Source organism: Sarcophilus harrisii, chromosome 3 (assembly GCF_902635505.1).
Source record: "Sarcophilus harrisii chromosome 3, mSarHar1.11, whole genome shotgun sequence".
NCBI classification, from domain to species: Eukaryota; Metazoa; Chordata; class Mammalia; order Dasyuromorphia; family Dasyuridae; genus Sarcophilus; species Sarcophilus harrisii.
This window is the reverse complement of record NC_045428.1, coordinates 85,787,138-86,940,570: the sequence shown is the minus strand read 5'-3', so window position 1 is coordinate 86,940,570 and position 1,153,433 is coordinate 85,787,138. Positions and strand designations below refer to the sequence as shown.

The window sequence follows — 1,153,433 nt, the reverse complement described above, 5'->3', positions numbered from 1 at the left end:
TCTCAGCATGCTCTAAGATTATTGAGTAAAGCAAGAATATTAAAAGGAAAAACCTGGAAAACTCTTCAGTGCCTGAGGAAGAATCAAATAAGTCCAGCTCTCTTTGCTGGAACTGTCCAGCTGGGCCACAGATGTTGGCTCAGCTTTTGTTGGGAGAGTTCATAATACCCACCTCACAGGGCTGTCGTGAAGGAAAATACTTTCTAACTCAAAACTGGTTTTGCAGAGAACTATAATAATTATTATCATTATCCTAAAGAAGAATTCTGTAATTCATTCAGAAAATTATTGAGAGTTGACTATGGGCAAAGAGAACAAAAGTATTTATTTAGAGAGGCAGCTTGGAATCAATTAAAATGTAGCTTCAAGTACCATCACTGATACTTAACTATGGGCTCCTGGGAAAATTACTTAGTCTTCCAGTATCCCCAGAGAACTCTCCAAGATTAAAAGCTATGGAGCAAGTATTGATCTATATTGACAGAAGGAATATTTTTCTTAGGTGTTCCCTATAGTAATGAAACTCAAGTCTAGTTCACAGAAAAATATCTATGCAGTTTAGTACCATGGAGGCTAGGATAAAAGATGCTATTTTGCCCTCAGGGAACTTACAACTTAGATCACCCCCCCACTGGCATATTAACAGGATAAGTGAGGGGTAAAAGAGTAGAATTCTGCTGAAGTAACAGTTCCTACTTGTTCCTGATAGTGATTTGTGCATGACAGCACTGAGAAGGGCTTTTCCTTGAGTATTTCTTTTTAAAGACCTAACATCAGAAAGAGTTCTGAATTCTCTCATTATAGCAGCCATGTGTCTCAAATGTAGCTTTTACTGAAGTAAGTATGGGGCTATGGAAGCAATCAGCATTAGGGAGAAAAAAAGCTGACATAGATACAAAAAATCCAAATCCACAGATTTGGAGCAAGTGTATTTCAATTTGTCACATTTTACTGACTTTTTCAAGCATTATATTTGGTTTATGAGATTGGGAAAATTGCAAAATAAAAATTAAGTGGCTGTGTAATACCTGACTTTTCAGTTTCCTAATTTATTTCTTTTGCAACAACAACTCAAATCTTTCTAAGGATAGAGTGCTTGCAGCACATAGGGCTGTCTGGTTTGTTTGTTTGTTTTTAATTTTTATTTTTTCCACTTACATATAAAGACAGCATTTTTGTGTGTGATTTGCATTGTCTCTTTCATTCTCTCTCTGTATTTGGGTAGCATTTTCTATCAAAAGTTTATTGGAATTGCCTTAGAATATAGGGCTGCCTATAGGACTATAGGAATAAAAAATACTTTACTGAGAGTTAGAAGACCTGAGATCTAGTCCTAAATTTGCTGCTGTGTGACATCACAAAAATTACTTCCCTCTTTGAGGCTGTTTTGTTATTCCAAAAACTACAAGAAAATTTATAAAAAAAATTTTTAAATCTTATAATCCCTTACAGTTCTAATATTCTGTAATTGCGATCCTGACAGGCAAGATTAGGTGTGCCTGAAGCTTTGGGTGCACTGTTCATTCTCTGCCCTCTTCAATAAGGAAAGACCACCACCAACAATAGCATCATTATCAATAAATTGCTTAATTAGAAGATAAATTAGTTAATTTTAAAGAAAAAATTACTGAATGGCTCTTCAATTTTTTACTTTTCCTATCTCATATCCAAAATAATTCTAATAGCAAAGTATTTTTTAAAAAGCATTTTATATTAACAAATAAAAAAGCATTACATTAATATATAAGATGGCTCCAAATAACTAAGAATAAGGGAAATGCAAATTCAAACAACCTTGAAATTTCAACTTATACCTAGCAAATAGGAGAAGATGACAAATAGTGAGAAAGTTGGAAGGATTGTGGGAAAATATACACAATAATGTATCTTTGCCGGAGCTATGAATTGGTACAGTCATTCTGAAAAGTGATTTGGATTATGCAAATATAGTGCCTAAAATATCCATATCTTTTGACATAGGAATTCTACTGCTAGGTTTATATTCAAAAGATATCACTGACAAAAATAAAGGCTCCATATAAATCAAAATATGTATAGCAATACTTCTGTATGTGAAGAAACAAAGAATGTGCCAACTACTTAGAAAATGACTAAACATATTGTAGTACTTGAATTTCATCTTTCCATACTGTAAGAAATGATAAACATGATGACTAACACATACATTAACTTATGTAAAGAAAAGTAAGCAGAGCCACAAAAACTATGCTCAATCACTGCAATAGTGGTAAGTGAAAAGCACAACATCCCTATACAATCAAAACTCATGTTGCAAAATCTTAAAGAACAAGCTTGATCCTAAATAAGAGATATGAGAAGTCATTGTACCATTTCTTTGCAGAGGTGCTGATCCATGAATTTTGAATATTGACTATAATGTCAATTTTTATAATAGCTTTGATTTTTCTAAAGATATGCAAAGATAGTTTTCAACATTCACCTTTGCAAAACCTTATATTTCAAATTTTTCTCCCTCCTTTCCCTCTTCTTCTATCCTCTAGAGAGCAAGCGATCCATTATAGGTTAAACATGTGCAATTCTAAACATATTTCCATAGTCATCATGCTGCACAAGAAGAATCAGATCAAAAGGGAAAAAAGAAAACACAAGAAAGAAAAAAAATGAGAATACAACAAAAAGGTGAATACTATGTTTTGATCCATGTATAATATTAATTTTAACCAAGATATAAATCAGTTTTACTGATTAATTTTCTTTTTTCCTTTCTTTAAAAGCAACTATTATAAGAAAATACTCTCAGGAAAGAAGCAGGGAGAGAAATACAGGGAAAAATCTAGATGATGTAAAAAAAATTTTAAATCAGTAAAATCTATTTAAAATAACAAAAACTAATGGATTAAACATTAGACACTTTCCTAATTTGCTCATTGTTCATATTTACAACATAAAAAAATTTTAAATCAGTAAAATCTATTTAAAATAACAAAAACTAATGGATTAAATATTAGACACTTTCCTAATTTGCTCATTGTTCATATTTAAAACCTTTTACCATTCCAGACCTTTTTGTCTCTCATGAAGCCTTCTATACATCTTTTTGTCCACTTTCTTAGTTGAGGATCTCATCTCATATCAGACACACACACACACACACACACACACACACACTTTGTGGCAATTTGCACAGAACTCAATATTTCCCTCTCCTCCTCATCTCACATCATTCTAACATCATCCTCCACTCCTACCTCTACCCATTATTTTAGACAAGACACTTCTTCAGATGACCTCTTGGTATCATCCCCTACTTTCTTCTCCAGCAGATCTTTCCACTATCATCAGTAATCTTCAATATTTCTTTATCTACATGTTCTTTCCTCAAGCTTTACAATGTCAAAACCATGAAACACCTAGTAGGATATCAGTCACTCCACAAATTTGTGAACACTGAATTCCTTATATATATTTTTATTTATATAGCATAGTGTAGTTGCCAACATGAAAGTGAAAATGGTGTTGCTAATAAAAGTAAGCAGATGCACACAAATATTAGGATTGATTGTATTTACAAATTGTCAAACACAGCTCTATGCACTGAGGATACATACAAAGAAAGACAAAGCATTATTTCTGCAATCAAAGAGCCCAGATTCTAATGGAGAAGACAACAAATATGCTCTATAATTGAAGATATAAAAGAAGAAATTGAATTTCATCATAGCTTAAATCTAACTGAATTTAATAATTTATGTTTCCACATTTCAGGATATAACAAAGAACCTGGATATTAGAGGTCTAGTTCTCTGGAAAACTTTTTCAAATCTAAAGCTCATAAAAAAGTCTCCAAAAGTTCTTGAGATGGTCACTCTGGAGCCTTTGCACAAACAATAGGTAGCCTATGGAAGACTACAGGATATATTGCAGCAACTATGCTGATCATAAGTTTGTTAGAGCAGATTACAGGAAGAAATGCTTCCTTATTGATGACCAGAAGTTGTTACTAGGACAAAGCATAAAGGTATTGTTAAATGTTATTACTTAAGTAGCATACTGCTTAATGATTGGCAAGGAAATCAAAGATTCCAAAAAGATAATCTGTTTTTTAGATACACAAGTATGAAGTCAACATGAATTGAGGATATACAAAGCAGAAAGGATATCCATTTTGGAAAGAGAACATGGTATAGTAGAATAAGAGGCCATGGCTAAAATGCTGGGATTGACATTTACTATCCCTGTGACAGTGCACTTTTAACACTGAAGCTTTTTTGTCCCCATTTTTTTTTCTGTAAAGTAGGAATAATAATGCTTGTACTTCCTGCCTCATAGTTTGTTATGAGAAAAGCATTTTGTAAAACCCTAAAATAGGTTTAAGACTTTGTAAATGTCTAAAGGTGAGTACTTAGAACCATAACATAACTTCAAGAGATATTCAGAGCTATCTGATTTCAAGAGAATTCAGAGCATTCACCTCAAGGAATACAGCTGTAGAGAAGAAACTTGAAAATAGATAGTCTTAAGAGTTCTAAAAGTCCAATAGAAGAAAAATGGTGAAAAGATATGGCCATTTTAAAGAAGAAACACAAATTATCAACAGACATCTGATACAAGACAAATCCTTAAAGTTTATGACTATTTTTAAAAGAAGAAATACACTATTTCTAGAAATACCCATGTAGAAATATTCAAACTCAAAAATAGAGAAGTAAAAATTAAAATAAGGCAGAAATATTAACCCAGATTTTCTAGGATCCTAAGTGGCTTATGTACTTTCCCCCCAAGCGATCTCAGTAGTATATACCCCCAAGAAAATTAGTCATAGAAAGGTCTGCCTGTCTCTCTCTCTCTCTCTCTCTCTCTCTCTCTCTCTCACCCCCACACAAATATGCATAGCAGATTTATTAATAAAAACAATATATGTAAGGATAGGAAAATGGACTGCATGGGAGAAACTACTACATAAGCCATATGATGGCAGAAATAAGATTGATAACAGTTCTATCCATTCAAAAGGATCTTAGGTATTAGGAGCCAAACATCTCTTCCCTCAGGCCACTCGTTCTAATGCTGTCTCCCACCAGTGTTAAGAAAGGAAGAAATCAATTCAAGTCCTTATTGATTATCAATAATTTACTAGGCACTGCACCTGATATAAAGACAAAAACAGTTTTCCTTACCCTCAAGCAACTCATAATCTATTCAGTGGAATATGCACAGGGAAAAATGAAACACAAAACAGGTACAAAGTGATTTCCAGGAAAAGGATTTGGACATAATAGAAAGTGTAAATAACAAATAATGGTTCCAAAACCCACAGTACAAGGGAAAGATAAGAGTTAAAATGGATGGCCATGAGGGAGTAGAGTTGTGATAAAGATGAATAAAGGGATGCCCATCAACTGAAGAATGGCTAAATAAATAGTGATATGTGAATGTGATGGAATACTACTGTGTTAGCATTGTAATTTGATTTTCTTCCATAAAACTCTATTGGGGTGGATGGAAAAGAAAAGTAGGTGATAACTCATTGAATAACCCATAAAATAATCAAGCAACTGTTCAATAGAAAGTTTAAGGAGTCACAAAAAAGATGGTAAGAACGGACTGGCCAAAAGAGAATGCTTCAAGAACACACCAGAACATCTTACCAGTGGAGCACAGTCATAGGGCACAAGGAAATACCACAACTAAAAAGGCATTCTGCCTGGAATATAGAAAAGTCTCTCAAAACCAAGATCAGACAGAATGGAAAAAAAGAGCTATCTGGTATTTGCACAAAGTTCTGCATATACCAGATTCAGCCTTATTCCAAAGGACAGATTTTATGTAACTATAACAAGGAAAAGACTGCTAGTCAGACTAGTTAACAAGCATATATTAAATGCTGATTTTGTCCCATGCTGTCTCATTCATTTTAACTACATATATGTACACTCAAATATCCATCATTGTCATTATCAATTAATCAAAAAATATTCATTTAGTTTCCACTATGTTCCAGATACTGTTAATTACTGAGAATACAAAAAGAGGCAAAAGACAATCCCTGCCTTCACTGAGTTTATAATCTAACATTAATGTTATTTTAAGTTATTTATATTGTTTTCACATCACCTACATAGTCTAATATATTTTTCTTTCCTCCCTCCCAAATAGTCATTTCTCATAACAAAGGAAAAAAAGTGAGGAAGGATTAATTTGGCAAAAAATAATCAATATATTGATCAAGTAGGATGCATATGAAGTGGTCCATATCCCTAATCCCCCACTTCTTCAAAGAAATATGGAAGGATCAGTTTCATATTTCATCCTAGGTCACTATAATTTCCTAGCATTCCATTTTCACTATTTTTCCTATGTTCATCCTATCTACAATGTTTTAAGTATTATGTATCATTTTCCCCTAATTCTGCTTCTTTCACTGTGCTGATATCAGTTAATATAAGCCTTCTCAGGCATCCCTTTATTTTTTTTTTTGCATTTATTGTTTCTTACAATATAGTACATTTTTATTTTATTCATATACCATGTTGAGTTTAGCTATTCTTCAATCAATGGATATTCATTAGTATCTTTTTTAAACAAAATATATACATATGAACATAAAACATCAGAGATGGAAGCAATCCTAGAGATAATTTAACACATGTTCAGCATTTTATGTTAAGAAATACACATGCAAACATATCAAAAAGAAAGAAAAAAGGAAGGAAGGAAGGAAGGAAGGAAGGAAGGAAGGAAGGAAGGAAGGAAGGACTACTTCTTTTTCATTGACTACACTAAAGCCTTTGACAATGTATTCAATTGCTTTTCAATAATATCTGACTCTTCATGACCTCCTTGAGAATTTTCTTCACAAAGATACTGAAGTGGTTTCCCAGTACCTTCTCCAATACATTTTACAGATAAAGAAACAGGCAAAAAAGTTTAAGTGATTTGTATAGGGCACACAGCTAGTATCTGTGACCAGATTTGAATTCATAAATATGATTCTGATTCCTAGCCCAGTGCTTTATATACTGTACTACCTAGCTATTCTGTGATGTTGTGGATCACAACAAAATGTGTCAAGTACTCAAAGAAAAGGGAATAATAGATCATCTTACTTATTTCCAGAGGGACCTATATGCAAGTCAAGAAGTAACAACTGACTGGGTGAGGATTGGAAAAGCAGTATAACAAAAGCTATATGTTATCATTTTATTTATTTAACACATCATGAGAAATGCAAATCTGGACAACTCATAAGCTGGAATTAAGTTTGCTAGGAGAATGTTAACAATCTCAGATATGACGATGATATCACCCTGATGGAAGAAATTGAAAAAGAATTAAGAAGTCTCTTGATGAGGTTGAAAGAGGAGAGTGTAAAGGCCAGCATGAAGTTTAGCATCAAAGGAACTAAGATCTTGGCAACTTCTTCCATCAATCCCTGGCACATAGCAGGAGAAGAAATGGAAGCAATGTCAGATTTTACATTTTTGAAGTCAAAGATCACAGCAGATGGCAACTGTAGCATGAAATTAGAAGACTCTTGCTCCTTGGAAGGAAAACTTTGGCAAGTCTGGAAAGCATGCTGAAAAGAAGAGAAATCACCTTGCCAACAAAAGTCTGGATAGTCAAAGCTATGGTTTTTCCAGAAGCCATATATGACTGTGAGAGCTGAACTGTATCAGAATTTATACTTTCAAATTGTGGTGCTAGAGAAGACTTTTGAGAGTACCTTTGATAGCAAGGAGATAAAATCAGTCAATACTCAAAGAAATTAATTCAGACTATTATTGGAAGCCAAATATTGAAGCCAAAGCTTAAATACTTAGACTATAAAATGAAAAGATAGAATTCATTGATAAGAACCCTATTTTTTTTTTTTTTTGAAAGATTGAAGGCAAAAGAAGAAGAAAACAGGAAAAAATGAGATGGATGGATAGTATCGTGGAAGCAATGTACATGAGTTGGACAGACTTTGGGAAACAAGGCTTGGTATTCTATGGTCCATGGTCCATGGGATCACAAATATTTGGATATAACTTCACAACAATAGACAGAGATAAATAAATAGCTAGACGGGCAGATAAGAAGTTATACTATATGTATATTAGTTCATAGTAAGCCAGTACAAAGTAATAATAGGAGGAAGTGAGATTACAAGTGGTACCTAGAGGTCACTTAGAGACTGTCCTATAGATCAAAGGAGCACAACAGCTACCTGTAAACTGTCTCATAAATTAACTAAAGTCACATCTTGAGACTGTGCTAAATCAGAGAAGCTAACTAGACCTTAGTAAGGTGTCCTTGGATCTTAACTGCTCATGATTTGTAAATCTCATGTAAGCTTCTAACACCAGCAATAAGACCATAAATTAATTAGCAATTTAACAGCATTCGTATTCCTTTCTTATCTTCTCTCCCAAGTTGTAAGCTCTCTGAAGGGAGGGAAGCAGTCTTATTTTATCTTTTTTACTTCCCTCATCTAACATGATGATTTACACATAGTTGATGTTTGTTTAATGTTTGTTGAATTGAATGGAATTGAGTTATTGCAGAGGTGAGGGAAAAGGAAAACAATCATGAGACTACCAAGATGGAAATTCAACAGAATGAGAAACATGCTGTTCAGGAGGCACAAGCTGCAACTTGCACATAGAAAAAGCTTATTTCCTGATAGAATTTAAGCAGTAATTTATATATGCAATCTAATTGATTCAGTCAAAAGAATGAGTAAAAAAAAAAACACACTGCTTATGTGAGACAAAATACCCTCAGAAAAATTGTCTTGGGTATGCTCCATCCTAAAGCCTATTAAAGCCACTTGAACAACTATATCCCAGCCATGAGTTTTTCATTTAATTTTAATAAAATATTTTACTGAAGAAAAGTTTGGAGACACTGGCAATGAAGTATGTGCCTGGCTAGATGTGACATTTCATTCCACTTCTGGACACCTTTGGAGATGAATGTACTAATCCTAGTGCTTGTGAATTCTGGTCCCTGGTTATCCCAAAAATGAAATGTCATGTACAGCAACTTATTCTTTATTGTTTAATTTCTTCCTGCATGGACAACAAATCAGAGTGACAAAGACAACAGCTATTTGGGAATGAAATGCCACATGCATTAAATAAAATGCAGCTTATTGGAAACTCCAGCCCTGCTCTTGAGTAGAGATCAATGAAAATACAGACTTGAAAACATTCCTCATTACTCCCTGAATAAGCATGATTATGGGTCTTTAATTTGGTTTTGACTGAAATAATAAAGCAAAAATAGGGAAGTTGCCATGAATATATTGCACTCTTGCAGCCTTACAGTCTTACAGTCTGTGTAAACAATACATATTTCCCGAAAACCTTTTATAGCCTAAATAAGTTTATAAGACAATGAAAATGGGAAGTTAGATTTAAAAGCTGGGTAGTGATCAGCAGTATGGAGCAGTATGGTAGTGATCAGTATGGAAATCAACTTCAGCATGGGAGCTCATTCTTTTCGTGACTGAGAATATCAGTAATTATTTTCTTTCTTCCTTTTTTTTTCCCCCTGAGGCAATTGGGGTTAAGTGACTTGCTGAGGGTCACACAGCTAGAAAGTGCTGGTGCTCTATCCATTGCACCACCTAGCTGCCTCTAGTGATTATTTTCTAATCTTAAACTCAGAAGATCTTCACCTGATTCCCACACTACTCTGAATCGTTCTAAGAAATTTTGTAATGTGTATGATCTATTAGCTATCCTGCAATCTAGAGGAAGAATGGCACTGTGAGAAAAGAAATGGACTTGGAATTAGAGAACTTGGATGAAAACATCAATTCTGATATGAGCTTGAACAGGTCACTTAGCTTTCCAGAGCCTCAGTTTCCTCATCTGTAATATGAGCTAAATGGCTTTTTAGATCCCTTCCAAATCCTAATCTATGATACTTTCTTAAAAGTAATTATAGATTCTGACCAATTCTATCCTTAACTCCAAATACTAGGACTAGAGAAATTTTTCCTTTTCCTCTTTTCAATCTATAGCCAACAACTTCTAAGATTGTTATTGGAAATAAAGTCATTCAGACATTGTCAGCAGCTCTATTCATGCAAGGATATATATGTGCTGTCCATACAGCCATATCTACCCCCAAGGCAGATAGAAGTCAGCATCTGCAAAGTTTACATAGCATGTGAGTTACATAATTATTTGCCTTTTTTCCCCCTTGCCTTTCTGAATTTAGCAGGATTACTCAATACCATCTCACAGAAAAATTTACATATATCTCTAGTAAAACCAAAACTTACATTCTGCGGCTATTACTTCTCACTTTAGGGGCAACATCCAAAGATAACTGTGTGGTCTTCCCACAACCTCATTTTATGTATAGTCTCCTTTTTGTCCTTTACTGTGATCCATACAAAGACATACACTAGATTATATAATAGTAATTTACATTAACACAATACTTTATAGGTCCAAAGTGTTTTACTGATAGACAACATAGCATGGTCTAGGGAATAGAATACTGGATTTGGAATCAAATAACATGATTTCAAATCTTTGTTCTGCTGTTTATTAATACTGTGATTTTAGTTTTCCATTTAATTTTCCATTTAGTTTTTCCATCTTCCATTTAGTTTTCTATTTCCTCTCTCTTTCCTTTACTTCTTCCCTCCTTCCTTTCCTCCCTTTCTCCCTTTCTCCTTTTCTCTCCCTTCTTCCTTTACCCTCTCTTCCTTTTTCCTTCTCTCTTCCTTTTTTCTCCATCTTTCCTCTCTCCTCTCTCCCTCTCTCTCCCTTCCTCTCTTCCCTTCTCTCCCTTTTCCCCTTCTCTCCTCTCCCTCTCATCTCTTTCTTTTCCTCCACTCTCCTCTTTCTCTTCCTCTAAAAAATAAAAGATTTGAAGCAAATGACTCCAAAAAACTCCATAATTCTGTAGCATAGTTTACATAAGAGTAAATTGGATCAGTGAAAACACATTTTTAGGTGCTACATTACAGAAAGCACTTAATTTCATAGTAAGAGTGAAAACACATGCTAGGTGAGAAAACAGTACTTAGTTCCATAGGAACAAAATTATCAATATGAAGTACATTCCTAGTCGAATAAAATTCAGAAAATAAAGCTTAAATTAGGCCTTAACAAAGAACTTTTTTGTTTTACTCAATATGCAATTTATTAAAAGTCACTGTGTATTATAAGTATATTTTTATGCTGTTGAGTTATGAGTTTTCTCTTTGTTTTTGTTCTTAATTATGAAAACCATCATTGTAAATACCTTCTTTTTGGAATCTCTCAAAGCTATTTTCTTCATGTTCTTTGTTGGGTTTGTTATGAGATCAACATCATTTTCCCCCGTCTTCATTTTTTCATTTTCTCTATCATCTCATTCCTTGAATTTAGATTTAGATGTGAAAAATGAACTTTTCATTTAGATTTCAGAAAATTCTGATTGCCAAATTTTGTTTTTGTTTTCAGAACTTTTGAAATGTAGTCATTTTTATTTCAGAAATTTAAAAAAAATCCCCCAATTACACATAAAATAATTTTTTTAATATTCATTTTTTGTAAATCTTTGAGTTTCAAATTTTCTCTTTCCTCACTCACTTTCCTCTTCCCTGAGACAGTAAGCAACTTGTTATAGGTTATACATGTTTAATCATGCAAAACATATTACCAACAGTCATGTTGTGAAAGAAGACACAGAATCAAAGGACAAAAAGAACATGAAAAAATACAGAAAGTGAAAAATAGCTTCAATGTGAATTCAGACTCCATCAATTCTTTCTTTGAAGATGAATAACATTTTTAATCAAGAGTCCCTTGCAACTATCTTGGATCATTTTGTTGCTGAAAATAATTAAGTGATTCACAGTGAATTATTGTACAACATTGCTATCACTGTGTATGATGTCCTGGTTCTATTTACTTTGCATCAGTTCATATAAGTCTTTCCAAATTTTTCTGAAATTTGCCTGTTCATCATTTCTTATAGCACAGAAATATCAGGGATTGAATAACTGTTTCATTGTTACTTTTCACATCTTCTCCTTAAAACATATAGTATGATTGCTTATGGCCTTACTAATATGGTGCCTCTAAAAGGAAAAGGAAAGGAGCAGTCAGACATTTCAATGAATCCACATTCTCTATAGGAATCAAATCTTGTGTTAATTGAGGCACATTTATTATTTAAAGGTCCTGCCAAACCTATAAGAGAAGATGCTGCTACATTTCCGAGTTTGCATCTCTAACAAGCTGGTCACAAGGGCAATTCTGGTATTTACTTTGAGGAAATACATCCTCCAGGAAGGTGAAAGTGATCTCAATGATTTCTAATATATTCAGTTTAAAAAATATAATAGAAATTTTTTGGGAAGGAACTAGATATAGGAGTGTCAATGTGCAAAGAAAAGCTTTTTAAGAAGTGGGTTGAAAAAGGAAACCAGGTAGTCCTTAAGCCTAGATAAAGACCTTTTTTATATTACTTAATTACAAATTATTTAATTTGTAATGACTTAAATTACATGACTTATTTAAAAATTACTGTTTATGTATTATAGGTATATGTCTATTCAGTTGAATCATGAACTTTCTCTTTGTTATTGTTCTTAATTTTTGTTATGAGAACCATCATTGTAAATACCTTCTTTTTGGAATCTCTCAAAGCTGTATGCTTCATATTCCTTGTTGGGCTTATTGTGAGATTTATCTTTCAGCATCTTTTTTGCTGTTGTTGTTGTTTTCCTTCTCTTTATGGGGGATTGACATGGTCCTCCTGATTTAAGAGCTCTAGTCCCTGAGAAGGTGACACATGCTGGCTGCTACTGAAATAATGAAAGGTAGAGTATGGAGCAAAATTTATTTAGAAAATCTACTCTCTGTCCCTTTAATATCCAGTCCTGAGTTTAGATGAACTATGACAATCTCAAAAAGGGTTACAAAGCTGGGGAGTTATACTTGTATGGGATTATGATGATACCAAGTTGCCTAGGGGCTAAGAGATAGTAGCTCTCTGAGTATTGAATGCCCAACATACTGATTTTCTGTGTCATTTTCATGAGATTTATTTAGTTTCATGTTTTTATTAAATATTTTACTCACTTATGTTTCTTAAGTACAACACTAGTGTGACCAACAATTAAGTCACACGTTTTGGCAAGTGGATATATTATTTCCTGAAACCTCATCATACTTAGGAAACAGTAGGTGGTTTGAGAACCAGGCAGCAAGGTGAGGAAGAAGGCTAAATCATAGTGTTTTTTTCTCTTTTTTTTTCAGCCACTGGCTTAACTTCTGGAGTATCAATTTGTACATTTTCCTCTTTGGTGTCATAGACTGATGTTGTCAAAATATCCAAAGGAGTGGTGAAATGAGAAATAAATTGGAGCTCTGCCTTGTATGGCTTGACAAAGAGAAAAATCAGCCAACTGTTCAGTCTTTAAGACCATTTTTATAATGTAAATATGCTCACAACAGTGCACTTCACACTTATCCTGCCTTCCCTCTCCCCCCAAAGTTTTCAGTTGTAGAGTCAAGGAAAATTAGACCCATTCTACATGGTCCTTTCCATCCCATGTCTGCAGAGAACCTGAAAAAAGATGATAAACAGACATTCCCAATACGAACTTCAGGATCCACAGTAAATCTTCCTTAAAGCTTTCTTAGCCTCTTGGAAAAGATAGTGGCCAATGATAATCCCACAGAAATCATGAGGAAAAATGATATCTGCCTTCAAAAAAAAAAAAAAAAAAGAGCTGATGGAGTCTGAATGCAGACTGAATGCAAAAGTATACTATTTTTCACTTTATTTTTTTTTTGTTTGAGTTTTCTTCCACAAAATGACTAATACGGAAATATGTTTTATATGATTGCACATGTATAATCCATTTCACATTGCTTACTGTCTCAGAGACAGGAGGGGGAGAGAGGAAGGAGGAGAATTTGAAACTTAAAATTTAAAAAAAATAAATGTTGAAAATTGTTTTTAAATGTAATTGGGGGGATGTTGTCTTTTTAAAAAGAAAAGAAAAGACAATGGTCTATGGAACCAAGATCACAGAGCACAGGCAACAGCCCAACTGAATTCTCCCAATGTTCCCCTCCAAACAACTTTAAAATAACTTCTTAAATCAAATTTTGAAGCAGCAGAGCCAACAAAGGGTCAGAGTGAGACATTTTTCCATTCTATGACAGATTGGGAGTTTGGCAGGAGAGGTCTGTGATACTAGGGTGGGAGTTGCCTGGAGCATAGCAGGAGCACCAGTGGTAGGTCTGTGAGGCAGCTGCAAAGTGACAGCAACAGCAGCAGCTTCAGGAGCTCTAAGCTCAGAGTTGGCAAGGGGGTCAGATAACTGGTTAGAAAGAGTTTACAGAAGATGACCCTCTGCTAGCACTGATTATTTTAGAACTTGTATTTTATTACCCATAAGTATTTCTGGGTCAAAGAAAGACAGGAGAGGAGCACTTGTGGTCTGTCACAAAGAAACAGAATTCCTAGTCACAGTTCCATGGCCAAGGTGACTGAAAAGGAGTAGGGGTCCTTCCAGGGTAAAGATCAAGAGATCAGTGACCACACCTTTGTGTGAATCACACTATCTTGGAAACACTGAAAACTTTCAGAATCCCAGAACTAGCTTTGAAAATTGCAGTACAAAAATGACTAAAAATTGAGAGAGTATCCCAGGCAAATAAAGTACAATTTTAACGTAACATAAAAAATTTTAACAAGAAATAAGCTGGAAGAAAATAAGTAAACAATAAAAAGGGACTTAGCCAAAAACAACAACACAATAAAACAAAACTACTATGATAGCAAGAAAGATCAAGACAAATTTAGAAGAAGACAATAATCAATAGTAAGAAGAATGGGAAAATAGAAGAAAATATGAACTAGCTCATTGGAAAAATAACTGTCTTGGAAAATAGATCAAGGAGAAATAATTTTTAAATTATTGGACTAACTGAAATCTATGACCAAAAAAGAGCCTAGACATCAAATTTCAATTTCAGACAATTATCAAGGAAAACTGCCCCCAATATTTTAATTTCAGAGGGTAGATTCTACTAATCAGAGGCCAGATCTACTTAAAAGAGATCCTAAAATGAAAATTCCCAGGAAGATTATATCCAAATTTCAGAAAATATTGCAAGCAGCCAGAAACAATTCAAATATCTTAGAGTCATAGTCAAGATCACACAAAATTTTGCAGCTTCCACATTAAAGGACAAAGGGGCTTGGAATATGATGTTCCAGAAGACCTCTGCACAGGATTATCCTACAATAATCCTAGGAGCTAAGAATACTTATATAGCAAAACTAAGTATAAAAAAGAGTATTTTTGATAGAGGACTTTTAAGTATTACTGATGAAAAGACCAGAGCTGAATAGAAAATTTGACATTCAAACACAGGACTCAAGAGAAGCATAAAAAGATAAACATGAAGGAGCAACCATTAAAGACTCAATATCATAAAACTGCTTACATTCCTACATGGGAAGATGATATATGTAATACCTAAGAACTTTATGATTATTCTGACAGAAAGAGTCTACATATACAGAGAGCAGAGGAATGCACTGGAAAAGACGGGAAAGGGAAAGGTCAAATGCAAGATTTTTCTTGCTTAAAAGAGGCTTTCAATTAAGAGTTTTTATAATGGAGGGGGAAATGGGGTTGTGGTGGCAGGAAATATTTGACCCTCACTCTCAACAGAATTGGTACAAAGAGGGAAGAATACACACACACACACACGCACACACACACACACACACACACATACACACTCTCAATTGGGTGTGAAAATTTGTTATTCAACAGGGAAATAGGAGAGAAAGGGGATAAGAGATATGGATTGGGGACAGTGACAAAAGGGAGGGTAGATTAAGGCTGACAGAAGTCAGAAGTAAAAAAAAAAACTTTTGACAAGAGACAGCATAAAAAGAGAGAAAATAAGATAAAAGAAAATAGGATAGAAATACATAATTAGTAATCATAACTGTGGCTGTGAGAGGAATTCACCCATCAAACAGAAATGGATAGCAGAATGGATCAGAAACAGAATGTAGCAATATTTTGTCTATATGGGACATGGTTGAAAGAGAAAGACAGGCACAGTTGAAATGAAGGTCTAGAGCAGAATTTAATATGCTTCAGTGGAAATAAAAAAATACAGGGGTCTCAGACAAGCAAAATCAAAAATAGTTCTAATTAAAAGAGATAATCAGGGAAGCTATATTTTATTTAGATAATGGCTCTTGTTTTTTATAAATTTGACAGTTTCCTAAATATTTGAAAAATGCAACTTTTATCCAAGAAATTGGCTGCAAATTTTTTGGGTATATTAAATATGTTATGTATATAAATTATTTGATATATATCACTTCATCGTCTATGGTATCTTTTAGCAAAATGAAGCTTCTCTAATTATCTCTTTTAATTAGGTTTATTTTTGCTTTTGCTTTTTCTGAGATCATGATTGTTTCCCTGCCTTTTTTTTAACTTCAGCTGAAGCATAATAGATTCTGTCCTAGCCCATTATTTTAATTCTATGTGTGTCTTTCTGTTTCGAATATGTCTCTTGTAAAAACACATTGTTGGATTCTAGTTTTTAACCCATTTTGTCATCTGCTCCCATTTTATGGGGAGGGGTCCATCACATTCACATTCACAATTATGATTACTGTGTTTTTCCCATCATTATATTTTCTTCTGTCTATCCTTCTCTATTTATATTTTCCCTCCTCAAAAGTCTTTTTTGCTTTTCATCACTGTCTCAGTTAACTTGTCCTCCCTTTTATCATCCCAGCATCTCATATCTCATTCCCCCTTATTCCTTTAAATTAAGACAGACTTCTATATCTTAAAGTGTGTGTGTGTGTGTGTGTGTGTGTGTGTTGCATGTACATACTCTGAAATATAGCAGCTTTGGGGTTTGGCAGAACCTTTAAATAAATAAATTCCCTTGATTTGCAATAGATTGAGTTCTTGTGGAAATCTTGGATACAATGGTATTTATAATCATCTGAAAAAAATACTCTCAGTTACTATTGATTGGAGAAATACAAACTAAAACAAATCTTATTTATCACTTCACGCTTATCAGAAATACAAAGATGAAGAAAAATAGATACACTAATAAACTGTTGCTGAAGTTGTGAACTGGTCTAATTATATGGAGAACCATTTAAAACTATTTCAATGGGCTATAAAATTGTGTATGCTTTTTAATGCACAAATACTAATACTAGGTATGTATCCCTAAAAGATCAAGGAAAAAGGAGAAGAATCTATATATACAAAAGCATATCTTTTTATGGTGGCAAAGAATTGAAAATTGAGGGAATGTTCATCAATTGGGGAATTGTCTTTTTTATTTATTTAATACTTCCCCCAGTTACATTCAAAAGATTTTTTTGACATTTGTTTGAAAATTTTTTGAGTTCTAGGTTCTCTCCCTTATCTTTACACACAATTAAAAAAGTATATGTGAAATTATGCAAAACATTTCCATAAACGTTAAGTTGTAAAAGAAAATATAGGTATTCCAACTTAATGAAAATAAAAACCCTCAAGAAAAACTAAGTTAAGAAAAAGAGATAGAGAAAGAGAGAATGCTTCTATCTGTATTCAGACACAATCAGTTCTTTCTCTGGGTATGGATGAGATTTTTCATCATAAGTCCTTCAGAGTAGTCATGGATGATTGGACTACTGAGAATAACAAAGTCATTTACAATTGTCATCCCAGAACATTGCAAATACATTATATTCAGTGCATTTCAGTTTATTTTAGTTTATGGAAGACTTTCCAGATTTTCTTTTTTTCTGAGAGCATCCTGCTCATCATTTCCCATAGAACAACAATATTCCATCACAAACACATATCAGAGTTTATTGAGCCATTCCCCAATTGATGGGCATTCTCTCAATTTCCAATATTTTTGCCTGGAGAAAAGAGCTGCTATGAATATTTTTTATACATGTAGGTCATTTTTTTATTTTTGTTTGTTTTCAATCTCTTTTGGTATTCATGCCTAGTAGTAGTATAGTTAGGTCAAATGATATGCATGAATTTATAGCCCTTTGGGTATAGATCATATCTTTTGATTATTTGTTAACTGAAGCATGGATCTTATATTGTATAAATTTGACTTAGTTCCCTCTTTGTTTGAGAAATGAAGTCTAATCAAAGAAATTTGCATCAAAATTTTTTTTACAATTACTATTCAAGTCAATTTCAAATAGCTTGTGATGAAAAAAAACACTATTCATCTCCAGAGAGAGAAAAGAACTTTGGGTTCAAATTGAAATACTATTGTCTTTATTTTTTTGGTATGGTATGGCTAATATGGAAATAAGTTTTGCATGATTTTACATATATAATCAAATTATATTGTTCTACTCGTCTTCTCAGTGGATCATGGAGAGGTAGGGAGGAGATAGAGAAAGAGTTTTGAACTCAAAATTTTAAAAAGGGTTTAAAAAAATAATAAATATATTTTTAAAAGTGACCAATGGCACTGACCCATTCCTTCCCCATCTCAAATAGGATTACACAGGGTGGGAGACATGGTCCTCTTGTGATTTCTTGGAATGTCCTTAAGGCAGCTTAGCAACCATTTTCTGATGGGCCTTCAATTCCTAAATAGGTTGTTTTGAATCCTCACCAATCATAGGATAGAAGGAACATGTAACTGAAGGGATTATATAATATCAAAAGTTTGCTACATTATGATCAGATTTAGCTATAATATACTTATAAGCATCTCATGAAATAGTGCTCTGCAAAACAACAATATGTAGAGTATATGCCCTAATTCAATTCCCATAATAACCTTGTGAGCCAGGTAGGGAAGGCATTAGTTTGCCTCATTTTATAGGCGAGAAAGTTGAAGTTCTTGTCTCAAATTCCACAGCAAATGAGGGATTGAGGCAGATCTCAAACATAGATCTTCTCATTCCCAGGCTAGTGCTGTTCCCCACTACTATACACATAATCCCCCATCATTTGGCTTGGGGAAAAGTAACAAGTTAATAGAAAGGTTCTTCATAGAAACATAAAATGTCAACACTAGAAGGAACCTTAGCTTTCCAAACTAATCCAAAGCATACATTTGACAGGTGAGGAAATTAATGTAAAGTTGAAGATATGCCCAAGCTTTCACAGCAAACTAATCACAGAGCTAAAATCATAGCTTAATTATATTGTAAGCTTCATAAGGACAGAGGGTAATTGATTTGTATCTCTAACACCTAGTACAGTGCTCTGCACACAGTAGATATTCAGTAAATGCTTTTTCCTTCCATTGTACTTTACCTATCTTTTTTCCTGTTCAGTGACTGGATGCACCAAGCATGACAGTGATTAAAAATAAAGTAAGATTCATCGCCTTGCACATACAACCCTCTTGCTTTAGTTAATAATGAAAAGGAATATCCCATCATCCCTCTGGTAATCAGGGCACTTCTCCATGATGCTTTTTTGGCATGAGCATCTCATTTGAAACAGCTTTGGCTCCTGTGTGCTCTTTGCTGGGATTGGTAGGGATGAGTTTCTATTCTCTATGGTTGTTTTGAAAAACTATGCTCATAGCCCTAGGAAGAATGAGGCTGGTATGGGATGAGAGTCAAGCTATTAGATAGCCAAATTATAAACCCAGAAAAGGAAATGATGCGTTACTAGATGGCAGCCAGACCTGCTACATGACTAGTAAAGAAAAGCAGGTGAGGGAATAAAAGGGAGAAAAATGTGGGACACTTCAGTATCAATTATTCAGCAGACTCACAAATCACGTTGATATTTTGATTTAAAAAAACATAATTTTAAATCCAAATAAGTTGATGCAAAAGGCTTTTGGGGAAAAAAATAGCTATTGCAGCTGTTAAACATTAGTTCTCTCTGCCTCTGGTAACCTATAGGAAGGCCTACATTGGAGTAATGGATGGGCCACCTAAAAGAAACCAAATATATTTGCTCCTTCCTCTATATCACTTTTTTGGGGGATCAACATGTGAATTTATGTTCATGGGGAATCTTAAGTCTAAATAGATGAGAGTAGTCAGCAGAAGTGGCTATGGGGGCTGATAAATGAATCATAGAATCAGACTTTTATAGTTTATAGCTAGAAGAGACCTAAATGTCAGAGTACTTTTTTCTCCAATCTTAAAATGAGATTGTTAAAAGCCTTCACCCAAAAGATATGTTCTAGATTTATATAAATGCAACTACAAAATATGTCATAAATTAAGGAATTCTTAAGTAATGGGAGAGACATTCAGTCACAGACACAGTTGAGCCACACTAATAAAAATATTACCTAAATTGATATATGTATTTTGTGATATTTCTATCAAGTTGCCAAGAGAATACTAGTTTTGTACCATCTTAAAGCATTCTAATTTTTTTTTGTTTTTATATTCTCTGTCTCTCTGTCTCTCTCTTTCTCTCTCTATCACCCCCCACCTTGAAAGCTATTCATTAAAAAAGGAATGGATAAATATTTGAACAAAAGTAAAATTAATGCATCACCTAAATTATATTCATCTGCCTATAGTAGAGTAATATCTATAGTAAGAGTAATATCTGCAATGAAGATGAGGTTAATTCTTCCTTAAGAGGAATTGAGACATCCTTGAGACTTAACTGGCCTGAAAACTAAGACTCAGGCGTGCATGTGCGTGTGTGTGTGTGTATGTGTGTGTGTGAGAGAGAGAGAGAGAGAGAGAGAGAGAGAGAGAGAAAGAGAGAGAGAGGAGGGGAGGAAGGGAGGGAGAGAGGAGGAGATTGGGAGGGGGAGAAAGAAGAGGTAGAGGAGAGGGGGAAAGAGGAAGAGAAGAGAGGGGAAGAAGGGAGAGGGGTAAAGGGGAGAAGGGAGAGAGTGTGTTAGTTTCTTGGGGCCTTAAATACAAAAGCTTAAGTATGAGGAGAAACTGTTTTTTCTTCAGGCTTCACAGAAGCAGTGAAACTATGCTGAATTGAATCAATGTCAAATACTTGTTGAGTATCCTTTCTGTATTATGACTTAAGTAGCCTTTTGTAGATTCTTAGATGGCCTGCATGTCAAAATTCTGAACCTGAAGTGCAAGAACATCCTGAATCAATTCCAACCTACAAACTCACCCATAATGCCTCATCTCTGAAAATAAAAGATGAATCCACCTATTTTTTCTTTGGGACCAAGCTAAGTCATTACTATTTTACAATATTTAATTTTAATCCTTTTGTTTGTTTTATTTCCATTTACATCATTGTGATCATGGTATATATCCTTAACCTAGTCCTGTTTACTTCTCTTTGTATCTGTTCATATGAGTCTTCCTATGCTTCTTTGCTAATAGCAAATGAATGGTTTCATATAGTCCAATAAATGTATCATATTTACATAAATTTATCATATTTTGCTTAAACATTGTTCAGTCAATGGGCAGCTACTTGATTTCCAGTTCTTTGCTTGTATAAAAAGTCCTGCTATAAATATTTTGATGTCTGTGGATCCTTTTGTTTTATCATTGACCTTCTTGAAGTATTTGCCTAGGAGTACAATCACAGGATCAAAGAGTATGGACAGGTTAGTCACATCCTTAGAATTCCAAAAAGAATTTTTTAGCAAGAGTAAACCAATTCATTCTTCTCACAGTGTATTACAATGTATTAGTGCTTTTATTTTGCCACAATCCTTCAAAAATGAATTAGAGTTAAGTGAGGCAAAGTCGTCAGCCTTATTCTTTCAGAGTCATAAAAATCAAATCGCAAAACAACTTGCCTTCACAGTTTCTGAAATAAATTGTTCTTATCTGCCCATTCTATTGAGGGAAATCTTTGTGTGCTTAGGGTAGACATTCCCCTAACTCACCCAATGGGTTTGAGGCCTGTCAGTAAGAGATCATTTAAAAAAGAACAGTTTCAAGCTGAATGATGAGATCAAAAGCTAGGCTGCAAAGGTTTGAAAGTGAATGAAAAGTATAAAGAATGGAGGCACTAATAATAGACAATCTTCTCATAGAATTTAGTCACCAAAGGGAGAGCTATAGAACAAGAATTAGCAGGGGTAGATAGATCAAATATTTTGTTTTTGTTTCTTAAACAGAAAAAGACATGGGCATATTTATAAGCAGCAGGATAGCATTTGTTAGATTGGTCAATGAGAGAGTGGAGATGATAAAACACAGTTTACTGGAGAAGATGGAATACAATGGGATTGCTTATGTATATGCTGGGCTCTACCTCTTTGTTTGAAATATGGATAAAAAAGGAATAATGGGATAAGATATCTCAGCAACATAAGATGTGGGAAAAGAGCTGGGAGGAGATCATCTTAAGTAGCTTCAAATTTTTCAGTAAAACAAGAGATAAGATCCTTAGTTGAAATGGTGTGGGTTAGGGGTGCCATGGGAAGCTTAAGGAAGGATGAAAATATTTGGAAGAGCCACTGTGGTGAGTGAACTGGTAGATCAATTAGGGAGATGTCTTGTTTCAGTGAAGTCCCAGTTGAGATTGTACAACATAAGGCTGTGATAGACCCCATCAGCAGTTTTATGATCTTCTTTAATTCTATTTAGCATCATATGAATAGACGTCTTTTTTTATCTTTTGATTTGTGTATAAACTGGATTTAAATGAGGCAGAGTTGCACAAAGTCATCAGCAGGAACAGAGTCCAGTGGCAGGACAGAATCAAGATAACTGGCAATGACTCAGGATGCTTTAGATGACCTTGGTGTCTTTAGTGTCTGATCAAGCTTTAAGTGTTGCACAGTAGCCACTTCATAGTCATTGGAACAAATTGTTCTCATCTGCCCATTCCTCAGGGGAAGTCTTCACATGCTTTGGGTAGACTACCCCACCCTCCAACTCACCAAAGGATTTGAGACTCCTTGGTTACCTTCAATTTGATTTAGCTGATCTTCCAAAATGGTTTACTGGGGTGTGACTGCTCTATGCCATAGCTTGTTGGAATCACAGGGGAGAGCTGGGCACACAAAGGCAGTAAATGTAGAAGTAATTAAGATTGGGACATAGGTAAAATATGATCATCAATATGATAAAGTGGAGGATTGAATGGGTTTGACAAGGAAAGGAGAGTGTTGCCCAAAAGTCCAAGACTGCAGCATGGAAGGGATGATGTGGCAAAGAAGTTAAAGAAGGGCAACTACCTAAGCTGACAAATGCTCCTCAAAGAACAATAGAATGATATTCAAGATCACTTTCAGGAACACCACCCATGGGATAGAGTCTTGATTAGAATGCGTGACATTCAGGGAAAACACAAGATAACATACCAGTACATAGTTATTCCATACAAAACAATGGAAAAAATGAAGCATTTGCCAGTCTATAAATTAGCAATGTAGAATGGCTGGAGACATAGAAAATGATGTGCTGAAACCATCTGTTGACTATGAAGGAATTAATACAATTCACTGGTGAAAGGAGAAATGGAAATTTGGGATAGTGGGCTCCACCAAGTAGTGATACTCTGTTACTAAGAGTGATCCATGGAAATTTAAACAATAAACTGCTCTTTTGTATCCTCTTGAGACTAAAAGAAGCCTTCCAAGACTACCCAGGCCTAATGGATGCTGGCCCATAGATATGGAGGGATGAATCCAGAGGCTGCCCCTTTCTTCAATTATGGAGGTTCTAAGGGAATAGATGGCACTTGTGGAATGTATCTCATTAGGAGGTATAGAAAGCAATCATCATTCTGACCCATTCTCACACTCAGGATTCAGATAACAGGACAAAGGGAATAAGGGTATGAAGAATATAAAATGGGAAAATAAGATGCCATGGGAATGCCAGGACTATCCAACCATGGACATCTTATGATTAATGAAAGGGGGTATTACCTGCATAGGAAGCAAAAATAAATACTCTCCCTATAGACTTTATTTTGCAAAGTATTACTTATTATCTATGATCTAGACATTCTGACTTATGGGAATTTTCATATATGGCCAACAGATAGTCTCTAGGATGACGAATCAATTCATAAGATGGGTTCATTCCTGTCTAAAAGAACTAAAAAAATAACACACGATATAATTAAAAAGCCACATGTAGCCAGATAGTATCTGCTAAAATTTGACCTGATCTAACCCTGCCACGGGTAGCTTAAATGACAAAGACTTCTTCAAGATTACACAGCTTATGATCGATTTAAAAAAAGGATCAATAAAAGTCAAACCAACAAGCATTTGTTAAGCTCAATGTGCCAAGTATTGTACTAAGGACTAGGGATAAAAAGATGAAAACAATTCCTTCATTCCATGAGCTTACAATCTAATTGGAAGACAGCAAGCAAAATCTCTCTGTCCCTTACATACACACACACACACACACACACACACACACACACACACACACACCATATAGACAGATGATAGTTTCATAGAAACATGAATCAGGGTTAATCTTTTAAAAGGAAGTCATTAGCATTTAGGGAGATCAGGAGAGGCTTCTTATAAAGGATGAATTCTGTGTTAAGAGTTTAAAAACATTTATTATCTGGATTTGTCATTCAGCACAAAGGAATAACTTTGTTTTATCATTTCACATATATTCTTTGTTTCTTCCATAAATGTATTGATTGTGAAGGATATTTGTCATTTTCTTTTGACTTGCTTGAAAGAGTCAGTACTAGAAAGTGTTGCTTGAGTATAAATCCCTAGTATAAAACACAGAGCTAGGGAAATTTTAATAATGTTCCTCTGCTCATAGGCACTGACCCTTATCAAGGTCATAATCTCTTAGAAAAAAATATTCAAACAATGAAAATGTAAATAGAACTAGAATTTATGGCTTCACTATTACTTCTTCCCTTCTGTGTACATTATAAACAGCTGGGGGTTTTAGCCTGACATTATATAGAATAATGTTATTATCCTATATTTGCATACTGCTTTGAGGTTCCAAAAGTCATTTTTTAAAAGTAATTTTTACCCAATTACACTCCAAGACAAATTTTTAGGATTCATTTTTTACAAGAATTTGAGTTCCAAATTTTACTCCCTCCCTTCCTCTCCTATTCCTAAAAATGATAGGCAATTTGATAGAGCATATTTCCACATTACTCACAGTTGTAAAAGAACAGAGTAAAAAGGAAAAAAAAAAACATGAAAAAAATAAATGAAAAAAGGTGGCTTCAACTGAATTCAGAGTTCATCAGTTCTTTATCTGAATGTGGATAGCATTTTCCCTCCTGAGTCCTTTGTACTTGTCTTAGACCATTGTGTTGCTGAGTCATTCATAGTTGATCACCACACAATATTGCTGACACTGTGTACAATGTTTTCCTGGTTCTGCTCATTTTACTTTGTACCAATTTGTAGAAGTATTTCCAGGTTTTTCTATATATATGTGAGAAAAGAAGCCTTTAGCAGAGACACTATATTTTTCCCAGCTTTCTATTTTCCTTTTAATCTTAGTTGCATAGCTTTTGTCTACATAAAAACTTTTTAATTTAACATAATAAAAATTATTTATTTTTTCATTTCTTAATGCTATCTCTCATTTATTCATGAACTTGTAATACCTTAAGAATATGAATGATATATCATTTGATACATGTCTGTTCAGTATTGATATGACTTCATTATCTATAGTACTTTTTACCAAGATGTTTCTTTCCTCATCTCTTTTAATTAGGTCCATTTTTGCTTTTGCTTTGTCTGAGATCAGGATAACTATCTCTGCTTTTTTTAACTTTAGCTGAAGCATAATAGATCTGCTCCAGTCCCTTGCTTTTATTCTGTGTGTATTTCTCTACTTCAAGTCTGTTTCTTATAAACAATATATCGCAGGATTGTAGCTTTTGATATACTCTGTGATTCACTTCCATTTTATGGAAAAGTCCACCCCCTTCATATTCACAGTTATAACTGTTTTCCTCCATCCTGTTCTTCCTCCTGTGTATTCTCTTTTTCCTTTCACCCTTTCCTTTATCATCAGTGTTTTACTTCTGTCTACTACCTCCCAATCTGCTCTACCTTCTGTCAGTCTTTCCTTCCTTCTTTCCTGTTGAGTAAGAAAGATTTCTACACTCAACTGATTATGTATATTATTCCTTTTTTGAGCCAATCCTGATGAGAGTAAGGTTCAAATGATACCCAATGCCCATCTTCTCCTCTACTATAATCAGTTTTTGTGCTTCTTCAAGTGAAATAATTTACCCCATTCTACCTGTCCCTTCTTTCCTCACTTAGTGTATTTCTCTTTCTTATCCTTTGGTTATGTCATTCCTTCACATTAACCTTATACCCAAACCTTCTATGTATATTCCTTCTAGTTGTATCATTAGTGATGTAATTTTTAAGAATTATAAGTATTATATTTCCATCAGGAATACAAAAAGTTCAGCTCCATTGAATTCCTTATGCTTTCTTTTCCCTTTTTTCTTTTTAGCCTTCTCTTGGGTCTTAATATTGGAGATCAAAAATTTTTTTTGTTCAATTCTGGTCTTTTCCTTTTGAAAACTTGAACTCCTTGTATTTCATTAAGTGACCATTTTTCCCTTAAAGTATTATGCTTAATTTTACCAGATAGGTGATTCTTGATTGTAGTCCTAGATCCTTTGTTTTTCTGGAATACTGTGTTCCATGACTTCTAATCTTTTCATGTGGGAGCTAATTTAAGTTCTGTGTAGTCCTGATTGTGGTTCTGAAGTCTAAGGGGATATTGTGAATGGCCAAAAAGAAACAATTCAAATATTAGGGAACCACAATCACTTATCCAGGTTCCAGGAAGAATTTCTTGTAAAATACTGATCAGGTCCTCATTTTCATTATAATTTTTAAGTAGTCCAATGATTCTGACATTGTCTGTCCTGATTCTATTTTCTAGGTCAGTTGTTTTTCCACTGAGGTATTTTACATTTTCTTCCATTTTTTCATATTTTAAAAGAAAATTGATTCTTGCTATCTAGGAGTCATTAGCTTCCAATTGGCCAGTTATAGCTTTTATAATGTTATTCTCCTTACTTAGCTTTTATAATTTTTTTCCCCATTTGGCTGATTGTATTTTTTAAAGAGTTGTTTTCTTCAGTGGGTTTTTATATTTCCTTTCCCATTTGTCCAATTTTACCTTTTAAACAATTCTCCAAGCTGTTGACTCCCCCCACATACATAATTCCCTTGCATCACTTTATTTTCCCATTCTTTCTTCTACATATCTTATATTATTTTAAGCTCCTTTTTAAACTCTTCAGTGAGTTTTTTTTTCTGGGATTGAAATCACTTTCTGTTTATCTTTGGAGTTTTACCCACAAATGTTTTGACACTACTGTCCTCTGAGTTTGTCTTGGTTTTCCTTGTCATCATAATAACTTTATACAATAAGATTCCTTTTTATTATTGTCTGTTACCCATCTTTTTTGGCCTTTTTCCTTTCTTTTAAATTTGAGCCCTGCTCTCAGCATGGAAGCAGCACTGTGTCAGGCTTCTTGTGCCAAGAGTTGCAGGCCCTGAATGTTTACCTAGTGCTACACTGATGTTTTAAAGCCCAAGGGGAACTCTTATGGCTAGTGCTGTTGAGGCTTTAGAGGTCTGGCAGTTTATCTGGCACTGAGCTGGAGTCCTACTGGTGGTATTTGATATTTGTTAAGGCCAGTGGGGGATTTCTGTGTTTTCCTGGGAACATCCTGAAGTATAAAGAAGTTTGGCCACTGGAGGTTGCGCATTTGTCTAGGGCTATAATGAATCATATGGAAATTGTTGGAGCTAGAGTTTGCCCATTCCTCTATGCTAAAGCATATGGGGGTGTCTACCCCATCACAATGGGGTTCAGTATTTCCCACTGTTTGCTGAGGTGGGGTTTGCTGCTGCTGGCTTATTGGGATTCTTTCTCTCTTGGACAGCATTCTCCTTTTGCCTGAGTCAGACCTTAACAATCTTCCAAAGATTGGGCTAAATTGGACTTTTTGGGGATAAGAGATGCTTTCACTTCATCTTTTTGCTGGTTCTGCTATTCAAGGACTTGTTTGGGGCACTATTTAATGGTTGTTTGGAAATAAATGGGGGAAGAGTTAAGGATAGTTTACTGTTTATTCTGACATCTTGGTTTTTGGAAATCAGCCAACCAAAAGATATTACAATTCACAGATCAGGAAAATGTGAGGTGAATTACCCTACCCAAAGTCCTATAGGAACTATAAGACCATAATTTTGAAACTGAAAGGGACCTCAGAGGGTATCTAGTCTAGCTCAGCTTTTACAAATGAGGAGAGATGAGACCCAGAAAGAAATTTGCTCAGTCACACATGTAGGAAATATCAGAGGCAAGATTTTAACCTGGATCCAGCACTCTTACCCTCAAGTCACATTCTCATTAGAATCCTTCTCTCTGATGCTTTTTCCACATTGTTCTTCCTCTTTCAGGACACTGCTGCTAATGGGATTATTAACCACTGCAGAGCAGAGATGACATCCATCACCAATAGCCTCTTCCACAGAGCCTGTCTCTTGGTTTGTAGCTGCAGCTGTTCCTGGCAAAGCTTGGTAATCAGAACTCTCAAATGAATTAATGTATGCAAAGTGATCTGTAAACCTTAATGCTTCATATAAATAGCATCTATTCTCATTACTGTCAGCACCAGTTAACTCAGGCTGCCAAATTTACTCAAAAGGAGTCAACCTATCTGATTACTACATCCAAAATTGATCAGTTGCTGTTTAAGAGATACTGTTGTTCAGTTGATTCATGTGTACAACTCTTTGTGATCCATTTGGGGATTTCTTGGTGAAGATACAAGGAGTATTTTGTCATTCCTTTTCTAGTCCTTTTTACAGGTAAGGAAACTGAGGCAATCCTTTTTATAGATGAGGAAACTGAGGCAAATAGGAGTAAATGACTTTCCCAGAGTTACACAGATAATAAGTATTTAAGGCCAGATTTAACCTCAGGAAAATGAGCCTGATTCCAGATCCAGCACTTTGTGTACCATGGCACCGCCTAGCAGTTCTTATAAGGAGATAGGAAACTATTTGTAATTGCTTTTCCAAGTAATCACATACTGCTCTGGGACACCTCTTCCATTTTTGTTTGGAGCTTATTTAGGACCACATTGCTAATGCTACAAAGGCCCTTATGGTCAGCTAATCCAATGTTCTTTTACAGATGAAGAATAAGAGACTCTGAAATGTCTGTCCAAGATCACAGAGAAAGTAGGAACAGAAATCAATCTCTTTGAGCCATCAGATTTACAATTATTTTAATTTTCACTTGTTTATCTTCCCACTAGACTTTTTGATAGACTAGCCAGATTGTCCAACAGCCCAGCTATTGCCCATCAGAGGCAGAATTAGGGCGCTGGCAGCTCGTCAAGGTATTGCTTTGATACCTCTTCATCCTCTATAAAATTTACTTTCAGAAATTTGGACTCATCCTGCTTTCATAGTTTCTGGCCCTAAACTTCTTTGGTTAAAGTACTAAATTATTTTACCTTGGTCTCTTTCTTCTTGCTGCACCCTCAGTTCTGAAGTGAAAAGACAGCCTGAAGGCAGGGACATATGCTCTCCTACGTAGTCTTTAGAATGGCACCTTGCACAGTAGACACTCAATAAATTTTCAATTGTTATTTGATTGCTGGTCCTGTAACTTTTTCCCAATGAGTCCCTAGGTTGGGAATTTCTCTTCCCTTAATAAATTTTATTTTTTCCTCAATATCATAATTTCTGACTAGTTAGTAGTTTCAGAAGTCCCAAAGTGAACTTAGAACCCAGTTCAGTGCCTCTATGCTTATCACTGATAAAAGCCAAACATGGAATTCAAGCCCACCCATGGAGGAAGGGAACAATCCCTATGGCTCAGCTGTAATAAGAGCTTCAAGACAAATGAAAGAAGTGAAGAAAGGAGGGAGAGCACATTGCCCATACTGCAGTGCAGATCTGAGTGGTAGAGCCAGGGATATTAACTCATTGACATACACGCTTGTTGCAAAGAGGTGTGGACACTGCAGCACAGGTCTCCTCAGCTTCTCTGCCCACAGCAGATGGTGAAACAACCATAACAATATTATAAATGTAATTGAGTTTTCCCCTCCATTTGCCTTTAGCTGTCTTTTAGAAAATCCTCAATTTGTTACCATTTCATTCATGGAACAAAGCAGCATCTCTTCTTAACCCCTCTCTTTTCTGATTCTTTTTAAAACTCAGCTATTAAATACAGTGATATCTAATTTGCTGTATGGAAAAGGATTATTTAAGTAAGAACAGTTTAAGTCTTATCTATCCCTTTTACTCTTCTATAAACAAAATAGGACACTTTCACTTACCTGTGTAAATTTCCTGTAGTACCTTACTAACTGTAATTGTATTTAATGCATAACACTGTAGGCACTGAAAATCCACTTAAGGCAGCAGTGTGAATCTCAAGCGGGATTTCAAGTTCCAAGAATTGGATTCAAATCTCAGCTCCCCTGTTTCCTCACTTTATGACCATGAGCAAATTGCAACATCTTTAAAGTTCAATTTCTTCATCTTTAAAATTAAGGATTTGGGTGAGGTGATTTTTAAGGTTCCTTTTAGTTCAAAATTTATTATCCATTGATAGTTCATGGTATGTACACACCCCTCTGCATCTCCTTCTTTCTACTAGAAGCAAACACACAGATTCCCACTTCTTTCCTATAGACAATACCTCAGCCCTGAAAATCCCCAAACAAAAAGTACTACTAGTTCACAGATCCCATCTGTTTTATAACCTGGAAGTTCATATTAAGCTTGTAGAGAGGACTTTCTGGTCCATTTTGGCACTAACTGTATGTGATAATTTGCTTTCTAAAATCAATTAAAACCCTTGATATAGAGTCGATCACAAAGATCCTAATTTTTAACTCAAACTTCTCATTTTTTGATAGACATTTTCATTAATACCAGATGGAGGAGGAGGGAAATTAAGTATCAGTTTTCTATAATTTCAACTTAATTCCTAAATATGCCATTTAAACAGCAGTTATACTGTTTTTGAACAAAGCTAGTCATATAATGCTACCAAGGATACTTCCTTAGAGAAAGCATCTGTGATTTCTATTCCCAAAAGATGGAAAGACCGTGCACTAATTTTCAACATGTATTGGGGAAAAGTAAACAACATTGTGTTCATGTATACATAATAACCAATCTAGATCCCTTAAAGTTTGACACACTGTTATCTTGTCCAACACTTCCTACAGTAGTGTCAGGTAACATGTCAAATGTGCAGAGCACATGTTCCCCTACTTTGCCAAATTGAGGTGACATCAGTTTACTTTGCATATTCTTAAGTCTGGCCAAATGGTGTTTTTAGAAGCATGACTCACACTTTGGGATTTCTCATCCAGAATTCATAGCAGATCAAATCCAATTTGAAACACTCCAGTAGGACAGATTAGAAAGAACTTAGAAAGAAAAATGGTGGATCCCATCACAGACATCCCTATTATTTCTTCTTCAAGTCTCTGCTTTTTTGTAAACACACAGCAGCAAAAAGGAGTTTAGCACCTCTTGAAGTCAAAATGTGTTGTGTTTTTTTTTTCTGAAACACAACAGTCTTTGTAATAAAATAATACGTCTGAATGAAAGCTTTCACATTTTTAAGGTGTTCAAAAGCAGGAGGAAAACCAAGTTTTCTGAAATCCCCAAGCCCCAAAAGGTCTAAGATGCTACTAAATAGTAGCTGATATAGACACATGATAGTTCAAAATCTATAATTTCTCTGTGCTTATGAAGATCAAATGAGATAATATTTGAAAAACACTTAGCACATTATCTGGCACATAATAGATGTTATACAAATATAGTTGTTGTTGCTGGTGTTATCCAACGATAGGTAATGTAATTCAAGCATGTGTGCCTGCAAACAAATACTCTTTCTTTTCTCTTCCAACTCTCCTACCATAACTCCATGATTATAGGGGAAACCGATTGTCAAGGATCAACAAGCATAGAGGGCAAAGCAACGGAACAAGAAGCAAATTGGTGGCCGGGCTTGGCAGGTGTCAAGCTGAGGTGGCTGCCTGCCACTAAAATAAAGAGCCAGAATACAGAGGCACATTTAGAGTCCGTCTGGTTGCTTTTCTAACTCAGCCAGAGAGATCTGGTTTTGACCAAATAAAGAAATGACAAGGATTCAAACTGGACTCAACATTTAATATGAGACTCAGCAACACTGATGCTGAAAGCTTCAATAGGTAAACAATAGGCAAAGAGAAAACAACTACATTATTGGCTTCAAAAGAATTGTCAAAATATATTCTGTTCCTGTTATTCTTGGCAATTATTTTGGAATTGCCTTTTCCACTTTGCCCTTTTCCTATCCCTATATCCTTACATAGTTGACAATATTTGTGATATTTCTTTACATGCAGGGACTGGGCTTTTTGTTTCATTTTTTTTGTTTTTTAATTTTCAATAACATTTTATTTTTCAAATACATGTAAAGATAACTTTCAATATTTGTTTTTGTAATACTTTGTTGCAACTTTTTTCTCCTTCTTCCCTTACCTCCTCCTTCCCCAAGACAGCAAGTAATCTGATATGGATTAAATATTGCAATTCCTTTAAGCATATTTCCATATATGTCATGGTATGCAAGAAAAATCAGACCAAAAGGAAAAAAATGAGAAAAACAAAAAAGTAAAAATACTATGTTTCAATCCATATTCAGTCTCCATAGTCTCTCACTAAATGTGGATGGTATTTCCAATCCCAAGCTTGAATTGCCTTGAATCACTGCATTATTGAGAAGAGTCAATTCCATCACAGTTGATCATCACATAATTTTGTTATTGTATAAAATTGTTATTGTATTGGTTCTACTCTCTTAATTCAGCATCAGTTAGTTTATATGTCTTTCCAGATTTTTCTGAAATCATCCAACTCATTTTATAGAACAATAATATTCCATATACCATAATTTATTCAGCCAATCTCCCAAGTGGATGATGGCCCTCCACTCAATTTTCATTTCGTTACCACTACAAAAAGGGCTGCTGCAAACATTTTTGCACATGTGAGTCCTTTTCTGTCTTTTATGATCTCTTTGGGATACAGACCCAGTTGTGACATTGCTGGATCAAAGGGAATGCGCAATTTTATTGCCCTTTGGTCATAGTTCCAAATTGTTCTTCAAAATTCTGGATCATTATACAACTTCACCTACAATGATTCAGGGATTGTTTTAGAAAATAATTATTAGGAAGTCTTAGTCAAAGTTGAATAGTGAGACCCTTTCCCACAAATACTTCTCATTTAGTCCCAGAAGAAAGATGTCAGGAAATCTAGAGTTGAGTAAATATTAGGATTACTGAAGTGTGGCAATTTCCATGCTGGAATGCAGAAAGGATCTGTACAAGAGATATTTATAATAAAAAACTCAGTAAAGAAGTAGGGTTCTGGAAGAGAAGAAGCTCTTCTTCAGGAAGTAGAGAAGGAACAACTCTGTACTAGACAGAAAGATAAAGGAATATAAAAGTAGTTTGTGAATGTTTGTGTTGTGTTTTGTCTTCCATGTTTCTCTCTTGTCAGCTGAATTACAAAGAAAGATCTAATCATTTTTAGATTTAAAAGTGCTTGTTTTGTGTCTATATTTTAGGTTTCTGTTTGCCTGTCAGGCACCTTGATTCATACTAACCTGAATTTTTCTTAAACTTGAAAGTTTCTCTTTAGATGGGTCCCTATGTCCCCCAACTTCCCAGAGTCCTAAAACTCTTCTCTGAGGATTCTGAACTCAGTAAGAGAGTGTGATCTCTCTCTACATGGCTTGGGGAAATCTAGGGAAATCCAATCTTTTCCCCTTCCCTATACAACTCTCCACATGGCTCCAGGGAAGAGTACAAAATTTAAGGTTGAGATTGGAATCATTGCCATTTTGTTCCCCAGGGTCATCTCTAAAATTTCAAGCTAGTTAAGAACTGAAATTATCCTAGAATTCTATCCCTATAAGATTTGAATAACATGAGCATAAACTTCCTAAGGAGTTACTTAGGAGAAGAAGAAAGAGTAGACTCCTTCCATTTCTGTCTTCTCTACTCCTCTTCACTTTTATGGTACAAGAATGGATTTTCCAGCTTTGGAGATTTGAGGTTTCCCAAGTTCCTACTAGTATCCTTCTGGAGTCCCTAGATGAAGTGATGGCAATGTCTACATTGGGAACAAAAGGAAGATTGGATATAGATTTGTGGTTTCACAAGAAGCCCCATTAAAAAAAGGTACACTATGTCTATGGAAGAACTTCATGAGTACTCAATAAAGAGTTAAAAAAAAAGAAAAAAAGCTTTCTAGTAACCAGGAACCAAGTACTGTCTCTTTACCATATATATTCTCTATAATCTTAAATCCATTTTCATCTGGGCTCTGTATATCCCAATGAGAGAGAGTGTAGGAAACATTTATTTGGGGGAATATTTTATACCAAGTATACTATGTTAGTAGGTACCTTTTTCTAAAAGCTACTTCAGGCTGTCTTACTAAGCTGATCCTCAACTGACAATCTCTAGAAAATGGATTCTGATGGGGGCTCATGAGATATGCGGTATTAAAAAATACAATCCTTTTAAAGCAAATTCCTAAGAGATCTTAATAACCAAGGTTTGGGGAAACAGATTATCAATTTGAGAGGGAGTAGAGCAATGAATATTACATCTAATCTACATGATATTCATAAGAAAATACAAAAAAAGAAAAAGAAAAAAGAAAGAACCCAGACCCAAACTTTTTTTTCTTTCATGGCTGATATAAAGAAAAGGCATCAACAATTTAAAAAAAAAAAAAAACTTTCTGAGATAGTTAAAATTTTATTAGTAAATTTCAACAAAAGGATATTAATACGCTTAATTTTCTATTGTATGTGTTCTTTAGCTAAAGAAAGAATGAATGGTCCTAGGAAAGCCAAATGGTCCTAGGAACTTCTACAAACTCACCCTCAATTTGGATGAATATACAAAAATCCCTGTTCCCCTAGTGGCTTTAAATACCAGCAACAAAGCAAATATTTTCTTCCATTTCTCTAGATCACTAAGGTTGCTATAATTATACTTCTGACAAGAGGCAAAACAAATTACAAAAATAATGAAACATTTCACTGTCATTAAAGATTAAATATGAGCTCGCTAATCAACTGCTGAAAATACCCATACATAATGCAAGGGACAGACTGGTCATTGCAGATTGCTCACTGAAGTGGGGGTGATGCAGAAGAAGGGTAAAAAAAAAATCACAATGGAGCTGAACAAGACTGCATTAGAAGGAAAAAAATATATCCCCAGGGCTTTTTCAAGGTCAGTTGACTAAGGCTGGATGAAAGTGCAGAATGTCTCAAACTCCCTGAAAGAAAAAAGAAAAGGAAAGAAAATTACCTCCAGCAGCAAAACAAAGTCACAGTCATTGTGGTCCCTGGTGAAGGAAGTCCCTCAAAAGAAAGGGGGTGGTTTGAAATTTCTCCTTTAATTCATCAGGTTTAAATGATTATTTTTTAATTATGCAAAGCACCAGTGAAAGGATTTAATTTTCTAGTCTACTTGCACTTGATTCACCCAATGGTCTATCTGCAGACATATTAATAGCTTGTTGACTGACACCTAGCATGCTGTGTTCTCAGAGATAGTCAAACCTGGTTCATAAATAACAGCGTGCCCAAACAAATATTGTTGTCCAACTGCACAGTTACAGTGAGGACTTCAGCAAAGAGCAGCACAATTTAAATGAAAATATTGCTTGAATACATTACGTAATAACAATTAGGTGTTTTGTTCAAAGAATAAAAAGGAAGCATTCTGAGATTTATTGGACAGATTTTTTTTCCGTCTTTGAAAATCACATCAGGTGAGGATGAGGTAGGGGACCTAGATCTAGAGGGATGGCCTTACATGATTTTTTAACACTATATTTCTCCCCTCATCGTCTATAGGAATGGAAGTAGAGAGCCCAACTGAAATTTTGTTTTGTTTCTACTACATGTAAGGTATGGGGTTACAAATATGAAGAATACAGACCTTGGACATTATAAGCCAATATAGTAGAGATAATAAGGCAAATGTGTAAATAGTATTTGTTCAGGGGTCTGGACCTGTCATTTAATTTGCAGGGAATTCTGGTGGGAGAGAATTGTGTATCCGTACATACAGGTAATTAGATGGCAAATTATAGTGTGGGAGGGGGGAATTCCTTAAGTACCTACAGTGTACCAAGGAATGTGCTAAAGGCTTCATAAATATTATTTCATTTGATCCTTACAACAATTCAGAAAAGTAGGTGGTATTATAATACCCATTTTGCAGTTGAAGAAACTGAGGCAGAAATTGGTTCAGGATCACAGAGCTAGGAAGTATCTGAGGTCAGATTTAACTAAGATCTTTCTGACATTTGGTTTTCTACTTCCTATACTGTTCTCGTCTTAGAGTCTTAAGAGTGTTACGGATGGGAAAAATGACTTGCTCTCAGTCACCCACCCAACTGATTTACTAGTGTCAAGAAGACCAGAGTTCAAATACCTACTAGCTGTTTGATTCTGAGTAAGTCACTTAACTCTTATGTGCCTCAGTTTCCTCCTCTGTGCAATGGGGATTATAAAGAGTCCTTACTGTCTAGGGCTGATGTGAGGATGAAATGAAATTAATAATTGCAAAATACTTGGTACAGTACCTGGCACGTATAAATATTAGCCATTATTATTATCATCATGATTTTGATTACTGTTATGTCAGAGGCAAGAACTAAATCCATTTGCCTCTTCCTGACTGCAAGACCAGCCTTTTTATAAATGGCCCATCACTTAAAAAATCCAGAGTTATAAGGGACCTTCCCTGGACATTTAGTCCAATGGTCTCACTATACAGTTGAGAAAACAGCCAGAGATAAAGGGAGTGCTTTCCTCAAAGTCACACAACTAGTGAGTATTTGATGCAGTGCTATGAATTCAGATCTCCTGATTCAAGCCCAGTAATCTCCAAACAGCTTGCTTCATAGTATTTCTTATTTTAAAGGCTAAGAACAATGTAAATTGTGGTGTGTTAAAAGAAGGGTATTAAAAGCTATGATTATTAAAATTAAGGAGAAATTGCTTCTGGTTGAAGAAATCTAGGAGAGCTTCCTGGAGAAAGGTTGCATCTAGGCTTGGAGGATGGGTAGATTTCAGAGGGTCAGAAGTGGGAGGAAGGATAGGAAGAAATCATTCCAAGACCAAGTGATATTTAATCACCTGCTCTCTTCTGCCTATAGCCTATTTCCTCCAAATAGATTGGAAGCTTCTTAAGCTGTTACTCATATTTATTCAATTTTTACTTATTTCTAGGACAGCTGGGTGGCACAATAGGGCACCCAGTGCTGGTTCTGAAATGAACACTCATCTCCTCGAGTTCAAATGTGGACTCAGACATTTATTAACTGTGTGACTTTACTCCATTTGCCTCAGTTACCTCATCTGTAAAATGAGCTACAGAAGGAACTGGGAGGAATATCACTCCAGTATCTCTGCCTAGAAAACCTCAAATGGGGTCATAAACAATTAGACATGACTGAATGACAACAAAGCTTTTTTCTACCACTACAATGCCCAGAATAGCATCCTATATATAACATACTCAGTGAATTTATGTTGAATGAATGAAATTTCATATTTAATTATACTAATTTTCAAATATCTCATGTTATAGGGGAAAGTAGAGCTCAATAATTAGCTTTTGATTCTGTGCTATTTTAAAGTGTTTTTTTTTTTTAATCCACTAACCTGGAGATTAGTATACCAGGAAGATGAGGCATTGTGAAATAAATTAATTGGCATGGAAATGGGGGCAGGGAAAGATCCCTGTCAGACAACTAATAAAATGTATCTTAAAAACTGCTGGGTTTGGGTTTTAAATTATTGTTATTCAGCAACACTGAATTCAAAATCACAGCAATCTTTTTCCTGACATCACCACAGGGAGGAGTGACCTTCATTTGGAATTCTTGGGGTTATAGATCTAAATGCTCTACAAAATAGTGTCACTTTTTATTTACTCTTCATTACTCCCCCTAAAAATAGTACAATGATAGATAGCATTAAAAAAAACTAAGTTAAGCTTTTTTTTTTTTTTTTTTTTTTTTTTGCCATTTGAGGAGTTTGCTATCCAAGTGCTAAAAGAAAAATAGGAACCAAGTTGGACAAATGGGAAACTTATAAAAGAATCATAGGAACACCAATTTCAAGCTGGGAAAAAATCTTAAATGTCACTAAGCCCAATTTTTTCATTTTATAGGTAGTGAAAATGAGGCCCAGAGAATTAAATGATTTATTCAAGATTATACATTGACTGTGACAGGATTTGAATCCAGGTTCTCCTGGATTCCAATTCAGTTCTTTTAACATTACATCGTACTGCCTTCTGACTTCTCTGAAACACCCTAGCTGATGCAATAGATAAGGAAATACAGTTTTTTTAAAAAAAATAAATCAAGAGATATTTAATAAAGTACTTATGATATGCTTTTATTGTGCCAAGTGCTAGGGAAACAGAGACAAAAAAATAGTCTCCAATTTCAATTCTGCATTCACAGAAAATACTCAGAACTGAACCAACATCAAAACCCTGCATTTTTATGATACACCAAGTAATTTGCCTCTATGATCCAGTGATGACTCTAATCTTGACAGAGAGGATCTTCTATGGCAATGATTGCTTCTCTGTTGTTTTTTTTTTTAGAAGTAGTCTCAATAGATTTAAACTGCACCTTTCAATCCAGATGTGCAAAAATATTTGTAGCAGCCTTTCTATAGTAGCAAGGAACTGGAAAATGAGTAGATGCCCCTCAGTAGAAAAATGGCTAAATAAAGTTATGTATATGAATGTTATGGAATATTATAGTTCTAGAAGAAATGATCAGCAGGATGATTTCAGAGAGACCTGGAGACTTACATGAACCACTGCTAAGTGAGTAGAAATAAGAGAACATTGTACATGGCAACAACAAGATTATGTGATGATCAACTCTGATGAATTTGGCTTTTTTCAACAATGAGATGATTCAGGCTAATTCCATTAGACTTATGATGGAAAGAGCCATCTGCATCCAGAGAGGGACTATAGAAACTGAATGTGGATCATAGCATAGCATTTTCACTTTTGTTGTTGTTGTTGTTTGCTTGCTTGCTTTTTTCTTTTTCATTTTTTCCTTCATGATCTGATTTTTATTGTGCATCATGATAAATGTGGAAATATGAATTGAAGAATTGTATATTCATAATATATAATAGATTACTTGCTATCTAGGAGAGGGGTGGAGAGAAGGGAGGGAGAAAAATTTGGAACACAAGGTTTTGCAAGGATGAATGTTGAAAACTATCTTTGTGTGTACTTTGAAAATGCAAATTTAATGGGACCTTTAAAATTAAAAAATAAAAATTTAATTTAAAATTTAAAAATAAAAATATTTAAACCAAAACTCAATCAGTCAATAAATTGTACCATTCCTCACAGGCTACCCCTGATGAGATAGACATTTTGCTATTTTAACATGGGTGAAAGCAAGGCAGTTGGCTAACATGGCAAAAATAGTCTGGTAAATCAAGACCTCAAATTCATGGTCATTCATGATGTTGGTCTTATTTTGTTTGAATTGCCTTTCCCCCCCCCCCCCCCCAAGCAATCCCAAACAACTCTAAATATTCCTGATTTCTCTCCTGGAAACTAGGAGCTATTGTTGGTTATTTTTAAAGAAGACCTAAGACATCAGGAGGGTGTTGTCTTAACTTGCAAGTAAGTTGGTTTTAAGAAAGGCAGAGGTGTGGAAAAAGTCATCAGCTATGGCTCTGAAAGCAGTGGGAGACCTTGGCTTTTTTAAAGTAAGGTCTTTCGTAGGTCCAAGTTTGTTTGAGGCAACACCCATTGAAGTAGTTAAAGGCTAGCTAAGAATTGAAAGCAAAAGATAGCCTAGTTTGCCTACATAAAAAAATCAATCTGGAAAGAGATGACCCCTCAGGGTATCTAACAAGTATAGAAATAATTGCTATGTACACTGATTGGACATTAAAATCTAAACAATGAGCAAGTGAGGCTTGGATTGGGACTTATTATTGGCCAATCAGTGAGAGCTAGAGTGATTTGGGTTTAAAGGCATAGTCAAGTAGCTCCATTTGATTCTCAGTTTAAGAACTACATTTCAAGAAATCATAAATAAAAACTACATGAGACAAGAGAGTTAATTGTTCTAGTTTAGAACTAGAAAAACACCACAATGATCCAATAAATAAGGAAGTAAAAAATATAGCCCTCAAACCTAGGGAAAAGATAGAAAATATAAGTAAGGAAGTTGCTCCCAGCCTTCTCTTTCTTGACCAATCCAAATGCCACAGGAATTTGTAACATGATAGTCTCCCTACATACTTATGTTTTTATGTACCAGAACATACAAATAGCATAAACAGAGAAACTTATTTTGCTGACCCAAATTTTCCCTAAATTAGCATAACTTAACATAATCCATAAACCTCATTCTAATTCCTCTAAGGTGAGATTCACCTCTAATAGATGAAGCTGTCTTAAAATAATGACAGTCTTTCCTTCAAATATTCATTTAAGTTTGATTTTCTCTCCATTTTCCAGTTCATCTAACTCTGAAACAATTTTATAATCTCCTATCCTCTTTGTAGATTTCTATTTTCTCAATATCATCCTTTAAGCAAATACATTTGTTAACTTAGGGCTCATTTAAATTTTCAGAGCCAATCCAAGTATGTTTGGTTCATGTACAAGGTACTAACCAGATTCATATCTACTTTCTAGCCTGACTGGGGCTTCAGAACCTTCACCCCTCATGTCACCTATATGTGAAACATAGTGACAAAGACTCCAGAATTTTCTTGCCTAAGCAATTTAAGAAACTTATTTATTTTAAGTTGAATATGATAGGGAGCTTCTTAATAGCAGTTTGTTGTTGGGGGGGGGGGGAAAGAACAAAACTATTCCCTGAAATATTTATTTTCCCGGAAAGATTGTTCCTGGGATCATTCTGTTTGACCAGTTACTTATAGATGAAAGTTTTCTAGAACGTCTTTTTAAAAGTTCATTTATTTTTGTTTTAGTTCTGGACACTGGATGATGAAAAACAAAAAACAAAAAAAGAATCCTATATTCGAGGCAATCAAGCTGAGAATGAAGGGCAGGTGTCATTTTTCATTTTGATAAGCCAGTGTTGAAATCAGGCCCTTTTATCCCCCTCTTTTCCCTCAGAAGCTATTGTGAAATTTATAGTAATCACACTTCATACTGGCTGACTGCCCATCACAGAATGCCGAGTGAGTAATATCTAGGGAAAAGGCTACATTTTTTTTTTTAACAACTTCTCATTTAACTCAACTATGAAAGATGATTTGGGGGGGGGTGAGATATGGGGGGAAAGAAACTTCACACTGGCTGACTGCCCATCACAGAATGCCAAGTGAGTAATATTTAAGGAAGAAACTACATTTTTTTTAAAAAACAAATTCTCATTTAACTCAATTCTGATTTTTTGGGGGTAAGATATGGGAGGGGGGAGAAACTCACCCAATCTCTACCACAATTCGTATTTCCAAAACTTCCAAATTGGTGGAGACCACTGGGTTGACTTCTGCTTTGTATCCGGTCCAGAAAAGCATTATTTACCCTTAAAAACAATGAAAAATGCAAGTTAGTGGAAAGCTTGCTGCAGGCTTGGAAGATTTTTGAGAACCTAATGTGCTATGTGAACCAACCGTACAGATTGCTTTTTTCCCTCATAGCTTGGGAGAAATCTGTGGCAACCTTTTTTCCACATAAACCATCCTGACATGCTGATAACAGACCCATACACTGGAACTGGTGCCAGCCTTAGCTCAGAGCACCAGGGCATAAATGCTGAGTTTTACACTCTAGCCAGCTTATGGCATTCCCACCCCCAACCCCAGCACAGCAATAATATTGCAGAGATGGCTATATCCCACCCCTCAGGGGACATTGCCTTACCAACTGGAAAACCCAGGGGCTGTCTGGGGACAGGAAGCAACAGATGTGACCGTCCTTGGCTTTGGTAGAGACCAAAGTTAGAATGACAGTGGAAACTGAATTGAGGAGTATTTAACAAATGCAGGGGAAATCTTAGTATAGTGACAGAAGGACACTCCTCCTTTGGCCCCCAAGTCGTTAATGCCTTCAGGAGTGGTCCCCAGGAAAAGGGCTCTGATGATATACAGGAAAGGGGGGCAATAAGAAGGAAGAAAAGGTCTAGGAATAGCTGTAGAACAAAAAAGCTATCTGCTTTCCCAGTTGTTTCTCCCCACACCACACGAGACATTTAAAAACTTACTACCAACATCATGTAATTAATTATTCAAGAAATACATGGGGGCAAGGAATGAAAGCAGGATGCAGGATCTTAATATTCTTTAGCCTAATCTTCTGTAAAAAAAAAAAATTGCTTTTAATTGATAGGAGGGCAAAGTACATAGAGTTCTGAACTGGATGTTATTTTTAACATCCTGAGTTTGAATCTTGTCTCAGACACTACTTGTGTGACCCTGAACATTTCATTTAACTTCTACATCTGTTTCGTCATCTGAAAAATGGGTATAATGATAACACTTACCCATTTTTACAAGTGAAATAACATAATAAAGCACTTTGAAAACTTCAAAGTATTACATAAATGCTGTTCTTAAGTCAAACACTGGAAATGGAACAATGCTATTTTATGACTTGACCATGAAGATATTAGGACTTTGTCATCTCAGATGCATAAGTATGAACTATTTCATTTAACATGTAGTTTTTTTAAAGTTACTATTTCATTTTTAAAGTTTTTTTCTATCAAAAAGTCTAACTTTATTAAATTTTATTACCTTTTTTATAATAGACATTTTATTTTAAAAAAGTTCATCTTGAAAATATTCTTTTAAAGTAGGATCTACTTTTAACTCTCAGTATGGACAGAATTTGTTTTTTATCACCAACTACTTAATAATAGTCATTTTGACTTCACAAAATTATTGAAGTTCTTATGAAGGAAGTTTATGTTGCTATTTGTTCAAAGTACCATAGTAATTTCTAAAAGGAAATGATGTGAGCTATTTCTGGATTACAGTTTTATAGCCAAGTAAAGATAAAGAAGGAGAAAGGGGAAGGGAAACACTGATTTTTAAAAGTTTTTTTTTTAATAGAGACTTGATAATATAAAAATCTTAGGGGGGAAGTCAATTAAGGAACTAGTTATTAACATCATTCTTAAAAAATGTAAGAAAGATAGGCAGCTAGGAATTAGAGTGTAGGATTAAAAATCAGGAAGATCTAAATTCAAATCTAGCTTCAGACACTAAGTTTTATGATCCTGGGGATAATAATAGTACCTAAAAATCACATGGTGGTTATAAGGTTCAAATATATTATATATAATATGTTAATAAAATATATAATATAGAGATATAAAGATATATAGATATGTAAAAGAATTGACATATGTATATATAGAGAGAGATAGATAAATAGACAGTTTTTTTAAGTGAAATATTTGTCAAAGTGGATGACAATGTCAATGCCTTGGTGAATTTGGGAGCTTTGAGCCAAAGAACATCATGGTGGCTAAATCAATATCCAAGTTACTTTTCAGAGTTCTGAAGGTCTTACTGAAGATCTGGTTTTGGTTAGATCTGTGTTGACCAGTCCCTAGATCATAGTTTGTTTGCAAATAATACTTTTTTCTCTGGATTATAGCTGTCCAGTCATTGTTTTCTAATGTTCTATGATACAATGGTGATTTGGATTCTTAGTATTGGAAAACTATATTTAAGATCTCCTAAAACTCATTATCACTTTAATGACCATAATGTAGTTTAAAATGGTTAATATTTAAATCATTTTTCCTAGTCCCTTTCTACCTCCCCCCCCCCCCCAAGGAAGGGTAAGCAGTTCATTATTAAATAAGAATAGAGATGGGATAGATTACAAATGGCACATATTTCTCTTTAGGAGCCAAAGCTGATGATATTGTAGATAATGATGATACTGCAGATTTCATACTTAGGGTTGACTTTTTGTTTTTTATTTTGTCATTTTATTCCAAACCTGGTCTCTTAAAAGCAACATGCATCACAAGATCTCTTTGATTGGGTAGTGGTAAAGACTTATCTATATGGCAGGACTCAGGATTATAGATGTAGATCTCTAAGAAATTTTCGAGATCACCTAGTACTACTCCTTTGATTTTATAAAGAAGGAAAATCAGACCCAGAAATAGTAAGCAACTGATTCTCAAACCTACGTCCCCTGGTTTCAACTACAGTATTCTTTACATGAAACATTTCCTCTTTTCTAAATGTATTCTTCTCAAACTATGAAAAATATATTTGACTGACCACTTAGGGACAGCAGTCCCTGTATAATTATCACTTTGGAGAATTAAGTTTAAAAAAAAAAGACTAAAAAACATAATCTTTAAGAGAAAGAATTGTCTAGTAAGGGCTTAATATACTTAAGAGGCTTCATTCTCCTTGTAATTATAGAACCTTTAAATGGTAAAGCAGATAGTACTCCTGCTCAGTATAAGGCAATAAATCAATCAACAAATATCTATTAAGCACCTATTGACAAGACTGTGCTAGATACAGGAGATATAAAGACACAAATGAAATAGCCCCTGCCCTCAAGAAGCTGACATGCTATTATTTTCCATCAGGCAAGACAGTATGTATTATTACATATGGAATACATATAAAATGAACTATAAATGAAAGAAAATGAATCTCAAACTTTATCAGGAATTTGAAATGAATAAATCATTGGGTTCAGAAAATACCTAGATATTTCTCTTTAACATACTCAATACATTAGAATGTAATCTCTTTGATTATTTCTTTTTTATTTATTTATTTTTGCATTCACATTGCCTCACACAATGCCTAGTATATAAAGTAGACTTTTATAAAATTGTTGTGGATAAAAAGATCCATAGTTTTGTTATTATGGACAATCCACATTTGCAAAATATAAAAGTTCATCCCCAGACGGCTAACATGCTAGTAATGAGCCTTCCCAAAACTTGTTGGGGTCTTTCAAAGCCACAAGCTGTTCACACTCTTTGATCCAGGGATAACACTTCTAGGTCTCTACCTCAGAGAGGTCAAAGAAAGAAGAAAAGGATTGATATATACAAAAATATTTATATTACATCTTTTTCTAAGTGGCAAAGAACTGGAAATTAAGAGGCCACCCATCAGTTGGGATATGGTTGAACAAATTGATATAAATGTAATGTAATGGTAATCTAACCCAAGAAATACTGAAAAGGACCATTTCAGAAAAACCTAGGCTGATGTCTATGAACATGATATAGATTAAAGTAACAAAAACCACAAGAATGATTTATATAAAAAAACTAGCTTAAGAAATCTGATCAACACAATGACCAATCGTGATTCCAGAGAGCAGATGATGAAGCATGTTCCTCTTGACAGATAGGTAATAGACTCAAGATGCAAAAACAGATACATTTTGAATATTGCCAATGCAAGAATTTGCTTTGCTTGACTATATATTTTTGTTGTGAGGACTTCATTTTTCCTTTTTTTCTCTTCCATTAGGAGGGAGAAGAAAGTAGGAGAAATAGAAAACAGATTTTTGTTCATTGGAAAAAGTACAAAATTAAAAATTATAAAATTTCAATATCTCCTTTAGAAAGTTAAGCTTGTCAAAAGGAAAAAGAAAGGAACTCCAGCTCACTTAAATAACAAATCAGAAAAAGACCTCAATGGAGATTTATTTTAATAGTGTTTAAAATATATAAGCATAGTCATAGTTCACATTGGTTTCCTAATTTTTAATATATAGTTAAATGAAAAAAATAACTTTGGGGTACTTTTGAAGATACAGAAAATTAATAGATTTCACCTTGGTTCCTAATTGGTCTCACTTGAGTTCCTAATCCTTGTTCAGTCTTTTCTCTCTGGAACTTGTATTTCACTCCCTCTGAATCATAGTGTCACAGAGTGTCAGGCTCAGGTGTCAGATGAGCTCATTATGGAATTCTATCTAAAAGGGTTTGTAGAAGCCCCTGGAGGTCTCTATCCTGGAATTCAGGTCTAAGGTTTCTTCCATGTGAGACTCTTAACAGGGGGACAGCAACTGTCCTTTTCGACTTTAATAAAATTATAGCCCAGGAGAAAACCTCCCTTGGGCTCTCCCTAGATAAACTGCAGACAGCTTTTACTATTGTATTAAGGAGTGAAGACGGGGTAATTTCTTAAGCTCCAGTAATGAGGCCCAGTGGCATGAAACATGCTTTAATGACAGGATCAGCTGTTTAGAAAACCGATGGCTGGGTTTGTTATTCTAGGGGATTTCTTTATGGATTAAATTTGGATGTAGGATTTAATTATAACCAGTGCAAAGAGAAGAATGAAGGGGGCAGAGAAATCCACTCTTAGATCCAATAGGCAGAGTATTCAACAGCACAGAAAATGAATTAAAAGAACCAAAGCCTGGGTTACCAAAATACACAGATGTACATTCCTACTACTGATAAGACTCATTTTTTAAAAAAAAAAAATAATGAAGTGATCCTTTGAAGATCTGGCCCACAGAAATGGAGCCTGTCTACTAAAAACTAACCATTTTCTCTAAGGAGCTTAAAGGCCCCTCAGACACAATCCAATTAATCGTCAGAGCACCCAGGAGAAATGAAGCAACACACTATCAGAAACTGGTTTGTAAAAAATACAATAATAGGTTCTCCCCATTAGGAAGTACCTTTGTAAGAAAATGAAACATTGCTAAGAGAAATTTTATTGAACTGATTGGATATGTTTGGTTTTGGGCTCTAGCCATCCTGATCTATATCTTGCCACTGGATTGAGATGACTCTGGAGTAGAAAGTGAGGATGGTGACTTTGCACAGTTCTCCCTCACTTAAATCTAATTCACTTGCATGTCATCTCATGACTTCTTCCAAATGTCATATCCTTCTTCAAGAAAAAGGACAAATAGGAGACAGTTCATTGTAGTGGTCTGTCTCATGCAACAGGACATTGGTGTCAATATGGCAGATTTCATTTATCCTTAGATTAGACAATAAATCTTTATTGATTATTAATTTTCACATTTGAGAAATTTTTAGTCTCATTGAAAAAATATAAAAATCTAGTTTTAATGATAAGCACAACTAATGTAATCTTTTTAAGGTTTACAAAGCATTTTATATACACTATCTTCAGTACAACTCTGAAATTATACATTTTATTTTATAGATGACAAGACCAAGAAAAGGTAAGTGATTTGCTCAGCTATTAAGAACCCACAGAGTTCTTAAAATCCCACAGAGGTAGGATTTTAATCCACTTCTCTGCCTTCAAGTCTGGTGAACAAATCCTTAAATTAGGTTGCCTCACAAAGCAGTCAATATGTGCCACATAAAAGTCATTTAGAAGCTCTTGAAATTTTTGTTTGTAAAATAACACCAGCCCCCTCATTCTTCCCCTTTCTCCAACATTTTTTCAACTTCAGGACAATAAGATAAGGAGTCCTCAGACTTGTCATTCACAAGTCTCTTTCTGGAAACATTTACTATTTCCAACCGTGAAAGCCACCTTCTTCCTTCTACAGTATAAAGTAGATTTTGATGAACTAGAAGTGCCAAAACCATCCAGAAAGTGACCTGTGTTTAAGCAGACCTCTTTCAGATAATATTGTCAGCTTTCAAGTGAGGTCACTTGTCTGAGCATCGGTGTTACGGTATAAGAATTAAATCAAGCCAAGTTTTGTTTAACAAATCTAAAATAAAGTACACATTTCTTTTTTTTCTTTTAAAAATTACATTTTTAAAAATATTTATTTGTGATCTCATTGCTTTAGACAACTGTTTAGACTCATTGCTTTGAGTCAACTTCATCTACCAGGGATGACCAACTTCATCTACCAGATAGACTTCATCTACCTGCCCTTCAAATTACAGTTTTAAAACACAAATAATTTCTTGCCCAAGGCAATGGAAAATTAAATTTTTGCCAAGCTAACCGGGACAAGATATAACCAGGTTATATCTTAGGCAAAAATGGAACCAAGGCAATTTAACCCCAAGATCACTTCTCTCTCCACTACAATACACTACACTGGCTCTAAAAACTTATGGCCTGCCTACCTCAAAAAAATAAAATAAAATAAAATAAACAACTTGTTGGAATTTAAGATAGCCACTTAAGTCTTCTTACTTGGTCTTTGTCAAAGTAGGATTGAGTAGGTTTTATTTATCATTGAAATTTGAAGGCCCCCTGTTCTGGGGTTTAATCAGTTAAACTGAAGGAGAATGTGTAACACAGTGAGAATTATTATTTCCCAAAAGACCTCATGAAGAGAAAGTGTGTGTCCTGTGAGATAAGGCATTCTAGTGAAATATTACCTGGACACACACACACACACATACACACACACACACACTCTTCAAGGGTTAGCTCAGGCTATGGCCCACATCACAAAAGCTCTGCAGACAATATGACCCACCCACACACACAAAAATCAATAATATGGAATATAAAAAGCAAAGACAAAATCCCCAAATGTGCTCATTCTATTGTGATATTTCCCTAAAGCATTAAGGAAACTTTATAGTCAGTTAATTTCAGCAAGAAGGGCTATTTTATTAGCCAATTATACCTCCTCTGTTCACGTTGGTGAGCTTTTGTTCTTTCCTCTTCTTGCCACTGTCGTTTAAGTTCTAGTAATTCACCCTGAGAACAATAAAGTTTGGGAGGGGGGAGAGAACAAACAAATGGTTTTTAATTAACATAGTTGTTCAGGAGACAACCAAATTAATTACATGTTTAACCTTAACTGGTACAATATTTCATTTCAGAAACTTTTACTTAACTTCAGTTTTTGTGAGAAATTAATTTCTTACATAATAAAGCAGCAGCCAAAATAATTATGGTTCAGTCAAAAATAGAACCACTCTGTGACTTCCAAAATGTGAGATATAAAGCTAATGAGTACTGTTCAATAAAGCACAAAGTGTCTAGACACTCCAGCACGAGGTGACATCAACAGAGAAAGAAACATCTGCAGTGTAAACTACATTCATTCTCTGAAATGAGAAACAAGTGTAAGAGACATATATCATCAGGCTTGCAAAGGCTAATTAACCTCTCCAGGTGTGACCCCAAATAACTTCACTTTGCATTTTTCTTTCACCTTTTCCTGATGAACTCATACCAGCTTGCAAATGTTAGGCCAGATTTTATAGTGAACCAAGGTGAATAAAATATATTCGTCTTTGAAAATAAAGGCTCACCTATTTCAGGTATGATACCTCTTTCAGACAGACCTCTAGGCTCCCTGGAGAGGTAATTTGTTGCAAATATGGGAAAACTTGACTAGAACTAAATTACTTGCTCCAGGCAGGCTGGTTGACTTCTTGGAAGTGGTAATTTATCTTACATAGGTGGGCATTTAACTTTCAAGAGAAGTATTTCACTTACCTTATTCCGCTCTAGAACTAGTTCTAAAATCTTATTAATTCTCACAGCAAATTTGTGAGAAGATATTGAGCATTATCCCCATTTCACAGGAGGGAAGAGTCCAAAATGATTTGGATAAACTTAAATGCTAAGTCAGTGGTGGAGTGAGGTAACTTATTTTTTAGAAAGAATGCTAGAGTCAAATGATAAACCTAACCTTGTAATCCAAAGGCACATAGAATTTATTTGATGAAAGATATATATTGCTTCCAAAAATTCTAGGAGAGGAAGAGGAGAAATCCACTGGTAAACTCTCAATGTCAGGAATAATGAGAACAGTTCCAGCATGATGGGTGAGCGATCCCATGGCATTCTAACAGGACATGGTCAAGAGTCACATGGAATAGGCAGATATAGATGAAATCTGAATCATTTTATTTTGAGGGAACTTCCAAAATGACAAGATCCTTGATCCATTTGGCATATATGTGTGCATACATTCCAGTGGATTTAAAATCCATTGCTCAAAAAGATAATCAAGTATGTAAGTCAAAAAATTAAGATCCTCTCTTCTCATTATTTATATATTATTTGTATATTTCTATTATTGATATATTATTTATTCCTATTATTCCTACTATGTGTGTTCCATCTCTACACCAACAAAAATGCATTTAATCATTTGCCTAGAACTAGGAATGACAAAGCCTCAAGGAGAAGAGAGGCAATATATCCATTTGGGAAAATGCATTCTAATATCATTGTATATTTATATTAAGTTTAATAGTTTTCAAAGTACTTTCACAAACACAACATCCTTGATTTGTATGATAGCTCTACAAGATGAAGGGGCCCAATCCTGTCATCCCCACATAAAGGGAAATAAGCAGGAGGAGTTGAATCATTTCTCCAAGTCCCAGGGCTAGTATGATATGGACTAGATTTGAAGATTTTTAACCTCTTTGATGTTATGGGACCTCTATTTGGTAGTCCAATGAAGCCTATGGATTCCTTATCAAAATGTTGCTAAATACATAAAACACAAAAAATTACAAAGGAAACCAATAACTTGAGAGAGTTGTCAAACTATTTTTTATTAAAGCTTTTTATTTTCAAAAAATATGCATGGATAACTTTTCAACACTGACCCTTGCAAATATCTATTTAAAAAAATATATACGTTCATGAGGATAGGCAGGTGACACAGTAGATGCAGCACTGGCTGTGGAGTCAGGAGGATCAGAGTTCAAATCTGGCCTTAGACAATTAACTCTCACTAGCTGTGTGACCTGGACAAGTCACTTAACCTCAATTGCCTTTGGAAAAATAAATAAATAAATAAATTCACGAACTCCAGCCTACAAGCCCATAGACCATAAAGTACCTGAGGTTTGTTCTAATTCTGAGATCCTGTAATATGGCAGAATTATCTAATGGAAAGCCTGAGGGGTCACTTTGTTCAAGAGTGCTAGATTTAAGCTAGAAGATTTAGATTTAAGTCTTTCTCTGTCACTTTTGGTCTGTGTGACCTTCGGGAAATCATTCACCTCTAAAATGAGGAGATGGAACAAGATGATCTCATCGATCCTTTCTATGATCCACTTGCCATTTGAATCATGAATTTCTTTTATAGAACTAAGATACAGGTCTTCAGATTCTCAGTCACAATCTGGTAGTTTATATCCTAAATGGTGCCATCTAAGCTTAAGGGTAACCTTTTGACATTTCATTTTACAGCAGAAAAACCTAGGTAAGGAGCAAAAATGCTGCAGTAGGACCATCAACCACAGTTTCTCTTGTGTCAGCAAATCTTGAGCACATCCAGGGAAAGCTGATGCATTCTCAAAACTAAATACTTTTTTAATTGACCATGTTATACCATGCTAAAATAGGCAGTAAAATTTCCCCCCATCGTATTGCTTTATTTGCACGCAGGCTCCTCTGACTTGATAGATTCCTGAAGACTTATGATCTCCTATCCTGATAACCAAAGGCATTCTATGTGGAGAACTGGGGGGGGGGGGCTATGTGTAGGGATGCCATCATATCATTGTTGCACATCCTTCTTGTTTTAGAGCAAAGTAAACCTCCTTTTGTTAACTGTTTGATAACTTGCAAGGGCTTGGTTTTGTCCCAATATTGAACTTAAGTTAAGAGACCGCTAGCATTGGACCCTTCCCTAATAAGATATTCTAAAACCAAATCCTTCCCCCTAAAACTATAAAAGTGATGTTGATGATAATACTATAACAAAAAAAAACTAATGTGTCCTAGAGTTCTAGCTAGGAACTTAGATAAGACAGTAAATGTATCCTGTTTTCAGCAAATCATTGATTTGGAGCTGGAAGAGGTTTCAGAGGCTAAGTATATTCCATTATAGCTCCATTTTTCATATGAGGAAACTGTCTTTTCCAAGGTCACATAAAGAGTCAATTGTAGAGGAAAGATTTGAACTGAGGTCCAAATTCAGCACTTCTACTGTATTCATGAAGCATAAAACTGCAAACATAGCACCTTTTTTTTTTTTTTTTTTTTTTTTTAACATAAAGCATCATATGAGAACCCATAGAGGAAGAGAGGGAAGAAGGAAGGAACCATGCACATTCATCCTATTATGGAGACAAGAAAGCAGAGATAAAGTGCAGAGAGAGAATGGAGAAGAGGAACTAATGAGGCATCTCAATGCAGGACTCCATAGGGCAGAGGGGGCAGCAAGCAAGGCTTTGTGCATGGATGCTCCCCAGATGATTATTCGATAACCAGAAAAGTGTGTTTACTAGGAAGAGACTGGTTTCCCCGTGGTACCCAAGAGCATGCCCGCAACAAATTAATCTGTCCTGCTGCACTGATGGCTGTTTCAGCAGCATCACCGGCCGCCTGAGGAGCTGTACCTACTGGACTCAAGCCACTAACACACACAGACATGCAATATTGATTTGGCCAGATGTATAATGGGGTCCTTTGTTCAAAAGGCTTTAAGGCGATGAGGGAGGTAAATACCCTCTGAGCAGGGAGGGATGGCAGACATAGGCATCCGAAGCTCCTGCAGGACTGTGAGATGTTCTCCCTCAAGCACCAGCAAAATTTTCTGACTGTTAAAAGTTTAAATTGTTGGGCAGCTAAGTGGTGCAGTGGATAGAGCACCAGTTCTGAAGTTAGAAGGACCGGAGTTCAAATCTGGTCTCAGACACTTAACACTTCCCAGCTGTGTGACCCTGGGCAAGTCACTTAATCCCAATTGCCTCAGGGGAAAAAAAGTTTATTTGTTTCTATGGGCACATTTCTGAATCTTAGATAAACTTCATGTAACTCATAACACTCAGCACAAAGGAAGACCAGAGAGTTATAAACTGAGAGGAAAATGTAATTTTCAGTACATATTAAATTCTGTTCAAATATTCATTTATGTTTTACTATGTCCAAGAATAATTTGTTAGGTAATGGGTGGGTGGTGGAAATACCAAGGTAAAAAAAGACATACTCTTTATCCATACCAAGCTCACAAGGAAAAGGCATAAATTATTTTTAAAACTATAATGTACATTTAGAAATGTCTCAGATTCACAAAGCCTTTTATCACAATAAAAATGAAGTACGTAATTTGAGTATAGCACACTGAGGATGCCCAATGGAAGGGGCCCTCTCCTACTTTAGTGAAGATGAGATATCCTCTAACTGCTTCTGATCAGCCATGTAGCCATGTCCATTTTTAATCTTCAGCTTATCTAGGCTTGAATATACTGAAGGGACAGTTTCTGACCCCCAGGCTTCTTCTTTCTGATGGTCCAGAAGTTTAAGAACACTAGAATTGTTGGAGAAAATATCCTTCCTCCCTCTAGTCACCCCAGTTTTGAGCTCATAGTTTGCCCGTGATGGATGTATGTCTGGGATAGAGCCATCTCATCTTTATATCTCCTTACCTTCGGGGTACTAAACTTTGTTAGATCTTGACAGGTCATTGATGTTACCCAAGCAGCTGGCTATTGGCTGTTGAAGCAGCAACAGCAAAAACAGGGGAATAAGCAAAGTGGTCAAAAAAAGAGAATTACTCACAGAAAGAAAAACCACCAGAAGGAAGAGTCCATTTGACACTTATAGGGACTTATTCAGTATAAGTATATTGTAAAATAATATTGCAAATAGAATTGCAAATGTCCCAACATACCTACATACAAGTTCCTTAACTGATTAGTCATGTCATGATTCTTTGTCATTTAGTTTTTCCTTTTCTTTTTGGGAATAAAACTGCTTGTTGCCTACCTAATTCATGTTTGTATGCTAACAATTTATTTCCTTCTTTTTTTTCCAAAGGAGGATCTCTTAGTCTATAGCCCAAAATAGAATTGTTCCTCAGGAAACTGAAAAACAGATAAAATTGCAGCACTAAGTAAGTCTAGTTCCCCTATTGACAAGCAGGTAACTCTAAAGCAATGAACTTAGGACAAATAAAAAGATCAGACAAAAGCTAGAACTGATAAAGGTTGTCACCCCTGTGGTTTCAGCTTAGCCTCAATCCTTAGCTTGTCAGGTGTTATTGCCATTTTAGAGATAAGGAAATTCAATACAGAGATATTAAATAACTTGCCCATAGAGAGTCAAAAAGTATCAAAACTCCTATTTGAACCCAGATCTCCAAAATTCAGTCTTTTTGCACGACACACCATCCCATCTCTCACAGATGGTAATCAGACTACCATGTAAATCTCAAAAGAACCACGACAAAATGATTCATAAAGTCTATGTAGGGGTAATTTTAAATTGGTGAGGTCAAGATGAAGTTTAACCAAAAGAAATGGTATTTGATTTGGGACTGTAGTGATGGGCAAGAGAGCAACATTAGAGCAATGGTATTCTAAGCACAATCAAAGACACAAGGCATCCACAAATGATTTCTTTTAGACAAATAGCTCAGAATATTATATGTTCAAATGATTTAGCTTCTTCCAAGAAATTACCTAAATTGTACTATTTGTTCATTCCCATTGATCCTTCCATTGCTAAAAATATATTAGAAGCTCTACTTTGGGAATTCCTTTCAAAGCTTCCAGTAAAATCTTTTTTATTATTCTCAATGATAAACATTTGAGGAGAGATTTGATTCCTGAAATAGTCAATAGTTATTCAGAACCAAGTTTGTTAAATAATTCAGTTTAATTCAGCAACCATTTATTAAGTCCCTACTATATATTAGACATATGTGCTGAGGATCAAAGACAAAAAAAAACAAAAATAAAATAGTATCAGCCCCCAGAAACTTATACCTTTTTTGAGACTGTTTCTCCCTATCTCTTCCAGACTAGAAGTGCAGCAGCCACTGACGCACCCAAATCTGATTAACACTGAAAATTTAACCTGTGGCAGTTTTCCCATCTGAGCCAATTCAATGCTCTTTAGATTGCCTGGTGGCCCTCCAATCTTGCAAGCTCACTATATCTGTTCCAAGCAGTACTGATACCTGCTTGGTTTCAGCCCTACTGCAGCTCAGAACTCCTGGACCCATGTAATCCATCAGCCTCATCCTCCCCAGCAGCAGGGACTATGGCTATGGCCACTATACTGGCAAATGAGTTTCTATCTCTAGCCAGTAAACACAAAAAGAATTCTGAGAACTGGAGATCCACCAACAATTTCTTAGCACCAGGAAACACTCTAATTAGGAGCTTCCACTTAAGCGGAGCTTTGAATGAAAGGATGTGGGGATTCCAAGAGCTATAGGTGAAGAGGAAGAATACTGCATGATTAGGCTAGGTAATACTGTTTGGCATAAAAAAAGAGATGTGACTATCAACCTAAGGAGCCTGATTTTCCTGTAATAAAGATAGATAAAATGGCTCTGAAGAAATTCCAAAAGAGGAGTTTCTACAAAAGGCTTTGGGTAAATAGCATCACTCTATATAGTGCATCATTTATTTATTTTGTCTGCATAAAAATAATATTTTGGCATACCAGTGGAATACAGGGGTAAGAAAGCTACCATAATAAAAAACCACTTCATATCACCCCTTGAAGTTGTGATCCAAAACCTACAACTTTGACATTTTACTTTTCATAAAATCTCACTTTAACTGACTATCCCTCCAACTCACAAGTGGCAGTCCTAGTATATATATATATATATATAATGAGTTTCCCCAGTTTGATGTCTTTGTATGACTTTGGGAATGGTCAAGAGTTCTCAGCAATGTTGGGACAAAGTTATAGGCTAGCATAGAAGTATTAGTGGCCATAGTCCTTGCAATGTGTATGGTCACACAATCCTAAAAGTTAACATCTGTAATCTGCCTTGTTATTGCTCTCCAAAAGTGCATGGTTCGGTTCAGGGAAATGTCCTCTCTGCTCCCTGGGCTACAGTAGGACAAAGAAATTCCAATCTGACAGGATTGAAGAGTTCATTCCATGTTTGTGGCAGCCCTCTTTGTAGTGGCCAGAAACTGGAAACTGAGTGGATGCCCATCAATTGGAGAATGGCTGAATAAATTGTAGTATATGAATATTATGGAATATTATTGTTCTGTAAGAAATGACCAACAGGACAATTTCAGAAAGGCCTGGAGAGACTTACACGAACTGATGCTGAGCGAAACGAGCAGGACCAGGAGATCATTATATACTTCAACAACAATACTATATGATGAACAATTCTGATGGACCTGGCCATCCTCAGCAATGAGATGAACCAAATCAGTTCCAATGGAGCAGTAATGAAGTGAACCAGCTACGCCCAGAGAAAGAACTCTGGGAGATGACTAAAAACCATTACATTGAATTCCCAATCCCTATATTTTTGCCCACCTGCATTTTTGATTTCCTTCACAGGCTAATTGTACAATATTTCAGAGTCTGATTCTTTTTGTACAGCAAAATAACGGTTTGGTCATGTATACTTATTGTGTATCTAATTTATATTTTAATATATTTAACATCTACTGGTCATCCTGCCATCTGGGGGAGGGGGTGGGGGGAAGGAGGGGAAAAATTGGAACAAGAGGTTTGGCAATTGTCAATGCTGTAAAGTTACCCATACATATAACCTGTAAATAAAAAAAACTATTTTAAAAAATTAATTAATTAATTGACTGGGGGGGAGGGGAAGAGTTCATTCCAGAGCTATCTTCTGAGCATCAGAGGGTCTTTACCTCTGCTTTTTGTTTGACAAGTCAGCGTACAGAGGAAAGACAAAGCAACAAGAAGGCTAATGTATCCGCCAGGCAGGAACATTTGAAGACACAAGGGCAAAGTTTTAAATACTCTTAATTGAAAAACATTGGCTTGCAGCATTTAAAAATTATGTTTCAGTCCCCAGGGTACCCGGTGATATGTAACTTAGCTTGATTGATTTAATGAAGACAGCCATTTTACAAAGGACAAGTTTGGAAATAAGGAAATAATTGGTTTTTGTAGGATATATTTACTTGCAAAGAGAAAAGGACACAGAATAGAGCTCCCCTCAAAGCCAAGAAAACCTAGATTCAAATTTTGTCTCTGATGACTACTGTCTAGGTGAGTAAAGACAAGTCACTAAATCTTTAGGCCAGTGTTTTCAAAGTCAAATAGAAATAGGAACTATTCATTATATATGAGAATCCCTGCAAGCCACATAATATTGACTAAATTTTAAATAAAATTAAAATAACTAAATTTAAAATTTAAATAGATTTTTAAAAGATTTTTTTGTTTTGTTGTATTTTTTTATTTATTCTCTTCAATATTTCTCAATTATATTTTAATCCAGGCCTGCTTGAGAGTTTTGTTGGCCTCATGTCAATAATAGATCTCATGTTTGATACATCTATCTAGAATCCCAGCACAAGTTCCTAAAACTGTACAGTTATAGGAAAGATTGACTTATATTGGGATAGTCCCCTCATCAAGAGTTCGCTACAGTAATAAAAATCACAAATCCAATTCCTAGGATGTCATCAAATTAGGACTTAAAAGATTTAAAAAAAATAATAAGCTACCTAGAGAAGATTTCTTCATGGGAGGGTGCTTAGATATTGCTTCAGAGAAATTCCTCAGACATCTATGAATCCCCACTGTTATTCCCATACTCTGATGGCCAGAGTAGCCCTTGGTTACCAAGGAAAAGAGAAAATGTTCCAACTCAAAAACTATTTTAAGAGATAATAAATAACTTATGAAAAGGGCATAAAAACACTCAGGGATTTTACTTTTATTATCAGTTATTTGATAATTATTATTAATAACAACCAACATTTCTATAGCACTTGAATTTTTAAAAAAATATTTTTCATATATTACCTCAAATGTCCTCCATATAAGGATAAGTTAGTGCAAGGATCATTTTTCCCCACTTAATAGATGAGGAAATTGAGACCCAGAAAAATTAAAAATCAGAATTTAAAAGACAAAGCACCAAAAACACTTTTAGCATTTGTATCCAGGTCTTTTGAGCTAATTCTTTAATGTCTTTAGTAATTTTCTCTTTCCCATTTCATTATAAGAAGTAATAGGCTCGAATAAACAATATTCATTTTTCATAAAAAATAAAAACTTATTCCTTTTATCCAGGCATCATCTCTACCAAGCTTATATTATCAGGTTTTCGGTATGAAAAGCAAACTTTCATTTTGTCTTCATAGAAACCATTTTTCTTTGTAAATATCTTTGTTTTGCATCCTGTCTGAACACCATTTAGACAGTGTTCCACTTTCCCAAGGCATTATCTATGTCAAATTAAAGAAGGATTATATAAAGTGTTCCAGTTTTTATAAGAATAAGCTATTGTTAAGTGTTTTGATGTGACTGGCGATAGCGTGATGGGCATAATAAGCCCTATGTATCATGTCTAAAGAATGACCTTTCACGCACTCTGTTATTAAGACTTTTCTATGAAAAGGTATTGTGGAATGGCTCTGGGATGGGATCTGGAAAAAGCAGATGGGAAATGAAGGGGGTCAATAAAGCATACTCCCTAACCCCATGACATTTACAGACTAGCAGACTAACAACTAATGAGTCAGAGAATCTGCTGAATACCATGCACAATACTATTCCTTTTCTTGATTCAATATTAAAAAAAAAATAAGTCAAATCATAGGAGTTAAACCAATGCTAAATTGCCTTCATTTTTAAATTGGCTCAGTGGATACAGCAATGAGCCAGGAGTCAGGAAGATGAGTCTTCCTCAGTTCAAAAGCAGCCTTAGACACTTATTTGTTGTGACTGAGTAATTACTTAATCTTATTTGCCTCAGTTTCCTCATCTGTAAAGCTGGAGAAGGAAATGTCAGACTACTACAGTGTCTTTGCCAAGAAAACCCTAAATGGGGTGATGAGGAGTCACATGACTGAAATAATTGAACACCAATACTAAAACTCTACTAGTTTCTTAAAAAGAAAAGGAACAATCCCATACCCAATGCTATGAAGATTGGCTGCTATACTACAAGAGCTTCAGGGAAATTGAAGGCAATCACAATAACAGAATATGTCTTCTCTTTAAGGATCAATGTAGCTAAAGTAAAGACAAGATCATCAGAATAAACATATCACTAGATGATTATTTTAACTTAGCAACCAATGAAACAATGAAAAATACAAAGTATATGATTGACTGATGATAACTAGGATAGATTTTAACCAATTGAATAAAAGCATAAAATAAAGGGTGGAAAATTTTGTATTGAGAGAATAATAAACTATTCTTTAAGCTATATAAACTTTAAACTATAATTTAAAGGAGGTCAAAGTACATAAAAGGCATCCAAGTGGCTCAGTGCATTGAATGCCAGGTCAGAAGGATACAAGCTCAAATCCAGCCCCAGACACTACCTGTGTGATCTTGAACAAGTCCCTTGAATATCCATTTGTTAGTTTTCTTATCTGTAAAATGGGGATAGGAATAGTACTTCCCAGGTTTCTTGAGTAAAATTTGACAGAAAGGCAGATCTCCAGAATAACATTTATTAACAGGGTCGCTGCCTGCCAATAAATTGGTTAATGAACTGTCTCCATTTATGTCAAAGACCCCCAGTAAAAGGGGAAATTCCCCTTATATAGATTTTGGGGAGTATAGAAAAAAAGTTAGATAACATCATGGAATTAAGGACAATGTGACTCGTTACAAAGCTGAGGCAAAGAGAATAACATGATTGGTTGAAAGTTTGGTTATGGCAGCTGGCAAAGAACTCTCCTTCTCCCATGAGACTAAGAAACGTTTATTGTTTGAGTCTACTTTTGAGAAAGCATCCCCGACTTTTGGACAGCAAAGCAGACATCCTTGAAGGATAGCTTGGTGGAGCAAAGATATTAGGCTTGACTGTTCACACACATTCCCCAAGGTCAGTTAAATTTCTTGAGGGAAGAAAGAATTGGATTTTTAAAATTTAACCCATATTGCAGGCTCGCTGAATCTCTGAACCAAGTTCAGAAGCTATGACAGTTACAGGACAAAAGCAGTAAATAGGATCAATAAATAAATGATACAGGATCAGTTTGAATCTTCTCACAGGATTGTTGTGAAAATCAAATGAGATAATTACAAAGTTCTTAGCACAGTGCCTAGTATATATAGTAAGGGTTTTATAAATGTTATGTTTTTCTGTCATCACCATCACTATTATTATGAAAAATAAACAGATAAGATAGATGGGACCAGAATGCAGAAGATCTTGAATGCAAACTAAAGAACTTGAATTTTACTTGGACCATTGAAGGTACAGATAGAAAAGTTAAATATTAAAATATAAGAAGGATGGGAAGGAAGGACATCTAGAGAGCAGTTCCTTTGAAAAGATACTTGAGGAGAGGATAACAACAGAAAGATCTGATATGCACTAAAATATTCAAGCATCATCTTTTGTGATAACAAAGAACTAAAAACAAAAATTAGGTGTCAGGCAATAAAAGAATAGTTAAATAAATTGTTGCAAATGAATGGAGTCCCTGAATCATAAGAAAAAAAAATAAATGAGAATTCAGAGAAGCTAGGAAGGCTTAAACAAACAGATACAAAGTAAGTAGAACCAGGAAAAGTATATATACACAGTGACAATGTAATCGGTATGAACAAAGAAACAAAAAACACATTAAAATTGTTCAATTGTAATGACCACACAACTGGTCTAGAGAAGTATTCAGAAAATATGTCCCCTTTTCTTTCATTGCAAAAGCAGGGAACGAGGGATGTAGATAATTGCTCGTACTGTCACTGTTAATTTGCTGCTTGGTTTTACCAAACTGCTCTTGTCCTTTCTATTAATTCTTTGTTTAAAGAGGAATGACTTTAACTGATGCTAAGTGAAGTGAGTAGAATCAAAAGAATTTTGTATACAGCAACAAGATGATTATGTGATGATCAATTCTGATGGATTTGGTTCTTTTCAATAATGAAGTGATTCAGGCAAGTTCTAATAAATTTGTAATTGAGAGAGTCATCTGCACTAAGAGAGAGAACTATGGGGGCTGCATGTGGATCACAACATAGTATTTTCACCTTTTCCATTGTTGTTGGCTTGAATTTTGTTTTCTTTGTAATTTTTTTTCTTTTTGATCTGATTTTTCTTGTGCATAAAGATGATAAATGTGGAAATATGTATAGAAGAATTGCACATGTTTAAAATATATTGGATTACTTACTGTTCAGAGGAAGTGATGAGGGGAAAAGAGATAAACTTATAATACAAGGTTTTGCAAGGGTAAATTTGAAAACTATCTTTGCATATATTTTGAAAATAAAAAGCTATTTAAAAAAGGCTGACTCATTTCATGAGGAATAAAGGAAAATTCATAAACAAATGTTATATAAAACCAAAATGTATCAATAAAATATGAGATTAAAAAAAGACTTGGGGGATTTCAGTTGATTGAAATCTCAGATGGTATGATATGACTACTAAAAAAAAGATAATGACATCTTAATCTGCATCCTTGCACGGAGACAAAAGTTGAAGCCATGAGGATGAAGGAGACTCCTAAAGCAGTAAATATTTAAAGAATGAAATTGTCAGACATAGGAAAATTGCCTATTTTTGATGTCACAAAGAAGAATAGAAGGCAGCAAGGGAGACAGCAAGAAGATTAGAGAAAAATCATTAGAACTAGAACAATATAGATCCTAGAAACAGAGAGGAAAGGGAGTTTTAAGGAGGAAACAGTTAGTGCCAAATGCTCTAGGGAATCAAGGAACATGAGGACTAAGAAAAAAGTCCCTCACTTTTCAACTGGGAGGCAATGAGTGATTTTTGAAAGGACAATTTAGTCTTGTTAGAGACCAAAGACTGGAGTAGCTAGATGGTGCACAGGATAGAGTATCAGACCTTCAGTGAGGAAGAATCTTCTTCTTCAGGGCTTCCTGCTTCTGAGACTCCTTCTGTAGCCATAATGCCATGTTGCCTACCTCTAAGGAACTTAAAATGGAGTGTCCCAAAAATCTTACTTCAGTTTTAAGCTTTTGTATTAGTCAGTAGGTACAAAAAGTCTTTTCTTTTAAGAAGGAAGTACTAGCATCTGGGTAACATAGGGAGAACAAGAAAGGAATAATATTGAAGATGTCATCTAAACTGAGTTTTAAAGAAAATTAGGAATTCTGAAAGATCAGTATGAAGTGGTTCATTTTAGGCAAAGAGAAGAACTGATACAAAAACAGGAAGCCCAAAAATGGAGCATCATATGTAAGGAACAGAAGGAAAGGTAGATTGAAAGTACCATAGAATACATGAAGGGATGTACACTATAATAAGACAGGAAGGACAAACCAAAGCTAATTTATGAAAGATTCTAAATGCCAAACTGAGGAATTTGTATTTGATTGCAGAAATAATGAAGAGTCTCTAGAGCTTAATGAGTAGGGGATTGACCCATGAGACCTCTGCTTTAGGATAATTACTTTGGCAGCTTTCTGAAGGATTAATTAGAGAAGCAGAAAGACAAATTAGGAGGCTATTGCAATACTCCAGGTGAGAAGTGAGAAGAGCCTATAAGGAAGGAGTAGACAGAAAGGACTAGCTACAACCCCACATTGGTCTAACCAGACACAATACAAGGAGAAAGATAGTATTTCTTTTTACCCAGTTATTGTTATATTAATATTATGGCCTAAGATCTGATTATCTTTCTTCAGGAGTCATACTGCTGACTTATGGACCTTGCAGTTCATTAACTCCCTCCAGGCCTTTTTCCATACAAACTGCTCTGCAGCCAACCTTTCCTATATATGAGTACTTGTAATGATGAGGATGTATTTTTGCATTGTCTTTTATGTTTGGTATGATCCTACTTGTTTTTTTAGGGTTGACATCTATCCATGCTATCAAGTGACAAGTAATTTGACCCTTATTAAGGGAGGTCTTGACAGATTTGATTGCATCTTTTCCAAGTACAATTGTCTTTAATATTCCACGTGTTGAAAATGATGGATACTAAATATTAAAAACAGAACCAAAAAATACTAAGAAGAATAAGAATGAGAAGTAATCCCTTCATATTTTCCAGGTCAATTGAAGACTATTGAAGATGAATTGCCTGAAAAGCAGTGCTTCAGTAACTAAAGGTTCTACAAAATGAAATAAAATAAGCAGTTTATGTGCATGGCTATGTAATAAATAATATGTTCAATCAATAACTGGAAAATATGTATGTATCAATATTTGTCTAGCCTCAGAAAGGGAAAAAACAAGATTTATTAAGAAATAAAAAGCTTAATTTTCACTGTTTTAAATAACTGCTCAACCTGAAAATTAAAACCCAGTATCTGATTTTCTAATCTGTTGAGCCTTCTCTTTGTGAAATGTTCTACTTTTAATGGCTTTCATTAAAGCTCAGCAATAACTAGATCTTCTAAATATATACACCAAACTGTATAAAACGCTGTGCTTAAAATCCACTGGAAAAAAGCTTAAATCAAAATCATATCACAGACTATTCAATATGGATTCTGTTTTTTCTCAGCGTCTAAGTTATTACTTACCTCACTGCCTCTTATTAAGTTAGGCCCATAGGGAAGTGTATTAACTCTTTCAGGATAGTTAATTGTCTTAATTGACAAAATGTATAAGTACACCATTAGATGCCACATATTTGATTTAATTTCTATACAATAACTATTAGATTTTCACTAAAACAGAATGAAATTAAACATAAAGGTCAATGTGTTATACAAAATGGAAGTATTAAAAAGGAAAAGTAACTCCTGATTTTCCATTTTCCAGAAGATAGACCAAAATTTCTTACTCTTACTAGAATGCAGGGTCCTTCATAAACTAATCTCAATCTACCTTACTATTCATCAACTCCAGATATATCAGAAACCCTGATTAGATTGCACATTTATAAATAACTAGTCCAAGGTCACACATACAGTAGATTTTGAAATCAGGAATTTCAATTCAAGAACTAGTACTCTTTCTGCTGTACTACACTACTTCACACATGTTTTTCCTGTGAAGTTCTTTCTGAACAGTAGAACCCAAAGTGATTTTTTGATCTTCTATGTTCCATTGCATCCAAATCTCAAATTCTAACTCTCTTGTTTGTCTTAGTTTTATATCATGTAATCAAGTACCATGTATTCTTCTTCTCTCAATATAGTAGGTACTCAAATATTAATTCACTGTCATTGATTGGCATTAAAGAACCTCATTATTAAATGGATTCATCTAAAAAAATCAATATAAATCCTGAAATCATCTAATACTAAAGATATCAATATATTCAATTGAAATTGAATTGAATTGAAATTCAATTGAAAATCAATTATGTGGGGGCTTCTGCCAAAATGGCAGAGATGAGATGAGAATTAAATATAGCCCTCCCCTCTCTTTTCTTGAAGTACCAAGAAATGCAGCAATAAAGAAGTTAGCAACCAAGAAATCAAGAAAAGAAAAGGACCAAGAGAAAAAATACAGAAGCTAAAATAATAATAATAATAATAGGATTCAATATATTAAACAAATACTATGGACTAAAAGAAATTTAAAGTTAAAACCAAAAAGGTGAGCAAACACCACCACTATAAAAATTACAAATGAACAACTTCAAGAACCTCTAGAGTAACTCAAAAGATCACTAAAAGAAATAAAGAAATTTTGGAAATTTGAGCTTTCAGAGAAGTAAAAAGGATTTTAAAAGAAAAGGTCTAACTTCAAAAAAAATAATTAAGAATGCTCCAAAACAGTAGAATCAGAATAGGAAGACGTTTCAAAGTCAAATAGTCTTACCTTCTCTGATTCAGGAAAGTGAAGCTCAGGAAGATTAAATTATATTTTCAATACCATACAGGTGCTAAGTTAAGTCTTAACAAGAGGATTTGATTTCAGGTTTTCTGACTATAGGTCATAGCAGAACTATTTGCTAGAAATAAAATATGTGACTACTAATCTAGGAATGACCGTGGTATATAAGTGAAATGGAAGGTTTCTGTTTTAAGTATAAGGAAGACCAACTATGAAGAAATCAGAAATATGGTAAGACAAATGAACTAGAACAGAGAAAAGAAAGGAGAACCAAAAGTACAACATATGCAATGACAATAATATAAAGGAAAACAACATTTAAATACTAGAGATTTAAGGTCCAATACAATGACCATGGACAATTAGGTAGCTACAGTGGATACCACCTGGAATCAGAAAAACCTAAATTCATATAAAACCTCAGATATTTATTAGCTGCATGACCCTTGGCAAGTCACTTAACGCCGTAAGCCTCAGTTCCTCATCTGTAAAATAAACTGGAGAAGGAAATAGCAGACCATTCTAGTACCTTTGTCAAGAACACCGGAAACAGGTCACGAAGCATTATTTATGACTGAAACAACTGAACACAATAAATAATGGCCAATGTTGGCTCCAGATATCCTAGTTAAAACACTTACTTCCTTTTTGTTAAGAAATGGTAAATTATAAAGAGTGAAACTTGTTCAGTCTTTCAATTTTTGCAATCATAATTCTTATATTAGATGGTTTTCTTTAGTTGTTCTTCTTATGAGAACCAAGATGCTTATTTATCACCAATTAGCATATCAAAATTAAATGTATCAATAAAGATAGAATAATTTGTAAGGGAAAGTAAAGTTCTAATAAAATTTTACTTCAACTTTTCATAACATCATAGCAATAATTGGGTTCTTAAAAGCTGTAAACATGGAAATAAGCTCTGATGAAATCTGTCAAACTAGAAGAAATGAGTCCTGATTATTGTCTCCTTGTTCAGGGACTTGCTGATGTACAGTCATGACTAAGAAGTGGGCCATAAGATGCTGGATTCTTTAAAGTTCTATTATCAAGTCTCCCTGTAGGGAAGTGCTAGCCTTGAGTGCTTAGAGAGTATATTGACAGAGTACAATTTCTGATACTTCCTGCCAATCTGGAAAGGGTTGAGTAGGGGCTGAGTGAAGGATTATTAGCCAAGGAACAGCCTAATTAATTGCAGGGGAGAGAAGATTCTCAAACCATGAACAAATTATTTTATTTTATTAATTCATTTGTTTATTTGTTTGATTATTTTTTGCCTTAATATCTCATTAAACCATCTACCAAAATGTAGAAGAATTCTGATCTGCATGAGAAAAGTGCTTGGAGTTATGAAATCTTGCTTTTTTTGAAATTCATATCTTATATCCTACACTAGGAATCTTTCTACTTTGTCCTATCAAGTTTTTAGAAAGTAGCCAATAATTGAAATTAAGGGGTACAGATATTCAATAACTTCATAAAATACTATGCAAATGTAGATAAATAGAAACAAAAGTTGACTTTCTTATTGGGACTTAAAGGATTTGATTTTCTATATAGGGACCTCTTGGTAAATATAACTATGGAGAGATTTTTTTAATTTCATTTGGAAGTTAGGATATAGAACCACTAAAGGTACCACTAAAGCAAAAATAAATGGGAGAACTCAACAATTGAGTCTTCTTTATGAAAGAAGACATAACAAATAGAAAGACAAGTAAGCAAGGGGAAAATGGTATAAGACTGTGAAAAGAGAATGATATGCACAGATAACAGAAAGACAAAATGCCATGGAAACATCCACATAACAGCTTTCAGATGCCTAAATATAATGGCAGAACAGAGAAGTCAAGAAAACCAAGCAATAATAAATCTTTGTAAAAACCAGGTTTGGACTATTATACATCAGATTTAAAGAAAGAACTCAGATGTCATGGAGGATGTCATGGAGAAGTTCTTATTATAATTTGTCAATGAAGATAGCATGAGAAATACATAGAGTAAAACAATCTGGGAGACAGCAGATATTTTTCCACCCAACAAGATTAGTCAAGCTAAGTCATTTACATCTATGAAGAATCTCTCTTCTGAATGGCTAGCCAGTCATCATACTTTGGCTAACTTTATCTTTTCTATATGCACATTCCTAATTATAACTTGGAATTTTTATTCTTAAGGCAAACATCACAAACTGTGTTTGAGGCAAATGGCACAAAATCACCCTCAACTGGGGAAAAAAAAAGGGTAGAACTAACCTAGAACATTACACTGTTACCTGGAATCAAATATCTCAGGAGCACCATTAATGACATTGTTTTGGAAGGAAAAGAACTTATTCCTTATTCTTGCTAAATATTAAGCCCTATTATATCTCTATTACAGAAAGACTGAAAATATTAGTGTTTGAGGGCAAAATACTTTTGACCATTTTCATTCAAACCAGAGCTCTGTTTGTACTAGAGAGTTCCTAATCCCAGTTCACCAACAAGTAATCAAGCTGATTTTTTTTTTTTTTTAAAGAATATCATCTAACCGGTTCTGATGGACCTGGCCATCCTCAGTAGTGAGATCAACCAAATCATTTCCAATGGAGCAGTAATGAACTGAACCAGCTATGCCCAGAGAAAGAACTCTGGGAGATGACTAAAAACCATTACATTGAATTCCCAATCCCTATATTTTTGCCCGCCTACATTTTTTATTTCCTTCACAAGCTAATTGTATAATATTTCAGAGTCTGATTCTTTTTGTACAGCAAAATAACGGTTTGGTCATGTATACTTATTGTGTATCTAATTTATATTTTAATATATTTAACATCTACTGGTCATCCTGCCATCTGTGGGAGGGGGTGAGGGGTAAGAGGTGAAAAATTGGAAAAAGAGGTTTGGCAATTGTTAATACTGTAAAGTTACCCATACATATAACCTGTAAATAAAAGGCTATTAAATAAAAAATAAAAATAAAAAAAAGAATATCATCTAGTCCGTCAGCCATTTGCAAATTCTTACCTGCTCTGTAATATCTAGCTTATCTACTGGCACACGTCTTTCACCATTACTTGTATATATCTTCTTACATGTTTCATCCTTCATCTTGTGAAGTTTCTGGTCTTCTTGCTCTTTAAGGTTGTTCTTAAATACTTCATTTTTGGCCTGCAATGCATAAAGCAGGACATTAGTATAATGTGCTAAACTTGACAGCAAGCATTGAGCTATGAATATTGGGTACACAGTGGGCTCTTAATAAATACCCTGATTACTGGATTGGTATATGAATGGACAAAATGCTTCTTTTAAGAGCATTAAGAAAGGACAACATCATATGTGAACTATGCAGTCTTGCCTTTATTGGGAGATATCAGAGTTCATTTATTAAGCTTTAAAAATATCCTCTCTAGAGATAAATCAATGTTTATTCATTCAACACATAAAATCAGAGGCATAGAGAGGTTAAATTAAGCACTTTGTTCATGAACCCCTAGTCTGTGGATCAGTCAATATTACAGACAGGCAATGGTGATAATGGTGGATATTTTCTTGAGGAACTGATTATTCTGTCATTCGTTTCCCGTTAAGTTGTTTATCCATTAGTGATGCTATAATGTAGACCAATTTAGTCGGGATGTAGGGGAATCATGTGAAATAAGTCAAGAGGGACAGTTTTGGTGCCTTAATAAGGTGGTACCTATAAACAAAGCCCATTTCCACAAGTAATTTGTGCAATTTAAATGTTGCCTAGCTGTGAAGAATCCAAAGAAAACTTTATGGAAATCTACATGTAATTCCAATGCTTGCTTACCAAATTGTGGTCTTTATGCAGGGCGGGGAGTTTCTATTAAAAAGAAAAAAAGAAAAAGAAACCTTTAAAATTTCATTCTAAGTTCTAGAAACATGCTGCCAACACCTTTACTCACTTGTACGCCATTAAACAATAACATGGAAAACAAAGGCAATTCCAACTGGTAAATTATCCTGAAAATCTTCCATTCAAACAGAATGCCTTAATTTCTACCCACTTCCTATTTCTCCTTGCCTCTCCCCCACTCCCCAAAAAGGAGAGTTTTAAATGACTGTTCTTTTCATGTCCAAAGAAATAACATATGAAGACAAGCACACATTTATTACCATTGCTTACAATCCAGCTTTTTGCACAGCACCCGCTATTACTGTCACTATTAACATATATTACTCATTAATAAATGATATATTCATCCCCTACACACATAGTGGTGATGCATTAAAAACACATTGCAAAGACAGCTTTTCTCTAGGGAAAATTATATTGGATAGTTGGAATCAAATCTAAATGCTTCCAAGCCTTAGAAGCAACTAGTCTGTTCCCAATACAACCACCTAGCCATTAATACTCAACTTCTACATCTTTTATCTACAAGTTAATATTTCTGCTTTCAGTAAAACACAGAGGACATCAAAGAAATAGAGTAGACCTTTACTAAGCGTACTAAAGTATGCAAAATAGTCCAGGATAGCATTCTCAAAGGTGTATCATGCATATGGATTAGATAAAACCAATGCAGTAAAATATGGATACTCAGTCAATTAACAGTACTGAATGCAAATTAATTATTAATGGTTTAAAGGAAAGATGAGAGTTTATAAGAAGACAGCAGCTCCATTGCTTCCATTAACAACTTGGAAGATTGTGTAGTTCATTACTGATCAACTGCCATTGGAAATGCAGTTTCAGGGAAGGATTGCTAATACTTTACACAATGGGATTAAAATTCAGGATGATTTCATTAAAATGGAGAAATGAGTCAAAATGAATAGAGCCAAACACATAGAATGGATAAGTATGTCAAGTGATAAGGAATAAAGGAGGCTCAAAAAGAAAATTACTCCATGCAGCCATCTTCACAGTTTCTCAAAATTCCAAAAGGTAATCTCTTGAGTTCCTGCTTTCTTACTCTTATGGTCAGACTTATTGGTCATTAAGAAACAACTCAGTAGGTCTGCATTATTGATTTTTTCTCCCCCACCTAATCTCCTTTCCTACCCTCTTGGCTCCCACCCTTTACCAAGTCCTTTTTTCCCCCAAAGACCTGTAGGTAAGGAAGATAAAAAGTTGAATTGGAGAATCAGTTGGGACATTTACACTGACAGTTCATACCTAAGAGCTAAATAGTTGTCCTGAGGGATGCTGAAGATGTAAGATGCCCCACATTCTAACAAGAGACTCCAACTGGCTTGGTACTCAGTGAACATTGTAGTCCTTACCCCTAAGCAAGTAAGGCTAGTTTTTCCTTTAAAGGAATTTGACTAGCTTAAGAGATTAATAGCTATTGACATCACATCCTTTTTTCACCCAGATACAAAAGAATTAGTGACAGGTTTATTCTGACCTGTCACTTTGTCTTAGGTGATTTAATTATATGAGGAGTCACACTCAACCCAAAATAGCTACACTGACTAAAAAACAAAATTCAGATTTTTGATATAATAATATGAAGATGATACACTTCTGGGAGCTCATCTTCACTCTGTGAAAACATCCCACAGAATAAGAAACTGCTTTCTTACCTTAAACAGGATCACTCCAAAGTTTAAAAAAAGAAAAGAAAAAGAAAATTTGGAGCTTTTTCTGTTCAACTTATCCCTTAAATTTTTAGCATAACTATTTATTATATAGAGGATATTTGGAACTATGTTTTTTCTTTGCTCCTAAAGGAGTTTAATCATTCAAAACAAACAACAACAAAAGAACCAAACAGTATTATGTGTTGATGTAACCACAAAGGTCCAACTCTACAAATAATCCCCCTGAAAATTAGTAAATATACAAATATGTAGCCATGTAGTTTTTATCCCTAGTTTCCCCCTCCCTGAAAAAGATCTCTTAAAATTCTTCCCTCTTACAAATTCTTCTAATGACATTATCAAATTCATGACCTTGGATAAGATTGGCTGGCCTATCCATAGAAACATGATTTTAGCAATAGGTCTGTCAAGTGGCTGAGAGACTGAAGATGAGATACCCCTTTGAGATTTATAGTTTCCACGCTAATATTTGTATTTTCCCCCATGTGGCTTGCAGGAGCCAGTTATTAGAGACTTGATGATGGTAGAGATAGTGATGGCCTCTAGATTGTGGCTCCCAGTGGATAGATAGGATTGAAAGCTTGGATACACCACAGTGAAAACTCTGGTTCTATTAGAATTCAAACTTGGGTAACTTTAACTTCCTCAAGTGGAAAAGTGACCTCAGTCAGCCAACACCTGAAGGAGACCTTTATAAGCATTGATTACTAGTGACAGAAAAAGATTATTCTATCTTATGATATCTCCTGTATCATTAAAGTGAACTTGGGTTATTAATTGAAGACTCATGAAACATGCTACCTGTTACGGCATAATCCACTTACCCATAGCACATCAGAACGAGAGCTTCTTGTAGAGACCTTTGGTTCCTGGCTATTCAAGCATTCAGAGGATTTGCTGACAATATAAATAGATGTGTTAGTTCTTTTAAGGAGAGGGAAAAATAGAAAATACCACCACATTTTTATTGCACCTTTGGATCTCAGCCTGAACTTTTATTGAGCAATGACTAAAAAAAAAAAATCATAGATAGAACAAAAGGTTATGCTGAGAACAGAGCAAAGTAGAAAATCAAAACACAATCATGTTGTGATTATAAGTTGTTCTCGAGGACTGTTTACTTGAAATTTTCCATGTTTGTTTAGTGATGTGTGATCTTTTCAAATTTGTGTTGCTATGTGGAGATTAATGTTCTTTCTGGTCCTCCTATATGGTATCTAATTTCCTATACAGATACTTCAAGGCTGACTCATGGACTTCAATGACATTTGGAGAGAGAGATTAATCTACAATTCCAGCTCAGGTTTTCTATTAAGCATTATTTTATTTACCTGGGGTCACTTTTCCTCCTGTGCCTCTAAGTGTTGCTCAAGACTTCACAGATAAGAATCCAATCCCTAACCAAAGCAGTAATGGCTACCGTTGTTGTCTGGACATCCATGAGTGTCCTTCAGATCTTCCTATTACTACTGTGAGAGCATAGTTTTCAGTCTTTCATACATCATGTATCCTCAGTTTTAAATAGCTCTTCATTATTCTCTCACTCCTCAAATTATTATGCATACCCACTTACCTATTTATAAATTCTATTTCCCTGCTCTAACCCCCTTTTCCCACTAAAATATAAGCCCCTTGAGGGCAGAAACATTTGTTTTATCTTGTATTCCTTGAACTGAGCACTGCTTTGGACATGGCAAGCTAGGGAATAGGGACTGTACCTTCCAAGACAACCATGCATTCTCAATTTACAGTCCTACAGACTTGCCAAGGGCATGGAGAAGCAATTTGCCCAGTTATAGAGCCAGAATGTGTCAGGAAAGAGAATTTAATTCAGATCTTCCTTATTCTGAGTCTGACTCTCCTTTCTTTCCTCCATACCAAAAGGCTTTTGAACAGAGGAGTTGTTGGATTGGATGACAAGAGTTCTCTCTCCCTTATCTCTCCCCTCTCTCTTTTATCTCTCTTCTCTCTCTTTTCTCTCTCTTTCTTTCTCCATACTCACTATCTCTTCTCTCTTATTTTGTCAAATCGATAAGAGAATGGTTATCCCTTCAAGATCCTATTTCTACTTCCATAGATGACAGAGCTTGAATTTGGAAGACCACCTTAGACACTTATTATTTATGTGGGTCTGCAAGTTATTTTAACTATGACAGCCTCAGTTTTCTCATCCATAAATGGCAATAATAACAGTACTTCACAGGGTCACTATGAGAATTAAATAACACATGGAACCTTTATAACTAACACTTAAAGCACTATATGAATGGCAGTTATTACATGATCATTACTATCATTTACTATCATTATTGTTATCATTCTTTTTCCCCTAATAAAAAAAGCAGAAGCAGTAGAATTTTTTACCTATGAATTCATCCCATTCTTCAATTCTTATATCATATATATATATATATATATATGTATATATATATATATATATATATATATATATCCATATATATAGGTTCCAACCTACTTTTTATGTGACCTACTAATATACAGATCTAACCCTTCCATTATGGAAAAAAAATCCAAAAAATAAGTACAAAATATCTTGCCAAAACAAATAAGAAATTAGAAATTAAATAAAATGAGAGCATCATTCCAAATAATTATTTAACAGGAAGATGGAATAAGGATTGAGCTATGAGAGGAAATGAAAGTTAAAGAAAGTACATGACTGAAGAATACAAGGATAAGTCAGCTGAGACCAGCAGCCTTTCCATTTGTCTACGATTACTTATCTCATACAGGATAGACAAGGAGATGAATGAAGCTGCCGAGTCAGGAAGCTGCCCCATTGTCTGTGGCTTTATGAAGTCATCAGTCAAAATCTTTTTTTTAGGTTTTTGGGGTTTTTTTCCCCCCAAAGAGCTAGCTACCAGAGAAAGGTTTGCAATGAGATTGCTGACTGACTGTCCTTAGTTGGGTAGACCAAGAAAAAAAAATAATAGGGAAGAAATTCAATGATAATCAAGGAAGGAACCCCAGACAAAGTCAAACATCCCAGCAGTCTCCTGGGACCAGTGGTTCATTGCTACTGAGAAACCACTGAATGGGTGGAGGACTTTTAGTGTTTGTTCTAATGCCACTGCGCTGAGTCAGACTGATGAACAGCTATAAATACTGCCACATGGATAAATGTTTGAACCTGTAAGGCTAAAGAGAAATTACTACAAGATAGCACAAAGGCAGATTTCATAGTACCTGAAAGTTGGATAAAATGGACTTGAAAATGGAACCTAGATTCCATTTTCCTCTGGAGATAAGGACATAGAAAAAGTGGGTGGGATCACAAATAGATAAATGACCAAAGCATATGAAGAAATAGTTTTCAAAGGAACTCTGAATTATCAATAATCACATGAAAAATGCTCCAAATCACTAATAGTGAAATGAAAATTAAAGCAACTCTAAGGTTCTATCTCACAGCAATCAGACTGGCAAAAATAAAAGGAGAAAATGACAAGTGTCAAAGGAGTTGTAGAAAAACAAGCACATTAGCACATTATTAGTGAGGCTGTGAATTGGTTCAGTCATTTTGGAAAGTGATTTGAAATTATGCTTCAAAAGCCACTACATTCTTCTTACTCTTTGATCCAATGATATTACTAGTAGATCCTGTATGAATCCTAAAAAACATCAAAGAAAAGGAAAAATGCAAATTTCCATTGTAGCTCTCTTCCAGTAGGAAAAAAAAGGTGGGGGGAATGGTCATCTACCAGGGAATGGCTAAACAAGTGATGGTGTATGAATGGAGTGGAATATTATCACATAATAAGAAATGGGAAAAAAAAGGACAGTTCTAGAGGAAAATGAAAAGACCTCTGTGAGCTGATCAAGTAAAGTGACACTAAGGAGGAAAGCAAATCAAAAAATGAAAACATCATAAAGAAAAACATCTTTAAAAGACTAGAACTCTGATCAAAGCACCAACAGCCAAGGTTCCAGAGTTCTAAAGGTGGAATAGGATTAACACATTTTTCCAGAAGTGACAGGTTTAACATGCAAAATGACACATGGCAAGATGGAATTTTTTAAAACTATATATTTGTTTGAAGAGTTTCTTTTTCCTTTTTTAATTGTACAATGAAGGAGGGGAAGCAGAATGGGAGGGGGAAAACATACTTGCTAATTTAATGTGAATACTTTTTGTTATTGTCATTGTTTTTAATCTTGTCTGACTTTTTATGGCCCCATTTGGTGTTTTCTTGATAGAGATAATGGAGTGATTTGCTATTTTTCTCTCCAGCTCATTTTACATATATAGAAACTGAGGCAAATGGGGCTAAGTGGCTTGCCCAGAGTCACATAGCTAAGAAGTGTCTGAGACTAAATTTGAATCCAGAAAGATGAGTTTTCCTAACTCCAGACTTAACACTCTTTCCACTGTGTCACCAAGCTGTTCTTAAAACTAATGCTAAAATCAAACAAATTAGAGGCTTTTTTAAATTAAAAAAGAAAGAAAGAAAATATAGGCAAGGACAGAAATCCCCATGATTATCCCTCCACTCCCCCATCTTTAACAAATCATAAATCTTGGAGAAAGAAGAGTGGAAATAGAATTAAAACTATGTCACCACACTAGAAGGATGTTCTTCTTATCTAAAAGTTGACTGTTAAAAGAATGGGAGATTCCTCTTTAATTATCCATGAATCTAAACAGTTCCTTGTGGTTCAGTTTTATTCCTTACCTACAATTTCCGACCCATCCTGGAATCTAATGGATTTTGGTACTTCTTTCCTTTTGGGACTAGGAAGGTGAAAAAGTGGAGGTACAAGAGGTACAGTGGGAGGAACAAAGCTGTACCTCCCAGACTGAAGATCTGACACATGACATCTATATCATACATATCAGATAGTTTTAAATGATACAAAATTAAAACAGGTATAGATAACCCATTTAGAGAAACTCAACCTGCGAGTGTCCATTAAGACAGGCCTAAAGAGAGCAATCAGGCTTTCTAGCTTTTATATCTATTAATTTTATAGGAATATAGACTGAACTGATGGATAAAACTACCCTATCCTCCAGTCTACCTTTTGTTTTAGAGAACTGACCTGAATTTCAGCTATCCCAAAGAGGATCATGGGAATATCTAAAAAGCATCTAACACTCAGTCACTCTAGAATAGAAGGCTTTGAGTAATACCCAGAAATGGAAATCCAAACTTAAAGTTCTAATTTTAGTCTGAAGATACTCTGCCTCGTGGCTGTGAACCTACTTGTATCAGAAAAAGCTTCAGTTTACTAGGATATCATGATTAGAACCAAGGATGATTTAAATGGCACACAAGAGATGAAATCAGTACCAGAGGAAAAATATTCCCAATGAGAAGCCATCCCAAGAAGAACAGATCATGATGACATCCTACATCTTATAGCATGGGAGGTATGAGTTGACCCTATACATGTGTTCTCCAAGAGAGCCCACCTTCACCCCCACTCCTGTGCTGGAAAACTCTCCTCTCTGATGATGAGAATATTTGTGGATGAATGTATCATAGGGTTTATGAGGAGAATATTCTATAGCAAATCTATTTCCTATTTCAACAAATAGCTTTGCTGTGTACCATCAGAAAGGTCTGTATTAAATCAAGTCTCTGCCTATATGGGAAAAAACCATAAACAAGTCAATGGGGTTCTGTGAGCTATTGTTTTGAGTGTTTGGAGAAAAAACACCTTGAAAATAAGGTTGTTATTTTAAGGGCCCAGGTGCTACCCAAGGAAACAACACCATGAGCCCTGAAGAAACACATACATTCTGATCATTTCACAAACAGAAATAGTATTTATAACACTCTCACATACTAAAGTTAGAGTTTTTACTAAATTAGCATATGACTTGGGGGTACCCATTATAGCAGATATGTCCTCCTCAGAGTGTGGCTGGGTGATGTAATGGTTACAGTTCAGGCAGAGTCAGAAATATTCATCTTGCTAGTTCAAATCCAGTCTCAGATAATAGCTTGATTAAGTCAACTCTGTTTGCCTTAGTTTCTTCATTTGTAAAATGAGCAGAAGAAGGAAATAGCACACCACTCCAAGATCTTTGTCAAGAAAACTCCAAATATGGTCACAAAGAATTGGACATGACTGAAATGAATGAACAACAATAAAATGTCTTGAGAATTCTTGCAAAAATAACTTGGAGACACTGAGGGAAATCAGGTGATAAAAAATCATTTTCTGATATTAAGATTAAGGCTTTCATTTGAAATTTGTTTGGGGCTTCTTTGTGGTTTTGTTTGGATTTTTTACTTGTTCAGGTTTTTTTTTGGTTTGTTTTTTGATTTATACCTAGGATTTCAGCAAAGTATGCATTTCCCAATGTAGAAATACATTCATCAATTCAGATCAGCAACTTGAGTTGCTTGACTTGCCCATAGTCACAGAGCTGATACATATGTATGTATGTATAGAAGCATGATATCACATGTGTGTGTGTGCCCAAGGCTTGACTTGAACCTAGTTCTTCCTGATAGGCTAGCTCTTTTTACACTGGCATCATGCCTTAATAGAGATAAATCAACAGAAAAAAAAAAATTCACCTGCAAGAAGCTCAAGGACAAGATGCTTGCTTGATCAAGCAGCACAGAACTCTAGAGAGACACTTACTGTTTGCACTTTGACAAAAAGGACAGAACACTAGACCTTGGAGTTTAAGGGTGTTGACAAATTATAAAATAAAAAAGACTACTTAGAAGTATAATACCTAATAGGACCCTAACTAGATCATAGATTCTTTGAGCCAAAAGGAGACTCAGGTTGTCTAATCCAACCTTGTTCTTTTTATTTTTCCAGAGGGAGAAACTGAGACCCAGAGACTTGGGATTCACCCAAAGTCAGTCAGGTAAATAAATGTACTAGGATTTGAATCCAATGAGATTTTAATCCTCTCATTTCCAAAAACAGTGTTCTTTGCACACTATCCCCACCCAAGACAAGTCCATTAGAAAGGAGGCTGTCTCCATCTGAATATTCACAATAATCATTTCTAGAGCCAAAAAAAAGGTTCTTGTGATGTCATTTTAAAATTTACTTTGTTCAAATATAGGATCCAACATTGTTTAGCTCTTCTACAAGTCAAATATAAACATCATTCAACAAAAATAATGCTCAAAAAAGCTTGACGCATGAATATTGTTGTGTTTAAAGTAAAAGTCCCATTTACTTCCTTAGCTACTGACAAAGGACCTCAGTGACTCAGTTATTTCAGAAGAAATTATACTTTCTAAGAGTCATATTATTATCTTTTTCTTTTTGCAATAGATCTTTAAGATCATGAGAAAGGGCATACATACAACTGCTATCAAAGTAATGAATGTTCCCCACCAACAAGACTTAAGAGTGCTCTGTAAAATGGCCTCTGTTCTCTAGAACTTACAGTCTTGTCTCCTTATCTAGGAGAAAAACACATGCAATAACAGTACAAGGAAGATAGTATCAAGTAGGACTGATCCTAAGTGTTAAAACAATATTGAGGTTATTGAAGGGTGAAATGGTCAAAGAAGATTTCATGGAGGAGGGGAGAGCCAGGAGTTGGGGCCTGAAGGATGGACAGGTTTTGCTTAGGAAAAATTGTTTAGTATAATGGAAGTCACTGGTCTATCTGTTCACTCTTTAAGGAGCTACACTATATCCTTGAAAGGAAAGACATGTGCTTTCTAGGAAAGCGTGAACTATGCTAGTAAAAACTTAGCAAGATTGTTCAATCATGTCCAATTCTCCATGACCCTATTTGGGGTTTTCTTGGTAAAGACACTGGAGTAGTTTGCTATTTCCATTTCCAGATCATTTTACAGATGAAGAAACTGAGGCAAACAGGATTAAGTGACTTGCTCAGGATCATATACCTATTAAATATCTGAAACCATCATTTCTAAAATATATAATCAACTCAAATTTATGAGAATTAAGCCATTCTTCAATTGCTAAATGGTCAAAGGATATGAATAGACAATTGTCAGATGAAGAAATGGCTTTAGCCATTTCTATTCATATGAAAAAATGTTCTAAATTATTATTGATTAAAGAAATTCAAATTAAGACAACTCTGAGGTATCACTACATCCCTCTCAGATTGGCTAAGATGACATGAAAAGTTAATGATTAATGTCAGAAGGGATGTGGGAAAACTGGGACAATAATACATTGTTGGAGGAATTGTGAACTGATTCAACCATTCAGGAGGTTGCTGATTCAATGCCTCAATGAAGTTGCTCATTCGGGAGAGCAATTTAGAACTATGTCCAAAAGGCTACCAAACTGTGCATACCCTTTGATCCAGCAGTGTTTCTATTGGGTTTATATCCCAAAGAGATCTTAAAGGAGGGAAAGGGACCCACATGTGAAAAAATGTTTGTGGCAGCTCTCTTTGTAGCAGTAAGAAACTGGAAAGTAAGTGAATGCCCATCAGTTAGAGAATAACTGAATAAGTTATAGTATATGAGTGTTGTGGAATATTATGTTCTATAAAAAAATGGTCAGCAGGATGGTTTCATAAAGGCTTGAAGAGACTTGCATGAACTATATACATATATATTCTAGTTATGGAAGAAAAAGAAAGAATTAGCAGTAGCAAAAGGAATGAGGTTGTAAAAGTTGTGTTTCAAGGGAGGAGACTTCTTTGGCTAATTCAGAAGATTTATGGTTATAATACAAAGGTAAGGGGAGGTCTGATATGGAAAAAACTTGGAAGTCACCTTAAGGACTCTAAACTGCATTATGAACGACCTTGAATGGCAGAGTTAGGAGAGTATCACTTATAAGCATTGAGAAGTCATTGAAGTTTTCTGTGCAGAGAATGAAATAATGACATTTTAGGAAAATGAATCTGGCCATGAGGGGAAGATTTTGGAGGCAATAAACTCGGGAAGAAGGCCATACCAAAAGCACAGAGAGAGCTAAGGAGACTAAGATCATAAACTGCTTAAAGATAATAGTTATGTTTTAGCTCATATTTGTAACACAAGATCCTGCAGATGGATTGCTTAAAACATTAAAAATTGAATTAGATGATTTCTTTAATCCATGGTGGAGGTAGTATGAACCAGTTCTAGGTTGATGGCAGTGGGGATATAAGCATTCAAGAGACCTTTAGAAAGAACAATTGTCAAGGTTGGATAATTTGGCTAAGAACATCAACGTTTCAACATGCAGGTTGCTAGGATTGAGAGTTAAGTCCCCAGCCCCACATTTCTTATGGATGGTACAGAGATGATGTTCTCAATAAAACACTCTGAGTGAAACATAAAAGAGGTCAGTGGTTTCATTAGCAGAGTAGAGAAAGTTATAAATAGTCTGACTTTCTACTCACCTTATTTCAGAGAATTATAAAATGTGAGATAGGATTCAAGCTTAACATATGGATAAGGGATCAATTTAGCCCTTAAGTACTTTCAGTAAGCTCCCATGAAGGGTAATATAAGTTTTGTGAGCATATCTGAAGACAAAATTTGGCAACCAGCATGCATATTCAGCAGAACTTGCTGGACTCAGGAGTTCAAGGAAGCCAAAATAGATGAGAACCTGATCTGAGCTAATCATCTAATTATTCAAATAGAAATAAAGGGAACTCATGCAGTAAAGGCTGCTGAAATCAAGAAAGTTTCAGCAAGTGTTAACTTACAGGAGCGATTCCTGGATTGAAAAAGAAGCATTTTCGGGGGTTTAGACAATTCAATACTCCTAATACAACTAGTTCCTTGACAGGAAAATGCCAGCAACTCTTTACTTGAAATATCAATAATCTTCATCATCATCATCAATACATGATATGGCAAAAAGCAATGGGCACCACCACTGGACTTAGAAAGACCAAGATTCAAGTCTTATTTCTGAAAAGCACTAGAAGTGTAACCACATAACAGACATAGAAAACTCTCCAAGACCCCAAATTATAAATGAATGATCATTCTTTAATGGTGGAGGTAGTTTTCATACTGAGAGTTTCCTGATAAATGATGAAACCACTGGTCTAGACAAAAAAAAATAATATTCACATGGACCATTCCTGTCCCTTCTCTGCTGGCCATGCCTTCTCTTTAGCTCACCATAATGAGTCTACCCAAGGTAATATCCCTTGTCATCTTGAAAATACTAGTGGAGCACCTGAGTAACCCACTAGTCTCGCTCTTACCCCATAAGCAGCCCATCTTATTTTTTGTACATTTTTGAACAACATTTTTTCTTTATTCTAATTTTTCTTAATAATTCTCTCTTCATTATGAACATCAGTCTGCTCACAGCCACCATATCACTCTCCATCGTCTTCCGAGTCATACATATTAGAAAAAGAAGCCTATTTTCTATTTATAAAACACTTTGAGAAAACTCTTGTTTATGCCCATAAATTCCATATATGCAATGAAAGCATCTTTCACAAGGGTATTGGTAGTAACAGAACCACATTTTTATTATCCCACGATCAACCAAAAGACATAAATCAAGATCCCACTAAACGTATTTACTTGATACAAAAATTGTACTGTTCTTCCAACAAGGTTTCTCCCACACATATAGTAAAATTATTCAATATTCTTTGAAAGTTATAATGGAAATAACCTTTTTTCTCCAGTCATCATTAATAGCAAGTGGGCAATAAAACTCAGGGAGCTATGACCCCCAAAAGTGTTCACCACAGTAATGGGGGAAATGCACTGCAGGATTCAAGTTGGAGAAGAATTATCTATAGATGTTGAGCTCTTCCAGATGCTCTCATGTTTGAATAACATCATGCTGATTAGATCAAACCCCCACACTATAGAGCCTCCAGGGAAAAGTTTATATTGAAGAAGAATTATCTATATATCTTGATATCCTCCAGATGCTCTCATTTTGGGACAACATTATAAAAATTAGATCAAGCCCACAGACACTATAGAGCCTCCTGAAAAACATTAATAACTCCTCAATAGAGTTTGACCTAACTACCTATGCAATAAAAATCAAGTCAATAAAGAATGCCTGTTGTCCATATTATCACACAGTTAGCAGATAATCAAGAGATCTCATCCTTTAGTATGTAGAGGTATGAAAATTTGTTTCCAATATTATCTCCAGTTTACAGATAAGGAAACATACTCAAAGCAATTAAATGATACAGCTAGTGGTGACATGACTAGTGTTATTTAAGGTAGTATTTAAATTCAGATCAGCTTCACACCTAAATCTAATATTGTGTTCCAAAAATTAATTTGTAAATTAGTTGTTGGGGACTCAACACATTTTTTCCATAAGAAAAAATATTAAATATGGCCAATTAAATACTGCAATATTTCTTTTATATCCACTTATGTTTATTTCATTCTATTCACTATACCATGGGATCAGTTTATCATTAACTGAAGATGTAGAGAATATAAAAATACTATAATAGATGTTTGTTGATTTTAAAAAAGCATTTGTTTCAGGAGAAGAAAATGCCATGTTTCTCATCCATATATAAAATCTTTCAATATTCCTTAGAAAATATGATGGAAATAACCCTGTTCAATGACCCTGATAGCAACCATCAAGCAAGTCATAAAATAAAGAGATGTATGCTTGCCAAAGGTATTTGCTACCGTGATGGAAGAGAACCAGCACAGCATCGAAGTCAAAGTGGATGGATGGAGAAACATATGCTTGTGTTTTCAGGTGACATTGTACTGATTGCATCAACCCCAGAATGTCACAAAGCCTCCTGCAAGAATCTCAAATTATTCAAATGAGTTTTGCCTGTCCATTCACACTAGAAAGATCAGCCTCTTTTTAAAAAAATCTCTAAACCGTTATCAAGCATGCTCTATTATTTAGAGATGAAAAGGCTTCTTAGAGACAACATGATTATATGTAAGAGATACATGAAATGAATCAGCAAAATCAATGCTCCCCTTCACAAACGCATTGTTCTAGTCAGACTGGCCTGACAAATACAACATTCTGTTTCCTGTCTTTGCCCAGGTGGTCCCACCATGTCTAAAATGCTCTTTCCTCACCTCTGTTTCACTGAATTTCTAACTTTCTTCAAAGCACAATTCAGGGGGCACTTTTACTGTAACATTTGTTATTCCTGATCAAGTGATCAATACAGGGATTATTTCATGGTTACAAAGCATGCAACATTTTAGCATTCAGTCCTGTGTCCCTAAGGTCTCTAGAAATTCTCAGAGAGCTTTGATAGAAGCTACCTGGGATGGCTCCTACAGACTTGTTCTCATGCATGCTCCAGCTCTTTCTACAGGCATTTCATGTCCAACAGTATGGATGGCACTGAGTTGGGTCCAGAGGTTTAAGAGGAGGAGGAAAACAGGATCGATTGTTTTAGGGAAATTGCAAAGTTCCTTTACTAACAAGAAGCTTCTCATGAAAACAAAAGGACACCTTTTAAAACTAACATTCTACCACTGTGGTTTTAAGACAATAAGACAACTTACAACTGCCACCAAATGATTAAAAATTTTCACAGAGGGCAAGAGATACCTGGAAGATATGAGCAAGCTGGAGCAGTTAACTGGTGTGGGACAATGAAGGGAAGATGCATTGATCATAAATGCCAAGAATAAACAATGTCAAGCAAAAAATACACTGATACCCTTGAAATATCAAGAGAAAGTAACAAGCTCTTTAGAACACTAGAAGGACCTCCTGTTGCAAAGTTGGGGAAAGATCTGGACAATAGTCATACAAAAAAAGCAAGCATAGCTGGATTATCAATTGATATGTACTATTGTAAAGGACTCCCAAATTATTGAGATCCATTTAAGTATATCTACTATATCACTTCTCTCTAGGTTCCTGACAGTGACAAAATCACAGTGCTATATATCTGCTACCAATTTTTTTCTCCAAATATTCCACACCAGTAATTTTTATCCAGGATAGAAAGAGAAAATCAGAAAAAAAATTTTTTTTGATCTTACCTGTGTGACCTTCTTACCTACATAGCTACAAATTATCCAATTGAAAGAAAGAATTAAGTCCATGCTTACCTGACCAAAAGATCATTTGTTACTCAATGAGAAGATTTCTCCAGAGTAGATAGATATATAGCTCAGTGCCTACAGGAGAAGTTAGAAGAGACCACCAAATCTATTCTAAATTGATGAACAAATTTTCAACCCTTGCTGGGTGTCCTATACTCAGCCATGGCCATTTTTTTTTCTAAAAGGAGATTGAAAAAGATCCACAGAAGGATGATTAGGTTATTTATATGCTGTCAAATTTCCGTTATCTGTGATTTCACAGCACTCTAGCTCCCAGGTGGGACCTCCCTGTTGGCCTGCAAATAAGCTAGACACAGACTATTAAGAGGTAACTGTTTTTGCTACATCATCCAAGGGGGAAGATTGCAAGAACAAAGATCATCTAGCCAAAAGGAGATTTAACATTCTGAAGGGTACTAAAAACCCAACAAATCTCTGTTAGCACACTTCCAAAATAAGGATTACTGATAACAAGTAACATTCGATCATCTAAAAATAATAACAAAAACAATAACAATAACCATACACTTATATAGGAGAGGTGATGTGGTGAGAAGATAGAGAAAGCTAATAACCTCAACCTCAGGAAAACCTCAGTTTGGGTCCTAATTGACACATATTAGTTAGATAAACATGGACAAGTCACTTAATTTCTTATTGCCTCTAGGAAATTCTTTAAGAATGAATTATATATGAATTGTGGATCTTTATCAGTAAAGGAAGTTTCCACACCAATTAAATCACACATCTAGATTAGGGGCTGGGAGTGGGGAGAACATCTGTATTTTGCTTTAGCGTTTAGGGCATTTTTGCTTCTACTGATTAATTTGATATTTCCATCAAGCTTCTTGAGGTGGGAAAAATAATCATTATTATTATTATTATATGATGAGAAAATTAAGACTCAGAGAAGTTACACAGTAAGTGACATAGGCATGGGTCTTAGGACTTGTAGACCAGCATACTTTTTATTCCTTTAGATTGTCAATTCTGTGTGAGTGTGAGTGTGAGTGTGAGAGAGAGAGAGAGAAGTTTAATCCATATATTTATGGATATATATGTATGTATATATACATATATACACACACACACACACACAAACACACATATATATTGCCCCAATTACATGTTAAAATAATTTAACACTTGTTTTTATTCTAAGTTTTGAGTTCCAAACTCTATTCTTTTCTCTCTCCTCCTCCTTTCCTGAGATGATAAGCAATCAGATATGTTATTTTTGTGCAACCATGTTAAAACATTTCCATATTAGTTATTTTATAAGAGAAGAATCAAAAGAAAGTAAAAAATAACAATTATTCAGTCTGTATTCAAACAATATATTCTTTCTCTGAAGGGAGATAGCATGCTTCATCATTAGTCCTTTGGGATTGTCTTGGATTATTATAATGCTGAGAACAGTTTAGTCATTCACAATTCTTTATTGAAAAATACTGTTGTGCAGCATTCTCCTGGTTCTGTTCATTTTACTTTGCATCAGTTCATGTAAGTCTTTCCAGGATTTTTTTTTTTTCTGAAATCTACCTGCTCATCATTTCTTACAGCACAATAATGTTCCATTACAATTCTATACTATAGCTTGTTTAGCCATTCCCCAATTGATGGGCATTCCTTTCTCTTCCAATTCTTTGCCACCACAAAAAGTTGCTATAAATATATATATTTAACAGCTAGGTCCTTTTCCACTTTTTTACATATCTTTGGGATATTGACCTAGCAGTGGTATTGCTAGATCAAAGAGCATGCACAGTTGGCTCCTCCTGGGCAAAACAGCTTGCTGCATTTCTTATTTCACTGTTCTCATTTTAGGAATTTGAAATTAGTTTTAAACACTTACCTAGAGAAATTTTAAGTACATATACACATATGTGTATGTTTTATATATGCAAATATATGTATAGAAATGAAATTAAATACAGACAATGTATAGTCATATCTATACAAACGTGTGAGTATATGCATATTTAGACTGTGCAACTATATCTAAAAAATGTATATGTCATCTATAGATGTCCTGTCACTTAAATCTGTACACATCTGTGGACACATATGTGTATGTGTGTGTGTGTGTGTGTGTGTGTGTGTGTCCCTTCAAAAATTCACAGTACTATTAATTAATTTATTTATTTTTGCTGAAGCAATTGGAGTTAACTGACTTGCCCAGGGTCACAAACTAGGAAGTGTTAAGTGTCTGAGACCAGATTTGAATTCAGGTCCTCCTGACTTCATAGTACAATTTAGATTGAAAAAATGTCATGCACACTAGTTTCAATGATCTAGAATACTTCTTCTCCTTTAACAAAGATATTAAGACAGGATTGTTATTTTGTACAATAGTATCCCCTCAGTGAAATGCATAAAGCTATACTGAAAACGATCACATTTGGACTTGAAAAGAGCTGGGATGATTTAGGGACTAAATATAGTCTTCAGAAGTACTGGGATCGGGTTTACATCTGTTGCCTGCCATGACTCTCGATCTTCATGTCATTGCTCAGCATCCTAAAATCAAGTAACTCTTCATTGTGAGATTTAAGGTCTGTCCCCAACCAAGGCAGGTCTCTAAGCCTGATAGACCATAATCCTGGCTTGCTCCCAGCCTCCCATTGAAACCGTCTCTGCCATCCACTTTTCTGTTGTTTTTAAAGGAAACGGCCATACTGCAGAAGTGCATTCCAGAGGTCTTTTCATAAAAACCATCCTGTGTGCTCCATCTGCGTGTGCAATCTGCTTGTGTATTTTCAGCCAGCTTGCATGGGCAGATTAATGTGTACAATTAGAAAGCAACCTCACAGGCATTCAATAAACTGCCTCTGTTATTACACTCAGGAGAGTCCCTTTGGATGTCAATAAAAGCCTAGTTTTCTGCCTGTTAGCTAAATAATTGACAACACTAAAAATAATCAGAAGCAAATGAACAAAGTCAAAAATAAGGTATCAAGAGCGTATAGACGAAGATTCATGATTATGGTCCCATTTGGTATCCAAGAGGATTTTCTTAAGCAAATGAAGAGTTGGGATGCTTTTCCATAAAGAAAAGACAATGTGTTACTGACTTGCTGTGAAGCTACACATCATGGCATGCTGAGTATTAGCACTGCCAAGATAGGAGCCATCGACTAGGCTAAAAAAAAATTTAGTTCACATTTGCTTAGCTTTTCTCCATGTGACAGCTTCAGAAAAATGTACTCAAGCTAAGAGCAATTGGATTTGTATTTCTAGTATATATTTCTGATGGAAGGAACATTTACTCTAACACCCTCATTTTACAGATAAGACTAAAGTCCAGAGTAGTTGTCATTTGTCTGATGATAGACTTTATATACTTATGACCAGAGCCATCTCTGGATTTGTGCAAAATTGTCCATCCCTGTTTCCAGTCAACCACATAAATAACATAGTGCTGAGGGAGCTTGGTCTTTTGTGGAAGAGGACGTCTAAAAGGGACTCTCTTCCTTTTCAGGGTATTATGTCAGTAAGATTTCAAGTCACTTGTCATGAGGATGACTTCCCAGCCCCAAGTGGTCAAGAATAAAGCACATATACAACCTAGACAAGGCTGAAGCTACTGCTCATCTTAGGCAAACAGGTATCTCTCCCAAGATGGACAGCCCGACTTCATGGCAACATTATATATTTGAGAGATCTAGAAGTCCTTGGATCTTTGGCCAGAGCTGATCGATGATCCAGAGAAGAGTTCTTGCCAACTACTCTAGAAGTCTTGAGATGACGAGTGCCAGTAAGAAGTCTCGTCCAATTGTAGGTCTTTTTACCAGAAGACACGGACCATGGATAGTTTGGACGGTACAAAGTTGAAATCAATTATGGAATGTCTATTCCATAGAGCCAAAGACTAGCATGTGTTCTCATGAGGTTTAAATTTCAGTGTCCTGAGAGAGTGTCACAATAATTATAAATTATAACTGAATTCTGTTTCAAGTTGTTTTGTCAATGCACACTGAGTCTCTTGGGTCCTTTAGCATTTCTTTTGGTGTAGCAAAAATGATAGTTGTCCAATATCTAATGGTACATTGAGTACATTTTTTATTCTCCATGCTCTCTGAGAGAACTAACCATTTCCCCCCAAGGTACTCAGATATGGGGGTCAGGATTGACGTAATAAGTAAAAGATAAGAAAAGGGAGTCCAGCATGTGTGAGTGCATTTTTTACTCTCCATGCTCTTAGACAGCCATTCAGATACAGGAGGTAAGAACTGATGTGACAAGTAAAAAAAAAAAAAATGGGAAAAGGGAGTCTAGCGTGTGTTAGTGCATTTTTTTTTACTCTCCATGCTCTTAGAGAGAACCATATCCCCCCAAGGTACTCAGAAATGAGGGCTAAGAACTGATGTAACAAGTAAAAGAAGATGAGAAAAGGGAGTCCAGTATGTGTAAGTACATTTTTTACTCTCCTTGCTCTTAGGAAGAACCAACCATTTCTCCCTAAGATACTCAGATATGGGGGTCAGGACTAATGTAACAAATAAAAGAAGATGAGAAAAGGGAGTCTAGCATATTCTTATCGGGGATTAAACTCCCCCAGGACTGTATTCTCTTTAGATCAATCACATGCATGGGACCAGAGCCAGGTGAAGAGCATTTGAAAAAAGTCCCTTTGGAAGATAGAGTGGGTATAGTACCCTATGTAGCAGTAGTTATTTTTAGATACAATTTTACTTATCTCTATTTAGCTTCACCATGTCTTGTGAAATAGGTGTATGATAAGTCACTAATATCCCCACATTTGAAAGATAGGAAATCTGAGCTCAGAGAGATTTAAGGACTTACTCATCATTACCTAACTTGTATGTATTCAAGATAGGATTCAAACCTAAGTTTTCATGTCTACTCCCTACCATGCTCGCTCGCTCTCTCTCTGTGTGTATATATATATATATATATATATATATATATATATATATATATATATATATATATATATATATATATATATATATTTATTAATATTAATATTAATAAAGGATGTTACTTGCCCAGGGTCATATAACCATTAAATGTCAGAATCCAGGTTTGAATTCCAGACCCAGTGCTCTATCCACTTCATAATTTTATACTAGTTGATTTTTGTTACTGACCTCCCTCTCTCTACCCCTTTTCATGATACTTTTTAGAAACTTATTATAAGATCGCTGATCTTCTGCAAGAGTCGATTCAGAGGAAGAAAAGAGAATCTTAAGCATTGTACAATATTAAAGACATCACTTAGAAGACAAGAACAGATAACTTCAGACAGTCAGACTTTAGGCAATGCCAAAGTTTAGAACTATAGCTCACAATTTTGGTACCCAGAGAAGTCTGTTCAAAATGCAACCTTAATGCAAATTTAGAAATTGTGATGTGAAAATAATCTTAGCTATAATGAGGATAAATTCAGTCAAATGAAAGGGAAGACAGCCTTCTTTGGGGCCCTGGATCAAAGCACCAGTTATCCTACACTAGTAATGGCCCCACCAAAGTTCCCTTTCAGAACAATTATATGACAATCTTCTACTTTGATAATAATGAGTCCCCTCACACCATGTGGGAAATGTCCAACTCTCCACAAACCAATGTATTCTCAGTGCCTACAACACAGTAAACATTTGACAAACACTTGATTGAAAAAGCAATTTCATTTTTTGTCAATTCTTACAAATATTAAACTTTAACTTACCAGGGATTTTGAATATTAAATGCTTCTCTCCTTTGTTTCTCTTGAAGTCTTGTTTTTTCCTCCAATTTGTTGCTCTGAAGTTTTAAATATACCCAAAAATCAATCTGTTAGGCATACTTTAAATAGAAAAAAAAAAGAATAATTGCACAATTATCTAAAACACAACATAGAAATGGACCTTTGGAGCTTAATTTGTTTTGTAGAGAATGTCTCAGAACATGCCCTAATACAGAATACTATTCCGAGCTAAACAAGAGTACTGTACCTCATGCTGGGAATGTGAAACAAAATATTCTATAGTCACTTTGCAGCTTTCTTAACTTGCTTTGGGTAAATCTCGACCTCCATCAGTATTTCAGTTGTTCTGTCTTTATGATAAAAATGCTAATGCTGCTATTTCCTATAAAGAAGTATTTCTAAAACTTTTTCGAATGGAAATATGAGGTTTCTTTTAGGGCAAGTCAAATAACTTATACTGAATGTACTACAAAATCTTCCATGTAAAATCAAAATAGTTCAACCTAACAGGAAAAACCATAGAAATGAAGAAAGCTTTTTTTGTCTTGTTTATGATATATAACTGAATAATCAGTCATATAGCTTGTCCATTAGTATACATACAAACATCCCACCCCAAGTAGACACATGTATAATAGATCCTGCAAATGAACATTAAACTGGGCCCAGAATTGAAAGAAGAGAATAGGCCATGTTGCCATTGGGAATTTTTGCTCTTGTGCATGCGCTGGTGCTTGCTCTCTCTCTCTCTCTCTCTCTCTCTCTCTCTCTCTATATATATATATATATATATATATATATATATATTTAATGTCCCCCAAATTCCTTCCAGAAAAAAGACTTTAATTCCAATATTTGGTGATTTTGTATAATAGAATTTTATGTAACAGAAATTCATAAAATACTACAACAGTCTCTGAGAAATTAAGCTGAGTATTATCTAAAGAGTAATAGAGAGATACATAGGGAGTATTTGCAGGCTGAAGTACAGTACAAGCAAGGAATTGTTCACAGAAAGTTAGATAAAAGATGATAAATGATTGGAAAAGGAAAATTAGTGTCCTACATAGCAAGAGCTAGGGCTGACCAATGGACATGCTGTAAGCTCCATTTATGACAACAAAATGTCAAAAAAAACTAAAGGAACCACTCTCCCCTCACCTCCTAAGACACAGTCAACCAAATCTCATGGTGGATTTACAAGAGAATATGAACAAAAGTGACACAGGATGATATATGGATTGTGATCCATAGAACTGGTGAGAAGAACTCACAACATTGAGATTATATATCCCCAAACATAGTAGTTTTTTGTTATATTGGCCCTTTCATTTCATGCAGATAATAAACCAAAAAGAAAATCACATCAAGAAAAAGGGGTGTATTCCTTTTCTTATTTTATTTAAAAAAACAGAATAAGAAAAGAAATTTGGGAAAAAAAGAAAGGGGTGACTTCCAAAAAAAAAAACAACTTAATTGACTTTTAATTTAAGATTTAACACTTATTGTAGTTATGAGACTCAACAGAACATGCTATAAGATAAATTATTAACTTGTATACAAGGAAGTTTGTTTTTTGAAGAATTAGTTACAAGGACAGTCCAAAGATAAAGGAATCATATTTACACAAGTCCTGTCACTGTATAGTCTAGATCTGGCAGATTCTAAATTCAACATAACACAGACATGTATAATATTGGCCAACCATTACACTGAAGTCACTGCTCAGTAATTTTCTTGTAAAAAGCAAATAGAATGTTTGGGCCACAAACACAAGAACAGGTTAAAAAAAATCTCGAGACAATAAAGGTATGAAACTTTAATTGAATGGCTATGACAAAATGAGCAGTAGTATTTGCTATAACATGAAGCCCTGGATTTGCTCAGCAGGGAATTCAGTGAAAGGAGAATAACCAAATTTCTAATTTTGGACAGTAATATGGCTCAAGTTATCCAATAAAAAACTGAATAGTAAACTTCTATTCATAGATACTAAAGAAGCCAGAACAATGAACTAGGAATCAAAAACTTTGAGTCCTAATCCTTAATCTGTAACTTAATAATAATGCAAATATGGTAAAGTCACTCATTTTCTCTGAATTCAACTTACTCATCTGTACAATGGACTACTACTGCTTCTCCTTCATAAATCACAAAGTTGTAAGGAAATAATTTTATAAGTTGTAAAGTATTATGAATTGTGAGTTACCGTCTTCCCTCCTTGTTAACGTAATATTGCAATTGTTTGCCATTTTCTTCTTCAGTGTGTCCCCATTTTACAGATATGGAATTGAGACAAGTAGAAGTAATTTGCTGTGAATCACATAGCTAGTTAGTGTTTGAAGCTGGATTTGAATTCAGATGACTCAAGATCCAGGACTCTATCCTTCAGCTTCTTAATCTGTGGTTCATGACCCCATATGGGGGTATTATAACTGAATGTGGAATCATAAAATTACAATTTATTATCAGTGTTTTATTTGCATACTTAATTTTATATATCTATATACCTAGGATGACAATTTCTCAGGCAAAAAGGGATAATGAATAGAAAAAGTTTAAGCAGCCCAATATCTCAACTACTCCGATACAATTTTGTTATTTAATTGATTAATTGCATCTAACTCATTATGACCCCATTTGAGGTTTTAATGGCAAAGATACTGGAGCAGTTTGCCATTTCCTTCCCCAAATCATTTTACAAATCAGAGAACTGAGGTAAACAAGATTAATTGATTTGTTCAGGGTCACACAACTAGCAAATGTCTGAGAACAAATTTGAATCGATGTTCTCCCAACTCCAGGCCCAGAATTTTATCTTCTGCTCCACCTAGTTACTCATTACTGTGATATTCAACTGTAAAAACAAAACAAAACAAACAAACAAAAAAACATGGTAAATTCTTCACTGGATTGTTTAGTGACTGCTCAGGAAGTGCAACACTCTACTAGTACTACAAAACTTCAATCATCTTTACCAAAATGATACTAGGCATTAATTAGCTAATATGTTACTTCACAAAAGCCAATTATCCCATTATTTCCCCCCCAAAAAAACTTTTAAAAACATTGCTTGCAATTGTCAACTCATAAGCAAGAAATCGTAGATCATAGAGACAGAGTATGTTTTCTTCACTATTGTCCATTGCAGTTAAGAAATATAAAAGATAAAAATCAAGTAATAAGTGAACATCTAGGTAAGAAGTTGACATATAAAGATAGAGTTTAGACTTCTTGACTATTGCTTAAAATATAGGGATGATAGATTCTTGGCCAGAGCTGGACTATCCCTAACAAGCTTGGCAAGAATTTTTTATCAAGCAGGATGTGAATAATGATCATAAAGAAAAAACAAGAAGAATCCATCCGATAAGAATTATTAAAACAAATGACTAAACAATTTCCAAGGAAACCTGGAAAGAATAAAGAATATAACAGAAAGTAATCGTCTACAATAGAAGCATCCAAAGCCATGGCTCCCAAGTGCTACTGAACTAAATTAAAATGTAATTGGGAAATATTTGACAAAATACATAAAAATGTAATAGAAAAATGTATTCAGCAGGTATTTTAAGAAGTTAATCAAAAGAACCTCAAACTAAAGAGAATCAAGGAGGGGTTACTGTGTACATCAAGGCCGATATCATAAAGAGCAGATACAATGAAAGGAGTATAGCAATTGAGATATATATATATATATATATATATATATATATGTGTAAATTCACAGTAGACAAAATTCAAAGGGAAGCCAGTAGTAAAAAGCTATGACATCAAGAGTCACTATACAAATGACCAAAGATTAGGTAACAAACAAGAGATACCAGAGATATGAAAATAACAAATAAAATTTGATCTTATAGATAAGGATGAAACTCACTTCTGTATTGTGACACTGGATATGTATAACTTAATCAAAAAATAGGATAGACAAAAGATGGGAGAGAGTGAGATAGCATTAATAAAATATATTCAAGGAAAGAAGAAATCAAAGGCTTAATCAGTCAAGAAATATTTATTAAATACATAACACTTCACTGAGCACAAAATTGAGAATAATAGAATATTTTGTGAAGAAACAGAAATGAGTGAGTTAGTAAGTATTTGGATCAAAAGATAAATAAAGAGTTTTGATATCACATGCCTGGCAAAGGAGTGAGGGAGCTTCAGTTGTCTAGGTATCTGCTAGATCTCTCTCTCAATGACAAAAGGAGAGACCCTAATAACTTCCTGACTTGCCTTGGCAATAATTTCATCGTTGATAGGGTGAAGGAACAAAGGAAGAGACATTCTAATATACAGGAGAATAGTTCCTCCAACAAGGAGGAACTACCTGGGATAAAGATAAGAAAGTGACTAATCTCTCCTAGAATTTCTGATAAAGGAGGGGAAATGAAAAGTATAGTTTTAACCTGCACTCTGAATTATGGGAAAGTAGATTTTAGAAAGGATTTAGAACAAAGGTAGATATGGTTCCAAAAAGAGTAACAAATGGGAAGAGAAGGACATGGAGTATGTTTGAAGAGACCAATGTGAATTCATAGGAAGCTCAATGACAAATTGAGATTTTGGAGAAGAAATGAACAAAAAAGGATATGAATATAAGTTAAAGGCTTAGTCTTGTTCAAATAGTATTGGAAGTGCTAAAATTTAGAATAAGCTGAGGCAGACAAAGAAGCTAAAGACAACAAAGAGGTTTTATTTTTGTTTTTGTTTTTTTTTTGCAGGGAGGGTCTCGTTTTTACTTGAGAGAAAGAGCAGGATCAATGAAAGGACAAGACCTTTGTTTGGAATGGATGGGCAACTGAGAGAAAAAAAACAGAGCTATCTAATTCTGATTTTATTTCTGACCTCCATGCCAAAGAAAATGACCTTTGCACTGGAAAAGACCAAAAAAATTAACTGACAAAATCTATTTCCAAGGAAAGTAAGAAAATAATAAAAGAGCCACATGGTTGCTTATGATCAATAAGAAGTACCTACTGCATGCCAGGCCACAGTAGGTGCTAAACATACAGATAAGAGAAATAATCTACTTACAAAGAACCTGCATTCTAAGACAACAAGTAAATAAATAAGTATACATGGAATAAACATAAAGAAGAAAAAAATAATCAAATTTTAAGTAGTCTGAGAGAGAAGTATAAAAATAAGGAGACGGGAGAAGAAACCAGGAAAGTTTTCATGGAGAAGAAGCTTAAGCTGTAAAATAAGCCAATTCATGTCAATAAGCACTTATGTGCCTACTATATGCTAGACACTGTACTAAGCATTAAAAATACAATTTTTTAAAGGATCAAGGCAGTTTCTGTTCTTTAAGAATTCGACAATCCAACAAGGAAAATGGTGTGTACAATTATGGAGATCCAAGATATATAGTGTAAGCCAGAGGGAATCTCAAAGGGAAATCATTAGCATTAAAAGTACATTAAAATGAAATGCTTCTTGCAGAAGATGGTATTTTAGCTGAGACTTGAAGGAAAAAAAGCAAGGAAGTCAGAAGATGATGAAGAGAAAGTAAAACATTCCAAGTATCAGGACTACCCAATAAAAATGTTTAGTCAAGTAATGGAGTATTGTGTGTAAGGAACAGCAAGGGGGTTTTTTAACATCATTGGACTGTAAGGGATCTTAGGGTATAAGAATATTAGAAAGGTAGCAAAGAGTTAGGATATGAAAGGCTTTAAAAGCCAAGAAGGGAATTTTGCAGTTGTTCTTGAAGGCAATAGGGAGCTACTGAAATTTATTAAATAGCTGGGTGAAGAGCTAAACCAGAGTAATGGCAATGTCAGAGGAGAGAAGGGGGGATGTGCAAGACAATCTGGGGAAAATGGATTTGGACCTGTGTTTATTAAAGATTTTAATAAAGTATAAATGGCATGTTCAGCAAAGTTTGGAGTGATAAATGACATGGTAATCAAAGAGGTACCTAAGTATCATAGTTAGAATGCTGGGACTAAAGTCAGAAATCTGTGGGGTCAAATCCAACCTCAGCCACTTATAGGCTGTGTGACTCTGAACAAGCCACTTTACCCTGTTTGCCTCAGTTTCCTCATTTGTAAAATGAGGGGAAAGAAATGGTGAACCACTCTAGTATCTTTGCCAAGAAAACCCCAAATGGAATCACAGAGTCAGACACGACTGAACAACAGTTATTGGACAGTGAAGTAGCACAGTGGAGAGAATGCTGGTAAAACTAGGAGCAATGAGTATAATTTACAAAAAGACAAAATTAAGTTCCTAATTTCCTAATTTAAGGCTATTCAGAAATGGAATAGGCTGCTTTGAGAAATATAGAGGGGGGAGGAAATCCTTTGGGGGTCTTCAAACGATGGCTAGATGATTTGGGGGGGAGATACATTATAGAGGGGATAATTCTCATGTTTAGATAGAGATTGACATCCACTTTAACTCAAATTCCAACTTTTAAAAAAATTCTACTCACAAACCTACAATAAATCTCTAAGGAGCAATTCAAATATAATAGGACTCCATTAAAATACTAGTGCCAGGGAAGAGCACCAGCTGCTCATGTTACAGACTTCCCATGATACAATGAGATATTTGTCCATACCTCTCAACATAAGCATCAGCAGGGATTCTGCTCCATTTCCATACCTGTGGCTACCCAGAACTTTGATGTCTCCAATATCACTTTTTTACAAAGGTATTTATAACCTGACCCAGTGTTCCATTGATGTGGCTATACTTGAACTTTACTCATGAAACTGGAAGTTTTTACTCTATTTTAGGTGTAAGGATATTATATTATAAAAATTGAGCAGAGTCCAGTTGAAACTTATAGCTCCAACAAAAATATAAAAAGCTTGTTTGCATCGGAATGCATTTCTTTCTTAGATTGAATTTAGAAGAAAATCTTGAGGTTTAAAGGGAATTTCTGAAAATGGGATTCATTATCCTAAAACAGAGAACAGTATTAAGATTATTTGCATCCACTAATATTGCACAATGCCTTTTTGCTTTTTCCTTTCAATCTGAAGCTTTAATACTTATGTCAAATTTTCTCAGATTTATAGAGCACCACATGTAGGAAATGTTAACTCCCCATCATTACATAATGGGTAATCATCTCCTTTTAACAACAGAGCAGACAGACACATATTATCCCAAAATTGATCATGGGGCTTTGTTCTTTCATAGCTCTATTCTTTCTGAGGTTTTGGAATGGGGAAGAGAGTTTTCCTCCAGTCCACCTTCAAGGTTTGTCATTGGGAAAACTAATGGATAGAGCTGTTTAAAGTTGAATGGGCTTTTGGTGGTAGGTGAGCTCCCTTCCTTGGAGGTCTCCAAGCAGAGGTTTGATGACTAATCTGGAGTTATATTTTAGACAGTTTGGGGACCGTTTGGCATAAATGCCTTGGAGTTATTTCTGATTCTGATTTTGAGTTACTCCTCTCTGTCGTTATTGTTCCTTTGTTTTAGTCACATCTGCCTCTCTATGACATCATTTGGGGTTTTCTTGGAAAAGACACTAGAGTGGTTTGCCATTTCCACCTCCAGCTCATTTTACAGAGTGGGAAACTGAGGCAAACAGGGATTGTACCGGCTAGCTGCCCCCTACATCTCTCCACTACTTACATTAGTTCTTGTAGCTCCAATTCAAATTTGACTTAATCGGGCATCTAATCTTGGATTATGTTTTTTTGGCTAAAGTTCTCCATGGCATAACTCAGTCTCCTCCTACATCCAACAAGAAATATGCAGGATCAGTATATTTTCTTTCTTCAACCTTCATCTGCATAGACAAGGATATTAAGCATGAGGAGGATCTAGACACCTCTACAATTTCCTGATAATTAAATGGACACCAGAAGTCAATTTCTCAGTTTCTGCATCAAGTATCAGAGAATAACTAATAAAATTGGATTGATGACCTCTGGTGACAGCTTTCTGACACAGGAAACTGGAAGAGAGGATGTGATTAAGGAGGTCTTAGTTCACTGAAGAAAGGAAATAATATCCTTTCCAATGCTCTGCAGAGACAGTTGTGGATGGCAGCTAAGGACCTGACCTGTTTGGATTTTTTTTTTTTTTTTTTTTTTTTTTTTTTTTTTTTTTTTTTTTTTTTTTTTTTTTGGTTCCTGACCAAACAGAAAGATAGTCAACTTCTAGTGGATTCGGCACACTGGCAGCTGTGCACATCTATGTTCCATCTTGCATTTAAAGGGGTAAATGCTCCATAAGCATAGCCCTTAGGAGACAATGCAGACATATTTAAATTGCAAAACAAAGCCCCTCGATTACAGGAGTCATTTTATGATTTGGTATGTCAATTTTTCTCAGTCCCTCATAGCTTACCCACAATTTTACTGTGTGATTTTTCTAAGCCTGTTATGTGTGACTTTTTTAAGCCAAAGAGGAATGGATATAGAACAATCCTAATGATCCCTGGGGTCAAAGTATACACACACACACAAATACACATATATACATATATGTGTGTATGTATATATTGTATTGTATATAATTGCTTAAAATTATGTATTGTATATTATGTATAATATTGTATATATATGATATAAAACATGTGTGTTTATATTATATAGACATGTATATAAACATATATACATGTACATGAATGTATTGTATATATGTAATAGACATATATAAATCAGATTGACAGATATATAAATATATATAAATATAAATAAGATAAAGATATAAAGATAAAGATAAAGATAAATATATAAATATAAATAAGATAAACATGTATAAATATAAATAAGATAGACAGACAGACATATAAATATTAATAAGAGACGGAAATATGTATAAATATTAATAAGACAGACATATATAAATGTCAGTAAGATAGGCAGACATATATATAAATATAAATAAGATAGACAGATATATAAATATAAATTAGATAGATATATAAATAGACATATATATAAATAGGCAGACAATTATATATATATATATATAAATAGGCAGACATTTAATTATATATAAATAGGCAGACATTTAATTTTATATATATATATAGACAGATATTTATTTATATATAAATAGACATTTATATATATATATATATATATATAAATAGATATAGATAGATAGACATTTAGATAGATACACATCTATATATAGATAGACTAGATAGATAGATAGATATAGATAGATAGATTATCCACCCCTACTCTTCGCCAGCCTGTAGGTCTGAAGTCTCCCTTAGAAATTAATTGATAAATATGTACTAAGAAACCTACTATATGATAACGACTGTGGTATATGAAGGGGGAGAAAGAAAGGAAGAAAATACCCCTCCCATTTTGCATTTACTACAAACAAAAGATTCAGAGGCTCCCATTGCTATGTGACATGGTCCCTGAAGAAACAGTCTAAGAGTGAACAACAGTGTGGTTAATTATAGATGTTCAATGCTAATTAAATTGACTCTAAAGGAAAAGGGATGATGACTTTAGCTGGTCTCTAGCTGACCACACAGATATAGAGCTCAGGCAGGGGTCTTGCTGACTTTCTTTGACAAAATTAACAGGCTGTGTCCAAAAAGCTACCTTTTCAACTTTTCAAGGTCAAGTTTCCTGAGGACACCAAGTCTACCTACCAATAACATAAGAGCAAGGAAGGTGTGCCGTCCTCCTCATAAAGGAAAAAGGAAGAGATGAAGAAATAAAGAATTTTAGAAATTCTTACTAAAATAATTTAACTAAATGTACAGTGACCAACATCAAATGGAAATTGCTTCATTGTAACTAAAAATATTTAGAAAAGAAAATACAAATATCTTGTGGATATTTTATAGGTGCCAAAAGCAATTACTCTAAATTTTGGCTACTTAACATTTTTCTATTTCAAAACATATCTGTTGCTTGGTAGTCAGGGCTAGATTTGAGCCAAAGATAAATTACTTAAAATTTTAAAAATAAAAAAGGTGGGGGAGAAGGTAAGAAAGTCCATCCTCAGAAAGTAAAATCTTATTTTCTTCTCAAAATAAATCTCCAACAGGTGCCATACACAGCTGCTCTGGCAGTCAGAAACAGCAAAATAGGAACAGAAAGCCAAATTGGAATGTACGCCCTATAGCTTGGGGAGAGTACATAATATAGAAACAAAACTTCCTAAACTGTTGGTTGCGTCCCCATATGAAATCGCATAACTGAATAGGGGGATCATGAAATTATGATTTGTTATTAATAAATGTTTGATTTGTATGCATGTTTTATATTCTTATGTACCTTCTCTAGTGAAAAAGGGGTCATGAATTGAAAAAATTTAAGAAGTCCTGCTATAGAACTGTGCTTCTACCTCTATCATGATAGGATCTTCCAAAATCCTTTCCCCAAAGTTACAGAGCCAACCAGCACAATTCATATTAAAGAATAAGAATTATCAATGTTTTTTTTTATTGATGATGTTGTTATTTTAGCAAAAAACATGGAATCAAAGTAGGTGCCCATCAACTGAGGAAATTGCTGAACAGATTATGACATATGAATATAACATAATGTTATTGCACAGTAAAAATAATGATGAATATGAAGAACTCAGAGAAATTTGGGAAGATTCTTAAACTTGGGGAACAAATGAGAAGAGCCAATAGAATGACGACTATAAAAAAGAAAAAAAAATTTGAAAGGCTTCAGAATTTTCATTAACATAGAGATCAAACATGATTTCAGAAAATAAGGGGTTAAGATACAGAATGAGACATCGTACAACCTCAAATGCAATCAACAAAATAGTTTAATCTATTTGAATATAATGAATTGTTATGAGGAAAGAGGAGTTTTTAGAAGGTTATAAAGATGCCATAAAAAGCATCAATATAACAACAACAAAAAATCATATACCAGAAAATAAAACAAGTAATAAAAAAATTCAGAGGGATTTGGAAATGCTGTTCCCTAGTGTCAAAAACTGCAGAGGACTAAACAAAGGGACACTGGATTAATTAAACAGTCATTGATCATAGAGCAATTTAAATAGAGTAATGGGAGCAAGAAGCTTGACTATAACAATGAGCTTTTATAAAGTGCTGCTATATTGTGTCAGACACTGTGCAAAGCACTAGGGAAGAAAAGAAAGGCAAAAAGTCCCTGGCTCTCAAAAGTCTCATACAAATAAATGTGTAAATAACTTGGTACCTACAAGATAAATGCAGTATAAGTGGGAAATAATCTCAGAGGGGACAGCACTAACAGCTGGGGGGCCTAGGAAAAGTATCTTGCGGAAGGTGAAATTTGAACAGAATCATAAAGGAAACGGGATACTCTGAAAGGCAGAGGTGAGAAGGAAAATATTCCAAGAATAGCAGAAGCCAATTCAAAGGCACCAGATCAGGAGATGGAGTATTGTGTAGGAGGAATACTGAGTTATAGAGTATGTGCAAAGCTGGAAAAAAAGTAAGGAGGGATCAGATTGTGAAGGGATTTTTAAGGCAAACAAAGGATTTTATATTTGATTCTGTAGGTAACAGGGAGCTTCTGGAATTTGTTAAGTAGGAGGGATGACATATTCAGATCTGTACCTTAAGAAAATCATTTGGCATTTGAGTGAAGGATGGACTGGAATAGAAAGAACTGAGGAACAAAGACCAAACAGAAGGAGCTTGCAATAAGCCAAGTAGGAGATAATGAAGATTTGCATCTATCACCATTAGTCTGAAAACTTATAACATTTAAGTGAATGCTTTCTGGTCCTAGAATTATTGATTTAAAGCCAGCAGGAACCTCCTCATTTTATAGATGAAGAAGCAGAAGGGCAGATGGGTTCAAGGACTTGCCATATTTACATAAGCAGAAAGTTTCAGAGGAGGACTCCTCTAATTCAGGTCCTTTAAATCCAGGGTTTTACTCTTACCATTGTACCATACTGTCCTTCTTCATTCAGTGTCAAAATTTCACCTCACCTTTTCTCGTTGAATTGCCTTTATTGCTTGGAGTTTAGCTTCTTCCGCTTCCTTTTGGACTCGTACACATTCTTCTCTTTTCAACTAAATCATTTTGAGAAGACACAGTTTCAAAAAAAGAAAAGTTAGCTTTTTTTTAAGCCATTTTCAAACTCAGAATTATAATAAAAGGCAAATTACAGTATTACATGATCAGAGGTTGTTATTCCAAGTTCCTTAGAAAGCAAAGAACTGGCTTCAAAATTTTCCCTCAAATGCTGACCATTATTTACAGAAACTATTTCCTGTTTCTTCAAAGTACAATAGGATGAAATAGGCTTAACTGGGCCTCTGGACCAGAAGGATTTTAAAGTAGAATCAGAACTGCCTTTTAAAGGACTGGCCAAGGCAATATACCCAGAATGTAATATCTTATAAGCTTCTATTCAAATTGGGTAGGAGTATTTGATGATATTCTATTTTTTAATTCTCTCATTTTGATTTGTAACTAGTATGAAATTTTATAACATTGATCAAGCAATTGTGTGATTTTTTTCATCATTTATTAAAAGCACTGATATTCAAAAGCAAAAATAAAAGTCTTTGATAAAATTAACTAGATCGGATGGATTCTTTCTGACCTTTTGCTGGTATTTAGACTGTAAGAGTTGATGTTGTTGTTTCTTCCTAACTTCAGCCTCTGACTGCTTTCCACCTTTAAAAAAAAAAAAAATGAGTGTTAGAGAAAAAGAACCAATAAATGAAACTTGAATATTTAACTGAAATGTCAGCCATCAAAGAGGCATTAATGCATAGTCTGCAACTGGGTTTTACTTGTTAATGATTTAATGCTCATAGACATTAAAACAAAACTGAATTCCTTAATAAGACATTAAAGAATAAGGGTTTCTATGTGTTTTAAAAGATTCCTGACTAAATTATTCTAGTTACATAAATTTCCAACATTTTCCTCTAATTTTAATTGTTCAAATTTTCTAGCTTTTATCCACTGTCAAATAATACTTGTACTTGAGAACCCATATTCAATAATAAATAAATTCTATTCCTCTCTTCCAGAAGTATTTTTAAACATCTTTTCCTCCTAGACTTTCTGAGACCTAACACATCTCTGTTTGGGAGTATCCATTGTTTTTTCCCCCTTTCTTTCCTATTGCTCTGTATTGAAATAGAAAACAATTCCAAGATTCAATGTGGATATAAATAAATGCAAAGGAAATTTTCCAATGAGATTTATTCCCTATAAACCCACACAATTTGATATTGTTTTCTCCATTATTCAAGAAACATGGAATTTGGGACAGTTAAGTGGCACAGTGGATAGAGCACCAACCCTGAAGTCAAGAGAACCTGAGTTCAAATTTGACTTCAGACACTTAATACTTCCTAGCTGTGTGATCCTGGGCAAGTCACTTAACCCCAATTGCCTCAGCAAAAGAAAAGAAAAGAAAAGAAACATGGAATTTATATCATTTACTAGTTCTTAGCTGTGCACAAAAATAAATTAATACCAAAAATTCGGACTGCCCAATAATCATCTAAGAACTGGTGATTAGAGATTTTCCTCACATTTATTCAGTCTTGGTTTACATGTCATGTTGTTACTGTTCAGTCATTTCAGTCTTGCCCAGCTCTTCACAATCCCAATTGGGGTTTTCTTGGCAAAGATACTGGAGTAGTTTACCATTTCCTTTTCCACTTCATTTTCAGAAGAACAAAAAGAGGCAAAAACGGTTACGTGACTTGTCCAGAGTCAGGCAGTTAGTAATTGTCTGGTGCCAAATTTGAACTCAGAAAAATGAATCTTCCTGACTTCAGGTCCAGCACTCTAACCAGTGTACCACCTAGTTCCTATGAATATTATAAATACTTTTATTAAAAGAATCCCTTGGTCACTAAATGTCAATTCTCCAAAATTCTCACCAAAAATAGCATTAAAATAATTAGTATTCTGGGCAGCTTTTATAACTTCACCACTAAAGATATCACTTGGACTTCTCCCTTTATTTTTTGTGGAAATCTGGGAGAGGGAGGTGGGAAAAGATAGATGATAGAAGAAGTATTTTTAAGAGTTTGATCTAAAGTTGCTACTAAAGTTACTTTGTGGAAAGGGGAAAAATTATTCTAATATAGCTGTAAGATGAGAGAAGGTAGAAAGACAGATCCAGGTCCAATATTAATGAGTTTTTTCCTAAAACTACTGAAGTCTAATCTTACGTATCGTAATTTATCTTTCTTTTGCTTGTCTTAACAATTTTTACAGTTGAATGGAAAGTTCTCCCATTTATTGACTATTTCACATTACTTCTATTTACAAACTATTCTTCCCTCCCTCAAAAAAAAACCCAAACATTTTCTGGAGGACAGAGTGGAAAGAAGAGAATATTTCCCCAAAAAATTGCCAGTCTAATTGGAAATTCATTTCTTCCAGATTCCTCTGTAGTAACTAGTTTAAGACAACAGTGTATGTCTCTTCCTTTATGTTCTCACATCAGATGAGAAGTAAAGATGATTTAAATGAATCCCATGAAGTAGCCTCCCTTTTGAACGATTCAAACACTCAGAAGAGTTGGGAGAGGCAATTCATCACCCTGGCAGCATTCCCTCTTGAGATTCAAAGATCTCTCTCCTTAGAAATGAAAACATAGATGACATTTCTCTTCACACCTACCACTGTGTCCCAGACTAACCTTCACCTGCTATTCAGAATCTCCTCTGCCTTCATTTATATACAGATTAGTATCCCCATCTTGTGATTAAAATGCTCAGAGTCTTTCCACTCACACTTGACTAGTGCTACCAGGAAGTCTTGCTGCTCCCCAGGTACACTCTATTCTTCAGAATGCAATCATTTATGGAGGGGTCTAAATGCTTTGGTGATTAAGCCTTTATTCCATTCTCTGGCAAGTTAAAAGTACCCTGGCATTTACTAGACAATTATTTGTTGTGCATCATCCATTTGATGCTTTGGGTAAAACAACTGGGAGATTTCTACAAAGACTAGAAATGTGCTTACTTAAAAACATACTCCATCCCACATTCTACAATGATGAGCTACCCACAGTGACTGCTCCAAAAGGAGACAAATAAACTATACTTTGACAAGAAAACTTCCATTGCTCAGAGATGCACTGAGCACTCAAGGCTCACTTCAAATACTGTGTAGTACACAAAGCCTTCCCCAACTCCCCGAGGAAAAAAATAACATTACTCTTCGAATCTTTAATATATTTTCCCCCACCTCTTTATACAGGTTTATCTTCTCTATTGTATTCTATGTATTTATGTCTATTTTATCTTTCAATAAACCCAGAGACCAGAGATCTCTAAATTATTGTGTGGATAAATTTCAAGGAGTCTGTGATGGGGAAAAATGCAACTTCATTTTCACTAACTTTCATTGAAATTTAGCATTTCCTTCAATATTTTAAAAGAATCCTATTTTTAAAAAACTGACAAAGGGGTCCATGATACATATGCAAAAAAAGCTCAAAAGATTCCTATACTAAACAGTCCCTGACTTCCAGGGGATTATAGTGTTATTTCATCTTTGTATCCCTTACAATAGGACAAGTATCATATTCTGTACATAGTAAGCAGTTAAAGAATTAACTGAAAGCAATATTAAGACTACCTCTAGAATGGAATGGAAAGATATTTATTTATGAGTACATGAGGATGTACTAAGCAATAGGAATATGTCTAATCTCAGAAAACTCATATTCTAATTGTAGGAGATCACAAACATTTGAAAGCAGAGGTGAGGAGGGTACAGAAAGACCTTAGAGATTAATAGAAGGACCAATGGCAAGATCCAGGGATTTAGGAAATGCTGTTAAGGAAGCGAAACCTATTGGTCTTTTTTTGTTGTTGTTAGGTAAGGATTGAACTGGGATCATTAGAGGAAGAATGCTATTTTCCTTCATTCGTTTTATTTCCTTACCTAGTTTATTTGGCTTTGTGTGGATTGGTTTTGACCGTTCTTGCTGTTTCCATTTCTCCAAGTCTTCCAATTCTTTTTTAGCAGCTGGCCAGATGGGAAAGATGAAACAAATACATGAAAGTTAAAAGGGTAAAAATAAGTTACTTATAAACACCAAGAAAAAAAATTAAAGGCAGTGACTTCTAAGTATATGAGTTAGTAAAGAATATGACAAGGGAAGGACTGTGACATCGAATTCTTATTCATGCCCAGGAATGAACCTGAAACTCACAATCACCCTGGCATCATATTTTCAATATGAGTCCCACGCTGAGAGGAGCAAATTAAATAATCACATTTTGCTTCATTAACTAAAATGAAGGAACTTAGTTTTTTCCTTCTAAATTTATCAACCCTTAAAAGTCAATTACAGAATCAATAGAAAAAATTAGGAGAATCATATTTTAATAAATACATTCCAAATAGACTTAAAATGTGGTTTTTAAAATATTTTAGGTAATTAAAACTTTCTAGAGACTAAGATGCTTTTTTAAAGCCCAATTTCTTTTGAAATTATTTCTTCCCAGGAGTTCGTAATGGTTCACAAAGTTCTGATATCTCAGTATAATGTAGAAATATTTCTGGATTCCTGAAGACTCAGGAACACAAACTGTCAGATACTAACCCACTAGAAAGACCAACTATGGGCTCATCCTAAGGGCTGGTCTAAGTATAGAGATGGATCAGCAACAGGCAAACTCCTCAGCAACAAATAAATAAAAAAAAATAAAAATGGCTCTTGGTCCTGTGAAATCCCATCATGCTTCTTTGGCGATAGTGGCAGAGGTCACCAAGAATCAATAATTCATCTATATACATTAACTTAGCTACCAATATTCTAAAGAAGAGATCATTGACATACGACCAGCCAGTGGGCATGCAACTGGAAAAAACTGAATCATCTTTGATATTTTTGCTGTAAATGAAGTCAAGCAGATAAATGAAAGATACATTTAAGTGCAAGGATTACATATAGGCTCTCCATTAAAAGGCAAGTAAATGAGTTAAAGTTGGCTTTATTCTACACACAAAAGCCATTTCATGGAACTCTTTGTTACTCTGCGTTACTAGACCCATAAAAAAATAATTGTAGCCTAGGTACCAAAATTGGTTGTAGGAGTAAAGAAGTAGAGCAGATATGAGAAGAATTTAAGACTTTCCAAATTAAAATCATATGCACTGTGACACTTTGTGACTTTAATACAAAAGTAGGTATGGGGAAAATGGGGGGAAAAAAGATGTTGAATAACATGAAATCAAGAGTAAGAAATGACAGAAACCAAAAGCTTGTAAAGCAAGTGTCAAAAAGATAATCCACTAAGGCTACAACATTCCCAAGTACAGTAGGAACCAGATTAAAATGTAATTGGAAATAGTAAAATAAAATAAAATAAAATAGAAGATAATGTACATATGTGAGGTTTTAAGTCAATAAGTCAATTTAAGTCAATAAAGTCAATATGAAGAAATCCTTATATATAGTTTAGTGATCTCTTCAGTTTCTATTTGAGTTTGACATCACTGTTGTAAACTATACAGAAGCCTCACATTTAAATATCATAGTTTATTTTTGAATAAAATACAGGGAGGTTCTAGGACATTAATTAAACCTAATAACAATATACAAAAAAGAAATCTATTCTATTTTAAAGAAAAAAAACTGGTTACCAACGTGAGAGTCATTTGTGAATCAGCTGTTTGAATAGAATTAGGGAAACAACAGATCAAAATTAAAAACAACTTAAAAGAATAAAAATAAGGAGATATAGTATATACAGTTTAGGTCATTCCAATCTGACCATTGAAAATAAACTATTAAAATTAAAATATTAATAATAAAGTGAGAACTGGATTAAAAAAAACTCAGACCAGCATCATTTTCTAAATTTAACAATTTCTAAATTCTAAATTAATCACCATAACAGAAATTGAAAAGCTTGATCTGTATGCAAGTTGAAAAAACAAAAAGATACTGATGTGTGGTAGCAGGTCATTTGTAAAATCTTAGAGAGATAAATTGCGTGAGATTATAATTTATAATGAATTTGTAAGATTAAAATGTTTAAAAAAAAAAACAGCAAAATGTAGGGGGAAAAACAAGAAACTTTGGTAAGAGATTCAAGTCAGCTCACCCAAAGACTATGTAATAATAAATCTAGAAGAAGAGAAAACAACAAAAATGGAAAAGATCTGTTAAGGTTTTTATTTTGAATTCATCCTCCATCAGTGATAGTGAAATAATCAAGCTTTTATTCTCATGTTATAGTCCATGACTGATAGTATGGGAGAGTAGAACTGATATTGAAAGGGAAAAATTGGGATGAGGGGGTTAAACAAGACAATGTATACACAGAAGAGATCTATGCAAAAAAAGCAACTCACCTTAAGAAATGAATCCTCAAGATACTAGCAAAGGGAAGGATATAAGAGGTTTAGAAAAGTGTTTAGACAATATTAAAGTAAAAAGGTTTCTGAGAAAATAGCAGTAATTAGCAGACCATGCCCTTTTTTCCCCATCTCTATAAAATCTGCATGAGAATAATCTTCATATGCATACCTAAATAAAGTTATAAAAAGAAACAAACCCACTTATAGCATTTTATGGCAATTCCAAAATTTATAGTTACCCAATTTAGTAGACATCTAAGTGATGCAGTGAACAGAATGTTGGATTTGAAGTCAGGAAGATCCTAGTTCAAATTATGCTTCTGACACTTACAAACTATCTATATGACCCTGAATGAGTCATTTAATTCCATAATTTCCTTATCTCTAAAATGGGGATAATGACAACATTTACTTCTAAGATTTTTGTGAGGATCAAATGAGATAACTTATGTAAAGCACTTTGCAAATCTTGAATTGCCATATAAGTTCTAGCTACTACAATTACTAAAGGTCCAGAGAATATTAAATGCCATTCAGCTAATTTTTTAAACTATAAATATGTTAATTTGCTAGAGCCAAATGCTCCCTTAAAGACTATTTTCCAATAAGGGGGTCTCCATTTTAAAATGTTAAATATTAAAATTTAACATGTTAAATTCCTATGTTATGAATGTTAAAATCATAAAATTCCTTGAAGGCTGAAATAGAGGGTTTTAACAGCCTTCTCATTACAACTATGATGGAGGCATAAATCAGGGACAAGTCTGCCTGCTGAGGTTGGCCATGGACAGAGAGTGTCCAGTGAAAAGACAAAAATTTTAGATGCTCTTGTTGGAATACATTAAGCCCTGGATCATTGTAGAGCTACCTAAATGACATGTCATTATTCCAAAGAGTTGAACTAACTGTGCAGGGGAGTTAGAGGGGAATCTATCAACAAGCATTTATTTATTAAGCCATTTCTATGAAATAGAAACTATAATAAGCAGTGGGGATATAAAGGGAAAAACAAAAACTGCCTTCAAGGAACCTAGAGTCTAATGCAGAAAACAAAATAAGTTTTGCATTTATGTAAAAGTACCAGCAAACACCCTTAACTCCATGAAGATTTTAGACAAGGAGGTAGGAAGTGGCCAATATTTTGCCTAGTGGTATACATAAAACATTTCAGTCTTATGGGAATTCCAGCCTATGATGAGGTTGTAAGCACATAACAGCAGCACAGCTTTTAATATATATCAATTATTTACAACTACTCTTAGTAGAACAATTATTTAAAAGAAATGATTAAAAACAGTAAAAGCATCAAAAGCTAGTGATACTCATTAGTCTGTAAGATACACACACACACACACACACACACACACACACACACACCAGAAAACCCCTGGAATCAAAGTAAAGCAAAGAGCAAGGAATCACTGAATATACATACTTCTCATTAGCTTGTCTCTTCGGATTTGATCTGGAGCTATCACGGTAAACCCGGCCATGCTAAAACAACAGAGAAAACAATATTTTAAAACATGCTTCCTGGGATAGCCTCCACTCCATTGTCAAAAGTAATCATTTATCTTAAAATTTTGTTTTGAAATTTATTTTAAATTTTTTAATTTAAAATTTTAAAGTTTTTTTAATTTGGAATTGCCTTCTCTTATCCATCTTTATAATTAACATTATTGGGCAGCTCAGAAGCTAACAAACATTCTACTAGGATCTCTAAAGGAAAGAAACAAGTGTAAACTGGTTGACTAAAGAAACTCGGCATATGTACATGAAAAGGTGACAATATATGATAACTGGAAAGGAGGAATCCCTGCAGAAAGGTAGGTCATCTCAAAGGTAGAAGAGATAGGGTAGGCTTTCCTAAAAAGAAGGATTTAAAATGGGCCTCTTGATTGAGACAATCGGTAGAATACATGCTTTGAGTTGTTTTTCTATCAGTTACTATACATGGCAAATTATAATGTTTAGTGAGTGTAACAGAAAGAAGACTGGACTTGGAATCAATAAAAACTGGATTCTAAATGCTGCTTTAGAATGTTTTTTAGCTTTCTATATAACCACGAACAAGTCACTTAACTATTAAGAGTCCACAAGAAGAAGAAAAAATCCTCACTGAGATTTTCCAAAATTAAATAAATCAAAAAGTTTGGGTTGGGAGACAAGATTAACTTCCAAATAGGTACAAGAAATAGAATGAGGAAAAAGAAAAGAATATTGTAAAAATAGCAACAACCAACTTTGAAAAAGATTTTTAAAATTCTGATCAGCACAATAAGCATCTACAGTTACACAGGATTGATGAAGAATACTATTTACCATCTGACAATGAAGATGATTTCTATATACAGAATGAGACCTGAATCTTTGACATGACCAATGTTGGAATTTATCTAACTTTACTCATTTCTTACAAAGATTTTGTTTTTTTCTTTTTCCTTTTCTCAGCGGGGATACAGGGAGAGAAATAAAAGCTTGTTAATGGATAAAAATTTCAAGTTTGTTTATGAAGACTTTTGCAGTGCTCAGGAAAAATCTAGGTATTTGACACCAAGCAGAGTCAAGATAAAGCTCAAGAGCAGATTACTGCTCATGAGTAGGTGGGATATAAAAGAAAATACTGTGGATAAACACAATCAAGGTTTGTACATATAGATTTTTAAACCACTAATTACTCTTTAGAAGACTCTTTATTCAACAAGGGAATGTGTAACTTCAAAGAACAAATTAGCAAAGGTTGAACAGCAGAGGCCAAAAGTGCTGATTAACAGAAGCCATTTCTTCCTTATCTCATTACTTACCTAGCAGCAAGGTTTCAGCCAACTTCAAACCAGCCTGTAATTTTAGGCACGTGAGTGTTAGGTAGACAACCACCGTTGCATGCAAATTGGGCTGCTGGAGACCCAATTACCCAACATATATCAGCAGAAGGTGCACATGAAGCCCAGTGTGCACCCAGGGTTATGAATACAAAATTAGGAAACTGTTGCTGAAAATTAATCCCTTGTCCATTACAAAGTCTTTGTTCACTCAGAAGGAAGATTTTTCACTCCTCAATTGCCATGACTTCAGAAGATCTTGGATGCTGCAGCTCTGACTAGAATGCTTATAGTCCTGAATATGGTAAAACACCATAGGACCCAAGCAGATAAAGGTACAGGTTCAGGTAAAGAATCAAGAAATGGCAGGTCCTTTCCTCTCCCCAAATACTATTCAACCCTCCAAATCTAGTAAAGTCAGAAAGAATTTTTAAGCAATTATTGTGAGATGCTATATGACCAAGCATTTCTATATCACAAATTAAGAGAATCTGTGAGGTAGAAGAAACCTCAGAGAAACAAAAACTCCAACATAATCACATGGAGGGAGAGAAGGAGAGCAAAGAAGGAAATAAGCATTTATATACTGTTTATTGTTAAGCAATTCACAAATAGGATCTCATTTGAGGCTCACAACCACTCTGGGAGGTGAATGATATTAATCTTTATTTTACAGACAAGTTTAAGTGATTTGTTCAATACATAGTGTCTCAGGCTGTATTTGAACTCAGATTTTTTTTTAGCTCCAGGACTATCAGACTGTCCATTGAGCTGTCTTAACAATATACTAGCAAGTGGTCATCCAAATTTTGTTGGCAGATCTCTAGAGAGGAGAGAGTCACAATACTCTAAAGCAAAGTTTCTTAGCCTGGAGTGGGGAGGCACGGTGCAACTCCATTTGTCTCATGGCTGAATGTGGGATCATTAAATTATGATTTATTATAGTAAATGCTTGGTTTGTATGTCTATTTTATATACCTATAGTCATATAAAAATTTCTTGGAGGAAAAGGAGTTGTGAATGGAAAAAAGTTTTTAAGCAGGACTTCTTTAAGCAGGACATTCAGCTCTATACTTTCTAGGACCAGACATCCTCATCTTCACTTTGGCCTATCATCCATCCTGTGGGTCTCACCATCACTACTACACAGCATGCACATATTATACAACTAACACTCTGTTCTCCCTTTTTCACACTAACTGCAACTTGGCCATACCTTCTCCATTTTATACCTGATTTTTTTTAAAAATTTAAATGTAATACTTTATATTTAGCCCTATTAAATTATATCTTATTATATACAGCTCAATGTACTAGTTTGGCAAGATCTTTTAATTCCTATTATCCAATATCTGATAAACATATCATCATCTTTGCTTTTATTCAAACCATCCAGCAACATATGGGCACACAGATCCCTAGATACTTCAGTGGAGCCCCACTTCTAAATTTAAATTAAATGACTAATGGCTGTACTTTGGGCTCAGGCACTTAAGTCTGAAGCTATATAACTCGTATTTTCTAATACAATTTTCCATGAATATCACATGGGAAACACTGTTTGTTAAAAATAGGCAAACTGTATTAAATGTTCCCCTAATCTACCACTCTACTAATCTTATTTTTTAAAAAAGACATGCTATTAGTCTTCATGACATATCCTTGATGAAGCCAACATACCTTCTTTATCTTGAAATTTATTAAATATTTCTTTTATCAAGAGATTCAAATTTATCAGAATCAAAGCCAAATTTGCTAGCCTAACCTTTGCCAACTCTGCTGTCTTCTCTCTTGGGGAAGTAGGGAGATCCTTTTCAAAAAGTCCTGGAACACCTGTCCTCCTTATCCAAAGAATATTAACATAAGTTCAGTGATCAACATCCATAAGTTCTTTCAGGATCCAAGTATGTGGTCCATCTGGATCTGGTGAACTCATGAAAAGCATCTTTCTTTGCGTTTATTTGGGGTAATCAACTCCCTATTAATCTTTTTTTGTTCTGTCCCTCCAGATCTAAATATTATTTTCCTTGGCAGAAAAAAAAAAACAAAAGCAAAATCAGACTTGAATAGTTCTGCCTTCTCTCCCTCATCCATAATTGGTGCATCAAGAAAAGCAGTAATTCTCCCTTTCTTTGATCTCCTTTTCTCCAGTGGAGGCAACAGAAAAAGGGAAAGAGAGAGAAGGAAGGGGGAAGAAAGGAGAAAATGAGAGTGTGAAAGAAGGAATGAGAAAGGTAAAGAAGGGAGATTGGAGAAAACAAAGGGAGGGAAGAAATGAAGAAAAAAGAGAAAGGATAATGGGAAGGAAGAAGCAAAAAAGGGAGAAAAAGAAAAAGGAAGGAAGAAAGAAATCTTCACTGGCTTCATATTGTCAGCCTTAGCTCATTCTGAGCTTTAGCATTCCTGTCATTATTCTCATAAAACCTTTATGGAATTTTGTAAAATTAGTCTCCTGGGACCTGTCTTTATTTTCGCCTTCTGTACAATTTTTTAAAATTTATATATATATATATATATATATATATATATATATATATATATATATGATCACAGGACCATTCTATCCATTGTCCCATCAAGCTGCTCCCATGGGTGATCTATGGTATTCTCTAATGGAATGCTGCTGTATCAGCCTCCATTGCTTAACCCAAATGCTCTCTACCATTGCTTCCCTTCTCCCACCTCTATCCACCATTCCTGGATTTCTTAAAAAGTTTTTATCTTAGAATACAATGCTACTCTGTATCAGCTTCTACCTTTTGGGAAGGGGGAAAGGCATACCCTTTCAGAATAACATTGTAGCCATGAGTCCCTCTTCTACTACATTTTAATATAAGCTATAAAAAGCAAATTTTCCTCCTTACATTAAGACTTCTAAATTCATCTTGATTATTACCCATACATTGGATATATGTATATGTGTATTTTGGGTTTATACTCAACATGAGTAGTAGAGTGTATGTCAATCGGAGATAGTGGCAGATAAAATCCTAGCTAGATGTAGAGAGAGAGAATTTTCTCCCTTCTCCTTCCTTTCCACTTTAAAAGCCTTAGAATTATTGCAAGACATGGCAAATACATTTTTGCCAGCCCTTGTGAGGTATATTCCATCACAGTCTAGGAGTCTATCATCCTTATACACTGAGCTATGGCTCAGAAATCCAAATTCCCTTATCGGATACTCACCTTCTAACGAGTTTTTCATTTTCTTCTGTCTGACAAGTTTGAGAAGATTCTCTGTTCTGCATATATGCACCCTGGGAAGACAGAGTTCTCTGTAACCAAGTCCACAAATTGTTCAACTTCAGTTGTTACCATCAGTAGGGAATTACCAATCACCATTCTCTCCTTTCCCTGACCCTAACAAGGAGATCTGTCATCTGAAGGCACTTGTGAATCCCTATCATCATTCTTTGAAGGACATATTTAGCTGTTTTTCTCTCAAAGGGTCCAGTTCTCACCTCTTGAGAAAGAAACTCATACAGTTTCTGTTATTTAGGTTTAAGTATTCAATCATCCTTATTCCCTTTTCACTTATACGTGACAATTCTCCCACTTCCTAAAAAACAGTACAGGAGTCCCCTCTGCCTCTTCATGTCATTTTTCTTTTTTGTTTTGACAGTGCAGACTTATTCTTGTTGGAATTTTTTGTATGTTTATTTTAAAATATTCCTCTCTGAAAGAAGGGGAAATAGCTAGGTGAAGCAGTAGATAAAAACACAAGGCCTGAAATCAAGGAGACCAGAGTTCAAATGTGGCCTCAAATACTTAGTAGCTGTGAGATTCTGGAGAATCTTTATCTCAATGTAAAATGGGCAATAGCATCAACTTCCCAGGTTATTATGAGGATCAAATCTAGCACCCGGTAGGTTTTCAATTAAAGCTTATTTCCTTTCTTTTTTCTTTATAACCTGGGGGTTGGATAGATATGTGTTATTCCTTGACACAGTATGCATATGATTATTAGACATAAGAATCTTAGACAAATTTTATGCACTTTGAGGTTACTGCAAAATTCTCCCTATACTTCATACTTCCTAGAAGCAAGAAATTTGTCTTCTGCCATGTTTAGTGGCCAAGTGCTCTAAAGTATTGCTATGGTATTACAATGGAGCTTCAATATATATTCTGAGAATAAGTAGAGATAGCAGTGAGATAAAGAAGAGAGAGGTAGAGAGAGAGAGAGAGAGCAGGAGAGAGAGAGAGAGAGAGGAGAGAGAGAGAGAGAGAAGGCAGGAGAGAGAGAGAGAGTAGGAGTAGAGAGAGAGAGAGGAGAGAGAGAGAAAGAGGAGAGAGAGAGGAGGAGAGAGAGAGAGAGAGAGGAGAGAGAGAGAGAGAGAGAGGAGGAGAGAGAGAGAGAGAGAGAGGCAGGAGAGAGGCAGGAGAGAGAGAGAGAGGAGAGAGAGGCAGGAGAGAGAGAGGAGAGAGAGAGGCAGGAGAGAGAGAGAGAGAGAGGCAGGAGAGAGAGAGAGAGAGAGAGGCAGGAGAGAGAGAGAGAGAGAGGCAGGAGAGAGAGAGAGGAGAGAGAGGAGAGAGAGAGAGAGAGAGAGAGGAGAGGAGAGAGAGAGAGAAGAGGGAGAAGAGAGGAGGAGAGAGAGAGAGAGAGAGAGAGAGAGAGAGAGAGAGAGAGAGAGAGAGAGAGAGGCAGGAGGAGAGAGAGAGGAGGGGAGAGAGAGGAGAGAGAGGAGAGAGAGAGAGAGAGGCAAGAGAGAGGAGGGAGAGAGAGAGAGGAGCGAGAGAGAGAGAGAGAGAGAGAGGCAGGAGAGAGAGAGAGAGAGAGGCAGGAGAGAGAGAGGAGAAGAGAGAGAGAGAAAGAGAGGAGGAGAGAGAGGAGAGAGAGAGAGAGAGGAGAGAGAGAGAGAGAGAGGAGGAGAGAGAGGAGAGAGAGAGAGAGAGAGGCAGGAGAGAGAGAGAGAGAGAGGCAGGAGAGAGAGAGAGAGAGGCAGGAGAGAGGAGAGGGCAGAGAGAGAGAGAGAGGCAGGAGAGAGAGAGGCAGGGGAGAGAGAGGCAGAGAGAGAGAGGCAGAGAGAGAGGAGAGAGAGAGAGGCAGAGAGAGAGAGAGAGGAGAGGCAGAGAGAGAGGAGAGAGGAGAGGCAGAGAGAGAGAGAAGAGGCAGAGAGAGAGGAGAGAGCAGGAGAGAGCAGAGAGAGGAGGAGAGACAGGAGAGAAGGCAGAGACAGGAGAACAGAGAGAAGGAGAGAGAGAGGCAGAGACAGAGAGACAGAGAGCAGAGAAGAGAGACAGAGAGACAGAGAGACAGAGAGCAGAGAGACAGAGACAGAGAGAGAGCAGAGAGAGAGGACAGAGAACAGAGAGAGAGGCAAGAAGACAGGAGAGAGAGAAGAACGGAGAGAGAGAGACAGGAGAGACAGGAGAGACAGGAGAGACAGGAGAGACAGGAGAGACAGGAGAGAGAGACAGAGACAGAGAGAGAACAGAGACAGGAGAGATGAACATGAGACAGGAGAGAGAGAGACAGAGAGACAGGAGAGAGAGACAGAGACAGGAGAGAGAGACAGAGACAGGAGAGAGAGACAGAGACAGGAGAGAGAGACAGAGACAGGAGAGAGAGACAGAGACAGGAGAGAGAGACAGAGACAGGAGAGAGAGAGAGAGACAGGAGAGAGAGAGAAAGACAGGAGAGAGAGAGAAAGACAGGAGAGAGAGAGAAAGAGAGAAAGATACACACAGAGAGAGACAGACAGAGACAGACAGAGACACAGAGAGAGACAACAGAGAGAGAGGGAGGGACGACAGAGACAGAGGGAGTGAAAGAGGACAGAGAGAGAGAGAGAGAGAGATAACAGAGAGAAATGACAGAAACAGAGACAGACAGAGAAATGACAGAGACAGACGACAGAGAAAAGAGACAGAAAAGATTTCACTAAAATAGGAAAACCTGCCCTATAGTATCACTTTTGCCTTTCAACTCCAGCAAGGAGAAAGGATGCTAGTCAATCCAACACATTTGCATATTATCACATCAGCACAAAGCTAGATAGGTATTTTAGAAAATGTTCAGTTGTGTCAATTGTTTCCAACCCTTTGCAACCTTATTCGGGGATTTCTTGGCAAAGACACTGAAGTAGTTTTCTATTTCCTTTTCCAGGTCATTTTGTAGATGAGGAAACTGAGGCAAAAAGGATTAAGTAATTTGTCCAAAGACACAGCTAGTAAGTGTTTAGGAAATATAAATCATGACAAGATTTCTGCTCTCTAAGAGCTCATGACTGAGATAATAATACATATTTTCCTGAAGTATCTCATATTCATCCATTCTTTTCTTTATCTACTCTCTACCATAACACTATGAAGGATGAAATGGAAAAAAGGGAAACTAGAAGCAGGCATTTAAAGAGCAAAAGATGTCACTAGTTTCTCTTTTCTTCACCATTATCTTTAATAATATGGCCAAAGTAATGTAATTCACATGTACATCAGCTTGTATCCCAATCAAAAAAGAAAACTCTTCAGGAACATTGCATTATCTATCAAAATTAAAACTCAAGACTAAAATTTTAGGTCCTCCACAATCACTCTTCCAGTCCTATTCTACCATGTTTCCCTCATTCCTTGTCTGAGCTAACCTGGGTCACATGTCCAGATTTTATCTCATTGTGTTCAATTGTATCTCACTTTTTGTGACCCCATGGACCACAGTATGCCAGGCTCTTTGGTCCTCCTCTAGCTTCCAAAGTCTATTCAAAATTCATGTACCTTGCTTCTATAATACTTTTCTATCCTTCTCATCCTCTGTCATCCTATTTTCCTTTCACCTTCCAACTTTACCAACATCAGAGTATTTTCCAATGAGTCCTATCTTTTCATGATATGGTCAAAATATTTAACCTCAGATTCAGTTTTCAGACCCCATCTCACCCTTCCTAACTTCATGCCCTTCTTTATACATGTCACTCTCTCTCCTTCCTCCATGTCTGGAACTAATTTCATCATCTTCCCTTCTCTATCCAAGATCCTTCCTCTCCAAGACCCAACTCAAATTATCTCATCCTATACACACTCCTGATATCTCCCCACCCAGGTAGAGGTGTTCCCTCCCTTAATGCTCCCCACTCAGCTATTCTGCTTTACTTTCCATATGTACTTAATCACCTCCTAACCTATAGTATAATTTTTTTGCATTTATATCTTTTTATTTTATTACACTGCATGCTCATTAAGAGTAGGAATAGTGCTTAGCACATTGACAACTTATAATTGAAAGTATATATTTGTAAAATTGAACAGGCAGAGATATTATTAATACAATACCCCTGCCAGAACTCCTTTGCCATGCATAGTCCACAGTTCAAGACAAGCATGACCCAAGCAAGTCTTTCTTGTGGTGCTACATTAGCCATGCTCCAAAACTATACAGTGGAGCTGCACAGATTTTCAGCTGCACAGATGCATTTGGACTCAGATTCTAGGATAGGAATGCACTTGTAATTCAATTTCATTGTGAGCTTCTGATTTAGCAGCAGTTTGATAGCCTGGTATAGTGAAAAGATCCTTGGATTGGAAATCAGAGCATCTGGGCTTAAATCCTCACTGCCTTTGTGATCTTATGTGAATCATTTAACCACTTCAGATCTCAATTTATTCATCTGTCAAAGGAGCAAATTGATTATTTCTGATTTCTAATGTTTCTTCCAGCTCTCAAGTTCATGATAGATACTTTTAAACAATTCATTATATATGATTACATTTACTATTTTCGAAAGCTATTGCTTTAATTATGCCCAAAGAATCGTAAAACTGTGTATACCCTTTGCCCCAACAATACCACTATTAGGTCTGTTTCTCAAGGTAATCAGCAAAAAGGAAAAGAACCTATATGTTTGTTCTAAAATATTTATAGCAGTTCTCTTTGAGGTGGCAAAGAACTAGAAAAAGTATGTCCATCAATTGAGGAATAGCTGAATAAGTTGTAGTAATTAATTGTAATAAAATTATCATTTTCTTTTGGGAAATGACAAGCAGGTTAGTTTTAGAAAACCATGGGAAGATGTATGTGAAATAATACAAAGTAAAATCAAGAGAACTAAGAGAACATTATATACAGAAAAAGCAATATTGTTCCAAGAGTAATTGTGAATAGCCAAACTATTTTGAGTGATAGGATCATTCAAATCAACTACAAAGGACTTATGAAAGAAAACACCATCCACCTCCAGGGAAAGAACTGGTTTAGGGAAGTGTACATTGTATGATTCTTTGTCTCTATATCAAATGTCAGCCCTCTCTAACATAGGTTGGAAGGGATAAAGAGAGACAACTCAAAATTTAAAATATAACTAAAAAATAAATTTAAAAAGTTAATACTCAATAGAAATTTGAAGTCTATAAAAATAGAAATATTTTTTATCTTAGAAACTGGATTCAAACTTATAATCAGTGTGATGGGATAGATAGTATGAACATAGTATGAAATGGAAGAAAAGAAAAGGAGGTGGCAAATCAGTGCTGGGGTCTTTTTAAAATGAAACAATCATCTCTGCAGGCTCAGTTGCAAGCATTGTTAACTTCTAGATTCAGGAATGGGGAAGTGGGGGAGGATCAATCATCAGCAATATCATATTGGAAATTCATGGAACAATCATTAGTGATATTTTACCATCTTTAAGAACCAAATCTAAAATATTCCATATGATCTGGAAGAAAACATGCTCCTAAGTAATTCAGTTTCTATTCTTCCAGCTTGTTCTAAGAGAATAATTTAAATCTAAGGAGCTGCCTTCCATCTCTAACAATATCGTGCAGTGTACAGCATAATGTCTCCATATACTTGAATATCCACCTCTTCTATCCTGGCTTTCTCTTGACATGAATACCAATGTTACTTATTCATGCTTTTCAGCCAATTAGTTCTTACCCACAGTTAAGTGGCCTCTGTTGTTTTAACCCACATATCATCCATTTCAACAACCTCTCACAAAGCTTCTGATCCCAAAAAGCCTGATCTGGCTACACTTAGCATTCCAGTCAGTTTCCTGATTAAGCAAAATCTAAGCTACCGAAATAAATGTGTATCTTTGAAAATGAGTTTCCTTAATTACCTCATTGAAATTTAATGAAATATCCCAATTTGGAAGATTATTTTAACTTCCCAATAGCACACATCAATGAGATGACTAAGGGAAAGTTTATGAAAGGAGGCAAGTTTTCTGTTGTTCAAAGTTTCTCTTCCCCCAAAAGAATACCACCTTCCCTACCCCAAAAGAAAGATTTTTTAAAAATATATTCTTCTGAGGACTCCCCAAGGCCATAGAGATTAGTTTTCTTCAGAGAAATCTTTATATAATATTCAGAACTTGTCATCAATAGGAAAAATTTTCTCTGGCAGTAGTGAAAAATATCTTGATAGATTCCAAGCATTATATAAACATATTCCCCTATGAGAACATGCTGTACCAATGCTATTTAAACTCCTAATTAGGAAAAAAACACTGGTCTATCAAAAAGCAAATATCCAAACAAAATAAGAGAGAGGAAGGATTAAATATTCATCTGTAGGAAAGAAAAATTTCAAAAGAATAGGTATCATACATTCAATATAAATTTCATCTAAAAATACTTAGGAACCTTAGGTGAAGAAAGACACATACATTTTGGACATAGCAAACATATAGATTTGTTTTACTTGCCTATACTTATTTGTTATGAAGATTATGTCTTCCCCTTTTTATGGGGAAAAGGTGAGAGGGAAGTATTTACAGTGTTACAAAAATAATATAAATAAGAGGATTACTGGAGCATCTTATTACTGAATAATTACTGGCTAAATTCTAGAATTCAAGCGTGGCCTCTTACAGTTACTAGTTGTATTACCCTAGGCAAGTCAATTAATTGGTTCACTTTCCTCATCTGTAAATCAAGCTGGAAAAGGAAATGGCAAATCACTATAGTATCTTTGCCAAGAAAACCCCAAATTGGGTCATAAAAAGTTGGACATGACTAAAAATAACTGAATAATAATACTGAAGCATCTTTAAAATGCATGGAAGGGAACAGGAAAAAGTTCAGAGAGAAACAAGACAAGCAGGACACCTTTGAAAATAACATGTTGAATTTATTATGTGCTATTAAAAAAAATCAAGCTGTACATATAGATTCAGTTCACATAATCTTCCTTTTCTGTTTTACTTTCTATATGGAAATTCTCCTTTTTTAACATTCATTAAATTTTGAATTAAAAAAAATTCTCCACTTGGGTGAGAATTTAGTTTCTAGAATTTCAGTGTTTCAAAGATAGGTATATGAGATACAATGTAGACCAACCACTCTAAAGTAGTAATCATCTCTAAAATATTCTTGACATATGTCCATCCAAACTCCACTTGAAAACCATTGATGTATGACTTACTACCCCTTGAAAGGGCCATTCTTTCTTTAGAAAGCTCTATTGTAACATTTTTTTTTAGGTAAATCAAAACCTATCTCAACAACTCATATCACTCCTGGTTCTTCTGGCCTCCAAACAAAAAAAAAAAAAAAGAAAAAAAAGAAAACAAAAAACAAAACAAAAGAAAAAGAGAAATCTAACCTTTCTCATACATAAAAGCACTTCAAATGCTTGAAAATAGCTATTATATTTCCTTTCTAAGCCCTTCCAGGCCAAATACCTCCAGCACTTTTAATCTATAGATGCTCACATAGCATAATCCTAAAGTACTTTATCATATATATTCCTCTCTTTTGGATATTGTCCAGCTAACTGGCATTTTTTTTAAATGTGGTACGCAAAACTGAACACAGCGTTGAAGAAATACTTTGGCCAGAACAGAGTATCTTAGATCCTTTTCTGTTCTTAATAAAGCCCGTGACCAAACATGTTAGCCACACTATTGCATCCTAATGAGTATTCAACCCATAAATACCATCCCTTTTCCCCAACTCAAATCCCTTCCAGAAAGGCTTCTGTCTACCAAGTTTCCCCATCTTCTATTTAATTTCTGAATTTTCGAACTGCAAGTTTAAAGCCTTATCCCTATAATGAATTTGTGTCATCATTCAAGGCTGATGATATCTTAATAGACCATAACTCTATAATCATTCAACAGGTTAACTAGCTCTCCCAACTTTGTTTTATTTGTCGATTTGACAAGCATGCCTTCAACCACTTCAACCCTTGATAAAAATATTAAAGGGAATACAGCCAAAGGGAAGCTCCTGGGAAACCTCCCTTTAGGCTGAGAGTAATTTATGAATATCCATCGTGTCTGATCATTTTTCTAGTTCTGATTCTACGTAAATCTACTAAATCTAGAACCCAATTTCTTTCTTTTTTTAAAAAAATTTAATAGCCTTTTATTTACAGGTTATATGCATGGGTAACTTTACAGCATTAACAATTGCCAAACCTCTTGTTCCAATTTTTCATCTCTTACCCCCCCCACCCCCTCCCCCAGATGGCAGGATGACCAGTAGATGTTAAATACATTAAAATATAAATTAGATACACAATAAGTATACATGACCAAAACGTTATTTTGCTGTACAAAAAGAATCAGACTTTGAAATATTGTACATTTAGCTTGTGAAGGAAATCAAAAATGCAGGTGGGCATAAATATAGGGATTGGGAGTTCAATGTAATGGTTTTTAGTCATCTCCCAGAGTTCTTTCTCTGGGCGTAGCTGGTTCAGTTCATTACTACTCCATTAGAAATGATTTGGTTGATCTCGTTGCTGAGGATGGCCAGGTCCATCAGAACTGGTCATCATATAATATTGTTGTTGAAGTATATAATGATCTCCTGGTAGAACCCAATTTCTTAAACTGTGTTTTGTAACCCTACATAAGGTCTTGTCACTGAATGTGGGGATTGCAAAATTATGATTTATTATCAGAAAATGCTTGATTTGTATATTTATTTCATATACCTATTTACCACATAACAATTTCTCAAGTGAAAAGAGGTTACAAGTGGGAAAAGTTTAAGAAGCCCTGATCTAGGCTATGTCTCTCCACTTGAGTCTTTTTGTCAAATGCCTTCTGCTGTCCAGACATACTCTGACTAGAGCATTCCACTGAATTACCAATCCATTAACCTTGACAAGAGAGGAAATAGAGGTCTTCTCACTTGAAATTCTTGAAACATGTCAGCTCTTAGTCTAGTAAGATAGTGTTGTATAGCAAAAACCTTTCTGACTTAGAAGTTCAGTGACCCATAGTTATATACTTAGCACTTGCAAAGGCAAGATTTTTCCACTTGAATTTCTCATGAATGAGCCTCAAGTTCAGTTTATAGTTTTCTGTGGAATGGAGGACATAAATGTACTCCATACTGTCAATGGAGGATAGTAAGTAAAGTGCTTCACAAATCCAAAAGCATACATAAAAGGTGAATTATCAGTATTGACAAATCATCATTTAATAGTATGTTCTAATATTTTCTTAGGGTCAAGATTAGGCCCACAAATCTATGTTTTATAGAATCTGCCTCTTATTTAAAAATCAGTATATTTGCTTGTCTTCAGTTCTATAGAGTTTCTCCTATTCTCTACAATTTATCAAAATCATTGATCACATAGCAAACTTCCACTACTCTAGGATAGCATGTGACTGAGCTTATCAAGGTTTGTGCTCTCTTGTAACAAATCCTGACACCAATAACCATCTTTGACCTTTTCTTCCCAGTCTGAAGATCTTTGTCCAGAAATAAAACAAGATGTAAGTAGCTCTGCCTTATCTCTACTGATTTCTTTTCTTTATGATCTCTGATCATTTATCTGCCCCAAGAGTAAAGTCTAAAATGTTATGTACATATTTGACATATATTGGACTGCCTGCCGTCTAGGGGGTGGAATAAAGGGGAAGGAAGGGAAAATTTGAAAGGGTCAGTATTGAAAAATTACCCATGTATAGGTTTTGTAAATAAAAAGCTTTAATAAAAAATAAAATAAAATGTTACGTACACAGCAACAAAAAGATTATGTGACTAACTGTGAGGGACACTTTCCATCAATCTCCCTTTTTCCAACAATGAGGCTAATCAAGTCAATTCCAATAGACTTCTGTTGGAAAATGCCATCCACATCCAGAGAGAAATCTATGGAGACCTAATGTGGATCAAAGCATTGTCATCATTTTGTTGTTCTCATTTGTTTGCTTGTTTTTTCTTCTCTCATTTCTCCTCTTTTGATCTGATTTTTCTTGCACAGTAAGATAAATTAGAAATATGTTTAGAAGAACTGCACATATTTAATCTTATATTGGATTACTTGCTGTCTGGGGAGGGGGAGAGGAGGAGGATGGGAGAAAAAATGGAACACAAAGTTTTTCAAGGGTGAATGTTGAAAATAATTTTTGTATGTATTTTGAAAATAAAAAGGTATTTTAAATGCTATGTTCACTGTCTCCCAAGTTTTAATCATTTCTACTTTAACAACTAGTTCTCTTTACTGATCTCAATCACATCTAAGATACTGGCTTTCCTCTTCTCTACCCACTAAAGAATTAAATGATTATTTAGGGAGACCAGGAGTACAATTTTTTTCTTTTTCCCCAAAGAAAGTATTCTAACAGGTAATGAATTCTCACAGATGTGTAGATCTTTGAAATGCCCCATAATGTATTATTTGATCATACCTCATTCCAGGTTGATTTTCAGTCTCTACCAAGTCATTGTCCAATTTAAATTATCCTTTTCTAAAGTGATTTTCCAGATACATCCCATGATCTTCTTTGAATCCCCAATTAGCACAGTACCTGGCACAAAGTAGATGCTCAATAAATGCTTATTGGCTTTACAGCAAAACCCTCTTCTGAATTTCTTTAGTTTTGTCATTCCAATATTCAGATTAATATTCTGCATCTTCAGCATCATTCTCCAGTCCTTAATCTCACCCCACATAATCATTCAACTGCCATAACATTCTCACATGTCCTCCCCCCCTCCAAGTACATAACCATCACCTCAGTTCAGGCCTTCATCTCCTCTCCCTTTAACTTCAATTAGCCCCCCCCAAAAATGATCTCCCTACCTCAAGTTTCTCTATTTTCCAATCCTTATTCCATACAACTGTCAGATTGTTGTTCCTAAAGTACAAATCTAACTAGGTCATTTTGCTACAAAACAAAACTCCAGTAACTCCCTACTGTGCCTGTAGGATAAAAAATAAAATCCTCTATTTGGCATTTAAAACCCTAAACAATCTGACTCCAAACTAGTTTTCAGTCTGCTGTTTGTGTGTGTATATATATATATAAATAAAATATGTGTGTATGTATATAATACATATATATATATAATACATATATATATATACATATATATATATATATATATATATATATATATATATATATATAAAATACAGTATATAATATAGTACAGAATTCCCTCTCCCACTTCTGATTCTCCATACCAGTTCTTCCCCATGCTTGGTACATAGCCCCTCCTCATCTTAAAATACTTGGTTTTCTTAAAGGCTCAACTTATGTCTCTTGGTACATGAAGACTTTCTTGATCCCTCCCCCCCAAAATCATTTTGTATGTACCTCTAAATGTACATGTACATATAAGTAAACTATAAGTGCCCCAAGAATAAGAACTCATTTCATCTTATCTTCATATACTGGCCCATAAAAATACTCACTGGCCGAAGGGGAAAAAAAAAAGAATAATTATCCTATTACAGTACACATTCATGTTAAGTAAAATTTATAGCAGTTTTCAGAGACAGACAATGAAGGCAGATCACAAGTGGGCTTAAGTTACAAGGAATTAGGATGGGTGAAGGAACACAGTGGACAGAGTATAAAATTTCTAGTGAGAAGGACTCATGTCCCTGAACTCAAATCCAGCCTCAGACACTAGTTGTGTTACTCTAAATAAGTCATTGCACCCTGTTTGCCTCAGTTTTCTCATCTATAAAATGATCTGGAGAAGAAAATGGCAAACCAGCCTAGTACCTTTGCCAAGAAAACCCAAATGAGGTCATGAAAAGTTGGACATGACTGAAAAATGACTGAACGATAACAAAAGGATGTGTGAAGGCTTGGCAAAAGTTTAAAACTATCAGATTGCTTGCTACTTTAAATCTTTTTTAAAAGTATAAATCTCGAATAAGCAGGTCATTCGACCGCAACAAATCATTTCAAGAAGTTTGTAAACTAATTTTTTAAAAATTTAGAATATGGTCAACATTCGAATTGACACCCTTCTCAAGTTTGGTTTTTAAATTAAAAAGAAACAATATCATTATAATCTTTATTTTTATGGAACCATTTAAAATTCATATACAGTTAACTTGAAGCAACTCTGAAAAAGTATTAATAATCCCATTTTCATAAAAGAAATTCACAGCTGAAACATTTAAGTTCCTTGCTCATTGTCATTCTGCCTCTCAGTAAATATAATACATATGAAACTAAAAAATGAGTTTTTAGCTGAACATTTTAATGACCTCAAGTAGATCCATATCATATCACTCCTTAATTTCTACCTTTAAGAACATACAAACTGAGACACAAATACTCCTAAATGCCCTCCACTGTGTCATTTACAAAATGGTGTAATGTAAACAGGACTAGATTTGGTGTCCAGAGACAATGGGTTTATTCCCTGACTCTTTTCCTTATTGTATGACCTTGGGCCACTTTTAGCCACCCTGAACTTTCAGTTTCTTCATTGGTACGGGTAATGAACGGACTAGAAGACCCCAGGTCTTACTTGAATGCTGTGATAAAAGCAGCCTTTCTAGCATTCAACCAACTTCTTGGGGAAGGATTTGGTGGCAGGGAGGGGGAAAGCAACTGACATTTAATATACTTCCTACTGCAAAATTGATGATGGAATATAAATCCAGAATTGTACCTCCAAGTCCAACACTCATTTATAGAGAGGAAAAAGAAGGCATTTATTTACCCAAGGTCACACAGATGGTAAGCCTCAATCATAGCTGGGATTTTAACCTAAGTCCTCTAGTTCTAAACCCACATATTCTAACATAACTAGATAACCCTCAACATGACTCCCCCCACCTTGAATTTTTTGATGAGAGAATTTTTGAACAGATTTCGACTTCATTAAGCAACATTTTTATTCTGTGTGTCTTTTTTTCCCCTACTCATTCTCAAAATACATCTTTGTTTTGATGATGTGACCAACTGTATCCCATTTTTTAAAAATCTCACCTCTAAATATAACTGAATTCCTGTCCCCTTCATTTATTTTCTCCAAGTTCTACTTCTCTCTGCTACAATAATATGCCCTCTAATTCCAGATTCTGTCTCTTAATGTATATGTGATAAGACCCCTTATGGGGTTTTGCTAATAAAAACCAAGCCAACATTTTCTTCCCTAGAGACAATAATGCTTTTTTGAGTGTATTCTTCTTAGAGGCAATTAACTAGAAAAGTGACTACATAAAAGAGTACATTTTCAGTCAAAAAGACAGAGTTCAAACCAGTTACATACACACTTACAAACTATGTAATCTTGGTTAACTCACAACCTCTCAACTTCAGTTTCCTGTATCTGTCAAATGAGGACAAAAATAAATTACAGGGTCATTGTGAAAATGAAATGATGTAACATATGTAAAAATACTTTGCAAACTTTAAAGCAACATAAAGACAACATACATTGTCCTCCAATTCTTCCTTCCCTCTCCCCTTTTCCACCAACCTCCCACCCCCCCCCTCAAAAAAAACCCTCAACTTTCTAAGGAACAATGATCACCTCTCTCAATATATTTATTATTTTTTGAAAATCAAATTTGGTTACACAGGAATCAACTAAGGTTTCTTTATTTAATCCTTTCTTTTTCCTTTAAAAATCAAAGATTAGAAGTAGAATGTGACTCATTTCTGCAACTAACATTTTATAGACAGACTGAAGATTATTATGGTTCTAAAGCTTTCTTATTTTTTCTGAAGAGACAGAGTAAGATGTACAAACAAATAAACCTAAAATAATAATAATAATAAGACTTCTGAATGCAGCCTACTGAGACATTGTCCTTCTAAATTAAGTAGCCTGGGACTTAAGTTCATCTGTAATATGGTATAAAGTAAGTTTGCCCTTGAATTTTTATGATTATAAGTTTCTACAGTCATATCACAGGACTTTCTATTAAAAAGTCTTTTAATCCATCTCGAATTAAAATAGCCCCAGCCTGAACAAAGCATCCATCAGCCTGATTCCCAGATCATTTGTGTCTTCACTCTCAGCCTGCTCTCTTTGATTTTTTTTCCTACTTTAAGCTAGTTTCAGATTCAAATACATTCTGAATAGATGTAATTAACCTTAACAATGCATATAACCTTACAGCACTCTACAGACTTTGCTGTAAGTAACCTCACTGTGTAATTGAACTAAGTTTCTTCCCCCTCTCAGTTCCGGTAGGTCTCAAATGATTATTATAGGTATTAAGTGTTTTTCAAGCTTTCATCATCCCGTTGATTTATTGTTTTACTGTTTCAGCTGTCACTGACTTCTCAAAAATAAAATGCCCACTCATTTTCTTTAATATTGTATTTGAATTGAAATGATTGCTCCTGGAGTCTTGGCAGAGTACAATTGTAAGCCCCACTAAAATATCAGGAAATGTTGAAACTTTAGTGCAAATAGGAATGAAATCTGACCCTTACCCAATTTAGAGCTTATTGATTTAAGAAAATATAACATAATTCTGTCCATTAACCCCTTTGGCTATTAAAGCTATTCAAAGCTAATGACAATAAGAATGTATACCATATTCATAAATGGATTTTCAACAATAGAACTTAGCCATATTGTTATAGAAAAATAATGTGGGTAATAATTCCCCAGGTGTTTTTTTCCTAAATTAAGTCACATAAATACTTATCACATACAATGTGAATAGGTGTTTTTATATGCATCAATACCAGTAATATTTTCTCTTTTCAGGATCACATTTCATTAAACTGTAGGTATTTCTACTTTCTCAAGTGATACAAAAATCACCAACCCACTAGTTTTAGTCTCTAAGGGATAATATGGCTTAGGATCACAGATGTAAGCTGGAAAGAAACTTGAAGGTCACTTAGTCCAGTCCCATCTCTTTCAGATAAAGTTAAGTGACTTGTACAAGGTAAACCTAAGATTTGGTAGTGGTATCCTCTGACTCCAAATCCAGCCCTCATTCCAAGTTACTTGCTGCCCCCTAAGAACCACCATATTAAGTAATTTATTTAACCAAATATAGTCCCACTCATTTGCCTTTATCTCATTAGTTCATTTCATCAATGTTCCCATGTAGAGTATAAAAAGTTAAAGAGCCTTCATTCATATAACAAAAAATATAATAACAATAATAATAGCAGCTAGCATTTATATGGCATTTAAACGTTTGCAAAATGTTTCCTATGTTATTTCCTTTGATCCTCATCCTAATTCTAGGAGGTAGATGCTATTATAATCCCCATTTTACAGATTAAAAAAAACTTGAGCATAAAAAGTGGGGGAGTGTTAAGTGACTTCTTCAGCATTCATGTAGCTAATAAATGTCAAAGGCAATATTCAGGACTTTCTGATTCCAATCCCAGAACTCTATGAACTCTGCCACCTAGCCAATACTCTGAGTCCTTTTAATTCACTGAATCACACAATTTAGTTGTTAAATGTAAAGTACCTTTTTACCTATCCTTTAGAAAGGAAGTCTAAGGTATTTTTCCCCTATGAGATGGAATAAGAGTCAGCAAAAGGATTAGGGTTTCCACAATATAAATCATGTACTCTAGAAACACCTCCTCCCACACACAAAAAGAAAAAAAAAAAAACCAATCTTGATTGTTTCAGGCCATTGAGATACTATTTCACATAATTGACAAGGGCTTCAGAATAGCCCAATTCCCTGCATCCACCAGCAGACACATAACTAGTGCACTCACACCATTCAGTACCTGTAGGATAAGTTAGGAATTTTTTTTTTTAATTTCCTACTTTAACTTCAGTCTATTAGAAGATACTTCACTACTCCTCAATTGCATTTAAGAAGTTCTAAGATTTAAACCAGAAATCAGTTATAAAACTTAATAACCAGTCTATCATTTGGGGTACTAAATTCTACCCCCAGAGCACAGTGTTTTCCCAGAATTAATTTTTCCTGAAGTACCTTTGTCACATATTAAGGACTGGTAATCTTTCGTAAATGTTGAACCACGTCTTCATTTATTCACTTCTGTGAGGACACAGGAGAAGGGGTGGGGCAGTACAGAAGTTGTCATAGTCACCTTCCCCCCCTACCCAATAGACGTTGCCATGGAATGCTAGGATCTTTTAAGCCAAGAGGCAAAATCTTCTATATTATGATTGGGAATACCTAAAATAATCTCTCTCTAAAAATTTAGTACACTAATTGGATTTGAACAGAAGTTTGGTGAGAAAATGTTAATGCTTTTATTTTCTCCTCTGGATGTGTAATGCAAAATTATTGGTACAAAATTTATAAATATGTGTATATAAAATGATAGTGAATTTTCAGTTTTAAAAATAGACTTAATTTCTCAGATGTTGCCACACAATTTCCCATATTCAGTAATGTCTCTCCCAAAACTAGTGTTTATGGGTTCTACAAATATATTTCAAGGCTAAAATTCATAAATTAGATTGTGGTTAAATTATACTGAGCAATTTTTGCCTATGTGTAGAAATCCTCCTCAGATTTAAGGTCTTTAGGTACTCCTAGGTTGGAAATAAATTGAAAGGGAAAGAAGGATAAGATGGATTTTGTCCTTCAGTTTATAGGCACAGATACTTTGCTGAAAACTCTGGCTGACTCCAAATCATATTAACTTATCTTTCAGTACTTTTAACCCTGATCATGCACAAAGAATACATTCCTAAAAGTCAGGAAGATTCATCTTCCTAAGTTTAAATCCAGGTTCAGATATTTACTAGCTGTGTGACCCTGGACAAGTCATTTAACCCAATTTGCCTCAGTTTTCTCATCTGTAAAATGAGCTAGAGAAGGAAATAGAAAATACTCCAGTATCTTTGCCAAGAAAAATCCCAAATAGAGTCACAGAACAGCTAAAATGACTCAACCCAAAGTACAGGTAGCAGGATATAAAAATATATAAACCATCAGCATTTCTAGATAACAGCATCAAAAATCAGAAAGAAATTATCCAAAAAGATATCACATTCAATATTATTACAAAATTCATAAATTATTTTGAAACCATCCCACTAAGACAAGCTTATAATTTAGAGGAATACAATTACAAAACAATCTTTAAGAAGGAAAAGAACCCACATGTGCAAAAATGTTTGTGGCAGCCCTTTTTGTAGTAACAAGGAACTGAAAACTGAGTGGAGGTCCATCAGTTGGAGAATGGATGAATAAATCATGATATAAGAATATAACGGAATATTATTGTTCTATAAGTAATGATGGGCAGGCTGATTTCAGAAAAGCCTGGAAAGACTTATATGAACTGATAGAAAGTAAGAAGAACCAAGAAAATTGTACATATTAGCAACAAGTTTATGTGATGATCAACTATGATGGACCTGGTTCTTTATATATATATATATATATATATATATATATATATATATATAAATATATATATATATATTTTTATTGACAGAACATATGCATGGGTAATTTTTCAACATTGTCTCTTGCAATCACTTCTGTTCCAACTTTTTCCTTCCTTCCATCCACTCCCTCCCCTAGATGGCAGGCAGTCCCATACATGTTAAACATGTTAAAGTATATCTTAGATACAATATATGTGTACAGATCTGTACAGTTCTCTTATTGCACAAGAAAAATCGGATTTAGAAAGGTAAAAATAAATTGGGAAGAAAAACAAAAATGCAAGCAGTCCACATTCATTTCCCAGTGTTCTTTCTCTGGGTGTAGCTGGTTCTGTCCATCATTGATAATTAGAACTGAATTGGATCTTCTCATTGCCGAAGATATCCACTTCCATCAGAATTGAGCCTCATAGTATTGTTGTTGAAGTGTATAATGATCTCTTGGTTCTGCTCATTTCACTTAGTATCAGTTCATATAAGTCTCTCCAAGCCTCTCTGTATTCATTCTGCTGGATATGGTTCTTTTCAACAAAGAGGAGATTCAAGGAAATTCCAATAGACTTGAAAGTGCCATCCAAAAATCAGAGACAGAACTATGGAGACTGAATGTGGATCAAAGCCTAATTTTTCACCTTTGTTATTCATTTCCTTGTTTCCCCCCCCCCTCATGTTTTTTCTCCCTTTTGATCTGATTTTTCTTGTGCAGCATGACAAACATGGAAATATGTTTAGAAGAATTGTACATGTTTAAACTATATTGGATTGCTTGTGTTCCAGGGGAGATAGGTGAGGAGAGAGAGAAAAAAATATCTAAAACACAAGGTTTTGAAAAGTTGAATGTTGAAAACAATCTTTGTATGTATTTAGAAAAATAAAATCCTATTAAAAAAACAATCTTTAATTAACTAAAGCAAGACAAATAGAGAATTATTATTGTTCATGATGTTTCTAGCTGAATCCCAAAAATAAATTAGTTACCCAATTTATTTTGTGGATTTAATGCCAACCAAAGTTATCAAAGGGGGAATTTATTTGTCAGGATGATGGCTGATTTTGTGACTTCATTAATATTGGGAACTCCCAGATAAGAAAACTCTCCAATGCAGGTCACCTTCTCTGCTACTTAGAGTCTTAGAAAAATGTCTGATGCACTCAAAGATTATGTGATTTGCTAAGAGTCATATGACCAATTTATGTCACAGGTAAACTTTGAACCCAAACCATCCCAACTCTGAGGTCAGCTTTATTTCTGCTTTATAGAGCTAGCCAAAATAATAACTAATTTGTTTGGGAGAGTTAACGGCCTAGAATTTTGAAGAAAATTATGGGAAAGGTAGAAACAAAAATAAAATAAAATTTTTAGATCTCAAATTATGAATCAGTAATTGTGAAAAAATTTCAGTACTTGTTAAAAACAAAAATGACAGTGGAACCAACTAGATAAGCTAAAATCAGAAACAAACTCAGTAGCTTTAGTGTTCAATACACCCAAGAACTAACTATTTGGAGAAGAACTATTTGACAAAGACAATAAGGAAACCTGGAAAGTAGCAAATAGCTTTAGACCCATTGCTTACACTTATTAAAATGAGTTCCAAATGGACATCTTTATTTAAATATAGAAATCATGTCATGTTTTTAAAAAATGGGGGATGTTTAAAAAACAAAAATTAAAATTAAAAAATGGATGAAGATGTATTTTACCAATTACTAGTTTAAAAAAAAAAGAATTGAGAACACATACAAAACACACACACACACACACACACACACACACACACACACACACAAATATAAGCCTGGCTGGAGAAAAGAGGACTAAGTGGGACCTTTCTAGAAGATGGTAGAATGGAAATGAATGACCCAAGCTCTACTATATTCCTTCAAAAACTGCAGCAAATGTGTTAAAAATTAAAGAATCAAGAACAAAAACATTCACAAGAAAAATAAACATGCAGAAAAAGGAATTAAAAAGTAATTAACAAAAAAACCTAAAATATAAACAATAAGTATATATGGTAATAAATTTATATTACAGATATAAAAGATGGGAAGGGAAGTTTCAGTAGCAAAACTGGATCAAAAGTATTCTACATTAGTAGAAAAATGAAATTCATACAAAACAACAAAAGGACAAGAATATCAAAGGAAATTAAGAAAAAGGTGGAAAGGGAAACACTGCATAGTAATATGGTGTTTGCATCCAATAAGATCAACAAAAGAAATTAAAAACTAGCAACTTTGAATATTAATGGTTGTTTACCCTCAAATATAAAGGTTACAAAATGTATAGTGATTAGGCCAAGTAATATTTTGCTTAAAGGAAATAAGAATAAGAAAGCTTTATAGGGCTGAAATCAGAAATTAAGAGAAGAAAATTATGCTTTGCTTGACTCCAGAAAAATAGGAGGTAGAATCATGATACTAGATAAGATTAATGTCAAAGTAAACTTTGACTAAACTATTAAGAGAGATAATTCAATTCAAAAATAAGCATTTATTAAGTACCTACCATATGCCAGACCTTGTTTTAGGCTGCTGGAAACAGAAATACAAAAACAAAAGTTGCTACCCCAATATTCTAATAGAAAAAGAAAACCTAGAAAATTAAATACAAAATCTAAACAATGTATTTTTGAGGAGAGGACAGTAAATCAAGATAGGCTTTCTATAGGAGGGGGAACAAAATTTGAATTTAAGAAAGTTAGGGAAGAGCTAATTAATAAAGTGAATAGAATACTGAGTCAGGAGGATCAGAGTACAAACCTGACCTCAAACACTTACTAGCTATGTGATGCTGGGCAAGTCACTTACCTTGCATAAAAGATGCCAAAAAAGGATGATTTAAAATAGTAAAAATACATTTTTTAAAATGTGTTATTAAAAAACAAAGAACGGAAAAGAATTTTCTTCAACATGATATAAAGTAATTTACTTAAATGGAAGAGCCAACACTATGAACGATGGAAGCACTGAGATCCTTCCCACTTGAACAGTTTTTAAGCATGGATAAAAGTAGATTTCTAGAATATAAAAGGAACTGATATGAATTCATCAGTCATTCTCCAACTGATAAGTTACCAAAAGTGCAAGATTAAAATTTCAGCTTTGTCCTGACCATATTTCCTTCTACATTTGTATCCTTTCTACATGGGTGATGTAAATCTTTTCATATAGGTAACCAAGTAGCACAGGGTAAGAAGTGCTAGATAGAGTCAGATAAATCCAAATTTGAATCCAATATCAGATACTTGCTGTATAACCCTGGGCAAAATATAACCTCTATCCGCCTCAGTTTCATCTCCCAAGGTTGCAATGAGAACTTAGTGAGATATGTCAAGGATTGTGTAAATCTTAAAGGACACTCTAAATGCTAGCTATCATTATTATTATTATTCATTTACACAAGCCCATTCTTCCTATAATGTCTCCTGTTTACATGTGCTCTGTGCAAGGGTGCACTTTTCTCAATAGTGCTAGGGTAACCTGTGAGTAATCCATATATGTGTTAAATCTTTTGTCATTTTATTTTCTATTCTGTCTAGTGTATAAATTAAGTGCTCTTCTGACTGACAAGTAAAAGTAAAGATCGGGGGAGGAATGGATGCTAACTCAGTAAGATATCTGTTATAGAGGCCCACCAGCTGCAGCAAGTGAAGATAATAATACTTTCCAAATAATTCTGGGTTTGTTTACACAGATCATAAGTCAATGATTTATTCTACAGAAGTAGAAAAATAAAATTCATACAAAACAACAAAAGGTCAAGAATATCAAAGGAAATTAAGAAAAAGGTGGAAAGGGAAACACTGCATAGTAATATGGTGCTTGCTAAATCTAAAATTATAAAACACTCATTATTCCAAAATTATTGTTTACAGGCTACATAACACCTTGGCAAAATAATGGAAACCAATCAAAATAAGTTCCAATGGATAAACAATTTAGATTACTAACATGCATATATGACAAAGTGAATAATTATCTCATACAACAGTGAAGAAGGGACAAATTTCCTCCAAATCGTAGTTTTAAGAATTAATCTTTTGACCAGAAGAAATTGTAGGAAATAAAAATAGTACACAAAAAATGCATCCAGAATCAGAAAAAAATTTGAAGTGGATTCTATTTGTCAAATAAAAGTTTGATATCTAAAGAATATAAGGAACTGACACAATTTTCAGAATAAGAACAATTACTCAATGAATCATTGGTTAAAGGGTAGTTAATTTTAAAGAACTGTTTTCTTGGGTCAGTTTTTGTCCTTCCTTTTCCAAGCTGTTGATTGTCTCTTCTATACCTCTTATTTCTTTTCTCAATTTTTCTTCTGCATCTTATTTAACTTTAAAAATTCTTTTTGAACTCTTCCAAGAAGGCTCTTTGGGCTTGAGACCAATTTATATCTCTTTGAGGTTTCAAATGTGGGCATTTTGTCCACTTCGGAGTTTGGTGTTTTTAGCTTCCCTATCACCATAGTAATTTTCTGTAGTCAAGGTTTTTTTTTATTTTTCTTGCTCATTTTACTTTTTTTTTCCCCCCTTCTTCCCCTCCCCCAAATTTTATGGCTTTTAAAGTTGAGCTCTGCTTCTGGAACACAAGGGTCACTGTTCCAAGGTTCTTGTATGGCTTTTAGCTTTGGCTTTCAGAACTGGAGTCTCTGGTGTTTAGTGACTTGCTCACAGCACTGGAGTTGCCTGACCTAATCTCACCTGTTGTTGCCTAGTTTTTGAGGCTGGCAATTCGCTTTCTGCACTGGGATTGGAAGCTCCACCACTGCTCTGCTATGCTAATTCCTGCCATTCAAAGACAGAGGAGCCTAGATTGTTGATCTGTGCTGTGGCCGAGACCCTCCCAATGGTTTGCCCCCAAACACCTTTTACACTGGATTTCACTCTCCTTTCACTCAAATGAGACTGATCTTTTCTCAAGGTCTTCCAAGCTATCTTGAACTGAAAAATTGTTTCTTTTTTATCTCTTTGTAAGTTGTCACTTCAGAATCAGTTCAGAGGCTTGATTTCAAGTTGTTTCTAAGGGAAATTGGGGAAAACTCAGGTAACTTCTTGGCTTTTCTCTGCCATCTTACCCAGAAGAGGCAATTCTTGATGAAAGAGGCAATTCTTGAAAGGTAAAAAACTAGCATGTAAAAAACAAATAAACAAACAAACTTAATAAGAAAAAGATCTTTAAAAGGGATGGAGATTCCACTTGACCCAAATCCAATTAACTAAGATGATTTTAATAAACAGGCATTTATTAAGCACTATGTGCCAGATGTTAGAATATAGAGAAAAGTGAAAGAAACTTATCTTCCTTCAGGGATGGCATATAGCACACGTTTATTGTTGTCATTAAGTCATTTTTCAGTTATGTCTGAATCTTTGAGACACCATTTGGAGTTTTCTTGGCAAAAATAATGGAGTGGTTTGCCATTTCCTTCTCCAGTTTATTTTACAGATGAGGAAATTGAGGTAAATAGGGTTAAGTGACTTGCACAGGGTCACACAGTTACGTGTTTGAGACCAGATTTGAACTCAGGGAAATGAATCTTCCTGAGTCAGGCACTACATAGTAGCTGAAACATGCATATATTCTATGAAAGAAAAACATCATCCTCTACTTGTTTAGTATGAGCCCATCAGAGACCAGTTTATTAGAATTTTTTAAAAAATGATCCAAACTAGCAGCAAACAGAAATAAAAAATATAATAATTAGAACACAACAGATAATATACAGTCTTCCACAGGGAAGAAAATATCTCAGCTTAGTCAGAAGAATGTAAATTCCCAATCTCACTCAAGGGGAAATTTCCTGAAATCTTATGTGGTAAACTGATAATAAATCTATGAGGAAAATGCTGGTTTCTCTACATGTCAACTTTCTCCTCCAGAAAACCTGGAAATATAGTGTCTTCTCTCTTGAATCTTCAGTTCTGATTAAATTCTATGGATGGGAGTATGAAAAAGGACCAAAGGGCATAGTATCCTCTACTAACCAACAATCTGGCAAAATTTGCATTTTTAGAGCAACCACAAAGAAAAAGGCCAAATTCCACAGTACAAAATACAATTCTAGGGTTTCATTGATAAAGCATGATTGGACCCTTCTCTGCAGGATTTTCAGACGAGTCCTACTTCTTCTCTAGATATCCCAAGTGAACAATGAAGCTAGTGCCACAATACTGTCAGACTTGATCTGATTCATAGAGGCACAGAAGACCAGGCAATAAGGCAAGTGATGACAAAAATCATTGACTCTGGAAGTTCTAATCAACCAACCTTACTCTGTATTCACTAGTGGAAATCGAATGAATGACTTAATGTTGATGTGTCATATACACCTTTTGATACTTGAAGATCAGGACCAGAAAAGGGGAGGAAGCTAAAAGGGTGGAGTGTTCATAAATGTTGGATATATTAGGCATATGTTACACAGTAGTACAGCTTACACCACGGGCTAATGACATTAATCCTTCCCTCCCACCAGTTGGAATGGGTTTTAAATGACAACAGTATGGATGTACTGCTCTCCTTGCTTTTCAAATGGTGGTTGTAATTAAAGATCCTTACAAATAGCATCACTTTCATTTTCCCCTCTCATCAGAAATTTCTAGACAGTTGAAAGCTGGAGACAGGTTGCTAAGAAACACACATTACCTGGTGGCCAGTAAACAGTCCGTTTGATTTCATCCTGTGCTTTTTGAAAGAATTCACGCATACCCGAACTTTGAAAAATATTCATTTTAGGATTCCCTTTGAATAAGAAGGATGATCTGGCTAATTTCAAATAAGGATTGCTACATTTCTCTTGTCCTCAGGATAATAGAAGTCATGCAACAGTAAGACCTCATTAATTTTCAGTAACCCAAAAATCTAGAATCCTAAGCACTTATTCCTAACAAGTCACAGATTCTATGGCTGAATATTCATTATACATACACACATATTACATGTAATTTTTCTTCTAAAAAAAAGCTCACAGCCTTTCATTCAAGAACACCTAATAAGCATTAGCAGTTAACTCTGCTCAGGTTTCTGCTTTTGATTAAATTGCATACCACCTCACTCAAAAGACCTCATTTATCCTCTAAAAGAAATAGGGACAGAATTGTGATTTCAGTGGATAGGAAACTCCCCACTGAAGAAACTCCTGGTACCCATATAGGTAAACACCTTCTTGCACTTTATAATGTAAGAGAATTGCCTATAGCACAAAGAAGTGACTTCTCCAGTATCACATAGCCAATATGTGTTAGGAAGGACTTAAATCCAGGTCTTGCTGCTCCAAGGCTAACTCTCTATCCAACACTTCACACTGCTGCTTCTAAAATAAGGAGGGAGGGGGAGGAGGGAACAAGATTGAGCAAAACAGAATCTGAAATTTTAAAAATAATTTTCCAGTTTTCTCTATCCTGGTTACCACACTTTTATTTCTAAGAAATAAGCTAGTTCTGAAACTCTCATTGAACACCTCTAAGTTCAGAAAACTCATTCTAATTATAGGCAGATCTTTGTATTCTGAAGACTGAATGATTTTTAATAATTTCCAAGGGTTGGTCCTGGTTTTGCCCTCTGGGGCCACCCAAAAGAAGGTAAACTCTTCTACATTGGTCCTTCTAGCCTATTTCTTAGAAGTTTAGCTGGGTGGTAAAAGATTTCTGGAGCAAAGCTTTCAATCCAGTTTTTCAATTCAAGTAGACGCAGGTAAATACTATCTAAAGTCCACTCCTAGAAAGAGGACAGCTGCATAAATATGAAGGAAAGATAAGGGCAGGAGCTTTAAACATTTTTGAGGGAGGAATTACTCTCATCAAACTTTGTAGTCTTGTACCCTCAAATGCTATTTCTTTCTTCTCTCTTTTGCCCCCATCCTTCAATCTGTCTCTGAGAGTCAAACTCAAAGTCCCAACTACAATACTATAAAGTCCCAACTACAATACTATAAAGTCCCAACTACAATATTATAAAAAGTCCCAACTATAATATTATAAAAAGTCCCAACTATAATATTATAAAAAGTCCCAACTATAATATTATAAAAAGTCCCAACTATAATATTATAAAAAGTCCCAACTATAATACTATGAAGTCCCAACTATAATACTATGAAGTCCCAACTATAATACTATGAAGTCCCAACTATAATACTATGAAGTCCCAACTCAAATACTATAAAGTACTTTGAGTTGTTGCTTTAAAAAAGTTTCCCTGTATTTACCCATCAATTTAGGTTTCAACTTTGGCTATGACATATCGCCTCTATATACACATAAAATCTCTTCTAAAGATGCTATGGATTTGCACTCCTCCTTTTTCAGTGGAGACTGACCACCTGAGATCAAATTCAGTGACTTAATAGGGAACAGAGTTAGGGAGAAAAAAAAAAATACTCTCTCAACTGGGAGGGGAAAAAAAGAAAAGATAAAAGATGGAGGGGATGTAAAGGAAGAGGATTCTATGAAGTTTTATGATCCAGAAGCACCCTAAATTAAGAGCTATTTGGGATCACAGAGACCACCCAGTCCAATTCTCTCAATTTACAAAAGAGGAAACTGACCACCAATGAAATGAATTTGTAGCTCATTAGGATTCACGCTGGTGTTTTTAAAAGATTAGACTGCCCAGATGTGGACAACCACCTATGAGAGGAGGTGCCGCCTCCAGCGGATGCAGCTCACTTTAGACTTACGGATTTTGATTCTGGGGTCCAGATCCGGAGCTCTCCAGCAACCGGTCTTCATGGGAAGCGCCAGCACTCATTCTCCGGCCTTGGAGCAAGCCCTGCTCAGGCTGCCTCTTAACCGAGTTCCAAGTAGCAGGAGAAGAGAAAGAAGGCTGCGAGAACGAGACCCTGCTTCGGCTGTCCATGGTCAGTGGGTCTCAGGGAAGCAATGCTCCAGGCTCTGGGAGCAAGCCTCAAAGGCAGCTGGCCGCTGGCTCTCGAGGGACTGTGGGTCTCGAGGGGAAAACGAAAGCGGCCAGGGAAAGCCCGCTCTTAGGTTTCGATTTCTCCACTGTTCTCCCACACCCCAGAAAGGCTTATTCAGCTTTCCTGATCTCCTTTCTCACTCCTTAGCAGAGGCGCTGTCCCCCACCCCCCGACTCTGTACCCTCTCCCGGCAACAGCTTCCTCTGGCCCTGACGTTCCAGGTGCCAACCAACCTACCCGAGCTTCTTTTGAGGGCTGCCTGTGGCAACAACCTAACTAACCTCGGACAAGATCAATTCCACCTGCCTTAAGTGGCTGCGGACTCTTAAGGCCTTCTCTAAAAAGAGCCTTGCTAGAGATCAGTTTCGCAAAGGGTCGTTGTTACTGTCAAAGCCATTCACCTGTAGTAGGTCGGAGTTATAGGATTCACATTGGCTGACAACCTCACCCCGACTTCTTACATCCCCATGTGGGGCACACCATAGTTATGAAGGGTAGGAAGAGGATTAATGGGGAGCTAGAAGGGGAAGAGAGAGAAGGCGGGTGTTAGGTAATTAATTCCACGACTCAACCCTAATTTTAGAAGTCCAGACTATCTAGAAACATACTGAACCATAGGGCACAGAAAAAGATAAACCTTTAAGAGAAAGGATTCTAGACCCGCAATCGCAGTCATTCAAATCCCCCCTTTTTTTTTTTTTTTTTTTTTTTTTTAAGTGTCTGCTTACTTCATAGAGCTCTCTTTTTGGACAAAAACAGAAGGAAATTACATTTTTTTAAAAATCAAGAGGAGACAGAGCAGGCAAAGAAATCCCCTCAATAAGATTAGGAATGAGGGGGTTTCTGTCTTTTTTTTTTTAAGCTTTATTTATTTATTTATTAGGTTTCAACATTTACTTTAGTAAGATTTTGACTTCCATTTTTTCTTCCTCTCTCCTTCCCTTTACCCCTTCCCAAAATGGCGAACTGATATAGGTTATTCATGTTCCATCATATTAAATATATTTTCACCCTAGTCCTATTGTAAAAAAGAATCGGAACAAAGGGGAAAAACCAAGAGAAAAAAAAAAAAAACACTTCATTCTTAAGGATTCACAATCCTTAAAATACTTTGTTTTTGTTTTGTTTTGTTTTTAATTTCATTATGAGAGTTTCAGTCCCTCTAGAGTGCTAGACTTGAAGTCAAGGAAATCAATCTGATTTGTCTCAGAACTAAAATCACAATCTCATCTGAATTTCTCAACTCAAAAATGGAGATAACTATGCCCCTAGTTCCTAGATTATAGCAAGGATAAAGTAAGATAATATGTAAAGTGTTTAGTAGATTTTAAAGAGCTTTGTAAATGTTAGTTTATTATTATCTACTAATAATTCTGTGCTAGTTGCTCTTTTTTGAGGATTTAGACTTTTCTAGAAGGAATCTCTGAGGTCATCTCCTCTAATTCACCCATTTAGAAGATGGAACTGAAGCCCAAACTTGTCCAAGATCACATAGGGAATGACTAACAAAGGAAAGATTCAAACTCAGGTTCTCTGATGCCAGTCTTGGATTTCTAACATTTAATTAAATTTTTTCAATGAATGTGCTTGTACATAATTTTTGTTCTATAAGTGCCTTATCTTCACATACTATAAGTGTTTTGAAGGCAGGAACTGAGTCCCATTTCAGCCAAGTAGGGTTTAATAAGTGTCAATTAAATAATAATACAATTTTAAAACTATGAATTGAAGATTAGGGGGAATGTGTGTGTGTCTGTCTGTCTGTCTGTTAAGTTCAAATCTGTTAAATCTGTAAAACTATATATCCCAAAGAAATACTAAAGAAGGGAAAGGGACCTGTATGTGCCAAAATGTTTGTGGAAGCCCTGTTTGTAGTGGCTAGAAACTGGAAAATGAATGGATGCCCATCAATTGGAGAATGGGTGGGTAAATTGTGGCATATGAATGTTATGGAATATTATTTTTCTGTAAGAAATGACCAGCAGGATTAATACAGAGAAGCTTGGAGAGACATGAACTGATGCTAAGTGAAATGAGCAGAACCAGGAGATTATTATACAACGATACTCTATGAAAATGTAATCTGATGGAAGTGGATTTCTTCGACAAAGAGACTCAGTTGCAACTGATCAATGATGGACAGAAGCAGCTACACCCAGAGAAGGAACATTGGGAAATGAGTGTAAACTGCATTTTTGTTTTTCTTCCCAGGTTATTTTTACCTTCTGATCCAATTCTCCCTGTGTAACAAGAGAACTGTATGGTTCTGCACACATATATTGTATCTAGGATATACTGCGACATATTTAACATGTATAAGACTGCTTGCCATCTAGGGGAGGAGGTGGAAGGAGGAAAGGGAAAAATTGGAACAGAAGTGAGTGCAAGGGATAATGTTGTAAAAAAATTACCCAGGCATATGTACTGTCAATAAAAAATTATTTTTAAAAAAAGTCTGTAAAACTAGAAAAAAAATAAGGAATAAATTAAGAGATAAAGATCTTCATGAGGAATTTGCCACTGTAGATCTTGAGGGATATCATTCTCAAGTTATTACAAAAGCATAGTAGTAATGTAGAAGGAAAACTGGATTTGGAATCAACTGACCTGGATTAGAACACAGTCTTTGACATTTACTTAGAGCCTCCTGTGTGACTCTGAACTAGAGCCACTCAACCTTATGGGGAAAATATTATTTGTTGAAAGGATTTGAACCTAGTTTTGTATATAGTTTGACCCATCTTGTGAGTTATGGGTCATTTGGACCTTAAGGATCTTCTAAGAAAGCTGGGGACATCTGAGACACATACCTGAACCCCACCCGGGTCTTATTTTGGGTCCACTCTGGTCTTGGATTCACCCACAGCATTTGTATTTTAATTTCACCCAAGTTTTCTTGAAAGCTGAATGCAAGTATCTTTATCCAGTTTTACATCTTCTATGGGTTGTCTTCTCCCCATTAGAATGTAAGCTTCTTGTGGGCAGGGGTTGCATTTCTTTTTGTGTTAGCATAACTCTTTAGCACACTGATTAAGTAAAATGAATGAACAATTATCACTACCCTAAAGCGGGCTTCCTTGGGAGTTACTGAGTTTTTCTTCACTGTAGGTCTTTAAACAAAGGCTGAATAACTACTTGTGTGTGCAGTGGTAACCTTCAGAAGTCCAGCTGAATTAGCTGACTTCTAAGATCCCTACCAAATCTAACAATCTGTAACACTGAGATCCTACTCTCTCTGAGTTTGTCTATTGGAGACACTGGACAGGCTTAGTGACAGCATTTTGAAAGACCAGACAAATCCATCCAAGTCCTCGGGGTTATTTTAACCTTCGATCTGTGTAAGGGTTATTGGCAGACGGAGTTAAGTCTCAGAGCCAGACCACACTTTCAGTTTATTGGAAAATAAAGCCTTAAGGAAGGTGGATTTGGAGTTCATCTAAGCATGCAATCTCTCTCCTGTTTGGGACAATCCTTTTATAGAATTGGAGAAGTTGCATTATATTCTATTTCAATCCTATCACATGGCCTTTCAGTAACTTTGATTTATTTTTAAGTTTATTCTAAAGCAGCCCTTCTCAATTAGTTAACTATACGTGGTATCACAAATCTTTCTCTGGGACCAACCTATTCAATACCTTCTTTATTTGGAAAAGCAATCTTTCCAAAAGATTGGAAAATATATAAATGGGACTTTTGCTTCCAAGGGGAAAACATTGATTTTAGTGATGAGTCACAGCCTAAGATTCTCAGAGAAAGTTAGGGGAGTCACAGCCTAAGATTCTCAGAGAAAGTTAGGGGAAAACCACTTCACTTCAGGTAGTTAAAAATCTAAAAGCATTTTTCAGGAACAAACAATTTACAATATAAATAATGTCTTCAATATAGTAAATAGTCCATAAATGTTCCTGAATTTAGTTTTAGTAGCACTTCATCCTATAAAAGAAATAAAAGGAAATCAACAATTCAAAATAAAATCTGTAATTCTCATGATTGATCTGGATCCATCCATTCTGATTTGGCTATAAATGCATCATTAGCCTCTGAACTCCATTGGACTGTGAGCTCCTTGAGAACAGGTACTATCTTTGGCCTTTGTTTATCCCCTCAGTGCTTGGCCCATTATTTGGCACATGGTTGACATTTAATAAATTTGACTTACTATAGGGGATGATTGCAATCAACTCACATTGTGGAATCTTAAGAGGAAGAAGAGACCTTTGAGTTCACAAAATTGCAGCCAATGCAGAAAACCCCTCAACAATATGCTTAGTCAAGGACTCATCCAACCTCCATTTGAATGCTCATTTCCAGAGCTTCCAAGATAAAAATTCTATTCAGATGACAAGGGCTATCACCTATTTCACTTTTCTTTATAATACCAAATAGCTTTTCAGTTTCTCAAAAGTAGAATCAGCCCCAATAAACAATGAATGTTTCAACTGTTTGTATGGATATACACATATATGATCCAATTTGTAATTGGGTCATTAGTGATTTAAGATAGTTTGACACTACTACATGTGTCAAACTCAAATAGAAAATGAACTACATATAAGAATCTCAACTATATGGAAGAATCCTTAAAAGCTGCTTAGGGAAAAAAAAACATGCATTATCTGTGTTCTTTTTCATTTATATGTATAATATATATGTATATACATAAATAGATATAGATATATAGTAAACATTTCCCAAATACATTTTAATCTGGTTCCTCCCTCCTTATTACACACACACATACATACACACTGAGGAGTGTTACTGACAGCAGACTAAGTATTTGATTTAAAAGATCAACAACCCTCATTTCCCTTTGCCTGAGATTAGACTAATTGTGGATTTGGGGAGAAAGGACATATATCTTGGGCAAACTATTAGTCATCCACATCTTAGTGTGAATTGACTTTATTAGATTAACCAGATTCCTGTATGAATTGATTCTATAATAGAAAAAGGAGTAATAAAAATTAATTAAAATAAATAACAATTTTTTGGAAATCTATTTTTTTAATCTTTAAAAGTTATGTAAAGCCCCATTCTTATCTTTGTTGTGTTTTTAGATTGCTGGTGTTCAGTTATGTTTAACTCTTTGTGAGCCCATTTGGGGTTTTCTTGGCAAATATACTGGTGTGGTTTGCCATTTTTTTCTCCAGCTCATTCTCCAGTACACATGAGGAAACTGAGGCAAACAGAGTGAAGTGACTTGCCCAGAATCACACAGCTAGTAAGTGTCTGAGGTCAGATTTGAACTCAGATCTTCTTGAGGGCCCATTTGAGTCACCAAGCTGCCAAGATAAGCATGTCAACATTTTGTAATTTCCTAAGCATTTTTTAAAAATAGTTCAAGCTTCTTTGTTTGGAAGATGGCAAGAATATATTTTAAGAGATGCATTTAGAATTTTTCACTATATCATTATTTCCTAATAAAGTGCTAAATTTTATTTCCTCCACCTAAATTTTGTATGGCACAGTGAACAGCTGGAAAGGCAGAATTGGGTATGCTGGCCCATATAGCCAAAATCCCTTAAGCCTGGGGCAAAGTGGGGGGGGGAACCTCTCTAAGCCCATAAATGGAGCAAAGGAGCATCTCTGCATGGGGAAAGGGAGTTTCTTCCCTGACATTCCCTTTAGAGAGGAAATCAAAGGTCCAGGAAAAAAGAAATAAGAAAAAGATTCTAAAAGTGTCTTTTCTGTTTTGACAAAAACAGAAAATACTAACTTGATATTGTGACATATCACTAAGATCAATTGTCTCTGTTGTAAAAATGTCTTATGCAACTTGTCATTGTAGTGATTTGGCTTTTATTTTTATCTCCAGCATTTAGTTTAGTCCCTGGAACACAGTAAGCACTTAAATGCTTGTTGATTGATTGATTATATCAATATCAAAAGTATTCTTCTTTTTTTTAAAACCCAACCTGTGGTTTCATCTTGTTCTAGAGTGCTAGCTTCTAATACTGACTTGTATCACTTACCCCTGTTTGCCTCAGTTCCCTCAACTGTCAAATAAGCTGGAAGAGGAAGATACTCCAGTATCTTCTCCAAGAAAACCCCAAATGGGGTCATGAGGAGTCACACATGACTCAACAAATTCGAGGGAAAGCAATAGCTTTAAGGAGAACTGGGAAAATCTTGCAAAAGATGGGATAGAATCTAGGGAAGTTAGGAGACATGGAATAAGAAGAAGAGCATTCCAGTTATAGGAGACAGCTGAGGAAAATGCCTAGATATGGGGAAAGATGGAATGTTTTGTGCAAAAACAAGAAAACTAGTGTCATTAGATCATAGAATGCATGAATTGGAATGAAATATGAGTCTGGAAAGGTAGTGAGGGACCAGATTAGGGAGGGCTTTAAAAACTAAAGGGGGAATTTTACATTTAATTCTAGAACCAAGAGGGAAACACTAGAGTTTAAAGGGATTGAAAAAGAATGGGGAAGGGAAATATATTCACACCTGTGCTCTAAGACCACAATGTATAATAGTGGAGGATGAATGAAGTGGTCAGAGATATAAGGCAGGGAGAAGAGCCAGCAGGCTACAGCAGTAGTCCAAACATGAGGTGATGAGTGTCTACAGAAAGCATTGACATGAGGATCACATTGTCAAAGAGAAAACAAGGAGTGTATGAGAAATGTTGCAAAGAACCTACAGAACTTGACCTCCCATAGACAATGGAGAGGTGTGAAAGAGTAGAGATTTAAGAATTATGAGGAGGAGGACGGAACCTGTAGCAACCTTTCTTCAGTAATCAATTAAGAGGGGAAGGCTTAAAAAAATTGATGAATTTATTTTTTTTATTTATCTCGAGTTTTCAACATTTAAGGAGCATCAGATTCTAAGTATTCAATAGACAGTTGGAGATACAAGTCTGGAGATCAGGAGGGAGATTTAGGGTTTTGTGAGTAGATACAAAGTTCATTTGCATAAAGGTTATAATCAAATCCATGGGAGCTAATGAAATTTCCCAAGAAAAATAGTATATGAGGAAAGAGGGAAAAAAACAGGATGGAACCTCAAAGGACTTCCACAATTAGCAGGCACATCCTGAATATTGTTATTATTATTCAGTTGCATCCTTATAACCAAAGTCTCTGTAAAGATACTGGAGCATGTCCTTTCTTTTCCCAGTTGTACCTCCATTTTACAGATGAGAGACTGAGGCAAGTAGGGGATGTTTTGCCCAGGGTCCCACAGCTAGTAAATGTCTGATACCATATTTGGATTTCTGGAGGCCATGTCTGGAGCTCTATCCATTATACTTGCTACCTCTAGATTAAGATCCAATGATGCAGACAGAAATAAAATGGTCAGAAATCTCTCTGCCAAAAGCAGTGTCTCAAAAACTAAAGCAAAGAGAATATTAAGGAAAAGAGGGAGAAACTCAAATCTTCCTGAAGCTTAAGCTAGATGTCTAGCCTATGGAAGGCACTACTCTGGCTTTCATTTAGAAGTTCTATATGGGTAAAAATAAAGGCATTTTCTTTTTCAAATGTTAGAATATTAAAAGGTACTTCTATTTAGGAAATGAAAGATAAGGATATGTTACTGATAGCCAGATCTGAGACGTCCCAACTGGAGGAATATTGAAAATATGCTGCTGACATTTCCTGATTCACAAAGGATGCTGAAGAATCTTTTTTGTGAATTAATTAATATCCTTTGGATAAAGTCAGGCCATGACTTCTCAGTCCTATCATTGTTTGAAAGGGATTCACTCATTCTTTTACATTGTGGCTGGCCCTATTCTGGCTGAAAGGGCAGGAGGAATTTCCCTGATCTTTGGGGGAACTCCTGAAGGCCTAAGTGGTAAGGGGAATCCCCAGTAGGGTTTTTTCTGAGACAGCCTTCCTCATAATCAAGTAAACTTCCTCACTATATTTTCTAACTATCCCCAAAGTAGTACTTTTGAGAGTAATATTCTCCATTGGGAATGGGTCCAACAGGCAACACTACATATATACCATGAAGGGTATAGCACCCTCCAAAATCTATAAAGAAATAAGAGAGGGCAGAGATGGATGGATGAGGAAGCAAAGCATGAGGGAAGAAGACAAGGGAGGGATCCCTGAGTTGGGAGGTAGGGGGGCGGTGTTAAGTAATAGCAAGGCAGAATTTAAAAGGCAAAAGGGATAGGAAAAACATAAGTATGTATATGGGGTGTGTATGGCATGAGTGTGTGTATGTATGTATATGTCTACATATGAATACATAAATACATCTTTTCTTAATTATAGCTTGCTTGGAAGTGTTGGAAGGGATGAAAGGGGAAAAAATAATAAAGAAAATAAAATGTGCAGCAGAGAACAATTTACAGGGAAGTAAAGAAAAAAAATGGACTTTCATGAAAGTAAAAATCTTCATTTGGGCTTTCACTCTGATTAACAAGGTAAAATTTTCTTTTCAGTAATGCCCTACCTGAATTAAAGCTTTTATTCATTAAAGCCACCTTTTTTCTAGTTTTCTAGTTCAGAACATACCATCAGCCAGTTGATTATCTTTTAAGTTATTTATAGGTGTGTTTCATGGACACAGTCTGACCACATTGAAATGTATCCTGGAAAGCTGCTTTGAGCCTTAGAATGCTCAGAATTGATGAAGTTTTATTCTGCATCCTTTTCAAGTAGAAAAATAAGGCAATGTTCACAATTTTCTTTGGATATACCTCAACCACTAGTCTAGTCCTATATCTGTTTTTAGTCTCCAACCAGTATAGTAAGGAAGCTCCCCAGGAAAGGGTAAAGATGTTGAGCTTCCTGGAACAGCTCCAGAACAGCAAGGAAAGAATTAAATGAATAAATGAGTGAATAAATATAAAAAATAATTTATTAAATGCCTCCTGTGGCCTAAGTACAATATTGAGCAATGGAGACATGATACAAAGGTGAAATAATCCCTAAACTCAGGGAATTTATATTTTAAAAGGGGCAGATAAAATTGGGATGGCTGGCAGGAAAGGGAGTTTGGGTGTGAGAAGGCACAGGGCACGTAGGAGGGGAAAAATTGGATTCAAATTCTTTTAAACATGAATGTTGAAAACTGTCTTAAATTTAATAGAAAAAAATACTATTAAGTGCAAAAAAGAGAGAAAATAGTTTAATTCAATGCCTCTTGATACTCAGTAACTGACCTTCCACTAAGGTAATAAATCTCCAAATTTCTCCTCTGAAATCAATAATCTTTACCTTATATAATTATTCCTCAGACTCATCGGTATGATTTTTTCACATTGTGAATTTTATCTTCTTAAATCTTAAAATAATTCCATACAAATGCAGCACTTAATTCTCAAAAATATTCTTCTATCTCAATTTGTGTCCAGAAAAATTGTTTCTACTTATATTTTATGAGTTTTTGAATTAATAAAAGTTATTTCTTTGCCCTTTTAAATCTTGTTCACATACAAACAAAACATTACCCTATGTCATCTACAAGGTGATTTGTCTTTATATTTAATCAACAATTTATTTACCATCCCTAACTTCAAATCCCAGAAGAAAACTTCTTTTACACATATTTTAGCAGTTTTTATTAAAACAAAATTCTTTTCCTACAGTTTTCAGGCATAAAATTTCATCTATGAAAAAGATATATTTTGTATACTCTTTTTTCAGTAGATATAACTTTTTAATTTATGAAAAAGTATCATTCTATTCTTTTTTAGCATAAGCTGCTCCAAATGAAAGGGGCACAGTAAAGTATATCTGCAGACTACTTATTCTTGAGACTTAATTACTAGTTTTTTTTTTTAATTATTTGCTTGTTTTCTACAAGAAGGTCACACTGTTCTAATGTCAGGGACGTCCAGTGGATGAAATTAGAAAATGTGTATTGTAAAAATATATACATGCACTAGAATTTTGTTCTCTGGTTATCTTTTACTAAGAGATAGAAATATTTTTAGAATCTAGAAAAACAAAATGAAAACCCAGACAAGAAGGGCAGCATGTACCAGGCACATTTAATTGTCAGGCGTAGAACAAAAATTAGTTTAAGATGACCCTGAAGATAGCAACTTTCATCATACTTACCTTACATTTTTCAAAACATGTATATTCCATAGTCTAATCACCAAGTAACTCAATTAAAGCTCAAGGCAAAATTTAAACTCAAGTGAATATAAAAAATACTTCTTATTTTCCAATTACTGAATCTCTTCCAGTACTTTTTCTCTGGTTTTGGAACCTTAAATCATGATGTTGTTATTCTTTTTCACATGTTTAACCCAAGAAAAACTTGCTTCAGAATTATGGGACATTAAACCTGAACTTAACACCCACAGGGGGAATAAATGGGCTGATCAAAAGTATCCTGTCATTACTCATGATAGATTGATTGGTTCATGAGTATCATTGGCAGTCTATCCTTCAAACAAGATGCTTTATTCCATCAAGAATGCCTTGTTGTGGTGAAAGAATGCTTGAAAGGGCTGACATCAGTGTTTTTTAAGAACTTATGATGCCAAAGAAATGAAATTTCACTGGTCCTTAGGGAGAAAACTGCAGAATAAAGGTGAAGTGTTACTTTAATTATTCTTGTTTGGATTCAAAGATCTTTTGATGGCAGGAAATATTTAATTAGAGTTAGAAAATGTAGAGATAAGAATTTTTTTTAAAGAAGCAAGGCACTGAAAATGAAACTTTAATATTTGTTATAAAAATAGATTCAATAATATTTTCCAAATGTTTAATTGGTGTCTGTTGCTGCACTTACTGGCACTTCCAGGTTTGCAAAGTGCTTTGAAAATATTATCTCATGATTCAGGGCAGTTCCAATGGTCTTATGGTGAGAAAGCCATCTGCACCCAGAGAGAGGACTGTGGGAACTGAATGCGGACTACAACATAGTATTTTTACTCTTTTTGTTGTTGTTTGCTTGCATTTTGTTTTTTCTCATTTTTTTCCCTTTTGATCTGATTTTTCTTGTGCAGCATGATATTTGTGGAAAAGTGTATAAAAGAACTGCATATGTTTAACATATATTGGATCACTTGCCCTTTGGGGGGGAGGGGGAGTAGGGAGAAGGAAAGGGAAAAAAATAGAAAACAAGATTTTGTATGGTTGAATGTTGAAAATTATGTATGTAGATATTTTGAAAATAAAAGGCTTTCATATAAAAAAATTATCTCATTTTATCCTTGTAACAGTCCTAAAGATAGATGCTATTATTACCTCCATTTTACAAATGGAGAAACTGAGGCAGACAGAAATTAAACTACTTACTCAGGGTCACACCTGGTAAGTATGTGAGTTTACATTTGAATCCAGACCTTCCTGATTCTACATTCAGTACTCTATCCACTGCACTAGCTGTCTCTATGAGTTCTCTGAAGAATTCAGAGAGAGACATATAGGCAGATTTACAGAAATTTGAGCACAATGAAGCACAAAGCAACATGCACAATAACTACAACAATTCAAATGGAAAGAATGACAGAAAAGAAAAAAAAAGAACCTTCTGCAGTTATAATGAATGACCAAGTTTAGTTATTAAGAAGTGCTGAAAAAATATACTTCCCTCCTTCTTTTTCATATACTGGGAATTATATGTGGAATATTATATATCCTGCCATACTTGGTTGATGTGTTGGGCAGCTTAGTTGAACTGCTTTTATTCTTTGTTAAAATGGGTCACTGGTCAGAAGAAAGAGGAGAAATGTATTTGGAAGTGAAAGTGATTTAACAAAAAAAAAAAAAAAGATAAATAGCAATCATTTTTTTAAAATAAAAAAATAGAAGGTTGAACAGAATTGTGTCTAAGATTCCTTCTAGTTTCAGTTCTAAAGTCCATGATGCTATGACCTCATGGAATGATTGTGAGAAAAATATATTTTAAAAGTCTATATCTGTGTGAAGTCCATGATGCTATGACCTTATGGAATGATTGTGAGAAAAATATATTTTAAAAGTCTATATCTATGTGAACCCTCATTTTATAAGATGCTATGATGCTGTATGGTCTCTAGTAATAGTATATGGATATTAATCATGGAAAAATTGTTCATTATTCCATGGAAAATGAGGAGACTCATAGAGGTATAAGTGGACTGTAACACATAAGTACCCACAGAATCCAATGGCATGAAAGTGTCAGAGTGACAGACTGGAAAAGATAGCTAGATTATGTGGAAAGGATGAGACTTAATAGATAAATAGATAAATAGATAATAGATAAAATAGATAAATAAATAAATAGATAGACATATTGTGCTAAAAGACTTAAATGAAGATCTCCCTTTCCCATTATTCTGGATGGACCCCCTGAGGAGAATTTATGGGAGCCAAGAATGACACAAGATGAGATGAGATGGGCTTGAGGGTTGGGATCTGCACCTCTGGAGGGCCTGCATCTAGTAGTGAAAACCAGACCAAAGTAAGAGAGGCTCCAAGACAGACCAGAAATGCGTAAGGCATGTTACAAACCAACTCTGAGGCACATGCTACAGTCCATGCCAACAAAAATTCTTTTTTTTTTCCCTCAAAAATTTCTAGGTCTGAAAATTTCATAAAGAGAAAATCCTGATGTTATGGGCAACAAAACCAAGGGATTTTTTTAAAAGGTTAATTCAAAGACATTATAAAAGATATATGTTCCTTACTACTCTAACAGCATTAACATAGTCATTAAGAAGAATTTTATCGAATGTGACCATCTCCATCCCATTGTCCTGAGTGTGAACAGTCCAAATGTCTAACACTTAACTCTGTCTTTGCCAGAGAGACAAAGGGAAGCTCACAGCTGCCATAAAGCAATTGGGAGTTTTCCTAGCACGGTAACTGAGCTCCAAGGTTGCTAAATATTTCTAAAAGTCTGATTATTCACCTCAAAATGTAGCAGTACATTTTGTTCAGACATCTCTCCACAAACTTGACAAATAGCTCACTGGCTTATTAGAAATATGGCTTTTTGGCATTTAGCATTGCTTTTGGGAGGGTGAGAATAGAGAAGAGACAGAGAGAGAGAGAAAGGAGAGGGGAGGAGGAGGAGAATGAAAGGAAGAGCAGAGGAGAGAAGGCAGAGGAGAGGATGAAGGAGGGAGAAGAGGGGAGATGAAGAGAGAAGAGGGAAGAAGATGGAAGAGGGAGGAAGGGAGGAGGGAAGCAGGAAAGGTGGGAAGAAGGGAAGGAAGGAAGAAGGGAAAGAGGACGGGAAGGAAGAAGGGATGGAAAGAAGAAGAGAGATAAGGGAAAAGGGAGGGAAGGAACAAGGGAAGGAGGGAAGAAAGGAAGGAGGGAGGAAGGGAGGAGGAAAGAAGGAAGGAGGGAGGGAGGGAAAGAAGGAGGGAGAGAGGGAAGTAAAAAGGAGGAAGGAAAGGAGGGAGGGAAAGGAGGGAAGAGAAAGAGAAGGAAGGAAGGAAGGAAGGAAGAAGAGAGGGAAGGAAGGGAAGAAAAGAGTAGAGAGGAATGGAAAAGAGAGAAGAGGAGTGGAAAGGAGAGCAGAGGAGATAGAATGAAAGAGAAAGGGGGAAGAGAGAAAGAGAAGAGGAGAGAAGGGGAAAAGAAAAAGGAGAGGGGAGAATGGAAAAGAGGAGAGGAGAGGGAGGGAAAGGGGAAGAAAGGAAAAGAGTAGTTAAGATGGGAAATAGGGAGGAAAGGAGGATGGATGTGAGAAAATGAATAACCTGTAATAAATTTTAATTATAATAATATTATGGAGTTATAGTATAGGAGTTGTTTTTCTAGCTTCTATTAAGAGACCTCCCTCTACCAAATATAAATCTGGCCAAGAGAAGAGGACAAAATAATTATATATTCCCCTTCAGCCTTTCAATAAAGGCAGAAAGAGCTTTCCATTTTAAATTTGTTTTGTTTTGTACCACATGTGGGTTAATTAGATAAACCCATGTCATGTGCCAGATTCAATCAGCCTGAAAATAATCAGAAAACCAGGTTTGGCACTGTTCATTTTGTTTTGGCTCGAGACAACAAAAGCACAAAATGTAAATTGGCTTTAGAACTGAACATGTGTGTAGTATTGCCAGCTTTCCTTTCATGGGATTATCTCTAGCTGGCACCTGAGCCGCAGATGTTGCTTTGGGTGGCCATTAGACAAATCTACATGATGTAGAGGACCCATTTCCCATGATTAGACAGTGGACACCACCATGAAGAATTCTTCTTTTAATGCCTTTGTCACAGGCCAATGCAAGCTTGCCAGTGAGTTGGCAGGCAGTCAATTGAAAATACATGTTAAAGTAAAAAAAAAAAAAAAAATGAAAACACGATCTTGTTTGGCTGGATTTCCTTCTGCTCAGCCTCCTGGTGACTTTCTTTTAGGTCCATTTCTTTGTTTCTGTTTTGTTTTTTTAATCTTCCTGTGAAGCTAGACATTCTAACTGAAAACATTCCTTAACTCTGTTTCTCCTTAAAAAGCAGTTCATTTTGTCTGAAAGACTGGGAGGAAGCTGGAAATTTCATGGCCTTAGCATTTCTAAGGTTAAAAGGATGTCCACGCTGTACAAAGTGAAGAGGGATTTACCAATTATTCAGTTAATGCATTTGTCAATAAGCAGTAGTTTAGGTGACTTTTCTGGTCTATAAATCTTCTATTTCTCTATATTGCCTAAAGTATTAGGGTGTCAGCTCTTCCCTTTTCTTGGGGTAGGTACATAGATCTGACTTTAACCTCTTGGAGGCTTTAATACTGGAATTAAACAAAGGACTAAGCATTGCTCTTAATAGAGCATTCCTTTAAAATGCAAAGGGTTCCATGAAGGGTAACACATTCATTCCCCTGCTATGTTGTGAATATATTTGTTTAACCATTTTTCTCTTGGCTGATAGGACCAGGTGTATGAGGGCATTCAGTGTTGAGAGTAAAGGCATTTAGGAAAGGGGATGAGGAAGAATAAAAAGGGAAATGAGAGACACTGAAGAAAAACATTGCTGACTTCACAATTTCACAGAATTCTATTTCTAAACATAATCCAAACACAATACAAATACCACAATGCTGTGAATGTAGAAAAGTGAATAGATAGCTAATGAACAGTGATGTAGGGAAAATAATTCTAGTGACAGCTCATTTATCTAATGCTGTCATAAAGGAGATATTCCAGGTAATTGAATTTTCCAAATAATTGAAGCCTTACTCTCTTAAGTGACTAAATTTTATTTAAGTCACTTTTGAGGGGAATCTTTCAAAAATGAATTTCCTGATTGCTTGAATAGGGTCTATTTAAACATAATTAAAACTACACATTTATAAATAATTTAGCTTCTTCTTGATAATTTAGGGTCTTCATTAAAAAATACCAATAAATTGTCGCATGTCTTACTACAATTTGTCTTCATAGACATGTATTTGTTCTCATGTATATAGGACTGTTTATCAATGCACTACCAGAACCCATTTAGTTATGTTATAATTTTTTTCCTTTTCCTTACTGTCAAGATTTTGTGGGGGTTTTTTAGTTCCCTCTTTTTTCTACTTTCCATGTTTTTGCCTAATGCATCCTTTCATTTGCCTAAGTTATCAGGTGATAAATGCTTTTCAACCATGTAGAACCAGTATACACCAAATGTAAGGGAATTTTGGAGGCAGATTCTTTGGGTAGAAAAGAAGTTTTTATTCTGGTTATATGGATTTCTGGAAGAAGGAATGCCAATGCAGAGAGAAATGAAGATACTCTCATGGGAATTATGTAAAGGATTGAGAGGAGATCACAGAGATTTGCACAATTTTGAATGATCAAGGAGATAGAATGAAGTTTGGGCTGGAGACTAGAGAATATGGAGAAGGTGTTTGAGGGAGCAGGAACTGATCCACCACCATGAACTGCTTTCTCTATCCACTGAAGACAATGGAGCAAACTGATGGTACTAATTTTCTTGCCATGATATTAAGACTGGTGATGATGTCCTTGACTTTTCCCCCTCCCCTTTACCTTTCTTAAGTGGGGCAAAAGTTGATTTCAAAGCTTATTCTGTTAAGTGAAGTTTTCTTCCAATTTCTGTTTAAACTAGATAAAATTCTAAAACTACGAACAGTTTTTATTCTAAGTTGCTGTGTTCAAATGGGGGAGAGCAGCAGAAGGGAAGAAGAGTAAATAATTTATGATATACCAGTATAAAATAGGACTAAGGTTAGAATCCTAGAGGTGGGTTAGCTAATTCCTACAGCCCCCTCCTCCAATTAATAGGTCACTTCATTGTTAACTCTACTCCCCAGACTTTTCTGCCTCTTCAGCAGTTCTGCCCAGCTTGTACCTTCCATTCCAGCCTTTCATCAATTTCTAACTCCCTTGAATAAGTTATTTTCTTTCATTGGAATGTAGGCTCCTCAGAATGGTTTCAGAAAAAAAAAAAAATGGAAAGACTTATATGAACTGATGCTGAGTAAAGTGAGAATTACCAGAACATTGTACAATGGTTTACTATGATCAACTTAGCTCTTCCTAACAAGACAATGATCCAAGACAATTTCAAAAGACTTATGATAGAAAATGCTACCCACACTCAAAGAACCGATGGAGTCTGAATGCATATGGATGTGTGTGTTACTTTTATTCTGTTTCTTCTTTCACAACACAATTGATGTTGAAATATGCTCTATATAATTGCACATGCATAATTTATTTCAGATTGCTTGCCATCTTGGGGAAGGGGGAGAGGAAGGAAGAGAGAGAAAAATTTGCAACTCAAATTTATTTAAAAAAAAAAAAAAAAAGAATGTTGAAAATTGTCTTTACACGTAATTGGAAAAAAATACTACTTAGATAAAAAAATAATGTAAACTCCAAGTGAATGGGAATTGTCCTTGTATTCCCAGAATTTAGCACTGTGATTGACTCATAATAAGTATAAATAAATGTTCTAAGCACTCTATGAGTTACCGTCCCTCATTGGAATGTAAGCTCCTTGAGAATGAGGAATATCTTTAAAAAATTTTTTTTAAATTTATTTCTAGGGCATAACACAATGCCTGACACATAGTAGACACTTTATTAATTTTTATTGGTTGTTTGGTTAAAATAGTATAAAGGCTACACAAGCTCTTTAGAAAAATAGATATGTAAAGTACTAGATAATGGGTTTAAGGGTAAAGGCCTTAGGGATTCCCCTATGAATAAAGTACATGAATTTTAGTTCAGGGACCTTGTAACATCTATTTTGGCTTCTCAGAATCCTCTTAATGCTGACCTTTAGCTTCTGGCTCATATTTCAAATAGTTGAGATAATTGGATCAGTGACCTCTGAACAAATGAGACTTTACTACTTATATCCTAATTATGCTAAATAAATATTCCATTTTTATTCTGCATATATTTTTCCTAGAATTTACTCACTGATATATATATATACACTTTCATTGAACCAATCAATATCATACATTCAAAATTAAAGGGTTTTTTTTTTTAATCATTATCAGTTGGGAAACCTTCTTTTGTTTTCTTTGAGGCCCAGATTTTTATTTCCCAAACTTTCCTAAATACCTACACTTAAAAATTTTTATTAGCCCTTTTCATATGCTTTAGTGTTAAGATTTGTAGCTCTTATATTGGACCCTACTTAGTCTTTGTTGCTGATCAGTCATATCTCATTCTTTGTGACCCCTTTTGGGGAGTTTGTAAAAATGCTGCAATGGTTTGCCATTTCCTTCTCAAGCTCATTTTACAGATGAAGAAATTGAGGTAGAGTTAAATGACTTGCCCAGACCTCCCAGAGATAATTATTGTCTGAAGTTGGATTTGAACTTAGATTTTCCTGTTTCTAGACACAGCATTCTACTGTGCCACCTGGATGCCCCCCAATTAAACCTTATTTTGGATCAAATATGATAATATTTGTAAAAAGTAATTAGAGCAGTGTTTGTACATAATAATTACTAGAAATTGCTTCCCCCTGCCTTATAATTCTACGTCTTAATACTTAAACACTTGTTACCAAGTATAAGCTCATTTAAACATATTGGCTGCTTTATTGAACAATAAAACTATTGAGACCAATAGCCTGTGATTGTGAATATTCTCATAAAAAGAAAATAAGCATATTGTGTGTTTCTAAGACTATCAGGGGTCTTCTGAAGCAAGTTGATTGACCAACTTAATAGGGCATGGTAGTTTAAAAGTGATACTACCCAATTATAATTCTTAATATTATATTGAATTAATATTATAATGATTTGTGTTATTTGAGACAAGCAATCATTTTGATATGGTCATTTTATGGCAGTGCTCACATGTGTGTTCCTTTACAGATATTTAGCTGACTAATGTTGTCTGACGTTGACCAAAAAAAATTTTTGTTTCAACCAGATTCAGTGGTTTTTGCCACCTTTAGTTAGTTGTCTGTCTTTTTAGATGATTAAATGTTGTCATTAAGTGTTGAATTTTGTGCCATTCTCATGTGTTACATCATTATCTTTTGTTGTTTTTTTAATTCTGTGGATTTTAAGTGTAATGTTATCTTCCTTTCAGAATAACTGATTGAAAGGGAAAGGCAGAGACAAAGATGAATTTGAGACTTGCATATGAAAAACACTCAAAGAGTATCCCAAAGAAATACAGCAAAGATTGCCATTTGCGACTGCTCATTTATTCAAAACTAACAGGACTTTTCAGTTAAAAATTAGGTAACCCTGAGTCCTAGAAGATGATTGCACAAATAATGAGCTTCATCATGGCTAAACCTATAGAAGTAAAGATTTATTGAAGGGTCTGGTTGATTAGAGTGAGATCTGTCATTGAGGGAATTCTGCCATGAATCAGGAAAGTTGATCAAAGACCTGAAGAAGCAGAAAGCCACATGTCTCAATATTTCCTGGAAGGTAAAAACCGTGCAGATGCCAAGCCAAGAAAGCACCATTAGGAAAGTGTCTGCAAACAGCTCTTGCCTTCTCTGGAAGGGCACAATACTAGGGTGATAGCAACAGAGCAAAAAGCTGCCCAGCAAAGGAACAGCACATCCCAGAAGCATGGAGGGCCAACCTGGCAGCCAAGTAGTCTGGCTCAAAGCAGACTGCCCTATTTAGACTCAAAGTCTTGGCCATCAATGGAGCTTCTTGAAACTCCATTAGATAGATAGATAAGTGTTAGGGGAGGACTTCTGGAGGAGCTGGAACCCTGAATATCTTATTCTACTCATAGAAGGATTTCAGGACCAGCCTGAGCCCTGATATTGGGTGGGAAGTGATGAGACAGGACTCAGGAGGATGCTCAAGCAGGAGTCCATTTAATCAAGGCAGCTTTCCGTTTTTTATACCCTATAACCATGGAATTGGCTTGTTATTATGGACAGGTATTTCCCACTGCAGTATAATTCTACTTCAAGTAAGCACAGGTGGTCACATCTCTTGACTTCTCAGGAAGGCAGAGACATCCTTAGTGGGGATGGGGAGCCAAATCAGATACAGTTACTGGACTAAAGAGTTTTATTCCTCCTCCAGGATTCTCCACTATCTGCAGATTAACATGCAGAAAATAAAGTTCTCTACAAAGTAACCAAGTATTAGCTTCTTAGTTCAAATAAGAATAAAATAATTATTGCCTTGCTAAAATAACTTTTTAAAAAGCCACATTAATTTATGTTTACTTTACATGTTGTTTCATCTCAGTAATGTGTCAAATTATGTATATCCCTGCTCCATCTAATTGTGTCCAGCATCTCTGAATTCATGAGATTTGCATACCTAGGGATGATTTTCAATTTGGAGAATATGGAATCATTAGCTGGAGCCTAACACCTTGGAACTCCACTATCACTATCATTATATTTTTGTCTTTGTTTTTAATCTTACAGTCTACAGTCTTCTTGGGTCAGATGCCAACATGTTATTTGATATTTTTCAATTTTGCCTACTCTGACAGATTGAAAGACGGAGTATCTATTCTCAAAAAAGTACTAACAGCTGCAGGATGGTTCTTAGGGTCCATAATTACTACATTCCCCAGTTCCCCATCTTCCTGCAAGAGAGGTAAGATATATCTTATTATTGACTTTCTGGGTCAAAGATTAGTCATTATAATTATCCAGAATATGGATTCCTTTTAGTGTTCATTTCATTTGTTATTGCAGTCACTTTGTATATTTTCTTCTCATTATGCTTACCTTACAGAATTATTTCATTTGAATCTTGAAGATGTTTCTATAAATTGCTATGAAATGTCCTTCCTTCTGTTATCCCTCAATTTTGTTTTTATAATGTGACTTGTGGTATTCAACTTGCATTTCACTTTTGAATTTAATGATCTTTCACCCTTGTCCTACTTAGTTCTATTTAGGAACACCAATTCTTCCTTGCAACTCCATTTTTTTTAGTGATAGTGTGAAAAAGAAAAAAGATCTTCCCTTATTTCTCCTTTAACATTCTCATTTTTGCAAAAAATCATTTTCTAAGGAACCTAATTTCTTAAGTATACTAAAGGAAGCAGTGGGATGCAGTGAGGACTGCTCAAAGAGGATAGATTCTTTTTTCCCATTCTCTCATCATTTTCCCTTTTTGTGTTAAATATCCTCCCTCCAATCAATTAATAAACATTTGTTTAACTCCCACCATAACTGTGTTAAATTGTCAGAATACCTAGACCCTACTCTCCAAGCCATGATCCAGCAGGTTCCAATCATTCCTCACACTCCCCAACTAGGAGCTAATCCTAAGAAGTACAAACCATGTTTAGAGAAGCATTTTTGTTTAAATGTCCCAAACCCCAAATGGAATTCATAGTAAGACCATTGCTATAGTCCATCTTTTCTCTGTGGAATTGCTCTGCCAAACTGACTAAGTATCGCTGCTTCACTGGAAAAAAATTTGACTTTCACTTCTCTATCTAAGAACTACCTCCCATTATATCTAGACAAGAAGGAGGAATAGAAAAACTCATATCCTCTTTCTTCTCAAGTGCTAACAGATCTTAGAAACACCTATTCCCCTTTTCCTGTTCCTTCATTCTCCCTCTCCCTCTCCCTAGTCCTGTTAGCAAAACAAGCTATTTCTCTCTCACTTCTTAACTAGATTTAATCACAAAATAGGCATTGTCTCAATCAAATTGAGACTTATTAAAGACTTTATCTTAAAAACACCAACTGCATCCAGGGCCATCTCCAATCAATTTGATCCATGCCTGGCCACTAGGCCCAGATGGCTCTGGAGGAGAAAGAGAGACAGGTGACCTTGCACAGCAGCCCTCCCTCACTTAAATCCAATTCACTTGCCTGTCATGGTCCACTTTGGAACAACAGACAAATAACAAGAACAATAATAACCCTGTCCTGTTAGTAGAATTCCTTTGTACTATCCCAATAGCAAAGGTATTGATTTAGTGGACTTTTCCTTGTCTTTTTTTTTTTAACCACATTTTGTCTTTTACTTTTTATAAACTTTTGACTACATACACTTTCTATTTTCTCAAAGTCACAAAATGGTGTGTATGAAAATAATTATTTTTTTCAGTTTTTTTCATTTTTTTTGTATTCTTTTCTTTTTTATCATTATTTATAGCCTTTTATTTACAAAACATATGCATAGGTAATTTTTCAACATTGACCCTTGCAAAACCTTTTGTTCCAAATTTTCCCCACCTTCCCCCCACTACTTCCCCTAGATGGCAGGTAGTCCAATACATGTTAAATATGTTAAAATATGTTAAATCCAATATGTGTATATATTTATACAATTATCTTGTTTTACAAGAAAAATTGGATCTAGGAAGAAAAAAAAAAAACGAGAAGGAAAACAAAAATGCAAGCAAACAATAAATAACAGAAAGAGTGAAAATGCTATGTTGTGAACCACACTCAGTTCCCATAGTTCTCTCTCTGGGTGTAGCTGATTCTCTTCATTACTGAACAACTGAAACTGGTTTGAATCATCACATTGTTGAAGAGAGCCACATCCACCAGAATTGATCATCATTGAACATCATTGTTGTTGTCGTGTATGATGATCTCCTGGTTCTGCTTATTTCACTTAGCATCAGTTCACGTAAGTCTCTCCAAGCCTCTCTGTATTCATCCTGTTGGTAATTTCTTACAAAGCAATAATATTCCATAATATTCATATGCCATAATTTATTCAGCCATTCTCCAACTGATGAGCATCCATTCAGTTTTGTGAAAATAATTTTTAAGGAGATTTAAAACCAATAATTGAACTCTCTAACTCATAGCCATGCCTTACACTAGACATGAAAATATTCACTTTTTTTTCTCCATTGTTCACTGTTATTTGAATCTGTTTAGTTTTAAATTATTTTATCTTTTTTCATGCTCAGTACCCTGCTACTACTACTTTTAGAGGAATGATTATAATTCAATTTAGAAAAATATTCAAGTATTTTAATTGATGAATAGGCTAACTTTTGCCATGTATGTTACTGAGTGGGGAGATGGGATTGAAGTCCTCTGGTTTTTAGAATATCACATTTCAGATTTTTCTTTGATTTCTCATAAGTGAAGAGGATTCCTGCTTTGATTGGCTTTCTTTGAAAACCTTTTTTATTCTCTAAATGTCTGCAATATTTGCTGCATTTCATTGTAGTCCCAATGTTTCACCTTAATTTTTCAGGTTGTATGGGTTTATTTATTTTTCTTGGGGGGGGGTTTATAATTTTATTCTATTTTTCATCAGATTTTCTGTTTATATGAGTGTCTATCATTCTCATTTCTTTAATCTCATATCACCCTTACAAACTCCTAGATTTAGAGCAAGAAATGACCTCAGAAGCCATAAATACAATAAATTCTTTATTGTACAGTTAAGATGCAGAGTGATTAAGTGATTTAATTAAGTGTGAATGGGTCACATTGTTAATATAGCTGGATTTCACCTTTTTCCTGACTCCAAATCCATAAGTATTTGCTATGATTTCTTCCATGAAACCACTAATTTCTTTGTCTCTGTCTCTCTTTGTTTCCTCTCTCTCTTTTGACATGTTCACTAATTCTTTTATTGCTCCTCTGAACCAAGGTGGAAGTTATTAGAGTTTTCCATTGTCATTTATGGAACATCATTGAACTTATTGTAATGTTTTCACATTACCAAAAGTTTTTGCTAGATTTCCATCTTTTCCTTTGCAAATTTGTCCCCTCCCCCTTTGATTTTTTATTAGTTTTTGACATTTTTTTCTATTTTAATAGTTTTAATAATAATAAAAATAAATATTTAAATATTTAATAAATTAAATATTTAGTAAATATTTAAATAATAATAAAATAGAAAAATAGTTTTTCTATTTTATTATTCTAATCAGATTTTTTTTTTATTTTCTGTTTTACCATCAATCCTTTTATTTTTGTATTAAATACTTTGGAAACGGATTCAATATTTTTGTTCTCCCCTCGCCTGCCCTAACAAAACAAAAAAACAATACAACAACAAAAAAAACCCCTCAAATTGAAGCTTATTTTCCGTTCTCTACAGATTATTGCACTTCGATGACTTTGATAGCTGTAGACTGAATCTTAGTTTTCTAAGGGACCGATGAGGAGGGGTCGGCATCCTTTAAGGTCATTGAGGAAAGAAAGAATTTCCAAGAGCGAGTTAGTTTTCAGTGGAGGCAGATTTCGTTGTAATCTCGTTCTTTATGCCTAAATCACGGACCCATCTTGATCTTCTCTTGGCGTACGGTGTTAAGTGTGGGTCCGTGCCTAATTGGCGGATTTCGTTGTAAACAGTGAAGCGGGCTTAGAAGGGACCCTTAGAAGGGTCTCATTTGTACACATTTCTGGGCAGGTGTCCTCAGTTCCTACGGGAGCACGTTTATCACAAAGATCAGAGAAACCCCCCAGCCTGATGCCGCGGACTGGCAAACCAAGACCGCCCTGCTTGCCCCGTCCCAAAAACCACCTTTGCGAAAGCTGGCAAAGTCTCCATTGTTGCTGGGCAAGTTCGCCACAGGGCAGGGCGCAAAGCTGGGGCTAAAGCCTTTGTGGCTCCGGTTTTACACTCTTCTCTGGTCATAATCACCCCTGGCACCAGTTTTTGTTTGTTTGTTTGTTTGTTTTGTTTTGTTTTGTTGTTTTTTTCCTTAAAACTACCACTTGGCACTGAAAGGCAAAGATAAAAAAATAAATAAATAAAAGAAGACATCTAAGCTCTCCTGAAGCTTACATTCTGTGGAGGAAGCCTGAGAAATAAAATACTTCAAGAGCAAAGAACTGGAGTTGAAAGCAAGGGGGGGTGATGGAACCAGCTCCAGCCTGCAATTGACGGAATCCATTGTGAAATTTTCAGCATCATTTATACTTCAGAAATGGACAAATGATACAATCAGAATTTGATGTATTGATTGTTTAGGCTTAAGAAAGTGGTGTTCATGATGCAGATTAAACTTTAAAAATGTGTCGTGAATAAATTTTCTTTTTCTCCAGGGACAACCTGTTAAACATTTTCTAGCAAATGCCTGGCTAAAAGTACACCCATTTTACAGGTGAGAAAATAGAGGCTGAAGGAAGGCTTGGATTAAAGTTTGCAGGCTGGGATACTTGGGCGGGGCTCGTTACCGGAACTCCTCCCTTCCCCCCCCCCGACCTTGGATTTGAACTTGACCCCGTGATGACCTGGAGCCCTGGAAGATTCTTGGAAATTAGCGCGGCTCTCTGATCCAGGTTCACGCTCATCCCGTCAAGCCGCTTTTTCTAGTCTCTTCTTCCGCTCCTTGTCCACTGTTCTCAGAGCCCTTAACATCGAATTAACCTTAAGGGGAAAGGGATGAAGTTGAAAAGACTCTGAAACGCGCTTCGCGGAAGCGTGTCCCTGCGGCCGCCTCGTAGCCGCCGGCGCGCCCAGCGAGGAGCGCGACGTCGGCCCCGCCCCTCATTGCCATGGCGGCCCGGGGCGCCGGGCCGGCCAGCGAGAACGTGCGCTATGCCGAGTACGCGCCCCCAGCCGCCCAACGGCCCGAGTCCGACTTCGACCAGGGCCTGGTGAGTCCCGCCGAGGGCGGGGGTCCAGCAGCGCCCGGAGAGTCGTCGGGCCGGCGGCCCCTCCCCCCTGTCTGCGTCCCCTCCCCCTCAGCCTGCCCTCTGGGAGGCCCTTTCCCTGACCGCCTTTCTGCCTTCGGTCCCCTTCTCCTATTGGATTCCCCTCCCCCTCCGATTCCCCTCCCCCTCCGATTCCCCTCCCCCTCCGATTCCCCTCCCCCTCCGATTCCCCTCCCCCTCCGATTCCCCTCCCCCTCCGATTCCCCTCCCCCTCCGATTCCCCTCCCTCTCCGATTCCCCTCCCCCTCCGATTCCCCTCCCCCTCCGATTCCCCTCCCTCTCCGATTCCCTTCCCCTCCCATTCCCCTCCCCCTCCGATTCCCCTCCCCCTCCGATTCCCCTCCCCCTCCGATTCCCCTCCCCCTCCGATTCCCTTCCCCCTCCGATTCCCCTCCCCCTCCGATTCCCCTCCCCCTCCGATTCCCCTCCCCCTCCGATTCCCCTCCCCCTCCGATTCCCCTCCCCCTCCGATTCCCCTCCCCCTCCGATTCCCCTCCCCCTCCGATTCCCCTCCCCCTCCGATTCCCCTCCCCCTCCGATTCCCCTCCCCCTCCGATTCCCCTCCCCCTCCGATTCCCCTCCCCCTCCGATTCCCCTCCCCCTCCGATTCCCCTCCCCCTCCGATTCCCCTCCCCCTCCGATTCCCCTCCCCCTCCGATTCCCCTCCCAGTTGTGATGGTGAGCCCCCTCCATTCTTCCCCGCCCCTCCCCCATCGCCTTCCCTTCCGCTCTACCTCAGATACTTAGTAGTTATAGCACCTGACCTAGTGACTGTTGTCTGCCTCAGTTTCCTCAGCTGTACAATGGGAACCCTAATAGTGGTTGTGTGGAATAAATAAAATAATAGCCATAAAGCACTTAGCCCAGAGTAGGCGCTGTCTAAATGCTGACTCCCCTTTCCTATTTCTCATTTCCTTCCCCTACTTTTCCATCTTTGTGCCCCACCATGTTTTTCTCCTCATTATCCTTCTCTTTATTACTCTTCTCCCTTCCCCTTTATTATTATTATTATTCTCTTTTATTTCTCTTCCCCCTTTTCCCTTATTATTTTTTCCTTCATTTCTTTTCCCCTTATTTACACTTCTTCCCTCTTCATTATTCTTCCTTTCTTTCCCCTTTATTACCGTTCTTTATTACTTTTCTTCTCTTTCCCTATATTACCTCTCTTCCCTATTTATTATTCTTTCCTCCTTTTCCCTCATTACTCTTCTCCTCTTTCTCCTTGTTATTTTCTCCCCTCTTGATTACTTTTTCTCTTTTTCCCCTCATTACTTTTCCCCTCTTTTCACTTATTTCCCTTTTCTTCTATATTTTTCCTCCCATTCCCCTTATTATTACCCTTCTTCCTTCTTTATTTCTCTTTCTCCCCATTACCCTTTTCTCCTTTTTATTATTCTTTCCTTCTTTACCCTCATTACTCTAATCCCCTTTCTCCTTATTATCCCTCTCCCCTCTTTATAATTCTTTCCTTCTTTCCTCTCATTATTCTTCTCCACTTTCCCCTCTTTATTGCTCTTCCCCCCTTTCCCCCATTATCCTTTTCTCCTTTTTATTACCCTTTCCTTTTCCCCCTCATTACCCTTCTCCCTTCTTTCTTACTCTTCTCTTCTTTCCCCTTATTGCTCTTCTCTCCCCATTTTATTCCCCTTCCCCCTTGTTAACCTCCCCTTTTTATTCCTCTTCCCCTCTTTCCCCCTATCATCCTTTTCATTACCCTTTCCTTTTTCCCCTCATTACCCTTCTCTCTTCCTTATTGCTCTTCTATCTCCCTTTTCCTCTTTACTCTTCTCCTCTTTCCCCTATGCATAATCCCCATTACCCATTCATTTTACTTTTCTATCTTGTTTCCTTTATCTTCCTTTTCTTCTCTATCTTTCATCCTCATCCCAGCAGTTTTGGTTAGTGATACATTTGTCTCCTTCCTGATTAGTTCCTTTCTCTTCCGGGAGGGCAAAAGATTGAAGATGAGCTCTATGACAATCTAGTTCCCACAGCAGTAACAGTTAAATGGAACAAAAATAACCTCAAGTTCCCATCCAAAAACACAAAAGGAAAAATCCTTACCCCTATATTCTAGTCCCTTGACCTCAGACACTAATCCTTAATCCTTGTCTAAAGTCGTTGCCAATTCAGTTTTAAGCATTTCATTGCATAATATGTGCAAAATGTGATACTAGATACTCATGTTGCATTCATGACCATTTACACAGCCAGGGCCACCAAGTGGTCTGGACCCATAGTAGAGGTACAATATGTCCCAATAATCAGTAATAATAATCAGTAGAAGGTGACTAATGCTATAAGAAAAATTTGAGGTCAAGATCACTTTCCCCTAAGGCTTGTAAAGGAAAGGCCTTGTGGAGGAAGTGATGCTTAGAGAGCTGGGTCTGTTAGGAGATGAATTTCAACAGATGGAGAAGGAGGCGTTTCAGTCTTGGACAAGGGGACATCTCTGCAATATAGAGAAGGTGGAAGATCAGGATATGTTGGTGAATATTTGGCAGGCACATATTTTACAATTTGGAGAGAAGTATGTGATAGCCAGATTGTTAAGGACCTTAAATGTCGGGGCAAAGAGTTTATATTCCAAAAAGCAGCCAGAAGTCACTGAAAGTTTTTGAGGAAACCATACCTGTATTAGAAATATTATTTTGGCAGTTTTGTAGAGGATGAATTGAAGAAAGAATAGACTGGAGGCAGGAAGATGAATCAAGAGACTATTATAATTGTTCTGTTGAGAGGTCGTGAGGGCTCAAACTATGAGTGTAAGTAGAAAGGAGCTTCAGATTGGAAAGATTTGTCAGCTATTTATGCGCTAAGGTAGGTTACATAGACTCTGGAACAGTTTCCTCAACTGCTAAATGAGGCATTAGAGTAGATATCTAAGTCATTTTTTACCTTCCTCTCCTTTTTTTCCCTTATAAGCAGAAATGTATCCTTTGTCTCAATAAAATATAGTATCTTGGAATTAACTTGCTAAGAACCAATTATAGTAATTAATTTTCAGTGGCATTTACCTGCACCATCATATTTTATCTCAAGTTCTATGATGTACTATTAGTAGGCTGGTGTCCTAGAATGTATTCTGAACTTTAAAGGGAAACCTAGAGCTAAATTTTGCCTTGCACATCCATTTCCCCTTTCTCCACTTACCCTAATTCAGGCCTCCATTACCTCTCACTTGGACTATAGGCTCCTAATTAGTCTCCATCCCTCTGTAATCACACCTTCAGCCAGCTACTGATATGTCCAAAGTCCTATCTATCACTCCTCCTGTTCATAAAGCAAGTATTAGTGGCTCCCTAATACACATTCTTCCTTGTCACTTTTAAAGCCCCTCCATACACTCTGCTGCTGCCAAGCTGATGGACTTGTGTTCTTCCTATATGCTCTTCCCATTCTCCTTTTTATGCCTTTATATGATCATCCCTCCCCTGCCCTCTTGTCTAAAAAATTACTACTAACCTCTCCTGGAAGGCCTTTCTTGACCTCTTCCATTGTGAGTGCTATCCTTGCTCCTCATCCTTTTACTTTTGTATTTACTTCTCTCCATACTTAATGCCCTTTCCTCTCCTCCCCCAGAGTTAGTCTGGAGGCTCACTTTTTTCCTCAGAATCCAGCACAATGCCTTCACCCTTTTTTGGTCATGGGGAAAGTGAATCTAAACTTCTCTGAACCTCATTTTTCTTCTTTTAAATGTGAGAAGGGTAATGCTACTGTACTTCCTTCCAGGGTTGTTGGAAGGAAAGTCCTTTGTAAACTTTAAGGAACAATAAATCTGGATATGATCATTAATTACAAATAAGTAGGAAAACTAATCTATCATCACTCTAGCCTTGCATTTTGATGATCAGATGAGGCAAGATAGGCAAATGCCCTTTAGAGCACAGCAAGTGAGGTGCTAGATAAACTCAAATTGTTAGGAAACAGAAAAGGAAGGGGCAGATCCCCCAAATATAGGAAATAGACATACAGTCAATAGAAAGTAAGAGAAAATGGCAAGATTGTGACAGATGTTAGAGTGGAAAGATTGTAGAGGTCATTTAGTCCAGAATGCCCCATAGCGTGGGGCATATCCAGCTGGGGTAGAAGGAACCTAACCTAAGAGGGATGTTGAGCCAAAGTCATTGCATTTTTTGATACTCTTGTTTATGCACAGTTTTCATGTTCAGCTCACAATAATACATCCCCCCTTTTCCCTCCAATGAAAACAAAGTTCCAGTCAAAGTTAACAGAGGAGAAACTAATGTAAAATTTGATCCTACTGTAGGGAGAACAGGGCAGAAGGGGATTCCATTCAGTGGGCCTGTGGCAGTGGAAGCTGATGTTAGGGCACATTGGGCAGCCACCTCTCCCTGTACAGTCAGCCACCATCTGCCTTATACCTGTCCCCCATCTCATTTGATGACGAGGATAATGACCAGAGCTACCGCCAGTGCTGCACCAGGATGTTGAAGTCCGTGCTGGCTCTCTGTGGGCATGGGGCACAGAGGAGCTTCTTGGCTTCTGGGTTTGAGACTGGCCCAGACAGGTTAGAGACTATCAGATAGCCAAACAAATCTACTGGTCCCCCCAACCTTTAGTTGCAGGTACACAGATTGGATTAGAATTTAAGAGAGTAGTTGAGAGACCGTGAGGTATGTTAAATGTTCCATCAGTCACTGGGCCTTTGTTCATATCCTATTCTACTTCCTGCTTGACCATGAGCAAATTATTTCATTAGGCCTCATTTTCTTCATATGTAAAATGGGATCATTGACTTAGACCTTGAAGGGCCTATCTATGGGTACATATGTGATCCTATAATCCCTTGATAGCAAATAGGGCTGTCATTTTAATTTTGTTTTGTTTCCTTATGTTTTAAAATTGTAATCATTCTGAAATTTATTCATGAAAATGTAAACTAAGAAAATTATTTATAAAGCAATACCTCGAAGGTCTAAATGACTAGACCTCTGATTGCATTTTATAGATGAGAAAATTGAGTATAGAGCAATTAAGTGACTTTTCTAACTTTTTTTAGCTCTTAAGGTCAAGAAAGAAAATTATGGACTTCTTTTTAGACTAGTTAGGAAGCCTTGTTGAAAAATAGTTTTGTCATAATTATAGGAAAGTTACAGTTTATTTAAATAAGTGTGAATTTTTTTTAACTTTAAAATCTTAATTATTTAAATCTTTCTTTTTTCAGGTTAAACTTCCCTATAGGGATTATGAATTAAAACTCATTAGGCAATTAAGGAAGTAAAAGTGTAAGATGTAGGTGAAAATACCTACTTAGTGTCTTGAGTAAACATGGCATTTTATTTTTAGAGTTTTTATCAGTATATCTGATTTTCTTGGAATATTAGTTTGATTCTGTATTATAAGAGAATATATTAAGGGGACTTTTTAAAAAAAACTGATACTCACATAGAAGAGTAATCTTTCTCTTAACAATACTTTGTGAAATATTTAACTTCTACTGCTATTGTGATATTACCATAGTAGTAAATGAATATCACTTAAAAACAGAAAGAGTTAATTATGTACATTATAATTAAGAGGGTTCATTCATGAATGGATCCTCTCTCCCAAAGAAATTTACAAGAATTGTTTTACATATTTGTAGACTGTGAAATAATGCTGTAGAGGGGCAGCTAGGTAGTGCAGTAGATAGAGTACCAACTCTGAAGTCAGGAGGACCTGAGCTCAAATATGACCTCAGATACTTAACACTTCCTAGCTCTGTGACCCTGGGCCCTTAACTCCAATTGCCTCAGGGAAATAATGCTGTAGAAAGCAGTGGGTATATGTGTGTATGTATATGTGTTTATATGTGTATTTCCACATATATATATATATATAATATATATATATATGTGTGCACACATATATATGTATTTATGTATTTTAAATTTCTTCTGGTGGTCATCTCTTCTTTGCACACTTCATAGCTATGAGGATGGGGTAAGACAGCATCTTTCCAGATTGAGACAAATAATCAAAGGTATTTATTATAATTAGCAATAATAATAGTATTTAAGTAGTGCTTTAATGTTTTCTGAGCATTTTACAGATGTTAACTAAATCTATTTTTGTGTCCAGTCTTGTGTCATTGGGGATACAAAAGAAATATAAGACAGAATTTATGATAGTGATGTTCATATATTTATATCAAACAATAAAAGAACAATGCAAGATAATAAATCACAAAGTTTTAAATTGCATAGTTCAGGCTAAATACTTCATAATTCCAAGAAAAAAACTTTTTTCTTTGCTGGATCTTCATCTGCCTCATATTCTCAAATTGTGCAGGTACCCTATGATTCTGTCCTATACCCTGTTCTCTTTCTCTACTCTCTTATAGGGTGATCTCTCAAATCCTCAATTACCCTATTGCCTATTGGCCGTGTCCATACACACCCCATATATACCTCAAGTTTAACATGTCTAAAAAGTGTCATTATTTTCCCCTCAAAATCCACCCATCTCTAGCTTCATTTAATTAGCAGCTATATTTCATTGTATTTTTATTTTTTTTGTTACACATTTTTCAATTACATTTTCATTTGGTTCCATGTCATTCAGGTGTTTTGTGGATTGTCTGGACAATGAAGTTTCATAGTGGATGGAGTGCCAAGTCTAGAGTCAGGAAAACTCATCTTTCTGAGTTCAAATCTGGCCACAAATACTCATTAGTTGTGTGCTCCTGGGCCCATCACTTCACCTTGCTTGTTTCAGTTTTCTGAAGTAAAATGAGCTGAAGAAGGAAATAGCAAATCATTCTAGTATTTTTGCCAAGAAAACCCCAAAGAGGGACATGAAAAGGATTGAAAAAATGATTGGGCAAGAACAAGAAAAAGAATTTGACATCTCTGGTCTGGCCAGTCTGGCCCTCTTACTCTTATGTGACACTCTCCTTTCTGTGCCATAATAGAGGGAGCTCCTGTGGTTAGAAGACACTTTGTTTTTGCCTCTTCTCTTAGGATCTCTCCTTTCCCCTGAAGCTCAGAGGCTCAAGCACCACTTTACACAAAACCTTCCTTGACTTCCTAGATGATATTTCCTCCCTCCTCCCCACTATCTCAAGCGCACAAATATATGTACACAGTGTATATATATACCTACACTGCACACACAAACATGCATGTAGTGCAGAATATTCAGATATTCTTCTTTTTAATTAACTAAATCTGGCAAAATACCTAAGTAACAAACACTCTAGTACGCATCATGTGGCCCATAGGGGTGCAACAATACATAGCAACTCAAATGTAGTGATTTTGGAAGTAGGAAGTTAGGACCTGGGCCCACAGGAAAATATGACATAGGAATGTACTTTTCTGTGCTCAGGATGGTACAAGATTAATCCCCTTCTGTATATACAGTGGAGTTGTAAGAAGAAAATTTAGTTATTTATAACATTGACATCTTAGAGGAGGTGTCCTGCAGTGTGATATGTTGTTGCTGTTCATTCATTTCAGTTATATCTGACTCTATGACCCCATTTGGGGTTTTCTTGACATAGTTATTGGTTTGTCATTTCCTTCTCCAGCTTATTTGACAGGGTATAAAATAGAGGAAAATAGGTTTTGGTGACTTGCCCAGGGAGACCCAACAAGTTTCTTAAGGTCACCTAGTCTCTATGTGCTGCCCACAATATAGCATAAACTTTAGTAAATACTGAAATTCTTCTAACTTTATCAGAAAAGTAGATAAATATCTGTTAGTACATAGGTGCTTAATTAATTGATTAGTTAATGGGTACTTATTAATTGATGTCTCTAAATTCCATTTTAAAGATGCATTTCTTTGAATATAGTAGAACATGTTTAATTTAAACATTCAAGTATAAATTCTGCCCACCCCCCCTTTCCCTGGCTAAAAGAGGGAAAATACCTATTTAAATGTGGTCATTCTACTTAGGCCATTCTACATACACTCTACACATCCTGGATTGAATATGAAATGGGAGCAGTGAATCTATTTTTCTCTCAGGTTCATCACCTTCTTTGTCTCACTGAATAGAATTCTAGAACCTCTTCCTCTTATACTCCCAGACAAATTCATTCTGCTTTGGCTGCTTACTGTCAGTCTTGAGTAACCTTTTTGAAGGCTTCTAATATCCTTCTTTCTGGTCTCATGGTGAAGCAGAAGGGAAAAAATAGTGTTGTGATGGTGAGCTCATTCTCTCATATAGTTGCATTTATATATGAAACCTTTTCAAATGTATGTTTTCCTTTAATCATCAGGTTTTGTGCCAGCTGGGTCTTTACCTTTTTCTTCTGTTTGAGTAAAAGTACTTAGCACTCTATCCTATTTAATGGCTTTCTTCAATGTTATAAAAAAATACATTTTACTTCTGTTTGTTCCTCATTTCTTCTTTTAAAGAGACTCAGCCCCTTTCTAGCTATGAAATGTTATTTATGAAAAGTTTAAGGGATATTCAAGGGTAATTTTTCCATACAGCAATTTTAAATTTATTTGCTTCATGCTCTGATTTTGGAACTAACTCGTGTGTAAATTCATCTTTCCTATAATGTTATAATACATATTTTAATTACAGTGGGATTATGGGAATTGAATGCTGATCCCTGTGTCCAACTTTGAACAGTTTAAATATGTTATAAGTACTTTTCGAATTGACTGCTACTAAATAATTGAGAAATTAGTGATAAAATTCCTATCTGAGAGGAAAATAACTTTCCTTTTAAACAGTTTTCATTTGTAACTTGTCCCTCCTGGTGAAGAATGGCCCCCGTTGGTCATTGAAATTCACAAACGTTATCTAACTTTATGGCAGTCACTTTTTTTCCAGCCTTTTCTTTGAATCTTTACATAGTAATATCAATCCAGCCCAAATTAAAGAACTTTTTGTGTGCTTATACGTTTTTTTTTTTCCTTATACTTTATTTCCTTAGTCTCAGTTTTTGATGTTAAACAAATTTCTCAACTAAAGATTGGCAACTCCCAACATCAAATTGGATTATGTCCTGAAAGTTAATTTGTTTATTAAAACTTGGAGTGTATTTTCCAATCAAAATAAATGCCCCAAGTACTTTGAATGGTGGCATTGAAGTAGGATGTTGCAACGACAACTATTATTATTATTACTACAAGAATTCAGAGGAGCACAGTTTGATAAATACATCACTTTTTGAAAGTATTTAACATTTTTGGCATTTGAGGTCGATGTAACCCACTGAACCAATGACTTCAGAAAATCCTCTACAATGATTCTTTTACAAGCTCCCTTTCCTAGTTCATGAGTTGATCTGTCTTCATGAATTTCTTGGAAAAAGTGGAATGAAATTTGAGTTTATCCTTTACTTGGAAGTTTTTAAGCAGAGCCTGAATGACATTTGTTGGGTATATTGTAAGAAATCATAGGTCATGGCTTGGTTGTACCAGATCTCCTTTGAGATTCCTCATGCTTTAAGATTCTTTACTTAAAGATTATGAAAATTAAAAGATACTTTCTTTGACCAACCTTTATATTATCTAGTGCTCTTGCTCTTACCATAGCATCTTAAATGTGTTCATCAATTTATAACAGATTAGGGACTTTTCGATTATATGTATTATTTTTTGCCAACCCTTATTTTCACATTTATTCATAGTTTAATGTCATCAGTGAAAGCTTCTTGCTTTAATTAGGAAGTAGAAACCATGTTGACATCAGTGGCACACTGAATAAATATAGAGTAGTACTTAAAAGATTATTCTTAGGCAATCACTGTACATAATGAGGATTTAAGATTTTTTGAAATCATGCATAGAATGCTACTGATTTTAGGTAAGCCTGAGAGATTCTCTTTTATTCACTCACTAATCTCACCATGGAAGTTAGAATATGCCTATTTCTCTATTACTTTAGTTATCATGATGTGATATATTTGGCTGTCCATTTCATCAATGTAGATCATTATCCCTCCATCACTTTTTATCCCATGTGATTTCTGCCCATGTTGTCCCCATGTATCTTCAAGAGAAGATGTATTTTTTGTTCTAGAGGTATTTCTTTAGGCCTATATCATTTTATGTTTTCTGAGTGCTCTCTTATATCCTTTGCTCTTGTTACACCTGACCAACACAGCTCTTTTTCCATTAGGTCTTTCCTGAATAATATTATTTTTAGGTCTCTTGCCTACAAGGTGAGGTGAACTTAAAAGAAGCTAGGAATAAAGATTGGACTGTGATTTCATTGTATAAGACCTATTGGATAAGGAGACACTGTCTACCAATGTAGGTCAGCACCTTTGCAACTTAAGTTTTACCTAGAAGAAGGAAGGAGATGGTGATTATCATGGGCTTGACACTCTGCTAAGGTATGGGCATGCAAATACAAAGAAAAAAAAGAAACTTCTTGCTCTCAAAGAGCATACATTGTAATGGAGAAAGATGTCACATAACAAGTGAGGGAGGTCATGGGGTCATGGATGGAATGGTCTTGAGGTCCAGAATTCAGAGTAAGGGTAGGAGGGAGAGTGAAGGCCAGTGTAAGTTGGTCCACAAAGTAAAATCTTCAGGAGAAACTGATCAAGGGAAAAAGGAACCATTCCTTAAACAATCACAAGACGTTTATTAAGGGCTTACTATTTTCCAGGCATTTTTTAAATGATAAGGGTCTAGATGTTCTAAGGCAAGAATTTCAGATCTGTTGAGGAAGGTTCCAGGATAAAAAAGCTGCAGGGACATACATGGTCTTGAAGCTAGTAACGGTGCCTAGAGGGAAATGAAACTCGTTACTGGTCCCAGAGCATTAGTAAAAGGCCCAAGGATAATTAATAATGCTTAGTTTTCCTGTTAATACAGGATTTTCATGAAAATTTGAGGGGATTTGGTTTATTTGTTTTTGAAAGTGGAGCAGCAACAATGTTTGGGGAGTTGTTCCCCACCCAAAGCTAATGCAGATCTTGGAATTTGTGACAGGTATGAAGATTTGGGGAAAGATACCTATAAGTCCTCTCCTTAGTGAATGACATTTTGTCATACCTGACACCTTCTCTTGAATATGAATTTTAAAAAAACAACTACATTTATAACATCCTCCCACTTCACTATTTGCTGATTCAGCAACACATGATACGTATCCGTTTTCTCCCCTCAACTTTGTGGTGTTTGAATTCAGAAAGCTTTGTTCATAGAAATTGAACTAAATAAGACAGCATGAAAATACTGACTTCAGCAGAATATGCTTTGCCAATGATTAACCCATGAGATTTGAATCACTGCAAGATAATAATAAAAAAAAAATGAGACATCTGGCTTATTCTTTTCCATTAGTTTGATGTAAACTTGTTTCTTAGGTATTATGAATTGAAGATTCTGTTACATGTTATTTTTTTACTTCACAATTTTTATGGCACATTTTTGAGAATAAGAACATAGTTAATAATAGCATGTGTAAGCCTCAACAAATTTGTAATTGGTTGTGTTATATATTTTCTTTCTCTTTAATTTATTAAATTTTGAAGTTCTTTTTTGGTGAGGAGTTGTTTGGATCATAGATGTCAGCAATTAAATAGAATTATTTAGCTATAAAGATTAGTACAGGGCATTTAGTCTAAAATAGACAACATTGAGCAGCCATAGCTTCTGTTATTTTCACACAGATTGGGCATTTTAGGTTGACAGAATATATTTCTTAACTCCAGGCAGTATCATTTCAGGGTATGAGTGAGAAGCAAGAGGGCTGTGTTAGGAAAAGTGATTGAAGTGGTGAGCACAGGTATGTATTTTATAGGGTAAGTCAAATACAATATCAAGTCTATGAGCTGTCTCCATTGATAAGACCAACTGTTAAATATTTCTCTCTGACATATTTTGGCCTTGGGTTTTTTGCACTTTCTGTTACTCAGCCACTAAGTTGATGGTAAGCAAATGCTGTGGTCCTTTTTTCTTTTCTTTTTTCTTTTTCCTTTCCTTTTTTTTTTTAATTTAAATGAGAAGATGCATATTGGATATACTCTTCCCTTCCCACTCCCTGCAAATGTATTTCTTCTCTGGGGAGAGTAATTGGACTTCTGGTTCCAGAATATTACACATCTCCTCTATCCATTCAAAACAAAACAGACAATATGGCCCCTGGAGATATCTGGATGTGATTAAGTCAGGTAGCCAAAGGGGACTAATTCTGGTTCAACTCCAATGGTTCCCAAACTTTTCTAATATGAGGATGCATGATGTTGATACTGTTTATTTACATTAAGAATACTAATGATAACTATTGTGAATTCAGTAATCAAGGCTCCCAGGTTGTGCTACAGGACATTTACACCATTTCCACACTGTGAGGCAGTGGACCTTTGAAATAGGTAGCTCCATTTTGTGGAAGGAGCAGTGAATTTGGAACTAGAGGATCTGGGTTTTAAATTCTAATTCAGCTATTTCTCTTTCTGAGCCTCAGTTTCCATATCATTAAACCTAATTTATTTGGACTATTCCTTTACACTTAAGGACTGTCTGAATTGTATTAGATTGAACTCACTAAGTTTTTGAGGTTTGAAGAACAATGAAGTATTTTCCCTGAATGTATATTCTGTTTGGGGGAGGCAGAAAGAAAGGAGGGAGAGAGGAAGGAAGGAAACATTTATTAAGCACTGACTTTGTGTATGATTTTGCTTAATTGTATATCTTGTTAAGCTTTCTTTAAATTACTTTATTCTCCATTTTCTTTCTCTGTTTTACACAATGATATTTATACTACTTCTTAAGAATTTGCAAATGAGTTCAGATTCCAAATTGATGTTGCTTTTGCCATCTCTACTTGGCAAAGTTTTTACCCAAGTTTTGGATTCATTTGGTCTTTTGGGGCAAATTGATTTATATAAGTTAAATGTCTATGTAAAGTTATTTTAATTGATAGAATTTTTTTTGCCCATTTTCCATGTTCCACTTGAAAATGTTTAAATATAAGTTCAGGATTAAGTTTTCGATTCTATGCTATATTTCATTCATTATTCCTTACTCTAGCTTTTTATTCATTCTAATTTTTGCTGTAACAAATCAATAATGTCTTTCTTCACACAGCTGATTTAGGAATGACCTCCTGTTAATTTAACTTTTTATAAGGTGATTATAAATATTTTATAGATTATCATTCAAAAAAGTTTGGTTTGACTGTTCACACAAGAGTGTCTGTTGACAACATTAGGATATGTACTTAACATGGATCATGTGTTTTCATCAGTATTTATATTAGGGACAGTATAAATGGCAACAAATTGAGCCCAAAATTGAGTGGGAGGAGACCAAGGTAGACTGGCTTTGGGAAATTATAAAGCTGTTTTAATGATACCAGACTTCTCATGGAAAGAAATACAGCTTTTCATTTAATACCACTATTCTATTAGTGTATGACAATGATATGTGTGCAATATGAAAGTCTCCAAAAACATAAAAATAAGTAGAGCACAGAGAGCAATAGAAAGTGCATGACAGGTATGAACAGGCTGCAGTATCTAACCAGTGAGGAACTTCAAAACAGAATAAGAGTAAAAAACAAAGATTGGAAGAGATGTTGGGCTAGTTACATGGCAACAGTTTGGGATGGTCGAGGACAGTGTGCTGTACATCAGGACAAAGTCAGGAAGTCCTGTAACAAGATGAGTGGCCCTTCTGTGGCAGTCATATAAGAAAACATGATCAAGAGTCTCACAAAATGAGCAGCCATGGTTGGGTTTCTATTTACAAAACTGGAAGAGATATCCAAATGAGTATACCAGAATCTGTTTGAATATATATTCTGTATCATGAATGAGATCATAAGTTCCTTGAAAGCAGGGTCTTTTTTCTTTTTTCTTTCATCTAATAGTAATTCTATGGTGAATGCCTAATAATCACCAAATATTGAATTGGTGAATAGATGATCCTTTTAAGGAAAAGATACAGAAGTTCTTTCATTATCACCCTTCATTTACAGTTAGTCAGACTGTTTTCTTGACACCTCCCCTCACAATAGATTCAAAATTGCCAATCAGTTTTCAAATCTAATATCAAAATGTCTGCCTCTGGTCTTTGTCTGTAAAAAGGTATTTGTGATAAATATATATATAAAGGCCTAGGTAAAATGTAACCCTATGGAAAATATTGATTTTAGTAATTCTTCTGATTCTTTGAAATCAGTCATTGATAAGAAATTTTCATTTTGGTTTTTGAAAATTTTTATTGGCATCTTTTGTTTTTACATTACTTTCTCTTTTAAATGTATCTCTCACCTCTCCTACCCAGTCAATCATTCCTTGAAACAAAATTTTAAAAATAAGGGAGAAAAATTGCAACAAAACTAACCATTAACCCATCATCAACAAAGTGAGACAATATGTACATTATTCCATTGCCACAGTTTTCCTACCTCTGTAAAAAAATGGGGGAGGGATTTATTTTCTTATCTCTTCAGGGTAGAGAGTACAGTAGGGAATGCTTAAGGAGTTATGAATTTGGATCCCAATTATTGTCATAGCAAAGACAAATGATAATATATTTTTTCATTTTTTACTAATGTAAAATTATAAATCATCAAACTTAGTAGATTTATTTAGAGAATATTGATAATGCATATCCAGATTATCAGTACCATATACTTTGATATAAATGTACTTATAAAATAGCATATACATTCTTAATCTCATCCCAGTAACATTTTATGATAGAGCAGTTACAATAACTAACATTAAAAAGTAGTATTTAATGTAGATATTTTATATCTGATTTTGACTGTGACATGCTTGGTATTTGTATAATTATAAAGAGATCAGTTATATATAGCAATTAGAAACATGCATGTGGACTACATTTTCATAGGATCATAGAAATGTAGGAGTTGTGCTAATTTCATTTGAAACAGATTTCATGGCATTCTAGAATTTATCTTTTTGCCCCCCTTGCCCCAAACTTTACATACCAAATAGTAAAAGTAAACCTTTCAAAAACTAAAACTTGTCCAAGGCAGCAAGTCCAAGTCAATTGAAATAGAGGGGAGAGGGGGAAGTAAAGCCTTATTGCTACCCAAAGTTCATGATTTTCACAATTACCAAAAAACCTCTTAAATTTCTCTTAGGCATTGAATATTTCCTACTCAATATCCTAATGCTTTAGACTAACTAGACTTATTTAACTGATAGCTCAATGATGATAGAGTGCTTAATCTGGAGTCAGAAAAATCTGAGTTTAAATAGGTCTTGGATACTGAGACCCTGTACACCTCTGCTTCAGTTAATTAATTTGTAAAGTGAGGATAATTATAGCACCTACCTTCCAGGATTATTATGAGCATAAAATTAGCATAAGGCATTATTACACTTTCATTTTTTACTAATAAGGCATTATTACACTTTGCAAACCTTAAATGCCTTATAAATGCTGGATGGTAGTAATACTGATACTAGTAGTAATGGATTGGAAATAGGCTAAATTTAAGTTTTTAAGTATCAATTATTGAGTATACACTTTCAAAGATGACTTAAAAGCAGTATGAAAAATCCACAGAAGTTCTGCAATTTTATTAGGATAAGCAATTATAATTTTTACGTCATGTTTATAATTTATAAAAAGTTATTATATTTGCAAACTAATGTGTTCTGATTCTAGTGACTATGAAAATAACATTTTGAAAAATGAATAAAGGCATATTAAGATAAAGAATGAAGTCCATTTTTATGGATGACAATTGATAAATTATAGACAGTGTGTATGTGTGTGTGTGTGTGTGTGTGTGTGTGTGTATAAAAGAAATATATCCTCAGCCTGTAGATATGAAATTTAAGATTGAATAAATGTGAAAGATGGTGATAAATCTATGTAGTAAGTTTATTTGTTTATTTGTTTATTTATTTATTTTAAAGCTGTGGTAAAAAAGAGAAAAGATTGGTGGAATTCTAAATGTTTATACCATTTGTGTCAAATGAGCCATGGGAGAGTTTTACAACCAAATGTGTTTAGGATTGTTTTGTTTTAATTAAATTAAATGCTCAAAATAGGTATGGTCCAGCAATTCTTTATAAACTACTTGCTTAGAAATCTTAACATTCTTTATTTTCTTTCCCTAGTTTATAATTATATAGTTTCCTCTCTCTTTTAGGTTTCTTTTGTATTTTTTCCTTGGGTTTTTTTTTTAAGCTTCTTAGGATATTTGAAAAGAAATCCCTTTATACCATTGCTTTTTTAATGACAGAAAACGAGGGGTTTTTCCAAATGAGTCAACCCATATTCCTTATTCATGCATTTTCTCAAAAGTATGATTTTTGCCATTGGTGAAAATGTTCTGTCATTATTATGTATAGATCATTATGTACAGATCACACATTCTGTGAGTGTGAATATGAATTTTTTTCCTTTGTGGAGAAGTACAGGGGAGTCAATTTTAGTATCTATAGAAAAGTCATTAAAAAATATATAGGCAGATGAATAGAGCTTGTTAGCTGAACCATGTTCATTCATTGGTCTCAGAATTCATAACTGAAGTTAGTTCTGAAAATTAGCAAGTTGATTCTGTTAGACTAGAAAAGAGATCTTAGTGGGCGGGTGTACATCAATGGACATAAGCTTTCAAATAAAAGTGGGTCAGTCATTTTTCTTTTTTTAGAAAAGCCATCACAGGGATGACTAATTTTTTTTTTAATTATGACTATCAAGAATATGCCCAACAGAATGTCTCAATTTTGCAATTATTTAATTTTCTGATCAAAGCAATAGCAAACAAATTCACCTTTGGCTCACTTAAGCATTTATTAGGTATAATCCTCATATAGTGTTAAAAAGCTGTCATTACAACAAAGACTATTTTCAACAAATAATGCTATCTCACCAAGATAGTTTTTTCTTCTTATTAAGTACTATACAAGTTAGATTTAATAACTCCATTTGTATATCCACTCAAACACATCCTTCTTCAACTTCAGGAGAATATTATTAGCATTGAAAAAAGGGTTGTTTGTGTTAGGGAATAGCTACAGATAGCTGAAAGTGCCATGTGATTAATGCAGTCCTAGTTGTTCTGTTCAAATCTTGACCCAACTCATTATCCATATCTACTGCCTCTCCAAGATGTGCAGACTATCCAAATTGCTATCAAAGTCTAGGCAATGTGCATTCTTCATCTACTTGTTTCTTCCTATATAGATTACCAGACCAATATATTCTGAATCGATATGTATCTCATTAAAGAGACCTCTTAGCATTTGGCTTTGAGAAGTTGTCCCCTTTCCAAGAACTTCCTTTCCCACTTGGTCCTGGCAGTTTAGAACAGCCTCTTATTTCAGGATGTCTTTTAGATTCTGGTTCAACATGTAAAAGAAGCAAGAAGAAAACAAAGATGAAGATTCACTCTAATTCCTTGGAATTCAGCATCTTAAATCAGATGGCTGCAGCATAGACCAGTTGAGTCAGTACTGGCCCACATTGCTGGCTTTCCTGGGGCAGTGGGTCAGAGCAGCAGCTTCAGGAATCACACTCTCTGGGGGTTTCTCAACTTTTAATTCTTTGAAATGATATAGAAATATAAAAATAATATCTGTAATGATTATCAAAATAATGGTTTTGAGTTGTACATAATTGAGAAATGCCAGATTGTAGTTATTTCTTTAAGGCAGGTTTGCTTGTCCTCATATTTTGAAATGAGAAAACTAGGGAATAGCTTACAAGTTTTAGCTCTGTGCTGGGTATATGTGTACAAAGAACCAAACAAGTCCTACTGCCAAGGAGCTCACATTCACATGTCAAACAGCAGGCAGCACCATATCACTATCTAGGGCTGAAATGAAGCAGGCTTTTTTATTGGACATTAAATTCTAGTTGGATTCATTGATGTAAATAGCTTATAGACAAATGCAGAAACTTTTGCTATTTCCTTTGGGAAAAGACTTTGTATGTCATAGTTAGAATAATTACATACACATACATATGTGTTTGTGTATGTGTATATATAAACATATATGTGTTTACACACATATACACACCTTACTTGTAAACTGATGCTCTCCTCAAGTTAACCCTAGGTGTGGGACAGGGTGAAAGACTGGGGAAATATAGGAAAGATCTTGACTTATCAGATTTAATAAATGATAAAATTAAAGTGATTCTAGTGATTAGGCAGTGGAATAGAGAAACAAGAACAATATATTCATTTTCATTACATGTGTTACATTTCATTACAGCAATTTAGGAAAACTTAATTTATAAAAATTAGACCTTACAAAACAAATAAATGAAGGGGTGATGATGGACATTGCAGGGACATTCTTCCTTTTGCAAAAGCTTGCTTGTTTTCTTAATATCCTCATTATAAGGAAGCCTTTAAAATAGTATTGCACATAAAGTGATTATATCAGCTGTTAAATGAATCTGCCTTTTGACTTCATTCTTCTAATGACTTCATTTTTCTGTCACAGGCCAGGACGTTGATAGCAGTGGGGCTTGGGGTTGCAGCCTTTGCATTTGCAGGTAAGTGAAATAATAAAACTCTTTAAGCCTTTAAAGTTGCAGAAGGGATGTCTTTTCATTATTCTGTAATTTTAATGATTCATCAAAACTCTTAGCACTCAACTCTTCATATTCAGAGTTCTCTTCATTTAGTTCTTATTTCAGTTCCTTACACTTTAGTCACTGAAAACTCATCCCTGTTTGAGATGGCAGAGAGTTCCCATAAGCTTTATAAGGAAGGAAAGTAACGAAACTATATACTATTTTCCAGGTTTAATAGTTTCATCAAAGGTTAATTGTTTTAGATTTGGATGTTATTTTACATAATGACATGTTTTATGTAACTCAATGTTTGCTTCAGGCAAGCCCAGAGTATAAAGGTGATATAGAGACTCTAAAACCCAGACTACTCCACTCCAACTCCGAAATTGGCTGGCTGGAGTTGAGAGCTTAGAGCCCTGAGGTTCTGGTCCCTCAATAAAGCAACTGAAACTCATATGGAGGAGAGACCTTGTGGAGGCAGAGCCTAAAATACCAGTACTGTATTTCAGGTTGTTCTCAAACTCTTGGTTAACTCTGAAATCCTCAGTTCTTATCAATGTTGTCATCTTTTCTCTCCTAATTCCCTCTGCTTATAGAAGAATATCCCTACTAACTACCAAAGCTGAGCCCTCTACCAGTTTTTGATCTGATTCTCTCCTACTTCTTCCAGAACTTTGCTCTAGCAGTTGTTCCCACCATCTCATGGATCTCTTGTCTTCCTTGGCATCATTCAGTCTCAATTGCCTTTTTCCCATGTGCTTACAAATAGCCTTTGTAATACTTAACAACATCACCAGCCCTTTACTTGGCTCTCCTGTTTCATCCAGCAAATGCCATATTTTTTCTTCTCTTTCACTGCTGAGCTTTAAAAAGTTATATATCACAATGTGTCTGCTTAACTCTCTTTAATTTCTTAAAGATGGGAATTTTCCAGCGACTTCCTAATTGCTGGAAATAGTGAGCTTTTCCCATGCCTTACATCTTAGAGAAAATAAGCTCTCTGAAGACAAGGATTTTCATTTTTTGCTTTGTAACCTTACTGCCTAATAATGTACTTTGTTTGCTTCAGGTAAGTGCCTAACTTCCCTAAAGTTTTTGACTGTTCCCTACCCTAAAATATTTGTTCTTCGTTCCATTTACATTCTGTAGGTTGTCCTAACTATTTTCTTTGTCATTGTGAATGTTCCCCAAAAGTTTGGCCTTGGCTTTTTTTTGTTGTTTGTTTGCTTTTGGTTTGTTTTATTGGTACTTTATTTTTATTTATTTAATATTTTCCCCCAGTTACATTAAAAACAGTACTTTTTATGTTTTACATTAAGATTTTTGAATTCTAGGTTCTCTCCCTTATCCCCACCCACAATTGAGAAACCACATGTGAAATTATGCAAAACATTTTCATAAAAGTCAAGTTATGAAAGAAAGCACATCTTCCACTATAATGAAAATAAAAACTCTCAAGAAAAATTAAGTTAAAAGTAGAGATAAAGAGTAATAGAGAATGTTTTCATCTTTATTCAGAGTCAGTTCCTTCTCTATCTATGGATAGGATAGGATTTTTCATCATAAGTCCTTCAGAGTAGTTTTCCAGGTTTGTTTGTTTTTTTTTCCCCCTGAGAGCATCCTGCTTATCATATCCCAGAGAACAGTGTTATTCCATCACAAACACATACCACAGTTTATTGAGCCATTCCCCAATTGATGGGCATCCCCTCAATTTCTAATATATTTTATCCTGAAAAGAGAGCTGCTATGAATAATTTTTGTATATGTAAGTAATTTTCCTTCCCCCCCAATTCTCTTTGGTATTCATGCCCAGTAGGGGTGTTATTAGGTCAAAGGATATGCATGAATTTGCAACCCTTTGGGCATAGATCATATCTATTGATCATTTATCAATTGGGGCTTGGCTCTTATTTTTTATAAATTTGATTCCATTCTCTCTATATTTGAGATGAGGCCTTATCAGAGAAACTTGCTTGGAATTTTTTTTTTTTTTTACAATTACAATTGCTAATTGTATTTCCCTCCATTTATTCTCTCTCTTCTTTCACCCTATCCTCAAAAGTGTTTTGCTACTGAACACACTCCCTTCCTTAATATGCCGTCTCTTTTAATCACCCTCTCCCTGTTCCAGTATCCCATTTCCCTCCTATTTTTCTGCAGGGTAAGATAGATTTCTATACTCTATAGAGTATGTTTGTTATTTTCTATTGGAGCCAATTCTGATGAGACTTAAGGTTCACTCACCCTCCCCTCACCTTCTTCCCCCTACTGTAAAAACTTTTTCTTGTCTCTTTTTTTATGGCAGTTTGCGCCATTCCACTTCTCCCTTTCCCTTTCTCCCAATTCATCTTCTCTCACTTTTTAATTACATCATTTTTTTAAAAAGATATTATCCCTTCATATTCAACTGTGCTCTCTGTATCTATATACTTCTGATTGCCATAATAATGAGAGTGTTCTGAGTTACAAGTATTATCCTCCCATGTAGGAACATAACCAGATAAGTCCCTTATGATTATCACTTTCCTGATTACCTCCTTATGCTTCTCCAGACTCCTGTATTTGAAAGTCACATTTTCCATTTAGTTCTGGTCTTTTCATCATGAATGGTTGTAATCCTAGCTCTGTTGTAACACAAGCCATCCAGTTCTTTAAGGTAAAAGCTGGTAAGTCTTGTGTTATCCTGAATGTAGCTCTACTGTACTTGAATTGTTTCTTTCTGGATGCTTGCAATATTTTATCCTAGACCTGAGAGTTCTGGAATTTGATTGTAATATTTCTGGGAGTTTGCATTTGGGGTTCCTTTTCAGGAAGTGATGGATTCTTTCACTTTCTGTTCTACCCTCTGGTTCTAAAATATCAGGACAGTTTTGCTTGATAATTTCTTGAAAGATGATCTCCAGGCTCTTTTTTAGTCATGACTTTCAGATAAACCGATAATTTTTAAATTATCTTTCTTGGATCTATTTTCCAGCTTAGTTGTTTTTCCAGTGAGATATTTTGTATTTTTCTATTTTTCACTTTTCTTTTATTTGGTTTTGCTTTATTGTATCTTCATTTCTCATAGTCATTAGCTTCCATTTGCTCAATTCTATTTTTTAAGGAATTATTTTCCTCAGTGAGCTTTTGTATCTCTTTTCTCAATTGGCCAATTTTGCTTTTTTAAGGCATTTTGCTCCTCATTAACTTTTTATAGTTCCTTTTGCACCACTCTCAATTCTTTCCCTAATTTTTCTTCTATCTCTCATTTGATTTTCAAAGTCCTTTTTGAGCTCTTCTATGGCCTGAGCCCAATTCTTATTTTTCTTGGAGGCTTTGGATGTAGGAGCTTTGACTATATTACCATCTTTTGAGTGTGTTTTGATCTTCCTTGTAGCCATAATAACTTTCAGTGGTCAGAACTTTTTGTTTTGTTTTGTTTTCTTCTCAGTTTTCTAGCTCATTTACTCAGCTTTTAATCATTTGTTAAAGTAGGACTCCTAACTCCTCCGGGGTGGAGGGTGCTTTGTCACAAGATTTGAGGGTTTTGTGCAGCTGTTTTCAGAACAGGAATTTGACCACAGGCCCTCTTTCCTGCCCTGGAGCTGTTAGGTGTATGCTTGCCTCTCTGTACTGGGAGATCTAGTGTGGGGGCCCTGGCTGGGGCAGTGCTGGGACTGCACACCACACCCCTCTCCACTAACCTTCCCTTCCTCCCTGGTGTCTCTGGCTGAGAGGTCTGGAAGTCTGCAGACCTTTTCTGCTGACCTTTGTAATGCTGTAAAAACTGAGCAAGATAGAGATTAGAGAGTATTTAATAATTTATTAAATGGAGAGATTTACTGGGACCAATGGATCCATGTTTGGTCCCAGGGCTGAACTTGAGACTATCGTCTCCAAGAATCCTGCAAACAATCAGAGTTCTCAATGACATATATACACGTGACTCAGACACAGAGGTAGACTGAGGGTAGGGGCTGAGTCAGGGTGCTGAGAGCGGAATGGGACTCTGACAGGGTGGGATGAGACTCTGGAGAGGGGATGACACAATCAGGGGGAGGCACTCCGGACCTGGGGTGAGGCATCTTGATAAGATGGTATCTGATATTCTAATAGCTTGGAATGGGGAGAGGCATTCTGGTATTCTATCAAGTATTCTGATAAAGAAGAAGGGGAGGTTTTGCAGAACTGAGAAGCAGGGAAACCAAGGAAGAACTGAGTCAGGATAATGAGGGAAACTGAGTCAAGACAATAAAAGAGAACTGTGGCATAACACCTTGCAGCTTCTGTTTGGTGTCTCTGGATTGGTACTATTGCTGATTCAGAGGTCGGGCCAGGGCTGGGGACTGCACCAGGACTGATACCAGACTCCGATACGGTATCACAGGCCTTTTCTACTGAGCTTCTAAGTGGCCTTCAGCTAGAAAACGTTCTGCTCCACCTTGTGGGGTGTTCTGATGCTCTGAAATTTGTTTAGAGTCATTATGTAAAGGAGTTTGGAGAAGAGATTGGGCAAGTTCCTGCCTTTACTCTGCCATCTTCTGTCCTTGGCTTTTTTCTTTACAAAAAGCCCTTGACAAAGATAGGGACTCCCAAAATCTGGATCTTTAATTTTGACCTCTTCTCCTAATTTCAGACCCACATCTCTGTTTACAGTAAATCTCTAACCTTGAAATCCTGCTAATATCTCAAACTTAACATGTCCAAAACTAAGACATGTTTTCCCTGCTGAGCTTGTTCTTCCTTCTGACTCCAATTATTTCTGAATTATTTGTCTCCATAATTCATCCACTCTCTTCAATTCTTTTCTCACCTTTGATGTCTAAGTCTTCACTATTCTCAGCCTGACCACTCTAAGACAGGATATTATTCCTAACTGTCTGGATTGTGGGGATAATAGTTTTCCTATCTCTACTCTTTGCCTCTCTGATTCGTTATTGTATTGCTGTCTTAATCATAATTATGTAAGTGCTATTTCTTCAATCTTAATATTTTTTAAGGAAGAAGGGGTCCTGTGCTTCCCACACTATAGGAGCCATCCTTTATCCCTTGCTTTCTCTTACCACCCATATTCAATCTGTTGCTAATTCTTGCCATGATGAATCATTTCCTTTCCCTTAGTCTCTCTTTATGATTCCCTAGGTCTGTGCTCATTTCTTGGCCAGACTATTGAAACATACTGGTAAGTCTGCCTGCCTTAGTGGTGCTTTGAAATGTGTCCTGCACACAAACAGTCTAAGCCCATGGCACTGGTTTTATCTTGGCATGCCTCTAATAAACTCCAGCAACTTCCTGTTACTAGATGGGAGGGCTTGCTGAACCCTTTCCGAGCTGTTTGCCCACCTTTGGTGTTCATCTTTCACTCAACTCTCACCTGTGTGTGGCTCTAAGAGAGTCTACGGCTCTTATCTCTAGCTTGCCAGCAGTTATACTTAGGCTGACACAGGTTGAGGGTAACGGGCAGGTTTGGTGAGGTAGGAGAAGATCTACCCCAAGCATGTGGAACTGGGCCATTGAGAATAATTTGTTTCAATAGCCCTGAAGACGGCCAAAGTAGGTGCTGTGGAGACCTTAGAGCTTGCTCAGACATTAAAGATGCCAAGGTCGTTCATTGCATCTTTGACTTTTGTTCTGCCACTGGCCTTTGATGACTCGGGAAGAAAGAATGAAGCTCTCTTTTGCTTAAATCCAGTTCATCCCATGATGTCATTAGTCCTTTTTGAAAATGAAGGACAAAGAAAAAATACTAAATATAGCAATATTATTATTTTCATTTCTTTGAAGATTTGAGGAATAATCATTCACTGCTAAAATTGCTACTTAAGATAGAACAATTTTAAATAATTAAGGTTTTTGCCTGTTTGAATTGACTTCTTTTTTGTAAATTGCACAATTGCTCACATTCATCTGAGAGCATTTTGCATGTTAAACTTTGTTTTAATCTTTTTTGTATTTAAGTTTTATGCATGTGGCCTTTTCTACTGTTTTCTATTTTAGATGAAACTGTACTTTAATGTGGCTATATCAAGTCCATTTACATCTAGCCAGAAAATTGGAATATAAAATCTGTTTTTTGTTGTGACAGGATATTTAAATATCTCAGAAGATTAAATATCTCACTGCTTTTGTGCTAATTTAGAATATATAATCAGGAGAACCTAAATGATTTATATTTAAATTTGCCTTTTTTTTTTTTTAATTTTCACTAGGCCACTTTGGTCCTTATAAGCGTATAATATGGTGGCTTTTAGAGCCTGGGATTAGTTTTCAATGGCTCTGAAAATAAATCTGAGTAATTACATACAATGATTAGTGTGGAGCTGTGCTGTAGAAAAAGGTTTTTAAATTTTCAGGTGCAAGAATTGGTTCAAAAGTAAAGAAAATAGCTCATTTTATCTTCTACTTGTGCTTTGGGTATTCTCTCTCAAACTTGAGAGCCTGGTCTTGTGTTCTGTATAGGACAAAGTAATCAAATGTTTATTTTAATTATAATATTCAAGGATTGCCTACTTATTACATCCTATGGAGTCCTTAAGTAAAAGTCTTTAAGGAAAATAATACTCAGATATTTTGGCTCTTCTAGTTCTTTGTGACATTTTTTTTTAATGGGTTTAGAGTATCCCATGTCCAAGATTCCATCTTCTTTTTTCAGATTCTGGTAAGTTATCATTAAGTGTTTTCATGTTCCAGGTTTGAAATGATCTTAAGGCAATTTAGAAACTGTTTTTTTTTTAATGGGGAGTAAAATTGAATGAAAGAATCACTAGTGAATGTGATTAAAGGTTCGGTCAAGAATGGGGGTAGAAGTAGAGCTGGAGGCTAACTATCTAATGTTTTCCTTTGTTGAGAAAGCTTTTTGTTGTTTTTGGGTAGAGCTGGGTCTTTCACATGCCCCAGTTCTGTCACTGTATTTTGCACCCTGAAGCAATCCATTTGCAAATGAATAACAACAGCTCTCTATGTGTGTTCTGGTGAAACTTGATTCTCAGAAAAGTAGATACAAAAAACTGGAAGATGCTGTGGGCCCTTCCAGTGACCTTGAAATTCCCATTTGTAATTTATTTTCTCAAGAGACAGAAGGCAGATATTCAGATTGATAAATGAGAGGTACACTGCTTAGATAATAAAGTTATATTCTTAATTGATACCCTAAAATACAAAAGAAAATTAATTTTGACTAATACTAGTGTATGTATCTAAAAAATCTTCAAACAATTGAGGTACATTGTTGTTTAAGAAAGGGAGTAAGAAAGAGGTTATAGTTATGTTTGAAGTGTTGTTTCTGCTTAGCTTTTCATTCTAGAAATAATTCTGATGTGGGAAAGATTCCTTTCTAGATTCCCACCCCCCTCCTAGTGAATGTAATTACCCTTTGACTCACAAATCCTGGTCCCTTTGAATTCCAATAGAAGATCTGGACCTGTCCCAGCCCCACCGAGATCTGAGCCAACTTTGGGGCTACACCCAAAAGCCCCTCGAGCTAAATCTCCCATTATAAAAGGGACATACTGGAACCCCTCTTTGCAGAGATTCCAAACATGCTAGCCATGTGAGGACCCTCTGTCCACTGGACCCTCTGTCCGGGTGTGCCCTCCTCAACTCTACCTTCACCTATCTCCTTATTTCCAAAGCCAATAATAAACCTCTTTTATCAGTCTAGCTCTCAGGCCAATAAATGCTTTTATTGGGGACTCACGCCCCTACTAGACCTCATTTACCACCATATCTTTGCGCCGAATCCAAGGGTACTTGCAGGGGAGCTTTGCTTGACTCCCTATACCCCAAACCTGCCACTAGACCTCAACTAAACCCTAATTTCATTTCGATACCCCAAATCTAGACCTCAACAATTCTATTAAAATTATTCATTTATTTCTTATACCAACCATAGTTTGTGATGGTGGTAGTAGTGGTGACTTTTTTACTATGTGATTCAAAGTTATTTATGTATATTTTAAATATAAGGATTAATCTTTGCTACTTTTGGAGATAACTTGTGAAAAGTAAAATATATACTATAAAATAAATGCATTGATAAATATCTTGATGGCTTTTATGTGTTTTAATATTTGGAAAATCCATTTATTTTTATGAATTTTTTTTTAGGTCGCTGTGCATTTCAAATCTGGAAACCTCTGGAACAAGTAATCACAGAAACTGCAAAGAAGATTCAATCTCCTGTAAGTCCTGGAGTGGCTTGGTTAGAGCTCACTCATTTGGCCATATTTCCACAATTTGAAATAGCTTAAACAAATCTCATTTAATTCTAACTATCTTGTTAGCAAAAGTTTGCTTACTTAACTGCTTAAATCATTGACTAGCTGGGTCATCTTTGCCAGATTAATTTAATCAGCACTGAAATTGGGAAATTGGATTAGATGAACTCTAATCTCTCATCCAACCCCAATGTTCTGACAGAGGAAAAATCTTGCTCTGCTTCCTCTCTGGGCTTGGATGGAGGAGAGACTTGTGTATAAAGGTGCCTTTACCATTTAGTGGCTGTGTATCCCTGGACAAAATACCTAACCTATTTTAAGTCTCAGTTGTGTCATCTGCAATGTTTGGGGTATTTATCTCACAGGCTGGTTATGAAGAACAGATGAGATAATGAGAATCAAAGGTAATACAAACCTTAAAACAAATGCCATCTGCTATTAGGAGGTTTCTTTGAGAACTCTTTCCAGTTCTAATAATCTCAAGGATTATTTTTCACACTATCGCTGTCAGTCAAGAAGCATTTATTGAGCACTTACTTTGTACCAGGCATAGTACTAAATACTGAGTATGCAAAAACTCTCCTGGAGAAGAGATCATATATATATATATATATATATATATATATATATATATATACAGTTATATATGTAATGCCGGAGAAACTGAGCAAGATAGCGATTAGAGAACAATTTAATAATTTATTTAAAAGGGAGAGATTTATTGGGACCAAATGGATCCATGATTTGGTCCCAGGGCTGAATGAGACTATCCTCTCAAAGAATCCAGCAGGGAATGTCAGATAGGAGATTCTTTTATAGGGTAATAAGAACAGTGATATGATGGGGGAGGTACCTAGGATGACATAATGGGAGGTACTGGAGAGGCTCCTGATATTCTAATGATGTTTAAAATGGATAAAGACCTTTATCCCATCAAACATTAAGAGAGAATGAGTATAGCCTAAAGTCTAAGATATAAGACCTTTATCCTGTCAAACATTAAGAGGGAATGGTTATAACCTGAGGCAGAGTAAATAAATAGGATAATTAAGGAAACTGTGTCAGGACATTAAAAGAGAATTGGGGCACAATATATACTGAATGTAAACAAAATATCAGGTAATTAGAGGAGGGTCTATATTAGATGCAGAAGAGACCAGGAAGGGCTCTATGTAGAGGTCAGCACTTAAATTGAGCCTTCAAAGAAACCAGGGATTCTGATGGTCATTGATGAGGGAAGAGACAATTCTAAGACACAGAGATGGAGAGTCATTTCTGTGGAACAGCAAATAGACCAGAATAGCTGTACTATGGGGAATAGAGAATAAGAAGATTGGAAAGTTAAGGAGGACCCAGGTGGTGGAGAAAATTAAATGACAGAGAGAAAGGTTTCTTTGATCCTAGAGGCATTGCTTTCTGAAAAATCACTTTATGTGGAAGCTAATTTGGATTGGGGAGAGGCTTAAGTTGGGGAGACCAAATTTGATTCTGTTTCATTTGGGATGATGAGGGACTGAACTTGAATAGTGGCTCTGTGAGTAGAAAGAAAGGAGCCTTTGTAAGAGTTATTGAAGGGATAGATACTGGTTGGTTATGTGTAGTAAGTAAAAACACTAGGATGATGATGATGTGATGATTTAGGATGTGGGGTTTGACACCAAATGATGGCAGGCACCCAGAATTGAGATTTGGTCACGTGAAGAATTCACAATGGCCATTCTCTTTGGCAAAAGATAGATTTATTTAGAGGGATAGATTATAGACAAAATGGAGGAACACAGCAGACACTGGATAGTAAATATGAAAAACAGTGGGAAATATGAAAGACAAGCTTCTCAGTGGAACTCATAGTTACCCAGTAGAAAAGGAACACCCCATGAGGTTGGAACATGCCTTTAGCTGGCAGGTTAAACACTGAAAGGGACTTAGCATCCTAAAAGAGTTAGTTAGCTGTACAGAGGAGAAGTAGGGATGAGAAGCATAGTGGAGTTAAGGGAGATGCTACATGACATGGGGAAAAGGGAAAGGGAAAGACACCACAGGGCAGAGTGCTGGGGTGGACTGACCCAAAGGAGGGCAGTAACTATGGCATGGGCTATAAGTTGTCTGATAGGGAGAATTTTGCCTCAGGGACTTAACATAACTAAGATTTCTGACTGGATTACCTCCAGTAGGTGGGACTACTGAAGTAAACTGATCTTCATTATCAGATCCTTCCTGCCTGCCCCAGAGAATAATTTTTATCAATTTTGCAGTTTCTCTCTGCCCACCCCACCCACCAATTCTGGACCTCATCAATACCAGGTTATGAACCATCCCCACCCCATGTTAGACTTGATAAGCAGATGAGACTATATTCAGTAATACACAACTTAATCCTAGGCTTGTTAAATGAAAGAAGAGAGGTGTATTTAACTTCAGCTTAGAGATCAAGAAGTGGTCATTTGTCATTATTGAGTGTTTTTCTTTTAATTTATTTATTTTTTACAATCATCATATATGTTGTTTTTACATTTTGCTTACTTCATATCACATCAGTTCACTTAAGTTTTCCTGAATTCGTTGTATTTGTTTCTCATAGTACAGTAATAATATACATGTCATTCATGTGCCACAATTTGTTTAGCCATTGCACAGTCAAAAGACATTTACTTTTTCTAGTTTTTTACTACTTCATTTTTTTGTTGAGATTTTGGGATTGGAGAGATGTGAGGAAACTACTGTGTTATCCTGTTAATTATGTGATCCTCACTTTTATAATGGCAGATGCTTAGAGTATCATTTAAAACTTAATTTTTTTCTTCATTTATATCTCATTTATTTACCTAATATTTAACTATTTCTTTACAAGGTGATTCTGTAACTTTGTTAATCCATTTCTAACCTTCTTTAATGAGTAGAGTTTCCACAGATCATGCTGCTATCTGATTAAGTAAAATTGTATTGAATGAGTCAGTAGACATGGATTTAAGTTCCATCTCTGCCACTTATGAGTTATGTGTCCTTGGCCAAGAAACAACTTTTTCTGAACCTCAATCTTCTTATCTCTGAAATGAGGATAATAATACCTGAACATTTTTTATTTTTTTAAATTTTTTTTGCTTTTAATATTACAGGAAATGAAAACCGGCATAAATAATTAAAGGACTTATTCAGGGTCACACAACTACTAAGTGTCCAGTATGGGATTTGAATCAGTTTCCTTCTGATTAATTCTAACCTCCCTATTAAACAACAAATTAATCTCATTTTCTTTCCTTTTTCTTCCTTTTCTGGAAACAATAGTCACCACTCCTATTTCTTCACATATACAATTAAAACCGTAATTAAGTCCCCTTTTAGCTTTCTTGGTAGCATTATAAACAGTTTCCTTAGAATTTCTTAACAGAATACCACAGTCATAATTATTTTGTTTTCCATTTCTAGAGTTTCTTGATGTTGCTATGGTAATAGTCCCCATCTATACACACAGTCTAGTATCATAGGATCATAGATTCAGTCCTATTGGAGAAATTGGCAAGATTTGAACCCTACAATTTAACACCTCATCTTTAAGAATTACTTAAGATACTGGAAAATTCATTACTTTGTGGCTAAACCGATGATGAGCTTCCTGAACTTATTTTGGCCTGTCCTTATTGAAGCATGACAGGCATAATGGGGCCCATACTCACCTTCTCAGCTTGATGTAGGACCTCATCAGCTTTTTGCTCCTTTGGTTTGGTTCAGGGAACCCATAGGCACCTTCACACCATGAATTTATCCAATTAAGATTTTAATGGAAGTGAGTTAAAATTAATTTGCAGTGTAACTCCCAAATGTTATGCTGTTGCATTGTAAACACCTAGTCCTTTGCCATCTTGTACTTGAGAAGATGTTTTTCTGATTTTATATTTGTTTTCATTTGACTACATTTAGAACAGTAACTACAAAAGAGTATTTTGGACTTGTATTTTGTTTTTGTTGCTTTTTTTAATCAGTATATGTGCAGCAGACTAGTTACCAGAACCACCTTGGTTCTTTTAAATAGAAAAAAATGGGCCAGGGAAAAGAAAAGGGAACAACATTATTTTATCTATTGCCTCCTCTGTACCAGGCACAGTAATAAGTGATGCCATGAAGAAACTGTGACACAGATTGGTTAAGTGACTTGCCGAGAGTCATACAGAGATAAAGTGATTAACGCTTCAGGGGCTTTCTCACCCCAGACGCCATCTTTTATGACACCTCTTTGTTATGGGCCAGAAGTCTGAACTTGAAACAAGGTACTAACTAATTGGAATTGATGAGAGGTTATCTAGTTTAGCATGATGTTTAATAGTTCTCTAAGTTCAGTATGACTGATTTAATCTTACAACAAATAATGGTTTCCTAGTGATATAATGATTGGTTTATACTCAGGGTAGAGCATATTAGCTGGGAGCCTCAGCCAGGTTCATACAGAGAGGCAGAGAAGACAAAGGACTTGGGGCAGGAGCTCAAGCTCTCAGAACCAAGGAGAGAGATTCATTTGATCTTTGGTCAGGCTCCTGGTGGCAGGCTCTCCTCCTGTATTTTCTCCACAGAAACCAAGACTCCGGAAGGCCTCTAAGAAAGCTGCCCAGCCCCAGGCAAGGAGACAATAAAGGATTTGGACTTTAACACCTGGCTACTCTTGTGGTGATTATTGAACTGAAAAGAAGGCTGCTCAAAAACCTCCAGAGACCCCCAAAAAACCAAACCAAAAGAATATGACACCTGTTGTCTAAAAAACTCATTCTTGTGACTGTAGTCTTGTAGTCAGTCACCTAGAAACATTGAACTTCAGACTGGATTAACTATTTAAGGATTTTGTCTCTTGTTTTTTTTTTTAAATCTTCATTTAACAAATTTGATGGTCATCATTTAACAATAGTTTTAGGTATAAAAACGATCCCAGATCTTTACATATCTTTAATATGATTATGGCCATTATGGAATGGGCCATGTGGGAAATTAGAATTCTTTCTAGGACAGTGGTTTCAATCTCCAAGGGAAAGGACAACCCTAAACCCTGCAAAAGGATCTCTGTGGCTTCCTATTGACTTAGACAGGCATTATCTGTATCCTTTTGTATTTTTTATTTCCCACTTATATTTTAATTTGATTTGGGCAGCACTGGGGAGTATTGTAAGAGTTTGAGACCTCTGCTTTATATTACTTTGATTTTCTCATTATTCTGCTAAGATGTAGAATGTGGAAGCCCTAGTTGGAAACAAAGTAAACAATTATTCAGGACTTGATAATGAGGCATTGCTTTTTAATAATCCCAAAGTCTCATAGTACCCAAAAAGTTCCAGAGGGACAGCAACACCAAGCAGTTGGCCATTCAATGATACTCTGTTCTTGAGAACCAGAATAATAGAAAAATTAGATTAGCTGATTATTCTTCTCACTGTTAAAGAATGATTCTCATGGTTTCATTCTGCATATCTTCACATTTCCCTTGATTCAATACTGTCAGGAAATATGATTCCAGTTTATCTTCAGATTTTCCTAAATATGTCCAATTATCCTATGCTGTCTATTCATAGTTCCAGTATAATTAAAAGTTAAAAGTATGTCTCCTATTTACTTTCTTAAAGTATGAAATTGTTATCTTGTATTCTTTTGGGCTTTAGTCATTGTCTAAGCAGTGTGACATTAAAATGCTATTAAATGGTACAAATAAGTTTTCACACTATTTAAAATTATATGTTATATAGTATAAACATATTTGCAAACCATATTAGTGGTTACCTACCTATCTTTAGAATGACTTCTTTTTTCTCTGAGAAGCTGCTTGCAACAGTATAACTGAGGAATGTAAGCACACTCATCTTCTCTCTTATTGGCATCTCTAAAATATGTTTTATAACCTCAGAGTGATTTTTTTTAGAGAAATTATATTAATTATGTTATAGCAAACTAATTTTTTCTATAAACAGACAAATGTTTTACACTTTAGATCCATTTCTGGTCATATTTCTTTGAGTGGGCCATTGCTGGATGAGTGATGTGTGCATAAGGAGGTGTTGTTTTCCCTTTTATTCTCCTTTTAATAAAAATAATAACAACAACATTGATAACTGCATTGACAAATTACTAGCTTTCATTATCATTGGGGTTTGTGACTATAGCACAAGTAATGAAAAGCCACACATCTGACAAAACACTGACATTCTTTGAAAATGAAAAGTTTCACAGCTTCCTGAGGTGAAGAATCTAGGAAAAGAAACATTTTCCAAAATGTGAGAAAGAAGTACACATTTGACATCTCTTTCTGACCATTAGTCTTAAAACAGTTTGTTTTCCTATATTCCAATGTTAAGCATAGTTGTAACATAGATGAAAAACAGAAATTGTTGGTATTATAAAGCATCTTGCCTCAAGGGTCTCTTCATTCCAGTCCATTCCCTACATACCTAACAAAATACAGGTTTGATCATGTCAGCCCCCTGACACAAACTAAATAAATGTTCTTTGAAGAGTTTGTTATTCAGTAGGGAAGTGATGTAATCAGGGCAATGCTTTAGGGTGTCACTTTGGCAGCTCCATATGGACAGCAAGGGGACCCTGCGCCTAGAGTCAAGAAAAGCTGAGTTCAAATCTGGCTTCAGATACTTACTAGTTCTGATTGTGGGTAATTCACTTCTTCACTTCTGTTTGCATTAATTTCTTCATCTGCAAAATGGGAACAATAATAGCACAGTCTAGTACTGTGCAGGGTATGTAGTAAATGCATATAAATATTAATTTTACATTTATTCATTTAGTGAACACATTAATTCCTACTATGTGCCAGGCTCTATTCTAGAGCAATGGCTCTCAAAATGTAGTCTGTGAGCCTCAAGGAACCTTTTATGGGGGTTCACAGGATTAAAACTTTTCACAGTAATACAAAGATATTTTAATTTCTAATATAAAAAAGATTGGTAACCCACATTTAAAAAAAAAAAACTCTTTGGGAATGTCTCAACAATTTTTAAGAGTGTGGGATCCTAAGACCAACAAGCTTGAGAACTTCTAATGTGGAGAATAAATTGAGAAGAGGAAGGATGGGACAAGTCTGTAGTGGTAATAATTTAGGCAAGAGGTAATAAAGTTCTTTACTAGAACTAGCCTTGTGAGAGGAGGTAAGGGGAAGTATGTGAAAGGGGATGGAGACAGACATGACAAGATTTGGCACATGATTGCTTATTGTCAAAGAGCTGACAATAATTATGAGCTTGTGAGTCTGGAAGGTTGGAAGGATGATGGTGGTGGAACTTGAGAAGAGGGGTGAGTTTGAGGGGAAAGCTACAAAGCTGTATTCTGCCTTTGTTGAGTTTAAGGAACTTGGCACACATTTATTTAGAACCCAGGAGAGAAAGAATAGGGCTGCATATATAGTGCTGGAAATCGTCTACAGAAAGATGATAATGGAATCATGTAAAGCTAATGAGACTGCCTAGAGAAAAGAGAAGGCTCTGGACAGATCATTTTGGTGGAGGTGGGACATGAAATTTGATCCGGCCATGCAGACAGACTGGGACTTAACAACGTGACTTCACCCTGTCTGACTTAATACTAGCAAACAGGAGCTTATTGTTAATTCCTTGCCATGTATGTATTTTTATCCATGGTAGAGAGTTGGACCCTTTCTGATTCCTAACCATAATAGTGTGGTTAGGTTGATGTGAACCCAGTTACTACAGAACACTGTCACCCCTCCCTTCAGCTAAGCAGTGTGACTAGCACTAATCTAGTAATCTCTATATCTTTATACACATACACACATGTATGCATATACACATATGCATATATATATATGTATATTTACATATATTGTGTATATAATTCTCTCAAGGAATATGATAAAAATGGGAACAATGTGAAATCTGAAATTATAAATCAGTAATCATCAGTGCTAACTGGTACTGGTTAAAAAATGAAAAAGTCAATTGTGGAACAGATTAAGTAACTGATATATGGAAGCAAATGAAGAGTAGCTTAGTGTTCGCTAAACCCAAAGACTGTACTAAAAGTGGAAAGCAGTTAGGTAAAAATTGGGTTTGGGTCAACATCTTACACCCAAGAAGAACCACAACAAGAACAATAAGAATAGCTAGCATTTATGTTGTGCTTGAACATATATGAAGTACTTTAAGCATGTTATTTCACAGTGAGCTCAAAATGTATTCAAACTGTAGATCTAAAAGGTCATATCATGCACGAATTAGAGAAGCAAGGAAGGAGATCTATTAATGGAAAAATACTGATAATAATATTTTGAGGTTAATGTAGCTATGTGTCCCAAAATAATATCTTTATTATAAGGAGAATTCCTTTCTTTCCTTTTCTTTCCAATTTATTGACCCCTCAACATCATTCCTAATCACTGAGCAGCTGTTCCCCTGGATCTTCCTGTCCCCAAATCCTTACCTGTCTGTCTTGTTTCCCATCAGTAGATATTTCTCAACAGCTGTCATTATTGATTCACCACAAAAACAGATCTTTCTTGCCAGTTACATCTTAATCCTTCATTTGATTCCTTTTGACCTACATTTCCCCAGCCTGTCTTTACCATATTTTGCCAGTTCTTCCCTTTTCTCTATTAATCCGTGTTTGACAAATTTGATACATTGGAAATAGTGCTGATGCTGAAGTTAGAGACTGACTTCAAGACTTCCCCTCAACCCCCCAGCACTTCCTGCTATCTGTGTGTCTGTGGGCAAGTCAAGTTTCCTTGAATTTTAGTTTGTTCATTTATAGAATGAGTACATTGCAAGGAATAACCTCTGAGGTTCTTTCCTCCTCTACAGAGGTGACCTTATGGGTCAGGGGACCTAAGCTTCATAGTTAAAAAGATCATGTATCAGGTGAATGATTTTTTTCAGGATTATTTAAACCAGAAACAACATTCATATCTATGTTTTTTAGCATTCACATAATAAAAGAAATAGAATGTGGTTCTACCAATAAGGACTAAATGCTTCAAATATTTAAGTACTTGATATTTCTGTTGCAAATGAAAATAAATTCTTCAACATTAATTTCTATTGGGTTATTTCTTTGCTTATATTAATCATTTCCCCCTGGAGTACTAGTAGAATTCGTCAAATGTTTATAAAACCTTATGAATAATACAGTTATTAAATTTTATCCTTATATGTAGTTTCTACTATTTGACTAAATTATTGTTTATTTCCCAATTTTATAGTTTTTTCAGAATTTATAGTTAGATTATCATAATAATATAGCTTTGCTTGCATGCTTGCTGATAAAATATCTAAAAGACTTTCTTATCAACAGCTTTTAGAACTAATATGAAATGACCCATCCAAATTCGTGACAAATTTACATATAGGAAATTTGATGATGTGTCTAAAATTGTCATGCATGAAGAAGAATATTCATCTGATTTCAGTGATCCTTAGTAGATCATTGAAGTTCCTTTTATAGCTGATAATCTAAAAGGTAATAAACAACACAGTATGTGTCAGACCCAAATTCATGATAAAAGAAATGAAAAGCCACAATAACCGAAAGGTAAAGATGGTTGATCTGTTTCTCATGCAGTGGGAGGTCTATTGAAACAGCTTTATATTATTATATATTCATCTGGTCCTATTGAATATTCTATAACCTATGTCATCAAGACAAATCTCCTTTCTTTAGTTCTAATTTTATTTAGTGAATCAGTGCTTCAGAAATCAATGCAATTACAAATGCACAAATGCTTATGACCAGTGAGTAACAGGCAATAAATAGCCATTTACATTAGAATTAGAAAAATTCATTGTTTTTTGTTTTTCATGGCATTATTGGTGGAAGAATTTTTTTTTCTAGTAAATTTATTTTTATTATACCTTGCTTTATGAATCACATTGGGAGAGAAAAATCAGAGCAAAAGGGGAAAACCGTGGGAGAGATTAAAAAAAAAAAAAAACAGAAAAAAGAAGTGTACATAGCATTTGTTGATTGTTGCATTGTTTCCTTAGTTCTTTTTTCTGGATGCAGATGACATTTCCTGTCCAAAATCTATTGAGATTATATTGAATCACTGAACCACTGAGAAGAATCAAATCTTTCATAGTTGATCATCACACATTCTTGCTGTTATTACATACAATGTATTCCTGGTTCTAATGCTTAATGTCAGTTCATGTAAATCTTTCTAGACCTTTCTAAAATCAGCTTATTCGTGATTTTTTTATGGAACAGTTATATTCCATTATCTTCATATACCACAACCACTTCAGCCATTCCCCAATTGATGGGCATATACTCATTTTCCAATTCTTTGCTTCCATGGTGGAAGAAATGTAAGTATAAAAAAGTATGTGGAATAGCTCCTGAAACACTGTCCTTTACTCAATAAAACTAAGCCATATAATTGATTCTTAGATATAATGCGATATCTTCGCTTTGACCTGAAATATGAAAGGGAGTGAAATCTGTTTCAGGACAAGTTTTGTGTAGCATTCCTATCTTGGGATTCTTTTATTGAAAATTGTCAGAATACATTCATTCCTGATGTATATATAACAGCTGATGAGCAATTGCTACCTTGCAAGACACACTGTAAATTTATTCAATTAATGTCAAACAAATCAGACAGATTTGGCCTGAAATTTTGATTGGCAATAGACACCAAAAACAAATACTTGTTCAGTAGATTCTTTCACTTGGAAAAAGACAATACTAAGAAGCAATGATAACAGTGATGTTGAAGGATGTGAAATTACTATTTTAAAAATGTGTAGCTGTGCAATTACTTTATATCCCTCGATGTACATTCCCTTGAGCTGTGTAAAGCAAAAGTGAAACATAGTTGGGACTACTTTTCAGAACCATAGAGAACTCAGAAGTAATGGAGTCACGTAGGCCGCTGCATGAAACTCTGGTTTTGAAATCTACAGAGAAGCCTAGAGTGACCCTGACTGGGTGCCAGTGTTTGCCAGAGATCCAAGTTTGTAACTGTCCTGAGCACCCTCCATCCATACGTTCAGAGTCTTTCAGAGAACGACCCAAAGCAAAAGTCAAATACTCTCCTGTTAGACAAGAAAATATCAAGGTGTTGCTTAGTGAAAGCTGTATGCCATCTGAGAGGGCCAAACAGGAGATCAGTCAAGTGGTAAATAAAAAGTTAGAGCATGAATCTTTCTTCAGCTACAGTGCCCCAGTTGTAACCCTACGAAGTATAACAGCTCTGCAAAAAGGAAACAAAACCTGTTTCTGGCAAATGCACAATGGAAAAGTATGTAAAAACAATTCTTATAATGGTTACAAAGGAGTATATTTGATACTAAATATTTCTAACTCTTATCTGTGCAGATCCATTTTAAATGCAAATAATTTAAAAGCAGATATATTATTTAGAAATAAAATTTTTCATACTATTCTTTATTTCCTTTTGACATCTGAATAAAAAAAAATGCACTGTGTCAGTTGATACAGCTTAGTTCTTTGAAGTGTTCTTAAATTCTGGTCCTTTTAGTGCTACAGTTTTCACCTTGACATAGTTGCTTTAAAATGAGCATTGTTTTATGGCTATTTCACAATCTGAAGTTGAATTCTAGAAAAAATGCATTATTTTTCCTATAGCTATCTGATGGGATTGAGGTCATGCCACCTCATGCATGGAACTAATTATTTCCTGCTCTCTCTTTCCTATACAGAGCCTTTCATCCTACTATAAAGGAGGATTTGAGCAGAAAATGAGTAGGCGAGAAGCTAGTCTTATTTTAGGCATAAGGTAGGTGTATTGCATAAGTATTGTTTTTCTTCTGTGACCAAGCTTGCCCTTTGAAAACAGAAGGAGAAAATGTATCTTATATTTCAAAATTGGAGGGATGAAAGATGTTTTGAATGTTTATATTTTGAAATATCAAATCCGGGCGTCTACTTACAGCAGAAAATATAAACAATCATAAAATCTGGCTTCATGCCTTAAGGACAAAAATCTGCAGCTGTTGAAATAAACCTTCAGAAATAGGCAAAATTTCACTTACTCTGATACTTTGAATGCTTACTGAGTTCACTATTAGACTTTGAGATATGATATACTACAGTTTGCATTGTAGAATCTTGCTAAAAGAATTCCTAGCCTCCTTTAATATGTAGCATATTTTCTTTGCATCTATTTCATCTCAGTTCTTAATTGTTATTTATAAAAGAGAGAAAACAAGGAATTTCATAGTGGTTTTTACATTATGGGAGGGTACTTCTGTCCAAGAAAATGACACAATTCACACATATGCCTTAGAAAGATTATTTTTTCCAGCTTTATTGAAAATGGATTGGAGAGGAGTGAGACTGGAAGCAGGAAGACCAATTATGAAGCTTTTTCAGTAGTCTAGGCAAAATGAAATAGCCTGGAATAGTATATGTGGATGGAGAGAATGGTATCAACACTAGAGCTGCTGCTGAGGTCAAATCAATAACTGGACTCCTGATTGGATTAAAAGAGGACAAAGAGTCAATGATTGCCCTGTGGATATTCTGGCTCACTGCAGCCATGGGAAATTCACAAATTGAGTGTGGTTTTTTAAATAGGGGGTTCAGTGGAGATAATGGGCCAATTTTATGAAGTCTTAAAATAAAAGTTGTCCCTGGTTGTTTTTGGATTTAAAATTTCAGCTAGACTTTGATCTTTCTCCAGGATTAAATCTTGTTCTTAACATATCTTAACTTTGTTGACTCTCTCTAGCCCAAGGGTTCTTCTCCATTTTTATGTCAGGAATCCCTTTGGCAATTTGGTGAAATCTTTGGATTTTTCAGAATCATGTTCTTAAATTCATAAAATAAAACACATAGAATCATAAAGGAAAACAATTATATCGAAATATATATCAAAATATTTGAAAAACAATTTCATGGATCCACATTTAAGGATGCTGCTCTAGCAGAAAAAAAAAAAAAACCTAACCCCAAACTTCATATTGTTCATCTGATAACAATCTATACTTGCAAGGCTTCTTATACATCTTATTTGTTATGTTTTTAGTTGTTTGGTTTTTGTTTTTGTTGATTGGTTTTTTGTTGTCGTTCTTTTTATATCATTCCTCCCCCATTTCTTGTTTCTTCTCTTCTGTGTTTCCTTGAACATAAAATTTTCATCTAGCCCCTACTTTTATAATAGCTTTTTATTTTCAAAGTACATGTAAAGATAGTTTTCAACCGTTATGCTTGCAAAAATTCTGTGCACAGCAAACAATCCAATGTATGTTAGATGTGCAATTCTTTTATGCATATTTCCACGATTATTATGCTGCACAAGAAAAACCAGATCCAAAAGGAAAAAAAAATGAGAAAGAAAAAAAAAGCAAAAAAAAAAAAAAAAAAAAAGGTGTAAATAGTATGCTTTAATCCATATTCAGTCTCCATAATTTTCTCTCTGGATGCAGATGGCTCTCTCTATCCCAAGTCCGTTGGAAGTGCTTCGAATCACTGTAGTGTTGAAAAGAGCCATGTCCATCAGAATTGATCATCACAAAAAGTCTTGTTGCTTTGTACAATGTTCTCTTGGTTCTGCTCACTTCACTTAGTTTCAGTTCATGTAAGTATCTCCATAACTCCCTTTTTAGGGCTCTTTTTTGCCAAAACAAATTTGATCTGTGCCTTAGACATGCTTTCCTGTAGTAGTTAAATTTTTTTATTTAGAGGTAAAGAAATGGAGGAGCAGAGCTTAAGCAGCAACAATCCAATGACCTTTTCTCCATCCTTATTCTGTTTAATTTTTTTGTAGCATTTAATACTGTTGATCATCCCATCTTGATATTCTCTTTTTCTCCCAACTTTGGGGTCTCTACTCCCTCTTGGTTCTCTTCCCTATTTGCTACTTCTTCCCTGTTGATTTGGCTGGATCCTCCTCCAGGTCATGCCCTCTAACCCTGCAGTCTCTTAGGCCTGGGTCCTGAGCCCCCATTTGTTCTTCAGTCCCAAGGAGGGCCCATGATGCCTTGTCATGCAAGTGAGTTGGAGTTGAGTGAGGCAGGACTGGGCAAGGTCACGGAGCCTCATTCTCTCCTATGGAGTTATGCAGATCCAATGGCCAGATGCAGATCAGGAGAGTGGAGGTGACCTGGGTGCAGTGGGAGACCTGGGCCTTTTTAAGATATGGTCTTTATCAGGTCTCAGTTTGACTAGAGCAAGGGCCCATTGCTAAGAAAAGAGGCAAGGGAATGATTTCTTTTGCTTAGTCAAAAAAAAGAAAGTTAGTCTGGGAGGAGAAGTCCTTGGGGTTTCTGGCCAGAACAGAAACAATTGCTATTTACATTTGCTCTGAGCTGATCAGGACCCAAAAAAGAACCAATTGGGGCCTGCCCAGGGCCTGTTGTTGGCCAGTCAGTGAGAGCCAGCGTGATTTAGGTTTAAGGCTGGTCCTAACCCTATTACAAGATCCTCCTAGTTTCTCAGACTCATATCCTAGAAATCACCTTGGACACCTTACTGTCTCTCGGATCTTCTCTATCCAAGTTGTTGCCAAGACCTGTTGCTTTCACCTTTGCAACATCCTCAAATATGCTCTTCTCTTCTCTGACATGCTCCACTCTAGTGCACACTTATCTTATCTCCTCACATCTGGATGTTGTAATAACTGCTGATATATCTGTCTGCCCCAGGTCTTTCTTTACTCCAGTCCATTTTTCATTCAGCAATAAATTTAAATCAGTTTGCTAAAATGCAGGGTCAATTATGCCACCAACTACTTAGAAAAATCCAGTGTGATTTCCTTCCCTTTCAGGATCAAATACAGAGCCCTCTGTATGGCTTTCAAAGCCTTTAAAAATCTAGCTTTGTCTTAACTTTCTAGTCTTATTGTACTTTATTTCTTCCTGCTAGTATTGTAATAACACAATGGAAAAAAGACACTCACTCTATTTCTTGGCTTTAGGCATTTCCCTATGCCTCTAATGCGCTCCTACTTCATCTCTATTTCCTGAATTTCTTGGCTTCCTTTAATTTTAACTAAAATCCCATCTTCTCCAGCAAACTTTTTCCAACCTCTCTTAATTCTAGTGCTTCTGCTCAGTTAATTATTTCTCATTTATCCTGTATATAGCATATATATGGTATATCTATGTTTTGTATGTATCTGTTTGCAGATTCTCTCTCCATTAGTTTATAAAGTCCCTGAGATAAGAACTGTCTTTTACATCTTTTTGAATTTTTAGAATTTTGCACAATGTCTGGTGCATGATGCATGCTTAATAAATGTTGATTGATTCATTGATCTGTTATGTGCCCCATTGGAGTATGAACTCATTCAATACGGAGATTGTCTCACATTTTCTCTTTGTACCTCAGTACTTAGCAAAGTGCTTAGCATAAGTTGTGGCACATAATATGTATTTAATATTCATTGATTGATTAAATATCATGTAGGAAGCATCAGAGCCAGACTAGGACTTAGTATTCCCTCTGCATTTCATAGGGTCATGGGATTAGAGCTGAAAAGGTCATAAGAACATGGATCTAGAGATGGAAAGGACTTCAGGTCATATAGTACAGTCTCATTTCACAGATGAGGAAGCAGAGACCCAGGGATAGTAACTGGTCATAGCACATATCATAGTCAAGTCAAGGTCAAAGCTTCTGACTTCAAGTGATCCTACATTCAACTTAGAGACTTTTACAATGTAGTTTCTAGCCTTGATAGATTTATATTAGTTGAAAGAAATGTACTCTTGTTGCTGGAATTGTGAACTGATTTAACCAACACACACACACATACACACAATTTATCAAACTCTTTTTGTAGTGGCAAAGAATGGGAAATTGAGGGGATATTCATTAATTGGGAAATGACTGAACAATTCTGGTATATGATTAAGATGGTATACTATTGTACTATAAGAAATGATAAGCAGGATGCTTTCAGAAAAACCTGGGAAGACTTATATGTATGAACTGATGGAAAGTGAAATGAGCAGAACCAGGAAAACATTATACACAATAACAGTAATATTTTATAATGATCGACTTTGATAGACTTAGCTAGTCCCAGCAATAAAATGATCTAAGAGAGTTCTGAAGGACTTAGTGAGACAGCCCAAGCAATAAAATTCAGGACAGCCAAGGTGTTCACAATTTTAAAAAGCGTTTATTACCAGCCTGGACGGACCTCTCAATAGAGTTCTGCCCTGAACAGTAGAGACTGGCTTATAAGCATCCTTGTTCAGCCTTGCGGTTACATTTGATGTTAAACAGTGACTCGACTTTCTGCTTACAAGAGGAAAAATAGGGGGCTTACAAGATGCAATGGCAGATGTTGACATAGATTATTGGAATAGATCAGGGTTATCTGACGTTGTTCTGACTGAACATAGTTGAGCAAGCACTTTGTAAAACACTTCCCTTAATTTAGTTTAACCAACATTTTCCTCTAAGCCTGAGGCCCCCCCCGACCCAGGATTGAGGAGGGGGCCAATCTTTTGTCCATTTCATTATGTTGAAAAATGCTGTCCACCTTCAGAGAAAGAACTGATGGAGTCTGAATTAAATCAAAGCATACTTTTAAAAACTATTTTTCTTTTGTTTTGTTTTGGTTTTTTGGTCCATGTTTTATTTTGTAACATGGCTAAAATAGAAATAAAGTCTTGAATGATTGCATATGTATAATTTATATAAGATTGCTTGCTTTCTCAAGACAGGGGAAAGAGAATTTAGAACTCAAAATTTTTAAAAATAAGTGGGTTTTTTTAACATGTAATTGAGAAAAAATAAAACTCAATTGGTATTTCCAAAAAAAGTGCTCATCCTTTTCACTAACATTGAGCTTAGATCCTTAATTGTTCAAATTGATATAGCACCATTATATATTTTACATATCAATTTACATAAATTATTTCTTTTGATTATCAGAAGAATCCTGGATGACCTCAAATGGTATTTTAAAGAAGAGGTTTGTCTTTGCCCAAGGTAACACAGTTAGTTTGCAGGGCTACAGTCTAAATCCAAGGCTTCTAACAAAACCCAGTGTTCTCTTCACTAAACCATAGCAGTAGGATTTTTGCAGAGTTTTCCTAAATATATTAAGCACATAATACTCCACTAAATTGTTAAGTTCTTACTATATATACAACACCATTGAAATCAAGGAGGTAAAAAAAGCAATGGTACTGATTCATATGAAATCTCTTTCCTCTGTGAGACACAAAGTTTTGGGAGAGCTTGAGAAAAAAAAAGTACCATCCCTTCAGGACAGCATCTTGTTTTGTTTGGTTTTTAACTGAGACATTTGGGGTTAAGTGACTTGCCCAGGGTCACAAAACTTGGAAGTGTTAAATGTCTAAGATTCACATTTGAACTCGGGTCCTTCTGACTTCAAGGGGGTGCTGTATCCACTGCACCACCTAGCGGCTCCGAATCTTGTATTTTTAAGGCACTTTTTAGGAAAAGCACAGCAAAAAGAAAAAAAAAATGCCCAGATGTATAGGATAAGAAATCGCTAATCCCTTTTTGGTTACTAATAGTCCCATGAATTTGATGTGTTAATTATTAAGCTCTAGAATCTAATTTAAGTTTCTAATTTAGTAATACTTTATCTGGGATTCCATTACTGTGAAATCTCAACATATCTTGGATCACAGTGGCTATGCAAAGGAAATTAATTTTTAAAAGACTTTTAAACAGCCAAAATATATTTTTAAAAAAATCTTTATATTAATTAAAGGTTTCTTTGTATTTTATCCAGAAAGGTCAGACGTCACTTAAAACTTGTTTACTTTTCAATACAGTTTTAAAAAGCCTGACAATCTGATTTTCCAGCCCATAGTATATTAAAAGCATCAAAAATCAAGAGGTAAACTGATAGCAGCAAATTAGGGACAGCCAGGCTGGAAGTAAGGAATGAAACTACAAATCTGTAAATAGTGAGGACATGAGTTTAGGAAGCATTATAGGTAAGTGCAAGTAACTAGACTTACCTCAGTAATCCATTAGGGTATTAATATATTCTAAAACAGTAATAACAGATGTTCTTAGTGCATAATCCCCTGAGTCATCAAGAAAAGGTTAAATCAAGTTTGGTATGTTCCGTTTACAGAGGCAGGGAAGCAGGAAAGATGCATTAGCAAGACTATCCAAAATATTTTTGGCACTTAGAGGTTGACTTCACTTAGCAATTGTATGAAATATTTCACTCCCTAATAATGTCAAATAAGTGAAATTTTCCTGATGATTTTTAAATCTTGCTTATATTTCCCCTAGAATGTGAAGACAAACAGCCAAACTTTTCTCATTGAATCTCTCATAAATATTCTGTAGGGGTAGATTAATTTAAATATGTCCCTGAATCCTGTTAAGAGATCATTTGATTTATAAAAAAGGACTCTCACTACTTAACATACTCTAAACACTGTGACTCTTATGCCTTGTATATTGTGCAAAAGCTTCTTGAGATCAGAAGATAGAAATGCAGGGAAAGAAAACAATATATAAACTGGGTCAAAGATTTATTTGGTTGCTTGAAGTAAAAAACTGTAATTTCATGTTTGTCCACAAGATGGTGAAATTCTCACTGGTTTTTAATTTTCCAAAACCCATATAAGTTGTTAATTTACAATCTGCATTTGACACTATTTATTGTAAGCGCTTTAATTTATTTTTACAGCCCATCTGCTGGCAAGGCCAAGATTAGAACAGCTCACAGGAGAATCATGATTTTGAATCACCCAGATAAAGGTACATGGAATTTCTATTTTCAATAATATCATGTGGATCAGAATGTGCTAAGAACTCCCTTCAGTTCATTTAAGTTCATTGTGAATAATTTACTATGAAATTCACTAAATGATATACAGTTAGGAAGGCAGTTTGTGCTCCACGTATATTATGACTTCTGTCATAAATAAATAAGACTATATTGGAGTTCGGTGACCCACAGAAGTGGTAGATTTATATTATCTGCTTTGGAGGATTTAGTTACTGGTTTTTTATATATAGGAACCTGAACCTGTTTAGAGTTTCTGGCATTTTTGAGTGAAGAAGAGAAAGCTTGAATTAGGAACTGTTTGATTGTATAAACTGATCTGAAATGTGAGGATGAGTTTCTGAGGGATCTGTTCTAAGTCATGGCATTATTCTGAATTTCTTAATTCTGTTCTGTAAGACTCTGAAGCTGAGCCATTTGTTTTTAACTGGCCAGGTTTTTAATGTAAATTTATCTTACAGAAAAGCTATTATTATAACTTTAACTACACTACAGCTGGTTGAGAGAAAAAGCCCATATGTTCATTACTGTTTCTGCTTTAAAATAACAGATGGTAAAGAGTTGCCCTATATTTCAGAAGTCAAAGGGGAAAAGGGAGGAGAGTTGGGGTTTTTTAAATTTTTTGTTGACAGATTTAGTTTTCTAATGGAGTAGGGCAATAAAGGGGGTTTCCACCAATCCCCACTCCCACCAAAATGAAACATTCTTTCTTCAGCCCTGTTACTTTCTTAATTATTTTCTATAAAAGTAATTTTTACCAAATACCATCCCATTGGTTTGGTATACTTGTTTTTGGTATGAATAATACAAACTTAAATTTTGAGGGGAAAAAAAGTTTCTTTTAATGTTTTTAGATAGCTCCATCAGTTACTGAAAATTCTGCTCTTCTTATTTCTCATTTAGTATTTCCAGAAAACTACCACTTCCAGGTCAATAGATGCTAACACTTCCAGGTCAAATAGATGTACCCTTACTGATTGATTTGTAATAGGGGTCAGGAATTCAGGCAGTTGGGTCCTCCATATGTTGGACAGGTTGTTGATTGTGCTTGTTGGCAAGGAAATCGAGTTTTTAAGTACAGCACTTAGAGAATTTTTTTTCATACTCAAAGAGAAGGGGAAAAGTATATCTTAAGGTCCAATTTAGTTTAAATAAATGCTTGATTTTCTTTTCTTTGTTTTTTAATTAAGCTACAGTATATTTCTACAGGGAAAGTTATATTAAAGTAATAATTATCATGAATTTATCTACTTATAGTCCATGTAATATATGAACTATATCTTACCATACTATTTAATGATTTGCCACCATTCTTTTTAGTTTTTGAAGAACTATCACTATATTTCTTCTCCTGAGTTTTCATTCAGATTACATTTTAAAATTTAGTAATAGTAATAGTCCATGTTTATATAACTTTTCAATTATCAAAAACTTGCACATGTATTTTCATTTGATTCTCACAAGTCCCTTAAGTAGATTGTGCCAAGTATTGTATTTTCACTTGGTAGATGAAGAAAATGAATCTTACAGAGGGTTAATCAGTCCAAGGTTACCCAGCTGTGAGTGGTAGAATGAAGATTTGATGTAGGTCCTCCAATTTTACCATTTTTGCTTTTTTTATGGGAAAGTAGAATCAGAGGAATTGAGGAAATTCTTACTATTTTAAAATTTTTTTAATAAAACTACTATAAGTTAAGGAGAGATAGGAAAAAAAACACTAAATGGCAGAGAGAATAGACATAATTCTTGCATCTTTGTAATAACCATTGAAGATGAGATTGTCTTGGAAAGCATACAATTTTGATAAAAATATATCTATCAAGAAAAAGAAGGCAACAAATATGGTATAGCGGTTTGGGAACAGGCCCTGGAGTCAGGAAAACCTAGATTGGTGCTATATACCATCACAGCTCAGAACTCCTATATCCAAGTGATTCCCCCAGCCTCAAGAGTAGCAGGGATTAAAGGGGTATACTATCACACTTGGCAGTTCATTCCTGTATTCTTTTTCTTTTACTGTTCTTTGGTGTATTTTGCTTTGTCCAAATAAACAGAGTGTGTTAAAAATTGTTACAAGAATTTATACTCTGTGGCTTGCCTCTGAAATTGATGCATAATGTTTCGGGTTGGATCATATTGCATCAGGAATCTGTCCATCCAATTGCTTGCATGATAACTCTGCTATTTGTCTATCCTTTTGATCACTTATGAAATGGAGGTGAATTTTGAAAATAAATGAATAAATAAATAACAGAAGAGCCTGAAAGTAGGAAAAGATCTCTTATGGTTAGTGCAGTAACTTTTTTTGGTTGCCTTTGAGTCTCATAAATGATAATTATAGTTTGGCTAAGACAGATATCTACAGAAGATACCTAATACTGAATTGACCTACCTTAATTCTGTACCTGCCACTAATGAGCAAGTTCAAGTTGCTCATATGTATTGTATGACCGATATTGGAGGCCTGACACTTAGAGTCAGAAGGTAAAAAGAGAATTGAATTCTAATGACGGGCTAAACTTGACAAAAATACCACACCATATGCTGATTGAATTGCTGATTGAATGTGCTGATAGTGTCTACCTTGAGAGACCTAGATTCATGGATTTAAATGCCAAAAGGTAGGTTTCTAAATTATTTGGTAACCACAGAGGAATGGAAGAAATGGAAATGGTGAACCCCACTGGAAATAGCCAGCGTGACTTCATCACAAACTGGTCCTGTCAGACACACCAACCTGATTTTCTTTTTAAACAGGTTATTAAATTACGACATTGGAGGAAGATATTAACAGTTTACCAGGAGTATAGCAAAGTATTTTATAAAATCTTTCATATTATTCTTGTAGAAAAGGTGAGAGATGGATTAGAGAATTGAATGACTAAATGGATATCAAAGTGGTTGACTAGAAAGCCTATAGACTTCATGTCATACAAAAAGGCAATGCCCCCATATTATCTTCTTTTTTGATTTGAGGATAATAAAATCAAATCACAGAATCACATAATTAGTCACTGGAAGCTGACTCCCTTAATCTAGTTACCTTTCTCTTACATAGGAGGAACTAAGAAGTGAACCAATGCTTTGTCTGAAGTCATAGAGCTAGTATATGATAAAACCAGTACTTAAACCATGGTCATATGGCTTGCTGTGTTCTTTCTAGAAGAATACCATTTTGCTTCTCATATTTTTTAAATTAGATGTTGCATCTGTCCTTCCATATTTGTTCCTTATATGTTTACAAATATCAAAATTCTATTTTTGATAGAGTTGTGACTTCAGTTGGCTAGTTCTCCTCTCAGCACAGATTGCAGCCCAATTGGAGTTCCCCAAATTTTTCCCCCAATAGATGGCATCCATTTGTTAGCTTTATCTTTCACTGTTACTGTCCCCCATCTTAAGTGAAGTTCTTTGTTAGCAGTATGTTGGATCTTCCTCATGCCCACCATGTACCGCTCCACTAGAGTTTGGATGTTTCACAACGTTAATTATTTAGGGACAGTTTTGTACTATGATATATAGTTGTACATCATCAGAAGACTGTTATTATTTAAAAGCTGTGCCTTTGCTTCAGAGGGAAACTTTGGGCCCATTAAAAGCACTGTGCAGTTTTCCAAAGGCAATTCAGCTTGATCTTCTCTTTTTCAATTTCTGCGTTCAACTCACTCTCCATCTATCTTTCCATTTATATGGACTAATGGACAAGCTTTGAATTAAACATCCTTCTGCACATCATACTCTGCACAATAGGCATACTTCATCCTCTTGGTTTTCCTACTGGATAAGTAAGTCAAACATTCTTGAAAGGTTATAATTCATATTTAGAATCCTTTATAGTATTCTGGAATTTGATAATCTATAAACAGGAATATCTGCAGGGCTTCACTCACAGTGGATTATTGCCCTTGGCAAACCCCATGACAGTGGCACACACCTTTAGCAGTTGTATGTCTCTGTTTTGCATAATCTAAGCAAGTTGTAGTGGGATCTTGGATCCTTCTAATTTGTCTTGAGATAAGACATGAATCCTGTCTGACTCAAAATTCTCATTAAGTAATCCATTGTTTGTCTACACTGGATTTGAACTTTAAAAACAAACAAAACATGTATATTCAGTGTCCTTATCTCTATTTTATAGATTTGGGGTAGGCAAGTTTGAAGAATCACAGGAGCCCCACCTTGATTGGGAGCTGCCATTATTTTAGGAAAGGAACAGCCATAATTAACTAACTCCCAATTCTCTTTTCCAGTCTTGCCATCCACAATCCTGTGATTCTTTCTTCCCTCTACCCTCTTTATTTTACCCTCATTTCCTCCTCCCCAGGCCTGAAACCATGATCATATCAATTCTTAGCTTTTTCCTGGATGAGATATTTAAATCTATTACCCCATGGCCCCACTTAGCAAGCCCAGATGAATTTCAAAGTGTCTCTCCATGGTCATCCCTTCCTTTTAATTTTTGTCTTCTTTATTAGAATATAAGCTTCTTGAAGGCAGAAATTGGCTTAGCTTTTCTGTTTATTTCCCAAGAATTGGGCTTAAGAAATGCTTTTTCATTCACAGACAAATCTACAATAATATTAGTCATAAGTATTGTCTAGAAGAAAGTGCTTTATTTTTTTATTTCTAGGTCAGTATTTTTATTTATTAGATTCTGTTATCAATAAATCACAGTTATTTTAAAAGAGTCATTAATTTTAAAACCTTGACTATCCTTTTTCATACTGGCTAACATCTCTGAACATCATCATTTTCCATCCAAAATTTAATTAGTAATAAAACATTTTGTCTATAATTTGTTGTTGATATAAAAGCACTGTTAATAAATATCTTTACTCCTAATATGTAGCTGTTTCCTCTACAGAAAAATAACAATATTTATTCATTGAAATGTTACTGTCAGTGAAGCTTAGTAATTTGATAAAATAAATGTTTATTGAATTAAATTAAATCGAAAGGAAAGGGGCAATGGTGTGACAGTTTACCATTCATTAGCAATAGGATTCATTTATTGAGCACCTATTTGTACATGACACTTTGTTTTTGTTTTTTAAAGCACTGAGATTTTTCTTTTTTTCCAAATTCTCTCCCTTCCTCTCTCCCATTGAAAAAGCAAGGAAAAAAATATGTATAGTCATGCAAAACAAGTTTTCTGCATTAACCATTTCTCCCCACTTCCACTCCCATTCTCCTTCCCTTTAAAAAAAAAAAAAGAAAGGAAAAGAAAGAAAAATTTTAAAAATATACTTCATGTTGCACTGAGTTCATCAGTTCTCTCTCTGGGAGCAAATGGCATGTTTCATTATGAGTCCTTTGTTGGATTATTGTGTTGTTCAGAGTTTATTAGGTTTTTCAAAATTGGTTTTCTTACAATATTGCTCTTATTGTATAGATTGTTCTTATTCTGTTTACTTTGTTTCAGTTCATAAAAATCTTCCATGGTTTTTCTAAAACCATGCCTTTATCATTTGCTTTCAACATGATAATATTTCTTTACATTCATATATCATAAGTTGTTTATTCCATTTGATGATGGTCATCTCAAATTCTAATTCTTTGACACCATAAAAAGAGTTTCTACTAATATTTTTGTACAGATGAGTCCCTTTCCTCTTATGATGATCCCTTCTGGGTGTAGACCTAATTATCAGCATTGCTGGATCATAGGGCATGGACGGTTTAATAGCTTTTTGGGCATAGTTCAAATTGCTTTTCCAGAATGTTTGGACTAATTCACATAAGCACTGATGGTATATATTAGTATATCTGTTTTCCTACATTCCTTCCAGAATTTGTCATTTTCACCTTTATTTTAAAATGTTAACCATTCTTAAGGATATGAGATGGTACCTCAGAATAGTTTTAATTTTCATTCTAATTTTTGGTGATTTAAAGCATTTTTTTTTTCATATGGCTATTGTGTTCTGCTGAAAAACTGCTTCTTCATATCTCTTGGCTTATTATTTTAAGTTAAGGAATGGATTTCTTGTAGATTTGACTCAGTTCCATATATAGTTTAGAAATGAGACCTGTATCAAAGAAACATGATACAAAGATTATTTTACAATTTCCTGCTTTTCTTCTAATGTTAAATGCATTGGTTTTGTTTATTAAAAGTTTTTAAATTATATAGTTAGAATTATCCATTTTATCTCATTTGAAACCCTTTATCTTGTTTGGCAGTGAATTCTACCCTTATTTATAGATCTGACAGATAAATTCTTCCATGCTCCACTAATTTGCTTAAGATATAACACATTTATGTTTGATGCACACATCTATTTTGAGTTTATCTTGGTATGTGATATGGGATGATAGTCCATGCCTGTTAGGATTTTTACAAGGTACCAAGTTAGGGGATTGATGAGATAATGATTCTCTAATTTACATGTACTTAATACTTACTATAATTCCACAAGATTCACACCTTTAAGAGAGTATATATAAGGAGAAGCTATCAGGGCCAAAGAAGAGAAACCCACCAGAAGCTCTGAGTCTCAGCCAGGATTCAGTCTAGAAGATTCACAAGCCAGAGAAGGCAGCTTAAGCTGTCGGAACCAAGGAGAGAGATAGGCCTCTAAGAAAGCTAATCGGGCCCAAGGAAGGAGACAAGACTTGGAAAGAAAAAATAAAGGATATGGACTTTAACTCCTGGCTGCATTTGAGGTGATTATTACACTAAACTGAAAGGAAGGCTGCCTCCAGAAGCCCCCCAAGAAACCTGCTTTCAGAGAATATTTTATTTTAGAGAAGAACATTACATTTTGGCACTCAACATAGGGCCAAGAACCTTCATCTGTGACCCAGCAATTAGAGTGAGTACAACAAGGAAACTTTGTTTAAGGGCTAAAGTAGAATTTCAGCTAAAATGGGACAGATGTTTAGAAAACAGCCTTCTTTTCCATAAATTATGTGTAGAGAGCATTGTCAGATTTATGAAAAGCCAAGGTTTGATTATAATTTGGGAGCAGATCACTGAACTTTTAGAAACTATACAGTACACATCTCCTTGGTTCTCTAAGGAAAAAGAATTGAATCCAGACGAGTGAAAACTAGTAGGAGAGCAACTAGGTGAATACTACAATTCCAATCCAAACTCAATTTCCAAAAATACACTTTATACATACATTTTAATACAACTGGCTTTAAGAAATTATACAAGTGCTAGAATAAGGAAAAAGATGAAAGAGCAGGAGGGGGAGGAGCCAACTACACTAGGTGAAAAGGATGAAGAATCAGATAAGAATGGAGTTAATTACAATTTTGAGTGGGATACTTCACAGCAGGAGAAATTAGGTCATTCATATCCCCTGACCTACTTCCCTCAATTAACCCTTCATGGGTGGAGGGAGAAGGAGGAGGGGGAAAGGCAGTGACACAGTCATTACCACCTATGAAGTAGCCTATGACAAGATTACAAAAGGCATTGGTTAAGGCTAAGAGAGAAAGACAGGATATATCTGATTTTAAAATAAATGCATACCTTGTGATTGAAGAGCTTGACTCTTCAAGTCAACAAAGGAGAAGATACACTCCTTTTGATTTGGAAAAAATCAAGGATTTGAAAAAATATTGCACTCTTTATGGGACTACATCGTCTTATGTTAAGATGTTACTAGATAGTTTGGCTTATGAAATCCTAACCCCTAGTGATTGGAAATCCATAGCAAGGACATGTTTAGAATCTAGACAAAACTTGTTGTGGCTTTTGGAGTATCATGAATTATGTAGGATTCAAGCCCAACACAATAGGCAAACAGGAGCTAATGTACAAATCACTTTTGACCAACTAGCCAGTGAAGGTCAGTATGAAGAGAATACCCCACAACAGCTAATGAACAGATTGCAATTGCTGCTATAAAAACTTGGGGTTCCCTCCTGGGACAGAAAGATGGAAGTAAAGCCTTCACAAAAATAGAGCAAGGTCCCAATGAACCCTTTGCAGATTTTGTGGGATGTCTACACATAGCCGTCACAAGAACCATTGGAGAAAATGCAGCTACAAGAATTATGATTAAGACAACTGGCTAAGGAAAATGCCAGTGAGGTTTGCAGAAGAAGTATATGGGGATGCTCCTTTAGCGGAGATCATAAGACTCTGTGCCACAGTGGGCACAAATGCTTATTATACCCAGACTATGATGAACATAGGAAGATAGGGTCCCTCTTGTCAAGGGACTTCTAGAGAGACTTGCCGATGTTTTCAGTGTGGAAATATAGGACATCTAAGAGCTCAGTGTAGGCAAAGACATAAAATGAGAGGACAGGGTGAGAGAATAAAACCCAAAACCCCATGTCTAAAATGCCACAAGGGCTTCCACTGGGCCTCAGAATGTAGATTGACCCAAGGAAATGAGAGGCAGGGCCCACCCCCAAGATATCATACAAAAGACAGGTAGGGCATGATGGCAGCTGAGTTTACACCCAGAGAGTCTTTAGAAGGTCAGGACTCTGATGTGATGTATCAGCCAAAAAACAATCACATGGCAGAAAGGGATTACATGATCAGTAATCCAAAAAGCAAGCAGATAGCAGAAAGGAATTACAGTTGGGGAGAATACAGGCTTTTTAAGCCAATAGAAGGGCAGTGTTCAGTGCCAGCAGCTCCAATATAATTGCTAAGTGATGAGAAATCCTAAAATTGGTAAATAGAAGGGACTAGATAGGTTAACTGCTTGGGGGAGAGGGTTTGCTTATATTCCTGCAGATGAAGAAGGAATCAGATGGGTGCCAACAAGCACCTGGAGAGAGACAGAAAAAGAGAAAAACCTCAAAACAAAGGAGACCTAAGAACAAAATCTGCAAGAATCACTGGAAGATGAAAAATTGTTGATAAAGATTGTTCCAGGACTTGAAAACCATCAAGATTCATTGGATTACCTAACACAAGATGAGACTATTGCAGGAATTATTGGATTCCTGACACATGAACTAATGGACAATAGATTCCTTTTGGACTATTTCTAGGACTTATGCACGTGTATAATTCCTCATGTTGATTCATGTTATTTGTTACATCACTACTAGCTGTAGTAAGCTATGTGCTTATGTAATTATGTGTAATGCCTCCCATATTGATGGATTTATGTATACCTGTTTTAAGAGTGAGCCTCTTCAGAAACCCGCTAATCTGATTTGATTTCCCATTTCCTTTGGTGTTTTCATCTCCCTGAGAAGTCAGGGAGGGTGTGATCACCTCCTTTTTATGGTGTTTTCATCCCTTTTTTGAGCAGTCAGGAAAGGTGTGATCACCTTCTTTTTGTGAGTTGTCTCATCTCCTTGAGAAGTCAGGGAGGTCATGACCATCTATGTTCAAAATCAAAAGAAAGCAGATGTTAGGATTCTTACAGGTGCCAAGTCAGTGGAATTGATGAGATAATGATTCTCTAATTTACATGTACTTACTACTTACTAAATTCCACAAGATTCACACCTTTAAGAGAGCATATATAAGGAGGATTCAGTCTAGGAGATTCCAAACCAGAGAAGGCAGCTTAAGCTGCCGGAACCAAGGAGAGAGATAGGTCTCTAAGAAAGCTAATCGCGCCCAAGGAAGGAGACAAGACTTGAAAAGAAAAAATAAAGGATATGGACTTTAACTCCTGGCTGGATTTGAGGTGATTATTACACTGAACTGAAAGGAAGGCTGCCTCCAGAAGCCCCAAAGAAACCTGCTGTCAGAGAATATTTTATTTTAGAGAAGAACATCACAGATGCCTAATGTCTACTAAACTGATTTCCAGGTTTCCTGACAGTTTTTTGACAAATAATGAGTTTTTGTATTAATAGCTGATATCTTTGGGTGTATCAGATGCTAGACTGATGTGCTTTTAGATTTGGCATCTTATGTGTCTTATCTGTTCTGATAACTGATCAGCCTTTCTATTTCTTCCCCAATATCAAAATGTTTTGATGATTATGGGTTTGGGGCATTTTTGAGATTTGGTACTGCTAGGTTCTTCCCCCCTCCCCCCCCATTTTCTTGCCATTATTTCTCCTTATATTCTTGACTATTTATTAATTTTATGATTAGATTCATTAAGATGTTATATTCAGGTTTGTTTGTTTGGTTTTTGCTCATTCTTCCAGTTTACTATCTGACTTTGGAGCTATTAGAAATTTGGGGCATGGGAACATCGTATATCAAGTACATTTCTTTAGTAAAGTTAATCAGATGGAAATGTTTAGAGAGAGAGATTGAAAAATAGAAAAATCAATTAGGAAACTATTGAAATAAAGCTGTACTAAAAAACAGATTGTAAAGTTGCGGTAGTGATGAAGTGAATCTAGGTTTTGGGGTTCCCAGTGTGGGAACCAAAATATGGTGAGGTGTAGGTTTGGGGGTTCCCTTTACTAGGGAACCAAATGATAAGCTCTAGATTTAGGGAACCAAATGAGATTAGGGTTTCTGGTCATCAGGCAATTAAATGGTCATCAGGTAGCAGGTTCAGGGTTCAGGGAACCAAATGGAGAGGTTTGGCTCCCCTGCACCTCCTTGGATTTGGTGCAAGGGTAGGGAGTTTTGGGGAGCCTCCTTCTGGCAGTGCAGGGATTCTCTGTAAAGGAATTTACAAACCCGAAAACCTAGATTGATAAAAGAGGTTTATTAAAGGGATTGGGAAGAGTAAGGTTAGAAATCCTGACAGAGAGGCATAAGTTCATTAGGGAAATAGGTGAGGGTAAAGAGAGGATAATACTGGAAAAGAATATTATTCCAGTGGGCAGAGGCCTCCTTGGCATAGCATGGCATAACCTCTGCAAAGAGAGGATTTTAGATTGGCTCTTTTATATGGTAGCTTTGGCTACAAGCTGAAGGGGGCTAGTGGGTGGAGTCCCAAGTTGGCTCATCTACTTGCTGGGTTTCGGCTTAAGCTGGAATTTGAATAGAATTGAATGAGTTTCTTTAATTGAATAGGGTTGGAATTGTTTTGCTCCTTCATGAACCTACTCCACTTAGATAACAGAATGAAACTGTTTTTTTGTTTCCCTTGGGCGGGGTTCCTCACTGAGGCAGAGTTGAAGGAGATTTTCTCCTTCAGGGAGTTTTAGTTTCCGGGTCCCTTCTTCAGTAGTAGTAGATTTACAATCAGAATAACTGCAGATCTATTTTTAACAGAGGGTCTTTTAATTTTTTTAATTGTTTAATTTTAAAAAATTGTTAGCTGTGTAATTGGTTTCTTTTGTTTTTCTATGCTGTTGATTTTATACCTTTAAATTATCCTGAGAAGGGGTCTGAAGGCCTCATTATTTGTCAAAGGGGTCTGTGACACACACAAAAATTAAGAACCCCTGTCTTGAACATCATTTTTTCCATCTGTAAGTTGTAGGTAATGCTTATAGCTCTGAGGAAAGTGCTTTGCAAACAATATGTACATCTGAATGATAATATTAAGGAAGTGGCAACTGAATAGAAAGAGACAGATTTGAGAGATGACACAAAATAAGAACTAAGATAAGGGAATGGAAGGAGTGGAAGATTCTTTTAAGACTTCTGGCTTGGGTAACAAAGGAGAATGAATGCTAATACGATTAAAAGAAATAGAAAAGACTCCAGGAAAGACTGGCTTTGGGGAAAAGATAATGGATTTAAACACGTGAGCTTTTGAGTTACTGTCAGTACAACTAAATAGCAGAATCCAATAGAGAGACAAAGGCTGCAATGAGGAGAGAATTTAAGCAAACAGATGTAGGTTATACATGTGCAATTATGGAAAACATTTCCATATTAGTAATTTTATACAGGAAGACTTGAATAACAGAAAAAATGAAAGTGAAAAATAGCATCTCTTAGTCTGTATTCAAACAATTTCAATTCTTCATTCTGGAGACTGATAGTATACTTCATCATTAATCCTTTGGGATTGTCTTGGATCATTGTATTACTGAGAATAGCTAAGTCATTCACAATTCTTAATTGAACATTATTGCTGTTACTGTGTATCATCACTCAGCATCAGTTCAAGTAAGTCTTTCCAGGTTTTTCTGAAATCATACTGCTTGTCATTCTTATAGCACAATAATATTCCATTACAGTCATATGCTGCAGCTTGTTTAGCCATTCTCCAATTGATGAGAATACTTTCTAACTCTTAGCCATGAAAAAAAGAGAGACTGTCTGACAACTCGTTGCAGTCTTCTGCCTCTGTTGCCTCTTAACTCTTTGTGGAGAGGACAGATGTGGGCTTTTGGCTTCCCAGACAAAACCTGTCATGGGAGCTCCTCAGATTTCAGCTGCATCGTGGCTTAAAGCCATGGCTTTTTCTCAGTTCTTCTTTCTTGCCCTTCTTCCCATCTTCTTCCCATCTTATTGATTACTCCCTCTTCTTGGACTCTCTCCTGCCTGGGATTTCCTAATATTTCTCTTTTTCCTCATTTTCCCTCTAACTGTCTGAGAGAGCTTCTGTCCTCATCCCTTGTGTGTGGATATCCTCCCCAGCTCTTTCCTGGATCTCTCTTCCTCGCTGCCATCCTTCAGTCAGTCTCAGTGATCTCTGACCTAACTTCTCTGTGCTCCCTGGAGATCCAATCTCATGTTAACAGCTGCCTTTTGGTTACTTCCTTGTGTATATTCCAGAGGCCCACACTCAGTAGTTCCAAAACAAATCTCATCTCTTCCTCTAAACCGCCTCCTCTTATCTTTCTTCCTAACTTTCTTTCTGCCAAGGCCATCATTGGATGCTATGGAAAGTTGTCTCCTAAGGAGAATTGGGAAGTTCTCCAAAGATCATCAACCACAATTCACTCGTTTTACAGATGAGGAAACTTAGCTCTAGCTAGAGCAGTTGTGTGATTTTTTTATCCACACAGCTAATAACTGCCTAAAGTGGGATTTGAAACTAGATTTTCCAAGTTCTGACTCCTATCCGCTCCACCATGCAGCCTCCTGCCATCCTTCCAATTAGTGTTAGAGTATCTTCCTTCCTCAGTCCCTTCTGTGCCCATCTTAAATTTTGTTTCCACAACATTCCTTTTAATTCTCACAGCCACCATTCTGTTTTAGCCCTCACCATCTTTTGCTTAGACTATTGCAATTAGTCTCGCTGCTTCCATTTTCTCTCTTTTCTAATTCATATTCCACGCAGCTGCCAAAATGATATTTCAGAAAATTAGATCTGACCATTTCACTTCCATGCTGAAGAATATTGTGGTTCCCTGTTGCTTCTAGGATACAGGTACTTAATACCTTCCACAGCCTGACTTTATCCTATTTTTTTAGACTAATTACACATTATTCTCCTATACTTTATATTCCAGGAAAACTGACCCATGTGTTATTATTCCCCATATACAACCTTCAATGTCTTCCTTCTGTGTTTTTGCACACACCATTTCCCATGCTTTAGAATGCTTTCCCTCCCTTCCCTTCATCTCCCTCTCCTCTTGGAATGCTCTTGCTCCCTTCAAGACTCAGCCAAGTACCACTTGTGTAGGGAGTCCTTCCTGACTTCTCTTGCTTTGCTCACACCTTGGAAATTAGTTTGTATTTTGTATTTACCTGTTTGTGTTCATGTTTCCTCTCAGTAAAATATAAATGCCTAAAGGCAGGGATTGTTTCTGATTTGACTTGGTATCCATACCTCTTAGCACACTATGTTTGTTGTATTGAGTTGAAGGAATTGAAATATTTTCTTGGTGGGAAAATCAACTCATTGATATTTAGCAAGGCATTTGACCCTCTGGGCCTTAGTTTTTCCATCAGATAAATGAACATATCACAACTTACCATTTAACCATCCAGAATTTTGTGCAGATGAATTAATATTTCAGAAGTTCACCATATATTATTTATAACATGCCCATGTAGCGTTTGGCACTGGCCTGTCTCTATAAAGATTTTAAACTACTTAATTACAAAGAATTATTATTTCCTATTTGAAGTGTCCTTTTCCCTGCCCCCCAGAATCTTTCTTTAAACTTTGTTTGTGTTCCCAAGCACATCTGTATGGTTTTCATTGACTTTTTAAGGACCCCTTATTATGTATTCAAGGTCATGGTTTGACACTATATGATATATTCAGTAATGAGTGTTTACAGTGATTTAGATTTTGATATGAAAATGTCGGCAGAGACCTCAAGGGCAGAAGGCTAAATATAACTACTTCCAACATTTTCCTCTCCACCCACCTGAACCCCAAGCTTGTAAAGCTGTCATTTTCTTCTTCCTTCTTTCTCCTTCATTTTTCATTCATAAGAATCAGTGTTTATGAAAGAGCCATCCTGAGCGCATATTCGCTCAGGAAACAAGGAAAGAAACAAGAAATATTTTCACAAATGACATTGAGGTATATTTGAGTGTGTGGTGAGCTACTGATAGGAACTTAATGATATTTGCAACAACTGTGGGCAGATGGTTAGAATGCAAGGGAGGGGAAGGGAATAAAAAAATAGACCCCAAAAGACTAATCATATTATATTGTTAGATGGAGTGATAAGCAGTGACTATTCAAGATTTGAAGTCAGAAGGGATACTATGTTTTAAGTAGCGTTAGCATGACATTTGGGATCTGGTTATTTTTGTGTAATATTGGAAGCAAGATAGTCTCTGTTTATCATTAATAACAGCTCCATATCAAAAATTTCACCTCAATTTTCCTTATTTTGTTATTACTCGAGAGATTCCATTGTATTAAAAAACACTAAAGAACTGACCTGTTTCACTTTAGGACACAGACCTAAGTCACAATTCTGCAGCTATCTGCAAGTCTCATATCCCAGGACAGTGAGCCTTTCTTTGAATGCTTTTGTTACTGTCATCTGCAGTGTGCACACCTTTAGACCCTATGTGAGTGTTTTTGGAGCTAAGGACTATACAGGTGTCCTATGATGTCTTCCCTAAAGGAAGTAACTTGAAAGATCATCTGTTGTTGTCCTTTTGCCAACTAGATGGACATCTTCCCAAACACGTAGATATCTCATTTTTCTTTTAAAAATGTTTTTATTGTTAATAATGCCTTTTGTTGTTTTCAAAAATATTTCTTTCTCTTCCTACACAGCAAGCTATTGTTTGTAACAAAAATTTAACAAGAAAGAGAATAAAAGCAGGTCAGAAAAACAGCCAGTATATCCATTGAATTTGACAGAAGGTGCAGTATTTCTGATCCATAGTTCCCAACCTCTGAAATGAAAAGGGGGAGGTATATTTTCTCAACTCTCCTAGGCTGAATTCTGTCATTATAATTATTCAGTTTCATTTTATTGTCCTTTCCATTTACATTGTTGTAGAAATTGTATTGTTTTGCTGATTCAGCACACTCTTCATGTTTATTATTGATAGTACTATAATGTTCTTTTAAAATTTGTATTTATTTAACAGAAATTGATTTTATATCTTTCCTACCCCTACTTCCAACCATTGAAAAGGAAAAGAAAAACAAAACTCTGATAATATATTTGTAGTCAAACAAAACAAATTCACACATTGGCCACATGCAGCAGATTTTTTTCTTATTCTGTACCTTGAGGCCATCACCTCTAGGCAAGAGGTAGTTAGCATCTTTGTCATTTATCCTCAGAAATTATGGTGTGTCTTTGTGTTGATCAGAGTCCTTAAGATTTTCAAAGTTGTTTTTACAGTGTTGTTATTGTATAAATTGTTCCCCTTATTCTGCTCACTTCATCCTGCTCAAGTTCATACAGTTTGGTTGCATTGAAAGCATCTGTTTAATCATTTCTATGCCATAGTGAGATTCCATTCCATTGATCACTATCATTTTTGCTAGCATTTATATAATGCTTTAAGGTTTGCAAAGCACTTTACTTTGAAAACTCATTTGATCTTCACAACAACCATGTGGCAAATTCTATTATTATCTGAGTTTTTTAAATGAGGAAACTAGGCCACAAATAGAATCACAGATAGTGAGTATCTCAGGGAAATCTGAACTCGAGTTTTCCTGACCTGATGTTCCAGGTGCTGCCATCCACTGTACTACTTAGCTGCCATAAATAGGCCATAATTTTTTCAATTCTTCCACAGTTGATTGTTACTTCTTTAGTTTCTAGTTCTTTGCTACTCAGAAAGAGTTGCTTGAATATTTTTGTGTTCATGGATTCTTTTCCTTTTTTTTTTTTTTTTTTTTTTTAAAGATCTTTGGGATTCAGGCCTATTTTAGTGGTATCCCTAGGTTAGCAATTTAGTAAATTGGGGGCATAGTTCCAAATTGATTTCCAGAATGGCTGAACCAATTCACAATTCCATCAACATTGTTATCATAATGTTCTACTTCCTTCATACACCATAATGTGTTTAAGCCATTCTACAGTTACCCAATTGTTTCTAATTTTTTAACAGCACAAAATGTGCTCCGATGAAACTGTTCTTTTACACACATACACACACACACGCCAATTGGAGTAAGTACATGGCTAACAGTGGTATCTCTAGGACAAAGAGTATGAACTTTAAGTCACTTTTTCCCCCTGAGACAATTGGTGTTAAGTGACTTGCCCAGCTAGGAAGTGTTAAATGTCTGAGGTTAGATTTGAACTCAGGTCCTCCTGACTTCAGGGCTTGTGCTCTATCCGCTGAGCCACCTAGTTGCCCCTTAAGTCACTTTTAAAAGCATAATTCCATGTCTTTTTCCTAATGGCTGGATGAGTGCACATGTCCAATAATGATGCATAAATGTACCTCTAATACAGGCAGTTGATCCAACAATGATTATTTCCATCTTTTCCTTTCTTTCTCAGTTTGCTGGGTGTGAAGTAGAACTGCAAATGTATTTGTGTTTGCCTGAACATTGTTTCATTTGGTTGATTATACAGAAATGTGCAATTCTTTTGCAAACTATTTGTTTATATTCATTGATTCCTTAACCATTGGGGAATGACTTTTAGTCTTATATAGCTATTCTGTTCTTTAAAAATTAGTTAAGAAAAGTCTGCCTGTGGAAGCTATGTATATTTTTCAAATTATTCCAGATTACAACTTTTTCAGGGTTTTTATTTCCCACAGTGGCTAAATCTGATTATTGGATGTTAGTGGTACTTCACTATACAAGTTTAATCTATGTTGTTTTGATATACAGTCAGCTTTTGAAACAATTTGTCAGAAAATGAATGCACAAGAAAATATGAGAAAATTATAATTAGGAGTGTTTTTCTAAATTTGGGTCTTTTTAAAAAAACTGTCATAATGAAGTATATTTTAATTCATTTGTTTTTCTTTGTCTTCTCAGGTGGATCTCCTTATTTAGCAACCAAAATAAACGAAGCAAAAGACTTGCTAGAATCCAGCACCAAACAGTGATGCTCAAGGACTACTGTGATAGAAAGTGGAACTTTTAAAAGATGTAATAAAGTTCTACAAAATTAAACTATACCATTGCTTTCTAGTCTATACCTATATATAGAGAGAGATAGATTAACTGTTCTGGTTTTGATCTATTTGAAAATAAAAATGAATATACTGGTTTGTAATAATTTTTAGTTTTTAAACATCATCTTGAAATAAATAGCTGTGATATTTATTTTTTTGTCTCCCCACACATTTCAAGGAACATTACATGTTTCTGACATAAATTATCTGGCTGCAAAGTAATGAGACTAATTATCATTTCCTGTATGGAAATTTTGCATTATTTTATCTTCAGACTTTCAATGTAGTTAATTTACATGGATTTCATGGGATGTATAGTTGGGGATGACTATACTATAAAGCATTTCTGTTGATTTTCCCCTTCCCCTTTGACCCTCATCCCAAGACTAGAGATGATTTTTCCATTTTTTTTTCCTCAGCAATTTCTAATTCTCACTCACTGATTATACTCTTGTTTTTATTGTTGCTCTTATATTACTTTCTGTAAAAGGACAAATCTACCAGTATCAATTAGGCAAAATAATAATGTGAGATAAGAATAGAGTTAATTCCTTGGGAACTGTATAGTTGACCAACCCATCTGGTCAATATCTAATTCAAATTAGAACTTAATGGAATTAAATTCACTTCAGTTTTCCACAGTTATATGTCCAGAACTGTACTTAAACAATGGGGAAGATAATAGAGTTTACATGGGCCATAAGACAGCAAGGAGGCACAGTGGACAAGAGTGCTGGAAATTCCAGGAGCTGGGGTCTTCCCCTTCTCCATCCTTAAGAAAGGGCTATTCCAGCCTTATGGCCTATTTCCACCTGTCCATTGATGGTGGACCTGTCCTATTCAGGCTTACCACATGGCAAAGAAATCCCTTCTAATTAACCTAAGGATTCCTTGGCTTTTCCATCTGCCCCTCTGCTGATCTTTGTGTTTTCTCCAGTTACAACATAAACTCCTCAAGAACAGGAACTGTCCTTTGGTGATTTCTCTACTCCACACAAACTGTGCTGGGCCTATAATAATAGCTGTTTTTTAATCCACTTATTCATAACCATAGAAACAAGTAGAAAAGCAATGGCTAGTTCTTTTTATCCACCAGTCACAAGAACTCAACAATAGAGAGTCACCACCACAGGCCTTCATTACCACCCATCCAGAGCTTGGGAAAGGCAAGTAGTTGGGAAGAGTGAGATTCCTATTAAGACCCTAGACTCCAGGCTTTCAAACACTTGTGTCCAATTTGTGCCACAAGAGAAGATGAGAAAATGAACATCACCTGTCTAACTTTTATCCCCAGCTTGGGGCTTTTGGTTTGTGGAAGTGAAAAAAAAAATCAGCCGTCCTATATTTCTCATCTTTCTCTCCAAGTCTCTTGAAATCCAATGTTACAGGGGACCTTTATGAATATTCCCTTCCCTGGCTGCCACCTTGTCATCCTTAGCCTTAGGCTATGCCTTCCATTGGATCTTTTGTTGTTATTGTTTGTCCTTTGTTCTTGAAGAGGACCAGGACATCAGGGAGGGCTCTCCATGACATGCACCTAAATTGGGTTTAAGTCAAGTAGGCTGGGCAAGGTCACCTGCCTCGCTTTCCCCCCCAGAGCCATCTGGATCTGAGGCAAGATAGAGATTAGAGAGTAATATTTTATTTGAAAAGGAGAGATTTACTGGGAACAAATGGATCCACGGTTTGGTCCCAAGGCTAAATGAGACTATAGTCTCCAAGAATCCAGCAATAACATGAGTTCTCCATAGCATATATACACGTGGCTCAGACAGGGGGTAGACCGAGGGAGGGGTGGAGTCAGGGTGCTGAGAGGGGGAACAGAACTATGGCTCTGGCTCTGACAGGATGGGGGGGAGGCATTCTGGTAAGTAGGAAAGGGCTGGGGTCACGATGTCTAAGATTGAAGGTCTTTTATCCTTATCAAATATTCTGATGATTAAGAGGGAGGGATGGTTTTGCAGGATTGAGCAGAACAATTAGAAACCGAGGCAAGACCATTTAGGGAAACTGAGTCAGGATTATAAATGAAAATTGGCACAATAGGTCCAGTGGCCTGACAGAGATTGGGACAACTGGAGATGGCCCTGGATGCACTGGAAGATTTTGAAGCTCTGTTGGTCTGACAACAAGCTTTTATTCATTTTACACTACTTCCTCTCAAGTTCCTTCCATCTTCCTGCACTCAGGGGAACCTGGCTTTTTCAAGAGATATCATCCATGGCTCCTGAGTGCACCTTCTTTATTGTCTTCTAACATTCCAGGACTGGAAAAGGAATAAACTATAGTCATAGATTTAGACTCATAAAGGACTTTGGAGACCATCAAGTCTTCCTCATTTACAAATGAAACTGAGGCACGAGATGCAATTCAATTCAGTCTTCTGTCAAAAAGCATTAAGTTCCTAAGCACTAGAAATATAAAAAGGCAAAAGACAGCTCCTCCTCTTTGCAGTAGGAGACAGCAAGCAAACAAATATATACGAATACAGGATACATACAGGATGAATAGGGAATAATTAAAATAGAAGAGGCACTAGAATTAAAAGGGATTGGGAAAATTTCTCCTAGAAGATGAGATTTTAAATGGGACTTGAAGCAAGTCAGTAGCTAGTCAGATGCTAAATCAATACTCTGAATTACACACATTACCTTATTGACAAATTCCTATCTCTCCTCTTGAGTTTACTCCTAAATAGCTTCCCCACCATTCTCTCTCTCCTTTGTTATGGAGTCTAACCACCTCTCTGGCTCACAGTCTACCCATTCACCCTAATCTCCCTTTGCTCTTGAGAATGTCAATATACATGTTGATATTTCCTAAAATGCCTTGGATTCCTTCTTCATTAACCTTCTTACTATTGGTCTGAATTTTAGATCCACCTTAGCCTCATTCAGGGCTTACCTGACTTTCACCATTGCCCAGAACTGTTCAGTCTGGAACTCTGAAATTTGTTTCTCAATAAGAATTTTCCTTTTTTTCCCCCATCACTCCTATCACACTTTTTTTTTTTTTTTTAAATGAGGAGGGGAGTGATTGTGATTGTGGCAGAATTTAGGGGGAGGAAAAAGGGCAAAGCAACTTTATTGAGAATTGTGAAAATTATAATAGCTAAAAACTGTTTGGGGCAACTTTTCTCCTCCAGTTTTTTAGCCCCTTTTCCCATGACCTAAATCTGTCCAGCGGAAAGTCCTGGATATTTTTAATCAAAAGAACTGTGTTCCACTCCCAGCTCTGCTATTAACTACCTGTATGATCTTGGTGAGAAGATTGGTCTAAAGAGCCTGTGCTAAGTCTGTAGTCCTATTGTCTTTGTCATTGTAGTCATCTGTTAGTCTATTTTTCCGACTTCCCTTTTCTCCTCTTGATATCTCGGTCCTAGAGTTCACACTGCCCTCCACCATTAAATCTCTTACCCTCCTGTCCAAACACCATCAGCAACCCTCTCCATTCCTTTTTGTGTGGAGCTGATCACATCAGAGCAAATAATCCAACGGTGCTAGTTGGATACACTTCAAATTTATTTAATTTCAACTGTAACCTCCCTGATACATGGGAATCTTTTTATTATTCCCTTATTGAATTGCTATTACACTTCACACCATGGGTAGTCCAAACCTTTTATCATCTCAAGTCATTTATGCTATTCATCCCTTTTTCCCCTCCCTTCTCTCCCTCAGCAATAGATATTATTCCTCCTTTTTAGAAGAACTACACACTTTTTGCAAGTCTGATTAAAGTGGCAGTAGGTGGGAAACAACTCTATTGACTCAAGATTTGCATATCAGAAAAATCTGAAAGGACCCTAGAGAAGCAAAGATCTTGTGAAGCTGTGAAGGGGCAGGATTTAATTTATTTGTCCTCCAAGTAATGTGCATAAGTAATTGGTTCTTGATGTTATATTTTCAATTTCCTCCATGTGGTTATTTCTTCCACTGACACACTCCTCAACTTGTCCATGTTTTCTTGTACTATTTAATTCCTCTCTGTATTTTTCCATAAGTCTAGCATATGGGATCTACCCAACCCACCAGATGCCATCTTTTTTACTTTTTATTGCTTTCTATCTTTGGAGTACCAGTGTTGTTCATATATTGATTGTGTTTTTGTCTTGCTGGATAACTGTATCACCGCCTTTTACAATCCTTCATTTTTTTTGTCTTTTCCACCACTTATGACATACAAGTTATCATTGGTAACATGTTACAGCCTACTTATGCACGATAATATTCACTTTTTTCCTCTTCCAATTAAATTTTGGGTTAGTTGTAATCTTTATTCTGAGATCAGAGTGTGCCATTATTGAGATATTCCCTTGAGATTATTGATTTTAAAGAAATTAATGAATGTTTATGACACAAATAGTAAGTAATTTTGATTTATCAAAAATATTGTATCATCTAATCTACTGTTACTTAATTCCTATGCTGGATCATTTTCTACCTTTCCGAGATAAAATAATTATTATTAATAATAATAAACAATAGATAGTATTTATATAATAATAAAACCAATAGCTGATATTTTCATGTAGTACTTTAAAATTTGCAAAATTTGACCCTCAATAATTAATGAATATTTATAGTTGTATATTTATTATAGATATTAATGTTACATTAATATCTAGATATTGATATTTATATAGAGCATCTATTATATCTCAGGCATTGTGCTAAGTGCTAGAGATACAAATAAAAAAAGATAGTCTCTTACCCAAGGGACTGCTAATCTAGTGAGGAAAGATATCACACAAAAGAAAGTTAAAAAATGGAGTGGGAAAGTACATGGTGGAAAGGGATTGTGGTGAAGCTACAGAAATGCAAAACAAGTGAACCTGCAGTACCATTACCCCCATTTACAGATAAGGAAATCAAGGCAGGCAGATTGAGTGACTTATGTGGGGTTATACACAAAATAAGAGTATTTGAAGAACCTTGTCATTAATAGTGAATCCATCTTTTTACTTGTACTTCCTATAGAAAAAGACAGAGGAGGGGAAAGAAACAAACCTACTATATACTAGACATTATGCTAAGCCCTTTACAAACACATCATTCAATCCTCACCACAACCCTGGGCGATAGTGTTAAATGATCCCCATTTAACAGTTAATAAAACTGAGGCAAAGAGGGGTGACTTGCCCAGGGTCACACAGATACAGGATTTGAACTCAGATCTTCCTCTTGCCTATGGTCTCTAGCTGCCTCTTATTCCAACTAGACCCTCGCTGCTATGTAAGAGTAAGAAATAGTGCATGACACTGGCAAGCATCTTAAATATTCATGTCTCTGTATTGAACCTCTATGTGTCAATCCATTCTTAGGGGATTGTTGAATTAAGTTTTTGCATGGACACAGCTGTCCTAATCTCTTGTAGTTTTAACATATATGTGAGAGAAAACCTCACCTGGATAGAGCCTTCCAGGCAAACTTTTGTTCTAGGAAATCATATATAAGTGTGTAGGTTTGTGTGTGTGTGTGTGTGTGTGTGTGTGTATGTATATACATATATATATATATATATATATATATATGAGTGTGTAGGTTTGTGTATATATATATTTTAAAAGAGAGAAAAACAAGAGACAGAGAAAGATCTTTTATTCTCAATACTTCTTAGTCAGTTTGGTCTGCTCTAGAAAATTGTCTTATAAGAGGATACCTATTTGCTTCTAGTATTTTTATTGAGAATCCTTCAGTGCCCTGGATGACTATTGTTATAAAAATTTTATAGAACTGAGAAAAAAATACATATGGGCCAGAATACTGATGTCTTGGGGGCAAGGAAGGGTGGGAAGAGAGAGAGAACTAAACATAATCTTTTTCATTCTTTTGGTGTCACCAACTGTCTATTGCACATTTCCAACTGGATGACCTTTTTCAATTTGTTTCCCTTGTGACTAACTCTTCACGACCCCATTGGGGTTTTCTTGGCAAAAAATACTGGAGTGGTTGGCCATTTCCTACTCCAGCTCATTTTACAGATGAAGAAACTGAGGCAGACAGTATTCAGCGACTTACTTAGGGTCACACAGCTGGGAGGTGTTTGAGATCAGATTTGAACTCAGAAGTCTTCCCGACTCCAGATCTGGCTGCTCCAAGAGAGTCTCACACTCAGCACGTCAAAAAAGAATTCCCTCTTTTCCCCAAATCCAAACCTCTTGTATAAACTTCTAGCTTCTATCGAGAATACCACTTCTACCTAATAATTCAAGTTGACAATCTTGGAGTCATTCTCAACTCTTAACTGTCCCTTTCTCACCCTATGTCTCCAAATACTTGCTTTGTCATTTCTATGCCCGTAACACCTCTCAGTCGCATCGCCTTCTCTATTCACACAGACACCTTTCCATTTCAGACCCTCATCACATCTCACTTAGACTACTGACACATCCTCCTAAGTGACTGGCAAGCCTCAGATCTCCACCCTCTCCAATCTATCTCCCCAGAGGTGCCAGAGTCATTTTTCCTAAATCACAGGTCTCACAATGATATTCCCCTGCTCTGTAAAATCCAGTAGTTTCCTAATACCTCTAGAAGGTATTTCATACTACCATCAAAGAAAAACTCCTTAGAATTTAAAGTCCTTCATGACCTGACCTCCACCTACTCTTCCAGCCTTATTATTCGTTCCTCCCCTTCATGCACTCTGCCTGCCAGCCAAACAGTTCTTATCTTACTCGTTCTACGTCCCATTTCTTGTATTTTGGCTTAGGATGTTCCCATCCCTGGGATGCACTTTATACCTCTATTTTTTTTTAGAATTGCTAATTATTTTCAAGCATGATCTTCTACTGCCCCCCTTCCTCCTGTTAGTACCATTCTCTCCCCCAAATTAGCCTTTGATTAACAATATGGACTTCCTTGAAGAGGGAAGGATTTAGGATCTGCTATGTACATGGGCTGTGTTAAGCTCTAGGGATACAAAAAGAGGGGACAGACAGTCCCTGTTCTTGGGAGAGACAACATGCAAACAAATATATGCAAAACATGCTACACACAGGAAAAATGGCTGTCCTTTATTCCCAAACAGGACCAAAATGATGTTACTATGTGGGAGTCAAGGTTGATCAGTCAGTTGATTAGTTCTTGTCCTTAGTTTTTGAAAAGAACTAAATGTTAGAATTGAATTACAGTGTCTGACTGTGGCTGATCAGACCAGTTCAAGCACAGAATGCTCTGCTACAGGTCCGACACTAATTGTCCTTAAGAACTTTTGGGCTGGATTCTCTCACTTTGTGCATCTCATGTTTCCTTTGGGTTAATTCATTTCTGCTTTGCTCATAGATGAGAGCTCGCCAAGCTGAGTAGTCCTGTGCCAGTGTCTCCCATGTCATATAATCAATTCTTATTTATTATCAATTATATAATCATATAATTAGTTTTTAAGAGAGACCTTGAGAGGGTCCTTGTATCACTTTTTCTGACCATCTTGTGAGCGCTTGCCCTGGGTGAGTGCTCCATAAAATATTCTTTTTGGAAAGCGTGCATTTGGCATTTAAGAATGTGGTCAGCCCCATGGAGTTGTCTCTCTGCAGTAGTAGATGAATGCTGGATACTTTAGACCAGGGGTCCTCAAAGTGTAGTCCAAAGGATCATTGGGGTCTCTGAAAGGGTCTACAAATTAAAAAATTTTTTTTATTTCTAATATAGTAAATAGCTATACATATAACCCATGTGAACAAAAACTCTTTGAACAGATCCTTGATAGTTTTTTTTAACAACATGAAGATACTGAGAACAAAGGTTTGAGAACCACTGGTTTAGACTGAGAACAGACCTCAGTGTCTGGTATCTGATCCTGCCAGGTGACCTTCAGAATCTTCCTAAGACAATTTAAATGGAAGCTCTTCGGTTTCCTGCCACACCACTGGTACACTGTCCAGGTTTCACAGGCTTACAACAATGAGGTCAGCTTAATGCTTCTGTAGACCCTCACTTTTTAACATTTTTAACTAATACCTCTCCTCTCCCATACTTTCCTTCAGAGCCTCCCAAGCCCTGAGCTAGCTCTGGCAATGTGTTTGTATCAGACTCATTTTCAATGTGTACATCCCTAGAAAGTATATTGCCAGGATAAGTGACCCAGGTACACCTTTTAGACTAAGGTGACAGGAAAAAATAATGATAAATGTTAGAGGGGATGTAGAAAAACTGGGACACTGATACACTGTTGGTGGAGTTGTGAATTGATCCAGCTATTCTGGAGAGCAATCTGGAACTATGCCCAAAGTGTTATCAAACTGTATATCCTTTGATCCAGCAGTGTCTCCCCTGGCTCTGTATCCCACAGATCATAAAAAAAGGGAAAAGGATTTTTTGTGCAATAAATGTCTATAGCAGCCCTTTCTGTAGTAGCAATGAGTGGATGCCCATCAGTTGGAGAATGGATGAATGAGTTATGGTATATGAATATAATGGAATATTTTTGTTCTATTAGAAACGATGAGCAGGCTGATTCCAGAAAAGCCTGGGAAGACTTACGTGAACTGATCCTAAGTGAAGTGAGCAGAGCCAAAAGAACAAACAACAAGATCATCTGATGATAGATTGTGATAGACTTGGCTCTTTTCAAAATTGAGGTGCTTTAAGGCAATTCTAATAGACTTGTGATAAAGAGAGCCATCTGCATCCAGAGAGAGAATTATGGAGACTGAGTGTGGATCACAACCTTTTTGTTGTTTGTTTTTGGTTTTTTTTTCTTTCTCACTTTTCCCTTTTGATCTGATTTTTCTTACACAGCACAATAAAGGTGGAAATGTTTAGAAGAATTACACATGTTTAGCCCATATTATATTACTTGATTCTAGGGGAGGGAGGTTAAAGGAAGGAAGGGAGAAAAATTTGGAACACAAGATTTTCCAAGGGTGAATGTTGAAAACTATCTTTGCATATATTTTGAAAAATAAAAATATTATAAATTTAAAAAATAAAAAAGAACTTTAGTGAAGAGAAAGTGATTAAGATACATTGTTTCTGACTGGGTAATCAAACATGAGAATGCTTTACCGCAAGTTGGGCACAAATAGTCCATGTGAAAATTTGGACTGCAGCTTTCTCTAAATTTGCATATCTAATATTTCCTTTGAGCTACTGTAATTCTGTTTCACTCATAAAATGACAGCTTCTTTGATGAGAAGGAAAAATAAATAATTAAAAGAGAAAAAGCACTAGAATAAGAGGAGTTGGGAAAGGCTTCTACAATGTGGGACTTTAGACAGAAAATGTCTATGTGAGAGGGGGAGGGTATAGATAGAGGTATTTGTGTATATGGAAACAAGAGAATAAACACATATTTAGTTAAATACAAGATAATTTAAGAGGAATGGCATTAGAGTTTTGGTTGATGAGCTTGTTGAACGCGTTGCTTGAATAGTACCTTGAAGCAAGAGAGGGAGTCTATAGGTCAGAAATAAAAGAAGTACAATTTCATGTTTGAATGTTCAGTACCTCCTATGATACCTTGCACAAAGTAGGCTACTGAAATTGTGGGATTCACTGATGAAATAATTTTGAAACATTTAATTTTCTGATTTATCTTGAACTTCCAATCTGAGTACTTTTAAAACTGTGTTGTTTTAAGCATGGATTTGCACATGTTTTTGGGAAGCAGCATCTTCTGCTCTTTAGGACATCCTGCTTGTTCCAAAATTCTATGGATCTTCAAGTTATAAAGTTCAAATGTGGTAGCTTTTCTAATATTGCTGATAAGAATATAAAAATACAGATCTCTTTTTTGCACTTTGGGTCCATTATCCTCCCATCTCCAAGTGCTTTGAGAATAATTGGCTTAACTGAATCTCATACTAGATTCTCTTTAGAGACCTTATATGAGGTCTTTTTAGACCTTCTTATCACATGCTTGTCACTATTTTGTAAGTCATAGACCTCAGTGTTTCCTATTATGCTCCTCCATATTTTCCAAAAATGAGTGTGTATTATAATTTTTTGTTGCCCTTGGGGGCCATGTTTCTATCTTTGAAAATATAATTGTGTGCTGATTGAGGTGGTTTATGAGTTATTTTAGCCTTTTCATTATGGCAAATGTTTTAACTCGGTTAAATTTCTCTAGGAAAGAGTGGTAATCCCAAAATCAGAGAGGTGGAAGGAACCTCACAGAGGTCATTCATGGCTCAGACAAAAGTCATCCCTACAAAATTGCTCCATCAATGATATCCAGTATTTACTTAAAGACTTCCCATGAATGGGGAGCTTGCTCTTCCTGAGGCAGCCTCTGCCACATTTGGAGATTCTATTTAGAAGGCTTTCCTTGACCTTCACAGAAGTGTATTTAATGTAAATGTTTGACAATAGGCTCTCAAAAGTAGGAAATATTTTTTTCAGATTATAGTTATCCTTTTACATTGTGACTTTCCCCATCATAGTTCAGCTATATTGCAAATCAGCATAAGAAATTAAGTGGGGGGAGTTTTTAGTGATACACAAAGGTCAGTAAATGACACATACATTTCTGAATTACTAAATTCAGAAATTCATAACATATGTATACATACTATTATATGGCACCAATGTATTTTATCTTTTCATACCATAATAATTCAGATTTCTTCTCTGAAGGGAAGGTCAAAAAATTTTATACCAATTTTTCATCTTGGGTTGCCACACCCCTATTATTCACTATGTGGAAGGAATAATTGTATTTTCATTATGATCATTTTTTTAAGTCTAGAAACAATCAAATAAAATTAAAAATCAACTCTATACAAAGAGACTGAATGATTTACTTGAAATCATATGGAAAATCTCTACCAAAGCAAAAATGAGATTTTTTTTTTGTAAGTATACTCAGTTTTGTTTAAAAATCAACAGAGTATAAGGAATCACAAAGTGGGCCACACAGAGGCAAAACATTCCAACACTGTTTCTGACAAGACACTAAGGAATAGGAAGTTTTCACTCAAGCAGCTAGAGGGGCACCCCAAGTGGCAGGAGCAAATAGGTAGCATAATGAATAGAGTCAGGAAAATTCATCTTCCTGAGTTCAAATATGGCTTTAGACACTTAACAGCAATGTGACCCTCAGCAAGTCACTTAACTCTGTTTGCCTCAATTCCTCATCTGTAAAATGAGCTGGAAAAGGAAGTGGAAAGCTACTGCCAAGAAAACTCCAAATGGAGTCATGAAGAAAAATAATCCAACACAGACAACAAGAAGGCAGCCATCCAGATACCACTAGCTTCTCATAATAGACAATTATATATCTGCTATTCATAGGTTTATTTGAATTTTTTTGAGGGGGAAATCTAACATTTTGGAAACTATACTTTCATCCTTATACCACCTCCTGTGGATAACCATTTTCACACAGAAAGCATAAAGTGGTTTCTAGGCTTCAACAACAGAAAGAAAAGTGAGATCAATCCTTTGATTCTGTCAGAGGATCACAACATTTGCACAAATGTCACAAAACTGGAAATGGATTATTGAATTGAAATGATTGGATCCTGGTCAATGAGAAGATCATGAGATTATGGTCTCTAGTGAATGTTTTAAGGATTTGTCCTTGGTTCTTTTGGGTTTGACGTTCTTATCAGTGATTTGGAACTTTGCACTGATGACAGATTTATGAAATTGGAATATAATATGAAGTTGAGAGAAATAGCTAACATGTGGGATGACAAAACCTATATCCAAAAATATCTCAGCAACAATGATGAGCTAAATGTAGTAAGTTGAAATTTAATAGAAAAAAATATTCCTATACTTTCATTGAAAAAGTTCACAAATATAGAATGAGGAAGTCATGTCTGGACAACAATTTGTGTGAAAAAGACCTAGGGGTTTCATGTAAGCTCACTATAAAACAATTCACAACATGATATGACAGCTAAGGAATTAATGTCAACTTTGACTGCATTTATATAATAGTTTCCAGATCAAGAAATGTGATAATACCACCGTATTCTGTCTTGGTCAGGTTGTTGTTAGCCCTGTGAACCATATATTCAGAAGGAAGACAAACTGTTACATGTCCAAAGAAGTATAACCAAGATGGAAAGGTGACTTGACAGCTATGTCTATTCACTTTCTCCCCCTTTCTCCATCACTCCATCCCCCATATTTTCAGTTTAAAGTCCTCATAACCAGTTTTGGCAATCTTCAGGAAAATGCAGTCTTCCTAACCCTCATTAGACACATTGCATCGTATATCTTTTGTCATCATTTAGACAGAATGCCAAATCACATTTGCAGACATACTCTTCATCCTATGAACATATTATCTTAACTGATAACTTTTCTAGTTTCATATACATTGTTCAGAATATTTTAAGATTCCCCTGGTAATTTTTGGTAGGATTTTTAGTTAGTTCATCTCCCTAGGATTTGTTTGATCTGAATAATTACCCTCTCAGTAATGGATTACTGTAATCAGAGAATGTTTGCATTTTAGTTTTCTGTCCAGCAATCTGAACAGCCTTGTATCTTTTATAGCTATTTCCCATTATGTTATGCACCAATTCTTAACTATTATTTCCTAACTACTTCTCTCAGACTTTGAGCTGGCTATTAGAATGTCTTGAAATTTTTTATTCTGAATAGACCAATCATTTAAGTATTATATTTGAAAGCGAGTGGTGTAGAAGTGAAGCAGTTAGGTGGAGTCTAAGCTTAGTTTAAAATAGCCCAAAGAGCTTTTTAGGTAGAAGCTGATTAGTAGCCATTCTGCCAATTATGATACACCAGAGACTTGGATTTTAGCTAGGTAATTAGCATCAGCTCTTGGGTGTTTATTCACAACATTTTATTCAAATGGATCATATTCTACAGCAACTCTTATTGTCAAGTTCTTATTATGGATCTACTCTGCTTAAGTTTAAGGTATCTGTTCTGCTGAAATGCAAATGTCTATATGCATTTGTGCTTGCCTCTGGAATAGATCTAGCAGCCCAAAGGTACAATAAAGCACACACACACACACACACACACACACACACACACACCTCTGCACCTACACCCACACCAACAATAGCAACAACAAAAAACCTTTCCTTGGTCCAGATCAGATATATAGCGAATAAGGATTCCAGAGAGACAGACAGGGACAGACAGACAGAGAGTCACAGATAGAAAGACACTGATTTGGTTTTATCTAAGAAATGATGTTGGTCTGTAAATGCTCAGGATGCTATGAGAAAAAGCAAGAACTTGAATTCTGGGAGCTGAATGAAGAAACCAGCTATGTTGGCAATGCATTCTGAATGGTCTTTCTAATATAGTTTCATTTTGTTGTGTGAAGTCTTATGACTTTTTGAAATACAAGCTACAACCTTATTTCAAATGAAAATGTAAGTAATTTTAGATTATCCAATCTTTTAAAACTTTCTTCTCCTCCAGACAAATTTCTGATTTGCAAATCCCTCCCATGTTCTTCCTCCTTTTCCTCCCCTCCCCTCCTTTCTCCTTTCCCATTCCCCACTTCTCTCCTCTCCCATCCCGTGTTCCCTTTCTCTCCCCTCTTCATATCCCTCTCCTACTCCCACTCTGCTCGTCTCCTCTCAAGTTTATTTTTTTTAATTTAATAGCCTTTTATTTACAGGTTATATGTATGGGTAACTTTACAGCATTAACAATTGCCAAACCTCTTGTTCCAATTTTTCACCTCTTACCCCCACCCCCTCCCCCAGATGGCAGGATGACCAGTAGATGTTTCTCTCAAGTTTAAAGCCACCAATGATGATCTTGAAGAAATGAACTACAGACTTGTGATGCTGCCGTGAGACAGCCATCATCTCTGCCTTCTAATCTCTTTCTCTAGAATCTCCAATCTCCTCTTCTGTAATTTGTATGTGAAAATTTTCATTTTTTTTTTTTTTTGAGCTAGGACTGATCTCTTTTTAGTTTCTTTTCTTCCCAAACAGGGAAGAGCTACAAATCTCAGTGTGTGTGTCTGTGTTTGTGTCTGTGTGTGTGTGTATGAATGTGTGATATTAATTTTATGTCCACAAAAACAACCTAAATAATATGAGCCAAAGACTGATTTGGGCTAGAATGATACACATGAGGAAGTATTGTGGTTAGATTTTTAAGATATAACATGTTTCCTGAAAAGTTGTGAAGTTCTGGATTCTGGTTTTTGTAGGTAGGCTCTATAAGTGATCTGGACTGCTGCCCACCAGCAAATTGCTCTGCATGGTAGACAGCAAAAATGTTCCCTCTAATGATTTTTTATGAGCTGAATAGCTATTGTTCCCAGCTGAGTGATCTTCCTTTTTTATTGTTGCTGAGCAAAAGAATTTATAAAAAGCTCACTTTTTTATTAAAAATCCCACTCAATTGAAATGCAAGTTCATTAAATACTGTTCATCCCTCTTCTTGCTGTCTGAACTATTATACAGTGCCTAGAAGTATTGGACAACATTTTAGGACAGAAAGGAAGAAAATGCATATTCACCCCAGGAGGAATTTAGGATGCAAAATATAATTATTCAAGTTGGATTTTAGCCAGAAGTTTTTAATTCGTGTCTTGTCCTGGAAGGGGAGAATGCCCCTCTGAAAAAGGCAATGGATATAGGTGATCAACCTCTAAAGTTTTCCTGAATGTGGATAATAAATCTCCTGCTAGAGAATGATGCTGAAGCATCTCTTCGGTGTAGACATCTCTTACTGATTTAGTTGAGGCACCAATGACATTGTCTGAATGACTAAACCTGGTGAATGGAATGATCCCTCCTGGATCCATACAGCAGTACTACTTTTCCTCCTCAACACCCCCTCTTCCCCCAAAAAAGTTGTGACTGATGTCCAGAAATTCTTCAAGTAAGCCCACTGCCTTTAATCTACCTGGATCACACACAGAAACTAGATCATTGCACAGTGTGATCATTACCAGGCTACAGTTACTGTTCTTACTTTCGGTGGTTCTGATTTTTTCATGTAAATATGGACAGAGAGTATTGTTCATTCTTCCTCTTCAAAGAGGACCAATGATCTCATGAAAAGATATCTCGACTTGCTCGAAAACTGGATTTCAGCGAGGCACAATTTCACAGTAGTCAGCCTTCCTCTTTCTTCCAATCATCTAAGTCCACAGGCAAGACAAAAGTCAAGCTACTGACAATGTCCTGGGATGCAATGGATGACCTTTGTATCTTCTATGTCCGATCAAACTCTGAACATTTCAAAGCACTTTCTTCCACTACCTTCATGGCTTGTTTGAACAAAGCATTCCCAACAAACTATTCCATGGAGAAAGTCTTTACATGCTTGGCTAGACATCCCTATAATTCACAGACAAGTATAAATCCTATTAGTTTATCTTCAACCTGGATTAGTGCTTCTCCTGAGATGGTTTTTTACTAGGACATGATGTTGTCTGTCCTTTGTTCTCAAAAAAGACCATGACATCAAGGAGGTGATACCAAGATGTACAAGTGATTTGGACTTCAGTGACGGAGGGCTGTGCAAGGTCACTTGCTTCACTTTCCCCTCCAGAACCAACTGGTCCAGTGGCCAGACACAGATCAAGACAAATGGAGATGGCCCTGGATGAAATATTACAGTTTCATGAAGCTACAAGAAGATTACAAAGGTGGATGAGCAGCCCTCTTCCCTGACTTTTTAGAAAGCTTCTTAAATTATTCATTAAAATTATGGAACATAAACATTGTCTCATTGGTGGTCACAATTTTGCCCTATGGTCTTATGATCTGGGCTCAGGAAACATCCAACATTAGAAGATGCTTTTAACTCCTAGAGCAAGAGATGGAAAGCCAGGTAGGATAGAGAACTTTAATAGGATATTATTCTTTGAAACTTTTCATGGAAGAAAGATTTCATTTTCAAAAGGAAAAGCTATGAAAGGGGTTAAACAGTGGGTATTCATGACTAAGAAAGGAACACTTAGAGGTGAGGGCAAGAAATCTGAATTTATTTAAAAGGAGAGGGAGTTAGTAGATGATGAAAGAATTTAAAGCAAAAATAAAAAATTCTACCAAAACAATGAGGAATAATATGTAACATTTGAAAGGACATTTTGATGTTCTATTAAATTCTAAAGAAATCTTTTTCTATTGATTTTTCCCATTTCTGAAATGCATCATTGGTCCCTGCTGTGCTTTCATTCAAAATGCAAAAAAATTATTTTTTAACAAGGCTGTGATTTGGTGAAAAGGCACTTATATGGATTTAATCTACATTCAAAGAATCACTGAGTTTGAAGGGGCATTAGGGATCATAAATTCTAATCTACATCTGAACAGGGACCCCTTCTACCTACCATAGAACCCTGAAATGGTCATCTAGCATCTATTTAAAGGCCTCCAGTGGGAGAAGGAAGGATTCACTCCCTCCCAAGACATCCCATTTCACTTGGGGAGCAGTTCTTGTTGTTAGTAAGCTTTTCTTTAAATCAGCTTTATTCTTTTCAATCCCTACCCGTAGTTTCTAGTTCTGTCCTCTGAGGGCAAACACAACACATCTGAATCCTTCTCCCATCCTGCAATAAGATCAAAGTTTTCTATTTTCCCCACAAAAGGAATCTATTTTTCCTAAAATGCAACAAAGCTTCCTCTAACATTGTAGAACATCCACAGAACTAAAGCTTTGAATAGCCCCTGGCTCCATAGCTTCTTGGTCATTTAAGGGAATAAAAGCCCCATTCCTGTGTAGTTGGAGTCCCTCCAAGTTGGTAAAGAGCATTTTTAGTCTGGGCATTTCCATATGGAACCAGGGGCAATAGCATCTATAGAATCTAAATGCCCTTCTTGCATATCTTTGCTATATTAGGGCAAAGTAAACCTCCTTTTGTAACTGCCCAAGGGCTTGTAAGTATCTCATTTTGATGAGATTGAACCTGAACTAACATAATGCTGACATCAGGCTCACCTTCTAAAACATATAATAATGGTTCCTATTATTGTGTCCTATTGTGACACTCCTATATTGAGTGTCACAAATGTCTTAATTCAATTTTAAGTTATTAATGCTTAATACTGCACTAGATTTTCAGAGAACTTGGGTACCTGAAAAATGCTATCATGGATTTCATTCTCTACGTTACACATCTCCAATTTCTTCAATATGGTAAGAACTTAGGACTGTTCACTGTCACAGCTGCCTTTTTTGGATGCCCTTTAGATACACAATGGACTTTCTACTTCTCAATATAGCTGATTAGGACAAAGGTTCCTATCCCTTCTTTGGACCTAGTTCTTGCTTCTCCCAGTGTAACTCTAGAATTGCATTTATTTTCTTGGCTTCCTTATCTTATTGCTGACTCATAAACCCACCCCAGCCCCAGCTCTTCTTTTTTTATCTCAGAAAAACTATTATCTAGCTATTCCATTTGAACCTGCTCCCTCCACTTTTATTTTGGAAGTTGATTTCCCATTTATTCCTACAAAATTTAAATGAATTGGATTCAGCTCAATATTCTTCTCTATTAAAGACTTTTTGAATTCTGCCTCTTTCATCCGAAAGTTTAATGATCACTTTCAGCTCTGCTACATGATAAACATGTCACCTATGACTTAATCCAAGTCATTGATACTATTGTAGAATATCTCAGTTGGCCCAGAAGTATTAATGCTCTTTTTTGTGTCTGGCCATTCATGCAGTCTTGAATCCTCTTACTTGTACCATTACCTACTTTATCTCTCTCCAAACATACATTGCATCTCTTTTATCAAAAAATTGTATAAATCTAAGTAGATGTAACTGGGATCATTATTTATATCTCCTGTTCCTAAAGCTAATCTTTTATTTAAAATTGTTTAAAATTTGTTTGAATTTGAATTTGAATTGGTTTTTTTTAAGAGTTTGATGACTACATTGATGACTGCATTCCTTCATGATACTATGTATTTTATTTTGTCAAAAGGGTCCATGATACAACAAAAATTAAGAACCCTTGCTATAAATGTGTCTATCTCATAAGCTCATAGATACAAAGACACTTCAGAGGCTAGCTATTCTAATTCTTTCATTTGCAAAGGAGGTAACTGAAGTCCAGATGAGTAAGCCTTTTGCCTACTCACATAGGTAGTGTCAGAGGTGAGGAGCATTGAGATTTTATAATTGAAGATTCAGTAGTCTTTCAATTGTACCATTATGCCTTGCAATCTATAATGGAAGGATTGAAACAAGCATTTATTAAGCACCAACTATGTATCAAGGACCAAGGCAAACATTTTACAAATACTATCTCGTTTGACCCTTATAACCCAACCCTGGAAAATGGAAGCTGTTGTTATCCAAATTTTATAATTGAGAAAACTGGGGCAGACAGAGGTTAAGTGACTCAGAAAAAAAGAAAAAAGTCACATACATTTGCTAAATTGGCATGAGCTTATCTATGCAATATTGAATTTACCTTCATTCTTATTAATATCTCCTACTTCCCTTAACTTCCTTGTTGACACAAATTCAGCATCAGACTGACATAGTCTTAAATCTGATTCTACATTGAATTTGTCTCTCCACTTCACTTTAAAACAAGAATAAAATGAAAATGCTCACTCACACTTATATGTGATTGAAAATGGTAAGAGAATTTTACAAGCTCTCTTGACAAGAGATGAAAATTGATTTTTAAATTTTTAACTATCTAACTAATCAATAAAAATTAATAGCTAGTTATGATACAAATTATCAACTTTTCTACTGGCTAATGACAAGTTATATTAAATGAGAAATGAACTTAAAGTTCAATTGCATATATGGCTTCATTAACAGCTTATTTATAAGCTAGCCCTTGTAAAGAAAACATTTCCTTAAATGTGACTTTCTTCTCTTCTACCACTGCCACACTGTCTATATTCTTATAGAAGATCTATTGACCAGTATTTTCAACAAGTTCTTTTGAAAATTCTGCCAGATAGAACAATAATATAAGCAGAGGATAAGTTTAAATCAGAAAATATCCTTAATACTGCCATAGAAGGCAACATAAGATTTGTTTCTGTAGGACTTGGTGATGGGCCATAATAGTTTCAAAATGACTTGTTTCCAAACAGTCTTGCATTTATATTCCAAGAAATACAAACATTCTTTGCATATGAGTCATATGACTTCACAGGAACAATTACAGGATATACGTAAGGGCATGAAAGAGTTACTCCGATACAATATATACATGGTAAATGAAAATATGCCCATATATCTGACAATCCACTGGGAATTATTTTGTGCTCAAATGCCAGATTCTTATGGTGGTTTAAAAACAATTTGATGAGAAACTGCAGGGATGTACTGTACTAAATCAAAAGTGGTTAGAGTTTGATGCAATCACTATACAAACACCAAAATTGTTATGTGTATAATGGAAATGGTTTTTAATTGCTATAGAAATAAATCTACAATGTTTCCAATATACACATGTTATCACAGAGGAAAAATACACTTATAACACAATTGAGTAATTAGTAACTGCTTAAGGTGCCATTAAAGATTTTTTTTGCATGAATCCCTTGGACCATTATTGCAAAATCCCATAAATAGGAACCACTACAGGACTGAAGTCACAAGACCTAGTTCCAAAGCCTTTACCACCTCACTCTTGCACTATTACAATAGTCTATTGATTGATCTCCCTGCCACTAGTTTTTCCCTACTCCACAAAAAACTCTACTCATCTGTCAAAGTAGTCTTAAAAAGTAGGTTAGTCCATGACACACTGTCCTCTCCACCCCTGCAGTGGCTTCCTAGTACTTCCAGGATCAAAATATATCCTCTGGTATTCAAAGTCCTTTGAAAGCATCCTTCCCTACCTTTTCGATCTTCTTATACTTTATATCCTACTCACCTACCCCCACATAGCCTATGATCTAATAACTTTGGTTTTCTCAAACAAGACACTCCATCTTTTAATCCTGGATATTTTCACTGCCTGTCCATCATGCGTGGAATAATACTTTGTTTCCCCACTTCTGACTCCTCTTTTTCTTCAAATCTCAGCTAAAATTTCACCTTTTACAGAAAACTTTTAAAAATCTCTTTCAATTTTATTATTTTTTATTATCTACAATTTACCCTATGTATAACTTGGTTGTATGTAAATTTATATATATACATATATATATATATATATATATATATATGTATATATATATTGCCTCTCTTATTGGACTATGGGCTCCTTCGGAGCAGGGATCATCTTTTGCTTTCTAGTTTTGTATTTGCTTAGGTAGAGTGCCTGGTACATAGTTGATGCTTACTTGATTAACTGTTTAATAATAAATTCGATATTAATTGACTATCACTTCTAAGACCATGAAATTTAGAGTTCAAGGTAACCTCATGGTCCTAGAAGTGACAGTAAAATAATAAAAATTAATAAGAAGTCTCCAAAAAGGTAATATATGGAAGATAGTGCTTAAGTTGCTTCCTGCAGTAAGAAAGGGATTCTTTGAGGTGAAAGCAAAGAAAAAGCAAGTTCTAGTCATGTGACATAAAGTGGCATTTGTGAGAAATAAGGAAGACAGTTGGGCTAAATCACAGAATTATGGAAGTGGAATAATAATGTACAATGGGACTGTGAAGATAGGTTGTTACCAGAGTATGAAAAGCTTTGAGAAATAAACAGAGGTTATTTTATTCTAGAGGCAATAGGGATCCACTGGAATTGATTAACGAGCAGATCTATATTTAAGGAAAATCACTTTCACAGAGGTGTGGAGGATATGCTGGAGTGGGAAAGACTTGAAGCAGACAGATCAATTGAGTGACTTGCAATAATCTAAGTAGGAGAAGATGAGGATCTGTAGTAAGATGGTGGCTCCAAAAAGGAAACTAAAAATAGAGAATAAGACTCCAGAAAGTCTTGTGGAATATCTGTAATTAGGGAACATGCAATGTATACAATGGAGATTGACTGAGAAGATATGTTCAAATAGGAAGGAAGAGAACCAGGAGAGAGTAGTGTCATAAAAACACAAAGGGGAAAAAGTTTCCAAGAGTAAAGAATGGTCAACAGTGATAAATGTAACACAGGATCAAGAAGGATGCATGTAATATTCTCTTCTCTAAATTATAATGTTCTCTGGGAGCAGGTTTCTTGGGGGGCTTCTGGAGGCAGCCTTCATTTCAATTCAGTTCAATAATCATTTCAAATTCAGCCAGGAGTTAAAGTCCAAATCCTTTATTGTTCCTTCCAGATTCTATCTCCTTCACTTGGGATTCAGCTAGCTTTCTTAGAAGTCTATCTCTCTCCTTGGTTCTGAGAGCTCTTGCTGCTAGTCCTTTGTCTCTTCCAACTTCAGCTTCTAGCTCTCTCCGAGTCTCCAGCCAGCACAAAGGTGGAATATGGAATGAATCTGATTCCCTCTCTGAGATTGGGCTTGTGGGCTTCTGGCTTGTGAATCTCCTAAAGTCAATCCTAATTGAGGCTCCTAGCTTATAAATGTTCTCTAAAAGTATAAACTCTAATGTGTGAACTCTAAAGGTGTGAATTAAGTACATAAGGATTGTCTCTATCAATTCCAGTGACTTAGCACTTTGCTTCAAGTTCTGGCCCATAACAGATGCAAACTGAGAAAAAACCATTAGCTACAGTCATCGAGAGAGTATTGCTAACTTCAGAAAGACCAATTTCAGTTCAGTTGACTGATGAGATCAGAATCTAAACTACAGAGGGTTAAGGAATGAATGAAAGAAAAAGAAGTAGAAGAAACAAGTGTAGACCATTTTTACTAGGAATCACCTATTATCTTTGATAATAAAGATTTTTTCCCAGTTGACTATTTCCCTTCTAATCCTCATTAAATTTTGTTTGAACAAAAGCTTTTCAATTCCCTTTAATCAAAAATTATCTTTTAATCTTTTGAATCATCTCTATCCTGTATTCAGTTAAGCTTTTCCTCTCTAGCCATAGCTATATCGGGTACCCAATTGGGGTCTCTCTCTGCTAATTTTTTCCTTCAATGATATGATCATTAATAATATCTTTTAATTTTTGTATCATCTCTATTCTATATTCAGTTAAGCATTCCCTTTCCAGCCATAGCTATATCAGGTACCCAATTGACTTCTCTTTGCTAAATTTTTTTTTAATGGTATGATCATTAATAACCAGGCCTTGTATCTAAGTTAACCTCTATATCCATTTAACAGTGAAAGTTCTCCAGCTTTCCAGTACTTGTATATTCTGTTTGAATTGTAGTTTCATATTGCTTTAGATGTTTTATATAAATGCTCCTGTATTTTTCATCTTTGCAAATCATGTGGTTTAAGCAAACTCAAAATATGAAAATATGAATTTATAAGAAAGGAATATTGAGAGGGGCAATTATTTGCTTAAAAATGATTCACAGCAGAGTTCCATTACTTTAAATACTTATCTCCCCTAACACATTTAAAAAAGAATAGATTTTTTTAAGTCAACTTAAGTGTAACTTTCCAGGAATTTATAATTTATAAGATACCTTTGTAATTAGAGCATCTAGGTGGCCCAGCGGATAGAGCGCTGGACCTGAAGTCAGGAAGGCTCATGTTCCTGAGTTCAAATCTAGCTTTACATACTTCTTGTTTTGTGTGACCCTGGATAAGTCACTTAACCCTGTTTACCTCAATGTTCTCATTTATAAAATGAACTAGAGAGAAAAATGGCAAAGCATTCCATTATTTTTGTCAAGAAAACTCTAGATGGGGCTGTGAAGATTTGGATATGATTGAAACAAGAGAACAACAATACCTTTATAATTACACGTCCTCAACTTAGTGGTGAACTCAGAACTAGGACTGTGATCTGGAATTATCATATCTCTCCTGAATGCACCATTTGTATGACTTTGGGTAGACCATACAGCCTCAGTTTTTCATCTGTAAAATGAGGGTGTTGAATTAAATAACCTCTAACTTCCTTTCCAGTCCTAAATGTATGATTCTACAACTTCCCTAAATATCTAGTACAGTGCTATGGTAAACAAATATTTCTGATTCCTAATTTCAGACCTTAAAACATTAAACTACGCATGGATTTGCCCAGATGTTGAACTGTTTAAGAGGGTCAGATATTCATCAGAGAATGTTGCCTCTTTAAAAAATCGCCAGGGGATTAAAAAAAAGAAGAAAGGGAAGAGAAACAATAGTTTAAATTTACTTTTCATCTCTAGTCTGTAACTGAAGTACCCCTTGAAAGGGTGTATAAATGCTCTAGTTTATTTATTTCTTTCTTTGCCTCCAGCACATTTCCTGTGCAGTTTTCGCCCTTGGCGATTTTAACCTTAAAGAACTCTAAACATAGATGTTGACCACAGAAATGCTGACACCATCCAAATGTCCTCACTCCTCTAAGAATGCTAGTCTCCCCTGGTTAGTTGGGTTTAGGAATAAGACTGCCTCACAATCCCCTACTTTTCCCAATAGGGGAGCTAGGATTGATGTGCAGAATAACCTCTGTGCTTTCCCTCTCTCCTCTTCTTCCTCCATCCCATCAAGGAAAAAAGTCCATAAAATTGGTATCATCATCTCAATGGTATTGTCTAACCCCAACCGGGGCGGGGGGCGGGGGGGGGGAATAATTGGCAAAGGACCATGTAATTCTGCACTGACCTGGGTTTTATTTTTTCATCAGGCCCCCCATTATTTAATTTGTATTCAGATTGACATAGAAAAGAGGTTTGACACCATATTTGCCTAACACAGCATAAAGGTTATATCTGCCATAAAATGGAAGCAGAGTTTTTTTTTGTTGTTGTTTGTTTGTTTTTTGTCATTGTTGTCAGGGGATGAATATTTTCCATAGCAGTTCTGTGTATTAAAATAAATAAATAAATAAAAACACAGAGACCCACAGCGGAAGCATTGTATTTTCATCTGTCAGTGAGATTTGCGTATGGAACATCAATTTTCTGTACCGACATAATTGTGTACACATTGCCGTAGTACAGCAAGAATAGGTACAGTGTGTGGGATGGTGAATTTAAAGAAATTTAACAAAGGGGGAAAAATCAGATGAAAAATGTGTGAACTACAGCAATGGGTAGAGTTATTTTTATTTGCTTTTCTGCATATACCCAGAACTACTATTTCCTGTGAGTGCTCAGCGTGGAAATGCAAACCTAGTTGATTTGGATATGGGCTTTAGCTGTTCACCACCCCCTTCCCTCTCCCCCCTCCCCCGACATTTCTTTTTAATAGTACATGAGTGCTTAAAGAAGAGCTCCCAGGGTTGGATCACTGTAGAACAGTAATGATGTTAGTTTATTAAAGCTGTCTCCCAGAGGATTCTGGGTAAAGCCTGGTGTCAGCAAACAGTCCAGCATCCTCCACTTAATGGTATCAAGAGACTCAAGGTATTTCTGCTCATGGCCTGACAGTTGCCCCTGTGAGAGAAAGAAAAATCTGTCCAGCAGAGTTGTCTTTGGTCGAAAATGAACAGATCTGCTTAGAGTCATGAGTACCTAGTTAGCAGAGTTCAACATGGGGGCAGGCTACAGTTGTTTAGGATTTCTCTCGCTGTTGTCAATGGGAATTACTCTAGTATAAATTGGCTGTAGGGGACAAATTAATCAACCAAGAGGTTTAAAGATTTTCAGCGTTCAGCTTTACTGACATCCACTCCAACTTTCTGATTTAAATGAAGAAATAAACGACAGTTCTCACTTACCTTTCCCTTAAGTCGAATTCTATGAGATTTTTCTTCTTTTTCTCTCCTTTCCTTTCTAGAGAGGGCACAAAAGCCTATATTAGGAATGGCGTGGTAGATGGCCTCAGGATTTGAGTGTGCTATCTAGATGCTACTGATCTAACATCTACTTCCTCCCCCTGAGAAGTCTTTTTCAACTCTGAACCTCTTGTACAAGATCTGGACCTGGTCCTGTCCTGGGAGAGCTCATCATCTAATGAAGAAAGGTTCCTTTTCCTTACCCAATTTGGCTCATTATATCTCCTGCCTCATCATTCCTGTCCTGAGGAAAATTTTCTTATACTTTAGTTTGTGGCTCAAGCCTAATATTTCTCCAAAGAGGAAGGAGAACTCCATCCAAGTATTGAAATCCAGGTATTTGTTTCTTCTTGTTGTTTGTCCTTTCTTCTCAAAGAGAAGCAGGACATCGGAGAAGTGATGCTTCTTCCACCAACTTCATGGCCTGTTTGAACAAAGTGTTCCCAACCAGGTATTCCATGGGGAGAGTCTTCATATGCTTGGTTAGACATCCCTGTAATTCACAGACAAGTATAAAACCTATTAGTTTACCTTCAACCTGGTTTAGTGCTTTTATTGAGATGGTTTTGCCAGGACATGTTGTTGTTGTTTATCCTTTGTTCTTGAAGAGGACCATGACATTCAGGAAGTGAGGGACGGCTGTACCTGCCTCACTTTCCCCTCCAGAGCTAGCTGGGTCCAATGGTCAGGTACAGATCAGGATGACTAGAGACAGACCTGAATGCAATGGGAGACTTTGGCCTTTTTTGGCTAAGGTATTTAACATGTCTCAGTTTGAGGCAACACCCATTTAGAGATTAAGATTAGATAAGAATTAAAGCAAAGAATGGCCCATTTTATCTAGTCAAAAAATAATCCAACCTGTGAGGGGAAGATCTTTAGAGTTTCTGAAACAATTGCTTTTTACATTCACTCCGAGTCAATCAGGACCCCCCAAAAATAACCAACTCTCGTGGCTTGATCTGGGACCTATTGTTGGACAATCAGTGAGAGTCAGGATGATAAAGCATGGTCCTTAAGAAAGAAATCTAGCCTTTGAAGATATCTTGGATGGGGTGGGAGCTCACAGGAAAAAATCCAAACCAAACCCATCAGAGCTGACCTCAAAGAGCTTCCTTCCATTTTTGAATCTATTTCTTATACACAAAAAAACTACACAGAAGATTAACTGTACACATGGATATAACTTAAACAATTTCTAACTTATAACTACTATAACAATTTCCCAGGAGATTGTTATCAAAAATGGAATAGGAAACTACTTTGTGAAAATACTGAGTAGTTAATGTTTCACCTCAATTCTGCACTGTCCCTCTTGATGTGATTTAGGAGAACACTTTTTAGTTCCAAATACTGTTTTTGGGATTTAGTACTAAGTGATAAGATGGATCTAAGCACCAAATGTTGGGGTTCTAAGCACCAAATGTTGGTCGTGTGAAAAAATGACACCAGGAATGGTAAATATGAAATAAGAGTTGGGAGAGTATATAGTTGCCAAGGAAAGGGGTTTTAACAATTAATGATAGAAAAGGCAGGTTCCTTAATGGAACTCACAATTAACTAAGAGATAGGGAATACCCCATGAGATTGGAGTATGTCCTTAGCTGGCAGGCTACATCCTAAAAGGGATTTAGCACTCTAAAAGACTTAGCTGTAAGAAAGAGAAAGAATAGAGACATGGTGGAGTGATGGGAAGAGAGACAACATGTAGCAAAGGGAAGGAGAGAGGGAAAAGACACCATGAAGCTGCAGCATGGTATAATCCCAAAAGGCATTCAGGAAAGATGGCATGAGCCATGGACAGATTTATGGAGGAGATTTAATTTGACATAATTTGGATTTCTGGCTGGACACAGCAAAGTGAGACTATAAGGTTAAACTGATCCCCATCAGTGTCCTTCCCTGCTTGCCACAGGGAGTAATTCCATCAATACTTCAGTTTTTCTTTGCCAACCCCACCTAGTTACTCAGGACTTCTCATGTCAGTAAGACAAGCTGGACCCTGGTTTGTTCTCCTGCTGGCATCATATTCCCCACAAAGCACTAAAATAATGATCAGGGACTTCTTTCCCTCTCCCCATTCAGCTCTGATCAAAGAATCCAAAGTCTTCAAACCTTTTAAACAAATAAGGCTATCTCCAAGCCTGTACACAACCATCTCAAGAACATGTTCAGCCACCTTTACTCAGGAGTGTTGGGTACATACTAAGGAATTATTAAATCTTTGATCACTTTTTCACTTTTCATTCAAGACATATGCATGTATTTGCCAGAAACTGTTTCCCTCAGAGTAAGAGGCTTCTTTTGATTGATACTTTCTCTGCAATTTAGTATCTGGGGAACTAAGAGGTTCAGTACTTTGCAGTATACGTCAGAGGTCTTCCTGACTCACACCTTGTATCCACTAAGCCACATTGTCTCTTACATAAGGTATCACTATCCAATCCAGAACTTTACCTCTGCCAAATGATTTCCATCTCTGTATCCAGGATCTTTTGTGATACCTGGATACAATTATTAGGAGGATCTATGTCTCTGCACTCTCTGTTTGGCAAAGAGGGAATAGAGTAAGTTTCTCTCCGTAGCATAATTGCACATCAGAATTAGAAATTTCTATTTCTGCTTTCCAGTTCTGTGCACAAGCCTCAATTCCATTTCACCACTGAGAAGTCTTCTATTCATTTTAATTCATTACATGTAATATCTGCCTTATTGAGAACATCAAAACTCCCTGAAAGTTTTGATCTGATTTAAGATACCCATATTTACCCAGCCCGAGGTACATAATCGTACACTACTAATACGGTGTCCTATGTACATGTTGAACTGCGAAGCTGACAGTCCCCCTAATGAATTTAATTTTTTTCTTGGCAACTCAGCCAATCAGGTGACCATACCTTGGAGCCAATTAGTATTTTTTTTTCCTTCAGAGCCAGGTGCAGAGCTGCCAAACAACATCTGTGAGCGACTTGCATGCTCTAGTGGAAACTGTGTATGTTCAGCTTTCTATGAAGACGTTTTGCACTTGACACAGAGTCATCCTTGGTCTTGTTCTCCACCCACTTCATTAAACACACACTCCTACATGTGTTACTGATTCGATCTGCTTTCAGAGCAAGATTGTGCCTGGGGCTCCCTTTCTCAATGCACATCTCCATGTGGGTGTTTATGATACCTCTTCTCTGGAGAGTGTAGCTATACAGACTGGATGCAGAAATATTTCACACAGAAATATTTATTTAATTATGAAGCTCCCGGACCTGCATTTACAACCCAAATAAGCCCATAAATATTTCTGGGGAAGTGTTGGGGGGAAAAATTGTATTTGGAGACTTTGAAACATTTCCTAAGGCAGAGCCTCCAAAACATACCAGAATCACATTTTTTAGGGACTTGTCATTATTATTATTATCCATCCATAAGAAGTCTTCACTTGATTCAACCATCACAAAACTATTCTCCTGTACCTCTTTTACCATTCACAGCAAAAACTCCTAGAGAAAATCCTCTTGATGAAGAGGCAGCTCCTCTTCTTGACAAGCCCAACCCCTCTACTTGTGCACTTGAACTCCTTCCTTCCAATCCACTCCACAAGTAACCCACTCAATTCTCCCCTGGTTTCCTCTCATCTTCAATCACTCTATCCAATGGCTCCTTCACTGCCACCTATAAACATGCCTGAGCCTCCCCCATCCTTAAAATTCTCTCACTTGACCCTACTGTCTTCTCAAATTATTACCCTATATCTTTTCTCCCTTTCACAGCCATGCTTCTAGAAAGGATCATCTCCATTTCTTCACTTCTCAATACCCTTTCAACCTAGCTTCTGACCTCCCTACTCAACTGAAACTACTGTCTCCAAGGTAACCAGAGATCTGTTAATTGCTAAATCTAATCGCCTTTCTCAGTCCTCAAATTACTTGAGCTCCTGCAGCTTTTAACACTGTCAACCACTCTTTCCTCCTGGATATTTTCCCCTCTCTTGGATTTCATGCTGCTATTCTCTCTTGTTTCTTCTACATTTATGATTTCCTCTTCTCAGAACCATTTCCTGGTACATTGTACTGCAGGTAGCATTTGCTCATGTAGACTGGGCTGATATTTCAAAAAGTATAGATCACACAGGGGGATTACTTCATTTTGCATCTGTTGCTTTGCCTGCTTTGAATCCCACTGAACAAGATGCTCCTTTCATGATAAACCCATCACTTCTAAACTCAGTGTCTTGCTGCTAGATTGGCGATATCTCCTTTAACCTCCTTCCCCCTCTATTTGAAAGGCAGAGTTCCAAACTCCTCCCAATGCCTTCCTTTATAGAGAGCAAAAACTGGATTCTCGGATTCCTCCACTTTGCATCTATTGCCTTATCTGGTTTCAACTCCACAGAATAAGATATCCCTCTAGTGTGTCCTGTCTCCCCCATCCCTTAACCTCTTCCCCCCCACTTTCCTGCCTCATTTTGTGTATTGTCTCTCCCTTTTGGAGTATTAGCTTATTAAGGACAAGGGTTGTCTTTATTTATATTAATTATATCCTTAGTTCTTAGCACAGTGCCTGACACATAGCAGAGCAATTCACACTAGGTCCCTAAATGTAAAAACAATCATGATAATCAAAAATAACACTGTGAATATTAAATCCATAGTAGATGATAGTTCTTTTAAAATATTTTATTTTCCCCCAATTACATGTAAAACAATTTGTAATATTTATTGGGTTTTTTTAAGTTTTGAGTTTTGAATTTCATCCTTTTCTCCCACCCCTCTCCCCTCCCTAAATGGTAAGCAGTCGCATATAGGTTATAAATGTGTAATTATGTAAAGTAATTCCACACTAGTCATTTTGTGGAAGAAGACCTAAACAAAAAAATATTGAGGAGAGAGAGACACACACAGAAAGAGAGAGAGAGAAAAGAAGAAGGAGGAGGAGGAGGAGGAGGAGGAGGGAAGGAGAGAAGGGGGGAGGGTAGAAGGAGGGAAGAAAAATGTGGTATGCTTCAGTCAGTATTCAGACACCATCAGTTATTTTCTAAAGGCAGACAGCATTTTTATATCACTTATCCTCATTATAGGGTCCATCATTTGGGTTAAGATTCTTAAGAGTTCTTGGCCTCTTGTATATATTTATCCTAAGGATTAAGTTAATACTAGAACTTACTCTGAACCACCCTGCCTTCAATGTTACTCCAGCCTCCGAATCAAAAACACCTTTTTCCTGAGATTCCCTATTAAAGGTCCTCATCACTTCCCACCTGGTCCTTTACAAGAACCTCTTTTTATGATTTTTTATTTCAGGCTTTAATATATGTAGTTATGAGTTGATGGCTTTGATTTTGCCTCCAATACACAGACATGCATTTGACAAGATGTGTTATGATGAGATTCTATTATAATTAAAATCATATACACAGTTTCAAAGACATCACATTTTAATCATGATTGAATGAGTAACACATTAAGTTTTAATTTTTTTTTTTACCATTAGAAAGCAATACAATTCAAATACCACATTGTAATTTTTAGAAACAGTTTACAAGCAGATTAAAGTTATATACCAGGGTAGGTGGAATTCAATATTCTCTTAATTGGTCTCCCTGCTTCTAGTCTGTTCCCCTTCAATTCATATTCCACACAGCTGACAAAATAATATTCCTTAGACATTGGTCTGATGTACCATTCTGCTGCTCTGTAATCTTTAGGTGGACAGTTTAAACCTTCCACAACTTAGCTCTCATCTTTCCAGACTTATCCCTACATACGCATATATATACATATATATGCAGTATATATAGATATGTGTATATATTAATTTGTATATATTCACAATATAATATGCATACATAATATATACATTTACATGCATATATAAATATATATACACATACTAAACATAAACACACACATACATACATCATATTATATGTATGTTTATGTGTCTGTGTGTATATATGTGTGTGTATTTATACTTATATCTATATCTATATGAATAAACTCACACACCCACACATTTCTCCAAAGGAATATAAACTTCTTGTGTACAGACTTTTTTTCATTTTTGTCATTGTATTCCCAGCACCTAGCACAGTGCCTTTCACACATAATATATTCCTGGCAAATGGGAATACCCGTATCTCCTGAATTCAGCCTTTTGTCTCTTGCCTTCAGGGTCTTTGCTCAACCTGTTCCCATGTTTAGAATGCACTCTTCTACCTTATAGAATCCCTGCCTTCTTTAAAGCCTTGGTACACATTCCTTCTCCTTAATGAAACCTTTCCTGATTTCCTTTATTCCTATTACCATCTCCCTATCAAATTATTTGTCTTCCCCCTATTGTGTTCCCCCTATTGACGGTAAACTCCTCAAGGATAAGGAGTATTTCATTTTTGTCTCTTTATCTCCAGTATCTAGTATATTGGCTGGGACACAATAGGTGATTGATAAATGTTGACCTATGTTTATTTGGATTATTCCAAAAGCTATAAATTAATTTGCTACTCTAGACTAGGAATCTATCCCAAGCTAAATTACAATGCTCATCACACAGAGGAAGGCTGTTGCATTTTTCGTGAAATGCCTAAATGACTTCATTGCTTATGACTGAATTATGGTACTTGTCTAGCAGTTGATGCTTTCAATCAGGAATATTGTACAGAAGTGAGAAGGTGCATCCGACATGTTCACGCCAAAACATGGCATAACTTTCCCTTTAAGATTCGTAGGAGGAGGATTTTGAGTTCCTGGGCCCTTCCATGATGGTCTAGAATTGATGCTGGTAGTGCACTGAATCTCCGCAGGGCACTCATTCATTTCCACATGTGTTTCCATCCAAGGGCCTTGTTATCTTACAGCACATTTGTCACTTGTCATGTTGCATTTATGAAACCAGAGGAAGCATCCTGTGAAGTGAATTGGAGGCTTTTTGTGACAAATCGTCCTAAGAGCCAGGGATGGCAAAGGCCTTTTAGCTCATCAGGCCAAAGCAAGATCTATTTCCCAAATCCATGAGAGAACACTCACTCTTGGTGAGAAGGCCAAATCTGGGAGTAACAGAGGGAAGAGTGGTCTGGTTAAGTAATGAAGAACACAGTTATAATCCCTAAAGGATCCGCGATCCATACGTTTAGCTCTCCACTGGAATTTCTCTTTCCAAATGATATGTGTGGACAGGGAGGGCTGCTGGAGCTGGGTGTGAGAGTGGGGCAGAGCTAAATCTGCAGAGTGTGATCAGTGTGTGTGTGGGGTTGTGGGGTTTTGAAGATCATCAGATCATAAATTTAGAACCAAAAGAAACCCAAAAGGTCATCTGGTGCAAACTCTGAATTTTAGGGAAGGAAAAAATGGAGGATCAGAGAAATTAAATGACTTCCCAAACCACACAAATAAGAAGTGATAGGACCAACATTTGAATCCTGATCTTCTGATGTCAAATCCCATGCTCCTTCCATCAAGGCACACTTTATTTAGAGATGAAGAGGTTCAGAGAGGTACCCAAAGTCACACAAGTAATAAGGATTAAAGGCAAAATTTCTACCTAATTCTCTGCCTTCAGATTCAGGGTTCTTTCCAGTTCACCAAGATTCACCAGCACACAGTATGTGCCCTTCACCCCCATTTTTATCTCAATCATATCAGGTTAAAATGAACATCAAGGGCAACCTGGAAGTAGAAGAGAAGTCATTAAAAAGCTTTGTAAAGGGAGTGTGAAGAAGTCCAGGGAGGGGATCCTCCCCCCCCCCCAGTTGTGGATTCAGAGAGATAGCATGGTCCCACGAAAAGAGAGCTGCTCTTGGAAATGCTTGACTTTAGGTTCAACCTGACCTTGAAGGCTGCTTCTGCTACTTGTTGATCATGACTGAATCACTTAATTTTATGGGTCTCAATTTCCTTACCTGTAAAAGGGAGAGCTGGAGCAGATCATCTTTGGAATCTCCTCCATCCCTAATATTATCATATTGTGTCAAGTATTAAATATGTGTCAAGTATTAAAAAGAGTGTTATATTTCTTCCACCTTTGCAAAGAAATCAGAGTGTCTTTTCATCTCTCTTTATGGAGCTCTAATATGGTTATTATAATTTAGCAGCACATCAGCAGCACATTTGATTGATTGTTATTTTTCCCATTTACATCAGGGATGCTTAACTTTTGTTGTGTTAGGAACTGCTTTGAAAGATCAGTAACGCCCATGAATCTTCTCCAAATCATGTATATGCCTACATTCCTAGTTGAAGGAAATGTTAAATTTTAATAGAGGTTAGTGAACATAAAGATATGGTTTCCCCCCCCCCCCCCCACTCATCTAAAGTTCACAGATTCCTCGAAATCCATGCATGGAATGGAGTGTTCAAGGAGAAATAGCACCTCTGGTGTGAGGGCTTGCCCAGAATTTTTCAGGGCTTCTCATCCACCTTTGGTTTCTACCTGGCACTCTCATCTGCAGTTCCATGTACGTACAACAGTCCCACTCCAGTAAAACCATCTGAGCAAAGGGACCCCAAACCTGTCAATGAATTAGGGGGATGTTTATCCAAGCACGTGAAGGCTTCCCCAGGTAGAATGGGAAGGTGAGAACAATTTGTTCCAACAGTCATGGAAGAAGGTATTTATTTTGGAGTGATTAGAATTTGCTCAGATATAGGAGATGCCGAGGTCATTTGATTCCAGGGCATTGTTGCTGGACTTTAGGAACAGAAAATCATGCTGATGACCGTGCAATTCTGCCTCATTTAAATCCAATTTACCCATGAGTCAAGATGTTAACTGTGATATCATTGGTCCTTTTCAAGTTCAAAGAACAAGATATGAGTAACTCAGTTAAGCACCTACTGATTTACATTTTTCTGAGTCAGATTGTAGATTGTCTTGTTCTTTGTGCTTGTGTGCTTTAATCCATAAGATCATAGATCTTGAGAAGTGACCCCAGAAGTCATTGAGCTCAATCTCCCCAGTTTATAGATGAACAAACTAAATCCCAAGGATGGTCACTGATACACCTACAGATGTACAGACAGCAATCACCAGAAGCAAGATCTGAATCCACATCCCACATTTAGAGGAGCCTGGAGGGAATCTAGTGTCTTTGGAGTCTTTAGGATTTTCTGACTCCCTGGGTTTGCCTGGGACCTAGACTGACATGAGACGTGTACAGAGTCAAATAACATTTGGCCCATTACATTTCAATCCACTGTGACACGCCATCTTGAAAGACTGATGAGACTGGCATATAGAACAGAATCAAAAGCATTTCTAGAATCCCCGGAGATTATATCTATTGCTTTCCTCTTATCTAGGTAGCCTGTCACTCTGTCATAGAAGGAAATTAAATTGGACTGGCACAATTTGTTCTTAATAAAGCTAGTTTGGTTGCTAGCTAGCACACTCTGGTTGGCTCATTTGGGCTTTGCTCTCAGGAACTAGTGAGCAAACCCATTCTGTGTCCCTAGGCAGCAGAAGCATCCACAGTGGAGCTCAGCTCCTAAAGTTGTTCTTCGCTCATCAGGTACTTAATAAATGAATGGAAAAGCCAAGCTGCAGATGACAGATATATCCTTAGGGAGTAGCAGAATCTAATCTCCTAATAAATTGATTGGATTATAAACAGTGCTTCCTACATTTGAGCCAGGTGCTCACCAACTGCCTGGACTCTTAACTCCCTCTCCATCCCCTATATCTTCTGAGAACTGGAGAAATGAAAAATGTAACAAAAATGAGCACAGTAAGGCCAGGGGCTTCCTTCTTGAACACACCTCCAGAAAATAGGAACAAGCATAAATAGCTGGAGAGACTGTCAGTTTAAGAATGGGTTGGACACATCTCTATCCTTATGTTCTCTATATTGTGGGAAAGAAGGAGTAATATTTTAACTCTATGTTATTACTTTCACAGGTTAGAGATTATCTCTAAACACTCTAATATAATGGCCCATTACTTAGATTTATCTAAAGCAAATTTTCTTTTCTTTCTTTTTTCCCCCTTTTTTCTTTTTTTCCCTTTGGTTTTGCCTTGTTTATTGCCGCAAATAGTTCCTGTTTTTTTTTAATAATAGCTTTTTATTTTCAAAATACACACAAAGATAGTTTTTAACATTCACCTTTGCAAAACCTTGTGCTCCAAATTTTTCTTCCTTCTTTCCTCCCACCTCCTTCCCCTACAAAGTAAAATAATCCAATATAAGATTATTTTACTTTGTAGTAAGGTACATAAGCAATTCTTCTAAACATATTTCCACATTTATCGTGCTGCCCAAGAAAAATCAGATCAAAAGAGAAAAAAATTGAGAAAAAAATAAGCAAGCACACAATAACAACAACAACAAAGGTGAAAATGCTATGTGGTGATCCATATTCAGTCCCCATAGTTCTCTCTCTAGATGCAGATGACTCTCTCCATCAAAAGTCTATTGTGTTATTGCTCTGAATCACCTCATTGTTGAAAAGAGCCACATCCATCAGGATTAATCATTGAATAATTTTATTGTTGCTGTGTATAATGTTCTCTTGGTTCTGCTCACTTCACTTAACATCGGTTCATGTAAGTCTCTCCAGGCCTTTCTGAAATTGTCCTGCTGATCATTTTTTATAGAACAATAATATTCCATTATTATTTATTCCATTATTTTATCCCATTATTATTCCATTATAATTCCATCATATTTATATATCATAACTTCTTCAGTCATTCCTCAACTGATGGGCATCCACTCAGTTTCCAGGTCTTTGCCGCTACAAAAAGAGCTGCTACAAACATTTTTGCACCTGTGGGTCCCTTATTTTTTTTTTAATGATCTTTTTGGGATACAGACCCAGGAGAGACACTGTTGGATCAAAGGGTATGCACAGTTTGATTGCCCTTTGGACATTGTAAATTGTAACACAAGCTTTCTTAGTCTGAGGTCTTTGTACTTTAAAAAAATATTTTGATAATGTCTTTGTAATACTAGAAATATATTATTCTGAGGATCCATAAGTTTCACTTATGGATATCTAGAGATATCCATATATCTAGAGAATATAAAAATATATTTTTATCTAGAGATATCTAGAGAATAAAAAAGGTTAAGAATCCCTGATCTAGAACAGTGGTTCTCAAACTTTTATTCACAGTATCTTTATGCTTTTAAAAATTATTGAGGATCTGTCCAAAGAATTTTTGTTTATCTCTAGATTTATAAATTTCTAAATATTTGCCTTATTAGAAAGAAAAATTAATTTTGAATTTTTTGCCTTTTTGAAAGGATTTCAGAGACCACCAAGAGTCTCTGTATCACATTTTGAGAACCACTGACCTAGAGGTAGCTTAGTTCAGTTAGTTCAATGCATAAAGTATTGGCTTTAGAAAGACCTGGTTTCAAATCCTTCCTGTAACCTTATAATCCTGGGCAAGTAACTGGATATCTATATGTTTGAAATCACCTTCCAGGACCATCTCCTACACGAGTTGTATTCTATCTTTGTAAAAGGTAATTCCCACATAGAGTGTTTCCAAGATCACAAAAGGGATGATCTTTCTTGAATCATTAATGGTTTAGTGGCAAAAGTACTGGTGTGTTTGTGATCATATTCAAATTCATTTTCTGCAAGAAGGGATGTGCTAGAAGTAATTACTATAAGCTTGAAAGAATCCATTGTTAAATATTTAGTGTGAACATTCATAACTTGGAAATATGCAAAAAAATAATAAATCAGGGTTTGATTTGTTGTTTTGTTGGTTGTCTAGACTTAAGAAAGAGATGAAGAAAATATTAATAATGTAAATTAAACTTTAAAATTCATCATATGTTTTGGAGAGCTGGTTGTTAAACATTTACCAATTGTCAGAAACTTACTACTAGAGTGTGTAACCCTGAGTAAATCACTTAACTTGTTTAGGTGTCATTCTTTTCAGGGCTTCTAAGGTCCTTTCTAGTGCCAAATTCTCTGAACTTTTGATGAAAACACTTCTTGAACCTTACATTTCTGTCTTGCTCAATCTCTTGGGGTTGGAGAGAGGAAGAGAAGCAATATCTTTGACTATTTAAGATAGTGCTCCCCACAGGCAACTACAGCAATTTGTTCCCAAATATTTGCCTTTCTGTAGAAACGTGCTAATAATGACATTTCTTACTCCAATACTCATGTAGCAATTTACATTTGCAAAGTACTTCATAATTGATGGTACTCTTAGTTCTTTCCTGTGGGCTTTGTGCAGTTAGGATTGCTTCTGTCTCCCTTTTGTATCTGTTCTTTCCTATTTGGAGGTGAAGGAGATTAGAGATGGTTGAAGACCAGAAGAATGAGCCACCAGAAATCTGGGAGCTGGAGGTCATGTCCATGTAGGGATCGTACAGTGAGGAGCAAAATCTCCAGAGCCTTCAAATGGCTATGACTCTTTGTGACCTCATCTGAGGTTTTCTTGGCAAAGATACTGGAATGGTTTGCCATTTTCTTAAATGTTTCTTTGTAAAAGCTAATTGATATCAATTTGTTCAATCTAATGGGCAGGTTAGAGCGTGTTGATTAACAGTAGAAGGGACACTGGAATGGTAGCTGGAGCTGATAGCTTTAGAGAAAAATCATACACGTTCACCCCTGGGTAAAGCTTTGAGAGGAAGATATATCCTGTATCACTCTAGGTGAGGGGGTCTAGAATATACATCCAGTTAGAAATATCTTACAGGAAAACAAAACAAAATGAGCAACTATTTTTTAGGGATGCTAAATACCTCAGCTGTAGTTCTCTGGGAAATCAAGTCAGTATGATATATAAGAAAAAATGGCACTTAGTATTCATTAGGAACATCTGTGTTTGAATCTTACCTTCAGCCCAGGTTAACTGTATACAAACACATACAAATTTTATATTTCTCTGACTCATAACATCTTTAATTGTAACATGGGGATGATAATAACACTTATCCCACATTATTGGGAAGATTTTTAAAAAATAATGTATGTAAAGCACTTTGCCAATATTATAACAAACTAAATAAATATTGCTATTATAAAATGAATTTATTATTATATGTGTTGCTATTATAAAATGAAAGTGTTAAGTGAAATGAGCAAGAATTTAGGGACTAATCTCCATAAATTATGACCGTAACATCATAGATCTATAGCATCCCTATGAGACTTGCCTAACTCTAGTGCTTTTCCCACCTTATTCAAACTTTTAGAATAAGATTTCTTTTTTAAATTTAATTTTTTTTTATTTTTAATAATGGCTTTTAGTTTTCAAAATACATGCAAAAATACCCTTGTCAAATTTTTGTTCCAAGTTTTTCTCCTTCCCTTTCCCTCACACAAGTAATCTAACATGAGTTAAACATGTAACATATACAATACAATATTCTATAAAATAATATTTCTTTAGGATGGTGTTTCTTTCACACCTTCCTTCCACTCCTATCATCAACTACAATATTTAGTAAATTTTTCTTTGATGATGATGATGATGATAAAAAATGATTCCTTTGAACCTACAAGGTCTGTCCCAATAGGACTCTATGTAAGGGATGCCATCTTATTAATCTGTCCCAGGCACTGGTTGTACCAATAAACTGGAATCCTGATATTTTGGGATATATATAGGATGCTCCTAACGGAGGTTTTAACTTGCACTTACAAAATCCAGTAGCCATAGGATGGATTCTACTTTTGGGGAAATGATTTCTGATTTGGACAACTCCATGAGGACCAGGCTGAGTTCTTAAGGTATATTCCACTGGGCTAGAATCTCAACTATCTCTTTCTTTCAGTGTTTTTCTTCTTCCCATGACTCTAAATTAGAGAAGGTCATGGTGTGGGGTGAGTGTTATTTTGTTTAAAACATGTTGTTTTCCATTTCTTACAACTCCTCTCTTCTCTACAGGCAGAGAATTGCTAATACCTTGTGACTGACAGTAAGAGTTTTTCTGATACTAATTGCTACAGTTCTGTAGCCAGTACCAGAGGCTGAGGAGAATTCTCTGCAGTGTATTTGGTGGTGATGATGCTGTTAACTTTTTCATAAGTTTTATTAGCCTGCCTTCCTCTTTTTAGGCCTTGTGAGATCAAAAAGATTAAAAAGTGGGGGTTTTTTTGCCTTTGTTTTTGTCTTTTTTAAATTCCAGGTCCTTCATATTTGGGAATGGTTTCTTCTGTTATAGAAGACCATCATAAAGTGAGATCCATTCCAGACCATTATCTCCATTTCTCTTTTCTCTCCATCTGTTCCTGCCATTCAACTAATAATGATGTGCATGACTGTCACCTGGATGTTGAAACAGGTGTGCTTTTCTATAGGGAGGGCTGCTTTTGGGAGAAGTGTATCCTTAATCACCCTCCCTCCAGCTTCTCTCCTTGACTCAGAAAAAAAGTAATTTGAGGTGATTTCCCCCAAGCAATGGTGGAATGGCCAGGATGCAGCCAAGGGTTGTGTTTCCTGATTTCTTTTAAGGACTTTAGGAGAGCATAGCCTGGGAGAACATGTCCCCTAAAAGCTCTACCTTCATCCTAATCATGCTCCAATGGAATTTTGTGTGTTAGTCAGTCAGTCAACAAACATATATTAAGTGCTTACAATGTGCCAGGCACTGTGCTCAGTGCTAATGATACAAATAGTGGCAAAGGACAGTTGCTTTCCTCAAGAAGCTTACAATTTAATGGAAATGTCAGACGGGTCATAAAATAAGCCTCATTCCTTTATGGGCCAGGTCAAAGAGTGTCTCTAACATAGCTTTCCCCATTATCACTCCTCTTTTTTCCCTTTTTATTTTTTAAGGAAAAAAGCCCTAAGCAGTAGTCTGGGACAATGCAATTTCTGGTTGAGTGAGCATTTGAGTTTTATTTTTAGGTACCTGTTTATATGCAAAATGAATTTAAAAATCCAGCAAGTTTTGAGAAGAAAGTTGAGAATAAAGCGTCAAAGCATTGATGACTTTGTACACTTTGCCTGGAGGCAGGGGAATGGCCCAGAATAATAGAGTAATTTCTGTAGTCCTTTTGACTTTTTCTTTTCTGGTGCTTTGTATTCATTGCCTCATTTTCATCCACTGAGTAACTTGCAAGCTAGGTAGGGCAAATAGTTTCATCCATTTTTTAAAATAGGAAATTGAAGCTCAGAGCAGCAAAAGTATTCAAGGTCACAGTACTGGAAGTAGGTTCCAAGTCTCCTGACTTCTACCCACCATGTCTCTTATAGCCCCAGAATTCTTTAAAAAGCAAACAACATTTTATGCATTTGGTTTTACATTGTCTTTATATCTGAATATATTCCTGTTCCTTTCCCTTCCCAGTTACATTTCTTGATATCAAAGTTACATTTCTTGATATCAAAGAATAAAAAAGAGAATATTGGGGGGGGGGACTGTTCAGAAATACATTTCAACTCAGCTGATTCTGAGAGTCGTCAACAAGCAAGCATATATTAAGTGCCAACTGTTAGCTAGGCACGGTACATGCAATATTCCATAGTTCCTCAACTCTGCAATGAAGAAAGAATGATTTAACCCCAGAAATCTGTGGTTCCTTTACAGATATTCCAAATAACTGTAATTTGTCAACACAGAGACACACACACACACACAGACACACAGACACACACACTATTGCTGATGGAATTTTTTTAACGTGTTTTTGCAATGCTTGTTTGTATTAAAGATAATCCCCCCTCTAAAGAATGAACAGGCTAAAATATCTAATCACACTTTCCATTTTAGTCCAAAGCCATGAATCCTTTGGCAGAAAAAGAAGCAAGCACTTCACCAGAAACCCTGGTAACTACCGAGATATCTCTGAGTACAGTGGAATAAATTATCTAAACACTTGTGGCTCCTTCAAAGGCAGCAAAACTTAATTCCTGGTGTGATAGTGTGATAAACAAAGTGTAATCTACGGTATTGTCCTAGATTGTCCACATCTTATCTTGCTTTTCTATGTAAGCAATTAAAAAAAAAAATTATAGGGACCCGCTGGAGCATTATCTTATTTGGATCTGATTTTAAAGGGGAGGCTGAATGTTTTACATTGAAGTGAAGTACACAGTTTCCCTGAATGCAGGTGACCTTCAAGGTGAAATATCCCCCCACTTACCATCGCAAATGCAAATGCTTGGAGTCTGCTCCACAATTTTCCCTTCACAGCTGCCCATTTTTATCTCTTGCAAAACTAGTAATGATACAAACGGCTGATTATGGTTTACAATAGCAATAAACCTCTCAGAATTGGTTGTTTCCAAAATAAATGGCCATTCTGTTAAATGTTAAATAACAAGTCATAAACTGCTGCAAACAACCAATTTCTTGTGGATTATTGCCTGAATAAATTTCTGTAGGAAATGTCGATCATTAAGCTGTGAACACCATAGATGGAGCCCACTAAATTAAAAAAATAAAATAATCAATCCATCAATCAAAAACACCGCCCACTTTATAAACCATATGTAACCTTGACTTAAAATCTCTTTAATAAGGTTTTTCTCTTGATGGGTGTGGCCATCTTGACTCTTGCCAGGGATTCTTAAAACAAAATTTAAACTTAAAAACTAGCCTATTTGCCTACTCTCCCCCAACTGGACTATGTCCTGTTTCACCAGGCATTTTTATCCAAGAGCATATTTATAATTTGCCATCTATCAAATGATGAAATGGGCTTGTCCGCCAAGTTAAACATTCGAGTCAAAGCTCAGTGGCAAATGCATTCAAGCTACAGCTATAACAGGATGCTCTTTGCAAAAGAAGCCAACTTCATCGTGGTAACTGACAGCCTATTCCTCGCCATGGCAACCGGGGTTATCTCCCAAGAATAACAACATTAACCTCCTTCCTAACCAGTTTTACATCCTTAAGTATAAAAGGCAGTTTCAAGGCATCTTGCTGGGATGCCTTATTTTTATTATTGAATGTGCATTTAGCACTTACATAAAACTTGAACAAGACACAGGAAAGCTAAAGTAATTGAGAATTTCCCCTAAAAAACATTACAATGGATCTTGTAGACAGAACAGTTAAAGGGCAAAAAGGTTTTCTGTCCCTGATGAGTGAAGGACCGCTACATAGAGATTTCTATTCATGTGCTTGCATCTCTGAAATAGATTACCGCATTGATTCACTTTATATTGTGGGAGAAGGGCAGAAAAGGGGGCTAAGGGAATGTCTCATCTCTTGAATTCCTTTCCTTCCCTGTCTCTCAAACTGAAAATCTTTAGTTATGATTCCCAAATTCACCATGAGGTATAGTGTATAATGTGTTAGGGGCAAGGTAGCTCTTCTGGTGTGGGAAAATACCATTCTTTGTGATTATTTGGAAAGAAAAAGGTATAACCCACCAACCCCAAACATTCTAATGGGAAGCCAACTCTTCTGTAGAAGTTAACAGAGTCTTGAAATTTCACTGAGACATCTCTCCTGGCCCTCACCAAAAAGAACATGACATCCCAGTCTGCTCAGCCCCAGACTTAATGAGGAAAAGACCCTGTATATCTTAATAGCCAACAAGAATCCATCCTTCTGTCTTGCTTATCCAATTGTTTGCCCAATTCTCATTGGGACCAAGTAAATCACAACAGTTATTTTGAAAGATCGAAGTATCTCTTTGGAGCAGAGGTATTTTTTAAGGCAACAGGCTTAAAATCTAAAGTTCATAATTATCAGTTTAATGAAGAATTTAGAATCAACTTAGTGAAGTCATGGTACAGATCAGAATAGTTAGAATGCTAGACTTGGAATCAGGAAAAGAAGACCTGGATTAGAACACCCTTACCCCTCAGATATTTTCCAGCTGTATGGCTCTGGTAAATCTCTCTGAGCCTCAGTTTAATGAATATAATACATGCAAAGTCCTGTGTAAACCTTAAAGCTTCTATAAATGCAAACCATTTATTACTTTGGCCCCTCTGTTAGCAAAAGAAACTGAAAAATTGGGGGAGGGCGGGAAAGCCACAGTTAATATTAAGGAGAAAACTTTAGAAAGAACTAACAGATATCACATTGATTGACCTGTAGGAAAAAAGGCAAAAAAAATTTCCTGCTCCAAGTAAATCATAGACCTGCTTTTGACAAATTATCAGAACAAGTGGATTTTGAAAGATGTGTACCAGGTTGTCTTTGTTGTAAATTGGAAACCTCAGATAAAATCTTCAATTTCTTAGCTTTGAAAAGCTGTTCACTCAAGAATTTCCCAAGCTCCTGGGTTCCTAGAACCAGGATCAAAAGTATCAGATTGTTGCCTATCAATTGTTACCTAATTTTAATCACTGAATGGGTGCATTCTCAGTCAGACTGAGGCCTGTGGAAGACTTTAGCTTAAAAAGGCCAGGTTCTCCTATTTCATCCAGAATCATCTCCAGTTGTCCTGATCTAAATCTGGGCACTGATGGCGCTGGAGGGGAAAGTGAGACAGAAGACCTTGCACAGCCCTCCCTCACTTTACTCCAACTCACTTGCATGTCATAGAATCACCTCCCTAATATCATGGTCCTCTTTGAGGTCAAGGACAAACAACAATAACTTCTCCCTCAAACTGAATTGGACTGGAAGACTCTTTCCAAATGAGCTCAGATTCTGGGCCAGAACCTAGAAATTGCTTGATTCTAAAGAACTTTGTTAACTAAAGAATTAATTAAATGAACTCCCAGAGATTTGCATAAAGTGCTTTGATAGACAGTTTGTATATTGACAGGTGGAAAAGAATTCTGGGGATATCTAGATGTTCTATACATCTAGAGCTTTTGCAAAGATTTCCCTTCAAACAAACAAATCTCTTTTCAAAGAATTTTTTAAAAGGTTATAAAGGTTCCCTGCTATCTGAACTAGTAGGTCTTTCCTCTAACCTAAGAGAAGAACACTTCAAGAGAAAGTCATCTTTTATTTTGTGTTCTTTTCTCAGCAAAGTGGAAAGGAGGCCAATGTGGTGATTTTTCCTTTTGTTACTCAAAGCCCCACTCATACAGCCTCCCTGAACCCTCCACTGCCTGTAAATATTTAATCATGTATTGGTTTGTTGGTTTATTCATACACCTGCTATAGCTCTCCTGTGATCTCTCTCCTTCTTGTATGGAGGGGTTCAGAGGTAGCTTGGCTCAGTGGTTTAGAATGTGGGACTAACAAGGCTGAAGGTTGGGTTGCAGTTCCCATGAGACACATACAGACCACCCTCCGGCCTTCCCAGCTGTCACTCATAAGCATAAAGACAGATCACAAAGCTTGGTAAGGGAGAGAATATAGAAGGATGTAATACAAATCCATTATGGAAACTGGGAAATTAATTTGAACCTTATTTCCTACTGGCTATGAGGCAATAGCACTACTGCTGTGAAAAGAAGATAGAAGTTTCATCTGTGATTTTCACAGTTTTTTGGAAAAAAATATATATATAAAGAAAAATTGTGAAATATATAGAACAAATATCTATATCTAGCCACATCTATCTATCTATGAATTATCCAAATATCTATATATCTATACCATCTATTTTGTTGGTTAACAAAATAATGATTCCAAAGATTCCTTTTCCCCCTTTAATACTTGGATTTCTTATTGATATTAGAATAGCTAAAAATCATTGAGACAATGTGATCTTGCAAGAATCAGGGGTACAGTTGACCTCAAAGTCAATAGAAAAACATTCAGGAGATAAAAGTACCCACATTGGATTCCCAGAACTAACTTCTCTACAATAGAAGGTGTAAAGAAAATATTATCTAGGACACATGTGATCAAAAAGCAGATAAGGAATCACGTAATAAGAAGAAAGGATAATATGGGCAGCTCTACCCATGTGTCAGTCCTGTAATGCTTAGAAAACCAGAGGACAATTTTTCAAACATTGAGATTTTTTATGGAAGAGTTCTAGAAAGACCTGAGTAAGAATTAAACAGAAGGGATGGCTATTTGCTCTGATAGAAGGCTTACCCAACTTAGGGAGATCATGCTCTACAAGATCAGTAAGCATTTAATGAGCACCGACTGTGTATATGGAAACTGTATTGATCTCATCAGTACCTGTGAGTACAGTCAACAGTTACAGACTCAATCTTTTCTGCCATCTTCCAACTGCTCCTATTAGCTCCAGCTCTGCCTTTGTCCCAGGCCATGTCTCTAGTTGGTATTGGTAATAGCACCAAAGAAACACCTGGGTGGTATAGTGAATAGATTACTGAACTAGAACTTAATAAGACTTGAATTTCAGTTTTGTGTCCTTATTATGTCACACTGGGCAAGTCACTAAATTACTAAACTTCAATTTCCTCATCTGTAAAATTGGAATAATATTAGTATCTACTTTATAGCATGGCTGTTGTGGAGATAAAATGGGATTTTAATTATCTGATTGAGTGTAAATAAATTTTAAATGATAAAATATTGGTTAATTATGAATAAAGAGATATTACATATAAAGTGTTTGTAAGCCTTAAAATGTTGTATGTCATAGCTGTTAGCAGCAGCAGCAGCAGCAAGATCAATCTTTGATGGAGTTTTTGGAGGTATTCCACCCAAATGAAGCCTGTAGTCACCAAAAGCCTTGACCATCTCAATTCTATTAGGAACTAGACACAACCAAAAGCAATTTTTGATAATAAAGTACTTGGCACTATTAAGCGGTACATAAAATATGGAATCTTTAAAGTTAGGGAACCATGTCAAGGGAGCAAGGTGTGTGAGATTGGAACAGGGGAATGGGAAGGAGAAAGAGAGAGACAGAGAGAGACTCACAGAGAGATGACAGAGAGGCAGACAGAGGAGAAAGAAAGACAGTCAGAGAAAAGGAGACACACAGAGAGACTCAGAGATAGACAAAGACACAGAGAGAGAGAGAGACAGGGAAAGACAAGGTACAAGGAGACAGAGAGATGGAGAAAGAGACAGAGAGAGAGAGAGAAAGAGAGAGAGAGAGAGAGAGAGAGAGAGAGAGAGAGAGAGAGAGAGAAAGAGAGAGAGAGAGAAAGAGAGAGAGAGAGAGAGAGATACACTCAGAGTCAGAGAAAGAGAACAAGAAGAGAGAGAGAAAGAAAGAGGGAAAAAGATGGAGAAAGAGAAAGAGCAAGTGAGACAGAGAGAGACAGAAAGTGATAGAGACAGACAGACAGACAGATAATTAGAGAGGAGAGACAGAGACAGAGAAACACACACACAGAGTCAGTCAGAAAAAAGAGACAGAGACAGAGACAGACAAACAGAGAGGAAGAAAACTGGAAGAAAGAAGAGAGAGAGACAAAGGTGAGAGAGAGATAGGGAGTCAGAGCAAAAGAGACAGAGACAGAGTATAATGGGCTGAGGCTTGAGTTGATGCACTGAGGTCCCAAGCACATGAGGCTAAATAATAATTGGACTATACTCTATTAATATACATGCTTGGATAAAGAATGGTCCCTGCCCACTCTCTGTGCAAGTCCTGATGTGTTGTATAGGAAATGACGATTTTGGTGGGTGGAGACAGAGGGAGACAGGAAGAGAAGCTGGGAGAGATTGGGCCTGGGTTCTATTCTGGTAGAGGCTGGTCATGTGGCTTCTGGTCTAGCTAGCTTCTCAACTCAGCTGCACACATTGCTATTGCCTATTCTCTTCCACCTCCGATCTTTCTTCACTGAGAATGAAGATTGAAGATTTTCCCCTAACCTGAATTCCTGACTCCGGCTGATTTTTAAAATACGCGGTCATCACAACAGAGAAAAAGAGACAAAAACAGAGAAAATAGACATAGAAGAGAGATACAGACAGAGCAAAAGAGATAGAGACAGAGACAGACATATAGAGAAAAAGAGAAAAAAAGAAAGAAAAAAGAGACAATGACAAAAAAAAGAGAGAGAGACAGAGAGACAGACAGAGGCATAGAGACAGAGAAAGAGAGACAAAGACAGAGAAAGACACACACACACACACACACACACACACACACACACACACATACAAATCTTAGACATTTGTTACCTGGGCAGTGCTGAGAATCAATGGGCATTGCTGATGCGTGAAACAGACTAGAATACAACCCACTACCCAAGTCTCTATTGATTCTGCACATGGTTTTGTCAGTAAACCAAACAAGCATACTGAAAAAGGATGTCATTTCAAGCTCCCCTTTGCCTGTGGTCTCCCTTTGGGTTTGCCTGAAAATCTCAGTGCTGAAAGGGAAAGCTTTTGCCATTTTCACTCCATCCTTCCTTGCTCTGGCATCTACCTATAATCTGGCACTTCACCTCTAGTCCTAATTTGTGAGAGTTCTCCACATCCCTGGCCATCTTCCTCCCATGCTCCTGAATGCCTTCCTAAGTCCCTTTTCCTTTATTTTCCATTTCTGGCTATGAGAAATAAACAGCACTGTTTTTCCTAGAAAAATGAGTAGATTAACATTTCTGTTGCTCTAAATAACCTTCCCTAACTAGAATAAAAGCTCCTTGAAGTCAGGAACTATTTCAATTATAATATTTGAATTCCTAATATTTAGTAAGTATGTTAAACTGTTAGTAAATGCTTTTCCATCCATTCATTTTCAAAGCACCCAAGAGAAAGTTTTAAAGCTGACGAGACACACACCCTAATGTCTTCCAGGCTACCCTCTTCCCTTATTTTCTTTTGCTCTCTAATACATTATTTTCTGTTCCCATCCACTCAAAGACCTTTTTTTTATACCAATTCTTTTCATTGTGACATTTAGTAACTGATCTGGATGATCACCGATTAATTTTCTTGACACTGAGTCTCATATGCACATATCCTTGTGAAGTTGACATCTGCCTAGGCTCTGCACACATTAATTCAAATATTTACCCACTGAGAAGATCTTATCCCAGGAGGAGAGATACGAGTAACTTACTTTATAAAAATGACTATATTTGCAGCAAACCAAGTTGACCTTTGGAATCTTGGTTTTCTTCTGAACTGGAGGTTTGCTTAACTGTAAAAAAAAAAAGGGGGGGGGGCTGAATAGATGTCCTGTTCTCAAAGAGATGAAATCTTCAGGTCAATGATTTTCAGTCTTGGTGACTTGAGAGGAGGTAAGAAATGGAGATTGGAAGAAGAAGGAAAAAGGAAAAAGAGCTTTGTCTAAGGCAGGAAAATGGGAGGTTGGTCCTAGACTTAATTAGGCACACAAGAAGAACTCATAGGTCTAATAGACTGCCTAATCCAACCTGCTACTTTACTGGTGAGGAACCCAAGATTTCAGAGGTCATAAGTATCATGGATGGGATTTGAGTCCTGATCTTGTAACTCCAAAGCAATTATGTGTTTCCATTGGAATGCAATGGATATTTCAAGTTAAATCCTGCACTTTCTGCCATTATAGCTCTCTGGAACACTGAACACACCTACAAATTTCCTTTCTCTCCCATGCTCACTTGGGGTCTGAGAAGAACTGGACACACCACAAATTTTCTACAGATCCTTGATGTATCAGTGTCAATGAGTTTGCTTTAAGGAAGGACAATGTGCATACCAGAGGGACAAGGGGGATACTACTGCATGTAATCCATCACTCTCTGAATGGGCTGTGATTAGGTGAGTGTCCAAGAGGAAGAAACAGCAAAAGGAAGGCAGGAATCTGGATGCCATATTTTCCGGGATGCTTTTACTCAGGGGCCACGCACCAAGGAAATCAGCCAATCAACATTTCCATCACATTCCAGCCTTGGTTATCTGAATTTCTTTCAGAAGGTTGATGGCCTTTGAAGAATTCTGATGAAAATCAATTGTTCCTATCACTTTAATTCGCCTCATGTCAATTGTTTTTGGTGTGTGCTGATGGCGCTTAAAATCTGTATTTTTCTTGATGATAGAGCGAATTTGGTCTGATTTTCCCACACAAGAAGAAAGCCTCCCCTGCCTTAGACCACAGTCTCAGGCCCCATCCTAAGCACAATGTGTCTCTGATATTCTTTCTTTTACTAGACCACTTTCAACAACAAAGAGAATTTGAAAGATTTTACCTTAGGGAAACTTCAGGAATGGTCTGTATTAAGACTTACAAAGCTGGGGCATTTCTCCTCACATAAGCCTGGCCATTTATGGATCCCATAGAATGGCAAATAAATTAGAAGTCACTGGGGGCAAGATTAAGCTATTCTCCAGTTTCCCTGGTTTGAAGCCACACTAAAAGTGTATAATGAAGTGATCTCAGCTCGAAAGAATTGCTTGGGACAGATATTCATGCAAACTAATACACATCCTGGACTTGCATTGCAATTTTGATTAGAAAGAATGAGCTCATTATAGTTGGGCATACATTTTGTTTGAGGTCATTCTAGGGTGACAAAAGCATAGTGTGTGGAGGGTTCAAAGAATTCTTTAATAGCTGATCACTATCCTGAAATCTCAGCGTGAATTTTAGAACAATTTTGTCACATAGAAGGAAATATGTAGACTGAATGCAGAATAAAGCAGACTATTTCTGCTTTTTAAAATTTTGTTTTTTTCTTTCTTGTGTTTTTGTCCTTTTCTTCTGATCCTTTTTTTCCACAACATGACTAATATGGAAATATGTTTAATATGATTGTACATGTATAGGCCTAAATCTGATTATTTGTTGTCTTGAAGAGAGGGGGAAGGAAGGAAGGATGGGAAGGAGGAAAAATTTGGAACTCAAAATCTTACAAAATGAATATTGAAAACTATCTTTACTTGTAATTGGAAAAAAAAATACTGTTAAGTGGGGAAAATTATATCTCAAAACCAAGTCATTCACTACTTACTGCATGAATTATGGTTCTTCTCATGTTTTTATCATACATGTAAATACATGTAAATTCACATATAGTGAAATAATCTCAGCACTCAGAAGAAAGAGAACTAGCTTCAAATCTTAACTTCTATATTTAACTAGTAACTATGTGACCCTAGTTGAATCCTCTACTCTACAGACAAAATTTATCTATAAAATGAGGTTAAGAACACATTGAGTCATAAATTCTGTAAGGACTTCAGAAATCATCTTTTTAAAAAAAAAATTACAGATGAGGAAACTGAGTCCTAAAGAGATTAAAGGACATATCAATGTTTGCACTACAGCTTAGTAATTGTAGAAACTGGGATCTATTGGGGGAGGAGTTATATACTCTACTAAATTCCTTTACAGACATCTCATGCTATATAATTCTCATGGAGGAGTTCTCAACATTAATAGCCAGTGTTTTTGCAGCATACCCAAATGTGTAAAATGCTTCACATGTTTTATCTTATTTGGCCCCTCCCACAACAACCTTGTTAGCTAATACTACAGATGTTCTTTTACAACTGATAGTATATATGTATATTTATATGTATGTATATATATATATGACTGATTTATTCATTTTCACCCCTATAGAACAAGGATTCTTTAGTTTTTCTGTGTCATGGAGCCTATAAACATTCTAGTGAAGTCTTTGGATCTCTTCTCAAAATAATGCTGTATTTTTAAAAATCAGATTACAGAAGAAAACAATTATATTGAAATATACTTATCAAAATATTCAATTAAAAACATGAGTCATGGGTCATTCTATAGAATGTTAGCTACTTGAGGACAGGGACTGTTCGGTTTATGTCTTTATATGTTCAGCGTCGAACAGCTACTGCTTGTTGAATAATAGATAATCCATAGTCAGAAAACTGATATTATAATAAATCTTATCAGAATAAGTATCATAATCAGTATTTGAACCCAGGTCTCTCTTTAGATGACAATTTCTCTGTCCTTTCCGTTATAGCATGTTACCTCTTAAAGGCATGCTAGAAGAATACAAAACCTAGGAAGTTTAAGCAAGCTATCTGTCATTTATGAACTAGTAGAATTCAGAGAAGCTCACAATAAGATTGGCTGCAAAGTGCTGATTTTTTTCAGATTCAGAAACTTTTAAAGACCATCTACTATGTCAAAAAGAGTTGCAATCTGCATCAGTGAAAAGGACTGTCCTCCTCCAATAAATCTTAGAGTATTAAAGTAAGTGTGATTGAGTATGCATTTAAGTAGGGATGCACCTATATTTAAACTTCAGGGCAAAAGTGGGGGGGGGTATCAATTAGACTGAAAGGAAATAAAAATACCCATCTTTGTAGGTTTTATTATTGTTTATCATCGGTTGAGGGAAAACTCTTGCAGATTGACAGAACCTGTCTTGCACTCACTTTGGGAGAATGCTGATTTTGTGCTCTAGGATTTCCTTCTGAGCCAGCTCCTCCAACAAGCTGCTGTCTGAGGAATGTAGAGCAGATTTCAAGTTAAATCCTGCATCTTCTCCCATTACAGTTCTCCGGGATGCCAAGCGTGCCTACGAGTTCCCTTTCTGCCCCATGACCTGCCATTTCCAAAGGCAATGCTTGGCAGGCCGACAAGAGAATGGTGGCATTTGAGTGCCTTGCTCGAAAACAGATTTCTCCTTCCCTTTGGATACTTTGTGTATGCCATGTCCAGCTGGCTGCTTCCTCAGATAGCTGCTGCAATCCCCTAACTCTGCCAGAGAGTGAGAGAGCAGAGCTACTGCACGAACTAAGTGTCAAAGCAAATTTGTTATTAGTTCAAGATTAGCCATCTATGGTACATCATCTGTTTAAGCAAATCCCAATTCAGTGCATGGACACAAAGGGGCAGGAATGTTTCTAAGGGAAGAAAGGAACGGGGTTTCTAGCTTTCTGCAATATTCCCTGGTGCCTTAAAATATCAGCTGAGACACGATTAAGTAAGCTAAAATCAGATTTAAAAATCATCTTTCTCTTTCCTATCAGAGTATTCTCCACAATGTATTTCCGACTCATTCAGTCAGTCAGTCAATTTTTCAACGATCATGTTTTCCTGATTCTGAGTCTTTACTCATAGCATTCTGGATGCCAGAAGTGCCTTCCAACTTTTGAAATATAACTTCTTTCCTTTTCAAGATCTAGCTGAAATACCATCTTTTCCCATGTTTTTCCTCATTCCTGTGGTCCAGCCAGCATTATTGCTCCCTTCCTGGATCTTTTATTGCCTCTTGTGGCAATATTTTATCATATATTTTTATATATATAGCACATGTTTATTGTGTACTCCATTTTTTTACTATAGACTTCAAGGCATACACTATGTCTTTATCTTCCTCCGGGCCTATAAGAATATTTTGCACATAGTAAGTGCTTAATAAATATTCATTGAGATTTATTTATTGCAAAGAAGCAGTCAATTAGCCACCAGATGATTTTTAGTACTTTTTCACACTGTCAAGTGACATAGACTTCCAGCAGATTTAGGAAGGCTTTGATATCACAATCTCAGAGTTAGAGGAAACTTGGAGGTTATCTGATCCAATACATATATGACCAAGAACCTGCTCTGCAATTCTGGTACAGTATCATTGGTACCGTACTGGTACAGTAATCATTAAATTTGTGCTTGAAAGACTTCAGTGATGGGGAACTCACTACCTCCCAAAATGTCCCATTTCCATACCAGGATAACTCCAATTGTTAGGAAGATAATCTTCACACAGAGATCCAAAATCTTCCACTATGAACCTTCTGAAAATTGTTCTTTATTCTGCCTATTCACAAGCGTGATGATTTCTCTTCCCTAAAAGTTTTTTCAAACTAATGAAAAAGTTATCGTGTCCCTCTAAGTCTTTTCTTCTCTGGTTTAATTATTCCCAGTTCCCCCAATCAAATTTGGTCATCCTCTAATAGATGTATTTCAATTTGTCAGTGCATTTCCTAAAATATGGCACCCAGAATTGACCACAATATTGCAGACCAAAACAGAGGACAGCAGCAAGAGCAATCTCCTTTGTCTCAGTGTATATGTCCCTCTAGGTGAGGGTCAAGATACCACTAACTTGTTTGGCGACCATGACATACTGTTTACTCATATAAACTCCAAGAAATTTTCCACCTAAATTGATGATTGGATCCTCTCCTCCCATTCTGTGCTTATGAATTTGATTACTTGAATCCAAGGATAGCATTTTACATTTATTCCTATTCAATTTCTTTTTACTTGATGCAGCCCATCAGCCCAGGTTGTCGCAGTGTTTTGGGATACTAACTTAGTATTTCAGTGTAATAGTTACACTATCCAGTTTTGTGTCAAATCTGTAAATTTGAAAAACATGCCATCTATCTTTTCATTCAAGACATCGATAACAATGATGAGCAGAATAGAAAAAGGGGACTTTTTTAGAGACCAATCTCCACATTTATGGTGGCCTATCATTTTGTAGTCCATTAATCACTTTTTGGGAGGATTTAATTATTCAGTGGACCCCAAATCTACCTAATGGCATTATTAAGCTCATGGTTCTCCATCTTTCCCACAAAGAAAACATGAAAGATTCTGTAACATTCTTGGCTGAAATCTAGTTATACTATGATACAGAGGTTGTAGTCTACCCTTGAAGACATTATTCTTCTCTAAAGGGAACTCTTCACCCAATTTTCCCAGTTTTATCTTGGCTACAGATTCATTGTAATATCTTCAATAAGGCAGATCATTTTTTATTAAATCTTTGTTGTGTACATGGTACTTCAGTAGGTATCCTGAGGATATGAAGGAGGTACTTTAGAAGTTACTGGTCTTAAATTCAATGAAAAACCTTCTAGACCAGTAGTGTCAAATAAAAAGCCCCACTAATCTATACAAAAGTATCCCTAAGGGTTCTATACTGACTTAGAAAACATTGTCAACCATGTTGACATTATTTATTTTAATTTATTTTGTTAAATATTTTCTATCTGGATCAGCAGCACTTGAGAGTTGAACCTTCTGCACTAGCCCATCTTAGAGACTTGTGAACTTTTGAGCTAGTCTGAAATTTCCCTTGATGATCCTTTCCCAAAATCATTTAGATAATATAGAAGAATTCTTTATAATTTATTTATCAATAGATAGAGACAATTGTGCAGCTTCTTGGTAGAGGATCAGGTCCAGTTCTGAATCAGTAAAAGAGCCTCAAATGTTATCATCACATATGGTGAGTTGATTATTTGCAAATTTCAAGGCCCATTTGTAAAGAATTGGTTGAAAGCTGTTCAGAATATTTTTTTAAAAATTATTTGGTTCAAGGTAGGGAGGTAGAAAAGAAGAAAAGAAGGATAGAAAAGGAAAAGAAAAATAGAAAGGGAAGAAGAGAAAGGAGGAAGAAAACAAGAAAGAAAAAAGAGAGGAAAAAAAAGAAAAAAGAAAGAAAATTAATGTTACTGTTAGAATTCATTTTACAAATTCTTTCTTGTGAAACTTGGTAATTTCCATTACAATTTATAGGATGAACATCTAAACAGGGGTCAGCATAAGATAATTACTAGTAAGCCAAAATCTTGTCAATTTGTAGTCACAGAATCACAAAATTTTACTTAGAAAGGTCCTTAGAAGTCATCTTGTATGCAGCAGAAGGTCAAGCTTCATTTAACACTGTTCAATTATATTCAGATTAGAGTTATTTCTTTAGGCCTCCACAGAGGCAAAAAAACTCCAAGTGATGGGCTAGGCAGATGAAGTTAACAATTGTTCTATCACATCAACGAGGGGGTCATGTTTTGAGAAGCAGAGAAGACATGGGGTGTTGTTCAGTCATCTTAGTCATGTCTGACTCTGTAACCCCTTTTGGAATTTTCTTGGCAAAGATACTGGAGTGATTCTCCAGCTCATTTTACAGATGAGGAAACTGAGGTAACAGGATTAAGTGACTTGCTCAAGGTCACACAGCTAATAAGTGCATTTGAACTCAGAAAGATCGGTCTTCCTGCCTCCAATCCCAGCACTGGATCCACTTAGAATTGGTTGAAAGCTGTTCAGAATATTTTTTAAAAATTATTTGGTTCAAGGTAGGGAGGTAGAAAAGAAGAAAAGAAGGATAGAAAAGGAAAAGAAAAATAGAAAGGGAAGAAGAGAAAGGAGGAAGAAAACAAGAAAGAAAAAAGAGAGGAAAAAAAAGAAAAAAGAAAGAAAATTAATGTTACTGTTAGAATTCATTTTACAAATTCTTTCTTGTGAAACTTGGTAATTTCCATTACAATTTATAGGATGAACATCTAAACAGGGGTCAGCATAAGATAATTACTAGTAAGCCAAAATCTTGTCAATTTGTAGTCACAGAATCACAAAATTTTACTTAGAAAGGTCCTTAGAAGTCATCTTGTATGCAGCAGAAGGTCAAGCTTCATTTAACACTGTTCAATTATATTCAGATTAGAGTTATTTCTTTAGGCCTCCACAGAGGCAAAAAAACTCCAAGTGATGGGCTAGGCAGATGAAGTTAACAATTGTTCTATCACATCAACGAGGGGGTCATGTTTTGAGAAGCAGAGAAGACATGGGGTGTTGTTCAGTCATCTTAGTCATGTCTGACTCTGTAACCCCTTTTGGAATTTTCTTGGCAAAGATACTGGAGTGATTCTCCAGCTCATTTTACAGATGAGGAAACTGAGGTAACAGGATTAAGTGACTTGCTCAAGGTCACACAGCTAATAAGTGCATTTGAACTCAGAAAGATCGGTCTTCCTGCCTCCAATCCCAGCACTGGATCCACTTAGAATTGGTTGAAAGCTGTTCAGAATATTTTTTAAAAATTATTTGGTTCAAGGTAGGGAGGTAGAAAAGAAGAAAAGAAGGATAGAAAAGGAAAAGAAAAATAGAAAGGGAAGAAGAGAAAGGAGGAAGTTTAATGGACTAGTCTACGTAAGCCAAATGTAAGTGTGCACTCAGGTAAGAGGATATTTCTAATCTTATGTTGCTTTTTTTTTTTTTTTCAGAAAGACCATTATACAACATCATTTGTAACTTACATGCATGGACTGCTTTGCAAATTAGTTTAAACATGAATCAATGAGTGCCCTCATTTTCCTAGATCACAAAAATACAACAAAACAAAATATTTATCTCCTCTGCCAGACTGACTTCTTGGGGATGAAGGATGATAATAATTTATGTTAGTAAAGTAACAGATCTTGGTCTTAACTGCCTTATAAGTCCTCCTCTTCCTCCTCCTCTTATTTCTCACCAGGGCCAAAATGATTGCCAAGAGACTCTCCCTGCCAGTAAGACTTCCATTATTAAAGTAAACACTATTTCAAAACTAACCCTAATTCCAATAATTGACTGGAGTTAATGCCCTGAGGCAGAATCATAGGACATCAATTTATCCTCCCTGGTCCTTAATTGCAAGAAACTTTCTGGCATCTGGATCATTGTTGCATAAATAAGAGTCTACACAAGAGGATTCCAGGGCTCTGGAAATGATTTGTGAGGTTAATCTCATTGGAGGTTTTCTTCTTCCCGAGACCCTCTTTGAAAGGATACTTAGCAGGTGTTCAAATTGAAAAGGAAAGGGGGTGTGTGTGTGTGTGTGTGTACACACATGTATATTTAAGCCCAGATAAGAAAGTGTATCTTTCTGCCTGGCACATAGGAGGCACTTGGTAAATGTATTATCTATGACATGCAAAAAATGGGGAGATTGGAAATTAAGTACAAGGACATTTAGGATAAGAAGCACCAAAATCAATAGAAAAGTGCCTCCAATCATAGAATTAGAGATGTAGGCTTACATAGTATTTTATAGGTTGTCTAATCTAACTTCTTCCTTTTACAGATGAGGAAACTGAGGTCCAGAGAGATGAATTGATTTGATTGAGTCACACAACTAGTAAGCCTCAGAGGCAAATTTCAACTCCCTTTGAATCCAAATACAATACATCTCTCTCTCTCTCTCTCTCTCTCTCTCTCTCTCTCTCTCTCTCTCTCTCTCTCTCTCTCTCTCTCTCTCACACACACACACACATACACACACACACACAGATTTTTTATCCTCCACTACTCCATGCTCTAAAAGTCTGGATCTTTTTGGCTTGTGTATCATTAAATTCTTTATTAGATGTGATGGACATCATTGTTTGATGAGGAGGGAAGTTACCTTCTTAATGATATAACTCATGAACAAATTAAAATTTTAACCTTATATGCTCATCTCCAAAACAAGTGATCAACTTTTTTTGATGTTCATACCATCCATTTTATTGCATCTCAATACTTAGGGCTTCAAAGGATGCTTGATCTCACTTGATATGTATATATGTGAGTACAAGTGTTCCTGTGTTTCTTCCATTAGTACAGACCAAAACATCTGTGCTTTCTTATCCTATTTTTTTCCTGACCATGCCCTAAATCACCCACAGAGGATTTACTGACCCACTGAAAACCTTTTTCTAGGTCTTTTAACATCTTATGGGCACCAGTTCAACCCTGGGCCTGTCCATCTGCCATCTCTTATTCTTGCTAGATGACTGATTGCCCTCATTTTCAGATCATGCATTTTCTGATTTTTTAATTTTAATGTACTTGTTGCACATTAGACATCAGTGGTAATATGCTGTCGCCTGTTTATTCTCTCCCTTTGGGGAACCTACTATTGGAGTTCTTTGGAAATTATGATATTCCTTGATTTGAAATCATAGAGCATCCCAGGGCAAATATTGATGTTAAAGAGTTAAGTTCTCATGATAGTCAGTGCTCATAATCAAACTGCTCTAAGATCCAGAGCAGAAATTTCATCAATTATAAACCAAGACTAAAATAATACCATGACTAATAGGAAAATTATTTTTTTCTTCTTTTCTGACTTCTATGTCTTTTTAAATGGCTTTGCTAATTTTTTGTTTTGTTTTGTTTTGTATCACTTTTGTTTCCAAATGTGTTCTTCCTACTTTCTTCCTAATTGGGAAGTCATCCCTACTTAAGAAGGAATTTTTTTAAGAAATGGGTACTGGGGGGCAGCTAGATGGCACAGTGGAGAGAGCACCAGCCCTGAAGTCAGGAGGACCTGAGTTCAAATATGGCCTCAGACATTTAATGCTTCCTAGCTGTGTGACCCTGGACAAGTCACTTAAACCCAACTGCCTCAGGAGAAAAAAAAAAAAGAAATGGGTATGGGGATAGAATGCAATTTGGTAAAATCAAAGAATATATAAACTAAATCTGACATAGTCCTCCACTTCTGCAAAGAAGGAAGAAAGGCATATTTTCATTATCTCTTCTTTGGAGGCAAGCTTGATTATTACAATTATACAAAGTCCTGTTTAATTTTTGTTGTTCTTTTCTGTATTGTTGTAATTATTTCATATATAGCTTCCTTTTTTTCTACTTGCTTCATTTCTCAGTGGTTCTTATAAATGCAAAGGCTAAATTATTTTTAAACAAATTTTTATTAAGATCTTTTAAAATACAACACCTATTTTTTTTCAATGTCTCTCTCTGATTTTCTTCCTTCCTTACAGCCATAAATTCTCTTTCTGATTGGGGAGTTCCTTCCCAATCATTGTACTGATCATACTCTCTTTAAACTCAGATTAATACATGACCCTTTAGACTTACAATCTATCTTGCCTCTACTCAGATACCTTATCTTTACATTGTTTTCTTCTTCCCACTAGAACATAAGTTCCTTGAGGACAGAGATTTTCTTTGTATTGGATTCATAGCACTTAATATATCTATCTCATCTATCTATATATCTATCTACCTACCTACCTACCTACCTACATTTCTATCCAGTAAGCATTTAATAAATGCTCCATCCATCCATCCATCCATTATCCATCCATCTATGATCTCTCTATGTATGTATGTATGTATCTATTCTTTCTTTTGTACCTCTTCTCCCAGAGAGTCATCCTTTATAATAAAGAACCTTACAATAAAACCAACCAATATGTTGAATAAATGTAAAGTTATATACAGTATCCCAAACCTATAGTAGTCCTCTTCTGCAAAAATTTGGGAGGGGAGGTTCCATCTTATATCTTTTCTTTGGGGCCAAGCTCAGTCATTATAATTTCTGTTTGCTTGTTTTTAAAACACACAACAATTGATTTGTTCTGTGTTTACAATGTATGTGTTCAATGAAAGAACTTAAAATACAACAAAAATATTGTATTTTATTATATAATTTGGTATCTGGATAGCCCCTTTGTTTATTAAATTAAAGGTAGAATTGGAGTTAAAAAGTTTTATTCCTTCCAGGAGAACGTTCCCAAGCTCAGGGTGTGTGAGTGGGTGGGACAGCAGCCCACAGCCCACACCCAAGAACTGAGCTAGGAAGGACCATTGAGCTTTAGGGCTCCATTAGGGTAATGTGAAAAACAGATCCCAGGAAGAGGTTTTATCTGAAGGAAAATAAAAGAATTCTGGCATGAATTGTCAGCATAAGTAAAGAAAAGATCACTTAGGAAGTCCAGTGAGCTGAAGAGGTAACAGAATAAATAAGAAAAGTTCTCAAGTTATGTCAGAAAGAAGGAATCTTCCCTTCTCCCCACTCTCCAACGATGCTGGCCATCACATTTGACTAAGAAATCAGGAGAGAAGGGAAGCAAATCATATTCAAATTTCAATGTCCTTTTTTTTTTTTTGGAAAGCTATATTCAGAATCATAGAATGTTAAGTATTAAAAGGGAATTCTGAAATTGAATGCTTCATCTACCTTTGTAAAGCAGGATTCCTTCTATACTAATAAAAATGGTTGTGTTTTATATAGTATTTTAAAGATTATAAATCACTTTAAATTCATGATCTCATTTAGGCCTCATGTTAAACCTGTGAGGCAGGGCTTATAAATATTATTCTGTCCATTTACAGACTCAGAGAGGCTATTTGACTTGTCCTGGCACACACAGCTAGTATGTTACTCTTTATCTATTCTTTATTGTCTTTTGAATTATTGATTTTAGGCAGCATGGTATAATGAGTAAAATGCCAGATTTGCAGTCAGGAAGTTCTATTCAAATTTCCCCTCCAATAATCATTAGCTGTGGGGTGATGGGCAAATCACACAATATAGCTGGGTCTCAGTTTCCTTTTTTTGTAAAATGAGTTTTCAGATACTTGTAAGTACTTTCTTTATAAGACTACTGTGAGATTCAAATGAGATAATGCATATAAGGCCCTTTGCAAACATGCTAGGTTCATCAGCATCTGTTATCATTTATAACTTTATTGAATAACCAAGTTTTATAGAATTTAATTACAACAAAAAGTTTCTTTCTCAAGTGCTAATGGGGTTGGCCCCATTGCTAAATATTTCTGCTTTGAATGAGTAGGTAGAAATGCTTACCTACTATTCCTATTGTATTATTGAAAGAGGATAAAAAAGTGATATTTAATCTTTAGAATTTGAAAGGATCTTTAAGACCACCCAACTCATTCCTCTCATTTGATAGAACAAGAACTGTGACAGAAATATAAAATGACTGTGTGTTTAAGGTCACACAGCTAAAGCATGAAGTAGACTCCTGTAGTTTAGTTCTTATTCTGAAGTTTCTTAAGTTATTTAAAAAATATTTTGATAGTAGTTATTTCATTTCATATAATTTCTTTCCTTTGAAATATTGTATAATTTATTTTTATGCATTCAAAAACATAGTCTTTATCAGATTACTAAAAGATTCCATAACACACACAAAAGACTCAGAACTCCTGATCTATAACTTAAAATGGGGGCACATTATATCCCAAAGAGATACTAAAGAAGGGAAAGGGACCTGTATGTGCCAAAATGTTTGTGGCAGCCCTGTTTGTCGTGGCTAGAAACTGGAAAATGAATGGATGCCCATCAATTGGAGAATGGTTGGGTAAATTGTGGTATATGAATGTTATGGAATATTATTCTTCTGTAAGAAATGACCAGCAGGATGAATACAGAGAGGCTTGGAGAGACTTACATGAACTGATGCTGAGTGAAATGTGCAGAACCAGATCATTATATACTTCAACAATGAGGATATATTCTGATGGAAGTGGATTTCTTCGACAAAGAGGTCTAACCCAGTTCCAATTGATCAATGATAGACAGAAGCAATTATACCCAGAGAAGGAACCCTGAGAAATGAGTGTAAACTATTTGCATTTTCATTTTTCTTCCCGGGTTATTTATACCTTCTGAATCCAATTCTCCCTGTGCAACAAGAGAACTGTTCGGTTCTGCACACATACATTGTATCTAGGATATACTGTGACATATTTAGCAGTAAAAGACTGCCTGCTATCTAGAGGAGGGGGTGGAGGAAGGGAAGAGAAAAGTCGGAACAGAAGTGAGTGCAAGGAATAATGTTGTAAAAAATTACCCAGGCATATGTTCTATCAATAAAAAGTTATAAAAAAAATTGGGGACACAAGTGTGGGCTTTTAACTAAACCTGTAGCAGGACATACCAAGAGCAGAGCCATTTCTCTCTAGTGTTAAGCACCAGTACTAAACAGAGACCATTTTTCTTCTAGGGGAGAATGGGGGGGGGGGGGTCTGTAAGACCAATTAACCATAGACACAATGATGAGTTTGGCAGAGATCTTTTTTTCATGTTTCCTCTACAAATTCTCCGTGGTAGGGAGGAAAGTCTCCTTGGGCGTCAACATCACTTTCATTCTCCTTAGTTTTTATCTGGGTACATAGTTGTTGTCATTTAGATGGGATGATACAATTACAATGTGTTTCCTGGGAGTCATCCCAAAGATACTGTAGAGTCCGCCATGGTGGAGATGAAGCGTTAATTACCTTCTGTTAAGTTGCAAACCTCTATTCCCTGAAGCCTCCCTCAAGTAAACAGTATATTCATTTTGTTCCTGCTTTTGACACAGGAGAGAAATAGTTTAAATGCTCCCTTTAAATCAACTCAGGCTGCCAGGTTGGGTTTTGTCAATTTGCCACTGCCCCAGTCGGAGTAAAAATAGTGCAACATAGTCCCTGCCTGTATCACAACAAAGAGACTGGCTCCACGTGGGTTATGGCAGCACAGTCCGGGTACCAAAGGTAGCATTCAAGATCAGGACCGACAAAAGCTCAGGGATAAATAAGGCTCAGGCGGGCAGGGATAAGTGGGTCAGTTCTAGTTTGGCTACCTTTTGTCCTTCCCAAGCTTTAACCTGAATGGGCTCTGGGGTCACATCACTTACACTGAACAAAAATGACAAGGGAAGCCAACCAAAAAGAGATCAGGTGGAAAAAGGAAAGACTTTAGATTGTGGGTCCTCAAATGACCTGGTGGCTACTTTTGTAGTGATCTGTGAAAAATTATTGCTAAGTGTTAATGTACAGATGAGTCTATCAGGACTTGGTTGGCTTAGATAATTAGAATCTCTTGGTCACTGATCATGGCTTTGAACCTTGAGTGATTCAGCTAGTTTCATTCTGTTTCATGGTGAGTCATGGCTACTATCTTTTAATACATACTGCTAATCAAAAGAGAACTGAACAAAAATGACAATGGGAAGCCAACAGAATGGAGATCAGATGAAAAAAGAAAAGGTTTTAGCTTATTGGTCCTCAAATGACGTGATAGATAGTTCTGCCTACCTAGCTTCTAATACATACTACTAATCAAAAGAGAGGCTGAGTAAGAGAATGACTTTATCAATAATACTGGAAAAACAACAGAAAAAATCCTTATCTGTTGATGATGGGATAATACTGTCATCTTCATGTCTGAAAGATAATATTATCATCAATCAATAAACATTTTTAAATGGATGGATTTTAATGGAAGGATGAAGCATTCATTAAATGCTTACTGGATAGATAGGTAGATAGATAGATAGATAGATGATAGATAGATGAGAAAGATAAGTTAAGCACTTACTATATGCCAGACCCTGTACTAAGCAATAGGAATACAAAAAAGGCAAAAAATATGGAGCATATAGTCATCAATATATGTGTACAATACAATGAAACCTGTGAAGATTCTCTAAAAGACTCTAAAAGACTCATCCTACAGACAGCATTCTGGACTACTGAGATTATTGCAAAACATTCTGTCCCAGATCCCATAACATATTCCAATTTAAGGTCCAAATAGATAGACATTAAAGGTGAAATTATTAAAAAAAAAATTAGAGGATGTGTAAAAAGGGAAAAAGTCTTTATCTGGAGATAAAATAGACAATATGATTACATAAAATTTAAATATTTTTGTGCAAACAAAATGAATTCTGATCTTAGAAAGGAAAGGGGTAACTGAAAAACTGATAAGAATTTCATTTGCAAAATGTATAAAGAATGTATTTAAATATCTAAGAATGAAAGCCATTCCCTAGTTAATAAAAGGTCAAAGGATATGACCAGGAAGTTTATTAAAGAAGAAACCCAAACCATTACCAACCATATGAGAAAGTTCTCCAAATCACAAATAATTAGAAAGATGCACATTAAAGTAACTTTGAGAATGTATACTTTATACCCATCAGATTGCCAAAGTTGATTTAAAAGGAAAATGTAATATGAGTAGCTAGACAGGGAAATGGAATTTGGTGAAAAGAGGTTGTGGGGGAGACACATTGATAAACTAACCAATGATAATCTTTCTAGTTGAATAAAATTTTTGCAGTCAGGTGAAAAAAAATTAATTTACTTTTACCTGTTTATGATACAATAAATATCTATCAGTATTTCCATACAATCCTTCTTAGAGCCATCCTTTCTTCCCTCCTGAGAAAGGGATTAACTTTCCTCAAAAGAATAAACTGTCTCTGTTTATGATTGGCTTCAGCCTACTGAAATACTAATTACTAGGAGGCATAAACCATCCCAGCTAGCTTGAGTCTCTGTGTCTGAGCTCCTCTGACTTCATGGTTTTTTTGAAGATCATGTAAGTCACCTTGAACTTCCTCCTACCTTGCCCTGATGACCAAAGAGTTTCCATATAGAGATGAAGGGGTCCACATCCAGAAAAATTAGGTGTCGGGTTGCAATAACCTTGTTGCATATCCTTACTGCATTAGGACAGAGCAAACTTCCTCTTGTTAACTGTCCATTGACTTGTAAGTAGCTCATCCTCCTCCCCACATTAAATTGCTCTAAGAAAATGCCTATTTGTCATCACAGTCAAGTACAATTAGAGATGATAAAACAAATGCAAATTTGCATCATTTGCCTAAGTTTCAGCTTTTTTAAACTGCAATGCATTATTTGCAACAGTATTTTGAGAATATTGCATTTCTGAATATAATCTTGTATAGAAAAATCTTTATATTCTTGAATGACAAATAGAGACGAAGCTATTCAAATTCAATAATCTATAAAATTAATTGATTAACCAGAAAGGGGATGTAATATAAAAATTTTTCACCAGGTGGCACTCTTCTATAGCCACCAGCCAAGGGGTACAAAGTTTCCCCATGCTCATGCAAGAGATTTTCCCTCCTCCATCTTCACAGGTCTGGACAGGTTTAATCAGCCTTATTCATTCAAAATTCACTTTTGGAGAAAACTAGAATACAACTCTAAATTATAAGAATTATGGACATTTCTAAGTGGTCCTGCCTTCAGCCTATGTCTGGAATCTCTTCTCATTTGCTAACAATTTCCTTTTTAATGGCCGTAGGATTTATTTAAACATAGTGAGGTAACTTCAAACAGTAAATAACAGAGATAAGATTTTCAAATATCAAGCTGCAACGGATCTATGGGCCAGGTTGAACTCTTCCCTCAACAGTTCTCTGGTGATAGATGATAGAAGAGTGATAGATGAGAAGAAATAATAAGGGAAAGAATTACAAGCTTTGTGACTCACTGACAACCACTATGAAGAATAAAAAACTGGTAATACTGCATGTTGGTGTTGCCTTCTGCATGATTTCATCACAGCTCAGAGAATTCTGGGTATGTGATGACTCTCTAATCCATTCTTGTTCTGATTCCATTCCTCTATTCTTGCAAGCCCTAGGTCTCTAGGCTTCCTCCATTTCCCCCTGTCAAAATCCTTTTCCTTTGCGCGCTGCAATTCTTCTGGGGATATTCCACCTCTTATTTTTTTCTATTTCAGTTAGCCCTGACAATAGCTTGGAAGAAATAAAATGGAATGGTAGACCAGACCATAAACAACATAAGGTACAAAGTCTCTTCAAAAGCAAGGAAAATGGGAATCCGAGGATTCTGGGAAATAAATGCTTACAAATACTGCTGATCTATTGCTCCTGGTCTCTTAGAAATAATTGTTTCATTTTTGAGTCAATTCACTCTATATCTTTTATAGCAGACTTCTTATCAGAGATATTTGATGCAAAATTTCCCCTAATTGGCAGTTTGTCTGAATTTTATTAATTTGAAAACTTTAGATTAAAAAAAAATTAAATATGACCTCTCACTTCTTATTTGGTCAAGAATTCTTCTACTATTACTATTATAATTAGTAATAGTATAGTACATTTTTAATATATACATAGTATATTTTTAATTAATATATCTTCTCTTATTTTTAAATGTCATGGACTTTTATACTTGAAAATTGTTGTGGGATATGGTATAGGTAGCTTATCCAAACCAATTTTCTGCCAAATTGCTCTCCAATTTCATTAATGGTTCATATTGAATAGAGAGTACCACTATTCAGTCTGTTCTAGTCATCTATTTTAATGTTTGTTTGTTTTTTTAACCAGTATCAAATAATTGATGATTACTGCTTAGTTTGGAAGTGCTCTTACTCTACTTCATTCCTAATCTTTTATTCATCTGCATTTAGATTCTAGATCCTCAAAATGAGTTTTATTATTATTTCAAATAGTGCTATAATGTAACTCCACAGCAGTATGATTGTTGTAATGATAAATATGTAAATTAATTTAGATAGTAGTATTTTTTTTTTCTGTTGGTGTGGCCTAACCATAAGCAATGAATATATCCATACTTATTTGTTTTCTTTTATTTTTATAATTAGTATTTAATATTTGTATTTATATAAGCATTTCTTCATAGGATAATTTTTTTTTTTACTTATTCTGAATACAATTTCTCTAGTATTACCTCATGATTTTTTACATTGCTACATGGAAATGCTGATATTTGGGAGCTATAGAAATGAGTATGATTATTATTTTTTTTTTAAGATTACATACCACTAAGAAGAAGATTCAGATCCTATGGATCTACAGCCAATTGATTAGTTATGAATTATTGTTGGGAATTAATTCTACCCTTAAATTAGCTAAGAACTTAGGGAAAGCTACAGAAGAGAACTTCTAAATAATCATAGCACTTTCTCAGTTACTAGGCTTGGAATACTAGTGGCTTGTCCAGATAAAGCCAGAATGCTAGGTCCTGTCGGCAGAAAGCACCATGGAAGTGAGCAACCCCAGCACACTGAACTTGAAGTGCCACCTGGTGACCAGTGCCCAGATACTGCACCTAAACTAGCTGTTCTAGCTACTTTCTTCCTTAGGATTTGGATAAAGTAGGGCTCAAGTGTGTGTCTAAACATGCTACAACTTACTGGCAGAGTCTGGTGAGCAAAGAGTTTTGTAAACCTTAAAGAGCCATAGGAAGGTGAGTTGTTTCTTGTAGTGACTGTTAAAAATCTTGACCTATAATTTCTTCAGTGTAATATCATTTTGGTGAGCAACTTTTTTTTCCACATTCTCTGCGATTTGTTGCCTTACTGTCCAGTTCCAATTCCATCTTCTTTTCTTTCCTTTCTCCTTTCCTTTCCTTTTCCTTTCCTTTCCTTTCCTTTTCCTTTTCCTTTCCTTTCCTTTTCCTTTTCTTTCCTTTCCTTTTCCTTTTCCTTCCTTTCCTTTTCCTTTTCCTTTCCTTTTCCTTTTCCTTTCCTTTTCCTTTTCCTTTCCTTTCCTTTTCCTTTTCTTTCCTTTCCTTTTCCTTTTCCTTTCCTTTCCTTTTCCTATTCCTTTCCTTTCCTTTTCCTATTCCTTTCCTTTCCTTTTCCTTTTCCTTTCCTTTTCCTTTTCCTCTCCTTTTCCTTTTCCTCTCCTCTCCTTTCCCTCTCCTCTCCTTTCCCTCTCCTTTCCTCTGCTCTCCTCTCCTCTCCTCTCTTCTCCTCTCCTCCTCTCCCTTTTTCTCCCCTCTCCTCTCATCTCCTTTCATCCCCTCTCCTCTCATCTCCTTTCATCTCCTTCTTCTCCTGTCCTTTTCCCTTTCTTTTCCCTTTTCCTTTTCCTATCTTCCCTCTGTCCACATAGGATTTCATACCCTTACCTATGAATGCTTTGCCCAACAGAATATAAAATTTTATCACTGAAACCTTGAAAGATATTTTGGGGTTTATGGGTTAGGATCATGACTTAAACTCAGCTTTTTACTGACTGACCAACAACAGGTTCGAGGCCAGGTCCCCCTTGGCCATCATTTGGTCCCTGTGAATGTAAATAGCAATTGTTTCTGTTTTGGCCAGAAATCCTGAGGGTCTTCCCCTCCACACTGATACATATATACATACACACATAATACAGACACATACACACATATGTATAGGTATGCATACACATATATACATATATGAAATATGTGTATGTATGTATATGTATGTTTTTTTTGACTAAGTAAAAGAAGCCATTCTCTACCTTCCTTCCTAGGGTTAATGACTGAATGGGAATTAACATAACATATAAAGACTTTAGCTTTAAAAGACTAAGTTCTCCCACTGCATCCAGGGTCATCCCCAGTCCTCCTGACCTATATCTGGCCACTGGACCCAGATGGCTCTGGAGGAAAAAGTGAGGCAGGTGACTTTGCACAGCCTTCCCTCACTTCAGTCCAGTCATACAGCCGATATATAGAGAGGCTGGCATTGAACTCAGTCCTCTCTGATTGCCACCCAGACACTTCCTACTACTCCCTTAATGTGCTCATGTTCCCTTCATATAGAATAGCATTTCATCATCACAGCATTTTCTTCATAGAAACCTAGACTATGAAAACAATTATATAATAAAATTGAGTGGAAACTTCATGAAGGTAGAGATCCATTCCTACTCTGGTCTTTCAAGAAATATTTAGTTTGCTCTTTGTTCTGATGAGCTTTTCCTCCTAATTTCATGATAAGGAAATTTTCTTACGAATTCCTAATAAGAATTTGGATTTAGAGAAATATTTTAAAATTAAACAGCTTTTCCCCTGGTACATTGACCTTGTGAGAAATAGTCAAGTTATTAAGAATGAAAGTATTCCTGGGCTTCAATCATTCCTCCCTACAACCTTCAAGTCTGTCAGAGAGCTGCAGAACGAATCTGTGAAATGAGCTTGGTTTTGAATTAAAGATCACATTGCTATATGAGGCACATGTCTCTCTATCTTCACGAAGCCCATCCTCAAAGCATCCGACACAGGGCAGGAGGCCAGACTTCGCCTTCAAAAGAACTCTGGCAGGGAAGTCCTGCTCTTCCTGAAGACTTGAGCAGAGTGATTTCATTACTGATGGTCAACTTCCTACTCAGGCTTTTTGATCTGCAATTTAGAGATTATGTGCATAAAGAGATTCCAGAAAGCTCGCTTAAACTGAGCTTTTTCCCCTCTCAGCCCAGAACAACTTTCCTCATATTTCTCTGATAAAGCTAATGGTAGAGAGCCAGAATATATTAAATCTATTATTATGCAAATCCAGCATTGGGCTTTTATCCTGGATAGATCAGAGGCCAGACCTTTGTCAGGGCTCCTTGAGTGCTAGAAGATAAACAATCTATTCCAGAATAGATGGCATTGTGGACTCATCCTGGTTTGCTCTGGCTCTAGTTTTCCCCCCCACAGAAGGAAGTATTTCTTTTTTCTTTTCTCCCCAAGACTTTATTCTAAAGTCTTTTCTAACTCTGACTTTTGTATTCTATGTTCTGCTTCCTATATTCAGACACTTAGTAGTTGGAGCAAGTCGCTGGAGAAGAAAATGTCAAACCGTTCCAATCTCTTTGCCAAGAAAATGCCATATAGTGTCACTGATTGATCAACAATAGGGTCTAGGCCACTAAGAAATTATTTGGATCCCTATGGGCTCAGAATGACTGTAAATAGTCATTGTTTTTGTTTTGACCAGAAACCCTGAGGGTCTTCCCTCAGGCCTGAATGAGATGACTGAACAACAAATTTTACTTTTCCTTCTAGTTCTGGCATTTTTTATACAGAGAGACAATAAAAAGTATATTGAATTTGGAGTCAAAAAACTAGCTTCAAAACCCATCTTAAACACAACTATTTGAATGACCGCAGCTGAATTTTGTAAACTTCTGTGATCCTCAACTTTCCCATCTGCAAAATGGAGATAGTTATATTTAAGCTTCTTAAGTTCTGAGTAAAGTGCCTTATGTTTTTTAAAGTCCAATGAAAATATAAATGATTATTTTATTGGGACCTTGAGGGTAGGAGCTGTTTTTATTTTTATTTATATTCTCCATGATTCTCTAGAACATGGAAAATGCTTACTCAGTCTTATGGAGATTTACTCTTGTGGAAATACCTAAGTGCACAATAAATAGAGCTTTGGGACTATCCTTTGCCATCCAGGAAGATCTGAGTTCAAATGAAACATCAAACACTTTCAAGCTATGTGACCCTGGGCAAATCACTTCACCTTTGTTTTCCTGAGTTTCTTCATCTGTAAAAGTAAGAGATTAATGGCACCTTTTGAGGTGGTTGTGAAGATCAACTAAGACAATAATTACAAATTACAATAATTACAAAGTAGGCTCTTGTTCCCTTTCCTTGTTGGGAACTGGGAATGTTTTTCATAAATAAATAGTTTTCAAAATCCATCCATTATCACCTGCACAGATACACGCATCTTCAGGGAGAATGAGGATTTGGCGCCAATTACCAAAATAAAGTAAATATTACAATAAAGCGAGACACATGAATGTTTTGGTTTCCCAGTGCATATGAAAGTTAGATTTACAAGATACTATTGCCTATTAAGGGTTCAATTAGCATTATAATCTAAAAAATACATATATTACTTTAAACATACTTTATTGCTACACAATGTAACCATCAAGCCTTCAAAGGCTTGGATCTGAAGGAGGGTCTTGCCTCAATATTGATGGCTGCTGATAAAAGTTGTGATTGCTGAAGGTTGAGGTGACTGCGACAATTTTTAGAGCAAAACAACAGTGTAGTTTTTTTGTTTTTCTTGACTCTTCGTGAAATATTTCTCAATAGCATGTGATGCTGTTTGATAGCATTTTACCTACACTACAACTTCTTTCAAAATTGAAGTCAATTTTCTCAGCCCTGTTACGACTTTGTAGATTAAGTTTATATAATATTCTCCAATATTGTTGTGTTTCATAGGGAGACCTGAGGAGGGAAAGAGATGGAATCAGCTGGTTGGTGAAGCATTCAAGACACACAATTGTTATTGATTAAATCCAACATCTTTAAGGATGTAGTTCATGGTACCCAAAACAATTATAATAATAACATCAAAGATCACTGATAACAGACCACTGTGATATTTATAATAATAATGAAAAAGTTTGAAATGTTGTGAGAATTACCAAAATCTGACAGAGAGACATGATGTGAGCTTATGCTGTTGGAAAAAATGGCACCCACAGAATTGCTCGACACAGGGTTGTCACAAACCTTCATTTGTTTTTTGTTTTTTTAAAGGGCAATTTTCTGAAAAGGATGATAAAGAATTGCTCAAAGTACAATAAAAGGAGCTATGCCTAAATTGAAATGATTGTTAGCAGGATCCAGCCTAGTGTTTTTTGAGTAGTCCCTGCTTTTAAGGCACTGCACTATTAATTAATTCTGGGCTTGCCCAGTAGTGAGTCATCACTCTCCCTGATAAGATCAATATGATAGAATAAAAATGTACTGAACCTAGAATCAGAAGTTCTGTCTTTGAAGACCAACTTGCTAATTACTGGCTGCCTGATCTAGAGTAGTAGACCACCCAATTTCTTTGAACCTTGGATTCTTCATTTGTAAAATGGATATAATACTAGTTACACTTCCTATGTCTACCCTTCCAGTCTCCTCAGGGCCACACCTTGGAGTCATCCTTGGCTTTTCCTTCAGTTTTCATACCCAGTCACTTGCCAAGTCTTTGTCTATGAAATATCTCGCATCCATTCCCCTTTTTTCACTTACAACCTATTAACCTAGAGGGGTATTTATCACATCTTAGCTATATGATTATAACAGTTTCTTAACAGGTTATCTCTAACCCCTCTGATTTCTCCAATTCATCCTTTGTATAAGCAGTAACTATATTCCTAAAGCAGAGCTCAGAATGTGCTGCTTCTCTACCCAAGAAACTCTCTGTTTACCTTTGGGGGAAAATGCAAACTCTGATGTTGGAACTTTAAAGCTTTTTATTGACCTAACTCCAAACTAATTTTTCAGGACTATTTCATCTTCATCTCCTTTCCTTGCTCTACATTTCCAGCCAAAATTGATGACATGTTGTACCTTTGTAGTGGTGATTCACCCTCCCTGTAATGCTTTTCTTTCTCTACCTTTTAGAATACTTATTTTCTTTTGAAGTTTAACTTGAGTACTATTTCCCATAGGAAATTCTTTCAGTTGCTAGTACCATACCTCCTAAAATTCTCTCTCCCTTTCTCTCTCTCTATTTTTTTCTTTTCCTCCCTTTCTATGTGTATATACAATCATATATATGGATATATGTGTGTATATCTATATACTCACAAACATGTATATGTGGAGATACAGAAATGAGTGTATATACACGGAAAATTAAGTCTATATACATTTATACATATGTATACATATGTATTGTATACACATACACATTGTATATTTATATTTATACACACACATATATATGTATATATATATATATATATATATATATATATATATATATATATAATTTTTTCTTTATATGTGAAAGTGCAGATTATTTTACTCTAAAAAATGTAAATACCTTCAAGGTAGGGACTGTAACTTTTGTATTTGTACCTGCAGTATTTGGAACATAGTAGGCACTTAACAAGTTGTTGCTGATTCAATGACTGAAACAGAAGTCTAACACTTCAAGCTTGCACTAAAATCTTTAATCACTCTCCACAAAAATATCCACTGCCCTCAATGCAATGAAACAGTGCAATTTACAAGGATGCAATCCTATGTTCCAGTGGTTAGTGATGGTATTTTCCTTCCCTATGGGTTTATGAAAACCTAAATAATTTCTATTCCCTATCAAAGTATGTACCTCCCTCTCTTCCCCCAAGAGTATATGTAGGAGACGGTTTAAGTGACTAGGGAAATTTGATTTGTCAGGTTTATTTCTGATGACATTGGATATGTCACTCTTATAATTAAGAAGTGAAGATGTGTGTCTAATGTGTATGGATGTATGAAATATCTGAACAGGGCATGGCTTTAAGCAGCTCTAAGACCATTCCAATGTGTTTAAACCAAAGCTATTCATTCATACCTACCTACCTTCCTTCCTTCTTTCCTTCCTCCCTTCTTTCTTTCCTCCCCTTCCTTCTTTCCTTCCCCTTCCTTCCTTCCTTCCTTCCTTCCTTCCTTCCTTCCTTCTTTCCTTCCTTCCCTCCTTCTTTCCTTCCTTCCTTCCTTCCTTCCTTCCTTCTTCCTTCCTTCCTTCCTTCCTTCCTTCCTTCCTTCCTTCCTTCCTTCCTTCTTTTTTTCCTTCCTTCCCTCCTTCCTTCCTTCCCTCTCTCTCTCTCTCTCTCTCTCTCTCTCTCTCTCTCACACACACACACACACACACACACACACACACACAAAATAGAATATAAAACTCTGTCTCTAAGACTTTCTATGAGAAATGGAGAGAGGGCACCCTTGGCTCCTTCTGAGCAGAGCTGACTAGACAGAGAATTCCAGGGGGGATATTTAGCCTTGGAGAAAGATTTGTGACTTTGTGGGGCTAGGAATTTTTAGGTTCCTCAGTCAAAGCCTCTGGAAGCAGAGGAAGTGTTCTGCACCTATAACCATCTTGGAGAAGATGAACACATGTGGGAGGATGATCTTTCGTTCTAGCCAGACTTGCCAGAAGATGTGCAACCAAAAGGAATTGTTTGAATAGCAGAGAGCCAAGATGAAAGTCAAATGCCAATTTAGCAGCCCTAGAAAATGTTTTATGTTTTGATAGTTAAATGTCAATCTCTTAAGAAAGTATAATAGTTGTTCAAAGTTACTACAGCTTGCTTAAATGTTTGTTAATTGAAACGTGAATTTCTTGTGTTAAATATAGCTTTTTCATGAAGAAAATAAATAGGGGTTCTATACCTGGTTTACACAATCTATTGAGCACATTTTTATTCTCCTCTTTTTGCAAAGCCAAAGCAAAGTTTTAAGTGATTCTTCTTTGGGTTCTGGGGTGCTGTATGTGAAGGAGTCAGTGAGTTAAAGAAAGAGAAAATGACTTGTCTCTGGAGGGGCCTGTTTCCACCAAGACTGAATCTAGATTTTTTTGTGCAGACTCAGAGTTGAAGAGGGAAGGGGAGAGTGCCTCAGGGCCGAGCAGGGGTTATTATTTTTAGATGGACTGTCAAGTTACTTGGGTGGCTTCCAGTTCCTTGAAATATTGGTCAGCTATAGTGCAGTGGAGCATGTGAGCAAAGAGAAGTGTCAATATCAAAAATAATACTTAGCAAAATTAGGTGTATTTTGGGTGGATGTGTATAGAGAGTTGCTGAAACAAAGTGCTGAACTCAAAGACATGGCAAACTTATTTTTCTGTTGAGAGGTTGTATAAGGGTAAAGCTAGGGCTTCAGGGGGCAGTTAATTTTTTCAAGATAGTTATTGGACATGAGCTTCTGCCTTGACCTATTTTTCAATGTAGACCATAATGAATATATTTTTAAAAATCTGTGCATATACATGGATTCTAATGTTCACATAAATATATGTAATTTATATATGTGGATTATACCTATAAATATAAATATGTATTTATATATGTACATATAATACATAGCCAAGAATCAGGGAGCTAATCTCTGGAATGAGGACTGCTTATCCTCCTTTGCTGTTCACCTATCACCCCTCTCTCACCTATGGTTCCAATAAATGCGCCTATGTAGGGCTACATCCTGCTAAAATTATCTTGGCAGCTGGGTTAAACCAGGCTGAGGGTAACCTACAGACTTCAAACCCTTAGTGACTTAGGGGATGATCTACTTCAAACACATGAAGACTTCTTCCCCATCCCTTCACCCCCAGCAATGGGTGAATGAAAATAATTTATTCCAACAGCCATAAAGACACCTCAAGTAGGGTACTTAGAGCTTGCTCAGACATGCCAAGGTCATCCACAGCATCCCAGGCCATCCCCTGTCACCCTGATTTTTGTCTTGCCGCTGGTATTCAATGATCTGGAAGAGAGAGTGAGGCTGATAACTTTGTGTAATTCTGCTTCATTTAAAGTATATACATATGCAAGTCATTGAAAAAGAAAGACTCACCACAAGAATAGGATCCCTAGTTTAACAGTCATACAGAAATGATTCACTCTCCTGAAGCAACATCACCACTCTCAGACAACTTATCATCAAAATAATTAGTTTATCTTATTCTAATAAATCATTTTATATATTCATGCAAAATAAGTAGTTTTTAGAGAAATATGATTTTTACTTCTGATGCTTCCTGCCTTGTTTCTAACCAACATCTGCATATATGCACTCATGAATACGTACATGTGTGTTTATACACATATATATGTGTATACATTTATATATGTATATCTTTATGTCTAGATTTTTATATATAAAGAACCTTCCATTTCTATGCAAGCATTCAGTCTAACAATATATCAAATATAGTGTAGGATTTATTTTGCTTAATAGAAACAAAACAATACAAAAATACTTTCACATAAGCCCATGAAAAGAAAAACAAACAAATAATTTTCCTTCTCTTCCCAATTGGCCTTCCCCTTCCTCAGGGATGATCCTTTTGACTCAAATCACTCCTTTCATCGGCATCACTTCCAAGAGGATGCTGGTAAATGTTTAAAAACCAGCTCTCCAGGAAAACAGGCAAACCAAAAAACTCCACCCAATACACTTCTATTTTTAATTTGCATTATTAACATTTCCTTTATCACTATATTTTTAGAAACAATTGGGATTCAGTGATTTGACTAATGTCATACTTCTTATAAGTGTCTGATGCCAGATTTGAACATAGGTGCTCCTGACTCCAAGTCCAGTGCTCTATGAACCACCTACCCCCCCCCCTTTTTAAATCACTTTTTAAGGTCTAGATAATCATTAAAACAATCCAAATTGTTGGAATCCTAGTGTCAACTCAACCAGGCTATATTGGAGACAATAAAAGATCTGAACTTTTAGCACCTGGCTGTATTTGGAGTGATTAACTGATACTAAGGCTGCTTCCAGAAAACCTCCCCAAGAAACCATCTCCCAGAGAGAACCCTCTTATATTATAAAGAAGAAAAAAACACCACACTGAATTCCAATTAGTTGCTTTTGGTGACTTTGTAAATGTTCACACTGAAAATTAATCAACTCTCAAAAGCCTGTATAATCTAGAACTCCGGCATATCACCCAAAAAAGGGGAGAAACAAAAAAATACCTACACAAAAATTAGAAAGCTGAGGGGTGCAAAAAGGAGTGACTTAGAATGAATTCTTCAGAAGGAAACCTGATTATTTGCAAGGTTCCTTGAGGGAACTATGTGACCATAGAAGAACAGGAGCTTCAGAAAAGACATCTTGAGATTTCCTGAACAGTTATTGTTCTATATCTCCTGGAAAGAACAGGAATTTTAGTCAATTCAAGGTTCCTAGATCAACCGAAGAATTAGTTATGAAGTTATGTGGCAATAAGAGCTAAGAAGCACCAAGGGATGGAATCATGTAAAGGGGGAGTAAAAGAAGACTTGACAATCCAATAATTCTATGAATTCTTCGGACCACTCATGGCTGAGGGAAGAGGGATGATCCCTTTGTGATTCCCAATTCTTTATCTTCTGAAGGAGAGGGAGCCTTAATAATTAGGACTATGTAAGTCCCTGGAGGTCATTGAGGAGAAAGGACTCAACTCTACAGGAACTGATTTCAAATGCTTTCTGTTAATATGTAGTGTTTGTAATTGTTTATCCTTCATTCTCCAAGAACATCATGACATCAGGGAAATAATGCCATGGCTTGCAAGTGAATTGGATTTAAGTAAGGGAGGAGTGTACAAGGTCATCTCCCTCGCCTTCCTCTCCAGGGCCATCTGAGTCCTGTGGCAAGATACAGATCAGCACAACTGGAGATGGTCCTGGAGCAATGGGAGCCCTTGGCCTTTTTCTTTGTAATATGACTATAAGTCCAGATGACTGTTCAGGCACCTGGGGAAAGTAGAGACCCAACAGAGAAGGAAGAAGGATGGTTTTTCCCGTCCTTGGGCTTGTGTGTAAAACCATTTTTGTATCTTGCAGTTTCTTTCTGCAAAAGTAAAGCTTTTTTTTGTATTTGATGTCTTATTATCCCAAGTGCTTTCAATGGATCTGAGTGTCCTTTCCTCTTTTTTTTTTTCTGTAAACTAGATATGACCTATATTCTGATATTCCTAGGGGAGACTGGGTGAAGACACAAGACAAAAAGTAAGTAATTTTTGAAATTCTGTAAAGGTTAAACGATTCTGGGTAAAAACCAATATTTTGATTCTAGACGAGGGATTATATGTGTAATATCATGACAAACCAAAAGACACCAGTAATTCCATGAGAATAATTGAGGGGGTCTACCATGCCCCCTGTGGCCATAGGTGACTCATTATGGTAAATTTACAACCCATTCTCTAGCCTCCAAATATACCTGAATTGTCATAATACACTCTCCCAGTGCCTCCATTTACCCTGACATTGGTTGTCTCCATTCTTATTGACAAGTGGGGAAAGGAAAAGAGCAGAAATCAAAGTATGGAAAGATGCTTTTTTCACCTGTCTCCAAATTAGTGACAAGATTTGGTAAACTGCCAATTTTTTTTTTTATATGTGAAAATGTTATCAGTACTCTTATGACAATCATCATTATTTGGGTAGCGTGAAATAAAGGCTTGGGTTGAGCTATGAATGATGGGATGATTTTCAAAAATAAAACTGTGTAAGGAGAAATAAAAAGGAGTTATCTCATACAAATGAAGAGTGAAAGGAAGAATTGGTTCAGAAGAAGCAAGTGGGAGTGGGGGACTGATAATACTGGAACCTTGCTATGATTGGAAATGCATTAAAGAGGGAACAACATTAATATCTAGAAGGGTATAAAAGTATTTTAAATTTAGAAAGAAATAGGAGGGTTAGGGAAGAGCTTCTTAAACTTTATCCACTTGGACCCCTTTTCACATGAGAAATTTTTATATGACTGGGTATATACTGGTATATAAAATAGGTATACAAACAAAACATTTATTGACAATAAACCATAATTTCATGACCCTCACATTTAGTTATGAGACCCCATATAGGGTTGTAACCCTCAGTTTAAGAAGTTGGAGACTAGGAGATAGAAAAAGGGATGGACTTCTAAAAGAGTATATAGATTAAGAATTAGGAAGGAGGAGGGAATACAAGAAAAACTGTTAGAAAGATAAGAAAATTAAAGTGGAGAGAGAAGGAGGGAAAAGTTAAGGAAAGGATTCAGAGGTATGGATAGATTAAGGAAGACAAAGTAGCAGATAAATATAAATTAATAGGACAAGAAGGATGATGAGGAGAAACAGTGGAAGGAAACATTCAGTAATTAAGTTTAGAATGTAAATGGAGTGAATTTACCCATACAACTGAAAAAGGTAGCATTATGGATTAAAAATCTAAATTCAACAATATGTTGTTTTAGGAAACAGTGAAAATGACAAATAATGTACTTTGGTTACAGAGTCAAAGTAAAGGGCTAGACTAGAATTTATTATGTAAAAAAAGCAGAGATAGTAATCATGATTTCACACAAAGTTAAAGGTAATATAGATTTAATTGAAAGAAAAAAATAGGGCAAGTATACTATTTGTCACTAATATTCCTTAATATTGTTTCAGATCACTTCAAATAACTAGATAACATAAAATACATCAGAGTATATGTCCCAAAACAGACACAGGAATTACATGAATATAACCATAAGATACTTTTTATATAGTCAGATTCAAATTATTGGAGTGATATTTGTTGTTCATGGGAAGGTAAAAGTAAATATAATTTTTTAAGAAATGCAAGTTTACTTAACTAATTTATTTATTCAAGCCATTCCAATTAAATTACTAAAAATAATTTACTGAATTAGAAAAAAAATTAAAATCATTTGGAAGAACAAAAGGTCAGGAATTTCAAAGAAAATAGCAGGGTAGGAGTGTAAAGGAAGAAGATTCAGCAGTACCAGACCTTCAACTAAATGATAAAATAAGAGGATTGCTAAAATGTAAAATGGATAATTTTGATTATTTTAAATAAAAATTTCTTGTATAAATTAAATCAATGTAGCTAATAGAAGGGAAGCAAAAAATCGTGAAACAACCATCATGGGCAATCTCTCAGATAGGATATAATTGTATTGGAATATTGCTGTGATATAAGAAATGATGAGTTGATTGATTTAGAAAAGCATGGAAAGACTTGGACCTATGAAGGAAGAAAAGACTATGCTAATTCACCTCCAAAGTAAGAAATGACAACTAGAAATAGAATAGTCTTACGTGTGTGTGTGTGTGTGTGTGTGTGTGTGTATCCACATTTCCCTGTAGCTCTCTCTAAAGTGGGTGGCAAGGGAAGTGAGGAGAGAGAGAAAAAAATTAAAAAATATACAGCAGAAAACAAAAGAAAACCTAAAAAGATGCAAAGAAAAGTTGTGTAGCTTTAAAAATAATGTGTAGTATTGATTATATAGGTTTTCTTGAATAGAAATTTATTGTTTTATATTGAATCCTCTCATGTTCTGCTGTGTACATGGAAGGGTCTTTTTTTTTTTCTCATTTTGTTTTTAAGTTTAAACTAATAAAAAATTTTACACTAAAAAAAGTCCAATAAGCAGTGTGTAGAGAATAGCACTAGAGCTCAGAAAAGAGACTAACACTGAATATTCAAATTTGGGAGTTATCCACATAGAGATGATTTGGGAGATAAGCCCATTAAAGTTATGGGAGATAAGATTATTAAATGAAAGACAATGGAACTCACTCTGTCTCTCTCATGCATATTTCCTATGTTGCTCTGACTCTTTTTCTGGACATGTCATTATATATATATTTTTTTCTTTTTTTTTTTTTTTTTTTTTGCAAGTATGGAAGAGGAACTCATTTTGGGTACAAGAAATACAATCCCATTGTCTGTTAGGGATAACATGGAGGCTTTAAAGCAATAGCCCAGCTACTAGGGTCATGTTAAAAAATAATGAGACTTGGACTAGATTATCTTTGGGGCCTCTTCCAGCTCTACAGTCTGTGATCCTATGAACACAGCGGCTTAGCAGTCAATCCAAAGCCATTAAGTCCATAAACAGGTTAGGTGGGTAAACACAGTAAGATTAAGGCAGCATCAAAGCAGTTTGCAATGCAAATATAGTAGCTGCTTAGAGAATGCTCTTGGCGGTGAAATTCAGAAAAGTACTACATAGCACATAGATAGATTCATGTAAATTTGTCTGTGGCCAAAAAAATTCAAAGCCATTTTAGCTCTGTGTATGTCACATAGTAGGTGCTTAATAAATGCATGTTCCCTTCTCTTTCTCTTATACTTTTTATAATACTATTTAAAATAACGCAAAATGTCAAGAATATTTCTATATCCCAGATTCAGGTAAACTCTCCTTCCAGTATCTTTCCCAAACCTCTGATGTACTAATAAGAAGCTGATATTTATGTAATGCTTTAAGACCACTATGGCCCTTTAAGACTCATGTCTCATAGCATGGGTATGATTCTGAGTTCACAAAAACCTCTGTCAGAAAAGCATCAACTCTGACAGGTTGTACCATGGTGGGAAAACTTTAAGGTTCAAAACAACAAGATTTGCAACAAGTTTTTTTTTTATTTTTTTTGGGGGGGTTAATTTTTTTTGGTTAATCTATAAAACAAAGGAAAAAAAAGTTAAAATGTCCTTCAGACCTATGCAACCCTTTTTTGTTTCTAGGATGTCAAGAGAGCAATGGTAGATGTGAAGAGATAATAGATTATCTATAAAGCTTAGTGGAAAGTATACTAATTGTGAGATCTTTATGCAGTGATCAACAAATTAATATACTATTGGAAGAGCTGAACCAAATCAATATTGAAATTCTTGCAGAAAAAGAAAAATGTTTCAACTAAATGGGATAACTCATTGGCTTTCCTGAATGTTGTCAAAGGAAAATTAAAAACCACTTCATAGGATATGTTGTCATCTCCTCTTGTATAGAGCTCTTCAATTAATCAATCAATAAGCATTTATAGAATGCCACTGTATGCTCTTCACTAATACAAAGCAGCAGGGCACAATAACCTAAGTGCAATAATCCTGCCCCCAAAAGATCATCATGAACATATAATCACATTTTTCCTCGGGAATTATGGTTGGTAATCCAACTGTGGTCAAAAACAATTGAACATGATTGAAACAACTGAATGACAAAAATAACAACTATTCATTGGAGTTCCTAAATCTTTCAAAATGACTCATGTTATAATACAAATGTTTTCCTACTTCTGCTCACTTCACTCTGCATCAGTTCATATAAATTTCCCCAGGTTTCTGTGACAGTATTCATTTTGGAAATTTGTTTTGCTTGTCTGTACACATCAGTTACAAGAGTTTTTGATTTTCTTTTCTTTTCTTTTTCCAGCAGAAATGAGAAGTGGGAGAGAAAATTAATGCTTGTTAGTTGAAAAAAAAATCCCATGAAATTTAATCAAATCAATAAAGATAATTTCAGATAGTTCTTCACAAATCTTAAAGCTTTATATAAATGCTAATTGTTATTATTAATACAGTAAATTCAACTCAATAAACATTTAATAAATGCCTACTAAATGTTAAGTATTATGCTAATCACTGGGAATACATAAAACAAAAAGATATTCCATGTCCTTAAGGAGTTTACAATCTAATAGGAAAAGAAAATACACAAAAAAGAAAGCTAGAAAGGAGAAGAACTGGAAGAGATACCAGAAGGAATATCTTGTTCCCCAAGTAGAGTTTGGGAAAACAATATGAGCTAGCAAATCCAAATGCCACTTTCTGTGAGTTCAGAGCACTGAATTCTCCTTCTCTCCGATCAAAAGGGAGAGGAAGCTGGGGGGAGTCTGGCGTTTGAGTAATTAAGGCTGAATTAGCAGCATATTTTTGAGATTTAGCTACAGATAGAAAGTGGAATCATCATCATCATCATCAATCATCTTTATCATCATTTACTGTTGCAGAAACTGAAGTAGAGAAATTCTACAGAGACTTACAAGACATTCTAGATCTAATGCACATGTATTTTGCTACTTGGTAACTTTGATGTGAAAGTGTACATAGGGCAGGATGGCAAAAAATATATATAGAAAAAACTGAGTTTGAGAATAAAAGAGCTCTAACTCTTGTTGCTGGAGGGCACAGAGTGTTTAGAATTTTCTTTGTGTTGCCAGTCTTTTACACATGGTAAAGTGATGAAATGTTTTTGGATTGAATTGCATTATAATCTACTCTAAAGTCTTACAGTTATGTATCATAGTTTCTCTTTCTCCCAGAAAAGAGTCAGAAAGTGGTAGATACAGCAAGCTCCAGACAGCTGCAAAAAACACTGAAAAATGTGACTTTCTGTATCCTAGCAAATAGATGCAAAGTGACTGCTTGCTGACAGGGAATTCATATCAGAATCAGCAATCAGCGTCCAGCTAAACCATCAATTACTTAAAGCAAAGGTCAAAACCAACATCAAATTAGAAGAAAAGCTAGAGATGAGAAGGCCTAGTGAACAATGACAACAGCTTCAATCTGACCTATTCTAAAGAGCCATTTCTGCTGGATAGTGGTCCATCAGAAAAGATAAAGATATCCTGAATGACAGTTATTTTCAGCAAGTGCAAGAAAAAGTCTAATATACAGAAAGTTTGGTGAGACTCAAAAATATGTCGAATTAAACCATCATGGATAAGATGCTAGGAGTATACCCAATAGGCATAAAATGGTACAAAGGTGTCATTGTTTCTATAATGATCTATATTCATTATTTATAATGAATCAAGATCCATTCAGATTTAGACCCGAATATCTCAGTCCTTCTTGGGACTTTCTGCTTATGAGCAAAAATTTCGCAAAATTTCTTGCCTTCCAGAAGCTTACAACAAACTTCAGATCTCTTTTATTTCTCTATCTCAATTATTTTTCTATACACTCTTGATATTCTTCCTTATGTATTCTTTTACATCAGTCACTGAGGAACAAAACACATGTAGACTAGATTTGAAATGCCTTGTAAAACTCTTTGTAGTATTTCTCTATTCTTCTGTAAATGCAACAGTAAATGATGATGATGAGGAGGAGGAGGAGGAGGAGGAGGAGGAAGAGAAGGAGAAGAGGAGGAAGAGGATAATCTCCAAGGAGACAAAGTGATATATTAAAAGATAACGTGGAAGTGCATGGTGGGTGCAAGTATATTCAAAGATGAATTACATGCAAGATATGGCACAGGGGAGATGCAGAATAATAGTCAGCCTTTATATATAGCACTTTAAGATTTGAAAAATACTCTACCAATATGAAATCATTTTATCCTCACAACAAACCTTTGTGGTAAGTATTATTATTATCTTTACTTTAATCATAAGGAAACTGAGGAAAATTGAGATAAAGCAACTTGCCCAGACTCACATAGGTAGCGAGTATTTTAAGGCAACATTGGAACTTGGGTCTTTATGACTACAAGTCTTGTGTCATCAAGCTGTCCTCTACAATTTAAAAAAGAGTCCAGTGTGTTATATGTTACCATATGTGGTAGCAAGAGTTAGGGGTAATAGGTAATAGATAGACCAAGGGTACATTCAAAACATAAGGGAAAGAGAAAGCCTTCCAATGCATAAGATATATTCTATCCTTTTTGTGGGAATCTATGGAAGGACAGAGACAAGAATCAGATGAGAAAAGAAAGAATGGAGGATGCACTTGCGGAAGGAATAGTTGCGTGGGTAATGTATAAACAGAATTTCAGATATTATATTTCCTTCAATGTTTTCAAAGTTCACATCCACTAAATGATGAAATCATGGAAAACAATATAGTTTCCAAAGTGCTTTTCATATGGTATCCCATTTGATCATTTAAATTATTCTCTGAGTTGGATATTTATCATTGGCTGCAATAACCCCTTTTCATAAATGAGGAAATTGAAATGGAAAGAAGATAAATAATTTGCTTATAGACATCTAGCTAGTAAGCATCTTGAGCAAGATTCAAATCCAAGGCTTTTTCTAACTCCCTGTCCAGATTTCTTCCCTATAGATTCCATCACCTCTCAACATGGAACCAGTCAGCCTGGGCATAGAATGTTGGGGGAGAAAACTAGTCAGAGGAACCCAGAGAGAAATGGTGTCTGAATCCAAGCCCCATCACCCCAGGACATCTCCATTACTTTCTACTGCTTCCCTGATGGGATCAGATTGTTATTGCTGACAGGCAATGACTTCTGATGGCACAATGGGAAAGAGATAAGAAGTAATAATAACGAGGATTCTGATTTATATGGCGCTTAAAGGTTTATAAAGCGCTCTACTCATATAACTCCATGAGACTGCTGGGACATCCCCTTAAATCAGCCTCAGCCTCCTCCTGTTAGAATCTCATTGCCCTGATGACAAATATCTACTAATTTCCTAGTTGGATTATGTTGTAAATAGCAATCATAAAAATCAACCAGAGAATAATTATTGAACAGCCAATAACGAGTTAGGGGCTGTGCTGAATGCAGAAGCAGGGAGGAAGGGTGGAGGACTGAATTCCATAACTGAATTCCATAACTGAATTCCAAAATTTAAAATCTTGGAAAAATCAGTCTGAAGAAAAAAAGGATACAGCTGGCAGGAAGTTGTAGGGCCAGCAAGGTGATTCCAGCTTTAGGAGGATGCTATTTGGGGATTTTCCTTAATGTTCTCTCTTCTCCAATTTAGAAGCTACTTCTTAGTATCTGTCCCTATCCATAACACTGAAGTTTTTGAGAGTTTTAGTGGTAGCCACCCTGTAAAGACCACAGGTTATAGGAGCATGAGTTTAGAGCTAGAGGGAAAGTTTCAAGTGGTTTAGTCCAATCCCTTCATATACAGATCAGGAAACTAAGGCTTAAGGAGGTTGAATGAGTTGTCCAAAGTGGCAGAGCAAGGACTTGAAGGCAGGAAACTCAGACTAAATAGCCAGCACAATTTTCACTGAAACTAACTGACTTTGTTCTTTTTTCTTTCTATGGGTCATAGTCAAGACCAACCTTTTAACCTGTGAAGCCGACAGTACGTGTTTCAATGCCTCCAACATCCCTTTTCTGCATCAGTTACTTCCTTATTCCTCCTCAGCCTTAGATGCCCTTCTACTCTCTCTCATTTGTTCCCTATTAAAACCTGCTGTCAAGAAAAGATGGCATTCATTTCCACCCCAGTGTAAATTTGTCACTGTCACTCCTTCCAAACATACTTGTATGGTAAACCTCATCTCTAATTGTGCAATGAGAAGCTTCTTCCCCTATCAAAGGGCTTTCAGGGACTCATGTGGTCCTTAAATCACAATCTGGGAAGGTACCTTTTGTGATTATGGGGTCCTTGAGATTAGGGAGAGCCTGGAAATGAGTAACATGAATATTTTGGTGTCATAAGTAACCCCTCAGCGTCTTTGGACTGAGAGGAGACTCCTACTCTTAGGACTGGTCCAGAACTATTCTGGAGGTGGGAAAGATGAATGATATTCTTTCTAGGTTTCATATAATGGTCTTGGAACCTTTGTCATTATCAATACATGATGGAATAATAGATTTAGAGCCATAAAGGATAGTAAGGATCACTTAGTTTAATTCTTTCAGTTTACAGTTGAAGAGGCCCATAGAATTAAGGTGAATTGGTAAAAGTCACACAGCAAATAAGTAGCAAATTCAAGACTCAAACCAGGTCCTCTCATTCTAAAGTCAACATTCTTTCGCCTTTCCTTTGGTTGAAAAAAAGTATCATTTTGGAATTGATAGGACAGAGAGGTGGAAGCCAGGCCCTCCGATTTCAAAACCAAGACTCTTTCCATCAGATTATCTCTTTTTTTTTATTGAAAAAGTATCTTTTTGGGGATCACAAATGCAGGGCCAATATCTCCAAGTAGATCACCAAGACTTGGACCAACTCTTCATGTGGGTGTTCAAAGGATATGGTCTTTTAGTGATTCTGCTTTGAACAAAACTCTTGGTGGTGATCCTAAAAACAAATATTTAAGTTTAAAAAGAATCTTACATATACTATCTCTTTGATTCTTGCATTACCATTATGATGTGTTATCATCCTCACTTTCCAGTAAGAAAACTGAGGTGGTTAAATGGCTCTATTGCATGATTTGAACTAAAGTGCTTTTTGGTTTCAAGGACTACTATAACCACATAACTGCCTAATAATGAAATAACTAAGGTGTTTCTGCATTTCTCTATTTCTCCAAAAATCAAAGATCAGATGGTGACCTGACCCTAAATGAATACAACTTGATCCCCACTTTAATTTTCCTTTCACAAGGAATAATAGTTCTGATTTACTAGGACCCTCAAAAGGACCTAACTGGAGCAGCCCTTTATTACCCTTCTTACAGAATGCCCTGGGATCCAGGGCTGGTGTGGGAGATTTCAGGAAATCAATCTATGGACAAAGTCACCGGTGCAGGGTGTATTGATCCAGAGCTCCTAGGGATTGGAAAGCCCTGACATAATGGGCAGCCATGACTAGAGATTACAACCTTGCTCTTTCCATAGACATATGTATTGGGTTTCTGAAAATGCAAAGGACGGATGCGCTCATCCTCCTCAGGGATTATTGGGTCATTTCTCAGCATGTCTGGCATCTGAACAGGAGTGCGGCCCTGATGAATCACACCCAGCATCGATAGTTCAAGCAGGAGAAATCTGAAATTGGAGTAGAGATTTAAACACTTCCTTGCACACAGACTTTCATCTTTGAGGACTAATTTGCAGTGTGCATTTTACACATCTTTATAGGGTCTGGCTGCCATCTCAGGCACCTTATTTCTTGGCAAATGGAGGTGGATTGGCATTTATAAGTGAATGTGTTGTATGGAAGAGATTGCCTTGACACATATTTTATTGGAAGGTGACATCTATATATTTTCTGTGTGTGTCTGTCCATCTGGGCAATATTCCATTTTGGAAAGAAATGCTAACAACTGCATCATTAACCAAGGGAGAGGGCCATTCCTCAACGATGCTACAGAAAAAAGATGGATGTGGATCATCACATCAAGTGCTGTCAGTGTTGGCTATCATCTCAGCAGACACCGCAGTTCAAAGTGTTGATTTTAACCTCTGACATCTAATGCTATTTTATATCCCACCTTATACCCTGGGTATCTTATGTCCCAGGGAAGCCTTGCGCTAACTCAGAGGGACAGGAATATTCCCTCTAAAAGTCCTTTGTTTTAGGCCTTGGGCAGAATTGAGGAGTGTGGCTAGGCTGTATTTTCTCAATGGAAGACTATTTCATCTTTTAAGTGGGCCCCTCTAAAAAATATTGTTAGAAAATAAGGATGCTATAAATGCATATTAGTATAAATCACAGAAATCAAATCACAAGATCAAAGGACGTCTGAGTAGAAAGGGACCTTGGGATCATCTAATATGATTTCCACTTGTGTAAAAATTAGTTCTGCAATAGAGTCAATTAAATTCCACAAGCATTTACTAAGTATCTACTAGCAGGAGTCCTCAAACTTTTTAAATAGGGGGCAAGTTCACTGTCCCTCAGACTGTTGGAGGACCGGACTATAGTAAAAACAAAAACTTTGTTTTGTGGGCCTTTAAATAAAGACCTGGATGAGGGGGATAAACATCCTCAGCTGCTGCATCTGGTCCGCGGCTGTAGTTTGAGGACCCCTGTAACTAGAAGCAAAGAACTGAGCAAAATGCAAGTAAGACATGGAAAGTGTAGGTACAGCACAGTTCCTGCCATCTTGATATTTACAATTTACTAACTAGAGTAGCAAGATTAGAGCAGCAAGAAAAGAGGGAATTGAATTGAGGGAATTGAGGGGAATAGGACAGCAAGTGTTTAATTGTGGGGATCCAGTGAGCAAATCATGTTGATCCCATCTTGTGACTCAGTTCCTTTTCTATTCATTATAGATCTAGTCCAAATTCTGTCTTGTGACAAAGTTATTCCATTGTAGTAATTGGGAGAAAACGTTATTGTACCGTTTGAACATACTCCTGTGTGATGGGAAGCTGGACTACCTTTACCTATTGTTTAGAGGCACTTAAAAAAGGACCTAGGTTGTGCTGACCAGGAACTCAGGCAAATCCAAAGATTGATGCAAGGATTTTTTTTCACAGTTATATTTCTTAAGCAACCCATATGTCTTATATGAAAACTGCCGATGTACTGATCTATCAGTTATTGTTTCCATGTTCCTTTGAGTGTTTACAGACCCCCAAGGGAATAAGACACATCTCTTGCTGAATTCAGGGAATTGCGAATGTTCATTCTTCTCTTCCCAACTTGGAAAGTCCCTAATCTTTCATCTAATTAGAAATCAGATCATCTACCACTACACACCTCTTAGATTGACTAAAATGACAGAAAAAGATAATGGTGAATGTCGGATGGAATGTGGGAAAACAGGGACACTGATACATTGTTGGTGGAATTGTGAATACATCCAGCCATTCTGGAGAGCAATTTGGAACTATGTTCAAAAAGCTATCAAACTGTGCACACCCTTTGTCCCAGAAGTGCTACTACTGGTCCTGTATCCCAAAGAAATCATAAAAAAGGGGAAAAGACCCATATGTGCAAAAAGTGATTGCAGCAACCCTTTTTGTAGAGGAAAGGAATTGGAAACCGAGTACATATCCATTAGTTGGGGAATGGCCGAATAAGCTATGATATATAAATGTTATGGAATATTATTGTTCTATAAGAAATGATCAGCAGGATGAATATAGAGAGGCCTGGAACGAATTGCATGAACTGATGTTGAGTGAACCAGGAGAACATCGTACACAGCAGCAGCAAGATTATATGATGATCAATTCCAAAGGATGTGGCTCTTTTCAATAGTGATGTGATTCAGGTCAGTTCTAATGGCTTTGTGGAGAAGAAAGCCATCTGCACCCAGAGAGAAGACTGTGGAGACTGTGGGGATCACAATATAGTATTTTTACTTCTTTTGTTGTTGTTTGCTTGCATTTTGTTTTTTTCTCATTTTTCCTTTTTTTGATCTGATTTTTCTTTTGCAGCATGATAATTGTGGAAATATGTATAGAACAATTGCACATATTTAACATATACTGGATTACTTGCCATCTAGGGAAGGGGTTGAGGGTAAGAGAGGGAAAAATATTTGGAATACAAAGTTTTGCAAGGATGAATGTTGAAAAATATGCATATGTTTTGAAAACAAAAAGTTTTAAAAAGACACAAGAAACAGAAAAAAAAATCAAATCACTTAATGTTGTAATTTCTTTTTAATTAATTGGTTTTATTTGATTGCTTTTAATGTATAAAAATCTGTCTCTTCCTGTATTTGGGGACTAGTGCCAATGCTGAAGAATGTTATTGTGTATTTGTTACACAACTGGCATTCACTGCTTAATAAATCGATATGCTCACAACCCAAGCCTTTGTTTCCTCAGTCAGTTTATCTTTCATTCACTACAGGGGTGATATAGATAACTATAATATAACGTCTGTGCTGTGGTAAGGAACTGTATCTCCCATATAGGCTAGGCTTGTTTTTCCTTAAAAAGTATTGAAATCAACCTTGAGACTTAATTAGCTTTCTTTATCAGGGCCCTGGTTATCTCTGTTTTTCCTGGTATTTCTTAATCAGAGATAGAATATTCTTGCTACCCTACAGCCCCTTCCCCAAAAAGGTTTCCTTGATCAGACTTCAGAATTGTTATCTATCTGCTTTCTGTGGTTCCCTAATCAAGGTACTGACTAGTCTCTGTTCCCTAGGGCTTCTCCACTTGCTTCTTCCCTAACCTCTAGAAATTTGGCTCAGGATGCTAAGGGGTCTTTGTACTCTCGTGGCTTCCCTGGTCAGGGCTCTGCTTTTGCTTTCCCAGTTTTGTTTCAGGTTTTTCATCTGATTACCCATGCTTGCATTCCTGGGGTAGTATTTCTTATTCGGGATTATAGCTTCTATTCTGTTTTTGTGCAATCCTAGACTAGATGAATGAGCTCACTGATATTTCTCTTTGGATTTTTTTTGTCATTGTTGAATCTTTTTATAATCATTGAAAGAAGAAAGGTGGGTTCTTATATAACCTATTCTGCCACTATCTTTTCTTGTCATTTAATCATTTTCAATCATGTCCTGATCTTTGTGACCCCATTTGAGGTTTTCTTAGAAAAGGTATTGGAATGGTTTGCCATTTCCTTCTCTAGATCATTTTACAGATGAAGAAACTGAGGTAAACAAAGTTAAATAAGGGTCCCACAGATAGTAAAAGTCATATTTGAACTCAGGTCTTCCTAATGCCAGGCCCAGCATTCTATTCACTCTGCCACCAAGCTGACTTCTCTCAGTTCTAGAATTTCCCTATGTTTTATATATTTTCCATTCTGTTTGAATTTTCTCTCTCTTTCTAATAAAAACTTGAAATTTGATTCCTGTATGCCTTTAAATTTTTTGTTGCATCCAATACAAATTTCTTCTCTATGTACTTGTTTGATACACATAGAAGTTTAGGATTTTGTCTCATTTTATTCCTTACACAATTCCAACCCTATTTTATAAGCTCTTTCTTTCACTTTACAAATTCAGCTGTAAAATAACAGTTTGATCATGTATACTTATTGTGTATGTAATTTATACTTTAATATATTTAACATCTACTGGTCATCCTGCCATCTGGGGGAGGAGAGGGTAGGGAGAAGGAGGGGAAATTTGGAACAAAAGATTTAGCAATTGTCAGTGCTGAAAAATTACCCATACATATAACTTGTAAATAAAAAGCTATGAAAAAAATAAAAATAAAAATAAACAAATTCAGCTCTATACTATCCTCTATGCTTCAACTCATTATCCCTTTTTCTACTATTAGTCATACCTTATATATTAACTAAAATTCTGAGGTACTTTCATTACTCATCTTTCCTGCTCCTGTTCATGTGTTGTTGTAGAAAGTTATATACCTGTGCCAACTGGATTCACTAGAAAGTTATATTGTCTATTCTCAACTAACCTTACTGTTGCTTGGCAAAACCTGTTATTCTTCCATAATATACTCTCTGTTACACTCACCATAGCAGTTGTTTTAAACCTTTTTCCTTGAGTTTGCTAAATCAACTCCTTCTCCCACTCAACAAAAGACTTCAGTATATCCTTAAATGAAAAAAGGAGATCCATGTCATAAACTCTCTCTTCTCAACTCTGCATTTCAAAATCCTTCTCTATCTATACACTTTATTGTGAAATTAATCTTCCATTCACTTCTTAGTTTAATACATTTTGTCTTCCAACTATACCACTCGATTAAAACTATTCTCTTCAAATTGACCAACAATAAGAGCTCTTACCCACTGATTCTAATAATCTACTCTTAGTTCTCATCCTCTCTGCAATGCTTGAAATAATGGCCCAGTTCCATGGCCATGAATAAGGACTCTTGAGTTCAAATTTAACTTCCAGCACTTATTATCTGTGTGACACTGAGAAGGTTTCTGGATTCTATTTCCCTTGGTTTCCTCATCTATTAAATGGAGATAAGAATAGCATTTACCTTCCAGGATTGAGACAGTAATCCTAAAGTGCTTAGTACAGTGGTGGGTGCATAAAAAATTCTATATAAATGTTAGTTATTATTATTATTTATTTCTTGAGTTTTCCTGACATTGTTCTCTTCTGATTTTCCTCCTACCTTTATGACCAATTATAGGATTGCAGTATGATAAATCTAAAGACAGAAGGGGCCTAAGATACTATCTAATCCAATCCCTTAATTTTACAGATAAGGAAACTAAAACTCAGGAAAAGATATACAATTTGTTTAAGATTACCCATGTGGTAAGCACTGAACAAAGATTTGAATCTACTTCCTCTGACTCCATAGTTAATGTTTTTTTCCATCTTGCCTCCTGCTCATTTGCCTTTAATGGATCATCTGCATTGTCTTACTCCTTTCACATTGGTCAGAGAATCACAGATTTAAAGCTGGAAGGGACCTTAGATATCATTTAATTCAATGCCCTAAAGTTACAGAAAAGAAAACTGAAGATTTGAGAAGTTAAATTATTTGCCCAAGATCACACAGAAAGTGACAGAGCTAGGATAGACCTAATAATGATTGGTTTGGGGCTTCTTTTCTTTCTTTACCATTTTTTCTCCAAGAGCTCTTCAGTTGGACCTCTCCATAGGTTTTTGCTTTCCTTAATTACCTTTAACTTTTTTGTGAGTCAATATTGCTTATATTTTCTATAATCATCTTTCATCATCTCCCTCTGTATCATTTTCTAAATGAGTTTGCCCTCTAATCCTTTGTTGCTTTTGGTCACCATATATGCTAGCTTATTGAGGAGATTTAATGACTATTGGTTCTTCTCATACTTGCTGTGATAACTCCTTTGCACTGATTAAATTTCTCTAAGAAATTTCATGTAACTTCTATAGGAAGTTAACATCTTTTCTTTTATCCATTATTCCTTTCCCACTCTGATTCATAGCTCATTTAAACAATTTAGAGGTGTTATAATTTTATATAGGACATTCTTATCTTTATTCTTTTTTTCTTTTCTAATTTGGTATATCTGTTTTGACCTTCACACTCGTCACTGGATGATCTGACTGCACCAAAACAGATGATTCAGAAATGACTGCTATTTCTGTATCCTTTCACTTCTAGGCTATTAAAATATGCTTTATTTTGTTATCCAATGCATGCTGCTGCCAATTCCTAAAGACTGTTCTTAGAAAAAATAGCATGATGTACAGGTATATCCTCTGAAACATCAGGCTCATTTATTCCTTGATGCTTTATTTCTTAGAAAATAATATTTTCCAACCTTGTTTTTTGGCCATCCTTCCCTGTGCTTCTTTCATGCTGAATTCATGGAATTGCTCAGTCTCAGAGGTCATATAGTTTAACCAGTCCTTGACTCAAGATCCATTCTAGGATTTGACAAGATGTTCTCCATGGAGGAAAATGTCCTTCCTAAAATGGAATGATCATCATTTTATTTTATTTTATTTTATTTATTTATTTATTTAATAGCCTTTTATTTACAGGTTATATGCATGGGTAACTTTACAGCATTAACAATTGCCAAACCTCTTGTTCCAATTTTTCACCTCTTATCCCCCACCCTCTCCCCCAGATGGCAGGATGACCAGTAGATGTTAAATATATTAAAATATAAATTAGATACACAATAAGTATACATGACCAAGCCGTTATTTTGCTGTACAAAAAGAATCAGACTCTGAAATATTGTACAATTAGCTTGTGAAGGAAATCAAAAATGCAGGTGAGCATAAATATAGGGATTGGGAGTTCAATGTAATGGTTTTTAGTCATCACCCAGAGTTCTTTCTCTGGGCGTAGCTGGTTCAGTTCATTACTGCTCCATTGGAAATGATTTGGTTGATCTCATTGCTGAGGATGGCCAGGTCCATCAGAACTGGTCATTATATAGTATTGTTGTTGAAGTATATAATGATCTGGTCCTGCTCATTTCACTCAGCATCAGTTCGTGTAAGTCTCTCCAGGCCTTTCTGAAATCCTCCTGTTGGTCATTTCTTACAGAACAATAATATTCCATAATATTCATATACCACAATTTATTCAGCCATTCTCTAACTGATGGGCATCCACTCAGTTTCCAGTTTCTAGCCACTACAAAGAGGGCTGAATGGTCATCATTTTAAAAGACCACAGTCCTGACCATGTGGTCTGGCTATGGGAGAATCCATTGGAATTGTCATCTCACTTATTCTTGACAAAATTACATTATCTCTTTTTGACCCTTATGTCATCCCATAAATTATTATCGCTATTGTTTGTCCTTCATTTTTGAAGACCACCATGACATCAAGGAGAGGATAGTTGACATGCAAGTGAATAGAATTTAAGTGAGGGTGAGCTATACAAAATCACAAACCTCACTTTCTCTTCAGGAACCATTTGGGTCAAGTGATTAGATATAGATCAGGAAGAGTGGGGATAGCCATGGATATGGTGGGAGAACTTGACCTTTTTAAACTCAGGTTTTTAACAGATCTGTTTCTTTGAGGCAGCAGATATTCAGTGATTAAAGCTAGGCAAGCTTTATAATATTGCATTATCACTTTTTTCTCTCATGTCATCCTATTAATTAATAGCACAAGCTTAAAGTCCATTAAACCTCTAGATCTTTTTGTATGACTTGTTGTGCAATGACTTTGTCATCTGCAACCACAAAGTAGGTAAGGAGTTAGTCGTGGTGTGATTTCAAATCTAGCCTCAGAACTTATTAGCTATGTGACAGTTTTCATTTATCTCTAACTCTTTGTTGCCCCATTTGAGGTTTATTTTGGGTTTTTTTTTGGCAATGATACTGGAGTAATCTGCCATTTTCCTTTTGCAATTCATGTTAGAGATGAGCAAATTAACACAAACAAGGTTAAGTGACTTGCCCAAGTCACAGCTCATAAATCTGGATTCAAACTCATGAAGATGAATCCTCCTGATTCCAAGTCATAGATACTTGCTGTATCTGTAGAGTCACCTAGCTTCAGTTTCCTCATTTGTAAAATGAAAAAAAATTAAGAATAGCCTCCATCTCCTAGGATTGTTGAGAGGATAAAATGAGAAAACATTTTATCCTCACAATGAGAAAACATTTGTGAAAGTTCCTTGTAAAACTTAGAACATCGGGTAAATACTAGCAATTATTATTATCTGAATTTTTGAAATTGATTTTTTAACCTAAATAAAGCATTTTACATTTTTTGGGGGAGGCAATCGAGTGTAAGTCATTTGCCTAGGATCACACAGCAAAGCAACATCTTGATATAGACTTGTACTAAGATCCACCTAACTCCAGGCTCTATCCACTGTACTAAGTAACTACCTTACATTTATTTTTTATTACATTTCTTTTAATTTTATTTTGCATATCCATGAAATTATGCATTTAGAGATGGAACAAACTAAAATTAAAGCACATATAATATAACAGCCTACTTATGCATATGAGGGCACAAGAATTAAAGTGCATGAGCAAGATTAAAAAAATAGATATTAAATAATGGAGACAAGATTTGACATCACAACCTCTGAAGCCAAATCCAATGTGTTTATCACAAAACCATGGTTTCAGAGATTCTGAAATAATCCTATGTCTGAACTCTCCAGGGAGTCCTTTTTTTTTTGCTAAGAACAATATTGTTTGTGTTTCTTATCAATCCTAGATACTCTTCTAAATGAATAGGCTAATTTTCTGTATGAATTGTATAAGGAAACCAATAAAGGATGGACAGAAAAGATTTCAGAGTTTCTTGAGAAGAACATAACTTCCATTTAAAGAATTCACTTACCATTTCTAAATAATATTTTATTTTTCCCAATTACATGTAAAATTATTTTTAAACATTCATTTAAAATTTTTTTATTTCCAAATCATCTCTCTTTCCTTCCCTGAAATGTGAAGCAATTTGATATAGATTACCCATGTGCAATCATGCAAAACATATTTCCATATGAGTCATGTTTTCACTTGTCATTTTAGCCTGTCAAGATAGTTGGAAACTCTATTATGTCACCCAATATGTTTTTATTTCTTGACGTTTTCTATCTTCTGAAAATTTCTTATGTACATCAGTGCAGCCAGTGATAAATACTAAATAGAACCGGGCCAAGCCCAGATCCCTCCAAGCTGACATCAAACCCTAATGAGTCCTCACTGTGTCTAGCCATTAGACAGGTCCAAATGTGCTTTAGTCCATTTCTCTTTATCTTCAGCACAAAATGGAGAGAGTTATCACTGAAGCAACTGCTCTGGGGATGCAAGTTAGCAGTCATCTCTGCAAGTGCTACAGCCAAATTTATTTAGTAGCCACACAAATTCAGAGTGAAGAATTCCCAAATTCAGACCCACATCAGACATTTGTTGTGCAACACTGGATATGTCACTTAACTTCTCTTTGTGCTTCAGTTTTCTCATCTGTAAGATGAAGAGTTTGAGAAGACGACTCAAATGGAAGAGACTGATAATTCTCAATAATAAAGTCCTTGCCATTGTTAAGTAGCTTAATGTCAGAAGTGGATATATACTTTTAGCTATTGAAATGACACTAAAGAAGATACTTTACTAAATGCTTTTCTGCAACATCCTAAGGATTACTTAGCCTTTTTTAGATGACTTGCTTCCTATATGTTATCAGTTAATTAGTAATAAGTGAATGAATATTTATTAAGCCCCTACCATAAGTAAAGTGCTAGGATGCAAATACAAAAAAAAAAAAAAAAGATGGGTGAAGATAAAATGCAAAAAGAAGCTGAAAAATGTGAGTGGATGGTAGGAGAGATCGAAAAAGTATCCACTGTCAAAATCTAGTGAACTCAGTAAGAAAAGTCCCCTAGTTGTATAGTCAAATGAAAAATGAACTTTAGAATCATAGAGTTTAGAATTGAAAGACCAAATTTCTGATTTTACAGAAAAGTAAGTAAAGCTGTATTTTTATTGTTGTTTTCATTAGAGTGAAAGATCCTTTAAAGCAGACTGCCTTTTTATATCTTCATCACAGCACAGTGTTTTGCACATAAATGCTAAATAACTGTTTTTTTTCCTATGCATCCATTTTCCACCAGCACTTTAAATTCAGCATATCCCAACTTAACTCATAAATTTTCTTAAAACTTTCTCCTTTCTATGTTTTGTACTATCATTAACCTTGTTTATCCTGCTTAAAAACACTAAGTTTTGCCTCTTCCTTCTCTTTTATTTCTCATATGCCATCAGTTATCAATGTATCTATGGTCTTTCTCATCTCCTTTCTATTCTCATTGCTACTATCTTAATATATCCTAAAAGTACCACACACAGCTGAAAATATATATACTCCTTTTTATTTCCATTCAGTATTTTCCAGAGATTTATCATAGCTAATTTTCTAAATTTTTTTTCAAATTCTTAACTTCTTTGTATTTAATTTTTGCTAGATATATGTGACTAATAGGGGTAAATTCACATTCTTCCCAAACTCATGTCTCCCATTATTAACATTTTACTATCCACTTTCCCTAATAATTTATTTAGTTTTCCCTTCAACTATTTGAAAGCTATGTCTTTCAGTATATATATATATATATATATATATATATATGAAATATTGAAATTAATTCAATATCAAAATGTATTTCTCTCCTATATATATTTTAAATTATCTTTTTTTCCCCTATGCCTTGTTTGAAGTCATCCTTGTTACTACTTCTTTTCCTTATTTAGCTGGAGCATGACAGATATTTCTCCAACCCTTTATTTTAACTCTGTGTGAATCTTTATGTTTCAAGTATGTTTCTTGTAAACAACATATTATTGTATTTTGCTTTCTAATTCAGTCTGGAAACCTCCAACTCTAATAGGGTAGGGAGAATGTTAAAAGAGTTCTTTCAGAATCCTAAAGTCAAAAAGTGTCATAGAGCTCGTCAACTAAGATAATAAACTTGTAGTTTTGTTATATTTCAAAAAATATTGTAAGAAAAAATGAAAGGGAGTGGGGAAAGAATACAGTAGAAGAACATTTAAAGGAAGATGGGGGACTTGTTTACACAAAATCCGAGTACACAAAGTAGAACAATATAGAGACTTGAAGAGAGTGGAGGGAGTAGAGAATCTAGCATTAATTGAACTTTAATTTCATCAAAACTGGTAAAGAACATGCAAAACAGTCAAAAGATTACTGGAATTTGATTATTCAGCAGGCATACAGTTAGGAACAGGAAAGGGGAATATAAGGTTTCAGAGAGGAATTGATCATTATCAAAACAAATCTTAAACTTGTAGAGGTAATAGTGAAGAGAGAATTAAAAGGAAAAGAAAAGAAGAAAGGATAACAATTTCAAATAATCAGAGAGCAAGGAGTATAGAGAAAATGTGGGATAAAACAATAAGATAGAAAGAAATATAATCAACTATCATAACTGTGAATGTAGTGGGATAAACTCACCCATAAAACTGAAGATGTACTTAAAGATTATTTCATGATTCAAGTTGTGAGTGCTTTCAGAAAAAAAAAATATTTTTACAGAGGTGTTCTCATCTTTCATTAGTTGATATATGATGGTCATATAAAATGCCAGTTTTTAAAAAGTATTATTATTTTTATTAGTACCTGAAATATATGAGCTATTAAGATTTGTACAACATTTTTATATGTTATGACAGTCTTCATAAAACTATGAAATAGTTAATATAAATATTAGTATTCCCATTTGCTACAGAGAAACCAGGTCTCCAAAAAGTTAAGTGACATACTTATTTAGAACTAGTAACTGCCAGAGATAGATCCCTAAAATCAGGTGTTTTTACTCTAGGTCTTATATTCTTCTTATTGCCTGCCTCTCCCCCAACTTCCTCAAGCTAAATATTAAACAAATTAAAACAAATTAAAAATCAGCCCTTACAGTGAAATACATTTGAATTGAGAGAACAACACACATACATACATGCGCCCTTTTTAATTTTAACAGAGCTCCTGAAAATAAATATCTTTTGCTTCATAAGAATGCACCAATATTCTGAGATTTTATTAATCCCCAATTCAAATAAACTACCTGAGGGGGTGGATGTAGAAATCCATCCCCATTATACTTAGGGGAGACTATTTCCAGAAATCTTCAATAAATTGTCCTTTAGTCACTAAGAATGGATTTATTCCCTCATGCTTTATTTTATTCACCTTTCTGTGCCCTCTATAAAGGAAACTCATTTTCAGAAGGCTAAACTAAGGGTCAAGGGAGTTGAGAGACCAACTGTCTTCCTTAAACAGTACCCCATGTGGTGGTTTTGCTTCCTATCAGAATTTGCTATCAATCTTTTAGTAGTTTCCTATCCTCTGACAGCTACATTGCATTGGGAGCTCATGAGGACCTATTGGCTTAAGGGTCATTCACAGAAACAGCAGCATTCTGGGATAGGTTGTCACAGCAACACTCGGCCAGGGAACTTTTGAAAGTTTTGAGTCACTTTTATTAGCTGATATTTCCCCCAAAGGGATGTAAGGACCCTGAATTGTGCTCCCATTCCAGGTAATAGGCTATTTTTCATATTTAAACTTTGGCCCCTGACAGAAAAGGCCTTGGGAGACTCTTAGGGGGTCCACTCCAGCCTGTCACTCAAAGGTATATTTCAATTTTATTTTAAAGCTTTTTTTTTGTACGTATTCCCCCAAAGCACTTTAGCTAAAAATCAAATTTCATTTTTGAGCTCTATATAGACCAACGTCTCTCCACCACCTCTTGCACACCAATAAAACAGTGTATTTCATTTTAACCTCAATCTTCCCATGTTTAAAACATAAAGCTGAGGTTAAGAACTTTCTCAGGCGGCAACTCTTTCTGGTCTTTTCATTTCCTAGATGAAGCTGTTTTTTAGAGAACATTTTATTAGCTGTATACCTTCAGCCTTAGGGTACGAACTAACTTATTAATCCTTATCTGCAAATGTTCCTGAATCAGTTAGCATGTGAGATAGGTTTTAATTTCTTTAAAAAGGCTCTTTTTATGCTGAATTCTCTCATAATTATGACAGAGTAACTTATGTTGCAGCACAAATGGGATTCTGCTCCAAAGGGATTTGGGGCTTTTTGTGGTACTAGTTATCAAAGTCAATGACTAAGGACTCCATGGAGTGCACAAAATTTTGCTTAGACTAAATGTCAAAATGAGACTCAGTGTAAAGGAATGACTCTCTCTTTGTGAGTAGTGACAGGAATGACATATGTCTATTTAGGAAGGGTATATGTAATATTTCTTACTTTTATCAATATTTTAAGTATCCATCATTTTTTTTTCCAAATGGACACTTCTTCCACTAATAAAGGTTGTAAAAGAGGAGAGAAAAGGGCATATATATGAGAGATGTTGTGAAGGGAGGAATAAGAATTAGGAGTAATTTGATGTCAATGAGCAGAGCATTACATTGAAGTTTCAAGCCTAGGCATCTAAGAGTGTAGTTGCCCCTTGTGACCTTGACAATAATAGAGTAGTTGAAAAGAAGGAGATTTAGGAAGAAAGATAATGAGTTCTTTTTTAGACAGAGTTTAATATGGGGACATTCACTCTGAGATGTCCACTGGATAGTTGTCAATGGGAGACTGGAGGCCAGGAAAGAGTCTCCTAAAGGACTGAACAAATAGATTTGAGAGATTTGTGCAGAGAAAATGGTACTTGAGCCCATGGGGGCTGATGATATCATCAAGATAAGGGATAGAGGGGGAAGAGAAGAAGAATGGGACTGAACTTTATGAGATATCCACTGTTCTTCAATAAAGCCCATCTAAATTATTTTTATTGTTTTTTTTTCTGGTTATATATGTACATTTATTTTTTTTAAAAAACATTTCTTTATGAATCATGTTAGGAGAGAAAAATCAGAACAAAAGGGGAAAACCATGAGAGAAAAAAAAACAGAAGAAAAAGAAAGAAAGCGAACATAGCACGAGTTGATTTACTTTACCTCCATAGTTCTCTCTTTGGAAGCAGATGCTGTTTTCCATCCAAAGCTTATTGGGATTGCCTTGGATCACTGAACTGCTGAGAAGAAACAAGTCTTTCATAGTTGATCATCCCATCTAAATTTTTAATGACTATTAAACCACATGAGGAAGGAACTAATGATCAGGTTCTTCATAATCAATATCTCAATAGTTCTGCAACTTTATAAGATGCTTTATTGTGATTTTTAACCTTTCCTCTCTAAAACTAAGAACATTTTTGAAAATCCACCTTTACTTTGTTCTGTAGGGAATGGGAGCTTCCAGGTGAAGAGAGCATGGTCTGGGAAGAGCAATTAAATTTAATAAAAATGTATTAAGCAGTTCAATGTATAAAGGACTGTGTGTGAAGGTAGATACAAAGATTTTTTTTAAAGGGGCTGACTTTAAGGAGAAATCACATTCTATTGAGGTCTCTCTATATATATATATTTCTATATATATATATTTTTTATGCATATTATATAATGTATTTAACAATATAGATAACTAGAGGATTAGGATGATTGAGTGAAGAAAGAGTATTAGGAAAGAAGGGAGAGGTTAGGAAATATTTCCCAGAGGAGTGACACCTAATTTGAACTTTGAAGAAAAACAAGGATTCTTAAGAAATTCTCTTGGGGAGGAAATGAGGAGGCAATTTCCAAGTGTTAAATGTATTCCAAGTGTGAAGAATGATTTGTGTGAATGCATGAGATAGGAGGTAGAGAATTGCTTTTGGGAAGCAATAAAGGCAGGGGTGGGGCCCAGCAGAGAAGAGCTTTTTGAGGTAGGGAGTGGGCTACTCCCTGAGTTAAAAAATAAGATAATGGTAGCTTCCAGGATACTTGCAGGACTTCCATGTATTTCCCTCTCCTTGCTGCTAGGATCTGTCTGCTTGCTTTCTCATGCTTAGGGACTATGAGATTTAACTCCTAAATCAGAAAGTTGACCTGACTAGTTGAGAATAAATCGCACCATGAATGGAATAATACATTTGAAATAAGGAATTGACCTACCTCCACTCCATCTATTCACAGAAGGAATAGAAACAGACGTTTGTGTTTTAGTGTGCTGACCAGGAACAGGAAACTGAGGAGATTTAAAGTGCATTTTAAAGCCAAACTTAGATGAAGCCTTTTTTAAATGGAGGAGAACTTCTGGGTTCTAATATTCTTTCATGATTTCTTTTTATTCCCAGGGATCTCTGAATGAATCATATATTTAAGTAAACTGGAAAGAAAAAAGAAGACTAAAATATTGGAAAACAGCCTGGGTGAAGAAGATCCAATCTCACTGTTAATAAAAAATGATTTTGAAGGTGTTGGGGGGAGGTAGAAAATGAGCTATTATCTTCTACTTCCACTAAAGACATTAACTTATAATGTACTTATACTGAAGTAAAAACATGTCTAAGTACAAAAAACTTTAATTTTCCATACAGGATGCTTGTAGAGTTGGGGCTTTCGTGGGGCTCATCCCTGCATCTCTCTGAATATATCAATCAGATGTACTGGAGTGAGATCCTGATTTCTCTGTGAAAACCCTGATTCTTTGTATTACTGAGTTGCTCTGGTGAGGAGGACTGAGATTTGGGTGTCTCATATCTTAGTTCGTCCCCAAGACCCAATATATTCTTGCCCTTCTAGTTGTATAGTATTCTCTATCCAAACCCTCCTTTCTTTGCCCCTATTCCTGCTTCTGTGACATTTTATGTTCTTTATATACACAAGCTATAGTCACCAACATTCTCAAGTCCAAATTTATAGTTTCCCTCAAGTGAATTAAAATACACATAATAAAGATCTCCTGTTTCACCCTTTCCTAGCCAGTTTAACATTACTTTCAAGTTCCATAGCAGCCATCAAATTAGGACTGAGGATTTCAGGTTCGCCATTAGGGAGACATAACTAGATATAACTCTGGAAGTTAGAGTTCACTTGGCTTTTGTAGGCATTATCTCCAGGAACAAGTCATGGAGCAGGCTTTCCTTTCCCTGGCTTCCCAGATGGTGAAGTTAAGCTACAGATGAATCAAGTGATTTGCCTTAAATGACATTGAGTGAATGAGAATGAATGAATGAATTACAGAATGGTCTCACAGGATCCCAGAGTTCAGACTGGTAATTCCAACTTGGACCTCTATATCCCCAGTAAGAAATCACTAGGTTTTTGTTTTGATAGCTCAAAGCGGGGTTCACAAGATAATTCTCATTGCTAGGAAATTTTCTCCAACAGCCCTAAATCTGTTTCTCTTCAGTTTCCACCCACTGACCCTAGCTGAATCCTCTGGGTCCAAGTGAAATATGTTTAATTCTTCTTCTGTGGTATAACAATCTTTTGAATACTTCAAAACAGCTACCATGTCTATTGCCCCTCAATTTTCTCTACTACAGACTAAACACTCCAAGAGCTTCATGTAGCACAATCTTGAGGTCCCTTCCTCCTGTTCATCTTTTCTGGGTGATTTCCAACTTTTCCAATGTGGTGGCCAGAATTTCACAGTACTACACATGCATTTTCCCATCTCTCCTTCTCCTCTCTGTCCCACCTTGGTACCTACCCATCTTCCCTTCCCCTTGCTGTCCTTGCCATGCATATATCATATACTTAATTATTTTTTCCCCTTTTTTATTTTAGCTTTTTATTTACAAAACAAATGCATGGGTAGTTTTTAAATATTGACCCTTGCAAAACCTGTTCCAACTTTTCCCCTCCTTTTCCCCACTCTCTCCCCTGGATGGCAGGTAGTCCAATACATGTTAAATATGTTAAAGCATATGTTAAATATAATATATGAGATATATCATTCTTAATCTTAGCTGCCAACTGATTCCATTAAAGTATTTACTGTTAATGGGACAGAATCTATTTGTATTTCATTAAGATATTTTTGAAGAGCAGATGATTTTTAAGATTGAAAAAATATTTTTTTCTTTTCAGTCATATCCATAGAAAACAGGAAAAAAATTTGTTCAGAAGGTACCATCAGACTTTGACCAAAATTGATGTTTGAAAATCATCACAGACATTTAGAATGTCCATGAATTAATTCTAGAAAACCAGAGGTTTATGAGTAATATATGAATCATTGGAAAATATTCAATCTTTAACAAAATCCATAGACTTTTTCTTAAATAGCTACCAGTGAAGTTCAAACCACTGTTACTTCTCATTTGGAAGATTACAAAAATTTGGATTCCTTGCTTCAAGTTTCTCCCTCTTCAATCCAACATTCACAATAATTAAAATTTCCTAAAGTAAAAGTCTAAACTTGTGCTCAAGAATCTTCTTGAGGTTAAAACAAAGATCTCATCCTGCCATCATATCCCTTAAGAATCTGACTCCAATCTTCTTAGACTTATTTCCCATTACTCTCTATTCTGCATCCTACATTTCAGCTACACAATGGCCTATTTGCTGTTCCTCAAACTTAGCATCCCATTTCCCATCTCTTTGTCCTTGTATAGATTAACCTATAGTATATATGCACAATCTCTGACTGGTCTTACCAACCTGAAAAGACTTCCCATACGAGGCTCATGATTTTTTACTTAGCTATTCCTTGAGCAGAAATTCAGTAGGGATTGTTTTATTTTTGCCTTTGTATTCCCAGCACTTAGCACAATGTTCAGAAGCACATGGTAGGAGCTTCTTAAACATTTGTTTATTTGAATCATACTCATAAAATACAAAGTTTTTTGTATATGTCAATAGGAAGGCACAAACTGTACAAATGAAATCACAGCTCCTGGGAAGAGATGAACCTGGGAGATTTCCTAGGAAAGAAGAAAAACTGAAAGAAGTTAAAATTTGGAACAAATACTCATAAAAGATCCTTTACACCCAAACTGTCAGGTGTAAAGTTACCAAAACTTCCTCCCAAACCACCAGGACTAAAGAAGATGAGCTTTCATCTTATCACTGCAAATGGATGTCAAGGCTGAAGCTTCGGTCTGGGATATTTTGGGTGATGGCAGGTGGGGGTGGGCCCGGGGTGGTCAGGAGTGTGTTAATGTGAGTCCCCTTGTCCTTGTCTTATACTGTCTCTTTCCTTCTCAACAGCAGCCTCTGTCTCTGTCTCCAGTACCATCAATCTAGCACATTTCATAAACAGTAAATTCATTTTTTAAAAAAACTGCTGCTGAGCAGCCATCTGTCTCCATTTTTGTCAATCTGTTATTACAACAATGCTACTGTACTAGGAGGTAGTCCTTCCCAAAGAATCCTTGATCTAAAGGCAAGCATTTTAAGCTTTGAGACAAGAGGTGTGGGGCAGTTGACAGAGTTTCCACCCACCAGCCTTTCATCACCAGAGTCTGGGATTGAAGTCTTGGTTGGAGCCCAAAGAGGCAATATTGATGGTTCTTATATTTCAGCCTGTTTGATTTATATACTTTAAGCATATCCAGAATGTTTTATGAGCACTTATTCCATTATGTATTAGGCAGGTAAGTAGCTGGCCAATGTTCTCTTGTCCTGCAAGTGCAGGAGGTGAGACTGAGACCAGAAGACTCACTTCTTCAAGGTCACCCTGCAAGCCAAGGGCACCGGGGAGGACTTCCAGAGCTCCCTCCTCTCCCAGCCTCCCGTGCTGAATTGCTGCTCCTCGTGCCTTATAAGCACATCACAAGCCACTCCATGGGGGAGTCTGGCACTCAGAGGACCAGCCTGAGATGATGGAAGCAGGTTAGAAATGAGTCGAGGGCAGATTTGCCAGGAGATGCTGACACCTGGACCCCAAGGCGATGCTCAAAGACATCAGCTGGGACAAGTTCTGTTCCTCGCAGCACATAGGAGCTCTTGTCCAGCAATAATTTTTATCCGAAAACAGCAGTAGTGCATAAAAAAGTGGGAGCCAGAAGGGAGCCCAGAAAGCAGGCAGCCCCATAAGGTGCTACAGGGCTGTCGAAATGCTTTCTTGCAAATGAAGCTTGTTAAACGAATGCACAGCCCAAACCTGTTCACTTCCAGATGGATTATTTACAAGAGTTCCGAGCATCTTTTTTCTGTGGCTGTTAATGAATGCCCTTAAAAGCAGTTGTTGATGGGAGAGGAGGAGTCAGGAGGGAGGCCATGTTTTCCAAGCTGTTCACAATTCCATTTCTTCTGCCCATGAGTGACAAACCTTATCTGTTAAAATAGTGACTTATCTAAAACAAGTCAGATCTAATCGGCAGGCAGAGGTTTTTAAAGAATATAAAACATCCTGTTGGGTTCATTAGTGCAAAATTCAGGGATGTTATTTTCCTGTTTCTTTCCTCCACCCCCACTTTCCTTTTTGGACAGCTACTGACATTTTGACAGGTTCTCTATTTTTATTCCTGTTTCTATGTTGTTGTTTTTCTCCTTTTAAGCTTTTTGTACAATTTTTTTTTTCTGTTACACTCGAGAACAGATTCTCTCTCTGGTGGGAGGGAAATGGGGAATTTTAATATCAACAGTGAGCCTTGTGAATACTAAGACATATTTTCCCTTTGAATATCTTTTTTGCTCCTGCCTCTTCTATAACCCATCCCCCAGAGGGATGATAATAAATGGAAGAGTTAAAGTTAATGATGGAGGGGGGCCCCAGAACTCAAGATTCACATGAAGACACAGATGAATATCTATGCATTTTGGTTAAGGCATAGTGGAAATATACAAATGTCTCTGTGGAATCAAAAAGAAAAAAATTTGCAGTAATTTGGTATAGTATGGCTTTGAGTCTGGGAATCAACCTTATATCTAGCTGTTCGGTCATGTTCAACTCTTTATGATCCCATTTGGGGTTTTCTTGGCAGAAATACTGGCATGATTTGCCATTTATGTCTCCAACTCATTTTACACATGAAGAAACTGAGGCAAACAGAGTAAAGTGACAAGTTGCATCTTAACCAGTGATAAGACTTGAATTTAGGTATCACATTTTAGAAAAGACATTGCCAGAGAGCTACAGATCAATATCACTAGTGAGTATTGATGAAAAAAAATTAATCTAAGCAAAAGACATAGATGTATATATTTATGTGTATAAATACATATATACATATATTTGCATGTATATGTAGATGTAAAGATGCTTCAATAGTAGGGAAATTTTTCATGAAATTAGTCATATTTAAATAAAAAACATTATATGAATAGATGTAGAAAAAGCCTTTGATTCCAACTTCAGCACACTATCTATTGCACTATCTAAATATCCCTTATTTAATTAAATCTAGTGATATATATATATATATATATATAATATTTTAGCATGAGAAGCTTCATATAATAGAGGACTGCAGACCAAACTCAGAGTCAAGAAAACCTAGATTCAAATCCTGTCTTTGACACATATTATCCCTGGGCAAGTCAATTTTCCGAGCCCCAGAGACTCTCTGTAAGACAAAAATTCAGATGAGTTGCTGATTTGTATCAGTGAAGGTAGTGTCAATATCTGAGGATCTTCCCATATGGATATAATGACAAATCAGGATGAAAAAAATTCAAGTATTTAACTTTAATCTGAATTTTTTGATTACCTCAATTTCTCTACTTACAAATTGGAAAGAATAGTATAATACTTTCCTTATCCCACCATAAAGTAATGTCATGGGCACAAAAGAAAATTATAATCTCAAAAGTATTTAAAAATTTTTGAAATCAAATTGGTAACTTTGGTATTTTTTTTTTTCTTTTGTAGTGCTTAATTTGGAATTGGGTGACCTGGTGTGACTATTACCAGCTATGTGACTTTGGATCAAGTCACTTGAGTCTTATGAAGCTCAGATTCCCTTTCTGTAAAATAGGGATAATAATATTTGCATTAAATATCCAATAAAATTGTTGCTGGGAAAGTGCTCTTGTAAGTTATAAAGTACAATATAAATGTTAGTTTTTATTACTTCTATTGTTATGAGATGACAAAAAGCTGTGATGAGTACCTATCATGTTGGATAAGAATCAGAATCCAAAAGGGTCCCTCAAGCGAGAAGGATGACCTAAATGCAATGAGATGAAACTGAATACAGAGGGGAGCAAACTCTTTACTTCCAGCAAAGAATAAACTATAGAAATATAGGATGGGGGAACATGGGAGGAAGTAGCATCTTATGTGAAAAAATATTTAGAAGTTTTAGGGGATCACAAACTTTACATATCTATAGCATGATATGAAAGTCAAGAAAAAGCCAACTAAATCTTGGACTGAATTGAGAAAAGTATAGTGTCCAGAACATGGGAAGGGCTAATCCAGTTGTAATCTGCCCTGATTAGACCATATCTTGAGTTCTGTGTTCAGTTCTAGGCAAAACATTTTAGAAAAGACATTGCCAGAGATCAGCAGACCAATATCACTGGTGGAAATTGATACAAAAAGTTTTTTTTAATCCTAGCAAAATATATACATAAATAGGCATATTTATACATATGTATAAGTACATATGCATATATACATTGTATGTATGTATATACACACATATACATATATGAACCTATATATTGATATAAAGATAGTTTAATAGTAAGAAAACCATTTAATGAAATAATTCATATTTAAATATAGGAAAAGTCTTTGAGAAAGTAGAACATTCATTTATGCTATAAACCCTTCAAAGCAGGCATAGGACCATTTCTTAAAATGATAAGTGTGTTGTGTATATATATGCATACATTTTACTATACATTACATATAAGTATATATACACATATGTAAATATATAAATAGACATGTATATGCATGGGGGTGTGTGTGTATACACCAAACCTTCATGTTATTTGCAATGGGCTGACATGAAAAGCTTTCCAAAATAAATATTGGAATAAAATATGGATGCTGATGTCATCTTCTGTTATTTGCCATTGCTCTAGAAATTCTAGCAACATCAATAGTGCAGGAAGAAAAAAATTAATGTCAGTCAAAGAAGAGAAAAATTATTCTAAATTGCTGATGATATGATAGTTTCCTTAGAAAACTCCAGAGAATCAGCAAAGAAACTAATTGAGAAAATTGATATCTTCAGTAATGTCAAAAAATACAAACTAAGTTCAGAAAATTCTATAACATTTCTATATGGTGATACTAATTGCTATAGAGAAAATGATATTAAAAGATTAAAAACATTAAAAAAACTACAAAATGTAAAAATATCTGGGACTAAATCTACTGAGGCACACTAAAGATATAGAAGTACAGTTACAAAATACTTAAAAGAAATAAAGTATATTTTACTTAAAAGAAATAAAGTATATTTTAATGACTGAAGGCTTCATTTGAGATTCATGGACCCTAATCCCTCTATCTTTAACGCTTAGCTCAAATGCTACCTTCTATATAAGGTCTATCCTGATTCTCTCAGTGCCTAGTGCCTTCTCTCCAAAAGTTGCTTCTTTGTTTATTTCTCTGTGTACATGTAATTTCTCTCTAATGGAATGTAAGCTCTTGAGGACAGGATCATTTTTCACTTTTTTCCTCAATTTCTTTCTGAAAGAACATCAGGTTTGCTGGTTGTTCCCCTAAAATGTATTTTACACTTGTGGTTGCTAGAGAATTAACCTTCTTATATTTCTCTCCTTTCTCATCTTCCTTAAAGGCTACTATGAATCTATCTGAAGTTCATGGATGTCCCTTTAATAAGAATTTGACATTTGGAGTTGCTAAAGAAACAACTTAAGATCTTGACCATCTCAATAACTCATAATAGGAGTAAGAGATCTCATTTATTCCCCAGTTTTGTGGTTCAATCTTTTGTTAATCCTTAATCTCAGGGATATGTGTTCAATCTTGTTCTCTCCAGAGAATAAAAGAAACTCCAAGACAAAGTCTAGGAATTCTACTCCACGGCCCATTCCACCACTGCTGGTGTGGGTAAGGCCCTTGATACTCTACAACAATATATAACATAGGCCTCTGAGGGACCAAAGTCTGCTCTTGGAAATCTGATATCTGCTAAACTCTTACTTGATTTCGCTAATTTGGCTGATCTGTCACTCCTATTTATAGGTCCAAATCCCATGGTCCATTGAATATATATTAATATCAGTCAAATCATCCATCAAATTAGTCTCAATTAGTTGGGATGTCTGTACTTATCAAGGCCATGTAAAAATAAAAGCAAATTAGAAGTTAATTTCAAAATTACAACGTTTAAAAAAGTAACTCAAATTATATTATCATCTCAAAGTATTTTACAAGTTTTTAAAAATCATAAAGTATTGGAATCATGACAAAGCTTATGAGATGAATGTAAAGTTAATGGAGAATATGTCAATGTTATAAAATGTATTATAGGAGTTTCAACTGAAAATGTAACAGTGCATCCTATTTCCTACTTGGTCATCATAAGTTCAATAACATAGCTGGAAAAATTACTTAACACTAGTCACACCTTAAATCCTTGTGCAATGTGCTCCACTTAATACCACATTAACAAGTTTTCACTGCATTTAGAGCTCATTTTGTTCTCCAAAGTAGTATTTTTCAGTGCATAAAAATTCTCATGTTATATAGTTTAAAGTTTAAGAAAAGAAAAATAGGCTAGCTTGAAGCCTGGAATAGATCAGGAACAAACCTGGAATAAACAATACACTTAATCTTATTAAGTAGCCCAGGTTTGTTCATCATCTCTTATTTCATGCTGGTTCTGTCTCAGTCCAGTCCCTTAGTAGTTTAGGTTTAATATCAAAACAAAATGAGGCACTCCTACATTATTCAACAATTAACAAAAGTAATATCGCTGGATAATAACAGGAGAAACATTTTAAACAAGAATAGGCATGGAGGACAATTTGATTTAATTCAGTTTGGCCTTGCCTGAGCTGTCCATTATTTACTACTAGTTAAACATCAGAGCAATTGTGCAGTTCTTTATGACTATTATTTTGTACTTAGAGGACCAGAAAGTGATGTCAACAGCCTGAACCTTTAGTCACTTAAGCCAGTCAAGTCTAGAGGAATATTTCAATACCATTTAAGGGAAAACGGACTAATTTGTGTGGGGTGAGGGGCTAGGATATTATTCTTATTACAGCCCTCACTATAACAAATTACTAAAGAAAAAATGTCTTTCCTCACGATGACCACTAAATACATTAAAGAAAAATTTTTTTTCCTCACTATGACCAGGTGAGGTAAATACATTGATAAATGTATTTACTAAAGAAAAAATTTGTTTCCTCATGATGATCATGTAAGATGATAGATTATTTAAAAATTTTCTTTCCTCACAATGACAGTGTGATGTAAACACATTATTAAAGAAAAAAATTTCTTTCCTCACAGATGACTATGTGGGGTAGAAAGGTTAAGTAGCACAATGCTGGCATATAATAGGTACCACATAAATGATATTATTTGAATAAATACAAATTATCAGTAATATTAATGATCAATTAATAATAAATCTATTATTCTTAATTTCACAGATGATGGATTTGAAAATCAAGTGAAATGACAATTTGCATTAATCTTGGTTTCAAACTCAGCTCTTTTGACTAATGATTTCAGCATTCTTCCTATTACCTTAGGTTACCTGCTGTTTATCCTTCATTCTTGAAGAGGATGCAGCATCAGAAAGGTGATGCTGTGGCTTGCAAATGAATTGGATTGGAGTGAGGGAGCGCTCTGCAAAGTCACCAGCTTCTCTTTCTCCTCCAGAGCCAACTGGGTCCAATAGCAAGATGTAGATTAGGAGGACTGGGGATGGATGCAACGAGGGGGGGAATCTGGTCTTCATAAGTTTAAACAGATCTCAGTTTGACTGAGGCAATGCTCAGGTAAGGCTTGGGACCTATTCCTGCCAGTCTAGGAGAGCCAGATTGATTGGAGTTTTAAGGCTTGGATCTTAAGAGAGAAATCTAGCCTGTAAACCCCAAGATATATGGCAAGGTTTCAGAGATCAATAGTTACATTACTTTGGGCAGAACACCCGAAAGCAAGGATTTGATACCCTATGTGGACAGAAAGAGAGGAAGAAGGACCACAACATCAGGAAGGTGACGCCATAAGTGCAAGTTAGTTTGGTCATGGTCCTCCAGATAATACAAAATGTTCCACTGGGGACCCCTCCGGCCATTTTAGAGTGGACAAGGCAGCTTCTTTCCCTCCTCTCCTCTCCCTTGCCCTACCCTTCCTTTCCCTTCCCTCCTTCTTCTTTCTGTCATATCCATTCTGTAATGTTCTGTCAATACCTAGATTTAGAATGGAGCTAAGGGATCACAGGATGACGAATCAAAAGGCAATTTGGTCTAAATCCTTCATTTTTCAGATGGGGAAACTGAGGTCCAGGGAAAGTTGAATGATTTGCCCAACAATAATGGGATGATAGGTATAGAGCTGAGAGGGAGGGACCTTACAGGGCATCTGATCTAAACCTTTATTATATAGATACAGAAACTAAACCTTAGCCAGTTTGAATGATGTTCTCAGGACCACAGAGCTGGTGTCTAAGATGGGATTTGGACCTCAGTTTTCCCGCCTGCAGATCCAGCATCCTATTCACAAAAATTATAGCTGGAATTCAAACTCAGATTGCCTGGCTCGTTCTTGCCATTTCTAAGCCTTCTACAGGCTTGGAAAGAAGCGCTGGATTCATTTCCAGGCTTTGCCATTCTGGCAGTGGGATGTGGTCAAGTCATTAACCTCTCTTTCCTTGTTGTCTGTGTCATAGGAGCACTTGGGACATTTTAAAGGGTTATATAAATCCCTGGCATTTGCCTTTTATTCTCAAATAGGACCATGACATCAGGGAGGTGACACCAAGTGCAAGGTCACCTGTCTCACTTTCTCCTCCAGAGCCATCTGGGTCCAGCCAGGACGATTGGTGAAAGTCCTGGATAAAATAGGAGACCTTGATCTTTTTAAACTCAGGTCTTCAACAGGTCTCAGATTGACTGAGGCTGCCTCCATTCAGTGATTCAGTAATTGGGGCAAAGAATCTTCTCTTTCACCTAGTCCAAAGAAAAAAATCTAATTAAATAAATAAATGAATGAATCTGGAAGGGAAAGACCCTCAGAGTTTCTGGCCAAAGCAGAAACAACTGCTATTTATGTTCCATCTGAGTCAATCAGGACCCAAATAATGACCAAATGGAGGCTTGGTCTAGGACCTATTGGTGGCCAATTAGAATCAGATTGGTTTTGGCTTATGATCTGGTTTTGAAGGAAAAACTAACTAGTAAACCCCAAAATGTCTTGGGAGAATTCAGAGGTGCAAAAAAAGGAAAAAACTGCTTTTAAGAGCATCTGTAGATGAGGATAGTATGAGTGGAGCAGCAGACAAACTGACTTATTTGTCATTTGGATTTGGTTTCCTTCTAGCCCCTGGATTACAAAGCCTTCTTACTGCCCTTCCTTAGACCACAGTGGACACTCAAGCCTTGGTCTCTTTATATGGATAAAGTGCTTTTTAAGTGTCCAGTGCTTCCCACAGCTTATAATTCAAGACCCAGCCATCCTGCATTCTGATTGGCTGCAGTAATTAATTGATGAATGGAGGCAAGTTTTACCAGATGCAGCTTCCTCCCCCTCCCCTTCCCCAAGCATGTCCCATGTGTTTGGCTTGTTAGTAGACATTCAATAATCTTCTATTGAGCGGAATTGCTCTGCTTCTTAAAAAGATCGGGCCGGATCCCTCTCTGTGCCCAGGTACATGCAGAAGCAAACCGCTGATTGCTACATAAAGACCCAGACATAACCACTTTGGAGATGCTCCTGTCAGCTGAAAGCTCTCCTGACGAGATGACTTCCAGATGGAGAGGGCACAGAGCTTTTGCCATGGTTGGCAAACCAGATCAAGCAGAGCATTTGGCTTTCTGAGTCTCGTGTTTGTCTGCACATACCTCTTCCTAAGTGAACTCGCTGGCATTGTGGATTGATATTAAGATCGACTACTTTTGGAAACAAGAAATGGGTTTTCCTACCCACAATAGTAAATGAGCTTTATAATAGAAATTTCTTTGCACTAGGGAAGATATTACAATTTCCAATACACAATAAATATATTTGCGCAGGCCCCCCAAAAGATGCATTTCATTACATATGACACACTTTCTATTGTACATTAACTACATTTTGGCTTTGTATGAAATAGTGTCATTTTCTACTGTAAAATGCTAGCAATTTATTTTGATGAGTCTGTTTTTTCCCCATGAAGCAAGTGCAGTCCATTATGTTGCACTGTACCCATAAATGTACATTATGTGAGAACTGAAATTTGCCACATAGGCTTTCCCAGCCTTGTAGCTGAGGTATCTCTCCAGTCCAAGAGGAGGAAGACTGGTTTCATCGACCAGAAGGCTTCGTTTTATTAACAAAACTATTCTGTAATTACCAGATTTGCTGGAGTCACTTGCTTTGATACTCTCAGCAACTATAATGGATGTGTATGTTCTCTCAAATAATACTTCTGTATGCTTTGAATGAAACTATAATTTTCCCTGACAATATCTCTCCTGGGTTTTTTAAAAGACATAATTAATACTTTATTTAATCTTTGCATATAGTACACCTAGTTGACCATCATTCAAAGTGGCAATTGCCAAGAGCCATATAGTGTCTCCTCAGTTGACTGTATTTGACCCTAATTACTGTTTATTGGAAACATGCTGCATAGCAAAAAAAGGCAGCTGAGGCAGGGGACTCAGGCTGGCTATTTTCTACATGAGTCACGCTTGGTTCTTATTACTGGGGCTGCTCTTTTCTTCAGCAAGGCTAAGAGAGCTTTTGCAGTTTTGAGCATCATGATTATCTACCCACGTCCCCTTTGCACTGATCTGTTTTTAGCACTCAACATTGCTGAGGTAGGTAGGTGTTGTCTCTGCCTGACTTCCTTAGGATATTGTCCAGGGTCATTAGAAAGCTGTACCATCTAATTCAAAATCACAGAATCTGAGCCAGAGGGAACCTCCTCAGTCCTGCACCAAACCCAACCCAAATCACAAATCCTCTCCCCAGCAATTCCAACAAAATGGCCCTCCCTTGTCTGATTGAAGATCTCCAGGTATATAAAATTCCCTGATCCCTGAAGCAGTACATTGTAAATTTTTGATAGCTTAATTATCTGGAAATTTTTTCCTTAAACTGGGCTGTAATCTACCACCATGAATCACTTAATATAGAAACTCTGTCACAAAAATAGGAATGATACTAATCTGGCAGGACTGATTCTCAAATCAGCACCTGCTGGATGATTACATTTTTTTTTTATTCTAAGGAACTAGACAATCTATGGACTAACATAGGTTAGTTTAAGATTTGGTCTAACAACTTATGGCTTTCATAATTGTTCTTATGGGGGATTCATATCAAGCTTATAAGATCCATAATTTTAAAACACCAGCTGTATTTGTTTTGGAAATCAGTATTGCATCATTTACCTATAAACCTCTCGCTTATTACAATTCAGTTTCTTCAGGTTAATTTAATCAGTTTTAGCAAATATTTTAAAGCATCTACTATGTATTTGCCACTTGTGCTAAGCAAAAAAAAAAAAAAAAAGGAATCCCCTTTGATTTCTTTTTTAAATTTTTCTTATATATAGGATCTTATACACTTTCTCTTTCTCTTATATGCTTTCCATTTTCTGTGTTAAGAAGTAGGAATGCAAAACAAAAGCAGAAACATTTGCTAGCTTCAAAGAACTTACATTCTATTGAGAGACATGATGTTTATATATATATATTTATATATGTATATGTTTGTATTTATATATTATATATATTTATGTATATATAAATATGTTTGTATTTATTTATATATTATATATATTTATATATTATATATATGTATAATATATAAATATGTTTGTATTTATATATTATATATATTTATAAATTTAAATTTAAAATAAATAAATATTTATATATTTATATTATATATATAAATATATTTATATATATAATATAAATATGTTTATTTATTTATATATTATATACATATAATATATAAATATGTTTGTATTTATTTATATATTATATACATATAATATATAAATATGTTTGTATTTATTTAAATATTATATATATTTATATATATTATATAATAGATATATAAATAATATCTATATATAATAGAGATGTGACATAAAAGTCAGAAAAATGATAAACTCAAAGGCAGTGGTAACTGGATAGAAGTTGGAAAGGTTTAAGTTGACTCTTGAAGGAAAGTAAATATTCCAGGAGATAGAGCTGAGAAATTCCAGGGAAGTGAACCATTATATTCAGGAGAGAAGTAGGGCTTTAGAAGTATGTTGAAACTAGGTTGTGAAGAGCTTTTAAATGTCAATGAAAGGAATTTGTATTAGATCCTTGAGGAGAATGAGAACCACTGGAGTATATTGAGTGGGAGTTATGACATGACATGGTTAGACATATATTTTAGGAAAATCATTTGGGAGACACGTGGAGAAAGGCTGGAGTTGAGACATGAGACCAGGAGAAGAAGCAGCAGAAATCTTTGATGTTTCCCCGCCTTTGATGCATTTCTACAACAGAATGGGTCACCCCAGGAGCTAGCAAGCTCACTTTCAGTGGAGATTTTCACATGGAAGCTTGATGGACATATTGTGGAGAGGATTACTTTGACATCATGGGGTATCCTTGGTCTGATCCAGTCATTTCTCAACTTTATCTTGCGACACCATTTCTATTTCTTTGTAGGAAATATCAGGGATTGAGGTATTAACTGTCCACATCCAGCGGTGTCCCAGATGCTGCTGATGAAAATAAATCATTATAGAAATGTTTTATTTTGTGTCTATTTGTTATTCTCTTGACAGCTTCACCCATGAATGCTCTGAGAGGATATGGCTCATTTGGGTCTCACGCCAAGCCTTAGATGAACTTCTTTTTGTTTCCACTGATTTTTGCTGTTTTAAAAGGCAATACTTGCAATGTTATTCTACCCTCTGTAGTGTTTTAAAATGAATTAATACATCAGAACCGGTCCCTGGGACAGATGATACAGATGGAGGATGAGCAGAACCAAGGACTGAATAAGAGGAAGACAGTGGGCTCAATTGCATTTGGGAAACAGCCTCGTGCTTTTAACAGGGCCAAGCTGCTCCATGGAGCGAGGGCCATCTTTTTAAGCTCTTCTGGAGAGGCTATATGGTTGCAGTTCTTGGAAGGACATAATCTCTCCAAGCTGTGGATGGCCCAGAGGACAATGGGGAAACATATGGCGGGCACAAGTAGTCTGCCGCGGATTTTCAGTGTTGACCTATTCTCGGTATATAGTGTAAGAGATGCAGCTGAGGAAATGTCTGATAAGAAAAGAGAGTGGGTTGGTCATATGGTGAAAATAAGAAGTAACAGATGGAAAGCCACAGGGTTCTATTGGTACTCATGTACCCTGATGCTAGGGGATGTGGCACATGGCTAGCAGTATAAAGGCTAATTCTGAAACACTAATTCTGAAAAAAAAAATTCACTTTTTTCTCCAGAAAAAAATGAGAAATATTAAATTTGGGGGAGGATGAATAAGCTGTTTTAGAAATTTATTTATAGTTACTTGGCCTTCTGAAATTATTGCCTAATAATTAATAGGAACTTTTAAAAGGTAAACCTACATATAGTATAAGATCATTATGATTTCTGTTCATTAAGTATAAGCAATACAGTATATTTTCATTCAAAGCTCTCCAAAATGTGGCCCCTGCTTACTCTCTTCCCCCTTCTACCTCTTTTAAACTTTATCTCTTTTTACAAAGCCAAAGATTTAGTAAAACTGAACTGCTTCTTATGAAACACTCCATGCTTCCCTTTGTTAACACAACTCTCTCCACCTGTAAAACTCCTTGGCTAATGTCATAGTCCAGCTCAAATGTTACCTCCTAAATGAAGGATTCCCTCATCCCTCAAGATGGGAGTAGTCCTCCTTCATTTGAATTCACAAACCACTTTTTACTTCTTAATAAAATTTTTCACATTATGAGATTGCATTATAATGCTTTTTTGTATAATTTATCTTTCCTGGATTATAAAATCCTTGAGGAAGAGATTATTTGCTGCTTATTCATTTTCTCTCCTCTATAATATATGGTACAGTGTTTTACGCATTGTAGACAATCACTAACTATTAAATGATCAAAGGAATCATCAGAACAAAATGAGTTTCTGTTTTTTAAGCAGAAGCATATTTCAGCTACTAATTACCAATAAAAGTAAAGTGAATGACTTCATTGGACTTTATTATGGAAAAAAGTTTTGGCAACTAATTCACATTGCTCAAATCTCTTTAATCCAAGATTTGCATGCATGATAGAAAAAGATAAGTTTTCCATGTGACAGGAATGGGGGCGGTTGATGGAATAAGTCTGTGTGTGCATTAGTATTCTCAATATGTCAATAGTAATCGAGGAAAGTCCCTTTCCTGATGGACAAGATCCACTTGTGGTGAATAGGATGTGGATAATGAATGGTGGCAAGATAGATAGGCATTTATTAGTTTTGTATCTTTGAAGAAGGAGGGATTCACAGAAATGAGATAACAGATCCCTTTGAATATGTTCTACTACATCTGATTTGATTTTTAAAATCTCAATTTGTTTATCTTGCTTTAAAAAGTTAAAGAATGTAGAATATCTCTAGATTTGACACATAAAGCCATGGCTCCCCCAATGTGATGGCAGGTCTTTGGTATGGCATAATCTCTGACTTCTCACTTCTTGCCCCAATCACATTACTCCATATTTCAGAGTATTTGTAGGAAATCATTACCTGAACACTCATAGAAAAAATTACAAAATACACATGTTTAGCAACCCAGTACTGATTATTAACAAATAGTCACCTGAGCAAGTTAATTTGGGATAATTTACAGAACGGGTCAGTCAGCCTAGAAATCTCCCTTGACTAGTTACCAGTAGTAACTAATCAGTGAGGCAAGCAGATACTTTTCAGGGGTCTAAAAAGTCATGATTTCACTTGAGAATTCTAATTTTTGTTCTTTGGGGTTCCAGTGATCTTTAGGGATGATATATTTGAATTCTTACCAGAGACAACCAAAAGCCATGTATCTAGTACATGAAAATTAATTGGATTGTTGGGGAAAAGGGGAAAAGAACTGGGCAATCACTAGCAGAGCACCGGTTGATTAGAGAAGATGAAAAGTACTTAGGACAGAAGAAATAATTCAGGATGAAAGTCAGAATGGATTCTGATACTACTAAGGGGACTCACAACCAGGGTAAAGAGGTTGGTGAGGGAATAAATGTTACATAGAGAAGAAAGGGAAGAAAAAGAAACTCTAGCTAGACAGTACACATGAGGCTCTTTTCCAAGGTCAGGAGTTTTTATCATGGACTACAAGGAGAGATTTCTGGGAGTCTTCAAACTTGAAATTTCTGACATTTTGATGGGTTATTTCAATAGAGTTTCCTATTTCCTATTTCCTAACTTTGTTAGGACAGTTTAGGAAATAGTTAGGAATATAATTCAGGAAATAGTTAGGAAGTTTGTTAGGACAGTTAGGAAAGGAAACTTATTATTAACCCCAAGAGAAAGAAATTAGGATCAGAGTCTTCAAGATGGAAGAGACCTTGGAGATGAGCTAGTCCAACAGCTTCATTTTCCAGATGAAGAAATAAGAGCAAGGAGGCTAAGGGACTTCCTCAAATTTCCTTCTCCCCAAATGGACCAAAGTCAGATGGGTAGTAACAGACCCAAAGTTAGAGTGTCAGCACTCTGCCTCCAAGATCAGAGATGTAGTGTTTACCCTTGGCCCTGTTTGGTTCAATGTATTGATCAATGATTTAGATGCAGACGGATTGCTTATTTGGCAAACTTCTGGGTAACATAAAACTGAGCGGATACCAATAGACTGAGTGTGGAATTGGGATTTATGTGTGTGTATACATGTGTGTGTATATTTACATGTTTGTGTGTCTTAAGTACTTTTCATCTTTTCTAATGAATGGATACTCAGCTAAAGATTGATTAATTATTTTCATCTTTTCCTCAATCAGCCCAATTAATTGACAAGTAATAAGCATATTGCTTCTGGTTATGTCTGGTGAGAATATAAACTCTATATCTATATCTATAAAATTATATATGTGTGTATATATAAGTGCATATATGTACATATATACTATACTCTATATAATTACATATATGTGTAGGTGCATCTATGTACATATATAATGTACTTTTACACATATACACAGACATAAACATTTCATATACATATATACACACAAACTGGAATAGTTCGTTATTTGAGTATAAATTCAACTGGACACATAAATGCTGGGGCAGCTGGGTGGTACAGGTGGATAGAGGACTGAGGATAGAATTGGGAAGAGATGAGTTCAAATCTGACTTCAGATACTTACTAGTTGAGTGACTTTAGGCTGGAGTCTCCCATTTTTCCAGGGCTATCCGGTCCTTCTGATCTAAATCTGGCCACTGGACCCAGATGGTTCTGGAGGAGAAACTGAGGCAGGTGACCTTGCACAGCCCTCCCTGACTTAAATCCAATTCACCTGCATGTCAGAGCATCATCTCCCTGATGTCATGATCCTCTGAGAATGAAGGACAGTTTCCTGATCTATATAATGTAAAAGCAATTAACTCTCAGGGTTGTTGTGAGGATAAAATTTGAGGCTGCTGGGTAGATGGAGCACTGGTCCTGGACTCTGGACACTCTGATTTCAAGTATAGCCACAGATACTTGTTATCTGAATGATTTTAAGAGAGTCACAACTTTTGTCTCAGTGTCTTCATCAGTAAAATGGCAAAAATAATAGTATTTACCTCCCAAGGTTGTTGTGAAGATAAAAAGAGATAATATTTGCAAACCTTAAAATGTCATTTGTTTTTTACTAGCAATGTTAGATAAGACTTGACAAGAAACCAGCTCATATGAAAAAGACTTGCTGTGGGCTATTATACTACAATAAAAGAAATGTTTCAAATGGAAAAAAGGGAATAGTCATCTTAGGTACACTATGATAATAGATTTGGAACTGGAATGATTCTTAGAGATCCTCTTTTATTTTACAGATAGGGAAACTGAGACTCATCCAGGGAAAGTGACCAGGACACTCAGGTAACCAAGAACAAACTTAGAATTCTAACTCAATTTTCTTATCAAAATCCAGAGCTTTTTCAATGATACCAAGTGGCAGTGGCTCAGGGATGAACTTTATATGTTAGAATGGACTTTAATAAAATAATATTTAATACATAATAAAATAAATTACTATTAAAATAATAAAAGGATAATTGCAAACATCCCACTCAGACCTCTTGTTGTAGTATGGAAGTGGTCTTGGGTTTTGGGTCCAGAGGAACGTGAGCACTGGCAAGTTTTACCAAACTAAAAAGATTTCAAGTCTAAGTATTGAAACACCCTGCCTGGTGTCTGAGGCCCATCCAAACTAAACAGAAAATTAGTAACATTCATGGGATTCCTCCTTTAGCCAATACTTCTCATGGAACAAATAGCCCAAAATTCTCTTCAAATTTATTACTACTACAGCAGTGGTGAAAATGTAATGGAAGAGGGAACAAAAATTGCTAAGAATTAAAGAATCTGAAACCATCTACAAATATTAGTTTATCTTTTCATATTTTGTGCATGAAAATTTTGCCCAATGACTGATATATATTACTACATAATGGGAGAAACTGGTCAACTACGTTGATATTCTCAGGAGCCAGAAAATGAATGAAACCAGAAAACCAGATAAAGACAATTAATTAAATAGGACTGTTCATGGGGTCTCAATAAAGAAGGAAAAGAAAGAAGCTGGTGGTGTTGATTTCAGGGTGAAAGTATGAATATAATTGCAGGTTAGGTGCCAATATCTTTTGCAGGAAATGAAGAAAGAAAAATAAATTCCTTGAAAAATCTGAAAAGATCCTTCATCTAAGTCATCATATATATTGATGTTTGCTGACTTCAATCTGAAGATAGACCCTGCAGAAAATGGCACAATAAAATATATTGGAAATGATATTGGAAAATATATTGAGACTATTTTGGAGGTGAATAAATGGAGACCAATGGATTTATAACTGTGTATCATTACTCAGAATCCTCATCCCTATGTAGTATGAATGTTTCTGAATAAAACAATTAGAAATTTTATAAAATAGAATTTTATAAATATTTTATATTTTATAAATGAATTTTATAAAAATGAATTTTATCCACTATCTTAACAGAGCCAAAGGAGTTGGTTCAGACGGGAAGTATGAAGGGATAATAGATCCCTTATATTGCACTATTATTTGTGAAATATTAAAAGAACCAGACAAGGGCAGGCTTCTCTGGAGAGGATTTATGGAAAGGTACAGGCGATATATCACATGGTAATCACAACAATTCCCAGTTATGATCAGTGGCAGTGACCTGGGTAACTATATTAATGAAATCATAGAAGTCTAAGTATTGATAACAGCAATCAGAATATTGGCAGTGTGAAATTAGTAGGTGGGCCAGAAGAAATGGGGAGAGTTACTCTAAAGAGATGGTTAGAATGATAATAACTGCCTTCGGAGAGTGGAACTGGGACAAATGAGTGTAAATTAGAGGCAGACAGATTTTTAGCTCAATATGAAGATATTCGTTATTTCTCCCCATTTCATCCAGTTTCTCATTCAGAGTCACATTAGAACGAAGGGATGCTTGCCCTCCGCTTCTGTGTTCTTTTCTCATTGTTGCTGCACTTGACCTTGAAGTTCAGATCGCAGGGAGAGGATAGGAAATGGCCATTGACTGGGTGACCATTTCGGACACCAATGGTAGCTTCCATATGTATAGATAGAACTTGGGAGCCTGGAGTAGAGAGTAAAGGTTAGGAGGTCAGCACAACCTTTGTTTCAATGCTGGAGAAAAAATCAGGACTAAGAACATTGAAAAGAACCAGAATTTCTGAGGCTTTTCTGTTATCATGCATGAGTCTGAGAGGGGGAACTGGTTTCTTTCCTTGGCCCTTGGTCCATAAGCAAAGAGAAAGTACCTTTCAGGCTGGTGGGTTTGTGGATCAAGATGACCATCATGTAGTGGTCAATTTAGTAATTCCACCTACCTCGTTTTATTATTTTCCTGGGTAACTAACACACTGGCATGGGAACAATGTCCATTTGTGAAGAAATGAAGCAAAAAAGGTCCAACTTTTCTGGGTAATTGATGTAATCCTCTATTTTACTCTTTTATATTCAGTTTAGTCATTGTTAGTACCATGGGGCGGGTTATCCCCGAGAGTAAGCAGAGCCATTCGAGAAGCCACATCATCTAATTTTGGCTGTGGGGGTAATCATTTAGCAAGCTAAGGTCACTACTCAATAATGCTTTTCCATTCACTATTTGCAAAACATGACTTAGGATTATACGTTTTTTTGAGGTTTCACGTGCAATAACCCTATTCTTATCCCTATCCTAGGAAGCTACAACGTAGTGAAGAGCTTCTTAAACTTTTTCCACTCACAACCCTTTTCCACCTGAGATATTTTTACATAAACCCTAGTCTATAGATAAATAAAATAGGTATGTAAATTTATTCTGGGACCCCACTTTCAGTTACAAGATCCCATATGGGATGGAAACCCACATTTTAAGAAGCATAATGTGGCCATGCACTGGGCCTGGAGTCAGGATGACTTGACCACTCTCAGATATTTACTGGTTGTGTGATCTTGGGCATTTCATTTAACTTCTGCCTCAGTTTCTTCAACTGTTAAATAGCAGTACTGACTTCTCAGAGTTATTGTGAGGATGGGATGAGATATTATTTATAAAATTATTTAACACAGGATCTTGTATATAGTTAGTACTCAATAAATTCTTCCTCCTTCCTAAGTAGTAGTTGCCAATGTTTTTCTAAAGGGCTAAAATTTCTTAAGGGCTAATTTGTAGCTAATGTGCTGTTACCACACCAGAGTTCAATGATCAATAAATATTGATTAAGAATTATGATGATGTTGGTACTTGAGGAAGGCATTACATCTGTTTGGTATTGGGAAAGATATTCATATTACTGTTGTAGTCTTAAAAGTGATACTTCTGAGGTTAATCACTTCCCTTCAGATTGTCCTTATTCATTGTTTTTAAACAGATAAGAGGGAAATTGGTCAAATAATGAAATCGATATTCGATTGTCCATAATTTGGCCTTAAATTATCTCCTGCCCCATGTCCAAATTTTTGCTCTGTCCATGGTGGCCAAACGGGCTTATTCACCATGTGCCCTTGCTCCTTGTGCTCCTTGTGCTTCTTCCATTCTATTCTACTTCTAAACTTCCTCCATGTCTCAAATTCAAATGCTATCTCCTTTAAGAAGCCTTTTTCTGAAGTCATCTCAAGACTAATGGCCAGTGCTTTGTGTATCCACTAAATATCTTATCAACATCATTTAATGTGACCATCACAACCACCCAGAGAGGTAGGATTAGAAGCATTACCATCCCTATTTTAAAGACAAGGAAACTGAGACTCAGAGTGTTCAGTGGCTGACATAAGTTCATCCAGATGGCAAGCATCAGCCAAGGGGTAGTATAATTGAAGTCCCATGATCTTTCTCTTTTTTCCACAATATGGCCTTTGTCGAAAATCTTGAAGCACTTAATTTGTAAACTTTTTAATTGAACTTTTGCATTCTATCTTTTGTTAGGAACCTGTCACTCTTTTATATCTCTTATATTCAACGGGAAGCTCCTTGAAGTTAGGATTGTGTGTTATTCTTTGTACACTTTATGGTGCTTTGCACATGGCTTTACAAATATTTGTTGAATGTTGAATTGATGGATGAGTATCTTGCCTTCACATGTTAACGTGCTGGGCTAAGTGTGAATTCCTTAATCCCTTCCCTAAAGTGATGCACACAAGGATTATCTGTGACTTAATAAGAGTGACTAATTGGTTGCATTGTAAAGACCTGACAGACCACTGAACAAATGTGAAATTTATGTTGGTTAAATCTGGCCACTTAGTCTAGATATTTTTAAACAATATCTGCTCTATTTAACAAATGCATCATCTTCTATCTTGGCACTTCCCACTCTAAAAAATGTAATTTTCTCTAATTTGAGCCAATGTTATCTCCTTTAAAACAGTGCTCATGTGTAAAATGGGAAGGTGCTACGATCGGGATCAGGGCTGAGCAGCTGAGTCTAAGAAATTGTACATTTTCAAACAGGAAACACTAAGAAACATCAGAGGGATTGCTTGTAAAACCAATATGGCAGAAGTCATATTTATTGAAAAAAATTAATATCTTTGCTATAAAATCTGTAACAGTAAAGCAACTGAATATTTATTTTGATGCATAAACCTGAATGTAACATACCAAGTACAAGACAGGGTCACTGTATTTTTTTTCCCTCTATTTACAATGTTTATGAAAACTGTTATGCAATCCATGTTAAAAGAACTTATGATGGAGAATTGTTACCTTAGAAAAATAATATTCTTGATAGAGCATTCTTGAGGAATCCAATCACATTTTAGGCCTCTTTGAATAAGGCAAAAGTCCCTGGAATAGCATATAACTTAATTTACAAAATACAATAACTATTAGGACACATTTTCAAGTTTTCTTTTGGTATGATTTTTTTTCCTCACTGTAAAATGACTTATATACTAAAACAGAAAGAGAAGACTTCCAGGGAAAGGTCATTAAATGAGCTCAACTATACATTACCTCTACATTTCTGGGTAGCTTAGCAACAACCATGGTCAGTCTGTGTCTCCCTTCAATGTTTTGTTCACTGAGATTTACTCAGATGTTGCAGATTTGAAAACCTCACCATTTCTCCAAAGTGGTCTCCCTGCTTGGTTTCATAGGAAACAGCTCTGTCACAGTAGGAAACTTTTTTTAAAAAAATTTATTTTTAAGGAACTGGTGCACAATTACATTTCCACTCACAAGAGAATGCCACAGATGGAACTAAAATTAGGCCTTGATGGTTCTGCAAATGTAACGCCGTGTGCCAACTCCCAGGCTCTCCCGCTCGCACTTCCTTGCCCTGACCCGTGGTACAATGGTTGATTCTCAAGAAGAGGGTGCGTGCTGTTCACAGTCAGGTGGTTTTAATTCCTTCAAAGGCACAAAACTTCCACCTTTTCTCCAGTGTTGCTCCCACGCCCGTGAACTCCTGCTTGAACATGCGCGGCAGCCTCATCAGCAGCATCTCGATTTCGTTCGCCGATATCTATGGGAAAAGGAGAAAAACTGGTTGTAGCAAATGCATCTCTCCATCTCTCATTAATACGGGAGGAAGTCAAGTGATGAGTTAAGGATTTATTTTTCAATTAGACAAATAGCACGCGAATCTCCAGGCTCTCGGGTCATTTGTTCTAAAGCAATATATGATTCAGAGTCTAGAATGAGAGGGAGCCTCCAAGACAAACTAGAACAGCCTCATTCCACAGGTAAGTATTTAGCTAAGGTGACACTGATAACGTCAGAGGAGGAATTTGAACCCATGTTCTTGGGGTTCCAAAGGAAGCATTCTTTCTACCCAAGACATGCCTTCCAGTTCATTATTCCCTAATAATAGCTGTGGTCAGTTAGTTTGGCCGGCTAGGGGGAACCCCAATAAAGATCTGAGACTGCTGGCTTGCTCTTAGCTCATCACCTCACACCTGGACGGCAATAGCTTTCCTCCCCACTCCTGTCTATTTTCCACTGAGCTTCTAAAGCGTGGGTACGGATATGTGACTTCCCTCCCCCTCGATTCAATAAACTCAGCAGCTCCCTATTATCCCCAAGATAAAATCCGCTACTTTTCCTTTCTCCCCACATGTAACTTCCTTCCATGAGAGTGGCCTCCTTACTATTCCCTGGAGAAGACATTTTCACACAACTCATTATCCTCTCCCTAAGCCTCCTTCTCCCCTCACCTATAACTGTGGGGGACACCGCCCTCCCAGTCCCCCAGACTCACAGCTAAGAGGTGTCCTATTTCTCACTCCCTAAATCCAAGCTGTTGCCAGACCATGGATCTCACCTCTAACATCTCTTTCCTTTGAACCCCCTTCTCTCTTTTGATACAGCTTCCAACTGGTCTAGGTTCTTATTATCTCCTGCCTGGATGATTGGATTACTAAGGGGTCTCCCCACCTCAAGTCTTTCCCCGCTCCAATCCATTCTCCACTCAACTCCTAAAGTAATTTTCCTAAAGCAAAAGTCTGATCAGATCACCCCCAACTTAAACCCCACTGGCTTTCACTCGCCTCTAGGAGAAAACACAAAATGCTCCCTTTTCATTTCTACCTTTCCAGTCTTCTTACACCTGACTCTCCAACATGTGCTCCTTTAATCCAGTGATGATGGCTCCCGGCTGTTCCTCCAGCAAGACCCCATCTCTTCAGCATCTCTCTGGCTGTCCCCATGCCTGAAAGGCTCTCTTTCCTCTGTCTATGACTACTGACCTCATTGCTTCCTTTAGGTCCCATCTAAAATTTCACCCTCCCCAAATATCTTTCTTTTTATTCCCAGATATATATTTAATAAATAGACTATTATACTTAGAAACCTTCTCAGTGTATTTTTTGATGACAGGTTGAATACAAAGGTCAAGTGATTCTTTCAAGATCCTTCTTCCCCCACCCCACCCCCAAAATCTCTCAATTTCGATGCCTTCTCTCTGTTAATTATTTCCTAAATTTACCCTGTACAGAGTTGTTTCTGTGCAAGCTTATTGAGGGCAGAAACTGTTATTTGCCTCTTTTTGTATCTCCATCACTCAGCACTTAATAATAAGTGACTGATTCTAGTGATGTGCCTCCTCATCTTTGGCTCCTGAATTCTTTCAAAGTCCTAGTTAAAATCTCACCGTCTGAGGAAGAACTTTCTCTCTAAAATTATCTTCAATTGATACGGGCTACATCTTGCTTACTGCAGTAGTAGACTGCATGTTGTCTCTCTCCCATTAGACTTCAGGCTCCTTGAGGGGAGGGACAATGCTTTTGCCTCTTGCTCTAGCCTCAGGGCTTATTACAATGCTCGGGGCACAGTATGTACTCGATAAATGATGCAGGGGACTCGATCCCCTGCAAGTGGGAATCACCCCTCAGCTGGTCCCACTCACTCGGCTCATTTTGCCCTTCAGAGTTAGAAACAGCAGATGGAAAAACCTTTCTCTTATCCAAGCAAATACAAGCACGGGCCCCTAATTCTGCCGCCCAAAAGGTGGGACCTTCGTCAGGTCCCTTAGTCTGACCCTTCCCCAAGCCCATTCATTCCAGACCACTTCTGGAAGTCAGCTATTTCATCTGTAAAATGGAGGGTCGGACCAGGGGAGGGAGGTTCCTCCTGTAAAGCTCCATCATTCCAAGGCGTTCTAAAAATGCTTTCATCATTCCTTTGCAGACACCAGTGAGTCCGCAGGCCTCAGATGTCACATGTGGAAGGTTTTTAGCAAATCTTAAAGCACTGTATCACCACTTAAGATAATAATAATAATAATAATAATAAATAATCACAATAATGATAGCTAGCATTTATCTAGAGCCTACTCTGTGCCAGGCACTTTACAATTCTTATTTTATTCTCACAGCTACTGGGAATTAAGTGCTATCATTATTCCCTTTTTGCAAATGAAAAAACTGAGGAAAACAGAAGTGACCCCGCCAGGACCGTTCAGCTGGTAAGTGTCCAAGGGCCACATCGGAACTCAGATTTCTTCGTGGTACCCACTTCCCCCTTAGGCCTGAGCACTTAGATCTCTCAGCTTCTCCCTTTGCCTTTGACGCCCTATTTCTGGGGTTTTTCTTGCCCCACAGCCCGCCCAGATTTCTGTCGTAAATGAGTTTTTAATCATTCTATCATTTAGCCGCATTTGTTCCAAGCCGGCATTTGCTTGTACCAACTTTGATGTTTTCAGTGTTCCCCCCCCCCCCCCCCCCCCCCCGTTTTACTTTAAAATTCCCCAAGACAAAGCACCAGTGGTTTGGATCAGATTTATCAGTTATAATTTTAAATAAAGCCACGGGCCCAGGCTCAGACTCTCCGTAACCGAGGCGCCTATCGCTTTCCTGGGCCTATGTGGCACAAACGCCACAGAGGTATTTTACAAGATCTGCTTGGTTTATTTTTTGATTTATCGAGTGAACCTTCCTCTTCCCCCCAACCCTGCTCGCCCAGGGCCTCTGGGTACATGTACAAATTGACATGAGCAGACATAAATCAATTTTAGTTTCCAGCTTATCTGGCTGATCTCCCCAGGTCAGGCAGGCAGGCAGGGGGAAGCTGGATAAAATGAGCCTCCCCCTTTGGCTTTGGGCCCTACAAGGCCGCGGCTTGGGCTGGCAGAAGCCACGTTCAAGGTCAGAATTCCCTTTTGTGCAAACTGCTTTCTGCCCAGCCAGGTGTGGGGTTTCAACCTGGGAACGTGAGTTGGAGCTCGGAGGAGGAGGGGTAGATAGCAGAGGGGAGCAGGAGGAACCACAGATTTGGTGGTGGGGGTCTTGGGTCTGAGTCCTGCCTCTGGTACCTCCCAGGTGGTTGAACCTGACAGAATCTCTTTTCCAGTAAATAAAAGGTAGCCAGGGACAACCAGGTTCTGTCAGGGAGACTGTGACTCTCACACACACTGACCACGTAAACCTGGGCAAGTCCGCTCAGAAGCCCAAATTCCTCTTCAGATTTAGAAGATGGTAAGTGGTTACCAGCATTTCTAGCAGACTTTCCCTACCCAGAACCAGCCAGTATTATAGTGAATAAACTGCTGTTAAAGAGCCAAGAAGCCCCAAGTCCTGCTCTCGCTCAGGAGACAACTATATGACCCCAGAGAAGTCAATTAACGTGTCTCAGTCTAGGTTCTCATTATAAAATAATCATATTTACCAGGCAGTTGTGAGGATCAGATCAAGTGAGAAAATATAACCCCAAGTGCTCTGCAGACACTATAAAATTGTCAGCTCTTCTCAAAAGCTCCCTATATTGATGGAATGCTGATTAGCAACAATAATAACCCCACCCCCCGACTAAATGTTTGCACTCTCTACCTCATGTTGCCATAAGGAAAGTACTTCATAATTTTTAAAGTCACATAGAAATGGGAATTATTTAAGGAAAAGAGGTTATTTCTGGGGTGTGCACTGAATCCCTGATTCTATGAATGTCTTCTCTTAATTTTTATTGTACTAAATATCTATAGCAACATTTAGCACCATATTCAATTTAATTCAACAACCATTTCTTCCTTTTTTCATTTATTTTAAACTTAAATACAAAATAGGAAAAGTTAAAAAAAATACAACGAAAACACTGCCATATGCATAGAAGAACATAAGAGAAGATTCAAAATATAAAGCAATTAATTTCCATTTCAAGGAAGCCGGTATAATAAACACTACATGTTGTGTTCAGAGCTGTCCATCTTTGCTTCCTTGTAAGTTTTCTTTTGCTCTCTGCTGCATACTTTTTACTTTATTCTTTTCCCTCCTTCTACCTCCCAGGCCGTAATTAAGCATGGATACACACACACGTGTATATTCACATGTATAATTATACACACATATACATACAATGTACACATACACATCTATATATACATATGTAAACATATACATATATTTCTATATGTATCTATAAGCTATAATCATATCTATATCTATAATATAGATATTTATAATCATATCTATATCTATCTATATCTATAACCATAAACCTATAAACACATATACATTCATATGCATCTACGTAAGACCCACTATGCTTTTTTGGCCTGTGTTTCTTTGAAGGTGGATAACATTTTTCTTCATAAGTCCAAGCCTTTCCATATTTTTTCTAAATCTACAAACGCATCATTTCCTACATCACAGTAACATTCCAACATTATACTGTCTAGTTATTTTAAATGATCTAAAACTATATTGATTGATATGGCTGACATATGGTTTAATTTCCCTATTTTTTTCTCTTTTAATTACATCTATTTTAGCTTTAACTTTGTCTAAGATCAAGATTATCCACAAGCATTTTAAAAAGCCATTTCCTATTTGTCCTTCTAGGGCTGGGGCTACAAAATTTTCCTGAATTAAAGGTCATATCTCTATCTATTATGATGGACTAAATCACAAATAATATAATATAAATGAATAAAGCTAAGCTTTATTATAAAAGGACTCAAGGAATAACTACTCCATACACACATGTATAATACACACACACATACTAGTATAATATGTGTATATACAATCTATAAACACATACTATATACACACATACATGTATACAAATACACTCTAGTTCCTTTTACAGAGGAGGAAACTGAGGCAAACATGACCTGCCCAGGGTCACCCAGCTAATGTATGAGGCTGAATTTCAAGTCAGGTCTTTCTGACGCCAAGCAAAGTGTTCCATTTACTGTGCCATCTAGCTGCCCTGTCAAACCCCCCACAATATACCTGTATACACACTTATATTTATATATCTACCTATATGTATGTGGTTGACAAAATGCTTTCCTCCTAACCACCCGATGAAACTAGTAGTAAAAGCATCATTATTACTACCTTTCAGAATTTTTCTGTCTCCTTTTGTCCTTTTGCTGCTCATTATAATGATAGGTTTTTTTTTTTGGTAGTTATTTGTGCAAGCAACAAGAAGATTACACGATGATCAACTCTGGTGGAACAACAATGAGATGATTTAGGCCAGTCCCAATGGTCTTGTGATGGAGAGGGCCATCTGCCCCCAGAGACAGGACTGTGGGAACTGAGTGGGGATCACAACATAGCATTTCACTTTTTCGTGGTCATTTGCTTGCTTTTTTTTCCTTTTTGATCTGATTTTTCTTGTGCAGCCTGATAATTGCAGAAATATGTATAGAAGAATTACACAAGTTTAACCTATATTGGATTACTTGCTATCTAGGGGAGGGGGGAGAGGAAGGGAGGGAGAAAAAATTGGAACACAAGATTTTGCAAGGGTGAATGTTGAAAACTATCTTTGTATATATTTTGAAAATAATAAGCTATTTTTTTTTAAATCCTAAAAAAAAAATTTGTATACATATTTTATCCCATCTATTTGAGATTAGGGAACAGGTTTTATTTATCTTTATATGCTCCCAAGGGACCAGCACAGTCCTTTAAAAATACTTGATGCAAAAGGACAGAGACCAGTACTGGCTTCATGGTTTTGTGGACGTAGTTGCTGCTGTTAATCACTCATATCCAACTCCATGACTCCATTTGGGTTTTCTCCGCAAATACGCTGGACTGATTTGTCATTTCCTCCTCCAGTTTATTTTATAGATGAGGAAACTGAGGGAGACAGTGACTTGGTCAGGATCACACAGCTAGGAAGTGTTTGAAGCCAGATTTGAACAGATTGAATTTTGAATATATATATATATATATATATATATATATATATATATATTACGTCAACACATTACACATTAACATCAGCTAGTAACTCCATGTTATCTGGCCGAGGTGACCACAGGAGTGCTGTGGGGCCACAGGGAGCTAGCCCACACCTGTAGCTCAGCACTGAGACCCCCACTGAGTTGCTTAGGGTCACCACACGTATCTTTCAGAGGCAGTACTTAAAATTCCGGTCCCCAAGGTTAACTCTCTGCTTCTACTTGACACATGCTACATGTTTCTAAATGAGTAAGTAAATATCCCAGAAAAATACTCTATCGTAACAAAAACTACCTGCGACAGCCCCATCAATCCATTCCTTCTGATTAACCTTACTCACGTTGGGTAGGATTTGAGCAGTACCTGGTATAGAATATTTTAGGACGGAGAATCAATGACTGCATGTCTTGGACACGAGAAAATGGGGCCTTTATTAGCATAGGAACATAGGGTTCTGTCCTGGGTTTGTTTGCCATTAAAGATCTTAGATGAAGGGACTACAGAATCTCATATTTATCTACTATCTGAGTCCAAATCTGACCTTAAACATTACCAGGGGAGTGATTCTGGCCACGTCATTTTACCCTGTCTACCTCAGTTTTCTCATCTATAAAATGAGTTAGAGAAAGAAATGGAAAACTACTCCTGCCAAGAAAACCCCAAAAGGGGTCGTGAAGAATTTGCACATAACTGAAGCAACTGAGTAACTCTATGATGAAAGATTAATCACTTTTGGAACTTTAAAGAGCTATGGATAATAGTCAGTCCTTTGCCTTTATGGAACCACACCAGAAATATGAAGAAGCAATATCAGGCAGTAAAAAGCACTTTTTTTCCAGAAGATCTAGATTAAAATTCTGAATCCATAACATACTAGTTATGTGACTAAAGGAGAGATGTCACTTAATTTACTGAGCCTAAGTTTCCTCAGCTATAAAAAAGGGAAAAAGGAAACCTGGATTGTGTTTTGTACATTATTATTGTCTATAGAAATACAGCCGATATTGTAACACTAAAACATTTGCTAAGCCCTTTTCTTATGCTAAAGTATATTCTGGGGCATATTATAGTCACACTGTGGTCAACCCACTGAAGGAAAAAAAAAGAGAATTGAAGAGGAGAATATTAGGCTCTTCCTGCCTCGGGGACAATTTCCTGCTTGTCTTCCAAAATTTAAGTGCCAATCCGAGATAAGATGAAATCATCCAACGAATCTGTGAGGAAAGGTATGAAACCATAGAATTACAGAAACTTCTGAGTAATAAGGCACTTGAGAAGTCATATGGTCCAATTCTTGCTCATGCAATTCTATTTCTCTCACAACATTCTCTATACCTAATCTTCTTAACTGATATTTCTATATAAAGGTAGAGTGGAGCCAGCTCCAGTTGTCTTGCCCAGTCGCTGTTAAATTTTCAGTGTTAGCATTTATATCTCAGAAATCACCAATGGCTACAAATCAGTGCTGGCTTTATTGTTCTGTTGATAATCCAGATTTAAGAATATGTTAATATTGCAGATTGAATTTAAAAGCATGAGGACATACTTTTTTCCCCCACTGGAAGAACATGCTTATTAAATATTTTATCAGCCATCCCTTATTGCTCTGTAAATATTGCTTGAAAGGCTCAGGGAAGGAAGTCATCACCGGAGTGAAGGCTAATGACAGTGACATTGATGGTGATAACTGGCATTTATGTAAAAGCGATTGACTTTCATCTCATTTGAACCCCACAAAACCCTTATTTTATAGGTTTCTCTACCTACAGTAGACAGAGTATTGGACCTGGAGTCAGGAAGACTCGTGTGCCTGAGTTCAAATCTGATCTCCCACCTTTACTAGCTGTGTGACTCTAAGCAAGTCACTTAACCCTTTTTGCCTCAGTTTCCTCAGCTGTAAAATGAAATGTCAAACCACTCTATTGCCAAGAAAACTACAAATGAGTCATGAAGAGTTGGATGAGAATTAAAAAGGACTGAACAGCAAACCACCCTGTGAGGCTGTGAGGCAGATACTACGGGTATCACCCCCATTTTATAGATAAGGAGACTGAAACTCAGAGAAGTTAAGTGGCTCATTAAAGATCCAGGGGAGATTGGAACACACATTTCTCTTCTATAAGCCTAAGGCGCTTTGCACGTTATTACAAGACTCCATGTGAAGGTTTTGAGTAATTCAAAGATGTTTCTTCATATTGAGCTCAAATATACCTCTGCAACTACTATTTTTTCCTAGTTCTGCCTTCTGAGGGCAGGAGAAATTAGTCTACTCTTCCTTTGCATTCAACTACATTTCAAATATGGGATAGTTGGAAGGTATAATGGATAGAGAAAGCTGGACATAGAATGAGGAATGTGGAGTTGAAAATCCTGACTCGTTTAGTAGGCAAATTTATGGACCTGTTTGCCTCAGTTTCCTCCTCTATAAAATGGGAATAATAATAATAGCACCTTTCTCACAGAGTTGTTGTGAAGATCAAATGAGACAATCCATACAAAGTGCTTTGCAGATCTTAGCTACCATATTCTCTCCAATTTTTTTTCTCCTTGTCAACTTCCCCGGTCTTCCTTTCCTCCACCCACCTTGGTTTTTTCCAGTCAAAATACAGACTCACAGGATCACAGATTTAGAGATTGAGACCATCCACTGTATCCCCCCCCCTTTTTTTTTTACAGAGCAGGAAAATGAGACTCAATGAAGATTATTCATCCAAGGTCATTCAGCTGGTAAAACACAAAACCACATTGAAAACAGGTCCCTGGACTTAAATCTAGTGCTGTTTCCAAAATATTATATCACTTTTTTCAGGGCACAATTTGATTTTCTAGTTCAATAATTTAGATGCATGTATTCCTGATTGTTACCACCCTTCTAACTTGTGGCAGCTAGACCTGAACATAGAAAGTACCCTAGATGCTGTCTGAGCAGGGCAGAGTGAAGATGTCACATCAGCCCTTTCATTCTGGAAACTGTATGGCGCCCAAGATAGTATTAATTTTTTTTTTCTTGAAGGGGAGCCTACTATATCATACCAAAAGCTTACAATCCCATTGACTTCCAAGGTCTTTTTCAAATGAACTGTTGCTTACCAAACCAGTACTTGTGCAGTTATTTTTTTCAAAATAGAGGGTTTTATATTCATCCCTCTCAAATTTCATTATCTTAGATCTTTTGGGAGCCCAATTCTGTCATCCAGTGTATTGGATGGTTAATTATATGTGATCCCTCCCAACTTTATTCCATTCTCAAACTGGAAAAAGCAAGATATACCAGCATCTTAGTAATTTAGAAAAAAGAAAAGGGCTAAAAAAGACCCTAGCTATGGATAAATTTTTAGGTGAGAAGCCTCCCTCCATAATGTCACCAGCCTATCAAACACAGTACTATTTTATCTAGTCATTAGTTATAAACTCACCTAGCTATATTACCAATTAGCTCTTATTCTTTTAATTTATCAACAAGGTTCATGAAAAATGCATTTATGCCTATTTTGTTAATGAAGGATTTGGGCAAATGCCTTACTGAAATCCAAGTATTCTGTGTTTTCTACCAGTCTAATAACCTTGTTAGAAAAGTAAATAATAGTTGTCTGGTTTGATCTGCTTTAAATCAAATACATGCTGTATCTTAGTGATGACTATTTCTCTTTCTAAGTGCTCATAAACCACATTTTAAAATAATATATTCCAGAATTTTGCTAGGAAGTAAAGTCAAATTCAAAGACTCCCATCTTTTTTCTTCTTTTTTTGAAAATCAGGTCATTTGTTGATTTCTATTCCTGTCACATTTTGTCTATTTTCTACAGTTTTTCTAAGATCCCTGGCAATGGCTTAGAAATGGCATTTAGAGATTACCTTGGGTTATAGTTCATCTTCAGTCAGGTAACAAACTCAGTGAGGGCGCCTGGGAGATCTGTTATCATCTCCTCAGTTATCTCAGATTGCTGCATTACCATGGACAAGTCACTTAACCTAATCTTATTGCTGGAGACCGGGTTTCTAAGGTCTAATTCTAAATGAATTTATTATCCCCAGAGACTGATGGAGAAAACTGCACAAAGTCTGTCTGCTTGAAAATGGGCCACATATCTATTGAGCAGAATAAGAATGGAGAAAGCAGATTCCCTACCACTCTACCACTGACATAAGTAAAAAAACATTATTTCAATTATTTCTTGAGGGGAAAAATATAATGATCATAGGATTATAGATTTAGAGCTAGAAGGAAGCTTGGAGGCCACAGATACCAATCCTCTAATTTTACAGATGAAGAAACCGAGGCTGGGAGATATGTAAAGATTTGCCCATTGTAACATAGCTAATAGATGTCTGGGGCTGGATTTGAAATTAGATCCTCCAGACTCAGAAGTCTTGCATACTACCCACTGTGGTACACACACACACACACACACACACACACACACACACACAAACTTATAGCAATGATGTAGGAGACATAGAGTCCCTGAAATTCTTAGAAAAGTGGATTCACTGGTTAATACCTTTTATTGCTAAAACCTATTTTGTTTCCCTTTAATAAATGCTTCTCTTCTCTTTCAGCATTTCCAGAAAGATAAGGAAAAAAAAAAGGTTCAGCAGAATCAGAAGAACTCTGTACACGATCAACTTTGATAGATTTAGCTCTACTAAACAATGCAATGATCCAAGACTATTCCAAAAAAAACTCGTGATGGAAAATGCTATCTATCCACATCTGAATGGAGTCTGAATGCAAATCGAAATATACTATTTTCACTTTCCCCCCTTTTCTCCTGGTTTTTCCCTTTTGTTCTGATACTTCTTTCATAACATGACTAATGTGAAAATATGTTTAATATTATTGCACACATATAATCTATATCAGATTGTTTGCCAAACTGGAGAGAGTGAGGGGAGGAATAGGGGCAGGGAGGAAGGAAAAGTAGAAATGAAAATAATAAAAACAAATGTTAAAAACTATCTTTACATGTAATTAAAAAAATAAAATATTATTAAATGGATATAAAAAAGAAAGGCTTAGGATGCAAAGGAAAATCATAGTAAGTCAATTCAGCCAACATTTATTAAGTGCCTAATATGCATTATGCTAAGTGCTAGATCAACAGAAAAACAAAAGTAAAAGCTCTCAAAATTTTACCAGAACAAAAGGGAATGAAATTCTTGCTTATTCAAGCAATAAACATCTTTTGGAGAATGCTATATTTCTAGCATTATGGTTGGTGCTGTGGACAGACACCAAGATGAGTATCATATGGCCTCTAGATAGAGGAAACATAATTCAAATGTTTGTTTGAATTTTGGCCAAGAGGAAGGAACTGATGAACATTTACTCCTAAATTTATAGCTAAGCAAACTGAGACCTAGAAAAATGGCCTTTCTTCATTATGCTTATAGGACTTCATGTATTGAAAAACAAACAAACAAATTCAAGGGCATCAAGGATGAAAAGTCTTAACTTTGAGGTAACAAGAATGTCACCATGGAAACCGGGTGTGTTTGGTTGGGGTCCCAAAAAAGACCCCAGTTGTCCTCCCTCCAAAGCAAGGAGGTTTCCAATCTGTCAGGTCCTTAAGGCAAGTCATCTATTTCATCTTAATCTATTCCACACCAACCCCAATCAAGAAAAAAAAATGTCAGGGATTTTAGCATTGAGGAAAACTCTTCATTGTTGATAATGGCAGAGGTTCTACACTGTGTTCTTTAAAGTATTAGATCAGACTCATGCAGGGATCCTGATGGCTTTAAGATACAAGATGACATCTATTAAAACAGAACCTGAATGGGGCTTTAGCTAGTACTGCAGTGAAAACTCTTGGAATTGGGGGAAATTTTTCAGGGCGTGCTTCAGTTGGAGAACTTTCTCTATAGACCCAGGTATCTACAGACACTGTCTTCAGGATTGCTTTCCCACTGCTTTCCCTCTGAGTTCATAACTGGACTTCTTCTTCCCTCCCTTCTTTTTCAGCTCCTTCTTTCTTTAGAGCCTCCCAGTTGCTTGGGTGATTTATTGCTCTTCCAATTAAGAACCATTCCTCCTCCTGGTCCAATGTTCACAGTTCTCTACATTTTATAAGCAACCCTTTTTTCTATCTGGACCACAATGTGGCATGAAGCCTGTAGGTAACAGGACTCGGAAATTATTCAAATCACAATGTGTTGGTTGTAATAAGTGGGCAAGAGCTTGGATATTTGAGTTTTACTTCTTCCATAGTCATCAACCAGCCTTGCTTCTCTGGCCTTCTGGCTACCATTAGGGCTTCTGTGGGCACCAATGGGTCTTCCCATAGCACTGTCACCTTCCTTCCCTATGCTTATAGGACCCCATGCATTGGAAGAGAAAGAAAATCAAGGACATCAAGGAAGCAAGAAAAGTCTTAACTTTGAGATGATGTTAACAATGGAAGTGGTGTGTGTGTGTGTGTGTGTGTGTCTGTTGAGAAATATTCTAATTATTTAAATAAAACCAAAAAAAAAAAAGGGCTACTAATTCTTCTCCCCCCCCCCCCAGATCATGAGATCATCTTTCCATGTAACTCTGAAGATAACACAGATAATATAAAATTCCATTTGCATTGACCTGGATCAAAATGAAGCGAGAAAGAAATCAAACTTTGTTTACAAGACAAGAAAAATCGGAGAGGAGGTAGGCGTGCTTTTTAACTTGACCAACAATACAAGAAATAAGATCTAAGTTATTTTCTTAAAATCCACGTAATTATCTGGTACTTTTAAATGAGGGTAAATGCTTTTTTCACCATCTCAAGTTCCTTCAGAAGTCGATAGAAATCCTGTGGCTGGGAGGCCTGCCAGCCTGGTCCAAGGCTGATGCCCTAACGGAGCCCTTCACTGATTTCTCTCTTGTCTTTCAGACTCCCCTAGCTAACCTTACATTTTATATTCCCCACAAGATTCCCCAAGTAATTTAGCATCTGCTTAAAGTCATTGTCATTTCAGATAACAGTTTGTTCTCCCACAAAAACAAAGGCAAGTAAGTGAAGGAAGGCAGCCTGCCTGCCAAAGAATTTGAGAATGAGGGAAGCGTACAAGCCCCATTTCCCCATGTTGTCCCTAATGGGGACTCACGCGGAGTCCACCTGCAGTCAACAATCAGGCCATTTTGCATCGAGGCAATGAAAGCCCTTTAGATAAAAATCATTTACCTTAGAATCCAGTTGCTGCATATATGACCAAAGATATTCTATATTGGCTCCAAAAGGATGAACGTGAAGAAATGTTGATATGATACCTGCATTAAAACACAAAACCCAAATATTAGAAATTCCCCGAGGCACAAACAGCCTCAGCCAAGTAATATCCCCTCTTCTTACCCTGTGACCATTTTGTCAGGCTAAGTTATGGCCCTGTTATTTCTAACAGCACTCAACAAACATTAGATAACAACACATTTTGAATACAGTAATGGTAAAGCAGTAAACAGAATTTCTTATCTGTAGGAAGATAGCAGTTAGGAAACTAGTGACCAAGATAATATATAGATGAATAAAGGTATCTTTAAACAAAGATTCCTGGAAGCATTTCAACTACCAATTTTATGCTTGATTTACCAATATAAAATTGTAGTTATTGGAAGGATAGAATTATGGTGTTTCTCTCCCTCAATGGATACTGCAGTGGGAAAAGGGCTCGCTCATGCAGCTGTGTCAGAAATCACAGGGCTTCAAAATTTCCTAATAATTATAGTTGCTAGTTACAAAAAAGTATTTAATCCACATTGTTCCCTTCTGCTGAAGGAAGCCCAAATTCTTCTTGGTGCACTGCCTTTTGGTAGTTGGTTGTTGTTTAAAGGGAGCCCGACTCCCTCTCTCTATTCACTGTAATTTATAAGAACATTTTAAAAGGTCTAGGGGAATGAATGGTTTAGTTGGAATGAGATGACAAATTAAGAACTTTTTCCATCAAGAAAATCAACTGTCAGCATTGCTTTGACAGATGAAAAAGAGGATGTTGGTCCTAGCATTGCTATGAAAAGCAATCCCTCCCCACCCTCCTGATTCCTTTTCTCCCAAATTAAAAAAAAATTAAAAATAAGGGAGGCTCATCTCCAAGTTCTCTGTGGTTAACTGTTGAAAAGCCATATTGAAATGAGCATTCTCCAGCTGTGTCTGAGCAGATTTCATAATGAATTATCTGTCAATAAGCTAAGTCAGGTACTCATGAACCCAGCAAAGGCTGGAGCTATAGATCTTGTTGTTCGATGAACTACAGGTGAGTGGAACAAATCCTGCTTGAAATGGGTTACACTATAAAGGAGATGGATTAGCCTGGATTGATGTGGATTTAGCGTTGTTGATGATTCTTCCCTTTGTTTCTTCAATATTTTACTGGGTTAAGAACTTTGAGAAAAGTGCCTAGTATAATCTTATCCTGGGAATTGAACTGCTGAAGAGTTTATAGCAACTAAGTCCTGCATAATTGGACTAAGGAAGGTAAGCATCCTGAGAGTAGGGGGATATTTTCTGGACCAAGATAAGTATAGGCCCACTATCGGTAATGTGATACTCTGTCTAATTACATATTTATATTTCTCATTGTGCCTTTCCCAGAGCCCTGGAACTTTATAATAGTTGCTGACTGACTCACTGGTATGCAAATTTGCCACCTGGAAACAAAATGATTTTCAGAGAAGGTAGTCAAAAAGATATCTCCCCCAAGTCAGACAAAAATCTTAATTTTTTTTTAAAAGATGAGGGTTAGTTAGATGAGACTGTTGCTCAGATTCCTATAGTTATGAAAATGTTGCTTGAAGAGTCCTATATCCACTTAATTAAAAAAAATAAACAGAAAATATTAATCCTGCCCTCCAAACTAAGCAAACTCTGCTATGTTGACAAGATGGAATAAATAAGTAGCAAATATGAGTACATATCACTTTATGGAAATATCTGAATGAAATGGCATTAAGTGGGGAAAAAATAAGATTAAATCAATGTCATAAATGTTTTGAGAGCAATAACTGTTTTTTATATTTTATTTTTCTTTGGTCAATTCCCAGTTATAGAGCCTGGCATAGAGTAAATCTTTAATAAACGCTTGGTGACTGATTGGTTTGTAAACATTAGGTACTTAATTCATGATTGTTGGAGAGGGCAGAACCATACATAACAAAAATATATATGTATATTCCATTAATAATCAGTGAATCAACAAGCATTTTTAAAGTGAGTTATTGTCTTAGGGATCAGAAATACAAATAAAAAGGTCTTGTCAATAAGGAGCAAAAAAAAGAATTACAAAAGGAAGCAAGAGTAAAAGATGTCATCAGAGAAATATATGAGTTGAAAAAATGGGCAAGTTAAATGGAAAGTGCAAGAGACAAGCAACAGACAGGGTATTCTTACAACATCAAGAAAAAAATTAGGAAAAAAAATAAGGAAGATTCCCAGGAATTAGATTTAATGCTGTTTTTTTTCCTGTAAAGTTGCTTAAACACTTTAAAAAAGCATAACACTCCTGTTTATGACATAATCCTTCTTAGCATGCCTCCTCAAAAGTCACCCTAAAAAAAGCCACTTGCCAATCCAAACTCTACCACCTTCCTTATTTCCATTTAATAATTCTTTCTTTTCTCCCTTCCTCTTTCTCTTCCCTCCCTCCCTCCTTTCCTTCCTTCCTTTCCTTCCTTCTTTCCTTCCTATTTCTTTCCTTCCTTCTTTCATTTCTTTCTTTCTCTTGCCTTTCCTTCTACTTATATGATCAGTGAAGTTTTCTGTCCCTACCTTACCAAAGTGGGGCATCTTTTACTTTTAACATTTGCTGTTTGGTCAGGGTTGGGGAGCAAGCAAATGAGGTGGAGAGTAGTGAGGGAGGGGAGGAATCTAGGCAAACAGGGTTCAGACAAGGGGGCCAAGAGGACCTTGAGAAGCGGGCAGATAGCAGGATGGCTGATGGTTAAACAATGTAGTCCAACAGTAAGGAAGCCGAGTTCATTTATAAGCTCAGACATTAAGGAAGGACAGATTTATGAACATTGAAAGCTCTATGGAACACTACTGATTTCGCCTATGTGCAAGTTTAAAATGATGATCAGCAATGTTAGACATGGTCCTAGTTATGGAGATTATTAGTAGGATGATAGCAGGTCACTTGAATCCCTTGGGCCTCCAGTTCTTTTTCTGTAAAATGAAGAGGTGGAACAAGATGTTCTGTGAGTCCCTTTCCCATCTAAAGTTCTTGGATTTTATGATTTTATATCTCTTAGTTTATAAAACAAGCAGGAGATAATAAAGTGATAAGGAACCAGCTGTCTAGTGTGACCATTTTCTCAGAGCTATTAACCTAAACTGGGCTGAAGCCAGAAATCTATCAGCCTAAGTTCTGGTTCATTCTCCATTTTAACAATGTCCAGAAGTGTTCAGCCTCATAGAACTCCAAGGATCTGAGTTGGAATAAAAAGTACTGAGCCATTACATCCCACACACCTCCGGTACCTGCCAAATCCAGCATGTGGCCTATACTGTGAAATGAACAGACATTCAAAAACTCAGAGTTTTTGGCATTGTATGACTCTGTGCTGTGTCACACTGACCTAACGAGGGTACAAACGTAGAATTGTCAGACATAAAAATCTGCTCAGAAATGACCTGTTGAAATCCCATCCTTTTGTGTGTCAAGCCGCCCTCACAAGTAGTGAGTGAGTGTAAAAGGCGAAGGCAGCTCTGAGAAATGCCCCAGCAACTCCAGGCCAGAACAAAGTCTGCGGGCCAGCCTTCCCCTCCTGAGCCCTGGCTGGTACCTGAAGGCTTCAAGGACTCTCAGTCTCCCTGCTGGGTGGATGCTCTTGGGAACGCAGAGGATGCTCTTGGGGATGCAGAGGATGCTCTTGGGGATGCAGAGGATGCTCTGGGGGATGCAGAGGATGCTCTGGGGGAGCTGAGTAATGCAGCGCCAGAGATCAGAGTCAGCATCACAAGCCCAACATGGATGGAGCCTCTCTGGGCTTGGCGAGGCAAGCGCCTGGACGACCGACCCCGGGAGTTCGCTGCCCAAGCTCAGGAGGACTGCCGCAGCCCCTGTATTCTCTATGAGGAGCCAAGGGGACCTCCGTGCCACAGGGAAGCACCACCACAGAGCTCCTTCCGTTCTTATCGGGTAGACAACGAATTTTCTCCTCTGCAAAATTATCTCCTCTCAGAGCCCTTTGGCCTTAGAGCTATGGTTCTGGGGCTGCTCCCACATCCATTGCAAATGACAGAAGGGGGAGAGTAAGCGAATTAGGCAAAGGCTGCTTGATTCCAATTTGGCAGCAGGGAAAGATAAGTGAGTGACTTTGACCTCGTCATTTTTATGTATAAGGTATACAATGGGTATGCACTCACATACTCAAAGCAAAGGGCTTGTTTCCGTGAAACCTGAGCCGTAAGTAAATCTGGTGAGCCTCATTTTCTACCCAGGAAAACTTGTTTTTACAAAGATGAGCAATTTTGAGGATTTGCAAGTAATAAATAATGGTGGCAGCTAGGTGGCTCAGTGATTAAAGTCCTGGGAATAAAGTCTGGAACACCTCAGTTCAAATCTCACCTCAGACACTTACTAGCTGTGTACGTCTGGGCAAGTCACTTAACTCTGCCTCAGTTTACTCATCTGTAAAATGAACTGGAAAAGGAAATAGCCCCCAATTTTGGTATCCTGGCTAAAAAAAAACCCAAAATGGGGTCACAAAGAGTAGGACATAACTGAAAAATGAAGGAACAATAAAATTTTAAAATCATCACTAATAATAGTGAACATAGTAGAACTATAAGATTGTATAAAGGACTTTACACATGTTTTCTGATTTTTATACTCTCAACAACCCTGCAAAGTAGTTATTATTATTTTCATTTTACAAATGAGGTAATTGAAGCAAATAGATGTTAATTGGGTAAATGGATGGAATAAGTGTTTACTAAATACCTAAGTATTTTGTAAATATTATTTCATTTGATCCTCAAATAATGAAGTTGGTTTTATTATTATCCCAACTTTATGGTTGAGAAAACTGAGACAATCAGAGATTTTGTGATCTTCACATTCCTTAACTACTTGGCTATCAAGAATTTAAAGCATCCTATTGTTTAAGAAATTGTCTTTTCAGTCCTGTGGAGCTCTCACGGATGTAGCACTTGTAAGTCAAGGGGAATACCTCCCTATCCTTCCACAGCTACAGTATCAAGCCTTGTTCTAATGCACATTCTGGGTGGTGATTATGCCATATTTAATGTCTTTGGGTGACTGCTGCATAATAGCACTGAACTGCACCAAATAGTGATGTTGCCATCTGAACCAGACACTGGGCACATAAAGACAAATATAGAACAGTCCTTGTCTTCAAAGAGCCCACATTTAAAAATTTCTATTCTATCTCTTGGTGCTTCCTCATCATTAAATATTCTTATACCTACCTCTAACATAATTAATATTTATGTGCTCCTGCAAGGTCAGCCTGGACTGGGGCAGGTCCTGGGGTCACGATTGTGGTACCCCAAGGGTTCTAATTACTCTTAAGAGTATTTTTCAGAAGGAGCATGGTAGGGGAAGAGGCCTTCTCTAGCTCCTACTGGGCCTCTCACCTCTCCAGACTCATGGCAAATGGCCTCCTCCATCCCAAGCAACATTTTGACTTTGGAAGCTCCAGGGATTTGGGGCCCAAGTTATATAACAATGGGATGGTTGGGGAACAATTTTCATTTGGTTCAGAGAAAAAGGCAGGGTACAACAGTATTCTCTTATTGATCCAATTTGTTACGATGGTTAGTTCTTTTGGGAGGCCCCTTGCCTCCTGGATTCTGCTGTCTATCTTTCATTAACATGGATTTAAGTTTATAGGGATCTGAGTTGCTCAGAAAACTTAAATTGTTGGCACATTTTTTTCTGACTAAAGATAATTTGTTTGCAATTGAAAGAATAGGGGGCAATGGAGGACACCAAAGAAAAACTAAATCACAGATCATTCCAGGGTTTTACTTTAATCAACTTCCCAGTAAACATTTTATTAAAGTGATACTGAGCTTAGCTTTCTGGCCCTTGCCCCATTCTTTATATTAAGAAGCTGACAACTGGCTGGGGAAAGGGAATGACTGAAAGGGCTGACAGTGGGAGGCAAAGATCCTGGGAAAAAAAGCAAAGGTTGATGATATTTTAATGTTTGAAGAGTGCTGTTCAACAACTGCCCTGTCCTATTCCCTACTTAATTTTGGCTATTCACAAAAAATCCATATCACCTAAAAAGACTAAGCCAAAACCAGCAATGAGCATTTATTAAGTACCTCTTGTATGCTAGCTGGCAGCAAGGTGGATTCGTAGATAGGGTATTGGATCTTGAGTCAGGAGGACCTGAGTTCAAAAGGAGCTTTAGATATCTATATGATCCTATGAAAGTCATTTAATCCTATTTGCCACAGTTTCCTCATCTGTAAAATGAGTTGGAGAAGGAAATGGCAAAGATGCTAGTGACTTACACAAATAAATAAAAACAAAATATACTCAAATAGATCTGTGATATCATTGATACAGACACTCCTTCCAAAGCTGCAGACTGCACCATATCGATATTTTCCCATTGCCCCATTCCCATTATGATTCTTGTCCATGACTTCCTATGGGTTTGCTGTGGGAGGTGAGAGAGGGGCTGGCCTTCCTTGTTTTGTCCTAACACCACAATGCTACCAAAGAGCACGTGGAGGATCCATTGATTACCCTTGTTTTTGACACATGATCAGCCCATTATTTTTTCAACCACACATTTAGCACGTGATTAATTTGGGGCAGAGATGCTAAACACATACCAGTTAATTTCTTCATAGGCTAGAGCTGAATGATGTGTGTGATGTATGAGTAACGGCAAAGAATAGCAGTGGGATTTTCCTTCCCTAATCTCAGCATATTTCATATTTTAAGTTTAAAAATCATAGAATATAAAATGTGGTTCAGAAATATGGTAATTTTCTAAGGTGAGACCAGCTTGCTCAGAGTGGCTTTGGAAACACTTAACAAATGTAATCCAAGCTTCCCAGCTGGATTTTCTTATAGTGAATGTGTAAGGATGTGGGGGGGGGGGGGAAGGAGTTTTGTCTCAAGTAATGTAAGTAATGCAATCGACTCAATAAAAATATTGATAATGGGGTCAGTAGACTGGATCCTTCTAGGAAGAATTCAGAGGAAATGACTCAAAGGAGGGAGAAAACTAAAGGATCAAAGCCCTCTCTTTACCACAGAGTGGGCTATACTGGACAGAACTACACAGAGTAATGGAGTTTCTTGCAGACCTATTTGTTCCCTAAAGCCCTAATGGGGAAAGTTACCCCTTTGTCCCCCTGAACAGGAAAAAAAACATGTCAAAACTTGACACGTTTTCAAGTATAAGAATAAGCCAGTTATCAACAACATGTGGGTTCACTTTGGGGTTCCTAGAACTGAGAGAAGATCAGCATGTCTTATAAGGTTTGTGCCTGGCATGTTATTACAGCTGTATATCACTGGAGAGAAAAATAATTGGTTTTCCTTGGAGTATCTCTAAGCTGATGTCATATTCAATAACCCTGTAGTTGAAAAATCTATATATGATGGATGAAGTTTGGACTATCTTTTAAATTTAATTCCTTCTGAGCCAGCTTCTTAAAGGCCCGGTGTACCTGTCATTTTGAGGTGTGAGCATGCAGCGCCTTGAAAATGCAACGAGGAGCTACTTTCGCCAGATAACCAAATATGGAAAAGCCATTTGTCTAACATGAACAGTGATCTCATTGCTCACTCTTAACTGTTCAACTGAGGAGCCAATCAAAACTTGGAAGCCTGAGCTCAGGTTCCTGCCAAGACCAGGCTCAGATCAATACTATGGATCACAGGGGAAGGAGAGGCTCTTCCCTTTCTCTGAACTGAGAGTTCTGGGCTTTTTTTTTTTTAAACTTAATTTGTCCTAATAGTTGAATACAGGGATTTAAAACCCCAGGCTCAAATTTCATAGACATTACTCATATTTCCCTAACGAAAAAATTAATAGCTCTAAATAGATTAGTTATCTTTTCTTTTAGAATCGGTGTCCTCATGGACACATGATCTCCAGGAGCCCAGCTTTTAATGTGACCAAGCAGACAGGAAACTGAGATGGAGGCCTGCTCCCTGTAGCCAGGGTTAGGTGCCTTCCCTTCTCATATAACCAGTTTATTTTTATTCTCTAGCCTAGATGCAGGTCTGGGTTTGCAGTGAGAGAATCCTTGTAGATCTAGCCCTGGACTAAGCCATTTTTCAGTCTGAACTTACCCTTCACAAGATCTTAAGCTAATATTACATTCTTATTTATATCTTCAGGAGGCTAGTTTGACTGGAGAGGAAAGCTTAATTAGCCTGGGGTGGAGGCAGTTATTCAGGGGCAAGACACAATGAGGGTCACTGATAAATGTTGCTTTTTTCTAAATGCACATAGTTTAAGAAAGGCAAGATGATGTAATGGATAGAGCTGGTCTCAGTCAGAAAGACTTGGGTATAAATCTCTAGGCAACTCTCTGAGATCACAAGCTGCAGAGAAGGAGGCTGGTCTGCACTGAGTAATTTCCTCACCAGGAAGTTCCTTCTAGTGACAGCATCACAGATCTAGTCCCCATCCCTTATATATTTGAATGCCAGAAAATTCTGCTTACTGTGAAATATGTGCTTTTTGGTGATAAGTCAAATCACATGCATAATAGTGAAGGGAGATGGATAGCATGACACCTTTATGGGCTGATGATAGGAAGAGAAGCAGGTTTGATCTGGAATTCTCTTTTTTGGATGAATACAGCCTGGTTCAGTTAACAATGGGGCACAGTGACTGACAGTACACTAGCTCATTCTATCCCTTCTGTAATTATTTCTTATTCACTTTGTGTGTGTTTTGTGTCTTCTCCTGGTAGAATGTAAGCTCCTGGAGGGCAGGGACTATTTCATTTGTACCCCTAATGTACACGTGTGGCACTTAATAATGCTTAGACAAAAAAAATGAATACTCTTTCTCCAGAACAAATTGTTGCTACTGTCTTCAGGAAATGAAAGGAGAGAACTTTTAAACCTTTGCTGGTGTCCAGATTCTGGTCAGGCGATTTCTGAAAAGGTCATTAATTCTAGGGAGTTTGGGGTCTGCCTCACTGAAGATTTTAGGACATATGCTACATACTTTGTTGCCATTTTTAAACTATATATATATATTTGAAAGTATTAAATCTATATTTTTTTCTAGAATAAAGACCAGACTTGAGAGATGTGTTTTGTAAAAGCTGATGCTGTCAAGGCAAGTGTGCTATTTCCAAGCTAGAGGACCTACGTTTAAATACTGACTCCCTCCTTTCCTAAATAGATGACTTTGGGCAGATGACTTTGAACCTTTCCTCATCTGAAAAGTGGAGAGATTAATATCTCTGGCCCCTACCTACAGGGTTGTTGGGAAGCACAAATGACTTAATGGATTGTGAAGCACTTGGTAAAGCTTAAAAATGATATAAATGCCAGTGATTATTATTTATGATCCTATCAAGTAAATTAGTTTAGCCTTGCAGATTTCATTGCTTTATTAGATTACCAAATAATGTTCAGAAATAGCACAGCAGAAGCCTCATTATTCTGGAATTCACAAACCTGACATTTATAATAATTTAGAATGAGTCAAAGTTTACTTTGGTAATACTGTGAAGAAAAACTTTTCTTACTGAAAACAAGATTTGGGTTGGCTCCAGATGGGGAAGTGTTGGAGCCAACTCCTACTGGGTTCACAAGAGCTGATTGTTAAGTTTTTCAGCGTGAGCACTGCCTTCTTAGAAATCAGCAAATTCTACAAATCAGAACTTATTTATTTTTTTGTTGGTGGTATAGATTTAAGAAAGTAATGGAAAAATATTACTAATTCAGATTAAACTTGAAAAAGCATACCATATGTTTTTGAAGAACTAGTTTGTTAAATATTGAACACAATCCTGGTACCGGTTGACTTAAGAGGAAAAAAAATACAAACAAACCGGTTTTAAGTAGTCAGTAGCCTACATCACTATTTAAAAAATATTCTCATAATATTTTTTTCATTAAATCTGGGTTCAAAGGTCTTTCTGGTAATACTTTGTCATTTTTTTTTTACTATATGTATTTGAAACTACTAAACCTATATTTTTTCTAGAATAAAGGTGAGACTTTACTTCCCCTGAAAAAGAAAACTGAGAGTTAGCACCCTACTCCTAAACCTGTTGTGGAATATATTCTATTAACCAGCTGTCTGACCTCAGCCAAATCGTTTAACCTTCATGTACTTTCATTTCTTTGCACTAAAAGGGGTTTAGGGGGCAGCCTAGAGATGCTTTCTGGCTCTAATATTCCATAATTCTAGCCCCAAATATGGACATTTCCCTGGCTGTGTCTCAGGCTTTTGTGGCTGTGAATTGAAGGGTATCTTCATCCGGGCCTGTACCTGTATTCTTACAAGATGTGAGCAAGGTAGAACTGCCTTACCAATCAATAGTGCCTCCTTCTCCGACTTTAAGCCTTGAGTCCGTTTCTCGGTATTATTCTCTCTGTCTTGGTTGACCAGCGCCACAGTCAGCACATTGATTTCCTTTTAAGAAGCAAAAACAAAAAATATGTTCATGTGATTTCTTACATTTTGATCAGAAATGGTCTTTTCTTTTAAGTGCTATAAAAGAGGTTTTTCATTTGCTTTTATTTAAAGCTGAGGACCAACTATTTTTGAATAAATACTCTATTTCCTGAACAACTGAGAGGAAATTCTTCTGAGTTCTGAAAGCCAGTTTGTGTCCAGCAGTTCCCACCTCACAGAATAACCCTCTGTCCAAGCGCCAAATTTGTCATTAGTTATTTCTAACTTTGTTCATGTTCTGATTAAACTCTGTTAGCAAAAACCATATTTAAATGGGGCCAGTGTTACTTTTAGCACCAGTGTTATTTTGAGTATGAATGGAAACTTTTCTGGCAAACCATGTTGCAGACTGATTTACAATACTAGTAACTTGGGAGAGGGAGAAAGAATATGTGTGAGTGTTTGTGTGTGAATGTGTATGGAAATAGGGGCTGTTTGGAAACCAAAGTAATGGGAAGCTTTGATATAATTGTTGTTTTTGTGGTAGAAGTCAAGTGTGGAAAGATCCTTGGACACTACTGCAGAAGGTAGATAAAGACAAGTTTGGGAAATTCTTTTCTTCTGGAAACTAAAAATGAAGAATTTGTACAACAAGCCAGTAACATATTAAATCATCAAGACCGAACTATTCTAGTTCTTTTTAAAGGCACTCGTGGTTTAAAAAAAAGAAAGAAAGAAAGAAAGAAAAGAATTTAACTCATGTCCTCCCAAACCTTTTCAATTTCACCTTGAGTGCAATGGCTTTCAGACAAAATATAAATTAATTGAATTAGCTTTATGGATAAACAGAACAATTCTATCTTTGTGGGGCTATAATAATGATAATAATAATAATAGATGATATTTATTAAAGTTTGTAAAGCATTCTGTACATATTATTTCATCTTATCCTTATGACAATCCAGCATTATCCTCCCCATTTTGTAGAACAGAAACTGAAAGTGAGAAAGATTAAATGACTTGATGGAGCTCACCTAATGAGGCAGGATTTGAAATCATATTTTCCTGACTTGAAGTCCTGTACATTAAGTATTATCTACCATATAATCATGCTAACAAGTATCATCCAATAGAAAATAGAAGGTTCTCAGCTACGCCCAGAGAAAGAACTCTGGGAGATGATTAAAAACCATTACATTGAATTCCCAGTCCCTATATTTATGCCCACCTGCATTTTTTATTTCCTTCACAGGCTAATTGTACAATCTTTTTGTACAGCAAAATAATGGTTTGGTCATGTATACTTATTGTGTATCTAATTTATATTTTAATATATTTAACATCTACTGCCATCCAGGGGAGGGGATAGGGGGAAAGAGGGGAAAAATTGGAACAAGAGGTTTGGCAATTGTCAATGCTGTAAAGTTACCCATGCATATAACCTGTAAATAAAAGGCCATTAAAATAAAAAAAAAATTAAAAAAAAAAAAGAAAATAGAAGGTTCTACAAAGCAAAGCTTCTTAAACTGTGGATGGTGATCCCATGTGGAAACAAATAACTGAATTCAGGAGTCATGAAAATTTGGCAACAGTAAAAGGTTTCTGGATGCTCCATATTCTGCAGCATCAAATATTCCAGCAAGATTTAATTCTTTATGTAAAAAAAATAAGCACATCTATCTCATTAATATGCAAATTTGTTTTCATCTTTAATAAATGGTAAAATTATATGTAGAACAAAGAATTGTTTTGGGTTTATTCTTTACGATTTATTATTATAATCATATACTAATACCATATCATAAATCATATGATACTAATATATCAAAATATCATATCTTAAAATCACATCATAATAAATTCTTTATGATTTATTATCAGTAAATGTTTGATTTGTATACCTTTTTTATATACCCATATACATGGAGTTACATAAATATTTATTGGATGAAAAAAGGTCTTGAGTGGAAAAAATTTAAGACTACCTGCCATAAAGAACATGATTCAATATTAGAGTGAAAGGACATGGTCCAAAGTAACAGATTAAGGAAAAATAAAAACAGGAGATTAGGAACCCAGCAGAGCAGTAGAGAAACCAGTAGATTTTGGGGGAAGGTACAGGGACGGGATAATTTAATGGAAGGCGGAAAAAGTAGAAGAGCAGTTTCTTCTGGAGCTGTAATCAACGGGAAAGACTGAGATTTAGAATATGGAAAGGAAATGAAGGACTTGAAAAATATTGAAGGATCAGTTGTGGGCAATTACAAGGATCAGAGGTATCGTGGAAGGTTTGTTAAGTTACAGAGAATAAACCAAGATTAAATCAGCAGTGAGAGTGAAGGAGTTTTAGAGTGGGAAGGATAGTTTAACACACAAAAGAGGAAATAATTTGACTTATGGATATCAATGGAGGACTGAGATTAATTGAGGGACAAGTACTGGTAGGGAACATGGGTTCATTGGGCATTAAATCAATGTTTTTGGTGGATTTAGACTTATTAGTTAAAGACCATTAAGGGACAGGGGTGGCTAAAGCCGGTTCCAGTCATGAGTGAACTATGACCACCGGCAGTGCCTTCAAGGGACCCATCAGTAATCAGAATTGACAAGTCACATGGCAAAGCACTTAAAAACACAGAACAGACACAAGTTTATGTGGATCAGAACAGAACATTTTGTATAGAAGGAGCCCGGGGAAAGGACTCATTTCCTTTGGGATGAGACAGCATATGGTGATTCCTGATTATGCTGTCTCAATTAGAGCTTGAGAAAGATTGGGAGTTCATTCTCTCTCCCTGAGCTAGTGGGGGTCAGACAGCCTGCAGAGCTCCATCAATAACAGGCTCTCCAGAATGGTTAGGAACCGCTAATACCCAGGGGAAACAGACCCAGATTTCTGTGCCTAGGAAGGGAGGAATCGAAAGATAAAGCCAAGAGAGGATGGTGGCTTTTCGGTGGTCCCATAACAAAAGAAATTTTGGAAGGGAGGGGGCCCTATCAAATGCAAGATTGTATTGATCAAGAGAAACATAAATCAACTCTAGGACCAAGTATGGTTAATATTTTCAGGGCAAACAGATATATTTATATCCTGGATAATAAGTGATGACATCAGAATTATCATTTTGTGTTGCATAGGGAAGAGGTACAAAGAGTGGGTAAAGGCCTGGGGGCCACTAAGGAGTGCAGAATAACCGATTAATTAAAGGGAAGTAGAGAGACTGAGCCATCCATGCTTTTAAGGAACAATAGGAAATGGCACCAGCCAATGATGCTGAGCCCAATCAAGTGGGTTCTTGCCACATGTCTCCAAGACAGAATCAAAAAATCAATCAATAAACATTTATTAAGTGCCCACTATATGCCAGGTACTTTGCTAAGCCCTGGAAACCAAAGGAAAGAAAATGTCTCAGCAGAAGAAAGGCCAAGTGAATTTTATTGATTCACTCTTGAATGATGGTCCTGAAAGTAAGGGATGCGCTCCAACTGTTTATTGCCCACCTGGGGAAAAAGAGAAAGCAAGGTGGGGTGAGTGGAGGTGAAGAAAAATAGAAAGGAGCTAGAACCATAACTTCTCAATCAATAAGCTGAAGGCTTCTTTTCTTTGGAAACAACTCTTGAGACTGACTGACAAGGGTAGTTTATGTTCTGGCCATTCATTCGCCACCATGGACCACTAATAGTGGTCTAGGTTAACAACCTGTGTAGCTCTGAAGGAAGCAGGAGCCGCAGTGCTTAGCGGCCGAAGGACAGAGAGATTTCTCTCTCATGCAGTATGTGGTGTTCCACTGAACCCTGAATTTATAGGGCAGAACTCAAAAGGGGGTGGAAGGAAAGACAAGGTCCGGGCTAAAACCTGTATCAGGGCAATGTGACGTAAGCCTCTTGCTGCTCTAGGGACAAAACATGGGCTCAAACAATCAATCAAATATTTAGGAAGTGCCTACTATGGACCAGGGGCTGTCTGGCACTGAGATACACGGAGGAAAATGAAACCTTACCTACTTAAAGAGAGTGTATAAAATAGCTATAATATCAACCCAGAATACTTCTTGAGGGAAAGTCTTAAGTCATACTTAGGAGAATGAAGTGTATTCCAGTTGTGAGGGATGGGCAAGGTGAAATCATATGGTGTTGTGGGTAAAAACGTATGATCTGGTTAGACTAGTCGTGTGGGGATGGGAGCATAGATAGAAAGATTTGAGGCAGATTATGGAAGATTTTAAATGTCAAATAGAAGATATAATATAGTACATATGTATATAATTACATATATATCACATATTATATAACATATATTACATCACATCTATCATGATATTATATGTTACATTATATATATGATATGGTACATATAATACAGTATAACATACAGAAATAATATAGTATAATGTAGATATAATAGAGAGTCTCTAGAATGTTTTGAACAAACCTGTTCTTTAAAAAATCACTTTGGCAGCTGAGTGGAGGTTGGATTGGAGAAGGGAGAGTTAAGACAGAAAGTCCAATGGAGAAATTAATGCAGCATTCCAAGAAAGAAGTGATTGAAACTGAATTAAGGAGGGGGATGATCTTGGAAGTAATAAGGAAGAGATAGATACAAGCAGTATTATGGAGGAAGAATTGGTAAAACTTAGCAATTAATTGGATAGGTGGAGTGATGGAAACAGGAAGTTAATGAAGTGAGCAGAAAGATGATACTTCCTCAGCAGAAATTGGGAAATTTGGAAAATGAGTAGGGTTGAGAGGAAAAAATGATTTCAGTTTTGGACATGTTGAAGTGTGAGATGCCCAAGGAATATCCAGCTTGAAACATCCACCTAGGCAACTAGTGAAAGGGGAAAACCACACCTGTTTTTGTCCTTGCTTGATTTAGCTATATAACTGTATGCTAATATAACTTCATTTTGCAATAAATAAATTCAACAATTCTTTTCTTAGAAGTGACCCTTCCATCTATATCCAGTTGAGATCTCTCATTTTGATTATGTTCTTTCTGCATCTAATAGTATTTCCTTTGGTTCTTAGGCGATATTTCATTGAATGTGTTTGGATACCATGCTGTATTAGTTTATTTTATTTTAAAAAATAAAAAAAATTTCAAAACAGACATTAGATAAAAATCTTATCACCCTTATGGCCATTTTTTGTTCTCCTTGTCTGCTCTCGGTGGTTCCCATTCTCTGCCCTGGCCCTCTCCTCCTCAGTTTGCTGCTTCAACCACTTTTCTCAGCTGCTTTAATATGGGTGGAGCTGCCCTTTTGGCAACAGCTTCAAGACTAGGGACTCTGAAGCCAGATTTTTCCATCATGGTAGCTCCCACAGCTTTGGCTGGTCTTTTTTGCCTCTCATGAAGTAGATTTTGCAGTGCACCCCCCCTCCACAGCTGGCCCTGCTTTTTCCCAGCAGACTGTCCAAATTCAACATATACTGGCATGTAAATCAGCACGGTGATGTTGCACAGCCTTCTGGATGATGCTGTCGAGTTCTTCCTGAAGGTCTTGGACAAGACTGGAAGGAGGAAAGAGACTGATAGCTTAGCCACAGGTAGAGATGCAGAACATCTCAACAGCATCCAGTCCATGACATCCTTAATGGTTTTCGGTTGGAGGAAGAGCCTCTGGGAGTAATGGGAATGAGTGGGCAGATGTCCACGGCTCATCCTGACCATGGGGCTGTACGGACCCTAAAAGGGAAGTGCAGACAAGTGGCTGCTTTTCCCCGACTACCTCAGGCTGAGAGGGCCACGCTGGAGGAGGTGCTGACTTGGAGCTGGGGCCGACTGCAATCCCTGCATCTCAATCTGAGTAAGGGTCATGCTGGTTAAAACAGAGCTTTCAGCTTCCAGGCCAAAGGCCGTCCAAACACGGGACAGCACGACTCTATACAGCGACGGGGACAAGTCCCTTAGACTTCCAAGTTCCACTTCCCTTCCGTGGGCTATGGACACTGTACGGACAGCAGCTGCTCCTCCATATAAATGGATTTCTTCCACAGAGTGCTCTGAGGCAGAGCTGGTCTTTAAGTAGCTGAATTTTACCAATTGTGGTCTCTTTATTAAGGGGCAGTAACGATGATGGGCGATGTGGGCGGCTGGGTTTCTATCTCGCTCTGGGGTCACTCCTTCATCTCCCATTCCTGAGTCGCTAACACAAAGGCCTCATTAAGCTTTCTGAATATCCCATAAGCCCACAGCTTTAGAAATCCATCATAAAGTCTACCTTTCGCAGTCCAGGATCTCTGGAGACATGGTGGACTTTCCCATTTTTGGTAGGGACAACATGAAATACTATTGATCTACCTTCTGGGCACCAGTTGGATGGGAATTTTAAGTCGCTGGTTTTACAGGGATCACCCTTATAAGTCAGAATAGGGAACATCTGCTTTATGTGTCTGAGGAAAAAATGAGAAGGGATCATCCCCGTGAGTGGCCAGGCCACACCCAGCTGATGTGCTTCTTTCCTCGGGTAGAATCTGTCTAAGACTTTCCTGACCTGGCCTTTGTGGAGCGGTTCGGGCTCAGGCCGGTGAGCTGTGGGACACAGAACCAGTACTTGAGTCTGGGAGCTGCCTGAGGACCAGGATGAGGAGGTTCAAGCCCCAAGAGTAGCCCTGCCCAATGCCCAAGATTCCGGCTTGCACAGAATGCAGCAGGAACAGGACAAAATTATGGATACCCCACTGTATTCATTTAATTTTTATAATGTGTAAAAGTGTCTCATGCATAATATACCTTCACTGAATTGAAGTAATATGTTAGCTTTGATGTTTTCTGATAAAGTTGAGAATAAATACAATGAAATTCTAGGATGCGACTTAGGTGAAAGGCAGCTCACTGGATAGAATGCTGTCATTCTATCAGGAAGTCTCATCTTCCTGAGCTCAAATATTTCCTCAGCCATTTACTAGCTGTGTGACTCTGGACATGTCACTTGACCTCGCTTGCCTCAGTTTCCTCATCTGTTAAATGAGCTGGAGAAGGAAAAGGCAACTCCAGTATTTTTGCCAGGAAAATACCCAATGGGGTCTGAAGAGTCCATGACCCAACAACAGCAGCAATCACCACCACAACAATATGAGGGGGCTTTTGCTAAGGAGTTTAGCCTAACAGTTCTTCCTTATCTATATTACCTTTGCTTTCCGTAAATCACAGAGATACTATTTATCTCTGTGATCTGGAAACTTTTTTGGAGGAAAATTCATCTGAATACAATACAGTCTTATCAATATACTAAAATCAAGACAACTGTCATCATTAGCCATTGCTATAACTACTACAAAACGCTATCTAAACACCAGCAACTTTCTTCTGCCACTCACATATTTCTATTTATACCAAACCTTGATCTAAATTATCTACTGGGTATTATTGTCATCTGAGCTCCATCATTCCTAATCAAGCTGAATTCAGAAGTTGAATTTTACAAAGTTGACAAATCAAAGCTGTTTTTAATCTGAAAATCCCCTGCTTTAACTACCCAAGGAACAGGAAATAATTATTTTTGTTTTCCACAATAAAACCATGATTTCAAGTTAAGGCGAGCATCCAAAAGAATATATATTTCAGTCATCTATTTCTTATATTAAAAAGATACTTCCTACTTTAAGTGGGTTAATATCCTCTGACCCTGAAAGATGAGATGTACAGTGAATTAGACGATGCACAAAAAAATGCATCAGAACGGATGCTTAGGATGCCTGAAACAGACATGAATGAGGCTGGGAAGAATAGGGTGAGAGAAGTAAATGCTAGGGGTGTATGAAGCATAAAGCAAGAAGAAAACATTAGACTGAGGATCAAGAGCTTCCTCACAGTGAGATCTATTGGACTGTGAAATAGTCTTCCAAAGGAAGTGGTGAGAATACCATTTACTTGAGACCATAAAAAGCACACAAGACTAGGAAGTACACTACAGGTAACAATTCTGAATCAGTGCAGGAGAACGAACAAGATGACCTAATAAATCTTTTCTAACTCTAACTTTTAACTCCAGTTTTTCTGATCTTTGAAAAGAGTCATTAAAGGCTCAAAGAAAAAGGTTTTCAATGGCAGGAAGACAGATGCCCTTGTCTTTTTAAGACTTCTTAATGGGTTAGTTACTTGCTGCTGAATTTTCCCCTGTAAAAATTCTTGTCAATTATTTTGAGGAATGACAAAAGATGATTCAATTCTTTTCACTATGGGTGGCTTCCTTTAAGAGTTTACAGAGCTGGTATTATTTTAGGAAAAGGACTGAGTCAGGTATCTTCTTTCTTCTAAAAAACTTAATTTGCACCTGCTTTCTGTCTCGTTATTTTCTTTCACTTGTTCATTTCAACATCAAGTTTCTTAAACTGAGACTTCAGCACTTATTCCCATTTTTCCTGATATCTGATTTTTGTCCCCACAAATGAGAGGCAATAAGAGGGGGATAGATATATTGAGAGCTCATCAATGTTAACAATAATTTATAAGAGGTTTTTTCCTCCACTGGTAGAACCTGAGTGAAACAGTGATAAAAGCTTGTTTCTCCTAAGAGTTAAGAGCAAAATTTTCACGTAGATACAACATTTCATAAGACTACTCTGTAAAGTTGTAAAGGATGGCCAATCTATAGTGTAGAGCCCATGGTTTATGAACCCATTTGGGGTCACTTTACTGAATGTGGTCATCATGAAATTATCATTTATTATCAGTAAATGTTTGATTTGTATAGTTATTTTATATATCTATAAATCTAGGTTTACATAAAAATTTATCAGATGAGAAAGAGTTGCAAGTGAAAAAATCTAAGAAATGCTGGTCTAGGGGGCCAGAGGACTTAATATTTATTTGATAATTTTACTTTTTTTCTTTAAAGTTAAAACAAAAAATCTCTAATGAGGGAAATGATAAGTTGAGAAGACTTAGAACTCTTGTCAATTTTCATCATAGTTAGGAATTTCTTTTCCAATGACAGCTAGGAAAGATAATCTAGAAAAAAAATGGCTCTATCTGTGCTAGATGAGGAAAGGCTAAGTCTAATCACTTATTTCAAAATAAAGGCTGAAAAGGTGAAGGGACTCAAGGAATGCCCCAGTATACTTCAAATTATCAAGGAAAATGAAATGTGTTAAACAATAAAAGAGAGGTTTCAATGCAAAAAAAAGTTAAAAATAGAAAAATATACGAAAAAGTAGAGGGGGAAGTCTGGTTTAAGGTATGAGGTTCAAAAATAGGAGAAAGTCACAGAACAGAAAGGAAAGCTGAAGAAACATCTGTGGTCTGAAAAACCCTAACCTCTAAGAGGGAACTGAATATTCTGAGAAGGAAGCAGCTGCTTATCTTCTAGGGTATAATAAAATGGAGTCACAAGTACTAGCAAATAGTACATCAATTAGTAAGGACTAGAAGAAGAAAAGGGTTGGTTCATGATTTCCTGCTCAGATGTTCAGAGGCAATTATTCATCAACCTGATAATAGAGTGATAATAGAGAGGTTTATTGTTTTTTGGGGGCATCTAACCAAGACATAGCAAAGACATTCTCCCCCTCAGAAAAGATGATTTGGTAATTTCACGTGGGAATAAATGATACTTCAAAGAAAAATTTAAAAAGGATGGCTAAAGAAAGGAGTTTTGGGCAACAAATTGGAGATCACAGGTGTGTCAGTGGGGTGTTTCCTCATTGAAAGCAAGGGATGAAGAAGAGAAAATCAGATTAGGAAAATAAATAGTTGGTTGAGAAGATGGTACCTGACAATGGGAACTGGATCTCTGAACTATCAGAAAAACAGACTCTTCAACACATGTGAAATATACCTAATGAAGAATGATATGAACTTCTTTCCTTGGTGTGCTCCAGAAGTCTAATAAAAAGTTGTTTTTTTTTTTACTGGAAATTGAATGGGTGCCTATCAATTGGAGAATGGTTGGGTAAATTGTGGTATATGAATGTTATTGAATAGTATTGTTCTGTAAGAAATGACCAGCAGGATGAATACAGAGAGGCTTGGTGAGACTTACATGAACTGATGCTGAGTGAAATGAGCAGAACCAGGAGATCATTATACACAGCAACAACAACAATAATATATGAAGATTAATTCTGATGGAAGTGGATATCTTCGACAAAGAGAAGATCTAATTCAGTTCCAGTTGATGAATGATGGACAGAATCAGCTACACCCAGAGAAGGAACACTGGGAAATGAATGTGGACTACTTGCATCTTTGTTTTTCTTCCCAAGTTATTTTACCTTCTGAATCCGATTTTTCTTGTGCAACAAGAGAACTATATGGATCTGCACACATGTATCGTATCTAAGATATTTAACATGTTTAACTTGTATGAGACTGCCTACCATCTAGGGGAGAGGGTAGAGGGAGGGAAGAGAAAAGTTGGAAAAGAAGTAAAAAGAAATAAATTAAAAAAAGAGTTTTTAATTGAAATAGATGGATAATAGTGAAAACAGCTGCCTGTTCTTCCACCATGCTACAGTGTGCACTAAAAGATATACTATAGAGAGTAGTTATAATATAAGGAAAATGATAGCAATATCAGAATGGTCAGAAGACCATAGGAAACTAAATCCAAGAAAGGAGCAAAATTTAGAGCCTAAAAGATGCATATTTTATACAATAAAACAGAAGTTGAAGTCTTAACTCAAGGAGTCAAATTTGATTTTGAAAATATCACCAAGACTTGGTGGACTGCCTACAGACCTACATGGGTAGACCTCAAATACACATATAATAATTTTAAAATCTGAGTTGGCTTTTCTTTACATATTTGTATATATCCACACACAAGATAGAAACAAAGGCAAACACACGGTCTATAAAGAACCTATAAAAAAAGTTCAATTTGAACTCGTCATTCTGACTGAGGTTCTGGAGGTGCCCTACCTAAACCTATCTTTGGCTGTCTATTTATTTCACCACCTATCTGCCTCCAAACAATTCATATCTACCATTGTTTTCAATACCAAAGCATGTAATTCATCTGGGGCAGGTTCTCTTACTCTCTTGACATCAATTCCTACCAAAATTCTAGAATCTGCTGCTAAAGAGATGTAGAAATGAACTTCCAAAGAGGAAAAAACTCTAAGACAAGATGGATTCACAAATGAATTTAATCAAACATTCAAAGAACAATTAATTAAAATATTTTACAAAATGATAGCAAAAGAAGGAATTCTACCAAATTCCTTCCTTCTATGACATATTATCTTGATACCTAAACCAAGGAAAATCAAAATAGAAAAAGAATATAGGCAAAAATTTAAATAAAATATTAGTAATTAATAAATGATCTAAAGTTATAAATAAGCAATTTTCAAAGGAAAAAAAACTAAGTTATTTACAGTCATATGAAACATTAGTTAGATTATAAAATATAACAAGGTTGGATTTATTCTAATAATACAAGGTTGGTTTGTTATTAAGAAAAGCATAAACTTAATTAACCATATTAACAAAACCCAAATCTTATGATTATATGAATAGATACAGAAAAAAAACTTTTGACAAAAAGCAACACCCATTTCTAGTATAATATTAAAACAATCCCATAAAACATGGGGAAAACTGGACCTTTCCTTAAAATGATGAATAGTTTACATATAAAACCAAGAGCTACTGTAATGAAAATAAATGAGAATCCTTGCTAATAAGATCAGAGTGAAACAAGGATTCCCATTTTCACCACTTCTTTTTAACATAATATTTACTCAAACTGCTGGCTACAGTGGTAAGATAAGAAAAAGAATTTGGGAAATAATCATAGCAAAGAAGAAACATAACTATAACTTTTGCAGATATAATAGTATACTTGAAGAACACTAAAGTATCAACTAAAATTAATTGAAACAATTAATAACCTCAACAAACTTATAGAATTAAAAATAAATCAACACAAACCATCAGCATTTTTATATAAAACTAATAAACCTTAGTAAGAAGAGATAGAAAGCAAAATTATATTGAAAATACTGACAGATCTTATAAAGTACTTGGAAGTGACCTCCCAAAATACACATAAGAACTATATTAATGCAACTACAAAGTACACAAAGACAAACTTAAATAAGTGGAAAACTTCTGATTGCTCCTAAGTAGGATGAGCCAATATAATAAAAATGAAAATACTATATAAATTAATTTTCTTATTCAATGCCATGCTAATCAAATTACTAAAGAATTATTTTATAGAACTAGAAAAATCCTATGAAATTCATATGGAGAAAAGATTAAAAGTCTAAAGAGAAATAATGAAAAGAAATGAAATGAAGGGATCTAGTAGTGCGAGACTTCAAACTATACTACAAAAGAGTAATTATTTTAAAAAATGAGTATTGGTTAAAAAATGGTAAAAAAACTTTAGTGGAATAGATCAGGCAAATAACACTCTGAAGCAATGTAGCTAATGCCCAACTATTCAATAAATATAACTCCAAGATCATATCTGTGATAAGAACTTAGTATATAACAAAAACTGCTAGAAAAATTGGATAGCTGTATGGAAAAAATTGGATTTAGACCAACAACCAACTCACACCTTGTACACAAAGATAATCTCTACTGAGTACATGACCTGGATATAAAAAGGTTGGAACATAAATAAATCAGAAAAATATTACTTCTCAAATTTATGGATAGGAAAAAGTTCATGGCTAAACAAGGAATAGAGATGATCACAGAAGATAAAATAGATGATTTTGAATATAAAAATGAAGTTCTTACATAAACTTAATAAAGAAACAAATTACTGGAAGTAACCTTTATAGAAAGTTTCTCTAATAAAGATCTTGCTTCCAATATAAATAAAAGTTTCATTCTTTTACAAGAATAAGAGCTATTTCTCAATGGCTAAGTGATCTGAGAATATGAACAGGCAGTTCTATACACTATCACAGGAATCACAGTCAAATAAAAAAATGCTTTAAATTACTACTAATTTGAGAAATACAAATTAAAGCATTTTTTGCAATTCTACCACACACCCATCAGAATGGTTGAGATGACAAAAAAGAAAAATGATAAATGTCAGGGGGGCGAACATGAAAACAAATATATTAATATACTATTAGTGATTTTGTGGATAGACATGATCATTAACAGAATCAGGAGAATAATTTATACAATCACAAGACTATAAAAACATAAATTGTAAAGGCTATAACAACTATGATCAATACAAAGATCATGTCATGATTCCAGAGGACCAATGATGAAACATATCATCTATTACAGATAGGTGATTGATGTAGGTTTATACACACGTACACATACACACACACACACTTACACAAACACACGTTTGTTTTGTTTAGCTATGTCTATTTTTTAGAAGAAATTTGTCTTTCTTTTCTTTTTTCCCTACTGGCATAGAGGATGAAAGGGAGAGAAAATAGATTTCTGTTCCTTTTTTAAAAAAAATAGAGATGAAGGGGTGCTACAGATGTAAAATGTTTCAGATGAGTTTATTCATTGTCTTATTAGTTTTATTTAAGTATTCAAGATACGTCTCACAAGTTGGGAGTAACCTACAAATATTTGTAAAACAAAAACAATTATACAATTTAAAAATAAGTTAAAAATAAAAATATGTAGAAAGGGAAGTGTGATCATTTAGCTAGTATAGTTTCATCAAACCAAAATAATTATATTTCCTTTTTCTTGTTTTAAAAGTCAGTTTTACTAATCTGGTAGATAAGGGAAACACTTAAGAAATAATTTACCTAAACATTAGCTAAATTGTGATAACGTGTTTTATGTTATTCTTCTATAAAAGATATAGAGATGAAGGTTAGATATGATATAAATTAGAAAATTAATCATGGAACTCAAAGAGTAATAATCATTGCTTACTCTCTCTCTTGGGAAGGAAATTTACAGTGGAGTGCCTGAGCATCAATGCTTGTCCCTGTGCTGCTTGATATTTTATCAATGACTAAAATAAAAGTATAGGTCATATACTTTTTTTTTTTTTTTTTTTTTTTTTTGCTAATGACACTAGCCTAGGAAGGATAGGTAATATACTGAATGGCAGTCAGGATCCTGTAAGATCTTGGCAGGCTAATTAAACTGGATTAATTGAATAGGGTGGAATTTAATGAAGATAATTGTAGTCACACACCACCAAAAAATAACTTCATGAGTACAAGGTAGAGAGGTATGGCTGGACAGAGATCTGAATAAAAAGATCTAGGAGTCTAAGCAACAGTGGGATAGGGCCACCAACAAAAGTAATCTGATCTATTGATCACTAACAATCAGCGTCATTTTAGCCACGTCCTACTCTTTGTGACCCCATATGGGGTTTTCTTGGCAAAGACACTGGGGTGGCTTGCCATTTCCTTCTCCTGCTCATTTTGCAGGTGAAGAGATGGACACAAGGAGGACGAAGTCACCTACCCAGGGTCACACAGCTAGTAAGTATCTGAGCTGAGTAGGGGAGCTTTGAGCAGGAAGATGGATCTTCCTACCTCCGTGCACTAAATGCGACCTTACCTTTCTTAATGAGAGACATATCTCCCAATAACGAGGAGGTGATTGTGCCACTGTGCTTTTGAATGGTCATCATATTTGGAGAACATTGGGTTTAAGCACCAGTTTAGGAAGAATAGCGATAAGGCACAGGACATCCAGAGGCAGGAAATTAGAATGATGAGGGTTCTCCAGTTCCCGCCATGTGATGATTTCTTACAGTCACTGAGGATGTTTAGTTTAGGGAAGAGAAGAGCTTGGGGAAGGGTAAAACGCAGGATGTGAGAAAGGAGCCAAAGGTAACGATTTTCAAGTATATGAAAGAATACTGTGTGCATTCAAATAGTTCTGTTTTCTCAGAATAATGGATGTAAATTACAAAGAGGCAAATCTAAGTTTAATGGCAGGAAAAAATCCTAACAATTAGATATATTAAAAAAAAGAATAGGAAGAAATTCATTCCTTCTTTAGAAATTTTCAAGTTAAGCCAGGAATGATCAGTTATTATGTTTTAGAGAGGAATTTTCTTTCTTCAGGTGTGGGCTGGAATTCTGTGATAACCTCTTTCTCTACCTTGATTTTCCCCTCAGATTAAAAGATAGTGAGGAGAGGAAAAAAATAGAAGGATGTTTATTTGAGATTTCCAATTGGATTAATTTCAATAATGCTTCACTGTGCTAGGCAGTGGGGGGGGGGTTGTTAAGGAGGGAGAAGTTAAGGTTTAATTGAAATATTTGTGATGCTCACAGTCCAACAAGGGCAGAATGTTATAGTAGATCAGACACTGAAGTTGGAGGCAAGGTGTGGTTGTTCTGGATTTGAGTTCTGTAATTACCAGCTGTAACGTCACTTCACTTGTTTAAATCTTTGTTTCCTCATCTTATTACACAGAGACAATAATAACTCTCTCTTGGGATTGGTAAGAGGTAAATAGTATTATTACTATTTAAATTACTTCTGCATTATTATTATTATTATTGTTGTTGTTAATAAGAAGCCACGGACAAGTTTGCAAGAAGACAAAATGAGAATTGGCTGAGGAACAGCCAGGATGATGAGGAGAAGAGAATTCTTGAATCTTTCAACAGTTAAGAAAGACGGTTGGACTATCAGATGCTCAGCAGGGTCCAGAGGGCCTTGGGTATTATGGGGTTAGAGTTTCTAAAGGTTCTTTAATTTAAGCAATCATTTAAGCCTGGGCCTCCCGGGAGGGTGGGCTGCCACCCCTAGGTGACCTCTTTGGAGGGAGGCTTTCATGCTCAGTGTTTGCACTGAGGAGGCGTCCGGAGCCATGCTGATCACGCCTGAGCTCCGGAGAGCCTATTTAATGGGAGAAGTCTATGGGCTCTTGTTCCTCAGCATGGATGCAGTCATTCATCACGATGCTATCACATCTTCCATGCTGAGACTTTCCACCTCATTGGTGTTCAATTGCTAGACCCCTGAGCCACGAGGAGTATTTGTTATGTTTTAGGACTGCTCTAACAACTGGGCTTAGGAAGTTTTCTGGTTTCAAAGGTCAAGCTGGCCCAGGTCTTTCAAGGGGTACTGGGGAGAAGAGATTCTAATATATCCCCAAATGCCTTTGCCACAATGTGGTTCATATGCACAGGACGGATGCATCAGCAAAATGATGCTGAAAACACTGAACACACATTCCCATATTCCCTAAGCTGTCTGGATTCCCGGCAAACTTGGGAGACAGCAGGGTCTCCAGCTGAGTCTGATTAGCAATTGTTCTCATACAATTATGAAGGCAGTGGGAGGGAAGCAGACCAGGAAGCTATCTGGGGGCTGATGGATCAAGGACCAGCCATATCAGAGTAGCCTTTGTAAATGGTGGGGAGGGAGGGAGAAAGAGGGAAGGAGAGAAGGAGGGAGAGAGAGAGAGGAAGAGAGAGAGAGAGAGAGAGATATCTTTCACAGAAGTATTACCTGAAATGAAGTGACTATGGTCTGAGTAAAAGAGGCAGCAGAAGTGGTACCTTATTTACTAAGAAAAAATAAGACATGTTACCAGAGAACAAGTGGCAGCTTTATAAAAAAAATGAATTTCACATTTGTAGTGTTAGACTTTAAGATAAATTCCTAGACTGGGTCCATGTATGTCCATTAGCCTCCTTCTACTTCTATGTATTGTCTCTTTCCTTGAAGGTAGACAATTTTAAGGAGAGTGCAGGAAAAGAAAATGATCATTTATTCAATAAAAACATATTGAACATTTACTAAATATAAGGCATTGTACCAGGCTCTGGGGGGGAGGAGGATGCAGAGAAGGACCAGCTGTCCCTGAGCATCCTGTGTCTGGGACACTTTAACAGAATCAGGGACATAAATATAGAAAAAACATGTAATAGCTACCACAAAGTCTATATACTTTGGGACAGTGGTGTCAAACTCAAACAGAAGACCTTTACATAAGGATGCCCGCAGAACTAAGATTTAGTTCTAAAATATAACATTATTTATGTTTTATTGTACTTTATTTGTTTGAGTGTTTCCCAATTACATTTTAATTGTTCCTTTTGGGACTCTTGCGGCTGGTGTGTCTGACTCCTGTGCTTTGGGTGTTAAGAGTGTGTGGGATAGAGAGAGATAAAGTGAAGAACTTACAGGAATGTATGAATTTTTTTTTTGTATTTTATTTTCATTATTTCTGTGTTTCCCCTATGACCTGTATAATATGTGCAGGCTCATATCTACTTGAGCCTTGGCCAGCTAGAAACATATTTACTTAACCTGAGCTGATGACATTTATCAGTTTTTGACATTTATTGATATTTGGTCTATTAGCTGGACCACTGTCTGCTTGATTAAGCCTGAAGGCCTGATTTTCTTTTTCCTAGAAATCAGGAGATTTCAGGGAAACAGAAACCTTCCATTCCAATCTCTCCAAATAGCAACAACCAATTAGATCCCTCCCCCTCCCCTTCTCAGTGCTCTCTTACTTGTGATGTAATCTCTTGTATAAAAGCTGTATAATTTTACTACTTCTTTAGCCCTCCTACTGCGAGTTTTCTCTTATCTCGCCATGGGACAGCTCATTCTCTGAAGGTTTTAATAAACAACTTTTCTGCTTTCTATTGAATGATCTCTGAGTAGTCATTTTGGATAAGGGTTTTCTACATCCCTCACAAGAAGAGGCAGCTAGTTGGGACGGTGTGATCAGGGAAGACTTCCTAGAGAAGATGATACTAATATACAGGAAAGGGTAAAACTGGACATCAGGCAGCGAGCTTCAGCCTGTGATCAGTGACCACATGTTGATGAAGAGACAGTCCAGAAGTACAGGTCTGACTGGGTAACCCTCATGGTCAATAAACTCTTGATGACTCCCTATTATATAGGGACCCAGAATGAACTCTATTCTTTCACTTTCTCTCTCTGTCTCTGCCCCTCCTTCCCTCTCTCTTCCTTCCTCTCTCCCTTCTATCTCTTTGTCTATCTCTCTGTCTCTTTGTCTACCTCTCTTCTTCTATTTCTATCTTTAACTCTCTGTCTCTCTCTGTCTCTCTCTGTCTCTCACCTTCCCCCACCTCTCTGTACCTGTCTCCTTTCCTTTTCCTCCCTCCTTTCCTTCCTTCCTTCCCCCCTCCCTCCCTTCCTTCTTTCCAATTTAAAGTCCTTTACAATCTAGTTCTAATCAACTTTTCCAGCCTTGTTATATGCCTGCCTCCCCTTGTCAAATATAATAGTCAAGCAAAGTCAGTGTCCTATTTGTTCTTCCCTGTGACATCCCATGTCCCTCCTCTCTTTTTATAGGCTGTACTCCATGGCTGGATGTGCTCCTTCCTCTCCTCTGCGTGGAGGAAGTCCATATTTTATTTAAAGCTCAGTTCAAACGCCACCTCCTAGAAAGACATTATTATTTTAAAGTACAATAACAGAAAAGGCTCCACATGTCTTGTGCCTAAGGTCATAAAGGAATAATTTTAAAATTATGATTATACCATATGACTTTATATATCTTCTATGTATATATGTATGTAAATGTATTTGTATATATATATACATATACACAATACAAATAAGACATATACAAATATAGACACACAAATAGAGACATGACAAATATACACATAAATATATATATAGACATACACATATATTCACATTCTATACATATCCATACATCCACATGCATAAACATAACAGACATATAAATCTTATACACACATTTACATGTACACAATATATAGATACCTATATATTGGAGGTATATAAATCATACAGTATAATCATCATTTTCAAGTACCTCCTTTATTAGCTTAGTGTATACACACACATATGCACATATCTCATAATCTTCCAGTTGCTAGTGTCTCCCTCACAAAATTAACTTGTATATGTCAATACAAAATATATTTACTTTTATACATAAATCCACATGTTTGTGTATATACATTTATATATGCTCATCTTGTCTCTTACTACAGACAATAAGTTTCCTGAAAGAAGTTTTGTTTGTTTTGTCTTTGCATCCCCCAAACCTACTACAGCCACCTAAACATAGTAGGTAGTTAAACAATATTCAATGATTATCTATCAGTCCATCAAACACCAGACGTTTATCTTGAGAATTCCCCCATGACAACAGAACCAATGTTGGAAAATGCACCATTTTAGTTGGTAGAAATGTTTATCATCATGTAGGTATAACTTTATAAAGTGTATGGTATCATAACCATTATTTTTAAAATAATTCTTTTATTGGCTTAGGTAGGAGTTATGTTGGGCTTTTTATATATAATGTTTTGAAATAATAATGTCTTTATTATCTTGGGTATAAAACATGGTGAGTGATTTTTTTGCCACCATTATAGATGATGGCTATTTTCAATTCAAGGGGATAATGTCATTTCCATTTCTTAAATGTTGCCTCATTAAATGGCAAGTTTTCTACTGCTTGCTGCCTGAAACATCACGTAATTGAGGATATCACTTTATTTTTCACACCCAGCTGGAAAGGACCTTAGAGACAAAATATTACATCTGCCATTTATAAAGTACTTTCTTCACAACAATCTTGTGAGGTAAGAAATTCAAGCATTATTTCCAGCATCTTAAAGTGGTGGAAACCGAGGCTTAGAGACACGGAAGTGACTCGTTCACTATCACACGACTACTAAGTTGAAGAGATGGGACACAGATCCATTTATTCTGACCCTCAAGTCTAATTCTCTTTCCTTTCTGCCCTTTTCTAAAATCCAACTTTCTCATGTTACTGTTGAGAAAAAATGAGTGTCAAGGAAATAAGATACCTTATCCAAGGTCACAGAGTTGAGAATCAGAACACAGGTTTTCTGAATACAGCATTATTCCCAGCTTGCCAAGTTAAGCAAAAAATATTTTTAATCTACAGCATACGACTGTATTTCTGGATCACATTGAAGGAAAAAAAAGTAACACATTCTCTACTTCCAACACCTTCTCTATTTCCCTATGCTTGTCATTCTCCATCCCCTCAACAGACTTATACCCCCCACCTCCCCTCACTGCTTGGAAAAGTATAGACATAAACAATTTCTCCAGCCAATAAAATTGGAGAAACAATCAGAAAAATGCACAGCAAAACCCTTGCAAATGTATGTGTGTGCATCCAAAATTAGTCCCTTTGATTTATCTCACATGATGCTAACTCTATTGCGGGTAAAGATTAATTGTATTATGGTGCTCTGGGCACATTAGTTTCCCAGTTCATTTCTCAGGAAGACACTTCTTATTTTTCTCCACTACCAAGCACGCGCTATCATAATTTTCACCTGCTGAGTTTAGGTTACTAATGATAATATGAAAATTCAGAGGTTATATTTGACCTTTCTAATGGCCAATAGAGGTCACCAGAACAGATGGGCTACGAAACAATGAACGGGATGAAAAAGTCATTGGATGATTATTAAAGTAAAATCAAGCCTTGCCAGGTTTGCCTGGCTCACTGTGGGTGCTTGGTAAATATTAAACAGTTTTTTCTAAGATCCAATTCTCTGTCATCACCTCTCGTCTCCTTACACAGAACAAGAGAAATGTTCCAGGAAGAACTGGGTGCCCTAGACATTACTGAAGCAGGATGTGGGTCATGGCTCGCAATTTTGGGGTCATGCAAAGAAAATATCATAAATGTCCTAGTGCCCGCGTGGTGTTGATCAAATTTCTCCCTTTCCTTCTCCCCACTGCTGGGCTGCTGCCGACGCAGCAGATAGGAAAGACCAAACAAGAGGGATCGTTCGGGTCAGTTCATGCATTTCTGAAATGCCCACTATTTGCCTAACAGGTGTAAGAAACTGTGTGAAGACAGAGCTCAGATCGGTCTCTGCCTTTAAGGAGATGAGAGGCAAAGTTCGGTTACAGGAGGAAGAGTGGAGTCAGGAGAACTGGATTCAAATCTTGACTCCTCCATTTACTATCTTTTTAATCCCAGAGGTTCAGTTTCCTTATCTGTACAATGGGAACTACCCACTCCATGGGTAAACCAATAAATGTGTTATTATTGGGAAGATAATTGTTTTGTTCGGTAATAAAAGATGTGTTTGAAAAACCAATAAATGGGAGCTTTTATTGGGAACACAAGGTGCACAGATGAAACAATTACATATTATCTTTAATAATATACAACTTATCATCAGATTTCATATCTATTGAATGAGGGAGTTGAATACCACTGTACCTGCCCTTTAGCATTAAAGGCTCATAACTGCAGAGGTTTCTGATCATTCTTAACTTCATTATTCTCAAGTTAATGCAATTCAATTTAATAAACATATATTTAACACTTACTAAGGTTGACATGCTAGGGATACAAAGTCCCAAAAGAGAAATAATCTCTACCTTAAAGGAAACTTCTTAAACTCTGTCTCACCACACTCTGACCACTCAGATCTCAGAGCTTTGGTAACTTTTAAATTTCTTTCTTTCTTTTTTTGATGAGGCAATTGTAGTTAATTGACTTGCCTAGGATCACACAGCTAAGACGTATTAAGTGTCTGAAGCCAGATTTGAACTCAGGTCCTCCTGACTTAAGGGCTGAGCCACCTAGCTGCCTCGTAACTTTTAAATTTAATAAAGCACTTAGTATGTATTTAGTTCTTGTTAAGGTTTAATGATATACTAGTTGCTAGGAGTAAGAGAAGTTTGAGACACGGGAATTTTCTCGGGAAATCTACATTTTATATTGGATAGGGACAGGTCCAGATTGTATGTGCCATAAAAGCAGGGACTATGTTTGCATTTAAACTTTGTATCTCCCCAGAATGGTACCATGGTGGGAGCTCATGATTTACAGTCAAAGGACTGGTCTTCCAATCTCGCCTCTATGCACTTGTTACTGTTGTGATATTGAGCAAGTCACTGCAGTCCTTCTTCGGGGCTCAGTTTCTTCATCAATAAAATAAAGGGACTGATAGGTTACACAGTGGATATAACACTGGGCCTGGAGTCAGGAAGATCTGAGTTCACATATTAAGCAACTCCTAAGGCATTTAAACATTTAAACACACTACTTGTGAGACTCTGGGGAAGTCATTTAATTCTGTTTGCCTCTGTAAAAGTTTCCTTATGAGCTGGAAAAATAATGTCAAAATATTCTAGTATCTTTGCCAAGAAAACCCCAAAAAGAAGTCAAAGGAGTCAGACATGACTAAAAAAATGTCTAAAAAAGAACAATAAAATTAAAGGGGATGAAATAGCTCATAGGACTATAGACTTGGTAGAGTCTCAGAGGTCATTTAAATGCTCATCTTACAGATGAGGAACCTAAGGCCCACAGAGTCCGTAAGTGACCTGCTCACTCAAAGTCATGAGTCATAAAATAGCAGAATCATAATTTGAACCCAGAATTTTTTTCCTTTTTTTAAGATTTATTTTGTTCCTTTATTACTTTTTAAAATTTTTTCTCATGATACATGTATGCTAATTTTTAAAATATACATTTCTTTATGAGTCATATTAGGAGAGAAAAGTCAGAATAAAAGGGAAAAACCACAGGAGAGAAAAAGAAAAGTTAACATAGCTTGTGTTGATCTATATTCAATCTCCATAGCTGTTTTTCTGAATGCAGATGGCATTTTCTGTCTAAAATCTACTGGGCTTGCTTTGGATCACTGAACCATGAGAAGAACCAAGTCGTTTATAGTTGATCATCACACAATATTGCTATTACTATATATAATATACGCCTGGTTCTGCTTGTTTTGCTCAGCATCAGTTCATGTAAATCTTTCCAGGCCTTTCTATAATCAGCTCGTTCATCATTTTTTCCTTTTCCAATTTGCTACCACAAAAAGGGCTGATACAAACATTTTTGCACATGTGGGTCCTTTTCCCTACTTCATGATTTTCTTGGGATACAGATCCAATAATAGCACTTTATATGAACCCAGAATTTCTGATTGTAAATCCAATACTCTATTACACTAAACAGCCTCACTGCTTCTTATATTAAATGAGGAGGCAAGATTAAATCCTAGGTGTCAAACAGGCAGCCTATTGGCCATACTATAACTCAGTATGGCCCAAACTACTTTAAAATGTAATTTGGAACTATTCAACAAAACAAATAAAAATATCATAGGCCATAATAATATAAATATGTGGCTTTTAAATTGATTTTTAAAAATGCACAGACTGCAGGGATCCTTACATATGTTTTAGTGGCCACCATTTCTATTTGGGTTTTTGACACCATTAGACTAGATGAGGCTTAAGGTTATCCCTTGTCGTCCTAAGATGCCATCATTCCAGGGAACAACACTAAATGGTATTGAATTAAGCACTAAATTATAGCATATAATTCTAAGTGCCCTAAGATTTTAGAGCAGATAAAGAAATTCAGGCGGGATGCGAGACTTGGAGAAAACCAGAAGAGATATAGTAGGCAGTGAGGTACAGTGGGAGAAAAAAATTAGTTCTGGAGTCAGAAATCTGCATTGAGATTGACATTGAATTCTGCCTCTGAGGATTACCACCTTTATGATTTTAGGCAACCTATTTAACCTTTCTGTGCCTCACTTTTCTCATCTGTAAAATGGGGATAATAACAGAGGATCAAACGTGATAATAATTATAAAATGTTCAGCCCACTGCCTGGCACATTGTGTTTCCAACTGTTCAGTCATCTCTGACTTTTTCTTAACCCTGTGGACTATTCTGCCCATAGGGTTTTCTTGGCAAAGATATTGGAGTGGTTTACCATTTCCTCCTCCAGTGGATTAAGACAAACAGATGAGAAATGATAATGCAATGCACCTGCTAAGTAACTGAGGTCAGATTTAAACTCAGGTGTTCCTGACTCCAGGCCCAGCACTCTGTCAACTGAGCCACCTGGCTGCCTCCTACCCAAAGGTCTAGTGACTTGCCCAAGACCATTCAGCTAGCAAGCATCTAAGGCCATATTTAAACTTCAATCTTCCTGTCTTGAAGCCTAGAAATTTATCCACTGAGCCACATAGCTGCCTGGCAGGTCCTAAAGCATTAGTTATTATTAGTATGTTATTATTACTATTATTTAGATAGGTGGAAGGAAAATAAGTGGGTATTCAAGGCAAGAAGAATATGGTTTAAAAATTATTATCAGTGAATAATTCTATTATCACATGGGAATGAAAAATAACATAAGATGATTTTTTTTTTCCCATGCCTGATGTTGGATCAAACTGCTGGCTACCAGTCCAGCTCTCTTATCCCAAAGGGGCTCATTTAAAGCTTACACTATATGAAAGAGATTGCCTCTTCATTGCCAAATGTGCAAGAGCAGAAAAAGAAAAGTTAAATTCACATAATAGATGAGGAATTTGCACTCACAAACACTTCTCACATTTTAAGGTCTCCTTCCTGAAAGTTAGGAATATAAAGAAATTGCCTGTGCTAATTAGAATTTAAAAGTCTCATAAAAAAAAAAAAAAACCCAGCTCATTAGTATCCCCAGAGCTCTGTGGAAATGTTCCAAACAAAAATGTCCATCACTCACCCTCTATGATCTAATGGGAATACACACACACACACACACACACTCACACACTGATAGTGATGGGGAATATCATAATACTAAATCTCTCCTACAAGGGCAATTTCTAGGAGAAGGAAGGCTGAGGCTGATAGGATTTTCTTGAACAAATTAAATGAATAGAAATCTGCAAAACCATTAAGTGTTCTACGACTAGTAAGTTCACCGCTCTTCCACTCCACCCCCCCCCCAAAAAAAAAAAAAAAAAAAAAGCCCTTCCAGGATTCAGGGAATAATTGGCGTTACCTGGCAAGGGCTGGTTTCCTGTGCCTTCCAGTAACACTGTGGGTATTTACAAAACGGACTGATACCAGCTGAAATCAAAACACAGATTCCTGCGGCTCAGAGGGGCAGACTCTTGTGTGGCCAAGATGTTCAGGCTGCACGGGGATGTGGCGGCCGGCAGCCTGAGGTGGCCAAGAGCCCGTCGTTTTGCTGGTGGTTTTAACCTCATGGAAGAGGCAATTCCCAGCATCACTAAGCCAGAGATAGGGGCTCCTTTCTTAATTTCTTTCGGAAACAAGTCTCTGTTCTGATTTCACCTCATGCTCCAGTGGACTTAAAATCACTCCTAAGGCTTTGACTTGAGGTTAAAGAGACTCACTGAACTTATGAATAAATTCAGTATCCCTAGTTAAAGAGCTCTATTCAATGTTCCCCCAAAGTGAAGCATCCAGTCTCCTTTGAGGCAGCATTTTGATCAAGATGTCCAGGACAGTCCTAGTGATAAAAATACTCTACTTTTGCATTACTCAGTTAGTTTTAGGAATTCACTAAACTGGTTCAAGACAATATTGGTATAGAATACAAGTCTAATGAAATACTGAGCATGTGCTAAGGGAGTAGGAGGGAACAGACCATTTCAAGGCTATGTGAGAATGTCCCAGATATCCTTAATGTATATTAATGTGGGAAAGGAGAGAGGTACACATTCATCCCCATGCAAAGGTAAGATTAACTCTAGAAGGAAGTGGATCTGCTGGGGGTCAAAGAAGCTGAACATTCTGGCAGTACTGACAAATAGATATTTCAACTGGGCTATTGTAATTCCAAATACAGGATGGGATCAATAATGACTACTTTCATAATAATTGCAACTTTTCTCCCCTTCATAGCATTCTGTGTTTCAAAAGCAGGGAACGGTGTGAATTCCTAAGATGTTTCTTCTGAGCAAGAATTTTATGAAAGCAACACTGTAGGGGGAAGAAAGAAGGGCAGAAGAAAAGTTTATATAAGCACAGAATCCGGAATATAGAGGTCACTGAGTCCAATTACTACATTTTTCAGATGAAGAAAGGATATCCCAGAGAGATTAAATGATGTCCCAAATGACAGAGATTTCTAGAAATGGCCAATTCTGAATTCAAGCCTTTTTACCATCTCATAATGGATTTCTTATGCTCAGTCTTTAGGTTTTGAAGAAGATCCTTGGCTCTCACTGTCCTAGAAGAAAAATTGATACTCAAGTCCTAAAGAAAACAGAGATGATGTTCACTTCATCATCTACCAATCAAGGTGTTTTATCATCTATGTTTTAAATGTGAATGGAAACTAACTACTTTACCTTGAGGACTATTTTAACAAAAACACAGAAACAAACCACATCCTATGCACTATGGGGTATGAAAACTCCAACTGGCCTGCTGGATACTCAAGCAGAAGTCCTCGTGTGCCAGAATGGACAGCCCTTTCTTCCCTGTTCATTAAGTAACACAGATCAGGACGTGGTACACCATTTTATTTTTTGAGGCGCTAATGCATCTATCTCCTAATGAACCTTTGGGCATTTCATCTTTCAGTGGTGCTTTAGTCATCACTACATAACCAGTGATGGCTTCCCAGTGTGAGAAAGGAAGGGATGGATTAAGAGAAAGGAAGAACCGGAGAGGTAATATTTGGGACACTCCATTTCTTTTGGAGTAGTTTAAAAAATTTGTTGCCGTATCCAATCTGAGAGCTATCATACCTTTTCCATGTGGAAGTATTGTACAACCTACCAATATTAATCAATCTATTTGCAATGTGTCCCATGGGTGATGGGAACTGCCTGATTTGATTGCATAATCTATTTCAGGACAAGCTTTTCTATATTCACATGAATGAGTTTTAATGCTAATCAGGAAAACACCTTTAGCAAAGGTTTTAAGAGGGAATGGGCTGTGAGGAAGATCTGATTGTGACATCTGTCACCCACTAATCTCCAGGGTTGATTAGGTTGCATTGGCTATATAGAGAAGAGTGAAATTTATTCAAACTTCCTTTTCGCTTCTACTTCCATCTCCATCCAGTCAGTCAAACATAATCCAACATCTTCCCAGCCACCTCCCAATACAATAAAGTATTCCCTTGTGTTGGGGGAAGTAATTTGATCAGGCAGTAAATGAACTATACATGTAGGAAAAGAGAATGAATATTCCCTTTCCAAAAGGCTACAGAAAGAGATGATAAAAATCAAAGAGTTTGAAATCCTTATATAAGACTGGAGTCAATCACCGGTTTCCAATTCTACTGAGGAAGACTGGTCTCCATATATTTCGGGTCAGGAAAGTTCACACATCTGTACTCCCCCATCTCCTGTCTCCTTCCTTCAATTTATGTTAGTAGAATTTGTATTATGAAGACATCATTGTTAGAGAATTCAACACACTTGAAAATTCAGGAAGTTTAGTTGCTTCTTATGAGTATATGAGTGACAAAAAGGAAGGGAAGATGACCTAGAGAATTCTTGCTCCATTCCAAGTGTCATTTTAATAGGGTGGTCACAAGTCAAATCAGTTTATTTTTGGCTCATTGTCTCCCTTTCTGCCTTTCCCCCAATCCTTCCTAAAAGCCAGAGCAGATCGTTCTCCTTCCTCTTTCTTACTGGCACTCAGACAAAATTTCTGCTTCTGACATTCTCTCTGGAGGTGAATCTTTTTAAGTACACATGTGACAAAGTGCTCTCAATTGGTCTCCCTCTGTCTCCTTCCCCCCTTTCTCCTCTCTCTTTTCCTCCCTCCTTCTCTCTCTTTCCCTTCTGTTTCTGTCTCTTTCTCTCTTCTCTCATCCCATTCTCTCATTCTCTCACTCTCCATCATGTGAGGTCACACAGGCCACCATTTACTGGGCAGTTTGCCCAGGAATAAAACCTCTGTACTTTCTTTTTATACTTGTAAAACAGAACTGCCTGTGTCTCCTGACATGATTTATCTTAAAGAACTGAATCTCTGATATTCTCTTTTGTTGATTAAACTGAGCTTCATTTGGATATTGTAGATATATTTGATTCAATCACTTAAAATGACTTAATTAACCATTCAGAGATGGAATCCATTTTATTCTCTTAACTTTGCTAGTTCCCAAACTCATAAATTGGAAACTTAGCTAATTTCATTGGGAAGCCGGGGCACTAAACAGAAATGACTTGTTTCCATTAACGTAGATCTGGGTAGACAGCAGACTATGACATGGCTCTCTAAACCATAAATACTTCATTTGAAGATCCTATGTTACAATTTTTAAGACTTTTATTCCTACATGGAACTCTGAAACATGTTCTTCTAGAATCCCTAGAGAGTATGCATCATTTTGCTTTCCAAAAGTACTCAGGAATGGCTATTATCTTATTATTGTTTCCTCTTAAATGTTCCCCAATTCTTAACTTGGCGGCATTTTTTGAGAAGACCCAGAATCATGATTTCATTGATGCATGGGAAGCGTACATAAATATAGAAATTCCCCACACTGATATAGGTCAGCTATTCATCTGTGACTTTTAATCTTATAGAATTGCCTGGGATCTTCAGGAGTTACTGACTTGCTCATGGTCACATAGCTATATGTGTCAAAATCAGAACTTTGAACACCATCTTCATCTATTAAGGATCTTGCTGACTATAGTCAAATGGTATTATATCATGATGATGATGATGACTAGGTATTTACTTTAATTATTGCTGCTTCATTATTTATCCTTATTTATCTTTTGGGAACTAGGCTTTAATTGTTTCTGAAAACAGAAACTAGATTTCTTTCCATTTTACCAACTCAGGACTTTTACTGACAAGTATTCATACATGGATATAGAAACATGTTGCATGGTCTAAATTATTAGCACATATAAGAATGTTCTCCAGACTGTTCAGGAGAATTGAGCTATAATCTTCAAAATGGATAAATACCCTTTAGATCTGTTTTGATTTCAGTGAATAATACAGTCATAGAATTCTTCTGCCTAGAGCTAACGTTCTCATTTCTCTTGGCTATACTCTTCCTATCTAGTTCAGAACAACAAGGTATTTTAGTCTCCGAACAAAACCTGACAAAATTATCAAATGTGAATTAATCCTGTTACCTGTATTCTACAGGTATTTACATGTATCTACATTTACATTTACATGCCTCTACGATTTGTAATTTCAACAATCTCTGTATTTTTTTTCCAATCACAAATACTTTTGAAATTTAGTAGCTGGCCTCTTGGAAGATATGGTGACTAAAGAATTCATCATTCTGTGGCTACTGTAGCGATGAAAGGAAGGGAACAAATACTTATTAAGCTCCTACGACTTGCCAAGGGCTGTGCTAATGCTTTACAAATATCTCATTTGATCTTCACAAATCTGGGAGCTAGATGATATTATCCCCATTTCACAGTGAAGGGATTGGACAGGATCACACAGCCAGTGAATGACTGAGGTAAGTAAACAAACTCGGATTTTTCTGACTCCTGGCACAGCCTTAGAAAGCCTGGGTGAAACCCTCATTATGGCAATTAAATTCTGGACATTAGGGGAGGTAGATGCACCAGAGTTCCCAGTACCCAAGCCTGCCAGTCAGAACAAACCCACAAGGTCCAATTTCCCACCAGCTTCTTGTTTGCTAATGGAATACTCTCTAAGGCTCCCCTTCTTATTCATGAAAAGCCGAGGTTAAGCAAAGTGAGCCGGAAGCCAGTTTCTTTGTCCGATTCTCCCCCAGAGTCTGGGAGGGTCCAGAACTGGATTCCTAGGTTTGTGGAAGAACCCCAATTATCATCAGCGCTGCCAAGGGCAGGGGGTGGGATTCCTCTGTGGGTTTGCTCAGACGGATGGTGGGTTTCTTGGCAGGCAGTGGAGGATGTGGTTAGCTCATGATGAAGGATTAAACAAGCCTGGGAGAAGGCAGCAAAATCAGAGGGAAATGCAGAATCAGCAGGACAAGATGGGGATGATGATTCATGTCAGCAGGTGGTGGGAGTGAGGCATTAATGTAAGAGTGGAGGAGAGAGGGCAGAGTCCTTCAAGGGAAAGGAAAGGCTTGTCCCATGTGAAGCCCACATGGAGACGCAAGAGAGACAGACCACCGACTCATTACCCGCCATGGTCCCTCAGGCTGGTGGGGAAGCTCAGGCTTTGGAGTTAGAAAGACCAGTCAGACACATGGTTTTATAGATGAGGAAACAAGGACCTGGAGGTGAAGTAGTTTCCCCAACGCCACCCAGGTTCTGAAGAGAAAAGGGCTCCCACCCATGTCCTCCATCTCTTGTGCTCTAACTCAATCTTTATCGGTTTCCCACCAGAGCAAGGGCCTGAGAGGATAACATACATGGCAGGTTAGTTTTTTATGAAGTAAGGGCAAGGGACAATGTCTAATGAGATTGATCACTCAACAGATATTAGCAAAGTTTCTCCTTTTCCCCCCCAAAGAACTCAGCATGAAGCCTTTCCCAATCTCTATACAAATGTTAGTGCCCTCCCTTTCAAATACTTAATGACATTTTATCATATATATTCATCTATATTTTACATATATTTATCATATATAGTCATCTATATTTACATATATTTATCATATATATTCATCTATATTTTATCATATATTCATCTATATTTTATCATATATTCATCTATATTTTACATATATTTATCATATACATTCATCTATATTTTATCATATTCATCTCTATTTTACATATATTCATCTCTATTTTACATATATTTTATCATATATATTCATCTATATGATATATATTTTATCATATATATTCATCCATATTTTACAAATATTGTTACATATATTTATATATACTCTTGCCTCCCTTATTAGAATGAAGCTCCATTTTGGATAGGGATTATTTTTTTTTGCCTGTCCAGTACCTGACTCGGAGAAAAGACTTAGTAAATATTTGTTAGTTCTCTGATTTAGAGAGAACAGGATTAGGACCATGGGCAAGAAAGGGGAATGCCAGTGCAAGCATGAAGTAAGGCAGGAGAGCGCATGAAGATACATGAAAAAGGTTGATATATTTATGAAAGAAGAGTTGTTTTGGTCAAAATATTTTAAAACAGGTTTTTAGTCTACTGATCTGTCAAAGTATCTTGCTTCATATTATTAATAGAGATCTAAGACAAAATCTTCACATGGGGGGAAAAAACTTTATTTCAGGTTTTTTCCTCCAAATATTCTTTCATAAGGAATTCTAGCTGCTGGGTTTTACCAAAGACCAGACACACTGTGGGGTGGTAATGTTGCAGGGGTAGATGCTTGCTGATCTCATTCTTTCCTTTAGTAGGAGAGCCAGTAGAGGAGAAGTGAATATTATCTATTGAAGGGTCTCATAGGTCCTTAATATTACAAATCTAAAGCTGAAACAGCCCTAAAACATGTCTAATGGTCTAAATCAGGGGTCCTCAAACTTTTTAAATAGGGGGCCAGTTCACTGTCCCTCAGACTGTTGGAGGGCCGGACTATAGTAAAAACAAAAACTTTGTTTTGTGGGCCTTTAAATAAAGAAACTTCATAGCCCTGGATGAGGGGGATAATCGTCCTCAGCTGCTGCATCTGGCCCGTGGGCCATAGTTTGAGGACCCCTATTATATGTGGTGTTAGCACAAGTAAGAATATTATTCCAGACTCTTTAGGGAAATTGAGTTATAATCTTCAAAATGGATAAATACCCTTTGGATCTGTTCTGGTTTCAATGAGTAATTTAGTCATAGAATTATTTTGCCTAGAGCTGAATTTCTCATTTCCCTTGGCTATATTCTACCAATCTGGTTTGGAACAACAAGATATTTTAGTTGTCCGAACAAAACTTTACATACATCTTTGAATTTTAGTTTTAAAAAATCTGGATTTTTTTCTATTTCTCTAGCTCACAAACCTCTTTGCAATTTAATAGCCAGTCTCTTGAAAGTTATGGTGACTGAAGAATTCATCACTATTCCTTCTATTCCAACCCTCTGCTTTTATAGCTAAGGAAAGATCCAGGATGGTTAAGGGATTTGTTGAAAAGTCACAAAGGCACTAAGTATTAGTGGAAGAATTTGAATCTATATCTTCTGACTTTAGACTGAGTTTATGATCTCTTGTCCTGTATGTTAAATGAAAGAGTTACATAAGAACAAGTCATTTGGGCTTTTCTTAGTCTTTGATGGCGGGACGCCATTTACTTTTGGGTTTCTTCTTTTACACATCTTTATCCCATCTGCATATATTCAAGATGGAAAAACCACATTTTAAAATTGGGAAGGATATCTTCACATATGTTGAAATGCCTATAAAGGTACCACACTAACATGTGTAAACATGATTGTTCAGGCGCTTCCTTTTATTATCAGAAATCATTTCTGTCAATCTGACATCAGCACAGTATCATTTCTCCATCGTGCAAGGACGTGGGGAGTGTTTTTATTAAGATAGAAAAGGCTCTTGCTGAATTGAGAATCAGAAAAATCTGGGTTCTAGTTCTGGATCTGAGATTCAATACTTATGTGACCTTCTGTAAATCACAGTTTAACTCACATTTTCTTAATTCTAAAAATAAGCTGGAATAGAAAATTCCAAGTTTTCTTTTAAATCTCTCTAGGAATCAGCTTTTTCAACTTTCAAATGAAGACATTAGTCTCTATGAATTCCCTTCCAGATCTTAAAGCCTCTGAACCCACTTTTGTGGGTGACCCTGACTGAGTTTTTAAGTTACAACCAATTCATTATCAGAGCTAAATTCTTCAGCTTTCCAAAGATTTGAAAAACTGATAACTGAAAGCCCAATGTGTGTCATACCAGGATGGGGCTGGAATTTAGACTGGAGAAAAATCATACTGAGGACCTGAGACAAGACTAATTTTAAGTTCAAGGTGAATTAAAAAACATTATTTGTCCCATATGAGATTAATATTCAAAATTCCATAGGCAAATAAAATGTTTGGTTTCAGCAATTTGGGCCTTGACCAAGATCAGGGCCTGATGGCATTATTTCATTGTCCTAACAGTCATAAAATTTATGCTTTCCTTTAGAAAAAGCTGATTCTGGCTGAACTGGCAAAAGATTTTAATATATCAAAACAGGAAATAGGGAAAGGATGTAGTTTAATTAAATTGTTATATTTATTTAAATTAAATGACACTTCAGACGAAAGTGGATTTTATGTCAAAACACCCAGGTCTAAACCCTGATTTTGTCATTTACTGGCTGTGTGACACTGGGTAAATCATCGCAAGACCATGGGACTCACTATATCTATTCAATTGCATTGGATTTTTCAATTGCTAACACTGATGTTGTAATATCAAGATGTTTATAAACCAGAATACCAGTTAGGATCTGAATCTAGTTCTATGTTAAATATGGTAAATAAAGAAAATAATAAGAAAGAAAGAAAAAAATTTAAAAATGGCTATAAGGCAACAATATAATGGAATCAAGAATGTTTCCAGGTGTAAGTATGCTGGAATCTGGGAGCTGCTTGGCCCTCAGAAACAAGCTAGGAAATTGCAAGGATGGAAATGTCTTACAGAAGATACCCATCAGAATTACTGATGAAATCCTTCAGGTGCACACCTGACATGTGAGTGCCAGGGCAATTTTGGGAAGCCAAAACAGAATGCCAGAATCTATCACAGTAAGTGTTTGTGGATAGTAACCAAAAAAGCCAATGTGATCTATCCTAAGAATGATCTGCTCTGGCAGAACAGGTTCACTGTGCACCAACTTCTGATGTGAATGACAGAACAAAAATCTATTTGTCTCAATCAGTAATATTTTAAATACAGGCTTTTAGCTTAATGGCCTGTTAAAGGACCTTGCTTCAAATTGTCAATACAGATCTATGACAAAATCTTCAGAAAGTACAAAAACTTTACTGCAAACTTTTCCCCCCAAATATTCCTTCATAAGACCTTTTATTAGAACTACTAGCAAGTAGCAAAAGTGACTAACTTTTTAATTTTCCTTACCTAATATGAGCTTCTTGGGTAAGGAACAAAATACAGAAATAGAGATATGAGAGGAGATAGAAGATTGAGTTCAAATCTGTCCTCAGACTCTTACTAGCTGTGTGACCTTGGCCAAGTCACTTAACCCTCAGTTTTCTCATCTGTAAAATGAGCTGAAGAAGGAAAAGGCAAACTACTTTAGTGTCTTTGCCAAGAAAATCACAAATACGATCATGAAGACTGAAAAACCAAAAAACAACTGAACAACATCAGTAATTGCAACTAAATTTTGACAGGTAGGCTATCTAGTTTCCTCATTTACAAAGAAGGAGCTGGACTAGATCAAATCTAAAGGTTTTTTTTTTTTTAGGTCAAACATTTATGAAGACAATTAAGAGTGAGAAAGAATCTTAGAAGATAATCCAATTCAGTTTTAGCTCTAAAGAGATGATAGATAAGTCTTGCTGAAGACCATATAGTTTATAAGTAGCAGAAATGAGGTTACTATACTAGACCAGTTCACAATATAAAGCTTTGTCCTAAAATATCTTCTCCATAAACTATTATGTTGTAATAGAGGAACAATGAATTGAGAGACTTTGGTTCAATTTCAGATGCTATCTCTTAACTGCTTCTCTAGGTCTCAATTTTCTTCTTTGAAAATAAGGGGTTAATTAAATGATTGCTTATATGTCTCTCACTCCCTTTCTCCTCTTCTTCCAAGCCTGGACTGAGGTATTCTTTTAATATCACTATTGTAAATTAAAACAAAATAAACAAGCTAATAAACAAAGAAAACCAACAACTAAAAATAAGACTGTAAAAGAATATCTAATTTTTCTGAATTATTTCAAGTATCTAATCTGAAATGAACTGAAATTCAAGGTACTGAAAAACCTCATGGGAATGTTTATTGAATAAATGTCAGTGATTTCTGAAAGCTCTTGGAAAATGGAAGTGGTACTCTAAGCCTGGGAACAGGTGACTGTTGTCCTGATTTTCCAAAATGGAAAGAAGGCAGACTGAAACAAATAAGGCAGTGATTTTGACTTTAGCTTGAGGTAAAATTCTGGGTATATCAAAGGGATGGTTTGTGAACAATTAGAAAGGGAAAGTGTGATCATTTATAGTCAGCACTGGTTTCATTAAGAACATGTAATGTCAAACTAATTTTTTGACTTTTGAAGGTTCCTAGGATATTAATCAGAAGAAGAGTGCTTTTGATTATCTATGTTTTGACAAAGTATTTTATAAAGTCTTTTCTTCTCATGCCATCTATCCTTGTGGGCAAGAGGGGAATGATATGGGCTAAATGACAGTCCAGACCCAAATTGTTCTAAATCAATGTCAGTTTAGAAGCAGATCTCTAGTGAGATCTCCAAAGTTCTGTCTTTGGCCCTATGTTGTTCAACATTTTTGACAATGACTTGGATAAAAGCTTAGATGAGTGCTTATTAAATTGCAAATGATGCAAAGTGGAGAGGGAGATGTGCTACAGATGTTGGGATCTATGTTGTAAATAATTAAATAGGTTATACACAAGATGGAATATCCTTCCTACTTGGTCCAAGCTTGCTCAGAAATTCTATGTTCTGGTTCTGTGACAGATAAACAAAAGCACTCGGTAACTAATTTTTGAAGAAAAGAATAGTATTAGCAGATAGACTCATGTGAACGGAAAAAAATCACAAAATCACAAAATAAATAAGTATAGGTTTGTATTCTATGAACAAGAGAATGAATTGAATGCAAACATCTTGAAAACGGGAATATTTTACTTTTGTTTTTATAGACCTAGTATCTAGCAGATATTAAGTGTTTAATAAACACATGTTGATTAATTAAGTGATGGTTATATATTCAACACCATAAGGACGTTGAGAATAGATATCTTACCTTTAGAAAAGTACAAACACCAGTCCAGGGTTTTGTACGATGGACCTCTTAGGCAGTCTGGTGAAAGCTTCTCAGAATAATGCATTGTACATGCATTACAAAGGAAATATACTGAAATATACTTATCAAAATTTAAAAAATGATCTCTTGGGTTCCTTTTTTAAGAACACCAGCCCTTAGAGAAATCTATGATATAATAAATTAGGCATAATGGTCTAAAGATCATGACAACATACATAATACAAGATATTCTATGACATTACAATGTTCCATCTCCCACCAGTCTTCTTGGAACTGCTGTTTATAGATATAAAATTAAAACTCTGTCTCTTTGCAGTTTGAATATGTGGGGCTCCAGGTTGGTTAGAAGCATTTTTCAATCCAACATTTAGGCATCTAAGCTAAAAGCATGAATATTCTTCTACCAACCTAAGAGTTAGGCAATCTCAGAAAGTCACTGATGGACAGAAATTGCATCTCTTTTTATATGATCCATAAAGTATCCCATGCAAATGGCACTCAGGCAATCTCAAATGACAAGTGGTAAACAAACTTGTGGTACCTACATTTGCATCCTCGTGGCTGTGGCCATTGGTCTCGGCTAATTCCTTGGCACTTTTCAACTGCAAAGTGTAAGGAGAAAGGACAACAAATAAACAAGCAAACTCATTACTTGAGAGGATGCTACACTGACGGTTAACTCTGATTTATCTGAGGTTGCATTTTATAAGGCTTCCAATGAGAAAAGCAGATGGGCTGCATAATCCTAATGAGCCTTTCTGAAACCAGTTTGAAACCAACATGTTCTGAAGGTTGATTAGTTGTTTTATACACACACACACACACACACACACACACACAAGTCCTGGACATTATTGTTTTTAATAATAACATTAGTAAGTAGTTTCAAAGGCATAAAGTAGAAAAAATTAGCTCTCAAGAATAATAAATGATTTCATTTATTATTCTTATTGCTATTAATTTAAACTCTGCAGTGTTTGCAAGTTGCCACTAGCTCAATGGTGTTGTACTAATCATTATTTTTGAATGATATATTTATTTTGGGTTATTTAAAATACCCCTGTTACTGTTCAGGCCCTCCTTGAGACTATTTCAATACACAGAATTGCTTCCTGGGGTAGAGCAGGAGGAGATCTTATGTTTCTTTATTGGGAGGAAGAACTGGGAAGATCTGGTCACTGATGCATTTAGAGAAAAGCTATTTTTTAGATGAGATTTTTAACAGTGAACATTTGGAAACGCCAGTCTTCCTCCTAGAAGGCTCACAAATAATCAGTTATCAAGAATTTCTGGAAACCCTTTAATTGGCATTTCACCCTAGCCTGACTAAAAGCAGATATTTGGGTGGAGGGAACAAGGGAGGGGGTAGACCATCCTTCCAACTGTCTGCCTACATTTCCTTCTGCTTTATACGGGTCTGTCATCTTTTATGCCCAATATAAAAGCTTCATGGTGGGAGATAAATGCTCAAAGCGCGGATAGGGAAAAAAAAAGAAAATGACAAGACTTGTATACATATCACCACTGCGTAAGATTTAAAACATCTGCTGTTTCTGGTTATTTATGTATTTTAACTACTCTAGTTTTCTTAAAGCAGATCCATAGTGATAGCCTGAAAGTCCCACTGACTTGCCTCTGAGCAAGAGAAAGCTTTCAAGGAACAGGAAGGGGTCTAGGGGCAGCTGGTTCCCAGACCAAAAAGCTTGCCTAGTTTGCTTGAATGTCATATCCATAACCGAGCCACCTAGGTGCCCCTTCTTCATGAGTTCAAATGCAGCCTCAGGTAATAGTTGCGTGACCCTGCATAAGTCACCTAACCCTATTTACCTTGGCTTCCTCATCTATAAAATGAGCTTGGGCAGGAAATGGCAAACCTGGGAGTGGTTTGAGTATCTCTGCCAAGAAAACCCCAAATGGGGTCATGAAGAGTTGGACATGATTAAAAATGGCAGAACAACAAAATCCACCAATAAGAACACAAAGAAAGTTATTCCAATAGCATGTCCAAAATCTAACAGTCTCTCACCTTTACAAATTCAACAGCATGTAGGGGGAAAACTGGAAGAGAATCTTTAGTTTCCTTTACAGTTCAACTCAAGGACCTTCTTTTATAGGAACCTTTTCCGATTCCCTTAAATGCTAATGCTCGCCCTGTTCTAATTACACCTTAATTTATTTACACATTTATTACACATTACTTACTCTAAGAGTGTGTGTGTACATACATACATATATTATTACATATACATATTCTTTCTCCCAATAAATTCTTTAAAGTCATTTTTCTTGTATCACTAGGATCTAGTTCATGACATAGATATAGCTATGGATATAGATATTCATTCATTTATATAAAATATTTTCATTTCCAATGCAAATTAACACCTTTTCTTCAACCTAAGAATCTTAGAGAGTTGCCAGAGATACTGGAAAGTTATTTGCCTCAATTTTGCCTCAATTCATAAGCCAGGATATGTCAGAAGCAAGATTGAAAACCTAATCTTCTCCTGAACTTATGAAGTGCCTACTATGTACCTTATTTGTACATAGTAGGCACTTAATAAACCAATGCTGATTTCTTCAGTATGGAGGAACTCTATCTTTGTCAAACTCTATACTAAAATCCCTAAGATAAGGTAAGCCCCAGTGCAGTATCTGAACCTGGATGTTGCTAACTTCAAAGACTTAGAACCCTTGATTATATATAAAGAGAGATTCTAACTATGTTGCTCTAGAAGTCTATGACTGTGAATGTGTCGAACCCTGCCCCTTTCCCGTATTCCACAATCCCTTTGCCTTTCTCTAGTCTGTTCTATTTCACCTTTTCATTCATCCACCCAACTTCTTTTTAATATTTGTCTCTTTCCCTGATCCCTTCAAAGGCAAATCATCGACCCTACCCAAAATTGAGTAATATATAGAACCTTAGCCCTCATTTCCCTTTGCCTGGCACCTTTCTGCTTGCTTGCTCATAGTTTCCAGAAAGAAAAGGCTTCTTCGTATCCTCATCCTCACCTGCCTTTGAAGGGCGGACCCTGATCTAAAGACCCCTGTCTTAGAACAGATAAGATGCCTGCCTCAGGCTAGCTGTGTGTGTGTGTGTGTGTGTGTGTGTGTGTGTGTGTGTGTGTATTTGTGAGAGTGGAGAAGGAAAAATAAGAAATAATTTGAGTGATGGGGAGCTACTATCATTATTAAAATAGACAGAGGGAAATAAGACAAGGAGTCAAAGTGTAAGCAACCATAATAGCTTGATAGAAAAATTGAATTAAGAGCAAATTCTCCATGGAGGCCAGTGCTTGGGTCAGAACCTGCTGCTGACCCAGTCTTTTCAGTCACTCTCCAACTCATGACCACAGGCTTAAATAGAAAAATCAATAAAATATACCAAAATTCAGTACGGTCTATAAAGTCCTTGAGGACAAGCATCATATCTTTTTCATGAAAGATCATTCCCTTCATTGATATTATCTAAAATCTTTCCTTGAGTATGTATTATCTACAAAAGCAAGATGAAGGGACTGCAGAAAGAACAGTGAGGCAGGCAATGAAAAAGTATTATTGATGGTAATGACAGTATCCAATACTCATTCATCAGGCCTTTAGGAAGCTATTTATGAACTCCATTAAAGACTATACAGAATTCATTTGCATATTCATCTCTAGTTCATATTTTCTCCTGCCCATATTTGATGAGGAAATATCCTCTTTTTTTTTCTTTCCACATAAATACCCTTGAGAGGCTATTGTGGAACAAGTTTGAGCAGGCACTTTAGCCCCCAGATTTCCAGTCTGCAATTCGAGGGAATAATAGTATTGTACTCTCAAGTGCCATGGCTGTGGAAACTCTGTAATGGCAGTGTCTAGGATTGACAGGTCCTTAGAATGTTTTACTTCTCAAAACCTCAGTTTCTTCATATGTAATATGAGTAGATGGTCTGCCTTAAATTTTATAAGTAAAGATGTCAATGATGGGAATTGGGGTTTGGACCTGAAGGGGTATGGCCAGAACCTCAAAGTAGCCTGTAGACTAGGACTTTGTGTGCCTATGTGAACTATCACAATTGACCACTCTACAGATTAGATTTATGCTTTCTTGATGTCTTTTGCTTGAAAATTATTACCCTAGATTTGATGAATGGAATAATTCTTGAACTGTTTTTTTTTAAATAATTCTTTATCACTGATAAAGATATCAATCTTATTTGGTATGGAATCTCAAATGTGTTATAAAGGGAACAAACAAGTTGTGTGAGATCATTCAGAATTTTTTCCCATGGATTAAGAAGCAATCTTCTGACTTCTAATTCCATGTTATAATCTGGAACATTCATGTCAATAAACCTATTTTATCAGAGGCTTGACCTTTGGAGGGGATTCTAAGATTAGGATAAGGAATCATTAAACTAAGGGATATTGAGAAGGATTTTTCAGAAGCTTACCTATCCTATTGGATGACTAAATATATTTTTTTGAACATTTACAGCAAGATTTTTTTTTTTTGAAGAACTGATTCCAACAATCTCCAACATAAGGATATTCTTCTAATCTAAACCATTCATGGAGGGACCAAAGCCAATTTCTCTTTGTTCTATTCTTCTAACAAATGGAAAACAGCTGGCCCTCAGTCTCATCTACATAATGAACAACCTCTCATGTACTTGAAGACCATTATCTACTTGTCCTCTGCCTTCTTCCTTCTAGCTATAATATCCTTTACATATGTATGCATGTGTATAAGTAATTTCTGTGAACTTTCTCCATAAAGACGTTATTTTCAATCACTATAATTATTTTTACAGTCCCAATCCAAACTCTGCATTTACTATCTAGGGGTACCCAGGGCATCATGCCCAAGGTATAATTTTTCTATATCTTCTTCTTTCTTTGTTCTATTTAGTATATCCCAGAATTTAGTAGTATTCCCTGGGCTATTTCAAAATTCAGAATCTAACTTAATGCTTGAAATTGAAACTTTCTGATCAAAATGAAGAAGTTGTATGACCTTTATCACCAGGAGGAAAATAAAGGTTCTTATTATTATTAGAGTAAAGAAATTTTGTAGCTGTAAACAAAAATGGAATAGTTAAAGGGAACAAAACATAGCATGAAACACAAAGTAGGTGTTTAATGTTTTCCAGATGGTTTTACTGATCATCTTTTTTTGTACAATGCAAAAGATGAGGCTAAGACTTTCAGGTATGGTTTCTAGGTCTGTTTTATATTTTGATAGCTTGGGGTAAATGGGATTCATTTAATTTTTCAGTTCACTCTAATTCATTCTCTCATATACATCCATGCAACCATAATAAGATAAACAAGGCTTTTGTTTTAGTAAGTAACTCTCTTTCCCAGAAGTTTCCAATGGTTTGAAATAATGTTCTCAAAAATCTCCTTGAAAATTCAGAAGCACATATCAGATTACTTGCTGTCTTGGGGACAAGGGAAGTAAAGGAAGGAAGGAGAAACATTTGGAATGCAGAGTCTTACAAAAATGAATGTTGATAACTATCTTCACATGTAGTTGGAAAAATAAAATATAACTGAAAATTAAAAAAAAAGAAAATTCAGAAGCACTTAATTCAAGAAAATGGTGACTACAAAATTAATTTCATTGAATCAAAGCCATTCTTTAAAAATATCTATGAAATCACTAGGCTGAGGTCTGGCTGGAAATACTTTCTCTCTATGAAATATTATGATATTTCAAACATACATATACATATATATTATATGTACAATGTTTGTGTGCTGTCTCTTCCCTCATTGTATTGTGAATTCTTTTAGGGCAGGGATTAGCTTTTCTTTGTATCCCTAGTGCTTGACAGACACATAGTAGGTATTTAACAAATACTTGTTGATTTTATTCCTTAGAATCAATAATTACAGTGAAAAAATAATAATAACCTTAAATTTGATAAGACCCAAAAGGTTGGGCTTTCTCTCTGAAATTTCTTTTAATCTAATCAGGATCTATTAGGTCTGTGATAGGGAACAAAGATCAGTGCTGAAAATACATTTCAAGAGCTTTCCCTGCCTTCCAACAGTTAAGTGCCCTCCTTCTCCAATACTGGAGATGGAGGGTTCAGGTTTCCCTGAGCTGCTGAGTGATCCATCTTCCCTTGCTGTAAGACAATACTTTCAAATCCACTTATCAATGTCAGGCCACACTTTAGTATCAAAGAAAGCTCGAATGGAATGATCAGATTTACTGACTTTATAGAAGAGGTTTGCTTCTCACTGTAGTTAGATAAGTCCCCTGATACCCAGGTGATTTTTTTTTTAAAGTCACCATGAATCAATCTTTTGTATACATGTGTCTGCAGAAAGACTGTAGTCTATGCTAACCTCATTTTCCTCACAATTAGACTTAAAAGGAAATAATTGTCTATTTTGAAATCTGTTTGCTTTCCCAATATTTTTTAAACTTTATCACAATTCATTTGTCTTCTGGGAGAGAACCTTCACACATCACTGGTGTGCGTTGCCTTTTGAGGTATTGAACTGAGGACAAAGGCAGCAGGCCCTGGGATTGCAAATTCCCCCCAGCTAAGACAGGAGGGGGTTGACAAGGTATAGGCAAATTATGCTGTAGATTAACTTCTGCCGATATTTGTACAAATGAAGCACAAGGGAGACACACAAATGTGTCTGAATTGACAGATAAATTAGAGTAGTCCCATTCATTTAGTAGTTTACCTGCTCCTGTAGAACTTTCAATAACGCTTGTGTGTGACTTTGTTCTTCCTTTGCCTGCTCCAGTTCAGACTTTTTGTTTTTCAGCTCTTCTTGGATAGTCAATAATTGCTGTGAATATAAAAGGACATTTGTGATTAGGGAGTTCAGAGGCCATGGATTTTTCAAATAGTCACAACATCAATTTAATCATTAGAGAATGATTCTCTATTTTTTGTATAATTTCCCCTCTACTGCAGGGCTCTAGGAGGGCTACATTTCTTAATACAAGGCTAAGTTATTGGTTATATTAAAGCACCAAACTCTGGGGTACTGTATCTTCCATGGAGGAATTGTCATATCCTTTTGAACAAATTTTTATTTGTAGAAACACAATCTGTGGTTTTAAAAAACCAAGGCAAATCCTAGCAGTCATAAATAATTTTAAAAGCACAGATCTTTAATTTAATTAGTCACTGGCCTAAAGACATTCCATTCTCCGTAAAATTATATTATATGAAGCTACCATACCAAGTGGCTGGAAATGGTAAAAGATCCTTCTTCCAACTCTGTTTTGATGGTGATGTCTTATATTAGATCAGCAGGACTGAAGTCCAACAGCAATCAATAGATCAGCCAAGAAAACTGCTGATCCAAGTCATCAAAACACTAAGCTTTGACCCATGTGGCTATTTTTAAGCAGGAACGTTCAAAGTATTTCTGGGACTGAGGATGTTTGTAAACTCTGGACTTCTTCTCACCCTCTGAACCGTGATTCATGTACAGGCAGGCTAACTTCAGCTGCCTGCAGCCCAGGAGTGACCAGCTCTGTTTCACTGGAGATCCTTTCACTAGAACCTCAGAGAGATATTGGAACCCAGTTCCTTGGCCCCCCAAATCAGTCTCCTTCCCACTACACTGACTTCCACTCTGCATGAACTTTAAAATAAAATTTCTTGGAAAACAATGAGTTCTTTTGAAAACAATGGATGAGAGGTTCAAAAAGGACAAATTCTATTTCTTTTGTGATTATCCATCATCAACCCTGTATTGATAATCACATGAAAACATTCAAGCATCCCCCCCCCCCCCAAACCCTGACTCAGTTAATTAGCTGTTTTAAGAGTTAAGGAGGCTTCTTCAGTGCCTCATCAAGTCTGGCTGCACAGTCACATGCTGATCATGGATACTGAATTCTTGATGCTGAAAAATTCAACTGAAGGGATTCAAAGGAATTTTCAATAACTTATCAGATTAGAAAAAAAAGTCATCCAGAAGAAATGCCATGTGTCGTGTGTATGTGACTTTTTGAACACCCAGTTTGTTTCTGGTTAGACATTTATGGCCCGAGTAACAAAAATTTCATTTCTTTATGTGTAAGTAGCTTTAAGAATTTCTTTCTCCAATTTACCATTTTACCACTTACCATATCTTAATCACCGATTTGGTGATGTCTCCATCGGTTCATATGTTCATATGGCAATTTATATGACAACCCATTAAAGGACAGAATCTAGAAAGTTTAGTCTGATATTGAAACAGCTATCTAGGAATAATAAATGGCTAACCAATGGGGCAAGATACAAATCCTTTCTTTTTTTTCATGTTTTTCAGAAACATTCTGAAGGAGTTTGACTTGGCAAACACAAGGTAAGTTTCAGTTCATGTGAAACCTATCCCTGTCCAAAAATTAACTAAATAAAGTGTGAAAAAACTGTATCTTCAAGTTTGGTATCCTTGAATCCAATGTCTAATTCACAATAGCTTCCAACAAATGGAAAATTTATCAAGAAAGGGAATTTCTTACATAATCTTATTCACAGTGTTTAGCACAAGGTCAGACACAAAGTCAGCTCTCAAAAATACTTATTGATTGACTGAATTCATAAAAATTTGATGGCCTGATTACTGTCTAGATGATTTATTGTTTTTTTTATAAATTCCTTCTGTCCTTGTTAATGCACAAATACAAGAAGGATAAGTAATTGAATACAGCAGGAATCTGATTGCCACAGCATGGAGAATTTCTTCTAACCCTGACTAAGTCTAAGGGAGTTGTCTAAAGATTACAGAGAAAATAAGTGATTTATGCAGGATTACAAAGCTAGTATGAATGTTATTTGTACCTAGGTCTTTCTGACTATAAACCCAGAACTCTATTAACTCTGCCAGATTGCCCCCATAAGGAATGGCTGAGTAAATTATGAATATTATTGTCCTATAAGAACATTTCAGCAGGATGATTTTAGAGAAGCTTGGAGAGACATGAACTGATGCTAAGTAAGGTGAGTAGAACCAAGAGAACATTGTACACAGCAACAAGAAGTGATGACCAACTGTGATGGGCTTGGCTTTTTTCAATAATGAGGTGATTCAGACCAATTCCAATAAATCTGTGATGCAGAGAGCCATTTGTATCCAGAGAGAGGACTCTGAGAACTGAGGGTGGATCACAATATAGCATTTTCACTTTTTTTGTTGTTTGTTTGCTTTTTTCCTTTCTCATTTCCCCCCTTTTAATATGATTTTTTCTTGTGTAGTATGGTAAATGTGGAAATATATATAGAGAGAAGAATTGCACATTTAACATTATTGGATTGGTTGCTGTCTAAGGGAGGGGGAAGGAGGAAAGGAAAAAGATAAACTTAGAAGACAAGATTTTGCAAGGGTGAATGCTGAAAACTATCCTTGCATGTATTTTGAAAATAAAAAAGCTATTATTAAAAAAAAAAAAACAGATTCCCCCCACAATACAATGTGGGTTCAAAACCCATCAAAAATATTTACTGGAATGATGTAAGGCAAATAGAGGGGATTGGGCTAGATGGCCTCTGAGAGACTTTCTAACTCTATTTGTGACCCCATAACCAGTGGTCAGCTTTAGGAAGTTGATGACCTTTAACTTTAGGACCTTAGTCACCAGACTCAGTTGCTTTTATTGAAAATGGCTTCTGAGTTATGTATGCATATATAGGGTATGTCTAAATCAGCACAGGCTTTCAACAGGATGAAGTTTTCAAATACCAGCCTGGAGTATCTGTGAACACACACCAGGTCCAGTACAATTTGTTTTCGGATCCTGGATCCTCTCACCCATCATCCTACCAGTGAACATCCTGGTCATGAAGCTGGCCAGTGATGACTTAGGAATTTAGAAGGGTTTCATTCTCAAGGATCTCTCTGGTAAATTCCCTCAAGGGTTACCTAAATAATGGTTCATAATTACCCAGCAAAGCAAGATTTACAAAGCGTTTTCCCATGAGATGATCCTGTGAGGTGGATAATGCAAAAATCACCATCGTTTTATGGATCAGAACAAAGACTCAGAGAGCCCCATGGCCAATATGGCCCTTACTATTACATCATGTTTAATATCCTTTATCCAGATTTATTAATTCAATGCTGTCATTGCCTGGATGGTGGCTCAAGGAGGGGTGGGATGACCTCAGTGTTGTTACAATGATGTCAGTGCTAGAAAGCATATTTATGGCCAATTCTCCAAAATGGTAAAGATTGTAAGGTCTATTTGCAGGTCAAATGAATGAAGGGACCCTAGGGAATTGCATAGTGGATACTACTTCCATGAGCTGCATTTACTGGAACTGTACATACATGGGTGTAAATCTTGGGCTTTCCTATTACTCTGGAGAATTAATTCAAAGTCTAGAAAGGAAAGTAAAAAGGCCATGCAGGAGCCACATAGAGTATGGCCGCTATTATTTCTGTATATGAGTACGCTTGAATACTATTAAAGGAATATGGCTATTGCCATTTAAATTTTTTTTGGTTCACTTGTATTAAAATGAAGAAGTTGCTATTTTCTTTTTTAACCAAGAGGAAAGTATTTCTGAACAAAGTCATGAAAATACATTCGGTAAGTTAGTGTTTTGTCATCTCTTTCCTGTTCCCTACTCACAAAAGGAGCAATACTATTAATGATTTAAAAAATAGCTACCATCTGGAGTGTCTCTGTATTCAATATCATTAATGGCTGCTAATTTATTTCTAAAGCAAAAGCTCATGAATCTAGTATTTGCCTATTCCAAATAGGGCTTGAGTCAAGCAGCTGCAATTTTCCCTTCATCTGGATGACCTGGGAAACGAGTGGGATAATCTAAACCTGGTTAATTGAAAGTCAGTGTCTTTGTTTCCTTGCATTTGAAATATATAAAGCTTTATAGTTTGTGGATTGTTGCTTTTTTTTTTTTTTTTCAGGGGGAAGTGGGGTTGAATTGTCAGGTATTAGAGTGCTCCAGATGACAAAAGTTCATGGTCAGTGAGAGCAATGAGGACTTAGTTCGGATGACTGCCTTGCTATATTGGCTGACTGCGATGTGATTTCAATTTAACATTTGAGAATACAGGCTTAAACAGATGCAGCATTACATTTTGGGTGGTTTCAAATGAGTGGGTACCAATTAGACAATTATCCATATGTCAATCAAGATATAAATGCTCTGGTGGTCAATAAACAGGTAAATAAAATAGTAGACCTGACACAGCGTGATTTTTCCAGGCCATAGACTTAATGGGAGCATTCCGTAATGTTCTTTGGGGAGACAGAGTCAGATGGGTAATGGGCCTTTTTCTTTTATGAATGCAAAATGCATTGCATGTGCTATTTGAAAGCCTAGTACAATGTGGCTCTTTTTTTTTTTCCTTTCAGATTTCCAGATGGGAAAAGTATAGACACACATAAAGGTTAAATAAGTCAGCCCAGATCACCCTCCCAGGAAGTGACCTTCTCCCACCACCAGCCAAATTTCCTGATTCTGCTTTTAGTCGGTGCCCTAGCAAGCGAACTGTCCTGTCAGTCTGAAATGGAAATCAGGGCACGCCAAGCTCAAGGTCCTCGGAGCAACATCATCTACCTGGGTATTCATCATTTTCAATGACTAGCCAGGCTGCTCGAAGGCAGCTTTTCATGTCTACACTGCAAGCCGTGTGGGCGATTTCACTTTCCTGGGAGAATGACAACCCCTTCATTTTCCTTTTTTCCTTTAATTTCATATTTCCATTCTAAACACTGTATTATGGGGTGAGGTTTTTATCTATCCAACAGATTAAAGAGGGTTACATTTCATGAAGGTTACAACCAGCAATGCAAATTCTCACTCTGTGAAATAAGTCACAAGGAAATATGCCCATGGAGGTGAGGGACTCAAGTCCCCTGGCAGGATTGGGGGAGAGGGGATTTCCTTTTTGCTCCCTCCCTTCTTCACTTGAGCAACTACTCTGTACATAGCAATGAGCTACCCAAAGGGGTCTAAGAGAGAATCCTTTCTCTTAAGAAGATTAAAACTGAGTTGAGGTATTAACTCTTCCTGACTCCTATATTACTTATTATTGTTATTCCATCAAAGCACTTGATCATATTCTAAGAGCTTTACAAAGTCACTTCAATTACCAGAGATTTTGGATTTGGGGAACAACAGGTGCTTGGCTAATTGAAAGTCACTGTCTTAGTCTCCTTGCATTTGAAATATATAAAGCTTTATAGTTTGTGGGGGGGGGGGTTGTTTTTTTTTTCAGGGGGAAGTGGGGTTGAATTGTCAGGAGTGCTCCAGATGATAAAAGTTCAATTTTTAGAATTGGCTACAAACAAATCTGTTACATCAGTGGTTCTCAAACTTTTGTTTTCAGTATCTTTATCCTATTAAAAATTATTGAGGATCTCTCCAAAGCCTTTTTGTTTTTTTGGGTTATATTTATAGACATTTACCATATTGGAAATAAAAACTATTTTTGAATTTGAAGACCTTCTAAAAGGGTTTCAGAGAACCCCAGGATTCTCTAGACCATACTTTGAGAACCACTGGGTTACATGATACAACAATAGAATATAATACCTACAGGCAATTATTCAGCAAAGTAGTCATAGTTGGGGGGGGGGGGTTGCAGTCAGGAGGACCTGGGTTCAAAGCTGGTCTTAAACACAATTAGCTGTGTGACCTTGAGACTTTAAGTTGTCCTGACTCAGTTTCTTCAAAAGTAAAATAGAGATAATAATAGAATCTACTTCCTAGGGTAATTGTGAAGATTAAATGAAATATTTGTAAAGTGTTTAGCACAAGGCTTAACATATAATGTCTAGTATAAATGACTCAGGCATTTAATAAATGCTTATTCTTTTCCTAAACACATTTTATCCTAAATTGTTTCATTTACTCAAAGAGAATTTGTTAATTATTTCCAGGTACTTTACTAGGCATTGAGATACAAAGACAAAACTTGCCCTCAAGGAGCTTATATTCTTTTGAAAATAAGAAAATACTATTCACATATAACCAAATACAAAAATATATTCAAAATAAATGCAAAAAGATAGAAAGTTAGGTAATGGCCCTAAGAACTCTGGGGATCATGAAAGGACTTGTGATGGGGATCAACAATTTTAGACTACAAATTACATTGTAAAGCAGAAGTCATCAAAATCGTTCAGTGCCAGCAAGAAAAGTAGATCACTGAAACAGACTAGACAAGGGAGGATCAAAAATAATGGACTCATTAAATCTATGTTTGATGATTCAGAAAACATAAAATATCTAGGAAAGAATTTATTTGAGCTGGAAAAAACTAGAGAGCAGTTCAGCAGAAATTAGATTAAGACTAATATCTTACACTATATTCTATAATAAATTCAAAATCATAATATTTTCTGTAATTTAGAAGAGAAGCAAGTCATATGATTTTTGCAGTTATGGATAAGGGATGAATTCTTAATTAAGAAATAAAGCCAATTATAATAGACAAATTTTGATTACTTAAAGTTGGGAAATTTTTATAAGATGAAATAAGCACATCTAAGATAAGAAAAGTAGTCAAGTATGTCTGACTAAGGGTTGATGTGCAAGATATACAGGTAACTTACAAAGATGTAAGACCAAAAGTTATTCCCCAATAGAGACATAATCAAAGAACATGAACAAAGAGTTCTCAAAAGAAAAACTGCAATCTATTAACAAGGATTTGAGAGAACATTACAAATCACTAATAGTAAGAATGATGCAATCCAAATCAAAACAACCTTGAGATTTAATGTCTCCCCCTAACAAATGGGCAAAGATGACAAAAGACAGTAGTAATCGATATTGGGGGAGTGGGTTATGGAAAGAGAGGCCTACTAAAGCACTGTTGGTGGAGCTGTGAATTAACACAACCATTTAGCAAAGCAATTTGGAATTATAGAAATAAAGTAGCTAAAATGGTCATACCCTTTAATCTGGAGAGTCTTCTAACAGGCATATAGTCAAGTAAGTAAAAAAAGAAATGATTTATACACATTGGAATAATTATAACATTACTTTCTGTGTAAGAAAGAAGTAGAAAAAAACAGATGTCTATTAAGTGGAAAATGGCTAAATAAATTGTGATATATGTGATACAAAAAGAAAATTGTGCTGTAAGAAACAACAAGCAAATGAATACAGAGAACACAGAAAACCATATGAACTCATGTGAAGTAAAGCAAGAAGATCCAGGAAAAATAATATACACAATGATTACAACATGGCAAATGGAAAGAGCAAACACAAAACAATATTATATGTTATATTAAGAACAAATTTGACCCCAAAGAAGAAATATAGGAATACATTTTCCTTTTCTACCTTCTTTGAAAAAGTTGGGGTCTATGGGTATGGAACATTGAAAATAATGTCAGCTTTTTTTCAGGATGTTGATTGTTTTTAAGAAAGAGAAAACAAATCAGTAAAAACAAACAACATTCTTTGTTATAAAGGGATGGATCCCTGGGAGGGGAGGAAAATCTAGATAATTAAAAATATTTCAATAAAAATCTATTAAAATGAAGATCTCATATAGTAGATGATATGAGAGCTAAGTTTTGAAGGACTTGGGGTGTTTTAGGAGTCAAGATAAGAAGGAAGTGAATTCTAGGTCAAGCCTAAATAAGATAAGGCTGGATTAAGATTTTGATGAGTTTCAAATGCCATCCAGAGCAGATTGTTTTCTAATTTAGAGGCAATGGGGAGCCACAATGGTTTCTTGAATAGTAGAGAAACATGGAATATCAATCTGGCAGCTGTGCCAATTTTACTTTCTCCTTTTGTTCAGTTTGTCAGACTGCTCTGCATATTATATTAGTCCAAAGTCTTTCACATACATTCATGTGCATGTACCATATTTCCTTTTCTTTCTTGATGAGATAATCTTTTAACCATAGCCCTTTTCCCTTCTAAACACTATAAGAAGGTAAGATCTTAAAACTAGAAGAGACATGCAATTCATCTGGTCTAGTTCTCTCATTTACAGATGAGGAAATGGAGGTCTAGGGAATTTAAGTCATTTTCCCAAGGGAATACAGCTAATTAATGGGAAAATTAAATTAGAATCTTAGATTTTTCTGACTCCTAGTTGCAAGCTCTTTCTAATACTTTTACCAGATAATTCATAATTATAATTACATTTTAATGAACAAGGTGAATGTGTATTGTTGGTTTGTCACACTAAGCAAGGGGTGAACATATGATGTACTCATATGATTACAACCTATGGGACTGAGTCTCATCAGAGAAAAAGAACTATTTGGAAACGATGCTTAAATATACTCCTAAAGTCCTTGGAATATGAGGACAGAGTTTCAATGATTTCATACCAATCATTACTTGATTTTCTGAAATTAAATTTTCTTCCTGAAAAGTATTATAATTTGTATGTTAAGCTGAATTAGTTTGAAACTTTTCATCACAGGATCATATAATTATAGTAGGATGGAAAATAACTGTGTGCTAGTCTTCTAGTTCAACCTGTCCTCACTTTACAAATAAGGAAATTGTTAGTCCTGAAAGGTTAAGTACTTGCCACAGTCAATGGCAGAAGCATGGGGATTTGAACTGGAATTTGTGAACAGGCCCTCCAACTTTAGTTCTAGCATTCTTTCTTTTATTTTTAACTTATGGATAGAATTTTCATAATAGCATAATAAGAAAGACATTGTACATAAAATTGCTAATCTGTTACACACAACTTGCTATTCCTTTCAAATATACAACAAAATTATCTTATTTTCTTCCCCACCCCCTACCTAGAGATGGCTACAATGAAAGACAAATAGGTAAAGATAGACAACACAAACATATGTTTATATATATTTATAAAAATATAAAATTATTCTATACCTATTTCTATTTATTTAGCATTTTCCCTAGTAACTCTTTGGAACCTAGCTGCCCCAGGGGAATGGCTTTGTTTTAATAAGGCATCTCTATAACAGAATCTTCACTAACGTCCTGCTCTGATCCTTCATCTTATCGCTGAGGCCAGCCTGGTTCTCTAAGGTGACGTCAGTGGGTGGCAAACCTGGCTGCTCTAACAAGCCAGAAAGGCTTTATAAATGGCCGAGTGGCAAACTGATTGGGTGCTTGTCACTGGAGAAGCAGCCTTGATTAGTTCTGAGAGATTCAGCTGGTTGGGCCCCTGGGAGGTAACATATTGTAAGCCACTGCAGGCGTAGAAAAGCAAGCCAGAGGATGCTTTCCCAGTGATGAAATCAGGCCGCCTGCAACTCTAGTTGTGTGTTATAGCGACAGAGCCTCTGGTACTGGGAGGGTATTGATCATGGTGCTTCATTCTCTGGGCCATGCAACGTCTCACATAGAGGGTCCTCTAGGGAAAAACTGTCTCTGTGGGGGAACTAGACCATTCAGATAACTGATAATAAGAACACTGGATAACAAAAATGAAATTGTGTTTAGAGACTAATATCCTATTATCCTGAGCTATACATATTTAATTTCTTTGATCTTTTTTCTAAATCAATTCTTCCAGGCTCTTAATTTCATCAATAGTTTTTCTGATATTGAGTTTTAAATGCCATTCTCATTTCTAGGTAAAAAAGCAATCTTCTCCCTCTGATGGGATTCAGCTTTACTTAAAGCAGGGGAACAAAAGGCAGAGTGACAGTTTCAAAAATTTCAATTTCTGCCATCTGGGCCTCCTCATAAGTCCCTCGAAAATTCACCTTGTGTCTTGTTTGATGGATTGTTATGTGCTGTAAGCGAAACCCCTCTAGAAGGGGCAGTCTGGTATCAGAATTTGAAGGGTACATTTTAGAACATCCACAACCATTTATCAAGCCCTTACTGATATTAAAGCTAAAAGGGGGTGGGGTGGTTTTGACTTTAATGAAACTTGTTCATTTAAAAGTAAAACTACATAAAAGTGTCATTAAAGAGAGAGAATACAGATGGGAGAAAGGAGAAAGAAAAACAGAGAAAGATGGAGGGGAAAAGAGAAGGAGTAAGGGAAGAAAGAAAGAGCTTATCAGAGGTCACAGCTTTGGGGCTGTGAGCTGCCCATCCACATATGCTCCTCACATGGAGGCTCTTCAAATGTAACATATATATTTGTTTTCTTTCTTGCCTCTGATGACATGGATATCTGTGGATAATGAGCCCTAAGTTTGTGGGGAGGGAAATGTTCTGCAGTAAATCTTGTGACTTTGCTTTGAGCTAATTGTATCCTCTGGATCACTAATAAAGAGAAATCCGTCAGTAGAGATTTAAGAACTGAAGATGTCCTGGGTGGTTGGCTGGGGTGTCCCCTGCAAGTTGGGAGGTGCTTTGGACCTATTTTCCTAATTTATTTCTAACTTTTGTAGTGTTGAGAGAGGAGTACACTAGGAAGGGATTTGGGGATTCAATTAACTCTACTTTCTTTACAACAGTAATTTATGATTTTTAATCAGTGAACCATAGGGTATACTTGATTAATTGAATGACAGAGAAACACAAACTCACATATAGAAAGATAAAGAGAGAGCAAGAGACAGAGAGAGCAAGAGCGAGAGAAAGAGAGAAAGAGAGCGAGAGAGATTGATTTAATGAGGATTTGAAAACTTATCAACAGAGGGACATTTCTGGCTGCAATAAACAATAAAACCATCAAGATTATCCCGATTCTTTATGGTACTCCTAAAGAGAAGCACATGATTGCTAAAATTAAGGGATCTCGACTGGGTGACCCTTGACATAAGGACATTCACATGTGAGACATCTAGTGCCAAGCCCAGCAAGATGAAAAAGAGAAGTAGGACTGAAGGGAAGAGAGAACGCACTCTCTGCTTGCCAGAGGAGGAGTTGAGAGCTGAAAGTCCTAGTGGTGTTGTCAGACTGATTTTTCTAGAGCTCAAGTCAAACTGTGTCATTCCTCAGCTCAAGTACCTCTAGTAGCTTCTTTGGGCCTGCAGCCTATAAAGTACATTCTTCTGTTTATCCTTGAAAAATCTGGCTCCAGACTACTTTTCTAGGCTTTATTGCACATTCAGCAAAATGAGCATACTGGTTCTACCCCTCCCTACAAGGTATTCCATTTCCTATCACTATGCTTTTGATTAGTAGAAAGCACTCTTTCCTTTAGAATCCTATCTTCCTCTTCTCTCTCTCTCTCTCTCTCTCTCTCTCTCTCTCTCTCTCTCTCTCTCTCTCTCTCCCTCCCTCCCTCCCTCCCTCCCTCCCTCCCTCCCTCCCTCCTTTTCTCTTTCTTCCTCACTTTCACTCTCTCTATGTCTATTTGTTGATTTCTCTCTCTCTCTCTTTTTTTCTGTCTCTGTTTCTGTTACTCTCTGTTTCTCTCTGTCTCACATAGGGCCCAGCTCACATAAAATCTCCTACAAAGTTCATATTTGGCCTCTGACACTTACCAAGTGTGTGACTCTACCTCAATTTCCTAATCTGTAAAATGAGAAGGAAATGGCAAACCACTTCAGGATCTTTTCCAAGAAAACCCCAAATAGACTCATGAAGAGTTGAACATGACTGAAAATGATTGAATAACAACAACCAAAAACTGAACCAGTGACCCCCAAATTATCTGTATAGCATGATGTTTTCCCCAAAAAGAATGTAAATTTCTTGAGGAAAGGGACTGTTTTGTTTCTGATTTTTATATCCATAGTGTCTAGTAAAGCATCTGGCACATGCTTAAAAATCAATTGAAGGATTGCAAAAGAAAGGAGTCAAAGGCCATCTGGAAGAGCTGAGCCTCATGGCACTGCTGGTCTGCTTGGGCCACATACAATTATCTTCCTTCTGGCTAGCCCGGATAACCTATTTGTCAGCACACCCTGAGATCTGGAGGCAATGCCATGCCTTCTATTGTCCAGGCTCTTAGCTTCAAAGGCCCTTGGCAATGCCAGTTATTACAAAAAACCTTCTGTAGTTTTGAATCAAGGAGGCCCAATCCTCCATCAGCAAGAGGAAACATTCTAGTTCCCTGCAGCTTTCCAGACATCTATTGTTCGGATGAAGCTGAATGGAGAAGGGACGAGTTATTGTGTCTCTTTCTCTCCACCCCATTTCAAATAGCAGAGGAGTCACTTACTGTCACTTGATAATTAAGAAATTACTAAGATTGGCTGAATGTGCAATCTCCTAATAGTCACTTGCCTTTATCAGTGATTATTGTATTATTTGCTTCCCATGTAAACTTTCCTTTGCCTGGTACAACTGAGGACTATAAAAGATTCTAATTAAGAGATGAGATTAGATTGGTGCACCTGCATAGATGACCACTTTTCCAACAAAAAATTGTTGTGAGCACAGTTTAACACTTTTTATTCATTAGTTTTTAGTCTTTCAGTATCTTAAAACCTTCATTATGGACATGAATTATAGGATCAGAGACGTGATTTGACAGATGAAGAAATTGAGGTCCAGAGAGTTCATACATGCAACTTTTTTGAAGGTTACATGAATAGAAAATAATAGGGCTGAGGCTGAAATATAGGTAATCTGACCCTAAATCCACTGATGTTTTGATATGATGCTGCCTTATCTTTCTCCTGGAAAGTATGGTAGAGTTAGGTGACAAAAGGACGGAAGACCTTTTACTGACCCCCTCCATTCTCCCCATTTTTCATTTCAATGGATGTGTTAATAGGCCACTTTTTTATTTAAAAATTCTTTGGTATTAATGAATAATTTTGTGCATCTGCATGCTATTTATAGTTGTCAGTTACTCAACTAACAACTACTTGTGATAACCACTACAGCATTACCACAAGGAGAAAATGAACACGAAAAGTTGTCTGGATCAGAGAAACCCAACTACATGTGGAGTTCAAAGATTCAGAGAAGATAGATGGGTACCACCATGTCAGGTGACTTGGAGGAAGCCAGTTTACCCTATGAACTTCAGTTTCCTCAGCCCTATTATTTTCTATTCATGTGACCTTCAAAAATGTTGCATGTATAAACTCTCAGAGAAAGAGAGAGAGAAGGAAGGAAGGAAGGAAGGAAAGAGAAAGGGAAGGAGGGAGAAGAAGAGAGAGGAAAAAAGAGCATTGCTATTGTGTTAGATGATTATGTACTGTGTTAATTGCATTCCCTCCATGATCTAAGCTGGCAACTCCATCAACAATTGTAATCCAATTTGTCTGGAATAATGTATCTTTTTTTTTCTTAAATTTTTTTTTAATGCAACATGCTCACGAGCCCAGTCTCTTGGCACATGTACTTCTGTTAATATAGAAACATAGAATATTAACATGAGAGTAGATTCCCCAGCCAGGTCAACCCATTTACTTCAATCAAACAATAAACTGATTGAACAGATGTGACTTGTATTGTACCCTGAAGGCCAACAGATATTGTTCTCTCTTCTCAATGGTTATGACTCAGTTACCATAGAACATCTGTAGCTAGCAAGCTTTACATCACTGATTGACTGACTAATCCTGGCTAGTAAGGAGGTAGAGCCATCCTTGGTCATTTGTGGAAAATAAATTTGGCTCAGTTCAGCTCAGAAGCTTTATATCCACACCACAAAACCACTCAATCTGGCCTTATCAACACTAAGCTTTTAAGACACAAGGGCTGTCTTGATTATAATTTTAAAAAAGCAGCTAAGGACATAAGAAATGCTATTTTTGTTGGATTACAATAATGGAGAAGAAGAAATGGTCACAACCAATTTTGCAGGGGAAAATATCAAGTTAAATAAAAATTCTGAGTAATGTCAAGATTATCTGGTTAATATCAATATTAATTAGATGTCTGACTGATGGTGAATTTTGTGAAAATAAACAGAAAAATGTTTACCATTTATTGAGTTTAGGAGTGTATTATCATGCACACTTTTTTGGATTAATATTTTCCCAATTACATGTAGAAGGAAATTTTGAAATAATATGCACACTATTAAAGCCTGATTAAAAGTGAATTTTTATTGGATTATTAAATGTTGATAAGTTCCTAAATTTCTAATCTAAATTGACCTATGAATGACTCTAAATCCTAATATGTCCCTAGAGTTTTTAGATTGCCTGGATCGATAACAAACCCCAAAAACTTTTTTCCACATTCAGGGACTAATAGTCCTCATAGGGTTTGATAGTTGGTAGGTTCTAAAACATGCTAATCAGTTTGAAGTAAATCTATTAATTAATTAATAAGTCAATAAGCATTTATTAAGTGTCTAGTATTTATCAGGCACTGTGAAAGAAAGGTACTATGAATGCAAAGGCTGTAATGAACCCTCAAAGCAATGAACCTAATAACCTTGTTGAGGAACCCTTCTCCAAAGGATTGTTCTTTACAGCCTATAACACTCTTGGATGCTATATGCTATCCTTAGATTCTTCTAAACATTCAAGGACACACTGGTTTTCTAATCTATAATAGATGGCCAAAGGCCACTACTGGAAAGAACAGATTCTCTGAGGAGCCTGACTATGGTTAGATGCAAGTGAATCTGTCACAGTCTCAAGCTGGAAGCTTTCTTATAATTGATTAAAGCCATTTTAGGAAGAAGAAAGAAAAATAAACTTGATCAATTGTATTGAAAAGGGAGTTACAAGAGCTTACACATTCCAATCTGTGGAGCTGAAACATATTGAATAAGAAAATAGATATATATAGACAGCAACACCCATTTTGCACAGATCCAGAAAGTGCAGAAAGAAAATTATTATTTTAAACCAGTCTTTTCTGCCTCTGAAACATTAAATATAGAAAACATTATTGAAATGAGCTGAATTACTCAAACCCAGTGCAAAGAATAGTGTCAGCATTACCAAAAATGCTCACAAGTTTATCGCAAAAAAAAAGAGCAAACAAGAAATCCAACCCCCCAAAGTAAGCAAACAAAAAATTCCTCCAAACTCCTGAAATGCTCAAGGTATTAAAATCCAGACAAATCAGAGCTATATCTTTATACTTAATACCAATCTCAATACATCTTGTGATGGAATGTACCCCAAACTCTTAGTAATTTTTCTCATGAGTGGTAAGTGAAGGCTTTTTAACATTATATGAGAGACATTTTTTAATGAAAATTTCTTCCAAAGAATATTTGCTGAAATCAGCTTATATGTAGTTTTTAAACATCAGCATCTTGAAAAAAAGCCACATATGACATTTGGTTTCCCAAGCTCACATTCTAGGGACAAAATGAAATGCCAGGATCTATATTCATGACTGAATTCTTTAAAAGAAAAAAGAATAATGAAAATATTTTTATGCCTCTCCCTCACTTTTTTTGGGAGGGAGGTTTATATTCTGCTTTTTATTTTTTTATGGAAGGAACATTTTTAGAATACAAAGTTATATTCTGTTTTTCTGGTACTAAGAGGAACACCATCACAATATCACAATATAAAAATACTATAAAAAGAAGAATCTTTTAGAGAATGAAGAACAGAGTCAAGATCATTAATTTTTGGGGAAACACAACCTAGCTATGGATATGACTCTTTGTATCCTAAGGGATGAAGAAGTGATCTACAAAAAACACATATGTATGTACATGTGTGTATTTATATAAGCATGTACATATATTTCATACATATTATATACAATGTATATGTAATGTGACATAATTATAATATATGCAACATAATATATACATAGATCTGTATATATACACATGTCCATATTTTATTTATAATATATGTGTATGTATATGTGTGTATACACAGAGAGAGCAAGATGAGAGAAAGAAACAGAGAAATGAGAGAGAGAGAGAGAGAAATGAGAAAGAGAGAGAGAGAAAGAAAAAGAGAGAGAGAGAGGAGAAAGAGAGAAGAGAAAGAGAAGGGAGAGAGAGGGGAGAGAGAGAGAGAGAGAGAGAGATATGGAAAGAGAAATTTTTTTTTGGTGGTGTGATGGAAAGAATTGGGAACCATAGGCTCAAACTTTAGCTCCCAGACTTGCTAAATGCATGAAACTAAATAATTTATTTGCTTTTAACCTCAGTTTTCTTATATGTAAAGTGCAGGTTATACTACTACTACTTACTTCACATAATTGAAGTAAAGGTGTTTTGCAAAGATACACATATATACACACATACATACATGTAGATGGGAGTTACTAATTTTATAATGGGCTGGGAGGGCTCACAGTGCCATCTGCTTGACGACTGAGATCTCTGTGCTCCCCTTTATGGGCCATAACCACTCCCTTGCACCTGGGACAGGGCAGAAATCACCTTTGTGGGCAGTGACTGAGTGAGACCAAGTGCTAGCACTGTTGACTTGTCCTCCGATGCCCACTGGAACCTCATTTCGTTTCCTCATCTCCCCAAAATAATCCATAGGGATGAAAATTGAGTCCTGGTTCTTTGAGTACTACACTAGTCACCCCCTTTAGACGTCCTAATTGGAGAGGGGTTCCAGATCAACCTGGGAGCCTTTCTACATCTCAGCTGAGTCCTTTTCCCAAGATTAGTTAGCTAAAGCTTCTGAAGGGCTCAGATGGCCATGGAGGAAAAGTATGAATTATAAAGGCTTTTGATGCTGTTTATAGTGAGATCCCAGGGAAGGCTGGGAGCCCCCACATTCCTCAGATTTCCTACACGACCTTGAAAACAAAATGCTACAATAGACTTGCCTGGGAGGCAAACAGACTGTTCATTGTTAGAGGCTGATTCCCTCATTTTACCTCTTACCAGGACAGTTACCACATTCCTGTTACACTGAAGGTCATCACTGTCATTGAATAAAACAGCTTTTCTTTTTTTTTTTTTAACTGTTTCTCTGTAAACCTAAAAGCTAGTTTTCTTATCAGAATTAACAAGATGATGTGGAATTAATGATAATAATATTATCATTTATATATCACTTCAAAGTTCAGAAAGCGCTTGGAGGACAGTTATGTCATTTTATCCTCACAACCCCTGGAAGGCAAATACTATTCTAAACTTCATTTTCTTGATGCAGAAACTGAGGGAGACAGAGGTTAAGTATGATATTCAGTGTCAAACAGCCAGTAAGTGTCCGAGACCAGATATGAAGTCAGTCCCTCTGGTCTGTTCATTGCATCACTCAGCTGCTTATAAAGAACGACCCTCCTCAAATGTGGCTGTTTTGATGGTAGAATATAGTGGATATTTAGGTGGTACTGCAGTGCACAGAGCGCTGGGCCAAGAGCTAGGAAGATTCGTGTTCAAGTCTGGCTGCAGACACCTGCTGGCTGAGCGATCCTGGGTAAGTCACTTTACTCTATTTGCTCCATTTCCTCAATTGTAAATGAGTTGAAAAGAAAACGGCAAGCCAGTCTGGGGTCTCAGCCAAGAAAACTCCAACAGGGGTCACAGAAAGTTGGATACTCCTGAAAACAGCTGAACGAGCATTGAGTGACTTCAGACAAATCGCCTGATCTGCCTGGGCTGCGGTGCCCCCATCTACAAGGGGCACGTGGTAGTCAGCCATGGTGGCCAGCTCTGAGCCTTCCATTCTCATTTTCTCTTGGGGGCTCTCCACGCCTCAAGATAGTTGTATGGAATGGCCTTAATGGTAGTGTCAGAAGGGGAAGGATGAAGGGAATTAGAAAGAGGAAATATATGAACTTTCACAAATAAATACATACATATATATATATATATATATATATATATATATACATACACAAAAAAACACTTGTTTTATGTTCCATGTCTTGTTAGACTGATGCTTACAAAGCAACTAAGTGCACCTTGATGAAAGCAAATGCAGAGGTTCTCACCAGGAGGGGATACTACTGAAAGAAATCATTGGAAAAAACCTTCCAAAATGAACTCAGATTTGCTGAGTCCAGACATTCAGTAATGAGCAATGGCTAAGATTCCAAATAAAAAATGTCTGCCCAGTATCTATGGGAAAAGTCGACAATTCTCTACTGGCTTGGAAAATAACTTTTTTTTTTTTAAAAGTTATTTGAAATAATGGAAATACAAAAAGGATTCCAGAATGAAAAGCAATCTGAGGAGGCAGTTTCATGTGGTAGAAAGATATGCTGGATTTAGGAGTCAGGAGACCTCTGCTTCTTCTTATCTCTGCTACTAACTAGATGCAGACTTGTAGAAACTTAACTACCCTGTGGCTCAGTGTCCACATTTACATGTGAGAAAGGGTTAGACTGGAATATTTCTATTATGCTTTCCAGCTCTAATATTTTATGATGCTAAATCCCTGCTTAACAAAAGAAAATGAATATTAGACTAGGGGGAAAAATCAATAAAGAAAAATCCCAGACATCCTCACATGAGGCATTTCACATGTAGAATGCACAGCTAATCAGTCATGCTCATTGCTATGAAAGATCTGGATGTAGTATCAGAAATGGTCAGAACACAATACTCAGCTGGGCAAATAGCCTGATGAGACCACTAATCAACAAGGAATCAGAGGACTATGAAAGACAAACCTTGGGAGATCTTGAATACTCTGGAAATCCTCTGAAATGAAACTGAGCTTACACTAACAGATGTCTAGTCCCTAAATTACTCTGCACCCCCTCCTCCCAATGACTTAGAGTGATAAATGGGAGGATTACTGGGGGAAAAAAATTATATAGTAAAAAGAAACTCAGCACGCCAGCATTTTTATGGACTTTGCAGTTAGGTTATTACCCAAACCTTTCTGAAATAAATTGTGAGTAGCACTGAAGATAAGAATTACAAACCTCTAGGGAAGAAATATAAACCTGGAGGAAAGAAGACAAGATGTGGAGCATTAGTGAAGGACAAAATTGTGGAGTAGCTCTCTGTGTTTAAATGATTGAAAAATGTTTAATGCCCTGTTTCGATGAATGACTTACTCCCGATGACATGTAAATCTTGGGTGAAAATATACATCCCTGAAACCTGCTGATGAAACTTTCCCTGCTAGCCAACGAAACCAACTGTGATTGAGTGTTACTTGGCTTGAAACTAAAATGTATCAGGTAGGAAATAAATTAACTGAATTATAGGTGTGTGTGTGGGGGGGGATGTAAGAGAGAGACCAAATGAGTCGAATAGTACCTTTGATTGGACCCACTAGTCTAAAAAGTTAAGTGATTAGGAGACTGGAAGAAATTTTATTATATATTTGTTCATAAGTAATGTATGTAAATTTCTTTGGACAAAGGATCATATAATAAAATTCCTTTAATATCATCACCTCCATTATGTATAATCTTCTTTCTTTTTCATTGAACTTTCATAAAATTAAGTTTTGATACATTAGGAAGAAAATTTCACATTGTTTTGTCTCTCTGTCCCTTCCTCCTCCATGAAACTAGTGCAGATAAAAGGCACAAAAAAAAAAAAAAAACTAAAAAAAAAACAAAACTGAAGACACAATACAAAGATTGTGTCTCAATTGTTCAGACAGATCAGTGAACAGCAAAGCAAGTTAAGCACTGACCAATGAAGCTGTCCTTGATGACTATTTCCTCAAAAAAGAAAGTCTAGTCCTTAAGTAAATATCATATATTTGGAAGCTCAATTTTCAATTCCAAATGTTCAATTTTAACTTTAACTCAAAAGTTAGTTAATGTGTCAGTCAACATTTTAAAATTATATATAGATGGCCTCAGGAAACTTATCAGGATTCTGGTTCCTGTCTTATCTGGATTGCTTCTGATCCTCTCTGCTGCTTCTCCTGGTTAGATATGATATTAGTACCTAAGAAAATACTATCCTTATCTCCCCACTTTTCTCATTATTTTACCTCTTGCCTCTTGTATGCCTCCTAACTCATTTTCCCTACCAAGATGATTATAACCACAGTTTTTGCTGATACAGGAAACTGGCTAGTCCTTCATGATACTCATGTTTCCCTTTTCCCACCAGCTGTGTATAGAAAGCCCTGGACCACTACCAACTACAGCCCAGTGAAGGGACAGGCAATTATGCAGTCTGGCTGGGAGTCTGACACCTGTTATATACATACAGAAAGGCCTTCTGCAAGAAGTCAGGGTTTAGGATTGAACTGGGGGATAGCACTGAGTGGCCAAACCACATGCTGTGGACTCAGGGCCAGAGCACATGGATTCATTAAGGTCGTCCCCAAAAAGAATTAATCATCTTCCCTGAAAAAAAATGTTTCCCTTTCTAACTTCCCAACTTCTGCTGATGACACCCTTTTACCATACAAGTCACTTAGACAAACCTCCTTCTCCCTCTCCCTCTCCCTCTCCCTCTCCCTCTCCCTCTCCCTCTCCCTCTCTCTCTCTCTCCCTCTCTCTCTCTCTCCCTCTCCCTCTCTCTCTCCATATTATTTTAAGCTACATTGGAAAAAGTCCTATATTCAGAAGGCCAGAGACTGTCCTGCTCTATCCTTCCTCAGTCAGACCAAATAAGCAGAGAGCTGAGGATCTTTTGGCAGGAGTGTTTAAGAGAAGTTTCCTTTTCAGGGACAGATTGAATTAGGTGGCTCCTGAGATCCCTTGCATCTCTATGATAATATTATCGAATATGCTCCCTGAGGGCAAAGACTATGTCATTTTCTGTCTTTATACCTCCTGAACCTAGCACAATGTAGGTAATTAATAATGGCTTGTTGAATTAAAAATTAATCATATTTTCATATGGTTGAAGGTTTATATTGTATAACAATCACAGTGTGAAGGCCTGGCATGTATTTCATTCATTCTGAGTCCAGTTAGTCTAGTCTCTAACATGCCTTCTTTCTTTCAATATGTTTTATTTTTAATCACTCAAATTCTCTGATATATTCCTTCCTCTTTCCTCTTCCAGAGAACCACTGTATACAGCAAAAAAAAAAAAAAGAAAATGAGAAAAAAACTGAACATTTTAAAATAATCTGTCAATATATACAATATATTCTACTCTGAAAAATAGTATAGTGATGTGTTTTCTCAAAGCTCTTTTTTGGCAGTATGTCCTTTTGGGGGAAAAGAAATGATGTATTCTATCCACTCTTAACTAGGGGCACCTGGTTTCTCCAAGAGTCATTGCAAGATTAATTTAGGACTTCATCATAAAAGTTTACATTTATACAATCCTTTAGGAAGATAAAACTTTATAAAATTATAGAATATGGATTGGAAGGGATCTGGAAGGCCATTGAGTCCAAATCTATACCTGAAAAGAATTCCTTCTATTTGACAAGTTTGATCAAAATTGAAGTTCATCTAACTTTAACTTGAAGACTTCCAGGGGGACAGCTAGTTGGGTCAGTGGATAGAGCAATGGAGTCAGTTCAAATCTGACCCTGGTCAAGTCACTTAACCCTGATTGCCTCAACAACAATGACAAAAATATACTGCCAGTGACCACTTTCAAGGAATATCTAATGATTAGACTGTTTTTCAAAGCTAAATATGTCTCTCTAGTTAAATCCATTTTTTATGGTTCTACCGTCTGGAGCTAAAAAGAACAAATCTAATTTCACATAATAGTTATTCAAACACTTAAAGAGAGAAACCATTCTCCAATCCACCACTCAGCCCCACATTCTTCCAGTAGTCTTTTCTTCCCCAAATAAAATAACTACCGTCCACTTCTGCCCACTCTCCAACTTATCCTAAAATCTGGTACCCAGGACAGAATTCCTTTGATCCTTATAGTAATCCTGTAAGGGAGGCAGGGCAAGATTATTCCCACCATGCAGACGAAGAAACTTATTGAGAGAGGTACTTGACCACAATAACACTGAGGCTATGTCCAACCCTCTTTCCTCTCTACCCTGCTGTATGCCTTCTCTGCCAAGATCTGGAAACATACAGCTAAAAGGGGCAAGTAGAACTTTTTGAGGTTTACAAGGTGAATGCTATATTTCCACTGTGATATTTTCCTTCCTCTAGTTCAAACTTTCTGATGGCTTCATTATTTTTAGAAGGAAAATTAACTAGTGAGGTTGTGTTTGGTGATAAAACAAATTAATAGTACCTCAAATATAGTTTGTGAGCATATGAATTCTCCCCTATTTAAGTTTTATTCGGGTCTCTTTCTTATTTTTCTCATTTTCCATCTGAAAGCTTGAAAATTTGTTTTTAGAGTTAAAGTGTCAATAAATAAAAGTCGTATTTCTCCCATTCTTTCTAGTAGGTTTTACTCTACGCAAATGGGGAAAATAAAGCAATTTAAATCATGTAATCTGAGAAGCCTGACCCAATGGAATTGGTTTTCAATGACTTTTATAAGAACTTATTAAGTACCTACCATGTATAATCAAAGTGAGTTGTGGGGTCCAATAAGAGAAATAAGTAACATTTTTTACAGGAGTGAGGGAATGGGGGTGGACATGAGAGAGGATCATGGTTCTTTAGCTTAAAGAATAAATAATGAAAAAGAGAGAATATTTCCCTACAGAATGTGGCTTTTTATAGAGCATTGATGAATAGGTTGGGATTCAATAAGTAGGAAGGATTCTAGGTATGAGGAAATGTGTAACAAAGGCATGGAATTTCAAAAATATAATGATGTGGCCACTGAATATAAGAGGAAAGATAGAGGTCATCAAGTATACTCTGAATAGATGAAAAGCAGTATGAGATAAAGCTGGAAAGATGGGGTAATGTCAAATCATAAAGAGCCTTAAATGCCAAAATGAGGATCCAGTCCATTTCAAGGAGGTGAGAGGGAACTATTGGATTATCAGAATTACAAGATCAGATTTGTATCATAGAAGGCTAATCTGACAATGAATTACGAGGGAAAGAATGGAAATGAGAAGATATTTTGGGATTCTGCTTCCATATTCCAATGGGAATTAGTGAGAACTGGGATGAAAGGAGGCAATAGAAAAACAGAAGAATGGACAGATTTAAGAGCTGTTACAAGAAATCGAATAACAACACTTGGCAACTGTTGGATATGGGGAAGGTAAAGAGAGGGAAATGCTGAGGAAAACATCAAGGTTTGGAACACGTATGATTGGTTAAAAGAAAGTTAATGCTGCATAATTGGAAATCAATATCATCCCTGGAGAAATAGGATAAGAAACAGGGCAATCAGTGAGCAGGTAGATTTGGAGTAGGGTAAGAAAAATTCAGTTTTCAGATAATAGCTATAATAACAGTTAACATTTGGTTTGACATGAGTTTTATGAATGTAATCTCATTCTAACAGCAAACCCATTTTAGAGATGAAGAAATTGAGACCATGCATTTTTAAGTCCAGAGCCACACAATCAGTAAGTGCCTGAGGCAGGAACTAGGAATATCTAGACTTAATTTAGCAGTTAAGAAGCAATTTTCTATGGGCAGCTAGGATATGGCACTCACTTTGTAGGCAGGAGGACCCGAGTTAAATCTAGCCTCAAAAACTTATTGTGTGACACTGTTCAAGTCATTTAACTTTAATTGTCTCAAAAAATAAAAGTACTTAAAAATGTTCCTGCTCAAAGGCATACAGTAGATTACATAGCAAGAAAGTAGAAATTCTGTTTAAGAAGAAAAGTTATTTATGGTTCTCTCTGGATTGCTTGCTCTACAGATCCTGGCTAATATCTATGACTATACAGCATCCCTTGTGGAAAAATATGGCATTCACATTTAATGGTCCTATTCTACTTCAGAATGATATGGTGAAGAATTAACTATCTAATGCCTAAAAACTGTAACCATTAAAATGTAAAAACCTTATCTTTATGTACTTTTATTGCTTTTCAAAGGATTTTCATGAATATTACCTCATTTAGTGCTCACAGCAATTCAATGAGGTAGACAAGGCAGATATCATTATTCCCATTTTACAGATAAAGAAATCGAGCTTTAGAAAAGGTTAAAAACCGTATGAGACCTTTGTCCCATGCTGCTTTGGGATCTGGGTTACCTTAGAAAAACCTTCCTATGGCTGTCCAAGAAGACGTGTCTGGTTAGATACCCAAAGTATCCCAGCCTCTGTAGATCACACTTCCCTTCTTGGAATAAGCTAAGATTTTTGAAGCATCAATGGGTTTGGAGTGGGAAAGATCCCTGGACATCACGCAGTTCAACATCTTTTTTTAAAAGATAAGGAAAGAGACCCAGAATAGACAAGTAAATTGTGGTGAACAAGGCTGTATCCCAGTGCATCTTCCTTTCTCCACTCCTAATGGGTACCCACGGAGAAGTCCCACAGCTGGGCTGGCTCTAAAAGTGCTTAAAAACAGTCAGATCTCTTCCGTTAAAACTTGGCTCAAAAGATGCTTTGAGCTTTACTTTTTATCATCTCCTCTGGGCCTTCCCTGCTGCATGATAATTTTTCCCTTTCATTCCTGCTTATATATCCCACTCTCTCCAGCATCTTTTCCAAATCTCCTTCTCTCTCTTCAAGCTAACCACCCCCAACCCTTCCTCTTCCCTCACAGAAGGAGTAGGATTGGGGAACGGGGAGTTTAAATTCATCGGCAGCGGGAGCTCCCTCTCCCTATGCAGATAAGCAACTTTCTTTGTCCCTGGATTTAGAGAGTTGGTTGGGGACATTGAGATGATGACAAGTGATTTGCTGAGTGTCACAAGTCGGTGTGTCAGAGGCAATACCATCTTCCTGACTGCTAGATCAGCACCCTGTTCACTATAGTTTTTCCCTCAGCAGAAGGCAAATACTTCACTGGAAAAGACTTAGATGCTCCATCATGGGCTTCCTTATCTCCCTAACTCATCTCAAACCCATTGTTCACTCTGCTTTTTTTCCCAGTATCAGATCTGGAGAACTGGGCCTTCCTGCAAATACTTGAGCCATTAACTCTCTCCCCAATTCTCCTCTCTCCTTTAAGGAGCTGGAACCTTTGAGAAACCCCTTTCAAGTACCACCATTTACAAAAAAACCTATCTTAATCAAACCCAGTTGATGGGGTCTTCCCTAGAAATTTTGTGCATACATATTTTTCACTTAATTTTCTGCACATAAATTACTTCTCAATAAAATGTTACTTGCTTAAAGTCGGAGTTTTTTTTTGTTTGTTTAGCCTTAGAATCCCCCACTACAGTGCCCAATACATAGTAAAAGTTTAATAAACACTTTCTTTGAATATTTGAATGATCCATAGTCCAAGGAAAACTTTGAGAATCCCAAAACAAGTTGTTGTTTTTTTGTTTGTTTTTTCTTTTGGTTTGCTCTGGAATGATGCATCATACATCATCAACTCTCCAGGAGAGGATTTAGCTGATAAATATATTAAATAGTGCATATGTTCTAGAAATACCCCAAAATGACTCTGAACTGTCTAGATGAAAGGTACTACATATATGCAAATGATACTTATTATTATAAATATTGCTTTTAGACTATATTTGTCCAGGGTAGCTTAGGGATGATTGGGCAGCAAAAAAGAATAAAAATTTCCTTCGCAGTCAACATACATTCACCAATGTAGATGACTGGAAAGGGACATTGTAGTGGAATTCTAGCATTCACAAATCTTAGAGTTTTATCTTTCAAACATTTGTTTTTAAAAAGAATTATTCATGAGAATCAACATATTTGTGTGTGTGTGTGTGTGTGTGTGTGTGTGTGTGTGTGTGTTGCTGAGGCAATTGGGGTTAAGTTACTTGCCCAGAGTCACACAGTCAGGAAGGAAAATCAATAAATTCTACAAATTTTCTGTCATGGGTAAAATATTGGTAACTTTTTGTAAAGATGTGTAAAATGTCCTTCATATTTTACTTGTGTGTCGCACGCTTTAATAACAAAGAAATATCAGGACTGTAAGCAAAATTGGATCCATTAAACATGTATTCTCACTCTTCCCATCTTCTATGCTTTGGAAAGACTCCAGATATTCTGTAACTTTTTTTTTTAAATCAAGGTTTTAGTACAAACTCATAAAGTAAGGAATATTTGTTAAGCCTTCTCTTCTTTCTCTAATTATATTATTTTCTTTCCCGCTCCAATTTTATGTCTGAAATAGTAATTACATAGTTATACAGTATTTTCACATATGGTAGATAATAAACATAGCCTGTCAGAATATTTCCAGAGTAAGAGAAAAAGTGACTGGTTTTTCCCTTTCCACTGGCATGTTCTATCGGCAGACATATTCTTTATCTTCTTTCTGTACTTTGAACATATTTGAGTTTCAGGATCCATCTTGATAAATATTGCAGAGAAGGATGAATTCCTGCTAATGTTGGTTGGGTAGCTCACATTTCTAAGTATTTACATTCAATTTTTCATGACCAGCACTGACCTTCTCTTTTAAGACAACTCTCAACAAGCCTTGCTTCCCACATACTCTCATTCTTTTAAATTCTTTATATACATCAAAACAACATCTAACAGTTTACATGCATCTGATTTTTATGCTTGGCTTATTTCTGTTTCCTTAAATAAGTTTTCCTTATTTCTTGTTGTGCTTCTCTTCCTGTACATGAACTGTTTGTTTTTCTTATTGCCTACTGCCATTTTCATCTCATCATCTTTCTGCAAAAATTTTCTCTATATTTTCCTTCCCTCCTGCATGTTTCTTCCCTCTCCTGTGCAATCTACCAAACTGTCAAAACTATCTTCCTAATGCTCTACTCGAAAGCCTTAAGAGGTTTTACAGTTAATATAGGATAAACTATGACCTCCTCACCTGCCACACAGAGCTTTTTTGCAATAACTCCAATATTAGCCTTCCCCCAAAAAAATATTGTCCTTTAAAGGGAGTCATTCTGTTCTCAAAATCTCAGGTTCAATCTTTCTTTGATTTGGGGTATTATTGAGCCTCTTACTTCTCTAAGCAGTTCTCTCCATCATTAAAATATCCTTTTTGTTATTTAGTTATTTCAGTCATGTCTGATTTTCTGTGACTCCATTTGGGATTTTCTTGGCAGAGATACTAAAGTGGTTTGTCATTTCCTTCTCTAGCTCATTTTACAGATGAGAAAATTGAGGCAAATAAGTGAAGTGACTTGCTCAGGGTCACCATGCTACTAAATCTGAGACCAGATTTGAACTTAAAAAGACTCATCTTCCTGACTTCAAGCCTGACTCTCTATCCACTATACCACTGAGAAAAATCATATAATTAGTATTCTTATATAAGAACATTTTAGTATTTAATATTTTAAATAATATTTAATATAATGAAGTTATTTGATTTGATCCTCATAATATCGTTGCAATAGAAGAATTATTTTTATCCCCATTTTACAGATGATGAAATTAAGGCTGAAAGAGATTAAGTGACTCAATGTCCCATAGCTACCGAGCTGTCTCCAATAAATCTCCATTCCAATGATTCAGATCCTTCTATATTAGAATCATTTAGAGTGAAGTTTGCTTTTGCTCTATGCATTTTTTAATCTAAGTACTTATAACTTTTAAAATCTTACTGTTTTCAAGGACTTTAAAAGCTCCCGTTTACATAGAAATAATTACTATTCTAATTAATAGAATACTTATTCATTAATGCAGGTCCCCAAAGACCTCTATTGCCCAACATTTGATTAGCTTAGAGTCACTTTGTTAGAAAGCAACAAAAATATATTTCTTTTCAAATATTCTATAATCTGGATTTTATCCTACTTCAGATTAGCTTTTCAGACAATAGAAATAAGTTGTATAGCAAACAGATCATACTTTTTAGACAATATACATATGCAATTATTTATATTCATTTTGTGTGTAAAATGTATTTTGTTTGCTCTTTGAAAGATTAGTCAGTGACATCGACTTTATACTGAGCCTAGCAGTAGACTATAGGTGCATTTTTATTTATATACATATATATTAACACTAAAGTTAAGTTCAGAAAGATACAATCAGATTGGTTTCAGGATGATAGATTTTTCTACCATGGCAACTCTCAAAGACCATCTACTAAGACTATAATCTACATAGGTGAAGAAAGGAAACAACTATAGGAATTCATGGCTTCTTGAAGCATTGATGTGTTGATGCTGATTCCACTTATCCTAATTAATTTTTGGCCTTTGCTTCCTGAAAGTGGTCGAAACAGCTAACTAGATCTAATCTTTATTAATCTAAAGTCAAACAGTGTTAGAACAACTGGTCTACTGATGGAATCTGAATGCAGATTGAAGCATTTTTTAAACTTTATTTTTCTTCATCTGTATTTTCTTTCACAACATGATTAATATGGCAATATGTTTTACATGACTCCATATATATAATTATCTATATAATATTGCTTGATTTCTTAATGAACTAGGAGAGGAGAGAAGGAGGGAGGGAGAGAGAGAATTTGGAATTCAAAATTTAAAATATTAATACTTAATTTTTTTCAGATGTAATTGGAGGAAAATAAAATATTAAATAAAAAAGAAAGGAAGAAAGGAATAAGAAAGAAAGAAGGAAGGAAGAAAGAAGTAAGGAAGCAAGAAAGGAAGGAAGATAAGAAGGAAGGGAAGGAAGATAAGAAGGAAGGGAAGAAAGGAAGGAAGGAAGATAGGAAGGAAAGGAAGGAAGATAGGAAAGAAAGGAAGGAAGGGAGATAGGAAGGAAGATAGGGAGGAAAGGAAGGAAGGAGGGAAGAAGAAAAGAAGGAAGATAGAAAGGAAAGGAAGGAAGGTGGGAGGAAGGAAGGGAGGGAGGGAAGAAGGAAGGAAGGAAGATAGGAAGGAAGGAAGGAAAATAGGAAGCAAGGAAGGAAGGAAGATAGGAAGGGAAGGAAGGAAGGAGGGAGGGAGGAAGGAAGGGAAGGAGGAAGGAAGCAAGGAAGGAAGGAAGATAGGAAGGAAAGGAAGGAAGATAGGAAGGAAAAGAAGGAAAGAGAGAGGAAGGAAGGGAGGGAGGGAGGAAGGAAGAAAGGAAGGAAGGAAGATAGGAAGGAATGAAGGAAAATAGGAAAGAAGGAAGGAAGGAAGAAAGGAAGATAGGAAGGAAAGGAAGGAAAGAAGGAAGATAGGAAGGAAAGGAAGGAAGGAGGGAAGAATGAAGGAAGGAAGAAAAACTATTATACATGGACCAGTGATTTACCAGCATGAGACAGTTGGTCTGCAGGCTAGCTTTGCTAATGCTATTATAAAGTATTGCCTTAAAGTATTTATGAAATCATCTGTATCTTACCTAAGGGGGGGCCTGCTGGCATAATCATCATTAGTCACATACAATTTTATGATCCGCGCTTATAATTACATCCTGTTGTTATCTGAACATTACCAGCCACTTCAGAAATCAGAATTATGTGAGTTTAAAAAGAAATTTATACTTTAAAAATGAGTTATTATTTAACAAGAAATAGCTATCCATCATCGAGTAAGAATAAAAAGAAAATTCTGAAAGCACATCTTGAGACTGCAGTTATGCTTAAACTCCAATGGGTGATCATAAGATACAGAGTGATTTCAACTGTGTCTGTTCTCCATTTGTGCACGTATAGATATAAATGGAAGCCAATACTACCACCTGTGTGGCAGAGATACAAGTTAATTTCATTGCCATCTTAAGATCAGGTAGAGGCTATCATGTTACCATGGATACAAGCTATTATTTCTCCTTTGTTTGAGACCTCTGAGTGGGCCTGATATTAAACTGTGACACACACTTAATGCAAGGAGTGAACTTAGAAGGATCTAACTTCAATGCAATAACCCAACGGGCTTTCATTTTCAGGAACATGGATTGCTAGATTACTGTTGACCAGACATTTTTCTTCACAAATAGGGGTGGAACTGTGCGATCTGCTGAGAATTTCCTGAGAAATGAGGAAAAGAGAAAGGCTGGGGGAGGGTTTTCCTTAAGTATAAAAATAATCCCCCCCAATATCTACTTTGTTAGGAAGATGTATCAGGTAGGTCTGATTTGACAAGGGAATGGTTTCCAAAATGACATTTGATTTTTTTTTTTAAGAGAAATGATGGAAACAAACTATTCTCTATTTGCTTTCTTGAAAAGAGTGACTTTTTATCTTGCCAAGCTATGAGTGACAGATTTCAATATCATAGAATTTGCAGGCGATGAGGGTGGGGGAAATGGGGGAAGGATGAAAATCAGAAAGTGATAGGAATTATCTTTGCTTTATTTAATCTGACATATTTACTGGTAATTTTATGACTTAAAGCTCAAAAGATGACTTTATATACCACTAATGACTTAATCAATACTCTAGTACGTAACCTCCTGCATCCAGGGCTATCTCCAGTCATCCTGATCTATAGCTGGCCACAGGACCCAGGTGCTCTGGAGGGAAAGGGATTCAGGTGACATTGCACAGCCTCCCTTCACTGAAATCCAACTCATTTGCACTTCATGGTATCACCTCCCTGAATACATGAGGATCACAAAAGGGATTAAACTGAATTTCATGTTGTTGTTTTCAGAATGGGAAACCAAGCTGTTTTGGCTGGAGTTGCTGTGGATATTTGATGAAACTTCTTCCTACTGGGGGGTCAAGGCTGAAGATCATTTTTCTTGTTATATCTTGCTGTTTTGTGAAGTGGTTAAAAGTGGTTGCTTCAACTATGTGGAAATAAATTAACACTTAAGTGAGTGCCACATTGTCCAGCCAGGCTTAGAGCATTTGAAGAATATAGGACATATTAGAATGATCATTTTCAAAACAAAATAAAAAATTAAGCATGAAGAGATATTTCTGAACAGATTTTTTTTTATTTTCCCCCTTTAATGTATCTACATATATTACATATGGAAAAATTTATCTTTAGGATGTGAAGAAGAATAAGCTCTTGTATACTCATCTCCTGAGTGAAACCTCTTAGTATGATATGAAAGTGGCACCTAAACTACTGAACAGCAAGATATGTCTCTAGAGGAAGAATAGGAAGAACTTCTCATTGTTATATCCAATCTCTCACTCTCTTTTTCTGTAACATATTTGAGCCTTGCACAGAGTAAGTGCTTAGTAAATGCTTATTGTATATTTATTGAATTAATATAAAAAATGAACACTGAATACAGTCAGGTATAGCTGACATACTAATTGATTTTGCTTAAGAATTCTTTTATTTATATATTTTTTGCCTTTCCTTTTTCTTTATTTTAATGGATGATATTGGGAAAGAGAGGTGTAGAGCCAATGTTATGTTTAGAAATAAAGTTGCTATAAAATAAAGTCACAGATATAACTTTTTAATGTTTAAGAATTGTAGTATTAAATCTTTTTTTTTTTTTTGATGGGGATAGGTTGAGTCCAGATCTATTTTCATTAAAAAAGAGTGAATCCGAGAAACTCCCTCCCTATCATAGACTCAATCTACTACAGCTGTCTTTCATTTACTAAATTTTTTGAAAACTGGTTCTATCTTTGTCAAAGATCAATATTTTAAGTAATTGTTCATGGGTTGGTAGCAAGCATTCAGGGAATACATCAGTAGGCAACTGTACCTCAGAAATATAGAATCAGAGCTGGACAGAACCTCATAGATGCCCCTAATCCAAACTCCACCCGAATTGGGATCTCTTCTCCAAGTACTATCCTTGAGTAATAGTTATTGAGTTTATTTCCTTTCCTTCCTAATTCCTAAAGAACCTGGTCTCACATTTTCTGTCACTGTACCAGGCACCCAATGATTTCAAGGCAACATGATGCAATAATTGTTAGATGCTGTCTCCTCAAATAAGGATTTCGTGAACTTATCAACAGTGTGAGAAACAGGAAAGCGCTCCCAGGAGAGTAAAAGGGGCCCCGCTGAAACATGGCAGCTTGCAGATTGAGGTGTGATGTTAATGCTTTGGGGGAAATCAACAGACCCTCATGCTGGCACAGAGCAGAGAGACGTCCCATGTCCTGACCAGATGGATGTCCCTGGGAACTCCACCCACAAGGCAGCTGTCATATCTATTTCCAAATGGAGGAACCTGAGAAGTTATGTGAATGCCATTTTCTGGCTGGCCTTTGAAATTCAGTGATCTGTCCCACACATATTGAGAGCATCAACCAGTTAGTGCTCAAAGCCAAGATTTAAAAATTTCTTGAAGGAGACAGATGTCAGTACATAATTTCTGCGACTTGGTTAGTGAGTTGTTCTCAGACGCCAAAGCAAGCAGCACAGCCAAATGGATTTGAAATCGGAAGACCCGGGACTCGAGTTATAGCTCTGTGACTTAGTTATTGTGGCAAATCATCTAAACTTGATAATGAGTCTCAGCTTTATTATCTTCAAGGTGGGGACAAAAATAGAAATGTTAAATATAGGACCGTTAGAAGAGAAGAGAGGAAATCACAGGGAAAACAGAGAAACAAAGAATTCCCAAGAGGCAGCAATAATGGAGACCCACAATTATTAAGTACATCCCAAAAGTCTTAGTGCATAATGAAAGCTTTAAAACTGCCCAGAGACTTTTGGAACAACTGGTACACTATGGGTTTACAGAAGGCAGGGCACTGGGGATGTCCTGAGAAGCAGTACATTGACTACACAACTGGTATTAGAACTAGGAAAACTTGCTCCTCTGCTGTGTGACTGGGTAAATCATGCAACCCTTCAGGGCCCCAGGCTACTCTTTAAACTTATAAGTTGCCAAGAAGTACCCACAGGCAATAGAAGAGGAAGTTCCTTATTGGGAGACCCCTTATATAAATAGTGTCAAAGGTCTGTCAACAAAAATTTACAAAGCTCTTTATACTTCTTTTATCACTTTCCCCACACAACAATTCAGAAGAACCAGTTTTATTTTCTTCAAAATTGAAGCAATAATATTTGTGCAACTCACCTCAAGGGACCACGAGGAAAGTGCTCTGCAAACCTTAATGTTTTATAGAGTTATAGAAATATGAATTATTATTAACCTTTTCTTACCATCTTGTTATGGGGGGAAATGATAGAAGTGTTTCTTGAACCAGACAGTGTTCAATGAATGGGAGCCATTATTATTATTGTTACGAGTCATTGATTCATTTTATTTCCTTTCCTCTCAATTGTTTCCTTTCTGCTTGGCTAATGTTCCCGTGATAGTTACCCCTCTAATCATTTGAATGTTTCTGTAGGCAGTTCATGGTCTTGAACTTAACAGAACCATCCAGGTGAATGGCAGCACTAACATGGTCATTTACAAATAAAACAGCTTCTCTGCCTGGATGTGTAACCTCATTTCCACCCATGAAAACAGACTCTGATCCGTGGATAGATAACAGGCATTAGGTTAGCCATTGTTTTTTTCTCCATAAGCTCCTTCCAAATAAGGGACTCTCCCTGAGGACCCTAGTAAGTTATTCTAGAAATGAAAGCGTTACTAGATGTTCTTCATCTGCCCCCATCTTAATGTAAATGAAAACCATTTTCTTTCAGAAAATATTCTCACATTGTGAGCATTTGTCTATTCTATATTATAACGTGGGACCTGAAATCAGAAATCATTATCTCAAGGTCTATACTCTAGCACCATCACAGAAGGGGAAATCTTGCTTCCAGAAGGAAGCTAATACAGTAGTCTCCCCTAGGACCTGACTGCATTCCATGTTCAAGTTATGAAATAATAAGTAGGTACCTAGGAGTATTTGCATTTTACAATTACCTTAGAATTTGCTTTAGCTATAACCTATTCACAAGGCAATTTACAAGCTAAATTTTTTATCATGACTTTTCAAATTCTCTTTGGGGATCTATCACCCTCACTTATTCCATCTGCTACTAAGGTGCTGATTTTCCTTGGTGTGCTGTTCTAACACGAACCAGCTTTCCTGTTTTCTTTGTGTGCTCCTGGATATATAGATTTAGCCCTAAGGAACCCAGGATATGTTTGAATGGAAGGTGGAGCAAGCCCAGATATGAATTAGCAGGGACAAGTGGCTGGAGAACTCAGTAGATTCCTATGGTTACCTAAACAATTATCAAGTGAGATAATGCATGAAAATCACTTTGCAAACTGCATAAGTGTTAGGCAAAAGGGAGCTAAGAGTATTATATAAAGGAATGCACATTTTACCATGGGGACAGGGAGAGAAATGGATGGCCATCATTAAGTGATTTTTACCTCTGAGTATCCAATACTAAACTGGAGAAATGAACCAATTAACTCACTGGAAAGATACTTTAAGATTTCAAGACACCTAATCCTAGAATTTCAAAATCATACACAGTTTCAGTTATTTGCAAGCAACAGAGTCTAACAAGAAACAATTCCATACTATACAGTTCCTGTTGAGTAGTAACTCAGCTTTGGCTTGAAGGCTTCTCTCTAGTCAGAGAAAACTCACTTCTCCCATTTATTTAATTTTTGATTACGGACATGATAAGGATAGATTTTTGTCAATTCTCTCTATACCTACTTTGATGATTTTTTGGTCTAAATTCTGACCAGAATCCCTTCATTCCAATCCTTAGACAACCATGACTCTTGCTTTCCCCTTTCTCAATCCCAGCACCCCACAATCCAAGCTCCTTTCTCTCTCCATCAAACTGCCCATCTATGTTCCTTTCTGATAATTTCCAGGAAATATGGACTCTCAAATTCAACCTATCCAAGTAGAAAGAATAGAAAACTCTTTCAAACCACCTCATATAATTGTCCAGTCTTTTGGGGGAGACTAGCAGTGACAACATCAGTAGCGGCTACCCAGTGACATTTCCATCCATTGAGCCAACAAGCACTTAAGTGCCTGTTATGTGCCCAGTACTATAGTAGGCAAGGTGGAGATACAAAGGAGGCAAAAGGCATGATTTCAACCCTGATAGAACAAACAAACACAGCAGTGAAACATGAAATTGCAAGTTCATACTTTTGCAAAACCAACTGAAGGTATTTTTGTTTTAAACATTTTTCTACCTAGATGACATATTAACAAGACTTTAATGACCATTTGATGTTGAAACCTGATTACATTTAAGATATCCATCTCTCTGTCCAAATATATTTATCTATAAAAATATAGATAGATAGATATTATAGTCACAGAGATAGATAACAAGGCTTTAATGAACATGTGACATTGAAACTTGGTTAAATTTAAGATATCCATCTCTCTATCCATATATCTACAAATATATACATATATTATATATAAAATATATAATATAGTCATAGAAACAGATAAGGCTTTAATGACCATTTAACATTGAAATTTGGTTAAATTTAAGATATCCATCTCTCCATATATATATATCGATATCTATAAGTTTATAGATATCGATATAGATAGATAGATATATAATATAGTCATAGAAACACTTACAAGACTTTAATGACCATTTGATGTTGAAACTTGGTTAAATTTAAGATATCCATCTTTCTATCCATATATCTATATCTACAAATATATAGATGTATAAAGATAGATATATAATATAGTCAGAGAGAGATAGATAAATACATATGAATATGTGTGTGTGTATGTGTGTGTGTGTGTGTGTGTGTATTTACAGCCTCTCTATTTCTTTTTATAATGTGTTTGTGTGTACATATGTGGTCAGGTTGTTGATTAAAGGAGGCTTCCTTATCTCCTGGACTATATCCATGGTCTTGAACAAACCCAAGAGGCCATGTAGGACACATTACCAAGCATGGAGAAAATCAGGGAACTCCCTTGATTTATCCCTGATTACATCTATAGTATATATACAAGAGATGTAAGTTTCCTGAAATTTCAAATAGCAATCTCAAATGAGCAAGAAAGCCTCTTTATTACTTTCTCTTTTAGTTTTTATTACATATAAATATACCCACATATGTATATACACATATATAAATGCCCATTTATCTATGATGTGCATTTCACTCAGCTACATCTAGATCCTTGCCCTTTTTTTTTCATTTCACCCCAAGTGTAGCCATCAATTTAATTCCCTCTCCCTCCACCAAATGAGCACTTTGGGTTTCATTTCCACCACATTCTGTTGGCCTGTGACCCATCCTAGGGGTTCCCAATTCTCCAGCCTCCCAGGGATCGAGGGTCAGGAATCTGGGGCTGAAATACCTGCTGCATGCCTTGCATCGTCTGCTGAAGAAACTGCAGCTGCTGGTCCTTAGTGAGGTTCTCCTCAGTACGGAAGAGCTGCCCTTTCTCCTGCTTCAGCAGCTCTACCTCATTCCTGTAGGCGTCCAGCTGCCACCGCAGGCTGTCGTTCTCTTCCTTGAGGGCATACGCCTGGGCAGCCAGGGCTGAGGGGACAAACAGCAATTTCAGAACAGGGCTCAGTGAAGCATTTGGTGGGGGGCAACAGACCTACGTGGGACTTCTGCGGGTGAGCTTCTTGCTGAGAAAGGGATCTGACCACCTGATTAAAGAAATGGCCTTTGCCAACTCAGGGCTGGAGCACCAGCAGAAAAATGAAAAGAAAACCCCCCAAATGTTTTTGCTTATGGTGGCTAAATAGGATGTCACAAAAGTTTTAATGCAGATTGATTTGATTTCTTAAAGGTTAAATCTGCACTAAGATTTTTGGGACACCTAAATCCCAATTTTAATGGTTTTAAAACTGCAATAAGACTTTTTTGAACACGCTGTATCCCAGCTTTAATAGTTTAAAACAACGATAAGACATTTTGGACACCCTATATCCCAGCTTTAATAGTTTAAAACTGCAATAAGACTTTTGGGACACCCCATATTCCAGCTTTAATAGTTTAAAACTGCAATAAGACTTTTGGGACACTCTATATCCCAGTTTTAATAATTTAAAATAACAATAAGACTTTTGGGACACCCTATATCCCAGCTTTAACAGTTTAAAACTGCAATAAGGCTTTTGGGATATCCTATAGCTTAATACCTTTTAAGTTTTAATAGCTTAAAAACCCTGTGAAGTCAGATTGCCCTTTATGGGACGGGTCCAGGATAGAGGCAGATATTATCCAGCAGATTTGAGTCTTGCCACCATTCATAGTTTTGTAACCATAAGTCAACCACTTGACCACTCCAATACTTAATTTCTTCATCAATAAAATGAGGATAACTACTATCTTGCCTTCCTCACAGAACTGTCATCAGGATTCAGTGGAGTAGATTTGAAAGTGCTTAGTAAATTCTAAAGCATTTTCCAACCATGTAGTACTGGGACCGTCTGGTAGTATTTTACTCCTAAGTTCTTATGAAGAAGAGTCCACAGTTTGATGGGTTTAGAGCTAGAACTGTTTTCAGAGAGCAACTAGTCCAATCTTCTCCTTTTACAGATGAGGAAACCAAGGCTTTTAAATTACCTGCCCAACATCTCATAGATAATACGTTTCAGAGGCTGGATCCTCTGACTACACAGAAAGTGACCTTTCCCCTCTTACTATAATATTCTATGTCCATTACTTCTTTCTTTAAACCTGATAAGTTCAATAGGGGGCAGATACTTTTGTTTTTGCCTCTGTATCGCACAGTATCTGACATAGTGGACATCCATGAAATACTTGCTAAATAAATGAATGAATGTTGCAGTTCTAGATGGAATGGGAATCCTGATTAAAGTCCTGAATTTTGTACAAATAGTAATATTCATTTGTATTCTGATTCCTTTCTTTTTATGCCTTTTTAGGCATAAATAAGACTTTTGGGACATCCTATATCCCAGATTTAACAGTTTAAAACTGAAATAAGACTTTTGAAATAAGTTGCTTCTTAACACATCAGAGGACCTACCTGGTCCTATGGACACAGTGGAATATAAGGATCAAAAAGAAATCTACCCGTAGCTGAGTTGACCCTCTACCAATTTTCTCATGTCCTGTTCCATTCCACAAATTGTTCCACAAAATTCTATTCCACTCCACAAATGATTAAATTCTTACTATATGCAAGGTACTGAGGATATAAAGACAAATTAAATAGACCTTTTCCTCAGGGAGTTTACATTTTAGTGGGCTAAAAATGATCTTTTCTTTCTACCAGAATGGTAACTTGGTTTTCTTTGTTTTGTAAGCAAGTTTTTCTTTTTTTCTTCCCAAATCGGTAAATATTTATAAGATGCCCAATATGTGCAAGATACTGAGTATACAAAGGGTAAGTATAAAAACATCTGGCCCTTTTAAAAAATTATTAACTTTTTAATTTTAAAATTATTTTATTTTAATTTATGGAATAAAATGAACATTTTTCATAACAGTACAATAAAAATATTACACATGAAAATGGAAATCTATGTACAACTTGCTATTAAAATTACTGTATAAGATTCTTTTTGTTTCCTTCTTTTACCTCCAATTCCCCCCTCAGATGACTATAATTAAATACAAATAAATATAACATATATAAAATGATTGTATTCATACTCCTATTTCTCAGTTCTTTCTCTGGCCAGCAGGTTTTCTTTTTAACAGTCTCTATGTTCCTGGATTTTTATTTGATAGTCTCTCCTGACACAAAACTTAATAGCAATTGTTAGAGATAGAAAAGGAATCAACAATGTGAACTTCACTTGACATCCTTTTCCATTTTTCTTTATGTATCTTTTGAGATTGATATTGAGTGAAAGAGAAGATCAAAACTTAGAATACTGGCAGTGTGGTACACTGGGATGAGAATTGGGTCTGGGGTCAGAGGATCTAGGTTTGAACATCTTACTCCTTATTGGACCCTGAATGTGTCACATGACCTTTCTAGAGCAAATTGCTTTTCTGATGATAAGAAAATGCCTGAATGAAGTTGAGTGTTCATGTTGGAGAGAGCAGAGGGGCTAGGTGGAGGAAGGTCTGGAATTCAGATTGAATTAAGGCTTGATGTGTTAGCCAGCCTGGAGCTCTGATAGATTCTTGAGCTGGGGAGTGGCAGGATGAAATTTGTGATTTAGAAAGATTAGTCTGGCAATGCTGTACTGAATGGATTAGAGGATGGAGAAATTAAATAAACAAAAGTTTATTCTCTGGGTGTGTACAGGCAATTTTAAAGCTCTTTGGCTATTAATCCACAAAGGCAGAAAGAGAGCCAGGATAGATTTGAGAATAAAGAGAAGATATTTTAACCCTTTACAATCCAGCTTCAATCATTTTTCATAACCCAAGATAGCAATCACTGCTACTTTGATCTGATTTACTGTAAGGAGGTTTTATTTGACAGAGGGATGATGTAACAGGGCAAAATTACTGAAAATGCGAAGATTGAAAAAAAAGTGTTGGCTCTACAAGCACATTACTATATTAGCAACACTGAAAGACACTTAAGTCATTTCCTTAGCAAGCTCTATTTGGCCCTTTTTCAATTTAGAATGGCATTTTTATTATCATAACTGATAGCAGGTGTTTGTGAAGAAATCGATTAGTATGCAGGAGTGGAAATTACATTTTCCAAATGAATTGCAGAGTCTGCAATATAAGCTGAAATCTGTGTAGCAAAATGTGCCAGAACCATTATTTAAATAAATTATCTGAGCATAAATACATAGGGAGAAAAGGGTCATCCATTCTTTGGGGGCCTCTCTCACAATCCTATGGAATGGTACCACTGTTAGTTCTTATTTGTGCTTGAGCCAAATGACCAGTGAGCTTGCCAAGCATGACATAGCGGCGTCATTCCTGAAGAGGGATGTGATATCATTGTAAGAAAACAGCTGTAATATAAAAAAAAAAAAAAATCAACACCATATCCAATTCTATCAACATTTTTATAATTGGGGTGTATAAATGATTCATGTTCCTGATTAAATGATTTCAAGCTTGATATTTACAGATTTTTTTTTTTGTTACCCATGTGGTAATATTCTAAAGGGTGAGAAATCATATATTGACTCCACTTAACTTAGAGGCACCTGTGTGTAAACATCAATCAGAATGGGACCACAGATCTGAGGCTATTTGTCAGAGAAAAGCAATTTACTTAAGACTATATTAGGCTTTTTGGACAAGAGAAATAGCAAAAAAATAAGAAGGAAGGAAGGAAGGAAGGAAGGAAGGAAGGAAGGAAGGAAGGAAGGAAGGAAGGAAGGAAGGAAGGAAGGAAGGAAGGAAGGAAGGAAGGAAGGAAGGAAGGAAGGAAGGGAGGGAGGGAGGGAGGGAGGGAGGAGGAGGGAGGAGGAAGGGAGGAAGGGAGGAAGAGAGGGAAGGGAGGAAGAGAGGGAGGGAAGAAAAGGAAATAAATACTGATAAATTTGGATGCAGTGAAATTCACAGGAGCTGAAAATCCCAAAGGAACTGAAAACTAAAACTTAAGAACATTTTTTTAGCTCATTTTTTCCCCAACCCTCTTGGAACATCTGGCAGAAACTATATTGTTATTTCAAATTAAAAGTTTTGAAAAACATAAAAATCAAAGCTTTCTTGATGAAATATATCTCCTGAATGACTGTGTAATGGATGAATGGGCAAATGAATGTATGATAAATTCTACTGTTTTTTTTTCTTTCTGAAATTCAGAGAATAATGATAGTAAATTGCTTGTTTGGAATGCCAAAAGACACTCTGTTTTATAGAATAGTCTGGTTAACAGAGATTAGTACAAAGTCACAGAATATTAGGGCAGGAAGAGACCTTAATTTAATTTCTTCATTTTGCAGATGAGAGAGATGAGCTGATTTATATAAATCAGATAGTTAACTAGTAGGTATATTAGTACTTGGAACGACATAATGTTTACAAAATTTCAAAGAATTAGAGTACAATAATAGAGTATCCATGAAACTACATTGAACACAAATTAATCTTTGATGATTTGGAAGGCAGAGTAAGGACCTGGAGAGTGATGATCCTTGATATCATTAATCAATCAACTAAGAGTTTGCTCAGTGAGTATCATGAACCTAACACATTGTATTTAATACTAAGGAACAGAAAAGAACAAAACAGCCATACCATTTTAAATCATTGTTAATACCGTGAGGCTGGGGATCACTGAATTTTTTGAGATCTTTGAAAAATGGACACATATCGTCTGACCTACTTTTCTCTATGTTAATATGATCTCTAACTCCTGAGAAGCTAGCAACCATCCAGAGTTTCCTTGGATAAAGTTGGTAACATGCTTTACTTCTTTTAAGTAAATGATCTGGTAAAAACATCAAAATTTCTAAGTTATCAGCTAGAGCTGGCTTCTGAAAAATAATTAGCACAATATGAAAAACTACAAGTTATTTTGGGATTTGTCCCAGTATCCTGATAATATATTAATATTTTTTTCATGCTCAGGCAAGATATAACCAAATAAAAGAACATTTTAACATATTGTTTCTAACTCTTATCTGTAGTTCTCAAGAACTGTAAATCTTTGTGTCACTGGGGAAATGTGGATATTTAAACTTCTCTTCATAGTGTCAGAACTGCAAGGAGGCTGAAAGGATATACTTATTGTTTATTCTTCATTTTCTCAGTCAAATAAAGTACTTTCAAGGTCTTCCTCATCTTTTATAAGCTAGTGGGGCACTGTTTTTGGTACAATGACTGACTCTGAATTAGAAAGATCTAAGTTTAAATACTGCCTTTGTCACTCACTTATTATGCAATTTTGGGCAAATTATTTAAGTTCTCAGAACTTCAGTTTACTCACCTACAAAATGAAGGGATTTCAATTAGAAGAGTATATACAGCATTGGGATGTACTAGTTTTCCAAGTCTGGTTTAGGTCCCAACACGTGAATCTAATGTAAATTTAAAGGGTAATATCTGTTAGCACCTCACTCTAGGGGCCATTTTTCCATGAAATGTTTCTTGATTCCTTTATTTTAAATGTTCTCTCCATGTGGCCTCAAATTTTCTTGGAGAGCTTTGTCTGCATTCTTTTCCTGGCCTATTATCCCCTACCTTCTGTAATACTTATTTGTTCATATATCTTATTTTCATATATTATATTAACAAAAGGCCCCAAAGGAAACTCATCTTGGAGCTCCAAAATAAGTAGATCTTCATTTAGTCAGATTTCCAAAAAAGTACCTTTTAGAACAGTCTTGGGAATAGTACATCAAATGGGAATCTTAAAGACTGGGTTTTCTGCCTCTCTGACACTGATCAACTATCTACTGTTATCTTCTCTGCCTGGTTTTCCCTTCCTCTGAGGTTATTTTGAGATCTACCCACTGCTTATTATCTAAACTTAGTAGAGATTAATGAATCAGTGTCAAGAGATTTGAGCTTAATGGCCAAGAATCACGTTAGGATCCTGATGGAACAAAAGGCCCATGGAAACAGCATTATTATATTTTCCCATTTTTCAAAAAATAATTGTTTGTGTTCCTTTAAAAGTGTTCCTGAGTGTTTTTACCCATGCATTTATCTTTTTCTACCAAATACTAAACTCCCTGAGGGCAGTGACTAAATATTCTTTCCCTGGCATTCTGCACAGCTTTAATACACACTAAATATATAGGATAAATGTTGACTACTTCTAGAGCCATCTTCTGTCACCCTGATTTATATTTGGCCACTGGGGCTCTGATGGTCCAGAGGAGAATGTAAGGCCAGTGACTTTGCTCAGCCCTCCCTTACTTAATTCCAATTCCCTGGCGTGTCACGGAGTCACCTCTCTGATGTCTTGGACCTCTTTGATAACCAAGAGCAAACCACCACAGTACATACTAAATATACAAAATAAATGTTGACTGAATAAAGTTTGAAAATTCACCTAAAATAATATAATTACTTTGTGCATACTATTTTACAAACTATAGTTCATATATTCATTTAAGAGTCCTTATAAGCAGAGATATCAAACTTGAATAGAAACTGGGGCTTCTGAACAATATATGAAGAATCTTTATTGGTTTCTTATTGATTTATAAAACTACACATTAATATTATCTAGGTTCTGTTGTATTTTCATTTATTTTGTTAAATATTTCTCAATTATATTTTAATCCTGAACCAGACCGAACTCTGAAATATTGTGGGCTGTTTGATTACTCTGCTTATAAAAACCCTATAAAATATAAAAATCCAAGTATAATAGTTATTTTCTAGACAAATTAAGGTTATCAGGAACTGAATGGTTCTGTCACTAGCAGTTAGTGGTCACTTTCACAACATCAAAGATTATGAGACTTCTGCCTGGGGAAGTTCCAATTAACCAGACTAATTTCCAGAAGAAATAGGCTATGAATTCCATGAAAGTCAAGACTCCAATTCAAGATTTAAAGATGAGTTTAAATCTTGTTTCAATTGCTTATTAAGTGTTTAACCCTGGGCAACCATCCTCAGTTTCCACATCTGTAAAATGGGAATAATTACACTACTTCTCAGAGATTTTGTAAAGATCAAATTAAATAATATATGTAAAGGGCTTGGCAAACATTAAAGGACGATGTAAGTGTTAGCTTATTATTATCATTCTTCTTTGTGCCTTTCATAATGCTTAGCATAGTAAGTACTCTTGAAGGAATTAATGAAACATCTGTGTCAAAATTTGAAGCGATAGAGCAAGCAGTGTAAAGAGAGTAGAACAGCAATCTTCCCCAAATTGCTTATAGAAATCCTTTTAGCTACAGTTTCTCTGGATTATTATTATAACTCAGCACTGAAATAACATTTTATATTTGCAGAGTGCTCTGTAGTCAGTGTACAGGATGTTATTAGTAAGACCTAAACAAAAGCATAACAGTGTCTATTTCTGTCGGATATGAGACAAAGGCAATAAGTGTATTTGGGGGAGGAGAAGCAAGTCTAGAACCTGTCATTGCAATGGCTTAAAGGTGAGTTTGGAAGATGAACCCGCAGTAGGTACCTTTAAAAAAAAAAAAAAAAAAAAAAAAAAGGCAAACCTAAATGAATCTTTCTTCCTTCATGTATTTTTTTTTTCCTCTTGTGCTTCTGGGTTTATACTGAGTCTAACTGGGGATCTACATCACACATTTTTCCCCATTTATTATCCCCAGCTTTCTCTCTCCCAACAATCTTTATCTTGTTTGCAAAAGAAAATCAAGGCATTAAGAACACTATTTTTTTTCCCCAATACTAGGTTAATCTTGAATTTAATAAAGGCATAGCAGAAAAAGAAAGGCAATATGAACTTCACCAAACATTAATTAAATATCAATACATGAAGACTGGCCTAGGCAAGGGTTAATACAATGTTTAAGCAAGACACAATCATAGCTCTTATGGACCTTCTTAGGACCTTAGAAAAGCAAGAGAAAAACTCAGAAAATCTACTCTTCCAAAACTCATCTCTTCTTGTTCCTGCACTGCCCCAAGTCTAAAGCTGCGAGACACTATTTCTATTTGAATTTCATTTGAAAAAAGCCTCCACTGCCTTTAGGGATCTTCTTTAAGAAAAACTGTAGACACTCATGGACAAGAATCACACTAAAAAAGGAGGCAAGTAAGAACTGTGACTTCCATTGGAGAAGGGAGTGTCCATACTTCCAATGCATCCAGGTATCACAGAATAAGCATCTGCATTTCAGTTTTCTTTTTACTCTCAATTTCTTATCCCTTGTGCCTGTTTGCAATCTCTAATGCCTTTAATTAATCTCCTCTAGGTAATCATTGTAAGAATGACATGGAATAAAGATGGGGACAGGGAGGAAGAGAGAGGAGGTATAACAGGTTCCTATGTTTAGCATGAGGATCCAATCTTGTTATAATTTCACTTCTCATAGGGCACTGAAGGATTGCTTTATCAGAAGGGGAAGCCTTCAAACTTTCCCTCACCCATCCTGCAACATTTTCATTCCCATGAGCAGCTGCAGGAGGACTGCCCCCACCATCATCACTCACATCAATAAACACTCTAAACTTAAAGTAAACATCAGGTTTAGAGTGCTCTTCACACAATGACTCTGTGAGATAGTCGGTGCAGGTATTATTCTCCTTATTTCATACCTGAAATGTTGGAGACACACATATTAAGTTATTCAGTTTTCCCCATATAGTGAGAAATGACACAGCTGAGACACAGAACATTTAACTAGAGTTGAAGATTAGAGGTTTTATATATATATATATATATATATATATATAAAATTGTATATGGATATATATATAAAATTGTATATGGATATATATATATATAAAATTGTATATGGATATATATATATATATATAAAATTGTATATGGATATATATATATATAAAATTGTATATGGATATATATATATATATATAAAATTGTATATGGATATATATATATAATTGTATATGGATATATATATATATAATTGTATATGGATATATATATAATTGTATATGGATATATATATATATAATTGTATATGGATTATATATATATATGTAAAGAGATAAAGAAGACTTCTAGAAAGTGACTTGACCAAGATTATATAGCTAGTAAGTAATAGCAAGTTGGAATTTTCATTCAGGGTCTTTGAGTATAGATTGATCACTCCTTCCACTGCACCAAACTCAAATCTACCATTTTCCCCCTGCAGCATGCTCTCTCTCCCTGCACCATGTTAACTTATACATAGCCCATTTCTTCCCACTTTGATCTAGTCCTTTCTCAAATGGCTCCTTTCATCCTATTTCCTACAGAAAATCTTTTCCCCTGTAATTGGGCATCAGGTAGTGATTCCTTTGTTTTTCCATTTACCATTTTTGGACTGACAGTTTCAATTTCATAAAACATTTGCATCAGAAAGTGTAGGTTATCTAAATATGGATTTTTAAAATGTGCACATGCTTGATGCCCGTACAGGTGCCTACAGAAATCTGTCATTCTGACATGTTTATATCAAAATGCTGTATTTTTAAAAAGGACAGTTAAAGTGCCTACTTAACTCTCCAGTCCACCTATGCCGAACACCATTCTGTTGTTCCTGTGTTCCTTTTTCATAAATTCCCCACTTTTGGCCTTAGTTTCTGGTTGGTCCATAGTAACATCACTTACAGACTAGCACAAGGTGGGGAAATGCTCTTTGAATGATCTTTGAGTATAGTGGTTGGTCTGAGTTTTGCACAGATTTATTCATTCTGTTAACTCTGAGACAGAGAACTGAATTTCTCTAGAAGGTCTAGTAACTTCTGTTCTATTTAACTATCACAGACAGCACCCCAAATCCAAGAAAGTGTTCTTACAACTGGGTACTAGTCATTTCTTTTAAACTATTGAATCCCCGGTTAGTTGCAAGCTCTTTGAAGGCAGGAACTTGTTTCTTGCCTTGCTTTGCATGTCAAACACAACATTTAATATGTCCAACAGTAGCTCATAACATTTAATAAATGTGTGTTGATTTGGTGAAAGTTGTAGGGATAAGTCTTGAGTACTCTATTTTGTTAGAGTGCCCAATTTAAGCCTCTGGTACATTTCTCCTAAAAATGCACTAATGGGATCAGCCTTTTGATGAAACAGCATCACTACAATTCTACAACATCATATATCTCTGATTTCCATAGGAGGAAAGGAGACCCCACATCCTATATAGCTGAGTCTAACTATCACTTACTTTGTTCTTTCATTCTCATTTTTCATTCTCAATCCAATATCATCATGAAAATACTTGATTTCTGTTCCAAATATTGTCTTGATACGTGTTTTATTTAGTTCTGGTAACCTGAGAAGCATTGCTTTTGTAACCTCAAGATTTTTCAGACTATCAAGTACATTAATTTATTAAAAACAACAACAAACCATTACTTACGGCTTAAAACATACAAGATATTGTGTTAGTTGCTGACTTATTTTATTGTAAAGTAATTATCTCATTAAAAAACCCCCCACAAATATTGTTTTCTCAGTTAAGCTCCAAAGAAGCCTGATGGTCTGAACCAGCAGACAAACCTCAGGCAAGTGACTTAGGATGAAGACATTTTTTTTAATCTACCTAATCATGGACACTCTCACTTAACTTCTTTAGGCCTGTTTCCTCATCTGTAAAATGGGAATAATAACATTTTCGCTATCTCCTTCAAAGAACTGTTGTGTAGTAAATGAATGATAAAACTGAAAGTGTTATAGACATGTGATTTATCATCCATGCACTTCCTTTATATGCTTTAGAAACCTTCATCCATGTCAAAAACACATATATTTACAATTCTCCTACCAATGGCATAGACCACCTTTCCAAATTATCAATCAGTAGGCTTAATATTGATTTCTGACAAAATTCTACAACATATAATTCTAATTTCTGAGTATTTTTAAAGGAAAGTAGTGATTGCTAAGAGACAGATGGTTCCTCTAAGAATAGGACATGCCAGACTAACCTGATTTATTTTTTAAAGCTATTAACATGCAACTGTTGCAAGCATAGTATGCCAGGATTTCAAGAACGCATTGGATAAAACTGGTTGAAAAACTGGACAGCAAAGGCCATCAATGGGTCCATATCATCTTGAATGGAGGTAATCCAATGGAGTCCCTCAATGATCTGCCTTTTGCCTATGTGACTATTTAACATTTTCATCAATAACTCAGATAAAGACATAAAGATGATGTTTATCAAATCTGATGACTACACAATTCTGTAAAGCGCAGCCAAAATATGGCTCTAAAGTCAGAAGGACCAGAATTCAAATCTGACCTCAGGCACTTATTAACACTTTCTAGCTATGTCACCCTGGGCAAGTCGCTTAATCCCAATTGCATCAGGAAAAAAATATATGTACGGAATGGCCAGGAACCCTTCCAAAAAAAATATTGATAGTCAAGAACAATGACTTGAATGGAATTCAATAAGGGTAATGAAAGGGTAAAAGAAAATAGAATTTCATAAGGTAAATACAATTCTTAGATTAAAATAATCAACCACACAATTATAGAAAGTATCAATAGATTGTATGAAAATTATTTCAGAGTCTTAATTGGACCATCATTTTGAAATGGTAAAAGAACATGATATAACAGCCAAACAATGAGAGGGAATGTGTGGAAAAAGAAAAAAGTTAAGGTTGCTACATGCTTTCCTTGGTCAGACCACATAAGAATTGCGTTCAGAGTTAAGAAACACTCAGGCACTGATAAATTCTGAATGGGATTCAGATATTGGTAAGATGGACAATGATCAGGAAAGGATCACAGTATGATGAGGGGGTCAGAGATATTAGATGGGAGATTGGCTAAAGAAAATAAATGGGGTAAGAAGGGAAAGAAAACTATGTTCAAGAAACTGACTGTTGTTGTACATAAGAGGAATTAGAACTAGGGGCCAGTTTAGGCTCAGGTAAGGAAAATAGAAATTCCCAACAATTAGTGCTATTTGAAAATAAAGAGGGTTTTCTCTGAAGACACACAGCTTTTGTTTAGTGAATAGTAAGCCTCTGTAAATAGAGCCTGGCAGACTCTCATAACTTATCAAGATATTGGGGAGAGGGAGGGTTTCTGTTCATATATGGTAGACTCAATATACTCTGAGGTTCCAACTATATGAAAACTGATAGCAAAAAAGAAAAGGGTGACTAAAGTTCAAAGGACTACATGTATGATAACTCTGCCTCTTCTTGTGTACCAAGGAATGGGACCTGATACTCCATCTTCAATGAATTTTATCCTCCTTATGTTTCTCGACCTTAACCTAAATCATTCATAAGCACCCACTTCTGCTTGGTACTTTTTTGTATAATGATGTATGTAGTACATACATATAGTTGTATAGTACTTTAAGTATGTAAATGACTTTATATAAAATATAAACATATAAATAAATGATCCTCATTTTTCCCTCAAGACAACCTTGGTGAGTATATTAAAGACATGATTTACCCCTTTTGTGGAAAAGGAAATTGAGGTCCAGAAAATAAGGGACTTATCTAGTCTTATAGTCTTAAAACTTACTAATGAATGTCAGACATGAGATTTCAATACAAGCATCTTCTGGATCCAAACCCAATGTTTTGTATCCAGTAGTAGATACTGTAAAAAGCAGAATAAATATCCTGTGCTTTGGAACTTAATAGTCCACAAAAAATGATACCTACATGGAAAAAATGCCTGGATTTTGATTACAACAGAGACTACAACCTGTTTTTTAAAAGTCTGTTGATGGAATTTGCCCAGTTAAAAGGACATTCCCTGCCTCATTTGCTATTTGTTGGAAAAGAGACAGTAATTTAGTGGAAAGGATTTGAAATCAGAAGTCAGGAGAAAACTGGGTTGAGGTTTTATTTTTTTTCTTTTATAAAATGGAGATTAAAAAATAAAACTAGAGGTGACTGCCTTCCCTGGGTTACTGTGAGAAATAAATATGATAATGTATATTAAGTGCTTTTCAAATTTTAAAGTGCTACATATGTGTTAATTGTCTTATTGCTTTCATGTTTTGTTTTGTTTTCTATCTTTCCTAAAAATCTTTCCATTGTGGAGAGAATCTGTTTTTCAGCATCTAACATCTGAAGCACCATTGTTCTTTTCCTCCTAACTATTCCTTTTTAGGTCTCATAAAAAAAAAAAAATCTACCTTTTCCTTTCTGAATGATTGCTTTAATGTTTTTCCTATAATGATACCATGTTTGAATGCCTTCATAAATCCTCTACCCAATGTGTCCAAAGCACATTTTTCTAATCTACTAGATGTTGTCTTGCATTATTTTTCTTTGCAAGCATATATATGGATGTAGTTTCTATCTAGAATGGCCTCATGACACACTCAGGACTGAATTAACATCTCTATTGTTGTGACAGAGGGAACCCCAGCACTCCCCTCCTTAGATCATGCTGGGTTTACATTCAGCTGCTTTCATTTGCAAAGGAGTAGAATGACTTTTTAAGTGCATATTCCTAAATCTAGAACACTTTAAGGTTTCTCCCTATGGCAAAGACCCAGGGTTACCCATCCTGCATTTTTTCTTTCTACTCTAAGATTACTCAGCCTGTATTTTTTCTCTCTGCTGATCTGTGGCTGAGGCACCCAAAGGATGCACTGGTCTCCTTACATCAGGGGAATGGGGAAAGTCTTTCCTTGGGCACTTGTGGCTGACCAGTTTCTGTCTCATTCCTTTCTTGTAACTGGTCTTTTAGGTCCATGGTTTTCCAAACGAGATAGGGCCAACCTTTGTACATGGCAAGGTCTATTTTAGGTTAACCTTTTATCCTAGAGTCTATTTGTAATTCTTCTTCCCATCACCAACCTTTTTTCTTCTTTTTACTCAGTAATACTTTGATATCATTGACCCCATTTTTACTTTTCACTCAACTGAATTTCCTGATAACTTTTGTTGTTTTCTAATTACATTTTATTTTCTTACCTCAAAATTCTTTTCCTCCGTCAGTTTATTCTAATCTATTCCCATAGTTTAGATTCTCTTGGATAGAATAATTATTATAATTTATATAGCATCTGATATTAACAAAGAGACTTCCAAGATTCATTTGATTGGTTGCCTCTCATTTTATCAAGACTCTTAGAGAAACTGCATTTTTATAGCTGAGAAAGCAAACTCAGAGGAGATTCACATGGAAATTGTGGGTAGAGTTGATATTATAATTTAAGGATCAGATCACACCAACTAATCCCATCTTTTGTAAACGCCTCATTCTGAATAATAGAAATTTGCTTTTTCTATTGGGGGGGAGGGGAATCTCTTCTAAAGAAAAATAGGTTACCTTGCAAGAATAGACTTGGGGCAAGCCTAGGAAGCAAGAACAAAATGTTTGGTCATTTGCCCAACTCATTCTCTTTTATAAAATTGGTATTGATATTTTCTAAAATAACACCTTCATTTCCAAATGATCCTTCCCTTCTCCAAAAAGTCATTTTTTTCTAACAAAGAGCTTTTAAAAAGAAAGAATACAAAAAGTAATTTAACAAATTTCACTAACATATCAACCATGTGGAATGTTACATATTGCTAATTTCCCACTTCTGCAAAGAAGAGAAACTCTCTTCTTCAGGGACAATCAGGTTATACTTAGGCTATGTTTGGGGGTTTTTATTTATATGTAGTGTTATTACATATGTATGTTTTGTGTTATACATATGTAATGCATATATATAAATATATAAACATATGCATATATGCATGTGTGGAGATATCTAAACACCATCTCTGGAAGAAGGAAGGAAGAAATGGTAAGATATTTATGTAGGGCATACTTTTGGGCTTAATTTCCATTATTAAGATCTTTTTCATCGCTTTAATTCTATATAATCAGCAAAACAAATATATTTCAATAGTTTTTAATGCCATTTGTTTTTTTTTTCTGAAAAGTGATTATTCTTAATTTTTTCCCTTTATTTTTGTTGAATGTGCAAAGGATCTGTAACTTTCTCAGGGAAGGAATACATTTTACCCATACAGATTATACATGAATTAGTACATAAATCCCAGGGAATTTTATAGGATCTAGAAGTTTCAAAGAGAGCATAAGAAAGGAACAAGGACCCAAATGTACAAAAATAGTTAGAGCAGCTCTTTTTTTGTGGTGGCAAAGAATTGGAAATTGAGAAGATGCCCCTCAATTGGGGAATGGTTGAACAAGTTGTGGCATATAAGGTAATGGAATACCTATTGTGCTATATGAAATGATGAACACATTTCAGAAAAATCTCAAGACTTATATGAACTGAGACATAGTGACATAAAGTGAAGGAAAACACTATATACAGTAATAGCAACATTGTATGATCTATGATGATAGACTTAGCTCTTCACAGCAATACAGTGATCCAAGACAATTTCAAGAGACTTGCTATTGAAAATGCCATCCATAACAGAGAAAGAATTATGGAGTCTGAATGCAGATTGAAGCATATTATTTTCACTTTTTAAAATTTGTTTTTTTTTTCTTTCTTGTTTTTCCCTTTTATTCTGATTCTTCTTGTAAAACATGACTGACTATGGAAATATATTTAACATAATTGTACATGTATAGTCTATATCAGATTGTCTTGGGGAAGGGGAAGGTAAGGGAGAGAGAGAGAAAAGTCTTAAAATCTTACAAAAATGAATGTTAAAAACTATCTTTACATGTAATTGGAAAAAAAAATGCTGTTCAAAAAAACTCCAAAATCACATCCTCCTAGAGGTTAAGTAATTAATCCCATGTTATATGGGAGCCATCTCTAATTATCCTGATCTATAGCTTACCACTGTACCAAGATGGCTCCAGGAGAGAGTTGAGGCTGGTGACCCTGCACACTCCTGTCTCACTTAAATCTAATTCAACTGCAAATCATGGCATCCCTTCCTAATGTTATGGTATCCCCTTCCTGGTGTTATGGTTCTTTTCAAGAACAAGACACAAACGACAGCAAAAAGTGAAGTTCTAATTTGTAGTATTGGCTGGTTCCTGATGTCTATGTGCTCATACAGAAAACGTGACAATGGACTTTCAGGAATTGGTTCCAGCTGTCTTCAACATGGACCAGTCCATTCATTCTCCCTTTATCACCTTCTTTTCAACAGCCTCAAATCTCCCATTCTTTCAGATGCCTCAGTTTTCCTACTAGAAACCTGACCCATCTCCACTGACATTATAGTGTTCCCAATGTGTTCTGGAAAGTCAAATTTCCCTTCTCTCTGTGATTTCCACAAAGATGATACTTATCTTCTTGTATTCCTCAGGCTCAGCTTCTAAGTGCAGTTAGTTTCAATAACTATTTCTATGGCTAAATTACACACATTTCTGTAAGAGGGGACTTAGGCTAAAGTACTAAAAAACCTCTCTTTGGGGACACAATAACCTTTCTTGGGAGCTCACAAAAAAGCAAATTTTTTGCTTTTGATCATTAAAATGATTTGTTTTGAGTTTCTGATGAGTTTAATTTTTCAATTGGCAATGTTTTATTCTTACTGGCAACTACTTAAAAAAAAACCCTCAGTAAGTGCTGGAGCACCCGTTAAGCACTATTAATCAAACACTAAATGCTTTTAAACAGCTCTGCCTCTTTTCTAATTGAGAAATAAAGCTGTTTGGGCAAGTTTATGGGAGTGACCTTGATTGAATTAAGGAGGTCAGTGACGGAGCAGACTTCAACCCATATTCAGCGATTTTAAGGAAATGACTGCACTCAAATTAAGCTAAAAATTAACATGAAATATTTTGTTTCTGAAAGGTTAAAGGAAATCCTTTGGGAAAGAAGCTCTCTTGTTAACTGAAATGTTACTGAAAATGGGAGGCAGCTTAAGAGACTGAGTGGTTGAAAAATTGCTTTATAAATGAGGTGTTAATGAATCAAATATTATATAATTATATGTTAATATAATTATATATAATTATAATACATGTTGTTATACTATAAAACAATTGATATAATATATTCATTGCAATTATAATTATATGTATATAATTGTAATATGACTGATGTTGTAGAATAATTTTCAGTTATGTTGGTCTCTTCATGACCCCTTTTGGGGGTTTTCTTGGCTAAGATACTGAAGTGGTTTGCCATTTTATTCTCAAGCTGGCTTTACAGGTAAGGAAACTGAGGCAAACATGGGTAAGTAACTTTCTCAGATTCACACAAATAGGCTAGATTTGAACACAGAGAGACGAGACCTCCTGACTACAGGTCAGCAATTCCATCCACTGTGCCACCCAACTGCCCACACACTATAAGTACAAAGCTTTATATTTTATTCATTTTTTAAAAGCCAAGGACCAAACAACTTTTGATGACTGAAAATGTCAAATATATGTTTCATAGGTACTATTTCCAGAATAATTATCAAAGAAAAACTAAACTACATATTCCATATTACACGTCTGCCATCTTCCAACCAATCTTGGTCTTCACCTCACTCCAAAAATTAAAGGACAAAAAATTTGACCATCTGTAAGCCTTTTGAGGGAAGGATCTTTTACACCTCTCCTAGAACCTAATATAGTGCTTCCCACAGAGTGGGCGCTTTAGGGCTTTGTGAATTAGTGACTCATATCCTTTTCTAAAAAGAACCACACAGGGACATCTTATACAACAAGATGCTTACCACAGTTTCATCACACGGGCTGAATGTAAATGGTATGTTATGGAATGTGTATGTCAATGGGGTATAGGAAAAGACATATGAGGTTATTTTCCAGTGAGAGGGTCTACTATTTTTATCAGTTGCCCATCTTATTTCTCTTATCAACTGTAAAGAAACTGACTGATCATTCCGAGATGCCAATAATTAAAATTGGAGACCATTTCATTATGCGCCCCTAGTGAATTGCTTATTTCTCTTTTCCATCAAATATGGAGTTCAGGACCTCAGCTTGTCAAATCAGTTATCTGTAAAGAGATTCTCCTGTTCTGGAAATGAACAGATGCTGAACTTAAATAACTTAAACCTTCATAGGATTTCTTGCCTCCCACATCTCCCTGCTTTATTAAAGATACTGTTTTTTGGTTCTGACAACAGATAGTTAAGAAGCCAGAAGTAACACTTCCCCTTTGTTCCAGCACAAACCAAAGAAGTAGATGACAGGTGCTGTAGTCTAGAGCACTGGATTGGGATTGTACTAGGTACAAATTCTACCTTCAAAAAATACTAGCTGTAGAGGTAAATCATGTGGCAATTGTGGGTATCAGTTTTCTCACCTACAAAATGAGAAGATAGAATTCAATGACCTTTGAGGTCCCTTCCTAAACTTAGAATCTGAACATCTTTTCAGGAGAATTACATCACCTGCATGCTTCACTCCAAGCCAAATGTAGGCAGGAGAAAGGAAAAGTTTTCAGACCAAATATTATGATCTCCTCATTTTATTCATGGTTTTAAGTTAATCCACCTATTTAGTCTAACATTAATATAAGATAGCTGATCCTATCAACATCATTACCAACAACAAAAATGTACATATTTTATTTAAGTTTAACAGCTCCTCTACAGGGAATATATCATATTTTTACACCCTTTTTGTATTACCTATGGAAATCATACGTATCATTATTCTCATTGAAGGACGGGAAACTGTGGATCACACAAATAGAGTGATTTTGCCCATAGTCATTCAATGCCATGAGCAAAATTTCCATGTGGATATTCTGCCCTTCAATTCCAGCATTGATAGTGGATCCTTCCCAGCAGGAAAGGAAGGCATATTGGGCACTCATATAATGTTTTTAAAAATTAGTTGAATCATCCTTTCTTTTTAGAACAACGCTTAAGCCAAAGCACTTTAAGGGTAGTTAACTTAGTTAAGGATACTAGAAGACTACAGTAAACCAGGTAGATACAGTTGTTGTAAGGATCCTCAAATCACTTAAAGTCAAATATATTTTCCAGTATTTATCCAAAATCTGACATATTTCCTATCTTGTAAAGATTTATTTTACATATATGCTATAGCTTAAGCTGTTGTGAATGGAAACTTTTAATAATTAAACAAAATCCCAATATACATTTTCATTATGCATTCTATAACTCAATTAAAACTACTGGGGTCACTGTTTCAAAAAGTACAACGTTATATTAACTATCTCTCTCAACTTTTATTTTCAAAACATTTTCAAAGGTATATTCCACCATCCAAAGCAAAACTTTTCTTGCTGTTTAGGAAGCAAATCATGGAGAAATATTATAATGGGAAATGTTTGAGAGTGGATGATGAATCAATAAATTGGTCTGCTTTATGTAGGATGTTCTAGACAGTAGGTGTTGCAGAGAAAATGGGAGAAAAGATGGGAAATGAAAAGACTGACATGGCAGCTCAAATCATTCATAAATGTAGTCATCAGATGTTATCAGTGTTTTTGACAATATCTTTGTTTTTTCTCTTTACCTGTTCAGAGATTTTATAAATGAAAAAGATGGGGTATAACAAAAAGCAGATGCAGCCTAACCAGGGTAAATGGGACATGGTCAATAACATTTCATTTCCTGTTCATCCAAGAAAAAACTTATTAAACACCTAATGTGTGCAGGGCACCGTGTATAAAATAACTTCTCTTGACTGATTCCTACCACATATTTTGTTTTGAGAAAACAAACATCCGCTTCCTTGAAAAGGATCGTTCCAGTTTCTGCAATGATTACAAAAATAAACAACAACCAAAAATCCCAAACAACTTGCATGCTTATAAGTTTTTCCAGATAGTTGACTTTGTATATAGGATGCATAGAAGCAAATGCCTTTGCTGTAGTGAAAAACATGGAGACTGATTCTTTAAGTCTTCCCCAATTCCAAAAAAAGTGGAAACCATTCTATGAACTACATAGCCATTATTAAGGAAGACAAGAGACCATCAACAATCTTTTGCAAATTCTCATCTGGTCTACAACTTTGAAGGTGTATCTAATACCCATTTAAATAATCATGGGACATTGGGTCCAGAATCTGAAATCATGATCAGGAAAGGTAAGAATATTGATGTAATATAAATATTGACTTTCCCCATATGTAAACTAACACAATAAATTTCCCCAACCTCAGCAATAGTAACTTATTTTTCATTTATATAAAATTATTGAAAATAGCCAGGAGAGGACACCTCAAGCAAGTGGAGATGTTTACAGATAATTTCAAGCACCAATTTCTTCATGAAGCTTTTCTCTGGTACACAAACCAAAGTGAAAGTTCTACTCACATTTTTCATAGCATTTTTTCTTTGGATCTCTCTTTTATATTTATTTTCCTAGTCCTCGTATCAAAATGAACAGTACACAGTGTCCCCAAAATCTTACTGCAATTTTAAACTATTAAAGCTTATTTTAAGTTTTATGTAAGATGGTCTAGGCAGCAGGTATTTATAGAGAATGGGGAAAAAAGATGAGAAATAAAAGGATGCGACAGTTGTAATAGTTCAAAACTGCTATGACTTTTGGGATACCCTATTTTTTCTATATATCTTTTCCTTCTATTATATTGAAAAGCTTCTTAAAAGCAGGGTCAGGTGGCTTTTTTCAACAAGAGGTGATTCAGGCCAATTCCAATAAACTTATGATGGAGAGAGTCAGCTGCATCTAGAAAGAAGACTAGGCAGACAATGTGGGTCACAACCTAGTATTTTCACCTTTTTTTTCTTTGCTTGCTTTTTTTCTTATTTTTCTTTCCTTTTTGATCTGATTTTTCTTGTGCAGCATGATATAGAAGAATTGCACATCTTTAACCTATAGTGGATTACTTGCTGTCTAGAGGAGGGAGTAGGGAGAAGGGAGGGAGAAAAATTTGGAACACAAAGTTTTGTAAGGGTGAATGTTGAAAGCTATTTTTGCATATATTTTGAAAACAAAAAAAAACCCTACCTAAATAAATAAATAAAAAGCAAATTCAGTATTGTAAATCTGACTTTGCATCCTTCATATCTCATAAAATGAACTAATATTTATTCAGTAATGTGATATTTATAAAACACTTTATATACATTATTTTATTTAATCATCATAATGACTGTGGGGTGGATAGTATGAGTATTAGCCCCATTTTCTAATTGAGAAAACTGAGATTCATTAAATTTAATTGACTTGCCTATGGCCAATACCAATGATGATGATGATAGTAATAATAATTATGTTGTGGGATTGAAGTTGGGCACTGTACTATGCTGACTGACACAATGGCTTTTACACTGGCTAATTAACAAATGTTTTTTAGATGGAATAGTTGAACAAACTGTTGCAGATATTGAGGGGCACTGCAGCCAATGGTTTCTGCATCCTAAGTGAAAACTAAAATATGATGACTACAGAAAATGTCACAAAATCTCCCTAAGTAGCACCTGATGGCTGTGACCTCTGGACCAGGCGCGATGACTTTCCACAGAATGTTTCTCATGGTAGACAGGGCATCTGTCTAAATGATTTAGGACCCAACGAAAAGAAGCACCTCAGGTGCAACCCTTGGCTCCCTCCCATTTCCTAGAACAGTCATTTTAATGATGATGCTTGTTCCCAAGCTTTTTGGATGTGGGAGAATTTGCCACAATAATAAAGATGCATATTCTAGTGGAACCTTAAGTTCAAGGATTTCTAAGTACTTGACAAGTATTATTTGGTGGTAAGCAATATCCTTCATAAGCGTTAAGGAAAGCAGAGGAAATGAATATCAAACAGCTCTTCCCATCAGATATGTGTCCCTTTAATATGCCCGATGACCAGGAATTCGGCAAGATGCCATCTCTTCTTCACTTTCCATTACTTTGTCTCAGACAGAGGAGTCTTTCCAGGGCTTTGTCTAAAGAAGTTTATAGGTAACAGAGTTAAGAGTCAGGGTCTGAGAATTTTATGTCACTGACTGTGTTTAGAAGTACAAAGCCTTATGAAGGCAGAGGGGAATTAGGAGAATGATGTTAATAAACAGTACATCACAGCTCTGTGAAGTTGGTAACAGCATGAGTTTTAATATGGCCTAATATTGATTTTTTTCCTCTCTGCCAGTGGTCCCACTTTAACAATGTTATAGTCACACTTCACGATCCCAGACCAAGAGCTAGAGATGAAAATCAATACTTTCTATCTTTCCACTACTAAATGGGATACATATCTACAGCTCTTTGGTCAGCCATCCGTTGGAGGGGCCTAAAAACCTACTCTTACATGGAGGCAAGCACCCAGCAGGCAGCATGACCACCATGGGTGCAGACATTGCCCAGTTGCCTCCCTGACCCCCTGAAAGATTATCCTTGCTACTCCTAAAGATATGGAGGCAGAAAAGAACAAGACTGATTTCATAATAATCTGCTCCATGTTTTCAATTTTATGTGGATTGTTTGTATTTTTAAAACCAAGGCTTCTGGACAATTTTTGTTAGACAAGAAAGTCTTTTCTGAAAACAAATCCATTTAGGACCAAATTGATGTGGTTGGTCCAGGGGTACAATGTACATGGTGCCAGATATGTTTTCAGAAAATCTGGGTTTAAACCCCAACCATATGACTAGGATGACCTTGCACAGGTAACAATTTCTCTGGAACTTTTTCTTTTTCACTCGAGGAAGTTGGACTAGATACTAATATTGCTCTCAGTCCTAATTCCATCCTCTATGATTTTAAGAATAAGTTAATGAAATTTTTGCCAATAATTGCCCTACCAAGACTGGGAAAAAGATATAAATCAGAAATAAAAACAACAGCTAGGATTTGTGTAGTGCTTTAAAAGTTGCAAGGTACACTATAAATATTATTCCATTTTATCCTGATAATCTCTATTTCATATTTAGATATTTAACATATGCTTTACAGAAATTAAAAGCAGGAAAATTCGAGTTGTATTTAGTGAAATGGATTTTGCTTGACCTGAGAAAGCAAAACAAACTCCAAACTTACAGACTTATTGAGTTCTTCTTTGTTCTACAATCCCTCAAAAAATATTATAATACTTCCAGAATTTCTGTAAAATGCACTTTAATTCCAACAACACTCTGTTAATTTTGCTCAAGCGCAAGCTGAAAACATATTTTAACAGCCTGTCAAGATGAGATACTAAGAGTGTCGATAAAATGACACTAAAATAAATGTAAATTTAGATTGCTGTCACAAGTGGCTGCTTGGTTTTGTGAAGATGTTAGGTTGCTATAGTGTTTTCCATAGCAACTTTGCATCTTATTACATAAATAATTCCTCAGTGTCCTTAAAGCCCGCTAAGAAAACAGGATTAAATCTATTCTCCTATGTAATGATCCTGCATAAAACCTTATCAGTATGAAATACCCAGAAAACATAATAAAATGTAATCTAGATAATAGCATTCCTGGCAGTTGAAAGGCATCAGAGCACCCTAGGCTTTAGACTGCTGGAGCACTGCTAATACATATGGTTAACCGGACACTTTCTGGAAACTTTCTTAGGTAGGATCTTAGCAATTTTTCTTCCTTAAAGTTCCATTATTAACTTCATTGCTGTTGTGTAACATTTGCCATGGCCCTGTATGTCATCCCAACTGGGGAGCTATGAGGTGCAGCATTACATCACAAAAGGACAAGTTATGACTTAATACTACAATGGTTTGCTTGGTAAGTAGAAAGACAACATATTTTATTGGTGAAAAAAGGCAAAGAATTTGGAATGAAGGGATCTGGATTCAAATCTTGCCTCTGTCACTAACCTGTATTACTTTGGACAATTGATTTTATTTTTCACTTGCAAAATAAGGCGTCTGGAATAAGTGATCAACAAAACCCCTCTATCTATACATTCATAATCCTGTGATTCTGTATTTTCCAGATACAGTGTCTCTATGGGAATGGAGACCTATTTCATTTAAAATTCATTATAAAAGCTTTCTAAGTCAGCTTATGATGAGCATGAAATAACTTTGTGGCTTTGTTATATAAGCTGAAGGATAAGAAGCAGGACTGATAACTTAACCTTCAAAAACCTAATTTACAAAACAGATAAATTAGGGGTGATTACTTGCATAAAAAATCCTTAACCTTACAAAAAGGTTCCTTTAATAGTAGCTCCTCTCTTGCATTTTACATGTGAATTCATTTACAAAAATTTGATCTATTTATAACTTTCAGGCAAACTTCTATTGCAAAAACTGAGGTAAGCTTATACAAGAAAATTGGGGGGAAAAGTTGCTTAGCTGATTTAGAACACACAAAAAATAGGGGGAAAGGTTGTGTTTTCTGAAGTTGATGAAAACCTATTGCAAGAATTAAGGAATTTAGAAGACCAAACCAAGCTACGGCAGGAAATCTCTTTTAGCCTACTTAAGCCTCTACTAGTTTCAGCTGATGAAATTACTGGCTCTTCACTTAGGTTTTGCAATGGCATTTTGTTGTTGACAGAAATAGAATGCTCTTTTCCTCCATAGGAAACTTTTATTTTTTCCCAGCAGTGGGTGAGGGCAGTATTTTACTACCGTACTTTCAGTGGAGGTTGTTGCTGCCCATTCTGTCAGTTGTTGTGGAAAGACCAAAATATGATCAGATCTCCCTTCTGCCCTCTGACCCACAACTATGGGTCTTTGGGGTCTGCTAGCGTTCTAGTTCACCCTCTTAGTTTTGGCATCGATTCAGCCTGTCAGTTCAGACTCATACCTCCATCGCTTTCTTGACCTCTCTCTTCCTGTGATGCACCTCCTAAGCTCCTAAGCTATTGCCTTAGATCATTTTTCAATGTCTCCTAAAAAAAAGTTTCATCTCCCTGTCTTCCAGGCCACAGTATTTTCCTTCAGTTCATTGCAAAACATCTGGCTTCTTTTCATTCCATCCATGGCCATCCACAAGGACCACTATGGTGACACCTGAATGTGCCATCCTCCAAGGCCGAAGGATGAAAAAGCAGGTAAAAGTCCTTCAGAAGCTCTCTGCGATTCAGTTTCACCCCACACACATCTGCATAAACCGATACTTGCTTTTACAATAAAAAATAATTATGTAATCTAAAACAGATGGCCAAAATCAATAACAATCTATAGGAATTATAATTTATAGGCGGTATGTAAATGTGGCTTAAAACAGCATAATAAAAGTAAAGTGATGTTGAAATTCTCTTGTCAATGACTACCTAATCATTAATTAGGGATTATTCTTAGTCTAGGGTATCCAGATACATATGAAATTGCTTAGATTGTCGCATTATTAAATAATCTCAACATGATGACATGATGGCAAAATTAAGAGCTAATTTGGCTTCATGTCTCATAAAGTATCCAGGAATATCCAGTACAACATCTATGTCACTAAAAAATACTTGTCCTTATGTTATCCTACACACATACACACAGGTATACATATATATACCATATCCTTATGGGTATATATAATCTAACATTCTGAAAAAAATAGTGTTTTCATACCTTTAAAACCAAAACATTGCCTATAATTGGCTTAAAGTTTAACTGGGAGTATAACCACAATCTTATGACTTAGAAAGTATGCAAATGGGTCCATACTTACTCATTGCAAACTGGCCTTGCCAAAGAGACAATGAGAGGAAATGGAATTAGGCTTATGAAAAGACCCCCTTGGCTTACCAGTGACTTCCCAATACAGCAAAAATTAGTACAAATTGACCAATACCCCTCCCTCCTCACCACCTCCTGGCTTCCCTCGTTTTCTTCAAGTCTCAACTAAAATCTATATTCTACAAAAACCCTTTTATGATTCCCTTTAATGTGGGGGCCTTCATTTTATGATCTCTAATTTATCCTTTAGGTCACTAATCTGGACACAGTTGTTTTCAACTTTGTCTCTTTTAGGCTGTCAGGGCAGTTAGAGAGTGCAGTGGACTTGAATTCAAATCCAACTTCTGTTCCACTCAGCTGGCCATTACTATATAATACTTTGTACAGTTACTGATAATTTTTTATCTTCCAAAATGGACTGTAATCTTTCAAAGACAGAGGTTATGACTTAAAGCTTTGTAAACTTGAAGGGATGAGGAGAGTAACTAACTAGTCCTTTGATTTCATTGGTATAAGGAACCCCGTATGAGGAAATTCCTTCTTTCAATGCATACCAGCACTTTCTTGGCAATTTATCATTTTAGTGAGTCAATCAGAACCCTGCAGCTATTGCCTGGGGTTCCACAGTCAAGATTTGTTTGAGATGGGCTGAGAACCAGGTCTTCCTGCCTTCAAGATTGGCATTCCATTCTCTATCTTACATGACTCTCACAATCTTGAAGGTACTGCGTAAATCTGGGTTATTATAAATCACAGAACCATTTGGCTCAGCAGCGAGTACAGTGCAAATCCCATAGATTTGTTATTGATGTTGTTATTGACAATGATACCAGTGACATATCAAGACTTAGTTACAATATGATACTGAATCTCTCATACATAAAAATTCTAATTTAATTTGAAGGATCAGTCATGCTTGTTTTAAGGCATTTTTTCTTCTTCTACAAGGAATTTAAACTTTTTCACTCCAAAAAGATTTGTTCAAGGTTATTATCTTTCTAGGGATTGCACTATTTTATCAAAAACTGAATGGCCCCAAGAAAGAGATGTTTTCATAGAGAGCAGAGCAATTACATTCGTTTATTCAACAAACATATATTAAAAGGACCTGTCATATATATCAGGCATTGTATTAGGCACTAGGGATGTAAAAATAACCCCCTCTAGAAGCTTACATTCTATTAAGGAGAACTAAAAAGTATCTAGATAATTAAATACAAAATAAATAGAAAGCACTTTGGGGGGGTGTTATCAGGGTTATCAGGAAATCCTACCTGCAGAAGTTGTGACACTTTAGCTTTGAAATCAGCTCTAGATTTAAAGAGATAAAAACAATCTAGGAAAACACTCTGAGGATAGAGTAAAACCTATGCAAAGTATGGAGAAAGAAGGAATTTTGTGTATGCAATTAATCATTAAGCACTTATTAAGCACTCACTGTATAGAGACACTGTGTTAAGCATGGATCATACAAGGAAAGGGCGAAAGACAGTCTAAAAGAAAGAACATGGAAACAACCATGTACAGACTAGATATATGAAGGATAAATTAGAGATAATAAAAGGAAGTCCCTCACATTAAGGGGAGTCATAAGAGACTTCTTATATTAGACAGATTTTAGTTGGGACTTAAATGAAACCAGAGTGGCCAGGAGGCAAAGAGGAGGAAGGCTAGCTTTCCAGGCATGGGGGGCTGCCAGAGAAAATGTCTTCAGTTGAGAGTTGGAGGGTCTTGTGTAAGAAATGGCAAGGAGACCATGGTCACTTGATTTCAGAGCATGTGTCAGAGACTGGAATGGTAGAAGGCAGCCAGGTTGTGAAGGGTTATGAATGTCAAGTCATTATATCTGATCCTGGAGGGGATAGGGAGTGATTAGAATTTATTGTGCAGGAAGGATGGGGTGACATGGTCAGATCTATGCTTTAGGAGAATTGATATGTCAGCCGAGTGGAGGACAGACCAGAAAGGGGAGAAACTCATAGAGAAACCAGGTGATGAGATGATGGGATGCTAAGGGCCTAAACTAGAATAGTGGCAGTGTCAGAAGAGAGAAAAGGAGACTATAAGATATATGCAGAATAACAACTGGGCCAATTTGGGTGGAATTTTGAGTTTGTGAGGGAGAGTAGGGTTCAATAAAACCAGAATATATGCTAGCAACAGACTGTGAAAGACTTTACATATCAAAATGAGGAATTTGTATTATGTCCTAGAGGCAAAAAGAAATCATTGGAGCTTCTTAAGAAGAGGAACGGCATTTTCAGGCCCATGCTTTAGAAATATCAACCTGACAACTATGTAGAAAAATGGAACGCAGGAAGACTATCAGGAAGCCTGGAGAAGCAAATAGCAAACCCCTGTGTATCCTTGTTCCCCAAGAAAACCCCAAACGGGGTTCTGAAGAGTTGGTCAAGACTGAAACAACTAAATGACAACCATAAGATTAAAAGCCTGCTGAAATAATCCAGGTTAGATATGAATGAGATAGTTACGGTCTTGGAGGAAAGTTAATAGATCTAAATGAGCTGTGGTGGTAGAATCAATGAATTCTACCTAGAAACAATTGATTAGACATGGGGGTAAAGGAAAGTGAAGAGTCAAGGATTATTCTGAAGTTGTAAAGCTCAGTAAATAAGAAATTTGGCGTTCAAACATATGGAATTTCAGAATAGGGATGGGTTTTGCTGGGGGAAAGTTTGGCCACGTTAGACATATAGTTAGAAATGTGTAATAGACACCTGGCAATGCAAAATTAGGGTTCCAAAGATTCATAAGAGTTGGACATATAAATCTGGGAGTCTTCTGTGTATCCTTGAATGCATGAGAAATAATGAGGTCATGGAGAAAGGGTATGTGTTTGTGTGTATGTGTATACATACATATACATGTATCTTGATGGATAGAATCTTGATGGTTAGAATGTAGACTATAACATTAATCATCTGGCAAAGGATATTCCAAATATTCAGCCAGACACATAGAGAAAGAAGTGATTCAAAAACTCAGAGAGGAGAGAAAAAAATCTGAATGGACAGCATTATCAAAGGCTTTAGAGAAGTCTAGATAGATAAAAACTGAGAAAAGGTCAACTGATTTAGTAGCTAAGAGATCATGGTGAAATTTAGAGACAGTAGTTTCAAATGAGTGGTGAGGTTAATTAGCCAGATTAGAACAGGTTGAAGAATAAACAAGAGAAAAGTTGAGATAATGAATGAAAATTTTTTCTTGAACCAAGATAAGAAAGGGAGGAGAGATATAATATTATAAGTGGAGGGTTAAATGAAGGTTTTTTTTTAAGAATTATGTAAGTCTTTGGCACATTTGTGGGTACCAGATTTTAAGGAGTGTGAGTGTGTGTGTGTTTAAATTGTATCCTATTACATACAGCATCTTATGAAAAGCAGAATGCAACTTTAATTCAAGAATGGATATTTAAGACCCTGTCTTCTGGGCTTTGACTTATTTCAGACAAAGCAACTATAAATTTCAATTTTGTAAAAGTTCCTCCCTCTATCCCATGCCTCTGATACTATCTTCTTGAATGGATGCTTCAATAAATACACTTAGAGCTTTAAATTTATTAACCAAGCTGGTTTCCAACTTTTTTTTTTTTTTATCAACTCAGTCTTACTTCAGTCACCTCCATTTTCCTGTCAAGCTCCAAATGGTATGATAAACACATTTCTCTCTCTCTTTCTCCCTTTTTCCCTCCCTCTCCCCCTGCCCTCCTCTTTCTTTCACCTCCTTTCTCCCTTTAAAACAAAATACATAAGGTCAGTAGGGGAGTTAAAGAACTATTACTGTGTCAGAATATTTCAAAAGTGTGAGCCAAATGTAAGGTCTCACTGGACATATAAATCTGGGAGTTTTCTGTGTATCCTTGAATACATGAGAAATAATGAGGTCATGGAGAAAGGGTATGTGTTTGTGTGTATGTGTATACATACATACTGTAATTGGGAGCGATTTTGTTAAATATTTAATTTGTAAATAAATACCATGTGCCTCAAGAAGTACCTCCAATGGTATGGGGATAAAGAGCTGAACCTATAGTTAGTTCTGGGTTTAATTCCTACAACCGAATGGTATTAGCTATATGACCCTGGACAACTAGTCCTCAGTGCCCTAAGCAGCTTTCTATCAATCAAAACTATTTATTAAGTACTTACTATGTGTCAGGCACTGTGCTAAGTTCTATACTTAGAAAAAAAGGCAAAGATCCTTTATTTCAATGAAATCAGTGATCCATGCCAAAAAAAAAAAAAAAAAAAAACCACAAACTAAATACACATTTTCAAATATGATGAGTTGGAGTTTACAGATCTCATTCAAGATTAATGGTGTAGAAGAAGAAGGGCATTATTCAAAAATCAAAAATGTCCTGCCATCCTTTTATTCTTCACTGGTCAAAAGACTCTTGAATAAAACATGTAGGCAAAGAGCAAGTTTAAATAAAGGTTTATCCCTAAGACGGGAGAGATTAATAAACAGAACACCTTCTAGTCAAAGACAATGGAATCCAAAACAGTATCTCTCTATGGTGAGACACTCACCTCATGAGTTCCTTCTTCAGCTTGAGCTGACTCTACTAACAACATCCCTCTTGGCTCTCTAAGAATAGATCTATTAATGCCTGACTGACTCCATGGCAGAGATTACTGGGGTAGCAGGCAATGGGAAGTGAAGGGGCAGGTAATATTTCATAGGCATAAGGTTTCACATGGATTTGGGGATTTGATATTTCCAAACATCACTGAAAGACAACAGCACACTTGGAGAAGGCAGCCAGTTTATGAGTGACAGATGTAAATCCTGTATCTAAAAATGAGTGACAGATAGCTTAATGAGGTACCACTGGGAGATGTGTACCCCTTAGGCAATGAGCCTTTGGTCCCTTGCTGCACACACTAGTTATCAAGTATTTCTCTGCTACCTGGTCAAAAAACCAGGCGGGAATTCGTGTCAGCCTGTGCCCCAGAGCACGTAAAGCTAAAAATGACAAAGCAGCTTTAGGCCTGGAAGTCTGTCGTCCTGAGTCACTGGACAAGGTATTATAGGGAATGACAGCAGGGCATAAATTGAACTGCGGTATAAGAGGAGAACCAGGGAAAGTAGTGACTTTAAGCTATCAAATCCCTTAAAATTCTGCATAGCAAAGTCTTTTTATGTATATAAGCCATCTTGCACCCACAATATTTTTATGAAGTGAGAATAGGGAAATATTTTAATGCCCATTTTAAAAATGGGTAAACTGAGTTACAGAAAGCTTATAATAATTAGAAATACAGTGCTTCATCAATAGGTAGATCAGTATAAGGGTCTATTCCAATTAGCCATGAGCCATGTTTTTCCTTCTAAACTATTATATTGACTTTCCCAGTTTATTTCATCTGTTGGTATATAAGAAATACACATCAGATAATAATCTTTTATGCGGGCCATAGTTATACCTCTCTTTTTTTTAGTATTTGTTGATAGAAGAATTGGACACATAGAGAACATCCAAAAATCTATATTCTCCTTCGTGTTCTTGGCAGATGAATTAAGAATAAAAAAGAACTCTTGCTTGGTTTTTCAGATTTATGGGAAAACTCCCTGGTTACATTCAGAATGTCCTTTGGATCTGTGTTTATGCTTCTGAGGTGCTTAAGAGACAAGAAGAAGTGAGTGGATTGGATTAAAAGATAAAGCCTCAGGAGGATCTACTTTGCCTTGAATAAAGGAAATGGGATCTGGATCTGGATTACTAGGTAACATCTGTTGGGCATCAATACCATGTTCAGTGATATTTTCCAGAAGCGGGAACTAAGCTGTTCAGAGTTGTTGTTATTCTAATCGTGTCCTAGGCAGGCTGCAAAATTAGACACATTTCTTACCTGGAAAATTGACATGCTGCTTAAGAGAAATGTCACCAAAAAAACCTTACATGTTCAAATGAGAACTCCTGCTATATTCAATTCCTTCTAGGCTTACCCTATAAAGAGTTAGGTTAAGAAATGTAACTTTATTTTACCTTGATTTATGTATATAAGCAAATTAATCTAATGTTCACTGGGGAGGGGGGGAATTTGCCACATTAACTTGAAGAAACTCTTACAGAACTGAGAGCAATGAAAGTATTCAAAGCTGGAAGGGAATTTAACAAGTATTCCAACCCCAAAACATTGTTTGGATTAGACATCCAGAGCTAAACCAACGAAAGAGACTAGAAGAATTAGGTAATCACAGTTGGAAGGGGACTTACAAGTATTCTAACCCCAAAACATTATTTGGATTAGACATCCAGAGCTAAACCAATGAGAGAGACTAGAAGAATTAGGTAATCACAGCTGGAAGGGGACTTACTAAGTATTCCAACCCCAAAACATTGGTTGGATTAGACATCTAGAGCTAAACCAATGAAAGAGACTAGAAGAATTAAGTCAGTGGTTCTCAAAGTATGGTCTAGAGAATCCTGGGGATCTCTGAAACCCTTTTTAGAGGGTCTACAAATTCAAAAATGGTTTTTATTTCCAATATGGGAAATGTCTATAAATATAATCCAGATAAACAAAAACACCGGAGAGATCCTCAATAATTTTTAATAGGTTAAAGATACTGGAAAAAAAAAGTTTGAGAACCACTGAATTAAGTAAACAAAGTGTAGTCCAGAGAGATGAGGTTTTTGCTAACAATCTCACAATTGAAGAACAGTTGGAAATCAGGGTATATGACACGGTTGTGTAAGGTAACAAATATTACAAAAGAATTTATCTTCAAACTAAGTCCTTCAACTTCCAAAACCAATGTTTTTTCAACTTTTCGCTAGACTTTTTAAATATGGTATCTAGCAGTTAGAATGAACTGAGCCATGAAGATGGCAATTTTCTTGGGAGCAGGCAAACAATCTCAAACCTATAATAAATTTTAAAATGACCATCCCCCCAAAATATAATACCAAATTCAAAATAAGAGACAAAGAAACATTGGTATAGTTAAAAAAAACAATTACTTTACTAGATGGAGAAAACATAGCATCAGAAAGTGCTTCTGTAATACGCACCCTAAGCCTAAGTGCCTGAAAGTATTTAATGAATTTAATTTAAAGATGAAAGAGAATCATCAAAAGAAATTAAAATCCTTCCTGGCTATGTTTGCACCAGAAGCTCTCCCTCTGATCGATATCAGGGGCTCTGGCATTCTCTACTTCGGCCTTGGCGAACCTCAATGCTTTATGGGGCAAGCTATTAACCGGGCTGACCCACTTCCTGGAATCCTTTTGTTTATGGCAGCTAACAACCTATTTTTAGTCATACATCACTGTCCTGCTCTCCCTGGCTCCTTTATAATCTTTTAGTTACAGAATTCAAGGCAGGTCTTTATGGTGTTATCTGAGAAATAGTGAGGTCAAACAGATGCTTTTCCTTTAAGTTTTCACTTTCCACAACTGCATAGCATCCCATTTCTTCTCTATCTGGGAGTCCTCCTAAAGGGCCTCCTTTCTGTTTTAGTAAGCAGCTCTCATTATATCTGATTTTATATTTTCCTACCTCGAAAAAGAAAAACAGGGTGGCTTTCAAGCCAGCATCTTAGATCAGGCAGAATATGTATCTAAAATTTCTGACTCAATTATGACTCTATCTAAGCTTCTTCATTAAACTCAAGAAATGGACTTAAGCTTCTTGCTTGATTTACAGAAAGTCAATCCTCTGACTACAAATTAGATGGATACATGAAACGGATTATTAGGATTATAAATTTAGACCTGGAAGATTCAGTCCAACCTCTTAATTATACAAATGGGGAAACTGAAACCCAGAGGGAAGATGTTCCTTGTCTAAGGTCACATAGCTAGTAAGTAGCTGAAATGGGATTTGAACCCAGTTCCTCTAATTCTGAATCCAGAACTTTTTGTCTGAGTTTAATAGGTAGTTCTGTATGAAAATGTTTAAATTCTAAGGGAGTTAGAACATAGGCTTAATTATTTCTTTGGTGGTTAAAAAAAAAATACCACAGTGGAAAAATCTCTTAAATGAAAATAAAATCTATTTCTCTCTTTCAGTGAAATCTGTAGTTGCCATTTCATGGAAAAAAAAATTTGCAAAAAGAGAACAATTCTACTGAAAGAAAAAAAATAGCTATTATGGTGTTAGATATGAGGTAGAGAAAGAGAAAGGGAAGAAGAAAAGGAAAAGGGGGTGGGGAGGGAGGAGGAGAGGGGTAGAGAGAGAGAGAAGGAGAGAGAGAAAGAGAGAATGAGAGAGAGAGAGAGAGAGAGAGAGGGAAGAGGAGGAAGAGGAGGAAGAAGAGGAAGAGGAGGAAGAAGAGGAAGGAGAGGAAAAAGAATAAGAAAGAGGAGGAGGAGGAAGAGGAGGAAGAAGAGGAAGAGGAGGAAGAGGAGAATATGGGGCTTTCAAATGAATATGTTCCTTCTAAAGAGCCTTAAGTTCAGCAGACAACAGGCAAGACTCCTGACAGATAAAATTTAAGTATCCTTCTAATAGAAGCTCTTGCCTGTTCTATGACCACTTTCTGTGACTTCTCATCCATCTAAGATTCAGGACACTCCCTGTACCATCTCCCATTGCAACATGTCAGCATTACCTGATTCATCTACTCTCATTTTTTTGTTAGGGGTGTCAGTACTCTCATCATCAGACATTTCCATTTCTTCCTCACGACGGATCCCCATGAGCTGTTCACTGTGAGCATTCCGGAGCTCCTAGAAACAAACAAAAAAAAAAGAACAGTTTTTTAGAATGAAAGAAACTGAAACAACACCCATCTTCTCAACTGTCCCTTTGCTGTTTCCTACTTGTCTTAACATATCTAAGTCTATATGGAAACAGGAACTGCCTCTTCCTACCTCCTTTTCAACTCTTCATCTAGAATGAAGCTTTCTTTCACTGGGGCCATCGGGATGTTAAATGTGAAGATATGAAAAAGAGGACATTTATGTCCTTTTTTAGTGATTATTGCTGCTGACTTTTCAGGATAATATATTAATGGGTGTTAAACAGAAATACTACCTTATAGCATTAAGATGTTTTTTTTTTTCCTTGAATTTATTCCCTATTCTATCTTCTTGTGCCCAATTTCTACATGAAGAAAGAAGATCATACCAATCTCACAAGTTTTTATAGTTCACTAAATAGTGTCAGAATTCATTAATGATCTATTATAACGTTTGAGCACTAGAACTGATAAAAAACAGAGTCCAGAACTCCTTTAAAAGATGACCATTAGGTTGCTCTGATGTTCTCTCATTCTCCCGTCTCTGTCCTGGACCCATAGAAGATTCCTTAAAATGTTGGCAATTCATTAATTTGGTTCTAAGGAAGTGTTTAGAATTAAGTATACTCTCTTGAAATATCTACTCTCCAAAAGAAGAGGAAAGGGCATATTCAGAAAGGCAGGATGACTTCATAAGATTGAATATCTCTTTAGGGCTTACATAAAGCCCTATTCTTTGTTTTCTTTCAAGGAGAGACTGGAGGATGGGTAATGTCTTCTTTTTTCTTCCCCTTCTGCCCAGTTTCAGTGTGTGTGTGTGTGTGTGTGTGTGTGTGTGTGTGTGTGTTTAAATCTGCTTGCAATCTAAGCTCTTAACAATCTCAGTGTCTCCCTCATTTTTTTTCCTCCTTCTCCCTCTCCCACCTTCTCCTTCTCCTTTCTTCATTAATTTTTTAAAAATATTGATACCCTTTGTTTTGAGACAAAAGATATCACTGAACAAACACCAAAACAAACTTTCCTCCAAAGTCCATTCTTAAAAAACACTTTATCAATTGTTAACAAGAAAGGAGGGAACCTGTTCTTTCATTCTGATCATATGGCAGGCAATCATGGACCATTATATTTGAGCAGCTTTGTATACTATTTCTCTCTCTCCCTAACTTTATGTAAATCTTCCCATGTTTTTCTGAATCCTTTCTATTTGAAATTACTTTCTTTTGAAATGGATCATTCAAGGAGACAGAGAAAGGCCTATTTTGTCCTAAATCCTGTTGCTAGATGTTGAACAAATGTCACACTATGATTAGTCTGATTCTTTGGAAGTGGTAGACGGCTAATTTTTCTATTGACAAAGGGCTCAGTTCCGAAAGAGGTGGACTGAAAATATTTGAAATAGGAAAAGTCAAGTGGAAAGAATAAATGGGACACAAATAGCCAGTTGTTTATTCCCTGCAATTAAAGTCATACAGTAGCTGTTGCTGTGGGAGGTAGAGAAGGGGGAAGAAATGAAAAAAAAAAAGCAAAACCTAGAACCTGAGGGTGTTTCCACAGGGTGCCTCTGGTTCAGCAGTAAATCACTAGTACATTCTAATAAGTCTGTAAAGGTGTTGCAGATAATTAACAGATGCTGTACATAGGGAGGCTGAAAAATCAAGCCAATTATCAAGCTTGTATGCAACTGAGAAATTATCCACAATGTAAGTTGCAAACTGGTATTTAATCAATTAAATGACACGCAGGGAAAAAAAAATCAAAGGTAATTTCTAATTCTGTTTCATAATGTACAGCAAATGGGAATGGGTGGGACAGCTTGGGATATCACAAGGGCCCTTTAAAAGAGGGGACATTAGTATGCTTTAGGGCTGAAGAGCATTCAATAGGCAGAAAATATCTATTTTTCTGCCTTTCTTTAAAGGGGCAGAAATGCATCATTTTCCTAAGACAGTCAGAAGTCTTTGTACCCTTCCCTCTGGAACCATTAGGATTTTGTTGAGGACTGGGGTTTGAAGGGGGCATAAAAGGAGAGGAAGGAAGAAAAAGTGCACTTAAATCAGTACACAGGGAACAATCAAGTCAAAAAGACGTAAGACAACATCTGTCTTCAGCACCTTCTTGCTTTTTTCTTCCACTAAAAAAAAAAAAAAAAAATCTTGTTCTATTTCTAGAAGAAGAGAAATAATCTAGTTACTTTCAAGTTCAAAGAATATTTTTTATGGATTTCTATTTTGTCTTTCATAATCCTACATCTGCTTATATTTACCACACGTGGCTACTTGGTCCCTCCTGAAAAGCAGTATATGATGTCTGAATTCAAGATACCTATTCCAGAGAATCTCCTATACTTCTCTATGATTTCTGGAAGATCAAAGAGGAAACCTCATTTTCATGATCTCCATAATCCAATCTAGAAGAACACAATTTTATCAGCCACCACCCTTTATAGTATTTGTGAACAAAGTAAAAAAAAAAAATGTCCTTAACAATAAATTGCAGTAGCATTTTAAGTGTCCCATTATGGTGAAGTCATTTGGTATTCCCCATAATAACAGTGATAATAAAGAATTCATTTGGTATTCATGTGGATGTTACATCTAGTGCCATTGGTATTCAACTGTAATTTAGCATTAGTTAATGGGCACTTAAAATGCTACCCAAATAATTTATATCATAGCCCTCTGTTGTTTCTCAAACTACACTGTAAAAAAAAATTGTGCTCCAAAACCATTAAATAAGTACACCTTACCTTCTAAAAGTTTTGATTTTGAAACGGGGAAAAATCATTTTGAGAACCGTAATATTAACATGCTGTGCTAGGAATGGAGAAGCATCTGGATGAATTTTTTTCTTGTTAAGATAAAAGAAAGAAACAAAGACGAACAGTGTACTTACTTTTTTTTAAAGTACAGGCTCATAGCGTACACTACTACATGGCTGAATTAAACATGGAAACTGGAAAACCAATGACCAGAAACACAGAGTGCTGCTTCCCAGGTGATAGAAGTGGAGTCTCAGAGCTATTGTTTCATTCCCCTGGTTTTTAAAATGCTCACACAAGCATTAGGTGCTAATGTAAAGGGTGAATGAGGGGTTATTCTTTTAGCCTGATCAGTCCCTTTGGATTTCTCCCAGAGAGATGTGTGACTAATAAATAAAAAGACATAGATGGAAAGAAGTACTCACCAACTTTGGGCTCTGAGAAAACCACAAACCCCCATCACTAGAGATAGCACTTAAAATGACTAAAAACCCCAACACAAACAAAAAAACCTCCATATACAAAAAAGATGCAAATATGAAAACTTGTATTTCAATTTCAAATACTTTGGTGAACAGAGATTCTTGCTTGATTTCCAAATTAGTTACTAGCAGAAAGATCAAAAGCTATAATATTATTTCTCTTTCATAGAAGAAAAACATCTTAATTTCAAATACTTTGGTGAACAGAGGTTCTTGCTTGATTTCCAAACTAGTTACTAGTAGAAAGATCAAAAGCTTTAATAATATTTCTCTTTCATAGAAGAAAATCACTCTGTTCTCCAAGTGTTAATTCAGTCGCTTTTCTGGATATGGAACAAATCTTTTGCTGGCTTTGGAGCAAATAATGAGATTGCACAGTGATGAGTGGATTGCCTTGCCCGCTGGAACTAGCAAGGGGTAGATGCAGAAGGCCACAGCCTAACTGCAGCCACACTATTCTGGGCCAATCCAGCTGTGTGATGGTGGTTAAAACATAATAATAAAATCACCAACCTCAGAATGCTTTCGCCAAATGTCTATGTTCTTGCGCTGAGCTTTCGAGAAATGGTCCCAAGCTTTTTGTCTGGCAGAAGCGTTGAAAACGGCCACAATCTGCTCAACTTTGGTGAACAAGGAAGTCAAACAAGACAAGTAATTTATGTTGTGATCACTATAGTGAAGCAAAGCAAAGACACTAGGAGTCTATGGATGATGTCCTTATTGAGACATCATCCATAGCCATCCAATCACATGCCTTTTGTACTTACATTTTATCAAGGTTGGGGATGTCTCCCTTCAAGTCTGTCTCCATAACTTTAAGTCTACACCAATTTTTAATGTGACCTGAATACCTCAGGGGCATCTCTTTCTAAATACCATTAGCTAGTATTTTAAGAAGCGAACGCCTCATCTAGCCATTCATCTGTCTTCACAACAAGACTCGTAATGTCTAGGGTGGGAGCTGGAAATGGAGAAGAGCTGCTGAATGAGAGGGCAGACATTTTTAAATTCCTTGGTGCCGGGGCCTTGGTGGCCAATGGGCCATAGCTTAGGAGGGCTTCGTTTGGCCAGTGAGTTTTTAAGCTCCTCTTCTCTCATTCACAGCTTCCATTTTTACTTCCCAGCTCCCCACTGATGCCCCATTGGGGTGTGCCCCAATGCTCCCCACCCACAGTTCCTATTAAAAAATAGAGCCAATACCTCTTCTTCAAGGCAAGCAAGTTCCCCAGCTGGCTCACCCAAGTCATTGCATCAGCATGCAGGGTTCATTTACATACCTTCTGAGCCCTCCATAGTTCATCAGGGCATATACCATTGGCAATTATTCCATTATCACTTTCATAAAGCTCCCCCCCTCTGGCTCCCCACCACTTTAACTTCTAACTTTGTCTCCTTGACTTCATTTAGCACCTATGTGGCTTCCAGGCATGATGCTGCTGGAAAGATAAATATCCTTTTTTTGGATAGTGTAGTTAACAGACACAGGATATGGCCAGCCAGAAATGCACGTTTTAAAAACCATCGTTTTTTATCAGCAAAGGGAAACTGAAGGGTTTTGTTTTGTTTTAAGAATTAAAGGGACACAAAATGAACCGTTTGAATTAAAAATTAAGGGGATTCATGGGGCCCTTGAATTGAGGTACACATCTGAACTTTTTAAATGATTAATTGTGAAGACATCTTTCTAGTGAAGCTAAAACCTGCCATAAATCTTTATTAGGTAATTTCAAAGGCTCTATTCAAAAAAATAAGTAAAAGAATACATTTGTAAAAAAGATAAGATATTAACAAGTTTTCTGACATTCTAGCAAAATGTCATGTGCCAAGAATGCCTTTAATGATACAATAATCCCCAAAGGAGGGGATTATTATTTCATAACAAAGTTCCATAAATTAGAAAAAGAGAGAGAGAGAGGGCAAGACAGTATTTCAAAGTGTTCAAATAAACATTATATAGAATGGGATGGAAAATGGGGGAGAGGATACCTTCATTCATACAACACAGTTCCTTCATCCAACTAATATTTGAGAATACTGGGATTGTTCTCATAGAAGCTTTTATATTTACTGTTTTTTTTTTTCGGGTTTTTTTTTTTTTGCCTCTATGCAAAAGAATCTTAACTTCCAATCTTCTCATTTATCAAATCTTATCATCATGTTAAGTGATGCATTTATTTAACTCAATTTTAATGGGATAATTTGTCATCAGTTCAGGTCTATGTTTCCCTCAGGACCCCTGTGATGCCAGACATGGCCTTATCTTTGCCTTCTCCCTCTCACTATACCTGGCTGCAGATATAGATGCTGGGCAGTCACAGCAGACTGCTTTAAGTGCACTCTACTATGATCTATGAAAGCGACTCTCACCTAGATGAAAATGGAATTTTACAGACAAGTAGGGAGGGAAATGCCTTGTGGAAGGCAGAACTAGTGATTGATATACAGTTTTGATTCTGTCCCAGGTCATTTGGGCTCTCCCCTTCCTGGGTGGTATATTTTGGCCATGTGTAACACTGAAAATGCACAAGTAAAACCTGCATGTAAAAATTAACATGGAAAATATACATGCTGCTAAGGAACACAGTATTTGGTACATGAATCGGTCAGTCATCAAATACCAGCTGTGTGCCAGGCGCTGGAGATACACAAAAGGGCAAATAACAATAATAACAACATCATCAAACAAACAAAACTAAATCATACCCTCAAGGAGCTCACAGTCTAAAGGTGTGGCAGAAAGAGTTCTAATTAGGAGAACTGAGTTTGAGTCTTGGTTAGGCTACTGGAAAAATCACTTCATGTGATTTACAGAAAACCATTTTATCTTGGTCATTTTGTCTCATTTTATAAAACCAGGTGATCTAAATTACTCTCTAGCTCCAAAAATTCCATTCCATTCAAGAGACATTTATTTGGCACCTGCGGGATACAGAGCTGTGTGCTGGAGGATACACAAAGTTTAGATGAGACAAAGTTTCATGGAATTCCTAGCTTTGCTTTGCAGACAGATGTTAAATGTGATTTTTAAGAAGTGACTGGTCCTAGGTTTTCAATAGCACAGATGTTTATGATTTAGGGAGGGATAACTACATAGTGTAACGGAATAATGTCCTGTCAACAAAGCTGTGCAAAGAGTCTAAAAAGCACAGACTCTGCACTGGTTGTGCCCTGAAGAAGCTGTATGACAGCCTATCTCCTCTGTGTTGGTGCATGCTGGCCAGCTTAGGAAGCAGACAGGACTAAGGCCCCTCTCGCCAAGAAAACTCAAGAATATCTAGGGAAACCCTTATCAAGCTGGCTTGAGCTTTCAAAAGATAAAAGTTATAGGATTTTTAAAAAGACACAGACACTTAACTACCTCGGGTTCCCCCACCATTTTATGGAGGATAGGGGTAACAGAAAGGGAAAGGAAGGAAGGGCAATGGAGTTCTGAGGTCAAGAAAGCTGCAGCTGCTTCCAAGAGCCCTGCTGGTCAATCAGTCCTACTATGGTCAGAATGCGAGGTCTGGAGTCAAGATACCCCCAGTTCAAATGTGATTTCAGATATTTACTGACTGTTGGCAAGACATGACCTTGTTTGCCTCAGTTTACTCATTTGTAAAATAAGCTGGAGAAAAAAATGGCAAACCCCTCCAGTATTTTTGCTAAGAAAACCTCATGGACAGCATGGGTGCAGACTGCAGGGCAGAATAATAACAACTTGCTGATAGAAGGTGTTTAATAAATACTGACTGAATGACTGATTTTACAGATGAGGAAACTGAGACCCAGAGAAAATAAGCTGTTGAGTTTTATGTCTGAGAAAGGTAGAACTTTACCCTAAGTTTGCTATTTTAGTGTTAAGGTTAAATGTCTTTGTATTTTCATTCCTAATAATACAGGAATGGATGTAATTAGCTAACCAAATGGATAAACTCAAGCTGTCCAATTATTAAGTCCTTTCACAAAAATGTCATATTCTTCTCATGGAGTTCTGGGCAATGAGGGTGGGGCTCTGGCTGATAACAATGGCCTCTGATTTGGGGCTCATAAACAGTTGTTCCCAGATGTTTAAGCTTTGTTTGAAATGCCTGCATAATACAAATTTAACTGCTCAGAGAGGTTAAACAGATCCAGTGTGAATGGCTGGATTCTATAACTGGAAAAAATTACTGCTAAAATTCAAGAATTCTTTCTGCACAACAAAATGTTCTCTGTAGAATCTTTTAGGTGAGTGTAGTTTAATTGTAATTTCAACAACAAAGCAAAACTTGGTGGATACTCATGTTCTAGTAGACTTTCAAATGTGATAACATCCCAAAGTGTCAGGCTTAACCAAAATACATCTACCACTATAAATGGGCTGGGAAAAGGTAGAGAATTCTATCGAGCCCATTGACAATTTCTGTATTGGAATTGTATATCAGTGCCTTGAGAATTCCTCAGAGTCTACCCTCAGGAAAGAATGCTGTAGATTTCATGCTTGAAGTGGGTGAAAAAAAGGTCAGAATGTAAATTTATATGTAGATGCATACACATATTTACATATATATTATATATATATATATATTTTTTTTTTCAAAAGATATTTTGGTTCAATGGATAGATCAACAGACCTGCAGTCAGAAAGACTTGAGTTAAAATCTAGTTATAGGCTCTTGGCAAGTCATTTAATATCAGTTTCAATCAGTTTCCTCAGCTATTCTCTAAGGTGAGGATCTAATGATGAAATATCTGTAACGGGCTTAGCATAGTACCTGGCACATTTCAGGAGTTATATAAGTGTTATAATAGTTTTGTTATTATTATAATTCTAATTTTAATGGCTATCATAATAAACTATTAATAATAATAAACTATTATAGCCAGCAAGTAGTCCTTTCTCTGTCTTAGTAGATAGTTTCATAAGTTGTTAAAATGAAAAGACTTCATCACCTGTGAGATAAGCAGAACTGGTCTTCACACGGCACACATCTACTCTATCATTGACTTGTACGGAAAACATTTCTCCTTTTGATGGGATCTCCTATAGCTGAGATTCCACTGGCATTGTCTTTAAGAACCTACGGTCACCTCTATTCCATCATGAAGCACTAGAGGTCAAACTTTAATAGATGTCATGCATCCATCCATCCATCCATCATCTGATCGTAAATCTGGGGTGAAAAAGGATCTCAAAGGCCGTCTGGACCAATTGCTTCATTTATATGAGGGAATTCATGCTAATTGTAGGAGATTAAATGATTTGTCTGAGGTTACACAGGCAGCAAGCATCATAGGCATTAGGAACCAGATTCTCTGACTCTAAAGTCAGCATTCTTTCCACTATACATACATACATACATAGACAATATACACAATATATATGAGTATATTTATACAATTCATAGAAGTACATATAAATATGTATTTATACATACATGTGTATGATACAACATGGTACATGTGGAATATACTACATGTATTCATATCATACATACACAAAATATATAATTTGTGTGTATATGTGAATGAGAAGCAGCGAAGTAACAAGAAATGGAAAAATAGAAGGAAAACTAAATCATTTAATGACATGCTCCGATAGCCTAAATAATTATAAGTAAAAAATTACTAGACAAATATATATGTATTTATGAATTATATAAAGGCATGGCTAGTTAGTTGAGTTATAATACCATGTTAGCAAATCCTAATTCCTGGGTTCATTTATACATACATACATATATATACATATATATATATATATATTTCTATTTCTTAGCCCCAAGTGATGGAATGACTTAGAGAGCTGGTCCTGAGCCAGGAAGACTTAGGTTGAAGTGTTGCCTCAGATGCATACTGGATATGTCTGTCAGTCCATAAAAACTTATTATTTATTGATGACTAGATGATTTAGTCAGTAATCATATATCAAGTCCCTACTATGGGTTAGGTACTGGGCTGAGCTCTGGGGATACAAAGAAAGGCAACAAAACAAAACAAAGAATTCTCTCTCAAAAAATTCAATATCTAATAGAAGGAGACAACATACAGACAAGATATAGCCAAGATAAATTGGAGATAATCAATAGAGGGAAGGCACTTGAATTAAGGGGAATCAGGAAAGGTTTTCTGTTTAATCATTTTCAGTCCTGTCAGACTTTTTGTGATCTCTTTTGGAAGTTGTCATGGCAAAGACATTGGAATAGTTTGCAATTTCCTTTTCCAGCTTATTTTATAGATGGGGAAATTGAGGCAAATAGGGATAAGTGACTTGTCTAGGGTTATATAGCTAGTGTCTGAGGCAGAATTTCAACTTAGGTTCTATCTATTGTGCTATTTAGCTGTTCATGGCTGCTCAGCAGATGGAATTTTAGTTGGGACTTGAAGAAAACCAAGGCAACTATCAGGCAGGAAAGTGTTCCAAATGTGGGGAACAGCCAGAGAAAATGCCTAGAGCTGAGAGATGAAATGTCTTCTTCATGGAATACAGGTATTGGGGGTGGGCTAGAAGCTCTACCTCAATCCTTGGTTTGAGATATTGTGGAAGGTATACGGAATCATGGATATGGAACTAGAAGGACCCTTACAGGCTATCTAATAGTTCTTAGCATAGTGCCTGGCACATAGTAGGTTCTTAATAATTATTTATTATATGAATTATACATTTAAACAATATTTATTAAGCACCTACTTATATTTTAAGCACTGCTCATATTTCATTAAGTACCTACTTATATTTTGTTATTAAATACCTACTTATAATTTATTATTTAAATTTCTAATTTAAATTAAATTATTGTATGTAAATATAATCTTTTTCTTTTACAGGTGAAGAAATTAATAAAGGGTCCTGGAAGAGTGGAATTTTGGAGCTGCAAGTCCAGTTGCAAGACAAAGAGGATAAACTTTACCAAAAAAAAAAAAAATCAACCCTCCAACAACTCATATTACCTAAGCCCTCACTTGTCCTCTCTTCTCTTATGTCCCCCCAGTACCTTCCAGGCCCCTGCATTAGCTAAATATCTTAATCCATTCAGTGGATAATATCCTTAATCCATTCAGCCCTCCAAATATGGGGAGAACTGGATTAAATCTTTACAAGCAGGAGGCCTGTCTTAAACAAAGTACCTTCATTTTTGTTTTTAATTCCATCAGTGCTTAGAATAGAGACTGAACTCTGCAGGGTTCAGAAGGGATTTTTCTTTGAGAGATAAAAATTTCCAAATTCCCTAGGAAGAGCTCTTAAGAGCTTGTCAGACACAAGAAACAAATGAACTAAATTAGAATCCCCCTGAGGTTTTCTAGTGTTTGTTGTGATTGTAATTTTTTTGGGGGGGAGGGAAATTTGGATTTGTTTTGAAGTCAATTAGTGGAGAGATGGAGAGAGGACAAGGGGGCCGGCAATAGGAGCAGAGGAATTTAGATGGAGTGATGGGAGGGATAGAAAAAGTCCCCTGTGAAATAATTAAAACGAAAAGAAAGGAATAAGTGCATCTGCTCTCAGAGGACAGGGGAAGAATGTGTGAAAGTCAAGAGGAGGGGTCTAAACAATTTGACATGGCGTTTGGGAGAGCCTCTGCAAAGGGAGCCTCAGACAAAACTTATGAGCAGTTGGGAGAGCAGGGGCGCCTGCCAATCACAGCCTGGCACCGAGCCCAGTAAACAAGGCATTAAAGTAGTCCAACCTTGGTGCTATGAAGGGATAGATAAGAATTTCAAGGTCAGCTTGGGAGGGAAAGGGGCGCACTGTGACATTATCTTCAGAGGGTTAAAGGGGGAGTCTTGTGACATTTGTATCCATCACAACCTCGTTAAACCCGAGGCCCAAACAGGGACCAGCATCAGATAGACTTCTGAAGTTGCTGGCGGTGTTTTATATTAAATGCAGGCACGAGGAGGCTGGTCATTTGGTCCCTCTGTGGGAGCAGGAAGGGAAGAGGAGGAAGAATGAACACCAAGGCCAGCGCCCTAACACCGGCCCTTCTCGGCTTTTACGGGCACGTGGCTCAGTGCTCCCAACAGCCCAGAAGGGAAAATGTGAGAGGGAGGTTGCCTAAGAAACCCACACAGCTCCTGCCAAAGCTCATTCTGATAGCAGGAGGTTCATGAGGGTTGTCTTCCCATGCAGGTGCAAGTATGTGAGTGTGTGCATGTACAGCACCCCTGTACAGGTCTGTGCACAACATGCACACTGTGTGCAACATGGTATCGCACCACACATATGTGTGGGTAATATACACAATGGTGCATATATTAATGTTGCAGGCACATGAACACACATGCAACAATATATATGCAAACAGCATTCATGTGTGCATTGGGCATGCATGCATGCACACATGTGTATAGTAATGTTGCAGGCACACATGAACACATATATGCAACAATGTATACATGCATACACACAGTATTCATGTGTGCATTGTATATGCACTCACGTACATACAACTAAGGGTGTGCATATTAATGCTTTATGCACACACAAATATACAATGCAACAATGTATAAATGTATTTGTACACAGTATTATGTGTGCATTGTGTATGCATATACACACAACTAATTGCATATCAATGCTTATATGCACATGAACAAACATGTGCAACAATGTACACATGTGTGTGCACACAGTATTCATGTATCTGTGTATGCGTGCATGTACACACAACTAAGGGTGTGCATATTACTGCTTCTATGTCCACAGGAATACACAATGCAACAATGTATAAATGTATTTGCACACAATATTATGTGTGCATTGTGTATGCATGCATATGCACACAACTATGTGTGTATATTAATACTTACATGCACATATGAATACACAATGTAATAATGTATATATTCATGTGTACACAATGCAGTCTTAATATATGCATTGGGCATACATGCATGTACATGGGCTGTGTGTGTATATTAATGTATACATGCATGTGCACACACACTATTCACATGTACATTGTGCACGCATAGAATATAACTGTGCATGATTTTGTTAATGTATGTGTATGTACACATAAACATATTAATATACAGACATGTATATAGCCTAAAAATCTTAGTGCAGCTCCTTACACAAGTGAATTTGCCTTCCAAATCTCTATCTGCTTTCTCTCCCTGTCTGTCCCCTCAACTAAAAAATGTCCAGGTTATTGTTCTGGGCATCAGGAATAAAAAAAAAAAATGAAACTATGCCTTCAAGGAATTTTAAAATTAGTAGAAGTGACACAAATAAGCGAGATAAAAGGGATAACATGATTAGTGCAAGTAATGAAGGGCATAGACGTCATGCCCCAAGAGTCTCACTGACTATTTTGGGACAGTGTTGTTCCAATAGATTTCCTCCTGGAAGCCTGCTGATGACCCTCAAAGGGTTAATACAGAGCTTTGCTACTGATTGTGTGGTTTTTGAGGGAAGTGACCCCTTCTCCTTTTCTTTCTTTCTAAAATGAAACAGGATAAGTGATAGGGTTGAAAGAGAGTAGACCAGACTTTTTCACCATCCCTTCTAGGTTAACTGTTCTATGATTAACATCTTCCTATGTTGCTCTAGTACCTTCAAATCTAGAAATCTTCAAATACTCGGTCTCATTTATGGTCATCCCTTTTTCAAAATGTTATTCTCCCATATAAATTCTTATTCATCTGTAGTATAACTTCAAAGGGGTATAATGTGAGATCAGGGGACCATCACATTGAGAAGGGTTCTTAATGTATTAGGTTTGTAGGTCCTGGAATTTACCAACTCAAAAATGTGCTTTCAGTCAACTCCTGTATACCTCAGTTTCCTCACAACTGGGAAATGGGGGTTATAATAGATCACAAAATTGTTGTGAGAATTAAATGATTTATCTACAAAGCACAATGTCTTATCAAATATCTACCAAAGTAGGTATTCACAAATATTTATTCCCCTTCCTACTTTTCTTCTCATTGAATAGATGAGGCCCAAAGAGCTAAGATCAAATTCTACTGTACCACATTGCCTCTTTGTGACACTATCTGTCTGGCACTTTGCAAACCTTTTGCTGTTTCTGTTCAGTCTTTTCAATTACATCTGACTATTCGTGATCCCATTTAGAGTTTGTTGGCAAAGACTCAAGTGGTTTGCCATTTTCTTCTCTGGCTCATTTTGCAAATGAGGAAATTGAGGCAAGCAGGGTTAAGGTACTCGTCCACAGTCATGTAAATAGTAACTGTCTGAGGCAAAATTTGAACTCAGATCTTCCTGTCTACAAGGCTAGTGCTTTATCCACTGCATCACCTAACTCTTAGTTATCATCATTATTACTATTGGTATTATTTTAATTTATAATCATTTTCTTTTTAATACTTCATATAATCAAACAACTATGAGATGACAGTTTTCAATGTCCCAAACTAAATATTTCTTACTTGAATTGTTCTGTTTCACTGGACATCTCTTCTGGTAAATCTTGAAATTCAGTAGACTAGAAGGTAAGTTTCTCCTCTTGGTTTCTCTATCCCTTGTACTTGAACAATGGCTTTAAAATGCTAATATTGAGTGTCATGACTTCACTGAGAATATGCAGTCAGAAGCAGGGCCTTAAATATCTACATCAAATAAAGCTGTATGTCCTCCATGGACAGGCAAACTCTCAGTATCCAATTTTGACTACTTAGCAGGAGAAATGTAAATGTCTGTCTTTATATCACTCTCTAGAAGGGTTTCTTTCTTTCTTTTGTTTTAAGAATTATTTTAACCAGATATTATTGCTCTGGGACCAAAATATCAAGGTGTCCCCTTTGGAGGCAAGGGTGGTAATAATAGGGGGAAGCCTCCAGCATTTGAAATGATCAGCAAATACTAGTCATGGAGGATACTTTTGTGGAAAAAGAAAGCCCTGTAGAGCTGCTGTAACAGTTATATGGTGACTTTCCTCTGTGGATGAGCTATATAGATGATAGCCACAAATGTCAAAAAAACATTTTAACACTTCATAAAATTCTCTTTGGACAGCAAAGCAGAGGAGCCAAATTTCCCTTGGTGGGAATAAAAATGTTTATCTGCAATGTTCCTAAGAGATAACTGATTTCAAGGAGTGTTCCACATTCAGAAGAAATGTGGAAGAAGCCACAAATCTGGCTGAAGGGGATAACAGCATACCCATGGATATCTGAAACACTTCACATTTCACTCTTGATTTTCACATCCCTGGACCCTTTTATGGGCTAACTTCAAAAAGCAAGGTAAGGCAGCTCATGGAGAAAATGATCAAGGAATATCACTACTCTTCACTGACAATAATTTTGGCCCTGAATCTTTCTCAATTGCATGTTGCCAAACTGGAATCCTCAGAGTTGAAATATGACTAACTGTCAATGCCTTATTTAAAACAGACCTGGGAATCATCTAGTCTGCTAAATACACTCTACACTGATCTTACTGAAGTGTTTGATACTATACAGTCTGAACTCTGGTAAATACTAGCAAAAACCAAATTCTACTATATTATAATCAACTATAATATGTACAAGTTAAAAAAAAAGTCATCCTCCAGCACCCTAATTTTACAAATATTTTGTGCTAAAAATAGCCCTGAGATTAATGGTGGTACCAGTCATTGGAACTGAGTATCTGGGAAAAAATTTGCTCTAAAATAAAAAAAAAAAAATCTTTGTGGTGGAAAAAATCTCCAGCATTTGAACCAAGTCATGAAGTCATAAAGGATATTTTTGTGGAGAAAGAAGGACTCTGCAGAGTTGCTGCAAGAGTTATATGGGAAAATAATCACTAAAATTCATTATGATGACCCTGAATTAAGAGTCTTCTTACAGACTACTTTATGTATGTGATATAATATTCCCAAGTAATCAAAATATGCCAATAAATATGTAATCTCAGTGAAAAGGGATCTTCCTCCAATGATTACAATTTCCAAATATCCTTATTTGTGACTCTCATCCATGTAGCATGAGTTTGATGTCCAGGACTTGTCAAAAATTCTCATCGTATGGCACATCTTTTTTTTAGGTATTTATTTCTTTGATGACATCCTGTATAGTATTACTCCTCCCTGTGTTCTTATCTATAATATGTTGCAGCTAATCACATCTACCTACCATGTGTCTTTTGATCACCCTTAGACCAATTTAAGTTCTATGGAGTTTTTATTATTCTATGACTCATACCCTTACAAAAAAATGGACAATATTGGTATTAAAAAAGATAGGCTTTTATTTCAGGGATAATCTTGCGGCTCTTTTGCAGATAATGGGCCTTCTTCCTTACGTTTTTTTTTTTTTTTCCACTGTAGAAAGAGAAATCAAACTCTCTTCAGTGATTATGAATCTCTTTTAGAAGTCTCTGTAGCATCTTGGCTTTAGTGAAAACATTACAATGGCAACTGCAAATAACAGAATCAGGAGCACCTTACTGTTGTTATTCTTTTGTATCCAACTCTTCATGACTCCATGAACCTACCACATCAGGCCCTTCTATCCCTTCACTATCTTAAAAGTCTAAGAGGTACTCACTATCTAAAGCAAACTCTGCCTTAACTTGGACTGTACTGGGTCTTCTCCATGATTATGGGAAAAGCCTTCACTGAGTGTACATCTTCCCATTTTCTCTAGTGCTGGATGGTAATGATCAGAAGATGGTCAAAAAAAAGTTATCTCTGTTGCTAATTTTTTAAAGAAATCTTTCTATTCTATTTATACTTGGTATTAAAAATGTAAAAGACAGTTTAATCATCCAATTGCTTTTCCCATCTTTGTTTTTTTTTCCACTGTCATTTCTATGTTCTCTTAAGCACATATTATGATGTTTGTGTTACAGCTTAAACTATCCTTACTGATGAGAAGAGTTAATTATAAGTAATCTTTGCAGATCTTTTCCATTATTTTGTTTGCTGACTTTCTTCCAGTTTCATCCTTAAATATCCTGAGATATTGCTTAGTGGTATCTCTCACCATGCTTTCTTTAAACTGGTTTCCCCTTCTAATCTCTTTCACTGTAATAGGAAGTGCTTCTACTAATAATCTTCCGACCCCATTCCTTGTAACATTTTACAAATTAGTTTACATTCTAAAGTGGTGTTGTGCTTGGTTACTATATCTGTCCACCACTGAAGTAACTCATATTTGCTTATCTGAGGTGGTTTTTCCAGTACCACTTCACCTCACCTATCAGATTGGCTAATATAAAAAAAAAAAAAAAGAAAAGAAAATGATGGATGGGATGTGGGAAAACTGGGACACTAACACACTGCTGGTGGAGTTGTTACAACCACCATGAAAAGCAATTATGATTAAAAAAGCAATTAGAATTATGCCCAAGTGCTATAAAACTGTGCATACCCTTTGATTCGGCAATACCATTACTTAGTCTATATCCTAAAGACATCCAAAAAAAGAGGGCTGGGTGGAGGAGGAGGACATGTATGTACAAAAATATTTATGAAGCTCTTTTTCCTAAGTACTGGGAATTGAAGGGGTTCCCATCAATTGGGGAATGGCTAAACAAACTATGGTCTATGATTATGATGGAATATTATTGTGCTACAAGAAATAACAAGCAGTATATTTCAGAAAAACCTGGAAAGACTTACATGAACTGATGCAAAGTGAAGTGAACAAAATCAGGGGAACATTATGCTGGGGCAACTAGGAGGGGCAGTGGATAGAGCACCATCCCTGAAGTCAGGAGGACCCGAGTTCAAATCTGGCTCAGACACTTAACACTCCCTAGCTGTGTGACCCTGGGCAAGTCACTTAACCCCAATTGTCTCAGCAAAAAACAAAAACAATATTGTTTAGTGAAGAAATATGAATGACTTAGCTATTCTCAACACTATAATGACCTAAGGAAATTCCAAAGCACTAATGATAAGGCATACTATTCTCCTCCAGAGAAAGAACTGGTATTATTTTAATACAGACCAAAACATGTTTTTTTTTTTTTTATTTCTTTCATTCTTTTGCTTTGATTCTCATTTTTTATACAAAATGACTTATATAAATGTTTTACATGACAGTCTCAGGAAGAAGGGAGGATAAGAAGGAAAGACTAGAATTTGAAACTTAAAATAAACAATTTTTAAAAGTTTTAACATATGATCAGGGGAAAATGAAATATATTTTAAAAACTAAGGTAGCTTTTACTTTTTTTGATCTCATAACAACAGATGTATACAATTCAAATTTCATATGAAATTACGATGATCGTTGTTGATGTCCTTCCTTACATACATTTTCAGTGTCAATAACTTATTTAATTAACTTAGTTTGAAGTATTTAATTGCACAACATATCTTCTATGTATCAATTTTGTTCCTTGTTCTTACAAGTCAGTGATCTATCTGTACATAAACATATGATTCAGAAATTACTCTCTCAATCAGTAGCAAGTCATTAATTGCTTGTAAAATTTAATCAGCCTCTTTTTTTTTTTTTTTGATATTGTTGGTGTTCACCATGTAAAATGCTTCATTTCTGAAAGAAAGTATTCATGACATATAGTAACCAGACTACAAATCTTTGGTTTCTCTTATTTATTGTTTTGCTGAGGTAATTGGGATTAAGTGACTTGCCCAGGGTCACATAGCTAGGAAGTGTTATGAGTCTGAGGTCAAATTTGAACTTGGGTCCTCCTGACTTCAGGGAGGGTGCTCTATCCACTGAGCCACCTCGCTGCCCCTGGTCTCTCTTATTTTCTATTCCTGAATCATATTTTCCAAAGTATTTTCATCATTTTCATCTAGTTCCACTTCCACATTGAAGCTACTAAGTATCAATTAATACATTCACTTAATTTGGAAGATTTTACAGGATTTATGCTCTTTTAAAACACATGTTGATGCATAAAATGTAAAATTATTTATTTGGTGCAGCAGAAAGCATGATGGACTTGAAGGTACTGGACATTGGTTAACATCTTAGTTTTGCTATTTGCTATACATGTAATCAAGGGAAATGGCACTTAATCTTTTTGCTTCTTGGTTTTTCGTCTATAAGGAATTTTAGGCAACTTTAAAGATTCCTTTTAGCTCTAAATTTATAATTTATGATTTTCACAGTGGTCTTTTTGCACATTTATCATAACCACTAAATGATAAGATGACAAAATATCTCATGAAAATACTATTTCTTACTGATCTTGGATAATTGATAAAATCAACTCTACCAAGTCCTTTATTTGCCTCTTAGTGGAGAACTCATGAGGCATCATTCCTTTCAGTTATTTTCTTCCCTCTTCTGGTTTTGTTTGTAATGAGTATATAAAAATTGATACGATTCAATTTTTTTCCAAAAATGATTATTCACTGGCCATTGGACTAAAATTAAGCTAATGTTTATATATAGTAGAAAAATCTGTGAATTTTAGCCCCTTTGGTACTTTTTGGTAAAATCTGACACCATCATAGCAGAAAAAGAAAGGTCCAATTGGACTCAGGTCCATTTTTTACAATAGTCGGAGCTGCATAAAATTCACGATCATATCCATGTCATGATGAGTATACTATGATAATTATTACTGCAACAACAAAAACTCATTACTATAGTACTATAAGGTATGTAAAGTACTTGTTCTTCTTGTTAGATAAGTATTCTAAGTATCATTCTCTGAATTCTACACATGAGCAAATGAAAGCTCTAAGAAGATGAATAATTTGCCCATGATTAGATAACTAGTAAATACCTGAGATCAGATTAAAACCCAAGTTTTCTTGGCTTTATGTCCAAGATTCTATCTATCATATTATGGTGCTTCTTATGCCAGCCAATGACATGAGTGAATCCCTCCAATTCCTGGAATGCAAGAAGTGTTCCTCACTTTTCTTACCTATACTAGATGATGTTTAAGATACCACCAAAGTCTCAGAAAGAAATGACATGCTTATCAAATCTGGAGATGATAATGCAGTTGGGAGGGATAACTAACATACTGGATGACATCATCAGGATTTAAAAAACAACATAATAGATTATTCCTGGCAAGATAAGATATAATAGGAAGTCTATACTTAGGTTCCAAAAATAGTCTTCACAAGTTCATAATAGATAAGGCATAATTAGATCATAGGTTATACAAAAAAACCAGAGTTTTTATTTGACCAACAGCTCAACATGGATCACTCATGTGATATAATATTGAAAAACATTAACTGGAAAAAGATCTTGACAAACAAGAACAGTATGCCAAATTTTTTCATCTATTTAGTTGCTAATTTGTTCATTCACCTAAAGTACCATGTTCCATTCTGACTGTAACATTCTAGAAAGGACTCTGACAAGAAGGAGAAAATCTAAAGGAAGGTAATTTAGGAAAGTTGGAGTATTGGACACCATGGTGCTTGGTGATAAAATTATAGAACTGGGGACATTTAATTTATAGAAGAGTAAATTCATGGTGATGATTTAGTTATCTTGAATTATATAGACTTTCATGCAGAAGAATATTTACATTTGTTCTGGCTGGTCCCAAAGGGAATCACACAGTGCACAGAAGCAGCAAAGGGGCAAATATTTGCTAATTACAAGGGGAAAAATTCCTAATTATTAGTAATTGTGAATACAACTATATTATGTTTACAGAGCATGAACATAGTACATATTCTTAAACCAACATTCTTCTAAATTCATTCTTCTCCTTTTCTATAAGCTTTTCAGTTCCTCAACTCCCCTGACCCTCTTTTCTTATACCATGAAACATGTTGGGAAAGAACCAGAGTGGGAATATCATGGATTGTTTAAATTTTCATAGGTTTCTGAATGTTGTAACAAGATGTGCACATTAATAATTCAATGCAGTAGCACATGCTTCCAGAATTTTAGAAACAATTCCTATCTGAGCTATGAAATGACAGGCTATACTCAAAACAAAACTGAGATCTGGAATGTCTGTGGGGGATTCCTGGAAAGTATATTTATATATAAAGCAGATAATACCACAACATGGAAATCTTTGAGATGTAAAACATGATGTGTTTTCTGCCATGAAACTGACAACCCCATATCATAAAATGACATAATGATGAGATAATTCATCTGTGTTGAAGAGTCCACTATACCTGTATTTATTTCCACCAAAAAAGAGTTAGCTGGCCAGTTGGAAAAGAAAAGAAAGACTCACATTTTCTCTAATTGCCAGCATCATATTGTGTTTTATCAGTTTTTTATGCATCTGTAACCAGAAGTGAAGAATTATCTAAGAACAAAGAGACAGTCATCACTACGTAAGTCCCTGATTTGTTTAGCACTGGACGAGAAGAAAATATTAAGTTGATTCAAATCAACAAATATTGATGAAGCACCTATTATGTGTAAGCCACCGAGCCAGGGGCTGGCAGTGCAGAAAGGAAGCATGAGGTCTCTCAAGGTGGCATTTGATCTAAATATGGAAGAGGAAGCAATGAACTGGTGTCAAGAACAAATTCTGCCTCAGACACTCACCAGCAGTTTCATCCTAAACAAGTTTGAACTAAACTCTCTCAATCTCATTTTCCTAATTTATAAAGTAAAGGCAATAACATGTATCTGGTAGAATCAGATTTCATATACAGATGTGTTTGTATGTACGTGTGTGTTTATATGGGCATATGCATTAATACATGTGTGTGCATACATGTACAGTATATATGCACATGACCTATACGTGTACAGATATGTGCACGCATGTCCATGAAATGCATGTGTGCACAGATGTGTATATACATCATTTGTACATGTATTGATATATATTTATATTATAGATTTATTATAATATCATATATTTTTATATATGTATGCATGCATATATGTACACAAATATATACACACTCAAATTTGCATTGTAAACCATTAACTGATAAATATATATATATATAAATCACTATTTTGTTGATAAAAAGATACATTTAGGGATAATAAAATTCATGAATAAAAAGCTACTATATAAGTTGGGATATGATATGTGCAAAAGTGAAATATAAAGGATTGTAAGAAATTCATAGACACATCCATGTATAGGAACCAGGCAAGCTTCCTGCAGGGAATGATATCTGATCTGAGTATTGAAGAAATGAGTATATTTTAGCAGGCAGAGAAAGTGTGGGATGGGTATGATAGAGTGGAAGAGAGCAATGCATCCAGAGTCAGAGGATGCACATTTAAATTCTGAGTCTCTATTTCCATATCTATAAAATGCAGTTGGACTAGTTGGCTCCCAGTGTCCTTTCCAAACTTACCTTTATGAGAAATGACCATTCTGGACTTGTAGGATGGTATGAGCAAGTGCATATAGATAGAAGGAGGAGGGATGTTCGGCTTGGACATTGAGTTTGATACCAAGGGCCAAATCTTTGCCAATTCTAATCTGAAAACTAACATTATGTAGAAGGCCTTAAATGATGTATAATTTATTTGTTAAGCAATACTTATTTGATTAAAAAAATATTACCTTAGAGTGGAGGACCAGAGCTCTAAAAAGAAACTGATACCTTTGAAAATTGTTTAAAGAATTGCTTCCCATTGTGTCTGACTCACTCACTTTTGGAGTTACAGTGACTTAACAAATTAGCCATGGTAATGTCTCACCTTGTAGCTAATCTATCTGCACAAAACATTTGTGTAAGTGGGAAATGAGGCAGTGTGGAGAGGTCAAACAGATTATCTCCGGAGTAGACAGTCTGGGTTCTAACTTCCTGGCTGACTTGGAAAAAATTGTTTCACTAGTTTATTCACTTTCAAATGATGAGAAAGACTGGCTGAGAAAGCCTCTGAGATCCAGCTCTAGATCAGTGACTAAACAACTTCTAATTGATCTTGCAGCAGCAGGTTGCATATAAGCTGGGATTGCACATCAAGTTACAGATGCCCTTGTGCCTTTCCATAGGCAAATCCAGGGAAACATCAAGGGATAATGTGTTTTCATATTGCGGTAGGTACTATAAATCCAGATGACAGATGATGTGCTGGATTTTGGAACTTTTCTGACTTTCTCCTTTCCCCAGAACTCTTCTTAGTGAATCTGAAACTCTTAATTATGAACCTTACTCAGACTCCTTGATGCAAAGTTCAGCATAATGCTTCTGTTCTAGAATTGCCCTGAAACACTTCCCAGAGAGTTCTCCGCTCTCTCGCTTTCGCTAGCAAGGATATCTACAGAGAACCCACTGATACTGCAAAACCAGGATATTTTGTTGGGAAGCGGCATTCAGGGAGGCATTCTAGAATGAGTGGAATAGTTCCAGTCACCTAGGAGACAGAGAGCCGAGATGCCTTCCTCATATAATTTTCATGTTTAACAATCCCAGGCTCATTCCCAAATGAAAAAGCCAAAATGTGATTCATGTGGCGTTTGCCAGGAATATTAATGTTAATGAGCAGGGATGTTACTGATGCTCAGTTGACTAACAAGAAGCTTTTTTGAAAATGTGGCAATTGGGTTCACCATGAAGAGCTGTCATTGTTCAGATAATGGGAATGCCATGGTAGCGGTTAATGTAGCTATCTGCTTGACTTTGTAATTCTGTACTTATCCTGGGTACCACTGGGCAGAGAATGTTGGCTTTGTAGTAGGAGAATCTGGATTCAAATTCTGACTCTAATCTTATGATCTTGGGCATGTCTGTAGTATTTCTGGTTATTATTTTCTTTGTCTATAAAATGTTAAGGATGGAGTAGGGGGCCTTTGAGATAAGTCTTACTTTCATTATTCCAATAGTTATTTTTGTTTGTTTTTGTGAGGCAGTTGGGGTTAAGTGACTTGCCCAGGGTCCCACAGCCAGGAAGTGTTAAGTGTCTGAGGCCAGATTTGAACTCACATTCTGATGCTCTATCCACTGTACCATCCAGTTGCCCCGCCCAGTAATTATTCTTAGACCATGCGTTTCCTGTCCTGCTTCCTTGGGATGTCACTCCCAGTTCATATACCCAGTTGAGAATGTGGACACCATGAAATAAGCTACCAGTACCTAGAGGAACTGAAATCTGACTTTCCTTAAAAGAAATCCAGAATCAGAAATGATGAGGGTATCAAACAATGTGCACACTCTATACATAAATAGTGAAGCACATATGTTACTATTCATTTTGGATGAATGCCTGCGTTGAGTTCATCCTTACTTTTTAAATTCATTTATCAATGGCGGAGAGGAATGAATATATCACCGAGAATAAACAAGGGTTGGTAAGTGGGACAAAACCCAAAACCTTCCTGTAACTTTTAAGGTAAATTATCTATTTCAAAGTCACTTTGAGAGTGTCATGGTGCCCAGGGCCTGCTCAAGGCTGTTGGAATACTTGCCAACATGTTGGCTGTGCTGCCAAACTATATACTTCAGGTTGCATCTGAGCCTGCCATAGTGGCTGCTGAATTAGCAAGTTGGTGAAAACTGTCCAGTGAGAATTCAGAATCAAGTGATTAGGCTAGAAAAGAACACCATATAATTGTAAACAAATGGGAAATTAACAGGCTGTCACATCTGTCACAGCTGGGGATTGACCAATGTGAATTTTCTGAATAATAATAATTTGGTACTTTGTAGTTGTAAAATATTTTACATATATTATCTCTGATTTTCACAATCACTCTATGGGGCAAAAACTCGTAATAATAACAATAATTCACATTCACCTAACACTTTAAAGTTTACCTAGCTTTTTTGCATAGGCTCTCACTTAAATCCTCACACCAATGCTGTGAGATATGCTATTATTATGTCCATTTTACAGATGGAGAAAGTGAGGTTCAGCTTTAATGAGGTGCCTAGAGACACACAGCTGAAGTGGAATTTGAATGCAAATGTTCCTAATCTTATGTATAATATTTAGAGAGATAGAGCTGGAAGAGACTTCAGCGATCATTTATTGCAAACTCCTTAAAAAAAAAAAAAAGATGAAAAAGTTTATCAGGGAGAAGTAAGTGATTAGCCTAAGATCACACAGTCATGAAATACATGTGGCCGGCCTGGAACAGAGGTCCTTGAGACCACAGAGACGGGGGCCTTTCTATTACACTTCACTGTTCCTACTCGGCCAAGTGGCCACCTACAGTTGGCAGTTTCTTGTTTGCAAAGTATAGTTATCACTGATGCTCTTCCAACCAAAAGCCCACATTCATCACTGCAAGCGCTTTTGTTTTGACGTGCAGTTACTCATTTAATGGACATTGCCAGACAAAACCAAACTTCATGATTCCTATTACTCATTGTCTGGCTTATCTTCAATATTAGTAGCAAAGCTGAAATTCTACCTATTATAAGTTGAAAGTACCCTAGGAAATACTTCTAGATATTGTTGCCAGGGTGGTTAAGGGAACTAAACCTTCTGTGTCCTTATCCCTTGAAAGGAGCCAGACTCTCATTTTAGCACGGGGTACATACAACTTCCCTGTCTTAGAGTGCACCGTTACTCTCTCTTCTCTAACTACATGCTAACAACATGGACGATTTAGCATCCCTCATTCTTTTCTTGTCCTTGCCCATCTCCATGTGTTTGTCATTTATGCGCTTATGTCTGAAATGGAAACCCTCCTCTCTCTTCATTTCCATCAAAAGAAATGTCTTTTGCTTCAAGGTCAAAGTCAGACACCCCTTCTCCGTGACAGTCAATCTCTCCAAATGGCAGTGATCTCTTTCTACTCAGATTTCTCATTACATTTTATCTGGACTTTTTCTTTACACTCATCATGTTCTGGTAATTAGATAAATGTCTTGTTTTTACAATTTGATTTTAAGCTCCTTTAGGGCAGAGTCTGTGACTTACTTCATCTTTATTCCCAGAAACAAAGTACTTTGAACATTTTTGTTGTTGAGTCATATTTTAGTTGCATCAGTCTCATTGGATTTTGTTGGCAAAGATACTGCAGGGATTTGCCATTTTCTTTTCTTGTTCTGCTCAGAGATGGGGAAACCAAAGCAAACAGGGTCAAGTGACTTGCTGAACCCCCAAAGCGGAGTCTTCAGGATCTTTGTTCTAGCCACTGGGCTACCTGCTTTGAATACAGTAGGCATTTGATAAATGTTCATTGAACTGAACTGGATTATGTGACATGGCAAGACTTTAGATCATAAGTGGAAAGGACCTTAAAAGTATTCTAATTCAAACCCATCATTTTATAGATGAAGAAACTGAGGATTCAAGATCATGAGGTAATAAATGATAATGATCAATAATAATAAATTCACATTCACATTTAAATAGCTTTTTGAACTTAGCAAACTGTTTTAAATATATTGTATCACTTGATCCTCAAAATAACCTTGTCAAGTAAATGATTTTATTACTCTCATTAAAAATAATGTTAATAATAATAGTATTTATAGAGTACCTATGCTGTTCTAAGCACTTTTATTTTTTTTTTTTTGACCCTCACAACCACCCTGGGAGATAAATCCTACTATTATGCTGATTTTGCAAATCAGGAGACTGATACAAATAAAAGTTACATAACCTGGCCAGGGTCATGCTGCTAATATGTGTCTAAGATAGAGTAAAGAGACCCAAGTTAAAATCCTATTTAGGTCTCTAACTACTACACTATCAAAGTGGAATTTGAAGTGTGATCCTCTAATTCTATCATATGCTGTGTCTCTATTCTCCTGTCGGACCATTGTGCTATACCCCTGTTACCTCCTGAAGGACAATATCTCGTTTCCCTTCCTGATTTTGCATAACATTACCATATTCTACACACCAGTGCCAGTGAGTCTGCCTCTATGTGAGCTAGTTGTCTAGTTAGAAAGGGTGAAGATAAAGCTAAGAGAAGAATCTGAACCCAGACGACTTGTAGCCCTTCCATTCTATCCTGGCGGATTTCAGATTCTTAGTCCATATAGTCAGATGGCTCATCTTTGTCTCTTTCTGGACACCCAAGCACCTCTCGGGGACTATTTGTGGGCGCTTGCCTGCTGCTACTAAGTCTTCTTGTGCCCTAATAAGTTAAGCAGGATCAGACTTCCACAATTCTCTGGCAGTGATAACCTCCTCTTCCAGCTTCCCAGACAAACTTAGCATTTATCATATAGTACTGAACATTACATCCATCTGAATTGGTGTCTGATTGCCCCAGGATGGCTAGGTGGCTCAGGGGCTACAATGTGGGTCTGGAGCCAGGAAGACCTGAGGATACTGGCAATGTTATCCAAAATTAGGAAGGGACACAAGATATTATCTGGGTGAGTCATTTAACTCTGTTTGCCTCAGTTTCCTTACCTGTAAAATGAGATGCAGAAGAAAATGGGAAATCATTCCAGTATCTGCCAAGAAAATCCCCACATTGGGTCCCAAAGAGCTGGATATGTCTAAAATTACTGAACAACAACTTATTGCCCTATTAGACCTTATGTGGATAGAAACTATGTATCTCTTTTTTGCATCTCCTACAGAGACTGGCATAATAAATCAATAAGCACTTAGTAAGTACCTATTTATGTTTTAGGTATAGTCAGTCAACATCAACCTTTTATCCACTATACGACACTTTCTGTTGGTTCTATAACTTGGGGAAAAGATATAGCTTTTTAAAGAGTTAATATCTAAATCACACATCACCATCTTGTATGGTTTAGAATTTATAAGAGTATTGTTACAGCACCATTAAATGGGCTTTACAAATCAAGAGAACATCAGCAGCTGGGAAACATTATAGCATTTTGACATTAACTACATAGCTATAGTGCACTTAAAATCATGTACACACACACACACACACACACACACACACACACACTTTTTTTGAATAGAGCCTTAGATAATTACCCTGACAATTGTTTTGTGAGGAAGCCCCATTTACATCCCTTCATCAATTACATATCTGGATGCGGAAAACACAAAATCACCAGGCAATTTGTTTTCCATTTTAAATAGGCAAAAGCAAAATAAAATAAAAAATAGATGTCTTTGTGGCCAATGTTATTCTTGAGTATCAAATTTCTGGGACTGGACTGCACCAGCAGAGCATGAGGAGGAAAAGCAGCCCTACCTGCAACTTTTCCCCAAGCATGGCCCAAGGACAACTTAGTCTGTATGTGCTTTCTACTCTGTCAGCATTAGTATGACCCACAAATCTATATTTAAACATGGATATGTGTACGGCAGGTAATGTGCTGAATCAAGGCTGGGGGTGTGTTTGGCCACTCCTGACACGGAGGCTAGATGCTGCACGACTGATGAAAGGCTACAGAAACTTTGCTCACCTTGAGAAACAAGTTCTTAGGGGATGGTCCATGTTCCACCAAGTTGCCATAGAGTATGAAGTAGGTTATGAAGTTTGCCATTGAATATGGAGTAGAATGGGAAGCTGTTACAGCTACTTACCCCCAAAAGAAATAACAATAACAGTAAAAACCAAAAAAAGAAAAAAAAAACACACCAACAAAGGAAAGCAAAACCAAAACAAAGGAGATGGCCCCCAAAACAGCTACTTACATTGAGTGAGAATTCCAGTTAAGGCATCTTTAAAGTTCTCCTTCGCTTGTTCCATCTCTTGCTCGTGGTTGGCTTTTTCATTCATCAAGCGGCGGACGTGACTATTGGCTGACTGGACCATGGAGTAGAATTGGTTGGCAGATCGCCGATTGACTTCCCCTCGTTCAATCCAGGTGAGAAGCACTGTAATGGCTTCAGAAAACTTGCTGTCATCTGGAAAGGGAAACCCCACAGAATATAGCTCAAAGATGTATTAAAAAAACACACACACACACACACACACTCCTACACATTTAAAAATGTAAAGCATTTTTTCCTTTGAGGGAACAAGATATAGTATTATTATTCCAGATATACTGGCCAGAGTTGTCAAATTGTTTTATCTAAGAACAAATGTTCTTCGCCATCAGATTCCCACAATCTGTCTCATTCTTTTCCACTTGCATGAAAATAGCTACAAAGCAGACAGTGGCACAAATGCCATATTTTATTACCAATCAATTAACAGATAATTTATAAGGCATCTACAATGTTCTAGGTCAAAATTGAAACAGTCTTGCCCTCAAGAAGCTTATATTCTTTTGGATGAGATAATGTTTGTGTGCATGTATGCATGTGTATGGGTGTATATTTATAATGTGTATGTGTTTGTTGCCTATATATAGGTACATGCATAAATACCTGTGTATGAACTTGATTTCATAAAAAATACACCAGACATACATATACATATATATGTTTGTTATCTAGATACATGCGTATACCTATATATATTACTATATAATATATAGTAATTTTGAACTTTTTGAACTTAGCAAACTGTTTTAAATATATTGTATCACTTGATCCTCAGAATAACCTTGTTAACTATATTCTCAGATTACATAAAATATACAAGATACACGTTGGTTGATGTTCTTGAAGTGGACCAAAATGATATCGCTATGTGAGTTACTGTATGTTCGACGTAGTTGATCAGACCAATCATCTCAGAATGCTCTACCACAGTTTGGGTACCAAAAGTATATACATTGGGAGTGGATTCTCCAAATTTGTGCATCTCACTTTCCTCTGAAATACTTCAATTCTGCTTTGCTCATGAAGCCCAGCACCTTCTGTGATGAGGGGACACCATGCTGGGCAGTCCTGTGCCAGTGTCTCCTGTGACACACAATCAATTCTAAAGTTCTTAAGAAAGACCTTGAGAATATTCTTGTATTGCTTTTTTTTAACTACCATGTGAGCATTTGGCCAATGTGGGTTCTCTATAAAATACTCTTTTTGGCAAGTATACATCTGGCATTCAAACAGTGGCCAGCTCAATGGAATTGCACTCTTTGCAGTCGAGTTTGAATGGTTGATGCTTTAGTTCAAGAAAGGACCTTAGTGTCTGGTATCTTATCCTGCTAAGTGATCTTTGGAATCTTCTTAAGACAATTCAAATAAAAGTAATTCAGTTTTTTGACCTGATACTGGTGTGCTGTCCATGTTTCATAGGAATACAACAATGAGGTCAGTCCAATGGTTCTATGGACCTTCAGTTTGGTAGTCAGTCTAATACTTTTCCTCCTTCACAGTTTCATTCTAAGCTTCTCAAAAACTGAGCTAGTTCTGGCAATATGGGTCAATTTTGTTATCAATATGTAGATCTCTGGAAAGTATACTTTCAAGATAAGTGAACTTATCCACCGTATTCAGAACCTTCCCCATTTCCTATAACTAATGGTGCCACGCACGTGTGGATGGTGTGGGGCTGGCTATTAGTTTTTTTTTCTTGGTATTAATTGTTAGGCTCAAATTAGTACAAACAGCAGAGAATTGATCTATACTTATTATGTCTCGGCTTCAGAATTTGCATTAAGTGCACAATCATGTTCAAAAAGAAAAAAATCATGCACCAAAACTCTCTCCACTTTATTCTTGGCTTGTAGCCTTTTCCATCAATGCAGTAGCTGACCCTGATGCTTTGTTCATGGTTGACAACATGGTTGAAAACATCATTCTATAAAGCATGGGAGATATACATAAGAATATATACAAAATATATATGGGTATACACATGCTGCCTACATTAGGACTTCTTAAACTTTTTCCACCCTTGACCTCTTTTTGCCCGAGAAATTTTTATATGGCCTTGGATATATAGATATATAAAAATCAAACACTAATGATAAATCATAATTTTTTGACCTCCCACATTCAGTTACAAGATGGAGTCTTGAACCACAGTTTAAGAAGCTGGGGTCTACATAAATGTATATACTTATATAAACATAACAATTTACTCATTAGATTATATAAAATGTATAAGATAAACATAAAGGTATATATATATATATATATATATATAGTATATATACTTATTTCTATATATAAATGGACATGTTTGTACATATATACACACACACATACACACACACAACCATATGTACTAGATTACATAAAATCCCCAACATATACATAACTAAGTACAAAATATACACATGTATCACAGAGTAGAATAGGATACAGGGTACTAGTAGCTTTCACAAAATATTGTTCACATTACAGGTAATACACAGAGGGAAACTCTCACAATTATATTAGTTTTATTTTTCCTCTGGGTGAATTTCTACTCTACTGAATGATATTTGGACTTGTATAGTACATTACTAGGAAATTTTGATAACTGAGGTAACATCATTGTCTTTTTATATCCATAGTTTGGCATTTATGGTTTATCTGAGTAGGTAAAGTTGAGGCTGCTTCAAATATTTTCTCATTAAATGATATAATTTACATTAATAATGATTTGCATACCAATATTCAGAAATATTGCAAAAATTCAAAAATTCAGTAAAATGAATACTCCTCCATTAAGGAAGACTGAATTCTCTTTATGATTTAAGAGCCAGAAGTGGAAGAATTCAGTTCCCCTTGAGTAACAAGGTAATAACCCCAAAAGAACTTAGTTGTGGTTCTCAATAGATAAACACATGACTTGTCATTAGCCTCAAACTCAAGGCCTTTTTAATTTAATAGAATCTGCCAGTACATTTGCTTCGCAAACTAGGACCTTTAAGAAACCAAGGTTCTCTTTGGATGATATAAATCATCAACATTCCTATCTATAACGAACAAAATCCAGAAAGAAGAAGAAAGGTAATTCCATTCAGAATGATGACAAAACTATGAAATAATTGTGTGTGTATCTAATAAGATTCACCCAGGGAAAATATGAAAAAACACTGTGTAGAAATAAAGATAGACCTAAATAACTTGAGAAACATGTTTCTTGTGAGTTGATTAAAACAATATAAATAAAAGTAACAATATCACCTAAATTAAAATACTTATTCAATGCCATACCAAACACCCAAAAATATTTTATGGAACTAATAACATTTCATATGGAGGGACAAAAAAGATCAAGAATCTCAAGGATAATAATAGCAAAAGAGAGGGGAGAAAGGGAGTCTATCAGGTTCAGATCTCAAATTGTTCAGCAATAATCTTCCTGTTGGAAAATGATCAGACTCATTGTGGTAATGGAAAATTATTGTGCCAAAAGAAATGAGGAAATGGACAATTTCAGAGGAAACAAGGAACACCTTTATGAATTGATGCAAAGTTAAGTCAAACTAGAACTATTTATACAAGAATAACAAAATTATACAGAAAAATAATTTAGAAAAATTTTAGAACTTTGATCAATGAAACAAATGATAAACCAGGAATCCAAAAGAATACAGAAGAAATGTGCAGCTCACCTCCTAAAACAATAATGAACTCAAAAATAAAGAAAGAGAGACATTTTTAACATATGGCTAAGATGAAATTTTGTTTTTTTGGATTATTTGGCTATGTATTGAGGAATTTGTTTTTCAGTTTTTTTTTTAATTTGAGAGGAAGTAGTGGAAGGACAGATTAATTAAAAAAATACTTGTCATTTGTACTTAAAATGCTAAATTATTTTTTAAAAAAACTTTTCTTAAAAATATATTTATCTAAGCAGATATTTAGGTACATCTGTACTTCCAGACTTTTCTTCCTACATGTGTCTCCTTGAGTAGGTAATGATGATTTAGTTTAAAAGGTATATCCATTATATAAAGGACTGATTTGCTATTAAGAAGAAAGTTGTTTAAGAAAAAGTATTAGCAGCATAGACTATGTTTGTTGTCCTGCATTCAAAGAAAGGTGACATTACTGATATATGGTCACATATGATTTGTTTTCCAGTATTTTTTTTTCCCAAAGATTGCCTTTTAAAGGTATAACCTGATTATAGAACAGAGGTTTCCTCTATTTAAATTGAACTAGAAGTTAGGGTATGAATCTGAGAACCTGGGACTCTTAACTCATGCTTTAACTAACTGTAGACCCAGAATTACCAGTCTTACCAGACTCTGGAAATGAAGCAGACAAGTTTTCTTAAAATCTTATCACACTAGCTCATTTGGCAACTCACTTAACTTGGTTAATTTTAAAAACTCAGTTTAAGTTCAACCCTCGGTGAACTCAGAAGTAGTAGTTTCTTAGCTCATTCCATGAACCAAAGCAGCTCTTATAAAAAAAAAAAAATCCATCATATAATTTAACATTATGTTCAGCCCATGGAGGGAATCGTAATTTAGCATTATGTTGATGAGAGACCCACTGCAACAGTTACAGTCAGAATAAATTCTGTCTCCCTCACACATTCTACCTTTCACCCTGCCAACAGATGTCAGGAGAATGGACTTCTGAATAGACAACAGAGATAAACCAAATGTTTATAAGAAATCCTTTAAAATGTTTACCTCTAAATGCTTTTCTTTTTTCTCTTTAGCTATAACTCTCCTCTCTTTCATAAATACATAGAGAAAATCATTAGCATTTTATTATAGACCCTACAATACATGAAAGTAATATTCCTCATCTTTCTTTCAACTGCATGTAGTTATTTTTGTCTCTTTCTTGCTCTCATAGGATTCACAAATATGTTATTTTACTGCTAGAACATTTAACAGGCAAATGGAACTTTGATTGATATACTGACATTCCAATTAAATTGGACTTGCATTAGTTAAGGCATGACGAGTAACATCAGTTAACATTTGTTGGGACATAGGGGGTAATTTTAATTTATATTAATTAAGAAAAAATCCAGTAACTTTCTGGATGGTTTCATGTGCATATCAGAAGAGGCCAATTTCAATACCCAATTGCAAATTTAATTTTTTATTTGGTAGAAAGATAATTGAGAAAGCAGAGAACAATATAAACTAATTTAAATAGGATCAGCATTGTAGCCTTATTAAAGATTTTCATTTAGAAAGAAACTAATATTGCTCATAAGAACCACATCAAGGTACACTCATAAAATTTCTAAATACATTTTCTGAACATGCTTAGGTACAATCGTAATCATGAGAGCTCTTTAAAAATTCCAAGCAGAAGTCCTTTCTTACAGTATTTAGGAACTATTTTTTTTCTCTTGATTAATTAGACTTGATGTAATTTAGTCTTGGCCCCCATTCACACTATTTCAAGATTATTAGAACAGCCTCCCAGCCTCCAGTTTCTATCCCTTTCCTTAAACATCATTCTTATCATGAAAACTCTTCTTAAAAGGGGAAGAAGAAAGTATAAAGGAAAGTGTGGAAGTAGGAAAATGTAGGATATGCTTGGTGATAGAGATGGTGAGTAGATTGGTTTGGTTTTAACAAAGATTTGATGTTGAAGATAAGTCTGAATGGACAGATTTGTCACCAAATTGTGTGTCAAATTGCAGAGTTTTGACTTTTCTCTGGTGTCAACAGGGAGCCACTGGTAAGTTCTGAATAGTCTGAGTAGGTCCAAACAAGAGAAGGGTCATGATAAAAATAGTGTTTTATAGGAACTTGTCTGCCAATACTAATAACAGGAGAAGGAGAATGAAGAGATGGAAGATAATTAAGAATCCATAACTATACATGAAGAAATAAAATTTTGAGCATGGGGAAAGACAAAGAGAAAGTAAATGAATGAATGGAAATTAGAGATACTGTAAAGGAGGGGTTATTAGAATTGTGTGTGTATCATGGATATTTTTGCCAATCTTGGTGAAACCCATGGACTCCTAAGAATAACAGTTTGTTGCCTTCATTAATAATTGTGAGAAATGCTAAATTTCAGTTTAACATTACTGAAAAGAAAGATGTAATTTTTCCAATCCAAGTTCATGATTTCCTGGAATTTGTCGACTTCATGCTAACACAATTCTCACCATAGTTTATAAGATGATTAGAAAATTATTAGATATGAGAGTGGGAGAGGAAGACTCTTAAGATCAAGAGTTTAGAACCAAAAGGGACTTTAGAATTCACTGAATACAGTTCCCATTCCCATTTTGCTGATGAGAAAATTTAGGAACAAAGGAGTTCATTTGGATTAAGCCCAGAATCACACAACTACTAAAGGTCTAGGTTAGAATTTGAACCCATGTCCTTTTGAATCTAAGTCCAGTGCTCTGATTGCAATGTCACACTACTTAGAATGAAAGTGTTTTAAAACATGAATCCTAAGTTTCAAGTAAGAAAGATAAGAATTGTGTGCATTTAAATAGGGATGGATCTTAAGAGGTTTAGAAACTGATTAAGGAGGCAAAATAATGAGTTTTATTTTATGCATATTGATGAACAGTGGAAAATCTTGCATTTGTGATAATTGGCAGGATATCTGGGTGGAAATATCCAATAGGAAATTGGAAATGTGGGGTTGAAACTCATGAGAGTGGAGACCAGGACAAAATAAAGGAGATGATCCACAGAAAAGTGAGGTAATAGTTGAAACTATAGAGATTTCAATGAGATCTCCAAGGCCTAGAGAAAGAACAATCAAAAACCTAGGGAAGAACATCAGAGAATGCTTATAGCTATACTCATGAAATGTTATTTTCTACTATTTACTAATATGCATCCTCCATTCTTATTGAGCTAATCACATATACAATACTAATAAATTTCAGCCCACATTCTCCTTGACTTTAATTTTATTATCCCTCTTCCTAGAATGCCTTTCCTTCTTATTTCCTAAAGCAATACAATCTTCCTTGAATGTTTAGCTCAATTCCCAGAAGTTTCTTCATCTAGAAAGAGGCAGTGGATGGGGTCATGGGCCTGGATTCAGGAAGATGTAAATTCAAATCCAATCTCAGATATATATTATCATTGTGACTCTAAGCGTGTCACAAAACCTCTGTTTCAGTTCCCTCAACTGTAAAATTGGGCTAATAATGGCACATACCTTCCAAGATTGTTCTGAGGATCAAATATTTATAAAGTGCTTACCATAGTGCCCAAAACATAGAAAATAACATATAAATGCTATTACTATCATCATTATTAAATTGGTGAGCTCTGTAAACTTAGAAAAATAACTATTTCAAAATAATCAGTTTCTCTTTACTTTATAGTCCTTTGTATTTTATTTTAAACATTTTAAAATTCTCATATATCTATAAACTTCACTAGACTGTCATATCTCTCGCTCTCTTACATGTACATACACACACGGTTGAAAACATTTGGTGTAGTGAAAAGAGTATTGGACTAGGAAACAGGAAGACCTAAATTTGAATCCCAACTGAGATATTGTATAACCCCAGGAAAGTACCTAAATCTCTCTGAACTTCAGTTTTTTTACTTACAAAATAAAAACAATAATAATCCATTAACAAAGTTATCATGGGAGTCAAATGAGAGAACATATGTAAAGTGTTTTTGCAAACCTTAGGTGCTTTATAAATGCTATTCTTCTTCTTACAGTATAGTATAGCATAATTTCTTATTATAGTATGAAATACAGATCAATAGTTAGCAATCTTGTAAAACCCATCCTTGTTTTTTTCCACTGGATTCTTTGAAGATGAAGACTTTATCATTTACTTCTTCAGTGTTATGTTAACTGGCTTCCTGGGCCAGACATTTTAATAAGAGTCCTACAATTGTAATGACAATGCAACAACTGTTTTAAACTCCATATCGTTCCTTTGGCCCACTGGGTTTTAAGTTACATCAAAAGTATTTAAATACTAGAAGCCCCTGCTGACAACCAGAAGGTGAGCAGGGGCTAGAGAATTTTAGATGTCTTCTTAAATCAATCACGCAATTGTACCAAGATACTTTTCTTTCTGAATCAGTCAGAAGTGTTTAGTTTTAAGAACTAATTTCAAAAATAAGGAAAAAGGAGGAATTTTAACATAATTAAAATGGTGAGTACCCTGAGCTGACATAAACATCTTCCTTCAGTGCAAAAAGATAACTTGAAAATAGATTTCCCAGAATAAATTTAAATTTACTAATTGCTCCCTGGCACTCCCTTCTATATCTTAATCTTTATTTTTATTATGATCAATTCCTTGATGTGTACTCTAAGTTAATAAGTGACTGCTAAATAAAATTGAATGAGAAAAATTTGAAATAACTATAGCTGTTATATTAATTTACCTGAGCTGCTTCTTTTTTACCCCTCCTTCTTCCCCTTCCCTTTTTAGGCCTTTGAGGGGATGACTGATATGCTGTAAAGATGGAGGAAATTGTATGGCAAACAGGAATTATCAGTCAGTTGGAGTCATCCCTCAAAATCATTTGGGAATGGTCACAACTTAAACTAGTAAGGAATAATGACTATAACCAGTATTTATAATGTAGCCATTGATGACAAACCCACCAAATGCAGACTCATGCTTTTTTATTTCTAGCTATTTGGATCCTTTTCAGTTAAGTTATTTACTTGTTTTTAATTTTCTAGGGAGGAGCTTTTATCTTAATAGTTGAGAATTACTATGTCATCTTTCTTTATATTTAAAACAAATTTATATCTATTGCCATAGAAACCCAGTATTTGGCTTGGCTTATGAGCCAATGTCATGAGGCAGCATTCATGATTCCGCCATCTGTATGCTCCTCTTCATGTAATAAAGTAAAAAAAAAAATAAATTCTACAGCCTGGGAACAGAAGGGATTCTGACCTATTTGACCATCCCCTAGAGAGGAATGGAAAGCAATTTGTTTTCTTGCTCAGCCAATCACAATATGCTGTCTCTCAACAGTGGTTAAGCAGGTGGTGGGAAATTCTGGCCAGGGAGCAAGTTCAAGATTCTCCTCCTACACCAAACACTGAGGGATGTCTTTCTGGTCTTTCCCTCCACTTTGCAAGTATTCTACAACTCCAGCCCAAATGAAGTACAAATTGCCAAAACAAACTTTTCTATCAGCCTTTACAAACACCTAAAATAGTCCTTCTTCCTACTCTTTCTGATTTCCTGTCTATCTTCTAAACTTTCAATATTTATTTCTTCACAAAGTCTTCCATGAATTTGCTTTGTAACAACTTTTTTTCTCTGACTTCCTGGAGATACTTTATTTTGTATCTCTGAAACATTGATCATTTGGTGTTCTACATTTTAGGTGTTGGTTGTGGTGGCTTACTAGAGTAAGTGTCATGAGATCAGAAGCCATATTCTATCTAGAGTCTGTATCTCCCTTAGCACTTAGTCGTGTTCTGAACACAGGAGATATCTAATAAGTTTCTATTATGTTTCAATAATTTTAATAATTCTGTCTGCCTCAAAAATATATTAGCTTAATATATAAACATATAGTATATTATATAACAATATAATTTATACTATATATATATATATATATATATTTGAGTTAGACAAAATATAGAATAAAAAGAGCAATGACAGGACATCTTCACCCACACCTGGAATTTTCTATCTGGAGTCAAACTACAGTTGCAGTGGATAACTATAAGACATTTACTCTCTCCTTTTTTCTTAAGAAAGAACCATTGCCATATATCTTGTCCTACTCTTCTTGTTATTGTTATTATTATAGTCACTGGTATTAAGCTGGTAGAAGAGTGAATATGTTCTTGATATAAATTACCTAGATTTTAGATGAGCCTTCCAGCATTATTTCATGCTATTGTAATGAGAAAATAAAGAGATAGGAAATACATTGCATAGATTTGGGATTAGTTGACTAGCTGAACCAAAAGCACAGTCATTAAAAGACTCTAGTGAAGTATCTGATCTATATTAAGCTTGTGAAGAATGAATATGCTGTTGATATAAATTACCTAGATTTTAGATAAGCTTCTCAAAAATTATCTCATGCTATTCTAATAAGAAAATGAAGAGATAGGAAATACATTGGGTAGATTTGGAATTAGTTGGCTAGCTGAGCCCAAAGCACAGTCTTTAAAAGACTTATTGTCATTTTGGGGAAAAATGGAGCATAGCTAACATAGGATGGAACACTCCCTATATTTTGAAAGAAATATAGCATATTGTGAAAAAAATTCCAGAACTTATAGTACAATATCTGAAAAGATTATTCATATCTCTTAATACTAAATATACTTATTCAGGTAAAACACATATCCCGTTTCACTTCTATAGATCTGTTCTCAAGTTTATAGCCTTTAAAAAGCTCACACAACAAGAAGAAACTGGGTATTTTGGGCCCTGCTCTATTTCACATAAACAAATGGATAAAAACATATGGTACATGTTAATCAAATCTGGAAATTACACAAAGCCAAAAAGATATATATATATATTACATAAGAAAGTCTGGATTTGTAAATAGTCTTGAGAGTTAAAACACTTGATCAAATCCAGTTAAATGAAATACAACAGGTGCAAAGATTCAAAAAGTCAATTTCATAAGTATGAGGTTGGGGGCAAGAAGAGAAAACACAACTAGAGAGCAGTTTACTCATAAAAGATCTCTGGGTTATGTGATGAGAGGCAGCAAGGCAAAGTTGACGTTGTGATGGAGGTGGAAGTCATAAAGACTTGAATTTGAGTCTAGTCCCTGAAACTTGTGAGAACATGAGAAAGTCACACAAATTTCCTGGGCCTCAGTTCCTTGTTAATAAAACGGAGCTATCACTCCTAAAATACCAGTTATTATTTAGTGACTACTTGTTCCAGATGATTGATTTGAGTGTAAGATATGGCAGTTAAGAAAGTCAATGAAGTCTTATTCTACATTGAAAGAGGTGATATTCAGAAATATGAAGGTGATAGTCCTTTTGGACTCTACCCTAGTCAAGGAACATCTGGAGTATTTGTAGAGTTGTGAGCACCATATTAAAATATCTCTATATCTATCTATCTATCTATCTATTGCTAAGCTGGAAAGGAAAGCAAAAAAGATGGTGAAAGACATTTACTTCATACCGTGGGAGACTATTTAAAGCAACTGGGAGTATTTAGTCTAGAGAATAGAAAACTTGGAGGAGATCTACATGGTATTTTCAAATATTTAAAGGGCTATCTCATGGTTAAAGAAAAAAGGATTAATTCTTTAATCCAGATGGCAAAACTGGAAGTAATTTCAAGAAAATTGCAAAGAGGAAGACTTAGGGCTAAGAAAAAACTTTTCAACAGTTAGAGTTATTTAAAAGTAGAAAGGGATTCCTTAGGAGGAATTATTTGAGGTCTATAGTCAAAGGCTTATAAAGTATAATGGAGAGAAAATGAATGATCAGGAATGGATGGGACAAAAATGGCCTTAGATGTTCTTCTAATTTCAGTATTTTGTGTTACATGGTTGACCAAAATGATTGAGGTTTTAGGTTCAATAAGGAAGAATGGTATCCAAAAAAAGGTGAAAGATAATTATATCATCAGACTGAACTGATGAGACATTTGGAACATTATATTAAGTCTCAGTTCATTATCTTATAAGAGGCATATTGACAAAGGGCAGCTGTAATTAAAGGAAAGGATTGCTCACAGATTTAAACTCTTTTGGAAGACGGAAACAAAAGTATTAGTGGAACTGGTTTCATCATGTGACCCAAAGCAATAAGAATCACAATCCCATGAGACACTTGGCCATTTGCAGGAAGGATCAGCATAAAATGATTGTACCTTATGCATCAACATCTGTTCCAAAGGGTGAAAAGGTAGAAAACTTCTAAAACCTTGTCAAGAACTTGACAGAATACATTTTGATATGCAGTGATTTGAATTCAAAAAAAGATAGAGAAATAAATGCTATAAAATAAAGCTCAAGTTTGTGAGACTAAAGAAATTAATCAGTAATAGGCCAATCCCAAGAATATTTTTTTCTAATCAGAGCTGGGAAAGTGTATAGCTAACATGAGCAACTGAGTTGAGCAGTGGATAGAGTACTAGACTTGGAAGGAAAACTCATTTTCATGAGTTCAAATCTGGCCTCAGACACTTAGTAGCTGTGTCAGCCTAGGTAAGGCACCTAATCATGTTTGCTTCCATTTCTTTCATATGTAAAATGATGGGAAGAAGGAAATGGCAAACCACTCCTGTATCAATGCCCAAAAAACCCTGAATGAGGTGAGAAAGAATTGGACATGACTAAAATCAATGAATAAGAACAATGGCTAACAAATATACACACAAACAAAAATAATGAAGTGGATTATCTCTTAATAGGTGATAAATTACTAGTTACTGATTTGAAAGTTATACATGTATACAACTAACTTTATATATATATATATATACATGTATATAACTAACTTTTAAAGACAAATCTAAACATGAAAATTTTTTAAAAAGTTAAAGATAAGACATCTTTGCAACATCTGCAACATCTTCAACTTAGCCTGGTCAAATAAGCCATTGATAACAAGTGAGAAATGGGGGGGAGGGGACCCAAAAGACAAAGATATTGACCTTTATTATAATTATTTCCTATAAAAGTTTGTTCAATGTAACAAGCAGTCACCTTTTTTATAAAAAGGCCCAGAAACCACATCAGCCAAGGGAGACATATGACATACTAACTTTTAAGAAATCTGCTGAAAAATTACAATATCATTATTAATAATAGTGAAAGCAATGAAAGTAAAAATAAATCTAAAGAAGGCATGAAAAGTGAGAACCAAACAAGCCATATCATCTCAAGAACATTCAAAAATGTAACTAATTGAAAGAGCACAAAGAGATTTATCATGGAACAAGTTTTCTAGATTTCTGTCATTATGAGTAATAGAAAGACTTTTAGGATGTAATACTTCAGGAACTGGCGAGCTACATGGAAAACTAAAAATGGCACTTAAGAGGGTAAAGTTGGGCAGAGTGGTTGAGGCAGGTTAAGAACCCATGCCAAGAGAAAGTCCTTATTGAACATAATACTATTTTTAATGTACCAAGGAACAGCTGCACATGATTTATGAAAAAGATCATAAAAGGAGGTGGGTTGGTCATGTCACAGGCAGGAGTAAGGGAGAACTGATAAATGACCCTAATGCTCCACTGGTATTTTCCAAAAGTAAAAAACAAAAAACCCTTCTCCAGCATGTTGGAAAGGTCCCTGCCAGAGAATCCATACATGACCACGAAAAAACAACAGCAAAGAATGAGAAGATATTGTGATCTGAACCAGTTTCTCATTAGTAAGATTACAGACACATGGAAGCCATGGATCCACTAACACAATGGGTTGTGTCCTGCACTGGACAACCAGAATAACAAAAACAGTTGAACTTGTAACATAAAAGGAACTAACAAAGGAAACTGATAGGTTTAGTTTACAAAACAGAAGGCTGTTATATAAGAAAAAAGATTCCTATTGTGACTAAGGAGTTAGGTGATTTCTTAAGTTCCCCTCCACTCAAGGATTCAGTGTTTCTAAGTTTGAGCTTGGTGAGGTGAAGGTTCATTGTTAGCACACACTTTCTGCTAATGCAATCTTGGTTTCTGCTACATGGATTCCTATGCATTATTCCTTTCCTTTGCATCCCCTGTTATGATAATCCTGGGGAGAAGCTAAGAATTCCAAAAATACATTTAATTAGCAAAGATCACTCAATTTTGTCTAATTAACTGGAAATAGATCCAAGACTTTTTTTTTTTTTAAATAAAGACTTCCTATATTTATTCATTTGTAAAGCAGAGTATTGTTCAAATATTGGGAAGAAACAAGAAATCCAGAATTTAAACAAGACACAATCCCTACCTTTATGGAGCTTGTAGTCCAGTGGGATATATAACAAACATATCATTCATTATAGTACACAAAATTATTTGATAAATGTAGAAAGGTATAAGGCAAAATGTCAAGTGTAGATTAAAAGAAATGTGAACAACGAACAAAACACAGAATATTGTCAGGAGGTGAACTTGTAGACCGAGATTCATGGGATCAAAGTAATAAATTAAGGGGAGAGAGCGAGAGAGAGAGGGAGAGAGAGGGAGAGCGAGAGAGAGAGTGTGTGTGTGTGTGTGTGGGTTATTCCCAGATGTTAGTTTTCTTATCAACACAACCAGATTGATAGAGTAGAAAGAACACTAGATTTAAAAGTCAGAAGATCTGGTTTTTAATCCCTGATTTCAGCCAAATAATGTTTTTGCTAGATGTTTGATCCTGGGCAAATTGCTTCCCTGATCTTGGTCTCAGTTTCCTTATCTGTGAAATAACGGGTTGGATTATGTGATCTCTAAAGTCCTTTTTGGCTCGAAGCTGATTTCTTCCTTTATTTCAATCCCTCACTTCCTTTCTACACAGAGGAGCCTCCCATTCCCTGGCACCATTCCACATAACTATAATGCCTGAGGAGGCCTAGACAATTTTAGTTCATTCACCAATTCTATCTCACATGCTTTTTTTTTTAATTTTGAGATTTTTTGGCTCTATCTAGGTATTCATTCTTCCTCTTTCCCCCACATTTTCAATGAAGGGTAACTAGAAATACTTATTTTGGAAACAGCCTGAGCCAACAGAAAGCAAGCATGGACAAATTAATATATAGTTAACAAGGTGAGGTTTTAAAGACACAATGGATTTAAAGCACTTTGAAAACATTTAAATGCTATATAAACACCAGTTATATTCACCAATTTAGTGACAACTTTATTCCCTGAACCTTTACCTAGCGTGCTAGATGGCAGAGAGTAGGGCTGGACCTGGGGTGGGAAGACCTGAATTACAAACTAGCTGTATGACTCTGAATATAGAGACAAGAACTTAACTAATATGTCTCAGTTTCCTCTACTGCAAAATGGGGCTAGCAATAGCACCTACCTCATAGAAGTGTTAGAAGGATCAATCACTCAACATTTATTAAGCGCCTACTAGACGCCAGACACTGTACTAAGAGCTAGAGATACAAAGCAGTCTTTGTTAGCAAGGAGTTTATAAGTTAATGAAATCTAAATGGATGAAGTGAGATGACACCTGGAAATGGATTAGACCAGTACGTGGCACCTAGTAGACACTTAATAAATGCTTATTCCCTCTCCCCTTCCTCTTCTATTGCACTAGTATTGAGCTCAAGCACCATTAACAGAACAATAGAGGTGTGTGCTGGTAAATGTTTAAACAACCAAGTTTGGGGAAGAGAAAAGAGAAACATGCACAAATTTAATCTGATTATCAACATTGGTTATACTCTAGATCAAAACTTCTGAAATTGTGGGTTGCAGGTCACTTAAAATAAAAAGAAAAATTTGGCAACAGTAAAAGATATCAAATATCCCACCAAGATTTAATTCTTTATGTAAAAATAAGCAAGTACAGCCATCTCATTAGTATGCAAATTTTCTTTCATCTTTAATAAATGGTAAAATTATGCATATATCAAAGAATTGTTTTAAAATAAATTTCTTTATGATTTAGTATCAGTGAATGTTTGATTTGCATACCCATTTTATCTCTCTCTCTCTGGGGTCATGTAAAATTTTGAGGGGCAAAAGGGGACAGGAGTGGAAAAATTTAAGAAGCCCTAAACTAGACAATCAATAAAACAACAAATTAATCTGTAAAGATTAATTTTTGAGGGTAAATGTTCTCATTCAAAATTTAACAATCTAAGTTCTCCATCCTATTAGTGTTGACTCAACACATTCCTAGTTCCACAGCTACTCAAACTCAGCTTTTCCTGACTGGTGATAAGACTTCCAGGGTTTGTTTGGAGTGCCTTTATTTATTTGAAGTAAAGCACAGAAGATAAAATGCTCTGGTGGGCATTATACAAATCCCTTTGGATTGTGGACAACAGGAAGACTGGTACTTGGCGATCTGGAAAAAGTATTCAATGGATGTGGAGTCTGAATATTGGAGCCATTTAGTAGATCAGTGAGAAAGGGATATGGTCCAGTGGATAAAGTGCAGGCCTGAAGTCAGAAGGCTCATCTTCCTGAGTTCAAATCTGACCCCAGACACTTATTAGCTCTGTGATATTGGACAAGTCACTACACTGTTTGCCTCAGTTTCCTCAAATATAAAAGCTGGAGTAGGAAATGGCAAACCATTCCAGTATCCTGCCAAGAAAACCCCAAATAGGATCAAGAGTCAGGTAACTGAAAACAACTGAATAACAATAAAAATAATGAAAATAACTTTGAGATAATCATGGGCTTCCCCAAGGTTCAGAAGTAATAGTTTTCTCATCTGGATAATATAGGTAATGGCTATATAATAATCTACCTCATGGGATAGAAGTAGGGCAAGACCTTTCTCAATCTGAAAGTCCTACTTCTATGAATGGGAGCTATTTGTAATCACATTATTTTCCTTTCAAAGGGTCCTGTAAATACATACACACAAATGTCTCTTAGTACCAGCCATTCCGACTTCCTTCTAGTTTTGGATGGGATATAAAATTTAGGAGCAGGGTTAGGAATGGCTCTCAAAACCACCACCTTCCCACCAGACTGACCTTGGAGCTATTGGTAATGGCCTGGAAAGACTGCTACTGCTTCAGGGAATTTTCACTGAGCATCTGCAATGGTTCTCAAAGTATGGTCTAGAGAATCCTGGGGATCTCTGAAACCCTTTTAGAGGGTCTACAAATTGAAAAATAGTTTTTATTTCCAATATGGCAAATGTCTATAAATATAATCCAGATAAACAAAAATGCTTTGGAGAGATCCTCAATAATTTTTAATAGGATAAAGATACTGAAAACAAAAGTTTGAGAACCACTGATCTAGAGAGTCAACTGAGCTCCAACTGATATATTATCTAGATTATCTGCTGCTCAACTGAAGATGAGAAGGTAGCTCATTACAGTTATGGAACTGCCTAATATCATGGACACCACTGGGGAGAGATGACAAATTTGAAGTCAGTGGTTTGAGGTTCAAATTTACTTATGTACTTATTCCTTGGGCTAGCCTCCTCTGAACCTTGGCTCTAGACATTCTGGGCCAGTGAGGTATAGGAAAAAAGACAGTGATTTAGAATCTGAAGATTTATATACTAAATCTGTTACTTATCTGTATGCCTTTGGACCAGTCATTTTCCTTTCTGAAATTCATTATTCATATATATAATAGGAATCTGGACTAGCCTAGGTCTTTCCTAGATCTAAATCATATAATATAACCTTTGAGGTCTCTTCAAACTGAGATGCCTTGATTCATATACCTCAAAAGATGAGAAAATGGAGCTGTGCATCAAATTAGATTTCCTAGGCTGACAAATATATTTCATTCAAAATGGCCTCCTCTTTCTTCTATGAAGGTTAATGTAGCTTGAAGTACTTACTTTCAAAGAGCATTATTCCCTTGTTTCTTTCCTTTTTCTCTTAGCCGGGGAATGGCAGGAATATGGGGGTGTTTATTTTTACATAAATATGGACAGAATTTTCCATAAAACACCTTCAACCATATTTTTCCTTCCTTGAATCTGGAAGGATCAGACTGTCATATGAGATGCAAATTAGAGCAATTCTCTGAGGATTACTACTAGTCTGATTCAGGCTCCTGAAATCTAGATAACATATCAAGTAATAATCCTAATGGCAATGCCAGGAAAACTTAAGACTCCAGGCTTAAGATTTAATGATCTGTTAGAACTACACCTATTTCAGAAAGAAACTCTCCACTTTAAGTAATGAAAGATTAGTTGAAGCTTTCCAAAAGGGGGGAAAAATAAATGCTCTTACTAAAAGAAATCCCCAATGAATTAGTACTATAATCTTTCCTCACTGTCTAATCAATCTCTTCCTTCCTTCTACACTCCAAACAGGGGCTTCCTCCAGGGGTGGATGTTTTGTGCTAGACACACAGAAATTCATTATCTCATCGGGCTGGTACCATTGTTTCCAATAAAGTGTAATTATGCTGTTATTGAGCTCTTTCTCTCTTTCTCAAAGCCATGCTGTAAACTTTTAGGTCCATAAGCAGTTACTTTACACTCAGTCTTCATTAAGTGGAATGGTCTTAAAACACTGTCAATTTAATCATCTGGGTTCCCATTAATTTTTAATAATCTGTATCAATGTAAGGAAGATCAGGTTATTCTGAGACATACACATAATGAAGCTCAAATTAAATATATTTGCTTTTGGCCTAGTCAGCGAGGCCTCTATTGGATTGGGTTACCCTATCACTGAGTGATGAGAATTCTTCAACACCTGTCATCGTTGGGAAATTATATTTTTACATCTGTTACTGGTCAGCATTTATGGCCAGAGTTACCGGGTCACAATGAATGCCAATAAGAAAATGCAGGTAGGAAATAAATAAAACTAAATTTTGAAAAAAAAATTAAAATCGGATGTAAAGATAGTAATGAAAAAATTGTTCCTTATACTAGTTCCTAACTGGTGGTAGGAGAGCACCTTTTAACTCTGTTTAAAATCTTCCTCTTTTCAGGGGGGAGAATCCAAATCCAATTAGGTGCTCTGCAGATTCTATTGAGGCTTCTTCTTTTCACCTTGAATCTTGACTACATTAAACATCCCCATATCACTAAAACCATCTTTGGGGAAGCAGTTACCCCAGCTCTCATCATCTGGTTCTGCAGTATTATGAGGAAAGGTAGGTGGGTTTCCTCTCAATGATCCAGCCAATTTCCTAAGCAATTAACTGCTGTTTATATTCCACGCTCAGCACATGGGCTCAAATTGTCAGGCTCGATATTACCTGACTCTTACCTAAGATGTATCCCCAGTCAGTTCAGCCTACTGTATCTTCTATCTATTTAAATTTCCAATCTGTTCTCTTCTCAAGGGATCACACCGTACTTGGCAAAGGTACAGCTTCGGAGCTCTGCAAATTATACTGATCTATACAAATATATAGTTTGGAAATGGCAAGCCTTGCAAATTGCATTACCAAATTCAGTTCCCAATTTGCTATGCCCTAAAAAGACGAAGCAAGTCCTGCTCCCTTGGAAACTTACTGTCTGTTTTTCTAAAATGGCATTGGGCAAAAGCAGCATTCAGCTTGGGTGTAATACCCAAATGAGGGAGGTCGTGGAAAAAAAGACTCGCTCATTTTTTTCCCCCCAGCAATTTAAACCGAGACTGAAAAGAACCTAGTTGTGAGAAGTGGTTTTCCAAGCTGTCACTCCTGGGCGTGGACATGCATGAATACAAACAGTCTGTTGTGTAGATTATAAGTGTATACTGCATCAGAAGCTGTAAATTTGGGATGTTTGCTACTGAGTCAAGGCTGTTTTTTTTTTTTTTTTCTTTTTTAAAAAATCCAGTGCACAAAAACTCACACTGAAACATTCCTAACTGGGATGAATTTGTTGCATCCATGTCATTACTTCCCCTCCATTATAATAGGACTACTATGTAAAAAGTGGTGCTTTTATTGACTTTTTCTGAGATCTTCAATGTCTGCGCTTGAAGTCTCCTTAAAGGCCCTTCATAGGGTCAAGGGACTCCAGAAAGTTCAGACTTGAACTCTCATTTGATAGTTGAAGGAATAGACCTTTCAAGAGTAAGTAACTTAAAAGAGTATTTTAATGATTTACAAAAATACTTGTTAGGGAAGCCTCACAGGTATTGTGCCTCTGAGGTGTGAATCTAAATGCACAGATATATTTTTATTCTATTTTATTTATTTTGATAAATTTTTCCCAATTATATTTTAATCTAGTCCTGAGTAAGCCCAGGAGTGTTCTAGTCACAATGAGCCTGTGATCATAAAAGCACAGATATTAAGTCAGAAAATATTATCTCCAATAATGTGCATGGAGATTGTCCACATGTAAACAAGAGACTATCTGAAATCTCATTAGAGCATCTATCTAGGACAAATAATCAGAATTTCTCAGGTTTCCAAAATAATAAGAAATCATCAGCCAGGGTTAATGACAGTTTTCCTTGGCTATTAAGAAGCGCCTCGGGTCCACATTGTGCTCTCTCCTCTTAAGATTCATAGATACACACTCTGTTCTGCACAAGGTTGAGCCCTGGCTCACTTTCACCCTCTCTAGCCAAAGACAATTTCTCACTTTGGGTTTCTGAATTAGAAAAGCAAAAATGGGAAGATCATAGGCTTACTGCATTTACACCTAGAAGGGAAGGGAGTGAAGAGAATAAACACTGCATGAACTGAACATCATTTCATTTGATTCTCACCAAACTCTGAAAGGGAGAGGAGCTTGGATCTAAGTCTTGATCTTTTGACTTCAAAATCTAGGGCTCTTGGAGCAGCCAAGTGCAGTGGATAGAGCACCAGCCCTGAAGTCATGAGGACCTGAATTCAAATCTTATCTCAGACACTTAACACTGCCTAGCTATGTGATCCTGGGCAAGTCACTTAATCCCAATTGCCTCAGCCAAAAAAAAAAAAAAAAATCTAGGGCTCTTTCCTCTCTCTGCACACAAATCCTTTTTGGAAGGGCTTTTTTCTTCCAATCCCAACCTTTCCTTCTTTCTTCTTATCATTCTTTAAGGACAAGCTTAAGCTGTCCTCCATGAGACTTTCCAATACTGTTCTAACTACCCTTCTCCTTGTGCATTTACTGTTAGCCCCACAGAGCATCCCCTTTACTTAGTCTTCTTGAGCCTTATCTTACTTTCTAATTATTTCTTTTTATTTTAAATTAAGTCTTTTTTTTTTTCAAAATATATACATGGATAATTCTCAACATTCAGCCTTACAAAATTTTGAGTTCTAAATTTTTTCCTTCCCTTTCCCCCACTCCCTCCCCTAGATGGCAAGTAATCCAGTATATGCTAAACATGTGCAATTCTGCTATACATATCTAATTATTTCTTGCATTAGTTATATCTGCCCTCCTGGACCCTGGAGGGCAGGACCCGACTATGTTTTACATTTCTTTGGTGCTCCCCCACTGTACCCAACGTGGAGTTTAGTACCAAAAGCGCTTGTTGAATCATTGTTGTCTAGGAAGAATTTTTAAAGAATTGCAGAAACACAGTGACCTGACCCAGTGGATGAATGAGATCTTAGCAGGAAAAATAATAACAACATTTTACCGAGCCATTAGCACCACAGGCTTGGCTTCTTCCCCATTCAAAGTGAACTCCCATTGAGCGACACTTTCATAAAGAATTTGGGTCAGAGTTCTAGGAACGAGTAAGGCTTCCCTCAGAGTGGGGATCACGGGGGGGAGGTTTGCTTTGCACACCAGTGCTTCTTCTGTGTGCTTCCTGTCTGGAAAATGCTTACAGCTAATCAAGAAGGCAAACCCACAGGATTTGCTAATGTTGGAAATATAATTTCTCGCCTTCCTTCCTCAGCATGGAATAAAAGCAGAGAGAATCAAGATACCAGTTGGTCAGGACTGAGCTCATGTCTGGGTGGTATCAACTGGTCAAGAAAAGAAAGGAGAAGAAAAGAAAGAAGGAGCCAGTCAATACCTTTTAGCTTTTCGGCCAATAAAGTGGCTTCATGTTCTGAGTAATGCATTATTGCCGGAGGGGAGGGAGGACGAAGTCTGTCTTCTTCCAATTTGCGTCTGTGCCTTTCTTCCCTGGCCAGCATCCTCTGTTTGCATTCCCATTCATAAAAGTCATCCCTGGCCTGAGCAAAATCCACATGAAGGCGACCAGAGTCCTTTTTGTCTGTGCTGGAGCCCAATCTCATGCGGTAACCTAGAACCGATGAACAAATATATTAAATAATAATCTCATGCGGTGACCTAGAACCAATGAACAAACATGTTAAATAATAATCTCATGCGGTGACCTAGAACCGATGAACAAACATGTTAAATAATAATCTCATGCGGTGACACAGAACCGATGAGCAAATATGTTAAATAATAATCTCATGCGGTGACCTAGAACCAATGAACAAACATGTTAAATAATCTCATCAATGACCCAGAACCGATGAACAAACATGTTAAATAATAATCTCATGCGGTGACCCAGAACCAATGAACAAACATGTTAAATATAATAATCTCATGGGGTGACCCAGAACCGATGAACAAACATGTTAAATAACAATCTCATGCGGTGACCCAGAACCGATGAGCAAACATGTTAAATAACAATCTCATGCGGTGACCCAGAACCGATGAACAAACATGTTAAATAATAATCTCATGCGGTGACCCAGAACCGATGAACAAACATGTTAAATAATAATCTCATGCGGTGACCCAGAACCAATGAACAAACATGTTAAATATAATAATCTCATGCGGTGACCCAGAACCGATGAACAAACATGTTAAATAACAATCTCATGCGGTGACCTAGAACCGATGAGCAAACATGTTAAATAATAATCTCATGCGGTGACCTAGAACCGATGAGCAAACATGTTAAATAATAATCTCATGCGGTGACCTAGAACCGATGAACAAACATGTTAAATAACAATCTCATGCGGTGACCTAGAACCGATGAACAAACATGTTAAATAACAATCTCATGCGGTGACCTAGAACCGATGAGCAAATATGTTAAATAACCATCAACATTCTCTAATAATTAGAAAGGACTTTATTTCTGAGGCCCTTAGAGCACAATCGGCGTATTGCTTATAGCTTTCATATCATATTGCTATGTGGGTGGGGAGCCATTATCACACTCCCCACTTCTAGAAGGTGAGACCCAAGCTGAGCACCTTGCAGAGTTGGTAATAGCATCATAAGCAGAAAGAATTGTCAGATATCACGTAGAGCAGCCTCTTGCTTCCAAGAAGTTTCCCTAAACCACTGTCTATTTTATTTTTAACCATCTACCATGACGGAAATTCCACAGCGCTTGGACCCCTGAGCCACAACTTCATGGACTTAAAACATGTGCAGATCCTGCTGCAATTATCTCTCTGCTGTTCCAAAAGCCACAATTATAAATGCACTCAGGCAATGTTGCTTTATTTCCACTTATCCTCTGGGGTGCTTAGGAAAAAAAAACAACACTTTTTTTTTTTTTTAACTTTTACCTTCAACCAGGAGGTCTAACAAAAAGCTTTACTAAAAGGTCCCTCAATGGATCATCTGGCATGAAGCTCAGTATAAATAGCTCCTGAACCTTTGAAGTCCACAGGAGTTCCATGCTTGGATCAGCTTTGCAGAGCTGAGCAAGACCAGAAATGGGCCTGGAAATCTTTAGAGGATTTACTGTGAGCTACCCAACTTAGAGGGATTAGAGTAGGAACCTGATCTTAGAAATCAACACAAATAAGCCTGAAATCAGCTAGCTAGCCTCACTTCAAATGCAGAAGGGAAGCTCAATTTGGGAATCTGTGGACTTCAAAACATAAACTGAGGTCCCCATTAAATCAGGTCTAGAGTCCATTAGTGAAGTGAGAGAGAAACATTCTTATTGTGTGTCTGTACACATGCAGGATGGGGAGGAGGTTGGGGGAGCTGCAAATGACCCCAACTCTAAAAAAATGCAGCTATTTAGAGATCACACAGTACATATCTGAGCTTCATACTCAGGTAAAAATCTCAGGTTAAGACTCATAGCCCTAAAAAGGGCATTTCACACCTTTTCAGAATCACAAAATCTTAAACAACATGCAGTTCACACAGTGAATTCTCCCACAAAATTCAACCTCTTTCTTCCCTCAATGTGAACTGTTGTCTAACAAAAGGGAAAAGAAAGAGAAAAAAGCAACATTTAAAAAAATTTAAAAAAAAAGTGATTCCCCCATCTGGATAACCAAAATGCAAAATATAATACTAAAGCAAAATGTTACTCTCTGCTGTAGATAACTAAGTCTTTAAAAAAAAAAAAAAGCAAAGTAATTAGGAAGAATGTCAGCCATTTAAATCACCTCCCACACCACGCTTAGCAGCTGAGCACAGTCCAGAATCCCTAAGAGCAGTCCAGCTGTCCAATCTAGATTACTAGCCAAAAAACTTCCCCTGTGCCCATGTTCAGAAGATTGTTTTGCAAATGTCTCTGGTTCAAAAAGCATGGCTCCCTTTCACCCAAACGTCACCAGAAGCTTTAAAGGGCCCCTGATGATGCTGAATCTAAAATTAGCTCGGCCTTCAGATATGAAATGTTCCCAAACGTAGCCTGGCTTCCCAGTTGTGCATGTAGACCCTCCCATGAATACTTTGCCACCTTGCCACCTTTTCCTCACTGTCTCCCCAATTTAAATTTTTGATCTCCCCAAGGCTTCTACTCTAGCTGAGCAAGAGGCTAGACAGCTCTCTTTATCCAGCCACAAAGGCAAAATCCTGGAGGTGTTATGTCTGCCTACTACCTCTTTAGAAGGCAGCAAATTAAAAAGAAAATGGGCACCGCAGTCAGCTGTTTGGGACTTTGGTAAGCAACTGAAGAGGTCTTGTCAGAAATGAGAAATACCCAGTAATTGGGGGGGGGGGGAGGGGAGGAAGTCTCTGCCAGGTACCTAAATTTGGCACTGAAATGGTTCATTTGTGCTTTTCAGTTTTATAATTGAATCAAAATTAGGATCTGGAAAGGGGCCTTTGAAATCACTTAGTCAAACTCCTGCATTTTACAGAAGAGCCAATTGAGGCCCAGAGAAATTAAGTGATGGGCTCAAGGTCACATGGTTTGCTGGCAATAGAACAAAGATTTCTTTAAACAAGCCAGGCTGCTCAAAAATTAAAGGATGTATGTGAAAAGCTTCCCTGACTTGCCAGGCAACAGAACCTTATATTTTAAAATGTTATCATCCACAGAAGCATAGTAAGTGAATGACAGAGGTCACTTGTGTTTTAAAATTGAATAAATGCTGATTAATTTCCTTCTATGTCCAAAGCACAATGTTCTCCACCACAATTTAGAATGCCTCCAGATTCCTTTGCTCCCCTTTTTAAGAACTGATTGGAATGAGTGGGCCTCAGACTTATTTTATGTCTTTATTTAGCATAGGAAAGTCTCTGCAGTGTTGGAATCAACTCAAGGCTCTGGGTTGGCGATGGAATTTCATAGCCATTAGGGGCTGCCTGCAGAAATTAGCTGAAATTTGGCAATGATGTTTGGATGTTGCTTCTCAGCTGGTTTTTCCCTCTTTCCTCATTAACTTCAACTCGACTGACCCACCTTTGGTTTTGATGGGAGCTGCCTAGAGGAACTATTATATAAACTTCCCTTAGCTATAAGGGGGAAAGAAAGGAAATAAAAATGGAGGGAGGAAGAAATAAGAAACTGAGAAGGCAGCAAACAGAAGGGCAAGTACATGTGCATATGGGGGAAGAAAAGAGAAATCAAAAGAATAGAGAAACAAGTTAAAAAATTTTAGAGGGCTAAAAAAGAAAGAGGTAAAAAAGACAAAGAGGGATGGCAGCAACATGTATTTCAAAAATTATGATATTTTGAAGACATCATCAGTACCAATGGTATCAGTTTTTAATTTGGTAAAAATTTTGTTGCCAATCTCAACAAACATACCAATGGACTTCAATAAGTAGGACTATATTAGACCTTTTCAAAAATCATCAAAAGCCTGCCCCAAAAAAGGCTCTACCAAAGGCACAGAGATCAATAGGCCTGCCCAACCAAGTTACAAGCAGCATCTAATGGACAAATTATAACTAATAAACTAGCAATGAACTGAAAGATCATATATTCTAAAAAGTGAATCAGAGATATTAACTTTCTCAGGGCCCAAATAACAGTATTTGGTAGAGCAATCTATATAGTGTTTAAAAGTTTGCAAAACATTTTACAAATATTATATCATTTGATAAATACCAGGAGGTAACTAGTATTATCCCCATTTTAGGGATGAGGAAACTGAGGTAGAAAATGGTTAATTGCCTAGAGTAGAGTTATATAGCTAGTGAATGTCTGAAGTGGGATTTGAACTTGGGTCTTCCTGATTCCAAATCCACTCAAGACTTCCCTGAATAATATTAGATTTGGTCCTAAAGTTCATGAACTATTTTCTCAGATTATATTACTCCAATTTTCATTTTCTGGCATCCAAAAGGATGAATCTACTCCTTAAAAGGCAAACAGTTTATGGTAAAAGTACTTTGCCTCCCAGAGAACCCCATCTACTAAGAGTAATAAGAATCAAATTATGTCATAATGCTTTCCTATAGCCCATTAGATAAACATGAAGCAGAAATGAGGAAGAATAAGATGGGAGTATGATTGCAGCATAGTGGTATATTGCTCCAGGAGTGGGGGCAAGTTCAGATTTCACACAGTGCTTTTTTGGCAGACAGGGCCAAATGGCATGCCCCCATCTCCATATCCTTTTCTCTTTTCCAGTACCCAAATACTATTCTTAGTTCAGCAAAGTAAAGGGAATCAGCAAATATTAACACAACAAGGAACATGTTCCCCAACAACCCTCCCCAAACCACATATAGAATGCAGAGTACCAGAAAGATAAATGGCTTTATCAACCATGAACTCCTCGGCAAAACGAATATGACAGAAATTCTTCTTGCTTTTCCGAATGGCTGTGATATCGCCACACTGCTCAAAGACTTCTTGAATAATTTCCTCGGTAGCATTTTCAGGTAATCCTCCCACAAACACGGTCTTGCACCCAGGAGGTCTCTCTCTTGTGGAAGGTGGTGGAAGATCTAATCACAACAAAGCACAAAGATTTTGTTATTTACTGATTTACATTATCTTTAGCCATTTTCAGTGGGCAAAAAGTTAGACCCAGCTGGAACTTCTTAAAACCAAAGAGATTTCATCGTTTGATACCCATTTACATTTATCTTGGATTATATTGTTTTCAAGCTCCTCTTCCTTCCTCCCGACTCATTCTTACATGTAGAATGGCCATGCTTGTCCGTGAGCAAAGATAAAGCAAATGTTAGCATAATTTCATTTCTCTTTCATAATACAGAAACCTCGGATAACAGGGAGGGGGAAAGCAGAGAAGTACAAAACATGATGAAATGACAACATGATGAAAAACCTCTGCTGGTTATCTACTTTGTCTTGTTGCCAGATAATAGAACAGAAAGTCAGAACACAGAAAACATAACCTAACAGCTCGCAGAGTACTTACTTGGCCGTGAAACACCAGAGCTTAAAGAAACCACTTTTTTATTATTTACATTTAAATGAGCAAACTATTAAATTTGGGGAAAGCCGTATAAAAGATAAAGTGCACACTGTCATAACATTTTACCTAGTTTATATGCAGATTACTGAAGCAATTTTCCAAAAAGACCAGTTTAAAAAAATAGCTAACATTGATTAATAAGAATAAAAAAAAATCAAAGCTAGAAAAATAAGTTGTTATATAAGTTCATACACATGTTATCTGAAGTGTATATATATATATATATATATATATATATATATATTTAAAAATCTGGCCCATTTGAATCATCTAATATTTGTTACCAAAATTTGGTGCAGAAATGTCCATAGATGTGGGCTAAAAAAATGCTTTTGAGCTATCTTTTTTCCACTAGCAAAATACATTTCAGACTTTTTTGTAAGGTAAGAAGGTTCACATGGCTGTATTACACACTGCTTTGTAGTCAACATCAGACTCTAGCTTGGTTGAAAAGATCTCGAACTGTGGCTGTACCCCTAAATATTACTGCATCGGCAGTGTTGCCGTTATCCAGCCAGCCCCTTGACTCAGAAGCTGAGTCTATGGTGTCCGTATGTTTCTGCTAATAGGAGACCCAGCTTCTCCATGACCTTGCAGGTGCGTGACATTGAGCCCCAGAGGAGGACGCATTTGTTGGGACTTAAAAACAAGCACAAAGCTATTTCTGGATTTATTTTGTAAATGTGTGAATACGTCTTTGCTTGTGTCACTTACTTGGGTTTGGAGGAAAGAGCGTACAACTTTTACAATGAATGATTTCTTTGACAACAGACATGTCTGTGGGTGGTGGCGGCGGGACTAAGCCCATGCCTGGTATCATTGGATTAATTGGAGTGATTCCAGTCATCATATTGAGACTCGGATCAAAGCCTGGCACGCAGATTGAATCTGTAGAGAAAGAATTCAAAATCTTGGATTACGAAACTTGAATGAATTTTGTAAGTGTTTAGATAACAGAGAACATTCACTTTTAGAATTTTCTTTATTGGGAAGGAACCTGTTTTTGAGAAAAAAAAATTTACACTGCAGAGCATCCCAGAGACATGGTGTCAGAACAACTAGCCCCTCTCACCTGTGCTCACTCATGCAGAACAGTGAGCCTCCAGCCATCCATAAAGAAAAATGCGTCACAAATAAGAAGCCCAAGTGAATGCAGCGCATTGAAATCTGACACCGTAAGTTTGGCTATCATGGTGAGTGCAATTTTCTGTCTCAGAACATCTGCAAACCATTTGCATTGGGTGATGACCCGGGATGGGAGAAGAGTATCTGTTAGCAGTGAAGGGCCCCCCAAACTCCTTGTCAGCCCGATTCTGCCATGGCGGCCTTCGTTTCCAAATGCCCTTGGTTTGGGGAGAATTTGGCATATGATCTCCTTTGGCGAGTTCTACATGGAATCAGTGATCACATCCGTTCATAAGACCTCGAGTGCATCTATTCACCGCAATCTTCCCCCCAAGTTCTAGCCCTGTATCCCCAGTTGGTAGGGGAGCACCCACTGCATCTTCCTTCTAGAATCCCAAACTCAACATGTTCCAAATTGATCTCATTGTCGGACAGGATCCCCCCCACCCCAATGACCTATTTACAGTAGGAATGGCACACATTCCCACAGACTTGAAATGCTGGGGTGATGCTCAATTCTTCCATAGTTCTCAATCACTATAACTCATCCGTTGCTAAGTTTTGTCAATTGTCCCTCTCGAATCCATCCTTTCTTCCTCAACCTTCCTCAATCAGAATCCTACTACCCGGCTCTGGTGATCCCTTACTTGGACTAGCCTCCCAAACAATCACCCTGACCTTAACTTCTCCTCTTCTGCAATCCCTATGGGACAAATGACTCTTCCCAAGGCCCCAGGAAATCTCTGGCCATTCATCAGTCTTAAAGTGGATCCCTGTGCTTAGAGGCTATAATAAAGTACTTAAGGTACTCAAGACCTTCCATAATCTGATCCAACCTTCCCAACATTCGTTCATAAGATTCTCATCCCTTCCCTTTATCCTACCTCTTGCCAATTAACATCCTCCTCTTGATTCCTAGCCCAGCTCAGGAGTCAGGCCTGTCATGAAACTTTCCTAGTATCATACTTCAACTTCCCCTCAGCTGACCGATTTGTCCCTTCTCAAATTTTCAAAAGTGCTTTTTTTTTTTCTTAGATCTTTCTTTTGTTTTAATCATGCTTTGTGCTATATATTTCCTTTTATATGAGGCTCATTAAAAATAAGAAATATCTTTTATTTATTTCTAAATTCCTCTTACTGCCTACTGCATTGCATTCTATATATTAGGGGGACAAGACATATTTGTGGTATGCTACTCTATAGGCCCAAGATAGCACCAAGGAATTCTGTGATAAGCAAAAGGCTCAGGAAAGCATGAGAGATACAATCAAGAGACCCAGAAAGATGCAGCCAATACTTCAAAATTATATGAAGTTGAGAATTCTGAGGGAGACAGGAAGATGCAAAGAAGATCCGGCCATCCCATGTCTTATCTGGAAGGATCATAGGGAGTCTCTCTGATGGTCATTTGCCCTAATCATGCTAATCAATGAATTTCATCCTATTTTACACAGGTACCAGGATGAACACTTATGAGCAATTAGCAAAGCCTTCATGGTCATCAGGACACAACCAATTAGACCTGGAAAGTAAAGCATACTTGCACCTGCCATATAGTTGTCTTCAATCAAAAGGTTTAAGGAAGATAAAGGCAGGATAATTGTAAAATTCAAGAGAAGAACGAAGTTCTTGCTTGGGCAAGAGGGCAAGAAGGGTCAAAGAAACAAGCTTCAGATTTAGAACTGGAGAAGACCTTACAGACCACAGGGTCCAACAGCTTCCTTTTGCAGATGAAATGACTGAGACACAAAAAGATTAAATGACTTATTTGAACTAAGAAGCATATGAAGCAGATTTTTATTATAGGTCCTCATGATTGTAAGCCCAAGGAAGAAATAAAACATGGCTAATGCATCATACAATACAAGGGGCTCTTGGGTGGCAGCCAAGTGATGTGGTGGGTTAAAGATTGGGTTTGGATTCAGGAAAATCCAAGTTAAAGTCTTAGTAATTTACTAGTTAGGCAACTCTGGACAAGTCTGCCTCAGTTGCCTCAATTGTAAAATGGGAATAATAACAGTAGCCACCTCAAAGGGTTGTTTTGAGGAACAAATGAGATGATATTTGTAAAGCTCTTGGCTAGTTCCCAACACATAGTGAACACTTAATAAATAAATGCTTCCTTTCTTACTTCTTTCCTGTTCCCCCATCACGTGGAGTTTTTTGGAAGAGAAGGTAGAAAGTGGGATAAGATTTGTCCTTAAAGTAAGAGATAATTGCAAGTGAAAACATAAGCCTATTAAAACACTACTTCTTGTCAAAAATGAAGTGCTAATATTAAGACTATGTCTGACTCTATGGGAACTATGTCTAATAACAGATGGGGCCTCTTGGGGAAGATCTTCCTTATTCATTAATGCAAGAAATGCCTTTTCTCCAGGAGCAAGGAGAAAGCACTTGGAGACCATATGTTCTCCTTCACCAAACCCCTTGAGTCCAATAGTTTATTGAACTGAATGATGCACATCGAAGATATTGCATGCACTTATTAGGATTTCAATTGATAAGTACAAGTGGCTTCTAGAAATTAACCAAGCAATAAAACAGTGGTTAGACAACCATTTAACAAACTAGATGTTGACAAGATAGAGTAAATTCAAAGAAGGATAGGTGCCAGAATTATACCTAGGTTAGAGTGACTGGAGCTTTGAATCACAGGGCTGACATGCTGGGAGGAGGTATTTCCTTCATGCAGCAGTTTACAGTTAAAGCTACAGAAGGGAAGGAGACTTCAAATCTCAAGATGGGTTGGTTCTGAGATTTTTGTTTTAAAGAAAATGCAGTATTTGCTGGAAAAAAAACCAAATACGGCAGTGGGAAGAGGACAGCTTCTGGGTAACCAGGAGCTGTGATGATAGTGTGGTACTTCAGATAATTTTCTATATGAAAAATGGGTGTACTTCACATCTCAAGGCTCTTCAGATAAAGGCAAAGCTGCCTCAGGAGAAATGAGTGCTTTCTAAAGTAGGGAAAGAATCTATCATATTTGTCTGGGTATCTGATCTCTGGTTACAGTTCTATAAGCAAAAAGGTAAAAGGATGAATGACCATAGCTATGAGCCTCAGCAAAAGAAACTAAGTTATGAGTCACTTGGAGAAGACTTAGAAGAGGAGACAGCTATCTTAAAATACTAAAGGGCATTATATAAAAGAGGAGTTTCACTTGCTTTGCTTCATCTCAGAGGGAATAAATAGGAACAATTTGGTAAAAAGATTTAGGCTTGAAATATAAGGAAAGGTTTCTTCACAATTGGAGCTATCAGAAACGAAATGCCTTCAGAAGGGGTGGTTTTCTCAATAGTTCCCTTCAAGGAAAGACTTGAAAACATAATAACCACTTGTCAATTATGTTTTAGTGAGAACTTTTATTAAGATACAGGTTAGATTAGACAGTCCATTAGTTCCCTTCTAAACCCAAGCTATGGTTTTATAAATGTCTGGGCAGACACAGTAAAGTCCACTGACAATCTCTGTCTGAATCTTTGCTACTACAACTGCTCTCCAATTTCCATTATAAATACTTGGATTTTGGTGTTTCGCAAAAAGCTTGATATTGATCAGGCCAAACCTTTGGGTTTATATTTACTTAGACTACAATTCATACTGTGTCATTTCCCCCTTGAAAACAATTATCCTTCCCTAGCCTCTGTGACTGTCCTGATCACTAGTTTGTGTTGGCCCATTGGCTGGGGAAGTATATGGCATCCTTCAAATCTGAGATTCTCAGATTTTGGTTAATTTCAGTTTAAAAGTTAACTTTTCATTGCTGAAATCATGATTTCATATATATATATATATATATATATTTTCCCTCCAAAATGAAGAAAAGTCATATTTTCTCATTTAACCATAGAGTGAGGGAAAAGGACAAAGAGAAAAAGAAATAACCATTAATGGCTAGTGTTTAGGTAAGACAATTCAGCCCAAATAAGAAATAATATTTAAATATATAAAGAACACATTTCTGAAAGTAAAATTTATAAATATTTTATCTATTTATAAATCATCAAAGGATATGAATGGACAAATTTCACATGAAGAGATTAAATCCATCTATAGTCATATAAAATGGTCTAAATCACTACTGATTAGAGAAATACATATTATAAAAACTCTGAGGTACCATCTCATATCTGTCAGATTAGCTAAGATGACAGGAAAAGGTAATGATAAATATTGCAGTTAATGTGGGAAAACTGTTTCACAAACGCATTGCTGGTACAGTTGTGAAATGATCCAACCATTCTGGGGAGCAATTTGGAACTATGCATAAAGGACTATAAAACTGTACATACCCTTTGATCCAGAAGTCTCACTACTGGATCGGTACCTCAGAGAGATCATTAAAAAAAGGGAACCCACCATGTGCAAAAAAAAGTTTATAATGGCTCTTTTTATAGTGATAAGGAACTGGAAATTGAGTGGATGCCCATCAGTTGGGGAATAGCTAAATAAGTTTTGGTATATGAATGTAATGGAATATTATTGTTCTATAAGAAATGATCAGCACAATGGTTTCAGAAAAGTCTAGAAAGTTGTACATGAATTGATACTGAGTGAAGTGAGCAGAACCAGGAAAGCACTGTACACAGTAACAGCAAGATTACATGATGATCAGCTGTGACAAACTTAGCTTTCTTATCAGTACATTGATTCAAGACAATTCTAATAGACTTGGGATAGAAAATGTGCTATACATCTAGAGGGAGAACAATGAGACTGAATGCGGATCAAAGTATACTATTTTCACCTTTTTTTTGTTTGCTTTTTCTTTCTTATGGCTTTTCCCCTTTTGTTCTGAGTTTACTTTCACAACATGATTAATATGGAAATATATTTAAAAGTATTATATGTATGACCTCTATCAGATTGCTTAACTGTCTTGGGGGAGAAGGGAGGGAGAAAAAATTGGAAATTCAAAATCTTACGAAATGAATCTCTAAAATATATAATGTTTTTACATGTAATTGGAAAAATAAAATACTATCCAAAATGAGGGGGAGTAAATATCCAGGTAAAGTGATTCCCAGTAAGCCTTCCCTTCCTCTCTTCCTTTCTCCCCTCTCTTTTTTCCCTTTCTTCCTCCTTCCTTCCTTCCTTTCCCCTTCTATTTTACCTTTCTCTTCTTAACAATGCTTTGAATCTACCAGTGACATATACCTGCTGGTAACACTCAGAGCTAAAAATGCTGATGACTGTCAGATCATTCACTTTAACATTAACAATATATCAATTACTCACACAGATAAAGTATAGGGAAAGGAAATGCAATGATAATTAAGATATTGTCATGGTTTAGTTTATCCATAGTAATATAACACATGAATAAATGATCAATAACATAAAGAAGAATGGGATAAAAAGCACCTCCTCCACCGTCTGCTTCCTCATCTCCTCCAGCATCATTCATTTGACAATAAGATGCTATTCCTCACTACTCCCAAGACATACACACAGTGGGACTGTGAAGTTATCAGCTCCTAAAGAAGCTCTCAAATAGTTCACTTGTCAAGTTCTACTTTTATTCCAGTAATGGCAGATTGCTTTTATACTTGAGCTTGCTCAAGTATAAAATGAGGTTAGATCTCATAGCCTCTAAGGCATGTCTGTCTATTCTTCCTTTTAATAAATATTTTTACTACTAATATTTAATAAACATTAGCACAAGGCACTATGTCCTAGGCAAAGGCATGTTGATTTAGCGGATAAAGTGCTAGACTCTAATTCAGAAAGATAAATTTAAATCTGGCATTTAACAGTTGTGTTACCTCGAAGGGCTCATAGGGTCTCAAACAACTCTGTTATGTTATAGATAAGTTGACATCATAGTCCACACTAATAAAAGAACAAAATTTTAACAGACTGATATATTTGCCAAACAAGGAGATAGAAAGGAAACTCACCAGCTAAGTATTTATTAAGTACTTACTATGTGTCAAGCAGTGAGTTCAATTTTTTAAAAAAGATCTTTACCTACAAACTAGTAGAACATATAAGACTAAAAAAAATGCAATAATACAAAACTTAATATAAATACAAATTAAAGGCAGGAACAAGATGTTATTATGAGAGTTCATTAGGAGAGAAAGATCATTTTGATGTGAAAGTAGGCTTTATGAAAGAAGTGATCTTTGCCATGGATCTGAACCTAATAAAATTCTACTACTAATACAGAAAATCTCCAAGATTCAGTTTCAACTAGAAAATACTATAACTCTAGTGATATAACTCAAGGTATTTTAAGAACTCCTACTTGAGAATTCAATTGCCTTCAGATCCACTTTATGAGCCATACATGACAATGACTCTCATTTCACAGTCACATCTCATTTTTTGCCTTCCAAACCACATATCTCAACTTGATCACCCATAGCATTCACCAAGACTTGACACTTGACTCCAAACAAATTTCAGCTGTTTCCAAAAAGCAAAACCTTTTTTTAAAGGAGAAATGTTTGCTACCACTGGGAATATTTGAAAGAATGTGAACCAAAAAAAAAGTCTTTAAAAGAATGTATCCAAAGGAGGAGGCAGAACAAAAGATATTTTGAACATTGGTTCTTTGAACATCATTTTAAAAGTACATAATCTTCCAAGCTGATGGCTTTGAAGGGGACAAAATGTATGGAAACATATGAATTCTGTGAAGTTTGGTTGAATATAAATGGTAGTCTCATTATTTTACAATCCCACCTTCTAAAACATTTGTTTTGGTTTTTTTGTCATGCAATCTTTCCATGATGTGTCAACAAAAAGATTGGTTAAAACTGAAATAGCTCAGAGGGGTAAGACAGGAAAGGGCCATGAATTATATTAGGCAGATATTTCCCACAACTACAAGGCCCAATGATTATATTTTCCTTTGGCTATAATGTCCTTCCTCCGTCCCCACCCTTTCTCTGTTTGAACGCAAAATAAATATATGGAGAGACGGATTACTAGTAAGCATGACATCTCATGAGTGAAATAATTTAATCTATAATAATTCAGATTTTCCTAAAACAAAAATATGCAAAGAATATGGGATTTGTTAATACATTTCTGATCAAATCAGTACTTTGAAAAGAGCTTGGAAGAATAACAATTGATAAAATGCACTTTCTATGGTTCTTTAAGATTTATAAAGTGTTTACCTCAATGCAATGAGGTAGATAGGACAAGTATTATTAACCACATTTGCAGATGAAGAAATTGGGCTCAAGAAGGCTAAATAGCTGGCCCAACATCAGACAGCTAGCAGGTATCAGAAATGGGATTTGAAAGAAAGATTTCAGCCATTGAGACTGGTTCTTTTTCTACTACATCCTTTTGCAGGATCTCCCAGGACCTGGGATTGGACATCGTGTGGCAGAGAATGGGACAGGATTAGAGTTTTGTCTTATAAGACCCATGAACTATTAAACATTACAAGAAGACAAGAGGGGCAGCTGGGTGGTGGAGTGAACAGAGCACTGGTTAAAAAAGATAGAGCACTCAGGAGGACCCAAGTTCAAATTTAGTCTCAGACACAACGCTTCTAGCTATGTGATGTGGGCAAGTCACTTAACCCCAATTGCCTCAGCCAAAAAAAAAAAAAAAGAAAGGAAAGAGAAAAAAGAAGACAAGACATGAAAAAGACCTTTCACACACAAACAGTAAGGGAAAGGCAGGCTAACTGACAGGCTTGTCTCTTGCTTCTGTCCTTGCCCGAAATAGTTATGCTGGTGACTTTACTAATTCTGTCCTCCATCTCCACTGAGAATGGGAGGGGAAAAACAGGCAAATAAAAGCATGGGAGAGCAGAGTTCTTTTTATAATAATAGCTTGCACATTAGTCTATACATGGTCCTTTATGGTTACAGAAGTACTTTCTATTATCTCATTTGATTCACACAACTACCCTATGAAGTCATTAGCATAAATATTACAGATGAGGAAACTGAGTCACAGAGATGTGCGCCACGTGATTGCTCAAAGATGCTTAACTCCTACATGGCGGAGCCAGGTCTTGGAGCCCCTCTTCCTATTCTAAATCCAGTGTCTGTACAAAATCACCTTCTGACAAAGGTGGTTTCCAGCCCTGAGTTATAAGTCATCACCTTCTTTGGATTTCTCTAAGTGCATGAGACAAATTCACAATTTCCTGATTCTTGGGCCGGTGGCTGACCCTTTGTCATCACTATTTTCTAAACCAGGGATTTGTACTGGAGGACGGGTTGGATTGGGGATTCTGAGGTCACAGCCATGATCCGGATACAGGCTGTGGAACAGTCAGGGTCCTATCTGGGGCCTGTCAACACTCTCAACGTCCTCCTTTCCTTCCAACTACTGTCCACTCTGAGCTCTTTTCTTCCTTTCAGGTCTCATATATTCAGAGTCTGCCACCGTCTCTGTGGGTCCCCCTACCCAGCCTCATGTCTTCGGTGAGAACAAGACCTTTTCTGAAAGAAATGAGTCAAAGGAATGACAACACAGTAATTAGGTTAGAAGGACATCATAGTACCCTTCTAATTGAAGGGAGAATAGGTAATTTAAAATCCAATCTATTGAATGAAGGAAAAGCCCAAATTCATGATGTCAAAACTGTAGGGGCAAAAAAAGCCTCTTTCTAAGGATTTATTTTTATTATTATAGGGTAGTACCACTTACTAGAGTTCCGGTAAATCAGGATGTAATCCACAATGCTGAGGAGTTTTGCAAAAACACTGAGGAGTCATCCCTCCAATAAATAAACATATTTCATATATATAATATATGCATACATATACACATACACACATATGCATATATACATATATGTATTTATCTGTATGTGTGCATGTAAGCATACATGTGTGTATGTGAACGTGCATGTATGCCATATCCACATATATATTTATTTGCATCATATATGTGCATTATGTATATATGTGTATATATCTATACGTATGTTTGCACATACACACAAAAGCATACATACACATAATTTGGAACCAAACTTCTTTTAAAAGATGATTTTTAATTTCCTGTTTGGAAGCTTTCCTGAAAATTGCTTTCTTGGAAAATGAATCTTATTTAGGTCTTCTTTCACTCCAGACTGAATAAAGGACATGAAATATAAACCGAAAGAAATTAACTCCATAGGAGATTAGACATAAGGTGAAGAGTTTAGTGAAATCATATAAGAAGTTTATTCTCATAGCAAAATCTTGAAGAGAATAAAACTGTCTTTAAAAATAATGCTTTTGTTATGTTTGCCAAATGATTCAAAAGTCATAAGGAGTATATTTTTCACTTAAATACAAGACTAATAACGAACATGTTAAAGTCCTGCTGTGCTCATTTTATAAACAAAGGTCTCCTTTCATCTCTCCCATCTTCTAAGTCTATTTTTCATCAACGCTAGTGGGATCCAGAGAAATGAAGAATTTAGAGTTGATTGCAAGGGCTTATGTATTTGGGGATAAGATTTGTGTCCCTGTTTGAAAATATGACAAAGCAACAAAGTAATGGGAACTTTAAACTCAATTTCTCCTTCTTCAGGAAGCCTTTCTCAATCCCTCAGGATTCTAGTAGCCCTCCTCTGGTAATTATTTCCAATTTAACCTTGATATAGGCTGTCTGTTCATAGTTGTTTGCATGTTTCCTCCATTAGATTGTGGGCTCCTTGTGGGTAAAATTGTCTTTTTAATCTTTCTTTGTATCTCTAGTTCTAAGTATAATATCTGGCATAATGGATGGATAATATTTTATCTATACTATACTATATGCCTGGTACATTGTAGGCGCTGAATGTTTCCTGACTGGCAAAAAGCCTCAGAGTAATGGTCTTGAACTAATCTGTCTGCCATATCACAGCCTATAAATAGCATTAGGTAGCAAATTAAATACTAAGAAAAGACCTTTAAGAATGCTTGTTTTAGTGAGCAGTTAGTTTAGGTCCCTGAAAGCTCCTCACACTGGGCTAGTTAGGTAAACTGCATGGATGAAACTACAAAAACTGACCATCCAGTTAGCCAGTCCACACCACTCAGAGGATGTCATCAAAATGTTTTATTGATTTACTAAAATATAGAAATACCAGAAGAACCACCACAACTGGGACATGAAAGCTTTTAATGGAGCATCTGGCCTATAGCAGGTAATAAGCTTAAGCTATTTGGAAGCCAGCTCTGTCTTCCCTTTCCCCACTTTACTTCTATTCTCACTAGAGGTCCAACCCTTATCACTTTTTGCCTTCATGTGCTTCCTGCTGCCTTATTCCCGGATTCCAGGTCTCAAAATACAGCCTAATATTGCATTGGCATTTCTGATTGCTATGCTACATTGATGAGAGTTTGCTGACTCTCCCCTACCCCCAAAATCTTTTTTTAGGTGGTTAAATGTCACTCAGGCATCCATCCTCCAGATTATGCTTGCAACAATGTGTATTTGAACCCTACAATAAGACTTTTATCTTGATAGCTACCATATTTGATTTGGCCTAATTCTCTGCCTCTTTCTACTACTAAAATCTTGGCAAAATCTCAGCAATTTTCTCAATCTCAGTTTCATCAAATGTAAAGATAAAAAGGGAAAAAAGAAAGAGAACCACTGAAGAAAATCTTAACGCTGAAGTCTATGATCCTAAGTAAATACAAAGTAATTTCAAGAGAGAGAGAAAGTGATGATAACTGAGGTAAAACAAAATCATGTAGGATGGGGCACCTGACCTGTGATTTGAAGTAAAGATTCAATGAGACAAAGTTGAGGAGAAAGTCTGTTCTGAAATTGGGTGACCACCTGAGCAAAAGCTTCAAGATCAGAGGTGAGTAATAGCTAACAGGCAAGTAGAGTAGAAGGGAGGGAAGGAGAGGAAAAAAAGAAAGAGAAGGAAGAGGAAAAAAGACAGTGAAAGAAGGAGGAGGGAGAGAAAGTGTGTGCAAAAGACAGGAGAGAGAGAGAAACAAAGAAACAGAGACAGAGAGAGACAAAGACAGAGAAATAGGGAGAGAGGGAGGGAAGGAGAGAGGAAAAGAGAAAGGGGAGAGAAAGAAAAAGAGAAAAAAATCAGAGGGTGATAAGGAGGAAAAGAGTGAAGAAAAGAAAAGGGGAGAAAATCTTAGACACAGAGAGACAAACAGAGCGAGAAAAAGAGAGTGAGAGAGAGAGAATAACATGAAATGAGATTGGAAAGGAAGGTGGAAACCATATTTTTGAGTGCTTTATATGCCAGATTCAAGAGTTTATATTTCTTCCTATAAGCCATATTTTATATTTTAAGTTAGGAAGATTACAATTTTAGATCTTACAGAGGACATACTGAACAAGAAAGGAAGTAGAGGCAGACAGGCTAATTACTAAGTAGGAGACTATTGCAACAGTCTAGGAGAGATGAAAAATATCTTAAATAGGGTACAGGGCAACTCTGACAAGTAAGGAACAATTAAAAAAGAGAAGGAGGAGATAAGGATGACTTTTAGGGTTTTAACCTAAAGAATGGCAGTGCCATCAATGAAAGTATTATTTTTCATCTTAGGGTCTTGAGCATTTAGCACAGAACTTACTTATAGTAGATTCTTAATGAAACTTTTTTAAAAATTTGAATTTAGTTGCAGGTCAAAGGACACTCAATGGCTCCTATCAGATCCAGGTAAAATAATTTCTCTTTCAGAGTCTTTTATTTTTTTAAGGTGGCTGATATATAGTAGAGGGAGGGAAAGGGGACCATCTAATACCTTTAAGAAAGAAATAATACATGACACATCCACTTTTTCAGCAATATCAGAAGACACAGAAAGCAACATCGTTGAACCTGGTAGGCAGATACAGTGGTATCTCAGCAGCTGTCTGTTTTAAAACTCACTGAATTTGGTATTTGACACATTTCAAAGAGAGAGAAAAATGCTTCAGCCCTTGATGCTGGCTTTGTTGCACTTGGTAGTTGTCTTGATTGAGGGATGTGAGGCTGGCCACGCGTATTGTGTGCCCTTGTCTATGGGCAGCTCCTCCCCAGTGAAGGTGGCTGTTCCCAGGACCGTTAGATTGGAGTCCATGATGTTGATGTTATAGGCCTTGACAAGTGGGTTCTTGGACAGTTCCTGCAGGATTGGGCTGCACAGAGTTCCCTGGCTCCCAAAACAATCCTATTGGTCCTCCCGATTCCAAAATACTCTATCCACTCTGCTAAACAATACTATTGGAAGGGGCACAGAATGGCTGACATGCTCCTCAGAGAAGAAGCAGGAGCAGGAGCAGGAGCAGCCCAGGCAGAGCCAGTGAGTGGACGAAGACTGGCTCACCGACCTGGATGGCAGCCAGAGCCCTGGGTGATGGAGAGTGCAGGATCATTGGTTCTGTCTCTACACCTAGGAGTCTCCTCCCTTCCTCTAAAGAAGTTTGTGGGGAGGGGGAAGCAGGGTGAAAGGTGTAAAGATCTCAGAAATTTGGATCAAGAAAAGAGGCATCTGGCTGGCTGGGCTGGGCTGACTTGTTTCTCCACAGCTTAAAGCCCCACTTGCCCCTTTGGAGAAATAGGTGGCAAAGGATGCTTAGGCCACAGACTGGAGACATCTCCTTATGGGAAAAACTTGCTCCCATCATTTTTGTCATTCCTCCTGCCTTTAGGAACCAAAACATGGAAAAGTGAAAAGATGAGCTCTTAGAACCCCAAACTACAATTCTCTTCCTTCTCTAAACAGGACCAGATATTGATGTGATATCTCAGCCAAAGATGGATGGCTACTTGTTGAGAGAGCATCAGAAAAAAGCTACTTGAAGATCTCTGTAAGAACTATTACTGTCTATCTATTCCTAATATGGGCAAAATCTCCTTGAATATTTAAAAAAGATTTAAAATCTGATATATCTGGAATATTCTTATGTACCTAGTTAGTCACAGAGGGAAATCACTGTTTCTCAGAATTTGTATAGCTAATTTAAAAAAAAAAATCAGGAAATCCAGAGAAGGGTTCCCAAATAGGGAATGAGGATAGATAGCAATATGTCTATCGTAGTAACAATACTAACAACAACAACATAACTACTACTACTACTATTACCACCTCCACTATCACTATTTATTAGTACTACTACTGTTACTCCTACTACTACAACTACTACCACTATTACTATTACTATTCCCACCTCCACCACTATTTACTACTACTACTACTGTTACTCCTACTACTTTTACTGCTACCACTACTACTATTACTACTACTATTACCACCTCCACTATCACTATTTACTACTTCTACTGTTACTCCTACTACTTCTACTGCTACAACAACTACTACTATTACCACCTCCACTACCACTATTTACTACTACTACTTCTACTGTTGCTGTTGCTGCAATTACTACTACTACTGACATTTATACTCAAGTGGATATGTTTGGATATACACACACACACACACACACACACACACACACACACACATATATATATATATGAGATCTATGTATGCATCATTGTTTTGCATTTTTCTTTCAATGAAGTAGATGGCGAGCTATGTGTATTTGCCCATCTGGTGATACTCTTGCCTCCTTTCTCCAATAAGTTTGCCACAGGGGTCCACCCAATACGTCTGGTGGTCTCCCTCCCTTTCTCTTGATGTTATGAGGCTATCAGGGCGGCTTTTTCATTATCCATCTGCTGTCCCTCACATAGGATATGTAAGCATCCCATCTTTTCCTATCATGCATTTCCCCAAAAGCATTTTTTTTACTCCTGTTCATCAAAACTCCTCATTAGTTATACATTGCAGCTACTCAAGCCACCATGCACTTCTCCATTCCCTCTGCACGATATTCATGTTCATCTTTTTAAAGGTTGTAAAGTTCCACGGCTCACAACCACACAGCCATTCTATGTCGCTTTAAAGTTTTGCAAAGCTACTTATGTGTATTATCTCATTTGAGCCCCACAACAATTCTTTAATGTAAGCTGTCTGCTGCCTATTGGGCTCCACTCCATTTGGGATCAGGCAGGCTGCTCCCCACCTGAAGTCCAAGAGAATAGACTCAGAGAATGGAGCCTGGCTAATTTGCTTTTTTCCTAACTTCTTTTCATAGCCTTTCTCATTAGCTGATGATGAATTTCCATCTGGTACAATGGTATATGACCTTGTACTGTCAAGTTTTTACATGATAAAATGTTCTGAATAGGCTCTTGATGCTCTCAGTGGTTATGGGTATTTTTTCCCTTTTCCCCCGTGATTTAAATGATCCTTGCTGTTGGTGTACACTGCAGATAGGAAGAAAGAAGAAAAAAAAAACTAAGGGGGCTTTAGAAAACTTCTTTCCTGAGAGCTCAGTCACAGAGCCCACACTTCTCTTAGAAGCAAAGATGTAAATATATATCAAAAGCTCAAAATATTTATCTGCGTCCACTTGTCCCTGGCATTTAATGGTTCCCATTCTAAAGAACTGCTTCAGTTCTTTGTCTGAACTCAAGATAACAGCTGAGTGAATGCCAGGGCTTTCTGGGAGCCAAATCACATGTAAATGAAGTAAATGATCAGTCAGTGAGTGGGGAGCACAGATGGCATTTCAGAGTGTGAGATCTTTCTGTACAAGGATCTTCCAATTGAACCCCACACCCTCGGATATGTGCAGAGGATATTTGATGAGGATTAGGTTTTGATTTTATAAGTCAACTGTGGTTTCAGTTTGCAGAGGCAGCTGAGAACTAGGTAACTTTCCATAAATTTAAGTGGAAAGAAACAAATCTTGTTCAATATTTATCTTCCAAGATGAAGCCCTTATCTTTTTATTTTAAAACAAGTTATATAAGTATTCTTTATTCTTAGCCTTTTAAGAAATTGAAATTTTGCAGACATTGACTGATAAATAAGATCAATAGGTGGCAGGCAATTTTGTAAGAGTATACAGATATCTTAAGAGAATTAAATATATCAAGAATTTCAGGCAGAGCATGTTAAAAGCATAAGCACCAAAACTTTGGCATAGTCTTAAAAGGATTACATGATTTTATATTAATTCCATCCAGTCTTCTTTGCAAAGTAGGCTTGGTGACCACACTTATTGCCACAAATCAATTCCAACAAATGAGACACTGATGTAGGCTATAAAAGCCCTCTGGAAAAGGTGCCATCCTAAAGTAATGCATTATTATTATGGATGCTGTTTTGGTTTCATGACCCAGGCTTCATTCACTTCATCATGTGTTTGACTCCTTATCATTTCCTCCCCAAACCCCTGTCTGATGCATCACCATGGTGCTGGGGGCAGTTTGGGACTCCTGGGCTTTGCTAAACTCTGGCACATCCTGCTAATGTGGAAAGGCTTTGGGATTAAGCCAACGGATAAACTCTCCTCTGTGGGCACTGGTCCAAGAAAAAGGCTGGATGAATTCAATCTCATCCATCCTCAGAAAGCTGGCCACAGGAAGCCACAAACCAATCAGCAAGGTATGGAGGGACTGAGGTAAACAGTGGGCAAGGGAATCCACACCATGATGAGATTAAAGTTCTTTCATAATACTAAGGTGTTGATAGTGCTACTTTATAGACCACAAAGTATATCATTTGCAATGTTTCATAGCATCATTGTGAAATAATATGGGGCCCTCATTTTTTTAACATTCATCTGGGAATTTATCTAATCTATTTTCTCATTTTGGAATTGAAAAGTGGAATAAGGTGCTGAAGATCATAAAACAAATCTGAGAGGGCTATCTCTCATATGTTTTCAAGCTTATTATCCCTAATTTTACAGCTCTCCCCAATTTGTCTGCCTATAACACCCAACCATGTATTGAATCTTAAGGAGATAGCGAAGAAAATAATACAGTGTTTTAAAACCTGTCCTATTCTAGTCTCCATTTCATAATTTTTCATTCTTTTAAAGCTACTTTGGAGAATAAGAAAGATTTTTCAAATAGTCCTTGATTTACAAGAGGAAAAATAAGGGTTACATAAAGATAAACTTTTAATTTTGTGTAAAGAAATAAACAAAATTTTCTACTTATATATTAAAAATTAAGAACAGCTCATGTGAAATATTCAATAACTATAATGGACAATGAAAGAATAAACAAACTTTATATTATGGATAGATAAGGGAGAAAGAAGAGTAGAGATAAAGAGGTTAGGGAGAAAAGGAATAAGAGAAAAATGCAAAGAAGTGGAACACCAAAAAAAAAAAAAAGAGAGAAATATTGACATAAGGACAAATAAAAGTAGAAAGATTGTTAATGAAAAAATAAGAGCAATATATTAGCATAGAAAGAAGATGAGAAGAGAAAGGAAAATAGAAGGAGGCAAAGAGGAAAACACATGCAAAGAGAAAGAGACAGACAGATGCATAGCGGCATAGAGAAAACAGAAAATCAGAGACAGAGAAAAAGGCAGAAAGAAAAAATATATGTCTTTATGTAGACATATTTTATAGATATAGACTTATATGTCTTTATACTTAGCTACCTGTCTATATCTATATCAATATAGAAAGAGAGAAAAATCCTGAAAGCCAGATATATATATTCATGGAGTAATATTCCAATCTTTTGATGTTTTAGGCTAGTGTTGTTCAAGAGTTTTAAAACTTTATTGTGTCTTTATGACTTTGGTATAAGATGCGTATGTCACATTTTGATATTTTCCTTAGGTCAGCTGAATTAAGATAAGGGTCAGAGGCTTCCCATGTTGACTGTAGATTATTAAGGAATATAGAGACTACAAAGTCACAAATACAGATTTTCAAGGGTCTGCTGCTCTAGTCCCATCATTTCAACATATTTAGAGACTGTTGAGGGCTGATGCTAATGCTACAGATGCTAATGCTTCTCTATTTGTCATTTAATTAACATTTATTAAGTATCCCCTTCCTGCTCAAAACCATGCTAGACACTATGGGAAAATAAATTTAAATTGAGTCATATATATATATATATATATATATATATATATATATATATGCCACTTACACAAAAACATGATTATGTAATCATACAATGTAGACATAAGCAGAAATTTGTAGTATAATTACAGTAATTTCTCAAACGGACAGACATGCCCCTGGGTACCCCAAAGTACATTGCCTCAGATGTCATATGTACCTCAAGTAGTTTTTTAAATTTCTATGTATGAAGATAGATTTTTTGGGGGGGAGAATGGGGAATATAAAGACAGAAAAGCAAATGAAAAACTTGTCTGCACATAGTTGAATAAAATGTGGGACTTGGAATTAGGAAGACTCAAGTTCACATTCTACCTCTAAAACTTAACTTAGCTGTGTTATTATATATGAATCACTTAACATCTCTCATCCTCATTTTGTCAGTAATGTCAGTAATATTTTTCTCACAGAGTTTGAAGGTCAAAGGGAATAATAATCTTTTTTTCTTTAAGAATGATTTTTATTACATTTCCCCCAGTTACATTTAAAACAATTTTTATTTCCTTATAAAACTTTTGAGTTCTAGATTCTCTCCTTTATTCCCATCATCTAGCCCCCATTAAGAAACCCATGTGAAGTTATACAAAACATTTCCATAAAAGTCAATTTCTAAAAGAAAATGTAGATCTCTCACCCTTAAAAAAAAAAAAAAAAGCTCAAGAAAAACAAAGGTAAAAATAGAGGGGAGGGGAAAGAAAGGGAGAAGAATGGGGGAAGGAGGGAGAAAAGGAGAGAGAAAAGAGTAGAGAAGGGGAGGGAGAGAGAGAAAATATACTTTAATCTGTATTGAGATACAATCAATTCCTTTTCTGAGTGTGTGGACAGGATTTTTCATAAGTCCTTAAGAGTAGTCATGGATCACTGAATCTCTGATAATAGCAAAGTTATTTACAGCTGATCATCCCAGAATATTGGTATTACTTTGCATACAGTACATTTCACTTTTCTTGAGTTCATGGAGGATTTTTTTTTCCTGAGAGCATCCTGCTCATCATTTCCCATAGAATAATAATAATCCATCATAATCACATAGCACAATTTATTCAGCCATTTCCCAATTGATGGGCATCATCGCAATTTCCGATTTTTTTTGCCATGAGAAAAGAGCTTCTATTAATATTTTTGGTACATACAAATCCTTTTCCTTTTTTTAAATGTCTTTCGGGATTCATGCCTAGTAATGGTATTTTTAGGTTAAAGGATATATGTGAATTTATAGTCCTATTATATCTTTTGATCATTTATCACTAGGAACATGGCTTTTATTTATTTATTTATTTTTTTTTTTTACAAATTTGCTTCCATTCTCTCTATGTTTGAGAAATGAGGCCTTATCAGAGAAACTTGTTTCAAAATCCTTTTTACAGTTATTATTGAGAACTGTATTTTCCCCCAATTTATTCTATTCTCCTTTCACTCAATCTCTTCTCAAAAGTGTTTTGCTGCTAATCACTCCCTCCCCTAATATGCCCTCTCTTTAAACCCTCCCCCTTCCTGTTTTCCATTCTTCTCCCACTTTCCTGCAGGGTAAGTTAGATTTCTATATTCAGATGGTGATTGGTGGTTTCGTTCAATTTCTATTTTATCCTTTTGTTCTAGAAAGATGATAGCCAGGTTCTTCTTCTTCATCTTGATTTTTATTTTCTTTTTTGATCATGACTTTCAGATAGAACAATAATTTTAAAATTATCTCTTCTAGATTTATTTTCCAGGTCAGTTGGGTTTTCCAATGAGATATTTCATATTTTTTAAAATTTTTTTGTATTTATTGTATTGTGATTCTCATCAAATCATTAACTTCCATTTGCTCAATTTTGATTTTTAAGGAATTATTTTCCTCAGTGAGCTTTTGTGCCTTTCCCCCCCTTTTGCTAATTTTGTTTCTTGTCATTCTTTTCCTCATTTGCTTTTTGTACTTCTTTTGCGCCACTCTCAATTCTTTCCCATATTTTCCCACTCTCTCTCTTACTTGATTTTCAAAATCCCTTTTGAGTTCTTCCATATCCTGAGACCAATTCTTATTTTTCTTGGAGACTTTGGATGTAGAAGCTTTGACTTTGTCATCTTCTTCTGAGTATGTATTTTGATCTTCCTTTTCACCATAATAACTTTTTATGATCAGAAACTTTTTTTGTTGTCTGCTCATTTCCCTAGCCTAATACTTAGCTTTTAACTCTTTGTCAAAGTAAGGCTCTGTCTCCAGGGTGAACTGTCTCTCGCTTCAGGGGTTTTGTGCAGCTGACCACATGCTCTCTTTTTCTGCCCTGAAACTGTGAGGAGTGTCCCCATCCTTTTGGAGCCATAAGATCTAGTGTATGCCTTTGATCCAGCAGTGTTACTACTGGGATTATATCCCAAAGAGATTATAAAGAAGGGAAAGGGACCTGTATGTGCACGAATGTTTGTGGCAGCCCTTTTTGTAGTGGCTAGAAACTGGAAACTGAATGGATGTCCATCAGTTGGAGAATGGCTGAATAAATTGTGGTATATGAATATTATGGAATATTACTGTTTTGTAATTAATGACCAACAGGATGATTTCAGAAAGGCCTGGAGAGACTTACACGAACTGATGCTGAGTGAAATGAGCAGGACCAGGAGATCATTATATACTTCAACAACAAGACTATATGATGACCAGTTCTGATGGAATCAGGCCATCCTCAGCAACGAGATCAACCAAATCATTTCTAATGGAGCAGTAATGAACTGAACTAGCTATACCCAGAAAAAGAACTCTGGGAGATGACTAAAAACCATTACATTGAATTCCCAATCCCTATATTTATGCACACCTGCATTTTTGATTTCCTTCACAAGCTAATTGTACAATATTTCAGAGTCTGATTCTTTTTGTACAGCAAAATAACGTTTTGGTCATGTATACTTATTGTGTATCTAATTTGTATTTTAATGTACTTAACATCTACTGGTCATCCTGCCATCTGGGGGAGGGGGTGGGGGGTAAGAGGTGAAAAATTGGAACAAGAGGTTTGGCAATTGTCAATGCTGTAAAGTTACCCATACATATATCCTGTAAATAAAAGGCTATTAAATAATAAAAAAAAAAGATCTAGTGTATGGAAAGCAAGAGTCCACCCTCAGTGTTAATGATAAGACCTTTTTGTGAGCTGTGCCCTCAGGAAACTGCTTGCCATCACTGCCCATGCCCACTCCTGGTTTGCTGGTTTCCCAAGGTCCTCTCACCCTACTGACAAATCTTTCCTGCCGACCTTTCAAGTTGTTGTCGTTGTCTCTGTCCTTAGAGGTCTTACTGAAACTGCCGGTACTGCCACTGATTCAGAGGTCCCTAGATCCATTCTTGCTTTGCTGGTTCTGAGGCTGGGCTGGGGCTGGGACTATACTGGCACTGCATGCATCGGGGCCGCAGGCTGGACTCTCACTCTGAGGTCAAAGACTTTTTCTGCTGACCTTCTAAGTTGTCTCTGGCTGAAAAATATTCTACCCCATTTTTTGGGTGTTCTGATGCTCTAAAATTTGTTTAGTCACTATTTAAAGGAATTTGGAGTAGTTTAGTTTCTTAGTAGTTTGGAGTAGTTCTCAAGAATGATTTTTTTTTAATTAAAAAACAAGTTTGTGGTAAGATTACATGATCATTATTCTGATGTTTTGATAGACTTGTCAATGATTAACATTGAAGTGACCAATAATGGCTTCCTAACGTCACTTAATTAATTTGATTTTAGCTTATTGTGACTGGACAGTATCTGAAATCTTTTTTTCTCATATTTATCTTTCATTTCTAAAATAAAAGATCTTCTATAAAAAAATAATAATTCTAAGAAATCATCCTTTCAGAGGAAACAGGAAGACCATCATAAAAACAACAAAAGAAATATTTTGACAAGAATTTGGCTTTGCTTATTACATTTTTGTTTTTTACATGTGGATTTATATTTTAATTCAAACAATACTAATAATAACCCACATTCTTGAAAATTCTATGATCAGAAAAGTAGACTTGGCAACGGGGCATAATAACTGGCTCTAGATAGTAACTGGCTCCAGAAAGTTGTCATTGTTTGTCTTTCATTCTCCAAGAGGACCATAACATGCAGGTGATACTATGACAAGAAAGTGAATTGGATTAAAGTGAAGGAAGGCTGTGCAAAGTCACCAGCTTCACTTTTTCCTCCAGAGCCATCTGGGTCCTATGGCAAGATGTAGATTAGGACAACAGAAGATGGCCCTGGATGCAGTGGGAGACCTTGACCTTTTTTAAGATCAGATCTTTAATAGGGTCTCGGTTTGACTGAGGCAATGGCAAAACTCTGAGCAATGGTAGAAAAACTAGAGACATGAATTTAGAAAGGGGTAAAAAAAATGTTTAAAGGGGTAAAAAATACACACAAATCACTACTTTAAAAATAATAACAGAAAACCTTCTAATAATTTTATAACAATCAAATTAATTCAAAGTAGAATGAGCTGCTTCAGGAGGTAGGGACCCAACTACCCCCTTTGAGATTTTCAAGGAAATATTGGAGGACCACTTGCCAGGTATGTTGTAGAGAGGACTGTTGTTCAGATATGGATTGAGTTGGATTAGATCACCTCTAAAGTCTTATCCAACTTTGAGATTCTGTGATTTTACTTGCAGCCTCTTGGACAATTGAACTGGCTAATTTCTCAGAGCAGAAACAAAAAAAAAATATTTAGCTAACAAATTGCCATTTAAAACTAAATTAGATATTTAAACTGAATATGGCTCACTATCATGAATCTGTGTAATGATGCTTTCTACTTCACTGCAGGAGGTCCAGGAATATGAAATTCTGAGAGACTGAAAGCCTTCAATCTCAGTTAAAATAAAAAAATGAAAGAATGAATGAATGCATAACCAAAGATATTTGTCTAAGTCCAACATTTCAAAAATGTAACAAAAGAAATTTCATTTGAAATCATATTTTATGCTTAACTTTATATTTAGTGATTTTATATATGTTATTCTAGTTACTAACCATCACTTCTCAAATTATTATGAATTTTTACATAGTATGTTATGTGTGAAAATCCCTTTTCAACATGTCATAATCTCTATTTCTTGATAAATGTCTGTGACTTGGGTCCTCTTCTTCCTAACCTATATGCCTTAACAAATAAGAATGAAAAGTTTAAGGATTGTTTTCAAAGTTCCACAGGAGGCGATAATCACTTTGGAGCATTTAGGATTCATGACTTTGGGGCCAATCAGCCCTTAGCTGACACTTGGACCTTTTCTCCAACTCTTTAGCTCCATCCTTGTGTAACCCACACCTGTTCCTGAGGCTTCTTTGGGACAAAATTTCTATATGGAGACATGGTTCCAAAGGACACGAGGGACAAGAGTTAAAATTTACAGAATAGGAATCTTTCTTGACTTATGGAAACAAGGGGTAGGTCCTCCTCATTTGTAAAAATGAAGAGGCTGAACCAGAAAATCCCTAAAGTCCCATTTAATGTTGGATCTTGTAATGCTATTAGTATTAGGATCTTTTCTATCCTTGTGGCCTGTGTATCTACAAGTCTTTAGCACCTACTATGTGCAGGGCATTTCCTGAGTGATAGCTATATGCTAAGTGCTCTTAATTAGATCTGTAGGAGAATCCAGATAGTTAAGTCTAAGCAGTGTGTGTGTGTGTGTGTGTTTGTGTGTGTGTGCGCGCGTGTGTGTGCAAATAGCAGGTCAAGATATCACACTTCTCAATAGGACTTCTCCATTAAAATTTACTTTTAAGTAAACTGAGGCACAGAATAGTCATGTGCCATGGGTCAGATACCTGTTGAAATAGAAGAGCAATTGTATTTTTCCCCATCAGGAAACTCCATGACCAAGCTGCCTCAAATGATTAATTCACTTAGGAAATCCCCCAATTGTCTTATGGTACAGTTGCCAAGAGACCATTCAAGTATTGTAATTGGTGTATATGGTCAAACCAACAGAATGGCAAGGTATCAAGGTGTCCTTTGAGGACCAAGGAAAAAACCAGCTAGAATAAATTTAACACTGGGATAAAGAGCAGGGAAATAACAGTTGGGTAGAAGTAAAAACTGGGAATGCAAAGCTCTTGCCATCAGAGACCCTAAAACAGAAACTGCAAAGAGCTTTTCAGAGGAGTAAACTATACATTCAGGTGTTATGGCTCTTATTTTATCACTTTAGTGATGGTTTATTCACGGGGGAGAAATCAGCTTCAAAACACTTTGTCATGTTGGTCAGTGATGGACAGGGGGTGACAGCTCTTCAACATGAGTGAACTTTATTCTTTCTAAAGCTCTGGAAATCACTGCAGCATCTGTGATGGACATAAGGCACCAAATACTAAAGGGAAAGGAGCATTATCACTATATTGCATTACCAGAGCTACAGTTTATGAACACACACACACACTCTTTCTGCTTAGCTAACATTAAAAAAAATCAATACCATAAGGTTGTTCCATAAGATTGACTCCCTGTTATATAAAAGCATTGGTGGAAACACTGCCTTAACATTTACAAAAGTCCAAGAAGAATTGCATCTCCCTTCTTTTACTAGCACCAATAATAGCAGGTAAAAGAATTCAGGAAAGATATTTTAAGATGAGAAACCTCTTTCAATGGTTCAGCTCTTCTCATATTACCAGAAGAGGATGGAGGAAAAATGACACTTTCATAATTGGTCAACATGGTTGATTTATTTAGGTCCTAGACCTTATGACCTCAATTACAATGGCAGAGATCCAACACGGTTCAGATACCATATTTTCCAGGAAGGGCTGCCTTGTGGGAAGAACAAAATAGCACTTAGGATATGAATTTCTTGTAAATTCCCTAATAAATATGTGTGGTAATGGCCACAGGAAGCTTTAAGATATTGATTGCCCCATTAAAGATCCAGATGTATTGAATCTTATTATTAAACATAAACTAACATGTTGAGCAATGAAAATTGGTCTCATTTGGTCAGATCCAACTCAGAAGGTAGTACCATCCTTATTACCTGACTATTTGGGAATCATAAAGTAAAACAATAAAAATTTAATTTACTTTTTTTATAATCCCTGAAATCTAATTGAAGTAAAGATAAATTCTATGTTAGACATCATAGTATATGACAAATTTTATGTTGCAAATAACTGATTTGAAGTTGTGATTACTGTGGCAGAAATTTATCATGGAATTTAAATAACTCCAAACTGTTTTAAGAAGGCAAACACAATCAATAAGTTTTTTCTCTTGAAATGGTCCTATAAAACCAGTGTGATTTATTGGTTATTAGTTATTTTTCACCATACTAATATCATGGAACATGCTATTCTTTTACAATTTCTTCAACTACATCAGAATTTCAGATAACCATAAATAATTTCTAGTCAGTGATTTCATGCAGACAATTTTTGAATCTGCTATCATTCTACAACCAAAATGGTGGGATGATAATAATATATAGTTTGCTATTCTTGACAAATCCTTAGAATACCTTGAATTCCCCAAGCGGTTTCTCTGATGACCATTCTCTTCCACCTCACATACAAAAGGAGATAAAGTGTAAATTCTGAGATGTGGTTTCAAAATTGTACTTATTTTGTATAACTGTAAAGATTGCATGATTGTAAAACTATGGGACTTCACACAATTAATTATGTAATTTCATTAACCAAATAAGGTCTACTAACCCACAAATTTGCAGTGAAAGTGACATAATCTGGACTTTAACATGGTAGATTACTACTTGAAATGTATGATGTGATTCAACTATTAGGTTTGAAGTGAGAAGCATGAAGCAAAATCCTCCCTCCCCAAATACTGAATAAAGAGTAATGAAATTTAAAATATAGGTTTATTCCTAGAAAAGAATTCCTACAAAGCTCTTGGGATCAGTATAAACAGTGCAGACATCACCAAAATGGAATATTTTGGCTTTCGTGATAACAGCAAGAACATCTTCTTTTAAGTGATCGTGGCCCTATTCAGAAGATAACATTGTTCTGAGTTATATAAAAGCAATCTCTTGCTTCTGCTGGGCTGAACAATTCTACCAACATCAAGTGAAGAGTAAATGGAAAGAAAGCATCGTTTATATTCATTGGGACATAGTGGCATTGGCTCAGGGGTAAATGACAGCTTGATGTTCTAAAAAAACCCCTTCATGCTTGGGGATTCAATGTCAGGGAATGCTGCTGGAATGTCATAAAAATAGTTGTCTTTATGGAAGAAAAACATGGCAGAAACTAAACAATCCCAGGAAGACTTGAAGCATTGACTTTGTTTTAGAGTGGGATAATGACAGTCAACATATATGATCCCGAAAGCTCCAGTTAAATATTTCCTTTATCATGCAACTATCTGATGTGCTAAAATGAAGAACTTTTTGCAAATTCATCTTTTGTTGTTACTATGATTAGTACATCATTGAAATATGACACCATACTTAACTGTTCATTAAGAAATCATAATGAACACCTGGAAAATTACAGAAGCAATAGTGATTCTAAACTAAAGCCATTCAGCTTGGATTGATTAAGGATAAATGATTGTTTTGAGTTTCTGTATTAGTACTGTCCATGATCAGTGAATGATAAATTGGGGCAAGGTCAATTTTGCAAAGGCATTTCTTCTAGCAAGAACAGCAAAGAAATGCTGAGTTGCAGTTACCAGATATGGGAGTTGCTTAAATAAATGGTAGCCTCTGAAAAAGTTGCACCCTATTAGAATTAAGCTTTGGTAAATGGTAGCCTCTGAAAAAGTTGCACCCTATTAGAATTAAGCTTTGGTTCCAGTACAACCAGTTCAAACCAGTTAGGTTTAACTTATCTGAGAACACAATGTTTCATTACTCACTCAAACTTTTCTTCAGTTTTTCTCCTTTGAGCAAAAGGTAAACTAAAAAATTTCAAATGAAATTCGATAACAACTGAACACAAGTTGAAAGGGATGGAGAAGAACGTTAGCAAAACAATGAATGAAAAATGAGCACTGACCATAAGGAATAGTGAATGGAGAGGGCCTAAAAACTGAAGTGGTAACAGGATATTTGTAGCTTATCATTAGCTCAGGCAAGAAAACATTATGGATGAATGGAAGCAAAGCCACCTGGATTAATTTCAAACACACATATAATATTGAACAAAAAAGAAAATATTCATGAGTGAGCAGAACCAATAGGACATTGTACACAACAAGAAGATTATGTGATATTCAACTGTGATAGACTTGGTTCTTCTCAACAATGTGGTAATTCAAGGCAGTTACAATAAACTTGGGATAGAAAATGCCATCACATAGAGACAGAGCACCATGGAGTCTGAATGCATATTGAAGCATAGTATTTTCACCTTTTGTTGTTGGTGGTGATGGTGGTGGCGGTTTGCTTTTTTTTCCCCCCCTTTCTCACAGTTTTTTTCTCTTTTGATCTGATTTTTTTCTTGCACAAGAAATATGGAAATATGTTTAAAAGAACTGCACATAATTAACCTATATGAGATTGTTTATTGTCTTGAGGAGAAGGGAGGTGAGGGAGAAAAATTTGGAATGCAAAGTTTTACAAAAATGAATGTTGAAAACTATCTTTACATGTATTTGGAAAACTAAAATACTATTGGGAAAAATATTCATGAAGATCAGAGTAGAAATCTTCATTTTCACTGCTCTGCCTATAGTGTGATATGCACTAGAGTTCTGGTCCAATAAAATTCCATGTTCCAAATTAAGATCCTACACTCTCCAAGAATATGTAAAATAGTGTGGCATAATATATAGAGTATTGGGCTCTGAGTAGGAAAGATTTAGCTCAAATTATGTCTCTGAAACTTAACAGCTGTGTCCTACTGAGCATATTCACATCACACCTAAGGTAAAACTACTAAGAAGGAGCAGCTACAACGAGAAAGGGATATTCCACACCAGATTCTTCCACATCAAGGAGATCATAGATTTTTTGCAAACTTGTATATTGAAGGCATTGAACTAGATGCTGGGGATTCTAAGGCAATCTTCCTACCCCTCCCCTCCACTTCTAATTATTGCCCTTAGGAGCTTATATGGGTGAGAGGAAAGAGGATGATATGCAAATAGATCAGATTAATACAATGTAGAATTTGATAAAGGCAAAATAAAAATACAATCAGACTATTCTAGGAAATTATAAAAAACTATTTTGATTAATTATGTGGCAATAAAACTGCCAACTTAGAAGAAATAAATAATAAATATAAGAGATTAGCCAAAGGAAAAAAAAAGAGACCAAATAATTCAATGTCAGAAAAAGAAACAAAGTATTAGATGAACTCACAAGGTAGGGGAGAAAGCCTCTAGGACCAAATAGATTTACAAGTGACTTCTATAAGAATTTCAAAAAACAATCAATCCCAATGCTACATAAATTCTTTGCAAAAATAAAAAAATACACCCTTCAATTCTTAATAACTAAACTAGGGAGGGGTAAATCAGAGAAAGAAAATTTCAAAATAATGTGCCTAATGAACATTTTAGTTCCAAAAATTAAAAAAATTAGTATATAAGAACAGATATTAGAAAAATTATACACTTTAACCAGGTTGGGTTTATAACATGAATGCAGGATTGAATCTACATAAAAATAATATAAACATAACAAAATATGTTAGAAATATAAGTACTACAATATGTTGTCAATAGATACTAGATATGATTTTGGCAAAATCCAACACTCATTTCCACTACAAACTTTGGAAGTTATAGAAATAAATGGGCCTTTCCTAAAGATAGTATATAGCAAAAACCATGAGCATACTTTGTATATAATGGAGAAAAGTTAACGGTCTTTTCCAGTAAGATTAAGGGCAAAAGAAAGGATTAGCATTGTTATCAGTACTATTTACCATAATGCTAGAAATGCTAGCTGTAGAATAAAATCAGAAAAATAAATTAAGGGAATATGCATAGGCAATGAGGGAACAAAAGTATCACTTTTCTCAGATTACATAATGAACTTAGAAAACCTTAGAGAACCAGCCAAAATTAACTGAAATAACTTCAATAAGGTTGCAAGATAAGATAAATTCACATTAATCATTAGTATCCTTATATATAAAAGCAACAAAAAAGAGCAGGGAGAGGAAAAAGTGAAATTCCATTTTAAATGATGACAGAAGCTGTAAAATAATAAGGGAGTATAATTACCAAGATTTTTCTGGGCACTACATGAATCTAACTGTATTTAAAAATCTGAAGAAATAAAGATAGATCTAAATAACTGAAGAAATATTCATTACTCATGGATAAATCCAGGCCAATATAACAAAATGCAATGCTACTTAAATTAATTTACTTTTTCAGTGTTCTATCAATCAAATTAGCAAAAGAAGATTTTATAGACACAGAAAAATATAATGAAATTCATATAGAGGTCCAAAAGTTCAAGAATCTTAAAAGTAATAGTGAAAACAAGTAGGAAGGAAAGGGGTCTATCAGTACCATATCTTAAACTTTACCAAAAAGCAGTAATCATTAAAATGATTCATATTGAGGAGAGATAAGAGATGGAGAGAGAGACACACAGTCACAGACATAGAGACAAAGACACAAAAAAAGACAGAAATAGAAACAGAGAGAGATAAAGATACACAGAGAGAAGATATACAATATGTAGAAACAAACATATCACAGTATTTGAAAAACCAAAAGATTCTAGTTATTAGGGGAATGACTCACTATTTGACAAAAATTTCTGAGAAAAATAGATAACAGCCTATCTATTAGCATTGAAAATTGGCAGAAATTGAGCTTAGCACAACTCATAAAACACATCCAAATGGAAATATGACAAATATAAAAGTAAGATGATAAACAAATTAAGGGAACAAAGAATATAAATTACTTTAATTTACTTTACTTTATTACTTTACTTAATTACTTTAAATTACTTAAGACTTCATAGTCTTTCTGTAACTAAAGTCATAGGGTATTATACAAAATAAAATAGACAATTTGGTTTATATAAAATTTAAGCGTTTCACACAAATAATGGGAAGCAAATAAATAGGAAAAATCTTTTCAATATTTCTCAAATAAAGGTCAAATATTAAGATATATAAGCATCTTATTAAAATTAACAAGACTAAGGGCAATTTTTCAATAGATTGATGATTCAAAATATGCCAGTTTTCAATAAAAGAAATGTGATCTATCAATAATCATATGAAAAGGTGCTCTAAATCATTAACAATTACAGATATGCAAATTATAGAAAATTTAAAGTTCTAGCTCACACTCATAAGGCTGGAAAAGAAAAAGAGGGATATGACTAACATTGGAAGGGCTGTGGAAAAACAAGAATATCAATATACTACTGATAGAGTGAATTAGCTATTACTCTGGAAAGCAATTTGGAACTATGTCGAGACCCAGCAAAGCTACCCCTATACTTCAAAAAAATTAAAGACAGATAAAAAGGAAATGTATGTACAATAATATTTAGCACCTTTTTTCAAGGCTGCTAAATAGTGAAAATTAAGGAGATGTCTTCCTATCAGGGAATGATTAAATAAATGGTGGCATATAAATGCCATTGTGCCCTAAGAAATCATAAGGTGGTCAATTTTAGAGGAAACCAAGAAGACCTTTATGTAGTGTGGTGAAGAAAAGTAAGCAAAAATAGGAGCACAATTTATATAATAATATTATGAAGAAAAGCATCTTTGAAAAATGCAAAGATAAATCACAAGTCTAAATGAAAATTGAGCCTTTTCACTCATCTCCTGACATAGAGGTGAAACTAAAATGCAAAGAGACATAGATTTTCTGAGATGGCTAATAAAAGAATCTGTTTTGCATGTCTATGTAACTATGTATTAAATATTTTAGTGAAAAACAATTGCTCAATGAGGGCAAGTTGTGAGAGAATTTTTTAAAAGTTTTTTAATTGAAAAAATAAAATAAACTTTTTTAAAGAAGAAAAGAAAATTTGAAGATGGAGACAGCATTTTAATATGGGAAAGTCTGAGAAATCTGTAGAGAAACTGGAAAATGTTCTAAGCTTAGGAGGGAGAAAAAGACTTGGAAGTCAGTAATGAGGAAATATATCCCAGCAATAGAGACAGACTTCAGAGATCCAAAGAAGAGGGAGATGGCATACTAAGTTCAATAAAACAATGGTTTAGTTTGGTTTGGCTTGAACACACAGAGGGAAATTATATGAAATAAAGTCAGAAAGGCAAGTTGGAGACAGATTGTAAAAAGTCTTAAATGACAGATCAAAGATTTTTATTTTATCTTAGAAGCAACAGGATGTCACTAAATGGCTTTGATCAGGTCAAAACCTGCACATTAGGAAAATGCTTTTTTCCCCTCAGAGCTATGCAAAGGATGGCTCGGAATGGTGGAAGTGAAGACAAAAGACCATTAAAAAGATTATCACAATCATGCATTTTAGAGATGAGGCTTTGAACTTGGTATCAGTGTGAGTGAGACAAAAGGATGGATGCAGGAGAGGGATGTGTCAGCTTCTTAGATTTGGGAGCAGAGGGACGCAAAAAGAAGTCAAAAATGTTTTGAAAAGAAGAGAAGTTTGAACCCACCCAGATGGCAATGAAAAGAATTTTTCCTAAAAGACCTCTGTGGAACTGTATGACAAAGGAGGTACTCCACAGGGTGCTAGGGATAGTGGATGTATTGGGGGAAAATGTTGTATAAAAAGACATCAGGCAGAATATGTGGTAAAGAGGATGGATGCTAAGAAACGATGCTAAGTTAAGAGATATGATACTACAGAACTACAAACAGCTGACTGGGCGTCTGAAAGCTGCAGATGTGCCAAAGGTTTGGCTATCTGAACAGAGATGGAAACAAGGAATACAAGATTAAGAACACTGGTTAGGAATGTGTTCCTGAATCTAAACAACATGACATGGGCTTGCTCTTGTGAGTTTCTAGTTCCTCAGAGAACACTCTGAAAAATGTGTTGATAATATCCTGTAACTGAGTTGTTCATACAATTTCAATAATATTAGTAATAATTTCTAGTGTTTTGAACCTAGTATTTTGAGGAGCCCATTGATAAGGACAGTCACTTCAGCGAAGGGGCCATACTAGATATTCACAGCTTCCAAGCTTCCAATAATACCAACTGGATGATCCTTGTAATCTTAAAGAATAAATTGTGACCCCAGCAATTTTAGCTATGAGGAAACTATATAGAAGATGTCTTTACTGGTTCATTCATGTGATCAGATTATAAAAATAACCTTGTATCTTTCCAGGATTCCAATGATCACCACATTTCTACTTCTAGAGGTGAATTAAAAAGTATTTAACAGAAAGAAAGGCGGATGGATTCTATGTGGGAAATCTGAGAGATTTTTTTTCACAATATCACTTTGTTCTTCAGTGCAATAGGGCAGGTAGGTAATGCAGTGATGGAGCACCAAAACTGGAATTGGGAAACCACAGTTCAAATTTAGCCTCAGATGTTTACTACCTGTGTGACCCTGGACAAGTCAGTCTTGTTTGCCTCAGTTCCCTCATCTCTAAAATGAGCTGGAAAAGGAAATGGCAAAACACTCCAGTGTCTTTTCCATGAAATCCCTAAATAGGGTCACAAAGAGTCAGACATGACTGATAAATAACTATGCAATAACAGCTCCAGTGCAAAGACACATTTTTTAATGTAAATGTTCTCTGGATGCTATAAGATTAAAAATCTAAATACAGCTCAATCTCTGAAGAATAAAAATTATATGTAAAATAAAGGGTAATGGAGAAATTGAACAAGTAGGTGGTAGGCACAGTGGATAGAGTGTCAGCCCTGGAGTCAGGGAGACCTCAAATCTGGCGTCAGAAACTGTCTAGTTGCATGACCTTGGGCAAGTCACTTAACCTTGTTTGCCTCAGTTTCTTCATCTGTAAAATAAGCTAGAGAAAAAATTGGCAAACTACCTCAATATCTTTGCAAAGAAAATGCCAAATGGAGTCACACAGAATTGGACACAACTGAAAAATGACAAAACAACAACAAACAAAAAGGAAGAAATTTCATGGTGGTCAAAGTAGATTGCAGAAAACTTCTGATAGTAATTGGTATACAGAAAGTGACATAAGGGACCAATGAAGAAATGCATGGTTGAAAAAATGGGCTGATCATATGGCAAGAACAAGAAATAACATCTGTACAGTCCACGTCCTGAACTGATACTCATGAAACATGAGAATACTTAGAGGAAGACTTCTAGCATGTTAGGTAGACTCTCTGTGAAAGTGGGGCACTCAACAAATTAGCTGTATTTATCCATTAAACCATGGAAAGTTAATTTTATTCTATCAAAAATGGAAAAATCACCTAGATAAGTGGAAGACATACATGACATATGATAACCATAGTTTTGGATTTTGGGGTGTAACTTTTGAGAGATTGTGATGCAAAGAGGTTAGAGAGCTGGTATTAAGGAAGATCTGCCATTTAAATATGGTCTGATATACATTCTCAACCACTGTGAAAGATCTAAGTAGGTACAAGACTAAAACTGCATAAGGTGACATGACCCCAGATAGCCTGTGGAATTCACAATTCAAATACTACCTCCTGCACGCCTTTTCCTGATTATTTCCCCCGCTGCTATTATCATCTAAACTTCCCATACCTACTTTTAATATACCTATTTGGATACATGTAATCTTCCTAGGTAGACTGTAAACTCCTTGGGGACAGGATTTTGGTCCCTATATCCCTAGCACTCAAAGAACATATAACAGACATTTGTTGATGGGTTGCTTGCTTTGTCACAGTAACAGAAGGAATATTTATATCACCAAGAGCCCAACAGGCCACATTCTGTTCTGAGTCTATTTTTTCTTGTACCTATTGCCATTTTTGAGTGCTACCGCAAATACTAGTGTCTTTGTCAGTGATTCTATGATTATGATACTACTCCAGGTCTTTGCTATCATGTAAAGAATTAAGTCACCAGAAAGCAGGCAACATAAACTGCTGTAATAGGTCTGGGGTTTGTTCTGATGCATTATGCTTGAAACATTCCCTCAGTGACCTTTTATTTCTTGAAAAACGCAGATTAACTATGCCACAGGATTCTATGTAGCAGAGAAATGGGACTATTATAGTGGTTTAGGGTTTCTGAGCACTTTGCTTCTGTCTGGGGCTGTATTCTGTTGGTTGTCTAACCCTTTTAAGCAAGGGATCCAAGAGCATAAATAGTGTGTGTTGCCTTTCTAGCATCTCATGTGCTTCAGGTCAGAGCTGTTATGATGCCCCAGAGTCTAGTTTCCATCTTATGATAAGGGAAGGTCTGTGATAATTTTGTTTTACAGGTTGAAGGGAAATTGCCTTTCTGATTGAATAGCCTAGGATTCCTACTCACATCCTTTAAGGGTTTGCCACTTCAAGGCCAGGGATATGACACTAATACACATACATAACGCCCTTTAAATCTAGAAAGGCCTCCTATAAAAAATGTTGCTGCATGTGAGATATGATGCAATCATACTCAACCACAGTAGATAAATATGTATCCTAAGTCGTCACCATGTTTTTCAATATACTGGCCCACATTGTAAAGAGTAAGGTTATTTTTATGACATCATTATCAGCTACTCAGAACCTGCTGGGTATTGGATGGGCAGCTCTCTCAGATTTTTATTATAGATCTTTCCACATTCTTTCACACAGTCAGCTGTATTCAGTAAGCCAACATCAGATTGAGTTTATGCCAATGTTATCCATGCTTTAAGACACAAAGCATAGATTTACCAGCAAGGTCTGGTTAATCTATATTTAATGTAATACAGAAAAGAAAATTTGCATTGGCCACACAGGCCTGGACAAACATGTTCATTTGAGTTTCTATAACTGCATTAGCATTTTTAGTCATGGTTTCATATATTTCAAGTCAACATTGAATGAAAAAGAAATGGCCAGGTTTTCACATTTTAAAAAAGTGTATAGAAAGTTAGTTTTAGTTTATCAAAAAATAGAAACATCACCTCATTAAGTAGAGGAGATACACAATACATGATAAGCATAGTGTTTCTGTATTTCAGGATGTAACTTTTGAAAAACTGTGTTGCATAGAATGTAGAGAGCTGATGTTAAGGAAGACATGCAGTTTAAATATGGTCTGATGTACATTCTGTCACTTAACTTTTTTGTTCTCCAGGAAGTGAAGGATACAAATTGAAAAAAAAAAAGTTGGCTGAATTTTATTGTTGAAGGCAGTTTCCTCACCTGGAATCAGAGGCATAGTACCTGTTCATATCACTCTCCATTATTTCCACTGGCATTAGAGTGAAGCCAAAGAATTGTTAGCATTTGCATGATATCTTCCTGGAATAAAGTGGTATGTATATGACGGTAGTCTATTCTGTGATTAATTATAGTCGAGTCTTCCTAATCTAGTATTGGAAGGACCATGGAGAGCACCCAGGCCATACAACACTATTTGTCTGGCTCTTTTCCAGTAATGATGGTGAGGTGGAAGTAACCCTGGGTTCTAAGGCTATGTGATAAGTTCTGTCACTTTGGGCCATGATGGGCTAAGTTCTGGGAACACAAACAGGCCTATGGGATGCTCCCAGGGAATTCTAAAAATAATCTGATGAAGTAGTTTCAGCCACGTAAATATAGCTCGTGAGGAGAACATAAGGTAAATCCAAAAATGTGAAAATTATGTTTGCCATGAGAGCTGTTACAAAGTCTATATATGTGGGTGGCTAAGAGAGAACAGATAGTCCCAGAATTGGAAAATGTTACTTATCATCTGACGTCTACTTCTGTAAAACAGTGGTGCCAAATGCAAATAAAAACAGATCTTTGTGAGCCACATAAATTAACATTATCTATGTTGAACTGTGTTTTCATTTTGTTAAACACTTCCCAAATATGTTTTAATGTGGTTTGGGTAGCACAAGGGAGTTCTGAGGGCCTTGAGTTTGACATCTCTGCACAAAAGCCTAGAAGAACCATTGGCAGGGAAGCCAAATTTATGAATGGTGATTTTTTTCCTAGCTATCTGCAGTATGTCAGTGGTTAGGTTCTTGGTGAGGAGAAGTCTTGCAATGCTCCACTGCTAGAATGTTCAAAGAACTATGTGAATCAGGAACTTCTTCATTTGCTATGTCAGGATATCATTCTCCCTTCCCACCCCTTCTTTGCTTTAGTTTAGTTGTGCAATTGGGTCTTGTCTTTCTATCTGAAATATCCATTGTGGTATAGATCTACATAGTTGTGTCTCATGAATATGTTTCTGAGTATCCTCAGAAGGATTGTTTCTGGTCTTTGGTTACCTGAAGCTAGAAAAAAGAACCTGAGGAGTTCAGAATTTTGATCTGAGCAAGTTATATTCTGATGAATATCTATTACTGATGAAACTTGGTTCTGAATCACCTCTAGTTCATAATCTTAAAGAGTAACTCTGAAATACCTTCTATTTTTATTGTTTAAGTTACTCCTACACAGCTAAGTGAATAAAATATAACCCTGGAATCAAGAAGAATCATCTTCTTGCATTTAAATCCAACCTCAGACTATTAAATCCAGTCACACAGACCTGGGTGACCCTGGACAAGTCACTTGTTTATGAATCTTAGCTTCTTTATCTGTCAAATGAGCTGGAGATAGAACTGGCAAACCACTCAAGTATCTTTGTCAAGAAAACTCCAAATGGGGTCATAAAGAGTTGGATATGACTGAAATGACTAAAGAACAAATAAATGACCCTTGTTCTATTGATGATAAAAACTAAAATTTTAAAAAATCTTGATAAGATACAAACTGATCTGTAGCCACTCTATCCTGGCTGTAGCAATGTGGCCCTATCCATTCAGGTAGTATATTATTGTCCATATTAATGGACAATACTTTTATATAAATAAATATATTTTATATAAACATATTTATATAAATAAATATAAATATTTATTAATTGCTTGCTATGTGCCAGACAGTGTCAAAAGTTGGAGATACAAATATAAACAAATGAGGCAGTTTCTAACCTCAAGGAGATCTCATTCTAATAGGAAAACACACACAGAAGACAGGGTATTAAGGGGAGAGTTGGCTATTGAGGAGATGAAACAGTCTGGAGGTATGATCTGAGCTCCAAGTGAAATGAGCATAACCTCATGAAATGATGGTCTAAATTAGGGACTCACTAATCAGATAATTATCCCTCTCCCTCTTTCTATCTTAATAGTCAGTGTTGCTTTCATGGGAATCACTATTAAAATAAGATTTAACTCCCGAGAGATTTTTTTCCAGGTAGGAAGAAAGTTGCCCCAACATATTGACTGAAGGCCTTTCTTATTTTGACCTTGATAAAGAAGGATAAGGTGGGGAAAGAGAGAATGTTTCTTCAATAATGGATGAAACTTCATAAGCATAAGTACCCATAAAATGAGTTATTTTAATGATGAATGTTTAAAGGTACATCCCTAACCTCTGTGGATGATTTCAGAAAAAGTATTTTGTCATATTAACTGCTTTCTCTGTCAGGGACAGAATGTTGGATGGTATAGACCCGTGGGTCTGACTCATTATGGATTTTTTCATATCTTATATGATACTAATATTATTATGTACTATATGTAAGTGATGACTGTGATATTACAGTCATAACCTTTAAATTAATAAGATGAACAAAAGAACTGCCATTCTGGTTCATATCCAATATGAACTTATGTGGATAGGACACAATTTAACCAAATATATTTTGAGCAATTATGTACCAAACTGTACAATCTTGAAGTCAACAAGAAGCAATGTTAGAAATTGTATATCAACGGGGCCAAATTATATTCTCTATTCCTCAGTCTATAAGTGGTGTGTGTATATGTATGTCTATAAAAGGAAATGATACTCAAGTTATATCAACCATATAGATTCTGAACATCTGAATTTTTAGTCATTTAAAAATATTATAGCAATTTTATGGGTTTACTGATGAAAATCATAATACTTGTACAATGAATTTTCCCTGAATTTACAATGATGAAGATTATACATTTTCTCTATTTTTATACAATTTAGAACAAAATTTCCTTGAATATGCTCCGTGATGAGTATAGGCCATTAGTAGATTCCAAAAATACAAGATATAAACTTCTGGTTTTAATCATGGTGCTTTCAAACTCTCAAACATGGACAAATAAAATCTAGTCTTAAGGGAAATATTACATAGCCTTGTTTTGCATTTAAAGAAAAGCTTAAACTCCTTTAATAAACAATATCCCTCCCATCCCCAAATCAAAAGTCGTGTAAAAATCAAGATAGACCATAGAATACAAAGACAGACAGTGCTAGCCATTTTCTGGTTAGTACTCTTTAGGACTGAAAAAAATTACAGAAGTAACAACAGTGAAGAGAAACAGGGAGAAAAGATCAGTAGCTGAAAGAAGAGACTTGCAGATCAGAAGAATTTAAAAAGAAAAAACAATTCAATCACACTACTTTATGATCAAACAGACATTTGATGATCCTATTTGAACAACTGTGAAGAGAATTAATTTGTTAAGGTCCTGGAGGTGAGTGTCTGAAAGTGCTGAATACAATATATCACAGATAGGAGAAAAATAACCTAACCTGGCATTTCCGAAAGGCACAAGCAAGGGGGAAGGTAGATGAATAATCTAGCATAATAAAAAATACTGTATATAAATGGAAAGAAGTACAGTGTGTCTGTATTTCTTCTCTTTAAAAGACAAGACATTCATAACTTTCCCTCAAATTCTGTGTTCCTTCCACAAGCGCAAATGCTCCAGGGTGTTGTGAAAATGTTTGTTAATCTGTTCTTGTTTCTTCACTGAACTCAAGATTTGGAAGGTGGTCTCTTATCTTCTGGATAAGTTGATTCAAAACCTGAATTGTCACTGTATCATTTTTCTTTCCATAAAAATAGATACATCTGTTCAGAATTTACATAAAAAGCTGAACTTGTAAGCAAAGAATCTACAGACTGATTTGCTATTTCCATACCCTTCAAAGAAGGCATTGCATGACTCTTGCCTCTGTGAAGGTCTTCTCCATTCTTGTCTGTTTTTCTGCCAGACCAGAAGAGATGGACACATGAACTCACAGCCACCCCTGGTTTGGCTTCTTGAGCAGTTTGGAAGCTGCCAAGGTACACCATCCTTAACTGCTCATGGTTCTTTTAAGCATTTCATCCTCTCAAATGTCCTGATGATCAAAGTAATGGTAGCCAGCTGGGCTTTAGAATCACTGATTTCACCTTCATATGGAGAAACTGCCTGGGACATAAATTTATATGCCCACTGTTTCATGATTTTCAAAATCAATTTTCCCAACAGCTAGAGCTCCTTGAAGGAAAAGCAGGCAGCCCTGCCAATTCTGCTTTGATTAAAGAACTGAAAGTCTGATGTGCAAATGAAAAAATCTTCTGGCACTTCTTCCACTTATCATCCACTTTGGAATTTTCTTTGTAGCAAAAAGTCAATTTATATTCTGCAAATACCAAGGGAAGGAGTGTAAAGTGAATACGTTGATTCCCACTAGCTCCAAAATGTTTTGTGCACTGTTTAAAATCAAAAATTGCTGATCTTCCCTCAAGGTTCTGCTCATCAGGAAAGTCCTCAGGGTTAAGTCTTTTTCAGATTGATCTGGTTGGTCTTGAATAAACATTGATATTGGATTCATGATTGCATCCACCTAGTCTTGTGAGTGAAATCCAGGACATTACTTAGTACATAGCTCATACCCTTTCTGGACTTGTAGTTGAAATCCTCAAAGAGGAGATAAAAATGTTTTAGCTTCAAAACTTAAGATATTGTTACACGTCAAGAGGTATCTTCAACCTTGTAAACGCCTTTGAAACTGTATTGCTGATAGCAATGTGTTTTAGGGTTAGCTGATTAAATATTTCCAGGGTTGTTTCTAACCCTTTATTAATAAAATCCACACATTTTAGATAGCACTTTATGCTGAGGTTAATAAGAGACACTTGTAAAGACAATGCATCTTCTGAAGGCGTCTTATCTGGACTTTATTACTGTAGTCACTCAATGTAAAAATGTCAAAAAGTTTAATATATGTGGGATTCTAGGTCCATCTTCATGGTGAGCAAATAAAGCCAGAAGCTAATTTATCACTTAAAGCAATGATTATATTTATCACATTTACATTTTGGTATAGTTCATCATAGGCTGGGGGAAAAGGGTTCAAAATCGAGGAAAAGGGCTCCCTGATGGAATTCATCAAGGAAGACCTGGATGATACACCCCACGAGATACTCTTAAGCCAAGGCATTTCTGTAATTTCTAACTTGTTCCAAGATACCAGTGAAAACAATCTGTTTGTATTGTTCCATGTTTATACCCTTCAACTGAGTGAGGCAGACCAAATTGTTCCCACTAGAATTCTAAGTTCCTGTCTTTCTCGTTCTGATCTCTCTCTATACTGGCTATGCCCTTGATGCCATATTTATACCCAGAGCTTTTTCATTTCTGCAAAATCTAGTAGAACAAAATCCATAGGATCATCGATGTCTCCAGTTCTTTCTTCATCTGTTGACTCTCTTTCATTTGGCAAAATACTTCTGATATTTTGAAGAAGTTAATTTCAAAGAAATCAACCTCTTAAGGGAAGTGTTGTACACCACAACATATCTCTAACAAATATTTCAAAATACCTTTTCTGGACTGAGAAAATGACTTGACATAAACAACTCCCACTGTAATAAATAGAAAGAATCTTGGGATAATATTTCCAGCATACTGCACAACTTCACAGAGATCTGTTATTTTCCTTCCTGTGGAAAATTCATTTGTTAAATAGACTGCCAAATAGTGCAGTTCATCAGAAATAGCCATATTAAGTTCATAGTAGCCCTCTGGTGCTAACATAGATATTTGTGGTTCACCAAACATGTTTCCAAACATCCATAACTTTGTTTTTGTCCAGGGATCATTTTATCCTGAATGACTGAATCTTCACAGTCTGAATAGCTTTCTCTAGGAGTTTTTCCTGTTCATCCTGCAGTGATTGCTGTGTTGTAAGCTTGGTTACTTCTTGGACACTATGACAAGTAGCACCACCCTCTTTAGTTGTTTTTCAGTCAAGTCTGATTCTTTGTGACCCCATTGGGGCTTTCTTGCCAAAAATACTAGAGAGTTTTGTCATTTTCTTTTCCCTCATTTTACAGATGAGGAAACTGAGGCAAACAGAGTTAAGTGACATGCCAAGGGTCATACAGTTCATAATTATCTGAAGGCCAGATTTGAACTTGGCAAATTGCATCTTCCTGACTCCAATTCCAACACTCTATCAACTGTACCACCTAGCTTTCCCACTTCTGAATTTACTCTCCTAAAATTCTTTCCCTGTCTTATAAAATTTCCTCTTCATCTTGGAAGGAAAATAGTTACCAAAGAGTCATATAGAATTGTAAATCCTTATGTTAATAGTGATTTATATTCAATCAAACCTTTAATTATCGCAGTCTAGTCATATAGAACTACAGGAAGAGAGAAAATCATCTGGGGTGAGGGAAAGAGGCACTGAAATGGAGGGCAAGAGAAACAGATTCCTGAGATAACAATAGGATGCTAGAAGAAATATTAGGCTCCCCCTTTTTATGAGAAATCCACAAGTCTTGCTAATGTATTTCCTAGAACAGAGTATTCAACATGTTCAAGAAGGATTGTCTATTTATTTACTCAAAGGCGACAGATCCCATGGTATTAATAACAAAGTCTTCCCCAGTGAACCCCTGCTGTTGATGTTTATAGGGCTGCAATTACAGAAATAGGGAGCTTGGTGAAAAGGGAAATGACACTATCCACACCAGCAGGATCCCTTTTGATTATAAAGAATGAGAAGCAGATGGTGGAGACTCTTCACTGAAAGAAACATAAGGGAGGCTGACGTATTATTTCTGAGATTGACAGATAATGTATTCACCCATACAAATACATGTACAAATAGCATCTATGTCAAATGTAAACATATACATCCTTGGATATAATCTAGTCTCATCCTCTCATTTTACAAGATGCAGGAACTGAGGAGCCCAGAGGTTAAAAGACATCAAAGATCTTATAGTTAATAAGTAGCAGAGCTGGGATTGGAGTTAAGGTCTGTTCATGGTAAATCAAGCGTTCTTCCAATGAGATCACACTATCGATGGTTTTTGTTTGTATTCAGAAGCAGAATGGGCAGCTAAGCTATGTGGTACAAGAGGGAGAGCACCAGAGCTGGAGTCAGAGAGATTCAGCTCCCTAAGTTTAAATCTGGCCTCAGACATTTACTTGCTGCGGAACTCTGGGCAAATTACTTAACCCTCTTGGCCTCAGTTTCCTTATCTGTAAAATGAGCTGAAGAAGGAAATGACAGAGCAATCCAGGATTTCTGCCAGGAAAACCCCAAATGGTGGTCACGAAGAGTCAGACATGACTTAAGGGCAACAAAAATGCTTAAGAAGAATCTTCTGCACATATTCCTTCTCTCTGAATTGGGGGCATTACTACAGATCCCTGTTGCTGTGTCTACTTGAGGCATTCTCTTTGACAATACACTGAGCTAAGCTGTCACCTCCTATGATTTTTTTTTTTTTGCTGAGGCAATTGGGGCTAAGTGACTCGCCCAGGGTCACACAGCTGGGATGTGTTAAGTGTCTGAGGCCAGATTTGAACTTGGGTCCTCCTGATTTCGGAGCTGGTGACCTCCTATGATCTTAATAGGGATTTTCTCCTACATATCCCAGGTCTAGCAAGACTGCTCTCTGTACCACCATGGAAAGATGTGGAGAATAAAGACAGCAGCCGATCCAAGCAGTCACTAGAGGACAGCCTGGAATAATACAGTTTCTCAAGCACATGTGGGCTTTCTGGAAGAAAGGCTTCCAGGATAAACAAACACCCCCTGCAATGATGAAGCCGCGTTTCCACTGTTAGGGAGTCAGGGCGGATGGAATTACCTACACAAGGTAAATGAAGCAGGACTTTTGAGCCAGGCCATGAAAGAAAGCAGAATTCTACCAGAGACAGAATTTCTAAGAATAAGCAAGTCATTTTCCACTCTCATCAAGGATATCCTTAGCAAGGACTTGATACGGATAGAACAGGTGGCCAAGCACGTGTTCTCTCAAGCCCCTCTCATCAAGGGAAGGCATCATAGTGGAAGGAAGGGAGCCCCGGGCCTGGAGTCGGGAGATAGTAGTTTCTGGGCTCAGCCAGGCTATGGTTCTATGATTTATTAGGGTAAGAACAGAAATGTCAGGGCAGGCACAATCAGCCGACCCAGCAGCTGCAGGGTATCACATGAAAGTTATTGGCTTTATACAGCAATTTCATTTGTTTCTTCCTTGTATGGAAGCATGTGCATGCATTTAAGTTGACTCAAAGATGCTAAATTTACAGGGATGGAGAATAATGCTCCCCCACCTTCCTTGCTGCTAACTGGGTACTGCTCTCCTGACTGGTGGCTGCCTTTCCCAAAATACTCTTTCAGGATAGCTCCAGATTGTTTCACTTCATTCCTTTTTATCTGACTTCAACTTCCTTCTTTTTGCCTCTATATCCTTTCCTTTCCTTCTCCACCTTTCTCTTACCCTCCATTGTTCCTGAAACATGAACCATAATAAAATCAGCTCTCTTGGATGAGGCTCCTTCATGGATTCCCTTATAGACCACTCACCATTCCTGTAAGTGATGGATTAAATTACCCTTCCCCAGCCACCACTTCTCTATGCATGCTGTTTCTCCCATTGGAATTTAAACTTCCTGAGAGAAGGGATTGCCTTTAATTTTATATGTATGATACCAAGGCGTAACACAGGCCTTGGCACTTGGTGAATGATTTTTCATTCATATTTTAAAAAAAAAAAGAAACCCAAGAAAGTTTAACATTACAACTTCGTTTTTAATATAACTGACACAGTAACGATCAACATTTCTGTAAACAATCAAGTTGCCTTTGTTTTACTCATTCCTAGATTGGAAATGGTTGAGATTTTGTTCTAGCTCATTAAAGCTGTTTTGGGAACTTAGAGAATCTTTGCAAAAGAATCAGATTTACCAGTGATGCTAAAAATCAAGAGATCTTTATTTAGCACATTTTAATCCACACATGGAAAATGTGAGATTTAAGAGGATACCCTGGAGAGGGGGAGCACAGTGCAAAAAGCAGGGTCAACAAGGACAAGAAAATCTGGTGGACAATCTCAGGTCATGGCAAGAACAACAGGATTCAGTGATGATTCCATGGAGAAACTCCTCCTTGTCACCACAGCCTCTTCCTAATGATGAGGTGAAGTGATTTGTCATAGGAATCACATGTAAGGAGTAGAAGAGCAAAGATTCCAAAACAGATCCTTTGGGGCTAATTTTCTCTGTAGCATTTTAAACAATAGCTTATGATCTATCTGCATTTCAATTTGAAAAGAATTCATTATGTGTCAGAGACTGGAGATATAAAGACAAAAATAAAAAACAATTTGTCCTTCAGAAAATTGTAAACTACTGGGTGAACCCAATAAAAGACAGCTAAAAAATTGTTTGTTTCATTCAGTTTTTTCATTGGTGTAGATTCAGGGGTCCTCAAACTTTTTAAATAGGGGGCCAGTTCACTGTCCCTCAGACTGTTGGAGGGGCAGACTATAGTAAAAACAAAAACTTTGTTTTGTGGGCCTTTAAATAAAGAAACTTCATAGCCCTGGGTGAGGGGGTTAAACATCCTCAGCCGCTACATTTGGCCCGTGGGCTGTAGTATGAGGACCCCTGGTAGAGGAACTCTGGTGAGGGAACTATCATTACTCATGTAAATCTGAAAACATTCAGTATCTCATGGTCTTAGAGAATTGTTGGTAACCCTGAAGAACTTAGGCAATATTCAGGTTCTCATGGAAGCATTAGAAACAGTTCTTTCTGACTCTGAGGTCAGTTCTGTTTCTATCATATTAAGGTTGCTACTTATAAAAACTATTTAAGGAGCAAATATAAAGGTGTTGGGTTTTTTGTTTTTTGTTTTTTTTTGCTTTTTTATTGTTTTCTTTTTTCTGTTATAGATGTACATTGATTTTTTTAAATACAAATTTCTTTATGAATCATGTTGGGAGAAAAATCAGAAAAAAAGGGAAAAACCACAAGAGAAAAAAGACAGAAGAAAAAGAAAAAAGTGAACAAAGGTGTGCGTGCAGGTGTGTGTTTTTAACAACTAGAGATATCAAGAAAAGCCTTCTTTACAAGGTAATACTTGGGCTGTGCTTTTAAATGAGTTAATTTGTGCTCCTCAAATACAGAATGTGGTTTAAGACTATGCTACTTATTCCTTTTCTTATCTAAGCCAGAGTCCATGGTCCTTGTAAATTTCTATTTTAGCTACAAATTCTTCCCCTTTTTTTGGTCTTAATCATATCTATCATAGTTGTTTCCCTTATTACTTCTACTATTTATCAAGAAAAGGTAAATACACAGTGGGCAATCTGAAATTAAGTAGTCAATCACATATAACTTCCTTCAGGTAACAGAGAATCATTTAAAGGGATCATGATAAATCATTCTACCAGCTCTTAGCTTTTTTCAACCTTAGGCAAGCCTTTATGGAAGACTAAATCTAGATACTGTGTACTTTGATCACTTTGATGAACTACTTTGATCATCACTGAATTCCCTTCTGTCTCTTTCCATGGTCTGAGAATGCCCAATAGACTCTCCTTCCCTTTGACCATTACTTTGATCAAAGGAAAATACTGAGTCTTAACCAGCAAATCTCAATATTCATAGGGTCTTTATTCTAAGTACCTTCCATGTTACTTTTTACCTTGCTCTACTTGTTGAGAACCATTCCAGAATTTTCATGGATTCAATTTAAATTAATATTTACTTCAGATCTGGAACTATACACTAAAAACCAACTATTCATCAAAAACATACATATTTTTAGGATCTTTTTTCTTCACCAAACACTTCAAAAATCACAACTAAAATTACTTCTTATGCTACTGTTAAAATCACCAAGAAATGTGTCAGTTTTATGACCCTTTTATTAGAAGGGAATTCTAAAACATTATCATTTTATATTCTGAAATTCACTCTAACTTGATTCCATTTAGAATTTTAAAAAGAATTCTAAAAAATTGCAGTGTATCTAAGAGTTCTTTGTTCTGCAAATATGTGATAATGGACTCTGACCAAATGTCATGAAATTCTGACCAGGTATTGGAATTCATATGTTAAAACCTAATCTAATTTTAACCTTAACTACATGAAAGATTTTGGAAGCTCCCACAAGAAATGTTATATGAGAAGATGCTGAATTTGGAAAGAGGAGAAGGGAATCACGTTTAACTAAGTACTAGAGTTCCTTATATATAATATTACTGTAACTAATAAGAGGAATCTACTGGATGTTGTATACAAGGTTTTTAAAAAACATTTGGCAATGTTTTATAGCAGGAATTAATGGACTAAAAATCATCAAAGAGGAGGTATGATAAAATATTGGATAATATTAAAGAAACTTAGGTGAAAGACACAAAAGCTAAGCTGTTAATGGAAGTTATTTCCACTTGGAGAAGTTCTCTACATGAAGTATCATTGAGATTAATAATAAAAGCCATATGAATGACATAGGTAGGTATATACTTAGTGAAAAGAGCAGACATGGAAGATGAAGGTAAAATTAAAGTCTGAATCAATAAAAAAAAATGAAGGCTGCCAGGATTATGTGGATTGGGGTCTCATAAGGGACCTGAACTGGATAATGGACAGATTCGAACTACCATAAAAGAAAAGAAGATACTTTCCTTACAGCAAGAGACTAATCTTGCTAACTGGCATAATCATCCAGAATGCTAAATAGGAGAAAGATTTAAGCAGAAAAAATGCTTAAAATGCAGAAGTCAAATTGAGATGAAAGACAATGAGGATTGAATGCAAAATAGCTTGTGGAAGAGAAAAATATGAAATAAGATTGGAAAGATAGATACACTGGAGCCAGATGACCAAGCTGAGGAATTTGCATTTTATCCTAGTGGTGACAGGGTTAGGGTTGGAGGCAAGATTAATTAAATATTATGGAGTCAGGAAGTAGAATAGCCAGATCTGAAGTTTAGGAAAGTTGTTTGTGGAGGATTAATTGGGAAAGTAGTTTCCAATCAAGGTGATGGGTGATGAAGGCCTGATGACACATGAGATGTGAGTCTTTAACAACACTGCTTTTTTCTGTCTCTTCTAACCAGTTTCCAATTTCTTTCTTTTCTTTCCTCAATAATATTTTGTTTTTCCAGTTACACATAAAGATAATTTTCAACATTCGTTTTTGTAACACTGTGTTCCAAATTTTTCTCCTCCCTTTTTTTTTTATCTCCTTCCTCCCCAACACAGCAAGTAATCTGATATAGGTCATACATGTACAATATGTTTAAATATATTTCCATATTTTTCATGTTATGCAAGAAAAATCAGACTAATGGGGGAAAACATGAGGAAAAAAGCAAGTAAATAAAACAAACAAAAAAAGATGAAAATAATATCTTTCAATTCACATTCAGTCTCTATATAGTTCTTTCTCTGGATGCAGATGTCATTTTCCACCCCAAGTCTATTGGAATTATCTTGGATCAATTTGTTGCTGAAAAGATCCAAATCTGTCATAATTGATCATACTATAATCTTGCTGTTACTGTGCACAATGTTCCCCTGGTAGTGCTTACTTCACTCAGCATCAGTTCATGTAAGTTTTTCCAGGCTTTTCTAAAACCAGACTGCTTATAATTTTTATAGAATAATAGCATAATTTTCATTTATTCTGAACTTAAATACATACAAAATCAGATATTTTGCTTGAATAAGTTTATTTGTTGACAAGGTTTTGATCACACACACCCCTTTCTTGTTCAACATGACATTTCCTGCCTTCATCTACTCACAGAGACCTTTCAAAAACCCTTTTCTGTCAGGCCTTATCTCAGAAGCTACTGCTTATACTTGATCTTCTTGACTCTATTCCCTTCCCAATGGACATTTCCCTTTTTCTTTAGCATACTATTTGAATGGTAATTTGCTTCCATCAATTCTTCTCTTTTCTTTCCCTCTGAGGAGAACAGAATTTGCTTTTTATCCCTAATATACAACATCTTGAACATAGTAGGTTTGGGTAATTATTTCTTGGATTCAGTTGAAGAATTCAATTGTACCTTCCCATGTCTATTCTCTTCTTCATTTCTACTTCTTCACCTTTTTTCCAATTCCCAGCTAAAATCTCACCTTTTTATAGGAATCTTTTCCCAGCCTTAACTCTAGTGACTTCTTGTTGTTGGCCATATCCCATTTATCCTGTATATCACTCGTTTGTATATAGTTGTTTCGTGTTGTCTCTCCACTAAAATCTCAGTTTCTGAAGATCAGGAACTGCCTTTTGCCTTTCTTTATATCTCCAGCACTTAGTAGGGAACTCAAAGGTGGATTTTAATGAATGTTTATGGATGGACTGACTTTGGGAAGCATATGTGGCAATCCTCAAGGGGCTCTTCCTTGCCTTTGATCTGTAGCCACTTTTTATATCCTTCTGGAAGATGCTAAATGAAACACTGACATTACAAAGTATCTTTAAGGCACTGAGTAGAATAATAATAACCAGCATTTGCATGAAGCTTTAAAGTTTCCAAACATTTTACATGTATCATCCCAATGGAACCTTTTGACAACACTATAAAATAGGTACTATTACAGCTATCATTATCCACATTTTCTACAGGAGGAAATGTCCATGGTCGCTCAGTTAATACAGGAGAAGGCATTAAACCTACCTTCTGCTGCCTCCAAAGACAGCGTGATGGAGCGGTATTGGAACATCAAGTTCAGGACTTGATCCAACATACCACATTGGCTCCCCAACTAGCCTGGCATATAACAATCCTGATCATTTAAAGATGGATAATAGGATCTACTGGGAAATATCCCTTTGCAGTGTTGGAACACCTTCACCTCTGGGATTCTACTTCTTTCTCCCAATGCTAGGAGCCAGGCAGGGGAGTTATTATTATCCCTATTTTATGGATGAGGAAAATGAAGCTCATGTAAGTTATGACTTGCCCAAAGTAACATGTCTAATAACTGGCAGAGCTAGTACTAGAATCGAAGGCTTCAGCTTTCCTGCCCAGTGCTCTTCCAGTCAGCAGAATACAGTCTCTTCTGTAGCCTCAGGGTATAATTTGTAAGGGCAGAGCTCTTGTTGACTTCAAATAAAGCAGAATGAGTGGGAGCAGGACACTCTCCCCCTCCTCCTCTGAAAGGGAGGAGAGAAGGGAAAGATAAGTTCATCTTGATTCAATAAAAAAGCAGAATGTAAAAGGTCTAAACATTATGTCCATTCTCCAGGTCTTCTTTCTAGATGGAGGAGATTTTTTTATTCTTAGAAATGATGTGATAATGATAGTGATTTGCTTCCAAGGCTGTGAAACTATTTGAATATGTGCTTTCTTTTTTAAGTTGTGAGAGTAAAACTCCAAGGTTTGAAGGAAGTACATTTATCCCATTAGAAGATGATTATATATCCTCTACATAAATATATATACATATATACATATATAGTTATACACATACATATGTATATATAAACATATATGTGTATAGGCATATATGCATATTTATGAAGTTGAATATATATATACTATGCATATATAAGTATGCATATATCTATAAATATATATATACACACACATATATACATACACACAAATATATATCATATATATATACATATATATAAGCTTATTTATATCCTTGGAGGACAATTTTTAACTTGTAATCCACTTATTGGATTATTCTTCCAAATTTATGGCAAGAACTATTAGTCCTCAATTATTTCCTTTCCAAGTTCTGGAATGAGGTTTGGTAGTGCCCACAATCTTGCCAGTCTTTCAAGTCCAAAATCCCAGAGTCATGTTAAACTCTTTTTTCCCCTCTCAATCCTTATATACAATTAGTTGCCAGATACTACCAATTTTACCACCACATCTCTTGCATCCACTCTCTTTTCTCTGTTCATACTGACATCATCATAGACTCTTAAAATGAGGCAGAGGGTGACAGAAGCATGAAAGGGACTGGAGTTTCTCTGCTAGTTGCTGATTCACGGTGAGTCTAAAAATTCACCTTTGTCTTTGGAATCACATTGAGACCAACTCTGGAGCTAACTTGCTGGGTACTTCACAAGGTCAGTTCCATAAAAATATGCCAGTAGTGCCAAAGAGAATGAACTGAAGCTAGCAAGGAAATCTAAGAACAACAAATAAATTTGGATTTTTTTTTTAGTTATACTGAGGTAAAAATGAAAATCAAAGAATTGTATTTGGAAACATGGTTGTACTGCTCAGTTCAAAGCTTATTTTGTTTCTCTGTCTCTTTTTTTCTCTTCTTTCTTCTAAGAAGAGCAATCTTGGGGCTAAAGAAGACAGGGAACAAAGGCTAACAAAAGGTTGATTTCTAAGATAAGTAAGGAGTTAGTAAGAGAGCACCTAACTGCCTTTGATGAGTTCAAAATGCTAGACTCAAAGGAAGAACATCCTAAGGTGCTGAAAGAACTTTGAGAATTGATTGCTAAACCTTTGTTAGTGATTTTTGAAAGACTGTAGAGAAAAGAAGTTTCACAGAACTAGGAAAAGTACAAATTTTTTAAAAAAGAGTAAAGCCTGAAAACTACAAGGCAATGAGCTTTATTTAGAATGCTAACTTAAAGTGTGTGGGTAGTGAACCTCAAAAAAGGAAGAGTGATTTCAAAGGTCCATTTATGACTTCTCGGGAGCCAACCCTGAAAGACTTACCACAAAACAAGGGTTGAAGAGGAAAGAGAGCAGGTTAGATTGCTTTAGACTGAAAGATGGAGTAGTGGGATTCTACAAACATGTTGACCTAGATTTTAAACATTCTACAGTTTTTCATTTTACCATTGTGAGCAGAATAAAGAAATGTAAGTTAGACAATAGTATTGTTAGATGCTTTGGAATTGGTTGGATTGAACAACTTAGAAAAAGGTCACTTCTCCTATAATACATCAGGGAATTAATTATTGGTCCTGTGATACTAAACAGAATTAGAAAGAATGAAAATACAGGTAATACAGAATTCATGAGATTTTCAGAAGATACAAAGCTAACATATTAAAGAGGTTCAGGGACTAATTTTCAATCTATGGGAGAAAATGAATGGTTAGTGAAGCTTTTGCTTTTTTATTTTTCTTTTTTTTCTTTTCTTTTTTTTTTTGATTAACAAAACTTTTGAAAAAGTAAATTGTGGCATAGTGATCTCAAAATATCTTGAAAGACAAAGCCATTAGACTGGACCTAACAAAATGACTTTAATAAAAATAAAGCCTTGCATTTGACTTTTTTAAAAAAATCAACTTTATAAATACAAAATGGGGGAACCATGACTAGATAGAAATTTACAACAGATATAGGGGATTTTGTGGACTAGAAACTCAAAATGAACATGAGATGGAAGCTTTCCTTGGTCCCCTCCCTCCATATTTTTTGTAAGAATATCTAAAATCCCTTCCTTTTCCCTTATCACAGTCCAATTTGTATTTGTCTCACTCATGTTATCTGTATCTTTTGTCTCCTATTAGATTGTAAACTGCTAGGGGAAAGGATTATATCATCATTTTTGTATTCTAGCACAAAGTTTCATGTAGACATGACAATAAATGTTGAATTGCATTCAGAATTAATTACTGGAAAAAAGATGTGGCACCTCAAGATCTAAATGAAGATCAATATACCACAATCTACTTTTTTAGAAGCTTTGATTATCAAAAAAAGGCAAAAGCTTCTCCTAATTGATCATTTTCTCCCTTAGGTAGGAAATTTCAGGTTAGTCCCTGAAACTTTTTAAGCCTTAGATCTATCACCTGCAAAATGAGGCCCAGACATGATATATATAAGTTCATTTTCAGCTGTAAATAAGTCCTGTAACTTATAATTTTGGTAGTAAGCAATTATCATGAAAAATGTATTCAAAATTCAACTTATGTCACCAAGTGGAGAAAAAAAGCTTCATTTTAATTTCTGATTAATTTCTATTTTTGAAAATGACCCCCAAAAGCTGTATACCTGCTTGATCCAGTGAATATCTCCCTATTCCTGTGTGCCTTAATTTTACCATTTCTTAAAAGGTGGGGGAGAAACCCTAAGGATAGGAAGCAGATAAGACTTCGAAGATATTTCATCTAATTATTAAGCAATTGCAAACAACTCATAAAAAGGCATACCAAAAGAAAAGAACCAAAAGAAAAAACAAAAATGCTGGCAAAAGGAAAAAAAGCAGAAAAAGCGAAATGTATTATAAATTGCTTAGGGCAGAAAGTTCACTTATTTTTCTCCAACAGAAATATCCCAACAATAATAATGCCTCACTAACGTCTTGTTCTTCATTTGGCTTTAAGTACAGGTAACATATTCCCAGAAGTATATATATTTCCAGTATATATATATATAAAAACTGTGGCACAGTAAGGGTGGACAGGCCTAAGGCTCAGCTAGAGATAATTAGAAGCAGAAGCTTTTGAGGGGGCTCATTTTTATTCTTTGAAAGGGAAGAAGAAACAAGGTATACGTTTTATATCATACTCCAGTGATTCCTATTTAGTGGTTTGCGAACTCCTTGGGGATTTATCATGATAGTGCAAGGAGTTTGAGCTAAAAAGTCTTTGATGGTAAGTTAACCAGTAAATAATTGCCCAATTATGTTACAAATATATTTCTCCACTGTTACAACAAGCATGTACATGTTTGAAGCATTATAGGTTTGTAAATTTTAATTTGAAGTTTATTGGGCTAAAGTTATCATTGTAGTTATTGTAAGCATTTAATGAATAAATCTAAAAGAATATTATGAGTAGTATATTAAATTACCCTGGGGGTAACAATGCATTTTGTTATTGTTGTGTTTTGTTATTGTTGCGGAACAAAAAAATTTTCTGCAAACCATTATCATACTCAAGAGAAGGCTGTTTGAGCCATAAGGCAGAGAGTAAGAAGAATTCAGAGGCAAAGAAAGTGATCAGAATTTAAAATGAGTCAGGGAAAAGTAAAGGAAGGTTTTGAGTAAGAAGCAAACACCACATAGTTCATTAATATTTTGTCAGCATTTTATCTTTTCCATGAAATATCAACGGGTAGCCTCTTTTTTTAAAGTTCTTTTTGTTTGTCTTGCTTGTATGTCTGTTGGTCTGGGCCTATGAGAGAGGGAAGGTCTACCTTTCATTTTAACATACAATAATTCCTGAGTAAGCATAAATATAAATTTCTGAAGGATGTTTGTGTTAGTTCAGTTGGTAGGAGTTCAATGATATTGAATCCAACCTTTAGGGTCCAGACAACCCTTTATCCACGTCCACAAAACAGCATATACAAGCCCAATTAAACACTTCATGAATGTATATCATCAATCACACTAACATTAAACAGCACATGACAGAGTTTTTCTTACAACATTCTCCAAGGGGTGTCACTATCCCTATTTTACAGGTGAGGAAATTAGGTCTCAATTAAAGTCAAGTGCCTCACCTGTTTGCCAGCTAAGTGGACAATGCATTTAACCTCCCCCTGCCTTAGTTTCTTCATCTGTAAAATGAGAATGATAACAGCACTTAGGGTTGTTGTGAAGATTAAATGAGACAGTGATTTAAAGCACTTAGCACAGTGTCTGGCACATAGTAAGCATTACATAAATGTTAGCTGTTATTTTTTATTATTATTATTGTGACTTGTCTAAGGTCACACAATTAGTAAAAAGTGAAGAGCTAGCATTCAAAGTCTGGTCTCCGTGGACTTTAAGTCGACTAAACTATTCTGTCGCTTGCTCACTACTCTATTCTGTCCCTTGTCTATCAATATTTATTCTGTCTCTTGTCCACTGTTTTATTCCATGTCTAGTCTTGGAATAAATTTACCTCCAGTAATAGCGTGGGATTTTGGACTTGGAATCAACTGACAGAGATCAGATCATTGGTAAAGGTCCTAAATATTTGAAAGAACAGAGCCACGTTGTGAACCCCCATCTTCTGATTCCAAATTCAAAGGGGGTTTCTATTATATTGGCTAGAAATATGGTCTTTGGGGGTCACTTATTTCTCTAACTATATCTTCTTCTATAAATCAGGGACAATATTAATACCTACTTTATAGGGTTGTTGTTAGAATCAGTTAAAAGAATACATGTACATTGCCTTGCAAACCTGAAAACGTTACCTGAATGTTACTGTTTTTGTTACTGTTGTTGTTATACCTTATTCTTCACCAGAGAAAATGGGTAATAAAGGCACACAATGTAATAGAAAAAAATGCTGGGTTAAGATTTAGGTTTTGGTATGGGCTTTGTTACTGGGAAGTCACTTAGCTTTTTGAACTTCAATTTCTTTACATATAAGATGGGAAAATAGGATTTTTCAATGTCAACTAAGATAATACAAAAACATTACAAACACTAAGGCGTCACCAAGAGACCTTTCTCATGAGATTTTCTGCACACAGAAGGTATTCCTATTGAAAGGTATTTCAGATTCCAGAAGTCTAATTTCTACCAATAAAAATTAAATAAAGTAGCAATAGTGTCCTCTTCATAATTTAATTATATTTTATAATTAATGCTTAAATACTCATCACCAAATTTCATGGGAAATTCTGTTTTCAAGTTCTCAATAACATAAACAGAGTCCATAATTATTTGTTAAACCACTTTAAAAGAAGCTCACCATTCACATCTTTTTATTTCCATTTATATTCCTATGTTATAACTATGGGCAAGAAACTTCAGGAAAGCTTTCATATCAGCCATTGAAAAAGGCTTGCTATATGCATTAGGGGAAGGAAGTTTCACACAGGATAATTCAAAGTACCAAAATCACAGGATCTTGGAAGGAGCAGTTGGAGCACTGAGAGAGGTGAAAAAAGCATGAAAAAACTAGAAAGTAGGATTGAAGAAAATATTTTCAATTATACATATGTCAGATCTTTAATACAGCAGATCATTTTATTTTCAGAACTACAAATTCCCAGAGCACACATAATGCTATTAAAATATAAGGTCCTTCAGGGAAGAGATTGTTTTATATTCTCTTTTCTCTCATCAATAGCTAGCACTGTCTAGGATATAGTAGACATTTAATAAATGCTTGCTAACTGACTGAAAGGAATAGGCCATTTTCCAGACTAACTGGTGCATATGATAAGTTATGAACAATCTCTCTTCTCTATGTTGATTACTTTGTCAAGGTGTTGCCTTTAAGGCACCATTTTAATATTCACTCTTATATTCTTGACTTTGGAATTCTTTCAATTATTCAATTTTTTGGCTAGCTGCACTGTCCAATGGGTCTATTCTGCCTCCTACATTAAGATGTCTGAGGCCTAAAGCCAAGAACAGAACCCAAGGCTTTCTGACTTTCATTCATTTCACTGTTCAATACTATTTAACTCCATTTCTGTTAAGCCATTCAAAGTCTCCTCTGGTTAACATACACCTCAGACTACTGCTTCTTCTGTTCTTTTTATTGAATTTCTCCAGAATTCCTAATCAATTGGTCAGAGCCCCATGGATCTGCAGCTGGGAGGAAGCTTGAAGGTTATTTAATCCAACCCAATCAATTGAGAGATGAGGAACAGGCTCAAGGAGGCTGTGACTTCCTCAGAGTCACACATAAAAATAAGCCCAAATCGGGGTCTGTGCATAGAATCTGGGGAGAGATGAAATCTCAGTTCAGTCCCATTATATATTCCGAGACAGAAAGATATCCTTGAAAAACAGACTCTAGTGAGGCTGAGTTGAATTAACTCTTCATGCTTTAAGGTGCTTGCTACCCAGCTTGCTTAGCTTTTTAAATTAGAGAGTGTGGAAAGAATATAGTGGAAAGTACCCTGACCTTGAAATCAGACACAGAATCAGGTCCCACTTCAACTATTTACTAAGTTGTATTAAACGCTCTGGACTTTTACTTTTCTTCATCTGTAAAATGGGGGCAATAATACATTTACTACCAATCTCAATTCTCACTATTATGAGAATTAAGCAGAGTTCAGCTGAATTCAATGGAAATTTCAACTAATCAGTAGACATTTCTTAAGCATTTACCATGTGAAAAGGCACTGTCCCAGACATGGACAAAAACTAAACATGTTTTGCTTTCAAGTCTCTTAATTCTACTATGGGTGAGGAGTGGATACTGTGTGCTTTTTGTTGTTCTTTAGTTGATTAGTCACGTCTGACTCTTCATGAATTCATTTGGGATTTTCTTGGCAAAGATACTGGAGTGTTTTGTCATTTCCTTCTTCAGCCCATTTACAGATGAGGAAACTGAGGCTCAGGGGACTTGTCCAGGGATATACAGCTAATATGGTCATCTTTGAATTCAAGTACTTCTGAGCTTGGGGCCAGCACTCTATCTACTGCACTGAGGAGACAAAGGGTATTATTAACTGGAAATAACCAAAGCAGGGTAATGGCATTAGACCTGAACGTTGAGAAAGACTTCCAAAATGGCAAAGCAAGTAGGGAGTACATTCCACCTGTGGCTCATGGTGGCATTTGTATAGAATGTGCATGGGAGGGGAAAAGATAGGGAAAAAGCAGATATGGGGGTGGAGGGCTTCAAATGACAAGTTGGAGAGTATAAACTTCCAGACAGGATGGTTTGGACAATGGAAATCTAAAACTACCCAAGCAGTAGCCTATGATCAGAACTAAGGCAAGACATGGTAAAGGCCTGACCCAGCATGATTTCTATATGACTGTGTTATGGCACTAAACAAGGATTCCAATTCAGGCAGAATTGTCATTTTTATTATATTAGCTCAGTCCACCCATGAGCAATTGATATTTTTCCAGTTGTTTAGATCTGGCTTTAGTTGAGTGAGAAGTATTTTGTAACTGTGTTCATACGGTTCTTGGGCTTGTCTTGGCAAGTAGATGCCCAAGTATTTTATTTTATCTACAGTAATTTTATATAGAATTTCTCTATTTCTTGATGATGGGCTTTGTCAGTAATATATAGAAATGCTGGTGATTTGTAGGAGTTTATTTCATATCCTGTAACTTTGCTACAACTGTTACTTGTTTCCTCTAGATTTTTGTGTGATTTTCTAAGATTCTAAGTATATAATCTGCAAAGAGTGATAGTTTTATTTCCTTATTACTTATTCTAAATCCTTTATTTTTCTTTTCTTATTGCTAGAGCCAACATTTCTAGTACTATGTTAAATAACAGTGGTAATAATGGGCATCCTTGTTTCACCCCTGATCTTACTGGGAATGCATCCAGCTTTTCTGTATTATAAATAATGTTTGCTGTTGATTTTAGATAGATATTGCTTATTATTTTAAGGAAAGTTCACTTTATCCCTATGCTCTCTAGTGTTTTACTAGGAATGGGTGCTGTATTTTATCAAAAGCTATTTCTGCATCTATTGAGATTACCATATGATTTTTGTTGATTTTGTCATTGATATGGTTGATTATGGTAATAGTTTTCCTGATATTAAACCAACCCTGCATTTCTGGTATAAATCCCACATGATCATTGTGTCCTATACTGCTGATAAGTTGCTGAAATCTCTTTGGTAATGTTTTATTTAAAATTTTTGCATCAATATTCATTAAGGAGATTGGTTGTAATTTTCTTTCTCTGTTTTGTTCCTTCCTGACTTAGGTATCAGTACCATATCTGTGTCATAGAAAGGTCATGGCAGTACTCATTTACCTATTTTTCCATACATAGTATTGGAATTAACTGTTCTTTAAAAGTTTGGTAGAATTCACATGTAAATCCATCTGACCCTGGAGATTTTTTCTTTGGGAATTCATTAATGGCTTCTTTAAATTTCTTTTTATAAAATGGGACTATTTAACTATTTCCTCTTCTTTAAATCTGGGCAATTTATATTTTTGTAAATATTCATCCATTTCAGTTAGATTGTCAGACTTACTGCCATACAACTGAGCAAAAAAGCTCCTAATTATTGCTTTTATTTCTTTGTCATTGGTGGTAAGTTCACTCTTCATTTTTGATGCTAGTGATTTTTTTTTCTTTCCTTATTCTAATCGCATTAAGCAAAAGTTTATTATTTTGCTGGTTTCTTCATGAAACCAACTCTTAGTTTTATTTATTAGTTCAACAGTTTTCTTAATTTCAATTTTATTAATCTCTCATTTCAGTTTCAGAATTTCAAATTTGATATTCAATTGGTTTTTTTTTTAATTTGTTCTTTTTCTAGCTCTTATAGTTGCATGCCCAATTCATTGATCTCCTCTTTTTTATTTTATTCATGTAGCTATTTAGATACAAAATTTCCCCATAGAACTGCTTTGGCTGCATCCCATAAGTTTTGGTATCTGGTCTCATTATTGTAATTCTTTTGGATGAAATTAAAGACTGTTTCTATTATTTGTTGTTTGACCATTCATTTCATGAGAACTCAGGCAAGTCTTCTCTAGCATGATTTCCATATGAGCGAAGAAATGGAAGTATTAGCTGGAAAAGTTGTGTAGGTAGAATTAGTGAATCTTTGCAAGTGATTTGCAAACCATAATATCCTATATTAATGCCAATTATCATAGGTGTACCCATGAATTAGTCATGGCTATCTGACTTTTAAGTCCCTGAATGTGACTTAGCAGGGCAAAAAAGACAGAAAAGGGGGAGAAAGAGGTAGGTTTAAACAATAACAAAAAAGGAAATATCATACAAAGCAGCAAACAAGTGAAGTTTTTAAATCATGAAAACAGAGAAGATGAATAAGACTCGTTGCATAAATCCAATCACGTAAAAGCAAAATTGGAAGCAATGAAATACAGAACTAACAGAATTTGGGTTGAATATAACCCATGGGCCATGAAAACTTTAATGGACATTTGAAAGATTAAAAAGTCTGTTTGCTCCTTATTCCTGAATGTGACCAAACTTCTAAAATACCAATAATAGCATAAGTACATTTTTTATGAATCCAAGATTGGTCATGGATTTTTTCTATTAGTGTAGCAAGACCATAAACTGACAGTTGTTCAGTCACTTCAGTCACGTCTGATCTGTGACCCCATTTGGAGTTTTCTTGGCATAAATATTGGAGTAGTTTGTCATTTTTTTCTCCAGTTCATTTTACAGATGAGGAAACTGAGGCAAGCAGAATTAAGTGACTTGGTCAGGATCACACATAGTTGGCAAGTATTGAGGAATTTGATTTGAACTAAGGAAGATGTTTTCCTTACTCCAGGCCCAGCATTTTATCTACTGCACCATTTAACTGCTCTTTATTGACTATCATGGTACAAAACAAAGAATAACCTAGTCTGAGTCTCCTTTAAAAAATGAGGAGTTTGCACTGAATGATATCTAAGAATTTTAGGCATTCTATGAAGCCAACCTCTTCCAATGGAGAAGGGAAAAAATGGCCATACATTCTATTATAGTGTGATTGATACTGGTCATTTCTGTCTAACATTGTAGAACCACTGCATTGAAGGTCAAAGTAGTTTTAAACTAAGAGGTCAGAGGCAAAAAAGATGTGATGTTTCTTGTTTTATGTTACGGTGTAGTTATATTCAACCCAAATCCTGTTAGTTCTGTATTTCATTGCTTCCAATTTTGCTTTTACTTGATTAGATTCATGTGAGTCTTATTCATCTTCTCTGTTTTCATGATTAAAAAGCTCCACTTGATTGCTGCTTTGTGTAAGATTTCCTTTTTTAAATGTTGAAACCTACCCTTTTCTCCCCCTTTTCTGTCTTTATTGCCCTGCTAAGTCATATTCAGGGACTTTAAAGTCAGATAGCCATCACTAATTCATAGCAGTCTACCTGATACCCCCTAATCTCCTCCCGAGTATTCTCTAGACACTAGAATCCAATATCCCTGGATTCCAAACTCTAAGCCCAGGAATCTTTGGGAAGAGCCCCCCACTTCAAAGAGAATTTCTAATGAAGATTAGAGTCACAAAGAATTAAATATTTAAATCCATTTTCTGGCATTGAACTTCATATAATAAAATTCTCCTCTGAAATCCAACCTAAAGAATTCTAACTAATGATATTTATTTATTTTTCAAAGACAATCCAAAGACAGTACTGGTCCATGGTAAAATGTGAAAGAAATGCTGAAGTGAGAAACACCAAGCAATAGCAGAAAGTCCTGGATTTGGAGCTAGAGGGCAGGGTACAAATCCCTGTTCTGATATTTAATATTTATGTGACTTGAGGCATCTGGGACTCCATTTTCTCATCTGTAAAATGTGGAAATTGAAGTAAATCAGAGATATGTTGTTGTTTTTTTTTCCAAATATAACTATATTTCTTCTTGAATCCCTTACATAAGAGTTGCATTATTAAAGGGCATTCTTTTGGATAATTTTCTGCCTGACTGTATTATATGAATGCATGCATGTAATACGGAGAATCCATAATGCAAGAATGAGCTATTACAAGAACAGAAAATGCCAATGAATAACAAGTGGAAAGAAAGGATACAGAAGCAGAGAAGACATTATACAATTATTAACAAGAGTCTCTCTTTACAAATGAAAGACTTTGACATTTGCCCAGATCAAAAATTCAATTTTATAGCACCAATAGATAAGAGATTAAATTGTGTATAGATAACATCAGACTGGTATTTAAAAGGTTAGCAGTGCTTAGAATTGATTAGTCACTGGTACAAACTTGCATACATGATGGTCTGGTAGAGGAAAGCCCAGAAAATGGAATCACTTTCACTAGCCTTGTTTCAGATGTGTGCATGTTTATAGGTCTACAAATGTGCATGTACATGTTTATATTCATCAGTGTGCACACATAAATGTTCACTGCATGTGTACACATTATTTAAACATTGACATACACATATGCAAGACAATTTTGACAGGGAGAGAAGAGACTGTCGTTCCTATAGTTCACAACACATGACACCTACACCAAGATATGATTTAGTATTTTACAAACATCTGTTGGAAAGGAGATGAGAAATTAAAATTATTGTTGTATGACTAAAAGGTCAGTATTGTTAGATATAGGAAGTATGTGTATATGTTGTGTGTGGGTGTGAGCAGGAAGGATTCTCAGTACAATATAGAACCACAAAGAATTTCCAATCTCCATCCCACAAAAGGAAAAATAAACAGAGCTTCTTTTTGTATGTTTTTTTTAAGATCTGATGAAGAATATATTGTAAATAATAAAATGGTAAAAAAAAATGGTATAAGCCGAGAAACAACATCAAGACAGCATCAACCACAGGCAGTAGCTGTTCAAGGTTGAGAAGCTCCCTCTCCCTGGCAACAGTCTTCATCTTTGTCAAATATCATATATTGAGAATTATTTTTCAGAAGCTTAATAACTACTTTTGTCATCTTGAGAACCACTTTCTAAAAACATTCAAAAACAAAAACTCAAAAAGCACTCTAAAAACATATGCATATATATGCACACACACACAATTGGTTTCCCTTGTTAATTCTATGTATTTTATTTTATGCATCTAAAAGCTTGAAAATGGATTCACAGGTTTCACCAGACCGCCATAGGGAATCTATGACACAAAAAGATTAAAAATAGTTGTTCTATCTGCCATTATCAACCAATCTCTGATTCATGAACTGGACAAGTGAATATATTGTGGAAGGTTGTGAATGAAAGCCAGTGACCTACCTCAAGAATGCGAGGTCTGTTAGCAAAACTTATATGACCTTGCCTCAGCCAAAGTCACTGGATAATGAAATCCTTAATTTGTCATAATATCTGTGGTGAAACCCAGCTATAATCTTGTTATACTATAACATTTCTCCTATGGAAATAACTGTCCCTTGCCTTGCCATTCCATCTAACATTTCGTTTTTACAGAGCCAATTAACAGGCTTAGGTGAGCTCTGTTATGTAGAAAAGCAAAGCTAAAGAAAAAGGAATACGAAAAGAATCCCATCCTGAGATAGCACAAGAATTTCCATTTTTTAAAAACTTAAAAAAATGTGGCCAGATGAAATCAGAGAAAGCTAGAGTACATAGAACTAAAGAGGAGGTTTGGGAAATAATGAAAGAGCCGAATCAGACCCCAAAAGGTTCAGAGACAGTTTAAGCAGTTTGGCTAATACAGGAGATAGAGAATGTAATTCAGTGCAGACACGGTAAATCTTCTATAACGAGCAGGGCTGTAATTCTTTTCATGGTAAGTTGTTGGGAAAATCATAAATTGGTCATGGTTAAAACGTCAGAAGTCTCAGAACCATAGGAAAAAATAATGAATTGTTGAGGATATGGTTTACTCCGGAAGACACAAAGTATTCCAGGAACAGAGGAGGGGTTGGGAGGATTAAAGTAATTTCCAAGCTATTAATATTTCAATTAGAAGGCTAGAAAAATTTGGAGTGAAAAAGAGAAAAATCTCCATTTACTAATTCAATGAAGGAAATATCTGGTGAGATTAAAGTATCTAGGTAACAAGTGATAAGAAGGGATCCCCAACCAGAGACAATTTCATCTGTAGATACTACACTTGGGGGACAAAAGAAAACTATAGATTTACCTGCACTCTGATAGTGTGCACAAATACATACACACATCTACAGGTCAATGTAGATCAGATTGTGGTAATTACAGAGATCAGATCAGTAGTAATTTTTTTTGTACTGCCACAAAGGACTATCTTTTGTACAGATTATGAAGTGCTAAGAAGAATAAACTAATTTTCTTCTTTGTCCCATTCTCCTTTTTATTCCTTTCCTATTTTCTTTCTTCATGTCTTTCTCTCCTTTTTTCCTCATATAATTTTTCTCCTCTGAACATTATTTCACAGATTATTTTACAGATATCTGAAGTAATGAGAGTACTCTTTCCAAGGGCTTTCCTTCCCGGAAAGGAAGGAAAGGAAGAATAATGTTTCTTGAGTTTTATATCTCCCTTTTCTAAGATCACCCAAGTTTCATCCCCAGCTCAGAGTAAGGAGGGTTGATAGTTGACAATTTGATAATTGCTCACAAGGAACTAACCTTCTATCAGTACACAACATGGGCCCTAGATATGTACCTTCTTGTCATATTTGTCCCCACACAATATATGACAAGAATTAGAAAGAGACCTCTAGCAACTTGAGTAGTTCTTTTAGGGATGATTTCAGGGTTAGCATGGTATGGAACAGGTAGCAAAATGTGCCAGTGGATAGAGGGACTTTCAGATGAATTTAAATAGCAAAACAACTTTATATGCATCAATTTTGTCTCTGTGACAATGGCCAAAAACCTTGAGAACATAAATTATATCTTATACTTGCTCCTTGAAGCTCACAAATGGCAATATTGAACATAACAAGTATTCAGTGAATACTGGATGAATTGAATCAAGAACTTTTTTGTTTCTTTTTGAAACCAAGCCCATAACAAGAAATAAAGGGGGCTTCCTTTACCAATGTAATGGGTGCCTTCTCCAAACCTTTTGTCTAGGACATAGAATAGTTTGCCCATTATCACACAAGCAGTATTTGCAACAGCCAGGACTCAAACTCATGTCTCCCTCAGCTTAACTCCACTTAGAGAATGGGAAATGTCTAAAGCATCTTTGTTCCAATATTCTTTACTACAATTAATTTCAAACCCTGAGTCCTAATGACAGACCAGGGCAGAGCCACAGAGGAGGATGGCAAAGATGAAAGGTGGCCACCAGACCTGGGGTAGTGAGAGGATGACAGCTGAAGGACTCTTCTCTGAGAAACAAGCTGGACTGGGGCCGACCGGGCCGTAAGGGGACACATGCATTCAAATACGACACAGCCATAAGCCCAAGCCAGTGTCAGAGCTGTAGGGGCTCTGTAGACAGGCTCAAGAATCGGGAAGCAGCACCTCCCATCAGCATCTCCTAAAAGGCCCGTGCTGACCCCAGAGACAATAACGGCCAGAGTCGGGATCTGCATCTGGGCTCATGAGGAAGGCTCACCTGACACAAGTTGCTGCCCCGCCAGGCCCACTGGTACCATCCCCAAGTTGTTCATGGCGGTCGCCCAGGCTGTTGGATCAGTGACAGACATGTTCAGTTGTGTCGTGTCTATTGCTATACTTCCCAAACCATCAGCAGCTGCGGGGGGGAAAAAAAAAAACCAATAACAACAACAAACAAATTATAAGTTGGAGTCAACAGGCAAGAATGTTTGTTTTAAAGGAAATTATGTTTCCAGAGATGTGAGGCTTCATTTACCACATCCCCATATCACCAAAAAATAAAGCACAATAATCTACAGCAATACTTTCCCCAGACATAAACATAAAGAGTTTCTGAATGCGTTCCGAGAAGGAACTTAATGACATGTAGTTTATATTATACACAATGAGCTATTACTGAGGCACCCCTGGAAAAGAGGAGAAAAGTACTTCCTTCTCCTGGTAAAACAACATTAGTTAAGTTACAGAAAAGCAGGCACGTTGGAGGAAAAAAAATTGCATATTTGAAAGTCAGAAAAATCTGTTTTCTTTCCATCTTTTTACTGCCCTTTATGTGACTCATCGTCCTCATCTGTAAAATGGGGACACCAATATCAGTACCCCATGGCTTCAGAGTGTTGTTAGGAGGACTAATAAAGCACAGGAGTTATGATAAACAAAGCAGAGATTTTTCTCTTTTTTTTTTTTTCTGAAGAAGTCAACTCAATTACCAGACTAGAAATAAAGATATTGGTAAGCGTGTATTTTTGGAATAGGTGTTTTTCAGGGACTAAAAGTTTTACAAATAATTATCAATATTAAAATTCTGTTCAGAATATTTCATTTCATAATTCATTTCCAATGCCATATATATGTATGTATATATACATACATATCTATCTATCTATATATATATCTATACACATATTTTTAAAATTAAGTCTTCCTCTCCTTCGGACCTCTCATTTCACCAATTTAAAGGAACTCAAATATATATATTTAAAGCAGTAGTCTACAAACTCATTTTGCATTCTTATCAGAGTCAAGGAGGGAAGTAGTTTTTCCAGTAGTACTTGAATAGCTACTGCTATGGATGCTCAGTTTGGGTTAGATTATAACCCAAGACCAGGTTGGATGTACAACAACGAGTGAAGGTCAAAAAGGGGAGTGTTGGACTACAAATGGTGTGGTTGGGCTGGAGACAAGTTAGCGGACTAAGCACTGCAGGGGGAAATTCAACTCATTCAATTCTACTCATCTTTCACCCTGCCAACTGTTGGAGCCCATGCCCTTTGAGGTCCTGCACAACTCTCTTCTTCCTCAGGGGATCCAATTTCTGCTTTGAAGTCTGACTGCAGCACACATAACTTACTTCAGCTTCTTCTCAAGAAAGACTTCCATGATCACTTTCTATTTTATATATAGATCTATATCTATAGATATATAGATATATATATAGATACACACATCTATATCTATACATACACAAACACACACACACATATTCAATTTGCTTTAACCCCAAGTCTAGCCTTTATGAGACTCACTAGCTGATTTTCTTTAGATCCCAGAGAACATGGGTCATTGCTTATTTTCACAGCTATGCAAAGATTCCCAAGGAAAGCCCTATGATGATGTTGCTAAGGTTCTTAAAAATCACAGGTATTCAAAGTCCAGTCTTTACAAGGCTCACCAGCTAATTTCCTTTAGGACCTGGAGAACATGGGTCATTGCTTATTTTCATTATACAAATATTCCCAAAGAAAGCCCTATGACAGTATTGCTAAGGTTCTTGAAAATCACTAGTATTTACCTGCAGCCATCATTTGTGTGAGTTCTTTGGACTTCTCTTTGACACTTTCAAGTCCACGATCATCGACTATTGCATTATATGCACTTGGAAGTGCAGGAGCCCTTTGGTTAGTTGGTGCAGGGTCCACAAGGGGATCATCAGGCTCTATAAAGAGGGGATGAAAAGACTGGTAAGAAACTAAATCCATTATTCTTTAGGGTTCAAAAAAAAAGCCACATGAAAATCCCACTTTTGGCAAGACGCCACTTGCAGGAGTCCAGGTAAGTGTCCCTAACCAGGGGCTATGCCATTCGTGCCCTGTGCTAGATTGATGATGAGTACCATTTGGGAAGATGACAGGTATCCTGCCTTCAGCTCACAAGTCTTCACAAATGGGGTCTTAGATGCAGCTCCTCTGCAGATTTCTCTATGTACACACACATCAGTGAAGTGGGCTGACCAAGAATTTGGCTTTTATGTGAAGAACTAAGTTACCCTGTGAGTTTAGAGGACAGTTGGCTATTAAATATTTGTAAAGATAAAAAGAGCTAAAAAAGTGTTTATGAAAAGAAAGAAACTGCTCTAAAGCATCATGGAGTACAGAATAGGAAAATGAATTTGTAGTCAGGAAGACTCAAAGCCATATTGCACTGGTGAAACTTACTAGCTGAATGAATAAGTCACTTCTACTTTCCAAGTCTCATTTTCCCTATTCGTAAAATTAAGATAATAATCTCTATAGGGCCCACTGCACAAGGCTGCTATAAGCCTCAAATGAAATAACTTACATAAAAACAATTTTATAGACTTTAAAGTGGAAACTGGAAAATGAATGAAATGCAATAATAGATGATGCCAGATCCTGAATAAAAGATGATAATTTTCCTTCTTTAAAAGTCTTGGGTCTATCTGGGATGTATAGAGATATGTTTGTTTTTCCGATATCTGCTGGAATATGCTTGTAACCTAGACATAATGTGACTTAGCCTGGATGTTCTTTGAATCTGAAATATATGTTGATTTATTTTAATGGTTCAAACTAGAAGAAAAATCATGTCATTTTAAAGGGAGTGAAACATATGGCATATTAAATAGCTTCAAGCCAACAAATGAGAGGAAATATTTCTTTTCTCCCACTCACTGATGTCAGGAACTTTTTTTTCCTCTAAAAGCATATAAGCCACTAATTAATATCAATGCTTTCCTGAGAATTAGACACTGTCTAATTTCCTGAGAATTAGTCTGTCTAAAGGTGGCCTTGTTGGTATGGCTCTTTACAGAGTAGTGCGGTAGTTTATCATAAGACTATCCAGTGGTTGGTATCAGGAGCTAGTTGCAGAGAAACAGAAACATAAGATTCACCTGTTTTGAGTAGAAGTTCTAAAACTATGATTTGTGGACACAGAAAAAGCCCCAAACCATTCCTATTGTCTTTATGAAGTGGCAAGTAGTATTGTCTCTACTAATAGGAAATGCAAGATATTTAGGTTTCCTCAAACATACTTCAATGAAGGCAAACTGTCCGTATCCATCCAACATTTCACTGTGGTAGCAGATTGCACTTATTATACACATTTTACACCAGGCAATTAAACTGTTACCCATATGACTCTGGGACTCACTTATATATATTTTGTACAACAATTAACATAGTCAGTGACTGCCTCAGACAAAGAGACTCCCAACACAAAAAACAAATTTAATTGCAGAGGAAATGATGTACCTAAAATACTCTTTAGCTATTCACAATGCCACCAAAATCTGAAAATTCTGCCCCAATAAAGCCTCCTCCATTCACTACTGCTTAAACCTTTCTAGAATGTGCACAGCCAAACGGACTGAAATTTGTTCATTCAAACTGCCCAAATGTCCCTGACATGGGAGCCCTTTCATTTGATCATTTCAAGGTGATTATTTATCTTACTTATTTCTCTAAATAGGAGTAAGTTGGATAGCTTCCCAGTTCAAGAAGCTAGCTATATTTGCATCCAAGTGTGCATATATCACCTTTTCCCTTTATCTAACAAGTTTTCAATTGTGAAGCCTCAAAAGGTTTCGCAACCTTGGAGATGAGAACTTATCTGATTATCTCTGTAGTGCTTAGGACGAAAGTCCAAGCCAATTACAATCTTGTCTTACACCTGCCATTTTCAGAAAGTGCTGTTGGAACAGCATTAGCTCTCCACTGTGCAAAGTGTTTGCTAATGGTCGACATTTTCATGATTGGAAGAATACAAAGGGAACTGGGCCTGGAGTCTCCTCAACAAGGGAATCACTCGAAATGTAAAATATCCAGATATCACTTGATTTTCTGCCTATTGGTGTGTGTCTGGACTAATCCAGCTCTATCTCCTTGCCCATCATGCAGGACCATATAGCTTCATTGAAAAGAGTATTGAACAATCTAAATTCTCAGAATTTAATCCTTGACACATTCCTGAAGATCTCTGTAATCTGGGTCACTCACTTGGTCTTTCTGTGCCTTAAGTTCCCCTGGTTGTATGATTGTCATATAAGTTTTCCCAAATATAATTCTGTGATAGATTGGGATATATTCAGTCATATAAAAACAATTTTTAAAATTCAAAATTAATTTTTTATTTTGATTTCAAATGGGAGTGTTTGGTATATATCTCTTTTAGGAGTAGGATATAATCATTGAGTCACAGATATTCAGAGATAGGGAAATTAAGGTGACACTTTAAAAAGTCTTGTGACAAGATCACAAAGGTAGTAAATAACAGGGATTTGATTTGAACCCGGTCTCCCTAACACTAAAGCCAATGGTTAATTCATCACACCAGGCTAAGAAAATCAAACCAACAAATCTACAAAGTTTGGAAATCATTGGCTTTGGAAGAAAGGTACTACATTCAATAATATTGGTTGATTGGCAGGGAAATGTTTTCCTCCCCCAGTACATAATTTCCTTTTGATTTAATAACTCATTTGTTCTGCATTATCACTGTATTGTTTATAGAAGCTAGCATTTATATACCACTTTAACTTTTATAAACCACTTTATAAAAATTTGTGTATAAATCTTCATATCTATATATATGCCTACACATGTATCTTTTAACATAGACATACATATGTGTTCCTATATATACACATGTGCACAGCACACATAAATGCATGTGTATATACATAGATGCTATACTTATATGCATATGTATATGTGTACACATGTGTGTATATAACATATTATACACACACACACACACACTAAAACTTAACTCTCGTTAACAACTTTGTGAAACATATTCTCCTGACTTTGCAGGTAGGAAATTATGGGGTAAGAGGTGATAAATGATTGGTCCTAAGTCACATTGCAAGTAAGTGTTTGAAATAGGATTAGAACTCGGCACATTTTGACATTCAGAACAGGACTATGTAAAATTGTGTCTCATTAATAATCAGTTCTAATATTCATTATTTTGACTTTCAGACCAGCACTATATAAAATACTCTTACTAATAATTAGTAGTAATATTTATTAATAACAATTAAGATTCATAAAGGCTTCAGTTTTCTAATTTTTTAACTTAGAAATGAGATTAATATTCCTAGGGATATTTCCTTACACTATTGAGATGTGGGGAGGTTAAATTAAAGTTTATATAGGATTCTGAATATAGTAAATGTTAATTATTATTACTATTTCATTTTGGAGTGCAACTTTTCTATTAAGATATCCAGGGATCCCTCTGTAGTGGTGGGTAATTATGTAATTAATTCTGAAATAGTAAGGACCACATGTTTCCACAACTAACTCCATGCATAACTACCTAGCAAACTGATGCCTTGGACTCTAACAAAATGTTAAGTGACTTTTCTTTGTCTCTTTACAAAATCATTTGAAAAACAAAACTCTGCCTTTGACTCTCTGTGGTTACCAACTTCTGAATCTCCAAAGCTTTTAAGAAATTCTTCATCATTTAAAAAAATATCATAAATAGCAGCATCCTTCAGTGGAAATACCCTATTCTCCTTCCTCATCCCCTCCAATCCTCCATCGTGTTAGAAGATTTGAGTTTGAGTTTCAACTATTCTCATTAGCTACATGACTTTGGAAAACTCACTTTTCCTAATTCAAATTTTCTTCATTAATATATGAATGATTCTACAAGGTACTACCCCTTCCCACAAGATTATTGGGCAAAAACAATAACAAAACTTGTAAACTAAAAGTAATGGACGTATGAGCTATTACTACTATCATCACTATTGTCTTGGATGTAGAATCAAAATATTCTAATTTATTTGATACCAGAAACTGCTCTCTATTGGTATGGTGAACAAGGAAGTACAATTTTGCAGCTGTTATGTAGCTCTTACATTTTCTACCATCCAGCCCAAGCCTTTGTTCCTCTGGTATATTCCCAGTCCCATTTGTGATATATCAGTAACCCATATGTTCATTGTTGTTCAGTCATAGCCAATTCTTCCTGACCCCATTTTTGAGATTTATTTGGAAAAGGTACTACAGTGGTTTGCCATTCCCTTCTTGGGCTGAATGAGAAATCCAAGTGAAGTGACTTGGGTTCACATAGCTATAAGTGCCTGAGGTCAGACTGAAGTCTGCTCCAGGCTAGCTGCTCCTCTAACCAACTCATTTATTTATTTTTATAAAAATTAAATCTCAAATCGAAATGCTACTTTAAAGAAAAGCAATCGCAGGTGTTGAATAACGCCTGGTTAATTTATATGATGATTTCCCAGTGTTTTATTTTAGCTCCAGCCCAGATCTCCACAGAAGTCTGACTCTGAGATTTCATCATAGAGTAAAAATAATCATGGGTTTTCAGGGGCTACCCTAAGCTATGGCAGGTCTACCAAACAAGGAAAGCTTAGAATATGATAGAAGTAACAGCCTAGTCTGTCATCCAAGATACAGTATACTTAAATAACAAGAGATTCATAATGATCAAGTTGTCCACTAGTTATTAATTCACTGTTCATGGTGATTCACAAGACAAGAGTTACCAGATAGCACTCCATTCTGGGCACTCCTCTTTGGTGTGAAAATGGTAGAACCGTAGGAAAAATGACCAAGAATGTTAAGAATCAATTGTTTTTGAACAAATTACTTTTATTTGTTTTGTTGTGTACTCTTCTATTTTTATTTTGTTGTTATTATTGTGAACTCTTAATGTAATAATTTTGTTTTGCCAATGATGATACAGTTTTGGGGGAAAATGAATCATTTCTGTATTGACATTCACTTGTTCAGTTGCATCTGACTTTTCATGAGCTCAAGAACTATTAGTACACCAAAAGGATCCATAGAATTTTTTTGGCAAAGACACCAGAATAGCTTGTTACTTCCTTCTCTGATATATTATGGCTAACAGAGTTTATGGGATTTCTCCAAGAACATGTAGCTAATTAGTATCTCAGATGTGACTTGAATTTATCTTCCTAATTCCAGGGCCACACTTTATTCACTAACCCAGCAACTGCCTCCATATTCATACAGTAGGATATTAAAACCCAAAGCCATAAAGAGAAGCCAAAGACATACAATATCCAGACTGATGATAAAAGAAAACAGAACTACATTTATCATGTTCCACAAAATCATGAAAAAACATCATTCATGTGACATAGTTTTCTCACTTTCTAGTAATTACTTTTATATAGTGATTTAAAATTTCCAAAGCACCATATCTATAGATATTTGGGCCTTACAATAATCTCAAGAGGCAGGTATTAAAGGTATTATTATCTCAATTTTACAGATGAGGAAACTGAGTTTTACTCAAGCAGTTAAAGTGATTTACTCATAGTCATACAGTTAGTAAGTACCAGAAGCAAGATCTGAAACTAGGGCTTCCTGACTCTAAATAGAGAAATCTATTTCCTATGTCAAACTGTCTCCTATAATCAAGATTCACACAAGCAAAACAGAGCAAAAATCAAACCTACCATGAAGAAAATTACAATTTATGTACCAACATCTGTTGTGAAGAAATAAGGTGTAGAAAAATTATATGAAGTAGTTGATAAGCTACTGCAAAACAAACCATCACATCTCTTGCTAGAAGGTGACTTCTTTGTGAAGGTAGGCAGAAGAAGAGAGTGAAAAATGTTTAAAAAAAAAAATATATATATATATATACACCTCAAAAAGTTGAGAGTTTTGTTTATTGCTCAGAAGCCACATGTAACCATGAAGACTAAATTTTAAAAAAAAGAAAGTTTAACTATGGAAAAAAAAATCAACATTTGGGGGCTAGATATGGTTAAGCATCCAGTATCACCTGGAAAAAAAAACAAAAATGAATGTACTTTAACAGACAAAAATTGACTCTGTGTGGTCAAATCACTAATTAGTTGAAGCAAAAGTCAAAATCATTAAAGAATTGGAACAAAGGGTAATGGGTGAGAAGCTTCAATAGCTCCATCCTGACCTATTATAAGAAGTCACTGGCCCTCAAAAATGGCATCAGGGGAAAAGTATATGGTGATTATGTACAGCCAAAACAACCACTTTTCAGCCAGCCAACAAGCATTTCTAGAACATTTACTATGTGCTAGGCCCTTGAGGAAATGCTGGTGATCAAGTTAAGGCAATCTCTTCCCTTAGGGGCCTTACATTCTAATGGGGGGACACTACAAGCAAATAGTGATTAGACAGGGTAAATGGGAGGCAGTCTCATAGGAAAGGCACTAAGGAGATTTGTCTGAGTCTTTATGGAAGTCGGAGAAGCTAGAAGATGAAAGGATGAGGGGCAGACTCCAGACATGAGAAACAGGAGGTATAAAAGGAAAGAGTGTGTCTATTGCTTGTGAGGAACAGCAAGGCATCTAATGGCATCTCAGAGTGAACACTCTGAGTGAACTTTGTGATCAAAGGAGATTCAGGTCTGAATCTTGGCTCTGCCATTTTAGTGCCCAAGTGACTTTAGGCACTTAAGACAAAGTCAGAAAGTGAACAAGTATATATAGAGAAAATTTTATGAAAGCTGGTCTTTGATTTTAAAAAAAAAGGCACTGGGGATTGATTTTTCAAGATATTCTAGAACAGAAAAAGATTCCAAGAAGAACATATATAATTTGTCAAACAGAAAGGACAGGAGAAAAGGAATGAGTCACGCCTCATCTCTATAATATCTTTATGAAAATGTTCTGTATACATGCATATCAAGAATACTTTGGATGAAAACAGGAAGAGAAAAGAGGAAGTTATTTGAAAATGATGGTCTTAATGGATCATCATCTCCATAGTCATAACATTATGGAATCAGAAAATTTTATAGTTGGAAGGGACCGAGCGAGTCACGTGCCATAAAACACATCTCAACCAGAATCTTTGTGACTATGTTAGTCAATCCATCAATCAGCAAGCATTTAAGGACTTATTATGTGCCAGAAACTATGTGAAGCTACAAATAGAAAAGGGAGACCTCTCAAGAAGCTCCACTATATTATTTTTTTCTGTCCAAGTGGCCTTCCTCCCTCTGTGTGTGTGTATTCTGATAACATCATTTCCATTTCTTTCTCTATTAATTTTTCACCCCAAATACTCACCACAATACTATCCAATGAGTTTAAGAATTTTTCACATTAGAACAACTTCTTGACATTCAATGCCTCTCTGTCCCATCTTTCACCACTTCTTTTGAATAAAATATAATATTCCAGTGTCAAAGTTCAGTCACAGGTCTCATCCCACAAGTCTCATCCCAAGTCACAAATGTACAATGTCACATATAATTGCTTTTTTTGTATTAGCTTCTAAAGCTAATTTGTTCATACTTGTATAGACATAGGTTTTATTATTGATTCCTTTCTTGGATTTGTTCTCCTGTGAATTTCTGTTCATTTCTATATTTTGTGGCTTCTCTTTATAGTAGGTTTTCCCTATCCCTTCTAGTCTTAACACCTTTGGATAGGATTTGCAGAACTCCAGGCACATAGTAGCCCCCCCCCCCCCCCCCCCCAGACATAATCAATATGACTAGAAGCCTGTTATTTTTGTATTTCAAACCTGAGGACAGAAATCCAAAACCTCATTTTTAGACATTGTTTTCTTAAAACAGCTCTTTCATTTCTCCAATCTGCCTATTCCTTCCAAGGGCCTTATAATACTGTTAAAAATACCAACCATCTTGCAGGGGCCTTCAGTTTCTTGACCAAGATCAGTCATCTATAGATAGGAATGTTTCCCAGGATCCTTGTGGCGTTTTCCTTTATGAGTACTGGAAGCCCCAGAAGTGGGCAATGGTTTTATGGTCTGGTAAGTCTTAAGAGGTTACTTTTTGTCCCAGGCTTGAACACATGAGCTAGAAAGGCAGCAAATATCTCTAGTTCTAGGAACACTGAGAGCTTCTTCAGTACCCCAGGCAGTCACCAATTCCCACTGGATCTTGCCTGATATCTTCCTGACAGTACAACTGCATTTCTTTTAGAATATACAATTTCTCTCTTCAAAGGAGACTTATATTTGTTTCTTAGCTCTCAGTTTTCAGTCTTTTCCTCCCCTTTCTCCTCTAAGTGAAATTCTTCTCCCCTTCAACCTGCTGAGAGGTCAGGATTTGTGAGATGGTTCATTCAATCCATTTTCTTTTTCATTCTCCCACTGAAGCCATTCTTCAGTTTTATTAAAGGAACACTTAGTTCTCCCAGATAACCTAGAGAGTACAGAGGCACTTCTCAAAGCCCTTTACTATTTCTTCTGGGAGGAGGCCCAACCTGTAGTTTGGGCATAAATGATAGTAACATGGCTATGACAATAACATATATCACATACTCTTTGCAGGTCACTACAAAATCTGCCCTGTTCTCCATGCTTGTTGTAAAACTCTTAATCCTTCTCATCCTGCTAGTGGCTCCCCTGGAGAAATGTCAGTCGATTAGAAGGTACAGACAATATGAGATCTGACTATATTTGTGGGGTTAGATTTTTTTTTAAGCATTTGCTATATTGGAGAAAAACGTAGCCTTAAAGGCTCTTTCTAACAAGCTATCTGCTATGCATATGGCAAAAACATTCAAGGCTTCAAGAATCTCTGTAAGGAAATATTATTTTGCTAATTGTTTCAAGCCCAATGAGATTGAAGATTATTCAAAAAAGATTAAGTTAACAAGAAAAACTCAATGGATAAAGAATGCTTATAACCACAGATTTTGAGACATAGAATGGCAGCTTAATGAATTTGTCCATTGGGGCTTATACCTTGGACAGATGCTGTAGCTGGACAAATGAACTAGGTCCACAAGGGAATAGCAAGAGGAGAGCAGCAGAATTGCCTTTGAGGAGCTGCAAAGTATTTTTAATGAAACCAGGCTGCTGCCTGCCACAAAACTCATCTTTTAAATCACAAATATTCTTCCTGTGACACTATAAGATAGGTGAAACACATTATCAATTATGATCCATACTAAAGAAATGAGATGGAAGATATCAGTGAGGACATGTGTGACTGGAAAAGAGAATTGACCAATCATCATCATGAGAGAGGATAATATAGCAGTTTCATTTATTGCCATTGTGGTATTATAAATATTAAAAGACTTAAAAGAAGGCCTCCAGTGTGAATCCTCTAAGGAACATTTCTAGAATGACATATCTAGAACTACAGGGGATGGGAAAACTTGCTATATTGTGATCTTCATTGATGAGAGAACTATCTCCATAAAGCGTAATCATAAACAAATCACATAAGTAAAAGCCTAGAAATAATGGAAATACAATTCTGCCAAAGGCCAAATTACTTCTTTTATAATACTTTCCTTTACAAAATGAATTCTAGGACAGAAGTTAGCATTCAATGTCATAATCATTTTAACAAGGGTATTTATATTTAATTTTGAACTGGATTAGGCCAGTCTTGCAAATAGCTCTTGAAACTCATCCAGGATCCAACAATTACATTTGACCTGTACAATCTACCTTGGCCTTTCTCATATTTACAATCCAAATTCCTCCTATTCCTTGCAACTGTTCCCTAGAACCCAACTTTGCCAGTATGGGCCACACCTACAGTTGTACCATCAATATAAGATTTTTATTAAAACCAAACAAAAAAGGAAATTAAAAGGAGAGGTAGGGCATATTCAATTTATTTGCAGGCCTCCTGCCTGATTTTCTTTGGCCCATTGCCTGATGTCCTCTGAGCCCAAGGCACATGCTCACTTTCATGGATGAATAACTTTAGTGAGGGAAGCAGGTTACTCATCCCTCATAAAGGATCCAGGCCAAATGGGGCTTCAATTGCTTCCCTCCAATATGACATCAAGTCTGATATATAAACATGTTTTTTGTTCAACACTCAGGAATTCTTTTATGTTTTTCAGAAACTATTCATTTCCACCTACAAATGGTGCATATTTATAGTCAAAACAATCCTAGATTCATTCAGTTCCACTGTTCATTCTAGTCCCTGAGAAAATGCCTTGCTGTAGTCTGTAAAACAAAAAGAACATTGTCTTTAATATAAAGAAATATTTTTCATTACAGAAATGAGTGTTCTATAGGATCTATGAAAGGCATAGTCCTAAAACTACCCTAAATTATCTGATTCTTTTAAAGAAGGGAAACAAAGTAGTAGAAAAAAGTGCTGTATCACTTTAAGTTGTGTTACAGGTACAGTCCAGAAGAACCATGGTTGGTATATTCCAATAACAAGAATAATTTGTAATCGAAAAGCTGGACAAAATAGGGAAGACTATTTGTCTTAGCATAAATGAACACTTTTACTAAATTAGATATAAAAGACATAATTTAAACGATTCCATGGACCAGCATTTACTCTAATGACTAAGATTTATGTATCACTTTCAAAGCATTTGATGTACATTATTTTATCTGAACCTCACAAAAAACCCTCAGTAAGTATTACAGGACTTATCTGTATTTTAGATGTTACAAATCTGATGTACAGAGATAATAAGTGGATTGTTAGAGTGGAGAGTAGAAGAGTCAGTTGCCTTCAAATATCTGGAGTTATTATGTGGGAAAATGGGATGAGATTTGCTCTGTTTGGACTAAGAAGACAAAGCTAAGAGCAATAAGTGAGAGTCACACAGGAACAAATTAAATCTTGATGTCAGGAACAACTTAATTTTTTTGTTATTTAGTCCATTTTAGTCATGTCCAACACTTCATGAAGGGAAGGCCTAGTGCTCCCTCCATCCCATCCCCTAGTTGCCCTTTTAATAGTTAGAGTTACCTATTAAATTGTACATGGCATCAAGCCTGGACTCAGAAAAACTATCTTCCTGAGTTTTAAAGTGGTCTCAGACACTTAGTAATTATGTGAGCCTGGGCAAGTCACTTAACCCAGTTTACCTCAGTTTCCTCATCTGCTAAATGAGTGGAAAAAGAGAAGGTAAACTATTTCAGTATCTTTGCAAAAAACAAACAAACAAACCTTAAAAGGGGTCATGAAGACTAAAACATGACTGAAAATCACTGATCAATAACAATTAAACTGTGTAAATCCTTTGACCTGGAGATCATACTTCTAGGTCTATATGCAAAGAGACTGAGAAGAAGAAAAGAACTCATACGCACAAAAATATTCATAGCAGCTTCTTTGTGGCAGAGAAAAAGAAACTGAGGTAAGGCTCATTCATTGGAAAATGGCTCAAAAAGTTATGAATGTAGTGGAATATTATTGCTATATAACAACTTATGAAAGGAATGGTCCCAGGAATGGTTCTAGAGGAAGACGTGTAAATTGAATGAAATGAAATGAGTTGAACCAGGAGGACGACTTATATAATAACAACATTACTGCAAAGAGAACCAACTCTAAATAACAGAAACTCTAAGTTTCCATAATTCCAAAGGATACGTGATGAAACATGTATCCCATTTCCAGATAGGGGAATGATGCATTCAGAGTACAGATCCAAACCTATTTTCTCCCCTTCCTTTTATCCTCATTTTTCCTTCTCTCCCTTCTTTTTTACCTTTCCCCTTCCATTCCTTCCTTCTTTCCTCTTTCTTGCTACCTCTCTTTTTTCTATCTTCATTCCCTTCCTTCCTTGCTCCCTCTCTCCCTTCCTTCCTGGACATGACTAACATAGGAACTATTTGAGAAGATCAAAGGGGAAAAACTATTACAAAGAGAAAATTTTAAAAGTTGAAGATAGTTTGTTTCTATTTGCATTTAATCTCAATAGTTCTCTCTCTGGATGAAGATGGCATTTTCCATTCCAAGTGTACTGAAATAATCTTGGATCACTACAACACTGAGAAGAACTAAGGCTACCATAGTTGATCATCACATAATATTGCTGCTATTGTGCATAATGTTTTCCTCCTCGTTTAATTCAGCATCAGTTAGTTCATGTAAGTCTTTCCAGGCTTTTCTGAAATTAGCCTGCTCATCTTTTCTTATAGAACAATAATATACTGTTATATTTATATAGTATAAGTTATTCAGCCATTCCCCAACTGATGGGCATCCACTTAGTTTCCAGTTCCTTGCCATGACAAAAAGGGTTACTTTAAACATTTCTGCACAGGTGAATCCTTTCCCCTCTTTTATGATGTCCTGAGATACAGACTCAGTAGTGACGCCACTGACTCAAAAGTAAGTTACTATTTTATAGCCCTTTGGGAATAGTTCCAAATTACTCTCCAGAACGGCTGGATCAGTTCACAACTCCATCAACAACACATTAGTGTTTTTCCATGTCACCTCCAACACTTGTCTTTTCCTGTCATCTTGGTCATTCTGATAAGAGTGGTACCTCAGAATTGTTTTAATTTGTATTTCCCTAATCAATAATGATTATGAACATTTTTTTCATATGACTATAGATGACATTTCTTCATCTGAAAATTGTTTATATACTTTGACCATTTATCATTTGGGGAAAATGACTTGTATTCTATTAAATTTGACTCTATTCTCTATATATTTTGTAACTCATTACTTTGGAAGGAAATAGGTTCCTTCTCAGTGGAAAATATTCAGAAGAGGATGAATGATCACCTAGAGGGCATGATAGAATAAGGAGTCTTTTTTCAACTATGCTATATATTAAAGGATGAATGGGAAATCTCTTAAATTTAAAAATTCTATAATTCTGTATTTTCCTCTATGACGACACAACTAGTATGCACTGGAATTTGAAACCAGTTCTCACTGAAATTCTAGGTCTACCGGTCTTTCCACTACACAAGCCACTTTTAAGAAAATCAGAGAAAATCTGAAACTTGGGATGGGATGGGGAAAATGCCATTAACTGGGGACAGTTAATAATAACTGTTTGCTTTCAACTTAGAAAATGTGGGAATAATTTAGAAGAAATCAACCAAGATGATGACAGAGAAACTTGGACTCTTAACAGGATTATGGTCAATTAAATAAAGTTTGAGTCAACCTAAAAAGGTAGTTTAAAGTTATTAAATGTGTCAAGATTTATTTCACACAGGAAAGTGATCAGATGTTACCCATTTTTACTTTCAGGATAATTTAAGATAGGATTAGGCTGTGGTAGTGGTGATTTGGATTAGGTTTAAAAAGCACTTATTAAAAGAAAGTTATTTCAGATTGAGAAATATATGAAACCTCCTTATAGGAGGGGAAGGATAGCTTCATGTTTTGAGAATGTCATAGGCAGACACATGAGCTGGATTAAATTTGATTCAGTTAGACATAAACAGCTAAAAAAATATGTTGCCTGAAAGTCATAAAATTGATGGATATTTCATCTTCTCTCTCTTGGTCCTTCTATATTAATTGAATTAGTTCAACAGTAATTTATTAATTCAACAATATTTATTAAGTGCCAGAAGCAACATGGATAGAGAGTTGACTTTGCTCTCAGGAACACCAGCATTTTAATCAAACTCTGATTCATATTTAAAGTTTCATAGTCCCAAGTAACTCTTTCTCCTTCTTCCCTTATCTTTTAGACCATAAGTTACAAAATAGTTGCAAATTTATACCTTCTAAAAATAACATATCAAAAAGACTTTGGGGTAAAAAAACAGGTCCTGCCTTCAGGGAACTTATATTCTTTTGAAAAGTGTTATATTTTTAAGAGGGAGAAACATTGAAGAAGTGATCTTGAATCTGAATCTTAAAGAAAGCTAGTTATTCTAAGAGGTAGAACATTTGAAGAACTAAGTTTTTTAGGTTTAGGTTTCTGTTAAAAGTATAGGTAATAAGAAGCAAATCACACCATTGCACTAAGTAGCAAAACAAAAAAAAAGATATTATTTCTGAAGTTTTTGTTTTAGTTTGGAGAGACAAGGAAGCCAGCCACGATCTTCCATTTGGAAGTCCATTTATTTCCAAACTGAGGTATGCTAGTATTTAATCTCAAGTTTTAGTTGTCTGAAGCTAATCAGAAGAATACAACAAAAGAGAAAGTTTTGCCTCTAGACTCTATAACACATAAGCTACTTTGCAGAGCCAAAAAGAAAGACAAAAAGTCAGAAAGACAGAGACAGAGACAGAGAAAGGGAGAGAGGGAGACAGACAGAGAGAGGGAGAGAAGAAAGGACAAAGGGAGAGGGAGAAGGAAGGAGGGAGAAGGGGAGAGGGAAAAGGAGTGAGGGAGAGACACAGAGAAACAGACCGAGAACCGGGACAGAGACAGAGAGAGAGAGAGAGAGACAGAGAGAGAGAGAGAGAGAGAGAGAGAGAGAGAGAGAGAGAGACAGAGAGAGAGAGAGAGAGAGAGAGAGAGAGAGAGAGAGAGAGACCTAGAGAGAGAGAGAGAGAGACCAAGAAAGAGAGAGAGAGAGATCAAGAAAGAAAGAAAAGAAAGCTAAAAAGTCAAATTAAAACAAAATTTAAAACAATAAAAGATCTGTCAGACCAAAGTTAGAGCCAACATGTGATTGGGGTGTCTTTTACAAAATCAGCTGCTAATTTCCTAAATTCTAACCCTTCCTGGCAGCGAATGCTGGGTCTTCGGCAGGTTACAATGATGCTTCTTTTGTGAGGATTCCAGCAGCTGCTGCCTGAATGAGCTAAGTCTATAAATAACAGAATCTTGAGACCCATTAAGTGAGGCATTAGTGATAACAAAGGCACATACAGTACTAAAATAATGAAATCACTGGAAGGAAGGGGGAGTGTTAGCTTGGCAATGCATTGCCAATAATAAAAGGCAAATCTGCCCATTGCTTAAATACAAAATGCCATTCTAGGCCTGTGATTACAGCCTCCATTTTTCACTTTGTCTAGCATCTGATTTTAAATTGTAAATCATTCACTTTCCATCTCAGGCAAGGAATGGTTACAGAATAAATGATAAGGTTTCACCCAATGACATGTCAGTCTTTGAAGAACTCAACATTAAAAATAAAATTGAGACATGACCAGAAGGCCTCCCTCTGAAATCATGCAATCAAATGAAATGACACAATTTGCTGAAGAGATGACTTCAACAGGATGGCCGCACAGGAGATGGTGAACAAAGCCAATTATCTTTTGATTCAGGGAAAAACACTCCATGGAATTGAAAAGAGGAGTACAGAACAATGGTAGGAGGAAAAAAAGAAAATAACTTGGATGAAATCTTCATTCATTCATTCATTCTCTCTTTCTTTCATTTATTTATAAAGAACCCACTCTGCATTCCCAAATGGAGGAAAAGAAGCAAAAAAAGTAGAATAGTTTTAAAATTCTGAAGTTCTACAAAAATATCAATTATTATTGAGCATGAAATGTTGATCATTCAAATCATTCTCTTTGTTCATAGAGAAAACTCTCCTACACTGTACAGACTGGCGTATATTACTGAGTCTGCTTTTCTAAGTAGATCTACTATATGAAAGAAAAACAACCAAATGGAAGTGCCACATAACCCCTGTCTCAAATTGTAAAAGCTCTTCAAAAAAAATAAAAAAAAAAAAAGGCAACCCAGGAGTAAAAATAGCATTGATTCCATTAAAATGACTGCACTCCCACTCTAAGTAATCTCTGTCAATCAGAATGCCATTTGTGATTACTTTAGATTCATGGACTTTTAGTATTAAGAAGCGTTCCTTTGGTCAACCTGCCACAAATGCAGCACAATGACATGAGATCCTTTCTCAGCTTCAATGTCATCAATGACGGTGAACACTTCTTTGAAGGCAGTTTATTCAATTTAAGGGCAGTTTCAGGCTGCCTGAAAGTCCTTCCTTGTGGCGAGACAGAATCTAAAAGCTGAAAGAACTAAATTCATCCCTCTCCTCTAAGGTTGATGAAAAAATCTGGGCAAATAGTCTAATATCACTTTTCTATCAGTACAACAAGGATTCCAGGACTTCACAGTTACCTGAGCCACATATTCAAGCCCACGAAATTAAATGAAGACAAATCTGTCAAGAGCTGGCCGCCCTTCGATGGATAAAAGCTCTTTGTTTTTGAAATGACAATGCTCATACAACAACAACCAAGACTAAAAAAATAGTATTGTAGGCAGTAAAGGAGACATCTGGGGTATACGCAGAAGCTCAAAAACCCTGATGAAGCTGCAGGCAGAGGGAACTGAAACAGCAGCTGGCAATTCTGAAAGGGGAGAGTAGCTCTTTGGAAACAAAGGCATCAATATGACATCAGGTCTCTAAGGCAGGGTTGTCAATGGTGTGAAATCTTGGAACAAGTAGTCCCAACCACCCACAAAAGAATTTTTGCCCGTGTACCCCATGGAGCTATATATTGGTTACATATCACTCCTTTCCAGCCATCCCTGCAAATGGCAGCAATTGCTTCTCATGTCGAAGAAAGCCGGCCATAGATAAAGTTCTGGTTGGTACCATTTTGTCCTGGAGCTTCTCATTATTGCTCATTTTATGCTCCGACCTACCCATGGAAAACACATTATGCGATGAGGTGGAACCTTTTAATTGCAGGGGTGAATAACCAGCCCTCCAATAACTGGGGAACTTTGGTAAATGAGTTATCCGGGTTTCAAAATACCCTGTGTGCCAGGACTTAAGCAGTGGAAATCTGCCTGAACCCAAACATGAAACAGAACGAAACAGAGTGTAGCCAGTGTAAACTAGTGGCACATCATAATTAACTTATGTACTGAGAGGGTCACAAAGAGCATAGTGAGTTACCCTTTAAACTAATGTGCTCTAAATGATGTCCCTGCCACACTTGGCATAAAGAATCTCACCCCTGGCTAAGCACAGGTTGACCAATTTTGGCCAGGTCTGCCTCTCTCACCGTAACTCAGACCAAGACAACTTCTTGCTTTGTAGCTGAGAACAGTACTCAAGGGCACGGTTTCTGCAATCCCAAGCACTCACTGAATTGGAAGACTGATTGAGTTTGCAGAGCCTACCTGCTCCTAAAATTCACTTCAGGAAAAAAAAAAAGAACTCCATGTTTTGTTATTTTTATATAATTACAGAGAAGTTACTGGGGGGAGAAATGGGAAAAAAATGATCTTAAAGAAGCAGAGTAGAAGGAAAAAAACCTGGCCCAATGTGCTACATATCATTTTAGGTTGACTTGGAGCATTAATGTTTATTTATGGTTTTATTATTTATATAAAAAAGAAATTATGTTGAATGTGTTTGCTGGGAATTATAATATGTTGCTATTACTATGATGGTTTGTTATTTTCACAGCTAGATAGTTTAAACCCAACCAAAACAAATATTTTAGAAGAATTCCCACTAGCATTAGCACATTTTCCCCTTTCTGGTCCTACTTGGAGGGAAAAGAATCTTTTGTTCTTTAAGTCCATTGACCTTCTCATTCTTGAGCACTACTTACTTTGATGGTTAATTATGAAATAATTCCTACTCTATAATAATGAGTGAGCAAATGACTAGCAACTGGGAGGTAGTTAAGAAAGTGAATTGCATTTAAGAACTATAGGGGTTTTTACCTACAGATATATATACCAGATTTGGATTTATGATGCCTATTATCTCTAAGATAATTATTTCATTTGTAACAATAAAGTGAAAAGTTATTATTAATAATAATTGATAATTACCACTAATAAAAACAATTCACATGTACAAAGGTTAGTAAATATTAAGACCAAACTAACTCAAAGTCATGTATTTTGATAAGTAGTCTTGTAGAGTTTAAGTTACCCAAATTATTGATTTACTATTTAAATTTTCAATTACAAATTTTCTACCTCCCTCTACCCCTTCCCCATCCAATTGAGAAGCCTAAAAATAGTATATCCATTATACATATTTCCAGATTAGCTGTGTTGCAAAAAAATAAAGAAGGAAAAAACAAATATGCTTCAACCAGTTCTTGGAATCCATGAGTCCTCTATTTAGAGGTAGACAGCGATTTTTATCATGAGTTCTTTGAAATTTTGATTGATTATTGTGTTGATCAGAGTTGCAAAGACTTCCATACTTAATTATCAATTCAATATTGATGTGACTATGTACAGTGTTTTCCCAGATTCTGCTTACTTCCTTTTGCATCTGTTCACACAAGTCTTCCCAGGTTTCCCTGAAAGTTTCTCCATCATTCTATATACCATAAAAACATTCTATCACAAATCATTTTAAGTTTTAGAAAATCATTCTTCTACCACTCATGTGAGTCAGGTAGTTTAAATATTATTTTTTTATTGTGTAGATTTTACAAAAAGGTGTTAAGTGATTTCTCAAATATACAAATGGACATAACTTCCATATTCCTGTAACTATGTGAAGACTTGGACATACAGACACAGATGTAAACATTGTATGCCCCAAACTCTAAGTTCTATGCACTGGAGATAAAGTCTTGTAATGCCCCTCTTTGATGAGTTTTTTGGAACAAACTCACATACGTTCACTCCTTTAGTCTTGATGAAAATTTAAGTCATCAATCCTTTGTTGAGAATACAGAAAGGGGTGCCTGGGAATAGCACTGGGGCAGTGATACGGGAAGACAGGGGAACATGACAATTAATTTGTTAGGAAAGTCAGTCAGAGACAAGTCTTCCTTTGAGTTTTCAGGAAGTCAGGCAATTTCAAAATACTCCAAGAGTGTGGGTACAAGAACAGAAAAGGCAGCAATGACTCATTCAGCCAGAGGAATGTATATGTAACTTGTTGGTTAAGCATAGTCTCCTATGCTCTAGACATGTGAATTCACAATGGAAATTAGGACATAGTAGATCAGGGATTCTTAACATGGGGTACATGATAACTCAATGAAACATAGGCTAAAATTGTTTATTGAAATTTTCACACATTTAAAACATTTTTAGTTTATAGACTTCAACAGTCCAACAAATGCATTATCACACACACACACAAAATGAAGAATATATGTATTAGATTATGGGTCAGATAGACCAATACACAACATTTATTAAATACTTTGTTTGTGACAGTACTGTCCTAGAAGTATGGGTTAACACAGGGAAAGATTTTCCTCCAGGAGTCATCCCTGAGGTTCTCTTATGATCCAGATTAATGGCAAGACCCGAGGGATAAATGGGTTCATTCCCTGGTACCTCTACTTTGCCTGATCTTAGCTATTTAGGAGCATTCTGATTCTGCTTACACTCTGGATTCTTCCATCTGTAGCTGGTTAGTTCATTTGGTTAGAGGGCAATTGAGACCGAAGTCAAGTATCTGAACCCCATTTAGGCCATTTAGCTTTGTTCTATTCTACAGCTACCCTCTGTACTAATTTAAGCCAGCTGTCTAGAAAACATCCACTATTAGTCACAAGGGGAACCAGATGAGAGTTGGTGGATAAGTCAGCACAAATCCATTATTAGAAAAACAGTGCAAAACAACTTTCTCATAAATGTTGTGTGCATCTTACCTAAACCTACAATTGGTTTGTTTTTGGCCAAGTGTAAGCTGGGGAGAAGATCTAGCACATTTCTATCAGAAAATGATCCTGCTTCTGGCTGATGCTTAGCATGAAACAGATAATCCTAATCTGAAGCAACTAAATCCTCCCTCTCCATTGTTCTCTGAGTGAACTGCTTTGCTTTTAACCCAGGGCTCCTAAACTCATAAAAAACTTTCTTGCTTTGTCCAGAAATCAGATACTTATTTTGATGACTATTAAATTTCCAGCTGTGATCCTTGAAAGGTTTAGCCACTTGCTGATACTAACACTACATTCAGACTATACCATCTTTATCCCATTCAAGGTTTGTTGACTCTCTCCTTTGGCTGAGATTCACAATATTAGTCTTATTTCTGGTACTTCTAACTCATCCCTCACTGCCAAAGGGTCCCAGAAGAATCTAAAGTATTTTCAGAAAGGAAAAGATAATGAAACTAGAGAGTCAACTTGTGAACTAAGGGACATCAAAAAGGATGATAGGATTTAGAGTCGGAAAGAAGTTGAAAGAGAAAGCAATCCAATTCCCACATCTTACAGAAGAAGATAATGATATTCATAAAGAAGGGATGTACACTTCTAGGTAGTAAGTGACAGAGCCAAGGTCTTCTGATGACAATGCTAGTGTTTTTACAGAAAATAATTGCAGAAATTTCCAAAGAACTTGGACAAATTCACGGTTCCATATAAATCCTTGGATCTCAAAACCTGGAATATGACATGCTGCTTTCCCACTATAGACAAATCTGTACTTATTAAGACTTGGCTTACAAATGGTTTGTGCTATTATTTACTTCCTCCATGACACTCCTTCCCGCCCTGGACACTCTGGTGGTGGTAGTTGCCAGAAGGCTAGAATTATTGCTGCTCTCCTAGGTGCTGAAGTTACTGATACTCAGGGAGCCTGATCTTAAAATACAATGCAGATACCATCTTCCCACCTCCCTAGCTCCAGCCTCCAGAGTAACTATATCTCAATCCCTTTCCTAAGGACTATCACATTTCTAATCATGCGAACAATCACTGAAAGACATTCCTCCTATCCCTAAGTGAAATGAGTAGAACCAAAAGAACACTGTACACAGCAATAACAAGATTATGTAATGGTCAACTGTAATGCGCTTGCCTCTTCAACAATGAGGTAATTCAAGGCAATACCAATAGACTTGTAATGAAGAGAGCGATCCGCATCCAAAGAGAGGACTCTGGGGACTGAATGTGAATCACAACATAGTATTTTCAACTTTTGTGTTGTTGTTGTTTGCTTGTTTTTTTCCTTTCTCAGTTTTTTTTCTTTTTTGATTTGATTTTTCTTGTATAGCATGATAAATGTGGAAATATGTTTGGAAGAATTGCTATACTGGATCATTTGCTGTCTAGGGGAGGGGGAAAAATTTGGAACATGGGTTTTGCAAGGATGAATACTGAAAACTATCTTTCTGAAAAATAAAAAGCTAGTATTTAAAAAAAGAAAAGAAGGGAGAGAAAAACATTTTCTCAATTCCTTTTTGGGGTCAAGCTTGATCATTCTAAGTATACATTGTTTAGTTTCAGTTTTTGTTGCTGTATTCTTTCCATTGATATTATTACAGTCTTTGTGTATATTGCTTTCTTAATATTGCATCAGCTCTGATGGGGTGGAGAGAGGGACTTTACAAGTCAGTTGGAGTCTAGTGGAAAAGCACTAGTTCCAAATCAGAAGAACATAGGTTCTAGTCCAGGCTCTGACACTGACTAGTTATCTGACTCCTGGTTTAACACTTTACATCTTTTCACCAAAGCAGTGGCTAGATGAGATAGTGAATAAATTGGTAGGCCAGAAATCAGGAGGATCTGAGTTCAAATCCAATCCAAGATACTTATTAGTTCTATGACCCTCAACAAGTCACTTAACTCTGTCTGCCTCAGTTTCTTCAACTGTAAAATGAGCTAGAAAAGGAAATGGCAAACCACTCCAGTGTCTTTACCAAGAAACCCCCAAATGTTGTCATAAAGTGCTGGACATGACTGAAAGCAACTGAACACCACTACCACCATCACCATTTGCAACCTTAACCCTTTTCTCACAGGATTATTGTAGGGAAAGTTCTTCGCAACCCTTGAAATATTAAATAAGTGTGAGATGACAAAAGTTTTTATTTCTAATTCAATAAGTATTTATTAGATTGCATCCAAGATACTCTGGCAAGTGCTAGAGATTCAAATAGCAGCAGCAGTAACAACAACAAAAATAATTCCTGCCTTTATGGAGCTTACATTCTAACTGGTCTAAATCCTCTTAGAAAAATGGATAAATATTTCAGAAGCCTACCAACCATCTGGCCTATTGATCCACCCTATGTGCTTAATTGCTCATCAACCTACTAGAGTATGAGTTTCTTGAGAGCAAGGATTGACTGTCTCACTTTTCTCTTTTTGTGTCTAATGCTAAGCACAGTGTTGGTATATAATCAATGCTAATTAAAAGTTATTTTAGTTAGTTAATTACTTCAACCTAGAACTCTCAAAAACTCTACCCATACTTCCAAACCAACTACCTCCAACTGCCAAAAAACTTTATATAAGGTATCAGTGGATCATTATACATTCTGTTGCATTCATTCATTCCTATAGCATTTGGTTTGCTTGTTAGGACATCTTAAATAATTCTAATTCTGGCAAATGCATGAAAGATGGTTTGAAAGAAGAAAAATTACATTTTTAAAAGTGAGGCAGCAAGTTAAATGTTTTGAGGGATATCATGGTAGAAGTTCTACAATTGAACTTCAAGTAGGGCAGGAATACCACTACAAAGTCCAGCTACATGATTAATTAGAGTCGAAAGACTTTCTGTGGTTCAGTGGATTATACAGGCCAGTGAAGATTTCTAGCCTAATCATGACTTATTAATCCAGCACACTAAATTCAGGGTAATGGCTAGTAGTGGCAGGAATCTTATTGTGATGAATTCCACCATTAGATGACATTATCGGGAACATTAGAAAGATAGGAAGGATGTGTGAGGAAGGGCAGGAAATTCAAGGGAACTGTGAATTAATATGGAAAATGAACTGCAGGATAAAACAGTAGATGCAGTCATATTCTTCGCATAAAAGCATGTTGAGTTCAAATGGCTTCTTTATAGGCACACTAGGAGCCATGCTGAGTTGAATTGCTGAAGTCTGTTTATGAGTAGAAAGAGTGACATGCAGATCTACATCAGCACAATGTAATGGCTGGGAATTCACATATGAAATTCAAGAAACTTGAGGAAACTTCATAATGACAATGTGATCATAGTGGTGCCCTATGGAATTGCACATTCTCATTTTTTTGCATTCTCTTGCAATCTGATGACTGCATATACTTGAAACCAAAACAATGAAAATACATTTATGCTACTGTATAAGCAACAGAGACTCAATGGGGGGATCAAAAGTAATTAGAATTGTTTAAAGATTAAAAACAATGGAACCCCTGAGGTATACACGATAATAAGGAGAATGAGAAATGAAAGTAGACAAATAAAGGTGATAAAAGGCAGAATGTGACCAGGGTAAGTTAATGATGCTGACAAAATAATTTGTGTAAATTTAAGATGAGGGATACATCACTTATGGCTACTCAGTAAAAGTTTTCTGGTGGAAGGATTACCTGAGGTAAGCCTTGAAATAACAGACGGACTTCAAATTTGGAGATACTAGGAATTCTAATGAAAGGTTTGGTTGGAGAAAGGAATAGTTTAAAGTGAAATAGTGGGATAATTAGATGATTCAAGTTACTCAAGTTATCTTTCTCCCTTTCTTTTTTCCTTTTTCCTTTCCTGGTCCCCATTATTTACATGTCTACTTATACTGCAGCAAATACTCATTTCCATTAGGACTCAGGGTTGGACATCCTCCACAACAGTGACAAACACCTCTGACAAGCACATTTCTTACTGTTTTCTTATATTCAATAAAATTAATAGTAAACAGAGAGACTTATCAAAATTCTCTATTGTGTCTATCAAAGAATCTTACATGATCTTTTTTTATTAAAGCTTTTTTATTTTTCAAAACACAAGCATGGATAATTCTGCAACATTGACCCTTGTAAAATTCTGTGTTTGTTTTCCCTCCCTTTGCCCACCCCCACCCCAGATGGCAAGTAGAACAATATATGTTAAATCCGATATATGCATATATATTTATACAATGATTTTGCTGCACAAGAAAAAAAAACCAAATCAGACTGGAAAAATGAGAAAGAAAATAAAATACAAGCAAATAACAACAAAAAGAGTGAAAATGCTATATTGTGAATCACACTCAGTTCCCACAGGACTTTCTCTGAGTGCAAATGGCTCTCTTCATCACAAGATCATTGGAAATGGTCTAAATCATCTCTATTGAAGAGATCCACGTCCATCAGAATTGATCATCATATAGTCTTGTTGTTTCTGTGCATGATGATCTCCTGGTCCTGCTCATTTCACTTAGCATCACAGTCCATGTAAGTTTCTCCAAGCCTCTCTGTATTCATCTTGCTGGTCATTTCTTACAGAACAATAATATTCCATAACATTAAAATACCATAATTTATTCAGCCATTCTCTAATTGATGGGCATCCATTCAGTTTCCAATTTCTAGCCACTACAAGGAGGACTGCCACAAACATTTTTTGCACGTATGGGTCCTTTCCCCTTTTTATGATCTCTTTGGGATATAAGTCCAGTAATATCATTACTGGATCAAAGGGGAAGCACAGTTTGACAAATTTTTGAGCATAATTCCAAATTGCTCTCCAGAATGGCTGGATCTGTACACAACTCCACCAACAATGCATCAATGCCCCAGTTTTCCCACATCCCATCCAACATTCATCATTATTTTTTCCTGTCTTCTTAGCCAATCTGAGAGGTATGTAGTGATATCTCAGAGTTGTCTTTTTTTTTTTAATAGCCTTTTATTTACAGGTTATATGCATGGGTAACTTTACAGCATTAACAACTGCCAAACCTCTTGTTCCAATTTTTCACCTCTTACCCCCCACCCCCTCCCCCAGATGGCAGGATGACCAGTAGATGTTAAATATATTAAAATATAAATTAGATACACAATAAGTATACATGACCAAACCGTTATTTTGCTGTACAAAAAGAATCAGACTCTCTCAGAGTTGTCTTAATCTACATTTCTCTGATCTTATATGATCTTAACATACGAATGTAAGATATCTTCCCTTAAGGGAATGAATAAAGCTGTACTGTGCTCTGCCAAATCAAATTCCTTTTTATAATCAAGAAAATGCATCTTACATTGTCTTTGCCTTCTAGTCAATGTTGGGTCTCTAAAGATGTAGTCCAGGATTGAACATAAATTATATTGTTTTCTTATGTGTTCATCAAATATCCTTAATATACGTGTACACGACAAAGTGATACATGGTTTAAGTCAGAAACAATTGTTAAACTCTCAATAATCTTTTTTTGGGGTACTATTAAAACCTTTCTATAGATGACAAGTTGCTCCTACTTGTGAATGATATTTCACTGATCTCTCATCAAACGCTAGAATACCTTAGTATTTATCAAATAAAACTTTCAAGTCAAAATAATGTACCCTAAAAATCCACATGAATTAAAACAAATGAAATAATTATCATTTTTAGGATAACATGAAATTGGATAGGCAACCCATTGAGCTGGGAGATAAATAGCTAGAAAGACAGGTAGAAAGATGGAACAACAGGCAGTCAGACACATCTTGTAGATGCACTACAAATGGACAATGAACTCAAACTTATTTAATATAATAATTATCAGTTAATATGATTAATACCATTTAAAATAAAAGAATGGAGTTTTGATAGTTCACATTTATGTAGCACTAAAAGTCTTACACAATGTTTTAAATTATATCATTTGATATTCAAAACAACTCTGAGGTATTGTGCTTTTGTCTCCATTTTTCAGAGGATACCGAGGCTCATAGAAATTTAATGACTTGCCATGGCTACATAGCTTATGCTCAAGGCGAGATTATGACCCAAAGTCTTCCTAACTTCAAATCCAAGACTGTGTCAACTAAGTCACATTGCCTTTCCATTACTAATTCTCTCACTCAATTCCAAAATTACATCCAAATGGGAGAATCTGTAGAACCTTATCAAAACTGGGAGTAGAGGCAAAAACAGAAGAAGTGCCAAAGGACTCCAGCATTTTTATTATACATTCACAAATCCTATAAATCTATAATAATAAAGTAATAATAGCCATAATTATTTTTAAAATAACTTGTTTCTTCTTTTCTTCCCTTTCCTTTTTTTTTTTTTTTTTTTTACTGGAGGTGAGGGCAAAGGGTTTGCGCCTCCCAAGCACATGGAATCTAAGTGCATATTTATTTCATACTCGGTAAACTATACTGAGTGCAAAAATCCTCTATAATTTAATGGAAAATAAAGCAAATCATTGATTGTTGATAGCTCTTTTTTCCTCTTCTGGATTTTCCAAAATGTAGCAGTCCTTAAAATTGCTTTTCAATTCAACTGTACACAAAGTCAGAGGAACTCAATGGAACAGAAAGTCATTTTCAGTCATGCCCTAAAGCCATCCTGTATATTAAGGAAAAGTTAACTTTCCCCCTCATGGAAACTGCAAGTGAAGAGTTTTAAGGAAGAAGACATTAATCTTCCTTCTTTCCAAAGTAAATAGACTTGATTTGATGCAAAATAATTAATCCATAGAAAATTAAGTTGGAGATAAAGGCAAGATGGGAGCAAGGGCCAATTATTTTGTCTCTATTGAGATGCTAAAGCATGAACTGCCAGATACTTCACATGGTTTATCCTTACAGAAGAAAAGAAATAAATGAATTGATATGCTAAGCTACTTTATTTTTATCTCACAGGGAATGAAATATATATACATTTAGAATGGCTTGACTATTAATAATAATATCACAGATTTGGAGCTAAAACGGACCTTAGTGCTCATCTAGACCAACACACTCATTTTAGAGATGACAATAATTCACATAGATATAGCATTTTAAAGTTTGCAAGAAATTTTCCTCATCATAAATGGAGAATGCAAGTACTTTGGCTCCATTTTATAGCTGAGCAACCCAAGATTCTGGGAGATTATTGAGAAACTTTATAGAATGTGAGGCAGAATTTAAATCCAAGTCTGCTGACTAGCAATGTGTTCCATACTATATCCACTATAATACATTGCCTCAAAAATCAATCGACATACTACAAAAATGATAAATAAAACATTTTTTTTTCTTTTCTCATTTTCTTTCCTCTAACCATCCTCATGCCTTGGGAAGATAGGTAGTATTGTGGATAGACAGCAGGCATGGAGTCAGGAAAACTCATATTCTCGAGTTCAAATCTCAGAAACTTACTTGTGTGACTGGGCAAGTCACTTCACCCTATTTGCCTCAGTTTCTTCCTTTGTAAAATAACCTGGAAAAGGAATTGGCAAAGCATTCCATTATTTTTGCCAAGAAAACTCCAAGTAGGGTCTTGAAGACTCAGACATTACTAAAATGACCAAACAACAATGATACAAAGAAATGGAAAGATTCAAACTATTCCAAAGATTTGGTCAAATACTCAGGCATTCTCTCAGAAGAAGTATCATATATAAGGTTAAAATGTAATTGAACATATTTAACAGAATAAATTAAAATTAAGTTAAAATATAATCAAAATATGTAATTTTAATATATCATTTTCTAAGTCAATATGCTGCTTACAGTAATCCTTATGTATGGTTTAGTGGTCCCATTTCTATTGAGTTTCAGTCACCTTCTTTAGAATTATCAGGTCTTATTACAAAACAGGAGTAGTAACATGAAATAAATTTCAGATAAGTGGAAAATTTCCTCTATTACATTACAAACATTAAATATGAAAGAATCTTAGAGATCATCTACTCTGATTTCTTTTAACATTTCATAAGAAACTGAGATACTGAAAATTAAACAATTTCCCTAAGGTCATACTGACAGTAAATTGTATGACTGGGATTTTATCCAATTTTTCTCACTCCAAATCCACTCTACTTTCTGGCAAACAACACTACCTCCATGGTGTACACAATTCTTAGCAACTTGAGGTAGCATAGTGGAAGGAGGACAGACACTAGCTATGGAGTCAGAAGACCTGATTCAAGTCCCTGAATCAACACTTGTTAACTTCACCATTGATATTTATATAATACTTATCTATCTAAGGGAGTAATTGTAAATATAATTGCTTCTGTAATCTATCTAGTGCTTTTTATTATCACATTTATTAGTAGCATGGTTTAATGCTATTATTATTATTATTTTATTTTTTGCTGAGGCAATGGGGTTAAGTGACTTGCCCAGGATCACACAGCTAGAACATGTTAAGTGTCTGAGACCAGATTTGAACTGGTATCATATTGATTTCAGGGTTGGTGCTCTATCCACTGAACCACCTAGCTGCCCCTAATGCTATTATTATTAATATTTTTATTATGGTTAGTTTAGGAATGAGAAAGTTTGGAACAATTCTAATCCTAATTTCCTGGTCAAACTGCACACACTGAGAACCTGTGTGTTTGTGATCTGTTGGACAAGACAATGGATTGACTACCCAGGCAATAGTTTTCTGTCTATTGGTACAGTGATGAGAGTATCTGTTCCTATTCTTTCTCCTGATGAGAGAACCAAGAAGGGAACAGGAATATGGGATGTTACAAGATTTCTGGTTGGCTAAACAGCATATTTTTCATGGTTTGACACTATCCTTCACTTCTTCCTGTCTCACAGACCTTGGCTCTTTCTAACTATTGACTGTCAGAATAAATATAAGGTACCATTTATGTCTGAAATAGAAGAAGGATGCTTGACTCTCTGCTCTCAATCTTTTGGCCTTCATAGGTCTAGGAGGAGGGCACAAAGTCCATGGATAATAGTGAATATTTATTCTTTACAAATGGATGCTTGCTGCTGCCTTCCCCCTTGTATTTTAGGCTGTATAGCACATGTTTTATGTGAAATTAGTGTTCTGAAGACATCCACAATAAAGATATTTCAAACTTTAAGAGTATGGCAAAAGAATTCTGCCTGTTAAGTATTTCCTTCACTTCAGAGAATGATATGCTTTCATTGTATATTTAGATTAGTGACAAGACGGCATGTCATTTCATGGTCACCATCATCAGTAAATAGTCACAAGTTTAAGAACCAATGTGTGAAGTGTTGGGAGGATGCAAAGAATTAGAAAGATGTGGTTCCTGCCTTGCTGAAGCACACAAAGAACACGGATAGTAAAAACCAGAAATAATATATAATCAATAAAAACCAGAAATAATATATAATCAATGTCCAATTGGTCCAGGCCATGTGTGCAGTAAGGTTTGAGCAGAGCAAGATTCATGGAGAAGTTGAATATAAGTGGAATGATGATGGGGTATGCAGTTGGCAGTGCTGATGGAAGTGCTTTCTCCAACACTACCTGGGTGATGAGAGGTAAGTCCATTAATCTCTTTGACCCTCAGTGTCTTCATTTGAAAAAAGAAGCAATTGGATTGGCGACCTCTCACATTCCTCCTAGTTTTAGAGCTATTCTTGTGTCGTGGGAGGCACAGAGGATGTATGTCAGATTTAGAATCACCCAAGCTGAGAAGACCTAACCAATAACTTTCTATCTGTTGGTAAGATGATGAGAGCGTATCTGTTCCTATTCTTTCTCCTGATGAGAGGGAACCCAAGGAGGTAACAGGAATACGGGATGTCACAAGGTTTCTGGTTGGTCAAACAGCATGTTCTTCATGGTTCGAAACTGTCTTTCACTTCGTTCTGTCTCACAGGCCTTGGCTCCTACTAACTACTGAATGTCAGAATAAATATAAGGTACCATTTATGTCTGAAATAGAAGGATGCTTGCCTCTCTGTCCTAAATATATTTCCTGCAGTTTCAATTTCCTGATGTATCATATATATAAAATTTCCTGATGTGTAAAATGCATAAAAATGTATAAAATATTTTTATAATAGCTATCTCACAGGTTGTTATGAAGATCACCCGAGTTAATATATAAAATGTCTCTCACAAAGTAATTTGGCAATTTGCTAGCCCATGCAAAGAGCATAGAACCTGGAGTCAGGAAGACCCACGTTCAAATATGACCATGGCCATGTCTCTTAACTGCTATTTGCCTCAGTTTCCTCTACTGTAAAATAAGGATGCCTCCAAAGATTGCAATGATCAAATGAGATGATATTTGTAAATGTGCTTAATATGGTACCTACCACATAGTAAGTGCTATATAAATGCAAGAGTTGTTGTTAGACATTATTATTTTCCAGTTTCAGCAAAGGTCAGGGACTATTTCCTAGGAGGCAGGGACAAGAAAATTAGGTAGGATTTGGAGGGAAAATGCATTTTGGAAACCACTGACTCCAAAGCTATGGGAGGCCATCCAGCCCAAAATCCTGACATTATCCTAAAAAGGTATAAAGCTAGTGAAAGCAGCTTTCTTGGTATTGTTCATAGTCATACAAACAGGCAAGTAAAATCCTCAGGCATAGGCAAGAAAGTAAGGTATGTTACTATCCATTAAAGAAAATCTCTTGTAAAAGAAAAGTGATAGATTCTGTTCAGCACTTTCTACTGGTTAAACTTCAGGGATAACTCATATTTGCATGCTTTGCATGGTGAAATGATACATACAGAGAAATATGAATTCTGCTAAAAAGTTGGTCATTGACTGCTATAACTTATTATTTGATTACTGTTTTGTGCATCTTTCAATAAAAAAATTATCAAAAAATGAGATTCACCTGCTTGGCTAGCTATATTGGTTTCATTAACTGAATGTCTAATTAACAATTTTTGTTTCTTATGGCAGAAATTAGGCATGGACCCACACTTAACACTGTATACCAAGATAAGATCAAAATGGGTCCATGATTTAGGCATAAAGAACGAGATTATAAATAAATTAGAGGAACATAGGATAGTTTATCTCTCAGATCTGTGGAGGAGGAAGAAATTTGTGACCAAAGACGAACTAGAGATCATTACTGGTCACAAAATAGAAAATTTTGATTACATCATTTGATTACATCAAATTAAAAAGCCTTTGTACAAACAAAATTAATGCAAACAAGATTAGAAGGGAAGCAACAAACTGGGAAAACATCTTCACAGTTAAAGGTTCTGATAAAGGCCTCATTTCCAAAATATATAGAGAATTGACTCTAATTTATAAGAAAGCAAGCCATTCTCCAATTGATAAATGGTCAAAGATAGGAACAGAGAATTTTCAGATGATGAAATTGAAACTATTACCACTCATATGAAAGAGTGTTCCACATCACTATTAATCAGAGAAATGCAAATTAAGACAACTCTGAGATATCACTACACACCTGTCAGATTGGCTAAGATGACAGGAAAAAATAATGATGAATGTTGGATGTGGGAAACCTGGGACACTGATGCATTGGTGGTGGAGCTGTGAACGAATCCAACCATTCTGGAGAGCAATCTGGAATTATGCCCAAAAAGTTATCAAACTGTGCATACCCTTTGATCCAGCAGTGCTATTACTGGGCTTATACCCCAAGGAGATACTAAAGAAGGGAAAGGGACCGGTATGTGCCAAAATGTTTGTGGCAGCCCTGTCTGTAGTGGCTAGAAACTGGAAAATGAATGGATGCCCATCAATTGGAGAATAGGTGGGTAAATCGTGGTATATGAATGTTATGGAATATTATTGTTCTGTAAGAAATGACCAGCAGGATGAATACAGAGAGGCTTGGAGAGAATTACATGAACTGATGCTAAGTGAAATGAGCAGAACCAGGAGATCATTATATACTTCAACAGCGATACTGTATGAAGATGTATTCTGATGGAAATGGATTTCTTTGACAAAGAGACCTAACTCAGTTTCAATTGATCAATGATGGACAGAAGCAGCTACACCCAAAGAAAGAACACTGGGAAATGAATGTTAACTATTTGCATTTTTGTTTTTCTTCCCGAGTTATTTCTACCTTCTGAATCCAATTCTCCCTGTGCAACAAGAGAACTGTTCGGTTCTGCACACATATAGGATATACTGCGACATACTTAACATGTATAGGTCTGCTTACCCTCTAGGGGAGGGAGTAGAGGGAGAAAGGGGAACAATCGGAACAGAAGTGAGTGCAAGGGATAATGTTGTAAAAAATTACCCTGGCATGGATTCTGTCAATAAAAAGTTATTATAATTAAAAAAAAATTTTTGTTTCTAAGTCTGCCCTACTCTTCCAGGACATATTCAGGTTTTTTTTTTTCCTTAAATAAGCATACAATGACAAACTAAAAAATTATTGATAAGTGATAAAAGAAATATTATTCATGCTATTCTAATGAGAGGAGAAAGGATTTTATGAAACAAATAAAGAATTTTTAAAATACTGTTTATTCTGGACAAAAACACAGGAGTGAGAAGACACAGGATTGTTCCATGATGATATCTCTTCCCAGACAAATTGGTTCTAAGTTCTTTCACTTCCTTCTTTGTGACCTTAGCATCTAGTACTATGTTGGGAATATAACTAGTATTGAATGAAAGCTGAAGAGACCCTTGGAAGGCCAACTTAACCAATGTGTGTCAATCTTCCTCATCTGTAATATGGTAGGAGGTTGGACCAAAAAAAGGTTTCCGAGCTCTCATTCTTTCCAGTCCTGGATCCATGACACCATTTTTGCTATATTTGCGATGCTATACTAAATGAATCTTCACTATGTGATGTTTTCTTCACCTACTATTGTATTATAGCCTAGTCATATATTTCCTGTCCCATAGTAAAATTTGGGATGGGCAGATAGAAGCAGTGGTAGAAAAATGAAAGGTGGTTTCATGGCTACAATAGCAATATTATTGAAGATGTAGTCTTGAATATTATTGAAGATGTAGTTTTGAGACAAGTGTCTTGGTTTTCAAATCGAAGATTTCCAAGTACAAGATTTCCATTCCCATATATAATATGTATTTGTTTATACGTTAAACAATTAAAAAAACTAAGGGAGAAACTTTCATGTTGAAGATAAACTAAAATATTGGGGCTCTCCAGGGTACAAAGACAAAGGTTATCAGGAGATATGATCAAAGTATATAAAATCATGAAAGATGTACAAACATTTTTTCATCAAATCGTGTGATACTAGGAGAGAAAAAAATCCTTCAAATGTTAAAGGAGTTAGTTTCAGTATGAATAAAATTAACAGTGCTTATAAATGGAAGTCCTTATTTTAAAAAATACTAAATGTTATGTTTGAGCGAATCACAGATAAATTTCAAAATGATAAACTCAAGGACTGAAAAGGAACTTAGAGGTCAATTCATGAAGGATAGATTCCAATTATGTTGATGAAGATCAGGAATATTAAGAGAACATTCTTAGTCTTTATAAGCAAGCAAATCAATTCAATATAATTCCATTACATTCAAATATTTGCTTTATTGTTATTATTAATTTAATTCTGATGAATAAGGAAAAATTGTTTGGTGACAAGGTTCTCATCACCTTAGAAGAAAATAACCATGTTAAGCTGTAGTTCCTAATACAGACATTGTGGTATGTGAAGAAAACATTTTAAGGATAGACTATAAGCCTCCTGACATTCATAGAATCAGAGTTGTAAGGGTCAACTATTTATTCCACAATTTGAGTTGCCAAGCCACACAATTCATTTATATAAAGGAGCCCACTAAAGTCCACACATATTTTTCACATGAGTAGTTACAACTAGTTTTGCTTTGTTCTTAACCCAATTATTCGATGGTAAAGAAAATAAGCAAAATCAATAGCAAAAAATCTTATTTCTTCATATTTTAGTTTGAAAGGACAACCTCAGTGACATCTAAGATTGAAAGGTCTCATATATTGGTACTTATTAGCAGCACTCTTTGTAGTAGCAAGGAAATAGAAACAACTTGAATGTAATGCAATGTTATTAAGCTATAAGAAATGATAGATAGATTTTTCTTGTCCAGCATCATAATTGTGGAGATATGTAGAGAAGATCTGTACATGTTTAACAAATATTGGACTGCCGTCTAGGGAAGAGGTGAGGGAAAGGGAAGGGGAAAAAAATGGAACACAAGGTTTTTCAAGGGTAAATGTTGAAAAGTATGCATATGTTTTGAAAATAAAAAGTTTTAGTTTAAAAAAAATGATATAAAAAATATAGCACCTCATAAGTATACTTAAATGAACTGATGCAAAATAAAGTAAGCAAAAGCAGGAAAACAATCTATGTGGTTACAACAATGTAAATGATAATGAAGAGAACAACAGCATCAACAAGAAAAAATCAAATTGAATTCTGTATAATCACAATGTCCAGGCCTAACGTTGGAGAACATATGAGAAAATGAGACTTACCTCCATTACTGAAATAAGAGAGGAAGGACAGATGTGGAACGTTACATGTATTATTAAATTTGGCTGATGTATTGGTTAGTCTTGCTGAATTACTTTTCTCTCTCATTCTCTGTTATAAAATTGGTTTTCTGAGTGGGGTAGGGAAAGAGATATTTGGATATGAAACTAACATGAAAAAATCAGACATATCATACCAATGTAATTTTTATATAAATTATTCTTATATCTTAAGTTATATTAAGATATATATCTCATACTCATATACTGTCTTCTTCACATAAATAGAACTTTATTTTGGGAATCTCATAGCTTAAAATTTCCAAATAAATATATTAATAAGGCCTTAAGCTGTCGCTTTTTGTTTTAGTTTTGGTACAAATTCATATTTCCCAACTACTGTTTATGTTCTCTCTAGAAATAGAACCTGGATCACCAGCAATGTATAGAAGGCATAATGTTTGATGAGTTTTGGTAGGCACTTTGCTGCAAAGGTACTCAGACAAATAAGGTGAACAAATTTTTTAAAAAAAGTATGCACTTGCTTTTAATTAGTTCACATGTCCAGGTCCAGAATTATAGTGATAAAAAATATAAAGAAATTGTGGAATTGGAAAATGCTTTTTAAATCCAACAAGATTTTGAATATACACACACACATATACACATATACACACACATACACACACACATACACACATACATATATATTAATGATTTTATATATATATATATATATATATATATATATATATATATATATATATCATTAAGCCAGATACTATTGACAAGCATCTAGAACAGCGGTCCTCAAACTACGGCCCACACCAGATGCAGCAGCTGAGGATGTTTATCCCCCTCACCCAGGGCTATGAAGTTTCTTTATTTAAAGGCCCACAAAACAAAGTTTTTGTTTTTACTAAAGTCCTGCCCTCCAACAGTCTGAGGGACAGTGAACTGGCCCCCTATTTAAAAAGTCTGAGGACCCCTGACCTAGGGAAAAAAAATATATATATACACACACACACACACATATATATGTATATGTATATATATGTATATGTATATATATATATATATATGTATATGTTATGCTCAGACATAGGGAGCCATCATGGGTTTACTAAGAATAAGCTGTACCTCATTGGTCTCGTTCCCTATTTTTTTCTACAATTAAGAGAATGATAGACTGGAGAATACTACAAGTACAAGTGAACATTGATTTCATGGAATCATAGAGTCAAACATAAGGGTCAAGATGGATAAGATGAATTAACGGTTTCATTATTCAAAAAGAAATGACAATAGAGAATATAAAACTGTTTATTTTCTAGGTCTCATCCCAAAGTGAATAAATTTGATAAAAATCCCCATGATATCCTTGTGAGAAGAAGGGAATTATAAAGTAGTACTTTTAGGTGAATTCACATACCCAAATTACTTGGTTAATGGACATCGTTAAGCTAAATATAAATAGTTTTTGGATTATGTCAGAAATTTGTCCTTGGCCAACTTAAAAATGTTACCAGGTTGGATGAAGCTATATAAAAGATTAATAAATCTCTTGATATAAAGCTAGGAAGAATACTCACTACAATAACAATTAAGATTTGAATCTATCTTGAACTGTGGAATGATGGGCAAAATCAAAAAAATGAAAGGAAAAGCACAGAAAATTAGTTTAGTTTTGTACTGATTTTAATATTTTTATGGAATTTGTTTAAAATAATCAAGTTCCTGTCAGACTGGCTAGAATGACAGGGAAAGATAATGCGGAATGTTGGAGGGGATGTGGGAAAACAGGGACACTGATGCATTGTTGGTGGAGTTGTGAACTAATCCAACCATTCTGGAGAGTAGTTTGGAACTATGCTCAAAAAGTTATCAAAATGTGCATACCCTTTGATCCAGCAGTGTTACTACTGAGCTTATACCCCAAAGAGATCATAAAGAGGAGAAAGGGACCTGTATGTGCACGAATGTTTGTGGCAGCCCTCTTTGTAGTGGCCAGAAACTGGAAACTGAGTGGATACCCATCAGTTGGAGAATGGCTGAATAAATTGTGGTATATGAATATTATGGAATATTATTGTTCTGTTAGAAATGACCAACAAGATGATTTCAGAAAGGCCTGGAGAGACTTACACGAACTGATGCCGAGTGAAACAAGCAGGGCCAGGAGATCATTCTATACTTCAACAACAATACTATATGATGGCCAGTTCTGATGGACCAGGCCATCCTCAGCAATGAGATCAACCAAATCATTTCCAATGGAGCAGTAATGAACTGAACCAGCTATGTCCAGCGAAAGAACTCTGGGAGATGATTAAAAACCATTACATTGAATTACCAATACCTATATATTTGTCCACCTGCATTTTGGATTTCCTTCACAGGCTAACTGTACAATATTTCAGAGTCCGATTTATTTTGTACAGCAAAATAACGGTTTGGTCATGTATACTTATTGTGTATCTAATTTATACTTTAATATATTTAACATCTACTGGTCATCCTGCCATCTGGGGGAGGGGGTGGGGGGAAGGAAGGGAAAAATTGGAACAAGAGGTTTAGCAATTGTCAATGCTTTAAAGTTACCCATACATATAACCTGTAAATAAAAGGCTATTAAATAAAAAAATAAATATGAATAAATAAATCAGATAATCAAGTTCATTCAATAAACTTCTTAAATACACAAGACACTACGATAAGAACCTGATGTGAAATTATTTTCTTGTGATTTGTCAATTTGACCTAAGATTAATATGTCATAGGAGAAATCCCTTTTGTTTCTAAAAGCATTTGACTAATATTATCTTACTTTATTCTCCCAACAACCTTGGGAGGTGAATGCTATTATCATCATCACCATTTTATGGATGAGGAAACTCAGGCATATAGAATGTAAGTTAAGGGACTTGCCTTGAGTCACACAGGTAGTAAATATTACAGGCTGGATTTGAACTCAGGTCTCCATAACTCCAAGCCCAACTCTTTATCTACTATGCTACATAGTTGCCTATGTTTCCTTTGTAATTTCGTTTCATTTTATGTATTTAAAAACATTATTTTGGAGAGGGATCCATAAACTTGACCACAGTGCCAAAGGAGTCCATCCCTCCGTCTGTCCCTCCATCTCTCTTTCTGTCTTTGTTTCTGTTACACACACACACACACACACACACACACACACACACACAAGACAATTTCTGCACTAGGAGATTTTTATGGTCCCTCCTAGCTCTAAAATTCTATGATTCTATAACAAAGAAAAAGTGGGAAAGAACGGCTGGGGCAATGGGAGGGGGAGTAGCTTCCTAAAAGTCATTTCTCTTCACCATAAAATGTTGTTAGATGCCTTGGGTAGAAAGTGAACAGCTTAACCTTAAACAGATTTTAATTTTTAATAGAGTGGAATAGGTCAGCTGAAGCTTGTCACTGGGAAGTCTTGCTACAAGCAAGTAGAGAAGAGATTCCTTTAACATGCCCTGAGGTGATATTCCAATCTCAATAGGAAGGTATCAGGGTATGGGGTAGGGATGGGGGGTGGAACGCTTTAAACAGATGAATTGTCCTATATGAGATTCGATTCCTAAGTGATCAAATTCTTTATTTGGTTATCTAAGATCTTACTTGGACCAGTAATTCACACTATGGAGCCTCAAACTGAATCCATATTCATATTTTGAGAGATTTATCTGTGTGAAGAGGAAGAAGATATCACAAAAGGGAGGGGGAAGGCATCTTTGTGTTTGAAGTACAAATTCTAATAAATAAAGATCAGCTTTCCTACATAATTAAAATGGAGGTTGGGGACAGGAAGCAGTGGTCCAAATATTATGCACACAATACAAATGCTCTGACATGCAAAAGGTCTCCTGGGAAATTAAAGTCCCCAAATGGTAGGAAAAATTGAACTAGAGCAAAGCAGCCGAGCTTTCACTCATAGAGATAAAACAAGTATAGATGAACCAGGTCTGACTAATTTCACAAGCTTTGTAAAGTCCTCAGATTATCTGGGTATTAGTGCAGGCAGGTCTCAGCTGTCCATAAAAATGAGAACACGGTTTAAAAACCACATTTGAATTTTAAAGGTGCTCAACATTTCTAGTATTGTTTACTAAAAAAAGGTCAACACTGGAGTCTTTTATTCATGCACATTGCTGCCTCAATCTAAAAGCACTGGGTAAGTCCTGATGAGTTTTCCACATGGCATATGCTGGAAATGTGTTAAATGCATAGTTCCAGAGCCAAGGACATTATTTTTTCAACTCAGTGAATCTCTTATTAAAAAATCTTTGCTCTGCCTTTTCCTGGGGTGTCTGAGGATGGGCCACAGCAACAATGAATAACAAAATGAAATGGCCCACTAATTTAGAATAGCAATAATAATAATAATAATAAAACTCTTAACAGTTCTTAAATTTCCTCATGATCCCATTTTTGCCTAATCTAAAAAAAGGGGGGGGGGGAAACATTTAAATAGAACCCATACCAAATTTTAGTATTAGCATGAACTCTTTGGCATTTTTTGGACAAGTCTTTTGTTCAGATTTATACCTGGTGCCCTTACCCAAATTCCCAGCTCTATACACGTATTCACATCAATTCTTAGTTCTTTTTGCAAATCAAAGGCATAATATTCAGAGACCTTCAAGTAAGATTTGTGTTAAAATCATTAAATGCCCACACAAGTAATTTTTTATTAACTGCATCCAGTAATGATACATAATACATACCAATTTTATGGCAGGAAGAAGAATTATTCACTTTTGTATGCCAAGAATATCTGTTGTGTAAATTAGAAATTGTCCAATGTTATACACATATTATGGAAAAGTATAACTTTAAAGCCAAGGGAATCCTGAATTGACTGCAGGTGTGCCTCACATTAAGAGGTCTTAATAAATTCCATCTTTGAAAACAATATTCCCTGATACATTCAGGAATTGTTCACTTAAAAAATTCATTCCTCACTTTGCAAAAGGGTTGACTGTAGTTTCCTGTAAAAATATTACTCCCTCAATACATTTATTATTTGGTTTGATTTACATAAATTTGAGTGGGCAAGCATCTCACCTCTGTGCCTTCGTTATCACAACTATAAAATAAAAGTTGGACTAGATGAACTCTCAGGTCCCTTCTATATTTAATTCTACAGTCCTATGTGGTAAATAGTTTCATATCATTTATATAATTCAATTGATCTGCATTGTTGAAAATTGAATGTAAACAAATTTTTTGTAACAATCTGTTGCACAAAGAATGTCACATCTGTGACTTTGGGCATAAATACTATAGCTCAGTAGACAAAACTGATCAGTTGATTGATGTAGAAATAGAGGTTAAAAGAAATGCTATTTTAATAAATCACTTTCTCCTAATTTTCTAGTCTGTGCATCATAGTTCAAGCAACCACCATCAAAATAATAGCAGCTCCAAACTTAATTCAACAGAATCACAGATTCATAAAAATGCAGAGCCAAGTGTGTCCTTCCAGACCAAGATGGGACATTATACAAAAGATAAAAGAGTGGATTAAGAGAGAAAACTAATTAGTGGATGGGGAAAATCAATGGAGGATCCCTGGAAGATGAACCCTTTGAGGTAGATTTCTGAGAATCTCAAATGGTAGAAACGAAGGAAATGAGTAAGGGCATTTCATGATATTGGGAATAATATGAACAAGAGCAAGGACATAGACAAGTATAGACAGCAGGAGGTTAATTAAGCCATAACCATCTCACTTCATTCCATACATATTTGGTTTATTCCATAAATATTTGGTTTGGGGGAATAAACTTTTCCATAATATATGTAAGGATACATCAGTCAGGTGTTACAGTGGATAGAGCGTTGGCCATGGCACTAGGAATCTTTATTGTTCAGTTGTTCTAATGAACCCATTTGAGGTGTTCTTGGCAGAGATAGTAATTTGTCATTTTTCTTTTCCGTTCATTTTACAGATGAGGAAACTGAGGCATACAGGATTAAGTGACTTGTATAGTAACACAAAGCTCCCTGATTTCAAATACTGTTTCAAACATATTCCATCTAGGCAAGGGACTTAACCTTGGTTTTAGTTTCTTCATGTATAAGATGGGGATAATGATAGCACCTACTTATCAGGATTATTATAGAGATCAAATTAAACATTGTTGTAAATTACTTAACATAGGGCTTGGAACATAGTAGGTGCTCTATAACGATTATTATTATCATTGTTATAATTATTACTCTGTGTGTGAAAAGTTTCAGTTTCATCAGTAAAATGAGGATAATAATAATAACACCTACCTTACAAGATTGTTTTGAGAATTAAATGAGATCTCTGGAAAGAACTTTGCAAACCTTAAAGTGCTATAGAAATACCAGCTGTTGTTAATATTATACTATATATGTATAAATATGTGTGTGTTTGTGTGTGTATATATAATTATAATTATAATATCAAGTTACCGTGCCTCCTCTGTGAATAGAGATGAACTAACATCACTGGCTAGAAATGATCCTAAAGTGTAGATCTTGGAATGTTTATAAGACTGATTTTCTATCTTGATTTCCTACAGATCACAGCCTCAGAGCCAATAGGAAGTGAAGAAAAACTGATAAAGTATCATTGCCTTCCCTAACAAGTTTTAGAAATGGGACTTTTCCCATATAAAAAGGGAAAGCTCGGATGTCATTTTTGTTGCTGGGCTATTAGAAAACTTGTAGCATGTTCTGTGTCTATCACTTCTGAGGCAATAAACAATATCCTTCAATAAATATTATTTGGTTTCCTTTCCTAGTGTGGTTGCTGATTTACTACAAAAATCACTCATTTTGAAAGGTGTTTGCTGCCAAATATAGGAAGTAAAATAGTCAAGAAAACTTGATTCTTCCCATGTTAAAAAATTCTACAAATGGAAAAATAGCACAAATTCAGGGGTACATGGCGATAATTACTATATATAGTTACAATGTTCATGTGCTAGAGAATAATGTGGAATAAGGTGTGAGTCAAGCCAGTACCCAATTGTGGAGGATTTTATTCTCTCAGCTAAGAAGTCTGGACTTTCAATCTTAGTATCTAGGAAGAAACCAGCCAAACAAGGAAGTATGAGTTAGAAATTCATTCCTTTTAAATAACAATGAATATCCAACTAGAGAAAAAGTAGGAGATATTAGAATGCTTTCCTGTTTTATTAAATACAAGAGTCATACTGACTCTGAGGCTATCTTACTTCATAATAGAAAGGTATCATCATGCTAGCTTCCATGAATTTATGGTTTTGGAATCACTGTAATGAACACATTATTCTCTCTTAATATTACTCATCTCTACCCTTTTACTTGCTTGATTTTCTTACAGTCTCAGCTTCTATGAGAAGCATTTCTTAATGTTTCTGAATCCAAATGTCTTCTCTCTATTGAATATTTCCAAATTTATCCTGAGTGAATCTTGTTTGTACCTAAGTGTTTTCATGTTATGTTCTTCATTGGACTTTTGGGTTTTCTGAGGTCAGGGACTAATTTTTTTGCATTCTTTTGTATCCTCATCCTTTAGTCACTGGCTCATAGTAGGTACTAAATATATGTTTATTAACAGACTGCATCATGACCTGGAGGATTCATTTCAACTCTAATATTCCAAAGTTCCATTTAACAATTAGATTGAGACCACTGAATGGGAAAAAAGTCTTGCAGGGATCTAAGAGCTTTGGCAGTTTAACTTTTGTGCCTCCCTCATTATAACCTGACCTTGAAAATGCCTCCCTTTGTACTCCGTGGACCTATCTTGGTGGCATGTGACATTTTAAATAAATAATGTATTGGTTGTTTCTCCTATGTGCAATGTACAACTTTGACTCAACGGGGACTTTATAAATGTTATATGAGAGAGTGAGCTTTAAAAAAAGAAAGGGAAAAAAACAGGTTCTTTCAATGCAGACATCAAACAAGTCTCCAGAAAATGTTGATCAGTGGGTACTGCTTTCATGAAAGAGAATGAGAATAGCTGGCAGGCACAATTTGACCGATTCAGTGACATTCTAACACCTCACAGAGATTTCTTCAGAACAAAAGAGGGGAAGCTGGTTAAGACTGAGACAGAGAAAGAGAGAGACAGCAAGACAGAGAGAGAGAAAGAGACACACACACACACACACACACACACACAGAGACAGAGACACAGAGACCACAAGAAACTAGGAGAGGGGAGTGACAGTGAGAGAGAGACAGAGAGAAAGAGACAGAGAGAGACAGAGACAGAGACAGAGACAGAGACAGAGAGAGAGAAAAAACACCCTTTCTTTTATCATTTTTCTTCTGCTTTCTCATAGTTGCCCAAAAATTATATAAGGAAAACAGTCCCTAGATAATTTTGCAGGCATCTTACTTCCTACATTTGCAAACAAGAAGCTCTATCATATAACAGTGATGATGATGATGATGACTGACATTTATATGTCAATTTGAAAGTTTGCAAAGTCTTCTACATCTGTTTTCTCCTGTGACCCTCTCACTAGCCCTGTGCAGAAGGAGATGTTACTATTCCCCTTTTAAAACAAGGAAATCTATGTGTTTAACAAGCAAAAACTGACTTGTCCAATGTCCCAGAACTAGTGTCAGAAATGGAAAATGAACTTGGGTCTCTCCTGACTCTACAACAAGCACTCTTTCTACTCTACTATATCACTCACCTTCACCATTCTTCCAATTTTTTTCCTCTAACTTAATAGGTATACATTATATTACTCTGTCCTGCCAAAAATAAATAAATAAATAAATAAAAGACAGAAGATGTATCATAGCAATTCTCTATGTTGGCGTCAAGTTAGACTTGTAATTGTCACTCATCTACTTTCTTTTTTTTTTTTTTTTTTTTTTTACCTTGGTAAACCAATCCCAGTGGCTGAATTTCTAATTCTTGAGATGATCTCAAATTAGGTTTTTGATATTTGGTTTTCTGGGGTATTGGTGCCTGCAGTTCTGACAAAAATGATATGGTTATTCCATGGGCTTAAATGACTGGCCACGACTCAAGTAAATACACTTGGTTGCTTGCTTTCACCTTATAATTTCTGGTACAGGGTTAAGAATATGTTTTGGTTCTCATAATGTCATCAGTTCAGTCTATAGTATCTCAGCATCTGGTTGATAAGAGGGAAGGTTTAATGGAAAGGATTAGTACTATCAGTGCATCGATAGCAAATGGCCTTGAAAAAGATAACAATAAGAATAAAAAAATCTGGTGAATGAGAAGAGAACTTAGAATCTGTCTAATCAAGCCTTTTCAAGAATTCCTATTACAATCATTAACAAGTATTTAGGTACTATTTAAAAACTTCTTGCTTTCTAGTGGGAGGGAACCATTCCCTCCTAAAGCAGAATACTTCACTTTGGGGTCATGTTAACTGTTGGAGGAAGTTTTTTCCTGACATCAAGTTTAAATATGCCTCCATTTTGTAGTGGGGTCAAAAGAACCAATCTTATATCTCTTCTATATGAAAAGTCTGGAATACAACTATAGTATCCTGCATTCCACCCCCAAATTTTGTGTTCTCTGAGCTAAACATGCCCAATTACTTCAGTCCCTCACATGGCCAGAACTCCAGTCCCTTCACAATCTTGCCCTCCCCTTCCCTTTCTACTGCTTGTTCTCCAACTTCCCAGTATGTTTCCTTAAAATATAGCACCTAATGGGGCAAATAGTTGATATAATAGATGGAGCACCAGCCTTGAAGTTGGGAAGACCTGAGTTCAAATCTGGTCTCAGACACTTAACACTTCCTATCTGTGTGACCGTGGGCAAGTCACTTAACCCCAATTGCCTCAGCAAAAGAAAAAAAAAAAAAAGATAGTATCTAAAACCGAACATCCTATTCAAGGTGGGCTCTGATCAGGGCCAAGTCTATTATGCTCATAAGCTTCCTCATTTCTGGATGATATGCCTTGGTCAATTTAAATTTTTTTGCTGAAGTTACCAAAGATTTAAGTTAGAATACCCTGAAGTCACTCAAGTGTATGTGATTTTAAAATGGTATTAAAATGTGTTAATGCGTCTTTCACACAAAATATAAATGATATGCCTTTAAAATGATTGTAGCAATCAATGGTTTTAATTGAGCAGAAAAGCAGACAGACACCAAAACATTCAGTTCCAGCTGTGGCTCCTGACAGTTATCCTGAGAGATGAATTTCGAAAATAGATGTTTCCATTAAGATAATGATATTTATTAAAAGGTAAACCAAAAATGTATAGCTACTTCAAACATTACTGAACAAAGGCCATTTATCACCATTCTGAATCCACCATATATTAGCTCTTATTTAATTTGATCAGCCTTTATCAGCTAATCCAAGTGTATGCAAACTCACATAAAAGTAAAACATGGTCTCTTTTTAGTGAAAAGGAATTAGACAACTTCTTGGGGACTAAGGGAAGCACCTCCTAATAATCTATCTACTCATTGTTGAAGGACAGATTAAAAGAGAAACATGAAATCTCATTATGTTCCTCAAAAGCACAGCCTGTTAAATCTATTGGATCAAACATAGCCTTTGGCACCATTCTTTTACCAGACAGCACACACAAAAAAGACTCAGTCATACAGGAACAAGCATCTACTTATGGATTTTTCATTTCCTTTATTTTGAGGGCCTTTGTTCTTCTTACCTTGGCCATTTTTAAGAAAGGCTGGCCTTGGGGCAATGCTTACACTAGACCAACTTCATTTTCTTGGCAGAAAACTAACAAATAAAAAACAGGAGTCCAGAAAAGAACAAAATAGATAGACAATGGCATTGTTGGAAGTCCCCCACCCTCCCACCTCAAATGTGACTGCCTTCTTTTAGCTCATTCTTAATTCAATAAATCTGTGAAAGTGGCTGTCAAACTCTTTCCAGGGGACACACTAGCAAGCTACACACAGAAAGCACAAAGAACTTGCACCTGGGGAAGATCACCGGCCTTGTTGAGAAGCACCCTCCAATTTCTTCCAAGGACTGACAAAGTTTAAAACAGTAACGTACCTCTGAGAGAAATTTCTACACTGGGATCTGCAGGACTGAACCGACTAATGCGGACCATCTTGGAGCTTGCTGTGAAGCTTTAGCAAAGATAAGAAATTGGATACTGAGTTTCCTACTTGAATTTGTAGGGACGCCAATGGTCTTCGGGTGTGGATATTTATGCTAGACCCAAAATGAGCAATTCGCTTCCCAGTGTTGCTCCCTTTCTAGTGGAGGTCCAGGTTGCTTTCTGCTTGTTCAATCTGGCTGTGCCAGTCCATCACATTGCCCTAAATAAGCTATTATACAGCAAAACATTTCCTTAAGCAGATGCAAGCACCCTTTTCTCTGTGAGACTTCCCTTAGGCAAGCCCATTTCTTAGGAAAGGGTCAAGGGACAGCTATGTAAAGTGCACACTAGGAAACAAACATGCAAAGTCAGATGCTGCTGCTTATGCCGGACCGTGCTAGACTTCAGGTCATTCTCTGACAATAATGTTAACTCCAGTGACTCCACCTGAAGCAGGGAACCACTCCATTTATAAGCTTCTTCTGCATCACAGACTTCCTTCGGCAGTTTGGTGCAGCCAAACCCATTAGAATAATGTTATTTTAATGCATAAGATACATAGGATTATAAAGAAAAACACATATTGAAATCATTGTCTAAATGTGAGGGGGAAAAGTCCAAAGATCTCAGGTTAAGAATATCAGACCTATAAAAAGAAAAATGTTAGACTTCTAGGATATTTTTCCCCCTATGAATATAATGAAGTATATATAAAAAAAAAAAAAGATGAAGCATAGAATAGAGAATATACAGGGCTGGCTATATACATATACACTATATATATGTGTGTGTGTATATATATATGTTTATATACACACACACTATATATATATATATATATATATATATATATATAGAGAGAGAGAGAGAGAGAGAGAGAGAGAGAGAGAGAGAGAGAGAGAGAGAGAGAGAGAGGGAGGGAGGGAGAGGCTATGAGACAGTGGGCAAGTTATTGAACAAAACTTTCAGTGCCTCAAGCAAAGCTCTGAGATTAAATTACAGATCACCTGCCATTCTGCCTAGATAAAAGGAGTTGCCATACTAGGAGAATCTATGCCAATAAAAGCACAAGTCTCAATAATGAAAGAAGACAATTTTTATTTTATCCTGATGGAAAAAAAATATGCATCTAATAATCACAGAAAGTTGTGAAGAGGGGAAGGAAAAGGACATAGAAAAAAAAAAAAAAGGAAGAAAGGGGGAAAAAGAAACAAATCTCTTTATGAGTAATGAAGGACTCAACCCTGAAACCCTGATAGTTTTTTTGGAATTATCTCTCACTGTGTGTTACATTGCTGGGTTGGAACAAAATTCTGATAAATGAAGATCTTACAATAAAAAACACCACAGAATCTGCTAATCCAAATTCCGATTTTCCAATGCACCGCTATACCAAATAAAACACACACATATACATATATATATATATATATATATATGAATATACACATTTATATATACACACATATGAAATATATATACATATGTGCATATTACTTTTGTCTAGTAAACAAACAGTACTGGCCAAAGTTATTTCCCAGAGTGTTTTTCTTCTATGAGATACAAGGAAAAAAGTACCTTCAATGTCCATGCAATATTTGTTTTTCTTGGTCCCTGCTTCAACTAGTTACTTCTCTGAATCAGGATCATATCCCAAACACAAGAGGCTAGATAGAAATACTCAACCAGCACAGTACAATCATGGCTAATACAATCACTGCTTTCTGGTAGGAGTTATGTCATTCATACATAGACATACACATACATACCTGTAGATATACACTTACCTGTGTGTATATTATATACATATATATGCATATATACACACACATACATATACATACACATACACACACACACACACACATATATATATATATAAAATACACACACACACTCAAATATTGAGAAACCAGGGGGAGGGAAAGAAACGAATGCATATAAACAGTAGGTTTTCATTAATTTCCCCAATAACATAGTCTTGTGTATCATGATTCAAATGGTTCCATTATCCTTGAGGTCTCAATCATTTGTATTGGCAGTTTCTGAAGTGTTCAAAGCTTGTGCTTAAAGAGTATTATTGGCATACAACATAGTCATGCAACATTAAGCAGATTTACAACCTTGTACATGGTTATCCTTGATAATCTTCATTCAAAAGTAAGTTAAATCTCATAGACCGATTTAGCCACCCCAAACATTCCCCACTCAGGCATATGGTACCTGTGAAGGTTGTCTTCAGAAAGCATTCTCAGAATTCCTTCCCCCCTTCACCCCAGTAGTTTGTTATTGCCATTCTTTTAGAGAGATTTTAAATTTGTTTTCTATTTCCTTGACCAGAATAAAAAAATGAAAGACAAGGAAGACATTCTGAAATGTAGCAAAAAGTCTACAAGCGACCAAAAGATGGTCATCTAAATGACTGAAGAAATGGAATAATTCAGTCAAGCAAATTTGTTTTTACTAGACCATGGTATTTTCTTGAGACCTAATGAAAATTAAGTCATATCAAAAGACATTGGTTAAGCACCTTTGGTAAAGGCCTTTGAAAAGTACAACTTCCAGGGACTTGGATGACACAGTAGATCATAATCTAGAGCTGAAATCTATATAAGGAAAGGAGGGAAAGAGAGAGAAAGATTATCTTTGTGTATAAAAAGTGGCCGGATGGTCATTTTGGAATCAGCTTTCTGAAGGCAGATCACTGACTAGTGGAAGCAAACATATCGATATCAAAATGAGAATTTCAGAGGTGGAAGGAACCTCAGAATGCATTTGGTTTAAACCATGCACTCGAATAGACATACCTCTTATATCATTCCTATCTCTACTAATGGGGAACCGATTATGTCCTGAGGGAACCCATTCCACTTTAGCTTTAATTGTTGGGAAGCTTTCTGTGATAGAATCTCCTATTGTTCTTAATTCTATCCTTCAGAACCCAGTGGCTTAAAACCAAGTCTCTCTTTCCTACGTGGTAGATCTTCAATTATATGAAGATAACTATCATATCCTTAATAATTCTCGTCTTTTCAAGGTTAAAAATTCTTAATGTCTTCAACTTACCGTATGGTAAGGAGGAAAACTCTCCTAACTTATTACCCTCCCAGTCATTCATCTCAACAGTTTTCTCTAGGATTCTCCTAAAATTCAGTGCCAGAACTCAAAGTGCTAGTCTGGGGATGATCTGACAGGGCAGGATACAAGGACCTTATCCCCAGCATTATCACAACACACTGCTCATAACAGAGTCTAGGATTGCCTTGGCTTTTGTCACTTCCATGTCATATTGGCAGTATCTCAACCCCTCAGCCCCCTTTCACACAAAATGACCATCCAATGTCATTTGGACATTGCTTTCCTCCCAATTCTGTACATAGACAGTTAATTCCTTTTGAACCCAAATCAACATTCACTAAGTACTTATTATGTTCAGGCAATGTGCTAAGTGAGAGGGAGAGTAACAGATTTCAAGGACCTCATGATCTAATGATGGAGGCAGTATGCAGCGATGTACACCAAGAAATTGGAGAGAATTCTAACTCGCATTAAAGCAGATGGAGAAAGTCCTTTTAACCCTTAGAATGCAGTCTGCATGAATTCCTACAGTCATAGAATCAGTTATTGGGATTCTAGAAGCGAGCTAAAAATTTTATCACCTTGCTAGAAAGAAGCTCTTAGGAACTGAGGGAGGCTTGTCTTCCTACACAAAACAAAATTAGCCTGAGGACTGACTGAATGCTTTAAGTTAACAAGCACTCCAAATTCTCTGGCAAGGTTTTAGAGAATCCAGGGTCATTTTCTCAAAAAGATGAGGCAAGAAATAAAATGAAATGAAGGCAAAACTTTTTTATGAGCATATTTTTATTTTAATCATATGATTTTTTTTTTCTATCCAGAGAAAGACAGCATAACAAGGAGAAAGGATTTTAATCATTTTTTAGGCATACTGCCAAATATTCTCATACCAAATAAACAATTTATATAGTATTTCACAAACAGTTTTAATGTTCTCCTGCCTAATGCAAAAAATCTTTAAAAAAAAAAAAAACCCTGCATAACTTCTCAATTCCCTTGAATTCTAAGATTTTACATTTGTTTCTATTCAATTTCATCTTAATGTATTTAATACACTGTTCTAGGTTGTTGAGATCTATCCTGACTTTATCATCAATTTTCTCATCAACAAAATAAGGATAATAATAGCAGGGAGGTCATACCTCTTGTTATAAGGATTAAATGAGATAACCACTGATCCACATACCTACATTTCCCTTCCCGCAAAATCTTATATAAATTATATATAACAAAGGCATATTTTATAGAAAATAAAATAAAAACACATAATAATGCATAACTATATACATATTTACATATAAATTTATATAATAATGATATATTTATATATATATATATATAATTATATATCATATACATTTAGTGCATCTTTCTTAAAAGTATGAGAAGTAATTTTGCAAATAAAATTCCAGAATAAAACATGTTACTTAAGTAAAAGGTTCCTATGGATCTTTTGACACCATTTGAATCAGTAAAGCAAAAGGTCCCCAAAAATCTCTCTTTCAATAGGTATCACCATTGTACATGATAAAAATCATGTGTGATGTACCAACTGAAACAATTTTGTTCTATGAATGTCTGATGATTAATATCAAGTAAGATTTTCAATAAAGAGATATATACTTGCCAAAGGTGTTTGCCATTAGCTTGGAAGTTATTCAGTGTTAATTCTAAATGAAAATTAACCAACTATAGATGGCAGTGTCCACTATATGCTTCTATATGTACTGGGTCTTGTGGCTGCATACAACACCAGAATATTAGCAAATCTTTTAAATTGTATCCACAATCATCTAAATGCTTTTGGCCTGAATAATATTAAAGGGAATAAAAAAAGGATAAAGAGTAATTCTTATCTTAATAATAATGTCTCACAAGTTACTTGACCCTGGGTGTGTTGATTCATTATAAGGACTAGTCCCCAAACAATTGGGGACAAACTGTGTAAAAGTAAAGCCCCTGCTACTCAGTGAGTGCTCTACCTCCATAAGCATGTCAGCCAGAGCTAGGTAACTACTTGTTGAATGTGTTGTTAAAAAGATTCATGAGTCAGGTAGGAACCTAGAGTAGATTACCCCCATTAAAGTCTCTTTCAGCTCTAAAATTGTAGGACCTTGTTCAGTCAAGAGGTAATGAATGTCTTAATTAGAGTAGTTGTAATGGAAATGAGGAAAAAGGGAATGATGTGATAAATGCTGTTGGAAGGGAAAATTCATTAAATTGAGGGAATTCACTGAAAGAAGAGGCAAAAGACAGGTAGGAACTAACAATGTCACTGAAGTTTCAAGCTTGGCTGACAAGGAAATGGTCCTTTGGGTAGGAAAGGGATAATTTTAAGTTTTAGGCAATGTGAGTTTGAATTTCTGAAAAGAAGCCATGGTGGAAGGAATCAGCAGGTGATCAGAAATGATATTTTAGGTTGAAGCTGAATATATAACTCTAGTTGGTACTTACATTTTGGATGTGCTTAGGTGCAACGACCTCAAATGGTTCAGCAAGGTCATTTGCTAAAAGCATTGGGACAAGATTAGAGTAGGGAGTGGGAAAGGTGGGACAAAAGCTTTTTAACAGCCATTGTTGGGAGTACAATAATGAGCCAACAAATATGAATAAAAGCCAAGCATAGCAGCATGGTGCATCCGACTCAAGATAGAGAGCATGAATTTGCAAGTAGACTCAATCAGTAAAATGACTCAGTGACTCATACACTTTCCCTGGCTTGATTTTCTAACTCAGAAGGTCTGAAAAGAGAAGAGGTTAAAAACAGGCACTAGTGTATGTGCCAGATATATTTGGATACAGGGGCAAGTAACTACCAGGAAAAGAAATGATGAAGTTTTTTTTTTTCATCCTCAGACAATCTTCCCTGCAGTATTTAGGTAATAATAATCACTGTCTAGGGCTGCTTTGCCAAAAAAGGTTTTAAAATTGTGGGATCATGTATAAAATGTTTCTTGTTATGATGTATGTTGAAATGATGAACTTAATCAATAATGCAGGATATTATACTAAAGTAGACTTGCAGTTTGGAAGCTACAGGATCAAATCCTGCCTGACATTTATTAGTTCTGTGACCATGGGGTTAACCAGAACCTCAGTTCCAATATTTGCAAAATAGGGATAATAGCACAGGAGTGCAGTACAAACTCTAAAATGCTCTACGAAGTCACTTTTTGTGATTATAATTTACTGATTAGTTATCCACTTCATTAATTCATCTTTATGAATAACTCTCCACAGATACAGATGGCCACTCCTTCATATTTCTTAGTTGTATATAAAAATCTAACCCCATGGCCAACTTTGGGTCCTTAATTTGTACTTAAGCTCCCCTGGTCCATGGTCACCTTCTTTTTAGCTTGGTGGGACCTTCCAGAGAATATATTCTTCTGGCAGTTTTTGAAAACCCCAGACCAGCCTCTAGGTCATAACAAAGTGTACAGGTGGGCTTTATGGTATAATTAGTGCCAAACTACCTATTTTTAATAAAAATACAGAAATGTGGCTTTGGTCTTGATTTTGAAAAGCAGATTTTATGGTATGTATATTTTATACACGTATATATTTCATATTTACTTTTATGTCTGTAGGCATTCTCTGGCCCCAGCCTCCAACTGAACAAAAGCTCTTTAAGAGTAGGGATCATGTTATTTTTATCTCTGTACACACTTAGTACAATGCCCAACACATAACAGGCACATAATAAATGCTGGCTGACTGAATGGAGGGTATATTGGTGACTGAGTGCGTTTACTCATCTATTATACTCTCACAAAATGTCTTTCAGTTAATCATATGATATATATATATATATATACACACACACATATAAGATATTAAAATATATATTATGTAATTATATGTATGTATATCAATTTTATTATAATTTTGTGTATATTTTTTTTTTCTGTTTCCTTAAATTGAATTCTACTCTATAGAGTATTTTTTCTTGCCCTTCATTATGTAAAAAGGAGGGCAATCAGGCTCTTAGAAAAGCTACATTTCAAAATTGCTTCAGAAAAGAATAACTGGAGAGGAGCTTTTTCTTCTCTTTTTTTAAAAAGAACATTTATTCCATTGTCTATAGCTCTCTTGGTTGAGACCTAAGGGCAATTTAGATTTCTGAAACAATAAATTGTAACCTTGGGTCAGCTAGAATCTAATGAAATCTCCTAAGAAACAGAATGGGATTGAGGGCCAAGAGAGGAAATGAGGAAAACCTCTGAATTTAAAAAAAAAAGAATTGATTTTTAAAAAATGCAATATTTCCTTAGGCAGAGATGTTTCTTAGGAAATGATTTCTGGGGGGAAAAGAATAGTAAGAAAAGAGCCACACCCTCAATTTTGTCCTAGTTAGCTTTGAATTCTATGGTCTCTGGTACTCTTTTCTGATACTTTATATAGTGAAAAACTGGCATATATGTAATATAGTAATATTGACATCTATATGTACATATCTACATCTATATACACATATATACATATACATTATTGTACAGGTTTTTTATATGCCTTTTGGAGTTACCTAAATAATGAAATATTACAAACGATCCTTAGTGATCCAATAAAGACTTTCAGGGTGGGGTTTGCTACAGACCTTTATTTCTCTCCCTTGCTGGAAGTAACCTCTTTGCAATTTTAGAGGGAGCTAAAGAAAAAATGGAAAGATGACCTCCCTCCACAAATTTCTCCTATTCCATCTTCCCACTGTTTGAGCTCTAGGAAGTTGGGAAGATGCCCAATTTGAGACATATGTTTCCCGCATTTCCAAACAGTAAGCATTGATTCAAACTTCAGGGAAAAGACTATCAAACCAAAATAAAAGCAGCAGCGCTTTTAAACAAGAGACCAAGCCAAGAGCTGTTCTGCAGGTTGCATTAGGGAGAACTGAGACCATGGAAAAATCAGATGTACTGTACAATTTGAGGTCATTCAGAATAGAGACAGACAGTCTGGAACTCATTCAGCCATTTCTAGTACTGAGTGCTAAGTGAGCAATTCTTTTTACAGTGCCCTCTAACTTCATTAATGGAAAACATTGCCATTAGGGAGACAAATATCCAGATGGGAAAGCTGAAGGCTCTCTTTTATGCTACATAGCTTAGACATGGATTTCCCAGAGCTACCTTCCCAGTCTTTTCTCAGTTAACCTATTCATTCCCTGTCCACCTAAAAATGGACAATTCCTTGGTCTGATTGTGGAAAATCTTCTTGATCTCTAATTTTTCCTGTCTAAACTATTGCCTTGGTTTAAGCCTTTTATTATGCCAGATGTAATTTCCTATAAATGTCATCATTGCCTATCAGGCCATAAACTCTTTATAGGACTGTATCCATGTGGCTTTCGTTTATACTATGCTATGCTCAATTGGGTACTTATTAAAAACTAAGGAGGGCAATGCTGTGGAGTTGATCTCATTTATTCAAAAATGGATGGACATACTGTATGCAAAGAAAGTACCATGCTAGGCAGTTGGTGCTGGGAATCGTTCCCTTCTGGAAAGGCATTTGGAACGATGTCAAAAAGTTACCAAACTGATCAATACTCACTGATCCAGCTATACATCCTTTAGACTAAAGAAATTAAGGAAGAAAAGGAGATTTTACACACACACACACATTCATCAATTTATATATATATCAGTTAATCAATATATATATATATAGATATTAATATATATCAATATATATGTGTGTATATATACAGATATATATTCATCAATTTATATATATATATATATCAGTTAATCAATCATTAAACAGTCATTAAGTTCTTACTGTATGATATGATAATGATGGGAGTGGAGGAGAAAACTCAATCAGTTTAGTGGCTTTGTCCACATTTGGTGGATACTCAGTCAATAAGTGCTAATATAAACACCAGCACAGGTATGTGTCCTCCAGGAGCTTATAGCCTAAGGTTAAAGACAAAATGCATATAAACATATACATGTTAGCTATCTATAGGTTAAATAGGGTAGAAAAAACACTAAAATAGAGAGGATTTGAGCAAAAGTTCCTGTTAAAACTGGAATTTTATTTGTAACTTTAAAAAAGCCAGAGAATTCAGTAGTTGAAGACAAGAAGGGAAAGACTAAGAAAATATCCAGAGCCAAGAAATGGAGTGTCTTGTTTTGTTTGTGGAACATGCAGGAGAATGGTGTCATGGGATGAAGGAATGAATACTTGACAGGGAGTAAGGTGCAAAAAATACGAGATTAGAAAGGTAAGAAGAGAAAGACTGTGAAGGGCTTTGAACACTAAGCAGAGGATTTTGAATTTGATCTTGGAGGTCATTGGGAACTATTGGAATTTGCTGAATGACAGATTGTCACTTTAAGAAATTCATTTTTGTGGCTAAATGAAAAATGGATTGGAGAGAGGAAAGACTTGAGGCAGGAAGACTTATCAGAAGCCCTATTATTGCAATACTCCATATGTGAGGTATTGAGGGTTTGTACCACAGAGTACAGAGGAGAGAAAGGGGCATTATTGGAGAGATGTTGCAAGAGCAAAAGGGACAGATCTTGACAATAGCTTAGAAATGGGGAATCAGAAATAGAGAGGAATCAAAAATGACTTTTAAATCATAAGTCTGAGAGACCAGGAGGAGTTTGTTGCCTGAGAACATTGGAGAGGAGTTAGGGGAAATGAGCTCTGTTTTGGAAATTTTGAGTTTGGGGACATCCAGTTCTAACTGTGAAAAGTAACTGGAAATGAGATTAAAAACAAGCAGAGAGGTTGGGATAGGACAGGTGGGAAACTATGAATATTGTCAGGATAGAGATGGCAGCCAAAACCATGGGAGCTGATAAAAGGGAGAGGGCTTATCCTGTAGGACACCCAGAATTAGAGGCAAATATGTACATCATACATAAATAATATGTTCTTTATTATGTAATGTAAATATTTATAGCAGCTTTTTTAATGGTAGCCCCAAACTGGAAACTGAAGGGGTCCTCATGGTGGAAAATGGTTAAATAAAATGTGGCAAATAGATGTAGTATATTATCATGACATAAGAAATTATGAAGCAGACTATCTTATAGAAAACTGAAAAGACCTCAATGAACTGATGTATAATTTAAGAGTAGAAATAGAACAATTAATAAAATGTAAACATTACTGAGAAAAAAATTTTTGAAGGATTTTATAATTAATTTAAATGAAAAAAATCAAGAGAAATGAAATTTTGAAAAATAATAAAATTATATTTTAAAAATTAAATTAAAATTAAATTTTAAATTAATGTAATTTTAAAAATAAAATTTGAAAGTACAATGATAAATCAAAGTTTAAAAGTCTCTAACTTTCTGTGTCCGTCTCTGTCTCTCCTTCCTTTCCTCCCCATCATTGATCTGTTACACATTTGATTTGGTCATTGAAACAGCAGATAAACCAGAGCACATCTGGTTCTTTTTCAAATCTGACTGAATCCAGTGCTGACTAGAGAAGGTGATCCCACAGACTGTACAAGCAATCTAAAATTAGGAATAATCAAATGCGTGATGAAAAATTTTCAAAAAAGGTTCTTATTAATGAATACTTGGAATCCTTTAAATCTGAGAAACTACTAAAATCCAATTTAGGAAACAAAATGCTTTGACTTTTACTAGTGATAATAAATTTTTTTAAAAAATTATTCAATGATTATTCCATGTCAGGCACAAGGGGGATATAGAGACATGCATGAGAGATGCATATTGGTATTGAAGAGAGAATAACTATTATGAGTCAGGAAGCCTTCCATCAAGTCCTGGCAACCTAGCTATGTGACTTCAGGCAAAATATCATAGTTCTCAATTTCTTCATAATAAGAGTTAACATTTTTATACTTCCAGTTATATGCCAGGCACTTTGCTAAGTACTTTGGAGTTATTTCATTTGATCCTCACAACTCTGAGAGGTAGATGCTATTAGTATCCCCATTTTACAGAGGAAGAAACTGAGGCAAACTGAGGCTAAATGATTTGCTCAGGGTCCCACAGCTAGGAAGTACATGAGGCTGAACTTGAACTCAGGTCTTCCTGACTCTAGCTCCATTCTATTGATTGTGCCACCTAGCTGCCTCTTATATATAAAAATAAAGGAATACAAACTGTGACTAAAAGTCCTTGTTCATCTCTAAAATTGTGTGATAATTATTACATGTTCTTTTCCTCAAGCAGTCTACAATTATAATTTATGCTGTCCAATTTGAGACTTCTGACCCATACTTGAATATCTCTTTTCATATTCTAAAAAAGCTTCTAATTTCATCCACGTGGAAAAGATTAAAGTGAATGAATATACAAGTCTTCTTTAATTAATTGTGCTAATTAAAGTCCCTTGCTTCCCCTTAACTGATGGATTACTATGAGATCTTGTTACTGTTTTATTTTCCCCCTTTGCTTTTGATTTTTGATTCTTCTTTCTTATGGGTCTCACTATTTACCTGCTTCTAATGATTTGCAACTTCCCATTGAAAATAATCAATTTCTAAATAAAATACCTTTTTTCCAGAAAAATATATCACTACAAACAATCAATTTCTAAAAGTAAGCACTCAGTTACCTAAAGAGGTAGATATGGATAGAGCACCAGGTCTGAAGTCAGAAAAACTCATCTTCATGAGTTCAAATCTAGCCTCAACACTTATTAGATATGACCCTCAGCAAGTCATTTAACCCCATTTCCTTCAGGTCCTCATCTGTAAAAGGAGGCAGAAAAGGAAATGTCAAACCAGTATCTTTCCCTAGAAAACTCCAAATGGAATCATGAAGAGTCATAACATGACTTAAACATTCTTTAAAAACAAAAGAAAACAAAAATGTTCTACTCCTCAGCAATAACTTTAACTTTTCTTTCTAAGATTTACATGTGCTTCCAATAGTCTACAATGAAATAAAGCAAATCGCTGAGCAAACAAATTGGATTATGTACAATTCAATCATTGACTCAGCAATCAGCTACCATAAGTGTAAAACAGAATGATGTCGAAAACAGTTGATTCAGTCAAATTATGTAGACAAGGCCAAATGTAGTCATTACCTAAGAGATCAATGCACAGAACAGCAAAATTACAAGTCTTTTTTCACTATTCATGTGTCAATAAACATGTCCACACATAGGCATGAAATGCTTTATAACTTATTGGCAATCTCTTAAGTCACCTACTTGCCCATCTGGTCTTGCATTATTTAAAGGTTTTAAAACAAACAGTCTTTAAAATGTAGGGAGTGCTGTGACTTCTTTTTCCAGTTTGAAAAGCAGGACAAAGTTGCCAGTTTCCCCATCCATTTTCCGTCTTAGTAGTGAAGGTCTTGGGGTGATTTTTTTATAAACCAGAGCATGAGGGTATTTGAAAGGAATTTTTTCATCCTAGCTCAAAGAGTAGACAGAATGTAAGGAGTGGCTACAGAGGCAGAAGAAAGCTAAATAGGTAGACTTAATATAAAAGACTTCTCTGGCTACCTGATAGATTAAGCATCTGAATCACATAAAGTTGAAATAGCCCCTGGGGCTCATAGCTAAAAGGGCTGAGATGCTTTTCCTCTGAGACCAAGAACCTTAGTACAACTACAATTTAGTGGAGAGAGAGCAGCTGGTAGCAACGGAGAACAATTCATCAAAGACATCAAGAAATAGCAATGCAGTAGAGAAGATAGACCAGCACAGGATCCAAGCAGATTGCATTAACTGAAAAAAATAAGTCATTAGTCTGATGGTATATCATGAAAACAGCAAGTGCCATCAGCAGCTATCCAAGGAAGGATGCAGCAAGATCAAAGATAGGGAAGAATTCCATTAATGACAGAGCTCTAGTCTTGTGTTTTGTACTATCTCCGTTTCCTTCCATGTATGCTGCCTTGGTCTCGTGTATTCTAAACCTATATTCCCTCTCAAACCAGTAGTGTAAAAACATGGAGTACAGGTCTGATCTGTATTCATGAAATGAAGTATTTGTTGTCTTTTGTTTTGCTAAGGTTTCTAATTATTTCCTTCTGATTCCCCCACCCAATCCCACATTGCTCATACTCTATCCCAGATTCAAGATACTTTGTGGGTCAAAATACACTCCAAAATATGACTAAGGATACTCCCCTAATGCATTTACTTTTATCCTAGTCAGATGGCACATTTAGTTCAAAGATAAAGTACTTAATTAAATAACAATGTAAATAAAGCAACAGAACATTACCCCTCAAATATTGAGCTTGCTATCTCCCATACACACTCAATGAGCATAGTATTTATAGTGATCACACGTGGGCATCATGCCTTGAGGAACTCATGACGAAGGTACATGTGGGAAGGAGAGGTGGCAAAGTCACACACAGGGAAACACTTAATGCCTTTGACATTTCAAAGATGCCGGTGTCTTTTGCTGAAATTGTCTTAGCTGGAACCCACCAGGCATTGCATATCAATAACTCACCCCTGGGCATCTCTTACATTCTCTAATAGGTATCCAGTTGGACTATTAACCCATTCTCTTCAGGGTGATCAAATACCCAACTTCCATATCCTCAAAGGATGTTGGAGTTACTAAGTCCGATAGGGAAGACTTTAACTCTTTCGCTAGCTCTTTAGATATATTTGTCATCCAAGAATTATGTATGATAAAATGGTTATAATTGTGCCAGTTATAGAGTTTTGAAAGGTTGTTGATCTTTCTCCCACTTTTCCCCAGCAAAAGATCAAAATCTAGTTTCTATTAGGTCTCCCTACAAATCTTTCACTTTGAACTAATGTGTGTCCTTTAGTTGGTATAATGGTAAGGGACTTTAAAAGGTTATCTGTTCCATTCTCCCTCAAATCAAATTATATTTAGAAATATTTATTAATTGCATATCTTTTAAAAGATGGGTCAAACTATGACCCAAGAGGTTAAATGTCTTATCCAAGATTATCCTGGTAATAAATGGTTGGTAATATCTGTGGGGGTTTGTGATCTGGAATTTAGGTGGAGATTTTCCTAAAACATTCCTTAAACCTTGAGTAGCCTTTAGGGGGAACCTACAAATAAAAGAAGCCTGAGTTATATAACAACACTTATCTTCAACAGTGATAGTTAACACTATGAAAATGTCAAATGTTCATTTTCCTTTCGATTTGTAACGCAACGATGTGAGGAAATGATCCCTGATTTAGGTATCAGACAACCTGGGTTAGAATCTTGGCTTTGTTACCTACTATTTAAATAATTGAATTATGCTGACCATACCTCAGTTTTTTCACCTTTAAAATGGCTGGATTGAAAATGAAATAAAACAAAATCAATTGAGAGATTCTGAATAGGTGATCTCTAAAGTACTTCTTGATATAAATATATGATCTAATGAGTAATGGGCTCTGGAGAATGAAGCATCTCATCTCTTTATTTTCCTTTTCGACCTCTCCCAATGGAGAAAATTATTTAAGGAACATGAAGATGGGGAAACTAAGGCTCAGAAATCTTGTTAAAGTAAACAAAGTTATTAAGTGAGCGAGTAAAGACTTGTATTCAAGTTTTCTGAATCTCAGTCTTTCCACTACATGATGCCCCCTAAAATCAATAACATGCCAACTACATGCCAATGAATGATCTGTGTATGCACTAACTCAGGAAGTCATTTGATAAAATTAACATTTAGAAGCAGGCACCGCTGGTTATTTCACACATTATTAACTTATATTACAATTCAAATAAGCTTACAGCTGGCAAAAAAAGTCTCTTCTGTAAAGTGATCTCAAACATAATAGGCTTAATCAGAGATAAATTAAATTAGGCAGCCATGCATACTACAGCATATTAGCACTGAGTAGTTATTAAATACATTTTCTCTTATCAGTTGTGTGAACAATATTATAGGCAAACAAACTGTTCAAGAGAGTAGTAAATAAAGTTTATGTTTGGGATGCTATATGCCTGACATTTTCCATTTCTTTTCCAAACATTACATGATCTCTTCTGCTAATACTAGCACCAGGTTAAGCCCCCATAAATGCGTCAACTTTACTCCCAGGCAATTAGCCAAAAGAACAGCAGACAGAGCTAATGAATACCTTCACCAGCAGATGTTCAGTGTGGTTTTGGGTTTTTCCAATAGGAACCATTGCCTGGTAATTTTTCAGGAGAATGCATTAATGAGTCATGGATGTTGCAAAGCTGACTAAAATGGAAGTAGGCAAGTGACTTTGTTCATTAGATTTAAAAGTAAAGCAACATACTCTGTGCTTTCAGAAAGTCTAAGTTGCTTCAGGTTCCTTAAATAAGGGAGTTCTCAAAATGGCTGGAATGAGAGTCATACAAAATTAGTTTTCTCCTGAAATCCTAGTCTCATAAATTCACAGATTAAGAATGGAAAGGGCCTTTAAAAGGTGATGGGTCCATTCTCCCTCAAATCAAATTATGTTAAGAAACACTTATTAATTGTATATCTTTTAAAAGGTGGGTCAAACTATGACCCAAGAGGTTAAATGTCTCATCCAAGATTATCCTGGTAATAAATGGCAGTTTCAGACCCAAACACTGTGATTTCAAATCCGATATACTTCGTACTGTACTACAGAATGTCCCCAAATTGAAGAGCTGAAAGGGGCCTAAGGGGATCCTTGGTCCAAAGTCTTCGATTTTCTAGAAGGAACTGAAGGTGATATCAAATGAGATGAAAAATTGGCACAAAAACTGAAGAGAGATCATGTAATTTGGCTAAATTACACAAATGATGCCCGGGGAAGCTGAGATCTTAAGTCAAGTCCTTGGCTTTCAAATCCGGTTTACTTGGCTACTGGATATCACTGTGTAGTGTGGAGAGGATCCTAGGTTCCTGAATTCTTTGCCGAGGGAGAACACCATCACACTAAAATGGAAAAACTTTGATTTGAGCATAAGATGCAGCTTGTCTAATGAGCAGCAGTCTACCTCTCACCATAAATGGTGATGAACGTTTAGGGTTACAGAAATACACTAAGATCATCTAACCAGAAGAGTAGATATCTAAGTTTGAATGCAGAAGCAGCTAAATCCCCAGTTATCCCCAACAGCTCTAACAATGGGCATGTCCACACCTCCCAGGGACCGGTATCAATACCAGTAGAAGGAGAGTCCCCCCATACACTAAAGTACAGATCTTGAAGGCTTGGAAGGACTAAAAATTGACAGTAATCCTCACCAGCAAGTGAGTGTTTTGCCTTAGAATGTATGTGAGCAAATAAATAAGAAAATAAGAAGGAATGATTATAGGCTTTTCTTTTAAACTAAGAGTCACATTACCTTTCTGATAGTCTTTCAGCCTCTGAGCTTGTTCTTCTGTTAATCTCCCAGACCTTTCAACACCTGTACTCCAAAAGTCTGCGAGTTCCTAGACGTTGCCCCCAAGTTGTAACATTGGGTTTGATGTTCTCTCCCCCGCTCTGTACATTTAAAGCTCAATTTAAAGTGACAAGAACATTAAACTGCCCACTGAGCAAAATGTGAAACTAATCAGTACTATGCGGAGCTGCAGGTACAATAATTGGCAAATTAACATGCCTGTGAACAGTGAAGCCACCTGCATCCAAAAAGCTGCACTTTGGAATAACTAATGAAGACAAATGTCTGCTCCCGTTTCTATTGACAACTAACCTAGACGTGTGCTGGCTAGAAGAATAACATGATAGTGGCTGTTTACTTTCCCCTAAAGTGCCCATAATACATAGTACTGTTTTATTCAAAAACAAAAAAAAGGCAATATTTTCCCCCTAAACCTCAATACCCCCATAAATCTGTATTGGCTAAAACAAAAGAAGCACTGACTCTCCTTAATGAGTCCTAAAAGTAAAACAGCTGATTTAGGTTAACTAGTCAACTGAAACTAATCTGCTGATTAACTTGGGAAAGTAGCCAATTGATGACCAAAAAAAAAAAAAAAAAAAAAAAAAAAAAGGATAAAAGTCATTTTATGGAATACCTGACAAGAAATCTGTGTGACTTTAGGAGCTGGCTAATGAATGCAGAATAGAGTATTAGTTATTATCATAATGATCCAAATGAGGAAACAGTAATAAAAGCACTTGGAAACATGCAAAGCACTATGACCTTCTGAGGATTGATCAGCAGAGCTCGCTGAACAACTTGAGTTTACAGGATGGTGACTCTTTTAGGGGTTTCTTATTTTAGTTCTCTGGGAGGTGTGGACACGCTCATTTTTAGAGCTATTGGGGATAACTGGGGATTTAGGGTTAGGGTTTGCATTCAACTTAGGACTTGACAACTCAACTTTATCTACTATGACATACTTTTCTGCCAAAACTATTAAAAAGCTTATTAAAATAGTTTCCCCTTTTATATTGTTGAAGAAAGAGAGGCAAACTCAAGTCAGAAAGACCTGACATCAGACCCTAGGAGTTGTCTGATGCTATCAGTCCCTTCATCCTTAGATGTGTAGCTTCCAGAATTGAGAAGAAGCAGTAGCCAGGCTAGTGATGGTGTGGTGAGCAAAGACAATCCTTGAATTACTAAACCCTAGGTTCCTTGATTTAAATCTTGGATCAGCTGTTTCCAAGGAATATTGAAAGTTCACATTTCCTTAACTATGTGTCCCCATGAAAGAAAAACTACATTTCTATGCAGTGATAACTCAGCTTTCTAAAGAACAAGCAGAGGAAATTCTCAGCAATGCCAGCTTCGGGACTGTCTCACTATCAGCCCCAGGTTTGGAGAGGTCTAGGGCTCAGCCTTTTAAAATAAGAAGAGGAAATATCTGGATAGCACCAGCATGTTGTAGAGTAGAGGATACCAGATCTCCCCTTTTTAAAAATAGGTTCAGCATGAAATGATGGCTCCAATCCATATTAGTGCAAGCCAACCAATTCATCTGCAAAAGAACATGTCCAGATGGCTGGTGAAGCCCTCTCCAAGTCTCAAATTCTGGGATTCTGTGAGATAAAATAAAAGTCCCAAACCAAGGTTCACCACCCAGTAAGCTTTTCTCCAAAAAGCGGCAACTAGCAAACTTTTTGATTTGACTCCCAGACAACTTCAAAAAATCCCTTGCAATCCTTAAGATGTGAATCCATGAGACTAGGATTTCAGGAGTCTTTTTGTTCTGTTATTTATTATTGTTCTTATTATATTGTTATTGTTAGTAACTTTTATATTATTGTTCCCTTTCCAGTCAATTAATATTGTAGTTAATTTGAATATTTTTCAACTAAGGTTAGAAAAAGATGTCTAAAGGCCACATCTGAATGTCTTCTTTAAATGTTTCTAGCATTTTATCCCCTACTAGCTTGTTAACAAAGATCAAAGAAAGTGTAATGCAAACATTTTCTTTTGTGATTTCCATTTTTTCATTATTAAACTTTATTTTTAACTATAGGATAAAACAATTATTTCCACAACATAATACAATAAAAAATTATTGCACATGAAAGGTAAATCTACTGTACACAAATGTATAAAAGGAAGTTCAGGTAGAGATACCAACAAGAATAGCAATAATATGCTGAATGTATTATATACATTAAAAAACCCAAACTTTAAATAATAAAGGTTTGTACAAATATGGATATACATACTCCTTTTTTTCTATTTTTCTTTGTATATAGAAATATTAATATTTGATCATGTTTATCAATATCTAAATAACAACAAACACTTAGCTGAAAAAAGTATTCATTACATGTGTTTTAATCTTTTTTCCTGGCTCCTTTGCCTGACTCATGAATGTGGATATTCCTCAAGCTTTAGTTATGAAGTCTTTACCTTTGCCCATACTTAATTCCTTGGACAACCATTCACTTCCAAATTTATGCTTCCAATATCAACTATTTTCTGGAATTCTAGATCCATGTCTAATTGCCTATAGGTAGGATACTTTTTCCTAGAGGAAACCTGGCTAATATCAACAACTCAATATGTCCCATCTTTCCTCAATAACCCGTTCCTCTTGCCTTCCTCATTTCTGTGAGTATTAGACATTCAGGTTAAACCTTGATATTAACTTTGGTTCTCCCCTCTCCCTCTCCTTTCATAGCAGATCACTTCTAAATCTTATCAATGCTACGAGTTCAATCTCTCTCTACTCTAATTGCCACAGTCCTAGCATAACTTTCCTGCACTGTTGTGATAGTTTCCATTTGGGCCACCTTCTCTACTTGTATTCATCCATCATGGCATTGTCAGACATCGTGTACCAGCACCAGACTTCCCTTGTGTGCCAATCTACTAATGGTACATCTCTGTTCAAAATGCTACTGATGAGAACATGAAGTTCAAATTAATTACCTACCATGCAAGGACTTCCACAATCTAACAGCAGCTGAAGCACTACTTCACTCCAAGGAGTTCCTGTTAGATGCGTACCATACAGGACACACCTTCATGTCTGCTCAAATTGTTCCTTATCCTATAATTCACTTACCTTTCCCACTGACTGAACTCCAGTGCTGAATCCCTCACTAGGCTTTCCTTGATCCTGCCCAGTTAGTGATGATCTCCTTTCTCCTCTGGGACATCACAAAACACTTTGTTTTCCAAGGCTCCACTATCACACATTGTTTTCTATTACATTTATCTATGTATGGGTCCAATCTGCCTACAAAACTAGAGGTTCCACAGACAGGGGAGTTAAACTGACTCTCCCCCTATATATGAGACAGAGTTTTGCACAGAGTAGGTTCCTGATAAATGACTGCTTAATTAAATTGCTGCATACAGGAATAAGGCAAAATTATTTGTCACAGGATGGGTGATGGGAAAAGGGCCCTCCCTCTAAAACCTAGAGTCCAATGTGTGCTGGAATAGGAATCCTCTCTAGTTTTAAAGATCTGAAAATGAACATATCTCTTACAGTACTTCTTAGCAAGGCTGTTCTTACATCAGGATCAATTGTGCCTCTCTGCAACTTCCATCCATTACTTTCAGCTTAACAAGCAATCTTTGCCCTAGTTCCAGGTGAGCCCTTTACCTGTCCGGAGAACTTTCCCAAGCCCAGACTCCGGGTCAGATAGTAGTGCTTGCAGACTGGCCAGCTCCTGTTCCCACTCTGCACAGTCAAGCCTCGTCCCTGGGGATCCATAACCTCCTCCTGTCCTGGAACACAGCTGCGGATCATCCTTAAGCACTGTTCCAGATTTGCTCTTAAGTCCACACTGGATCCGCAGCCCAGTTCTGGGGTCAAAGAAACACAGCTGATGGCTGGCTCCTATTCTTTTTCCCTAGTTCGGGAACTGGCTGTTGACTCCCTGTGTTTTCTCCTTGGATTTCCCTATCGCCGCTTGCTTTGATGCTGTTGGAGTAGTTTTGGGGAGACGTGAGTTGTTCTACTTTTTCTACCATCTTGGTCTATCTCCAATAACCCTTGCTCTCAAGGACCTTACAAAGGATTCAATATGTAGGTATATAAGTATATGCGGAGCCAATCAGAACAAATGGAATCACTTAATAATATATTAGTTCTTACTGGAAATGAATGTGGACCACAACATAGCATTTCCACTCTGTTACCGTCCGCTTTCATTTTTGTTTTTTCTTCCCAGGTTATTTTTACCTTCTTTCTAAATCTGATTTTTCTTGTGCAGCAAGATAAACTGTTAAATATACATATACTGTATTTAATATATACTTTAACATATTTAACATGTAAGAATGCCATCTGGGGAGGGGATGGAGGGAAGGAGGGGAAAATATGAAACAGAAGTTTTTGCAAGGGTCAATGTTGAAAAATTACCCATGCATATATTTTGTATATAAAAAGCTATAATAAAAATGTAATATAAAATATATTTTGGAATAACTAAAAAAATAATATATTAGTTCTTCGAATAAAAACTGAATGACCACTTCTTTTTGTTCAAGTACCACTTGAACCTGAACTCTGTTTCTGTGAAATTCTAAAATGGAATCACCATGCTTCCTTCTCTGCCCTGACATCCTCAATCCCTCTCCACCAATCTTTATTGGAGACCACATCCCCAGGCCTTTCAACCTACCTTGTTGGGCTTGATCTCGAGTTCCTTAATTGATAACGATGGTCCTCTAGTTTTGCTTCAGCTTTACTATGTAGGCCGTGTTATATTTTTCTCTTTAGCTTTAAGAACTTTATAAATGAAGGAATTAAATGTTTTCTGTACTGGTTTATCTCACATTAACTTTTTAAGTAAAATTATTCATTTCAACCACACCCATCAGGCTTACCCATCAGTCCCCTTATACACTCAACATTTCTTGCTATTTTCCATACTACCTGCCTAAGTCAACAAAAATGTAGCTTAGCCACTCGTGTGTACCTGAAGCCAAGTAAGCTGCTAATTTAAAAGCAACATCCAATGAAATAAGCCCAAAAGCCAACAGAAGGGAAATGTTCCACCTGACTCTTTTTTATAAAGTTTCTGAACTTGCAAACATGTGTTCAATTGTTTAGTAGTTTATGCACAGAGAGTATCAGATTTGCTGTGACTTTCATTTGAATAAATATCATTTGTCAGGGACACTAATATGAAAAAGCTAATAGCATATAAACTTTAACAAAAAATTAAAAATAAACAACCCAAACCCTATAAAGTATATTTTTAGAAATGGTATTTCCCTGATTGTTGTTCCAGGAAAACTCTAATATACTACATGCTGGGCCCACCAAAATATTCTAGAGCCTGCCAGATGCCACTGGAATGAATAGAGTAAAGCCTCAGAGAAGAAAAATAAAGTGAACATTTGGAGAGCAATATTCTGAAGAGCCTTCTCGATCTGGCATCCCGCTCACTCCCATTCCTAGAATTGGGAACTGCACTTTTGGAGATCATCTTAAATATTGTAAAGGTAGTACCATGGACATATAGAAAGTTCAGAAATCATTTATTCAAAGTACATTTTACTTGGATTTTCAAGCATTCATTGCAAAAATACAATGTAAAGTGTTTCTTCTATAAATAGCTTAAGTATTTCCATGTTATTATAAGCAACAGGAATTATATGATGAGAATAACAGGCACAGCTAAATTGTTTCCTTTTTTCTACTCAGAAATGCTTAAGCAAAACTATCTTTTAAAAATTATTCTCCTATATAGTTTTATGTTAAATATTTCAGAATGTTGCAAAAGACATATTGCTGACAAGGATTTTTATACTTTTGAATTTAATGCCACATTTCCCTAAAAATGATAAAGCCCAGCAGTATTAAAGCTTATAAATTATCCTTTAGATCTCTATTTGGTTTTCTGACATTGTATTAGTGATCCTTTTGCAAAATTGATATTAATTTTTTGGTCTCCCACTTTTGGAAAAATAATGTTTTAAAAACTAATCAGTTAAGAAGCAAATTTCATTCCTTTGATGTACTCTTATTTTAGAGTTATAAATGACTGGATATAAATATAGCTGGAGTTTCTAATATTGGTGTATTGTTTGAGAAAATAGTACTGTATTATGTCTGTGTGGTGTGTGTGTGTGTGTGTGCGCACAATATCAAACCACAAAATCATGGAATCTCTAAGTTATAAAGTTCATGGAGTCCAACTAATTGAGTGGAAATGGTTTCTAAGAATAGCTTATATGGAAAATCTTATCAGTGGTATAATTTTGAAAGCTATTTCAAATTTGTAATCCAAAATATAATGATGTCAGATGCTTCAAAAATTACTTTGGAACACTTTTTATAGTTTCCATATATAGTCAATGAAAACTTGTTGAATTAAGACATATTATCTTATGATTATTTAGATTGGAGCTAGTCATGATAACTTTAGTACAATCAAAATCAATCAGTCAGTCAACAAACATTTACTGAGCACTTACTATATCCCTAGCATGTGCTTATTGCTAGGGACACAAAGAAAGAAACTACCATAATTATTTGACCTTGGACAAGTTCTTTTACCTACACTGTGGTGCCCTATTCACTGTGGTGCCCTTCAGAGGGCATTCAAGGAAAGTTGGCCAAGATAATTAAGGATCCCAAAACTATATCATATCCAAGGAATCACTGAAGAAACAGGATATTGAGCAAGGAAAAGCTAAAGATTTGGGAGGACCATGATATGTCTTCAAGTATTGATGACCTGCTATTAGGAATCATAATTATCAATTACTCTGTATAGTTTTAAAGGTCAGAACTAGTTCCAATGGATGGAAACTTATTTCAGTTGCTATTGCTTTGGGGAATTGAGAGGTTTGCAAAGACAAAGCAGATGAGCCAATAATGTTAAAGGTTATTATAGGAGCTCACAAAAAGAAAATACTTGAGGCACTCATAAGGCAGGACATTGGAAGAGGGTTTCACAGTTAAAGAGATATCCAGATCAGAATCAACAGAGAGACAAAGGTAGAACCAGATTTCTGGTGGGAACTAGATTCTTCATAATTTGGCCAGAGTAGAAAAATCCTACAGTGAGATGCTCTCTGAAGTAACAGGAAGAAAAGGAAGGGGAACAATGATGGTGTGAGATGCCCTCGTCCTGGTGCACAAAGTGCCAGTCTTATTATTTTTCCTGAGTCAGTGTAGAAAACTTGACAATATCTCATTATCTCAAGGATGCAGATGAAAACCAAGGGTTATAAAATTGTGTGTGTGTTTGTGTGTGTGTGTGTGTGTGTGTGTGTGTGTGTGTGTGTGTTGTGTACAAGGAAGGGTAAAAAGAGAGAAGGAAGGACATTTCTAAAGTGAAAAGTACCTGGCACAATAAAGGTTAGATCCAGAAAGCTGGAAAGCTATTCTTAACTACCACAGAGATGGAAGGTGATTTCAACCAGATAGAAAGAAAACACATTTAGAATTGTTTAAAAATTAAATGAGCTGCCTGCTTTGTTAAACTATTGACTTCCCCTGGCTAAAAGTATTAAAAATAGGGAAGGATACTGTAAAAGGAATGCTTCCAGGAATAGGACAACAATAGTCGCTGAAAATGGTAGAAGAAATGCTATTAAGAAGACAATGCCAGCCAGTATTAGGGTAGAAGAGATCCTTAATGGAAAGTTGAATTAGATTACTTCTAAGATTCTAGATACCATGAAAACTAAAGCAAACCTCCAGTTTCAGGGGAAAACATCGAGTCCTCTCCCACTTTTGTGTTTTAGAAAAGCATCTTCAGATACTTAGAGAAGTGTTTCTGATAAAGATTTAAAAAAAGGAAGTCAAAGGAACCGTGACAGCTTGCTATTTTGGGGGATTAGTGGAAAGGGAAAACTAGTAGACATTGCCAGCCAGTGTTAGGGTAGAAGGGATGCTTAATGGAAAGTTTAATTAGATTATTTCTAAGATTCTAGATACCATGAAAACTAAAGCAAACCTCCATTTTCAGGGGAAAATATCAAAGAATAGTTTCCCCATATAATTCAACTTCCACTTGTGTTTTAGAAAAGCATCTTCAGATACTTAGAGAAGTGTTTCTGATAACGATAAAAAAGGAAGTCAAAGGAATTGTGACAGCTTGGTATTTTGGAGGGTTAGTGGAAAGGAAGAGCAAGTAGAGTCACATCTCCATTTACACTTACCAAATCATCCAATCCCTCCCACATTTATTTTGTTATACTTCCAACTGCCATGGGCAGGGAACTCAGGGATGTGGGTCCCTTAGGCACTTCTATGTCGCACTGGAGCAGCTACCTGACTTATCCCTGAACTAAAGAGTCTTGATTACTACTCATTAATTCTGAAAGGGAAGGAAGTCCCAAATAAAACATCAATTTTCAGTCATTTGAAAATCATCTGTATGACCTCCTTTCTTTGTGTGGGTCTCTCTCACAAACACACAGGCCTTCTGAAGGGAATTCTTCATCTTAAGTGGTGAAAAATTGAGGAAGCCAGAAAGAAACTGACTTATGTCCAATTCTGGGTGAGTCACTATTACTTTGAAAATGAAGGCTTCTGAAGAAAGCAGTGGATAAGGATCCAGGGATTTGAATAATAAGTACTCCCCTGACCATATTAGAATAAAAATATGGGGGAAAGGGTGAAAATTAAGTAAACAAATATGCTATCAATTAACAAAGGCCAGAGAGGCACTCTTCTTGGCAAGACTTTGATTAGTGATTAGTTTACTATTCTGTATGTACTTACAAGTAATACAACTGTGTTTAATCTTGGATTTTTAGTATAATTAAGGTTTTTCCTTTTATTCAGGTAATGCTTTTACCAAAATAGTAGGAGTTTCCTTTGCACTAATTTTTAACCTTTCAAGACCTTTGTGGATTCTCCCTTTTCTTGACGGGGCATATGCTATGCCCCAATTACTCATCTAAAGCACATGTAACCTAACATTTTCCAACTTTCTAGCATTTGTCAGTTTTCGGTATTTCCTGCTCAAGCCCTGACAACCAATTTGCCTTTCCCCAAAAAAATTTTTTTAAGAACAGTACACTGCTTATGAATGGAACTGTTTATCTTTAGTAGCCAGGCAAATGTGCATGCTTGATCAGATTCCCAGTGCTGATGATATCCTTTAAAAGCTAAAACAAGCCAGGGAGTAGGGGTGTGTCTGAATTAGCAGATATAATGAAACCATTCTGTAGAAAAGGGATTTGAATCTGCTTTGGACTTGCATTTAAAGTACTGAAAATAAGATGTTTTATTTGAAATAAAGGACTTTGTAGAGAGCATACCCTTCCCCAGATATATTTCAAAGTGTAATAAAGAGATGTATTAGTAGTCACTGCTGTGATTTTCCTGAAAGTATATCCAAATGTGCTGGCATCTTCACAACAGCCTTTCAACTAGCACGGGAAGTTCCCTTAACAATATATTGTATTTTCACTAAGCTGTGAGCAGTTATTCCAGTTATGCAGATGTAAATTTGAAGATTAGCATTATTTATAAATAATTCATATTTTGTTGGCAACAAGGCTATTACACATCCTTAATTCCTTTGCCACATCACCCAGCTGATGCACCTCCACACTAGACAAATACCATCTGAAGATGAGTGAAAGACAAATCTTGGTGACTTTTTTCTTAACAACCCAAGTCCACCTGCCCTTCTATCCAAAATGGTTACTGATTTACTCATTTGTATTGAGAACCATTTAGTACCTTTCACTGGCTTCCTGTCCTTTTCAATTTCTACCAAAACTTCAATCTACTTCTAGTTGGAAAGCTTATTAGTGAGTTTGCCTAGGCTCAATCAATCCTGCTTTATTTGTTCCCCAGGCGTCCTTTCTAGCTGTCCATTTTATGTTCCCCCCACTACACTCCTTGGGATACTAAAGGAAACAACTTTAGAATAGTGATGACAGCGCCATACCCAGATAAGCTTCTTCATCTTCTGCAGTCAACTTTTTTTTTTTTTTGGCTCCTGTCAGACCACTCCTACAATCACAGCTTTCTTAGGCAATATCAGGCCGGACTCTACTATAAATAAAAATATGTGAGAACATAGATAACATCACATTTTAAAACTAAGTCAATATACTGCCCATAGGGATCCTTCCCATTTCTGTCTGAGTCTGACAAAACTGGTCTACTTCAATCTACAACTGAGGAACTTAAGAGTCAAAGGAACTTAGTAATTTTCCCAGGATCACAGAAAAACAGCCAATATTTGAACCTGGGACATCTAGTTCCAAATTATTTTCATTACACAAACTAGAGATTTTCTATAAGGTAATTTCCAACATCCTGAAACAGAGGGAACACTTGAGATAGAAAGGATAGAAGGAAATCCATTACTTTAAAAAGTTGATCACAGTTATTATTTAAGTCAACCCCAAAGTGTGGACTACAGGCTCAAGAGAGAGCGATACAATTTTCATTACTTTTTAGAAATGGTGAGCCGCAGAGAACTGTTTATCTTGGCTCACCCTGAAGAGAGCCATACACACGACACACTCCAGTGCATGGACCCAGATGGACAAGCAGATGGATTACATGAATGCCAGCTATAGCATGTCCCCCACAGAGAAACCCACCAGAATAAAGGAATAGACAATTTGTCAAAATCCCCACAAAGAATAACAAGTAAGAACCTTTAAAAAAATCTCATGAGGTCTACTGTAATGCAGAATGTTGGATTACCATATTTGCATGGTTTGGAAAACAACACTGTTCATCTTGGCTTGGGGAAAGCATCCCCAAAGTCAAAAGCAGTCTTTAAAAATATGTGTCAGCTAAGTAAGATTAATTCTAGCCATACATGAAAGCCCACCTAGTATGGCGATGTCCTAGCATAGGAGCGGTAGGTAAAGATGAGTCAGCCTTTCTGACAGAAATCTGCTTTTCTAAAAATAGTTCAGCTATAGAAGTCTCCCACAGATCTGAACTTGGCACCAAAAATCTCAGTTTATCAGAAAGCCACCGACAAGACACATGGGAAAATTGATTTTTGGTTTATTTTTTAGAATGAGCCAATCCAAACCTGAATACTTGAAAGACAAATGAAAATTACTCAAGGATGGTTAATGTTTTCATATAGAAAAATGTGTGTGGCAAGTGGTCAATAAATAAGTAAATGGAAAAGGAAAAGGAAAAGCTGAGCTTGAGACTACACCTACCATTTCTTACATTTACATTTTTAATGTAGTTTTTTTTTTATTTTAATCTTCTCAAAAGTTGCAGTTTTAGTAGTATCAATGGTCTCAGCAGGCAGTTACACTCCAGATTATCATTAACTGAATAGAAACCCAAGTCTCATTGAGCAGCAAATTCTGGAAAACAACTTGACAACAGGCTAAAGCCTCAGATGTATAGGCAATTTCAAGATTTCAGAGAGTGGACAATTTATCTATGTCTTGTACAATTTGGTCTCCCAGAAGGAATTTGAGAATACTATATTGAGACTGTGCTAATGTAGAAGCTTTTAAAGAAAGATAGTTTTACACACTTGTATTTAGCTCTCTACATACACTCTGGTGTTTGCTTCTAGAAGAGGTATTTTAAATTTTCCATTGACATCCTACTAAGCTTAAAGGTTCAAGACTCTATGCTATTAATGAGAAAAAGGATTAAACTCATGAATGATTTAATGAATTAATAGTCTCCATGTAATTCAGTAAGAAGTCTCTCTAACATTAGTATATAGCAAATTTCAGAGAAATTACTTTAAAATTACATTTGAAAGCTTTTAGTGGCTCCCATTTTGCTTCAAGATGGTAGAGAGAGAAACACAAATTGAGTTTCAGGTGAGTATCTCAGAAATCTTTAATAATTCAGAAAAAAATTATTTTACCTCAGCTGATTAAAAAACAAAAACAAAATGGTTCATAAAATAAAAGAGAATTGGTCTGATGAATGAGACACAATCTATAATTAGGTAATACGTAAATTATTGAGTAGTAAGACTTTGAGGAAGCATCCTTTAGAAGGGAGTGCAAAATATAAAAACATTTCAGGGATTAAAAATTGGAAGGGATCCTCAATTTTCTTTGATCATATATTCTCTTTTTCAAAAAATTCTCCACACTCTCTTTTATCTCCTTCTGCTCGAAACACAATCACACTGTGATCATTTTAATGAATCTAGAAAGTCATATTAGAAACTTTTGCAGGATACAAATAGTTAATAAAACTAGACTACAGAAATGAACTGACAGGAGAAAAAGGGAAAATCGTTCATTTCTCCTTGGATGTCCAAGAAATATTGATTAAAAAAATTTAATATCAAGATGATATGCTCTCATACTGGTATCCATCCTGAAGAAGGAGATAGATGGTTAGGGTCCTAAAAATAGAAGAAACGAAAAGGTAGAAATCCAGAATAAACAAAGTACTCCTAAAAGCAGGAAATTGTATGTTATTGAATGGGGAGGGTACTATGAGGATTTAGAAAATGTAATGGAATGAATTCTGAAAATCTATTTCCTGCGATTGAAGTGAACAAACATTTCACCTAGTGCCTACTATGGGAAACATAACAGTCCCTGAAGAATTGAAAAGAAATGATCACAATAGAGTAAAGGAGAGACACACTATGGCATGTGCATAGGCTGCAAATTATAATAAATTAAGAACTTCCAAGAACAGGGAAATGAATGGTAGACATAGATGATTGGCTGATCATTTTTGGTGAAGGAGAGGGATGACGGGTGAACAGGCTAAGGAATTTGGTGAGTTTGTCTTTATGAAGTCAGGAAGAAGCAAGGAAAGCTTCCATATGTTAGATTAACCTCATTAGCGAACTAGGGCAATAGAGAATGATTTGGCATGGATAGGATGCATTCTGCATCTTGGAGGGAACATCCAAATAATGAGATCCCATATCCATCTGAGTAGCTGAGTAAGCACCAAGTACTGGGACGAGTACTATACACCAACACAAAAGGAAAACCTCTGCCTCATTCTACTGTTTTGTGTCTCTGAGACTATCTGGTAGATAATTTTTGACTAAGAGCAGGAGAATAATCATGATTAATAGAATTAAGTAAAATGCCTTGTAGGAGTTGTCCATAATTGCATATTGGTTGATTGATTTTTAATTAACAGCTGCCATTTTTAGGAAAGAGTAAGTAATCTGAACACAAATAAGTAAACATCCTGTTTCGGTAGTTGTTTACACTTGTATACTATTAATGGGATTTAGTAATTATGAACCAGAAGTGGGAGTGTAAGAGTTAATGTGAAATTTTAACATTCTCTCACTGCCTCCAAAAATATCTTCATCTAGATTTAACAGTAACAGTTATCATGCACTTAAAGTGCTGGTATTTTGTGAAGAAAAGCATTGATTTTTTTACCATAAAGACTTCTACTAAAAATGTCAATAGACATTTTCTAATGTAATTCCCAAAGAGATGAAATGTTCAAAGAGTGGGAGAGTGCATTGAGGGAAGAGAGTAAAGTCAGGATAAACAGGTACGGAACCCAAAAGACTCACAGAATGGATAATCTCTTATTGTATATCATTTTTGCAATCAACAATATGGAGAACTAGAGAATTCTTTAACAAGATACAGAGAAAAGATGTCTGAAATGTTTCATTGGTAAGGAGATAGTCACTTAAGATATATTGTTAACTGAAGAAGAGCAATATATCACAGACACAAGTTGTATTATGCCGCAAGCATGATTTTACAAGAAAGCTGTCTCTGGATGTGTAGATTAGATATATGCCCATAAGGAAAGAGTGTATTTGTCCATAATTTCCTATATTACATCCTTGTATCTTTTATTATGAGCTATTTTTCAACTAGAATATGAACTTAATCTCATAAAGCTAATATTTATTCCTTCATCTTTACAGAGCTGGCACCCATACTACATTGCATTTCAGGAAATGAGAACCTCCAAAGAGTCCATCATGCTTAGCTTCTTTCACATACAAAGAGATATGGCTCTTCAATATTTTGGAAACTTGGCTCAAGAATATATTCAAAAAGTTTGCAATCATTGAATAAATTGGAAGAAAAAGGGAATTTCTTGGTGTTTTTTTTCTTCTCTCCATTAGTGCAGCCTTATGAGATGAATAGATAGACACAAAGATAGATACATAGAGAAAGAAAGACAGAGAGACAGAAACAGAGACAGAGACAAATCAATATATAAATAGATAGATGGATATACAGATAGATACAGATATAAATAGATGATGGATGGATAGATTGAGATTTTAGGTTATTATAGTTATAGATAGTCTTATCTATTTATAATTATGTATTTTAATTTATCCTTTGCCATTTTGTTAGAAAACAAAGAAAAGAAGCCTTTCACCCTAATTTTCTTTTCAGCTACTTATTTAAAATATGAGCTTGGTAGATGTAAAGTTAACAGAGCATAGTTTTCTGCATGAATCCTTACTTTCACTTTGCTCTTCTGATTTCAGTACTAGAAACATTTCATAATGGAATCAAATGATCTATTGGTCTGACTAGTATGTTTCTGACAAAAATAGAACAAAGGAATATTAATGGAGAATTTAGTCAATATAAGGGAAAGAATCTTGGACTTGGCATTAGTTTGACCCTATTAGAAAATACTTGCTAGTTGTATGACTTATTAAGTACTTCTTGCAACCTTATTTCTTTATCTGTAAAATGGGGATAATAACAACAGTGCTTACTTCATAGAAATGTCAATCAAATGAGAATCAAAGGAGAACATGTACATATTGTAAAGCTTAAAGCATGCAAAAAATCTAATTATTAGAATTTAGCATGATCTGCGAGCTAATGAACCTTTATTGAGCACCTACAATGTATTAGTAAAACATTAGTATTAGTAAAGATGGTGTAGTGTTTTAGTAACTACTTTTAAGAGACCAGAGCCTAAAGAAATTTTAGGGGGATGGGGATTGGTCTTGCTCTGATTTCTATTCTGCTTGATAAAGAATAAGGTGGACAGGACAGAGCAGTTACACTACAGAAAGAACTGAAGAGCTTTGAGTGCAGACCAATGGATAAGAAAAATAGTACAGGGATTAATGGAAGATGTTTAATGGGATATCAAAAAACCTTTCATTCTTTTTGGCTCTTTCCCACAAGCGGACCCTAATTAGATCATCAGAGTAGCTTCTACTGACTTTGCCTGGGGAAGGAAGCAACAGCAGCAGCTAAGAGATAGTCAGAAATAGATAAAGGTCATAGAAAAATGCCTTTCTCCGTGTGTGTGTGTGTGTGTGTGTGTGTGTGTTAGCCATCAGTACTTCAGATTTTCTGGTGTAATCCAATCCATTCATTACACCTAGCATATATCTCCTCCAATTTCCTTACCAGACCCTGATCTTTTCACTCTATTCCAGCCATCCCTCCTTGCTTCTTTGTCAGTCTTCTTCCATCCCATTTTTATTTTTCTTTCATTTTCTGATATAGATCTTCCTACATCCATATTTTCATATCAAATAGTAACAAATTCCATTAGTTCTACTCCTTAGTGTACCTACACAACCTCTCTGGACCACAGTTTTCCTACTTGCAAAATGAATGGGGTTATAGTAGATGATATCTGATTCTTTTCCAATTTTTATATTCTATTGTTTCTTGAAGGTTTTTATTTTTGTTGTGTTTATTACATATTTCTTTTATAGGGACCATTTAATACAGATACTGTTACATATAAAATGTTTGACCAACATTGTGTCTGGTTTCTTCAACTTAAAAAAAAGTATTTGAGGAGGTTCAGAAAACAGCTATCATTAGTAACATATCTTATTTATATAGAGCTTTAAGGTTTACAAAATGTTTTTGCTACAACCATTCTATGAGGTCAGTAATATAAGTATAAAATATAATGAAAAGTTTCAAAAAAATGAGATCTTTTAAGGGAAAAAAAAGAAAGGAGATATTTTCACCAGAAAGCAGAATTGATTTAATAATAGCTTTCAAATACAGAAAAGGTTATTATACAGTGGACAGTGACCACATGTTCCCCATCTCCATGGAGAGACTGAACAAGAAGAAATGAATTTAAGGCACAACATAGGGAATGTAGGTTAGAAATGATATAGGTTTTTCTGACAGTGAGGGTTATAAGATAGGGGAAATAAGAATAAGTTACTAAAGGAAGTTTTAGAATCCCTGGATATGAAGAGCTTTAAAATAAATTGATTCGTATCTGTCTGGAATAGTTTAAGTATAGTATTGCCTGAAGAGAAAGAATTGTTTTGATGACTTCTCCAGTCCCTTCCATGCCTGTGACTCCATGGGCTATACATCCAAATGGCATCCCCCCAAAACAACAGAACAGGGCCCTGAGGAGGGAGATATAAATCCTCATTTCCCTCTGCACCCTGTTCTGCTCTTCAAAGTGAGTTAAGTGTGTGGCGCAGAGATGAAGGGTGCAGTGGGAAAACTGGAATCTGGCCCATACGTTGCAGTGCAATCTACTTTGATTTCTCAGTAGAAATAAAATAAAAAACCAACAGTAAAGGGCTATTAAGGGAGAAAACATTTGTCACTGTGGACAGAATAAAAGTCCTACCAAATGAAATGGATGCCTGTGGAAAAAAGACTTGTCATTCCAGGGAGAATGCTACGCTCCCTCCTCCTTTGCTCCTCATTTAGTTTTCATCCATTTACTATACTGACTATTTTCCCTAAGCCCTGCTGATTTTTCTTTCTGTGAACCACACATAAAGTGAATTTAGCCTTTGACCAGGTCTAACCAGGCAAGTATTTTCAAAATAAAAGTGTTTTATTTTCGGCTCTCTTTATGTTGAAAATGTTTGCCAAAAAAAGTTAAATTATAAACAATTATGATCTCTAAGTAAGCAGTTTCTACAACATTGTTTCTTTGGGTTTTATGCTTTTATATTATTTTTAGGATAATCACACAGGCATATGTTTAAAATGGTTTTCTTTACAATTATTTATAATATTTATATCCTTATTTTTTATTTTCACTGATGGAAGAACCGAGTCAAGAACATTTCTAGTCATTTTCTTTCACTATGTATTTTATTTTAATCCAAGCCTTAGTATGTCTCTAGCTCTGCTTTACTGTTAAGTTCAATTGGAAGACGACAAAGCCACAGAAATAGACTTTCTTTAAGAGAGAGAACCAAGCACAGAGGCATCCACTCCAAAAATAAGATGCTCTCTTGCCTTCTACTGTTTTCCTAATAAACACTTAATAAACAAAGATATAAATATATAAATGTATATTGTGTGTATACACATACAAGGTATATATATATACATACATATATACATAATTAGGTATTGCTTAGTACAAGTAATGACTTCTCTGCAGTGTTTTTATTATTAAATTATAATTACATATAAAACATAGTAATTGGTTCTAGCCAAATGGAAATATACAATGAAAAAATCAAATAAGATGACTACTTCATGTATTATTTGTATTAATAAGGACTTTCTGTCTATATTTATATATTCATGCATTTAGTTTTTACAGAATGTGGCTAAAAACATAATATGTAATTAAGTAAACATGCTTGGTTTGAAAGTACATTGGTTTCTGGCCCTTGGTTTCTAGAATTTTTACAATGACCCAGAAAGTACAGAATGATAGTAATGGGTGCCAGTCTACCAGACAGCATTTTTCCAACACCAAGGAAGCTGACAGCTCCAGTCCAATGAATGATATCTTGACTTGCACCCCTCCCTCTCACTTTGCCTCAGCTCCCAATTGAGCACTGTCAACTGAAATTTGCTGCACAAGTCTGAAACAATCTAGAATTAATGCCCACTTCACTAATAAAAACGAAAAGTTGACACATACCTTAAAAATGGTAGAACATCAGAAAACAGGCCTCTTTCTGCTCTCTGAGAACTTGGTTAAAAGGATGCACTCACAGGAATTTTTCAAATGGAAGTTGCTCACAGAACAAGGCAAGACTTGCATGAAGTTCTGACATAACCAGAATGTCTCTAGAAATAAAGAAAAAAGAATATCACTGAAAGAACAGAGGGCTAAAAATGTCAAATAACCATCTTCACCAACCATATTAAACTGAACACTAACTGTGCAACTACCACTAGTCTAGGGAATAACAGGTAAAAATAATTTTGTGTTTGATGGTTATGGGGGGAAAATCCCCAAAGTAACAGTATTTTGTAACACAGAAATTGGGTGGGTTTTACTTTAACAATAATATTAGAAGGACAAAACTCACAGGAAATATTCTTGAAAAGGGAAGCAAAATTACAGTTCAGCAAATAAAAAATGTATAAGAAAATGAGTAGGCAGATAGATAAACAGATAGACATATAGATAAACAAATGAACATATAAATATGTAGGTAGATAAAGACAGAGAGATAGATAGATACATATTTAGATAGACAAACAGACATATAGATAAACAGGTAGACAGATAGACAGAAAGACAGACAGATCTATAAAGAATGAATTTGTTAGCAAAACAGATATCACCATTTCTAGATCAGGTTTATCCAATTGTAGACCCCTCTCCATAAGAAGAAATTATCTTTCATATTTTGCTTTAAATTGATAAGTGTAGCTTGTACTGTCCTACTCAAATACCACAGAAATGCACCTACCTAGTTTCTACCAGCATTTTTCAAATAAGAATATTGAAAGCAAAAACAAAAAAGACATTGGTGTTTCTGTCAGGGTCATGTTCTTCCTTCATACTTAAAAACAACAGCAACAAAGGAATTTAACCACAGACAACTAATTGAAAATCTACCTCTGATCCTGTAGCTGTTTACTGATTGAGTATTTGGAGAATTAAACTTTCAACTTCCTGTTATTCCTCCATTCTCCCTGCTCCTCCTAAAATATCATCTAATCAACCAAACTGTTAGTGTATATCAATATGAAGTAATATCTGATTTTAATGATGTAAAAAGACAAGTGTCCCCCAAAACCTTTAATAACAATATAATCATGCTTAAAAACAATAACTCATATTGATGGAACTTTATAATTTATAAAGTGTTTTCTTCCTGAAACAACTCTGGAGGCAAGTAGTAAAAGTATTATTAGTCCAATTGACAGATGAGAAAAATGAGTCTCTTATTCATAGTCATGCAATAAGAACCATAAAATGATAATTTAAAGTTAGGAACAGCCCCAGCCGTCAAGTCCAAATCTTATCTGATCAGAAATTCCCTTGGTAACATCCTTGAGGCCTCACTCCCCAAAATAAAAACATAACCACCTAGCCTTTATTTGAAAACTATCAATAATGAATAATTTATTTCCTTCCTCCCAAGGGACCTCATTCCATTGTTGGACAACTCTACTTATTAGAAAATTTTGCTGTTAGAAATCAGAAAATCAGCTGAAATCGAACTCTGTTCTTTCTACCCACTGCTCCCTCTTCTTCCATTTGAGGAAAAATAAAACAAATTTAATATCTCATCCCCTCAACTGCTCTTTAAATACTTGAAGATGGCTATCACATTCCCCCAAATTTTCTCTAATTAAAATATCCTCAGTCTTAATTTCCATTCCCTTCAAACTTCACATCTTAGTTTTCTCCTGAATCGACTCAATTTGCCAATGTCCTTCTTTAAATGTAGTCTCTAGAACCAAGCTTCCTTCCTCCTTCCCTTCACCTCTCTCTCTCTCTTCCCTGTGGTGGAGAAGAAATTCATGGTCACCATATACTTCTATTTGTGGGAATGTTTGCCTGTTACTCAGGTCCCAGAAGCCGGCGTACAGAATGGTGTAACTCACCCTTTGCCAGCCAGTCTGGCGAGATGTGTACCATGAGTAGTCCCAGCAACTCAGGCTTATCACAACGTGTCACAAGTGTGAGAAACCCAATCTCTCTAGTGCCCACCAACCAAAAACTGCAACCTGCCCTCATCCAATCCCCAGCACTCAGCACCACGGGGGAAACCGTGTCTAAGGAGGGCTACGAGCTCATGTTCCATGCGATATTTGAGGAGCCTGCTATGATGGGAACTATGAAATGATAGGAGCAAGAAGGTCACTTGCAGCCTATTCATTCTTTGGCAGCAGGAAACCCAAGTCATGAATAAAATGTCAGTGTCAGGAATGGGAAGGCTGCTGGTATTTCTGAGTTCTGCAGAACTGAAGGGTGGAAATACTACAGGAAGAAAACGAACAAAAAGGAGCCAGCTTGAAATACCTTTGATGAGTAGACTAACCCATCTCGGTGGGGACAAAGAACAAAGGGTTAGGGATACATGCTAAAGCCTCAAAGTGCTTCTTTAATTGAAGGAGGAAGGAAATAGACAAAAAGGATAAGGTAGGTAACAAACAAAACCCACAGAACTAGACAGAGAGCTCAGCTACAGAACATTCTGAGGTTTTGTGGGTTTTTTAAATAGACTTTTAACAAAGATTTCAAGTTTGCCTGCAGGCTCTCTCAGCTCTCCCTTCCTCCCACATCCCCACACTCCCAAAGAATTGCCACTGGTGAATTTCAAGTAAGCAAGGATAACCTTACACAAATAACAAGGATTAAGTGGTTATATAAATCCTCTGATGATAATTGATAAGCTAGAAAATGAACTACTTTTGGCAGAAACAGCCCATGAAATTAAACATCATTCTAGGATTTGGTGTGAAAATCAGAATTCAACTACAATACGGGCTCAGCAAACAATGCGAAATTGGAAATCTATGTGTTGCCGATGAAGGTACAATATCCCCCTGGATCCTGGCCCATTATTTCATAATCCAACCTAACACCATGGATTTTAATGGAACTTGGCAAGCTGGAGTCACTGCATTTTAAAAACTCGGGCCTAAATTTGAATCACAGAACTTGTGACTCAAATCTCCAATGTGACCTTTATGGAGTATTGTCCTGGAAAATATGTCTGTCACTGTAAAGTGAAACTCGACACCTTCTTTTATTCTGGACAAAGGAATGAAAAGATGTATAATTGTTGCCAGCATCAAGAATATTGGAGGAAGTATGGAACACTACAAAATCTAAGTCAAAAGATTAGATTTGAACCCCAGGTATTCTCCTGCATGCCCTACTTGAATGTTAACCCCGAGGGTTATAACTTGGAGGGGGAGAGGAGATTAGATAGTCTTTCTGTTCAATTCCAGCTCTAAATTTATGATTCTATGATTCCATTTTCCAAAAGTCAAGAAATGAATCTATCATTTGTTACAAAATATAGGTTATCACATTAATGAATAGTCTCATATTCTTCATAAACCAAAATGTTTCTCTCATATTCTGGCTTTACTGAATTACAAAATTTACTTATTTAAATATGTTCTTTCCTCATGATTCCCTTCATTAAGAGATCATCAAGACTACATGTTTTATATTAACTGCCAAATACAATATTGCATTGAGTGGAAGGTCATAAAGAATAACAGGGTATGAATTCCCCTATAGCTTAAAAATCTCTAGGAACCCTGCCTGTGCTAAGAACCAGAAGAGAAGCAAGGGGAATGAAGTTACCTTTGTCTTTTCCCTTCTCTTCATTCTTTATATTCCATGTCTAGTCCTTTCTTCTTTAAAAATATCCTCTGTAGCTGCGTCTTCCTTTCTAATCTCACTGCCATTATCATAGGCCAGGCCTGTGTCAGTTTACAATAGATCTTTATTCCTGTAGTCCCTTTTTCTTCCAAATCTGTCTAGAATATTACCACAAAATTTATCTAAAATCAACTTTAATTATGCTTCTGTTCTGCTCAAATTACTGCTTCTTTCCAAAGCAAAATCTCTTCCATAATTGCTTATAACCTCTTTATCATGGAACTACAGAAGAACTAGAATAACCAGAACAAATTCTCTACAGATATCTTCCTATCCTACATAATCATCAGTCTTAATATTTTTGCCTTGATTTTTACTTTCCTCCCTGTGATATGTTCCTCCTCTGAGGACTTTTTAAGTCCTGTCAAGTCCTTGATTTTTCAAGTCAAGCAAATTCACAATTTCTTCTACAGTATCTATTTTTGACTACTCTAGTCCATACTGATATCCTCCTTCAACCATCCATAACATTTGTGAGTGAATTAAGGTTTGATGTGAGATTTTAAAAAATTCTAGGGTTGTTGATGCTACTAAGCAAAGCAAATATCTGCACCTTCAAGATATGTTTTTGTTGTGTGTGCTTTTTTAATATACCACTGTCCTGCCAATTTTTAAAAGGGTGGAGTGGGCTTAAGACATTTAGACTGGAACACTGGCACAGTCACAACCTGGAAGAGAAACCTTAGGTATTTCTGTTTCCACTGACCCTTCAGTGAGATGCAAATAGTAATATGACCCTGAGAGGGAAATTGGGAAGTGTAATGATTACGCAGGTTTAAGTACTTTAAAAATAAACATATATTTGACACTTAGATGAGAGGGAGAGAAGGAAGGAGGGATGGCCATAGGGGGAGGGAGAGAGAGAGAGAGAAAGAGAGAGAGAGAGAAAGAGAGAGAGAGAGAGAGAGAGAGAGAGAGAGAGAGAGAGAGAAGAAAAGACTATGTGAGGAACAATCTAAGTGTACCTAAGGACTCCCTAAGATAATTAATATTTAACTAAAAGGTGCTGAAATTTTCTTATTATAACTGCTATTTCAGAAAAATTTTAATTTTAATAGCATTTTAAAATATTAAATAGATCAATTAATATTTATTAAGTACCCACTATGTACCAGGGATTGTGCTAATGTTAAATTGACAAATGGAATAAGAAAATATTGATTATCTCAAATTCAATATGCCATATTGATTCAAAAACATTTCCTTGTTCCACAGCACCCTCCCGTTAGTAATCTGAGTTATATAAAACTGGAGTATAGCTTACAATTCTAGGGTTATTAACCTTTTTGGCATTATGTAGCCAGTCTTGAAACCTATGAACCACTTTTAGAATAATTTTTAAATGAATAAAATAAAATACACATGTTTACAAATAAAAAGTTATACTAAAATAAGTAATCAAAATACTTTTTTTTAAAATTGTAGAACCCAGGCTAAGAACCTACTTTTTACATATGTCTAACTTCTTTATCTACAAATATTTCATTTTAGGGTTTATTTTCTGAGACTATCTATATTTCAACCAATATGGCATATAAAATCCCACTCTTCAACTTAAATGTTAACTTCTCTCTATCAGTATACACTGGATAATGATATTACAACTATCCTTTAATAGTAACATCCCAAATATATTTCACTTCACAAGATTGCTATGCAACCTGCTTATTGTACCGTCTTGGGTCAATTGCTCAAAGCAAGTCTGATGATTTCTTTCCAAAAAGAAAGTTATAAAGTAAGATTCCTTCTTTCAATAAATTGGAAATAGGGAAAAGGTTTTTGAAAGAGTGACTGCATTGTGAACCTTTAGGGGGTCTCCTGGTGGCATTGAATGTACCTCCCCCTGGGACATCACCTGTAGGACCAGAGATGCCCAGGGTCAACAAGGGGAACACAAGGACCATCTCCTCTGGTACCAGATAGGGCATTACCTCTTTTTCTCCTCTTAGACACTGGTGCCTCAAGCCCCACCCCAATCTTTTAGGCTCCTGTTTTAGGAGCTGCACAAACATTCAACTCTATGGCAAATCCTATTGCTTCTTTCCCCCACCATTAGAGCTTGACTTCTTGTCATTCTAAAGGAATTGGGAGTATTTACCAGCAAATGCAGCAGCATCTTCCCTTCATTTTCCTCCAAGACTCTGGCTTTCTTGTAGATGGCAGCCACGTTGGTCCTTCTTGGTAATTACTACCTCCATGACCACAAGTCAGTTCAATTTTCCCTATTCCAAACTAATTTGGCTCAGCCCCATTGTTGCTACTCTTGGTTATAGTTTCAAGTCTCTGTGTAAAAACCTATTTTAAACTTTTATAGTCTGAATGTTGCTCGTTCGGGAATGTATTTCCTACTTATAATATTGCTCCCAAGAAAGTGACTGACGTTTCTAAGATTGTTTTGTTTTACATCTTATGTTCACAAAACCACTTCACATTACCCAGGATATATCTCTATTTGTCAGTCATTCATTCAACAAACATTTATTAAGCCCCAGATATGTGCCAGACAATATGCTCAGCGCTGGGGATACAAAAAAAGGCAAAATATAGTCTCTGTAATTGAGGAACTCTTCATCTAATTGGGAAAACAACATGCATACAATCATGTAGAAATAAGCAATTTCTGTTCATTGTAATCAATCAACAAACTCCTGCTGTGTCCAGACATTATGCTACGCACTGAGGTTACAAAAAAAGGGAATGGATTGTACCTGCTCTTAAGGAGCTTACAATCTAATGAGGGAGACAACATGCAAATATATACAAAGCAATCTAGATATAGGAAAAATAGGAAATAAGTAACTGAGTTCTCTCTAGAATTAAGAAGAGTTCAGAAAATCTTCCTGTAAAAGATGGGATTTTAGTTAGGACTAAAAGAAAGCTAGGGAAGCCAATAGAGAGAATAGGGGAGAAATTGGAAATCATTTCAGGTATGGGAAACAGTGCAGGAAAATGCCAGGAGGTAGAGATAAAGCGTCTTGTTCATGGGCTAACAAGATACAAAAAGACTGGAAAGATGGGAATGACATAGGTTATGATGGGTCTTGAATATCAATCTGGCCCTTTTGTACTTTATCTTAGGCAAAAGGGAGCCAATGGAGTTTATTGAGTAGGGAGAGCCAAGGTCTGATCTGTACTTTAGGAAAATCACTTTGGTAGCTGAAGGCTGGGGATGGATGAGAATGATGAGGTTCTAGGCAGGCAACCCACCAGCAGCAGGCTAGGCAGTAGTCCAGGTGTGAGGCGATGGAGTGAATCAGCAGGTCTGGACAACCATTTGGATATGGGGTGGGGAGAGAGAGTGAGAAGCAGAGGATGGCTGCTAGTTTGTGAATCTGAAGGACCAGAAGGATTCTGCAGGGGTCCTCAAACTACGGCACATCGGCCAGATGCGGCAGCTGAGGACAATTATCCCCCTCAGCCAGGGCTATGAAGTTTCTTTATTTATTTATTTAAAGATCCACAAAAGTTTTTGTTTTTACTATAGTCCAGCCCTCCAACAGTCTGAGGCACAGTGAACTGGCCCCCTATTTAAAAAGTTTGAGGACCCCTGATTTAGTGTTGCCCTCTAAAGTAACAGGAAAGGTAAGAGTAGGGAAGGGATTGGGGGAAAGACAAAGAGTTGTATTTTGGACATACTGAGTTTAAGATAACTATTGGACATACAGTTTGGGAAGCCTGAGTGGCATTTGGAAATATAAGATTAGAGTTGGGGCAAAATAGGTAAATTTGAGAATCATGAGCATACAGATGGTAATTCAATCCATGGAAGCTAATGAACTCAGCAAGTGAAGTAATATAGAAGGAGAAGGGAGGAGGACTCAGGAGGGACCTCTCTGACTAAAGGGCATGATCTGGAAAAGGATCCAGCAAAGTAAATAGAGGAGACAAGTAAGAGGAAAACTAGGAGACAGTGGTTCTGAAAGTCTGAAAATCCTAGAAAGAAGACAGTATCATTGAGAGAATAGTCTTGAGTGCTACAGAGGGGTCAAGAAGAATAAGCTTTGAGAAGAGACTTCAACATTTTCCCAGTCAACCATGTGTGAGATCATCAAAAGTTTTCTACTCCTTGTTCACCATATCTACTGACCCCCACATACCCAAGCCCATCATTCGTCATCTTTGGCTATTCTTCCTTTGCAAGCTCTTGCGTTCATTCTTTCAATTTCCATTTTTGCCACTATTTATTTTCCTACTATATCACATCTAAGCTACTATGATAACCTTCTAACTGATCTCAGGGTGAAATTCTAGTATCTCTTCATGTAAATAAGTTCATTCTGCATAATGACTCTCCTAGACCTCCATTAAAAATAATATCTTTTTACATAATTTTTGCTTCTTTATATATTCCTTCGCTTTTCTCCCTTACTTATCCAATAATCAACCACTCCCTTCCAATAGGGGAAAAATAAAGCTCAAGTAAATCAAATAATCCATTAATTATAACCATTAACCAGATTTGAACTTGGTCATTACAATTACATAGTGTTTTGTTTCATTTTTTGATTCTTTCAAATTTGTTTTGTTGGGTGGAATCAAGATGGCAGAAAGTAGGTCTTTGTCTGAACTCTTCTGGCTTCCTTCTGATCAACACCAGATCAAGCCTCAAATTACACTTTGTTAAGTAATTGTGTATGTAGTTTTCCTGGTTCCAATTATTTCACTTTCATCAGTTCATATAAGTATTCACATTCTTCTCTAAATACCTACTTATCATTTTTATAGTACAGTAATAACCAGTTATATTAATATAGCACAATTTGTTTACCCTGTCTTGACAACCAATTCTTCAAATGACAGGTACCTACTTTCTAAATTTCCATTTTAATTGTCATTACTGCTGAGAAATTTATAATTGCTTCTGAATGTAAATAGAACAAAATCCAAGTTCTTATATTAATTCTCCACAATCTGGCTCCAAATAAATTTTTTAGACTTGTCTTCAACTACTCTCTCTTCACGAACCCTCCAATTCTAGTCAAACTGGTCAGTCTTCCATGACCTGAACCTGTCATGCATTTTCCTCACTTCATTGCCTTTACTTGCTCCATTCTTTTTGTTTAAAATGGCCTTTTTTACTTCTCCAATTACCGAAATTAAACCCTATCCCTCAGGATCAAACTCAAGCTCATCTTTATCATTGTCTTCCCTGACTCTTCATGCTATCTCTCTGAAATTAACTTCAAATTATTCTTTATAGAAAATCACCTTTGTACACAGTTTTTTGCATATTATCTCCTCAATTAGACAATGAACCCCTTAAAATCAAGTATTGTTATTTTTTGTTTTTGTTCTTACCCTTCTTTGTATTTCTAGCACTTGGCACACAGCCTAGCATAATAAAGTGATTTTAAAATGCTTGATAACTATGATTTTTGCCTCTCTTCAATTTTATGACATTTACTATCTTTCTTATATTGTCTTATATTACTAATTACTATGTTGATCAAAAAAAGTCATCCTAGAATTAGTATGGGTTATATAACTACAATGATGTACCCTTAAAATAGAAAACAAACAAACAAATAAGTAGATATTAAGGTAACATCAATTATAGGCTATGAAAAGACTTCATACAAGTCAGATTTGGGAAAAGTGAAGCCTATGTTTGGTTCAATAGATTTTATTTTCAAATATATATGTGTGTGTATACACACACACACACACACACACACAATTGAACGAAGAAAATAACAAGAATGGGGCATAACAGATGGATAGCCAGGGTACTGAACTAATATCCATAAAATGTTAAAAGACTAAGAGGAAAGCATTTTGCAATTTGGGGAGAAAAATCTATGAAGGAATTGATGAGAACAAATGGACAGCAAATTGTAGAGAAAAACAAAATATAGTTGCAGTCTGATCTACTGGAGGAAGTAAGGGTTACTTATTACCCACATCATTGAGATGCGTCATGGAACCCAACACACACACTTTCCTCTCCTCCCTTTCTCTTTCTTTCTCTCTCTCTCTCTCTCTCTCTCTCTCTCTCTCTCTCTCTCTCTCTCTCTCTCTCTCTCTCTCTCCCCTTAATTTTTATCTTAAGAAAGAGAAGGGAATGGAAGGAAGAAGAAACACAAGCCCAAAGCCCTGACCTTCAGGCAGTACTATTTCCTTTACTTGCTACATGTTAGTTCATTTCTTTTGTTCTTCCTTTATTAAAACTGAGTTTGGGAAATTAGGATTTTGTATTTTATCTTTTTGCATTAATTTGATTGCTTGTTTTGTGGATGGTTATTGTCGTTCTAAGTTAAAACAAAAATTTCAAGTGAAGATTATATAGAGTGTGCCTTACAGGATCATCTTTGGCATTTAATTCATTTTGTTATTCCCAAAGAGCCAGTTGACAAACTGCCCACTGGAATCAGTTTCATCCCTCAATTCCAAAATTTCATTTCTAAGATTCAGCATGCCTCTTTACAGAACATAATTCAAATTAAGAATGCTGAAATCTAAGTATCGTAGAACTCTGGAGAATTTACATCACTTAAAATGAGTGATATACATATGAATTTCCTCCTATCATATTCTGTCAATTTCAAACAAATGAAGTTATAACATTAAAAAGAACTAGGAATTTATATGGAATTTGTGTGTGATAATAGCATTACCATTCACCTTTTTGGGCTCAGGGCAGAGGTGTATATAATAAATACATATAGTTTTTCCAATGATATTTGTAGTTAACATCTGGACTTTAGCAACACACTAACGTATTTAAGATCATGCAGGGATGGTTAAAATGAATACAGGCACGAATTTCCTGAAGAAACAAAATTACGGTATTTATTTCCTTCCTAAATAAGAATTTTCCAGCAGCTGGTAAATGTCCAGACATATAACCCTAGAGATGAATGATTCTGCCTTTTTGTGGGAGGCAGGAGTAAGGAAAGATGGAGAATTACTGTTTCAGCTTTGAAATTATTCTTTTTCAGCAAAGACTAAGAATCAAATAATAATAATATAGAATCCATAAATATACACCAAACCATTGGGTAAAAAGCATGAATATGCATCTAAATTAATTTTAAAAAGATAGAGATACGTGACTAATGTCTCCTCACAACTATCAAATACCCAGAAGAAACTAAGGGTTATGTCTGGTACCTGAAAGAAAGCCTGTAGAATGAGGGAAAACTTAAGAATCACTACTTATTTCCAATGATTTGCATGAAGACAAATAATATTGTCAAAAAACAAAGCCCTTCTAAAGTATTGCTAAGAATTAGAAAGTCTTGGGAAAGAACTAAAAATTTAGGCCATGATATTTTCACTATTGCTGATGAATCATTTGAGGTAGCTATCAAAGTTAGCCTTGAAAAAGAATGACTTGGGAAATAAATAGTTGGTTAATAAAACTATCAAATCAGATATACTCCAATTTTTGAAACAGGGCTTAAGATAAGGCTGCTAGTTTTTCTTTTTTAAAATGTTTTGTTAGTTTCATTTTTGTTTGTGTTTGTTGTCCTAAAAGTACTATATTAAGCAAGGATGAGAAAAAATATACTTGCTTGTAGATTTGCAAATCTGATTAAAGAAAGACTTCAAAATAAGAAGGTAAAGAAATAAAAAAAAAACTATCAGATTCTACAGAAACCCTCGTACCAAAAAGGATGAAGTGATGGGGAAAATAAATATCTCATGTCTGATTTCTATCAGTAAGCTTCAACTCCTAGGGCAGAACCAAGCTTGCAGAATATAGGGAGCAGCTCAGGTGAACACTGCCAACATCCCCCTCCAAACAATTTTAAAATAACTCCACAAATCAAATTTTAGAGTGGCAGAGATAACAACAGGTCAGAGCGAGAGATTTTTTCCAAGATAATTTAGGAGGTCAACAAGAAAAGTGTGTGATATGAGGCAGAATTTGGCAGCAGCACAAGTGGCTGACCTTGGAGTACCCAAGAGTACTAAAACCAGTGATGGGAAGAGGGTTGTACAACAAGACAGAAAGGGAACCCTTTGCTGGCCCTGAATGCAGGACTCGATGCTGTTTGGCAATTCTATTGTCCATGAGTTCACAATTCCAGGACCACAAGCAGTTGCAGTTTCAGGGAAACAGGGGCTCTTCTGGGCAAAGACCATGGTGCAGACCAGGAGACTAATGAGTGCACTTTTCTATAGCTCATGCTGCCCTGGGACACCAAAAACCTTGCAGATTCCCAGAACTAGGTCTGAAAAGGGCAGCAGAAAAAAGTTCAAAGCTTGGGAAAGAACTTTCCAACCCAAGAAGAACTGAGCTCAATTTTAGCATAATGTTTCCAAGCCCAGAAATAGTCTGGAAAAAATGAGCCTATTATCAAAGAAGAACTTGACTACAAAAAGGCTACTACAGGAATAGGAAAGAACAAGCCATAAACTAAGAAGACAACAATAATGTGAAATCATCTACAACTCGAGCATCAAAGAGAAATCTAATTGGAACCAAACCCCACAAGAATTTCTGGAAGCATTAAAGAAAGATATAAGAATGATAGAAGGAAAATTGGGAAATGAAATGAGAGCGATGCAAGAAAATTTTGAAAAGAAAATTAACAGCTTGGCAAATGAAGCAAAACAACAATAATTTTAAAATACTGAGAAAAAATACCTTTAAAAATAGAACTGGCCTAACAATAAAAAGGTACAAAAATCAACTGAAGAAAAGAACTCCTTAAAAAGCAAAATAGACCAAATGTAAAGGAAGTACAAAAATTCACTGAAGAAAAACTTATTTTAAAAAGCAGAATTGGCTAAATGGGGAAAAAAAGAAGTTAAAAAAAAGCACTGAAGAAAAATTAAAATTGGGCAAATGGAAAATGATGACTCCATGAAATATCAAGAATCAATAAAACAAAATTAAAAGAAAAATAGAAGGGAATTTGAAATATTGCATCATAAAAATTTTTTTTGGAAAAGACTGAAGAGAGATAATTTAAGAATTACTGAACAATCTTAAAGTCATGATCAAAAAAATGTACGTAGACATACTATGTCAAGAAATTATGAAGTAAAACTGCCTAAATCAATGTCTTAAATCCAGAGGTTAAACCAGAAATTGAAAAATTCCACAGATTACCTCCTGAAAGAGATCTCAAAATGAGAATTGCATTCCCAAAAACATAATAGCCAAATAGCCTAGCCTCGGGTCAAGGCGAAAATATTGCAAATAGCCAGAAAGAAACAATTCAAATATCACGGAGCAACAGTAAAGATCACACCAAGACTTAGAAGCTTCCACATTACAGGAACAAAAGAGCTAGGGTTACAACCAAAAATAACCCACCCAAGAAAACTAAATATAACACTTCAAGAGGTGGAAAAAAGGTCATTCAAGTGCAAGAGAGAATTTTCAAGCAAACATTTTTGATGAAGACTAGAGTTGAATAGAAAATGTGACTTTCAAACACAAGAAAAGAGAATAAAAAGATAATCATGAGAGAAAAAGCAAAAGAAAATCAATAAAATTAAACTGCTTTCATTCCTATAGGGAAAGATGACATATTGTTACTAAGAACTTTATATTACTATAGCAGTTAGGAGTCTTCATAAAAAGAAGGGATAAGTATGAATTGATTATATTGGAATAATCTCAAAAAAATGAAAAGGAAAGAAAGAGGGGTATAATGAAAGAAGGAGAAAGGCAGAGGTAGAATGAGGAAAATTTTCTCAAATACAAGAAGCATAAAGAACGCCTTTATTAGAGGGAGAAGTGGGGGGATAGCAAGCAATTGAGTCTCACTTTCATTGGAATTTGTTCAAAAAAGGAATAATATAAGTTCACAGTTAGGTTAAAAAATGAGAAGTGAAGGGGATGAGAAATTGGAAGAGGGGAGAGAATAAGGGCAGATTAAGGGAGGCAGTAGTGAAAAGCAAAACAGACTTTTGAGAGAAAAAGTGATAAACAGAAGAAAAGAGGATGGAGTAAAATACACAATTGGTAATCATAATTGTGAATGTGAATGGGATGAATTCACTCATAAAATGGAAGCAGATAACAGAAAAAAATTAGAAACCAGAATTCAATATTATATGTTATTTACAAGAGATACACTTGAGTTAAAATAAAGGGCTAGAGGAGGATCTATTATGCTTCAGCTGAAGTAACAAAAGGCAGGAGTAGCAATAAGGAACCCAGATAAAACAAAAGCAAAAATAGAACTATTTAAAGAAGTAATTGGGGAAATTATATTTTGCTAAAAAGCATCAGAGATGATGACATTATATGAAAAAATACTACAGCAAATTTCTCTGATAAAGATCTAATTTTCTAAAATATATAAGAAACTAAATCAAGTTTATAAAAACAAGTCATTCCCCAATTGATAAATTATATAAGGGTATGAACAGGCAATTTTCAGAAGAAGAAATCAAAGTTATCTAGTCATATAAAAATTCTCTCAATCACTACTGATTAGAGAAATGCAAATTAAAACCATTCTGAGTTACTACTTCACACCTATGATAAATTCTGGAGGGGATGAAGGAAGTAGGTATATTGATGAAGGAAGTAGGTATATTAATAAACTTGATTAAGTTGTGATATGGTCAATCATTTTGGAAAACAATTTGGAACTATGTCTAAAGAACTATAAAATTGTGCATACCTTTTGACTCAGTAATACCACTACTGTCTGTACTCCAACAAGATTTTTTCAAAAGGACCTAGATGCACAAAAATATTTAAGTCAACTCTTTTTGTGATGGAAAAAAAATAAAAATTGAGGGAGGGGAATCTTTTTCAACTGAGGAATGATTGAACAAGTTGTGAGCATATGATTGTAATGAAATACTATTTTGCTATAAGAAATTATGAGGAATATGGTTTCAGAAAAAATTTGGCAAGACCTATATGAAGTGAAGTGAGAAGAGTCAGGATTATCATTATGAACAGTAATAGTGATATTATAATTATGATTACCTGTGAAAGACTTGGCTTCTCTGTTCAATACAATGACCCAAGACAATTCCAAAAGATTCATGATGAAAAAAAAATTCTCTCCAGAGAGAGAAATGATGAACTGAGTGCAAGCTTAAAATATAATTTTCTCACTTTTTAAATAATATGACTAATATGGAATTGTACTTTACATGATTTCATTTGTATAATTGATAATCATTTTTCTTGCCTTATCAGTGGGTATGGAATGGCTAAAAGAAAAGGATAGATTTTGGAACTCAAAATTTAAAAGAAAAAAGCATTAAAAATGCTTTTTGGGGAAAGGAATGTAACTCACTACCAAAGTAGAAATGACAGAAATCTTGGGAGAAAAATCTTTCTTACAAATAATTTAATGATAGACAAGGAGGGAGATGAAATCTGGCTATTGCTTGTTTTTTGTTTTCTTTCTCATTTCAGAGAGAATAGGAAGGATCCTATGGTTGAAAATTCCACAAAGTTGGCTTAGGATAAATAAAATACTCAAGAACACAATTCTAACAACACAAATGCAAATTATCCTGTGGCAGGAAAATGGCACAAATATAAATGCAGAGGAAATTAATTGACCAATTTAGATATTCTCAAAAAGTAAATACAACACAATTTAGAATATGGAAGGGCAAGTGAGGATGATGAGAATATTTTTTTAAAATAGCATTTATGTGTGACTTTAAAATTTACCATATACTTTAAATGCCTTATCTAAAACTGAGAAGGGGGGAAACCAGCATTTGTTAATCTTCTATGTGTCAGATACCTTGCTAAGCATTTTACAAATATCCCATTTGAAGGTTAAAATGCAGAATATACTGAAATTGGTAATAAAAGAAAAAGGAGGAAAAAAAGTTTTTTTTTACTTTATTTTGAAGGAGGATTTTTTTGTTTGTTTGTTTGTTTTTTAGCTGATGAGGTGGAGCAGAGATCAACAATGAGGGGTTACTGCTACCTACAGTCAATACGTGGAATAAGCTAGAATATGTTCAGAGGAGGGAAATCAGGTTGATCAAGGAACAAAAGAAATACACTGCAATGATAAGTTGAAAAAACTGAAGAAGGGAAAATGCATAGGAGAGATGACAGTTGCCTTCCAGCAGGTGAAGGCTTCTTGTGCATAAAGAAGGGAAGTGAATGAGAAGTTGCCAACCAGCAGATTATGGCTTGATAAAAGGGAAAAAAACTTCCTTTAAAGCCAGGACTGTCTAAAAGTGGAATGGGATTTTTCAGGAGTTAACGAATTCACCACCACTGCTGGAAGTCTTCCAGCACAGGCAGAATGACAGACAACTTGTCAGGGATTCTTGTTCAAGGAAGTCTCAGACAACTCAGAATTCTAGGAGGGTCTATGCATTTCTAACTACTACACTGGGAAAACATTACCTATATGAATGATAAGGGTGAATAATATCTCATTTTAGGAGGTTTCTTATCTAGGGATTTATATATAGATAAGGGAAAGGTCAAAAGGTCTAGAATATCCTGGACCATCCCAAATCAAGAATCCCTAAGAGGACAGAGCATATCAGATACCCAACTAAGGGACTTCAAAGCAGACCCAACTGGAATGACCACTTTCTGTTTGTAGTTGCTTAGCTCCTCAGACCTCAGTAAGCATTTTATTTTATTCTTCTCTAATGCATTCATCATATGTTAGTGTGTTATGGTTATCTCTGAATGCATAAGGGTCTAGAATTTTCAAATAGCCATTTGTTATCCACCTACTGTGTTCAAAAAGCAGTGTTAAGTCTGAAGAAAGATACATGATTTAGATTTGGAATCCCTTCCCATAGAGAGATTTTGCTGGGACCTGAGGATGGAAAGAGTGAACAGGAATGTATATCTACATAAATAAATGTAACACACAATAATATATACAATATTGCATATAAAATAATGTAATATATAAATAAAAATAAAAATATATAAAATATATAATATGCATTGATGAGTGCATTAGAGAAGGAAAAAATAGAGTTCTTCATGAGAGCTGAGGAAGCAAGCCATTATAAATAAGAATATGGGAGCATGTGAGTTGGACTTTAAAGAATAAGTAAGTGCTTAAGGGAAAGGAGAGAAAACAATTATATCTTAGAGTGGTAAAGCAGCTCATTTACGAAAGAGAGAATAAAGTTATTTGGCTGAACACAGAATGAATAAAATGAAGTAGTATGAAATAAGTCTGGAAAGGTAGCATCATGTCAGATTGTGGAGGGCCTTGGATGATGATTTAAGGAATCTGAATTTGGCAGGTAATAGGAAAGCTTTAAAGGTTTCTGAGCAAAGAAATGACAAGTCAGATATGTGCCTAAGAAAGATAACTTTGAAAGTAAAATGAAAGATGGGTGTGAAGAGAAAGCTAGCAGAGCAAGAGGTGGGAGGGAGATACTGCTAAGAAGGGTGCTGGAATAGCCCATAAAGGAAGTAATAAGAGTATGTGCCAGATAGTAGCCATGGGAATAGTTAAATGGAAGTTGTTTCTATGCTAAACTTTCTCTGAAAGGTAGAACTGCAAACTTTTAGAGACGGTTAGGGCTGTAAAGACCATCTAGTTCAATGCTCTCTTTTAAAAGTCAGGAATCTCAGGCCATTTCCAATGATCTTGTGATGGAGAGAATCATTTGCACCCAGAGAGAGACTGTGGTGACTGAGTGTGGTTCACAACATAGCATTTTCATTCTTTTTTTGCTGTTTGCTTGTTTTTCTGTTTTTTTTTTTTCCTTTTTGATCTGATTTTTCTTGTGCAGCATGATATTTGTGGAAATATGCATAGAAGAACTGCACATGTTGGATTGTCATCTAGGGGAGGGGTGGGAGGGAGGGAAAAATTTAGAACACAAGATTTTGTAAGGGTAAATGTTGAAAATTATCCATGTATATATTTTGAAAATAAAAATATTTGATTAAAAAAAGAAAAAATTATCAATATCAAAAATTTAAAATAAAATAAAAATTAGGAATCTGAGGACTAGAGTTTAAATGACCTGCCCACAGAAATCTAATGACAGTCAGTCCACAACACCCATACATGAAACTGAAGTAGATAATTTGTTGGACTTGAATCAAGAAGACCTGAGTTCAAATTCTGTCTCAAATACTTCCTAACTATAGAACTCATGACCAAACACCAAATTTCTCTTAGCCACATACCGTTCTCTATTAAATGTGGATGATAATAGTTCTTGCCTTAAAGATCAAATGAGATAACAAATGTAAAGTGCTTTGCAAATTCAGAATCCTCATATAAATGAATGCAACTATATGATTTAGCAATATGTCTTTGCCTGTTGTTAGTGTTCTCCAGAGTTTTGTAACCCCTTATCTCATCTCATGTAATATATCATGTACTAAGTATTTAGCCAAGATGACCTTTGACCACCACATAGCTTTGCTCATATTCTTCTATATTTGGAATTTTCTCTAATTCCCTACTTCTAAGTCTAGATTTCTATTCATCTTTAAAAGCTGATGCTTTTTCTTAAGGAGCCTTCCTTAACATAACAATTGGTAAAAGCATTCACCCCCACTCCCAATATATCTCAATATACTTCTCTAATCCAGTTATGATAACTATATATAGTAATCAGAATACTATTTATCTTTTATATATCACATCACCTACTAAGCTGTAAACTCCAACTGTCAGATTTTCCCTTAGGTCTCAATATCTAATACATAGTAAGTCCTTATACATGCTTGCTGAATAGTTTTAAGATATTCTTTTTGTGGGGGATATTTGAACTTGAGATTTCACAGATGTACTGAACTCCAATGAAGGTTACTCTATTCACAAATATAAATCAGGAGCAGCTTTACTACCTAAATGCCGAATTGAATGTAAAGCTATTTAAGTATAAAGCAAGACTTAATTCATTAAGAATTTTTATAGTGACAGCCTCAGAACTAGCAAACTGACAATTTTCTAGTCAAGAAGTCTGCTTAGAAGAGTATAGTTACAGAACTGTCCTGGAATTGCTTCACACACAACAGGTACATACATCTTAAGTTGACTTTTTGCTACAGCAGAATTATACTCCAAATGTCAGTAAAAATACGACTCATGTCACATGAATAAAGTTGGATTATCCTGGCACCTTTAAAAGAAAAACGAAACAAAACAAAAAACAAAATTAGAAAAGCTCTTGACACTTCCTTCTACACAAACTACAGGGCTGTCATTACAGCAATCAGAGCTTTCAACTTGACTGGCTTCTACCAGAGTGGTAGGTTAGGAAAGGTTTTTTTGGCTGGTTGTTGTGTGATTAAGTTGACTAACCAATTTTATCAGTACAACTACAAATGCCTTGGTTAAAAAATCATTTTGCTCAAGAAATATAAAAATGTCCCAAACAAAGCAATCCTCTGCACAATCAAGCTCATGATAGTTTGAAATCACATAATAACTGTCTTATTAAGCTGTTTCCTTGATTTTCATTCCCCCCCACCCCTACTCCTTGATGCTTTGGGAAACATTAGACCAATAGTCTGCATCAATCTACCTTCTTACTGGGGGAGGGCACTTTCATAGCAATCTAGTTTCAATCTAGGGGAGCTAGGAGGAGAGTACTGGAGATTTTCTTTCCACAGGTGATCATGCACATTTTCCAGGATGGGTTTACAAAGTGCTTACATACTTAATTTTGTGAGCTCAGGTTGAAATTCCCCATTATCTGGAACTCTATAAAGGGCTGCTACATTTCAAATCAACCAAAACAGTTGAACAGAAATCTACCCAAAGGTAAAGTAGAAAGCAGACTGTGAAGTATTTTACTTCTGCACTATAAATATATCTTATTTAATACACAGTGTCTAAGGCTGTCCTGCCATTGTCTGTTTTCAATCATGGATTCAAGCACTATTCATTCTCAGATCAAAGGCAGGCATCAGATGCTGCTGTCAAAATGTAGTCTCATATGCAAGAAAACAGACTGCCATGGAAAATGCCCTCTATGTCTCTTAAAATTATGTGACTACAAAGCATCCTAAAGCATTTCAACAACAAGGATCAAACTACCCAGAACATTTACCATCCCATCCCATGGTAGTCTGTCAAACAAATTATGGAAGGGAAAAACACTTTCAAAGGAGAGATAAATTGAGATTATTGTTAGAGATACTCAATGAAAGCTTCCAGAACAAACTCTTCATTCTGGCCTAGGGGTCTGCTGCAAAATATGACGCTAACTTTGTAAAGCTTCTTTAACATATTCTGTTTTCATATAACCATCACTGCAAATCAAATTGCACCCCTAATACCAGACACATTTGGCTTGATCTAATCTCTGTGGCCAACAGTGTCTGCTCAAAACTTTTTTTCATATACATCTCAAGTTTCCAAAGGCAACTTTGTCCCCCAGGCTTCCAAGTGATGACCTTGCTCCTGACATTAAGAAACATGTGATGTCATCTGACTTAAGCACTTTCAAAGTAGGACTATTGATTGATATCTTAAGCCTCAATCTTTTATCTGAGCTCTAGAGTATCATCTTCCCATCTGCCTGCTGCATATTTTGGCCTAGAAGTCAAACTCATCATGGCTAAAATGGAACAAATGTCCATTAATCAAGTACCCAAGATCAAAGTTTTGGAGTCATCTTTGATTCCTCCTTTTTAAAAACTCATTAATCAATGAGTATTTTTCATTGCCTGTTTCTTTTATTGATGCCTTTTGTTTTGACATCACCATAATTCCTACATTCCCTGCACTCCTAGTGAGCACTTCCTGTACCTACTGTCTACAGTACATTCTCTTTTCATCACCATCTCATAAAATTTCTCATTTTCTTCAAATTTCTGCTAAAGTGACCCCAGACAGTTGTTGGTGCCTTGCCCAAAATTACTTTGTTTCTTCTTTATATACCTTTTTATTAGTATTTATTCTTTGTTCCCTCCTCCCCAATTCCCCCATACCCTTCCAGTGTAAGTACCTCATGGGCAAAGACAGTTGACACTGTGTACAAGCCTAATCATAAAACAGTTAAACCAGCACAAAAAGTTAAAAGGAAAAATAAGCAAAACATTCTTTAAAGCTATAATATACAGGAAAAATATTTGTGGTTTGAAGGAAAATGAGCAAAAACATTCCAAATGAAAAAAAAAATTCTATCGATTCCCCAGATAACATGAAACAACAAAAATTCCCAAACGCAAAAGAGAAGTTAAACTTTTAAAGGGAGATAGTAGGAAAAAAATTAGGTTGGAAATCAGACATCTCAAAGCCAATTAATAATAATTAACATTCATGTTTATATAACAATTAATTATAAAATTTAGTCATCTCCTTCTTTTGACTTGTTAGCTTTAGGAGTTATCCTGTAAACAACTACCTGACATCTTGAAAATCCCATTACTTTGACCTTAACATCTTAATGACTGTTTGGCTCTTTACTTTCATTCATGATAATTGATGATCCAACCAAATGGAATTTATTAAATATCTAAGATATATACTTAGTACTCTGATAAGCCTAAGGATGGTGATGATGTTGATGATAATGATGATGATGATGATACACATTTATCTATCTTCCTAACGCTTACCAAGATTGTAACCCTATACAGCTTATAAGGCAGGTGATGAAAGATGCTGTTAAACAGATAGTGACATTCTTATTTTTTAACTCTAGCCTTTGTTTTTTCAAAAGGAGAATTAAATATCAATTGTTTCTCCTAGGACCAGAGCCAAAACTTTGATGTCTCATTATGTGATCATTTATAATTTTAGTAAATGGAAGGGGAGATGACTTTATTCAATCATAATCTTACATATGGATCTATAAAAACCACAAGGATTGAACGTAGGCAATTTGCTTTTCTGTGTGTGTGTATATATGTGTATTTATATATATTTATTTCTTCCTAACTGAAGCAATCTAAGATTGCTTTAAAAATAACAATTAACCTTCCATCTGCTCCTTAGAAATTGGGTTACTTTAAAATAAGAAGTCTTGCAAACATTATTAGAAATATCCACATTTATAGTTATCAACTACTGTTCTGGGAATACTAAAACTATGAAAAAAAATTAAGGTAGCTTCTGAAGTAGCAAATAATAAAATAGTGCTAAATAATGCATCTTTCTTTACCTGCAAATCGATCTCTGATTTGTGCCTCCCGATTGCAATGAATTCAAATGGCATTGTTTTTTAAAGAATTCTCACTCTTGACATTTTGATGCATTAATTTCTAAAGAGCTGAAATTTCCTAGTAAATAAATATAAAAGAAAAAAATGGAGATATGATAACAAAATCTTGAATTAAGAATTTATGCATTTATATACACAATAGTTTATGTATGTACTGTAAGTTCATGTCTATGTGTCAGGCAAATTTTAAATCTTTTTGATGGAACAATGCAGTAATAGTTACTCTGAACTGTTAGGCAAGTTTTAATTCCAGTTCTTGTTGCACCCTACACAAAATAATCTATATACAGTAATTTAATTAAAAACTGTTCTGAATATGTTAAATTATTTACTGACTGACTTGATTTGGGGTTATGAAACATCCTTTTGTGCCATTGTGAACATGTCAGTGCTGCTAATTTCCAACTCATTAGTGACCCTATTTCAATAGAAAGTGATGCATGTGCCTACCATACTGGTGTGTATTCATCTTATATAATTACACTCTTAGCAAGAGTTCAATCATGACAGTGATAAAGATGAAAAGAAAATGATTATAAAAATAAAAGCTGTAATGATTAGAATAGAAATAAATGAAAAAATCATAATAACGTTTAATATGGTAATTTTGTATATTTAATCTTCAAGCATATACTTAAACATTTTCTTTCTCACCATGCAGTTTTATTTTAGAGTTTTCATCTATATAGGTAGGGTAGTGTGCTATATTTGGAACAATACTACATGTCCATATTTAAACAGGGTATTTGTCTAATAAAATAATTGCTAAGAATATATGGAAAATAATTTTATATAGATTGACTTAAGTCTGAAAGTTGTACCATTATTTTCAGATGTGAAACTATTTGTTACATCATGTACTTGGTGGCTGTTGATGATTTTACACCTATCAAATCTAAGTTTATGATACTATGACACTAAGATCCTACGATTTAGGCAGGGACAAATTACATTTTATGGTACTGAAGGAAATGTAGGTATCACCTGTGAACAAACATGGTCAATGTGATACAAGAAAACATCAGTGGATTCCAAACAGATTAATCATCGAAACAATCTATAATGGATTATTAAACAAGTACTTTATGATCCAATTCAGTGACCACTGGGAGCCAATATTCATTTACTAAAAACAAGTCATGCTAAAGCTCTTTTTTTTGTACAGAGGTATTAGATCGGCAAAGTGTTGTAGACATCAAGCATCTACATTGCTGCCAAGAAATTTACCAAGTTACCTCATGGAAATTTATGAAAAAAATGGAGGAAAATGGGTTAAATAAAAGTATTCCTAGGTAAACTTGTCATTGGTTGAGCAACCAGACCCAAAGAGTATGGACTAATAAAGCAACTGCATCCTAAAGGAAAGTCTTTCCTACCCAAAAATTTCTCTCTCAGTTGGATAAAGTCAAAAGGGGTATGTTTATAAATTTATAATTATTTTTTACTACAGGTGCTGGATAATAATATGCTTAATGATAGATTTAGGATTCAAAAATCATGAGCATCCTGGTCAATAGTCCCAATTAGATACGCTTAAACTTAGCTTGGGTAAATCCAAAGTCTCACTTGGATTTAATATGTCAATTGTACAAAGGACTAAAGGAGATCTAATTTAACAATGAGTTACTGGTTAGTGCAGAGATAAAGTAGAAAACTTGAGTTTAAATCCAATCTCAGGTACTAACTAGCTGGGCAACTCTGGGTAAAACACTTAATCCTATTTGACTCAGTTTCCTCATTATAAAATGAGCTGGAGAAGGAAATAAAAAACGATTCCAGTGTTTTTGCCAAGAAAACTACAATGGGGGCACAAAGAGTCAGACAGAACTGAAAAGTCACTGAAGAACAAAACAAACCCTTCCAATCTAGTCTATTGTTTAATGAAAGATCTTTCAAACTGCTTTAAAACTTTTTTTAAAGTAAGTTAATAACCAAACTCACATTTTAAATCTTGCTTATCCCCCCAATACATGTGAAAAAATTAATGTAAATAGTGCAAAAGTCACCTGACGCTTAGCTCCAGTTCCATTGATCACAAATACATAATCAGAAGAAACCTACTTCCACTTTGGGGACAACAGATCCAACAATGCTGCTCATGCAACTGGCTATCTCAGGGGAGCTTGCTGCCTAGGAGGCACATCCCTTAATACTCATCCCAGATGTCAGGTCCAACAAACCTGGGTTTATTTTATTTAAGGCATAGTTAATTGCACGTACTTCTTTCACAATCTTAGATAATCCAAATCTGATTGCACATCTTGTTCTCAGTTATAGTTTCAAATTAGGGATATTTCGTTATAATTTACAAAAGTGTTTTGCACTGTAACACTTTCATAATATTTCAGAATACTACAGATAGAGAAATTACTTAATTCACCCATAATACACACACACACACACACACACACACACACACACACACACTTGTGGAAAAAAATTAAGTCATTTGCTGACAGCTATAGAATGTTAGTAAGGATTAGAATGGACAAGTTTCTGACTCTTGGTTCTTCTTTCACATGAATTTTACAAAAGCATTACAGTATTGAATGACTTGTCCAAAATTTTAAGAAGGGGATGAAATCCAACATTTCTTTTATTTTACCTTCTTGTTTGAAAAGCTCTTTTATTGACTACTGAACTTCCAATTCTCATACACATATATGTATATGTATGTGTGGAGAGAAAGAAATGTGTGTGTATGTATGTAAATTCTCTAAATATAAACAATTATATACCCTTCTATATGTATACGCACACACAAACACACACACATACACATATATATATATATATATATATATATATATATATATATACACTTAAACCTTTTCTTTCTCTCCATGCAGTTTTTATTTTATAGTTTTAATCTATATAGGTAGGGGGTGTGCTATATTTGGGCCAATACTATATGTTCATATTTAAACAGGATATTTGTCTAATAAAATAATTACTAAGATACATATACATAAATATATTATTAAAGAAATAATTATATAAATGTTTTTGTATATTTTGTATATGTATTGTACACATATATAAATATTTTGTATACATAAACATTGATAGATGTTTAATATATGCATATGTATATATACATAAAATGAATAAGAAGTGAAATTATATAGAGAAATAAATGGAATTAAATTTCTATATACTGATGTAAATAGCTGTGGAATTTATATATAATAAAATAACAATTTATAAATATTCTATAGACAAACAATATAACATAATATAAATGATAGATTTACTGATATAAAATATAATAAAATTATTTATATAAAATTTGTATAAATAAACATAATGTGTATATGATCTATACATAATACTCATATACTTATATAATAAATATGTGCTATATGCATTAAATATAAATAAAATATGTAACATAAAATATATGTTTATAGAATAAAATTACATTCCTTATTTCTAAAAAAAGCCCATTCAGGTGATTAAAAAGAGGCAGAAGACTGGGAAGTTGAGAAATGAATAAAAGACGTCTCTCAAACTTCTAGGTGAGGAGAATAGGGTGATTCACACCCAACAGCACTTTAGAGGTATCCTTGGCACATGCAAAATTCCTTTAAATATCATTTTTGTTGTCGTTCAGTTATTTTTCAGCCTTTTCTGCCTCTGTGACCCTTTTTGAGGTTTTCTTGGCAAAGATACGGGAGTGGTTTGCTCTTTCCTTCTCCAAATGATTTTACAGATGAGGAAACTGAGAAAAACCAGCTCACCCAGCTAGTAAATAATCTGAGCCTCCATTTGAAGTCGGGTCTTTCTGATTTCAGGTCTGGGGCTCTAGTCATTGTAGTATTTTACTTATCAAAGTGCTGTAATTATTTCAATATTAAAACAAACAACCAAACAAAACTGATAGAGGGTGGGACATTCCTGCAACAAGGTGTCTATTTCCTGTTATTCTGTGGCTCTTTGGAGGCACCAAAACCAAGGCTTAATAAAATTAATTAATTAATCACTTGTCAAAATGGGCAGCAAAACCAAAATCCGCCCCTCCCCCACCAACAGAATCACAAGGAAGAGCAATGGGGGAAGGGTGGAGCACAGACCTCTCAGGAGCTCTCCTATGGAGCAAAATTGACAAGCTGGTCAATTTCTCAAGTGTCCCTGGGCTTCCACTGAATTAACAAGTAACCAGATGAAGGGGAGGAAAAAAGCTTGTCTTGTGAATGCAGACCTTCTTCCTCTGGATGGAGCACTGAGGTTCCTTTAGTGCGCTCTTGGTCGTTGGAGGACCACTGGGGAGGACACTCTTTGGGGAAGGGAGCATAGTCAGGGACGTTCCCCGCTCCCCCCCCAGCAGGATGCACTTGTAAATGCGCCTCTGCCCTGAAAACAGGTGTGTTTGAGCTGGCGGGGAAATTTACAAGGTTCGAGATGCTTTCCAACAAAGCCGGATTTGTGGTTCTGGGAAGTAAGTGCCTTTTAGCCCAAGAGGTGTGGTCTTACACAATGGCATCCCATGTCATAGATCCAACACTTCTGCAAGCAATTTTTTTTCCCTATAAGATTTGAAAACTATTGAGTTATAATTAAATACCAGGAACAAAAACAAAGCAAAAAGAGAGCAGATTTTGCCTTCTTTTCCAAACCCTCTGCTTAGTTTCAGAGACCATATATAAGTTAAGCAGGCTCACCACTAGCACTTTTTTTTTTTTTAAAGAAAGATCTAGAGGACTTCCCCTATATTAAAGAAATTGTATAAAAAGTAGGAAACTGGATTCTGATTAGGACAAGCAGCCCATATTAATTTTCTTTCTAAAAAAAAAAAAAAGCCAAAATAATGCCATTTTAAAAATCTAACCAAAAAAGAAACTCAGATTGCCATAAAAATAGAGCAGTAATTCCCGAATAACACAACTCAGCACACGGTATGTGTTTATTTTTTTAACATGAAGAAAAATTGCTTATAAAGGTCCCACACTGATTATTTTAGATAAATAGACAAACATACCCACGCACTTAAGAATTTCGGGTTCAGGTCATTCATGTACTGTCATGAAAATATATACAATTATATAAAGCCTATGTAGACTAGCCAATTTCTCTGATTACTTGGCTCAATTATTTAGAGTTCATGGCTATCATTGTCAAAGCCTTGAATTTGATTTTTGTCGTGAGATGCTTAGCATTACAGTACCCTAAGGCCAAGGGGTCTACTATCAGTCATTTTGATAATGTGACCTTTGTAGAAGGAACTCCAAGAACATGGTTGGATCAACTAATACTAGAAAATCAAGGCACCACTTAGAACAGCCCTGCCACCAGTTTATAAATCACTCACTCTACACTTTCAAACCTTCTCTCCTTTTCGCTGTTCAGAACAGAATTTTCCAATTGCTTGTAACTTCATTTCATTAATATAAAAGACTAAAATGAGTTCTCTTGGAAAAGGCTGTATAATGGATGCTTCCCCCATTCCTCCTTCTTAAATCTTATAATCTTTTCTAAAGCATAGTTTAATGATACTGTATGTAAGAAGGACTGGAATCCAAAAGTTGCATTGTAGTTCCAATTGCTCTTTACTTCAGTCATCTCTAAAATCATATCAATTCTTTATTTGGAACAGAAGTGTTGCAAAGTGAAATCAAGGCCTTATTACCTTGCAGATAGCTGGACCTAGTAATAGCCTCCCAAGTTGTCTTCTGGCACTGGATTTCTCTCTCCAGCAACATTCTGCTTTGACATAAATCTTGCCCTTTCATCATGCATTACTTTCAGAATAAAGCTTAAAATTTTTGGCCTGGCTTCCAAAGTCTTCATAATCTGCAACCAGCTTTCCAAACTTGTCCTTACCCCCCAAACATTCTCATGTCATTCAGCCAATCTAGATTTCTTACTTTTTCCCCCAAGATCAATTTAAACTATTGCCATTATGCCTTTGCTCCCACTGTTCCCTCTGACTGAAATGCTCCTTATCTCTATATTCTTCTTCAAGTCCTAGAAATACATACACATAAATGCACAAATATGTATGTGTGTGTGTGTGTATATATATATATATATATATATATATACATATATATAATGTACATATGATATGTATGTATGAAGGTATGTATATATAAAGACATATACAACCTACTCACACACCCAAGCACACATGCATACATATATTCATTCTCTGCTTATGGAAATCCTATCTATTCTTAAAGGCTCAGCAAAACACTACTATATGACATCTTTGTGCTTTCTGACAAAAGTGTTTTCCCCTCTAAACACCTCTAGTTTTGAATATGAATATATGCCATATTGAACCTAAAGTTGTCTTCATTTTTTTCTTTCCAATTAATTGAAATTAATTAATCATATAAAAACTAGCTATTATATCGCTATGTTTTTAGACTATACAAATTAATTGGAAGCAGCTTACTACAATAGAAAGAAGTCTACTTCTGAAGTCAGAAGAAATCCATGGATCTGAGTTGAAACCCTTTCTCTTGTTATTTACTATCTTTATTTACTATACAGTTTTTCTGGGTCTCAGAATCCTAATCCATAAAATAAACATCGACTGGATGGTCTAAGAAGTCTAAACTAGCTCTCAATCTATGATCTATAATACTAAACCTTCTACAGTACACTATAATACAAGACTAGCTACTTAAAAAGAGGGATCAAATGTAGAATTCATCTGTGTGTGTGTGTGTGTGTGTGTGTCTGTGTGTGTGTCTGTGTGTTTATTAGTGCTAAGCAATAAACTGAAAATCAAGTACTGGCAGTATCAGTATCTTTCAAGTGTCAAGATTCCAATTTATATTTTATCTTTTACTGTTAGGAAGCACAGTGGATAGAATAGATTTAAGTGTCTCAGACACTTACTAGCTGTGTGACTTTGAGCAAGTCACTCAACCTCTCCCTGACTCAGTTTCCTCATCTGTAAAATGAGGATGATATTAAATCTAATTCCCATAGTTGTTGTAATGATCAAATGAGATAAAGTTTGTAACTTCTGCAAACCTTAAAGTTTATATAAATGTTAGCTATGGTCAAATTATTATTAAATATGTTAATTAATTATATAAGAACTAGGTATCATTTCTATCTTGTTTGACTATCCACTTAAAATGTGTTCCTATCAACTTTCCTGTCTTCCACATTTTTTACTTCTAACTGAACTCAAAATAGCAACCATAATCCAAATACTACCAATGGTTCTACTCTATCTTGTTATAAATTTGAAAAACATATAATCTTATTTATCCACAATATATAACAACAACCTTATTATTCCTTTTGAAATCATTTATTCATTGTTCAGTCTTTTTCAGTCACAAATGACTCTTCATGATCCCATGATCACATGATCTTTATGGCAAAACACTGGAGCGGTTGCCATTTCCTTCTTCAAATCATTTTACAGAGGAGTAACCTGAAGCAAATAGGGTTAAGTGATTTGCCCAGGTTCACACAATTAGTCAATGACTGAGACCAAATTTGAACTCAGGAGAATGAATTTTCCTGACTCCAGGCCCAGAAGTCTCTCTACTGAGCCATCTACTGTTAGCACTTTGCAAAGATGTTTTGATTTGCTGTGCTTTTTTGTGGGAGGTGTTGAGAAAGAGAAATAATTAAGGGACAGTCATTATCATCAATCTAGTCAAGAGGACACTTACTGCCTTCATTTTAATTATTTTTTCTCTGCTTTGATTTCTATTAATTTTGTCTTTGCATTTTTGTTCACTTTCACTCCTAATACCACTTCCTTCTAAATGCAGTATCCAGAACTATATTCAATATTCTAGATATGGTCTGACCAGAGCAGGAAACACAACAAAACTCAATCTCCCTTGTTCTTTTGTCTTAATAATTCTTAACATGAATCCAATGTGATTTTGTTTATTTGCTTGGTTTTAAATGAAATGGACACAGACTATTTTGAAACCAGAAGGAATTACATAAACATTATTGAGTTCATCTTTCCAGTCTTTCTAGACTAATAGAACCCATTTGAATTTGAGTTCAGCTGTCATAACAGGCTTACTTCCATGAAGCCTCAAAGAAAGCTTTACTGGAGAAAACAAGGATAGATTTTTGTTTTGTTTTGAATCATTTTAAGTGCTGATAACTCTTAAGCATGGCGCTTAAATCAGATTTGCATGAGCATCTAGACAATAAACATATCTCCTCCCCCTTTGTGGTGACAAAATCACTAGATACTTGTCTCCATATGTCCAACTCCAAAGTAATGCCTCAAAAGGCAAACAATTAAAATACTTTGAGTGTAATTATGGAGCCAACTTTACAACCAAAGGTCATAGCAATATAACAAGGGAAAACTTCATTAATCTGCAAACCCACTTTCCACAGCAGACCCAAGAGCCTCATCCCACTAACAGAGATTTAGTTATAAAATTCCATTATGACAATTTTGTGGTGTAGACTTCAATTCTCTCCATGAATGGACCATAAGACATTAGTATAACATGTCCCATGATCATAATTAAACTAAAGGCACTTTTAAAAATGGAATACATTTGATTTTTTTCATATTAATTTGCAATAGGTTTCTCCATGATTAGTGTAAATAATAAACTGCCACTTTCCATAAAGCCATGAAATATAAGGCTAGCATGGATATAGTGGATAGATAGTGGACCTCACAACCAAGAAAACCTGGAATTATATCATGTTTCCAACACACAGGTTACACAGATCTGGACAAGTTTAATGAGACAACGCTCTAAATGTGTTTCGAGAAGGTGCTGACCTGAACTGATAGAGCGATTTGCCTCACCTGCAAGTTCCATATAGCAATGAATTCATTTTCTTTATCCCCCTAATTCTTATAAAACAGCTAAAATAACTGTTCTCAGATGGAAGATCTAGGATGGCTTGTACAGGACAGGAAGGAATCTGTGAATAAAGAGTTAGTAACTCTAATTAGAAGACCCAGAGTAAACGTAAATAGCAATCATTTTTGTTTGGGCTAGAAACCCTGAAGGTCTTTCTCTCCCAGATTTATTTACTTAGTTGTGTTGTGTTGTGTTTTTTTTTTTTTTTTAAACTAAGTAAAAGAAGACTATTCTTTAGCTCAATTCCTACCTAACTTCAATCACTGACTGGATGTAGCCTCAGTCATTCTGAGACCTCTTAACTAAAAAAGGTCAGGGTCTCCTACTGAATCTGAGGAGTTCTGATTTAAATCTGGCCACTGGACCCCGATGTCTCTGGAGGAGAAACATAGCCTCCCTCACTTAATTCACTTGCAAGTCAAGGAATCACCTCCTTAAAGTAATAGTTCTCTTCTACACCAAACAACAACAAATAGTTACATGTGATAAAAGATACCATTAATGTGTGTATCTATTATACTCCATATTTAAACATTTGCTGTATTCCCCATCCTTTCACAGCAGTCTTGAGAAGTAATTAAGTACATTTAGTGCATAGGGAATTAACTATTTTCCCATAAACTCCTAACTTCCCAAGTCCATTGGTATTCTTTGCAAGGCAGATGACAGAAAAAAAGCACCTAGAATTAAAAGCCTATATTCAAATTATATAACAGCCAGAAAACACTTCATTTTCCCCCTCCTCTATACAGGGACATATAAAGATGGTATAATTGGACAAGCAGATGTTTTGGGGGGCATGGGAAATCTGTGACTTCATTAATGTAGAGAACCTCCAATGTAATACAGCAACTCTCATCTGCAACTTACAGTCAGAGCATCCTGGAGAGCCTCCAATATATTATCTTAACTACAGCCATGGAGCTAGAATCAGGTCTTTCTAAGACCAAGGCTGGCCCACTCACTCTTTCCTTATATCACAATCTCTCAGATCCACTGTGAACTTCAGCTGAACACATTCTAGGAAAATGATATCATAAATTTAGAGCTGGAAGTAATTTTAGATGCTATAGTATCCAACTCCTTCATTTTACAACTGAGGACACTGAGATACAAATTGATTATGAATTGCTCATGATCCCAGAGCTAATAAGTATAGAAAATCAAGATTTGAATCCAAGTCTTCCTGGTTCTAACTTCAGCGCCTTATTCACTCTATCACACTGCCCTGGAATAACATCTTATTTAGATTTATATGAATCTGCCAAAACTAAAGAGCTCTCTATTCCCAAAGATGAAAAAAAAATCTTTTTCTAGTATGAAAATCATTGGATTCTACATTTTTTTTATGAATGTGGCATGAAAATATTCTTATAATATATTATATTTTTCCCCTCAAATCTGGTCAGCAAGACTGCCAACAAGAGGAGGAACTTAACTTACTCTTGTCAGAAGCAATTTTTTACTATAATCAGGTCCACTCAGTTGAACACAACAGCTGAGAGATGATGAGAGGAATAAACATAGTTATTGTATGGTTTAAGTGGGTCAACTGGAGAAGAACTGCATAGTCTTACTGAAATGGGAAAACCCTCTTCAGGTTATATAGTGCAGATATGGAATGCAGACAGTAATACTGTGAAGAAAGCCTTTTTGAAGCCCAATAAAAATAGTCCATAAAACATGCTGAAAACAAAGCTACAACTCTGAATATAGAAGGTATGAACATACAAGTTGGCACACAGTGGGCACTTAACAAGCACTAAACTGATGAACCAAAGTTATTTTTCACAGGTAGACAAAGTAGAAAAGGTTGCTGGTTTATACAGGGACATAAGGCCATGAACTGATATTTAAATCACCATAGCACACATTCTAGCCTGTATTTGCCATGTTTACAGTATTTAAAATGGTTAAGCCATTCTCACTGCTTCTTTGTGAATCACATCTGTCTGTACATATGGATAATAATATTAATTGAAAGTTGTGTCCTCAAAACAAAAGAGGGAAAAGATGTAGCATCCAAGCCAATTAAATAGATATGTATTATTTAAGTCATTAATATAGACACTATCATTTATTTTTAAAATAGGACTATCCTTTATGAAATTTTTATTTTAAAGGCTTCAAATTATGAAAAGTCATTAGACACTTATTTTAAAAAATTGCAAAACGTTCCATCATTATTATATCATAAATGGAGACAAGTAGTCTAGCTATACAGTAAAAAAAACAACTCCAAAATCCCCCAATCTCAGGTTTAGATAAAAGCTTTCATGGAAAAATAATTGGTGATAATACTCCATTACTGTTCCTAATTGAAACCCTATGTTTCACAAGCAGAAATGACATTGAGGCAGAGGCAGAAACCGAGTTCTCTAACATGATAATGTGGACATAACTGTATTCAATCAACTAGTTTGAATAGAGAGCAAAGATAGTGACCAATAAGAATTATTGCTATCCGATGTTTCTCTGGTGGCCAAAAATAAGTGAGATTAATTATCTACCTCTGGGAAGCCTACTCTCGGATAAGTCAGGGGCTAATAATCTGATTCAAACCCATCATTCAGATCATTCAGGCAACATCTATTTTTAAGTGGATAGAGTTGTGGAAATACAATAACAATACAATAACAATTAAAATTGAGGAACTGAGGAAAAAAAGGCTTTGAATTGACTGAGTTCAGATAATCCAATGCTTAGATAACAGAACAATACCACATTTAGTTAGCTGGGGAATAACAAGTTGCTTTGAATTACCGAGATTCTAAGAAAGCCTCTAAAGGCTTACATCTCTGTCTTCGTATTGCATTCAAAATGTCAAAATTGTAGTGACCAATGGGGAGTGTGGGTTGAGACTAATTATTTTCATATTTTGTTTTAGGAGAAATTTATCCACATATGTCAAATAGCTCATAATTCCATAGCACTTTAAGATCTGTAAAACACCTTCTTCACGGCCTAGTAGATATTTAAAGTATTCTTATTCTCATTTTATGAATGAGGAAACTAAAATGTGTTTCCTAAAGTCAATCTCACAGATAGAGAAATCTTAGGAACAATTTATGCTTATCCAATCCCCACCCCATTTTTTTTTAAACAAATGGAGAATCTACTGTATAAAGATATTCTGATTAAAGCAAAGTCACACAGCTAGTTAACATCACAGCTAGGATTGGAACCCCAGTTGTCCCAATTACCAGGACAATAGTCAGTATTCTTTTCACTAAATGATTTCAAAATTAATCTGTCTAGGTTGAGGCTACCAATCAGTTATTCCTAGTTTTGTTTGTTTGTTTGTTTTGTTTTGAATGAAAAGTCCATTTCCTCTTTACTAGGAGAGATGAGAATGACAAAAAGGACAAGTGTATAAATAGCTAATTCAAAGCAAAATATCAAATGCCATAAAAATGCTGTGAAAGTGCAGAGGAGGGCCCAACTAATTGGGTAAGGAGGAGAGTAATAATAAGAGGACCTTCAATAAAGAAGATAACATTTAAGCTTGGCCATAAAAAGATTAAGATTTGAACTGGTAGAAATGGAGGATAGTGTCTTATGAAGAGGTAGAACCATATTTAACAACTTTAGGGAACAATAAATAATTATCTTTAGTTGGAACAAAGGCCACAAGTAAGGAAGTCCGAATCTACCCATATATAGAATTATGACTTTTTCCTTTGCTGAAGTCTCAAAAACATACAATTAGCAATTGGGTCTGTAAAAAATAAAACAAGGAAGTTAGGAAGCCAGAGTCTTCATCTGCAAAATGGAGATAGGACCAATCTGAACTACTTGCTTAGCAGAGGGATTGGGAGAAAATAGACATTGTAGAGTACTGAGAAAAGTAAAAAAGACTATACAGATACGAGGTGCTTTAATTATCATTTTGTCTATGTATACCACTAACACAGTACCTGGCATTGGAAAAAAGGGGAGCAAGGCAGTGGAATAAATGCTTAATAAACGGTTATTGATTGACTGAACATTATGCATTAAGAGACTTAGTGATCGAAGATTTGTTCCATGACATAATATTGTTTGTAATATGTATGAAAATCTATTTTCCCCCTCTAGTTCTTTTTAGCTGATGTATCTATGTCCTTAATAGTTCATATCAAATACAAAATAAAACTGTTCATTTTTCTTCTCTAAGCCACTCCTTATTCCAAATTTTTCTATTTTAATTTTTCTATTATTTAAGTCAAACCATAACAAGGTCACTAGCTTCAAGAAAGAAACCACAAAACATATCTTGCCCACCATAATTTTTCACTATATATATAACTCTCACCAAATGGCTCAGTTCAAGCACCACCTTATATATGAAAAGCCTTTCTTGAACCAACCCCACCCCCAAAATAATTTATTCTGATTTTTGGATATATTTTTACCTACCTATGTACATAGTGTTTGTCACAAAAGAACGTAAGCTACAATCAGAAATTGTTTCACTTCAGTTTTTGTCACCTCAATGCCTAATAGGAGGCCTGGCTGAGAGTAGCTGCTTAAAACTGTTGATTCATTTATTTTTTACTTCAAAATATTCCTAAATTCATATATTTCATCCCATCTTCACAATAACCTTAGTCCAAACTTTAGTATCCTTTCATCCAGACCATTACAATCTTCTCATTAAATTCCTTCCTCTTATCTGTATGTTTAGCTAATATTCCTGAGTGTCCCTCAAGTCTCTATTTTCATCTCTCTTTTCACTCTATACTATCTTACTTGTTGATTTCAACAATTCAAATGGTTTGCTTATCATCACTATGACAATGATGCAAATGTACAAAATCACCTCCAGACTCTCCCCAGAGAGACTCTAGTCCTTCATCACCAGTGACCTATAGGACACTCCAGTTGGATAACTCATCAGTATTTTAAACTCAACATATCCAAAACAGAACTCTTCTTTCAAACTTTTCCTTCTTCCTGATTATTCTCCAAATCCATTATGCCATAATTCTTACTTTTGCTTACCTTATATCTAAATCAGGCACCAAATCTTAATTTTCTTAGCTTTACAACATCTTGTTACTTGTTCAGTTTTTTCAACTGATATAGTCATATAATTAACATATTCATCTCTTCTCTCCTGGACTACTATAATAACCATTCAATTAGTCTCTCAGCCTCGTCTCTCCTTCAAAACAATTCATCTTTCATAAAACTTTTTTTGTGATTACTTAGACTTCAACTCTTTCATTTTGTTTTTTTTTTCTTTTTCACACAAAAGTAAATTTGCCCACTGCCCTCCCTATAGAATTATATTTCCATTTTGAGTCTTCACTTAAAGTACTGAAATTCCATTATACTCACAGATGGAACAAGATTTTTTTTATTATCTTAGGTAATTCCTTAAATCGACTTTTCTCTATGCATCCTTCTGTACCAGACTGGAATAGAGGAAGTAAATTTCCTTATTTAGCTAAAGCATTTTCAACATTAAGCTTCCAGGATTTCCATTGCCTCTCCTCCCTAAAACCATCATTCTTTTACTGGTAGTGCCAATACTTCATTAATTTAATTTATATATATTGTTCAATTTTTTTTCAGTGGTTTTATGTCCTTTTTGTTGCCCACATCACATTAGTGTTGTCTCTCTTGGGTTATAAACTCCTAGAGAGACAAGGGTACAATGACCATTAACTGTGATTGGTAGAGTGTTTAACAATCACAGTATTATGGGCAGATAAAGTGCTCATTTATTTTTGCTGATGATGATGCTAGAATACACACACACACACACACACACACACACACACACACATACATATAAATAAAATATTTTTTGTTTCAGTCTGAAAATGGAAGCACCACTATTAATTAACCATACATGATGCTGCTGATTAGGAATAAAATATCCCAGTTCACTAGAGCATAATTCCAAGAGAATTAGTATAAAATTAACTAGCTTTATCAAAAATCTGGAAAATTAGTCACTTTGGCATAATCTTTAATTAAAATTTCTACATCTAACATTCTAAAACCTTTGTTTTCCATCTATTATTTGCCTTTCATCCTGACCTTGAAACTTCTGGATTAAACAAAAAAAGAACAAAAGTTCCTTAAATGAGCTTTTAATTTGGCAGCACTGAAAAGATATGATATTTAAAGCACATTTTTTTTCAAAAAATAGATTTCAATAGTTTCTGAACTCCCCCAACATATAAATATTTTTGATTAAATGAATATGTTTATTCCAAAAACAATTAACAGTAAACCTTTTCTCTCCGTTCTCATATAATTCATTTTCTTTCCTTCCCAGTAATGAAAAAAGCTTGAGTTGAATTTTTGTTTTTTTCTTTTAAAAATTCTGATTGGAGAAGCATCATGGTATAACCAGCTAATCTTACATTCTATCTGACATTCATTACAGTCATTGAAATTATCAAAATGTCTAAATGAAATGGGTGGTAGAATGTTCTCTTTTGATGTTCCCAAACTATAGGCTGACCTCTCTGAAAATCAGCCTATTATTTTAGTATACAAGGTTATATGCCATCCAAAAAAATTACTGTGAATTTAAGATATAGATAATTAAGCTAAGAGAATAAAACAGTTCTGGACTAGAGAGGTTAAAGTTATAGATTAGAGTTATAAAGGAACTCTGAGGTCATCTAATCTAAGTCTGCTTTTTATAAAACTCAAAGTCAAGGGAGTTGAGTGATTTGCCCAGTATTACAGAAGTAGTAACCAAAAGTAGTGGGGTTTGAATTCCAGTCCTCTTCCTTGCAAACAGAAGAAACAGATTTAAGCTTGATGTAAGGAACAACAATTCTAACACGTTAAGCTGTCACAAAGTAGAATAGGCTGCTTCAGGAAGTAGTAGGTTCCCCCTCATTTGAAACGCTCAAGCAAAGGCTATAGGACCATTTTTGGGGGTTTGTTGTGAAATATAAGATAAAGATTAGATGAGAGAGCTTCTGAGTTCCCTTATAATCCAGAAAACTCTATGATACATCCTCTTTAGGATCAAAGAATTTATTGATAATTTCCAATTCTAGAAATAGATATTCCAAGCTCATTTCTTTTGTATCCTTAGAATTCATGACTGTCCAAAACGAAATTCTAGTGTTAAAGGATTCCAAAAACACTGTCTCTGTCTATTTTTTTTCTTTTCTATTCTCTGTCACTGAAGTTATCCTCATGCATCTAAAACACAAATGGTTAGTACAATGGTAAGAACCAGAAAGATGGACAAGAAAATTGCAAAAGACTCACTTTACTTTCTTTAGCAGAATGATGATTTCTATGATTAAAATATAAAGCCACCTGAATTTATCTTTTTTCTGTTTATACTGCTTAGTTCTCATTAAAATTGTGTTTCTGCTTTCTTCTAAATATTGCTTTCCATATTTCAAGCATCTAATTAAGTAAATACAATGCAAAGTGAAATGATATACTATTTGGAATACTATAAAATTATAGAGTAGAAAGACTTCTATTATAATTCCATTTTCACTCTCATAATTTTCCAAAAGGTTTCAACCTTTGGGGTTGCAACTTTACATGCTTGATTTCAGCTCAAAACTGAATGTTTTTGTTTAGTTAGATTTGGGGGTAAACTATTCTGTTGTTGTTGTTATTGATGATGATGTTTGAAATCTTTCTATAGAGTTAAATCAAATTTAGACTATGACCTATTTTTGCATCTTGAAGATATCCCCCCCCAAAAAAATCTCAAATTAATAATGTCCAAAAAAGAACTATTTTTCCCCAAAATCCATCCTTCGTATGAATTTCTCTATTACTCTGAAGGCCACCAAAATCCTTCCAATCAATCAGATCAATCAAAATAACCTCAACTTCTTACTCTTGCTCATCCCAATCTTTTGCCAAACTTCCATAATGTATTTTGCATATAATCCTCTTCTCTCCTTTGACATAACTGTCATCTAAGTACAGGATCTCATCTCTTTATACCTGGACTTTTATTAGTAACTTTCTACTTAGTTTACCTGCCTTAAAAATCTTCAAGACAGTTGCCATGATCTTCCATGTCATTCCTCCTATTCAATAGATTACAATGACTTCCTATTACCCCCAGAATTAAATAATAAATCTTGTTGACTTTTAAAATCCTTCCCAAACTGACCTCTTCCTATCTTTACAGTATTTCTATACTTTGCTGTCCCCTCCATAAAGTATGATAGCAATACTTTCTTTTTTTGCAGTTCCTTTCACACTACACTTTGGCTCTTTTTTGCCTTTTCACAAATAAGTAATAAAATCAGGAAGATGCCTTTTCTAAGCCTCCCTCATTCCTAAAATGCCCTCTTTTCTCATTTCTGCCTCTTACATTCCTTGCCTTCATTCAACTTAAGTCCTTCCTTCTGCAAGAGGTACCAATCCCAGAGCCTCCCTCAATCTTGTCTCTGATAATTCATCAATATATCCAGAATATATTATGTTTATGAATATAGTTCATGTTATCTCCTTGTTAGAATATTGGATCCAATTTAAAAATATATATAAAAGCTCGTTGGGGTCAGAGACAGTTTTTGCTTTTCTTTGTATCCTTAGCACTTAGCACAGTACCTAGCCCAAAATAACTCCCTTCACAAAATTTTGCTGACTGTATTTGACTTAATGAAGTCTTTCTTAGCCCTCAAGGATCCTTCCTTTCCCTGAATTCCTGAGGTACTGATTTTTATCCGGACCTCTGGAACTTAACCTCCATAGCTATTTTTATTTTGACATGCATATCTTATTCCTCCAACCATAAGCCTCTCCAGGGAAGGGACCAGTATTTATAGCCTTTCTTTTTTCCATCTTCACCACTTAAAATATAAAAAATATTCTATATCCCAAAAAGATTTTTTAAAGTATCCTATACATAACAAACATTTAAGAACAAACTCATTGTGGGGGATGATTAATATGAAACAAACAGACATGGGCAAATAAATTAGTGAACAGAAATCCTCAGAACCACATTAATGTCTCCATTTTTGTAATGTAGTTTTATGAGAAAATGTTAACTGGAAAATCAAAGATACTTATTTCTTGAGTATAAGGTAGATAAGTTAATATTAGAAGGACTGTAACTTCATTGTTTATTGCGAAGAATAAAATGTAAAATTTATTCTCTTAGTTTAATTCCAATATTATTTACTGTATTATTCAAAACACAGATTCTAACTCATGAGCAGCAAAAATATTACATTGAAGCTTAGATTTTGGGGATAGAGGTTTTTATATTCCTTTTTGGTAGAGATGTTTATATTCCATGTGTTCCTTAACAGTATATCCTAGGAAAAGGAAATCTTTAGAGAGTTTTTCCCTAAATGTAAATTCAGAAGACCTAACAACTGGTACCTGTATTTTTGATTTATTCTTTAGCAAGTGCCCATTTTAACTGGCATATCAGCACTGCTATCAAAAATATTTGTACAGTTCATAAAACTCTAACTCCAGCAACTTCTCTTCAAACTCCAGTAACTTATCTTTGTGTGCTAAGAGTTTTTCTACTGCAGAATCCTTTCCTGCTAGAGCTTAATCTTGGGATGAATTGTCCACTGACCAATAAGCATTTTCGATGCTAAAATTTAGTGTACTAAAGAAAGAGATCTGAAGGACACAGGTCCAGTTAACTGTCTTTGTTCAAATATAAATGCCAATAAATATTTTGCCCAAATTCTTTGATACTGTTGCAGGAGCAACAACTGCAGAGATCCTATTAAGTACAGAATTTTGAGATAAAAACGACAAAAGGCTTCAGAGATTTTGTTTCAGACAGAAAAAGGTAAACTTCCTGCAACAGAAACAAAATTCTATAATAGAAAGGTGCTACACTGAATTATTCTTTATTTATCATTTCTGATACCAATCTTTCTTAGTGACCTTATTGAGTTATAAAGCACCCATCTCATAAAACTCATAAAACAACTAATGACAAATAGGAAAAGTTGGCATGGTTCTCAAAATATGATTATACCAGAAAAGCTACAGACTGAAAACTTCATGCTGACTGAATAATTAAGAATGCATTAGGATGGAGAGTTATCTTCCAACTCTGGACCCAACTCCAAACAGGGAAAACTAGGTAGATTTTCTAGAGAGATGAAAAGGAACATGCTCCAAAAACTACCAAGTTCATTTAAATAAACACTGAAATTAAATTATGGCTAAGGTCAACAAGACAATGTTAATCTTTAAAAAAAATCAGAAAGTTACAAAAGTTTTAAATTTTAAAAATATTAAGATTGTATATCTTTTTTTTTTTTTAGATCGTATATCTTTTTAAGCGCAACAAAAAAAACATTTTTATTTGAAAAACAAAATATCAATTGCTGGCTAACATCAAGATTAGCTATTTAATACCAATATAAAGAAAATTTTTGGGTTGATGGTTTTTATTAACAGCAGAAATACTGCTATTTGCAGTTAGAATCGTTAATTGAACACTTGAAAAGTTTACAAGGCTCTTTGCAGATATTATCTTATTTGAATCTCACAATAATCTTGTGAAGGAGTTGCTATTAATATTACCTTTCACAATTATGAAACTAAGGTTGAGAATAATTACATGATCTGCTAAGTAGTTATCGGGAGAGGATTCTAGCTCATGTCTTCTTGATTCAAAGTTCAGCATTCTATCTAGTAAGCCACATAGTATTTGAGCGTAATATGTGACTCAGAAGTTCGAAGAGTATTTTGCACTCAGTGGACATTTAATAAGATCTTGTTAACAGCAAGAACACTTAACTACAAGATATGCATAGAACTCAAAAATACAAAACAATAATAAAGTAAAGAAATAAACAAGGTGTAGAATGTTCTCAGAAATAACTGAATTATTTGAAATAACAAATGTTAATTTGGATTTTTTTTTTGTTGATAAGTCTTTTTCAGTCATGTTCAATTCTCCATGATTCCAAATGGGGTTTTCTTGGCAAAGACACTGGAGTGGTTTATTTCTTTCACCAGCTGATTTTTCAGAAAAAAGGGGATCACACAGCTAGTATCTGAGGTTGGGTTTGAATTTAGAATTAGTCCACCTGATTCTAGGACCAAGCACTCTAACCACTGTGCCATCTAGCTGCCAAAATTTGGTATTATTTTTACTTAATTTACTTTTTTATATTTTTTAGAAGTAGCATATAGTATAAATACTTATATGCTTTTCTTCTGCATGAATTAATTTATTTCTCAAAACAGCCCTATGGGGATAATGCAAGAATTATTATTACTATCTAAGAAATAATGTGTTCATTTAAAAAGCAGAAAAATCAGGACCTGAACAAAAATATCCTAATTCATACTCCCCTGATCTATCCACTAAATTATACTCTAATAAACTTCCTCCTTAAAAGTTAAACTTTCCAGAAAAAGTAATAAGAAACTCCCTACTTTGCGGAAGTTGGAGTCTATTTGATCAGGTATGTTGTGAGGTTCCAAATAGATAATGGAAAGCATTCTTTAAAATTCTATTTTATTATGATTATTAGCCTATAGTCAACAGAACTTCAGTCTAATGATGAGCTTTCTCTGCACTTCCAATGAATGCAAGCAACAATTACAGAGCAATATAGAGATGTGCTGGTAAGTTTTTAACAACCAGGCTGTAAGGATAAGAGGGGAATAATATTGACTTTGGTCAATATTATTAACCCTTCTATAGGTTTAGAAATCAACAGAACAATAAATCAAGTCCTGATTTGTCATAATTGTTTTTTCTGAGGTAAAAATGCTCACATTGAAAATTTAACAATCAATTTTCCCAAGTGGATTAAAGTAAACTTCTGCTTTATTTTTTTTCTCTACTTTATTTTTGAACTTTAGTCCTTGTAACAGAACTAGAGTATGGAAGAATATATTTGCTAATGAAGGCAATAAAATAAAAGGTTGCAATAAACAGTTTATAAAACGAATTTTCATAAAACATATAATGCTTTCATTTTATTTCCATGATAATTTCAGAATTTATCTTTATATTTAATCGACTTTCAATCAACAGTTGTTCCTAAACACCTTTTTCTCTTTTTTTTCCTGAGGCAATTGGAGATAAGTGACTTGCCCAGGTTCCACAGATAGAAAGCATTAAGTGTCTGAGGTCAGATTTGAACTTAGGTCCTCCTGACTTCAGGACTGGTGCTCTATCTACTGTGCCACTTAGTTGCCCCACCATCCTTACCTTTTAATCACATTGAAGTTATGAATGTGAAACTAAGTTATTCTTTAAATAGGACTTTTTTCATTCATTTTTTTTTCCTATTTTGTGTTTAGATTTCATAAAAGATTTTCTTAAATTGGGACATACCTATATTAACCAATTCAATAATATCATTAATTCAAGATTAATAATAAATAACAACCAAAGCCACAGTGTTGCATTGTAGAATATAACTTCCTATAATATACTATTCTCTGGTGCATTAATGTTACTTTTAAAAGAATTAAATGCATATACAATGAACCTCAGTAAAGTGTGAAATAGTATCTCAATGGGACTATTTAAATAACTTTAAATCACATTGTACATGATAAAATATATTCTGTAATACCTACAATTACTATTACTGTCTAAGCACATTAGTGCATATTTTAGGGAGTTAAATATATTTCAGAGAGTTAAAATATACATCAAGAGAACCAGAGACAGATCCTGGAGCCATCAAAACTCGGGGTTGGGGAAATCCTACATCAATATAGTATAGTCAAATGTGTTTCTGAGCTTAAGTTTAAGGAAACTTTCAGTAGGAAATGACTTTTAATAAATCTTTGCAAATACTTGGCAAATGGATTGATTGGCAAACAATCCATTTAGCCCTGAAAAGTCTACAATGGCAGCCCTACTTTGCTAATCTCATAGATCTTCCACCTCTCCATATCAGCAGGCTACCATTTTCTTATCCTAAATACCATTTGGAGTTCACATGCTTTAAGGTTCCCTTGAACATGCACGCATTCATGCAAGTAAACATACCATATACACATAGGCCTACTATTATTGATAATTAATTATTTTTATTAATTAATTAATTTTTATTAATAATTAAATATAAATAAATGATAAATAATTAAGAGATTAAATAAATAATAATTAAATCATTATAAAATTGTTCTCTTAGTTTCTTTTAGACTTAGACTAATTTCTTCAAGTACCTAGCTAGACATATGAGTGAGTCAGTGCTGACTTTATTTTACAGTTGTTTTTAATACTATAAGAATAGTATCTGGAATCCTACCAATTCCCTTCTTTGCCTCAAAAAATCTCTCTCCAGGATAAGTCTTATACTTGTGACAATCAATGACCAAAATCAGTTTCTTAGTTTTTCCTGCATAAGATTTTCTGTCTTTCCTCTATACACTAATACAAAAGTTTATTCCACTCTGAAGGAAAAAAGTGGGAAATAAGAAATAACTATATGGTCCTGTAGGAGTAAAAAAAAAATAATAATAATGATAATGGAACACAGGAAATAAGGAAGGACTGGCCAAAACTCCTAGGGATTGGTAAAATGAGCATTGTGTCTTCTTCCCTAATACATTATACCAATACCCAGACGGTGTACAGGATTAAGAGAGATAAACTGGACAATGGTACAGTTTTAAGTGGATTAAATTTAATTGAATGACAAAATACAAATGATCTGTGGTAATGAGGAGAGTCAGAATAATACAGGGGAAAGAGTAAATGGCTTGAAACCAGAAGAAACTGGGTTCAAATGCAGCTTCTGAACCCTTGTTTTTGAGCACAGGCAAGTCATTTAATCCTTCAACTTTAATTTCCTCATCTATAACATGGGAATAATATTAGTCAGTATTGAATAGGCTCATAAAGATCAAATGAGACAATGTTTGTAAAGGGATTTGGAAACTTTATTCACTATATCCAGCTAGTATTAGAGCAAGTTATACACAGGAATGTCCCAAGAATCTGTCCTTGGCCCCATGCTATTCAAAAGGTCTATCAAATTTGCAAATGAAATTAAACTAGAAAGAATAGCTAACATGTCAGAGTCACGATCCAGAATGCACACAGTGAGTTAAAATAAAGGCAGGTGAAGAACTGGGCAAGGGTCAGATTCAAAGTGTGGAGGATGGGACAAAAGAAATATAGTACCCCACTCCCATCCCATCAGAGGGTGAATTCCTTAGATCCTAAATCAGTTGGTGGGATAAGGCTCCAGAAAATGGCTGACCACTAATCAAGTTTCTATGTATAACTTTAAGTGGCTGAGAGTTTTCTAATATCATTGATAAAAATGTCTATCTGTGCTGTCAACTGACTATCAACTATTAATTAAAAAAAAAAAAAAAAAAAAAAAAAAAGGATGGGATACACTGATCTTCCATATTGAGAAACCCCTAGACAGAAGTTTGGAAATTTTTCTGGGTATTTTAATGGATGGTTATTCATCAGATATGGAATTCTTTTTGAGATTATATTGGCCAGAAACTACCATAATTCTTTTGCTATTCATGATGGGCATTTCAAGAAAAAGAAAGAGGAATCATCTTGGAAATCATTCTTATACCTCAAGTCTTAGAGAAAGAATTTCTTAGTTTATCAACTCTCCATAATTTGCTTGCCTTTGTTACATCAAAAAGTACCTATTTCTTAGATCTTTGATTTCCCTGTACAACTGCTTGCCTTGTACTGTGCCAGAAAGTTATAATTTGCACTCACATTATAATTTGTTACTGTAAAAATGGCTGTAATGTCACATTCAGTAGAATAATGACCGGTAGTATAAATAAAAGGGGTTGTAAGGAAGGTTTGTCTTATGAAAATATCTTTTAAGCTCAGCAGTTCAGGGATGAGATACTGCATTATAGCATACAGTATTCTACACATTCAAAAACTGCTTTAAAATACTTGAAAGGTAAAAGCTTAATTTAGATGCTGTATTTTTTTCCTTGATTTGGATTAAACCCAAATGATCATTTTTAAGTTAATGCAAAAACACTGTAGAAAAAAAAATGAATCATGCTTTAATTGCCATAATATTGCATCATTTACTTAAAGTAGAAATGATTGGTGAATCTGGTTTGGTTGTACGTCCTAAACAAGCCAATTAGTACACATATTAACCTCTGCAATCACTCTCTAGCCAATTGCTTTCCATAATTTTTTCATAAAAATTGTTTGCACTCATATTTCTTAATGAAGCAGGTAACTAGCTTTGCATTTCAGTAATTTGGTCCTTTCAGCTAGAAAAGTTTACAGTATTTGCTTTGGAGTCATTTACTGTTGATTTACTTGCATCCTCCTCAAAGACCACATTTTACAGAAATGCATCAAAAGGCTGGAGAATATTGGCTAATTAGCATGTGGTATTTGGACACTACTCAAAATACAGACCTGTTCATGAGAAGTATCAGCTAAGAACACATTCAGCTTCTTAATGTTAAAACTCTGTTTCACGAACAAAATATATTGCATCTAGACCAATTGTTCTGTTTTGGAGCTATTCTCTTCTGCAAAGTTTCTACCAATTCTAAATACAAGGTGTGCTCATTCTCTGTTGCTCAGTGATAAATAGTTATATTATTTCAAATAGAAATCAGTTTAAGCTCTATTTGTAGAGTGCCAAGCAAACAATATTTTGGTGAGTAATCACACTAGTTGAAATGATAATAAATAATTTAGGTACTACTTTTGAAAATATTTTTTTCTACCTTTTTTGTCCTTTTGCAATGATTCTATTAAATGACATGCCCATTTCAATTCATTCAATTTCAATTTAATAAGCATATATTTATCATCTACTAGGTATAAGGCACTGTGCTAGCAGCTAGAAAAACAATTATAAAAAATAGTCCCTAACTTCAACTTATATTATGCAGGTGAGTAACATATGTGTAACTATTCATGTATATGGATGTATGTGTGTGTGCCTATAATTATTCATATATCTGAGTATCTTTAATATGTAATGCATAATTTTGAATATAGAGATACATATATTATATTATATTCACACAATATTATATATTCACACAAAAGTGTGTCAAAAGTGTATAAATACATATGTTATATTTATAAACACATATACATATGGAGTACTTGTACAGAAATATAAATATAAAGTCATTTGGGAATCAGTGAGCTCCAAGATACAGAGAGAGAGAGAGAGAGAGAAAGAGAGAGAAAGACAGAGACAGAGACAGAAAGAAAGAAGGAGAGAGGGAGAGACAGAGACAGAGATAAATCTAGATGACTTGATGGCTCAAGTATTGGGTCTGGAGTCAGAAAGATCTGAATTCAAATTCATTCTCAAACATTTACTATCTATGTAATCTTAAAGAAGTCATCTAATCCCTGTTTGCCTTGGAGTCAATGATATGACTTAGTGGATAGAATGCTGGTTTGGGAGTCAGGAACTGAGTGTAAATCTGGCCTCAGACACTGAATAATTGTATGATTTAACTTAACCTCTGTTTCCTTTAATCTACTGGAGAAGGAAATGGCAAACCACTCCAGGCTTTTTGCCTAAAAAACACTAATAGTGACTAAAGAAAAGTCAGACATACCTAAATGATTGAACAAAGCTATAAGAATTGAAGGGAAATAGGACCTACTGTGATTTCATAAGAAATCCAAAAAATCTTTAATAAATTAAATACTGCAAATTTATTTATAATTTATTAGATACTTTAATAAAACATTGAAAATTTATTAGTTTTATTTAAATTTTTAATAATGCTAATTTTTCATGTTTGTTGATAACAACATTATTGATAATTAAAATAATAAAGAAGATTACTTTATCTCCAAATTCCTTTCTGACATCTTGAAGGTAGAGCCAAGATGGTAGAAAGTAGACAGGTCTTTGTCTGAGCTTTTCCTGGCTTCTCTCAGCTCAACACCAGATAAAGCCTCTAAACCAGTTTTGGAATGACAGAATCAACAAATATTTGGAGTGTAACAAATTTCCAGCAGAAGATATTTTGGAAGAACTTCAGGAAACAGTCTGTCTTAATATGGCACAAGGGGAGGCAACTGAGCACAGGCACAGTACAGGGACCCTGAGTGGTGTGACATCTCCGTGGTGGGGAAATCTACCTGGAGGCTGTTAATCAAAATACAGCATCATTGGCTACTCTTTCCTGGTTGAGGACCCAGTGGATCAGCAGACCACCTGCGAGACCTCCAACAGATATACAGAAGGCAAATAGTAAGTCCCTGAACCCTGACATGATGCAGATTTGGACACAGCCACCCAGCACTGACTCAAGGGCACTGTGAAGCCACTGTTGCCTGTAAGGGAAACTTGGGACAATCTATCTTTTGCCCTGAGAGCTGACCTCAATCTTTAAAAATGAGCAAAAAAGCAAAAAGAACTCAACCATAGATAGTTTTTATGGAGAAAGAGAATAGACCTCAAACCCTGAGGACACTAAAAAGCAAAACATCTCCAGATGAAGCCTCAAAGTGTAATACAAATCATACTGGAAGAAGATGGAAGTGGAGGTAAAATGGGGTAAATTACATCACATGAAGAAGCAAAAAAAGACCTATTACAGTTGAGGGGAAAAAGGGAGGAGCATTAAGATTGTGTTTATATTAATCCCATCAGATTTGGCTCAAAGAAAGAATATCAGATACATTTAATTTAATATAATATATAACCTTGTTTCATCCTATAGGAAAATAGAAGGAGAAAGGCGAAAGAAAAGAGGAAGAGAAATGAAGAGAGAACAGAAGTAGAAAAGAAAAGGGATAAGATAGAGGGGAAGAGCTGTAAAAGGGAAGGAAAGATTGAGGGAGGTGATGATCAGAAGCAAAACACTGGTGAGGAGAGAAAGAGAAAGTAGAAAAATATAACTTGAGGACAATAAGATGGCGAGAAATACATAGTAATTTTATCTTTGAATGTGAATAGAATGAACTGCCTCATAAAACACAAGTAGATAGCAAACTGGATTAAAAGCCAGAATACTACAATATGTTGTTTACAAGAAACACATTTAAAGCAGAGTAATACATGCAAAGTAAAGGTAAAAGAGCAGAATCGATTATGCTTCAGTTGAAGTAAAAAAAAAAAAAAACCCAAGGGTAGGGATAATGATCTCAGATAAAACAAAAGCAAAAATTGAACTAATTAAAAGAGATAAGGGAGGGAACTACATCTTACTAAGGGGTACCATGGATAATGAAGTAATATTAATACTAAACATATATGCACCAAGTGGTATAGCATCCAAGTTCCTAGAGTAAAAGTTAAGAGAGCTGCAAGAAGAACTAAACAGAAAAATATACTAGTGGGGGGTCTCAACCTTGCTCTCTCATAATTAGATAAATCAAACCACAAAATAAATAAGAAAGAAGTTAAGGAGATAAATAGAGTTTTAGAAAAGTTACGTAGGATAGACCTTTGAAGAAAATTGAATGGAGACAGAAAGGAATATACTTTTTCTCAACAGTACATAGAACCCACACAAAAACTGATCATGTATTAGGGCATAAAAAAATCAAAATCAAATGCAGAAAGGCAGAAATAGAAAACGCATCTTTTCAGATCATGATGCAATGAAAACTACCTGTAAAAAAGAGTCAGGGAAAATATTGTTTTATTTATTTAACTGGAAACTAGATAATCTAATTCTAAAGAATGAGTGGGTGAAACAACAAATCATAGACACAATCGATAAATTTCATCCAAGAGAATGACAATAATGAGACAACATTTCAAAATTTATGGGATGCAACCAAATTAGTTCTTAGGGAAAGTTTTATATCTCTAGATGCTTACTTGTATAAAATAGAGAAAGAGAAGATAAATGAAATGGACATGCAAGTAAAAAATCCAGAAAAAGAACATATTAAAACCCTCAAGTAAATAACAAATTTGAAATTCTGAAAGTAAAAGGGGAGATTAATAAAATTGAAAGTAAGAAAACTATTGAACTAATAAGCAAAACTAAGAGTTGGTTTTATGAAAAAATGAGCAAAATAGATAAACCTTTAGTTAATTTGATTAGAAAAAGGAAAAAAGAAAATCAAATTGTTGGTATCAAAAATGAAAACTTTCCTTTCTTCATTCATTCTATGAAGAGGAAATTAGAACGATAATTAGGAGTTATTTTGCCCAACTGTATGCCAATAAACCTGATAAGCTAAGTGAAATGGATGAATACCTACTGTAAAGGGCCGAACTTGGGAGAAGTATACTTGAAACAAGGTGTTAACTCAGTGGAACTGATGAGATGATTGTTCTCTAATTTACATATATACTTACTACTTAACATGGTGATGTAATGGTTCTCTAGTTCATACATAATCAGTACACTGTAATGATTTAATTGTAATAGAATATTTAAACTGGGGACAAAGTCAGACCAGGGGGGTGGAGACTGGTTGAAACTGGCAGACTGGCAGACTGCTAAAGGAGACTGAATCAGAATGAGATTAGGTCAGACCATGACAGACAGACTGCATAGGAGACAATAAAGATTTTGGACTCTAGTCCATTCTGGTGGTGAACACCCTGCTGAGACCAATGCCCTTCCAGAGGACTTCCAGAAAACTAGCCCGGGCATTACAACCTACAAAAAAACAAAACAAAACAAAAAAAAAAAACAAAAAACAGATCGCCCACATTAACATAGGAGAAAATAAATTCCTTAAATAGTCCCATTTGAGAAAAAGAAATTGAACAAGCTATTAATTAACTCCCTAAGAAAAAATTTCCACGACCAGTTGGATTTATTTGTGAATTTTATCAAACATCTAAAAAGCAATTAACTCCAATACTATGCAAACTATTTGGTAAAATAGGAAAAGAAAGAGTCCTATCAAATTCCTTTTATGACACATATATAGTATTGCTACCTAAACCAGGTAGGGTCAAAACAGAAAAAGAAAATTATAGACCAATTTACCTAATGAATAACTTATCCCCCCCTCCTGCCATTCTAGTCTTCTTATATCTTTTTCCCCACCATGTGGTATCTTTCCATACAGTGACAGTGACCTGGTTGTTCCACAAACAAGACACCCGATCTCTCTCTAGCTACCCCTCATTTTTGGAATTCTCTTCCTTCTCACCTCTACCTACTGGCTTCCCTGCCTTCCTTTAAATCCCAAATAAAATCCCACATTTCAGGAAATTTTTCCCAACCAATTTTCATTCTAATGTCTTCTCTCTCTTAATCAATATCTATTTATCCCATATATAGCTTGTCTTTATGGATTTGCTTTTTTTTTTTTAATACTGTCTTCCTCATTAGATAGCAAGCCATTTGAAGATAGAAATTACTCTCTGACTCTTTTGAGATCCCCAGTGCTTATCACAGTGACTGGCACACAGTAGGTGTTTAATAAATATTTATAGATCTACTGATTGATGTTTTCTAATATATGGAAACTATTGGATTAGGCAAAACTAAGGAGTAGGAGAACAAAGATACAGTCATAGAATGGCAGAGCACTGAAGTCAGTAAGAAGACCTGCTTATGAACTTTGATGGTACAATGGATGAGGTACTAGATTGGAGTCATCCAAACCAAGTTTGAACCCAGTTTCAGACATTAACTATCTATATGACTCTGGGCAAATCATTGAACCTCCAACTGAAAAATGAGAATTATTATAGTAACTACCTCTCAGAGTGGTTTTGAGGATAAAATGAGATGTAATACATAAAGTCCTTTATAAATTTTATACTACAATGTAAATGATGAAAAGATGATTACCCTTTCTGGCATCAATTTCTTCAACTCTAAAAGAAGAAATTTTATGAAGTAACCCTCTAAAGCATAAACTAGCTCTAAATATTATGATTCTGAAAATACTCTCTATCCAGATTTAATACTTAGTCATCCTGAGTTTCATTATCTCTGCTTCCTGATCAACTGGGGATGGGTTTTATCTGCAAGTGTTTGAATGTCTGTGATCAACAACTATGGCATTAAGATCACCCATTATAAGACAACAGGGAGAAGACAACTGAGTTTAATAAAAAATGCTAAGGAAAACTAAAACATTAAGAGTAAAATAATGAAGACCATTTTCCCTCAAAATCAAAATTCCCCAACTCTGCCTGATGTTTAATTTTTTACTTCTCTGACTCTAGATCTCTGCTGTTTTAAACGTATAGCTTGGATCCTTCTGTATCTTTCTGTCTTAAGTAAAATTCCCCAAGATTCAAACATGTGCCTTTCTAAATCCCCAATATGTCCATATGATTTTAGTGTACTTCCTTCAAATAGCCTGATGATCTATTGGATAATTCCTGCACATATGGGATTTCAATCCCAAACTTCCCTGGCCAAGCTTTGTCCAGTTTGTTACCCAAGATCTGGGATGACATTAGTTGAGTTATAAAGCCTCTTTTAAGCTCAATTCTGTATTATAATGTATTTGTAGCATCTTCCACAGTTTTATCTTAAGGACTTTTTAAAAAAAAAGTAACCATCATTTCCTCAAATTCACATTAAGCCATATAGAAGATCTAAGTATAAAAATATTGAAAAGCCACTGTGAGCTCCTTAGTTTCTAAAATTATTTTTCATGTTTTAGGTACAAAATGACAAATGTGATGTTTTAGGAACATTTGGTACTTTTAAATGTTTTTTTGAAATTGTTAACAGAAATCAATTGAAATATAATGAAGTATTTGAACAGAATTTCTTTCATTTGTTCATAAAACAATCTTATGGGGAAAGTACAAATATTGGATAGGCATCTAGCTTCCAGTGCGATGGCAGAAACACATTACCTACAGCAGGTTATTGTGGGTGTATAGAAAAGCAGGCACCAAGCAGCACAGCACTGAACACACAATACCTTTGCCTATATACAACGTCTGTTACCAATACAAATCCGTCTTTCACTGATTCTGGTAGTTTAGAATAATAATAATAATAATAATAATAATAATAATAATAATAATAATAATAAATCACACTTATATAACTATTAAAATGAACCTGTTGGAGAAGCAATACCAAGATGGATAACTCATCTCATTCACTTGACTAAAAACATGGGATTCCGTGGAATGATATCCAAACTGGTTACTGAATAAAGAATTTGAATTGTCCTTTTCACATCTGTAGGTTTCTGGAATTATTACCTATCTCGTTCTCCAGACTGCTTTGCTAATAAAGGGGTAAGGAAGAAATTTATCTTACAGTTGATTTTGTTTTCCATTCTTTAGATTTTAAAGATAATTTTCCATGGTAGAAAAACAAACCAAACTTTAAAAAAGGAAGCAAAATTCAAGTTCAGTACAATAGTTATATCTGGGCTCTGCCATATGGTAAATCATACATGTGCTCAAACAGTGGCCCTAGCCTTCTGTGATTTTTCCTTTTTACTCTTAATATTTTTAAAGTTAATTTTGGTTTTACTTAGCATTTGTTCCAAAACTCAGTTGTTCTAAGCTTCAACACTCACAAAAATACTCATAGAACCATACTAATTATTTTTTCCCTTTTTGGTATTTATCTTCTCTTATCTTCCTTTGTGTCCATCTTCCCTACATATATTTCTGATTAGTTCATTTTTAAAAACTTAATTAAATTGATCAGTTCTTTGTTTATTCAATTCCACATCTCCTTTCTTCCCATCACTTACACTCACTATTTTAAAAATTAGAAGCAATTTTATTTGTATTATCAACATTTTGTTTTTTAGAACATTTATCAATCATTTTTCAGTTGTGTACAACTCTTTGTGACCCTATTTAAGGTTTAATTAGCAAAGTTACTGAAGTGGTTTGCCATGTCCTTCTCCAGCTCCTTTGAAACATGAGAAAATGGAGGCAAATGGGGTTAAATGACTTGCCCAGGATCACATAGCTAATAAGTATCTGAGGCCACATTTGAACTCAACTCTTCCTGACTCCAGGCCTGGTGCTCTATTTACTATCCCACCTAGATGCTTCAGAATTTATCATCCTACACAAGAAAAAATAATTTTTGGAGCTTTAATGGAGTACAAATTCAATATAAATTAACTTCAAGGGCAGTGAGGTGCAGTGGATAGATTGTCAGACCTAGAGTAAGAAAGATTCATTTGTTCATCAAGTTTAAATCTGGTATCAGAGGCTTACTGGCTATGTTACCCTGTGCAAGTCACTTATTCTATTTGCCTCTGTTTCCTCATTTGTAAAATGAGCTAGTGAAAGAAATGGCAAACCACTCCACTATCTTTGCCAGGAAAACCCCAAATGGGACCATGAGTCAGACAACTCCAGGAGACAGCTAAAGACATAAGAATATAATAGAACTACCTCTTTCCTCTTTCTGTAAGCTGACCCACTCTTTAGCAGTTCCAAGATCACATTAGCTTTTTTTGACTTATACAATTCCTCCTACTTTCCTGCAGGGTAAGATATAGAAACCTATCTATACTCTATTGAGTATATATGTTATTTCGTCTTTGAGCCAATTCTAATGAGGCTAACGTTCACTTTTTTCCCTTCTCCATCCTCTCCATCCCCCTCCATCCTCCATCCATCTAAGAAACTGTTTCTTGCTCCTTTTTTATGGCAGATAATTTGTGCCATTCTACTTCTTCCCTTTCCCAATCCCCCAGTACATTCCTCTCTCACCCCTTAATTTCATCATTTTAAAACAGATATTATCTTTTCATATTCAACTCACACCTGTGCCCTCTGTCTATATTTATTACTAACTGCCATAATAAAGTTCTAATGAGTTCCAAGCATCATCTTCCCAAAAAGGATGTAAACAGATAAGCCTTAAGTTTCCTTATAATATCACTTTCCCGATTACCTCATTATACTTCTCCAGAGTCCTGTATTTGAAAAACACATTTTCCATTCAGCTCTGGTCTTTTCTATCACAAATTCTTGAAAATCTTCTGTTTTATTGAATAACCTTTTCCTCTGAAGGATTATACTCAATTTTGCTGACCAGGTGATTCATGGTTATAATCCTACCTCCATTGCTCTCCGGAATATCATATTCCAAGCCATCCGATCCTTTAATGTTGAAGATGCTAAGTCTCGTCTTATCCTGACTGTGGCTCCACTATACTTGAATTTTCCCCTTGACCTGGGAGTTTTGGAATTTGGCTATATTATTTCTGGGAGTTTTCATTTTGGTTCTTTTTCAGGAGGTGATTGGTGGAGTCTTTCAATTTCTATTTTATCCTCTGGTTCTAGAGTATCATATAGAGTATCTATAGTATCTGGTATCTAAATATCTACAGTATCTAGAGTATCTAAAGTATGATAATTTCTAGAAAGATGATGTCCAGGCTCTTTTTTATCATGCCATCTAGGTAGATCAATGATTTTTAAATTATCTCTCCTGGATCTATTTTCCAGGTCAGTTGTTTTTCCAATGAGATATTTCACAGTTTTCCTAATTTTCTTTTCTTTTTTTATTATATCAATAGCTTCCATTTGTTCCATTTTATTTTTAAGGAATTATTTTCCTCAGTGAACTTTTGCACCTCCTTTCCCAATTGGCCAATTTTGCTTTTTAAGGCATTCTTCTCCTCATCAGTTCTCTGCATTTCCTTTTGCACTTCTCTCAGTTCTTTTCCTAATTTTTCCCTCTATCTCTCTTACTTGATAATCAAACTCCCTTTTGAGCTCTTCCATGATCTGAGCCCAATCCTTATTTTTCTTGAAGGCTTTAGATATAGGAACTTTCACTTTATCATCTTCTGAATGTGTATTTTGATCTTCCTTGTCCCCATAATAACTTTCAATGGTCAGAAACTTTTTCTATTGTCTGCTCATTTTCCTAGCCTATTACTCTGTTTTTCTCTTTGTTAAAGTAGGTCTCTGTTTCCAGGAGGAAGGGTGCACTGTTGCAAACTTAAGGGGTTTTTGTGCAGCTGCTTCCAGAGATCCTTCTATGAAGCTGACCACAAGCACTGGTTTCTGCTCTGGATCTGTTAGGAGTGACCAGTCCCACTATAGCTGTAAGATCTAGTGTGTTGAATCAACAGAGATTTGCTTTGTTGACGCTCAGGCCCTGGGATTGGGGACCCTGTACTGGGACTACATACCAGACTCCCATCCTGTTGCCACCGACCCTCTCCACTGACTTTTTGAGTTCTCCCCCCAGAGCTCCAGCACTACTGCTGATCCAGAAGTCCCACAATGCTGACACTGGGGCCCAGCCCAAGCTAGGGCCACTGCGTTGATGCAGCCTATGCTGAGATTATGTTCTAAACTTCCACTCTGTTCCACTCTGCCAACCCTCCAAGTCTCTGATATCTCTGAGTCCAGAGGTCTGGATGGGGCCAGGGATGGAGCTAGGGCTGTGCCGGGGTAGCTAGACTCTGACCCTGTCATCAAAGACCTTTCCCACTGACCCTCCAAATTCCCTTTGGCTGGAACATGCTCTAGGGTGTCTTCTGGGGTGTTTTACTGCTCCAAAACTTGTTCAATTATTACTCAAAGGAATTTGGAGCAGTTTGGGGAGGATCCTACGCTTACTCTGCCATCTTGGTTTTGCTCCCTCCCCTCCCCTCCCTTCCTTCCTTCCTCCCTCCCTTCCTTCCTTCCTCCCTCTCCATTCCTTCCTTCCTCCCTCCCTTCCTTCCTCCCTCCTTCCCTTCCTCCCTCTCTCCCTTCCTTCCTTCCTTCGTTCCTTCCTTCTTCCCTCCTCTGTTTTTCTTTCTTTCTTTTTTTCTTTTTTTCTTTCTTTTTTTCTTTCTTCCTTCCTTCTTCCCTCCCTCCATTTTTCTCTTTGTTTCTTTGTTTCTTTCTTTCTTTCTTTCTTTCTTTCTTTCTTTCTTTCTTTCTTTCTTTCTTTCTTTCTTTCTTTCTTTCTCTTTCTCTCTTTCTCTCTCTCTCCCTCCCTCCCTTCCTCCCTTCCTTCCTTCCTTTCTTTCTTCCTTCATTCCCAATATTGGGTCACCATATTTTACTCAGGCTAGAAATATAGGAGCAACTCAGAGACTACTTCAAAACCTGGCTTCTTTCTAACAATCAAATACCAACTAAAAATCACACTTTCTGGTGGTGATCTTTTCCATTTCCCCTTCATTCTAGTGCCTTCCCTCTCCACTAAATTTCCAAGTTATTCTTGGAATATTATAGATAGATAGATAGATAGATAGATAGATTATAGATAGATAGACAGATAGATAAATAGATAATTTGTCTGCAATTGATTGCATTTGTCTCCCCCATTAGGCATGAGAACTTTGAGCTCGGGGACTATCTATTGGCTTTCTTTCTATCCCCAACATTTAGCACAGTGCTTGCAGACAGTATGCGTTTAATATATATTGACTGACTAACTAATCAGAGACCCAGTCACACTGTGGATTAACAGCCATTTTGACCTGCTCCATTTCTGACCTGAGTTTCCTCCAACCTCCTTAGGTAACCTAGTGTGCCCCTTTCCTCTGCTGCTCCCAGAGGCTTATCATACCAATGTCAAACTCTGTGGGCATTAATTTGACTTAGCTCACTATAGCTCCAGAACTCTTGAGCTCAAGAGATCCATCAGCCTCAATTTCCCCATCAGCAAAGATATACCACCACCTTGACAGGATCATCTGTTAAATATATAGGAGAGGAAATTCTTGATCAAATCCTTTGCATCCTTTTCTTCACCAATCTTCTCCCATATGATCTTTCCCAATCCTCTTACTTCTAATGTGTATATTTCTTTACAAAATCATATCTTTTTAGATATGCAATGCTATTGCAGGTGCTCAATCATGTCTGACTCTTCATGACCCCATTTGGGATTTTCTTGGCAAAGATGCTGAAATAGTTTACAATTTCCTTATCCAGCTCATTTTAGGAGTCAGGAAATTAAGGTAAAAGGAGTTAAGTGATTTGCCAAGGGTTACAGACTAAGTCTCTGAACCTAGACTTGAACTTGGGGTGAACCTTCCTGATTCTGGCCCAAGATTTTATCCACTATGCTATCTAGTTTGTCTCAATGCTATTCTACTATCCTTCTTACCTGTTTCTACTATATGCTAAATACCCTTCCCCTGCCATTTTCTAGTTATGACATTCTCCCTGGTGCCAGTCATACCTGAATTTTACCTTCTTTCAATAAAATTTCTAGTGCACTTTTTTTATGCATACTGCACACATTTGTGTATAGATATCTGAGGTCATGAGCATTATTTCCCCCTTTTCTTGGACCGTATCTTATGAATTATGGATTTTCTCCACTAATATTCTTCTTCCCATGTCACACCTGCTACTTTCTATGGTAGCAGATGTATAAAGAAAACTTTTCTATTTTTAATTTAACACCTTCTTCATCAGATCTGAAAGTATTCAGGCAATATTTTTTTATTAAATCTCCATCCTTGGCAAATACATGTAAATATAGTATCTTGGGTTATGAAATATAAATCACAGTCTCTGAAAGCATCTCATAACTCCTCCATTGTCTTTTGAAATCCTTACCTCTAATTGGCATTTGTGATGAAAATAGGATCTGTGGCTTGAAGTCTTTTGAGTCCTTCCCAATACTTAAAATACCTAGCAATCTTTTCTAACTTTCTTCTAGCAGCAGCAGCAGCAGCATCTGTCCTCCCATAAATCAGCACAAGTGAGCAGCAGTTGTCAGATTTGACACGTCTCAGGAGGCATTCAGTCATGTCTCAGAAACATTCCCCAGAAAGACAATAGACCTCTATTCCTTTTATGTCAAGTACACATATGACTTGGGGCAACCTCTGTATCTTTTAGCAATGTCACCAGGCACCAAAATTTGTTCATTTGTTTTTTTCTTTACATGATGAGTATTGATAGTCTCTCTCTGGGTGATCCCTAGTGAACCATCAACATTTTAGGGAAACATAAAATATATTCCCTTCTTAAAGAATTTTAGTGTTAACCTCTATGGAAACTTCTATTTTTAATGGATCAAAAGGTTCAATAATCCTTCTCACCTTTTTTCCCTAAACTATATTCTTCCACCCTCCAACCTTTTGAAATAAGAAAAGCCAGAAAGAGAAGCTTTCCTTTAGCCCTTTCACCATCTCCTGTAGCTAAACCCACCAATTTTATACAATTGTGCATACATATAGTTGTTAGTCAGTGACAGCAGAAATACAGATGCTGGAAAAATCTTTGCAGGTCTCTGGAGATCCAATTTGCTAAAATTGAGCCTATGTTCCCTCTAATAGGTAACTTCCATTACAGAGGCTTTGTTTAATGCATTGGGGTTATATTACAGGAACTTTTTAACATTTAGCATCTCCTATCTTTTTTCAGGCTATTTGCTACTAACTAGGTGCTCAAATGCACTTAATCTTTAATTAGTAGATTTTAGCCAATTTGGGAAACTAGAAAGCATTTGAGGGAATTCTTCTACAATTTTTTTGGCTCTCTCTTCATTCTTCTCACCATATTAGGTGCTGTTTATTTGTATGTTTTGTTGTAGTTTTTGATTTGTATTTCTTTACTCAACCATCTTTTGTTCATTTGTTCTTGCATGTTTTTTTTTAAAGTAAACATACCAGAGCATGTGAATATCCCCCAAGGTTTTCTCATGCATCCTCTTTTCTTCTCCCTCTTTTTTATCTAACCTGGAGATTTCTTCAACTCTCAAGGGTTTAATTATTGTTTTTCCACAGATGATTCTCTGATTTATGTATTGTGCAATAACCTCTCTCCTGAGTTCTAATCCCACAACACCAAATGCCTTTAGGACATTTCAAAGCAGAAGTATTGCAATAGGCATCTCAAACAAAACAAGTCCAAAACAAGAATCATTCTCTTTCCCTCAAAATCCTTTTCTCTTCTTAAGTTTCCTATTGCTGTGAAGTCACCATGACTCAGCCACCCAAGCTTAAAAGCTCACCATTATCCTTGGCTTCTCACTTGTACTCATATCGCATATCCAATCTGTTGCCAAATCTTACTGTCTTTCTACCTTCTCCTTATATTCCCTTCTCTTTATTTACACAGTCACCATCCTAGCACAGGCCCTTATTACCTCTCACTTGAAATACTAACAGCTGTGTAATTTTTCTTTTTGCCTCAAATCTCTTAATTTCTCCATTCAGCTGCCAAAGTGATCTTTCAAAACTGCAAATCTGACCCTGTCAATCACGTGCTTAATAATCTCTAGGGCTCCCTATTATCTCCCAGGATTAAATATATGTAACTTGGATTCTATCCAGATGAGTTATAGAAAGGATAGCACTGTACTGCCTGCTGCAAAAAACGTAAAGAAATGGGGGCTACTAATTGGTGGGGAAAATGCAGTTGGTTTTACTGAGTTGGTTGCATATGCTATTCAGGAGAGGCACATGGAAGAAAGGAGTTCCAAAAAGAGAAAGATTATGGAATGAAAAACATACATAGTAAGGCAACGCTATGGCTATAGACATGTAATTCTAGAGAATGCTAAAAATGTACTTCCTCAGGGGGAGAGCATTCCATCTCTCTTTGATTGAGCTGATGCTCCCAGCTTAAGAACTCTTTCACTTTATATTTCTTGGAAGATTCTAATTTGTAGAATTTTTCCAATTTCTATTTGATCTTTTGTGTAATAAATGGATTTATTTGCTAACTAGGTGCTTAAATACATTTAATCTTTTAATTAGTAGATTCTAGCCAATTTGGGAAAGTAGGAGGCATTTGAGGGAATTCTTTTACAACTCTTTTGACCCCTCTTTTCTTTCCTCTCACCATATCAGGCATTGCCTATTTGTACATTTTGTTGTATTGTTTTTGATTTTTTTTTCTATGTTCCACCATCTTCTGTCCATTTGTTTTTTTTTTAAGCAAACATACAAGTTATTTATTTAATTATTCCCTATTTTGTGTAATTAGAGTTTTATGGGAATTGGGCAAGATGACGTCTGTAAGCTGAGGTCACCAACTTATAAGAGCAATCAGGGAAGTGGTTGTCATTCTCTCAACATGTGCTGTCAAACTCAAATAGAAGCAGAGGCTACAAACTATACATTAGGATTCCTGTCAGTCTTACAGAATTAGAAAACTACACATTACAATTATCTATGTTTTATTATATTTTTATTTTGTTAAATATTTCCTAATTACAAATTACTCTGATTCAGACCACAATTTGGAGTGCCACAGGCCATAAGTGGTCTGTCAGCTGTGTGTTTAACATTAAACTATCAACATTTTCATGTTTGACACTAGACTATCAAATTGAGACTATCAATATCAATAGATATAGTTCTAACCTAACAGACATTTTGCATATAGCCAAGGGAAATCTGGAGTTCCTTTCTCTGCTTGTCTCTTACAATGAGTATCTATAACAAACTCAACTAAGTCCCTTATAGAGATATTCAACATTATTCTCAGCATTCTTTGCACCAGTTGGGAGTCAGTTCTCCCTTCCCATATGCAAGAACCAATCCAAACTGTCCCTCTCTCATCTGTTTGGTAATTGGATTTTTACTGTATTCTGTTTCAGTCAGCATACACTTTTACTCCACATTCTCTATGACCAAGCAATACTAGCACACTTGCTATTCCTCACATATATGATATTTCTAAAATCTATACTTTCACACAGATCTTGAAAAGCTTTCTTTTGTCCTACCTATATATAAAAGTTCATATATATGTATATGTATGTGTATATGTAAATAACTGATATATACTTGGTAATTTATTCATATTTTCTCCAAGCAGAAGACAAGCATCTTGAGAATAGGGAATGGTGTTTTTGCTTTTGTTTGCATTCTTAGGATTTTGCACAAAATCTCACTTAAAAAATAAGTGTTTAATATTTATGCTTAATGACTCGATTATTGTTCCCTTAAAAGTAGTCATCTTGGTAAGCCTTGGACTTGAAACAAAAAATCCTGCTGTTGTTCAAATTTCTGGGATTTCTACTTTTAAAAAATTGCCCTTAAAGCCAATCTCATAAGAAAGTCTCATTGCTTTATAGTCATACCTCATCACACATATACTCATTCATCAGTCCTGGTTTCAATCATCTTTTTACAGTTTTCCAAAATGAAATCCACCTTCAAAAGGATGAAACTGCTCCACCAGTAGGGAAATTCAAAGGAATGGAATGTGAGCTCTGAAGAAAAAGGCATTCCAAAAATGCTTTGAGCAATGAGATTGTCAATTCAATAAGTTCCTAACCTCTGAGGATGATCCCTTTGTAGGAGATCAGGCAGCTCTTTTGAATGTGTAAAGTCCTGATAGGTTTGTTAAAAATAAGCTGTCTTATTGTCCTGGAAACATAACTCACATTTAGAGTAGTTTAAACATGTAGGGTCTACAGATAATTTACTAAATCTACTGCTCTTAAATGCAAAAGAATGATAAAATGTAAATTAGATAACAAGAGATAAATAGCACATTCTCCAGCACATTTGGTAATGATTTTTATCATTATAATCCAGATCTGAAGTCTAGTTCTGTCACTAGTCACGGTGCATCAGCTTACAAGTTTCCTCATTCCTAAAAATGATGGACTTAGACAGGATGATTGGGAAGGTTTTAAATTCTATAATTTCTTTGACCTTTATTTTTCTTCCCTTGACTGATGGTTGAAAATTCAAGAAAGGAATATTCCACGTCAAACTGATCCTTTCTCTTTCACCTGCCATCTCTCATCTCTACTACTGAATCTCCAATAAACTTTTCAACCACTATTTCTTCTCTCTTGTCCCAAAATTAAACAAGCATATAGCCTGGGAATTTAGAACATTCTCTGTCTGTGCCTTAAAACATTCCTTGGCTATTCCAGCCTTTAATAGAAAAAAAAAGAAAGGTGTTTTTTGGTTATTTTGCTTTGATTATTTGTTTTTATTAAACACAATTGCAAACATTTTCAGGGAGTATAAATGGGGGGGAAATTTCAGGAATAAAAAATTCAGAAAGATAGACAGGAAATAAAATAAGTCAACAACTTTTAGAAGAAATTATATGCAATTTGAGCAAAGGGGAAAATTCTTGATTACAAAACTTTAATTCACATAGAAGTAGTAATATCTTGAATAAATATTTCCAGAGTGGTATCAATTCCATAAGCATTTATTAAGTTCTTACAATGTGCAGAGCATTACATAGGCACAGTAGATGAAAAGTTAGGTAAGATATAAACCTTGCTCACAAGCAATTTATAATTTAGCAGATTGCAACAGGCAGCTACTTAACCTTTGAAAATTAAGCCTACTTAATACAGATAGAAACCAAAAGAAGCTCAGAGACTGTGAGCTACCTTGAAATAATGTTTTTCCCCTTCATTTTGCCAAATGTACTACTTACTCCCAAAGCACGTACAGTTGATAACCTTTTAATAGAATTCTCTAGGTAATTTTTGATTGGTGAAATACAACAGGATATTTGTACAAAATGTTCCTTTTAAGGGAAAAATAAATATGAAAGTAGGTTTAATTAAGCTTAATATTTTATATCTCCATTTTTACTTTAAAAATGAAGACATGACAAGTATCTAAAACCTTATTTTCATGATTAAAAGAAAACAAAATGTGCTTCTTTTTTCCCTACAAAGAGGTGTGACACTAAAGAGAACTTCAATTGGAATTAAATGCTACACTGGATATTATATTATGCATTTCTCCAAGGAAGCTGTGAAGTTCCATCAGAAATGCTTAGATGTTCAGAGTGGGCTGACACCCAACCTAACAGAATTAAAGCATGAGGCTTTCACGCTGCTTGCTGAGTTTTTACTTTCATTTTTTTTTTCTAGAAATGAAATCAATATTGACAATTCTGGCAGAATATAATTTGTTTTTGTTTCTTTTTTCTTTTCCTTCTGATACATAAACTACAGTACTACAATTTCTGTTACATAATGCTTGACTCTTATAAATGAAATAATAGTTCTCAAATCATATATTGGGACTACATTTCATTTCATTGTTCAATTTTGGAGAATCCAAAAGAAAATAAAAGAAGGAAAGGAGAAGAGAGAAGGGATATGGAAGGGAGGGAAGACATTTTTGTTGCTAAATTTTGAGGATACTGGCTGCCTAAGGACAATCGCATCTAAAAAGGAAAAAAAAAAAGGTCAAGAATTGACCAAAAAAAAGGGCTGTTCTCTTGCCCACAGAAAAGCTGCCTTTATAGTATGACAAAGGCAGAAAACCTGTTAGGGGAAAAATGAAATCTGCAGTCCTATAGAATCAGTGATTCTTTCCCCTGGTCAGCAAAGAAGAATGTTCTCTTCACTTCATCCTCCATTAATGAGAGAATGAGAACAGTATTCCCACAGCCCTTTCAAAAGCTATTTGTCATTCATCTGGTCCTATGCAGTTAAGTTGATTTCTTCAGTAAGCAGCTCACTCAGGCTGTTTGCCCCAGCTGAGCACAAAGCTCTTAACATAATGAGGACCATCAGGCTCTTCTGTGTTATTAGGGAAAGATATTTCTTTGTAGAGGGTCCCAAATGCACTGGCCTCAAAAATGGTCATTTTACATGGAAATTTGCACTAACCCTTTTGAAAACTGTTTTCATATTTAATCTAATCTGGCAGATGTTTTATTTTTTATTATTATATTTATTGTTTATAAGTATATATTTACTATGGGAGAGAGTAAGGGGAGATACTCTACTTGAAGAAAGTAGAAGCAGAACAGCAATATTTAGCTAAGCAAAGTGATATCCTAAGGTCACAGCCCTTTTCTTTTTTTTATTATAACTTTTTATTGACAGAGCCCATGCCTGGGTAATTTTTTTTACAACATTATCCCTTGCATTCACTTCTGTTCCGACTTTTCCCCTCCCTCCCTTCACCCCCTCCCCCCGATGACAGCCCTTTTCTTTCTCTTACTTTCTTCTTTTCGGATAGAGAGCCTGCCTTTCAATCTCCTGGAAGAAATAAGGGAAATACATATATTTCATATATATCTATATCTATATCTATATGGAAAATATAACAAGTACAAATATTATGTGGGCAATTTATGAACCCATAATATTTATTGTGTCAACTGATGGAGTAGAATGTATCAACTGATGGAACACTTCAGTTAAAGTAACTAAGAAGATGCTGAATATTTGTTGTTTGTCCTTCATTTTCGAAGAGAACCATGACATCAGGAAGGTGACTCCATGACATGCAGTGAATTGGATTTCAGTGAAGGACACTGTGCAAGGTCACCTGCCTCACTTTTCCCTCCAGAGTCATCTGGATCCAGTGGCCAGATATAGATCAGGACAATTGGAGATGGCTCAGGTAAATTGGGAGAACTTGACCTTTTTAAGCTAAGGTCTTCAACAGTTATCCCTTTAATCAGATGAGAGCCCAGCTATTGAATCAAAGTCACTGAAATAGCTGTAAAAAGTACTTAATTAGTTTGGAAAGAATGGAACCCACTGGATACTGCAATGGAATTGGTTAGAGATTCAGTCATGAATCCATAGGTCCATGGATCATGGATAAAATAGCAAGGCAGTTTGGAACATTCAACTCAAAGGTCAGTTCTAGAGAGAAAAGCAGTTCTATCAACCCCCCTATAAAAATAATTCCTTTGGGTATTCAAAAGTAGAAGAATCTGTACCCCTTTGACTAGAATTAGACCTTATGAACTTCAGAAGGTCAGAAGATTTTGGACTGTCCACAAATGACCCTGAAACAGCAGTGGTTGCATTAGGAGCTAAGGACAAACTAAATACATTAAGGAAGGACAGTTTGGGGATTCTAAAAGCAAATAATGATGCCTTGGGAAAGGTGTAAAAAGGACAACCAGCAAAAGTACTTTCATGAGCTATTAGTTACTCCTTTTGCTCATCTTAATGTGTCATCTCAATAAGCTCAATTTTCCTGGACTCTTGTTTATATTTGTAAGAGATTGTGTCCCAGATTTTTTTGAGTGATGTACCAATCATTCTTACTTTTCAACCTTAGTTAATACTGTTTTTAAAAGCTAATTTTGTCTGTCCAGCTAATTATTATCAAGTGATCATTAATAATGGAAAACACAAAAGTGGAGTTTCCTGAGCTATAGACCTACATCTCCAACCCAGTAGGATAAACTCTAGCCTCTAAAGGGACAAATAGCCAGCCTTCCACTAGGGAGACATACTGCCAGGACAAATGGGGGTTTGGGAGAGGAGTCCCAGAGCACTGATTCATCAGGCTGACTGTAACCAAAGAAAGGTATACTCTATTTCCTACTCTATTTCCTCTGCAATTCAAATGTTAAGAAGGGAGGGGACTGTGAGAACTAATTTATGTTTGACTCCACACTTCAGGAATAAAGCACATATCTCTTCATTCTGAAAAAAGTCAAGAATCTTAAGCACAGCTGGACTTGAGGAGTATTTGTGCTTTAGAAATCTCTATTAATAATCTGTGAATCTCTAAAGGAAAACAGAGTCCAAAAGAAAGAACAAAATTACAGAATTTTAGAATCTCTAGAAGGAATTTCAGTAGTTATCTGTAGCCCGACTTCTGGCTAAGGATCTCCAAGGGAAGAGAGGACTGCCCTTCACAGTATCCTAAAGGCTTTAATTATTGGGAAGTTGATTTTTTTTGGGGGGGTGCCAAATCTAAACCTTCCTCTTTACAATATCCACCCACAGCTCTAGGATCTATCCTCTGGGAAGAGAGCAATTTCAATCCCTCTTCTACTTAATATCCTTTTAAATACTTAAAGAAAGCTGCCTTGCCACCTTCTCCTCCCACATGCTATCTTCTCCCTTTTAATTATCTCTTGTATCAGTTAAACATTCCCAATTTCCTTCAAACTTTTCCTCACAGGACATGGACTAATGGCCTTGACCATCATGAATGCTCTCCTCTGGATGATCTCTAACATCACCTATCTTGAATAAAAAACTTCAGATGAAGTCTGATCTAAGCATTATTGTTAACCTACTTATTCCTAAAAATCATGCTTCTTAATGCAGTTGTCTGTCTGTCTGTCTGTCTTTCTGTCTGTCTCTTTCTTTCTCTCTCTCACTGTCTCTCTCTCTCACTGTCTCTCTTTCTTTTCCCTCCTCCTCTCTCTCAAACACACATGTACACACACACTCACTCTTTAGTCCTCTAAACCCCTTCATCTTTTTCAGACAAATTATTATTAAACTAGGTCTTAACCTGTGAAGTTGGTTTTAGAATGAAGGTTAAGATTATGTTTGTCCCTAATGAAGGAAACAAATATTTATTAAGAGCCTAAAACATATCAGGCACACTGAATGCTAAGCTCTTCATAAAGACTATCTTATTTGGTCCACATAATAACTGGGGGAAATATTTATATTATTATTATCCCCATTTTATTTGATGTGACCGAGGAAGACAGTGTTTAAGTGGCTTACCCAGTCACACAGTTAATAAGCATTTGAGGGCAAATTTGAATTCATATCATTCTGACTCCAAGCCCAGTGTTCTATCCATTGACCACCTCGCTGCCTCTATTGAGTTATGTCACCAGATTCAACCCCAATGCCTGTGAGAGATTTTTGGAACAGTTCCTGATTCTGAAATACCACAATTCTGTCTAAGGTAAACCATTTCAAATGTAGAATGCTTCTCATCTCCTTCTATAAATTAATTTCCTGTTTTTTTCCCTGCTCCTCTCCCTCTTGACCTAGTCATACTTTTACTGCCCATACCACATCCATTATTTCTCCTCCACCACAATCCCTACAGTTGTTTTATCTTGAGATGTCCCTTTTTTAGCTCATTACTTCACTCTCCAATCTCTGCCCTGACAAAGGAAAAGAATGAGAAGCTCAGATCTCCCCTTGTCATTTAAGAGGCTTCCATTTAAATTATCATTTTTTGGTACTTCTCTGTTATCCAGCACATACAACCATAAGTAAAGAAAAAGCCATTTAAAAATACTCCTAGGTGTTTGGGATTCTAGAATTTTCTTCCTATTGCTTTTAAAATAATAATGAAAGACAAAGCCTTGCCCAGCTATCCTCTCCAGCTGACCCTAGGGTAGCATTTGCCGTCAATTCTACCATTAAAATAAACCATCAAAATAATCTTTTTGTCAAGCTTCTTTTTGTTTCCTCCCTTACAGACTTGCTTATGGGGCCCAGGGGGGTTGGAAGAGTTGCAGGGGAGGGACAAAATAGGGTTATTGAAATCTTGCAAAGGATTAAAGTGAGCAGCTATAGCTGTTCTTTCATAAACATTAGAAGCCCAGGAGTTGTGTCAAGGAAAGAACAAACATTATTACAGTGCTCAACTAGAAAAATTGGGGAGCAGCTAAGTGATGCAGTGGACAGAGCACCAGCCCTGAAGTAGGAGGACCTGAGTTCAATTCTGATCTCAGACACTTAACACTCCCTAGCAAGGAGTGACCTTGGGCAAGTCACTTAACCCCAATTGCCTCAGCCAGAAAAGAAAAGAAAAATTGGACATTTACATAGTTAGATCTTCATGCTGCTTCCTTGATAAACAAAAGGAAAAGGTATCCAACCAGAGCTGCTAAAATTTACAAAGATAAGAAGTCAAATCAAGAATTATTTATTAAAGCACTACTACATACTGTAGTATAGTACTAAATCGTGGTTGAACACAAAAGAGCAAAAACAGTTCCTGGACTCAAAAAGGCTTACACTCTAACAACTTTGGAACAAGTAAGACAAATAAAGGATCAATTTGATATAATCATAGAAGGAAGGCACTACCATTAAAAGGGACCAAGAAAGGCTCCTAGCTTAAGGTAGAATTTTTAACTTATGCTTGCACAGGACTCCTTGGGAAAAAGCCTGATGTTGGGAACAACTGAAGGTAGAAGCAGAAGGGGATGACAGGATGAGATGGGTAGATAGTGTCATGGAAGTAAAAATACTAGCTTGGATGAACCTTGGGAGATAATGAAAGTTAGAAGGGTCTAGAGTGCTATGATCCCTGGATCCATGGATTGCGAAGAGTCAGACATAACTGAATGAATGAATAACAAAAGAAGGAAGCCAGGAAGTAAAGATGAGGAAGGATAGAATCACAAATGTGAGGGACAGTCCTTAAAAAAGCATGATCAGGTGCCTGAGTTTCTCATTCAAGAGACAGTAAGGAAACCAGTATCACATGCCTCTGCTTATAAAGTGTGGAGAAGGGAGTAAGATACAAAACCAGAAAGGTTAGAAAAGATAAGGTTAAAATCCAAAAATTATTTCCTTTTTAATCCTAGAAATAATAGGAAGAATAATAGGAAGTAATAGTCAACAGGTAAAGTAGAAATTCCAGGCAATGGTTTTAACTTCTAGAATTGACCCTTTTTTGTTTAGCCAATAAAAATGGCCAACTCTTTTGAGACCTTCAATGAAAAATAGATCATTTCATTTGTCACATACTTCCTATTATTATACAGTGTCCTGTAATAGTTTATTCAGGTTTAGATTTACAGATATGGAACAGGAGCAAATAAGAATTTATCTATTTTTTTTTTTTAACTTTTGAACAACATCAGGGAACGAATACTGCATTGACTTAGCTACAAATAAAATATACTTCCTTTCTCATTTGTATGAATTATTATTATTGTTATCATTGTTTTATTATTTGGGAGCTTATCTAAATCAGTGAGCTTATAAACTCACTTTTATAAGCAAAGGAAAAAACACTTTTTTCATTTTTCAGACCAACAATGCTCAATTCTAATACATAAAGCACATAGTATTTAGGGGCAGGTAGGGCCAAAAGCCTGAATTCAAAGCTGTGTGACTCTGAGTAAACAACCTTACTTGCCTCAGTTTCTTCATCTGTAAAATGAGCTGGAGAAGTAAATGGCAAACCTCTCCAGTATCTTTGACAGCATAAACCCAAATGGGATCACAAATGTCAGACGGCGGAAAGCAATTAAACATATACCCTTTCCTTTCCCCTGTGTACTGAGTCATTTAGATGGGTGTGTGTGTGTGGGTGTGTGTGTGTGTGTGTGTGTGTGTGTTGTTTAAATAAGTAGTTTACAAACAAGGTCAAAGTTAAATTTTCAGTTTTCCAGTATAATTCTCATCTGTCCCTTAGCCTCTATTGCTAAACAAATCCAGGAACTTTTAAACCCCAAAACTTTAAAAAAAACTGATTATATTAGTCACACTCACAATGAGATGTATTTTTAAGGGAAGAACAGGGAATTTATTTACATAATAATTAACTATATGCCAAGTATTGTGCTAAGTGCTTCACAAATATTATCTCATTTGACCCTCCCAAAAACTGTTTTATAACTGATGATATTGAGGAAATTTTAAGTGACTTGTCCAGAGTCACACAGGGTATGTGAGGAAGAATTTGAACTCCAATCTTCCTGACTTTTGACCCCCACCCCCCCATTCCCATCAATCAAACACTGGAAAAAAGACAATGGTTCTAGAGATAACACAATACTTCATTCTTCACAGGACATATGCTCCTCACACTACATATGGTCCCTGGGCTTCACTGGCTAAGGTCCATCTTTAGATTAGATTTTCTGGAAATGAGTGTCTCTTGTATAATTGTTAGATCCTGCAGATTCAGATAATGTACGCAGGATTAAATTGCTTTTCTGCCCATATGTGTAGTCAACATCTCCCTTTGGGACAATCAGTGATTATTGTTTCAAAAAATGCATACAATATCAATTGAGACTTGTTATTTGTTAAATTGGTCTACTCAACCATGAAATCATGGAATAATTAGGCTGTGGTTCAACACTCTTTTTCTGAGCTAGATCATCCCTAAAATTATATAGGATCTTATATAAGCACATATATTAATTTGGATAAAACTGACTTTTGTTTTTAAAAAAAAAAAGTTTAGATTTCCCTTTATTTAAATGGCATTTTCTCAGCAGTAAATAATTACATTAACAAAGTAAAAAATGAAGTGAATAAAATAAAATAATTTTAAAAGACTAATATGCCTTTGATATAGAAGGATTAATGCACAATGCATGGCATATATTACGTATTTAGCAAATATTTGTTGATTATCTATTGACTCATTTAATACAGATTATCAGCTAAATAACTGTATGTACATTGGCAGTAGGCTTTTCTGTTAGCTTAAAAAAGGACAAAGTCTCCCACTACATTGACAGCCATCTTCAGTTGTCCTTACCTATGTCTTGCCACTGAACTCTGAATGACTCTGGAGGAGAGAGTGAAGCTGATGACTTTGCACAGCCCTGTCTCACTTAAATCCAATTCATTTACAAGTCAAGCATCACCCTATTGATGTCATTAGTCTTCTTTGAGAACAAAGGAGTACCATGAACAACAGCAACCCTCCCCTCTCTCATTAAAAGAAAAAGAAATCTCAGTTTAGGATCATATCTGACAGAAAACACTGCATTATAGACAAATAATCTGATAAGATTTATCTCCTGAATATCCATCAGATAGTAAGAAAGCTAATGTACCAATATTTTTTCTTTCTTTCTTTTACTTTATTACACTGGGTCCAAAGAACTTGTTTTTTTTCCATATCAATTGCCTGGTTTATCTAAGATTACAAAAATCATATTTCCACCTCAATGTGGCTCTCAAAAGAAAAACCTGTAAGAGTGATTTTTTTTAAATCCCTAGGAAACAACAATCATTTTTTTTTAAAATATGTGATCTATGGCTCTTGAAAAGGTGACACACAAAAAAGAAAGCAAATCCCTCCGTTTCTCTGAGTATTTTTAACCTGTCCTTTTCAAATCTAAATCTGGGATTCTATTACCAAAAGCCTGTTGTAATAGCTATGTTGAGAAAAGGAAGAGATCCTGGGTCTCTTTGTGAATCAATCAATATGGAAGGAGTTATTTTATCTGCCACAAACTTTTCCTCTCTCTTTGTTTTTTTTTTTATTGAATTGAATTTTTTTTTTAAAAAAAGCAAGAGCTTAAAATTTCTCAATCGGGTCCAAATTTCAAGGAGGGCTCTCTTAAGTATAATTTATATGTAGATGTTTCTACTTTCTCCCACAGTCCACCTCCTATATCCCACCATCACCTCAAAAACAACAACAACAAAAAAAAAAAAACCTTTCATCTTTAAACTAGATTTAAGATATCTTTCGTACCTTTGCATATTTTAAAAAGATAAATGTAGGCTATGTTCCATAGGAACAAATATCAATTTGATAAATATAGTTGTTCATTTTTAAGCCTAAAAGAACAATTAAAACATTCAATAAATCTGTATACATTATGGAATCCACTTATCTCTCACTGTAATAAAACTAGTTCCAACAAAGAACATGTCTGCAGTCTTCAATCATTTCAGTGTACTAATTACTATGCATAGGACAGTAAGGTGGCACAGTGCCAGGTTTGAAATCAGGAAGATTCATTTTCCTGAATTCAAATCTGATCTCAGACATTTACTAGCTGTGTGACCTTGGGTAAATACAATCCTGTTTGCCTCAGTTTCCTCATCTGTAAAATGAGATGGAGAAGAAAATGGCAAATCACTCTAGGATCTTTGCCAAGAAAATCCCAATTGGAGTCATGGAGAATCAGATATTACTGAAAAACAAATAATTATGAGGTTGAAATTCTTCTAGGACTATTTTTAGAAAGTGAATGCCTTTGAGTCCATCCTGTAAGAAATTAAGTAAGTAGAGGTCCGAACTACAATAAGTGAGAAAAACTATCTGATCTTAGTTGTTCACCAAACACAACAGTTGGTCCAGTACAATAAGTAAAAAAAAAAAACTTATATACTAAGACAATATATTTGAAATGGAAACTAAATATATTTTCAAAAAGTAAAATATCAAACTGCAAAGTGGATTCACTGAAATTCATGTACTTCAATTCATCTTTACCTAAATGAATTGAAATCTTTTTTTTTACACTCAAATTAAACCAGAAGATGGTTTTATAATTTTTATATTATATTTTGATCTTATAGTGTGCTTGTATGTAAATATAAATATGTGTGTATATATATGTAATATATATAAAACATTCAAACAAGTACAATAGATACATATATGTGAATACATATATATTAGGTACAGTATAACATGATATTTTAAAAAAGTAATAGTTATTTAAAATCTGTATTCTGGCCACACAACTATGGGCTTACAATGTTTCTAAGTTGCCTATCTGACTGAACTAATTAAAATCTTTCTTCCATAACATCTGAGGAATGAACTCTACCAGTTCATCCAAAGCCCAGAAATTTACAGTTTATGAAACTATCTGATGCAAAAGGGAAATTTCAGCATCAAGGACCAGAAAGTTCAGTAATGAACTTCATACTCAGGATTCATATGCCTAAAAGAAACTAAGAGAGCAGGGTGAAGGCCAAAAAAGCACAAAAGTACCATCTTCCTTACTTTTTCACAATAACCCCTTTTTACCTTTAAAATATATTTTTTAAAAAGACAGGCAGGATTTGGGGGAGGGCTCCCTTCAGGTATACTGACAAAGAGCTCATACTTTCATTATGTTAAAAGAGGATTGGAAAGCATCTGATTTTCTTTTTGGGTGAATATAAAATGTTTTGAAAGAATAGGGAAATCTGTGCTTTTCCAACAATGGTTCTGGACACCAGCAGCTGTTGTTTGGGGCTTTATATCATAAATAGCTTACACTTCAACGCTGAATTCTTAGTGATTGTGTTACATTTTGATAACAATTTGTTGCAACTACAAAACACCTAGGAGGTTTGTGGTATTATTTTTCTGCAATGATAATTTTTGTGAAAGGAAGAATGGGAGAGGGAGAGGGAGAGGAAGAGAGAAAAGGAGGGGGGGAGAGAGGGGAGAGGGGAAAAGAGGGAAGAGAAGGAAGAGAGGGAAAGAGAGAGAGAGAGAGAGAGAGAGAGAGAGAGAGAGAGAGAGAGAGAGAGAAACGCGCGCGAGAGAGAGAAAGAGAAGGAGAGAAAGAGAGACAGAGACAGAGAGAGAGAGAGGAGAGACAGCAGAGAGAGAGAGAGAGAGAGAGAGAGAGAGAGAGAGAGAGAGAGAGAAGGAGAGAGAGAGAGAGAGAGAGAGAGAGAGAGAGAGAGAGAGAGAGAAGAATATGAGAAGGAGCAGAGGGAGAGAGGAAAAGGAGAAAGGGATAGAGGGAGAAGGAAGGAAAAGGATAGGAAGAAGAAAGGGAGAGAGAAAAAATGTGAGAGGAGGCAGAAGGAAAGAAAAGGGTAGCAGAAGAAGAGGGGGAGAGGAAAGAGAAAAGAAGAACAGGAAAGAAGGAAAGGAGGATATTCTGCCTAAATTCCATTCTCTTTGGCCTTTTAAAATGTAACTATAACCAATGGTGCTATCTCATCAAGAAATTCCTTATTTTTTTTTTCCTTCAAATACAAAAGCACACAAAAGAGGACATAACTGACATTTATCTATAGTGAAACACCCCACCCCTCAAATGGAGCAATTAAATGAAGCCAGAATTGTTGTTTTTTTAATCTTCTCAAGATTATATGGCATATTTTCCCCTCAGGAAGCTATTGACCTTTTTAAGCTAGAAAGAGTGTTTATAAACTGAAAACTTCTTTTCTGTTAAAAGTATGTTACAATTTAATCAAATATGATCTTCCTTATATTTAATAAAAGCTCCATTTTTTAGAGGCTTCATTAAAAAGGTAAATAACAGCCAAACAAAAGTACATAGAGTATCATAATATACTTTAAATTGTATCTAACATTAGTTTGGACCAATTGTCTGCTTTATTAGTGAGGTCCCCCTAAATGGAGTTCTATAATAGTGAGAAAGATATAGCCGGGGTAAAAAGGCAGGCTAGTTCAACTCAATCGTGGGAGTGCCAGTCTAGCCATTGAAAATGTGCAGTCAAATGATTTTGTCTACTTTTGCCTTCTCAGGAAAACTTTGCTATCCTTTCCAAGTTTACTCCAGTTTAAAATAAATAAAAACAAACAAAAACTAATAAGTGACCTTGTTAATATTATGAAAAATAGAATTGGGCTTTTTTTTTCAATCTCTATTATGATGTAGTAAAATGGGGAGGAATAGGTTTGATCTAATACTTTACTCATTAGTATCATTCTCCACGTACAACACTTAATGGGCCAAGCTCTGTCATAAGGTTTGACAACATCACATCCTGGTGGATGAGCCACTCCTGACCCTTGACTGGGAGAAGCAAAGATCTTTAGTGCTGTCACTCTAAGGGATTTTTTGAGCTTCTTCCTAGAGCATTCTGACTTCAGAACAACAAAAGCTTAAAAAGAAAATGCTGAAGTATTTATTGACAGACTTGATTCCTTTATAAGAAAATATCTCTGATGTACTGAAAGTGGCTTGCTGGCAAAGCTTCACACTGATTGATTTGTGAAATTCCTAGAAGCCACACAAAGGGACTAGAGTCTGAAGATGGAAGTTAAATGTGCATCATAATATATTTATTGTCCTAGAGAACCTTTGCTAAAGGTCCTGCTTGCTTCCTTAATCCCAATTAACCCATTATTCTTATAGCACATTCTCTTTCTTCTTACTTTATATTCTATTTCTTTTCTTCCTTTTCATTGGGTTTCTTCAATTGCTTTTCCTCCTCTCTTCTCTCTCTATTGTCAACTTCTCTTCCCCTCTAACCTCTCTTTATTCTGTCCTCTACAACTGGCAATGCCTACATCATCAAGCCCAAGTGGGATCAAAGCCAATCCTGCTAGCAAGGAAGGCAACAGATACACACAAACACACACACACACACACACACACACACACACACACACAGACAGAGCTGGCCTTTCATAGAGGCAGATAGAATAGGCAGCCACTTAAAGTCTGAGGTGTAACATAAGGCATGTCAGAAAGGAATTTCCCTTACCCCCCCTATCTAAAATATCTCTAAATCATATTCTTCATTTTACTATGCTTTAGTATCTGAAAGTATATCAATTAGATTTATTTGAATTAATATGGAAATTCTCCTGAAAGGACTAAAAGGAAATTACTGGATCATTAGAACTATTCAAACTTGAGTACAAATGTATTTCCTTTCAGAGACAGCCCCATTGTGGGAATGGGAACTGAAATAAAGTGAAGGAGTAAGAAAAATAATTTTTGAATATGGATACTTTTAAATGAAAAGTAGACCTCAGTGTAATGCTCACTGGGTTTGGCTTTAGGCAACCAAAGATACCACAAGAAAGGTGATTTGAAACATGTACAGAAAGGAAAATGGGAGCTGCCAAAACACACTTCACTCTAACTCTTAAGTTTTGCATACTACTAACAATAGATAAAACATATGCAAGGTAGAACTGGAAAACCCAACACTATGTGGCAGGTCCCTATGCAGGAGCAAATGTCACCAAAGGGCATTTTGTTTTAGGAATATATCTGTCATTTTTCATTCAAATTAAATTTACCTTTTTGTGGTATGCCACAAAGGAAACTCTAGAATAAAGACCTTTGAATAAAGAAATGCAAAATTACTCTTTGTTGTCTCAACTTCTCTATTCAGAGCTCAAAATTGATGAGGCACTTTACCATCACTTTCTCATCCTTGTTCAATTTTATCACCTGATTTTATAGATAGAAATTCATGATGATAAGGAAATGAAGAATGGTTTCAGGAATAATAGTATAACAGGGAAACTTGAATAATAGCAGAGTGATCCAGTTAGAGCTGGACTTGAAATCAAGACTTATGTTCAAAAAGCAGCCCCTAGAAATTAATAGTTGTATGAACCCAGAAAATGAGCTTCAATTTCTTTATCTATAAAATAGGCTTCTTAATACACATTGTTGCAGTGATCAACCATGATTCCAAATTATATGTTCCCATTTCCTTTCAGAAAGGTGATGGGCTAACTATGGAGAATGATATGTACATTTTTGGATATGGTCAATTTGGGAGTTTGTTTTTGTTTACTAAAATACATGTTACCATGAATGCCCTTTTTTAGAGTGGGTTGGAGCAAGAAGGGAAGCAAACAAATACTTAAAAATAAATTTTAGAGATGCAACACTGTTTAAAACAGCTCTCTTTGTGATAGCAAAGAATTGGAAATTGAGAGAACACCCATCAATTGAGGAATGGCTGAACAAATTGTGGTACATGAATGTAATAATATATTATCATTCTGTAAAAAATGATGAACAAGCATATTTTGGAAAAACCTGGAAAAAGTTACAGGAACTGATGCTGAATGAAGTGAGCAGAACCAGGACAGCAACATTGGCAATGATCAATTTTGATAGACTTTGCTCTTCACCACAAAACAGTGAATTAAAACAATTCCAAAAGACTCATGATGGAAAATGTCATCCAGAAGAAGAACTATGGAGTTTGAATATAGATCAAAGCATACTATTTTTACTTTTTTGTTGTTTTTTTTTCCCTTTCTCATGATTTTTCCTTATTCTTCTGATTCTTCTTTCACAACATTGCTAATGTGGAAATATGTGTAATATGATGGTACATGTATAACCTATATCAGATCAATTGTTGTCTTGGGGAGGAGGGAAATGAGGGAGGGAGAAAAATGGAAATCAAAATCTTATAAAAGTAAAGGTCAAAAACTAATAAGTTTTTTTTAAGACTCAATATATGCCATCTTATCTCACAGGAAATAGAAAGATGACATTATCCATGTAGTTTTAATCACATAAATGTCTGCTCTTAACAGGAGTCACAGCAACAGTAGCAATAGAGTAGTAGCAGCAGAAGTAGCTGCTAAAACTCCTTTGCAGGCACTATGAAATATAACATTCCCAATAGCTTATGTTGCATACAATAGGTGGAAAAACTAATATTTTTTTTTGAAAAGTTGTCTGGCCCTAGGACTTGATCTGTTTAGTTTGACTCCTGAAGAGATCATTTGCTTCTAACTCAAAATATAATACTGATAAGAGAAGATATATTCATAAACCAATAATTTATATTTCTGGCTGTTAACTCTTAACCTTTACCACAAGGGATGGAATAAGAGCTAGTAAGTAGGTGTTCCTACATTAGCCCAACAAACATTCTGAAGACTCAGAAAAGAAAAGTGGTTACCATGTAACCCTTCCAGGGATTGCTCAGTTGTGCATAGAGGAGTTATCTATTTCCCTAGCTGTGGAGAAACAACATGGAAGAGACGATCTGGGTAAAATAAAGATACAAAACATATACAAAGTAAATGCAAAATAATTCTGAAGTAGTACTAGAATTTAGGAGGACTAAAGGAAGTCTTACTCTGAGGTGGTGAATGAGCTTAACTTTGAAGAAAAAGATTTTAAAAGGTAGCTATGTACAAAGGAGCAAAGATGGAAGTTGGAATATTGTAAGTGAAGAATAAAAAGTAAGGCTCTTTGCATTGTAGAGTACATGATGGGTCATTAGCCTAGAAAGAGCTACAGCTAGACTGGGAAGGGCTTTAAATGTTCCTTGTGCTAAGGTTTATCAGGAATAGGGGAAAATGTTTCTATACAATATGGCTTGGTGTGTTACTAGAGGAAAAGAGAAAAAAAGAAATACTACTTTCCATCCTGACAGAAACACACATTAACATGCTTTAGTGGGGAGGGAAAGAGGGTAAATGGAAAAATCCAAGTGAGTGTCAAATTTATTTATTCATTTTTTTGAATGTCAACAACACAGACAGCACTGAGGAGTGCTGTAGCTTAAAATTCTGGATCTACCATGCATCTGACTTTGGAATGTCACCTTCCTTTCCTGAGTTATATTTTCCTCATCTGCAAAATGTGAATAGAGATCCTGATCTATGTCAACGAGTTATTATGTGGATTAATTAGGAATTATAAAGCATTTCACAACTACAAAATGTCTTATAAATAATACAATAACCTCTGGCATTTTTACAGAATCTTTCCACACCAGCAGCGAATACTCTATTATTGTACATATAGGCCCTAGGAATTTATATTCTAAATTCTAGTAGGAATAAGCTCAAAACTCAGTAATGTCAGAAAGCTTTTATAAGGAAGAAGAGGTTAGGATCAAGGAAAGAGGCCACAATGGAAAAAAGCCAATAAAATGTAGGTATAACTGCTATTATTAAATCATAGCCTCAGTGCTACTCATAATAATTCCACCACAGATAGTCATAATCAATAATGTACATGCCTTCTTTGTGTTCTCTACAACTGATTATTTTTACTGTACCTAACTTCACACTACTATACAATGCATCTTTGTATTATGTAAAGTACACTATTTAGACATGTTGACTTCTCTAATTAGTCTATAAATACTTGACTTTTACCCACTGCTTTGGTAAGTGAGATAATTGCTAAGGAAAGGCCAAAGCATTTATGGTCAATCAGATGACGAGAAGGGGAATATGGTCCTGTTAGCTGAGTAAAATGTAAAACATTGTGTGGCAAGGCAGAAGCTATTAGCAGGATCAATATTTTCCCTAGTACCTTAATAAATCATTATATCAAAGCTCAGTCTCAGGAAAGAGAAAACCTCAGTCTACCTCCATGGAAGCTTCCAATTCAGAAAATAAAGCCCTATTTAAATTACAAAGGCCTAATTGGTGTACAAAGGGAAATGGCAACTTGCAAGAATAGTGTTCTTGTGCTAAATGTGTTTGAGTTTTGAATCATTAGTGATAGAAGTAAAGCAGAAAGACAAAGAACGCTGCTACTTTCTGGGCTGAACATGTATAATTTGCAAACTGGTAAATATGTATGAACCTGCTCCTCTGTAGCCACTGGATGACATATTGTTTTATAGAGATATCATAAAGCATTAGAATCTGAGGAAAGGAGGATTAAGCAGTTATAACTCACATCCTTCCCCCATTTAAGCATTTTCAATCTTCCCAGAACTACCCACTTTAATTCAAATAATCTAAAGGGGGGGGGGTGATTTTACAAAATAAGGCACACTTTGATGCCAATGGTCAAATGAAGAATTAAGAGCAAGAAGTCAAATTCTATAGTAATCTAACTACATTTGATATAAAATAACAACCATGTTTCCCAAAGTATTTAACTGTACCTACCTCTTCTATACCTTTCCTCAAAAAACTCATTAATTTGTCCATTCTATCTATCCATCCATTCATTCATCTATATATCTATCTAACCATCCATTCATTTATATATCTATATCATATACACACACAAACATATATATGAATGTATATACATATACATATATATATATATAATTTCTCCTTAACTAATAATCTTTCTTTTCCCTCTAATTGGCAGTGAAGAAAAAAAAGAAATGCATCTCAAAGATTCACACTGAGGAAGAATCTGCTTCTCCTAACTCCTCTCCAAAAAAGCACACTTTTAGTCACACTTAAAGCTAATGTCCCTCAAAGCACTTCCCACACAAATCATCCTGGTTGAGTCACTAACTTGACTTCAATGTGACTCTCTTGTGGCACCTTTGTCATGTAATGACAGTAATATATTTCTCTGGAGAGCTCAGAACACTTACCAGGTGTTATCTCATTAATCCTTATAACATCCCAATAAGGCAAGGCACTAAGAGAATGAACAGGGAAGCTGAGGCATGAAAAGGTCAACATAAAAAAAGAATCCATAAACCCCAGACTCCTTTAGTCATTCATTCAGTGTCTTAAATGTTGTTGTTACCCAATTAATACTACTCACTGTACAGTTACTATGTCCCCAGCCCTCTCTTAAGTGCTAAGGGGGGCTGTCGATGAATTTATAGTACACAGTGATGTCAGTACTCTACTCAAAAATCCTTAGGGGCTTTCCAGTGCCTGCTGAATGATGATCACTCTCTTTTACTTGACTTTCAAGGTCAAGCTGTGATACCATTCTTGTACCATACTATCTTTCCAGTTTTATTTTTTTCTTTTATCTTTGTTCATACTATTCCCTATACCTGAATTTCCTCTCTTCCTGAATATAACTATTAAATCTTTAGCTATTCTTTAAAGGTGGACTCAAATTTCACCTGTATACTGAAGGTTTTCTTGAACCTGACCTTCCATTTCAAATCTCATAGGGCACTTGCTTTTGCATCTCTCTAATACACTCATTAATTAATTGACAATTAGCTAATTATTTAATTACTTAGCTTCTATATTGACCAAATCAGTGTCACGTTTCATATTACTTTAAACTCTATAAGGGAAAACTTTCTATCTCCCTTCCTTTGTGCCTACTATCTTACAAATATAGGGGAGGCATTTAATAATGTTAATTGAAAGAATGAATTAACTCTGAAACACTAATTGGAGAGATGATAAATATATGAAAATGTGAATAACAATATAAGAATTAAGTAACATCATAGGACAACAATATAAAGGAGTGTCTCACCAGAGTACTTTATATAAGTGCCAAATCAGCAGCTCAGTCTACAAATCTTTATGTGGCAGAAATAGTGCTATGAAAATGGATAACAGAGAGAATCACTTGGGGCTTAGAATAGAGAAGGAAGATATTTTTGGAGGAAGTAAGATTTGAGTGGGCCATGAAGAATAGATAATCAAAGATAGAAGGGTAAAAGCATTCCAGGCATGGAAAATGGCAGGACATTACTATACATGGCAGGTTTCAGGAAGATAGGCTGCAGATAGGTGGAAGTAGGAAGTTAGTTTAATGGTATAATGAGATATAAGGTTGGAAAGCGAGCCTGATACCAAACTAGAATGGGTCCTGAATAGCAGACCAAGGATTTGGAACATAATCATGATAGTTTTGAGGATCTACAAAAAGGTTTTGAACAGGAGCAAGACCAGATGAAAACAGAAGATTAAATTGTCATAAAGTATAAGGTGGGTTTGGGTTCGAAGTCAGGAAGCCAACCTCTCAAGAGTCACAAAATATCATATGTTGTGAAAGTTAGAAGCAGAAATTTAGTTATAAGAAAAGAGTCTTTGATCACAACTAGTGCCAGTGCTCCATCTAGAAAATCATTACCTCCAGAAAAGTAACTTAGTGACTATTCAACACCTCAATGAACAATAATCTTAGGGCCTCAACATCATCCTTTGCTGCTGTGCTAAAGAGTAGGTCTTGGTTTACAAAATCTTGTCCAGGGAGAAAATCAATAGCATTTTATTTATAGGTAACACATTTCTACTCCACAGTCCCCCTTTCTGCTATTTTTAGTCACCTTTTGGATTATTTTTCAGTCACCAGCTTCGGAACTGCCTTTGGGATTTGATTGGCTGCATGAATTTTGCAGTATCTAGTCTGAATTATTATTCATTTGGGTGTCTTTGCTGAAGCTGCAGTTAATTTGCTTACCTCCTTGTTGAAGCATAACAGAGATGGCTCCAAAAGTAGAATGGGTAACACCCCAATCCCACACCCTAAGAGTTAGAACAGTTTCTGCAAAGATTTTGAATGACATTATAGAGGGACATGAGGTTTCTACTTTTATAACCAATGTTTGTGCATTCACCCATTGGTAAGACTATTGTTTGTTAATTTTGCTACAGCTTCTCCATCCACAAGCCTCACTTAAAAAAAAACCCACTCTGTGACAGGTAGAAATTGTTGATTTCTTACCCTAAATTAACTGGACAATTAAGTGATATTCACTCCTTTTGGGAACTCACAAAGGAAAAATTCTATCCATATCCAGATAAAGAACTGATAGACTCTGAATGCATATTGAATCATACATATTTCACTTACTTTATTTTTTTGTGAGTTTTTCTTTTTTATCTCTTTCTTTTTTCACAATTGTGACTAACATGGAAATATGTTTTATATGATATTACATGCATAACCTATATTAAGGTGCCCGACAATTTAGGGAATGGAAGGGAGGAAGGGAGAAAATCTTGTATAAAAATGAATGCTAAAAATTTTCTTGACATATAATTGCAGGAAAAAAATAAAACAGTATCAAAGAGAAAAAAAATTTACTCCCTTTTGTTGTGAGTGGAATATCAAAGTGACACAATGTCGAGTGGACACCTTAGATATAAAAATATGAAGAAGAGTTCAATAAGGGTAACTGAAATTGAATACTGAAGAATATTTTTTATAAAAGAGCTTCCATAATTGTTTTTAAATGCATTTCCTCCTGCCAGATTTCCTTTTAGTAGTTTAGTTAATATCCATGGGGAATGAAATTTTTTTTCTGATGAGAGACTATTTTCTACTTATGGCTTTCAAACACACACGTGAGCCTGGGCACACTTATCTCCTTCATGTGGGTGACAAAACCACATTGCAATACTATTCTATCCCCTTTCATTTCCCTGCCCTTTAATCTCACTTCTTTCCAATCCATTTGACTTTCATATCCAGAGAGGCACTATAAACAAGGATAGCAGGACATGTTACTGGAGGCAGTCTCAGTTCACGCACCACTCACCCAGCCAAACATTGGCAAACATACAAACATCTGGCCTGTTGGCAGGTCTCTGCAGAATTATGCTAATGCTAGGAGAGACCAAAGGGAAAGGGTATTTGCATTTGGACTACAATCATGCATACTTTAAATGCATAAAGTCTCTCAATATAGAAATACTACAGTACAAAAACACAGACAGGAACTACAGGACATAAAGAACCATTGATTCACCTTGGTCTTCACAAGTGGTCTCAAGGTGGTCTTGCCTTGATCTTTTTACTCTTGTCTCTCACTTTCAGATATAAATTAAGTTCTTAATATGACTTTTTTCTGCTCAAACACATGGGAGACATCACAGTATAACTCTACCTGTCCTCCTCTCCAAGTTGCAGAGGCAAAATCTGAAGTTCAGAAACATTCCAATCATGTTTCTTGAGCCTGAATTCAACATCCATCAACAAGTATTTATTTTGCCCCTAATAACTGCTACTCTAAATCAGAAAGCATGGCATAATGGATAAAGAATTGGCTTCATCATTAAGTATCTCTAGGTTCAAGTCTGACCTTAATAGATACTGACTTGTGTTGCTGAGCAAATCACTTAACTTTTCAGGTGCCTCTAGGAAACATTAAGAGAATAAGCTGAAGTCTGCAATAGTAGAGAGAGCTCCTCACACGATTATAATCACAGTCTGATGCAAAATAAAAAGTTCCAGTTAAATCCATCAGAGCATAGTATCCACTTGAAGACACTGCCCCTCATAGTACCCTAGAACTCACAGTATGTAATTATCTATAATACCTCTCATTGTACCTCCTATCACCTAAGAATTGTTTTCTGATGAAATGTCATGTAAATACATAAAAGGAAATATCATATCTCTAACACTATCATTTTAAGACTTATAGATGTTTAACTCACACAAACTTTTCATGGTAGGCAGTACATTTATTATTATTCACATTTTATAGTAAGAAAACTCACTTGGAGGCTATTGTTGTTATTGCTAATGTTCAGTCATTTTTAGGCTGACTATGACTCCATTTGGATTTTTCTTGGCAAAAAACTAAAGCAGTTTGCCATTTCCTTCTTCAACTAATTTCACAGATGAGGAAACTAAGGCATAGGGTTAAGTGACTTGCCCAATCTCACACAGCTAGGAAGTGTCTGAGGCCAGATTGGGCCTATTAACAACAGTAACTCATAACTTAAAACATATTTTCTTATAACAACTTTGGAAATATCACCATCCTCATTTTATAAAAACAACAAAATCCTAAAGGTGAGAATACTTTGTATTAGGTCCTATTGTATGTTAAGTGGGAAATGTAAGATTTTTACTTCTTTGTATTACAGATTTTCCACAAAGAGAATGAAGGTAAGGATTTGAAGAACTGAGGAGAAGAAAACTCAGGGAAGAACATTTTTAAATAAAAAACTGGGATGTTAAAATTTGAGAAGAAATGCTGAAAAGAAATCTCAAGAAGATAAGACACTTCTGGGTTAGATATCTATCACTCTGAAAGAATCTGCCTTTTTTGACAGCAAAGTAGCCCCTTTTAATGACATTTTAGTTAAACTAAAGTGATAGAGACCACAGAGTCAACCACAATAAGTTCTCTGGATATGTTAATCGGACTTTAGATGGCATAACAGGGGCAGGGAATAGTTAGAGAGGACACAATCTTTTCTGAAGAGACAATATAGAAGACCCTTCTTGTCCTCTGGATCCCCTCCAAACATCTTGGACTATTCTCCATGGGAAGCATTCCATAAAAGCACATGCTTCAGAAAGCTAGCAAAAGTCACTCAAATTATACAGAACTAGCTTATTTCACCTCTATCTCTATTTATTCCTTCTCTGCTAGCCCACCTTCATATAAACAGTATAAAACCAAGAATTTGCAAGCAGAAATTATCTTTAATTTAAAAATAAGACCTAAGCAGATTCCTGAGACCTATTTTCAATTATAACAATGCCTAGCTTTGTAATTTTTATATTTCAGCACCTTTATCAGTATCATGGTTTAAGAATAAGAAAACTAGGAAAAAACATGGAATACTCAAAAATCATGAATAGCATCTCTGAGACGGAAGTTCAGCATTATTAGACCAGATGAGCATCAAGTAACATCACACACAAAAAAAGAATGTAAAAACAAAACCAAAATTTAAATGAATATTAAAAATATGAGGAGTATGAGAAATTAGGTTTCCACAGATATTGTCAAAACAGGATGAAGGGAGAGATGAAGCATCTTATTAAGATATTTCCAACCAATCACTTTTTGAGTCAAAGAATTGGCTAAACAAAAAAGTTCCTGATAAAGGGACCCAAGCCTAAACCATCCCAAACCTAACCTAGTTAGTCAATGACAAGGCACAAGCTTTTTGACATAGGGAATGGGTGAATAAAAAGAATTATAAATCTGATCAACTGTAATTCACTCAAATTGTAAATCTGACGTGGACAATCTGAGCCTTGAAGGAAGTGATAAAGGAACAGTATAAACCTTGCTCTTGCTTCTACATTCCGTATGTGTCTCACTTGGGAGTACACCCGCTTCTGGTGAGAACCAGCAAATAAAGATTCTTCTCTCACTCTAACAGAGCATTGGTTGTAACACTACTCCTGGATTAGCCTGCAACTGGGGAAGCAGTTGGCAGCAGCAGTTTGACCCAGGCTTACTCCCCAATCCTGCTGGGTTCCAAAAGATCTTTTTGATAACAAAAAATAGATAAATCTTTTTAAAAGACGTCAATAAAGACTAATAACATTTTCTAATGACATGGAGGACATTCATTATGGAGTCCAAATGGAATTTGGATCCCCATTAGATAAATAGATCTTCCAGAGGCCGCTGTTGACAGATGACATTGTGTTTATTGAATCAAGCCCCAGAACACTGAAGATTTCTCAAAATGAATCTTGCTTAATGGGGATACAGAGAAAATAACTGTTTGGTGACTATTCATTATCCAGACTCATAGGTAGTGGGATGGGATAGATAAGGTCCATCAGCACATATATTTTTCCTAGTTGTTAATCAACGAGCATTGGACTAAGACCAGAATTAAATAAATAGCAAGAGTAATGGACACAAACATTTTGGAAACCTCAGAAAGCTTGTATTATTTCTAAACCTTTCCTTCCAAAAAGAGGCATATCTTTCTGTCACTAATACTCATCCAATAATACTACAAGTCACTAATTTCCATAGTCACTAAAGCACTGATGTTTGAAACTACTTAAAGAACAACTTACAATGAAGGACTATGAAACTAAGAGAAATTGCATAAAAGATAATTATCTGAGAGATATAAGATTAGATAAAAAATAAGATGGCCTTGTGATCAGCACTATTGCAAGGAGTATCCATATCACCAAAAGCAAATGTCAATTTAAGTTTTAAAATGTTATCATAAAAATGTAATAGAACACTGGTTTTTGAATATAAGAACCTAAATTCACATCCCAGTTCTACTGATTATTAACCAGGGTAATTATGAGCAATTCACTTCTGTAAAGGCTTCAGTTCTCTCATCTTAAAAAAAAAGGGACTCCCTTCCAAAGCTAAAAATCATCTTTCATCTACTGAGTGCTTGCAACATGCAAGATACTAGATTAACAAAGGGTTACTATTCTCCCATTTGGCAAACAGGAAACATACTTAAAAGACAAACAATAATATAATAAAGCAGATGAGAACTACCAACAATTAAGGAAAGATGTCACAAAGTTTGAGCTGAGTCCTAAAAACTAGCAAAGGAAAAGGAGATTTCAAATAACAGGAAGAACAAAAGCAAAGGCAGAGGTAATATAGGAATAATTACAACTGGAGGCTGAGATGAGGTGTGAGGGAGTTCAAGAGGCTCCCAAAGAGCAAAATCATTTGTTTGGACTTGAGGATTCACAAGGGAAAATAGTAAGTAATTATATTATGTTAGTAAGAAATTATATTATGTTAATATTCTAATTAAATATTTGTATTTTGCATAATTAAGTTTAAATTTTGAGTATTCCTAATTCTGTTAACATGTATAATCACAATATGCACTACCTCAGTTTCTTTGCATAATTAAAGAGTTGAATTGATGATCTTTAAAGGTCTTAAATGTGTTGTATGCTCCCAATTAATAAATTTTCTTATATAAAAATTTATAAATGATTGTATCTATCCCCAAAGTTAATTTAAAAGTTAGTTGTTTCAACTTTGAAAGACTTAGAAATTCTTATTAACAAAATCATTTATCATAATTCCAGTGAATTAATAATGAAACATGCCTACCTTCTGACAGAAAACCAATGGAATCATATTATAGAATAAAACATTTCTTTTTTCTGGACATGGCCAGTAAGAGATTTTGTTTTGTTTTAATATGCATGTTTGGGGTTTTTTTGTTGTTTTTACGAAGAGGTTTGTTTTTCTTGCTTTCTCAATGGGAGGGGTGCAATGAAGGGAATAAGAGAGAAAGACAAGTCAGAACTCCATTTGAAAATAAAATAAAAGTTTAATTTTTAAAAAAGAGGTAGAGCCAAGATGTTGGAGTAAAGGCAGGGACTCTCACCTGATTTATCTCATAGTCCCTCCAAATAACTTTTACATAATATCTCAAATTGAACTCTAGAGCAACAGCATTAACAAAAGTGAAAACATGTGAAACAGTTATCCAGATACCTTACATGGTCAGCAAGAAAGGTTTGTTATGCCAAGCGAATGGTTAGATCCAGGGCAGAGCAGGTCATACTGTGTCTATACTAGTATCAGGTCTTGGAAGCAGCTGCAACAGGAGTAGTAGCAGTTTTTGGAGCTCTCAGAAAATAAGTAAGGGGATAGGGCAACTAGACAAAGATATCAGGGGATGCTTTGCTGGAGCTGGATTCAGGATTCTGTTGCATTGTCCTGTCCAGTTCTAGGTCACAATTTCAAGGCAAAAAGGAGCAATATTACTTGAAGCTACAATGGAGGACCATGGTTTTAGATCTAGGGTGAAGAAGAGTGTTTGAGATCACTCACAAGACAGTAGCGACCTTGTTATTAGTTCCAAGATCTAATTAGTTTCAGAACAGGAGATTTGATCACAGTTCTAGAGCCAAGAAAAGAACTAGCACGTGTGGCTATAAGGGAACAAGGTCCTTTTTTGGGTAAAGACCAGAAGAGTGGTGATCATGCCTTTTCTTACATTATACAACCTCCTTAGAAGCAGTGAAAACTTACAGAACTAACCCTGAAAATAGCAACATAAAAAAGCAGAAACTTAGAACACTGTCCCCTTCATTTGAGGAGCAGAGCTCAATTTTAACATAAAGTTAAAAATCAAGAAATAGAATAGAAATAGACAGAAATAATGAAAAAACAATAATATAAAAATCTGTCCGTAAAATGTTAGTATCACGATAAGAAAGATCAAGATATAAACTCAGAAGAAAACAGTAATATCAAAATAGTTATAAGCAAAACCTCAAATTGAAATATGAATTTGAAAGAAGAATTCATGAAAGAGTTGAAAAAAGTAACATCTTGAAAATCAGCACTGGCTAAATGGAAAATTAGGTACAAAAATTCATTAAAGAAAAAAATACTTTAAAAAGCAAAATTGGCTAAATGGGAAATGAGGTACAAAAGGTCACTAAAGAAAATAATTTCTTAAAAATTAAAATTGGGCGAGTAGGAACTTGTGAGTCCATGAGACAGCAAGAAACAATAAAACAAAGTTAAAAGAATGAAAAGATTGAAGAAAATGTGAAATATCTCAATGGAAAAACAATTTACCTGAAAATTAAGTCAAAGAGAGATGATTTAAGAATTATTAGACTACCTAAAAATTCCAATAAAACAAAATTTTAAAAGAACCTGGACATCATATTTCAAGAAATTATCAAGGAAAACTGTCTTGATATTCCAAAACCAGAAAGTTAAAGGAAAATTGAAAACAATATGCTAGTCATTTCCTAGAAGAGATCTCAAATTGAAAACTCCCAGAAATATTATAGCCACATTCCAGAGCTCCCAAGTCAGGAAGAAAGTATTTCAAGCAGCCAAAAAGAAACAATTCAGATACTGAATGCCTACATTTAGTAACTTCCACATTAAAGAATCAGAGGACTAGGAGGATGATTGTCCAGAAGACTTGGATTATAACCAAGAATAACCTATTCAGCAAAACTGAATTTAAGCCTTCAGGGAAATAAAAAGTATATTTAATTAAATAGAGAACTTTCAAGAATTTCTGATGAAAAGACCAGAGCTGAATAGAAAATTTGACTTTCAAACATAAAACTCAAGAGAAGCATAAGATAAATATGAAAGAGAAATCAAAAGGGATTTGAAAATGTTAAACTGTTTATATTTCAACATGAGAAGATGATACCTGTAACTCCTAAGGACTTGATCATTATTAGAGTAGTTAGAAGTATATAGAGAGGACCTGGATGTCAACTGACTATAATAGAATGATTTTTTTTAATTTAATGGTTAAGCAAAAGTGTAGCACCATAGAAGAAGAAAGCAAAAGTAAGAATAGAGAAAAAAAAATAACTCACAAAAAAAAGATGGCAAGATCTGCATCCAGAGAAAGAACTATGAACACTGAATGTGGTCAAAGCATAGTATTTTCACCCTTTTTTGTTGTTGTTTAATTTGCTTTTTTTCTCGTTTTTGCCTTTTGTTAATGATTTTTCTTGCTCAGCATGATGAATATGGACATATATTTAAAAGAACAGCACTTTTAACCTTTTTCAGAATGCTTGCTGTCTTGAGGAAGGTAGAGGGGTAAGAGGGAGAAAAAATTGAAACATAAGGTTTTAAAAGGTGAATATTGGAAACTATCTTTGCATGTATTTAGAAAAATAAGATACTAATAAAAAAAAAGAGGTGGCCAGGAAGAGTTTATTTAGATTATTTTGAACTAGGTGAATTGCTAACTATCCTTAATCACTGAATGGTTTTGGCTTCAGTCAAACTGAGATCTGTCAAAGACCTTAGCTTAAAAAGGCCAAGGTCTCCCCATTGCATCTTGTCATCCCTAGTAGTCTTGATCTAAATCTTGTCACTGTACCCAGATAGCTCTGGATGGGAAAGTGAGGCATGTGACCTTGCATAGTCCTCCCTCACTCAAATCCAACTCATTTGTATGTCATAGTATCATCTCTCTGGTGTCATAGTCCTCTTCAAGAACAAATAGCAAACAACAACAATAATACTGGGGAATAGAAGGGAAAAGAGGGGATGGACAATGCTTTAACCTCATTCTCATTAGAATTGGTTCAAAGAGAGAATAACACATACATCCAGGTAGGTATAAAAAAATTTATCTTACTTATCGGCTATTTGAAGGAGGGGGGAGGTAAGGGAAAGAGGGGGAAAACTTAGAAAATAAAGTCAAAATTAATGTTTAAAATTATCTTCATGTGTATTCTTAAAATAAAATACTATTGAAAATTTTAAAAATTTTAAAAAGAAATTTATTTTACTCTCCAGGGATGTAGAAAGCAAATTATTTAAGAAAAGAGAATGGGAAGAGCAAATGGAAGGGAGGGCATTAGTCAAAAACAGAACAGGTTTTTAAAGAGAGACAGACAGACAAGGAAACATAGAGACAGAGACAGAGAAAATAGGATGGAGGGAAATACACAGTTACTATAACTGTGAATGTGAAGTCTTTGTCATTTCAATTTGAAATAATTTCTCCCTAGCTTAAGTTCAAAATAAAGAAGAGATTTTGAATGTCATTAGGCTACTTTGTCCTGGTACCCATTCTATTCTGGCTGACATTTATAAGGTAGGAGGCCCATTGATCATACAAAATTTGACTAAATTTTTCAGATTATATGGCAAGAAGAAATTATGCCCCAGGAATTCAAAAATGCCTCTGTTGCCCATCTCTATAAAGGTAAAAGTAATAGATTATCCTGTGACAATCATGGGGGAGGAGGAGGAAAAGGAATCTCTCTCTTATCGTTGCTAGCAAGATTCTTGCCAGAGTCTTCCTTAATAGACTGATCCTATACCTGGAAGAAGGTCATCTACCTGAGAGCCAGTGTTGGTTCAGAAGGGGCTGAGGATCTGGTGTTTACTGCCTGACAGTTGTGGGAGAAATGCCAGGAGCAGAACAGAGGTCTGTATATGACATTTGTAGATCCAACCAAAGCCTTTGATATTAGCATTAGTGAGGGCCTATGGAAAATTACATAAAAATATATTTTAAAAACATTAAAAAGTTCTATACTATACTATATTGTATTTCAGTTTCATGATGTCATGTTTGCCTGAGTTCTGGACAACAGACAATGCTCTTGATTTTTCCCAGTCACCAATGGAGTAATAAGACTATGTGCTTCTCCCAAGTTTTTAGCAATGTTATTAAATGCCTATAAAGAGAACAAACATGGTATCAAAGTCAGCTACTGCACTGTTGGTAAAATTCTTCAACTTTAAAAGGCTACAGAACAAAAACTAAAGTGGAGGGAGTTCTGGTGCACGATTTTTTGTCTACAGATGGTTGTGAACTCAATGAATCCTCCAAAGCTGAGATAAAAACTAATATAGACCAATTTTCTTGTTGTGATAATTTTCATCTAACAATTAACACCAGAAACAGAGATACTCCATTAGCCAGCACCACACCATTCATGTATAGAACCATTAGTTACAGCAAATAAAAAAGTTTTGGATGCTGTGAATAAGATTACTTACTCTGAAAGTATACTTCCCAGGGATGTATATATTGATAATGAGGTTGACACACTCAATGCCAGAGCTAATTAAATATTTGGGAAGCTCAAAAGGAAAGTGTGGGGTAGACTACCAAGTTGAAGGTCTACAGAGCCATTGTGCTGATTTCATTGTTGTGTGCCTATGAAACCTGGACACTATACAAGCACTATGTCAGGAAACTGAATCCCTTCTATTTGAATTGTCTTAGGAAGATTCTCTGGCAGGAGAAGATACCAGACACTGAAGTACTTTCTTGAACTAAACAGCCAAACATTCAAAACCTAGTGCAGAGGGCAAAACTCAGTTGGGCTGGCCACCCTGCTTGAATGCCAAATGTTTGCTTGCCAAAAAGACTACTTTATTGAGAACTCACAGAAGTCAAGTGCTCACAAGGTGGATCAGAAAAAAGTGAGACAAGTCATTCTGAAGGTCTCTTTTGAGAACTATATAATTAATTGTATAACATGGGAGACACTTGGCACAGGACTGCCCAGCATGGTGTGCCTTCATCAGAAAAGGTTCAATGTCTTATGAGCAAAGCAGAATTCAGTTAGGTCAGAAAAAAACATGAGACATGCAAAATAAGAGGATCTATCCCAAATGTCCACAGGGACAATTTGTGTCTGCCTTGTGGCAGAGCATTCCAAGCTCATATTGGTCTGATCAGTCACAGTCAAATACAATAACTTGACTCTTTACATGGTAATGTAATTTTGGTTTTCTTTGACAATGAAGGACCACAGTCAACCAACCCAAGCAAATATAAAATGGAAATTGATAGTAGAATGAATTAGAAACCAGATTCCAACAACATGTTGTTTACAAAAACCAAACTTGAGACAGAGAGATATGTACAGAGTAAAAATAATGGGCTGGATCAATAAATGTTTGTTGATGAAACATTTTAAATATTCTAAAACATTTTACTTAGTTTTTAAAGATAAGGTAATTTTATCAGTAGAGCCTATGGGATTGCCTACTGAAACAAATATTACTTTAGCAAGATCTCTGAACTTGGAATAAGGAGCTACTGAGATTCAAATACTTATTATCACAGATTCATCAATTTAAAATTGCAAAGAATCTTGAAGGTTATGTAGTCAAACTCTTTTATTTAACAGATAAGGAAAGCAAGATCAAGAAATATGAAGCAATTTTCTCAGGGTCATATAAAAAGTTCATATTAGAGCCATAAGTCAAACTGTAGTTCTCTGACCAAATTTAGCCATTATTATGGAATTCTACGTGCTTACTCTCTAACACCGTCAGATTTTTCATTTGTAAAAGGGGACCATTATATTTGTAGCAATAATCACACAATATTGTTGTGGTTTTCTTCATAATGATAGTGTCAGACATAATTATTATTGCTACAAATGAAAAAATATAGAAATTAAATTGTAGTATTGTGAATAGGATTAAAATAAGGATCAATGATTAAGGAGAACCAAGTGGGAAAACACAAAGGGCTAAAAATAAGAACAAATCTAAGACCTAGACTGGAAGAACCTGTTAGGGAACAGGAATAGGGGAAGTGGGGTAGAACCAGAAAGATATTGAAAATATATCAGAATAAGTACAAACATTCACATTCAGAGAGGAAGAGAAAGAGAGAATTGGAGAGGAAGAAAGAAGAAAGGAGAAAGGAAGGAGAAGGAGGAGAAGAAAGAGGAGAAGGAGAAGAAGGAGAAAAGAAGGAGGAGGAGAAGGAGAAGAAGGAGAAGAAGGAGAAGGAGAAGGAGAAGAAGAAGAAGAAGAAGAAGAAGAAGAAGAAGAAGAAGAAGAAGAAGAAGAAGAAGAAGAAGAAGAAGAAGAAAAAGAAGAAGAAGAAGAAGAAGAATCAAGAATTGTATTTTATGTGGAAGACATTAAAAAAAAAGTAACCACTCACCATTACTCCTTTTGTCTCCTGGTTCTCTGTCAATTCTCCACCTATCTGTACTATATTTCATTCAGAGATGCCAAAGCACTAAAGCCCCCATTTTGTTACTCTCTCAATCACCTGTGTTCCCAGGGTTCAAACAGCAGTATTTCAAGATTAAAATTAATACACTTTCCCCTTATCCCACAATATGACAAAGTATGAAAATATAAAAGGGCTCAAAGAGGGTTAGATAAATTCATGGATGACAGAAGCCAGTGTAGGCATGGGATCTTTTCTTATTCTTCTAAAACCTATTTCTTATTATTTTAAAGATTCAACAAACAGTGATTTTGAAACAACTTACTTCAAATCACTGTGAAACAAAGGAAGACAAGGGGAAAAACGACTACTTTACAACTCAGAATACTTAGCTAACCAATCTGGAGTAAAATGCAGAACAAGAGGCAGCATCAGTCTGACTTTGTCCTTGACCTCTAAGGATGGATTTGCACCTGTTCACTGCTGAAAGGAAAGGAGTGGGTGGGTGGAGTGGAATAACAAGAGAGGTGCTGTATAATTAAGTCAAAGGGAAAGAGAAGGAATATCTCAACAAGTTTCTCTTTCCTTTCTTCTCCACTTTGGTCTCAAAGTTGAAGCATTCAGGGTAGGTGTGAATTCTGATTTTTGCCAAGACTTTTTTGCAACTGTTAATTACTCTTCAAGTAGAATGCTCTAGTTCATAAGGACTAAAGAAACAACACACACACACACACACACACACACACACACTCTTACCCTAGATATGGCTATGAAAGAAAACTAGGATCTTTCAAGATTCATTTTTAATCTTTAAGTGTAACAAAAGGAAAGGTAGAAAATAGCCCTTGAGGTTATAAGCGGTTGAAAACAGAATTTTCAGGCTGAATGGACCATGAGTTTGACTGAATATGACAATTCTTATGTTCAAAAGAATCTTATTATAGGGTTTATGGTATTTTATATCTGAGTATTTTGTATTTTGATTCTTATTATAAGGTATTGGAGAATGATATTTGATCCTTCCCCTATAATTCCAGAAATTATAGGGAGAAAAGTGATTTCTTCAATACTCAGGATCTAAGCTTTTTAAAATAAAAATGAGCACAGAAAGCTGCCCTCCAAGAAACAAAGAGATGGACAACCAAAATGATTTTCCATCCAAGATATTAAATTGCTTACTCGCAATAATGAAGCCAGCCTGTGGCAGTTCCTGATTGGTCTCTCACAGAACTTTTCTGAACTGACTTGAACAGATGGAGGAACTGTACGGCTAAAATGTGATGGATATATTTAGCTCCCCAAAGTCTGGAGTAAAACCAGAGTGAGGATCAGGAGATCAAATCTTTAGCAGTAAAGGCAGAAACACAGTTGTTATGGATTTTTTTTTTCAGTTGAACTGAGTATAGAAGAGTTTATTCTGAAATACACTTTAGTGTAACTTGACCTTCCAGTGATTCTTTTCTTCTTTCAGCATTGATTTTAAATCTGATATTTTGACCTTTCTCTTCCTTCAACAACAACATGAACTTTTGCCTAGAAGTGTTATTGTCCCCAAAATTATTAGCATTTCTACAATAGTTTTAAATTTTGAATCTGCTTTACAATAGGCAGGCAAGATACTATCAGATCAGTCAACTACTGAAAGAAAGCAGCTCTTAATGAAGACTGACAAGGTTTATATATTTGTATTTTTATATGTACATATAATGGAGAATCTTATAAATCTAGGTAGATCTGATTTGAAAAATTAACCCCCTTCTCGAGAATCCTGATCCCCAAAGATGTCATCCTTTTTCCCACCAACAAGTTTTGTCTCACTGGTATTCCAAAGTTTCAGCTTTTTCTCACTACTACTCACTTAGGTTCTGGGCAATGGCAGAGATATTTTTCTTCTCTTTTTTTCTCCGCTACTCAGCAATAATATATGACCCTTCTATAGGGAAAAAATGTTAAAGAAAGGAAATTTAAAATATCCAAATATTCAAATGTTTCTGTGGCATTATAAATATGGATATACCTCATGAATATACAGATAGTAAGCCATTCATGCTTATCATCCCTGTGCAACTCTTCTTCATGTCTTCCCATCACTTTGTGTGTGTGTGTGTGTGAGAGAGAGAGAGAGAGAGAGAGAGAGAGAGAGAGAGAGGAAAAGAGGGAGGGAAGAGAAGGGAGAGGGAGAAGAAGAGGGAGAGGGAGAAGGAGAGGGAGAGAAAGAGAGAGAGGGAGAGGGAGAGGGAGATTGTTGGGGATAGAGGCAACCACCTCACTTTTTCCTGATGTTACAAGAAACACATGGATTATACATTGATTATCCCTCTCTCACAATTGACCAGTCCATTCTATGTTGAAATTAAACATTTTTCAAATGTTATACTTTATTCCGGTTTTTTCTCATGATTACTTATTTACTGCATAGCCATTAACATGTGCCTACCTATTGTCTTCTGCATGCTATTAATTTTTATTTCTTTGAAAATCATAAGCAGAAAGTATAGCTCATAACTGTATACTACCATGAATAGGGTGTTGGTATTTAAAACATTCTGGGAGAAGTTTGAGACCTATGGAAAATAAAAACTTTGTAATTCCCTACTCTCCCCAAACACACACAAATATAGTTAAGACAACTTACTTCCTACTATTTAATTTTGGGCCCAATATATTGCCTTTTTGCTCTGACTATTGAGAACAAACTACTGATGGTTAAGTTCTAACATTACTCTTATGACAATATATAATAGTTTGATCAAAAGGCATTATCCATTCTTCAAATGTGGGAAATCCAGCCTCATTTGAGTGGTTATAGGTCTTTACCAGGTGATTCTGCCATATTTCAAGATTTGTTATGCTTATTGTTCTTCCATTTTGATTTTTAAATGTCCTTAGAATAACTTTGATTAGTTGCTATTTCAAGCTTTAAATCAGTTTATCACTGTTTCATTAGGTTTTATGAGGCAATACTTTCTTACAATTCCAACAATTATTATCAATAACTCATTTGCATAGATCATAATGAAATCTTCTGAATACTTTATACTGATTTTGATTTTTAACTTAATTTCTGGTGCTCTAAATATGAGATCCTTATATACAATTACCAACAAATAGACACACGAGTGAAGGAATTAGTGGAGTATTAATTCTGATATTGTTGCTGTAAATGAAAGAATATATTTTTAAAGAAGCTAAATGAAAAGAGAGCTTGCAGGTAGTCTTTAGATAATAAAACTTCGGCATAGTTGCTTTTATCATTCACCTAAACAAAGAGTGAAGGAAGAAATTGAGTCAGAGATATCAAGAATACTTTCTTTAAGAATCCAAAGATATTCTACCAGAGAAGCACAGGATATTTTAACAAACAGAAAGCAATTCCATAATGATATGGCATGGAGTTCAAGGTGAGAAGTTCCCTAAGAGATGGTATTCTAGTCCAGAAGTCCCTGATTGAAGATGACATTTTGTAAGTTGTTTCAGCTCCATACTGATTGAGAAAGTTATTCTTGAATAAGCTATCTGTGTATAATCACTCCCCAACTTGTTTTAACTGGGATAACAGAATAACAATAAGTAAGTTTACATGCTTACAGTGACACCAGGGAAAATATTGGTCATACATGCCAACTCATGGCAAATAAGCTTCACTCTTAGTTCCTTCTTTCTTTAATGAGTAAGTCTCCTCTTTTTCCAACTCTGATCTTCAACTTTTTTATTATTTCTTTTCTCTGACTAGAGGATTTTGTTTGTCCTGGCTTTCAGGAATCTGTTTATCAACGCCTTAAGGTCAGGACAAAAGAACATAGGGTCTTAAGGTAGGATGCTTTCTCCTAAGTTTCAGAACTCCTTCCTCCTTCACCAACACTTATCTTCAATTCAGTAGCTTTACCTCCTACCTCCTTCTTGAGTCATTAATCTGTAAAATCCCTAAATTTCTCCTTTGGATCTTACATAGAAAGACATTTCTCCGTTCTAAGTTTTCTTTCTCAGACTTCAAATTTCTTTCTCTCACCTTCCTTCTGGGAACTTTATATTCTGTACCTAATTCTTTTTTTCTATTTTTCTCGACCTCTTCTTTCTATTCCTGGCTTGATCTGCCCTCCACAAATTATCCTTAGTCATAATATAATGGCCAGATTTGTGACTAATGGTTATGTCTCATGCTCAAACTATTGCCCAAGATGAACACCACACCTCAGAGAGCCCATGAATGTAGGTCCCCATGTCTCGCTCTGTGAGTTTAGCTTTCCTACAGACCGTTACCAGCATAAATTTGTTTCCCAGAATGCCTCTCTAATCTAGGACTGATCCTATAATTCTTGATGGTCTGCTGCCAGACCTCAACATATTGGCTGAGCTGAAGAACAGACTCTCTGGACTCAACAATCTCATAGTCAACCTCTAACCACTGGTTTTATGCATCTCATTTCACCCAGTAGCCTGAATATGACCTATACCTCCTGCTTTCTTAGAGAAACAGTTTAGTCAAATACAAGAATAGAGTGAAACTCTCCAAAAGAGAAAATTTGCACATAGAGAACATTTCTTTTCTCCATTCATAGTAGGATGAAACATTAAACCCTAAAACTCTTAGAAGTAACTGAATAATAATCATAATTACCCTGATTTTATAGGAAGGATATTGAGGTGCAATGCCTTGCATAAAGTAGGCATTTAAAAACATGTTTGTTGAATTCATTTGGGGAACAATGGAATAAAGCATCTTGCAAGACACAATTCACACTAACATCCCCATGTATAACTGTACTTTGCCTCTTTCTCACAGCCAGAAAGTTATAAAAAAAAAAAAAAGAAAGAATTTGGAAAAAAACAGATTTATGTATCAGATAACATAATGCAGGGGATAATTATGCATCTTAAACATCTTTAAAGGCTTCCTAAGTTAAGAACTCAGAGTTTGGTTATTTTTTAAATTTCAAATATGCCCATTCCCAATTTCTTGTTTACAATGAATTTTTATAGCAAGACAGCTCAATTTATGAATTCTGGCCATTGGATATTCAACCCTCTAATGAGACTATAGTATGCTTTGGTTGTAAAGCTTTGTGACATTTAAGAGTATTTAACTGATATATTTAAAAAACAGAAAATGCTTCTCACATAGTAAAAGATGCTTTTTGGATACATTTCCTCAATATACTAAGAAAATTTCCTAAGTGATATATCTTTCTTTATAATGAAATAACATCCTTTTCTGTTCTTTGATGAGCTATTGTTTATGAACTTGAGTTGAATTAAACTATACTTAATTTAAGTGGGTTTACAATATTTTGAAGAAAGCTGTCAAATAACATACTTTTCCTCAGAAGTAATCCTGAAATATTTTTTTTTCCTTTGATGCCTATGAAATCTCACAAAGCAATTAGGACCCAACAACTTCTAATGTGAAAATTCCTTTGTTTAGCATATAAAGTCTTTTTCAATCTCTCCTTAAACTAATTTTGAGCTTTATTACATATTACTCCCTTCCATGTATACCATGGTCCATCCAAAATGACGTCTTTACTATTGCTCTCATACGATACTCAGTCTCTCATATGCAAGTTTTGGCACTAGCCCCATCTCTGCAATATGAGTATATTACATCTGCTCATCTCCTTATCCCTGAATGTTTAATTTTCTTCAAACTTCACCACAAGCAAGCACAATCTTGTGCAAAAAACATTATCTTAATGTCTCCACTGCTAGTATCTTCCCTTCAAAATCACTCTGTAGCTATTTTGTGTGTGTGTATATGTGTCTACATACACATACATATATAAGTATACACACATATAGATGCATATAAATATGTATATATATATACATATACACACACACATACACACACACAGACACACACACACACACACACACATATATATATATATATACTATCCTCCTATAGGGATCCAGTAGTCAATTCATAAATTTGTCTGATTGAAGAAAGAATGACTCAAGAATCCTTCCTTGTTAATGACAAAATTATCACTATACTTTTAGTTCATAATCAGCAATGACTCAGATAAAAGCATTAATGACACACTTATCAAACCTGCAGATGACACAAAGCTAGAAGTAATAGCTACCACAGTGAACGGCACAGCTAGAATCCTAAAAAATCTGGATAAGCTAGAGCACTGGCCTGAATTCTAAAACGGTGAAATGTATTATGGATCAATCAACCTCACAACTATAAGATGATATAGTCACAGACAAACAGTAGTTATTTCATCAAAGATTGGGGAATTTTGGTGGACTAAAAACTTAGTTTTAATTAGTGTTGTGATGTGGAAGCCAGAAAATTTAATGCTAATTTGGGCTGCAATAAATGGGGCGCAGAATACAGGAATGAGGAGGTGATAGTCCCAATGTACCCTGCCTTTGTAAGACCTCATCTGAAGTATTTTTTTGGTTTCATGCACAATGGATTAAGAAAGACATTTTCAGGCTTAGAAGTATTCAGAAAAGGTCAGTGGTATACATAATCTTCTTAGTGTGTTTCTACTGGATTGATGATGATGATTACTCAAATTTATATTTAAATTTTAAGTTTGCAAAGTGCTTTTCAACTACTATTCTCATTTTATCCTCAACAACCCTGAAAAAGGGATGTGAAAGACATATGGTAATTGGTTGAAGAAATCGGTCATGTTTAGCTTGGCAAAAGAAAGAACCCAAGGAGATATGATAATTATCTTCAAATATATGATGGGCTAGTAAATGGAGGAGAAATTAGACTGTGTTTGATCCCAGAGGTCAGGACCAAAACCATTGGGTGGAAGTTTCAATGAGGCAAATTTAAGCTTGATCTAGGTAAAATTTCCAAACAAAAATGAAAGGGGCTACCAATTCAAGATCTCTTTGGAGATCTTCAAGCAGAAGCTGCATGACCACTCATGGAATATGTTATATGGGAATTTCTTCTGTACATGATTTCAAAAAGATAGTCACTGAATCTCTCCTATGCTGATATGCTGTGATTCTGGCAGTTGAATATATGTTTAATGTCTTAGGTAGCTTGACAGTACAACTCAGTAGTATGTAGACCACCAGTATCTGCTATCACCCATATCACTGCCATCTGAGGACACTGAACAAAGGCATGGGAGATACTATCATAGAAGAACAACATACTGAAATGAATTTATTACAGTGATTTTTTTTCTCCATCTCTGTCTCTGTATGTCTCTGTCTCTCTTTCTTTCCTCTAGCATCTTTCTCTTCTCTCCCTCCTCCCCTTCTCCAAACTCTCCCATCCTCAAAGACAAATAGATCTGTGCAACTGTATAAAATGGCAGTCTTTAAACAACAGCTAAGTAGTTCAATATTCCCCTGTATTTAAAGTGCTAACTGTAGGTGGTCTCTAGAATGAGCCCAGAGCTGTGACCCTTACCAAATAACTTAAAATCAACTGCTTCCTTTCCCTACAGCCTAACGGTCTGCTTTGGTTATTGTCACTGCAGCTCATAGACCTTGTACAATGGCATACCTTCAAAAACACCCAGTGGTTTGACTTCAACTCTTGGACTTCGACCAGTAAAGAGTAGTCCCGAGTAGCTACGTCAGTATGCTTCAAAAAGGAGATCACAGATTGTCCTGGCCATTCCTGTAGCAAATGGAAAGAAAAATAAATATACCACTATACAAAGAGTAGCGATTTCTTTGAACTTATACATGTATCATTCTCAGTACCATAAATTTCACTTTGAAGAATCTTATAGACTTCTAGACTTTGTAGGCAGTTAGTGACAGTGCATACAGCACTAAACCATTAGTCAGAAATAACTGAATTTAAATCTGACCTGAGACACTTACTATGGGATTCTGGGCAGGCAGATCACTTAACATCTACCTGCCTCGGTTTTCTCATCAAAAAAAGCTACTTTTCAGGGTTGTTGAGGATAAAATGAGAATAACAGTTATAAAGTACTGTGCAAACAAAATCTAAATATAAATTTGAACTCTCATCAATCCAGTGGAAATACACTAAGGAGATTTATAATACAATAAACTGTTGTTATTCAGTTGTTCCAGTGGTAAATAATTCTTCATGATCTGATATAAGAGGCTCTGCCATTTCCATATTCAGGCTCATTTTACACATAAGGAAACTAAGGTAAACAGAATCAAATAACTTATCCAGCTAGCAAATATCTGAGCTTAACTCAAAAAGATGAGACTTCTTGACTCCAGGCCCATTGCTCTATCAACTGTACCACCTAGCTTCCCCCAATAGAATAAAAAAAAAAAGGACAAAAATGAAAATTGTGGAAAATTGGGAATATATTAATGCATTAAGAGCAGGAATTGATCTAATGATTCTGGAAAGCAGTCTCAAATTATGCAATAAGAGTTATTAAAATGTCTCAGAGATTCAGGAATATTCTCAAGGAAATTAATGACAAAAAGAATATTTATAATAGCATTTGTTGTGTAGTATTAAAGAGTTAGAAATAAAACTGGTACCTAGCAATTGGGAAATAGTTGAACAAATGGTGATACCTGAATATAATGAAGTAATTTTGTGCTGTGAGAATGATGAATATTATGAATACAGAGAAGCATGGGAAGATTTGTATAAATAGATGCAAAGTGAAGCTAGGAAAACCAGAAAGAGCATAAAGTGTAAAATGGAAAAAAATGCTAAACAACAAAACAATGAAAATTGAATGCTGACAAATTAAAATGACCAAGCTTGGCTTTAAAGAGCATAGGAAAAGATATCTCATATTACTTCTTTATAGATGTACGAGATTATGGATGTGGAATTTCTATAGCAACATATTTTTTCAATAACTTAATTAGTTTTGAGGAATTTCTTTTTCCTCTTTTTTATTCTTTGTTACTATAAGAGTTGGTTCCCTTAGAGGAAAATAGAAAAAAGAATTAAAAGTGATATAAAAATGAAATAGCAGTAACATTTTAAAACAATATCCACAATGTAACTTACCTTTATATTTCTCTTTATTCTCAGTAACACTTTTACTCAAATGTCCCCTAATTCCAAGTTTGGGTGGTCTTGGGTCCCTTATAGTCAGAGCTCCTGCCCTTGCCTAATTTATTCAGTGTTAACATTGATACTATCACCATGACATCACTACCTTGGCATCAGAGGATTCAGAGCTGAATTAACTTCCAGATTAAGAAACTCTATTTGGCACCTTCCCTGCAACTTACAATATTAGACAATTGCCAAGATCACTGCAAGGTTAAGTTACAGCCAGAATAGAGCAGGATTTGAATCTAGATCTAAGTCTCTTGTAAATCCATTAAATGACATTGCCTCTTAAGCATATAGTCACATGTTAATTCCCCTGGGAAAAAAAGCTCCCTCTAAGTTTCACTGGCTCCCCGGTTTTCAATATGCCTTGTCCCAAAGATTTTACTTTATTTTTTGAACATGAAGAGTCAAATAAGGGATGAGCAGGCCCAACTGTTTATTAATCTTTCAGGGAAAAATAAACAAGTACCAAAATCCACTTACAAATAAATGTTGTCACAACTCATTTTACTGGCCTAAAAGAAACCAGAATGTGTTTTTGTTTTCCTGCCCTTGCCAACATTTCCATGCAGCAAAAAATTGAAATTTTGAATATTTCCCTACTTTGAGTTCAATGAAGAGTTCCCCCCAAAAAAATAGGGACTAAAGAAGAGAAGACTTTTTGCTATTGAAAAAAGAAATCCTGTCTCAGCTACAAATTTTTCCACAAGAAACATTCCCCATATAGAATCTCTGGATAATTTTAAGAATCCAAAGGTTTCCAGTGTTCATTCTCCCAGGTCCAAAGGTAAGTTGTGTTCTACTCAGTGAATCAGTTGTTCTATGGCTCATAATGGCAGCCTAGATACACAAGGGTAACTTGTGTATCTGCTCTCTATTATAGTCACTGAGGAATCTACACTCATTAGCTGGTTTTGTCCCTGAGGCTACTCCTTACAGCTTTCACATTAAAAAAAAATCTCCTCTTACATAAGACACGAAATTTTTAAAAATCCCCCTCATAGATATCATTGAGTCACTCAATTACCTCTGAGACAGATATAAATTATGCATTCTTTGATTCTCTTTAAAATTTTAGAGGCACATGGGGACAGAGAAGCATCTCAATGGTACTAAAAATATAAGATATTCCAGAAAGAAACAATAACTTGTATGATATTAACTTCTACAAGAGCTCTGAAGGCTCCCTGCCTGGTCAAGGGAAACGCATAAAGCACAGAAACCTAACAGCAGGCTTGCATGCTAATGGCTGCTGGTGACAAGGACTCATTGAATGTCACTGCTTCACATACTATGTGCTGTTCATTTTTCTTATCTATGTGACCTCTCCTTTCCAATGACTGATGGAACTCCTGAGAATTAGCATCTCTCTCTTTCCGGGCATCTGCCACCAGGAAGGCTCTCAGAAGTGTCTATTCAACAACCCTTCCAATTCCCCCACCCTCCCCCACCCCAGCCACAAATAAAATAAACAACCAGCCTACTCTGTGGGAACGAGGAAGATTATTTCTCTTATATTATGGGAAAAGCTCCTTGGTAAATCCTCAGAGCTGATTAGGTTTCTATTTCTATGTGCTCCCAAGTCTAGCCATCACATGTGTGTTCTGATTTCAGAGGTGGGCTTAAAATGTTCATAATTGGTGTGAATAGAATGGAAGAGCTGTGGCTGCAAGAATAAAGAAATTTCAGTGTTCTAATGCCCTGCTGCTACGATGACCTATTTCACACTAACATCTGTTCAGTGCTGATGAACCACTCCAGATGTAAGCTGGCAAAACCACACTGGAAGAATGGTGTGCAGACAGCCACCTAGTGCCACAGATGCTTCCTTCCTTGGCTCTCACTTAACATGTGCCTGATTAATTTTTCTTCTACCATGGCAATTACTTGGCTTATAAAAAATATCTCAGAAAGTTTCAGAATCTTTATATATTGTTCACCTTAGATTTTTGCTGATCTTGGAAAAAGCAAAAGGACAACATCCAAATAAATGAGTCCCACAAGACAAACTTAATTTTTAGCATCAGTCTTGGGTAGTTTCAGGTAAGATTTTGGAAAGTAATGATGGAGGAAAGAAAGTCAAACTTCAGGATCTTACATTAAATGTTTTTGTGAGGATTGAACATTATTAATTTTTTCTTAAATTAAAACAAAAAAATTAGATTACTGTTCAGATGCTAAAATGTGTACCACTCTCACCCAAATACATGCGACATCTGTGTAAAATGCCTTCAGCCCTTGACCTAATAAGATTAGTGACAGGAATATGGATGACCAGAATAGCCAACAAAATACAAAAAACATTCTGTTCATGAAGCACAATATTTCTCCTGTCATTTAACCATTTCCCCCCCCCTCAAAGTGACAACATGGACTGCAAATCTCCAAGGCTAATGCTGTATTTGACAGACTATGTGCTACTTAAAATACAATAATATATGTGTCAATCTAGTAGGAATGACAGAGGTCATACGAGGGACTTTTCAGGTAGTTGATGGTATTCAAAGGTTATAAAAATGACAATCAGGAAAGCAAAGAACCATGATACAAAACATTTTTCCCCAACAAATTATCAGAAAATTGGGCATTGTCATGAGGTTCTACAAATCTCAGAATCCACTCTTCTGAATCATTTCATAGCATATGCCTCCCCTTATGATTTGACCTTAAGGGGACACTTCAATGATTTCTAATGATACCAATGTGTTATGTCAAAATCAGGACCATAATGGAAGTTATTCTTCAAAGTTACTGCTATGGATACTGGTGCTAAAAATGGAACATGGAAAGAAAATCATTATTTTTCTAAAACTTTTTTAAATAAGCATTTAGGTTTTCTCTTAAAAGAAGTTATTTGTATCACATTTGTAAACCAATGGACAGCAGTAGTTAATGATAAAACACAAGGTTTACACATAGGTGTAATTGGGACTAGTGAAAAAAGAAAAGTATTGGAGAAAGAATTAAATATTTGAAAAATAAACAAAGCCAAGGAACATAGAAGAGAATTTGGACCTAGATGATTCATATGACAAAAGGAATCTTGACAAGTTCAAAGAACAGAAAAGCAAATGAAAGGCAGATGCTAAGAAACATAGCAAAGGGATGGGAGAAGTTATGCCATATTGAATTCAGGGTGGTCTAACCAAGTTTTGAAAACTTTTTAGAGATAATGCAAACAAAGAAGAATGATATTTGCATGTCTCTTAGCAGTTGGCCTTTAAAACTTTCTCAAATATAAATACTTAAATCAGAAATAACAACACTAATCCACAGCAACTTAAGTGTAGGAGTTCTTAACTTTTTTGTACCACATACCCGTTTTGATAGTCTGGTTAAGCCTAAGGATCCCTTTTCAGAATAATGCTTTTAAATACATAAGGTAACATATACAAGACAACAAAAGAAACCAACTAAATAGAAATAAAGTTACCAAAATATAGTATTAAAAAAACAAACAGACCTCAGATTAACAACTCCTGCCTTAGAGCTTGGAATAAACAGATAAATAAGGAAAGCTAGCAAAGAAAATTGGTTATTATTATATGTGCACCTTTGACTTCAGAAGAGATCATTTCAATAAATCCAGAATCAGTATAGGAAGAATTTCATTGTCTAAAAAGAAAACAAATAATTCTCAAGAAGGAAATACTGCAGACATAGTTGAAACTTATAAGAAAAAAAAGGGGGAATTAGAGGGGATTTTAAGCAGATGAATGAGGCTGCATAGGAAACTCAACAATGAAATGAAAATTTTAAGTCAGGGAAAAAAGATGGAAGTGAGGTTGAATGATAACAAACATGACAAAGAAGCCAGAATTATTATACTTTGCCAACTGAAGAAGTGTCAAGGGACTAAAAAAAAAAGTCAATACCCAATTTTCATAAAGAAGGAAAAAAATTAGGCATTTTAGGTTAGAGGATGATGAACTTAACATCAATTCTGGTAAAATTCCTAGACTATATTATTAAAGAAATAATTTGTGTTCATGTAGAAACAGAAGAATTAATCACCACCAGTGAGGGTGTGTTCAACAAGAACAAGTCATCTTAAACCAACATCATTTCTTTCTTGACAGAATTATTAGATTTGTAGATTAGTATATAGTATGTGTAAATTTCAGTAAGACAAATTTTATGAAAAACCTAGAGGTATATTGACCACCTGATAATACAGGCAGATAGAATTGTACCTGGTTGAATGACCAAACTTGGTCAAGTTATTGTCAATGTGGAAGTAATTCTCTGATGAAATGCAGTAGTAATCTGATCCTCTCCCTGGATTATTTTACATTCCATATTTTTATCTATGGCTTACTTGAAATCACTCCTGCTCATCAAATTTGCAAATAAGGCAAAGAGTAGAGTTACTGATATATGAAAAAAATCACAGAATATTGAGTATTTGAGGTTCTGAAAGCATAAAGGGTGAAGAAAATGGGGCAGTCAACTGAAACGAGTGAAATATTTTTATGTCTCTTGAACATTCAAGGAAAAACCACATGTGTTCAAATCACAGTCTGATCTCCCTGGAAATGAGAAGTGGATACAGTCTCTAAGGAATGAAATAAATACTTCAAGAGGAAATCAAATAAGTCAAAAAATACAAACCTCTTTCAGGAGGATTAGAAGGCAAAAGAATGAGATAAAAAGAAGGGGGAAAAGTCCACTGCTGAATTTTAGGCAATAGTTTTAATCAACCTTCTTCCAAATGGGACAATGCCTTTCCTGAAGGAACTCATAATCTAATGTACATAGGTTACTATGTACAAACAAGATGTCTTCAGAATAAGAGTCCTCAAAATATTAGCCTGTGAGCCTGATTTTGACTCTTGGGTAAAATTCTGAAACACATGTTTTAAAAGATGGTTTATAAGCATTAAGAAATATAAATAGTGATCACAAAGGACATAGATTCATTGGGAAGTCATGCAAGATTAACTTCATCTATTTTTGACAGGGTTACTGGTCATCACAGTTAAAAAAGTTGTATCATTATATGCAATTGTTTTAAAAGATGGTTGAACCGCTGATCCAAAGGACATTAATTAATGAATCAAATTTAACCTTAAGGTAAGTTTACAGTAGAGACGCTTAGAAATGTGTTATTGGCCCATCTCTGTACAATATTTTTACTGATTACAGAATGATGATTTGACCAATTATAAGTAACACAAAACTGAAATACACCATCATCTAGATGAAAGAATTTAAATTCCAAATGTTTTCAGTCACTTAGAATAATAGATAATCTAATCAAATGAAATTTAATAGGATGTAAAATCCTATAATGAGGTTATAAAGACATTAACAAGTACAATGAGTGGGAGGAGCAGCTAGATATCATGTGAAAAATATTTAAGAATTTTAAAAGAATTTTATGTAACAATACAAATACATTATTTTAAATAAGTAAAATGATCCTTAGTAGATTGTCCTCGGTTGTACATTAAATGTTCACCTCAACTTTCAAAATAATTTTATTATATATTTAAAAGGCACAGGAAATTTTTATTGCTAGATTTGCTTTTTTATTTCATAAATAATAAACAAATTTTGAAAAAATACATGGCTACAGAATGCAATTGAAGAATGCTTGCATCTACAGAGCAGAATTAAAGAGCAATTAGGAGAGAAGAATCAACTTAAGAACTGCAAGATAGCAACCACAAATTTTAATTATGCATAACTAACTGGCCTTCTCCTGAGATCATTGTGACCTGAGGCAGGCATGCTTGAGAGAAAACCAAATAGCCAAGAAGGAGTTTTCAAGAGTACAGCTGTCAGTGACCTCGTGGCTCAGACTCATCCTTGTGAAAGCTAAGCAACACATCATGGCAAATATAACTTTTCCATGGATGCATACACAAAAAGCCCAGATATACCAGATACCCATAGATACAGAGCTATACCATAAAGAAGTCTGACTTGACCCTCCATTCTGAAAAAGATAAACTTGGTTGTTCTATAATAGAAATTTAACAAACCAGCCTTTTATACTGGGAAAGATTCCCTACTTTCCCCAGATTTTATGAGTAACCAGAAGGAATCCAAATGCAATAGACAGATATAGTGTTTCATATATACATACATACATATGTACATATGTGTATAATGTCACTGTGTATTAATTTCCTGTAACTGGAACTTAATACATGAGGTCCTAGTAGACATTCCCTTTCTCTCCAAAAATAAGGTAAATTTGCCTAAGAAAATATATCTATTTATCCACAAGGAGAGCTTATTCACCTAGAAGAATATGACCCATTTTGTCACCTTCAAAATTATTCATTTGTACCACATCAAACTATATTGAATACATGTTGTAATGAATCATTTTTGAAAAGAAAATGATAATGGTTATCACAAAAGAAGCATGTAATGAAGAACTGTTATAAAATATGACAAACTTAGCTCTGAATATTCTCTGGAGATATATGCAAGAAAGATCGCTTTTGGTCATGCACACACACACACACACACACACACACAGCTTTCAGAACAGAATTGACTATTTTCCTCAACTTGTTCACATAGCAAAAACTAAAATTGAAGGGGAGTGTGGAGAAGGAGGAGCAGGTAGTCCAGCAATTAACTATTTCTGCTGAGACATGGATAAATGACTACTTGTAATGTCTTGGTCACCATGGAAATTAAAAGGCAAACTGAGTATGATCAATTAATCAATCAATCATTTATTATGTACCTACTATGTGTATAGCAACCCAGCATCTAGGTGGACCAAAGGGAGTGAAGTTGACAAGAGAAGTCTTTTGTTGAATTTAAGGAATTTAAAGAGATCTTTGTTGCTGTAGGGTCTCCCCAGTTGACTTCTCACAGCTGTTCCCTGAGGCAAGCAAGAGAAGCATTGCCAGAATTATCTTGTAATTGCATGTCTGAATTCCTTGCATTGACAAAGTTATCACGAGTCCACAGTTACTGCATCCAATCAGAAGGTCAAGTTATGATGTCAACCCTCCCAGATTATTTTTCTCTTATAAAAGATGCTACTGGTACCCCACTTCTCTGAAGATTTATTAGGACCTGCCAGCCTTATGGCAGCAAGTTCTCTAGGAACTTTGTTTGACTTATGGCATCTTATTCCTTGTTATAGCTAGTTAATTAAGACAGCTTGCATTAATGGCATTCTTCTCCCTTGTTAATGGAAAGGTCCACTAGAGAACATAGTTTTCCCTCTTATCTCTTGTTAATAGCCAAAACTCCCTTTTAGAACTTAAGCCCAACAGTCAATGGCATAATAATAAAGTAAAAAATTTTACTCTTGATTTGGGGAAATGATCTAAGCCTACAAATTCTTTTAAGATATCTCATGACACCAGCCTGAAACTCCAATATACTTTTGGAGTCCAACCCCTGCTCCCCATGGAGAGTCCCAAAGGGAGACGCTATGGGGAGTCCCCATCCCAATATATTTTGAGGTTGAGCATTTCTACACCTCTGAACTCCATCAAAACCATCTTTATTCACAAAGAACTTAGAGTGGAGACGACAGCAATTTCATATAAAAATCTATGCAAAACATATATAAAATGAATAAATATACATATTGTAAAGTAGTTAAATACAAGATGGTTTGGGAGGGAAGGGAATTGGAAGGAATGAGGAAAGACTTTATCCAAAAGATGGTGGTTGAGCTGCATCAAAAAGAAAGAGAGGGACACTGAAACAAAAATAAGGTGGTGGTGGGTGGGGAAGTTCATTCCAGGCTTGGGGACCAGCCAGCAAAAGCACAGAGATAGGAGATGAAGTATCATATATATGTAAGGGGGAAAAAAGGCCGATTTGGCTGAATAGGGGAGTTGGATGTGGGAGGAGAAGAGAAGGAAAGGTACACACAGTAATAACCAATGAGGCTGAAAAGATAGGGTGGTGCCAGTTTCCATGAGTTTAAAAGCTAAAAGAGAGCTTATATTTTATCCTAGAGGCAACAGGAAGCCCCTGAAATTGGTTGAATAGGAGAATCACATGGCCGGATCGGTACTTAAGGAAAATTATTTTAGCAGCAGTGTGTCAGGCTTTAACTAGAAAGCAAAAATGTCTTGCTGGATCATATTCAATACCATTTTGGGGAGATTTAATCATGTATCCTCTCAGGGGGTTGGGGAAAAAGAGAGAAAGAGGAAAAATAAAACCTCTAAACACTGGAGTTCTTTTGACACAAGTATAATCACACAACTCACAAAATCACAGAATCCTTAGGACTGAAATATACCTTTGAGATCATCTAATCAAATTCAACAATAATGTAAACATTAATTAAGTGCCTAATTAAGTGAGGCACTGTAAGGATAGAAAGAAAAAATAATAATCCATGTCCCTACCTTTAAGAAGAATATACTCTGCTGGGTATAAGAGATAGATAGAATAAACAGATAGATAGAAAGAATAGCAATTCTTTCATTTTATAGAAGACAGAGTCTAGGATCTCTCTGAGTTCACAAAGTTACTAATAGTCCAGGTAAAACTACAACCAGGCTAAACTATAATTACTAAAATGGTCTGAGATATAGTCATGTAAAAATCTTCACGTGTAGGAAAAGTACAAAGTTAGGAAGTCATTGCTGGTTTCTCTAGACTTCATGAAAGGAATGGAGAAAAACCAGTTTTAAATTTTCATTTGCTTCTTCAATCCTTTTCCTAACTTCCCTTTCCTCCTTTATTTTTTTTCCTGGAAGTCACTGATAAAGTGCAAAGAAAGGGTCAAAATCCTAGGCATTTGATCTCCATTTTCACTCTAAAATAATCAACCAAAATATATTTAACTCAGTATACATTTTAAAACATATTTTTATTTAGCTCACTTGACTTCTGTGCATTGGGAACCCCTTGGATTTCTTTTATCCCCATTCTAATCATGTAATCGAAATATTACTGCATCTCAGCAGGGAACATACAATCCACCTCTTCCTACAATCTGAAATCCATTTTATTAGACTGCTCTTATGAGGCTTTTTCTCTCTTCCCCCTGTCCCATTAATCCCTAAACTCTTCTCAGAAGGATCTAGCTAACTATCTCTTAATGTTGTTACTTGTGAGTTACCATTTATCATGGAGGCTGATGTCAGGACCCTGGCGATTTCAGGAAGGGGCTGCAACAGACATTTCTCAGTGATTAGCTCTAGATTTTGCACTGGTCTTCTTCACTTCCAATCTCTTCAGAGTAAAATACCTGTCAGAGAAGTTGACTTTTTCTCTGCTGGGAAACTGCTTATGAAAGAAAGCCTCATCACTTTTAATTATTAACCAGAATAAGGACAAAGCTAGCCATAATTGTATTTAGAGGCTTACTGAAAAGGTACAGGAGGAGTTTACGGAGTATATCCTAGAAATGAATCATAGTGTAATTAATGCATGGACTGACCAAGGAGGGCTCAATTCTAGGAACAAGAGAATTTGGTGACTATTCTTGTGGAAGAGCTTGATATCATGATAAAAAGATGTTCAGTGCTCCTCCTCAGAGCAAGTATAATTATTCTGTGGCTGACTCTGGTTCATTAACCATGTGGTAAAGAAACAGACTTTTGATAGCATCTGACCTGGAACCAGATAAGTATTCAAAAGGTACTAATTGGTCAAAGTGATTCACTTTCTCTTTATTACTTGGCTGAATTTAAGTGAGGAAATAAGGGCTGATGTAAGCTTCAAGATGGGGTTATTGTTTATCCTTTGTACTCAAAGACAATCATGACATCAGGAAGGTGATGTCATGATGTGCAAGTGAGTTGGATTTAAATGAGGGAGGACTGTGCAAGGTTTCCAGCAATATCTCAGTCCCATGGCCACATCTAGAGCAGCATGACTGGAGACAGATGCAGTGGGAGACCTTGACCCTTTTAAGCTAAGATCTTTAGCAGGTTTCAGTTTGACAGAGGCAATGCCCAAAAGTTAGCTAACTTTTTTTAAAAAATTGTGTCTATTTTAACATATATACCAAGAAATTTTCATAAAAAATTACAAAGAGCATAGGGTTTATATGTGTATATATAAATATACATACATATAAAGATATATGTGCGTATGTATGTATATATATATAAATATATATATATGTGCTTATTTGCCAAGTAGATGAGAGGCATAACAAAATTTCACAATTAAATGCTTGCTCTATACAAAATCTATAGCAATAGCTTGGCAAATAAAAATTAAAAATGGCCCCTGGCATCAAAAGAATTTATATTATTCTGGGGGATATAATATGTTCACAACTGAGTGTAAATAAGATAGATACAAAGTTATACAAAATAATTTTGAGGAGAAAAAGCACTAAGAACTAAGGAGAAAGTAATCATAAGAGAACTTATGTTGGAAGAGGCTGCTATACTGTGCTTTAAGTAACTAGGAATTCTTTGAGCCTGAGAAGAGATGAATTTGAGCTGTCAATTGTTGAAATGAAAACAAAAGATGACTTAGTCAGCAAACACTTAACTTACTTGCCAAGTGGAAAGATGTGGCAGCCAAGGGCAATGTAGATTTAAAATATAAACCTGTTTATAAATCTTATAGATAAGCAGAATGGTAGATTATAAATATTATGATCTAATACAAAGAGAAAAGTTATAGTAGGTTACACTAGTTTAAATAAAGCTTGGAAAGAGCCAACTAAGTGCAGTCACCCCAGGGGAATTTAAGGATGAAGCTGAAAAGGCCGTACATAGACAAAAGATGGGAAAAGATCAACAAAGATTTTTTTTTTAATTTAATAGCCTTTTATTTACAGGTTATATGCATGGGTAACTTTACAGCATTAACAATTGCCAAACCTCTTGTTCCAATTTTTCACCTCTTACCCCCCAACCCCTCCCCCAGATGGCAGGATGACCAGTAGATGTTAAATATATTAAAATATAAATTAGATACACAATAAGTGTTCATGACCAAAACGTTATTTTGCTGTACAAAAAGAATCAGACTCTGAAATATTGTACAATTAGCTTGTGAAGGAAATCAAAAATGCAGGTGGGCATAAATATAGGGATTGGGAATTCAATGTAATGGTTTTTAGTCATCTCCCAGAGTTCTTTCTCTGGGCGTAGCTGGTTCAGTTCATTACTGCTCCATTGGAAATGATTTGGTTGATCTCCTTGCTGAGGATGGCCAGGTCCATCAGAACTGGTCATCATATAGTATTGTTGTTGAAGTATATGATCTCCTGGTCCTGCTCATTTCACTCAGCATCAGTTCGTGTAAGTCCCTCCAGGCCTTTCTGAAATCATCCTGCTGGTCATTTCTTACAGAACAGTATATTCCATAATTTTCATATACCACAATTTATTCAGCCATTCTCCAACTGATGGACATCCATTCAGTTTCCAGTTTTCAGCCACTACAAAGAGCGCTGCCACAAACATTCGTGCCATACAGGTCCCTTTCCCTTCTTTAGTATCTCTTTGGGATATAAGCCCAGTAGTAACACTGCTGGATCAAAGGGTATGCACAGTTTGATAACTTTTTGAGCATAGTTCCAAACTGCTCTCCAGAATGGTTGGATTCGTTCACAACTCCATCAACAATGCATCAGTGTCCCAGTTTTCCCGCATCCCCTCCAACAATCATCATTATTTTTTCCTGTCATCTTAGCCAATCTGACAGGTGTGTAGTGGTATCTTAGAGTTGTCTTAATTTGCATTTCTCTGATTAATAATGACTTGGAGCATCTTTTCATATGACTAGAAATAGTTTCAATTTCTTCATCTGAGAATTGTCTGTTCATATCCTTTGACCATTTTTCAATTGGAGAATGGTTTGATTTTTTTATAAATTAGAGTTAATTCTCTATATATTTTGGAAATGAGGCCCAACAAAGATTTTTTTAACAAATTTTCTTCAACACCAAAAAGAGCAGACTTTCCCCATCTGATTCTAAAATCTCAATATCAGATGCAGTTGAATAGTAAGTTAATGATAGTATTGAAGAAGCAAAGAAGAGAAAAACAGCTCAACTTCCACACAGAAAAAGTTGAGGGTGTTGAAGAACAGATTCTCAAAGTTTCTAGTGGGAAGGAAGATGCCAAAAACATGGAGGAAAAACATCTAACAATATTTTTATTGACTAAAAAAAGTTCACCAAGAAAATTACCCCCTGTGACTAGTATTCCTGGAGAAGGAAATGGCAAATCAATCCAATAAATTGGCCAAGAAAACTCTATATGGAGTCATGAAAAGACAGATGCAATAAAATGACTAAACAACAATGTCTAACTCCATATATGTTTATAATTTTATGAGAATCTCTCATACAGTCATCAAGAACATCCTTGATGAGAATATTTGAAAGGCACAGTGAGGGTTTCACAAGTGCTATCCCACAGCAAACCAAGACTATCTCCAGTCAACCTGATACTGGATGGTTCCGGAGGAGAAAGGTGACCTTGAACAGATTCCTTCTCTTAAATCTAATTCACTTGCATGTCATGGTAAAACCACACTGATGTCATGGTTGTCTTCAAGAACAAACAACAACAATATTTTTACCACGATACAAGTGACTGAAAAATTTAGAGAATGCATATTATCACTGTACTGAATTAGCTATATTTTTTAAAAAAGCATTTATTTTATTAGAGCATATTTTGAAGGGGGTCTTCCAGCCACAAATATCTGGTGAATGTCAAAATTATACATGATTCCTTGATATAACAGCAGAAATAAATGTATTTTCTGGATTTTTGATAATTAATAAAATTTGAGATATAACATAAAGTTAAAGCTCATCAAAGCTATTTACCAATGGCAAAATGCAAATGGAAGGAGGACTCCCTATAGATGGTAGTTTCTCCAATTATTCCTGTTTGTGAATTACACTATACTAATTTCATAAAGCTTTAGAATAATGGAAAAACTTCCCAAAGTAGATTCATAATCAGTCAGTGTTTGGCCTCACTATTCACAAAAGAAAAACTAAGTGAATAAAGAAGATTTATCGTTCATTTCGATGGAACTATAGAATGACAGGGAAGCTAAGTGGTGCAATAGATAAAGCTCTGGGCTGGGAATTAGGAAAATTCATCTTCATGAGTTCAAATCTGGCCTCAAAAATATACTAGCTATGTGATCTAGGCAAGTCACTTAATTCTGTTTGAGTAAAATGAACTAGAAAAGGAAATGGCAAACCACTCCAGGCAACCATTTCAATATCTCTGCCAAGAAAACCCCAAATTATGTCACAAAAAGTCAGGTGCCACTGAAACTCAACAACAAAAATATACTAGCTATGGGTTGGGCCAATCATTCCAAAAGTCTATAAAATTATGCTAAAAATGTCTTTGTTCTCAAAATACTAGTAGGGATATGACTCAAGAAAGTTAATAAATAAAAAGTTCTCATATATACCAAAATATTTATAATGATACTATGGGCTGCAGTAAAGAACTAAAAATAAAGGAGATGATCAACAATTAGGAAATAACTAAACAAATTGTGTTGCATGAATGTAATGGAATATTACTGCTCTGCTAAAATTTTAGGGAAATTATGAACTCCAAAGAGCATGGGAAGACTTAAAATGAACTAAGTAGAACCAAGAAAATTATACAGATAATGTCTATAATAACATGAAGAGAAAGAATAACAACAAAACAATTGACACCAAAGAAGAAATATGAGAATGCATTTCCTTCCACTCTTTGCAGAAATTATGGCGGAGAAAAGGTGAAGAATATAAGACATGTAAAACTGAATATAATATCAAATTTGGTTTATATATTGGTCAGTTGTACTGCTGTTCCCCCTTCTTTTTTTAAATTTATTGTTACAAAGAATGGCTCTCTGGGACAGGGGTAGGGAAAGATATCGTTAAGAATAGGAAGATATTAATTATATAAAAATAAAATACAGCAATGAAATTTTCCTTAAAAGAGAAAAAAATGACTATTATTCTAACTAGGACATGCACTTTAAGGACAACCTCTGAAGTTCATCAATAGACATGACTTGGAAACATATAGCAAATGGATGTTGAATTGCATCCAGAATTGAACATTTGAGGACTATTTGTTCCCACTCTTTGATTACTTATTGTTTAGAGAATGGCTTTTGTTTTTATATATTTTTCAATTGTCTATATGTTTTGGATATTAAATTCTCTTCTGAAAAATTTTATATATAGTTGTTTTTTTCCCTCTACCTCTTCCAACCAAGGCCAGATGCATTTTTGTTTTTACATAAGCTTTTCAATATTCTACAATCAAAATTACCTATTTTTATCTTTTCTAATTGTGTCCATCCCTTGTTTGGGTAAAAACATGCCTTCTATCCAAAGCTAAGAAAAAGAAGTCACTTACATTATACAGAATGGAAGGAGCTGGACTTAGACTGAGGAAGACTCAGTTTGAATTCTTTCTTAGGTAATGTCTAGTTTGGGAAAGTTCTTTAACCTTTCTGTGTCTCAGTTTCCTTATCTGTAAAATGAAGCTAAAAGCCACTTACACCCCCTAGTTGTTACAAGGATCAGATAGTATAATATGTAAATTGCTTTACCAACCTTAATGCATTATAAAATTGCTAGCTATGATTATTCTAATTACGATATGATCTTTATTATTAAAGTTACATATTCATTTTGAATTTATCATGCACTACTGCATAAGATGATGATCGAGGTATAATTCCATCTTTTTAATGTTAATATTGTTCTAATATTTTTTATTCTTATGTTTTAACACTAATGTTATTCTAATTTTGATATATTACTGCAATAAAATATTATAATAGTGAAAGAATTGAAATTGAGAATTGCCCAAATGTCAAAAGTGATTTTTGAGGGGGCTTGGGAGAGGGTATAAACTCTGTAACAAATAATGTCAAAGAAACATATAAGTGAAAAACAAGATGGTCTCATGTATTGAGAATAATAAATGAACAAATAGTACATGAGTTCCATTGGTATTATAGAGATGACAAAAGAAAGCAAAGAAGGCTCTCAGAACATTGACCTGTTGGCAAATTTGGGAGAAGAAAATAAAAGGAATAGCATAGGATAGGAAGATATGAACTTATACCATTAGAGGAAATGTCTACATCACAACATAAATCCATGTGACTATTGGAGCAGTTTTACAAATGATGAAAAGAGGGACCAAGAAGGTCAAGTTAAATGTCCAAAGACTGCCACAGTTAATAAATAACAAAGCTGGAATGGTAGTCTATTTATAAGCATAGGAAGCCACAGAAATGGAGGGGGTCTTTAGCACTGTGGTAAGAGGACTAAAAGACCCCTTTTTAGGGTTACTCATCTATTTTTAGTGCATTAACTTTCATCTATGGCTCCAAAAAGCTAAAGTATGGGCAGAGAACATACTCCAGTAAAACCATCTCAGCTGCTGAGATAAACAACATGGCTCAGAGATCCATCAATGAGTTAGGGGGATGTGTAACCTTTGGTCACATAGATAGCAAGTAAGTAAAGGACAGAGACCAGTTCTTTCAATTCCAAATAATGCTTGGATATCTTTTCCATTTTTTCAGTATTTGCTGCTTGTGAGACTTTTTAACTCCAATATCTTTGATTATTTTTGATATGAGGTTTGTTTTCCTATGGAATTGTGAAAGATATTACACTGTGTGTGGAAGAATTAACTTGAGCCTCTAGGAATTCATATTAATACTTTGGGAAATCTTTCTTTTATGTGTTCATACTCTATTTGACAAAAGTCCTAGTTATATTCAAGAATATCAATTCAGTTTAGATATTAAACAACTATTCCTTGATTCTGGAGATTAATTGTAGTCTATAAAATAGGGGTATTAAAGTCAAACAAAAACATGTGGGGGGTACTAAAATGTACATAAGGATCCCTGATGCTTGGAAAGCATATATTATTATTATCTGTTTTATTGTAGTTGCATTTATTTTGTTACAGGAAAACTAGGTGAGAACCATAGTGCAAAGAGCACCTTACAGTCAGGAAGATTTATCTTCTTGGGTTCAAATCTGGCCTCAGACATTTTCCTAGCTGTATGATTCTTGGAAAGTTATCTTATCCTGTTTGCCTCAATTTTCTCATCTGTAAAATAAGCTGAATAGCAAGTCACTGCAGTATCTTTGCCAAGAAAAATCCAAATGGGGTCAACAGAAAGTCAGACATGACTGAAACAAATGAACAATGAGATCTGAATGAGATGTTCCAGGACATCTATCATTGAGAGCAAAGAATAGGAAGGCTTCCAGATTAACAGATTCCTATGGGATGTAAGTTTCCTGCTGTATTCTTTGAAAACATCCAAGCTTTTCTGTCCCCAAGCCTTCTCTGTTATTCAATTGTTTCAGTTACATCTGACTCTTGGTAACCCTATTTGAGTTTTTCTTGGCAAAAACATTCAATTGATATGCCATTTCCTTCTCCAGCCCATTTGACAGATGAAGAAATGAAGGCAAACAGGGTGAAGGGCCTTTTGCTCTTCCCAAAAATGCTCCTCATTTATCCTTCAAAGAATAGGTAGATGAATGGACCTTTGATGTCATTTGTATATGGAACTCTCAAGAAAGAAAATTCTATATTACTATATTTTGACATCTTCTGGGCTACCTGGGAAATTAAGTGACTAAAAGAGTTTCACACATCAAGTATGTATCAGAGGCAAGACATCTCTTCCTTGTTTCTAAGTTAGATTTCTGTCCATTATATTACACTCTTTCTCCTTCAAAATTCATCTCAAATGCTTCCTCTTTGATGAAGAATATTCCACTAAGGTAGAGTGTATAGAATACTGAGCCTGGAGGCAGGAAGAGCTGAGTTCAAATCTCTGTATCTCTGGGCAAGCCATTTAACCCTGTTTGCCTCAGTTTCCCCATCTGTAAAATGAGCTGGAGAAGTAATGGCAAACCCCTTCAATAACTTTGCCAAGAAAATTCCAAATAAGTTCATGAAAACAGCTAAACAATAATATCATAAGCCTCACTAATTATAAGTGACTTGCCATTCTTCTAAATCCCATAGGACTTGTTTTGTGCTTAGGCAATATATATGATAGAGACTGGATTTATATAGGATATGACACATACTCTTTATATGTTTTATATTATTATCTTTATATTATAGTATATCTATTTAGGTATTCAGGCATATCTCATTCTAGTGATTCCCCAATCTATATAGTTTTGCCAAAATCTTGTTAATGTATTTATTATAAGAACAACCATAATGCTGGAAAATCCCGAGGCTGATCTCCAAAGAGTAGGTTACATCCCCCATTAAAAATCTTTAATAATAGGCAAAGGTATTGGTTGCTAAGCAAGTCTAAGGTGGTGCCGGTAACAAAGGACATACCTTCCACTACCTACATATGATCTATTGAATATTTGCCATGCCTTCATGATCTCAACTGAGCCTGAGCCTTCTTCCTCTCTAAGTCCACCACAGACACCAAAAGTTAAATGTAACTATAAGAGGTAGAACTATTTTTAAACTAATTGCCATTTAAATATCCCTTGGGTATTTAGGGTAAAAAGTATGGAGAAAAAAATGGCTATTTCACCATTCATTATAAAGCTTGTACAGTCTTAGTTCCAAAGGAATAATTATATAATTTAAGAAATACATTCCAAAGATACCATAATTCAGACAATAACATTTTAATTATGTGTGCTATTATAATATTTCACCTAATATCATATTTTTGTGAAAATAATTAATAAAAGTACATTGGGAAAAATGAACAGTATACCTGTAATTGACTTGTTCCTCTTAATATATTGTAACATACTTGAGGTTATGAATGGTGTCATTTCTCTATCTTCCTAGTACTCTATTCTAGTACAATACTTAACAAATATTCATTAGATCATACATTTAGAGCTAGAAGACATCTTAATGGCCATCTTTATTGAACACTAACCACTGTTTTGAAGATGCAGAAACTGGGGTACAAAGAGAATAAGGGACTCCTCTAGTCACACAATTAATAAATATGCAAGACAAGATTCAGAAGTAGATGCCTTTGGTTTATTTAATTTAACTAAAAGTCTACAATTCTATCCATTAAATGAAGTGATTAAAATAGTGTAGCTATTATGTATATATATATATATATATATATATATATATATATATATATATATATTTATACATACGCACACACAGAACAGGCAACAGAAAAATTGTATTTGATTTTAGGTTTAATGGAAATCATATCACCAAGTTCCTTTTCAATCTAAACATAATTCTCTTCCAGACAATTAAATACATTTCTTAATATTCTAGCTACAGAATTAATTAGACTTTGTTCTTTCTTCTCTTCTGAAAGAATCAAGGTCCATCACTTCCTTCAAAATTTATTTCTAAACTTACCTGTCCTGAAAAACCTCAAAGACTGATTCTTTTTCACTCTATTCATTTCCTATCCTTAACAGCTCCTAAGAAGGTATTCAGTTTGGGGAATATATTTTTTCTTTAAACATAATATATGGTTGTCTCTTCTATATGAATTCCTTAATAGCATCCATTTAATAGAAAGTATCTTATTTGTTCTTTCCAATAAATTGGTTAGATAAAGAGTCCAAAATATTATTACACTGGGGCCCGAGGAGATGAAGTACTAAGAAGTGACAGAGTAGGAATTCCCCATGTGGTTTTCTTTCTACTAAAAGAAAGCACTGTGTTTATTTCTAAAGCTTTTGTCTCCTCCTGTGCTTCTAATGCAGTACTCAGCTCACAAAAGTCACCTCATAAATGTTGGCTGCTTATCTAAGCACCTGGACACTTAGACCTCATGAAACTGTGACTGTGATGGCTAAAGATATAGACTGTTCTGTTGTGTTAACTAATAGATTACAAATGGCAACTCTATTCCAGTCTTTTTATGAAGGACATTTGCAAAAATAGATTTCCTGCAGCTGGTGAAAGGTCTGGGCTTTTGTAAACTGAAAAAAAAATCTGTATTTGGACTTCTATGATTATGAGTCCCTTATTGTTATGAGTATCAGGACTGAAGTCCCTTAACAAAGTCATGGGTATCAGCAAGAAGGCTGGATGCTTTGGCTCTAGTACAACCAGACAAGAAATCTCTATGTATTATTATTTAGTGGAACCCTGGATCCCACTACAGTCTGTTCAAAGTTTAGCCAGAACCCTACCCACACTAACCTGGAGATCTGGACCTGGACCTATAAATAACTCCATTCTGTCCTCCTGTGACTGACAAAACTCTTACTGGGTAGGTCAGATCACTCTTTCCATTCATGATTTCTTTACTATGAGCTGTTCACTAGTATAACAACTCTTTTGGAAAAAATGAACAATTATACAAAGAATAGAAATTCAACAGCAACACAACAAACCACAATGAGAGTAAAAAGAAAGGTCAAAAATCTACTTTCATTTAAATTTAGTGTTCTATGCATTTGGCAGCCAGTTTAAGATGTCTAATCCCCTATCTAATTGTGAATACCTGATTTAAACAGAAGAAAGTAAAGGGTTATGGTCAGAGAAAGGACAAGAAAATACAGATATCTCATTAATGCTACCTCATCTGAAAGATGAAAAAAGGGGAACAGTAGTAGTAGAGGATAAAAATAACAAAGGAAATACGGGAATAAATCCATCATTGGGGAGGGAAGTAGGCAGACAATCCAGAAAACAAGCAAAAGGTATATAATTAGACAACATATAAGATACTAAGGAGGTCAACAGGAAAAATATAATGAATAAAATGAGCTCTCATGCAGAAAACTCAGAAAGAAGACTATCAAGGAAAAAAAAGAAAAAAATAGAAGGGAGAATAAAAAAGGTCATAACACAACAATGAAATAATATCATTAATGGTAAATCAATCAACTAGCAATGATAAAAGCAAAACTACAAAGTAAACTGTTGTCTCAGAAAACATGAATTTTAAAAATTCTATGCTGCTTCAAAAATCAAAAGGAAAATTAAATGTAGAAATTAAAATGAACTAAAAGGGTAAAAATTAGAGCTAGCAAAGAATAATTAAGCAAGATAAGTGGAAAAAGTAGGCAAATTAGAAAACAGAACAGAAAATCTCTAACTCAAGAGAGCCCCTGAAAATGGTACTGAGATGTAGAATTTTAAAATGCATATCTAAAGGATAAATGAGTAAAACAAAATCAAATAAAAGCTTTGAAAGGCTATATGCATTCTATACAAATCAACTTACCTTGAGAAGAGTACTCCCACCTCTATTTTAAAGACAGTAAGTTTCCCAGAAAAATTCCATGACTAAATGAAAAACCTAAATACCATTCTGTAACAAATAATTCAAGAAAATAGCCCAGAATTACTGAAAACTTAGAGTATGCTAATGATTGGTAGAATCCAGAGATCACTGACTCAGAAAACTTTAGTTTCAATCATCAATGGATATAGGGATTAAATTAAAGAATTTCAATTTCAAATAAAAATATTATAAGCAGTCAAGAGAAAATCCTTCAATTTTTGAGAAAAATCTATTTTCAAAGCTCAGAATAACTCTTTATCTATGGGAAGTAAAATTGTAATATAATATTCCAATATGTAGAGTGTGGAAGATACTCCCAAAATAACATCCAGTAAAGTTGAGCCATTGATTAATAAAAATGGAAGGAATTTCAACAACAAGAAGTCATTCAAATCATTCTTCCAAACAAATACATATGAAATAGATTATTTAAGATAAAAAAAACTCAAACAGGAGAAACATAAGAAAGGTAAGTTAAAAACAGCAAAAAGAAAAGAATAAACATTGAAACAAACTTTATACTATATACAATTTATTCTAAAGGCTTTTTAAAAAGACTATGGTTTTTTTTTCAGCACAGCCATCAATCCAAAGGATTGATGGCAAAAAAAAAAAAAGATGGACTAAATATGCAGAATGAAACACACATTTTTGGACATGGTTAATGGGGGATTCTATTTGCTTGACCATATATATATATGTATGTATGTATACATATATATATATATATATATATATATATATATTTGTTATAAGGGTTTTGTTTTTATTTTTATATTTCAGTGGTAGGGAAGAAAGGAGAAAAAAATAAACATTTGCTAATTTTAAAAATTAGTTTAAAAAATTCTATGCACACTGCAAGTCCTAGCTTAGGAGTTATCTAGTGTTTTTTGTACCTCTTATATAAAACCATTCTTAAGGTTTTTTTTGTATGATAATTATTTATTCACATATTATTTTTCCTATAATATTAGAAATGCCTTAAGAGCAAAGTATATGAATATTGCTAGATATATGGTCTTTGTTTTTATATTTCTTTAATGGTCAATATAATGTTTTACTTATAAGTGCTTAATAAATATCCAGAAGACAAAAGGAAGTAGAGTGAGGGTTAAATAGGGAGGGAAAGGATAAAAGGAAGGAAGGAAGGGAGGGAGGGAAGGAGAAAGCAAGGAAGAAAGAAAGGAAGGAAAAAGGGAGGAAGGAAGGGAGTGAAGGAGGAAGAAGAGAAGGGAAAGAAGAAGAGAGGAGGGAGGGAAGGAGAGGAGAAGGGAAGAAAGAAGAGAGGGAGAGGGAGGAAGGTGAATGGAAAGAAAGAAAGAGAATCCTATTTTTGATGGGCCACCACACTTTAATTTGTTAAGATCAACTAGAAAATTTCCCCACCACATCCTATTTTAATGTAAGACTAGGTAAATAGAAAAATATACAAATATCGAGTCTGTGGAAGTGTAAGAAAACTAAGGACCTATCTGTTGGTGGTTTTTCTTAAAATGTAATTATACATGCACATAAAGAAAAGCCAGAATCTGAAAATCAGCAGGACAGCAGCCATCTCTGCTCCACTATTATTCCACCATCAGAATCATGGCTGCATGAAGTGAGCCCAGGCACCAGGCTGAGAGACTCTAATTACCTTCAGACAACAACAAAAGCTGGCAGTCAGAGCAACTCTAAGTGCAAAAGGCATCTGGAACGATCAATGCCCCATAAAGAATCGGGCACAGGGAAAGAACCCAGGACTGCATTATAAGTTTGATTAAGTATGTTTGGATGCAAATTTTTACCTCATCTTCACACCTCCTGCCCATTATACACACTCACACTTTGCTGGGTTTTATTCTCCATTAAACACAAAAAACCAGTATTATGAACTCCTGTTCCAAATCCATGCACTTGTAATGCATCAAGGGACTGTGTCTTTGATATCAGCTTGTAATTAATAGAGCTCTAGTCCTAAACACGAATCTAAAATGTTCACTCAACTTTAAAACCAATCCTGTCCAAAGAAATGACAAATTTATAAATCCTTTAGACAGTAGACTTAGTCTTTCTATAAAAGTTACATTTTGAGTTGAAATATGTACCTACATAGTTCAAATTTTTGACAGTTCTAAGTTTATAGTCTTTTCTGGATTACTTCAAAATAAAGCATGTGAATAATTTTTTTAGATGTAATTTGGTTTCTTGCCCCATTCACAAGAAATGTAAAATGGAGGAACATAAACTGATTTTGCCCTGCCTTGTCTTGCCCTCAGTGATCCCTGTTCCCTATATCCCTACATACATCTTAAAGCCATACATTTAAGAAATGTTAAGTTGAAACCTGTCAAACACTGGACAAATTGTAAGCCTCAGTTTCCTCATTTGGAAAATGCAAAATAATAGCACCTACTTTTGAGGATCAAATTACTTAATACATGCAATATTCTGAAAACCAAAAAATTCTATTTGAAAAATCAGAAAGGCAGACAAGTAAACAGAAAGATGGGCAGATAGGCAGACAACTAACAATCAATTAGTGCTTACTATGTATCAAGCACTTGTTAAGTGCTAGAGATATAAAGAAATGCAATTACAGTCCTTGTCTCAAAAAACTTACAGCCTAATGAGGGCAGAAAAAAGGCATACAGAAAATTAAGTAAAGAGATAGTTGAGGTATAATGGATAGAAACCTATCCTAAAAGTCAGAAAAAACTGGGTTTAAATCTTGTCTCTGACACACTGGCTGTTTGACCCTGGACAAATCATCAAATCAGTATTTAAAACTCCTAAGTGTCCTAGACAACTTTTTAAGATGATAGGTGGCAGTAAAATATTGATTTGCATTTGTTGAGTGTATTTCTTCAACCAATGAATTCCCTATGTCAGATATGTCAAATTCATAAGTTGGTCAGCAGATTAAACCAGATTAAAATATATTTAGAAAATGTTTAATAAAATAAATAAAAATACAAACCAATATAGATGTTCATTTTTGGTTTTCTAAATCAATATGTGACTCATCTACCTCCCAAAATTTGCCCTATACTACTGGATTTATAGGTCTAGTCCATATCCATGGTGGTAGGAAGAGGAAGAAGAAGAGAAGGCTGATTAAAGCGATTCTTTGGTTCTACAGATAGTTTATAGAGATATAAAGTGTCCTTGGAGGCAAAAGACCTGAGTTCAAATTCCAGATCATCACTTAGCACCTAAGAAACTCCAGATATGTTGCGCCTCTGGACCTTAGTTGTGTGTGTATGTGTGTGTGTGTACGTGCATGTTTGTGTTTTAATTTGTAAAATGAGGGTTCTGGGCCACATCATCTCTAAGATCTTTTCCAACTTTAAATTCATTATCAGCACAATTTTTGAGGATTTAAAGCTAACTGGAATGAGTGGGAAACCATTTCCTTTTGCCCTCTAACTTATTGGGCTGGCACTGAATTTGTTTGGAAACCAAGAAACAACAATGTCTTTCATAATCACCAAGGGCTCCACTCCAAGCAACAGATGTGGGGCACAGGGGATCCACAGGGTGCCAATCAGCTGCTGATTTCAAGGGGAATTTGTCAGTCTCAATTGATCTATGATGAGTGGTTCATGTGTGCTGAATGGAAGACCAGCCTCTATAATGATGTCACCACTTTACCTTCTCTTTTCAGTGGTAAATGATTCCTGTTCTTTTCAGTTTCTAACAGAAATTATTCCCCACTCACCCAAAAGTCATTTTCATTCTCTTTCTCTGGATCATCTCAAATTTCCACATATTGCTTTTAAAATGTGGAGCTGAAAATTAGACTCTAATAAGAAAAAACCTTATCAATGCTGAGCACAGTGGGAGAGAATTATATCATGATCTATTTACGTTATATCTTGGTTAATATTACCTAGGTTTTGCTCAGCTCTTCTGGTAGAAGCTGACATCCAGGAGAAACTAGGGTAGAATATCTTCTTGACTGTCTTTGCAGAAAACTAACTGGAAAATTCACTTTGTTTATTTTTAAATGATGTCAGGAATGACTGTTTATTTTTCTAGAGAACAACAACAACAACAAAAAAAAAACCGCCTCATGTTTTCTCAGAGAACTCTCTTATGTTCTGACAGTCTGGTTCATCTCTACCTTGTGTTTCCTTGTGATTACATCCATGAGCTTCACTTCATTCTGTCATGTGAAATGATGACAAAATCTCTCATGCCATTTACACTCAAGAAGCAGACCTCACACCAAACCCTAAGACTCATGTGTATTTGTATTCCCGATGCTTAGAACTTTGTAAGCTTTTAACAAATTGTCATATATTCATTCATTTTAGAGATTGCTTCATAGAGGTCACTTTTAACTTTACTGAATCTTGGGCACAAATATTTCGTTTTTAATGCAAAGTGAAAAATTACATATACTCTTTACTAGTTTCAGGATTTTGTTCATTTTTATTTTATAAGTTTATCCCACTCCCAATATGTTAACAGACTTTTGATTTTTAAGAGAGCAAACCTCTAACTACCCCCAAATACTTGGTTACTTTTTTTTATTCAACCATAGTAAGGATATGAAGAATACAGAGAAAGAGTTTTAAAACTTACTGACTCTTTTTAGTAAAGGATGCTAAATATAAACCAACATAAAATGTAAAATATATTCTAAATTCATAGTGATGGGTGGCTTTTCAAGTAGAAGTGTATGTTTTATATATAATCAATAAGATAAGCAGAACAAGGGATATTTTCTCTGAAGAAGGAGGAGAGAGAAGTGGGGAAGAAGAAGGGAGAGAAAGGGAAGGGAAAGGAGAGATACATAAAATATTATAAAGCAAAGATGGTCTCACAGACCACAGTTTTGATACCTTTGCTGTATTATATTTTATATATCAGAAAATAAAATATTTTGTATTTAAGAAAATAAATAAAAATTTATTTTCTTAAATAAATAAAAATATATTACAACATAGATAATGTTGATTTGTCATTTCTAACTAAATATGCAGAGATCCCTTTCTATTAGAATTTGATACTACTGTTTAAAGAAAGGCATACTATATGTATGTTATATATTATGTATAACACATATAGATATAAATATACATACACATATATATTTCTATGTACATATTGTATACATTTCTACACAAACTAATTATATTCCATATATGCTACAAATAATTACATGTATTACAAGTATATGAAATACATATATATATATATATAATATACATAAACTATAGAGAGGCATATGGGATGTTTAAGAAATAACACCTCTGGTGTGAGGGCTTGCCAAGCCCTTTTCAGGACTGCTCATCCACCTTTGGGGTTCAGCTGCTTCATCCAACTCTCCTCTGTGACTCCAAAGGGCTGTAGCAAGCACAGTGTCCACGTTCCCATTCAGCAGACAAGCTAAACCAGGTTGACAGTAACCATGAGACCTAAAACCTGTCAGTGAGTTACCCCAAGTATGTGAAGATTCCTCCTGGCTAAGTGGGCAGATGAGAACAATGTAATTGTTCCCACAACTAAAACAGACATGTGGAGAGCTTACAGCTTGGTCAGACACTGAGGACACCAAGGTCATCCTCTGCATCTTAGTCCATCGCCAATCATCTTGCCTTTTGTCTTTCCACTGGACTCCAATGACTCAGGAACAGAGAATGACACTGACAACTTTGAACAACTCTGCCTCAATTAAATTCAATTCACACATATGTCAAGACATCACCCTGTGATGTCACTGGTCCTTTTTAAAAATGAAGGATAAACAACAACATAAATCATAAAAACATGGTGTTTCTATCCATGAATCATCAGAATCTTGAGACAGAAGAAAGGATCTCACAACTTCTAAGGCCATCCTTGAAATCACAATTTAGAGCTTAACAGGGATGAATTACAATGCAATTTTATATAATTTACAATTGTAGACAAGAAAATAGGTGTAGACTAGGGGAGGGAGTAAGAGGGAGGAGAGAAAATTTGGAACAGAAGGCTTTGCAAGGGTCAAATAGACCTAGAGAAAGATGACAACTTAGATAAGGAAGCACAATTAAGTAGAGAAGCTAACTTTGTAATGTAGGTCTCTGGATTCTAAATCCAAATTCACTTTTCACTACTCCAAGTTATCATGTATCCCACTACCAACAAAAAACATAAATCCTCTTCACAACAGACTTAGCAAGTAGTCTAATCTCTGCTTGAACAATTCTGGTGATAGAAAACTTCTGCTTTCAATTTTTGGAATCCCGTCATATATTCATCCGAAATTTGCTTCTCTATATCCTTTCCCAGTTGGTTATAGTTCTTCCTCATGAAGCCAAGCAGAATAAGTCAAGAGTCAACTGGCTTTAAGACCAACCAAGTTACCATAAAGAAAAACTTGTAAGGATTGTTCAGAATGAAGAAAGCCTATAGGGCTAAAACTCCTTCTATTAATGAATAACTTATTGCCAGTAATAATACCATACTCTGTCAAGTTATACCTAAAAGAAAAGGGAAAATGGGAACAAAATGTAGAGAGGCTCAATTTAGGATCTGATAGTTTCTGTAGGGTCAGTGATACAGGATGAACCTTAGTGGAAGAATTGGCCGTTGTTTAAGTAAAGCTTCCTGGAGTAGTCAAAAATCACATAAAATGATAAAAATGAGCAAAGAAGATGCAATATTCTAGCAAGGAGGAAAAAGGAAGTCAGTATCTTTGAGAGCAACATCACAGAGTGTGCCACAAAGAGCATTAATGGGGAGAGATGCGTTAATATATGGAAAGAGCCCCTCAGAAGCCCCAAGATATTTGGACAAGATTCCATTCGTTAGTACCTTTGGCACTAACCACTTTACCTCTACTGGCTCCCTTATCTTCATGAGTTACCAGAACCCCATCCCCAGTAGCTCTTTTGTTAATATTATTCTATTAGTATAGTTGTGTTATTAAGTTTCCATCACTAATAAAGATTCTTTCCATAGGTTTAAAGGTAATCTGGATATGGTTGTCAAGAGTTGTCATTGTATTGTTGTTTGATCTTTATTCTCAAAGACAACCATGACATCAGAGAAATGATACCATGATATGTAAGTAAATTAGATCTGAGGAAGGGAGGACTGTGCAAAGTCACCTATCTGCCTCACTTTCCCCTCCGGAGGCATCTGGGACCATGGCCAGATATAGATCAGGGGGACTGGAGATGGTCCTGGATGCTAAGATCTTTAATAAGTCTTGGACTGAGACAACAGCTCATTCAATGATTAAGACTAGTATAACATAGGTGAGGTGACTAAGGATGCAAGTAAGTGATTTTCTCAGAGAAAAGTATCAAGTATCCAGAGATCTACTCCTTAAAGCAGTGGTTCTCAAAATATGGTCTAGGGAATCCTGGGGATCCCTGAAACCCTTTTAGAGGGTCTACAAATTCAAAAATGGTTTTTATTTCCAATATGGTAAATGTCTATAAATATAACCCAGCTAAACAAAAATGCTTTGGAAAGATCCTCAATAATTTTTAATAGGATAAAGATATTGAAAACAAAAGTTTGACAACGACTGCCTTAAAGGATAACAGGTCAGTGAATTAGGAGGGGCAAGTCTATCCAAAGAAGTTAAGGTGGCTAACCAGAATAAAGTTTCCCTGCACTGCATTCAGTCGATGCGATTGTCTCAATGGAAGTTTAAACTGCGGCTAGGATAATAAATTCTAGTACCATATCATAGGAGAAACTCTTAAGTGTTTGAAGTTAAAGGTGATGCTCCAACAAATTTTCTCTTTTCTCATCTAACTAGGTGCTACACTTGAAGCAAATGCCGTAAGGAGATCCTGGAGGGGAGTGAGTATTTTGTTTATTATATTTTATGCCCAGCTCAAGGACACGGATTTACACCCAAGGCAAAAAATTAATGTAGATAGAATGAAATTGAATATGACACTGTTTCCAGTCTCTTCCCCCTGCTGATTGCCCTCCCTAGAAGGCATTCTAGCTGCTCAGTTTCCAACACAATGTGGTTCAGATTGAAGAAAACACTCTGATGAAGTCTGAAGAAGAAATGGATCACTGAAAATGTCTCCCTTTCTCCCTCATTCTATGAATATCTGATATTGTATGAATCCAATATTTTACAAAATCATCTAGATTTATGTAATTTTGGCTTTTATTTGGAGTTTTATTTTTTGTTTTCAATATCACACTGTTTATTCAAATTCAAACTATCTCTCAATATACTCCCCTCAAGTCTTTTTGATAGGACTTGTTAACTACGTAATGTTTCTTATATTTACATATATACTTATATATATATATATATATAAACATACTTATTATATATCACATATATACTTATATATACAATATATAATTGATGGGTTGACAAGCATGGGGTTTTATTTATTATTATATTTCTCTTCAAAGAAAATCATTTCTGAACAAAGATTAAATTATCATTGGTATCATGCAACAGAATAAGGTCTAAAGGCTAGATTTAGAGTCAAGAAGATCAGGATTCACCCTTTGATTCAGCAATACCACTACTGGATCTGTATCCCAAAGAGATAAAAAAAAATGGGGTAAAGGACTCATGTGTACACAAATATTTATAGGAGATACTTTTGCAATGGCAAAGAATTAGAAATTAAGATACCCAGCAATTGAAAAATGGTCGAACAAGTTGTGATATATGAATGTAAAAATTTTTTAAAAATGACAAACAATGGATAGAAAATGCTATCTGCATCAAGAAAAAGAACTAAGGAGACTGAATGTAGATCAGTATATGCTATGTTCACTTCTTTTTTGTTTTGTTTGGTTTTTTATCTCTCCCTTAATTTTTCCCCTTTGCTGTAATTTTTGTCTCTCAACATGATTCATAAAGCAATGTGTTTAAAAAATACTTTTTTAATTAAAAAAATGACAAGCAAGCTAATTTCAGAAAAAAACTGGAAAGATTTACATGAACTGATGTAAAATGAAGTCAACAGAACCAGGAAAACATTGTACATGGTAACAACAGTATTGTGTGATGATCATATATGAATGACTTAATTTTTTTCAGCAATACAATGATCTAAGACAATTCCAAAGGACTCATGATGGAAAATGCTATCCCACATTGGGAGAAAGAACTGGTGGAATCTGAATGCAGATTGAAGTGTACATTTTTACTTTGTGTTTTTCATGATTTTTCCCCCTCTTTTGTCTGTTTCTTCTTTCACAAAATCACTAATATGGAAATATGTGTTTCATGATTACACATATGTAACTTATATAAAATTGCTTACCATCTTAGGAAGAAAATTTAGAACTCAATTTTTTAAAGTGAAAGTTAGGATTTGTCTTTACATGTAATTGGAAAAAATAAAATATTATTGTTTTAATAAGGAGAGGGCAGAAGACTAGGGTTCAAATCCTTTTTCAAGCATTTACTAGTTGTACAATTCTTGGCAAGTCACTTAAGAAATGTGAGTTTGTTTCATCAATTATAAAATAAAGATAATAGTTCATGCTTCACATGTTGTTGAGTTTAAATGAGATATTTTCCTTAAAGTATTATGTAATCCCAGAAATACTATATAAATGGCAATGATTATTCTTAATAATTACATTGGTTCTTAATAATAATTTCTGACATTTATAGCATTAACTATTAGAAATATTACCCTCATTTTATAGTTGAATAACTGATATTTAGTAAGGTAAAGTTATATAAATAACATTAAGTAATATATTACTCTAATTTCATCAATTCCTATTCATTTGTAAAGTGCCATTTCAAATGTCGACTAAATGAAATTTTCTAGGCTACACATACACACATATACACAAACACAAACACACATATACTACTGGTCTTCTAAACACTAGACTTTCCTCTTTTATACTCTACACCAAACTTGTGTTGTGCAAATGTCTAATGCTACCATACATCATGTTTTATCATCTATTTTTGCATAATTCTTCCTTCTACACTTTAAACTCTATGAAGGCAGTATTCATCTGCTTCATCTCTATTTTGTACTTTTTCAATACCAGTGCAGTATTTTGTGCACAGAAGATGACTAGCAAATATTTCTGAATAATTAAATTAATATCACATTTGATAAATTTGATAAATTTGCCATCTATAACTTTACCAAAATCACTGATAAAAAAAATGCTGAACACAACAGAATACAAAATCCTGCAGTGTACTGCAAGAATCTTCCCTCCAGGTGTACATGAATGGATTAATTAGCTTTCTTTGGATCTGATTATTTAACCATGTTTAAATGAATCTATAGTACTTCTTTCTTATCTATAAACTTAACATAAGGAATTTTGTCAAATATCTTTCTGATACCCAAATCTACTCTGTTTATTGCTTTTCTCGGAGTTACCTTAGACCTAGTAGAACTATCAATTGAGAAAATGAGATTATTCTGGCATATGTTTTTGATAAATCCATGCTAAATTCCTTTTCTTTAAGTAGTCAAAAGTTAACTTAATAACTAGAATTTTGTCAAGCATCTATGTTAACTTCATACTCTGCAGAATCTTTCTTTTTCCTGACTTTCTTTGGGTAAATAAAAGACATTATTTTATATCTCCAATTCCAAGTACTTTTTCTAATTTCAAAAATTCCTCAGAGGTCACCAACAACACTTCAGCAATCACATCTGCAAGTCTTTCAGTAGCCTAGGAATAAACAAACTCATTTTGGGATACTAAATGGTTTCTTAATATCTCCTTACATTTCTTAGGTTTTCATTTCATCTTTAAATATAGAGATTATATCTTCTTAGACAGAGAAAATAGAAGAATAGTAGGTCTGGTTTGTATCATTCATTATTACTGTCCCATTCATTCTCAACTTTCATTGTTTTTCTAGACCACAACAGATTTTTTTAAAAGCTCCTTTGTTATTCTTGGCATTATTTCTTGACATTGTTTCTCCCAAGCCATATCTATTTCTTTTTTTACTCATTCTTGGTTACATGACCTAGATTATTTTTTGATTTATCAAAAAGCTGCTTTTAATGTTATATCAGGTTCTTTAGACAACTTCCCCCCTTTTTATTCCCAGTAATATCAAAATTGAGCCTTCAGAATTTCCTTTTCTAGCATTTTTAAGATTATTTCCTTTTAAAGAATCTCTAACAGTGGGATCATCCCTATATCTTTTCTGAAATTTTGGGAATCTCCTTTTTAAAAGTCTAGCACACTCATATTACATTTATTTGTCTTATTATTATAATTTTGGTTTTATTTATCCAATCAAAATAACATTTCATGAGATATTGTTGCTTTCCTCATATATTTATTAAAATTCAACCTTAAATGAGAATATTATCAGTCTTTCCTAATGAAAAAAGATCAGATTCTCCAAATCATGAACTTGATACTGTTCATTTAATTTCTCACTTGCAATTTTAATCATTAGGTCAGTATTATGCATTGAACTTAAAAGTAAAAAAGGATATAATTTTAATAAAGTTGCCTTTGGATCAAAAAACTTTTTTTTTAAATTTCTTAATAATATGGTCACTTTCTTTTTAGGTTCTTATCAGTTCCATTTCAAATACTCTTCCCTCTTCGGAGAATTCACAGGGCCCAGCAATCCAGTTTGTTATTGACAACAAAGCAATTATTGCTGGAAAAAAGTTATTGGACTCTTATAGTTCAGTTGGGTTTTTGGTTGTTTTACTGTTCCTACTTCAATTAGCTAAAGATAGGAAAAATTACATTTTGTGTAGGTTTTTATGCTTAAAAGTCATGCAGACAATTAAAACAAACTACTATAAAAACCATGAAAGGGACTCATAATTCCCAAGAAAGGAATTAAGACTTTTATTTTTAATGAAGACAAAACCTAAATGATTTTAAGTTAACCATCTTAATATCCTGCCTTGAAATTTGGATCAACTTTCTCAGAGAAGGTCTTCAGAGAACCGTCAATAATACACTATCCTTTTCCCAAACTTTTCTAAAAGTAAATTCAAAATCCAACAAAGTCAATAACTGAAGAGCTATGGGGAAGGAAAAGGTTTCCCTAATAGAACTTATTCAATAATTACACCTTTGCCTGTACAGGATACAAATACCTAGAAAATGATGATCAAGTCTTACTTTGTGTAATACATCTGGCTTCATAATCTGCCAGCGATGTCTTTGATGTTCTGAAAAACATCAGTTAACTATCATAATTAAATCCTCTCTAGTTATTCAGCTACATGGCTTGGCTAATATTTCACACAATACCAGCAGAATAAAAGCCAACTAATTCCCAGACCCGCTAGTATAATTGGATTAAAATTCCTACTAATTATTGGTTCAGAGGAGAGCAAGCGACCTCAATCCTGATACCAGGTTTCTGCCTAGAATGGTCTCTTGCTCCATTCACCTTTTCTCTTACAGTCTGAATAATTTCATTTTGCCAACCTTGTTATATGTTTAAATCAAAATCCCTAAAGGCCAAAAAAGAAGAAGAAGGAAGGAAGGAAGACAAAACTGAGGCATAAAGAGTTAAATACTCTCACTCAGAGTTAGCAGCAAAGCCTGGCCTAGAACATTTTGCAATTCTCCTGCTTATTAGGACATACTGGGGTTTCTGAACACGTAGAGGACAGATGTGTTTAAACTGTGCTTTTTTTTCCCTCATTGAATCACACCCACAACTAAGTCTTGTTTTTCTCTCTTAGTATAATGTGTGTGTGTATGTATGCACACACCCACATGTGGTATTCCCAAGGCAGGAGAGAAGAAGAAACATTTTAGGATGTACTGACATACCTCCTCAAATAATCTAGCTTAGCAATGGATTGCTGGGAAACCACAGACTGGTATGCAGAAAGAAATCTCTCTCTTTCTCTCTCTCTCTCTCTCATTCTCTCTCTCTCTCTTCTCTCTCTCTCTCTCTCTCTCTCTCTCTCTCATTCTGTCTGTCTCTCTCATTCTCTCTGTCTCTTATTCTCTTTCTCTTCCTCTGTCTCTGTCTCTCTGTCTCTCTTATTCTCTCTGTCTCCTTCTGTTTCTCTCTTATTCTCTCTCTCTTCCTATTCTCTCTCTCTCTCCACCCCTCTCTATGTCTCTTCTGTGTGTCTCTCTGTCTCTCTCTCTCCCTCTCTCTCTTATTCATTTTCTCTGTGTGTTTCTCTCTTATTCTCTCTGTCTTTCTTCTGTTTCTCTCTCTTTCTCTCTCTCTCTTTCTCTCTCTCTCTCTCTCTCTCTCTCTCTCTCTCTCTCTCTCTCCATCGCTCCCTTCCCTCCCTCCTTCCCTAAAGGGACTGGCCAACCACCAAATAGTCTCTGAGTGGATAAGAAGGCAGCTAGTTGGCACAATGGATACAGTGGTGGACTTGAAATCAGGAGGACTTCTCCTCCTAAGTTCAAATCTGGATCAGACACTTAGTAGCTATGTGACTCTGTGAAAAGCACTTAACTCTGTTTTCTTCAGTTTTCTCATCTATAAAATAAGCTAGAGAAGGAAATGGCAAGCCACTTGAGTATTGCCAAGAAAACCACAAAAACAAAGAGTTGAACATGACTGAAAATGACTAAACAACATCAACAAGAAGAGTGACTATAGTGACCCATTCAGCTATATCTCTTTGCAATTTCCACTTCTACAAACTAAGCAGATCAAACTAGATCAAGATTTCTCTACCTAGGTTCCATAAACTTTATTTTGATGCTGGTATTTCAACATAGTTAGTTACCTTTAGTATCGCATGTATTTTATTTTATGCATTTAAAACCACTATTCTGAGAAAGGGGTCCATAAATTTCAGCACACAGCCAAAAATCCATGATGTAAAAAATGTTTAGAACTCATGGGCTAAATGATCTCCAAGGTTTCCTTGGTCCAAAGTCAAACTCAAAAAGTTTGGTTCTAAGAAATATAAGAAGCTTATTTTCTAATAAGAACAGATGTGTGTGGGTATTGGTAGTTTTGATTACTCATGCAAACATGCAATCAAAGAAATCAACAAAACAAAATGTAGCCAAAACCTGTAGCAAAGAACAATTAGTAGAATAATTCTTAGCAGTACTTTCCAAATTCATGATTTTTTTCTATTTATACAATTTTTCAATCCAAAGAGTTAAATGTCAGTTTTTAGCCATATACAGTATACTACCCTTATTTTTGCACAAACTTTGAAGGAGGTTTTTTTTTTTTTTTTAATTGCCTGTCCTTTAATAGTGAAGAATTACATCACACTGGTTTGATAAGAATGGTGCTAAAGAAATAAGGCTACTGGGAATCTGGGAGAAAGCTGGCTGAAATGGTATAGTTGAAGAAAAACAAGAAATGGGGGCTTGTCACAGCTCAGCCAAGAAAGACTACAAAAGGACCAGAGGCAAAAAGCCAAGATGTGCTTTCAACAGAGAAAGCCAGCCATACATTAAATCCAGAAGTCCAGACAAAAACTATAGTTAAGACAAAATAATAAATCATAAAGATAGGATGAGGATATTGGACTAGATGACCTTTGAGGTTCCTTCTATCTATGAAATGAGAAAAAAAATCCAGAACATTTTGTAAAGAGCTATTTGTTGTTCTCAGCTGGGTTTATCTTCAGTCAAGTTAGCTCTATGAAGTTAACTCCTACCTGGCTAACAGGCTCCTACTAGAGAAGGTTCTCACTATCCCAAGAGGAATCAGATAAACAGGCAAAAGAGAAGTGAGAAATGGGGCCAAAGCAGCAGAAAGGCAGAGACCTGGACAGGGTGGGAAAGATTGTAAGACTAATTTTCACCTATTTCAGTCATTGTCTCTTGTTTTTTTCTACACACTATCTAACTTGCCTTGTGCTTTCCCTCTTTTCTTCCATTGACACCTTCTTTCTCTCATCATAGAATCAAATCTTAGAGTTGGAAAGCATCTCAATAATCAACTAATTCAACCCATATCTGAACAATAATCTACCTGAACAATGTCCATTTATGAACCTCCAGGAAAGTTCCTCTTGAGGTAGTTCTTTTGACTTTCAGATACTACCAGTTAAGGAGTTATTGGTAAATTTATGGATAAATTTGCCTATTTGTAATTTCTACCCATTAGTTCTACTTCTATCTCATGGGCCTAAGAACAATATTAATGTCTCTCCCAAATGCTAGTCCTTCAAGTAAGGGCAAAACAGCTATCATGACACCCTTAAGTCTTCCCTTAAAACTGTTCAAGTTCCTTTGACTCCTCTCCATAAAAACTAATTTTAAGATTCTTCTCCATCCTGGTTGTCCTCAAGGGTTTCAATATCTTTCCTAAAATGTAAAGTCTAAAATTGAATGTAATGTTCAGAGATGATTTGATCAAAGCAGAGAGTGCAATAAACCTGGTCACTTTCCTAGTCCAGTTCACCATGTGATTCTCAATGTAGTCTAAGATTGAATAGTCTTTGTTGTGTACTGTATGTTCATGATGTGAATTCTAACCAAGTCAACCCTGTTCCCATTGTCAACCTTATCCCACAGAAAGGAAGACCACATTCCTGGGACTGTTTTATCTTGTCAGCATGATTAAAGCTTGCTCAACCCACCAAATCAGTAAGAATCCTGCTGATAAGGGACCCTTCCTTCTCCTAGCAGGCACCCTAGAGGTACTCTTGCTCTAAAAGCAACCTTTGGGACAAAAGCATCTTCATTACCCTGTATTAACATATCCCTCTTTCTGTGTTCCCAATCATGCAATTGCTAACATAGAAATATGAGTTTGTTCTGGATTTAGAACCCTCTCTAACCCCTCCCTAACTTTCTAGACCCCATCTTTATTTCCCTTCTCCCTTGTCCCCCCAACTTTTAAATGTAGCTCACTGCTAAATCATTTTAATTAGTCTGTTATGTCCCTTAACAAGATAAAATACTTCTTGGAGCCAGAAGGAGTCTTTCTGAGTTTTTCACATTTCAAACTGCTCTCTGAAAATCTTGAACTTTATTATTTGTATTTCTTATTCACTAAAGCCCCCAGATTTTTTTCAGACACATTTCTACCTAGTCACAGTTTATCTACTTTGTATTTAGAAAGTAGAATTTTTGGTCATAAAATAGTTTCTTTTTAAATCTCATTTAAATATCAATCTTAGATTATTGGCTCACTAAGCTGCTAAAAACAACATTTTTTAACCCAACTCTGACGTTCAATATGTTATCTATTCTTTCCATTGCTGTGTCATCAGAAAACTTGGTAAATATTCCATGTATTCTTTTAATCAAGCCATTGACAAAACTGTTAAACAACCCAGGGCCAATCGTTGGGACATTTTTTGAGACACTTCCCAGCAAGCTGATGTCAAACCACTGATTACTATTCTTTAATTCAATGAACCTTTTAACCAGTAGTAATCCTTATCTTATGATAGTATAATGTATCAACTGCCATTTCTGCCAATTATATGTTCCCAGTTCTTAATTTTTTAAATGAATATTTATATTTTTGCTTTTCCATATGAAAATATTGATTAAGCTGATCTGCTTAGGGTAGTATATAAAACTTATGAAATTGACATATACCTATAAGAAATTCATCAAATTTTCATATACTAACAAGTTATAAGCAAGGCAGAAGAGTTTTCTTAACAAATTATTTTTATTGTGGTATATGAATATTATGGAATATTACTGTTCTGTAAGAAATGACCAACAGGATGATTTCAGAAAGGCCTGGAGAGACTTACACGAACTGATGCTGAGTGAAATGAGCAGGACCAGGAGATCATTATATACTTCAACAACAATACTATATGATGACCAGTTCTGATGGACCTGGCCATCCTCAGCAACAAGATCAACCAAATCATTTCCAGTGGAGCAGTAATGAACTGAACCAGCTATGCCCAGAGAAAGAACTCTGGGAGATGACTAAAAACCATTACATTGAATTCCCAATCCCTATATTTATGCCCACCTGCATTTTTTATTTCCTTCACAAGTTAATTGTACAATATTTCAGAGTCTGATTCTTTTTGTACAGCAAAATAACATTTTGGTCATGTACACTTATTGTGTATCTAATTTATATTTTAATGTACTTAACATCTACTGGTCATCCTGCCATCTGGGGGAGGGGGTGGGGGGTAAGAGGTGAAAAATTGGAACAAGAGGTTTGGCAATTGTTAATGCTGTAAAGTTACCCATGCATATATCCTGTAAATAAAAGGCTATTAAATTTTTTAAAAAATGATTTTTTTAGGAAGGAAGGTCATTTCTGTTATTTTTTAAAACAATTATTTTCCTCTATTTTGGATAGCTAGAAATAGTTCACTCCTGAAACAAGTAAGGCCCTTCATTTTTAAAAGTCAATGACTCATAACTAAGCTTTGAAAGTTGTGGCTGCTATTACCAAGGATGCTGGTATGTATTGGCATTCTGCATTTCTCTTCAAAATTCATAAAAGAAAATACATTCATCTGGAAACATACTTGAATTTTATTCATAACTGACTTAGAAACAACTTATGTTGACAAGAAACCCGTACAAAAACTGAGATATTCTGCCAAGCTCCCATATTGCCTACCCCTAGCTAAACTCAAACTTTGAACTTTAAAAGGATATAATTTTCCCAACACTCATAGTTGGAAAAGTAAAAGTATATATTCTCACCTCTCAATTCATTTATGTTGCTACTGACCTTCTCTTCATTCTCAGCATACTAATACAGATCTTCAATTTCTATGAAAGAAAAAAAATTGATATACTTAAAAGCTTTTGGCTACCATGACAACTGAAGTGTTGAGTCCCCCCCAAAGTGTTTTGCCTCTGCTCATCATGTTCTCAATAAGCCTACAGTCCTTCTTTTTCTTCTTCTAAAAGCCCAGAGACACTTGTGTTTAAAATTTGCAGTCATAGTGAATAACACATAAACACAGAAAATAAGGTCCTTCGGCAGCATCTTTTTCTAGTGTCATTTTATCAGGCATGATCAACTTGCTCCATTTGCACCGGGAAGCCAAAGCTAGTTTGGGCTTGTCTATAAATTTTGTAGCGAAGTATAAAGAAAGGAAAAAAATGCCCTATTTCTGTCAAAGATGCCCCAGGGAAGGTTCCTGAGCAATTCTCACCATCAAGAGGCAGTTGGGTGTTTAACAGACATAATAATAACAGCTCATATTTGTATAATGCTTTCATTATCTGTAAACTGTTTTCCTTTCAACAACCTTGAAAGGGAAGTAATGTGGGCATGAAATGCTATTTAACAGATGAAGAGTTCAGTGACTAGTTCATTCTAACATAACTAGCTAATAATCTCAAAATTAGGAAAATTTGGTGTCCCACTTTAGGTTCCAAGTCTTCCTTTGCAAGTTCAAGCCTAACCCTATGTCATACTCAAGAAAGTTGTAATAAAAAAGCATAAGACAGCAAAATGAACTATTTCACAGATGTATTTTATAAAATTTGGAAATATTGAAAATTCCCTTAAAGCCTTTGACACCCATGCATATAACAAGTTCATGATGCTCATAGGAGAGAAAGAGAAGGGACAGCCCATGTGCCAAAAGACAGAAAAGATGGGATAATGGGTCAAAATATAGGGAAGGCTATTATTACAATTTGACTGGAACAGAAAGGATGTGAAGAGGACAATACAAATAAAACTAAAAGGGGAGATTGGAATAAGATTCTAGAGGTCTTTAAATGTCAGGTTAGCGATTTGTATTGATTTAGTATGCTATTGTGAGCCTTCCCTCCACTAAAGTTTTGTTCTGAAACTTCATTACAAGACCATACAATTATAGAATCTCAGAGGTTAGAGAATTCAAGTTCATGTCTGATCAAGAACAGATCAAGATCCTGAACAAGTGAGCATTGTGCTTCAAATAAGCACAATGCTAAAAGATCTCAAGTAAGGAGAGATCTAGTACATGCTTAGCCAATTAATTCTTCTTTCAGATAACTACATTTTTTTAGGAAGCTTTCCCTTATTTTAAAGCAAAACTAGTCAATTAAAATTTGTCCTTTTTAGCCTTTTGGATCCAAATAGACTAAATCAGTTACATTTTCAAAAGATAAATATATGAAGGGCTCACCCTTTTGTATTTTTGGACAAAGCAATCACTCAATGAATATTTACTAAGTACTTACTAACCAGGTACCATGCTAACTATTGGAGAAACAAAGAATAGCAAAAGTTGCTATTGCTATACTTGCCCTCAAAGTGCTGACATTCTAGTGGAAGAGACATTCACATAAAAAGACATGTGAAAATTACTAGAGGAGGGAAGTCTCTAGTAACTATAGCAAGCAGAAAAGAGCTATGCAGAAAGTGGTATTGGGGCTGAATCCTGAAGGAAGCCAGAGATTCTAAGTTGTAGAGGTGAGTAAGGAGAGCACATCAGGAATTGTGATTTGCCAGGACAAAATCATGGAGACAGATAGAATGTCTTATATAAAGAATAACAAGTATATCAGTATAACTTAATAGATTGTGTGAAGAGGAGGAAAGAATATGACTGGAAAAGTAAAGGGACCTGACAGTTAAAGCTGATCATTGGTGACTTTGGAAAAATAAATTTCAGCTGAATAATAAGATCAGAAGCTCCACTGCAGACCGTTTAGAAAACAGGGATATGAGAAGTGGAGGCACTAAGTGTAGATGGCATTTCCTAAGAGCTGAACCATAAAATGGAAGAGAGATAAAGGCTAATAGGAATGGTAAGATCAACTGAAGGTTGGTGGTTTTATTTATCTGTTTCTGGGTTTTTTTTAATGAAAAGAGACATTAGCATGTTTGTAGCTAGCATGGAGAAAGCAAGTAAATAAATTGAAAATAAGCAAATTAAGACTATAATGTGGATAATTTTCAGGAATACAACAGAAGGGGATCAACAGTGCTTAGCCTTGACAAAGAAAAATCCTCTCTCTTTATCTGTAACAAATGTAAATGTGGAGATAGTAGTAAAAAATGAAGAAGAAAAAAAGTTCATAGTGAATGGCCTCACTAAATTTTTCAGTACAGTATTAGGTGGGAGAGGAAGAAGGGAAGATAGTGGACAGTTTGAGAGAAATAAGATTTGGAACAATCATCATGGAGTGTGGAATAACAAACAAAGGATACAAGGTTATACTGAAAATTTTCTATAAATGCTACATTATTCTGTCAATTCTGAAAGAACCATTTAAAGTTGAACCATTATCAATATTAGTTGTTGTTCAGTTATACTTGACTCTTTGTGACCCAATTTGGGGGTTTTCTTGGCAGAAATATCCAAGTGCTTTACCATTTCCTTCTCTAGCTCATTTTGCAGATGAGGAAACTGAGGAAAATGGGGCAAAGTCTATTGCCCAAGATCATAAAACTAATAAGTATCCGAGGCTAATCTTGAACTCAGAATAATGAGTCTTCCTAACTCCAGGACTGGCATTTTATTCACTACACCACCTCACTGACCTGGAAATTAACTACACCATGTACAAGAAGACTATCTGCTCCATTCCATAGAAATTCCATAAGAACAGAGTTCCTCCTGCATTCTATCACAACACCCATGTTAATGTTAGGGCTTTAGGGAAGTTTAGGACCTTGTTCCAAACACATCTGCATTGAGATAACAGCTTTCTCAGACTTCTAAGTGTAAAAAAGACTCACTTTCTTGTGGAGCTCTCAAATTTGATGTTCCACATCATCTCCACAACATATGAAAAATCTTAAGGACTCCCTTTGACCTATTTAAAAAGTCTATGGCATGGTTCCATACACAAGGAATAGGGAAGTGCCAGCTCTTAGCACATCATAAGTATTAGGTCAGAGTCCAGACATTCCTGTAACAGGATATATTAAGTCAAAGAGTTCTTGACTTTTTTGAAGTAGTAGTACTAATGATGACAAATGGAAAAGAAAAAAAAAAAGTTTTGTTTTGCCTTGTTTTTTCAATACTGGGACCCATAACACATACAAGAAGATATTTGCACATATCCACTTCTATCTGGCTTTAGGAAGTTAGAGTTCCTTCAAGTCAATAAGTTCGGATATAGTCCTTAAGTGTTTAATATCTGTATAATGATATTTAGGTGGCAAAGTTCATACAGTGCTGGGCCTAGAGTCAGGAAGATTCATCTTCCTGAGTTGTAATTTGGCCTTAGACACTTCCTAGTTGTGTTTCTTTGCCAAGAAAAGAGAGTTGAGTTGGACACGACTCAGTAAATGAACAATAATAACAGCAACAACAATATTTCTATATTCCTAATTTTAAATTTATATTTGGACAGACATCTAGTCCAATCTATTCTCTACACACCAAGTGGAGTGATATAATTAAAGTACACATCTGGTCATTTCTCTCTCCTGCATAATAAACTAGCTGTTTCTTATTACCTGTAGGATCAAATTCATGTTCCTGCTTTTGGTATTTAAAGCACTTCACACCTGGTACCTAGAATTATTACACCGAATTTCTCTCCTGCACGTCTCAATCTGACTGAATAGACTTTCTTACTGTTCCTCACCCATGAAAATCCATTGCACATCTCTCTACTTTTATATAAGCCAGCCCCTAGAATGTAGTCCTATTTTGCTTCTAGAATTTTTTAGAATTCTTATATGCCTTTAAATTTTACTTCAAATACCACTCCTTATAAGAAGAGAAAGCAGGAATCATTTTTATATAGTTTATGCATACCTGTTTTGGATATGGTGTGTCAGTCCTGGAGTCATAAAAACTCATCTTCTTAAGTTCAAATCCAGCCTTAGACACTTATTATCTGTGTGACCCTGAGCAAATCATTTAACCATGTCTGCCTCTGTTTCTTCACCCGTAAAATGAGCTGGAGAAGGAAATGGCAAACCAGCCCAACAATTTTGCCAAAGAAAACGCCAAATGAGATCACGAAGAGCCAGACACAACTGATCAAGAGCAAATTTTGAATGTGCTCATATGTACATGTCTTTCATAATATGATATAAGCTTCTTGAGGGCAGAACGACTATTTTTAACTTTGTGTTTTAGAAATCTAATATAGGGATTTTAGAAGTAGGTATTTTAGAAATGTTTGTTGAATGACTGGATGATTTATTTTTTGGATGTCACAACATGATAGCCATTTGGATTTATCAACAATGAAAATAATACTAGTAACACACACCGAGCAATGTCAGAGAGGGCTGCCATTAGAATCTGTAGGCTTATATTTGAAACATTAATGACCCTTCAAACTTTTGAAGATTATACACTTCTGACACTTTAAATAGCTTAAGTCAACAGTTTCAGCCATCTGGGGGAAAAATATTGTAGCATATCATTGAGTATCTAAACAGAGCCTTTCAACACTTAAAAGAACATCTCTACTCCATTTTGCCAATATCTTGTTGTAGCCATTTTCTAAAATAGTGCCTCAAAATTGCAAAATATGACTTAACAACCAATTACTTATACAGTTTGCAAAACAAGCAAATCTCTCAGCAGGAAGAAGCTTTGCCCTGAGGCCTGGGTTCACTCTGGCACAGTATCCTCAGTATTCATCAGTTCCAGCAATATTACATTTCTTTCCAGCCCAGTAATGTATTGGACTCACAGACAGATTCTCTAAATGTTTTCCAAGATTCTGATATTACATTCAGTGGAAACTCTCTTCACCAACTTTTTTTTTCCACTCCACTAATCCTACAGTCTTTTCGGTCATTAACACCCAAGGGTAGCAATCACCCTCAGGAGTGACGTTTTTGAATGAGATGAGGAATGGTGCATTATCCAAGGACCTGGCAACAGTATCTACTGTTTATAGAGAGCTTTGATGGGGGCGGCCATGGACAGTTCAAGCCAAAGCCATTTGACTAAAGAACTATGTCACAGAATTTCAGGTTAGAATGGGAACTGGGTTAGCCATATTTCTTATCCATTCCTAAAAGAAATCTCTGATACAACATACCCAACAATTGGTTATTTAATCTTTATTTGAAGACCTTCAATGGGAAGGGGGAAGGGCACAACACATTTCTAAGGCAGTTTGTACAGTTTTGTACAGTTCTAATTTCTAGACTCTTCCCAACACTACCTTACTGTGCCAAAAACAAACCTGATGAGTGACTTTCCATCCTGCACCTGCTGATCCTAGATCTGCTCCATGGATTAAATGCATTTCAAGGAAAAAATCAAGGTCATCTCTGGGAAGGAATAACAACAAACACCCTGATATTGCGCACTGAACAAAGGAGAGGCTCTTTTGCAGCAAAACATAATGCTTCCCATTGGACAAGGGCCAGAATTTCAAAGAGTAACTAACAGTGCATACAAAAAGTGCACACTACCAGTGATCAGTAAACAGAATAAAAAAATTGACAGTCACATTTCATGGTTACATTCCTCTATATGTGTGTTATGTATGTGTGTGTGTGTGTAAGTAAATAGATAAATATGCATTTATTTCAGAAACATTAGGAATTAGTATATAAGGAAGATCTGAAGATGATCTGAGAAATATAGATATTATTGTTTATAGAATGGGATTAATCAGTGGGAATATTTCATTTCAGATAACAAAGTAATCCATGAGAAAAGCCTTTGCACTGAAGTCTTATCTGCAAATAGCTATAAGAAGTTTTTTGAGTCTACACCAACAGAGTAAAATAATAAGGTTTTTGGCATTTTCCTAAGAGGAAAACAAATCAGCAATTATGTCTTCTGACAAATTTCTAACTAAAACTTAACTGTGACCCAAATCTAAAGATAAAACTTTTTTCTCCCTCTCCCTCTTTTCTTCCCTCCCTCTCTCCCCTTCCCCTTCCTCCTTCCCTGTCTATACCCACACCTCTAGTGTTTCAAATAGAGGAATCCCTCTCTCTATCTCCCTCCCTTTCTCTCCTTCCCTTGCTGTGTCTCTCTATCTCTGTCTACATGTGTCTTTCTTCTCTGTCTGCTCCTCTGTGTCTGTCTTTCTCTTTCTCTCTCTATCTCTACTTCTCCCTCTCTCCCCCCTCCCTGCATATCTTTCTCTCCTTCCTTTCCTCTTTTCTCCCCCTTCTCTGCATGTATCTCTCATTCCATCCCTTTCTCTCTCTGTCTGTGTCTCTTTCTATCTTTGTCTCTCTTAGCCTTACTCCTACCTTACTCCTTACCCTTTCTGCCCACAGTGACCTCCTCTGTTTCAAATAGGGGGATACCTATATACTTGTAAAATATGGTTGATGCCAAGTTGTTCTTTCCTTTTTCTCTCTTGATGTTCTCTTCTATTCTCTCCTAAAAAGAATACTTTCTCTAATGACACTTTCTATCCATAACTTAAAATACAGATAGATAGTATTTATACCCACAAGCTATGTGAATTTGAATATGCTACAGTTCTATAAAACAGTGTTGCCCCTTGCTTGAGTGACCCAGGGCAAAGAGTGAGGAAAGATAAATTTAGCAGGCCCTCACAGAGATGCAGAATAGCCAAAGGGACATACCAGTTGTTACCGTTTATTTTGATAACATGGATTTATTATCTAGGATCAGTTTTATCAGAAAGTAGCTTTTTCAGAGTCCTCTGTTCTGGTGCTTTTGATCTAAATTTAGAATTAACTTATAAATATGTTAAACATACTGTAATGTTACTATCCCCTGACAACAGGTGGCAATTGTGACTATCTCAAGCACAAAGCCACAACCAAGACAAGATACTGATGGCTGAATTTTCTGAGTACTCGCCTTAGAAAAGGCTTCAAATCCTGAAATGTAATCCAGAGCACCGGGTTTTGTGCTACTATATACTAGTTTTAAAGTTCTTTTCTAAAAGTTTCCTGGAAACTTGAATGAAACAATGCGCCAGTAAGACTGATGTCATTTTTAGTGAATTTATAGAATGCATTATAAAAGGGACATATCTAAAAGCCAACTTGGGTTTTATCAAGAACAAAACATATCAGACTACCCTGACTTCCTTTTTTTGATAGCATTTTCAGACTGGTAGGCCAGGAGAAAGCTATCGATACTTATACCTTTATTTCAGCACATCATTTGACAAAGCAGATCATTTAACCCTTGTGGAACAGGAGAAAGAGAAGTGAATATTATGAGAATACAGTTAGGCTAAGAATTGGTTAAATAACTGGATATAAAGGAATATTTTTATATCAATCAGAAAAGAAGATTTTAGTGGAGTAATACACAACTATCTCTTTTGCCTGGAACTATTCAAGAATTTTATCAGTGACCTAGATGAAGCCATGGCATGCTTATCAGATCTCTGCCACAAAATTGGGTAGTCAAGCTAATAGAAGGAACGGCAATTAATGTCCAAAAAGATCTGGACAAGCTAGACCAACAATGAATTAACTACAATAGAAAACTGTAACATTTCAGTTTTAAGAAATCAGGAAAAAGTACAAGTTCAACATAGGATTGAGGACATGGCTAGACAACATTTCCTATGAAAAATGGATTATTAGGAGTTATAGTGGATTACAAACTCAATATGAATCAATGGTATGAGATGGTAGTCAAAAAGTAAATTCAGCCTTAAGATACTGTATCCAAAGACACATATTCCTAATAAAAAGTATACATTCCAAATATTCAGCCTACTTAACAATAAAACAACCATAGCCCTTGAATTATCATCAAGAATCACATTTTGAATTTTACTTAAATTTATAACTTAATTATAAGAAAGCTCTCATAAAGCAATCTATAAGTGTAATGTTAATAGAAACATACCAAAAAACTTGGAAAAAAACCATTTACCAAGATTCCTGCCCCTCCCTTCTCCATCATTCCTATTGGGTATAGTTGTATTATATAACCCAAACCTCTAGAGCTGGGATTAAGGAGAATCTGGAAGTATCTTTACTTTGTGGAGACAAAATTTACTCTGCTATGTATAATGCTTCAACACCTTTCTTACCACTGAGCATTCAGAAATTGGATTTGAAAGCCTAAAGCAGCTTCCATGTGTGAAGGCTTCACCAAAATCTGGAGAAATGTGGGGGAAAATGAATGCCTTGGTTTTTCATAATAGCCCTTAAAATTATTATAGAGTGGCAAGACACCGGGCTTTTCACTTCCAGGATTTTACCTGTAGCTGGTACCTCAAACACCAGATCTCTTTCTGTCAAAACCTCTAGAAGTAAGATTTCAGACATCAGATCCAACCAAGATCCAAAAATGTGTTCCATGAACAAGGAATCCTCTTACTGCACATCATCCCCTATCATATTGGAAAGAAATTAATTAACTGGCACTAAATTTAAGTGTAATAATACTTCTGAGGGCCTAATTGATGGATTGACACAACCTCAGTTTCCCTTTCCCTAGTGTCTGAGAAAGTAAACACTTCAAATTTTTTTTATTAAATGGAGTTTGCATGATTTCCTTTTATAATATATGGTAATTTGTCTTGATCATTATAAATATGTATATGTTTATCTTCCATTTCACAGAACCCTTGATTGTGGGAGAGCCTAGAACTATCAAAGGCACATCTATTCTTTCTAATCCCTGTTGGTCGGAACTGTGGGCTACCTAAATGAAGTCTTTTTGACCCTACTATAACCTGCTTTCCATTTTTTACATACCTTAACTATCCATCCCATGACCCTTTCTTACCCTGACCTCTCTTTTTCCACTATACCCTCTAGAAATCTTATTCTATTACTTTCATCTTAGATACTGTCCTCTCACATTCCTTGCTTTTTCTTACATTCATGAAAACCTTGTTCCTCCCAGAAATTGCTCTGCAAATGATTGTTCTTTCACTACTCAATGTGCCATTTATTGCCTTCCTCCAAACAGGACAACAGATCTCAGGACAACACCTTTAGTCCTTGAGCAAAGTCAGGACAGTAAACTCACCTTCCCAAATCCAGAAATGGAGAGGTCAAGAAGGAATAAATGTTGCTGGGCAGGATCTTTGGTATTAGTGCTCTCCTGCCTGCTAGGGTGCTCTGTCAAAATGGGAAGTTTCAGATTTGTTTCAGTGACTCAGGACTGAGTAGCATGTTAACAGATTTACAAAAAGGGGGATTTAAGGAAGACTGTGAATGAATAGGGAATTTCTAGATATATTCCTGATCAGGACTAAATCTGAGGCACCAATGCTCACTACTCAAGCAGTGGACTATTCAATAAAAATAGGGCTATACCATTTCACTGACTCAGAGGAGATTCTAGATTTTAGAGTAAGAGGTTTCCTGGTGGAGAGGGTTTTATCCACCAAATCCAAGTTTTCATGAAGGCCATAGCCAGTTAAGGAAGGTTCCAAGCATAATTATCAATGGTCTCACTTTCCTGTGTTTCATAAACTCTTCACCCTTCAGTTGGCACATCCCAAGACTATGATTAACCATCAGCTTTACTATAAGTCATATGCATCTAACCAGAGACAAAAAGTAAAAACTGTCTGTCTTATTCACCCCCAAAGAATGGGAAAGAAAAAAAGTTGATTTTCCTCAAGATTTCCTTATCTCCAACAACTCTACGCTACAAAGACATCTATTTCTCATGATCCAATTGTTTATGCCTTCTTATTTTAAAGTCATGCTATCCTGGAAGAAGGAAGTCAGTGGGAAGGAAGTAACCAGTAATGTTTGAAAACTGAAAAGTAGTAATTTCACCATTTCAAAGAAAACAAACAAATGCTAAAAGTAATAAATATAGGGTTAGGTCAGATATTAAGAAATATATGTTTATAATGATCAAATTGCAAATATATTATAAAAGGAAATTATGTAATCTTCACTTTTAAAAAACTGGTTGAAGTATGATAATATACATACAGTGGATATTTAATAGTTGTTAGATAAATGTAGTCTCTCTTGCCACTAACAATACTGATGAAAACTAATATGAAAATAATTGCTGGCCCAAATGTTTAAGTACTATTTTTAAAAGAGGGTCATATAATCATAGATAAGAGGAAGAAAAGTTTAGAACTAAAATTAATCTAGTCCAACTCTCAAATTTTGCAGGTGAAGAAACTCAAACCTTGTAGCATGGGATGGTATTCCTGGACTAATGCAGGATAAACTTCAATAAATATTTAGTAAGACACAGAGTATGGGTCTTATTAATTTTCTTTTATTTGTTTTGGCATGGTGGGGGAGGAAGGAACAAAGATTAAATAAGATATGATCCATAGAATAGGAAAGATAGGGACAGGGAGATGGCACACTGGATAGAGTACCAGCTCTGAAGTCAGGAGGACTGCATTCAAATCTAGCCTCAGGCACTTAACACTTCCTACCTGTGTGATCCTGGGAAAGTCACTTAACTCCAATTACCTCAGCAAAAAAAAAAGAAAAAGAAAAAAAAAGGAAAAAAAAAGGAATATAAACAACTATAAAAATGCATTACACAAGAAACTTCTTGAGGTCCCCAAAAACCTACCATCTCAGGAGAATCAGTGAAGATTTCCTAGAAGAGGTAGAATTTGAGCTGAATTTTAAAGTATAGTAGAATTTAATGGAGAGAAAAGTGAGATGAGAAGGGCATTCCAATCAGAGAAAAGAATGTGGCCAGTCACTTCTGGGAATGGAGAGCTTGGCTGGAAAGTAAAAGCTAACACTGCTGAAGAATGTATGTGAAAAGGCAGAAAAGGGGAGAAATTTCTTTAAGGCTTCTCCACTAATAGACATAAGCTCATTTCTTTCTATGTCTCTTTTGTCTTCCAAAGGAATCTGCTTGTGGAATATATTTTCATTATATTGGTTAGAAACAGATACTAGTAGTTTCTCAGCTTAATGACATGGAGGAAGAGAAAAACACTAAACAAAATTTAAAAAGCAAAATCTGGAAATAAATAAATATTTCCAGCCAAACTAAATTTTCATGAGACTGACAATTTTCTAAAACTATTTAGAAAATGAAACATATTGAGGTCCTTTTAGGCTAATGTTTCCCAATCTAAACTGTTCAAGAACTATATAATATGTTATGGCAACCTTCTTGGTGGCAGGTACTATTTCCTTCTCCCCCCTTACCCAAAACCTAGGACAAAGCCTGATATGGATGATCTTGAGATTGAGAGAATGGCATCAAGGACAGCAACAAAAAAAATTAATTTAAAAGGGGTAGGAAAAATCATCTACAAAAATGGAAAGTGTACAATATACGCACAATATACCAATATACCTCGAAAGCATCTCAACATCCCTGTTACAGTGTATTGCTAAAGTTCATGCAGGTATGCAAATCAGAAGCTGATTGGAATTGTTCAGTTCAATTATTTTTCAGTTGTCTCCAACTCTTTGTTAGTCCATTAAGTATCTTGAAAAAGATACTGAAGATGATTTGCCATTTCCTTCTCCAGTTAATTTTACAGATTAGGAAACTCAGGCAAACAAGATTAAGTAACAAGTAATAAGTATCTGAGATCAGATTTGAATTTGCATTTGAGTCTTCATTATTTTAGGAACAGCATTCTATTTACTGAACCACATAGCTACCCCCAAAGGAAAGAATAAGATTTATAAAAAAAAAAATCAAGTGAGGGTATTCAGAAATATGTATAAAAGGCTGAAACAAATTTGTATCTTAAAGAGCATCACTGATAACCAATCAAAACATATAATTCAACTTGTTCAGAGAAAATAACCCATGTACCAACAAAATTTAGTTATTGCCATCTCATACAGAAGAAAAATTGTAAAAAAAAATCATTTGTGCATGCCATATAAATAGACATAATTTAGATATAGAGTCCTATTATTCCACTTAATTTTAACTATGCTTGGCAAATATTAAACACTTTGTAAATGTTTTCTTTTCTGTTCTTTCAGAGGTACATTAGACATTATATTATTGTTATATCAAGGAAAGTGAAATGTGTTTTAAAAGTTAGTGGATTGTCTGTCTTACGTTTATCTTTCTACTTTAAGCAAAGTTCTTCCTGGAAAGTAGATCTATGAAAATAAGTAATTGCCTACATGTCTAGGGACCAAATGAAATCACAGAAGCTTTTTTTTGTTTATTTGTTTTCTTTTCCTGAGCTGAAAATATCTAAGATACACAAACTGAACTGTATCATTCCTTGCTTATGCTATGAACTACTTCTGACCTCAGTTTTCCTTTGGGGGTGAAGGAATAGGCAGAATAAAAAATGCAGTCATAATCAAGTGGATAATGATAAGTAAATGGCTCAGAATAGGCTTGGTGGAGATAAAGGCATAAGAAAAATAATCCTACTTTTTTATTCTAGGAATGGATAGCTGTTTGCAAGGAAACAAGGAGAGGTAATTTTATTTTAGGCTTTTTATTTTTATTTATTCAACTTTATTTTTAATTTTTTATTGTTTGCTATAGTTTGCTAAAATACATGAATAGGTTTTAGTGCTTGTTAACTACTACTGTTATTTAATTTCACATTGTGAAATTATTAGTCTAACTTATATTGTCATTCATGACTAGATTAATTAGAGAGCTTTGGTTTATTTTCTCCATGATGTTTTCACCATTATCTGCAGGTATATGATTTTAATTGCCAAAGCTTCTTCCTGAACTTGATTCTGGAAGCCCAACCAAAACGGACACAAAATATCCCTACAGAAGAGCATATGGTATCATCTTTTTTTAAGTTAGGAAGAGGAGGAGCAAGAGGAAAAGGAAGAAGAGGAGAAGGAAAAGGAGAAAGAGAAGCAGAAGAAAGAAAAAGAAAAGGAGGGAGAGGGAAGAGAAGGAAGAGAATAGGAAAAGGAGAATAAGGAAGAGAAAGAAGAGGAGAAAGAGATGCAGGAAGAGGAGAAGGAGGAAGTGGAGGAGGAGAAGGAGGAAAAGGAAAAGAAGGGAGAAGGAGGAAGAGGAAGAGAAGGAAGAAGAAGGGAAAGAGAAGGAAAAGGGTGAAGAGGAAGCAGAGGAGGAAGAGGAAGAAAAGGAAAAGGAGAACAAAAACAATAACAACAACAACATGAGAAAGATAACAATGACTTACTAGCTATGTGACCTTGGCAAGTAAAAAATCTTCTTAAATTCAGTTTTTTTCATCTGTAAAATGAAGGGGTTGAACCCAGTGATTTCTATGGTCCCTTCTAACTTGAAGCCTTACAATTCTATGAATATCTTCTCATAACTATATAGAATATAACATCTGTTTCCCTAGGAGAAGAAAATCAGCAAAAGAGTCAGCATCTTGTGGACCACATTTCTGTTGATATTGTTTGGACCAGGTAGCAGACAGAGGAACTTTAAAAAAATAAATAATAATCTGTTCATAGAAGCTTGCACATAGTTAAATCTACATGAGCACAGTCATCGTCAAAGCTACTGAACATAATGTTTCCGTGTAGGGTTCTTTGTTGAATAAGCTTCAGCGGGCATATGGTTATAGTTGTGACAACTGTATGGATGAGTAATGGATGAGTAATGATGCAAACTGTACAAAATGTGTCTAATTTAGATATGTCAGTACTGAACTTCCACCTGATGCCTTCCCCTTCAGCTTGTGGATAAGCAGGAAAAGGAGAAAGGAGACTTCCCTTGTGTGTGTCTCTTTCCTATGCCCTATATTACTGTCCCACATTCTTATTTAAGTTCATTTGTTCAGAGATGGAACAGAAGGGTTAATAAACATTCTATCTCTACATCAGACCTAGAAAGGTAGAATTTGGCTTGTTTTCCTCTTAAGAAGAGAGAAATTATTGTTGCCTGATGGGAAATAAAACAGGTCCTTGAACTTTAAATTCAATGATAAACAGAAATAAAGAGATTTGTTTTATAGAAAACTTTTCTCTTGTATCAGGAATGCTTCGTCTAGATGTCTCGTTACTGGCAGGACAATGAGATTTCTAATTACTTATGGCAGGGGTTGCTTACAGGAATAATAATTGAAGCAATCAGATTTTCTCCTCTGGGTCATGTTTTGTTATCCTCCAAGAGCCAAACCTTTAGCTACAGGTACTAAATTTGGAAGGTTTCATCTAGTAATCATAAATAGATATTCTAGATTATAAATGAGGGACCTTGTTGACTTCATTCATGTATTTTTTTTCTTTGTCCTAGCATAAGGGCAATGAAATAGATGGGCCTTCAAGGTCAAACTCCTTTCTAACAGTTTCTTTCAGATCCTCAACATACTCTGATGTCTGTTAAGATGGACAGAAGAATGACTGTTTTGCTCTTTTACCAAACACTAATTTCATTCATACTTCCAGAAGATAGCATAGAAAATGAATCCATGTTAATTCATCCTTCTATAATGTATTAAGCAGCATGGCTCCCATATGATAAACAATTTGGGGAGCCCAGGGTTACATATGCTTCTAAAACTAACAAAAGTGATGGTGTATTCTTTGAATAAAAACTGAAATGCAATAAAAATACAGACTGTTCATGACAAAGAAATAAATAGACATGAAAGACATAGTACATGCTATTTGGGGTAAAGATAATAATGGACAATGTACCAAAGGCAAAATTCCTTAACTCCTATCTTGCTCTATTTTCACCTTTAGACTAGGAAAAAAAGATCAAAAATTATTTTTAAAATATCATTGAAACTAACTAAAGTGAGAGTCAGATATAAGCTTGCTATTTAAGGAGTATAAGTCACAAATCAGATGCACTATAGATGTGACCAATGAATATCTTTAAAGTTTGGGTCTTAAAAAAATCATGGTGAATGGGAATCTGACACAGACAAATACTATATTAATTTTCAAAAGATTAGTGACCTATAATTTCAATGTCTAATAAAGTTCTGAGATGAATTATTAAAAGAATCATATATAAATGCTTAAAAAAATAAAAAAGAACTGTTGATTGCCAAAAGCCAAGGTGAATTAGCAAAAATAAACAAACAAAATGCATGAGAACCATCATTTTCTGTTTTTGTCAATTATTGTTATTCAGAGGGATAGTGTAGCCATACTATATCCACACACCTGGATTTCTGTCAAAGCATTTGATAGACTGTCTCATGATATTCTTACAAACAAGCTGAGCAGAGGAAGGTATAATAATAGAGTTAAGTAGCTTCAGAACTCATTGAATGACTAGAATAAAAGAGGATATACTAATTCTCCTATAGTAGGTTGGGGAGAAGCGCTATAAAAGCAACCCAGAGTTTTGTCCTTAGAATTCTTCTGTTCAAGCTTTTTATCAATGATATGACTGAAAAAACAGATTACAAAGTTTGTAAATGATACAAGGCTATGAAGGCTAATACACAAGATAGTAATATTAAAGTTAAAAAGAATAAATTCAAAGTTCTTCAGTTGGGTTCAAAAATAATTTGCATAAGTATAGGATGAGGAAAATATAAGGAGAGATAACAAAAATTCACATGGAAAGGATTTAGGGTTCTTAGTGGGCTGCAAGTCCAACATAAATGAAAAGTACAATAGGGCACCAACAAAAGCTAACAGGATCTCAGGTTGCATTAAGAAAATACAATGGTCTGAAAGAAAGAGAATAGAATCTTGCTGTTTGTTAACCTGGAACAAATATATCTAGAATATGAAGTTCTATTCTAGCTTCCACCTTTTAGGGTAGAGCATATCTAAATGAGGGCAATCTCAAAATGTTGAGGGGATTGAAATAGTATCATCTAAGGATTAGTAAAAGAGTTGAGCATGTTTAGCCTGGAGAAAGTTTAATGGAAATGGAAAAAGTTTCAAAACAACCAACTAGTTCCACTACAAATTTGTTATCTGATTTCAATTGGGCCCCCACAGCAGCAAGGCAATCATTCTTCTCTTGTCTAATCTATTTTTGTTATCCTACCAGTCACCTTAACTGCTACAAACCTTCTTATCTCTCCTCAAACCTCCCAAGCACCTTGAAGGAGAGAGATTCCCACAAAGGACCATTCTGGCTTAGAGGTACACTCACTAAGTAAATAGAGAAATTATTTCCTTTACTCTATATTAGAGCTACTGAGTGGTATTAGTGGTATTCAAGAAGGGAAAATCATCCTGACAACTATGCAGAATTTAGGGGAAATTTTCCCATGACACCTTCTTTGAGAATGCAGGAATTGTATGTACATGAAAAATAAGAAGAGGAATAGGGATAAGGGGAAATGGTTGGCAATATGGAAGGAGGTAGAGAAGGAAGCAAGATAGACAGTAGAATATATGGGAATATATAAGTAAAGGAAGAAAGCAAAAAGAAAGAAGACTTTGAGCGACTGAGAAAACAGAGCCATGATTAGAATGGAATTTGGCTCCAGGAAGCTAAAATCCAAAGAGGATTATTTTCTCTCTGGAATGAGGAACAGCTCCATCAGTCTGAGAAACCACCTTTGTGCTGCTGCTGTCTTTGGAGTCTTGTTGCTGTGGCTCTCCTCTCCAAGTGCCCATTCCCCAAACTTGGGGTCAGACTTTCCCAGAAGATAAGTTGCTTGTGATGGTCAGGCTGTTTTGTATGTCACCATCTCCTTCATTAAACTCAAAGATTTTTGGCCCCAGTGAAAGAATTCCTAGATTCCTCTCTGACTGAGAAGAACTTCACAGATACAGAAGGAAGAAACAAGCTCCCAAACATTTTTTAGCCTCAAAACTGGGAGTTAGAGCCACTAAAAAAACAGCAGGTAAGCAGAAAAGCTGAAGCAATTTATCACAGTTATCTTTTCACCCAATAAACAATACATTGTTTAAACAAATACACATTATGGAACACAAAGTCACAAATGTTTTATCAATGTAGTTTCTATGAGAGCTCACTTTAGCAAAAATCCAAGAAACAGAAAAACAAATACTTGAATAAATGGCATTTAATTTTTCTGCCTTGTAACAAAGAGATAAATAATTGGGTTGTAATGTATAACTTCCTTTTTCTTTTATTTGAAGAATAATTCAACAAATAACAAGTATTCATTTTATTTTTATGATCAAGCATCATGATAGATAACAATAGAGATTCAAATACAAAAAAATAAAGTATAAAAATACAGTGCCTGCCCTCAAAGGATAAATAGAGGGAAATGAACATGAAACAAGATAGAAAGATGGAAATCCAAAGGAAGCATTAGAGGCAAAATGCTACATGAAATATGGGGAGAAAGCAAGAGGATATGGAAGAGGTGCTTGAACAAAGCCTTGAAGAAAATGATATCATTCAAAAGGCAGAGAAGAACAGGGAATCTTCTCCAAACCTGGAGTATGGGCAACACAGATTCAGACCTGTTTTCAAAGCTATTATTCAGAGCTAAGGGCCCTCTCAGCTCTAAGAGGGGGCAAGAGCAATCAGGAGATTACTAGCAATCCAGGTTATCTAGAACACAGAATCTATTAAATAAAATAGAAATCAAGAAAGGGAGATAGAGAGTTACAAATGCCAAGTTAAGGTATTTTATTGTACAGCAGGGCAGTGGAGAGTCAATGACAGTAATACACTTGGATTTGTGCACAAGGAAAATTATATTTTGCAGCTGTGTGAAGGATGGATCAGAGAGGGATAAAATGTAGGCTTGATGACTAAAAAAGACAGAGAATATATGAGGAAATGAGGGAAAGTTCCAGGAGAGAGGGCTGGAAGTGTAAGGATAGGGGAATGTACACATGTAGCTTTATCCTATAATTCCCTCATATAAGAGAATCCTTTTATAATATATGTGTATATGCACACACACAGACATACACACATGTACAGTATCTGCCACACTAAAACATATGCATGTTAACCTAGAAAATGCTATTTGAAGAGACAGTAAATTCGAAGAGAAGGAAAAAATTAACTATAAAGCTAGATCAAAATGCATATATTATATAAAATCAAAAGAGATATATAGATATATATGTGTGTGTATACACACAAATATTTTTCATTCATTTTTGATTCTTTGTGACAGCATCTAGGTTTTTTTGGAAAAGATGCTGAAGAAGTTTACCATTTCCTTCTCCAGCTCATTTTACAGAAGAGAAAACTGAGACAAAAAGGATTTAGTGACTTGTCCAGCTACTAAGTATCTGAGGATAAATATAATTATTCATCTTTTTGAGTATGATTCCTATATCCATAAATCTAGTCCTAATTTCTTGATCAAGTTCTAGTCTCATATCATTACCTGCCTTTTGTATATATACTTATGTGTTTATATTACTAAAATTATATTACAAGAATGCTGTTTATTTTTGTAAAATGATGTTATTTTCTTCAAAAAGGGAATTAGGATTTTATTCAAGTTATTCTAGGAGTTACTCAGCAAAAGGTAGAGAAACCAATTATAGGTCAAGATAGATTTTAATAAAATTCTAACCTTTTTCACTTGAGTGCTGTGCCAGTTACATTCAACATCAAGTTTTGCCAAAAGGATTTATAAGCTTGGAGCACAAAAAAGGAATGGAAGAAGGAAATGATAAAGTTTGGTTAAAAAAGGAAGTTCAGTCACTTAAAAAAAAACCTGCTCAGTAGTAGATGTCAATCACTAGGAAGGAAGATAAATTTAGATATTGTGGTCTGGAAAATATAGAAGTTAAAGTCAGAAGAGAAAGTTACATATAGAATGAGTTTTATAAGAATAGAATGACCATTATCTTGGAAATTAATATTCATTGTAACTGTTATCAGACAGTATTTCTAAATTAATTACTGGGCTACATATTATATTCCGCTCATGGACTCCAAACAATAGGAAAAATGTAACATACAACAGATTATTTATATCTTTTATCTCTTTCTGTCACTGAAGACCTCTTTAGAAAATATGTATCTATATCTATGTGAATATAATGTATATAAATTATATATACACACTATAAATATATATATATATATATACATGTTGTATATATATTTATTTGACATTTATGTATATTATAGTTATTGTATATATGTATATGTGTGTGTAATACACACACACACATACACACACATACTCATATATTGTTTTTTAATCATAGCCAACACATGATTCCAATTGGGGTTTTCTTAGCAAAGATACTAGAGTAGTTTATTATTACTTCTACTATTTCTTTTTTTTTGAAGAGGAAATGGAGTTAAACAGGGTTAAGTGACTTGTCCAGGGTCACACAGCTAGAGTCTAAGGGCTGGCACTCTATGCTCTATGTTGTCACCTAGCTACCCACACATATACATATGCATATACATATATACATATGTATATATATGTCTGTGAATACATTTATTTGTTTTCTGACAAGGATCAGCATCTTTTCTGCAACTAATAATCTTAGAAAGTTTTCTAGACAAAGTTATCAAATATGTGGAAAGCCAGCTATATGTGGGCCAGCAATACTCCTGGGTATGGTTCTAAGCAGATATTAAAATAAATAAAAATTAAGTTAAAACATGGTGTTCAGGGAATCTTTTTATTACTTAATATTCTTCATTTCTATTTGAATTTGATATCACCAGTCTAGAGCAAGGAGAAGTTAAGAGATTTGTCCAGTCATTCAGTCAACATACATCAGTTTTCTTAGTACTCTATCCACATTGTACTTCAGCTAAAGACTGCTTTTGACAAATACATATACATGTAAACTATGTGGATGCATTTTTATAATATATTACATATAATCAAAAGATATATATATAGAGAGAGAGAGAGACACACAAAAGTTTTTTATTCACTTCTGATTCTTTGTGACAGAATCTGGAGTTTCTTGGAAAAGATGCTAAAGTAGTTTACCATTTCCTTCTCCTGCTCATTTTACAGGTGAGAAAACTAAGGCACAAAGGCTTAAATGACTTGTCCAGCTACTAAGTATCTGAGGCCGGATATAATTACTCATCTTTTTGCACATGATTCCTACATCCATAAATCTAGTCCTAATTTCTCAACCAAGTTCTAGTCTCATATCACCAGCTGTCTTTTGTATATATATTTATGTTTATATTATATTACTATATTACAAGAATGCTGTTTATTTTTGTAAAATGATCTATATTTATATAGATAAAAATGTATATATATGCATGCACATATGTATATGTATATCTATACATGTATGTGTATAAATTAAATAAGGAGGTCTTTAGTAGAAATATGACAGATTTAATAGGGGGTTATCTGACTTCAGAGCTAAGGAGACCTTTGTTCACATCTTGCCTCACATGTATACTGACTGTGTGACTGGGAAACACTCCAAGAAGATAAATATATGCATGAACACAGACATACTCATGTAAAACTACTGAAGTAGGATATCCCACCACCCCATATTCACTGTCTGTGACACTTGCAGTGATACCTGGTATGGTAATCAATCTCAGTCTCAGGGAGAGTCACATCTCATTATTAAAGACATACAGTAGAAACAAAGGTGAGACTTACTATAATTTGCCCATCCCAAAGGTAACCCACCTAAAATGATACTTGTCTGTGGTTCCAGGAAGCCTAGGCAATGAGCATTTAATAGGCTGAGAAGGATAAATGTCATAAAAAGAATCCAAAAACTGGAATAAAACCCTTATAATATAGACCCATGCCTTTTTATAGACAAACTTTAGATTTCTAATGGCACTGCCTGGTAGTATGATTGGATAAAAGCCAAATGTTCTCAGTTCATTGTTTCCCATCTTTCTTGCAATTCAGAGTTTGACACATATATTCATACCTTGAATTTATACAGCACCTAGTTCTAAGGAGCTCAAAACACTTTCTAGATGTACCTATTTTTATTAATCTACTAAATCTTTACAATGTTCCTTTCCATTTAAGTGGAAATGAGCAAAACAGGGTTAGATTTGTTACCACCATTTTTTCAGATGGGTCTATATCAGGTAGGATAAGTGATCTGCCCCACATTAGACAGAAAGTCAGAAATATGATCTACATCTCCTGACTCCAACTCAGTAAAAACAACACCTCACTTTTATATCATTACTGCTGTTGATTTGTTGTGAGAACTACCAACCACCAGTAGCAGCCAAGCCAAACAGCATTTCTCCTACTATTCCTGTGATGTCAATAAAGTCACAGCAGAAGGTAACCATGCCCTTGCAACATTGAAATTCAAGACCTCTTAATGCCATGGTAGAAACATGGTGGATATAAATAATTCAATCATTTATTAAGTAATTATTACATGGTTGGTTTAGAAAGACAGACATACAATTGTCCCTTGCTTCAAGGAGCTTATATTCAACCCTCAGGTAAACCAAGCAACTCCTCAGGAATTATGTATCTGTTTCAATCAATTGAGTTGCCTTAGGTAATTTCCACTCAATCCAGTATCCAAATTGGTTTATTGGATTGAGTAATATACAGAATACTCAAACTCTGAAAGGGGCTCCTAAGAATTTCTTTAAAAACAAAATATCCCCCCATCTACTGGATGTTTCCCTGCTGCCCAAACACATGCACATGCCTCCTTTATCCTTATAAAATCTTCATTTGATTGAATGATTGCCCACTAATATTCATCCAATATTTTTCCTTCTCTCCATAACTACTCTCCCCAAGATCACTTATAATCCGAGCCTTCACTTTCTCACATCTCACTAGATTCTGAACTTCCAGCCATCTGACTTTCTAAACACCTTCCTGAGTTCCAATCTGCCTCAGGCATTTGCTAACTGTGACTTTGAGAAGGAAATGGCACACCATTCCAGTATTTTTTACTAAGAAAAGCCCAAATGGGGTTATGAAAAATCAGATATGAATGAAACAAATGAATACAAATTTTTTAATGATAGTTAATTCTCTTGGTTATCCTTCCACCTAATTGATCCTCCTTAATCTCTTTTGCTATTTGTTCACCCATATTACACTAAGGCACTAATCTAACTATGGATGGCTCCCAAGCCTCCCAAGCTTCCCAAGGCCTTTTCTCTTCTCTTACTATACTATATCATTCAGTATTTTCATCAGCTCCTCTGGGTACAATTATAATCTTAATGCAGATGACTCCTATATCCATAAATGCAATTCTAATTAAGCTCTATCTCATATCACCAACTGCCTTTTAGATATCTCAAACTGCATACCCCCACAGACATTTCAAAGTCAAAAGATCCAAAATATAATTCTTATCTTTATTCCAAATGCTCCCCTCTTCTGAATTTTCCTCTTACTTTCAAGAGCATCACCATGCTCCCAGTGACCCTAATTTACAATTATGACATCATCATTAATTTTTCACTGGCAATTAACCCATACATCTACCCATCATAGTTTTGATATATATCATGAATCAGTATAAGAAATCAAATGAGAATTTTGAGGGAGTTTTGCAGAAGACACAAATGACCAAAAAAGTTTAGAAACTAGGAAATGCATAACATATATATACACATAATATTATATAATATCAACATGTTTTATCTTTTAATACTATAATAATTCAAATTTCTTCTCTGGTACAAAAGGAAGGCCAAAAAATTTTATGTGGATTTTCCAGATCACAAGATGCTGCACTCCTAACCCCCACAATATAGATGAGATAATTGTTCCTTTAAGGCTCCTTTAAAACAGTGACTGTGTTTTGACTTTCTTTGTATTTCCCAGAATTTAGAATAATAAGTAATTAATAAACACTTTTTGATTGATTAAATGCTTGTTAAGTGACATGTGTCCTTATTTCTCCTCTGAGCCTTTTTAACTTACTTAATACTAATATAAGAGCAGAAGGCTTTGCAACACAGAGAACATGGAAGTGTTTACCAATCTCAATCTGCAAACCAGGCCCAATCCAGTATACTCCACAAAAAAAAAAGAAGAAAAAAAAAGTCCTGAAGTGCCTCAGCCGCAGATAATGCAAATAAGCATTTTCTGTCTAGGTACTTTCACAGAAAATGAACAACAAGTGATAGCAAATGATGTAAGGGGCAAAGAGCAACTCTTTGCCAACTTACAAAATTATAGCACATTTTGTTCATTTCTTCTCTTAGAGAGAACATTTGTGCCAGGAGATTTTTATCACTGCAGTCTCCTTCTGCAATTCAGAATTGCAGTTACTCATCCTCCTGGAAATACTAAGAAATAATAGTGTATCTTGTAAGTGGAGGATGAGGATGGTTGAGGAGGGGCAAGAATTAATTTCAAGCCTATCATGTAGTTTTAAGCTATTTCACATGAGATCTTATGAAAGACCACAGGACTGGGAGGCATCATTTCCATATTTATTGAAAATAACTTGTCTCAGCTAGAGTAATGCACTGTGTTCCTAAAGTGAAATTTCACCCAAGGAAATGAAATTAACTTAAGCCATCAATGTAGGCATTTAGGGTTGGGTTTTTTTCCCTAGAAAACTATAATATCTGACCCCTTGTCTGCCATTTTTTCTTTTAAAATATTATGATTTACGAGAATCTATAATTTGAAGAACTGGCTTCTAACCCAAAATGCTTTCTTGAGTGTTGATTCAGGTAAGTCAAATTCAGGATAGGATATATGTAATGTACAAGGCTAGATCCTAACTGTCAACTTTCCAGAAAAAGGAACATTATTAAGTTGGCTTAATATGTTAGTGAGTTTAACCTTCTGTCTCTAACACATGCACATTTTCCCTCCCACTATCTTCTCTTTATAAATGTAGATGAGAATCCAGGAACATAATCATATGTATGCATGCACATATGTCTACTGTTTCTCCAAGTTTGGATGTGATTAAATCTATCAGTTAAAAATTCCTTCCCAGTGCTCTTTTTGTTAAACCTAGATTTGGGGTTTAAATGCAACTATAATAGGTGGTGCTATAGTAGGGAATTGAAATATCCAACTTAAAGTATGACTTCCTAATTCTCAAATATTCTCAAATAATACCTAAAAATCCATACTAAGACCTTTGGGACACTCACATTTAGGCATACTTTTGAATAGGAGTGATTAGTATTGTTTTTGTAGAAGTGTCATGCAATTAACAAACAATAATTATAGAAGTACAGATTCTCTAAGGTCTAAGATACTTCCTGGATCATCTTGTCAAATATGGTCTAACCCCTCTTTCTCCCAATCTAGCATGTTTTATTACAAAAACTAGTAAGTTTTCTTTCTCATAATCCAGAACAAAAAAAATATGGGAAAAGATATAATTTTAATTCACGAAAAAATACCATACCCTTATATGTGACCAAATTAAGGTTCGAACATCTTAAGGATTTGGGCCCTAAAAAGACTTGAAATTTACACCAGAAAAATAAACAGCATAAGGAGAGTTTGGTAGGTTCCCATTTAACTCTTATCTAGAAAATCAACTATGAACTCTTATCTAGAAAATCAACCACTGACCATTCCTTTCCAGGACTGTCATATCCATGTCCAAATGATGTCTAATCCAATGAAATGATTCTTAACATTCTTAAAATCTACATCTCACAATTAAACTAAATATTTTAAATATCTATCTTTTTAAAGTAACCAGAAAGGTTTATTATTATTTATTATTAATAAAATTTATTAAGCACCTACTATGTGTCAGGCTTTGTGCTAAATGTTGTTGAAAAAATCTAAACTTATAGAATCAAAAAATAAAATTAATGAATTTATTTATTATAATGGTAGTTGATGGTTTAATGAATTTGGGCAAAAGATACTCGCTAAATATCCATGTATATCTCTAACCTAACCAACCCTAGCAGTTTCCTCAAATGGTCCTGATACTAAATTAAAAACAATGCTCCTCTAAATACAACTTAAATATCTGCTCCAATTTAATTTGGCAAATAAGATGATAAAACTATCATTTAATTTTCTGCTAAAATACCAAAACATCTGAAATAATTCCTCAATATATAATATACCTCTAATAAAAATTAAACTTGCATTTCCTTTGAAATGTGCATTAAAGTTATAATTGACAAAAGAATGATTATATATTTGGTTACCTAAAAATGGTCTCTTCTCTGACTGGTGGTTTTATTTAAAGTATATAAAAATTTAAAAAAAATAAACTTACCCAATTAGTAATAAAAACGAATGAATGAATAACAAAAGAAAAGCATTTATTAAGGGCTTATAAAGTGCCAGGATTTTTTCTAGGTAAGTTCTGAGGATACAAATATAAAAGTGAGACAGTTCCTAATTTCAAATAAGTTATATAATACATGCAAGAAAGAGGCAGCCAGGAAAGGATGTTTGGGTTTGGGAAATCACAGACATGGGACTAGAGCCGTAGATATACATCTATTCCAGAAACAATGGTAGTATAGATTTGATTACTGATCTCAGAGGAAGAGGTGGAAATGGAGGCAGGGAAGTGAGTGTTAGGATATATAATTGCAGAAAGATTGCAAGAAGCTTAGTGGAATAGACTGGTGTATGGATTGTAAAGCATATCCTGGAGTCTAGAGCTGGCTACATAAAATGGGCCATGAACATCTGCATTGGCTGACTCACCAATCAGGAAAGTATGGCTCCCAAACAGTGTAGATTATGTCACCCAGGCCACAGTTTCAGGTAATCCCAAAGGAACAGCAGTAGGGAAGATGATCTAGAGTTGGTTGGAGTGTATGGTCAGATGGATGTCAAGCGTGACCACAACAAGCATGGAGCTTTTTGGATTTATAGCAAGCCACGTTAATTTGTGATTAACTGACTCACAAAACAAAAATGACCAAAGACTCTCTTCTATGTCTCTAAGTAAAAATAAGCATGCTTTTCAAAGGTTCTGAAACAAAATTTCCCTTTCAAAAAAAGTCCCTGCCCCTTCTATAAATTTCCCCTAAAATTCCATCTGGAGCTATCCTTCTTCCTCCTAACATTAAATCCCAATTTTTGCCTATCAGAAAATATGTATTTATACTCTTCCCTGGGTTCTACATAATTAATTTATCACCATGGAAGAAACCATACTCTTCATAATCAGTGGCCTAGGGAATATCTGATTTATAGGAGGTACAGATAGAATTTAAACCATGAAATTGTACTAACAAATAATGTATCTTTACTTGTGAATAGAGGGAATTGCCAAAAAAAATAAGGTCACATAAAACCTTGTTCTCATAAAAGCAATTAAAATTTCCCTATGATGCCAGTGACATTAAGTTCAATACAATGAAACAGGGTTTTGGAAAAGCAATAGAAGTTGGTGCAGAGCCACCCAAGAGACAGCTGCCATGGAATTGAAGGTCAATTGGCCCCAATGTATGAAAAAGACTAAAATATAGGCTACTTTTCCCTGAGGTACAACTGTGATTGGATTCATCCACTTAATTAACCACTCACCCAGATAGCATACTAAAATGCTGACTTGGCAACTTTGTGCAGCAAACTCACCCAAATCTCAACAATTCTTTTAATTGGAGTATCCATTTTCCTGTTTGTAAGAGCCTGGAGTTTGAATTTCCATCAGCTCAATTGGCATTCCAATTTCTCATTCATGCTATAGTTATGATCCTGTTACAGGCTGAAGAAGCTTTTCCACTCAGGATCAAATGGAATGAAGAAAAACACATTTTAGAAAGGACTGACATGGCCTCATTATATGGGCTTACATAATATAATAGTTTTACAATGTCATAGAAAAGACAGAATTGGCTAAAAAGAAAACCATCCAAATAATTTCTGAGGTACAATTACTAGTAACAGTAAGCTGAATAACTCCAATCTAGCAGTTTCTTAATCAATATTTTATCATCATCACCATCATCATAAAAACAACTAAAGTATATGTATTACTTTGTATATCACTGTGTCTCATCTGGTCCCAGATAAAAGGTAGCAAACAGACGAGAGAGAGAGAGAGAGAGAGAAACAATTTTGATTTTGTTTTCTCTACCAAGAAAGGGAATTTTTAGACTCCAATTTTGGAACAAAAGTAGTTAACAGAAAACTGAAAGTCAAGATAAATAGGGTTATATCAAAAGAGCATTTAGATGTCTCCAAGAAGTTCAAGTCACATTGGTAACATAAATTACATTCAAGTTCTGAAAGACCTTGTGAATACAGTAACTGAACCATACTTGGGTGAAATCTGAGAAATCATAGAGAATGGGGGAAAAAAAGATTAAAAGGATCAAATAGTTATACTATTTTTTAAAAGGTGAACACCTGAAACTATAGGTCAGTGGGCTTAATGCTATTTCCTTGCTAAAACGAAAAAGATAATAAATTATCAGAGGGGTGATTTATGGGAGCTAAAAAGAAAGGATATATTCACTAAGAATAAGCATGGGTAATTACTAACAAGATTTGCCAGACTAACCTCAATATACCAGTAAAGTTTTGTTATCTTTGGCCTTCCAAGCTGGAAAGAGGTTAGATCTCAACAATATATCTTGTCTGAAGACCAGCCCAGCTAAATTTAGAGGTACACTATTATGTTAAGCAACTCATAAAGTCAAATTACTAAATGGTTATGAATGTCAATAAAGAGAATATTCACACTGATGAAAATCACAAATCTTCAATGTATTAAAGTATAAATGGAAAGCTACCCAAAATAGGAGATGACATGAAGCTGGGTGAATAAGAGGAGGCAATTAATATAGTGAATTCAGTCAAGATTCAGAAAAATAGAAAATGTGGAATGTGAGAAAAGGAATAAGATTTGCAATCACAGGGTCTACATTTGAATCTCAGACCCGTAATTTACCACCTTTATAATCTCAGCCAAATCCTGTCACCTGACTGAGATTGTCTCCTCATTTATGAAATGAAGAAATTAGGATAAATCATCTCCAAAGTGACTTCTAACTCTAAATTTACTATTTTTATGGACTGAAATGGTATCTGAAGCTAGGAACATGAGTGACAAATATAAAGTCCTCCTTTGGGATTAACAAAAGACAACATGTTGCACAACATGTGCACAAGTTCTTGTGTGGTAAGCATAACTAAGCAATGATTAAGGTGAACAAAGACCAGTGACCAAAAGAGAGTTAATAGCATTTTTGGATTGTTTAGTGGGAGCATAAATCCAGATGAAAGACAGTCTTAATGCCTTTTACCCTAGTGAGAGTATACTGGAAGTACTATGGTAAGCCTTTTGCTTCACATCTAGAAAAGATATTCACAAATTGGGTAATGTCCAAAGGAAGACTTAGGGAAGATATGTTCATTCTTGCAAAACATGTGAATGAAGACATGATGATAGTCATGTTGAAGAATCATTTGAAGGACCATAATTTAAAAGAAGGATTAGATTCATTCTGCTTAGTCCTTGAAAGTAAAATAAAAAGCAATAAACATGTCAGAGAGTCAAGGCAAGGAATAATTTCCTAATAATTTTGGAACTATACAAAAATAGATCTGCCTCAGGTCCTCCATGACTGAAAGTCTTCAAAGAAAGGATGAATAACAATTTGTCAGGAATGTTGCAGAAGACATTCCAGCTTAGGTTCATATTGGGAGATATGGCCTATGAGCAAGTCCAGCTCAACAGAAAGATGGCATAAGAATTTTCTCTTGGAAAAGTGATAGTTTTATTGTGTGCTCAAGGAAAACAAACTACACTGTTCCATAGGATTCATGATAATCTCATTTTGCTGAAGGTACAATGAACAGAAGTTATAGTTATCATAAGATAACTTTGATTATCTTCAAATCAAAGGCACCTTCAGTGCCTTTTTAAAAGATAAACAATTCAAATGAAAATTGTGAAGAACTTGACAAGATCTTCCAAACTTAGGTAAAATATAAACTTAATATTCAGATAATATGAAAATGTGAATGTGACTGTGAAATGAACATAGAGAAAGCCAGTGAAAATTGGAGTGGGAGGGGTGAGAATATGGTTTTGAATCTAGGAATGCATGTGATCTAATGCCTATAGTGATTATACCCATATCATGCCTATAAACTGTTATACCTATGAGTCAGTTTTATAAATTATAAAATTTATATCTATGTAAATCAGCTCATACCTATGAAACAGTTAAGAACTGATTAGGACTAAAAAAAAAACTCCCTTGATATGTTCATATTATTCAAATTCACACTGCATATTTCCATTGAGATGGAACCAATGGCCATATTTTAAATAATTATAATTTCTAATACTGCGAATTCAAATACATGCAGACAATTTATGAGAATCCATTAATCGTACTAATCAAGACCAAGCTGGTCTTTTCTACAAGAAAGAAGAAATTATTTTGCGTGTTGGGCACTCAACAAATCACAAAAAAGAGTTAATTATATCTTGAAAGGCAAGATATTATTGGTTACAGACATAACAGTCCTTTCAGAATCAGGTTTTAATGTGTAGTCATATCATTGGCTGATTAGAACAAAGGTTAAAATGAATACAAAATTAGAAGAAAGGTTAAAAATAAGAAGACACAGTTTATCATTATACCCGTTCAAAGTCAATTTGTTTAAGCAAGCTGTTGTTGACTGCAAAATAGGACATAAATAAAATATATTGACTCAATCTCTATTTTTAGACAAAATTAAATAATATAAAATAGCAGTCACAATGAGGAATCTGAAATAGACCAAAAATTGCTTCAGCCAGCAAACACCAAGCCCTTGCCAAGTAGAAAAAGCCATATCAGCCAAGGTCAGTACTATCTTAGACTACAAGGTCATGTTCAAAACATCCAAAAGAAAAATGACAGATTAGGAACAGCATCACTTCATTTAAAAAAAAAAGAATCTGAGGAGAAAACAAGCATGAAAAGTCTTGATAGGAAATCAACCTAGTCAGATCATCCTGAGAACATCTATAGAAGAAATTTCTGCTAATATATTTTAATGATGTTTCCATTAGCAATGAAAGTAGATATACTTCTATTTCCAATGTGTCGTGCAAGTCATGAATATCAGCCCTTGGGAAATTGGTGTTTGAAAGAACTGTTGGACCCCACTAATCACACAACATGCATTCTTTCCTGAGGGCAACAAAATTATAAAAACATGTAGAAATTGATTCTCAAGATATCTCAGAAGAACTATTCCAAGAGAAAGGAAAAGATCACAGATGATGAGACCTTTATCAAAATATATATGAATTTAACATCCCACACACAAATCCTACAACTACTAATCTACATGTTTACCATTCTCATCTCTATAAAGTTTTGTATTTTTATGAGAATATCTTACCTCAGCACCAAAGACATCTCTGATAGCAAAAAAAAAGAAATGAAAATAGGCAGATATAGGAAATAGATTTTTTTCTTTTTGTTTTTTTTCCTACAGAAGACCTCATCTTTATAGTTGCACAGCTGCGTGAGAGGAATAGAGAACATCAAATCCTACTGTGTCTAAAACACCTAGAAAAATGCAGCTTTAAAGGCTCTCTTCATACAAGGTCTATCACACATCCATTAAAATAACACAAACCTCCATGATAAATGTGGCCATAGGTCTAATTCTGTTCAATAATGACATCAAATGAAGTGCAAAATGGGCAGACCTAAATTCATCTTAGCAGATTTCCTGTTTATTGAGATGTTCTAGAAATGAAGATATTGAAGTAATTACCTGAAACTTCAAAACATTATGGAAAACTTTCTCAGTGAAAAACTAAGAAATGTATGAGACTGACCTAATCATCCATACAAACAAAAAACAACCCATCGAAGTGATTTAAAACATAAACTTACACATTCTAAATTATGACATACAGCTAGATTTAGTCCATAAACATTATCATGAGTCATCCAATCAATACATTAATGAAGAGGTAATAAGACTGTAGCTTAAAAAAATCCAAAAAATAACTATATATTGTTTTTAGTTGATCTCCTGCATATGTGAATGGCTAATATTCTTCAACCTATTAGTTGTGAAAAATGGAACAGCATAATCTCAGAAGAATCAAAGTTATTAGAATAAAAATAGTTAAAAGGAAAAGTGTTTTATTTTTTTTTACAAATATCATTTCAGTTGGTTCTTATAATAACTACAAGATAAGGGTATTATTCCTATTTTACAATTGAGGAAAGTAAAGCAAATGAAGGTAACAAACCCGAGTTTAAGTGTGTGAGGCTGGATTTGAACTCACATATTCCTACCTCTAGACCCAGCATTTTATCCACTATGCTGCCAGCAGCATTGACTGAAGACATATACAGCCTAAAGAAGAAGAGTCATGGACTAGTCTATTGTAGCAATAACAAGCAACAGTGAACAATTTGGATATTATATAACTTTAAGAGATCAAAAGAATCAGAGAAATAAAGAACGCCTCCCCCCAAGTTATTGGATAGGTTCTTTATGCAAAAGTTAAAAATACCTGATCATATTTATCTGTTACCAGACCGGGTGTGGGAAATTGAAAAGATATGCCAGTGGGTAATGAAAAGCATGAAAAAAAAAGATCCTCAATAAAATGTTTTAAGTGTGCATAAGAAAAAAGAAGCACATAAGGGAACACAAATAGAGTAATTCTGTTTCAACCTTGTTCAACTTTAATATTTAAATATATATTTCTTTTTTTAAAAAATGGATATACACATATATCAGAATTTTACAATTTCTAATACAATTCTATGCCCTGTTGTTTGTATTCTTAAATGTTTGTGTTTATTGGTGATTATTATTTTTTTTTAAATTTTAAAGAATAGGAGAAAAACATGGATGATAACAGTATATTAGAAGGTATAGATAGATTTCAGTCTGTACCAGTTTGAGAAAATAATTCAATTATTGGAAGCTTCAAAATTCCAAAGTAAAGCAGCTACCAAAAAAAGTTCTCCACCAAAAAAGTCTGTTGCAATGTTAGGACTGGGATAAGACAATCTGCTTTGCCTCTTTACCTTTTTTATATAAAGAGTATTTATATTTGGAATATGATATGCCTTTATTAAGAGAATAGGATTGAAGTTAATATTATTATCCTGCTTTCACTTACATAAGTAACCTGATCTTTATTTGTCCCCAAAGTATGTCACCTATTTGTTCAATCTAAAGTCTTTCTTTCACATCTCACCCCAGAGAGAGGATTCCATTTCTGCCAATTTAGTCAAATAGTCATAGTTCTTTAAATCATCACCTTTGCAATTAATTTTCAGAAGTTTTTAATTTTCCAATAAAAAAATGTTGCCATAATATCTGTGACCCATCACTATTTTTATTCTTAGATTTATCAAAGATGTGTTCCAGGCTAGACTTTGTTTATGTCATTTCTAATTGTCTGGGCGTGTGTGTGTGTGTGTGTGTGTGTATTTTGAAAATCTGAATTAATTTAGAGCTGAGTGACATATTTCAAAATCTGCAAAGCATCTTTGCTGTGGATTTAAATCAACCTTTGCTTTTCCCCAGATAGCGAAGTACATGCCCATAATATTAAGCTAGAATAGACTCGACTCTCCCATTAACATCTATCAATTTATGGGTTTGGGGTATCCAAGGGATGGTTTTAATGGATGATTTTAATTCCCCCCACATATCTGTATAACCAGAAAAGTACTGGAGAATATAAATGAGTTATATGATAGGGAAAGTTTAACAAAATATACAAAGCTTGAAGTCCTTTCAAAGAGCCAATTAATTAAAAAACTTTAAGCATCAACCTAAACTGTTTCTGCCATGCTCTGCTCATTATTAATGAAGAAAAGATGAGAAATTATAACTTTAAGAGCACTCTACAAAATCCATAACCTAAGACTTTGCCTAAATAACACTGAAAGGCCAGTTATGTCAAGGACAATCTCAATTCTTTTTTGTTTCTATTCATCACTGATAACATAAGTGAACATGGTAACTGGTTTCTAATTTTCAGTCTCAAACATAAATACAACTTGAAAACACTTTATGAATTATATGACTGAATTATAGCGTATAAATAAATGTTTTGTTTTCCAACTACTAATTTCTATGATGATTTTGATATATGCATTGCCAAAGGGGGAGAAATTCTTACTAATAATTAACAGAAATCCCATGAAAGGATCCAAACATTCCCATTAAAGAGCTATACAATGATGATGTAAACTATGTATATGTTTCCCTTTCCTAAATAACTTCTACAAATCAAATGGATCATGAATGTTTAAGCAACAGCAGCCACATTGGCTAGCCTACTCTTAAAATTATTTACCAGTACTCACTACAGACAATTCTTGCTTTATATAAATTCACATTACACAAATTAAGCTTTATGTAAAAAATTCTGAAAAAAAATGTACTTTCCAAAAAAAAAAAAAAAAAACCCTCAGTAATCTTAACTTTATTGTACAGTACTTTGCTCTTTCTCTTCCTAATCCTGCTCTTGGATAAGTATTGGTCTCCCACCTTCCTCTTCACCCCAACCAAGAAGAAAAAAAGCCTAAAAAACACTCCTCCAAGAATCGATGAGCAGAAAGAATGCCAGTGTTGCTACAAGACTGAAGGCTTAGCTTGAGATTTCTGACATCTAGAGAGACCAGAAAGAACTGGATTCAAAATCCACTTCAGACATTTACTAGGCATAAAATCTTGGACAACTCATAAGTCTAGAGTTCATTGTACAAATAAAGGGAAAATGTGCCAAAAACAAAGAGCAAGGCAGCTTACTCAAGGGTACACAGGTATAAAATGGTAGAATTGGGAATCAAATTTGGATTTTTACAACTTCCAATTCAGTGTACTTTCCATCGTACTATGAAACAAATTAACTTTCCTTAGTCTCAATTTCCTCACTTGAAAACTAAAAATGAAAACAGTATCTATAATAACTACCTCACAAAATCTCTGTGAAGCTAAAATAACAGAATATACATAAAGTCCTTTGCATACTTTTAAGTGCTACATGTTAGTTATTATTGTTGCTGCTTTATTTTCTAGACAGAATTTTGATTATACCTGTTTCTTAGTACTTTATATTAATTCATTTAACAACATCAAGAACTATTCTTATGTTTTAAAAAAAACTACTCAAAGCATAGCATTATTTTTAAAATTTTCATAATTATACAACAGTTCCAAACCTTGGCAGGGTCAGTTGAACTCAAAGTGAGCCAAATTTATTTTACCAAAAGCCAAAAATACTTTAGCTTTCTAAAGTCAGGAGTAGCAGTTGTCACTTCTATTCCTATATATTTCAGAGTTGAGTTGGAGAGAGGAGGGGCTGGGTCAGAATGCTGCTTTTATGTAGGAACTGCCAGATGCAGCAGGGAATTCATCCCTACACTATGTGGCAAGGACAGGGCCATTTTGAGATGCAAAAGTACATCTCTCTCTCCTCCCTCACCCCACCTGTTATGGACTACAGAGGCCAACAGCAGCTGCAAATGCCTCTGTGTAATAGAGGGAGTCACTGGGGAAACTTGCATGGAGCACAAGGTATCCCAGACACACCACTGGGAACTACTGCTCCAATTGATTAAATGCTCAAAAAGAGTTGACCTGAAAATGTTATAGAGGGTATCTAAAGTGATCACTTTGTACAAACAAGTGGGTCTTTCACATGGCTGATGGGAAAAAAAATCTATCCCTTTCTCACCCTTCCAGATTGCCCCTTAGTCCCAGAGGAACAAGTCTGGTATACTGAAATAAATCACTGACACTGGAGCCCAGAGAACCTGCATTTAAATAATTACTCTTTTACTGATATACAAGTGCTATAAGAAGCAAGGGATGGAGTGCCAGGTCTGAAGTCAGAAAGACCCATTTTTCTGAGTTCGAATTTAGCTTCAGATATTTACTAGCTGTAGACAAGTCATTTCATTCATGCCAAAATTTCTTCATCTATAAAGTGAATTGGAGAAGGAAATAGCAAACGATTGGTATATCTCTGCCAAGTAAAATCCAAATAGGGCCACAAAAGAGTCAAGCATAACTGAAACTGAACTACATTTGCTGTTTTTGTAATCTTAGGCAATTCACTTGAGCCTAGGTATCAATTTCCTCATTTCCAGGGGATGAGTCAAATGATTTCAGAAGTCAGAAATGTGTGTTGTTTCTCATTATTCTTAATATATGCTCGTTACCTATCTTAGTTGATGTTCATCACCCCAAAGAACTGGGTCTTAATACATCTTTGAATCCCCGTAGAGCTCCCAGCATTGTTCCACACACATAATAGTAGCCTCAGAAATATTTCTTGAATGAATGGCAGATGAATGAATATTTGAGGGCTAATTTTCTCATTTCCATGAGACATGATGTAAATAGAAATAACAAGATTAGCTTCTAACACGATTCTACAAACCTAGGTTTCCAGATCATTTCCTTTGTGTCTTTCACATAAAAGACACTTAAAAACACTTGGTAAATTGGATTATAAGATATTTTGGCACCTTGTACATGCCTCATACCTATCAGGTACTCAAATTAACAACGAATTTGCCTTCTCTGTAACCTTTCCTTTGACAGAGAATCTGAGATCCCCTGGGATTGAACAGCTCAACCACAGCCTGCCTATCTTTGTTTCAGATCATGCTAGAGACTCCCTCATTATTTCTGAGAATCTGACAGGAAATGACAGAAGGACACATGCTTTTTTCAAACTATGGAAACATAATTTGAAGTTCTTAATTTTAGCATTTTTTGTGACTATTGTAAAAGCAGCATTATCCAAGAAACTAAGATATCATTTTTATAGTTAGTACTCTGTGTTCTGATCTTAATATGGGTATGGTTGGATTCTGGTAGAAAGCTAGATCATTGTTATTATGATAGATTTCTTCTGTAGCATGCGCTCAGGGAGATCAGTAAAACTGGCTCCTATAACTAGATTCATTTCACTGGTAAAGATTCAGACAGAGAGTTAGTGCCTACCAGGAATACAGTAGCTTTATACACTCAAGTATCAGAGGAATGGCCCTTTATCTAATATGCCAGCTCCTTCTTTGGGGATAGAAAAGACAAATGTATGATCCCTTAAAACAGACAACAAAAAACTTTAATAGAAAAGACAATGTAAATTCAAACTAGCCACTATATTAAACCCAACAACTATGAGGCAATTAGACAATACGTGGTTCATGAAGCAGTTATGCAAGGAAAATATAGATACAATTCTCTCTTCCACTGTAGGATATGTTAATAGAAATTATGACTTTTATCATCCCCTTCTTAAAATATACCTAAGACATAGTTCAGCTATAATTCTTCATAATTCTTAATGTCCTTTTTTCTTGGTCACAGTAGCTGGGTACAAACAGCTCTAATTTGACTTATTCACAAATAGCAGAAAATCAGTAAATGAATCCTTAGGATTTCTCCTGCCGTGCATTTATTAGAAAAGCGGTTATAGAACCTGTCAAGTTTGTGCTTTCTCTCACATATATAATGACCTCAAGTCCAGTCAGAATATACTTTCAAATCAATCAATCAACCAGCATTTATTACCTACTCTATGTCAGGTACTATATGAAACATGGTATACAAAGAAAGCGTGTGAGGAGGTCTGCTTTCAGAGAACTCATAATCTAATGGGGAAGACAAAAAGCAAACAACTATGTACAAATGGCTTGCAGGCAGGATAAACTGGGCAGGGGAATGGAGGGAAGGTACTCTTAAGGGAAAATGGGAAAGAGTTCTTGAAGAAGGTGGGACCTGAAGGGAAAGCCAAGAAAGCTAGGAGGCAGAGATGATGAGAGGGGAAAATTCCAGGCATGGAAGACAGCCAGAGAAACTACTTAGAGACAGAAAATGAAGCCACATATGTAAGGACTAGCAGGCTGGCCAGTGTCACTAGATCTCAAACTATGTTTGGGGGAATAAGATGTAAGAAGACTGGAAATGTAGGAAGAGACCTGTTTATTTATGAAGAATTTAAAAAACAGATTTGATCCTAGAGGGGATAGGAACTCATTGGATTTGATTGAATGGGGGGAAGAGAAACACTGACAAGATCAGACTTGCATTTTTATTGTTGTTCAGTCATTTTTCAGTCATGTCTGATCTTATGTGGGGTTTTCTTGGCAAAGATACTGAAGTGCTTGACATTTCCTTTTCCAGCTCATTTGGTAGAAGAGGAAATGGAGGCAAACATAATGAAATGACTTTCCCAATCACATAACTATTAAAAGTCTGAAATCAGACTTGAACTCAGGAAGATGAGTCTCCCTGACTCCAGCCCAGCACTCTATCTGACATAAATTTAATAGCTGAGTGGAAGATAGATTTGGGGAGAGATGCGAGTAAAGGGCTCAATCAAAAGGTTGTTGCCTAGGAATGGTGGTGAAGACTTGAAACAAGACTAGGTAATTGGGAAAAAAGTGGGTGTAAAAAAGAGATGTTATCAAAGTAGAAATGACACAATCTGACAACTGATTGGATATAAGGAGTAAAAGAGAAGAAGGAGCCAAAAATGATACCTAAGTTGCAAACTTGGATGACTAATAGAATGATGGTACCCCTGACAGTAAAAAGAGATATGAAGAAAGAAATATTGGGGATGAAATAATGAGTTCAGTTGTAGATATGTTGGGTTTAGGATATCTACAACTTGGGTGGTTCAAGATCTTCAAAAACCAATTGGAGAGCCAAGATGAAAATTGGAAGAGAAATCATGGCATATTAGAGAAGAAGAATATGGGACAAAAGTCAAGTAATTCTAAAAATCATCTGCAAAGAGGTGACAAGTGGAAACCATGAAAGTTTTTGAGATCTACTGATCACAAAATAGAAAATTTCAACTATACCAAACTGAAAAGTTTTTGTACAAACAAAACTAATGCAGACAAGATTAGAAGGGAAGAAATAAACTGGGAAAATATTTTTACAGTCAAAGGTTCTGATAAAGGCCTCATTTCCAAAATATATAGAGAATTAACTCTAATTTATAAAAATTCAAGCCATTCTCCAATTGAAAAATGGTCAAAGGATATGAACAGACAATTCTCAGATGAAGAAATTGAAACTATTTCTAGTCATATGAAAAGATGTTCCAAGTCATTATTAATCAGAGAAATGCAAATTAAGACAATTCTAAGATACCACTACACACCTGTCAGATTGGTTAAGATGACAGGAAAAATAATGATGATTGTTGTAGGGGATGCGGGAAAACTGAGACATTGATGCATTGTTGGTGGAGTTGTGAACGAATCCAACCATTCTGGAGAGTAGTTTGGAACTATGCTCAAAAAGTTATCAAATTGTGCATACCCTTTGATCCAGCAGTGTTACTACTGGGCTTATATCCCAAAGAGATACTAAAGAAGGGAAAGGGACCTGTATGTGCACGAATGTTTGTGGCAGCCCTCTTTGTAGTGGCTAGAAACTGGAAACTGAGTGGATGCCCATCAGTTGGAGAATGGCTAAATAAATTGTGGGTATATGAATATTATGGAATATTATTGTTCTGTAAGAAATGACCAACAGGATGATTTCAGAAAGGCCTGGAGAGACTTACACGAACTGATGCTGAGTGAAATGAGCAGGACCAGGAGATCATATACTTCAACAACAATACTATATGATGACCAGTTCTGATGGACCTGGCTATCCTCAGCAAGGAGATCAACCAAATCAGTTCCAATGGAGCAGTAATGAACTGAACCAGCTATGCCCAGAGAAAGAACTCTGGGAGATGACTAAAAACCGTTACATTGAATTCCCAATCCCTATATTTATGCCCACCTGCATTTTTGATTTCCTTCACAAGCTAATTGTACAATATTTCAGAGTCTGATTCTTTTTTGTACAGCAAAATAACGTTTTGGTCATGTATACTTATTGTGTATCTAATTTATATTTTAATATATTTAACATCTACTGGTCATCCTGCCATCTGGGGGAGGGGGTGGGGGGTAAAAGGTGAAAAATTGGAACAAGAGGTTTGGCAATTGTTAATGCTGTAAAGTTACCCATACATATAACCTGTAAATAAAAGGCTATTAAATAAAAAAAAAAGAAAGTTTATGAGATCATCAAGTGAAATTGCACAGATGAAGAACAGGAAAAGACATAGGATAGAGAACTGGGAGAAACCCATGATTAGTGGGTATGACCTAAATGAATATCTAGTAAAGAAGGAGCTATCAGACATGTAGAAGGAGAATCAGAAGAAAGCAGAGTCATGTAAACCTAGACAAAAGAGAGTATCTAGGAGAAAGATATGATAAATAATGTCAAAAGCAGGAGAGAGAAGGATAAGGACTGAGAAAAAGCCATTAGATTTGGGAACTAAGAGATCACTGGAATTTTTAGAAAGAGAAATCTTGAAAGTTGAAGTTCCTTTAGCTAAACAACTAGTTAATATATGTGGGGATGTTAAAACATAGGTCTTCCTTACTCCAAGTCTTGTACACTATATACTTTTCTCTATTATTCTGCCCTTTAATAAAGATTTTCTAGCCATTCTGTATGTTACTTCCCAAATGGAAGAAGGTGCATTTTACCTTTAATAATTGCTTTGAGATATTAGAATGTCAACAAAGTAGATGATGGCAGCCATGTCATTAAAAAAAAAAAACTTAAAACATGAAAGAATCCACAACATAGGGGAGATGTTATCATACCAAATATTTTACTCAACAATTTACCTAATTGCCATGATGACCCCCAGGTAATCATTGCCAGATGATAGTCACAAGTCTCTTGCTTCTAGATCTGAAGGAAATTTATAAATAACCTGGCTCAACTTTTTTTTTCACTTTTAAGATTTTAATTGAAAACCATAAGGGTTAACTCACTCATCCAAAATCATCCAAGTAATAAGTGTCAAAGTACAGGTTCAAACCCAATCTTTTGATTGCAGATCCAAACAATCTTTTTGTTTTTTCATAATTTTTTGGACTTGAGGTCATTATATATGTGAAAGAAAGTACACATTTTTCATAACAGTAGTAGCAGTAGTATAGTAGTAGTAGTAACTGCCATAGTATTCAAAAGTGTAACAGTAATAGTAGCAACAATAGTGGTAGTAATTTCAGTTATTGTAATAGCTTGTATTTATATAACTTCTACTGTATGTCCAGCATTGTGCTAAGTACTTTACTCACAACAACCCTGCAAGATAGGTGCTATTATTATCACCCATTTTATAGTTAAGGAAACTGAGGCAAACATATTAAGTCACTTATGCAAGATGATACAGCTACTAAGTAACAGCTTTGAATTTAGTCTTCCTGACTCTAGTCCTCTATCCATTATAGCACCCAGAAGTTAATTTTCATTTAAAGAGAATGAAAAAGTGAAAGGAACTATAAGGTTGTAAAGAGGGAAGAAGACTGTCGATATAGATGGAAAGGAAAGCTATTTCAAATACAAATAATAGTCTGGAAGTAAACAGCAAGAATGAGACATATGAAGTGCAAGGATAACAAGAAAGAATATGGAAGAGAAAAAATCATATGGCTAGGCAGACTTGTAGGAAGAAAAATAAGCTAATTTTAGTGCAGTGGATGATATGAAGCCACAGGGAATTTGTGAAATGGGAAGGATGACATCATTCATGTGGGAGGAAAAAAAGGAAGATTTTTGGTTGTATTGTTTTCAATTGGCTGAAAAGGTGAGCAACAAGAATGCCCATAAGTCGTTGTTGCAGAAGCTTCAATTGTCTCATCCGAAGAGCAACATCTGATCCTGGGGGGTTGATTATGGAGATGGTAAAGGAAATGAAAATCCAAACGATGGAGAAGTTGCAGAATCAGAATTCATTGATGGATTGGATGAGAGAGGAGGTAAGGGCAGTGCAGAGAGTCAAAGGTGGCCCTAAGGTTTCATGCCTGGGGAAAGAGATGATGGCTGTATTTTAGTTGTCAAGACAACAAGCCTAAATGGCAGCTAGAGTTACTACAAAGTCTCTATCTGGGACTTTTTCTTTCTAAGCTTTTGGTTATATTGTTCCCTATTTATCTTGTACATTTAAAAATATATTACAATGTTCTGTAACATAGCATGTGTTTATCACTGAAATGTCTCATCCATAATGGTACCAAAATGTCATAGCTTGCAATCACTCATTGTAAATACCATATTTTCCAGCATTGTTAACTGAGACAATCATCTGCAACACCTAATCTAAACCAATTTCTAGTAAAGATAAAATATTCTCACCTTTAACATTCTGCATAACTTTGTTAAACATTACAACATTTTTTCCCTTGGGAGAAGATAGGCTGAATATTGTTTTCTTTTCAAATCAAAGGCAATCATTACAAATACTTTAAAATGTGTGTTTCTTTAAAGTATTAATTTTTAAAGCAGACAAAATTACTAACAAACACAAAAGTAAGCATTCATAAATGATGTTCACTGTACCTAGGATGCATCCTAAATTTGCATGCATATTAAATGTAAACATCTAGAATAGCACACTAATATTTCAAATTTATATATACAAAAGGCAGTAAATTCCAACATGAAAGTTATTTCAGAAAATATTAACTCTTCCATATTACATGCAACTTTCACATGCTCTACTAAACAGTTTACATGTTGATAATTTAGTAAATTCAAAGTATTATCCATCTCTCACTTCCAAAATGGTTTTTTGAATAAAACAGAGAGGTTCTTGGGTATTTCATGCACACTTATGAAAACAACTTCTCCTTCTCCAACAAGGCCTAACACTCTATTTATCTCATATTAAATCATTTGGGAAAGAAATAATTTGGGAGGTAAAATTTTGCAACCATTAATACAACAGAAGGGAGTCATTGTTTCAACATCATCTCATCACTAAGAACATTTTTGTAAAATATACCTGACCATGCTTTTTTTTTCTTCGTTTTTAAAACATAATAAATAACAGACTCTGGAAGGTCAGAAAAACAATTTTTCCTAGTTTGATTCTGATTATAATGGAAAACTAAATAGATTCCATTGCTTCATAACTTCAGGATTATGATTAACTAAGAAACGTTTCCTAAAAGAAACATTCTGTCCTCCTCTTTCCTCACCCACCAAGCAAATGAGACTTTTTTTGGCAGCATTTTCACAATTATCTGTACAAGGCCATGGGGATTAATGGTATTGGTAAGTTTCTTGGAGCCTAGGAAAATTCTCCTGGGCATTGAATATCTGTGTAGACCTGCAGATGTATGGGGAAAAATGACTCTTATTTTATGTACCCTTCCTTATATTCTAAGCCCTGGGGGAAGAGCTTGTTTCTTCCATTATTATGTCTTCAAAGTACAAAACGCACTGTCAGCTGTCAAGAAACAGACAACTCATTTACAAATTAAATCAAACAATTTAATGGTTTTGATATCTCTCCTACATCACTCCTATTCTGCCTTCCTGACTTCCATATATTATTACTTCCAGCTATCTCACAATATTTGTCCCAGAGCCATCCCCCCCTTCCTTCTTTCCACTGACTGATATGGAATATTCATCTACTCACATGGTTTCAATTATTATGTGTACACAGAGGACTCTCAGACCTACATCTCCTGCCCTAACCTCTAACCTTCATTCCAGTCCTGCATTTTTGGTCAGCTATAGATATCTCCATGGGGACAAATGTCACTGAACACTAATCATAACTGAAATGGAGCTTATTATCTTTCCTCAACCAACTTTAACCCTTTAATAATTTCCTCATTGAGAGGAACAGTGGATAGAGAACATAATGAAGAATAGGAAAATGAGACCTGCTCCCAGGTCTAAAATCCTAAATGAGTGACTCCAGACAAGCTGTTTAATCACGAAGTCTCAGTTTCACCATCAGCAAAATAGGGACATCATTTGATCCTCACAATAATCCTGTGAGGTAGATGACACTATTAACCTTATTTTATAAAGACACTAACGAAGTTAGACTTTAAGTGACTTACCCAGAGTCACAAAGTGTTTGAGGTCTATGTCTTCCTGACTCAAAAATCCTTAGTAAGAGCACTGAGAAAACTGTCAGATGCTACCTGAATACACAAAGTTTGTTTGGTCTTTTTTGCATTGTTACTCTTGTTCTTATATTTAATGGAGTTCAGATAGTAACAGCCAAAGTATAAATTGTTATCCTACTATTATTCTTTTTTTATTCTTTATGTTTAAAGTTGTATAGACTATTGAGCAGGTAGGTAAAATGATTGCTTTTTGTAGTTAAATAAAAGTATCATGATGTGATTTCATCTTTTTTAGGTTGTCTCAAAGCATTCTAAGGATAATGCCAGTAGAAAATATAATGGAGATGATATGTATCCATATGGTTTAGAACTAAAGTACAACAAAGACATAATTATATCAACAGAAGCCGAAAGATATTCTACAAAAGATAGCATAAGAATGAAAAGAATCTTTTAAAATATTTTAAATAACCATCTATGGTATAGATGAAGATATAGCACAGATATATTCAAAACTTTCTCAATAACAAGACATAAAGCAAGAATCACAAAGCATAATGAATTTTTAAACCCAATCTAGTACTTGAGTTTAAAAAAGAAAGAAAAAGAGGCTAGTATATTAAATAGGAGAAGTAAGATCTCAAAAGAAACGTATGTTAAAATGTAATGCTAAAAAACCTAAATATAGAATTATTGTATAAAGGACACTTTTGTTCTAAAAGAACCATTGGAATAACTTGACAAATTGACAAAAAATAGATGTATGCCAGTATCTTATATATATACAAAAATCAATTTCAAACTTATGAATAATTTTAAAAACTAAGGAATGTTTCTTAACTTTCACAACTCTAAATAGGGAGAAACTCAATAGACATAGCAATAATTTTTTCTAAAAAATTGAACGTATAAAAATGAAGTCCTTTTCCACAAAGATAAACAATGCAGCTAGAATATTAAGAAAAGATACATGCAAGGGAAAATATTTTCATTAAATAATTCAGATATAAGGCTAGCACTGAATAATTACTAGGGACTTGACATAAATCTTTAGAACTAAAAGACTTTCCCTCTTAGGCAAGTGGTCAAAGGATATAAACAGTTTAATAATGAAAGATGCAAATTATCAAGAACCATATGAAAAGCTGTTCAAAATCACTAAAACCAGAAAATTGCATATTAAAGCAATTCTGGTACATTATCTCATGCCTATCAAATTGGCAAAGATAGTAAAAGATGGGAAAATTAAATCTGAAAGGATTATGGGAAGAGAGACATGAAAATTTATGAATGATGGAGAGATGAAATCTCAAACAATCCTGGAAAGCAATTTAGAATAATGCAAGAAAACTTGCTAAATTATTCCTACCCTGTGACCTAGTGATGCCACTATTGGTTTTACAGCCTTAGGAAAGAGGAATGCCATCAAGAAAAGAACCCAAAGGACAAAATATTCATTCATAATGAGTAGATCTGTCAAAGCAAAAAGTTGGAAATAAAGTACATGCACTAAAAATCAAGAATAGCTGAATAAGGGACAGAGCCATGATTGTGGAAAAAAAAGCAATGACTCACCCGAATTCTCCCCCAAACCCCACTGAACACATTTAAATAACACCATAAAACAATTCCTAGAATGGCAAAACCCACAAAAGGGCAAGGTAAAATAATCTTCCAGGCAAAGACAACTTAGAAGATCAGAAAGTAAGGTCTGTAGCACTTAGATGACAGCTTGGGTTGCACTAGCACAAACCAGGTACCAGCAAATTAGGAGCAGATATTGGCAGCCACTGAATCAGCATCAGCAGTGGCTGCTTCTGGAGTTGCCCACAGATGGTAAGAGGATCAAACAACTGATCAGAAAGAAGTTACAGGACTCTTTTTGCTGGAACTGAAAGCAGGACTCACTAGCTTTGCCCATACACAGATCTGGGTCACAGGTCAGGAGAGTAGTAAACACCTCTCCTTAGATCATACTAGAAAGAACTGAAAAGTTCCAGGTGCCTAGAAGTATCTCGGAAAACAGCCACGCAAAAACTTTGGAGCTTGGGATAGTACACCCTCTACCATGGAAGCAAAGCCCCACTTTAACAAAGAGTTAAAAGTCAAGAAATAGAATGGAAAATGAATAAACAACAGGGGGAAAAAATCTAACTCTGGAAAGTTATTATGATGACAAAGAAGATCAAAACACATACTCAGAATAAGATAACAAAGTCAAAGCCCCCAAGAAAAATATGAATTGGTCTCACACCATGAAAGTGTTCAAAAAGCATTTTGAAAATCAAGTAAGAAGCAGAGGGAAAATTGGGAATAAAAGAGAGTGATACAAGAAAATCATGAAACAAGAGACAAAAACTTGGTAAAGGAGACACAAAAAAATTACTAAGGAAAATAATACACTAAAAAATAAACTAAGCAAATGGTAAAAGATGTACCAAACAAACAAACAAACAAATCCAACAACAACAACAAAATCAAAAGTAGAATACATTGAAAAGCCTAATTGTTCAAATGGAAAAAGAACCACAAAAATTGGCAAATGTGGAAGGGGATGCAGAGAAAATGAGACATTAATGCATTATTGATAGAGTTGTGATCTGATTCAATCATTCTGCAGAGCAACTTGGAACTATGCTCAAAGGGCTATAAAACCATGTATATCTTGACTAACAATATCACTAGTGGATCTTTATCCAAAGACAAAAAACAAAAAGGGAAATAATGTATATGTACAAAAAATACTGATAGCAGCTCTTTTCTGAGACAAAGAATTAGAAATTGAGGATATACCTGGAACTGGGGAATGGCTGAACAAATTATGTTATATGCTTGTGACAGAATGTTATTGTATTATAAGAAATGATGAGCAGGATGCTATCAGAAAAACCAGAAATACTTACACAAGCTGAGGTAAAGTGACACGTGCTGTGTACAAAGTAATAGAAATATTGTAAGATGATCAGCTGTGAGCGACAGTTATTCCGAACAATGTGGTGATTCAAGAGAGCTCTAAAGGACTTACGATGAAAAATGATATCCATTCCTAGAGAAAGAACTGATGGTATCTGAATGCAAATTGAAGCATACTTTTTTATTTTATTTTTCTTGAGATTTTTTGGTCTGTGTTTTCTTTCACAATGTGTCTAATATGGAAATATGTTTTGCATGACTATGCACATAAAACAAATAGAATTGTTTGCCTTTTCAATAACAGGGATAAGGGAGAAAGGGAAGGAAAGAATAGGAAATTCAAAGTTTTAAAAACAAATGTCAAAAGTTTATATGTAATATAATTGAGGGAAATAAAATACTAAACAAAACCAAAAATATGTAATTTTTATTGCATTGTGGTCTGAAAAAAATGCATTTACTATTCCTGCCTTTCTGCATTTGACTTTGAGGTCTTTATGTCTTAATACATGGTCAATTTTTGAATTGGTTTCATTAACTGCCAAAAAGAAAGTGTACTCTTTTCTGTCTCCATTCAATTTTCTGCAAAGATCTATGATACCTAACTTTTCTTGTATTCTATTTGCCTCCTTAACTTCTTTGTTATATTTTTTATGGTTTGATTTATCTAGTTCTGAGAGAGCAAGGTTGAGATCTCCACTATTTTAGTTTTGCTATCTATTTCTTCTTGCAGCTCTCAACTTCTCCTTTAGGAATTTTCATGCTATGCCACTTGGTGCATATATATTTAGTGCTGGAACTCCTTCATTATGTATGGTACCCTTTAGCAAGATATAGTTTCCTTCCTTATCTCTTTTAATTAGATCAGTTTTTGCTTTTGCTTGATCTGAGATCAGCCTTACTTCACCTGAAGCATAGTAGATTCTGCTCCAGCCTTTTACCTTTGCTCTGTATGTATCACTCTGCTTTAAATGTGTTTCTTGTAAACAACATATTGGAGGGTTCTGGCTTTTAATCCAGTCTGCTATCTGCTTCCACTTTATGGGAGAGTTCATCCCAGTCACATTTATCTTTAAAACTACTGATTCTATGTTTCCCACAAATTTTTATTTACCCCAAATTATACTTTTCTCTTTCCTTTTCCTCTTTCCCTTTTCCCCAGTACCTTACTTATGAGAACCACTTGCCTAAAACAGCCCTCCCCCTGTAGAGCACCTTCCCCTTTCTTGTACCTTTCCCCTACTATTTCTGTTTTCCCTTCTATTGGCCTACACCTTCCCTTTTCCCCTTTCCCCTCCCACTTTCCTATAAGGTGAGAGAAGTTTCTCTGTAAAATCATACATGTTTAATATCCTCTCTTTGTGTCAATCCTCATGAGAGTAAGATTCACAAAATGTTCATCCACCTCCCTTCTTTCTCTCAATTATAATAGGTTTTCTTTGCCTCTTTGTGAGACTGATTTCCCTCACTTTACCTCCATTTTCCCCTTTTTCTGGTACAAGCCCCTTTCCACCTCTAGTTTCTTTTTTATATTATAAATTATATATATATAATTTATATTATAAATTATAATATAAATTATAAATTTATATTATGGCTAAGATGACAGGAAAAAATAATGATGATTGTTGGAGGGGATGCGGGAAAACTGGGACATTGATGCATTGTTGGTGGAGTTGTGAACGAATCCAACCATTCTGGAGAGTAGTTTGGAACTATGCTCAAAAAGTTATCAAACTGTGCATACCCTTTGATCCAGCAGTGTTACTACTGGGATTATATCCCAAAGAGATTATAAAGAAGGGAAAGGGACCTGTATGTGCACGAATGTTTGTGGCAGCCCTTTTTGTAGTGGCTAAAAACTGGAAACTGAATGGATGTCCATCAGTTGGAGAATGGCTGAATAAACTGTGGTATATGAAAATTATGGAATATTACTGTTCTGTAAGAAATGACCAACAGGATGATTTCAGAAAGGCCTGGAAAGACTTACATGAACTGATGCTGAGCGAAATGAGCAGGACCAGGAGATCATTATATACTTCAACAACAATACTAGATGATGACCAGTTCTGATGGATCAGGCCATCCTCAGCAACAAGATCAACCAAATCATTTCTAATGGAGCAGTAATGAACTGAACTAGCTATGCCCAGAAAAATAACTCTGGGAGATGACTAAAAACCATTACATTAAATTCCCAATCCCTATATTTATGCACACATGCATTTTTGATTTCCTTCACAAGCTAATTGTACAATAATTCAGAGTCTGATTCTTTTTGTACAGCAAAATAATGTTTTGGTCATGTATACTTATTGTGTATCTAAGTTATATTTTAATATATTTAACATCTACTGGTCATCCTGCCATCTAGGGGAGGGGTGGGGGGGGTAAGAGGTGAAAAATTGGAACAAGAGGTTTGGCAATTGTTAATGCTGTAAAGTTACCCATGTATATATCCTGTAAATAAAAGGCTATTAAAGAATAAAAAAAAAAAAATTATACAAGCACTATCTATGTATACCCATAACAGAGATACAGTTCTCAAGAGTTCTTTTTTTAATTACCTTTGATGCTTCTCTGAGTTCTATATTTGGAAGTCAAATGTTTTGTTCAACTCTGGTCTTTTCATCAGAAATAAATGGAATTAACTTGTTTCATTGAATGTCCATCTCCTTCCCTGAAAGAAAATGCTCCATTTAGCGGGGTAATTTATTCTTGGTTGCATTCCAAGATCCTTTGCCTTTCAGAATATCAGATTCCAGGACCTTTGATCTTTTAAGGTGGAAGCTGCTAGGTCCTGAGTAATCCTTATTATGGCTCCTTGATATTTGAATTGTTTTGTTTTTTTTTTTCTGGCTGCTTGCAATATTTTTCCTTGGTCCAATAATTCTGAAATTTAGCCACAATATTCCTTGGAGTTTTAATTTTGGGGTCTCTTTCAGGAGGTGTTCAGTGAATTCTGTCAATAGCTATTTTACTTTCTGATTCTATAACATCAGAGCAGTTCTGAAAAATAATGTCTAGGCTCTTTTTTTCATCATGGTTTTTTCAGGAAGTCCAATAATCCTTAAATTGCCTCTTCTAGATCTATTTTCCAGGTCAGTGATTTTCCCAAGTAGTATTTTACATTTCCTTCTATTTTTTCATTTTGTTTTTTGCTGTCTCATTGACAGCATTGATTTGATGTCTCATTGAGTCATTCGTTTCCATTTGCTCAGTTCTGATTTTTAGTGAATTATTTTCTTCATTTACTTATTTTTAGTTCTTTTTGTATTTGTCTAATTGAATTTTTAAATGGTTTTTTTTTTAATTCTGTGAATTTCTTTTCCATTTCACAAATTCTGTTTTTTAAGTAGTTATTTTCTTTTTCCATTTTACAAATTCTGTTTTTCAGGAAGTTGTTTTCTTTTTTCCATTTTTGTCAACTCTATGTTTAAGGTGTTAAATGCTTCCATTTTACTAAGTCTATTTTGTAATGAATTTTCTTTATAATTTCTGTGTTTTCTTTTCCAAATCCTCATGTAAAGTTCTCATTTTCTTTCTCCATTTTTCTTCCAGCTCTCTTTTAAGATCTTTTATAATTTCTTCTAGGAGAGCCTTGTGTGATGGGGATAATTTATATCACCCTTTGGGGTTTTATCTGGAGATAATCTGCTTTTAGTCTCCTCAGGATTTGAAATCTGTTCTTCTCTTTCACTATAAAAACTATCTATGGTCAGAGTTCTTTTTACTTTTTTACTCATTTAAAAAAAGTTGAGATCTGCTTTTAGGGAAAGGGTGACCATAGCAGCTGCACTGACTGACTTCAGGAGCTGGATGGGTGTGGTCAGATCTTGGGGAATTTGGCATTTCAGGATTCACTATTTACCTTTTGTGTTTGTGTTGGATGTTTATAACTTCTCTGCTGATCGACTGGATTGCATCCAGGGCAGAGTAGACAACATTGCCATAGATTCCTCCCTGTAGATTCTCCAAGGAGCACCCCACCATCGCAGATCTGCACTGCCTGCACTGGCGTCTATGCTCAGCCTGTTTGCACTTGGCCTGCCTCCTTCCATGTCCGACTGAAACAGACCTTTTCTGGAGAGCTTCAAAATTATCTTCTACTAGTAACTTGTTGTACTCCCAATATTTGTGGATTTTGCCAGTGCAGAATTAATTCAGAGACTGGATTTGCTAATTAGTCTGTGTGTCCTCTCTGCTATCTTGGCTCTACCCCCACAAAAATAAAAAATACAAAAAAAAAAAAAATAGACCTACCACAAAAGGGAAAGGAGGAATAAAAGAATAGTTGAACAAATTGTGCAACATGTGAATCACTACAAAGAAGAATGACAAATGAACCACAAATAACAAAATTTCAAAAAAATATAGAAAGGAGTATCTGAAGAGACAGAGTATAAAAAAGAGAAACAAAAAAATTATTATAAAAAAGTAAACAAAGCCAACATTAAAATAATCAAAATTCCTAGAAAATACAGAGGAGAGTACACCATAAAATCCCAATTGAGGTATGCATTTTTTCCCTTTCTGGCAACAAGCATATCTAAGTCAGAGTTTTGTGACTTCATTGTTAAATTTATTGATAATTTAGCTCATCACAGAGCTTATCAAATTCAGAGGCAAAATCCTAGTTCAGATCTTTATTCCAAGGCCAGTATTCTATCCACAATGGCATGCTGCCTCATCAAAATAAAAAATATTGATCAAAATTAAGTTCAAACATTACATAGCTTGAGGAAGGAGGTGAAAGGCAATGAATTACCTCTGACCCATTTCTTTAAGACTTCATTCACCTGAGCTTTCAGTCATTTATTTGACCACCTAAAATTTTTAACTCATACTCAAAATATTCTGGCATACAGGGTGAAAAGAATCCTGAAGTAATTAGTTCTGTATTACGTTCTTTAGGTAAAGTCACACTAATGTTACCTATTCATCTCCCTGTGTGCACATGCACACACACACACACACACACCACATTTCAAATGAGTAGCATAAAAATTTGAGCCTACTACTTCTTCTACCTAAGCAAATGGTATCATATAAATGTGCAACTCATTCAGGAGCATTATATATATTTGATTAGTTACAATTATCATTTTATTAATTCACAAAGTGTATGTATAGAAAAAATATACATTTTGAAAAAATAATTTTTAAAATCTTTAATAACCATTAGACATTTTTTTCAGTCATGTCAGACTTTTCATGATCCTATTTGGGGTTTTCTTGGCAAAGATACTAATGTGGTTTGGCATTTCCTTCCCCATCTGATAGTACAAGCTGAGAAAACTAAAACAAATAGATGACCTACTTAGGATCAAACAGCTACTAAGTCTCAGGTCACATTTGAACTCAGGACTTCCTGACTTCAGACACAGTGCTCTATCCACTGAGCCACCTAGCGGCCCCATAATAATCAATAAACTAGGGATGATTAATATTTTGTTCCTATTGGAACAATGAGAAATCTTCCACATTTTGCAAGCCTCTGCAATTATAATCTGTAATAACAGCATAGAAGACTAATATTTATCAATCAAGTAGAGATAATGTACATTAAAAAAAATTAGAACTTTGAAGATCTGCATTAATCTTCCACTAACGCAAGCTGGGAATATTTTCCAGGATTCTGAGAGACTTAACATCATCAAACTTGTCATAAGCCTTATCCAAATTATTTAGTGCACACCAAAGGCCGATTTTTTCTGAACCTCTCAAAAGATGAAAGTGAGAAAGGAGACGAAGGTATTTGAAGAACAAAAGGCAAAATGAAGCACAAATACCTCAGACTGAAAGGATAAAACCCCTAAGAGGTTTTTAAGAATATATCACAGGCCTAGAAAAAAGGATCAAATCAGCCAGCCATTTACAGAGTAGCAAATTAAGGAGATATTGTTTCAAATCTAAGTCTTAGCAATGGAGGGCACTTTTCATATGTCTGAGGAAAACTCTTCTAAATATGGATATTTTTACTGTTTTTGTTTCCTTGTAGTTAAAGGATACATTTTTGATCTTTTTGTTGTTGTTGTTTTATTTTTTTCTGAAAGACTTTTACTACTGGGGAGGATAACTGGGAATAAACCAAAGCCTCTGATGATTTCAAAATGTTATGTCGTTCATTTCTAGCTCACTCTCTCTCCCAAATAATTTCTCCATCAAGTACCAAAATGGACTGTCTCAAATTATATAAATTCTTACTTTAACCTACCATACAGTAATCAAAACATCATAGATTGTAGAGCAGCACTCAAATTTTAAAACGCGCCTTAACAGAATGAACCAGATCTGTTCCCTTCCCTATTTCAGGCTACCTGAGACACAACTTGTTTCCAAACCCAGGAAATACAATAGCCCAGAGCCTCCATTCCTTTTCACCATGACAAAAGAAATGAGGAGCACCACCACTATTCTTCCCCCCACTTACCATCATTCCCATTTCCCCCCACTAAGACCAGCTGTGATATTTTATGGTAGCTGGAAAGCAATAGTCGCAGTCAACCTACACTCCTTTCCCCATACTCTGGATATTTGCCTGGCTTGGAAAGATGAAAGAATAATATCATTTTCTATGGTATTCATCTGTGTACTTGCCAATCTAATGTGCATTTTAATACATGCCAATTCTCATCTTCTTTCAACTCAATTAGTAATTATTGGCCACTTGGCCATCAAATGCCAGGAGGAATGAAAAGGACAAAGATGCCATGTTCCTTGACCTAGAAAGGCTTTCATATTTTATTGGTTAAATAAGACAGATGCACATGAAATGCATATATGTTTATGTATATATCACACATATATACATACATGTAAACATGTCTTCATGTGTCTCCACATATATACACACAGATATACATATATGTACATGTATGTAGGTGTATACATCTATGATGAAAGTTCAAAATAAGATGTAAGGATAGTATATGCAACAGCAAGTCAGGAGGTAGACATTACTATGTACTAGGAAGACCTCATGGAGAAGGAAAAATTTTAGACAGTTCTAAAGATGGGTGTGCTTGGGAATGAGGAATGTCTCTAGGAATTTCTAGAGGAATTCCTCCAAGAATTCTCTCTTAGGAATGCCTCTAGAAGAAACAAATGATATGATTAAAGATGAAAAAGACCATCAAAGTCCAGGGGATCATAAAAACTCTCACATGTGCCACAAAGTTTGTCTCAGGGGTAACAGAAGTAAAAGTGAGTATAGCTAAGCATGAAGTGAAAAGCTGAAGGCTTCCAAAAAAAGTGATATATTATTCATTTGGCAACTGGGAGGCAGTGAAGTTTTATCAGCAGATAACAACAAGATGTGAATGGGGATTCTAGAAAGATTAATGTAAGATAAAATAAATGGCAGAGATTGGGAAAAGCAGTGACTCAGGAGGTTATTGCAATTAGTCAGGTAATGAAGTGATAAAGAGTCTGGACAAGAGTGTTGGCAGCATAATGGAAAAGAAGAGACATTCTGAAGGAAGAATCAATGAAATTTTTCTAACTATATTTTTATGAGATCCCTATCATACTATTGTTTTTCTTAGATTTAACTTTTTTCCCCTTGCAAAAGTACAAATGGTTGCAGCTAATTGAGTTTCTACAAAAATAGTAATTAAGGATTTTTTTAAATGAATATCAATATTAGGTAGGACAGTAGATTAGAGTGCTTAGCTTAGCAGGGGTCCTCAAACTACAGCTCGTGGGCCAGATGCAGCAGGTGAGGACGTTTATCCCCCTCACTCAGGGCTATGAAGTTTCTTTATTTAAAGGCCCACAAAACAAAGTTTTTGTTTTAACTATAGTCCGGCCCTCCAACAGTCTGAGGGACAGTGAACTGGCGCCCTATTTTAAAAAGTCTGAGGACCCCTGGCTTAGAGTCTAGGTAAACCTGTTTGAATCTTGCTTCAGAAATATATTAGCTATGCAATCTTAGACAAATCATTTAACCTTATTTTGCCTCTGTTTCTTCACATGTAAAATGGAAATAATAATAATAGTACCTACCATTCAGTGCTCTTGTGAATATAAATGAAATATTTGTAAAGTGATCTGCAAGCAGAGTGCTATATTTACTTCATTTCAACTCAAGCCAAAAAGGAGTAGAATTGAATAGAGGAAACAAAATCCATTAGGTCCAATATTAATTCATTTAATTCCATTATTCTCAAATATATGAATATTTTAATTAATATCTTGTTCCAGTTCTTTATATTTGCCTTTTTCAAATCCTCAGAAATAGTAACAGCTTTGTGGCCCTTAGAATTCAATAGCAACTAAGTCTCTTAACTGTATCTCTGAAATCCTCTTACTGTCTTCATCCTCGGGGTCTTGAAGAACATTCAACTGAACCAAGCATTCCTCCCATCTTCTTCAATAAAGAAGCATCTTATTAATTATGATGGACTTAGGTCTTTTCAACAATGAGGTAATTCAATTTTTTTCCTTTTTCCTATCATGTCATATGCCAAAGTCAGATGTCATTTATCATTCACTATCAACCTATGACATGTTTGTCTTAATGGTTTTCTACATTTTTCATTCACATCACTTAAATTCATTCATTTAGGTTTTTTAAACTTATTTTCAGACACTGATCCTCACTGTTCCACATATCCCTGCTTTTCTTCCTATCCTGTCTTCATACCATGCCTTCACAACTTGCTCCATCACCTCTACCTACTCCCACCAAAAAATAGAGTTTCTTCACAGGAAATGAAAGAAAACATTTCACCTGAATTGATCCAAGATTTCTATGGAGCTGGGCCCAGAGGGAAATAATAAAATATCCGTGGGCAATGATGTGGGAGAGAGTATTTCAGGAGTAGAAAGCCAAGGCAGAGAGACAAGGCATATTTGAAAGGGTGAATAAATAGTTCAGTCTGGCTGAAGTCTATGGATTGTATGTAGGTAGTGAGAGAAAATAAGCAAGAGGGGGAAGTTGTGAGCAGCGTTTTGAGAGAACTCTGAGGTATGGAATTCAGAATATATTTAGTAGGAAATGATAGAAAAGTCTTCCTTACAATAATGATAACAAAAACAACAACAAGCTTACATTTATATAGATCTTTACAGCTTTCAAAGCACTTTACTTACATTATCTAATTTGGTACTCAAAGAAATTCTTGAGTTGTTGGGTTTTTTTCTTTTAATTTCTTTTGTTTGAGGATCCAACTGTAGAATTCCCATTAAGGAAATTCCTCTACTATTCCAACAATTAGAATATTCTAAGAAACTTAGAAAGTCTTACAGAATTTTTAAGGTGCTGAGAGTTTAACAATAATTTGTCTGGGATGAACAGTCATACGTGATGATGATGGGACTTTGATCTAAGTATTTCTGACTTTGTGGACAGCTTTTGATACCATATTGACTCACATAAGGTAAATAACACAAGCATTATATCTCCATTTTTACACTTGCAAAAACTGAGGTTTAGAGGAGATGAAATGACTTTGTAGGGTCAGAATTAAAACCTGAGTCTTCTTACTTAAGTAAAATGTTATTTCCTTTATACACTGTACCTCAGTTGAGTGACAGGATCCAGGTAGTATCTTTAAGAAAGGATACTCTGAGGACAAGATGGAAGATGGATTGGAGTAGCAAGAACTTGGATGTGGGGAAATTAGTTAGGCAGGATCCACAATTGTCCAGGCAAGGAGTGATGAGTGGTGGCAATGGAAGGAAACAGAAATACAGTTATGAAAGACAGGTAATCAAGAGAATCTTGAGGGCTAAAAAGACCTAAAGTAAAAGAAAAATTGAAGTCATATGTATGCCTTAATCTCATTGGTTAGCAGAATTATGCTGCCAATTATGGAGAGTGAAGTTAGGAGGAAGAGATGATTTGAAAGGGGGTGTTGATTACATCAGTTTGAGATATAGTGAGTTTCCAATAAGACATAAAAGTAATGTCCAGCAGGCAATTAGGAAATCAATATATGCAAAATATAGTTCTTAGAGTTCTGAGATAACAGAGCTAAAACCAAAGAAGTGGACAGGAGTAGGAGTGGATGTCAACACTGAGGGTGTGAATAGGGAATAAAATGAAAGTTATTCTTTTACTGAAGGACTATATTAAATGGGTGGAATAAGAGAAAATAATGAAAGAAAGTCACTGAGAACATACAATTAAAGGGGTAGGAGGAAATCTAGGAGAGTCAATTAATCAGTCAGCAAACCTTTATTAAGTACTTACCATGTGAGTACACTATTATCCCTTCATTAATAGTCACATATCACTGTCATCATATTAAAACTATTTAAAAATCCAAACTTTTAAGATTTTTGCTTCCAAAGGTTATTTCTATTATTAAAATCCCCTTGTAACACTACAGTGTTTCTCTAATGTAACAGTTCTGAAACAAACCTCATTGAGTAAATTATGGGATAGAAATTGCCAATGACATCCAAAGTAAGAGCTATGGAGACTGAATATATATTGAAGCATAGTATTTTCACCTTTTGTTTTTTATTTCTTTCTTGTGCTTTTTCCTTTTGTTCTAATTTTTCTTGTACAACATGACAAATATGGAAATATGTCTAAAAGAATAGCATATATTTAGCCTATATCAGACTGCTTGCTGTCTTGAGGAGGGGGAAAATAAGGGAAGGAGAGAGAGAAAAATTTAGAACACAAAGTTTTACAAAAAATGAATGCTGAAAACTATCTTTATATGAATGTGGAAAAAATAAAATACTATAGAGAAAAAAACAACTCTCTTGGAGCATAAAAATGTGAAATTATAGACTACACTAGTATATTTAGAAAGTTATGTGAGAAAAATTTCAATAAAGATAAAAGAATTTAAGATCAATTTTATCAGTCTAATTAAAAGTCATGGTTCATACAACTGTTGGTCTGCACCACGGATTCTTAAGCTGAAGTTCAGACTCCTCGTATATTAAGGTGTACTAGGACTGTGGCTAGATTCCAAGTGATCTGTGATTTTGATTTTTTTTTATATATTTTGATAACTATTTCAATATTATTAGTTTCCTTTTTAGTCAGTATATTTACTAAATGCTTATTTGTTTAATTGAAACTAATCTATGAAAGTAAATTTTATATTTTGGGAAATTCATACCAATAGGTATTATTTGTTATTGCTATTCTTATTGTTAGTTTGGTAGAGTGGAAAGGCACTAGAATAGAAGTCATGAGAATTGGGTTCTGCAGTAATCAGATAGGTACCCTCAGGTAAGTCACTTCAGTGAGAATCCAACTTGACTACAGGTCAGATGGTTTTTAAGTGTCCTTCCTGTTCTAAAGTTTTATGACTGTGACTGCTTCTTTTAAAAGTATAAAAAATGAGGCGATTAGTTTACACAGTGTTAGAGTGCTGGATTTTGAAATAGGAATGTTTTGGTATTGTTAACATTTCAATGACTTTTTGTGACCCCATTTGGGGTTTTCTTGAAAAAGATACTGTAGTTGGGTGCCATTTTCATCTTCAGTTGAAATGACTTATCCAATGTCACTCAGCTAACAAGTGTCTCAGGATATATTTGACCTCATGAAAATGAGTCTTCCTGATTTAAAACCTGGTGCTTTGGTATCCACTGCACTGCCAGCTTCAGGTGTGTACTAGCTGAGTGAGCCTGGCCAAGTCACTTGTGTCTGCCTCGGTGTCTTTGTTTATAAAATGAAGATAATGATAGTTAATCTACGTTCTAAGGTTGTGGTAAGGATCAAGTGAGATGTTCAAAAAGTGCTTCATAAACCTTAAAGTAATATATAAATGCTAGCTATTGTTATCATTAAATATTATTAAAACCCCATATTGTCAAGTTTGATATTATCCCATTGCTCTGAACCTGGGACTTATAATCCTACAATCATAAGGAACTACAGTTAGAGGGGAACCTGGAGATCATCCAATCCCCTCATACCAGGATACTGCAGTGATTTCCAAGTTCCAGAATATCTCTTTTATTAAAATGGCATCCTACCATGGCCTTCAACTCGTCAAGTATTTATGGTCAAGATTCCAGCTTGGGCGTACCTCCACTAAAAGATATCTCAGCTTTCTAAAAGACTTGGCACAACTTCGAAAGATACCCACCTTACTTCCAGATAGTAGTTCACACATTGGATAAAACATATTTCTTGTCCTCTATAAGCACTACCTTTTTCTCTGGTAAGAAAATAAATTCTTATTTGGAAATGACAATAGCCTAAGTGTTTTGTGCCAGAAATAATCTTTCTTTCAAATAAACATCCATAATGAGTAGATCTCTCAGGGTTTTACTATGAGACAAGTACTCCAATATCTTTATCAACTCCCAAACTCACAAGATAAATTCAAATAATTCTGTCCAAAGAAGGCAAAAAGATGGGGAAGAAGACACAAATGGAATAGATCTTTTTCAGGATCACTTTTATATATTAAAGCTGGGAAAGAGAATGTGAAATTTAATAAGTGCAATGTGATACAGTTGGGGAGAAAGAATGCCCTAGCTAAGTATGATTTAAATGGTACTGAATTAGCTGGAAGGAAATCTTGATGTACTGATGGCTACAGCATTTATATACTAAGTTCAATGTGCAGTGCCAGCAGAGAAGGCTAACAAGAAAGTGGCTTACACCCAGAGGGGAATGTTAAATAAATCCAGGAACACTATACATTTCCTTTCTAGGGGACCAGTTAGCTCCTATTTACAAGATGCTATTCAAGGAAGTATGGCTTAGATAAACTTGACCACACCTTAGATAGGCTTAGATAGATAGACCACATCAAAGGCAGTGGTCAGTAAGAATTAATATATCTTTGACCAGTTATGGAAAATTATTTGGAACTCTGCCCCAAAAGTCACTAAACTGCATATCCTTTGATTCAGCTAGCCCACAATCATCACCAGCACCACCACCACCACTACTATTACTACTATTACTACTACTACTACTATTACTACCACCACCACCACCATTACTACTACTACTACTACTACTACTACTACTACTACTACTATTACTACTACTACTACCACCTCCATTATCACTATTTACTACTACTACTACTACTACTTTTGCTACTACTACTTCTGCTACTATTACTACTACTATTTCTACTGCTGCTGCTGTTGCTACAATTGCTACTACAAATAAGGATAAGTTAGTACTTCTGTAGCACATCAAAGTTTGTGAAATACTTTCCATGTTATTTTATCTGAGCCTCACAACTATCCTGTGAATTTGGTGCTACTGTTATTCCCACGTAACAAAAGAGAAGATGTAATCACACCCAAGTTAAGTCAGATATGACTGCTATAATAACAATAATTCATGTTGACAAAGCTATTTAAGATTTGAAAAGCTCTTTTTTCTAAAGGACCCTGATGTTGGCAAAGTTGTGTTTTCATTATCCTTATTTCAAAGATCAGAAAACTGAGACTCTGAGAAGTTAAGTGACTAAGTGTTAAAAACGGGAGTCAAACTCCTACCTCTGCTGACTCCAAGTCCAGAATACTTTCCCCTATATTTCATTATCCCCTGGCAAGGGGATGAAGTGAGATGATAAATGATAGAAGTGCTTGTCCCCAAAGATCTAATGATTTGGTTGGGGAGATGAGACTTAAAACTCAGATCAGGAAGCTTTATCCTAGCTACTTAATAATTCTGTGCAAATAAATAAAATGTAAATATATATTATGTCATATATATAATATATATTACACATATAAATATATGGGATATTTACATTTTATTCATATATATACACATATATACAAATATAAAGGTAGCAAAGTGTTAGTTCAGAGCGAGCCATCACCTTCTACTGAAAGTATCCAGAAGACTTCCCAGAAGACAGAGCATTTGACCTGTGTCTTGAAGATAGAGTAGAATTTCAATAGAGAGAGATGAGGGGAGGACATTTCAGAAGAATGACATGTTGTAAGCAAAAGCACAGAATCTGGGAAGGTACTGAATGTGTTGAGAGTATAGATCATATTCAGAAAGCAAAGGAGGAATCTATGAAAGCTTTTGAACAAGGAAATGCAATAAACTAAATATAACTAATAATAGAGATGGGGAGGGCCATCAAATTCATTTTTTCAATATAATCCTTCTTGTATTCAGTGAGCCTTCCCTTCAAAGACTTTTTTTAAATCAGCAAAAAATAGCAAACACACTAATTGTATCTGAAAGGAGACCCAATAGTTCACAACCAAATACTCTATATTTCCATTGAAAGGAGAAAGATACAAGGTTTTATTTTACATGTGATTTCATTGCTGTAGGCACTCCCAGGTGAGGGCATTCCCTCTCCCAATAGAGGTGAGCACCTTCTTTGTAACATACAGCTTAGAAACATACCTAGAGCTTTAACAGATTAAGGATAGGCCAGGATCATCATAGACATCATTCAGTAGGCATTATAGATAGAACTTAAATCTAAATCTTCCTTATTGGTTTTTGGATGAGTTCTGTATTCACAATGCAATACTATCTTAATGATGATGATGGTGGTGGTAGTGACAGGAATATCAGACATTTATATAGTCCTTCAAGATTTAAAAACTGTTTCATATATCATATTTCTCACCTTCACCATGGGTAGGAGGAAGTACAGAATTTGGAACTATAATTTTACATGAATGTTAAAAATAAATTATTCATTTAAAAAATCAACAATGACCTTGGGTCAATACATTATGAAAAAATATACAATAAAATATGTTAAATCAATTAGAAGGGAAAAGAGACAAGTTAAGGGGGATCAGTTTAAAAGAGTTTAGACAAAAAAGAATGAATTCCTTTAGGGGAGCTCTCTTCTAGGCTTGAATCTGTGATGCTAGAGAGGAAACAATACAAACTACTTGGCTCAAGAATGTTCTAAATCCCTCACCTGAACTAATCCTGGCCCTGGTTCACTACTCAGATTTATGACTCTGCCCTCTTCCTATCCTCTTGCCCTACTCTGCTTTCAGAGGAATATTTGATCCTGCCTACAAATCCGGGGTCACAGGAGCTCCGGAAGTTCAAGAGCAATGAGAAGCAGTATGGACACATGCCAATTGTCTCATCTATTCGCAATACCTGCTGGCAACTCTTCCTGGCTTTGAAATAAAAAGTTCAGGGGCAGGATTGCAAAAACAGCCAAATCATAAAACTTAATTTAAATAGCCATCATTGACAGGAATCTATGTGAATCTATGTACAGAATGATAAGAATGGTTATTTTTTGGAGGAAGATAAGTTTTATTACCCTTTTGTCTTTACATTGCATTCATTTTTTAGTATAGCCCTACTTTCCTCCCATTCAGTGAGCCTCCCCTTCTTATATAATTTTTTTCAATCAGCAAAAAAACAACAAACACATCAACTGTATCTGACTGCAGGTATATGATTCCACACCCACAGTATCTCACATTTCCACTGAAAGGAGAAAAGTACAATGTCTTATCTCTTCTTAAGGATCCCCATTGGTCACTTTATTCCTTATTCAGTTTCATTTTCTTGTTCTTTTTATTTACATTATAATACTCATTTTGTTTTTTGTTTTTTTTTTATAATACTCATTTTGTATACTGTTTTCCTAATACTGCTTCCTTCACTCTGTGTCAATTTGTATGTCTCCCAAAGTTTCTTCAAATTCCTCACATTTGTCATTTTTATAGTACCCTAGCATTATGTTGATGTATCACAATTTGTTTAATTAATTGACAGACACTCACTTAATTTCCACTTTTTGCTACCACCCTTCCTCCCAAAAAAAAATATGGGAGGGAATCTCATATAACGCAAGGGATCTCTCTTACATGGTTAAAGAATATGAATAGGCAGTTTTCCAATGAAGAAATCAACGCTATCTATAGTCAGATGGAAAAATGTTCTAAATCACTATTGACTAGAAAAATTCAAATCAAAACAATTCTGAGATATATGACAGAAAAGGGAAATGATAAATGTTGAAGTCTCGAGATGCGGGGGGAAAAGTAACACTAATGTCTTTTTGATGAATCTGTGAACCAATCTAACCATTCTGGAGAGCAATTTGAAACTATGTCCAAAGGGGTATAAAACTTCATTCCCTTTGATTCAGCAATACTACTACTATGTCTGTATCCCAAAGAAATGTTTTTAAAATGGGAAGGGATATATATGTACAAGAAATATTTATAGCAGCTCTTTTTGTGATGACAAAGAATTGTAAATTGAGGGGATGCCCATCAATTGGGAATGGCTGCACAAGTTGTGGTATATGATGGTAATGAAATATACTATTATGCTATAAGAAAACACAATCAGATTGATTTCAGAAAAAACCTAGAAAGATTTACAAGAACTGATGCAATGTGAAGCAAGAAGAACAAGGAGAACCTTGTACACAGTAACAGTAATACTGTTTAATGATCCACTGTGAATGACTTAGCTATTTTCAGCAGTACAATGATCCAAGATGATTCCAAAGGACTCATAATGAAAAATGCTATCCACATCCAGAGAAAGAACTGATGGAGTCTAAATGCATATTGAAGCTTACTAATTTTTACTTTTATGTATGTGTTTTTTTTTCTTTTAGTCTATTTCTTTCACAACATTACTAATATGGGAATATAGTTTGCATGATTCCACATATGTAAACTATCAGATTGCTTACTGTCTTAGAGAGGGGGAAGGTGAAAGAAAGAGAAAATTCATACCTCAAAATTTTTAAACAAATATTAAAAACTGTCTTTCCATGTAATTATAAAAAATAAAAATTATTAAAAAAAAAAGAAAAGAAAAATAAAAGATCTCTCAGACATTTATTTAGCCAGTTTTAGCCCATGGGTGTTGCCTACAGGTTGCCACGCCCTGTTTCAGTTCAACAGAGATAATCAATAGGATAATGTTTTTATATCCCAAAAGGAAAATGACCAAACAGGGATTATTTAATCCTTCAAGAAGACAACTGGGAGGTGAACCCAGACAATAAAGGTTAATAGAAAATTAAACCTGATGATCTGTCTGAACCTGATGAATCTGTCTGTCTGAAGAGCTATGGGGCATAAGTGTATGTTAGGGGAGAAATGCAAGGAAAATTTAGAACAGTTGCCTGAGACAAAGGAACACACAACAGAAAGGACTTTTAAATGAAGTAGACACTGCACTATTCATACTCAGAGTAAATATTAAACAGATGGATATACCCAGCCCAATATTAAGTCAACAAACACTGACAGCTCTATCCTGGATGCTCTGTGCCCATCAAGAAAGAACCCAAATCCCCTGTCTCCTCCCAGACAGTACACCGATGGCAAGGTTTGGGGCAACATGCTATGACAGAAAGAGAATTACAAGGAAACTCTGAGCTAAGGTTCTTCTACTCTCAGCTCTGCTGTATATTTCTCTGTGTGATCTAAAATGAGTCATTTAATCTACTTAATCTTTCTTGGCCCAAGAATGGGTACATAAAGTATCTTCAGGTGTAAAATACTGGGGTGAGGAGTCTAGTTGAATGAGATAACTTCAGAAATTCCTCACAGCTCTAACAATTCCATGATTCCACATGACTTTGGGCATTTGATAAATATTTGCTGACAAGTGACTGATGGAGATACTTTACTATACATCCACCTTCATCTATGATTTGGCCTAATTCTGTCATGGTAGGTTTGAAAACATATTATAAAAGGGTGGTAGTGAAGTGATTGCCAGAATTGTCAAGTCTCTAAGACTGAAAATCTGCCTTTGCAGATGTTGGTGCTAAGGAAAGAAAGAAAAAGAGAAGAGAAAAGAAGAGAAGAGAAGAGGGAGAAAGAAAAAAAGAGAGAAAAAGAGAGAGGGAGAGAGAAAACGAGAGAGAGAGAGAGAGAGAGAGAGAGAGAGAGAGAGAGAGAGGGGATGTGTATGTATTTGTGTGTGTGTATGTGTGTATATATACTTTACACTTACCTGGCTACTGACTGTTCTTTCCAGACTCAGTGAAGCATATAACTTAAAGATGTCAAATTGATGGCCAATGACCTGCAAAATAAAAGTAATACAAAGTTAAAACAAATATTTCATTCAAAGAAAACTCTGTAAACATGTCAAAGATTGAATTTACAGATTCATTTCCCACTGGGTCTTCACCATAATCCAGAAAACTCTTCATCATAGATACTTAATCTGGTCCTGGAATTTGCATATCCAAAATGCCCTTTCTTCCTTGGACTCTTCTTCTGATTGTATTACTCTTCCCAGAATCTCCATGTAAAGGAAGTAACCAACTCAACCATCTCCTCATTTCTCACTAGTCTGTACTCTCTCACAATTCACCATTGTGCCTTTTTTCTCTCTCTTATTTTATCCTTTTTCAGCTGCCTTTAATGTATTATCTTTCACTTTAGAATGTAAATTTCTTGTGGGAAAGAACTGTCTTTTTGCTTGTATTTGTTTTGTTTTGTTTTTAATAGCCTTTTATTTACAGGATATATGCATGGGTAACTTTACAGAATTAACAATTGCCAAACCTCTTGTTCCAATTTTTCACCTCTTACCCCTCCACCCCCTCCCCTAGATGGCAGGATGACCTGTAGATGTTAAATATATTAAAATACAAATTAGATACACAATAAGTATACATGACCAAAACGTTATTTTGCTGTACAAAAAGAATCAGACTCTGAAATATTGTACAATTATCTTGTGAAGGAAATCAAAAATTTTGCTTGTATTTGTATTCACATTGCTTTACATGGAGCTTAGCAAAAACCACAACATTTAATAAATGTTTTTTGACTGACTGGGTATTGGATATTGCCCTTTCTTATTTATAGTAATTCCTACTGATTACTTTTGAAAGAATTTATTTGAAAGATATTAACATTCTAGCAGTCACTAAGAGTGAAAGTCCTAACATAAATATAGTATATCATTTTTTAAAAACTTCCCAAGAATAATATATCTCTTCATTGCTAGCTGCTATACTAAATAGCACAGTCCCAGTTCTCTCCTGTCCCCCTCCCCAAATTGTACAGGAATTCAAATTAAGTTGTGCTGTGAGATTCATTAAGATTTAGATCTAAAATAACTCTCAAACACAAGGATTCCTTTTTCTCAATTCTGATGCTACTCAAAAGCAATGAATGTCCGCATTACCCAAATGTAGAGAAGATAAGTTAAAGTTTTCTGAAACTTTCAGCATGGCATTTTCTGAAATTTTCAGTGAATGTGTTCTAAGGACTATAAAGTATTGCGTCAAAGTTTTTATAATCATTAGTATTTCAGAATCAACGTAAAATGCAAGAAGACGTGAGTTTGGACCCTTCCTCCAATACATACTGACTATGTAACTTTGAACACATCTCAGTGTTCCAGGTGACTCTAGTCTAACACTCAATTACAGACTATATGTATGTATGTAGAACATACCAGTGATGGGAACTCTGTATCATCTTGTTGGCTGGACAGCTTATTCTTAGAAATGCTAAAACAGACCATCCTGTTCCTTTAGTCAACCATGATGGGAACTCAAGTTTTCTCAGGCTTGCTTAGCATATTTGAGTTAGCCTTGATGGAAACTCATCTTTAAGACAGCCTCAACATCTTAATACACATCCTTTTTACTTCCTAGATCCCCCTCTTTGTTTCTTCCTGCTCCCCTGAGACTTTAAAAATCGTGTTCGCCTTTTTGGGGAAAATGCTCAAATCACCTATGACTCTGCCTTGCTTAATTCTGGTTGGTTTGATCCTGTGTACTACTCAAGTAATAAAAGAGTAAATTTCTGTTATCTGTTATAGGTGTTTGTGTCATGGTTGCTCCATGTCATGAATCAAATTTAATATTCATTTACAATTATGCTCTCTCAAAACTTTTTTATATTTCTACTCCATATTACCACTTCTGGTACCTTTACACCATTTCTCCAATACATACAGTTAGTAGATAGCATTTGTTCATCTAAGTGTTGGCTAAATCAGTGATATCACAACTCCATTTCTTACTTTTTGTTTCCCACATTAGAGGTCACCAGAAACTTTAAGAACATTACTGGCTGATAGTCAGCGGTTAACACAACAATTTAAAGAAACGCTAAGAATCCCAAAAGAGAGAGTAGAGAGCATTTGGAGACCATATCCAGAAAGAATCAAATTTTATGAAGGGTCTACAACCTATGTCTTGACTAAAAAGTCTTAGTTATTAAACAAAGCCAATCATTCCAACCATACCAATAACTATAATGAACTAGTATGTTTTAATAACAAATGTCTATTGTGGTTTACAAAGTAATGTTCATATCACAACTCTGTGCAAGAAGTTAACATGAGCATATTATATAGATGACAAAATTGAAGCTGAAAGAGGTTAAACAGCTTTACTGGAAGACATTTGCTTATAAATCCCATTGTTAATTTTATGATTCTTGATGATTTCTTTGTTAGAAATCATCATTTGTAGTCCTTACATAATAGCCAAGGAGTTTGCTTACAAAAGGGAATTTCTCTTTAAAAAGTAATTGGTATACTTCTATCTGTTCAACATTCTCTCATGTAATTGCTATAAATATGACAAGTCTTAGGACTATTTTTTCCCTTTCAACTAACTCTCCCTGTTGGCAAATAGGACTGGCAAACATCAAATGCAAATGGCACAGGTTCAGAAGTTTAGAGAACATTGCAAAGGGGCACACAGGACAGAACCAAGGCCTGGCACTTGCTTTTTTTTTTTTTTTTTTGATCTCACAAAGTGTCAGTGAAACTGCAACCAGTCATCCAGGAATCAGAAAGAGAATCCCATTAAAGTTAATATAAAAGTCAGAAAAATTTATGCTCGGTAAGACATACTAGCTATTTGGCAGGTGTAACACAGGATGCAATTGAAGATTTCCCAAGACAACCAAAAGATGTGGACCCCTCTTTACACGCATCTCTTTTTCCTTTTATACTAAAATTTTTTTACCCTTTTTCCTGTCCCCTTCCCTTACTCTTGTGGTCTCTAAATCATTTACCTCCTCCCTTGCCACCTTCTATGTTCCTTATGCTCCAATTCACTACCTTTTTCTCCTTCTTCTAGCCTGCATACTTTTTTTTTTAACTACCTTATTCTTTCTCTCTTTCTTCCCTACTCTCTCTCCCCAAGAAGGAGGAGGGGGAAGAGGTGGACCAAAAAGGTGTCTTTCTACTTTCTTTTTTTTCCTTTGTGACTTTTTCTGTCTCATCCATTAATATTCACACATTTCCATTCCTGACTTCTTTTATTGCTCTTCTTTCCTCCCCAGTGTCAAATCTCTGTTATCAGCACACAGCCAGTCCTTCCTAGCAAAGAGTACAGACATGATAGAAACAAGGACTGGACTCCTGTACTGTTCAAAGGAAACAGAATATGCCACTGGGAGGTACCGGTCTCTGCTAGCATACTGCCAGGGCAAAGGCAGGAAAAAAAATTTTTGAGCAGTGGGACAAGTCAGGTATATTCAGCTGGTTTTGCTAGAAAAGGTACAAAGATATAAAATGGACTGAAAAAAGGTTTTTATTCTTGGTATTCTTTCCCTGACTGCTTTTCCCTCCAAATGAATCCTATCCTTCGTTAGTTTTATCCCTTTTTGTGCAAATACCAAAAACCTTCCTAGAATGACTGAAATGTTCCTCATTACCAGTACAAGTTTCATGAATGACACAGGCAGGAGTTAACAGATTGCTTCTTGACAAAGGAAGACACAATGAAGTACACAAAAACCCCCACTTAATGTCCTCGATAGGAAGCTTTATACATTACTACTTAATGAATAGATGAAGAATATTAGAATGTTGAAAATCCCAGGTCCTATTTGCTACATGGAACATGGAACAATAAACAATATAGAAAATGATGAGATAAGGTCATCCCAGGCTTTTTTTCCAAGCACAATGGAACAACTTAGTGTCCTTTATAAATTTCAGTCATTTCTTTTTTTTTTCCGGTGGCATATCAGAAAAACTCCACAGACCAAGAACTACTACAATGAGCCTAAAGTAGAAGACTTAATAAATGAAGGAAAATACAGATCCAAAATGGTAGCACTTGAACAATTTTTTTATTATTTTTTTATATTTATTTGTCCAATCCCAAAGCTTAGCAAGTCTCAAATGAGGCAGATAAATACCAACTCATTATGGAGGAGAAATATTCTATCAATGAATAGAGAGTTATCACCTCACTGATGTGGAATATAGTTCAATGCAATAAATATTTGTTAAGCACCTACTATGTCCCAGACTTTATGCTAAATGCTGAGAATACAAATAAGTAAAAGAAAGACAATCTACCCCCAAGGATCTTACAATCTAGAAAAGAAAGCTGAAAATGGGGCACGATGATGGTAGAATCAAATCCAAAGAATGTAACAGGTGGAAATGAAGAGCAGGCTGGCTTCAAAAGCTTTTTTTTTAAATAGAGACTTTGGGAAGTATTTTTCCTCTATCTTCCAGACCTCTAATTACAAGAGTAGAGGGAGTTGAAGTTATCATGATGTACAAGAACCAAATCTGATATAATCCACATGATGATGGATTTACTGGTGATGAAGTGGAGGAAGTGAGCAAGTTACAAGCAAACTGACCAGAGATGAGAACTAGCAGTGATAGAAGACAGAGAGAAATAAAAAGCAGGCATGAGATCCTCCAAATCACAGAAATCCAGAGTCATTTAACGTATAGGCAAATATTCCCTTCAATAAATCTTAAAGCCATCCTGAAAAGGCATGCATAGAACAATAGTTGAGTTCATAATGATGACCCTCACAATGAATGATTCACAAATGAATGATTAAATTATATTAAATTACAGTATACTCAGCAGAAGAAGGCAGAGAAGATATATAAAACATTTTAGAAAGGTGACTTTAATGAGGTAATCCAAGACTCTGTTCTTAACCCTATTATGTTCAACATATATATCAATGACATAGATGGAACATAGATATCATGCTTATCAAAAATGATTAAAAGAAAAAATAAATGGAATTTCAAGAGTTTGGAAACTTTTACTATCTAAAAAACTCAACTATCCAAAAGTTTATTCCCCAAGAGTTGCAGATACCTGAGATTCCCTTATAGTCAAGTAAATCAATGAAAAACACTATTATAAAATACTGTCATTAACTTTAGAGAAAATAAGGATAAAAATAAGCTTTCCCTTGGCAAAGATATATGAGGGCTCTCCTTGTGAGGGAAATTCAGCATCTCTTTGAATCATACAACACAATCAGAGATAAATGAAATTGCTAGGAAACAATGTGGGGATATTTTAAATCCTGGACATAATTCAACGTTTTTTAAAATGATCAGGAATACACTATTTTTCTAATTTGAATCATGATTTTGGAAAGCTCCTGAGTCTGTATCTATTACAGAATTGTAAATCACTAATTCCCAGGTGTCCTGGCATAGCTACATACTAGAAATGTACTACATTAATGAGATAAAAATTCTTCTCTAGCCTTGACTTTTCTGACACCATGGAAATAATGAGTAGAGAAGGGTGGCTGAGACAATTTTAAGGAACTTAGTCTTATTCTTTATCTCACATCACATTCAGTGAGGTATTTGGCAGAATCTGGCATGTGAAAAAGATGGAGATGTGGTTTAGATGATTAATCAACAAATAAATATTGATTAAATGCTTCCTGTGTGCTAGGTACTGTGCTGTGTGCTAAGCATATAAAAATCCCTGCCTTCAAGGAGCTTACAATCTAATGGAAGAAAAAACACACACATATATACATATATGTGGGATTTCTTGGCAAAGATACTAGAATAGTTTGCCATTGCCTTCTTCAGGGGATTAAGGCAGAGGTTAAATGATTTGCCTGGGGTTACATAGGTAGTTAGTATCTGAGGCCTGATTTGAACTTTCTGCCTCTAGCTACTGAGTCAATAAGATAGGAGATAATTAATAGAAGAAAGACACTGGAATTAATCAGGGAAGGCTTCCTGCAGAAGATGGGATTTTAGATAGGTTTAGAGGAAGTCAGGGAAGTCCACAGGAGAAATTGGGGGGAAGACAGCATTCCAGAAATAAGAAGAATAATAGAATAATTAAGTAGATTCTTAACTGGTCCAAAAACATAAAATAATGGGCAAATCCACTTATACATTTGGAGACACCCTGAATAATCAATGGAGTGATTAATAGGATTTATCTTTTTTTTTTCTTTTTTTTTTTTTGCTGAGGCAATTGGGGTCAAGTGACTTGCCCAGGGTCACATAGTTAGGAAGTGTTAAGTGTCTGAGACCAGATTTGAACTCATGTCCTCCTGACTTCAGGGCTGGTGTTCTATATATTGCACCACCTAGCTGCCCCTAAGATTTATAATTAATGGAGCAACATGAACTTGGAGGATGATCTTTTAAGAATTCCCTGGTTCTGGCCCTATTCAGATCAAATAGCATCAATCACCAAGGATGGCACTGATTGTAAGGTGCTTGCAGGTGGCACAAAGCTGGAAGAGAGAAATAAATGTACTACATCAAAAAATTAGGGTCTAAAAGTATCTCAAAAGAACCAATATGGAGATATATAAAAGGAAGAGATTTAGTTTTTAGTTTGGGCTTAATGAACTTTAATGAACAAGTTTAAAAAGAAAATAAGAAATGAACAAATAAGGATGGGAGATTCATATAGATAAAAAAGAAAGCTAAGAATTTTAGTGAATTGGATCATAAATCTAAAATCAAAGAGTCTCAGTTATCTGAGATCCACTGGCTTCTAATCTAATCTTTCAGAGGAGGAAACAGATTCAGGAAAGGTAAAAAAATTTCACAGAAAGCACAATTTTGAGGCTAGATTTGAATCCAGGTCTTCTGACTCCAGACATGCTGTACTTTCCACTGTACTTTGAGTCAATATAAGTCAACAAATTGACAAAGCAGCCCCTCCCCAAAAGTTAATAACCACAATAATGAAGGCACAGTGCCCAGGGTAAGGAATGAGTCCCAATGTATCCTGCCCTACCCACACCATATCTTGAGTACTGTTTTCAGTTCTGGGCTGAATATTCAGTTTTAGGAAGAATATTTGCACATCAAGAGAAAATCAACCAGATTATAGAGGAAACTGGAAACTATTAAGGATAAGTTGAAGGTTTCCAAGGAGAAAAAACAATTCAAGAGAGGGAAGCCCAATAGTACTTTTCAAGACGTCAAAGAGCTTTCATGTGGAAGGATGATTAGATTTATTTTGTTTCACCTGAGTGGGAAAAAAGAAGAACAATGAACGTAAAATGCAAAGGTTGACTTCAAGAGACTAAAAATGGGGAAACAACAATGCAGAACAATTAAAGTTGTCTATAGATGGAAAGAATTGTCTCACAATGAAGTGAGGTCTTTAATTAGAGGATAAATGACTACTTATATTGGATTAGATGGCCTTGGGTTCTCTTCTCACTCAAATTCCATGATTTTATGAAATTTCTGTGATTCATAGAGTCTGTGTATCTTTGGAAATCATCCATTAGTCATGTTCAGGCTGCTTTTTTCTCTCCCCTTCCTGACCACTTAATGAGACAATATGATGCAATAAAAAGAAACTAAGTTTTGAGAAACCAGAATTTGAAGAAAAACTCCACTACTCTGTGCCTCAGTTTATTCATCTATAGAATAAATCAATTGGATTAAATGATCTTTATAACCTCCCAAATCCCATGATTTCATAGTCCAATTTTACTTCCTCTGTCAGCATGGATTAGTCAGTTAAGCTTTCTAGGCTATAGTTTATTTATATGCCATTCATAAAATGGCAATTCTATTACTCGTCCTATCCACTTCATAGAGTTGTTAGAAGCATCACATAAAGTCATCTGTGTGAAAGGACTTCATGAGTTATTATTATTAGATTCACATGGAATTGAAGAAAGAAAATTAAACTAAGGGATCTAATCTAGGGTCAAAGTCGTCTTAACAATTTAAAAGTAAACCATTTTGTCTCTCTGAGGCTCACTTTCTTCATCTGTCAAATGAGGACAACACTTACACAACTTGCCTCAGAGTTTCTATAAGGATCAAAGAAAATTGCTTTTATAAGATATTTCATAACCATAATTTTCTCTAGCAAACTATTAAACTATTAAAGGGTGGCAAAGAGTAGACAGGTCTTTATCTAAATGCTTCCTGGCATCCCTCCAATCAACACCAGATCAAGCCTCTGAACTGGTTTTGGAGTGACAGAATCCACAAATATTTGAAGTGTAACACATTTCCAGCAGAAGATATTTTGGAAGAATTTCAGAAAAGGTGGTGTGGCATCCAAGCACTGGAGAATCTACTGGGAGGCTCTTAGCCAAAATACAACAGAGTTCGCTACTCTCTTGGTTCAGAAGCCAGTGGATCAGCAGATTAGTTGTGAGATATCCAACATAAATACAAAAGACAAATACTGACCCTCTGAACTCCAGAGTAAAATGATTCTTGGCCACACCCACCCAACTCAGGAAGGAAGTCAGCAGGACCAGCATAGGGCAGTGAAAATCATTGTTGCCTGTGGAGGAAGCTTGGGACAATCTCCCCTTTGCCCTAAGAGCAGACCTCAACTTTTAAAAAATGAGCAAAAAAGCAAAAAAAAATTCTGACCATAGATAGCTTTTATAGAGAAAGAAAGGAACAGACCTCAAACTCTGAGGCAAATCATCTCCAGATGAATCCCCAAAGAGTGACAGGAGTTGGTCCCCATTTCACAAGGCTCTCATGGAAGAATTCAAAAAGGATCTTTAAAAAAAGTTAGAAGAAAAACTGGGAAATAAAATGAGAATGTTGCAGGAGAGTTTGGAAAAGGCAACACAGAAATTATGGGAAGAAAACTCCTTACAAAATTGATTTAGCAAAACAAACTATTATTAAGAATATTAAAAGTATTTGATCAGTTCTGTACTCAGTTCAGTTTATACTTAGTTCTATACTTAGATATGCATGGAACAGTATGAAGATGGGGTCAGTTGTACAGCTTTCTGCATTATATTAAGAGTTAGCTAGCGTGTCCATACTTCAAGATGTACCAAGATTCCATGGGAATCTTCAGAGTGCTGTGGAGCTGATCCACTCTGACATAGGACCTATGTCTTGAGAAATCTATGGCCTAACAAAGACTGGTACTTCATGAGTCAATCCCTATCGGCAATGAAACCTAGAATTCAGGATTTAGATTAGGGATGTTCAGGGTTCAACATCAGTAATTCTATGACAAAAATTCAAAAAAGCACACATACCTACATGTGCTTTATACAGAGGTTCAACAGATAAAAGAATGCCCTATTGTCCATGGACAGCAATTCCTAGGATCCATACTGCATAATCTCTGGGTGGAAGTCCTAGGGAAGACTGGGTTTGCAATTGTTCTTGAGTTTTGCAAGAGCTTTAAAAATAAATCCATGATATTCAATATGCAGTGTTGCAGAAAATAGAATTTACTTTTCTTCATGGTCTAGGAAAAAGTTGAGATCCATTTTTATGTCCTATCTTTTACTATCTCTGGATTTAAGATTGATGACTCCCAAAGAAAGAAGTCTTCATTGACCTATCAGCAGTTCTAAACCACTCCAAATTATAAACTGCAGTTAGCCTGCTACATTGTCTTTCAGCTTAATTACATCCTTTAGATATGCATAGATTTTTAATAAAGATCCATATCCACATTAGAAAGAAGGAATTTGACTCTTTAAAGGCTACAATTTTGATAGTTCAAAGACAGTCCTGAAACAAAATAATAATAAAGAATCCTGCTTCAAACTCAGAGCAAAGGATTCAAGTGAGCCATCCAACGTAGCCATGCTATGATTAATTTTTCTTAATTTTTTTTAAATTGATGAACTGGAAAAGGGGAAGAGAAATATGTCAGATCAATCATTTGCTACGGCTGCCATTCCTGAGACTATAGAGAATGCTTCCATACTAGCAAGCATCTTTTTTTTTTTCATTGTAGGCATGAGAAAACCAGAGAGAGGCCATCTGCATTCATTGATCTTTTTGTCCCCTAAATTACTCTTTGACAGTTTTCCAGACACAGACACTGCTGCTCTGGCTCTGTCATTTCATTCTGATTTCTACATCATTACAATTCATTACCAGGAAGTAGTTTTACATACCATCTGTATTCACTACATAAAGTTCTATAGCAGTATTTTTCAGCTGTGGCATAACTGGTTTTGGGGCCTTGGGGACAGGGAAGAATAGCAGAGAGCAGTCTATCTTTTCCCAGTGCCAGTTCCAAGCACTTTCTCCATCTGTGTTTCCTGAAGGAGGAGTTCTTACCTTTTCCAGGCAGAGGCTCAAAACTTCCTCACAGTTCAGCTGTTCCATCTTTAGCATTCTCCTAAAATCATCCCATATTATGTCAAGCAAAACTAGAGAAAGCAAAGAATGAACTAGCTAATATTATGACTCTTCATAGTGTGTGTGTGTGTGTGTGTGTGTGTGTGTGTGTGTGGCATACTAGCCAAAACTTTAACAGGATTTCCAAATTCAAACTGAGAATAGTCAACAGATTCTAGAAAAAAGGAAGCACCAAATGTGAAAATGACTCAGAGAAGAAAACCATGAAGCATTTGCTGCCTTGAATGACCAAAGTGTACCAACTGAAGTGAAGAGGCAAGGCAGTTAGTGTTGAGAGGAAGAAAGAGCTGGAAAACTCATGGGAATTAATTATTATTTGTAAGACCATCTTTTAAAGGGTTCTCAGTTGTAGATACTGTTGGTGTGATGGTAGAAGCAAAAATATGCTAATTACTTAAATGAAGAATCTGCACAAATTTCCCCCAGATAACAGGACATAACTCTGGGGAAGTCTGCCTTAAGGAGCCTATTTAGTATAGAAAAGAAGCAGAATCAAGCATGTGCTCTGTAGAGGGACCAGTGTTTGAGCAAGGGAAGATGGAGGAATAGAAAGGAGGGAGGAAACAAAGGGGCTCCCATAATTCTGTAGTTAAAGTATCTTTCAAATAGTTTTCATGATTTTCACAACAAGCTAAATATCTCAGGTATCTGGAGGGCAATGGGTACTATTCTGGCAAATAGAAGAGGTCAAATTATATTTGTTTTTTTTTTTTGTTTTTTTCTGAAGGCAGGAAAGAAATCAACATATATGCAGTCAATGTAGTGTGGCTTTCATACTAGAGAAGGTTAAAAACAAAACAAAATCTGAGGGCTATTTCTCTATCTCCAGTTATCAAAGAAGATAAAGTATTCCTTGACAGAATGGAATACTCCATGAGAAAAGCAAAGGATAAAAAGAATGGGAGGGAGAAAAAAAGAATAAAAACTAGTAGAAACTCAATCAACAGTTGGAGGTGTTTACAAGCATGACGTTCTTTCCATGGAAAATGGATCTAGAGATTGAGAGGTAACTTATTATTATTAATAATAATTTTATTATTTATTAATTAATAATAATATATTAATAATTTTCTGTACAAAAAACATTTATTTATCACTTCCTATTTGCCAATCACTATGGTGAGAATGGGATATTCAAAACCATATGGAAAGCAGCTGCTGCACTCAATAAAATTACATGTCCAGTTATCAAATTAAATGAAGTATTCCTTGACAGAATGGAATACTCCAAGAGGAAAGCAAAGGATAAATAGAATGTAAGGGAGAAAAAAGGAATAAAAACCAGTGGAAAACCAATCAACAGCTTGAGAGGTATTATTTTTTCTGGATCTTTGTTAATAATTTTCAGTAGAAAAACAGGTGCTGTCAGAAGCAAATCACTCAATGAACCAACAAACATTTATTTATCACCTCCTATTTGCCAAACAGTATAGTGAAGATGGGATATTCAAAACTATAAGGAAAGGAGTTACTGGACTTAATAAAATTATATACTTTCAAGAAACTGCATGAACACATATAAATACATATAACACAAATACAATCTGGGGAAATCAGAGCTCTCATGTAAAAGGTTGGCTCCTGAACCAGAGTCTCAGTGAGTAGAGAATGTAATGTAGGCACAGCAAACAGCTTGTCTACTGTGCAAAGATGTGGGGATGTGAAATGGAATACTATATGGGAAGAACAATAAGAAGTCAAGTTTAGCTAGACCATAAAGTACATGAAGGAAGTAAGATATAATATGCTTGGCAGGATAGGATGAAGCCAGTTGAAACTGTATTAGGCACTATGAAGTCATTGGAATTTATTGAAGAGGGGAATGATATGATCAGACTAGCCTTAGGAATATCAACGTAAGTTAAGAAGGAAAGAAAAAAAGGCCATTAGGATATCATTGAACACACAAACACAGAGATCACAGAAAAAATACCTGTCATTTAGTCTGACTTTTTTTTTAATAGGAAGCAAACTTAGGGCCTAAGAAAGACTGGTATTTCATGGGTCAATCCCTATTGGCACTGAAACCTAGAATTCAGGACTTAGATTAGGGATATATCTTCCCAAGGATGGCAATCAGGACATGACAAAGAAAAATTCAAGATTTGTGAAATCTGACAGTCATTACCCAATTCTAGGGATCCATTTGTGATTTAATACTATCACTAAAATCAACTTGAAAATAATCCCTAATGATTACAAAGTTTGGGGCAAGCGCCTGAAGGACTTCAAAACACAGGTGGTATTTTCATTATAGCTGCTGATTGAAAGTTGGATCATTAGAACAGAAAAGAGAAGATGGTAAGTGACAAGTTGGCTAAGAAGACAGTGTTAGAGAACAAGAGTTGGCTTCCTGAACCATAATGTATGATACAGGAATGATGGGCTCTTGGCCAAAGATAGAGTACTTCTATCCAGAGCCAGGAAGAATGAATTAGAAGACTTGCTGATCTCAAGAGGGCCTTAAACTAAAAAGGGAGTAGGAAGGATGAATACCAAAATGCAACTTCTAGGTTAGATAGTAGAGATAGATAGAGAGAGAGTGAATAGTGAGTCTAAGATAGGAGGAATAGCAGTGAAGGACCCTAGTAATTCTCAAGAGACAATCTCCAGGAAAAGAGATAGAAACAATATTCACCAATGACAAGAGAATGGGTAATAAACAGAGTGAATTAGAGATCTACAGAGCCAATAAACTAGAAAGACAGAAGCAATAATGCAGAGGAAATATACCACAGCTATCTTCACAAAATGATGAATTGTTATAACAGATCAAAAAGCTGGCAATGAGATATATTTGTAATGGAGACCAATCTCTGCTAAAAGTAGACCACCTGACATTATTATTTGCCTTGCTAATAATGTACTCTTTGAGACAGAAGAGAAATCAGTGAACAAAACAGTTATTCTAGACCTGATTCTAATCAGCAAGGAGAGATGATTGGTGAAATGAAAATGACAGTTATTTTGCTAATTATTCAAGTCACCTGATCCAGGGAAAAAATATCCCAAACTGCTCAAAGAACTTAAAAATGCAATTGTTAAAACACTAAAATCTGTTAAATTCAATCTACAAAGCATTTATTAAACACCTAATAAGTATCCTATAGGAGCTTCCATTCTATTGGAGAACACAACAGATAATGAAGTAAATAGAACATAATTTGAGGTGAGGGTGAATGGTAACAATAGAGTATCAACAAGGATTTTAAGTAGTAGGACCTGAGCTGAACTTTGGAGAGAGCAAAGGAATCTAAGAGAATTTGAGAAGAGAAAGTGTATTCCAGGCACAATTGGAAGCCTGCAGTCATTACAAGAACAGGGACAAAGCAGAACACCAACTTCAAAGGATGGCAGGTAAGCTAGTTTAGCTGCACTGAAGAATACACAAGGGAGTCTATATGAAACAACTGATAATGTGAAAATAAGGTCAGATGAAACCAGACTATAAAGGGCTCTAAAATGCCAAGCTGAGCAGTCTGAATTTAATCCAAGACAGGGGGTTACTGAAGACTTCTGAACAGGTCATGACATTGTTAGAAAATCACACTAAATGAGAGAAGAGAAATAGATGGAAACAGGAAAGTTTTGTCCCAATTTTTAAGAAGGCAAGAAACTAGAATCTTCAAGGTACAGAGATCAGAGGGCTTCTCTCTCCTTGATTCTCAGTAAAATTCTAAAATGAACGATTAAACAAATGGTTTGTGAGCACTCAAAGAACAATGACTTCAAATCAACAAGGATTCATTAAGAAAAAGCCACAACAAATTAACTTCCTTTCCTTTCTTTAAAATAAAATAGGGTTATTATTCTGGCAAATTAGGGGAATGCCACATATGCCTCATTTCAGAAATATATTTGACAAAGTTCCTCCTGACACTCTCAAATGAACAAAACATAGGCTGGAGGTTAACAAAAAATAGATTAAGGTAGATTCTGATTTAAAGTAGAATTCAATAGCTGGACAAACAACATCTAATGTTATTCTGGAAGAGTCTATTCTGGAAGCTCTATTCTCAGCTTTGATTTGTACTTAAAAACAAAAAATGAAGACATAAGTGGCAAGTTTATCAAGTGTATGTATGACAGAATTGGGAGGGAGATCTTATTGCTGCGATTGTTAGTCTTTCATTCTTGAAGAGGACAATGACATCATGAGGGCACAAGTGAATTGAATTTAAATGAGGCAGAGGTGTGCAGACATCAGCCTCATTTTCTCCTCCAGAGTCAATGGAGTGCAATATCAAGACATAGGTCAGGACAACTGGTGGGATACAGTGGGGGACTTTGCCCTTTTTAAGTTAAGGTCTTTCCCAGGTCTCATTCTATCCAAGGCAAGACCTAGTTAGTGATTAGAGACTAGATAAGAACTGGGGCAAAAATGGCCTAGTTTGACTTCCCAAAAGAATCAATCAGGATGAGAAAGATCCTCAAAAGATCTCCTAAAATGCTGGATTAAAGAAAACCTCAATACATAAGAACAATGGACTAATTCTAATAATATTAAATTTAATCACCCACCATCTTGATCATAATCATTTTAAACACAACAAAACTGTCAAATGAAATAATGTATGTGAAAAACTTTGCAAATGTAAATGTCAAGTTTTTTATTATCATTATTAAAAATAAAAAGACACATACATGGGTTCAAAAAATCATCTGCTCAGATATAGTACAGGATAAACATGACTAGAAAGAATTTGTGTGAGACATGGGGATTCTAAGGCACTGGAAGCTCAATCAGTCAGCACAGATTGGAAATGCCCTTCAAAAAGCCAATGCAGTCTCTGAACACATGAACAGAAATAGAACATACATACAGAATAGGAGAGACAGTAATAGCTTTTCTATGCTTTGCCCTGATCAGACAATAACAGGAATATTTTATCCTGTTCTGGTATCATATTTTAATGAGGGAATTCACAATCTAGAGAGTTTTCAGAGAAGATTATTTGAATGGTCAAGAGGCTTGAAATTATGTCATATCAGAGAAAGAAATAGAGATGGATAGTCTGGTGAAGATAGTACTTAAGGGGAAATGATCACAATTTTCCCACTTAAAAAAATTAATTTCATTGATAGCTTTTGGTTTTGCTTTGTCTACATTTCTCCTAGCATCCCTCTCCTACCTATCTTTTCCAGGTAACTATCCCATATTAAAAAAAAAAAAAAACAACTATTTTACAGAAAAGAAAAAGAGGAAAATGAGAGGAAAAATCAGCAAATTGATCAATATATATAGCAAAATGCTGAAAAGATATGCAGTTTTATCCCTGACCTCTGCAGTGCAGCAAAGGGTAGGGGTCACTATCTTCTGTATCTTTCAGAGTTAATCACTAATTTAAAATATATCTCATACCAATAAACATTTGATTGGTTTTTCTTGGTTCTACAAGACAGAACAAGGACCCATAGGTAGAAATTATAGGGAATAGGTTATATGATCAGTATTAGGGGGAACAAAATCTTTTCAAAAATCACAGCATGTTTCAAGGATGCTTCAAGATGAAGGGATCAAGATTTGTGTTTTTATCCATAAAGCAACATTTTTCTAAGGAAAAACCTTCTACCAAATAATACAGATTGGCAACTACTCAGCAACTTATAGTCTAAAGAGCTTCCTAGAACGTCAAATGGATAAATAATGCTCCAAGATAAGAGTCAGAGGCCAGATTTGAATCAAATACTTCTTGCCACCTAGCCCAGTTCTCTCTCCCACTACAACACAATCCTTCCATGACCTCAGAGAAGGTTGCTCATATTTAATAATATCTTACATTAATATAGTGTTTTAAGGGTTACAAAGTGTTTTGCTTACAATGACCCTGTGAGACAGAAAGTACAAATAGCACTATCCCCAATTTACAGATGGCAAAACTGAAGCATACATAGACTTTGTAACTAAGAAATGTCAGACTAGGGACTTAAATTCAAATTTTCTTACTTAAAAACTATTTTTATTGTATCCCAGAATCTCAATGGACATTTTTCAGGCATATCATGAAAAAATACCATTTGATGGGGAGAATTTGGATTGGACAATTTTGTCATCTCCAAAGCTAAGATTTCATGAATCTGTAGTTCAAAGATACTACTCAGGGGAATGCAGTTGTGGACCTGATCCCTTCAATCCATCCGCAAAGTCCTTCCTAACAAAGAAAATTAGGAAAATACCACCACAAAAGGTCCTAGAAAATTTTCTGAGTTTACAAAGATAAAGTAATTATAGTCTTAATCTTAAAGGAATAAAGCCTCTTTACCATTTTAATGAGAACATTAAATTCAGCATCTCTTGGTTTGCCCAATGCTACAAAGTCTGTCAGAAGAAAAAAGAAAAATTTGGGAAGTATAGCCACTAATGAAATCATGGTCCTTCTTCTGCCCCAAAGGATGCTATTAACCTACAGGCATTTCTTTTTCACCATAAGTTAACCTATGTTTTTAATCAAACTACTACTTAAACATTAAAGGAGGGGAAGACATTGGGAGTATCCCTCTTCCTCTCTTCATGAATTAGTATAGATGTGTGAATGTGTACATCTGCTTGTTCTAATATTTTTATATCTCACTTGTTTAAATTTCTTTTTTATCCCATACAAAGTTTGTGGCATAAAGTTACAATGCAGGTGCCACACATAAACACAAAAATGTTAAAACATTTTTGCTTTGGGACTATTTTCCTTTCATCAGCTTCTGCCACCTCCTTTTTCTCTTACAGTGTTACCAGACCCTATCTGGGCTACCAAACTTTGGCAAGCTTAGAGACCTAAAACTGAATACATTTGGCCAACTGAGCTACAGAAGAATGGCAAAGGATAAATGATTGCTAATATTCAGAGGTGTGACTTGAATTCCTTTTCTATTTCCCAGACCAAGACAGGAATTGAAAGAAGAAGAAAAACTCCAAGAAAGACCCCCACCCCTTTTGCCAGAGACAAAAGGGAATAAGCTTGTTGTTTAGAGAAAATACTACTATATTAATGTGATGGACTTTTTTCTTATTTTTATGTCCTTATAACAGTGTCTAGTACCTTGTAGGCACTTAAATGTTCACTGTATGTTTTTGTCATATTCTTCTTTGAAAAGAAGTATCTGTGGATTAGAAAGAGGAGAAGGAAAAATAGTATGAAGAAAATGTATAAATAAGGAGATGGTGAGAGAACACCCAACTATTCTACATGATTTCAAATCTCCAAGAGGATAATGAATCATAACTCAGAATGACAAGAATAGCTTACTTCAAATTTTATTTATCATTTACAAAAGAATCTTACAAACATTATGGGCAGCTACATGGTACAGTGGATAGGGCACTGGGCCTGGACTCAAGTCAAGAAGGCTCATTTTCCTAAGTTCAAATCTGACCTCATATACTCACTAATGGTGTGAACCTGATAAGTCACTTAACCATGTTTGCCTGTTTTCTCATCTATAAAATGAGTTGGAGAAGGAAATGTCTAACTACTCCAGCATCTTTGCCAAGAAAACTCCAAATGGAGTTACAAAGAATCAGACAAGACTGAAATGACAGAAAAACTTATATACATTATAATTATGAAGGCAAGTAAGGATAGTGGAAAAAGTGCTATAGCATTAGGAAATCTGGGCTTGAATACCAATGCTGCCATTAATTAGCTTTGTGACACTGAGCAACCCAATTAACCGCTCTGACCTCATGTTCTCGTTTGTCAAATTGAGGACAATACTTGAACTGCCTACCTCATATGGTTGTTGTTATAGGGAAAGTGCTTTGTAAAAATTGTAAAAGTTGCATAAACTTGTAGTCATTATTTAGACCTGACTATAACCCTGTGAAATAGGTTATAAATATTTTTCTCAGATGCTCCAAGTCATTATTAATCAGAGAAATGCAAATTAAGACAACTCTAAGATACCACTACACACCTGTCAGATTGGCTAAGATGACAGGAAAAAATAATGATGATTGTTGGAGGGGATGTGGGAAAACTGGGACATTGATTCATTGTTGGTGGAGTTGTGAACGAATCCAACCATTTTGGAGAGTAGTTTGGAACTATGCTCAAAAAGTTATCAAACTGTGCATACCCTTTGATCCAGCAGTGTTACTACTGGGATTATATCCCAAAGAGATTATAAAGAAGGGAAAGGGCCCTGTATGTGCACGAATGTTTGTGGCAGCCCTTTTTGTAGTGGCTAGAAACTGGAAACTGAATGGATGTCCATCAGTTGGAGAATGGCTGAATAAATTGTGGTATATGAAAATTATGGAATATTACTGTTCTGTAAGAAATGACCAACAGGATGATTTCAGAAAGGCCTGGAGAGACTTACACGAACTGATGCTGAGTGAAATGAGCAGGACCAGGAGATCATTATATACTTCAACAACAATACTAGATGATGACCAGTTCTGATGGATCAGGCCATCCTCAGCAACGAGATCAACCAAATCATTTCTAATGGAGCAGTAATGAACTGAACTAGCTATACCCAGAAAAAGAACTCTGGGAGATGACTAAAAACCATTACATTGAATTCCCAATCCCTATATTTATGCACACCTGCATTTTTGATTTCCTTCACAAGCTAATTGTACAATAATTCAGAGTCTGATTCTTTTTGTACAGCAAAATAATGTTTTGGTCATGTATACTTATTGTGTATCTAAGTTATATTTTAATATATTTAACATCTACTGGTCATCCTGCCATTTAGGGGAGGGGGTGGGGGGGGTAAAAGGTGAAAAATTGGAACAAGAGGTTTGGCAATTGTTAATGCTGTAAAGTTACCCATGTATATATCCTGTAAATAAAAGGCTATTAAATAAAAAATAAATAAATAAATAAATATTTTTCTCACTTGCTCCCTCCTCCCCCAAAAAAATGGAACTCAGAGAGATCAGGTGATCTATCCCATACAACCCAGAAAATGAATGCCATAGTTTGAACTTGAACCCAGATTTCCTAAGTACTCACAAATGTTTATTTTTTGTAATTGTGATGACTAAACTACTACCAATAACTTTTCAGCAACTCTGCAGAATGGTGTAATTCATTTCCTCCTAGAGAATTTAACTTATTTAGAGGAGCTCAATGCTTTACTGGACTTCATTTTCCTCTTGAACAACTTTTTGTTATCCTATCCAGCCTGGAGATTGGTCTAGTTGACAGAGATGCCAATAAAATGGAAATAGGGAAATACTGTTGTCCCAGTGTTAAAAAGGAAAAAGTGCCTTTCAGAATCTAGAGACCAGCAGGTTTGTGGTTCATTGCTGGCAAGATTTCAGAACAAATGGAATACTTATTGGCCAGCTTTGTCTTTTCCTTAGCATCCCCATAGATTCTTCACACCTGGAAAGTACCAATATTTGAGAATTTATCCTCAGCTATTACCATTTCAAGTGATTAATTCTAATGGAGATTCCTAATACGATGCAGAATGCAACTTTTATTACCAAGAGATGGAACTACCTTTTGGCACTTTTACTAGAAAAGACTTCTGGGAGTGAGGTGGGGGAGGAGGGGAAGACTTCTGGGTAGAGACAAGCATGGACATTGTAGTATGCTAGAGAAGAGTCTTGTAATGGAAACTGCAAGTTTTTCTCACCAAAACTGGTCACCTGTGGGCCAGAGCTGTTGGCACTGGGAAAGGACAGTACCATGGACACAATGACAGGAAACTTAAAGAAAGCCTATAGAAGAATTCTGTCTTTCAGGTTTATAATCTTGACATTATTCTCAATTTTCCACTCTCCCTCATTCTACATATCAAATCCAGATCCAGATCCAGTCGCTGGATCTTGCCAATTTTGCCAAACATCTCTCATATCTGACATTTTTCATATCTCTATTCCTATCACTACTCAGACTCTCAACATCTCTCATCTCAATTATGGCAATGGCCTCCCAATTCATCTCCCTGTCTCTGGTTTCTCCCTACTTTACTCCATCTACCACATATCTACCTAAAGCCTTACTTCCTAACTAAATTAACTCTAGTGGCTCTCTATTATCACTAGGATAAAATCTAACTTTCACTATTTTGCTTTTAAAGTCTTTCCCAACCCAGATCTAATTTTTTTTAGCATCAATGGGCATTATTGCCCTCCCATGTTCTGCAATTCAACAAAACTGCCCAGCTCTATATTCCTCATATTTGACACACCACCTTCTATCTTTTTGCCTTTGTATTGGTCATTCTTCATGTTGAAATGCCTTCCTTTCTTATTTCTGCTTCAGAGACTCCCTCTCCTCCTTCAAGATAGAGTTAAAACACCATCTTCTCTATAAAAACTTTCCTGATCTCCAATGCCTTCCTCCCTTCCTCACAGCTAGTATGTTGTCTCCCAAACTACCTTAAATTGAATTACTTTGTAATTATTTAAATATTTTTTCTTTATATTTATTCTGTATACACATCTATGTTGTCTCTCTCATTCAAATATAAGCTCCTTACAAGGAGGGATTATTTTGTTTATCATATTTGTATTCCCAGGACCTAACCCCGTGCGTGACATTTAACAGGTGCTTATTAAATGCTTATTGGTTAATTGATTTGGTCCTCTCCAAGGAGGACCAGTGAACCATCCTTCCTTTTTGTTTCAACTTCTTTTTATTTAACTTCATTTCTAGGGAAAATGTCAATTTTGATATAATTCAGTTTCTTCAAAAGTGTGTTGGTTCTTTGATTAATAGAGCCATAGACTTGTACTTGGAGGAAATCTCAGTGATATCCTATTCAGTAGTCTTCATTTTTAAAAAACCACATACCCCAATAATAATAACAAAATGAGTAAGCAACATAATGTATTTATATTTATTTATAAACAATAATCAGGTACTAATGAATTATGTATATTATAAAAATATACAAAAGACCTTAAATATTAAATATTGATATTTAATTTATTTTATTTTTATATTATATTTTATATTGTTGTATTGATTAATAAAATGTTAAAATATATTTGTTCTATGATAAATATAAAATAAATATTTTAAATGCTTTTTTCACATGTTAAAAGCACAAAATCCTTTTGGACAGTGTGATTGAATATATATATATATATATATATATATATATATATATATATATTTTTTTTTTTTTTTTTAAGAATTCAATGATCTAACTCCAAGTTCAGTTTATTCTGCTACCTCGTCTCAATGACTGTCAAAGGCCGAAAAAGATCATTCATAAAGATATGTAATGCCAAACAGATAATCACTGTCTGTACTTAATAAATCATGCTACTTATTTTTTCCAAATCCATTTATCAAATGTTTTTGATAAAATCCAGCTAATAAATTTTCATCTTCTCCAATGTTAATCAATTATTTTGCATATGTGTATTTGCATATGTGTGTATGTGTATGCATATATTCATATATACATATATGTATACATACACACATATGTATATACATATATATGCACACAGTATGTCCTAACTCATTTGCAAAAATAATTGACACTGGGGAAGATGTAAACACATATATAAAACAAATGAGTTCAACACCCACAGAACTTAAGTGTTTGGAGATAATTTCTAAATTTTTAAATCATATAAATGCTTGACATCACTTTTGACAACAAAAATTTAGTTTTTTAATGTCTCACTAATCATAATGGTTTAATGCTAATCGTTTAAGATTCAATATACACACAGTAAAGTTCATCACTGATGATAGTAAATAAAAATCCATATAATAAATTATTTTGATCATTTCAATTTGGATAGGTCAACTTCTCAACCCTGATTATCTCATCTTTATTTTTACTATATTGTATGACTGACAAGAGTCATTTTATGAGGGTATAAGAGAAACGTTGACCATTTTCCTATTTGCTTGGGTTCACATTATTGGTGGTAACTTCAATTCATGCTTGAGTTTTTTAGTTTGTTTGTTTTGCTTTGTTTTTGCAGGATTCTCCACAAACCACTTGTCAATTTTGTAATAGTTTGCTTAAAGCTGAATAATATAACATCCAAAGCCAATTAGCTGGGCTCATATGAGTAGCAATAAATAAATGAGGAAAGGGTCCAATGTCAACCTCTTCACTCTGAGGAACTCCAAATCTTCCTTCAGTATAACTCAAGTACCATCTCTGATGTGAACATTTGAAAGAGAAAGAGAGAAAGAGGACACCTATGTCCATCAATATGGTAATTCTTAGTAGATCTCAATTTATTTCTCTAAAAAATAATCAATATAGAAATTCTAATATTTTCTTCTCATACCCTAGTGGTCTATCATATGCATGCCATGTATAGTATGTACTGATTTTGGTGACCACTGATACTTTTATTTTATAGATGAGGAAACTGAGGTCTAGGGAATTAAAAGATCAAACCAAAGCTCTCATAGAAATTTAGTATTAGAGTTATAATGAGGTCTTGGGTCTCTTTCTATCAGACCTAATTACAACAATATAAGATAGAGGATTTTACATTTGTCATTTTACTTCAATGTCATAGTGAATATTACTTAAATAACCAATAAATGTGTGGGAGGCAAAATTAGAAATCAGATATATTAAGCACAACTTTAAGTATAAAAAAATCAAGTATTAAAGTATAGTACAATATAATGTGAATGTTAAGCAATGACTGTAATCATATCCCATAGCAATGCTTCTATTACAGAAAAAAGTTCCATGCTCTTTTATTCTGAATGGGTGACTTAAATGGGTCCTCCCAACAAGCTTGATGAGTCACAGTTGTGACCTATCCCTTTACTGTTCCTACCTGGAATTCTTTATTTATTTTTAGATTGTTCAACAGCAAGAAAAGCATTTGCCAAAAAGAAGGCGTTTAGGAGAAGATGAAAAATAAAGCATACTATTAAATTAAATGCAATAAAGATTTATTACCAGAAACATTACTCAGAACACTCAAATACATATTGGGAAAACAAAGTTTAAGTCACAATTCCCAACTTCAAAGAACTTACAGTCTAATAAACTAAGATTTCACAGGTCTTTCTTATAGAGACTTTAAAAATGGAATGAATAAAACTATATTAATCTACCATTAAAATATGGTACAATATCCTGGTCATATTTAATAAGCATAAATATTTGGAAGAGAAAGCAGCATTATTGAGAGGCATGGTCCTAGTTACCTAGGCTTTGCACTAGATATGCAATTTAAGGCAGGTAATTCAATTAGCCACTCAATCTATACATACACAAGTATTTACTAAGTAGCTAATACTTGTCAGACACAATATTAAATGCCAGGCCATTTTGACTGTACCATTATATGAAGGGCTTGAAATATCATAAGTTTTTGTATTTAATCATAAGGGTAATAGTTGATTTTCAGTTGTGTTCAGTTCTTCATGACCTCATTTGAGATTTTCTTGGCAGAGATACTGGAGTGGTTTGCCATTTCCTTCTCCAGCTCATTATACAGATGAGCAAACTGAGACAAATAGGGTTAAGTGACTTGCCAGGGTCATACAGCGAGAAAGTATCTGAGGCCAGATTTACTTACAAAAATGAGTCTTCCTGACTCTAGGTATGGTATCTATCCCTGCCACCTAGATGCCCCAAAAGTAATGGAGAAGTTTTGAAACTTACTGAATGATCTGGTTAGAACTAAACTTTAGGCTACTATTTGGAGAATGTGTTATAGATAGGGAAAGCCTGGATTCTAAATTTATTTTTTAAGGATGGATTCACCTCAACACCATTTGGAAGTCTCAAAAAGTTGGAAAAGAAAAATGATGTCCAATAAGTGAAAATGAGTTCAGTCTGCCTACTACCTACATTTGCTCATTTGCTTACTGATTTTGTTTTTCTTTTCTTCTTTCCTTCCCTCATTCCAGTTCAAAACACTTTCCTTATAAAGAATTGATAAATTCCAGTTTCCACTCACTAAACAACACCAGATAACTTTTTAATTATGGTCACTCCCCAAACAAAGACCACCAATTTCATGTTCACATCAAAAACCAGTGTTCTAATTTCATGAACTATTATAGTTCATAATGAAACTAGTTTCATTAGTGAAAACTAATGGATTCCACAAGGAGATAATAACATTGATATGTCGACCCAGAGATGGTTTTGTTTCTAGATGAACACAGTCTGAGAATTATGCACTAATACTTTCCAAAAACTCTACTACTAATAATTAAATTGAACGAATTTGACAAATGCTCATTGTGCACTACTATGTTCAAGGCATTGCATCTGGTACTGAGAATATATCAAGTCAAAAGAAGACAAGAAGTTATGCTCCAAGAGTCTTCAAGCTAACTACTAGGGATTATTATATAAAGATATGATATATATATATTTATATAATATATTATTATATAAAGATATGATATATATTATATAAAGATATAACCAACAGAACATATATATATTGAGAGTAACACATACACATGTAGTAAAATTTCAAGGAACAACAAAAAATGCTATGAGAAATCTGAAATCATTTCTAGTATGATCCATGACCCTATGATTTTTTTTTTTAATTCTTTCCTGGCTCAGGACCATGTTCCAAATGGCTGAGAGTGCCAGAAAGCTTATCATTAGATAAGTGGGGTGTTACAGTCTATAATGACTCATACATACAATTCTTGTCAGTCTAATGTAAGCTGGTGACACAATAGAGAAACACTAGACTTGAAGTCTGGGAAACGCTGAGTTCAATTCCATCCTCAGACTTACTAACTAGGTCACCCTGTGTCACTTAAAATCTGTCCATCTCAGTTTCCTCATTTATAAAATGGGAATAATAATAGCACTTACCTCCCAGGGTTATTATGAGGAAACAGAGATATTTGAAAGTATTTTGCAAATCTAAAGTGCTATATAAATGCTAGCTATTGGCATAGAAATCCAGGAATACAGATATTAGTCTTGTAACCAAATAATACATGTTACAATATTCTACCATAACATAATAAAAAAATCTGGGTTTTCTCATTCTGTTGCTCTGACTCTTTACAATAAGAAGCATTGACCTTGAAATGTAAATATATCGATCCTTATTTTTGCCGTGTCAAATATTCATAATTAGTAAAAACCTTGTACATCTCAAATATCAGGCAGCTGCTGCCAGGCAGATAAAATCTATGAAGTTAAAAAAAGAAAGCCCTTCTCTAATTAAATACAACTCCGCCCCTGATCCTTTCCTTCTATTCCCTGTTATTTTTCCTCAAATAACCACTGGTTTACACATGTAATCTACCAGCTGAATTTTTTTTTTTTTAAACACAACGCTGCTGTTTTGACTTGCAACACTGAAATTCCAGTCTCCTAAACCACAGAGTTAATGCTCTGTATTTAAAAGAAAACATCCCAAGTTAGGGGATCGTGGGTTTCTCACTACAGGGAAAATGTATATTTTTTCAAGAACATATGAAAATGTTTGCCAACAAACATGCATAGAAGGGCTCCCTCAGCCAAGGGCTGGACCATACTTGAATTGCCAACACTACATCTTCCTGTTATGTTATAGGGAAAAGGCCTACCAGGAGAGACTTTGAGAGTCACTTTCTCCAGAGCAGATAGGTCAAGCATGGACAAAAAGAAAGGATGAGATGAATATAATGTAAAGAACTAGCAAAGGTGAATACTCAGTCCTAAAATTAGAGCAAAAAAGAGGGGGGAAATAAGAGAGGTGGCATTATTTGTAAAATTAAGGGTTGCATTAAATGGTTGCTAAATCTCCTTTTGTTCCAAAATGTGTCCACTTCCTGACCACAGTCTCCAGCCACACACATCATGGGTAGTTAGAAAAATGAGAAATAAGAAAGGAAAAAGGGGGAAAGAGGTCCCCTTTTGCCCTACCACCCAAAGCAAATACTGAGTTCTGTCATTAGATAACACCATTTTCCTCTTGCTAATCCCAGAACAGAACTTGATTGTTTACCAGATGCTTTCCTCACTGCAACTCCATCAGAGAGGTAGTGAAAGGAAAGAAATAAGTAAAAAAGTAGCAACGTAGTATAACACTCATTTTAGAAATGAGGAGATTAATTCAGAGAGAAGTTAAATAACTATGATAAGAAATTTAGAACCAAAGGGACTTCAGGGAATCACTCATTTAATAGTTCAGAAACCTGAAAAACAGGGCTAAGTAACAGGTCCGAGGTTTCATAATTAGTAACCATTTGAACCCAGACTCTCTTCTTCTAGGCATTGGATCTGGTATACAGTCGGTATTTAATATATATTTATTGGTTGACTGACTTTTGACAGGTTGGACTGTTTTTTGCCTTTCTTTGTATCTCTAGCACTTAGCACAGTGCCTGGCACATAGCTGAGATTTAATATATATGAAAATGTTATTAATATTCCTAATAAATTTTAATTGAAAAGACTGACAGACCACAGAATTCTAGAATCCAGGGTTCAAGATTCCCAGCCCAGAACACAATAAATCATAGTATTTCTTTATGTGACAGCCAAGTGAAAATAGGCGCCCTCTTGTGGTCTCTCTGGTCAATCTACCATTTGAAAGGTATGACCTATTCCCAAGAGAAATTCTTAAAGTTCTTTAAAACAAAAAAGTTCAAAAGTCATAAGATAATAGAGCTGCATCATCTAATCCAATGGTTCTCAAACTTTTGTTTTCAGTATCTTTATACTATTAAAAATTATTGAATATCTGTCCAAAGAATTTTTATGTGAGTTATATTTATAGAGATTTACCAGATTAGAAATAAAAACTAATTTTGAATTTATAGCCTCTCTGAAAGGGTTTCAGAGATTCCCCAGATTCTCTGGACTACACTTTAAGAACCACCGACCTGATCCAACCCTGCCATTTTACAAATGAGTAAACTGAGGCCCAGGAAGTAAAGTGACAAGTCTCAATTTATGCAGGTGATAGATAGCCAAAATGTGGATGTTTCTGCCACCAATCCAGTGTTTCTTCCACTTCCCCCTGCTGCTTCCTTAATGAAACAGTCTCTCAGTTTTTAGACTCAGTAAGAGTGCTTTTTTAATTATTATTAAATTCATCCTTTGCTAAACCCTAAATTAAGCTTTTCCTTATGCTTTGGCAGTTCCTGTCTGACTAATGACAGGCCAACTTGACTACAGTTGGGCAACTATTCCCATGTGCAATATAACACATACCTAAAAGGGGAAAAAAGGTTTCAAACCACTTCTGTATTCAATCAATGAAAATAGTTCTGGTTGACTTCAGGAAAAGGGACCGATTGTGAGGCAATTCATTTCCAAGAACCAAAATAAGCTTTCTATTCTCTCTTCCCACCCATCTCCCTTTCTTTCTATGTTTTTATCTCTCTTTTCTTACTCTCTCTGCCTCTGTGTCTCTGCCCATCTCTGTCTCTGTGTGTGTCTTTGTTTGTCTCTTTCTTTGTCTCTGTCTCTCTGCCTCTGCCTCTGTCTGTCTCTCTTCCTCTCCCTTTCACTCTCTCCATCTCCCTTTCTCTCTATTTCTGTCTCTCTGCTCCTATCCGTCTCTCTCTGCCCCCCTCTATGTGTGTCTCTGTTTCTCTGTGTGTATCACTTTCTCTCTCTCTGTCTGTGTGTGTGTGTCTATCTGTCTCTCTGTATGCCTCTGTGTATGTCTTTCTCTCTGTATCTCTGTCTCTATGTGTGTTCTCTGTGTCTGTGTGTGTCTTTGTTTCTGTCTCTTTCTTTGTCTCTGTCTCTCTGTCTCTGTCTCTCTGTCTCTGTCTCTCTCTTCCTCTCTCTTTCACTCTCTCCATCTCCCTTTCCCTCTATTTCTGTCTCTCTCTGCCCCCACTCTGTGTGTCTGTTTCTCTGTGTGTGTCACTTTCTCTCTCTCTGTCTCTGTCTCTGAGTGTTTGTTCCTGTCTCTCTCTATGTCTCTGTGTGTGTCTTTCTCTCTCTGTCTCTGTCTCTGTGTGTGTTCTCTGTGTGTGTCTCTCTGTCACTGTTTCTCTGTGACTGTCTTTCTGTGTGTCCATCTCTGTGTGTCTTGTCTCTGTGTGTGTGGGTGTGTCTGTGTGTGTGTCCATGTGTCTGTCTGTCTCTCAGGAGATGGCTCCTTCTCCTTTTTATCCTGGATTAAGGTCCTCAATGATGTCATGCCCAAGGTTCATAGCACAGATTTAGCCCTAGAAGGGACCTTAGTGGCCTTCTAGTCTAACTCCCCTCATTCTACACACCATAAAAATCATAGAGATGAAAAGGGCCTGAACAGTCATCCAGTACAACACTCTCAATTCTATAGACAAGAAATGGAATCCAAGAAAAGTTAAGTGGTTTGTCCAAAAATCACACAGGTACTAAGTGGTGTGGGTTGGCTTTCTTTTGACACCAATCAAAGACAATATTTTGCTCTATCATTCAGTTCTAGCTATATCTGCTCTTTGAACACTAAAACATTGCCTTCTTCCCTTGTAATTCCACATAGGAAAGCAGTTCTGAACTCCCTCTTTCCTTAGAGCTCCAGGGTGCAAAATGTGTTAGAGTGTCTGAGTTTTTGTGTGTATGTGTAGGAATGGGGAGCAGTTGGGGTTTTGCAGAATGCAACATTGATGTACACACCTCCCAGTGAAATTTTCTCTTGTAATACAGAATGGGAATTTGGAGTTTTTACTCATTTCATCCCAACAGGCCTCTAAACAAGCAAACAAATAAACAAACAAACAAAAAATTAGCAGGCAGACAAAATACCTTCCATTCCTTTTAATAATAGTATTTTAAAGAAAATACTATAATTATGCTTTTAGTTATCACTGAGATCCATAGGTATGAACCCCAACTCTCTGGCTAAAACATATATCTTGAAATGATGACTACCATCCTAGCCTTGCTACTTCTACCCGCTCTCCCATTTGCTTCAGTGTGTCCGATTAAAAAAAAGTACTAGCTCACTGTGATTAATGGAGAGATTTTGGCAGCCTTCTCATACTTGTTTAGACTATAGGAACATCTGAATCTAGGCCTCTAAAAATAACTCTGTTCCGTTGTCTGAATGGGTGTTTACTTCTAGTGAACTAGACATGCATAAAGTTGGTTTATTAGAACTGTGTTGGATAAGTATTATTTACATGGGTCTATATTGTATTATATTACTGTGTATCCCCTCCAACCCCACCTCCATTTCTTATTTTTCTTCCACAATACAGAATTGGTTCATGGTGGGTGGTGGGAGCTGTAGTTGACATTCAAATAGGGACTGAAACTGAATGGGAGCTACAGAACCCAACATTATAAAACATTTTTTTAAATCAAATTCCAAAGAAGAGGCAGAGTTGATCTTAGAGACAAAATTTAAAAAAATATGTATTGCCAAATCCTCCAATCCTACCCATCAGAGCTCTTGATGCTTACCAAAAGAAAACATAACATAATATAACAAGACCTGAAACCTGGAGGGAGCCAATTAAAAGAAGTCTTTTTTTCAAAAATATTTATGTCTATATAAAAATAATGAATGAGGACACTTCAGATTTTAAAACAATATTCTAAGTCTTTGCTTAGAGCTTATATAATAGTAATTCTATATGCTAGTTATTTGCCACATTCATAACCTAGGCCTTGGATTTAAAATACAGTAGAATCTAGTCCAATAAAACAAAAAGCTATCCTGAAAGAAGCAAGGTATCTATTTCAAATAAGATAGTGTTAGGTACTTCATCCTTCATTTTAGGGATGCTAGCCAAAACATGATAAATGAGGCCGAGGTTAGTAGCACACACTCTGTAGAAAAGTGCTCATTAGTAGGTTTATTAGGTATCGTATATATAGCTAGATATGGCAGGCTGTACTACTTTCACAGTGGTTGGGGCACCCTGGAGTCCCTTTTAATGGGAGACTTATGAGGCAGTTGTCTTTTACCCCACACCAATGTCATCTGTCCTGAAGAACTGACCATCAGCTTATAAGAGGAGGAGAGGAGAGAGGGACCAGCTGTCCAGGATCGGGCTTGAGACATAGGTAGCCCCTTTGTATATAAGGTTGAGAGAAGATTCTCAGGATCACATTAAATAAAAGCCATCCAGTGGTTCAATTATGAGTCAGGCACGACCTTTCTAAAATTAGATGTCCAAGAGAAGTGCCAAACAGATTGGAAGCAAATGAAAAGGCAGAACCACAAGAACAGGGGCTAAATGTGGCTGCCTTTCTGGCGAGCTGCCCCCGTCTTATGATGAGGCACAAGCATCCTCCCCACAGTGGGTGACTTCCTACAAGCAATCAGATCCTCCAACTCTTAACTCCACTTGTAAAACATCCTCTGCATTCTGCCTGTCAGGACACAAAAACAATTAGGTTAGTGAAGGTCAGTGGAAAGAAAGCCAGCTATTTAAAATCATTCTGGTGAGCCATTCATCTTTTCCATTTTATGGAAAAAGGCTACACCTTCCAAATCTACCACATAATTTAATCTTCCAGCTACATCTCCAAACCCAGTATTACTTGTGTCAGCACACTCTTTTCATCTCACTGCTTCTGGCTGGAGTTCATGGCAAGTCAGTAAATATCCATGGAGTAGCCTCGGCGCCTTTCTAGGTATTACAAGAAATATGACAGCAGGGGAAGGTACAGTCCTTTCTCTCAAGGAATTTACTCTCTAGTTTGGAGAGGTCTGGTTTTCCTATGGGCAGCAGCTAAAGAACAGTACAAGACAAGATGGAATCAGGTCCAAGATTAAGTGGTACAGATGACAGAAGATAGAGTCCTTCAGTGTGGGCGAGAATAGTTAAGGAAGGCTTCATTGAGGTGGACTTTAAAAAACAAAAAGTTGGACTTTGCAGAATAGGGTGAAGGATAACTCAGATGTGAAGAATGATGATAATAACTAATTGCTAACATTTATATGGTGCTTTAAGGTTTGCCAAGTACTTTATAAATATTATTTTATTTTATCCTCACTCACCACTTTCATCATGAGTGCCATTATGACCTCCATTTTATAGATGAAGAAATTGAGGCCGACAGAGGGAATTTGAACTCAGATCTTCTTCACTCCAAATCTGGTGCTCCATCTATACAGTTTTCTCTGTTCGATTTGATTCACCTCACATCCACTTATCATAGTTCTATCTAAAAATATCTACCAAATTTTTATAACATGCAATGGATTGTGTTCTTCTTGAGGCTGGGTATGCTAAAACAAAAACAAAAACAAAAAAACAAACAAACAAACAAAAAACAGCCTACCCTCAAGAAGTTTATTTACATTCTAATAGGGAGGAGAAGATGGACCATTTACATTCAAGTTTAGAAGCCTCAGTCCAAAACTAACCTTAGACACTTAGATTGAAGTAAGTCATTTAACAAGTGACTTAAGGTATTTGACTTAGAGCAAGTCACTTAAACTCTTTCTGCCTCCAGTCTCTTCAACTGTAAAATGGGGATAATACTAGCACCTATCTCAGAGGACTACTGTGACGATCAATATTGGTAAAGTGATTAGCGAAGCTCCTAGCACACAGTAATACTTGTTTCTGTCCCTGTAAATAAGATAAAAATAGTATAAATAATGTAATCGTATATATTGTAAATAATATTATACAGATTAATACAAAGTTATTTTAAGAGGAAGTGAAAAGTAACAATTAAAAGAAAGGCTCTTGGGCTATTTGTAGGCAAGGCAAGACAAGGCAAGAAACATTAAATGCTTACTATATGCCAGGCACTGTTCTAAATGCTAGAGACAAAAAGGATACTTCCTGCTCTCAAAAATCTATCCTTCTCATGGAGGTAGACATCCCACAAAAGGAAGCAGAAAAAAAGGAGAGGGGAAGGAGCACAGAAGGCTAGAAAGTCTGAAGCACAACCCTCAAAATGGAGTTCCTCAAGAGGAACTCAACAATGGGAGAAGGGAGCTACCACTGCTGATGGATATTCCATGATGAGGAGCTCTTGGCCCTGAGGTAGTTTCCAGGGTAAGACTGTAACTGAAGTGTTGAAGTCTATAAAGTCAGAACATGTCCAGAAGGGGGAATGTAAACGTCTCAAAAGGTAGAGATGAAAGGGGAATGCACCCCAGACGTGGGATGCAGAGACAGGGAGAAAAGAAATGGCACAATATGCTTAGAGAATTGCTGGTAGACAAAACTATTTGGTATTGGCTAAGGAATAGATTAGTTGATCAGTGGAATAGATTAGGTTCAAGGGATAAAACAGTCAACAAATATAGCAACCTAGTCTTTGACAAACCCAAAGATCCCAGCTTTTGGGATAAGAACTTACTGTTTGATAAAAATTGCTGGGAAAATTGGAAACTAATATGGCAGAAACTAGGCATTGATCCATACTTAATGCCGTACACCAAGATAAGGTCAAAATGGGTTCATGACCTAGGCATAAAGAATGAAATTATTAATAAATTAGAGGAACATAGGATAGTTTACCTCTCAGACCTGTGGAAGGGGAAGGTCTTTATGACCAAAGCAGAACTAGAAATCATTACTGATCACAAAATAGAAAATTTCGATTATACCAAACTGAAAAGTTTTTGTACAAACCAAACTAATGCAGACAAGATTAGAAGGGAAGCAATAAACTGGGAAAATATTTTTACAGTCAAAGGTTCTGATAAAGGCCTCATTTCCCAAAATATATAGAGAATTAACTCTAATTTATAAAAAATCAAGCCATTCTCCAATTGAAAAATGGTCAAAGGATATGAACAGACAATTCTCAGATGAAGAAATTGAAACTATTTCTAGTCATATGAAAAGATGCTCCAAGTCATTATTAATCAGAGAAATGCAAATTAAGACAACTCTAAGATACCACTACACACCTGTCAGATTGGCTAAGATGACAGGAAAAAATAATGATGATTGTTGGAGGGGATGCGGGAAAACTGGGACATTGATGCATTGTTGGTGGAGTTGTGAACGAATCCAACCATTTTGGAGAGTAGTTTGGAACTATGCTCAAAAAGTTATCAAACTGTGCATACCCTTTGAACCAGCAGTGTTACTACTGGGATTATAACCCAAAGAGATTATAAAGAAGGGAAAGGGACCTGTATGTGCACGAATGTTTGTGGCAGCCCTTTTTGTAGTGGCTAGAAACTGGAAACTGAATGGATGTCCATCAGTTGGAGAATGGCTGAATAAATTGTGGTATATGAATATTATGGAATATTACTGTTCTGTAAGAAATGACCAACAGGATAATTTCAGAAAGGCCTGGAGAGACTTACACGAACTGATGCTGAGTGAAATGAGCAGGACCAGAAGATCATTATATACTTCAACAGCAATACTATATGATGACTAGTTCTGATGGACCAGGCCATCCTCAGCAACAAGATCAACCAAATCATTTCTAATGGAGCAGTAATGAACTGAACTAGCTATGCCCAGAAAAAGAACTCTGGGAGATGACTAAAAACCATTACATTGAATTCCCAATCCCTATATTTATGCACACCTGCATTTTTGATTTCCTTCACAAGCTAATTGTACAATATTTCAGAGTCTGATTCTTTTTGTACAGCAAAATAACGTTTTGGTCATGTATACTTATTGTGTATCTAATTTATATTTTAATATATTTAACATCTACTGGTCATCCTGCCATCTAGGGGAGGGGGTGGGGGGGTAAGAGGTGAAAAATTGGAACAAGAGGTTTGGCAATTGTTAATGCTGTAAAGTTACCCATGTATATATCCTGTAAATAAAAGGCTATTAAATTAAAAAAAAAAAAAAAAAAAAAAAAAAAGAGAGAGAATTGCTGGTAGAAAGTTTGAATGGGACAGAGAATATATTCAGGGGAATTAAATCACAGAATACTTGAAAAGATAGGTGAGACCTGTGTGAGCCAGAAATTCTTCTATTAGGAGGGTCCCCTAATATAAGCATCCCATCATGACCTTCTAGGTTTCTACTAAAGGTCCATAGGTATCTGACTTGCTGGGATTACCTCCTTTTTCTTCTGAGACTTCATAAATACTGTTTCATGAATGTCATGAGAGTATAACAACTAGGTCACAGTGATGGTGATCACTAGGTTGCCCATTGCATACATACATTATTTCCAAAATATAATAATTCAAGTAAAATCCTTCTGGCATGCATGGTTGCATTGAATTATCAGGGACTTCTCTGACAACAATCAACCTAGACAGACTAGCTGAACCTTCAGCAGCGAATGAATTTGTGACTCCTTTACCAACCCCCTTGAATAAATAACTAATAACTACTTAGGCCAATGGTACTTTATATTTAATTGTCATATCAAACACCATGAGGCTTTTTGAAACATTTTCTATTAATGATAGCTAAATGATGAACATATATATTGTACTCAGTGAAACTGTATTTACATGGATGCCACCAAGAGATGATGCTACTGAGTTCTGATCTGTTCAGTAGCTTTAAATTAATGGAATTTAGCTTTAAAAATATAAATTAAAGAGAATTTATGATCTGTTTCCCTGGAGATGAAAGTTTTGAGAGATTACTTCTGTCCATTCTCCACAGACATTTCTAAAACCTAGCTACTTTCTATTTATGGACTAATTATGTAAAATTCTGCTGCTTTTTTCCCCTCAATTTCCTAGGAACCCTAAGATCATTCCCCAAGGAGTTCTCTCTATTCACTATTTGTTGCAAAAAGAGTCTGCTTCAGTTTGGGAGGTCACTTGAACTAACACTTTCCCACACAGTTTCTCTCCATATCTCCCTGCCCCCAGATCCAATTAATTTGCTTTTTGCAACAAACGTTTACCTTCCCAATGGAAAAAAATAAAACTTTCCTGATTTCTCTAGGCCATTTTTTCCTAGGTTGTTCAACCCACCCAAGAGTAGTAGAGAAGGGGTGGAGGCTCTTGGATGCTAATGAGGCCTCTGGAAAAGAATGACAACTAATAATACATGAAATTCCTGCAGTGGGCTGGCATTTAAACTATCAGCCTGGAACAGGTTTGCACAAGTGTAGAGTACACAGCTGAGAAGCATTTTTGCACTACACAATCACCTAAAGCAGAGTTTCTACCTTCTGAGCAGTGACCTATTAATAGTTTACATAATGAAAGGGGAGTAAGGAGGAGGCCAAAGGAGATAATGTACTTTGCAATTCAGATCATTAAGTACATAAGAAAGTATTTTTATAGGTTCTTTATTCTTTCTCTCTCCCTCCCTCAATTTCTCTGTGTGTGTGTGTGTCTCTCTCTCTCTGTTACACTAAGGAATCTCAAAAATTCCTTCCTGTTATCAATCTACTATTCTATGTGGTAATGGAAAAAACTACAATTTTTGGACTTAGTTGTAGTCAATTAAGACTTCAAGATTGTTCTTCAGGGTATCATAACAAGAAATGTAGGAAAGAATGAGAAAAAATAAAGAATTCCCCTAAAGTCCTAATCAATTTTTCTTAATTCCTGATATTCCAGCTGCAACTCCTCAATAAATATTCTAAAGTAGGTGAATCATTGCAAACTAAGACTGAAATCTGTTTTCAGCCAAGAAGGTCTGTAGTTAAATCATGGTTCCCATCTCAATTTGGAGTTCAGCATGGGCACTGCATGTGCTTCCAGCTGTGAGTTATCCCAGTTTGGCCCTTATAAGTAGCCAACACCCAGAGCCTCAGCTATACCAATTGTATGCTTCCTAGCTGGCCCTAGGGAGGAGGGCTGACATCATGGGAAAATCCATGCAGTTCTTTCCTGTGACTCAAATTAGCATGTCAAGGAAAAAATGCTACTGATATTCTTGCAGAGATGAGTAAATTATTTCATCTGTTCAACTATATCATGCTCTGAAATGAATCCTTCCTCCCCATTATCCTACCACTTAAATCCCCCCACCCCTTGCCTAGGAGAAATGTTAGAACTAACTACATTTTTATGCCAAAGGATAGAAAATAGAATCTCTTCTCCCCTGACCCAGGAGATGAGAAGACTTACCCCTCTTATCATAAGAAGACAAGAAAAACCAGTAAAAAGTGAATTTAATAAGATATTTATCATCCTCATCTTGGGAAACAACTTTGTCTTTGCCATCCCCATCTCCTTCTTCCCCCAGCTCTTCCTTATACCTTCTAAGATGGCATTATCATTTTGTTATTTAGATTTGGGTATTGAATTACTTTCTATGTGGGATTAAATGCCTTTAGATATTCTATTAATATATGAATATTAATACATATATATATATTATATATATACATAAATACATGTGTAACTATATTAACTACAAGGAGGTAGTATACAGAGTTGTGTAAGTATCATTCAGGAGAACTAACTTATCAAAATTAAAAGAGGATGGCCACTAAAAGACTGCTCACTGTATATTGTAGATCAGATCTTATTCCATACAACCCATTCTTTCAAGGTTTGAGACCAGAATAAAATGAGAATGCATAGTCTATCTAGCAACAACAAAAGGGAAATTTACTTCATCATAAAATGGAAAAAATATTCCATAAAGATGGACTGTTGGTTCAGTTGAGTGTGGTCTCCTTGACTCAGAGACTCATCTGACTCTTACAGATGCTGGCCATGTTTAAGAGCATGAACCTAGGGATTCTTCCTGCCCTGACTTCTCTATTGCATACATTCACCACCAGAATTCATGTCAATGGCATACTGAGAAATTAAATCTCAAGGACAATTTCATTATGATTTTAGGGGGAAATTAGTCTAGCCCACATGGCAGGGACCTTAGTATGCATTACTCATATTATACCAGGTCATGTAGTTTTATAAGAATGAGAGTTCGAAAGACTTCAATGATCAAAATGTGAAGAGGTCCCAACCATTTATATAAGGCAAATGGAATACCCACACCAACAGCTCAGTTTCTTTAAAATATATAAACAAATAAAATATGCATAATTCTTTGTGCAGTTTGCATTAATTTTCAAAATTCACTAATGCTACTTTGCTTGGTAAATTGGCCAGCGTGGACAAGGGTCAGTCAAACACTCAAATAAGTAGATAGTCAAATTAGGATTGAGTTCCTCATAACATTTAATTTCCAGTTTGATTTAATAAGTGACTGATATCATTCTTTAAAGTTCAAAATTATAAGACTCTCGTTCCCACCACTATAGTGCCCAGTATATATATATATATTTTTTTTTTAAATAGAGGTGATAAGGAACAAATTTTTGCTGCGTCTAAGTAGTCTTCCTTTTTCACAGACAAAATTAAAAAACAAAACAAAACAAAACAAAAAAGCCCAATTGCTATTCCTTGAAGCAAAAAATTCAGGTCGCCATCATTATGCACAGCTCTGACCTTAGGTAACATTGGTTCTGTTCCCTCTGATAATTAGATGAAAACCTCAAGCAGGCTTGCCTTTTTCCTGCATTGAGAAAAAGTGTTGCTTAACAGGTCCTGATATCCATTAGCATGAAAGCTATGTTGAATCTGAAAAATATTATTTTGGCTTTCCATCTTCTTCTATGTCCATAAAGCTATGCAATTTGGGCAAAATAATTTTTATACTTACCATTTCATAATCAAAATAAATAAATAAATATGTATATATATATATATATATATATAGAGAGAGAGAGAGAGAGAGAGAGAGAGAGAGAGAGAGAGAGAGACACTTCTTGCCAAGATAGTTGCCAGAATGGGAAGCATATTGACTAGTTCCCACATACCTACTTCAGCAAAACCCTAAAGTTCACATCAGACAATATGATAATCAAGAAATCCATTGAGAAACTATAGTAAAATTTCTTCTCCCACCCTTGAACTGCACCAGAGGACAGCCAATAGTCAAAATGGAACGATAATGAGGGCTATCAGCAAAGACAGGCCAGGACAGGAGTGGTGTCCAATACTAGCCAGATTCAGTCAGGGAAACATGGAGCCTGAAAGCATCTTTTTCCTGAGGCAGCAAAAACAAAGGGCCACCCCTCAGAAAGTCCTAAGATGAGGACTTTCCAAGTACTAGAAAGCAGCAGAAGGCAATGTCCAATATGTAGTGCCAATATGAATGGTGCATTTTGTTCAGAACAGGTCAGTCCAGGCCCAGGACACCCTGAAAGATGCCAGAGAGTGTTGTAAATATCCAGTGCTCTGAAGTTCCAAGATTCAGAGATTAACATCAGAAAGTAGAAATTAAAACAAGAAACTAAGTGAGAACAAACAGAGAGAGAACAATCATCACATTGAAAAATAGACCACATGCTTCAAAGCTGAGTATAATCTTATAGGAGGGGAAAAAAGAGTTTTAACAGAATAGAGGACTTTCAAGCAATTTGGATAAAAAAAATAATCAAATCTGAGTAGGAACAATGAAGTAGAAACATGAGAATATCAAGTAGCCTAGACAGAGAAGAAAAACAATGTACCTTTAGAACACTAATGTTCTTAAGGCATTGAGTGAATTAAAGAAAAATACAGAACCTTGGAATAGGTTGATTGTGTTCTTAGGATGTGGAGACAAATGAAGGAATTACAAAAAAAAAAAAAAAAAAAAAAAAAAAAAACAGACTAATGTAGAAAGGAGGAAGGGAAGAAGAAGAATTTGTTATTTCTCATATATGACCTGCATGAAAATAAGAGTATATAAACTTGAAGAAAGGGTGGAAGGGAGTGGACATCAGATGAACCTCACTGCTATCTGAAATAAACAAAAGAGAGATACACATACACATAGTATGCAAAAATACATCATAATCAAGAAAGATACAAGTATTGGTAGGGAGGAGTTCATGGGAGGTAGTCTTTAAGAGGATAATACTCAACAAGGAATATCTACAAACAAAACAGATTTCATGGTCCTGAAAGAGGGAGTAAAAGGAAAGACAAGATGGGAAAAACAAGACCCTAGGGGAATAGCTTAAATCTCCTTCTAGATAACTGAGAAATGGTTTAAGATTATATGTGAATGTAATGGAATTTTATTGCATTAGTAAGAAAAAAGACAAAGAAAATTATTTTGGAGAATCCTGGATAGTATGACTTGACACAGAACAATTTACATAAAGATGGCAACCTTGTGAGAAAAAAAAGCTCAAAAAAACTTCTACTTAATACTTGCTTTCTGGATTTTATGGTGATATTAATTTCCCAAGCCTTCTGTTTCTCACCTATGAAAATGAGGTGGCTGGAATATGGCTTCTATGGGCCCCTTTTCCAGTTCTAAATCTATGATCCGTTAGAGTGTAAGCTCTTAAGGGAGTAAGTATAGGCTTATAATAAAATACTCTTTATATTTCCAACCTTAGGACCCAAGACAGCACATAATAGGTGCTTAATAAAAGCTTAATTAATCTTATCATTTTTCTCTTATTTTATTTGAGGGCATAAGACCAGAAGCTCTGTGGCACAAATATCTACACATTAATTCTTCATTTATTCTTCAAGTGTGTACTATCCATAGTTGTGGATCTGATTAGCAAAATTAGTTGTATCTTTGATTTAGGAGACATAAGCCTGGTAGAAATGAAAAAGTAAAACTTGAGACCTCTATTCCCACACTTCTGCCTCAGCTTCTTTGTCTGATGAGTTTTTTTATTGGCTCCAACAAGTCTTTCTTATTGTGACTTTTATAGGGTCATCATTATTCAAAGGCTGCTCATTTCCAATACCATCATCTGCAAAGTATAGCTTGGAATTTAGCAGCTGATGCAGATAATGTATGAAACTGAGGAGAAAAAAAAAAAAACAACTTCAACTTGTTTTCCACCGACAGAGTGAAATTTGCACTTCTCAGAGAAACCAATTTATAGAAGCTCCTAAGGGGATAGAGAGGGAAAAACTCCCACATATGATGCATAGCCTGAAATTTAAGTCTCTGTAGAGACAAAATAAGTGTTCTTAAATAATATTTAGATTAAATATTTGGCCATATGTCAGTTATCATCAGGTAAGAGATGCCCAACCTCTGGAAATACCCAATGACAGTTCAAAGGAATTGATATCCAAAGAAACAGAAATAGCAGGCAAAAGTCAGGAGAATAAATGTCCAAAGAACTAGGTCTCCAAAGCAGAGCTGAACTCATCTAAAAGGATTATGTTCTGATTTAACTCACTCAGTTCAATGATTATGCTGCCATTCCGTTAAGCTAAAGTGTTGGAGTTAAAGCCATTCTTTCCTCCCACACATCCTACAGCGTCCCACAAATACATATATGCCATTGTTGTCAGTATTTCCTACCTATACTGCAAAGAGCTGAGTTATTGGAACCCTTGCAATGGTTTAAAATGGTTTGTATTGCCAATGGCTGGGCTGATGCTGATTGATGTTAGATGTGTCTTCCCCTTTCTTGTCCCCTCTGTTGATTAAAGGCAAGAAAAGCAGTTTGAGGATACTGCTTATCTCATTTCCAATCACTATAGAACAACAGTCAGAATGATTCAAAGACTGTTATTTAATACCTCCCTTGTAACCTCATTAAGAATAGAAAGTCGAATGCAGACCTTCACAAATGGTGAAACCAACATGGTCATGGCCCCAACTTAAATACGATCTTCAAATATAAGTGAATTGAGATATTACAGCTATGGTCTGGCAGAACAGCTATTTTTAACTAAAAATATGCCAAATGACAGATACAGTAAATACTTTAGAGGGTAACTACACATCCCTGAGAAAATAACATATTACCAAGTGGCTTTGGAAAATGCTCCCAGATCTGTGTCACCCAACTAAATTACACAGCAAGAAAAGTATTTTAAGATAAAAGGTGCCATAAATAATGAATAATTCCAATATGTAATATGTATGCACAAAATTTGATAGTATTTAAATAATTAAAAGTTAATAGAATTAGAGGGAGAGTTAGAAAAGCTTTAATAGTTGGGGACTTTAATGTACTTTTTTAGATCTCCTCTTTTCCCACTAGCTACATTGATTTTGGACATCTTTGATCCTTTCCATCATGTCTTCCTTTTCCAGGAAACTCATCTTTGGGAAATCTCATTATTCTAGACAACTCAATCTTCCTGGTATTTATAATATCTCATCATTCTCCTTTGAGTGGACTCTTTGACTGGAAAATCAGAGCCACTGTTTCTGGGGCCTCTAAGTTCATTGATTGATTGACCACAGTCTTCTCCTCAGTTCCCTACTGGACTTCTTTGAGTACACTCCATTATCCCTCCTTTTTAGTTTCTTTTTGTGTGTTATCTTCCCTCTAAACACCTTGAAGGGAGGTACTGTGTTTATTATTTTTATTTGTATCCCTAGTATAATGGGGATACATTATAGTATAATGCTTGGAACATGACAGGAACTTAGTAAATGGTTTTGTATTTTGAGTAGTTGCTGCTGTTGCTGTTTGGTTTGTGTGTGTGTGTATGTGTGTGTTTATTAACTATTTAGACAAATCTTACATAAATAAATAAGAAAGAAATTAGACTGAAAAGAATATTTGAAAAGTTGAATATGATAAATATCTGACTACTGCAGTGTTTTCCAACTGAAAATGGCACCTTTACGAAACCTGACCATGTGCTAGTATGTAAAAACAAACAAAAAAACTTCAAACCAATGCAGAAAAACAGAAATTAATTAAACTCCTTATTGACCACAATGCAAAGAAATTTATCTTCTATAAAGGGGCTTTAAAGAAAAAATTCAAAATTTAAAGGAAACAGCAATTTAATACTAAAGAATTAGTGGCTCAAAGAGCAGATAATAGAAATAAATACATAATTCATCAAAGAAAATGATGATTATGAGACAACATACCAAAATCTGCGGGCAGTGTCAAAAAAAACTTAGAATTAAATTTATATCACTTAATATTTTCATGAAGAGAAGAAAGATGTAACAATAAATCTGGCATGCAATTAAATGAAAACTAAAAAAGCAACAAATCAGAAAAACCTAACTCTAGACACAATGAGGAAATTCAGAAAATCGAAGAAAAGATTAACAAAACTGAAAGTTAAAAGCATTGACCTAATAACTAAATTAGATTTTAAAAAAAGAAATAAACCATTAATTTTATTTTGTAAAGGAGAGGTACACCAAGTTACCAATATCAAAAATAAATAACATATTTTTAAAACGTGTTCTCAAATTAATACAATTAAAAAAAATCAATGTGGGGGGAATGAATAAGCCATATATACATATCCTCTAAGGGAGGGAAAAGGATCCCAGTACCAAATGGATTTGCAAGTTAATTTTTTTCAAGTATTTAAAGAAAAACCAATTCCAAAATGTTTGCAAAATTCTAAAAAGCATGGATCCTAAAAATTCCTTCCATGATTGAAATACATTTTATACCTAAACAAAAGACAGAAAAACAAAAAAGAAAACTGTAGACCAATATCTAATTAATATAAATAATATAAACTCAAATATTGAATAAGATATTCAGAAAGAAACTACGATAATATATTTTAAAAGATGATAAGTCTCTGCTTAGACTATATTTATTCTATAAATTCAGATTTGGTAAGTTACAGTCTATATGACCTTAAACAGATCAATTAATCTCTATTTGCCTCCATTTTCTCAACTCTAAAATGGGGATAATAATAACACCTATTTCCCAGTACTATTGTGAGGACAAAATGAGATGTTTGGAAGGGACTTAGCACAATGCATTACACATAATCAGTGCTATATAAATGCTAACTATTATTATGAGTCAAATAATATCAGACACTTCCCAGTAGACAAATGATAAAAGGATATAAATAAGCATATCTCTGAGGAAAAAAAAATCTAAGATATCAACAATTATATATGAAAGAATGCTTCAAATAATTAACAAGAAAAATGTAGATTAATGCAATTGGGGATTCCATATTATACTCATCAATGGGCAAAAAATAAATATTTAAGGGAAAATAACAATCGTTGCAAGGCATGTGGGAGGACAAGCATATTAACATACCATTGTTGGGAGCTATAAATTGATATAACCATTCTGGAAAGCAATTTGTAACTAAAAGTCACTAAGTTGTGTATATCTTTGATTCAGCAATATCACTAATAATCATAAACCTCAAAGGATCAAAGAGAGAAGAAAATAAATCATATGTACAAATATATTCATGAAAGAACTTTTTGTTATAGAAAGAATTGGAATATAAGGGGGATCCATCAACTGGAAAATGGCTGAACAATTTATAGAATACAGAAAAAAGGAATATCTAAAAATTGTACAATGTGGTAAAAGACATTTATTAAGTGCCTACTATGTGCCAAGTACTGTGCTAAATGCTAGAATGATAAAAGGGCTTAGGAAGTCTGGTATGAATTGATGGAAAGGGAAGAGAACAATTCATACAAGTAGAACATTACTAAGGACATTTTTGAATAAATTAAGTACTCTGATAAATGCATGAATTCAGAGGACTGATAATGAAACATATCACTCATCTCCTAACAGAGAGGTGACAGACTGGAGATGCAAAGTGAGATATACTTTTTGATATGGCCAGTATATCAATCTACGCCAACTTGTTTTAAAAATAAGAGGAAGAGTTGGGGGAGAGGATTGAAGGAGGACTGAAGGGGAATAATATGGTAGAAGCAATATCATATCCCGTAGGTTAGCTTTCTTCCTGAAAGATATTGAGACCATCCTTGAAACTTGGATGGCCCAAAGGACTAAAAACTATTGATAACACTTCCTTGGCATCTGAGTACAAAACAGCCATGAAGACCTGTAAGCATTCTCTCTGATTTTTTGGTACACCGTTTTTTGGCAATTCAGGCAAAGGAGCTTCATTCAATTGAATCAACCTGAGGTGTGCTCAATATTTATCCTTGTTAAATATCTTTCTCCTGCTATGATTAAGTGTACTACCCTTGGTTAACCTTTGAATGACTACAGGTGTCTCACTTTGTTCAAACCTGAAAAATCAGAATATCTGGGTCTATCTTACCCTCAAAAAAGGAAAGAAGGAAGAAAAGAAGGAAGGAGGGAGGGGGGAAGGAGGGAGAGATGGAGGGAAGGGGGTAGAAAAAGGGAAAGGAGGAAGAGAGGAGAAAAGTAGGGAGAGAGAGGGGAAAGGAGGAAGAGAGGGGAGAAAGGAGGAAGAAGAAAGGGGAAAAGAGTAGGGGAGGGAATGTCATATATAATACTTTTTCTGTTATGTAAGGGTAGAGTTTAACTGAGTGGATCAATCATATAATCCCCATCTTGTTTAAAATAAATGATAATATACTACTTTTTAGTATATTTATTAGGTGAAAAATGAGATAGATACATATATCTTTGTATACACACACACACACACACACACACACACACACACACACACACACACAGTGCTTGCATTAGAAGCAAAGGACAGACTGGATGTGGATTCAAGACTTTATAAAAAGTCTATCAGGGAAAAAAAAAAGTCAATTTAACTAATCAATTTAACAACTGGCTCTCCAGGGAGAAAAAAAAAGTAGGTCTGATATACTTTTAAGTTTAATCAGTATTATTATCCTCTCCATCACTTTCTTAATTCTATACAATCAGGAAAATTAAAATATATCAAGACCAAATTTGTACCATTTGCCAATTTACTAAGTACATGTTGCTCATACTGATAATTTAACAATTGTCTCTCGCAGCTCCATCTCAACTCTGCATGATGTAAAAATCTTCAGGAGTTGAGAAAAAGAACTTTCAGGAATTGCTAATTATTAATTGTTCTTTGCCATATGTACTCTCTGAACTTGAGGACTTTGTATGTACCGGTGGAGTCTGTGTTATGGACTTCCAAGAATAATATTTTCTACCAACTATTCTTACTATATCATCTTGTTGTTCAGTTGTTTTCAGGCATTTCTAATTCTTCAGGACCTCATTTCAGATTTTCTTGACAAAGATACGGAAGGAGTTTGACATTTCCTTCTCCAGCTTATTGAGACAAACAGGTGACTGACTTGCCCAGGGTCATATAACTAATAAATGTTTGAAGCCAGTTTTGAACACGGGGAGAGAAGTCTTCCTGATTCCAATTTCATCACTCTATCCACTGTGCCCCATAGCTACCTCATCTTAGGAAATATTCCTTTCTAAAATCTAATTAAGGCTGGTTGACTAATTTATATCAACTTCTCATCAATCAACTGACTGATATTCATAAAGGGAGCACTAGTGGAGGCTCATAAGATAACAACATTAGAAAGACAACCCCAACCCTCCAAAGATACTCTTAAATTACTGAGAAGACAGAACATCCATGGTCTGGGGATCCTACTCCTCTACCCCAAAGTATTTTGTTTGCTACATTTGTATAAGGGAATGTTCTCTTGGATTTTTTGGCATATTTCAAGTTCAAAGTAACAAAACTATAAAAAATGTTAAATATATAACATAAGTAACAAAGTATAGACAGATACAGATTTTTCTTTTCTCTCTTTTATGTTTTTAGGGAGTCTGTAGTCAAAGGATAGATTAGATAAGAGGTGGTCAAAAACAGTCACAACATTCCCAAGTGAAGCCCAGCAGCCTGAATCAGATTTAAATATACCTGGGAAATATTTACAGAATAAATGAAAATATAGTAAGAAGATAGAAAATGTTACATTTTATGATAAATATTGGAGAGGGTGTGGGGAAATTGGGATAATAAAGCATTGCTGGTGGAGTTGTGAAGTAATCCAACCATTCTAGAGAACAATTTGGAACTTAACCCAAAGGGCTATATCCTTTGATTCAGCAATTCAATACTAGATCTGTATCCTAAAAAGATCACTAAAAGGGGGAAAGACTCCATATGTACAAAAATATTTATAGCAGTTATTTTTGTGGTACCAAAGAAATGAAAATTAAGAGGATGCCCATTAATTGGGAAATAGCTGAAAAAAAAAATATATATATATAGTGAAATTTAGTGGAATAAAATTGTTCTACAAGAAATTATGAGCAAGCAGATTTCAGAAAAATCTAGAAAGACTCATATGTACTGATGAATAGTGAAGTGAGCAGTGACAGCAACATTACACAATGATCAACTATGACTGACTTAGCTCTTCTCAAGAATACAGTGATCCAAGAATATTCCAAAAGACTTGTGATGGAAAAATGCAATCCTCATTCAAAGAGAGAATATGGAGATTGAATGCAAATCAAAGCATACTATTTTCACTTTTTTTTCCCTCTCATGATTTTTCCCTTTTGTTCTGATTGTTCTTTTACAACACGATTAAAATGGAAATATGTTTAACATGACTGTACATGTATAACCTATATTAGATTGCTTGTTATATTGGTGAGAGGAGAGAGAAGAAAGGGAAGGAGAAAAATTTGGAACTCAAAATCTTACAAAAATTAAAGTTGAAAACTATCTCTACATATAATTGAAAAAACAAGAAAGAAAAATTACATTTTAAACTTAATTTAGTATGTGGCTTGCAGGAAGACTTCTGCCCAAATTAGTGGCTCCTATTTCTATTTGAACTTGACACCACTGACTGGATGTTCCTCCAGTTCCCCAAAAAACTTTGATACTATGAACATGGTATTAGAGACTTTAAACATTTAATAAGTCTGAGCATAACACAGCCCCATTTCTGATGCATAAAATTAGTAGTATAAGTTGTAACATTTCTGAGTTATAATTGCATAGAAACAGATGGATTCTAGAAGATAGCTAGAAAAATGCAACAATCAAAATATAATCTAACAGAGTTTTTAATTTCCACTGCTTTTATTGTCCTATATTAGACTATGTTCATTTTAAATATTATTTATCAAGCTTGAAGGAAAGGGGGATGGGTAGGGAAGTAGAATATGATAACATGACTCTGGTATTTCTAGAAACAAAGGAACCAAAAGTTTTTGATAGTGACCTTTCAATGTTTACTTTAAAACTGCTAATCAAATTCAAAGTGTCACTCCACAGATATGCATAATCAGCTTTATTCCCTTCGCTAATTGAGGAATGAAGCTGTTAGTGTCAAGGAATATTTGAAAAATATACCAAGCTTTCTCAATGTAGAAGCTCTTTTTCATTCAACATAGTTTCCATAAGGTAAGATCATGAAAATCAAACTTGGAAAAAAAGACCTTATGCCAATAAACAGCAATGCATAAAGGTACCAGGGCCAAACCAGACTCAACAGTCCCCAAAGAGATCATCCACTTTTAAATGTCTAAGACAGAAAAAAAATCAGAACAATTCCTTTGTGATACCATTCCATAATTTATTAATTTTCATTGCTCATAAGTTCCTCCTAGTGATGGGTAAAAAATACCTCCTTTGATTTTATCCCATTTCCTTCCAATATCATCCTAAGTAATTAATCTCCAAGTGACAACAGGGCTGCTTCATTGTCAGAGTTCCTCCCATATGTTTTTTCTTCCTCCTGCACTCCTATATAAACCAAACCTTCCTGTGGTTCTTCTTGGAGCTTCCTTTAACATTGCTTGCCAGATGTATCTAGGCCCAATTATGGAGAAAGGAGGTTATGTTTTGGACACAATATAAATACTTGAGAAAGCCATTTCTAAGGCTGTTATGAGGAGCAGCTTCACTTTGTCATACTGGATTTGGAGTAAAATTATATGAGCTTTGCAGTTGTAGTTTATTTTTAATTTCAGAGTGTGTGTATATTTAAGATGCCAGATGGCCCACCCCTGGCCACAGGCTCCTATCCAGCAAGAGAAGGAAAACATAAGGAGCAATAGAAGAAATTCCCTTAATTTTTCTCATCCAGGTCCAGAAATTGCAGTCAGACCTTAAGGGGCACATAACATATCAGAATCCATGGCAAATCGATCTATACTTCAAAATCAATTTAATTATTATTCATTAAAGGCCTCACAGGCTACCAAAATTATTTCTTAAGCTGGTTTATTCTCTACTGGAGGAAATGAGCCTGCTGGTCACCATGTAAAATGTGAGCAAGCTGTGAAAAGACAAAGGACGGAGCAATTGGAGCTAGCAGGAACCTTAATGATCACCTAAGTCAAGTCCTTCACTGGAGGACTGGGAATTATATTTATAAGTCTGGAACATTGAAAAGGTGAGGCTACTTGTACTTCATCACACAGGTAGAAAAATTAGAAGAATTTAGATTCAAAACCAAGTCTTCTGGTTCTCTCTTTCCACTCCACCAAAAGAAGTATCACCACTCTCCAGCCCCACATTATAGCATTATCAGAGAAGAAACCACACTTTCTAATAGATAACTAATTTCAGACACACAGATAATAGCCCCAAAATGTTAGCATTCTTAATGACTTAATTGTAAGCTCCTTGAGCCCAGGAACTGTCTTTTGCCTCTTTTTGAATTCCCAGTATTTAGCACAATGCTTAATAAATGTTTACTGAATGAATTGATTTGTTGTTCAGTTATTTTTGTCATAGTAAATGCTTAATAAGTGTTTACTGACTGAATTGACTTGCTGTTATTTTTCAGTCACATATGATTTTTCATGACTTCATTTGGGGTTTTCTTGGAAAAAATACGATAGTGATATGCCATTTTCTTTGCTCGCTCATTGGACAAATGAGGAAACTGAGGCAAATGGTTAAGTGATTTCACAGTTATTATCTGATGCTCAATTTGAACTCAGGACTTTCTGTCTTCAGGCCAGGTGCTCTATTTACTGTGCCATTTAGCTGTCCTGAATGGACAGATGTGTAGAACCATAAAGAATGATTTACTAAATTATACCAAATACATAGCATTGTTTAAAGTCCTGTCTACACATATCAGATTGAGGTGGTTTGGGGATTACCAAATGATCAACAGTTGAAAAGCTAATTTTTTTTCATCTCAATCTACAAAAGCTGAATTCAAGCAATTTTAGTAACAGTAATTTCTTGATATAGGCAAACTGTTTAATCAAACTTTGCTGCAGAGAGTGCAATTCCAATGGACTGGCCACAATGTCCAAATGGCAAATGTATAGTTTTGCCTAAAAACAATTATACAAAGAACTCATACAAAGCAACCAGCCACACAGAGGTTAGATGAAGGACACTCTCAAAGTCTCTGAAGAAATTTGGATGACATAGGAAACACTGGCAAAGGACCACCCAGCATGGTTACTTGCATCAAAGAAGGAAGTATGCTCTGTGAATAAAGGAGAGTTGCAGTAGTTTAAAAGAAATATAAGAGGCACAAATTTAGAGAATCCATTCTAAATATTCATATGCATTATTTGTGCCCAACCTGTGGTAGAGCCTTCCAATTTCTTATTGGTCTGATGAGCTCCTGTCAGAAACACTATACTTTGACCCCAATGTTCTGATGCCATTATAGTCCTCTTCAAGAAAGAAAGACAACAACCAACCAATCAAATAAAATTGCTAATGCATTTTTTCCATCAGCACTCCATTATAGAGTCATTTGGACTGTTTGGAATGTTCTTTCTCTGATTATCTACCTTTTAAAACACAATCTATCCCTTATAGGTTCTACTCTTTCTCTCTAAAACTCTCTAAATGGAACTCCAGCCTATATTTTATAGTCCATATTCCATTCTGACTTCATATAATTTGTATAAAGGCCTCCTTTCTCCTTTGCCAGGTCAAAAAAACCTTTTAAATTATTGTGACCTCCACATTGCCTACCAAAGTGCCTTACATGTGATAATAGTTGATATTTAGAGGTACTTAACAATTCTTTGAGCTAGGTACTGCAATGGAATAATTGAACTGTTGCCCCTGTTTTACATTGAAGACTGAGGCTCCCAAAAGGTAGTGAGTGCTGAACTAAAGATTAAAATGACCCTCAAAGTTTAATGTTTATTCCCTTATGCTACATTCTCTTTTCCATACAAGAGTTGCTTTAAAAAAGTGGAATGAATGAATAAATTAGAAGAAATTAAAGGTCAATTTAAAGTAACATTAATATCTCTCTCTCTCTCTCTCTCTCTCTCTCTCTCTCTCTCTCTCTCTCTCACACACACACACACACACACACACACAGAAACACACACCTCTTCACACTGAGATCTACTATCTCTTAAAAAATGGAAATCAATTGACAAATAATGAAGAAATCAATACTATTCCCAGTTCCATGTTAATTTCTATAGGGGATACAAGAGAAAGACATACAGTCCTGCCCTCAAGGAGCTAAAAATTTAATTGAGAGAACATGAAATGATTAGAGAGCAATTTAAGACAGTATATCAAGTGCTCAATGGGGTGATACAGATTAGAAATGCAACAAGACTACAAGGAATGAAGAGGTTACCAGGAGTAAGAATAGTTGAGAGAATATGAACTATGACTTGCAGAATGAAGGGAAAATCAGACAAGCAGAAATGGAGAATGGACATTTCAAGCCAAGAGAAGTATGTTGAAGAAAGAAACAGAATCAATAGCTGAGAAGATCAGGGAATGTTATATTGTGGGCTATTAAATATAAAGAAAATAAGGCTGGGTAGGTAGGTAAAGTGGTGGAAAAAAACAGAAATGTCAAAAGTGAAGGATTTGAAATTTAAATCTGATGAAGTGGCAATGGAATGGCACCACAGATTTTTGAATGGAGAATAACCTAAAGTAATGGTTTTAGGAAGATTATTCAACAGTTTAGTAGAAAAGGCTGACTTCAAGGGAGATCAGTTAGGGAACTGCTGTTAATATTGTAGGCATGAAATAATTAGATCCTAAACCAGAGTATGAGTGTGAGAATGGGAAAGAAGTATTGAATCTGAGAGAAATCTTGAAGAAATAATCCACAAGGTTTGGTGATAGACTGAACATAGGAGGGAAAAGAAAAGAAGGGTCCAAATTCACTCATCAAGATAGTAGTGATATGAGTAATATTAAAAAGGGAATCAAGTTTAAGAAAAAGAAGAAAGATGGGAAGGAAATGATGAATCAGTTGACGACAGAAGCCTGAGTAATGTCACATTTTGTCAATAGACAGCAATTAGGATTAGTGCAGAGACCCCACTAATGTAAAAAGTACCAGACTGCAGGAAAAACAAATCCATCAAAGGAAATGCATTGGTTTATTGCCAAACAGGCAATATAAGCCAATAAGTAACCCCCCAAATCAATTAAATCCTCCTACATTCCCCACAAAATAAATAAATAAGACAACTGTGGGCCATTAGTGTCTGAACAATATTCCCTTCTAATGTCTTCAGTTCCTTTATCAATATATGTGCTTTTCATTTTCCTCAGAATCCTTTCCTAGTTCATTAGAGTTCCTCCCTTCCTCAGATGCAAAAGTCTCTCAGTATTCTCTTACCTTTCATCAACATAGGATTCTCATGATTAGTACCCAACTGATAAATGTCAGATCATCAAAGATTACCTATACCCTACTCAGATCTCTTTAGACCTTCATACACCTGACCCAACTATAAAGTGATTTTTCAATTGCCTTATCCTGGTAGTGGAGTTGGAAGTACTCTGGTCAAGTAAATTAGATTTCTTACCTTCCTCCTCTTCCTTTGAAATAGTTCCTCTAATCCATTCCTTCTATGAGCGATATATGAATGGGCCAGAAACAACTAGGTGGTTGTGAATGCAATTTTTCATGTAGTAAAAACATTGTGAGGTGGACACAAAGTTAAGGAATTTTTTAAGGGGGGACTTTGAAACAAATTAATGAAATGCTCAAAGAATCACGGAGGAGAGAAAGAGATCAGTGGAACACCAATGAGTGGAATTCAGGAACATATTTAGGAGAATAAAAGTGGATATTAATATTGGTTGAATATGGCCCATTTACTTTACTGAGTTTTCACTGGGCTTTTTTTCCTATTTTCAGGGCTGATGCTGTTCTACAAATGATGGCTCATTTGTCAAGTGAATGAAACTATTTTCCCCTTGTTTGTTCTTGCTAACCAATCAGTGAGAGTGGCAGCCCATAAGATGCTTCTTAATGGAGAAATTCAAGCACCGAAAGGAAAACATATTAAAGAAGACAAAGGAAGGATCAATGGTATGAAATTGGGCTAAAGACCCCCAAAGGTCCTATTCTCCATTTGTAGCTAATAAAATATCAAAAATTCTACTGGACATTGCATATATTAGAAGAGGCAAAAATCAATGGCAATGCAATAGTGAGGCTGTGAACTAAAATTAATATTACTAAACTAAAAATAATGTGCATGCTTTTCAATTCGTTGTCAGAAAAAGTTTTCATGTACATCATCAGTAAGATAGAGCATTTGGATAAGCAATTAGTGAATTTGCTCTTCCTTGGTAAAACAGGAATCTTGATTCTAATATCTATCTTGAGAGATTGTTATAAGAAGTGATTTGCAAGCTCTAATATACTTCAAAAATATGAATCATTATCAAATTACAAAAAAACAAGTTATAATTCATAGCATAATGCATTTGGATATGAAAGTGACTTTGGAGATCGTCTACTCATAAATTTATAAGGAAACTAAGAGCCAAAGAAATCAAATGAGTTGAAGCTAAGAGCTCTGCCTCAAACTTTATTTTTAGCCATAGAATTTTCACAGGTTGCCAAGGAAAAAAAATCAATTTAAGTAGAAATTACAACAAAAATACACAAGAATGAATATTAGAGAAATATGACATCTTCTGCATACCATCGTAGTTATGAACTATTTTCATACAAAGAGACCAAATGCCTTGTTATCCAGCAAGTTATGTGAGACAAGAAACTCTTCCTGGAGATTTTATCATTTAAAAAAATAATTTTTCTACATGTGAATTGTGACCGGGTAAGCAGGTTCTGAAAAGTAAAAACAACTTCACTTTTTTAAAAGGCAAGGAAGGATCTCTTCACCACTCGTGTACTATTACCTAGTGCTTCAGATAAAACAGAGAACACATCCCTTTTTATCACTGCCTTTTCATTTAGCAAGGCAGAAATATAATGACTCATACTGGAATTTACTCAGACACTGGGACAAACACCACAAATCTTGTGGAGGATGGAATAAGAGAAAAGCCCATGGGGTCATAAATCACCACAACTGTTCAAGTCCTTTGCTTAACATCTCATCCAACAATTCGGGTACCCCCCCACCCAATATCACACAGGGGCATCAGTTCAATAATGACTCAGAAGGAAAAATGCCACCTACTGAATGATCAACACACCAAACAAAATGTCTCATGTTTACACACAGTAGCTTATTGTTCAGGATACTGATTTCTGGCTCACTGCTTTACCACATGTCTCCCACCCTTGGGAAAACAATTCTCTCTCCTCTGCTAGCAATAAGTACCCCAGGGAAACTTCCCTTGTGATGGAAGATGCTGTATTCTTGGACTGTTTAAAGTTACTTCCTTTGCTGAACAGTAAAGAACTTTACACAGGCTTTTTTGAATGTGCTAAATATTACTTTTGAAAGATAAGATATTAGAACAATTTCCATGGGGAATAAGAACACTGGAGATTATTTACTTTGCTCTAATTACTTCAGTACATTGGGAGATTAGCTTTCAAATGCCACTAGGTTTTCATAGAGAGATTTCAAAACTGAAGAGAAATGAGTTCATGTCTTGAATACTTAGGATTTACTATATTTCCCAATCCTGAAGAGTGAACTGCAACTAATAGGCAGGGAAGAATAATTAGCAAATTCACTAATTGTTCTCAAGTTTACACTTGTCTTCCCAAAGGCACTCATCCATTTAATAAAAGCCTCTTACCTTGATTTTAGGCATTAATGAATAAAAAATACTCACATTTCCACAAGTTAGTTTGAATTTCACATCTCAAATTTTGAATGAGAAAGCAAGGCTTAGTCAATATTCTTATCTAATGAGAAGCTATAATCACAAAAAAGGTCTTTTTTAGTTAATCTTTGGAAATATAAGTATTTATTCAAAGACAATTCATAGATATGCTATTTGGTTTTTCTCACTTTGAATATTACTAAATGTTTAATAGTTAATAAATATTTACCTAAATATTATTATATATCTTTTATTCCCTAAAGTTTAAGGAGATCAAATTACAATTTTCTTTAGTTTAAATTCCATATAAAAAGCTGCTATGCCCATCAACAGTAGCAAGAGCAGTTTTTTTCCTAAAAATAAACAGAAGATTACTTAATTTCTATTCACATCTCTTTAATTTATAATCCCTCTTCCTTTGCTATTTAAATAAATGCAAAAAGAGGGGGAAATAGTTTTTCAACAAATATAGAGTAGATGAGATCCCATCAAGTTTTCAGGCTACCAAGTGAGAAATCATTTATCAATCAGACTATGTTCCTTCCTGAATTATTACTGTCTTTGTGCTAGCACCATTGATTCAAAGTTCTCTGGATTCCTTTTAGAAGGAAGTAAGTCCAGAGTTCACAGATCTTTAACCCCAAATGCAAACTAAGACTTTTCATTATTTTGTTTAAAACTTTTGCATTGAAAAGACATCTTGATCAAACAAAAAAAAAATGTCTTCTAAAAACCATTCTTCATCTATCCTTTTTCTACAAAGTCTCTTTGCTTCATTTTCTTAACTTGGAACAAGCATAGGTGGAATAAAAAGAAATAAGCATTTATTAAGCACCTTCTTTGTACCAGGCATTGTATGTAAGCACTTTACAAATACTGTCTTATTTTATCTTCCCAACAACCCCTAAAGGTAGGTGTTATTATTATCCCCATTTTACAGTTGAGGAAACTGAGGCAGAGAGAGGTTTTTTTTAAGTGACTTGACCAGAGTCACACAGCTAGTATATGTATGAGGGTAGATTTGAAGTTTTCCTGATTCTAGACCCAGCCCTCTCTCTATATCTATTTATTTCCACCTAATTAAAAATTATTACAATTGTATGTTGTTTGCTGTTGTTTAATCTAAAAGAAGACTTTCAAGAACTCAAAATAGATCCCAGAGTATTGAACATATTCCTCATAGAATCCTCATTTGGAATGTAATCAGTAAGTTCTTAGAGAAAGTTAGGATTGGATAGGCTCTCAGAGAAGGTCCAGTTGAAGTTCTTTACAGATGAGAAAACTGAGGTCCAAGAGGTTGACTTGCCTTCAGTCTTAGAATACTTTAAGCAGCTGAGAAATGAGACATACTCAAGCCTTTTAGTGCATTATGTATTTTCCAAGTTGAAAAATGGGCTTCAGGCATTAAGCAGCTACTCTATCTTTGATTTAGGAAATCACACAAATAATTGATAACATCTTCAAAATGTCACTGTAGTCAATGACTTTATCCAAACCTTTCATCAGAGCTGCTAATTAGTAGCAAAAGAGATGAGCATGAGTTTCACCTCTTGTCCCTTCCCCATGGAAAGTTAATAAAAAGGCATGTTGGAAGTTTGATTAGGAAGGCAGAGAAACAAGAGGTCTGCTTAATTGAAGGTGACAAACTATAATCACCAAGATGAAGAAAAACCTAAGACAAGCACTCCTGAAGTTACAAACTGAAACAGCTAAGTGACAAATGGATGGAGCACTGAACCTAAAGTCAGGAGGAACTAAGTTCAAATTCAACTTACTAGTTTTATGACCCTGGATAAGTCACTTAACCCTGTTTGCCTCAGTTTCCGTGTATAAATTGAGCTGGAAAATAAAGTAGTATATCATTCCAGTATCTTTATCAAGAGAACTCCAAATGAGTTATAAAGAGTTGGCTACAACTGAAAGACCCAATGAAACTATATGTATAAAATTCTGTAAACTTTAAAGCACTAAATAAATGATAGCTATTATTATTTTTATTAAATCAAGGGATACAAGTAGGGAAGGGATGATAGGGAAACATAAAAAAAAATACAGAACCATAAGAGAATTATAACAATTTGTATTTAATAACAATAAGAATGTCTCATGTATTAAATTCTGTGAGATGTACAAGTTTCTTTTCTCACAATTTAGTAAGGTAAATAATATTATCCCATTTTTATAGTTTTAATTAAATTCAACAAGAGTTCTTTTTAGTTATGTTGCCTGATCTAGGAAAAGATACTTAAAACAATGTATCTTCTTTCTTTTCATGTCCCACAATACTATATTGCAAACTAACAAATATTTGTAACTAAGCTGTCTATTTTTATAATCTACAGAATACTGTGACCCCGTCTTTATGGTCAACAAAAGAAATTGTTTATATGATGGTATACATTTACAAAACACCCTTAAGTTTGTGAAATGCTCTTCTCCCAACAATCCTGTGTGTTAAACAGTAGCCAATAGAATTTTTATAAATATAATATTAAATCTATTATTAGTTAATAAATTAATAAATTGATGTTGGAACATTTGAGTTACTATAATAAGATGCAAGTATGAAAAATCTTATAATGTAATCTATATTTGTGGTTAAATTATAATATTCAGATGATATTCTCTAAAATGAGGAATTAGACAAAGTAATAAGATAAGATATAATGTAAAAGTTTTCTAATTGAATGGAATAATGAAGTTTGAGAAAGCAGCAGAATTAGTCCATACTCTAAGAACTATGTGTATAACTCTTGAATGAATCCAGGATGGAATTTGAGACTTTGATTATGTTCTCAAAATTGGATTAATAATTTTACATGTAAAATTATATTGATAATTGTAAAGAAAAGAAAATAAATCATTTTCCCATTTTAAAGTATCTGCTTAAAATTGTTTAAAAATTTTTCTGCTTAAAAATTTTAAAGACAAAAGAGTTCATATTACAAATTTGATCCACATGTGTTTTGTTTTGTTTTGCTTTGCTTTGTTAAAATTCTTATATCAGGTACAGTGCTCAAAGAGAAGAAACAGTGACTGAAATTCTCTGAAGTTTCAGGTTTAGAAAACCAAACTTAAGTGATTATACTAAATTGTATTTGTCTTATTATTGACAGATTTTAGCAGAATCATTTAGGAATCTCTAAAACTGATTTGGAACCAGAGAAGCACAGCCTCCTTCAGATTTGTCCTGAGAATGAAGTCTAATCCAGAATATTTTAGAGAATTTATCCAAAGACAGATAATTACATGGGACATCTGGAATTCAAGACAAAAATGAGATGATTAAATGAAGGTTGGGATTCAGTTACTAGGACACAAGAAAACCTACTGTTGCTTAACATTGATTGATCATTATTGTATTGCTTTGGCCTTTTGTTTCATGGCATTTATGCTTAAATTTTCTTGGTTACCTTAGTGACATGTAAATCTCAAATTTAGTCTATTGTGAGCCCTTTAAGTAATCTGGTCTATAACCTGACTTATAAAATCTTTTTTATAAATACATGAAAAACCTTACAGATTTAGCTTCCATTGGAGATATGGGCTGCCACTCCCGCATGAATCTAAAAGGGAAATTGAAGGGACTAGAACAGCAAATGGGAATTGAGTGAACCACACTGACTCCATATTGTGACTCAATTCTGGAGCTATCTCAGTTCTCTTTCTATTCAATTATAAGTCTAGTCCAATTTGAGTCTTGTGAGAAAACTTTGTTCAATTGTGGGAACTGTAAAAGGACTTTGTTGAATTTTACATGGCTGGGTAGGCTGCCTGGAGACCCTTAGTTAAGACATAGGTTATGCTGACCAGAAACCTAATCATATCCAAAGATTGATACATGAAATTTTCTCATAATTATATACTTCAAGGGGGCAGCTAGGTGGAGCAATAGATAGAGCACCATCCCTGAAGTCAGGAGCACATGAGTTCAAATGTGACCTCAGACACTTAACACTTCCTAGCTGTGTGACCCTGGGCAAATCATTTAACTCCACTTGCCTCAGCAAATGTATATATATATATATATATATATATATACATATACATACGCACACACATATACACACTTCAAGTGTCCCATATGTCTTATCAGAAAACTGGCCCTGGTTATTGTTTTCATGTTCTTTTAATTGAATACAAGCACTTGAGGGGAGTGAGACACCTCTTTTTCTATTTTCAGAGAATTGTATCTTTTTACTATTCCTCTCCCAACTTTGAAAGTTCCTAATGTTTCCTCCAATTAGAAATCAAATAGTACCCTGGATAATTGTTTTCTTTTAATTAATTGGTCTTATTTGACTAATTGTTATTAATGTATAAAAATGTGGTTTCCCATGTATTCAGGGTTCAGTGCCAAAGCTGAGGGGACCTGGAACAAATCTGTTAAGAAATCAGCATGTATTACCTAATATATGCTTAGAAGCTCAGAACTATATTTCCTCAATAATTTCATCTTTTATCTTTATAATTACACAGAACAAAGACTCAAAATCTTTTCCTTGCTCTGTTATCTCTCAAGGCAATAAGGATAGGATCAGCATTAAAAAATGGTAATTAATGGTATGTAATCTCAGGTATCTGAATCGTTCTTCTAGTAAATATAATCATGTTAATTTTTAAAAACATTAACTATGTTTATTCTTAATGTATATTCTTAGTAGTTATTTACCTCCATTTATCTCACCTGTTAAATTGGGGTGATAATAATAGCATCTACCTCCCAGGATTATTATAAGAATCAAATGAGATAATAAATATAAATCTTGTAATAAAGTACCTGGTACATCATAAACATTTTATAAATGTTAGTTTTTATTAAATATTATTATTATTAAATTTTTGTTATCATTTGAAAGGAAAGGTTATTCTGTAGAAAGAGCTCTAGATTTGGGGACAGAGAACCTGGGTTCAAATGCTAACTCAGATATCTACTGCCCTTCTAACCTTGGACTAGTCCCCACTCTAGGTATTAATTTCTTTTATATAACATAAGGATTTTATACTAAAGGACCTATCTCAAAATAGTCTTAGATTCAGAGGCAGAATGATGTATTGGGATGAGAAAGGGAAAAAGTGTACTTAGTGTATAAATGTGAGTTATTATGCTGGAGGAAAACTTAGAGACTGTTCATTCCAACCTGCTTCCTTTTAGAGATGTGGAAATTCAGGACCAGAGAGGTTGATTTGGTCAACATCACATGGGTCACCAGTAATGGAACCAAGATCAAATATAGGTTCTCTGTCTCCAAAGCCAGTGATCTCTGCCCCTGTACTCCTACCAATAGTCTAGGCTGTCTTTGCCTAACACAGGATATTCTTTAACTTTGCCATATCTTTTAAGGTGATTTTGAAATGTTACTCAATAACATTAAAAATCATAGAGCCGGCTTCCCCAAGATTCAAGCACGGCACTTCTAAGTTCCCTTGCTTTTGACAACTGGTTCCACCCCAGCCACTGCTCCATAACAGCAACCAGCCAAAAGCATAGATTGCTATTTTAGGAAAAGGTGTCAAGCAACTATACATGCTAAGACGCATTTTATTTTAATACCCTTGAACTTTATTATAAGGAAGCCATATTTGAGAACAAAGAAGTAAAATGAGGACAAAGTATACTTCTCAGAGGGATGAAGTCCCCTTCTTACCAGCACTAAAACCTTAAGTTTGAGATAAAACAAAGTTTTGCAAAAGCAAAGTTCTGCTGTTCATCTAAATTATTTCATTTTCAAAAACACTTCTAAGGAGTCTTATAACCAACCTTTACTCAACTTGTTAGTATGGCTTTGGAATGACATCACTTCACAACAAAAAGAAAATTTATGAATCTAAAAGACAGCTCACTTCCCCTGCTATTCCCTAAAATACTTCAAATCTTTAATCTTCATGCATTCACTTCAAGTGGGTAACAAAGTACTATAAAAAACAAGATTGTGTTATTATCCCACTTTTACCAGTAGGAAAACTGAGACAAAAAACACACTTGTTACTCAAATTTAGAAGTAAATTGGTACTACAACTACAATTGGGATTAAAAAAATTGTATGTGTGCATGTATCTTTTTCTACTGCTGCTACCTCCCCCTTTCCCAAAAATCACCAAATTTTACATCCAGAAAAGACTTTATAGATCTTCTAGTCCAACCTCATCAATTTAGAATGAAGAAACTGAGATAATAAGAGCTCACACGGTTAAATAATGTCAGAGCCTGGAAAAGGACCACAGAATTATGGACTATTAGAACTAAAGGGGACAGCAGAAATTCACCTTATTTTATACGTAAGGAAGCTGAGACTTGGAGTCCAAAGGCATATTATCAGTATATATCAGAGGCATAATTTGACTCTAGATCTTTGGCTCTCAGGCTCTCCACTAGTTTCACAAATTCTAGTTCAATGTCAGCCCCTGGTACTAGACTGCCTCCAGCTCATTTTTAACATACATGCAAGAACAGGTATATGCATAGAGGAATAATCCAACCTCTAATACTGGAAACAAAAGAAAAAAATGTGAAAGCACTTGCATGTTTTTTTGGGATAAGACTGTCCAAATATATGCCTTTTCTCTGAAAACAGTTATTCTGGGATATCTGATCACCAGTACAACACCTTTATCTTCTCACATCACTACAGTATTTTTTTTAAACATTTGAAACTGCATAATATATTATGCTCTAATATCTCTCTGCTCCAAATGCAGTAGAAAAACACCTACGTAGCATAAATCATACATGACAGCACATTAGGTCTTTTAAATAATGCCGTGAACACCAGAAGAAGTTTCTAGGAGCCTATTTTTCATGTTGTCTGGACTCTAGTTAAAGCTGGAGTACTTGTCTCCTGTTCCTTGAACCTCCTTCCATTATACACATCACCTGTCTACACATCAGCTGTACACATAAGGCCTCTGAGGCACCTTAGAAATGAGAATGTCCCACCCTTCCCCAGCTCTGACACAGCCACATAAAAGCAGTTCCACCTGGACAAATACAACACAAATACAATGACTACAATTGGGAAAAATCTTTTTTTTTTTTTTTTACCTGAGGGCAATGTCTTTCTGACTTAAAACCTTTCCAGTGTATTACTGATATCCTGCATAAAAATGCAAAAGGGAGGTTAGCAATTCCATATTCTCGTCCCTTCATTTTATCAATGAGGAAATTGAGACCCAAAAGCATGAACCAAATACTTTGTTTTCTACAAGATCTCCTTTCTGTATTCCCAGATATAAATACCCATACCTATTAGGAGTATGTGCCTTCTTACTAAGTATTCACTCATTATATTTCCCAATTTCATCCTATAAATAACATTGCCATAAGATAGCCCACAGGAGAACAATATCTCTGTCTGCCTCCTCAGCTCCCATCATAAAAAGATAAACCCATTGGGAGGAAACAGAATGAGCATCAACCTATCAAAAATGTCTGTCTTTCAATACAGATGCTACCGGGCATTTAAAGATCAGTGGTTTTCTTGTTATTGTTGTTGTTTGGCAAAAGGGGTACTCAAAAATTATTGCATATTCACAATAATAATTCCATTCAAGTTGTCTCTCTAGACCTATTTACAGGGAAATCCACTTACTCATAGCCTTCACCCCTTCTCATTACCAAGACGGCTCCCATGTATAAGTATGAACCCCTTTTCTAAATATCCTCAGGCTTAGCATTAAGTTCCCAGGCGTAACATTCCCATATAAACATAATACTTCCTTAATCACATCTTCCTACTTGTCGGCCTTCTAATCCTAATATGTCATCTTCCTAAGAGAATTCTTTCCTTGCAAATGTTCTCTGGAATCTCAAAAGAACAAGAAAGGAAACAGATTCTATATGAGGTTACTTCAAAGCTTATCATTTATGTCTTTTTTTTTTCTTTCTTTCCAGGTCCTTTAAAAAAAATAGCCCATGCAGGCTAAACTGTAAATAGTTCATTTTGGTAGCTTCAGATGTTATAGGCAATCAGATGTAAGTTTTGTTTTCGCAGACCCTCCTCACCTTAGCCACATTCACTATAAGGTTCATGGGTTGCTCAGAAATGATATGGGCTGCACAGAATGAATTTGCCACTTTTCTTGATGATTAGGTTGTAATTCAAGGGCAGTTGACCTTGGCAAAAGGGAATTAGCTATTTCTTTCTTTTTTTTCTGACTGGAATCTTTAAGTAGGAGAAGGGGGAAATTTGGCTTTTCAACTCGGTTTCAATGGGAAATGTGAAGCATCTTTTTTCCCATGGGCCATAGGCAAGAATCAATTTATCACATGAGACTGATTCTAAGGCTTTTCAGGATTCTGGGTTTCCACAAACACCAAGAGATAGAGATAACTGGGTCTGGGAAGTGATTTCTTTGCTAAAATGCATGAACTGAAAAGGATGGGAGGGCCATCAGAATGGGCAGATGACAAGCTACCCATGTCCTCTGTGCATTTCTCATTCTTGCCCATGTGTTTTAGTAAATCTCTGGAGCAAAGCTGAGATGAAACCAAACACCTCCCTTTTCCCTTTGCAGAGGTGGAGACTCATAGGTGTATTAACACTTTGGATATATTAACATGCTAGTTAGTTTTACTGAACTGTTTTTTTTTATTCTTTTCTTTAAAAAAAATCTTTGTACAAAGAATTCTCCAGGCAACTAGGTGGGCACAGTGCCAGGTCTGGAGTTAGGAAGATTCATTTTCTTGAATTCAAATCTAGCCTCAGATACTTACTAGCTAGTGGATGCTGACTAAGTCAGTTACTCTCTTTGCCTCAGTTCCTTATTTATAAACTGAGCTGGAGAAGGAAATGGCAAACTGCTCCATTATCTTTGACAAGAAAATCACAAAAAGGGGTCATGAAGGCTGAAAAGGAATGCACAATAACAAAGAATAGATGACTGCATCCGAAGAGGGATGAAGGAAAGTCACAGGCAAAAATATAAATAAAAATTAAACCCCTCCACAAAAGTCTGAGAGGATTTAATCAGTATGTTAGAGACCTTTCTATGGCTCTTCTAGCATTTTGTGGCTACCTAACATTCAGGCTCTCCAGCTACAATTCTTTGCTTATTATGTGCCTGGTAATTTCCTCTTCCTAAATGCCACATTTTGATGATGCTAGTTCTACCCATTCTCCTACAGGAACAGTCTCTGGCATCAGTACAAGGCTCTTTCTGGGAAGTGTCATAATCCAAATGAAGGGAGAATTAGTTCCAATGACAGGCTTCAGACTCGACTCCTGAGATAGAGTGGATGAGAAGGGGGCAGCCTGCACCAGTGGAAGCAAGAGAACACATACTCAGTTCAAATCAGAAGAGATGATTTGATTCCCAAATAAATCTTTTAGGTACAATTGAGCTCAAGCAGCACTTTTCTTCTTCAAATATGAAATTCTCCAAGTCTGACTGCTCCTTTCCACTGTGACTACCCCTGAACCTATTTTCTTTCCCTGCCAAATTGTGATGGTGCAATCAGTTCCCACTTTGGAGATGGCTGTGACCAAGAATAGGCAGGGGTCAAACCTGGCCTGGGAACATTTTGAATACATTATATCCATATATTCAATATATGCATACACATATCATTGCCTTGTTTGATTTGGAGACAAAGGGATACTATATTTTTAATATATGTTTGTTAAATATTTAATTTGTATTTATTTTGTATATATCTAATTTATATTGTATACTTAATATATTCATACACATTATATACATAAATTATTCATCAACACACTAGTATGTTATATATATTATATTAATATACATAAGAAAATATATAAAATATATTTCATATGTATTTGTTTTTATAGGTTTAATATTTTATGCATAAAATATATAAATATATTAAGTTTATTATATATACAATATTATATATTTATTTTGTATATGTTTATATATTATACATGTAATATATATTTATTTTGCATATATTAATATACTCTTAATATATAGAATTGCTATTGTTATTTCAGTCCTGTCTGGCTCTTTGTGATCCCTTCTGGATTTCCTGGTAAAGAGAGTGGATTGGTTTGCCTTTTCCTTCCCCAAGTAATTTTACAGATGAGAAAACTGAGGCAAACAGAGTAAAGTGGCTTGTTCAGGGTCACACAGCTTATAAGTGGCTGAGATCACATTTGAATTCAGATCTTCCCAGCTCCAATTCTTGAACTCTATGTATTGTGATACCTAGTTGCCCATATTTTAAAATACAGTATACATTTTAAATTCATTTTATCAATTTTAATGTATTCTTAATATTATAATATAATCTATTATCATATATAATACACAGGTTTTAAAATGTTACTTCTTTGTCTCAGAATAAACAAGGTATTGGCTCATGCCATTGCAGAAATCTAAATACCCAGAAAAAAAACATATTGAAGGATAAAGAGAAATCTTAACATGTTTTAAGTCAGACTCTCATTTACAATATTTGTCTTTTCTCTTTTAATGGTCACTTGATGACCATTCTATTATGTGTGCCCACTTCAAAAAGGAACAGCAGGAGGACATTGGAATCACTCCCACATGCACAAATGCTTTAAACAATTAGGAGAAAGAGTGGAACGTGGGTTGGGGAAGGAAGAAGAAGATTGTCTTTGACTGGGGCTCATCTCTGGAAAACAGGATGGAGAAAACAGATTGTTTCTTTTAGGTACAAGCGTCTGAATGTTTTCCTCACTACTAAAGTTTGACCCAAAATTGGCTGTTTTTGTCATCGTGTGAGTGGCAGTTCTGATATTCCAGGTATTCTCTAGAACACTTATTGCTATTCTGAAGCACTTGAGCAGTATAGATTCCCCCCAAATCATTTTATTAACTTCTAGTTACTCCCATCACTCTCTGTGTCATTTGTTAATTCAACACAACAGATGTTAGTCCATATGAGATCAGATTTAAAAATGCCTTCCTTTAAATCAGACAATAAATGCATGATTCTCATCCATTCCACTCTTAGATAACAGTTGCCTTTGCAACTTTGTCCCAAAAATATATTAACCCTTCTTGTCTGAGTGGGAAATGTAGATAAAAAAATTTATAAAAAAGTTGTATGTTTTCTGTTTCTTATATTATCATAGTATCCCACATATCCATCCCTTTCCCCTGAAGAATTCCCATCCCCATCTATGTACAACCATGGTGCATGATAAATGATACTTTGGTTTTTTTGAGAGAAGAAAAGAAAAAAATCAATATAACTGATTGATAAAATGAGAACATGCAAAAACAATATAGATTAAAATTAATAAAACTCTAATTCCTTCCTAGTCATCTAGCATACATCATTACTAGCTCGACATAAGTTGATATATATATATATATATATATATATATATATATATACACATATAATTTCCAAGAATAAAAAGAGCTCCCTTTGTGGTCCGTGGTCTGACTTCATGGGGAAGAGAGAAGCAGGCTGGGGCTGATCCCTAGGTAGAGCCTTTTCATATTTTGTTATATTTTAAATAGTTCCATTCCTCAAGCCTTAGGCTATCACCACTCTAATCTCTCTAGCTACCCTCCCATGTCACTAATATTCATTAACACTAAACCCTCTGCCTTACCCAATGACCCTTTCCTCCTGACTAGGTTTAGCTCCAGGATTTTTTCCCCTCTCTCATACATCTAGAGAAAAACCTTTTCTTGACCTTTCTATTATACTCACCCACGTTCTTATCTGCCTTCTCTTCCCCCATTGCCAAATTGTCTATATCTGATTACATCACTTCATCACCACTACTAGAGCCTTTCATTGGTAAGCATCACTCTCCCCAACCATTTTACAGAATTAGAATCCCTAACCACTGCAAAAGGAGTTTGGTCTATCAATATTTTTAAGAATTACCAATTCAATGGTTCTTTTTTTGTTTTTGTGGACCCCTTTGACAGTCTAATAAAGTCTAATGTGTACAATAAAATACATACGATTACAAGGAAAATCAATTATATTGAAATTATCAAAATCCATACACCTCAGGTTAATAATTTTATTACATGGCCAAAGAATGCTATTACCCAGAATTTAATATGTGTGGTACCTGGCACATAGTAAAAGTTAAGTAATTGCTTACTGACTGATAGGCTGAAATGTGAATAGACATCCTAGAGAGTTTTGTATATCCAGGATATAGAATAGACATGTAATGAGCAGGGTCCAGAGTTTAAAAGAAGAGCAGGCACGTGGATGGGTGGGTGAGAGAGAAATAGAATGAGAAAGTCTCCAATCTCAAACAAAAAGAAATTCACAGAAGTCTCTAATAAGGTAAGGTGGGAACAGGAACATGATCAAGGTACCCCAGCTTCTCTAGATGTCTTCTTCCCAGAATCTCTCTCTCTCTCCTGAAAGCTCTGAAGAGATCCTGGAATACCGTGTGTCCTCTCTGGAAGTTAGAAGTCCTATTCTATCGAGCTTTTGCCAACTCCATCCCAATGAAGACACGAAGCATCAAAAAATTATTCTCCACCAATGAAGAGAGTCTCATGCAAATAAGTTTGAGCCCTAAAAGATACATAAAGGATCTTTATAATCCACAACCAGTGAAAAAATATAATAATTGAATCAAATCATTTTAGAATTGGAAGATACTATAGAGATTAATCTAATTTCATAAGATCACAGATTTGGAGCTACAAGGGACAGCAGAGGTCCACTAACATAGATGATTTATATAATATATAATATTATTTTATAGGTGAGCAAATTGAGGCTCATACAATTTAAGTAGTTCTCATTGTTGTAGTGGTAGATATTCAATTATATCCAATTCCTTGAGACTCTTGGGGTTTTTCCTGGCAAAGATACTTCATGGTTTGTCATTTCCTTCTCCTGCTCATTTTACAGATGAGGAAACTGAGGCAAATTGGGTTAAGGGACTTGCTCAGGGTCACACAGCTAGGAAGTGCCTGAGAGCAAATTGAAACTTAGGAAAATGAGTTTTACTGACTTCAGATCTGGTGTTCTATATATGTGCCACCTTGCTGCATTTTCCCCACACAGTTCCACAAAAATTCCACACTATCTCACATCCCATTTAATTATTTTTATTAATAGCCTCTGCGGCCATGCTTCTACATTCTGTGTGAAGTAGATAATTCAGGCTCTAAACTCCTACCTTTTTACCTAAACTACAATAAAATTTCACTTAGATACCATTCATTTAGAACTGGTGGCAATTAAATTAGCCCCAGTCTGAAGTTTTTCTTAGCATTATTTATAGAAAAAATGTTTTTACTAAGTAAACAGAAAAAACAATTAAAGAAGGAAATATTTAACTACTAAAGAAAACAAATGATTTCCAAACACTTTAACAACAGCCTGAAACAATGTGTTCTAATTCTTAATGAATCTTTTCTATGCATCATATAACAAGCCCCGATATCTAGTTGACATATTTTCTAGCATTTCCATTTGATCTGCAAGAAAATTATAATAAAACTATATTCCTCTCCACATACAAGGCTATTTATTCTTAAGGTCAGTGTAAAGTCAACAAGCATTTACTAGGCACCTACTGTGTGTCAGGCACCGTGCTAAATGTACCTCCACCTCCACCATTTTTAATCAGAAAATTGGTCAAAATGAAGGAAGTCCAAAAGAAGCACCTTCTTTTTCACCCTGTCCCCAAGTCAGTGATCTCTCCCTCTCTCATCTGACCTCAAAATACATGATATATACCTGGTATATATCATGTCACTCACATCTACAGAATTGCAGGTATCCTGAAGACAGATAATATAATCCATTTTTCTTTATTTCTTTTCCAGAGATGAACACAGTACTTGGCACAGCAATGGTAGGATCTTAAAAAAATATTTGTTTAATGGATGTCTAAGTGGCAGTCCCATTTGGTGATGGGGAGGAGAAGAGGTCATAGCAAATATAACGACTCCATGCAGAGGAATTGTGAATGTATGTGGAGGAAGGAAGGTTTGCTAAAAGAAATGAGTTAAGCTAGCCTTTTCCCTTGTTGGCTATTTTCTTGAGCTTATTGGCCAGAAATTCAGTTATTCCTCATAATCTGGGGGAACTGTGTCAATATGGAAAAGCTGTGTTTACATTTTAAACATCTACCATTTTAGTCTGGGTTAAGGCAAAGGGGCACGGAATTATTATCCAGATAAATTGTTCAATTCAGGCTGGAAAGAGAAAACATCCTGCTTTGAGTTCAATAACAGAACTTGCAATCAAAGAGGATAAAGTAAAGTTATCTACAAGTAGAAAGCTCCACTCACCTGTTTCCACTCAACAATAACTTAGTTCCTCAGCCAAAACTTTTTAAAACCTGGCCTCAGTCCATTTTTTCCCCTTTCTTCTCTGTGAAAGTCATTTGAGAAAAATCTATTCTAGAGGTAGGAGTGAGAATGATTAAAACATATATTTTACATTGAAGTACTATAGCTGTTTTTGGCTTACAGTAACAAACACAACTCAAAATGTATTCAAAACACGTTTTGATTTTTAGTACAAAACTCAGACTTCCTTAAGGAACCACTGTCTAACTAGTTTAAAGGGGAATAAGTGTTTGGGTTTAGGTTTGTTTTTTTTTTTTTTTTTTTTTGAGTCATAAAGAACTAGAGCAATCACTTCTAAGTATATGCAATCAGCCTAATATTTTAGCAAGACCTCATTGTTATTACACATAATAAAAATGTTTCTATATTATTTTATCCTTCTATAAATAATTTTAAAATAGACATTTTGCCATTAGAGTCCTTAGCATAGCTGAGAGGGAAAAAAGACCTTTCTTCAATGCTTTATGGTCTAAATTAAACCAGCAAAATGAGTCACAATTTCCACTGGTGAGAGGTAATTAACATTTTACTTCAAATACAATGGGGGAGGGGCTAGAAGGGAAAGAAAATTAAAATAAATATTTACCCAAATTTTGTACCAGGATCCAAAACTTCACACTTTGCAGGAACCTTTGAAATGTGGTTATAGTTTTTTTTTAATGCCTTATTCTACCTCTTAGCATTGTCCTAGTACCAGTCCTAGACTTTAACCATTGGTCACCAAGACAACCTCCAACCTTTTAAATCAGACTTGCTTCTTAAACTTTTTCCACCTGTGACCCCTTTTTGCCTGAGAAATTTTTATGTGACCCTGGGTATATAGGTATATAAAACAGGTATATAGGGTATATATATATAGGTATATAGGGTATATAGGTATATAAAAAATATAAAAATATTTACTGATAATAAATCATAATTTCGTGACCCAACATTCAGTTACAAGACCCTTTAAAGGTCACAAACCACAGTTTAAGAAGCTGGGTTTTAAATAATGATTTCATGATCTACACACACATTTCTCTATTCAAGGAACAGTTTTCTTGGGTTTTGGGGGTTTTGTTTTTGTTTTTTGCATGAGACCTGATTAGATGTCATATTCTAGGTTTAGCTAAAGCTGAGGAGTTTGTTTCAGGTACAAAATCACAATTCTAAATATCCTTAAATTTAAGCTTCTCTAGCTTTGCTTCTTAGGAAGCCACATTCCAGGAGACAACACATGCCATATCTGCACATTTAAGTTTCTATGCGTTTATTTATAAGCCTAAATCCTAAAATTCTCTTTTAAGAAAAAGCTTTTCCTCAGGCAAGGTATGAAACCCCTTTAAGTCTTTAAAAATCACTTCAGTTTTCAGCTCTCAAAAACTGGTTAGCACTTAATACCAAATCATTGAAAAAAACATGTGCCAAATGGTAATGAAACACCCAAAAGTAGCCCCCTACTATTCTGCACAATTTAAAAGGAAACTAACTTTATTCTAATAGGAGGAATTCCCACTGCTAACCATTGAAAATCTCAGACTAAAAAGATGAGTCAAGGAAACAGCCAATGTACTTTCTATTAAGGAAAAGAATTCTTACTAAGATAAATACTCCTTAAATTGCTGCACTCTGAGATTCTCCCAACAAGGCAGGATTTCTATCCCTGATAAGACCCAGCAGTAATCAGCTAAGCAGACTTAATAAAGTCAGAGGGCTGGCTTGGGTTTTGAGGTGGGGGCAATGGTGATGTTGTTGGGGGGGGAAGTACATATGTGTGGGGGGATCAGTGTAAGTGTGCATGCTTTAAGTCCAAAAAAAAAGAAAGCCTTCTTGGTCCTTGGTTCTCACTCTACTATCCCTGTCCCAAAAATATGTCTGATGGGCGAAAGTAGAAGGCAATCTTCAACCTTGCCCATCAGCCTCCTTAGGCTGTTACAATCTGAGCCCGAATCACTAAGCAGGGACAACATCCATTACTGACATAAATTACATTTAATTGCACAGGAGCATGTGCAGAGTAAAAAACAGCACGTGTCTAATTGGTTTTGTAAGTCTGAGAAAAGATCCTGCTTTTTAACCCTTACTTTCCTCACATGGTATAATGAAAAGAATGCTGACTCAGGAGAAAGAGATCCTGAGTTCAAATGGTGCTGAGTCGTTAAGTCCCTTTTTCAGTTGTCTGACTCTTCGAAACTTCATTTAGAGTTTTCTTGGAAAAAATCTGGGAGTGCTGGGCCATTTCCTTCTCAAGCTCATTAAGCTTGAGGAAGGAAGCTGAGGAAACTGAGGCAGACAGGGTTAAATGTCTTGCCCAGTGTCACACAGCTAGTAAATGTCTAAGATCATTGCTATTACCTGAATTTTGTCTAAGAAGCTTCTGAAATATGATTAGTTTTATTACCTTCTATAACCTCCTAGCTTTGTCCTAGTACCAGTCCTTGGCTTTCCTTCATTCTCTTTTTTTTTAAGCTTTTTATTTTCAAAACATATGCACGGATAATTTTTCCACACTGACCTTTACATAGTCTTGTATTTCAGATTTTCCCCTCCTTTGCCTTCTTTCATTCTCAAAGAGGATCAATGACATCAGGAGAGTAATGTCTTGACTTGCAAGTAAATTGGATTTAAGTGAGACAGAGCTGTGCAAAATCATCTGCCTTATTCTCTCCTCCATAGTCATCCAGGTCCAGTGGCAAGACATAGGTCAGGATGACTGGCGATGATCCTGGATGCAGTGAGAGCCTTTGAAAGCTAATCTCTGAGACCATATTGGAACGCAGGAAGATGAGTCTTCCCGACTCTAAAGTCCTGTGTTCTCCCCACTATGACACCATCCAATTTGACCTTAAATCACTGAAAACTCGTTGGGTTTCTGTTTCCTTATCTGAAAAATAGAAGGGCTGCACTAGGGCAGCCCCTGAGATCCTTTCAAGTTCTACATCTATGATTCTCCTCCTGGCCTAGGTAGCTGTTCAAATACCTCAATCAAATACACAGATACAAATGGTGGATTCTCTTAGCTCTCAACATCAATAAGGTTTCCATCTGCCATCAGCTATTTTTATGCTCACTCACTATGGAAAGAAAAAAATATTTTTAAACAGTAACATAAACTGTACAGAGATTTTTAAATACTCTGGAAGGTGATATCCAGCAAAGGATAGACACAAAAAGGAGATATATCCCTTGCTCTATGGAAGGTGGAGGGCCTAAGGTACTGGAAAACAAGGACAGTCTGGTTATTTTCCACACAACCAAAAGATAATAACCTCCATGCACAAATGAATCCTGGGCTTTACAAACTTGTCAGAAGCATCAAAAAGCATTAGAGTAAACCACAGCCGATGGTTGTTTTATCCTCTACTTTGAAAGCTGCAGAGAGAAATGGAGCACCAATTTCTCAATACCGTGAAAGCACTGCCTTTTGTTAAGCTTCCTCATCTTTCCTTGTATGAGTCTCATTTTCCAAGTAGACTGTTCAGAGCACTGATCTTGAGGGTGAGGCTAGTCACAGAATTTTAGGATTAGAAAGAACCTTCAGAAATTAACCTTTTTGATTTCTTCTGGTAGAACTACCCTACATCAATCCCCCAAAAGATGAGTTACTTTGAAGGTCTCAATTTCTGTGACTACTTCCAATGTTTAAAAAACTCCCGTTTGGGAAATTCTGATCCTTAAATTAAGAAAAAACAGGATCACCATAAGGATTAACCTTATATGCCTACTTCCAGTGTTTAAAAAACTCCCTTTTGGGAAATTCTGATATTTAAACTAAGGAAAAACAATATTACTGGAAGGATTGGACTCAGAAGTATTTTTGGATATTTCTGCTGAGTACGCCAACCATCTACTATCCAGCTTTTCTTTTTTTTAAGGGAATGTATTCAGGAAGAAAGTAATAAGATAAATCTAGAAGTACTAATCAGTTGTTGACCTTCAAATTTCCATTTCTTTTCATACTGCCCAGATTAAGAGGTAAGTGTCTTTGATAACATGCCATTTTAACATCTGGATGCATAGGCCCATAGATGATTATAGCTCTATGTCACTCAACGAAATCACATCACACACCACTCAAGTGGAAAACTAGACTTAAAAAGGTTTTTTTAGGTTGAAATTGTGGTGGGAAAGTATGTTAGAAAGTAGATTCTAATCAACTTTGTTTGAAATAGAAGAAGGAACATGTCTATCATGGGTTTAATACAATTCTGGAAGTTACTGAATCATGGAATTTTAGAACTGAAAGGACCTTTAAGAACTAGATCCAGTCCACTCAATTTATAGACAAAAAAACTGATGTATAAGAGAAAGATCTTTTATCCTCAGTTCTGGAGTGGTTTTCTCATAGAAAAAAGGAGGAAAAGGAGGAGGAGGAAAAAGAGGAACAGAAAGGAGGAAGAAGAGGAAAAGGAGGAAGAGGAAGAGGAAAGGAAGGAGGATGATGAGGAGGAAAGGAGGAAGGAGAAGGAAGAAGAACAACAACAACAAATGGAACAAACATTTATTAAACATTTACTATGTATCAGGTATAGGATGTATTTTACAAATACATGTATGTGTATATATATATATATATATATATATATATATATATATTCATATATTATAGTTAGCCCTTATATACTGCTTTAAGATTTGCAGTTTTACATATATGATCTTATTTGATCCTCATATATTGTCCTTCATTATTCCTCTATACAAAATGAGTGTATATTGCTGGTAATTATTTTTCATTTGTGTTTCTTTGTGATATTATTGGCAAAGATACTGAGGCATTTTGCCATTTCCTTCTCCAGTTCATTTTACAGATGACAAAACTGAGGCAAACAGAATGAAGTGACTTACTTGCCCAGGTCACTAAGAAGTACTTAAGTCCTGATTCCAAGCTCAGCATTCTATACACTGCCAAACTTCCCAAATAAAGTGGATACAGTAATGTGCTTTAAGAATCTATACCTGAAACCAATTTTGTCCAAGTCTCAAAAAATGACTAAAATGATCACCAGGTCCAGGAACAAAAGAGAGCAAACTTTTAAACTGAAAAAAAAATCATATATCATTAAGAGCCAGAGGGGTCCTTATAAATATTCTTAGTACTACTGTCTCATTTTATAGATCAGGTTCAGAGAAGTTCTGAGCTATTTAGTGGTAGAGAATTAAATTAAATTAAACCCAGGTTTACTAATCCCTAGTCTTGTATTCTTTCCAGTATATCATTTATTGTTGTTGCTGTTGACTCATTTCAGTCTTTCCAACTCTTTGTGATCCTATTTGGGGTTTTCTTGGCAAAGAAATTGGAGTAGTTTGCCATTTCCTTTTCTAGTTCATTTTACAGATGAGGAAAGTGAGGTAATAGAGTGAAGTGACTTGCCTAGAGTCACACAGCCAGTAAGTCTGAAGGCAGATTAGAACTCAGGAAGATTAATCTATCTGACTCCATATTTAGCACACTGCATCATCTAGTCATCCTACTAATCAGTATACTATACTGCTTATCAATCAAGAAAACAAGCAGTAAAGTATATTTTTAGTCTTTTAAAATTGTGATCTGGTAAAAGGGCACTTAAAAAATGAAATCGTATATTTATCAGATTTCCTGTCCCAAACAATGAAAAATCCACTCATATACCTAACACAGCAGTAACATAATCAATAAGACAGATATGTCTATAGGTAATATATATATATATATATATATATATATATATATATATATATGACTGTCGATATTAAACAGAAATAAATGATAATATTTATTACTATTCACTTTAAACCATAGTTGAGTACAAACAAAAGGAGAGGGGGAAGGTTCAAAGGAGATTAATTCTAAAAAACAATGTTTAAAGGGGGAAAATGTCATGATGAGAAAATACAGAGTTTCAATCCAAAGAGCTTCTGTGAAAAACAGCTAATGCACTTGCTGTAGTAACCCAGGAAGGGCAGAGTTAAGGGAAAAAAACAGGTCTTCTGTCAGCACTCGACTTACCTCTTATACTAGGTGACTGTAGTAGAGAAAATGACAGGTAAAATCATCTATTCTTTTGACTTCCCTTAAAATTGCTACTTTAGGGAAAGCAAAGTGAACTACAGGATGATGATCAAAATCCATTTCCAGGACTAACTCTTTCCATTTCCCTACTTTCATTGATTTTTTTTAAAAGAAACCACTTTGCTATGTCTCAGTCAGTTTGGTTGTAAGGCACATCTTTTAATGTTCCTTATTGATTGAACTGCACACAGTTAATACTGGTGCAGAAAGTTTTGCTAAAGTGCATTTAATAATCTTTTAATTATTCATATAAGCCATGCAGCCCAGAGAAGCTTGAGATCAAAACTTGACCAATTAAAAAAAAAAACTCAATCCAATACCTAAATAACTATTCACAGTCCAGTGAGATACATAAGTGTCTTGTTTCAAAGAATAACAGAATGATAGAAAAGGACTAAGAGGTCACCTGATTTAATGCTCAGTTTTACAGAAGAAGAAAAAGTGGAATAAAGTTAATTTGGTCAAAGTAACACAGGTATGTGACACCTTACAAAAATTCAATGACCTAGATCTTTTTATATGGTGATTATTTATCAAATTATTGTCTACTAATGAATAATCATTTTCTCTGAGTGTGTAAACTACTCAAGTTTAGTCAAATCATGCAATGGAAGATTAGCTGCATATATCACTGTTCAGTGGCGTCCAATTCTTGGGATTTTCTTGACAGAAATCTGGAGTGATTTTCCATTTCCTTCTCTCTTTTATTTTATAGATGAAGGAGCTGAGGCAAACAGAGAAGTGACTTACCCAGGATCATACAGCTGGGAAGTATCTGAAGCCACATTTGAATTCAGGTCTCCACTCTATTGCACCACCTAGCTGTCCTAGTTTTTGTTTTGTATCCAAGAAATACCAAAGACTAAAGAAAATCCCCTCCTCTCCTTTCCCCCCAGACCAATTCTCTCCAGAAGAGAGCCACAGGCTCAGTTTGGGCACTGTAGTGAGAGGAGAGCCGTGTCTCACTCAATGCATGACTGCACACACATTTTTGTCTCTCTGATGGGGAAATGTTCTCTGCCCTACCTAGCCCCACTTTCTCTGTCACTATTCAAGATTGACTTCGGCAAATTACAAGGACTGAAAAACAGGGATGACTAGTCAGTGTCTACTCTGATTATATCACACAGACCTGGCCTAAATCAGACTTGTGTCTTTTAATTATGTAGGCAAAGTGATATAAATAAATAAATTTGAAGGAAAACACTGATGCATTGTTGGTGAAGTTGTGAACTAAACCAACCATTCTGGAGAACAATTTGGAACAGTGCCCAAAGGGCTATCAAACTGTGCATACCCTTTGTACCACTAATGGCTCTGTATCCCAAAGAGATCATAAAAAAAGGAAAAGGACCCAAATGTGCAAAAATGTTTGTGGCAGCCCTCTTTGTAGTGGCAAGGAACTGGAAATGGAGTGGAAGCCATCAACTGGGGAATAATTGAATAAGTTATTGCTCTATAAGAAATGAGCAGCAGATTGATTTTAGAAAAGCATAGAAAGAATTGATGCTAAATAAAGCGAGTAGAATCAAGAGATCGTTGTATACAGCAACAAGAAGACTATGTGATGATCCATTCTGATAGACGTGGCTCTTTTTAACAATGAAGTGATTCAAGGCAATTCCAATAGACTGGTGATGGAGACAGCCATCTGCATCCAGAGAGAGAAGTATGGAGATTGAATGTGGATCAAAAAATCATATTTTCACTTTTTGTTGTCACTGTTTTTTTTTCCTTTCTTGTGCTTTTTTCCTTTTTGAGCTGATATTTTTGCTCAGCATGACAAATATGGAAATATGTTTAGAAGAATTGCACAACTATTCAGTTGTTTCTTAGGAAGGGGATGGAGGAAAAAGGGGAGGAGAAGGAGAAAAATTTGAAACACAAGATTTTGCAAAGGTGAATGTCAAAAATACGATCTCTGAACATATTTGGAAAAAATAAAATACTATTCAAAAAAAGAAAAAGAAAAACAGTCTCTAAGTGTAAAGAGAGGTAGATGCTATGGTAGATAGAATGCTAGAGATGTAGTAAGGAAGATCTGGGTTCAAATACAGCCCCAAACATCCATTTAGCTAGGTTTGCCACCTTCAAAAAGTCATTTAACAATTCTCAACCTCAGTTTCCCCACATATAAAATGGGAGGGAAGTTCTTACCTCAAAAAATTATTGTAAAAACCAAATTAGATAATGAATGTAAAGAACTTTTAAACCTTTAAGCGCCATATAAATGCTGGCTATTTATCATTATCATCATCATCATCATCATCATCATCACTGAAAGCCACAGGTCTAGAAAGAAAACTTCCTTTCCAATAAATTCACCAAGAGTACATGTCTGAAGTCAGGGAACAGTGGTCCATCCATTCATTTTTCAGTAAGTAACCATTTATTAAGTACCTACCACGTTCTAGGCATTGTCCTAAGCATCTGTGATACAAAGAAAGGAAGAAAACAGACCCTGATCTCATAAAGCTTGTGATCTAATGAAATGATATTATTAATATGTTATCAATCAAATAATATAAAGGCAATTGGAGTCATTCTGATAGGCATGATTTTCACATCCAAAGTTAGCTATTAGAATTTTTGTCCAGAAGGTAAAATATGATGCTGAATGCTCTATAAAAAGACTGATATCAGAGTCTGCAACTGAGGGTCAGGAATTCCCTGGATAGATGAATTTCCCTACTCATATAAATGTTTACTGTTGTTGTTAAATTGTTTTTCAGTCATGTCTGACTCTTCATGACCCTATTTGGGGTTTTCTTGGCAAAGATAATGGAGTGATTTACCATTTCCTTCTCAAGTTTATATTACAGAAAAGGAAACTGAGGCAAATAAGGCAAATGACTTGTTCCGGCTCATACAATTAGGAAGTTTCTTATGGCCAAATTTGAACTCAAAAAGTCTCCCTGAATATGGCCCAGCCCTCTATCCATTGCACTACCTAGTAGCAACTCCCTCCTAGATTTCTGTAAATTAAGACTCACTCTTCTCCATATATACTGAATGTATTAGACTGGTTTATTAGAGAAGACTGTGATCCAGGGTTTATAGGTAGAGTGTCATATATTGATTATTCCTGTTATGGAATTCTATTAAGTAAGGGTAAAAATTATTCTTGCTTTTGTCTTATTGTTGAGCAAATTTATCATGTTTAAGAAGAGTCAATGTTATCATTATGAATGGTTTTGTATAAATAGGAGGACTATGTGGGACTTAGGACAAGTAGCAAAGTATGTTTCCCCCATATTAAAGTTAATCGTGGGATCCTGAGAAAGTTTAAGTTGTAGCCACGAAGTTGTTGCCATGTTTTGCCCTCCAAAATAGAAAAAAATACCCTGAAAAGACGTGCAAATAAAAGGATAAATTGGGGTGAATGAGCCAATACTGAGAAAAACAGGAAGAGAGAAGGGGTAAAGTCAGAGACAGAGAAAGGAGTACAGGGATGCCAGACTGGGTCCCATGCTTGGTCTACACAGGAAATGCAAGAAGACCTTCCTCTAGCCATGAGATTTAATAATCATTCCTATATCATATTAAAGACAAAAAATTAAATGATTTTCAGGAAAATGGAGGATCATATTTCATTCATTTGTCCTGGATATCCTTTGCAGCAATGTCTAAAAAACTCAGGCATATATATCTGCCATGGTTTAAGGCAGAATTTCTAGAGTAAATATTGTTCCAAAATGCCAAGGCTATATGTCATTTCCAATACCCTTTGGGTACAACATGGACAACTGATAACAACTAGACTTGCAAAATCTAAAAACAAATGCCTTTAAAAAATCTGACTAAAACCTCCATAATATCTCTGTACATAAAACTGACAGATATTAGCTGAATGATAACAGATGGGTAGATTTGGATCCTAACTCTGACACTTAAAAACTGTGATGTGGATGTGACTCTTAAATTCTACAAACTTAAATTTCTTCATCTATTTTTAAAAAGCAATAATATAAAGTTGTAATGAGAAAGGTGCTATATGAACTTTACAATGAAATAAAAATCTGAAAATTTTATCATTAAATAATGATATTTGGGGCAGTGAGGTAGCACCAGCCCTGAAGTCAGGAGGACTTGAGTTCAAATCTGACCTCAGACACTCAACACTTTGTAGTTGTGTGACCTTGGGCAAGTCACTTAGCCCCAATTGCAAAAGAGAAAGAAAGAAAGAAAGAAAGAAAGAAAGAAAGAAAGAAAGAAAGAAAGAAAGAAAGAAAGAAAGAAAGAAAGAAAGAAAGAAAGAAAGAAAGAAAGAAAGAAAGAAGGAGGAGGAGGGAGGGAGGGAGGGAGGGAGAAGAAAGAAAGAAAGAAAGAAAGAAAGAAAGAAAGAAAGAAAGAAAGAAAGAAAGAAGGAGGAGGAGGGAGGGAGGGAGGGAGGGAGGAAGGAAGGAAGGAAGGAAGGAAGGAAGGAAGGAAGGAAGGAAGGAAGGAAGGGAGGAAGAGAAGGAGAGACGGATGACTTCCATCAAATTTTAGAATGGCATAAAATAAGAAGGATCACAAATATACTTGGTGACAGAACCAGGATCAAAAAAATTTCAACAAGTAGGGATAACAGATGGAAGCCTATAAAATAAAATTTAATAAAGATAAATGCAAAGTCCTGTATATGGGCTTAAAAAATCCTTTTCTCAAGTACAATATGGGGCAAATGTGACCAGATAGCATTTCTTCTGAATAAAACCTTGTGATTTGAGTGGATTACAAACACAATTTGATTCAGTGTTGTGCTATAGCAACTGAAAGTTAAATTTATCTTAGGCTGAATTAGAGAGCTACTGTATAGAATGAGGGCATCCAGGCCAGAACAAATCTAAACTATTGTATTCAATTCTGGGCAACACATCATAAAAGGGATACAGACAAACTGAAATAATTTCAGAGGTGGAGGACAACCAAGAGAAGGAAATTTAAGCCATGTGATGATAAGTTAAAGATATTAAAATGTTTATCCTGGAGAAAGGAAGAACCCAGATCATGAAGCCATAAACTGTCTAATTCCTTGAAGAGTTTTCATGTAGGGGGAAAATGAAACTTATTCAATATAGTTCTAATGGACAAAACTGAGGGAGAAATTATTGAGCGACATGGAAGGGCAACTAAATGTGTGACCCTGGGCAAGTTAATTAACTCTGCCTCAATTTCCTCATCTATAAAATGAGCTAGAGAAGGAAATGACAAAACACTCCAGTATCTTTGCCAAGAAAACTGCAAATGGGGTCTTAATGAATGAACAACTATAGGGGGAAAATGCTGACTCAAATGAAGAATTTCCTAATTATTAGCATTGGAATAGGATGGTTTATGCATTACCAATTGGGTCTCATCACTAAGGTTCTTTCAAACCTAGGCAACCTCTTGTCAAGCTCATTGTAATTCATGCATAGCTATGCTGATAAATGTTTAATAGCTGGCCCTTCAGGGGAAAAAAAAGGTAACAAAATACATTTGAGTTTGATTTGCATTAATTAATATTTTTTCCTGTAACTTTCTTAAGTGTCGACAATCAACAAAACAATAAATAACAATAAATTAAGGAAGGAAGGAAGGAGGGAAGGAAGGAAGGAAGGAGGGAAGGAATATATATATATATATATAGCACTGGCCAATGGTCACACTCAAATTAGCACATCCCTGGATTCATGCCTCAAATTTTTTCTCACTTTCACTGAAATTCTAAGATTATTTAAGATTCTATGATATTCTTTGTGTAAGAACTTTTAAAAGGCTGTCATGATGGATAGAAAACCAATCTCAGCAACAGGAAGCCCAGAGTTCCAGATCTGCCTCTAATATACACTAGCTGTGTGATCCACAGGCAAGTAACTTAACTCTTCATTGCTCCCAGGAAACTCTCTAAAATTGTAAATCATAGAGCATCAATGAAGGAAGAACCCTCACTGGGGATTGTGTGTATATATAGACATAAACACCCCTCAGATGGGATATTGCTGAAAATCTCAGGAGCAAATGTGGACTACAGCAAATCACCTTGGGAAATGGAATTCCACCCAGCACATTGCCCTCTTGACTAGGGAACAAATGGTGAATAAACTCTAATTTGGGACTTGGGAGCTAGATTTCACAGTGCAGGGGGCTGGATTAGCAGGCTAAAATGAGATTTACAGCTGCCTAGAGGAGGACAGCAATAGTGACTGAGATACAGATTCCATCCCAATCCCCCAGAGAGAAAGGAAGATAGTGGGACATACAAGAGAGGAGTAGATGGCTTTGAATAATGGCAGCACCTTTCCTGTGGAAGCTCATCCCCAATGAGGAATTAAACTTTCTTTAGCTCAGGTGTAGTTCATTCCTATTTAAAGGACTGCCCTTTTACTTTGCTCTGAACTTGGTTTCTTTAACTGATCTCATTTTAATTTCATAAACATCTGTACTTTACCCAGATACATATTTCCTTATGTGTACTAGTCTAAGTTATGTGTGGTGGAACAGCTCTGTTAACTCAGAAAACGGACCAGGAAAAAAGTTTTCAGTTTAGGGCTAAAGTCCTAAGGATCTTTGGTTATTATTAGAGCCTTTCTAACTAGGGCTACATTTGCTAGTTATTTTTTCTGTATTTTGATTACAATGTTTTAAGTTCTTTTACAAGGAAATTTGGGACATTCTACTTCCTAATCAATAAAAAGCCTAAACTTCTGATTGTAAACCTAACTGTGGTAGAGCTCATTAGGAATAACAGGAGCCTGTAACTAAATTTTATCTATCTTCCCATACACTGGAGGTACAACCAGTTTAGATGACAAGCTAAGTCTGATGTGGGCATTTATAACTGTCATCAAAACTAGTTATTTCCATAAAGAATATTATAAATACATTTTGACTTATATTTAAAATGTCAAAAGCCTTTCTATACATCTTTAGCTAAAGCAGATAGGTAAATATCTTTGAAGAAAAGCTATTCAGTTTTTTCCAGCTATAAGAACATTATATATTTTGTGCTAATTATGTTGTTTTGCAAGATAAATGTCTTCAAACATCTTTCACCCAAGTTCAAATTATATATGGTATGTGATTTAACCCAGATAAAAAAACCATCTTATAATTTAGATGAGAATATTCTTTAATTTGACTTTGACAAAGCAGACTTTAAAGTAAAAAAGCACACTTCCTCAGCACTTTACAAGTAAATGTAAAGCTAAAACACGCAGTAATTGTAAAGAAAAGGCACTGTGAGATTAAATGAACGGAGAAAAATCTATTAGATTTTTTTAAAAGAGTTGATTTTGAATAATAACAATTCCTTTTCTCTTATACCAAATATACAATTACAGGGAAAAGAGTTCTTAAATTACTAACTAAAAAGGATATATTGGTAAAAACAATATTTACCCTCACTGTTTAAATGACCCACTCTCAATCACATTTAAATAGAAACAATGTTTTCATTAACTCGTTTTCAAGGAGAATCTTCTTCAAAACAATAATCCTTTAATTGCATTTCATTACAAATGTTTTGGGGGAAAAGACATAAAGGGAATTGGTGTCAAACAGGCAACCCAATATGGCAGATAAATTTTTTAGGGTGTGTATATTTAATTCTTTGTTCCCAAGCAGTCTAGGCATAGTAAACATATGTTAAAAATGTCTATGTGATAGTAAGGAAAAAAAAATTGGGATTAGGTATCCAACTAAATTTTATTTGCTCCATGAGTATAATGACTATGTCTTATTTAAGCTTTTTAATCTCCCCTAATGCCTAGCACAGTACAATATAACATCATAAATTAAATAGGTGTTTAATAAAAGTTGGCTGGTTGATTGAATGAATGAATGAAGCAAAAGATCTTGGATCCCTCCTTGGCTCCATTACTTATTAGCCTGGAGTTCACCAGTTAATTTCTATAATCCCCAATTCTCTAACCTATAAAGTCAGAATAACAATTAACACCAGTCCTTTATAACTTGCAAGGATGATCACACTTTGAAAATGTTAAAGAGCTGGACAAACAATACAAAACATATCATTGAATTTTTCTGTTCCAGAATTATCTTATCATCTTCTACAAGATTCCATATTATAGTTCATTAGTCAATATTTCAAAGAATCAAAGCATCTTTAAGACTTTAAAGCAGGGGTCCTCAAACTTTTTAAATAGGGGGCCAGTTCATTGTCCCTCAGATTGTTGGAGGGCCAGACTATAGTAAAAACAAAAACTTTGTTTTGTGGGCCTTTAAATAAAGAAACTTCATAGCCCTGGGTGAGGGGGATAAACATCCTCAATAGCTGCATCTGGCCCAAAGGCTTTAGTTTGAGGACCCCTGCTTTAAAGGAACCTCTGAGACCGTCTCATTCTTAACTTTTTATGTACTTGAATCCATCACTTTCCTGATATTACTTGGATACCTTCTGGAAGTTGGAAAGATTCAAGTTCAAACTTAACCCCAGACACTTCCTAAGTGTATGATCCTAGGCAAGTCATTTAATTTGTCTTCCTCAGTTTCCTCAATTGTAAAATGGGGATGATAATAATATTTACTTCTTAGTGATTTTGTGAGAATCAAATGAAATGTTACTTGCAAAATACTTATCACAATGCTTGGCACATGGCACATAATAATCAAGAATGCTTATTTCCTTTTCCCCACTTCCTTAGATATATGGCTCCTCCACTATGATACCTGAACTTCTCATCCTATGGTACTTCTCAACTTCTCTTTCATCATATTACTTTTTTTAATTTCCTGATGCCCTGCCAAAATTTACCTGTCTCCCCTTACCTTAGAATTCTCAATCAGGTTTCAGGTAAATGCTCTGAAAAACTAATAGCAGCTAATATATTTTTGACTAGTAAATGTGAGTTCATCTATTGTCCTTCAAGGTATCGCATTTGTATTTCAAGGGATCTTCTGGGAAGCAAGTGCCTAAACCCAAAGAAATGATCAATTCTGAATGAGACACTATTAAGCAGGTGGGTCATTGTAAGCACCAGCTATCAGTCACATCAGACCTGACTTGTAAGTGCTGAAAATAGTCCCTGCTTTCAACACATTTGAAATAATCTGTAAGGAGGGACGTACACAGACATCTACATATTGCACTAGTGATAGCACTATGAAAGAAGACCACCTCAAGCTTACCCAGTTGCCCTTGGCTCTGTTTATATTATCTGAATAGAAAATCAGATAGTGTACCCCATGTGCTGGGCTCTATCCTGTTGAATATGGCACAAGTACCACAAATATCACAAATCCAATCTATGAGATTCTCAAGGGAACTATCTACCTGTCTTCCAAGCTTTGTCTGAAAATCAGTCCTATTCCGACATAGAAACAGAGACAGAGATAGAGATTTTACATAATTGTAAATAATCAAAGATATAAGAAGAAGAAAATATACATTGTGTCTGTGGTGACTGGTGTTAAAGCTAATCTGGAAAATTTTCATGGAGAAATATTTTACAAATCTTGAACAAAGTTGTCAGTCAATAGCTAGCAATCATATATTGGTATCCACCATGATATCATATATTGGTATCCACCATGAATTTGAAAAAGGGTTGGAAAAGTGGCTTTGTTGTGATATGTTTAATGGAAAGCAATAAAAAAATGTTAAATTATTAAAAGTTATTCATTCACTTTATTAATTCATTTGGCAGATATTAAAGAAGACCTACTATGGACAGCACTGGGCTGCATAAAATGTCACAGAATCCAATGATGTACAAACCAGGGTCCCATCATATTTGGAGGTTACAATATATTATAATATATTGTTCAGAGAATCATATATATTTGTCAAGAGCATTGAAGAGAGAATATGTGAATATAACAACATTAGTAATTCAACAAATATTACATGTAAGGCACTAGGCTTGGTAATATAGCTATAATTATGCTGAAATATGTTTAGAAGAATTGCACATGTTTAAGCTATATTAGATTTCTTGCTGTATAGGAGGAGAAAATTTTGTATCACATAGTTTTGCAAAAGTGAATATTGAAAACTATCTTTGCATGTATTTAGAAAAATAAAAAGCTATTATTTTTTAAAAGCATGGTTCCTACCACCTTAAGGGATAAAAGTTAGTTCAAAGAAGAGGGAGATTACTGCTGAACAGAGAGTCAGAAAAGGCTATATAAAGAGATGGAATTGTAAAAGTTCCTTAAAGGATCTCACACAAGGTACTTATAAAATAGTTAAAAGAAGCAATACAAGGAGACTCTCAAGATCTCTCTGAAGAAATTTGGTATTGATTATGACACATGGGAGACAGCCTGGAACAAGATACAGTAGAATCGTATGCCTGTACCAAAAAAACTCCAAAACACTATGCTCTGAGACTAAAGCAGAATTATGGCACATCAAAAGAAATATTAGATGTACAAATTTAAAGACATTTCCCTCCCAAACCCTAGACTTGTATTCAACTAACCCTAATCCCAAATGTTTCTCAAATCTAAACTCCAAAATCTAACCTAACCCTAAAATCTAACAACAACGATTCTAACCCTAAATGCCTCCTGATTCTAACCCTAAACCTAAATGCTCCTCAGTTCCTGATTTTAACCCCAACCCTATCCTAAATGCCTCACAACTCTAACATTAACCCTAAAGTCTGAGTCCTGACTCTAACCTTAATCCTAACCCTTACCCTATCCCAAGTCTTACCCTAACCCTAACCCAACATTGTGTTCCATCTAAGATAGAGTCTTCCAAGTTCATATTGTTCTGATCAGCAACATCTGGACACACTATACATTAACCCCCAACGTTATGACATCATTTCATTCCTCCTCAAGCAAGAAGGACAAACATCAAAGTATTGGCAGAAAATGAAAGACAGATCTGAACAATGCAGGCGGAGGAGAACTTTCTAAAGAGAGATAACAGTTTGATAAAAAAACAAAAAGATGAGAATAGTGTGTGTTAGGTTATAAGAAAGACAAATGATTCAATATGGTTAAACTATGGGGAGAAGAAGAATAGTAAGAAACAAGACAAAAATTTAGGTTAGGGATAAAATGCAGAGGGCTTTAAATCCCAAACAAAACCTAGTTCCTCTGGTTGTATTGACAAAAATCAGGGCTTAACAATTACCTTCCCACCTAAACCTTGGTCAGTGAAAAAAGTGAATTCTGAAATATGAGAGTATATCTTAACGAATTAAAAGATTCAAAACATGGCTAGAAGCTATAAATAAATAGGAAACACAAGATATCAGTATTGAAACAGAGAATCTACTGTCTTCCCAGTGGGAGAAGCTAAGGGAAAAGTTTAAATGGTCAAAAGAATGTGGGAATAAGAGGATTTGGCCCAACCTCAGCCACTTTATTGATTCACACTCTATCTCTGCTTTAGCCTGTCAGCACATTCAACTCTATACACAGACCCTTTAAAATAATACAATATATGACATTTTTACTGAAAGATCAGAAAGTACTTTGACTCTATTAACTCGGCAACTCTCAGAAGCACTCTTTGTATGAAATTTTCTAATGAGGGCTACTGGGAGGTTTCAGGCATCTGTCCCAAAGCCCCATTCCAGATGCTTGAAAGGATAGTCCAGACAAAACTCAAAAGACCCTTATTATTGCATGGGAGAAAAGGCCGAGCAATCCTACTCTTCCTTGAAGAGATTTAATCTGACTTCTCTTGCCTCAAGTGAGGTTCCTCATACGCTTAAAGTGGGGAGAAGACTGAAACATATAGATAGGAAATGAGAATGAAAAAGAATCATTTTTCTCTCACCCAGTCACGCAAAAAGATGCTTTGCCTCTGAGTGCTAGTAACTTTTCCAATCCCTTTCATGCTAGTCAGCATTTCCATATCAACTGACATTTATTGAGTGGCCACAGGGTGCATGGTGCATACTAGGCACCAGATGTACTAGCTGGCTAGCAATCCTTGCAACCGAAAGTGCAGGGCTTTGGGGCTGCCCAGAAAATCATGCTCCAGAGTGCCCTGAATTGGCTTTGATAGTTTTTTTATGCAGATAGATCTAGAAGGCTCCTGCCAGTATCACAAATGAGCACCTCAGGTCATTCTTTTAGTGAACTGCCAGGCAGTGAAAGAGCTGTATGGCTAAGCCCTAGAGACAGCCAGAGGAATGGATGCTGAGATACAAGGACAGAGACTTCCAAAGGGTCACAAAGAATGTTATAAATCTGCCCCAAGGATTTGGTGATGAGACAGAGACTAAGTGAAACTGTAGGAAAGACAGTTAAAGATATATTAGTTGAAGAATGCATGTGCATTAAGTGCTAAGAAATATATATATATATAAACAACCCACATATAAATACCTAGACCATTTGCTTCAATTAAGCCTAAGCTACGGGAATATGAACTTTAATATTTCCTCACTGGAAGGCTATGCCAGTGCTTTCACCATTATTAAAGTGTGTTTATACAGGGTCTGGCTTTCCATCTATTATGGAAAAATTACATCTTGCCAACAGCATAGCAGTGGCCTACACACAGTAAATCCTCCACTGACCTTGAACCCAAAAGAAAGCAAATAATCACTCTCCTTGGTGCTGAACTGCCTAAATAATGCACTGTGTAAACTTCTGTGAATATAAATTACATCTAAAATGCATCTCAGCATTTATGGATTACCAACAGAGTACAAGTTTATCCAGAAAGCAATGTTTATAGAGGCAATGTAGAGTCAATTCTCAGAGAGAAATGGGAAAGAACTCCCTCACAAATAATTACTATTTATTTATTAAGCACTAACAGTATGGCTGCTGAAGCTTGATTATACCACAGGAAGAGATGTAAGGACTAGTCTCCTTGGCAGCCCTTAAAGAGAATGTGAAGAGTCTTTCACAAGACTGAAGAGAACAGAAGCTCCAGCTTATCTTTCTGAGAACAGCCAAGACAACAGCAAGAAGAGACTTAAATGGGAGGGTGCACAGGAGCCAATATTAACTGAGGGAGACAAGGAAAAAAGAAACTAAATTGGAGGATCGTGGAGAATTATTCAGAAAAGCATCTGGAGTATGAAGAGAAATCCCAGGAACGATGTTTTAGAATAGTAAAAAACCTTGACAGGAATTTTGAAAAATAAAAGAGAAAGAGGAAATTAAAAGCAAAAAATAATGTTGTGAATTGGAAATGAAATTTAGAGGAGGAAGAGAAAGTGAAACTCCATCTCTGATGTGCCTTAAGTAAATCAATTTCCTCAAAAGCCATTCACCTGATACTAGTCCCCTCACTTTTTGCATTGTCTGAACCTGCCACTCTAGTTTGACTGCCCTTAAACAGAAAAACTGCTATTGAAGTTTTAGATTCCAGTCTATTCTACAGAACAGACAGAAATATCCCTGAGATCTGGAAGATCTAGAATAGTTCTGTTGTTTTGCTCTCCCTACCAACTTCATGTAGCAAGGAAAAGTTAATAACAGAAAGGGTCTAAAGCAATACATAACTAGTAATACTAAAAGCTGTATAAAATTAATAGCTTGATCTTTGGAACTATTTTTTTTTATTCTTTAGATTTGAATTTCAAAAAGATCACCTTATAAAGATCAAAAAAATAAAATAACAAAATGCATCTAGAAGAACAAAAGGTTGAGAATCTCAAGGGAAATAATTAAAAGGGAAGATAGAAGGGATCTTAGCAGCACCAAATTTCAATATATATTATAAATTGGTAATTACTGAAACTATTTGGTTCAAGAATAAAGAAGGTCAGTAAAACAGTTTAGGTACACAATATACAGAAACAAAGTAGCATAATATTTAATAAATTAAATATCCCAACTCCTGCCCATTCTAAAATAGGCAAAGTTTTTACTATTCAATAAAAACTGCCTGGAAAACTAGAAAACAGCCTTACTAAAATTAGGTTTATACCAATATCTCACACTATATACCAATAAGTTCAAATAAATTCATTATTTCAACTATAAAGGTCAAAATGCAAACAAATTAGAGAAGGAAATAAGTAAATGCCTATCATAACTAAGGACAGGATAAGATTTAATGACCAGACAAAAAAAGAGGATAATAAAAGATTATTTTTAATTTCAAAAACATAAAAATAAAGATTTTACACAACAAAATTGATGCAATTAAAATCAGAAGGAAAATAGTTAAGTTACTGGAAGAAGATGGAATCTTTTAAAAAAGTTTTTCAATAAAAGTTTGATACCAAAAATATAAAAGGAAACTGGACATTTCTTCACACACAAAACAAATAATATGAACAAATATTTCTCAAAGTTAAAAAAAAATCTAAGCTATTAACAGACATGAAAAAACTACTCTAAAACACTAATAATTAGAGAAGTATAAATTAAAATAACTCTGACATTCCACTTTATATCAATCAAATTGACAAAAAATAACATAGGAAAGTAACTTTTTGAAGGACCTATGGGAAAACTGGCTCACTATTGATAAATCTGTGAATTTTTGAAACCAATTTCGAACTATACTCCAAAAGTCTGTGTGTACCCTTTGATCTAATAATAGAAACTAATATGCCTATCTCCCAAAAAGATCAAAGAAAGAGAAAAAGGACTCATATGTTTAAAAGTATTTATAGCAATTATTTTCAGAGAACAAGAAATTAAGGAGATGTTGAAGAATGATTGATGAATGGGTTAGTGATGTAATGGAAATGACCAAAGGAATGGTTTCAGACAAATCTTGTTACATCAGTATGAAATGATGCAGACTAAAGTGATCAAAACTAGGAGAACAATTTATATAATGACAACATTGTAAAATAAAACAATTAAAAAAATTTTTTAAATACCATTAAGTGGTCAATGCTATGAACAACCATGATTTCAGAGTATTGAAACTGAAGCATGCTATCTATCTCCTGGCACTGAAGTGATGAATTCAAGATACAGAACATAGCCAGTGTGGAAATGTGTTTTGCTTGATTATTTGTTTGATAAGAGGGTCCTGTTTTGCTTTCTTTTAAGGGGAGGCAGGGGATCACAAGGGAGCAGAGCTAGTAATAGGGCTATCAAAGTGGAAAAAAAGAAAGAAGAAAATAAAAAAGATGGTCACTGAAGCATTTTTAAATGCATAGCAAAGAACAGAAGAAAGGTCAGTAGTAAACATAGTCATGCCAGACAGCTTTGAAAAAACATGTTGAATTTTTGTATACTTGGAAGGAGAAGCAAACTAGAAAACTCTTTTACAAATTCATAGCTGCTCTTTTTCTAGTTTGCTTTATAGATGGAAATGCTTGTTGTACTTGGTGTTTGCTAAATTCAATTTTTTAAAGAGATCAATATCAAGCTCCCCACCACCACTTTTGAGTTATGTCCCTACAGAGAGGATTTTATAGAATTTCATGGACAAGAGTCACAAAAGATGAAATAGATGGGTTATAATCTTTACCCATGGAGGTTGTACAGACATAACTTAGATCACAGATAAAAATATTGAAATGAGTGAGAGAAGCGCTACAGAATATTATACTATATTATAGATGCATGGGCTCAATTAGCCCACAAGCTTGGGCAGAAACTATAATACATGAATGCCAGTTAGCATGGTGTATTGGTAAGAGTAATTACAAGATCTAAATTTGAATCTGAGCTCTTCCCTATTTTTTCATCAGCAAAATGGGACTGATGATACTTAAACTTCCACTCACAAGGTTGCTGTAAGGAAAAGTGATTCATAAACTTTAAGGCACTAAATAAATGCTGTTCATAAGTCAGAGGCTAAAGCTTAATAATGTAGATAGCTGGACAGGCCTGGAGGTCCCAAATAAAGATTATTTTTCATTTGGAGAAGACAGAGATTAAATAACAATCCAGATCACACAGTACAGTGATCCAAAGAAGAAACAGCCTTCCTTCAATACAGTGAAACCTCTCACTTGAAATGTGTTACAATTATAGACAAGCTCTATATGCTTTTTCTAATTGTATAAAGTGTTTAAAGTAACCTCATTTTGATATTTAAAATATACTATTACATAAGAGTTATTTAGATGTCTAAGATTTATAGTCCCTTACTTCATTTTATTTATATTAATACTTTTTATGCTTTTAAGAGAAAATAGGAGGTCTAGTAGGCAGGGAATATGCTATTTTAATTAGTGAAGTTTTGTCATTGAAAAAAATAGCTTTACTATTTTTTAAATATCAAAAACATCAAAATAAAAGTCAACAAGTAAGAGTCAGTAGGAGAAAGTGCTGTTAAATTTTGATTAATATTTTAGGGGTAAAGTAGGGTGGGAACAAAGAGTAAATGCAGCTAAAATTCTTTGCAAGATGATCTGACACTAATAACATACTAGAATCTCTGTACACCAGAATTATGTAGATATCATAAGGAGAGAAGCTATTTGTTGTTGTTTTTGCAATTCAAGGGTATGTGTAGGCTTCTGGTTTTTTCCATTTTGACACAGGTGCATGGAGACGAGCCTCTGTGGTATAGACAGCATGACACAGAAGGAACTATGGAAATGGAGTGCTTGGTGACACCAGGAATAGCTACGTCAGGAGGAGCTGCTATGATGGGGAACACACCTGTTTCCCAGCAGGGACCAGCCTTGCTCCTTACATGGCAATTAGCAGGGCCTGGATTAATTTAAAATTTAAACCAACTAGTGATCTCTGAGAATGTGACTAATGTTATTTTCTGAACTAATAACAATAAAAACAGTAATAATGGCAACAATAAGCACTTTCAGGCAGCTCTGTCCACCTTTAAGACAGCTAGGCAATCAGTAAGTAAACAATTAAACTTCACTGTAACCTTATGAAGCAAATAAAGATACTCTTACCACCATGATTACTGTATTATTGCTCTGTGTTTCTATATATGCATGTTCACTTTAAGGAACCTAAGGTATTTGATATGGCCACTAATTTGCGAGTAAAACAACTTTTAAATATTAAAGTAAAATAAAGATGAAACATCTACAAGTAAGCGTAATATATTATGATAATTCTCATCACCCCATCCATCCTGAATTCCCACCAAAAATAAAATAAGTTTATAAGTCAAAACTCAAAAATGGGTACCAGATTTTGCATGGTAATAGAGGTAAAGATGGTTTAGTCCTTCCCCAAAAGCACACAGAGATGTCCCTTTGGAGACATATTTTCCTAACACACTGGGAATATCTTATTATTCCCAGAAAATCTCTTTTCTCTGCCGGGAAAATAAAATCTTGAACTCTCTGGGGTTGGTAAGCCATGAATTATTAGGCAGAGAAGAAATGCTCACAATGGAATAGATATAAATGGGACATACTCAAAGGGCTTGGGTCTTTATTTTCTTCATTTGCTTCAGTGCTTGTTTCTAAATTGCTTCCATCTCCTAATGATATCAAGAATGATTTTTCATAACAACTCAAGATTTACAAAGCACTTTCTTTACTATGTGAATTGGGAGATTCAAATATTATTATACCTCTTTTATAAATAACAAATTAAAAAATTTAATTAAAATAAAAAAAAACTCAATTCACTTCTGCAAATTCCTATAAAATACCTACTATGTGAAAGGCATTATATTTCAAGAAACTAAGAACACTTCTGGATAATCAGTGAATACACAAAATAATTTTTCCCAAAATTTCAATAAATACTTCAATAAACATTCATTAATAACCAAGTAAAGACAATATCATAGAGATAAAAAAAGAGTATCCAGAAAAATAGGTATTCTGCAAAATGCTATGGAGAAATGAAGAGGAATGAGATTTAAAGAAAAGTTATCCATCAAATTTGTCAAGTAAGAGATCACTGTCAACTTTGGAGAGAACAATTTTGGTAGAGTAATGAGCTCAGAAGCCAGACTGTGCAGGGTTTAAAAGTGAGAGACCACAATCTGTTGTCATTCCATCTCCCCCTCTGCTTTCCTTTTTCTTTATCCACACCATAACCCTCATTCTCTTCACTACTATATTCTTTCCCAGATCATTACACTGCACTATCCACACTCTCCTCCTCCCTTTCCCATCCTGACCCCTTGGGTGATCCAATTCAACTCTCTTCTCCCAGGTTCCTTGCCGCCCTTATTCGATAGCTGATCTTGTCCTGCTAAACTTCAGTCTTGAATTACTCTCATTATCCTCTGCTATCACATTTCTTTATTCCTCCTCAGACCTTCTAAAACTTCCCCTCCTTATCCTCTCAGCCTCTCATTTCACTGAAGTTTTGAAGACATTCATTGAGAGTTTCTTCTTCTTTCTTCTTCCTCAGCTCACATTACCCAGATGTCTTCTGCCAGTGTTTCTTCCTTCACTCCCATGAAAATGAAGGCATTCTCCTTGCCAAAGCTTACTACTTTACATAGAGAAATGGTCCCATTCCAAACCATCTTTTCCAACAGACTGGCCCCTCTATCGTATTATCTTAAATCTCTTATTTTCTCCTGGCTATACTTCCTATTTGCTATAAACATTCCTATACTTTTCCCATCCTCAAAAAACTCTCACTTGATCTGTTCATTACCATTAGCTATCATCCCATATCTTTTCTTCTTTCTGTGGCCAAGGTGCATCCACTTCCTTTCATTTTATTCTCGTAATTCTCTGTACTCTGGCTTCTAACTTGATCATTTAAAACTCCTCTCTCTCCAAAGTTACTAATGGTTTCTCAATTGCCAAATCTGATGACCTTTTCTCAGAACTTCTCCTCCTTGACTTCTCTCTATACCTTTTGTCACTTCTGGTTACCCTCTTCTCCTTGATACTCTTTTCTCTCTAGGTTTCCATGACATTACCCCTCCCCAGTTGTCCTCCTATCTTCCTGACTGCCCTTTTTCAATCTTCTTTGTAAGATCTTCATCCAGGTTATGCATAATAATTATGGATGTCTCACAAGGCTTTGTCCTGGGCCTTCTTCTCGTTATCCACTATCAATTCCCACATAATTGATTACCATCTCTCTGCTGATGATTGACAGATCAATTTATCCAAACCTAATCTCCTATACTTCAGATTCACACCTGAAGTTTAACTTGTCCCAAACTGAATTTATTTTCTTTCCCAAAAAACTCTCCCCTTTCCAAACTTCCCCTTATTATGGTTTGGGAAAGTGGTATAAAACACTTCATTGGAACTTCTGAGTGCAACTGGAAACAAACTAAAATGTAATTGGGTAATATTTAACAAATAAAAATATAATAAAGTATAGATAACATTTTCAAAAATCAGGATTTATTGATATGTTCTGTTTCTTTTATCACCCGTCTCCAGAATCAAACCTAACATCTTCTGTTTGGCATTCAAAATCATACCCCTCACTACCAGATCTCCTCCTAATTCTCCACTTTACATTTTTTTTTTACTTTTACTTTAACTTTTTTTTTTTTTAACTTTACTTGTCCCTATGGACTCTGCAATTCAGTGACATTTGCTTCCTTGTATCTTCACACAAGATGTGTCATCACCTGATTCAAGGCATGTCACAGGCTCTCCTGTGTCTCAAATTCTCTCCTTCATATCCATTTCTCAGATTTTCTAGTTTCCTTCAAACACCACCTAAAATGTCATTTTCCACTCCTGATACACATAAATGCTAGTGCCTTCCCTCCATTGGTTCGTTTAAATTTATCTTGCCTATATCTTGCTTATACATATGTGTTTTCATGTCATCTTTCCTATTAGCTTGTGAATTTCTAGAGACCAAGGACTGTGTTTTGCTTTTCTTTTTATCTCTAACATTTTGCATAGAGCCAGGCACATAGGAAGCACTATTAAATGTTTACTGACTGAACAGGTAAAAGCAATGTACTTTGATGAAAGGAGTTCCCACACTTGAAATTATTCACAATGAAGTCACAAATCCTTTGAATATATGCACATAGAGAAAAAACGTGAAAGAAAAGGAAAAAGTGGAGTCATTTCTGGTTAGGGGAACCCTGGAATGGGTCATGGAAGAGATGATATATAAGCTGTATCTTTAAAGGAAGGGGAGGATTTCAACATGTAGAGATAGGAAGGAACCATCTTGCAAACAAAGGAGATGACAAAAGGTCAAATGGGATGGAATGCATTCAGAAAATGACAAGCCATCCAGTTAGCTACTTTGCATTTATATAGCTTATTTACTAATGGGATCTAAAAGCTTTTTACTGAATTTATTTCATTTATTCTCTCAACCCTACACTAAACTCTTACTCCAGTGCATCAGCATGTTAAAGAAATAAGCCCAGGTTCTTTTAAGATTTGGCCAACAGAGTGAACAGTCTGGCAAGCCCTACCAAGATGAAAAGATGGTAATTATTGCCAAACAAAAAAAAAATGTATAACGGTTTCCTGAGGATCAGCCTAGTTTATTTGAAGAAGCTCATCACAAGAGGATTGGTCACCAAGCAATGACTTTTTTAACCATAGCAACTCACTAAGATTATTCTACATATTATATGTATGGTTTGGATCTGCATTTGTGGAGGATGTAGCTATATTATCAAAATAATGGATCTTTGAAATACTTAAGTTTTCTTTCAACATTTCTATGAGACAACTATGAGACTTTTCATTTTGTTGGTAAACTAAGCTATGAAAGGTTAAGTGAGCTGTCCAGGGCAAAGCAAAATGTCAGATTTGAAGCTGTCTTCTTGTCTTCTGTTACTTGGGTCCTCTCCAAACGACAATGCTATCAAAATGGAAATGCCTAAATAATGACTACCTCATTTTCCTCCAATATAATGTGGAGCTGAGCTGAGGAAAAATAGTCTCTGAGAAAGCAAAACAAACAATATCAACCACAAAAATGGAAGACATTTTCAGTAAACATTTAAAATGTAGTTATTTGTACAACTGAAGATTCTCAATGCTTAACCCAAAAGCTAAGTCATTCATAAAGTGGGCTGTTTCTGGGGGCATGATATATATACCATGACCTTTTATAAAGCTGTTCATTTTCAACGAAACTATTGGCATAATTATATTCCAAATATTACCATCCCTTTCAATACCTATGTTCTGTATGAATTTTGCCCATAACATGTTAGCTCCCATTTTCCTGGATGAATTTCATTCTCTTAGTATCTGTCTATACTTGTAATTCAAAAGGGGAAGAGCTTTAGCATACTTTTTGTTCTTTATCTGTATCTTCTATATCCCTATGTATAAAATGAGATTCTTTTTAACAAACATTTGAAAATTTTCACAATGCTCATTCTTCCATAAATGAATTCTATTGCTCCATCTCCATTCCTAAATTTTGAACTAAACTTTTGAACTCTGAGACAAAGAGAGATTAAATGACTTGCCCAAAAAGTCAGCAGCAAAACTGGGAACAAAAACATTCTTAAACCTCTCTTCTACCATAAGCATGTTCAGTCATGCTGGTTCTCCTTGCAAATTTAATTAGCATGCTCTTTTTCTCTCTTCCTTCTACACCATTGAGGAAGATGTCAAATAAAACTGGACTTAACATGGCTTATCATGCATTGTGGGTAAAGACATGATACTTAAAGTGCATGAATGTATCTATGATGGATATGACTGTTGAGTTATATCTGGAGGGAGAGCTCAGTGTTGGCAAAAATCTGAGGAATTCATCTGGCAACATCTTGCTTAAGTAAGAAAACCATAAATTACAGTTGCCCAGGAGCAGCTTAAACATAGTTACTGATTCTTTTCTTTTTTCACCCTATTTTGTTCTCCATTTGAAAGCTGAGATAAATGTAAACCGCAGATAGAGCCATCTCCACTATTGCCAACCCACCATTTTCCTTTTTTGTCCTTATGCTGTCACTAGACTACTCAGATGTGAAGACAAAAATGTCTAAGGAGTGGAATTTATATATTTTTTTTACTTTATAACAATATTTAGGGTCTTAATTACTTAGAATAAATGAGGATAAGATAAGCTAAATTGACAGATAATTCCCAAACTTCATTTTGGCCATCAAAAGTTCAAATTCTTTATCTACTAAATTTACTATTTTACTAACCATAGATTCAAATATGAATATCACTGTCAACTTCCATACTTCTTATATATTTGAATTGGTGATGCTCATAGCGGAAATGGAAGGGCAAAAAAGAATATACACACTTGTGTATGTATGTATTTGTATGTATATATGTATGTTAACATATTAACAGGTCGTGTTAACTAACCTTGTAAGTTTGGAATAATTGCTTAACCTTTTAATACTAACTTACTTTCATGAGTGAAACACATATACTATAGATCTCCATCCATTCAAGTCACTAACCTCCCATTAGATTGTGAGTTCCTTAAGGATAGGGACTGCCTCTTGTCTTTCTTTGTATCACCCAGAGCTTAGTCCAGTGTCTGGCATATCATAGGTGCTTAATAAATGTTTACTGACTGAGTGACCTAAGCTAGAAGACATTTCAAGAAAAATTGTGGTCCAGGGAAGGGAAAAACTCTAAGTTCTATAGAAAGCACACAAAACTCATATCCAGGGTATTTTTGTAGAATTTTAATTTAATATATACACAGTTTATATTGTATAATAGTAAGAGCTTGGAATTTGAAGCTGCCAAATCATATAATTTTAGTCAGGATGAACCACAGAGGTCACAAAGTTTGATTCCTCTCTTACAGAATCATGACCTTCATGAGTTGAAATGGTCAAAGATATTCATCACCTAGTGGCCAGCACACTAATGATAAGCATCTCCAGACTTAGACTGGGCATAAGATTGCTATTTGTAGTCTTTCAAGATTGGTAAAACAATCAAGACTTGAGTTTCCACTAGCATAGCTTTTAAGAATTCAGGATCATCTCCATGGAAATAGAACTTTAGCATACTATTAGAGATGACTAAGGATGGGAGGAACCCCTATGGCTGGGGAATTGGAGAACAGATGTGAATCAGCATAACTCCAAAAGCCAGGAAGTTCTGTAAAAGTGTCTGTTTTCCCATTTCAAAAAGTAAACCTTAAGTGTAATTTGGACATGTAACAGATACAGTAAAACCCTCTCCACTAAGTGAAGAAAAGTAAGTCTGAATGAATGGTCTCATTGTGGAAGGCAGGGGAAAAGGAAGGGTATCTGGTTACTTACAAGATTTGGGTTCAAGTTTTGGTTTTGCTGGACCTGTACATCTAGAATAATTATTTAACCTCTTAGTACTTACTTGCCCTCACCTGTAAAATAAATATACACTATAGATCTCCACCTAATTAACTAATCACCTTTGTGATTTTGAGCTTCTGTAAGGTAGAGATTGCCTTTGGTCTTTCTTTGGCTCCTCAGAGATAACCTCAGTGCTTGGTACATAGTAGGCCCTTAAAAAAAGTTCTACAGAATGAGTAGCCTAAATCAGAAAGCATATTAAGAAAAGCTCAGTTGTATTAAGTTGAAGTCATCCTTATTTTGTAGTCAAGAGGTAACAAAACTTGGAAAAAGTACAACAAGCTAGAATAAAAAACATTCCATTTACTCTATGTGGGTCTCGGTTTCCTCACCTATTATTATGGACTTTCTGAGATTATGAATATACTCAGAATTGCCCCAATTCCCAATGCATAATATCCCCAATCTCTGATGCTGTGAATAATAACAGTTCACATTTATAAAGTACTTTAAGGTTACAAAGTGCTCACACCACATCATTCACATGAGGTCAGCCATTCAAATAATATCCTACAGAAGAGAAGACAGATTAAGAATCCCAGCTCCTCTACTAACTACTGAATATCACCTCAGGACATCCACTTCCTTCTCTTGGTCTCAGCTTCCCTCGTCTATAAAAGGAGCCTAAAGGAAGGTTAGTCTTCTCAATCTGTGATCCAAGGAAGTAGATTAAAATTCTGGAGGTTCCAGAAGTCCTACAGAAATGGAAATTCAACATCATTCCCTTGTGATTCATTCCAGTTTTTAAATAAAAGCTGCATCCCTGATGCAACAAAGTGCACACAGAAGCATTCTAATTCTACAGATAGGGAGATGGAGGAACAAGATTTGATGTTAACATATCCCAAACCTAGTCCAACATTTTCAGTATTTTGTTGAGAGAAAAATCCGAAACTCCCAACCTCTTCATCAAGAAAATAGATACCTTTCATGAAACAAATTATTTCCAAACATAAAAATTGAAATATTTTGAGTAGCAGAGAATATGATTTATTTTCCCCAAAAAATTTTGTAAAAGAAAACTTTGCTTGAGTAAAGGTTTTTTATCATATTTCAACTCCTACCATCCTCACAAACCCAGTGGAGAAAATACTCCCTTGTCATTGCACAATCAGGAGCCATTCTAATTACAAAGGAAATACTTTATTTCAAATCACGAAAAGAATTAGACTTGATCTTGTTGTTAGCAGGGGCTGTGCAGACAGCAACATTTACTGTGAAATGTAAAGAAAGATTACGGCTGATTTGAAAGGGGATTGTGTAACTCTAGTTAAAGAGTAACTTTAGAAGATTATTTTCAATTACTGAGATAACATCATGGCTCTTCTCAGGGAAAAAAAAGGAAGGTTTGTTCTTTATACCACATACAGTGCAGGAAAGCTACCCAAATGGCCACTTTCAAGAAATAGTATCAACCTGCAACTAATATGCTTTAATTCCACTTTACCTTTCTTTCTTTGTGTGATTTTTCAATTATTTCTAATATTTTCTTTGTTATTCCACTCCCTCCCTGAAAAAAAAAAACAATAAAACAGGACTTTTATCCAGAAGTTTGCATCCTACCACTCTTAAGATAGCTATGATAATATATACTTTCAGATTTAACACTACAAATTGATATAGTTTGTGATCTTTCAAAATCACTGTTGGCAGATATGGAATAATAGGAAAATCATGCCCAGCCAATGAAACAACCATTCTTGAGCAGGCAGAGTACATCCTTAAGGATTTAAGGTACTCAGATGTTGTATATGCCGGATTGATTTATGGATAGCAATCTCTCCATAGATTTTTGAACGGACGAGTGGGGCAAATTGTCTCTTTGGAAGGACACTAGGTAAAAGGATTATTTTTTTTAAAAAGATAAGCTTTTAAAACTTAAGCCTCTGATTATCTTAACCCTTAGACAGCCTGTGCTATGAATTAATCAAATAATTAATGGTACACTACAAACCATTCCCCTAAATAATCTCAAAACTTATTGTCAGTACCATAGCCAAGCAAATCAAGCACTTACAGACCCAGAAAAGTTTTTTAAAAAACTGTTGTTTTTTAAATGCTCTCTTGTACTTCTACAATTTATAAATACTTGAAATGCATTCATAAAGTCAAGTATATATTGGAGTTATAGTTTTCCTCTTCATCACTGGTAAAAAGAGTACTTCTCTGCACCAAAAAAAGGATGGTTTTGGGGAAGGGGGAATACACTTAGCTCTCTAAGACTTTCAGGACACCCAATGTGTTTACTTATACACATATGTCTTATGTGTGTGTTTATACATATATCTACATATATGTGTACATATATCTATATATTCTGATATATAGATATTTAGACATATATAATAGTGTTTAAATCCTCTTTATGAGACATTCTTCTATTAAACTGCTTTCTTCCCCCCAAAAATTAGACAATGTGTTTTAGCCTTCAGTTCCCTTTCTGTTTCTATCTTGCTGTTTCAAAACATTATTAACACTACATTGCACTGGAGGAACAAGTCCAGAAATGTCCTCGGTGGTTCAGTCATCTCTCTGGAGAGAGGAAGATAACTGAGGGAATTTGAAGGTGAGCAACAAAGGTGATAATGATCTCATATTACAGCTATAGAGTAAATTGAAGATTTAGATGTTAAACATTTCTCTCCAAAGTCTGCCCCATCAGTAACCCTCCCTTACTATGAATATGTATTTTCTATGTTTGTATGGGGTTGCTTAGACTTACCGAAAAATTATAAAAATTCTCTCATATTTCCAGTTGTCTCTGTGCAGAACATCATAGCAATAATAAATCCCATGGCAATGGATATCATTGGCCAGAATAATAACAACACTGGTGTCATTCGTTCCTTTCATTTTTATTCTAACCTGCTTTTTCATAGTCAGACTTCTGGGCTGACCTCATTTTTTTCAGTGCCTAGACTCCTAGCCCAGTGCTAATTTGCATGACCAAAATAATAAAAATTAAACTTTAGTTTCTCCCATCTACAAACCAAAGAGCTTGAAAATTCTTTCTTGTTAATTTTCTGTTAGTGACCAAAACAGAACAAATTATGTCTAAGTCCTAACAGTCTCATTGTTCAGAAGAACTAGACAGACCTATTTTCAGTATTTTCAATGGAAAACTAGGTAGGCACAATGTCAACAAAGAATCCTGAAAAAGAATGAAAATAATTTAGTCTTGAGCAAGAAGGATAGGATCTGTCTCCATATAAAAGATAAAAAGGATATTCCAGCTGCAAATTATCACAAGCTAGTTGGCCCATCATCTGCCTTGATGCAGCTGTTTCCGACTCTTAGTTCACCCAGAAAAATTCATGCTCTCACAGTGCCAAAATGAATATTTCTCTTAAAAATAATTTTAAAAATCCACCCCATTGAAAATAATTCTCTAATCTACATCCTTTCAATAGAACTGAAGTGCACTTCACCAACACAGTACACAGGCATCTTGAATTAGCGGGAAACTATTTTTAACACATGAAGGATAAGATATGAAATTAGTTTCACGGGGAATGAGAACCTTGGAGATTATTTACTTTGCCTTAATTACTTTGACTCACCACTAATTTAGCTTTCCTAGGGTACTAAATATTTCATGCTAAGATTTTAAGACCGAAGAGACAAGAGCATAGATTTGGAACATTTAGGGGTTTATAGTAGCACTTATAAATAACACGATGGAGCAAATGTCACCATTGGCTTCCCAAGCCAACTCATGGACAGATTACTGGATTGACTTTTTAGCCACCTTTTTCTCTTGGTGTTGGCAGTCCCAAGTCAAGACTCCCTGCCCTGAGGAAGCAAGTAGCCAAACTTTATCCAGCTCATTTTACTAGGCAGCCAATCACATCCCCAATGCTAAGGTACTTGTCAAATGGATCAAATTCCTCAATAGCCTCAAGACAAGGAAGTAAAAACTTGAGTTAATCATTAAACAAAAGCTTCTAGTGAATACAGCCATTGGGTAATGAAGGTAACTAAGGAACCAATAAAACAGATATTCTTATAACCAGCTCATTAAAACATCAATGGGAAAAGATAAATTTGGTGTCCACTGAGGTACTTAAAGTAAGTGATGTCTGTCATATTGAGCTGGACAATTGACAATCATAAGTCTGACTACCATGGCTCTTAACCAGATACCCACTGACATATAAAAGAAAACACAGACAGTAGAAAGACTGTCAGCAGGAAACCATGTCGCTCTCTCTACTTGCTGCCAAATTTGATGGAACCACAAGGACTTCTCAATCTTTCTGCTTCCTCCACTTCTTTGTGACATTGGTGAATTAGAGGGACAGAAGAAGCAGAAAAGACATCTGAGTTTTCTCTTGGTCCCACATAGACAGAATTCATCCTTGCAATGATATTTGAAGTATCCAGGTCTATCTTATTTTATGTCACAATGGGCTTCAAATTTCACATCCAGTTCTAATTTTTTTCTCGTTTGAGCAGAGAGGTAGTATGGCATTGTGGATACAGTGTTGGGCTTGAGGTCAGAAAGACAGAGTTCAAATCCTGCCTTTGACATCAGCTAACTGTGAGTCAATCGACTGCATGACTCATAATTTCTCTGAATGTCAAGCAACTCTCCAAAACCTGTGTACTACTAAGTGACAAACAAGTGCAATCGGCTTTGGCAGAGGAAGTTGCACTCTGAGAGCATCACACTTTTGATATATGGATGGATGTGTGTAGGTGTCAAAAACCAAAAACTCTAGTTCCTTTTTTGTTCTACCATTTTTCTAATTGAATAGATGTCTACCTTCCTAATATGGCTACCCTATAAAAGAACACCACCAGCTAAAAGGTGCCTCCAGTGCTTTGAAAAAAAAAAGGATACCATCCCTTGCCTACTTTGTAGCTAAATCTTCTAGCCCTAGAGTATCTGCTTCCCTTCCACAGCTAGCTCCTTTCTAATATCATAAGAATTAATTAGGTTTCTATAGTGCTTTTAATTCTTCAAAGCACTTTTATATCTACTATTTAATTTAATCTTGTCTCTTTTCACTTGCCTCAGCCCTTTACTATGTTTCTCATGCCTATGAAACACCTGAGTTTCAGGGCAATTTCCTCCAAAAAAAAAAAAAAAAAGTATCTTCTCAGCTTCCCTGGATAAATCCTATTCTGGTATGCTAATGCTCCATGTATGTCTCTTTTGGTCCATACATACTTTTTTTTTGTCTTTTCTGACTGCATATCTCACTTTTAAGCTCTTCAATATTATTTCCCATAATTACTGGGAGCAGTTTATTCTCCTTTAGTAACATTCATTAAAAGTGCTGAATAAAACCTGTCATTACATCAACACTCTGAATTATTCCAGTCATTATTACTATTTAAAATCTCTTCCTAGTTTTCTGGGACATTGATGCATTGTTGGTGGAGTTGTGAACGAATCCAACCATTTGGAGAGTAGTTTGGAACTATGCTCAAAAAGTTATCAAACTGTGCATACCCTTTGATCCAGCAGTGTTACTACTGGGATTATATCCCAAAGAGATTATAAAGAAGGGAAAGGGACCTGTATGTGCACGAATGTTTGTGGCAGCCCTATTTGTAGTGGCTAAAAACTGGAAACTGAATGGATGTCCATCAGTTGGAGAATGGCTGAATAAATTATGGTATATGAATATTATGGAATATTACTGTTCTGTAAGAAATGACCGACAGGATAATTTCAGAAAGGCCTGGAGAGACTTACACGAACTAATGCTGAGTGAAATGAGCAGGACCAGGAGATCATTATATACTTCAACAACAATAGTATATGATGACCAGTTCTGATGGACCAGGCCATCCTCAGCAACGAGATCAACCAAATCATTTCCAAAGGAGCAGTAATGAACTGAACCAGCTATGCCCAGAAAAAGAACTCTGGGAGATGACTAAAAACCATTACATTGAATTCCCAATCCCTATATTTATGCACACCTGCATTTTTGATTTCCTTCACAAGCTAATTGTACAATATTTCAGAGTCTGATTCTTTTTGTACAGCAAAATAACGTTTTGGTCATGTATACTTATTGTGTATCTAATTTATATTTTAATATATTTAACATACTGGTCATCCTGCCATCTAGGGGAGGGGGTGGGGGTAAGAGGTGAAAAATTGGAACAAGAGGTTTGGCAATTGTTAATGCTGTAAAGTTACCCATGCATATATCCTGTAAATAAAAGGCTATTAAAAAAATAAATAAATAAAATAAAATAAAATAAAATCTCTTTCTAGTTTTCAATGAAAGTTATAGGATTCAAAGGGATATGAAACCCAGAACAGTGGAATAATTGTTCTTCCATCATTCCATTATTGAATGGCAGAACCTTCCATTTGAAGCCATGTCTCCTAAATCCTAACCCAGGACCCTTCTCCTTGCTTCTCTATATGACAATTTCTACCCATACCAATTGAAACTACCATAGCAAATAAACTTTCTAACCTATGAAATATATTTCCTCCCCAACCCTATGATACAGAACCCCCCAGTGAATGCCCCTGTCACATACCTAGCAAAGATAGTCAAGACAGGTGTTCCCTGTGCCACCTCCATAGAATGCTGAGTCCAAGCTATTTGCTGCTCAGAAATCGAGAATGACAAAGATCCAGAAACATTCAAGTAAAGGGAACATAAGGAATGCTAATGCCAATCATCACACAGTGCTTCACTCTACTCTTCATTTTGCATAATGAGGTAACTATATGGCAATATGTGGAGTAACGGTAAGTTCCCAGATTTGGGTACCTCAGTGTATATTTAAGAGAACGGGAGATGGGTAACAAATCAGAGATCCTCTTCACAAGTTAAACCACAACTGAGGATATATTCCTCTCCCTTCTTTCCTCTTTTCTTTCCTATTCTACCTGGGGCACTTAAAGCTATAAGTTATGATTTAATATTGAAGCCTTCTCAACTATTGTTAATAGATTTTTTTAATATTAGAAGAATTAGAACAACTATAATTTATTTAATTTTTATATCTTTTGTACAGATTCCTAATATTTCCTTTCAGTAGACCACAATTATTACATTTTTTTATTCTTTCTACTTCTTTCTTTCTCCCCAAATCCAGTTAGATTCTTTACCGATTTACTTACTGTTATGTAGAATTGAAGAAGTTTGAACTACCAAGCTTCCTGTTTTAACTCCTACCTGCTCAAATAATTACTCCAATAATAAGGTAACCTCTTCATCAAATTTTTTTTAATATCAGTCACCCAAATCTGGCTCTCTTTTATCTCCCTCCAGCCCTACCTGCCCAGTACTAATCTGGACTTCCTGACTGCTCCTACAATTCAAGTGAGATAGGAGTCTCCAACTGTTTCTTATGGTGAAATGGAGAACCACTAAGACTTACCAGCTCACTGCATTACATCTTAAGATCATCCAGGTTTTGCCATCTGCCCCTCTCTTTATGCCTTCCAAAATCCTAGTGCTGTCATCCCTGGCTCTACCATGTATCTGGCCACTACACCTTAGGAATTTCAGACCTTGCCATCTGCCCTGCAGTTGAACTGTCTTTTGTGTGGCTCCCTATTGCCTCCAGGAACAAACACAAAATTCTCTGTTTGGCATTCAAAGTTCTTTATAAAATAGCTCCTTCCTACCTTTCCAGTCTTCTTACTCCCTATCAAAATATTCTTCAGTCCAATGACACTGGCTTTTTAGCTGTTCCACAAACAAGACACTCCATCTCTTGGTCCAGGTATTTTCTCTGACTGTCCCCATACCTGTAATGTTCTTCCTCTTTTGTTTTATTGTCCTCCTTGGTTTCCTTTAAATCCCAAATTCAATCTCACCCTCTCTAAGACATTTTCCTTTACCCCTCTTGATTCCAGTGTTTCTGTCTTTTAATTATTTCCTATTAGTTCTATACATAGCTTATTTCCCATTTATTCTGTGCATAGCCTTGTATAGAATTCTTTGCATGTTTTCTCCCCCATTAGATAGTAAATTTCTTGAGGACAGGGACTATCTTTTGTCTCTTTTTGTATATTCTGCATTTATCACAGCACCTGATTCTAAGCAGGCACTTAATAAATGTTTGATTGATTGACATTTTATCTGCCCCAATTACAGCATGAGTTACTTCAGAATGGATTGTCTCATCTTTTCTATTTGTACTTAGTAAAGTACCTTGTGCCATAATGAGCTTAATAACCTGCTTTTTAAAATCCATTTACTCGTAATGCACGAGAATATAGGATCTTAGAACTTGGAGGGATCTTAGTGATAATTTAACCTAATTCTCACATTTGACAAGGGAGGTTACAGTGACAAAACAAATTGTTTTATTTTTGGAACTATTTCTTCTGTATCTTTTCATACACAGCACCAAGCTTGATAAGCACTTTAATAAAAAAAAATAAAAAAAAAAAAAAACAAACCTTGTTAAATTCAAGGGAATTTCCCAAGGTCATAAAGTTAGCTAGAGATAGCTTCCCTTTTGTTTGGGTTCCATGCATTGGGAGACAGGACATTGTTCTTTATAAAGCTCAGGAATTGCTTTGCTACTATGTAGTGAGTATTTAAAATTCGTTAGCTGTTTCCTTATATAACCTCTGGGCCACCTGGATACAATAGCACAAAAGGTACACTTAATCCATCTTCACATCCTGGTGGTTTTTGAGAAATGACAATGGCACTTTCTCTTTCTCTTTTCCCTTTTTAACTTAACTCAACATGTTTCAACACAAGTTTTCTGATCAAGATGTCCCCAACTAGTATTTAACATCTTCATACCAAAGAATTCCATGCTAATTTTTTTTTAGGAATAAATTTGATTGGTTTTGCCTCAAAACCAATTCCCAAGTAAAACATGCCTGAAAAGGAAAAAGAATGCTAAAGCTAACTGTGCCTTGAAAATAGGATTTTATAATGAAACTCCATGGTTAATCTATGGAATGCTACTTTAAACCTTGGATTTATACAGGATGAAGAAAAAGAAGCCAGAACTCTATGTGTATCTTTTCCAAAGCAATGGCAAGTCTGTGTACTCAAACTGTACCTTTTTCTACAAGGGTTGAATGTTTCAGATTCCTGGAATAAAAGCTAGGAAAAAAGAGGGAGAGAGAGAGAAAGAAGAAAATAGATTCAGAGTGATAAATGAAGACTTGATGTGGTATTTGTTACAAATGGGGGGAGAGGAAAGCTGGTGGCAGAGGGGGATGTTTGCTTTATGTGGGTTTGGTTTGGCTTTTTGTTGCTGTAGGGGCACGAGCAGGAGAGAGGAAAGGTTTAACATTGAAGAAGATGCAAGCCATACGTCATTAATAGTTTAATCTTTGATTACCTGTTGATAATTACCTTTGAAATAACACTACTAAGAAGACAGAATTCAGAAGAAAATTCTAGCCTTTTTTTTTTAACAAGACACTTTGGATTATTTGCTTGACTTGCTTCCTTCCTTTCCTGTATATCACCTCCCAAAAACAAAACAAAACAAAACAAAAAAACAGAAAAGTGTGCTAAATGGATTGTTGGTGGAATTGTAAATTAGTACAATTTTGAAAAAGTAATGTCATCCAAATCATCATCCGATGAGTATAAATGATATAATCCCTACATCTTCTCATCTGATAAAAAGTTGGAATAGGTTGTTTGCAGAGACAAGAATGATTATAGTGAATAGGAAAATAATTAGATAGTTTAAAAAGCGGTGTATATTAGGGTCTGCAAAGACCCAAAGATCCCACTACCCCAAGAAGGCAACTGATAAGAAAGTCTCTATATATACCAGAATATTTATAGTAGCACTTTCTGGTAACTAGAAACAAAGTAATGGAATATTACTGTGCTACAAGAAAGATATACATGAACTGATACAGAATATAGTATGCAGAGTCAAGAAAACAATATGCACAATGACTACAACTTAAATGGAAAGAACAACAAAACAATCCAAATTGAATGATGCAAAATTACAAAAATAGATAAATAAAGAGAAAAAAAGAAGACAACTACCTTCATGTCCCCGTTTTAATAAAAGTCTGTAAGTGTAAAAAAATTGCATATTTTCTCTTTTTTTGGGGGGGTATAATGACTGATTTTGCTGATTCTTCTCCCCCCCTTTTTTCTTTTAAAAATATTCTTTATTGTATAAAATGATTTTCTAGGAGGGTAAAGGAAGATTGATGCTGGGGAAATTTTAGGAAATATAAAAACAAAAGACTAATAGACTTTATTTAAAAAGAAAAGTAACATGCAAGGTACATACAATATTTTCAGCAGCATACTATAGTAGAAAAATCACTGGAATGAGAATAGGCCTATTGGTTCTAATATTAACATTGCCACTAAATGGTTACAAAACCTTGAGCAAGTCACTCTATGAACCTCAGATACTTCATCTATAAATTGGATGATAATATATATAATTCTTGCCTCACCATATTACTATAAAAGCCAAATAAGTTAGCTTAATACAAAGTCCCATTCCAAGTTTAATGATTTCATAGTGCTGGACTCTCCATTCTTTAAGACTATGCCAACTGACTACAATTCCTGGCAAATCTTTCTACTATGCTGGAAGGACTTCCAATGTGATCTAGTAACAGATCATATCTGCTTTCTAAGGACCAGACCAGAAAAAATCAGAAAGGTTCTTTACCAGTGTGTTGGCCAATTGCTGACACATTCTTGGGCCATAGCAAGATATTTTTGAAAAAATGACCACTGGTAGGTAACTCTTTGAAATGGAAGGCCAGCATAATCATTCACTCGTGTGACCATGAGAGAGTCCAAAATCCATTTCTCAAAATAGCTGTGCAAATCAAAAAGTTGTTTCTTAAAATAATCAAGTGATTCAAGGAGCAGAATCAAATGACTGGAGCTAAATGGAAGACATAGCACATATCAATGAATCTATAGAACTAATCATGAAATTAATAGACATATTCAAAAGCCAAGTCCTAACAAATCCTGTAGAAATTTCCAGATGATTTTTTTGGAAAGTTGAAACATTAAAAAATAACGGATTATCAAAAATGATACAGGTAAGAAATACAAGCCTTTCATTATTCTTTCTAGAGATAGGAACTTTGAGTCTTTTCCTTCAATGCTAAGCTTCTAGAAACCCAACAAACTATTTTTTTTACAACAAAACAGAGTAATAATTACATCTGTATTCTAAAACATGGTACACTGTATAAGTAAATGGAAATAGAACTAAATAAAAGTGGGAAAACAGTTAAATTACACCAAATATGCACATAAAATGTTCATGCTGAAGGATAAGCATTTTTGAGGGCATTAAGGAATAAGTTCTCAATAATTTCAAAGATCTAAAAGCCTTGGTGAAATATCATAGGTCCCATACTAGTTGGAAGTAATTATTACAAAATAATGACTAAGAAAATAACAACTATTAACTTACATGTCTATTTTTCTATTTGCTCAGAATCATCAGAATATTCTACATGCCATCTACATAGTGTTTTTATTTCCTATTTTTTTTAAAGAATTATTTCAGATTTTCATTTTGTTATATATTGCTGGCTAAAGACATAAATTATTGAAGTAAGTTCGGTAGTTATGGATAAGAATAAATAAACTTTTGGAATCAAATCTGAAAACTCCTTTTTTTCTGATAATGTGGTAGATAGATTTTTCACTAAGAGTTAAAGCACTGCTACCGATTACTAGAGCAACTTAAAAGCAAACTGGAAAAAGATAAATTGAAAAGAAAAATATGTGGTGAGGAATAATTGATTAGGATACAAGATATCTAACAAGTATTACTAAAGAAAGCAATGAAAAAGTGATGGGGCTACTACAAATTCACATTATCAAAAACAAACTAGTCTGTTAATGCTGCTTGTCAATCTTTTTATTTATTTCTTCTTAAACCATATTTATATTCTACCTTGAAGATTTTATTCTCAAGAAAGCTAAGAGATGGAAGAATATCAAAAGCCTAAAACAAATCTTAGGCCTTATTATTGCCAAAAAATGTTTTAAATGATGAGAAAGTATCTGAACTACTGGCCCATATGCTTACCCTTCCTATCTCTACAAAAACTATATGAAAATAATTTGCATACCCATTGAGGAAATCCTTGACAACTAATATGAAAAAGAAGCAAGAAAGCATACCACATCTTGTTTGCTTGATTTATAGTCACACAATTGACTGAATAGTGTAGAGCATATAAGATATTGCTGTGTTGATTGTGTTGTTTATAAAAAGTCACTTTGATTCAGTAGAACAAAATGCTGCTTTAAAGGTTTCTCCAGTGCACATATAAGTCCTCAAAAGAAATAATTTTGGTCAACAACAAATCAACTTAAGCAAGGTTTAAAACAAGAGGACATATATTTACGAGAACTATCTATCACTATCAGAGCAGTTCTGAAGCTGTTTAGAAATTGCTTCCCTAAAAGTCTTTTTTTTTTAATTGTTAGATGAGCATATAAGGAAACAAATACAATATATGAACAAAATATGAAATCATGGCCTATTTGCTGACACAACAATGGACAATTTCCTTTACAACAACTAGTCCAATCTTCCCTCTATAGAATCTCTAAAACCAAGCTTTTATTGTCAGATACTTTATGTAGACACAATTTTTCAAAGTAAAGAAGTTAGGATGTGCATATACATATAGAATAAACAGAAAGTTACTGCAAAATGGTTTGCTTTAAAAGCTCATTTTCTGCAATTCAGTAGTGTCACAAGAAATCATGGTCATGTCGTTATATTATAATTCATGTTAATGTCATTATTAATAAACCAGGGCTACTATTTATGTATTAATTCTCATGTGACCACATTGTCAGAGAAGAGGCAGAACAAAATAACCCAGAACTAAACCTGATGTGAAAAATTATAGTCTCCAAAATAACTTATATTTGGCTCTGGAATAAATGCATCATTGTGTACCTCTATGTTTGTACACAGCCACATGCATAAACATTCATGCAGACATGGAACCATTGTAGGTCTGGTCCCATTCCAATTCTAGCTTGGCCCTAGCTGTATGGCCCTACTTGAAAAAGCTGGGCAGTAGAATTGAAGATTACAGAAATCATTCACAGGGTGAATACTTATGATAAACAGTTGATTATATATGATACCTTTTTTTTCCTCTAAATTACATGTCTGTCCTTCAGCATCTGGAGGCATCTGGTAACAGTGTATGGATAAGACTAAAAATACGGATGTTAGCATTTTGCCATTTATAGCCATATGGGGAAAATATAAACATTTCAGTGTTAATGCATTATATGGCATCCATATAAAAGGGGTTATTTCCTATTAGTTTACATGCTGCTTTACTAGATATAATAGCAAAGCACTCCTATATCATTCTCCATCTCCTGATGGAACTACTTCTAATACCTGGGAAATTCCTATTTTAAACTCTACTCTCTGTGCCACAAAACATTACTGAGTAATAAGGAAATAAATGTAGTCTTCATCTTCACAGAAGCATTCGATCGAAATGGGCAAAAGAGCAAAAGACCAGCTTTCTGGGCAGGATGTCACGAAGAACCATTAGCTGCTCTAACATGGAACTACTTTCTCAAAGGAGAATACAGTATTACCTTAACAAAAGAAAAAAGAAAGAGAGAGAGAGAGAGAGAGAGAGAGAGAGAGAGAGAGAGAGAGAGAGAGAGAGAGAGAGAGTGTGTGTGTGTGTGTGTGGAGAGGGGAACCTTGAACTTAATCAGTTCCTAGAGATAAAGGGAAAAAAGGAAATGGAAGGAACTCACATAAAGAGAAAGGATAATTGATGTTTTGTTACTAAACAAACTGTTCTTAAGTGATTATATGTGTGCAAGTGATTTATTTTTCGCAATCTTTTTCCTTGTATTAACTAGAACCCTAATTTGTCCATGAGGTTGAAGTGTGACTTAATTACTTGCCTTCAAAGCTTATGCTCATTTAAAAGAAGTGTATTTCTTTTTCCATTGTCAGCTCACACAGTACTATCTAAACCATGTCTTTTGCCTAGCACCCACAATTCTTTCATCATTATGAGAGGGAAGGTACAAGCAGCCTTAAAAATCAAGTTTTAAAAATAAATAAAAATATCTGTCCCCTCAAAAGTGTTGAGTCATCCACCCAATACTCTCCCTTTCACCCCTCTCCCACTTCCAGAGCAAGCATTGAGACCCAGGACACAATTATTTAGTTAGCTTGGTTGCGGCCTGCCCAGGGTGACAAAGCTAATAAATCTAAGACTGGTTTTGAACTCAGTTCCTCAGGACTCCAGGGTCTAACCACTGTTCCCCTGTCCTGGACATATTTGTTACCAGAGTTACCAGGTCTCATTTTAAAAACTCATTAAAAGTCTTACCTAAAACTTCTAGTTTTAGCTTTTTTCAGATCCTGAATCTATAGAGCTAGTGCAGATTTACATGGCTGTTAATTTTAAGAATATTTTCACATGTATCATAACACAATGAATAATACCTTCCTCGTGGAATCTGGATTTTCTACTACACCTGTGACTTCATTGTTCGGACACCTTTTGGAATAGCTCTAATGATAGTTAGCCAATGGGGGACATAACAGAGACCAATGGAGACTGAAAGACAGGGTATGAAACAAATTGCTTCTCCATTTCTTTATGCAGGTCCCAATCTGGGCAATTAAAAAAAAAAAAAAAAAAAAAGAACTTCTCCCTATTTGCAATTCTGCTGAAGCTCCATCTTCGTTTTTACTGAAAGATAACCAGAGGCAGTTTCCCCACTGTACCAAAGCAATCTCAGGAGCATTCCTCCTTTTCTCTGTTCTACAGAAACTACTTCTACAGGTGACTCAGTGTCCTTGTACTAAGACTGATAAATCATACACAGAAATGTACAATACATCAGAACTAAGGTTCTATGGAACACAACCTATAAGATACATGCAGATTTATGAGAGTGCCACAACCCCTCTAACTTATGAAAAATTGAATGAGCAGAATCAGAACAATTTATACAGTAACAACAACTCCGGAAAAACAAACAACTTTGGAAAGCTGTAAAAACTATGATCAATTCAGTGACTACCCACAATTCTAAAAGAGTAATGAAAAACCATATATCCACCATCTGACAGAGAAGTAATAGATTTAGAATAGAGTCATACACAGATACACACATATACACACATACACACAAACACAAGTGTATACACACATATCTCTATATATGCATATATATAATATATATGACAACTATATGACATCTAACTACATATAACAATATATACTTGTTATAGATAACAAAAGATGCTTTTTATTACTAGTACTATTGTATAATCATTTTTCATTCATGGCTGATTCACTGTAACTCCTTTGGGGTTTTCTTAGCAAGTATATTGCAGTAGTTTTCCATTTCTCTCTCCAGCTCATTTTACAATTGAAGAAACTGAGGCAATGATTTGCCCAGGGTCATATAGCTAATAGTCTCTGAGACAGAATTTGAATTCAGGAAGATGAGTCTTCCTGATTATAGGTTCAGTGTTGTTTACACTGCACCACCTCGCCACTATATTGCTATATACCACATAAATTAAATATATGTTATAGACAACTACACATTTATTTTATACATACATATATTTATATAAAGTTAATGAAAGAATTTGTTTGGCTTAATTATTCATATTTGTAATAGGGAACTTGCTTTTTTAACCAAGAATTGAGAGAGGAAAAAACAGGAGGGAGAGAGAGAGGAAGGAGAAAAAGTTAGTTTATTTCTTTTCCTTCAGACCCAATTAAGCCTGTTTATACAGATCAAATTCTATTACTGAATCAAAAAATCATATTTCAAGGAAGCTTCAGAGGTCATTTAGTAGAAACCTTATCCAAATAAAACTCCTCAAACAACTCTGATTTTACAAAAGAAAAAAATAAAGTTTATTTTTTTAATTACAAAAACTATTTATGTCACACACCTGTTAGTTTATCTACCATTTTTCCCACCAGCAAAAACTATTACACAAATATTAAATTAAGCTCATAGACTCTTATAAACACATTAAACCCAAATTTTAAGCCCTCTCTTTGTATTCTCTTTCTTCTTTTCCACAGTGTCATATTTCTGGCCAGGGTTCATCCCCTGACCATCTTATACACTTTTCACTATTTCTTAATGTCTCAAAATATCAATTCCCCAAGATCCTATTTTTTCTGTTTTTTCCTTTCCCCCTTTCTTTTTACTAAAGCCTCCTAAATTCTTGGTGGTTAAAGTTAGTTCATTCTTTCTTGTTCATCATCATTCTCAATTTCTGCTAAAGTCTCCCTGTACACACAGACTACTCTTACTTTGATTACAGAAATCTTTGGCAATAGAAAAGGGGCAGACTTTTAATATTCTTACATAAGACAATAAAGTCTAACCCCATCACCCTTAATTTCCCATGCCTTCAGTTTCTCCTTTATTTAAACATTCTAAGTTTCTTTTTTAATGATTTTTTAAAATTCTTCTTACTTTACTCTGCCCATCCACCCCTGATTCTTCTAGCTATGTCAAAGAATTCTGGCAAGAAGAACTTGCTTAAAGCTCAGCAAACTGAGGAAAATGGCTTTAAAACCTCCACTTGGCTACTAATGATTTATTCATCACATAGTGTCCATATGTGTCTTAGGTACCCTGCTCCAAAACTCTATTAGTATATTCAAATCTTTCTTATAAAATATTACTCTCCTTCCTTAATCATTTGGTCGTGAATAATTTATATCCTTCAATTTATCTTTCTTCCCTCTTTTATTTATGCCCAGAATTGTTCTATTTAACTCTAGATAGTCTGGCAAATATCATGAGCTTAGCTAATACTGATTACAAGTTTTAGAACAACAATGGATAATTCTGTGGAATGGTGTTATCTGACTACTTGCTAGATTGCAAGTCAAACTCTATTTTTTAGTAAGACCAATAAGCTTCTAAATAACTTACTATTGCAAATATTCATCTTGTATCTTACTTTATCTTTCTGTAAAATGAGGAAAATATATGAGCCTTGCAAGTAGGAAGATGACATGATTTCAAGACTGTCAATCAGCCTCAACTCCCTTCCAAAATTCTTTCTTCCTAGCCTAATGAAATTCTACAAGTTACTATTTATTCCTAATGAATTTAAGTCTTTTTCATTTCCTTTCCTCCTTCCTTCTTTCCTTCCTTCCTTCCTTCCTTCTTTCTTTCTCTGTATTTCTCTTCCTTCTTTCTTTCTTTGTCTTTCTCTCCCTTCTTTCTTTCTCTCCATTTCTGTCTCTCTTCTTTCCTCTTTCTCTCTGTCTTTCTCTCTCTCTGTCTCCATCTCCAAATCTGTGTCTTCTTTCTTTCCCAGATTGTTAATGTGGAAGCTTTGATCTGGTCCATTTCCATCTTTAGTCAATTCATCCTTCTTTAGGCAGCCTGCTTGGTGCCCCCACCAAACCCACTCTAGGGCCTTACATATTAATTCCAGGCTCAATGAGGACACCTGATCAGCTTAACCCACTGCAGCTCAGAACTAGGTTCTAAGGGAATTTCTTATCAAAATACAAATGCCCCCTGGAAGAGATAAATACTTTAACCAAGTGGACCAACATCTCAGAAAAAGTGAGTTGACAGCTAACAAAAATATCTTAAAAGAATGGAATACAAAAGCTCTGGGCGGAGAAGAACAAAAACTTCTATAAATTAAAAAGAAGAATTCAGAAAGCAAAGGTAAGATCCAAATGTTATCTACTCCAAAATGCTGCCAAGGAGTAGGTCCCAAAAACAAGTCCTTTCACCTCCAAGTATCCAGAGTCATCACCACACTAGAATATGCCAATATGGTTCTTTGGAGGAAGTTCTAATTGGGGCTTTCTCACTCTCAGTTACTTGCATTTTGTGTTACTCATAGCAATTTCTGAGGCCTTTTTTCAGAGGTGCCATGAGACAAAGCAAAAATTCTTATTTCAGCAACATCCATCCCTGGGGATTATTATTTCCTGAATGATAACATTCCACTGAAAAGTTGTGTAGCAACAAGGATAGGATTGATGAGTCCATACCCTGTTCTTTTGGCTTAAGGGTTCCTATGTTACTGTTTTCTTACAAGTAAGATATAAAGGTATGGTCCCCTTTTAGTCATTAAAAGTTTTATCCATGACTTTTCTCCCACTGTCTGGGATATTAACCACAGTGCCTTGGCCATATTCCAGTCTGGATAATTACATTGGGTCTAGAAAACTTCACCCTCCAGCTTCAACTAAATAAAATATTTCAGTGGACTCACTGACATAACCTTTGTTATGCTGCTGAGGGCTATTAAATAGCTATTTTATACTTCAGATAGCTGTATTTGAGAGAGATCAATATCCTTCTATTGCTGTTTCTACAATGGCAAAAAGGAAGTATATTCTAAAATATTACTAGCTAGAGCTGCCATATTTTCCCCAAATTAACTGAAATTAAAAAAAAAGATACAATGAATTTTTTCTCTCCAATTGTCCTAATTATTAATATCTGTATTGTTTACACAGATAAGAAGTATCATAGTATTTTCTTGTTTTCCCTTTGGAAAACAATACACACACACACACACATAAGTACATATGTCTGTGTATTTGTATATATAAAATCCTATATAAATAACATGCCCACATTATATATTGTATATAAGTATAGTTGTATATGCAAAAATATCTGTGTGCACCTGTATATAGAGACTAAGACCATAAGGTCAGATGACAGAAAATTTAATCATAGAATAACTCAATTTTATCCCTTCTTTATACTTCCAGCGATGTCATTTCAACTAAATAGCACAATAAGCAGAGTCCCAGACCTTCTAGAAGTCAAAAAAACCAGAGTTCAAAACTTGCTTTAGACATTTAACAGCAGTGTAACTCTTGGCAAGTCTTTTAATTTTTGTCTGCTTCAGTTTCCTCATCTGTAAAGTGGGGATAATAATAGCATCTGCTTCTCAGGATTGTTTCAAGAATAAAATGAAATGATATTTGTAGGTAGTTTGTCAATCTTTAAAGCATGACCCAAGTGCTAGCTATTTAATTTTTTTATTGGTTCCTTATAACCAGTATCATTTTCTTATGTCTTACCAAGCAATACTACTTCAGTCTGTCCTTGAAATTAAGAGACAGCTCATATGCCTTAAATCTTATACATATGTGAGTGCAAAATTAAGAATAGCAGGAATTTGACTCTCTTGGGTTGCATGAAGGCTAAAAAATCTGATACTCCTGTTCTCTTTTCTTTTTTAAGCAACCAAAACTGTGGGGGTGAGGGTTTATAGGCCACAAAATCAGAAGCTGGCTTGGGGGATTTAAAACATAACTATATCATACTTTAGAAGTCACTAGGGCCTTTCTTTACTTTCTCTGAAAACGGTGGATTTTTCCTTTTGTGTGTGTAACAATTTTTTTTTCCCATTCTGTGATTTAATCAGAGGACAGAATGATGGATCTGTTGCTGCTCTGAGATTCGTAGTCTTGGAGCGCTGCTAGGGGCACAAACAGTTTAAGACACTTGACCAGTATCCCCTATATCAGAACTATCAGAAGTAGAATTTGAATCCTCATCTTCCTGAGGCAAGCTCATCTTCCTCCCTGATGAATTCTATACAGCTTTCTTAGATGCAAATGTAAATCCACTGATGTTTTATTTTCCAAGAGAAACAAACCATAAGAAAGTGAGTGATGTTAAAATATGTGGTTGTGTGTGTGTGTGTGTGTATGTGTGTAACAATTTTCATTCTGTGATTAATAGATCAGAGGACAAGAATGAGATCTGTTGCTGCCTAATTGATAACTGTGGAGCTGCTAGGAATGAAACAGTTTAAGACCTACCATATCCCCTATATCAAACATCAATAAATTGGTTGAATCTCTCAATCTTTCCTTGCAGACTCTCTTCTACCTAGAGTGAATTCATAGCAGGCTTTCTTAGAACTAGGTTAAATGTAAATCCACTGATGTTTTCATTTTCAAGAGAGCAAACCATGAAGTGAGTGATTGTAAAATGTGTGTGGTAAGTAATATGTGCATATACATTGTTTCTATCAATTACAATAATGATAAAAAAATTGTTGCAGATAAACTGAGTAGTCATTGAATGAAATGTTCCTCCAAAATCAATAATTAGTTTGAAATAATAAATTCACTGCAGATACTGGTTCTGATTAATTAAAGCTCTAAGAACAGTTAAACTATTTCAAGATAAATGTCACCTAAAGGAGTGGCAGAAATTCTGGATTTGAAGGTGGAAGACCTAGATTGTAGTCCTAGCTAGAGCTAGTTACTCCATTTATCTGGAGAGAGAGAGAGAGAGAGAGAGAGAGAGAGAGAGATGTGTAGTTAGAGTAGAGAGAATAAGATATGAAGAGAGACTGAGTGAGAAAGTAAGAGAGACCAAGTTAGAGAGACTATTCGAGAGAGAGAGAAGAGAGAGAGAGAGAGAGAGAGAGAGAGAGAGAGAGAGAGAGACAGAGAGAGAGAGAAGAAAGAGAGAGAGAGAGAGAGAGAGAGAGAGAGAGAGAGAGAGAGAGAGAGATTATATAATGCCTAACATCTCCTCCTGTCCTAAACCTGATGATCCACAAGTGGTGGATTATAAAATGCTGTAATATAAATGACATTTTAAGGTCTGTGTAGCCTTTTTCCATCTCTCTTATTTTTAAGCCTCACAGCCACCCAGTAAGATAAGTAGTAATGGGTATCATTGTCCCCAATTGATAAAGAAACAAAAGCTCTGAGAGGTTAGATCTCATGTCCAAAGATAAACTCTTTATCATTAAATTTTTGAGAAATCACATAAGGTATTAGCACTTCAAAGAGTGCTCATTTTCTTTTAGCATTACATAAGAAAAAAACCTTAGCAAAGAGAACAAACAAAATATAACAGACACCACATATTCACCTCTGAAGTTAAAATCACAGATCGACAACTGATAGAATCCTTCGAAGTTACCTAGCACAATCCCTTCATTTTATAAATAGGGAGATTAAGGCCTCACTGGTGTGTCCAAGGTCATACAAATAATGAATGACAAAGATGAGACTTGAACTCAGATCCTCTGATTTCAAATGCAATATGCTTCGTACCACGCCATGTGACTGTGGTGCTTTAATGGATAAAAATTCCAGCTAATCATATGAACACTATTTCTATTATATCTCCTAATAAGAAGACTTGAACAAGTGTGATGGAAGTTAATGTGCTTAAACTTCTTGCTCCTATTCATAGATGAAAAATACAATTCTCATCCTTATCGCAGCATCTACATCCAAAATGATAGGTGCTAAAGATTGTCAAAAGCTGTAAATATTTATAACCATGAAGAAAAAGTTTCCCAAACTACTGGATAAACAACATTTCAATGGAGTTTTTGTAAACTGGAAGCAAAATCACAGTGCATTTAATATTAAAATCCATCTCATTGCCAAAAACGGAGTTTCATTTCATAGATAAATGGATGAAGCACTTATTAAGTGCTTACTACACGTCGGATACAATGCTAAGCACTGGGGACAGAAATACAAGCAAGTAGGATGTAGTGTCTAATCTCAAGGAGTTTACATTCCTATGGAGGAAGATAACACAAGGTTCCTGCTGATAATCTAACTCTGATTGCCTTAACTTAAGGCAGGAGCTTAAGTAAATGAGACACAGAAACCTGATGGCCAAATACATATGTTTTTGTTTCTCTGTTTTTAACAAGAATTCAGCAAAACAAGAAAGTCTTTTTTTTTTTTTTAAGCGTACAACACATCCTATTCATAGTGACCACAAGAAAGCTAGGCAATCTCTCATCAAAATAGCAATATGAATCTCTGACAAATTAGTAAACCAGCATAAACCTCAGTTTCTACTTTTGTTAAATGAAAGGGAATCTATACCCAGAAAAAGAACTCTGGGAGATGACTAAAAACCATTACATTGAATTCCCAATCCCTATATTTATGCACACCTGCATTTTTGATTTCCTTCACAAGCTAATTGTACAATAATTCAGAGTCTGATTCTTTTTGTACAGCAAAATAATGTTTTGGTCATGTATACTTATTGTGTATCTAAGTTATATTTTAATATATTTAACATCTACTGGTCATCCTGCCATTTAGGGGTGGGGGGGGTAAGAGGTGAAAAATTGGAACAAGAGGTTTGGCAATTGTTAATGCTGTAAAGTTACCCATGTATATATCCTGTAAATAAAAGGCTATTAAATAAAAAAAAAATAATAATAAAATTAAAAAAAAATAAAATAAAATAAATGAAAGGGAATCATCTAAAGGTCCCTTCTAAATCTAACATTACTTATATCTAAGATTAATGAAGGATAAGTCAAATTTTCATAAAGATCTAAGAATACTTAACAAATAAAATCTATATTTACACCATATTAATATTACAAGTGATGGGAGATTAGGATTCTCATCAATATATCTTCTTATTTTGGGTTTGTAATGGGCCTATCATGCAAACAAGGGAAATAGAAAAGATACCATTCAGGAACATATAACAGTATTATTACAGTTAGAATTCTTTAAATTCTTCTTTTAGGAAGTGGAATACAGAACCCATTTGACTCTAGACAAATTACTTAGTAAATCCATCTCATTTGGAGGGTTTCAATACTTGAGCTACAGTATGACTATCATGATGTAGAAGCAGCCACCGTTTTGTTTTCTGTTCACAGTAGGTGGTTGCCTGGCAACAAAATACTATTGTCTGATTCTATGATCTATTGCCCACTTCCATTAGTGATAACGCTTTTTTACAATTTAACACAGGGCCACCTTTTGGACACTTAGAAATGAGAAGAAAAAAATTCTCCAGATGCCCATTACCAACGAGTGACTATCACCAAATATCGTGTGTGTGTATATACATGTATACATATACATTTATATACACACAAGGATGTGTATAAGGTGTATGTGTGTGAATTAACATACATATCCTTTTCAAACCTATCTAAAGTTCATGAGCTTTGAACAAGAATTTAAATTCCATGGAAAACTTAACATGAATATAAGTTCACTAGACATACAAAGGCGCACTACAGATTGTTTTCTCAATAACAGTGATCATTTCCAACTTGTCAAGCACATTCAGTCCTATTCCTTGGAAACAGTTCTGGAGTTAGAAAAGAAACAGAACTGTCTCCTTAAATAAAAATAATAAAAAATGGAAAAAGCTTCTATTATCTAGAGTCATCTAAGAAATTTAATGTTGTTTTATATATAACATTACATATGCTCCCGCTGTGAATACAGATTATGATTCAAATTGAAAAAAATTTTGTTACTCTTCATATACAAGAATCTTACAATTTATTCATTTTTAAAAAAATAATTGAATTGTTCTCCCTGGAATAGCCTCCTATGATCCTCACTTTGTTTTGATATAAGTCCCTGGGGAATAACAGTCATGGTATGTTACTCTTGCATATTTCACCAGCTTACAAATAGCACAGTGCACTCAATATAAAATTGTCAACATTAACTTGTATCACTTGCAGTTTGTTGTGCATTGACAAGGCATCTAAAGATTAGAATTACAATATTTTCAGATGCAAATACACAGCACAGAAGCTGATTGGGTTAGCATCAAAACCCCTTCAAAGAATTAAGTTTAATAGTTTTTATATCATCATGCCTGGAAATTATGAAACCAATATCATTCATATATATATATCTACATAGATATAGATATATATGTATATAATAATAATAAAAATGTTTGTGATTATCTATCTATCTAGATAGATAGACAATCACAAACATTTTTACCTTGATTTTTATAGTTTTTAATCAGTCTTTTTACAAATCTTTCTGGCATCTTGTATAAATTTCACTTGTTATTTTTATATTATTTCTGAATCACTGTAATTTTTATTATTATGAAGATCGTAAAAGGGACTTTTTGGATTCAGCTTCCTTAGTCTCACTTATTACTTTTTGTCACCATTTACAAATCTACACAGGGCATGAAATCACAATAAATAATTTCCAGAACATCAGAACTTTGCAATATGAGGATAGCTTCCCTTAGAAAGAAAGAAAGAAAGAAAGAAAGAAAGAAAGAAAGAAAGAAAGAAAGAAAGAAAGAAGGAAAGAAAGAGAGAGAAGAAAGAAAGAAAGAGAGAAAGAGAGAGAGAGAGAAAGAGAGAGAGAGAGAGAGAAAGAGAGAGAGAGAAAGAGAGAGAGAGAGAGAGAGAGAGAGAGAGAGAGAGAGAGAGAGAGAAAGAGAAAGGAAGGAAGGAAGGAAGGAAGGAAGGAAGGAAGGAAGGAAGGAAGGAAGGAAGGAAGGAAGGAAGACCATAAATAAGAGAAAACTGAACTAAATATTTCCCAAAGCCAATAAAATGCCTTTAATTCACTAAGGCATTGATGTTGTCTTCTACATCTATCATACTTTAGGAATGACCTCCCTAATTTTTTCCCCCTTACTCCAGCCAACAAGGTTGATCAGTCTGTCCCTTCTCTCTCTTGGCTTCCTAGTTTCCACAACACACTCTTGGAAGTGAGGAGAAACTCCAGGACACCAGGACATATAACTACATTTCCAATTCCTTTTTTTCCCCATTCTCTACGGAATCCTGGGACATTCCCTTTGTCATTCTCTTTTCAAAATTTATCAGACTAACCCTCCCAGGCTGCTATCATCCACCAGTGATCACCCCAGACTGATGCACAGTTCTCCCTACAACCACCCACTCACAGGTTGTCCTATCTTTGTTTCAAGAAACTGTCTCCTGTTGTAAAAATAATAACTAGGAGATTGCAACCCAACTGTTTACATATTTCACGGGTGGGGGGAGTGATAAGGGGGAATCTTCAGGGCGGAGGGAAAGAGACCTGGAGAAGCCCAAGCGTAAGGGGCGGGAATGGGATGGCACTGGGCCGGGGCAAGTTACCCACCCGCTGACCCCCACCCCCCTTCCCCCATGTGCGCTCCTGTCAAAGACAACCACAACACTCCCACCGCCACCCCCCCCACACACACTCTGGGAAGGGGAGGGTTTGAGCCAGGGGGGGGCCCCGGTTGGGGGGGGGGGGGGGGGGGGGGGGGGGGGGGGGCCGGAGGGTGGTCCGGGAGGGACCCGGACAGTGGGAGACGTGCACGTGTTGTCCTGAGAGGCGGCTGCTCAGGTGCCCGCCCTGCGCCCTGGGCGCGGCGCAGTCCCGAGCCAGCCGAAGCCTCCTCCGACCGCGGGCTGCGAAGGTGCAGAGCGCCCGTCGGAGGGGACTGAGCCGGACGGATCGGGGAGCACTGTCCGAGGGGCCTGGAGACCCCGGGCGGAAGTCCGGAGGGGGCACTGACGTCTAACAATACAAGCCCTCCTCCAGCCCATGCCCAGGAAACTTTCTCCGCCAGCCGCCCGCTGGCACTGCCGTCTCCGCGCCCGAAAGGAAACTGGCCAGGGGAGCGGGGGGAGCCCCCAGAGGGAGCCAGGGCGGGGGGCGGCGGGGCAGCAGCAGGGTCCCGAGCGCAGCGGGGGTAGCCAGCGAGGAGAGCCCGCCCCGGACGCAAAGACGCTCCCCCAGCCCTGAGCAGCTGTAGGAAAGGGCTGGCAAAAGTGAAAGGGGTGGGGGGGCTGGAGGAACCCAGAAACCCCCTCCTCTCTCTGCCCGCTGGTCCGACCGGCCTTACCCCAGCACCCCCTCCCGCCGGCTTCCGAATGCCTGCCCGGAGCCGGGGGCGGACCGGAGCCGGGGAGCCGGGGAGCCGGGGAGCCGGGGAGCCGGGGAGCCGGGGAGCCGGGGAGCCGGGGAGCCGGGGAGCCGGGGATCCTGGTTCGGAGATGCTGCGGACCTAGGAGCTGCCTACCTGCGGCCGCCGGGAGGGGGCACGGAGGCGGTCCTCCTGGTGCGGGGCGGCGCGGCGCCGCTACCCTGCTTCGCCTCCCCTCCGGGTCTGCTCCCCGCCTGTCCCGGGCAGAGAGACGCGATCCGAGCCCGAGGCTGCCTCGGCTGCCGCCGCCGCCGCCGCTGCTGCAGACGGAGGACGCCCCGTGGCGGCTGGAAGCTGGGCGAGTAGCAGCCGCGGCGGCCAGAGCGGGACCAGCTTAGGGGAGCTGGAGAAACAGCAGCCCCGGATCCCGAGCCTGTGCGTGCGGCTGGGTGAGTGTGTGAGTGTGTGTGTGTGTGAGAGTGTGTGTGTGTGAGAGAGAGAGAGAGAGAGACTGAGCGCGCGCGAGCTGGGGAGGGGGAGGGGGAGAGTCACCGAGAGGAGGGGGAGGTGGGAGAATGAAAGAGAGAGCGAGGAAGAGAGGGGAGAGAGAGAGAGAGAGAGAGAGAGAGAGAGAGAGAGATGCTCTCAGGGACCGAGGTAAAATTCTTCCCTCCAGGAAAGCCGTCAACCCGCGGAAGGCTGGGGGTGGGGGGCGGGGGAGGGAAGGAGGAGTGTCTCGCCTGGCGGAGCTGCTGGGAGGAGGAGGAGGAGGAGGAGGAAAAGCGCCAGCCCCGGGAGCGGAGCGGCCCCAGTGCCTACCGGTGCTGCAGCGGCGGTGGCCGAGGCGGGAGCGTGGCTCGCTGCCTCCGGGAAGGAACCCCGCTAACCCCCCCCTCCCTCCCACCGACGTCTCCCTCTCATTACCGCCTCTGACTACTCCAGCTTGAAGAGTGATGGGGGCAGGGACGCGATGAGACCTGTAACCCACGGTTGCCACGGCGACCTTGAAGGATCCCGGGGAAAGCGGGTACTTAGTTGGGAGAAGGCGAGAAAGGGCCCCGGCACTCACACAGCCCCTCACACCCGCTCTTGAGTCCCCAGTCAGACCGGCACGGGAGGGGTGGGATGGGAGAAGCGGGGAACTTGGCGGGGGGAGGTCGGACCTCTGCATCAAAGCCGTCCCTGCCACAGTGGAGGGTGGCTCTGAAGCCTCGGGTACCCGTGTTCCAGGCTCTTAAAAGGTGATCCAGAACGTGAGCATCAAGGAGGAAGGAGGGCAGCTTGTTTCAGAAATCTGAGGTGGTTTCCCTTTCCCCTTCCCCTCTTGGCCAAACGCGGGCATTTCTTTTTTTCTTTTGTCTACTTCGCCTCCCCTAACTTTGTTTGAGGAGAAGCAAGGTAAAAGGTGTCCCAGACTGTAGATTCGGTCGTGTCCAACCAACAGCAGAGGGGTACCATCCAAGAGGGAAGGAACAGTCGGAAACATCCTTCTTGTGCTCTTCTCTTGGTTGGAAAGACTCTGGAGAGCTGTAAAATGTGACATTTAAATATAACCTCTTCACAGTACCTACCTCTCCTTAGGTGTGACCCCTTATTATTAGTTTCATAATTTCACACACAGGATACCCCATATCCACTGAGCCTTTGTATTGGCTCTTTCTTAGGAGTAGATTGCATCTCCTTCCCATCCCTCTCTGTAGGAATTGTTTTCCCTCCAAGATGCAGCTCAAGTACTACATCCTACAAGAAGCCTGATTATCCCCCCATCCTCTAGCTGTGCTAGGAACTCCATATCCACATGCATATGTATGTGTAATGTACTGTATTATGTGTTATGTGTTATTTGTGTTTATGTATTATGTGTATTATGTGTTACACTGTATCTGTATAAAATACACATGTATTATGTGTATTATGTGTTATACTGTATCTGTATAAAATACACATAAATATACCTGTACACACACACACATATATATTATATGTAGTGGGGAGCTAGATGATGAAAGAGAATACAGTGCTGGGAGATCTGAATTCAAATTATGCTTCCTAGCTGTATTATTCTAGTCAAGTCACTTAACCCTGCTCACCTCAGTTTCTTCATCCTAAAATGAGCCAGTATCTACAATATTTTTGCCAAAAAAAAAAAAAAAAATAGGATCAGAAAAAGCTACAATTGAACACATTTTGTACATAGTATATATTTATGAGCGTATGGTAGAATTGAAGCTTCAAGGGCAGCTGGGTTAGTATCACTTTCCTGCTATCATAGTTGTCTTTGAGAATGAAGCACAAAGGATAGGTGAATTATGTGTTGGAAACTGAGTCAGGAAAATTTTAGTCAACTATCACCTTAAACTGTTGTGTAATTCTTGGAATCACTTAATCTCTGCCTCAATTTCCTGATCTGTGAAATGGGGGTAAAAATACCAGCCACTTCCCAGGATTATTATGAAATTAAAATAACATTTGTAAAGTGCTTTACAAACCTTATAACTACGGAAAATGCTAGCTATCATTAACTATTAGTTATTATTAATAATTATGGGGAAAAAAGAATATCTCCTGCCATGTGAGGGTTAACTTTTTTTCTTTGCATCCCTGATACCCTACTCAGTGCCTGACATATAGTAGGAACATAATAAATATGTATTGATTTGATTGGTTTCTCACATTCCAGTGTATAATTTTACTTAGAAAAAATATTCTCAAAATTCCCTCCCTCCCTCTCTCTCTCACTGTTCAACTAGAGAGAGAGGGAGGGAGGGAGGAATGAGGGAGAGAGAGAGAGTGGGTATGTGTATATAGAGAAGAACAGAAGATAGAGGAAGGGAGGGAGAGAATTGAAGAGGATAAGGAGAGATGGGGAACATCCTCCTTATTTGTAACCTTTGGGAATGCAGGAATCTCTCCTAATTTTGGTTTTGTTTTTGATTTGTATCCCACACATCATCTAACTATATAAATGAAAAATATAATTATTTGGTCCAATCCAAAAATAAAAACAAGATCCTACCTGCCAAAAGTACTTTGTAAATCCCTAAAATGCTATATAATATGAGCTATAAGTGAAAAGGAGTGTTCTTTAGTCCTCCATCTAGGTATGGGTAGGTTTGGCCGTCAGTAGAAGAATGTTTGATGGACTGAATTTCCATCCCAAGCCCTTAAAAACCACCACCCATGTTGCTTAATTTTAACTATTGTGCCATTTTTCTTTATTAGATGGGTCTTTCCCCCTCTCTGGTTGACAGAATTAGTGCCACAGATCCAATTTAAGCAAACACAACAAACAATGCTGCCCCAAATCATACAAGGCAACACAAGAGCATACATGGAAAGGACATATCATTGAGCCTAATTCGATGCTTCACATCAATAAAAGCTCATTTTATTCTGTCCTGGGGAAGCATAGCTTAACACATAGGAAATTCCCAGTGCAGCAGCAAATTGCATATCCTCAGAGTGAGGAAACATTGTTCCTAGAGAAAGTCCTGTCCCAGAGTCTGTCAAAAGCTAGCTTCTTTAAGGATATATGTATAGAGCAGTGTTTGCTAGTTGCTCACTCCATAGATTATGTGTGACACAGTTCACCCTCATTGAATAATTGTGCCCTGTTTAAATACTATTCAATAAAACCCCAAGTCCACTCTTGTCAATGTGCCTGGTTTCTTTGAAGATCCTTTTGATAAATTCTCAATTTTCCATTTCCTGGTAAATTTCCAATCCTTTAGAAGTTCCTTTATTTCCTAGCTTCTTCTCAGTTCATAAATATATGGGGAATTTGCTGGTGATATCACAGCTGTAAAAAGTGACTAAACTGAAGTATAAATTACAGTGAATTGATTTGGGTTCTGCTATTTGTCCTCTAGTGGGGGATCTTTTAAAAATGATTTACATTCTGTCACTCAACTCAGCATCCTTAGTAGACATTTTTAAAAATTGGAATTTGTGTACTTCTTTGCCATGTTTTAAGTTTAGCAGTGTTTTCATCTTTATGTGAAAATATGTGTTGGAATCTGGAGAAGAGTCCTGAGAACCCAGCAATAGTTGTTTGACAAGCATCCCTTAGAGATGTTGTGTGGCAAAATTCTCCAAGATAATTTCTGCAGCTTTGGTTTTCCCAGAATTGATGTTTTCTACTGAGAGCTGTATTTAGTGTGTGATTTTGTGAGTCTGAAAGAGCAATCTAGATAGCACTCTTCTATACATACACCACAATTTTCCCAAGTAAAAGTACTTTGTCAAAACTGCAACATCCTTTTTGTCCACCAAGGGGAGCATCTCTATTCTCCTAGAAATAAACACTAATAAGAAACCAGCATTATAAAATAAAATAAAATTACAAATCATAGCAAGCTATTCTTCCTACAAATTGCACTAGACATTAAAAGAAACCTAGCCATACTAGAAATATAGTGATTCAGATATAAAAACATTATATGCTAATACTGAGCTATGTTATCAGAATGTATAAGCAATCAAAAGACATTTTTAAATACCTACAATTATGTGCCGGTCAGTGTGCTAGATAACAACAAAAATGAAACAGTTTCCACCCTTAAGAAACTTTCATGAGGAGCTACAAGAAAATTAACATAAGGCATTTTGCCATTAAATGATAAATAATCAAATCACTAACACAAGCACTAAGAGATCTGGTTATACTATTATTATTAGTTGGATAGAGACAGGCTGTCATGATATGGTACAAAAAAAATTACTTTTTCCTCCTAAAAAGTGAATTGCTGCTTAGCATAATTCTTCATTCAATTTGCAATAGCCCAGTAAAATAGTCAAATATTAACTTCTTTTAAAATACAGGGTTAGTGGTAGGGGGAACCCTTCAAAATAAGTAGTTAGTTGAAGCTTAATCTATCCAGGAAACTAATCCAAAAGGATGGTGTTTCACCTTACTGTCTTGGGTGATTGATAAAAGTAGATTCCAATATTCTACAAATTCAAAAAATTAACTCTTACACAGAAAACTTGTCCCTAGTTCTCTGAAATTTGTAGCAAGGAACCGTTAGCTCTGGTCCTTTAATGTATTTTAGCAGTCATGAGCGTGCATAAGGAGACAGGAAATTTCGCCCATAATCAGGCTCCAGATCAGTTAAAACTCCATAGTTTTAAGTTAGAAACTCCTTGAACTAAACCTGAAAATGAAAAGTTACTGTGCTTTTTGTGAAATACGTTAGCATAATGTGATTTTAATTAAAGTATATACCATGAATTACATTCAAAATCCTTAACCTGGGTAAAAAGCTCTCCACAAGTGAGTTCCCACCAGTTAGCAACATTCTACTGAATCAGACTGGCCTAGTTAACTGCCTCCCCTCTGTGATATTATACCTCCCACCTTAATGCCTCTGAATAATAGTCCAACATCCCATGTGTAGAATGTACTCCCTTTTTAGTGTTACCCTGTAGAATCCTTCATTTTCTTCAAATCACAACTCATTTCCCAACTTCCACATGAGACTTTTCCTCCATCCTCCAGAAGAGCTTTTGAAGTTCTTTCTATTACTTTGTATATATTTATAATTATTATATATAATTATATTTATATAATGTAGACATGTTTTTTCTCTGTTTCCCCAAGAGATTGTAAAACAAAGATTATTTTATTTTTGTCTCTGTATCTCCAGAACCAAGCAGGGAACCTGGCAATAAGGAGGCATTAAATACCATTTATTGAGTTGAATTCAATTCAATTTAATATATCATTAAAAGGTCAGTTATTTTCACTGGGAAGTTGATAAATATTCTTTGTTGGCTTCAAGAAAAGTCCCATGGCAGACTCATTGCCACAAACCATGAATTGGCCTCAAGGTTATGAATTTAAAAATTTAAATCAAAGAAGAATGCTAAGTCTTATGTTTTAAGGATAAGTGGTTAAAGACTTTTAAAATTATCAACATTATTGTCAGAAAAAAAATGCCTTAGACACCTTTATACATAGGCACTTTAGTGCAGGAAAATAAGCAAATCAGCACTCATTCACTTTTATTTACAACTTGTTTATTTAATAATTTCCATGAAAGTAGCTTATGTAGCATAACATAATTTATATAAATATAGGGTTTTTTCAGTTTACAAAGTGGCTTTTAATCTTCATTATTTTATTTGATCTTTATGAGCAATTTTGATAGGCAATAACAGCAATATTATTTTTACATTTCATATGAGAAACTGAGGCTCAGAAAAGGTTGTGGCTTGGTTAAAGCTATATACTAAGAAATTAAAGAAAGAGGATTCAAACTAGTTCTTCTGACTTCATACCTACCATATCATGCTACCTTTCTCAAGTCAGTTAATCAACCAGAATGATTCACTGGCCATTACCTGTTTTATGCCTAGCATTGTTTGGGGTGTTATGAGGGATATCAGTGAAGCTTAATATAGATACAGCCTTGTCTTTAAGAAGCTTGCAATCTTATTATAGTAATTATCCTAAGAAGAAAAAGAGTAAATGCAAACATAACATATCACTTGGTCAGGCTAAATAAATGTGTGCCAATAGCCCCTGGTGAAGCTGTCAATTAAATAAACATTAGGTTGAAAGTGTCAACATAGGCATAATTTGCTGATTATTGATGGACATTGCCTAATACAGATGCATATTATCATATCCCTATCACTCATAGAGTCATAAATTTTTAGAGCAAGAAGGGTCATTAGAAATCTTCTAATTTGATGGTTCCTAACCTGTGGCCTGAGTATCTCTGAGGGGTTTTAGCATTGTATAGGTATGGGAACCCAAATATATACCAAGCATTTTTAATCTTTATTTAGCCTAGCAAAATATATAGCATGAATGCAACTGCTGTCATTCAAGAGCGTGTGTGTATTAAAAATGGGTCCTGGAACTCTAAAATTCTGGAGAACCACTGAACTGGATTTGTAAACCTGAAGGATCTGAGGCCTGGGAAAATACAGTTCATGTAGCTAACTGGCTAGTAGCAGACAGCTACTACTTGAATCCAGCTCTCCTGACTTCTAGTAATGACTTCTAGCTCACTGCTTTTCCCACTATATCCTTGGAGGCATCATTTAGAAGCAGTAGCATTAAAGCAGTAGCATTATTGGGCAGGCCATAGTAAACAAGCTATTCTTCATCACTACTTGGGAGCAGAGGGGAATTAGAATGTCCAAAAAGGCAATTTAAGTTTCAGGTTGAACATAAAATGTATTTTGGTTGATTATAAGGTTAAAAAAAAATTCTGGACATCAGGGAGTATGGGTCATACTGGAAAGGAAGTTTAAAAATCCCCTTTCCTCAGTAGCTTTAAGAATTGGTCAGATAGTAATCAGTCTGGAATAGGCTGGTATTTTCCTTGAGGATCACATGATAATTAATATTAGCTCTTCAAGTTCTGCAAATTACTTTACGTAAATTTGAACTTCACAGTAAACCCCTATGAAAGATATTGTGCATATAATTTCTTTTCTTAGATAAAAGTACTGAGGCTTAGTGAATGACTAGTCCATGGTTACTAGGTGAATCAATAGCAACTGTGGGATTTGAATGTAAGTCTTAATAATTCCAGAGCAGATAGATACTACAGTATATAGAATTTGGGGCATAGAATCAAGAAGAGTCATCTTCATGAGTTCAAATCTGGCCTCTAATATTTACTAATTATGTGACTAATTATGTGGCAAATCACTTAATCCTGTTTGCCTCAGTTTCTTCTCCTGTAAGATGAGCTAGAGAAGGCAAATCACTCCATAAGGCTTCTTGCCCTCTTCTCATTGATGGTTTCTCATGAAGCTTCCATTTTGTAGAAAGACCCAAAGTATCTGTTTTCATTCCCTTTCTGGACTTGTTTCTTTTTCTATAATTTAGAATCTTAACCATTATCTTCAATCCCTATCATCCCCATGTTCAGCTCTCTTAAGTGAGTTCTCTTCCTTCAATAGAATGTAGGCTTCTTAAGAACAAAGATTTTCTTTTTTGCTTGTATTTGTAACCCCAAATCTTAGCATAGTGCCTGGCACATGGTAAGTCCTTAATAAATACTTGTTTCTTTTTCCTTTTCAGGTTGTGTCAGAATGTTGGGAATATATGCAAGTGGCCGGGTGGGAGAAGGGGGTCTGTTAATAGTTTTATTAAAACAGGATAGTTTTATTGAACAAGTTAGAGAATACTGACGATTTTCTGTGAACTTCTCCAGATATATAACATTTTGATGAGGTATTTAGAAAACAGTAAATAATCTCAAAAAAGATGCAGAAAATCACAGAGGAAATTGTAAGAACCAGTTCCATGCAGTTCTATCTTCTTCCAATATTGATAGGTAGTTTTAACAAATTCCAATTCTTTGCATTTGATTGTTCTACTAGAATGTATACTCCCTGAGTGCATAATGACTTAGTATAGCTTATAGTATATACTCTTACACATAAGAGGCATTCCTTTTGTTGAAATGAATTCAATTTTTAATTCATTGGGGGGCGGAAGGAATAGTTTTCACATGTCAGTCCATGGGTATTTTGCCTAGTGAATTCAGCCTTGCAGAACACTTTCTTGGCAAATAGCAACTAAGGTGAGAGTTACTCTTTCTTCTAAATAAGTTATTCAAAACCAAATTCAGCCATTTAAATGCTAACATTTTTAACAACTGCAGTCAAATAAACACTCACTCCTGTGGGCTAAAAGGATAATATTTATGTTTTCACACCCCTCCTTTCCAAGATGGTCCCCTAGGGTGCTTCTCCTTCAAAACAGAATTTTAGCCATTCATTCTTAAAACATTTTCTTTTTGGTTCCTCACTACATGTATCAGTGAAACTTCTTTAAAGGGCTCTTAAAAATTACCCTCACCTTGTACTGACGTGGATGGAGTCACAAGCCCTGCTCCTTAGCCTCTGGACATTCTGCAGATACTTTGCATTACTTAACCTCCACCTGGAGAAATTAAGTCCAGCTCTAACCTTGGACCTTGTACTTTATATGAAGTAGAAAAGAGATTTGATTTAAAAGAGTTACTGAGTATATAAGTAACTGTCTACTGAGTGCTACAAAACAGACTGTTGTAGAGGGTGGAGTTGTTTCTATGGCTTGTTTTTGAAAGGTTGTTTTTCTCAAGCAGGCAAACAATTGTATATTTTGTGCAATTAGTCATTCAAATTTCAAAGGAATTTTCTACTTTTTCAACTGACCTAAAATGGCTATTTCAAGAAGCGTGGTGCTGTTAATGAAAAAAATAACAGAATACTTGGTAATTTTGCCAATGCAGTCAGAGAACAATAATAATAATAATTTGTATAGATCTTTAAGATTTATAAAATGCTTTTTTTATATATTTGATCATTTGAGACAATGTAATGCATGATAAGGGAGAGTCATCTCCAATCATTCTGATCCATAGTTTGCCCCTGGACCCAAATGGCTCCAAAGAAGAGAAAGAAGCTAGTGACTTTGCACTGCCCTACCTCACTTAAATCTGATTCACTTGCAAGTCATTACATCACACTCCCAAAGCCATGGCCCTCTTTCAGAACAAGGACACACAACAACAAATAACAACAATGCACTTTAAGATAGTTTTATGCTGGGTCTCATGATGTGGCTGAATTTTGGCTTAATGTTTTTGCTTCAAAACTTGACAACTTCAGAAATTTGAGAATTTATTAATTTAAGGGAGATTTTAAGATTATAGACTTAAAACTGCAAGAAACCTTAAAAGTTATGTTGTCCAACATGTTCACTTTACAGATAAGCTAACTAAGACCTAGGGGGATATAAGAATTTGTCCAAAGTCACACAGGTGATGAGTGGCAGCCCCCAGATCCTCTAACTCTAAATTGTTCTCTTTTTCCATCTGTATAGTACTGGCTCTGCTCAGAGAAGAAAAGTATGCTCCAAATTGTAGGGTTTGAAGTAAGCAAATGTCATTCTCTGAGGCTGTGAAGATTCAGCACAAAATAGGGCAGTTTAGATGGAGCAATGGACAGAGCACTGTGGCCAGAGTCAGAAAGAGCTGAGTTCCAATGTGACCTCAGACACTTACTAGCTATGTGACCCTGGAAAAGTCACTTTTTTCCCTTAACTGATTGCCTTCTCCCCCCCAAAAAAAAAATCAATACAAGATATATGTTCTAAAACAATCCTTCCATGATTATCTTACACAAAGTAGCTCTTCGTGTGATTTGAGAAAGCTTTGTAAGGTTCTATTCTACCTATGGTTGTAATACTGTTTCCCAAATCTCACAAACATAAGTAAAAAAAAAACTTGGAAATCCTAACATGGCATTACAACACAGATGTTTTTTATAGGTTCCTAGGAATTAGAGACAGAAGGACCTTAGATTTAACTTAGGCTAATGGTCTTGTTTTACAAATGAGGGAAATAAGAATCAAAGAAGTTATGTGTTTTGTCCAGGATTGACAAAGTAAGAAGCAAAACCAAGCCAGGAAGCCAGGAATATGGCTTCATAGAATGTTATAGCAGGAAAGTATAGGTTATAGGTCTCCTGGTTGACTGCTCTCATTTTAAAAATAATAATAACAGGCACTTATACATGTGGCATCATGGAGTCTGCAAAAGTATTTACATGGATTATTTCACTTGAACTTTATCATAACTCAAAGGATATCCATTTTCCAGAGGAGGAAACTGAGAATCAGAGATGTCCAGTAACACGGTTCCACAGTTAGAACCCAGGTCTCCTTGGTCCAAATCTAACACTTCATCCACTCTGACAGGCTGCTTTTGAAAATGAGGAAACTGAGGCCAAAAGAAGTTTTATGTCCTGTGAATTTTTGTCCAAATCATCATTTAAAGCCAGGGCTTTCCTAGTAGCACAAGGTTTAAGAGGGTGATAAGGAACACTCAAAAGAGAGTCATATTGCAAGAATTTGTCAGGGTTTATTCAGCACTGTTCCAGAAAAGAGAGATACTGTGTTGTGTCTAGACCCAAGAGGATATGAATATCTTAGTCGGGAAGAAAGCATTCCAGGGTCATAGGGACGATGCTCCTGCCTCTCTCACAACCTGTGTGAAATGCAGCACAGATTATTCAATTCCCTCCGCTCTGTTTCTGTGCCCACCAATCAACCTTTCGATTAGACAGCTGTGGTTTAACAGAAATTGCACTGGCTTCAGAGCCAAGAAACTTGGGGTTCTGGTCACAGTTCTGCCACAAATTAGGCATCTAAAACAAGGCTGGTGGACTGGGTGATCTCCAAGGTGCCAGAAAGCCCTTGTGTTCTCTAGTTCTGCTGCAGTAATATCTCATTTCTCAAGCGTCATCCAGGAATGAGATTCCATATAACTGGATTTTCCAAATAATTGAAAATTTCTCCTTTAAGCACTAAAACAGTTGTATTTATTTTTCACTAAGAGTGTACAGTGTATTGCAGTATAAAAAACACTGGAGTATATCAGGACTGGCTTCTAGTTTTTCTTCTGCTACTATCTAGCTATATGATTAATAAATTATTCAGTCTCAGTTTACTTGCTTTTGATTAAGATTGGTGAATATTCAACATGTTGGATACCTTCCAGGTCCAAAATCTATGAAATCTTTCAAAATGGATTTCATAATTCTTTACCCATCTAGAGTATACAATCAGAAGTCTTGGGTTTGAATTTTACCCTTCCCCTCCTCCCCCTTTCTTTTGCTATGTTTTATTTAGTCACATTGTCAACTAAGTAACTAGTAAATCAATAAGGTGTTCTTAGTTTCTTACACATTTTGTTATTGTTTATGTGTGGATGGGGAGGGAAGGACAGGAAGGGGGAGAGGAGGTGTTAGTCCCTGAGCCAGAAAAGATTATTCTGGTCTTTGAACAGGTACATCTCTCTTTGTATATTGCTAAAATGATATTCTGATTAAAAAAATAAATGTCTTTTAATTATGTCAGCCTGAAACAGTTATCTTGGGTAAATTAATAAAATCCAGGTTTTCATATTGCAAAGCTAAGGACCAGACCCTAGGTCAAAGTTCTTTAGTGCTACAAGACTCAGCTTGAAGTAGTCAATCTTATCATTCATTACATTGCAAAAACCAGAACACGGGTTTTTGAAAAACAGCAGAATTCACTTTCTGTGTGCTGTCTTTTACATATTTCAGAGACCCCAAGAAATATAGCTTTTAATAAAATGGACAGAAATGCTATCTTCCTTTATATAGATTTTTTTTTTAACAAGCTACAGCATGAGGAATTTAATTAAATGCTATAGAAGAATTTCTTGACTATGTGGATTATTGGCTATTGGAAGCAGTGACAGAGGAGGGTTGTGGATTCTCTTTCAATGTAATTTTTCAGAAACATTAGACTGGCATAATTTAGGTGTGGCCTTTCCTGAAGTTTAAACTCAGCTTCCCACTTCCTCTCTACCCCACTCATAGTCCCAACTTTATTCTTTGAGGCTATGGAAAAGGGTGGGGTGGTTATGTCTCTGTGTGTTTTAATTTTAATCTATTATTAGTGTAATTTTATGCTAAAACCATTATGAATAGAGAGGAACAAATTTGCTTTCAGCAGTTCTCCAGTTGAGGCAAGTTTGAATGGGAATTTCTATTTCTAGAATAGGGACCTTAGTTCAGACAAGAAAATAGTTGAATAACATTTACCATTTGGTTCCTATTGTTATAAAGAAAGAAAGGAAGGAGTGAGAAAGGCAGAAGCAGGGAGAAAAAGAGAGACAAATGGAGAGGAAGAAAAAGAAAGAGAGAGAGAGAGAGAGAGAGAGAGCACTGATGGAAAAATTCTGGACTATGTTGCAATTGTTTTTTGTTGTTGTTTGTGGAGGGGGACTTTTAATCATAAATTCTCCATTGTGACAGCACAGTTGATTCTTGACCTAGGCTGCAAGGGTTTTTAATAAGAGTATGAGAGAATCACTGTAATTCTGCTAACAAATCATTCTTTTTTATGTGAAAACTTTGATTTTTTTTCCAGTTACATGTAAAAACAACTTTAGCATTCATTTTTAAAAAAATGTTGAGTTCCAAGTTCTTTCTCTCCCTCTTTGTCCTCCTTCCTCCTTAAGAAGGCAAACAATTTGACATAGATTATACATGTGCAGTCATGCAAAACATTTTTATATTAGCCATTTTGGGAGAGAAAACAGTCCAAAAAAACCCCAAGAAAAATAAAGTTTAAGAAAGTATGCTTGAATCTGCATTCAGATTCCATCAGTTCTTTCTCTGGAGGCGAATAGCATTTTTGATCATAAGTCCTTTAGAATTAACAAATCTTAAGTGGTTCTGTGTGTAAATATCATTTGTCATTCTGGTCTTGCCCCCATGAAGTATCAAAGGCCCTCATTTGTTGTCAAGGCTGAAATAAATGTCTTAACTACAAACTTGTCTTTAAAAGGAATCTCTCACATGTGAAGGGCCCTGCATCAGACACAGCCTCAAGATTGCATGTAATATATAGATATTTTTTATATATATACATATATACACACATACGTATACATAGATATACACACATATATGTATATATTTCTCGGGTAGAGAGTTATCATTTGAACATTGTTGTTCTTTCCTTGATTATCAGAAATTGCTGAGAAGCAGCACAGTATACTGAGCAGAATACTAGACTTGGAATCTGAAAGAAAAATTCAAATATTGCCACTGACACTAGCTGCACAACCATGAACAAGTCTTTTAGCTGCTCTGAAACTCAGTTTCTTGCTCTATCTTTGGAGTAAAAAAAAAAAAATATATATATATATATATATATATCCCTTTTAAAAAGTTACAAGAGGTCAATAATGCTCCCAAGATAGTTACTGCCCCCTAACAACAGAGGGAACACAACCTTGGGAGGCTGAAGCTGATGGCATTAGAGAAGAGAGATCCTCCCAAATCCACATCCCTGTGGAATCCTGAAGGTAATGCATCCTTCCTGGCTCTGGGAAAGGGCCAAAGAGTATTTGCTGCATAAATGAGAGGATTGGACTAGATGGATTCCAAGATCCCCTTAGCTGTAAATCTATAATCCTATAATGAATTTACACTGATTTTAGAAAAGAGAATAAGATCTTCAACATGACAGCCAAGCCTTTGACATGTATGTAAGTTATCACTTAAATTGCACTGACAGCATCATCAAGTTCATCCCATGCTTTAAAATAACTTCCCAATTCACTATTTTTAAAGTCCTTTCTTTTATATGCTATGAAAAAATAACACTTTTCTTGAAATTGGGTAAATTAATGATCTGTGTTTCCCAGATCTGATATCAATATTCTGGATGAAAGATAGCATGACAGAGTAGCAAGGCTTCCTAAACTTTTTGCATTCATGATTCCTTTCTGCCCAAGAATTTTTTATGTGGTTCCAAGTATATAGTTATATAAAATACTGCTTTTGATGTGAACTAGTTGTATGACTTTGGATAAGTCACTTAATGATGCAAAGCCTCCAGGCAACTTTTGAGACACCAAATTATAGAAAAGTTAAAAATCTGCATTTCTGAAGGCAGCTCCTTATGGGAATGAAAACACAGCTCCATGTGTCCCAAATCCTGCCCTCCCTTCCAAAAATTAAATAAATAAATAAAATAAAAAAGGAATTTACATAATAACTTTGTTGCATATTTGGAAAGAACAGCAAGTTGTATATGGCAGATTTGCAGTTTCATGTGCAATCATCTTTTTTTTATTATACTGTTATGAAAATGCTTGTTTTATTCCGTGAACTGAAAATAAATAATTTTTTTAGATAATCAAAGAAAAGGAAAAAAGGCTCACCTTGAGCTTTTGGGAACAGTTTCCAAGACAGAATGAAAATGTTAGATGGACATGAAAGTACGCAAATTTAATTAACTCCTACCTTTTTAAAGCTTTCTGTGCCATTTCTGGTTTTTTCTCTCTCTTTTTTTCTTCCAAATCTCCATTCTCTTACCGGTGTCCTTCTTTTTCTTCAGTTAAACATACATCTTTCTCTCTGTCTGCTGTAGCTTTCATTCATTCCTCCCCCTAGGCTTTACTATGAATCATTTAGAATACCACTTTTCACCATGATGAGATAGTCAAAGGAATAATTGCCCATAGTGCACCTGTCATCCAAGAAGCTCAGAGTTTCTTTCTAATCACTGTATCATTGATCTTCACATGAAGCTGTTGTCTACCTTCAATGTTTTTCCATCTTTACACCAATCATGTTTTTCTGGCTTAAACCTACAGGGCAAAAATTCTAATTCTATTTTTAAATGAGGCAGAAGAGCTTTATTGTTTGATAGATCTCAGCAACAATAGTATACCTGTGAGATGAATCAATGTAAATTATTATTCCTGTCCCCTATATAATAATTTTAAAAATCTTTATTTTCTCCACATTTTTTTCTAAACAACATCACACTCATGATTTTATCTGATTCTCACAACAATCATAAGATAATTAAATAGAGCAAATGTTATTGTTGTTGTTGTTGTTATTGTTATCCCCATTTTGCAGGTAAAGAAAATGAAATTCAGTGACCTACTCAATGTCAAACAACAATGCAGTTGGGATTTGGGTTTTTATTTATATATATATATATATATATATATATATATATATGTATAATAATGTGTGTGTATATATATATATATAGCCATATATTTGTGTGTGAAAAGATATATGTGTATATCTATGCAAATATATAGCAACACATACCATACATACAAATTACATGTATGCATATGTAACACTGAGGTGTTACTTGTATGATCTCACAAATGTATACATATATGTGCATGTCAAAGACAATATATGCTCAAGTCTAACTGGCTCCTCACAAAATTCTACCCATTATGCCATCTTAACCAAAGGTTCCATTTCATCAGTCTTCTACATTTAGTGAACCTCTTCTGCCAATATACAGTACTACCTTTCAGTAATATTGTCCCCACAGAGAGTCATTCACTGTGCAGCTGCTCCTGCTTATTCACAATCAGAAAGCTGTCCTACCATTCTGTGCTGCAGAAGACTCAGACTGGCATTTTAATAATCCTAAATGAAATCTTCAAAATATAATTCAAAGGAAGACGCTAAAATCATTTAAACCTAACCTTTCACTAGTTCCAGATAATGGTGAATGTGCAAACTGTCCTATGTGGGCTAAGTGGCCAGAGTTCCATTAAAGTCAGATGTGGATACTAAGGCACATCTCCCCTGGGGCTCAGGATGTGCTATTGAGTCCGCTTTCCATACCTCAATATCTGGGGTGATTTAATATAGATGGCAAAGGGATGTGTGTTCTGTACTATGTTAGGGAAGATGCTGATAGACATGGGCACTTAGTGAAGGAGGGAGGGAACATCATTAGGGGGCAGGAAAGAAGTATGTGTGTCAAAGTATCGTGTTTTCTGCCTTTATGAGAATGAACAGAAACAAAGTCCATTAGTTCATTTGGGTTTGTCCTGAAGAAAAAAGTGAATGTGGTAACAGGGTGATAACTGTGGAGGATTCCTGGAGCCATGCTGATCTTTGATAAAGCTTTCTCCATATTATATACATAAATCAATTGTTTTGACTTCATTATTGCTTCATCCCATCCCATCCCTAACCTTATTTATATCTACACTATAAGTAGGAGTTCTGGTCATTGTTGTTGTTCAGTCATTTCAATTATATGCAACTTTTTATGACCCCATTTGGGATTTCTTGGCAAAAAATACTAAAGGGGTTTTCTATTTCTTTCTCCAGCTCATTTTACAGATGAGGAAACTGAGGCAAATAGGGTTAAGTGACTTTCCCAGGGTCACACAGCTAGTGAGTGTCTGAAGCATCATGAAGTCCTCACTGTACACCTGAGCTGCCCCTAATTTGTCCCTGATATTTGGGGCAAAATTGACTGAGGTGGGAAAGCCAAAGATAGTTTTACTCTGGAGAACCCCTGGGAAGAAGTACAAGGGATGGAAAAGGAAACTACATTGGGCAATATCATGGAGGCAGAGAAGAAAAGGACAAGAGGTAGAACAAGGATGGCACAGGACTCTTGTGGAGGAGGTAAAGGGGATGAGGGAAAGTAGGCTGGGTCTTAGAGATAGTACTGGAGAAGGGTACACCCTCCTGGATGAAGGTGATCCTCCAGAGAGGAGCTAAAAGCCTTGTGTGAGGTTCTGCAGAGAAGAGACAGAGAGAGATGTAGAAGACAGCAGACAGAGATCTCATTGAGGAAGAAGAAGAGGAATGGGACCATTCAAGCACTGAGTTGACTGATAGTGAAAAGGAAGGAAGAAGTATGTGGATATAGAGTACTACAGCCCCCAGTTCAGTCACATTGGGCAAACCCTCAAGAGAGACAGAACATGGGGTGAGACCAAAGAAGATATGTGGGAAGTGGGGTAAGGGACAGGATCCTCATAAAAGTAGACTCATAATACAATGGAAGGGTTACAATACAAAGCAGAAGATGGATCCTTGGGAGAGGGGCAAGACTTTCATGGTCTTAGAGCCAAAAAGGGGGAGGGAGGTCCTAGAAAAGTGGTGGTCCGAAGGAAAACCTATTTTGGTGTCCTAATTGTCCCCATCCTAATTACCACTCTGGTGTAAAGACATAACATACTGTTCATTCTTCTGCAACTATTTATTCCTGCAATACCTTGCACTACAAAGAAAGAAATTAGCATTATATGGATAGATATAAATATACAAACACACATACTTCCTATTTGGAGGTTGTATTAATATTTTATTATTCTTCAATAGCATTTTACCAAATACCATTCAATTCCTTTGTTTATGTGTCTCTACTTATTGTGGTACTTAGAGGGAGGTCACCCAAAAAGTCAGTGACTGTATTCAGTATATTATAGACATCTCTGGGACCATGACCTGTTCAATAGACTATACATCCTCAAATCACAAGCTATAAACTAATCCCAAGGCTTTCATCCAGTTTTTGGTCATCTTTTAAAATATCTGGTTGAAAAAAGCAAAGAATGCATCATTGGATAAACAGCAGTTCCAATAAAGGTGGAGATAATTTGAAAACAGAGATGCACAAATGTGGATTCTTTTATCTACACAGCGTCTGTGTATGAAACTCACTTTTATTATTCCTGGGTTGCAGAAATCAAATCTATTGCAGAAATTTTAAGTGACTTGTCCAATTCTATATATCAAGTACAGCCGATATAAGATATGAAGGGTCATCATTGGAGACCCATATCAGAATTTCTCAACCTGCACTCCCCGATCCTGTATGTCTGTGGCTGTGCTCTTTCTTTTCTATTTATTTATCTTTTCATCTTCCTTTATGAATGGATCTCTTTTTGTCTAATATTTGGTAACTAAATGGAATATCGAGTATTTACCAGAAACAATGTAGCTTGACCTCTGTCTGATTGCTTTTGGAAGTGTCAGACAGGTGGGCATTATTAACCTTGCTTATTTTATAGGGCTCACTTCTAATTCACTGGACTGATTCCCAAATGGTTCTACATGAAAACAAAAATCTGAATGAAAACTGGAAAATTCATGTTTCCCCCTACAGAGTCTCAATAGTTAAATATTTTAAAATACCTCAATTTTTGGATGCCAATTTCAATTTTTATTTAGATAGCTAGCTACAAATTTAGACTCTGATATCAATGACTAACATGGCAATATATTTGCAAGGACTTTTATCCCTTCCAGTGTTTCTGTTCACAGAGGTAATATTTGGGTGTAGACATGTTTCTATTTAATTTCCAAATTAGAGAATATTACTGAAGGGAAGGGGGAAGTTAAAGTACTTAAAGAAACTAGATAAAGATGCTAAGTAGGAGTTGTCCAGGGGGAAATATGCTTATTAACAGAAATTTTTAAAAAGGCAGATATAAAAACAATAGTCAGAATTTTGCTTTTTGGTAACCAATAACATATAAAAGTACTTCATTAATGGACTACCAAGAAGCAAAATGATTTCTGAGGATATTTTGGCAAATTATATTTTATATGTCAAGTTACATTTTTCATACCCTAAAGAAGACAACATTTTAAGAAATCCTAAAAGACTCCTAGAAATGGTAGTTCTTTTTTCTTATACATAACAAATAATACTTTGTGATGTAAATTATATTTATTTTCATATATCTCTAGATCTACATAGGGTTGATTTCTTCCATGAGTTGAATAAAATTCTATTGTCATCTAACTCTTATATACTTTATATTTTCAAAAATACATTGTTGTTCTGTGGATATTCTTAGTAAAATGGATATTTGCTCCAAAAAGAGATTTCATTCCTTTTCTAAGTAACCTTTGTTTTCAAAAAGCAACATAATTAATTTTAAATCTCTTTGGGATATTTCCTTTTATTTTTTTGGAGTTCATGGACATGAGTATCTTTGAGAATGTACTGTATACAGGTATACAGTATGGTCTCAATCTTGAAAAACATTTAATTCATATAAGGCTAGATTCTGCCCTCAGTGACTCCTGTTTTGTTTTTATTTATATAGAGGATATAAAGAACACGGAGCTTGTATAGAGAGCATTTGTCCCATAATTTTCCGGCCTACTTCTGACTACTTTTCTCCTCCCTATACTGTTATGTCAACAGACATAAAAACTGATGCATCCCAGTATCTGGCATTCTAATGAGTTGCTGATTTCAATAATGAGAGGAAAGTCTATTACTTACTAGAAATGACTGCATTCTGGGATAGCACAGTACAGGGGAGAAATAACAACATGAATTCTGAATACATTAAAACTAGTGAGAACTGAAGCCCTGCATGTTGCAGACCAATTAAAATTGACAACCAAGTGAAGCAAATACACACAGCTCACAGATAAATATAGAAAATCCAAGTTGTTGTTGGGGTGATTTTTCCCCCTTCTTCATTTTTACTGCTTGGTATATCTTTCCTTCTGGATACTACAGTTCAGTTTGTTAATCTTCCTCTGCTTGGCTCCTGAATTTTAATCAAATTTTATGCAGACAGAGATCAAATTTTAATTCAGAGTAAAATACCTTGGCATGCATTTAGTGTCCTGATGTGTAGGAACTATCAGTGACTAGAAATATCTGCCTCAGCAGACAATATATAATTTTCATAATTTTAAATCAAAGATGAGAAATATAGATACTGTGCTAAACATTTCAGCTTTGGCACTTTACCTCTCAGTATTAAACCGGTATTGGTTCTTGAATAGGAGATTACAGGGTACAGATATTTCAACCTTCAATAGTAAATGATGCTGAAAAAATCTCGTAGGTGCGTCAGAAGCAGAGGGAACTTCAGAAATACTTAAGACTTGAGGATGACAAGTGAAAATGCTATCATGAACTTGCAGACCCTTCTTTAGTAGGGACAGGTGGATTAGATCGCAGGAATTTAGTAAATGCTGAGAACTAGTTATTAATGGATCCTAAGGGTCTTCTGCAGGGAGAGGTATGGACTGGTGGGTTGGTTGCAAGGTAGTTTCAAGAGGTGATGTAGAGAACACAGTAAGGAGGCCTGAGTTCTGCCCCTTAGGTTTCATTCAATTCCCCTTCTGGAAAATTAAGGGGATGTCTAAATGATCCCTGCTGGCCTAAATATTCTACAATAGGAAATGTCTAGGTCCCCTTAGAAGCCTCTTTTATATTAAACACTGGTCAGTATTTTAAAATTTTTAGCTACACTGGGGAAACTGAATTAACTTATACTTTTAGAAATATATTAAAATCTTTAGAAGAATAGTGTTAAGATAATTAAATTACTAATTTCATTAGTTATTAATTAGTTCATTAGTATCCTATTTATAAATATTTATATGATTGAATATTGATACAATTATGAACTAAATATCATATTTTTAATGCTTCTTTAGTCTTTTTTATGGAGAAAAAAAGTATTTTTAAAAAAACAGTGCAAAGGAAAAAATCTTATTTTCTCTAGTGTCAGGGTTCTCTAAATATTTTTCTATTTAAGAAATTGTGACAGAATCATTCAATAGAAGTAGCAGGAAGGGACATAAAAACTGGGCTTGTTGTAAATAAAGACTCTTAAAATGGAGGTTTGGATTTATGCTACATATATGTACTAACAGGGTGAAGGGAATGGTTCTATACTGGATGTGTATTTTAAATAGCAAACACTGCCATCTACTGGTTATTTACTTTCCTCTTCACTTGAGGTTTTGCATCTTATATTTGCAATGTCTCCATAAGAAATACCTACATGTTGTAGTTGTTCAACCATATCTGACTCTTTGGGATCCCATTTGGGGTTTGGGGGGAGAGATATTGGAGTGGTTTGCAATTTCCTTTTCCAGCTCACTTTACAGAGGGGTAAACTGAGGCAGACAGGTTAAATGATTTATTTGGGGTCATATATGCACATACATGTATATATTATATGTATGTGTGCATGTGTTTATACACAGGTACTTCCACTATTAAATATATGTATGTTCTACACGTGTGGAATATCCCAGCTTCTTAAACTGCAGTTCACCACTCCATTTAAGGTCTTGTAACTGAATGTGGGAGTCATGAAATTATAATTTATTATCAGTAAATGTTTGATTTGTATACCTATTTTATGTACCTATATACCTGGGGTCATGAAAGGATTTCTCAGGTGAAAAGAGGTCGTGGGTGGAAAAGGTCACTCCTATAGGCCCCTAAAGCACGTTGTTCACTGTCTTTCTGATTACTAAATGAGTGCTCATTTATAAGTATATATATATATATATATATATATATATATATATATATATATATATGTAGTTATAAGATAAGAAAACTAAAGCTAGGACAATTAGGTCTCTTGTCCAAGTTCACACAAGTAGTAAGTAACATGGCTCACTTTTTTCTAATATGGATGCCCAGGACCTGGGCAGCTAAAAATGAAAACTCATGTCCAACTATCAAGCTTTAGCATGGAATAACTAGTTCTCAGAAACAAGGGTCTATCCATAACCTTTCTCACTCTTTCCCAGTATCTCCAACACCATTTGCATTAGGTAAAAGAAAGCTATCATGGGCATCTCCTAAGCTTTAATAAAAGACCTCGGGTCCTAGATACATCACTGTAATCCCTTAGGTTCCTTGTCTTTTCCCTCATTAGCCGTAGACATAATTTCTTAGTCCTTCCTGCTTGTACCCTTGGTTCAAGCTCAATGTCTAAAAGAATATGACTTGCTCCTCTGCCTTCTCTGGGTCATTTACCGACAATTGGCTTCCATAAAGTGGAAACCAAACCCCACTAAGTAGTTCTCTGATCCTGTGCAAATTTTCTCAATGCTATTGGACTTCATTCTTTTCATCTTTAAACTGATGGATGTCTGTGAAACTTTTTTAGTCTCTGGGTCCTTGACTTTTATAAATATTATCCTTTAAAAAGAAGCACCACAGTGAGAAAATGCAATGACTGTTCCAATATCACAGAATACACCATTGTGAGCAAAACTGTCACTAGAAAGAAGCAGGAGCTTTTGGCTTTCACTCAGATCTACTACCCAGTAGATAATTCTGCCAGTGGTCATATCTAATTTGATATATGCTGCCTCTTCTGTGAACTACATTTTACATACTAATTGCCTTTGAATGAAATAGCAAATGATATTCTTTAGTCCCATCTTTATGGTTTCTTTTTTTTTTATTCAGTAAATGAAATAGAGAAAACATTAATGTTTAATCTTTTGCTATATATTGAATACTTATATATCTGTATAAAATATGTACATATATCTAAATCTATAACAGGTATGCATATAAATGTATTTATTGCCTATGTCTCTAAAATTTGTGTAGACATCTAGAGAGATATATGCATAACCCTCAATGCTGTCATGAAACTAAGATTAGGTGAGCAGATATGGAGTTTCCACATTGAAAGTTCTCTATTTCAGTGAAATCATTTGGGGTTCAAAAATAAAATAAAATAAAGAAAAATGCTTTCCTCTGTTAAGTAAAGATTATTTTATTGATTGTATTCCATGATGTTGGAATCTTGAGATTTCTGACAATAACCAGTAAAAACAAGGGGAATACCCATTACCTTTCTCACAATAAAACTAGTGCATCCAAAAACAAAAACAAAAACAAAAAACAAAACCAGAACCAAAAGGACCCCACAATTTTTAAGACATTCAAAGAATGAGTTTTTTCTGATGCTGCTCTTCCCTGAATAAGCATTTATGAGTGCAGAGGGCACATTAGAGATGATTGTAAAAGATTATGTAACCAATTTAAGGGGTGTGCCTTGGAAGAGCAGTGAGGGACTATTAACTTGACACGGTGATAGTAAACCATGTTGTCCTCCTGTAAACATATTCAAAGACTTAGAACTGAAGGGACCTTAGGGACTGACCAGCTCAAGCGCCTTATTTTTATAGCTGAACAATTTCGAGGCTCATGGAGAGCTTAAGTGACTTTCACTGGACTGATTCAAACTTAGGCTCTTAGAGTCTCAAGGGCTCCTTTCCCTTCCTCCCTCAGCATCTCCTTGGATGACTGGCTACTTCCATCACACTCACTTTCCATCCCTCCTTTATCTTTTGGCTTTTCAACTGTACTGGCTAGTCCTAAGGTTGTTTCTGTTATCCTTGCCAAAACCCAGACGTATATTGGTGGAAAATCAAGATGCTGTGTCAGAAATGAATAAGCCATCGTGGTTCTGGGATTCCCCAACTGGATCCCTCCCTTTTGCATTCATAGGTGCAATTTTGCTGGTGTTCTTCCTTTGTTCTATTATTCTGTCATCCAAGATAAAGCAACTGCACTTAATAGCTTGGGAAAAAATTAAGTAGGTGCTGCTAAGTCAATAGTACCATCTAAGGACTTCCAAGGGTAAAGGTTAGTGTCTTTAGAACTGTTATTCTCCTCGGGTAAATGTCTAGCTAATGATTTTTTTTTCCAACTCAGGGTAAACAGCTTCCTTGCTAACTATCTCACAAATTAACAAGATAACATCAATAGGCAAGGAAGTTGTCAAAACAAGATGGCATCCTGCTGCAACAAGGACAAGGCAAAGCCTAAAAGAGGCATTTATAGAAAGTGAATGGCAACTGGGAGCTGGGTCTGTGACAATGTTCTGTGACCCATGACTGTGTTTTAGGATGAGGACAGCTGACAGAATCCTCTCTGCTCTGGGCTCACATTTTTATGCAAATGTGTGTCTAGAGAGTATGTGTATGTACATAGAGAAGAAAAAATTCTCTGTGGATATTATCTATAATATATATTATATTTCAAAGAGGGGAGTATTCTGAGACCCTTGAATTAGAAGACAGGGGTTAGCATAGGCTGACTATTAGAATTTGTCAGAAATTCAGATTTTGCTCAGAAATGGTTCAGGAACAGAATTAGTCATTCGGTGGATGGATGTCAGCTCTCAGAATTTTGAGTAGTAACCACAATCTGAACAGATCTTGAATTTCTTGATGTTGTTCCATCATTTCAATGTGTCAAACTTTTTCTTTTTGCATTCATTTGGGGTTTTCTTGGTGATGATACGGGAGTGGGTTGCTATTTCCTTCTTTAGCTCATTTTAAAGATGAGGGTATTGAGGCAAATGGGGTTAAGTGACTCAACCAGTAGTCACACAGCTAGTTAAGTGTCGGAAGCCAGATTTGCACTGCTAAAAATGATTCATTTCTCCAAACTTGGCACTCTATCCACTTTACTACCTGGCAACCCAGATCCTGAATAGAATTATTCAAAGAACATTTTTTGTTTTGTTTTTGTTTTGATATGCATAAAACCTGTACCCCAGAAACCTGTTAGTTACTTTGATCTCAGACTTTTGGTGATCTCTGATCTGAATAAGATTTGGAAAGTACACAGCATATAAAATGGGCTTAGTTATTTCTATTTTATTATAGTACTTCCATGGGGTCAGTAGAATGATTCTAGAATATAGCATTCCCTGATCTTCATTTAGCATAGAGGTTCTTAATCTTTTTTTTGTGTCTTGGTGATGAGCTTCAACAAGTCATGATGAGTTACAAGTCATGGAGATAGGGAATTATCTGGAATGAATTCACAGGCTCAAAGCATCAAGGGGCAAAGCTTTTTTTATAATTCCATAAAGCAGGCAAAGTTCCTAATGAACTCATAATTAATAGGGAGGAAAGGTGGAACTTTTTTATGAGAAAGGACCCAAAATAAGGAATGTTAACTATATATATAATTATATTGTATACATCAGTAAATCAACTGGTGCTCATGGCGGTCCTGTTTATACAAAATAGCCTCTGGAACTAATGTTTATAGCTTAACCTCCAGATAGTGTAAGATAACCATGGGTGTCAGTACAAGATAATGTCAGATACGCGGGTACTACCAAGAACATGGTATTTTGCTAGAGTCCATTCACTCTATCAATTTAGAAATTTGGTGATACTTATGGGCCCTTTTGCAAATAAAGGTTTAAAATACATAGCAGAAAGTATACAGGATTGTAAAGAAAACCTATAATAATGAAATATGCTATCAAAATATTTGATTTTTAGAGTTCATGAACCCTGAATGAAAACCTCCGCTTTGGAAGAATCCCAGTGGGTCAAATTTAATCAATCATAAACATTTATTAATAGCCTATAATGAGTGAGGATCAGTGCTAAATTTGGGGGATATAAAGAGACACAAAAGAGAGTTCCTGTCTCCAATCATTCAATGCAAAAAAATAAAAATGCATGCAAGCAAGCCATATACTGAATAAGTAAAAAATAATTAACAGAGCCGGGTCACTAGAATTAAGAGGGGTTGAATAATATTTCTAATAAAAGTAAAAGATGGATTTTAGTAGAGACATAAAGTAAGCCAGGGAGGACAATAAGTGACAACCAGAGAAAATGCCCTCAGCTGAGAGGACTATCTGGTACTTGGAACAGCCTGGAGGCCAGTGTGCCAGAATAAGGTGTTAAGATTCAGTCAATAGACTGTATATTCAAGTAATTTGCATCCTTTATCTTTACTTTATCCTTTATTCTTACTTTGAAGTAACTAGAATCTACTCAAACTGTGGGAATAGTCCCATAAATCAACTGTTCCAAAGAGGATGCAAATCAGGATCTTAAAATCTGATCTCTAAGGGATTTCCCTTCCTCCCCCCGCCCCTTCCCTTAAAGGGTACCAGCAGGTTTAAGAGTTCAGGTTACAGAACATTAAGCAAAGAGTCTGGTGATTTTTGTTAAGGCATTTGCAAAGAAGAAAACTATCTGATTATGTTTTCATTCCCTCCAGGCAACTGATAACATGACTTATCTTCAACTAGCTTTTTGTGAGAAACTCATATAGTAAACAGCATTTAAAGAGATAATATAGCTCTAGAAAGGAACTATAAGATTCTTTACAAAATATCCTACCATTGTAAATTCATTGTATTCTATTTTAAGAACATTTTTTAAAAAATCAAGAGACCTCTTGAGAATCTTGGGGCCTATGCTAAATCAGCTTTAACTTGGGTTGTTGATAGATTGGTTTGCTGTGGTTTGCCTTTGAAAAAAATCTCCATTCAATTTAAAAACCCACATTAATGATGAAAGAAAGAACTAGTCGGTCCAGACTCCAGTTTTGAAAGACATAATTATAGGATTATTGTGGATAGCAATATTTATAGGAACATTATAAACTATTGGCTGAATAAGCAAGTTTTAAGCATGGTATCAACTCTAAAGCTATTTATAGCAAATTTACATGTACTGAATACTCTTAGAGATTAGCTTTCTTCCTTTTCTACCTCTAACCAAAGCACTCAATTTAACATCTGGCTCAATGCACTTTGTTTTCTTAGCATCCTCATTTATTCCCAACCCAAAATGGGTTATCTAGAGTAGACACATATTGATTCTTTGTCCCAAATCTTTCCTCATTGTCTCTTAGATGCTTATAGTTACTGATGAGGTTCAACAATTCATGATGAGGGACACCAAATCATGAAGGTGAGGAGTCGTTCCCAAAGAATTCACAGGTTCAAACCCTTCCCAAGTCAAGAGTCAAAGCTTTGTTATAACACCATCAGTCAGACAAAGTTCCTTAGGAACTTGCAATTAAGAAGGGGAGAAGTGGGACTTTTTATGGGAAAGGATCCAAAGCAAGGTGTACTAACTATGCTAATTGTGTGCATCAGTAAATTAACTGGTAGTCCAGTACTTCTGTTTATACAATATAGCCGTGGGAGTTGACATCTATAGTTTAACCTTCAGATTATATAAGGTAACAGTGGGTATCAATCAGTACAGGATAGCTCTGTCTGTACAAGATAACTCTACAAGGTTCCTCATTAGGACCTACTCAGATACTGTGTTACTACCAGAGATGGGGTATTTTGTTAGGGTCTATTCACCCCATTAGTCACCTTCTTTGTAATCCCTCTCTCCTTTATATATAATATGAAGCATCCACTAACTTCTCCTTTCTCTGAAATTCTTTAGCATTTTTTGTCTTTATCATTCAATTTCGTGTGAATTATATTGTCAAAGGAAATAAACTCTATGTTTTAGGTACAAATCTTTCAGAAACAATTTAATTTAAAATGCAAACCATTTCTGGTTCAGAGAGAGATGTACAAATTAGCATGATTTTCCCTATGCTCTCCAATATAACTCTCTACTCTATTTGGGGGTAACATATATATGAATCTTGAACAAAGAAAAAAAATCACTATGTATAAAAATGCTGTTTGAGGTTGACATTCCAGAATTGTTGGTGATAAAATCATTATCCCATTTTTTCCTGCTCTCCCTGGAATCAAGGTCAGTATCCTTTCTCAATGGAGAAGGATGGGTCTTAAACCTTCCCAGTAGTGGAGAGATAATGTTCTTATTTAGTAATGAGTTAAATTTGATCATTACCTACAATCCATTCCCTAAGAAAGGTCTTAACTTTTAAGTCAACAAGCATTTATCAAGGTTTTCTATGTGCCAAGCATTGTGCTAAGTTCTGTACAAGCAAGAAGAGAGACAGTCCCTGCTCTCAAGAAGTTTACATTCCAATAAGAGATAATAAGCTAATAAGCTGGAAGGGCAGTGAAGAAGGAGATGGAGGTTGGTAGAAAAAGTCTGACAATTAAAAGCACAGGCTGGTAAAGAATGAACACTTGGCTGGCCTCTGCATATCTTCTAAAATGAAGGTTCTGGGAGGGACCAGCCAGTCAAAAGGAGGGGCAGAAGATGCTTCCAATGTGAGAGTTCCAGAAATGAGTGAACTTACAGGGTGAAGAGGGTCTGTGATAGGGTTGAGACAGTCTGGGCAGTCAGGAGGATAGCCTGCTCATTTTCCTAAAGGAAAAAGTCTTTAGCTAGAGAAAAATGGCATTTATTAATAATTCATGTTTTACTGAAAAGGATGTTTTTAATATGCTCTCACAATATACTTATACCCTAACTGGAATGGGTGTGGTCTCAGTCAAACTGAGACCTGTTAAAGACCTGAAATTAAAAAGACCAAAGTCTCCTATTGCAACCAGACCATCTCCAGTCATCTTGATCTGTATCTGTCCGAGATGGCCCTGGAAGGAAAGTGAGGCAGATAGCTTTGCACAGCCTTCCCCCACTCAAATCCAAATCACTTGCATGTCATGGTCCTTATTAGAATAAAGGGCAAAAAAAGCAACTGTTATTTTATCTTCTTAGTAGCTTGATTGGATTTTAACTTCCTAGAGAACAAGGAATATGTCTTAAAGGTATATTTATAATGTTATACACAATCACTAAGCACTATTTAAATGAATCAAGCAGATTCAGAGTCAGTGGAAGTTTTAGATAGAACTTTTTCCCCCTTAATATTCCACTTTAAAACAAATAAGACACTACATTTATGTTGTTCTTTAATTTGGGCAAAGGGTTTGAATCTCTATAAAGTAGGTACTACAAGAATTAATATATCCATTTTAAGAATTGAAGGATAGACTTTTTTTAACTGTATAGTATTTTTTCCCAATTAGAGTTAAAGATAGTTTTCTACATTCATTTTGTTGTTGTTGTTGTTTAGTTATTTAAAAAAATTATAATAGCTTTTTATTTTTCAAAATACATGCAAAGATAGTTTTCAACATTCAACATTTCAACATTCAACAACCCTTGAAAACCCTTGTGTTTCAAATTTTTCTCCCTTCCTTCTCACCTCTTTCCTCCCTTAGACAGCAAGTACTACAATACAGGTTAATGTTTAACATGTAATGGACTACTTGCCATTTAGGGGAGGGTGTGAGGAAGGGGGGAAATTGGAACACAAGGTTTTGCAAGGGCTAATGTTGAAGAATTGTCCATGCATATATTTTGAAAAATAAAAAACTTTAATTTTTTAAAGTTTTTTTAAAAAACCAATACCAAGTAGAAGAGCAAATAAAACCTTACATGTACATTGCAAAAATAACATAAAAGTAAAATTATATATTTTATGACAAATATTTGAGTGTCAAAATAATAAAAAATATCAGGAAATTATATTTTTAAATTAAAAAATACAATACAGGTTAGAGATGCAATTCTTCTAAATATATTTCTACATTTATCATGTCGAATAAGAAAAATCAGATCAAAAATGGAAAAAAATATGAAAGAAAAAAACAAGCAAGCAAACAACAACAAAAAAGGTCATCCACATTCAGTTCCCACAGTTCTGGCTTTCTCTATCCCAAGTCTATTGGAATTGGGCTGAATCATGTCATTCCTGAAAAGATCCATGTCCATCTGAATTGATCATCACATAATCTGGTTATTGCTGTGTACAGTGTTCTTTTGGTTCTACTCACTTCATTTAACATCAGTTCATGTAAGACTCTCCAGATCTTCCTGAAATCATCTTGCTGATTGTTTCTTATAGAACAATAATATCCCATTACTTTCATATACCATAATTTATTCAGTCATTCCCCAACTGTTGGGTATCCATTCAGCTTCCAGTTCCTTGCCGCTACAAAAAGGACTGCTACAAATATTTTTGCACATGGGGTCCTGTTCCCTTTTTTATGATTTCTTTGAGATATAGACCCAGTAGAGATACTATTGGATCAAAGCATATGTGCAGTTTTATAGCCCTTTGGGCATCGTTCCAACTTGCTCTCCAAAACAGTTGGATCAGTTCACAACTCCACCAACACAACATTCATTTTTGCTAAGAATTTGAGTTTGAGATTTTTTCTCCTTCCCTTTCTTCCCTCCCCCTCCCCAAGACAGCAAGCAATCTGATATAGATTTTACATGTATGATCATTTTAAACATATTTCTACATTAGTCATGTGAAAGAAAAATCAGAACAAAAGGGAAAGACTATGAGAAAGAAAACAACCAAAAAAGTGAAAAATGTGTGCTTTGATTTGCATTCAGTTTCCATAGTCTTTCTCTGGAAGTGGATGATATTTTTCATCACAAATCTATTGTCTGAGATTATTGTACTGCCGAGAATAACTAAGTCTAACATTAATTGATCATTGAACAAGGTTGCTATTACTGTGTACGTGTTTTCCTGGTTCTGCTCACTTCACTCAGCATCAATAGAGGTAAGTCTTCCCAGGTTTTTCTTAAATCTGCTCATCATTTCTTATAAAACATAGTATTCCATTATATTGGAATGCCATAAATTATCCGGCCATTCCTTAATTGATGGGCATCCACTTAATTTCCAACTCCTTGCTACCTCAAAAAAGCCAACAGACAGATTATTAAGCAGTTTGCCCAAGGTTGTGTCACTAGTAAAAAAAACAATGTCAGGATTTGAACTCAAAATTTTCTTAATTATAGGTCTAATTCTTCTCCCACTATCAATTATCTCCATCAAGATTTTGATATAACTCAGGTCAGCATAAGAAATTAAATGGGAATGTTTTGGGAGTTTTTTGGAAGTCCCAGACAACACAGAGTCTATGACCAAATACTTAATCCAAATTTTACAATAAGATACTGTAAACACACCATAAAAGAAAATGAAAAAAATTTAGACTTCTTTTATGGTATGAAGGAAGGGACAAAAATTTTTACTCAGATTTTCCCTATTGAGAGGAGGTAGATGTTTCCATATTCTTAACACCTTTGATGTGGAAATATCAAACTAAAATCCATGACTTAAGAACCAAACTTAAATTTAAATTCACAGGGGACGTCCTAGGATCAGTGTACCTTCAACTTAATCTTCTACTCCTTTTATCTCTAGTCAACTCAATATAACAAACATTTATTAAGTGATTATTATTTTTTACTAAGTACTTACCTTTGAAAAGGTTCAAGGAATAATCATAATTATAATACAATGTAATGCATGATAAATATGTAAGAGAGTTATAAGGGAAGAATATGTAGTCAGGTTAGAAAGTAAGGGTAGTTACTGGATTGTGGAGAACTTTATATGCCAGACTCAAAAATGTGAATTTTTATTTGAATAACCACTTACGAGCAAGAATTTGGAGGTTTAAGCTGGAGATCAAAAAAATAGTTTCATCCCTCTTCTGGGCCCCACTTTTGGAAAGTGGGTGTGTCTATTTTGGCCAAAACATATTTTTCTCTTCACAACAGATCTATTCCCTTAGCCATTTCACTCATTTTTGTTGAGCATGCTCAATGAAAGAAGGAAAACAATGCAAAAGTTAATGAGGCTCACTTGTACCCATGCCCCCTCTACTAGATTAGAAGATCAGAAAAATCACCTAGAACCAGTTTAATTCTGCTTTTGTAGGATGTTTGTCAAAACAAATTAATAAATTAAAACTATAGGTTTTCTTCTGGAAATTTTTGTGTTGGGAGAAAAGGAGAACAGTAAAAAAAAAAAAAAAAAAAAAAAAAAAATTCCTTTTACCCTGCTTTCAAAAAGAAAAGGTTCATGCTTTCTTTCTCTGTATTGCTACACACCACAAGATATTTACTAGTTCTTTCTCTGGGCCAGTTTTAATTTGTTATGAGGAGAGAAACCTTTTAAAGTTCTAAAATAACTTAATAAATTATTGAAATTTGCTGATGAGAAATCTAGCTGTTTGAAACCCTAGTCTGGTCATTATGCTTCCATCACAAAATACCTAATAGAGCCTCCCTCTTTCTCTCTCTCTCCCTCTCTCTGTCTCTGTATCTCTCTCTCCTCTCTGTCTTTGTCTCTCTGTCTCTCTCCTCTATGTGTGTATCTGTCTATCTGTCTCTCTCTGTCTCCCTCTCCTTTCCACACTCCACAGATCCACTATTTTACTGTTCTTCTCTTGATCACTTTTCTTGTCCAGAACTCCTCCCCAGCCATCCCAGTTCAGTGACCTATCCTAAGAGCCTCTGGATTCATCGTCATAATCACAATTCACAAATTCTGTTCTGATTCACAAAATTCCAATTCCTGTTTGCATTTTTTGATTTCCCAGACGCATTCAGAGGTTACATTTGATAGGCATAAGGAAACTACTAAAGCCCTTCAAAATCCTTGAACATTAAAAAATCTTAACATGAAGAAGATATTTCTGGCAGAGCAGTGAAGTATTGAGGGAGTAGAGAGAAGACTTGGGAATATCAATTAGAAGCTTGTTACAATAGTTCCTACCTAAGGTAATGAGGTTCTATATTAGGGTCAAGACAACTGAGAAGATGTTGCAAAATTGATAGGACATAGAAATTGATTGGATATGAGAGAAAAAAAAGAGGGATAAATCAGAGACAACAAACAGATGGCAACATCAAAAATGGCCTAATGATGCCATTGACAAAAATAATGAAGTCAAAAGGAAGAATTTTTTTTCAGGAAAGATGATAAGCTTGATTTGGGACATATTAGGTTTGTGAGATTCTGAGGGGATTTTTTGTTTTGTTTAGTTTTTAGTTTTTTTCTTCAAGGCAAACAGTTGTGTGCAGAAGACAAAAGAAACTTTCAGCTATTCTTAATCTATAATTATTACTTGTCCATATTATCAGTTAATATATAAATAAATGCTAGGCACTGTGTTAGGTACTAGGAGTACATAAATAAAAATGAAAAAGTGCTTTCCGTCAAGGAGTTTATATTCTATTGGGATACAGCATACATATGAATAAGTATAAATATATGAAATAAATAAAGGGTAATTTGCAGAATGGGAGGAAGGACCTGGAGAGATCAGAAAAGGATAGTGCATGAAAAAACTAATTATTGATATAAAGTTAAGTAAATAATAACAGTAATATAGTGTGATGTTCAACTATGAATGATTGAGCTATTTTCAGCAATACAATGATACAAAACAATTCCAAAGGATCATGATGAAAAATGCTATCCGGATTCAAAGAAAGAGATAATGAACCTGAATGCAGGTTGAAGAATGATATTTTTCACTCCATTTAAAAAAAGTTGGCCTGTTTCTTCTTTCAAAACATGATTAATATGGAAATATATTTTTGTGATTGCACTAATGTAACCCATATTAATTTTGCTTACTATCTTAGGGGGGAAAGGTAAGGAAAGAAGAAAGAAAGAAAATTCAAAACTGAAAATTTCTAAAAGAAAAATATTAAAAATTGTCTTTACATATAATTGGAAAAATTAAATATTATTTCAAAAAGAAAGAAAATTACATATTCAAAAAGGTGGAGATAAGGAGGAAGTACATTCAAAGCATGGCTGATGGAAAAAAGATTTTTCTGCAAAAAAAAAAAAGCCTAGAGATGAAGTGTGTCTTGTGTAAGAAAAAGCAAAGTCAGTTTTGCTAAAGCAAACTGTGTGAAAAGAAGAAAAAATGCAGATTGGAGCTATGCTGGGAAGGATTTTAAATGCCAAATAGAAAAAATTATATCTGATCACTATTCTCAAAATGTTTTGATTTTGGGATCATTGATTAACTTGGCTGTCTGATCCTATGATATATTGTGCTGATATATAGAGGATAGAATACTGATGTTGTGGATGGAATAATAGTTAATGACATGAGTCAGAGAAAGTGAGAACAGTAGCACTGAGTGATGGTCATATGATTGGTTGAAGGAAGTTTCAGATCTGAGCGTTGGGGTTCTACAGTGTAAAGGATGTACTTTATTTGTGGAAGTAGATAGAAAGCTATTCTGTTTTGAAAGGGAAGTTGATATATCCTGCTGGTGTCCCACATCCTGAAACTGTGTTGAAAGTCTGTGACCCAGTGCCTTTCAATGTAGTGGATACTATATTGGAGGAATAGTGATTAAAGAGCTATATCTGAATTGCACTGTTGTAGACCCTCAACAGTCCCTACATGGTTGGCTCTAAAGTTTACAGTTGAAATGAGTGATAATGAGATTATTCAAACAACTCTCTGAGAGATATGGAAATTCTAGTGTCTTTCGGAATATCATATTCCAGGCCCTTCTTTCCTTTAATGTAGAGGCAGCCAGATCTTGGGTGATCCTTATTGTGGCACCTCGGTATTTAAATGGTTTTTTTTTGGCTGCTTGTAAAATTTTTTCCTTAATCTTATAGTTCTGAAATTTTGCCACAATATTCCTTTGGGGTTTTTTTTTTAGGTTTCTTTAGAAGGTGTTCGATGAATTCTTTCAATGCCTATTTTACCTTCTGATTCTATTACATCTGGGCAGTTCTCTTTGATGATTTCTTGTAAAATAGTATCTAGGCTCTTTTTTTCATCATAGTTTTCAGAAAGTCCAATAATCCTCAGATTATCTCTCCTAGATCTATTTTCCAAGTCTGTCGCTTTTTGTGTTAGATAATTCGTGGTTTTTTCCAGTTTGTCATTTTTTGTTTTTGCTTGACTGATTCTTGCGTCCTAATGAATCATTAGTTTCAATTTGTTCAGTTCTTAATTTTAAAGAATTATTTTCTCAATTAGCTTTTTACTTTCTTTTCTGTATATGTCCAATTGAGTTTTTGAATGTATTGTTTTGGTCTGTGGAATTTTTTTCCATTTCACTAATTTTTTTTTTTAGTGAATTATTTTCTTTTTCCAATTCACAGATCCTACTTTCTTGCAAGTTCTTTATTTTTTCCAATTCACCAATTTTGATTTCCTTCACAAAGAACTTAGGCACAAGAACTTGAGATGCAGCCAAGAATAAACTACCCAGCTAAGCTAAGCATTTTCTTCCAGGGAAGAAGATGGACATTTAATGAAACAAATGAATTCCATTTGTTTCTGAAGAAAAAACCAGAACTAAACAAAAAATTTGATCTCCAAGAATAGAACTCAAGATGAGAAAAGGTAAAAATAACTCTTGAGAATTGTATTTCTTGTGGATATACAAAAGAATACATGTATAATTTGATTTAAAATATAAAAAGGGAAGTAATTGGAAAAGGGATGATGGCAGAATAAGGTGGGAAGGAGGGATAAAAGAGGGAAACCACATCCCACAAAGAGGCAAGGGAAACTTATCATTCTGAGGAATTTAGAGAGGGGAGGAACATTGTGGAATCTTACTCTCATCAGAGTTGGCCAAAGAAAAATAATTGACATTTGTTTTAGAGAAAATTCTCTCCCCATTAAAAACGGGGGAGAGGAAAAAGGAAAAGAAAAAGAGTAATAAGGGAAGGAAGGGGAAAGACCAAAGGGGGAGGGAGGGATTATAAAGAGGATAAGATCGTGGAACAAGAGGGTACATAAGTTTAAAAGGGGGAAGAGGGTTGGGGAAAGAATAAGTAAAGACAATCTGGGGTTATTAGGATGGCAGGAAAACAGATTTAGTAATTCTAACCGTAAATGTAAATGGGATGAACTCCCCAAAGAGGAGGAATAGCAGACTGGATTCAAAAGTCAGAACTTACAATATGTTGTTTAAAGAAACACATTTAAAGCAGGGGATGAATAGAGTAAAAGTAAAAGGTTGAGCAAAATCTATTATGCTTCAGGTGAAGTCAAACAGGTGCATCCTTATCTCGGCTAAAAGAAAATTACTAATTAAAAAGATAAGGAAGGTAACTACATCCTGCAAAGGGCATAAACAACAAGCAATATCAATATTAAACATATATGCACCAAGTGGTATGGCACTCAACTTCCTAAAGGAGAAAGAGAGTTGCAAGAAGAAATAGACAACAAAACTGTAATAGTAGGAGATCCTCAACCTTGCACTCTCAGAATTAGACAAACCAAACCACAAACAAATAAGAAAGAAATTAAAGAAGTAAATATAATATTAGAAAAATTAGGTATGTTGGATCTTGAGAAATTGAATGGAGATAGAAGGAATATACTTTCTTTCCTCAGCAGTTCATGGAACTTATTCAAAATTGACCATATATTAGGACATAAAGACCTCAAAATTAAATACAAGAAAGCAGAAATAGTAAATGCTTTCTTTCAGATCATGATGCAATAAAACTACATTCAACAAAAAGTTAGGGAAATAGACCAAAAAGTAATTGGAAATTAAAACAATTCATCTTAAAGAATGATTGGGTGAAGCAGCAAATTATAGATACAATTAATAATTTCACTCAAGATAATGACAATGATGAGACATCATACCAAAATTTGTGGGATGCAGCCAAAGCGGTAATAAGAGGGAATTTTATATCCTTAGAGGCTTACTTGAATAAAAGAGAAAGAAAAGATTAATGAATTGGTTTGAACTAAAAAAAACTAAAAGACCAAATTAAAAACCCCAATCAAATACTAAATTGAAATTTAAAATTAAAAGGAGAAATTAAAATATTGAAAGAAAAAACTATTGAACTAATTAATAAAACTAAGAGTTGGTTCTATGAAAAGCCAATAAAATAGATAAGCCTTTGGTAAATCTGATTAGAAAAAGGAGGGAGGAAATGAAATTAGTAGTCTTAAAAATGAAAAGGAGAACTTCCACCAATGAAGAGGAAATTAGAGAAATAATAGGAGTTATTTTCTCAACTTATGCCAATAAATTTGATAACCAATGAAATGGATGAACTTCAAAAATAAAGACTTCCAGACTAAAGAGGAAGAAGTAAATTGTTTGAATAGTCCCATTTCAGAAAAGAAATAGAACAGGAATTAACAACTGAAAAAATCCCAGGACCAGATGATTAATGTGAATTTATCAAACATTTAAAGAACAATTTCTAATGCTATATAAATTATTTGATAAATAGGGAATGAAGGAGTCCTACCAAATTCCTTCTATGACACAGACATGGTACTGATACCAAAACCAGGTAGGCTGAAAACAGAGAAAGAAAATTATAGACCAATCTCCCATCGAATGATGCTAAAATCTTAAAAGATATTAGCAAAAAGACTACAGAAAATCATCTCCAAGATAATAACATGATCAAGTAGGATTTATACCAGGAATGGGTTGGTTCAATATTAGGAAAACTATCAATATAATTGGCCATGTTAATAACCAAATTAACAAAACCATATGATCATCTCAATAGATGCAGAAAAGCATTTGATAAAATCCAACATCCATTCCTATTAAAAACACTTGAGAGATAGGAATAAATGGACTTTTCCTAAAATAATCAGCAGCATCTATTTAAAACCATCAGTAAGCATATATGTAATGGAGACAAACTGCAACCATTCCAATAAGATCTGAGTGAAACAAGGTTGCCATATCAAAAGTATATTTAATATTGTATTAGGAAACGCTAGTATAGAATAAGAGCTGAGGAAGAGATTAAAGGAATAAGAATAGGAATGAGGAAGCCAAAATCACTCTTTTGCGATGACATGATGGTATACTTAGAGAACCCCAGAGATTCTGCTAAAAGTTATTAGAAATAATCCAACTTTAGCAAAGTTGTTGGTTATAAAAAAACCCACATAAGTCATCAGAATTTTATATATCACTAACAAAATCCAACAGTCAGAGTCACAAAGAGAAATTCCATTTAAAGTAACCACTGATAATATAAAATATTTAGGAATCCATCTGCCAAGGGAAAATCAGAAACTTTATGAGCAAAATTACAGACCACTTTTCACACAAATTAAGTCTGATCTAACCAATTGAAAAATATTAATGCTTTGGATAGGGCGAGCAAATATAATAAAAGATGATAATATTATTAAACTAATCTATTTATTTAGCGCTATACCAATCAGACAAAAACTATTTTAATGACCTAGAAAAATAACAACAAAGTTCATATGGAAAAACAAATCAAGAATTTCAAGGAATTAATGAAAAAATCAAATGATGGTGGCTTAGCTGTACCAGATCTAAAACTATATTATAGAGCAGCAGTTACCAAAACTATTTGGTATTGGCTAAGGAATAGATTAGTTGATCAGTGGAATAGATTAGGTTCAAGGATAAAACAGTCAACAAATATAGCAACCTAGTCTTTGGATAAACCCAAAGATCCCAGCTTTTGGGATAAGAACTTACTGTTTGATAAAAATTGCTGGAAAAATTGAAACTAATATGGAGAAACTAGGCATTGACCCATACTTAACGCCGAACCAAGATAAGGTCAAAATGGGTTCATGACCTAGGATAAAGAATGAAATTATAAAAATTAGAGGAACATAGGATAGTATACCCTCAGACCTGTGGAAGGGGTTTTTATGACCAAGAGAACTAGAGATCATTACGATCACAAAATAGAAAATTTTGATTATACCAAACTGAAAAGTTTTTTGTACAAACAAAACTAATGAGACAAGATTAGAAGGGAAGCAAATAAACTGGGAAAATATTTTACAGTCAAAGGTTCTGATAAAGGCCCTCATTTCCAAAATATATAGAGAATTAACCTAATTTATAAAAACGCTCATTTCTAATTGAAAAATGGTCAAAGGATATGAACAGACAATTCTCAGATGAAGAAATTGAAACTATTTCTAGTCATAGGAAAAGATGCTCCAAGTCATTATTAATCGAGAAATGCAAATTAAGACAACTTAAGATAACACACACCCTGTCGATTCTAAGATGACAGGAAAAATAATGATGATTGTTGAGGGGATGTGGGAAAACTGGGACATTGATGCATTGTTGGTGGAGTTGTGAACCAATCCAACCATTTGGAGAGTAGTTTGGAACTATGCTCAAAAAGTTATCAAACTGTGCATACCCTTTGATCCAGCAGTGTTACTACTGGGATTATATCCCAAAGAGATTATAAAGAAGGAAAGGGACCTGTATGTGCACGAATGTTTGTGGCAGCCCTTTTGTAGTGGCTAGAAACTGAAACTGAATGGATGTCCATCAGTTGGAGAATGGCTGAATAAATTTGGTATATGAAAATTATGGAATATTACTGTTCTGTAAGAAATGACCAACAGGATGATTTCAGAAAGGCCTGAGAGACTTAACGAACTGATGCTGAGGAAATGAGCAGGACCAGGAGATCATTATATACTTCAACAAAATACTAGATGATGACCAGTTCTGATGGATCAGGGCCATCCTCAGCAAACGAGATCAACCAAATCATTTCTAATGGAGCAGTAATGAACTGAACTAGCTATACCCAGAAAAAGAACCTGGGAGATGACTAAAACCATTACATTGAATTCAACCCATATTTATGCACACCTGCATCTTTGATTTCCTTCACAAGCTAATTGTACAATAATTCAGAGTCTGATCTTTTGTACAGCAAAATAATGTTTTGTCATGTATACTTATTGTGTATCTAAGTTATATTTTAATATAGTTAACATCTACTGGTCATCCTGCCATTTAGGGGAGGGGGTGGGGGGGTGGGTAAGAGGTGAAAAATTGGAACAAGAGGTTTGGCAATTGTTAATGCTGTAAAGTTACCCATGTATATATCCTGTAAATAAAAGGCTTTTAAATAAAATAAAAAAAAAAGGAAATTCTAGTGTCACCTTCAGGTGAAAATGTCTTATAGGCATTCATCATGTAGCTCTGAAATTTAGGGAAGAGACCAAAGCAGGAGATACTAGATTGGGTCATCTTCCCTATACAAGTGAGAAAGGAAACTTTAGGATTTACGAAGGGAAGTAATATAGAAAGAATCAAAGAGAGCTGAGAACAAAATTTGTGGGAAAGACCCTTATTAAGGGGTTAGGAGGGGCAGCTAAGTGGAGCAGTATATAGAGAGATGGATCTGGAGTCAAAAACATTCCTTTTTCTGAATTCAAATCCAACCTTAAACAATTACTAGCTGTGTGATCCTGGACAAGTCATTTAACCCTGTTTACTTCAATTTCCTCATCTGTAAAATGAACTGAAGAAGGAAATGGCAAACTACTTCAATTGGAATTACAAAGAATCTACATGACTGAAATGACACTACTACAACAAAAAAGTAATAAAGAGAGAAGTAAGATTGCAAGATGCTTAAAAATATATATATGATAAAGATGTGAGTGTTAGCAACTTTGTCAAGAAGCTTACCAACTAGGTGAGAGAGAAGTAGGGGGCTAAATATAATGAAAAGGTCAAAGGAAGGCTTTATTTTTCTATTACAGAGAGATCTGTAAATATTTATAGGAAAGAGGGAAAAGGAAAGATCAATGATTGAAAAAAAGGGAATTGTTTTTGGAGAAAGGTCCTGGAAGAGACAGGAGGGGATAAGATCCATGGTACGGGTAAAAGGGATACCCTTAATAAGGACTACTTGTCCTCCAAGGCTAAAGAGAGGAAGAGAGAATGGATGATGTTGAAAAGTTTGGAGAAGTAGAGGAAGGGAGAAAAGAGAGCGCCTATTAGAGCTAATTTTTTCATTATAGAAGAAAACTGTCAATAAGGGTTGAGAATATAAGGAGAAAGTTAAAAAATTTTTGAACAATCACTGTGGAGAATGATATTGGGAGCAAGTAAAATTCTTTTTTTACTTTACAGTGAACACATGTATTTCAGATAATGATACTGAAGTAAGATTCTTAATTATTAGAGAAAAGTTAATTCATTTTCAATAAGATATATTTAGTAGGGAAAGAAAATAGATTAATATATTTCAGAAATCTAACTCAGCAAGTACCTAATATATGCAAGGTATTCTGCTAAGTACTATCTATCAAAGACAGTCTCTTCCCTCAAGAAACCTAAGTTCTACTGTGGTAAAAAATAATATTTATTTTGGTAATATGACAAAATAATATCTATATACAAAATTACATAAAAACAAAAAATGCAAAATAATTTTAGGACCAGGATCAGGAAAAAACTACTAAGGATTGATTTGTAGCAATAAGAATCAATAGAAGATTTATGCACTTAGCTTTCAATTAAAAATATAATCAAATTAACAAAGCATTTGATCCAAGCATTTTGATTAAATAAGATTTTAATGTAATAATATTTTAACTTAGATCAGGGCTTCTTAAACTTTTTCCATTTTTAATCCCTTTTTGCCCAAGAAAGTTATACATAACTCTGGGTATATATGGGTGTATAAAGCAATACAAATCAAACATTTACTAATAATAAATCATAAAGAAATTTATTTTAAAACAATTATTTGGTATACATATAATTTAACCATTTACTAAATTTGAAAGTAAATTTGCATACAAATGAGATGGATGTGCTTGTTGATTTTTAACATAAAGAATTAAATGTTGGCAGAATATTTGATATTTTTTAGTGTTGCCTAATTTTTCATGACCTCCACATTCAGTTATGTGATCCTATATGAGATTGTGAACCACAGTTCAAGAAGATTTTATGTAGAAGATATCCAGAAACTAATAAATAAGCAAAAAAGCTCTTTGAGGTGATCACAAAAGATAAAACAGATAATTCCATTGGCATGAAACTGAACATCTTTAGTATACAAAGGAAGTCAATGCAGTTAGGATAAGAAGGGAAACCATTAAATGATGAGCAGAATCTTTATATCAAATATCTCTAAGAGACTATTATCTGACATATGTAGGCAATTAAATTAATTTATGAAACTTAAAGCTATCTTCCAATGATCAAAAGAACATGAACAATTATCAAAGGAAGAATTTCACATTATTAACTAATGGTTAATAGTAATATGAAAGATGGTATCAAATTACTACTAATGAAACAAATACAAATATATACAATTCCTACAACAATGCCCATGGAAAGAGCAATAAAAAGAAAATAAATGCTATATAATTTTGACAATTAAATTTGGACCTAGACAAAAGTTGACAAAATATATCTCCCTCATTCAGTTGAAGAGCTGAAGGATGGGGAGGGTATGAGTATAAAATGTTGCAATTCATAAAGGTTAAGCTGCTTTTATTCTCTTTCTTTTAAAATCAGTGTTATTAGGGAGACTCAGTTGGTAGTAGGTCAGGGGAATATGTGCTTGGAAATGAGGCAAAAATGAAAATATATGAATAAAACAAGATTTTAAAAAGCTTCTGAGGAGGAAAAATAAATATCAGAAAATCTATTGCCTAAGTGCATGCCTAAGTGCATGATATTTCTCAGGTATATCTCTACAACTCTTCCCTCTTAAAAAAAAAGCCTTTCTCCATAGCTTGATACTCCCCAGTGTGCTTTTAACCTTTCTTTCCACCCTCATCTCTCAGCATCAAAGACTGATGACTGAGATTATGGCACATTAGATTTCAGCCCCGTTAGGGGCTCTCCACATGTGGCCCACCCTTCCTGCACTTCCCCTATACTATCACCACATCTAGAAGAGAGCCCCTTGCCCTTCCCCTATTCAGTCATTCAGGAGACCTTTATTGAGCACCTATTCTGTGCCAGGAACTATACTAGGTACCCAAACATAAAAATAAAAATAGTCCTTGATTCCAAGGAAAAATCTAAATAAATGAAAAAAGAAAAAAAATAGCCTTTGGATTGGCAGGGTATGGGGGAGGCATGGTTTAAGGTATAAATGTGGATTCAGAGGAAACTTACTGGCCAACTTGGATGTTTCAAAGGCATATTGATAGAAAGCAAAGCACAATCCTATAAGAATAACATTGGGGTGATAAAGTCCCCAATGATTTTAGGCCACTAGAAGACACAAAGGATTGTTTTGCTAGAATACAATCAGAAAGACCTGATTTCAAATCCAGCTTCAGACACTTAAAAGTTGAGTCAGCATGTCACTTAAATGCTATCTACCTCAGTTTCCTCATCTGTAAAATGCAGATAATAATATTACTTACCTGCCAGGGTTGTTGTGAGGATAAAATGAAATAATATTTGTAAAGACCTCTGCAAAATTTATTCTATATAAATGCTAATTACTGGTGAGAAAATTAAGAATAAAAGGTTTTTGTCTTTTAGAAAATTTATTATTGAAAATAAAAAGACTAAAGAAGAATGGCACCATTGTTCTGATGGGCATGCTAATAACAATAACAGAAATAAAATAAGATACATTGCTACTTAATTCATAATTATTTTGCTTCTATTTCCTCTGCTAATGAAGATATATTTTGTACTGGAAAGTTCAGAGGAAGTCAAAAACCCAGTAGGTAAGGGGAGAGTAATAGAATATTTCCCTCTTTCAAGAATCAAGTAACCAGCCCCAGATGATCTGTATTCCAGAGTAACAAAACAAACACACCCATCCACCAAAAAAAAAAAAAAAAAAAAAAAAAAACAGAAAAGAAAAACCAAGGGGCAAATATGACGGCCAAACCATAATTAGCAATAGAGATAATAAGAAATGGAGAAATACTAAAAGATGGAGAAAAGGCAAAATGTAATCCTCCTCAAAGAGGGAAGAGGATGCTCTCTGTCACCTATGAGACAATTACTTCAATTCCTGGCAATTCTAGGAGATATCAATAAGAAATGGTTACTGAACAACTTGAAAAGGAAATGGTACATCCCAAGAGCCATTAAAGCTGGCTTCATCAAGAACAGATCACACTAATCTAGGAACATTTCCTTTTTTTTGACAGTTATTATACTGGTAGGTCAGAGGAACATTATATCTAGTTTACCTAGATTTTACCTAAGCATTGTCTTTTATGCTACCCAAATTAAAGTCATAGTGTCTAGGAGGGAATATTCTGTTACTATAGGATTGGTTTTTCAAAACCATAACTAACATGTTTTTAAGGACCTAGGTCATCATTAAAAGCATTAGTTACCAAACTCTATTTGGATATAGTATTACCTTTAAACCTATTGAAGTATAAATTCATAAAATTGTATAATCTCGGATTTGAAAAGATGCCAGTAGTCTTCTAGTTCAACCTAGCCCTGAAGAGAAATCTCCTTTAAAAAATCCCCAATGACTTGTCATTTGGCATCAGCTTAAAGACCTCAAGTAATGAGGAATTATTTGCTTCTTAAGTCATCTTGTTCCATTTTTGGATAATCCTAATTATTAGGAAATTTTCTTCCTTACAACAGACCAAAATCTGTCTTTCTGTAATTTTGTCTTATATTTTCAAGTTCCTCTGCTGATGTCAAACAAAACAAGATAATTCAACTACCATATACCAATCTTCAAATAATTGAAGAAAACCATCTTGTCCCCACTTCACTTTTCCAGGATAGATGCCCTCAATGTCTTCAATGGACTCTCATACAGCAAGATTTTCATATGCCATTTCACTAATCCATTCACTCTCTAAGTGCTTCAGTATGTCAGTGTATTTTCCCAAATGCTATGTCCAGAACTGACAAAATTTTAGCAAATGTTTAATCAGAGGAAAGTATATAGAGACTATTACCTTCTTCATTCTGAACATTATTTCTATTAATGTAGCTTCAGATCACATTAACGTTTTTGACTACTACATTATAATATTGATTCTAATTGAATCTTCAGTATACCAAAGGTTACAAGTCTTTCTTACAGAAACCATTTTCTAGTCTTGCCTTCCTAATTCTATATTTCTGCAGTTGATTTCCTCTTCTTCCTCCTCCTCTTCTTCCTCCTTTTTCTATTCTTCCTCCTCTTTCTCCTCCTCCACTGCCTTCTCCTTCTTCTCCTCTACCTGCTCTTTTTCCTTCTCTTCTTCCTTCTTTTCCTCTTCCTCCTCTTCCTCCTTTTTCTCTTCTTCTTCCTCTTCTTCCCGTTCCTCCTCTACTTTTTCTTTTCTTCCTTCTCTTCCTCTTCCATCACCTCCTCCTCTTTCTCTTCCTCCTTCTTTTTCTCCTCCTCCTCCTTTTCTTTCTCCTCCTCCATTTTCTTTTTCTTCTTTTTTCTTCTTCTTTTTCAACCAATGTGAATCTACTTGGCTATTCTATCACCTTGCCTGAAAATCATTATCATGTCCACACAATATCATGGGAGACTTTGTCAAATATCTTGCTATGACCTAGCAATACAATATAAGCTCTATCCTCATCACCAACCCCATTATAAAAGAGAAAAAAATCATGGAATCAAACACTGTTATTTCTTTGTAACTGCTTCTTTTTCTAATCAGGAGTGAGTTTCCTTGGCAACCAAGTTATTAACTCATACCACTCTAGACTATTTTTAAGCTCACCATTTTCTCACTGCATAAAAATTATTCCATACATAATTCTAAAGGTCTAGCTTAGATTACTAATAGTTTTAGTTTGGGGCAGTAGGTCATAGCTGAAATTGTAGCACCTAGAACAGAGCCAGAACTGAGGGTGATGAAAAGATATTCCAGGATCTGGAAAAAGCTAAAAGGACACAAAGCCTGACTTCAATACTTGAGAGGCCAAATAGTTATGTATTTCTCATCTAGAGATCCAAAGACCAAGTGGTACATCCCATGGTTTGAAGATCTAGAGTGGAGATTTTTAATCTTGCGTCCATGAGTTCAGTTTTAAAGAAATATTTTAATAGCTGTACTTCAATCTACTTGCTTTCAATGTGACATTAAGAAAGTTTTCAAGTTTTATGTCTTTATTTTGGAAGATTGAGGTGTCAAAGAGCTTCCCAACAAAATCTACCAGCAAGAGAAATAGAACTAAATTATTAATATCTTAGACAACTCTACTTGAGTTTTTTGGTCTACATTTTTTCTCAGTTCTAAAATCACAAAATAATATCAAAGAGTCCTGCTTATTTTCTGTGTAACCATAGAAAAGTTACTTGATCTTTGGGAAGTACTTATTTTCCTTGATTTCAAATGGTAGGGCTCAATAAGCTAACTTCCAGCTCTAAATCCTTTAAAGCAAGGGTGAGGAACCTTTTTTTTCTGCCTAAGGGCCATTGGATATTTATAACATCATTCAGAGGGCAAACAAAATGAACAACTTAAAAACTCAAGCAGTAGGAGGTTGTTGTATCTAACTTTCAGCTCATCGTTGACTTTAGGTTGCCTTAGCAGGGACAGACCAAATGATTTTGTGGGCGTTATACAGCCCAAACAGTTCTCCATCCCTGCCCTAAGGTCTTGAAAGAAGGAAGTTATTAAACAAAGGAAAAGGGGGCTTTAAAAATAGTAAGAAAGGCCTAATTCTCTATAATTGGTACTTGGACCCCTGGATAATCCAAAGATTCCCTTTTGATATCATCTATGTGTCAATTAATGCTAGCAAGCCCAGATATGAAATCATATTTGAAGAATAAACTCTACCCTTTCCTCTTTAACCTTTATTCATCTTTATACATGCAATCAGGGAAAACACAGTAAGGACTTTGCAGCTGTGTTATTTCACTCCTTAATAAATCATTTAATAACCTGCTCATCTAGTCAGTCCTGTTTGGTTCAGGTTGTGTTTGCCCTTCACTAATAGGATTCTGTTTTTCTTTCTTATTCTCATGTTCCCCAATATCTCTTAATCATTAGCAAAGCATCATAGGGAAACTCAACGACTTGGCCCAAAGACATTACATCTGACCCCTGATGGAACAGGAGTGCATTTATTATACAATGAACTGGGAAATGTATGCTTCCTCTCATATATCCCAGCAAATTTGAGTTTAATTCTAAATGGAAGTGGGGAAATAATAAGGGAGCACCTGGCTGCCTTTAATGAATTCAAATCACTTAGGCACAGATGAGCCACATCCTAGAGCACTGAGAAACTTGGCTAAGATGTTTGCAAAACACTGTCAGTGATCCCTGAAAGATCATAGAGAACGTAAGAAGTATCATGGGACTGGAAAAGGAAAGATAACCATATGCCAGTGAGTTTGACTTTGATGCCTGTCAAAATTCCCGAACATTTTGTTAAAAGGATGGTTAGTAGGCATCCAGAAAAGGAAGCAGGGGTTTCAAGGAGACAGTAAGGTTTCATTAAGAACAGGCTTTGTGAGGTAATCTTATTTCTTTTTTCTAACAGGATTATACAACTGGTAAATTAGGGAGATTGAGGAGATGTATTTTACCTATTTCAAATGCAAAGCTTTTGACAAAGTCTCTCCTTCTGTTCTTGTATGAAAAAATGGAAATATGTGGGTTAGATTATTGTATAATTAAGTGGATTCAGAATTGGGTGAATGGCTGAACATAAAGAGGATTTACCGTTGTTAAATGTCTATTTAAAATGAGGTCTTTAATGAAACGGTCCAGGAATTTGGGCTTGACACTATGTTACTGAAAATCTTAAGAAATTATTTGTGTAGGTGCATAGATGGTGTACTTATCAACTTTTAACACACTAGATAGCAAATTAAGGTGTTAACACAAAATTGTTAGCAGCCTAGAGAGCATCTGGACCATATGTAATAAGATTAAACTCAATAGACTTGGAGCATTTTATATCTTATAAACTTGGGCAGCTAGATGACAAAGTAGACACTGAGTTTGGAATAAGGAAAACTCGTCTATATCAGATCCAATCTTGCCTCAGAGACTTAAGTATGAACCTGAGCAAGTCACTTATCCCTATTTGCCTCAGTTCCTAATTTGTAAAATGATCTGGAGATGAAAGGGGAAAGCACTCCAGTATCTTTGCCAAGAAAACCCCACATGGGATCATGAAGAATTGAACATGATGGAAGTGAAACAACAATCTTATACTCATGTCTATCTTCTATGGCCTGCAATTCCCACTGAGCTCATAGTTGTCCAATACCACTATCCCTATCTAGTTGGCAGCACTCAATTTAGTACTTGCCAGATTATAAATCTCTGAATTATTGTTATCTGTAGTAGAAATTGAATTTTTAACACAAAAACTATGAATTTATCAATGACAGCTTATTTCAAAGCCCAGAACTCAAATCTGAGCGTAGGATAACAAATATCTCTGTCAATGAATACTTTAACAGCAAATATAAGAGCTATCACTCTTATATTATAAAATTCTACTATAAAATTTGAAGTACAAAATACACAGAGCATGCTTGTATGTACAAAAGCCGATCCTAGAGTATGTTCTTAAATGCCTGCCCATATTTTTCATCGCAATAATTTCTGAAGTTATAAAGTTCAGATTTGGGTCTTCCTTTTTGCCCTTTTGTTTTGACATTTTCTGAACCAAATATCCAAGACTGAGTTCATCGATGGAACTTCACAAATGTGAATAGGTAGCAAGTCCTAGCAAACTATTCTGTTTCTTATAATCTTTTGGATTACTACTGAATCATAAACACTTCCATTTTTTTAGGATCAACATTCATGCCTTATTGAGATACTCCATCACTCATGTACTTTACAGAAGCTCTGCAGAACTGGTACTATTTGATTAACATCTTTAGACCAGCAGCTCCTATCCTATATCATATCTTAAGAAGTTTTTCTTTCACGTCCTTCCAGTTTCTTCCTAAATATTTCAAAACCACCCTGATAAAAAATCTCCAAATAGTTCATTTCACTCACTGCTTTTTTTTGCTTTTTTTTCAAGCTACTGAAGTGTCATAGGAGGTATGATCCCAAACTCACTGCCTATAGTAATTGACCAGTATTTTGAATAGATTGTAGTTATTCACTCAAAACTGAAAAAAAAAGAGATGCTATCTAGCCTTTGAAATAATAGAACTTAGATGTCTACTCTCTTATTGTAAGAATAGTAAAAAGAAGGGAATGAAGGCAGTGAAATATTGTAAGGAGTAATATGAGCTGGGCTTTTTGGCAAGAAAGAGCAGTGATTCCAAGGAACTCTGGATTTTTAGACAGGCTATCCCCTTCCTGGGGCCCTGTTATATATAATTATAGTCCCATAGTCCAATAGTGTTATCCTAAGCTAAGCAACTGTTACCTATACTTGTTTCTGACCAGTCTTAACAGGATTCTGAGTCAGAAGGAAGCTTAGAGATTTAGCCCCACCCTCTCTTTTTACTAATGGAAATACTGAGGATCCAAGAGACTAAGGAGGTTGCTCAACATCACACAGGTAATAAGAAGAAAAGTCAAACTCAGATCTTCTGACCCATTTGGGAAGACAAAGACAATAATTGGAAAGTTTATCTTTTCTGTAATATCAATCAATCAAGAACTTTTAAGCAACAGTCCATTTGGGAAGATTAAAAGACAATAATTGGAATCTTTTCTGTAATATCTTATCAATCAGTCAAGAACTCCTTGCAAGTACTATGCTAGGTTTTATTTGAGATAAAAAACTCTTTTCAAGGAATCATGAGAACTTGTATAATAAAAGCTGTCCTGACTACATTTAGTAGAAAAAGCACTAATCCTGGGGTTAGAAACACTTGAATTTAAATCCTACCTCAGATACTTCCTAGCTATATGATCTCATTTAAGTCAATTAACCTTCTCTGAGCCTCAGTTTCTGCATCTGTAAAATCATAAAATTAGAGGATCCAGTGACCACATAGGGTGATGTCTCTTGTGCTTAAATTGGATTTAAAAGAGGCAGAGTTGCACAAAATAACCTCATTTCTTTTTTTCAGAGTAATTGAAGTCCAGTGTCATGTGGTGTGTTCAGGGAGGATTAATACCTCTGATGTAGGGGCTTGCTGAGGTCTTTTCAGGGCTGCTCATTTACCTTTGGCATTATATACATATGTATATATATGTACAAAATATGTATATGTATGTATAGACACATATTGCTTTGTAAGCTTTCTAAGAGAGCTGCTTCATTTTTCCAAGACCCAATCTGATGGCAACTAAGAGAGTGACTAAGTGATCTCTTTAGGCTCAAACTTCCTTCACATTTGGTGAATAAAGGGTCTCAGGTCGGGGGTTTCCAATGAACACAAAAAGGGAAATTCTCTTCTCAAAACTACATCCTACTTAGGGCAATCCCAATATCTGAGATTCCTTTCATTTTGGTACATTTTTCTGGGAACAGCATTTTTTTGAGAATAACATTTGTGGAGCCTCTGAGAAGACCTATGTAGTATGTTAGCTTATGATACAGATGCAGTTCAGCACAGAGAACTGAGCCAATGAATTCATCTCTTTCCAACTCTCTCTGGATTTTCCAAGAATTTTCATTATTCAAGCTTGCCACAAACCTATAATATGACAGAATTCCCCATTTAGATACTGGTACATTTCTTGAGAGTTTCACAAAAGTGAGGAACCTACCTATATAGAAATGGAATAAAAATACAAATAAGACTGTACCTCAGTTTTACTTTTTTATTGAATTCATTGAATCACTTTATTGGATTCTAGACTTAGAGTTAAAAGTGATCTCAGAAGTCATCTATTTTAATTCAGGTATTTTGACATTTTTGTAAGAAAGCTAAAAATTATATAACACAATTATTCAACTTGGATTACATGTTGAAGACAGTAAAAGGAATGATTTACAACTTGGTTTAAAATAAAAACAGAAGAAAACATACATATACACACATACACATACACATGCACACCTCACACCTCTTTGCAACCAATAACAACTAGAGAAGAAAACAAGTTTGTTTATTGTCTTCAAGAAATGTCATTGGGATATATTTAATTGTTCTTAAAGGAATTGATCTTGGATCTTGGGTGCCGAATTTCTCAGTTTTAAGGCATTTCCATTCTATATTTTGAAAAAGAAGAATTCACAAATAGATATGTTTATAGACATCAGAAGAAAAACCTAAATACTACTAGAATGATATGGAAAAAAGCATCAACTATTCTTAATTGATAAATTGAACCTTCTCACTAAAAGCAAATGCTTCTTCATGATATAATATGAAAAAAAATTGTAGTGGTATTTTAACTAGCATGGTATCCACTGTGGTTCAAAGATTTTGTTGAAAATTGAAATCATAAATCTTTTAATTTCTATTGAAACTCATTTTTTAAAAAATATTGATCTCCCTTTTTGAGCATGGAGAGAGTCCAGTACACTTATGGTGGAAATAAAGTTCTTGTATTTTTTGCTTCCCTTTTTCTGAACAATGACTTTGATTTTAAATTATAGTACTTCCCTTGTCCAGACCGAATCTTAATCCCGAATACTCAATAGCTTATGTTAAGGTCAAATGAAAAGAATGTAAGAATGAAAACCATGTTATGAAATAATAGATTAAAACTAATTGCTTCTCATACTCCTTACCATTTGTTGCCATATTCTCATTTTACTGTATTCTGATTTTTTTAAAAGCACTCTCAATTTATTATCTTTTCCCTTTCCTCTCCCATGCTCCCCCATGTTCCCATGCTATTTTTTATTTAATTCAGATTAGTTGGTTGCCTAAAATTTAAATGATTTTGGCATACTTCCTTGACTTATTGTTTCAATTGATTTATTTGTCCATGTTCATAATGCACTAGTAATTATAATTCTTAGTATTATTATGTATCCATTTTTTCCTGAGTTATATAAGATTTAAAACCATGTTGCCTCTGTTGTTTTCTTATCAGCTACTCATTTGTGCTTTTAAACAACTGGATTTTTGTTTCCCTCTGTGCATTATTTTTCAAATTTCTGTAGTAAAAGCAAGCATAACTGTACTAAACTGTATCAAAAATTAAAGCATCTGGGAAACATCCTAATGAGAGTTCAAAATTCCCTTTGTACGAGAAAATTAGCAGTCTCTAAAGACTAATAAGCATGGCTTAGTATGTTTCTGATGCCAAAACTATAAAATGTACTTGAAACCCCTTTGCTATCAGCTCCTGAAACATTGTAATTTCAGGGGAAAAAAATAGTAAATGTAAAGAATATTTAAAAGTGATTAAAATGAAAAGGGAAGCTATTTTCAGTGGAACAAAGAACAATATTGTAGGCATAAAGAATGAGATGGTTTCCTGAAAATGATTTCTCTACAGGTACAATTAGGAGGGAGATATAAAATGCATCATTGGAAAACATTACATTAAAATTACAGTTAAGTGCAATGATCATGAATACCATATAGAAATAGAAACGAGGGTAAAGTTACTAAAGATCGTCTTAGATACAATTCCAGCTTGTTAATGATTTACTATGCACAATCTCAAGGAAATGTTATGATTTCCATTTTTAACAGATATTTTCTATTTCATTCCCATAATATCCAAGTAAGTCATTGCTAGGGAGGAGGTTGTGATTATGTGATGAGGACGTTCATTATAAACCTTATTTTTCAGAATTTTGTGTCTTGAGCATTTTGCATAATTTACCAGCACAGACATGATTTCTTGAAAGAGCATATTTCAATCAAGTTATTTGTAATGAAAGGACATAAAAAGCACATTTATTGCAGTTTATTAAACATGTTTATTCTCACCAGAGCTACCTAAAAGAATCACTTAATTGGAAAAAAAGAAAAAAGCAATTTCTCTAAGACTTCAACCTTAAAAAATATTCACACATTTTAGATTAAAATAGAAAAACAACAACAAAAAAAAAGATTTGAAAAGTCATCACTGAATAGGCACTTTTCATGTTTTTTCACAAATGATAAATGGATTTAATGCTATTTGGTATCTTCATATGTCAATCAAAGAATTCCATGTCACAGTTAGAGCATCCTGGCCACCCCCAAGCCTAATCTTTCAAAGCTTTAAGATCACTTTTGCCAGTTCTAAATCACAAGGGACTTAAAAAAGTTCTCCAACTTGTAAGTCAATATTCATTTGACTCTGAAATCATGATAAAAATCACTTAGAAATCCAAAGAAGCCAGGATACCTAGAACTCAAGTCTGAAGAAGATTTTGGATTTAGAATTTAGGACTGGGCTCTATAGGAAGTAAACAAAACCATAGACCTAAACCCTTCCCTCTCTTTAGAGACTGAAGGGGGCAAAGGTAGGGAATGCAGTTGGAGGTGGATTAAGCCTTCCATATGTTGAAGAGTTATTATACTTGTAATTATATCTACGAAAGAAAAAATGGTAAACACTAATTTGACTTTCAAAAGTTAAAAAGAATTTGGACGCAGGGAAGATGAGTGACCCTTAACATAATTGGTGGGAGTTGGAAATATTTATAGAGAGTAGACACATTCTTCAATCCCTTAAAAGTATTAGAGGGCACTGGACTGGGGAGAACTGAAATGTAACAGATGTAGCCTTCAGGAAGGACCGAGACAGACTCATGACTGTCCATAAAACAAAGAGAAATACAAAATGGCTTCAGTGTTACCTGGCTCTTTATCTGTTTCATCAATGGCAGAGACAGAAAAGTAGAGAAGAGGACAAAGGGTGCTAAAAATCAATCTTTAGACTCTGCAAATATCAGCTTAGCTTTTCATCTGACTTAAAAAGTGATAAACTAGTGGGCATAATATCAAAAGAACTGATCTGCATAAATCTTGACATTTTCATTATAAATAAAACACTAAGAGATGTGAGATTTGTAGTTAAATGGAAGAGTGAACCCAAAAGGAGCCAGTGGAATTGGTTCCATCAAGCATCAAAAAAATTTGGTTTTCATGAGACATTTGTTTGTTCCAGAGGTCATGATAAAGATCCACAGAAAGAGAACGATGAAGATATTTGGTGTTTATGTGCCAACATCTGTAACAGGGGTTGAGTAAGTTGAGAAATTCCATAAAGAAATGTAAAAGATCTAACAAACTAAATTAACGATACTTAGTAATTTCTATACTAATGTGGGTGGGCATAGGGAAGATAACAAAAATGCTGGAAAATATGGTGTAAGATTAAGAAACAAGATATACCAAATGCTTTTAGACTATAGGGAAGCCTATATATCATGAATAAATTTTTTAACTTGGAAGATGTTGGATATGTCAAGTAGCAAATAAAATCACACACACATACACACACACACACACACACAAAATGAAATTTATTATATTTTAAAAGATAGAGAAAGACTGACTGCCAGTGAGGAAGTCATTTCAAAGTCTATCATCTATGTATACTCAGACAATCAATTTATTAGAGCGATGAATGTAATGAATCCCAAATTAATAGAAAGAATAAGAATGAGAAGATATTGTGCCTAGCTGAGGGAACTTTAGCCTTTGCTATTTAAGCTTTTAACACTGAGAAACTGGAAATGGATCAAAGACTTTAATGCAGATTGTTATTATTTCCTAAGGACATTTAACTAATGAAAATCAATTGATAGATTTAAAAGACCAAAAGAGTATTGAAAATGCCTTAGTTAGAAAACACTTAATATCTTTGTCAAGTGGAAGATTATTAGGGATATCATATCATAAAACAATGAGAAGTAATAGAGACAAAGGAAAATTTACATAAAGTTTTATAAGAGATTCAATTGAGCTAAATCATCCAAAAGGCATTTAAGAATGAAATTGGAAAGAAGATGAAGAACAGAATAAAAAGGAAATTATCTGCAAACATTCTTTTCTCAATGACACAAAACTATCCCTCATTTAGATTCAAACAACATAGTCCTCGTGTTGTATATTACTTGATGAAGTAGAAAAGATGCAAAAAGAAAAAGACAACTGGAAAAAAGAGCTAGGCTGGACAAAGCATACAATGGAGAGGTCTGTCCTGGAAATAGTATAATCAGTCACACCTATCAGTCAGCCAAAGATATCAGAGTAGGTACAAGAAGTCCTAGATCAATTGGAAGGAGCGAAAACCATAAGATGAAATGATTCTCAGTGGGAGGTATACTGAGATTAATTGAAGAGATTTAGTGATACTATATGGGGTTTGCATAAAGCAGTAAGTCGATCTGTATTTCAGCATTGCCTGCACAAGGCAAGAGAGATCAATTCCAGTAAAACCCTGAAAGGAAATTATTTAGGGGGTAGGTTAGTTCTCTTTCCTACCCTTGGCCAGAAGACCTCTGTAAACTTCAAAATGTCTGGAAGATTTGGATTTTCATTGGTGTCCTAGCAGCACCACTGGAACAGTATTATCTAAGAGTGATCTCTTCACCAGGAGACAAGGACAAAGGAGACACATTGAGTGAAGGCAGCTTTTGGACTCTAAGGAACCTAGCAAGATTCTGTGGCATTCCTAAAAATAACATTATAAAAAATCCCCCAAAGAGAGAAAAGAATTTCTAGCAATCTGGAGCTGTGATTAAGCTACTCCTGCACCACATACGCTCAAAGCTTGAATCCATTTCCTCATGAATTCCATGTGTACTTATGGAAGAACATATTTTTTTAAAATAGGAATGGATGTTTTAAATCCACTTATTATATCACTATTATGCCGTTTTAGTAAATGTTCCTAACTAAAACAAAATATATCTGCCTGGCTAATTGATATTAACTGATGATTGTTGTTGAAAGAAGCTGGTGGACATACTGAGTTAGAATATAAAAGAAATCATTCCTAGACATTCAGGAGCCTCTAAAACCTGGAAGACAGAATAAGCCATCCTCTGAAGACTCTGCCAGAGAATGATTGATTCATTGACTTCCCTTTCCCATCATTACATTCTCACAAGACTATATACTTCCCAAAAACTGAATCCCATCCTAGAGAGGGGATACATGGATCCTGGTGGGGTAATGATTAGCATTCAGAGTGTCAGAATAGACATAAATTTAATACTACAGGAAGTGATGACAGGAGGATTCTGTAACTCTCATATCAGTACTGGTGATTGAGACTGAGTATAAGTCAGAGAGAATAGAACTAAGTACCCACTGAAGTCAATTCTGTGACCCCCTCTCCTCTGCTGCTGCTTCTTATCCTCTCATTTTCTTTTGAAGGAGAGATGAACTTGCTTTACCAAGCCTTGTTTCCTTTAGGAGTCTGTTTCTGTTTCACCGTTTATTTCAAAAGAAACCCATTTCTCTAAGATACTGTCCTTTATTTTTGTGTGTACCTGAGGATTAAATCAAACAGAGAAAGGAAATGTTTCATCAGGTAGACAGGGGAGCAGAGATAGATTCCCTTTCTAATAAATGGAAATGCCAACTGAGGATTTAAGATGAGCAAAACATATTTTCTTTTTTATTATGAATGGGCTCGGAAAAAGTTTTTGGTCTTGGTGGTGGAAGGAAAAAGAGCTAGAGTCACTTCTCAGAATCCTTTGAAAATCCTTCATTCCATGTTGCAACAGATTTAAGAAAATTCTCTAACTTGAGATGATCCTTGCCAGCTTCAGATTTAAAATTCTAAATTAGACTACAAAAGTTCTTTACAAAAATAAAGGAAGATTTGACTAATTATAAAGTTATTCATTGCTCATGGTTGGACCTTGCCAATATAATTAGAATGGCAATAGTGTCAAAATTAATTCTTACATGTATTGTTGTTCAGTCATATTGAGTTCTCTGTGATTCCACGAACTCTGTCCATGTAGTTATATTGGCAAAGACACTTGGAGTGGTTTAATATTTCTTTCTCAAGTGTGTCCCCATTTTGCATATGAAAAACTGAGGTAAATGGAGGTTAGGTGACATATCTAGAGTCATATAGCTAATAAATCTGAGGCCACATTTGAACTCAGATCTTCCAGACTCTAGGCCCTGTGCTCTACTCACATTGCACCACCTAGTGACCCTAATACAATTATAATGAAATTATTTTATAGAGCTAGACAAAATATATCAAAATTCATATGCAACAATAAAAGGTATAGCATATCAAGGGAAATAATGAAAACAAGTATAAATGAAGAGGAAATAGCAATTCCAGATCTCAAAATATATTATAAAGCAGTAATCAAAGCAATTTGCTGCTAGTTAAAAATAGAAAATTAGAGCAGTGAAACTGATTAGATAGCAGAAAAAAAAACAGAACTCAGCAGCCCAGTGTTTACCAAAAACTTTTTGGAGAAAGACTACCTATTTAACAAGAATTACTGAGAAAAGTGGAAAACATTTGGCAAAAAAAAAAAGGATTAGGAAATAATTTTGCCCTGTATACTGTAAGTTCCAAAAGAATACTTGATTTAAATTTTAAAATTAACATAAAATAGAAGGAAATATTTCTCATAACTATGTCTAAAAGCATAGTGGTGATCAAAAAATCATATTCAAGGCTCTACTCTAACAAGGTGTTATGCATAGATATGTTAAAATAATAAAACTCCTTAAAACATAAAACAGATAATTTTTATAATTTTCTGATTATTAAGATAAAGTGACATATAAAGTAAGGAATGTGTACTCCTCAAAGGTTCTTGCCACCATCATGGTTAATGTCCAATTTTAATTCCCTATAGATGGTCAGACTCTCCAGATTTGCAGATGACATTGACTTTATGGTATCAAGTCTGTGAGGTGGAGCCAAGATGGCGGAGAAGGCACACACGACTTTCTAAGCTCCTCTCATTCCCCTCATAACCAACTATTTTATCCAGCCTCAGAAATAGCTCTTCACTGCTTAAATTCATGAAGATCAGAAGCATACAACTTACCTGCTGAAGTCAATGTGGAAGATCGCCAGGAAAGGTTTGTCCTGAGGGGCCAGAAACAGACCAGCACAGGCAGGGAGAGGCTAGCGTCCTGAGCAGACCAGGGGCGGGGGTGATCTCTGTGGCTAGAGAAGTTATAGAGACCACTCTGCTATAGGCTAACTGCTCTGCCTTGATTACAAAGCAGTAAACTGGCAGAGAAATTAAAGCCTGGAACAGAGGGTACTCTAAAAAACGCCAGAACCTAACACTGGCTGTAGCTACTCAAACCCAGAAGTGACTCAGGAGACTGAAACACAGCCCTGCAGCTACATCCTGCAGTTCGGGGCTTTTGCAGGGGCAGTTACAAACCCACATGGCAGGGGGGCACAGCCTGGGCAGCCTCTAATCAGCACAGTGGGGGCTCGGCCTGGAGCAATAGAACTTCCCCAACAGGACTGTGCTTCCCGGAGCAGAGACACTTCTGGTCCCTGCAAATCCATTCACTGCTCAACTGCTAATACCCACAGCCCCAGGGCAGGATTTGGCTTGGGATAGTGAAACTCTCACTGCTCAGCGTCTAGCCCCAGGGCAGTCATTATCTCACACAGCAGGGGTTCTTTGCAGGGCACTTTCCCAGCTCTGCCCTGCAGGCCTGAGTTACTTCCAGGTGGGGAACTCTTTCCCAGAGCACTCCAGTACCTCGCTGCTTTTTGCAGCCGGCTAGCAGGACAGCTACCTGTCCATACATCTCTCACTGCTCTGCAGAGGAAGCTGGTAACCTCCTGGCCCTGAAGGCAGACCCTACAGGCTTTAACAAAATGAGTAAGAAAATCAAAAGGACAATTGATAGTTTCTACTCAGAAAGAGAACAGCTTTTCAACCCTGAAGAGACTAATAGCAGACAGTCTCCAGACAATTGTTGGTCCCCAATACAAAAGGCTCTCCTAGAAGAGACTATTAAAAACCTTAAAAGAGAACTAGAAGAAAAATGGGGAAAGGAAAGAGAAGCTATGCAAGAGAGTACAGAAAAGACATATAACTCACTAAAAGAAAAATTTGACAAAGTGGAAAAAGAAAACAACTCCCTGAAATGTGAACTGGAAAAGGTAAAAAACTCCCAAGAAGTGCAGGGAAACAGAATTTGTGAATTGGAGAAAGAAAATAACTCACTAAAAAAAAAATTAGTGAAATGGAAAAAAATTCCATAGAGCAAAATGACTCATTTAAAAACTCAATCGGACATATACAAAAAGAAGTAAAAAAAGCTAATGAAGAAAATAACACGCTAAAAATCAGAACTGAACAAATAGAAATGACTGACTCATTGAGACAGGAAGAATCAGTCAAGCAAAACCAAAAAAATGAAAGATTGGAAAAAAATGTCAAATATTTACTTGAAAAAACAACGGACCTGGAAAATAGATCAAGGAGAGAAAACCTAAGGATCATCGGACTACCCGAAAAATATGATGAAAAAAAGAGCCTAGATACTATTTTACAGGAAATTATTAAAGAGAACTGCCCAGAAGTAATAGAACCGGAAGGTAAAATAGGCGTGGAAAGAATCCATCGAACACCTTCTGAAAAAGACCCTAAAATAAAGACTCCGAGGAATATTGTGGCCAAACTTCAGAATTTTCAGATTAAAGAAAAAATTCTACAAGCATCCAGGAAAAAACAGTTCAAATACCAAGGTGCCACAATAAGGGTCACACAAGATCTGGCTGCCTCAACATTAAAGGATCGAAGGGCCTGGAATTTGATATTCCGAAAGGCAAAAGAACTTGGAATGCAGCCAAGAATAAACTACCCAGCTAAGCTGAGCATTTTTTTCCATGGAAGAAGATGGACATTTAATGAAACAGAGCAATTCCATCTGTTTCTAAAGAAAAAACCAGACTTAAACAAAAAATTTGATCTCCAACAACAGGACTCAAGACAAGTAGAAAAAGGTAAAAGGAACTCTTGAGAACTGTATTTCTGTTGTGGATATACATAAAAATCACATGTATAATTTGATTTTACTGATATAGCATAAAAAAGGGAAGTAGAAATGGAAAGGGGATAGTGTCAGAAAAAGGGGAAAGGGGAGATAAAAAGAGGGAAACTTCATGCGTCGATGAGGCAAAGGAAACCTATCATATCTGAGGGAACTTAGAGAGGGGGAGGAACATTGTGCGAATCTTACTCTCATCAGAGTTGGCTCAAAGAGGAAATAATTGACACATTTGTTTTACAGAGAATCTTCTCTCACCTCATTAAAAAGTGGGAGAGGAAAAGGGAAAAGGAAAAAGAGTAATAAGGGAAGGGTACAAGAAAGGGGAAGGGATTCAAAGGGAGGAGGGAGGGATACTAAAGAGGGAGAGCTGGGTGACGCAAGTGGGACCAATAAGTTTAATACTAAGGAAGTGGGGAAGGAGGGCAAGAAAAAGAAAAGCATAATCTGGGGATATTAGGATGGCAGGAAATACAGAATTAGTAATCTTAACCGTAAATGTGAATGGGATGAACTCCCCCATAAAGAGGAGGCAGATAGCAGACTGGATCAAAAGTCAGAACCCTACAATATGTTGTTTACAAGAAACACATTTAAAACAGGGAGATACATACAGAGTAAAGGTAAAAGGCTGGAGCAGAATCTATTATGCTTCAGGTGAAGTCAAAAAAGCAGGGGTAGCCATCCTTATCTCAGATCAAGTAAAAGCAAAAATTGATCTAATTAAAAGAGATAAGGAAGGAAACTATATCTTGCTAAAAGGTACTATAGACAATGAAGCAATATCAGTATTAAACATATATGCACCAAGTGGTATAGCATCTAACTTCCTAAAGGAGAAGTTAAGAGAGTTACGAGAAGAAATAGACAGCAAAACTATAATAGCGGGAGACCTCAATCTTGCACTCTCAGATTTAGATAAATCAAATCACAAAACAAATAAGAAAGAAATTAAAGAGGTAAATAGAATATTAGAAAGACTAGGTATGATAGATCTCTGGAGAAAACTGAATGGTGATAGAAAGGAGTATACTTTCTTCTCAGCAGCTCATGGAACCTACACAAAAATTGACCATATATTAGGACATAAAGACCTCAAAATTAAATGCAGGAAGGCAGAAATAGTAAATGCTTTCTTTTCAGATCACAATGCAATAAAAACTACATTCAACAAAAAGTTAGGTGTAAATAAATCAAAAAGTAATTGGAAACTAAATAATCTCATCTTAAAGAATGATTGGGTGAAACAGCAAATTATAGACACAATTAATAACTTCACTCAAGATAATGACAACGGTGAGACATCATACCAAAATTTGTGGGATGCAGCCAAAGCAGTAATAAGGGGAAACTTTATATCCTTAGAGGCTTACTTGAACAAAATAGAGAAAGAGAAGGTCAATGAATTGGGCTTGCAACTTAAAAAACTAGAAAAAGACCAAATTAAAAACCCCCAATCAATTACTAAACTTGAAATTCTAAAATTAAAAGGAGAAATTAATAATATTGAAAGTAAAAAAACTATTGAACTAATAAATAAAACTAAGAGTTGGTTTTATGAAAAAACCAATAAAATTGATAAACCTTTGGTAAATCTGATTAGAAAAAGGAGGGAGGAAAATGAAATTAGTAGTCTTAAAAATGAAAAGGGAGAACTTTCCACCAATGAAGAGGAAATTAGAGAAATAATAAGGAGTTATTTTGCTCAACTTTATGCCAATAAATTTGATAACCTAAGTGAAATGGATGACTACCTCCAAAAATATAGACTTCCCAGACTAACAGAGGAGGAAGTAAATTGCTTGAATAGTCCCATTTCAGAAAAAGAAATAGAACAGGCAATTAAACAACTCCCTAAGAAAAAATCCCCAGGACCAGATGGATTTACATGTGAATTCTACCAAACATTTAAAGAACAATTGGCCCCAATGCTATATAAATTATTTGATAAAATAGGGAATGAAGGAGTCCTACCAAATTCCTTCTATGACACAGACATGGTACTGATACCTAAACCAGGTAGGTTGAAAACAGAGAAAGAAAATTATAGACCAATCTCCCTAATGAATATTGATGCTAAAATCTTAAATAAAATATTAGCAAAAAGACTACAGAAAATCATCCCCAGGATAATTCACCATGATCAAGTAGGATTTATACCAGGAATGCAGGGCTGGTTCAATATTAGGAAAACTATCAGTATAATTGGCCATATTAATAACCAAATTAACAAAAACCATATGATCATCTCAATAGATGCAGAAAAAGCATTTGATAAAATCCAACATCCATTCCTATTAAAAACACTTGAGAGTATAGGAATAAATGGACTTTTCCTTAAAATAATCAGTAGCATCTATTTAAAACCAGCAGTAAGCATCATATGTAATGGGGACAAACTGCAACCATTCCCAATAAGATCAGGAGTGAAACAAGGTTGCCCACTATCACCGTTACTATTTAATATTGTATTAGAAATGCTAGCTATGGCAATAAGAGCTGAGAAAGAGATTAAAGGAATAAGAATAGGCAATGAGGAAACCAAATTATCACTCTTTGCTGATGATATGATGGTATACTTAGAGAACCCCAGAGATTCTACTAAAAAGTTATTAGAAATAATCCACAATTTTAGCAAAGTTGCTGGTTATAAAATAAACCCACATAAGTCATCAGCATTCTTATATATCACTAACAAAATCCAACAGTCAGAGTTACAAAGAGAAATCCCATTTAAAGTAACTACTGATAGTATAAAATATTTAGGAATCTATCTGCCAAGGGAAAATCAGAAACTTTATGAGCAAAACTACAAAACACTTTCCACACAAATTAAGTCTGATCTAACTAACTGGAAAAATATTAAATGCTCTTGGATTGGGCGAGCAAATATAATAAAGATGACAATACTACCTAAACTAATCTATTTATTTAGCGCTATACCAATCAGACTTCCCAAAAACTATTTTGATGACCTAGAAAAAATAACAACAAAGTTCATATGGAAAAACAAAAGGTCAAGAATTTCAAGGGAATTAATGAAAAAAAATCAAATGAAGGTGGCCTAGCTGTACCAGATCTAAAATTATATTATAAGGCAGCGGTTACTAAAACTATCTGGTATTGGCTAAGAAATAGACTAGTTGATCAATGGAATAGGTTAGGTTCAAAGGACAAAACAGCCAATAACTTTAATTATCTAGTGTTTGACAAACCCAAAGACCCCAGTTTTGGGGATAAGAATGCATTATTTGACAAAAATTGCTGGGAAAATTGGAAATTAGTATGGCAGAAACTAGGCATTGACCCACACTTAACATCATACACCAAGATAAGGTCAAAATGGGTTCATGACCTAGGCATAAAGAATGAGATCATAAATAAATTGGAAGAGCATAGGATAGTTTACCTCTCAGACCTGTGGAAGAGGAAGGAATTTATGACCAAAGAAGAACTAGAGATCACTATTGACTACAAAACTGAAAATTTTGATTATATCAAATTGAAAAGGTTTTGTATAAACAAAACTAATGCAGGCAAGATTAGAAGGGAAACAATAAACTGGGAAACATTTTTACAGTCAAAGGTTCTGATAAAGGACTCATTTCCAAAATATATAGAGAATTGACTCTAATTTATAAGAAATCAAGCCATTCTCCAATTGATCAATGGTCAAGGGATATGAACAGACAATTTTCAGATGATGAAATTAAAACTATTACTACTCATATGAAAGAGTGTTCCAAATCACTATTGATCAGAGAAATGCAAATTAAGACAACTCTGAGATACGACTATACACCTGTCAGATTGGCCAGAATGACAGGGAAAGATAATGCAGAATGTTGGAGGGATGTGGGTACAGGGACACTGATACATTGTTGGTGGAATTGTGAATACATCCAGCCATTCTGAGAGCAATTTGGAACTATGCCCAAAAGTTATCAAACTGTGCATATACCCTTTGATCCAGCAGTTCTCTACTGGGCTTATACCCCAAAGAGATACTAAAAAGGAAAGGGACCGCATAGTGCCAAAATATTTGTGGCAGCCCTGTTTGTAGTGGCCAGAAGCTGGAAAATGAATGGATGCCCATCAACTGGAGAATGGTTGAGTAAATTGTGGTATATGAATGTTATGGAATATTATTGTTCTGTAAGAAATGACCAGCAGGACGAATACAGAGAGGATTGGCAAGACCACATGAACTGATGCTGAGCTGTAAATGAGCAGAACCAGGAGATGATTATATACCCCAACAGCGTATACTGAATGAGTGATGTATTCTGATGGAAGTGGATTTCTTCAACAAAGACAAGATCTAACTTAGTTTCAATTGATCAAGGATGGACAGAAGCAGCTACACCCAAAGAAAGAACACTAGGAAATGAATGTAAACTGCTTGCATTTTTGTTCTTCTTCCCAGGTTATTTATACTTTCTAAATCCAATTCTCCCTGAGCAACAAGAGAACTGTTCGGTTCTGCGCACATATATTGTATCCAAGATCTAATGTAATCTATTTAACATGTATAGGACTGCTTGCCATCTTGGGGAGAGGGTGGAGGGAGGGAGGGGAAAAATTGGAACAGAAGTGAGTGCAAGGGATAATGTTGTAAAAAATTACCCTGGCATGGGTTCTGTCAATAAAAAGTTATTTAATAAAAAAACAAAAAGTCTGTGAAATTGTACTTCACAGCCTTCTGAATGAGATCTCTAGAGTTTGGTGGTCTACTAAACCAACTAGAAAGAGTTGATTATCACTGAGAAAATCCAGGAAGAATTATCACCTATTGTTACAGGATGCCAAAGCCACAGAGCTGGTTTGTTAGTTAATACCATAATTCTGGACAGACACTGAAGATGGAAGATGACAAGTTCAACTTTTAAACATCAGTCTTTTTCTGGTCATGACATATAGTCATTAGTTATAGAACACCACAATCTCTGAAAAATTAAAATTGAAAATCACCTAAAAATGATAGAGGCATGTAATGGTCATATTGTTTCATTAATGAAGAATTTTGTAAGAGAAACAGTGTAAAGGATATTAACAAAGAAACATATGGCCTTACTAGGAAGGAAGTCAGGAAGAAAAAGTGATGAATAATCAATACATACCCATGTGACATTCATGCAATAAAAAGAGATCTTAAGGAAACTCTCCCTACCACACTGGACAGTTTCCTTTTTGGAGGATTTACAGAAAAATAAATGAAATTCTGAGTAAAGACATCGATGGATTTGTGATATACACTACAGGATGGAATATATATATTCTCTCACTTCATGACCTTCATTGGTATTAACATCTCTATGAAAATGACTTTTAGCTCTAGCTACTAGATGTCCCCAAAATCTTAGTGAATGTTAAACCTTTAATAGCCTAAAAGTGCACAAAGACTTGGAAAACCCTCAAGTCTTTTATCTGAGTAACCAGGACTTCTGCATCATGGACTGCTTAATGGACGTTTTGTACTGCATTTCCCATGCTAACCTGTCCAAAATAGATCTCATCTTTTCCCCTAAAGCAACACTTATTCCAAACTCCTCTGCTATTAGTTAGAATGCACAGACTTTCCAGTCATGCAGATTTGCAATGTTAGTGTCATATCTAATTCCTCCCTGTTTTCCCCTCCTTACTGAAACTTTCATGTATCTAATGTCCTGCCAACTTGTCATTTCTCTCTCTCTGAAAAACCTCTTATGTTCCTGTTCTCTCCATCTATATAGTCACCACCTCAATTTAAGCCCCTGTTATCTCTTGGAATAGTTTCCCAATTGGTCTCCTTGCTTCAAGTCTCTCCCTACTGTAGTACACTTCCACTAAATTGATTTTCCTAAAGCATGGGTCTGACTATGTCATTGTTTTAGTCAATAAATGTCAGTGGTTCCCTATTATCTCTGCGACCAAATATGAATAAATGCCTCTATTTGGAATTTATTGCTCTTTGTAACCTAGTTTCTTCCTTTATAGCTTTCTTACACATTGCTCCTCTCTACCTATTGCCCTACTAACAGTTCCTTCCAGATGGTACTTCATCTCCTATTTCTTAGGTTTTTTCAACAGGTTTCTCCTATGCCTGAAATGCTTTCTCTTCTTATTTTTACCTCAGGGATTTCTTGGATTCCTTAAAAGCTCAACTCAAATGCCATCTTTTATATCAGAAGTGGCAAACACAGGACCACACACAGTCTGCAACTACAACACTCTCAATTGGATCCAAATCAGATTAAAAATATAATTGGGAAATATTTAACAAAATAAATTGTTCTATGTTCTATGTTCCCTAGAACATAGATAATATTACTAGTAGTAAGGAAGTTGTAAGGGAAATTATATGGCTAGGGACGGGAAGTTGAGAAAATAATAAGGAAATATGTATTTAGTTCAAATTTTTTCTGTGATGTCTAATTTTGGCTGCATGGTTTGCAATGTATGAACTGAAAGTGTATCAGCTCATAAAATTGCAACATAAAATTATGACATCAATACAGTACAAGGGAAAGAGGACTAGATTTCAACTCAGTAAATCCCTAGTTCAAACCCAGCTTCTATTACTTATCCACTTATCACCTAGGTGAAATGGAATAATATATACTTTCTGGACTTCAGCTTCCTGAGGGGATAAGACTAGATGCTCTCCAATATTTCTCCCTATAATTCTAGACATTCCAGCACAAAGAACTATTCAGTACTCCGGTGATCTTAATGCTGTGTGTGTGTGTGTGTGTGTATGTGTGTGTGTGTGTGTCTGTTTGTGTGTGTATTTTAATCAATTAACTAAAATTTAATTGATTTAAAACTTAAATAGGAAAAAAACAGAAAAAATTTTTAAAAATGTTATATGCTAAATAAATATACTAAATATAAATAAATAAATATACTAAATATAAATAAATATACTAAAATTTATTTGCTTTAAAACTTAAATAGGAAAAAAACAGAAAAAAATTTTAAAATGTTATATGCACAGCAGAATATAAGAGAAGATTCAAAATGAAACAATAAATTTCCATTTCAAGAAAACTTATATAAAAAATACTATACATTGTGTTCAGAGCTGTCAATCTTTCTTTGCTTCCTTGTAGGTTTTCTTTTGTTCTCTGCTGCACACTTTTTACTTTGTTCTTTTTCCCCTCTTTCCTTCCCTCTACCTCATCCAAGAAGGCTACAATTAAGTGTAGATATAATTATATACACACATACATATACATAGATATCTATAATTTTACATACATATACACATATACATTCATATAAATCTATGCAAGGCTGTACTATGCTTATTTGTCCTTTGTTTCTCTGAAGATAGATAACATTATCCTCTATAAGTGTAAATCTTTCCATATTTTTCTAAATCTACTAACTCATCATTTCTCATACCACTGAAATATTCCAACATTATACTATCTAGTTATTTTAAATATTGAGAGTTTTGTGTTTTAAGTCAAAATCATTATACCTTCCCCCACATAGTTTTTTTTTTTAATTGAAGCTTTTTATTTTCCAAATATATGCAAGGATAATTTTTCACCATTGACTCTTGCAAAACCTTGCATTCCAATTCCTCCCCTTCCCTCACCCCTTCCCCTATATAGCAAATAATCCAATATATGTTAGATACCACATATTGTTTTGAATACATTGTTAATAAGTATGCTTGATCCCAAAGAATTGAAAACATGGAAAATTTGATGTCTATCAAGAAGACCTGGGTCCAAATCCAGCTTCAGACATTAATTAGCTGTATAACCCTGGGCAAGTCACTTAAACTATGTCATCTTCAATTTACTTAATTGTAAAATAGAGATAATAATAATAGCTACCTAGGGGAGATTGTTGTGAGGATCAAATGAGATTTTACAAACACACACACATTTACACACATACAATTCTCATCATGGTGCCTGGTACACAGTAGGTGCTATATAAATGCTTTTTTCCTTCCCTTCCCTTTCCCTGTAATGATTTGTTGGAACAATTGCCAGTCTACATCTCCAGAGGGTGATGGTTATAGACTTCAGACCAAAGCAGGTCTGAAGGTTCCTGGGTTCAGAGTCCCTCATTGTATCATTAAGGGTCTGAGGGGAGATTCAAGGATGGCAGTAGTGATTTGATGTGTCTGGAATATGCTATTTACCATCTCTTATTCAGAGTGTCCCATTGCTTCAGCTAAGCTGGCTCATCTGCCATCTGAGCAGTATTTGTTTGACAATTGGAGGGGATGGCCAGCCTCTTCTCTATGGGAGCTGTCTCCCAGGTACCATAAATGAGCTGGAGGCAGGATCCATTATACTGCTCTTCTTGTATGGAAGATGGTACCATTTGTGCTGATCTATCGGTGAGAGCTAAACTGCAATTATGGCTGGGGGTGACTGCAAAAGGCGAGCCCCTTCTTCACTTGATCTGAATCAAGACTCCTGGTCTTGTGGGTAAGGTTTATCCTTATTAGAGACATCCATTCATTACTTCTCTGTCTCTTTAAAAGCTCATTCTCCTTTTCAGAGCTGTACAGCTTGAGCTCCTAGAGTTTAGTCCCAAACATATTCATGTTCTTTTTTTTAACTTTCTTCCAGGTTAGATCCTTGGCTACAATATATTCTTTAGAGAATGACTCATGGTTCTTTCTTTAGGAAGATGCAAAGGGATACCTCCTGCTTATCCAAGACACAATGGGAAATATTTTCTTCCACAATCATGAACAAAAATAGCTCTGAGGCAAAACTATAACTCTACATAAACTGTTGCAATAGATGAAATGGTGGTTATCCACAGTGTCAATTCAGTACACAGGCAAGGACTATGGTAAAACTGAAAAATCAGCATACCATCATGGAAAGAGCAATGGATTTGCTGTCAGAAAAGTTCCAACAATAAGATTATATGATGATCAATTCTGATGGATGTGGCTCTCTTCAACAACGAGATGATTAAGACCAGTTCCCATAATCCTATGATGAAGAGAGCCATCTGCACCCAGAAAAAAGATAGCATTTTCACTCTTTTTGTTATTGTTTGCATTTTATTTTTTTAATTATTTTTTCTGTTTGATTTGATTTCTCTTATACAGCAAGATAATTGTATAAATAGGAATGCATATATTGGATTTAACATATATTTCTACCATGTTTAACATATATTGGACTACTTGCTATCTAGGGGAGGGGAGTGGGAAAAGGCAAGGAACTAGAACACAAGGTTTTGCAGTGTTGCAGAATTATTCATGCATGTTTTGAAAAATTAAAAGCTTTAATAAAAAAAAAGAAAAGTATGTTTTTTTCACCTTTGCTACTTGGTAGCTCAGTGACTCATTAGCTGGACTTTAGGGGTAAGGCAATAAGGACCAACTACTCTACAGGGGAATAGGTAAATTAAGCAACACATAACATGTATGTTGTTTTATACTATTGATGTGTTTAAGTTTATTGCAAAATCTCGGGAACACTGCTGACATCTGCTATGTTTAGGATTTTACACTGTTTTCTCTTCTTGTACATCTTTTGAGTTGTTCCACATTCCCTTGTCATCTTCTGAATGTTAATTACTCTTTTGCTTCATCAGATTATTATGCTGGCTTCTTGAGCTGCAGGAGGGATAATTGAATGATTGGAAAGGAGAATTGTTAATTACCAAAGGGGATAACAGGAGAAAGGAAGGCTACTGAAGAAAGCAGAATGCTTAGTAAGGCTGGGGGGTGATCTGGGGGAATGGAGAATGTGCCCTTTCCCCTGCTTCCTGTAACAAGCCTGTTCATGGGATCTGGCAAAGGGTGAGAATCATGCTCTCTGCGAAGGCACAAAGTAAGATTTTCATGAATCTCATGCCTATGCGGACCCACGAGAAAAGCTGTCAGGGAGAGTGGAGGGATAGTTTGATGAGTGGGTTGCCCTATGTTCAGGCTGGAAGCTTGGAATGTAAGACAGCTGCAACCCTTATTTTGGGAATGCTGATTTTCTTTTTTTTTTTCTCCTCCAAAGGAACACAGAGAAATAGTCATTTTTAGACCACAGCCTAGCCTTGTTTTTAATCTTCCCAGTACTTCTTATTCCCAAGATACTATAAGAAGAAAATTTGGTCATTTATTCACATTTGGAATACAAATCCATTAGTTTTTCACTAAAGTGCAACTTATAAGTGCTATAATGGCCACTGAGCCCTAGCTGTGGCTCATTATTGTTCCCCTAAACCCTCTCCCTACTTCCAGATTTAACTATAACTGTTGAGGGCAAATGTCCCCACTATCTAGTCATATCCCCCATATCCAATCTGTTACCAAGGCCTGATGATTTTACTTTTGTGACATCTCTCTTGTCCATCCCCACTCTAAGCCATCCTCCACTCAGCTGCCAAAGTGATTTCCCTAAAACACAGGTTCAACAATGTCACTCCCACTCTCAGACTCCAGAGACTCCCTATCACCCCCAGGATCAAACAGCAAATCCTCTGCCTAGTGTCCACAATCCATCATAACTTATCCTCCCCCTTTCTTTCCACTCTTCTTACACTCCAAACCTCCTTCACTTCCTTTTTGATCCAGGGACACCGGCCTCCTTGCTGTTCCGCATTTTTCAGCACAGAGGCATTTTCTCTGGATATCTCCCAGTAACAGAATGCTCTTCTTTATCTCTTCCTCCTGAGTCCTGCTGGCTTCCTTCAAGCCCCAACTAAAATCCCATCTTCTACAGGAAGCTTTTCCCAACCATTCTTAATTTCAGTGCCTTCCTTCTATTTCTTATTTATCCTGTTTAATATATATATATTTGTTTATATATATAAACATATATATATTTATTTGTTTGTTTTTATATGTGTGTGTATACTTATACACATGTTATATACATACATAGATATGTATATCTATATATTTTATTTTTATTATATTATATATATTATATATTATATTATATATATAAACATATATATTTATTTGTTTGTTTTTATATGTGTGTGTATACTTATACACGTTACATACATACATAGATATATATATTTTTTTATTTACTTATTTGCTTGTTCTCTCCACCATTAAATTTTAAGTTTCTTTAAAACAAGGACTGTCTTCTGCTTTTCTTTATATCCCCAGCACTTTAGCAGATTGCCTAGCATATAGCAGATGCTTAAAAAATACGTGTAGATTGATTTTACAATAGACTAATGCCCAATTCATTTTTCCCCAAATGCTACTGAAATGGATAGTAAACAGCACTTTCTCTAGTCTGCTCTGATTAGAGCTCAGCTTAAGCAGTGTTAAGCCTCTACTCTGGCCACTTTTAGACTTGAAGTTCTGGTATAATATGGCAAAATTGTGTGGACCTTTGGTCCCTCCTACTGCAGTACTGTAACAGAGGTGCTCTGTGAATTAAAATTAAAAGAGAAATATCCTCAAGCTTGGTTTCTTCTAATGACTCAAGGTGAGTTGAGGAAAGCAAGGGGGATCCTTTTTTCCCCATTTTACCAGACATGGTTAACTGAGAATATATGGCAGTTAATGAATGTGCTTTAATTGCCATGTAAAAACACATCCATTGACTTGAGTGGGCTTGAACTTGAGTGCCTAGATGTCTCTTCTTTGTTTCTTCCCTGGTCAGAGATGATTGAACAGTGATCCTGAGATGAATGTGTCTAGCCTTGGAATTCAAGTAATCCAGAGGTCCTGAATCCCTCTGTTGGAACTGACTGTTCTGTAACTATCTACCCTTCTTAGAGAAAATAACCATAAAAAGTAGGAGAAGGAGCCCCAACCCCTGGCCTGGTTTGGCAGAAAATGTGGTCTTTTAAGGAGATAATGCAGAGTTGAGATGAAATATTGACAATGACTACTTAACTGTCCCACAAATTAGACTTTGATGGTTTCAAGTCTCAACAACTTGAATAAAAGTATTTATGTCACAGGAAAGTTTTAACATGAATGCTGGTCTTTCTGGTTTAGCATTTTATAAATAACTATCCTACAAATGATTCTTAGTGAACATCAAATTCCTTTGTACTTGACCCTTTGGGGAGGCCCTGAAAACATAAAGCCAAACCTAAATCTTAAGTCATTTTCCTTAGGGTTCAGAAGTGAGACATATAAGATCCCAAAGATTATACAAAAGATCCTAAACTCTATTGTTAGAGGCAAGGCTTTCCCTGGTCCATGAATACGTGGGTCCAGAGCAGAAATGGGTCCCTTAGAGAGAAAGAGTTTCCTTGGTTTGCTCTGCTTAGAACATACTATATAAATTGATGAATCTATACTCTTCTCACTTGTGGCTCAATAATGAAAGGACAGGCTTAGCAAATCACTGGATATATTCTACCCAAAGGACACCATAATTAACCTCCATAATACTATTTTTGTGTTTGACTTCTCTATGATCTTATCTTTCCTGTAATCTCTTCTTCATTGTCAGCTCTTTGAGAGTAGGTAGTTTCTTTTTTCTTTTCTTTTTTCAGTCCTTATATACTCCTACCACAGTTCCTAGCATTAGGTGTTATTCCAAGAGTGGAATACTGTACCCTTACAGAAATCTTTTGATGTTATAAGAGGAGAAAATTTTATAGAATGGAATAACTTAGCCATGGGATTTAATTTTGAGTAAATATTTTAAAATTTGAAAAAAATAAAACATGAAGACTAATTTCATTTAAATTCAAAGGTTTTTGCATGCTGAGCCACTTGAAAATATTGGTGGGGGGAAGACAGCTGTCGTACTTATAAAAATGAGTATATCAGGTCTAAAATCAGGTATATGATGTTATCTGAGCTGAGTAAATATCCTGAACTGGAAGTTGGGCTTTCATTATCATAATGTTTTTATTTATTAGATTTATTGGATGTGCCTGCATGGTAGCCCCTGAGCACATTGACAGAGATTAATAATAAGAACCAGTAATTTATTATTTCTGAAAGCCAACAGTGCACTTTGCATTGTACTAAACATAGAAAATAAAGTACCTGCCCTACAGGCCTTCTTTTCAAGTTAGATGCATTGAATATTTTACTGCTCCTCCTCCCCTTGCAAGTAACCATATCAAATAGGAATGGTTAAATTATCAGAGATGCAAAGCTCCTCAGTTTTAGTTGATAGGGTCTGGGGAGTGATGGAGAGAAGTGGGTAGAGGAATGGAGACCTTTATTATATGATTGCTTTTTTTTAAAGGCTTCCAAGAGGCCTCCTCCTTTCAAAAGGATTTCAAAGAAAAGGTTGGATTGCCAGAAAAAGTTCATTTATAGCCACATAAGAGATCAAAGAAAATCCTTAAGCACTAGACCTAAGCAAATTAGTGGAGAAAAACAGAAAATGAAAAAATGTATAGATTTTGGAACTCAGAAACTAAACCCCCTCATTTTACAAAATAGGAAACTGAGGCCCCCAAAGGGGCCTCAATGACTTGACAAAATCACAGAGGTAGAAATATAGTGTTCAAGTGCAATTTTAAAGGTGACAACAAAAAATATGAATTTGATGAAGATAATACAACAGGTGAGATATCCATAGATTAATGAGTAAGGGTAACAAAGATTAAATGGCAGAAAATAGTAGTTTTGATAAAGTGAGAAGAAAGAAGAATGTAAATTTTTTAATAATCATTAATTAGATTTAGAAATGAGGAAGCTCAATGTGAAACACTGAAAACCATGTACTAGGGATAGTTTTGAAACAGATTATATTTTCTTGGTATTATGGAATGACACTCATATTGTCATTGCAGGAAGTCCTAAGGCCAAGATCTTCCAAAAAACTTGATGCTCCATCCCTTAGAAAGGTTTGCCTACTTTGTCTGATCCATTCTACAATAGCACTATTAAGGAAGTCAGTAAAAGACCAATGAGATTGGAAACTAATCTGAGAAATGAATTCTCTTTTTTAAGATTGGAAATTTTTAAAATTTTTTATTTTATTGGTGGCAAGACAATGCCTATGACTTTGGAAAAGGTACTTTTATTTTATTTTATTTTATTGGTGGCAAGACAATGTCTATGACTTTGGAAAAGGTGAAGGCAGTCCCTCCTTTTTTTTTTCCTTTCAGTTAGGAAGATGCACTAACATCAGGTACATGCTGCTGTGAATGAGTCACTGAAGCAGTGGGATACTGAAGGCAAAGCAGCCCAAGCAAATCATTTACTTTGTTGTCTCCCTTGTAGACAAACATTATGAAATGGGTGGGTTGGAGGTGAGGCAGGGAGAAAACCTCAAAATATCTTGGATTGCAGAACACAATTTGTTTAGAAAGCATGTACCTCTTGTAGACCTGTCTGTGTTAGTCACTTTAGCAGTGGGAAGGATGTCAAATCTATATTTATTGAAATAATGTCATCGATGGAGAAATAAATATTAATGAATGAGGAGGTGGATTATATTTCTTAACTTAAATATTTGGTTCAGGAAACATTTTCAAAATTAAGCCCAAACTGGCTTTGTGCTTCTTCCTCAAAACTACCACATGCTACATTTCTGTAATACTGGCAAGATGTCTGTAATTTTTGCTCTTTGTTCCCTTTTCAGCATGATTTCTCTGCCAGAGAGCTTTTGGGGTAAGGAACCTATTAAAACTATTTATCATATGAATTCTGATTTTGGTTTTGGAGTACATTATCTCATTAATTAAGAGGCAAAAGACTCATTACTTTGGATCTATCTTCACTGAAGTATATAAACAGCAACTCGTCATTATGAAATCATCTGCTATTTTTATGTTTCTCAAGATCTAATTCTCACGTTCATTATTAAAACGTAACATAGTACAAAAAAGTTCAATATAATGAATAATTTTACTATTGGTTTCTTCTCCCAATCCCTTTATCCCCATCTAATCTCAATGCCTAATATTGTTTAGCAATATACAATAGACAACTTTATAAGGTGACATCTGTGATATAGAAAACACATTGTAAAGTTTGATACTTTGCAATGCAGATGTATTTCAATTAAAAAGAAAAAGCTTCCTTCCTTGAGGAATACATGATAAATTAAAGCAAACAAATGAGTGCAGGATAGGTTATTTTGATAGCCACATAACTTTGGTTTTAGTTTCTGATCATTAGCTTTGGCAATCATTAGCTTAGCTAATGAAAAATAAAATATTTATGATACTGAAAATGTTATAAGCCCCTAATGTCTGTGAGTATTTGTGTTCCATGAATATCGATTCTGGATGGATCAAGTATAAGCAAGCTCCCAGCCTCTGAAGTGGGCTTTCAAATTCTTCTGACCCTTCGACCTCACACACGATTGCCTTAAATCTTCATAGGCTCAGTATAGTCTTTTCATTCCTCCAGTGGAGATAAAGGAGATTGATTCCATAGCCAATAAATTACAGTGCAATATTGCACAAGGTTGAGGCCTTTAACACTAATCTCCTGCATGAACCTAAAAGGTCACAGCAATACCTTTGTGGACCTCACAATTTCAATCGATGTTTTTGGTCATTTTTTCCCCCTTCTGATGGCTGTACTATGGTCTCCATTCATCTGGGTATTGCTTTTCACCATAAAACTCATTACATTTCAACTAAACTCAGCTCAATTCCATTTTTGGTTTATGAGCCATTAAAATGATGGATTAAATGTGGAAGTAAATTATGATTCTGTATTTGTAATAAACTTGACTTTAACCCTGGGATGAAGTTTCTTGTTCCTTAAGTCAGATGTGGTTGGGAGTTCAGAATAGTCAAGGTCAATCAAACCATGAGTGAGTCCATAGTCACAAATTATATTTATGTAGCAGAGGTTATATTATGCTCCAACTAGGGATCATGGGCTTTGTGTCCCCAGGGGCTCCTACATCCAAAATATTTCAGGGTGGCCATGTCCATTAAACTGAAATACTTTAAAAAATAGAAGAATTATTCAGGGGAGGTGTGATCCAGACCATAGCAGCAAAGAGAGGCAGGTGGTCTGCATTTTCTTTCTTTCTTTCTTTCTTTCTTTCTTTCTTTCTTTCTTTCTTTCTTTCTTTCTTTCTTTCTTTCTTTCTTTCTTTCTTTCTTTTTTCTTTCTTTCTTTCTTTCTTTCTTTCTTTCTTTCTTTCTTTCTTTCTTTCTTTCTTTCTTTCTTTCTTTCTTTCTTTCTTTCTTTTTCACTGAAGCAATTGGGATTGCCCAGGGTCACAAGCTAGGAAGTATTAAGTGTCTGAGGCCATATTTGAATGCAGGTCCTACTGAATTCAGGGTTGGTGCTCTATCCATTGTACCACCTAACTGCCCCAGGGGTCTCCAAATAACAGCTAAGTGAATTTATTTTCCTCCTATTGCCTGTTTTCTGTATAGTATATACATATATATATATATATGTATAAAATAAATATAGTTTATATATACAACATAATATAAAATTAAAAAATTTTAAAAAGTATAAAACTTTGATGCTTTTAGATTCATGAGGCAAAGAGTTATAGAATCATAGATTTAAGCCTGGAAAAGGCATTAACAGTCACAGTCATTAAGTTTGAGCCAACAGCTACTTTAATATTAGATCAATTTCTATTGACCATTCCCCCTTAAATGAAAGCAATGGGCACTGCTATACAGAAAGAGGCAGAGCTGGAGAAACATGTTGTTAGTTCTTTGGGTACCGGAAAGCTTGAGTGTAAAGGGCTGAAACTTTGAATATGTGCACTTGAATCAGACAACCAAGCACTTAAGGCTAATTACCTATTGAACAATAACGCTATTATTATCTATTATCAATTATCTAGTTAATGCTGGCTCAATGCTTGGGGTTAAGAGAATTGTAGGGAAGGATTAGGGGGTGGAGTGAGACAAGCCAGAGTCACTTTTTTTTTCTTTTTTCTTTTTATTATAGTAACTTTTTATTGACAGAACCCATGCCAGGGTACTTTTTTTTTTTACAACATTATCCCTTGCACTCACTTCTGTTCCGATTTTTCCCTACCACCCTCCACCCCCTCCCCTAAATGGCAAGCAGTTCTATATATGTTTAATATGTCCTAGTATATCCTAGATACAATGTATGTGTGCAGATCCATACAGTTTCCTTGTTGCACAGGGAGAATTGGATTCAGAAGGTAAAAAAAACCCGGGAAGAAAAACAAAACTGCAAACAGGTTATATTCATTTCCCAGTGTTCTTTCTTTGGGTGTAGCTGCTTCTGTCCGTCATTGATCAATTGAAACTGAATTAGGTCCTTTTGTCAAAGAAATCCACTTCCATCAGAATACATCCTCATACAATATCGTTGTTGAAGTATATAATGATCTCCTGGTTCTGCTCATTTCACTTAGCATCAGTTCACGTAATTCTCTCCAAGCCTCTCTGGATTCATCCTGCTGGTCATTTCTTACAGAACAATAATATTCCATAACATTCATATACCACAATTTACCTAACCATTCTCCAATTGATGGGCATCCATTCATTTTCCAGTTTCTAGCCACTACAAACAGAAGCCAGAGTCACTTTGCAGGAGGACTACGAGAAGGGAGACTGTGGAGAGTTTGTGACAGTTTTGTCCATCCCCTTCACTTCTCCCCCTAAAGACTAAGGATTTTTGCTTATCCTGACTCTGGCTGATTCTGAGGCCTCCAGGGAGCTAGCCTGGAACTTACATTTGAGATCCCCTTAAGTTCTTTGCAATGCTAAGTAGGGATGATGCTTGGATGGAGTGCCTAAATAATTAGACTGAGGTACCAGGACTAGCTGGTGGTCACACTGGCAGTCACATTGCTCATTTTATTTTAGCCCTATAATTGTGAATGTATTATTAACCCCATTTTACAGATTCCAGACCACTGTTTGGAGATGAGATGCAAACACAGGTATTCTCGTTCCCATTCTGGAACTCTCTCTACTAAACCATATCATCTTCTACAAAAAGTTTCTGTCTGACGGAGAAAGAAATTTCAACATCTTTACCGGCAGTGGTGACTTGACTTTATTAACCATGACACAATCCAATTTGGTTGTTAAGATGACTGAAATAACAGACTCAATGTGTTCCAGTCTGGTGATTTCAAACCATAAAGCCTGTGCCTAAGTGTGTTTTGCACTGGAATATTTCCTCACATTTCTCCACAGTGGTTTCTCTGGAGATTAAGCATTAGCCCTGAAGGAAAGTTCAGGTTTTAGTCCTTTTAGGTTAATCTGAATCATTCCCATTTTCCAAAAAGGCTCTCAGATTTGGAAAGAATGAGACAAGGAGAGAAGGGAAGTCCTTTTTATTGTTTTCCACAAAATCCACTTATTTTTTATTATGCAATATTCAAAGAAGGTAAGTTATGCTGTTAACTGGACTATCATTGGCGAGATAATTATCTTTTGCTAATATTAGTGCCCAACCCTCAAGAAAGAATTACTATTTTTAAAAACTAAAACTTTTATTTTCTCCTTTAATAAGAAATGGTGATAATAAATGCAAAACTATTATATATAAAATATAACTTTTTGAATGTCATATTTCATACCTATATTTTGAAAATTTCCACTTAAGTTGGGGCTTTCTATTTTAATATTCATTTTATTGTAATATTTATTTTTTGACAGCTAGGTGATCTAGTGGCTAATGAGCTCATTCTACTCAAAAAGATCTCCTGAATCCAAATGCAGCCTCAGACATTAACTAGCTGTCTAATTCTGGGCAAGTCATCTGATCTCTACCTGCCTCAGTTTCTTCAACTGTAAAATGGGGAAAATAATCCTACCAAGGAGATATTCACAAGGCATTTAGTATAGTAACTATGGGTGTTTCATAAATGCTTATTCCCCTTCCCTCAAAAATTTTAAACAAGAATAATTATGTCTAAGATATTTGGACATAGATAAAAACTCAAAATACTCAAAATCTCATCTGTTTGAATGTTCCCTCCAAAAATGCTATTAGTATCTTCCATGCCTAATCATATGTGACATCCATGTTTTCCTATGGGTTTATCACAGTGAATTCACAAATTATAAGTCTTCCTTGCTTTCTGTTGACATCACAAGAGCAGTAATGGAGCATTTGGTCTGTTGACTTATCATCCATTGCTTTTGCCATATTTCTGGTCTATCATACGTTTACCTGATGATATCCTTTTGTATTGATTGAAGTTCTTCACTGAATATATGTTGCATCCTTCTCACACATACTATGTTGAATCCTGCTCACATATACTATGTATGAACTTTTCTGTTGCCCCCTGAGACATTTTTTTTTAATTCCTTGAGAAAATCAAGTTTTATGTCTCACATTTATACAACAAAAATGGTAAAAAATCAATTAAAATGATGGGCAATTGTTTCAAAAAATGCTTAAGGTGATTAAAGGAGCTATTTGTGAAGACAATGTGGCCCTCTTTCCTTCCCCTTTATTATTCTGGGATAAATTCATTGTCCATTTGTACTTCTCATAGATAGATTGATAGATAAATGTAGATATATGTTTTATATGCAATACATATAACATACATACATATATTATGTGTGTACATTTGTGTGTGTGACTATGAATGTACATAGACACACACATTTATTCAATGAACAAGTACTTGTAGTTGCCTAGACAATGAAAGTTATAATCAAGGCAATAGAAATCCTTCACCTGATCTTTCTTCTGTTGATAGTCAAATCGAATTATTTTGGATGGTTACCTGTCTTTTCCAGGAAGTTCTTCAGAACTCAAACCATTATTATGAAGCAGCAATCATGAAAATATTTAATGCAGGTTAAAAAATAGAAAGTCAGATTAGTGAAACAGATTAGACAAAGAAGAATCAGAAATAATTGAACTCAATAACCCAATATATGATAAACCTGAAAATATAAATTACCTAGGAAATGTCTTCCCATTTGACAAGAACTCCTGGGAAAACTACAAAGCAATTTGACAGAAATTAGGTTTAGACCAACATTTTCCATCATCTAGTATGATAAACTCAAAACGGCTATGTGACTTGCATAATGAAGGCCAACACACATACACACACACACACTCTCTCTCTCAATCAAATCAGATACTGTGCACAACTGTGAATAGAAGTTTGAATTCTTAACCAAACAAGGGAAAGAAGCAATTACAAGAGTTACAATAAATAATTTGATCACTTGGAATTGAAAAGCTTTTGCAAGGAATTGCATAGAATTAATGAAATAAGATAAGAAGAGAAATGGTCAACTGGAGAAAATAATTGGATTAAATATCTCATGGGAGTGTGATATCCAAGATTTATAAACAGAGAATAGAAATAAGGTAATTTAAGGATGCTAATAGGAAAACAAAAGGAAAAATGGGAAAAATTTACAAATATTTTTAAAATAAATTATCTTTTTTTACATCTTCTAGATTTGCCAATGTAATCTTATCCTTTATATTTAAAAAAAGAGTAAAAAATTCCACAAAATTAATATATCAAAGCTCATTTGTAGTTCTACAAACCAATAGTTCCCCATCTTTGCAAAAATAGGAGGGTGATGCTTTCTCCATTTTATTTTCTAAGGCGAAGTATTGTCATGAAAATTTCTGCCATTACTAATACATAAGAAGCCAAAGGATTCGATGAAATAATTCACTAAAGAAGAACTGAAAATTGCAAGTTTTCACTCCATACCCAGCAAATTGGCAAAGATGACAAAAAAGGGAACCATCACATTGGGAAAGATTGTGGAAAGACAGGTACACATAAATTAGTGTTGTAAGGATTCTGACATATCCAATCATTCTTTATAACTTTATGAAGCAAGTGACTAAGATGTTTATATTTTTTTCACTTAAGAGATCATACTAGTAGGCATATACCCAAGAAGGTAAATGACAAAAAGAAAAACATTTATAGCTGCCCTTTTGTAAAACAGAATATTAAATAGATGCTTGTTAATTGGAAAACAGTTATACAAGTTGTGGGGCATAAACACAATTGAATATTATTTTACCATCAGAAAAAAATAATGAATATAGAAATGTACAGGAAAGTTTTCATGAATTGGTAAAAGTGAATAAGATAGGAAAACTAGATACTAAAATAATGTGAATGGAAATCTCTTTCCAATATTCTTTACCATGGTTTTGCCCTTAACTGTTTCTGTATCAAGCAGTGCTGCTTATAATCATATATCAGCCTTCTTTGTAAAATCTTAGAAATGAGTTTATATTTTAACTTTAGCTGTCATCTCCCTTGGCAAGTAAGTCAAGTATTTGCTGACTAAAGCAATGCTCTTTTGGTCTCTGAATTGCTAATTAACTTATTGAATTATGAAATGGAATAGGCATTCCTGGTTCTTTTGGTACTTGCCAAGAAAGACCATGATGGGACTTCAATCACATTTAAGGGACAAAAAATGATGGTGAAAGCAGCACAGAAAATGACACAAAGAGGGACACAAAGGCAGAAGATAAAGATAAGGACAGGTAGAGGTTTGAGTCAATCTGGGAAAAAGAATGAGGAGAGGGAAAGTCACAGAGCAAGTAATTCATATAAACTTAGATTAGAGCCAGGAACTCTCAGCAGCATAGATCCAGGTGAAGATGGAAGAGGGTGAGGGGGAACAGGAGTTTTTTTTGGGGAGGGTCTCATTTTATTGTATTTTGTAGGGAGTTATCCTAAACCTCACCCTGGCCTTCTTTTGGTGTTTAAATGCTTAGAAACTAAATGAAAGAAAGAAAGAAAGAAAGAAAGAAAGAAAGAAAGAAAGAAAGAAAGAAAGAAAGAAAGAAAGGAAGGAAGGAAGGAAGGAAGGAAGGAAGGAAGGAAGGAAGGAAGGAAGGAAGGAAGGAAGGAAGGAAGAAGGAAAGAAAGAAAAGAAATGAGAAAAGAAAAGAAAAAAATGTATTGTCTGCTTAAAGAAGGCTCAGCCCAGAGGCAAGTTAAAGAAAGGGGGAAAAAAGGAAACTGACCACTGGCAGTTACTAGGGGAGGGACGGGATGCCTTCAGTGGTCATCCCCAGTATCTTACGTGTGAGCACCCTGCTTTAAAGGAGGGAGATCCTTAGAGAAGTGGAAGCAAAATAACCTGTATCCACAAAAAAACAAGACACGTCTTGAGTTTTATGATTTGGGGCCTTTTTTCGATTGATTGTGAAAGGGAAAAGATACAGAAACACGTGGATGAGTCAGTTTTAAAGGAAACCATTTCCTTGCAAGTAAAAATAGGGTCGGTTTGGAGGTGGATTAGAAAAAAAAAATTAGCTGGAGATAATTAAGAATGCTGGAAGCATATGAGCAATGGAGTTCCAATAAGCTCCAAACAGGCAGTTAAGGACCTTTGGCATCACCAGATCTAGAGGAGTTTTAGACCTTAGTGATTTTCCATGTCTAGAAGTCCTGGAGGCAGAGCCATAGGGCTAGGGAGCAGGAAACTGGGGTAATTGTCTCCCCAAGACTCTTTAAAAATGGAGCTTCACTGCTGAGCAGAAACTATGGGAGGAGGCCGTTGGGTAAGAGGCTGGCTTGTACAAGAAAGCCTAATGAACACCCTTCTGTAGTCTCCTTCTCGGGGGGCTCCACCAAAAAGAGCTGCCATCACTTTGTCTTTATAGGTGGTCTTGGAGAGTTGCTGTGGCTGAAAAATTCATCCTTCTGTTACTAGTGTGACTTTGTCTCTGTCTCTGTCAGTCTCTCTGTGTCCTTTTCTCTCTCGGTGGGGCTTTGTCTCTGTCTCTCTGTTTCTGCTCTGTCCCTTTCTATCTGTCTCTCTGTTTCTGTCTCTTTCCCTATCTCTGTCTCTCTGTGTTTCTCTGTCTTTGTCTCTCTCTCTGTCTTTCTGTTTCTGTGTCTTTGTCTCTCTCTCTCTTTTTCTTTGTCCCTGTCTCTGTCTTTCTGTCTTTCTGTCTTTGTCTGTCTGTCTGTCTGTCTGTCTGTCTCTCTCGGTCTCTCTCTCTCTCTCTCTCTCTCTCTCTCTCTCACACACACACACACACACACACACACACACACACACACGCTGCCTTTAAAGATTATGAGTTACCTCCATAATGAGGCAAGAAGTAGGGAAGATTTTTCCTGGGAACTCAATCCCCTAAGGACTCAAATCCTGCAAAGGACAATTGATAACAATGCATATATATAGCATTTTGAGATTAACAAAGTGTTTTTCTCCCAACAATACTGAGAGTTGACTAGTGACTACTGTATTAGCTCCATTTTAACCATGAAGAAAATGAGGTTCAGAGTGCCTAAATGACTTGTCCATGGTCATACAGATAAGTTGCAAAACCAAAAGTCAAAATAATATCTCCTGACTCAAGGTCCAGCGCTATATCATTATCTACATCTTTATATTTCTGCCTGGAGAGGTTAGTAAGGAAGTAAAGCCATATTGATAACATTTAAAGTTTAGTGAAATAATCATCATTATTTTTATTGTATACATTTATATTTTAAATATCCTATCTCCTAACTTGAGATTGTTATATAAACATTAACATTAATATTTAGCAAGTATATGTAAAAATAGTTATATAAAATATATAGAAATTTTAAAATTAAAAATCCAAAGTGATAGATATAGCACAATATTTTTATTTATGATCAGTTTTTTCCTGGCTGGGAAAAATCTAAACATTGGATATAGGCAGACAAATATAAAACAGTTAATGGCAACTACTAAAAATGCAATATAAACTAGGAGGAAATTACGTTGATAGTCAGACTTAAACATACAAAACTATACATCTCTACCCACTGTCTATTCTTCTATTACTTAGGCTTCTTTAATTTCTTGAAGTTATGGCATCATCTGCTTTTTATTCATTAATTTATTATGCATATTCTTTCTCTTTGCTTGACTGCTCTGGATTCCCCTCATTTGTCCTACAACTCAGATTTCTTTTCAGCAAGGATTCCAACTCTTTCTCCTTGACTTAACTCAAGGGTTCTCTTCCCCTATATTTCATTCTTTGGGAAATAGGCCAATGTATCTTAATAACAGGTCTAGGACAGAAATATTTGGTCTTAAATGATCTCATTAGTTCTCTGGCACAATGAAAGTTATATTAGATGAAGAAAATGGATATCTGCTATGTTTTCCATTTTAAATCAAGAAATACTACAAATGAGGTATTTTTTTTAAAGAACTCTTCAGATAAGTGGTTTTACATATAAACACTAAACTGAATTTGATTTAAGAAATGAAACAGTACAAATAGCAGGGACTATGCCTATTCACTATTCCCCTAATATATATTCTCTCTTCTTATTAGAATGTAAAGTCCTTAAGGACTGTATTTTATATTTTTTTATTCCCAGCACTCAGGATTGTACCAGACATATAGTTAGCATATAATAAGTACTTTTTCATTCATTCTTTTCAAAATTTTAAGTTAAAATTCATTTTACACTATCATGATATTTTTATTTTTCTATAATGGAGGAAAATTGCTTAATCCAAACAGAATGGATCAACACTTTTAAGAATACAATATGTTTCTACTGATCAGAGAAATGCAAATTAAGACAATTTTGAGACACTGCTTATACACCTCTGAGACTGGCTAAGATGACAGGAAAAGATAATAACGAATATTGGAAGGGATGTGGGAAAACTGGGACACTGATACATTGTTGGAAGAACTGTGAAAGGATCCAGCCGTTCTGGAGAGCAGTTTGGAACTATGTTTGAAGAGTTATCAAACTGTGCATAGCCTTTGACCCAGCTGTGTTTCTACTGAGCTTATATCCCAAAGAGATCTTAAAGGAGGGAAAGGGACCCACATGTGCAAAAATGTTTGTGACAGCCCTCTTTGTAGTGACAAGAAACTGGAAACTGAGTTGCTGCCCATCAGTTGGAGAATGGCTGAATAAGTTATGGTATATCAATGTTATATATCAATGTTATAGAATATTATTGTTCTATGAGAAATGAATAGCAGGATAATTTTAGAGAAGCCTGGAAAGACTTACATGAACTGATGCTAAGTGAAATAAGCAGAACCAGGAGATCATTGTACATGGCAATATCAATATTATATGATGATCAATTCTGATGGATGTGACTCTTTCCAACAATGAGATAATTCAGGCCAGTTCCAATTGTTCAGGGATAAAGAGAGCAATCTACACCCAGAGAGAGGTCTGTGAGAACTGAATGTGGATCACAACATAAAATTCTTACTTTTTGATGTTGTTTGCTTGCATTTTGTTTTCTTATTCATTTTCTTTCCTTTTTGAACTGATTTTTCTTGTGCAACAAGAGAATTGTATAAATATGTTTATATATATTGGATTTAACATATAGTTTAACATTATAACATATATTGGATTGCTTGCCATCTGGGGGAGGGAGTAGGGGAAAGGAGGGGAAAATCTGGTACACAAGTCTATGCGAGGGTCAATGTTGAAAAATTATCCCTGCATATGTTTTGAAAATAAAACGCTTTTAAAAAATACAATACGTTTATTTTGGTTGACATTAAAAACTAATTTTTGTTGCATTAGTGGAATAAAAATACTTGCTATTTTAAAATAAATGTAGAAGATCAATACTGAAAAACATAGTTTTATTGATGCTTTTTGGTTTTTACCACAACTACAATACTTCAATTTCCATTCTATAACATCAAAGAAAGAAAAGGATTAAACTGGTATTAAATTGCCACCTACTGGACAAAATAGAAAAGTTACATTTTTTTGAACCTGTAACAATGAAATTATTGTAAATATTATCATGGACTATTGCTAAAACGGCTATCTAGAAAACAAGTTCTAACATAATCTGAAATAAATAATAGTTTTCTTTCTAAAATATTAGGTTTAAAATGTATTAAAATTGAAATTATTGTAAATTCAGGAGTAGTATTCTCTTGCCAAATGTTTTACAATATGTTGGCACTAAATGAAAAAAAAAAAACAACAACAGAATTATACATCTAGTTTTCAAAGTTCAGCATTTATCTGAGTTGACTTTCTTTATAAAGGGTCTTTTCTAGTCAGTCCATACATGTAATCTAACTGTAGATAAGGTTTCTTTATAACTCAGCTGAACAAATCAGTAGCGTTCCCCATCTACAACTCAAAATTTCTATATATACTCTTCTACCACATACCTGTCCTCAAGTGAGGACTTATTTTAATAAAAGGGAGGAAACATTCATTATGTAAGTCTCTTTGAAGGTAAATCCAACTGTTTTGGTAATTGTTGTTTATCCTTTATTCTCAAAGACAACCATGACCTCAGGAAGATGAAGCCATGACTTGCAAGTGAGCTGGATTTATGTGAGGGAGGCCTGATCAAGGTCCCCTGCCTCACTTTCCCCTCCAGAGCCACCTGGGCCAGATGCAGATCAGGAGACTGGAGATGGCCCTGGATGCAGTACGAGACCTTGGCCTTTTTAAGCTAAGATCTTACCCAGGTCTCAGTTTAACTGAAGCAACACCCATTCAGTGGTTAAGACTAGTTAAGAGATGATAAACCCCAGATCCAAAAGTTTCTTTCCCAAATTATTTTGCTGTAAGCCAAGGATGGTGTACACTGCCACCTGTATTCTCGATTTTGCCAGAGCCCTGTTTTATTCTTTCATTCCTATGCATCTCCTTAGTTCTTCCACTCTTTTTTCCATCTGTTGAATATTCCACTGCCATTGTCTTCTTTTTGCCTGAAGCTTGTTCACTTGACAGTGTAAGCGCTTTAAAATAGCATCATACCTTTTATTTTGTACCTATTGAAACAAAAAGTGCCATTTAGTAGGATGTAAAATAAATAATAAGTATGGATATAAAAAGCTGTCTACTTTAGTGAAGAAGTCTTAGCAATAAGGAAGTATTGTCATGTACTGTAAATTAGTACAGGATTGGGAGGAAGAGAGCTGAGACCTGAATTCTTCCTCTACTAATTTCCAGTTACGTGACTCTGGAGATGTCATTTGATTTCTATACAGCTCATCTATAAAATGGGGATACTCAAAGAACTGATTTTACAGGATTGTTGTGAGAATTATATAATGTGGAGGAAAGTATTTCAGAACATCAATTTGTTGTTGTTAGGTTGTTTTTCAGTTGTGTCTGGCTGTTAGTGACTCCATTTGGGATTTTTTTGGCAGGGATACGGAGTGGTTGCCCATATTCTTCACCTTTCACAGATGAGGAAACTGAAACAAACAGGGTTAAGTGAGCGACTCAGGGTCACAAATATAGCCAATTTGAGGCTGTAATGCCAGAGAAATTGAGATAAGATAGAGATTAGAGAGTTTTTAATATTTTATTTGAAAGGGAGAGATTGTGCTGGGGGCGCGCTGCCCCTAGGGCTGACGTCCAAGGCATCCAGCATTTAATGTGTGCTTCTCAGGAAGTATATATGCATGTGGCTCTAAGCTACCAGGGGCGGAGTCAGAGCACTGAGGGCAGGAATGGACTATCAATCCGGTTCTGACAGGGTGGGGGGAGGCACCGGACATTCTGATAAGTAGGGAAGGGCTGGGATCATGATGTCTAAGATAGAAGGTCTTTCTCCCTATCTGGATTATCATGCTTAGGAGAGAGGGGTAGGTGTTGTAGGACTGAGTAGAACAATTAGGAACTGAGGCAGGACAATTAGGTAAACTGAGTCAGGACAATAAAAGGGAACTGGTACAACATTCCACACTCTCTCTCTTCTATATTCAAATCACTGACTCACTTTCCTCTTGATACCTGGAAAGTCCAGCACCATAATTTTGACCAACCCTATGTGAAACCAAAATAAAACTAAAAAAATGCAAGGTCTTGTGTCAAGGACAAGTCTTTCCCTGATAACCCCAGAATTAATCAGCAGTACAAAGGCTCCCTATTGCAAGCATGTTAGGTCCTCTGCAGTTGGGGAGTATCTCAGCCAGAGAATCCAGTTTGAGATGGACAGTTCACTGTGAATTAGGTCTGTGATCATTTGTGCATTAAACTCAGCCTCTTCTTATAGAGCAGCAGGGCTCAAGGCCCATTCAGACAGGCAACTTGCTCCAGGGGAGAAGAGTGAGGCTTGGAGTAGCTCCACCTGTCCCCGCCCAGAGGAACAGACAGGGCTGCAGAAAGGATCCAGATTTCTGAGCAGAGTGTCAGAGTATGCAAAGTTAGATCAAGGCAGGCAAACCCTGAACTTTTAGAGGTCTAACATAAAACTGCAAGGTCCTTTGAGAATGCTGAAATATTAATTAAGGAACTGGGGTTACAGGACTGGAGAAACAGATCAGAGAGTCCCAAGATAGGTGTCTGATTTCTAGTTGTTTCTATAAAATAATCCCAAAAACTGAGTCTGCCGGGGCAATTCTAACAGAATAAGGGTCCCAAAGCTAAAGCATAGTAAAAATGAAAAAAAAAAAAAAAAAAAAAAAAAAGGACAGCTGAAGGCTTTCAATTCAATCTGAACTAGTGAGATAGAGAGTGTGGCAGAAGTACCTAATGCAAACTAGGGGTTCCCATTCTTTCAGGTTTTGAGAAAAATCCACCAGTTTCCCCTATTTCCTATCTCTTCCTCCCTTTTTTCTCACGGAAAGGAATTATCAAATAACCATACCACATACATAAATCCCAAGAATGAATCAAAATTCCTATATATAACAGACTAGTACAGTAAGGTTTCCTAAAAAGCCTCCAAACATAACAGCAATAGTTACACAAGTTTAACAATTTCCATCCCAAATCTTAAACACACAGTAATAGCTGACCCAGTTAGGGTTTAACAGTCATTCATCAACCATTCCCAAATTCCTTATGTCAGTCCAAAGTACACTAGGAGCAGGGGTGATGGTCTCTCATTCAAAAACTGCTTGTGCTGAGGATGGACCGAGATGCTCAGTCCAGGGGTTGGGTGTGGTGTGCTGCTTGATACCAAAGCCTCAGATGGGCTGATCCATGTCCCAGAAGCAGTTCAATAATCTGTAATTTGACCAGAATCTAGAACAACAACAACAAAAAAAACCCATCTAACAAATAAAGGTTAGAACAGTCTGAGATAGAATGACTTGGTTCACCAGACTGCTGCAAAACATGAAGAGCCAGCAATTTCCTATGTGAAGAGCTGAGTTTGCTCAACAGGACAGGCAAAAGGCTGTAGTCCCAATAAAAACAGCAGTTAGGTTTCACAAACCACTCTCTGACAGCATTAACTATAAGTCCAAGAAATTTTATCTCCAATAACAAATCCCATTAACCAAACTTTCAGAAAAATTCGAACCAGGTATTTACCATGACCTTATATTGATAACAGTAAGAAATTTGTCCCAGTAAGTTCACATTTTTCATACCCAAATAGATGTACAAGTTGAACATTATACAAATCATTTTGTTTTAAAAATACCCAATACATAGAAAAAATTCCAAATTGCATATTGTCCATAACAGAAACATTTCCAAAAGGACTAAGAAAAAAAAAACTATTATTTTCAGAGGCCCTTTAAATGACCTCAGGATGACTCAATACAATTAATTAAAACTTATACAGAATATCCTAACACCACATAAGAGAATAAAATATCAATTAAACTTTTAGAAATAACTCTTACCAAATTATAGATCACATTTATGACCATATTCCTTAACCAAGGAAACCATTATGTATCAAAAGAAACAAATATTCAGTCAATTAACTTATAAGCGGGTCTATCTCTTAAAATCACTTGCCAAAGCCTACGAAGAAAGTGGCTGGAACACACTTAGTGGAGGGGAAAGGATTCCACGTGGCCACTCTTCTATAGCAGGATTAATTGGGGGAAGGGGACTTCATCTGGCCGCCCTTCTGCCCTTACCCTATTCCATGTGGCCTTTCTCCTAACTCCACCACACTTCCTGACCCTCTACTAGACTTCCTCTTTCCTTCTTGCTACATACCTTAACCAATTCCCAATAACCTTTCTAACTAGAAGCTCCATTGCTAAAGTAGCAGAAAGCAGTGGGGGAGTGAATTTAATCCTCTCCTGTTTCTCCCTCCCCAACCTCTTCTTTCTCTTTCCAAATACCTTCCTAATACTTTCTCTTACTTCCTAAAGTCATGCAAACCTTTAATTGCTCATACAAATCAATTCTTCATAAATCACTTTCATTCTCCTCTCCTTTTCCCTTCAAAAAAACTGTTAAGATTCACAATACAGTGAATAGCTAAATAACTCCATAAAACCCACATATGTCCGGCAGAGCTGGATTTAAAGCATAACTTATAATGTTAACAAATTACCCAAAGTGTTTCAGAAGGTAACATTCTTTACCTAATTAGAGGCACAGGACCCTTTCAGGCAAGTAAACAGAACTTCTCTTTAACAAGCCATTGTTTTTAAGATTTTATACTCAAAGATAACCAAATCCAGCCTGCATGAGCAACAGTAAAATTATTTCCCACAATTTCAGAATCATCCTAAAATTCCTAATCAAATGTTTTCTCCTGCCTAAGTGAGTTTCAATCAGATAAGGTTACATTGCCCTTTACTCTAGCAGGCTTTGAAAACCGCTCCAAGGAAAAATTGTCTGCCAGTTTTAAAATAGCAAAGCTTTTCTGTTCCTTTACTTACAAATTAGTACAACAGGTTAAACAGTTTAAAATCACAAGCAAATTTTATACTGAAAACAGTTGCAACTTTGAAATAACCAATTCTTAATCATTGTTCTTAAAACTTAACAGAGCTCTTACATTAACAAAACAGGTAAGTCACACAGAACACAAATCACACAGACATAGACTACACAATTACATTAAACAAAACATTTAACACATATAACCAGAGAGTGCCCCAAAAGGCGCTCAGTCAGATCAGACCAGATATGTCTTAGAAGACACAAAACCAGAGGGATCAGCTAGAGTCCTGGAATGATACCCTTCTCAGAATTTAATGCCCATTGGCATTTTATTATTCTGAGAGTCCAGATGCTAGCGCAGACAGAACAGGTAAACAGATCAGATTGTGTCCTAAAACATCCAGACTTACTCTCCTGTGGCCAAAATTGAGTGTCCATCGTCGGGCGTGGCTGTGGCTGAAACACTGCTCTCTTGAGAAATCCAGAGGGCCAGCCTCTCCAGGCTAAGAACCCAGATCCTCAACCACCCCAGGCCCAAGGCGGAGACCCAAAGGTCTCTAATCTCTAATCCTGCTCTCATATCTCGCTGAGGCCTCCAAAAGGCAATTCAGGACAAACTGAGGCAAGATAGAGATTAGAGAGTTTTAAATCATTTATTTGAAAGGAGAGACTGTGCTGGGGGCATGCTGCCCCCAGGGTTGATGTCCAAAGCATCCAGCAGCTAATGTGAGCTTCCCAGGAGGTATATACACACACATGGCTCAGCTACAGGGGTAGACTGAGGCAGGGGCGGAGTCAGAGCACTGAGAGCAGGAATGGACTATCAATCTGGTTCTGACAGGGTGAGGGGAAGCACCAGACCTTCTGATAAGTAGGGAAGGGCTGAGTTCATGATGTCTAAGATAGAAGGTCTTTCTCCTTATCTGGATCATCATGATTAGGAAGGAGGGGTGGTGTTGCAAGATTGAGCAGAACAATTAGGAACTGAAGCAGAACAATTCAGGGAAACCAAGGCAAAACAATTTAGGTACACTGAGTCAGGACAATTAGGGAAACTGAGTCAGGACAATAAAAGGGAACTGTGGCACAACAAGGCCATATTTAAATTTAGAAAAATGAGTCTTCCTGATTTCAGGCATGATACTCTATTCATAACTGCCCCACGAACATTAAAGTGCTTTGTAAATGTAAATTACTAGTCAACACTACAGTTTTGTTTTATGTAGGAAAGCCAGAGACTAAAGGTTCCTTGAAAAATGGAGGTGATGAAAACAAACGATAAAAATAGATTACATTTACCTAGCCTTCACTTTTCCAATATTCTTATACTTGATTCCTCTCCCACTCCCTCTAGGTTTCCTTTCTTTCCCTCACATACATCATTCCATCTCAGGCATTCATGCCTTTCCACTGGCTGTTCCTATGCCCCAAATCATCCCCCTAATCAGCCTCCAATTTCTAGAGACCCTAGCTTCCTATATAACTCAGCTCAAACATTACTTGCTCTAAAACAGGACTTCCTAAACTTTTTCCACTCACAACTCCTTTGTGCTGGAAAAATTTTTACATGATCCAGGTATATACACTTATAAAATAGGTATACAAATCAAACATCTGCTGATAACAAATCATTATTTCATAATCCCTACATTCAGTTATGAGACCATGGAGTTGTAAATCCCAATTTAAGAAACTGGGCTCTAGGACGCCCTTCTATCTTCCAGATATTAGTACATTCTTCTGCCTATTGCCTCTGAATTTATCTTGTATGTCATTTTATATATATTGATACTCATTAAAATATAAACCCCTTGATGGCAGGGACTGTTTTTCCTTTGTATTTCAAGCCCTTAGTAGTGTCAAGCACATAAGGACAGGGATAGAAACTAGAACTCTGATGTCATTGGCATAAGAAACTTCCTCAGAAGAGGTTGACCCCTTCATCCTAATTAAGATATATAACTATATATGCACATTTGTAATATGAATCTATATGTCTATATGTCTGTGTCCATGTTTCTATAGCATATATACATATATTTTTACATAGCATGTTATACATATCTCAACATAATATTCCTTGTTAATATAGTTGTAGGCACGTATGCTTATATACATATATATGTATGCATATTGAGAAAAAGTACAACCCAAGTCTTTCTTGTTCCCACTGTATTCAAAGTGCCCTACCAGCATCTATGGGAAGGTATAAAAGAAACTCTAGACATAGTTTGTGCTTCAATAAACTTAAAGACTAAAAGAGGCAGGATTAATATAGATAAAAAGAACACAAAAGTTCATAGAAAAATGTAATCAAGTATATGACCAGATAGCATAAAATACCTGGGAATATACTAGGCAAGACAAGCTCAGCAACTACATGAATATAATTATAAAACAATTTTTATACAAAAGAGAGTCTGATTGAAATAACTGGGGAGATGTAAATTCTTCATGGATGGGCAGAGCCAATATAATAAAAATGACAATTCTATCTAATCTACTTTATTCAATGCCATCCCAAATAAATGATCAAAGAATATTTTATTAAGTTAGCAAAAATAATAGAGAAATTCATTCAAAAGAACAAAAAGACAAGAACATCAGGGGAATTAATGAAAAAATTGTAAAGGAAAGACATTTAACAGTAGCAGATCTTAAACTATATTATAAAATAGTAATTATCAAAATTATATAATATTAGCTAAGATAAAGAAAAGTGGATCAGTGGAACAGAGTAGACATGCAATACTTAGCAGTAAATGATTACAATAATCTTCTGTTTGACAAATGTAAAGATTTAAGCTTTTGAAATAAGAATTCACTCTTTGATTTAAAAAAAAATGTTAGTGGCACAGTGGTTCGAGCACCAGCCTTGAAATGAAGAGGATATGAGTTCAAATGTGACCTCAGACACTTAATACTTACTAGCTATATGATTCTGAGCAAGTCACATAACCCCAATTGCCTCAAAAAAAACCCCAAAAAACCCCACCAAACAAAAAAAATTGTTAGATAACTAGAAATCAATCTGACAGAAACTATATAGAGATCATTTTTACACCATTTACCAAGATAAAGTCAAAATGGTTAAATAGCCACAATATAAAGGGAGATATCACAAGCAAATCAGGAAAAAATTAACATGTAACACATTACCTAACAGACTGATTATTAGATGAATGAATAAGAGACAGAAGGCATTGTGGTGTGTGATTATGATGGAATGCTGTTGTTCTATGGGAAATGAGAAGAATGATGCTCTTAGAAAAACCTGAAAATCCTCCTTGAACTCAAGCAAAATGAAATGTATTATGTACAAAGTAATAGCAATATTGTGGGATGATCAACTCTGAATGATTTTACCATTCTCAGTAATACAGTGATCTAAGATTACTCTGAAGAACTTATAATGAAAAATGCTATCCCTACCCAGAGAAAGAATTGATTGAAACATACTTAAAAAAAAAAAAAACAACTTTATTTTTCTTGAAGTTTTTTTTTGGGGGGGAGGCGAAGGAATTAGGGAGGTATATGTTTTCTTTCCCAACACGAATATGAGCCATTACCCAGTTGATAAATGGTCAAAGCATATGAATAGGTGGTTTAGGGATGAAGAAATTCAAGAAATTCAAATATGAAAAAATGCTCTAAATCACTATTGATTAGAGAAATGCAAATTAAAATGATTTTAAGATGTCATCTCACACCAATCAGATTGGCCAAAATGATAGAAGGGGAAAATGATAAATGTTTGAGAACATGTAGAAAAATTGGGACACCAACACACTTGGTGAAACTGTGAACTGATTCAACCATTTTGGAAAGCAACTTGGAATTATGTACAAAGAGTTATAAAACTATAGACTTTTTGACATAGCAATACCACTATTACATCTGTTTCCCAAGGTGACCAGAGTAAATGGAAAAGAAACTAAAGTATTTATAGCACCTCTCTTTACAACGGCAAAGAACTAGAAATTGGGGAATGGCTGAATAAATTGTGGTATATGATTGTGATGAAATATTGCTGTGCTGTAAAAATGATAAACAGGTTTGCTTTAGAAAACCATGGAAAGCCTTGCATGAAATAATGAAGAGCAAAATGAGAAGAAGCAAGAGAATGTCATATAGCATAACAGCAATATTGTTTGAAGAATAAAGGAAGGACTAAGCTATTCTAAATTATAAATATTCAAATTAAATACAAAGAACCTATGAAGGAAGATGCTATCTACCTCCAGAAAAAAAACTGATAAGTATGCATAGAATGGTTTTCTATATATAAAAAAGGGATAAAGTAATGCTGTGAGATAGTAAAGTAGGAAAAAAAATCTACCACCCTGGAAAGTGGAGTATTAATCTTGGTCTGTGACAAATTAGCTGGGTGGCTTTGTATAAATCACTCAATTTCTCCTAGCCTCACCTGTTCCTTCTATAAAATGAGGAACTGGTGAACTCTGAGGTTATTCCTGATTCTAAAAATCCTTTTTATTATTATTATAATGAATTCAGGAGACTTAGGGAAGGTGGAATTGACAATTCTTGCCCCATAAATTACATTAAACAAGCTAGTGATAATAATTAAAATCTGTAAGTGTTTATCATTTTCACAGATTTGCAAGAAAAGAGTGGTTTCAAACAGCAGTTTTGCTTTCAAGGTTGTTAAAAATGTTAAATAATTATTCTCCACATGTTGTATATTAATTTTAGGTTATCTTTTAAGAATATGCATGCACCACACATACTTGGGATTAAAATGAAAAAATTCAACTTGTATAGGATAAATCAGAGTATGTTTTCAGAGACTTGAAGAGAAATCTAAAGCTACCTGATGTTGGTACTGGTTATTTAAAGGACCTTAACTGTTAAATAAATGAAAGAATAGGATCATGGAGCTAGTGGGGAGTTTGAAAGCTGATCTAATTTACTACACCAGAACATACCTAAACTTGGATTATAATGATGATGTGGGAGGCATAGCTCACACTATAGGCACAATTCTCTGAAATATATAATTTTGTATCCTGGGTAAGGGTGGGTTGACAACGACATCAGTTTCTTGAACTAATTAGTGATTGCAATGAAGGGTCACAGGTAAAACCAACACAGCAGAGTGATGTGATACTAATCTAATCAACTGTTTTGCCCAAGCATGGTTTACAGCTGCCTAACCTAGGTGATCTCAATTAAATTTATACATTTTTCTATTTTAAGTATCCAAAAGAGAGACTTTAAACTTTACTTTTTCTTAATTATATTATTACTTTCAGTTTCCTTGTTCTACCAATTAAGAAAGGAAGAAACAAGATATTCATTCTACATATGAAGTCATATTTTATGAACCCATTCTAAGGGGTTTTTATTTACAATCTTAATTAACTCTTTACATGCATCATGAAATAATGAAAAGAGAATCAGATTAAGAGTCAGGAGAGCTGAGTCCTAGTCTTTGGTCTGTAAACCTTTAATAAGCCAGCCACTGTGCTAAGCACTGAGAATATAAAGAAAAGTGAAAAACCAGTTTTTCATGAAGTTCACAGTCTATTGGGGGGAGACAATAAGCAAATGCAGAATACATGAACTAGCTACATACAGGAATAGTGGAAAATAATTAACAGAGGACAGACACCAGAATTAAGAAAAATTGGGAAAAGTTCCCAGTAGTAGGTGGAATTTGAAAGGGACTTGAAAGAAGCCAGAGAAACTAGGAGGTGGAAATGAAAGAGAGCATTCTCTCACTGAGCAGACAGCCAGAGAAAATGCCTGGAGCTGAAAGATGGAGTGTTTTATCTGTGGAATGGCCAGCAAGCCAGCATGACTGAATTCAGGAGGATGTTGTGGAAGGGCTGGGGAGGAGAGGGGTGTGGGTGAGTGTGTGTGTGTGTGTGTGTGTGTGTGTGTGTGTGTGTGTGTGTGTGTGTGTTTAAGAAGAATGGAAAGGTTGGGATTTGGGGGGGGGGGGTTGGTTATAAAGGGCTGTGAAAGCCAAAAAGAAGATTCTGTACTTAAGTTGGAGGTAGCAGGAGTTTAGTGAGTACAGTGAGACCAGCGCTACAGGAAAGTCCCTTGGGCAGCTGGGTGAGGACGGCTTGGATTGGGATGTGATGTGTGGAAGGCAGACCCACCAGCTGCTCTGTCACTTATAAGGCTTAGAGATCAGGGGACCTGGAACAAACACTGTATCTGATGGTCCTGACCTAGGTGACCTTGGGGAGTCACATAAGCTCCCCGATAGCTTCATCTGCAGAATGAAGGGTTCCATGAGACGGCATCTGAGCTTCTGAGGAGGACATTGTGAATATTTCTTTTATAAAAAGTAGATGAAAAGTATCTTCCCACAAGGTCAGGAAGGGAGGGCTTAGAATAGGAAAACTTCTGAAATGTGTAGTTGTAAATATAAAAAAATTGCATGATTTCCTCTTGTCTCTACTTTTAGTAGAAAATATTTGGTCCCCACCTTCTGTTTTCTGATCTTGGCTATACCTGCAAATTCACTGTAATGGAGAACTTTCTCTTCAGAGCCCACCTACATCTTCTCCATACCTAGAGTATTAGAGAGACCTGGGCACTGAGAGGTGAAGAACCTTGATCTTGCAGCCAGAATTGGGAAGGGGAACCTTGAAACCCGGTCTTCCTGGTGCCAGTGTCAATTCTGCCCTACTACGTCCCTCCTTCTGAAGCGACTTAAAATCTTGATATATGTTAAGTTTCAAATCACCTTAATAGTTTTTCCCCTTAAAATACTTTAAATATTATTTTCCAAATCCTTAGTCACTTTTGTACTTATTCTAAAAAGTAGGTTAAATATACTCTCTTGGACTCTAGGAGCTTAGAGTTAATGAATGTTCTCCATTTTCTCTAGTCTTTTTAAGTAAGAGAGCCCAGCACACAACCAAAAACCCTTTGTACACATCATTTTATAGCAATGGCTGATAGGCAGACGCCTGCTTACTTTCCTCATCTATTAAAATCTCTTTTAATAATCATGTCTTTTTTTGCCCCCAAATCCATGGTTTTGGCAAATACTGTTTTTACTTCCTGAGAATCACTTATTGACATTTGCGTACTTGGCTTTTTTTCCTTTAAGTATTTTGCCGCCTCATTTGTTGTCTGAACCAGGTTTATCTAAATCCACTTTTTCCAAGATGCATGAAAAGAAACAGTATATACTTATATTAAAAACATATTAAAATAAATTATTTAGCAAAAAATTATGTTAAATACAAATAACTTGAATTAGTTCTACCAAAGCTACATTAATATAGAAAGCATAAAAATAAAGTTTGCAAAGTATAAAACATCTGAAAGCATTCAAAACTAATATGTAACTGTACTGTAATCTAAACAAAGGTCTAATACTATACTAAGAACCTGGCTATAGGGAGTACAGTACTTCAATAAATCTGTAATTTCCAATTAGTGCATTCACTCCCTCCAATTGAACAGAATATAACATAACACTTGTTAGACTTAAGAGTCATCCTTTTTTATGGATTACAATAGCCAAAAAAATTAATCTCCTGGTGGCCAAGTTTTTGTTCATGGGCCTCTCTGAGAAATTTGCTAGTCCTTAAATGACAACCATATTCTATGTCACTGGATATATTATGTGTCAAATCTTTACAGCTTGATAAGATAGCCTTTCTGGATGCTCTACTGGTAGAACCTCTATTTCAGTTTTTGGATGTAATAAACCCTTTGTCACTTAAATGATTCAAGTACTCAAATATAAGACATTTGAGTAGAAATTTCATGAAGGCAAGAAATGCAAAAGGAACACTAATAATAGCTGACACTAATGTGGCATTTTAAGATTTTAAAAGCTTTTATGTACATTATCTTATTTAAGCCTCACAATAACTTTGTAAGTTATTATTCACCACACTTTACAAATGTGAAAACAGAGGCTTAGAGAGAATAAATTACTTAACCATAGTGAAACAGCTAGTAATTGTCAGAGGCGTGCTTCAAACTCATGTACTGCCTGATTCTAGCACACAATAGATAATAATGCTTGTTGCTTGATTTCAAGTCCAGGGCTCTTTCCACAATGCCAGGTAGTGTCTTACTAAGAGGCAAAAGGTATAATGGGCAACACACAATTATTTTAGCTTTGAAACTAGCTATTTAAAGAATACTTCTTAGATGATGTTTTACTGAAATTTCTTCAGAGAAGAGAAAAATTAATGGATAGGATGTTTTCAAGCTTCTATGATTATTATTGTTATTATGTAATATGATATACATAACATAAAATACATTAATCTTTGTTTTTATAACTTAATCTTGAGGCATCTAATTTTTAAAGTTTTATTTTTTCAACTTTAATATTATGATAGTGTTAACACAGAACTACTTTGAATGTATTAAAGGTAATAAAGCTAAAATTATAATGGAAAAGATATTCTTGACAAAACTGGCTGTTATAAGGCTTTGAAACAGTTCATTAATTTTCAGTGCAGCAAGTTATCTGCTGAAGTGATAAAAAATGAAAGTCTTAGATTCATCCATCCTTCCATCGAAAACGAAACATCAATGCCATTGAAATAGATATGAACCTTAAAATAGAAGACTTAACATCTGAGAATATAAATCTTGGCCAGAAAAGTGATTTTTATTTTTATCTCAGTGAAATGTAAATTATACTCATGGGATGCTGTGTAAGAGCATTCCGTTTGTATCTTGATATTGTTCTGAATTAGATGTAGTAAGTTAGAAACAATAATCCATTTCTAAATTAATATACTTAAGATGCATCATTTTTAGACTTGTAATTTCATTGTAGATTTTTATTTTTAATCTCCTTTCTCTCTATTCTAAATTTCTTCCTACAACCATGTGAACATGAATTGTTACTAAGGCCTCTCTCTATGGTAATGTACTACTATAAAATTCAGTCCTATTTGAAGTTTTATATGCTCTTTAAAAAACAATAGAATAATTATTTTTCCATTAGAGCCCAACATGTCTCCTTGGGGTATGGAAATGTCCTTGAGTTTTCCAAAGAATGACTAGTACAACACAAGCTTTATTTGTTTCTTATAAGCTGGATAATTTTAGGCATGTACCTCTGGTGTCTAGGGGGCCCACCTCACCAAGTTTAGAAAGACTCATCAACAAAAGGTTGGCTCATATGTGATGAACTTTGAAGTTTGGGATAAGCCTTTACCATTTCTGGATAGATCCAGACCCCCTGCCTCAAGCTGCCATTACAGGTTTACTTTGGGAGTAGTAATCATATCTACTACTATTACTGGAAATGAAGTATTATTGAATACTTCAGCATTTATTAAAAGTTTACTAGGTCCCAGGGGCTTAGTAATTATGAGGATACAAAGAAAGACAAAAACATGTTCCCTGGCTTCAAGGAATGCAGCGTCTAACAAGGGAGACAAGCCCTGAACAACTCTGTACGTACTTGATATGCACAGTGTAAGTGGTCAGTGATATTAGAATGACGGCTCTAGCTGGACAGATGGGAGGAGATGGGGAGAAGGAAGGAAAGATCCCTTACAGAAAGTAGACTGAAGCTAAGTAATTTGAAGGAATTTAGCAAAGTCAGTCCATAAAAATGGAAAATCATAGAAGGGAAACAGCAAAAAGATACAGTCAGATTGTGAGGAATAACAAGAAGGCAAGTATGACTGAATACATGGAGGAGAGTAAAGTGTAAGACTTCTAGAAAAGTAGGAAAGGGACAAAGTGTGAGGGACTTTCCAAGCCAAACTAAAGATTTAATATTTGATGCGGAGGTAAAAGGCATTTATAGTGAGATTTGGGCTTTTGGAGGATCCTTCTGGCAGCTAAATGGGATGGGATTTGGGGCTGGGAGAACAGAATTCGCAGACTATGCAGCGGTGACTTGGGAGGGGAGACAGACCCCAGAAACGTGGTAGGTAGAAACGACATGACGGCAGCAGAGCACATCTGCTGGGTGAATGTAGAGGGAAGAATGATACCTAGTGTAGAAGCCTGAGAACCTGGGAGAACAGTTAGACTCAGTGGTAAGATGGAGAGAAAAAGAGAATGAATCCCATTTGGACACGTTATGCTTGAGATTCCCACAAGGCAGTCTGATTTGTTGATGTGAGGTTGGAGGTCATGAGAGAAAATCATCAGCAAAATGATCAAAAAATGATCACTGAACCCATTTCAAGAGGAAGAAACTATTTGTTTTAGTTTTTATAATGCCAGGGTTTAGCACGATGACTGAAAAATAATGAGAGCATAAGAAACACTTTTTTCATTCATGTGTTCATCTATCCATTCATCTATTCATTTGCTTACTCATTTTTTTATTTACTAAGACTTGGCATTGATGGAATCCTTTTAGTTCTGAAAGTATGATAACTACTTCTTGTTTTTTCATAAACATAAGCACGAAATCACAGAACAGTCTTTTCAGGAATCTAGAAATGTATAATCCTCCAGAATGAACAGTAACAATGAATGAGACCAGTTACACCAATTCCCACATGCTTCCCCCCTCAGAGGTTCACTATTTGTCAATAGCCTAATCCTTCTAAGAGCTTTCTTTTTGCATCATGCTTGTTTTCCCTTTGCTTTTGTTGCTGGCTTCCCTCAGCATCTCAAACTTCTGTTTCCCCTTTTTATTCCTGAACTGATCCTGCCTGATATTCTCCCTCAAACCTTAACAAGCCTACAAAACAGATCTTGCAGCGTTCATGGGAATAAAAGTAGGTAGTAACAAAACTCAATTTTTAAGGGAAAGGCATCAAAAGGTTTTTGCTTGGAGACTCAAGTCTGTGAAAAGGAAGTCTAAAAGGATCACAGATTTAGGGCTGGAAGGGAGCTTAGAGGTTATTAAGTTCAACCTTGCAATTAATTAAACATGGAAACAGTTTCAAAGGGGCTAAGTGACTTGTCCGAAGAAAATAAATGGCACAATCAGGATTTAAATGTATCTCTGATGAGATATGCCATACCATATAATAATATCTTGGGAAGAAAAATTTGGTGTCGAATCCTGGCCAGATCAAAACTGAGAAAGAAGGCTGAATAAACATTCATAAGATATTATGGGATTGGCTCCTCTAACTCTCAACTAAAGGCCTAAAAGAAATAACATCAGATCAAATTCTTTACTGTAGACGTTTCTGATCGAGACTGCTGCATTTTAGATGGACATTTTGCATTTTCTTAGTCTAGTGGTGATCAGATAATGTCCATGAATTCCTCCATATATATAACACTGTGTACTCTGAGGCTACTTCCATTTCAAACAGATAAATATATATAAATATACACATACCATTCCATGGTAACAGAGCAGCTATACGAATTAATGAACCATGGCTTGGAGACAATGATAGTAAAAATAAGCAGGGTCACCATATCTTTTGTGGGGAAGTTTTATAAATCTCTGAAAAGTAGGATTCCCATTTCAAAATTCAACATGTAACTTGAATTTTTTTTTTTTTTTTACTTTTGGATTACTGACTCCTCTGCCTTCACTAGAATGGATAACTGACAATTGCATTAAAATTATTATGTGATATAGAACTGGGATTTTTAAAAATTAACTCAAATATGTAAAACTTACCTCTATTTCTTTTATCAGTTTTTCATGTACTTTTTTCTCTTCCTCAAGCAAATTACTTTTTGTGGAGATAGATGCTGCTACAGTTACAATTTTATCTTTTAAAATCTTAATTTCTTCCTATATATAAAATCAAAAGTACACGGTTCAATTGAAGATGACTACTAGTACATAAAATCTTAGACAGAATCATCATTGTGACTTAAAAAAACATTACCCAGAAGCTTTTAAGCAACATTTAAACATTTCTATTCTATACAACTGAAATTAAAAATTTAAACAACATCCCTTAAATTCTGAAAAAGAACCAAGAATCAAATGGAAAGGAGATACAAAGATAAGTGGCAATGACCAGCATCTTAAAAGTTTGTAGCTCCCAGTCTTCAAAGAACAGCAGGAATAAGAAGACAGCTTAAGGTGCAATCATTAATTCATATTATTTCCGTATCAACATTAGGCATTCTAAATTGATTTCAGTTGGTTTAGATCTAACAGTCTGGAACTAAGTGCTTCAGTACTTCTTTGGATCACAGTTTTTAACCACAAATGGATTAATTGCTCATAGGATTTTTGTCCTATATATTTTTATAAATCTGATTTTAGTTCATTTTCAGATATGCCTTCACATACTTGGCACTGTTGTCACTCATTTCAAACATCTGACAAAATTGAGAAGAATCATGAAAGACATCTGAGCAGCTTATGGACCTATTTAAAACAGAATTTAACAAGTAGGATTATTTCTTAATTATGAATTAACACTTCCCTACCAGCTAATGAATTATATAGCACTTGCAAAAAATAATAAAAAGGATGAACTCTAAAAAAGAATATTTCAAACCTGTGCTTCTTTTATGTTTCCTTCTGGATTCTGGAGATCACAAATCAGTTCCTTTTTCTTTGCTATTAATTTTTTAACTTGTTCTTTTTTCTGATGGAGTTCAATCACAAATGGCCATTTATTTTCTGCTTTAGCAATATCTTCTTTATATATTCTTATTTTCTCATCATATGATTTATTTCTTAGAAGGTATTCTTCAAACTCTTCTTGTGCAGTTTCTATGGAAAATTTGAGCTTTACATTTTCTGCATGTAAGGATTTGATTTGAGTCTTTAGGCTTCCACAATGAAGCTTGGTTTTTTCTATTTCACTTTCTTGCTGACAAATGTGCTTTTCTGTCTCTTTGGTCTCTGCTATGACAGATCCTATTTGTTTCTCAAACTCACGGATTTCATTCTGTAATATAGTTTAACATTATCATTATTAATTCATGTTATTCCACATCAGGGAAAAGCCATTGTTTTGATGCATAATGCATACAGGAAAATCACTTAAAACAACCTGAAAAAGATGTGTTTATCAGAATTGGAAAAACTGATGTACAAGAAAATGAAAAATAAAATGAAGTTTCAAAATGATTTTTTAAAAATTCTTATAGAAGTTAGAGCTCTATTTTTAAAAAAAATTTTCACTTTTAAACATTTGTCTTTTATTATTGATTTTAACATTTTATTTTGACGATGTGTTTAAAAATTTGTGTTAATAACAATAATTCTATTTTGGAGAGCTGTTAGAATTAAACAAGATAAATATGTGAAAGTGATTTTAAAAATGGAACATATTTTTGTTATATAATTAAAAAGTTTATTGCTTAACAAACAAAAAAATGTTGCTCTACTGATTATCCATGTCATTACAATACAATTGATGCCTTGATATCAATGCTTAAATCTAAAACTATGCTAATTTATATTATTTGGTCAAAGGCTTGAAAGAAAGAAAAAATATCACTTGCTAAGGCAGAGGTGGGGAACATCCAGCCCATGGGCTACATAAGACCTGTGAAATCATTTGCTAAGGCAATCATAATCAATGATGAGCTTTAAGCTAGATACACCAATCTCCCACTGCTTGAGTTTTAAAAGCTGATAAGTTTGTATGGCCCGCAAATGATGTTATAAATATCCAAAAAGCCCTTGTGCTAAAGAATAATTTCCATTAAAATGTTTTTGAGGATCATATGAATTGTGGTTGAATTATTTCAATAGTATCCAAGTCTTTCTGATACCATTTGGGGTTTTCTTGGGAAAATACTGGTGCTTTATTTGTCATTTCCCACTCCAGCTAATTTTACAGATGAGGAATTGAGGCAAACAGAGTTAAGTGACTTGTCACACAGTCAATGTCTGAGGACAGATTTGAACTCATGAAGAGGAGTCTTCAACTCCAATAGTCTATCCACTAAAGCACAGAGCTACCCAAGGATATGAATTAGGAAGTCTATAAACATGCTTAAATTACTCCAAGTTAGTTAATTTGGACAGGTAAGTCTTAGCATGTTTAAAAAATTATTGAAAATCACTGACTCTATATAAATACATGGTATTTGTCATTTTTTATTATTGTTGTTGTTGGATGGGGTGATGGTGATGATAGTATATTTTCAAGTTAAAATGTAATTCTTGAAGATCTTTGTACTAAAGTCTTCCTTTAAAGGCTTAACATGACACGAACTGATCTTGGGTTCAGGAATACTATACTAGTGGAATTCAGGCTCTTTTTGAACAATAAAATATCTGAGTTTGCCATGAATCTTATGTAGTAATTTGGAAACAAGGCAGAAATTTTAATGGTAATTACAGATTAAAATTAAATAAAAATCTTTCTGCATAAAATTTTTTAAATACTTCATTCTTTGTATATTTGTCTTTTTAGCCATACGCATGAAGTGTAATCATTTCAGCACTTTTATGCTTATCAATCAACCGAATAATAAATATTCATTAAGCACCTATTATATACCAGGAACTTAAGTGATAGGGATACAAGTACAAAGAATGAAATGATACCTACTCACAAAACACTTACCATTCCAGTGAAGGAGTATAAAAACATGTGTTATAAATATGTTTACATGCATATACACAAAGTAAGTAATATAGGGTACTAAGGGAAGGAGGACACCAGCAGCTGAGGGGAATCAGGAAGGATCAGGACAGGCTTCATTCAGAAGGCAGAGCTGTGTTTTAAAGAAGGAGAGGGATGCTATAGGTAGAGGTAAAGAGGAAATACATTCCAGAGACAAGGGAGACAACCAATGCAAAGGTATGAAGATTAAAAAATGGAGTGTTGTGAGTGAGGAACAGAGAGGTCAACTTGGCAAGATAGCAGAGTGTGAGAGAAGAACTAGTGTACAATAAGCTTAGAAAGATAGATTGGGGCCAAGTGTATAGTACTTTAAAAGTAAAACCAAGGAGTTTATATTTTAAATCAATAGGAGTCATTGAAATTGAATCTGTACTTTAAAAAAATACTTTAGCATCAGTGTGCAGAATAGACTAGAATCATGAGTGATTTGAGGCCAGAAAAACCACTGAGGCTGTTGCAAGAGTCTGGACAAGAGAGGATGAGGACCTAAACTAAGGGGGTAGGTCCATGAAAAGAGAAAATGGTCAAATGTGAGAAATGGTGTGAAAGTAGAAATGGCAAGATTAGGCAACTGACTGGGTATGGAGGATGAGGGAGAACTGAGAGTCAGGAAGGTGGACAAAATAACAAGCCTGAGACATGGAAGAATGGTGGCGCCTTTGTCAGAAATAAAGAAGTCTGGAAGAAGAAAAAATATGGGGGTGAAAGAAGGATTTCACTTTTAGAAACAGAATTAAATTTAAGTGACAGGTGGTGCAGTGGATCAAGTGCCAGACCTGGGATCCAAAGTACTCATCCTTGTGAGTTTAAATCTGACCTTGGACATTTACGAGCTGTGTGATTCTGGACAAGTCACTTAAGCTGTCTGCCTCTGTTCCTCACCTGTAAAATGAACTGGGGAAGGGAATACAGACTACTCTAGTACCTTTGCCAGGAAAATCCCAAGCGGAAACCTGAAGAGAAGACATGACTGAAAACTGCACAACAACAATGACTGAGTTTAAGGAGGACTGAATGAAGCCTTAGGAGAGAGCATTAGGCCGATGACCGGCATAAAGGATAAATAGTTAAACCTATGGGAGATGAGAAAGTTCTTAAAGAAAGGAGTGAAAATGACTGAGCTTCGGACAGGTAGAGTCTATGATGTGCATGATGAGCCAGGAAAGGAGACTGAGAGGGACTAACCATCTAAATGGGAGGCAAACCAGGAGAGGAGAGAGGATGTCACAAAAACTGAGAAAGAATGTCCAGGAGAGGCTGTCAACTGTCCCAAACAAAGTATTCGGGTCAAGAAGGTCTGATATTGAGATTAAAATAGCACTGGTAACTTTGCAGAGAGGAATTCCAGTTGAGAAGTACCCTAAAAGCCAGACTGTAAAGGACTGAAGGAGAGTCAGGGAGTACACATGCTTCATTTTTCCAACTTCAAAGATGAAGGAAAGCTCCCAAGTTCCATCCGGGTAAGAGTCATTACTGCTCTACAATTTTGAAAATAACTGAATTAATAAGCATTTTAGGAACCACAAAGAATTGGTATACACACACTTAAGTGAACCCTAAGTTGTATACTAACTAGCATTTAAATAGTACTCTTAAGGTTCTCCAAGCATTACCATGTTAACTCATTTGATCCTCTTAGCATCTCTAGGAAGTTTTACATCTGAGTAGTCACACAGCTGGTAAATGTCTAATGGAGAGATCAAACACAGGCCTTCCTAATCCAACTCTTGCACTGTATTCACTATGCCTTCAGTGGCTGCTTTTATGAAATATTTCAATATTTTATACTAATTTTATGCACAGAATGACACATTTTCCACATTAGAATGTTCATATAAATATAATTTAGATACAACTGAATGGTTGAAAAAAAGCATCCTAAAAAATGTAACATCATGTCACCTTTAATCATTTCTCTTATATTAATGCAGTAGTTTTAAATATATTTAATATTTTACTAAGATATGATGAATGGAATTACCTGCAACTGGAACAGAATTTTTTTGTTTTTCTCTATTTCAGATGTTTGGGATTGCTGTTGCTCTGCAGCTTCTTTGACAACATCAGAAAATGAAGAATCATTTTTCTGAGCCATATCTAGAGGGAAGAATTAGATTTATTTTGAAATTAGGAATTAAAATGCAAATGATAAAATGAGATAATAGTAAAGTACATAGCATAGTGTCTAGTAAGACATTGTAGAAATGTTAGCTATAATTAGATTGCTAAGAAATTTCATTTTCTTTATACTAAACTCCCAAGTTTCCTTTTCTCCTTAAGTTCATAAGATTTAAGACCAGTAAGCTTCCTTTCTATGGACATAACTGAATTCTAAAGAAATTATGAAAGCCATTTTTAACCCTCCACATGGACTTCTGATGCAATTATACCTATTTCCATTGAACATGATGTCATTTTCCTATTTCATCAGTCCATTTCTAAATGTATTATAATTACAGGCACATAATAAAAATGTCCTCTAAGTATACTTGATTACTTTATTATGTATACATGTCTTAACATATATATTTATTTTCTAAACACTATGCAATCCTCTTCCTGACCAAATTTAACATCCCCTTCTCTATCCTACTTTGATGTTGCTTTTGACATAGTTATCCCATTTACAATTACATTTCTTGCAGTGGCATTGTTCTGATCCTCCCACAACTTCTGCTTTGCTATATCCTGTTTTCTTCTTCCCATTCCCTCTTGGTTGGCACAGCAGAAATTTCAAACCACATCATCTTTTTTCTTCTAATTCAACAACATCCCATTTCTCATTCTCTGGCTTATCTGCTTCATTTTATTTTTTTTTATTATTTTTTAAATAACTTTTTATTGACAGAACCCGTGCCAGGGTAATTTTTTACAACATTATCCCTTGCACTCACTTCTGTCCCAATTTTTCCTCTGCTTCATTTTAATTAATTGATTTGCCTATTCTAGATTGATGTTTCTTAAATTTTTTCTATTTTGACCTACTGTCTACTCTTGAAGTTCACCCTAATTTTCAAAAACCCTCCAGGATATATCCACTTTATCTCAAGTTCAGTGGTTCAAAAATAGTATTTTGATCTTTACTATAAAATCTACATATCTCTGTGGAGTAAGTAGGGAGATGAAAAAGATAGATATAGCATTGAATTGTCCTATCCCCAAGAGCATGCACATGTATCAGTATTAAATAATCAATAGGAAATGAAGAGGAAATTCTGTTTTTACTGACTCACTGACTCATTGCTTGGTACATTAGTATTTAAGAATTTTATCAGTTACATTTTATACTGCTTCACCACTTCCATAAACTGAAAAATTTAAATTAAATACAAAACAAGAGGAATCCTTCCAGAAAAAAAAAATGGTTCAGGAAGGAGGAAGGGATTGGACTGAAAGATACAGATTGGATTTTCTATATATGTACAATCTATAGCATAATAAGTTGATTATACAATAAATGCTCTTTTACTAATTAAAGATACCAAACACAAATAACTCAGAGAAAACATAAGAAAACAGATATAAAAGAAAGATTTAAATACATAAGTAGTACCTCTTTAAACTTGACAAATTAAGAAAAAAATATGAACTGTCAGCATACAAATGAAGGCAAAACCATTATTGAACAAAAAATTATCTTCTCAAGAAATAGACTATATATTAACTGTTTGTCCTGTATCACCCTATATCTCTAAAATCTGATATAAAAATATAAGAAAAAGAAAGCTAAAAGGAAGGAGGCCCCCTAGATTAAGAGATTTACCAGGAATTTGGAAAGACTGAGATAAATGCCTAAGAAACCACCAGAATTATAAAATTCTGCCATTTCCTATGCCTTAGTCCATTCCTTCATTATGTTACTAATTGTTATCCTTATGCAGAAAATTGTGAAGGTTATGTCAGCATCCCACAATCACTGAGAAGTTAAAGCCACATGCTTCCCCCCCCCCCCCATCAATCCAAATTCCTCTTTCCTTTTACCTGTACTCTAATCTCTGCTGTGAAGGGTATCATCCACTCTTTTCATTCCATTATTTTATGTTCCTTCTGCTTTTGCATACATAAATAATGTATACTTTATTGGTTCAGGTGTTTACAGCAGCACAGGCTAATAGAGGAGGAGATCACAAAATCTCCTATGAATCCTATTGGCTTCCTGCGGTGATAAGTGATGTCTCCAGTCATAAGATGAATGAATCATCTATGCCAGTAGTTCTTAACCTTTCTTCTCACTGACCCTTTTGGTAATTTGGTAACTCTCTGGGTTTTCAGAATTCAGAATAAAAGCTCAATATAAAATACATAGGTTGCAAAGAAAATATATTCTATTGAAAAATCATGTGTGTGTGTGTGTGTGTGTGTGTGTGTGTATAAACAAAGTCATGGCTCCTAATCGATCTAACTTAATATTGGGGAGGTTGGGTGATTCACAAGGTTTTGATGGGAATAAAGAGAATTCAAAATCAAATTCTGACTTTCAATGCAATGTTCCTTCTACTGATCTATATTTTCCACATTTCTTGACTTCAGTCCTTACATTTTCACTTCATATTTAAACTGGATTGTAAACTACTGAAGGACAGACTGGCTCTTTTGGGTCCTGCACAGTGTGCAGAACAATTGACTGTTCCTTAATACTGGGTCTAACTAAAGAGAAAGTCTAAGAAAACAGGCTGATAACATAAAGATACTTTTAAACAAATCCATGGTCACTCAGACCAGATAAAACATATTAAAAAACATAAAGACATGTAGCTACTGAGAAAAAAATCAGACTTATTTCAATCAGTCCTGATAATCAACAAAAGAATGAAGAAGAAATCAAAAGGTTAAAAAAAAGACAGACAAGAAAACCTGCCATCTATTGTTAAGGCCTTGGGATTCCACATATTAACAAAAATCTTGAAGGGATTCAACAGTTTCAAAATTCAGATTTCTAAAAATTAAATCTTTAGGCGTCCGGCCAAGACGGCGGAGAGGACACACACATCCATCTAAGCTCCTTCCTGCTCTCAGAATACTTTATTTCATGACAAGGCCTCGGAATTAGGGCTTGACTGAAAAAGCCCACAAATAATTACCAACCGAAAAGATGCTCCAAATTCCCCAGGAAAGGTCTGTTTTTGTCTGCAAGTGGGGATGGTCAGATCGGGCGCAGGCTGAGGGCAGGCAGCTCACACTGAGCAGACCGGAGCGGGGAGGGGTGTGATCTCAGCCATTTCTGCGGGGAGAACTTTGCCACAGTGTGGCTACTTTGCCCTGGCAGCAGGCCAGCAGACAAGCAGAGCAGCTGTAAACACAGGGGGTAAAGACTCTAACCCCAAAAAGCAGGGTCTCTCAGGACCTGGCCATGCCCACCCACAGTGTCTCAGCCACTCTCAGAGTCTCAGAGCGCAGGTGCAGCTCAGCCATTGCTGTCCTTCTAGGGCCTCACTGCTGCTCCCTATAGTCTCTAGAGGAAGCTTGGAAATATGGTCCAGCCCTCCTCCCCCTCCACATTTTTTTTTTTGTTAGTTTGTTTTCTTTGAATCTTCTTTGACAAAATGAGCAAAAAAAAAAAAAAAAAAAAAAAACATGCTCTAACAATAGCTTCTATATGGATAGAGAGCAGACTTTAAACCCTGAGGTGACTAAAAACAGATTGTCTCCAGATGAATCCCCAAAAGGGGATATGATCTGGTACCCAACACACAAGACTCTCATAGAAAAAGGCTCTCACAAGAGAGCTAGAAGAAAAATGGGAAAAGGAAAGGGAGGGGTTGGCAAGAGGGTCTGGATAAGTCATCACACCCATTTAAAGATAGAGTGGATAAAGAAATCAAATCCCTAAAAAACAGAATTAGTGAGTTGGAAAAAGAAACTAGCTCTCTAAAAAAATAAAATTGGCAAAATGGGAAAAAATTCCATAGAACAAAACAACTCAGTTAAAAACTCAATTGGACAATTAGAAAAAGAAATTTAAAAGGTGAGTGAAGAAAATAATTCATTAAAAATTCAACTGAGCAAATGGAAGTGAATGATTCAAAAAGATACCAAGAATCAGTCAAGCAAAACCAAAAAAATGAAACAATGGGAAAAAATGTCAAATACCTTCTTGGGAAAACAACAGACCTGGAAAACAGATCTAGGAGAGATAATCTGAGAATTATTGGACTTCCTGAAAAATATGATGAAAAAAAAGAGCCTGGACATTATTTTCCAGGAAATTATCAAAGAGAACTGTCCAGAAGTTATAGAAACAGAGGGTAAAATAGACATTGAAAGAATTCCTCGATCACCTACTGAAAGGGATCCTGAAATCAAAACTCCAAGAAATAATAGTGGCTGAAGTCCAGAACTATCAGATGAAGGAAAAAATACTACAAGCTGCTAGAAAAAAAATCAATTCAAATATAGAGGAGCCACAATAAGGATTACCCAGGATCTAGCAGTATCCACATTAAAGGAGCAAAGGGCCTGGAATCTGATATTCTAAAAGGCTAAGGAACTTGGTATGGAGCCAAACATAACTTAGCCAGCCAAAATGATCTGGTACCCAACACACAAGACTCTCATAGAAAAAGGCTCTCACAAGAGAGCTAGAAGAAAAATAGGAAAAGGAAAGGGAGATTAATAAAATTGAAAGTAAAAAAACTAATTGAATTAATAAAACTAAGAGTTGTTTCTATAAAAAAACAAACAAAATAGATAAACCCTTAGTAAATCTGATTTAAAAAAAAGAAAGAGGAAAATCAAATCGTTAATCTTAAAAATGAAAAAGGAGAATTTGCCACTAATGAAGAGGAAATTAGAACAATAATTAGGAGTTACTTTGCCCAATTTTATGCCAATAAATTCAATAACTTAAATGAAATGGAAAAATACCTTCAAAAATATAGCTTGCCCAGATTAATAGAGGAAGAAGTAAATTGGTTAAACAGTCCCATCTTAGAAAAAGAAATAGAACAAGCTATTCACCAACTCCCTAAGAAAAAATCCCCAGGATCAGATGGATTTACATGTGAATTCTATCAAACATTTAAAGAACAATTAACCCCAATGCTATATAAACTATTTGAAAAAATAAGGATTGAAGGAGCCCTACCAAATTCCTTTTATGACACAGAAATGGTACTGATAGCTAAACCAAGTAGGTTGAAAACAGAGAAAGAAAATTATAGACCAATCTCCTTAAAGAATATTGATGCTAAAATCTTAAATAAAATATTAACAAAAAGATTATAGAAAATCATCCCCAGGATAATACATTATGACCAAGTAGGATTTATATCAGGAATGCAGGGCTGGTTCAATATTAGGAAAACTATTAGCATAATTTACTATATCAATAACCAAATTAACAAAAAACATATTGTTAGGATTCTTACAAGGTGCCAAGTCAGTTATTTAATTTAGCATGGTACTTAACAGTTCTCTAATTCACTAATGTAATTAGTACTTATTAGAGTTCTACAAGATTCACACCTTTAAGAGAGCATATATAAGCTAGGACCCTCAACCAGGATTCAGTCCAGGACATTCAGAAGTCAGAGAGGACAAGCCCATTCTTTGAGGTGGAGACAGATTCATTCCATTCTCCATCTTTGTGCTGGCTGGAGGCTGAAGTATAAACCTTTGGATTGGGAGACATTTGGAGGGAGTTAGAGACAGAAGCTGGCAGAGGCAAAGGACTAGAGGCAAGATCTGGAAGGCCTCCAGAAAACTAGCCGAGCCCCAAGTGAAGGAGATAAGATTTTGATAGAAACAATACAGTATTTGGACTTTAACTCTTGGCTGAATTTGGAGTGATTATACTAAACTAAAAGGAAGGCTGCTCCCAGAAGCTCCCCAAAGAAACCTGCTCCCAGAGAACATTGTAATTTAGAGAAGAATGGCTAGAAATTGGAAAGTGAATGGATGCCCATCAATTGGAGAATGGTTGGGTAAATTGTGGTATATGAATGTTAGGGAATATTATTGTTCTGTAAGAAATGACCAGCAGGATGAACACAGAGAGGCTTGGAGAGACTTACAAGAACTGATGCTGAGTGAAATGAGCAGAACCAGGAGATCATTAACAACAACAACGATACTGTGTGGGGATGTATGCTGATGGAAGTGGATTTCTTCGACAAAGAGAAGATCTAATTCAGTTCCAATTGATCAATGATGGACAGAATCAGCTACACTCAGAGAAGGAACACTGGGAAATGAATGTGGACTACTTGTATTTTTGTTTTTCTTCACAGGTTATTTTTACCTTTTGAATCCAATTCTTCTTGTGCAACAAGAGAACTGTATGGTGCTGCACACATATATTGTATCTAGGATATTATAACATATTTAACATGTATAAGTCTGCCTGCCATCTGGGGAGGGATGGAGGGAGGGAGAGAGGGGAAAAGTCAGAACAGAAGTGAGTGCAAGGGATAATGTTGTAAAACATTACCCATGAATATGTTCTGTCAATAAAAAGTTATAATTTTAAAAATTAAATATTTATTTAGTATACAATAGATTACATAAGTATTTATATGTGTATATAAATACATATGTAGATGTGTGTCTATGTGTGTACATATATGTGTACATGTATACATGTGTACATGTATATATACACATATACACACATAGGTTAGCTGCAAAATAGTTGGTTAAGTCATTCAGTCTCTCTGATTATCTTCTCATCTAAAATATGGACTTCACAGTAGTGTTGCTTGTGGCAGAATCATCTGAAATAATAAATGTAAAGTGCTTTGCAAATTCTAAGGTGCTATATAAATGATAATGATGATAATAATAACAGAAACAAAATAATAAGTAGAACTAGTAATAGGAGTACATAATTGGTTCCCAAAATGTGAGTCTCAGATATTGGGGGTGGGGGGTCTATGGAGTTATCATCAAGATTTTCCAAGAATCTGTGTATTCACTAAGCATTGTCATTTTGGTCTTTTGTGTTCTCTCTTAGGTCTCGCTTAAAAGTCCTTTATTTTCTGAAGCCTTTCCTTAATCCTTCTGAAAATAATCTTTCCTTCAAGGGGTTTTATATTCCCCTATACTCTTATTTATAAGATTATAAATTATTTATGGTCTAGCATTCTTATTTATTTTTACATTCCCAATGACTCTTACGAGTACACTGCACAAGTAGTTACTTACAAATCTTTCTTGAACAAATATATGTTTAATTTTCATTTAACTGGGAAATTGAATGCTTTGAATCTAAGATTTCAAAACTAAAGCTGATACTGGAAGGGAAGCAGGGTGGTTAGTAATAGGTATTTAGGGTGGAGATTATTTAATGGGACTGAGGAATTTAAATATTTTTTTTTTATTTTAAATTTTCAATAGGTTGAGGAATTTTTAAGTACTTTGAAATGCCCAGCAAAAACTTTATGTAAATAAGTATGGAGTAACTCAGTTTGAGTAAAAATTGGGAGTTACTGAGGCAGAGAGTCATAGATCTCATGGCCTGACAGACCCATAAATATAACTCTGAGATGCTAACCAAAAGTAGACAAAACTTAGCAGAAAGAACCACTGATCTTTTGAGGTACATATATTAAAGAAAAGTTATGTTATCACTGGTATTTTCTCCATTGTGAAGGGAAAGAATATGTAAATAGTATATAAGAACATCTCTTTGCCATGACAGCTTTGTTGTTTGAAATATTCCTTTTCTGTTTTTTCCACTGGCTGGTTTAGAAAGGAAAGGAAAATTAATTTCTACCTTTGACTATAAAACACTGGTACTTTTTACACTTGCTTTGTAAACTCCTATCTCAGCTCTGTGTGAAACCACATTTCAGACGGAGATAGTCCTGGTACCTTGTGTTTACTGGCACAGTTGGATGATATCTCATCCTGGATTCTTAATCAGTATATGAAGTAATGGAAATGAGAACCTGGGGAACTGTCTGTCTGACAGAGACTCTGGAGTATCCTCCTGTAGTGAAAGATATATGACCTGTAAGATTCCTTACAGTACTGAGTTTCTGTGCATCTTTCCCCTATTCATCAGCTAAGCAAAGGCACAAGATCATTTCTAACTATTCTAAACTGCAACAGAATCTCTGCATCCCAATACTCTCTCTCATTCATTTTAAGCAAAGGCACAAAATCATTCCTAACTATTCTAAACTGCAATAGAATCTCTGCATCCCAAAACTCTCTCTCATTTATTTTAGAGATCTTTATGCCTTCTAATCCATATATGATGAAAGAAAAAAATGACTTAAGTCATTTTTATTCAAATATAAAGCATTCCATTCTTTCTTTTTTGTTTTTAATTTTAATGTTTTTATTTTCTCAATTATGTGTAAATTTGTTAACGATTTTTTAAAAGTTTTGAGTTTCAAATTCTCTTTCTCCCTTGCCTCCCTCCACATTGAGGAGGTGAGCAATATAATATAGGCTATATATGGATAGTCAAGAAAAATATTTCCATTTTAGCCATGTTGCAAAAGAAAAAAAAAAGACAAAAAAAGAATAAAGTTTTTGAAAAAAAGTCTGTATTCAGACTTCATCAGTTAGTTCTTTCTGTGAAGGTAGATCATATTTCCTTTGAAACTGCCTTAGGTCATTGTGTTGCTGAGAATAAGTCATTCAAAGCTGATCATCCTACAGTATTGCTGTTTCTGTGCACAGTATTCTCCTGGTTCTCTTCATTTCATTTTTCATCAGTTCATGTATGTCTTCCCAGATTTTTCGGAAAGCATCTTGCTCACCTCTTAAAACACAACAGAATTCTATCACAATCATATGCTGCATCTTATTCAGCAACTCCCCAATTGAGGAGCATCTCAATTTCCGATTCTTTGCCGTTACAATAAAAATTGTTATTTTTTTTTTTTTTACACACAACTCCTTTTTCTTTTCCTTTTATCTATTTGGAGTACAGATTAGTGGTATATTGCTAGGTCAAAGAGACTCCATTCTTTCTTACATTCTTTTTAGATTGAATATTTGGTTTTTCTGAAGAAGCAACTTTATTAGCCTTTTCTTCCCCTAAGCTTTTCCCAAAAAAAATCTTTCAGTTTTTTTTTTTTTTTTTTTTAGCCTCACTCCTGGCATTTCAAACTAAAAGAGGTTTTTTGGGAAAACACTGGGGGCTTGACTGACAGAGGAAAGATGACAGAACCACTGCCAGTATTTGGCAAGTGTAATTACCCCCACGGACTATTTGAATAGGGGTAGAGCTTTAAAAAAAAAAAAAAAAAAAAAAAAAAAAAGAGGAATATTGGACTAGAGGTCTTTGATGTGTATGACCAAAGAAAGGGAGGGCTGAGTATGCTCTAGAATTATCTCAGAAAGCAACATATTGTTTAACCCGAGACATGAAATTATAGGATATTAATGTTGGAAGGGACCTCAGAGGTCTAATCCATATGTGAGCAGGAATCCTATTATATCCCTGATAAATCATGCAACTTTTACTTGAAGACCTACTGTGATAAGGAACTCAACTACCTCTGGGGATGGCCCATTGTCCTTTTGTAAGTCCCTAATGGAAAGGAAGCTTTCTCTTAAGTCAAGTTGAAATGTCCTTTCTTCAACATCTACCTCTTGCTTCTAATTCTGCTCTATAGAGATAAAGAAAATATGCATATGTGTGTCTTCCATGATAGCCCTTATCATCTCATCTCTTCTTAAGACTAAACAGCCAATTTCTTCACAGGAACTTCCTCCAATTGAATGTAAGCTTCTTACAGGCCAGAATCATTTCATTTTTGTCCTTGTAATGTTACCTTTGCCACAAGCCCTTCTCCTAAGGAGGGTAAATGGTGTGAACAAGGATGGAGATAATATTAGGTAGAATGTGTTTAACTAGCAGTGGTTAGTCTATCGTGGCTAGAGCAGAGCATGTGGGGAGTCATGAGAGGTCTTTCTGAAAAAGAAAATTATAAATGATCACTAGGCAAAGGAGTTTAGCATGCAATTCTAAGTCTTAGAAGGGAAAAAAGCAAAGGACTGATTAGTGTTGTATATTATTCTGGTAGTCAGTCAGTAAGCATGTACCATGTGCCAGACGCTGTACAAAACAAGGTGGATACAAAAAATGGCAAAAGATAGTTCCTGCTTTCAAGAAGTTTAGATGCACTGGAGCATCTTGAAAGAGTAAAAATATGAAGACATAATGGAATGCTATAATCTAGATGGATAATGATGAAAGATCTATATTGGGGTGCTGGAAATGGGAATAGAAAAAGAAAGAATAAATTACAAGAAAGACTATAGAGATATGGGTGGGACTTGATAATTACATGTAAAAAAGTAAGGAAGAAGAAAGATAATACTGAGGTTTTGAAAATGGAGTGAATGATAATGGTATGGTGAATGGTATGTCAAACATGGTACCACATATAGAAAATGGGAAATTAGGAGAGTAGGAATAGAGGAAAATGTTGATTTCAATTCTAGTCAAATTGAGACAAATATTGTGATTTTTTTTTAATCTTGAAGAGTAAAGAGACTTAATAGCCTCTGAGAGTATAAGTAGGGTTAATTTTATAGCTTTTTTATTGTTTTATTTTGTATTTTATCCTGATGCTTAGTAGGGAATAAGAGGCAATATGATATAATAGAACACTGGTATTAGCATTAGAGGATTTAAAGAAAATAAACTCCTTGAGGGCAGTGTTTATTTCATTTTTTTTTTTTATTTATATCCCCAACATCCAGCATAGAGCCTGGTGCATGATAATTTTTTTTTAAATTAAATGACCTGCATTCAGAACCTATTTCTGCTGACTATTGATGTGACCTTGGAGAGAAACTTAACTTTTCTGGACCTAAGTTTCCTTATTAAAATGAAATGTTCAGACTATATTATCTCTGTTTTTTTTTTTCCAGTTATAATTCTTATGATCAAAGAGGGTTTGAATTTTAATTTAAGGTATGTTAAAAAATACTTGACTGAGTATGCTTAACATTAGAATAGGTTCTAGAAGGAAGTATAGCAGACAGGAAATTTTGCTGAATTATTTATATAGAGACAGGCTGAATAATAGGTCTCTTAATTTAAGACATGCGACAACCTTTATATGAACCCAGCCTTGGAAATTCCCTTGTCTATCCTTAAATGTTAAGTGCTAAACTATTGGGTGATGATTCCTATTGTGTAAAACTCAATTGCTGAGCTGTTTCCCAGACAAAAAACTAAATTCTGCGCAAAAAGTACATCTGTGACCTTGCTTAGAGACGCTTTTATTCAGCGCAAACCTATAATTAATGCTTTAAAATGCTTCTACAGCTAATTCCCCCACCACAGGCATATTATTGGGGTTTTCCCTGGCTTTTAGAGATACAAGCTTCCTTTTCAATTATCTTTTATTTTATTTTATTTTTTTTTTTTGTTATAATGTTGTGACTTTTTGACATGATATTTCCCATACTCAGACTCTCTACAATCAAAATGAAGCTTTCAAATCATCTTTGCTAGGATTTTTGAAAAACAGGATTCATTCTTATCTGTCCTCCTGGACAGTTTGATCTTAGTCGTAAAGACAACTGAAGATAATGTAATATAGTGAAAATAGAATTTGTTGCAACTATAGTTTTGGTATATTATCAACTTTCTACTTTTGGATAAGTCCTTTTCCTTCTTGGGAGGAGGGCAGTCTCAGGTTTTCTAATCAGTAAAATAATTTGGCAAGACTAAATCTTAACTAAAATTATTTCTGAATCTAAAATTCTATGATACTTCCAATTCCATGAACTTTTCATCTTTTTTTATTCAGATTCTGGTACTTTTTATCTAACCAGTTAACAATCCTGAAGATTATTTTCAGAGATATATCAAATTCACAATTTCTTTTAGTCTTCACAATAATTCTGTGAGATATGTGCTATAATTAATTTTATTTTTACAGTTGAAGCAATTGAGGCAAACAGATCTAAGTACATAGCTAGATCTATGTGTTTGAGGTGAAATTTGAACTCATATCTGCCTGACTCCCAGCTGTTCAATGCTCTGTCCACTACATTATCGAGGAAGGAATTTGATTTTTCTATAAATTTTATGCTTGATTGTATTCAGACAAATAGTAGTCTCTGTCTGTAGTCTATTTGTTTTACTTTGGGCTTCAATGGCAATAAATAGGCGGTCCTTAGATTGCTATATATTAAACTGAAGTAAAATGGGCTGAGGGCTTACAGTAGAATATTCTAATTCCATTGAAGTCTTGCACTCATGCTTCCCCAAAATATGGAGGTGACTATAGGATATGGAAAGACTCCAAGCAAAGTGCATGACCTGGCAGGTCTTGAGGAAGGGCTCCAGTTGTCTGAGGCTCAGACTTAGTTAAGTTCAAGAAGATTCATTATCTGATTGTCACAGCATGATCATTTTTTTAACCACAGTAACTGTCAAAAGTCTGTCTACTACAGTATAAAGCATTTGCTTTTTAGTGGAGAAAGTATCCAAACTACTGAAATCATATATGTGGGAAAAAATAATTTTCAATATAAACATTTTTTAAATTGTTTTAAAATTTGAAAAAAAATTTAATTTTTTTCTCTTTAAGTCAACTATACTGATATCAAAAAGGAAATATTTCAATTGATTCAATTAAAATAGCTAATAGCTAACATTTCTATAGCATTTTAAAGTTTGCAAAATGCTTCATACATCTCACCTTATCTTCCCAGTAAATCTTGGAGGTTAGTATTATTATCATCTTTAATTTACAGATGCAAAGATGGGAAACTGATACTCAAAGAAGAAAAAATTATTTGCCCACAGTTACATAGCTCACATAACCCATCTGAGAGATGATTTAAAATTAGGTCTTCCTGAATTCAAAATCAACATTCTATTAACTGCATCATACTTCCTTCCACTTGGAATACCAAAAACTGCATTTTTTCTACATTGCAACTGACTTCAATTGATAAATGGGAAATTGAAGGCAAAGTCAGTTCAAAATGCCACTTTCTTCTATGCAGTTTTTCTTATTCATAGAAAATCCAAAAAGCTTTCCCTCCTCTGATTTTGCATAATATTCTGATTGTACTATGCTTATGCCATTTATTACATCTTGATTTATAATATATTCAGGACATATTTTCTCTACTGGATTGAAAGTACCATGGCAATAGGGACAGTTTTATATATCTTTGTACATCCCACAAGACTCCATGTTTGCATTAGAATTACAGGATATTAAAGCTGGGAAGGACCTGAAAAGTCATCAAGTCAAACTGTCTCTTTTTAATATAAGTAAACTGATATTTGAAGAGGTGCAAGTCAAATAGTAAGTTTGTTGACCTTCAAATAAAACTTATTTCTGGCGTATTCCATTCTCACAACTGGAATCTAAGTAAATATTTCTTGAATAACTTGAGATGTTGACAATAAATGAATGACAGTTAAAATATTACAAATTTAGCAAAAGCATTGCCTTTTTTACAAGATAAATGTGGGCTAAGCAATAAATTCTATCCTAAGATAAATTCTAAACTGATTTAAGGATCCCACTCAAAGAACAGTTATTAATGTGCTGATTTCAAATTGGAGGCATATGTATACATACATACATATATCTATATCTATATAGATATAGATATATATCTCAGCAATTGAGTTTTGCACAATAGGATATAGATGGATATATAGATATATGTATATATAGTGGAATGTATGTATATATATATATATGTATATGTATGTATGTGTATATATATACATATATATCTATATATATGTGTGTGTATAGATATAGATATAGATATAGATATGCATATCTATATCTATATATAGATAGTATAATATATAGTGGAATATATATATATTCCACTATAGTGGATAGTATATATAGTGGAATGTCACCAATTCTTGGCCCTGTGTTATGTAACATTTTAGCAAGGTCCTAGATGTAATAGATATATATATATGTATATGTATATCTATATATAGATAGTATAATATATAGTGGAATATATATATATATTCCACTATAGTGGATAGTATATATAGTGGAATGCCACCAATTCTTGGCCCTGTGTTATGTAACATTTTAGCAAGGTCCTGGATGTAAGTAATAGATATATATATATATATATATAGATAGATAGATAGATAGTATAATATATAGTGGAATATATATATATATTCCACTATAGTGGATAGTATATATAGTGGAATGTCACCAATTCTTGGCCCTGTGTTATGTAACATTTTAGCAAGGTCCTGGATGTAATATATATATCTATATATATCTATATATATATATATATGTATATCTATATCTATATATAGATAGTATAATATATAGTGGAATATATATATATTCCACTATAGTGGATAGTATATATAGTGGAATGCCACCAATTCTTGGCCCTGTGTTATGTAACATTTTAGCAAGGTCCTGGATGTAAGTAATATATATATATATATATATATATATATATATATATATGTATATCTATATATATATATAGATAGTATAATATATAGTGGAATATATATATATTCCACTATAGTGGATAGTATATATAGTGGAATGCCACCAATTCTTGGCCCTGTGTTATGTAACATTTTAGCAAGGTCCTGGATGTAAGTAATAGATATATATATATATATATGTATATCTATATATAGACAGTATAATATATACTGGAATATATATATATATATATATTCCACTATAGTGGATAGTATATATATAGTGGAATGCCACCAATTCTTGGCCCTGTGTTATGTAACATTTTAGCAAGGTCCTGGATGTAAGTAAAGAGAGCATCCTTTTCAAGTTTCTCTGTGATAGCTAGTCAGCATCCAGTCTATAATATGATAGGCATATTATGCATCGTAGAACATCTATTTAGATCTATGTATGTTTCTACACCTATGAATATTTCCCAATTAGAACATTGGATAGACTCTTCTAAGATGACATTTAATGCAAACAAACATAGACCCTCACAGCTAGATTCAAAACATCACCTTCACAAATAAAATATAGAAACTTGTGGTTAAACAATATCTCTGTTTTTAAAAAGATTTTCTTCCATCCACATTCAGAGAAAGAAATATGGAGACTAAATATAAATAAAATATATATAAAAATAAATATATATATAAATATAAAAATAAAAAAAATGCGTAATATTTCCTCCCTTTTGTGGTCTGATTTTCCTCGTGCAACGTGACAAATATGGAAGTATGTTTCCAGGATTGTACGTGTTGAATCTATATCAGATTGCTTGCTGTCTTGGGGAGGGGGGAGGAAAGGGACAAAGGGAGAAAAAAATCTGCAATTCAAAAGCTTACAAAGGTGAATGCGGAAAGCTGCCTTTACCTATCTGTGCAGGTAACTGGGATAAAGCGCTATTAATTGGAAGAGACTAATTCTCAGAGATCGGTTTTACAGGGTTGCAGAGTCACTGTAAGTCTCCAGGGCAAGATGGCTTCCAAAATGGAGGCTTCTGGGTCTCCATCGTTTCCGTCATTTCTGGGTCCGTAACAATGGAAGGCGCAGTGCTCCGGGACCGCGCACTGACACCTAGGGTAGTCATGGACAAATCGGGGCCGGGGCCCACCCGCACACTGCGGGGCCGGGGCCCACCCGCACACTGCGGGGCCCGGGGCCCACCCGCACACTGCGGGGCCGGGGCCCACCCGCACACTGCGGGGCCCGGGGCCCACCCGCACACTGCGGGGCCCGGGGCCCACCCGCACACTGCGGGGCCCGGCTCTAACTGCCTTCGGGGCTTTGTTTCACGGGCGTGGGTGGGCCGGGGGAACCTGACACGCGAGGAAACTGAGGCTCAGAACGGCGTTAGGGCCAGAGGCCGGGCGCGAGCCGGGCACACCGCGGCTTCCGAGAAATGGCCGCTGTGGGGGGCTCGGGAAGAAGGCCGCACGCTCACGCACCTGAGGGGGGGGGCACCTCGCTTTCTCGGGCCGCCCCCTGCTCGTCGCTCTCCTCGCTCTCGCTCGCCTAGCTCCCCCGCCTCTCCTCCCCCTCCCGCCCCGGCCCCATCCTCGTTTCGGCCCAAGCTCCTCCCTCCCTCCCTCCTTCTCCAGCTCCGTCCCCGAGATTTATTCTCTTCGCCAGCCCCTGGACCAGCCGTCTCGCTCTCTGCTCTCTCTCTCTCCGGGGCTCCGCGCTCCGGCCCCCGCTTCTCAGGTGCGTCCCCCTGCCCAAGCCCGGCTTCTTCGGCCGCTCTCTTCCTCGGGGTCTATTTTCCCTGCCTCATCCCCCGGGGGCTTTTAGGACTAGGCCGCGCTCGGGGTCGCGGGGGGGGGGGGGGGGGGGGGGTCTGTTGGGGGGGGGGTGAAGCGAGGGGGCGCGGGGGCCCACCCCGGAAATGCTGCGACATCGCCAGCCGGGCGGCGCACTGCGCAGCTGCAGAGCCGTCTTGTCCGCGTCCCCGGGACGCAGTGGAGCCGATTGCGCAGGTTCTTGCGGGTGTCTCGGGAAGCTCGCCTGGGGGGTTCTGTAGGGAGGACCCCTATCGCACGTCCTGGGGCTGTAAGTATGGGGTCCGCGGGGGCTGGTGCGGCAGTGAGGGGCAGTGCCCGTGAGCCCCGGCTCGGGGGGCCGCTGCGGGTCCCGAGGGCGACGGCCTGTCCGCCCGCTGCGGCTGATGCGGGAGCGGCCCCACCCATAGCAGGCCCGGAGGGTGGGGGTGGGGTGGGCAAGGCGCTTCCAAGTGGGAATTGACTAGCCCTCGATGCAGGTCATTGGGATGGAGGAGTTCAAGTTCAAGGTCAGGCTACCTTAGTTAGCCCCATCTAATGCTCGGAAATCCCAAGATTGGCGAAGTGTAATAGATTATCTGTAACGATATGTCATATTACGTATTCCGTAATAGCTACATCGCCTTAATCATGTTCTCTAATTAATATTCCCTTATATTATGTTAATAATATAACAATATTCTATAAAATATATTTACATAGAGCTAGAGGCATATCCTCATAGATGTGGCTCTATGTATACGTCATACGTAGATATAGATCTCTATCAGTGTATTTTGACATATTTTGACATAGAATAGATCTATATCTGCATCCATATTAATATATGTCTATTTCTGGATATATATACATAGAAAAATATAGATATAGCTCTGCTTTTTGTATAGTGGTGCAAAATCCATTGAGCTATATATTTTGTGGGGTAGGTAAGACCAGTCAATAAAATAAATGTATGTAAGACCAGTCAGAACAATAAAAAAAGGAGGGGGTGGGGGGAGAAAACTGAGATCGGCATTGATGCTGTAGGAAAAAGAAAAATGCAGCAGAAGGCAGCAGCAGCAGCAGCAGCACGGGCGTTGAGATTTGCAGGAACAAATCACCGTGCCCATTAGTATTCTTCCACCTTTCCCCCTTTTGTATTCGGTTAAATCTACTAAAAATTAGCACTAGGGGTGTTTTTAGATAAAGAATGAAAATTATAAGCTTTAAGTAGGTTAGAAAATAATCAGTGCTGGGGAGTACAAAATGGGGAGAGATGTTGAAAGGGCATAGCAACATGGAGCCTAAGGAAAAAAAACGAGGGGCGGTTTGGTATTGTGGCTTGAGCCCTTCAATAAATGCCTTGTTAGTGGTTGAAGGAAGAAGAGGGTTTTGGTATCTCTGCTGATTTTATTAAAATGTTTGTTGTATTATTATGTGGCTATGCAATTCTCGCTATGTAAAATAAAAAAACATTTCCTTATTAGCTATTGTCCTTTTAAAGAAAGATAATAGGCCACAGAATTGAAAAGAGTCGGGTTCAGCTTCTAAAACTTACACTTATTAGCTGGGTACTATGGAATAATAAGCCTGTTCACCATTTTGGGTCTCATTTTTCTCATTTGTAATATGAACATAATGGCACACCTATCTCTCGGGTTTTATATGAAGATCAAATGAGAAGAACATATGTAAAGCACTTTGTAAAACTTTAATCCCCTATCGGCTATTATTATTATTATTATTATTATTATGGTGGAGCTGCTTTATGAACCTAGTGATTTCATTGAAATGAAGTTTAATTAATGCATACTGTTAATACAACTGGTTGGTACCGTTGGATAGAGCACTAGACTTGGAATCAAGAAAACTCCTTGAGTTCAAATCCAGCTTCTGACACTTGCTGTGTGACCCTGGATTAGTCACTTAATTGTCTGTCAGTCCCTGTGTAAAAAAAAATGATCTGGAGAAGAATATGGCAAACTATTCTGATATCCCTGACAGAAAGCGCCCCCCCCCAAAAAAGGGGGGGATTAGTCACTTAATTGTCTGTCTTAGTCCCTGTGTAAAAAAAAAAAAAATGATCTGGAGAAGAATATGGCAAACCATTCTGATATCCCTGACAGAAAGCGCCCCCCCCCAAAAAAAGGGGGAGATTAGTCACTTAATTGTCTGTCTTAGTCCCTGTGTAAAAAAAAAAATGATCTGGAGAACAATATGGCAAACCATTCTGATATCCCTGACAGAAAGCACCCCCCCCCAAAAAAAAGGGGGAGATTAGTCACTTAATTGTCTGTCTTAGTCCCTGTGTAAAAAAAAAAAAAATGATCTGGAGAAGAATATGGCAAACCATTCTGATATCCCTGACAGAAAGCACCCCCCCCCAAAAAAAAAGGGGGGGGATTAGTCACTTAATTGTTTTAGTCCCTGTGTAAAAAAAAATGATCTGGAGAAGAATATGACAAACCATTCTGATATCCCTGACAGAAAACGCCCCCCCCCAAAAAAAGGGGGGGGATTAGTCACTTAATTGTCTGTCTTAGTCCCTGTGTAAAAAAAAATGATCTGGAGAAGAATATGGCAAACCATTCTGATATCCCTGACAGAAAGCGCCCCCCCCCAAAAAACGGGGGGGATTAGTCACTTAATTGTCTGTCTTTGTCCCTGTGTAAAAAAAAAAATGATCTGGAGAACAATATGGCAAACCATTCTGATATCCCTGACAGAAAGCACCCCCCCCCAAAAAAAGGGGGGGGATTAGTCACTTAATTGTCTGTCTTAGTCCCTGTGTAAAAAACAAATGATCTGGAGAAGAATATGGCAAACCATTCTGATATCCCTGACAGAAAGCGCCCCCCCCAAAAAACGGGGGGGATTAGTCACTTAATTGTCTGTCTTTGTCCCTGTGTAAAAAAAAAAAATGATCTGGAGAACAATATGGCAAACCATTCTGATAAAACGATCTGAAATATGGCAAACCATTCTGATATCCCTGACAGAAAGCACCCCCCCCAAAAAAAAAGGGGGGGGGATTAGTCACTTAATTGTCTGTCTTTGTCCCTGTGTAAAAAACAAATGATCTGGAGAAGAATATGGCAAACCATTCTGATATCCCTGACAGAAAGCACCCCCCCAAAAAAAGGGGGGGAATCACAGAGTTGGATGCAACTGAAATGGCTTAATTGCCACATATAACTTTTGATTTACAAACTCTTTATTATTTTATCTTATTTGATCTATATTGCAACCCTCTGGAGTCCATATTAAAAATATTGTTTTGTTCTTGTCAAAGATAAGGAAACTGAATCAGTGAAATTAAAATGGTTAGTAAATGACAAAATTGGAACCTGTTCCCAGGCAAGAATTTCACATCAAGAAATATGACGTCATGTTGCATTCTTATCAGTTTTTAAAATATTGCTATAGTGGAAAAAAAAAAGAAGTATCTTAGGACTCTTCCTTAGTTATTTTTAATTCTTCCATTGTAAAACACTGCTTAATAAAAATATTTGTGCTTCAAAGACATACAAAAATTTTTATGTGGAAAATAAGGAAGACATCATTGGTCATATTATTTGATAGATTTTTGATAGGGAAATCTAATTTTTAAAATTAAATATGACACAAGTATTTTTTATTGTAACCATAGAGACAAGGTGATATAATTTATATGTTGATATTATATTTTTCTTTATAGGCAGTTTATTTGGTGCAGGATTCTTTTTGAGGAGCTTTGTACAGTTCTCGAGTATGGCAGAAGCAGTATTGATCGATTTCTTTGGTTTGAAATTGAACTCTCAGAGTAATTGTGTGCTACTAAAAACATTGAAAGCTGTGCAATACCTCCATGCCACAAATGCCAAAGTCCTTTGCATAATGCATTGCCATAATCTCAGATGTGAAAATAATGGTGAACATGATGATAATAAAAATGAAATTATTAATAGTTTACCAATCTTTCCAGTGGGATTTGAGGTTATAAGTAATTCCAGTATGGCTGCTACCTTATATATAATTAAGCAAAAACTTGATGAAAAAAATTTGACTAGTATTAAAATAATGACCACACTGCAGAGGAAAGCACTAATGAAAGTTTTTATTCATCAACTCTTCACTGATGTTTACCATTTTGAGTTTGAAGATTTACTGCTAGATTTGGGAGAAAGTCATATAAAAGACTCTATTGAAATAAATACTATTACAAACCAAGAATTAGAAGAAATCCAGAATGATATCAAAACATATTTGAGAAGTCTGCCAGGACTGAAGGGGGAGCTCACCATTCTCACATCTTCCTTTATCCCAGGTATTTTAAGCTATATCCATTTATTTTTCAAGTATGCGTATAGTCAACTCTCTAGGCACGCATCTAACCTGTTCCACTCTCCTCTACTTGATTTCATCTCTTTTTCATGATTTATTAGTGTGTATGTACACGCACACACACACACACAACTCTCTCACACACACACTCCATACAACATACAGCCACACATATATATAATCTTCATTTGATATTCATTCACTAAGTTATTTATTCAGCATCACCAAAAAAAAGCATCTCTGTGTTTGGTTTCATTGGTAGAGGGAATATTCAGGTCAAAAAAAGAATGATAATACACTTTAGAAAAGTTGAGAATTTTCTAAACATCTTTCATCTCCTGTGTACTGACACAGCCACCCTTCTAGTTTAGCTCCTCTCATCTGCAGCCTTGGTTACTGCAAGAACTTCCTGATGGTCTCCCAGCCTCAAATCTCTCCCATTTCCAATCCATTTTTCACACCCTGTCATAGTGATTTTTTTCCTCCAAAAATTAAGCATTATACCTTCTAATAGTTATTCAAGAAAACAAATTCCCACATAGGTTATGTCCAAGTATCCATGTCTCACTTTCCATCTGGAGTCTTATGGGCTTTACATCAGAAAATAAGTACGCAATTGGTCATCTGGAGTTGTGCTTGGTCATTGCATTAAAAGTGATTTTCCTAAAGTGTTAGTATGATTATGTCACTTCTCTACTGAATATATCCCTGTGTTTCTCTCTTGCTTCTAGTATAATATATAAAATCATGTGGCACTTAAGGCCCTTCACAATCTGCTCCTAACCTACCTGTCTAGCTTTATTTTGCTTTATTTCTTTTCCCATAATCTTTGGTTGATCCACTTTTAGATATTCTGCATCCTGTCTCCCCTTTTGTGCTGGCTGTCCTCATTCCTGGAATTTACACTCTCCTTTCATCACTTGTTAGAATCCCTTGTTTTCTTCAAGTCTTGGTTAAAATTAATCATCACTTGAAGCCATTCCTGCTCTATTCTCTAGCCCTCTCCCTCTCCTATATATTCTCTAGTTACTGTAGAATCGAAAGATCATAGATTTAAAGTTGAAAGGGAGTTATAGGCCATATAGTACAATACCCTCTTTCCCCCTTATTCTAATGATAGGGAACTGAGGCTGAGACTCGGATTCAATCATCCAGCTCACTTTTCACTGTATAATATCTGTTTTTGTCTTTATATTCCTAGTGACTGGCATGTGTTTGGCATGTAAATTCTTACTGATTACTGATAGCTTGACTATGCAACTGTATGTACAGTTTTATCATAACCCTCTTCCTAGCAAGTAAATCATCATAAGCCATATTGACATTTTACAAATGGAAAATTTATGTCATCGACAAGCATAGAAATAATTTGGTCTCGATAATTTTGCTAGTGTAGCAAGATATGATTGTTAACATACGTGAGAATAAATATAGCCTACTTGTTAAGATTTCATAACTCTTTCATACCAGAACACTTTTTCTGGGTATATTCACTTTTATGTTTTTTTTCCTAGAATTTAAATCATTTATTTGATAAGATGGTAACCTTATTGGTAGATGAATAACAGTTAGCATTCACTTTTTTTTTTTTTTTGGCTGAGGCAGTTTTTTTTTAAGTTATGACAGCCTTTAAAACTAAGTTTCTCAATAAAATCAAATTAGTGAAGTGCTTTTATACAAAATGATAAATACAAATATTCAAGACCAATGAAGCATTCATTAATTTTGCTTCATTAAATTGATTATTTTAAGTAAGATCAAAAAGAGTTTTTATATTTTAATAAATAAAATATTTTCAATTTCTGTTTTCATATTTATTTTGTAATGTATGTAAAAATACTAATATAATTTATAAACAAGCACATATTCATATGCTGGGAGCACATATGTGATTTTTTTTGAACTGGTATAATAGTATCAAGAAAGCTTTGATACTAGTCTAAAGTATTATCTGACAATTGTTTGCTTCTGTAGAACATAATATAAAGCAGTTTCCATATAAAAGACATAATCACATTTGTCTGCATCAGCATGTCACATCTAGTTTGGGTAAAATCTATATCACTCTTGATTTAGCAGGAGAATAGGTAGTTGGTCAAAGTACAAGGGGAAAGGAGACAAAGAATTTTATCATATTTGGGAGTAGATACTGTTCTCTCTCTGGTTTGAAGGAGAGAATAAGTATCACTAAGGTTAGGATCCCTAACTATGAGACTCTTGGCTATCAAGGTCATAGAAATAAAACCTATTGTTATTAAACTTGTTAAGTTTTGTTTCCATCTTACTGGCATGCACGTCTCATGATGTCAGCTATGAAGTCCATGCTGTTGATGAGGTTATTGTGGGATCTAGATTTTAAGTTGGAAATACCCTACTTGTCCAACTTCCTTTTCATAGATGACACTGAGGTCTAATTGACTTGTTAATTGACTTGTCCATAGTCCCTGATAAGTGACCCCACTAAAGTATTATGATTATCAAGTTTAGGTGTCTCTGTAGTATACCATGCAGCTTAAGTTAAAATCCAAAAGAATATTTGTTCTGTGGTCTAAGATAATATTTTTATTCACTATTATTTAATGTTATCCTACCTTTCATAACTTATTGCAAAAAATAAATAAATAAACTACTATGTGCTCTGATTGTGATGAAGCACATTTTGCTCTCCTGGTGTTGGCTTTGCTTAGGCTGTTTCTTATTCTTAAAATATCTTTCTTACTCTTCTGTAACTTGTGAATTCTTACCCATTCTTACCCATTCTTTAAAATCCAGTTTGGATGCTCACTCTTTTAAGAAGCTTCTAATACCTTTGGTGACAATCTTTCCTTTTGGACCGTATGGTACACTTTGTTTTGCAGTCCTCTAATAACATAAATTATAATAATATTACATAATATTTGTCTTATCTCCTTAATAGACTATATGTTTCATGTGAAGAGAAACATGGAGTATGTGAATCAAGGAGCTAGAAACTAAAGAGGAATTAGATGAATTTGGAAAAATAAATAAGAACCCAGCAAGAAAAAAATATATTATCCACTTCACTGACTTGACTTTAGGAAAATTTTGCAGACTACACTGCATAAACATGAGCTCTTTTTAGAAGTATCTGGGCTCTCAGCACTGAGAATTATGTAGCACTTACATCTCAGTTCCTTATTCTAACACTATTCTCTATTCCACCTGTTGTTGGGGTAAGGGCATAGGATCTGGATTTCCATTGTATGGGTCTCTATTCTACAAAATTGTCTTGGAAGAAACTATTATAACTGGCCAGTTAGCCAGTTACTACATGATGTAGTAACTGGCCAGTTAGCCAGTTACTACATGATGTGCAAATTTCTTTCAGAGATTGCTAGTATGGATCATGATTGGCAGTATAGTTGGAAAGATTGGATCAGTTACTGGAAAACCTATTATCAGGGTGAGGATCCAGGTGTATAGTATTTAAGATGAGGGTCCAGAGTTGGGTCTAAATAATTTATGGGATGATGGGAAAGGTTGTCTAATGATTAAGTCATAGTCCTTGAGAGCCTAGAGTCTCAGCTGCCAGAATACCCATATAGTAATGGCTGCTTGATATAGCAATAGTTACTTTGATGATTTTTAAACTCGATCAACTCAGACCCATTTGTTTAACCCAGTCCTTCCTAATTATTCTTACAGATTAAAAAAAAAAAAAGAATCCTTGCTAATATCTTGATTACTGCCTCTTATCAATATCATCTAACAGGAGCATTGTAAAATGTTAGTTTTTGTGCATGGAATTTATTTTGAATCTTTTACTCAATTTTTCATCAGATATTTTCATACATGGCTTCACTACCAGGACAGGTGGGATATCTTACATACCCACTCTCAGTTCTTGCAACCTCTTCAGTAGTACTAAGCGTAGAGATCCCAAGGCTGTCATTCAAGAAAATCTGCGAAGATTGGCTCAAGCGGCAGGCTTTGACCCTGAAAAATTTCACCGTATAAAGGTATTTTGTTGCTTCATGGATGAGAAAGTCAAAGTATATTTATTTGACTATATGACTTTTGATTAGGCTACTTTTTGCTTCAGCTTTTCCATCTCTAGTCTAAGGATACTTACTTTTGATTTTCTTCAATAGACATTTCAGATCTTATAGATAGGTTACGTAATATTTATCTGCCCCATAAAGTGCCTTCTGAAAGTATTATGGTACCATTACTAGTTGCTGTAGGACCTGATCCTATTGGAATATAGTTTCACTGATTAATCTTTTTGATTTATGAGTGTTGAATATGGTTAAGAGAGGCTATTCAAGTAGCATCAGAAGCAAACAGAATTGTTATTTTTAATCCTTTTTTCCTGACAAAGCTGTGCCTAGAAAGGAAGGGAAACAAGCTTGTCTGAAGCAGCTACTATGTGCCAAGCATGTACTAAGTGCTTTAAAAATGTTATCTCATTTGATCCTCACAACAGGTCTGTCAAACAGTCAACCAGGTTAAGTGACTTACCCAGGGTCATATAGCCAAGTTTTCAGAAGCTGAACTTGAGCTCAGTTCTTCCTGACTCCAAGCACTCCATCTATTCATCATTCCACCTAACTTCCTCATTTTGAACTTTTTGCTTTGGGACTTACTGATTTTCTAATATTCTTTTAAGATTTATGGAGATTTTCTTTTTTTTTTTTTGTTGTTTTTGTTTTTACATGTACCTATATCAGATTGATTGCTGTCTTGGGAAGGGAGAAAAAATTGAAATCAAAATATTATAATAATAAATGTTAAAAAAAAAAAAAGGAAAAATGTTGAAACTAATATTTTTTAAAGGAGTTTCAAAAATTCTATTGGTTTTATATTTTTAAATTGAGATGTGATAATTTGTTGGTCCAAGGATACCTAATATTTATCATCTGTGTGATATACCCTATAGACTTAACAATTTAATAATAATTTTTAAGATGATAATGTAGTTGAATAGTATAATCATTTTATACAACTTTATTAATGAATTTCTTTTTAAAATTTTTTTTTCCTTATTTTCCTTAAATCTTTCCTCTTATTAGACTGATCATGCTAATGGTGTCTGGATAATGGGTAGAAAGGAGCCTGATTCTTATGATGGACTAACAACCAACCAAAGAGGTGTTACCATAGCAGCTCTTGGTGCAGACTGTATACCTTTGATTTTTGCGGATCCTGTTAAAAAAGCATGTGGTGTCGCTCATTCAGGTAACTAGATTTTATTATTTCAACTCCAGCTTCTTTTATATAGAGTATTTAAGGTTTTATGGATATTGGACAGTTGGTTTTGATATATATTGAGATAGGAGAAGAAGCTTAAACTGAAGGTTAAATAATTTAAAATCTAAATTCGCAACTTCTTAATAGCGAGGATCACTTGGGGAGTTGGGGAGATTGGGGAAAATTCTTGGAGGTTTCTTAGAACAGTATGTAGATTCTTATTTGAGTATGGTCTTCATTCAATCAGTAATCCTGTTTAAAGTACCTGCTATATGCCAAGACCTGAGCTCAAGGCTAGGATTATAAATAAAATAATTACAACAATCCCTATTCACAAGGAATTTACATTCTAACAATCCCTACTCATAAGGAACTTACATTCTAATATGTGAGACAGCAAGACACATTTAAGTATTTACAAAAGTATTTACAAAATAAATATAAAGAGAATAAATGTAGTTAAATAAAAGATGGTTGGAGTGAAAGGCAATCAGTTATTGAAAGCAGCAGGATAGATTTCAGGTACTTGAAGAGCATCTTTAAGGAAAAGAAAAATCCTTGGAAGTGGAGAGGAGGAGAAAGAGTATTCCAGACATAGAAAAACAGCAAGTACAAAAGCACAGAAAAGGGAAGTGTGTGTAAGAAAGAGAAAGCCAGAGCAAGTTACTTTGGGCTCTAGCTAGGCCTTACAGTACTGAGAAAAAGAAAGCACATTAGAATGCTTCTCACCTGTTTATAACAGTGGCATTTCATGGTTTGTAGCAAGGTTTGCTAAATAGAGAATTTTGCTGGGAACGATGAGTTTACTCTCTTTCTCATTTGCTGATATAAAATTTGGATCCTAATTGTTGCTTCAGCAGTTTAAATTCAGACCAATTCAACAAGCATTAAGTAGTTTCTATCAAGACACTTTTCTTAATGCTAAAAATACAAAGACAAAAACAATATTTACACGCTGCTAAAAATTCTTGAGATTTTAAAATATGTAAGATGTAGATTACATAGAAAGAAATAATACACATTCATTTGTAAAGTGTCCTTGAAAGTAAAGTCCTTTTCATAGCTATAGAACTGATCCAATTCTTTAAAAGGAAGAAAAGAGATTTAGCCATGAAATAAAAGAAGCCAGTGATTTTTTTTTTTTTTTTTTTTTTTTAGCATTTTAAAAGTAGAGTCATAATTAGGATAGATTTATTGTCTAGGAAATTCACATTAAAAAAACCCAAATATTAGGTAGCTAGTACTCCAACTGTCCTCTAGAGTAGACCAAAACACATTATCTATGGGCTTCTGCTAAACTAAACTTGGTTTTTGAAAAGTAAATGGTCTCAACGATGAAATAATAATCAAAGGACTTATGAAGACTCCCTGCATTTTCAGAAAATTGTAAATTGGGAAGAGGAGTAGTAATTCAGGTCCCTTACTTACATGTTCTATTTTGAAAATAACTTTTACAATATCTTCCTTATATTTCTGCATTTTGAAGCATCAATTTACCATATGTAGTTTACAAGGTATGCTTTCATGAAATTAGAGACACAGTAGATGTGACTCCTGACAATGTATATAGTAAGAAGACAATCTGGATCTAAAGATACAGACTGTAGGAATCACTGTGTAATAAAATGGTATTTTCTGAAACTTCTTTGGATTAGGGTGAGTAAGACTTTGAAATACAGTTAGGAATGAAACTATAGCTGATACCTTTTTTTATCATTAGTTATTTTTTGGTTGTTCTCATAAGCAGTTATGTGAATTGAGAGCATTTTTTAAATGTGAAGAAAAAGTTTACTTAAAAAAAGATTGAAGAGAGAACTAGAAAATTGTTATCCCAGATTAAAACATAATTTATATTAGAGCAGCTAGGTCTTGCAGTGGATAGAGTGCGGGGCCTGATTGAGTTCATATCTGACCTTAGACTCTTATGTGTGTGTGTGACCCATAACAAGTCACTTAATCCTATTTGCCTCAGTTTCCTCATCTGTGAAATGAGCTGGAGAAGAAAAATGACAAACTACTGTATTATCTTTGCCAAGAAAATCCCACATGTTGTCATGAAGAGTTGGTTACTATTGGAAGCTACTGAACAGCAGCAGCAATGTTAGTTGACAAGCAAAAGCAATTAGTGGACATTATAGTCTTCAGTACTGAGCCTACCATCTTAATATATTTTTTTGAGGCATCATCCACCTGAGAATAAGGAAGTGTGATAAATTGGAATTAAAACTAGAGCTAAATACAAATAGCATGAGAACTAGACAATATATCTAATTCCTTCTAAATTTTCTTTGTTCTTTCTGGGTCATGTAATGGTGATCATCTGTTTTCAATGTACTATGGTAAATAGACTATAATTATAGTATTGCTATAGTACCTAATTTCTGTCGAATCAACATTTTCAATGAATTGATGAAAGATAATTGTAGCCGAGTCTACATACCTAACATGCAGCATGTTTATGAAGTTCAATCCACTGTTCATTATTTCTTTTGCATTGTATAAAAAAGAGGCAGCATGGGGGAAGTGGGGAGAAAACTGACTTTGAAGTCAGTAAAATTGGCCAAAATATTGACTGTATGATCTTGGACAAGTGTCACTTACCCCCTTTCTCCCAGAGCCTCCCCCCGCCCCCCTAAACTTTAGACCAAGGGTTGACCTGTTTTTATAAGGCCAGTGAACTAAGAATTGTTTTTACATTTTTAAATACAGGAAAAGGTTATTTAAGCACAAGAATTGTGAGTCTGTATTTTCATGGGTAGGAGGAGCTTTCTTATTTGTGATTTTCCTTTAAGGAATCACAGGTCAATTCCTAACCCATGTTCTATTGTGTAAAGCCCTGCCTTATGAAGTTGTCTTCTTCTCTCTTAGACTCTATGGACTGGAAGGGACCTCTAAGATCACCCAGTTAATTCTCTTGCCTCTAGGTAAAACTGCAACTATAATTCCTAACATACTGAGGTGCACATATTTGGCATGTATTAAACATCAGCTGGAGGTCCTGGCTACCCAGATTATTCTTATTGTCAGGAATTGGGAATCTATAATCTCCTGTCAAAATTTATTTCAACATTAACTAGCACATATAATTAACCTTTTAAACATTCTAATACTATTCTTTCTCTTTTCTTTGTTCAATTCTTCCTAATCAATTCTAAATAGGAAATAATTATCTTATATTTTTTAAGAACCATCAAATCATCCCATTCTTAATGATAACATATGTGTTTATTTGACTCATTGTGCTCTCAGATACTGTGAAAGGAGTTCGAGGTCTAGTAGGTTCTACCAAAGAAAGGCATTGACTGTAGGCCTGGCTACAGATTGTGCAATAATGAGCCTAGCTAAATTTGGAGAGGCCAGTTACCACAAAGCTGGCCATAACTTTTTATGAAGAACGTCTGAGATGTAGAAGGATTTCTAGCTGCATTGGTTGATGAAATCAGTGATCCTCAAAGTCATCAAGTATGAATATTTGTTTTCGTTTTTCCTCCCCTTGAATCTTGTCACATTTCTGTCCTTAAAGTCGTGGTTCAATAAAGATTCTGCAGAGTTCAGAATATTGCTTTCATCATTTTTATGTATTCTAGTCATGTTATTATATTGGAATGTGATAGCTTTTCCAAGAACTAGCACTGTGGAAATGATTCAGTATTTCAGTAACATGAGAAATATTGTTTAAGCCATATCCAGCACATCCAAATTTTGACTTGTTTTCCTTTTTCTTGTCTAGGATGGAAGGGTACTTTGTTAGGAGTTGCTATGGCTACTGTCAATGCTATGGTAGCGGAATATGGCTGTCGCCTGGAAGATATTCGTGTTGTAATGGGCCCTTCAGTAGGACCTTGTTGTTTTACTCTTCCGAGAGAATCAGCACAGGCTTTTTATAATCTTGATCCTCAATGTGTAAGACTAATTGATTCACCAAATCCCTACGTTGATCTACGTAGAGCCACTAGGTAAGTTTGATTTCTTTCCTGTAGACATGAAATGCCTTTTCATTTTAAGACCAAAATGGTAGCCATGAGACACTCAGGATGCAGACGTTAACTAGCTGAGAACTCACATCAAAAATCTAGATAAAACATGAAATGTGTTGTTCCTAGACTTTGCAAACCTCTTGGTTTGAAATGCAAAAAAGAAATATTTGGTGTGTAACTTAATCATTTTTTTAAGTTCTAGCTAGACAGATCAGAATTTAGTTTTAATCCTGAGTAATACATAGGCTAAAGTTTCCCAAGGATGTTGAAATATTGAGCTGATTGCTATTTGTGCAATAAATATGCACATAACCAGAAAACTCTTTTATTATCAAAATTGTTTTTTAAATAGGTTGATATGAAATCTAGTGCCTTTAAAGATATTTTTATGGAGCGTTGCTATTTGAATTTTATTAATAATATTCAAAAGCGGAGTATGATTTGCATATAGCATTGATCTGTCTGTGTTTAATTCTATTCTTTTGCTTCCAGAAGCAGTTATGTGTAAAGAATTGTTAGTTTTTGTATACAAATATAAAAATACAACTTATTTCTACACATGGCTTTAAGAGCCAATTTAATGACTTTATAACTTTATGTATTTTACTACTTTGCTAACTAATTTTTTATATTTAAAAAATTCTTTCAGAGAAAGTGGTGGTGTGGGAAGAGGTCCATATGATTTTTAAAACAATTCTAAAATGTTTGATCCAGGCTAATGCTATGATTGAATTAAGTAAGCTTTGAATAAAAATACCTTTAAATTTGCTTTAGAAGTATCTCTTTCCAAACCTTTTTATTGTTTGCAAATTATTGTCCTAAAATCAAGATTACAGAGTATAATATTGTTATCTCATTAATTAAGGCTGTAGCCCCCACTTGCCAGATAGTCTAGATATCATAATTGAAACTAATTAATTATCTTGGTAGTTTGTAGACCTTTACTAGAATAATTTTTTTTTTTAACCAAAAATCAATCTCCTATTCCTACCTAGAATAATGTCTTATACATTTCATTCTGGTTATTTGGTTATTAATGTTCAGATTGTTGATGTTTTTCTTTGTTTTTGTTTTTTATTTTAAGGATTCTTTTAGAACGCGGAGGAATTCTTCCTCAGAATATTCAAGGTGATTTTAAATCTGATCAGAATCAAAATCTTGACCTTTGTACATCTTGTCATCCCGAGATGTTCTTCTCTCATGTCCGGGATGGCATTAATTTTGGGTCACAAATGGGCTTCATATTAATTAGAGAGTAAATATGGTAAGTTCTTCTTTCTACCAAATCTGATTAAAAACATTAAGAGACTCTTTGTGAATTGAGGGTTTCCATGATAGATTAAATCCCTAAAAATTGCATAAGAAATTTGCTTTTATACTTGTGGAATATGCACAATTTTATTTTGAATTTGCTTCAATAATAGGGAGATCATATTGACAGCATTTTCTCCAAGATGGTTTTTCTTGAAAGACAGCTACCTTTTTTCATGATTAATAGATTTTAGCAATAATAATAACTCACATTTCTGTAGAGCTTTAGGATTTCCAGAATCACTTCCCTCATTACCATTCTTTGAGCAGCTTGCCTAGTGCAAGCGTTGTTATGCACAGATGTGACAGATTCCTGCTCACACGGTTTACATTCCTTAAGAGGCACAATTCAGATTCAGGTCTTCCCTGGTGATGCTCTGGCTTTGTTTCTACCTGTGGGACCTTAGGCAGATCAGTTATCCTCGATAGATCTCAATTTCTTCATCTCTAAAGAAAAGAGGTTGGACTAGATGGATCTCCAAGGTGTCCCATACAGCTCTCACTGAAACACTATACCTCATCTCTCCCACACCTAGGAAAGAGTTCAAGAATTATTTGTAAAACTTAGCTTGTATTTTCTGGGTATTGGCCTCTTACTCTTGTTTCTTTAAATGTACTGTGTATTTTTTTAATGCATTAAAAACATTTTTAAGACAATTAAGACAAAAAAAATATGTAAAGATAAAAGGTGTTAAGAACTTGACCGGTAAGAAAATAACTGATATAGTGGGAAAAGCACTGACCCAAGAATCCAAAGACCTGAGTTTAAATCTAGACTATTCTGTCATCATTGTGCTTCTTTGACACGTATCTGAACAATTCTGAAGCCTTGCTTATCTCATTTGCAAATAAAACGAAAGGCTATTTTGGGTGATACCTAAGATCCTCTATGGCTATAAGTCATTGGTTCTTGAGCTAATGATCAGTGAGATTTTGAAGAGCAAATATAGCACTGAAAACATAAAGAAATTTGCTCCACTAACCTTTTTTTCCATAGTCTGACAATTAAGATTTCTTATAGTTTTAATGTTGTAAAAAATTTATATTTACATATTAATAATGGATCACTTAATTTACTCGGAGTATGTACTACTGAATGTATTATGCCATTACATTAAGTGTTGATATCAAGAAGTATAATTCATTGAGACTGTAAATTTCTTGGGTTTTTTGAGTGTTCATTTATTTTTATGTTTACCACTTGAAAGAATAATCTTTGAATGAAAAATTAAAATATTAGATTGGCTGGTATGCAGACTAAGTTGGTATCTAACTAGATTTACATTAACTATTTGCAGATAATATTTTAAAAATCAATTTGATTTTTAAAGTTAGTTAAATCAGCTAGAGGAATATGTTCAAACTCAAAGAAATGTTTCATCATTTTGACTGCATTGATATTTGTTCTCACCAACGAATAGTAAATTTCAGTGAATAGCATTCCATTCTTGTTCGATCACTCCTATATTTTCAGTTGTGAAACAAAAAATAATAACCATGATGAATATGCATCAATATTTTTCCCCACAGTAACTTTTAACAATGTGGATATTTTGATATGCTATTTGTTTTTCCTCTGTTTAATGAACCATATAAATACTTAATTGATACAAATTGTCAGAAATTATGGGGGAATGTTTTCCTTGATTTTTAAAAAAATCTTTTTTAAATATTTGATCACATTGTTTTACAGATACAGGCCTGAATGCTTGCCTGGATTGTTTTTTGGCCGCCTATAAGACCGATTGCAGTATTCCAGTGGTCCTGGGATCTCATCAATGTGAATATTCTTTCCAGTGATATAGATTATAACCCCTTCATGTCTATTCTTCTTGGGGTTTTAATCCTTATATTCCCATAAATTTATGATGAGGCACCTGATAGATGTTCTTCTGGGTATTATATAGATAACCGTATAGCATGTAGACTATCGATTAGTTATCCCTCCTTTTTGCCATGCCAATTTTTTTTCAGTATATATATATATACTTCTCTGATAATTCCTGCATTCCCTTTCTCTTGTATAATTCCTTATTTGTGAAGTGTCAGATTGCCTTTGCACGCCAGGTCCTTCTCCATTTCTCTTTTCCTTGTATGATGCTCTATTGTAATTCCTTGGAGAATATAGCATTTCGTAACTCATAACCTTATACATAACCAGAAAATGAACTTTTTTGTTGCAGAAAGAAATTTGGGGTCATTTAAAAAAAACTTGGCTATTTCCCAAAGTGAATCTAGCCCTGACCTCCCTTCATACTCTTCAGTTCTGGGCCCAAGTCATTTTCTGTTTATGGTGTTTGTCCAAGGTATATACTGAGGAAGATTCTCTCTAGGTCGTCATTCAACTTCATCTCATGATTTAGATAATAATAGGCCTTCATTTGAGTTTTTCCTCTATTGATTGTTATAACATATTCTTTTAAATGATTATGGCTTTTATGTAGGAGGCTTTGTCATGTTCTACTATTTGATTCACCCAGCCCTATGTAATCTCCAAATGAGCATCTCCAGAAACTAATCATCTGTAGAGAATCCATCTACATCTTTGACTCTGTTAGATCTCCTCTATGACAGTTAGTATATTTGTCAAGAACAGGTTTTTCCGTGTTTTATGACTCATCTGATATTTATAATAAGAGTTGTTGACAAAATTATCTCTTACATCTTATGTATATTTATCTTATGTATGTAAGGGAAATAAATTGTTTGTTGGAAGAGTCTTTAAGGTACTGTTTGCTTATTGGAATTAAATGTGTTAACTGTATTAAATGTTTATACTCAAGATAGTAAATTCAGTGGAATCTTGTATTCTCTTTACCTTTTAGTCAATTGTGATAATGTAAATGTTTCCTGTGGAATATTATTTGTTAAATAAAATAATAAATAAATAAATAAATAAACAAACAAACAAACAAACTGGTACTGTTCCTTTCTCAATGAATGTGATATATTTTTATCATAAAAATTTTCTTTAGATGGGGATAGTAGACTGTAGGTCAACAGTTAATGATATTTACTTGATCACTATTTTATGTATTGGGGAAGAAGTAACAATAAGGTTCTGGTTTCATCCATAAATGTCCTTGGAATGACTTTGCTTTTTTGGGTCTTCTGTCTAGAAGAAAAAGCTTAGCCTTTTGAT

At 35.5% G+C, this 1,153,433-nt stretch overlaps 5 protein-coding genes across 24 annotated transcripts; 2 read left to right on the top strand and 3 right to left on the bottom strand.

The window, feature by feature from the left end:
- Positions 1 to 34,709: 34,709 nt before the first annotated feature.
- On the bottom strand, positions 34,710 to 139,974 carry EPSTI1 (epithelial stromal interaction 1). 2 transcript variants are annotated; one of them, XM_031958423.1, is made up of 13 exons: positions 128,961 to 129,042; positions 113,060 to 113,130; positions 108,487 to 108,545; positions 104,625 to 104,708; positions 101,305 to 101,378; positions 100,685 to 100,768; positions 88,771 to 88,844; positions 70,935 to 71,007; positions 68,351 to 68,383; positions 67,561 to 67,704; positions 48,557 to 48,630; positions 41,450 to 41,549; positions 34,710 to 35,252 (listed from the first exon to the last, which is right to left on the bottom strand). In XM_031958423.1, exons 2-13 carry the CDS (start codon positions 113,119 to 113,121, stop codon positions 35,244 to 35,246), a joined length of 870 nt encoding a protein of 289 aa, XP_031814283.1. In that variant the 5' UTR covers positions 113,122 to 113,130; positions 128,961 to 129,042; the 3' UTR covers positions 34,710 to 35,243. The 2 variants fall into 2 exon arrangements, with proteins under 2 accessions (XP_031814283.1, XP_012401760.2); XM_012546306.3 differs by lacking the exons at positions 113,060 to 113,130; positions 128,961 to 129,042 and adding an exon at positions 139,080 to 139,974.
- A 23,877-nt stretch (positions 139,975 to 163,851) lies between these two features.
- Positions 163,852 to 227,042, top strand: DNAJC15 (DnaJ heat shock protein family (Hsp40) member C15). 2 transcript variants are annotated; one of them, XM_003765859.4, is made up of 6 exons: positions 164,026 to 164,182; positions 182,608 to 182,659; positions 190,769 to 190,842; positions 202,539 to 202,615; positions 209,477 to 209,547; positions 226,753 to 226,986. In XM_003765859.4, the coding sequence occupies exons 1-6, from the start codon at positions 164,081 to 164,083 to the stop codon at positions 226,821 to 226,823; spliced, it is 447 nt and encodes a 148-aa protein (XP_003765907.1). In that variant the 5' UTR covers positions 164,026 to 164,080; the 3' UTR covers positions 226,824 to 226,986. The 2 variants fall into 2 exon arrangements, with proteins under 2 accessions (XP_031814282.1, XP_003765907.1); XM_031958422.1 differs by lacking the exon at positions 209,477 to 209,547 and having other exon boundaries at positions 163,852 to 164,182; positions 226,753 to 227,042.
- Positions 227,043 to 350,119: 123,077 nt separating this feature from the next.
- ENOX1 (ecto-NOX disulfide-thiol exchanger 1) lies at positions 350,120 to 1,013,746 on the bottom strand. 10 transcript variants are annotated; one of them, XM_031958412.1, is made up of 21 exons: positions 1,013,421 to 1,013,746; positions 890,515 to 890,586; positions 826,966 to 827,034; positions 787,735 to 787,851; positions 708,750 to 708,867; positions 705,663 to 705,758; positions 687,027 to 687,175; positions 607,729 to 607,872; positions 605,935 to 606,072; positions 542,782 to 542,955; positions 541,367 to 541,573; positions 536,454 to 536,687; positions 514,875 to 515,087; positions 491,052 to 491,158; positions 487,170 to 487,287; positions 452,995 to 453,179; positions 417,048 to 417,155; positions 410,894 to 410,950; positions 374,727 to 374,829; positions 364,421 to 364,506; positions 357,911 to 358,474 (listed from the first exon to the last, which is right to left on the bottom strand). In XM_031958412.1, the coding sequence occupies exons 8-21, from the start codon at positions 607,739 to 607,741 to the stop codon at positions 358,331 to 358,333; spliced, it is 1,887 nt and encodes a 628-aa protein (XP_031814272.1). In that variant the 5' UTR covers positions 607,742 to 607,872; positions 687,027 to 687,175; positions 705,663 to 705,758; positions 708,750 to 708,867; positions 787,735 to 787,851; positions 826,966 to 827,034; positions 890,515 to 890,586; positions 1,013,421 to 1,013,746; the 3' UTR covers positions 357,911 to 358,330. The 10 variants fall into 10 exon arrangements, with proteins under 10 accessions (XP_031814277.1, XP_031814279.1, XP_031814280.1 ...); XM_031958413.1 differs by lacking the exon at positions 705,663 to 705,758; XM_031958417.1 differs by lacking the exons at positions 357,911 to 358,474; positions 705,663 to 705,758; positions 708,750 to 708,867 and adding an exon at positions 350,120 to 351,091.
- Positions 1,013,747 to 1,098,645: 84,899 nt separating this feature from the next.
- Positions 1,098,646 to 1,135,235, bottom strand: CCDC122 (coiled-coil domain containing 122). Of its 3 annotated transcripts, none has more exons than XM_031958409.1 (5): positions 1,135,161 to 1,135,235; positions 1,119,285 to 1,119,400; positions 1,115,216 to 1,115,611; positions 1,114,378 to 1,114,494; positions 1,098,646 to 1,098,994 (listed from the first exon to the last, which is right to left on the bottom strand). In XM_031958409.1, the coding sequence occupies exons 2-5, from the start codon at positions 1,119,396 to 1,119,398 to the stop codon at positions 1,098,845 to 1,098,847; spliced, it is 777 nt and encodes a 258-aa protein (XP_031814269.1). In that variant the 5' UTR covers positions 1,119,399 to 1,119,400; positions 1,135,161 to 1,135,235; the 3' UTR covers positions 1,098,646 to 1,098,844. The 3 variants fall into 3 exon arrangements, with proteins under 3 accessions (XP_031814269.1, XP_031814268.1, XP_031814270.1); XM_031958408.1 differs by lacking the exon at positions 1,135,161 to 1,135,235 and adding an exon at positions 1,124,768 to 1,124,907; XM_031958410.1 differs by lacking the exons at positions 1,114,378 to 1,114,494; positions 1,135,161 to 1,135,235 and adding an exon at positions 1,124,768 to 1,124,908.
- Positions 1,135,236 to 1,135,280: 45 nt separating this feature from the next.
- LACC1 (laccase domain containing 1) lies at positions 1,135,281 to 1,153,207 on the top strand. Of its 7 annotated transcripts, none has more exons than XM_031958404.1 (6): positions 1,135,281 to 1,135,416; positions 1,139,167 to 1,139,775; positions 1,143,594 to 1,143,772; positions 1,144,826 to 1,144,991; positions 1,147,872 to 1,147,927; positions 1,148,734 to 1,148,818. In XM_031958404.1, exons 2-5 carry the CDS (start codon positions 1,139,220 to 1,139,222, stop codon positions 1,147,910 to 1,147,912), a joined length of 942 nt encoding a protein of 313 aa, XP_031814264.1. In that variant the 5' UTR covers positions 1,135,281 to 1,135,416; positions 1,139,167 to 1,139,219; the 3' UTR covers positions 1,147,913 to 1,147,927; positions 1,148,734 to 1,148,818. The 7 variants fall into 7 exon arrangements, with proteins under 7 accessions (XP_031814264.1, XP_031814265.1, XP_031814267.1 ...); XM_031958405.1 differs by lacking the exon at positions 1,148,734 to 1,148,818 and adding an exon at positions 1,148,253 to 1,148,727; XM_031958406.1 differs by lacking the exons at positions 1,139,167 to 1,139,775; positions 1,147,872 to 1,147,927 and adding exons at positions 1,150,065 to 1,150,244; positions 1,151,985 to 1,153,207 and having other exon boundaries at positions 1,135,313 to 1,135,416; positions 1,148,734 to 1,148,959.
- The last annotated feature ends 226 nt before the right edge of the window (positions 1,153,208 to 1,153,433 follow it).

What these genes read in the sequence shown, in the direction of transcription:
- EPSTI1 (XM_012546306.3), bottom strand. Translation starts at nt 139,258, where the DNA reads ATGGACAGCCGAAGCAGGGTCTCGTTCTCGCAGCCTTCTTTCTCTTCT. An exon ending in AGTCTAAATACCAGCAAAAG is followed by an intron (nt 100,769 to 101,304) that starts GTCAGAAAGAAT and finishes AAAATGATTTAG; the next exon opens with TTGAAAAGAGAAGAATGTGT. An exon ending in AGCTAGATATTACAGAGCAG is followed by an intron (nt 48,631 to 67,560) that starts GTAAGAATTTGC and finishes TATTGTTCTCAG; the next exon opens with GGTGAATTACTAGAACTTAA.
- DNAJC15 (XM_003765859.4), top strand. Translation starts at nt 164,081, where the DNA reads ATGGCGGCCCGGGGCGCCGGGCCGGCCAGCGAGAACGTGCGCTATGCC. An exon ending in CAAAGAAGATTCAATCTCCT is followed by an intron (nt 190,843 to 202,538) that starts GTAAGTCCTGGA and finishes TTTCCTATACAG; the next exon opens with AGCCTTTCATCCTACTATAA. An exon ending in AGTCTTATTTTAGGCATAAG is followed by an intron (nt 202,616 to 209,476) that starts GTAGGTGTATTG and finishes TTATTTTTACAG; the next exon opens with CCCATCTGCTGGCAAGGCCA.
- ENOX1 (XM_031958412.1), bottom strand. An exon ending in GCTCTTTCCTCCAAACCCAA is followed by an intron (nt 541,574 to 542,781) that starts GTAAGTGACACA and finishes TGTTGTGATTAG; the next exon opens with ATCTTCCACCACCTTCCACA. An exon ending in ATTGGCCGAAAAGCTAAAAG is followed by an intron (nt 515,088 to 536,453) that starts GTATTGACTGGC and finishes TTCCCTTTCCAG; the next exon opens with ATGACAGCAAGTTTTCTGAA.
- CCDC122 (XM_031958408.1), bottom strand. Translation starts at nt 1,124,822, where the DNA reads ATGTCCTGGACTGAATCCTGGTTGAGGGTCCTAGCTTATATATGCTCT. An exon ending in AAATTCTGTTCCAGTTGCAG is followed by an intron (nt 1,115,612 to 1,119,284) that starts GTAATTCCATTC and finishes ACTATATTACAG; the next exon opens with AATGAAATCCGTGAGTTTGA. An exon ending in AACTGATAAAAGAAATAGAG is followed by an intron (nt 1,098,995 to 1,114,377) that starts GTAAGTTTTACA and finishes TTGTTTCAATAG; the next exon opens with GTACAAAATAAAAGGTATGA.
- LACC1 (XM_031958403.1), top strand. Translation starts at nt 1,139,220, where the DNA reads ATGGCAGAAGCAGTATTGATCGATTTCTTTGGTTTGAAATTGAACTCT. An exon ending in AAAAATTTCACCGTATAAAG is followed by an intron (nt 1,143,773 to 1,144,825) that starts GTATTTTGTTGC and finishes TCCTCTTATTAG; the next exon opens with ACTGATCATGCTAATGGTGT. An exon ending in GATCTACGTAGAGCCACTAG is followed by an intron (nt 1,148,960 to 1,150,064) that starts GTAAGTTTGATT and finishes TTTTATTTTAAG; the next exon opens with GATTCTTTTAGAACGCGGAG.